The following is a 937,963-nucleotide window of genomic DNA, read 5'->3' on the forward strand; positions in this document are numbered from 1 at the left end:
GCGAGAGATAGTCTTTCTACTTCAAAGATGATACAGACTCGATCTCGACTGTATTCACTGATGGGTGCGATGACTCTGTGTTGCTAAATGTGTCGTGAATCTGTACGAGAAGTTTCTGGTCGCTGCTAGATGATGTACAAGTGATAAGCGAAGCATTTGACATACGAAGCTGTTTCTGCCTTGCCCATAGAAAGGTTGACAGGAGAAAACTGGAGATAGTATTTTTTTTGAAGATGTGACTGGAGGGCTTGCTCGTGACCCTGTTCTTCGATGATCGTCAATCACTGCCCACTAGAGACTCGAGGCATGGTAGCAGAATGATAACTCTCCCAATTTGATCACCGCGTGTAATCATGTATTCATCAGAAATATGACGGATCAGGTGATTGAGGCCCTGTATGAAAAGATCTCAACAGGCTATAATGTCTGATCCAGAAGATTAGGTATATATTTTCTTGCATTTCAGGATTTATGCTTTGTTCGGAGTTTTCTTCGGTGACGGATCAAAAAGCAGTTTCTACTTTATATGGCATTTCTGTCCGACTTATGTCTGCATGTAGGTATATAGCCCAATTTGGAGAGTTATCTCTATCCTGCTTGTGGGCAAAATACAGCGCCAGCGGTGTCCATATTAGCCCGAATTACATTGACGCTCTTCTCATAGTGGAGACGCCCCTAAATACGCTTGAACAGGACTTGCAAACCCATTTACACGGCATAACATATCACGGGATCATTCATTGTCACCCTTTTGGGTATTGTATTGTATTTCCTTCCATAGAAGGCAAACTGCGAGTGCGAGATAGGGCATTTGCCACCTCATATCTCAACAACGTGCGAGAAGAGCGAGGAAGAGACAGTATGCGATTCGATCGAATTCGTTTTATTAGAAGTAGGCTTATAGTGCCCATGGGTTCCCAGAGAAGAGTAAAATCTCGCGTTTACATATATGCTTTAAAAGGAAATGGATAGACTGTCTCTGTAATCATTCAAGCTCGGGTGCCGAGTTCTCTTTCAGGATCGACAATCATCGGATCAAAAGACAGAACTTTTGTATATATCCTCTCCGTCACGAAAAAGACGATGGCAATAAAGAAGTATAGAATCGTCACTGGCATATTTTTGCACTTGGCTACATGTTTCTTTACCCTTATAAAAATCATAGAACACTGTTGCGAAACATACAAATCGATACCCAACCACGCTAAACAGTATACTGTGTCCCATTGAATATTTGCGGCTATGGTACCAAATACAAGATTTGAGACAAAATTAAGCCTCTTGCAAATACCAACATTATATTTGCGTATAGAAATCTAAATAACTTAGGTCACCCGATTAGATTTTCTCCCTCGTACTCGCAAATCAAACTCGTCCTAGCAATTTATTGGGCTCAATAAACTTTTCCCAGTATACGGACTGGAAAGATAACTCTCTACACTCTAGAGTATTACTATTACTCCGCACCCAGGCATAATCATATAATATTAATACAGTGTATTAGCATTTTACACGGAGGTTTGATTTTGATCTGAGTTGTAAAAGGACCCGAATCCATGGTTCTGGTTCCTATGCGATCAGATACCAGAATCCTCCTGCACCTATAACTCATCGATCTGTTTCTTTAATAACCCTCTGTCAAGATAGGCACACTCTCCATGTTCAGTTTTTCAATATTCAAGACAGCCTCTTGACTATTTCATGAGTCAAAAATCTTCCTTATGGCAATCACCAGATTGTGCGTGCGTTATACCGGAGGGTGTACATTTGCCCTCTACCCCACTACTTTACAGCTCCGCTCATGCATGACTTCAAGGTTACATCGATCGCCCCGCACCAAGAATGTGTTGTACTTTTGACGATTGCTTGCCACAGCAACCACGCCCCAATGCAAGCCAAGATTGACAGGTCAAATTCATCTGATAGAATTTTGTCTGTCCGTTCTGTTCTTTCGGAGACACCCCGTGGCTCTTTCCATCTGATTCTGGTGCTACTCATGGCTTGAGCCACACTAATATCGGCTGTTCGGCTCCATACGTGTTTGCGGGTTCAAGTCCTCCACGTGGCTATAAATCTCAGATCAAGTCCGTGGTGTCGACTCTGGAGCAAGGCCATCCCAGTATGAAGTGAAACTTATTCTTTGAGATCAGAGCCATCTTGAATCCGGAGGAACAATGTGATCGGCGCTCATACGCCTTCGACGAAACAAGTCGAATCTCATCTTGAACTCAAATTGGTACCATTGCCTTATCAGAGGTTGAACGAGTGGCTGTCAATCCTGGACTTGCCTCACTTTTTCCTTTCTCTCTTATGAAAAGGGGCCATGATGGAATTGCCCGATGTCCGACCTTTGTCAAAGTTTCCGTCTCTAGTAGAAACAGGAAAATAATCGTGGGTAAGTAACGCATGGAAGGCTCTTGACCATGTATGTATGGTTTCATAATCCCATTCGCGGAATTCAATCGACAGAATGTTGTAAAAATCTCTTGTAGGAGCAATTCCCTTCTTATTATCTACTCATAAGTTGTACCTGGGAATAGATGCGTGAGCCCGTTTTCCATACCTCGGCATAGTCAGCTACTTAATTGAAAATATACAGCCCATGGCAGTTAGGCTCAAAATATCTTGTGCTCGGAGGGTATCCATTACCTCACTGGTCGGGCATGGCGTACTACATCGACATGGACGTTTCTAGTAGAAGGCGCGACTTCAAGATATCTTTGCGGCGAGACCAAGAGGCTGTCTTTGAAGCTCACTTGGCTATCTCTATGTGCTTAACCGGTAAATTAATAGTAAAGTCCATGTTGAGTAAAAGTTTCCTGGCGATAAAGCTCTTGATTTTTCAAGGTCCATATAGACCTGAAGAGCATGTGATCTGGATCGAGGGACCCAGTCATGTGACTGATGGCCCAAGAGGCAGACATATGAGGGCCTGAGATTGGATGTTTTCTCACTTGATGCAAGTTTGGGAGCAGTCAGAAATGAAATTTTCATGGACCAGCTAATTATATCGCACGAAATAAATTCAAGACACTTACACGAGTTACCATCCATTTGCTAGACTTGCCTCTGCCCATAACTTTTTCCCCATTGTACGCATCTCCGCAACAGGTTAATCATTCACCCAGAGTATCTCAAAATCCTGCGCTAACTTTCATTTTCAAGATGGACATCACTGTGTTAAGCCTGCAGCTATCGAAATTTCATGCCAGACGCTCATATGTACCGCAGAATGACCCACCTCCCGGAGAGGGTTCATTTCCCCGTGACTAACGTGGAGGCAGACTGGGAGGCAGAAGATAACAAGGCGCAATGGATTTTTGCGGCCCTAAAACTAGACAGAGGTAATTCATTTTTATTCAACAGCAGCTCTTATACTTACATGTCTGAGGAGGGTGGAAATTTCTACGTCAGGTCTTGCATCGATCATGCTATATTCGAGATAATGTCTCCGAAAACCCTAATGCGATTATCAAGAAGATGACCGAAAAAGGGCAGCATGCTTTGAAGATGAAGGAAGTTTCTGGATAAAAAAGCTTGCGACCCTAGATTTTCTGGTATTGGATCCTCATCGCTGCCTATTCCTTCTAGTTTGACAAAGCCCGCCGGATCATCTGACTAGCAAGACCGAGATCACACGGGTATCTAGCTCCTTATAGCTCTGTGTTCTCAATTCACGCTTTTTTTCAAGCTTCGTCTTCATTCAGAAAGATATCGATTCTCTTCAATTCTATAGGTTACTTAGGCTCGCTAGCGCCTATTTGCTTTATCGAGCCAATCTTTCTAGCCTTTGCGGGGCAACTGGATACTGGCGTAGTATATACATGGGGATTGTCGATGCACGTCAATCCTCCCTGAGATATTCTGCCGAGCGAGGGCTATCGACTGACTAGTCTCTGTATTTAACATGATCATCAATTTTCTTATCTCAGTCGTCGTGTCGCCTGTGTATTTTGGCGTTTCTTTGGAAGATGCGCTTGAGTTGTCAAGTGTTTTGTACGATATCAGAGAGCTGAGGTAATAACAAAAATCATTCGATGAATCCAACCTACTTTCCTGTTTCTTCCGTCAAACTAACGAAATGCTTATAACACCAGCTGGAGAGGAGAACGAGGTAGTCAACACTTTCTTCCTTGAAGCTTCGCTTGGCGGCCGCATTTTACAGATCCCGCTTGTTGGGTCCTGGCCTTGGCCTGTTTCGCGCGTAATGTGTCGGCTTGTCGGCGGATAATCTCTTACAATGACAGAATGGCCATTCAAAAACCGACCGGAACGTTAATATTTCAGTAATTGCGCAGAGAGTCACCATTTGCGCTATCTTATACGGTATAGTACTTGACTCTGCTTTCTAAGGTTTACTGCAGATTTACTACGTACGTGAATTCAACATATCATCCCTAGTATTATTTTAATAAACTCACGAGTGAGGCGAGTGAGGTGAGTGAGGTGAGTGAGATGAGTGAGGTGAGTGAGAAGTCTACCTAAAGTAAGGATGACTCTGTGAGCGATAACCGACGAACTATGATTAGTATGATTAGGACTATCGTGATCATTCTAGATTAGCGATATCAGCTTAAACTAGCTATATGTAACTCTTCTAAGCTTGTAGACTTTGATCTCCTTCGACCTGTTAACGTCGTAACTTCTTCGAGCTTATATAGATACAATCTTCTTTGATCTTTTTCGAATTTTTAATATCGCAACAGTCAATTCTGCAAGCTCCGGATTTGATAGCTTTAGCGTTCATCGCGAGAAAGACGAAGCAATAAGATCATCGGCACGACCAATACGAGCTATACTCAATGACCTTTGCGCTAGGCCAAGCCTAGTAACGACGTACGCGAAGTTCACCAATGTGCCACCAGATATCGCCAAGCTGAAGCTCTCAAAGTGTTGTCGACAATTATACGATGCAGAAAAGCGGCGCTTGCTTGTTACAGTACTGGGGACAGCTTACTTTCTTGCTGTTTGGAAATTCAATCTTCTTTTGAGCCAGCCTCTTTTGGCGGCTAGAATGAGCCTACTCGTCATCTAGCCAGCGTCGTCGAGGATAATATCTCTCTCTACTCCTACCGCTGCTTGAGTTCGACGTATGACTTCACATAAGCTACAAAATGGCAAAAAACATACAACAGTCAGGATTCGCATGTGGTCACCCACCATACTACTAACTGACCGGCGTGTGGCTTGAGTACGGCTGAGCGGACGGGAAGCCCTATTTTCCACACCCTATGGTCGTATGTGCTTGCTATACCATACCACGAGATTATGTGGTCTACGTTGAATTCAGACTAGGGAAATTATCTTGCGAATCTTACATGGGTCCCTATTTACAGTAGAAACTTCACATACAATGATACTGATACTACGTGTTCTAAATTTATGATATAATACTCCAAGTCCACAACAACACTAGGCTAGGCAAAAAGGAACACAATTCAAAAACATACAACAGCCAGGATTCGCATGTGGTCACCCACCATACTACTAACTGGCCGGCGTGTGGCTTAAGTACGGCTGAGCGGACGGGAAGCCCTGTTCTCCACACCCTATGGTCGTATGTGTTAGTTAAGGCGAAATGTAAACTACATTCAAACATCTCGCTCAATCTACTTGGCTGTTTCCGCGCTACCCATGATGGTCAGCGTGTGTTGCTCCATGCAAGAATGTAGATATGTCTTGCCGAGACATGGCTTTTCATCACCAGGAACACAAGTAATCGTCTTGCATCGTAAGATTCACGCGGGCTCATCAATGACCAATGTGTTACGTAGAGATTGCCGTCCTCACTCGCATCCTATTGTGGCTTGTGTTCGTGCCCGGTTGGCCGAATAGCTCCTCTCAAACGCACTAGGCTGGCGCTTAGGTGGTGCGCTCTTTCAGCCCGGATCATTGGAGATAACCATGAGGCTTTGCGCTACCCGCCCGCCTTCGAGTCTTGTGGCCGGGGGCTTTACTTGCCTTGTATGATTTTCATTCGACAAACTGCATCGAAGCCTTTGCGCCTGAAATTTTTTGGGAAGATACACCGACCGTGTAGCCGAGAATGCCGCTGAAATCTTTGAGCCGTGGTGCCTACCGGGTGGGGTGGATATGCCCGTTAGAGGTGGAACAGCTCGCGGCAATGGAGATGCTAGACGAGGAGCATGAATGGCTTCCACAACCAAGCGGCGACACAAATGTTTACAATCTTGGCAGCATCAACAACCATAATGTGGTCATCGCGGGTCTTCCGCGGGCCGGTAACTGCTCCGCAGCCACGGTTGTCACTCATATGCGAATGACATTCCCCAATCTCAAATACGGCCTGCTGGTCGGGATCGGGGGCGGCGTCCCCACAAAGACCGACAGGGGAACGATCCGTCTTGGGCATGTGGTCGTCAGTAAACCGACAGGCGTCCACTCCGGGGCGATTCAGTACGACCACGGCAAGGCGAAGGCGGGTCAACTTGAACGCAAAGGGTCTCTCGCACCACCACCGACCGCTCTTCTCAACGCTGCGCGGGAAGTGGCTGTCCGGCGCCAGTGGTTGTGACCTAGGGAAGCGTATCGAGCGACCGACGAACGAGGAGAGTGACTCATTTATCGTTGTACACCGAGGCACAATAGCATCTGGAGAGGTCGTGATCAAGGATGCCCAGAAGAGGGATGATCTGGCGCAGGAGCATGGGGTGCTCTGCTTCGAGATGGAGGCCGCGGGAGCCCTGAACGATTTCCCATGTATGGTGATTCGAGGCATCTCCGATTATTGCGACTCGCATAAGAACAATCAGTGGCATGGGTATGCAGCGGCGGTAGCGGCCGCGTATGCACGGCAGTTATTCTTTCACATGCCCATTGAAGAGGTGCAACGGTATTTTGTCGCTGTCCAGGTACATCAAGGTCATCGATACTGATTGTTAGCTGATCCATATGTTCTAACATGTAGAAACCTGAACACCACACCCACTACTTTCGAGATCCCGCTGGATCTGTCCGAGACATCTGAAGTGGCCCGTTTCGTCGCACGAGAAGATCAACTGAAGAGGATGCAAAAGATCTTCAGCACACCTGCCGGACGTCGTACTGCTGTGGTGCATGGGCTAGACTAGGCGGTATTGGCAAGACGCGGGTAGCAATTGCATATATCAAACGGAACCGGTCTTCTCACTCGGCGGCACTTTTGGCTCAATGCAAGAGATGAATCAGCGCTGAAACAAAGCTTCGCTCGCGCAGCTGAGTGGATTGTTCGCCACCACCCGTCTCTCACGTATATTGAAAGTGCTCTGAGCAGCCGAGACTTGGACAAGACGGGGAAAGCGGTCAAACAATGGCTGGATGAGCCGATGAACGATCGCTGGTTGATCGTCTATAACAACTATGATAATCCTTTGATGGGCAACCAGACGGAGAAAATCCTAGCCTCTGCTTCCTGGGTTGAAGCAAGTATCAGCAGCGATGACGACAAAGATTCCGCAATGACATTCGATCTGCGAAAATACCTACCCAAGACCGACCATGGTGCCATTCTAGTGACCACACGGTCCTCTATGGTAAAGCTCGGCCAGACGATTCACCTACGCAAGCTAGAGGATGTTAATGAAAGTCTTGAGATCCTGGCTTCTGTTTCTGGGCAGGAAGATCTAAGACAAGGTGAGTATCAATGCTGTCGAACGTGCGGGCCTATGTCAAGTACTAATTTCAAGCAGACCCCAAGGCCACTGATCTTGCAAGGGAGCTCGATGGACTTCCTCTGGCCCTCGCTACAGCTGGCGCATATTTGGAACAGGTGTCAATCGGCTACGCCGAGTACCTCCAGCTGTACCGAGACTCATGGCAGAAATTACACGAAGAGACGCCACAGCTGCAGACATACGATCAAACGCTGTACTCAACATGGAATCTCTCGTACCGATACATTCAGCAGCAGAGTCCACTTGCGGCTATGCTTCTCCGACAATGGGCCTATTTCGCCAACGAAGACTTGTGGTATGAGCTGCTGAAAGACAGCGGCCCGGAGAAGCCGAATTAGCTGGAGGCACTCACAAAGAACAAGCTCGCATTTCATGCAACGCTAAGAATTCTGTGCAGCCACGGGCTCGTCGAAGCGAATCCGACTCCCACATTACAGTGTGCGGAGTCACGAGGGTATAGCGTGCACGGCTGCGTTCATTCGTGGATGATACATGTGTTAAACCAAGGGTTCGACAAGTGTATGGCCTGGGCAGCAGTGCAATGTGTAGCACGGCGTGTGCCGATGAAAGATGGACACGAATCCTGGCTTGTAAGACGGCGGCTGATTACACATGCAGACAGGTGTCTCGAGATGTTAAGAGACCAGGAAATTGACAATGCGGCTGTGAGTGCTCTAGATTCTTTGGGTCTTTTCTACTGGGATCAAGGCCGGCTCCAAGAGGCAGATGTGATGTGCGAACGAGCACTAGAAGGCTGCGACAAGGCTTGGGGACAAGAACACACGTCGACGCTAGAAACCGTCAACAATCTTGGTCTAGTCTACTGGAGCCAAGGCCGGATCCTAGAGGCAGAGGCGATGTACAAACGAGCACTAGAAGACAGAGAGAAAGCTTGGGGACAAGGACATACGTCGGCGCTAAAAATCATTAACAATCTCGGTGTTCTCTACACGGAACAAGGCCGGCTCCAAGAGGCAGGAACGATGTGCCAACGAGCATTAGAAGGCTGCGAGAAGGCTTGGGGCCGACAACATACGTCAACGCTAGACATCGCCAATAACCTCGGGTTTATCTACGCGGATCAAGATCGGCTCCAAGAGGCAGAGGCGATGTACAAACGAGCACTAGAGGGCCACGGGAAGGCTTTTGATGCGACCTTACCTGTCACTTATCGGCCTGCCTTAAAAACTCTCAAAAACTATGGGTTTCTATGTGAGATCACCGGGGACGTAGATACCGCTATCCTGTGTTACCAGCGGACGCTGGTAGGCACTGAGGCTGTTTGGGGCCGGCATGATAAATGGTATGCCTGGATTTCCAATAGATTGAGCTCTCTCCAGCATGAAAAGTGCGAAGCTTCTGAGGAAGAGCTTGTGCCAAAGAACAATAAACGGCGAGGAGCATATGGAAATTCTGAGAGCGAGGCTCTCCGATGTGTTCAAACCTAAATCAGCCCGCAAATGATTTGGATGTACCTCTCATCTAGTTCATCATCTACCTCGTAACACGAACCTTATACGGCCTGCTTTTACCATGATGCTAAACGAATCAGAGGTAGCTCAGCTAGAGGATGTGTTACACGCCAGCTCTGTGATGTTCTGGGACATGTTATGCACTTTTAGTGGCCGGTTGAAGTAATTACCTTCCCGCACTCAATTTGATAAAATTGTCTATACTTATCAAGTGAGCAGTCTGTAGAGTTACACTATCACGACGTGCCTCGTATAGTTCAACAATTTAAAAAGCTACACACCGTCTGGGCACTTATCCCCTCGCCTCCAAATATTAAACCAGGATTGGCCAAATGAACGGCTAGGCTGACTTCAATGTCGCCTTGGGCGCAGGTTACTGTAAGTCCGCGAAGGCGACAAGTCCACATCACGAGGTAAGAGGAATGATACGGACGCCATTGGCCAGGGCTGCCAACGCCATCGCCCTCGATTTGCACCCCCAAGGCATTTTTGAAGCCCCGCTGCACACGGGCGATTGTCCAGAAAGATTGGAGGGTGAATGCGCCTGGATGCGCGGAAGTTCGACAACGAACCGGCCGATTAGACATGCCAGGGGCCGGAACCGCGGATCGGCGCGGCGGACCAAGTGCAAAAACGCCTCATCTCGAGCGTAATGGTGAGAGCTGAGTGGAAAATGGGGCCAGTGCCAGGAAAAGCAGCACAGACAGCGCTGACTAGCTCGAAGGGCTGCAAAAGACTGGCCGGTTCGCGCTGGCGGACCGGATTTCATTAGCAAGGCAAAATATTTCGGCAAGTATTGTGGTTACCCGGGATGCCATTTATTCATATACGATCTAGACTTGTGGATTCTTGAGAAGAAGAGAAAATAACGTTCGCAAAGTCGATACTACAGGTCAAGAGCTTGATATGGATGATTGAAACCTCCGTGAATTAGTCATCTTGGATTCCCGCCCAGTCAAAAGGCTTAGGGTATTCCTCCCCCCCTTTCGCAAGAAAATCGCCGAATTCCACCTGCCCACTTGCGAGGTCTGAATTGCTGAAGAATGAATGTACAATTTCAGGTTTCTGTACTTTGCCAGACGTGGTAGTTGGGACGGTGTCTGCCGCTCTCACCAGTCGTAGCAGGGTAGGCAGCTTATACACCGAAAGCCGTTGTTCCAGTGCTAACCACCTTTGCAAGCTGGAAAGGTTCAAATTTGGTGACAGATCCCAGTGGTCCTGCTTTGAAGGGCGATAGCTTTCCGGATCTTTCATAACCAGTAGAGCTCCTACTCGATGTCCGGCTTGACGGTCAGGAACACCGACAACAATTGCTCTTGCTATCAATGGGTGCTTCTCTAACCCATCTTCGACCTCTGGTGCGTATATTTTCCACCCACGGAAGCGGATTACTACGGTGTATCGTTCATAATCAGTCACATTGAGCATGCATCATGCGAGGCAAAACGTACCGTCATAGGATGCTCTACCTAGAACGAACAACAAGCCATTCTTGATTCGTCCAATGTCTCCAGTCTTATAGTAACCTTCCGAGTCAAAGGCCCCATGCATAATAGTGGAATCCCAGGAAAGATATCTGTCTATCTTAGTCGTTGGCTCGAATTCTTTTAGCATCTTTCACTCACTTTTTGAACATAACTGGTCCCTTTATGCATATCTCTCCCGTATCACTTATTTTGGCATCTATATATGGCATGATGCTTCCGCAGCAATCCTATGTTGATCAGTCCTCATCAGTGTGTACCATGTAGAAAGAGGTGACGGTACTGACAGGCTCCCTTTCGGCCACAGTCTCATGTCTTTGCATTGACACCGCGGCGAGTGTTTCTGTCATGGCATAAACGACAACAAGTGGACGGCCACCTCGGAGCTTCTCCCACGTAGCTTGAGTAGATGAATGAACCCTCATTCCTCCGGTGAAAATCATACGCATAGAGTCTATACCATGCAACAATGCTCTTGATTGTGACAGAGGCCACGTTCTCTGGGCCATGGAAACCTTTTCTGCTAGCGCATCAAGGACATTTGGGGGTAAAATCATTGATCTTACATCACCTTTCTGCAAACGCTGTGTGAGCCAGTCGAGGCTAAAAACAGCTCTGCAGAATTCGATGCACGCTCCAGAGATAACACCCGCAACGCAATATGAAAATCCAGCAGCCCAATGAACGGGAGACGTGTGAAGCATGATATCATCTTCAGACGTTCTCAACGACTCTGCACGTTTGGAAATCCCAATCTCTACTGCACGGCGAGTGTGTAAGACACCTTTGGGAAGACCTGTGGTCCCAGATGTCTGCAGGAGAACAAATCCTTTACTCGACTCGATTGGAGTTCCCTCGGATTGGAGCGTGAACCGAAGGTTCACCGGCAATTCCGACAACATCATGTCAAATGAGAAAATCCTGGTACTGGTAAGCTCAGCTATTGCTTCTGCGTTTTTTACCATTCTTGGCACCGTTGCCAGGAGGGAGGCATTGCACAAGTGCATAATATAGCATCCTTCCTCTGGAAGCACGGTCGGAGCTTTCAAAAAAATAAATCAGACGGGATCCAAACATCACCGTGGGCGAGAAATTGACTTTCACTTACAAAGAGGTACTGTAGTGGCCCCCAGAGCATATAAGGCAAATAGAAGTACAGTAAACGAATAACCAGCATCGGCAAGCACAGCCACAAAAACATCCACGTCGGGCTCTTTGAGCCGCTGTCTCGCTATATCGTCAAGCTGATAGTAAATCTTTTCCTTTACTGTTATCACGTCGAAGAGAAAACGTTCCACATTAGCCTCCTTGCTATTAGGCACGTCTCTGATAAGCAGTGTTTTGCTCCTTGTCTGCCAACGATGAAATATGTAGTCAAAGAACAGACCCTGGGGGACTTTTAGCAGCGTGGTCCCAGACATGACTTCGACTTTTTGTGCTTGGAAGGATGAATGGGTCATTGGGATCCTATATCACTTGGAAAGCTAGCATACTACGTTCGAACGCCGCAAGATAGGTGGATATCAGGAAAAGGATACATCTGTGCCCTTCGGTCCTTACTACTTCACGCAACCCCCACACCGCTACGTTGCTGTGTCCCTGCGGAGAAAACAGGCTGGACTTCATGCAGGCGGAGAAAAAGAATTACCATTCTTAAACATAACGGTACTCGCACAAGGTATGGTTTCACCCTGCATAATACGATTTAAGGGTCCCACTGTATTTTTTGCTGAAAGAAGAGTGGTATCCAAACGCATAAAGACACTTTACGTTTTAGATTCCGAAGTAAAGGACCTGAAAAACAACTTCGTATCGATTTGTTCATTCATTTGTGTATTTTCAAGACAATTACGCTATTGGTATAAAGGACGGGTCCCCCGCCAGCTTACCAGGTAGAGTACAGTAGAAACAAGGATGCAGACGTGGAAAAAAGCAGCGCTGCAACCTAAGCCCAAATCCAAAAATAGTGAAGATGCGGTGAGGCGAGGAGGAAGTAAGAAAGTTCATGCATGTTCACTGGAAGCTTTCGAGTAGTGCAGGTAGCATGCAGTCGACCTAAGCGAGGGCGCTTGGCATTTGCTTGGTGGGTGGCTTCTCCAATTTATATCTTCGTTTCGAGATTCCTACCCAAGTCCGTTTTTTAATGTTACGATCTTTCTTACATACTATTGTTCAGTTGCAAGCATCCTAGGTCTTGAGGTCAACATGATTCCGCCTTCTCCCCATATGCTCCCTCTCGGAGTTTCCCAGCCACCAAATCAGATACATGTATGTTTCAACTGCCTGTAACATTTGAATAGGCTATATTCTGCTTATCAGTACTAAAGGGGGTGGCGTTGCTAGGCTGTCAGCGTCTCCATGCCAACCTGGGAAAGTGTTACCGGATGGGGTAGACGTGAGGACTGGGTAGTTGAAAAAATGCAGACAGTCTATCCCAGGTGAAAATGAACCCTAGCCCAACAGCAACCGACCATTCCACTGACCTTGACAAATAGGTTCTATGTGCACAAGCTACTAAGGCTGCTGAGCGAGGCCGTACGGAAGCGCATTGCATTCCCTCAGACATCGGATTGTATGATTTTCCCTTCAGAGAGGACTGCGAATCGTTTTATCTCAGGTTTGAGGTCCCAAAATCCAACAACCTCCATTGATTCTGTATGCTTCACTCTTCCCCAATCTACCACAACGGACGAGGAGCTATGGGCCAGCTTTTTCGCGATTATATACGGGCGAGACATGGAGACGCAAGCGTTAAAATGCTGGTGCATCATTGGGGATGGCATTTCAAGCCGGCATGCAGAATTCTGCTTGGAGCGCTTTGATTTCATGAAGTCCGCTTCAAGTAATCCATGCTACATAACCTCTCCAATACTTTCCAGACGAGCTCAACACCCCGGGGCACCGCCACCGATGAATTTCGGTACAGGAGATAAAGAGGCTATTAAAAGCCTTATTGCAAGACTAGCCAGATCTGAAAAGCCTGGCTCGGCGGAACTAACGACCCATGATGTCTTTCTCTATCCAAAAGGCATGGCTGCAATTAATGCGGTTGCACGAGCAGTGTTTAAAACCCAGCCGCGTGGGGTTGACCCCCAAGCCATTATCTATGGGTAAGCATAATCTCCCTGTAAAATCTCTATTCTTATATGCAATTACTAATGCTGTCCTCTCTGGCATGTGCACATAGGTGGTCGTATGCTGAAACACCGAAGTGCCTGCCTATGAACGGATATGCGCGCTTCAGGATCTACCCCAAGGGCACACAAGAAGAGCTTGAAGAACTGGTAGAACTACTGAAATCTGATAATCGCATCAGTATTCTGTTCTGCGAGGTCCCATCCAATCCATTATTGGAATCAGTTGACATGGAGTGCATTCATTCGCTTGCCACGGAATATAATTTCATTGTGGCCTGCGACCAAACTCTTGCGGCATTTGCTAATCTTGATTTACTGCCATATGCAGACATCTTAATGGACAGCCTAACCAAAATGTTCAGCGGCGCCTCAAATGTCATGGCTGGCAGGTAAGTACATCTGTCACTTAACCCGCCCGGTAGCAAAACCTCGACTAATTGATGTGCTCTGACTCAAGCGTGATATTAAACCCACAGTCGAAGCACTACAACCGAATCCACTCTGCGCTCGTGGATGATTTTGAAGATATATTGTTCCCTCTTGATGCTGAAGTTTTAGCCCAGAACAGTGCGGACTTTGAGCATCGAATTCTCCGCTCTAACCGCAACGCTATGGCAATTGCCACGTTAATGTCCCTCCATCCTTCAGTGGAGCGTATTTATTACCCAAAGATGGCTTCTTCAGCAGCATTATTCGAGAAATATCGCCGCGATACAGGAGGTTACGGATTCCTGCTCAGTATTCTCTTCCGTCGGCCATCTAGCGCCGTCTGCTTCTACGATGCTCTAGATGTGTGCAAGGGACCGAGTATTGGAACTAATTTTACTCTCGCCGTGCCGTATACCCAACTGGCTCATTTCAAGGAAATGGACTGGGCAGAGTCATGCGGTGTATCGAAGTGCATCGTAAGGATTAGTGTCGGATTGGAAAATGAGGAACAGCTGTTAGATCGGATTCGGAATGCACTGCAAGTTGTCGAGTTTGGAGCACAGCGAGACCGAGGGACATCCTGCCAAGATATAGAGAGTTCCAATGGCACAGCTGAACACATCAACTACGATTGAGACCAAAATGTTTCAGTGCTGGAGAATTGATTCTCTGCTCTTGAGCTTAGCTGCAATGGTATCAAAATGTTCATTGACAATGGTCAGACTGGCTATATTATGAAGACATATTGGAAAACATGGTAGCAGCTGGTAGACCCTTCTAAGATATATGGAACTAAATAGTTTCTAGAAGGCTAATTCCTGACTTAAAGTAGTCGTTGCACTGTTTTATATATACTGTTAGTGGATATATATTGTTGATAGATTTTTCCGTAGATAGCAGTCCTTCATATAGCTTAAAGCACTGTTGATTTTGACTAGGAAATCTCTACACTACCTCGCGGGAGTCAATTTCAACTCGGTCAACGCATTCACCGCATAGATAGTATTCCCGGGGCTCTCAGACGTAGAATGATAATCTCCGATAAAGTGATAACTGAATCTAGAATTTTATGTCGATGTCTCTACTTGGAGATGTGGCTTTTCCCTACAATGGAGGAATGCCTGCTCCACTGCCGTCCGTCCGCTTTGGGTTCGTAGTATCTCCCGAAGAGTCACTTTTAGTGTCTATTAATGCTGATTTCGTGCCTCGATGGTAATATCCGCTTAAAACTCTAAGTACGGCTGACAATTCAATGCTCGTTCTTGCCCGCTTCAGTAAGTGTGGATAGAGATCGGCTTCTGATTATCTATAGGAAGAAATGTCCGTGAAGACTGCCGCAGCAATGTATCACTCTCAGTCTGCATGAGCCACGTAGCCAGCTCAGCTCCAATTAATAGAGCACCAATCATTCGGTATGCGGCTGTCCCTCGAGTGCACGCGTATGTTGCGTCGCAATTCTGGCAGGAAGAGCAACACAACGCTAATAGCAACATTGACATCTATTACATACGTAACCTTCGTCTTAACGCACTTTCGTGCATATATAACGACCTGCTATGATCTTTCTTGACCTGTCATATAGCGGTGAATCCGTGGACGTATATCACGAACTAGTTGGTAATGAGACACGCTAGTAACTGATACTCATCTGTTAAATTCCGTTGCGATCGTTGCGATCGTTCTAACAACCTTCATATTTTTTTGTTCCTTGCTTGTTTCAACTAGTGTGTTATTAAGCAATAGATGGAGATCCCAGCCAACTGCACTGTGCTCGTGGTAGGAGGCGGACCAGGAGGGTCATATACCGCTGCAGCACTTGCCCGCGAAGGGATCGATGTTGTTCTTCTTGAGGCAGATGGATTTCCTCGGTAAGCCGCTACGTGCATTCCCCAGAAAATGATTTGAAGTTGAGTATGGGCTAAGTTGACGGATTGTTTGAAATCAGGTACCATATTGGGGAAAGCATGCTTCCATCGTTCCGACACTTTCTGCGCTTTATCGATCTAGACTCGGCGTTTCTTAATTACGGCTTCACAGTAAAAGTAAGTCAACAATATTCCTACCTACTCCCATCTTGGCTCTGACAAGGAGCCGGTCATAAATAGAATGGTGCAGCATTCAAGCTTGTCCAAGACAAGCGAGCGGGATGTAAGAATTTCATCTGTTTTTGTGGGGTGTGCCACTATTCAGTTCACGTACTAAACTATGCGAAGATACGGATTTTCTATCCGCAGGTGGACCAAACAATTTCACATGGAACGTCACCCGTGCAGAAGCGGACCATCTAATCTTCCAGCATGCAAAAGTGAGCGGAGCGAAGGTGTTTGACGGCGTCAAAGTAAATGACATTAATTTCGACGATATAACCGGTCATCCTTATGCGGCCTCTTACACCCAGAAAGCAACAGGGGCAAGAGGTACAATTGGCTTGCGATATCTGGTCGATGCTAGTGGTCGTGCAGGACTTATCAACACAAAATATGTCAAGAATCGCACTTACAACGCGGCCCTCAAGAATGTCGCTCATTGGGGTTATTGGAAGGGAACAAAACCCTACCAGGAAGGAATGCAGAAGGAGAACTCGCCTTTTTTTGAAGCATTGAAAGGTTTGATAACTACCCTATTATTTCTTCATTTTGTTCTTAAGGTGGATTCCTTTGCTAATCAACGTTTCATTGTATTTCTTAAGACGAGAGTGGTTGGGCTTGGTATATTCCACTCCACGATGGAACGGTCTCTATTGGAGTCGTCATGGATCAGAAACTCGCAATATCAAAGCGGAGAGGCATGTGCAATAAGTTTTCCGAGGAGAACAAAAGCCTAGAATCGTTCTACCACCTCTCTCTTCAGCTTGCTCCCACTCTCATGCAGCTCATATCTGATGGCGAATTGACTGGTTCTGTCAAATCGGCTTCAGACTACTCCTACAGCGCATCCACATATTCAAGCCCCTACATAAGAGTTGTCGGAGATGCTGGCTGCTTTATTGACCCTTTCTTCTCCTCTGGAGTCCATATCGCTTTGACGGGTGCTCTCTCGGCAGCTGTCACAATATGCGCTGCTCTGAAAAACGAATGTGAGGAAACCATAGCGGCCGATTGGCATACAAAGAAGATCAAGGGTGTGTACCAGCGGTTCTTGATGGTTGTTTTGAGCGCGTACCACCAGATGAGAAGGCAAAATGTTGGGGTCTGGAGTCAACCTGGTGAGGACAATTTTGATGAGGCTTTTGAGCATATCAAAATCAGTAAGTTTATCTCATTCAAACTTGAAATCCTGATCCAAAAAACGGGAAGCATTAAATCAACAAATCAAGCTCCCTTCGCCAACTAATCTGTTCTTTACTTAGTTATCCAAGGCACGACAGATATAGGGGGCAGTGTTATTTCACAAAGCCGTCTCACAGAAACCCTGGACTTCTGTTCTCAAGCCTGGAATAATGCAGAGCCGAAAGAGAAGGTGAAGGTATTACAGAAACTTGAAAGTAATGGCTCTTCGTCGGTAGAAGTTGGTCAGTTCTCCAGGGAAGAGTTTGAGACCCTTCGTCATATACAGGCGCGCAAGGCAATGTGTACAGAGAGTACCTTTGGGCTTGATTGTTTCCACACGGATGTGATTAACGGATTAAGGCCTATTTTGAATCGCGAGAAGCTGGGGCTGGTACGTGTTTTGCCTGACGATTTGTGAGTGATACAAAGTTTTGATCAATTTGTCGGGCCTGATGCGGTCCCCATTCGAATCAGACAGTACAGGATGGTTCGAAATCAGATTCACTTTTCTATTTCCTTCGGGCAACTCGGATTATGTGCGGCTCCCTATAATTTGCGATTCCCCAGGTTGTACATAGAGCGGAAAGAAATCCGAAGCTCGCATTAGCACCACGATGTATCTTCGTGGTAGCCCCAGTCTTCTTATAATGTCATCCATCCTACGCATTCATTCACATCTGACTCCATACTGTCAGAAAGTAGGGGAAACACCAGGCCTCCATTGGATTGAACTGGTCTAATAATTTAGAGGCTTATTGGGGCTATGGGGATGCTGCCCCGCGCATGAGTGCAGTGCCTGTTTCCAAGAAAAATAGCACAGCCTTTCATCCTGCTCATAGTATCGACAGGGTGCTCGTCCCGCGTGTTAGCATCAATTCAGATTCAGTCCAGAATTCTAAAACCGAAATGGAAATTTCTAATGCATGGCAATAATGGCGTAGCAGTGACAGAATGAGCCGGCGACGTACCCCCGAGGAACTGGTCCCGAGACCGGCCATCCCAATAGTCGCGATTTGCCTCACCCAAACACTTTCCCGAGGAATTGTTGCACCTCATCGGAGAAATCATTCTCCACAGTTTGGGGAATTGTTTGAATGGATCCCGGCAATATGATGGATGGTTGCGACGATTGACTGAGCCCGTTCTGTGAACAAGATCCTCCCTCCCGCGGTGAGATTAGAGATCGTCGATATGGCGTTGGAAAGGCACCATGCAGGTATTTTCTTAGATGCCGGAGCCTTCTGGTATGAGAGGGGCCATTCAGACCTTGGGCAAAATTGATGGCAGTCTGGATCATCTGCAGAAGTGATTGTCGGTCTTGTGCGAGACGATGAACAGCCGCGTGGCGGATAGCTGAAACCGAACGCTGCCAGACTTGACTATCGCTGATAGGTGTAGTCGAAGGTTCCTCTTGCAGTATATGCCGATTTCGGTTCAAGAATCGAAACAGCTTGTGCAACTCCAATGCATCAGGACATGTCCACCCGTGTCGCACCGATTCTGGGAGGTGATACCGATTGACATAACAAAAGGCATGGTAACGACTCAAGATGCCGCTGGATTGACTGAAGGTTCACATGCTGTGTCTGAAATGAAATTCGGCCCCCCGGTATCTCAAAGAGAGAATATAGCGCACACAGCACTTCTAGTCAATGGTTCAGTGCATAGGCAATCGCAACATCCGAGGTTCTGTGCCACAGTTGAGAGAGATATCTTTAATGATTGAACATCCAGAGATTCGTAGCTTGTATAAACCGTAGTCTACAGACCTGTAGCCCTCATATCCTCTCGGCCGTATAGGCCGCCAGTGAACAGATTGAAGGTCATAGTCGACCTGGAGCTTTGGACGCACGTCTTAAGTGGATCCACGTCTTCAGCCTTTAGACTGTGGCCGGATATCAACTGCTCTAGGTCATGGGTCCTAAAGCTAAAGCTTTCCCCCCATTGCTCTGTTTGTAGATGTCTTCTACAGAAAGGAAGAGTGAAAGGTGAAACGCAACTTGATTGGAAGGAGAGAGAGAGGATAGGCTAGGCTAGTTGCTTAGTGGGTTTGTGGGTCCCTCGGCGGTGAGGTGGCAGAATGGCCAAATCATCCAAATATGCTCTACAACTGCGGACACACAAATCCGGACCGGAAGCCCGCCCGGACCTAGTTCCAAAGCTCTATTACATGAGTGGCGTTGAGGCACTGGATATGTGTCTCACGCGGCCCGCCGACCATAGAAGCCAGAAGACACTGTTTCTGAGTCTACGGAGGGCCCAGGTACCTAGGTCATGTCCAGTCTTGGTTCAATCAATCATTTCCCAGGAAATTTTAAACACCCGCTTAGTATTAGAAGGAACTATGCTATATGGCGACCCTATCACGCCAAGATTATCTTAGTCACTATCGCTAGGAATTGCCCGCTAACTTAGCCTTAGTGAGCGACGTCAGCGAAGCTGCAGGATTTCAGACCAGAGACAAGGTTGCTCTAGTACATATGCTACATGCAAATCAGCCTTTTGAGCAACACTCTTTCTGCTCCACGTTGTAAGAGTTGTTATTCCGAGGTACCTCGCTGTTCCACCACCCACCACTTCTTGACCTTGAACTTCACCATTTCAAATAGTTTTCAATCACTCAAGTTTTTCTATTCGGTCAACAAACACGAACTAAAAGAACATTACACTTTTTTGCCCGTAATTTGATTGCAAAATGTAAATCAAATCCTTAGACAAACTTGTTTACCGGTCCTGAAGAAAGCAATTGCTGTACTGTAACTACCAATAGGTGGTCATGGGCCAAAACGGGGCTACCCAAGACCTAACTAGTATGTATGCCTTGTTATTCGGGCAATAATAATACGATATCTCCTCTTCTCCTCGTGATTGGCAAGCTCCTTCCACACAGATGAGTAGGGTCTATCGGTGAGTAGAGTAGTATTTATTGATGAGTAGTGTTTACTGGTGAATGAGTGGTGTTGTCTTGCTTGAGTTGAGCAGAGTACAGAGACCCCCTAGTTGCGGGAATCACCCTAATAGACACAAATTTCCTGTGGGTTCACTTCAGCACCACCACATTTGTTTTGTGAGGGCAACGGAATTTTGTCCACGGCTACCGTTGATTCTCATTTGATAGTATTTGTTACTACTTCGATCAGATTACACGAACAGGATGACGGTAGATTTGATCCCCCTTGTTGACAGCGCGTTCTCTACAAAACATGGACAAGCGGCATCTTCTCGGTGCTGCTATTAGGCTGTCGTCCACCGCGGCAGCTATTGCTCTACACGCGGGGAAAGGTCCGTTTCTGAAGCGCTCCTCGGATACCCTCACTTGACCCATGAGCAACTTATCTTAGAATTAAATTCACGGGTACCTGCTAATAGAGAACAATCCATGTATACAATAAAGAAAAAGGCTAAACGTTCACCTGCTCATTTGCAACCCCTCCAGACATGATTTCCCTCCTTCGGTCCGACATTGACTTTCCTTAGGACAATCCATCCGTAACAGGTGAAATTGATCAGAGCAAACATACAATGATGGATTTAACTATCTGCAATCGGACGCTCATTGGGTCGAAAACGCAATGAAGATTCTTGCAACACCTCGCGAGTGTAACGTATCGTCAATATCGTCAAGTGCTTTGAACCCAAACGATAATCTCATATGATAGGTTCAGAAAGAGGTTCATATTTCCAGATTGACAGACCACTACAACGAGAGGGAAGAAAAATAAGAGTAGGATATTCATGAGGCTCAATAATGCTAGTCTCCACCGTGAACATGTAGTCAGGCCCAGACTGCCCATCCACCGCCGAGGGCTGGCCCCATATCACAAAATCATGTGAAAAGGGTTGCCATAGCTATGTTTGCCCTAGATGGGTGAAAATCGATATAGTACTCTATACCCTACATATCTTGTTTTTAATCAAGAGCTTGCTGGAGATCCAAACCCTGCTATACCGCGTATGAATTCCCGTTTTGGTAAATTGACTGCGCTAGAGTCAGCGCAAGGAACACAGCCGAAACTATGGCGCTCCCACCATCATCAAGGGATATGCGATAACCGCAGACCCGCTACGGGAGGCCACGATATAGGACCGACCGTCCCAAGACGGGGCAGGCCGCGCGACAGACGGTACCCCACGACAGGAGACATCACGGGAACGAGGTTATCATACGAACGCCCACACTTCGTAAGAAACCGTGGTTGATCCTACAACACCGATACTCGCAAGGACAAGGAGAATCCGCGACGACACGAGACGCGCCTTGTTTACGTTAAGGTTACGGGAAACGGACTCATCGGGCGATAGGAAGGACTGGATATATAAGGACACTCATTTAGCACCGTGTATTTAGTTCTTCGCGATCAATTGCACATTGTTACTTGGTTACTACCTTGAGCACTTTGCACTTCACAGTTCAACTTTAAGACAAACCCACCCTACAGGCAAGGGATTCACTCAGTGGTAACACTTAGTGATTGACCTACTTAGCGCGCACCTCTGGCACGTCCTGCAAGACCCTCAACAGGATCTATCCCGTAGTAAGGCTTTGCGAAGCAACGGTACGACTAAGAGAACAGTCTTGGGATTCGCAGTTAGAACGAGGCAGGTATCACCCGTGGACTTCTAACTCACAGTGACCAGTCGGCACTACGTAACATTATTCTGATATTCGCGGCTGAAACCACGTGATAAAGCACGTGTAATTCTTTTATTAAGTTTCTTCTGGAAGTCCTTTAGGAGTATCTTCGTTCAAATAGTCGAGTGTGAAAAGAATAAGAATAGCAGACCAGACATACGCCCTAGGGCGTATATTTATAGCCCGGACTTAAGTGAAAGTAGGAGTGGGTAATCGGGGTAAGAATCCTCGCCATTTTCTCACCCACCATCACCCCATTCTGACCTCTATCACCCCGGTCTCCAAACTTCTCACCCATATCACCCACACTCACCCTAACGCACAGCTTCTGGAAACAGAGTATCTGAGTCAGCAGAGTAGGTAGTCCGATAGATGATATAGCCCTAGTGAGATTGATGAGGGGCTATTGACTGTAGCTCAGACATGTTGAATCGTAGATATCGATTTTGTATTATGATTGAATGAGATTATGTCGGTGACTGGGAATGAGAGAGAGAGAGAGCCTAGGGGTGCAGGATTTAGAAAGTATGGAGACCCACGTGTGTCTACTAGAGAAAGAGGTGAGAGTGATGGTTCAATTGATGTAGGAACGAGTTTCTGGCTAAGCTAGACTAGGTAGCCTGCCTCAGCAACCAGCAGGATCACATGCTAAATATCAAATTTCAAACACTACCTATACGAAGCTAGAGCCTAAGCGGAGATTCCAAGTAATAGACGGCGCCGTCATTGTCAGGTTCCATGCCGGCCGGCCTTCTCTGGGTGTACTTTTATCACGACAGTGAGTGCCCGCGTGCCAGGGACGCATGCGCGTTCATTTCAACTTGCTGGAGTCTTTTAGGTATATATGTAGCAGCAACGGAAAATAAATTCATTTCATCTTCACCTAAGGGAACTTCACTTGAAAATCCGTACTCTTGTGGTTGGAGGCAGAGGAATAACCCAACCTACCAAGAAGCTGTATATTTACAACTTTCATTCAGCAAAAACTTTCTCGACTCATCCGCAGTAGATCCCTTCATCGGATTCGTCGATACGGTTGAATTGAATTCTCATTGGCTCTCCATCTTCCATGTTCGACCACAAATCCCAGAGCGCAACTGTCCAGCACCGCATCCAGCCTGGTAAGGTTTCGTACCGGTCGATTTCAGGGAATGCTTCAATGACCTTGATGTATCGGACCTTACTATCAGAATGTTCCGGATCATCCTTTTCTAGAGTTTCGGCTGTGATGCTTTTGAGTGTCTGTAGGCATTCCTCGTCGATGACCATACAAATCCGCCACTAGGTCCAACTATCACGTAAACCCTGACTCTTTACCCAGTTCTCAAAATGAGCGCGGATAGTATCAAAAGATGCATTGCTGAAAAGTATAGGATCTTCTATAATAGTCGATTGATATTTAGCACATGTTTGACGGATTTCTTCTGCAGTTGTATTTGGCCAGCAGTTGTCGCTCAGAAAATCTCTCTTGATGGAGGCCTCGATATAACGGATAGCTTCGGGGAATAGAGTATCCGACTCGGCAGAGTAGATAGTGCGATAAATGATATAGCCCCAGTTAAGGTGGTGAGGGGCTACTGACTGTAGCTCAGGCATATTAGAGAAGCAGGTGATAGTGTAGCCAAATCGTGTGAATATTGAGTAGTCCGTGGAGATGATCAAGGGGTCAGAGGAGATAGAGAGAGATGGAGGGGTCGATACTTGAGGCCTCTTAGGAAGTTGAATACTAGTGCCAAGCTAAAACCTAGCCGAGTTTGCTAAAAACAATTATGTCTCAAGGCTCTCGTTGTGAAGCGGGGCGGCGCAAAAGGGTATGGATTATTCCTGCAAATGCTTCTTGGAGTGTTAGCGGTGAAGCTACTATTTCCAAATCTCTTGACTGCTCTCCGGAGTGGTACGTGTATCAATCTGTGGTAAGGTCGCTCTTCTACTGATGTAAGGATCTGAGTCGCAGTCTCGCACTACTGTCGCTATCTATGAATCTCCCACGCGACCTAGCATCACCAGTCGAGGTCGAAGTTCAATTCCAGTTCGAGTTGCTACTACAAGCTACCGAATGATATATTGATAATCGGAATATTCGGAATCGCATTCAGCCACCTGAGCACCGGAAGAATGGTGGGCTTGTAGCACAGTGACAGGCCTCACAGTAATTCACTTCCAAGACTCCTCTAGATCCGGTTTACACATTCACCTTCACGAAATATTCACAAAGATTACAAGCTACAACCTTGATTCAGATGATATATTGAAATTTCCTACTTTGAAACTCTCTATAGAGAAGTACACAGGTTGTAGCTAAAAATCTTGCTAGACCCGGAGCCTATGCTGGTGCTCACACTGTGCTACATGAAGTCTCTTAAAATTTTCTTAAGCACTGTTTATGTCTACTTCTGAACGCTGCCTTGCCATTCCGAAATAACGGAAGATTCACAAAATCTTCCGGAACACGCTTTAGTCTGCACATCAGTAAGGCTAGTAGATTTCAAACTAGGTGTCACCCGTTAGAGGGGTAGCTAGCCACGTGAGGGCCCCCTTTTAGCCTCGAGCCCCTCGGTAGCTAGCAATGGACCATCTTTCCCCCTCCTTCCGCTCTTTCGGGCTACACTAGGGGCTATATAATCCAACAAATTATTAAATCTGCTTTCGCTTATTTGAGGCTTTTGACACTATATATTAAGGAGCACCAACCGAGTAGGGCCATTCACACAAGCCCTATCAGATTGATAGACGCTGTCTTGGCCTGTCTTCACAGAGTGCCAACGATCTCAAGCACTTATCTAGCCTGGTCGCCAGTACGGACTACCTAGCGTTTCGTCAACTCTGCGCCCCATTGGTCGACAAAATCACCAACGTGCTGCGGGGTCCGGGATATGAAGTCGCGTATCCATTCATCCTATCTGTCTCGTGATTGAGGTTCTGCGTTACCCTGACTCATCCAGTATTCGTCGGCTCTTAAGTTCCTCACGGATGCTATTAAGCGTGGAAATCATGTTAGGCTGAACTCAGGGATGGTTGAGATAGGTCATCACAGTGTGGGGCTCGCGGATTTTGCGTAGCGCGTCTTGGGAATTGTTCTTTGCAATGAGTTTGCAATGAGTTTCTTTATCTTCGTTGGTAAGGTTGGAGCCTTTGAATTCAAAATCTGCATGAGATTATTAGAAGTTAGCCGTTTATCATTCATCTAGAACCACGGGATACTCGCATACCCGGTGTTTTAAACCGTTCAAGTCTTTTAACAAGAGCTTGAAGTCCTGCCGATTCCTGGTGCTACCTAAGGCCTGCATAATTCGTTCTATAGGAGCGATAGACTGATCACTACCTGGCATCACTGGGGGATTATTGAACACGGGAGCCATCAGTGCTTGCCTGACGAAGGTCGCTGAAATACGACCCAGACTCATCGGGCTTGAAGAGTGAAGTCGCCCTAGCGTAACGTCTCTCAGAAACTTAATCGGGGTGAATAGCTCTACTACATGCTCAACTAGATGACCGAAGTCAATATCCCATGATAGATTGAGACGAAGACCTCGAGAACTATCAAAACCACTCACAAGTGTCAAAGGAAGGGTGACTACAGCGATCTGAGTATTGAGAAAATTGTCAGGCTCATCATATCCATAGCCTTCATCCAGGATGGGATCATTCGCCCGTATAGCGCCACTCCGCGGATACTATCAAGTTGTCAGAGAAATTAGGAGTGAATCAGCGAAGGTTCATCTAGACTTACCGGCTAAGAGACAACCACAACATCTGGTTGACGGTCTTGTAAATTCACGGCATTTGTCCGTCTCCCTCTCCGATCAAGAACTCTTTTGTCGAAAGAGGCGGAATCGCTCTCGTCGTCAATATCCGAACAAGTATTCGGATTTTTGGGATCGCAACAATCGCTGCTCTCACATTCGCAAGAGATGGTCGACTTCTTTGACAGCTCACTGTCGTAAACACTTCGATTACAGACAATCCGATCCAGCTGAAATGATGTAACTCCTTCAGCCCAGTGCGCCGAAGAGTTGAGATAGGATCAAATTGCTTTGATGGTGAGATGCTTGCATGTTGATACCACACGCTTGTTCCAAATCTCTTCATATGCTGCATTGCCTTTGTATGACATGACAAGACCGCCAAGGACCTCCAGCATGGCTTCTCGCTGCTTGAATGTTGCGCGCCGTTGTATTGTTGACAAATGGAGGGCATCAAAAAAAGAGCTATTACCTGTGTATTGCTCAAGGCTGACAAGATCCCCCTTCATGGTATAATCATCAAGTCCACAACTTGGATCATCCATGAATCCTTTGACTAGCTGATCAAGCTTATCCTCACTGGAAGTGTATGATCTCTTGTCGATAGTCACATATTTCGGAAGGCAACCTCTGGCTCTGCCACCATCACCTTTGCAGTCTCCCCCAGACTGGTCGATTGAAACACGCACATAGTCATTTGGACAACCGGGCTGACAATAAACATTAACCTCCTTTGCAAGATTGGCCGGGCTGATATCATTGCGCCATTCACATTGACTCCATTTGACATTGTCCTCCTCACTGCAGCAGTAGCCGCGTTTCATCTCGCCAGTGAGGACAGTGCCCATCCATGCCATTTGCGCACCGCAAAAAAAATCACCACTACCAGTGGTTGAGAGAGCGATCTCAGACTTGTCGCTGGGACACTTTGTTGTGCATTGGTCAAACTCTCCAGCCCAGTCGTATTTGGAGTAAAGCTTCATACTAGGAGTATCGGTTGTGCAGCAAGCGGCTTGGTAGCTTTTGTGGCAATTTTTCTTGTTCGAACCGATTTCGGTGTACCCAGAAGGACACTTGGAATCGCACTGACCATTATTGTGATTACACCATCCACATTTGGTAAAATCGGGGCTTGAAGGGCAGCAAAATATGTGCTGTCCTGTGCTACATGCTGTAGAGTCCCACATGTGTTCGCCTTCACGGGCGCCATCGTCTGTGCGGCGAATCCGCGACCATACCACTTGGACAATCATCGCCGCAGTTTGTCCATTTGCACTGCGGATGAGTCTTTTGGACTTCCATGGAGGTGTCTCCATCTTCGTCGACCCGTCGATTGATGAGCGACGTCACTTCTCGGCCCACGGCGCGTCCCTAAGCCGAAGAATATTGCCCATAAGGCAAATCATGAGAAACCGCCCATACCATGACACCACCGAGATATTGGCTTCGTGCAAAGTCGGCTTTCAGTTTGAAAGTGTCTTCATCATCATAAGTAAGCCATTGATTGGTGTCAAACTTCAGGGTCTTCACAGCAGCATTTTTGTCTAATTGAGACGCGAGGTTTCCCTTCTTCATGATGTCCGAGATCTCAGAATTCAGCCAAATCCCGACTTCGCGACTACATTTTCCGGCATTTCCTCCGGAAACAAACAGACACCTTGGCTCTCTGCAGTTTGAATCAGCAGCAGTGAGCACGCGAGCATTGAACGCAAGACCCAACGCAACTTTGTTTGGTTGGATGCCATTCCGCCAAAGTAGATCAAGAGCATTGGTGATCTCCGTGATGCTGACTCCATCTCGTCCGCCGGTCGTTTTGAGAGATCGCTTCAGATTGGCCAAGAACTTCGGAAAATTGGCAAAGTCTCTCTTCTTTCCGCCACGATCATCCGCGACAGGATACCCCCAGTCAAGATCGATGCCGTCAAAGTTGTAAGTAGACATGAAACTCTGCACGGAGTGGAAAAACTTTTTCTGATTCTTTTCCGAAGCAGCAAGATCCGAGAACACATTCTGTGTAGCTCCAGGATCGTTGAAGGCCCAGCCACCAACGGCAATGAACACTTTGAGATCGGGGTCGGTCTTCTGACCTTTTTCGTTCCACAGAATTCCTTGTTAGTACCACAGAATCCAAACATGGAACAGTAGACATTCAGTGGGCATTTCGATGATTGTGCGAATTTGCCATATTTGCCGGGATCACACTCCGACGTTCTGTCGCAATTTCCGACACATTCCTTTTCGCCACAGACGGCGTTGTATTGTCAGACTTGGCTGTGTAAATTTGATCATAAGTTTTCCAGATTTCTCCCAAGATTTGATACTAACCATCAGGTCCCAGGCCACAATATCCATATTTGTTGCAGCATCCGCTTGGGCAGGGCTTTGAGACACCGCATTCTGGCTGATAATCGCAGTTTGTGACACAGTTTGAACCGCAATAGTCCTCGCCGACGCCACAATACCCAAACTTATTGCAGCATCCAGTTGCGCATTGATTCAGAGCACTGCAGTCTTGCGCATAGACAATTGGAAAGAAGATATAGGAGACGGCCAGGCAGAACTAGGCAAGTATAACACTAAGATAGCTCTACTCATAGTGACTAGCAGGCACCGCGTAATAATACCCCGTAAAGTACACGACTTATATACATAAGAGTCAGACATTAATAACACATAACGGTATACGTACAAACCAAATATCAAAGTTTGTAATAAGGTCGTAGCACGCGTTATGCGATATGGCGTCTAAACTGGAAGAGACTATTCGAGGACTATACATTGTAAAAAGCTACTATACATTTACCGCATAAATGATTTTCTAACTGACCGGGCATATAGCACGACTCAAGCAACCGAGTCTAGCTTTTCCTCAGGCTAACATATCAAAATATCAAATATATGCATGCATGCACGCAACTGCAGGCTGCTAGGTACTGCTCGTTCATCTCGGGGGGGGGGGGGGCGTACGAGCCAGATTGCATTGATATGTGCATATGATGCATTCATTTACGTGCCTTACTCGGTAGGTGTAGAGATAAAGGTCTCGCTCGGTTTGGGATCAAATTCTACCAGAACTGGCGTACAAAAGAGCTTGATACCTCAGGAGAGAACATGCTAGACATCGGGCATCAAAATTAAAAGGGGCAGTACGTCGGGTAGATTTCTTCTTTGTACAATGAGCTATCGAACGTGTACGGAGTGCCTTGAAGTCCCAAGCGCTTAGGTATCTGTCGAGTTTAAGTGCACAGCACCCTATAGTACCACCATGCGGTGTGCATGTTTTTAGGGGGCAAGATTTTGAACCGATGGATTCAAGCATTGAGACATTCAGACTGGATAGGGCTGGGAATGCAGAAGAAAAAGTGTATCAGTGTCTACATATGCCATGCACACGTGCTAAAGGACAAACCATATCAATTGACACATCACAGGGCATCCTCGTCACGCAAAGTGAGGTCATGCTCATATCCGAACAGCAGAAAAAGGGGGAAGGGGGCAAAGGGATAGCAAAGAGAAGAAAAGCACCAGAGTCGTTAATCAGTTCATGTCGTTACTGAGCCAGCTGGCACTGCTTAAATGGGCCGCAGTTGATAGTGAAACAGGGTCCAAACACTTTTGAGTGCCTCCACGCGATCCGATGCATCGAGAAGATCGAACCATTTAGTTCTCTGTAACTTGAGGACATGCCAGGGCTGGTCTGTGTCAGACTCGGGAGCGACGGTACTCGTGCCGTTGGTGAGGATGTCCAGGTAGCGTTGATGAACTCGGAGGTGGAGAATGGAGATGTGGTGGTTGATAGAGGAAATCATATAGACCTGCCGATCACCTGGTCAGGAGAATTGCGACGTGGGAGAGCCAAGCGAGCAGAGCAAGAGGGGTCTTTGGAGAAAATAAAGAAGGGAAAAAGGAGGGGGGGGGAAGCAATAACTCACATCGTCGTAGAGGCTTTCCTTGGCCTTGCCGATTCGCATGTAGCGCATACGTCTATCCCACAGGCTCGGTCCAGGTTGCAGGATCTTCCACTTCTCAGAGCTCGACATCTTGCGCATCGCACTGGGACGGCGCGCCAGAGAGGTCATGAAGGGATGCTCAAACTTGTGCCGCTTGCGCGAGCCTTCCAACTCCTCCATGGGAGAAGAGGGTTTTGTCGCATGTTCCTCGAGTATGGAGTCCGACAGTGGTAGCCCGTGCGCACTCTTCACCAGATCATCGAGGATTCCGCCGTTGGGCGCTCCGCCGAAGCGTGGGATCGTGGTCCACCATTTCCCTTCACCGGGGCGCTGTTCAACTTCCCCTTCGCGAGCACGTTCCTGCGCGGCTAACAACATCCCACCAACTTCTCGAAAAAGGTCGCAAAGCTCGCCCCTGCCGGATCCCGGTGCTTCACCCGGCCCCCGGAAAGCGGTTTCGGATCGGCACTGAGCGATCAAAACCGGTCCCTCGAGGATCCCGCTGCGAGCGATAGTGCGATCACGCGGGGACCGAGCTGCATAAAAGGATTGCCGGACGGGGAAGAGCAGGTTCTGGATGGTCAAACGGGGTGGGAGCGTAGGCGCAGTGACCTGGCACCCGAACGGCCAGGCGATCATCTCAACGAATCCTCGAATGGTCTCGTCTCGCATTTCGTCTGGCATCTCGCTCCCAGCCCCGACGCGGCGACCGGTGTACTTCTTCACCGACGGATGGGAGACCTGCTCCGAGGGGTCGGCAAGTGTGGGATCGTTACCCATGCCTTGGTCCACGTCCATGGTGGGCTCAGCTGGACCCGGCTCGCCCAGATCGGCAGCGCTGCCATCCAAATCTAGACTGTCTCCCTCCCCGGACACCGACGTGGGTGTCACCGGGCGCTCAAAGTAATTATCCAAGCTCGTATCCCAGTACTGTGCCACATGCTCCAACCCGGTCCAGAATTTCCTCGTTTGGGTCACCCGCACCCGAGAACGACCCTCGCGGGGTGGCAACCGGGCGACCTCCCGAAAGGTGTCCTCATTGTCCAATGCCAACTCCTTCCGTAATGTCTCATACCGTTCTCTGGGCGGGTAGGGAGCGCCATTGCTCATGGTCGGATGTGTGACCTCTTCTTCATCTTCGGATTCCCTGCTTGAGGATACGTTGGGATCGTCTGTGTCGATTTCCCAGGGCAGCGGAGGAAGCGACTGGGTCTGGTCTGCTGGGAACATGTGACGGATGTCCACATCCGAATCCACCTGTACGTTCAACGGCTGAAACCGATCGAGGGTGATGTCTTGTGGGCGCTTGATCCCCGCCAGCAGGCCATGGAGATCTGAAAGATTCGAGTCGGCATCGTTGGGGACAATCTCGGGGAGGTTGTAGACGGGGAAGTCCAGCGGGGTGGGCGTCGAGGGGGGATTGCGTTCCTTCTCAGGCTCTGAGCTGGCCGAGGGTAAAGCTGATGATCACATTAGGACTGTCTTGAATTGATTCCGTGCAGCAACCAGCGACCGCACTTCCCGCCTTGAAACAGGAGGGCAGATGGGCGGTTCCCCTTTCTTAAAGGATCCATGAGCTCGACGCGCACACATGCTCATGCCGGACGCCACTGACAGCGGGACGCTTCTTGACCGCGGGGCAGTTTTGGAGAGGGGAATGCCAGGAATCTTGTAGAACTCACCTAAACCGGGGCCCCATCCAAACATTGTATTCAAACAGTGCAGTGTCAGATGAGATTTCCAGGGTGCATTCTCGGATGGTTCTCTCGTTATAGACGTTTATCACGGATCGCTCACTGGTCGGAGGTGGGGGGAGCTGAGGAAGAAGGACAGTCGACGTCGGGAGACTTGCAGGAATGCAGAGTTGTGCAGAGCGCACAGGCGATGTACGTTTGGGCCGAGTCGAGTGGAGACTCCAAGTGTGGAGGAGACAACCCGGACGAAGGTGTCTGAACTGGAAGAAGAAGAAGATCCCCGGCAAGAAGGGTGGTGTGGTCCTGAAACGTGTCCGTTGCATGTGGACAATAAACTTCTCAAAGCTCAAAATCCAGAACGGAGTTGAGAGCCATCATTTTTTACCAAGATTTGGAGCTGTGCCCGTGCCTGCGCCCGTGCCCACGCTGGCGCTGGTGTTGATGCTGGCTAGTGCCTGTGCCTGAGCCTCTTCCGTCACCAGAAGAATTTGAGTCCACTAAGAACCAAAACGGGACCCAAGAGACAGTCCGAGAGAATTGCAGAGATTATTGCTGGAGGACTCCTACCAAGCCGCCCATGCCTTTGGAGTACTGAACCCACGGTTCTGCGTGTAGTCGTGTACCACACACTGCCGCCCGACCGTGACGGAGAAGGTCTTTCTCGACGAATGTCATGTCTCGGCTGATCAGCACTCAAAATTGGCTCTCTCGGGGTCGATAGGTCTCTTTTCCAAAAGTCCATAGATGATTCAAACGGTGTGAGTTGTGGAACCACACCTTTTCTGATGGAGAGAGGGAACATGTCCAGCATTTCAGAGCTGGTGCACTGGTGAAACGGCGTGTGGCTGGACCCGTCCAGACTTCTAGTGGGGGTGGTCTGGTGTCGCACGACAGCCAGCCTTGACAGTGCCTACTTTGATTCAGAATGAAGGCTGCAGTCTGAATGAACCAGTGGGGATCAACTCAGACAAGTATGAGACTGTCAAGTTCTCAACCGGTGGGAGATTTCCATTCTGGGTTCGTGTGCATCTATTTTTCAAGGGAGGGAAAGATGTCAAACGGAGGACACGCTCGGACCGACTACGATACTGGTGAGACTGTGAGACGTATGAGGGTGGGGGAGAGATCTGGTCTATGCATAGGTAGCAGCCCTGCTCGAATGGCTTCGAGGCTGGTTTGTGTGAGATAGATCGCAAGCAGAAACCAGAGACTTGCGAGATTGTTCTGGCTGACATCATGCTCAAGCACGGAGAAGGTTCCGATGCATCAAGCGGGAGAGGAGTCAAGGAGAGAAGACTGTCAAAGATATGTCTCCCAAGACTAGTCCGGTGACACAAAGATTTCCGACCCAGACGGGAACCCCAAATTATCTGTCGCATAGAGGATTTCTTTTGGAAGCCGGAAAACTTGATGTTCTTAATGGCACTGACCCTGGAGATCGCTGAACTAAGTACCTACCGTCACTTCACGGCCCCAAGAAGCTCCAACAGAAATCCTTGAGCCATGTCTACAAAGTTAAAAAAAACGAATCGTCCAGACCTACCCGGTGCGGAACATGATTCGACATGCTCCCTATACTGATCACGCTGACAATACAATATTGCGAGGCCGTTTGTACCTCGGTTCATGGAGTGGCACACCCAATCACAGTCTGCCTCCGGACTGATTTGTGAGGGTTTGCAGAAATTCCTCCTATGAGAAGGTCCTACTCTGACTGGGTCCCAGCCATCATCCACGATTGTCAAGAATTTTGGGACTCTTCAGGGGGGGCCAGCCTTATTTGGGCTGATTGGCCCCTTCAGGGGATCGGGAGTATCGTCTCCTGCCACAGACTGGCAAAGCTTAATGAGTTCACTGGGGTAGGCGCTGGGGCCAGTGACTCTCTCAGTGGTCTACGCAGTGATTTGCCCACATGGTCCGATGCTGGGTAAATGTGCTCTGTCGCACCCTTTGCACTCGCGCACGGTAGGAAGCGCCAGCTCCCCCAGACGTGAAACAGTCACCCACCCCTGACACCATCCGCCCCCCCCAAAACCAAACTATCCCTGCCCCCCCCATTCTCCATCGTAGACTTGGCTGGCCGACCAATATAGAGTCTGGTATAATAAAGAACACTAGGGCCAGAATCTGACGTGAGGTGCTACTATTGTTTTTATTTCTGGCCCCTCATGCAACCTATTTGCCATCTGACGGCAATGTGCTAAATTGGTATATCACGCCTTTCACAATCAGGAAACGGCCCGACGGAACCGACGAAAGAAGATCATGACTGCCTAATTAGGGATTTCATGACCAGTCGTCTGAAAAGAATCACGTGTATGATGAAGGAAACTGAGCCAACGACCATAACGTGACAAAAGAGGGCCTCCAAACTGATGAAAACAAAAACATAAACAAAAACCCTTGCTTGAGTGTGATTGTCAACATTGGGTGTCCAACTCGATACTTTGAGAGCGGTTACGATCTTCTGCTTTTCTCTGTCGCAGTGGTTGCATTCTCTGTTTCCAACTCTCTCTTTGGTATTTTTTCATCGCATTTGATTTCGATCGAGACACCCATCTGCGCTGTAATTCTGTGGCCTCCGGGCTAAGGTGAGATGCTGCGTGCTTTGTCGGCGGAGGGATGGTCCCATACCCCTCGATATCCGAGTAAGTGATGATTGTGAGCTGGGCACGATGCTCAAGGATGCTGGGATTGTTGACCTGACTGGGTACCACTGTAGGAGTGGAGATCACCTCGATCGTGACGGAAACGGTCCATCCGACGATTACATTGACAGAGGTCCTCACCGTTGGAGTCACACGGGCGCAGACATCCTCACCAACCTCACCAAACGCCGGGCCGTCGTCGCAGCCGCCGCCGTCGCCACAGTCAGAAGTGACTGGGAGACAGACACAATCGGAACTTGGCTCAGCAAACGCAGATCAAACACCGACATGGTCATCCGACGCTTTAATGCCGAGCCAACTCACTACTTGGCTGCCAGTGTCTACACTGTCACCGGTCACCCTCACCTTGCCAACATCGACAACTCGTCTAAGTGAGGACTTGGTGAAGCCTTCAGCTGTCTTGCCCGTCTCAGTAGCCAGTTCGGCGACCTTCTCTGCACCAACGTCGATGGGAGGCTCGTCGCAAACCTCGAGCGTCGGGGCTGATGCGGCATCCAGTGCGCAGCCGAGTCCAAGCACTTGGCTTACATTGAGCCATGCCCCGGCTACAACCATGATGACAACCACTTCAATTTCGAGTTCTCATCTTATATACCCTTCGCTGTCCCCTTCGTCCGCCACAGCATCATCTACCGGCATTGCTTCAGACGCCAGCTCCCTCGATAGCCAACTGAGTCACGGCAGACCTTCGTTATCGACGGGCGCCATTGTGGGATGTGTTGTCGGAGGAGTCATTGGCCTGGGACTGGTCATACTTGCCTGCCTGTTTTGTCTCAGACGCAAGGGAATTCAGGTCTTGAGCAGCCTCGGGATGAATTCAAGGCGGAAAAGTGATGATTCGTTGACGACTCTTCACGCCATGCGTGACAGTGAAGCTTTCCCAATGGGCGCGGTCCTTGCCCCTCGAGCCGCGAACATGGTACCATCCCATGCGACGACCCCTCGCCCAGTCGTTGCTGAGCCGGTCAAGCAAGAGCCAACTACCGATACGCGGGGTCTTGCGCAAAAGTTCCACGCGAAACATGGGGCCCTTTCTGCACGCTGCTCGGTTACTCCGCTCATCCAAGTGCAGCCCTGTTCCCGTGCGCCCTCGACCCTCTCTCACCTGTCATCTCAACAATCGGCGGAGACAAAGCTGGACTATATGGAACAAGCAGAGTTTGGCACTGCACCCAGTGCCACATCCGACTATGAAAGCGTCGATGACCCTGAGAAGAGCGTGATGATGGTCGATTTCTCTAATTTTCCCGAGGATAACAGGCTTGCCCCACGGAGAGACTACGATATGCGTCTGAGCACGCGCAGTGACCCATTCGATCTCGAGTTGCCATTAAAATCCCTGGGATGCCATGCCCGGCCGTTCCAACAAGGCCCAGAGACTGGCCATTTCTAGTGTCCCTGCTTTTTTGTGCCTGTCAACTCCCTTTGCATGCGTCAATTTGGGAAGCTATCAAAAGGATCAAGTCGGTCCATCTGTTCATTTATATTTGGATCTTTGCATTTTCGGAGTTTGGAAAGATACCCTATTTTTCGATGTTGTTTATGTTCTGAGCGCATTTGCGAGATTGTTATTTGGATTCTGTCTGTTTTGTCAATGTCCTGTATCATGTACGTACCTAATGAGAAATATAATGATGGGGTACCTCTAGAGAAAATCTCATGATACGAGTACCTCTACCGGTTGCTGCGTCAGCGGCTCTTAGGTCTGTCACACCCTTTGGAAGCTTGATAAATTAGCCCGGAAGGTACCTATACATACGTCCGTCCACTAAATCTCATCGCGGACCAGTGGAAACAGATATATCGTGCGTCATAGAGGTCGACAGGGAGATCTAAGCAACTTTTAATCTCGACCCATCCCCGTTGGATGGAGCCTGAGTAACCCATGTTCGAATATGCTACGTACGTGAAGACATGCATTGATTTTGGTCGTTCTCGGCCCGATGGAGATAAGGTAGGGATAAAAAACTAGATCTGAATCTTGGCTAGCCACCTCTGCTGTTGTCATGCCCCGTCAGATCGATGGCTCAGTGATAGGGCCTCAAGTGCTTATATGCTTTTAGCGCCCAGACTGGAGCATTTTCGTGATACTACCCTCGTCTACTCTCGCCTGATAGGTAGATGCTATGCTTGAAAATGGCGACCTCGCATCATCTCCATACTTGGTTGGAAGTAAGTAGTACTTTGGAGGCTACCAACCCCTTGTGCTCATCGCTTTCTTAGGCATCGAGCTGCGACCACTCGCTGGCCTATCAAGGCGGCGACGCAGCCGGACATTGTCCCTTCTGAGTTAGAGAGACAATGTGCCAAGTACATCCTAGCTGGGTGGAGCCCAGCACGAGTCTGGTGAGGGCAACAGGGACGGAATCAATGTCAGGGCATAAAGAAGAAGAGACCAATGAAAGATGGGTCATAGATTGCACAACGCCACACTAAGACCTCGGCTTCCCCGCTTTCGAAGCCTCGTTAGTCCATGATTGAATAGACCTAGCGTCAACTCGACAAGCTGATATTTCTTTGACCCCTGGCACCCCATTTTGCATTTTGAGAGCTGGAAAGGTTCATCTTGCCAGTTGAATAATTTCCAACACCCCAAGGTTGCGTGTCATTATGGCTTCCACAGGAAAACGATGGCCCTCCCGCGAAGGTATGCAGTACTTAAGGAGTCCCCGTTTCCCCGGAGACTCCACACTTGCTCCAACTACATGTCAAAGGCGCTAACCCCATCCACATCCAGGACTCACTGTGGATGTACTTTCCGCCGCGCTTCACCGGACCGTACTCAGTCCATGGAAGGTGCTACCAATTCTTGCACTGGCCCAGTATACAGCCAAAGGACGTGAATTACTCGAATCACGACCACAGCTGCTCCGAGTGCTTCATGCCCTGGCCATAACCGCCGTGATCAGCCGTCTCTCCTCCTGGTTTGACCGGCGCACTCTCAACAATGGAGTCTCAGACCATTACGACTGGAACCGCGAGGTTGTTGTCCTCACCGGTGGTAGCGGTGGTATTGGCCAGAGAATTGCGCAGCTGCTCGGCTCCCGAGGCATCAAGGTCGCAATACTGGATGTCAATGCGCCGACAACCCAGCTGCCCAACAGTGTCCGCTTCTACGAGTGTAATATCACCTCACCCGCTGCCATTGCGGATGTTGCTACCAAGATCCGTGCCTCCTTCGGCCGTCCCACTATCTTGATTAACAATGCCGGAATTTTGACCGGGAAGACGATCCTCGGTACCACCGAGGCAACAACTCGTCGGATGTTCGACGTAAACACCCTCTCCCACTACTGGCTGGCCCAGGAGTTTTTGCCGGACATGATCTCCTCAAACCACGGAATGGTGGTCACCGTTGCTTCGCAGGCTGGGTATACCGTCACCGCCAACATGGTGGATTATTCTGCATCCAAGGCGGCGGCGATTGCCTTCCATGAGGGTCTAGGCGTGGAGTTGAAGACGAGATACCAGGCACCTCGGGTGCGAACGGTGTTGGTCACGCAAGGATTCACGCGGACGGCGCTGATCGATAATCTCACTCCCGAGGATACATTCTTGAATCCGCTTTTGTATCCGGAAACTGTGGCGGAAAAGGTGGTGGAGCAGGTCTTATCGGGACGGAGTGGTCACGTCGTCGTTCCTGGGGTAGCGGGTGCCATTGCACAGAGATTGAGAGGGTATCCGCTTTGGTTCCAGCACTCGTTGAGATGTAGTTTGGAGAAATTTATGCGGGCGGAATGAGAGACGTGTGTGAATTCGGTGCAGTATTGAACAGTTTGGCGACCTCGGGTCGGCGGAATGTGTTGGAGAACTATGTCGTTGTGATCTATTGACATGAACCAGCAATCTCTAATCTTGTGGATATGGCGCTTTCTTTTTTCAATTTCACTTTAAGCCCTTGACCCTTCGATATTTTGCTGGCTCACTCTCTTGTGCTTGTAAGCCCTTATTCTTGCGAGTGGGTGATTTACTGTCTTTATCGCAACTACCAATTACGAGGCATGAGCTCTGTTCAGTACTCGAGCCGGGTCCCTTCGTGACTGTAGCTCGTCTCTCACCGAAGGGCGCATTTGAAGCAGAGAGCATTGTCAAAGAATCGAGCCTTGGGGGCAGGGTCTTCCGGAGGCGGGCAGCAAATCTCTGTATATCCTTGACACCTGCTCCCAAGACCTTTTTCCGAGTGGACCATTTTATGCTCAATACGGTTCCACTCGGAAGGACTGGGTCTCCTTGCTCATCAGTCAGACTACATGCAAGTACTCTAGGAGAGGTACGATTCAATTTACCGACAAGAGCCATGGTTCAATGCTGTCTGGACCTGCCGCAGCTCGTATACCCATCGGATGCGCTTCATGAAATGTCTTCTTGAGAGGTTGTGCCTGTTTCCACTGCCAGAATTCGACTTCATCCTCTTCTGGCGCTGCAGGTGGCACGTGCGAGCGGCTTCACCGCGACTTTGATTCGCTCCACTTGGCGGCGTTGGCGGCGTTGGACAGCTGTTCATCTCCAGCCAGCCCAACAGCAAAAATTTCTCACGTCTCTCTTTTTTTTTTTTCCTCTTCTCAATTCCTGCAGGACACGAGTGACGATTGACTTCTGCAGGCTCTGCGCACCATCCGAGTCCACACCAAACTTCGAGTATCGATGCGCGGCATCGCTCATGGTCATTAAGGTTGTTCTTCCGAGCGGTGAGTGCTGAGTACTGACATACAGATCAATTTCACTTTCCGAGATTCCCTCCAGTTTCAAAAAGCTTGGGCCGAGGCGGGACTAGTGCGATCGGCTGGGTAGCAACCAGCCCAGCGTATCCAAGTATCAACGCAGCAACCTGAGCAACACTTCCCTTGCACGGGGCAGAGTGGGTTCGTTCGTAGCCTGACCCAGTCCTGCCCGGTCTCCGCTTGGGGCTTTCCGTGTTGAAGATCCACGGTTCAGCTCCCGTTGTTTACTACTGGCCCAGCAGGCTGCCGGACTGGCCGTCCCATCAAAACAAACCATAACAATCATCGAGTCCAGCCACACCACTTTGCTACTACTTCCCCGACCTCCTCATTATCACTCATCATCATCGTCTGATCTGCATCTCGGCGGGCTCACTCACTTCATCGGCACTCTCAATTCTCCCACATTCCTTACCACCTCCCTCCCTCCACATGGTGGTCTGTGCCGTTTGGGCATTCCTCTGAATCATTGCCCGCCATGTTCAAGGCCCTCATGGGCGGGGGCCGGTCGGCATCCAGCTCGGATGCCCGCAGCACCACCAGCTCCGGCAACAAGCTCGTTCGTCGCAAGACCGATTCCAAGTCAACATCGAGCCGCAAATCCTCACGGGGTGACGACCGTGATCGCGGCTTGGGCGACTTGTCGGCCTATCCTGTTTCTTCATCAGGCTCGCGGCGCGGCCCAGCCAGTGTCGCCGGCGAGTCTGTCACATCATCCTACATAACCGCCGAGCCCGAAGTGATCGATTATCCCGATCGAACGGCCTCTGACCGTGGCGCCAAACGGAGAGATAGCAATCGCGAGAGCATGAGCACCCGCCGCCGAGATCGCGATCGTTCCGAAAGTCGGGATCGTGAGAGAAGGCGCTCCAGTCGCCGCGATGAGGACTATGTGCACGAAGATGAGCTGTTCAGAGAGCGTCGCCGTGAGTATCGCGATCGTGAATACCACGATCGGAGTCGCACGTACTCGGGGGATCACTATGTCCCACACACTTCGGCAGCCATGCCGTCCAGTGCTCCAGGTGCCCAATTCCCTGTTGACACGGCGGCACAACAATATCCCTCGCAATATGGCAACACCGTTCAATCTCCTGTCGCAATTTCTGCGGGTCATCCTTTAGACCATGCTTCGTCGCCCTCGTATGACCCGCACGTGCAACAGCAGTTCCCTGGTCAGTTTCCGTCCGGAACCGCCCAACCTTATTACCCGCCCAACAATCCAGCAGGGGCTGCTGCCGACTATTACGGCGACCAAGGACAGTCGGTGAATGATCAGCCGGGCGTTCGGCCGCAACAGCCTGCTATCATTCCAAATAGCCAAGCTCACTTGATGACTGCCTCCCCATCAGCTAATCCGCCACCGGAACCCAGCAGTTTGGGCCAGGTTGGTGCCGCCGCCGCATATTTTACCGATGACGTCCCACACAGCACCTCGCAGATCGATCCACCGGCCAGTTCATCATCGAAACCTCCCAAGCTTAGCCAGTCGTCCCGACCATCCAAGCCGTCAAGACCTTTTTCTTCAGGTGCGATCCCCCCGGCTACTGCAACTGGGGCCGTGGGTTATGGCATAGGTGAATACGAGGAGTCACAGGCAGCTGCAGCTTACCAGCACGAATCGTCCTCATCAACCGCTTATCATCACTCGCACCCATTCACTCAACAAGGCGAACCAACGTCGACGAAGCCTCCTCATTCTCATGGTGTCGGAGCCGGCATTGGTATGGCTGCCGCAGGTGCAGCAGCGGGGTACATGATCGGCCACCACCATGACTCTTCCAGCCCAATGCATTCTCCACAATATCCCCATCAACACCCTCAGCATGGTGCGCAGTACGGAATTTCTCACAATCATGCCATGATGTCGGGCGGTGCCGGCGCAGTCCAATCATATCAACCGTTTGTTGCCCAGAGCCCAGGCTTCTATCCGCCCAGCACGCTAGCGATGCAGCACCGACACAAGGATCCACTGACAAAGTTTGTTGACTTTTGGCGGGATCCGGAAGGTGTTGGTCGGTTCGAGGACTACACAGAAACTATCGGCGTGTGCAAGTACTGCTTTGAGCCTGGAACTAGCTCTATGAATGCGCCTCGCAGGCACAATTATCGGCCGCGTCGCCACTCCGCCGATCGTTACAGCAGCGGTAGCTCGTCCCGGATCAACAAGCTTGAACGTTATCAATCATCCGACGACGAAAGAAATGGCCGACGACGCTCTTCGAAGAAATCCTCCTCATGGCTCCCCGGCATGCTCGCTGGATACGCAGCAAAGTCCATTTTCACTGGCAAAGATTTCGATGACTCTTACAGTGTTCGGTCCGGCCATACATCGAGATATCGCGAGTCTAGGCACCATCGCGAAGAAGATCGAAGGAGCTACACTTCTCATGGTGTAGCTCGTCGTTCTGATCGTTCGTCTTCTGGAGAGCGTTACTCCAATGGTAAGCACAAACGTCGTGCCAATTCGCATTCACGGTCCCGTTCAAGATCACACTCGAGGTCGTCGTCTCGCTCAGGTCACCGCTCCTATGTCAAAGAAGCCGCCCTTGGCGCAGCTGTGAGCGACGCCGCCTTGGCACTTGCGAAGAAGCACCGAGATCGCAGCCGCTCTCCCGACCGAAATCAGCGTCGCAAAGAATCGTCATCGAGCACATCTTTTGTGGATGTTTCTCGGTCCTCTCCCAAGTCTACCGGGGGGTTCACTTCCTTTTTCACCTCCACATCTGAGAACCGCAAGAAGTTGAAACAGAAGCGAAAGTCCAAGAAAGCCAAGAGTTTCTTTTCATTTAATGGTTCTTCTTCCTCCTCCTCCCTTGACGCTGATTTAGCGTTTGGGACCGGATTTGCTAAGAAGCCAGGTAAGCTGCAGAAGAAAAAAGCCAAGAAGAATGAGGATATTGACGCCGCTCTCTTGGGGTTGGGAGCCACTGCCACTGCTCTTGCTGCCTCATCTCATCATCGAAGTGGTCGGAATGCAGGCCAAATCATGAGTGCCCGAGACAGTCGCACGTCTCGATACAGTTCAGGGGCCAAGGATGACGACGAGTGGATTGACGCTGAGTCCGACGAGCAGTCCTCTTCAAGTGTCAGCTCCGCTTTGGCATTCGGGGCCAGCAGCAGCTCATCCTCGTCTGATTCGAACTCCAGTGGTGGTTGGAAATGGGGTTGGCGCAGCAAGAAGAACAAGAAGAAGAGCAAAGACAAGAAGTCGTCAACGAATGATGCGCTCCTTGCGGCTGGAGCTGGGGCACTGGGTGGGGCTGCGATTGCTTCCATGGCTCGCCGCCAGGATAGCCGCCCCCCCAGCGAGCAGAGCCTTCAACAGGTCTATCCAGTGCCCACATCTGACCCCACGAGGTTCGATGTTGCCAGAATTACGCCCTCTGTTGCATCAGGCAATCAGCCTCCGTTGGTTCGCCCGGGCCCTATTCCACTTCAACAACCTCAGCCATACACACCTGTTTCCCAAGCCGTCTACTCGTCTCAGGGCGCATATCCTGGGTCTATTCCGGCCTATAGCTTAGACAATGTCCCGCCAATTTTCGCAAACGACTACATGCAGTACCATGGACATTCACAGAGCCTGCGAGATTTCAACTACGCTCGTGATCAGGCCCGTGACAACGTGAGCGTCAGTCAGCGCAGTCGGCCTCATAGGAGTGACTCTTCACCGGTCTTCCCTACGGCAGAAATTTCCGCGGTCGCCCCGAAACGTCGAGCCACCACCCGAGACCAAGCCTCCGTGTCATTCGACCTGACTGAAGAGCAAGCTGAGCGTGAACGCCGTCTTGATCGCCGGGACCGAGAACCACAAGAGGAGTTCCGCCATGAGCCTGTTCAGCTTATCGATCGTGAAGCCGAGCTGGCTCGTAAGGGTGCCGAACGAGACGAACGTCGCGAGCGAGAAGAGCGTCGTGAACGGGAAGAGCGCCGTGAACGAGAAGAACGCCGTGAACACCGTGAACGCCGCGATCTCGACGAGGAACACAGGCGTCAGGATAGCCGCGATAAAGAAATTGACTCGGCTTCCTGGGCCGAAGCCGCCGCGATGGGAGCCATTGGTGGGGCTATTATTGGCTCTCTGAAATCCTCTCGCAAGCGACATGATGATGATTACTCTGAAACAAGCTCACGACACCAAGACCGCCGGGCTGAGCGTCGTGCTGAAAGGCGTGGTGACTCCTCCGTCATTTCTAGGTCTGATTTCTCCCAGCCGTACTACGGTTCTCGATCAGATGAATTACCGGAATCCAAGTCATCGGACTACAAGTATCGCACAGAATCATCTTCTACGCGACCCATCCATGCAAAGCCAGTCTATGATGATTATGCCGACTTCTTCGCCCCGGAAGAGATTCGTCACAGCAAGGATTCAAGCCGACACGACCGCAAACATGACGCCCCTCAGCCGCGTGTCATTGAAGTTGTGCCTTCTAGTGAGCGCGAGAAGAACAACGACGAACCTCGCAGTGACTTACCGCAGTTTGCCCAAGAGCCATTCGAAGGACGCAGTGATCTCCCTTGGCCCGTTCCTCAACTAAATATTATCGATCCTACCCCGCCACATAGTACCAACGGCTCGATCCGCGGAAGCAATTCACCAGTCAGTCTTGTTGAGCCGAGCGCCGAGGTGGCCGAACATACCGAGGACAAGTATCGAGATCACGATAAGCGACAACTAGAGCAAGTGGCTCCCTCAGAACGACGAAATGACTATCATGATTACAATGAATCCGGAGAGCCCAGGCAAAAGCGTGACCGATCCTCGACTGGGTCGCGAGTCTCGTGGGGCCCTCATCAAACACATGAATATGAGATTCCATCGTCTTCCGAACACGATCCTCACTCACCAATTGAAGAAGTTACTCGCAATATTTCCGTGGCGGAGCCACAGTCACAACAGCCATCCAGTGCTCGTGACAGGCATGATTTTGGTGACGACATAGAGTTTGCAGCTATTGCCGCTGCCGGCGCCCAAGCCGCTGGGTTTGATCCCTCCGTTGTGATTAATGACCCAACATACCACACTCGCACTTCGCCTCCTGGGTCTGAAGACGAGGGCGTTTATTCACTCCGGTCACCATGGACTTCTTCGATACAACCAGATCGTTCACGCGAGTCTGTGAAGGGTAATGATGACGATCAAGTGCGCAGCAAATCTAAGGATAGACAACCGTCAGTTGAAGAGGTCCGCGAGGATGAGGAGCCCCGCTTAAAGGAAGCATTCAAATTCGCGGATCAAGAAAGGCCGATTCCCGGACGACCTGAAGCTGACTTTATGTCTCGCGAAGCGACCGAGCAACCGAACGGGAAGGTTTCGCGAGCCGAGTCGCCTGAAAACGACGTGTTCTCAATGCCTGGCAGTTTCGACGATGGGGATATCTCTCGAAATCTGCCTAAACAGGACCTGCGATCTGTGGTGTCTGCACCCATGGAGCGTGAAAATACGAGACCCAAGTCAAAGAAATCATCTCGCTCCAGCCTGGATTTTGAAAAATCTCGTGAGATTTCCTCGCGTGAGCGAGAGACGGTCCTTCCGCTCGACATCCTTGATCACCAGATGAATGATCGGACAAAAGTTGACCAAGATCCCCTTGTTTCTCGTGACGATGAGTACCTCGTCATGAAAAACGGCGATGGTCAGTCAAGAGAAGACGAAAATGAGTATTTGAACCATGGAGCACCCTCTCCCGCACGACGCGATGATCTTGATGAAGCCTCGCAGCACAGACACAGCGATCACCCATCCCGTGACAAAAATCTGGATGAAGCTGCCTCCATCATTTCTTCACCCGCTACTACTCCCTATGCCGAAGATGGTGAGAAGTCGGAGCGTCGGCGTCGTCGCTCCAAGCGTGAGAGTGATGCATTCTCTGTCGATGATGATGCGAGATCTGCTGTGACTTTGCCTGATGATGGTGAGAAATCGGAGCGTCGAAAACACCGACATCGGTCTTCCCGCGATCATGGCGATGAGGAGGCTTCCGTTGTATCGTCTCCTGCCGCTATTTCATACGAAGATGACGAGAAATCTGAGCGGCGCAGGCGACGATCCAAGCGTGAAAGCGATTCATTCTCCGTAGATGACGATGCCCGCTCGGCAATCACCTCCGTCGATGATCCAGAGAAGTCGGAGCGCCGCAAACATCGCCACCGCTCATCGCGAGACAAAGACTTTGACGACAATGCGTCGGTGAGCTCATCTCCGGCCCGAATCGACGAGGCCCGTGAAAAGCGCCGCAGCAAGGATGGTAAGGACGAGAGAGACAAGGACAAGAGCGGTAGTTTCCTGCGGAGCATCTTTGGCTCTCGCGTATCTGCCCCTGAAGGACGCACTCGGTCCAACCAATCGTCCCGATCTTCCTCTCTAGAGAAGAAGCCGTCTCGTGATGCCGTATCCGAAACAGGTCTTGATGATGATGAGAGACGCCGCCGTAAGAAGCGTTCTTCTCGACACAGCAGCTCGAGCCGGGGCGATCAATTCAATGATGGTGCCTCCGACAAGGAAGGCAGTACCCAAGGTGGCACGAATTTGGAGGATTACAGGTCGCGCAGACAAGAGAAGGAGGACCGACGTCGACAAAAATACGAGGACATTGTCGAGTCTGGCAAGCGTCGAGACTCTGCTAAGGTATAGCCTCTATTATTTCCTTTATGACTGACTTATCTTATGTGACCCCGATATTGTACGCTTTTATGTGCGATGTAGTTGTTTCTACCCATGTTGTGCTTTTTGATTTATTCCCTTGCTTCTCACCCTCTTTGCCTTACTCCGTTCGGTTCTTCAAGAGCAAAGCATCGATCTACCCCTATCGGCATTGAAGTGGTTCTTCTTAATCGCGTGAAATGAGAAAATAATGCTAAGCGTTTTCTTTTGGTGCTATTCCATGTGCAGGACGAAGAACATTCGAAAAATAAGCATGACGACCAGGAGCAATCTTATTTAGTCGAGCGCCCCGAAATCCCCCCCGAGGCACAGAGCGATGAGCACGGTGCTTCGGGAGTTAGCACTGCCATTGGTAGTGCCGTGGCTGCTACTGCTGGAATGATTCTGGCGGACAAACTCCTTCATCAGCGCCCTAGAAGTCGTTCGACGTCGCCTCCTGTCGCGGAGCGTGCCATCGATATGGCACCGAAGTCTCAGAGTAGACCATCATCGCCGCGTATGATCGATAATCTAGATCAATCACTCGCCCAGCGTCGCTCATCTATGGCCCGCTCAGTCGCAGAATCACCAACTGCTGTACCTTTGCATTTTCGACGACCGCCAACATCGCCAGGCTTGTCTCGTGCTGTACCAGTTCCTCCTTCCGCCACTGGAAGTGACTCTCCAACATCTACCTCTCCAACCCAGACCCGACACCGCCGGCCAAATTCTGTGGAGTTCAGATCGCGCGAGATTCGACCTCTATGGCTCGTTGAGCGCCACGGTTCCTCAAAGGGCGATCTAGTCGAGCCAGACCAGGTTTTGCCGTCTCTTCCTTCCAGCAAGAGCTCATCTCGATCTCCCTCCTTCGACAACCTCCAATCTTTGCAGAATGATGATGGCATGTATAGCTGGGAACCTCAAGATACAACCCCATCTATGATGCAGGGTCGTAGACCGAGCCTGACGATATCGACTTCCCGCGCCAATGACCATGAAGACGGGGACTTGCTAGATTCGCAGCAAGCTACCCCAACCGCAGGTGATTTTGGCACATCTCCTGGTACTAAGAAGAGCAAACCCCCGTATGAATTTCACTCGCCCTCTGAGCTTCTTCAAAATCCAGAAATGTTTCCCGAGGTGCCTGGATCGCCTGACTTGATGACTCTACCTTCCACTGAGGGTTCAGTTGTGGGAGTTAGAGATCTGAATGGAGCAAGAGCTGCAACCGAAGCATCCAAGCCTTTTGATACTGGGAATGTCGATCAGCGTCTTGAATGTTCGGGTGCCGTCGATGCTACTGCAATCGCTGCCACTGACGATCATGACAACCAAACTACCTCCTTGACGCCAGACGCAGACGATGAACAGTGGCAGACCCCCGAAGACGAGTTTCCCCCAGAGCAGGACGCCGAAAGATCATCTAGCGCGGCTCACAACATCGGTGAGTTTGCTACTATTGTGAGTGCCGCCGTTGCAGCAGAGGCGGCTACGAGACGGGAAAGCGAGGGGAGCGTTGGTGAGCCTGGCACCGCAGTCGAGAACTCTACACCCAATGATCTTGGAATCGGTTCAACCTTCAAATCCAAAACCACCGATGTCCAGCCTGAATCTCGTGATGGTCTACCTAGTGAGGCTGCAAAGGAAAATACACGGTCCATTGAGACTTCAGCAACTTTTGAACCTGTGACAGAGGAGCCTCCTAGCCAGCCCATTGAGCCTTCTGCAACCGCTGAACCAGTGACAGAGAAGCCTCCTAGCCAGCCCATTGAGGTCTCGGGGACTACCGACGAAGTCGCTGAGGAGCCTTCAACTGCCTCAGTCTCCAAGAAGAAAAAGAAGAAGAAGAACAAGAAGAGCCAGTCTTCTGCTGAATTGTCTTCCGAAACTGCAGGCGAACCGGAGCAACAATCGCAAGCCGAAGCCGTGGCTTCCACACCGGTCGCCACCGAGGCACCTGACATGGATCTTAGCCTTACAGAAGCTAATGTCGTTTCAGTTTCTGAAAAACATGAGACATCTCCATCTGCGCCTAGTGAGACATCTCATATTGCGCGGAAGCTTGATCCAAGCCTACAAGGGGCAGTTGCAGATCCAGTAAACCCGCAGGTTGCCGAAGATCAGCATGTCCTGGCCAATGGAGAAGGCGAAGAGCCCGTACCAGAATTAGAACAGGTTGAGAAAGAAGAGACTGCTCTCGACCATACTCCCGTCGAGTCCACAGTCGCAGCAGGGCAAGTGGTGATTCAAACGGGGGTAGTCGAATCTCAGCCTGCAACTGAGCCTGAGGTTGAAAGAAGCGATGTCTTGACTTCAACAGATCCAGTCAAGTCCTCAGACCAAGAAACTGAGTTACTTGCAGCCACATCAGAGTTTAATCAGCCGATTCCACCTCAAAACGCTACAGATGTTATTGAAGACGTGCTGAAAGACACCGAAGCAGCCCCAGCTGATTCTGCTTTCGAGAAAGAGATCGATCAGATCGAGACGTCTGAGCCCCCTCAGCAGAACAACGATACAGAGCCAATTATCACTGCGGATTTGACTGAGACTGAGAAGGTTCAGCAACAGAAAGATACAGCAGAGCACGGCGCAGACGAAGGATTGATTGAGCCTGTATCTGTCATCGAAGATGCAACGGCCCCTGCGGGAGAATCTGCGGACAAGACAATTCCAGAGGCTACATCGGAACTAGATTATGAGACTGAGAAGCCCCAGGATTTCCATCCAGATGTCTCTATTGGTACTGCACCTGACCACGGAACGCCAGAGGATACAGACGTGATTCCGGCCCCCGAAATTCCCCTGACCGCTGCGCAAAAAAAGAAAGCAAAGAAAGATAAAAAGAAGCGCAAGTCTGTCACTTTTGAGGAGAACACTCCTTCTCCCATTCCAGAGACATTGTCAGAGCCTGGGAATGGAGGGGAGGTTACCTCATTGCCTAATGATCGAAGCCCAGCAGATACCGCCGCAGATGTGAAGCTTACTCAGAGCGACGAGCAGACTCGCCCTGAGAACACAGTGGAGGATCAGTCGTCCACTGCTGCCAACGAGGAGCAGCAATCTCTGGCCACTATCCTTGACGTCACAAAAGAAGAAAGCGTCCTGGTCAGCGATGAGTCCGTCACTCCACTACAGGTTGAACCAGCCGAAGCTGGTACCAATAACAAGGAACTTGCGTTGGAATCTACCGATATCACAGAGCCTTCTGCACGTACTTCTGATCAACCTGCTCCTGAAATTTCACTGGAGACAGACAATGCGGTCGTGACCGAGCCTGAAGCAGACGTCCAGCTTACTTCAGCGCAGAAGAAAAAGGCTAAAAAGGACAAGAAAAAGAAGCAGAAGCAAACTGGAGCTCTCGCAGATGACGAAGAAAAGCCTGCTGGGTCTGTGGATACTCCTCAGCCAGAAAATGTTCAGGAGGAATCAACTGCTCCTACTGCTGATGAGGCAAATGACATCCTGAAGCCTGAAGTTGGGGCTGCAATCGAAGAGCCAGTCACGGTTGAGATTGTCTCAGCTCTCGAGCCACAGCCTGAGGTCACTGAGAGAGCTAGTAACGAGACAGACCCAGTCACCGAGTCTGCTGGAACCCCAGAGGCTGGACGGCCTATAGATACTACAGAGTCCGCCTTACACGTCGCCGATCAGTCTCTTGCTCAGGATGTTGAGAATCCTGCAGATCAGTCAACACCAGAGCTTGAGGCTGACGCTCAGCTCTCTTCGGCTCAAAAGAAAAAGGCGAAGAAGGACAAGAAAAAGAAGCAAAAGCAGGCTGCAGCTTCTTTGGGCGAGGAAGTGAAGCCTGTCGAAAGCACTGAGCTCCAGCCAAAAAACTTTGTGGAAGGCAAATCATCTCCCGCTCTTGAAGAACCAAGAGATGTTTCTGAACTTGGGTTTGAAGCGGAAAATCAGGATGTTTTCCCCGTCACTGAGGGAACAGCACTTGAGCCACCGACTGAGGTGTCTGAAGGGGTCAATAAAGACGGAGAACAAGCGGTTGAATCTGCTAGAGCTCCAGAGGGTACCCAGCCTACAGCGCCTGCAGAGCCTACAGAGCCTGCAGAGCCTGCAGAGCCTACAGAGCCTACAGAGCCTACAGAGCCTACAGAGCCTACAGAGCCTACAGAGCCTACAGAGCCCATGGAGTCCACCGCCACTGCGGCTGACCCGGCTCCTGTCCCGGATGCGCAGGTAGGGGAGGTCGAAGCCGAGGCTGAAGCTCAGCTTACTGCGGCTCAAAAGAAGAAGGCAAAGAAGGACAAGAAAAAGAAGCAAAAGCAAAGCATGACGTCTGTGGAGGATGAGGAAAAATCTCTCCATCTAGAAAAAGCGGATCCGCAACCTGGTGACACGACCGATGCTATGTCTGCACCCTCCGAGATAGTAGAGTCTCCAAAGGAGGAAGCTCAATCTGCCGAAATAATAGCCTCAGCTGAACCAACTGCGCCAACCGAGCCCTCCACAATTCAGGTTGAATCTCGACCAGAGGATATTGTTGAGGATGTTGGGGGAACTTCTTCCGTCATCAAGGAAACTGTAAACGATGAAATTCTCGCCGAAGACCAGCGTCCCAATCCTGAAATGAATAGTCTGCCAGCAGAGGATACCTCTGATCAGCCCCCAGTGCTGCAAGCTGGGCCAGCAGACTCTTCTGAAGGACTGGAGACTGCACCCACTGTTGATGAGGTTATTGCCTCTAAGGATGCCACGGGACCAGAATCCATCGTCGATCGAGGTCTCAGATTCCCATGACGGCCGCCGAAAAAAAGAAGGCTAAGAAGGCAAAGAAGAAACAGCAGCAGCAGCAGCAAGAAGAAAGCAAGGAAATTCAAGAAGCGACAGCCACGGAGGCGCCTTCTATTCCAGATGCCAAGACCCTTCAGATCAGCCAAGAGCCCCTTCAAGAGCAGGAATCGATCACAAGCGACCCTACTGTTCTTCCTGAGGAGTTTCAGCTTTCCCAATTTGGTAAAGATGAGATTCCCACCGAAACTCTCGTAAATGATCCTCAGCATGCCACTCAAGATGACATACCAGCAGAAATCGAGGTCGCTCTCAGCGAGGAAGCGCCTGTTTCGAACGAATCCACCATCCCAGCCGAGACCGAGAAGGAACAGGATTATGATGATCCCGAGAAAGACGGGGATGCTTCCTTAGACCAAGGTCCCCCAACTGAAGCCCCAAATCCCCCAGCAATTCTCGCCGAAGAACCTTCGGTTGACGCGGAGGTCCCTTTGACTGCCGCACAGAAGAAGAAGGCGAAGAAAGAAAAAAAGAAGCAACAGAAGCGACAATCTACGCCAATGGATGAGCAATCCTCCGCGGAGGCCGATGCTCCTTCTCATGATCAGAAAGAGGAAACGGTAGAAACAGCCGCAATTTCGGAGATTAGCCCTCCTACCGAGAATCTGGTTAGTGCGGTCGACGCTGCAACAGACGTAGAAACTGTCCAAGAAGAGCGTGAGCTGGATTCCAGGGAGCCTCGGACTTCCTTTGGAACTCAGAATGAAGAAGATCAAGGTTCTTGGGCCGAAACCCCTGCGATCGCCGAGCCGAAAGTTGAGCCACGCGCTGAATCATCCGATACTCCCGCTGCAGACGCTCAAGCCGAGAGTGCTGAACTTGCCAATTCCATCGAGCCTGTCGCGAATCCTAATCTCGACTCCTCGGAGGCACTGAAAACAGAGTCCATGGAGGAATCGAACACTGTGGCTGAATGGGTCCAACCGCCGTCCGGTGTGGGCTCTCGAAATGACGACGCCGCTCCAGCGGAAGTGTCAGAACGTCAACCACTTGACGAGGAAATTCAAGATCAATCCGATACAGCTGAAACAGTTGATGTTCTCACAAAGAAGGATAAGAAGAAGAAAAAGAAGAAGAACAAGTCTTCTTCTGTCGACGAGGACTCGCAGGCCCAGCCCAATGCCAAGGAAGAGGAGGCTGGACAAGCTGAGCCTTTGGATGCTGCTTCCAGTCAGGCCATTGAATTGACCTCGTCCGATGATGTTTCAAGCGCTGTCCCTGAAGACCCAGCTGATCCCGTCGAGGCAGCTGCACCCTCAATCCCAGAACATCTGGAAACCGCGGCCAAGCAAGAACTTGAGCAGACAGAGGCTGTCAACCAGCCTGCGGCGAGTGAGCAAGAACCCACTGAAGAAATGGCTGCCAAAGATACCACGCTCGAAAACCAAGAAGCTGACGTTACGGGAGAAACCAACCAAGCGGCTGAGGAGGAAGCGCCAATGACCGCTGCTCAAAAGCGAAAGGCTAAGAAGGATAAAAAGAAACGCAAGTCTGTTGCGTTCGACCAAGAAGCTGGCGGTGATCAATCAGAGCCCCAGTCCGAGAAAGAACAGGACCCGAGTGGTGCATTGGGCGACCTGCAGACTAATTCTACAACCCAAGCCTCTGTCGACCAAGCATCCAACGACACTGAGCAGAGTCCGGAGGATGTCAGGGCTAATCATGCTCCAGATTCAAAGGCCTCGGACATCCCTTCTGTCGAGTCTTTCACTCAGCCAGCTCTTTTGAAAGTGGTGGAGGAAGCAGTAGCTGCTCAAGCTCGGAAAGATGATAAAGAAGCGGAAGCTCCAGCGGAAGCTCCAGCGGAAGCTCCAGCGGAAGAGCCAGTCATCACTGATGCGGATCACTCCAAAGATGACCAACTAATTGACGCTACGCCGGACGCGCAAATCCTGAATGCCGCGAGCAATGACGCCGTCGAGGAGTCGCTTGCTCGAAAGGATGATGTGGCTGAGTCTACTGGCGATGATGGTTTATCAGCCAAGGAACGTCGGAAGTTGAAAAAAAAGGAGAAAAAAAAATCCAAGTCAGTAGACTTAGCAGAGGAGCTGTCCTCTCCAGCGGCGCAGAGTCAAGAAACGGAAGCCCTAGCACAACCCGAGGCGATTCCGGCTGAGCAGCCCGCAGATGCCGAATCATTCATCAAGGATTCAGATGTTAAGGAAGAGACTGTTGAGGACGGCGGACAAGACGTTTCCCAAGAACCGGTCCAGGTTTCCGAGTCCCAGACATCTGACCAATTAAAGCAGCTGCTAGTGGATGAAGGCGTTGAGCCTGAAGCCACAACTGAACCAGCACTAGCAACTGTTCCCAGCACAAACATCGAGACCTCCCCGATCGAGAAACCCTCCAATAGCGAGCAACTCGGGCAGCCCGATCAAGCGACAGAGCAGACCACAGAGGAGCCTCCATTGACCGCCAAGGAGAAGCGAAAGCTGAAGAAAAAAGAAAAGAAACGACAGTCAAAAGCTCTGGACGGCGAAGGAGACATGCCTCTCAGTCCGGTAACAGAAGGTCAAGATGGGACCGAAAAATCATCACGGGGGGTCTCCGACACCGTGACGGCAAGCTCGCCTGCGGAGAATGACGGTAAAGAACTTCAGTCCCACGACAAGGAAGCGCCCGTGACGCCGGAAAATAATTTAGCTTCGACTGATGAGTTCTTGTCTTCGCAGGTAGAGCAGCCGCAGCTAGAGATTGACTCGTTGAGTGAGGCTTTCCAGCTAGTGACCGAGCGGGGCGGTGGCACAGACGAGCCGATATATGATGTGCAGGCAGCCGAAAGTACCCTCCCAGCTACCCAGCAGCCGGATGCAGATCAGACTGAGGACGTCAGTGAGTTGAGGGAGCCTCAAATTTCATCGAATGAAGGCGATGGCTCAACTTTGCAAAATGCCGCATCGGAGGAGGAAATGCCCCGCGAAGATATTGTTCATGGATCAACGGAGCTCGTCCCACCAGTTGAAGAAGATTCGGCAGGCGAGATACATATCACCGATTCAAAAAGAGCAGAAAATGTTGAGGACTCGGCCCTTTCCAAGGAGCAGATCGATGACGACAAGGTACAAGAGCCAGTCGAAGAAGCGACGGCCGTCCTAATGCCATCAACCGATGAAGAACAACCAGAACCCTTTAACACTCCGAGCGAAGACACGGGCCCTCAGTCAGATATCGGGTCGACTTTCGCCTCGGGGCCAGGTCTAGAAATTTCCTCTCACAAAACCTCAACTCCATCGACTGGAAAAGAGGGCACTAAAATCGATAACCCTGAGCTGCAAGACGCGGGGGCTCAAGGCCAAGATGGGAAGCCATCAGGATCGAACCCAGTTCCTGAGCCTGAACCCGAGGTCGAGCCAGCAGAAGAGCCCTCCAAGTCTGTGAAACTGAGCAAAAAAGAGAGGAAGAAGCAGAAGCAACGTCAGATGTTACTTGCCGAGCAAAAGGACTCTGAGGATCCGATCTCACTTCCACAGCAAGAAAGCGTCAAGTCAGTGGAGAGGGGCGGATTGATTCCTACCCCCAGTACTCAAGAATCTGACGCAAGCGCCCAATATGACGACGCTCCCCACGACCCGTCAAGTAATACTTTCATGCAGTTTTTGATTCCGGATGCGCAGATCACACAAACAGGGCTTCCTACCGACGATGAAGCGCAGCCCGAGGTTTCAAACGCCGACGTCGCGACTCCGCATATACTACAAAACGAGTCAGAAAATCTCGACTTGAAAGACTCGAATTTCGGCCTCATCCCTTCCATCACGGAAGCAAGTGAACAGGCCTTTCCATCTCCGCCAGTGGCTGAGGTGCCTCTCGCATCGAATGATCAGCTAGCTGGAGAACAGCCTCCTTTGAGTAAGAAGAAGTTGAGCAAGAAAGAGAAGAGGAAAGCTGCAGCCGCAGCCGCGGCTCTCGAAGCCGAGGAAACGAGAGCTGCAGAGCTCCAACCCGATTTCGCCCAACATCCAATTTCTGAGATCGATATCTCCAACGTGATTCCTGATCGAGTCGAAGGAACAGACATCACTCAGCCAGAGGCAGACCACATGACCGGCAATCGACTGCACTATTCTCAAATAGACGTGGACACGGTTACCCAGAGGGCAATTCCTATGATTGACTCTACAACGCCAACGGATTTTCAGGGAGAAATCTGCGAGCCTACCAGGGAAGTCGTGCATCAGCGGGCAGAACTCGAAGGACTGGATGTTACCGAGCAAACTCCTGAAGAGGGAAGGGCTCATGTGATGTGGTTTCAAGCACCCGAAATCAATGAACGGAAGGTTGAAGGTCTCGTCTCCGAGTCACCGGCGGTTGAAGAGCCAGCAGATGAGGATATGCTAGCCAGACAATTCACGACTGAGACACCAGTAGTCACAGAGCTGGGTACCGAGGGGTCATTCGCCGAAGAACCTAAAGTCGAAGAGTCGGCGGTTGAAGACCATGATCCCGAGGTCATTGAGGACACGGCTGAGGAGCCGAAGCACGAGGTCGAGGAATCAATGGTTGCCGAACCGACGACGCAGGAGCAGCAGGTTGAAACTTCTTCAATCGAGGGGTCTCAACCAACCGAACCAGTCACGGCGCAGTCAAAAGTCGAAAAAGTGGAAGCTAGCGAATCAGCAGTCCGGGATTCGAAGCCAGAGATCGGTGATCTGATTTTTGAGGGCCCAGTTCATCAGGAGCCTCGTGTCAAGAATCAGATGCATGCAGAATCAGCGCTTGAGGCCCCGCGAGCCGAGGAACCTGTGACTGAGCAGTCTGTTGCAGAGGTTCCAGTCAACCGGAAGCTCTCTAAGAAAGAGAAACGCTGGCTCAAGAAACAAGTTGAGTCGGATGTAATCGTCGACCCTCACCAGTCGATCGAGGCTTCCACGGATCTCACGGCAGCGGCCATTCCGGAAGCTACATCTGCCCAACCACGGTCAAAGGAGTCTCCTGGCAGCCCTACACCTGGCTTTCCAGAGGAGCCCTTGGCTTCAGAGGTTACAGAATCCGCGCGACCAACTACAGGGCTCCAGGCTGACCCTAATGCTCCGGTTGGTGATGAACATATTGAGACTCGGGTTGGGGCCGTTGCCATTGCTTCTTCGGAACAGGCTTCTGCCGGTCTGCCAATCGAAGAACAAGATACAGCTAAGAGTAAGTGAACCTATTTCAGCAAGTTTACTGTGATCAGAAACTCGAGGCTAATCATTTGTCCCAGATTCTGACCCAGCAACAGTGTCCAACACTGTCAATGACTGTTCGGTGGATAAGCCTGGCGAGACAGAACAAGAAGGCCTTCTCCCTCGCAAGATGTCCAAGAAAGAAAAGCGCAAAGCCAAGAAGAACGCCTCTACAGAGTCAGAAGCCCCGGAACCTGAGAACGTAGATTCTTCTCGTCCAAGCGCAGTGGCTATTTTGCCCGAAGAAATTGACGCTGAACAGCCAGCATCTCTGGACAAGCATGTTCGCGATTTGCCAACCGAGTCGGCGTTACCAACAGGTCCAACGCACGAGCGAGATTCAACACGAGACGTTGAGCCTGAGCATGAACTTTCCGCTGAAATTTCAGAAGGACAGCATCCCGCTTCCGAGCAGCAACGCGAGATTGCAAGCGGCCAAATTCTTGTCGACGAGCAAAAGGTTGAAAAGGTTGATCCCGAGCCGGAATCATCCTTGCCGCGGAAAGCTTCAAAGAAAAAGGCCAAAAAGGCCAAGCAAGCGAGCAAGGATGTGAACGCTCAATCCTCCGGGGATGGACAACCCGTCAGTGCTCTTACCGAACAATCAGCCTCTGATGCAGGTCCTGGGCTAGCCAGCGAGATAAATGCCACTATCGCCACGCCCGAGTCGGGAAAAAAGCCAGACGACGAGGATTGGCCGGCGATCGAATGGGAGGAGGGCCATAAGCACGAGGACGAGCCTTCACATGAAAGGATCCCTGAACCTGAAATCGTGGCTTCAATGCCGGAATCTGAAATAATCGAAGAATTTGACGAGTCTGCCATTCCGTCGGCCCTGCAAGAGGCTAGATCGGAGACACAGCCGGGCTCTATCAAAAGTCAGAGCGAGGGGCTTTCCACGTCTCACAGCAAGACAGGCGAGCAAAGGGCGAAGAGCAGGCGCAAGTCAGATCAGTCCGTAGCGGCTGGACTTGAGGATCAGCTGCCTGATAATGACCCAAGTCCCGTCCAGGAAGTGAGCAATAGCGGGGCCCAGGGACTCCCACCGACGCCAGAGCATCCTGAGATTGAGACCGAGGCACCCATTCGCACCACAACGCCTGGTGGCTCAAAAATTGCCAGTTTATTCCCTGAACTGGAGCGCGGAGGATTTCGACGGTCGGCATTGGACAAGGACCACTTGTCGCCAAAAGACGAAGCTCGAGATGAGACCCTTCAAAATTTACAAACAGGTCGCGACCTTGCGACCTCGGTCTCGGAGGCACCCCAGGCTAAAGACGATGTATCCCAAAGTCTTGTTCTTGACCCCAAACCCATTTCGCAGAGTGAGATGAAGGCGCCATCGACTACGGTTCTTACCGACAATGCGAAAGAGAATACACAGGAATCTACTCTTTTCCCAGAAACCGTGGCATTGCAAGATCGTGACATCTCTATGGAACCGTCACCCATGCCGTCGACCGAAACTCCAAACACGCCCTCACTTCGACACTTGTTACCATCCCAAATGGATCAAGGCCAAGAATCCCCATGTGAATTACGGCGAACCCCTTCAGTGATCCGTGGGCGACACCAACAGACTCCGCGAATGTGGAACTTGGAAGAACAGACCAGCCCAGCTGCAAGCTCCTCTCCTCCTCGTTCACTATTTGGACCGCACGAGGAAGCTCACGTCCGACCCCGGACTCCGCTGCATCCCATCGCGGAGCAGCCAGGGGACGGGCACTCGCCATCTATGGGTCGTGGAGGTACACCCCGTCTGGAAATGAAGCCAGAGCACGTTCTGCCGCGGCCTCACACGCCCGTGCGAAAATTCACGGACAATGCGATCGCACGGGAGACTTGGCCAACCCCCGAGAAGGAACGACTTGGGCCATCTCAGAGCCTTGATGACCTTTTGAAAGCCACTCAAAGCGGCGGTGAACCCGGTGCTGCACTAACCCAAACCCCCGAGCAGGGTATGCCTGTGCTGAAGCCGAGCAGCAGCAAGGGTAAGTTGCGCCGCACCAACCGCAGCACAAGCAGCGATCTGCCGGGCGCTAGTAAAGCGCTAGGCTCTTCCCAGCCTTCCCCCAGTCTCGATCTCGACCAACTTCCCTCCTCTTCCTCCTACGACCCCGTCACCGATAAGGGCAAACGTCCTTTGCGAAATATGTCGGATGTCTATGTAAGTCATTTTCTATTTTGAAATTTGGGGAAGAGTTTTTTCCGTCCCCTTCACAGTGGTCACGGTGGATTTGCGACCGGCTGGCCGTGCTTTGTTTACTAACGTTTTCTAGGAGGGATGGGGCGAGACTCCCAGCTCCCCGCGGTCGCCCAGCCGACCGCCGAGTGTGCGCCGACGGCGGAGTATGCAACACCTCCAGGAAATGGAGGCGCGTCTTGACCAGCTCATCTCGGAGAATCGCCTGCTCATTTCTGCTCGGGATGAAGCCGAAGACAAATTACGCAATGCCAGTGTCGCTCGTCGAAAGAGCGACCGGGCTCTTAATTCCAGCGGCGCGGATTTGCGGGACAAGGAAGCCGAAGTCGAACAACTGAAGAATTCCGTCGAGTGGTTACAGCGGGAGATGAGCCGACTGACGCAGGAAAATGAAGGGTTGACTGCGTCCAATGCGGCTCTTGCTGCCGCTCACGCCGAAGAGGTCATCAAAGTCCGCGAGTCGTCCACCCGACAATTGGACGATTTGCGATCGCAGCATGACGCCTTGTCCGCCCAGATGGATGCCCGGGTAAGACAAGAGATCGAAAGCGCCTTGGCCCAAAAGGACGCAGAGCTGCGACGTCTTCGCGAGGAGCTGGAGGAAGCTCGTGATAAAGTGAAAGAGTTACAACAGCAGATCGCCTCCTCCTTGCAGAGTGATACCCTGGTGTTCCGCGACGAGGACTACTTCGATGCCGCGTGCCAGAAGCTATGTGGCCATGTCCAGCAGTGGGTGCTCCGCTTCTCCAAGCATTCTGATCACCGTCGCTGCCGTGCTCTGAGCGAGCTACGCGATGAGAAGATTGCCGATCGCTTCGACAACGCCCTACTCGACGGTTCTGACGCCGATACCTACCTCTCCGATCGTGTCCGTCGCCGTGATGTATTTATGTCAGTCGTCATGACCATGGTGTGGGAGTACATTTTCACTCGCTACCTATTTGGCATGGATCGGGAGCAACGCCAAAAGCTCAAGTCACTCGAGAAGCAACTCAGCGAAGTGGGTCCTCGTCATGCGGTCCATCGCTGGCGTGCAACCACTTTGACCCTGCTCTCAAAGCGCCCGGCGTTCGCTGCCCAGCGTCAAAGCGACACTGAAACCGTCGCTCAAGAAATTTTCAGTACCCTCTCTAGGGTGCTTCCACCCCCGTCACAGGTGGAAGCCCAACTCTTAGAGTCCCTTCGCAAGGTTCTCCGCGTTGCCGTCAATCTCTCTCTCGAGATGCGCACGCAGCTCGCGGAGTTCATTATGCTCCCCCCACTCCAGCCAGAGTACGATACCAACGGGGACCTGGCTCGCCAAGTGTATTTCAACGCGTCTCTGATGAATGAGCGCAGTGGCGAGACCACCTCCAATGACGAACTTGAGGCTCAGCAAGCTGTTGTGCGCATTGTGCTTTTCCCCCTAGTCGTCAAGAAGGGTAACGACGTCGGTGAAGGCGATGATGAAGTCGTCGTCTGCCCTGCGCAGGTCCTTATCGCCCGTCCTGGCAAGGAGAAGCGTGTGTCCAAAATGACGAGCGGTGATCGCATGTCGGTGGACGGTCGCTCGGTGTATAGCGCTGCCCCGAGTATGGCTCCTCCCTCAGTGATGGATATGAGCAACGTGATCTGAGGCGTCACACTCTGATCTTGACTGTTCTGTCCATTCATCGTTTCCACGTGCACCCCATCTGGATCCGCGTCTATTTCATGCTCTATTCCCCTTTTTACTTATTCCCCCCTGTGTCGTTACGCAATTTCTACGCCCTCCTTCCGCGAGAGGCAAAAACTCACGGTCTGGCGTTCACTGGTTTCTATGTTTTTTGCTTGATATTTACGCGTTTCCTATCTTCCTTCTCCAGTCAGGAGGTGTCATCGCCTCGTGTTTGTCATTACGTTCTGATGTCTGATGAGTGACGATTTGTACATTTGACACGTCCATGTAATAGAAATCTCTCAATTTATTCTGATTCCAATTCTGTTATATGAACTCCGTCCAAAATTTGTAGTTTCTTTTGAATAGGTATGAGGTAGGTACATCCTAGACTCGATGATGACAATGATTGATGGATGATGGACTAGTGCTGAAGCTAGTTAGTAGAACGGCACTGTCTCAACAAGCTTCTGATAACTGAGAACAGATAGCTCCATGTCGATTGATCCAATCTCCGGCTTTCAGGACTGTCAACTATCGCGCATCAAGCCCCAAAGCTGTGGCTATCTTGAGTGATGCTGAAGAATAGGTGTTGATCTAGTCATGTCCGTTGCAAGAGTACCTTTTTGAATCCTCGGGTTTGCTGCCGCTGACCTCATCGACCCGCTTTTGGACTTTCAGCTGCCAGAACTACTCAACCTTTCGAAATCTCCGCACCTTTCGAGCCCTTACGACATGTGCAATAATAATCGCACCTCTGTCCACTTTGTAACATTTTAATTCTGTCCATGTGCTCGACCGTCTTCTAAGTCTATACTTCCTTGGTTCTCTGTGCCTGTGGGCTCTGCTCCGCCGGACGAACTACCCTCGATGTTCCACATTCTCTCGCCACACGCGTCATCCACCGCCGAGACCACCTCCTCGGTCTAGCCCCCGCCCGGACTTCTCTGCAGCAAGACATTCTTCCTGGTACACTCAGTCGTGACTCGTCAGTGACAGTCCTCCGAGCGTTCCCTGCTATGATCTGCAGTGCGCATTGAGCTTTTCATGAGCGGACTCGATCATTCGTCCCTGCTTCGAGGTGTTACTGGCCTAAGCGAGTTCAAGCGTAACAGTTGATCGAGCACCTGCTCCAACGCCGCTTGACATCCCATGTGATCCCCACTCGATTGGAGAAGCTTCTGACCGGGTCTGCTACCACCAAGCAAGCTACACACACTCACTGTGACTTTGCAACCAATTGATATATTGTGGCCGCCTCAATCTGATTGAGTCTTCACACCTGGTCTTTTCCTGATCACGCAGCCAACGCAGAGCAGACCAGCGCAGGCGATCACTCACTTCGCAATTCCTTGGAGGATTGAGATCCAAAGGGCAATGGATCAACATCCTGCGAAGATAGCGGAGACCCGCCCAGGGCCCCGCGCTCCCGATAATGCTCCTGCGCAGAAACCTTCCAAGTCGGCTAAGCGCAGGAAAAACCGCAAAGGCAAACGGCGCAATCGACAAGAGTCATTCCTGACGCCCAAAATCGAAGAGGCTGATGAGGAATCTGGCCCTGGCTCAACGGTTGCGGGAAATCGGGAATTGACGGACGACGAGCGGTCGACATCTAGAGAAAACCAGTCTTATTTTACGTTACGGCGCAAGAAGAGCAGCACCAGCCTGGAAAGTGATGCGTTGTTGGACCACAGGTATGTCGAGTCACATACTGATTAGCGCGTGCTGAGGGAAGGATGAAAGATAATTCTGCTGCGGAAACTAATGCTTTGCTTGCTTCCTGCAGAGACCAACCCATGATGCGACCTCGCCGGGATAGCCGTCTGGCAGGGTCATTCCGCCCTGGCTCCCTTCTTTCGGGGGCTGCTTGGTCCGCCGACGCTCAGTCACGTAATACGCCGAAAGGCAGCCGAACTCAGCAGTACCAAGACGTCGACAGCGATGATGCGGAGACTAATGACCGAACACCTCTCATTAGAGGGTCTTCAGGCCAGACGTCCGGTCAATCACGATACGGCACCGACCAGCGCCCGATTCCATTCGTACGTCCACGCCGTGCATCTGTTCACACGGTCTCCCCCAGAGGCTCTCCACAACCCCAGAATTCGCCGCCCTACTCCCCTGAAGTTGGGCGTGACTATGATGTTAATAATCCGCCGTCTATTCCCGGGACTCCAAAGCTGGGACCTGATATGAATTACGACGATGCGGTGGTGACGGGGGCTGAATTCGAGTTTTCACTGGCACGGTCGATGGAAGGGCGCAGAGAATCGGTCCATCGACCCAACGACGCCTTGATTGACATCGATGGAGGCCTGAGACAAAAGTCGGAGCCATCATCATTACATTCTGGCCAATTCTCGCCTCAGGAGCTGCGTCGCCGGCGAACTGTCGCCTTGCCTGTTGAAGAGGATGTGTGCTTCCCGACTGAGGATGTCTCGGAGTTCGCAGACGAGGAGCGAAGAACATCCAACGGACAAGGCGAACGCCGGCGACGTCGGCGCCGACAGTGGCCAGACCTTGATGTTTTGGAGGAATGGAGCCGAGAAGAAAAAGAAGACCGCAACGGAGATCTTCGGGTGAAAAAGATCAGCGAGCCGGTCTTGGTCGAAGGCCGGTTGCGGCCTCAGTACAAGTTGTGGCGACGAGAGGAAGATGACACTCCTTACCGATTCACATATTTCAACGAGGAGTTCCAGAGCACAATCCACGCCCAGACGATCTCTGAGTTGGTTCAACCGGGAGGCAGTTTCAGAGAGCTGTTCATACCCGATCCGCCTGAGCTCGAGGATTCATCTTCCGAAGAGGAGGATGATGTTGAGCCGTCTGTGAACGGTAATCCCACGTCGGTATTTGCCAGTATGAACGGAGCCCATTGGTCCAACAATCACGACACGCAACCCGCCAATGTTCAAAAGGCCAACAATGCGAATACCGCTCTTGGCTCCGCGCAGGCCAACTCTGAATTGCGGAACAATCAAGATCAAGGGTCTGGTGTAGACAACAGTAACCGAGGACCTCATAACCCTCGTTTGTCTATAATCAGTGAATCACGTCCGGAATCCACGCGAGAGGCTTCACCCTCACAGTCGCATCAGGCAGAAAAGCCCAAGCGATACGGTCCACGGCCGACCTTCTGGCTCGATGTGCTATCTCCTACGGACGCCGAGATGCGAGTCATTGCCAAAGCGTTCGGTATCCATGCCTTGACAGCTGAAGATATCATGATGCAAGAAGCACGAGAAAAGGTTGAACTATTCCGCAGCTACTATTTTGTCAATTATCGGACCTTCGAGCAAGACCAAAACAGCGAAAATTACCTTGAGCCTGTCAACATGTACGTGGTGGTCTTCCGGGAGGGAGTCCTTTCCTTCCATTTCTCGCAGACTCCACACCCTGCCAACGTTCGCCGACGAATCCGCCAGCTCATGGATTATCTAATTCTGAGCTCAGACTGGATTTCCTACGCTCTCATCGACGACATCACTGATGTCTTTGGTCCTCTGATCCAGGCTATTGAGAACGAGGTTGATGAGATTGATGAGATTATCATGAAGATGCACTCGTCAAATAAAGATGACCCTGCTGAGAATGAGCCGACTTCATTTGCACCGGGAGAGATGCTCCGGCGCACCGGCGAATGCCGCAAGAAGGTGATGGGTCTGTATAGGTTGCTTAGCAATAAAGCGGATGTTGTCAAGGGCTTCGCAAAGCGCTGCAATGAGCAGTGGGAAGTCGCTCCTAAGTCTGAGATTGGACTTTACCTTGGCGATATTCAGGACCACATTATGACGATGACTGGCAACTTGACGCACTATGAGACGTAAGCTTCGTCTCCTCTGAATTCTCCTGTCTAGGAGTGCTTTCACTGCTCTCAAATACTCACTTGCCGTATAGGATTCTGTCACGTGCGCATTCCAACTATCTGGCCCAAATCAACATCCTCATGAATGAGCGCCAAGAACAGACTGCAGATGTCCTTGGCAAGCTGACCGTGCTTGGTACCATCGTGTTGCCGATGAATATCATTTGCGGTATGTGGGGTATGAACGTCAAGGTCCCCGGACAGGATATCGATAACCTGTACTGGTTCTGGTCAAGTATGTCCCAAGCTCTTTCTTCCGGTCGATCGGTGATTGAAATTGTTGCTGATTGATTTATAGTCACTGGGGGCTTGCTATTATTCGGCCTCGCATCGTTCCTGATCGCCAAACGAGTCTATAAGATCGTGTAGAGAACAATCTGGTTAATACGGCGTTCACACACATCGACATCACACCTCTCAGCTTCTACGCGATTCGACTGTGCGTATCAAATTATAGATTTTTGAGACCATATCAAGGCGGTGCACTGCCAAGAGTTGTCTTCCTGCGCAAGAGTCGGCTCATTCAACTTTTACGCTTGCTCTTCTCGATTTTTTTCTCGCACTACGCATACATTGCTCGATTGCTCTTCTTGTTTTTCTTTTATGTTTCGCTCTCGACAATTTTCTTCCTTGATTGTGTATATTAAGTTAGATATCCATGTTCGCGGATGGTTCGACAGACTGTATACGAAGTGACGGTATGAGAATAGGTGTTTTCCATTGGGGAGCTTGAATATATCAATGGGAAAATATTATTTGCTCTCAAGTTTGTGATCCCAGTCTCGCCCATGGGCTAGGTAGGTAACCGTGGAAATCCAAAATTCGCATAGGTGTCTGAGCTATCTTGGGGCTTCCAATCTTGAATTAATGCTCCGCTCAACAGGCTTCCTAGAGGTATCGCCTTGCGCGTTTTTCTTCCATGTCCTTGAGACAGGCTAATCCTTGACGACGTTGAAGTATCATCTCGTCAAGGTATAGGTACTACTCACAACAAGCGGGGGCGGACTCAAGACCTCTCAATACCCTCTCTTCGCCAGCTAGCTCCTGAAATCGGTTGATCTACATATTCCGCATAGCCATTATACGGGATCAATGAGCTATCTATACTTCAACCCCACCCCACTGGGGTAATCATATGAAGTAGGGTAAATCTGGCCGTGTTGGTCACCAAGGAGAAGCATCATGGGGCCTGGCATAGTCCGGACCGCAGTGCTGCAGATCTTGTCTGATCGAGGCCTCCCCCGTCCCTGAAGAGTCAAGATGCGGGGGAAGTGGGGAAAAGTCGCACTATGTTTACAGTACCACCCACGATCGTAGTGATCGGCAGGTCTTTTCTATTGCTGGAATAATCGCAGCACATGAAGATGGTGGGCCACTAAAGTGAACTCAATGATTGTGGTAGGACGATGACGGACAGGTTTGCCGGAGGCGGAATTAGGTTCAGCGAGGTTCTCGGTTTAAGTCCATCACCGAAGGACATTCATATTTTGGCTATTTTTTCCAAGGTCATGATTAGGAGCATCTCTTGATTCTGGTGTGCGCTTTGCAGTTTGTTTTCAATTGATCTGTTTTCCAGGGCATTTGAACATGAGGTTTAACACTCTTACTTGCGGCGCTTTAGCTTTCAGTGTCTTGGTGAATACTGCTTCGGCTGCACAGATCACGAAGAGATTGTCTAAAAGTGCAGTTTCACCCCCTCTCGAGCACCTGTAGTTGGGGGCCTGCTGTACTTGATGCAGGGTTTGAGGAGTGATTTTTTTTAAGCTGACTTTTTCCCTCATCTACAGATGCACAAGACTTATTTGACTGTTCCATGCATGTGAATGATCTGCGATTCGATGATTCTTACAAACTCATTTGGTATTCGGACAAGGGACCCTGGTCTACTCGATTTACTGCATGGTACGTGGCAGGCCTGCTATATCGCAACGAGGGGGACGATGTCGCCAATGCCAAGGCGGCCATTGAAGCCATGTGAGAGTTCATTGCCCGCTTTGATCTGAAAGACAAGCCCAGGAACCTCGAGCCGTATCTGACTGGGGGAAATATCTTTAGACTAGCATGCCAAATGACCGAGAGTTATGACTCGGCATGGTATGGAACGTTCAAGCTCTCGCCCGACGAGCCATATCCGACTCCAGATTCGGATCTCTATCCTCCTCAGATTTACGTGAGTCAATTCTGATCAAAGTACCCGAGAACACACTCATTTTCACCGCACAGTGCAGTCTGCATGGAGATCTCTTATTGAATTGTTCTGACCCTTTGCAAAGACTACATATGACCCGAACTGGAGAGAATTTATCGGGACGCAGCTGGTGCAGATTGTCGAGGAATTCTCCAGTCTTCTCGGGGACAAGCTAGTCTCCCACATTGAGGACAGCCTGGAGATCGCGGCGGTAGGGTCGATGAGACGCAATGGCTCATATCCAGAAGGCGATAATTTGACCCCCGCGTACTCCAATCCTGCGCTCATGCGGGCATGGTACGTTGCGTGGATTGGCGCGCGACGCAACAACGACGTGGGTAGTGATTCGTATATCCGATATCTCTGTGCGTCGAGATGAGACGAGTGGGCTGACTGTTGAATCTCTCCAGACTTATATCAAGTATGCAGATAACCAAGCCGACTTGATTGGGAATCTCTTCCGGTCTACGGGTTCGAACGTGTTCTCTGAATACAATTCTCCGACCTACTATGGAATGGATGTCTGGGCTCTTGCTGGCGCCATCAAGTACGCCCCTCCAAATGCGAATGTCGTTAAAAATTCCAAGGCGATGTTGACTGATCTCTGGGCGGATATTGCTGCTCACTACAACCCATATCTGTCTGTGATGGCTGGTCCGGTCTGTCTGCCCTATCAAATTCCAGTCAATTCCGTGATTGCCGTTGCTGATTCTCGAGAATGTATCGTAGTACGATCGTGCTTACACTCGAGACATGGTCACTCACTCTGCCGTGCTTGACTATTTCTGGTGGGGGTTGTATGGCTACGGCACTGGGCCCCAGCCGAACAAGATGGAAGCCGACCTTCTCTATGACGTGACACAGGGCGCCGCTCTCGCTCTTCTTGTTGATGTGGTCGAGGCGCACATTTCTCAAGAGGACTCACAGTGGCTCCGATCCAAGGGTGAATGGAGCGGCGAACGCATGCTTTCAAAAAGGATCCCTGACGCGCTGGATCCAGGCGCCGAGGTTCGGATCGCAACGTCCTGGATGAGTTCGTCTCTCATGATCGGTGCACAGCAGGTGAATGAGACTGTCAATCGAGGTGAACAATATGTGCCAGCGATTGTTCAATGGGCTGGTGACCGGAGTCATAAGCCTCATCCTTACATGACCTTCTTTACCTTGTATCCGACCGCATCCACCATCCATGCCGTTGCAGGACCGAACAGTCTGGACATTTCCTATCCCAACACCACGCAGGAAGGGACTAATCTCTTCACCTTTGCCCTGGCACAGGTGCCTCCTAGCTGGACATTGACCAAGAAAAAGGTCATCACGGGGTTGGAGGACCTGCCATGTCTGGACGTGATGATGAATGCGACGGGGTTGGAGAAACAGCCCATTGTGTACGGGGCCACCTTGGGAGACAACCGTTTCTACAACATCTCCTATCTTGTACCCGCAGGGTTCGAGGGCACTCCGAGAGTCTCGTTCAAATTCAAGTACACCTGTTGACGGCGTTTTTGACCCGGTTGCATCGTCACTAATTCCGGCATTCTCTTCAATAAGAGTCCACGCGGGATGGTGCCGATGGCGAATCCCGTCGGGATCTTGGTTTTGACCCTGGAGCTTGGATTCGGCGACGCCTCAGCATTCAGTGCCGCGGTCTTACTTCCCGTCGGGGTGGGGAACAATACTGGATGTTTGTGAATGAACCACTACTCCTAGTACATACTGGGCTGTAGTATGCATTGAGCAAGTGGGAGCCTGACATTTCCATGCACAACAACATAAGGTAGCAACAGGAAGAGCCTTTAGTATATTCTGAGCTCCTCTTGTGCCAGCCAAACATAGAAACGTTCAATCATGTGTCCAAATGTTGCTACAGCAATTGAAAATTGTATATTCAAATCGCTCTTTTGACAGGTCTGGTAAATTGAAACTGATTTTTTTTAAGGAAAAAGGCACTCCAGTATGTTGAGATCACTTGACCGTCAAGTCACGCACCTTTCCTTTTGCATGAGAATCTTCGGGCCGTTTCGGACCAGCCATCAATGCAGTTACTTCACCCCACCACCGGCTTCAATCTCAGAGGCAGAGAAGCAACGCGCACAACAGTCGAGAACTCCCCACGTTAGCTGAAATACAATCTCTCAACCGGACCCGCGTGCCCCGAGAAAGAGGGGAGGAAGCGCGGTTACAGGCCTCCACTTGGCTTTCTCCGCTAGGTTCTCCACAAATTCTGTCTCGAACGAGGCAACTTAGCCCCTCTACGCGTCCCTTTCGGACCGCTTGACGCCTGCCATGCATTGCATGTGCAAAGAGACTGGCAGTGGGCACAGAGGCTCCGGGGGAAAGTGAGCCGGAAAGGTTGACCGGGGTAGTGCCAACGCTGATTTCAATGGGTCGCTACGGGTCTCTTCTCGCAAATCAGCGACCGTGTGGCTCGCAATCATCTTGTGGACTCAAGCCATGATGGCACGTGGCACCGCCTGCTTTTCTTCCAGCAGTCGAAAGCAAGAGACATGCTTATATGCAAGGACAAGGCTAGATAGAGGTGAGTGGGCTCGGGGAGCCCAAGAGACTGGAGACGGGGCAGTTGCCAACGCAGCACATCGGGTCTCCAGTCGACAAAGTCGACACTTTCCAGGCCGTCCTTGTTGACCTGGATCACTCATCGTGGGGTGACGGGGGGGACTGGGGTGAATTGTCCCCGTGGGAATGCCCGAAGATTCTGGCGAAATTACCCCATTGGACTCATCGCCGGTCCAAACACACGCGGTTCCGTGGCTCGAGTGGACACCACAAGTGAGAGGCCCAGTTGAAGATGCTCTCTCTGTAGCTTTTTGTCCAAGTCTGCCGGGCGGCCACCAAGAATAACAGTCTGCCCTCTCAGAGGTCGTGCAGACTGGCACTGATTCACTCTGCATGCGCGAGTCAAGTCGGGCCGAGTCGGGCTGAATCAGCGGCTTCCACACCAGCCCTGGCCGAGAGTGCGAATCCGATATCCCCGAATTGAGCCTGGGGATATAGAACTAAAGACACGACGCGCACGGCTTGAACGCACAATGCAGCTTTTCAACATGCAGTGACGATCAGAATTCTGTGAGGACTGTCCTTGAATCACGCCAACTCGTGGCGGGTTGCCAGGAATTTCTAGGAAAGGCCCCCAAGATTTTGACTGCACTTCCTCCACTGCTTCCCCCTCCCCCCCCCCCCACCACACATATGACTCGACGCAAGTGAGCACGAGTAGCCCTTTTTGGGAAGTCATCCATTTAGTGTCCGCATCAGGGCATGTCATTGTTCCATGTAGTGGTACAGTTGTAGGGGCAAATCATGGCTACTCCAGGCTCTTGGTGTGTCGGGAAGTTCGGACCCACTCTGCTTCTCCAACGTGTGGTGGGGAGCCGTGGGGAGGGTGAACTTTAGCTGCGGCGGGGAACTGCAGCACCGACTTTTGCACTATTTGGGCATACTATTACATGTTAGCCAAGGCTCAATGCTCGTACCAAGGATCCTTCCCAGGTCTGCACGACGAGGTCCGGTTCTCCTCGGCATTGTCCTTCTTTGGCTTTGAAATAAAGGCCCCGTTTCTCCCCCTTTATCATCCGTGGCCGCGACCTACTTCTTTTCCTTTGGACTCGACACTGCTGTGCATTCTCGTGGGATACTGAAATTGTGCACCGCCATGTCTTTCCCCAAAGCGCAACCCGACTGGAACAACCTCGGTGTTCTGCACAGGAATACCCTTCCTTCCAGAGCCCATTTCTACACATATGGATCGGAAGACAAGGCCCTGACTTTTAATCGCGAGGAGAGTGAATATATCTCCCTTAATGGCACGTGGAAATTCCGACATGACACCTCCCCCTTTGAGGCCCCAGAATGGTCCTCAGTCAATCCCTTGACGTGGGACGATATCAAAGTTCCTGGCATGTGGCAGGTCCAAGGTTACTCTCACCCAACGTACACAAACGTTAACTATCCCTTCCACGTCGATCCACCCAACGTGCCCATCCTCAACGAGACTGGATCCTACTGGAGACAATTCGTGACACCCACCTCCTGGGACGGACAGCAGATCCGAATTCGGTTCGAAGGTGTGGACAGTGCTTTCCACTTGTGGGTCAACGGCGAGGAAGTCGGCTATTCCCAAGGATCACGAAACCCAAGCGAATTCGATATCACCTCCCTGCTTCGACCGGCTGGTACGGTCAACACGCTGGCGGTGCGTGTGTACGAGTTCTGTGATGGTTCCTATATTGAGCGACAAGACCAGTGGCTTCTGAGCGGCATTTTCCGCGACGTTGGTCTTCTTGGATTCCCCAAGAGCTCCATCGTGGACTTTGATGCCGTGCCAACTCTGAGTGAGGATCTTGTCTCTGGTGAGCTGATCACCAAAGTCAAGATCCAGGGTGAGACCGGTGACGTAAAGGTGAAACTCCTGCGGCCCGACGGCAGTCTTCTCGAGCAATCCAGTTTCTTGTCCTCCGAGTCGAGCAAGATCAAGGTGACTGGCGATGAATTGAAATTGTGGTCGGCGGAGCACCCGGTTCTGTACACTTTGCTGGTCACTTTCAACGGTCGCACGATACCGCAGCGCATCGGCTTCCGTCGTATCGAGCGAAAGGGTGCAAACTTCCACGTTAATGGAAGACCGATTATGCTGTATGGTATGAACCGTCACGAGCACCATCACCTCTTTGGCCGTGCGGTACCCTACGAGAGCATGCGTGCGGATCTGGTGATGATGAAGAAGTACAATATCAATGCCTTGCGCTGCAGTCATCAGCCCAACGACCCGCGCTTGTATGAAGTGTGTGACGAGCTGGGTCTCTATGTGATCGCCGAGGCCGATCTGGAGACTCACGGTTTCGACCCCGTGGAGCGTTCCAACATCCCCGATCAGCATCTCATGACCGAGTATGAGATCCAAGAAGCATCTTACAAGAGGGCCACAAAGTGGACATCCGATAACCCCGAGTGGAAGGAAGCGTACCTGGATCGGGCTGAGCAGCTCGTTCAGCGATTCAAGAACTACTCTTGCATCATTTTCTGGTCCCTTGGTAACGAGGCATTTTACGGTCAGAACCACGCGAGCATGTACAAGTGGATCAAGGAGGCCGATCCGACCCGTCTGGTGCACTATGAGGGCGATCGTGATGCCATCTCTGCGGACATGTATTCGACTATGTATTGGAGCCCCGAGGCTCTGAAGCAGCATGTGGCGGACAAGCCGGACAAGGCGATGATTCAATGCGAATATGCTCATGCGAGTAAGTCAAGGAGCTCATTACGAGCCTGTCTCATTTTTTTTTTCTTTTGGGCAGAGCACCAGTCTAACGATCTTTATAGTGGGTAACGGTCCTGGTGGACTGAAGGAATACATTGACACCTACCGAAGCGAGCCACTCCTGCAGGGTGGCTTCATTTGGGAATGGTGCAACCACGGCATGCTCAAGCGTGAAGGCACTCAGTCTTACTATGCCTACGGTGGTGACTTTGGTGATAAGCCAAATGACGCCGACTTCATTCTTGATGGAATGGTTTACTCCGACCACACCCCCACCCCCGGATTGATTGAATACAAAAAAGCTATCGAGCCGGTCACGATTGCCTCCAAAGAGGGCCGTCTGGAAGTGACCAATCACTACGACTTCAGTACTCTCGACCATCTGTCTGCGTCTTGGCATATTGTCAAAGAGGCTGGAAACACCGAGCCTGTCGCTTGGCAGCTGCCTGAGATTAAGCCCGGCGAAACCAAGGTGGTCGATCTTCCCGAAGGTGTCACCTTTGGCTCGGAGCCAAGCTGGTTTGCTGCCAACTTCTCGCTCAAGGATGCCACATCCTGGGCTCCTCAAGGCCATGAGATTGCGTGGGCCCAGATTCCCCTCTTTGATGAAAGCAAGGTCACCCTTCCCCTTGTCAAGAGCCCCTCGTCGAAGCTTTCCATCACTGAGAATCAGGGCAAATTGTACATCTACTCGGACAGCTTTGCGGCCAACTTCACCTACGACTTGGTCCGAGGCAACTTGGCCTGGTCCACTGACTCTGGCAAGGTCTTCCACAGCGGACCCCAGCTTGGATTCTACCGTGCCCTGACCCAGAATGACGTTGGTGCTGGGGGCCCGCTGGCTGAGTGGAAGCGATTCCGCGTGGACAGCCTATGTCGCATGCTCGTTCAGGGCTCTACCTGGTCCAACAACGACGACGGAAGCATCTCTATCACCACCAAGGTTCGCGTTGCCCCCGTGGTCCTTGAATGGGCCATGGTCGCCAACCTGACCTACACTATTACCGGATCTTCCGTCCAACTCCACGTCAAGGGTGACTTCACCGGTACCTTCCCTCAGGTGATTCCTCGAATTGGTCTCACCGTTCGTCTGCCCCGTCGCTACGAGGCTGCAACCTGGTTCGGTCGCGGCCCAGGCGAGTCTTACCGGGACAAGAAGGCCGCTGCTCGTTTCGGGACGTACACCTCGTCCATCGATACCGGCCTTGAGACACCTTATGAGTGGCCCCAAGAAAACGGCAACCGCACTGACACGCGCTGGGTCCGAGTTCACGCGGCTTCCGATGAGACGGCATACGCTGCCTCTGCCAAGGCTCAGCCGTCGTTGCCTCAGATTGAGGCGAGAATGGATTCGCCTTTCAACTTCTCATTGAGCCGATACTCGATCGAGGAGTTGGATCGTGCCAAGCACCCGCACGAGCTGAGTGCTCTGGAGAACGAAACCGAGTTCACGATTGACTTTGCCCACCACGGTATCGGTACCGGTAGTTGTGGTCCTGGTGCCTTTGAGGGTAACCGCCTGGAGGCGGGGCCGTTTGAATTTACGACCGTGTTCCGATTGCTGAGTGGTAAGAGCGAATAGAGACGATGTATATTGAACGAACCATGTCATTTTTGCCTGGCGGGGAGTAGTAAACTCGAGTGGTCGGTTTTAGTTCACCTCCAGTTATGAGACCATGATTGAGTCATTACCAAGACCAGTATTCATCGATATTTAGGTTAGCAGTGATAGAACAAGGAAAAATTGCCTCATCCATGACAATGGTGCAGTCGGGTTTCATATCTGTCTTTGCTAGCCGTTTGTACTGCCAGATTCAAAGAGCTCCAATGGTTGACCTGTGAATCTACCTACCCACACATATCCACAGTTGACTTCAATGATCCCCGGAGTCTGGGCAGTAACCCGGAATTGCTGTATCCTAGTTTCGCTTTCACCTACTTCAACTGACCAGTTGTTGAGAGAGTTCCCCCGAGGCGTGCCACATGTCGAATCGAGGTAAATTCAGGCCTGAACCGGGCCCATATACATACATTGAGCCGAGTGAGATCTTGTCGGAATGTGTCGACAAGTGTTTCAATTGGATATATTGGTGGACTGAAACCAGACCAAGCGGATTTCTTGGTAAGGCCCATGTAACGCTGACAAACGAAATCTCATGTATTCATGTTAGGGGGCGGCTTCACAATCTGAACGATCTGATCTATCATTGGAAGCAAGCATTCGCAGGTGCCAAATGAATAAATGGTGGCATGCATTTGCCTTGCCGCGGCTCGGCTGCAGTCTGCGTTCCCCGAGGAATGGAAATATCACGGGACCTGGGCACCCTTTCTTCGTACACGAAATTCTTGGAGGCACGTGAGTCTTTCGTAGATACCTCAACTGTACGTATAGATTTCTGATCGCAAAAGCGAGCAGCTATAGGTGCAAACTACGACTTTTCTGAAGAGAATGAATTGAGGTGATTATCATTGAGTCATGTTCTGCAGTCAGATGTGTTCATCGAGATTGAAATGTAATCACCTGTGGACCCTCCTAGCAAGCATAGAATATTTGGATTATTGGTTCTAGATGTACATAGTGTAAGCCCGCTTGACAAGGTACATAACCTCAAGGCCTGAGGACCGTGTGTGTTACCTCTGCTTCAGTCAGGATGCAAGCCACATCACTAGGCGTAGCCCGGGGGCCCATGGGATTCATGATCCATTGATAAACGGGTCAAATCTTGCAGGTAATCATTAGATAAGAAGATAATTATTGTAAGCCATGCATTCGTCATTGTAATCGGATCACTTGATCCAAAGAGGCTTCTGCTCCTGCGCTAGAAACTTGTTATTCATCGGCGGTTTCAGTACTGTCCGAGGCTGTGGCCTGTGCATGTGTACAATTTACCTACTTTGTGCATTGGTGCTCAACAGGGACCCCTCGAATCATACATCACACCACTTAAACTCAGTCGATGGTGAATGAGGTCATCATGACCCTATAAAGTGTCGACTGTTGTGAGGATGGCGATCCCGTGACATCTGTGTACCAGGGGCCAAAATTACAGCCCAATACATCGTTACTATACATAGTCATACGCACAAGTAATGGTACTGTTGTCTCAGCGAGACACTTCCACTGTGTTGGTACTGGAGGTTGAGATCCATGATGTATGTATTGTATTATAAATTATCAGCCCAAGAGACACCGATACGGTATCTGTCATCATCTGGATCTTCTAGCTTCTTCGGCTGTTCTTCTCAACGTCTTGAGGGGCTCTTGGGAGGTCCGATCGACAACTATCGTTCACCTCCTTCCTCGAACCATTCTCTCTTATACTCTGGTCAAATCGTCCACTTTCTCAGCACTCTGATTCTCTGAGTTGTCCAGTTCAGTCAGCTGCTCGTCCCCCTTCGACGGTCCAGTCCCCTTCAGACCCTCACTTCGCGGGCTCTCCTGCAGTCCCCAAAGGCCCGCCCGTTCAGTCTTGACGTGGGCCACAACCATTGGCTTCTCTGCTCCTTTCTGGCCCTGGCCACTCCACCCCGTCAGCCACTTGTTCACCCGAGGTCGTGGACACCGACATCTCGAGTCCGCTCTCTGCACGCGCTTGTCGGGAAAGACGGACCTACGCCACATCTTCGCTTTTCGAGAAGGGCGCAAAACAAGTACGGCACTGCACTCAAACGTTGAGCCGGATCGGCGATTCCCCCATTGTCTCTCAATTCCCGCCAACCATAATCCCCAGTTCACCTTCCTCCGGTTCTAGACGCTTTTTTTTTGTTTAGTCTGAGCGATCACGGCAAACAAAGCCATCAGCCTAGTGATGGCGCCCGAGCAATTGTGACCATTCGACGTTTGGATTTTTTTTTCCCACTAGGCGACGCGCAGACCACCGCAGACTCCCTTCTGGTGGTTCGGTTCTCTCCTTTTCCCATCTAACAGTAATCATCATCCACCTGCCTCGATCCCTGCAGTGCTCGAACAAATTCGCAGCGACATCCTTTCTCTCTCTGCTGTCCTTCCCGCCCCGACCGCTCTCTCTCATTTGGACCCACGGCTTTCCGCAAACCAGCATGTGAATCTCGATGATTCGCTTGACTGCACCGCTTGTGTAACGACCAGTTCTCTCTGCACGACATATTCCATTTGAACCTTCCACGCCGGCTTTCCCTCGTTGCCAATCAAGATCCTCCTCCTACATTGATTGCCTGTGGTGTCTGGTGCCGTTCACTTGCTCCTTCGGCCCCTCCCGTTTTGGGCCCAGGCTTGGGGGGACCATAGCGCGGTCATTATTTTCCTGCCCGACCTGTGAGGCTTTCTCCTAGGTCGGCTGATATACCTGCATCGTCGTGTCCGCAACGTCTGGTTCAGCGACCATGCCTGCAGAATCCCACAGGCCGCCCTGCGGTGAGGATGCGTCTAGCTCGGGCGGTCACAAGGAAACATACCCAACAGCGACAGACACAATAAATCGGTTAGGCCAGGGCCACAGTGACATGGCGGAAGCGCCGCGTCCGACTGTGCGGCCTCAGGGCCAAGCCATGACCCAAGTCCCCAAACTGCTCCCTAACCTACCTATCTACTCTGCCCCTTCGTCAACTTGCAACTCCACCGTCTCGTCTCGTGAACCTTCCCCGGTCCGAACATCCTCACGAAAAGCCAATTCTGTGTCGGCCACCTCTGCATTATCTCACAAGCGAAAAACGAGCCACGACCGCGTCAGTCCCAGTCGACCCTTGAACAACGCCCACCCTTCAAGCCGTATTCCGCCTCCTTCACCGAGCCCGCGTGCTTCTCCAACACCTGCGCCAACGCCAACCCCCCAAACTCTCCTTCCCTCACCTGCCCTGCCCGAACCATCAGCCAATGTACCCAACACAGAAAAGCAAAACATGCCACCTTGGGCGGGGAACCGACGGGTGGAGCAGGACTCAACCGCTTCAAACATTTCGCACAAAAGAGCCTCCCCATCGTCAACAGAAGACCTCAGCAAGTTAGAGCGCAGCAACCACCGGCCAGCAGCAAGGGGCATCGGCGGGCAAGCTCTGTCGTTAGAGACAGTGCAGGAAATGGCCAGTGACCCATCTACACCGTCTAGCGAGAACGAGTTGAAGCCGACAACCCCGGACGATGCACGATTGCACACGATCGATGAGGACACAACACCACGGGCCTCACGGCATAACACAGAGAGTGGCAGTGATTCTGGCGGTCCGCCCGTTATCAAAGAAGAAAAACTACCGGCCCCAGCCATGGGTGCGGTGAAGACACCGCGAACCATCATGCCGCAGCGTTCTTCCGCATCTTTGAGTACCACCGCGCGACCCAAGCCTGCAGATGGATCCGTCCGAAATATGATTGTGGAGACGGAAACGGTCACCTCTATCCCGCAGGTTTCTTTGGGTGTTGTCCCTGGAGAGCGGGGAGGTACCATCCGTGCCGATCCTAGTACACTGCGTATGAAACCCTCCACGGAGACGATTCGGCCACGAAAAGATAAGAAAAAGAGTCGTCGGTCCAATCACCTGACCAATGGCCCGGGCACCAGCAAAGCTGACATCTTCGAAGCCAAAGTGGCCAGTGCCGTCGATGAAGCTGACGTTTCTGATTCCGATGAGACCTTTGTGTACGAATCCAATCCTCCTGATCCGTATCCGCCTCGTCAGAGTCGGTATCATTCGCGGACCCCGAGTGCCACATCGATGGCCAGTCAAGTGGACCAGTTGGCGGGTCGAGCCCGCGGGGCCATGCGAGATGGCTCGCATAGCGTGACCGGGAAACGCAGCATGAAGTTCACCAACAATACATATAACAGCAGTATTGATGGTGAAGCTCCCGAAGCGGATGGCAGTCGAACGGGCGGTCGAGTAGACGGCAGTGGCACGTTGACGCCTCGACACCACCACGTTGGCCGCCATGGACGCAACGGCGTATATCCCTCTCTCTTTGATGGAGATGGGCCCTTTCCTCCGCCACAAGGTCAAATGAAATCGCCTCGGCATTTCATTGGCAGTGGTTACCGTCATTCTCGCAATAGCAACACACGCTCCTCTCCAAACTATAAAAGCACCGGCAGCAAAAGGGCCGGTGACCTATATGATTTCGATGCCGAAGGTGCTGATGATGAACGAACCCCTCTAGTGGGCTCTACACGGACCTCCCGCAGTCGCCACGGTCGACGTCCGGGTAGTGCCAGTCTCAGGCAGATGGAATACATGGCTCAGCGTGAGAGGGGGTGCCTCTCTCGATACGGGTCTTGTGTCATCTTTCTCCTGATCATGCTCCTTGTCGCTGGAGGCGCTGCCTCGTTTATCACTGCCGCCACAAAGACCCTCGTGGACGTTCAGATCGTTGAGATCCAGAATGTCTTGGCTTCAGAGCAAGAGATCATGCTTGACCTACAAGTCGAGGCGGTCAATCCGAACATTTTTCCGGTGACCATCGAGGATACCGATATCAACATCTTCGCCAAGAGCCGACATGTGGGCACCGATAGCTCGTGGACCGACCATCCATCTGCCGGTGCCACTTCTCGCGCTCCACGCGTCGAGCGAAGTCGCCGGCGATGGTATCTCTCTCAATTGGTCAAGTGTCTAGGTAACACTGACTGTGCAGAGCAAGCCATGGATCTTTACTCTAAGGGACAGACTGGTAGGAGTGGTGGCGGTGGTGTTGATAAGGGCACAGATCCCATCAATGATCCGGAGAGTGACTCGCAAACCATGCTCTTGGGACGCGTCTATCACTTCGACTCGCCGCTCTCGTTTGAAGCATCTCCCTGGGGTCGTATGCTGTCTGTCTCAAAGGGCCAAATTCGACTCACCCACCCTGGCAACAAAACCGAGGCCGGCGGCACCGAGCGATGGGAGCGTGTTCTGCAGCATCCGTTCGACCTGATCGTGCGCGGTACAGTAAAGTACCAGCTGCCTCTGAGCACGCGCTACAATTCAGCCTCGATCAGTTCGAGTGTCCGTGTGATTCCCGACGACGACAACGATGATACCGGCGGGCCCAAAGATCCCAATGTCACCGACACGCCTGTTGCACCATCACTCCAAACATCTTCTTCAAGCAAACAGCCCTCTTCGACCCATGTTGAGGAGACTGACGATACCCCCTTAGACCACGCCTCTGAGACACGGCGTCGACAGCTGGTCGCGTGACTCGACATATCATGACTTTTCTTTTTCTTATCTCTACTGTATCACCCTTTAGCGATAGATTGATGTCCTTCACGACAGTACCACACACTTTGTTTTTCCCCCATTGTATTCTTGGTTTCTTCAGCGTAAAGCTTTTCAGAGCCACACGGGCATTCCTGGACTTTGGTTTCCCTCCTTTGGTTTCCCTCTCGCTTCCACGATGATGTACACCCTCTTTTTTTCCCGCTGGTATTTCTTGATCATCAACTTCAATTGAGTGGCCGGCGCAAAAATTCATTGGTGTATGCCCTGGCACTTCCCTTTTTACCCTTATGAGATTGTGATTGGCTATTCACATGCCTTCCGCCCTCGTTGATGTCTCTTCAACTCGACATTGAACGGTACGAATCATCGTCAAATTTGAGAATTGGTCGAAAGATCACTCGCCCTGTCGCTTCTTCTTCATCAATTATCTTCACCCCCCTCCCGTTCACAGCTTGATAGTCCGACTACAATCGCTATCCATGCCTCTACCCCTACTGTATGAATCTCGTCACTTCTCCCAGGTCAGTCTGGATGACCCCCATTCGGACCAGATAGAGGGTGGCTGCCCGGCTCCTTCGTGGACTCGCCCATTGTTTCCCTCAAACCAACACGGCTATTGTTTTTCTTTTCATCAATTTGATTCCATTCAACCAACTCCTTGCCTACCACCCCAAACGCGCAACGGGAATGTATCTCGACCCATATTCTTCCCTTCTTGACTCGCTCAGCGGCAGCAGCCTCATTATGATCATATGTCTTATGTGTCTTATGTGTTACGATAATGATCAGCATGAAATAAATATATAGGCCCGGTCCTAGGTCCTAGGTCACGGTCACGGTCAATCTTTGAAGTGTGGCGTTTTGGCAAAATTTTCTAATAGTACTAGTAAATACATACACAAGTACTTTTTCGGTTGTTCTGGGCTCTCTCCCCATGTGAGGTGTTAGTACCTACATGAGGTACTTACTAGGGTAGGTTTGACGATGGGGTGCCGAGCTCCACCTGGGCATCACGTATCAAATCTTAGGTACCCCGGTAACTCTGCCGGAGTATTCCATCCTCCTGACGAACTTACGTGGAGGAGGTTTTGGGCGAAGCAAGAGGTACTGCAACAACCTTCCAATAAAGCATACCCAGGGTATGATCCAAGAACTTTGACATAGTTCGCAGTCATCAGTGCCTTCGTACCTACCTAGTCACGAAAATGAAACATGACGATGTATGTTATGAGCAGAATAATGGTAGCATAGTGAAAAAAAAATGATTTAATCATATCGAATTGAAATACAGTCATCAATCATCATCATTAGGGGAGGCTGAGCATACATTGATAGTGTCGTTGCTTCAGATTGTCAGCGTAAAGGGAAATTGTAGGAGAGGAACTGGAACCAAAGGCACAAAGGGAGTAATCGTAAGAATTCATGGGTCAGCGTGTGAGGATGAAACAGCAGGACAGAGGTTCAGCAAGCACATGGAAAAAATAAATCAAAAAACCCCCCTGCCACCCCTGAACTCTGGAAAAAGTCCACCGGTAGGACAAGACCAAAATAGAGGCCAACGCCCCCACCTTGAAGCGACCATCATACCAAGTCAAATCTTAGCTTCGGATGACATTCAAACTCGCGAAGAACAGTGATGGCGGGTCAGATTCTCTGAAAAGCAGTTGAAAAGGTTGAAAAGCGCGAGAACAAAAGTCAAAACAAAACTTTGCTAATTTGCTCCAAAAGGTCCTCCAGTTTTTCGACCGAAGAGCTTGCGCTTTTGTGCGAAAGAAGACGACCTTTGGAGTCAAACCGGGCTGGAAGATCAACAGTAGAGTCTGAGTCATCTTGGGACTTCTGTAGGGAAGATCGTTGAGAGTGAAAAGATGGTGGGTGCGACGATGAACTGGAGCTCGCATAGGTTTTGCTCTCCGGATTATATCCGTGGTCAGAAATTGAAGGCAGAGAAACCGAGCGCTGCGGTGACCGGTGTTGATGGTGGTGGTGGTGACGAGAATCAAGATGCAAATTGTTCCCTTCAATAGTTGACTCGCTATCGTCGGTTTCATACTCAGAATCTCGACCCTGCTTGAAGTCTGTGCTCAAATCAAAAGCTACAGACTTGGAAGCATTTGTTGACGAAGGGTCAGAGCGGCTCATAGACGACCGGCGAAATGCAGTGGGAGAACCATTTAAACCTAGAGTTGTAGATGTTAGTTGTGAATCAACCGAACCATCACCGGAGGCGTTACGATGAACGCACCGTCGTGTGCTTTCTCATCAGGGAGGGTAGTGGTGGAGCTCGGCTGAGGACTCACATTCTCATCGGCTCTCCGTGGCCGTGCAGCGTAGGGGTCTGCACCAGCAGGGGGCGCTCCGTAGCTGTACGGTTGCGACGGGGGTGCTGCACCCGGTGGCGGCGGGTAGTTGGCGGGGTTGTAGGGCTGAGGGGTGCTGTTCAAGTTCGTCGTCGACCCTGGGGGCGGAGGAAAGTAATTGTTGTTGGGATAATAGGGGTCCGCTTGATGCTGATGGGTTGAAGGCGGAGAGGGGGGATACGGCACAGGGTCATAGGACTCTTCATACGGATCGCGGTGGGCGTCATCGTCGTAGCCTGCACGCAGACAATTAGCCTCTAAGCTATGAAGAATAGTTCCTGGGCGTGCAAACTAACGGTTTCGGGAGCGGGAGCGAGAGCGAGATCGAGAGCGCTCAGCCTTTTTGCGGTCCCGGTGTTCGGAGTATTTATGAGCTGCATAGCCCAGACCCGTGGCGCCGAGCGCTGCTCCGGCCAGCTCGCGCGAGCGGCTGTGGCGTCTCTTGCTCTTGCGACGAGCATCACGATCCGAATCGGAGCTACCACTGTGTCGACCACCGCGGCTTCGTGAGCGGCTATGCCGTCGAGGGCCATCCGAATAGTACGCATCCGCATGACCGGCTGGCTGGCCATAGTAGTGCTCTGCTGGTATTCTTCCGGCAACAGGCTCTGCGCCATACTCGATCAGTCCAGCAGAGTCGCGCGATGGGTCTGGGTAGATTTCAGACGGCACACGGCTGCGACTGCGACTGCGAGAACGCGAACGACGTTCTTCCGGAACCCCAAGCCCTTTGGCATCCTTTTCGGCCTTTTTCTTCTCATACAAACCCGTCGCGGCTGCAGTAGCAAGACCGACGCCAACAACGGGAAGAGCCTTTCGGAGTCGGCTATGTGAACGCTCCCCCTTGCGGGAGCGCGATCGCTCGCGAGCGTGTTCCACTAAACCTGCAACGGCGGCGCCGGCCAAGCCTGCCTCTACCATGTGTGCCTTGCGCTCATTGTCTTTGCCTTCGCCGTCCTTGTCTTTCTCGGAGCGGCTGCGCGACAGGGCTCGAAGACGAGAGCCAGAGCGGGAGTGAGAGCGGTTGCGAGACCGACTGCGACGGTCATTGTCCGATTTACTCTTCAACGCAGCCACACCGGCAGCAACTGCTGCAGCGCCTAGACCAAGTTCGAGGAGGGTTTTCGCTCGCGAATGCGACTGTGAGCGACTGCGGCTGCGACTACGGCGGCTGTGGCGATGAGAGCGGCGGTCACTATCAAACGAGTGGGAGCGATGGCGATTGCGACTTTTGCTGCGATAATAATCACGAGCCTGGCCGACCGCGTTGGCCGCAACAGCGCCCAGGGCACCGGCGCCAGCGGTCTGCACTGCGTGGCTCATTCCGCGGCTCACTTCTTTGCCCTCGCGCTGTTTGTGACTGCGGAAGAGCTCAGCGGCGCCAGCGCCCACGAGGGCACCTTCGGCCAGATGGAGCTTGTGATGAGGATGTTCGTCGTCATACTCACGGGTCTCTTTGCGGATATAGACCATGCTGTCATCGCTACTGTAATCATCACGGTCGCGACGGGGACGGCGGCTTGCCTGGGAGACGGAGTCACCGGGGCTCAGCTCGCGACGTGAGCGACGATCCTCATACTCGCGTACTCGTCGATGCCGATGATAGTAGTAGGGCTCTTCCTCGACGTCCGAGCGTCGAACAATGTCGTACTCAGATTCTCGCGGACTGGAGTATGCGTTACGAGCTGAGATATTGGGTGTTAATGAATGATCAGGTGTGGAAGGAGCTTCTTCGGGAGAAAGGAATGGGTCCCAGATCATCCTCTCCGATCTGGTGTAGTGGCGGGGGCGTGGGGATTTGTGGACTCACGTTCATAGTACTCTCGCTCATATTCCCGTTCGACACGACGGACAGGAGGATCGTATTCCACATCACGCTCGTATCGAGCTATCGTCAAAGGCTGCTCACGTTCAAATTTGCGACGGATGACCAGCTCTCGATCGTATCCTTCGTCACGATTGAATTTGAATTCTCGCCGGTCATCTCGCTCCTCGGAGGGGATGACGTAACGCTTGATGGTGATGGGCCGGTCGTCCTCGTAGCGATCACGCTCTCGGTAGCTGTACGACATGGTACACCAGTGAGAGGGTGGAAGGGTACAAAAAGGAAACGGTAGGATGGATCCGTAGAGGGCTACGATCGCAAATGAAAAAGCGATGGGGACAAGAGAAATGAGTACAGAAGTAAGATGGTCGGAGGGGCACGACGGGAACAAATGCGATGCAAGAAATTGGGGGAAAGGGCGGCAGCGCACGTCGGTGGGGTTTGATGCAAGAGCAGTGTTCAAAGATCCAGCGAAAGTGCCGCCACTGGCTGAAACTGGCTGAGCCCCTCTCTGCTCAGTCACTTGAGTGGGAGGGAACTCGAGGCTAGGAGCGAGCGTGAGGTGTGGACAGCCTACACTTGTGTTGGGCTTGGAACGTCTCGGAAACAAAGCGGCCCAATGCACGATGGTGGACGTCCGTCAAGGCGCGATCCGATTGGCAAGAAGAGGTTCCAGAAGCGACTTGAAAGCCACCAAGTGGGTTACGTCGTGCGTGTATGGTCTGAAGGAATTTCGCCTTTTGTCACCGACTTGGCCCACGTCGGAAAGATCGAGATTTGGAAGAGAATCTGCAGGCTGATGATCTCAAAAGTGTCCCGTGTCTGGTCAGCGTTGTCCTGGGCCAAGCGGAGTCTCTCCTCTCACAGCCAGTCAGCCCCGCAGGCACCTGCAGATCAACAGGCAGCCCAGATTGGCTTGAAGAGGGGGAATGCCGTAGTACAAAATGTTGACGTGATGAAAATATGAAGTAGTGATGATGAAGCTTGGGCGAAATGAGTGATACTTGAGCCTGAAGAAGGTTGTGTTGAAAGGTTGCTGGGTGAAGAGATGAAGATGTGAGAAGAAGAGATCAGCCCCCTCCTCGAGCTGCACGTCAAAAAGGTGGACGCCACGTGAGGCTCTGCTGAACATTTCCACAAGCTACATCACTACATTCCGTGCATCTTCATACACTGCCGAATAGCTATGATCGTCTCCCCTGGAAATCAGGATGAATTCTGGACTCTACGCTGGTCTTTGTTGACTCCCGGCCGTCTCTGGGCCGAATTTGATGAGCTTAAACTAAATCATCCATGAGTAAAGCTGACGGTGAACCGGGGCGCAGCTCGACCTGCATGACGCCCGAGTCCAACGCCCGCCCCCCTCCCGGGCGTACATGACATGATGCAAACTGCATCGTGTCGAGTACCCTGCAGTCAAAGCAGGCAGAAGTTGTTTACAGCCTGACATGTCTGCAGGTTATCGAGTTTTTTCATAGATCCGACCCACGGCTCATCATTCAACTTTCCGGCGTTTCCATGGAAATTGCCAGGTCGGACGAGAGTATCTTCGGCAACTGTGGGCCAGCGCCCTTCAGGCAAGAGGCACACCCAACCTCAATTTAGACGAGGGTTGGTATTTTTGTTGCGCTGATCCGACCTGCATAAAAGAATCTCTCAAAGGACTTGAACGCAGCCTTTGTCTACTTGAATCTTCGAGGTCAATTTTTTCGCCGACTTGGCCAACCTCGGACATGAGTGGCGTCTCTGTGCCATAGTTTGAAAGCTCATAATCGTTCGCCATGTACCAGGCGACTGGCTCATCGAACATCACGTGAGATGGAACAGTTCAAGAAAAGTCTTCGTGAGCAAGAGTGCTCTTTTTGACTCGGCCAGACCAACTTGCAGCGATTTATATTGACGCATAGCAGATAAATAAAATCTTGAATATCGAGAATCACTGTCAAAGCAGTATCAAAGTACTGTGTTCATGTGGGACAGTTCACCCGCCATAATTCAAATTGAAGTGTGTTATCGTAGTTTGTCGTGAAACATGCAAAGCCCCGTGACGTCATGCAATCTTTTGTTAGGCTCTTTCGACGGCCGAACAGCGTCACACGACAAGGGTATGTTACATACCAGAGAATTCAATGTCAATTGGCCTATTCATCGAAGACGCTACAATTCAAATGTTACAGAATGTATTGTAATGCAGAGTCGGCCATCAGCCAATCACAACTTGGCCATCACCAATCATGCGTTAACCCCCGTCAAAGCCTCCCTGTCCGCTAGTTCCCAGAGTCCCGTATATTTGCCCGTTTCCATAAACCTGTTCCCGATTGGTGCCGCAGACTCGGAGAATCAAAACCCGATTATAGTGCAGGGATCGATTTCTGGAGATCGCAGAGGTTCCAGCGAAGATTCAAGATAATTCGTGACATACTAGGTCTACCACGTGAACTAGTGTGTCAAGTGATCGGATGTCTTTGGTCGGGTATACTGAGACACGGCGGAGCACATTGACGAACTGACGGTGCGCTGGGGGTGGAACAAACTATGTCTTGTCACTTCACCTAAGGTATACCTCTCAATGACCCAAAGCCTTATTCTCAAGAATCTGTCTATAATGACAAACCCCTTCCACGGCCTAATGGCAATAGCAGACCCGCATCTCAATAGAACGCCAAAGAAAAGAGAAGAAAAAGATGTATCATGAAACGCACAGATCAAGCAAAACAAAATCATGTTCAAGTAGCCTAGCATCCTTGGTGGGCCCTCAGTCATGACCACCGTTAAACACCCAAACCCAGTAAGATCCCTGTTGCTTGGGCACTCACGCCTTCGGCGCGCGCCGTTTGGAACCAAAAAACAGAAGGACAGCAATATATACAACACCCACCACGCCAGCAACCACACTGACAGCGATGATCGCTCCCCGAGGTGCGCGCCCCAATTTGAGCCCCAGTCCGGCATTGATGATGCCTAGAACGATCATCGCCCGGCCAAACCATCGGTGGGTGTATGCGAAAATGCTCTTCTTTTGCGTCTTGCGGTAGTGCAGGTGTTGCACGAGACCCATCACTGGCTGGAAGACGGTGATACCCGCAACAACCACAAGACCGATGATAGGATGGGCTTCATTCATCAGCTCCAAATCTCCTGCCATGGCGATTCCGATGCCCATGCCAGCAATGGCAACCGCCAGTGTGAAAAGTTGAAGGATACCGTGGACGATGGCCGTTTTGGGAGAGGGAGCAAGGTGGAAGAAGAGCGCAAAGATGGGGAACATAATGACGAAGGCGACGGTCATCAAGACCGCGTGAGCGGTCTTGCGTTTCTGGGCGTCCGTGTTGGTGTTTTGCGGTGTAGCGACGACGACTGTTGAGCCCGTCGTGTTGGATGTCTCCAAGAACGGGTTGACCGACGAGCCTCCCGTAGCTTTGGTGAGATCGACCGATACTACACCGGCTTGATCGTGGAAGTTGATGGATGCTGAGACATCGTTGGAACCCAATGGTGATCCGTTCTTGACGGCCCAAATCCAGGAGCTCGATGTGCTCGTCAGATCGGCACTTCCGCCGCTCCAGTTGATGCAGCTATCACATCGTACGTTGGCAGTGACCACACCGTTTTGCACACCACTTCCTTCTAGCAACGTGACTTGCGCATCGCTATTGTGGAGCGGTTGCACTTGTCCTCTTCCCAGGCGTGGAGAGACTGTCACGTTGTTGTTTCCGTTGGGATAAACCACGAAGATATTCGAACCGGACATACCGGAGCCCTGACCCAGAGCAAACCATGACACCTGACGGGTGGACTTGAGTTGAAAGTAGATCGGCCCTGACCCAGACCGAGCTGTATCTTGAGGGATATTGATACTGTAGGTGATGCCATCCATGCCACTGGGGCGGAAGCTCTGAAGTTGGGCGAGACTGCTCGCGGCCCAGGTCATCCAGCAAAGACAGAGGAAAGCCACTTTCTGAGAGAGAGAATACATCGTGTGTACAACCATCAGTGACAAAGAGTCCGAGATTGAGATCAATAGTCGAAGATGTGTCGGGTAGGTTCACGTCCACAATGCAACGTGTTCGAGGTCTCGGTGTAGTCTTCGCAGATTGACTGCAGAGCGTCGAAGATCTTTTGGCTTGTGTCTCGTGGGTCAGTATCGAGACTATATGCCCTTTCACGCAACTTTACGGGGGCCACGTCATATCCAAGAATCTTTTCAAAACTGTCCGAAAAATAAATTAAAGTGAATAAAATGATAAAGAAAATGAAAATGAAATGAAAGGAGGAAAGGTCCTTTCTTTGCAGCCTAGAAGGGTCCGTTGGTCGCTGGCGTTTTCACGCGTCTCATGTCTGGGTTGACCCTTGGCAGCTCTATCGAGCCGTCGACTGACAACTCTCTTGCGACAGCCCCCATCCAGGTTGATCTTCATGATCCAGTTGCGGGGGGGGGGGGGGCGCTGATCTCGAAAGAGCAATGAGCGAGTTGCCCGATTCAGTCAGATTGGCGCACATATGGGCTGAGTCTGGACAACACGCGGCTGGTCATTCTGTGGATATGCATCCTTCAAGTTTTGGCGATCCATATCTGTCTTAGTTCTCATCGACGGGATCTGTTGAAGAAAGCTTTCAGTGCTGCGCCCCCGCTGCCAAGAACCCTGACCGTATACACTAACCCGAAGGCGGAAATATGGCCAAACCCAAAATCTGTTTAGCAAAACCTTGGCAAGGATTTCGACCCACGGGAGTTTAATTACGCTTGAACTCCTTCGTGACGAGTGAAAAAAATAGCGTGAGCTTGTCGGGGACTTGCTGACGATCCACCTGGAAGTCGGCGAGTCGGAGAATCCCACCCTGGTAAATTGGAAGAGGCTGATTGCACATTCACCTATTACGGTAAAAGAAGAGAATGGCCGATGGGGGGGAAGAGGGGTTTACGGTAGTCCACGGTTGTGCCGTCTCACTCTAGGCCTAGGAGGAACAGGAAGAGCCTGAGTGGCTGTGTTTCGAGGACCTGACTGGATCTGGAGCGCAACCTTGCTTCTCGTTCTCGTTCAAGCACGGCCGTTAGCCTAAAATAAGCCGAGCTTATCAATCAATTCTTTGGTACTTTACTGGCCTGATCCCTTCATAGCTCCAGGTTGGGTCCCCCCGAGCCTTGTTGAGCGAGCGGAGTGACGCGGGATCATACGGAGTGTACTCAGATGGTGTAACTGCTTGCATGGCTTTCATCGTACCAGTTCTGTCAGGAGGGGGTACCTGCCAGCCGCTGGGATCAATTGGTATGGCCGAGTATTCAGAGCAATTGCTCTGCGCCGAGGAGAGTCTGGTGGCTCAATCCCTAAGACCAACCGGATTGGATCTAGTTCATCACCACTATAGCTCAATAGCTTTCTCCAGGCTTGGGGTAGAATGTTATAAATACCCCAGACCCCGTACTTTCTCTGGTGCACCAAGCACATCAAGCTACTGAGGTTGATACCACAAGATCGTGTAGCAAAAAGCCATCACAAGTGACAGTCTCTCGTGTGAAATCCCGCAGCCATGATGAACCTTCTTAGCACTCTTGCCATTCTGGGCTCTTCTCTCCCAATGATCACCGCTCAGAGTGCCAGTGGAATGCAAACTTCTGCCAGTGCCACCTCGTCAAGCTCTTCTTCGGCCTCAACCTCAACCGTTCACCACGTGGACGTGGGTGAAGACGGGCTCACCTTCACTCCGGCTTCTCTGAAGGTTCCTGTGGGTGACAAGGTTGAATTCCACTTCTACCCCCGGGCTCACTTTGTTGCTCAATCGACCTTTGAGAGCCCTTGCTCGCCAATCAGCAAGGGTGGGTTCTTCTCCGGGGTGATTCCTACCTCGGACAAGTCGGTAAGTTGGTCCCAGTGGAACCCAGGATGCACTGAATTTGGAAAGGGGGGGGGGGGGGAACAAATTCGCTTACATAAATGCTGTATAGGACAAAGTCTTCACCGTGACGGTGAACAACACTGACCCCATCTGGTACTACTGTGGTGTGGCACAGCATTGCCAAGCGGGCATGGTGGGAGTGATCAACCCTCCGTAAGTAGTACTTTCCGGCCCATGATGATCACGAGACTCTTCGGAAATCCCAAAACGACAGGGATAAAAAAAAAAGCTGATATGACTTGGTTTTCCACTCTCCAGTTCCAGCGGCCAAGAAAACATCGAGGCATTCAAGAGCGCCGCTGCTAAAGTCCAGGATTCATCTGCTCCAGAAAACGTCTTCGGTGGTGTCATTGGTACAGCCAGTGACAGCTCCAGTTCCAACTCCAGCACGACGACGGGCAGCACTACTGCCATGGGCTCGGCCACAAGCACTGCCAGCTCTGGGACTTCTTCGCCCACCAAGACACCCAACGCGGGTGTGACAGTCCGCGCCGCCGGAGGTGTCGGTTCTCTGATGCTGGCAGGTGTGCTCTCTTGGCTGTTGATCTAATCAAGCTCACGAATGACGCGGCTATGAGAGCCCAATTTGATGTCTGTGGGGACACTGTCTCCTGTCAGGACGTGGTTCGAGCGGGAAGACTCGCTAGTGCGATGATGGATCGTTATACTTACTGGTCTCTCTCGCTTGTGATATAGACCTTTGCTAGTCGCATAGAACTCGTCGATGACTGTATATTATCTACGAATTCCAATTCCTACATACACCTATCAACTTTTGATTGCCAGTTTAAATCGCGACCGTCTTCCACAGATGCAATGGATAGGTCCGATCAGCTTGGCAAAGGGAGCCTGTAGGCTACAAAACTTAATATAGCTTCCAATTGACAGCATCGTACGGATTGATTTTCCGATAATGAGTTGGCCTATCGTACAGAACACGATGGAGGCGCAGGCAGTGGATCTCCCGATGGTGATTTTCATACCACAGCCTAGTAAGTACCTTTTGTTTTCTTGGCTTGCCTCGTAGATCACGCGACGAATTGGCCGTGCCTATTAGGATGTGTATATGTAAGAGACAAATGACATCATCCTCCGGAGCTCGAAAACAGCTCGCATCTCAAGCTGAGATAAACCGAGGAGAGAAATCACGTCTCAAAGATAACTCTGATTACTACCGCTGATTCATCTTGTAAGAAATGAGTGCATTGAATATTACATGAGTACATACCGCCTCCGTCGACTCCGTCGACTCCGTGGATGTCTCTCTCTTTCTCTCTCGCGCGTTCAGACTAGAGCACCCTCCAGGCGACCCGCGGAGGCGCAAGTGAGACAGCTCCCCAGTCCCCTATCTCACTAAGAGTTCTATTCCCATGAGGAGCAATTCTCTCGACCGCAGGAATTTGGAATTCCTCACAAGAGGATCAACCCTCGTGGAGGGGTCGGATCCACTCTCTACCCTCACCAACCCCGGAGAACAACCAAATTGGGGTGCATTTCTCCGATGGTCAGTCAGGCTGCGCCGTGCGCCTACAAAGTTTAAAAAACAGAAAAGAAAAATAAAGCACAACAAGGGTCCAGATCAATGTTAATAATCTTCACATGAGCAATAATCGAGTCTAGTATGCTTGTTATCTTTCTTTTTTTTTTGGTTTGGAGGACTTTGCAAGATACTAGCACTACCGCAGTAGTTTTGAATTGACGAATCGGCGACCTACCATGCCCTCCACCCCCTTTCTCTCCCTGCCCCATCCGGGGTCCAGTTTTTTCTTCCACGAGGTTGGCAGCTGCCTGATAACGTGAAGAAATGGACCCCGAAAGACGACGGGAAAGAGAAGACAAGGTCACAACCTTGAAGTCAAGTTGGCGAAAATGAGCAGAAGAACCTTTATCTAACCATCTGATAGCGTGTCAAGCAAGAAACAATCATCAGCACTTAAATCTCCCTGACGAGCTAGGAAATGGTCAAGAGGTTGTTTTTCTTCGCGCCTTGCTCCTACATACGACAGTCAAAGGCAAAACGGTGTAGTCAAGTGTAGTACAACCAGGCCCACTCACTGTGTGTCCTGCGTCGTAGTGTCAATTTAGCCGCAGCAAAAATCCGATGGGGCGTTCCTGAGACAGAGCCACCCCCGACCAGCGGGCCGGGTAGATTCACCTGTGACTAAGCGGGTTTCTGAATCAGTGACTGTAATTGAAGGAAGTCGCTATTTTTTATGATTCCGCTGGAGATGGAGAGGCTTAGCACCACATCAATTCCAACAAACCCTTCATCGATAGTCCCCGCGCAAGTGCCCGAGACACAATAAGGTGGATTTACCTGGAAAGGCTCGACATTGAACAGAAACACTGGTACGGCCGAAAGGTTTATAAAAAAAAAACACGGTTATTTTTTGGGGTTTTTTTTGAAAGTGGAGGATTTTCGGGGAAGTTTGTGAGAGATAGGGGACCGCTATTTCTTGTCATTACTCTGGGTTTTCTCCTTTGATAGGTAGTTCGGACAGGAAAGACTGGAAATAGTTGAATGATGACTTATCGAATGGTTGATTTTGCTATCGCTGAGGACCAGGGATGCGTGGAAGATCAAGTTCACGCTTTCAAACCCAAAGTCAACAACGGACCCTGACCTCAGACATGTATAAGAGAGCTGGGCTCCACTTGACCAAGGGCTCGGCCAGAGACAGTGGATTCTCCATCGCGGACCAGCGAGAATAGTTTCCTATGCCATTCCCGCCTTTTCCTTTTCTCACCGAAGATCTGGGAGCAGACTTGGAAAGACCGAATAATGCTCGTAAACTGTGTGTATGCGCCAGAGAAGGCATTTGCCTGCACAACGCCGTCAAGAAAGCCTGAGCTTGTATAATTGATCACATTTTATCAAACAAAAAGATCGTCAACCACCTGGGCATACTCCCAGAGCGCCATAAATTAAAAAGAAACAGCTAAAAAATGGCTTCGTTTATCTTGCACGTCCTTTGATGTCCAATCATCAATGCCCCACCACCCGAAGCAATTGAAATTAATGTATATCCATAAATGCCAAAATTGACCCACGTGCGCGTACCCCCACACTGGTCCGTCACATGGCTCCAGGCTATACCACGTCCGACTCAAATTTATACTGGCCCACAGACGCACTGAGAGTATCCCATGGCACCGAAGTCGGAGTGAGCCAGTGCTGTGGATGAAGATGCATTCCAAAATTAGGCGGCATGCTAGGCTCGCTCTCTGAAGAGGCCACTGTTGGTACGGGTGAATTCGATTGCGAATGGGATTGGGAATGTGGATGGGGATGTGGATGCGAGCGGGTCAGCATGAAGCTATCGGCCATGGACAGGGGGGTCATGTTTGGCGTTACGGAGGGAGACAGTGACTGAAGGTGTGGTTGTTGCGCGATATTTTGGGAGGCAAGCTGAGCTTGAGCGTGGAGTTGTGCTCGAAGTGTCGATTCGTGCCGTTTGGTTTGTTGATATTGTGTCGATGTCACCTCGCTAGCGATGCGTTAGTAAAATTTTTTCTCAGTGAAGCAACAAATTTGCAAGGATGCAAAGATAAAAGGGAAAACATACATGATCTGCCGCACGATTGGCATGGCTTTACTGCAAAAGGTGCTTCGCACCGACAAGGAGGCAAACATGTCCAGAGCCTTTCGCAGTATTTCCTTGGTCTCATCAAACTCCACTTGATTTTCCGGGTTCGTCAAACCAACAGCCAAGACAACAGAGGCATGAAATGCGTGGAAGCTGCCCAGACCACTGGTGTACCATCTGTACGGAGTGAAATGTGGGTCCTGCAAGAGCGACTGGAAGATAGACAGCGCAGCTTTTGCCGACGCCATGCATTTCCCACGGGCCTCGCATGTCTCGGTCGTAATTTCACCTTGCAAGAATTGGCACAGGGTCGGTCGAAATAACAGAAGGAGCACCTGGTGGATGTGGGCATGGAGGATTTTCGAGTTTGCGCGGTGTTGCACGGGGAGCGATTCCAGTGACGACTCGGTGCTGTATCTGGTCTCACACAGCTCACGGACGGCCAAGATTTCAGTTTCGAGCTGTGAGGTGGAGAAGCGAGACTGTGGATATGTGAAGATGTACTCGCAGACACGGTTGGAGATCTTGTATAGGCGACTTGAGATGAGTAAAAAGGTCATTTGCGTGGGACGCGTGAGGGCCGGGGAAGACCTGTCGGAACTGGTGTACATATTAGGCATGGTAAGAAGATCCACATCATCAACATCCGCCGGCATTTTGACATCGTGTGTAAGAAATGTCTGGTCCAGACTCCCAAAGGAAGTGTTTTGAATCGTGTACAGCATCTTGAGACCTGCCCACACTCGACGTCGTTCTTCTCGCTCGATGGGACCCAGGTTGAACCGTTCGGGATCAATGTGACAGCCCATTGACATGGCGACGTGTTTTGTGAAACCAAGGAGGGTCCAAAAGGAGAGGCCGCGGTGGAGTCGAGCATAGCCCACTAGAACCAGAGCTTGGAGGGAGCTGATTGAAGCTCTCGTCATGACTCCGTCTGCAGCCAGGCAGCGCAGTGCTGCGGACCGGTATCGTGCAGAGATGATCTTGATATTGCGACTGACTGTGCGCTCACGCCCCAGGTCGGCAAGTAGTGGATCGTCGTCCTTGAGGGCGCTGACTGCAATGGCGAGAATGGCAAAGAGAAGAGCCAGCCAAGCTGTGGAAACGCTGCTGGGGTCGTGACAGAATTGCTGATACTCGGCATCAAATGTCAGGTCGTGTAGAATGTGAAAGACCTAGAGCGATGTTAGATTTCATTCCCGTCTTTTTGCATCCACTTTGATCATCCACCAAGATTGTAGGAACCCATTTGTTGGGGTTCGAAAATGACAATGGTGTAGGAAAGAGAAGCAGGGGGGAAAAAAGAGACAGAGGTATTACCGGAGAAAAAACTTCAAAATAAACTTCCTTGAGGGAATCACAATGTCGCCCAGGGGGAAGCAATGCCAGAATCTCAGCTCGAGACACGTTTCCGTTTTGTGCAAACGGGATCTGGAGATCATCTTCATCAGCAGTCTCGGCATCAGACCCCCGCAAGCAGTCTGCCGCGGAGCTCTTCGCCACGACCGACTCCCACTGGGAGGCAAGCGGGACGTAACGAACGTGACCAGATTGCGAGGTTTGAAGAGTCCCAATGTTCCCCGATAGAGATCGACTCCACGCTTCTAGTGATATTCCCAGTTCCGACTCAGTGAAGCTGCCCGTCGCACTGGGAGCTTCTAAGGGTGACGCTCCTTCCGTGGGTGTTCCTGACTGTGAGTTGACTTGTCTCTGCAGTAGCGCCTCCAGGTTGCGAATGCGCGCCAGCAATTCCTTCTGCACGGTTGCGTCTGCTGGAGCTGTTTGCTCGGCAGAGAGACGGGGCTGGCCCAGATAGATGCAGTCTTCCGCACCAAGGCCACGACGTGTACACGTCTGGCAGGGTCGGCCGTCTCTCGAGCATCGGATCTTCCGGTTCCGACAAGCTTGACAGCTTATGGGAAGCCGCTTGCCCGTTGCCCGTGATGATGAAGTCATCGTGAAGCTGGGGTGTGAATATAGAGCGGAGGTGAGGTCAGATGATTGCATCCACCGCTGACGAGCTACTGACGCCGATGGTTCGATCTGCCGAATTGAACGCTGAAAGACAACAGAAACGTCGTTGCTTCACCTTTTTAAGGTGAATCGACTCGATCGCGATAGACGAAAGTAGACCGGTTGCTGCCGGGAAACTCCAGCCTTGACGTGCCCACTTCCGCGTGCTGCTCTGGGTCCGGGGTCGAGCTGGAAGATATAGCAAAGACAAAGCTAGGGCGGGTCACCCAGTTTCTGGGTGAGGGAAGAGAAAGTCGAATCTGAGAATAGACCTGAAAAGATAGAATTTACAGCGCGACGTTGAGAGGATGGCCAAGACCATGCGTCATGGTGAAATGTTCAGGGACAACTGCTTGTTCAAGAGCACAGACGAATTATAATTGTCTGTCAGAATAACATAATGAGATACTTGCTCTACCTATTCATTGGACAGAGATCAGCCACCCTTGTCTGAGTAATTGACATGATAGCCCTCAAATCGTCCTCGAAGCCAAGAAGAGGGCAACAAGCGAACTGGCTTAGCGCCAGAAAGCCGGAAGAAAGAGAAAAAGAAAAAGAAAAAAAGAGAAAAGGAAAGAAAGAAGGAAAAAGGAAAAATTCGCCCGCCTGAACAATTCGCCTTTCAGCGATCTGGACTGATTCGACGGGTTTAGCAGTCCCAAGAGGCTAGTCCCTTAGTCTTGACATGCTGCGGGCCATCCACGCGACTGAATAAGAATGGAGTCAGTAGTACTTCACAAGGGTGGGAATATACCACAGAGAAAACAGACATAGAGTCCAATAAGGGTCTGTCTCGGCAGAGCCGGGTGTACTCAGCGCAGGGTCGTCATGTACCTATGTACCGAGTCAGCCACTGGCAGCCTAGCAGGTCAGAGAATAAGTTTGTTCTGGTACCTTTGTGAATCATGGACCGAGCCCGGAGAGGAACGCGAGTCTGTCCATGTGAGTGTAGCACGGAGCGCCCGACGCCAAGTGGAGCCTGGAAAATCTTCTAGAAGGTCAATCTCGACGAGGAAGGAGGACCCGCTACCTTCCGATCTCGAATCAAGGCGCATCTTGTTGAAATTTCTTCGTCTTGACGCAGACTAGTAGATGGGTCAAAGACCCTCGTGGCTTTTGACTAGTAAGATCTTCACGACACCGAATCTTCACCGAATCCCTGTCACTCGAGCCCAGAGGCAAGGATAGAGCACCTTTTCTGGGAGGCCGCGGACCATTCACAAAGCACGATTGCCCGAAGAATTGCCATAGACTCGGCACCATGCAGGATGAAATACGTGTTCTTGACTCAAAATATACGGCGAAGTCGGATTGCTGGAATTCCGGCGCTGTGGTTCAAATATGTAAGTGCATACCGATTCAATGCACGTTCAGAGGGTCTCATTTGCCAACCGTGCTCACAATCCTTGCAACCCGCTTTGATCGCATGCAAGCCCATTCCTGAAATTAATGCTGCTCTCGGCTCATAGGGAAACTCGTCGGAAACCCGTAGGAAAAGAAGCCATGGGTAAGCTTTCTGGAAGATGATGGGCTCCTCGTAGCCACAGATCAGCGTCTTGTACATAAACGCCATCGACTCGAGACACGCGACGCTACAGCTTTCCTAGAGTTGGCAGTCCGGACTTGAAGAACGGGAGGCAGGCTTGAAGACAGATTCGAGGGGAACACTCTCGAATCGCGTAGTGCACAGTTTACAAGCAAGACGAGCTTTTCATGCTCGTCCAGCTGAACCCTGACTGCATAGAAGTACTCAAAATATGGATTGGTAGCGAGGATTCGCTGCCCAATGCAACGTTGAAGATTTACATGGCACGGGTTTTGCCACAAGTGTGGCCAAAGCGTGGAATCAGCCACAACCACGAGCGACACTGTCGAATCGACGACTTGAATAATGTATCTCAGCTGGCCTGAAATCGGCTAAGCCGAGAACAGATGATATTTTGATTCAATGTGCGCCACCACAATCTCTGTCCTTTGTACGAGATGATAGAAAGCTTTGCATTTTTCCCCCTCTCTTGGGGAGCGCGCAGTCGCATCCTTGGCGATTGACTGCATATGCGACTTGGCCTGTGGAACTCGGCAAATTCCGCATGCAAAAATGTCTGGTCATTTTTACAGTGCCCTCGGCCACGCGGCAAAGTCCCACCTTCAATTTCAAGTTGGATGAAACATGTCGCGTAACATTAGAGATCCACCTACCGTGGTAAGTAGGTACTGAGAATGGAGGACCCGTTGGAATGGATAAAGGGTTCCATCACTGCCGACTGCCTAGTAGCGAGAGGCCGGCCTGCTCAAACTCGCCACACAGAAGACTCGCGATCGACGTTTACAGAATTGAGAAATTGCGTCGAGCTAAGTCTCGGAGCATTCGGGATGATTTCTTCACCCAAAATGAGAGGGATGTTGCGAGCAGTCAATTTAACAACCTCTGCGGGCAAGGACTCGAACCAACGGGATGAAGTCAGTGCACAAACGTAGAGGGCAACAAACTTCCGTGTTGGGGCGGAAGTAGCCATGGTAGTGAGTGGTTCCAGTCCCACAAACTTAAATGCACAGATGACTTGCTAACGCTGATCGTCAGCCTTTGATACTTGTGAAACGCAAAGATGTGTCTTGAATAAATATACAGGTCAAGAACACCGAACAGGGACAGCGTCTGGTGCAGTAAGTGATCACCTCTCTCCTTTAAAACGGGATTCCACCTCCAACCACCCATGAAGTCGTATGACTGGAGGGAAATAGCGAGGACTGTGCACGGAGCCGCCAATCTCTTATTGTCTGAATTTAGGGCCTCCGTCGACTTGGCAAGGTCAGAGCATCAAAAATATCAACTGGTCCCACACTAGCAGAGGTCTCAGACGCAAGATATAGGAGTTTTCATTCAAAGTCAGGTCTCAAGGGTCGTTGTAACCATGGTTCTAGGATATGGAGATTCTTTGCATGTATGCGTTTAAAGACTTGATTTGTGCGCGGATCCGTAAGGCAGTGATCAAATAGGTATCCGCGAGGCAACCGTACGTGGACGTTGCAGGGCCAGTAAATGGAATGACGAGCATTACGATACGTGAGGATGAACAAGCTCTGATGCAGCAATTCTCAAATGTGGAATTTAAATATGTTTTAAGCATAACGGCATTCTTAACGGCGGAGAGAAGGAATCTTGCTTAACAAAGATGCCGCCCGTCTGTAGATGGTCTTTTTTTTTAGACTGGCGTTGTCAATACATACACATCAACCCTGACTCCGGAGATTCGGACTCGAACATCTGCACATTCACTAACCTCATGCCAGTACTTATGTTGGTTTGGGGTCGAACAAGGCGCAATGCACGCTTTAAGCATCAACTGAGTTAACACGATGGACCTTGCCAGCAATAGTCAACCGCTTTGAGTCCTCCTCGACCAGAATGACACGGTCTCCGAATGAGGCAGCAACTTCTTCCAGGGTCTTCTGCTTGGTTTCCCTGCCAAAGAGAGAAAACATCCCTGTATTAGCGATCTCGCTCGATTCAGGTTGACGGGCCAAACATAAAACGAAAAAAAGGTATACGTACGGAAAGTAAAAGTAGGCAATGACGAGGAAAAAGGTGGAGCAAGCCACAAAGACATAGTAGTAATTTTCATGGATGGTGGCGAATGCACTGGGTCCAGCCTCGGTGACTTTGGAAGAAATAACGTCAGTGAGCATGTTTCGGGGGTCGAAGGGCCAAGAGGAGCTGGAAATCATAACATTCCATGAGATACTCACTTGCAACATTCACAATAAAGTGTGACGCCGCCGCCAACCCCATGACCTTGCTTCGCAGAGCAATGGGTAAAACTTCTGCACCATACAGCCAGGTGGTGCTGTTGAGCATACCATCTATTCAGGAGATTTTTCACATTAGTATTGCAAGATCGAGGTCCAAATTTGACCACTCTGGTCTTTCATGGAACTTGAAAACGCATAAGAAGAGCCAGCGTTCCCACTTACAGTAGCATACAACAAACAAGTAAATTCCCAAGATAGCGAAGCCCTTGCCCACTCTGTTATCGGTATATTGAAACTCGCGCTGCATCACCGCAGCGTAGATTTCGATGAGCACGACCCCTGACAATCCAGAGAGCAACATCCTAAAAAGGCTGTCAGTAAGGTTTCTTGGGCAGTCTCATGTCATTAAGCTCATCAGGTCATCCACTTGGTGCTCCACAGTCGCACCCTAAAAAATGGGCAGAACACATACTTGCGACGGCCCCACTGATCTGTCATGTACTTGGTGGTGATGACGTTTGAGCAAAACGCTACCGTGCCATACACCCCAGCAAGAGCGAGAATCTTGTGCGATCCAATACCAAGAGACTTGTAAAGTGTTGCTACCAGAAATTAAGTTAACAGGGCCGACTCTCGCGTCAGGAAGTGGGATCAAGGAATCCCTACTTTGATAGTACTAAGGAGAAAGTCAAGGTCAGCATCGCTCGATGATTCGATGATGTTCCAAGCACCAGCAGTTGCTTCATTCGCAAGATTGACGTACCTGAATGACATTCACACCAGTCAGACTAGTCATAGTTTGCACCGCAATCGACCTGTGACGCATGTCAGACTTGTAGCTTCAGGGACAGTGTCGTGTCTTTGCCATGCAGGAGAGTTGCACATGTCTCCTCAAAGAGCTTTCACGGCGGTTACGTACACCAGGACCCGATGGCGGAACAGCTTGAAGATTTCTCGATAGCTGGTAATCTCTCGTTCCATTTCGAATTCGATTTGTGCCTGCATAGCCACGAACTCTTCTTCAACCTCGTGCAGATTGGCACCCCGACGAATGCGGGAGAATTCCTGGCGCGCCTCCTGAACCTTGCCACTGCGAATCAATTGACGGGGGGAATTTGGCATGAAAGTTGCTAAACCAATGAACATGATCACCCCCCAGGGAACCTGGATCCCAAGCGGGAGGCGCCATTGAAGTGGACCGTAGGAGGCATAGCTACACGCGAAGCCTACCCAATTCGACATCATGGTGCCGAATGAGATACCACAGCCGGATATACCACCAATCAAGCCACGATATTGAGGCTCAGAGATCTCACTGAGGTAAATGGGAACAGTAGAGACCATTCCGCTGAGAAAAGGAGACTCAATCAATATGGAAATCGCGACAAGGAGGGGGGGTGGTTCTAGTCTGCCTTTCAGTTGACTCACCCGACTGCAAAGCCCGCGAGCGCGCGACCGGCGAGAAACATGCCAATGTTGATCGAGGCTGTCTGAATAATTGTACCGGCGGTCACGATGATACACATCAGCTGCATGAAGCGAATGCGTCCAAGTCGGTCACCGATGAAAGTCTGTGTCAGGGCCCCGCCCGCTTCGCCGGCGATGTAGACGGCCACGACCTATACAGCGCAAGGTCAGATGTAGTCTCTATCATCAACGGCAAAGTCACCATTATCACCACGACATACAGCTCCCGTCAGTCCTGGAGACGGCTTGTGCATATAATCTATCCAACTCTGATGAGCAATAGCTGTTGTCGGTGTTAGCAGTCTCCCGGCAGCTGGACCCAAAAAAAAAAAAGAAATCAAAGTAGACGAGAAAGACCTAGTCACTCACTTGTCGTTGCGATCCCCGTGTCGAACCCCTACATTCATTTCAATCAGCGGCAACTCGAGAGAGAAACAGAACGAGCACGCTGACATGATCGAAGACCATACAAACAAAAATGTGCCGATAGCAGCAAAGAAAGCGATGCCTAGAGAGTATAGTATCGGCATCGTGTCTGGCTGGTGACAATGCACCAAAAGGTCAGGTACGTTGGTACTTTGAAAGTGATTGCAGAAGAAACGCGGAGACACCACACCGGATGTTCAATTGTCAATTGAGCTTGCACGAAGTGAAGCACCACAAGACGCTCATGAAGGATGAAATACTTCACCAATAGGTGCTTTGCCCGGGCTTTTGCCGAGAAATCGCTTAAACCCCTTGTCACACGCCAGTTGTTGTGAGCAAGGCTGCCTTGGATTCGGAGAACCCCCGAGAATCGACCAGGAAATCTGGGGATGCGGGGGTGAGACGGGTCCTTCTGGGCCGACAAGATACGAGTGAGACGGTCCAGCGACGATCTTGGATCGTGTCAGATGTAGTCATTGGCTCGCTCCAAAGGCAATCCGCTTCAAGGCATTCCCTAGGCTGGAGGGGACCGAGCAGAGCGCTTTGTCTCAGGCATTTTTGGCTTTTGCTTGGCGTGGGGTGAGTTAGGCGTCTAGAGACCGAGTGAGTCCAGGGATATGAGTGGTATCGCTTCCCATTGCACCCTATCAATAATGAGTTGCCAGCATTCTGGAGGACAAAGAGCCTAGCCAGATGATGTGGATACAATAAATGATGACAACTCCAGGCAAGCGTGGTCATGGGGCGGGACAAAGTTCCCAGCACAGACTTCGGGCACTCATACCCTGGTGGCGGTCCTGCTGGAGCATCTCCGAGCTTCAAGATCGAGATTGAGAAGTGACTTTCTAGATTTGGGGTCCGGACATAAATCAGGTCAAGCGGCAGACATTGACATGAGCTCCTTGTGTGGCTCCGTCGGGCTGGCACGAGGACAACGAGTCGAAATTCCACACCGGCCAATTCACAACTAGTGTACCTAGGGATATGAAGCTCGACACCCGTGCGCGGTTGGACATGCGTAGCTCATATTGGTTTCATTTCTTCTCTATTGCAAAAGGGTCAGTAAATAATTGACGTTGTACTACCTACACATCAGCAAATCAATATTTACATTAGCACGTCGGGTCTAGAGTCAAGCCCGATCCAGGCGGCAGCTGGGGTGCTTCACGACCAATGCGTCAAGGGACCCAAGAGCCCAGTCAGCTCGAACAGTGTACGCCGAAAGGCATGAGCCGATGCAGTGAATAGTATTCAGTGTCAGGGGCGAATCTCAATCGCAATTTCACGAGCACTTCGGGTCTTGATAGACATAGAGAAGCTTCGGGTCATCGGGTGCTGAGTCGATCTACAATGGTGACGAGAGCGGTAGAGCACTCCACGATAACGCTTATTGCCGTAAACAGCAAGCGTCGTGAAGATGTTGAAGACTACGAGATTCCCAAATCTTCCGTGGATCGGGCCTCACGCCTATTCCCCAGTAGGCCCCATGCACATGAGGCATGACCAGGGCGGTATACTGTATGGATAAGTTGTCAATGGACATTGCCGAGCAATTTTCAAATGGTTTCTACAAGATGCGCTCTTCGACCTCTACTTCGGGGACTTCACGCTGTGACAATGCATCCAATGCATGCCAAGCCGAAACTCAGGATTCGAGACGGAAGTCTGATCCAGGAGTGAAAATCGTACGATTGATGCCAAAGGCGGAGAGATGACTGGGTCAAGAATAGGGTTGCAGAAGAAAGAAACTCGTATCAGGTAGTCATCGAGTTGTTTTTGAAGGTATGAATTCCTATTTCATTTTTCCATTGCCACCGTCATATGATCCCCGCGATCAAATCGAAGAATCTGTGCAATGCAGAAAACCCAGAAGCCGAACAAGGAAATAGAACGCTTAGAAGACAAGAGCAGCACCCTTGGTCTTCTTGTCACCACTGCAGAAGAGAAAAATAACAGGTTAGCAAAGTTGTCCCGAGCCAGCTCCGGATGATAATTCCGACGATGGAAGATAGACGTACCCAAGCTCGAAGTGCTTGCAGCGCTTCAGAGCGAGCTGCTTCTTGGCCTTGCAGGCAGTGCACTCAAGACGGAGGACAACCTTCTTGGTGGTCTTGGCCTTCTTGTGGAAGACGGGCTTGGTCTGACCACCGTAACCGCTCTGCTTCCGGTCGTAACGGCGCTTACCCTGGGCGTACAGAGAGGCCTATAATTGTGAAGTGGAAATGTCAGACCGGAACTTGTAGAGACATTAACGTAGACTGTTGGTCGAGCAGATATTGGTCGCGTGAGTGGGGTAGTCGATTTCTCACCTTGCCAGCCTTGTACTGGGTGACCTTGTGCTGGGTGTGCTTGTGGCACTCCTTGCCCTTGCAGTAGGTCCGGCGGGTTTTGGGAATGTTGACCTGTGTGCGAATATTCCGTGAGCCAGTGTTCGCGATAAGAGGAACAGAGAGTGTGTAAATTGCGTGCGTCTCCGAGGTCTGATCGTCGAAACTTTGCGGTCGCCCAAGATAGTGAGGTAGTCGATAGACGACGAGAATCTGTCGAGTCGTGATTTGAATACATTTCAACGGCATGCTGAGATGTGTCGATACTTCGTGAGGTTGTATTTCTCGATGACATGGACTCCGAGTTCAATGTTGGTTCCACGGTCGCAAAACCACCACGCTCGAAATTATTTTCTCCCTCCATGATCGTACATTTTTTCGCTGTGGTCGCAAACGCTGTGGCTCATTTCGTGGAGGGAAGGACAGAGATCGAGCAGTCGTGTCGGTCAAACGGTCGAATTCGAGCATCAACTTTCCCGCTTCGCAATTCGCACACACAGATCCGCAGCATCGTCGCAAGGTTTCGATCGATCAAGACTTCGGGACGCAGTAAATTTGGAGCACACGATATGACGCCCTTACCATTTTGACTGGGTTGCCGGATAGCGAGGTGGTGGTCGTTGGATTGTCGTTCGTCGAAGAAGAACTAACGGGACAAGTGTGGTTGTGGGATTTTCGTTCGCTTAGTGCCCTATTCGGGTCAAGCGCTAAACCGGGTTAGGCGGGAACTGAATGCTAATGGATGGGTGAGTGCCAAGACCTTGATGAGTCATCAGCGTATGACGGTCCGGCCGACCGTCCATCTGTCCAATCTTTGAGCAGACTCGATGGCACTTGTTCCTCATGGACTGATTGTACTATAATGCTTCCATCCCCACAAAGAAATCGAATCGTAGTAGCCTCAATGCTAAATTCGTCATGTATCCCTAGGATTATCCTTACTCGCTCATGGAGAAAATCTACACTTGACAGCTCTGTGACAAGCAGGCGCATGACTGGTTTGATAAGCCTAAGATCAGCCATTGAACCAATTTTTACTTCTCTTCTCGACACTAACAGTCGTTTTAATTTGCCTTCAATGCATACAAATCAAATCAGCCCTGTCACTTCTTATCTGGGTATCTTCCTTCCGAGTGCGGTACACTCCACGGTCATTTCTTCAATATAACAGTCATGCTTTGAGCTTTGTTGTATGTACGCACCGGACATGGTCGTAGTCTTATATTCTCCTTCTGTGGTGGCCAATCTCCGACTAAACCCTTTCGGGCATGTCAAGACCCAGCTTTAACCACTCCGGGTAAGTCCTTCTCTCCCGCGCCGAATGATCATCCGCGATCGCATTGCGTACTGTGCTTCCTTGAAGCTCTTCCCCTCCAAAACCACGATCAATTCAGTCCTCGGCACTCCTGATCAACCACACCAGTCGTTACAAAAAGCACGTTCGACTCCTCTTTGCCTTCTCTGTCCAACTTATTACGTCTCAAGGAAACCTACTGCCGCAATGTTGATCAAGTGAGTCTCGAGGATATTTCTGACGGATCGTTCCGCTATTGCATCATCGTTGGGCCGGTAGCAGGCGCACTTGATCACTTGTACTGACCTTCCGCCTCGCCGAATAGAGTTCGTACGCTCACCGGCAAGGAGATTGAGTTGGACATCGAGCCTGACTACAAGGTGATTTCCTCCGCTCTCACATTCCCTGCTACCAGCGCGTGAGGCAGCTTCAATATCGCGGCGCGGGGGCACATGAGCCAGCCCCACCTTGACCTCCTACGAACAAAAGAGTCTAACGCAGAAGCCAAAAATCAGGTCTCGCGGATAAAGGAGCGTGTCGAGGAAAAGGAAGGTATTCCTCCAGTCCAGCAGCGACTGATCTATGGTGGAAAGCAAATGTACGAGGCCTCGTATACTTCCCCAATCTCGTCCTCTCCTGTGGCTCGCGCTGACCTTTGTTCTTCTTCTAGGGCCGATGACAAGACCGCTTCAGAATATAACCTGGAAGGAGGTGCCACTCTGCACCTTGTCCTTGCCCTGCGTGGTGGAAGCAACGCACTCTAGACCGCTTCCACTATCCTTTCCAACTTCAAGATACCATATTCAAACATTCAGAAAACACAATCGGGCTTTAAAGTACCAGTTGCAGAGGATAGGGTTCCCGGTCTCTCCTTTCTGAGGCAACTCTTGTATCTTTGCATCGTGAAGAAGTGTAGAGACCTTGTTCAACAGGTAATTATTCGTCGCCTCCAGGACCACCCTGGCTCGTGGCTCAACGGACGGGCTGGTGATCCCCGTAAAGCAAATTTCCGATGCGGCGCATAGAGAATATTTCAGCATGCTGTTTTGTTCAATTTTTCTAGTTTGATCAGTCGGGCCTCAACAGCTGCGATTTACGTGGAAGAAAGAAACGATTCGGAGTGTATGTCCAAAGACCTGTTCGATTCCGTACCAACCTCCATAGCGAGAGATTCACCCATGTACCATCATACTGGAACCAGTTCTCCAATATGAGCCTTGCCATCCAACGCCAGCAGTATGCATTATATCCATGATTGAGAGGCAATGAACATTTGTGCGAAAAGGGATCAGTTAGTTGCAGGGAACGGAAGTCAAAAAATGAGGATACAATCAAAGGGGGGACTCGAGAAGTGGAAGTCGAGCTGCGAGCGGCGATCCTCTAGACAATTCGCTTTTTCTTTGGTCGAAGAAATATGTCCACTTCAGATCGCTTCCGACCGAGAGCAGGTCGAGCAGCCGGCTCAGAACCAGTATCGCCTGGTGCAGCTGTGGGCGGACCACTGGCCCTGGTCGACTGAGGTGGCGAGGATGTTGCTTTACGTTTCGGGATAATCTTCTTGCCCGGCGAAAGACCTTCTTTGGCCGAAGATAAAGAATGACCAGCAGTACGAGAGCGATCCGTACCTGCGCCTGAAGAAGAGGACGAAGGCAGTGGTCTAGGAGTGATCGGTTTTCCCGATGCGATCGCTCTCAATCTTGCCTCCCGATCGGCCAGAGACGACGAGCTTGGCGACTGAGCCGCTGCATGAGATGGGCCCGACGCAGTTCTACCAGGGACCGACATTCTCCCCAGCCCATTCTCGCGTTTAGGCAGAGGCGACTCCGCTGGCCGACGATGTGCCTCGATCAATGACAATGGAGCCTTTTTGACCTGCGTCGCCCGGTTGTTGAGATGCTTGGTCGGGACAGCCAACGCAGTGTTCCTCCTTTGAGGTGCGAAAATCGCCGACTTCTTCCTCGCATCCGGGGCAGACATTGTCCCGGGACGAGAGATAGTGAGCCCTCTCGACATGATCCGTGGGCGTGAACTTCGAGCACCACGCGGAATTGAGTTCATGACCTTGGGTTGCAGTTGAGCGCGCTCGGATTTAATCCCGTCGATGGCCATTTTCAACTTCGCTGCGTCGGCATCGAGCTCCCGTTGAACTTCCGCCTGAAGATCGCAGTATATGTCGTACCAGCGATTAGACTGTTGAGGGAGATCGTAGGTTTGCCATTGTGGAATATCACGCTTGATCAACTCGAGCCAGATTTCCTGGTCTGCTTCGGCGAGGTAGGGAGAGAGGAGTTCCATTGCGTGCTATTGAGATGAAAGGGCATGATGTCAGTCCGGAATCAAGGCCTGTTTAGCAGTCGCATTGATGATAGGTACATATGGTGATTCAAATCATGTGGTGCAAGCGCTAGGGTTTTCTCCACGGGTTCAGAACATACTAATTTCTCCGGATTATCGACTCTCATGAGGATGGGACGGACGAGCGCATACGGCAGGTTACCGACATCGTTTATCGCTGGATAAGAGATTCACATCAGCATTACTTTCACTGTCGCCATCCTGGCTGGAAAATCCTTCCACAGGGGTTCGGGTGTGAGAACACTCACATTTCACATGTTTAATCGCTGTAATAGTTGCCAGGTGCTTCAGTGACGGGGCAGGCATGGCTAGGACGGGTTGAAGATTGACCACGGGTTAAGTGATATCGGGGGTGACATTGAAATGGAATAAAAATAAGTGGTCAAACCGACGAGGGTAGTCAGCCTGAATGCAAGATGTTGAAGAGCCTTGAACGATCTAGGCTTCTTTGTCGAGTCAAAGCAAGCGATTGGGGGTTTCGAGGCTCAAGCGGTCCTCGATGTTCGGAAGGGTGCACGGGCCTGAGGCAGGATGAGTGTCATTGAGATCACCCGCCGGCGGAACGATCTGTCATTGGCTGAAATGCGCTTGAATGGATCTTTGAACACATGAGCGAGACAGAATCACCAGTTCAAGACACGGGTGACCAGATGGGAGCACGTAATTCATGTTTGGGGTAAGGAGATGGCAGAGACTGGAGTCGGATCCATTGAAGCACATCCTGGGAAACCATGTCGAATGGCTAATTTGACAATGGAGTGGCTTCAGCGCTCTTGGACTCGAGATACTGCTGTCCGTTTTCTGCCAGGATCCCTGCATGTATATTTCATCGGAACACCCCTCTACCGGTTGGAAGATCTCGAGTTGAACTTGACTATATAGGCTTCGCTCCCAAAAACTACGGGGCGCAGACTTCTAGGTAGGCGAGGGAACCACCTAATGTAAGGTAATTAAAGCCCTTTCATAAGACAAATGACCTTGATACCCATGGAATCGATTAGCATGTTATCCCATAAACTCATAGTTAAAACAATCAATCTGTCAAGCATTCAGGTCCATTACATCCGTATGTCAAAGACAGAGTGAAACTGTCATAGTGTGCTTCACCTATAAAGGTTCTACAGTTAGGGCCCATTCATCTAAAATCCGAACCTAGCTCCATAATGTAAGTTGAAAACTACGTGAGTCTGAACGGTTTTTTGGGTCTGAATTCCGTTCTTGTGAATGAAGGTTTACTGTACACAGATGGTGGTACGTACCGCGATGCATTTCACGTGATACTAAGCTAAGTGGCAAACAAAGCAAACAATACCCCGACCGATAGGCGATAACCGTATCGTCATTGAGGGGTCATCTTAGAGGTCTCGAGCTCTCATAGTGATTTGTTCCCAAATCGACTCCAAGACCGAAAAGCATAGGTATGTACCTTTATTCATACAAAGTCTGCAAATATACCTGCGTGGTGATACCAAAGCTCCCCAAAACGGTGGTCAGATCCACCAATCTATGAGTTGACTTTGCGCCCCATCCACCCCCGCTCGAAGGAAATAGGTTGCTTCGAGTCCACGAGTGGAATGCTCGGGCATGGGAACAAACAGAAGCCCGTGCCCGGAGTCGGGTTTTCTCCTCAATCGCATTGTTATCTTCACGACGTATATCTCGTTGAATATTGTATCTGACAGTGATCCATTGAACCAGTCACGATGCCTCCCCGATCCCAGCTTGAAATCAACACTGCTTCTGTTCTTCGCTTGGTGAAGGAAGAAGCTTCCTATCACCGCGAGGCGGTGCAGCAAGCAGAGCGAATTAAGAAACTTGAAAACGAAAAGAGTGAAGACGAGAACCGTGAATACCTGCTGCAGCAAGAGGTAAATACCACCGTGCCAATGAGCCGAATCTCAAGGCTCAAGACTCAAGGCTGTTTGCTAACTTTGCTTTCACGATAGCGGCGGGCTTTGGAGGAGACCGAGAAGGTCTTCCCATCTCTGAAGAAGAAGCTTCATGATATTGTGGCACAGCTTGAATCGCTCATTGTGAGTTTCTCCATGACGGCTGTCTTAGCGTCTTTCATGGGAATTTACTAAATTAACCCCCATTCTTGTCACCAATAGGCCGAGGAGGCTGCCAAGGGCTCTGAGAGCAACGTCGCTGAGATCACTGCCGCAAAGGAGGCCATCGCGCAGGCCAAGACGGCGGAGCGCGAAGTTTCTTAATTAGAACACCGTGAACTAGACCTCGAGCAAAACGAAAAGTGACAATACCCAAAGACCGAGCCTTGAAACTCGACTCTTTCAATGCATGCTTAGATTTTCCAGATGAACGCCCCTGAACCGAGACCGCGTAACTCCCAGGTATCCAATATTGTACATACAAGCCGTGATGATAACTCAGGAGGTATCCATTCTCTCATCCGGTAGTTCTTCTCCTTCCTCTAGTCCCTCTGAAACCTCTCCCGCATCCTCAGCGGTAACCTCTCCCTCGTCAGCCATATTGGTATCCTCTTGCCCTTCACCGCCCTTCTCTGTCTCCGCACTCACAGCCTGGCGCAGTGGAGAGGCGGCACCCGTGGCCCCGGAGGCTTTCTCGACCTGTAACCGACCGCCTTCGTCTTGGCTGTGCTGCGAAGGGGTCGCGTCATCTCCGTCCGGCACCGGACTGTTGGCAGCACTGGGCTTGCCTTTGGAAGTAGCATCGCCCTCGTCGGCATCCCCGCCTTCTTGCATCCCTTCCCGTCGCTCGACTTCTTCCTTCTCATCGCGGATCAAACGCCGAAGCTGCATGCCTTCATCGACGATTCGACCAAACTGTTCCCGGCGCTCCGCCCACGTTGTAGCATAATCTTTACTCTCCTTCTCGAGCTCCGTAATCTCACTCTGCAGCTTTTGCAAGTTCGCCTGCTGATCCTCGCGGGGTTTCAGTAAGCGATTGCTCGTGATCTTATCGGCCAGGTCATCGTAAGTTTTGCGCAGCGCAAGCAACCTTTGTGCTTCCTCAAGCTGCGATCGTAACTCGATTGTATTTTGACGCACAGACTGCATCGTGTCCAGAATAGCCAGTTTCTCTGACGCATATCGTTGGCGCTCGGCCTCGTTACTGGTGAGGAGGAATTGAATGCGGGCAATGCTCCCTTCAAAAGCGGCAAAATCCAACGCGACGTCCTCGCGAAATGTCCTCCATTCTTCAATACGCTTTTGTCGCTTGGCGTCCGCGCCTGTGCTGGGGTCGATATCGGACTCGTCGGGAGGGGGCGTCAGTGGTAAAGACGAGTCGGAAATGAGTGATTCGGGATTCAGTAGTCGCTTGGCGATGCGCTTGAAAGGCTTTTCTTCAACGTTGAGGAGACGCGACTTGTGGAGGGCATCTGTGATGGACCAAATGTTAGATTGTGCAGATTGGTATGGTTTGGTGTGCATTCAACCCGACCTTCCTCTGGCTGGCCCAAGAGCCCGTACGAGGCCATTTGGGGGGCAGAGATGGCGATGAAATGACAATAGCCTTGGAAGAAACAACGAGCGGGTTCGGTTCAAGCTTCCAAAGCAAAGCACGCGGTCGCCGTGAGTGAGTGAGGTGAGGGGAAGAATAAGGAACAAGTGAAGCTAAGCGGTCTGGCCAAACGAGTCTCCCTCTGACGAACGATTGAATGGCATTTCTGCGGAACGGCATCGACTTTCCATTTCCAGACTAGGCTTAGGTCAGCGCCGCTTTTCGCTCCGGGGCCAGCTGCGATGTTGGCATAAGCACGCCTGGTGCGTGTGCTGATTGCTCTCGGATTGCTCCCAGAGCACTCCGGACCTCATCAGATGCAATTTCTGATTGCTCCCAGATTCGTCACTGACCGCCCAGAGCAGTGATCCAATTTAGATCCGTTTAAACTGTCGCGCCAGGGTTCCAAATTTGGGAAATAGACATTAAGGCATTCCGTTGCTAATCCTCCTTTCACAGCAGCTGTCAACACCACTCAGTGGCCGGCTGGGCCAGCTGCGCAAAAGCACCTGCCCATCGACCCTCTGATCTCCTATTGAGCTCTTGAGGAGAAGGGACATGGCCAAATTGAAAAACTTAGAACACGTACATATTCTTCCGAGATTTGACTCCCAAGCCAACCGTGTTGAGCTATGTAGTTTTGAGATGGATCTGCCAAAGGCGGTCCACCAGCTATCGCACGGGAAATTTCAACGGAGAGATACTCTCTGGAAGATAGAGGTACCAGTCGTCTTCATCAACTAGACTCAGAGTGCGTGTCAGGACAGTGCATTCATAGTAAAAGGGATAGAAGCCACTATCTTCCCAGTCGATAATCCCAGTCACAACGTATTGGCCGCCGGAATCGAGATCCTTTTTCACTATTATATTGCTAGTTCTGACATCACCATGTGTGAACACCGATCCGCGCGTCAATGTCGAAGTGTCGTGCTCTAGAAAAGAACGAAGGAGACGAACATAGGTAGTGCTGCCATGGTGACGAGCTGAAAATTGGAGATCGTGGAATTCTTTTGCCGTCGTATGGATACCTTTGAATGAAGCGCATTCATCAACGCGAAGCTCTCTAACTCCCTCTCCGCAGATTCCACCAAGCAGGCTACCGTTGTCTTGTTGGAGTGTTCGCAAACGTAAGAAGATATCGTCCAGCTGGCGTTGTATCGAGAGTTTCTTCTCGTGTAGTAGGCTAGGCCACGCTTGGGCCAAGGTAGTGCCCTGGATGTACGACATGAATATAACGCGGAAAGGCCCATATGCCACTAACCCATGGGGCAGGAATATCGGGCGGCTGATCCATAAGGTATCGCATGCTCGTGTACTCCGTGTAATTGTCGTTTTCAGTCACAACTTTTGCGATAATATTTTCATCACACTTAACTACCACACCTCTGACAGGGCTCTCCCAGAGCTTCTTTGAGGCCCAAAGTAGTCTTTTTAGGGGCAACGTAAGCGAACATTCAACAGTAGTCGTCTCATCTGCTGGCCCTGAAAATTGAGCAAGCAAAGTGGTCACCTCTTTGGACAATGGATAGACCACTATAGCATTCTCCGCCTGGTCGAGTCGAGTCCTGAACTCAGGGGGCGAATCTTCGAGGTGCTCCTGTTCTCTGTCACTTTTTGGTCCTGCCGCCATTTCGATTCTACGAGAATAGATTTTTGGGAACACTGATAGCAGGTTGACTTCCGGTTCGTGTGTCAGAGTATCTTGGAGGTTCTCCATAAGCCGAAGGTTGATCTTCGCAGGATAGGACAGTTGACCATATTGAGCGTTTCGGTGCTCATGAACATAAAAGTCAGGAAACATAGATATCAGGTCTATTGCAGGGTCTTCCTGCAACGCAACCTGAAACTCAAGCATGAGCTGTTTGTTCCACTGTGCGGCCTCCGCGTTTGGTAGAGATTTTGACAACATGGCGATGCCCATGATAGTTGATGGCATGTAGGTTGACGCCAAGGGACTGTCCGTTTACCAAAAGGAAACGGCGATGGTAACGCCAGTGGACATGATGTGTCCTGGATACTCAGCTGATTGTAAGTTTCATAGGTCACGCAGATTTTGGTGGCCTGAGGTAGCGGTTATTAGATCTCTTAGTCACCGCCCAAAACTTCCACCAAGTGGCTACCTAACGTGACTGGTAAGCTCTTTGTTTAGCCAACCGAGGGCGCCGATGTATGTTTGGCCTGCCCTCCCTCCGCATATTCATTGAACGAAACAAGGCAACAAGTCATCATCAATTAAGGCCTATCGACTACGACACCGACTCGCACGTACTCACGCCAAACTAGTAGATGAATCCCACTGGACTATTTAAAGATGAGTGAAATCAATTTGTTTCCTCTTCATGCGGTGCTTGATCAGGTCGCCCCATCTGAACTGGCCAGGCTCTGGTCGTCATCCTTCGAGCCCCCGTATGAGACTAGGAGCAAAGCGTACCTCTTAGCTAATTGAAACGCAGTCAATGCTTTCAATACTCAAATGCCAAGTCCTTGAAGACTTATTTTTGCTCGTCCAAAATAGTAAATCATTGCTTTGCTGTATTCTACATTAAGCTATCCAGCGTTTTTCTTATTCTTTGATAGAGTCATTACCAACTAAGTTTTCCATTCCCAGATGAGTTAAAAATGCCCTGGAGGTCATTTGTGCCCTCTTGTGACTGTCGGATTTGCGGATTGAACCGTGTTATTGCGTTGTATTCCGCCCTAGAAGCTCACAAATAACATTGCAGTGCACTTCACCACGCCGTATTTTTGCCGCATCTTTTAATGATGGTCAACAATGGAAGTTTGCTCTAAGAGTGGGAAGCCAGTAATTGTGAAGTTGGTCGAAGCGGCCAAGCGGTTCGTCCGTTGTCTTGCCGAGTGCTAGGCGTTCCTGTCGTGTTATGTGGCAGGCACTGCGATGAATACAACTAGCCTCATTTCCGTAGGTCTGATCTCCGTTGCGTTTGTCTCGCAATGAGAGATTTGCCATCAACCACCGCGGGACAGAGTTCTGTGCATCTCGTCTATACTCCGTCTTTACTATCACTTCCTCGAGTCCACAAGCATCGGTGATCCGATCGGAGGTCCGACAAACCAGACCCACACAAAATGCCAATCACAGCGCGAGCCCTATGGAATTTGGCGCAACAACCCGTCAGATCGGCGTACACCGAAAGCGGATCGAGGCAAAATTTGTTCAGGCGTCTGCGACCTTGGAAATATCGATGGGTTTCTTGACCAAACGCTATCGGAGTGGCATCCGACGGCGACTCAATGTGCAGCAGCTGGATGTATCCTATTTGACAATGTCTATCCGACCTGTCGGTGAGCCGAATAAGTGAAAAGAAGCTGTAAGTCCAATTTGTTCTTAAGTAATGTTTCTCAATCTCCATGTGCAACATCTTCTCACCTTCTCGATCCCTAGAGCCCAGCTCTTTTCCAAGGGCACTCATTTCCTTTGATCGTCGCATTATAAAGTGTCTGATTCGGTCAGGATCTGCAGAAGTGTTTCACATATAAAGTGACCGATCAATATAATTGTCGACCTTAGCAAACCCCCGGGACTGGCTGGAATACTAGGCAGCTTTGATCAGACATACTACAATCGTCTTGGGACCCCCCGACAAAAGCGAGCTATGAACCGGCAACGGGAGGCTGAAAAGGCCCTGCATGACCAGACCAATATCCTTCCCTTTGGCCAGTTGATGGTTGTCTTCACTGGCCTGGCAACGTCACTTGTGATTACATTCGTGGAGCAGAATGGCATCAGTGTCACCTTGCCAACGATTGCACGCGACTTGGGAGCTCAGAATACGATTTCCTGGGCCGGGACTTCTTCGCTCATAGCCAACACCATGTTCACTGTGCTCTATGGACGACTTTCAGACATTTTTGGCCGCAAAGTGGTCTATCTGTCTGCATTGGTCTTACTTTGCGTCGCAGATCTACTTTGTGGCTTATCGCAGAACCCGGCCATGTTCTACGTGTTTCGTGGCTTTGCTGGTATCGCTGGTGGAGGAGTCACCTCGTTGACGATGATCATCGTCTCTGATGTAGTCACCCTGGAACAGAGAGGCAAATATCAAGGTATTTTGGGGGCATCTCTTGGCGTGGGGAACGTCGTTGGGCCTTTCATTGCAGCGGCCTTTATCATGCGTTCCACCTGGCGTGGCTTCTTTTGGATGGTATCTCCTCTGGCTGCACTTTCGGCTGTCGTGGGCTACTTTCTCATCCCCGACAATGCGCACAAAGAGGGTCTACGCAAGAATTTGGGTCGCATCGACTGGTATGGACTGTTGGCGTCGTCAATTGGGATCATATTCCTTTTGATACCCATCTCTGGCGGCGGGTCATACTTCCCCTGGGACTCGCCTATGGTAATTAGCATGCTGGTGATTGGAGGCCTCTCTTTCATCGCATTTGGCTTTGTAGAATGGAAAGTCGCCGCTTTACCTATGCTTCCCAGTGAGTGTACCTTCTGCCGCGCTTTTGAATACGACTTTTTACTAACCTGCAAAAGTTCAATTCTTAAAAAATAGAGTGATTACCGTTCTCCTTTTTCAAAGCTTTCTTCTTGGGGCTGTTTACCAATCCAGCCTGTACTATTTGCCCCTCTATTACCAAAATGCGCGTGGCTGGTCCCCCATCGTCTCTGCGGCGTTGACAGCGCCCATGGTCGCCTGCCAGTCAACAGCGTCTATCTGTTCTGGTCAATATATTTCTCGTGTCAAAAGATACGGTGAAGTCATTTGGGCTGGCTTTGGCATATGGACCCTGTAAGTATCACCCCACGATAATGAAGTATTTTGTTGCTCTATGCAAAGTTGTGGAACCAGATTGCTGATCTCCCTCAAGAGGCGCAGGTCTGATGCTGCTTTTCGACCAATCTACGCATCCTGCTGTCATAGCTGTCTCTGTCGGGATCTCCGGTATTGGCGTGGGATTCACCTTTCAGCCCACCTTGGTCGCTCTGCAAGCCCACTGCACCAAGTCTCAGCGTGCAGTGTCCATCTCGAATCGGAACTTTTTCCGGTGCATGGGAGGCGCCTGTGGTCTCGCCATCTCGGCTGCCATCTTACAAGCAGTCTTACGAAGAAGCCTCCCAGCCGATTTCTCTTATTTGGCACATTCAACATACTCTATTCCAGCGCGAGACACGCTGACAGACTCTCAATGGGCCTCAGTCCAGCTTGCATATGCCAAGGCTTCTCATGCAGTCTTCATTCTGCAGGTTCCGTTGATTGGGGTGTGTTTCCTTGCTTGCATCTTCATTCGCGATAGAGGTCTGGAACGACCCAAGGAGCCTGAAGAGATCGACGCAGAAAAGAGAAAAGCTGAGCAACCCGCCAGAGATGTCGAAGCTCACTCGTCCGAAGGATCTGGGGGAGATATCAAGAACGAGGGCAATGATGACCCGAGAGGGCATTCGACGGGGAGCAAGCCGCCGACCGCACCTACAGTAAGCCCCTCATGATGTTTGGGGATTTTCTGGGAAGTTCAGCTTTCAGTCAACACAATAGACTAGAGCATGGTCATTTCTGCATTTTCTTCAACGCTTCACACACCTTTTCATCTCGCGCCTTACAGTACTGGAGCATGGAACGTTGATTTTCCCCTTTCATATGTAGTCTCTGCACTAGAGAATTTTGGTCATGGGAAGTATTTTGAAAAGTTATAGGCATGGATTTTTATTGGAGATTCCATCGCAGATGTCGACGGGCCCAATATCGCACAGAGATAGTGGAGCTGCACAGGTGACGCTAAATTCAACGATCTTAGTTTGTAATTCAAGAGAGTGACAGGACGAGGATAAACATCACCTGCACAGAAGGTATCCTCCGGAGACAAAGAGACAAGACATTGCCACCAAAAGAGAGCTGGTTGAGGCCGCAACCTGGTGTACGCTCGAAGGCCAGCCCGTCATCGGGATGGCTGACATCCGACAAGCCCGTTTCTTCTCCACCGGCCCAGTCTCATCTCTCTGTCCAACACCAACAACTCAGTGAAGGTTCTGTTGTACAGGCTCAGCTGCCAGATTTGATTGAGAATGAACTGATCTAGACCCTGATGCTGCAAGGCTCAAGGCTAGGGAATGCTTCCCAATGCATGCCGCTCGTCGCACCCCCGAATTATCGAGGGAGACCAGCCCCGCGTCGCTTAAGTATAATCCTCGCAAACGCGGCAGGACAGCATGCACTCGGTGCAAGACTCGAAAACAAAAGGTCCGAAGAATTCTTTGATATCTTGAACCCAGAAGCCGGGAATTTGAAAATTCAAGCTCATTTCACGGGGTCTCCAGTGCGACAATGAATACCCCAGCTGTTCCAATTGCCAAAAGGCAGGAGTCACGTGCGACAAGCTGAGCGTGCGAGACGACGCAGACCGTCAAGATGAGTAAGCCAACAGATCATATTAAAGACCTGGGTATATCTGACAGACAAAATGTGATAATAATTTGGGATTGTAGATACACCCGGGCTCTGGAACAGAGAATCGCATTGTTGGAGAAACAGCTGCAAGAGAATTCGCAGTCACGACCCAGTCGCAACCATGTCAGAACCGACGACACGCCCATCAACGTCATGCAGCCGGGGAGGCCTTCTCGCGACGGTCCAACAAACAACCAAGTCAACCCAGCAGCTGTTGCTGGCCTTGAAAATAACCCAGTGGGTGAAATTGTAGGTTTGCTGGCACTCAGCTCATCCGAGGCGCCCGCCTATGTCGGTTCAAGCTCTGGCCTCGCCCTGGCCGCAAACCTGGGCGAAATGGTCCAAACCAGCGTGTGGAACCAATTCATCTCAAATGTTCAATCACAGCGGCAAACCCCTGGAGAATTCAGCGGGAACGCCCAGGGCAATTTGAGCTCGCGTCCAGGGCCACCCCAGTCCGGGGCTGGCCTGGGGGCCAGTTGCACTGATCGCACGAACATGGACCCCCCAAACGACGAGATGGGGTTAAAACTTCTCGAGACATATTTCAGGCGGCTTCATCTGAGATACCCGTTTCTGGATCGGAGCCAGATATGGAGCAGCCACGAAGATCGATGGCGACTCGCGAAGATCAAGCGCGAAGATCTCACTCAGTCTGATCGAGCTGCCATCTTTAAATTGAACATGGTTTACGCGATCGGTGCAACAATGCTTCAATTGACTGAAAAATACGCATATACCGCGCCCGAGGTGTGTCCATAGTCCATGCCCGGCTGGTCGAGGGAGATGCGTTATAGGGAAAAGCGGGGGGCTCACATACCCTTTAGAAATTTTATGCTGCTGCTCTTCAGCATGCCCCCTCAATGTGTGAGGCGCGTTCTATCGAGAACATTGAAGCAATGGTTCTCCTTGTGATTTATCATTTGCGCACCGCGTCGAGCCACGGGATGTGGTATATGATTGGCCTCGCAATGCGAACAGCCATCGATCTAGGCCTGCACCGAAAAGCGAACGAGGCAAACATGGACCTATATACCGCCCAATTACGTCGGAGACTCTTCTGGGTCATCTATTATCTCGAAAGAGTCGTGGCAATGTCCCTGGGTCGCCCGTTCAGCATTTCGGATCGACACATTGATCTCGATCTTCCATTGGACGTAGACGACGATATACGCGACCCAGAACTCCTCGCAGCTCCCATTGACCCTAATAAATCGAGCAGCCTGACCTTTGGCATCTATCTGGTCAAACTCCGCCGTATCGACTCGCGTATTCAACATAAGATTTACCGTGCCGATCGACCTTTACCCTCGCTGCGGCCGAAAATGGACCATTTGTATCGAGAGCTCGAACAGTGGAAAGAGTCAGCGGCTCAACGATTCAGTGGCGCTGATCTCGAATACCCCATGCTGCACTATAACCGGGCTGTGCGCTTCCTGATTCAGCCATTTCTCCCTCTTCTTCCGATCACAGACCCATACTATCATATTTGCATCCGAGCCGCGGGCGAAATCTGTCAATCACACAAGCGTCTTCACCAAACGCTTGAATATGGCCATTCTTTTCTCGCGGTACAGACGGTCTTCATGGCTGGTATCACTCTCCTCTATGCGCTTTGGACACATACGGACCAGGTGTGGTCTGTTCGCATGAGCAACGACATTCGAGCATGTTCGACCGTCCTCTTCGTCATGAGCGAGAGAGCTGCTTGGGTGAAAAGATTCCGAGACGCATTCGAATTGTTGGTCAATGCGGCCATGGAGAAACTTCAAGGTGATGAGACGGCACGAAATGCAGGAATGGCTGAGCTTATGGCCGCTCAGCAAGGAACCTCGAAACCCGGCGTGGGAAACGCATCCAGTTGGGGAAGCTATCCGGTACGAATGCCTCCTGCAGGACTCGAATCGACAGTGTCCACATCCATGTATTCTACAGATCCGGTGGACGAAAATGAGCATGCGGTGAGAGTGGCCATGCAATTGGCGCCGTGGATTGATCAGCATCAAAGTGACCCGTTGTGGATGCCCGACTTTGAAACTCTCGAGTCGTTGTCCGGAGGGTATTGGACAGGGGCAGACTTGAACTTTTTTGACACCTTATGAGGATCTCTAAAAGGAATAACCGACGATTATCAACGTGTACTTGATTCTGACCCTTGAAAGAGCAACTCATGGTATCTTGCGTAAACAATCGTATTGATACTTTTCTTCTAGATCAGTTACGATGGGCCGAGAAACCGAGGAATTCCATTGCTGATTTCCTGCCAATTGGGAATGTCTGCGACAGCTCTTTTTTTCCTCTCGAGACGGCTAGCTTAAATCCATGATAATTGCGAAGAATTACATCTTGCAGAGTCCAGAAAATTTTTCAACAAAAACACAACCCAACACTGAAAAAAGAAGTAATTCTTGAAACGACAATGAATGCGCCAATGACCTTTCGCTGACAAGGCCTGAACGGACTGAAGCGCAAAAAACGAATTGAAGTAGTCAGCACATGTTAAAAAAGACACAAAATCAATACGCAAACAGGTATAGGGGTGGACGCCCATATTAATAGAAATTTCGAGCATTGACACTACGTTGGTTCATATTTGGTTCCCAGCAGGAACAGCCTCAGCCCCAGACCCAGTCTCAGTCTCGGGCATTCCCCTTTCTTGCTCCTCATAGTACTCCGCTGCATGTCTCAAGAAAGACAAAAGTTGCTGACGTCGATAGTAAATATTGGTCAGGTCGACACGGGCGCCGGCTTCCGCATCATTCTGACCGGTGATCAAAATCAAAATGAAGAAGGTCTCGATGACGCTAGGAGGAACATTGGATATGAGCTGTCCAGTTAGACTCCAGTGCATGGCGCTCGAGGCAGCGAGGCAGCCGATGGTAAAAAGGAAACCGGCAACGACCATCAGAAGATGCGAGCTGATAGCGTCCATCTTTCTTGAGACTCGACGAGCCAGCGACGGAGCCTTGGTGTTCTGCTCTGTCGGGACGGAAAGCGAAAGTCCAGTGAACATGCATCATCAAGCTCCTCGATCCTGCGCACAAAGGCCTTATGGCTCTTGTGAACTTTGCTTTGGACATCTCGAAGAACGAAGCTGTCGAACAGTCCGACTAGACCGGCATAGGTGCCGATCAGAAGCCACCAGGTATTGCTGAAATGGAGGATCGGACCCAGAGAAGCCCAGGTCACAAGGACAACAATTAGAAGAATCATGCCCGCTAGGGTTCCAATTACGTCGGCATAATAGTAGATCGCCTTCTGGAGGTAATTGTCTCTTAGCGGCATATCAGCCTCGATCAGATTTGGCGCTTCATCCTCAGTCAGCAGACGGAGCCCTCTTTCGAGAGCGCAATTCAGGTGAAAGATGGCATCGAGACAAGTATTGGTGTGGTCGGCGTAGCACTCCCGCAGACATGCTAGGAAAGCAAAGATCAGCACCATAAGGGCAGAAGTAGCGTCGTTGATATAGAGCTGCCACCTGTTAGACCAGTGGCACCTCGGACCAAAGCCAAGCCAGACACAGATGCACACCCAGTACATGCCCACAGTGATGATGTGGCCAAACCCCTTTGCTGTAAAAATGATGCATCGGGCAAAAGGCGTCTGGGCACATACACCTTGTTCCAAGGGCTGAAGTACCTCCTGGGAACAACAGTTCGAAATGTGCTCTATCTCGGCCGCACTCAGTTTGGTCTGAACCTCCAGCAGCATGCGACGATGACTGATGCAACGAGACTGAATTCTCACCATGGCCTCGCGCTGTTCTGTGTATTCACGAAGCAGCTGCCGCATGAGGAGGGAATCAAAGACATAGCACAAGAGAGCTTGTATGTCCGATATTGCCGTCATCATGCTTTTGACGTGCCGTAGCGAATACCCAGCAAGGCCCATGTCAGGACGCCGCTAACGATGGTTACAAACACGGGAGCAAAGCCGGAAAATCCTACTGTGGCATCCAAGCATCGATCTACCAGCAGACGGCTGGCGATTGCTTGGTATCCGGATGCAACCCTGGGCACCGCAGCAATGGTCTTCGCATCACTTTTGGCGGTTGCGATACTTTCTGGTTGCTGCATGTCTGCGGCTTCTCCTACCTCGCACAAGAAGACGGGCTTGAAGCTCTTCATTGCGACTGGCCCAATCTTGAATTTGAGGGCAGCTAGAGTGTCAAAGAAGTCAAAGAAAGGAGCGGGGGAAAGGAAGCGGAAAAAGAACGGGAGAATCAGTGGATCAGAAAGTAAGAGAGAGGAATTCTGTGCGTGGTGAGAACGATAAAATGCAACGGGGGAGGTTAAGAAGAGGATACAAAGGTGGATGAAGAAGAAAGTGCGGCAGGGGCAGATGCATCTTACCACTTGACGGGTATTGCTAATGACGGCATTCTGGAGGCAAATGAGCCGTATATGCTTAACAGCAAGTCGTAATGACGAGAGTCTATGAACCTCTGTTTGAGAAAGCTTGAGCTGTCCGAAGCTGATCAGGGAGTTCAAGTGATCCGAAACTGGTTCGGTCAGGTAGCAGGATAGTCTAATTTGGGAATCGGGTGCACAGCGACACCTTCCAAAGCTTACATCCAGTCCTGATCGGAGTTGCGAGCGTCATTTCTTCTTGGAAACTTTCGTCAATGATATCCACTGATTTTCTACGTCAGCAAGAATGATGCCTTCAGGCGATTATGGAACCTTATCCATGACCCAAAATCAAAGAGAGCAGTGAAAAGCCTTGGGAGATGAGAATCACCAGCAGGGGACCGTGGTTCTACGATGTTGGCTGATGCTGAAAAACAAAACGATTTAAAACCCTCGAATATTTAGCGTCCGCTCGAGCTGAGAGTGATCAGTCCCTTGATAAAACCAAACTCTTTCAAGATATTTGATGGCGGTGTTATTCTTAAGGATGAGTTTCATTGAACGAGCTGATATCATTGAGCTAAGTCTAAGTTTAGATCATTTAATAAAAGACATTATACCAAAGTCAGAGAACACGGACTGAGTCGTAACCGAATTCATCCTCACATTCTCGTGGAAATTGATCTGCAAGTGAAAACTAAATGTAAAAGCCCAGAAGGGCCTTTACTGAATATAATTGACAGAACAGTGATGATTTCAGAGTATGTGAGCAATCTTCATCTCACAACCAAAGTCATACATATTCTCAAAGGGAGAAAAAGATGGAGAATTTGAAAATATCAAATGGAGACTCAATGATACCTGGACAATCAAGTCTTCATTCCTTACACTCCGAATGATTCATACCAAACTGAACGTCCGGGTCGGCGCCAGCGCTCGCCTTTTCAAGGATACTGATGGCGTCGATACACACCAAGAGAGTAAGAACAGAGTTGAACTCAAGATTAGAAATGATCAACCTTGATCTCCCCATGAGCAATCCATCATTGGTCACCGGTCAGACTTGACAACCACAAAGCAGTGCGTTCGACAAGAGAAAGATCATCTTCATATGGCGCTTGAATAAATGCAATATCTAGCAATTAAATAAAATAGAACAAGGAAAAATAGGTGACCTCTATATCTGTGAATGAAAGCGATACAAACCCCCGTCAGAAGCATCAAAGAGCAGGTGCATAAGTCGCCAGACCCTTGGCCAACCTTTGAATCTGCCCGGCATAGTATGTCTATGCACAGAAAAAGGTAAGAATTAGTATACTTTTCATCTTGAGCAAATGGATTTCCCAACCCCGACGGAGATAATAAACTTACACTCTCTGCTCCAGCACCAATCAAATTCCGCGGCAACCACTTCGCATACCATGGAATAGGCGCCTTGTTCAGCACAATCTTGGCATCTTCATCCGCAACCTTCTCATCCAGCAATAGCAGGGGGAACTTGGGGTCCACAGCCGCCGGTCGAGCAATGCCTACCAAGTCACAGGCGCCATCCTTGATGGCAGCTTCCGCACCCAAACGCGAGCGGAAACCTCCCGTCAACATCAGGATAAGATCGGGATGACGCTCGCGCACGGTGTGCGCAAATTCGAGGAAAAAGGCCTCGCGAGCCGCCGTGCGGGCAGACTTGGCGCTGTCCTGGGCGTCCGAGGGGCGGGTGGAATAGCCCATCATGCGAGGATCTTCATAGGTGCCACCGCTGATTTCGAGGAAATCGAGACCGGCGGAGACAAGGAGCGCGATTTGGGTCATTGTCTCTTCAAAGGTGTCGGAGCTGTGGTCGGCAGAGTTGAGCTTGATGCCAATGGCAAAGTTTGCAGGGACAACCTTGCGGGTTTCGGTGAGAATGTCGAGGACGAAGCGTGCGCGCTTTTCGGGAGTACCACCGTAATCATCGTTGCGGCGGTTAGTCTAAAAGAGATCGTGGTGAGTACGTTGATCAATGCTTTTCCATCACATGGCTCATTTTGGGCTGAGTATCGGAGGTTGAATTCAAGTACCTTGCTGCTCAAAAATTGGTCTATGGTTGTGGTCAGCCATTTCGAACACACCTTGAAACTGGGCTCCTAGTCAAGAAAGTCGAGAGAGTACTGACCAAGAAGATATCCGTGGGCCGCGTGCAATTCTACGCCAGAGAATCCCGCGTCGGCCATCAGCCGAGCTGTATCCACGAATTGACGGATCACAGTCTCGATATCGCCGCGTGTCATTTCACGAGGTTGACTCCAAGTCAAGGCAGCAATGGCTCGCTCCATCAATCCGGAGCCGATATTGATTGGCACAGCGCTGGGCGCAATGGTTGGCGCAAACATACCGCGCTTTCCAGCGACACGGAAGGATTGCCGTCCAGGATGGCAGAGCTGAACAATAGTCGGGGTACCGTGCTTCTGGCAGGTGGACGCATATTTCTTCCACGGTTCCAGAAGTGTGGTATCGTTGCCAGTGTACTCTGAGTGCAATGCAGGATCAAAGGGGGACCCCATGTGATTGACATCAACTTGAACATTGCCTTTTTTTGTGATTCATTGTTCTGGTCAGCTCGAAGCCCTTCGAGATGCAAAAGGCAGAAGTTTTAGGGTATCATTTTACCAGTTAGAATGCAGCCCCAGCCGCCTTGAGACCACTTCTCATAGGCATCCGCAAGAGCGTCGTTTGGCTGGTTGGTTTTTGCCATCAGCTCGGCCATTGCAGCCTGCAACAGTCAGTTTTCTCATCTTGATGAACCATAACCACGGAGGGCTCAAAGAACAGAAAGAATCTTACCTTGGACAGCCTGTTCGGCAGGACCAAGCCACATGGTAGCTTGACGGGGTCTGCTAGAGGCGAAGGCATCTTGGCAGTATGCTTGCTTCTCGATGTTGAGGCTGGGACAAAGCTATAGAGGGTTTACGTGGAGGTGGGCTGTGATTGGAAGATAGAAAGGATGTTCAGAGTTCGAGATTTATAGGATCCAAAAGTGCTTTTGTACGATCAAACAAAGATTTTTTTTCGCCTCGATTCAGAGATACGACCAAAGCCTATGAAAAGGGCAAAAGCAAAAGAACTGAGTGAATAAGCACGCACGGGGGATTATTAATCTAAATCCAAAGTTTGTTCACTGGATTTCCAAGACGAGGCGACGATCTTTCTTCACCATCACAAAGCCTGTCGAGCTCACTCACAGGCCAGATAACAGAATAAAAAGTAACGGCCAAAACGAAGCCTCGGCCCGTCCATCACCACGGAGAGATGCATGTCTCCGACCCAGGGGTCCACCGTGAAGATAATATCATCAAGGGGCATCAGATTGGCCGTGAGGAAGTCCCAAGTGGGCCCGGACAGCACTCAATCTCGATTCTTCTCGAAATTCAGACGCAACTAGACCCCCTTGAGAGGAACCGTGAAAAAGGACCCCCGGTTCGGAGATTTCAATTTCGCCGGACTTGAGTTACCCAATCGCGCTTGGCGAATTTCATTGAAGAAGTCAGTTCGAAGTTCAAACTGCCTCGGGGTTCCGCCTCTGCTACCGCCTGCCACAGCAAATCATGACTTAATCGCATTGCCAACCGATGTGGACCAACCTTACTTTCGTTCTATCGCCACCGACCAACTTTGACCGACTACCCAAAGCCATATCGCAGCCCAAACCATCTGCGAAAAATCTTTCCTACACCCCTTTGGTCTCACAAGATTGATTCGTTTGGTTTCGGACTCTAACCACCAACAATATTACAGCCCAGTATTCGAAGTGCTTTGAACGGCAACACTCATCAGAAAAGATCCAATTTTGCGTCTGTATAGAATTCAGTGCGCCAGCGCTGGGCCAAAATCCTTGTGCTACAACGCAAGAATCCTACCGATAGGGTTTCTATGCTTTGTTGGCCGTCGTCCAACAACCCCTGGTATCTTGAGAACGCTGCGGATAGTGTCCGGTGATGGTTACCCTCGATATCTTACGCGATTGAGCCCTATAGCTCCAACAAGGATACCGGCGGGCCTTGATTCTAACAAGACGGCGCGATCGAGGGTTGAATTTAGGAGGTCTGCTTGATCGGGGGTGCGATTTCGTATCCTTGCGTTCCTGCCCGCGTTTGTGGGTGTTAGCGATGGTATTGCGGTGGCAACCAAATTCGCGGGATAGCTTCGTCTAGCTAGAATGCTCATTTTGCAATGCATTTTATTATTGCAGCTCGCACTTCTGCTCAAAGCTCAGCTCTTATCTACGATAGAAAATCAAACTGCTCATTCATTGAGGCGAAAAGGATGGTGAAGATAGTGGAGAAGAGTAAACAATGGTTGCTGGGGTGATTGGGGATGGGGCCGAATGCGCACAAGACTTTTGCGAGGGTGATGTAGTATTAACGGACATGTATCCCCCCAAGGCTCTTTGATCATTTTTCCGCATCATGAGAATCACCGATTAGACTTCGTCGTTGGACGTAGCACAAACGTCATTCTCGGAAGCACTAATATACATGCTACTCTCATGTACCGAGTACACGAACATTCCATCAACACACCGCCGGTGTCTTCATGTTCCACAGACCCGAGGAATCCCTTCAGCTGCTCAACAATCTTCGAGGTCTCGGTACATATTGATGTACCCAGCCACGGTGCGCTGAGAACGTATCCACCGCAATTCACGTTCACCCAAGTATTTACCACTGCGCCGCGTTGATCAATAGATGCGCGACAGTTACCAGGAGATCCATGTAGTCTCGTGCAAACTAGATCTGTCGGTAGAACTGATGGATGAGCCGAGGTACGGCAACCCGGGCCCACGAGGGTGGGGAAATCTAGATCCTTCGTGCCAAGCTCTATTTGTGAGGACAGAACCACAGGCCCATTCATATGATCATCTCGTATCATTGCATTAGACTTTCTCAATGTATAGGAAAGAATGACCAGTATACATTTATCTTTACTCGAGGGATTCAAGCAGATTGGAAATGTGTGATTCATATATGGACAACGAAGAGAGACGGTGGGTATTCTAAAAAAGATCCAAGGAAAAGGCAAGCAACATGACGCCCGAGATGAAAAAAGATTGCAAAGTCCCTCAAAACAATGCCGAAATTTTGGGAAAGAAATGCGCTCCAAGTGAACAAAGACAATGGAAGAATGGGGTGGAATGGAAACCCATATAGACTGGAACAGACGGGTATGCAAGATCGAAATCAAACGGTCAGCCGAGGCCGGACCGTGACTAGGAAGAAGGCAAGGTCGAAAGAAAACCTCCAACGCCCTCGGTGACGCGATGGAAGTGGAGTTTGCGAGGTGAGCAAAAGAAAAGCTATGGAATGATCTTCCTACAGCTTCGCGCCGTTGGCCTTCTCATCGGTGGTGGAGCCGTTGAGAATGGGCGACAAGCTGCCGAGGCTAGACAGCAAGTGGCCGACCTCACGCTCGAGAGAGCGCACCTCAGTGTGAGGGTCGTACATGCGGGTCTTGATGTAGTTGTCGAGGTCAGAGTCGCTCATCTTGCGGAGCGCAGTCTCCCGGTCCACACCGTCGGCCTGAGCCGCGCGCATCACCTTGCGGGTCACCACGACGCTGACCTCACGGATGCGAGTAATGTCGGGGTAGAGCAGACCGCGCTCAATCTCTTCAGGTGTGAGGGCGGCGGAGAGAGCCTCGCCAGAAGCATAGATCATGCTGTCGGTCACACGCACGGCCTTGGAGAGAATGCTGCCAAGGCCGATACCGGGGAAGACGTACATGTTGTTGCCCTGTCCGGGGTAGTAGGTGCGGGTCTCGCCGGCGGAGTTGGTGAAGGACATGGTGGGGAACGGAGAGCCGGAGGCGAAGAGACAGCGACCGTCAGTGTGCTTGACGGCATTCTCAAAGTTACACTCGGACTTGGAGGAAGGATTGGACAGAGGGAAGATGATGGGAGTGGTGTTCCAGTCGGCCATCTTGCGGAGGATCTCGGGGGTGAAGACACCACCCAGAGTGGAGAGACCCATCAGGATGGTGGGCTGGACATGCTCGATGACCTGCTCCAGAGTCTTGAACTGCTGGCCCTGATTGTCCCGACGAGCGAAGTAAACCTTGTGGTCGGCGAGCTTGTCACCGCGGTCGGCAGTGACGAGACCCTTGGTGTCGACAAGGTAGAAGCAGTTGCGCGCCTCATCCTCGGTCATGCCTTCACGCATGAAAAACTCCACAATCTGCTTGGCGACGCCGACACCGGCCGAGCCGGCGCCGAGGAAAACGGCACGGTGGTCCTTGCAAGGCAGGCCGGAGCGCTTGACAGCGTTGATCACACCGCCCAGAATCACGGCACCGGTACCCTGAATATCGTCGTTGAAGCACGTGTACGAGTCCCGATACCGCTCAAGTGCGGGGAAAGGGTTCTTGAAATCTTCGAATTGAATGACGATGCTGGAGAAAGCTGCGTTAGTCGAGGATCCTCCCGAATCGGATGCATGTGCCACGATAGGATTGGCCCGGAAATTTTAGGGCATGGATAATAGGGAGGAACCGGGGAATCTCGAAAGTTTAGGGGGTCCCCCGGATTTGGATCGGAGTTGCAAGGGGTCACTATAGGGCAAGGAGGAAATTCGAAGGTTTTGCTTACCCAGGCCAGCGCTCCGTCAGAGCGGACATCAGCTCGTCCAGGAACTCACGCTCCTCCTCGGCAGAGATCTTATCACGGCGGCTGCCCATGTACAGCGGGTCTTCCCGGAGGGTCTTGTTGCTCGTGCCCAGGTCGAGAGTCAGAGGCAAAGTGGCCTCGGGACGAATACCGGCACATGCAGTGTACAGAGCGAGCTTTCCAATGGGGATACCCATGCCGTTGATGCCCAGGTCTCCCAATCCGAGAATACGGGAGCCATCGGTGATACAGGTGATCTCCACATTCGGTTGGGGCCAATTAGCGATCACAGCCGCCAGATTGCCCCGGTCTTCCCAGCTCAGGTACATGCCCTCGGGCTGTTGGTAGATTTCAGACCATCGTTGACAGGCCTCGCCGACCACGGGTGTGTAAATCAGAGGGGTGAGCTCCTGAATGTCACCTGAGTTAGTCGAGTTCTCCATAATTGTGACGGACGATCTCGGGGGAAATAGACGAAGGGAAAAAAAAAAGGAAGACGCACCCTCAAATGATCCGTCACCAGGCGGTAGAAGAGGTGGACATTGTTCTTGCGCAGAGTGCTGAGGTATTGGAACTTGTCGATCTCGGTCTGCTTCAGAGCCAGCTGAGCCAGGCATCGCGTCTTTTGCGTCTCGTAGCTTTCTGATCGGGGAGGCGTCAAGCCGTATGTGCGCAGGTACTTGCGAATGTACGCGGGGTTGGCAGTGTCGTAGTTGGCATCGCTGGAAATTGTAGAAACAAGAGATTAGCAGGCTGCGCCTCCTTCTGCTTGCAGTGGCATCTGGTCCATGCGGTTGGGCGCTTGATTCTTGTGTCTGGCAACTCCTGCCCCGAGACTCGATTTCGCTGTCACAAATACCGCCGTTTGCATGTGCCGGTCCCGCATTCTTGGCTGCATGGCCTGAAATACTTGGCAGGGCGGAAAATCTGCCCCGACGAACCTCGAGCCCCAAGAGCCAAAGGTAGACAACGAAAAGCTGCCATGGACCACGCCGTCGAGCATCGTAAGAGAGCCGGAGAGAGACGAGTACTTACGAAGGAGTTGTGGAGTGGTTCAAGAACGGCGTCGCATGGACCGGCCGGCTTTGTTGGGGGGAGAATCGCGCCATGGTGTCAATGGTATCTGTCGAAGAGCGGGACACTGTACTCGTCACCGTGACAGGAGAAGAAGAGGAAGTAGTGGAATGATAGAATGAGAAAAGTTCGTGGGTCCCGAGAGGACGCGGCGGGCGTGTTTTATGTATGGACACACGAGCTAACAGAGGGCCCGTTCGGTGCGGAATTCTCATCATCCTAGCTGGGATCGTTTTCCGACTCGGTTGCGCGACGAAAGCAGAGAATTACCCGGGCAGGACCGTCGACAAGGGACGATCGAGGCGAGTAATAGCGACGGCATGGTTTTGGAGATCGGGAAGAGCCGGGCCAGCAACGTACGCAGGGGTGGAGGGATGGGGAATTGGGGATGCGCGATGAGGGTCTACGAAGGTCTGCAACGGGGCCGGATGGAGACTGATGGGGGAAGAGGACCCGGATGAAGTGGAGTCGTGCTTCGGTGGTGACAGCGAATCCAACGTGGGGGAAGGGGGTCGATTGCATCTGGATGCCTCACAAAGCTTCTTTTCTTTTTTGGGAAGCCGATCCAGCAAGGGGAGGTGTGGGCAGTTTGGGGGAGGTTTGGGAACTTTGGAATCGCCGAAGGTGGAGCCCTTTGCGGCGGTCAACAGCCGCTCACTTTCGCATCCTACGAAATGTACCGTAATATCAGTAACTGCAGCCCAATGGTGGTGTCAGCAACTGTGCACTGTTGAACCTATTGAGAAAGAATAGACAATCCTACCCAGGCTCTCAGTTGTCATAACTCCTCTCTCCTCCACCGAGTCTGATGGGGGTGTGGGTATGGGCCTTGCCATCACTCCCGTTGAATTGAGTGCATTGTGATTGTTCAATTCGCCATTTTACGCAGGGTTGAGGATTGATCCATTGTGGAGGTTTCACGGGTTGACGCTCGCGCGTGATGTGTGGCCCACTAGGTAAATGGTGGTCAACGCATCTGTTGAGCTAGACTGATTTTCCATGAATGCTCGCAGTTACCCCGTAGTGCACCGCACAGGCGAGGAAGCGCAAGGAAGCATCCAGTCGACATGATGAGACCGAGCGGAGAGGGATGGAGATGGGAGCCGCGATACGGTGTATACCTGATCATGCCTTGATCAAGGTCACTGGACTGGCTCACCTGACTACATACCTATCTAGGGCACAGTCCAGAGAGTACTGCGTTGAACAGTCAACGCTCGACAGCACTACTGGACTTCCTGTAGGGACTGCGTCACTTTCTCACGGATGCATTCTCAAGAATCCTCGTATTCGCCCTCTCTCCAGCGTGTGACCCTCGCCCCTAGTTTGCATCGACAGGGCTGACCTGGAACTGCCACTTCCGTCGCCGCTCGCGTGGCGCAGAGCCAGCTTCCTGCTCGAGATGATGATTATTGGCTATTTTATTTCCTATTGATTATTTTTAGGGTGAAAAGGCCCTGTCCTCACCAGAATGCTTTGTGTATGCCCATTGGCTCACTTTGCCGGGGACCGCCCGCATGGAGATGGTCCAGCAATGCCAGCTCCACCCCGACCCACTGCAGGGAGCTTCCAGAGCCGCAGACGGTGCCGAAATGGAGGAGTGGAGCTCGGCGCCAAACGCAAGTACGGCACCCGTGGTGAGTCGGGAGTCTCGAATTTTGAAGCACAAGGACGGCTCAGACTGGGCGGTTGTCAGTACAGTCGTACAGTAGTAGGTCAATTTCTCTCCATGGACAATGTCTCTGCGCAAGGGGATGCAGCAAAGTAACCGTGACAGTCTGAAGATTTTGTTGATGCTGCAAAACACCCAGAGTTATCCTCTCTTGCATGAGTAGTTCATAGCGGTTCGATCGAGCCGGTTGCCCAATCGGGTGCACCGCGATATATACATGCACCCCAGTCTTGGATGGAAAGGACATCAAAACTGTTACGGGAATAGGAATCAACAGTAATAATCAATTAGACTCTGTAATGACTTAAAACACCATTCAGTACCGCGACATGATCGTTGGGATCGCTAATAGGCTAAAAGCCCGGCCCAACTCCCAAGTCAATGGCCATTCGAGCGTGCGTGGAGCTCATCTCCAAGGCTGTACCTCACCAGCCACGAACTGAGTGTCCGCACGGCGATGCGGTCCCGATCGGAACGGGAAAGCGGCGTGCGGAGCTCGCCGACTCCAGGACCGAATCTCCTCCTGTGAGTGACTCAGAAAACTACTGTCCACGTTCAGCAATAGCAACCGCCCATAATAACACACCTCCTGTAGAATAGCTCCCGTAGTCTGTAATATGTAGCTATCAATCCTGGCATTTAGAAACGGAAACAGAATCGGAAAAGAATCGAGTCGGCAGACAATCGGATGAGAAGCTGTCAAACCACATGATCACATTGAATTGAATTGAAAATCCTCCGAGCATTAGGCTCACCTCCAAAATTCTCGCCATTCACTATAATTGCCGTACGCACAACTGGTACGTATCACCAGCTGGAAAGGAGTCCTGTCGGTGCGGTCCTGAGACTCCCGACCCTTCAGAGTTTCCTGGTTGGTTCTGCCGCGCCGAGCGCTGAATGGCCTTTACCGCCGAACCAGAACCCGGTCCGGGAAAGGGAAAGGAAAAATCAGACAGAATCAATGGAATTGAATGGCTGGGGCGGAGACATTTCGATTTCAGCACCGAGTGATGGTCGTTGTTTCAGTTTCAGATTACTGTGCTTGTCCAGTCGGAACGGAGGCACTGGACCGCCCCCCCCTCCCCAAAAACAATAATCAATATTTCCCACATTCTGTCGTGTCCACGGAGGAAGGGGACTCGGGTACAAACATGGCAATGACTTTCAGTCGAGGTTGAGCATACTCCGTCCTGTATGTGGCTCATCCTTTCCGCCTCCCGGGCCCTCGCATTGTATCATCAACTATGCAGATCCAGCACGATCTTGCGCGATTTAATTCTGCTCTACCTTGGACTCACTCCGAATGTGTATTGTAACTAGTGTCCGACTGTGAGACCTGATTTTCAAGGATGATCATTGAGGCACTCTGCACAGGGATCGATGATAATCGCCCTGGTCGATAGTGCATGGATTGTTTCTCCGAGACTTCATTGATCAGGCACCAGTGGAGTCGAGCCTGAAAAGCGGAACAGTGCAAAGTGGAAGACTTACAGTATGTGATTTTGTACCGACTAGATTCTCATCGGAGTCATCACTTCTCAGCGACACCTTTCCCACACTGTGTGACTGGGTCGTGTGTACTGTGTACAGATCCCCTAGAATGGAAGATCAGCGGCTGGCGGCGATCACTACCAGGGTCAAAGGTTATTTGGTAACTAAACCGCCCCTGCTGCAGCCGGGCTGGGTTGGATGTGCAGGATTCCCAACGGGTTGAAAAGGCTTGACCTAGAAACTACGCGTGGACTTTGGATCATGCGGGACGATCGGGACTGACCGCAAACATATTGATCTCCAGAAGGTCGGTAACTGGTCATTCTACTACATGTAGGTCTGTTCCAACTAGTAAAAGCGATCCTGAGCTCCAGAGATGATTTGTTTGGTACTCGCTCGTGAACATGTTCTTGTTCATACGATCCCTCGACGTGGACGTCCACCTGCTCAGGTAGCCGGTAGGAGTGCATCCCAGATGAGCCGCGCTCAATAGACGAGTAGAGGGTGATAGATGAAAAGAGGGTGATACATCAATCAGGTACCTCAGGTAGAGATTCTCGACCGGAATAAGTACACGTGCTGTTGACCGACGAGTCTCTTACTGCATAATGGGCTGGTAACTTCCTCAGAGTCCGATTGAGAGATATCTACAGTAGCTACACGAAAAAACTCCGTACATATCCACTAGACTTTTGCTATTTTCTTATAGATCTATAGATCGACACCAGATCTCGGCCGGGCGGGCAGGTACAAGACCAGGGGATACTACTACCGAGGCACGTCTCCAATGACCGGTTGCTTGCCTATGGTCACTGACAAGACTTGGTTATTGTAAAACTGATCATCTAGCAAACGTGGAAGGACCCCAAGGGTAAATTATGGGGTGAGATACTCTCAAAGTCATTCTGTGGTTAGCATCTCCTCTGGATAGACGTTCGACTGCACGCCACTCAGGGCTGCGACGTGGTCTACTGGATCCAGACAGAGAGTCTCGCGGGAGTAGGTACCGAACTCGGATCAAAGCATCCGATCCTCGATTGGGGCTAAGGAACTCGGCACCTATCGTGCTCTTCCATGTAGCCACTGAGCTAGCAGACATGCTCGCTAGAGCACCGCACTCGTTCCTGCAGTACGATTTTTTTTTGATGCAGCGGGCAATCTCCAATCATATCCGCTCGAAATTGCCTCGAGATAGACTTGTCAGAAGAAATCGGGGAGTCTCACGCACTTGATCGCAGTACTTATTGAAGTGCTCTCCACAGGCTAGGGAATGAAAGGATAGTCTAGAAGATCGTCAAATGAAAATCAAGTTCCCTAGTGCGTGCTGCCATGATGATATCAGGGTCACGTCAAAAGCGACAGGACTTCCGGCAAGAGTAAAGAAAGTACAAGCATGCATTCGGGATTTCGAATTTTGAAATAGAAGATCAGGTCGGCAGACTGTCGAAATCATCTAACGTGCGCCATCCATCCTGAATCAAAGAGCTGCTGGAGATGAGCAAACCGGAAGCTCTGTTCTGCGGCTCGCCAGCGGAGCGTCCAACACAGATCGTCCCCATAAAATTCCACTTCCAGGATGGAGCTACGATTGGAGCTTCCCCCAGATTCTCGGTCGGCCCACTCTTTGTGTCCTTCAGTTCTAGAGTGATGTTAGAAGTACATGAATTCCACCAAGGCTCCAACATGAAAAATTGACTAGTGGAATGAGTCACCAAGTGTCCAATTCTGTAATCTTCAGTGTGACACCTTATCGAAGCAAACATGCTCAGGCGTGGGTGATGCGCGCGGCCCATGATCAACGAGCCGTGTCGTCATCATACCACACCGAAAACAGGCTCAGGGCGAGGCCCCCTCTCCTCACGGTCCAGGCCCCCTCACCGTGTGGAAAGCTCCCAGCTCGATTGACCTGACTCTCTTCATTTCACCAGCCATCACCATCATCTGGCAGATGATATTCTATTCTTTCTCTATTGTCACTCAATTACTCGACACACAGGCACCCGACGGCGCCAATTCGCAAGTCCACCATGCCGTCCGAAGTAGAGCCTCTTCTTCCGCGATATGATGACGAGACCGCCCGTCAGCGCCGTCTGCATCAGAAGCTACACACGTACCAAATGGTCCGTGCGATGGCAGAGGGATATATGCCGTCGACCGAGCAGGCCATTGTGAATCTTCGGACATTGCTTGCGTCGGATATTCTGAACCTGCGAAATCAGGACATTGGCTCCACCGGTCGTCTGCTGGTCCGTGATGCACGACTGGTCATCACCGTCCTCATTGAGTTCTTGCGGGAGAAAAACGAGGATGACCAGTTACAGGAGTTCTTGTGGCGATTGTCACGGTCCAGGGTTGAGATTGATACGGGGCGGGTGGATGGAAGTGCTAAAGACGCCAAGGCTCGCGCCGATGCCAAAGCGGGTAAGTCCAGATCGTGGTACCAGCCTGATCCTTCGGGGATACCACTGTCACCGAAGATTCCATTGATCCTCTTCTGACATGATTGTCACGTCCACGTGACGGTCGATGTGAGACCGCACTCAACGTCTTCAATCATGACTAATACGATTCTCTCCAAAATCCAGCCTATGATAGCTTTCGAACAGTGGGCAATTTGCTCCTCACAAATGCGGACTTTCGCCTCTTTGTCGACGATGTAGCGACTATTGGGCGCCAAATTTTTGCCGATACCGCATCGGCTCTCTCAGAGTCGGCGAAGCAGGTGGCTGACGAGGCCAAGCCATCTGAGGAAAAGACCAAGGCGTTGCAGGGACCGGGCGCGGATGACGGGCACGAGTTATCCAAGGAGGAACTCAAGGAAGAGGTAGCCCATGTTGCCAAAGTTGCGGGAAAAGGCGTGGTACGCACGGAGCAGGCCGCCGTGGAAAGCGCCAAAGAGCATCTGTCGGGCCAGGAGCGGGATACCCTTTTACATCGTCTCAAACAAGCAGTCTCCAAGCTTCGACAGCGGACCGACTATACGGACTCCGTGTCCACTCTGACCCAATTGATTCAACGGTATGCAGCAATCTATGCCAATGTGGCAGAAGATGCGGCCGCCACGGCACAGGAGGGGGCCGAGGTGAATGAAGATCTCAAGAAAGCCGTGGATATGTTCTGGAATTTGCTACGGATGTTTGGCGATGCCAAGGAGTGGGATAACTTGAAGGAGAAATTCAACAAGGTTTTGCGTCATGCAGACAAAGATCCGGAGTTCGAGCGTCTGATGGGGGAGGTCAGCAATTCGGTGGGAGAGATGCTGACCGACCCGGCCTTCTTCGACTCTGCACCGGAAAAACTTGACGAACTCAAGAAGAATTCCGAGAAAGTGAGCGCGGAATCGGGGATTCGCCAAGACATGGATGAGCTTCTGGCTCAGGCAAAGAAGACACTGCGCAGCGTTCCCGAGGATAATGAAGTCGCCAAGCTGGTCAATGCGACAAGAAAGCTCCAACGCGATGCTTACAACGCCTACAAAGACAAAAAGGGCGATCTTCCCATTGATATTGCAAATTACATTTTGCCCATGATCCTCCGCATGATCCAGTATATCCCCATTCCGCGTCTGGAGGTATCAGCGCCAGAAATGGATCTCCTATTGGAGAATTTGATTCTGGAGCCAGGTCGGACTGTCAATTATTCATCTTTCCTGCCGTATCGCATGAACCTACTCACCCGGAATAGTATTGACATCGTCAAGAAGCACGCCAAGCGTACCGACACGACAATCAAAACGGCCTTTACGGTCAATATTGAAGGCTTGAACATCAGTGCGCAAGACTTTGGGTATTGGCTTCGCGCTCGCACGGGGCTGTTCTTCCGATTGAAAGACGAGGGTATTGCGAGCTTCTACTTGGACCGACGAGGCATCGACATTTCACTGGATGTGGAGGTCGGCCGTGGCCGCTTGGAAGAGATCTTCAATCTACGTGGTGTTCGGGTCCGCATCCACAAACTTGATTACAAAGTTTCACAGAGTCGATGGAAGTTCCTTCTCTGGTTGACCAAGCCGTTCATGAAACACTTGGTACGACGTGTCTTGGAGAAGAAGATCGCAGAAGAGATCGTAGCGGCCGCATTCGCACTCAATCGAGAACTGGTCTTTGCCCGGGAACGACTGCGTGCGGCACGCATTGCCAACCCACGGGATCTGGCGAGCTTTATTCGTGCCGTTCTTGCACGTCTTCGCCCAGCCGACACCGATGTCGAAGCCCGGATTGCCGTCGAGCCGCCACAGGACGGCGTTTTCAAGGGCGTATACGCGCCCGGGAGCATTGTCAAGACCTGGCATGAGCAGGCGACTGCGGCCCAGGAGGCAATTGATGATGGAGATGAAACGCATGGAGTCGGGTATACTTGGCGAAACGAGATTTTCAACACGTTGGTGGTGCTTAAACCATATGACGGCGTTGCTCGATCTTGCTTGCGCACATCGATTCTTAGTCCACGATTAATGCTTCTAATGCCCCCTTATTCGTCATTCGCTACTCTCATGTCTCACATTTACCAAGTATGGCTTCGGTTTAATTTATCACCCATGGTCTTTCGCAGATTGAATCTGATCACGTAGGCACTCGACACGTTATTATTAGATTCCGGCTAGCGCAAGTATGTAATTCGCATCGCATGAACAAGGTTCTTTGCTTACAACCTGATCCCTAACAGACAGCGATAGTAAATAATTATCATATTTGACAAATCTCCGTTGAATCAGCCAGACTATCTAGTAGATTTAGCGCAGCATGAACAACACGTGACCATTACCCGGGTCAACTTTATTCCCGAAATCACGATAAGGTCTACTTGGCCCAATCGGGCGACGCGGCGCTATATAATCAATAAACCACGCTGGCAGCTTCTCAACTGTCCCAATCAGGAATTCTCCCCTGTGAAAGCCCAGAGAGCTTGATCAACCCCTCATGACTTCTGCCTGAGACCCTTCGCTCCACGATCGCTTTCAAAGTTCGAAGCCAGTATCGCAGTCGCCCAGCTCCCGCGCGACCTGATCTGAGCCTTATACATCTACAGCTCCCCTCCAGCGGGACTGCCCGAGCAAATCAACCGCTGCTCGACGTACGCTTTGCAAGCTCTGTTCCCCAGAGCTCAGGATCCGTGGGGCCATAAAATTTGGGAGTTGATGGCCTGGGAAAACGTGACTGGAGACGATTGTTCAGAATGTATATGCAAAGATTGGTGATCGCTTTGGCGGTGGTGCTGTTTTCAGTGCTTGTCCTCGCCGCTGAGGATTACTACAAAATATTAGGCTTGGATAAGTCCGCATCCGAGAGAGATATCAAGCGCGCGTACCGCACACTCAGCAAGAAGTATCATCCTGATAAAAATCCGTGAGTAATTCTTTTTCTTTGTCTTGGTGTCTTTTTACAGTTGGGCTTAGCGGGACTGCATCATTTGATCTTGCGAGATCCTGCGCGCAAGGAGGGAGTCTTGCGGGCTATTTCTTTATTGATATGCGATTACTGAGACCCTTCTTTTTTTCTTTCCTGGAAAAACAGTGGTGACGACTCTGCGCGCGAAAAGTTTGGCGAAATCGCCGATGCCTACGATGTCTTGTCCACCTCTTCCCTACGCAAGATCTACGATCAGTATGGCCACGATGGCGTGCAACAACACCGACAAGGGGGTGCTGCCGGGGGTCGCCAGAATGATCCGTTCGATCTGTTCTCGCGCTTTTTCGGCGGCGGTGGACATGCCGGCCATGCACCTGGGCACCGTCGTGGTCCGGATATGGAGGTGAAGGCTGCTCTTCCGTTGCGGGACTTCTACACTGGACGAGAGATCAGTTTCCTTGTTGAGAAGCAGCAAATCTGCGATGACTGCGAGGGAACTGGATCAAAGGATCGCAAGGTGGTTCACTGTGATCAGTGTAATGGTCGTGGCATGGTCATTAGGAAACACATGCTGGCGCCTGGTATGTTCCAACAGGTCCAGATGCCTTGCGACCAGTGTGGAGGACAAGGCAAGAAGATCAAGAATCCTTGCCCCGTGTGTCACGGGCAAAGGGTTGTCAAGAAATCCGTTGAGACAACCGCCGAGATTGAGCGAGGCATGGACAAAGGCACGAGGCTTGTTTTTGAAAACGAAGCCGACGAGAGTCCCGATTGGATCGCGGGTGATTTGATCGTCATTCTTGATGAAAAGGAGCCCGAGCTTGGGACGACCGACGAAGAGCGCACAGATGGCACATTCTTCCGACGAAAGGGCAAGGATCTCTTTTGGAAGGAGACGCTTTCGTTACGGGAGGCTTGGATGGGCGATTGGACGCGTAACGTGACACATCTCGACGGGCATATCGTCCGACTTGGACGCAAGCGCGGTGAGGTCGTCCAGCCTCTTGCCGTTGAGACTATCAAAGGGGAAGGTATGCCTCATTACTCCGAGGCGCATCTCCATGATCAGCACGATGAGGACGACTCACCGGGCAACCTATATGTGGAATACACGGTTGTGCTGCCTGACCAAATGCAGAGTGGCATGGAGAAGGATTTCCATGCACTATGGGAGAAGTGGCGCAAGAAGATTGGGATTGACCTTATCAAGGACAGTGGCAGGCCCATTCCTCCGCCGGCGGGGGAGGATGAGAAAGATGAGCTGTAAGACAGCCTCCGGCTAGATGATCAGGGCTCTGTCAGGTCCGTGTCGGAACGAGCGAGGCATAAGTGTGTCTCTGCAATGTATATTGAGTTGTTGTCTGCTTCAGTCGTTCCACTAGACTTGCTCTGTATTTTGTCATGGCACTACTTTGATATCCTACATAGAAATCTTATAGACTCCCCTGTCGCCTATCCATTCAGGTCTCGCTTGTGTATTGCAGAGACTTGAGGGCCTAGCACCCACGTCTCTGATTTCACCGACCTCTAGCCTGGCGACACGTGTGCCTAGCCCACTACGCTCAGATGGAGTGACATGCTTTTATATAAGGTTGTCATTTCTTTATTGAAACTGTCGCATCTTTGGAAAGAGGATAGAAAGTGGCGGATTGTGCGAAATGCAAGTTATATTGATAGACCGAGCGCCATAGGAAGGTGAGACAAGTGCAAATTGAAAAAAAGGGTATAATGAGAATCACACAAGCTTTTGTTGTCATGACAATCCCTTGACATCGAGTAACCGATCCGTTATAGTTGCAAGGTATCAAAGTCATCCCTCTTGCCGTGGTAGTTCTGGCCAGCCACTCTGAACTTGCTGTTGGGCACCCACTGCACAAAGTCCACCATGTTTCGTGTAACCAGGGTCGCAGGATCCTGAACGACTTGCGTTCCAACGCGAACGTGGCCTTGGGCGACTGCTTCAATAGCCTACGTACAAGGGTTAGCTGACGTCCTCGAGCCGCTATGTTTGGCCCTGATGATCATTTGACGAGGAAATCCCCTATTCAGAGACGAAGATCCAAGAATATTTGGCAAGCAACAGCACAGTGAGCCTTACCTTATCCACATATTGAATCATCTTCTGCTCCCGGATCATCACAATCGGCAGACGCCTCCGGCAAAAGGCCGAGACTGTGATATGTTCCACCTGGGACAAAGCTCCTCCTTGCTCGCGGTTTTTCTCAATCACACCAATGCTGTAAAGTTTCTCCAGCATAGCGGTCTCGAGCTTGCGACGTGTGGGATCCTCGGGCTCTAGCTGCGAGAGCTTGTGCGCCATCTTCCGTAATGATCCGCAAATGGCATTGTAGGTGTTGTATTCCACATCCGAAACTCCATACCGTCGCTGAATTTCACCGGCACGGTGACCTTGGTCTGACTTGTAGGTGTAAAGATCGGTCTTTTTCAAGAGTCTGAGACGGGAATTAGTGGACCGTACTTTCTAGGGAATGGGCCAGGCTGAAACCGGATGCAGCCACGGTGAGATTACGTGGGGTGTCCTGGTACTCACTTCTTCTCGTGATGCTTCAATTGACGGACCATCTTGGCGGCTTTCTAGTAATGAACGTGACAACGCCTGTGTGCCTGGAGAGCGTTTGCACTCGATCGATCTGGCCGCGAAGGGAAAAAGAGTAAAACGCGATAAGGAAAATTCCGTTATCTGCGGCGGTGTGGTTTCTGCCCAGGCGCGGCAACCCAGCTAGAGTTAGTCACGTGATAACCACCTGTACAGACCCGCAACAGCGTCCGTTCGTACTTGTGGTAGAATCAGTGGCCTCACCGGCTCACTTTATTGTCTGTATGACCAGTGCAGAGTCCGCGACGGAGAATTTGCGTACCGAAGCACATTCAACTGCTGATATATGATTGAATCAATGTGCTCTACAAGTCAGATCTACCAAACCGCTCCACTGGACGTGTGCCGGCGGCTATCTGCTACCTGATAGATTGCTTCGCTTTTGCCGCCGTTTATTTAGTACATTCAGAGGCCATGCATCATACAAAAACGGGGATGAGAGACGAATGTGGTTCAAGCATTAATTCGAGATGCTAAATTTTGAACTAAGCGATCGGGACTAGCCCGAAGATGCCTTCTTTCAATGCCATCCAGGGTCGTGTCAGCCAGACAACTCCAAATTTTCAAATACGTTTTGTATTCTGAAGCGTGACCTTTCCAGTGGCGCTTTTCGAGGCGGTTTATGGTCGGCTGAGTGCTTTTGTTCCGCCCACGTGGGAGAGTATTCCAGGCTTTGGGTCATCAAATCAATTGTCCCTCGCACGCGATTCGATGGCGTTTCTCGGAATCGGACCAGTACGCATGGCACGACTACAGGAGTTGCGTCCTCCAATCATAAATGAACTCGAATAGTGCAATAAAAGGCGAGCCAAGTTAGTATGAGTGGCGTCGACACGATGTCGCCCTCCGGCGGACTCCGCTTACTGCGACACCCCGATCGAGTACAGAGAACTTGCCGACATGCAACCAAACGAAATGAAAAGAACAAGGCTGACCCCAAACGGCAAAGAATCTAGGGGGGGGGGGGGGAGTCAATACCAATTGCGAACTTCACATAGCTGCAAAATCGTGGTGGGCGTCTACTATGTGGAGTTATCTGTCCACTATCCAAGCAGAAAATCAATGAGTTATTCTGGCGAGCTTGAATGTGTGAATTACATTCAATAGGAACGTCATCGCTCGTGTCTGCGCCAACGTAGGAACTCGATCCCACGGATAATATGGACGACTCGCGGGAGAACGTTCCCCGATGAAAGTGCCGAACTCCAAACTTTGGTTCCTGAATTCGCTCTGAGTCGGAAGTCAGATACGCCACTACCTCCAACGATATCGCAAGTCCGCGTTGAACATACAATCAGCGCGTTCTTCATTGAGACCGCATCATTGGCGGCTGGCAAAGAGGTTCCATGCCAAGACCCTTCGACTGCGGAGTGCCAAGAATTTCATCTCTTGGCGAGGAGCCACCAAAGCCTCCCTGGGTTGCCAAGAAGCCTTGAAGCTTTCCAGCCAGCGCTCGTCTGCTCTGCACGTGTTGGACCTGCCAGGCTCCGATTTGTTGACCTCGGACAACATCGGCCAAGTCGCTTTGACTATCTGGAGAATGGCGCCCAGCCTGCTGCCATCATTGGCAGGGGTGCGAACCATGCTCATGGCACAAATCGAGCTTCCAGCGGCCATCTGCTTCTCTCGCAACGGAAGTTGACGTGTCTGGCATGGAGCTACTCACTTGGCGCGAGCAGGAGGGAACCTAGATTCGCTGGCAAGATGTCGGCTTTCAACTGTCTATATTAGAATCGCTTCTGGTCGTCCAGCGATCTTGGAATTTCTTCCCTCCTTATCTCTCACGCCTCGTTTCTACCCTTTTCTAGCCATTCTAGCGAGGGTAATCAACAGAGATCATGCAGACTCTGTCGTACGTTCTCGCAGCTGCGGCTGTGATCGCCGGCACAGCTGCGCAGACTCACCAGCGTCTGGGTGGTTGCCCGGATCTCGGCTGTGTCTTCCCCCCTGACCAGTATGTGATGAATTGTCACCCGTTCCAACCTGACGTTGATCAAGCGTTCATCGCAACACAAAGCTGACCAAGGTGCTTTTGCGTGTATTACAGGGCAGACTTCCTCGCCGGTCAATTCTTCGACATCCGACTTGAGGTCCACTCGCCTGTCAATGGTACTGAGGCCCGTGTTGGCGAACCAGACCCTAACTTCACATTCACCATCTCTAAGAAGGGAGGCAAAGCTGTCCCTGTTACCAAGTTCTTCAAGATCCAAGAGCCTGAGCTTGAGCGATGGGACTTCACGTGGTATGAGGGTGAGTGTTGCCCCTTCACTTTGACGCAGGTTGAAATCAATTGCTAATTGTAGCATAGACCGTTTTGCGGAGGACGCGAAAACACCGTCCTTGGTCAATGTCACCTCCAAGATCTATCGACGTGTGGCACTGTATGAGCCGGGAGAGTATGAGGCGACTCTGAACTACTACGGAACCCAGAAGACCGTTGCCAACTGGCTCGTGCGAAAGATGCCTCACAAGCGTCGCGCGAAGAACGTCATTCTCTTCGTCGGTAATGATCCCCTTCCCAGTCTACTGTTTCTACCTTGGCGATGTACTGACTATGCGTCCAGGGGATGGTATGACCACCAACATGATCACTGCCGCTCGTCTCATTGCTCACAAGAGCATCAATGGGAAATACATGTCAAAGATGGCAATGGACAAATTTCCTGTTCTAGGGTAAGAGAGCTATTCTATAAAAATTTTGTCTGCTCACACAACTTGTCAAATAACAAAAAGCCTTGCGGTGCTAACTTGGATTTTCATGATCAGCCACCAGATGACCCACAGCATGGACTCCTTCATCACCGATTCCGCAAACTCCGCGACAGCCCTTTACACCGGTCACAAGACCACCGTGAATGCCTTGGGCGTGTACGTCGACTCCTCCAAGAATCCCTTCGATGACCCCAAGTTCGAGACCATTGCCGAAATCTTCAAGCGTCAACACCCCCACGCTGGAGTTGGTATTATCTCGACAGCCTTCTTGGCCGATGCTACTCCTGCGGGTTTGGCCGCTCATACCAGCAAGCGTGGTGAGTACGACCACGTCATTAGTACCTTCTACGAGGGCTTAACCAACTACACCTGGACCCAGTGGGGTGGCCCCGATGTTCTTTTGGGCGCTGGTGCTGAGAACTTCCTCAAGTCCGAGGAGGCCAAGCGAGAGTACTACAATCTGTTTGCCGAGAAGCAGTACAAGATTGCGCTCAACAAGACCGCCCTGCAGCAGGCTCCCAACGACCAGAAGCTTCTGGGTGTGTTTTCCAAGTCCAACCTCCCCACCTGGCTGGACCGCAACGTCTACACTGCCAACCTCTTGAACAAGACCAACGCACCCGACGGCTCTGGCCGCGATGCCGAGGATCTTCCAGGACTGAAGGACATGACTCTGAAGGCCATCGACGTCATGCAGCACCGCAACAGCAAGGATGGTTGGTTCATCATGTCCGAGGCCGCCAGCATCGACAAGCAGATGCACACCTTGGACTACGACCGTGCTCTGGGCGAGCTCCTTGAACTTGATGACACCATCAGCGCCACTATCGAGAAGCTCAAGCAGCTCGGTGAGCTGGAGGACACTCTGATCATCGTCACTGCCGACCACGGCCACGGCTTTGATGTCACCGGCTCCGTCGACACCAAGTACATGGAAGCCCAGAAGGATGATCGTAGCAAGCGCAAGGCCATCGGCTACTACGAGAACTCCGGTCTGTCCCAGTACACCATCGACGGACCCAACTCCCTTCGCTATTCGGAAGGTGTGCATTTCCCCAGCCAATGGGATCCTCGCTACACTCTTCACGCTGGCGTGGGAGCCTTCCCTGACCACCGCGAGAACTACGAGGTGCACAAGGAGGGCCCGCGCACCCCCGCCGTCTCAAGCAAGGATAAAACGCTGGGCTACGTCGCCAACTACAAAGACGCCGTCACTGGGTTCTTGATCAATGGAACCCTGCCCGTGGATGCTGCTCAGGGCGTCCATTCTCTGACCGATGTGCCCGTTTTCGCACAGGGACCATGCCAGGAGCTGTTCAGTGGAGTTTACAACTCCATCGACATTTTCTTCAACATGGCCGAGTGCCTGGGCCTGGCGGAGAAGAAAAAATGAGTGTTTTTGTTTGCAGGCAGGGAGAGGCACCTATCAAGTTTAATTTTTCAGGACTGCGTCGTGACTAGACCTCATTTGATCTACAGTCCTCTTGTATTCTTTCTCATATATTCGTAGCCAAGATTCCAATCTGCTTTGATCCTTCTTCAATACCGATATGGATGTACTCTTAATAGTATACCAAGAATTGCCCAGATCAATAGGTGGTTCAATTACCGCACCTTTAAAATCACTGTAAGAACAAAGCATACAATGTCTTTCATGGAGTGGAATCAAGTCTGTGCATCTCAAGAGCCTCACGTCAATCTTGTACTTGTTTAAAAAAAGGGGTTACTAGATAAAATTGAGCAAAAAGGCGAGGGAACTCCAAAGCTCAGTGCAACAGAGGCTTTTCATTGACGCTAGATAGGGAGCGACTAGGACTTTCGTAGTCCTTGACAGCAGCAGCATATTGAGTAACCTCACCAAATCTTCCACCATCCGTACTACTCCACCTTCTCTCGTCCGTCAACAGGAAGATATCTTTTTTGCCACAGGCTTCCAGTCCGGCCATGTCGCGACCATCAATAACTTGGCAGTCCCACGACCCTCAGATTGACTATCCTACTCCGACGGTCGAAGTCGACAATAGCCAAAAAAGAAACATAGCCAATGCTCAAGCAGTGAACTGGCAGTTCTCGAGGTTGAGAGTAGCCAAGGTAATGGTCCACGGCGCCTCAGTACCTGTCAAGTTATCGCGAGACATAGTTGTGATTAGCGAATTGTAATTATCATTGAAACGAGACAAGAAAGAAAGTGAGGGGAGGGTTAAGTACTTAATGCAAGCGAGTAGGTGATAGTGCACTGGATGTTTTGGTTCGCGGCCAGAACGTCAGCCATTCCGTTGGCCCTAAGAACGTCGCGCATGCCGTTGAGCTGGTCGCCCTTCAGGGTGATACGCTCGCTGCGCGTGATGAGAGGCGAGGCTGCAGATGCCACGGCGAGTGAGGCGAGGGTGCCAAAGAAGATTTCAGACTTCATTTTGAGAAAAGGTGAGCGAGGATTTGGAGCTGGGAAAAGATTAGAGATTTCTGTCTTGTGTGAAGCTCTGTAATTTCCAAGGCGATAGCTGATGCTCAGGACGAGGATTCCGACGCCTTTTATAGTTGAAACCTTGGTCTTGAGCTTCACGAGGAATTTGATCTATTAAGTTTCTCAATACCATTGTACAGCATGGTGTGTTTGCGTGATACGATCTGCTAATTCAAGTTGTTCGGAACCATTCTTGGGTGACGGTGCCTTTGGTTGAAGTTGACCTGAGTAGCACGGAGGTTGTCATGCCTTTTTTCTGTGTTGATTTTTGTGTAGATGAACACGAACTTTAATTCAACGACACTGGATGGGGAGAAATCTTCTACTTCTGCTTGCTTGTACACTAATAATCCGGAGATTGCTAACGGTCCAAACTACTTTCAAAGGAAGGAGGTTATGGGGTCAATTCCGGTGATCGACTCATGACGAATTGAAGGGAAGATCAATCGCTGATTGAGATAGGAACTAGGATGTAGTACGTTGCTCAAAGTGACATACGACCTATGTGGGATACTGGGCAGATCGTAGACTTTCTGTGAGACTCTCATCTGTCTTGTCATACAACTCTATAAGCTAAGCTCAGTCTAAACGGTAACCTTGTATTTCTCAATCGCCTAACATCGAGCAAACGTGAGTTTAGAGGTATTTTTACATATTCTCCAGTGAAGTAGCTTAGGTACAGTGTGGTAGATTTATCGACAGTACAGATGATCGGGCCTTTGCATCTCATCAACTTCCCATAGGCAGCCTCTCTTATTTGTTTGAGGGTATGTACATAGTAATATACCGTGTAGCCTTGAACTTTTGAATACTCGAAACCTCAAGAGCAAGACTGTTTATGCCAGAGTGTTCGACTCTCTAGTCGCTATAATAGGCTTTTTGTATCTCGATGGTACTTTCTCGAATAGATATGTTCATGGACTGAATGAGACTGCACGACGAGGTTAAGGAACATGAAGATCTATTGTACCCACTGTCTTGAGAAGTACCGTAGTTCAGACCATTCCCCAGCACTCCTGTCAAACTATCAACCTTCAACTCACACGACAAAAAATTCAACATGAAGAGAACCAAAGAAGCTGCAACCACCAGGGGAAAAAAGAAGTCATGAAATGACTTTTTCGCACCCAAGACTCGATCAAACTCCTATTTCAACAGTGCGACGGTAGCGACGAGGTGATCCACATCTATTTGATAACCAGATTATGCTCATCGCCTCAAGTTGAATGTATCACCGACCGATCAGACATGGCTCCCTACGGGAAAGGAGAGTGGACAAGGTCGTCTCTCTCGCGTGACACAAACATTGGCACGCTCAAGGGTCACGATCAGATACCATTCACCAGAATGAAAATACTACAAGAGAATCATACAAAGCCTACCTAAGTGTGTACATGAAGGTGACTCATCCTCCCCGCCATAAAGTTGTTCATAAAGAGTTTTTTTTTTTTTTTTTTTTCAAATGTAGATGGAGTCTTGGCTAGCTACAAGGTTCCAATACAACCATCTACAAATGTCCGTATACTTTAAATTAAATCTCTCCCCCCCCTTAAGAATGACCTTTCGAACCTCTCTCAATTCAATCACCGTAACATCAAAGATAAGACAAGAAAAGAAACAGAACCATCAATACGATTTTGACGAATCCTCCCCTAAAGCAGGTAAAAAAACCATAAAGAGCAGAACCACCGGAAATAATCGTCTCTGGCCGTGCCAAAGTAAACCTCCCGGTATTACAATTTCTAAGCGTACGACTTTGACAAAAAGTATAAATGGATCTCCTCTCCCTGGAGTACGCTATTATCAACCAGAAGAGAACCAATCTCGATAGACACCGTATGCCCAATGGCGGCTGTCTTACTGATCCGGAAATCTCGGAAGGATTCATCTCTGGAGAGTGGGTGGTCGATAGGAGTGCGACGGCGATGGGGTCTGATGTGGGTTCTGAAGATGTGTAGGACTGATTAAGTTTACGGATGGGTGCTCCCTCTCCCTTTTTTCTTTCTCTTCAAGTGCTCTTAAAAGAAAATGAATTATGAAGAGATTGATGGACATCAGAGGTAGGGATTCTAAAGAGGTGGTGAGTTAGATCAAAAAACTGTTCCGGTCAAGTTTGAACCTGGAAATGTTGTTTGCCTTTTTCTGACGCGGGGTTTGCACGAAGGTAGAGGTCACGGAATCGTAGACTGGCCATTCCATCATTGCAATCATACTTGAGGAGGCTCTACGACGCAATCTTAGGTTCTCAATGGTGCTTGCTAGTAGATGAAGAACTGCCAAGTTGCTAGATTCTGTAGGTGAGACAAGGAAAGATGGCGTGGAGTGGAAAAATGATTTGATTCATCGCAAAAATTCTTCTTGTCCCCTCTCCTCTGGCTCGGCAAACTGTGTACCATTATGCTCCAGAAGGGAAAATACTCAGAGGTCAATTTTCTCTACCGTCTCCGTGATTGGCATCTCCGACTTTGTTCCAACTGAGCTTGCGCGATCGCTGGCAAACGGATCCACCCGAGTCGAGCTAAACTTGCGCGCCGGGACCTGCTGTTCAAACAGCAAGTCTAGCTCCGCGTAGGTGCGGCCCTGAGGCTCCGGTAGACGAAAGTAAGTCCACGTAAAACAGATCAAGCAAATACCCGCCCAGAAGAACCCTGCCTTGGCACCCCAGTCCCACGCAGACGGGTTGAGCATCCGTGGCGTGATGATGTTGGTGATGAGACCGCACACATTGTAGAGGTTGCGGGCGAGAACGATGGTTTTGGTACGGAGACGGGTGGAGCTGAGTTCGGATACAAGAGAGTAACAGATCGGTCCGACGGTGGCATCGTACGTGAAGGCGTAGATGAGGAGGAGAGAGCCGACGGCCCATTGGGCGGCGACGTTCTCTCGGGAGATGATGCCCAGAAATCCGATGATGAGAAGGAGAATTCCCATGCAGGCCAGACCGCCGACATAGAGGGTGCGGCGACCGAATCGAGTCATCAGGGGCCACGAGCTGAGTGTGCCCAGGGCACCGAGGATGTAGAGGACCATGGTCATTGTGAAGGCGTTGCTGGGTGCCATGCCGGCTTGTTCGTAAAAGTAGGTTGAGTAGCCCATCAAGGAACTTCCACTGACCATCTGGGTAGCCCAGGTGAGACACACGACTTCCGTCCGGCGTCTGTCCACGCCCCAGAAGCAGTCGAGGTAGCTGGTACCGGCTGTCAGACGCTTTTCGAGTTCGTTGGTGCTGCGGATCATGGCGATGGTCTCGTCGGCGTTGAAGTTCGGGTCTCGGCCGGGAACGGTGAGGCGATGGAGCGCATGGCGAGCATCTTCGGGACGCTCCTTGCGAATGAGCCACCAAGGGGATTCAGGTGCAAGAGCGATGCCAATGGCGATGGGGATCGGCCACATCCACTGTAGAGCAAAGGGGATCTTGTAGCCCCACTGATCGTCCCGATCCTGCATGGCTTTGAGAACACCCTAAATGCCTTCGTTAGCTTGAACGATCTGCTGGTCCACCCAGCAGGGTGACACAACACCGCCCAGCACTCTTCTCCAAACTTACCGAGGCGATGAATTGACCCATGACCCAGCAGAGGTTCACATAGGTGGTCAGATATGGACGTAGCACCACGGGGCACACCTCGGATGCATAGGTCGTGGTGACGGTTTGGAACAGACCCCAAGGAATGCCAATGAGAATCTCGCCGACCAGCAGAACCGGCAAGGATTTGGCAAAGAAGATGATGAAGATGAAAGCCACACAGGCCATCAACGCCCCGATGAGACTCTTGCGGTACCCGAATCGCTCCACCACAATACCCGTCGCGAACAAGCCTAGAATCTCACCCACCAAGGCACCATTTGTGAGACCCGACTGCCACGCAGCTGTGATCTGATAGGATCCGTCGGCCAGCCGGTTGCCGAAGGTACGCTGAAAGGGCCCATACGCGAATAAGGTGGCGATGAGGGCGTTGTCGTAACCCTCCATCACCAGTGCAGTCGAGAAGAGGACCGACCAGCCCACGGCATGCGGGTAGGTCCGCAGACTCTGCCGGAAGCTCATCTTGTGTTCGGCCTCGGTGGCGCGTTTCGCCTCGGGCCTGACATGGCCAGTGTCGATTCCGCGGATGGCGCCATCGTCGTCAACCACGGCGACGGACATGATGAATCCGTGCAAGTCAAAGATGCAGAGAGGAGAGACAGTACGTGTGAGGTGAAGTTGCCAAGTAGAAAGAAGGAAGTGACGGGCAAATATCACGTCTCTTGAAGCGGAGGAGGATGGATGGCAACTGAGCTAGGTGGAGGAAAGAAAAAAAGGAGGAAGACACTACACGCCTTTTGAATGTTTGCTCCAGGTCATGCCGCGAATGGTCGTCACAGAGTCTCAAGGGAAGGGCATCCCCGGATTTTCCATGTCTGCTCTTTCACGGGGGGAGGGAAATCTGGGGAAAGGAGTCGAGACTCGAAGGTTGCCTGAGACGCTAAGCGTACTTCTGACCGGGCCGAGATTGATCCAATCAAGGTCTGTGGAGAAGCGCAATCGAAGGCCCCCCCCAGAGTCTCTCTCTGCTCCGTGAAAGTCTGGAGTCTGGGGTATGCAGGGCACCGTTAGCAAGGCCTACAAGCAGGAGAATCCGGCACCTCCGCACTTCCTGAAATTATCCACCTGCATCCGTCTCGCTTAACGTTTCCCCTGAGTTGAACCACTCTTGACCGAGGGACATGAAAAAGGAAAGAAAAAAACAAGAATATTCTCCCGGGGGCGTTGGACTGTCCATCAGACCTCCTGAACAGAAAGCAGAGTTCGGGAGGCGTGTGGCTCGGCCGGGTTTAGTTCTGCATCGGGCGCAACCGTCCTTCTCTTCTTCGCCAGCCTTGGCAGCTGTCCATCTCGGGGAATGAGCCAATCAGGATGATGTATCCCCAATCGGGTATCGGGTCAATCTTAACTTCGCCGTCGGGCCGAATATTAACCAATCAGAAAGGTTGCGAGGGTGACGCCCGCCGGGGGATTTGACAAGCGGGGTAGCACATCTCGGACCGACATTGGACCAATCAAGAATGAGGATGGATCAACAGAGTAACAAAGAGAAGGTTGCGCGGAAGAGATGTTCTTCGAAGAAAGATAAATATACAAAGCAGCTGGACACTGGAGGGGGAAGAGCAGACCGGATCCAAATTCCTTCAATTCAACCAGCAAGCGAAAATCACATCGGCCAGTGGTGCTGAAAAGATCCTATCCTGACCCTCCTGGAAAAAACCCATATTGCATTGTTGCAACCCTCCAACCATGTCGCGGGAGGCGCCCTGGTGGAAAAACGCCACCATCTACCAAATATACCCGGCCAGTTACAAAGATTCCAACGGTGATGGCATCGGTGATATTCCAGGCATTCACAGCAAGCTGGACTACATCCATGACCTAGGGGTTGACGCCATCTGGTTGTGTCCCATGTATGACAGCCCACAATACGACATGGGATACGACATTCGCGACTATGAAAAGGTCTATGAACCGTACGGGACAGTCGCCGACGTCGAGGCCCTCATCGCTGCATGTCATGAGCGGGGTATGAAGATCTTGCTCGATCTGGTGATCAATCACACATCACATTTGCATCCTTGGTTCCTGGACTCCAAATCATCCAAAACGAGCGCCAAACGGGATTGGTACATCTGGCGACCGGCCAAGTACGACGCCGATGGCAAGCGGCAACCTCCTAACAACTGGCGCAGTGTTTTTGGCGGAAGTGCCTGGGAATGGGACGAAGAGAGTCAGGAGTATTACCTCCATCTCTTTGCCATTCAGCAGCCGGATCTGAATTGGGAGAACCCGGCGATGCGTGCAGCCGTCTACGAATCTGCCATGGAGTTCTGGCTGCGCAAGGGAATCGATGGGTTCCGCGTCGATACGGTGAACATGTACAGCAAAGAGCAATCACTCTCCGACGCACCCATTATCGACCCACGCCTCGAGTGGCAGCCGGCTTCGTCCATGTACTGCAATGGGCCGCGCATCCACGAATTCCTACGCGAGATGAGTCAGATCCTGACCAAATACAACGCCATGACCGTCGGTGAGCTGCCCCATACGCCCGAGATTGCAGACGTGCTGGCCTACGTCTCCGAAAAGGAGAACCAGCTCAGCATGGTTTTCCAATTCGATATCGTTGACATCGGGTTCGGCAACGTGCGCTTTGACACCACCCCACGCGACTGGACACTGCCTCTGCTTCGCGAACGCGTAGCAAGCACGCAAGTGTTGATGGATGGCACCACCGATGGATGGAGCACAACATTCCTGGAGAACCACGATCAGGCCCGTTGTATCTCCCGCTGGGGCAGTGAAGCTACGCCGGAACTCTGGGCCCGAAGCGCCAAGATGCTGGCAGTTTTAGTGGCCAGTCTGTCGGGGACACTGTTTGTGTACCAAGGTCAGGAAATTGGGATGGTCAATGCTCCCGTCGAGTGGGATATCAGCGAGTATAAAGACCTGGACAGCTTGAATTACTACAAATTTGTACAAGACTTATCCGGCAACGACCCGGTTGCCGTGGGGGCCGCAAAGAGCGCCCTGGCACATCTGGCGCGCGACCATGCCAGAATCCCCATGCAATGGGACGGTACGCCAAACGCTGGTTTCACGACGCCCGAGGCAAAGCCGTGGATGCGCGTCCATGACAATTACCCTGAGTTGAATGCCAAACGACAAGCGCTTGACCCGAATTCGGTTCTGTCGTTTTGGCGGGAACTCCTACGAGTCCGCCGAGCGCACCCGCAAGTCTTTGCCCAAGGTATTTTTGTCGACACAGACCCGCTCAACGAGTCGGTCTTTGTTTTTGAGAAGCAAAGTGCTCGTCAGAAGCTGGTGGTCGCGCTCAATTTCACACCGGACAGTCAACCAGTGGATCTGACCGCTCAACTTGGGTCGAGCACACACAAGGTGTTGCTGAAAAACTGTGATGGGGAGGGGCTGGATCATTTGGAAGCATACGAAGCTCGAGTATATCTCGTTGATCAGTAAACTCTGCCGCATGTGACCCAGACTGCAGGACCAGGCGAACTCATGGAAAAAAGTAAGAAGATGAAATTTTCCAAAAGTCCCTCTTCCCGCCTATGTAGTCTCCGAGATCTGCAAGAATCATAGAAGTAGCTCAATCTCTCTGATCTCAGGATACTTTTCTCGGATTAGCTCAAATTTTTGCGTGAGCATGGCAGGTCGTAAAGTCTGAAATCCCGCAAAAGAGTACACAAAGTTTTTCAAAAAGACAATGTCGTGAATACGCTGGATGGTCTCGTCCCCACGTGCATGTGGTAGATGGAGTACCACATCCGTGATGACGTTGGCAATTTCAAAGAGCTTCTCGAGAATTCCAGATCCGTGGATCCCCACCATATCGCGGGGTATGCCGACCAAGAACTGGCGCAGCTGATTTGACAGGCGCAGCGGAAACGAGAGCGACAAAAGCAACGACGAGTCGGGCGACGATGAGAGGAGAGTGTTGGACAAGGCAATCTGCCAGGTCAACGTACGAAGCCAGTGTCGAGTGATGATCAGATCGGCCTGCATCATGCCGGGCAATTTGGACACTTCATGATGCCAGGTGTTGTCCTCCAGCTGGAGCTGCTTATGTTCAATCCATTCGGAGCTGACGCCAGACTTCTCCCCAAGCCAGTGTTGCAAGAATTCCCGATCGACCAGGCAGAAATTGTTGATATTGTGATTGAACCCGACCTCAACCTCTTCGGGCAATGTCGGATCATGATCGGGTAATCCTCGCAGTGCTTTCAGACAAGGGGGTCTATTGTAAGTCAGGGCCGTGAAACGCTCGTGGATGAAGCATTCCCAGTAAGCGCGTTGCAATCGTGCGCGCAATGGCAAACTGAACTCGAGCAGGGCCTCGTCTGAATGAGCGTGCAGCATGTACAATAGTGAAATGGCCTCTCGGAGATAGAAAAACCCCATGTCGAGGCGTCGGAGGCCCACGCTGCACATTTCAGAGAAGATACTTGTCATGACTGAAACGACGGTCGGCTGTGCATCGAATGCCAACGGGCGGCGATACTCCAGCGACCGCGATAGCAGCGTGGCGATGCGCTCTCGCGTTGCTGGTGCTTCTTGCACGGGTTCTCCCCGTGTGAGGTTGAGCGTAACGGCTGCGAAGATGTACACGAACGACGCGGCGTCGCGACTCTCGTCCATTCTGGAGATCATCTCTTCCACTTCTTTTGCAGGGATGACCGGACTCATGGGAAAGACATATCGTTCATATTCGTATAAAAATTCATGAAAAAAACTCGGATTGGGATGCGAAACGATCGAGGCGGGGATGGACATGGCCACCACTCGCGACGCCAGGGTTTCCGTCGGCTTTGTCGCTCCATTCTGTAGATATTCAAGTGTTCGGCACTCATTTATCACGGAGCCTCTCATCAATTTTCTCTTTCGAGCTGTCGATGTCGCCGAGGAGGTGTACAGACATCGCAGTCCAAGGTGAGTGCACTGCTGGCAGCGGCTTTGACCATTGCAGCGAACTTTTCGACGCTTGCATGGATCACAAGCTCTGGTCGTACGTCGCTGATTCATCTTCATCCGCCGCTACTCAATGACCGCTGAGGTAATGTGCATCGTGGCTGGAGTGATCTTGAACTTGGGCGGGATCTGGAATGCGGGGAAGAAGGTGAGGATTTTTCTCCACATCTCATCTCGAGCATCAGCACCTTTTTCGGTATGGCACGAAGTCAACTGACTGACCGGATCCACTTGGCGCACCACGGCAGCTGCAATCGAATTTGCCCGACTCTGAGCACTGAGGCCGTGCTGCATTATGCTCGAAAGACCATACTCACTTGAAGTTTGAAGTTTCCAGAGAGCCAGGTCATATTTTCTCATGAATCATGTCATGTGGCGATCCATGAACGGCAATAAAAGGCGACGGTACGGCTTGGGAACCTGTGATTGATATGGCCCTCCGCCACGGCGCTAAACATGCATCCTCCAGTGTCTCCGAGAGGGCTTCCCCCCTGGTTCTTTCTTCTCTTTCAGACTCTCCGTGTACCTTCGCATGAGGTCATGCGCAGATATAATGCCCCTAGGGGAGCCCAGCACAGTTCTGCGTTTCAGAATTGGATCTTGTGGAGCGGGTAGCATCGATCATAGTCACCATGTGGGCTGTGTTGAACACTCGCTGAATTTTATGCTGTGTATATCTTATCAAGGATTGAAGTTGAAAGCATTCTGAAGGAAGCCATGACCAATGCGGATATACGCCATGGAGAGCAAACCCGCTCTTAACACATTGAGAAATTTGTATCACTGTGGCAGTTGATCCTGTGGTCTTTTGCTACGTATATTTCCTCCGCAATTTTTTTGTTATCGATGCCAGAATAGAATCCAGAGTGACATTTCAATCTCTACCCAAATAGATTGACAAAATATGAGTCTAGGTCTGGACTCTAAATTGATATCCGGGCCAGTCAAAACTTTGGTCGTCCATAATATGCTATGAATTTTGAACACTGCAGTAAATCGTCCACTTTTTCGAATACACTCGTCGCGTATTATCTGCCAGGGTAATTTTTCTACAGTATGGACCCCCACTGGCGGACAGTCAGGGTGGTTTGCATTGAAATTCTGAATATATCACGCTCTGTAGCAGTGCGGTTTCTGGTCGTAGATGATGAGTCATTCTGTGCTTCCTCTACTACATTCAGATCGCACGTAATGACGTGGGCCGTCGCCCTGGAGGGACCAAATCTCAGTATGTGGGAAATCTGCTTTTGAGGCGACGTGATGATAGAACTCAGTCGGACCTTTTGGAGTCGTTATACAGTCTGTCAAGAGTTGATGCGTCTCGTAAGCTCAATTACCTACCCTGACAGAATTCCTTTTTCCCCCAATGTCGAGAGACTTGAGACAATTACAGCAGCCAAATTTGATCGCGAGATTGCAACCAGACGACGTACGGTCTGTGTCAGCGCCACCACATACTGAATACCTGGGAATGTACAGTTGCTGTTCACGTGAGACCTCACGTCGCACTGTCGTTTGCAAATCCGCCTGGTCCGCTGGTCTTAGGCAACTTCATCGCCGATCAATCCAATGGCGGACGACTTCAAGGGCTCGACCAGTCGAAAAAATCAGCATCATTTCCGCTTTCTCTCCCCCAAAGCTCCTCGCTGTGCGTCTGGATGCTTCAAGGTCTCAAAAGTTAGGATCTCAGCCCCACCATGGCCGTCTATCGGTCACCCAGAATCCGGAGAAAGAGCTTGGTGAGAACACTCCGAACTTGGAGCCACCCTTACAATCTCTGCAAGCCGAGAAACTACCACGGTCCGCTTTGATAGTTTGGCATCCACATTCTGACCTGGAGTCTCTGAGGGCATCCCCTTTGAGATGAAATCGTCTCAATGTTCAGCATCTCCAAAGCCATATGATTGGAGAGTACATGGCTACAAGGCTGCTGGATCCCCCACACTGGGCGTCTGCAAGATCGCACTGAGGGCCGCGGAATGAAATTCTGGGTCCGGAAAATCTCCGATTAACACGGTCGTCTGTCATCGCACCAAGGCGCTCCAGAAGCTGAAGCGCGCCGTGTGCAGTGCCAAGCCAGCTTCCAAGACCTCCGAAACTCCTGGCTCGCGAGAAAGTGTCCTCGTCGGATTGCTCGCAGGCTCGGTGACGGTGCGAGCCAACATTATTCAAGACATGCACTCCCCCTCTCATTTTTTCACATCAAGCCACCATGCATGGCCTGTCTCCGATCTCTGATCAAGACTGGGTCGCGTGGATCTCGGTGGCAGCACAGGTGAATTTCGGTCGGACCGGCTCTTTCTTGGCGCGTGTTTCATCTCCGTTTGCCGGGCGATTCACGAGCGACTTGCCGCGTAGTGGCGGCCATCCACAACCCCTTTGGACGCTCTCCATTGGCCAACCGTGCAAATTCCAGGTGAATGCATCGCATAGTTGACAAGCATCTGGTCTCACCGGTAATAATTGCCAAAGGGCCATCTGCCCTATGAGGGCCCATCGGGCAATTTGCTTCGCCCTATCGGGAGCACTCCCCTTCCAGATCATAGGGTCTTTCTGATCTATCTCCGAAACCTTGAGTCTGGACCCGGCGCCTAGATCTCGACTGTACAGCTTCAATGATATAAGAATGGTGATGCCCGTTGGATGAGCTGGTTTTTCTTGGAGACTCGGCAACCATCCAACTTCACCTTCGTCGCTCCTTTGTCGAATACTTGGCTGGGCCAAGCTGGTTTATTCTCTTTCTCTTCTTTTTGAAATTCGTCTTCACTCCTTTGACGTTTTTATTTTATCTGTTTTCGTTGCCACAATATCACTTCACCACAACCTCAACGATTCACTCCTTTCACCTTTTTGAAAAGAATGTCTTTCTCTATGAGTTCCCCTCGGGGACAGACCCTTCTCCGAGCCAAAGCTTTGGTTCTGTGTGCCGTTGGCGTGAGCCTCTTCCTGGTCTGCCTTGGCTCGCTATCTGGCGCCTCTTCACGCTCCGTCCATAGCCGAGTCTTCAAGCGAAGCACTCAGACTAGTGAGCCCGCCATCTGGCAGCCAAAGGCTGGCATCAAGTGGCAGATTCAGCTGGCAAATGCCGTTGAGGACATTGCTCTCGGTGCCGATGTCTACGACATTGACATGTTCGATAACGACGCCACCAAGATCGCCGAGATTCACAAGACTGGCGCCAAAGTCATCTGTTACTTTTCGGCCGGTACGTACGAGAGCTGGCGACCCGACGCCAACAAATTCTCCCAGGCCGATTTCGGCAGCGAGCTCCCGGACTGGCCCGGAGAGCGCTGGCTCAATCTGCGCTCGACCGGCATTCGCTCCATCATGCAGGCTCGTCTGGATATCGCCAAGCAACGCGGTTGCGACGGTGTCGACCCAGACAATATTGACGCCTACGGTAATGAGAACGGTCTCGGCCTCACCGAGGCTGATTCAATCGAGTATCTGAATTGGCTCTCGTCCGAGGCTCACTCGCGTGGCATGTCGATTGGTCTCAAGAATGGTGGTGACATTATTTCTTCTGTCATTGAGAAGATGCAATGGTCGGTCAACGAGCAGTGTGCTCAATATGACGAATGTGATGTCTATGCCGCCTTTACTGAGGTCGGCAAGCCGGTCTTTCACATTGAATATGTTGGCGAGATTGCAGGTGACGCCAGCGACAACAGTGATGCCAGTGACAGCAGTCAGAGCAGCGCGGACGTGAGCGACAATGTTGAAAGCAACAACACCGAGGTCGACAACAACAACAACGACGACGAGAAAGAGTCTATCGATGACAAGAAGTCTGTTGGCGACAACAAAGAGTCTGGCGATGATGACAAGGAGTCTGGCGATGATGAAGAGAAGTCTGGCAATGATGAGGACGACTCCGATGGTGACGACGATTCCGATAACGACGATGATTCCGATGACGACGATGATTCCGATGATAACAACAATGCCGATGCCAAGGAGAGCCCCAAGGGCAAGGACACCTCCAGTGAATGCAGCCGCGGCGGTAAATCCAGGCTCACGGCCCGCGGCGTGACGGTTTTCCAAAAGGGCGTGACGGTCTCCCAAAAGACCGTGGCTTGTCGCGCCAAGAGCGCTGAGAACTTTTCGACCGTCATCAAGAATATGAATCTGGATGCCTGGGTGCAGTACTGCTAGTCGAATAATCCCACGCAGATCACACTGCAACGCATCTGATACCTCTGGCAGAAGGTGCAATTACTTGCATCATGCAAGGTGAAAAGGTTTTCGGGGCACTTTTGACAAAGTAAAAATTTCAAAAACTGAGTATACTCTATAAGCCATATTCTCTTCTAACAATTTGAAATATCCTGTCTCTCTCTCTCTCTCTCTCTCTCTCTCTCTCTCTCTCTCTCTCTCTCTCTCTCTCCGTGGCTTCTTAGCCCGGGTAAATGCTTCTCCTCGCAAATGTAGCAGGTAACCCATTCTTCAATTTCCAAGCGACCTCTCCAGTAGCACGTAGTGAGTGTGCAGCTCCAGGACTGGCACGATATGAAAGAGATATGGCTTCAGCCTGATCAAGTAGGATTGTTTGGGGGGGGTGTTTCTAACCTCTCTCGCACAGTCTCAGTATGTTTTTCGCTACCAGTCGTCGGACGTCAAACTAGAAGATAGTCCCTCCCCTTTCAACATCAACCACAATATCATCATGGAATAAAAACCTCTCCGCCTCTGTTCCCACCACAGCGGTGATCATGCGTCACGGCCAGCGCCCCGAGTTAAGCCTCAGTAGCCGTGAGCATAACAATAAGAACCAGAATAAGTTCTATTGATACCAGGGCGGAAAAAAACAAAAACAAAAGAAAAGATCTATCAACAACAAACTCTCCGTTGAAGAGCAGCGACGAATCTTCCCAGGCCGTTCGCACAAGAGGATTCGCAGATTCAGCGCCCTCGTATCATCGCTAGTGCTCTCGATTCCTAGCGTAGTATCCGATGCTGAGGAGAATGCACATGCAGAGGATGACGTCCAGATCAAAAATGAGGATATGGACGGCTCCCGTGCATATAGGAGTCTCGAGGTAGTTGCATTGTATTTAATCAAGAGTACACGCCGAGTTTTCCGGGACGAGAGGTTGTTTCACTCGATGAATGTTCTCGATGGTATAGATTAAGCCTCGAACGACAAACAAAGAAAGTATATATATTCTCGGATTAAGTGACATTGTCAAACTATTGTAGAACGATGGGTTTTCTTCCTACCTACTCTCACCTCAGCCAGCATAAGGCCTACTACCGGTAAGATTTGTCTGTCTCGAGACCTCATATTGTTACTGCATATGTAATTGATGTACACACACAAGGTATCGTATGAACGGTTGTACACTGTAATCAATGTACATATCGGAAGCAACGACAGTCCGAAAAAAAACCAAAGGCCTGAAACTGCAGGCATACCTCAGCCACGAGTCAACTCCCAAACCAGTCGGGCCGAGGCGACTCCGAAATTGGCCATTGGCGGCTCGGTCACCTGTCAAGCTGCCCTCTCTCCAAGTCCTACCCATCTTCCCTCTGGAGGTCACATCGGACGGCAGCGTCGACTACCTTGGTAATCTTGCGAGATGAGATGGGTTGGTGTAGTAGGCTATACCTACTAATCTACAACTAAACTAAGAGTTTTCCCCCATCAGTTTGAAGTACCTTCATGCAGACGCAATCTTGCTTCACTCGCTTTCAAGTGTAACCAGATCCCGAGAGCTCCCCGGTCAAACCACTCGGGGCCCCTTGGAACTTCCAATTGTATCCGTCTCATTTTCATTTCCTTCATCTCCCACTGAAGAGTCCTGAAGTTGTTTCGGTGAACAAACCCACTCGTGACTGCACGGCCCTGGAAAAAGAAATTCGAAAAGGGAAAGGGGGAAAAAACACACACAAGTGAAACACGGCCACCCTCGGTTCATGAAATTGGGAAAACGAGCCACTCAAAAAGGAAAAGTCAAGTGGGGAGGGGAGACTCAAATCGATCCAATCCCGGGGCCGGAATCCACCTCAATCATAATAAATCTCTCAGAGTTCCCAACTACAGTTCCTGATAAGACGACAAAACTCGCTGCTGAGCCGTCAACACCACACCGCGCATAACCGAGTCGAGGAGGAGACACGCAATTTGTGAGATTGTGGATGTTCCACTCTTACAATCCTCTAGTCCTGTCCCGAGATGAGATGCCTGGGACTCCTGACCAATCGCAGGGGCCGGGGCTGGGGCCGGGGGAAAGGGTAATGGGCAATTGGACTACCGGTATCAGTGGTGCTTGGAATCGTCAATTTCAAACTCCACTATCACGACACGGGCGGACGGACCCTGGCGGGTGCCTGGTTGTCGGTTGGGTTGACTGTCTGGTACATGTGTGAGAATGTCTGGAAGGACTGGATGGGGGGAACCATATGAATGTGTCTGCTCTCCAGGGCCTGGGGGACGGGGCATGAGTGTGATCGTAGCGTCCAGATGCAGCATCGATCATAACGAGTGTAACCCCTGCATCGGCATGGCTTGGAACACGGCTGGCGCCCGGTGGCTGGTGGCGGGCGGGTTGTGGCGTCGGGATGGGGGCATTCGGGTGGAAAATGGAAAAGTGACCATCACGCCCTGCCTGGGCGCCTGTACTACTACAGAGAGAGAGAGAGAGAGAAAGAGAGAGCAGTACTACTCTACTCACTGCTAACCAAGTCACCACTCCAATGTTGGATGGATATGTGTCGGTGGACGATGGGAAAGGAGGGGAGAGAAAGGCGACATTTGGTCTCTACGGTGCTCCAAATATCAGGTGTCGTGGAAGGGACGCGGACGAGGGGCAGTGAGGTCATTCTTGTGCTCCATTTCCCCCCGTCTCCTCTGCAGAGTATAGATATCGCATCATAGATCTGGGAGCCAACGCTCGCGTCGTGCGACCACGCCTCTTCGGTTGAGGATGCTCAACTGCAGCTAAGCGATGCAGCTCACAGTGACAACGTTCCATCAGAGTTCCTCCCAAGGACCATCTGGCCGTCCGTCGTGTTTGCTGTCGAGCTGTGCGCGTCGAGTCCTGTCGTCTCAAAATCCAGCACCTTACGTATCCTCCCCTCAAGACGCTGCCCTCCAGAGAACGTACAGGCACGGATGCAGCCATCCAAGAATCGTCCCGGAGTCCATGCTGCAAGACCACCGTACTGCAAGACTGCCCCTCGCCCCCGGAGCTGCATCCATCCAAGTGCAGCAGCTCTCTGGACACTTCACCAGCGGCATCATCATCAACGAGAATGGTTGCATGACGATTGTGGGCCGGGCTCCACCTCAGTGGAATTCGGGATACAGGTCAAGGGGAAAAGTCGGAAGACGGTGTGAACGAGCCCTCACTGGCCGTGTGGACTTGGCTGGTGAAACGAGTGTTCCATCCTTTCGCATATGAACTGTGCCTGGTGTGTTGATTTGAAAACTCCATTTTACTCGGCGTCTCGTCTCAGTATTCATACTACTGAGGGGTGTTTCTACCCTTTCCTTAACCTTCCTTTTTGGTGTGTTTTGATGTGATTTCCCTATGAGGGTCCAACCACATCCAGCTACTCGAGGGGTAGACGTTACCTAAGGAGGGGGGGAATGAGAATCCGAGAAGGCTGAGTGGATGGGAGGAATGTTTTTCCCTGGCCGAGGAGCCCCCACTCTCGGATGCACTAATGCAGTAATGCAATCAGAATGGACCCGGCAGAGTCATTACGTCATACATGTGACTGCAGCGACGGGTCCAACTGCGCAATTTTTAGGAAGCAAAAATTGTCGCAGAGAGGATCTTCATACTTCTCTGGTGCTTCGAGGGATCCCGTCTGCCCCGTTGGCTCCCGGTGGAGGTCGATCGGGCTACCGTCGTCCGTCATATCGCCCCGTCATTTGTTGATGTCCAGCCAATGACGTGGTCTGTCACGCTCGTCCTCGGGTATCGGTGAGGCTCACCTGTCCGTGGTTCGTCGTAGTGCTGCATACGGGCGTGGCCGTGAATACAGTAGAGGGACTTTGGCAACGTCCGACCACCACATACCCTCGAAGGAGTCCGGAGAGGAAAGAAGCAGCAGGAGGAGGTCCGGGATGCAATGCATCGGGACCTCCGCGGCAACTCTGCCGAGAGGATGTCTGAGCGCCCGCATTGATATCACCCGTGAAGATAAGAAAAAAAAAAGAAACGCGTGTTGTCAAAGATCGTAGACAGGAGAGGGTGGAAAAGTGCTGTCATTCAGGAGACTTGTGAGGGTTCATGAGAGTTTCAACGAGGGTCAATTGACGGTGGCCATGGGAGATGACCGCAGTGGCTGGCCATGGAGTCATGGGTGACAGCAGCATTGAAGAACCTAAACTCTACCGTGTGCGAGGAACTCTCCAGCGGTCGTGATGAGCTTTGCGTAGCTTGCTCTCTTTCTATAGCGCTTTTTCTCTCTTCTGCCCATACTCCTCCCTTTCTTCTCTCTCTCTCTCTCTCTCTCTCTCTCTCTCTGAGTGGAGACCTGAGAGAAGACTGACCAGTGACTACTAGTGACCGTCACCACTGGTGACCCAATTCGAAGCCATTGCGCCCGAAAACGGCCGTCGTTACGGCCGGTCAGAGAGAGTAAGAGCACGAGCACCGCGACAGCACAGGGCCGGGCAGCCAAACCACGTCATGGTGTCCAAGTGGAACTCGTGCGTCGAACAAAGTGGAGGATGCCAAGGGCCCAAAGGAGCAGAGCTGGTCATGTCAGTGGCCACTCGAGTCTCCCCAGTGACTCCGGCGAGGCTCCACCGGAGGATCCGTTGGATGGATCGGCGAGCCTACGGGCACTCGGCAGCCCTCAACCAGCCCGGTTCTCGAGAATATAATGACTTAATGATCCCCTCCAAGTCTGGCTGTCCTTTGCATCACTGCATCCTTTTACACTTTCCTCCTGCTCTTCCCTCTCCAGAGCACTTTTGCGATCAGTGGGACCTGCTTCTTTCTGGAATTTTCACTTTTCTTTTTTTCATTCCCTGCTCGTGGCCCTCGCGAGACGACTCGGTCACTTAGTTCCGCCGCGACTTCCTCCGACTACGACCTACGAAACCTCCTCTTCTACTTCACCTCCTCCCAACTTTCTTTTTTCCCCCTATCCTTTGCAAAACAATCTCCTGTGCTTCCCATTGCCTCCCATCAGCATTCGTCTTCCCTCTGAATAGAAACCTAGCCCTTCATCTCCATCTGCATCACTCTCTCCCTCAGAATGACTTCTCCCGGTGCTCCCAACGGAGCCGACACCGCTCCTCAGGACGTCGCTCCCAATGAGGTGCCCGCTGAGATCCCCGGCCCCAGCGAACAGGGCCACGGCTCAGTGATTGAGGTGACCGGTGCTTCCGGCCAGACCATTGAGGTGCCGGCCACCCGGAGCTCCATCAGCGATACTCACATGCAGCGATTGAGTCTGTCCCCCTCCATGAAGGACCGCCGGGGCTCACGCAATTCCTTTGGTGTCTCACTGCCCATTCCCCGGGAGCCCCGCAAGTCCTCTCGCCTTTCCGTCGTCGGCAAGCCCACCAGCCATGTGCGCAACATTCTGGCATCCGAGCTGCAGGATCAGGAGAAGGAGAAGGTCAAGAAGGTCAAGAACATGTGCTTCTGTTTCGACATTGACGGTGTGCTGGCACACGGTAACAATGCCATCGCGGAGGCTCAGGCGTGTTTGAAGATGCTGAACGGTGACAACGAGTTGGGTAAGTTGGGACATTCCCCCCCCCCCCCCCCCCCCCCCCCCCCCCCTCTTCCCTTTCTGATGATCCATGACGATGGCATGGTTGGACGAGAGATGTGTATTTGCAGACCGAAAAGCAAGCCACTAACAGTGTCCAGGCATTCAATTCCCCTACATTCTCCTCACCAACGGTGGTGGTAAGACGGAAGAAGCTCGCTGCGCCCAGCTCTCCGAAGTGCTCGGAGTGCCCATCTCCACCGACCAGTTCATCCAGTCCCACACCCCCATGCAGGCCCTCGCCGAGTACTACGAGAACGTCCTGGTGTGCGGTGGTGAGGGCTTCAAGGTCCGCGAGGTCGCCGAGCACTACGGATTCAAGAACGTCATTCACCCCAAGGATATCCTGGCTTGGGACCCCACCATCTCTCCCTGCCGCAAGTTCACCGAGGAAGAGCAGAAGCTCGCCAAGCCTCGCGACTTCTCCAAGTTCAAGTTTGACGCCATCATGTGCTTCGCCGAGTCGCACGACCAGTCGACCGAGTTCCAGATCATCCTGGATCTGCTCCTGAGTGCCAACGGCAAGCTCCTCACCCGCGCCAAGAACCCGGCAGCCCGCGACGCCGTCGCCGGCCACATTCCCATCTACTTCTCCCAGGGTGATCTGCTCTGCCCCACCGAGCACAAGGGCCCCCCACGTCTGCACCTGGGTGCCTTCCGCGTGGCCCTGGAAGCCCAGTACAAGGCCCTCACCGGCCGGGACCTCGAGCGTATCGTCTACGGTAAGCCCGAGCGCGCCACCTACATCGTGGCGGACGAGGTCATCAAGTCCTGGATGGAGGAGATTCACGGCGAGAAGCGTCTGCCCGAGAACATTTACATGATCGGTGACAACCCCCAGTCCGACATTATCGGTGGAAACCTCTACGGCTGGAACACCTGCTTGGTCCGCACCGGTGTCTTCCAGGGCAAGGGCAACGACGAGAACAACCCCGCCAACTTTGGTGTCTTTGACCACGTCTACGACGCCGTCAAGGCCGCCATCAAGAAGGAGTTGGGCGAGGATTTCAAGTTCAAGTGGGATCCCAAGAAGCACTCTCCCCACGGCTCCGCTGTGGAGTAACTTTCTCCTCGTGGAGGAATAATTGTGGCTCGATGCTTTTCTTCTCTCTCCCTCCCTCTCTCTCTCCCTCCTCTCTTGTTCTCTCCATTCTCTCTCATGGTCCCCGTCTCCCTCTGATATAAATTCTTTTTACTTTCTCCAGACTCGGCTTGTTAAGATCGAATCTCGTCATGTTCCTCCCCTCCCACGTTTATGCTGTGCGTTTTCTTGTTTGGAGGTGTATTTTGGACCCAGAGATTCTGTGGTTTTCTTGTGATTTGGGGGCTCCAATGCCGCCGCATCTTGTCCCCGCCATGGTGTTGGAACCATGGCCTCTGATAAAATCTTTATATCGTTTATCTTTACTGATCATTCGGTTGACGAAATAATGAGCAAACCTTACGATTCAAATTTTTTGTTGTGCAGTGTCGCGTACAAGTCGAAGAGAGCATATATAACCCGCGGCGATGCTCGAGCATCGGCCGTGTTGACCTTATTCCAACCCATATGAATATCTCCAGTAAATTCTCCGTTCCTGAAACCCTGCTCCACAGTCACGAGCAAGTATTGCTGTCCTCATCAAAATCGTACTTTTCTACCTCGTACTTCCAGCGGTGCAAGACTTTTCAAGTCAAGTCCTCGATACTTCACCGATCAATTCCCCCCACACTTTAGAGTCAGGTACAATGTTGTCTTTGACACAGAGTACAAGCACAACCCCCGAGCTCAGCACATTAATCGAATCAGTACTATTTGTGCTCGACAATTTATATACTCTACCCCTTTTGTCCACCACTTTTTTCTAAGTGTCCATGTCCTCCAATAATCAGTCTGTCGTGAGAAACAGCATGTCCGTGTGCCTTGACAGACTCGCAAAGGCTTATCTGCTGTTCGATATAGCTGCCCACCTGTAAAGGTAACTGCCCACACCGAAAATACCGCAACCGCCAGGGCAGCAGATTCTCTCACGACCCCAACGGCAGCTGTTAAGCAATCAACATCGCCCTGATGATGCCTACCGCTAACGCTACTTGAAGCCTATCAACCACCTACTTTACTCCCGTACCAACAAGGGCAGGAAAGACAATCTCCAGAACAATCGCCATGACACTAGGTACATCATCATTCAAATCAATCCGACCAATCTAGGTATTCGAACATACATTTTCCCCTCCCATCTACAGATCAGCACGAGAGTTCTAGAAGTATAATTGGAAATACCTGTACGAAGAGAGATCTTATTAAGTTTTTTTTTCCTTTTTGTAAATCCGGAAATTGATTATACTATCTTTCTGACCGGTCGAGCAATATCGTCATCTCTTCATCTCGATATCATTCCAATGTTGAGCTTGATCTACTTTGATACAAGGGATTGATCATTTTGCCGTCGATCCGGGTCGCGAACAGTTCGTACCTGTTTAGCTTATGGTGGAGAGAATGTACGCACGATTACCCCTCGAATGATCGATGGGGCAGAAGGGGGGATATAGTCTGCTGGGAGATAATTGCGTTTTTTATTACTATTACTATTCTGATTTCAAAAGATTTCAGCTCCCTAGGTATCGCATCTCGATATTCAATTAGTTTCTGTGGAATCGCCAAGCGCTGACCATGAATATACATGATTGCTGTATATGGTTTCTGAAAAATCCTATTCCTGATGAAATTGAACGTAAGTTTACTTGTACATGATATCAGCCAATATGATCGACTTCACTCTCATAATATATATGTAGTAAACGTGTGACCTTTATAGCTGAGCTCAGTAGAGTTGTCGCTCCAGCTCACAGAAAAAGGCCAGCTTCCACTTCTTCGAACCACAGTCAAACAGGTCTGATAGGTACTGCAAACATATTCCACGCAAGGCCCGGTTTTGTACGAGCGTGATATGAGCAGACTTTATTTTACGGGGAATTTGAAAAAAAAAAATAATAATGACAGAAATAAGAAAATATAAGATAGAGAGACTCCGAGGGACACTACATGACCTCGGAGACATAGTTGTATGGAATGATTTCCTCTTGAGCTGCAAGTATAACGAGACGAGCTTTCAGACTGACATGTTATTCTCGGACTTGAAAGGCATCATTTTTGATGAAATCCGAAATACTATGCCGAATCGTGGTGATGAATCGAAAATCAAATGGGTGGGGAAGAACTCAACGAAAATACAGTGTAGAAATGGGGTGGGGGAAAGAATGAGAATGAACCAAATTATGGAAATTCGTGCTGGACTCGGCTCTGCTGTGAGTTAAGATCAGGTTCAAAAATGATCCTGGTCTTGATATCACTGGCTTCTCATCAATTATTCTTGCTTTATCGGATATTTTGCCCTTGATTATCGAGACCGAGAGCCTGGCAAGAAGGTTTTCGTCCTTGTATCAGGATTATTCTCCCGATTATTCTAGTGAATTGCATCTTTTTGAAAAGAACGACCGGCACAAATTTGATATCTCGATGTGATCATTGAAAGATACGATCCATTCAGTTACTTGTTTTCTTGTCTGTGCTCTGTACGAGTTGAGATACTAAAGGAAAGATATCACACAGGCTGCAGTCAATCTAGCTAGAAGGTCTACAAGACAGAAAAGAAAAAGAAAGAAAGAAATAAGGGAAAATGAAAATAATGAAAAAGCAAGAAAAAAACAAGGTTTTGCACTAGTAGCTGAACAACTAAGCTAGTCGTGATTAGACTAAACTTCTCAGTGAGACATATGCAATGTTAATATCCACCAGAGTGACCTTGCTGGACCCCTTCAGTCCCCAAAAGAGACCCACGAGACGGCTCGGCCCATCCACTGAGTGTGGAACTCTCAAGGTATCATATCATGGCTTTTTCATAGGCGTAGTGGAGATTTTAAGTTCAAATGACTCGTCCAGAATCAGGGTCTTTTCCTAAATGGAATCACTGTGGTTCCTGCTCCTAGTCAGGGCTTCTTGTACATATATCAGACTTAATTTCAGATTTCTTTTTTCTGGGTACAGCGTTATTTCTAGTATGAGCTATCTATAAAATGCCATCTTTGCCGTAATCTGAATACCTTCCAACCCGTCACTTCGATGTGCAGAGCCGCATTCCCTCAAGTGTATCTAGTTTTGTTCTTCTATCATCTGTTAGTCAAACAACGGAACACATGACTGAAACTAAATCGTTGCAAGCAAAGCACAGAATAGCATTCATCAAAGTAATCATGATTACGTTCAATCAAACCGCGAAGAATCGATCGGTTCTAGCCGGACTACACTCCGAATCCTCAGAGGCCAGTCTTCTAGACCCGAAGCAGCGTGATTCAATTCAAGGTGTAGCGGATCTTCTCAAACTACATATATCAACATCTTTGATCCTCACCAGTAGACTCTTTTACCGATATACGATTCTCCCTCCAAGGGTTCTTCTTCAACGGAAAACCCTTGCGACCTCTATTTTGAGCTATGCCTTTTTTCTGAGCATACCATTTCCCTTCCTGACTACAAAAGGAGCAAGCTTTATGTAATTCATCCTAATAAACAAGCCCGTCTTGGCGATGATCTGGACGATAAAGTTATCGCGGCTCAAAAATTCACCTCCTCGGTAAGTCAAGTTTCATCAGTTACTTTTCAACAGGACATGATACTGTATGGCGAAGCTGAGAGCTTCCATACACCTGTTGGTATCACAGTAAAATACCGTTTTACCCAGAGTCAGCTCCCCCTGCACGGTGAGATGCCAAGACAAACTAACTCGAATGATCGACGCCCCGATTCAGCTGGCGTGTGCTGGCATCCATGCCTCAGTGCACGTTTTGCAGACCGCTGAAATGATTAGTTCCGCTTATAATTGCCTGATTTCAAGTGACTCATCTGCATACACGGCAGTATATGTAGTATAGAATTAGAACCACTTTTCCATGTAGGCCGATCAAGATTCGCCAGATCCACCTTACCTTGTTAGAACTAAGCCACAGGGGTAGTTTGAAGCCGACCGCAGCACGGGACGTTTTTTACTCCACTGGCATCCATACCTACCGACGGCGGAATGAGGGTCCCATCTGGATAGAAGGTCTCCTCGATGTCCATTCCACTATCGAGTACCACAGGGGAAGCGACATCTTCTGAGACCTCCCGGCTGCCTAGATCTGACCCTGAAAATGAGGCAAGTTTATGCTTCAGAGTCAAATGACCCCGGTATCGGATGTTAGCTCGGTGATGCAGACTCATCGCTGCAGACGAGACATCAAAGAAAGGAGCCGATCAATCACAAATCGTTGTCAAAATTGCCCCGGGGCGCTCCTCCTGGGACGCGAAACCGTCTATCCTGGCCTGACATCCTTGTATCTGCATGGCTGCATGCAGCCCCTGAGTAATGGGGCCAAAGACCAGGGTTCGAGACCCTGGTTTTTGGTGTTTGGTGTTGTATGAAGATATGATGATCTGCGACACTCTGAGAGCCTCGTGTGATGTTTTGCTGCTCCAGCCAACGGTCGGCTGTTGGCAAAAAGTAGTCCAAAGGGTAACAGGGTACACCGCCAGGTCAGTGAACCAAAAGTGGAGGACAATTAGAGTCAGACCAATCGTGTTTGTGGTTGACAGATTTGTTGCGTGAAATGTGTTGCTAGCCAATTTTACACGCGGCTGTACATGTTCCTGATGTATTTGAGTATGAGGTATGTATTGCGTTAATGGATGTCATGTTGGTGTTACCAGACCGGCGCAGGCTCGGACATACGTATGAATGACCGTATTGTAATAGTTCCCACCAAAAGTGGAGACCTGCTCGCTGCTGCAGGAAGAGGCGGTCATGTTTGGCCCCCCCCCCCCCCTTCAACTAGTCCTCATTTGAACAGCCTCTTTGGGCGCTGTGGTGAATGTTTGTCCCCAAATTATTCGCAAATTTCAAAAGTAGTCTCCGAGCTGGAAAAGTGTGTGCGGGCTCTCTGACTATCCTGAGGGCTATGTTTTGACACTTGGACAGGGACAGTCGCACTCGGGCAGTCAGCACAGTATGGCATCTCGCCGACACCTCCGGCGACAAGCATCGGTGGTCTTCGTCCTATTGGCGCTCTTTTTCTTGTGGCACTTTCACACTCGAGTGGGAAGCACCTCAGGAACAACGGCAGTCAAATCAACCAGCACGCTTCTGACGAAATACGTGTCGAATCAGAGAGGCAGCGGTGGAGGTGGGACTTCTTTGCATTTTCCTTATCTGATCGACCGAGGAAGGAATATCCCCCTCTTCAAGCGCGGTGTACTAACTCATTCCTTCCCCAGCGTGGTATGTTCCACCTAGCTGGATTGAGGAACATGATCCTCCATCAGTCCAGAATATTGTCGAGGCGGCCACCCTGGCTCTCAACGTATCTCGTCGCGTGCCAGACAGACAGATACCACATTCGGCCATTCCGCTGATTCTCCATCAGACATGGAAGAATACCTATCCAGAGCAATGGCCAGAGACCTTTCAAAGAAGTACAGAGACCTGGCTCGCCGGTCTGGATCACGGCAACATGGCTTACTTCCTATGGGACGATGAGGGGATTGCTCAATTCATGCGGCATTTCGAACCCGAAATCGAAGGCTGGTTCTATGCTCTCCCAAACAATGTGGAGCGATCAGATGTGTTTCGCGTCCTTGTCTCCAAATGGATCGGCGGCGTTGTATGTCTTTCTACTCTTTCCTCATGGAAAAAAAAACAACACTCCTCGGTCGTGAACATGCATCGATGAGGCTAATGAAGGATTGCAGTATGGTGATATGGATACGGAGCCAACAAAGCCACCGGCAGAGTGGATTGGCCCAACCGATATCCAACCATGGCGGGATGTGAGCACGGGCAAGACGTACAGCTCAAATGAGCCAGTGCGCGCCATAGTCGGCCTGGAGGCCGATTGTCGTCCCGAGAGCGATGATTACTGGCGCATGGGGTATCAATACCCTATTCAGTTGACGCAGTGGTCCTTTGCTTGGGCTCCCGGCCACCCCGTCCTGCAAATCTTCATGGATCGTTTGCTGGTCATGATGAAGGTGGTTTCTGACGCGCACGACGGACAACTGAACACGGCGACCGCGCAGGCAGATCTCTACTCAATCGACACTTTGAATCTGACGGGCCCGGCCGCCTTTACGGACTCCGTTCAGTCATGGCTGGCAGACAAGCATGGCCTGAGGTGGAACGCACTGACGGGCTTGGATGATGGAGGATTGAGCAAACTCGTCGGGGATGTGTTGGTCCTACCGATCACTGGCTTCAGGTATGTTCTGTCCTTCGTTGCGGCGAGTATTTTCATCTCATTCTGACTCGTATATACAACAGCCCTGGCAGAGGTCGATACGGCAATATGGGATCCAAACCCCTGACGGATCCTTCTGCCCGATTGACACATCATGCACAGGGATCATGGAGATCATCAAGCATTTACGTGGAATACGGAAAATTTTGTCGCACTGTCTTCGGGCTGTGCAGAGATTGGTCCAAAGTGCCTCACAATTGGATCATATAGGGGTGAGGCCCCCATTGCTCATCATGATACGAAGAGAATACCCACGGCAGTCAGTTGCGAAGAATTATACTTCCCGCAAAAGAGCAGTTAATAAGGATAGAAGATTGAAACGATGGACACCTTACACCCTGCGTAGTACATTGCACACAATAGGAGCCTCATTCGGTGGTCGGAAGATAAGAGACACCTTAGGCCACATGGTATTTCCAAAAAAAACCACTTGATCGAGAATGTCCGCCGCCTGGAATGTAAGGAGAGATGACATGGTGATTTTAGTGTCATGAAATTCCCACGTCCATCTTTGATCTCCAACTTCTATCTCATGGTTGTGTTCAACCAGAGAGCCAGGATCATTTAGGTTTGAATTGTGCGATGGTCATGGGTCTGGAGGCTCTGGATGCAAAAATACCGGAGTTCCCATACCCACACTTTTGTCTGCGGTATTTCAAGAAGCCCCACGTGATCGGCTTGACTCTACCATCCTCGAATCAGGCAGAAGGTGAAAAGACGACAACGAGGCAAGAAAAATGCCCTCAAGTTTCCAGTCAGATGAATATGAGCTTGATGCCGAACCACTCATCGGCTGGCAGAACAAAAGCCACCCAGTCTATGAGCAACCCAGTTACCCCTTCATCCTTCGATGGATAAGGAGGCCGTTGACTCTGCTGCTGAGCGGCGTGATCCACTTCACATCCCTGGTTTTTATGGTTTTTCGAGGGAGATCTAGACACAGAAGTGGATTTATATGCTTCTTACATACTCTGGCTGGTGTGATCATTGCTCTCATCTGCCTGACAGGGCTATTCTGGCCATCTTACACTCGTCCACCACCACACTACGAGACCCTTCGACACCAGGTCCAGAGTAGTGAAACTCACGGCCGCGGCAATGTTCAAAACCAGAAAGTTTTCATCGCTGCCGTTCTTTTTGATCCGCAAGGCAAGATCGCCAGCGGACGATGGGGTCAGGCTCTCCTTCAACTGATCGAATTGCTGGGAGAGCAGAACGTCTTTCTCAGCATATATGAGAACAATAGTGGAAAGGCCGGTGAAGATGCCCTCCATGTTCTTGCAGATCAAGTCACCTGCAACAACACAATTTTCTCCGAGCCAGGACTCAGTCTGGGAGATCTACCGCGCGTGACGATTCCCGGCGGAGAGAAACGCATCAGACGCATCGACTACCTGGCCGAAGTTCGCAACCGTGCTTTGCGGCCCCTCGACGCCGCGAACATGAAATACGACAAGCTTCTCTATCTCAACGACGTGATTTTCGATCCGGTTGAAGTACTCCAGCTGTTGTTCTGCACCAATGCCGATGCCAACGGCGTGGCGCAGTACCGCGCCGCATGTGCCGTGGACTTTAGCAACCCCTTCAAGTTCTACGACTCGTACGCCACCCGTGACTACGACGGGTTTGGCGTTGGTCTACCTTTCTTTCCCTGGTTCACCACCGCTGGAGCGGGACAGAGTCGTCGCGACGTCCTCGAGGGGAAAGATGCTGTTCGCGTCCGCAGTTGCTGGGGTGGCATGGTCGCCTTTGACGCGGCCTATTTCCAGGGCCCTTCACCTGTGCGGTTCCGCGCCGACTCTGAGATGTTCTGGGATGCTTCAGAGTGTTGCATTGTCCATGCGGATGTGCAAAGTGCCGAAGCAGGGCCCGATCAGTCTCAACGTTCAGGATCTTACATGAATCCCTTTGTGCGGGTAGCATACGGAGCACGAAGTCATTCATGGCTGTGGACGACTCGTCGCTTCGAGAAGCTCTATTCGCTGCCGCACAACATTCTGAATCATCTCGTGGGAATGCCTCACTACAATCCTCGCCGCACCGAGGTCATCGGCCAGAAGTTCCGAGATGCCATGTGGATTCCAGGTGACGGGGAGGCCCAGTCGGGACAGGTTCAAACAGTGGAACGCGAGGCAGGAAACGATGGTTTCTGCGGACGCCGTGGACTGGAAGTTCTGGTTGGAAATAGGAGGCCTGATCAGGATGGATTTGAGCCTGTTCCGATTCCTGCCGGCTTGCACTAAGTCTTGTGTTCGAGGCTGGATTCACCGGCGTGTACAGTGTTATAATGATAAGATTTGTCGTGTCTGAACAGCTCATGCTCTGCGAAGTCTTTTGCACACCGTTAACTAATAATACGCCGCGATAATTGTCAAATCCGTTGGATCGTAAATCTACTCTATCGTCGCCATAGCCGACACGAGCCTGACGGCCCCCACATCCACCACATCGTACGATCCTCGACGCCAAGTTCCAATTATATGTTCATGTCCATATCCCCCACTCAAAACGGCAATAGCCCTGAACAGGCTTAGAGAAACACCCCCTCCCCCCGGTCATCTGCCGGTAATTAAACCATCTATCTATTTTTGTATGCAACGTGACTCTGATTCTTTCTCAGAGCCGCTAGACCTGAGACCAGTGAGGATATGATTGGGGCTTTTCACGGGCATTGCGCTAATACCAATTCAGGCGAAAGCGCCCTGGAGGAAAGTCAAAAAAAAACAATGTTTGCTCAATAGTTTGCAACAAGAGAAGAAAAAAAAAATCCCGCGGCCAAGGATGACGGCGCAGGGTAGATCCATTTGGTGACTGCATTGTGGGTCTTGAGATCAGGTAGCTATGTGGATTGTTATTTGCGGTATGTAATGTATTTCTAGTACTTTTGCTACATACATACAGTACACATGTATAATACACACTGAAGTACAATATTACGCGCAGATCGCAGACAAGGATACACTCATCACATGTCTACCACAATCTAGTACATTCAATTGGGATATCCTGTCGCATATCCAAAAGTCCCCTCCCCCGCGGGGTGCTCTGGAATCCACCGGGCTTGGAAATCTATTGAGTCTCGATCTTCGTTGAAATTCGATCTTACATGTGTTCCGGTTGTATGGGTGAATTGGCAAGGATTCGGTCGGTGTTGCAGTAACAAAACTCTAAACGCCCCTGAAGATTGGTGGTTCGGATTTCCGATCATGCGATCCCAAACTTTTCTCAATGATTCGACAAGTTTGTCTTGCAAGGCTACCACGTTCCGATATTCTCTTGAACTATCGCATTTTTTTCGAGGGATTGAATACTCCCATCAATAGAACCATCGATAGAGTTGAGGGGGGGGGGGGACGACCCGGCCGAGAAACCAACAAACGAGACAAGGTGTTGAAAAGCCTCGCTAAAAAGGGTCCTATTGCAGCTTTGATGGGAAAATTTAGGCATCCGAGCTGGAAGAAGGAAAAAAGAAGACGGCGGGGGGACAAGAAATAAAAAGAGTTTTCCACAGTAAGGCAACCAACGTTGTGTGTTCAATCATTCGTCCGAGTCCACATGTCGAATGCGCGAGCGAGCTCTTCCTTGATAAGGTTAAGCTTGGAGACGATCCGGGCGAGCCAGGGAGTGGCCATCACCATACTGGGAGCCACTGATTGGTTTCATTGGGCGATCAAGCTTTCTGAGGCCGAGATGTCGGTGGGTCTGGGCACTAAACTCCGAGCTGAAAATCAAGGGGAAAGGGAGCTGGGTATTGTACGCTAGGCAGCCAGATTCTCAAGACATGTATACAGTGCGGTACGGGTGTAAGTTATTGCGAATATTTACATGACTATATCTGCTTTTGAAGTACCGTGGTGGACGTTCCGAGGCAACTGTATTGCGAGACTTGATCTACTTGTCAGGCATCTGTGCTTTTTTTTTGGCGAGAAAATGAGACGCTACCCAAAGTAGACATATAAGAACGTCTATTCATGAACTCTGAGCGAATGAGATGCTCCGAATGGCGCTGTGAGACCCTAGTGTAGCGACGAAAGACGCAGAGGTGGCACAAAGGGCGTCGATCAGGGGAGCCTCGCAGCTTGTGTCACGCGTGTACTCGGGCGTTCGAATCTCCTGACGGGAATTTGTTGACCGTTGGAATTGATAGCCTCACAGCCTGGACATTCAGCCTCTGAAATATTACACACTTCATACATACTATTTGTATTGTAAGAGTAGCACGTAACGGACGAGATAAATTACACACAGACACCATAATTACATACTGAAAAGTGGAGAGTCACTCAGGCTGCCAGATTACTGAAGCGAACTCCGGGCGAAGAAAAACCGGCTGACGGGTAAAAAGGCTTAAGATGGTCCCTTAGTCAACGACCACTTTAGCGTGAGAGCGAACGAGGTAATTGAGAGCGATGCACTTGCGAGTTGGTTCCGGCGGTTCCTCTCACTCTGTCTCTCTGTCAGGGTGCGGTACGGACAGCTCCGACCGCCTTGCACACAATACCACCCCCACCACCAGTCTATGGGATACATGATTCTAGGCCAGACGCAGCACAGTAGCAGTCTCCATTCAAACGTGGACTGTTAGGCTCAGCCCGCGCACTTGACCTTTCTCCCACTCGTTTCAAATTCGCAAGGTCCAGGTGGACAAAGGTCAAGTGACTCTGGTTTCAACTCGCAACCAGTCTTGGTGGTCTCCCTTTTGTTTTTTTTTTGATCTTTTTGCCCTTGTGTTCTTCCCACCGACAATGGTCCTGCTACGTCCTGTAAAGCGACTCGTGCGCCGACTACTCAGGCCAGCTACCCTCGGCACCGGTATCGGCGTGCTTGCAGGATGCGTGCTCTTTCTCTATCTCATGCTGGCCTATCGTGTGGCCGATGACCCGCGTCTCGTTCCTGAATCATTTCGACATGCGCGTCGCCCAATCTTGATTACCGCCCATCCGGATGATGAAACCCTATTCTTTAGCCCTAGTATTTTGTATCATCGCCATGAGCCTCATGTCACGCGCTCATTGCTGGTGATTTCGTCGGGTGAGTGGATCTCTTGCCGGACTTTGGATCATCATCACCACCATTGTCTCTTTGAATTCCTTTTTCTGCTGTTGTCCCTCCAACCCCCACCCCCGCCAAAAGAGACGAGATAGGGATCATCGCCTAATTCATCGAGGATAGGGAATTTCAATGGTCTCGGTGAAAAGCGCCAAGCCGAGATCCACAGCAGTTGTGCTGCCCTGGGCATTTCTCAGGACCACTGTATAGTCTTGGACAATCCTGAATTACAGGATAACCCCAAGAAATGGTGGGATGAGAAACTGATTGAGAACATCATCAAGCCATACCTGGAGAAATGGAATATCGATCTGGTAAGAAATCTCCCCTCACCACGTCAGCATACGATTCCATCAAGTTAACCAGTTTGATAGATCATGACATTTGATCAGGGAGGAATCTCGGGTCATATCAATCATCGAGCAGTCAGTGCTGGTGTCAGGTACGTTTGTTTCAGTCCTGGGCAAACAACACTGCAACCTCTTGTTGAGAACTGGTTTCCCAATCATCTTCCTCCGATTCCAGCAGAATTGTGCCCTGACGAGAAGAACGCAATAGGGACTATGTCACTACACACCCAGATGCACCCCCGGCGTATGCGCTGGAGAGTACCTGGCTCTTGCGCAAGTACTCCTCATTACTGGACCTTATCCCCACTGCGATCCCCTTCTTGTGGAGGCTTGCCACAGCCCCGTTGATGCCAGTCACCAGTCCCAAGATTGTGGATCGATCGTTGAGCCTGGGCATGACCAAAGAGCGGGTTCTCTTGGTGAGCTCGTGGAAGACGTATTGTGAGTCTCGACAGGCATTTGGTCAACATGAGAGTCAGTACTCATGGGACAGAGTATTGTACCTGGTCATCAGCCGTTACATGTGGTTCAATACCCTTGAGCGGATTCAATAGTAATTTTGTGTCTTGATGGGGGAGAAGAATGATCGGCCTCCCAAAAAAAGAAAACCTGTACCATTTTCATATACAAAGCCTGATGACAAGACAATCCATTTTTCAATCACCAATCAAGGAATTAGTATCAATGGATTAAAAGACGCTATTGAGTTGCTCGTCTAAAAATAAGATCAAAACATAAGCAATGGCCCAAGGTTTTCTATAGGGGCCCAATGGTGGTATCATACAGCAAGGGTAAATCAAAAGCAAATAAGCAAATGAAAAAAAAAAAAAAAAACAACAAAATTTTCGAGCAACGGGGCTCAGTCTCACGTATCCTTGCAAGATGACTTGCTTGGTGATGACCGAGCGAGGGATTCGACATCTCGTCGTGATCGCAACCGGTGACGGAGTGAGCACATGCAACATATTAATGTCGCAAGTACCGTAATCGCAATGACAGCAGCAAGCGCGATGTATTTGGGTGGGGTGTTCTTGAGCTTGAGGATAAGGCGGGCGTCACCGGCGTGCCACGAGGAAGATCCCAAGTGGCGGAAAAGCGGCGTGTTGACGTAGCCGTTGAGCATGTGTAGGTTTGGCTGGTTCAGGGTTCCGGAGAGAATGCGGTACTTGGCTCGCTCCTTTTGTAATGTAAAGACCGTTCTAGAAAGACGAGAAGTTAGCAAATCGATTGTCATGTCCACGTTGGAAAGCCTCGTCTCGTTTTCGAATCGAAAGTTGGAGCACATACGACGCATAGTGACAGCCGGTGCTGAACATCACCGTCACATAGGGCAGGAGTGGAAAGACGTGGTTGAACCGGGGCAAACTTTCGACCAGGGAGTTGACAAAGGTGTTATTTTGCGAAGCCAACATCATCCCGATCGAAAAGCCTGCAGGATGCGCCGCAGGAGCCACAAATTCAAAGCGCCGGAGCGGCTCCATGGAGCGTTTGCAGGCCAGATCAAAGTCCAACACGGCACCTAGTGAGTTCACACGCTGTTAGCTGTCTCTCTCCACGCATTTATGTGGTGCACTTGTCACTATCCACTATAACCTACCTCCGTACGTCTTGAGAGTCATGTACCGAAGGGCATCGACTCGTTGTACCACAAAAGGGTAATTTTTCCACATCTCGTAGAGGTGTGGGTAATTCGCCTCGACAAATTGTGGTGCATTGTTGTCGTTCCACAAGAAAAACTCCCACGACTCGTGTTGTCGGAGGCAGTCTGATCGCGCAGCGATCCATTCTGGCTTGGGCGGATTCGGCCCCAGGTGAATGTGATGCATGCGCGCGGGGATCAGAGGACGGAAGCCATCATCCTGCACGGAATAGTTCGCCCCATAGGATTCAAAGGTGAGGTCGAAGTGGTCGTGCTGCTGGGAGATGGTGGCATAGACCGCGGACCCATACCAGACAAACGGCAGTCGTAAGAGTTGGTACAGTCTCTGGATGGACGACGCGCCCAGAAAGGCGAGGACGAAGAGACTGATCACGATGAGACAGACACGAAGACGACCTCGTGCCATGACTGCGGTTGGATGTGAAATGAAACGAGAGAGAAGACAAGAGTGAAGCGATGCGGAGAGGGAAGATGATGATTGAGTTCTACATGACCACTCGACGAGTGCAAGTGCGAAAATCACGAGGTCCAAGCATTGTTGCCTGGCCGAAAGAGTGATCGGAGGGCGCCTAGAAGATCCAGGGTAGGAAGGCACGCTAATAACTGACTGGGAAAGTTCGACGGAGACATGGACAGGTACTTTTCCCTCCGCCCCCCCTGAAAGTGAAGGCCAAGCTCCATTGAGCTACAGCACTAAACTGGAATCGGCCTTCCAAGCTGTAGGATGAGGATGGATTGGGGGTCGGCCATCAAACAAGGAAATACTTGACTCTAGGCCGATGTCTGGATGTGTAAAGTCTGTTTCTTACCAAATACCAGCGGTATTGTGTTACCAAACTATAGGATTCAATAATCAGGATCCTCGTCCGGAGTTTAGGTTTCATCTAAGGGTGTCTTGGCTAAGCTTGGCTGCCGGCTTACTTTCGACAAATACTATGACGCATTAGGACTAGTGGTGGTCAACGGGGGAAAAAGAAAAAAAAAAACACATTTTTTTTTAAATCTGGGTGAGAAGCTCAAAGAGCATTTACATATTCACTCTGTATCTATAGACCTTAGCGGACGTGGATAGGCAATTTAATTCAAAGTGCCGATAGTAGAGAAGCACCTATGACCAATGATGGGAGTATCCTCTCTTGTCTTCACAGGAACCATAATCTCTCAGAATAAATCAGTGACACATGAGTGTTCTCATCTATCCTAATAAAGATCGTGAGTGATCTGGGCCTGCCATGTCTTGAGCGGCTTCAGCCTCGTGTTCAGCTTGTTTGACGGACAGAGTGTCTGCGAAGGGTCAGCTATGTGGGGGGGGGGGTTGCCCTTTTACAGATCGACTCGTATTGCCCGTTATGTGTAATTACGTATCTACTGTCCTCGGCGGCTCATAATACAGTACAATGCAGATATACCGTATGTTATGGTATTACCACAATCCACTATACACAAAAGGCTCATCATCCGGCCGCCCGATGAGTTCAGAAACCTTACTCACTTCATGCCTCTCCCATCGATCCTCATCCTGCCATCTGACCACGAACCCCACATGAATCCTTATCCGAGCCTCTATTCACTTCTGGTGACTACCTCATACATACAGATACACTAGCACACTAAGATTACTATGTATCCGAGCCACCAGGTACCACGCACAGCACAATACTTCCACACTTACCGTCACGCACCAAGTCCAAACACACCACGCTGAGCCCGATCTGCTGTCTTTCCCATCGTGAACAGGCCTGACCCACTCAGTCTAGGCTGTACTATTCCACAAGCATAAACAACATCTGCACCTAAGAGCGCCGGGCTCCGGTGTTCTCCGTAAGAAAGCGAGTCTCAAAAAGGCTCAAAGTCTTCTTCCCATTTCACTCCCACATGTTGCGGATGTAACAAGTTGCCCTGCTTCTTGCCTCCGCATCCACCTCCATGCACACGTCAGCCGAGAAGCAGTTTCTGCCGATAGGGCAGGGGTTCGTGACGGGGTCCTCTCTGGACACGAAATCATGGACTTTTCTGGTGTTACTGCTGGTAAGAGATGGCGGCTGTTCTGTGATACCCGACTTTACAAACCTCTAATCGGCTAACATGACGCTCGCAGCTGGTGATGCAAAACATGGCATCAATCATTGTATGTCATTTCACCTTTTCATCCTCTCAGAGAGATACTGCGTGATATATGATCACGTGCTAAGACCGTTCGCTTTTAGTTACAACATTCTCTTCAGTCACAACCAGCGTCCAACCCCAACAGATATGATCCGCTGTCGGGCATCATCTTGATCGAGGTCCTCAAGTTCCTCATATCCTTTTTAGCCATTGTGCAGTCAGACACAACTGCCTCTTTCCGGAATGTACTTCAAGGGACGGTCCTGAATGTCTCCAGTGATGCCACGGCGGCCGCGCTTTTTTTCACCGCTGCCACCATCCTTCAAAGCATAGGCGCACATTACCTCGACTTGATCCCTTATCTGGTACTCTCTCAGCTCAAGACCATCGTCACTCCTTTATTTGCACGCATCATTCTGCACCAGAGGTATCCACTGCGCAACTGGCTTTTCATCGCAATGATGGTCCTGGGCATTGTGCTCGCCCAGCTGGGCTCTGGCTCTGATGCAATCAATACCAAGGGACTCAGGACCCAAGCCATGGTCCGTGGAGTGATGGCAATGGTCCTTGCTGGAATCTGCGTTGCCCTGGGCAGTCTGTGCATTGAGCGGACCTTGAAAAAGTCCGGCCTCCTCTTTCAGTGTAATGCTCAATTGGCAGCCTACAGTTCCTCCATTGCACTGGTGTACTTTTGCTGGCAGACAAAGTTCCGCTTTGATCATTTCTTCCGCGGGTTTGATGCCCTGGCGTGTTTGTATCTGGGGCTCCAAGTCTCGGGGGATTCATTGTGGCCAAGTGCGTGCAGATGACCAGCACAGTCACGAAGAATTATGCTCAAGGGTTAGGTTTTGCATTGGCGGTTTTTACACCGCCCTTGGTTGCTCGCCAGCATATCAGTTTCCAGGTAAGGAATGCTCATTTCATCAAAACACTTTGTTGTCTATGTGAAAACTTTAGATGTGCTAACGACTTTTTTTGGAAGTTGCTCATTGGCGTTGGTCTCATTTTGGCCTCTGTGCTCGGGTCTTCTGCATCTAATCAAAAACCACCTATTGCAGATGAGACCCTATCTGAAAAAAGCTCACTCACGAATCCAGTTTGATAAGTCCTGGGCTGAATTATCGCTTCGCGTCGCTTTTGAGCTAATCCTGGAGCGGTGATATTTGCTCTGATGTTTTATGAACCCACATCAGCCTTTGCTTAATGACATCACCGATTGCTCTTAGTATATAAGGGAAAAATAATCAACTCGTTTCTATTTTTATCAAGTGGCGTAATTTATGGAGTGAAATTACCACGCTGAAGTTAGGCTACCAGGCTCCGAGTCCTGGAGTGGACGGGCGCCCATAAGAATATGTCAAGGTAGATTCTGGAAGTAAAAACGCCATATTTTGGTACAGAACCAGGGCTTAGGTGCCGCTTTTAAGAATGAAAGAAATGTGAAGAAAATGAAGAAGCAAGCATTCATCTAGATAAGCAGTTTGCTTTCTTGAACATTCCCTGCAAATCAAAAAGAACCAAAAAAAAAAGAAAGAAAGAAAGAAAAAAAAAAGTAAAACAAAACAAAACAGAAAAATAAAAAATGATATAGCCAATATTGATCAATGTCCCTCTACATACAACCACTATATTCCCATGCCGAATAGGAAACCTCTTATTAAAAAATGAAACTGATCATGATTCTGCATTACTACCTACCTAGGAGCTAGAGCTCACCCAAAGATACCAGTGCTCCTAGGAGCTAGACCTCCACTCGGTCCAATATGGATGTCTAATACTAGGACAAAACCCCCCGCCTCCACCATCGTAAACAGGGGACCAATGAGATACTTAGGCACCTAATGATGATGCGGGATTATTACAATTCTCATTCTGGTTTCCTCATTTCCTGTATCTGGAAATTTATCATGCTCTTGTGGACTGGTTCCAAATCCTAGTTTTCACGTCTTCTGCCTCTATTAGACTGGTGCACTCGACCTGACTTACACTAGAAAGCTTATTAGGACCTTAAGTTAGGTAGGAGCCCGTCAACCTACCACCACCGGCTGTTTCCACCAGATTGGTGCAGACTGGATGATTGATTACTGGGGACATGGATGGCCCGAAATCCACTGGATCTGATTGAGAGATGGTCTGCGGAAGTACTGGGTATAATTGGAAAGATACTCCCACTTTTCAATTCAATGATTGAATACGCTCGTCTCATGAGGAATTACACAGTAAGCTCACTACATTTCCTTCCAGTTCCAGTTCCATCTTGGCTCTCTTCAAATCTTGCATTTAATTCCTCAGATGCTTGATCTAAAATCAGATAGAACAAGAAAAAAGACTCTCACGGCTGACACACATCCCCCTCTCTCTCAAGAGCACTTGGTCACACTGGGAACATTGGTGCAGCTACCATAGGTCTTTCCACCAGTGACTTGGACATTGGACCAAGTCCAGTTGGAGCAGCCGGAGGATCCACAGGTAACTACCACGTCGTATCCGCTGGAGGAAACCGCACCTACACCAGAGACATTCTTAACGGTTAGGCCGGTGATGGGGATGCCGCTGGTGGCGTCGCCGTGAAGGTCACCGCCGTTGTAGTTTTGCTCGATGAGAATTCCGTATCTATGGAGGAAAGAAATACCGGTTAGCCCGTTGAATCTCGTTTCAGCGAGGGGTAAAAGAAAGAAAGAAAGCCGGATTTCCTTACTTGGAAATAGACTGGAGGGTGATGCCCGAGTAAGTCACGCCCTTGATTGCGCCGGTCTCGCCGGATTTGGCCTTGATGCGAATGCCTGGTTTGAAGTTTAGTAGGCCATCGGGGGATGATCTGTGGGGGTGGGGGTGCACTAACCATTCACCGAATTTTTGACCACAGAGTTTGTAAAGGTGACCGTGTCGACGGTGTTATCATCGCGACCACCGACGCTGCCGATGGAGAGTCCATGACCTCCAGAGCAGGTGCCGCCACTGAAAGTGATGTCCTGTGCAATGTATGAGCAAATGGCCTGGCCACAAGAATTATTCGATGGGAACTTTCGGGGCAAAACATACAGTTCCAGAATTGACCGCCACGCAATCATCCTGGTTATAGACATTCGCGCCTGTGATGACCACATTGGTACTGCTTCCAATGTCAAATCCGTCGGTGTTATGTCCACCAGCAGAGTCACCGGCAGTGTTCTTGTCGAGATTTCGAACCATTAGCTCATACCTCCCCATTCAAATCCCTGGGTGTGACTCACGTCAATAGTCATGCCGGTGATCGTCAGACCGTCACAGCCGTTGATGCTGACAGCTTGAACGGGAGTATTCTGGATGTGGAGATCGGTGATGGTCGATGAGGTGAGATCATGAGCGTAGAAGAACTTGGGCTTGGTCTTGCCGCCATTGCTGCCTTCGCCATCCCACCAGCGCGCGCCATCGGGGTTCAGATAGGCACCGCTAGCGCCCTTGACGGTGATTCCCTTGCCAGAAATCTGGAGCAGCGGCCCAGACCACTCCTTGTAGCCCCAGGTAGTCTGGCCTTCGAAGATGACCTAGAGATACATGAGATGAGGGTTCTCAATGGAGAAATGCTTGTAGAGATTGCTTCGTGCCGTACCGTGGTATCATCAGCAAGTTTGCTCAGGTCCAGAGTGGTGCCAGATGGAACTGCCACATTGGAGAGCACGATAGTCGAGCAAGCCGTCTGCGACTTGCTGGCCGAAGCAGCACCGTTGGAACCGGAGAAAGTGCATGTGGTAGCTCGCTTGGCCAAGCTCGGGGCCTGCGTGATGGCCGGCTCAGCGACGGGTGACGCCAATGCGCCCAGCGCCAAGGAGGCGGCCAAAAGTGAAGTAAAAGCTGGCCGCATCACGAAAAGATTTGGTTGTCGATTGTTTTTTTTTCAGGGCGTTGGATAGTCTTGCAGATGAAGCAGCCGATGGTGTTTGCGTTCCTCTCCCTTTGATCCGAGGTCACCAGCTGACTTTATAACTCTTGCAAGTTCGAGCTCATTGCTCGACTGACCTCTTTTCATCGCCACAAACCTGAGACGTCTCGTCCCACTCAGCATCCATGAGATTCAAGGAAGTTCTCCGGGGGGTTCAACAGGACACGTACATTTCCCACAACTGCTTCGTCCCGTTTATCCTCCAATCGCAAAAATATTTTGCGGGGACCGCGACCATTCGATTGGCGGGATTTTTGAAGAAAATAATCAAAAAGAAAACATTAAGAACGGGATGACGGTGTAAACTCGAACTCTATACTCGGCCGCCGGAACCTTGTTCAATGCTGGGGGGGCCCATGCCAGACTTCGTGGTCTCTTATCCTGCAGGGTGACCTGCATCGTATAGACCAGGGGAAAGGGGGAGAGGGGGAGAGGGTGACGAATACACTCGTGGTCCGTGAGGCATGTCTTCAGGACACGGAGGGCAATGCCGCAATGAGCATTTCGACCTGAATCCGTAGCGGACCCACCCATCTGCAGGATTCTGTTGATTTGCGGGAATCCAGGTGGAAACTGCGGGGGAGGCGTTTCATCAGGAGGAAAAACAATCATTAGCGAGACCCATCTCATCAGCCATCTGCCGGCGCGGGACAGCGTTCTGCAGAAAAGTCAGCGGACGATCAACTGCAGGGCAGCATTCGGCGATTCTTTTTGCCACCACTGCTTTTTTTTCAGATGACATTGAGACGATGAACCTGGTCGTGAGACCATTGCGGCTGTCAGACCACGGAGCTTTTGTGGGGGGGGGGGGGGGGGCGGAGTTGGTCTCGCGGTGAAGTGGAGGAGTGGAAGACTCGGGCGGTGGGACAAAGCAAGTCGGTGAGTGTGATTTCCTCGTCATGTGCAAGAGAGTGGTTATTCCATCCGGCAGTACGTAAGAATTCAAGTCAAGCTGCTCAACTGAATATTCTGCGAGAGAGTGACTGTGATCCTACTCGTCTCATTATTGAATCTTCAAAGGCCAAATCCCGCGACCTCGAGGGGCCATGATAGAGTCATCCTGCGCGACAGTCTTACCCCACACATTATACAAGCAACACCAAGCAAATGCCAAGGAACCGGGACTGCAGGACTGGAACGGATGCCCATGCTGTGTTCTGGGGGAGCCATCACTCTGGTCAACATATCTGTCAACCTATACCCGGGCAGCGCTCCAAAAATCAACCAAGCTATTCTCATCTGTAGGGGCTGTGAAGATTTGGCATAGTAATCCGGTTGATCGATTGCGTCACCATCTACTCTACTTGTCCCGTGCTCCTGGATGGTCTTCATTTGGAACTTGTCCAGACTGAAATAAATCGGCCTTGGAAGCCCAGGTCTATAACATGAAAGCCACAATGCTAGTTGCAGGACAGGCCGATCCAAGACCTTGCCATCAGGTTCTATTACCTACGTGATGCGATCACGAGGTCGCAAGATCGGTTCACCGGACACATGAGTTGATACACTTGATTTGAGCCCCCGTTCACGAACAGCTCAATGGGGAGTAGTATTGCGAAAGATAAAAAGGGCTTGTGCATTCGACTGAATTAGGATGCGGGTATCTCGATCGCATAGAGAGGACGGCTATGCAGGCAACGACGCGAGAAGAACCAGGAATCACCGCGGTGGGACAGTGCGGATAAGATAAGAATAGAGACAGGTGCAAGGAAATCGAAGACGATACAGAAACGTCGAGGTCGGCGGTGACAGAATATATATCTCAAGAGTGTACTTGAGTCAGGCAGTGCCCATAATTAAAGAGCCTCAGTGACTTGTTCAGACAATAACAATAGAGGGGTAAATCCCATAGGAAAAAAAAGAGAACAAGGAGATAAAGAAATCAGCTTGGAAAAGTGTATTCAGCAGGAAAGGCAAAGACGAGGCAAAGCATGGCAGTCTTGCAGAACGCGGGACGTTTTGAGCACACATGTACCGAAGGAAGCAATAGAGGGTGTCGTCAATCACGTGCAAAAGGTCGTAGAGAACTGGGCGAGAAGGTGGGATTTCGAAACAGATCCAAAGGGGGGCGAAGCTGTATCGGGCGGGAAAGACATTAACCGAAGTACTGAAATGGATCACCCAAACAGGCGCACCCTCGAAGGTCGAGTTCCACTCGACCCGGGTGGCAGCGCAGCTGGACCGCAGGGAAATAGAATCTACATGAAACACACGCGTGTCGTGACACAAAGTCCCCATGGATCTAGTTGCCTCCAGACAAGCCAAGACTTTTCAGCGTCAAGGGCTTCGACCGGCGCGGAGATTCCTCCTCCTCGGGCAAATCCATTCGGAATCTACGGACGCTGCCTTCGCGCTCCGCCTTGGTCTTGCCTTCTTCGAAGAATGGGGTGCGTGAGACTCGGCTCTGACACCACCGTGGAGCCACGCGACGCCAAAAACCGCGTACACCGCGACTGGCGCGGTCAATCTTTTCGTACTCGGCTCGTCGTGTGGCGGGAGAGGTCCATTCTATAACCGTCGCCGGGACGTGAACGGATGAGGTGGAGAATGAATGAGTGTGGGTGGGCAGCATAGCGGGACTGTCGTTGCTGGGTAAGGTGCTGGAGCGGTCTCTATAGGAGAGGAAATGAGGCGGAGTGGTTGAGCTCACGGAGCCACGATGTTCAAAGTCAAAGGGTGGTGCCGACGGAGAGGGACTGATGGGCGAGGACGGGGCGGAGAAGTCATTATCAGACGAGATGCGAGTTTCTCGTCTGTGATCAAAGGTGATTGATGGCGCGGAGAAGAGAGATGGACGGCGCTCATCGATGGAAAACGTGGCCGGCTGCTTCATAGAGTCTTGCTCTTGAAAAGGCGGCATGATTCTCGATGCAGTGCCAAGAGAGATTGCCGCTTGTCGAGTGGACCCGTCCGCGTTGAAGAGACGGTCACGATACTCGCGTTGGCAGCCCGTCGGGTCGAGTGTAGCGAACCATGGCGACTATGCGGACGGGAACGAGCGGTGCTGCGCGAGTTGGAGCGTGAATGTTGATGGGGAGCAGTGACTGCAGAGGATGGTCGAGACAAGGTCGTGCGCGGCCGTTGATCGAACGGGTACACCGTCGCAGCTGGGATGCTTGACGTCCCCGTCTGTGGGGGCTTCCTCTTCCTCTTTGGGATCTCCATCGTCGGGGAGGAAGGTTCGGACGAAAGAGCCGACCCGGTGGGGGAAATACATTTCTCGGTGAGTTGAGAATCGAAAGAGGTGACGGACGGGGACCGAGATAAAGATGGAGAGTCTGGGAACTCAGTCACCGTGGTCTGTGAGGGGCACTTGAGCGCGAGGAGATCCAAATCAGGCAAGTCTGACGCTGGCGGTGATTCGAGATCGACCATGTGAAGATCGAGGGGACATGTGACAGACGCCATCGGTATGTCGGAAGTCATGCCAAGAATGGTCCCTTTTGCTCTCTCTCTATCCCCCCTTTGCTTTTTGTTTAGGAAATTTTGTTATTTTTTTTTGTTTCCCAATCAGATTGATCCTCCCAGAAGTTTCAGCTCGTCAGTGATTAGGTGGCCATCAGTCAAGGAGTCGAGCCCATCGTTCCAGGGGTAGTGTTGATATAGTTCGAGACTGGAGGGACAGGGCGCGGGTCGTTGACCAGTTGGCAAAAGCTGTGGAGGTAGAAGCACCAGCAAAAAGAAGCAGAAGAAGAAGAAGCAAGAAGAATAGCGGGTCGAATTCCAGGGTTGATATGAGGTCAAGAAGATCCAGTCTCAACGACCTTGACGAGGGATAAAAGTGACAATGAACGGATTCAAGAACGCAACACACCCCCCTCACAAAATTCACCGATAGAGTTTTAAAAATGACGACGGTCCCATGCCGCACCAAATCAAGGTGATGGGCCGCTCTTTTTGAATGTCTTTTGCATGGCGCTACACCGCTCCCTCGCAGCATGATTTTCACTCCTTCCAAGTGGGGGGGAGGAGGAGTCCACTTGCAGGTACGAAGCGGCTATGACCGACCTGGTTTAGTGGAGAAGAATGAACTAGTCCTTGGAGGTAGAGTACATCATCGACACTACTGGATGGAACTCTTACCATCATTTGTTCGATAGCTCGGCAGCCCTCGTTGAGTGTCCATGTCTTTTGATCACCCCCCCACTTAGAATGCATCTTTAGTCTCTGATCACGGGTACCTCATCCGCCCCGCCAGGGGGGGGGGGGGGGGTTGAGTCTACCATTCAACATTACTGGATCAGTTGACTCGGCAGTTACTTTACCAGCAGAAGACAGGCGCGAGAGAGTATGTGCGAAAGTGAAGAGAAAGCGAGAGAGAGTAAAGGAGCAAAGGTCTCTAGCTAAGACCTGTGCTGTTCCCCAAACTTCCCATCTTCTCCAAATCCACTCCGAGAGTGACTGGAGACTAATTTTTTTCTTAGCAACTGCACTACGGCAGTCCTGCATGGGCGCCTCTCCCTGCCTGTCATGGTTTAGCTTGCGCTCGCGCAACCACGTTGGTGCGGCCAGTGGCCAGTGGCCACTGGGCTGCATTACGCCCTCGCGGTGGGCACGGTGGCGTCTATCTGGGTGGGCTGCAGGGGCCCAGAGGGGAGGTGGCATTCTGACCTTCGGCGCTAACGCTAACCTGATGGATTGAATCTGGACTGGTTGCTCCAATCAAAGGGGGAGTGAGAGAGTCTCGCCCAGTGTCATAGGTTGTAAAGGTGACAAGGGTCTTTTTTGTGCTACTCCGACCACAGAGGTCGAGGCCGGGCCATCCAACTGAGAGTAGCCGGTCAGCCATTGCGTGCCACTAAGTATACAACTGTAGTCACCGTAGACTTGTAAAATCGTCCAGGATAAGGTGATGTCCAGAATGGACCACGCCGGGTGAACGTCGGGAAAACTCGAGTGTCCCATATCACGCTGTACGATGCAAAGGAGACTAACATGAGTGACTCATCCCCCCAGAGGAATTTTGCTTGCAGCTTTTTCAAATCCATCGTCGTTTCCGAGTCAGGTAGTCGAGACCACCGGGGGTTACAGTAGGCGCTTCGTCCCGCCAGGCTTGAAGCCAGTCATCTTGTCATGCTCACAGCCCGACAGAATCTCAACGGAACGAGATTCTTCCCGGCAAAGAAGAACTGGGACAGGGTCCGAGCTTTCAAATCTCGTGGAAAGTCGAACCAGTCAAATGGAGTCCAGAATTTTTCCTTTTTTCCCCCCCACGGCAACAACTACAACTACGACTACGACTTGCACGATTGGCTTCCTATCTCCCTCCTGTCATATTTGTACTGAATCCCAATGTGAATCATAAAATGTTCTTTTTTTTTTTTTCCCCCTCTCTCTCTCTCTCGCCGTCTGATCTTCACCTCCCTCACTGCCTCTCGCTCTGATGGAATTCTCATTCGACACACACACACACCTACCTACCCCCCCCCTTTTTCCTGGTTACCCAGGCAAATCCGGAGAAAAAAAATCAAAACAGAGACAACAGAGACAACGCATGCGATCCCCACGGCGGGAAGGGGGATCCACCCAAGTACCAGAGAAATTCTCAACAGTACTCATTTTGTCACCAGAGTGGATCTGGTCGCTGCTCATCACTCACGGGGACAAACGGGGTACAACTTGTACTCAAGTCATGATCGGGCAATTACTGGTTACTCCGTCCAACCGAAGGGATCATCGTGATCAACATCGATTACGACGTAGGTGTTTCTCTCGGGACCCCAGAGCGAAAGTGATTGGAAAGATCTTACACGAACAGCGTAGAAATTTGGGGTGGGGGGCCGGAAAGACAAGCGGGAGAGGGGAGAAAAAGGCCTACATCAACCAAAGGGCAAAAACACTCAACGGCGAGCACACTCACTACTTACATTGACATGGAATCTGCTATTGAGCATGGTTACATCCAACCCGGGCTTTCAATCTTGATAAGCTCAGAAGTCCCCTTCCCATGCTAGCTGACTTCCATTCACTTCCAATTAGCAAGGATAACACCGAGATCGGGATAGGTACAAATCTCAGGTACAAGACCAGAACGGATGCAGGCTTCCGAGTCCCCGACAGATACGTGTGTCTTTAACCTCCTGCGAACTCAAGAATAGAGTAAGACTCTACTGCAGGGTCAGCTGGAACGAAAGGCAGATTGGCAAACTGATCACGGCACTCTCTGCACTGCAGAATCTGCAGTCTGCACAGCTACAGTACAGGGTTTGGTGGACCCAGCCAGGGAGGAGGGCGAGGACGAGAACGAGGGCAGGTTTTCACTGGAGTTGTAAAGTCTGGACCCTGGACTGTTTGTTCGAGGGTCGCATCTGATTGATTATTCTTTTAGTCCATTTCGGGTGGGAGGGTGGTCCGTGACCGGGTTTGACGATTGGCGGTGGGTCTACGAACAAGATCAAGATCAAGGTCAGGACGAGGATCGGGATCAAGATTTGGATGAACCTGGTCCAAAAGACTGCCAAGTATGAGGAGGTGGGGGGGAGTCCTTGATGTTAAAACAACTGGCCAGGGACTTTCATTTCTATAGTTATGAAATCTTAGACATCGTGTGCCCTTGGAGAAAGAGGCAATGCCCAGTGGGTCGTTCCGAGTCGGTCTGTCGGCGAACATCATGAGGAATGTCGGGCGACGCAGGGTAAACAAGGGATGTTGTGACGGGTGATGTCGATGGAGATCAGGAGGTCTCTCTCAGGGCTGCCCCTCGGTGCAGATTTGCCAGATGTGGTCGACAAAACAAGTAGAATGGATCAGTAGGGGATATCACCGATCGAATGGTCGAATCCTGGACGGGTGACCGATCCCCACGTCGATTTGTTTTTGCATCTCGGGATACCTACCTGGGGAATTTGTCGCGTCACTTTTTGACTCTCGGAAGAAGAGGGGGATGGCAACTACTATATCCATGAGAATAGCGGAGACACACAAGTTACACATACACATACACATCATCGGGAATTTGCATCTGCCAGGGCACTGATTATCTGTACTCTCACTCTTGCTTTACATTTCATGACAAAGGCACAGTCCTCGGGCCAAAGTCGAGCACAGAATCGATCCAGTCTTACCAGCAAAGGACGGACCGTCACTGGGGGTCGGACTTTACAGCGCGTAGATAAAATCGGGGTTCTCCCGATCCGTCAAATCGAGCCACCTGCCATTTCCGTCCAGTTAGCGCCGGTGCTGTCTCATGTTCCGCCCTATGCACGATCGAGCAAAGAGGCCAAAAGGATCGTCCACTACTGATCGTGCACCAAACAAGCAACACACTCTCTCCACGCATAAGAGTAGATGAAAACAAACCACAAAAAGAAAGATGAATGACTGACTCTTGATTTTCCAATCGCACATAGTCCGGTCGGGCTTGGATCTCCGCCTTGCGTGCGTTCTCGCGACGATACCACCACCAGATAAAGACGGTGATGCACAAACTCAGAAAATAGCAGACGATGATGGTGATCACGGCGGGGGTGTAGTGCGGGGCATCCTTGGGCCGGAAGGTTTGGGGTCCTGCGGTCGGGGTTTTTTTTAAGTTAGCGATTGGAGTCAGTTGACAGGATCAGCAGCGGTCCAGATTTCCTCTTTGGGGGATGCATCGTGGGCCACGGGGAGGGTGCCAAGGCCCTCGTGGCTGGAATTAAGCGAGTAGGTGCACGGGACATCGTTCGACGAGCTTGTCATTGGGAGATACCTCGAAGACGACAGTCTGGGACGCACAGTGTGTTTGGAGAGGGGGATTTCTCTTTTTTTTTTTCCCACTCACCAATAATGTTGCCAACGCAATACCCAATCAGGTACATGGCGGCCACTGTCGTTTTCTTCGTGTAGCCAGCCACATTGGACGAGATCATGGCTAAGAGTGCAACGAACGAGGTCGGGCTGGCCTGAGTCATGTAATATCCGATCAAGCGCCCAACATTATACGACTCGGGAAGAGCCACAATAAGAATGACGCCGATCATGGCAGTGACCAGGCCACCCAAACTGGAGAGCAGTCGCTGGTTGGTGATGTGGCCAACGTAGCCATTCAGCAAGAGCGCGATGACTTCCACCACACCACCAGGGACCCCAAGAATCAGACTCTGCTCTGCCGTAAAGCCAAAGCCGGTGATCTTTGTGCAACTGTCAGTACGGTCCCCAGGTACACAAGATCCGAGTGAAGACAAGTGGGCTTACCAATAGGCTGAAAAAGTTGCTCAGACCCCCGTTGGGGATATCGGCGACCAGCGCGTAAAAGAAAAAGGCCCATGGGATCGGATCAAGCAGTGACTCCTTTACCTGGTACATCTTGAAGTGTTTGTTGCCAATTCCCTGCTGATTGGCCCGAACCCGAACCACAGCAAGCACTTGATCTTCCTTTTTCAGCCAGCGCGCATTCAGCTGATTGTCCGGCACCACCCACAAGAAGATGAATCCCAGGATAATCGTGAGAACACCCGTAAACAGGAAAACGATCTTCCAAGGGGCAATCGATGAACCATGGTGCTTTGTGCCAATGGCAATGCCGTACGCTACCACGCCGCCGAGGATCTGACCGAAGCCGTTGAAACTGAACCAAATGTTCACCCGCGAGCCTTGCTCTTTCTTGGTATACCACTGAGCGGGCAAATTAGCAAACCATCTTGCACAGACTTGAGCCGCGCATTCATGGTAGGAGTCATGGAGGATAGGAGAAGAAAGAAGGCGCAAAACATTCACGCGTCCTGAAACACCTACCTGAGAGGTGATCAGAGCAAATCCCGGCGTCACGGCCGATTCAAAAACGCCCAGAAAGATTCGAATGGCGATGGCGCCACTGAAATTCTGGACGGCCGCAAAGCAGGTCAAAATGAGTCCCCAGATCACAATGCACGCGGCAGAATACTTGCCCAGCGGCAGACGCTGTAGCAGACGGTTGGTGGGATATTCCCATGCCAGGTACCCTTCCTCGATCATCAGCATTGAAGAGCTTCTCTGTAGAGGGCAGAATGGGCTAAAGCCGTCGGTGTGCTAGTGCACATCACACACACACACACATACCAAAATAGAACAAGCTTCCCAACCATTGGTACTGATCACCCTGAAGGTTCAAGTCCTGCTTCAATCCCATGATACTGGCATACGATAGAGTCGTCTCTGGAGTGAAGCTCGATATTAGCTCTGACTGGAGATGAGATTCCTTGATCCCAGTTACGCACTATCCAAGTAATTCATCCCGTACACACAACACATGACGGGCATCATGTGCCAGTCAATTGTGCGGAGAAGGCGGCGGTTTGTCGACTCATCCAACTCAATAGTTTCACCATGAAGGTCCTCAAAAGCCTTCATCGCCTCGTCCGCATCGTGAGCATGCTTCTCCAGCGTAGAGTCAACATGCTTGGAAGTCACCACGTCCACGACGGGTGACACCCCAGCGACTTTCTCCGCATCCGCCATGACTGAGGTCTAGTAGGAGATTATGAGGGGGAAAGCGCATATGCAAAGGCGTGAGGTGTATGGAGAAGAGCAAGATCCAGCCCGGGGTAGAAGATCTCGAACCGACGATGACAGCTTGACGTTGTCAAGCGATCAGCGTTGGGGATGTACTGTGTAACAGCCCTGTGGACAGGGATGGACGGATGAATGCATATAAATACGAGGGAAAGACTCCTCCCTCTGCTCTCACACGCTCTGCCAGCTTGTCGAGTCCCTGTCTCTTTTCAAGGCTGCACTAGCTCGCCACATCTGCCGCGACGTTATCTCTCCAACCGTCAGACTTGTTCGGAACTTCCCCTATCAACCTTGGACCAGGCATCCGTTTATCGAATGAGGGCGCATGTCCAAGACGTCAGAAGTGACCTACCCCGTCCGGGGTTATGCACGTATGGCGTGTATCGCAGGAGCCCTTTTGCCTCGTGAGGATTCATTGGTTGGGTGGAGAGGGGAAGGGAGGGGGAGAGATCGGCGGCATGATCCACTCTGATAGTCTGTCTTATCAACTGGTCATCTTCCGTGTTTGGGAGCTCGGAGTTGGAGAAGTGCTGATTAGTCAAGCATAGTAGAAGGAAAACATTGCCTAGGTTGGTTAGTAGATTGAAGGAATCAGGCATGTTCTCTAAGGCGAGAGTTGGAGATGCCATTGAAGCGAGGAGGGCCGGAAACTCAACGTCGGTGCACTCTGAGAGTTGGAGAACTTTGAAGGGGAAGATTGCTTGGGAGTTTCTTATTTACGCCTGCCTGTCTGGGCCTAGTGCTTGGGTCTGGAATTCACGTGTGGTAGGACTAGATATGTCATGTCATGATTTACCTTTGAAGCTTATGTGTCATGCATTTGAACCGTACTTCTTGAAAAAAGTGCCAAAGTGTTGCGTGCTGAAAAAAAAACATAGAGGGAGAAAAAAGAATATGATATCTCCGGATCAGTGAATCGAACCCGTGGCTTTGCTCTCCCCATACAAAACACGCCCTCCGACATCGATGCTCGACAATGATATGACGATGCTCAGCTACATAGATCCCCATATTTCAAGCTTACCGAACCGCTGCATTGTCTTATACAAAAGAAATTCCAGGCTATCAATACCATATTTTACATGTAACCCATATGACTTTGAAAAAATATTTCCAAAAAATAATCCACGGACGGTGTGTCACCATCCGCATGCCCACCCACCCAGCTTCTCAAAGCACAGTTGATCATGTGAGCTCCACGATGATTGCTTCCTAGCTCACACTCTCGGCCATCTATTGGGGCTGTTAACCCATTAGGCTACTGGCTTTGAGGCTTGAAGGGACTCACATTCCCTCAATCATAACCCATGAAAGGACCAAGTCCCAGCCTATCTCATGGATGTGTCCTGATCTGCCCTCGCCCAATATCAGATAGACGATCACCATGGCAGCACCGCATTTCAGCATTCTGGATAGATACCTCACCATCCATAGGCATCTCTCACGTTCTTGTCTTGCTCTACTCACTCGACACTATCTTCTCGTTACACCTGCAGGGAATGTCAATCTGGCTCATTTCATTCGGGAGAAGTATTTCATTGAACTCGTCACTTCCCCGTGTGGAATCCAATCTCTCCTCTAAGCGTACCATTGCTTGAACCTCTGGCGTTCTCTGAGCTAGCTTTACACCCAAAAAGACAGGTCTATAAAAAAATTCATAGATTCTACTTAGCTATCTCTGTGGATGCAATCATTCCTTTGGCTTTTGCCTAAACAAACATGATATCATCTCCGCTAGGTTCCTTGTACTGGTATTGGATTGGCAGGGGCCAGAGGGTCGTTGAAATAGGGACAGCCTAGCATTTTCAAATCCGTTATCAAACAACGAGAATAGATTCACATCCTACTGGGGTTTGGATTTGTAGGGTTACGTAGAGTAAAGCGGTTATTGGACTTGGTGGTCGCCAGATGAGTACAGTAGGTCTTGGCGAAATTCTTGGCAGAGAATGCGACGTATACTACCTAGCATCAGGATCAGTGTATATTTTGGGGGGGGTCTGGTTTTTCCATGTTGTACTCGCGATATCGGCAGCGCATCTGCAACAAAATGGGACCAGGCTGGACGTTACTGGAGAAATAGAAATGCCGGGTTCACTTGGCCCCGAGAAGCCCACGAGCCAGTTCAACCTACATTGGTCTATATAGGATGTGCTTGTGGGTACTATCTTTTTTTTTCTTCCAGTCTCACATTCGGAAAGGTATGAGAAAGCCGCGTGTGTCTACCGACAGGTCTCCCTCTCCACGAACCTTTGAATTCAGGCTCCTTTCAACATTTTATTTACTGGCCTCCGACACGAGCAAGATAGGCCTCCCAGCCCTGCTGCTGGTACTGCTTAGCAGCCTCGACAGGGTCAGGCGCAGCGTAGATACCTCGTCCGGCAATAATAAAATCAGCACCGCGGCCAATGGCTGACTGCGGCGTCTGGTACTGCTGGCCTAGCTTGTCACCCTTGGAAGACAGGTTCACTCCGGTCGTGAAGACAACAAAATCTTCCCCATCCGCCGGGGCCACACTGCTCTCAACTTCGCTCAGCGCGCGCGTCGACACAAAGCCCAGCACAAAGCTGTGGTACTTGCGCGCATAGTCCACCGAGGCAGAGGTGTATGCGCCTGTGGCCAGAGAACCCTTGGAGGTCATCTCCGCGAGAATGAGCAGACCGCGGTCGGACCCGTAGGGGAAATCGGGCGCCTGGGCGGTTTGCGCCAGAGCTTCCACGATACCCTCACCGGGAAGCACAGAGCAGTTAATGATGTGAGACCACTCAGAAATGCGGAGGGTTCCTTGGTGGTACTGCTTCTGGACGGTGTTGCCAATGTCGATGAACTTGCGGTCTTCGAAGATGAGGAAATTGTGCTTGGCGGCGAGGGCCTTGAGACCGGTGATGGTCTCTTCGCTAAAGTCGGAGAGAATATCGATGTGGGTCTTGATGACGGCGATATAGGGACCCAAGCCTGTCGCATTGAAACTGATGTTAATTTCACATGGTCGCGACGGGCAAGGACAAGATCAAGCGGGAGAAGCACGAACGGTCCGCCAGATCCAGAAGCTCCTTGGTCGTGGTCACGTCGGCCGAGACGGTCACATTGCTCTTCTTGGCTTCGGCCACCTCGAACAATCGGCGAGCCAGAGGGTTGGGGTGGCTGGTTGCGCGAGCGCTGTATGTCGATTGGGATTTGGAAGACATGATGGCGGGGTTGGCGGGGGGGGGGGGACAGCAGATGTGATCGGAGACAAGAAATTGAATCCGGGAGAAAACTCGGGTTAGTCAAGGTGGAGATCACGTTCAACTCGGGACTGGAGCAATGCTCGTCGCCAATTGTTTTCTCAGCCACGCGCCAAAATCAGATGTTCACTTCAAATCCAAAAAATCAATCGTTATCGTGTCGGTCGCCAAACCGAAACTTTTTATTTGGTCGCGCCACAGCGGACGGGAGTCTCCGCCACACATGACGAGTGTCTGCGAATTCGAGGCGTGATACGACCTCGTTTGGCAGTGAAGTTGGTAGAAGAACTCGAACATTTGATTAGAGATATTTGTAGCCTACACCATGCCTCATTCCACTTGGTATACACATTAATGATATCATGCCCCCCTGCCGGTCATTGATCTACCATGAGAGCAGCTCCTTGCCGACGCCAAACACGCTCAATCCCCAGAGCGCACCCTGGGCGAGCCAGAAGGTCGCACCGATCAATCGACCCTGACCCTGAGGCTTGCCCGAGTAGACATAGCCATACAGGAACAGACAGCGCGAAACGACCCAAGCAGCACTGAGAGCTGTCGCCAATTGGGGATACTTCACACCCGCCACAAGGGTGAAGAGCATCGTCTGCGACGCATTCTCCAAGAAGTTGGCGTGAGCGCGCTGGGCGCAGTTGAATTGCTCAGCCTTGGGCTATGTGGCCAGACACAGTGATCAAAGTTAGCCAAAAAAAAAAAAAAGAAAAAAAAGGAAACAAATGTCATCCAATACCAGCCGACCGAACTTGTACTGGCAGATTGAGACCATTGTCGAGGTTGCTTACGTTTTCTTTGCACTGCTCGAGGCTGGCGTAGGAGTGGGGGTAGGGGACCTTGGCCTGCTTGCGAAAGCTACCGGTGATGGTTCCGTGGATGAAGCCCAGAACGGGAATGACACCCAAGGCGACACCAAATGACGGCACTAGATGGAGTTGTCAGTCAGCTATACTCGAGGGGCGCCAAGATGCGGGTGAGCTTGTGGGGGGATGGAAAGGGACGACGGTGTCTGTCAGACTCGTCATGCAGACGGCCGGAGAAGATCCGGTGGAGATACGGGCGTTGAGGGCAGGGGGCAAAGCCCGTCTTCCAAGGGAGAACTGACCCGTAGTTTTCGGGGATCGTAATCTGAACCATGTTGTTTGTTGGGTGGTGGGTGGTGGAGAGACTCGAGGTGAGAGCTATAGAAGGACAAGTGCTGGTGTGATGGACAAGACGGAAGGTGAGCCAACGAGCGCGTTCTTCCTTTATAGGAGCGCAATAGGCTTTCGTGGTCCGTCAAGCTGCGGAGTCCGAACTCGAAACTTCCGACGCGGGCCAACGTCAGACCGGGACGATCAATCTATCCGTGCCGGATACATACCAGGGCGACGCGGGACAAGATCCATCCTTGGAGGCTACAATGGAGGCTGAAAGCCCCCTCTGGCAGTTGGGCACAGGAGTAACCCTGGCCCATTAAACAGGCTGCGAATCTCTCAAAGGGATAGTGCAGCCGCAGTTTCAAATTCCTCCAATCCAGTGACAGGTCGGCGGTTTGGGTCTTTCCGAGCTACATCGGCGTCAAGGGCAAGAGACTGGATCAGATAAATCCTGAGCCTTCCAAGATCAAAAGTCTTAGTACAAGAGGGACACCGGGAATAGAAAGAAAGGCTCGGTTTTCTAGCACTCAAATAACATAAACACGGGGTAAAATAACGACCGATACCATCACATGATGCGGAGCAAAGCACAGTAAATATCTTCCAGAGCGCGGCACCGCCGATTCGCATAGTCGATGAGAGTCACCAATCCACCAGGAGACTTGTTCTGTACCGACCTTTGATCGCCCGGCAGTGCAACGCGCGATGATCGTCCGACTGAACACTCACATACGGCTGACGCTTCCGTACTTGGCCTGCCAGGCAAAGAAGTACAGCAGAGCTCCCAGAGGTTGTCCAACCAGACAGAAACTCACCCAGAAGATGCAGTTGCCAATCGTCTTCCCGTGCGGACCACGCATCTTCTCCAGGGGCGTGGTCAAAGTAATCAGCGGCAATTGGAACATCATTCCAAAAAAGGCAACACCTGATGGTCGGTGAGTACAAAACTCGCGCATAGCTGATTACTCACGAGCGGAAAGACTTACCGATAAAGTTGTGGGTGGGGATGCCTACCAGCATTTCATGGAGAATGGCAGAGAGGGTGAACACCATCGTACTGGCGGCAAATGGGCTCCAGCCCCGTCCGACGAGTGGCGAGTACACATGTCGCTTCATGAACAGATAGACAGGTCGGTTCCACGATCGCCAGTATGCTCCAAGACTAGAGCTGTTCCACCAATCGGTATAGAACTCACGGTCCCCGAATCGCATGACCTCGGCCAACGCGTTCAACAGCGCCTGGAAGAGGGCGAAGAATCCAGCGAGCCAGATGATCAACGAGATCGTCGACAGCTTCATGACGCGCTCCAGAATGGAAGTAATGTCCATAACCGCAATCTTGTCGATGGAGTTGCGCAAGACGGGGGTCGCATATTGCGCCGAGAGGAGCCAAATCACCATGGAAAGGCCTACAAACTCGGCCAGCCGTTTGGCAACAAAGGACCATCGAATGGCGGCAGTGCGTGGGTAAACAGGTTGATAGACCAGAGTCGGTGCCATCCAGAAATACGCAAGGTTTTCCAGTGTCACATTGCGCGGGTATGGACAGGCTGCGTAGATTTCCGGGAGATCTGGGTCGGCGGAGGGGTTCAGGAAGGCCAGCCGAAGGTCACGGTTGGTGAAGGCATATGAGCAATTCTTGAGCCATACGATGATCGCATGAAGCTCACAGAGGGTTCCGATGCCCGGGTGGTGGATGTAAAAGTAGACAACAAAGCTGGTGAGGGCAAGGCAGATTGTCGCATTCAGGGTGTGCAGCAGGGCCGTGTAACGCCAGGTGGATCGGAAGGCCTGCTGATCGCGTTCTTTTTCCTCCGCAGTCCGCTTCTGCTGGCCAACTGTCTGCTTTGCAGCGCTGGCAGCGGAGAGCTCAATGGCATACGCCAGGAAGAGGTGGCACGGTACGAGGGCGAACAGGATCGATCCAAGGATGACATCTTGTTGTCGGTAGTCGTGACACTTGATGCAGATAAGGACCCCGTACTGTAGTCGACCATCAGGTTAGAGGTCCATTGGACACGCTCAGCTCGTCATGCGAGACAGGGGGCGCGGAAGCGAGAACGCACTTTCATAAAATTTTCAATGATCAATCGAAGATTCATAGCCACTGCCCCGCCGGATCAGTTATCACATGCCAAATCAATTCCGACGGGAACCGTCAAATGCCATACCAAGTACGAGAACCATCAGATTTCGAAACCCGAGAAAGCTGGGGGATGCTTCTGCATCACGGCTGAGACTCGAATGTCGCAGGTGAGCGTGGTAAGCTGCAACATGGCGATACTTGCTGTGACGCCTCCTGCCAGCGGATGGCGGTGCTGGCACCGAGGCATCAGCTGTGGACCCGGGATTGCCATTGCTCAGAGAACCGGCATGTTCATGAGCCGTGGTCACAGCCTGTGCTGTGGACGGCATGGTGAAAGCTTCCGACGATATCTCGTCAACAAATCAACGGTGTGGCGAAGAAGGAAAGCTGGGTGAGAAGGGCAGAGATCTAGCAAAACGGAAGGGAAGCTAGTTCGAGGCTCTAGCGGGGACCGGGAGCAATGCGCCAAGCAGCAAAGGTACCGGGGCGGGACAAGAGAGCCTCAGATGTGGTTGTACATTTTATTGATGAGCGATCCAAAACGTCTCCAGTTTCTTTAGCGATCAACAAGGGGCTGGTTGTCAATCCGGCTGTGCTTGAAAGGAGTCCTTCATCATTGCGGTAATGGGCAAGAACAGAAAATCGGACTGCGTCCACGTCCGCGGGCCGTTGAAGGGTGCAGCTCCAATCACCGCCCTGCAAGAGCTGCCGCCCAGGAGGAGGAGCCGGGCGGAGCTGCGGCTTTCTGCTTGTCTTGAACGCCCTGTCGTCTTCTCCGCCTCGAACGCGACCTTGATCCATCTCGGCCGCCTCTGGAAACTGTCACTGGCCACTCTCACTGATTTCTTCCCAGCAAATCTCCTGATGCATTGATCACGCACCATCTAAATACCGATCAGGCACTTGACGTGTGAACTCGGCCGAGGAAAGAATGGCCTACTACGACGAGCACGGAGGTGTTGGCGCGGGCAGATTCACAAAGAATTTCGACGGGCCAGTTGGACCTCGTCGGCCAAGTATGTACATCATGATGCTTCTGAGAGTTTTGTTTCGCTGTGTGTGCGACACGGCTCTCTTGTCGTTCGGCGTGTACTGATCAGGATGCGTGCGCAGGGTTGGTGACCGACTATGGCTCATCAATGGTACAATGGATGCGCACACGGCGCCCTCGCTTTCGCGGCGAGCACCGCATGGAGGCGGAACGTCCAAGCGCGAGCTTTGCAGTCGACGTGAGTGATCAGCAAGGGCCCGATGGCTTCGCTCTGAATTCCCTGGGGTCAAAATGGACACGGACTAATCTTTGCTCGCCGGGTGATGATGTAGATGCTCCCTCCCATGGCGCGAACATATTCCCCTGCCGATACAATTCCCGTTCGACACCTCCATCAGTCAATTGGAAAATCGAAAAAGCCCATTGTGGTCGTGCGCTGGACGCCGGAGGGAAGACGCTTACTGACTGGTGGACATACGGGTGAATTTATGCTCTGGAATGGAACAGCCTTTAATTTCGAGACGGTCATGGATGTACGTGGGGAAATCTACTCTCGAAGCTCTCGTTTTCCACAAATCATGCCCATTCTCATATCACTGCGATATTGAAATGACTGACCCTCTTCCATTGCACAGGCGCATTACGATCAGGTACAAGCTGGAGTTACTTCCCTAGGCTGGTCGCATAGCCACGAATGGTTGATTTCGGGTGGACAACGAGGTGACATCAAGTACTGGCGACCGAACTTCAACAACGTCGAAACGATTGACGACGCACATCATGACGCGGTTCGCGATCTGGCCTGGGCACCCAGTGACACGAAATTCCTCTCCGCCTCTGATGACACCACCCTCAAAATCTTTGATTTTACCTCTCGTACTTGCGACACCGTCCTCTCCGGTCATAACTGGGATGTCAAGTCGTGTGATTGGCATCCCACCAAAGGCCTGCTGGTTTCGGGCTCGAAAGACCACCAAGTGAAATTTTGGGATCCACGCACGGCCAGATGTTTGACCACCCTCCACAGCCACAAGAACACCGTCACTACGACACGCTTCTCCCGAGTGAACAGCAACTTGCTTGCGACCTCGTCACGGGACCAGACCGCGCGAGTGTTCGACCTACGGATGATGCGAGACATCTGCATTCTTCGTGGACACGAGAAGCCTGTCTCGTCGTTGACGTGGCACCCTGTTCACAGCAACCTGATTTCCACCGGCGCCGAAGATGGCTCGCTCTACCACTATCTACTTGACGAGCCGAATCTACCCGCCGGTCATGTTCCTACTGTGGCACCATATGACAGTCCTGACCCGGCCAACACCCCCCCACAAGTCATCTTCCCTGCGCATCGCGTGCAATATGCTCATGGTGCCACAATTTGGTCATTGGACTGGCATCCACTCGGTCATATTCTCGCTTCTGGTTCCAAAGACAACTTCACTCGATTCTGGTCACGGGCTAGGCCCGGTGAGACTGGTTACATGAAAGACCGATTCCACATTGGCGAGGAGGCTGCCGAGGCACAGGGTACTTGGAATCGTGGATTTGGTCGGAGACAAATGCGCGAAGAAGAGGAACAAGAAATGCAAGACGAGGCTGAAGGGCTGGTCGACCAACGCCGACCCGGAGCGGCGCCCACTCTGCCTGGCATCCAAGCCGGCGGCAACGGCCAGCCGGACGGGCCCGGCTTTCTGCCTGGCATCGGAAGTGCTCAACCGCCTGCTCCACCACCCGGTCTCCCAGGCATGGGTGGGATGGACCCCGGCCGACTGGCGGCAATCATGTCTTCTCAGCCTGGTCAGCAGCAGGCCGGGCCTCCACAGAACCAGGCCATGCCAGGATTTCCCATGATTCCTGGCATGGGTGCTGCTCCGCCCATGAACATGGATTTGGCGCAATTGCAAAAACAGTTTGCATCTCAGGGGTTCCCGATGCCGCCGATGCCTCCCAACATGAATATGCCACCAGGCTTCCCTGGACTTCCCGGGTTGCAGGGGGGTGGTATGCCTGATTCTGGTCGACGTTAGGAAGGCTTGAATTGAGACTGATGATGGTTGCATTTGGTGTGCAGAGTGAATTTGGGGCAACTGGACCCGGCGTCAAGGACATATAGCATAAGACAACCATTGCGATTCGGCTGACGGCGTAATTCTCCGGATTTGGGACTTCTTGTGTGCAATATGTCTAAGGAGCATGACGTGTCTTCTCATGTAGCTTTTAAACGGCCGGCTAGGATCGATGCCACGATAATCTGTCATGCCGACGCCAAGAGACATCTAGGCTTGGGGGGGGGGACCACTCAGGAGTCTTTGCCCCGTGTGATGGCTCCCTCAGAGACCACCTTGCATCGGAAAGCTCGTCACAATGAGAACCATCACATTGACGCCGCCCCAGATCATGGGGAGAAAAGTCGACATTCGGAAATTGCCCGCTTCATACACAGCACCGAGACTAGCACGGCCAACGTCAGCGATGAACGAGCATTCCACAAACGCGCTCCCATATTTTAGTCCAAGGGCAGAGCTTGGCCAACTTACACTAGTCCAACGATACTTCCCGCCAATAATGCTTCTAGCGCTGCTATAATCGCGTAGATAATCGGGACCAGCCAGATGATGCTCCAATGCCGGAAATGGGTCAGCACCGCATAGCCTGCAACCAGCAAATGCGTTGATCCGTAGAAAATAAAGGTCCAGTAGAGCGTGAAGCGCCAGATATCGTTGGTGTGATAGAGATAGTACGCGGTATTATGTCGACCTGCCAGTGGATCGTAGAGAGACGGGAAGGAGGGTGTTTGGTAATTGATAGGGACACGGTCATTGGCCATGACGGGCAATTTCTCTTTGCCTCGCTGGTAACGGCCGCGGCTCAGAATTGTGCTTTTGTGTAATGGAGCATTATCGGGTATATGACCATGTGACGCTCCTCTAACTCTGGGGTAAAAGCTGGACGGGAAAAATTGCAAACCGTACGCGATATGACATCTCTCTTCCCAGGACTCGAAATGGAACTGGGACGGTTGCTGGGCGTCACCGTGCTTGTTTGCACTGTTTGTTGGCCAACTCCGGACCTCGGCTCGCGGGCGATGGGTCTCGTCCTCGTCGGTCTGGGGTCGGTCTCCGCGATCATCTCCCATCCTCGAATTGCAGGAAGCTCCATGTAGAGCCTGATCGACCAGGGTGTGCTCTGGATTGATTCAACATGGCAACAGAACGTTCTTTGGCTGCCCTTCTGCGCTCTTTGCAGTCAACCTCGAATTTTGAAGACGCCTCTGGGTCAGTCATACCTGTATCGCATTCATGTGCATGCCCGTGATGCCCGATTGCGGACACGCAAACTAATCCTCGCAATGTCTCTCCTCCAGGCTTCTTCCCACCGCCACCAGCTTCCTATCTATCCTCGGCAACCCGTTGAACTTAAGCCTTCTGGCTTCACAATTACTGTCTGCACCTGCGCTATGGAACCACCCGGTCGACCTGCTTGCGTGTCGCAAGATCCTGAGTGTGTTCAACACCGCCGCGATCGCGGTCCTTCAACATGATACCACAGAGGAAGCCCAAATTCCTCACGGTGTGGGACGTAATCGCCGAATTGAGCGAGAGGCATGGGTGAAAGCGATCGCAGAAGGCGCTGATGCCAAGTCACCGCGCTGGAGACATATGCTATTACTTGGGGGCATCTTGCTCGGGTTTGAGGGACAGAATCGACAAGGCCTACCATGGCACATCCGAACGAAACTCGAGACTGGGTTGACAACTGCCGCCCAACTAGCTTTGCAGGAATTGGATCCTGAGAGTGGGATTGATGGCCACTGCATCACGATGGTCTTGAATTATACTTTTGAGCTTCTGTCCGACACGCACAGAAGTCAATTGGACTACGAACGATTGCTGCCTATCATGGTCCCGTCGATATATCATTCTTCTGAAGGCCTGGAGAGTGGCTATTTCTTGGGTGCCATCGACAAAGATGTCGTGGAGGTGGCGGGAAAGCAGTTCCGTTGGGCCCAGAACTCGTCCACCTTCGCATACGTGACAACCGTGACCGGACGCCCTTTGGTGAGTTCACTAGGGCCGCTGTCCAGATTGATTTCACATGCCGTGGAGAATGTGCGCGATCCCAAGCTAGTTGCCCAGTCTGTGGATCACTTGGCCGACTTTGTGCGGACGCTCATGGTACAATGGCGTCAGAACAAACTGTCCGAGGTAGATGTTGCCGAAGAAACGGAGTTCTTGGAAGCAGAATCGCTGCAAACTACGATCCCGGCACTGTGGGGTCTCCTCCGGAATTGCATGTATTCAGTGGTCATTGTCCTCCGAGCTGTTCTCGGTCGAACGATCAATGATCCAGCTCTTGCTGCTGGCAGCAGTAAGTCTTGAACCGCTCGAACGCTTACGGACCGTGACTCCATGCTGACTACTTGTTTCTCTCCTCCTCTTCGTCTCAGGTGCACCCTATCTTTGCATGCAGGCTCTTCATATTCTGCGCAACCTCTACTTCATCTCTTCCCGAACTGGCCAAACCGGGTCCTCTCAACAAAACTTTGTCTTTCTTGGCGCCATCGACATTCTCTCGCAATACCCTGACTTGGCAGAGAATTTCCTGCGCAGCATCAAGCCCAGTGAAATCGGGCAAATTCCCAATCATCCAGTGGAACGATGTCTGGATTTATTCTTCTTGAACGTGGCGGAACACTTCCCCTTGATTCTCACCCCGGATATCTGCGAAGAGCTCCTTTTATCAGCCGCCTTTCCCTACCTTGCCGCGGGAGCAAACAGCCTCTTACTCGAAATCTTTGAAGCCGCGCATAGTCTGGTTCTGGTCGTCTTTGCCGTTCCTCAGAATGCCGATCTGGCTGCCAAGCATCTTCCCTTCTACATCGAGAACCTCTTCGCAGTAAGTCAACGCCAATATTTGCAACGGCGGAATTTGAATCCCACCCCAACTCTAACCACCATGCAGGTCTTCCCCGACAATCTATCTGCGCGACAGTTCCGTCTCGCATTCAAGACTGTCATTCAAGTCACTACTCCTCCGTCCCCGCTAGCCAACAGCCAGCCACTTCTCCCCTCCATCCTACTGGAGGTGGTTCGGGATCGCGCCCTGACTGCTTCCACCACCCCCATCCCACCCAATACCCAAAATGGCTCCGCGCCCGATCAACCGCCTCTCTCCGCACAAGCCGTCCTCACGCTCGCCCTGATCGACTCGCTGTGTTTTCTCCGTGTGGACGATCTCAAGGAGTGGCTGCCCCTCACGGCAGAACTGATCAATGCGATCGCCGACCGGGGCATGCGTCGTGCTTGTGTGGACCGCTTCTGGACGGCAATCAGTGGCGGAGAGATGGACGTGGATCGGGCCCATTGCTGTGTTACTTGGTGGAGTACACACGGAGGCCGGGAGCTTGTGCTCTTTGGAGCAGAGCCGGCCTCTGACGATGGGCAGGATGGGGCAGAGGGGGGACCCTTTATGAGTGGTGCGTTGGGGGCTGTCGCGCCGGAGAGAGAAAGTAAGTTGTAATGCGGAGGAGTTGAGGGAAGTTGACGGGGGTCAATGGTGCATCCAATGGATGGACTGGATGGACTGAATGAGGTAGATGAACGTGCTCGATCTCTACATCTTGCGTCCGACGGGTCGTGCATGCGAGATGGCTCCAGCGGGGTGGCTGGGATGGATGGTCGATCAGAAGTATCCCTCTCAATCTAATGCTACGATGTGTTACGAGATACAAAGGGTCGAATTTTGTTTGGTTGACGCTGTCGGGTAGTGATGTTCTTGTTGTGAGGACGCCGCGTAGATGGAATAGTCAGCTGCTGCTGTTTGAACTCTCCTCCGTGATTACATGGACATTATGAGACTATCAGATCCTCCTCGGAGGTAGTTTTGCCGGCCAAAGTCTACATCTTGCCGTTGTTTCTTTTTTTTTCTCTCGCTCTCTCGTTCTCTCTTCCACTCCCTCCCCTTCTCTCCTCCAATATATCAACTCGCATTCGATATCATGCCGTCGATCTCGGTATTCTGTTCGTTTAGCGAATGAATGGAATACCCACCGGGGTATCCTGTCGATACTGAAGATACTCTGTGCCGAAGAATTGAATCAAGAAGCTTTCCTCCCCTAATAGTCATACGTGTTCTGTTAGTACCAACTCGATTGTGTGTTTGTTACTCCGTGTAATGTGCGCCACCCGCGTGAGCGCAAGGTGCCCAAAGCTTCCGAGGAATGTTGAAAGCTGATCCACATACGCTTGATCCGAGACGAGAAAAACTTCCACAGCACCAGGGTATAGCCCGCAAAACAGACCACATTGCCCAAGACCAATTGCGTCCCCAGTCCCCACCAAAAGAAACCAAAGTAACTCGGGTGTCGCAGATACCCGTACAGCCCCGATTTCACCAACACATGGCCCTCCTGATGCTGAGACTGGACATGGTGATTGAAATTGCTGGCGGCCTGCGCCATCGCCATCGTTCTCACGACCTGACCCCCGCGACCAGCGCGAGTCCCGCCACGAGTAACAGCGACACAGAGATCCCCGCCATCGGTTCCGTAAATGTCAGCGCCCGCGCCACACGGCTGGGCTGCGGCCAGAAGTAGTGCGCTATGATGCACTCGACCACGGCCGATCCGTGCGCCACGTTATACGCCCATCCGTTGGAGGTGAGCAGGAACGCAGAGACCGAGGCATAGCGGGTGTTGTACCGTGCCGTGACGTAGTACTCGAGGAAGTGGAAGAGACTCAGGGCGGCGAGGAAGAACGGGACGCGCCAGAAGGGGGTCGGGTATAGCGTGCTGAGGAGGATTGTGACGACGGCGGTGCCGCCGAGGGTGATTCCGAGCACGAAGGCGCGCAGAGAGATGCCAGACAGCGATTTGTCACCGTCGGGGAGGTTGGATCGGTCCAGGGCGGGCGCGGCCGAGGCGGAGCTTGTGTCGGAGTCGGAGGCGTTGCTGGTTCGGCGCTGGTTGGGGAAGGATGGATGCCATTCGGATGAGGTGCTGTGAGCGTTGCGCTCGAGCGGCCAGGAGATGTTGGGTCTCCGGGGGTGGGGTGGGAGCTGGAGGATGTTGTGTCCGCCATTTTCATTCTTGTGCTTTTGTGTTTTGCTTTTTGACTCTCTAGGCTCCGGGGAGAAGTCTGTCTCGGGGGCGGACGGGATGGGAGGTCTGGGTCTCAAGGTGAGAGAGAAAATGTATAGAGTGGTTCAGTATCAGAACGAGCTCATCGCCGTTGTGGGTGAAGGCCACGTTAAAAATGAATTAGGGGCCATGTTTCATGGTGTTGGATGATTGGGACTGGGACTCGGGAGGTCGGAGTACGGAGACAACAACAATCAATGTGGAGTTGATTGTTCTCTCTGAAAGGGTTTTTGCTCCACCACCGAGTCCATTGGGTTGGTCAACTCGACAAGAGTCCACGAGAGTCCTACGAGACAGGTTCTGGAACACGGTGATTGGCGCAGAATCCTTGAATCTGTCTGACTCGTGGCTCAGAACCGTCTTGACAGCTGATGACTGGTCCGTAGGAAATGTTTCTTTATCGTGCATTTCCACCCCCCACATGGCTGGCCTACCCCAGCTGGCTAGGTGAAACCTGCCAGGCGTAATGAACTGAACCAAGACGCTAACCTGTGAGGCTCGGTCGTAGTTGGTACTACCAGAAGATCTCCAGCTCGATCCATCTCTTCTTACACTTGCATCATTTCTGCACCACTGGCAATTCCCCCTTTTTGGTCCCACCATGGCCGAACTAACCGAACGGGAGAAGATGCTGCGCGGGGAGCTCTTTGTTTCCTTTACTCCCGAGTTGATTGCGGCTCGCAACCGCTGTAAATATGCCTACACCCGCTTCAACAACGCAGGAGAAGTCCCCCGGAGACATCTCATCGAGCTTTGGAGAGAGTAGGTTGAAAGACCACCTTCCCTCCCATTCCCTTGCAACATCACACGTCACTCTCATCCACTGAAAGAAGTCATCCAGTATCTTCTAACGGTGATCTCTAGCGTGGTTGAAGACAAGACTCCGCTTCCTCCCCCGGTGGAAGATCCCGTCGCAGACGATGAACTCTTCAAGCATGAGCCATGGATTGAACCACCCATCAAGGTAGACTATGGGTTCAATGTCTTTCTTGGCAAAGATATTTTCATCAATTCCAATTGTGTCTTTATTGACACCATGCCGATCACTGTCGGGGACCGCACACTCTTTGGCCCTAATGTCAGCCTCTTCGCCGGTGGTCATCCGGTTGACCCAGCGGTCCGAAATGGCATGGATGGTCCGGAGATGGGGGCACCCATCACCATCCAGGAAGATTGTTGGATTGGTGGCAATGTGACGATCTTGCCTGGTGTGACGATTGGCAAAGGCTCCACGGTGGGTGCGGGCAGTGTCGTGACAAAGGTATGTCTATTCCCGGCGGTTGCATCTGGCAGTCACACAGTGTAGTGCTGCCCCCTTTCAAGTAGCGATGAGCTACTGCTCTGGTTTTGGCATGGCTCTGTGCAGAGTCGCAAATCTGGATTGGCTTCCTTTTCTGCACAGGGCTGGTGTCAACGTGGGTATGCATGCTAATCTCATTGGCAACACAACCAGGATGTACCAGCCTTCCATGTGGTCGCAGGAAATCCAGCCCGCATTATTCGCAAAATTGAGACTGCAATGAGGGAGTGAGTTGGGGTCAGGGTTGGAGAACGATCGGATCCTCTGTCTAGATCCTCTGTGATAGAAGGACTTGGTTGGCACTTGTCTCGCTTTGTTTATCATATCTCTCTGATCACGCGGTCTATGACATCAGGCCTATCGTGCTTGGTACATTTACTTATCAGCAGAGACCTTCCTCCTGCGCACTGTACAGTGCACACTCTATAGTGCAGTAGACCCTGCACCTGAAAACGGGGGACATTGTTGGGGAATCCTATCGTAACACTGGCGAGACAGCTGCGGAGTCGAGGAGATGGAGATGAGACAACCAGTGTGAAACAGATCTGTGGAGGTAGAAGAGAGCTGCCCTGCCCTGGTGCCCTACTCCTGTCCTCGCTCACAGAAACCCGTAGATTCCCATTGAGGAGGAAATCCATCGCCGGTACGTCTGTGCGGCTCCCGTTCCCGTCTCTCGGAGTGGATATATGTTGATCGCGATCAGAGAGGGAAAATGAAAATACAGGTACACGCCAAAACCACACCCACGGCTAGCCAACCAAAGAAAAGACTATCCCATAGCTCTAGAGATCGATCTCGCTGTAATTGTATTTCAAAACGGCTATCACGCCACCAGTAGGGGATCATTGGCAACCGTTCAAGCAGCAGTCCCTCATGAGATCGGTGCCGGTCCAACATCAAAGGAAGATCCGGTTGGCGACCTCCAGGCTCTCCACAAAAAAACGTCACCGGCTCCTCTCGCGGATCGGAGCTTCTGCCACCTCCCAAAAAAGCTGTCGATCACCCGGCGTGCGGATGACTGGCTCAGTCCCTCTCCCCGCCAAAAACACATCGCATCGATCCTCTATTTAGTTTGTCCACACCTCACTTCACCTGCTCCGGTAAACTCCGGCAAAATTCACTCTCTGTCCACCTTCACATCACCTCATCGCCTCTCTCACTCCCTGCCTCTGCTGAAGTCAAAAAATGTCATGGCTGAACCCCCGCCAGCGAGCTCTTCCACCCCGCCTGACGCGCCGCTTCACGATCCCACGCGACCTGTAAACGACTCAATGGAGGAGTCCGGCCCTGAGCGGGTCCAAAAGAGGCCACGCCTGGATAGTGGCAGTGGTGTGAGTCCCTCGGTCTCCATTGGGTCACCCAGTGCCAGCGCTTCCGTTACGGCCCCTACCTCGACGCTGCCTGCGCCTGTGCCTGCGCCTGCTGGGAGCGCGTCCTCGTCGGCACTTGCCCTGGAGATGGACACTAGTCCTGATCAAACACGCCCCGCGAAAGTGACCATCAACGTCAAGTCACCCACCTCCGAGACCGACGCATCAAACCCCAGGCGTGATCTTCCATCCGTCCACGACACCACCTCGACACGTCCTGACCTGACCGAGGCCCGCGCCACTCCCTCGGATATTATCTCAATTTCCTCCTCACCCACCCAGAGTCCAGTGATTCAAGCTGGAGAGCCTGAAGATATGGATGAGAATTGGAGGCCACTGGAAGAAGCCATCCAAGAGGATGAGGTGGTGCAGCTCCGTGGGCTGGTCCCTTCCCTGGTGGACTCTTTCCCTCGGGTGCGGGAAAATCTGAGTGCCCAAGACAACTTGCATAGAATCGTTGCCATCATACAAAAAGGTAAAGACACCCCCGTTTCACGGAGCACAGCTCTGCCCGTGGAGACCAGAATTAAGGTGATGTGAATCGAGCTGACTCGGGGAGGAGAGCAGGGGATTCCCGGGATGTTGATGCTGCATCAGCAGTCAAGATCTGGATGGATGACTGTATCAAGCATCTGGACCGCTTGACTCTGCAGGAATTCAGTGATGCCCAGGAGTTCTGGCAGATGTTTCCAGATGTGGCCGAGAGTATTTTGCGCCGAGGGTATGCCCGCTCCTCTGTTCTCGCCCACCGATAAAGTAATACATTTTTGTGAACACAGGCTGACAGCAGCGCAGGCGGGAATTGTTCATAGACGACGGCTCCGGCAAAAGTCCATGGCTCTGTCTCGAGGAATTTTTCCTCGGCTACATTCGCATCACTCTGCACATGATGCGCCTTGACATCAAGCTTTTAACTCACTCCGCCAAAGACCCAGAGCTTCCGGCGCAGGTCAGCATCTGTAAAGAGTACCTCCAAACCCTCACAGCGGTGGTCTCTTTCCTCAAAACTCCATTTTATCGCGCACTCAGCCGGAAATACCCCGAGGACACGCGAGAGATGCTTCTTCGCGTTCGCGCAAAGGCACTAGAGCCTCCCATGGATACGGCCCGTGCCCTGTCGGAATGGGCAGCTTGCACCCTCGAATTGACCCCGCGCCACCCTCATCTGGCTGGCTTGCTCATCCAAGCCATAGCTATCGCCAGCGCTCTCGTTGATGGCTCCCTGGAGCGCAGCCAAGGCTTGGATGGGGATGACACAGACACCTCCTTGCCCAACACCCCTCCAATGCAAACACTTTACGACTTGGTACGGATGGTCGATATCAAATACCAAGAGTGGATCAGTAAAAAGGCGGCGTTTGCCACGAGCGACCTGAGTGAACAATTGATGCGCGTCATCTCCACGCATTACAAGCACCAATGCGCACGAAATACCGATCTGGTGAACAAGCTCTCCGAAGATCTGGCCATCCCCCTCCCTGAAGATGCTAGCTCGGCCGACAAGTCGTTGATCATATTTTGGACATGGAAGCTCGCGGTGCTCAAGAAGCATATCATGGACGGGCGAATGGAGCTTCGCGTTCACGGTGTCGAGGCGATGCAGTCCGATTTGGTTCACGTGTGGCGATCCAGTATCTCATCAAACCCCGACGGCGCCCACCTGCCATTTGTGAAACGGCTGGTTCATTTCATCTTGGACCACAAGATTGTGGATTATCTTGTGGGCGTCGACTCCCACCCTCAACTGATCAGCCGAAGTAGCAATATTGTTGGCTTCTTGATTGTGACAGACACATACACCGACGCAGTGACGGACATCATCTGGCAAACTGTGACCGAAAGCCAGGATAGCCGGATTGTGTCAGAAGTCCTGTCCATGCTGATTCGAACGTTCAGCATGCATGTGACGGCGTCCCCACCTTTGCTCTACATCTGTCAAAAGCTCCTTCAGCTACCCCTCAGCCGATTCGATGCGAACATGCTCGAATTTTGCAACCGATTGCTGGATCGGATGTGCGACAGTCCCGCGGATCGACGCCCATCGGGCGGCTCGGACTTTGAATGCGTCGATACAATCCCTCTGGAACTCTGTGTCCGCCTGATTCGCGGCAGCACCGCTTCGCAAGAGGTTCCAGCGGAGCAGAAGAAGGTCCTCCAAAAGTTCGGATTTCAGAAGCTTGCGGGATTCATGGCCGTGGGTATCAGCGACGCAGACCGAATGGCCATTTATGAACAATGCATCCAAGACATTGCCGACAAGAACGAGTTCACCGCGGGAAGCATCCAGGTCCTGAATGCTCTGGTCTCCACTCACGATGGACAAGAAATCCTGAAGCTGGCCACCGAGTTCAACTTGACCAGTCTGGTGATTGAGGACATGCTGAATGCCGTCAGGATCAATGACGACGGTTTCGCCAGCACCACCTCCCAGCTCGAATTGCTGTCGCGCCTGAGCATTCTGTTTCGCCTCATCAGCGTCGCTCCGGAGACCATTACGCCTGGGCTTGGAAAGGCCCTTTGGGATGACGTTCTCTTGTCCGATAAATTTGGCCCAGAAAGTCGCAATGCCGTATGGAACATGATGACCACGGCGCTGAGTCAATGCACCCAGACGAACCCGTTTCTGGATAGGTGTCTTCATGAGTATCTACCCGACCTGGCTCCTCAAAACATGACAGTGGAAACGTTGGCATTTTCCAAGCAGGCTATCATCTACGAAGTGCGATGGAATCCGCCGGCCCCGGCGGGTGAGAATGAGATCGTTACAATTCCAGGAGTGGAGCGAATTTGGTCTTTCATTCTCAATGCGTTGCCAGGCACGGTTGAAGCCCAGGCCACCGAGTTTGCCGTCCAAATCTATCTGGATCACGGAATCATTTCGAACTCACCGAATTCTGCAGTCGAAGCTACGCATGTCTCACTCGTTGAGCGATGCATCGATCAGCTCAAGACGGCTGCCTCGAGCTTGAAGGCTGTGGCCGACACTAATGGGGATTCATCAATGGAATCAGACACCGAAACGGGAGAGTTGAATCCCGATGAGCTGAGATTTAGACGTTCATTATGTTTCCTTCATCAGCTGCTGTGCGGTCTCCGTGCTCGCCCGCGATACAGCTCTCCGAAGGGTTCTCCTCCTCCGCTGCCTGAGCAGCCGGTTAGGGGCGAAACGATGAATCTTTCCTGGCAGTCGTTTAATGGGACTATCAGTTCCAGAGTCCAGCAGCTTGCCATCGGGGATCTGTCAACTGGTGCGGAGCTAGCCGAGAGACTGGCACAGCTCACTGGCTTTTCGAAATTCACAGTGATTGCAGGAGGTCAGCGACTGGACTTGATGAAGGATTCTGAAAGTGCCCTGCGCGACATCAAGGCTCTACAAGCTGGTCTGCTTTTGGTTAGAAAAGCACCTGATGCGAAGGAAATTCCTCGAGCGAGCGCCGGAGGTCTTCCCCTTACGTCGGTCGATTCAGAGGTCTTGAAGCATTTTGATGAGCTTTACGACCTGCTCAATTTGAATGATTATCTTGCACAAGAGGTGGGGTTGATTTCCTTCAGTGCCAAGTGCGGCTTGGGGCTGTATCTGCGCTGCGAATACTCATGCTAATTGAACGCCATTCTTAGATTTACGAGTTCCTCGTCACTTTCCCACCGCAGCCGCGAGTGCGAAACCTTGTCAAGTCTGAAAACAGCACCGCCAAAGAGCTGTTCCCCTTTGACAAACCATTCGTTGCCTTCTACTCTTTCAGCACTCTATTGGCATGTCTCATCGAGGAAGGCATTGAAGATAAACCGAACCAAGGTTTCATTTCGCACAGCATGAAGCTTCTTGTGTCCTTCCTGATCGCAGACCAGTTATCAGATCCCATGGCTCTTAACCGGAATCAGTTCTACCTCGCTTCGGTGGCTGTGGAATGCCTCCTGGATTGCATTGCCATTTGTGATGTAGCGACTGGAGAAATATCAGTGGCAGAAGACAACGCTGCATTTGCAAAGAAACTTCATCAATTCATCGAGGCTGGACGCGCGTTGATCACCACGAATCAGTCGTACGATACCGTCAAGGTTCAGAAACTGATCTGTAACTCATTCGGTGTTCTCTTGGAAGGGTCATTCCGGGACCACTTGTTCTGGAATGCAGTGAAGCAAGAGCTGAACTTTACCACACTTATTCAAGCATTGCTTCTCAAAGAATCGCGGCAGTCAATCCGTGTTGATGTCTCAGAGAGAATTCGCAGGGCATGTAGCTCGACGAAAGCAGGCAAGGTCTCTCAAAAGGACAGTGACTCGAACGAGCAGACCACCTCAATCGCCGAAAGCCCCATCCGCATCGACATGCTTGCCACAATCTGGGAAGCCTTTATTCAGTCCATTAGTGTGGCTTCCAAGTACGCCTCGCAATCTGCCGAGTTCTTCAAGGTAGTGATCTGGGGATTCCGAGCGGTTGTAGATCGATCTCCTCAGGATATTGTCCTCAGCGAATATTTGAGGCAGTGGAGTCAAGTGATGTTGAACCACGAGACAGTGGAGGTAGGCTGTGCAGTCACCATGTCTTGGAAGGGATCTGCTGCTAATATTATTTCAGTTTATCGGCCGCGAGCCAATTGATAACCTCGTCTTTGGCATAGCAAGCCTTTTGGAGCAGTGTCTTGAATACGCAGACACGGCCAAAGTTGAGCTGCAGACCTTGTGCGTATCATCGAATCCTGTCTACTGTCTACCTTGACTGACCAACGCTGGGGGTTCTTTTACGCAGTAATTTTGCTGAGCGAATCATGACCAAATATCTTTTCCCTGAGCTTGCCAATGATGCCGACGAAATCATTATTCCGCGAACCCCTCTCATGCACACCGAGACACGCCAGAAACTGTATCGTGTCATCGGTCTGCTTTGCAAGCAGGATGATGAGAATGTCGCCAGCATCATGCGGCACTTGGAAGGGATTGTTCCTCGAGGTGAGCTCGCGTTCCCTTGAACTTGTGGATTCAGATACTGACAGACGTCCTTAGATGAATCTTACGGTCTGACATGGAGCCATGACCGCACCAAGATGATCCGAGCCTATGAAGGATATGCAGGTCTCAGAAATCTCTCGAACACTTGCTACCTCAATTCACTGATGACGCAGTTGTTCATGAACACGGAGTTCCGTAGATTCATGTTGGCGCTCAATGTGGTAGAGCCCAATGGATCTCAGAAACTCATCGATGAGACACAGAAGCTGTTCGCCTGGATGCAGGACACCTGGATGAAGAGCGTCGACCCGGAGGGCTTCGTCGAAAGCATCCGGACATATGACAATGAAGCCATCGACGTCACTGTTCAGATGGATGTTGACGAATTCTACAACCTGCTGTTCGATCGGTGGGAAGCTCAAGTCATGGGTTCAGAAGACAAAAAACGGTTTCGATCTTTTTATGGCGGACACCTTGTGCAGCAGATCAAGTCCAAGGAGTGTTCTCATATTTCTGAGCGTGAGGAGCCTTTCTCTGCAATTCAATGCGACATCAAGGGAAAGGCCAGTCTGGATGAAAGTTTGCAGGCCTATGTTGAAGGTGAAATCATGCAGGGAGACAACAAATACTTTTGTTCGAGTTGCGGTCGCCATGTTGACGCGGTGAAGCGAGCGTGTTTGAAGGAGGTTCCGGACAACCTGATTTTCCACCTGAAGAGATTCGACTTTGACATGGTCACGATGATGCGGAGTAAGATCAACGATGAGTTCAGATTTCCAGACACGATTGACATGACTCCATACAATGTGGAGCATCTTTCTGACCCGGAAACGCCCATCGAGCCGGACATGTTCGAGCTGGTTGGCGTGCTCGTCCATACTGGAACCGCGGAGTCGGGTCACTATTATTCCTACACCCGTGAGAGATCCTCCAGTTCGGGTGCGCAGCAATGGGTCGAATTCAATGACTCGGACGTTTCCAGATTTGACCCAGCGACTATTGCCGACCATTGTTTCGGCGGAGATGCCCACGGCACCGGGGGTGTACAAATGAATAAGGTCTGGAACGCGTACATGCTCTTTTACCAACGCGTACATCCCACGCCGCAAGTGAAAGAGGAATCGCAAAGCGTGACATCTAGCTTTCCCCCTCGAGTGCCCTTACCGCTGGCCTTTGCCAACCACCTCGCCATGGAAAATGAAATCTTCATCCGCACATACTGTCTGCTGGAACCAAGCTATTCAAAGATGGTCCCAGATCTGCTCTCCCGCGTGCGACAAATGAGCACTGGTTTTGAGCGGCAGCATCAGCTACAAATGATGGGGATTGAAATTGGGTTGGATACTTTAGAGCAACTTATGGCTCGGACAAAAGAACCGGTGGGACTTCTACGTCTCCATGAGGAGCTTGCGGCGCTCATCTCAAATCCTGAGGGTGCACTCTGCGCTTTGCAATGGTTCTCCCGGCGATCGACGTCAATGCGGAATATGATTCTTCGAATCTTCCAGTATGATGTTCGACAAAGGGAGGTGTTGATCATCCTTGATGCAATTCGGTGCCTGAAACTCTCTCTGTCGACCACGGATCTCAACACAGACAAGTCTCGGGATTGGCAAAAGGAGCTGGAGGAAGCTGTCGGGAAGATTGTGTCGCTGCTGGCGGACCTGTGGCCCGCATTGCAGACCATCCCCCGTGCCTGGGATGAATATTTTGATTTCCTGGTCAAGCTGACCGAGGTGAGCGAGGAGGCCACAAACGCCACATTGGAAAACGGAATGCTCGTCAAATGCTTGGAAATGATCTGGCTTGACTCTGAGGACCGTAAGAACCTCAGACCCCGGTATCCCGGCTATTGCAGGTTGCTTGAAAAAGGGCGACAGTTTTCGTATCGAAACCTCATGGCTCTTTGTGCGGTACTTCTTCAACGAGTCGACTTCCGTCTCCCACCCACTGCGCCTAATACGCCTCGAACAAGCTCCCCTGACGGTCGTGTCTCACTCACCATGACGGAGAACAGGTTCGTGAAGCCATTGGAGTTCCAGAAACAGACAGATAATAGCGCGGTCCTCTTGTTCTTGATCAAGCTGCTTCAGCATGACTACATCTGCTATCAATCAGAAGCTGCCCAAATGATTGTCACTTCTCTTCTTGTGTGTGAGCCAGACGCGGGCCTCTTCCCTCACATTCTAAAGACTTTTGAGGTCGGCTTGCGGTACTCACCCGCCGAGCTTTGTGTCCCGTTCCTCGATTGTGCGGTCACCTTTTGCAAGTTCGCACCGGACGAAGAGGCCATCCTCTCATTGATCAGTTTTGTGGCCAAGGGTGTGGACTCGCTCAACAACAGTGCAGGCAATGAGCATTTGGAGTTCTTTATCCATCTGTGCAGCACTTCTAACGAGCGATTGGGCCTGGACACCGACTGGTTCACTGCGGCCGTTCAAGATCAGATTCCCGACTTTGTTCCGCCCTTGCTGACATACAATCATCCCAATGTCCGACGACGCACGACAGAAGTTCTGCGCAGCTTGCTTTTCATTGATTCCAGCGAAGGCATGCCGATGGAGATGCAGGCTCGACTTACTAAACTCGGCCGCGAATTAACTCATGCCTGCATTCAGCGGGTCACCGGCGCATTTCTCGATGGCCAGGGCCGAAATGTTGAATCGCGTATTGTGCAGCCTATTTCGGCGACAATCACACATTGCGTGGATACATACTTTGATAAGAATGACGAAGAGGATCAGAAAGTCATTCAAAATGCGAATGGTATGTTTCTCTGAAGTGCCATGCTTTCGAAGGTCACTTGCTTACACACGGGGTTTATTGCAGCGTCTTTGCTTCGCCTCCAGGAATTGACGATTGAGGTCCCGGATGATCTGGTCTCAGGTACTTCATCCCCATACACATTTTACCGCATTTCCTAATTTGGAAACCCAGAATCGGATTTTGCCTCGCCCGAGGAGTGGGAAGCCACGTCTGCACTGGCTAGTGACTCGGATGTTGGTCTCGCCGGCACTCCATGAAAATGGCACTAGATTAGTCCTCAGGCCCGGCCTACCTGCATTTACGGTCTTTGAAATTCGGCGTTTCTCGATGTTGGCCTAAGCGGCGTTCCTGCCGTTTAACGGCTTTTGGGTTACATGTGATTTTTGTGTATCTTGCAGGAGGAGCAGGAGGTGCTCTATGATGGCAAGAACCTTTTTACGATTTGATGATTTAAGGCGTGATTTGAGGTTCTGCATTTCTTCAAAGACTGGCGTTGGAGGGGCAGGCAATACTCATGGCATCTTTGCCTATGATGATAGGAATCGCAATAAATGGGCGTTGGACAAGGGAGTTCATTTCTTTTTGCGTGATATGAACGCCATTTTTTGCTCTGAACTTCTCGTTCCTGCCATGCTCTGCTTGAGAAAGAGTCGACGGAATGAACAGACAGTATGTCATTTACGAAGAGTAACGAGGACTCTAGAATTCGAGTATTGAGATGTATGCGCGAAAACGTAAGCACCACAGCCCGTTCTACCCGAGGTAAGAACAACCATGTAATCATAATGTCTTCATGTGGTCATGTCATCAGACGGAATTGAGTTCAATCCTCGCTATCATCGAACTGGGTCCTAGTCAGAAAGGGCCCGGACAGCAATGACTTCCATCCTGTCCCCAATCCCTCAACGCAGAGGATTCATACTAGTCAGCACCTCCTGAATAATCTCCTGATCTTCCAAAATATCAAACTCCGCCTTGTTCATATCAATATGCTCGGGCATGATTGTCAAAGACGAATCTCCCCCAACTACCTTGCTGTAAAAAGCGACTGTTCTCCGATACACAATGCCCCCAAACACTCTCACCGGGTGACCCCCTCGACGACGCGGACCAAAGATCATATCCAGGTACATCTCCAGATGGTCAATCCAGTCCTGGATCCCCTCATGGCCGTTAGTTGCCTGGGAGGCTGTGCGGCAGATGACAACTAGAAAGGCCATGTGGATGCTGCTGCTGACATGCTGGACTTGGAGGTCGAACCAGAGGTCACGCTCGTTGTTCCAGCCATGTTCGCGGGGAGTGATGAGAAAGCCGTGAGTGACGGGGAATTGGCTGGCGAGGATGTTGTTCCAGATGCCTAGGATGAGGAGATCACGGCCTGGGTGGTAGGGGTTGTGTTGTTGGATGGCTTCTTGGATGGGGGGATAGGACAGCTGGAGAGTGAAGTGTAAGGTTAGTAGAGGAGGATAGAGACTGAGAGGAAGGGAATCAAAAAAGGAATGACTGTTTCTGTTGAAAAGATTGCGTGTCGTGTGAATAGGGGGATGGATTTCAAGTTATACGTACGTAAGGGTTCATCGCCTCCATTTTGATTCACAAATGCAGGATGCTGATGCAGGAACTGCTTCTCGCCGTTAGGAATGATAAAGATGGTAAGATAAGAGGCTAAAGAATGGGGGATTCAAGGGAGATGGTGTGGTTAAATGAGAGCACCTAAGAAGAGAAGGAGCGAAAGACGAGAACTTGTTCAAGGTGGACAGGTCTAGGTGGTTGCCAACAATGTCAAGAAACCTACGTGGGAAGATGCGTTTGCTTCGCCAGATGTTGAAATGCACAGAGCCCTTACGGGTTGTAGGGCGACTCCTTGTCACTGATGGTTCAGAGATCTCGTCCAATATACAAACAGAACTTGAATGGTACCTGGTTTGAGGGAAGCTACCTCAAGTCAGTGTTTGCTGAAGCGCATCAATGATTCATGAGTAATATGCATTGAGTAACAACTGCAATTTTCGCCAGGCGCCAGCGCCAAAACCAACAATGGAACCTCCTGTCTAAATTTATAAATGCCCGGCTGTATTATTAATGTCATGGGCAACTTCACTGAGCCAAGTCAAACATCTTCAAATTCTTCATCGTCCTCGTCAGACTCTTCATCCTTCACTTCTGGCTCGGTCTTCCCATCTGGATCGGGTTTAATCAAAGGCTCAGCGCTGACACCTGATTCAACCTTGATTCTTTTCATCGCAGGACCATCGTCGGCGGGAGTAGAAGGAGTGCCAACAGAAGACGGGGCAGCGCTGGAGGTGTCGAATTCACGTTTGACACCAGAAACCCCAGAGGGCGTTGGTGCACTGGTCGGGCCAAGCCCAGTGGCTGGGGTGCCTGGACCACTGGCACCAGAGACGCCGACATCTTCAAACTCATCATCGAAATCGTCAGAGTCTTCCGCACTGCTGGCATCCTCTTGCGCTTGAAGAGCCTTCTCTCGTTCCATCTCAGCGTAGTAGGCTGCGATCTTGTCATCCTCAGCCTCCAAACTGGGCTTATGCTCGTCCTCATCGAGCTCGGGCTTGATCGAAATGCCTGCTTCGGTCTTCACTTGAGTCGGAGCAGTGGCATCAACAGTGGAGTGAGTGTGCCAGACGGGCAAAGCGTTCTGCTTCTCGACCGCAGCTTTGCGCGCAGCCTCTTCTGCTTGTTCGGCCGCACTCTTCTCTTCACTCGACGTGAGAGAGATTTCCAAGGCTGCAGCATCAGTCTTAAGATGGCCACGAACCACATCCTGAGCCTTCGGTGGCACAGGAACGGCTGTGCGAACGGGGTGGGTGCTCTGGTTGCGTGGGACCTCGACTTTGTGGTCCCAGGCGGTATCAAAGTCGTTGGGCGGAATCTCCACTGAGTCAATCTGCTTCAAAAGCTTGAGCATCTTGTCCAATTGGGCCATGAGCTTGCTGTTCTTCTCATGGCCAGTGCGATCAATTCCCTCTTCGCCCTTGATATCCTCGGTTCGCTCAAGGACGGCCCCACAATTTTGACATTCAAAGCCTTCGTCCGAGACCAGACTTAAAACATCCAGTTCGGTCCATTCAGACAAGCAACGCGGACACATATACTCCTTGCGCTCTTCGCTCGGTGTGTACTGCTCCTTGATCGTCGAGGTCAGCCTGGAGACCTTGTATTTGATCGCATCAATGACCGGATGAAGTGGAATGTAGTAGTATTCTCGATTCACCGGACGCGTTGCACCATCGCGAATCTCGGCGCGTGTGCTCCTGCAATCGAGAAACAGTTATGCCGGATTAGCCATGGGTTGCGACAATCAGAATGATACGATGTGAGCCATACACTCCTATGAGACGATCTTCCCGAAGGCGCGCGCAAAGCTTTCGCAGGTCTTTCTGCTGCATACCCATGAGAAAAGCAAGATCTTCAGCATGAAGGCTATGAGAAGTCAGCACATGCCCGCAATTCAATCCGAGTTCCCTAAGCAAGAGTCTCGTACACTGAATGCAGAAAGAGCGCATCGACGATCAGAATATGGCGAGTCTCGTAGAAGGCGCGAGCGACGCTTCGAATGAGAGTGTTGGCAAGATCCATGATTGCGATGAGTGCTTGGACGGGGTTGGCAGCGCAAGGTATATCGTAGCTAATAGATTAGCCCGAGGGCGCAATTTCAGAAGACAGAGCTTCGTGGATCCTTCAAGAAGCAGAAATGATCATCATATCTCACTGACTCTGCAAGATACTGAAGGTGAGACGATGGAAGGGAGAGCTCAATTATGAGGAGTGAGTGGAAGCTCAACGGAGCGCAAGGCAATCGTGCTAGGTGCCTAGTGAAATAGCACAAGGAAGAACTTGTGAACCGACGGGGTTCGAAGAGAGCTTCAAATGACAGATGAGCGGGTCGGCTGCCTGAGGTTGGAGTCCGTCCCAATAGGGTAACGTACCATCTGCGAGACTAAGCCGGATGTGGACTAGCCCTCTCCACCGTCGAAAATGTCCGCGGCGGCCATTTGCTCGTTCCGCAAATCTTATCGTGCCAAATTCGAGTTCATGCGTGTCTACAATTTCTGGCAACGCAACATTGCCGGACTCACTTCCTTGGTCCAAGCGAACCGCCATTGCGATATTCACAGTCGCATCTCGTCTCAACTAAGGCGATACAGCCAATCCTATCCCACCGAAACGAGAGCTGAAGCCGAGCTCAAGGAATTCTTCAAACGCGTACCATGGCCGACAACGCCCCAGGAGGAGCGGATGCTGGTAGCAAGCGTAGGAACCGTAATATGGGAAGGTCAGAATGGAGGTATGTTACTTGGGGTTATTCGCGTGCCATTGAACACAGTGACTGATTAAGCAAGCCGTCAAGCCCGAGATAAGAGAAAGCGTGCCGAGGAAAAGGAAGAGGCAAAGCGCCGCAAGATCGAGAATGGCGAAGACGTCGTGAACCCTATCTACGCCACTGAGTTTTCCAAGGAAGAAATTGACAATGAAGAGCGACGCCCTAAGAAGAAGGTGGCGCTTATGATCGGATATTCAGGAACTGGGTATTATGGCATGCAACTGTGAGTGAACGACGTCTATCCGTCTCCGCGGGGTTTTTTGTGGAGCCCTGCAACTGACTGCGCTTTGCGACATAGAATTGAAGATAAGCCCACTATTGAAGGCGAGCTGTTCTCGGCCCTGGTGGCTGCTGGTGCGATTTCCAAAGCCAACGCGACCGACCCGAAGAAGTCCTCTTTTATTCGCTGCGCCCGGACAGACAAGGGCGTGCACGCCGCGGGGAACGTGGTGTCTCTCAAGATGATCATCGAAGACTCGGATATTGTGGAAAAAATCAACTCCCATTTGAGCCCGCAGATCCGCGTTTGGGGCTTGGAGCCTACCGCCAAGAGTTTCAGCTGTTATCAGATGTGTGATTCTCGTGTTTACGAGTATCTGCTTCCTACCCATTGTCTGCTTCCGCCTCACCCTAGTACTTTCCTCGGGAAGAAGATCGTGGAGCTTGCCGAGCAGGCCGGCGATCTAGATCAAGTGAACGCGCGGCAAGAAGAGGTCACCGGCTACTGGGAGAAGGTGGACGAGGAGTACATCAAGCCAATTCTTGAAACCGTCCCAGAGGACGTTCGAAACATCATCCAGCAATCCCTCTTTGCTGCGGATTCGGCTCCCCCAGGTCTCGAGAACGAGGATGAGTCGCAGGTGCAAGCCCCGGAGAAGCCCGCGGAGGAAGCAGCCCAGCCCGAGAAAAATGACGCTGTTGAATCAAAGAGCGAAGAGCCCTTTGTGATGGATCCTCGCCAAAAACTCATCCTCGATACTACCAAGGCGATCAAAGCCGCCTACATGAAAGCCCGACGGTCATATCGAGCGCCGGCTTCTCGCATTGCCAGATTGCAGGAGGCTCTGGACCGGTATGTGGGTACGCCAAACTTCTACAATTACACCATTCAGAAGACGTTTAAGGATCCGTCAGCCAAACGCCACATCAAGTCATTCAATGTCAATACGACTCCGGTGGTCATCAACGGGACCGAGTGGCTCAGTTTGAAGGTTCACGGTCAGAGCTTCATGATGCATCAGATTCGCAAGATGGTGGCCATGGCTACCCTCGTTGTTCGCTGCGGCTGTCACCCTGATCGTATCAAAGACTCATATGGTCCCGATCGGATCGCGATCCCCAAAGCCCCGGGCCTGGGACTGTTGCTCGAGCGGCCCATCTTCGACAGCTACAACGCCAAGGCTGCTAGTCTGGGTCGTGGACCTGTCCACTTTGAGCGATTTACCAAGGAGATGGACGAGTTTAAGCAACGTGAAATTTACGATCGAATCTTCCGCGAGGAGGAACAAACCGCAGCGTACGTTCTCGGGATTTGATACAAATAATTCGTGCACCAACCCTTTCATCCAGACTGACAATTCTCTTCCGCATAGGTTCGGCAATTTCTTCAATCATATTGACCACTTCCAGACCAACTTCTTCTTGTACTGCACGTCGGGTGGCATTCCCGCCGCCAAGCTTGTTTCCGCCCCCGGTGGTTCCCAAGGAGCCGCAAAGGGAGACAACAAGACTGGCAAGGACTCCGGCAGTGCAGCATTGGCTCATGTGGAATCGGAGGACGAGGGTGCACTACCCACGAATGGGGAGGAAGAAGGATGATTGATTCTCTTAGGGTTGCGTGTAACACTGACAGCCTCGTGTACGGATAAGCTCAGGGTCTTTTTTCCCGCGGATCAATCGTCGGTCAGGTCACCGCATTCACAAGTGGCATTTCGTTCTCCAATTCAATGTTACTCAGACAGTGGTCTTTTTTGGACCACAGTATGCATCCATGTATACCGAGCTTGCCACCAGACCGAAAGGATCGTCTACCCAAATAGTCCACACTCCACATAGTCCAAGTGCCACAGGCAATCACGCCTACTGGAAAGCTCTCAAAAGCCCGACAGAGTAGAGTTCTGGAGGCTGTTGATTGGCTGCCGTCAGCGCCACCAAGACGGTCAACGATGGCAGTTCGGACAGTTTTTCACGTGCACTTTGAATGACTATCCCCACTTTCGCCGATAAGCTCTTATTGTTCTGAATAATCTCCGCCATAGACGCACAGCATCACCATGGCTAAATCGAAGGCAGCCAAGCGCAAGCGCAATGCGCAAGTTGACTTGCCCCAGAAGCAAGTCAAACCTTCCACGACACTGACACCGCCTCCTGATGGGACCGGCAAAGAACCGATGCATATTAATGCCATCGTTTCGGACGAAGACCTTGAGGTCACAGTGGAAACACTCACAGCACTGGCGGAACACCCCAATTTGACCAAGTCCAAGGCATGCAAGGACCTTCGTGTTGCAGTTTACGATTTTCGTCAGGCCTGTACCACGGGTGTCAATAACGCTGGTACAGTCGGCTCCTGCCCTGTCGGTCCATCTCCTTGACGTTTAGAGGCTAACCTTGCCACAGAGGGTGCAAATTTGACTGCTCGAATCACTGGTGCGTTGGCCGACGGAAAATACTTGGACGCGAAAATCTTGCTGGCTGAGATGAGAATTCGTGGGGAGCAACCGAAAATTGGAGCATTGTGTCGTTGGGTGCGAGACTTGGATGTTGTCAGCGGTCTCTCCACCAAACCGGGCGAGACGAATCTCGAGGTGAAGCGTAGTGCAAAAGATCTCGAGCTTCTGGGTGTACTGGATGCTATCTTGCGAGTTAGCACGCCGATCGACACAAACACACAAGCCGCCCTGACCACGTCTCCAATCGCATTTCAATCTATCTGGGACCTTCGTCCATCCACTGCTCCCCTACCAATTTACGCCTCGGTCCTTGATCAATCAATTCTGGCAGAGGCTCCCAAATCACCATCTGCCTTGCGGATCATTGAAACCACACCTGGTCCGATGCGGAAACCTCCCAATCACCACCCGGCGATTCTCTACACTACCGAGCCAAATGCCGTCTCTTTGGCCCCCGTGGGGCCGACTATTACATACCATCCTCATCCCGTCGTGCCGGGGCTTGGTATCGCTATGAATGTCCTGTCTCCATCCGAGTGTAAGGCGATCATCGCGGCCGGTGAGACTGTAAACTTCATTCCCGACGCACCTCTTCGCGAGGACGGTGATGTGAGCATCTTAGCCCATAACTTTTACTGGGTTGTGGACACCGCTTTCCATGATTTGCTCTGGGCTCGCATTTCACCATATGTGCCCGCCTCGATTAATGGTCGGCTGGTCCGAGGCATCAATCGTCGCTTCCGAGTGTACAGGTATGTGCCAGGTGCAGAGTACCGGTGTCACATCGATGGAGCCTGGCCACCCTCCGGCATTCTGCCCGACGACACGTATGTCTATGATTCGTCGCCCGAGGACAACAAGCAGAGCTCCATGTATACATTCTTACTCTATCTGAACGATGAGTTTGAGGGCGGAGAAACCACCTTCTTCCTGCCTGCCGCTCGAGAAGGCACGCTTAATGCCTACCCTGTACGTCCTGTCATGGGGTCTGTTGCAATCTTCCCTCATGGAGAGGCCAATGGGGCTCTCCTTCACGAGGGAACCGGCGTTCGAAAGGGTGCCAAGTACATCATCCGAACCGATGTGGAATATGATGTTAAGCCGTCTCAGTGAGGTTTGCTCACACACATATGGGTTTTGTAAATTAAAGACATATCACAAAAGCGACTTGCTACTTGACTCGGCGCAATGATGAATTATGACCAAAGAGAGGACACACCATCCCGACAGCCCGACAGTAGCATCGTGCTGCATCTGGTTGGTTTTCTGTGGTCCTCCAGAGCCGGAAATTTCCAGCACATATTTCAACTAAAAGCGCACGCTGGACAGTTACGGACCCGTGCAGTGGTCAGAGTCAATAACGTTCCAGCTTAGCCAATCTAGAACGATGCACAATCTCAGAGAAGAGATCATGTAACCCTAAGACGCATACCTCTGGGCGTGCTTGATTGTTTGAGACACATGACGGTTTGGATCTACGTCGGCGACGAAGTGCTCTTTGACCACAAGTTTGTTCTCTACTTTCCCACGGAGCCAGCTTTTTCTTCTCTTCTGTTTTACTTAAAGAGCCTGGATTGACCTTTGCACACGCCGGCACAGTGGTCATTGCCAAGTGCATCCTGCAACGTCCATCAGGCTCGCCGAATACCCGGCGTCTCGCAAGAAGCCTGTTTTGCCCTTCTTTTCCAGGCGATATGACTCTCGATTCATTCTCCCAGCTCATCCTGCTTCTCCTTGATGTTGGCCCTGGCGACCCCATTCCGCCTCACCACGCATCGACTATCAGGGCGACACTCGTGCAGTGTTCATTCGATGGCTTGGCGGATTCATCGTTGCCCACATCACACCAGGACACCAATCTCCTCAGCCAAGCTCAAGAAGATGGAGCCAAACTCCAGGAAATGATTGACAACCCTCAAATGGCCTGCCCCGTCAATCGATCCAACATCACCTTATCAGTCCTGGACCCGGATGCATGGCATATCATCATTCGCCCAGGCGAGACACCCCCCCAGGGCTTCTTCACTCGATCCTTGGCTGCCCTGGCTCTCCCATCTACCGGCTACTGGACTGTGATGTTCAGTCACTTTTGCCCTCCCAGCGATGAAACGGACAATATCTGGAGAGGACGCGTTGCTCCTGGAGTGATCTTCATCGAGGACATTGAAAGAAGGAACTTTGGGCCCTGGTCCTCGGAATTGACGCAGCTTGCGTATGAGACGCTAGGCCCGCTTTTCACCCTACGCACCATTTTTGTCACCAATGTCGTCAACACGAGCACGCGCCCCGTTGCTGAGCAGATTTGGAAGGACACATCCACGAACGTGTGTGTTTACGGCACACGGGAGTACCAGATGCTGCTGGGGACGCGGATCGGCAAGACTATTGCCTACTTTATTCTCGGGGCGTTTGGTCAGGGAAGTCGTCGAATCTCTCGTATTGTCATTTGGTGGGCCGGACAGGCGTCTGACATATTGCAGATGCGATTCGATGTGGAGGACATCTAGGTCGCTCGACTGACCTCAATATCGGGTATGCGAATTTTATTTACCCAAGTGATGCGGCTTGACAGACAGCTTTCAAAGCAGGCGGGAAAGAAATTTAACTACCATTTAATCAGATACGTCGAAGATGCATAGTACGTAGTTCAAAGGTGGGCGATCCAATAGTTACTCTTGTGAGTGGAATAGAACCAGAGTAGATCTGAGTTGGCTTTGAAGTTGAGGTAGCTAATTATCACTTACTTCAAAGGGCCTATGTTTCGTCCCTCTACTTGTATTGTGTCATGTAACCCTCAGGATATCCTACTAGCTGATCCACAAGCATAAGTCAAATAGTTCGGTAGTTGAGAGCAAGTTGATACGTGAAGCCTATAATAGATAAAAATAAAGAGTTCGCCAATCAATAGAAGTTGAGATACAATCCCATCATTAGAGAAAAACTCAACTTGAACTTGAACTTGTTGGTGGTCCCTTCGAAGACGGTATGTAGAAAAACGAGCGTCGTTCAATTCTACGATCTCTCGATGGAAGAGGTGCAAACGTCAAAGTTTCATCTGGTTTTTCATAATTCCAGCAGGTTATGAAGTCAACTTGGTTGGTATTCAGGGCTAATAAGTTGAGTGCGGAAATCGTTGGAAAAGCGGCTAACAATTGAACGTAGATCTCATCTGGATGCCATCGACTCATGAAAGGGATCTGCTCGGTGGGCGCTGGAAGCTTACAGACGACACGCGCAGTTCAAATGAGTGTTATGGAAGCCTAAGGGTCAAGTGATCTGTTAAGCAAGATTAGGTACTCAATGCCACATCTCCGTCTGAGTCTTAAAGTCATGGATGACTCAGACCTAAGTCAGTCTTGTATGACGATACCTGCAAAGCCGAACCTCACCCTACAGACGATGGGCGCTTTAGGAGACCCGGCACTTTGGAAAGAAGCTAGACGAAGAGTTTCTTTCTGACTAGTAAGTTTGCAGTAAACGAACACGAGTGAATAACAAGACTAGAGTCTCGATCCTTGAGAACTTTCAGGCCGATGCACTACCCAAGTGCGCCAGAATCACGCTCCCTGATCATCTGTTCAAGCCGCGCAACAGACCCCTGTACCTCCTCTTCCGTTGGAAGATTGACGACCATCAGGTAGAGAACGTCCTTGTGCATGATCTTCTTGAAGATTGTCTTTCGAGACCCCCTGCGACCCACCCTTCGAGGTCCGCGGGCCGGACGTCCACGAGCGACACGTCGAGCATCTCTTGACTCGCGGATACCATCTCTTCGTGCTTGTCTGGCCTCTCGACGAGGGGTAGGGCTTACGGCTCCGCCGGTGAGGAGGGCGATGAGGGAGCCGCTGTTTGCTGGATGATTGGGATCATTGTAGCGGGAAACTAACTGCTCTCTGTTCGCCGAGGGAACAGCTAAAGAGGAGCCTTGATGCTCGTTTTCCTGGACACGTAGTCAGCGAGAAGATTTGGAATTCAAAAGACAAGTCAAAAGTAAAGAGGAATGGAACAAGACACAAGCTGCCTATCAGAACGTACGTAAAACGCCTGCCCTCGTCGGTCCAGGTAGTCTTGGACCCAGTTGCCAGCTTTCTTGAACTTGTCGAATGTGCCTTTCTCCTTGGCTTGGGCGGCGCCATCGCCCGTCAGAGCCGTTTCTGCGACTCGATCAAGATCAGGGAAGATGAGCTCCGCGGCTTCTGGAAGCTCGATATCCCCGCGGGTTTCGCCACTGGCCAATCGAATGTTTTGCATTCCCCTTTTCAGCTTCGACATCTCCGGATCAGGGTTGCTGTATTTGGCCACAGTCTGATTGAGATCGAGTCGCTGTGTGGAGTAGAGACTTTTCCCTACAGAACTGGCCAAGCCGTACAGGGGCGCACTGCTTTGATTGGGAATGTCATCTTTGAAGGCCATGATCATCGCAAAGAGTCCTCGTGGCATAAGTAAGTCCTGATTAACGCGGTCCAGAAAGTTGTTCCGGCGAGAACGAGTCTGCAGTTCTAGTGCCGCGCCAGCGACAACTTGCACGGCGGTACTGACAATCTGCGTGATCATTTCTGGAACGACACCAGCGATGGTGGCGGCCACCAAGACAATTTCGATCCACCCAGATGCCTCCAACAGTTCTCAGTGAGCTTCTCATTCTCATCGTAGTCATGAACACGGAAACCACATGCCGGGACAGGCTGCCAGTCACTCACCTCGCTTGCTTTATCCCATTTCTCGAGGAATTCCAGAAAGACTTCTTGCGAGATGCCGCAGTCGGCCAAAACTGGAGCATATGCACGCACGAAGCCTCGTCCTTTGTTTCGTGGTCGACGTTGAGGAAGAATCACGGGGCATGGAATCCGCCGAATGGGATGAGGAGGGGGGCCTGCCTTGCGGACCAGCTCTCGCACCATCTCCTCCTCTCTTCTGACCTTGACATCTTCCGATTCTGCACCAGCTGCCGCTTGCGACTGTTCATACGTGGGCGGATACAGCTGTGTGGCCATCTCATCTAATTCCCAGGCTGCTTCATCTTGGCCGAGGGCTTGCCGATCCTCGGCATCTGAATCCACCTCATCGTCGCTGACTGCGTCGGCGGGGTGGCCATGTCTCGATGGGTTCCTGGATGCCTCGGAGATATGATTTCTACCAGCTTCCTCGATCGGAGCCGCCGTGTTGCTGCTAGCGTCAACGGGCGCCTGGTCTGATCGCGATCGCGACCGAGATCGAGCTGCGTGAACCGCTTCCGAGGCCAATCCAAGGCCTGAGCCAAGCAATTTGCTGAGTATTGGCATATCCTGTTTACTCTTGCGATGGGAGAAACGGTGAGAATATTTTTTGTTCAATGAGGACAAGGTCAGATCTCCTCCTTCTCCCGCCTTGTTATAACTCGAACGGGTCGTGGATAGATGTCAATTGGAGTAAGCAACTAAGCACTGTCTTGCTCACAGCCGCACCTCCGCCCCGTTTTCTCGCCCCCAAAATCCTGAAGTATCCTAAGATTATACAGGAGCGACGCGTATTGATTCTGGGGCTCATTCACTCAGCTGGCTGAGCTTGACTGAAGGATAGCAGATCCGCCTCATCCACCTTAGAGGTCCCGAGAATCCTCATCTCGAGAGTGCCCAAGGCTGCCACGGGAGTGGAGATGAACACTCTGTTTCTTTGAAGCCAATAAAATAGCGATGCAAGATGCGTCAAGACACATGAGCTGATGCTGCAAGTATCTCCGAAGGAAAGAATATAGGAAATCAGTGGCGACAAGAATCGAAGGAAGTGTGGCAGTGTCCCTTCTCGCAAACTCTATCATGATGGGCAGTGCTGTTCTCGGCGAAAAAGCTTCGCGCTTCGACCCTCCCGGCAGAACAAGTCTAAACAACTCCACACCCTCTTCTTTCGCATTGTGTCAAGTCTCACTAATGAAAGCAGAACAAGCACTGGGAGAGGTGATTCCTGACAAGTGTCTTTAGGCTGTTGGAACAGTGTCAGCTGTTCGACCACAATTGACGATCACGATCGGCCGCTTTCATTCTCGTGATTGCTCGGTTCGAAGTGACAGCAACGGCGTGCAAGGACTTTTGATTCTTCTCTTAGGCTATACCAGCCCCTCTTTTGGCAAAACTATGATATCGTGCAGCATTGCAGCCGAATTTCTTCACGGCAAAGTTGATGCGGGGGAATACCCCAGACTCTGTGCAGATCGTTCCCCCTTTTCAGCATTACAGCCGAAAGAGATGCTGGACTCCCCACCACGTTTCATCCGCCGTCAGGACTGTTTGCTGATTCCTCTATCTGTTGAAACGAAGGGAGGGTCGAGTCCAGACCCATCTGCAGGCCTTTTCACTTTTGGTCTCTCTCCGAAACACCGAGAGATTTAGCCGGAGCTTGATTGCCCAATGACACACAGCTGGATTAAACAAGCCTGCGTGCTGCATCTGGGATCTGGACAACTCTCTAGCTGGCGTTTGAAGAATTAGCCAAAATTCCGATGCTCGGTCGGAGGGGTAGGCAAAGGACCCTTTGGAAACGGAGGGCGAGAACATGCACAGGATGAACGAGAGCAACGTTCGATCGAGAGGAGTGCATAAAAGCAGGTTCACTTCTCGCACAGATGGCCGGAATGACAATCTCAGCTTCTCTCTTTCCCTCTGCAACAACTGGCCGGCTTAAATACTCTCTCTCTCTCTCTTTCTTTCGTGCTGATCGTATGGCCATTTGACCTTTCTCTCTACTACACATCACCTCAGCATGCATACCAAGCTTTTCGCCGCCTCGCTGTTGGGCCTCGGTGCTATTGCGGCCCCGTTGGAAGGCAGCGTTGAGAAACGCAGCTGTCCTTCTATCCACATTTTCGGAGCCCGTGAGACCTCCGTCAGCCCCGGATATGGCTCTGCCGGGACTGTGGTCAACTCGATCTTGAGCGCGTATCCCGGATCGACTGCCGAGGCAATCAACTATCCTGCCTGTGGTGGACAAGCCTCATGTGGATACCTGAGCTACTCCAACTCAGTCCAGCAGGGCATCAACGCGGTCACGACGGCCGTGAACCGCTTCAATTCCGAGTGCCCCAACTCGAAAATTGTGTTGGTCGGATACTCTCAGGTGCGTCCATCCATAGGCCCGGGTCTAGTCATTCTCGAGAAGTAGAAACGGATGTTAACGGGGAAATAATGAACAGGGAAGCGAGATTTTCGATGTGAACCTCTGCGGTGGTGGTGACCCGAACCAGGGCTTCAACAACAAAGCTGTGCTCCTGTCCTCGTCTGCAGTCAACATGGTCAAGGCTGCTATCTTCATGGGTGACCCCCTGTTCAAGGCCGGCTTGCCTTATGAGGTTGGCAGCTGCGCAGCTGGTGGGGTATGTGCTCATTCTCCTGGCGATCCATGGCCTCATTTTACATCCCTGCACCGTGAGGCATTCTAACCAATTTTCTTCTCTTGTCTAGTTTGATGCCCGCCCTTCTGGCTTCTATTGCCCCTCGGCCAGCAAGATCCAGTCTTACTGTGACGCTTCTGACCCTTACTGCTGCAATGGCAACAACGCTGCCACTCACCAGGGTTACGGTCGGGAGTACGGCTCCCAGGCGTTGGCCTTTGTCAAGTCCAAGCTTGGTTAAATCAAAGTATAAGCTTTCAAGCCGGCTGAGCGGGTCATGCCTTTGAAAACCATCGTTTGTATGAGAATCAGCGGCAATTTAGCTGAATCATTTCCGCGTCGTTGATGAGCTTTTATCTCTACGAATCAAGGCCAATGGCCCAGTATCACTGAATTCTCTGACTGGCGGAAATCAAAAATCGTAGACGCGTAAGGAGAACATCTGCTTGCCTTTTGTTTTTTTTTTCTGCAGATGTCTCCGCGACTCAGCATCCCTTGATCTCAAGGGAGATGATGAAACACCAAATCCAACTCTTCCCCCAGCAAGTCGGCGGAGCACAACTCTTTTTGTGAGAGCTCCAATCCACCTTCTGACACTCCTTGGAGCAATAATACGCCCGCTTGCACCGCGCGCATCGCTGAAACGAATAATCCAACGACGGCGTAAATCCACAATAATTACAGCTCTGATCCACCTCGTCTCTGAACTGATCCCCAGGGAAAAAAGGCATCATCCTTTCCATCTCCTGTTCCATCGCACCCCACTTTCTCTCCCCGACCTCGATCATACTTCCCTCAGACACCGAGACTTGACACAGCTCTTGCCGCACTCCAATGGCTCGGAGTCGAGCGGAGACCGCCTCGCTCAGGGCCGGATTGTCGGTGCTCCAGCTCCATGGCGCCCAGGGCGTGTTGTTCTCACTCATTTGAGGGATGGACTCGGACTCGTCGAAGCGGGCGTTGAACGAGTACAAGAGCAGGGGTACGATCACTTTGGCCCGTCGGGCGAGTGGCAGGGACAAGATGTTGGTGCGGCCTTCGGTGTGATAATGGCCATTGTAGGGGTTTACCAGGACGACTGCATCGCCGGGGACGACAGGTAGAGATTGAACACAGAAATGGTAGTGGTTTGGGTGGCCCCGATCATCGAATTGGGGCCGGCGTAGTCGGTTGAAGGTGTTGACTCGGTCTTGCTGACCGGATGACATGATGGTCGTGGTTGCCGGGACTCCAAGCAATTCTACTGCTGCAGGGGTAATCTTATGAAGCCTGGATGAGATATTCTTTTTGGAACTATCTTTTTGGGTTGGGCTTGTGTGAGAGTGTGTCGTGTTTGTGTTTCGGCGCTGGAAAAGCGGGTCTACAAACTTGAACGCAGTTTCACCAGTCCCGATGCTGGGCGGGTCGATCGTGAGAGGTTTGTTTTGTTTTTGTTAAGTCTTCTTTTTTTTTTCTGTTTTCTCCTTTTTGATCTGCTAGACTCCCAGTTGAGGGGGAAATCTAATAATTTCAGCAGCATTGTTAATCAAGAAGCATCTGCTCTTCGACCAGCTCTCGAGACGGTGAAAAGAACCCCCGTCAGAATCTGAAACAGCGAAGCAAACCTCACGTGCGCCCTGAGAATCTTCGCCTCAGGCCAAAGGTCATCTACGGCTTAATTGAATTGGCAAGGCCAATGTCGTTAAGATTTGCCAACGATACGCTGACGAGGATTGCTTTCCTACAGGGAGCGGCAGGCCATTACTCTCTGGCGAGATACCAGTGGCTCTGCGATTCATTGGATTCGTGAAGAGGGAATACCACAGGGGTGTGGTCCCTGAAAGACAGCAAACTACTACATCTAAATTTCTGAGCTGGTAACCTCTGAACTGCAGACAATTGAAGAAATGCAAAGTTGACCTTTTGTAAAAACCCAGTCTTGTGCACAGTGGGAATCAATTGCGCTTGGTCCATGAGAGCCATGTGCTTACATCGGGTCGGATCACACGTAACCGAGGATAGACCACTTCGGGCCAAGACGGGAATCAGGTGTTGGCCGGCCACTCGCACGAAATGGTGCCATGCATCACCCCATCACATGGCATGGACTCAATGCCTGTCTCAAGGACAAATGCCCTTTTAAGATTTTAACAAGAAAAAAGAACAGAAAAACTGTAAACGAACGGATTACCGACTCGTCAACCGGCAATGTGTGTAGCGTGGTACCCACGCACCACCCGAGGCTATCGTTATCAGATCTTCGACTTTGGACCAGAAGACCCGATCTAGACCGATGATATTCAGAACCGAGAGGGGCTACAGGAAGCAGCGGAAGTTGGTCACCAAATTCTTACTCAGAGACTCCGTTTTCTTTACGATCGGGCTCCGATCGTCTGCAGATGCAGCTTAAAAATCGGCCGAGCCACCACACCGAGAAATAGCCAAATCTGGATCAGACCTCTTGGGCTCCTACTAGCGTCGGGCGAGTGAAAGCAATCATCTCCCTTTGCGAGGGGGGCTAGACACGTGGTGGAGATGATTTCCGGTCTCTTGAATGGTGAGAATCAAGCTGCTATCGGTGAACGGTTCGACTGGTGGCTTTGGGCGGGTCCTTGGCGAGAAAAAAAGATCTCATCTGATAAGATGGCACAGCGGGCGATTGTGGATTCCATCCACTCAGAGGCACGAATCATTTCTCTCTCTCGGACCATGAACACAAATTGGGTCAATCTTGGCTAAAAGCTCGCCTAGCGGAAAAGTCCAAGAGTCTTGGGAGAACTAGATTTTCTCTAAAAAGCAGCCTAGGTCTCTTTTATCCTTGCTCTGACTCTCTGATTTTCTCTTTGCTTTTGTCTTCGCTGCGCTCAGTTTCTCTTTTCCTCTTTTCTATCCTTCCTCACGAGTCACTTACGCTGGGATAATTCCCAGTCGATTGCCCCTTGCATGATGGCCGACAAGTCCGTTGTCACTGCCGACCGCATGGATGAGGTCTCCGAAAAAGTCCCACAGACCACGGAAGCTCCCCGCAGAGATGTGCAGCTGTTTGGTCTCGGGAGTCCCGGTGTGCAGCGAATCGAGGCCATTGCCTCGCAATTCAGTCTGGTAGATCGGGTCTGCCTCTTCCTTGCCATTTTCCTGATTGCCTACGTGTATGGTATCGACGGAACCGTCCGGTACACTTATCAGGTACGTTTCTTGGGCACTCGCAATGCTCATCCTCGACTCCGAGCTCAATAGCAGACAGGATGGGCTAACACAATTCTTTTGTTCTCTGCAGCCACTCGCAACCCAGGGGTTTGGACAGCACAGTCTTCTCGCTACTGTTAACGTTCTTCGCGCGGTCATTGCCGCCGCGGCGCAGGTGCGTTCTATCTTTGTTCCAAGTACACATGTCTGTGAAAATCGAGTTCCAAGGGGCTGACACTCGAGATCGTCAATAGCCTACTGCGGCCAAGATTGCCGATGTCTTCGGTCGAGTCGAGTTGATTGTAGTCTCCATTCTTTTCTACGTGATTGGAACCATCATTGAGGCCTGTGCCAACAACATGCAGGCCTTCTGCGCTGGAGCTGTGATCTACCAGGTTCGTGAATACCAATTGCAAATACCAAAACAGGTCTTTGCCAAGACAGACCCCTAATGCGAAATCATAGATTGGATACACCTGCATCATGTTGCTGGTGGAGGTTCTCATCGCCGATGTCACCTCGACTCGATCACGACTCTTGTTCTCCTACATTCCTACCCTGCCTTTCATCGTGAGTGTCCTTTTCAATCTGGAGCCAACTCATCCAGCATCGTCCGCTCACCATCCGTGCAGATCAATACGTGGATTAGCGGAAACGTGACCTCCTCCGTCCTCTCCGTCACGGGCTGGCGATGGGGCATTGGCATGTTCGGCATCATCTATCCCGTCTGTGCACTTCCCTTGATCGCAGTGCTCCTGCGGGTTCAATCTCGGGCTAAGCGTGCGGGTGTTTTGGGATCCTATCTCACTCCGTTCCAGCGACTGGGTGCCAAACAGCTTGCGGTCGAGCTGGTGATGCAACTGGACGTGGTCGGAATCATCCTGATGATTGGCGTCTTTGCCTGTATTCTGGTTCCATTCACTCTGGCCGGAGGTGTGACGGCGCAGTGGAAGACTGCCAAGGTCATCGCTCCCTTGGTGATTGGTGTCTTGCTGATTCCCGTCTGGGTGTATTGGGAGAAGACATGCAAATACCCGATGCTGCCATTCAAGGTTTGTCTTGCCTTTTTTCTTTTGCTTTTGGCTTTTACTTTCTCTTCTTCCCGGGGTTGATCCTGGTCTATCCATGGATTATGTGACGAGTTCAACAGACTCCTGGCTAACCCAAAGTCATGATCTACAGCGCCTGAAGGATCGTGGAGTGTGGGGTGCTCTGGGTATTGCGGTGATGCTCAACACGGGTGAGTTCCATTGCAAGTGAGCTTGTCGCTCGTGGAATGCTTCTTCTGACTTGGGCTATAACAGCGTGGTATCTCCAAGGTGACTTTTTGTACACCGTGCTCTTTGTGAGCTTCGACGAATCCATTCTCAGCGCCACCCGCATCACCTCGCTGTACAGCTTTGCCTCCGTCCTCACCGGCACCGCCCTTGGATTCGTCGTCATGCGAGTCCGTCAGCTGAAGCCCTTTATTGTGGCCGGTACCATGCTGTTCACCGTCGCTTTTGGTATTCTGATCCATTTCCGCGGTGGAGCCGATGGTTCAAGCCATTCCGGTGTCATCGGTGGACAAGTACTTTTGGGTATTGGTAAGACTTGTAACTCTGTGCTTGGTCAAGTTTGAGATGCCACCCGCACATCTATGTGTCTGACTGGAACCCGACTGACTTTTTGTCTTCTTTACACAGCCGGAGGAATGTTCCCTTATCCAGCACAGGCCAGTATCCAAGCCGTCTCCAAGCATGAACGTGAGTCATTTTCCCCTTCCCATCAGACTTGCTGGTCTGCAAATCTCCGAGTTCTGGAAACGTCTTACTCACCTAACCCCCCTCCGCTTCAGATCTTGCCGTCGTCACAGGAATCTTCCTGGCCTCCTACAACATCGGCAGCGCGCTAGGCAACACCATCTCCGGCGCAATCTGGAACCAAGTGCTACCATCAGAGTTGAGTCGTCGACTCGGCAACGAGACTCTCGCCGCCGAGGTGTACGCGCAGCCGCTCGCTTTTGCCGCCGTCAACCCCGTGGGCACGCCGGACCGCGATAATGTGATTTTGGCCTACCGCCGGACTCAAAGTCTGCTGTGCATTACCGGCATCTGTTTGACCGTTCCCTTGATTGCGTTTGCGCTGTGCACTCGCAACCCCAAGTTGACCAAGGAGCAGACGCTTGCCAAGGCGGAGGAGGAGTCGGGCTCCGAGTCGGACTAGGCGATGCGGTGATGTCTTGGTTCACTGTGCTCACACGCAGCGACTGTGATAATCGCAGCACAAGGAGGAATGGGGGGAGGTGGTCATGGGCTGAGGTGATGCTCCACAGGTGGGAGGAGGAAGTTACTTGACAACAGGGTTGAACTACAAAAGCTATATTTTCTAATTTATAATGTTTTCATGAGTGCCGCTCCTCGCACCCTTGCAATACGCATCTGGGTGGATCGTGCCCATTGTAATAATAACGGAGCGTAGGGGGTGCTTCCCTTCATCCGATGGGCTTCTTTCCTTATAATCAACACCCTCGATCTTACGACGATAGCATCAATGGATCGCTTGACCAACTCGACACGTTAACTTTTCGCCTTTGAACATTCATCACTTTCCAGGTTGGCCATCTTCCGAGAGAGACGTGCCTCCGCTAAACGGACAAAAGCCCAAGATCCGCAATGTGGAAACGTCAAATAGAAGCTCCTCAATTGCACCCCCACACACAGTCACCCCTTTTTGTCTCCACGGCCGACAATCTCCGAGTTCGATTTCAATCTAATCTTATCTCCACATCATCCCCAGAACTTTCATCGCCACCCGTCAAAACTTCCCCATCACCACTCACTCATCACCATTTGAACTCCAAACAAAACACTTACCCCTCCCCAAAATAAGGGAATGCTCTCCTTCCTCGCCCAACGCATCTCTCGCACCATCACCGCCCATCACAACCCCCTTCTCTTCGACGCCGGCCGATCTACAGTCGAATTCAAAGGCCCGACCGATCGCTATCTCGTAGTCAATCGATGGCCGCCCGCGTCCGATGAAGCCAATAGGTCCATCGCCCTGCGACCCCCTCTCCACTGGCACCGTCACCAGACCGAGACCTTTCACGTCTTGAAGGGGACGGCGGAGTTTCTCTGCGATGGACAAAAGAGCCTGAGACGCGCGGGCGAAGTGATCACTATTCCGGTGGGCGCCGTGCATACTTTTTGTAATGCGAGTGCGGAGGAGGAATTGGTGGTGGAGTTTGTGCTGGAACCCAAGTGGCGGGAGCGGGATGAGGCTTTTTTTCGTAGGTTTGTTTTCATCTGTTCCTGTCCATTTTCTTAACTTTGACATTTCTATTTATCCATCATACTTGGGAGAGGCAAAGGGATGGTTGAGAAGTTGTTGGGGATTTTCATCTCATTTCCTTCTTCTGCTTTGGCCCGCAGAGTTGCTTGAGTAGAGTCTTTGTGTTTCCCTTTTTAGTTTTGATGAGTCTTGTCCATTGATCCGGTGTTCCTTCTTTCCAGGAAACGTCCAATCCTACCGGGACGATTGTCGCAAAGCCTGTGTTCCACGCAGTTTGCCCCAGGTTCTCCTGTTCAATTGGATGGGTGGCGTCGTCATGGCCTTGCCGGGGCCGGCGATCCTGGCCAAACCCTTGGGGGTGATGTTAAATTTGGTCGGTGGGGTGCTGGTGGGCAAGTATATCCTGGGGTATCAGGAGAGTTATGCGGAGTATTACAAGGAGCGAATGTGATTATCATTCGGGACTATCGAGGCGATGCAAAAGAATATTCATGTGAATCAAATTCTCCCAAGTGACGCTCAAACCTGGACTATCCCCAAAAAAGAAAAGAAAGAAGAAAGAAAGAAGAAAAATCAAAATCTCATGCAAGTCGTCCAGGTGTAATGTAGTACCCCCTCATCCTCCTTTGCCCCTGTCTATTTACCAAAAACCTTGAATCGGTCCTCCAGAGGAGCAAAAGCCTTCTCCTGGGGCTCAGAGTTGGGCGTACCAAACACCAGTTGAGCGTCCAGCTTCCACGACGCAGGCAAATTCCAGGTCTTGGTGATCCTTTCGTCCACCAAGGGACTGTAGTGCTGAAGATTGGCGCCCAATCCTTCGGCCTCGAGTGCGAGCCAGACTGTTGTTCATCCTCGTGTTAGCATTCACCCAATGTCTGAAAGTGGTCATCTATATGGGGGAAGAACTCATTTTCCGTACCCAGATACTGAGACATGGCGGTCGATTCCACCGCAAAGGGGTCGAACTTGTCCGCATAAGTGGGAAACTTTTCCTTTATGGCAGCCAGGCTCTCGAAATCCACGAAGAAAAGAACCTAAAACAGAAACACGAAAAGGGTTTAGCATGAGGGATCTTGGTCATTATGCCAAAGTTGAACACGCAGCTTGGCGTGATTTCTCCCGAAATGGAGTCACCTTGGTGGATGGGGTGGCAGTGCATAAGGGAAATAAAAGATGCGACAGTCATACCGTTCCATATGCATCCTTGAACTTGTTCAGCTTGGGCTTGGTATGATTCTCATACATCTCCTTGGGCACATGACCGGCCGCCACGAGGTCCTCCATTGCGGCAATCGCAATGTCCCAGACTTTCTTGTGCTCCTCCTTCAAGAGAAGAACCATGCGTGAGGTTTGCGTGTTGAACGAGCTGGGGACATGCAGGACCGAGTCGTGCACGATGCGCTCAATCACATCGTCCGAGACGGGGCTCTCGCCCTTGAGATCGTAGTATGTGCGGCGGGCCTTGACGATCTCCAGTAGAGACGAGGTGGCGGGGTTTGTAAATTCGACGGTGGTGGAGCCCATGGTGTTAGTCTGGACCGGGTTTCCCTTTGACAAAGTCTAGACAGGAGAAAATGAAGAGATGATAATAAAGTGCTAGAACCAAATCAAGGTGAATACAATGTCCACAGCAGCCAGGTTATCGAGAGTGACCGAGGATGTAGTGGCGGCACATCTATGAACTTATATATGCTTTTCAACATCATGGGTACCAGTGCTCTACTAATCCAGAAGCTTCTGAAATGTCCATCTTCCGATCATCATCTTCAGAGAATCAAAAAAAAAATCCAGGTAGTGGATCCACTTGCGCGCATCGATTCCGCGCATCGAGACATTGAAGTGCAGACTGAAAGTGAAAAGTGGAAGTCCGTGTCCACCGACGGATTATGTCAGCGGAAGTTGGAGCGGGTCCACTCCCCGGGAACGGCGTCCACCTCGCGAGCCGAGGATCCCCTGCCGCGCTGGCCGTCGTGACTCGTGTACACCCTCATCGGAGGACTCGAAAGCGAAACAGAGAACAGTCGGCAGGACAAGAGATGGAATCATGGAATCAGGGGATGAGCATTGCCAACCTGATGATTATGAATCAGGTCTATCTGGGTCAGGCTGACCAAGCAAAGTATGGGTCAAGCACATGCAGTTAGTCTTTTCAAAATGTGTGGTTTGCTCGGTTGTTCCTGACCGCGAGTGCCGAGCATCCACATTGACAGCCGAATTAGAAATGCTTACGTGAAGAAAGCCCCCCCAATGACCAAGAGCTTGTTCACGATATTGGATTTGTGGGTGATGATCATCGTCATCATGTTCGGCATATCGTTGGGCATATGGCGTTGCACTCGGTCGGTTGGGAATAACCTTATTTCAGGACGATGTGCGCGAGACACGGCTGTGCTGGTGTGGTACACTGTGTACTACACTGAGTGAAGTAGTGGATCTTGTCGATGGAATTCTGGGTAGAGGATGTATCTTTCTACGAGGCGTCTCAACCCCCTATTGTCACGTCGTGACACAGATACATCTCTCATCTTTCAACCAACCTTGTACCCTGAGCATTGATGGGGGACGAAGTTGATGGTAGGGCATGGTGATGCTATCCACGATGTGCGGCGGGTACGTTCCGCCGGCAACGCCATGTTTGATCAACTGATACATCGACTGAGCGCCAAAGGGAGCCGAGGAGGAAAAAAGGTATGAACAGTGAGCTCAATTTGAGTCGAAAGAAAGGCTAAATCTAATGATATTCCAGAGTAATTGGTATGAAACCCATTCATACAATGAAGAACGCCGCGCCATATGAATAATTTTGGTCCGCTCGCCCACCGCCCGCGACCCTCCCACACAAACCACACGCGCCCTCTCACCAAGCGATCTGAGCAGTGAATCCCTTGGGCCACACGCGGACGCTGAGCTTGCGAAGCTCATCCATGCACAGAACACCCACCGCCAGAGGGATGGGCAGGAACCAGAACTCCAGGGGCACCGGCCCGGTAGCGAAGATGGTCTGGATACCGGGGACCTCGGTGACGAAGATGGCGATGCCCAAGCTCACCACCATGCTCGCCAACAGCCATGGGTTGCGGCGCTTCTTGCGGATGGGGTCGGCTTGCAGAATGGACAACCGCTTGTTGCGCACACTGAGAATGTTGCCCCACTGGAGGACCAGCAGGCACACAAAGTACACGCTCTGCCCGACGATGTTGAACTGGTTCAACTCGTCCTGAGTGTACCCATAGAACCCGTCAGTATACTTCTCAAAGGCGAAGAACAACGCGTGGGCGGGGATCCCCGCGTGTCGCCAGTAGTAGAGGAAGTACATCGAGTGCGCACAGACGGTTTGCATGACACCCATGAACAAGTAGCTCTGGATGTAAACCTTCAGGTTGATCAGGTGGTCCGTCTTGTGGTTCCGCGGGGGCAGATCCAAGAGATCGAATTCCTCTTGCTCGAAGATCAACGACAGGGAGCAGAACAGGTCGGTGAAAACGCAGATGATGATCATCAGGAAGGAGGAGAGCGGAAGGGGAACACCGAAGAAGACGTTGAGAAGCACTGGCCAAATCTCCGACCACGAGCCGGCAGGCAACAGGTAGCTGATGACCTTTTGGAGATTCTGGAAGACCAGTCGCCCAAGACGGATAGCTTCAATGATCGAGTCGAATTTGTCCATCAGGATCAAGTCGGCAGCTTCCAGGGCCACGTCGCTTCCGGTGACCACAGCGACACCCACATCGGCCGCGCGAAGAGCCGGGGCATCATTGACGCCGTCGCCGGTGACTGCGACCACGTAATCACGCGCACGAAGCTCATTGACAATCCGCAGCTTTTGATCCGGCATGGTACGTCCAAACACAATCTCCTGATATCCACAAACAACATCCCAGTCTTCATGCGTCAACTTTGAGATCGATGGACCCTCGAGAAGCAAGCTGGTTTGCGACCAGCCGACCTCAGTAGCCAGAGTGGAATGGCTCATGTTGATGCCACGACGGTTCACCACAGTGTCAAAAGTATCCGGTTCAGCGTCGCCGGTGAAGATTCCGATTTCGCGAGCAATAGCCGCACCAGTCAAACCAAGGTCTCCAGTCACCATGAAGAAGCGAGCACCGGCCCGTCGACAGGCGGCAACCGTCGCGGCCGCTTCCTGACGGGGGGGATCGATGATGCCAAACATTCCAATCAAAGTCAGGTCGGCGAATCCGTCGCGCTGAACTTCCTCACCAAACGCAGCAGTGCCGAGGGCTTCTTTCGGGGTGTAAGACCGTTCACAAAGAAGGATGACACGCTGGGCGGCTCTCGACATCTTCTCCTGCACTGCGGCCAGGTTGTTGATGGCTTCACCATCCAGAGGACGAACGGCATCTTCCGTGCAAGACCAGTACGAGGTGCAGCGTGGCAGCAGGATATCCGAGGCTCCCTTCATGAAAAGCAAGTGCTTGCCAGATTTCTCATCCGCACCCGAGTGGGGCATCTTGTGGATTGTGAGCATCCATTTGTTCTTCGAATTGAACGGAATGCTGAAGACTCGCTGGTATGATTCATTCAGAGTTTGAAGACAGCCAGGTTGGACCTCTTCCACAAATTGGAGGACTGCTCCGTCGGTGGGATTGCCCAGTACTTTGCGTTCTTTGATCGGATTCTGGATGGTAGAAGGGTCAAACACTGCATCGTTGCAGAGGGCAGCAGCTCTATGGAGACGGTTGAGGGGCTCGTGGGACTTTGCCCGGGTGGCAGAGATGGCCTCCTGGGACGTGAATGTTTGATCCGCAAAGGCGGTTGTGATGACGCTCATTCGATTCTCAGTCAGAGTGCCGGTCTTGTCCGAACAGATCACGTTGACGCATCCCAAGGTCTCCACGGTGGAGAGTCCCTTGGGCAGGATGTTGTTCTTCTTCATGCTTCGAGCAACCCTCATGAGAGTAAGAGCGACTCCCACGGGCATTCCCTCGGGGATAAATGCCACCACGCAACCCATGACGTCGTTGAGCATGGCGACGACGCTCATGAAGCCGGAGTGCTTTACACGAAGCCATCCCGCCCAGGTAAAGAGGAGCAGACATGCGAGGAAAACGGTCAGGCAGACGATAATGTAGACGAAACGAGTGATCTCCTTCTGAATGAGGGTTGGCTCCTCCTTGACGTCTGTGGACGAGACTGTGATGTGACCCATGACGGTGCGTTGGCCCGTGAGTACGACAATGCCCACCGCGCTTCCATTGGTCACCATTGTTCCCATCAGAGCGACATTGCGACTCTCGAGGAAGTTGTTGTCCGTCATCTCGGTGGTGCCATCAATTTCCTCCGACTCTCCCGTCAACACTGAGCGATCAAAGCGAGTATCTCCGGAGGTGGAAATGAGGCGAAGGTCGGCAGGCACCTTGTTGCCCACACTGAGCTTGACAACGTCACCGGTGACCAGGTCGGTCGAGGGGATGCGCATCGGTTCGCCCGATCGCAGCACGGTGGCTTCCGTGGGCACCATATCCAAAATCGCTTTCATGGTGCGAGCAGTGGACCAATCTTGAAAGGCGGAGAAAGATGCCTGCAAGAAGATCACAATCAAGACCAAGATGCCCAGTCCCAGGTTGTAAGCTTGCGGGTCGGGATCACCGAGGGGGCGCCAGCAGATGAAGAAGATGATCACACCGATCCACAGGACAGAGCAGAACCCTCCAAAAACATACTTGAGAATCCGCTTGACATAGTTTGGCTTGACATGAGGAAGCACGTTCTTGCCGTCGCGACCCAAGCGAGCCATCGACTCTTCGAGGGAGAGGCCCTGCGTGGTGCTGTTGAAGTGACTCCAAATGTCCTCCAGACTCTGCTTGTGGAAGTTGAGGTTTTCAAAATATTGTGCATCTTCTGGCAATTCGTGTTTTTTCGGAGGGGCTTTGAGGTCCTCATACGCTTTCTCTCGGGTTTCCGACTCGGCGATCTGGATGCTCATCCGCTGGAATTCGATGGCAACATTGGAGGCGGCTCGATCAAGTCGGGTCTGGCTGCGAGATCGCGAGCGGGACATCGATCGTCGGACTCTGCCCATAACACGACCCGGTCGAGCAGAGTCCCGTTCATCCGGTCCAAAAGAAATTGCACGTTGGGTGATGCTCACACCGAACTGCGCTGGTTGAGCACGAGCTGTTTCATTGCCTTCGGCTTCCAAGTCAAGCTCATCGCTCGACATTGTCTTGGCCATGCCAGACAGAGTCAGGATGGATTGGATTGAAAGGGCTTTGAAAGGAAAGTTTGGTCGATGAGGAGTACTGGAGTCAAAAGGAGCGTTAAGAACACCGTGGGAGGTCGATGATGCTGACGAGGCTTGAGGACCGCTTGGGTGAATGAAGAAGCTTCGAAGGTGTTAGGCGGGCACGCTTCAGAGGAAACAATGGATAGGCAGACCGGAGAAGTCTTTGGGACTCGGCGGAAGATAAAAGAACTTTATAGGTGCCTCGCGTGCCAAAAATTTTCTCGGCGTAACGACCGACTCTTCTCAATATCGTTGGCGAACGAATGGAGATTTTACGTCAAAGATGGTCAAATATGGCAGTTTCTGCCTCAGCCCAGCTGATTGTATAGGGGGACTCAACATGACTATTCTCTACATCTGCGCGATAGGGCAATTAAACCCCTCAGGGATCAAGAATCCACTTCTGCCACATGGAAAGTACAGTGCCATGACTTGAGCGGGCGCTATGCCCAGTATGAGGAACGGAAGTCCACCTTACGTACATGTTTTGTCCAAGAGGCTTACTGGATGTTCCGTTCTCTGGATCGAGCGTGTGGTGGCACCTGCACCAACAGAGCAACTCGTAGCTATCTTTCTACAAATTGTTCATTTCCAGCACGGCTGGAGATGCCATTCTCGTATTTCCCATGTGCAGTTTCGACGTGCTGCCTGCGATGCGGGATTAAACGCAGCCAATCAGAGACTCCCCAGTGGGGCCAAAGTGGTACTTCCGATCCCACGTTAAGAAATAAGCACCTGAACCGACGGAATGCACCGCTGGCGCTTTTCTTTTTCTTTTTCTTTTTTGCGCTTTCAAGGATTTCTCTCCTGAAATTTGCTTCTTTGCTCTCATCCCGTGACTGAAGTCTCCTTCCTCTTCGGATTTGGTTCCCCAATTGTGCTCCAACCGAGAGAAACAGAAAATGCCGCATCTGCTTGACCGGCAGCTAGACTGGAGTAGGTGGCTGTGAGGTACATGCGCGCTTTTCTGTACCCAATCGTCCATGATTATCAGTTCTCTACCTATAGCTACGACATTCCTAAATGGATCATTGCTTTTTGTGCTTTCAATCAGGGATTCCCATCTCGGGCTCACGATAACGACCTTGTAATGCAATGTGACTGGGATAGGGCCAGAAGACTCTCGTGGCGTGTTTGATGATCATGCTCGCGGCTCTCCTGCGTCTTTTCTTTCCCTCTGGTTCGGTCCTCTCCTGTGCACATGCTTGGAGCGGGAGCCAACTTATTCGCCGGAGAAATTATAGATTGGCCCGGTACCATCAAGACATCATACCATGACCATTGTATTCCTGAATATTCAGCTTTTTTTTGGCCGGCGTGCATTTTAGCTATGATGGCATGGCGTCTATCATGAGAACTTGTAATTTTTTTTGGCTCATTCCTGAAGAACGCATTGTGAATTATTTCCATTCATCATTCGTATTTCTTGATCACGAGTTGATTCGTATGACAGGAATTTTAAAATGAGGAAGCGAGTGTTGTGCGATCGTCTCCGTGGATTGATACCTAGAAGCTACCTACTGATATAAATTATGTGAGCCCTGTATCCAGTCTGATAGTTGGACAAAATCAATATATACCCTGTGTAAGTGAAGATGGATGGCCGCTGGAGCGAGATAAATAGACTTACTGGATCGACAAATCTACTCTATTGATAAGGCATATCCTCCTACCATGCAAATACTTGTGCATCTTCTTAGAGTTTGGTATATCTTTCTCCTGATCAAAAGCTACTGAAAGGGCTCCGGGTGTATCGCCGACTGCTCTTTTATTCTTAGCAAGAGAGAAATCGAGCAAGACTGTAAGTGCGAAGCCTAAACGCTGTGGAACAGGTAAGCGTGTAAGGTGGAGACGGTACCGAGCCGAGCTGAGTGGAGCACAATACTCTCTTTGTGAGCCAGTCACGAATGAGCCAAGTAGATTCTTTGTGGAAGCCTATCTTGCCAAGCCCCAGGATTACCAGCGCCCAAGGAGACCCATCCATGCAACGTTTCCAGCATGGAGACACATCTTGCAGATCCTTCACCGTTGGAAAAAAAAACCACCCCCCCCCCTCATTCAAGTGTGGCCATCCCTCACGATGGCAACATTTCGGTGAGGGTACCCTTGAAAATCACGTGCCTACCAGCCACTGCTGCCCAGTAGGTTGATCTAGGTCACATGACCTCAAGATCGATAAGTGGCGCAGATAAGCTGAATGAGGCCGTGACTGCTCCCATTTTTTGCATCACCAGCAGCCCTCCACGAAGATATCGTGTGAGACAGCCTCGCTCCGTTGAGCGTATCATTCCCACGGTATCTGACTGTGAGGGAATTCCAGTCTTCTGGCAAAGTCTGAGCTGGAGACATTAGCCATCCATCCTTCGCCTGTCTTTGCCCAAGCTTCACTTTTTTTCCAGCATGGAGAAAATCCGCCGCAAGTCAATTAGATCTTATCTTCCGCATGTGCGGTTTCTGACAGTGCATTATGCTTACTTTATTATTGTGACCCTGGTCTGCTCCGGCATCCTCTGGGGGTCCTCCACGCCGGCCCATAGCCTTCGGTATATCGATGCCCTGTATCTGGCTGTCAGCGCCATGACTCTTGCGGGCATGAACACGGTCAATCTATCGACACTGAATACATTCCAGCAACTTTTGTTGTTCTTTCTGATCATGTCCGGCTCTGCTGTATGGTCCCAACCTCACATCTCTCCATCGGAGCTCAATAGACAACTAATGCACTTTAGATCTGGGTCTCTATTGGTGTGGTTTTAACGCGCAAGCGTGCATTTGAACGAAGATTCAGTGAGCTTGTCAAAGCAGAGCGGCTAGAACGGAAAGCTCGAAGTCAAATCGGACTGGGCCGCTCGCTGGCGAGATCTCACTCGATATCGAGACAGCCCACTATGCCAGAGGAACACCCATGGGCTTCGGGAATTCTCCCCATTGTTCGCTCCCCGAGTCGAACGGAGCCTTTCCAGTCGGCCTCTGCCCTAGATAGTCGTATATCTCAAAACGAGGGTCGATCATTACGTCCGCGAGGCATGGGATTGAATGAGAAAGCGGGAAGCCGAAGCACCCTCGAGGGGGATTACGACTCACTGACAGCAAGAGAGGCAAATGTGGAAGCGACGAGTGGTACTCTTGAGATTCAAAAGAGCAATGCAGACACTGGAACGCACGTGGCTTTTTCGCCCAGTTCCGAAGCGGTCCAAGACGAACAGGCACACTCTTTACGGCATCGCATGCTCTCCCCCTACACAAATGTCTTGGATCGCACAAATACCCTTGGTGAATTGGAGCGAGGCTCATCTGCAGATCAGACCTTAGGAGGGGATCTTCACGCGGATATCCTCCGAAAACTGAACCGCAACTCCTCGTTTTACAATCTGACCGAGAAAGAACGCCAACGCCTGGGGGGCGCCGAATATCGGGCGATTTGTTTATTGGCCATCATCATTCCAATATACTTTCTTATGGCAGCTTCTCGGTGGACTGGGGCTGGGCGCTTATCTTGCCAACAACAAAGCGTCAGTAACAGAGTCCAATGGCTTGAACCCGTGGTGCGTTGAAATTCCTACCTCCCCTTAAGGTTGATCTGGTCAGCTTGGTCAGCATATGTAGTCTTTCTGACGCAAATCTATTTATACTCAGGTGGACGGGCTTTTTCTTTGCGGTTTCAGCCTTTAACAACTCTGGAATGAGCCTACTCGATGCAAACATGGTTTGTCATCAGTGATGTGCTATTCTGTGATCGAGAAGACTGACTCCTGAATAAGGTCCCCTTTCAAACATCACCTTACATTCTCATTACCATGGGCTTGCTAATACTTGCGGGCAATACTTGGTAAGAATCGTCGGCCTTCGTGCCACAGTCTCACTTCGTGGATACGTCATGCTGACAGTGCAATTTAAGCTATCCCATTTTCTTACGGTGCATTGTGAAGGCGATTCATCTCATGCTTCCCAAGCACGCGTACTTTGATCAATTTAGAGATACTTTGACGTTTTTGCTGAATCATCCGCGTCGAGTATATACGACCTTGTTCCCGTCTGCGCATACCTGGTGGCTCCTTCTCTCGGTCATTGTTCTCAATGGTATTGACTGGCTTGCATTTGAGGTGCTTAACGTACGTTGCCTGGGTGATTTCCAGATCTTTTCTTTCTCTTTTTTTTGCCCTCAAAATACTGACTTTGTCCACAGCTAGACAACCCATCTGTCACCTCGATCCCGACCGGGGCGCGAGTATTGGACGGGCTATTCCAAGCTCTCTGTGTTCGGAGCGGAGGCTTTTATTTGATCAATATCGGAGGGCTCCAGCTCGGAACGCAAATGATCTACGTGGTCATGATGTACATCTCTGTGTATCCTGTGGTGATTACGATGCGCCATTCCAATGTGTATGAAGAGAGGAGCTTAGGCATATACGCGGATGATCTGTCGGCCGAAAATCGAGAAGACGACTCATCCTCGGACGATTCCACGAGCGCACTTTCAATGGCTCCGACCGCAAGCAGATTCTACTTCATTCGGCATCAACTACGCTCTCAGCTGGCCTACGATCTCTGGTGGATTGCCCTGGCCGTCATCATTGTCTGCATTGTCGAAGCAGGCCAGTTCACCAAGGATCCAGTCACCTTCTCCGCCCTGAACATCATCTTTGAGACCGTGAGTGCTTATGGATGTGTCGGCATAAGCACCGGTCTGCCTGATCAGCTCTACAGCTTTTCTGGAGGCTGGCACACGCTGAGCAAGCTTGTCCTTTGTGCGGTGATGATCCGTGGACGGCATCGTGGACTGCCCGTGGCGATTGATAAGGCGATCATGCTACCGAGTGATAAGCTCATGAGAGCCGAAGAGGAGGATGCTCAAATTCGATTGGAGAGGACCATGAGTCGCAGATGATGTGAAGGTGCGGTTGGCCGATGCGGTTTCGGAATGACCAAACGTCGGCGTCGGTTGAGAGTGTATCATGCATGCCAACATACGCATTAATAGAACAATCATCATTTTCACCCGGATAACAAAACGCCGCCGAGCTAGAGATTTGTCAACGCCTGAAATGACGACTCTTTATTGGGCAGACTCGACCTTTGTGCATTTTGAAGGCAGTCCCCCCATCTGACCGCAAATTAAGTGGCACCAAACACACTCTCAGCACTCGCTCGCACTGAGGCTGATCATCTTCGACAGCCATGATGAGTGCACTCCGCCTCTCCTCCTCGGCGATGCGACGCGGTTCATGGTTCGCTTTGAAGGCCACACGAATCTGCTCCTCTGTACTAAGGGCTTGCTGGTCCTTTGCCCGATTTGGGGTTCAGGCGGGAATTCATTGTGTGAGCTTGATGAGCATGCATGTTCACGGCTGGTCCGACATGCATCGTGACTCGTAAGACTGTCTGTAGCATGACTCGCGAGGACACGTAGAATTATCATGAGACCGGTGAGATTTGAGTCAAAGCACAGGAACTCTTTGTGAGGCTCTTGTCAACATGATCATAAATTTCCTCGAAGGCTGTTTCAGAAACAACGCAACTGATTGCCGGTGAGTAAGGACGCCATTTATGAACAAAGGATACGGCAATCTTCAATAAGCTAATTCAACCCCCTTTTCGGTCAAGCGTTGTCGATCATCTCGAGGCTGGCCAATCCTATATCGTCAATGAACGTATTTACCACGCACGCTTGGCATCTGGGCCAATGCGGGTTGCATGGGTCTGTGTGCCTTCGCTGATGGTGGACCCAACATTCGAATCTCTGGGCCTGTCTCCTGATAATGAACAAGAACTGCATATGCGTCAGGACATCTACGTTCTTTCAATACATGACTCGCATTCGTTCGAAATGGCCTCTTGCAAGTTTTCGGAGCTCTCCCTCTTGCGACCAAAGTCCCTCCGATCAAATCTGGCCGTGACCCCCAGTCTGACTTATAAGTCGGGCCATCGGCCATGCTTGAGATAGGCTCTCAATCATCGATAACCTATTTCTCATGACTGTGCAAGATGTCTGGCATCACTGTCGCACATCTTCTCAGTAGCATCTTTTGCTTCTTTCTTCTAAGCCCCCTGGCTGCGGCCAGTGAGGCCCCGACTCTGGTCGCTCGAGATGACGGTCCCATTTGCTCAACTTACATTGTTGCTGGTGGAGACACGTGTGCCAAGATCGCTCAGGCTCATGGGATCACAGAGAAAAACATTGAAGACTTCAATGCTCGCACCTGGGCATGGCGTGGCTGTGGTGAGCTCGAGCAGGGCGCATTCATCTGCGTTGCTGCAGGTGAGCCTCCCATGCCGGTAGCTCTTCCGCAGGCAACTTGTGGCCCTCAGGTTCCTGGTACCGTCCGTCCTCACAAATACTCTGACTTGGGAGGAATGAACCCTTGCCCAAACAAACAATGTGTAAGTCTTCCATCTCTTGTTACGATCTCCATCTTGTCCGCTGGATTCGCCTAACCGAGACATCAGTGCGGAAGATGGGGAACTTGCGGCACCACAGCCGAATTTTGCAGCTCAGCAAATCACTGCATTTCCAACTGCAATAAGCAAGCTGGGACTCAGCCTGCAACGCCACCACCTGCTATAACTGAAAAGCCCAAGGCTCCTCCTTCTCCTCCTCCACCACCACCATCCGCAAAGTCCGCCGAGTCCACCAAGACGACCCATCCGCCGACCAAGACGACTACCCATTCAACCAAGACCACCAAGTCCGTGTCCCTGCGCACATCCACCAGCACCAAATGGGTGACCGTCACTGCGAAGCCTCCAGAGCCAAGCCACCCGCACTGGGAGTTGACCTTGTACAGCGAGCAGGATTGCCAAGGCGACTATTATCTCGTGAAGGGAAGCAGCACCCGTCTGGACAAATGTTTCACACTGCATTCACACATGCAGTCCCAGGATTCAGAGGCTGACTTTTATTGTCGGTGGTACTATGATGGTGGTTTCAATTGGACTAGCTGCGACAACAGTCCCATGAAACGACCCACGTCATGGTTCTTGAATATCGGTGCGTGCACTGTCTATCCGGATGACCATTGTGGTGATTACTCTGGGCACATCAGCAGAGGTCCTGTCAAACCATTCTGTCAAAGTATAAATACGATGGCCACAGAGCCAGACACCGATTTTGGATCTTTGCAGTGTGAAAGTGGGACGTGAGGTTGATTGGAGAGAGTTTGGGGCAGGGACGATGGTGGATTGAAGTTGGGTCGAGGCGATCAAGAGGTTGAAATAGCTTGAACTAGAGAGGAATTCAGAATACTGGAAATCATCAGAGAGACCTATCATGCATTCAGTGATAAACATGGTTGTGAATCCGATATCGCTCTTCTGAAGCTATCTTGTCCTGCAGCAGATCCAACATGAGAAGCATAACTGTAAATTCTTCCCCCCCCCCCCCCCCCCCTTCATTTCCACCCTGCTCCTCCATTCGTTGCTGCCATCGAGTGTATGGGAATCTCATTTTAATCGAGAGAAAAGATCACCAAGACACATGTCGATGACAGAAAGATCGCTGTTCTCAGCACCCATCATCATGGCCACGGTCGACGCTCCCGAACGCCCAGCAGGTCCGTTTCCATAGATCTGCTCAGCCAAAACACGGAGCTCCATCGGCATCAGTGCGTGCTTGTAGTGAGCGATGATGTCGCGCATCTGGACCGCAGAGCCAATATTGCTCCAGTTCCGAGCCAAAGTTGCGTACTCCAGGCACTTCTCAGCATGGACAACTGACCACCAAGGAGGGAGAATACCCGAGGTTTGCTCTGCAAGCCCCAAGAAATTCTTGAAGCCTGCCTTGCCTGCATCAGTAGCACCGCCGTAGATGCTATCCACAGAAGCATCGCCGTTGTACACATACTCATCCTCCAGACGAAGTCTGTAGGCGTCAACGAGAAGCTTGTAGACGTCCTTAGAGGGACGATCATGGAGCCATTTCTTCTCATAGAGTTTGTGGAAAGGCTTCGAGATGGTGACCTCCAGAGCTGGTGAAGTGGGAGGATTGAACGCGTCTTGGGAGGCAGGGGCAGCACCGGAGCCTTTGCTGGTGCAGGTTTTCTTGTGTTGTGGCCAGTCGACCTTTTGGCAGTCTTTGGAGCAATATCTCTCGGCTTTGCAACGGCCACAGAACAGGAGGCATTTGTCTTTCTCGGCAGATTTGCCGCAGATCTTGCACTTGGGGGGCTGCGAGTGGCTGGATTCAGAGGACATGGTTGCGAGACGCGAGCTGGGGTTAAAGAGGTGAGTATACACGCCAAACAGATGTTTCGGATGGTATGATTCGGTGATGGAAGAACTTACTGGATGAGAGAGGATATGCTGAAGATCTGTAACTTTCTTGAGACAAAGAGAGAGTTGCAGTGAAGAATGGTTGTGTGGTTTTTTCTCTAGAGTTCTTAAATTTCATTCACAGGGAATGTTGTCTCTGTGAACGTATCACGCGAAGTCTGCCGTCAAATGGAACAACCGAGAGCTTTCTGAGGCACATGCTATTGAGCCTTATCAATGTTTGCCCTCATGAAGAGCTCACATATGACATATCTAGTTACTCTTGTCTCGTCTATGGACAAGGAAAACACGGGGCATTTGGAGGCCAAGGAGATCTATCAATGGTTACTTACAGGTGAAGCACAAGGTCGATATCTATGCCAGGCAGTTTTGTCCGTCTACTAGTCAAGCCATCATAGTCCAAAGAGGGTAATTGACTATCGATAGTAGTACAATACTGCGAAGGTGCCTCAATTAAGCAGAGAACGACGCCAAGCAGAATTCTGAATCATTCATGATTTGCATTTAAGAGCATCTACATGGATTGCGTTTCCACGTTGTGACTATACTCAATTGAAGGAATGGCCCGAGGTATTCATGGAGAAGCATTTTTTGGTGTAAATACGAGCAAGTAGTAAATGTATATGTATGAAGCGAAATCTGACTCTATCTATACTCGTTGAAACTGATCTCTATGCACAGCTAAATGAGAAAATGAGCAGGACTTGAGGAAAAGTAAAGTAAAGATTGCACAAGAGTCAAGTGGAAGTCACGAGAGTTTTGGGATAAGGTACAAGGATTAACTTCGGTTCTGTCTCAATGGAATTGATGTGCTACGGTGCTCATACCCTTGAAGCTGTCAGATAAATTGAAAAGACTCCTTCGACGATATCCTCCAAATGGCAGTATTCACCACTTTGAGAAGGATTTCCGGACTTCTAAAATATCAGAGGGAGCTTCAGAAGGCTTTATACTTATTTGCCTTTCGAGGTGAAAGAACCAATTCGAACTTATCAAGGCGTTGGCTTGGATAACTACAAAGTGAATGTAGCTGCTTCATAAATCTGATCGTGTTTTATAGCTGGTCCTCCTCGTAATGGGTGTCAAAGAGGTATGGCGATGCTTATTGAGTGAATTTAGCCAAAACAAGATTTCTATTCGGCCCTTCCACGGATTAACTACGAGGCCCGCCATGTCCGGGTATTTCTCTTGGATGGTCCTTTTTTGGTCAAGCGCTAGGTACACGTAGCTATTGGACATATATGGAGATGGCAGACGCGAGCAATAAGAGTACCAGGAGAGCTTTTTTTTTCAAAGTCGATCACTAGTTCTATGATCAGGCCGTAGGATTAGGCTGTACACTGTGTGTATAGTGGTAAATATGTTTCTACATACACAAAGTTTTTCGCTCTTGCAATGGGTATTGACAAATTTCATGAAACCAGGAAAATGTGGTAGCCTCCGAGAAACGCCGACTTATGTGCTATAATACATGATGTTATACAAAGGGCGTGCCGCGGGCAAGTCCGGAAATGGTTCTTTTTTTTAAATCAGAGCCTGTCCACGGAACATGCCTTCGCGGACTTCACGAACGACATCCTTGCGATCCTTCTTGCCAACAAGGACGACACCCCGGCCTCGCTTGCCCATACGGCCAAGTCGGCCAAGACGATGAATAAAGTCCACAGTCGTGTGAGGAACATGATACAAAATCACGGTCTTCACAGCCAGCGTATCGATACCGCGAGAAGCAATATCGGTAGTGACAAGAACTTTCGTGTTGGGAAGGCGTCGGTCGACTTCTTGCTTCTTCTCCGGCTCCAGGAACGGAATAGACTTTTCAGCACGAGCCTGCTTGCGGAGTAGCATGATCTCATCAGCAGTTGGGGGCTGATCGACCTCGGTGAATTCAGCAAGAATTTCCTCTTGTTTGCGAGAGCTGGAATCTCGCGAGAGTGCCACGGCATCAATGTTCTTAGAAACTAGGAATTGGGCAACTTCCTCAGCCTCCTCGCGCTCGTTCACAAAGACAATGATCTTTTTGACTTTAGGGCCCATGTACTGTGTGAGAGGCCCGTAGTTTTCGTCGCTAGCATCACCAGCCTTGCCAATAGACCAGATCACATCGGCACAGGCGAGGCTACGGTTTCCACGATAGGGTTCCTTGTCGATATCAACCACACCGAGCTGAACACGTCGGGGAACAGCGTGTAGATTCGGGGTAGTGAGACGCTTCAGATCAGGGTATCGCTTGCGAAGCTGATTGTCGAGGCTCCGCGGAATTGTGGCGGAACAGAATATGAGCTTTTTGAGGGACGGCGCTGCACGATCAATCACTTCTGTTGTCGTCGGAAGGAATGACCGATCCATGAGGGAATCCGCTTCATCCAAGACAAGATGGCTAACGCGGCTGAGGAGATATGGGTTCGTTTTGGCGATGGATGCCAGAAGGTGGGGTGTGGAAACCAGAATGTCAATCCCATCCGGGTGGTACAGGGTATTTTTGATCCGACGTGGAGTCAAGTTGGAAGAGATGACGCCTGAGCGGTACTTGACGGAATGAGCCAAGGCCTTAACCTTCGCACCAACCTGTGCAACCAGCTCCGAGGTTGGAACCAAGATGATCGCTCGAGGTCGACCAGCATTCGACATGGGAGGCTCTTCCGGCTCAATTTCGAATGTCCGATTCTTCAATCTTTCCTCCCGCTCTTTCGCCTTTTCTTCCTCCAGCTTCTGCTGCTCTTCTTTGTCACGAACCTCTGCACGCTTGACTGCATCAACGACGGGAAGGAGGTATGCTAATGTTTTGCCCGAACCTGTCTCTGCAGCGAGCAGGTACTGATCATATTGCGGAGCATCCGGGTCCACTTTCGTCGTAGGCTTTTTTGACGTGTCTTGCAGAAGCTGTGGGATGGCGAGTCGTTGGATCGGGGTTGGTACCACCTCGGAGAGGCCGGGCAGAGCCTGAGCGAAGATCGAATGGCGAACGGCGGGAAGGAGGGGGAAATGGTCGAAACTGGTCAGGTTGGAGATTTTTGACTTGATAGCAGCTCGACGACCATAGGAAACCGGTGATAGTGTAGTTTGCATCTTTAGTGCTTTGTATAAAGGCGAGTCGGTCTTCTCAGCCTTGCCCTCTTCGCCTGAGCGTTTGAGAGCGGCTTGGGATCGAGGTCGCGGCGTATCTCGCACGCGAGCTTCGGTCTGATTCATGCCTGCAAAAGGCCCGCGCCGGTCCCTTCCAGGGCGCGGCTTGTTCAGTGACTGCTTAGCCACGTTGGGCGATAAGGTCATGCGAGAGGACGTCTTGCGCAGCCTCCCAGTGGCCATCGTTCGCGTTGCTTGCCATTGCGAGAGAAGGGTCGGCAACACCGACAGTCTGATGTGCGCAAGACTAGAGATCGAGGCGCGAACTGGAATAGGCATTCTACCAAAGTCGTGTCTTCCAACAGGTGTTTGCAGAAGATAAAAAGCGATGTCGAAGTTCCGCAAACTCCGAGGCTGATCGAGATCGCCCCAAAAAAACGAGATTCTTCGAAATCGAAGGACGCTATTCCTGAAGGGGACTAAGGCCGATCCTGATGACTTGACGTCTGAGTCCCTATCAGCACGTGATGCGACAGCTGTCGCTGAGTCAGCCACACATCCCGCGCAGTTGCCATGGATACAGCCGCTAACGTCAACATCACAACTTGCTTTGGGGTAATCAATCCACTTTGCGATCCATGGAAACAGATATCGGGATCGGATCTTCTGTTGTTGTCCCTTCAGCATCCCTTCGTTAATACTTCCTTCACTTCGCTCGAATCATTCGATCTTTTTGAAATCGTTCCAGGGCCGAGGGTAGCCCTTTTTCTGTTGTTGTTTGTGGTAAACAGTCCACATTCTTGCGAAAGGATCGACACGGGCCCTGGCACCGTGTTCGTAACAAAGACACCGACCCCAACTACCTGCCGCTTCGGCTGAAGAGCATATCAAATCAATCAAAGGTCTGTATCTTGTTATTTACATCACCAGACGCCACTTTTTACCCTTTATCATCGACCAGAGCTTGCAAAGCAGCATCCTAGTTGTTGTGGGAATGAGAGCTGGTTCATCCCAGGCTTTCTCTTGATTTTGAGATTGCCCCCACGCCTGTGCTTATTGTCTCAAACTCCAGAAGCACTGCCAATCCCGGAATCATGTCCAACGGTTTAGGTCAACGGCCACTTTCCGAAGTGAGCCCTATGGCGCAGCGACGGAACTCCCCCAGCTGGAACCAAACTACCAAGGTAAAGCGGGCTTCAAGTCCCAGTGTCATCCGATGAATATTGACTAACTCTTCTTGAAAGATGCCGCACGGCGACAAGTCCACATTTGACAATTCTCCCTTGAGCCATTCTTCCTCAACCCGTCAATTCTGGAAAGGCCGAGAGTCACCATCCCCATTTGCGAAGGGTGCCGAGAATCGCGCGCCATATGACCCTGAATCAGTCTACGTACCCACAAAGCGTCCATCACTCGAGGATCTGAAGCGTGCGTCGCGCGTCAAGAACAACAGCATGTTTCAAAGCGCACAAGAATATGATCCTACCCAAGTTTCTCTTCCACACAGGCCTCTGGCAGTACACCGGATTTCGGATCGCGATAGCCAAACGAATACAAGCACTTCACAACTCCCAGAAGAGTGCACAATGGATCCTCCTCCGAGGCCAATGTCGCCCAGCAAAGACCAACCCTCGCCCAGCAAATCCTCGCTGTCAAAGGGAACTCGGTATGGCAAGGGTTTCGATCCACAGCATGACATCTGGTCAGAGTATGACAGCACTGGGCAGCGGCATTCCAAGAGTGTGAAGTTCGACGTTGCTCCACCTCAAGTGAATGAATATGAAATGCGCACGCCAGATCTTGCCTCTGTGGCTTCCGACTCTCGTGAAAATAGCTACGATTCCGAAGAAGAGGGAGACATCAGCTTCGACCACGACACATCCTTTGAGCGAGATGACAGCTTTGATGCGTCCCTGGAGGATATCGAAAAGACGCCAGTGGTGTTGCCGGAGGACTGGAGATTCATGACCCCCGATAGCGACAATGAGGAGGGAGAATCGTTTGCTGAATCTGCCTGTGATGAGGAGGTTCCCAAAACGCAAGATAGATCATCGGGTGATGTAACCTCCAGCCACACGAGAGTGGAATCCCTCGATTCCAACGGCGAACGCCGTCCTCTTCCCCCGCTGCCTTCGCTTTCGCGTCTGTCTCTCTCCGGCCCAACCTCGCCTGGAAAGCTTGCAGCAGCTTTCGAGCTTGGCAGCTCGGGCCACCGATCGCTTCCTGCAGCAGCTTCTTACAGCAAGGCAGACATCGGGGGCGGCATGACCTTGGAAGAGCGCTTGAAACTCATGATTATTGATGAGAAGGAAATTGATGATAATGAATCGAGTGAAGAAACTACCATTGTGGAGAAGGCTGATGTGGAGGTTGTCCAACAAAGCAAGCCCGACAGTGAAGCAGCGAAGCCCGGTGACGCTGAGAAGCCCAATGACGAGATTTTCTCTCCCCCTCGTATCTCTCGGGATTCCATCTTGAGAGATCTGCGAAAGGGAGAAGCCTTTGACAATGACGAGTTATCTGAGGAGGAGTCACAGCTTGACCTTCCATCAAGCCCTCACTCCTATCAGTACTACGACCCCGACGTTCCAATTCCCTCTCTGGAGGGGGATGAAGAGGAAGATATCGATTTCGATGACTCTTCCAGCGTCATTGTCAAAGAAGAGGCCAGAGATGACTCCCTCTATGCCATCACGGACTACTATCAGCATATCTCTGATAACAGTCTTTCTTCTCGCGACCAGAGGGCAACATACGACGACGAAAGCAATTACTCGCTCAAATCTGCTGCCGAGGCTGCTGGTGTCAAGGTCGAAGTTGACGAATCCAGGGAACCAACCCCTACTGTCGAGGACACTGCCAATGTTGACGATGCTCTTTCGAAAATCAAACTGGAGGAGGAGACGCCCGAGCCGATCGATAATATTCCAGTTGAACACGGCTCCCACGAGCAACAGGTCGAGCGTGCCATGACTCCCGATATCAAGGAAGAGCCGTTGTCTGAGCCCTCTACTCCCAACTCCGTAATTCGTCATTCTGTCGAGGACGACGAGAATGCAGAGGAGATTCTTGAGGGGGAGGATATCAGTTCCTCCGACGAGTCGATTCCGGAACCTGTCGCAACTATTCGCGCCTCTGGTGCTGGCTTGAAGACTCGGCCTTCGTTGACACCCGCCGATATGGAGTCAATGGCAGCGACTCGTCGCAAAATCAGTGGCCAATATCCCCCAGCCATGCCCACCCTTGCGAAACAACCTTCAAACGACAGTGACACCCAGCATGAGGAATCCGATCAAGAGGACAAACCGTCCGATTTGCCCCCTAAGCTGGAGCTGCCTCCCAGCCTCACTCAACGACAGACCAGCTTGATGAAACTCGACATACCTTTCAGTATTCAAGAAGAAAGTCTGGGCTCCGGCCTCAGCAAAGAATTTGACCGTGTCATCGAGTCCCAAAAGGTTGCGTTCGAACTCGCTCTTTCCCAAAGCTATGCCCGTCTTTCACCGGCTCCAAAGGCCCAACCCCTGCCGGTCCCAAGCGCTCAGGACCATCTTTCTGATCACTTCTTGACGCGGCCATTAACTGACAATTGTTATCCGAAACAGAGAGGGTACCTGATGAGACAGAACACAAAGGTTGTGATTGCTAGCAACCGCAACGATGACGAGCCTACGACCCCCACAGACCCAACCAGTCCCGATCCTCGCGGCACTCGTTCTGCAGGATCTTCTCCCCGGAAAGCAAGCCAACAGACGTGGACCACTGTTCCTTGGAATGGCCAGCCGCGACGGCCAAGCGTGAAGCTGGCGGGGAGCATTCCCAAGAAGAAGCCTTTGCCAGGCGCAGTTCCTCCACTTCCGGGCCAACCAAGCAACGTTCAAGAATCTCCGGCGACCATTGATGAGAATGAGCAGCTGGTGACTGAGGCATATGAAGAGGGAGAGGAACGCGGTCGACTGTTCGTCAAGGTTGTGGGCATCAAGTATCTTGACCTGCCTATGCCTCGAGGTATGTTTAGTCAACGCACTGTCTTTACTTGTGTTGCAAACCAGAAAATAATCTTGATGGCTGACTTTTTTGCAGGTGAACGATCCTACTTCGCTCTGACTCTGGACAATGGCCTTCATTGTGTGACCACATCATGGCTCGAACTTGGTAAATCTGCGCCGATTGGCCAAGAATTCGAATTGATCGTGCAGAACGATCTTGAGTTCCAGCTCACATTGCAGATGAAGATCGACGAGAGCAAGTTCTATCCCCCGGAGGCTCCTGGTTCTCCCCGGCAGAAGACATCGGCCCTCAGTCGGGTCTTTGCTTCGCCCCGCCGCCGCAAGGAACTCGACCTCAAGCAGCAATTGCAGACGCAGCAACAGAAGGCGAACAACGTCAATGCGCCCGTCTATGAGCGGCTGAGAAACCTGGTGTCGCGTGACGGCAGCTTTGGCCGTGCGTATGTTGCACTGAGCGATCATGAAAAGATGGCCTTTGGTCGTCCCTACACCGTCGACGTTGCTTGTTTCAACGAGTGGGCGGTTGATGAACAGCCGAGCAGTATCAAGAGCAAGAAGAGCGCGACTAGTATTTCCGCTCAGCGCCGACCTCCATACAAGATTGGTAAGCTGGAATTGCAGTTGCTCTTCGTGCCGAAACCCAAAGGCAGCAAGGACGAAGACATGCCGAAGAGCATGAATGCTTGTATCCGCGAGATGCGAGATGCCGAGAGTATGGCTGCACGCTCCTGGGAGGGTTTCCTCTCTCAGCAAGGTGGAGATTGTCCGGTAAGTGATGCAACATGGCTTCTGCATTTTCTTTTTCACCCCGTCGCGCCTGCTCAAGTGCTCATCTAATATTCAAACAGTTCTGGCGTCGTCGCTTCTTCAAACTGCAAGGTTCCAAACTCACCGCATACCACGAGACGACTCGTCAACCTCGAGCCACCATTAATTTGGCCAAGGCGGCGAAGCTCATCGACGACCGTCCTTCTTTGACTCAAAAGGAGACCAGCACTAGGGGTGGTGGTCGCCGCAAGTCTGCATTTGCGGAGGAAGAAGAAGGCTACATGTTTGTCGAGGAGGGATTCCGGATTCGTTTCGGAAACGGGGAGGTCATCGACTTTTACGCAGACTCGCCGACCGACAAGGAAGGATGGCTGAGAGTGCTGTCCGAGGCAGTTGGCAAGGGCTCTTCAGCCGGTGGTGGTGCCGTCAAGCCCTGGGCCGAGCTCGTGCTCAAGCATGAGAATAGCATCAAGGCGCGACGCAAGACCGCTGATCGCCTTCCTGCAAGTGGCATTCCAGTCCCTCAGGCCTCGGCGGCTGGAAAGCGTACCAGCGTGCTGGGAGCACCACCACCACCGGCTTCTGCAGGGTCGGGGGCGCAGGCGCCTCCATCTTCAAGACCGCGACACAAGCACACTTTCTCTCAGCCGGAGCTACCCAGTGCCGAGGCTCGCCGCCAGAAGACTCGATCTATGCTTTTCTAGAAGGACAACAACACAACAGACACGGCTTCTTTCTCCATCCTCAAGCTCGTTATGAACAAGAGCGTATTTTCACTTCTATTGGACATGATGTCAGGGTTGTCACAATATCGTTTCTGGTTATATCTTTTTTTTCTCTTCCATTTTCTCTGGTGCCCTGGTGGAATAGTGTCATCTCTTTTCTTTCTGTCCATCCATCTTCTGTCTCGAAGATATCTGGCAATATGCTTTTCTTATGTCACCTACTCTCTCATTTTGTCTCCTCATTGTACGGTGCGGGCGTGTATGATGCGAAATCGCATTCCCTTTTTTTTTCTTGTTTTTTCTCTTTTAGTCTTCTTGTTGATCTCTATTTCCCGTCTTTTGTTCTTGCCTTCTTTCTTCTTGTTTCTTTTTTCTTGGACCCAGGGTTTGTATTTGCAGCGATGCCATGACAACCGAACCTCAGGACACCTCCAAACAAGCGCTTTTCCCTATTTTTTCCTGTCCTGTCTTTCTTTTCTTGTTTTGATTCGTTCTTGTTTGTTTTGAGATCCTGTTGTGTTTTTGATGATTTTTATGCCGCCGTCTCACTTTGTCTTTGTTTTTTCTTGTTTTTTGGGGGGAGCCAATTTTAGCTTATTCATTTTAACTTTTATTGCACTTTCATTTTCGCTCTGCTCTGGTAATACGTACAATAAATCTATTTACATATGTAGATGGAACCTGAGTTCTTTCGATGGAATCATGGCATGTGTCAACGGTTATAAGGTACTTGCTGGATTTCACGCAAATATATTCTTTTTTTTTTGTTTTTCTAAAATTTCTCTTTTTAGGGTCTTGAGATTCTAAGTGCGTACATTGCGGAGTTTTCAGAGCACTTTGGCACTAGTAAACTTTTGAAGTAAAATAATACCCGACTCCATTCATGAATGTTGGTTCGAGGGGTGTACTTCAAATTGATCATGTCACTCCTGCGAGGAGGCTGAGTCAAGACACCTGCCCGGTTTTGACCAACAGGCCCGTCGGGCAATTACAGGCAGCACTTTTGAAGCATTTACATTGTGTAAGGCGCTTCCCCCAGATATTTAGAGGAATTCGACGTCATTGAGAATTAATTGAAATCGTATTCACATTTCACTCATGAACAATTAGCTACTTTTGATGAGCCTTGGGGTTTGATTCGAGGCAAGAAATCGCTTTATTTGCCGGCAATGTCCTTGACAGCCTTGACGATGTCGTCGGGGCCAAGGCCTTGGGCGTTGATCTGCTCAAAGAGGCCACCACAGCCTTCCTTGACGGCACCCATAGTCTTGTACTTGGGGGTCAGCTTGCGCTCGAGGAGATGAGAACCCAAGCGGATCCGAGACCGGTCTTCTGGGCGAGAGACTCCACCACCAAGACGAAGGGAGTCGAGCCGTACTCGCGGATGGCGTCCTCGTCAACAATGTTGAGAGTGGGCTTGTTGATCAGACCGACGTCAAGGCCTTCCTTGCGGAGACGCTCGACGGCATCGAGGGAGCGGTAGACCATGTCACCATAGGTGACAATGTAACCGGCAGTGCCCTTGCGAATGATCTCCTCCTTGCCCGGAACAAACTTGTAGCCCTCGCCGTACAGCTTCTCGTCAGTACCTTCCTTGAGAATGTAGGGCACCTTGGAACGAGTGGAGAAGATGAAGCGCAAGCCCTTGTCCCAGAACACCTTGTTGACCACCGCCTTCATCTGCTCGCCATCGGCAGGGAAGTAGAGGGAGGTCACCTCGGCATCCATGAGGCCGTTGTCGGCGAAGAAGTTGTTCAGACCGAAGTGGCACGTGTTGTCGGCCATCTCGTCAACACCACTGTGGGAGAAGTGAGAGAGAACAGAGCAGTTGTTCAGGCGAGCCATGGTGATCTCGGAAACACACATTTCCAGGAACGCGGAGAATGTGGAGAAGACACCCTGGCGCTCACCATTGCTGCCGAAACCGAACCCGGCAGCCGCAGAGAAATTACCACGCTCCATGACACCAGAGGGAACAAAGACCTCAGGGTGCTCAGAACCAATTGCCTTGAGACCGGTAGAGCCAGCAAGGTCGGAGTCAATGACCATGACCCGACGAGCCGCTTCCTCCTTGCTCAAGCCATTGAGGATGGAGTTGACAGCCTCACCAAAGATGACTCGGTTACCACCCTTCTCCTTGGTGCTACCCTGATACTGGTGAGGGTTGGAGCGGGCCTTGATGTCGTCGTAGAAAGCAAGCTGCTCCTTGCTGTAGCCTCGCTTGGTGAGGTACTTGCGAGCGACGTCGACCGTAATGACATCGTGCGCATGAGTCTCACCCTCAATGCCCTCGATGCCAGCCGCCATGGTTCGGTTAATGACAACGGCAGCCGGGCCCTTGTGGCTAATGACCTCAGCCATGGCGGGGTAAAGAGAGTCCAGGTTCTCGCCCTCGGCACGGACAACGTGCAGCCCGTGACCCTCGAGGGTCTTGGCGATATCGTAGCCCTTGAGGTACTGGGAGGGATGGCCAGCAATCGTGACATCGTTGTTGTCAATGAAGAGCTTGACATTCAGGTTACGGGCCACAGCAATGCGTGCAGCCTCGGCGTCGTTGCCCTCTTGCTGTGAGCCGTCCGAGCCCAGCATCAGAACGTTCTTACCCTGGTTGGCCATGGCAATGCCGTTGACCATACCCCACATGTGACCCAGACGACCGGAGCTGAATTTGATGCCAGGTGTGAGTCCCAACTCGGGGTGACCGGGAAGCTTGGAGTTGGCATCACGGTAGTTGAGGAGGTGTTCTGGGTCAATATTGCCATCCAACGCAGCCAGAAGGTACTGGGTGGCGACACGGTGGCCGGCCTCATCAAAGAGGGCATCGACAAAGTTGTTGGGGTTGGCATTGATCATGGCCAGCAGAATGCACACCTCTGGGGCAGTGTCGAAGGGACCACCGGTGTGACCAGACACACCGCGAGCGGCACCAGTGGCAGTGAAGGCGATGATGGCATCGCGGAAGATGTTGATGTTGTGGAGGAGGTCTTTCTTCTGCTCGGCAGAAAGAGTGCTATTTTGAGGGTCAAGCTTCAGCTGCTTGAATTGCTTCAGGTCAACGGGGAATTTGTTGCCGCTCATGATGTCTGATTTTGAGGAAGTGTCGGTGTTGAAGATTCAGAGAAGGACGAGGATTTTCGGAAAGACTAGAAGGGACCTTCTGGAAAAGTTTGCTTTTAAGGTGGGGGTATCAGAAGAGGAAGAGGGAAAGAAAGAGACCAATTGACTGCAGACACGGAGGAGATGAATGAGGGAAGAAGGAAAGTAAGCAAAGGCGAGGATGTTGGTGCTCTTCGCTATTTAGCCACGAGGGAGGGGCAGTTGACGTCATGTCCTGACCAGCGTTGTCGAGGTGGACCACTTCAGATCACTCGAATAAATCCTGCACAACCTCCTTATTTTGCCCCCTCTTCTAGTTTCTTTATCTTCTCGTCAGATATATCACTATCTGATGGTAGATTTGGGGACCAAGGTGCCCACTGGAGAGCCGGCGCAACTGAGGTCGTCTCGTCATGCTATTCTATTTCAATTTCCACTTTTCAACTAGAATAGCCCCACTTGAGTGGACTCGAGCTTGTTATGCAGCATCACTCCTCTCGAAAAGGGCAATGGACGGGTCAAATGTGCGCTATATTTGACAGTTCTGATTGTCGAAAACTCACCTTCTCATGTCTGAGTAGCAATTCAGAGTGCCTATGTTTCCGTACAGCCGTCAAGGTGAGGGGATTCCACTCGGGTGTGATCTAGACGGTTCAAATTCTTAGATGACGCCTCATCCGCTGGGCGCCGTCAAGTGGGTCACTCCGACGTTATGTGGTGATTGCCAGATAGTCCAGAGTTCCTGGTAGACAGCGTGAGAGAGAGAGAGCGCAATGTATAGATGATCCCAGTGGTCGAGCCACGTTGGATTGTAAGATCCCAACAGGGATTCAACCACGGCCAGACTGCATCTGTCGGGCTACGCTAATTTCTTTTCGAAGCCTCCAAAAAGCGGTATACCAGCTAGTTTGGCTACAGTGTGAACGAGACTCGAAAGGATGATATCAGTCAGGGACAAGTAATTGTGGAAAAAGTTTGATCTGAACCAGCCGAGTGTGATTCACCCCCCACTTCCAGGGGATAAACCGGACTTGACGAGTGTGTCGCACGTTCCAGCAGTATGACGGCGTGGTGGGGATGCGATGTGATCATTTCTTCGGCCACCGACTGGGTCTCTCGGTCAGGGCTCCACAGTGATCAACGTCACGAAACACCATCGAACAATCGTGCGGTATAACCCAAGAACCGCATAAAACGTCTATGCTGACATAAAACCATGGCCCACATGTTTATCCATCGGATGGTCGTGGAATCGGCCTCCTGCGCAAAGAGATACAATTACCGTGCCATTCCAAGCAAGCTGCCCCCCGGCCGAATGCCTCGCCGAATGGACAAGTTGGTCGAAGAGGCCCTGACCTCTTAATCATTCTTCTATTGGAGCAGCACATCGTCTTCGAAGGTTCCGAGAGATGGGATCATGTGGCTTCGGCGCTCCACATGATCCACTGAACGAAGCATCCGCGTAGTCTGGTCTGAAGGGAACACGTCGAGTCCGTTCTCACAGGGAGATCTGCGTCGCGCCTGACAATGCGAGAGAATGCTTCGGTACGCCAAATCCAGCGTCGTTCTCGATGTGCAACTGCGAAGGTCGACCGCGAGAGAAACCAGGTCTAAAGATGCAACGGCAAACGAACCTCGCAGTCCACTGTGTCGCAAGTCGTATGTGATCTGAATAACATGGGATGGAGATTTCCCAAGGTTTCCCGTGCGAAGGATTCCTTTTCGCCAAATGCATTCCAAAGCGAGGATCCCGCATGCCAATCTCCAAACTCTCAAATGCCCAATATCCTCCAAAAGAGTAGAAGAAAGAAATGACAAAAGCAAACAAAAAAAAGATGTCGTTCAAAAGTCGTTCGATCAGACGTCAAGTCGCTCTCACTTCTCCATCATACCATCGTCTCTCCTCCCCCACCAGTTCCAAACATACTCGCACCAGATGAACAATTCCAGCGCCGCCGTGACCGAGGCCACGAGGATGACCAGCCGCTGCATGTTTTTGCCAATCCCCAACGAGGCAAACGTCATGGCCAGGGCATTAAGGCTTGGCTCCCGACCCAGCTCAGGCTCATGGGCAGCTTCGATCCGGGCTTTCACCAACTGAGAAGCGTGAGTTGAAAAAGCGGGCGCGGAGAGATGAGGTGACGGTCGGGCGTGGGCGACACCCGCACGGGTGCTGGCAAGTGGAAGAGGGGTACTTGGCACGCAGAGTGACATTCGTCGGGAAGGTCTGGAGAGGGTGAGTGGGAGCCGGTAGGCTCTGGTTACAGAGTGCATCGTGGACGTATATGAACTGTGATTTGTACAATATGTATGAGAGTGAAAGATGCAAAAAAGAGAGAGAGAAGAAGACAAGGCTGAAGAATGACGTGCGAGACTAGGACCCTTTGAAGAATCCGGGTTAATGAGAAAGGGAGAAAGAGGAAGATGGACAGAAAGGCAGAGAGGGGGTTTTCCAGCATGTGGTCATTGATGGGACTTGCGGGGGTGGCTGACTGAAGAATCCACAGTCACACCGTCACTCTCGGGAATCGGGATCAGTGGGATCGATCAGATCGGTGAGATCCAGATGCGAGGTTGAAAGCCTAAAATGCTATTGGAGTTGCAAAAAATAACATAAGTATTATTATTTCTCAAAGGCGGATGTTGAGGAATCGTTGAGAGACTCTGGTGGATGGAGATAATGTCTGAAGTTCTGCAGGTCGCAAGACTTGAGGAGTATGAGCGTGACGATGTAAAAGCACATGACCACGTCCATCTACAGTATACTTACTTCTATTACGATGTGTCAGTACCAAATTGAAGTATTGTGTAAAGAGCTTCCTTGGGTATTTCTCGGGCTCAGTGGTACGAAGTACCTAGTAATATGCTCTGTCCTGAGGTAATTCATGTACGGCGAAAAGCACGAGGACTCGGTGCTTTAACAGTAATACTAAGGTCTCCTTGTCAAGATCATACCCATACTCGAGTAACACCCTCAACAGCCACATTCGGTAGAAAATAAAATGATTCTGCATGGCTGATCCCCAGTCGGTAAAGGGGCAATTCCAAGTCCGCCACAAAGTGTTCCCTACTAAACGGGAATCTTCCGACCTAGACTTTGCCAGAAATCACATCGCTTTTGAAGCTGTGCAAGGTGCACATTCTCGAATCCACGATCCACAATCACAAACTCCTCTTTTTTCCGCTTCAATTCGGGAACCCCCAGTATGGATCCGTTCGTCAGTTTGTGGGCATTTGGATCCCCAGTCTGGAAAAAGCTCGCAAAGGCACCTGCATAACCCTCATACACAACAGGGTTGGTCCGTTGGACGGCATTGAGTCGATTCCACTATCCGAAAAGTTAGGGTTCGCTCTTGAAAAGGGCGGGAAAAAAAGAAGAAAATCCAAGGGGAAAAGATACATACGTAAATAGTGTCGCTGCCGTGCAAGGCGGGCTGAATGGTATACTCGCCCAAGTATCCTCTCATTTGCGCATCCGATGAGACCCAATAGGCGGGACAGGCAAGGACAAGGTCTCGGTAGATGAGCCCAGCTCGCACATAGCTGGTGTCATAGTGGTCGATTGTTTCCGTGCTTCCGTTGATCGGATAATACACATTTTCAACCAGATTGATCTCTCTTGCACTCAGACCCGGCAAGAATCCGACTACCCATTGATGAAAGCTCTCCGCGGAGGAGTTGTACCCATTTGTAGACAGCCCCTTCTGCAGACCGCTCGGGATGAAATTCTGTCCTTCGTGAGTATTGTACATCCCCCAGACAAACTCGGTATGAAGACTCCCGCTGCGAACAGCCTCGGTCAGCGTGTCTGCCAGAAACTCGCCATCGATCACGGGAGCCCACGTGTACGAAGTGGTAGTGTATGTGTGCGCGGCATCAATTTGCAGACTTGCATCGCGGATGGTCTGCACGTCGACAGTTTTCAAGCACGACAGGACTTGTTGGCCATGACCGGCATTGGCACAGCCGGTCAGATTGGCGAGTCGGTTGTAAATTTTCTCTGCCTCGGGGGCATTGTACCGGTACGTCTTGGGCCAAAAAGGTGAACTCGCCAGGGCTTTGGAGAACAATTTGGGGTTTCCATGCCGGCCGTTCGCCAGCACCTGCGCCACGACCGACCCGGCACCGGCCGATTGACCCCAGATGGTCACGTTGCGGGCATCGCCGCCAAAGTGGTGAATATGTTTATGGACCCATTTCAGAACAAATTGCTGGTCGAGGAGACCCGGGTTCAAATCCGAGGTGCGTGATTCTTTGATGGCCTTGCCCGGCAAGAATCCAAACGCATTTACTCGGTAGTTTGGGTAAATCACCACATAATCATTCAAGGTGCTGGCATTCAAGACCGGAAATGAAGACGGCGGCATGTCAAACGCGGCACTCCCTTGGATGAACGCTCCACCGTAGAAGACTACAAGGACCGGCCTCCGAATATCTTGTTGGGTGTTCCAAGGTCTGGAAAAAAGGCCCAGATAGAGACAGTCCTCGGAACCGTTGACTGTCCGCTGGGGGCACATGTCGAAGGTCTGGTCCGTGTCATACGTTCCATTCGTGATTGTGAATGGCGGCTGGGGCGCGCGAAAGCGATTCTCTCCAATGGGAGGCGCAGCGAAAGGAATCTTGCGAAAATAGGAGAGGTTGTAAGCGGTATCGTATTTGCCTTGGAAGGAGCCGTAGTCGAGATGCACCAGAGGGTCATCATAGGCATATGCCAGACACCCAATCGATAGTACAACGCATAGCAAGAAATTCGGAATTCGCATTGCGAGAGATACAAAAAGTCAGAGTTGGGTATCAGCCACCTTTGCGTCGCTTCGTACTATGCTCTCATCTAGAGGGTGAGGGAGTACATGGATCCATTAGCGGCCTCATATAGTCAGTCAGATGCCGGTGTCCACTGCACCAGCGTCTGCTGTGCTCGCGAGCAAAAAGCCCGAGGCGCCAGCAGATGCAACCTTTACGATCATTCTTCAGCCACCCTCAAATGGAGGCCAAGCCTCAGTCTCATCGTGTGGACATGCCTATTGGTGCAAATTTTCTTCATCAAAATGGTGGAGGACTGACTGCGGGGGAAAGATGTGGAGAGGGAGGATCCTTCGGTGTCGATCATCCCGGTGGTGGATTTTAACCCGATTCATGTAGAGCGGCTGCGAGTGCCAACGACACAAGAGAGGTACCTGTCCCTCAAGAGAAGGTTAAAAGAAATGCGACAGATTCATGGAGTTTACCCAGCTGCCGATATGAATTCGTAGCCCGGCTTTGATAGTATGCCGGGCCCCTGTGTATCTCTGGCAGAGATCCTGAATCTCTCTAAAAATACAAAACTCCAGATGATGAAGGGCGTCATGACCATTAAAAAAAAGAAAAAGAAAAGAAAAAGACAAGACAACATCTCAAACCCACCCAATGCACCTGAGCCTGGTCCAACTCCAAGATCCCCCAGTACACCATAATGCAAAAATAAAAATAGAAAACAAGAATAAAGAAAAAAAAAGAAAAAAAAAAGGAAAAGGAAAAGGAAAAGAAAAAAGAAAAATGCTGCAAGCCCCCGCAGCTCCGAAAAGTTGTACCCCCGAGAATCCACACATAAGTCCTCCCTCAGATGCCCGACCATCCCCAGCGCGAACTCGCCCACCCAGACGACTTACCACGCTACATCGTCATTCGTAAGTCGCGGACACGTCGCCGGCTGGCGCGGGTGTTGTGGCGCGGCTCATGACCATCCCCAAGGGGCGTCGCGGTGCGGGCATCGGAAAGCTCAGGCGTAGGCGTGACCCCAAAGCTGATACCGCGGTCGCGGCGCGAGACACGGGCTTCCGAGTCGGGCGACAAGAAGCGATGGATCGTGCGATGATCCATCACCCGTTCCTCGCGGCCGGGCCCCTTGTCGGTCTTGGGCCATTGGAACCCGTAGATCTTCGAGTGCCGCTCGCACCGAGGGCATTCGCGCCGGGTCTGGTAGGAATTGGACTGCACAAACCACGACTCGCAGGTCTGGCAGTCTACCCAGCGGTCGTACTTTTGAGCCAGGAGCCGGGACGTCTTGGTGTAGTCCCCGGGAGTGCGAGCGACGGGAACCTCATCCTCGACCGAAGCCACAACCGCCCAGTTCCGCTTGCGGCGGGGCTTTCGCTTCTTAGCCACGACGGTCTGGAGGGTATCGTCTAAGTCAAGGTGGCTTGGTAAGTCTGAGAGTTCACTGGGGGTTGGGGTGGGGCTCGGGGGGAGGAGATGGCATTCTCTGGCTGACCTGTAGGGGGGCTATCGGAGTGATCCTCATGGTATTCTCCTTGGGAAGGATCTGGGTGGTCGCAATGGCCAGCAATGTTGGCGTGGTCGGAATGGTGGGCGGGATAGGAGTGGGTGGGCGAGTCGGAGTGGTCAGCGGGTGCGGGTGTCTCGATCTTCACTTTCGCGTCAGTGTCATCTACAGAAGTGAGGAGGGTGGAAGTCGAAGATCGATGACTTTCGGCAGTGAAGCTAGGTGAGAGACGATCATTCGGGCCGTTGACGGGCTCGGAGATGGGGGTCGGGTTGACGAGGATGACTTCATCCGCGTCCACGGCCGAAAGATCTGTCACACTGAGTTGTGGCTGTTGGCTCTCCTGGGTCGACGGAAGCAACGTCTCCAGGCACGAGTGAACGTCCTCAGTGACCACGATCTCCTGTCTCAACTTAGAGATCTGGCGCTCACCAGCGATACCCGCGGGGACGACGGGGACGTCGGTGTCCGAGTCGGGGGTGGGAGGGTTGTCGGACTCGGGAGTTGCGGTGGTCTCGAGCGCGACATCGGACATGCAGATCTCCTCGCACAGCTTGGAGGTCTGGCGAGTGAATTTGACCCGCTTGTTGGAAGAGGCGCAGGCCAAGGATGCATCCTCCGCATCCGAGTCCGAGTCTCGGCGACGCTTCTTGGTCGATCCGGTTGACTCCTCTGAGATGTCCTCGTCTGCTTTGACCGGGGGCGCCCACCCATTGCGCACCGCACGCTCACAAGTCTGGCACAGGCACTCGCAATTGTCGATTCCAAAATAGTCCTCGCCATAGGAGACAGTGATTTCTTCTCCTTCATGGATGTCGCGAGTGGCCATGACAGACATCCCCTCCGTGCCTCGGGTTACCAGGCGACCGTTGGCGTCACAGTCGTGGTTGGCGAATCGCGCGGGCCCCAGGAAGAAAGAGGGGGTCTTGCGGCGGCTAGACATGACCACGCTGAAATCCTTGCGAGTGAGTCCCAAGTCCATCTCTTCTTCCTTGGTCATCGCGACCAATGTCCCAGACAGATACTTGATCTCCTGGCCAGCCTTGATGAACTTTCGGGCGCAGATTGCCGCCTCGTGTTGGGTGATAATGTACCGATTTGTGGTCGTGACCTCGAAGGGGCAGTCGGGCTGATACATTTGAATGTACTTGCGGAGATGGCGGCAGAACCAGTCCTTGTCGCGAGAGCCTTTGAGATTGGCCACATACTTGCGAAGGCCTGGTAATTCCAGCAGCTTTTTTTCCGCCACGGCTGAGTCCTTTGCGACCACCACATCGTGGAGGAGAATGCGGCCGACATCGTCGTCATGGATGCCGCGGGCTGGGTTGTATTTGTTGCGATTCTTTCGCGTAGTGGTCCAAAAGTAAGCCTGTAACAGAACATGGTCAATCGATTTTCCGCGGTCATCTATTCTCAGCAGGGATTCCTACGTGATCAACAAGCGCATCCGTTGCGACATCATCATAGCTAGCCAGTTTATCCAGAGTAAGACGCTCACGGCGCTCGGCCGCAGGCGAGGTGGTGCGCGCTTTCTTGAGCGGCATGGTGCACGTCACATGAAACAAGGTGAATATATGAGATTGTAGTTATGTGAAAAGGGTGAAAGTGAGAGTCGAAGAAGCAGGTTGTGTCGAAGACAAGAGTGAAAGTCGAAAGCTCGATGAAAGGGAGGACGAGTGACTGAAGAGGGGAGGGTCGAGAGGTCGGTGAGGGTGAGAGAGTATTTATGTTCGACGACCGACGCGAAGAAGCAAACATCTAGGTCAACATGAGAGGCAGCGACGTAGGCAGCATGGTGCGAGAACAATCGCACGAGCAACTGAGGTAGGAAGGCTGCGATGCGGGCTGCGGCGGGCTCGAAACCAAAGGGGAAGTTTGTCAGATCCAACACCCGCGCTCCGAGAGTCGCCCGCTTTCCATTCCCTCAGCTTCTCTTCGCTCCTCGACAAATATGCGGCAGGCACTACAATGGAAGCCTTCTCTAGGCACCATCGACGAATGAGTTTGGCCAGATGCGTCTCGATTCGACAAGAAGAAGATTCAATGTGTTTGTTTTCCATAACAATACAAACCCTTCAATCTTCGGCTGTATATCTCCACACTCGGATTCGCAAGATCTCGCCCTGTAGCTACGCTCCCGCTTGAAACTTCCATTTAAGCTAATTTGAAACTGGATTTGTGGATACACCTCTGGCAAAGATACTCCAAGGCTTTCTCAAGCATTTGCTCATGTTCACTATCCCTGGCCATCGAGCATTCGGGTGACTGCTCGAAACACATTCAATTGACATCGCCTGGATTACACGGCCTGATAGCATCCAAGTGCACGTCGACATGGAAATCAAGTGGGCTATAAAAATCGCTTTTTTTTTCTCATTTCGGTCCAAACGCGACCTCAATTAAGGTCTCTGCTATTTCGAAGCGCAAATGTTAGGAAAGCCACCCTGGCTGCCCGGCTTAGTCCGTTCCAACTCAGTAGGGCTACTGAGGTAAGGTAGGCGCGAAAAAATCATTGGATGATTCAGTTGTGCACTTCCACAATCAGGCTTGTCAGTGGAGATTGTCTGTTGATTCAAGATTTTGCTATATGTATGTTGAAGAGTTATCGTTCCATGATGCTAGCGAGTGTCACTGGTTCTTACCAGGTATTCTTTTCCAGTTTCCGGGGCTTCTTATTGATCAGGACTGGCCTGTAAATATCCCACATCAACATGAAAGCGCTCCTTTAACGTTATTTATTTGTTGACAAAAGTCCCATCGCACTGAAATAGCGAATAGCCCTAGCGTTCTGCCCTATTCCTGGAAGATCCATGTATGCAAGACGACTGGCTGTCTACGTCCAGTACCTACATACCAGCAGTGCCACGGGTGCTGTGGTCAAATATTGCCCCGTAGGCAGCTTCTAAGAAAAGTGCCGTGAGCTGCCTCGGCTTTAGGTAGATCATGGATTTATGCGATTATATATGTAGACGGGTAGATAAATGATGAGCGTTTTCCAGTTTATCAAGAAGCTGGTATTATGATGGATGTCAACTCCAGTCATGTCCCCAGACGGGTGAAGGTCTCGCTCAACTCGGATACATATTTGAGTCCCTCACTACGGCTAACCTGAGTGATCGTGCCTGGAGGACTACCCGGCGGTTACCAACCGTCTGGATTTGAACTATATTTTTCTGCGCATTAGTGCCACTTACGAATCTTATCTTCATAGGAACTACAATCTAAAAAAGAATGTATCAACATCAAGTGGGTGGGTTGGCGAGAGCGCCAATCAATGCTTTAGGTTCCATCATATTGACAGCGACAGCCTCTCGGAGAAACCCTCCAGTTCGGGATAACCTGCTTCCGCCCGCCGACTCGCCGAACAAATTATCGTGATACAGACGTGCCGACAACTCAATACACTCGGGCGCCAGCAATGATTCAACTAAAGGTACCCACTGACCGGATTGTCGTCTTCTGGTTGAATGAAATCTGACCCTTTTGGATGATTAGACATTACTCAACTGCATCGACAACTCGGGCGCCTCGGTCGTCGAGTGCGTCAACGTTCTCAAGAAGAAGCGGCCCGCGACAATCGGTCGGTAACCCCCGAACTATGCGTCGAAAAATGCTCGGAATCTCTAAGACCGCACCTTTGACTGATACTAATTGCCGAATCTGTACAGGTGACCGAATCGTTGTGGTCGTTCAGAAGCAGAGAGCCGCCACATCGGAAGGATCTAGCGGCACAGCCCTCGCCAACAAGGTCCGCCGCGGAGATATTCGCCATGCTGTTGTGGTGCGGGTGAAGAAGGAGTTGCAGCGGGCTGATGGTACAGTCGTTCGGTTCGGAGACAATGCGTGTGTTCTGGTGAATAAGTCCGGAGATCCCATTGGGACGAGAATGAACGGTGAGTTCCCTATCTCCTCTGCCCGCGAATGGCAGGACTCTGCAATGCTCTCTCCGCGGCTCTGACTCGATTGATTAGGCGTTGTGGGCCAAGAGCTGCGCGGCAAACAATGGTCCAAGATCCTGTCGCTGGCTCCTATCAATGTGTAATATCCTACGTCCACGGAAACTCGGGCTGCACTTGGGTTTGATTTTTGGGAAAGCGTTCGTCATCTTCAAGCATCATTATATCTGTAACAATGTACCATATCCACTTTATGATATTTACCAGAACGGAAAGCACTTGTTTTGATATTAATGGGCGCGTATTTCATTGGGGGTTAACTATCGCCGAAGAAACTCCATCCCTATGCAAAGCACCATCGAACCAAGCTGATAAAAAAAGAAAGCATCATGGGGTATCCGGCTGGAGAGCGTCGCGCCATATTATAAGAGAAAAGAAAATCAAAGGAAGACATTGCCGCAAGCGCAGCAGACGTAGTAAAGTTTCTGCCAGCTTCAGTCAGTGCTGGACTCGAGCAGGCAAAAGACACATGGCGCGGGCCAAAAACTCACCATTCCACTCTCAGCAGAACGCTGTTGAGACTGGAAAAAGACCGCCTCATTTTCACCGCAGCTTGGACAGAGCTTGTTGGCTCGAGGAAGCTATTGAACGTCAAGAAGCAGGGACAGTCAGCGGATGGGAAACTTTAAATCTGGCGCACGGAGATGGGGCTGTCGGGGGACTCCGAGGCGTTGGAGTCTGACAGGCAGCTAACAGCGGCATCGTCGTCATCCTTGGGAGCCGCATAGTATCCGTGACCACATATCTCACAGGAGATTTCCTGGCCGCAGCAAGCGCAGAGTCCCGGGATGCTCATCAGACCGGTGAAGAGGAGCTCGGGGCAACAAACCGTGGGATCCGAGGCCACGTCCTGGGTCACACCGGCGGTGTCTCCGACCTGGCTGTTGAGCTTGTTTTGATAGACACAGTGAGAGGTGGCAGGCTCGCCGACGTGGCAGGTGCGGCAAGTGAACATCAATTGATTGGTAACGCGATCCTCCTTGGGATAGAGCAAGTTGGAGCTATGAGAATGGGTTAGTTGGGGTCATGGCACAGTCGTGTGATTTGCAATAGGATAGTGCTTGGAGCTTACCACTCGCGGCAGAAGCGAAAGTGAATCTGATCGGCCGGCTTCACATCGGCGGCACCGGAGGCAGCTGGGCTAGCAGACATTGTGGAAGTTGAATGAAGCTTGAGACACAGCGGAAAGGTAGCCTGGTGAATAGTAATGACTGGAGACTTTGAAGCCGATATAAAAGGAAAGATGGAAGAAAGCGGACGAAGTAACAAATCAATCTGACGTGGTAAAAGACGAGTGATTGAATATGCAGAACGGAAAGAAAGCGGCGGAAATGAAGGGCGGCAGGCGCACGCCGTTTGATATTCCGGAGGGCTGTGGTGGCGGTCAGTTTGCATAGTTTGCAGCTGTTCCCCCCGCAACTCTGTCGCCGGCATCTATGATGGTTCCTGACTAGATACCTACCCTCATACAGACTTGCTCCTGAAAACCGTCCGTCAATTCACGCTACATCCTTGAATTACTTGCTCTCATATATTCACCATGGTATGTACAGCCAATGTTTCCTCAGAGCTTGGAGCTGTGTTGACTGAATGATCTCCATAGGCTGCTACTGGTCTCCCCGCTGGATGGGAGGTTCGTCACTCGAACTCCAAGAACCTGCCTTACTACTTCAACCCTTCCACCAAAGAGTCCCGTTGGGAACCTCCCGCCGATACCGATACAGAGACGCTCAAGGAATATATGGCGACTCACCATTCTGTGGCGCACCCACATGATGTCAGTGGACAAGGAGAGGGCAAGATTCGTTGCAGTCATCTCCTTGTGAAGCACCGTGACAGCCGTCGCCCAAGTAGCTGGCGAGAGGCTGAGATTACTCGGTCTAAGGAGGAGGCTATCCAGATTCTGAAAGGCTACGAAGAACGCATTCAGTCCGGTGAATCCCTAGGTGATATTGCTGTCTCGGAATCGGATTGCAGCAGCGCCAGGAAGAAGGGTGATCTGTATGTCTCATTCCACCCCGTCGACAAAATTCTTGTTTATGCTAATCAAATTTAGTGGCTTTTTCGGACATGGTGAGATGCAAAAGGAGTTCGAGGATGCGGCCTTTGCGCTGCAGCCTGGTCAAGTCAGTGGCATTGTGGAAACAGCCTCTGGCGTCCATCTCATTCAACGGTACGTCTCCTCTCTGAAGTCGGCGAACACACTCTATCAACTTCGGAAAACTAACATTTGGAAAAATAGTGTTCAGTAAATAACTTCCTCCATTGAGTGACTGCTACGATCTCTGAATGTGTTACGCGATATTTGACCCCAATGAATATCTCATCTTTTTTTCGGTCTGGCTCTCGTGGTCGATTTTTTAGCGGGGATACTCGCGACTATGCTGGAATGAAAAAAAAAGAGAGTTGAATTTGAACATCTCAAATCTATTTCAAAAATCCTTTCCAACGTCGTTGGCAACAGAACACCTGTATAGTATGGGAGGACTCCTCGGACTTCTGGTCTACGCAGGTTTTGAAGATAACGTAGGTACTGAACTACTAAGATTGATGACAGAGCATTGTTTGGGATGTTCTTCTTATATTTATATCTTGTGGCCATTTCGTGTGTGACATTCCTACATAGATAAAACAGAAACGATATGGGATGCCGTCAATATCTGTTACCATTTCAGTCGAGTGTACCTGCAAATCGTCTGACTGACAATGTTTGCTTCGCCGGATCGCTACGACGTGAGCTTCACCTGGGTTGTGTTTCAGCATCACTCTCAACTATCACACTCACGTTATGCTGCAAATGTTTCGTGTCCCACTGCGTCGCGTCATCCATTAATCCTATCCTTTCTCTACCTCAGAATCGCGTCAGAGGCAGAATTCACCGTGGATGCCAGACGTATGGCTCCTCACTGAGGCATGGCTTCTAACAGACGCCCTCCTGTTTCTTCGTTCAAAACAATCTTATCTTACCCCGGGGTTCCAGAGGATTTCAAGCCCCCAGAGTATCTCACTATCCCCGATGAGCTTCGTCAGCAGCACGCAAGACTTGCTGATGCCGCGGGGGCTGTGATCAATGGTCTGCGCATACTTCAAGGTGTTTTAGACAACCATCTCATCGGTCTTTGCCCCGAAATGAGCGGTCCCATTCTCGAGCAGCATATCAGTGCCCTTCGACGCCTCGACAGCTGGAGGGAAAACACCCTCGTCAGAAACCCAAGTCTTCTCCCGGCTGCTAAGATCCCCAGCTTCGCCCTTCAACTCACCGTGTACAAACCGGCCTACGAGGATCTTACGACCCTTTTCAACCTACGTACATGCCGCCTCCTTTCAAGAGAATGGGCGAGCTACTGCTTCAAAAGCACAGCCATTCATGTCGAGGCGGCACGGCGGCTGGGTGCCGAGGAGTACGAGGCATGGCTTTACTGGTGGAGAGTTGAGTTTCAGCCTCGTGAAAGAGAGTGGCAGTCTTATGTCCGCAGAATGATCCTGCCAACGTGGGAGCAGGCCATGTCTTCACTGCACCTCATGATCTGGGAGTGTGCTGAGGAGCCTCGAACTGTGATCAGAAATATGATGTCTTCTGAGGAGTACGACTACCACGTCAACATCATCTAGCCTGTTGGCTGATCAAGCGTGGTCAGACCCATTTTTGATGCAGGCTTCAGGTTCAGTTTGTCGATCTCACCTCGATTCTCATTTTCAACGATACCCTCACGCGTCCCATGATCTTCTTCAACGACAAGTTTAGGGGAAGGACTCGCATTTGCAGGATTGAGGAACGCCGCTCCTTTGAGTTTCCTTACTTACGGACATGGTTTCTTGTTCTCCACATAAGCGGATTCACGTGCATTTATACATCTTCTTTTATTACGCGACATACAACACTTCGGCGCAGCGGTGGATTTTTGCAGAGTCTTCCTACATATCACCACGACGGAGGGATGTGACGACTCTATTTCTGGACAGCTTTGCAGGGGCATACAATCGTCTTTGTTACGACTGGTCACCAATTCGCTTTGAATCATGAAATTTGAATTCTGGCATTATGATCCACAAAGGCTCTCTTTGACTATTGTCTCTACTACCCTGGGTAACAATATTTCCAAATTGTATACAAAATCACACAAGAAGAACGTCTTTACTCCACCTCAGTATATAAAGGTGCCCTGCCTTTTCGAATCTTAGGTTCTTTTCACCTAAAATTCTCTCCCCGAAGACTACTTACTCATCACATTGGCACATTATCCATCGAGTGGACTCAAATCCCATCACACAGCCAATATGTGTTTAATTTGGACCCAGAAATACCATGTCTGCGGCTGTATATGGACCATTCGTGACCTCTATTGCAACCCCACCGAAACCTGCTGGGGCGCAAGGTTTCTCATCACTCATAATCACTTGCAATCCTGTCTGAAATGCAGAATATCAAGAACCACAGGAACAGACTCAGCATCAGCGGTTCAGCCACCTGATTCACCAGCAGCAGAAAGGTCCATGCCTGTTCTAGATCCCACCGACTCTACAACCTTTTGCAAGAAAGGCGATGAAGGGCTATCAAGAATTTTACTTGAAGTTCATTCCTCAGATAGAATTAGTGATGCAGAAACCGACAGCGATGATCCAGAGCAGGTTCAAGAACCTGATGATTTCCCTACATTTGAGCTGAAGTCCGATGCACAGCGGTTACCGGGGTGGGTGTATGAGCCAGAAAATCTAGGCGATGCGAGTAGAGTTTGTGATCCAGTGAAACCCGGACAGATCTGGAAGAATTACCGAGCTCGTCGGGGGAAGACAGGCTGGCATCTGGATGGGCGTCAGATGTCCAAGTGATGTGGGAGCGTTGTTTCATGTTACTACTGTGCGCTCGTATCGGTGATATCAGGTTACCCTCCTAGAGCTGTTCAAGTCTTCGAGGCTCATGATGACGGCGAGGAGCTGCATTCTACAATGAGAGGATCTAGAATCGAAAAGATGTGTTGTTGAAAATAGCGATTCCGATGGATCGTAGATTGTCGTTATCTCAATTGAGATGGTTGCTGTAAGATGGAACAACCATGGTTTCTTTGCTCCGCATCGGGATGATAGGTGATCGTACGGTCAAGTAGACTTATGCGAAATCCGCTTGGGTTGGATCAGTGCAAACTGAAAGTAAGAACTCTGCGGGTCGAGGTAAAAAGGGAAAAACGAGTTTTTACACAAGAACTCCCATTCATATCGTAGGTATGGCTAGCTTCTGAGAAGCTATGATGAACGGTAATGGCTAATTTGGCAGTGAACTCGGCAGACCAATTCTGCATCTCCTACGCTCACAAGCTGGTATGAAGCCGCTCGAGACGCGACGTGATTGCGTCAATGACCGCAGACCTGAATTAGAAACGATGTCAGTCCCTGATATTTTCACCAATGAGATACACTCATCTTGGCTCAAAGTTGACATACTCTCGCTCAACCATTCTCATTGCATCCGCGACCTTGGCGCGCTGGAGCCGCTGTGGCACCTTTGGCTGAGCACCCCCCGGCGAAGCGGGACTGCCAGGCTCAGGGGACAATGCCTTGGCACTAATGGTTTTGGCTTCAGCCACAAGCTCGTGGGCAAGATCCTTGACCTGTAGAATGTGTGAGCAGGGTAAATAGGATTAGGAATCACAAATGAGGAATTCGCCGTACCGTCACCAATCGTTGAGTCAGCTGCTGATCTGCCTCATTCGCTGAGGGTGCTTTCTCGCCAATGGAGTCGTTCAATGTATTGACTTCCGAGATCCAGGCTTTCTCCTTCTCGCTTAGTGGGCGACCACCCGAATTGAGGAGCTTCTTGCGCAACGCGTCATATCTGCGCGTAATTTCGTCCTGTTTGGCCTTCGCTGCCTGCAGTCGCTTGTCGAGGACATCACCGTTGCGCGAACCATATTTGCGAGTACCGTCCTCTCCGATCTCGCTCGTCACGCCCTGGATGCGTTCGGCAACGTCGGCGAGTTGCTTCAGCTGATCCTTCATTTCGCCTTGCAGTCTCTCACACCGACGGAACAAGTCCGACGCTGCTCGCTCCAGAGCGTTTGTATGGGCGGAGAGAACGCGATGAGCCGTAGTCACCAAGTCCAGAGTCGCGGGAGAAAGTCGAACATGCTCTTTGAGAGTGTGCCGTTGACGATGCGGCACATGCTTCTCGACAAAAGTCTCGAGGGGCGACTTGGCATAGAGAATAGCGGGGACTTGGTAAGGAGCTCGGTGAGGAGCCAGCGCGGAAGAAGCATCTGAGCTGGGCTTGTAATCATATGTACGAAGTTCCAATGACGCCGAGAATGCGTCCTCCGGACCATCCATAACCGCCGCGTACGGGTTGGAGGGATGATACGTGAGAAGCATGTATCCCAGGTCGAAGTCATAAAACACTAATGACGCCGCCAGATGTTCGTTGAGCGCGATGGCGTCTGAATCCGAGGCTTGCAAGATCTTCTCTCTCTGCGCAACATCTCCACTGCAGAGGACCTGCAGTCGGAAGCCTGATCCGGAAGTGTCTTCGGCCTGCAATTCAGCCTCTAGTCTTTGTACCCAAGATGTTAAGGAAAAGTGAACCACGTTCGAGGCCGTTGTAACGAAAAATGAGTATCGAGAGTGGACGTCCTTGGTGAAAGTCGGCCAGACAACAGATTCTGCGCCCGTGGTCTTGATGGTGTCCAGCGACTCAACCAACACCAAATCGGCAGGCTCTGAGAGCGGCGTGCGGAACGCGTTTTTCTTAGCTTTGGGCAGCCACTGGCCTTCGACGCCGTCCAATTCCAGGCAAATGTGAACACGACCATTCCCACTGGTAAGACAGACGATCGTGGCAGACAGCTTATCCTGGTCACCGGCCTCCACTCCCAGTTCTTCGTCTTCTCCGACCATAAGGTCTTCCACGTCGAGTTTCGACGCAATAACCAGAATATCACACAGATCAAGATCATCGAGTTGATCACCAGTGTCGAACCGGAACGGACCTTGCAGGCGTGGGATTGCACTAGGGTTTGCGGGCCGCGAGAACACATCAGCGCCTGGAATGAGGTCCGAATCAGAGGGGTGATAGGCAGCCTCTTGTTCATCAATTTCCCTCAGCCATTCGTACTGCTGTCGAGAGGCGATCAATTCCTCCTCGACATCTTCGGGTGCTTCTTCCAGGGCGGCCAGCTTGGGAATGATAGCTGACGAGAGCGCGGGGATCGTAGCGGACGGGGCTTGCCACTTGGATGGCAGTAATGGGCACAGAGCGTAGAGGTCCCCAGGCTTCATAGCAACCCATAGGGTCATGGGGGCCCAAGCATCCTCCTTTTCACTCCCGTTGCCAGCGAAGCAAGCTGATGCAACCTCCATATCAAAGACATCGGCAGAGAATCCCTTATTTTTACCAAATCCAGAGGGAGCAAAATCTTGGTCTGATGAGGTGCCGTCAACTAACTTCTTAAGATCCACAGCCAATGTTGGTTGATCGAACGACCAGTGGTTGTTTCGATCGAGTTCCCAGACTCGCACGGCGGCATCGGCGGTGATTGTGACCAGGCATCCGCCAAGGTTGCTGTGCAGGCCCAGCGGGTGCCAGATCGCAGAGACCACTGGAGCTTCTGGAATGACATGAGTGGTGGGACCCAGCTGGTATGTCTTCAGTCGAATCTGAGATTTGTCGGCCGACGCGAGATGTGACGAGTCCGGAAGTACCGCGATGTGTACTGTATGCTCGGTGACAATTGCCAGGAAAGCTCCATTTGGGGAAGGAATGATTTGTTTGATGAGCCCGTAGACAGGCACGGCGAGCACCTGTAAAAACGTTAGTTACATGTCGCATACCCAACAGTTCGCGCAAATAAGTCAATTGAAACGAACGAGAAGGAGAACATACTCGATAAGACGGAGAGGGCGTCTCCTCAGCGTGTGTGTTGGTCTTCTTCTGCCTCGCCTGCTGCTGCCATTGATCCTTCAACCGCGCCAGATTGGACCAGCGAATCTCATTGTCGATCACAACGAACACCTCGCTACCCCTCTTGGCAATCGTTTTGACCGCGCCACTCACTGCGGAAGCTTTCCCTGGCTTTAGCGCCTCATCTGTAGAAATCTTGTCCGGATTGCTCGCAAAGAGGTTGGCGCCAGGTGACGGCCGGCACAGCCAGGCCGGCGCATAGCTGTGAACCTTGGGCATGTCTTTATCGGTAACAAAAGAGAAAATATATCGCGCAGTGGTAGTGTTGAGAAAGCAAAGTTGAAATCAGACCGTCTCCGTCGAAGGGAGAGTGGCATGAAATACGGAAAGTAGGCAAGCTTGTCCAGGGTTGTTGATTGCCCGTGGAATTTGGCGACGCCAAGACTTTGTTGGAGCTCCGAGCTTCCTTTTGCCGCCGCTCCAACGCTCCGCAACTTTCCATACTCTACGTACTTGCAACATTTCTCGTCTGTGTCGTTCTATCCACCATGAGTCTACTAGCTATCAATACAGTTGACCGTCTGGACAGGCCCAGCGCCTATTATGTGGGCAAGGTAAGGGAAAAAATGCAATCCGTCTCAGGTGGACCTACCCGTAGGTGTGCTAATCGCGATCCTTGCGCAGAACAAGCGGCGCAGCAGATACAATGACGATGATGAACCCGAACGAGAGGACCCCATGGCCAAGTTGAAGGATGCGACTACGCTCTACGTAGGCAATTTGTATGCAATGCGCCGACAATCTCGACAGATCAGCAATGGTCCACTAATTCCCTTTGCAGGTCTTTTTACACGACGGAGGAACAGATCCACGAGTTGTTCTCCAAGTGAGTAATAATGCAACCGCTGATCTTTCAATTGTTCGACTTGTTCGATTTCTGATGTTTTTCTCTAGGTGTGGTGAGATCAAGCGCCTGGTCATGGGTCTCGACCGTTTCAACAAGACTCCCTGCGGATTCTGCTTCGTCGAATACTACACCCACCAGGATGCTCTGGATTGCCTGAAATATATTGGAGGAACCAAGCTGGATGAGCGAATCATCCGAACCGATTTGGATCCCGGGTTTGAGGAGGGACGGCAATACGGGTATGTCATCCTCTGGACTGGCAGGATGTAAGACTGCGACTGACAATCTATCCAACAGACGCGGTAAGTCTGGTGGACAAGTCCGTGACGAATATCGCGAAGAGTACGACCCTGGACGCGGTGGTTACGGTCGGGCATACGACGAGCAGCGTCAACGGGAGGAGGAACAATATGGCGAGGGAAGGTAACACAATCTTGTATGGCGACATGGGACAGCACCGGGACAGCCGGCAAATTGGCGTTTATTATGTTTACAACGGCCGCAAGGTCAATTAGCAGGAACTTGAAGATTTTGTCTATTCTATCCAACGGATGCTCTATTTACATGATCAAGTCTTTTTCGCAGCGTGGTCTATGTGACTTGAAATCTCGGCGCCCCGGCGCAAGAACGCGTGTTTACGAGCTGCGCTTCTGCCTCCTCTTCAGAGCATCCTCTACCTGATGCAACCACCAGGCGTGGATTCTGGCATCTCCCGTCAGCTCAGGATGGAAGCTGGTTCCAAACACATTGCCTTGGCGCACCGCCACGACATCGCCCAACTCGTGATCCGGACTGATCGCACGGCCCTGTGTGGCATGGCGCGCCGCTGGCCCAGACAAGGTGGCCATCACCTCGACATCGCTATTGGCAGCGTCCGCTACCGAATTTCTCGCCTTCCTTGAAGGCGCAATAATTGTGTCCTCGCGTTGAGATTCCTCCTCTTGAATTCCCGATTGGGTGGGCAAGATGCACTCGACAATGGGTGCTCGGATAAAGACGGCAGGGAACGGCGGGGCATTTTCGCCCAAGAATGGCAGATCAAGAGGTCCCTGGAAGCTCTCCGTCTGTCGACCGAAATGATTGCGATTCACTCGAACATCAAGGCCACCAATCAACTCCTGACCACCCTTCTTCGTCTTGTTGGCGGATTCCGCGAGGAGGATCAAGCCGGCGCAAGTGCCCCACGTTGGCCTACGGCGGACTCTGGTTGTAATGGCGTCACCGTTAGACCAGGCCGACCATCAACATCCTATTTTTGAGGGCACAACTCACTTGACAAATTCTCTCAGTGGCTCTAGTAGATTTGAACGTGCCGCAACCAGCGACATGGTGGTGCTCTCGCCACCGGGCAATACAAGCCCATCGCATTTCTCGAGCTCTTGTGGCGTTCGAACTTCGATGAACTGCCAGTCAGCGAAGCCTTCTTGCTCCGCTGCCGTCTTCAGTAGCTTGATATGTTCAACAAATGCGCCCTGTAGAGCGAGAACTCCCACGGTGACCGGCATCTTTTCAACAGTGGCAAGACGGAGACAGTGTAGAACGACTCAGACGGTTTATCTTCCTTGCGACTACTGTATGACTCGACCGACACGTGATTTTAGACTTTCCGCGGAGACAATAGGCTTATCGGGCCAATCCTTCTTTGTCCCCTTCTCCCACCGCCCTTTTATCGCCACGTGAGTCTCCACCCAATCTTTTCTGGTCGCTGGCGGGACGACAAGCGCGGGGCGGCGGAGGTTCGATGCAGCCCGCAGACGTGGCTGGTGGGCCATGCAAGCTCACTGCGTAGATGGAAATGCCGGTCTGCTTAGTGCTTCGCTGCTTGCTGTCGCCTGAAGAGTATGAGATCTGCCCAGCAATCCACAATCAAATATCAGTTTTGTGAGACGTGACTGGGCTTTCACATCGACCCGCAATCGATCCTCTGAACTCCACTCTAGAAGACGGCAACACTCAAACATGACAGCCAACCAGCTCGGATCTGCTGGTACACAATCAGCAATGACCGGGGCCAAGACCGAACAACCGTGGCACGGTCTGCCAACGTTGGTTCGATGGTTCATCAGTACTCGGCAGTGGGAGGCGCGAGGCCTTGATCTTCCATTGATCGACGCACTACGTCCTGCGGAGCAAGAAGCGATTAGAAGGTATCACTTTGCATCCGACAGGCGCATGTCACTGGCATCGCATCTTCTCAAATATCTTTATATACACCGCTCCTGCGGTGTGCCTTGGAAGCAGATCGTCCTCAGTCGCACCCCCAAACCCGAAGGTCGACCCTATTATGCGTCCAAGACGGAGATACGAGTAGATTTCAATGTCAGCCACCAAGCCTCCTTCACCATTCTGGCGGGGGTCATCGTGCCGTCCAAGGAACAACTTGCGCGACAATCTGCTGCCCAAGGCGTGGTAGCATCGCCGCCTAGAATTGGAATTGACATCACATGTGTCAGCGAGCGACGCAAGCCAATGGAGACCATGCGGGAATATCTCAATTTCATATCAGCCTTTGATTCCGTATTCTCGCCACAAGAAATGGCTATCATGCAAAATCCGCTGTCGACGCTGCGGCGAGCGCGGGATCTGGGCCTCGCCGAGGCCTTCCCTTTGGACGACGAAGCGACACTGATCAATTTTGGCTTTCGTCTGTTCTACTCACACTGGGCTTTAAAAGAGGCGTATCTGAAAATGACAGGTGACGCCCTCCTAGCAGACTGGCTGCAGGAACTTGAATTCACAAACGTCATTCCTCCACCCATGGCGGATCGTTTCGCTGCGCAAAGACCCGCGGGCAGTGATTCCGGAGTGGACAACTGCCAAAATTCCTCCCAGCAATGGGGTGTGCCCTACACGGATATCAGGATCTTCAAACATGGCACAGAGATTCACGGCGTACGGCTCCAGCTCGAAGCCTTTGAGGCTGATTATATCCTTGCTATCGCCGGTCAAGGCTGCCCTGTTGGTCCACTCTCTCAGCTACAGCTGGACGATAGCCTCTCTCATCAGAAACCGGCCACTACAACACATGCGACACGCATTCCTATCAACACTCGCCTGGCTTTGGGCCAGTCCGACCCTTGGAACCCAGAATGTGGCATTCTCGATCCGTGGTTGCCCGTGCAAGAAGTTGACATTGATCTTGACGTTCGGGCCTGTGCCGAAGGAAGGTGTTCCCATTGATCTGGGGAGATCAAGAAAATCTTGGCATCGCAGTACATTCGAACAACAAATATGACTCACTATTCAAGAACCGTCTGTTCATCGCTTTCATCGGGGGTCAAAAGCAACTTTCATATCTAAGCCTCTCAGTTGATGCGACCCATGTCCTATCCAAGTGGATGAGTAGACTATTTTCCCCCTCAATCTTGCGCCACGTTGTACGCAGAAGGACTCGACTGGTTTTGTCGAATGAATCACAGCGGAACCATAGGCACCAGGATGCAAAATATACCTCTCAGCCCACATACAAGTGCTGAATTCGAGTTGGAAGAATTAACCTTTGTTTTGTTTTGCTTTGTTTGTTTGTGTTTTTTTTTTAGCAAGGAGCCTACTAGGTAGTACCTATTTCTGCTGGATGAACCATTCACAGACGGAGAAATCCACAGACAACCTTGGAGATTGAGCCAACACAAGCAGTTGGTTCAAACATCAGCAATTCCTGTACATTCAGGCATGAATTAAAATTCATGGCACCTTCAGAGCGTAGAGATATATACATTTTGCCAGAGGCATAGGGGGAACAGGGGACATTGACGAGACCAACCTGGAGTGATGAGGCTGGGGAGAAAGACTGGATAGGATTAACGGGCGAAAGCAAGGTCTATTTAGATGGAGGAGGAGAAGAGCGATTGTTCAATGTGGCAGTCCAGAGAGGGAGCAGCTCATCGGTAGCAAGGCGTGACCCGGTCATTTGATGACCCATCGCATGGCCGAAGCTATCTGTATGAATCTCTGGCTTTCCGAGTCTCTGGATGGCATTTGCCACGAGGGGGGAGAGGTTCTTTCTGCCATGGTCACAAGAGCAGGCTTTTGTCTCGCATGGGATGGGTAGAAGATGTAGAAAGCGTGTCATCATTTGCCCAACTACACGCGAGCGAAATGTTGCGGCAGAGGGTTCATCTTGAAGGGGTGATCTCAGATCTCAATGGCGGTCGAGACGCCGTTGGTTCGCGAGGGCTCAACTTTGTGTGTTTGCTTTGCCATGCTCATCATCGCCTCGAGCATCGAGTCACGGGTGGACACAGTCAACCGATCCACGTCGGCAGGGGTCAGATTCTTAGTTTCAATAGGAGGCAGGACTATTGGATTTCAGTCTGTCAGTTTTGTCATCCCTCGCGAGAACAGCATGAAATGGGACTCACCCTTGATCTTGATTGAGCCAGCGTTGAATCGCAAGTTGCGAGGCGACAGGACATGGGAGTAATTCTCAGCCACGACCGGCACAATTGGTACACCAGCCTTTACAGCCAGATGGAAAGCACCCTTCTTGAACGGCAGTAGCATAGGCTCGTCAGAGTAGCTTCGCGTACCCTCGGGGAAGATAAACACGCTCTGACGGTGCTCGCGCATCTCCCTCACTGCTCCGTCAAAGGCTTTCATGGCATTCTCCCGGTTGGCTCGGTCAATGAAGACCGTACGCGACAGGGTCATAAACCAGCCGAGGAACGGAACATTGCGTAAAGACTTCTTCGCGGTCACACTGCAGTATGGTGGGAAAACAACCCCGAGCATCAATACATCCAGTTCTGACTGGTGGTTGCCAACAAAGATCGCCGGCCGCGTGGACAAGTGCTCTTGGCCCTCGATGATATCAAATGTCACACCAGTTGCAAGCCGCATCACCCACTTGAAGCTTCGGGCAGTCGCCCACTGCGAAACACGGCCATAGCCAACGAGACGAAGGACGATGGAAGCAATCACACCGTAGATGGCGCACACAAGGAGCGAGCCATATGCAGCGAGGCAGCGCGCGACGAATGCCGCGCGAGGGACTTTTTGGCCCAGGGCAAAGAGTGCCAGTGTACCGGCTACGTAGCAACTGACACCTGTAACAATATAGGAAGTAAACGACATCGCGGTAGGATCGTGATGAAGACTTCTAAGAGAGAAGGGAGACTTGTGGTCAGCATGGAGTGTGAGAAACGGCATATATAACGAACAGCAAAATAGAGCCTAGACCTACCTATCTTCATCCACTATGGACGCAGGAACCCACGTGCAAATGACAAAGATCTAGAGGACCAACTGGTACAAATCGCGTTCCAGCAACAAGATCAAATGCTCCCGGATGGTGGGGATCAAGTCAACCGATGTCATTTTCTGCCCTGGGCCGACTCACCGCCAGCTGACCGCGGCATATGACGGCATCACGCCGCACGCGCCGCCAAATGACGATCCAAGCCTAAGACTGAAGACTGATGACCACAAATCAACTGGGTGGACAGGGCAGCATCTTCAAGTCTGGTTGTTATGAGCATTGTGCACGCCAGAAGACTGTGAAACCAGGAACATGAATTTGGCCCCAGCCGGCAGCCTCGGTCAGGCGTCAGTCGCTCTCGGCGCAGCTGGGGAAAGCTTGTGCTTATGAATCCAGGAGCACTGAATCTGTGGTCTCACATGTATAGAAACAACTTTTGCCCACATAGCAGAGCGGCTCAAGGTAAGCCTCCCTGGGCAGATATGTAGCGCATCAGAAACCTCCATGCTGAATGAGTTGAAGCGAGAAATTACTTTGTGTATTTTCTTGGCAGGGAAGTCAATGGCAGTGCAAGGAAGTCGCAAGTTCAGAGAATGCGGTTACGGATCCTACCATTGCATCTTGATCACAATTCATCATCGAGATCCGATCGTCATGAATACTTGTACAAAAACACCGCACCGGATGCCAAATGCTCGTCAAAAGTAGCCCACCCACTTGCATGGACGCCAAATCCCAGGGACGCCAAGCAAACAGAACTCCCGCCCACGATGCTGTGCAAAACCAAACAGGAATTGGGCAATGAGAAAAAGAAAAGAAAAAAAAGAAAAGAATGGACCGCTGAACGCCCACTCTACAACGTAAATGGACATCATTATCTCAAACGGTGAGAAGGTCCAGAAGTAGTGCATAAAAGATACCGAGGCAGAGAGCAAAAGAGTGAGGGAAGAAGGGGAACCCGAAGACATAAAGGTCTCATAGCTTTCAGGCGATGTCGGCGTCCTCCATTTCATCATCGTCCAAAGATTCCATTGCATCTTTGATGAATTGTGCAGCCTGTGACCGTGGTACATCAGTAAGAAAGCCTCCCGGGGAGCCAAGCTTAGAGGCATCGAGGAGTGGGAAAACTGACCTTGGGATCGAGGTTCAACGCAGTGGTGAAATGCTTGATGGCATTGCCCTTGTCGCGGAGGATCTTGTACAATTTGCCAAGTAGGTAGTGCACGTTGGCCTCGTCGGGAGCAATATCCTTGAGTGACTTCAACTCTACCAAGGCAACATTAAATTCCTGGAGTTTCATCAAGACACGAGCCTTGCGGAAACGAGCCAGTATGGAGTGGGGTGCGAGGGAGCATGCCCGTTCATAGTGCAAAAGAGCATTTCGCGGGTTGTTCATCTTCTCCAGGACCAGACCCATGCAGCAGATGAGAACAGCGTTGGTCGGATTGATGGTTGCGGCATTACGGAAATGTTGCTCAGCAAAGTCCAGCTTGCCCATTTTGTCATACACGGTGCCCAGCCCATACCAGGCATTGTAGTGGCGGTTCTCCACGTTGATACCTTGGCGGTAGGCATCCAAGGCCTTGTCGTATTCTTCATTTGCGACGTATTCATGGCCCTGTAGTGTGAAAGCGTACGCAAATTCGGGATCCAGCATAGTGGCCCGCTTGAAGCATTTCAAGGCCTGGTCATGATCGCGTTGATGGGAGAAGGAATTGCCAACCGCACACCAAGCTTGTGGTGACAATCGATCAGCCTCGAGGAGCTGGTGGGCCAGATACGCCAGCTCCACATCATTCTTGAGATGCCAGAGAACAGTCGAATAGATCTCCATGTCCTCAACTCGTGATGGCGCCATAGCCTGGACCCGTGCAAAGTATTTCGCAGATTCTGGATACATTGCTTGCTCAAAGTAGGCTCGACCCAGCTGAGCTAGAACCCAGGCAGTCTCCCGCTGGCCCTGCGAAAGTGAATTGAAATGCTGGATCGCCTCTGGGCATCTGTACCTGCATAGAGCACTATACCCAGATGCGAGCTTCGCAAACAGACCAAGCAGCCAGTTCAGAGCCTCAAGCTCTTTTGTTCTCTCGGCATTTCGCGGAAGAGGAGGGGGCCCAGGATTGGAGGGGGGCATCGAGCCAGTCCGCGGTTCTTTGCCATCACTGTCGGATGACTCGACGTGTTTGCGATTGCCACTGACGACGCGGCCCACAGTGGACGTTGTGGTGGTCGGACGTCCTTTAGCAGCAGGATTTCGCACCTTCTTCACTTCACGACCATCGCGACCTGAGAGTGAAGCCATCGCAAGTTTGCTGGTAGTAGGTTTGATCTGACCTAGAAGGCGGACACTCCGTCGCTGGGGAGCTCCGGGTTCGATTGGCTGAGCAGGCACAGGATGGGCGACTTGACCGGAGACGGTCCGTTTCCGATCGCCGAACCTCGACGCAGGTGGTGGCGGATCGCGGTCCAAAGGCGCCAAAGAGGCTTCCTCGGGTTCCGTACGGGTTCTGGGCCGGGATCGAATACCCGCAGATCTCATTTTGGGCGGAGGATAACCTGATTGATCCATGCTCACCGACTGAACGGCCCGGATCCTCCTTGCTGGCGCGAGCGGTGGTTCCCAGGCGGACTCCGGTTCGGTCACTCCGTTTGCGATCCGAAAATCCTCCGAGCCACTGCTGCTTTGTCCACTGGGGGTTTCCGTTCCCTCGTGTATTACTGGCGCAGCGGCCGGATTCATGCCAGTAGAGTGCCCGTTGAACGGTCCCCAAAAGGCCGAGCTTCCATTTGTCGAATCAAATTCACCGCGCGTAGTGGAAATCATGAAAGGATCGCCGGTATGGTGAGAAGGATACGGTTTGTCGGGCTGCGCGTACTGCGCTGGAACGGCATCGACGTCGTCCGGACAGGCGGATATTGCGGAGAGGAGTTCGGGGCTTAATTGGTAGATGTTGGGCACTCGTATGTTGACACCTGTCTAGAGGTTAGTCTTCTGCCGTCCCATTTCAGCCTGGTAAGTGAGCCGATAAATACGGACCGGTCGAACACAGTCCGAGAAATGCATCCCACATGAAGGGATTCATTTTGAGTGATTCCACATAGCAGTCCACCGCCTTGTCTAGGTCTTTGTGCGCTTGCCACAACTTGCCAAGCAGACAGTACACGGCGGGCGCATCCGGTAAGTGTTGTCGCGAAGTTTCACTGTGTTTATCTGGAGCCACCCTCATTAGCGCCGAGATCAAAGGGACCAACTAGTGCAGCGGAATCACGTACTCCAGTGATTTTTGGATGACCAGAGGGCTTTGCTGCGCTCCAAAGCAGTGATGCCATCTAGCTCTTTTCCTAGATCAAGGCAGGCTTGTGCATAGACATAAGCGCAGCCTGCATGTAAGCCACGCGATCCTGAACCCTGGCTGCACTCGAATGCGGCCTTGACTTCACCACTCAGGAGGTGGCAGAGTGATAAGAGATATTGCGCCTCGAAGGACCGAGGCTCATAAGCGTGGAGACGACCAGCAAGGAAGAGCGCATTGCGAACGAGGTTATTATCGAGGTTGTAGTAAATCAGATGCCTGAGTTGGCTAGCCACATGGCCAGTGGACAGGGCCATTTTGGCGGGCGGTGAGGGGAACGTGATGTTGTTGTTGTGATGAGGAGCATCGAGTGAGGACAGACCATCAGCGCCCGTGGCCCATCAGCATCGGCTCAAATCCCGGTGGTCGGGTCACTGGACCGACTGAGACAGGAGAGTGTGGTTTGTCAAACGTGAGAGGGAAGCGCCCGTGAGATGCGGAAGAGTGGTGGAATGCCCACTGAAGCCGGAAGCGGGAGGCGAGAGTAGTGTAAGATGGTGTTCCGCGACAACTAGGCTGTACATCATATATCGAGCCAATCAGGGGAGAATTTCTGCTCAAAGTCGCCAGTGCATGCTGAAGACCCCTCTGTACATCAATGATCAAGTGACCTATAGACGGCGGAGCTGATGTCGTCGCGCGCTCTCTGTTCTTGTTTTCTTCAGCCTGTTCTTTGTCTTATTTTGATTGCATTTCTACTTCGCGGATGCTATTCGATTCTGCCAGGCGGTCGGTGTCGTAGTGGGCAACCCATATAAGGCTGATGTACGGACACAACAAGAACAGATACATGTAATTGGACCACACCATCAATTACCGCTGAGAATGACAATAGATGCCAGACACAGCAAGTATTAGGACTAACTACTTGGATTTGTATGGTATGTCCGTACATAGTGCATGCGTCATGAAAATCTTTCAAATTCATTCTGGGCTCGACTGACATCTTGACCATGTTGTTAATCAACAGAAGTAAAGAGAAGTCTAGACTGCGGTAACACGTGCCTAATGGGCTCAAATATGCATATCATGAACCCCCGGCCAGGACTAACCTACAAGTGGCCTGAAATCTACCTAGAACGTCGGAAAGACCCAGGTAGATATCTCGGGTCAATAGATAAATGAAATCCGCAATAAGTTTTTGGATATCAATGACAGGGCTCCCTTCTCATCTATATGCAATTGCTCAGCTAAACATATTTACTACGAGACATGGGCGAATGGATACCGTCTTCCAAGCATTTCACTCATCCCAGTATGCTTGCTAGACTAATCCTCCACGAAATCTTATATCGAACCTGATGGTGGAAAAAGGCAAGGTCATGAAGTTAGATAAGCCTTTTACATTCCAAGCTTTTATTTTTTGTAGATAGGTAGAGCTTTCGTGACTCAGGTTGGTACATGAAATAGCGGGCTTCCAGCTACAAGGTCGGGTTCCCGTCCACAAGCATGCTAGCACGCATACTAGCATCTAGCACAGAGTTACTGACGGGCACTGGATTCAAATACAAGCATTAACTCCTTAACTACCAGGTAGGTACTGCAGCATATAGCTCTATCAGTGACGGAATCAGCAGAAGCACCAATAGGTCCAACATCTATGAACAGACAAGAATCCTGACCAGGATCTTCTCCTTTCTACACGATCGGACAGATCCCTACATATATGCATGCCCATCCCTCATTATATACAACGATTATGTATAGTCCAAATCCAGCCACTGCCACGCGTGTTTTTACACCCAAGAGGGTAAAGTATACAGAAAGCACCATCGCATTTCTGTGGAGACGAATCCCCAAGTGGCCGATTACACGCTGATGGGGCCACGCTGTTGGCCAGAGACCACCTTTCTCCGTCTCCATACGACCGGAGCTTTCCGCACGAGCTGAACCTCTTCTCCTTCTGAGTGCAGTCGTTGTCCACGTCCTCTCTCTGCTCACCTCCACCTCGATTCCTGCGCAATCAATTGCCAACTCGGCACAATTGTCACACCATGGCTCAAGTAAGCTCCCAAAAAAGAGAACACACATTCAACCCCCCCAAATCATGGCACTTCCAGATAGCGAGGTTGTCAGAATAACTGCGACACCCCCTCCTCATCCATGATCCTGATCACTCCTCAGCCGGGCACATCAAGCTAAGACAAGACACTCAGAAAGCAGCCAAGACCCTGGCCACTCGCAATGCGGCAGTTTTGGCCCGGACTCATCTCATCACTGCCGCACTACATCTCCTCTTCTTGATCCTTCACTTTACACTGGGGCGTCCCCGCTCGCTGAAGCCCTATTTCTTCCTTGCTGTGCCGACCTTGGTCATTGAATTCTACCTGGACCGCGTCGGCCGCCCTACGTATAATGAAGATGGCTCGCTGCGCTCAGCAGGCGAGGATCTCAATGCGACCGGGCTGACGGAATATATGTGGGATGTGCTCTACTGGACCGAGGGCTGTCTCGCAGCGGCCTGCATCTTCAATGACCGAGCTTGGTGGTTGTGGGTTGTGGTCCCGGTGTACTCTGTCTATCTGGCCTATACGACTGTCATGGGTGTCAAGAAGGGCTTTGCGGGGATGGGAGGTGGTGCAGATGGATCGGATGCCCCGGCACAGATGAGCAAGACGCAAATGAAGAAAGAGAAAAAGGGGGATCGCGTCAAGTACCGCCGCTGAATCGGGCAGATGGCGGAGGTGCTTTTTGCTCTCGCTCCGTGGGATTGTGACTCGGTTATTTTGTCTTTGGAGCTTCCGTGGCCAACCTTGCCCCGCCATATCTTTGGCCCTCTTTCTGATTGCCACTTTATTCAATGTGGAAGCCACACAAAACTTGTGGGCCGTGAGGTATCTGGGTCAAAAGACTGGGAGTGCATGCTTTACAAGGCAGATGCGGCATCTCAGCTTTTCGAACAGGGATAGGCGTGCACCTTGAATGTTTACATTTTCAAACTGTTTCCTCCGTCCATGCCAGATGTGTGGAATATGGAGCTCGGTGATTTGCAAGAGCAGGTGCTGAAAAGAGGCTGGGAAACAGGCTGAAACAAGAGTCTCCTCGGGGGGGGAGAAACGTTAAAGGACTTGGACATACTGATGTTCACCACAAAAAGGAACGAATTTCATTATGTATGAGGGGTACAATCGCTAGGCCAAATGAGCAAATACCAATCAACAAACATAACCCGCCGAGATAGATGGCTCGAATGGCGAAACATTTCAAAGTAAGAAAAATGAAGCCGAAGAAAAAAAATCGAGAAAGAAAGACAAAAAAAAACCATGCAAGGACTGCAATTTGAAAGTCGTGAGCATAATAATATCAACGTGTCGAACCGCCCAGGGGAGGTTTCTCGGACACCGACCAGGCCACACATGCTGCTGGCATGCCGCTGTAAGAGGCCTGGTCCGAACGTCGCCCACACCGAAGAAGGGGGGACGAAATTAGGGAGGTTGGAGAGTGATCGATGCCAGAAAACAAGCGATTGTGATCATGATCTTTCAATCTAGAGTTCGTCTTTGGAAAGAGATGGAACGCCGGCTGTGATGCTACTCCGCACCTGCTCAGCCTGAGACGCCGCAGTCTCGATGACCTTGGAGGCTCCACTGCTCGCATCCGCCGCCAAATCCTCCAGACGTGACTGGGCGCTCTCTACGGCAGCGGCAAGGCGGCTGGTGGCATGCTCCAGTACACCAGGCTCCTCGCCGTAGAAAGCGACACTCGCCTTGGACCGAATCAGCTCAATGTTCTCCTTGGCGACGTCAATGTAGCTGGACTCGGATCCAAAGATGGCGTTGCTGATCTGAGCCGATGCACTGGAGTAGGTCTCTGATGCGGCATCAGTGGCCTGCGCAATGCGACCCTTGGGAGTACCGTAGATGCCGGCACTGGCGGCATCAACGACCGAATGCAGTTGATCGTTCACCTGTTGCATGACGTCTTCGACGCTGGGCACGTCGGTAACATATGCGTGTGTCGCCGAGGAAGCTACACTGCTCATGCTCGAGGCGAGACTGGCCAATTGCGCTTGAGCACTTTCCACGGCAGCGGCAAGACGGAGGGTTGCGCTCTCGACCGCGCCAGGCTCCTCACCGTAGATCGCTGCACTAGCCCTGGATTGGATCTGCTCAATGTTCTTCTTGGCAATGTCGATATACGTCGGCTCTTTCCCGTAAACAACACCGCTGATTTGAGCCGAGGCACTGGAATAGGCCTGTGCAGCGGCCTCGGTCGCTTGTTCGAAACGGCCTTTAGGGGTGCCGTAGACTGCCACGCTGGCGGCCTCGACGGCTGACTGGAGCTGATCATTGGCCTGCTGAACAATGTCCTCTACACTTGGAACATTGGTGATAAAGGCGCTGGCGACAGAGGAAGCTGTCTCGTAAACTTCACTGGCGTAGCTCGATGCCGCGGATACTGCTTCAGCAGGATAGGGCGTCTCGAAAGCGACACGAATGCGGCTCATCACGCTCTCTGTAAAAGAGGGCTGCTGTCCAACGAATGCCTCGGACAGAATTCCTTGAATCGCGTCGAATCGCGGGACAATGTCGTCCGTGAGACGTTGATAATACGGGGTTGGGGTGCCATAAACCTGCTCGCTGGCTTTTGCGACGAGGGTTTCCCAGTTCTCAGATGCCTGGCGTGACAAGGACTGCACAACGCCCGGGGTTGTACCGTAGAGGGCCGAGCTGGCGGAGGCCGAAGCGAGAGAAAGAGAAGACGAAGCAGCAGATACGGCGGCATGATACCTAGATGAAGCATCATCCACAATGCTTTGGGCCTTACCATCGTCAGCTGCAGAAATCATGGAACTGGCGGAGGCTACAACTGCCGCAAGACTCGCAGAGGCAAGAGAAGATGCCTTCTGGTACTGAGCGTCAGCTTGAGCCACAACGTTCTTGATATCCCAAGTGGCCGCTGTAGGCGTGGGAGTGCCGTAAACTGCGCCTGATGCGGTAGACAAGAATGCTGTGTAGTGGTCATGCGCTAGGCCTACAGCCTCGTAGTAACGTCGCTGTGCGTCGAGCACGAACGGCTGTGATCCGTCCGTCGACGATGCGGGCACTGTATATTGCGCCAGCTGCTCCGATGCGCGGCTGAGCCCTTCACTCAAGCACGAGGATGCAACTGAAGAGATGTGAGCCAGTGGACCTGTAGGTGTGGGTGAGGCCCGAACAGCGCGAATGCGCGAATTGAACTCTTTGCTGGCATAGCTCACAGCGCCGGAGTAGGCGGATTCAATGGACGTCAAGATTTCGGCATGAGCAGGGGCGCTGGAATGCGCCATCTGTGCGACAGCTTGAGACTTGGCGATCTCATAGAGAATCTTAGCCTGTGCAGTCGAATCCGCAAAAGCAGAACTTGCGTCGTAATACAAATCCTCTGCTTTCTGTGTGAGCTCATCAAAGTAGTCCCGCTCCTCCTCGTCCAAAATGGGCTCTTGTTTGGTGGTCAATGAAGCAGCAGCAACTCCGAACGCAGACTTGCTGATGTGTTGATATTCCTCGACAGGAGATTCGGAGCCATAGTCGGTAATTTCCTCGCTCTCGGCGGATCGGGAAACCTCCTCAAGCTTGGGGGACTCGTCCCGAACATCGCCATCGACGATATCGGAGGAGATATCCTCCGCCTTCTGACCCTCGAAGCTAGCAGAAGCCGACTCCGATTGAGCAGCAGCATCGTCGGCGACTGTGCGTTCACCAGCGGCCTCCTCGCTCTCAGCAGCCATGGTCACCGGCTTGGGCCATGAAGGCGGGGGTTCTGTGCGGGATTCAAAGTTGTCGCTCACGTCACGAGCAGCGATCTTCCACTTGCCAACATCCTTGAGCCTGATGAGCTCGTTCGCTGTGTCTTCGGCGACTTGCATTCCGCTGTCCAGAATGGCGGCGCCCACAGAACGTGCAACGACCGCAGACTTGTGATTCATGCCAACTTTGCGGATCTCGTTGCGCCAGTCGTCGAATTGAGCTTTGAGTGAATGATATTTTGCCCAATCTTTGTAAGTCACATCATCCATCCAGGCCCATCGGGTACCAATCTCCTGCAGACCCAAATCCCGAATACTGTCCAAAACGTCGAGTGTTGAATTGATGGCGGCAGAAACGCGCCGCGTCAATTCCTCATCGAATGTGATGGACCATTGTCGAAGAGCGTGGGTACGGTCTCGAACCGAAACGGCAGCAACGCGGATGTCATCGATAAGCTTCTCACGAGCTTCCTCCTCCGCATCTGGGACATCTTCTACGGGCAAGGACCCCGCCAAGTCGATAATCCTTTGCTTGACAAAAGCAATCTTTTCAGTAGAAACTGCCTCGAGGGCCGTCGACAGACTTTGGCCATGACCCTGGGCGCTACTTTCGACAAGAGCAGACACGATGTCTTCGATGCGCTCCTCCAAATCTTCAATACCCTTATCAGCAGCCACCGAAAACTTTGCCTGCCATCGTTGCAGATCAGAGTCGATGCGAACGCGGGCTTGCTTGGCCTGCTCCGCAGCCGACAGTGTGGGCTGAGCTGATTGTACCTGGGCACTCTCGCTTGTCATCATGCTTGTGGTGGAGGAGGTGCGCGGTTTGACCATTGCGGTAGAGGCCGAGGTTGACGACGGACGTGAAGAGGAAGTGCTTTAGATTGAATTAACGTTTGGACCTGACTGAGTTTCAATGGACCAACACCTTACCTGTCCATCTCGTCCATGACGGCACGAAGACGTTTGCCTTCCCGGTAGCTGGCCAGACGCTGTCCAATTTTCACAAGCTGGGGCTCAACTTGTTCCGAGTACAGGCCCGTGACGTGGGGCCACAGAGAGCTGTTGGCGAAATAGATGAGCGACGACCAAGTGTAGCGAGCGCCAGGCATGACCTGAGTTGCCAGGATCTCCTGGCTGGTACTATAGGTCTTGCCGATGTAAGGACGGGAATGTGTGTACATCGGGACCAGTTGATTCCAGTATAACCACTTCGCGAACCCGTCCACCTGGCGGTAGTAAGGCAAGATCACAGAGACTGCTCGCTGAACATAAGGATCTACTTGTGCCATGTACAGCTTGTGGACTTGATCGTGAACAGCTTCCAGACGTGGGGTCACTTGCTGCCTCCATTGAGATTCACCGAGCACTCGGGCCTGGTGTAGTGCTGGTGCGCCATATGTTTCGTAACCAAGCTTAGCCGCTTTGGAGGCAGGTGTGTACACTCGCTCATTGAACACGGCTACATATGGCCGTGCTTGATCCACATAGGGAGCAGCATATGTCTCATAATAAGGTACCAAGTACGGCTCAACCTGGGATCGAACCACCAGATATGGCTTGCAGACCTTCGGGGAGGTCTCATTTAACTCGTTCAAGCGAGATGGGCACCGGAGAAAGGGTGTCAAAAGGGCGTACCAGATACAAAGCCTATAATTGAATCCTGTTAGCTATGAAAATACTCCCTGCTCCGGTTCAATATCTCCAACCCAAGAGTTTGACGGCAAGTTTTGCTGAAATAGCGGCGGAGAAAAAAAAAGACAAAACACAGAGCCACACTTACCGCACTGCCAGCCCAAGCGACCACCGCAGAGGACCTTTTCGACGCGACTTGCCATTTTGGGTGCTTTCCCTCCCTTTGCTGACTTTGCTCGTATACAGCGACCCTGAGGGTGCTGACCCGTTCTCTTGAGCTGTCATGCTACAGTGCCGTTGGCGGCGGGCCGACCCCTTCGCGTGATAAACAGAGAAAAGACAGGTCGCAGGCACAAGTTTCAGTGGCCGCACTGGATCGAGCCCCTTCTGGAAATGGCTTTGTGGAGGAGCGGCGACGGACTATCGCATTCTTAGGTAGACCTGCAAGGCAAGGTAAATCGGCGCAGCCTCTGTCCAGCGACGTGACAGCTGAACCTAGGGATTCAAATCTGCGATTGATGCGGAGGCTCGCGTCGGCTTGGCGCTCGGGGACTGTCACGGCCCACTGTTCCCAAAATCCCAGATGACAGTCGGAGCTTCAAGGCAAAAATGCAAAGATGTTTTCACGAGCACCAAAGAAGCAGTCAGAGGTGATGTAGAGACAGATGTGAATTTAGAGAAACCTGACCATGCGACGTACACCTAGGCCCTTGCAACGGTGGCTTGTTGTGCTGCTTAGCACCAGTTGAGTGAGGTCATCGGTGGCACGGACGCAGGCCTGCATGAGCTCGCATGCTGTGACCAAGCCAGTAAAGTCCACCGTTGGAAATTACATGCTTCAGCCAATAAATGACTTGATGCGCTCCAATAGCCGTAATGAACGGGGTAAAGTGGTGACGGGTGGGAGCTGAGTCAGCGTCCTCGATGGACCGGCCGCTGGCTGCTCGGAGGGCCGCCCAACAGCGCTTGGCCCTTTTCGACCCTTTCGAGGATCAAAATCGTCAATTTGTCTGAGCCTCAGCCATCATACTGTTGCAGAATCAAGAGTGAATCTTGGATATCACTTTAAGAACCTATTTACGGACATTGAGTAGTTCCACCAGACAAAAAAATAGTGGTGGACAGCACGCCTGCGAATTCCGGACATTTCCAGCTTCCCGCTATCTTGCCTAATCGACTAGAGGGTCGTCGCTCTCTGAAAATCATCCCTACGGCATCAGCATCGATCGGTCATCCTTCCCAAAAAGACCCAGTCACGTGGGCTCAACTCATGGAACAGTGATCAAACGAGGATGAAGAGCTGGTAGAGGACCTGCTACTCGGGCGACATTACTTGACCTGCAAGACCGCCAACCATGGACTTTACAACCCATTCACCTCGGAGCCCCGCGGCCACATCGTCCAGGCCCGACGTGATGAACGACCCGGCTTATGACAAGCGAGATGCTGGACCAGAAGATGCGGATACATGCCGAATATGCCATGGAGAAGGATCGGAGGAGGAACCGCTGTTTTACCCGTGCAAATGCAGTGGCAGTATCAAATATGTCCACCAAAGCTGCTTAGTGGAGTGGCTGTCACACTCGCAGAAGAAGCACTGCGAACTTTGCAAGACACATTTTCGATTCACGAAACTCTACGATCCAAATATGCCAAACAGCCTTCCAACGCCACTCTTCCTTCAACAAGCCTTCCTCCAGGTGGTCCGGACTCTCATCACCTGGTTGCGATTTGTTCTCGTGGCTTTTGTATGGTTGGGCTGGCTGCCATGGTCGATGCGAGCGATATGGAGGGCACTTTTTTGGCTTGCGGATGGCCGTTGGTCGGCTGCAGGGTCTTCTCAACAGGCCGGGTCGAGCTCCAGTCAAGCTACGAATCACACAGGTAGTGCCGCTGCCGCTTTAACATCGATTGGCCTTGCGGATTCAAGTTCCACCTCTGCCTTGCCGTCCGCTTCCGCAATAGCAGTGCAGCCAGGGCAATCACCCAGCAATGGCTTCCCTACTGACGAGCCGCTAATGCTCACTCTGATCAAGAAACTTATTCCGAGTCTTTTTGTCCCTGCATGGTCATCCAGCAACAATGGAAGCATACCGCAAGCCAGTGACGTTTCCAGCACATCAAAAGCACGCTACCCGTCATGGCTCTCGGACGTCAAATTTCTCAGGGCCTTGACGCCTTATCCGACCATTAACAATATGATCATCGACACCCTTGAGGGGCAGTTGATCACACTTCTTGTCGTCGTCGCCTTTATTCTTCTATTTTTGATTCGAGAATGGGTGGTCCAACAGCAGCCCATGGCAAATATCGCAGAGGGAGAGCGGGAGGCTGCATTACAATTGATTGCCAACGATCGAATCGTTGACGATCTCGGTGGGCCACAACCAGAACCGGCGGTGGATCATCTTGACGAAGATCATGAACCCGATTTCCGTCTACCCCGGGATGCCAATGATGCTCTACCTGGCGGTCCCCGGCAACATTCCCCTGCGCCCTCGTGGACTGATTCGGATGACGGTCTTCCTGCATATGAAAGACTGGCAGAGTTTCGTGATGAAGAATTCCCCAGACGCCGGTTTGGAGATGATGATATGGTGGACTCCGATCAACCAGAACAGGAGTCGGCAGACGTCCCATATCCATCGGACGTCTTGTTGCTTCGAGACATCCTGAGACGGGCCAATGGTGATCGTAATGAGATTCTACGAATTATCCGCCGCGAAGGTCATGAAGCAGAGCTGGCTTGGATTGTCGAGGCGATGGATAGAGAACCAGACGAGCGCACGGTTGCCGGACCATCATCTCGCGTGGAAGATCTCTACATGGCTCACCGGGGAAGCTCTTCAAATGGACTTGGAGCGGAAATTGCAAACACCCAAGGGAGCGCCGACACTCCTGCCTCGTCGGCTACAGCCCAAGCTCACAATGAGGCACATGTGGGATCAGCAAACGAACACCAGAACATTGCAAATCCAGAACCAGAGCCTGTGAAATCCTTAGTTGAGCGAACGATTGATTGGTTTTGGGGAGACATTGCGCCCGAAGGTCATGATAACGACGATGGCCTTTTACAAGATGAGGAACGGATTGTGCAGGACCCCGCTCTGGAAGATCCCTTCGTTCCTGTTCAAAACCGACTGGACCAGCGGCCCGCTGAAGATGCGGCTGCAGCTGCGCCTGGAGCCGACGGACCACTGGAAGGCAACGATGCGGATGCTATTGACGGTGACGATTTTGACGGCATCTTAGACCTCATTGGCATGCAAGGTCCTATTTTTGGGCTCCTCCAAAATGGGGTATTTTGCGCACTTCTTATTGCATTCACTATAGCGATTGGGATTTGGCTTCCCTACCTATGGGGCAAAATCGCTCTTGTCCTTCTAGCCAATCCTTTGCAACTTGTCATCGGTGTGCCTATGACAGCTGTCACCATCATCGCAGATATTGTACTTGACACTCTCATTGGGTCCCTGGGCTACGCAATGTATTGGTTAAGTATTGTCTTGAAAGTACTCACCAGTCCATTCGGAAATTTCGGGCCCGCATTCGAGTGGATGTCGACATCTCGGTCTTTTACCAGCACCTCTCTCTCATTGATCGGCAAAAGCACGGACCGGTTGAACAAAGTCGTCCGAACATTTTTGATACTTCAAGAGTCCGACATCCCCATGTTTTCTGTGCTTTCTCACCAGGCCCTCAAATTGCACCAGGCACGGATTGTGGCTCTGTGTAGGTCTCTGTTCGCTGTCTTCAAGTTCACTCTTCATGACTTCCCTCTGCGGTTAATGACGGGGACCCCTGGCGCGTTCATGAACGACTTCAAGCTTTCGGATATCGCCGACGTTACAGCACATGTGAAGGCCTCTTTTGGTAACTTGACAATCTCGTCGATTTTTGCTAGTCCTGGGCCTACGCTTTTGGGTACTAATGCTGCCCGAACAAACTCTGCTGCTATCTATCTTGAGGAAGAGTTGGCTGTATGGGACACCAAGGATCGTGCGATAGCCATTGCCATGGGGTATCTCCTCGCCACCATGGTAGGCTTTCTATATCTGCGAATCAGCGGTCTGCTTGCCGGCGCCAATCGTGGCCAAAGAGTCGACGGAGTCGTTGCTGAAGTGCTCCTTCAAGCTGGAGGTGTCATGAAAGTGATTCTGATCATCGGCATAGAGATGATTGTTTTCCCTCTGTATTGTGGTACCTTGCTGGATGTTGCTCTCTTGCCTCTCTTTTCCGGCGCGACAATATCCTCGCGTATGGCATTCACGGTGGCTTCTCCTCTGACATCTCTGTTTGTGCATTGGTTCATTGGGACATGTTACATGTTCCACTTTGCCCTATTCGTGTCCATGTGCCGAAAGATCCTAAGAAGTGGTGTCCTTTGTAAGCATAGTTCTGACCCTGGGGTAGACTTCGCCCCCTTTCGCTCCCTGTACTGATATATTGGCAGACTTTATCCGTGATCCTGATGACCCCACCTTCCATCCTATCCGAGACGTGCTCGAGCGCAGCATCACCACTCAACTTCGAAAAATTGGCTTCAGTGCTCTAGTCTACGGCGCCTTGGTCATTGTCTGCCTTGGTGGCGTTGTATGGGGGTTATTCTTCGCGTTCAGTGATGTTTTACCCATTCACTGGTCATCCAGTGCGCCAATGCTGGAATTTCCCGTGGACCTCCTTTTCTACAATTTCGTGCTGCCACTCGCACTGCAGTCCGTCAAACCCTCAGATATCCTCCATGACGTCTATGATTGGTGGTTCCACAAGTGTGCTCACTTCTTGCGGCTGAGCAACTTCTTCTTTCCCGAAAGACATCCCGAGGAGGAGGGACGCCACGTCCGGCGGACTTGGTGGAGCTTCCTTCTTGGTCAGCAAGGTGACTGGAAGCACCCGGTTGTCAGCAACAACGGTCAAGTTGCAGCTGAACAGGAGAGTCAGGATGTCTATTTCCTCCGGGATGGCCGCTATGTGCGCGCTCCAGCGTCTGACCAAGTCCGCATCCCAAAGGGCACGAGAGTCTTTGTGGATGTGACTGAAGACAACAGTCGGCTTGACGGCCTCCCCGATTTGGATGATGGGCTTCATGGGCGTACGAATCCTAATTTCACGAAAGTCTACATTCCCCCTTACTTCCGGACTCGCATCGCTGCTTTTATCGTCTTGATCTGGCTTTTCGCTGCTATCACTGGCGTAGGTATCACAGTGGTGCCGCTCGTCATGGGACGCGTGATTGCTTCCGTCTGCTTTTCCAGCCCCGTCCCCGTCAACGATATTTACGCTTTTTCGATTGGTCTTTCAGTGGTGGCTGCCCTAGGCTACACCGCGTACTACTGCCGGGTAGCTCTTCAGGCTTTGCGCGAGAATCGGAACGCATATATGAGGTCGCCACGCGAGGTTGCCAAACTTCTAGGCAGCACTGTACTCGATTTCACCAGGCTCTTGTATCTTGCGACTGCCCTGGGGGTGGTGCTTCCGTCGCTCTTTGCTCTTCTCACCGAATTGTATGTTTTGATTCCGGCGCACACATTCATCGCAGATGGGCAAGACCACGTCATACATATTGTTCAGGATTGGACGCTGGGGGTCTTGTATGTCCAAATGGCGATCAAGCTCATCCTTTGGCATCCCCAATCCTGGGCAGCGGCCGCTCTCAATGGCGTCTTCCGCCAAGGCTGGCTCAAGCCCAACGTGTCCCTCGCAACCCGTGCGCTAATCTTGCCAATGGTGCTTCTCGCCTTCATCGCAATCACTGCCCCGCTCTTGCTAGGATTCGTATTGCGATGTACCCTGTTCTTCGCGCGTGGCGGAGCGCAACCTGAAATTTATCGCTTCGCTTATCCAGCCACCCTCTCGGTCGTTCTGGCAATGTGGAGTGTTCATTTCATTGTGCGCAAGTTGACAATTTGGCGCATCCATATCCGCGACGATGTCTATTTGATTGGCGAGCGGTTACATAACTTCAGCGAGAAGCGGGCGCGGGACGTTGGAGTCTCGCGACGGGTTCTCACGGGCTAGGGTCCCTCAATTCCTTTTCTGCCTCTCGGAGATGACGCCTGCGCCATCGTTCTCAGACAACTTCGAAGGCTGGCCCAGTGATCACCTGTTCTCGCCCACACTCCGACCCCGTGAAGAGATTCTACAAGCTCAATGACTTGATTGCTCTTCCCCCGAGATCCTCCACCTTTAGCATTCGCTCTCACTTTGTAAATTTAGAAACTTCACTCTGCCATCGATCGCATCCCGCCCTCTTTGGCACCTCGACGCAGGCCTGCAGTGAAGACTAGGCCGATGGCTTGACTTCGTATATATTCCCTGGATCATTCCCAATACGCAATACGCTTTTGATACCCCATTCCCATTTGAAACCCCGTGCATCGCCGGTGCCATTCTCCACGGCCTTGTACAATAGTAGTGCATCTCCTCATCGGTTTCTTCTTCTCTAATGCTGCTGCCTGACCATAAGTAATTGTATTACCCGTAACTTACCAGAATCCACCCGTCTTAGATGCATACGGGTGCAGCACGTGACCCACTTCATCTGAACCGACAGTCCTGATTGGTTAGGCAACAGGATTCCTATGGGATCTGCCCGCAGCGAAATAATGATGGCTTATCGCCATACACCACTGTCGCATCACCCGTCGACCAGGCATCCATCGAAATTGGAATTCCTCAACCATCCCTACACTCCATGGCTTTAGAAGCTTTCACCTCGCCTGGCTTATGTCACGATGTGTGAATACTGACCTTGACGATATCGACTGCCACCTTCATGTTATCGTCTCGGCTTCCGCTCCCCTCTCGGTCCTTCTCGAAACGCTGTAGTCAAGATGTCCGTGATGCGCCATGGAGGAAGCGGCTTTCTCCAGCGTCGCCTCACGAAGCTCTACACTGATACCAAGACCTCATGCGAAAGTGTGACGACTGCATCCAAAGCTCTCGATGACCCAGAATTGATTGCGCTCCATGAAAGCTTCCAGAAGCAGCGGGATCGTTTACTTTCATGGGGTTTGGATTGGAGCGACGCCAGTGCCGCTCAGCCGAATGATATTGACGAATCTTTGACTGCCGCCGGCTTCAGTGATGTTGTCGAAAGTGTGATGTCTACGATTCAGGACTTGCTGAATGATGCGGAGCGTGTGCAGCACATTGATCCGCCAATGACCTCCAAGGAACACAAAGTCGACCTGCCGACAAAAGACACTCTTAGCGGTCGACCTCTCAAGACCCAGTGGACAGACGATGATATCAGCCGCTCCAAGACGATCTTGACTGATTTGACCTCATGCATCGACACACTGTATGAGCTGTCCACTTCACGCCGCACGATGGCATCCAGTATGTCATCGAGCAAGCACAATATGGCCGGTCGCCGATCGAAAACGCATCCTCTTCCATCCCACGATACTCCACACAGGTCGTACTCCGATAGCAAGGAGAAGATGAGATCCTCTAAACAGGGATACGAGGCCTTCTTTTCCACACCTATGAAATCCAAAATCGATCAGGCCCCAGATCTGGTTATTGAGCACTCCGCGTTACAACTATTCGGTACTACCCACGACAGCAGTCCACCCCCGTACGAATCGGTTGCAGCCTCAACGAACTCTCGCATGGTGGGGCGTCTGCGAACGTCTTCATGCCCATTGCTTCGGGACACAGTGACAGATTCCCATGTGTCCGTGCTGGTAGAGTTCATGCCCATGATTGTCGATTCTCAGACGAATGCGAAGCCTTCACGTTTGGGAAAACTGCAAAAGTCTCTCGATCTCCTTCTTCATAATTCTAGAGTCGGGCATCTGGGACTTTTGAGGTTTCTTGGATACTGCACTGACGATCGTCATGCCCGTTACGCCTTCCTTTACCAGATGCCTGTTGATTATTTCCCCTTTTTGCGCAATCCAAGTGACCTTTTGAAGGAGCTCAAGCCCATCTCCTTGGGTGCGCTACTTCCATCAACCGAGGACTATCGTGAGAAGCGGATGCCAAATTTGGAGACACGCTTTCGCCTGGCCTATGATCTGATGATGTCCGTCTTGCATATGAGAAGCCAGAATGTGGTGCATGGCAATATCAACAGCAGCAACATCATTTTCTTCCCTGGCCGGACCGATGCTAGTCACGACGAGAGTGGTCTGGCTCCAGATATGCGGCGACCATATTTGACCTCGCCGGCACGCTTTTCTGCCGACGGGCCTACTCCGGAGCTACTTTCAACGGCGATGTATCGTCATCCCGATGACAAGAGAATAATCGAGGACGAGGCCGCTTGGGCATACGATCTCTACTCTCTGGGCCTGGTGCTGTTAGAGATTGGGCTTTGGGCTCCAATTGGTCGCCTTTGGAAACAAAAGTACGACCGGTCCTGGTTTAAGCATCGCATCGAAGACCTTTACGTGAAGAAACTAGGTTCAAAATGCGGTACCGCGTACCTCCAAGCTGTGCAGCTTTGTCTCGACGCTCCAAACTTTCACCTCTCGACCCAGCCGATGACCGACCTGACCCTTCGTGTGCCTCAAATCTACCACTACCCGGTTCTGGAGCAGTCTGATCCTGACGGCACCTTCTCCTTCTCCATGAATTTCCTTTACACGATATGTAAAGTCCTTTGGGCGTGCACTCGCATCGACATCTTCGCTGCTCCACCGGCAGAAGAACTCGATGATTCTCTGCCCCTGGCTCTCGTTCCATCCCCAGAGCTTACACCAGCCACAGAGGTTGCGGAGCCCCTCTCATTCCATAACGAGCCGCTCGGCCTGGAAAAGGATCTACCACCACTTCCCCATCAACAGTGGGAAGTACGACCCGAGCAAACCATGATCGAAAGACCGGCAAAGAAAAGAACTGTCAAACGTCTCCCACACCTCGAAATACCCGACGACCATCTTCAAGAATGGAACTTTCAGGTCATGCCTCGCCTCAGTCGGCTTCTTCAGAAAATTTTGAAAGAGTCAGATGAGTCGTGCGGGGTGAGCCTCATGATGACCGGCGAAGACCTTGAAAGCGCTAAAACCACCATTTGCGTCACCTGTGCCAGCGTCAAGAAAGTTCGATCGGCTTTGAAGAAGCACTTCCCTCTTGACCGCGAAGATTGGGATCTCATTGTCCTTCGTGGAGATATTGAAAGGTCTAAAGTTCCCCGCGCGAAGCGCCGGAAGCCTGCGAAGACACGTCCCAATGGCTCGAACGAGACGCCTTTCCGCCAGCGTGAGCTAAATCCATGCTATCAACAAAGACCTTTGTGCGGCGCATCGATCGGAGCTTTTCAGAACGAGGAGCACTTGCCTCCCGTATCCTACGGTGGTGCTGTGCTTGTTGATGGTTATCCATACGGTCTCACGGTCCACCACATGCTCGAGGCGCCGAGTGATGACGAAGATCTTGAAGACGATGAGCCCGAGGCACCTTTTCGTTCTGCGGGTACAGGGCCCCGGGATGCTTCCCAGGCAGCTTCTAGCGTTAGCAACCAAGATCTCACATACTCCTGGCGCGATGACGAGCCTTCAGAGGCCAACCTGGACCTTGAAATCTCAGACTCAGAAGATGACGAGTCAACTTCTCCTGCGGCCGAGGGTGATGGCGATGAGTACTGGCTGTCCGAGGATGACGAGTCGGATGACGAGTCGGTTGAGGGTGCTGACGAGGATGACTTTGACGACGACGCGGCATCGGTTGGTGATACTGCTGGCGTTGAGCCAGGGGAGGAGCCACGGCTGTTGGTCACACAACCAGCTATTGACGACGTGCACAAAGATTTTTTTCCTTCGCTTGAAGACCGGGATGACGAACATCTCGCCTCACACTCTCTTGGTTACGTCCACGCCTCTTCGGGTCTCCGTCGTTGGACGCGCCAAGGGATGAAGCATGAAATCGACTGGGCCCTCATCAAAGTCGACGATACTCGCATGGATGCCCGCAACATCATCGTCGACACGACGACGCTGCTCCCCGGTCGACCGGGGTTTGGGCGGGGCCAACCACACCCAATTTATCTGAATCAGGTCGCTCGCACCGAGGAACTCGGAGGATTGACCGTCCACTGCTGTGGTCGCACCAGCGGGTTACAGACTGGACAGATATCTAAAGCCATGACACTCGTCAAGTTACATGGCCGCCATTCATTCTCAACCAGCTTTTCTGTGAATGGAAATTTTGGAGGTAAGCGGCGTCACTCTGCGGATTCTCTTTGCTTTTCACGCCATTTTTAGTTAGATACCCTTGTTGTGATGGATAGTCTGGGTCGACTCCTCGCTCTATTGATCTCCTTCCCACTGCCTTTCCTGCCCTCGTTGTTTTCCGTCTTGTATAAGGCCAGCAGTGTAATCCAAAACCATTGCTCTTCCAAAACCACGAGGAGCAACGCAAAGCTCGTCCTCATGTCCATATGTATGGAGTAAATCTATCACCGAAAGATTGCTAACCCTTTCCACCCAGCCCCTGGTGACTCCGGCGCCTGGGTTTTCGATAGGTCTACCGGCCGCGTTTGTGGTCACGTCCTGGCTTGGTCAGCGCGATCAAATACAACCTACATTCTCCCCATGGAAGTCATTTTCGAAGATATTCGGCGGACTCTCAACGCGACCCTCGTCTGTCTCCCTGGCGATCCCAGTCGCGGTCTCAGTTACGCCAGCCCGACGCCTCCTCTCCATCCTGGAGGGTACGGTTATCCGAGTCCACAACTGGCAGATGATTTTGGCCGGCTCGCCATTCGAGGCCCTCCACCAGGTCCACCGGGTGTTCCTCCACGTCCGGTTGCCCACCCATATGGGTATCACCCGGGCGGTTTCGCTCGTCCTCCGCCTCCTCCACCACCACCACCACCACCTCCTCCTCCTCCTCCTCCTCCTCCTCCCCGTCCGGGATCTCAAGAGGCTCAACTATACAGGGGTGTTGGTCCCATCCCACCTTCATTACTGGCTGGACCCCGGAACATTGAGCGACAATTTGCTTGATTCTACCGGCAAGCCATTCTTGCTCACATCACGCCTGAGAAAATGGAGACATTCTCGCCACCGTCTTCATTCTCATCCCCCTCCGTCAATTTTGCTTTTGTTGAATCCCTTTCTATTTCATATCTTGGGTGTGAACCTCGATATGGAATCCTTCAAGGGTCTTGCTTTGCCCTTAGAGGTTATGTCATGTTCTAGTTATTTGTGAACTTTCAGGGAATACCCATGGTGATTGGTTTTTATGTTTAGGAATTTGACGATTATGATTTTCCCCATTACCGGGGCCAGAGATTTAAAGGCTCCCTCAGGATAGAGACGGTGAAGGTATATGTGGAAGCAGCATCCCTCTGAAGCCTACTGCCGCGAAGGCGGGTGACGCTCCATTGCTCTGTCATGCTAGCTTGACGCGTAGGTGTATTTATTGGATCACGAGTAAACGACTCTTGAAAGTACCTAAATTGCAATTGAAACAGTGACTAAGCTTTAACCTAACCAGTTGGTTCTCCTATCCAGATTCCAATCCACTTCATGAGGACTTCGAAAAAGATCATCTTCGGTCGATCAGCTCATGGCAATGAAGGCAGTGCCTTTAAGGCACTCAGTCCTCGAGCAGGACAAGAGTCACGTGGTATCCCGAGAACTTGCCCGACGGACGGCAAACGGGAAACTCGACTGTGACTCCACCGGGCAGCGATTTGCTGATAAGCTCCAGACGCCCAAGTTGACTATCACGTCTCTCTTGCGCATGCTCGTGCGGACCATGTCTTCCGTCTTCGAGACAACAGGGCACCAGGAGGAATGATTGAACTAGGGCTAGGTCGCATAGCGCGGCTCGTTCAACAAACCCCGCTGACATGGTCAGCCATCCACATCGCTGGCACCAACGGTAAAGGCTCCATCAGTGCCTACCTCTCTCATTTACTCTCCGCGGGTGGTGTCCGATGCGGTCGCTTCACCTCGCCACACCTGATTGACAAATGGGACTGTATCACCATCGGGGAGCGAGTGGTTCAGGAGTCGCTGTTTCGAAAGATCGAATCTCAAGTCAAGCAGCGGGATGAAAAGCTTGGGATCGGTGCATCCGAATTCGAGCTCTTAACTGCCACTGCGTTTGAGATCTTCAACCATGAGCAGGTTGAAGTAGGAGTGGTGGAGGTGGGCATGGGTGGACGTCTCGACGCTACCAATGTGTTGAGTAATGTCCTTGTCTCGGTCATCGCCAAGATTGGAATGGATCACCAGGCGTTCCTCGGATCGACTATGGAAGAGATTGCTCGAGAGAAGGGCGGCATCCTCAAACCGGGCGTGCCTTGTGTGATTGACAACACCAACGAGCCGGGGGTGATCCAGACGTTATCCGGCCTTGTGCAAGAACTTGGGATCGACGCAAACTTCGTCTCCCCCGACAAGGTCGAGGAGCAGATCCCAGCGCTGGCCCAGCTCTTCAAGACCTGGGACCTGGAGCCTCACCAAGAAGAGAACATGTGCTCTGCTGTATCTGCATTGCGTATTGCATTGGCGAGACTTCGTCCTCAGACAGATGCATCGTCCCTACTGTCTCGTCTTTCGGAAGTTCGATGGCCAGGACGCTTGGAGAGCGTGGTTCTTCACCCTCTTATTGCCCGCACGCAGCCTGTTCTTCTGGACGGCGCCCATAATCCGCAGTCTGCTGCCGTGCTCGGACGTTACGTCGATCGGAAACTCCGTGCTCATTCGCGAAACGTGACCTGGGTGATTGCCGCTTCAAGCGGTAAAGACCTAGCGGGCGTGTTTTGCTCGATCATTCGTCCTGGTGACAATGTGGCGACAGCCGAGTTCGGCCCGGTCGATGGCATGCCCTGGGTCACTCCCACTAAGGCTGCTGATCTTGCCAAAACCATTGAGTCAATCCCGGAGATCGGACAGGTGAAGAGCTTCCAAGGGGACCTGCTTCCTGCTATTCAATGGGCCAGCGAGATATCCCCGGAGGGGCCTGTGGTGATTGCCGGCAGTCTGTATCTTGTCTCAGATATCCATCGCCTCCTTCGAGATGCCCAGAAATGAAGGCAGAACTAGGTTGTGAGAAGTTACAATGAGAATCGCGCCCTGATGGTTTGGTGAGACATGTATTGATTATGCGCTGAACTAAATCCCATTATACTCGACGACATTGACACCCTCAATTGCGCAATATTTCAAGATTTCGACTTCATAATTTGTCATTGTATAATATTTATAAACATCATGCAAATGATAACAAGAGCAGTTGATGCATAGATTTCATCTGAACACTGTACTTCCAAAGGTGTTCCTCCTGAACTGGTCATTACTCGACTTGGCATCCACACAACGAATGGAGGTGGTGATTGTCTACCTGTTCCACAGGCGGTGGGCTTCGGGGGAGTTTTTTCTGCCGACAGAAAAAAAAAAGTACCATGGGTACCCTCTCTTGTCGTCCTTGAACTTTTGTTGTCAATCTCCAGTATGCAATAAAGGTCATCGACCCAGTCACGCCTTGCAATGGATGCAACAAATCTTTCCAGTAATTGGAAGAGACTACAGGCCACACTCAAGCAAAGCGGTGCTGCGTCGGCGACGTCAACTGCCAAACGGAAGACCGCAGATCGCGACTCCTCCTCCGCGACCACGAAGAAACGCAAATTCGCCGACACTCCCCACAAAGTTCCCTCCAAAACGCAAGTTACTAGGACGACGATCAAGAAACGCAAGATGTTGGATAGTGCCACCAATGGCCCTACCGATTATTCTGAAACGGCCTCTTCCACAAGTCGAAGGAAATCCAGCACGAATGCAACGACCGCTCCAATTCCGGTGTCACGAAACTCTCAGGTCAACGAGGGACGCTCTCCTACGTAAGTTCTGCCGTCAGTCCGGACAGACTACTTCCTCTCATTCCTCCACATACAGTCCTGCTTACGCCACATCCTTGAGATCGGAACAGTGCGGAGCTAGGGAAACATATTGCCATTGACTGTGAAATGGTCGGCGTCGGGCCCAATCCTGATAACGACTCGGTTCTGGCGCGAGTCAGTATCGTCAATTTCAACGGGGACCAAATATACGATTCATATGTTCGACCGAAGGAGATGGTCACCGATTGGCGGACACATGTGAGTGGCATCGCGCCGAAACACATGGTCGAAGCCCGCACCCTCGAGGAAGTGCAAAAGGAAGTCGGCGAGATCATGAATGGCCGCATCCTCGTAGGCCATGCGGTCAGTAACGACCTGGACGCTCTTCTCCTCGGTCATCCCAAGCGCGACATCCGCGATACCAGCAAACACCCCGAATATCGCAAGATCGCGGGTGGAGGTTCTCCACGGTTGAAGATGCTCGCCGAGCACTTTTTGGGATTGAAGATTCAAGACGGCGCGCACTCCTCCGTGGAGGATGCCCGAGCTACCATGGCGCTGTATCGTCGGGAAAAGGACGCCTTTGAAAGGGAGCACTTGAAGAAATGGCCCATTCGCAATGTGCCCACAACTTCGGGGGACGGTGAACAAAAGAAGAAAAAGAAGAAGAAGAAGACCACCCGCAAGCGGTGATTTCGAGGGACACCAAGAGATCCAAGGAGATGAGAAAAGGACGGTCAGTGATGCGGACGTGTTGTCAACTGGCTTTGTGTATAAAAAATATTATGGATACCCCCCCCCCCCAATTTGGATTGTTATATTATCGATTGTCTCACGATTCGACTTGCATGGGATGGAGACATCCTTGTGACTCCTCCCTATGAACTAGTGTCTAGTCAGATCTCCAGATCTCCCGTAGTGTCGGATATCTTGTACGGGCCCATGGGGTGGGAGCCTCATCCACGTGCAAGACCAGACTATTCGCCCGGTCGGCCCAGGCAAAGACGGGTTCCCGGGTCACGAGTATTTTCCACATCCGTACTAAGTACTCAACTAAGGATGACAGTGTGATTCTCAGGTTGATTAAAGTGCCGGCCCATCCTGATCATTTGACACTCGTTCTCCGCTCCACCAAGGTAGAAGAATAAGTACAGAAGTACCCTGTCCGCAAAGGCCGATCTCGGCCGAGGCTAATTCATCATCTGCAGCCAAGCCAGATGCTTCAGGCAACACTGTCTCTAGACCCTCATGTCTTCTGCTGTGGACTCCTTTCTCGATGTACTGCCATAGTTGGACATTCCCGGCTTTTACAGCTTTTACCTGTTCCGTTCCAGCCCAGCGGCCAGCGGGGCTCAAACTTTGCACTCCACACCTGCGACACGTCGAGCCGAACAGGGTGGCTTGCGCCGGCGGGTAAAAATGACGTAGAGGCTGTCTTCGGGAGGATGCCCCCTCTCAATTCATGGCCTGTATTGTAATGTATTGATTTGGTACCGTGCGTTACAGCTTCCACGGTATTTGCATCGGACCATCCATTTTGGACATGGACGAAACGGTTATGGCCCTGCAGCTGGGGTCATTGCGAGAAATGCCTCGATGCTGGGCTCTTGATAAGTCTTGCTCGCGTGGATACTAGGGAATTATGCATCGGACTGGACGTGCAGTTTTTGACTTTGGCGCATGGAGGAGCCACGTGGTGTAATGTTGGGCAGGAGAATGGTATTGGGGAGCACACCGTCCTTCTATGAGCCTTGCCTACAAAAGGTGTATGTATTTTGCAGCACTGCAATGATCATTCCGAGATGATATGCCACGTCTCAGCTCACCCGTCCATGTCTGCCTTGTTTTACGTGTGCTCGTCTCGCCTCACAACAAAACCAATGCTTCTGAATCGAAGTACCATGTGCACTTTTCGCTTTTTGAGGCTCTCGATTGATTCGTTGCTTCAGAGCAGACTGGATTGAGAATAGCTAGGATTGGCCCTGCGAGTCTAGACCGTGGTAGCCTCCGTGTTAAAGCTGAAGGCTGGCCACATGGAGGACCCCAAGGGACCGATCATTGATCCGTACAGTATTCCATCGCCTCTCGATGTGATTGACTCGCGTCTAGACTCTGCATCAAGTTCCCCAACTGTCTCCACCAGAGGCGAAAAAAAAAAGATCAATGCAAAGCGTGGTCGACCTGACAAATTCGAGATGGCCGTGTGCGCTAGCCATTAGGAAGGATTCATCGATGCTGGAGGCGCGTGATGGAGGCTGATCTGCGCAGGATCGGAAAATAAAAAAGCCAAAAAAAAAGAAAAAGAAGAATGGAGAAAGGGCATCCGCGATCTGCACTCCAGAGTGCTGATCTCTGGGGATAGTCTGTTTGCCTCCATAGTTAATTCAAGACTAAGTTGTCTCTACTGTATCCAAGGGTCCCAACGAAGCTCTTGGCTTTTAAAGTTTCCATCGCACTGGGAGATGGGTACCAAAGTACCGTTGTCTATCTCTTTTCATGGTCCGGATCTATACAGTACGAAGCCAGGTCGCGGTACAGTAGGTTTCGGGTTCCGAATGCCGAAAGTCCGATTTCTCCAAGGTGCTCCAGTTCTTTGATACAGGTGTGCTTTTTACCTGTCGCTGGAGAAAAGTCGGCTCTGGCTGTTGAAATAGTGAGCGCCGATACTGTACGAGGATGCTGTCTCTTCCACGCTGCAGGACAGTTCTTTTGCGCAAAGGCCAAAAGTGAGCGGCCCCTCTCCCCCAAACATCGGATAACTGCTGGCACCCGGTCATGACACACGAACCCGCTTTGGAAATCAAGCATTCTTTTTTGGGGCATGCCTTCGCCCGAGTCAGATCGAATAACCCTTCATAGAAGGCCGGTATGGGATAAAAGGGCTGTAGAGGGACCCTCAGATGTGATGGTGAGGTGAGACATGCTCGTCGCAATCGGGCCTGATCACTTGGCACTTTATCAATGACGTCAGGGGTACTGATGACAGCACCCCCATTAGCGGCACCTGTTGTCAACAAGCACCCCACCCGCTATTGGTTCTGGTAATTTGAGAGGGCCGCCAAGTCTGAACCAACCAGAAATCCGAATAAGCTGCGACTCCCATGCGACTTGGAGGCGAAACGGAGATCCTGGTTCGGACGTACGGTGATGCCAAACTGTGTAAACCAGACGCACCACTCACTTTTGTTCTAAGCGATGAGGAAGTGGCCAACCAGGTCTCGGGGTTCTTCCTCATTCCTAGTCCAACCTTCAAAGGTATCGGCATGCATAATTCATCTGACCCATACTTTGTCTGACTGAATAAAGTTCATCCATTTCAGACTACTAAATGGGGTGGAAGATCTAGACGCAGCACACCTCAGTCTCTCAGTCCACCTACTGTAGTCTCACCTCGTATATGCCTAGTTATGCCAGTCCCCACCTTGCACTAATGAATTCATCTCTCGCATAAACCGTTGTTTTTTTTTCCTTGCCTTTTTTATTCGTCTTTCGGGGGCGCTGAGACTATTCAGCAATTATTGCATGGTTTCAAGGGGCCCAATCGTACTGATTGCACTCACAGGAAACGCATTCCTCGGGCTTCCCGAAATGGTATGTAGTGAACGGCAAACCCGAGCTGATCACAGAGTAATGTATGAATAATGTAGAGACAAGAGAAGTGGAAAAAATTGAGCACATGGCTACATACTCACTTTCCTCGGTTCATATCCACACTGTCCAAGTGTTCGCCACTGAACAATAAAATCATGATCAGATGCCTAGTTGTTGGAATACGGGAAAATCAGACCTACACAGGTCGGTATCGGCGGGCCCCGGGTTTTGCTGACTGTTGGCCACACGAGTCAACCCAAGGTCAAGTCTTGAAGCGTGCCGGACGGTACCCAAAAAACCTTAGCCTATGACTAAGTGCATGGTATGTGCATATCCATACATAGTCGGTCTGGACTAATTATATTCCATTACCTGCCATCTGCAATCCTTTTCATGAGACACACGTGTTGTCGCAACAGAATCTCGAGTAGACGATTCTCTGGGGACGTAAAAGGGGTCAGAGAACAATAGACGGGTACTCTACCCTACTGCTGTGGCGTGGGTTGAGCTATTTTACCCAAGGAACGGGGGTCCTGTGTAAGAGGGGTACAGTAAGAATCCTGGGGCCGTTGGCTCAGTGGTCGAGTCAGACGAAAATATCCGTGGAATCTTCGTGCAAATGGAAACTGTCGGGACTTGGCTTCATCGGTCATTGGCGTGGCCAGATGTAGACAAATCGCACATGATAATTACGGTATGTACAATACAGTATACCAAAAGCAGAACCAACATGAATAAGACCACTAGTACTGTACCAATTTCTTAAACGGTCGACCCGCGGATCTACCCGATAAGTAGGACACATTATCTTTCAGCATCTCAGTCTGGACCAACTGGTGCAGACTCAGGTCGCTATCGGGTATACGACTGCAGACAATTGACCCTATTGCAGGCCCACTAATCCAGTTAAACTAGCTGTTCCCATCTCGGATAGATCCTGTTGGAGCTGGAGCCCCGAGTCCACATCTTATTTGATCCTGCTCATGATACATCGTGTTCGCCCCGGCGTTTGTCCTGGTCGTGTCTATTTTTTTTTTTCGAGGGGGGCGTCTCGCCTAGTCTAGAACACCGGTGGACCCGCTGGTGGTTCCCCCATCTCCACCTCTCCGGCAGCCTATCAGCAGCCGCCCGCAGCATGGCAGTTGGCCCTGACGATGAATGGAACATTTCCCCCCCCAAGATCCGGATTTCTTCCCGCTTTCTTTCCTTCCAACACGGCATGTCCTTTGGCGTGCTCCCTCGCCCTCGTCTCTCCTAGCACACTTCACCCAGTGTGCATCACCATCTCGGAGCCTGTCGACTAAATTATCCCCCAATTCATGCCCTAGAAGCGGCGTGCACTCGATCGGATGCGGATTCCAATCGCCGTGCAGCTTGCGCTGCTCGTCCTGTTGACCACCTTGACCGGGATCGCCATCCTTGCAATCACCACAGTATGCTCATCTGTCCTCCACCTTTCTGCTCCTCGCCGACCGAGACCTATTTTCATAAGAGATGGTCAAAAACGCGACCCCGTTGCTGATGTCGCACTAGTGGTTTACTACATATGACTTTGTCGTCGATGTCGGGTAAGTTGGATACAAAAATGCCGCGGACGCTAGAATGTGGCCGTGTATAGCAAGGCATCAAGCACGAACCCACATTGACTGTTTCTGCAACAGCTCCCAGGGTCTCGAGCTGGTCGCATCGATCAAGGCCAGTCAGATTGCATCCACTCTGGAAGTGCTAGAAGTTACCTGCAAGACCATCTCGACTCGCATCTTGATTCAAGCTGCCCTGAAACGGAATATCAATGGCAACACCAGCAGCAGCAACTGGTCCAATTCACTATTGGATTTCCAATCCGCCTTGGGCAGCCGTGGCTATCTCAGCCTATACCAGGTGATGCTTTATTCGCGCGATGGCCAACAAGGCAGTTCTCGACTACTGAATGTCACCAGCGACACGCTTCCCGATATCACGCTTCCGTGGGCCGACGAAAATGGCAGCGCGGTCAAGCTGAGCAGTACCGTCTTTCCTCCGTCGCTCTATCCAAACATCACCTATTCTGAAACCCAGAATGAAAACGGCGTCTCCTCCATCACAGCGTACGCCTTCCCTGACTCACCGCTGGGCTTGCATACGGCTTTGCTGTTGGGTCCTCTGTGGGTCAATGACTCGTTCTCGTTGGTGTCATTGACGCTCCCGATTGTCAACAACACATCCGATACTGAGCTCCTCGGGTTTATGACGTGAGTGAATTCCTCACTATATGCTTTGCACCAGAGAGGTTAACAAATGATCAGGGTTTTGGCCAGCGCTGCCAACATTCAAGACGTGGTCTCGTCTCGCGATGGCCTCGGTGAGACGGGTCAAGTGCTGCTGATAGGTCCATCACGGCCACAGAACAGATTTGTCAAAGATGCGCAGCCTGCCACGGCCAGCACGACCCCTGATTCCGCAGCTCTGGCCGACGCGCAGGTTCACTACGTCTTTGAGCCCACGCCACTTCCCGGCCAGGCCAGCCGGCACAGTAAAATGAACACCAGCACGCCTTTTAGTCTTTCCATGTACAAAACTGCCCTGGAGATTATGAACCGACCATATTCCCAAGAGAACAAGACCCTGAGTGAGCTGTCAACGACCAACGAAGAAGGAAACTCGGTGGCAGTTGGTGTCATTCGTCCCCAAACCAGCTTAGCGCAGTGGATTCTGGTGGTAGAGGAGACTCATTCGGAAGCCTTCAGCCCAGTCTACCGCTTGAGGAAGATTATCTTGGCATGCTTCTTTGGTACCGCTGGGGCCATTCTTCTATTAGTTCCTATCCTTGCCCACTTTGCCGTGACTCCGATTCGAAGACTTCGAGAGGCCGCACGGAGATCCGTCATTCCGCAGATGCCCAGCCCGCCATCTTCGCGACAAGCACCACACCGTCTCCACTCGACAGAAAGTGATCCTGAAGGCCTGGAAGAGAAATTTGATGAGAAGAGCGGGCCTGCCGCTTGGATCCATGCGATGCGCCGATCAGGCAAGCAGCGAATCAGCAGTACCAACGATGTGGTGGAGGACACTTCTCGTCGGCCCTTCCAGATCCCCGCCCGTGTCAAGGAGCGGCGCCACTGCGTGAGGGACGAGCTTACGGAATTGACTAGTACATTCAACGAGATGTCGGACGAACTGACCATCCAATACAACCGGCTGGAGGAGCGTGTGGCCGAGCGCACCCGTGAATTAGAGAAGGCCAAGCTGGCTGCTGAGACCGCCAACGAAAGCAAGACACTCTTCATCGCAAACATTTCGCACGAGTTGAAGACGCCGCTGAACGGCATCCTCGGCATGTGCGCAGTTTGTATGGGAGATGACAATCTCGCGCGCGTGAAAAAGTCCCTTCAAGTGGTGTACCAGTCCGGTGACCTGCTCTTGCATCTGTTGAACGACTTGTTGACATTCAGCAAGAACCAAATCGAGCAGGCGATTCAATTGGAAGAGAAGGAATTCCGTGTCTCCGATATCCGTGCCCAGTTGACCACCATTTTCCAAAACCAAGTCCACGAGAAGAAAATCAACTTCAGTGTGGACTGCTTTGCGGGGAATGAAGTGCAGACGGGTCCGCTGAGTCAACTGTCCGGGAACCAAGACCATGCGCGACCCCGGTCAAGCACAGACACCGCGAACGGGACCAAACTCATGGATATGGTGCTCTGGGGAGACCAGCATCGCATTCTCCAAGTGCTGATCAACTTGGTGAGCAACAGTTTGAAATTCACGCCCGAACGAGGAACCGTCGAAGTTCGAATTCGCTGTCTGGGCGAATTCCATGGTCCGTTGGAGGATATCGATTTCCCCACGGGATCCCGCTCTGGCAACGCTCAGATGCTCGTTGACACGACCCCCATTCGGAAGACCGTGACGGACCGATTGCAACCAGTCGAGAGATCAAGTGAAGACCAGATATCATTGATTGCCCGGCTTCCCCAATTGGTTTTCCAATTCGAAGTTGAGGACAATGGGCCTGGCATTCCTGCGCATCTCCAGCGGCGTGTATTCGATCCCTTTGTGCAGGGTGATCTTGGATTGAATCGAAAATACGGTGGTACAGGTCTGGGGCTGAGTATCTGTGCTCAATTGTCCCGAATCATGGGTGGATTGATTCTCTTGGACAGTCAGGAAGGACAAGGGTCGATGTTCACTCTTCGCATTCCTCTGCGATTTGTCAAGGAAGCGGCTCCCAGCACACTGGCCCCCAGTACGCCCGGTTCCAGAACACCCAGTGTGCTCTCGCTGGAGGAATTCTCCAATGCGGCTCGCACGCCCTCCAATCACTCCGTGCGAAATGAGACCGTTGCACCCGGGTTTGAAAAATCGGAAGTCCAGCCACGCTTGGTTGGTCTGAGCCAGCCATTCTTCACCCCGACGGTTCCCTCCAACGCGTCTGCTCCACCCCCTAAAGCCAACGGTGATACGGCCGCTCAGGCAGATGGTACGAAAAAGATCCGCGTGCTGGTGGCCGAGGATAACACTGTGAATCAAGAAGTCGTGCGACGGTAGGAAGACCCTTCCATGCCCCCTCTTGTCTTCCCGACGGCCTGAGCTAATTGTGTTTTAGAATGTTGGCCCTCGAGGAGGTGTACGATGTGACCATGGTAAAAGATGGACAGGAAGCTTTCGACACAGTCAAGGCGAACATGGAGAAAGGCACCGTGTTTGATCTGATCTTCATGGATATCCAGGTAAGCCAGGGCCCCTCCGCCGGACGAGTCACGACCGCCGCTTACCAATTACAGATGCCCAACCTGGACGGACTCCAAAGCACCCGACTGATCCGCGAGATTGGTTATTCTGCACCCATCGTGGCTCTCAGTGCATTCGCTGAAGAGAGCAACATCAAAGACTGCATGGACAGTGGCATGGACATGTTCATGAGGTGTGTACCGATCAAATCCACTTTCTTTTTCTTGTTCTCCCTCGGCCGTATATCTCATCACTAACTGGGGAACAGCAAACCGCTCCGTCGGCCTGTACTGAAGCAGGTGCTCCACAAATTCGCCACGATTCCTGAAGAAACGGAATCCAACGCATCTTGAAAATCTTCTTTTGTCTAGTGGACTGAATGTACATGTAATTGTTTCTTTCCTGGGCGCATTTGGGATTTGAGCGAGGGACTTTTTTTTTGCATTGAGCAGGCGTTATCAGGGTATCTGCGTGTTCGCAGTCTGGGCTTTCTACCCTATTTTTTTGTGGTTCCTCATTCCTCCTCTTTGTCTCACTCTTCTTCCTTCTCCGAAGATGCTACCACGCACATCAATACCGGTAGCTCAAAATCGAACTTTGGGGTCATCTCAACCTTCTTGAATAAAAGGCCCTTTCCTAATCTACAATCTTACCGCTTGACCGAGTAGCCCTCTTATGGGGAATCTCCACCGAGTTCTCTCCTCTCACCATCCCCGTGCAGGAGAGCTTGGCTCGCGACCAAGCAGTGGTGGAGCAATATCTTCAGGATCACCGCCCATCGACGACCATGATTCCATCTCCGAGTCTGCATATTCTCAATGGCCAAGAGATACATCTCAACCGTCGGCGTTCTTACCATTCCGTTCCACTGTACCAAAGTCATTACAGTATTTTCAGTCGACTCCGACTCGTCCCGCATAAACACACTTCCGTGCGGGGGCCAGTTCGGCAACTCTGCAACGGGTCCAGCCGAGCAGACTCCACCTGTGCCGACGGAGCAACTGTACCAGTGGACCACCGCTCCCGTATGGAGTACGACTGACATAACAATAGGCCAGCCCTGACGGGGGCAATGGAAGCGTCTCGTCACGAGAATACTGGACAAAGTGAGCACATGACTGAGACGGCACCTCCTCCATGAATCGTATCCTGCACCTGCATCCCAGGGTCCGTCTCCGTCCCTTCTTCTGTGCTCCTCCACCTTGCTCAACTTATCCAAGTCAAATCCCCACACGCACCATGCGTCTCCCTTACGCCCCCAACACTCCCCCCTCCGAGGGCGACAACATCACCGAAACAACAGAGATCTACTCCCGCATCGCCGCCCGCCGGCACCCCCGACCACTCATCCCACTGGACCTTTCCCTGCTGCACAGCCCCCCGGTAGCCGACGGCTGGAATAGCTTCCTGGGCGCTATCCGCACACGCACCGTCGTCGACCTAGGCCTCCTCGAGCTGGCCGTCTGCCGCGTCGCCGTGCTGAATGGGGCCGTGTATGAGTGGAATGCCCATGCGCCGCTGGCGCTCAAGGGCGGCGTGACGCCCGCGGAGCTGCAGGCTTGCCGGTCCCTACCCTGCACGGCTGAGGGAGACGAGAAGGTGTCGGCGTTGGAGAGCAGTGTGTTGACTGCGCGACAGCGAGCAGTGCTGCGGTATACGGACCAAATGACGCGCACGATCAAGGTGGAGGAGGTGGTGTTTGCGCAGCTGCAGAAGGAGGGATTCACGGATCGGGAGATTGTCGAGTTGACGACGGGGATTGCGGGATATAATTGCGTCAGTCGGTTTTTGGTCGCTTTGGATGTGGGAGAGAATAATGATCGCGAGATGAAAAGTGTGGAGGAATTGATGGCTGCGCTGAAGTGAGGGTGTCTTACGGGAACTTGTTCTTTTTATTTTCTCGGTTCTTTTGGGAGAGGAAGGAGATAATCTTTTTTTTTCAAAGGTTCTGATGTATGTCCATCTTGGGGGGTTGGGGGGGGGGGGGCTGTCATTACTTTGGACAGCCCTGTTTCTCAAGTTGAGTTCCTCATAGATCGAGAGCGGGAGTAGCGTCCATCTCTGTGTTTTGCATCACCTCCTATTGACTTTATAGCACCATCCCCGTTCGAATTGAACACATAATCCTAGAAGAAACTATTCGATATACCAATTACGAGATTGATCAGCCAGTGATCGTAGCAGAGGTGAAACGATCATTCTTGATCGACTCCTTCTCCCAAGACAACCCACACCCGCACAACTCGACAGTTGACACGACGCCCGCGCCGCATCCCACCAAAAGCTTATCTTATCGCCTGTGCCCCCGCCAGAACGGACAGAAAACTTTCCGCGGGGAAGCGAAACCCACGCGACGTCATGACACAACCTGCGCTCGTCGAGGTCGATGGCTCGCGGTCTCGAATGAACTGATTCATATTCCAATTTGTACCCTCAATTCCGCCCCGATGGGACATCTGGAAGATCAATGCGCCTCGCTACAGGCGCGCATTGCCGCTACCGAGGTGCAGCTTGCCGATCTCAAGCAGGAGCTTGCCCGAGCCCAGGAAGCTGTCGCAAATGCCCAGACCCAAAAAGGAGATCATACACCGGCACAAGAATCGCAGGGCCGATCCTCTTGGCCTCTGGGACCAGAGGAGTACAAGAGGTATGGTCGGCAGATGATCGTATCGCAGGTGGGGTTGCCGGGTGAGTCTCGATGCGCCAAAAGGAAGATAGGATATGTTGCTGCTGGTTGGGGTGAAATTGAATGATTGCTGATAAAGTAATGGCGTGGAATCTTTCGAGTACAATAGGCCAATTGAAACTCCAAGCAGCGAGGGTGCTTCTGGTTGGCGCCGGTGGTCTTGGATGCCCTGCAGCACAATACCTCGCCGGAGCGGGCGTTGGAACCCTTGGCTTGATCGACGGGGACACGGTCGAAGTCTCCAACCTGCATCGTCAAGTCCTCCATCGGACTCGAAACGTTGGCAAATACAAAGTTGACAGTGCGATCGAGTCGTTGAAAGAGTGAGTTCATCCCATGACTTCGCACGGGTCTTGCGAACCGCAAAGACGCTGACCTGGTCCTCTCTCTTTCTCTCTCTCGCCTTGCCACAGACTAAATCCGCACCCTACATACATCGCGCATTGCACACATCTCACCCCCGACGAGGCGCCTGAAATTTTCGCTCAATATGATCTTATTTTGGACTGTACTGATAACCCCGCCACGCGATACTTGATCTCCGATACAGCCGTGCTCCTGGGGAAGCCACTGGTATCTGCATCTGCGCTCCGCACCGAGGGACAACTCATGGTGCTCAACAACCCTCCTCGCCCACCGGGCGACAAGACGGGAGGACCCTGCTATCGCTGCGTGTTTCCGAAACCACCACCTGCGGATTCCGTGGTCAGCTGTGCGGATGGAGGTATTCTGGGTCCTGTGGTGGGAACGATGGGCGTGTTGCAGGCTCTGGAGGCGATTAAAGTGATCACCGCCGGTACCAGCTCAGCAAATCAGCCCGTCACGTCGAGCACGCCCGAGTCACCTCTTCTACATATGTTCTCAGCATACTCCAATCCTCTATTCCGCACTATTCGTATCCGTTCAAGACGCGCAAATTGTGCAGTCTGCTCGGCAGAAGCAACAGTCACCTTGGACACGATCACTTCTGGATCCACAGATTATGTGTTTTTCTGCGGTTCGGCAAATCCGCCCGCACTCCTGGGCCGTGACGAACGCATCTCTGCACTCAAATACAAGGAGCTCGTCTCGCGAGCTGAAAGTTCCTCTGATAAGTCGCCGTCATCCAAGGATCGCCACATGATCATCGATGTGCGAGACAAGACACAGTTTGGAATCTGCAATTTGGAAAACAGCATCAATATCCCGATTACGGAGATCCTGGCGTCTGATCCCTCTGACGCCACGCCTTCGTGGGTACCGGCCCAGCTGGTCGAGGCGGAATTAGATGAGCCTGTGTACGTTGTTTGTCGACTCGGTAATGATTCCCAGCTCGCCGTTCGACGGATGAAAGAGTTGGGGTTGGATCGTGGCGGCCAAAGGTTTATCGGGGACATTCAGGGCGGCCTGCGAGCGTGGCGCGAACACGTTGACCCTGAATGGCCTGAATATTGAATCCGGGGAGCAAGAAGAGCACAAAATTCATTATATTGTCCCAGAACAATACTACGGACTTCATAGCCCAGGCCTGCCAGAGGCGTTGTTTGAGGGGAAGGGAGAAAACGAAAAAAAAAACGTATATATGATTTCTATGTGGTATAGCCTACCCCCTCCGAAACCCTCCGAAGATCAATCCCATCCTGGACAAGAAAAAGAAAAGAAAAGCTACAAGTGCGACAGCCGGGTGCAAAAGCTTTGTGTGAAAAGAGTCAAACCCAAAGAAAATTCGTTAAATGAGAGGGGCATTCAGTTTGTTGCATGGTCCCTTAGTGAGCAAGGTTCTTCGGTGCCGCAGGTGCGGGGCCTTCCGCGGTGACATACGCCTAGTGAAGATTCGTGTTAGCGCCGGGTGATCGCCCACAATAAACGATGTATAGGCCGTGACGAGGTTGAGAGCGGGGGGGAAATGCCTACCTTGCTCAGACCACCATCCACCACAAAGTCGGTGCCGTTGACGAAGCTGCTTTCATCGCTGGCAAGGAACACTACCGCGTGCGCCTGCTCGACGGCCTCGCCAAAGCGACCGCTGGGGAAGTGCACCTCCCGACGGAAACGCTTGGCGTGGTCATCACCAAGCCAGTCCTGGAGCAGGGGAGTGCTGTGTATTTGTCAGTATGTGGTGTTGATGATTTATAATCCAAAATGGGAGAGGGTCTTACTTGAGGGGACCGGGGCAGAGCGAGTTGAAGCGGAAGCCCTCGCGGGCATGGACAATAGCCAATTCCCGAGTCATGGCCAGGACCGCACCCTTGCTGGCAGTGTAGGCCAGCTGAGGGGTGGCGGCGCCCATCAGGGCGACGAAGCTTGCCGTGTTGATGACACTGCCGGTCTTCTTGTTGTTGCGGCGGAAGCTCAGGACCGCGTGTTTGCAACCGAACCACACACCCTTGACGTTGATGCTCTGAGTCAGATCCCAGATCTTCTCGGCAGTGTCAACGGCATCCGCATCATCGGCGTGCATGATACCGGCATTGTTGAAGACGATATCGGCACCACCCCAGGAGTCCACGGACTCGATCATCGCTTGCACGTCGGCCTCCTTGGACACATCGCAGCGGATAGTCTCCAGACGGCCAGCGTTGGGGACCACCTCCTTCACCTTGTCGAGAGCCTTGGCCAAAGCGGGCTCTGAAATGTCGGCGAGCAGAACGTTGGCACCCTCGCGGGCAAACAGGATGGTGGTTTCAAGACCAATGCCACTGTGGGAGGGACAAGTGGGAAGAAGGGCACATATTAGCGAGCTTCGCCCTGGCAAAGTGGGGGACAAGAAAAGACAATCAAAACAGATGCCAGTGCATCGAGCTCTTACCCTGCAGCGCCAGTGATGATGGCGTTCTTGCCCTGGAGGCGACCCTTGGGAGAGGACATTGCGATGGTTGTTGGGATGAGAGGAGCTTCTTCCAAAAGTCAAGCTGTCAGTATGGCCAGAGACAGAGACCTCCGTGCGGGGGAAAGTCCCGAGCTTTATTGCTTGCTCGAGCTACCGGCCGCCGAGCACAGAGCACTCACATGACAGATTTCCGCGCGCGGATAGTAAGTCAATCGCGTGTTCTGCGACTGTCGGTCAATTGTTGGGATGTTCTCAGCAACAAGATCGGTCTGGGAGCTCGACAAAAGAGACCGCGGGGTACTGCTCTGCAGGGGATACCTCAGGCTCCAACTTGCGGTCTTAGATAAGCCAGGACCGCGCTGCATTCCGGTTCCGAGTCTGACGTCTCCGCCTGAGGTTCCAGGTATATCTGTACATGCGTCACACTGGCGGAAACCTGAATTCCACCAAGCTCCCCTTGCGTGATGCTGCCTGACTGTATTGTAAGCTGCGGTATTCGAGCGAGACACCCGGCGGGATTCTGGTGACCGCGCGGACCGCGCTGTGGGTCCTGCCGGCGCTTATCCGGTGGTCTTCAGTTGGAACCAGACAGTTCCGCTCTCTCTATGCGGAGATAAAGCCTCAGGCGGAAACGGACCAAGTGGGCAGAACGATCGTCACTGATAAGCTCGTGGCCAGGGCAGCTTCGAACATGATCCATTCTCAAGTCTTGGAATAGTTCTTCTGTCTGGCGTTGCAGCTGGTGACTTGTTTGATCTTCACTTCACCCTTCCTCCTCCCCCCCACGCCTCAAAAGCTGCTTTCGCTCCAAATCACACCCTCCGTCGCCCTTTAATTTACCTCTCCCCCACCATGTCGGCCCCCGACGTCACTGCCGAGAATGTGGCCGAAATCCTGCAGAACGACCGTATGGTCAAGGTGGCCGGAGTCGACGTGGATGGCCAATTGCGCGGTAAAATCATGAAGAAGAGCAAGTTTCTCTCGGTGGTCTCGGAAGGGTTTGGCTTCTGCTCCGTCATTTTTGGCTGGGATCAGCATGACATGACCTACTTCAAGGAGCTCTCCATCAGCAACAAGGAGAACGGCTATCGTGATCTCCTTGCGATCCCGGATTTGAGCAGTTTCAGGCGTATTCCATGGGAGAACAATATTCCCTTCTTCCTGGTCAGCTTTTTGGACCCGGACACGAAAGAGCCCGTGTGCGCATGCCCACGTGGGCTCTTGAAGACAGTGTCGGCCAAGGCCGAGGCCGCTGGATATCGCGCCATGGCTGGAGGTAGGTTGCATGCCCGCAGTCACCAACAATGAGCGCCTATTTTGGCCTGACTGACTGATTTCAAACAGCCGAGTATGAGTTTTACCAATTCCGCGCTCCTAGTGATCACCCTAGTCCCGAGCGCGCAGCATCCGCGACGGCACCTTTCCTGCAGACAAATCCTGTCGATTCTCTGCCATCCTTAACAGAGGGCATGTTTGGATATTCCATTACTCGGCCCTTGCACAACCAGGATTATTATTATGGAATCTTTGACGCCTGCGAACAATTCCGCTGCGACATCGAGGGTTGGCACACAGAGAGTGGACCTGGTGTTTTCGAGGCCGTGAGTACTTTGCATAAGAGGGACATCCGTCGGTGTTTGATGTCATCGACTACGAGATTGGTTACTAAATGCTGATGGCTTGCGACAGGCACTACAATTCGGAGAAGCAAAGGATATGGCTGATAAGGCCGGGTTGTTCAAGTACGTCTCGCAAGCGCTCTCACAGTGGAGAAAAAGCAAGTAAATGGGCTGACCTTAGGTGGTTTCCAAATAGATATGTGGTGAAAGCATACGGCATCAAGCACGGAATCACGCCATGTTTCATGGCAAAGCCGCGCCAGGGCCTGCCCGGAAACAGTGGGCACATGCACATTTCTCTGGTTACGGCCGATGGCAAGAATGCTTTCATCCGCGACACACCCGACCCTTCTCCCCCCTACCCAGACGTGGCCCACCTCTCGGATCTGGGTCGTCATTTCCTCGCCGGACTACTGGTGGGATTGCCTGATGTGATGCCGCTTTTTGCGCCCACCATCAACTCCTATAAGCGCCTAGTTGAGAACTTCTGGGCCCCTGTCACTGTGTCGTGGGGCCTGGAGCACCGTGCCGCCTCAATTCGCTTGATCACACCGCCCACAGCTAGTGCTAAAGCTACCCGGTTCGAGGTCCGCACCCCCGGTGCAGATGCCAACCCACACTTTGTGCTCGCCGCCATTATGGCGCTAGGCTGGCGCGGCGTGGAAAAGAAGCTGGAGATTCCCGTACCGCCTCTGTCAAAAGGCGAAGATATGGGCGGGGCTAGTGATCAGGGGGTACGACTCGCCAAGTCCCTCAAGGAGGCCATCGCCACCTTCACGCGGCCCGATAGTGTGGCTCGAGAGGTCTTTGGAGATACTTTCGTGGACCATTTCGGTGGTACGAGAGAGCATGAAGTCCGTTTGTTCGAGGAAGCTGTCACAGACTGGTAAGTGACCGCCCCTGGAAAGATCAGTGATCGCTCTTTCTCTCTCCCTGCCACTTTCTCCCTCCTCACTTTGTTTTGCGCTTTCTTTCTCTGATCCTCGCTTTTTCTCTCCGCCTCGAGTCTAACTTGTCTCACAGGGAGGTTCGCCGATATATCGAGACTGTTTAAAGCAGTTTTGTTTCAACGTGCTTTGTCTTCTTCTTTTCATGATGATGCCGATACCATATTATGACTCTCACAACTTTGCTTTCTCATGTCTACTTCGGATACCTTCGTACCTATCTCACCTATAGTTCTATCCCGGAGATCCACAAGCGTACTTCAAGCGCTCCATCCTGGTGATCTTCATTCCATTTTCGATAAACACGAGGGCTCTACATCCCATCCACTTTTCGTCGTAGATGAGAGCTTTCATAATGTCCTTTGGGAACGGTAGCTTTCCTCGATTTTGCGAATGTGTTGAGTGTGGACAGTCGTACGTGACTGCCCGACTTACTAGAACACGACAAGGGTAGTCCATTTGACACAATTGTTGGTCCAGAAAGGCCCTTGCCTAACCATGGCAGGCATGGTCGCTACCAATTTTTGTTCATCGCCGGAGCAGTTTCATGTCACAAGCACATTCCCGAGTTATCAATCCAAATGGTTTGCAGTCACCGCAGAACGTTAGTTGAACCTCGGCAGTGCGATAAGGGGCTGACTTCGAATCAAACTGGGCTGATAAGATAAGGAGCAGAATGACGTGCTCACGTATCAGCACGTGATCTGGGGTTGGGCCGGCTATCGGGGCTATGGCAGCGTGCTTGAGTGACAAGGTGAGCTTTTGTTGAATTTGGAATATTGCTGGCCCACTTGCACATCTTTGTCAAGTCTCAGATCAAGATGTTCCGTCAAAGTATCAGACGCTTTGGAACGACCAGCCTACGAGCGGCCGTCGGGGGCTCCCCTTATACCGTGCGTGTGTCGGCGGCCCAGGGTGTAGTGAACGGACTGACGGAAGGTATGGCACGCTTTTGCTTTGCGTATGAGAATACGTGGGACGTTTCAATTGACGCGAAACTGGATAATAGCTATCGGCAATACGCCTCTTATCCGATTGAAGCGTCTTTCCGAAGAAACCGGATGCAATGTATTGGGCAAAGCCGAATTTCAGAATCCCGGCGGCAGCGTCAAGGATCGTGCTGCCTTGTTCGTGGTAGAAGATGCCGAGAAGAAGGGACTTTTGCGCCCTGGCGGTACTGTCGTGGAAGGTACCGCTGGAAACACAGGAATCGGTCTGGCGCATGTGTGTCGGTCCAAGGGCTACAAGCTGGTGATCTACATGCCCAACACTCAATCACAGGGCAAGATTGACCTTCTTCGCCTGCTCGGTGCAGAGGTCTACCCCGTTCCAGCTGTGGCTTTCGACAACCCTCAAAACTACAATCATCAGGCGCGTCGACATGCCGAATCTCTGGATAACGCTGTGTGGACAAATCAGTTCGACAACATTGCCAATCGCCAAGCGCATATCGAAACGACTGGTCCAGAAATTTGGGCTCAGACGGGCGGCAAGATTGACGCCTTCACTTGTGCTACTGGAACGGGTGGAACCTTAGCCGGAACTACTCGATTCCTCAAGGAAGCCAGCGATGGCAGAGTCAAGAGTTTCTTGGCTGATCCCCCCGGCAGTGTCCTGCACAGCTTCATCCAGAGTGGTGGCAAGTTGACCGACCGCTCTGGAGGCAGTATCACCGAGGGCATTGGTCAGGGACGTGTGACCGACAACCTGCAGCCTGATATTGATCTTTTGGATGGCTCTTTGAACATTTCCGACGAAAAGACTATCGAAATGGTCTATCGCTGCCTTGATGAGGAGGGTCTCTACCTGGGAGCCAGCTCCGCACTGAATGTTGTGGCCGCCAAGGAAGTCGCCGAGAAGATGGGCAAGGGCAGTACCGTGGTGACGATTCTCTGTGACGGAGCTTACCGCTATGCTGATCGGTTGTTTTCCAACACATGGCTGGAGTCCAAGAACTTGCGGTCAGCCATCCCCAAGCATTTGGAGAAGTACATTGTTTTGTCCTGAGCATCATGGCAGTGGGGAGGTTGAAGAATATGTACATATAGATTTCTCAATTTCCAAAATTCATGCGGCAAGTCTGGGATTGAGTCCCTTGAAGAGGCAGCCCGTCAATGGTCGTAGCCCATGATTTTAGAACCGAAGACTCGTAATTGCCAATTCCATCCAGGCAAGTCTCTACTTGGCAGGCTTCGAGGCAGCCCGGACTTCAGAGCTGTTGATTTTGGTTCGATCACCACATGGCGGAATCGAGCCTGCTTGTTCGCGACCAGCATTGGATGTCTTCGAAGAACCGAGAGGGACACAATCATCCCGAAAAATGAATCCATGTAGCGTCTCCAAAGCATCAATTATGGCAGTGCAGACAGAAATGCAGAGATGTATCATTTCTCGGCTTCATCGACCACCTTCTCCAATTCTTGCTCAGTCCACCGATGGAACAATTTCCGGGCATCAGATAATTGAGCTTCCTGAGGAAGACCATCCTTGATGGACTGTATGTGTAAGACTGGAACATCGAATTCATAAACATCCTTCCAACACTTGTTTCGCGAATCCATGATGTCCTTCTCAATATACTCGAATGGACGTCGCTTTCGAAGCTGGACGACGGTGTTTTTAGCAGTATCGCACAAGCCGCAACCGGCTCGAGTAAAAAATGTCAGGCGAGTGAGATAATTGGGTGCCATTTTCCCGCGATATCAATGACCTGCTGGGCAAGAGTGAGAGTGAATTAGCAATGATGTCGCGTCTACCGTTTTCCATTGGCGTGCGGTTCGTTCCACATCTTATCATCACATGATCTTGTTATCAACGGTCAGCGGGGATGCATCACGGGGCCAAATCACGTGTGGAGTCTCTCCGCATCTGCGTCACTCTGGGCGATAAGGTGCGATAGCCTTGTCTCCGTCCTCGGCGTTCTTAACACCATTGGCCATCATGGCTCGTCTTCAGCACTCTCGAGCTCGACAAAAGGGTAAACCAAATATGTGGTCTGTATTGATTTCAGCACTTGTACTGCCGCAGGCTGTGAAGTCCTTCGACAACTCGCCTGCGGTACAGCTCCCCATTCTTCCGCCACCGGCGCCCTTGGACCAGCCGGCGCTGTCCTCCGAGCCATATCAGTTTGTACGTTACCTCCTCTTTGACCATCATTCACGTGGAAGCTCCTTTCTGATAATGACAGTCACTCCGTCATATATTCCACCGCGGAACACATCGACATCCCGACTTATATGAAAGACTCGATATTGAACCCAGCACCCGCTTGTTGCTTCTATCGGAAGATGGCACCAGTGAGGAGTCCTCCGAGGATGAAGCGCCCTTGGTCGCTTCTTCGAACCCCGTCACAATACAGCGCTTGGCAGATCGACGAGTTTCTGTGATTCAAGAACATTTGAGTGCTGCACGGGTATCAGGCATGGCAACGGCGTCGTCACCAGCGGATTGGGTTATGGATACGATCCCTGGGCCAAACGTCAGCGATAAGAATACCGTCATGACATTTGCGCGAATGACAGCGAATGATTATATTGAAGTTCCCGGAACAGAGGACTGGCAAAACATTCATGGGCCATTCAACTATTCCAATAGTTTTGGATGGAAGCTCGATGGTCTTCGTGGTCATATCTATGCCGACCAGACTAACAGCACGGTCGTGGTGTCTCTGAAAGGGACTTCTCCTGCGTTATTCGACGGAGCCGGGACCACTACTAATGACAAAGTCAACGACAACTTGTTCTTCAGCTGTTGTTGTGGGCAAGGAGGCTCGTATTTGTGGCGGCAGGTCTGTGACTGCCAAACCGCCACTTACACCGCCAACTTGACTTGTATAGTCGAGGCTATGAACGACGAGAATAAGTACTATAAAGCAGCCATCGAGCTCTACTCCAACGTGACCGAAGTATATCCCAACGCCAAGGTTTGGTTGACCGGTCATTCTTTGGGAGGTGCTATGGCCAGTCTTCTGGGCCTAACGTTCGGTCTCCCAACTGTTACCTTTGAGGCGGTTCCTGAGGCTTTGCCTGCGGCTCGACTTGGTATTCCAAGTCCTCCCGGACATGACTCTCTCCTGCCTCAAAAACGAGGCTTCACAGGCGCATATCATTTTGGACATACGGCAGATCCAGTGTATATGGGCACGTGCAACGGAATCAACTCCCTTTGCACCTGGGGTGGATATGCGATGGAATCTGCTTGTCACACCGGCCAAATGTGCACATACGATACTGTCGGGGACAGAGGCTGGCGGGTGGGCTTGGGCACCCATAAAATCAGGAACGTTATTCGGGACGTCATTAAAGTCTACGACGATGTACCGTCCTGTGCGCCCGAGGAAGAGTGCTATGACTGTGTCTTGTGGAAGTTCTTCAAAAGCAATGGCTCTGAGATTACAACTACGACTACCAAGACTACGGCCTCTCCCACGCTCACGCGGACTTCCACCTGCAAAACTCCAGGCTGGTGGGGTTGTCTCGATGACTCGACCACAGCCACGGCTACCACTTCAACTACTACGACTTCTGAAATTACTACCACCATGACAACGACGACATGTCAAACGCCAGGATGGTTTGGTTGTAACGACCCGACAACAACAACTGTGCCTGTGACCACTACGTCCAGCTCGTCGACTTCCACGTGTCATACCCCTGGCTGGTTCGGGTGCAACGACCCAACAACCACAACCAACCACATGGTGACGCCAGCACCAACAATGACAGCGCCATCCCCTGCAAAGAGCTCCTCGACTTGTCACAATCCAGGGTGGTTTGGATGTCGAGACCCAGTGTCCGCAACGACCAGCGTCTGATAGGGCGTGAAGAGTCTCTTCTAACCTGTGGATGGCCGGTTTCCACTCTGACAAGAGATATCAAACTCCGCTCTTGGTGCCTTCATTTTCACTGACCCCTCTCGGTTGCACACTTATACACCTCTACTTTTGGTCCTGCGTCTCGTCACGGCGAGAAGGAACAAAGTGAACATCTCTTGAGAGACTCATCATCATACTTGTGACGGAAAGAAACCCACAAGAACATACGACACACGCGAGCGAGCATTTGGTTTTGGGTATCGGAATTTGGGATTCTTGACCTTTTCTTTGTGATTTTTTTTGTCTAGACAACCCTCATGCGATTTTGGACGGCGTAGCATTCTGTTTGACCTGCTCTCTCTCTCACTCTCATTTTAGGATTCCAATTCTTTAGCTGAAGGAGTATTTCGGAATCAAGCACAGTCAAGTTTTAACCTCCCTTGTAGCTCAGATTGGATCCATGACGATAGCTTGAAGGCCTTTGAATTTTGGAAATCCTAGTGACAAAGACAGCTACTACTCCTGTATATTGCGCCCAGATGAGTTTTTGATTCGACTGACGACTGTCCGGGCCCTCGTTTCTCGACTGAATTGGTCTGAGGATGAACTTTCGGAAGAGATGCACAGAATGAGTGGCTATGTAAATATAGACACAGAGAGGTGTCACTCCTGCAGCTTCCAAACAAGAAAAAAAGGGAAAATGTGTGTATTGCACTGCAATACATCGTTTACAACAAAATCTCTTGAATAAAATAAGGTACACAGTGATCGAGGGGTATCATAGGAATTGAAAAGTGATTAGTTCCCACGCCCGGCGTAGTGGATTGTATAGGGTAAATCAGCAGGATTTGTGGTCCGCGCCAGGCGAATCACACTCCCCACAGAACTACCAGATTGTCCGGACCGAACGCGACGGAGTGACTCGGTCGAGCGAGTCCCTGTCGGATGCAGCCCACCATATGAACCACTCCGAGCAGAGAAGCGGGATACGGGGCTCTGTGCGATAGGGGCTGTGCCATGAACGGACGAAGCCTCCCATGCAGAGGAATTCGATGGGCGCAGACTGTTACTGCGTTTTGGGGTGAATGCGCGCTCATAGACGTAATGATCCACGGTATCTGTTTCACCTTCCTCGTCCGAGGGCCCGATTATCGACTCGGTGTCAGTTTGATGATAGCTTGCACTGTCACGAATCCCCTCCAGGATCGGTGGAGCCAAAGGTGTGATTTCTCGGAGAATTTCGGCGAACAGGTGCATTAATTCACGGAATTCAGATGCGTGGAGCGGACGTGATGAGAATCGCGCTCGCTCGTAAAGCGCCAGGAAATCAGCCTCGAGACCGGGGGAATTGATGACTCCGAGGTTCGCAAGGTGTCCGACATATTGCCGGAGACCCATTGAAGCGGGTCTTTGAAGAACTTCCACAACACGTGTATCTGGAAAGGGGTCCATTCCGTCCGGTAGGGTGTTTTCGGCCGGTGCGGTGGACACGGCTTTAGCCTCAATGAGATTCGGGAGTTCCGTGATCACGGTGCGATAAGGAAGATTAGGTAGATCGGGTGATTCGGGAGATGACCAGCCAGGATGCTCGACCGAACCCCAGGGAGGGTGTTTGGGGTCAATCGCGAGATCCTTGTAGTTTAAAAAGCTATCCTCTTCTCCAGTTGTGTCGCGCGGGCAAGCTTGATAGGCAATAATTGCGCTACGCGCCAGTCCCTCCACGACCAGGCGTCTCACGCTTTTGGTGACATCCTCCTCTTCAACGGGGATCCACACTTTGGGGATTCCCGCCAAGGCTGTCCGGTTGGTATAGAGTCGTGTAGCATAGATGAGAAAGGCCAGGACAAAGGTGAGTACGTATGCGCCGGCGATGAAGAAGATGTTTGTGAGTCGCCGGGTGACCCAACATTGGTAGATCGCATCGGCTGGCGTGAGGCAGATGAGGCCTAAACAAATTAGACTGAAGAAGAAGAACGAGCTCGAGTTGAGGAAGCTCTCCAATTTGGGATTCATCTTTGTTGGCGCATGGTTGTTGACAGTCCGAGAGCCGAGGAAGAAGATCGGAGTATGAAAGCAGACAGTCGGACTTCCATCTTCGGCCCAGGTCGAAGGGTGTTGATTGAGGGTCGCTCTCTTGGAGCACACGTGATGATAAGATGGCATTGAATTACGGATTGCGGAGCCGCGCTCAAGCTTATCTCTACTGAGTGATGTCATTGTTTGGCCTACCAGTCCTCTGTCGCAGAGTATACGATCCTCGGATGATTTTGCAAAGTACATAGTTAAGTGAGACTTGAAGTAAAAAAAGCCTACTTCGGAGAATGAAGAACTTAATACTAAGAGTGTCAACATTTTTGGAGGTTTAGCTGTGCATCATGTCCTACCTACGCCAGAATACTATACTACTACCGAGAGGACTCCTTGAACCGAATGAGTGATGCAGGTACATATACCCGGCAGAAAGAGGATATAATACATGAAATATATAGAGAGATGACGATAGACACGATGTTTCCTATAGTAGTCATTAAAGCCCGTATGCCATACAGAGACTGTTCGGTCGATCTACGCCTACAAGAGATGATACTTGGTCAGATCATTCTCCGAGGAAATTGAGTTGACGAACAAGAACATTTCGGCTGCAGCTTGTACCCCCAAGAGGCTAAGTAAGATCTAAAGCCGGTCACTACATTAAGAGCGGGTGTTGCTTTTGTGCACTACTCGGGTGGATTGCGAGGAGGTGAAACTTTCGAGGGAATTATCGGCCTATCATCTAGTACCTACTTGGGAATGAGCGATCAGCGATTTTATGCTTCATCCATGTTACCCGAAAGACGTTAAATTATTACAAAAGTGATTGCCTGTAGGATTCTTGGCCCAGAAAGATACGGAAATTGCTCGTCACTCCTTACAGTACAGGCTCATGCCACATATCTCACTAGTACTGTAGTACAGTTCCTACTAACTAGCTACTCCTAGCTTAATAAAGTCTCGTAGTTGGGTTGGACCTGAAGATTGAGGCAGGTATGATCAACATCGGATTAGTAATCATGGATTGGGGGAGCACAAGACTGGAAAAGTAGTGCGGGGAATGATCAGACCTAAATCTAGGATTGTCGAGCTCGCTGGATGACTCGATCGTAGGATCTGACTCAGATCCGTGAATGGTCGTCGGTGTTCCATTCAGGCTGAATAATTGGACAAGTACAGTTCCAGTGGCGTTCGGTGCGTCTACCAGGTCGCTGCCAAACCCCGAGCAAAGCCCCACGGGTGGGTGTGGAATGCGTCCGCCATCGATGACATTTCGAGTCTTGGTAATCAATAGCTTTCATCTCACCACCCCACTGCATCTGGCCCTTGACCCGCCATAGGATGAATGTTGTATGACTTTGCTACGCCAGCTGGGGTTCCAAATTAATTCCTCGGCCTCCCCAAGTGAGATCTGACCCATCGACAAGGAGACGTGATCATGGCGTTGAATGCTCTTCAAGGCTGGCATCCTGGCGAGATCGCAATCCAACGTAAGCTTGGGTTCGACGCTGCCGTCAAGCATGATTGGGCTCGAGTCGCCAATTTCATGCCGGAGCAGCATCGCATATTTCACTCGTCCAACATCTCGTTCATTCCGTTGACCACAATTGACGGAGAGGGACGACCCTGGGGTGCGATAGTCTCAGGAACGACTGGCGATGTTGGCTTCATTCACAGCCCCAGTGCACGATCCCTAAATATTCACACTAAGCTATGGAAAGGAGATCCCCTGCTAGAGACGCTCAATGTTCTGCTCTCTCCCAAACTATCAGGCGGGATTTCATCAGATAGGCGCCTGACGGCGGGGTTGGGGATCGAATTTTCTACACGGCGCCGGAACAAGCTCGCAGGCGCGATTACAGATGTTAAAGCTCTGACGGAGCTGAAATATCAAATTGATGTGGCTGTGACGGAGACATTAGGGTAAGTGTCATTAATTGAGACACAACTCTTTGCTCAGAGACCAGTCTGCTGACCAAGCGTTAGAAACTGCCCAAAGTATATCAATGTGCGAGAACTCGTGTCTTACCCATACACAAGGCCCGATGTTGCCTATCACAGACCCAAGCTATTACCGGACGAGAGATTGCCCGATGAAGTCATCGAAATCATTCATACAGCTGACACCATTTTCATGGCATCGATCTACAGGCCCGAGCCATCTATTGCATCGACACATCCTGCTCACGCGGGCATGAATGCTCGAAGCGGCTTGCCGGGATTCGTCCGGGTTCGTCGCTCAGATGGCCGGACAGTAGTAATCCCAGACTACTCAGGCAACCGATTTGTGTCCAGCCTTGGGAATATCGAGAGCACTGGGCTTGCAGGACTGACCTTCGTTTCTTTTGACACGGGTGATGTACTTTATTTGACAGGCACTGCGGAAAATCATGTCGGCGAGAGTGCTCTTGGAATTATGGCCAGACACGCAAGTCTCACTACTGTGAGAGTGACTGGGTATACACTCGTACGAGATGCACTTCCTGTACGTCAAAAGGAGGGGACACATGTCGAACGTAGCCCTTACAGTCCGAAAGTGAAGTATCTGGTTGAAGAAACTGTCACACAGGCGAACCAAAGTGGTAACCATAGCGCACATGTCCAGGGAGCTGTACAGCTATCTCCCGACCTTGCGGTGTTAAGATTCGGCATCAGCGCCGACTGCAAAGCTGCTGGTATCAAGATCACGCCTGGTCAATCCGTGGTTCTCGACTTTATGGACTGGATCGGTCCGCCTCGGTATCAACACATGGCGGACGCTGCTCCAGAGTCTATCAACGATGATCGAGTTCGGACCTGGACGGTTTCGAGTGCCCACGAGAACGAAAGTGCCACCTGGTTTGAAATCACCATGCGCAGAATGCCAGGCGGCACGGTAACGGGCGCTTTGTTTAATCTCCTCGAGGAGCACGGAGCGAATTCAAACTTTGGGACAACTCTCCAGCTGGACGGGTCTGTTTCTGCCGGCCTTGTGGGAGTCACAGGAGACTTTGTTTTAAGTCCCGCGTACAAGCTTGATGTCCTTTGGATCGCAGGGGGAATCGGTCTCACTCCATTCCTGGCCATGCTTCAAGCTTTAAAGAAGCGTGGTTCATCCATCGAGGGAGACATTTGGCTTGTTCTCTCTACCCGTGAGCCGGACCTCATGCTTAAACTGATCCATCCCTCCTTGAAAAGCATTTCAGCCAAGATGAAAATTACGCTTCATCTTTTCACCAGCGAGGAGGATGTTGATGTGTCCATGATGATCCAGGACAATGTCACGGTTGAGGCTCACCCAGGGCGCGTGGGATCGGCTTTTTGGAAAACTGTACCTAGGAGAAAGGAGGTTTTTGTTTGCGGACCCAATAGTTTTGGGGATGCAACAGAGACTGGGTTGCAGAACGCTGGCGTTCTGCCGGGTCAGATACACCGCGAGGGTTTCTACTAATCATCGGAAGCCGAAGGGCTGAAATTGTTTGATTGAGATGACGTCCGGCCTTGACTGGAGATTAAAGTTGTTCATGACAAGCTACCTATTGTGCGCTGCTAAACACCCTCACTATAAGTAAATATATTCCACAGAAATGTGCGGGTCTAAAGACTTTTCAAACTGGACTCTCGCCGATGTCGAGTCCAGGAATTAGACTTCCACCACTTTTTCCCGCATCGCAAACTCCCACATCTCCTTGACAAATCCGTCCGTTGGTCTGTACACAAAGAGATATTCCTGCAAGACGAGAACCGCACGGTCCCACTGCTCAAGGGACAATTTGCGCGCCGCCACCTGCAATCGCAGCAGAAACCATGCATGGTACCGCCGGCCTCTGGAGGCAAGACTGCCGATGAAAAAAATCCATAGCAGAAGATCAGGCGCATTCCCATCAAGAAAGAGAAAGCTTCGCTGTAGACTTCTGCGAAGGGTGTCCACAAAAATGTCTGCGCATGGCATGCCACTGAATCCTCGGATTCGGACGACGGTGTAGATCAGCACTGTCAGACGAAGAGTGTCCTGAAACGCGGGCAGCGAGCAGTCGTGGGCTATGGCGAGTAGCTCATGATCTAATAGTAGCAGGCCATCGTTGTCCATGCGGGTTTGGGTCCAGGTTGAGGAAGTCACTCCTTCGTAGAGCGAGACCAGCTTTTGTAATGAACGAAGGGTGGGAACCAATTGGGGATGAAGACCTGCAGACCAAGGAGAATTGAAGAAGCGTCTTCCGACAAACGATGAGGGAGGAATTTCATGCTCCTCGTGTAGGAACAGGCACTCGGTGCGGACTTTGAGTTCCCATTTCCAGGATTTGTTCAGTTGGAGGGGCGTGTCACTGGTAAGCCCTCGCATCAGATCGCATCTGTAGAGGAAGTTCAGCCAAATAAGTTTATTTGCCGGCCGTAATCCTCAAGAAAGGGGGAAAAGTTGCCACAAGTACTCACACGTGTAGAATGGAGAGAGAATCATATCCCAAATTGTCGAGACCTCCCAGTCCGTCAATGATTTTTTTGATCGCTCTCTCATGAGCATGAACTGCTTGCATGTTGGCCTCGGCTGCCTATTAAGCACATTTCATTTATTGATAAGCATGGTAGTCTGCTTAGGGATGCAACGAACGAGACATTCTCAAAGGAGAGAGAAGGGGAAAAAAAGGAAGAAGCTTCTATAGCAAGATGTCCAGGTGTGGCTTACCTCGACACACATAATATGTGCAATCACCCTGAGAGTGATTTCCGAGTAAAACTTGTACGGCTCGACCAGAATCCCCTGAATCGATTTGATCGTGTCTGATCGTAACCGTATAGCGTCCTGTGTCGAACTACGAATCATCTGAGATGGTGCGCCGCTCACATGATGCAAGGTGGCGCGATGAAATGCACTGGTCGAGAGGAGAATTTGTATCAGGGCTGGATGATCTAGGGCCATTCGCAGGTATCGAAATGTAATGTGAGTATCCCCAATTGGGAAACAGAGTTTAGTCGCATGCGCTTGGTCTGAGACCCTCAATTAGCCAGATAGTCCTCCCAATCGGATCTTCCAATTGCTTGACAGATCATTGACTCCTGTGGACCGACTCGAGTCGCAATGAACTAAGATAGTGCCATCTTACAGTGTTGAAGATACATTGTCATGCTCTGATTTGTTGTGCGTGCGAGGTAGGGGAAAGCCAGGGCGATGCTCTGGTCAAGCGGTTGACACAGAGGCGGAGACTGCTCCTTGGTCGAGGAGACATACTGGTCATCCTCACTTTGACTGGACGAATCTTCAGTGGCTGGACTATCGTAGTGTGACTGTGCTTCCGTTGTAGATTCTGAGCTTCGTAGTTTTGACTCTTTTCTAAGCCGATGATGCCTCGTTCTGATGAAAGCTTGCTTCTCCCGGGAAGCATCCCGATCGTGGGGGTCCTCATCCTGCACATTGATCCATAAAAAATCTGCATTGGAGGTTTCTCTTTTCTTTGATCCGGCTTTGACGTTCCTACGAGGCTGCTGAGAATCTTCATGCCCAGGATTGTCCGGTGACCTCGACTGCCTGACAGACATGATGGCTCAGCTTGCTCGGAAAGCTGACGGACTCATTCAAGGAGGGTGAAGGAGACACAGAGACGACGGATTCCAGATTGCGGTTCACATCATTTTCTACGACTATCATGATAACTCGTTGCCCATATATCATTGCGTTGTGCACCACCCTCTTTTCCGATCGATCTCTAGCAGAAGAAGGCCGTTGGTGGAGCCGATGCGGCTGCGCTCATCTGCATGGTCGCCCAGGTGAGATCATCATGGGACTAGACTCAAAACGGCCCCCAGGTGCTCAGCAAATGGTCCAACTATGTGGACCGGGGCGCTGTGGATTCTGAGTTTCATTTTCTGAGCACGTTCAAGTCGGCGACGCCGAAAAGGCGGCTTGCGCATACTAACCAGATGGTGCACCCGGAGAACCGATTGGTTCACACTCGACAGACCCAAGGAATCTGCATGGAGAAACCGAATCACGACATGACCTCAGCCTTGCAGACTCGCCAAGCATTGCACCTGACCGCTAGACCAACGCAATGTTGGGCTGAGAGAAGCGACACAAAATCTGGGAAGTGCGAAAAGATCATGAAAGGGAGCAGATCAAGAGTTGGTGGTCTGTCCGTGGAAGAGAGGTTCAGATATTGTCACCTCATTGCGGAATTACCCAAATATACTTTGTTACAGGCGGTGACTATTCGGAAGGACTGGGGACGAAGCAACCATAAAACTCACTCTACTCTATCGAGCAAACATATCACTGCGCCATTGGGGCTGATGGATTCATATCCATTTTCTTAGTCTGATGGTCATTGCGTTTCCCAGAAGACTCCTACTTACCTTACCTAACGACCGCTTGGATTGAGGCCATAGTTGTTTCCATTGCGTGAATGCCAAGCCAAGCTGCTTTTCGCTCGTCAATTCCAGAAGATTCAAAGCCCAAACTCGCGGTTTGGAGGCTGGCGCCAGGGCAGATCACGTGTCTCTCAGGCTGATTGGGGCCGCGGGGTGTAATCCGATCCCCGCAGTCTTTGCGGAATTATTCCACATACGCATTGAACAAAATGGCGACCGATCACCAGACAGAGTCTCCAAGAGACCGCAAAGAACCACTTCAACATCCAGACCCACAGGATTCAGGCTCAGACAGTGATGACGACGAATTTCACGACGCACGTTTCCCCGCGGAGGAGGAAGCTGTAAGTTCGAGCTGCCCGGTGGGTAGGCACCAACAACACAGGATTTGAACTGATAACGATCCCAGCGCCTGCTGCAAGAATCCCAAGAGATCAAAAAAGAGGCCAACTCGCTGTTCACTGCGGCCTGCTATGATCAAGCCATCTCGACGTACGACCGTGCGCTATCCTCTTGTCCAAACTACCTTGATTACGATGTCGCCGTCCTCCGGAGCAATATTGCGGCATGTTACTTGAAACTGGAGGATTGGAAGGCGGCGATCGATTCGGCGACGGCATCCCTTGATCGATTGGAGAAGATCGTTCCAATGAACGAGGCAAAGGACAAGCCCAGTGAAGGAACCGGATCCTCCGACTCCGCGGCCGCCACAAAGGAAAACACCGACGTGGTAGAGCTATCGGCAGAGGATGCGGAGGCGGAAGAGAAACAGCTCGCACAGTTGAAGGAGCTCGACACGCAACGGACCAATGTTCTCCGGATCCGTGCTAAGTCTCTAATGCGGCGGGCCAAGGCGAGATCGAACCTGGGTGGTTGGGCGAATTTACAGGGGGCCATGGAAGACTACCAGGTGCTGAATTCGATGGAGACTTTGCCAGCAGACGAAAAGCGCATCGTACAGAGAGCGCTTCGCGAATTACCTCCCCGGGTGAACGAGGCCAAAGACAAGGAGGTCGGGGAGATGATGTCCAAGATGAAGGAGGTCAGTTGAAAATAACTCCCTCCTGTCTTTTTGAGGATCAAAAGCACTGACATCCGGAACCAATATAGCTTGGGAATGGATTTCTGAAGCCATTCGGGTTGTCGACCGACAACTTCAAATTTGTTCAGGATCCCAATACGGGGGGCTATTCCATGAACTTCCAGTCTTGAACATGGCTTTAAAGATTTGAGCATCGATAGACGCATCTTGCGCAAGCTTGCGATTAAGAGATCATCTCGGAAAAATTTTCATTCACTTTCACGTGATATCAGAAGTGCTGTGTACAACGAAGCCTGACACCCCGAGACTGCGATGCTCTAATGACTTGCCAAATGAATATGCGTTCCATCACTGGATTCCTTCGACCACAATGACATTGGAGAAGTGGAATAATCCCCGAGACTCAACCTGCGCTGAAGCTTCGCGTCTTGGAAGTACTTGCCATGCTCTAGACTCGCCATTCACCAGGGTCGCTTTTGTATTAGAGTTGGCATCAACGAGTCTAGTGGACAAAGAAAATAAGCAGGGGGCTTTTCTTTTTGGGAGGGGACATGGCTAACGTGATCACAGCCACTTCGTTACTTTTCTCAACCGCTTTCTCCATAATTGACTCTGGCCCACCGAGTAATCAACCTCTGGCTGCTAGGTGTCGAGCAAATGATTCGAGTCAAATGATTGCTGTCAACATTGTTGATGAGAGTGTCTTTTTGTTCATTTTTTTGACCACCAATTAGAATTTCCCCACTTTTCCTGCTGCATGCAGGTATCCTCGATCTAAGTGTTGCGACCAGAGATGTGCCTATCGGATCACTTGAAAGTAGCCAAAGCAGGCCGTCGATGCGGTGTAGATTTGAGCTTGTATCAATACAAATGGAGCTCAAGTGGGGAGCTGCTGCACAGCTAGAGTGGGGAAGTGGGAATGCTTGGATCCAGACATCATACAGGGATAGATTAATAGTAAAGTATGGCCTTATGATTGTAGCCTCGCGCTGAATCCAGGATAAGCCCAGTCAGTTGAACCATCTAAACATTGTGCAGAGCTGGGGTAGACTGTACCTGCAGAAGCACGCAGCTTAAATGCCCAAGGCAAAATGTAACTTTGTCCAAATCGGGGCTAGTAAGTAGACGCATGAGGATTGTTGAGTATTCACCGCCCTCGTCATCGTGTGCCCAATCTGAAGCCATCGAAATTGTTTCGGCTCCTTTTTAGTTGGCAACCAAGGGGGAAACTTGCGGCCATTCGGGAGTTGAACTTCTTTGCCATACAATCATCATACCGGACCCAATAAACTTCTCTGAAATTCTGGTTGCTCGCTTGGTCTACCTATCTTCCATATTCGATGCACCTCATGGAGCTCTTATTCTGACAGTCCACACAATCAACGCACTCGAAGTTTATCAGCCGTAGTGGGCTGTCTTAACATCGCGACAATGTCACTGACGACATCAGCAGCAAGCGCATTGTTCACTACTCTCATTCAAAATTCCGACGATGGCGACCACCCCCGGCGCTGGGGAGATCAGACCAAGGAATCGCGAGATTTATACACTCAGTTTGTGATCAGTTCCGCCTTGGGACTGGGCGCATTTCTATCATTTTGTGTTCGTCATCACGTCGAAGCCACTTGAGAACAATCCGAATAGAACTTTCATCTGACAGTGCCGCTACGTAGGTGCTGAGACCGAAATGGACAGAGCTCTACGCTGCGCGAAGGCGACAGCGTTGTGCTGCTTCCGCCCTTCCGGAGTTACCGGACAGCTTCTTCGGATGGATTCCGGTACTCTACCGGATCACAGAGGACGAGGTCCTGCAGTCCGCTGGGCTGGATGCGTACGTGGTGAGTCAAAACAACAACAACCCGCCGTCCAACTTGCCCACGGAGACCTTGTACTGACTGAGAGTCTCCGGCGCAAAAGTTCCTTTCCTTCTTCAAATTTGCAATCCGGCTTTTACTGTACATCTTCTTCTTCGCCGTGACCGTGATTCTTCCGCTTCATTACAAGTACACCGGAAAGTATGGTGTACCCGACTGGGATGACTTCCGACCTCCGCGCAATGATTCGATGAACGCAATCAGTCTCTTTGGCAAAGACAAGGATAAGGACAAACTGGTGACTGATCCGGGATACATTTGGATCTATGTGCTTTTCCCATATATCTTCAGCGGCCTGGCCATCTACCTCTTGCTTCAAGAAACGAACAAGATCATCCGCACGAGACAGTCGTATCTTGGAAATCAAACCACAACCACGGATCGCACTGTGCGACTCTCGGGGATTCCGTCGGAATTGATCAGCGAAGATAAGATTAAAGAGTTTGTGGAGGGCCTTCGCGTTGGCAAAGTCGAATCCGTTACACTCTGTCGGAAATGGGGCGAGCTTGACCGACTGATTGATGAGCGGATGGACATTCTTCGCAAGTTGGAGCGTGCCTGGACAAAGCATCTCGGATATAAACGCCCTCGAGGCGACAACAATACCCTGCCTCTCACACGTCAACCACAGTACACGCGAGCACGGCTAAGCTTAGAAGTCGACGACGAGAATGCACGGCTACTGGACGGCATCGACCACGATCATGTCCTGGACTATGGTCAGACGAGACCAAAGACTCGGGTCTGGTATGGCCCCCTCAAATTACGTTATCGACTGGTCGATGAGATCGACTATTACGAAGAAAAACTTCGAAAGATTGACGAGAAGGTCACACATGCTCGTACCAAGGTTTTTCCACCAACGGAGATCGCTTTTGTGACAATGGAATCGATTGCTGCATCTCAAATGCTCGCTCAGGCCACGCTGGACCCTCATCCGATGCAGATGTTTGCTCGACTTGCGCCTGCGCCGGCAGATATTGTTTGGAAAAATACCTATCTCTCACGCTCCCGACGAATGACTCAGGCGTGGTCAATTACTATCATCATTGGATTGTTCACCATCTTCTGGTCTGTGCTCTTGCTTCCCATCGCTGGTCTGCTTGAGCTAGACACTCTTCGCAAGTTCATTCCGGCGCTCGCGCAGACCTTGGCCGAGCATCCCATCTTGAAATCCTTGGTATCGACTGGTTTGCCTACGCTCGCTTTCTCACTCTTGACGGTGGCGGTTCCCTATATTTACGAATGTAAGCCATGAGTTTTGTCACCTGCGTCGTCTCAAGATTTACGGATATACTAACAACTTGATAGGGTTGTCCAATAACCAAGGGATGATGTCCCGCGGTGACATTGAGCTTTCTGTCATCTCCAAGAATTTCTTCTTCTCATTCTTCAATCTATTCCTCCTCTTCACCGTTTTCGGTACCGCCACGTCGTTTTACAAGTTCTGGGAACACTTGCGAGATGCATTCAAGGATGCTACGACAATCGCATTTGCCCTTGCGACCTCATTGGAAAGCTTCACACAGTTCTATATCAATCTCTTGGTTCTTCAAGGATTGGGACTATTTCCCTTCCGGCTGTTGGAGTTTGGAAATGTCGCTTTGTACCCTCTGCAATTCTTCAGAGCCAAGACGCCCCGGGAATACGCCGAGCTGTCAACACCTCCCAAGTTCAGCTACGGCTTTTCCATTCCGCAGACAATCCTTGCACTCATCATCTGCATCGTTTACAGTGTTTTTCCGAGTTCCTGGCTCATCTGTCTGTTCGGTTTGGTTTACTTCTCCATTGGTCAGTTCATTTACAAGTATCAGCTCTTGTATGCGATGGACCACCAGCAGCACTCGACCGGTCGCGCATGGCCGATGATCTGCAATCGCGTGTATGTCGGACTCGTGGTGTATCAGCTCGCCATGATCGGCGTTCTTGCGCTGCGAGGCGCCATCACCCGGTCCTTGCTCCTTGTTCCCCTCCTGGGCTTCACGGTGTGGTTCTCGTACTGGTTTGCACGAAGCTACGAACCCCTCATGAAATTTATCGCCTTGAAGAGCATCAACCGCGATAATCCTGGCGGCGGTGACGTTTCTCCATCCCTCTCATCTACATTCTCCCCACCCATGGGTATGGATCGTGACGCCCTCCCAATTCGCATCGGAAGTCAAGAGCTTGGGCTGCGGTTGAAGAAATATGTCAACCCAAGCCTCATTCTTCCTCTGTACGATGCTTGGCTACCTGGTAGTAGTCCCGATCAAGTTAACGGTGGCTCTCCAGCTGAGCACCCGGACCTTGCGGATATTGTCTCCATTTGAGCTGAGTATTTCTTTTTTACACTGCGCAAGTTCCCTTTCTTGATGTTGTATCCCTGCTTGTCTCGGGACGATTACCCACCCCGAGCCCTAATGATGTATGACCCTGATACCTTTTTTTTCCCACTCACTTTCTGGACGTATTATGTTTTTCCCGTTGACATTGTCATTCACTGTGAAGATAAAGGGCATTGATCATTATTGTTGTTCTTTTTGGGGACTTGCTTACAAGCATCGTCACCCTTTACTGTCATTAGCGAGTCGATTACACCATTTCATTTGGCTCATGTCTTTGTGACTTGTTAGATCTTGAAGCTCCCGGCCTTCATCTCTGAACCATTGATTTTGCACCACTATTGTGGGTTCGTCATTTCTAGAGCGTACATTATGAACATGATCTCCATCACCGCACGACAGATGATTCCTTGAGAGCCGTTTCCAGTGCTGCAACATCTTTCGGTACAAAGCGCACCTTATACCTCTGGGGGATAGCCACCAAGCTCGTAGGGTCCGAGTTTCCTCGCACGGGATCCCAGTCCATTTGGTCATGAGGTTCAATGCGGAAGCTGTTCAACGTGCGCATGAAAACGAGATAGAGCTCGCGGTTGGCCAGCAGAGAGCCCGCGCACATGCGATATCCGAGTCCATACGTGAACAACGGCGCATCGGGCTGTTCAAGCCAACGCTCTGGTCGGAATACCTCTGGGTCTGTCCACACCTCGGAATCTTCACCACACATTTCCGTGTCAGCCAATTTTCTTCTCATGCCAAACGAACGATGAACCCGACTCGCGCACTTGGAGGGGAAAAACTCACCCATGTTGCAAGCCCATGCATTCAGGAAAAAGACCGTTCCCTTGGGGATAAGGACGCCCTCGTACGTCACGTCCCTGATGGACGTGCGAGGCAGTGCCAGTCGAAGGACCGTGAAATAGCTTGAATGCGGTCGACCGGTCAGTACCGGCACAAGAAATCACACAAGGTCGAACGACAGCCGGGACTATTTGTTCCACTTACCGAAGACACTCCTTCACCAGCGCAACGACATAAGCACACTTTTGATCATCATCAGCGGCACATAGCGGTTGATCTCGGCCATGAAATTCGCGAATTGCCTCTGCCGCGTTCTTCTGAATATCCGGCCGCGATGAAAGCAACCCGATACTCCACGCCACCAGTGTCGTCACCGTATCCAACCCACCCGACAACATGGTCAGACTGATCGAAGTCAACTCCTCCGCATTCAGCCTGGCCTCCTTGTCCAGAATGACATTCGCCTGAATACACGGCTTGTGAATCCCCTTACTCATGCGATCTTCCAAGTCCTTGTTCAAGGAACTGAGATACTTATCCCGACGGGCTCGCATCTCCGCCGCCTTTTGGGAATTGCGACTCATCGGATTCAGGCGCAGAAGCGGGATATAATCCTGCAAATTGCCCGTGGTACTTCGGAATCGACTGATTTCTTCCTCGACCTCGGTGATCTCGTCAAAAAGATCTTCCTCCTGGGAAGCGATGCGGATGCCCCAGTTCAGCGTCAGTGCAAGACTCAGACTCAGTCGTTGAATCATGGGCATCGGGTCGATGGGAGTCTTCCCGCCTTTGCCGTAGCGGTAGAGCTCGTCGATGAAAGATCGGGATTCGAGATCGAGATGGGGAACGTACGTCTCGACGGAGGGTCGATTCAACGCGGATGCGGCACCCTTGCGACGTCGTTTCAAGGACTCGCTATACGGCGAAGTCCCGATTGTGGTGCCTGCTGTATTCGAAACAATCTATCGTATACCAGATGTCACGAGTCAGCCCAAACAAAATGAAAAAAAAAGGGACAAGTTCACTTGAACGTGAGATGATCGTGGAATCTTGCTCGCCGCAGCCTTCAATCTCAATACGAGACTACTCCATCTCTTTCTTTCCCTTCTTTCTCCTTTTCATCTTCACATCCAAGGGGTCTAATTTCAAAGTAAAAAAAAGCCAAAACAAACCTTATGAAAAGTATAAAACTCGGGTCGCGAGCTCAACGCCTGGGCATTCTGGCCAAAAAGCACTTTGGCCGACGCAGCCGAATTCACCACCACGACAGGAATATTGCCCAACTGAATCTGATACACGGGGCCAAACTTCCTGGCCCATTCCCGGTACTGTTCTGCCGCATTGACACGGATCTGAGCCAGATTCCCAATGAGAGGCAGGCCGGTTGGACCTGTGAGACCTTTGACGCGGGCCGATGCACGAATGAACTCGTTCAAGATGATGTACAGGAGAGGTGCCACGAGGGTTGATATTCCAAGGAACTGCAGTGGAGATTGCAGGATGAAGTCGTGTATTGCCGCGAGTGCTGTTGCGATAGCCATGATGATAAACTAGGAATGCGCTACGTTATAAAGAATCATGAACAAATAGAATGAAAGGGGAGGAGGAAAATTTAAGAGAGAAAGGGAGTGACTCCGAGCATGATATTATATGAGATCGGGAACACTACCGCCTATATGCTTGTGAGAACCTCTTATCGAATCTGGGAAGGGGAACAGGAGAGAGGGGGAAGTGAGACGTCCTCAGCGCGCAATATTTCCGTAGCTGCGACCTGTAGGGACGTGAGACGGAGCAGGTCGGTCAGATGTCAAAGTTGTCCATGGCCCGATGTCCAATAGATGCCAGGCCAATCTGATGATTGACCAGCGTAATTCATATACAAAGCGACTTACCCCAGAAAATCGGACAGCCGTGCTCTCCACTCATGATGGGTCTGTGCTGCGCCCAAAATGGCAAGGGACCGACTCGTGCTCGAGCCGGAATTCCGCCCGCGGGGTTCTTTCCGCTCTCTTTCATTTTTGTCCTTCTCCCCCCAACTGGGGACGCTTGTTCCTGAGGCCACGATTGGTAGACGCATGGGAGACGCTCAGAATCTGCGGTCAGATGCGCAAAAGGAGATGGAAAAATGCGGAGGGTCTCCAGAGCTCCTTTAGGTGTCCATGTCTCCTCCCCCACCGTCTAAGGATGATCAACTGGATATGTTCCATCCACGTCTCACGATGGTCTTGACACCCACACCGTCTACAAAGGTGAAGATCGAATTCCGAAGTGTAGTCCGCTTGTGAGATCCTAAGCACGTGAATTGTCGAGATCGCTTTCCTGCTGTGCTGCATCCTAGAATGCATGGACCTGTTTGGACGACCTGATCATCATCACACACTTATACACAGACAGACAGAGAGAGAGAAAGAGAGAGAAAGAGGAAAACGGTATATATTTTTTGAGCAGACGCCAAATTTCCAAACACACATGGATCATACAGTCTATTCATCGCGCATCTTGCGGAAAAAGTCCATCACTCCGGTGAAAACGACCAGGAGAATACCTCCACCGGGACCCAGACGAAGCACCTTGGGGATGAATCCCTTGTACAGGGCTCCGAAGCCCTCCTCCTTCATGACGGTTCCCAACGCGGGCCAGGCCCAGTTGTACTTGGGAATCTGACCGGGGACCTTGGTGGTGTTCTGGATACGAGACTTGACCACATCCATGGGTGTGTTGAGAAGAGTACCGGCGATACCACCGATGGTACCGGCAATCAAGTCATTGCGGGTCTGCTGTGCCTTGTTGCCAGGCTCGGCCGGGGGCAGCTGGGCACGGACCTGGAAGATACAGCCAAAGTAACCAGCGTTCCACAGAATGTGACGCCACAGGGTCGACTCCAGACCGTTGTACATGGCGAGAGGGCCCTCTTGCTGGACGATCTTCTTCACCACGTCCATCATGCCATTGTACTTGCCCGCGGAGGCCTTGTCTTGCAGACGAATCTTGACCAACTCAAAGGGAACGACCACGAAAGCCTCCGTGGCACCAGCGGTGGCACCCGTGAGCACAGCCAAGCTCTGATTCTGCTTCTGAACACCGAAGAGATTGCGGTAGAAAGAACCCCAGCTGTCGTTGGCGGCAAACTTGGTCGCACGCTTAGGCGCCTCCATCAGAATCGGGGCAGAGATACCACGGTACAGACGAGAGAAACTGTGGGCGCGATCCGCGGATGAGCATGAGACGCGTTGAGAAAGAGCGAAAGAGCGAAAGAGAGAGAGAGAGAGAGCAGCGGAGCCTCGCCGGGAAAGGGGCATGTATTGGAACCTACCCTTCTTGCTTGATGATCTTGCGGAAGCAGTCCAGCATGCCATTGTAGTGTTCACCACCGGGGACCGCAGGTCCGGTTTGAAGTTGACTGTGCGCACGGGACGAATTGCGTCAGTAACGGTTCAATTGGGATTCGGAGGCAGGTCCCGGATGGAAACGATGGCTTTCTCCACTTACACTCGGGTCTTGACGACATCCAATGGGTACCTGACAGCGCCTTCATGTTAACGATCATCCGGAAGTAGTAAACAAAGAGACGAAGAAGTAGAAGAAGCAACCAGAAGCCATTGGCTTGTGGTGCGAGTTTCTCGTCAATGGTCAAAAGAGGGAGCGTCGAGCAATGGAGTCGTACATCACCAGAATCTGTCCGTGCGGGGAGGACGATTAGCTACCAATTGCCATTTTGGGGTGGTCGCGACGCGATCATGCGACCGATTCTCTCGATGGAGAAGAGGAACATTTTCTGCATGGGAGGAGATGGACATACCTCCGAGACACCAGCCACGGCGCCTGCGGCGAACTGGTAGACAAAAGGAAGGGGTTGTTGCGCCTTGTCAGACATGATGGGCGACCGGCGGACCTGGCACGAGTGGAGGTCAGCCCAGTTTACTGCACGGACTTGAAAGGGCCAGAGCCAAACATTGGACCGTCCACTTACCACGGAGTCGACGATGGAGAGGGACGGAAAGCGGGAGAGAGGGGTGTGGGGAGGAGGAAGGAGGAGGAGGGGAGAGGGCTCAGGACGAAGGGAGGGAGGATGAGAAGTGGAAGAGAAGCAATTCAGGCCTGACACAGCAATTCGGAGATTCGCAGATGATTGCGGGTGCGGATTTGCGGGCGCCGGTGTCGGTGTCGGTAAGAGTCGGTGCTTGTCCCGGAAGCGACCGTCAGCCAGGACTTGGGTAGTACGGAGCACCACACTGGAGCCAAGCTGCATCTGCAAGTACCATTCGGTATACTTTGGTCACCCATCCCTGCGAGTCATGATTTCTGTTGCTCAAGTAGATCGTTTCATAGTATGCAGATGATCCCAGTACTATTGTCGCCTATTGGACAGGACAGTCATTTTCACACATTGGATATACCAAGGGTACGTTCTTCTCTTCAACCTAACAGTGAGATTCAATGGTGAATCTTGAGTAATACTAATTAAATGTACTAATACTAAATCGCAAATCGCTGTCTGCAAGACACGAGGCCCTCCACTGTTTACGCTCACCGCGGGAACCTTCTGCCGCTTCTCGATGGAGAGAACGGACGGCGCTACTACTCCTTTGAACCTTGCAGAGGTACCTCCCAGGCACATACTGACCTCTCACAGAAGGAGGTACCTGACCCGTCCACCGCAGCTCTCAGTTCCTCTCGACCGGGTTTGGTCGTGCTGACTCAGCCCCACGGGGGTGGCACTGTCACGCTCCGGGATCCATCGAGTCGCTTTTTGCCGTAAATTAACCGGCCACACGAGTGGGTTCCAGCACGTGAGACTGCGTCGTCTCGAGTGTTTCTGGCAGGTTTCTGTGTCGGATAAATGGGGGCCAAGAAGAGCCCACGGCAAGTAGACTAGGAGGATGTTCCACTCTGCATCTGCCAGTCGAACTGGGTGCAACCGGCGTAAAGGATGGTCTGAATCCCTGCCGGGGTTGAATGTCGAACTTGCAGTAATTAAAGACCAGCGCTTTAGCTGTCTTTGGGATTTCCTCCCAAAAAAAAAGAAGGGAAAAAAAAGGAGTCTGTATCCTTGGCTCCAGGTGATCAGTCTGGTGTCAAGTATAATTTGTGTATGCGACCCGAATTCTGAAAATGTATCACTTGACCCGAGAAGTCATCGTCATTTCATGAGCTTGTCAAAGTCACCCGTCTTCAGTAGTCACACTGCGCTACCTGATGCAGACAACGAGCGATAATGTTGATGAGAAGTTTACATTAATTGCAGGGCTCACTATGCACACGGAGCATCAATCGAATCTCGATAATCACCCGGGGCCTCCGTCAGAATCTTACAACTTGCCCCTTTGCCGCGACAAGTCTTGCACCTGCTTCACTCGCCCCCATGCCTCCAGCGCAAATGGTTTCGCCCGACTGCCATACTCTGCCGCCCGAGCACTACTCGCCTGACGGGCGGCATACCGCGCCGCGATGCCTTGCATGATCACCGATCCCCGGAACGCGAAAAAGGCATCCCCCCATAGCATATCGTCGGCCGGGTTGTATCCAGATACCGCGGCGTACCACCGAATGCAGTCCTCACGCAAAGGTAACCCGGGAATCCGACCCGGCTGGAACTCTTCCTTGGAATGCTCGGCGCCATCCATGATATACGGACTGGTCAGATTGCAAAAGTCGGACAAGGGGTGGCCGATCGTGGCCATTTCCCAGTCCAGAATGCCAATCACTCGGGGCTCGGTCTTGTGGAAGATCATATTGTCGATTTTATAGTCGCCGTGCACGAGGGTGCCGCGATCGCGGGGTTGGGTGGCCTTTTGAGCAAAAAAGTGCACCATGTCCTTGAAATGGGGCAGTTCGCCGACGGGCTCTTTGGTGTCCTTATCAAGAACCTCGGACTGAGCTTGTGATACAGCGGTGAAGGTGGCGATTTGACGATCGTAGAACCCAGACGATTTGCCAAACTTTTCGAGACCCACGGACTGAGGGTTGACGGAGTGGAATTTGGCTAATGTTTCCACGGCGGATTTCCATCTGGTGAGGTTGAAGTAAGCAAGAAGGGTCATGTAGAAACGCTGGTGATTTGAAATAGTTGGGACTCCTACAGTGCTGTACGCTCTGCGGGACTGACGCCAGGCATTGCCGGGTCGACAAAGTGTCGACCGTCCAAGAACTCCATGATGTAGAATGGTGTACCAATGACGCTGCTGTCCTCGCAGAGACAGAGCGCCTCGGGGACGGGGACATCGGTGCTTCCGAGCGCCTGGATGATCTGATATTCCCGGTCGACTCGGTGCGCGGTCTTGGAGAGGATTTTGCCAGGAGGTTTCTTGCGGAGCACCAGTTTGCGTCCATCGGCAGTGGTGAGCTGGTACGTGGGGTTCGATTGACCAAAACCGAACTATTCAAAGAAGATGGTTCAGCATTCAATTGTTAATGACCTCCAACAGCCGTCAAGCCCCATCCATCGGTCGCTCTCACCTGCTTCACCTCTAAGGGTGTCTTGACCGTGGGGACATTTTGGTCGAGGTAGCGCTCCAATGAGGGCACGTCTATAGGTTGGCGCACTTCACCCGCCATGATTGCAGAAAAAGAAGGGAAATAATGACAAGAAGTGATGGGGCTGACTATATCAGAGCGCAATGGTCTAAGATATACCGCTCTTTCCCCCTTCGCATCATATATATTGCGACGACGATGAAGAGGAGAGGTAACTTTGAGCTGTCAGGTCCAACAGCCGGGGAACCTCGGCCAAACGAACCTCGGCGGCTCTGAGCGGGGCGTGTGTTTGTTTGGTTTGCTGGAGCTCACCCCAGGTTTGGAGGCCAGCGGAGGATCCACCCGATGCCAAGTTTGGAGTACAGTCACCAAGAATGCTACAGTCTCTGAAGAATCACACACGAAACAGGAGAGGATGTTTAACTCATGGGCCAATTCTGGCTTCAATTGCCCCTTCGACCCGAAGAAATATGATTTGCTTTTAGATGAAAGCCCAACCGTGACAGATGCGCCATATGAATGCCGAGGGTCGTCTTGACCCGACACGCACACACACACGAATACTGATGGAGGAGGGGGGGGGAAGATTTTGTGTGCGTGAGAGAGAGAGGGAGAGAATGTGAGCGTGTGTGTGTCACACGAAATGAGTGCTTCCACGCGGGCAAATCAAGTCCGAGAGCAAGCAGACTCTTAGATCCCGAGGTATGCCTCCCAATCCTGGCTCCACAGGCCAGACTTGACTTTCTTCTGCATCCAGGTCATGGGTGTCCAACCATCGTTGTCGGCGCAATCCACGTCCACGCGCCCGTCCTCCATCAGCACCCGAATGGCGTCCACTTCGTGCATTTCAGCGGCGTACGACAGTGCAGTCCGCCCTTGCCTATCTCTTGCATTGGGGTCAACCTGGTCCAGAGACAGAAGCTGCTTCATCACGGAAAGCGCGCCACGAGTGGAGATGTCCCGGTCAATGTCGGGTTTGGGAAAGAGTCCCTGCAGATTCAAGGCGGGTGGCTGTTCGCCTTTCAGCAGTGGAATGATCACCTTCTCAGTCTCTACTTCAAATGCTCTTGTTCGCACAAAGTTGTCAGGTTTACTCAAGAATCTGCCGGAGCCTGCTGCATGCATCAAGGGAGTCATGTGGGCACTATCCCGAGAGTCCGGATTCACTCGTCCTGTTGCCAGCAAGACCTCCACGACTTGATCAGCCCCCGAGAGTGCTGCGGTGGCTAAGGGTGTGCGCCCCCGGTCATTTGGACGATCAGGATCCGCCCCCGCCTCCAGCAGCTGCTTCACGACCTCGACTTGTCCAAAGCTGGCCGCGGAGATCAAGGGGATATAAATGTCCGACCTTCGATTGTCCACATCCACCGCGCCGGTTTCCAGGAGCTTTCGAACCAGCACAGTATTGCCCCTTCTGGCAGCATGATGAAGGGGCGTTTGGCCGGATTTATCCCGGGGGTCTACATCCACGCCCGGAGAGCCCAAGAGGATTTCGGCAATTCCATTTTGCCCGTGCTCTGCAGCAACGGCAAGCGGGGTCCTGCCTGGCTCATCTCTCATATTCAAGTCGACGTCTTTCAATCCCGCGATCTTCAGAAATGCGTTCTGGTGGCCTCTGCGTGCGGCTGCCCCGAGCGGCGATTCAAAGCCCGTGCCGGGACGCCACGCGGGCCCCTGGCGCAAGCACAGATCCACGAGTCGCTCTTTCCCGCCCGACGCGGCCGCGCAGAGACTCTCCGAGTCCAGATCGATGCGATCGTCCGCAAGTAGGAGGTTCGCGATCTCTTCGTCACCCCGCCGAAGCGCTTCGTTCAACGCAAAGCTGAAAATCAGAGAATCCTCACGACTCTCCCTGACAGCTTGCTCCGTTGTGAGCTTTGATTGAATCTCGGCGCTGTCCTCCAGGAGGATGCTGACTGCTTCAGCATGGCCATGAGCGGCAGCTCTCGCGAGTGGCGCGTCACGCTTAGGAAACGGCATCTGCAATGCACCGGATTGTCGTTTGAGCAAGAGTCGCAGTATACTCGCATGGCCATTACCCGCAGCACCGGCAATGGCGCTATCGAGCCACAACCTTGGTCCTGGCTCCACCAGGCCGTGGTCAAGGCGCGAGCGTTTTAGAGAATAGTATTCGCCGCCGCGCTGCAGCATGGCGCGCACGACTTTTTCATGGCCACGTTCTGCCGCCCAGACGAGAACGCGGTTCTTTTCATTCCCAGGCACTCGATCGTAGAGATAGTCCCACAGAAGTTGATATCTGGTCCAGTCTGTCTGCATTAACTTGGAGAGACTGGCCTGATCAGGCAGTTGATGTGCGATCAGGAGAAACACTTCATTAGGCAAGTTGACTGGAGCCATCCCGCCGAAGAATTTTCCAGTCACCGCGCTGTGCAACACGAAGACTATGTAAGAAAGGAAGAGTAAGTCGAGCCAGCAACGAATGCTCCTAGCGATGCGACGCCTCGATCACTTGAATCATCTGCCCGCCCCTGAAGCCCGGTGCAGACCAGGTATGGGCGTGCCGCGCTGCAGGACAAGGCCCAAGACTAATGACCAGGCGCGAGACTGACGTCGCTCAAAATGCGCCGGAGAGAGGGTCTTGGAGCTTGCAAGCCTGGCCCACCCCCCTTTTCGCCGTCGACAAGTCTAGTCGTTTCTTCGGGAGCCTTCCAAAAGGATCGGCACGTACCACCCGCACGTGTGGACGTGGGCAGCCGACCATGAGATTCGGAAGTTTCACATCACGAGATCGGGTATCTCGTCACCTCTTTACTTTCACGCCAAAAGCTTGTCATAAAGATTCCGGTGCGTCAAATGGTTTCTCCGGACCTTTTCTTCCCTACATTTTTCGTTCAACCAGGAGGAGGGGGGTTTGAAGGACAGCCTGTCACCACACCCATTTCACTTGATCCACACGGGCATTCTAAAGCTTAATCAATGACACGATCCTTATTGAGCTTAAAACTTGCCACTATCTTGTATCATTCAGCCACTAGTTTGTGCTGCAAACGACTGAATCGGCGAGGTTAGTCGAGCTTCTAGCTACGAGCTTTTGATCGACTCAAGTGCGCTAAGGGTGTTCCCGACACTAAGAGAAGACACTATCGCCTAGCGCGGGGTAGCTGGGGAGGGAAATCAGACGACTTTCGGAGAAATGAAAGACCACGATACTACCGTGTGCGCTTTGCAGGCGGGTGGAAATGACTGATTCTCAACGACGTGAGCAACGACACTAATCTCCTCTCCTTTTTCGCTTCAATCCGGAAAAAGACCACGCCTGGCGGAGAAGATGGCGGCAGTACCAACGCCGAGCGATGCGCCTCTTCGTATCGGAACCCGGCGCTCCAATCTGGCCGTGGTGCAGGCGGAGGGAATCCGAGACAAGCTTCAAAAACTAGTACCGGGTCGATCCTTTGAAATCGTCACATTGCGGCCGCTCGGCGACCGGGACAAGACCACGGCTTTGTACGAAATGGGGGTGAAAAATCTCTGGACTTTTGAGCTGGAAGAGAAGCTGGTCTCGGGCGAGCTGGATCTCGTCGTACATTGCCTCAAGGGTACGCATCAACCATCGTGGTGTTCAAGACTTGTGATATCATGATTTACAAGCGCCGCTGACATGGACGGCTGAGGTTCAATTAGATATGCCCACGGCCTTACCCGAGACCTGCGAACTTGCCTCTATTCCGACTCGAGATGACCCTCGTGATGCCCTGATCGTCAAGGCAGGTCTGCCTTACACCAGCTTGAGTACTCTGCCCGACGGCGCCGTTGTAGGCACATCGTCCGTTCGTCGCTCCGCTCAGCTGCAACGAATCTACCCTAGCTTGAAGTTTGCCAACCTTCGCGGTAATGTGGAAACCCGACTGGCCAAGGTGGACGATCCTGAGAGCGAGTACACGTGCATGATCATGTCCGCTGCCGGTCTGCAACGTGTGAACCTGGGCCACCGAATCAATGAGTATCTGCAGTCCAGCACTGGGGGCATGTATCACGCCGTGGGCCAGGGAGCTCTGGGCCTTGAGATTCGGAGAGGTGATACCAAGATGCACGAACTGCTCAATCAACTGGCTGACCATCAATCAACGTTGGCCTGTCTAGCTGAGCGGTCCCTCCTCAGAACGTTGGAAGGCGGTTGTAGTGTCCCCGTCGGCGTAGAGACGGAGTGGGTTGAGTCTGATACGCTGCATATGCGCAGTATCGTTGTCAGCCTGGATGGTTCGGAAAGCGTCCGCGAGCATGTTGAGGCGCGATTGAGTACCGCGGAAGAAGCCGAATTGCTGGGCCAGCAACTGGCAGCCAAGCTAGTCAAGGCGGGTGCGCAAACAATCTTAGACACGATTGTTATAAACCGACCGGCCAAAGAATGATCAAGAAATAAGCTGCCTGTTTGATGAATTGTATCATATCCAGTCTGTGGTGCTTCTACCTTCAACGTGAACACTCTTTCCCAATGACACTGTCATGGCTGATTTCTTCTCGGCCTCGACCGTCGAGGCCAAAGAGCTTATCTTATCGTCGGCGAGCCTCGGCGCTCGCCGACAGGGCCGGCTTGTTCCCCCGCGGATGACGGCGACTGCGCGAGAGCTCTCCACAATCTGTAAGCTCTCAGTCTCAGGAGACCAGAAGAAAACTTGACAACCTCGTCTTCCCCTCGAATACCAAAAGAACATCCGCCTTGGACTCACATCACAGGGCTTTGAAGACCGACCATATCCCACAATGGCACCCATTCTCACCTCCAATCCCACCGTCACCATCACACCCGAGCCCCTCACTCGCGTGAGCTTCGCGCCATTCGGAACCGCCATCACCTCGCCTCTGCCACGAGAAATCAATATCCCGCCACAGGCATCCTCACTACCGCCACACATCCCAACGCCAGTGCTAGCCAACCAAAACTCTGCTCTCAAATATAGTCCCATCTCTCCCCTGACAGATGACTACGCCAATGGCTGCCCCAGCGGGAAATCAGCCTCCGCACGAATGACCATGTTCTGCTGCTTCCCTCGCAAGCTGCGCACTATCAGCGCCAGCCAAAAACCAGACAACGAGGTCTTTGACGTCCGAATTCTGGAACGCCATCCTTTTACCAACCAGACGTTTATTCCGACGGACCTGTCGAGCCATGCAAAGGTGGGAGATGGAGAGGAGGAGCCAATTTTCTTGGTTATCGTTGCGCCAACGCTTAAGGGCGAAGTTGCAACCGCTAAGAATGCAGCTGGAGAGATGATCACGATTCGTGACCCGCCCGACTTGAAGAATGTGAGGGCTTTCATTGCGCGTGGGGGTCAGGCGGTGACATATGGGGTTGGTACGTGGCATGCGCCGATGGTGGTGTTGGGCCCGCGGCGGGTGGACTTTGTTGTGGTGCAGCATGTCAACGGGGTGGATGAGGAGGATTGTCAGGAGGCGGCCTTTGGGGAAGGGATTGTGGTCAATTTGGGAGCAAGAGGCCAATATGGTCGCCCTGAGAAATCTCCTGCCCGGCTCTGGGCCAAGCTGTAGGAAGTCTGGGAGCAATACCAAAGTCGTTATTTCTGACGAATTGAAAATTCCACGTGGACCAGTGTGGATGTCTCAAAGATTAGTCTTGAGGTGACCTAGATAGTACATACGAGTAGTGAGTTGATCTCGTGTTCGGGAACCCCTCTTGGCGCCCGTTTCTTCTAGCCTTAAGCCTCCAATCTAACCGACCTGGAACGTTGAAGAAGTAGCGTGAACCATTGCAAAACGAGAAAATGAAGGAAGAAAAGAGCTGAGCTGACATTTGGGGTATATTGGACGAGGGAAAAAAAACACAAAATACATGGTATGGTACAGAATCACTTGGCCAAGAAAGCCTGGAAAGCCTTGTGCTCGATCACAACATTTCCAACCGCACGAAGCCTCTTGCGGCCCTCCTTTTGCTTCTCCAAAAGTTTGCGTCGACGACTCACATCACTGGCATGTAATTTGGCCAACACGTCCTTGCGATAAGGCTTGATGGTCTCACGGGCCACGATCTTCTTGCCTACAGCGGCTTGAATCACAATCTCAAAGAGTTGTCGGTCCACGTGCTGCTTGAACTTGGTGACCCACTGTCGACCCTGGTATTGCACCTGACTCATATGCATAATTCGAGCAACGGCGTCAACGGGGACTTTGTTGACCAAAAGCTGCAGCTTGGCAATATTGCCCGCACGCCAGGCGGACTCCTCATAGTCCAGACTAGCATAGCCCTTCGTGTTGCCTTTCAGTTTACCGAAAAAGTCATCCACCAGGTGAGCCAATGGCAGTTCATATTTGAGAATCACTTGGCTAGAAGTGAAGTACTCAATGCTCTGTTGCTCGCCCCGGTTGGCTTCGCAGAGTTCGATCACTTTGCCGAGATACTCGTCCGGGAACGTGATGGTGGCCAGAACGTATGGCTCCTGTACTTCGGCAACCTTCAAACGAACGCTATCGTCGTCGGGGAATTTAGCAGGGTTGGTGATAATATCTTCGGTGCCATCCTTCCACACCACTTTGACGGGGACCGAGGGGGGAGTGATAATGATGCTGGCGCCGTGTTCCTGGCGGAGACGATCCTCGAAAACAGAACAATGAAGAGTGCCCAAGAAGCCCATGCGAAAGCCCGCACCCAGCGCCTCCGATGACTCCTTTTGCATGGTGATACTGCGATCATTGAGAATCAGCTGGTTGATGCTGTCTTCCAGATGTTCAAAGTGGTCCGCATTCATGGGATAGACCGCCACGAAGACCATCGATTTGGGCTCCTCAAAGCCGGGCAACAGCTCGACCTGCTTCTCACCCCCAACCCGAGTATATGTGTCGCCAATCTTAGCCTCCTGACTACGCTTCATACCAGGATTGAAGTAGATATAGCCCACTTGACCCGCTCGAAGCACAGTCTGAGGTGTCTCGAGAGGGTACATGATACCAACTTCACCGACATAGTATTTCAGACCCGTGACGAGAGAGACCAATTGCTGACCCGGACGAACTTCAACGTCGAAAATTCGTACCAGCAAAATGACACCTCTGTATGAGTCGTACCAGGAGTCCACGAGGAGCATTCGAAGGGGCTTTTTGCTATCACCGACCGGACTAAATGAGAAGATTAGCATCAGTAGAAACGCACTACGGGTGATTACCCCTCACTTACGCTGGCACTTTCTCAATCACCTTGGGCAAAACTGCTTCGACATTGAGACCCGTCTTTGCAGATACCTGCACAGCATTCTCGGTATCCAGCTCAAATGAGTTCTTCATCTGCTCCAGAGCCCGCTCCGGGTCAGCTGACGGCAAGTCCACCTTGTTGATGACCGGAATCAACTCGAGTCCCTGCGCAAAAGCCAGGTAGAAATTGGCAACCGTCTGAGCCTGGACACCTTGACTAGCATCGACGAGAAGCAAGGCACCGCCGCAGCTGGCATAACTGCGCGACACCTCCGCGCGGAAATCCACATGGCCCGGGGTATCAACCAGATGCAATAAGTAGTCCTCGCCTTGGTGGTTGTATATCATAGTGCACGTCTGTGCCTTAACCGTGATTCCACGCTCACGCTCCACATCCAGCTTGTCAAGCACCTGTTTATTCATGCCGGGTTTGATGGTGCCCGTAAGTTCCAGCAATCGGTCGGAAAGTGTACTTTTTCCATGATCCACGTGGGCAACAATACAGAAGTTGCGGTACCGTTCGAGGGGGATCGCAGCGATCCGCTTTTCAAGATCGGTATCTGGGGAGCTGGAAGAGGGTTTTGCTCTAGCGTTCCACGCCGCGGAAGTCGAGAAAAATCGCGTGCTTCTAGGCAGGCCAAAGCCGCCGCGAGAGGAAAGGCTCGCAGTCTGACTGCATGACACCCTGCGCAGCCAGCGAGCAAATTGCCAGCATCCTTGCATCAGGAATTAAGCGGTAGCATGGAAGAAGAGAGGAGCTGCCCTGTCTTCTCACGCCAAATGTAATCAATTCAATGATCCGTTGTTTGCAGGCAGGATAGATCACAACGATTCGGTGGTGATTTGCGGAGAAAAAAAGTATTGCCGGGCGGTGGTGATAAATGATTGCCGTATCAACCTTTTGGGGAGTAAACAAACGATCTCTGGTAGCATTTCTGCTCCGCTTCAAATCTCTTCAGCTCATATCGATCGGAGAAGCTTGCAAAATGCCGGACACCAAAGACAAATCTAAGGTTCATAAGCTATCCATCAGAGGTTAGTTTTTATCATCAAACCTGGATCAGGACTCACAATGCTCATCGGTATTATAGGATCGGCCAAGCTGGTATCTGAATTCGTACGTTGACTGTTTGCCAATTTTGCTTCTGTCGCATGCATAAGGTCAAGGCTTGGATGCTGACAATTGGTAGTTTGAATACTCTATCAACTCGATTCTGTGAGTATAGCTTTGCACGCAGATCGGGCTCAAATCCTGATCGCTTCTCAAAAGATTCCAGCGCGGTGTCTATCCTCCAGAGGACTTCACAACGTAAGTTTCAATGCAATGACGGCTTAAAATGACTGCACATCTCTAATTCTGGATCCAGTGTTAAGAAATATGGACTCAACATGCTCGGTACGACTGCTACTCCCAACTCCTTGAATGCCAATTCGTTGCGCTTAAGACGTTTCTCGCTCGCCTCCCTAACATGACAACAGTCTCGGCCGATGATCAAGTCAAGGCGTATATCAAGAAGATCATGTCTCAGTTGAACAAATGGATGGCGGGGGGCAAAATCTCGAAATTGGTTATTGTCATCACCGACAAAGAGACCGGAGAGCATGTCGAACGCTGGCAGTTCGACGTGGAAATCTTTGGCAAAGGCTCTCGAACCCAGAGTTCTCGAAAGGCCGGGGACAAGGAGAATGCAACTCCCGGGTGAGTGGAATTTTCTGCAATCTTTTGGTTATTACTTCTTCGCAGAGAGTTGGCTGCTGATCATGTAAGTAGTGAAAACAGTGCGGAGGCCTCCGAGCCAGTTGAGAAAACCGAAAAGGAGATTCAGGAGGAAATCCAGTCGATCTTCCGACAAATCACTGCCTCTGTCACATTCCTTCCAGTCCTCGACGGTGACTGCACTTTCAACGTGCTCGTCTATGCGGACGCCGACTCCGACGTCCCAGTCGAATGGGGTGACAGCGATGCAAAAGAGATCAAGAATGCAGAAAAGGTCCAACTGCGAAGTTTCAGCACCAATAACCATCGAGTCGGCACACTCGTCAGTTATCGGTTGGCGGATTAAGCTGTTCTATCGGTCGTGGCAGCGGGCAGCATTTGATTTTTTATGACCCGATATGAGGGATTCAGCTTTGCATAGGCGTTTGGGGAGGCTAGGATAGCCTTTGTTCTACTTTCGGCTGGGTACTTGTGAAAACACATAAATCAACAACCCCAGGGGTAGTTTATTTTTTGAAGCCATTGCAATTCAAAAAGGGCGCAATCAGTACCATGGTAATCCTTTCATTTGCGGGAAATATTCGTTTTCGGCTCCTCCATCCCAAGCAAGTAGTCGGGCCACGACAGGGTCCAAAGGTTGATCGGCGCATGACAACTTATGAGCTTTAGTTGCTGTCCATCCACGAGCACGCCGTTTGCTGGCCAACTCCGGTCCAACACCGTACAGATCTTTTTGCCAAAGCCCAAAGCCTTGAGACTCTCCCCTCGCGTTAGCATGTCGGAAGGAGTGACGTCTTCTGGTGGATTTATGCCGATGATCGCCACCCGCAGGCGGTTACTCTTCTGCATATGTTCTCCTGGGGCCTGTTCGGTGTGGGGTATCAGTCCCAATGCTGGGAAATGAAGTTCCTGAAACCGAGCCCGTTTGAACTCGTGGGTGACCACCGTGACTTGAGAGGGCCAGATTCCTGTGTGATCGTGAAATCGAATCAAGGAGAATAGAACATTTTGATAGGAGTCTGTTGCGTGAGATTCTACCACGAGCCTGGATTCGACATGATTTGGCGACCCGATCTCCTGGGCGAACAAGTTGTTGTCCCGGACCAAACTCTGCACTTTGGGTTAACACCCCAGATCTGAAGAGTCCATGAAGGGGGGCTAGTCCTACAAGATATGATTGCCCTTCGCTCAGGTCCGTTCGGGGCTGTTTCGTGGGGCCACTACCGATAAAAAAAATTCATGGCTTTTAATGAATATTTTCAAAACACCCATGGAGGTCGTATATCTGCTCACTCACCCTGAGAAGACGAGTAGTGCTTGGGGATCTTGCGCCAGAGTCTGCAGTCCAGCCTTGGCATGAGCGACGAAAGTCGGCGTCTCTCCTCTCTGGAAGGGCTCAATCAGCCTATCACAATGCGTCAGTTTCTCGAATTTAATGTATTAACCCGCTTTTAAGGTAAGGCTGGTGGTGTTAATCATTCAAAAACTCACCATTCGTTCGCATCTGCTCCATGCGTCGGGCCGCCGAGGTAGATTGCATGGCAGCACACGATAATCAAGTGGCTCAAGTGTTTGGGGGAAGAATTGTGATTAGAGTCCATATTTCTTTCGGTTATTGCGCAAAAGGCTCTACTCGATTGAGCGGGCTCTTGCACAGAATCGTTTAATGAGCCGGGCTGCAGCGGCTTTCAAGCATCGAGGCACATTCGAGGGGTTCGCCGAGATCGATCTGGTTAATACATTTTGGTGCCACCCACCTAAACCCAGGGCGGATAAGTGCTGCGGCGGGAACACCCAATATCTACTTCATTTCAGCAAGTCAAAATCCATTCAGCACTTATACCTGTACTTTCTTTTTGGGGTTGTCTACATGGTGTCAGAATTGACCTTCATTAGCAAGAATAGGTAGTGAGTGCCTTTGAATTCCGAAAGAGTCACAAAAGAAATGATGGGAATAGATATAATCGCAGAGTGACGGGTCAAAAGAGGACTAGAAAAAAAAAGTAGTGCAGGAATCTTCCAATAATCCCAAGAACAAAAAACCTCATCAGACACACCCTCTCCAAGTTTGGGCATTTAGTTCAATGGATTAGAACTCTCCACCAATATCGTAATAGAAGATCTTGTCATTAATCTTCCCCCCCGTCGCCCCCCACAGCTTCGCCATTGTCTAGTCATATGTAATCAGCATGGAATTCAAGGGACAAAATTCACGGGCTCTCAACTCACAGAATTAATCCAGCAGCCGTGCAACATGATCTGGATAAAGGCATACTCGGCTGGATGTCCATTGCCAGCAGGACGATCGTTTTGATCGAGCTGTCGATTCACCGGACGGTACGCTGGCATCCGACGCCAGTGAGACGGCCATTCCGAGGCTGGTTCGACATGCGCAGATGTGTAGTAGGCGCATTGACCTGTTCAGATCCGCTGTGGTGAACCTCATAGTCGGCCAGGACGGACAGGGAGCCCCTCGTAGCGGTTGTAGTGGTCGTGGCAGACATGATGACGCGGAAACAGTGACAGGAGAAAGTGTAGATGAGAGTCGATGTCTTCTCCCCGAGTGAGCTGAGCACTCTCATATTCGGCCGGAGATAACCAGACTCCGAACGGTCTACAGCGTCTCCAATCGTGCGGAGAACCGCGTGGTTTGAGATGCGGCCAAATGGGGGGAGGAACCACAGCGGGCGCCCGCATTTTCCCCCACATCCCGAGTCTATCGAGGACGACTGCGGAGGAAGCGGAAGAGGAGGAGCTTGCTGGTGAGCTCCGAGCACAAGAAATAAGTGGATTGTTCATCATGTAGAGGTCGAATTCACAGGCGTATGATTCTCTTTGGTCTTGCAAAGATTTTCTCAATTTCACCTTCTTTTGAGCGCTCCCCCGGTGCATCTTGTTTCTCGTACCCAGAATGGATCTCGCTCGCATCACAGCCGCTCATGTAGACGGCCGCACTCAGAATGCGCGGTACCGTCAAGCGCAATTTCACCGTTTACAATCAACCCTCATTGAGCATATTGCGGAGATTCAGGATGCCATTCGAGCCGACTCCGGACACACGCAGGAAGAAACTCGCGCGGAAGTTGTTCTGGCCATGCAGGAGCTCCGCACCCATTATTCTTCCCTAGATATCCACAAGGATCTGGAGATCGAGTATCGCGTTGCGCAGGGAAAGGACAATGCAGAGAATGTCCAAGGTGCCGGTATCGTGTACATTGTGCCGTCCACGCACACGTTGTTCTACTCCGTCATTTCGGCGCTGACGGCCGCCGTGGCGGCGGGCAATTGTGTCGTTCTGGAGGTAAGAATTCCAACAACCCCCAAGAGACTAGCAGAGAGGGTGGATATGTCTTTGAATGCTAAACCATAAGATGAAATAGCTGCCTCAAACGACCATGGCCCTGCCAGCGGTCCTGCGCCAGATTCTCCCCGAAGCTCTCGATCATGACACCTTCACGATTACAAGCCAGCGACCCGACGTTTCCTTCATGAGCAAGGCTTTGCTGGTAGACCAGACCGGCTCCAATGCTCCCAGCGGGCTGATATCGCCGGCAACCTCGCGAAGCGTTGCAATTGTTGATCGTTCTGGTAATGTGGCCGAGGCGGCACAAGCTCTGGTGGCGGCGCGCTTCGCACTGGGCGGCAAGTCACCGTACAGCCCGGATGTTGTACTCGTCAATGAATTTGCCATGAAACCATTTGTCGAGGCAGTCATTCAACAAGCATCGAAATATCTTGCGGGTGAGAATGGAGAGGCTCGGCAAACACAAGCGTCAACCCGGCGACAAGGTCTCCTGGATGCTATTCAGAAGGACAGAACGGCTCGCATCTTGGTCTCGGGGAGCACTTGGGGAGTGGTAGAAGTACAAGACCGGTAAGTGGTCTCGTCTGTCATCTAGGATAATTAGATAGCGTCTTGCTGATCAAATTTAGTGCATCGCCTCTGCTGAAGAAGAAGATCGACGAGAAGGTACTCCTCGTCCACCCGGTCACGAGTTTGGACGATGCCATCGACATGAACTTGTAGGTTCTCTTTGATTACAGATTTGTTACAGAGCACTGACTCAATCAGCAATCAAACACTGGCTGCCGTCTACGCCTTTGCCGCTCCAGCTTCGGCCAAGTATCTCACCCAATTTATCGACGCTGATATCTCATGGGTAAATCACGTCCCCAGCAATATGCTTCGTAAGTTGCCCCTTGCCCAAGTCGCTAAATCTAGCGGATCATTCGAAGCATCTCAGGAATGATGCAATAACCCTGATGCATGGTTTCAAACTGACCTCCCACAGTTGGTCCTGCTATTCCTCGCAATACTGCTTATAATAAGCACACACGCTACGCCACCACGCTATTCCAGAAGCCTCGACCGCAACTGGTCGTTCCATCAACCACGGCATATGCTGTCGACACGATCCTCGATTCCAAGACCACCGTCCGCTCTGATGCTCTATGGCGCGCCGCCCTGTTGCCGCTACCTCCTACCAAGCAGCGCGCAGGGTTCAAGATTGGATTCTTCGAGCAAGGTATTCTGACCGGTGTTAGTATCACCCTGATCTCTTTGATTGCAACGTTCTCAACAGTGGGCTACTATACATGGCTCTACGTCAGGATGCGCGGTTGAAGATGAAAGAATTTATATGTAATTAACTCCCCATTTAATTCTGTCTACTCGGTCATGGAGAAATGGTATTGGAGTATAGCGTGCGCGTAGTCGATTTTAACAATTATTTATCTACACGTGATACATTCCAGCGCAAAATGTTCATCCTCTGCTACCATTGCGAAGAATAAAATGCGCATGAGGAGGAAGAGTCACACTTGCACTTCATAAAATAAAGCTTAAATTCAGAAAATGGAAAGAAGCTCAATGTCATTCAAATAAATGGAAAATCATCACAGCTCCAGTTCTCCTCTCTACGAACTAGAAGGAATTCCCATTCCGTCCAACTCCTCATTCAACTTCTTCCCCCCAATCTCCAGCGGCAGCGTCGGAGTCAAAACGTACAACATACGACCCCACTGAGGAATCGCCTTGCCCGTCTCCGGGTCCAGCACATCCGGTGTCACATTGCGCCAGGCGTGGTTGGTTCCACGCTGAACGGCAACGTCGCCGCGCTTCAAAAGCCTCGTCTCTCCCGAGTCCAGAACCAGCTCAATCTCCCCCTCAAGGACCACACCATAGTCCAGTGACACGGTGCGATGCATGGGGCTGGTTGCCCCGGGCTGGATGTCCACAATACGGCAAACAGTGCCGGTGGAGATCGACAGGCCGGGAGGACTCGTCAAGTGAGAAGAGTACTCGTCGATGTCGGCGTCATTGTCAAGCTTGGCGGGGAACCGCTTCGTGGTGTAAGCTAGGCTAAAGTCTGCTCCGTCTGGAATTGTTTGGACAGGCAAGACCTCGGGCAAGGTGTTGGAGAAGATCGCTTTGCCGTCATCGTTGTGGGTGGTGATGAATCGGCTCAATTGGCGGATGTTCTTGGGGGCTTTGGTTTCCACCATTTTGGATAATTTGGGTGTTTGGATAGGTTGGTAAGGGCCTTGATTTCTGATTGAATGACTATTATGAGTTGTTCAGAGTGATAAATGTCTCTCTGGGTAATTAAATTGAAAAGAAGAATTGTCTGGGCTTAAGAGAGGAGTGTAGAATTGATTACATCCGTACCCATCTCCTTGATCTATATCCTCGCATCTTGTGCGGAGAACCTCTCGGGACCACCTTTCGACCACATCGGCTGTGCTGTGGGGTAACTGCATTTTGGAAAGTGTGGAGAGTGCTGTTCAAACGATTCGGATCACAGGTCCCGGACCATTGACCCGAATCGGTCTTTTCTACGGTTGCACAGTCATTTGCGTTGATTTTAGAATCTGGTGACGGGAAGAGTTTCATGCTTCCTATTTTTCAAATTTTACAGAGTTACTTTCTCTTGTTGGTTTTCGTCCTCGGGGCAAACTGACAAAATCCTTCCGGAGCCTCAGTCCCCTCAGAACTCAGGATAAGAGCGGATCAGTCCTTATAGTAACGCATTGTAGAAGAGGTATTGGTATATTTATACAATAAAACGCCATGATCGATCGAGGTTCCAAGTTGCCAAGTCTAGGAACAGAAACAAAAAATCATACCCTGTGTAAAAGTCCGGATGCCGATTTCCACAGCCCATCACCGCTCCTCAGTACGCTTTGGAATCCTCGTCCAAGCTACTCTTGTCGGCCATGATCCTCCAAAGCATCCCCGCAGCATACCTGGCAGAATCTTCGGAGCAGTCGCAGGCGTCAAGCTTGACTTGCATTTGGGATGCATCTGGTAGCTGAGTGATAAAATACATCTTATCATCAGTTGAAACACCATCACAGTCTGTAGTGTGGGGAATAGGTTCAATCGCCACCAGGGTCTCGAGCCATAAAACTAGCGAGGCTAGCATTCGTCATGCCAGGCTGGCGTAGCTTCAGAATCATGCGAAATTGACGTTGGAATTTGTGACTCATGATCGGTTGAATCTCCCTGAGGACTCGTTCAACCAGGGGGGATAGCTTCAGGATCCACGGCACCGTTGAGACCGTTCGGATCGTCAGCAAAAAGACTCCTTATCGAAGGCAGAATTTGCGAAAGGCTGTCGAGACCAATCCAGTCTCCTTAATGCTTATTGGCTGCAAAACTTTGAACAGAAATTCACTCAGAAGCTTGTCTAACACCATTATGGCGACGGGGATAGAGCCCCCCAAAAGCCGGACACCACTTTCAGAAGCAGCGATGAATTCAAATGGCTAAGGGATACTGAAACTTTTTACAATCAGGGCGGATTGACCATCTGGGGCATAAGAAAGTGTCTTCTATGGCTAAATAATATTCCACTGGTTGCCTAATTCACTTTGGAATCGCATGACCGCAAAACGTTCTAAAAATGTACTGCTTCAAGTCTGGGAGCGAGAAAGCCCAGTACTAACCTTGCGAGATTGGTTCTGCCAAGCTGACCCATTTGGACCGCTAGCTCGAGGTTATAACTAAAATTGTTGAACATTGTTTGCAAGGTCGAGAAAATCTTGGGTAATTCCAATTCTGGAAATAGGACTGAACTATTTCCATTGATTCTATGTACATCTATTCGTATGATAGTCGTTTGTGCTGGATTGCTTTCCTAGCTCAGGGGATGATGGGCAGAGTCACGTAATTGTCGCCAAGTCCGAAGTGGATGTGATTCTGGCCCTGGAAGCGTTCGATGGACCTATATCTTGTCAGTGACACAGCAAACCTAAGAGACAGAAAAACCAAAAGACACGCGGATGTCGATGTCTCTGGGAGGCTTACCTGTCGACGGGACAGTTGTGCTGGAAGATACCGCTCCCTTGGGTATCTCCGCTGGAAATCTCAAAGATGATCTTTCCTCCTTTCTCCACTACCACATTCGTCGGCCATACTTCCACATCAACGGGATAGATCTCTCCTGGTACCACGGGCAACACATCCGTGGAGTAGTAGTTACGGTGAGGCAGCCAAGGCCGGTGACGAGGATTCTGCTCGTCAACCTTGCGCATACTCGCACGCAGCCAGCCCTTGCACAGCGGAACGGGGTCACCCGCGGTACCGGTGTAATACACTTCCTTGCCGTCGGGAGCGATGTATCTGAGTGTGACAAAAAGATCTAAATCTTGAGGTGTCGGAGAACCGGGACTGGCACTCATAGAGACGTTCAAATGAGCAACAATGTGTCCTGTGATCTCCGTCTCCTTCTCAAAGGCTGGAGTGACGAACTGCACCATTTGTGGGCTCTCCATAGTGCCCAGAGCCTGGTAAGTGATCTTACATGGGCGCTCAATGGGAGCGTATGTGATCAGTTCCTGCTGAGATGTCAGGTAGTACTTTGTGTACTGAGTTCGGGCGATGGGCCACTCATGCTCGATGCGACGAGGGAAAGCCTTCTCAGCCTCGGCATTGTCGAAGCCGGGATTGCCCTTTCGCAGGACCATGTCCACCTTGGGGGCCTTGCCTGTGGACCACCCTTCGCGATCCTCTCCTTTCAAAAAGGCGTCCAAGAAGCTGCGTTGAAGCTCGACTTCTTCGGTGTAGTAGAATGGCAGGTCGTGACGACCGGTGATGAATCGAAGATATTTGAGCTCGGAGCCAGCGTGAGTCCATCCTTCAACGTTGCCACGCAGATGCAGCAGAATACCGCCCCAATTGGCGACAGAAAGCAGTGGGACTTGAATGTCAGACATGCTGTATTCCTTTGAAGCGTAGTACAGGTCGTCACGGAACTTGTTCTCGCGGTTATCGATTGTCTGATCCTGGCGATTCTGCACCAATTCCTCCTCCGACAGGTCTCCCTCAATGGTGTCGGGTCCCCAGTTGCGAGCAGCACGGCCGCCGAGGCCGTATTGGTTGCTCACCACCTGGCGGTTCCACCAAAATTTGATAAAGGCGTTGGAGAGAATGCCACCATGGCGGCAGCGATCGCGGTAGTAGTCTGACATGCCCTCCCAAGGAATCATGCACGCAAGACCCTTGGGCTGTCTAGCAGCGACACGCCATTGACTTCCGGCGAAGTAACTGATTCCCAGTAGACCAACCTTGCCGGATGACCAGGGCTGCTCAGAGGCCCATTCGACCACATCAAAGAAGGCTTCACTGGTCCCTCGGGACATGGTGTCGAGCTTGCCGATAGACTGACCGGTCCCACGCTCATCTGCTCGCACGACGGCATACCCTTTGCTGGTCCAGTATTTTGGATCGGGAGTCTCCCAAGCCGAGTGCTCAGATTTTTGCTCTGGGTTGACCTCACTGAAACTTTTGGGGTGGAAATCCTTGTAGGGAATATCCTTACCATATGGCCCGTAGGTCACCAAGGCAGGAACTTTTTCAGAGCCCTTGGGGCGATAAACATTGCATCGTACCACGCCCGACCCATCCTTCAACTGAATCGATACATTCTGTTCAAAGACATATGGGAAAGACGTCTCATCGCAGGTCGCAATGTCTTTGATCTCGTTGGGCATATTGACAGATGATGGCCTAGCGTTGCCAAGCAATAAAAACTAATGACAAAATCGACCTTCAATGTATTGCTTTCCATGCGATTGTCTGCAGCGCGAACAATTCATATACATTTGTTCCCCCGCTCGCGATTGCCAGTCGCTCTCCTCTCCGAGGTGGAGCCGAAATGGACATCCGAAGCGATATCAATGATCGAGATCAAACATGTCCCGACCGACCCGATCAATGATACGGGACCTCATATGACGAGAAGGGAAGGGCCACTCACCATGGAGAGCCCTAAATCTATCTGCTTGCCCATAAATAATCCTCGCGCACGCGTGGGGTGGCCTTGCGGGGCGCACTGGCAACGCAGAAGTAGAACACAGCCATCATGACTATCATATATCCAGACGGCAATGCGACGCCCGGAGGTCTTCGCATCTTGATTGTCGGCGCCGGCATTGGAGGTCTTACCGCTGCAATCGGGCTGCGCCAACAGGGTCACTGTGTCGAGGTAAACACACGAGATTGTCATTCCGACCTGGGGAGATATTCAACTTCACTTTTCTTATGGCAGTCGTTCTAACCGCTTCGCTGTCATGTAGCTCTTTGAGCGGTCGCGATTCGCAAATGAGATTGGAGCAGCCATCCACTTGTCATCAAATGCAAACAGCGTGCTTCTGAAGCTAGGGGTCGACGTGACCAAGTTTGGCGCGGTTGAGTGCGAAACGGTAAGTTGCAATTCGGGCCTGGCCTTTCTCAATCGTGCAATCTTCGCGGGCTAACATCCATATTTGCATCCGTTCTCAGTTGCGGGAATACACTCCTGCGGGAGAAATTAGCCATATTACCCCAGTCAAGCAGCACGGAGCCTTGTGGAGAAATGTAAGTCTGCTATGCCATGTTGAAGGCGACCAAGACCATTAAAGGGGCGCGACACTGACCCATGGTGACTTTTTACTTCTCATCAGCCTTGGCTTCTCGTTCATCGAGCCCACTTCCACGAGGGTCTCAAGGCTGCTGCTCAAGGACCGGGCAAGGGTGAGCCCGCAGTGCTTCACACGTCTAGTAAGGTGGTTGATGTTGATCCGCACAATGCGACGGTGACCCTCGAAAACGGTGATATCATCGAGGGCGACGTTGTAATTGGCGCCGATGGAGTCCACTCGTTGACTCGCCAGAAGCTCAGCCCTGACATCAAGCCCTTCAGCTCTGGCAAGAATGCTTTCCGCTTCCTCATTTCACGCCAACAAGCTCTGGATGACCCCGAGACGCGAAGTATTGCCCAGGATTATGGCGCCGTTGACATGTGGGACTCATCTGACCGACGTGTGGTCATCTATCCCTGCGCAAACAATGAATTGCTGAATTTCATTTGCATTCATCCCGACTCCCTGACTACGATCAATGAGGGCGGTGATTCTTACAACCAATCTATCAGCAAAGAAACGCTGCTGGATGTCTATAAGGATTTCAGCCCTCAAGTGCGCAAATTGCTTGCAAAGGCCGATCCCGAGAGTTTGAAGCTTTGGCCGCTTCTGGATATGGCTTCGGTGCCTACGTGGGTTAAAGACCGCATGGCCCTCTTGGGTGACGCGGTACATCCATTCCTTCCATACCGTGGCTCGGGTGGTGCCATGGCCATTGAAGATGCGGTTTCGCTGTCGGTGATGTTGCCGGGAGACATCACAAAAGCCCAGGTTCCAGAGAGGCTGAAGCTTTATGAAAAAGCACGCTACGCACGTGCTACAACCGTTCAGGAAATGACTCGCGAATCAGTTCAATTCCTGCCGCCAGATAAGTGTACGTTTTGCTTCAGACCCAGTGAACATTTACCCATAAAGAGGTCCCTTCGCTCTTTGCGCTGGGTGATCGCCATGAAAATAACGCTAATTGTTCCTCTCCCTTAGCATTCGGGATGGTGGTTTACATTTTCGGCCACGACGAGTTTGATCATTCCACGCAAATGCTTCGCGAGCATCAATGGTCCCAGATGCCCAACGCATACTGGCGACAACCCACAGTTTTTGGACCCATGCCGGGTCCCCGACAAGACTTTATGGGGAATGATCGTGCTTTGAAATCTCAGTCATCCACTTTCCAAACCGCCTCCATCAAATTCAAGACGAGCCGCACACTTCTCAAGAACCTTTTGCCGTCAGACCGCTACAGCTTTATGGGGCCGGGCAGTGTGGCCCGCGCCAGCTTCTCCATCACCACTCTGAACAAGATGGACTGGTTAGGGGGAGGTGGTTACCGCCACATCGGGCTGTATATCCACGGCGTACAATACAAGAAAGAGAATGGCGAGGTTGTCCGAGGTACCTACATGCCGGTACTGTTCGAGAACCTTGCTGACCCTATCATCTCCGGCCGCGAAGAGCTCGGCATGCCCAAACTCTACTCTGCTATCGACGTGTTTGAGCGTCACAATTCGTACCGCTCGCAAACAAGCTGGCAGGGAGCGGTTTGGGGACACTTTGAGCTCGAGGACCTGGAAGATGATCACCAGTCCGCTGCAAAGGGCACTATCGGTGGCGAAGATGACGAAGGGATTTTGGTCCATCGGTATATTCCCAAGGTCGGTCGAGACCAGAAGGGTACTGCTGAAGCAGAGTATCCAGTCTTCGTCCCACACGCGCAGGAATCCAAGGTCGTCTCGTCCACGATTACGCGGGTCCGTCGCACGAAAAATGCCAAAATTGAGATTAATGCACTTGGCTGGGATGCCTTGCCTACGATCAATCATGTCGTGACTCGATTGGAAGAAATTCCAGTTGACGAGATCTTGGAGGCGAAGATTACCGAGGGCACTGGTGTCCCCGATGTGTCGAGCGCTTACCGTCTCGAATGATGTCGACCGCCATGTGATAAAAAGCCATATCTATACTGAACGAATGAAGAGCCCTTTTGCTAACTTCGATCGCGCCCTCGCAAAGTTGTATAACCTGTGTAGCCAGCGAAATTAGCAGTTTGAAAACAGCACACCCCGGATTCGCGGAGCGATGTTTGCGCTTTTAGGAGAATGAAAATCTCAGCAATAATAGAAAAACTTTCCAAGTAGACCGCTGTCAATCAAACGAGATTTGAAATCTGTCTAGTTTTATGTCAGGCTCGTCAACTAAGTACTAACTTCTTGAGAAAATCTTGAAACAAGTGGCCGACCAGCTCCCGCCCCGCACGGCGGGATGCACCGCGGCCATCAAATCTCCCCACACGCCGAGTGGTCTTCGGACCAAGTTCATCCTCAACCAGACCTTCCAATCCCCCCCCTAGCTAGGGTAGTCAGCAAATTGTTTTGACACGGGTCGCCCAAATTTCCTCCCAACATTCATCATATATGAAAAATCATCATGGCAGCGCGCAACACTCTACGCCGCTCACTCTTATACGGTGAGCACTACCAATCCACACGATTCAACCAGGACTCGCTCCAAATCGCCTTTTCCCCGCATTTGAACCAATGCGGAGCCTGCCTCGGCATTCTTAAGGGTCAATTACTCACAAAGCTCTGTGTTCGCGATAATCAGTCCCAGGATCCTCGCAGCGCTTTCTTGACAAGTCTCGCTCCTTGGCGGCCGATTGCCTCACTTACGATCTGGAGGATAGTGTGACGCCGCATAAGAAAGCAGAGGCGCGGTCTCTCGTGCGGAGAGCCATTGACCAGCCCGCTCCAGAGAGGATTCGCGAGCGCGCCGTGCGCATCAACTCGGTCGATAGTGGATTGGCTCTGGCGGATCTAACAGAAGTGGTTGGTTTATTCCTTACTCGTTTCTTGAGAGAACTTTGAATCGAAAAAAAACTCCCCCATTCCAATAAATGGCATCGATACGAGCTGACTCGAAAACGCAATGACGCGCAAAGCTCCAATCGCCCAATCTTACCACGATTGTCATTCCAAAGGTCAATTCGGCCTCAGACCTGACATTTGTTACGGATGTCGTGAGCCACACTTTGGCACAGCGCCCTGCTTCAGATGCCCGACCCCCGATATCCCTTCTTGCCCTGATTGAATCAGCCAAGTCTTTGACCAATCTATCGGAGATCTGCGCCGCCTCGCCTCTTCTGCAGGGCCTGATTTTCGCGGCCGAAGACTTTGCTCTGGATCTGAGTATCACGCGAACTCCGTCGTTGACCGAGTTTCTGTTTGCTCGGTCGGCTATTGCGACTGCGGCGCGGGCCGCTAATTTGCCCTCTACGATTGATCTGGTTTGTACGGCTTACAAGTCTGACCGGGCCAACGGGTCGCCGCCAGCGGCTCTGGAGGAGGAGTGTCGAGATGGTCGACGACTGGGATTCAATGGGAAGCAGTGCATTCATCCGTCGCAGGTGAAGACGGTCAATGAGATCTTCGGCCCGGATCCCGAGGAAACTACCTGGGCGATGCGGGTGGTCATCGCAGATGACAAGGCCGCGGAGGCAGGACGGGGTGCGTGGACGTTAGATGGAAAGATGATCGATGTGCCCGTGGCTCAAAAGGCTCGGGCAATTGTGAAAAAGGCCGAGGCCTGCGGAATGGATGTGCAGGCGCTGCGGGAGAAATGGCAGCACCAAGAGCCAGAGTAGAGAGATCGTGGAGATGAAATTTATCAAAATCCGTATTGCGAAGAGGAGACGCTCGAAAACAGTAAAGACACAGGTACCCGCGCCAGTTGTTGGTGGTTATTCAATCCTTCCACCCAGAGACAAAAGATATCGTACATGGTTTTTTTTGGCAAGCCCACCATATACCATTCTCATACCGACAAGTGCGTGTCAAAAAAGCCACATTACCTGGCTTCGATGAGTTTCAAACGCCCGTGAAAAGAACTTGGGTGTGATCGGAATAGATGGCGAACAGAAAGGGGAGAGAAACAAGATAGCAGGGAGTATAGCGCTGAAGGCTCTATTTATCGCCCAACAGTTCTTTGCGCATCTCCTCCCGCTGTATCCTCGATTCCTCCTTTTGCCGAGCACGCTCTGCCGCACGCTGCGCCTTTTCGCGCTCCTGCTCTTCTTGCGCCGCATACCAGACTGGTAAGAACAGATAGATCATTAGTCACAGATACATATAAGGTCAAGGGAAAAACACGCAAGAGCTCATACTTGATTTGTCCGACTTTGACCATTCCTTCAACTTTGATACGTAATCATCGAACTCTTGGGCCTTCCGGTCACCCTGCTCGGCACTGCGCTTCTGAAGATCGGGATTGTATCGACTGACGAGCTCTGCGTCTGTCGGACGAATATATTGAACAAGGGCAGGACCGCCGATACAGAATAGGATGCCACTGGACATTGATTAAGAGGGTTAGATACGATCAAGCGCGGTGTTCGATCTCATAAAAGGCGATGCTCACCCTGCGATGGACTTGGCCCACATTCCACCCTTAGACATGATGGGTGATTGTTGTTGAGAAGGTCGTTTGAACAGCAAAAATATCAATCTGGACTATGTCTCTCATACGAGATAGGCGAACAGAGAAGCTTCTAACCGTCAAATGAGGGGAGATGGCGATCGGGAAAGTTGATGATGATATGGATCGGCCGCTGCAAACCGAGCAAACCATGTGGGTCTGGACCCGGCTTGATTGTCCGGCTGGCTATTGGCCGATGGAAAGTATAGTTTGTCTGCAGGCAAAATCAAACCAACAAGGACGATAGCCCCGTTCATGGTGAGGTGAACAGGATGTTCTGGATCTCCTCGGCTCAGAAGTCGGCGTGAAAAATTAGATCGGCAGTTGCAATAGTGACGTTCAACTAGGTGGGCAAGAAATGGTTGCATAAGAGGGAGCTAGTTTATCCATGCCTGTCTCCGATTATCTTTGGCGCTCGAGTTACAATTTAGAAAAGGAAGAGAAAATACAATGAAAAGATTCAAATGAAGAGAAGAGTCCCAAAAGATATACCAATTTGTGAGGTAACATCAAGAAAATAGCATACGAGTCAACGACTTCACCTGTCTTTCCCTGACAGGCACCAATTCAACCATAAGCTAGCCACCGAACTAAACCCATCATGTATGCTGCAAGCTCCTAGCGACCCCCGTCCCCCCGACTCAGACATCAAAGAGATCAGCCTCAGTGAAAGTAAGAGAATTGTCTTCTGGGTCGATGTTGTCAGAGAGATGTGGAGTGTCAGCGTTCGACCCCCGCCATGTTTCGTCCATTGGGCGACTGAGGTAATGACACTTGCTCGGGGTGTCATTGCCTAGAAGAATTTCGCCTTCAGAGGGCCAGTCGGAATCTTCGAGGGAATCATCATCATCGTAGGAAATTTTATCAACCAAGCTGTGTGGGTCGAGAGTGGGTGATTGAGTCCTAGACCGATGTCTTTCCGGTCCGTTAAAGTATCTGCTTGTTCGCGACTGGGTCTGTAACACAATCACGTCGGTCATGTCGGTATCAATCTGTTCAGGAGAAGGCATTCTCAAGTTAGGAGACATCACTGAGTTCTCAGAGTCGCTTGCCAGAGAGAACGCAGGACTCGGTGTGTCCTGTCGTGGAATTGCAGCGACGGGGGATTGAGACATATTGTCACCTTCGGAACTGGAGTCGGAAGGCGATCCGTTATCGCTTACTGAAGGGACATACGAGATGGTGCTTTCGCTGGGGTGACGAATCCCTCTCGCTGTCTCCACAAGCCTCTGTGACGACCTTTCATATGTTCCAGTTTGAGTCCAGTCTTGGGTGCACAATGGATCCTCCTCCCCGTCGAGAAACTGTGTACCTCTACCCAAATTCATCGTCCATGCCGCATGAATGTCCCGCATAAAAGCTGACTTGTACTCCTCTGGAATGTCAACTTCATCAGCCACTCGTTTGAGCGCTTCTCGGTTGTCTTGGTAACTGAGGGACCGCAGATTTCCGCGCAAATTGCGGCGAAGCCCCCGGTGACAAGTCTCCTCTGCACGGATCAGATCGAGCTGAAGATACTCCTGAATCTCGGAATCTCCACGTGCAATATCTTCCAGCTCAGTAATGAACATTGTACCAACTATCGCTTCCCGGGGGACAAATCCCCAAATTTCAAATTCACCGTAACCCTTCCAACGGTCAACGAGCGTTTGGGTGATTTGGGCCAGGGGCTGCGCAGGGAAGACTTCATTTGGTATCAATTTTGGATCGATGATCGAGATTTTCGCACGAGCTCTATTCCTCAGAGCCCGATGAATCGGTGCAATCGGCCTGGCAAACGCGGAGATAAAAGGTGTAGGGGCTTTTTCTCTCGTCACATGGGCTTTGAAGAGACCGAGGAACTCCTCTCTGGAGATATCACGAGGGAACGCAATTCTGGGCCATGTTTTGACAAAAGAGCCTGCGACGAGTAGATCTCTGTTGTTGATTCCTTGGGAGTGAAGATTTGACCATCGGTACAGAAGCTCCGGCATTTTCGGCGATTTCTCCAGCCCACCAAAATCACGAGCTGTAAGCATTTCGCTGACACTTTGATTCCCTAGCTCATGGATTTCAAGAGGCATTCTCGGCTGATCTTCAGGCTCGATGATATTTTTGTTGTCAAGGCTCATCAACTCATCGGATATGACGGTGTCACTGTCCTCACTGCTCGTGGTTGAGGCCATGGAGGCGCAAGAAGTGATGTTTTCCTTAGCACACCAAAAGCAGACTTTGCCGTGGCCTGTCACCAAAGATTCAAAAGATTTTATGGAGTTGTCTGAAAGGGTGTCTGCATGGGGCTCTCTGGATGGTTCTGTGGGTGGGTAATTGGCGGACTCACCACGCGGTTGAGAAGATGAAGAAGAGTTGCTGCGGTGGGAGCGTCCAGACTGTGTAGCCTCAACGGTCCGTTCAGAGCCAAGCCTGGGGGACATTTGTTGTTCAGGGCTGAAGATTGACCAGTGGGAATCATGAGTTCTGACCAGCGTGGGTATGGTCAGATTGTCGACGACATCTGCACGTTTACCCCCAAAAATCACTTGACTCGATCGCTCATACGCTTTCTGAGATTCCTGAATGTCGTCTGTTGCACCAGAACTATTCTGCTCTTGCTGTTTGGGAGAGCTCACCAGTAATATCGAAGTGAGATACTCACCTGCTTCCTTATCCATTTCCATATGTCCTTCTGGCGGTGAGATTGTATCTTCACGTTTCTCGTGAAGCCACAAGCCCAGATCAGAAGCCGTACACCGGATTAGATGTACAATGTCCTTCCACTCCTTTTCAGTATTGAACTCGGTGGTGACATGAACATGAAACCAGACAGGACGCTTTTGGCGCCTCAGCCAGGACCATTGAGCGTATAAGCTGCGATATGGAATGTTTTCACTAGCGAAACCACATTCAACCAGTTGCTCGCGAAAGACTTTTGAAAATATGGCTGAAACTTGAAAGTCTGAACAACTAAAGAAGCGGTAGAGGCAGCAAAGAAATTGCCGTTGATAAGTGTCCCAGACTAACTTTGGTCTTCTGGGCTCACTGCCTTTGTTTTTTTCCTTGTTTGATTTTGGCATTCTACCTTGATCGAAGGACATGCATAGGGAGCTCTCGAGTTGAAAATATGAAGTTGGAGAAGCGGAAGCAGGAACTAGGTCGCTTTTGCGGAGTGATGAGTCGGTGACAAAATGAAGAGAGAGAGAGAGAGGGAGAGAGACTGGAGAGAGCTTAGAGTTGACTAAGAGTTTATGAATCACATCATATTTCGAGATCAGCAATCCAAGAAAAGGAAGAAGCCAGGCCAAGCTGGAAGTTACCAGGTCCTACAGGCAAGATATTGGAAACTTCCATCAAAGGTGTGTAATGGAATAGACGGGGTCCATTTGATCCAATCCCCCTAATTGGTAGCTAGGTACTTACCTCGGTCTAGATGACATCTTTTAATCTAGCAAGGATCCAATCCCCTACAGGCTTATTTTGAACAACATACAAAAATGCCCAGGATCTAATGTATCCATCAAGAAGAAGAAAGAGAAGTAACAATACAAATAATCTTCCTGGCGAGTCTCGTTGGATGTGTCCAGACAATCTTAGGATAGCGTAAAGATGTATCATTCAAAGACCGGCTGCAGATAAAGGGTCCTGATGGAAGAGTCATGGGTGATTGAGTAATTATGAGAGCACTGCTGCGTTGACTCTCGCTACTACAAACCCTTTTTGAAGCAGCAAGAATCAGAGTCCCGTGATATTTCATTCGAGGACGTCGCGTGGCTCGTAGAAAGCCTGAGGCCGCAGGTGGTGACCAAAGCGGTCGGGTTTCTGCCCTCGGTGCGTCACTGCCCGTGCGGAGAATCTCCGGCGAGCTTCAAGCTACGTCCGATCAGTCACGCTGCGTCAACCGATTCATTTGGGATCGAAGTGGGGCTAGCTCTTCCCAGGGTATGCGAATGAACAATAATATCCATAGAGCTGTCAATACACGCAATCTAAAGTGGTAGTCTCGAGGATGCGGTATCCTCGTTCATGGCGATCTGTGCAATTCCTGCGGCGAAGCTTCTCCACCTCCACATCGCGTTATGAGATCCGCCATCTCGACGCTTTACCGCAACGACTGTTACCCAAATATCGCGGTCAGTAATGCCCCTCGGTGAAGTCGGGAATAAGGTTACTAACCTTATATTCTTGGATGTAGAGACTCGGGGCGAGCTGCTCTCCTTACAATGGCCAGCACCGCCACGAAATGTCCTCTTGGTACGGAAGGATTGTGCCCCAACGGTGACTGACTCATTGATTGAATTTGCAAAGTATTTGATCCTTTCCCTATTTATTGTTCAACAACACTTCTCATTGACTGTTGCGATTCTAGTCATATTACATCGACCTACCCGTCCATTGCCGTCATTCTTGAACCCAAGACGGCCGCTGAGATCCACGATTCGTTATCATACCCTGTTTACGCGGCACCTTCAGAAGAGACTCCGGTCGCCTACCATGATAAAGTTGACGTCACTGTCACTCTGGGTGGGGACGGTACGATCTTGCACGCATCCTCTCTCTTTGCGACATGTCCAAACGTGCCCCCGGTCTTGTCATTCAGCATGGGCTCCCTCGGGTTCTTGAGCGAATGGAAATTTTCCGAGTTCAAGCGAGCCTTCCGAGAGGTTTATATGTCCGGTGCTGGCGGGGGCGACCGAACAGCTGTGCTGGAGAAGAAACCAATATCTACAGGCGAGGGAATGGCCCCAGATACCCCAGAATCCGAGCCAGGCCCCACGGGCTGGTCATCTGTCAGGGGCCAATCGATGGGTACGACGCGAGGAGCGCCCATCCTGATGCGCAATCGGCTCAAGGTTGGGCTCTTCACAGCTGATGGCCAAGAGACAACGCCTGTTCGCGGTAAAACCGATCATGGCGAGGGAGTCTACGTGATGAATGAGCTTCTCATCCATCGCGGCAAAGAACCTCACCTCGCGATTGTCGACGTGTATCTGGGCGGCCGATTTTTGACCGAAGCGGTCGTCGACGGAATTATCATTTCCACCCCGACAGGTAGTACGGCGTACAGTCTCAGCAGTGGTGGTAGTATTGTACATCCGCTCGTACCCTCTACTCTGCTTACCCCCATCTGTGCCCGGAGTCTGAGCTTCCGGCCCTTGGTCCTCCCGTGGAGCACGCCCATCACTCTACGACTGAGCGAGAAGAACCGCGGACGGGAGCTCGAGGTCAGTCTGGATGGAGTCAATCTTGGCCAGGGTATGGCCGTAGGCATGGAAGTTCGGGTTTGGAACGAAGACATGAGGCATGGCAAAAATGAATGGCAGGGTGGTGTGCCGAGCGTGATGCGGAGGAGCATGGGGGGTGAAGCGCATGAGGCCTGGGTCGGTGGTCTGAATGGTCTACTCAAATTCAACTATCCATTCGGTGAGTGAGAGGGATGTTCAAATTCTTTTCCTAAGTTTATTCGAGATACCCATATGGCATAACTGCATACGACACCACTTTTCCCATTACCGATGTTGGCTAGTCACCCTGCTTTCAGACCGTCCAAGAAATAAGGTCCATCCAGGGTGGATATTGCAAAATGCTGGTATTTGTGGACGACGAGATATTGATCGAAGGGGGACCCACGACAGCAGAAATCAATAACCGTGAGGACGCAACTTGAAACAGCCTAGAGACCTTTACAGGAAGGTTCATTCGACCGTTATCACTACTCGAGTTCCACCAACAGAGGTGATTATCTGTGGGATCGACATTTGATGAGCGACCAAGTTCGGTCAAGTTATCTTTTGGCAAATTTCACGTCGAGATTGGTCAACGCCTCCTCGTTGGGTCCTGTCACTCATTCCCGCCTACCTCGTTTGGCCTCTATCTTCTTCGATCGAAGCGACTTTCATGGTTGAACTCAATATCTACCTAACTATGCCTCCGACGTCTCCGCAGTGAGAGCCGTCAGTCCTGTCAACCTTACGTGGTGAGAACTCCTAGCCATGCTCGATAATTCCTTCAGATACATGTACATCATCAACCATCATAATTATTCTCTCTCGACCGAATATCACATCCCAGCTAGCTCATTTTACTGGAAAAACTTGGATGTAAATTGTTCATGTGGGATACTCGATTAACGAGATATCTCTATTTGCTGAAGCAGAATTTGCAGCGGGCTCTATGGAATAGTACAGTGCGTACACTGTATGCCCGTAACCCACTGGCTCTTCTGCAAGAATGTTGCCGCGGCTCGTGCCAAAAAGTGACTTTGAAGCATGCTTCCTTGGACTGATTGTCGAATTGCACCATGTGCTGTTTTGACTACAGTCACCAATTTTCTGTAATTTGAAGGGTTTGATTCACGGGACCATGCTCACTGATGGATCTTTCTCATTCGAGACCGAAGAAAGGAGGCGGGCAGTCGGGTGTTTTTCGCGGAGATATATCCCCCATTTCATGCGTTTCATCTCGACGCTCCTTACTCCACCCAAGGCTCGGCCTTGGAAAAAAAATAAAATAGATCCACCATGAATATAGACTTCCGCTGAAGGCCCTTCCCTCCAAAACGCTAGGCGGTTCACATGGAATCTCACTCAACCCCTAATCTCAGCCTTCATAGCAACAACCCCTCCAGGTCCCAAAATCTGCAACTGAGCAGCATCCGATCCATCCTGCATGATAACCTGATACTCATCGCCAGCATATAATGGGCTAGTTGCTCGATAGGAAATACTTTTCGGAACAGGCCCCCCCTGTCCTGCAGCAGCAGCAGCAGCATCTGCCTTTCGACTCTGCACGTCCCGCCACAGATCTAGCATCAGGATCAAATTCAGTGGTCCGTGGACAACGATATCCTTGTGTCCCTCTACATCTCGGGCCCAGGGCAGCGAGTAGTGGATCTTGTGTGGATTGAAGGTTAGTGCAGAAAAGCGGAACAGTGTCACGGGGGACTGGACGAAGGTCCTTGAATGGAAGTTGCCGTTGGAGGAGATGGGTGATGCCGAGGCTCGAGTTAGATGCGAGGTTGACGGGCTCATGGAAGATGAAACCGATGGTGCGGGCGAGGATGGTGGGGGGAGAGCTTTTCGAAAGATCCAGTTTCTGGGTGATTATTGTATGATTAGAGAAAGGGCTTTGGAAAGAAAAAAAGAGCTCAATGGCACACCAAAGTAATCCTCAAGCTCAACAAGCCAAAACACACCTTCGATCCAACACTGCCACTCCATGCTCGTTTGAAAATTCCTTCTCCACCCCAACAACAATCATCTCCTCCCCTGTTTTTCGAACCGTCTTGGCTTCGGCGCTGAGTACCCGCGTCGTCTCACGGACTTTCTGACCCACTCGTAAGGGATTCGGGTTACCGTCTGCACTGCGCGGCCATAGGACTTCACCACCGGCCCACATGCGCCGGGTAAAAGGTGAGTCTGGATTATACGAGGTATCTGTTCCGTCTGCACCGAGCTCATTTTCCACAAAGTCAGGTGTGAAGTAGACCAGATGATAACCGGGAGGCACAGGGGTGCTGAGTGATGGTGGTGGAGAGACATTAGACGATCCCTCGTCATGCGAGTATGAGCCCGAATCAAGTGATGAACGGCCGAGGGTCCTGGCCAAAAGGTGCAATTGGTTTGCGTCGAGGAGTTGTGTGCGTGATTGAGGACCAGAGGACTGGAACTTGGCGAGGAATGATGTGGCTATCGTGTTGGCGGGCAGATCTGCGGAGAAGAGTCGAGCGGAGGTGCTGAAGGCGTGGGATCGATGCATTGCACGTGCTGCCGGCAGCATATATGAGCGCATGATGGGGGCTCGTATGGGGGGGGTTCAATTTCTTGGAATTTTATTCTTGGCTGCTTTCAATTGGCTCGAGTCTTCAGGGAAAAGAAGATTGAGGCATTAGGGTAGAGAGAATGAGGGTTATTAGAGCTGGGTCGCTTGGAGGTTGATTTGAAGCGCGGGGATGATGCGGTGGAGTCGTTGGAAAAGTTGGAGTCGCGGAAAAGTGGCCGAGGCCCGACCCGTTCGGATTTCACCCCACATCCATTTACGGCTGCATGAGCGGAGGTTCGGCATTTTGTTCAGCCGCCGAAACGTGCTATTGAGACGCCAGCGGAGTTTGAGGTCTGAGAGGGATTGAATAGATGCCAGGCTCGTCAATGCGTGATGGGGATCAATGTGCAATTCCCATTTTCTCTATTTGCTCATGCAATCGCAATCTCTAATTCCCTCTATCGTGTACACGTGACTATGTGCATCCAATGACTATATATCGTAGCAACCGATCCACTCCGATCATTGCTTGCCTTGCAACACTTCTTCCGTTGTCCGCACCACAATGTCAAATGCGTTGCGCACATATTTCTCCTCGGCCATGGGGTTGGCGCTGACCACACGGATCACAAAGATCCCGTCAATCACCGTGGAAGTAATGAAGATTTCACCGCGTTCGTTGATCAGCTCATACACCTTCTTCGTAATGGCGTCTGCGGCCTCGTCCTTGTGTACCGCATGCGCGCCAGTGGTGTGACCGTTGGTAGACCCATTGACACTACCATTGGCGGATGTGGAGCTCTTCACACGGAACACGGTCAAGGCAAACGCAGGCTTGGTCACAATTTCAAACAGATCGGATCGTTCCCGAACGAGGTTCGCAAAGGTATTGCCCAACTCGATAGTCTTGCGGATATGCGCCTTCATACCGTTCAGACCGTAGGTGCGCATGACGAACCAAATCTTGAGAGCGCGGAACCGACGGCCGAGGGAGATGGACCAGTTACGGTAATCAATGACGGTGCCCATATCAGAATAGGGATTTCGCAGATAAGTGGGGGTGATGTCGAGGGCATTGGTGAGGTCGAGACGGTTACGCACGAAGAGAACACTGCAAAAAGTTAGATAAAAAAAAGGAGTCCCAAAACGTCGAAAGGAAAAGAAACGCGCAAGACCCACCTCGAGTCAAAGTTGACCAGCAACCACTTGTGCATATTCATGTTGAAGCTGTCCACTCCCTCTGCGAAATCCTTGGTGATATACTGCCACTCGTCCGCCACCAGAGCTGCGCCGGCGTAGGCCGCATCGATATGCACCCAAATTCGTTGCCAAGCAGGCTTCTCTTGGAGGACCGCCTTGATCTCCGCAAAGTGATCAACACTACAGGTATTGGTGGTGCCAAACGTCAGGGTCAGATGATACGGTGTCAGACCATCCTTTTCACACTTCTCCAACACCTCGCGCAGACGAGCCCCGGTCATTTCCATATTCTCGTGCAGGCGTGTGGGTACAGCGCGGAAGCGAGTACCCGCGATCAAGGCTCCCTTAGCCGCACTGCTATGCGTCTGGTCACTGGCGATAGCCACCAGACGTGGCTGGAGATCCATCTTGCGCTCCTCATACTCGGTGGTACCCTCCTTCAGCCCCTCCGCCAGGACCATTTCGCGCACTCGTCTTTCGCGCGCTGCAACCAACATAGTGGCGATGGCATCGCTGGCGCTGTTTTGGATGACACCACCGCCCAGGTTCTTCGATGTGCTAAGGAAACACTCGGGCAGACCGAGCGCCTTGGCGACCCAATCCATCACGATGGTCTCCATCTCGGTACAGGCAGGGGAACACAGCCAATTGAACGCAGGTGCTGTGAACGTGGCCGAGTACATTTCACCCAGGATACTGGGGTACGTGACGCCGGCGGGGTAATAGGCCATGAAATTGGGGGACTGCCAATGGGTGAGGCCGGGTTTGATTTTGGTATCGACATCTTGCTGGATAGTCTCCCACGATTCCCCTTCAGTAGGAGGGTTCTCAGGAATCAGAGGACGAAGATAGCCAGGGTCGACCGCGGGAAGAACTCGACGATCGGGGATGGAATCGAAGTATTGAACGACTTGAGGACAGGCTGGAATTAGCAATGGTCACAGATCGGTACCAAGTGGATTGAAAGCCATGCATACTATCATCAATCGCAGAATGGGCAGCCGCCCGAAACTGCTCGCCGTCCATCTTTGCTGAAAGAGCCGAAGAGAGAAAGGAAATGCCGGCGAGTGGGGAAACAGTGTGGGCAACGCTGCGACGTGGGGGTGCGGGGATGAAGAATGAAGGAATGAAGCCGGGTGTTCGGCGGTCGAAAGGACTGATAGTGTAAACCGCTTTGGATGAAAAAAGAAAAGAGAGGTGGTTCAAGAGACCCTTTCGTTGTTTCCACCGTTCGGTATAAATATGGAGGATGGATCGAATCTGTGCAGTGTGCTACTTCAAATGTGCCGTCTAAAATCTCGCTCGCTCGGAAGCGGAACTATTTCCGACTCCACTGATGGTTGGAGTGGCGGAAGTTCAGCTCCGTTCCGTAGGCTCCTCCGCAGGCGCACGCGAATGTCGGTTGTGTCAGGAGTGTCGACATTGAGCAAATAAAAGGGGACGAGGCCAGTTCATACCTCATGAAGATACGAGAGAAAGAAACTGATGGGAACCTTCACTTTGATAAAAATTTATTTTGATTTGGCTGTTCTTGCTGTTCCGGCCCATTTGGACGATGGCTGTAGGCTCTGGTGGAATCCAATGCGCAAGTAAAATAAAAGAAAAAGAAAGAAAAAATACCATTCAATTCATGTTTTCCATATACTATTGGGCATTTGCCCGGCTACTTTCAGTTTCCGCCAGACAGGAGGCATCCGAATCTGACTCTTCCCCCTCTTCCAATTCACTCAATCAGAGCGCAGCCATCGCTATTGCAGCCGCAGCACCCCCGGCCACCCAGACTGCATTTCCAGTGATCGCCGGCATGGCAGCATTTAGTGAAGAGGCAGTGCCCGTGGTGCTCTCAGCTGACGCATCGGTCATACTCGGCGTGGAAGCTGAGGCCGAGGCACCAGTGGTGGCCGAAGCAGCACCATTCTCGGAAGCGGTAACGTGCACAGGCAACCAGAAATCCCTAGTTTCAGTTCTGAGATCGACAGCTCTGTGAGAGGTGCTGGAAAAAGTGCCCATTACGTAGACAGCAACACAGTCGGCAGTCGTCGTTCCTCCCAATTGGCAGTTTAGGAAGGAGGTTCTTAAGGGGCAGATTAAATTAGCAGGGCGGTCTTGATCAAATCACATGTCCGATAATGTAGCCAGCTTCACGCCAATCTTAAGTTTCTTTTGCGAGGGTCATAGAAGACGGATCAACTGCAGACAGAAAGGAATCGATAAGTTCGATCAAGCAACTTACACTTTGCCACTAGTACTGTTAAGAGAAAAGGTAGACTCTCCCTCCATCACCGTGAGGCCAGTAGCGGGAATTCCACAGCGTGCAGTGCCTACTTCGGGCGCACAATGCAAGTCGTAGGTGGTCATAGAGTTGCTCTTGGAGGAAAAATTTTGTTAGCTCTGATTCTATCACGAGGCAAGCTCGCAGACGTGGACTCTTTCTCACCGAGCCAAGGATCTTTGCCTCAATAGATTGCGACGAATCGTACCCGGGCAAGAACAGGGTGACAGTGGTATCGGCGACAGCGAGGGTAACACCCGCCATCAGAGCAAGAGATTTGTAGAGCATGATGATGGATGAAATAAGTACTCGATGAGCAGGACAATCCACAACTTTGATACAAAGTGCAATGTCGAGAAGTGAAAGTCGAGTCAAGTAAAAATAGCCACCTTATATGGCGGTCGACTGGTATTTGTTGCAACGACAGCCTCCTGCTTCAGGGCCGGTCATACTATATGCAAGCACAGAGCACATAGCTTCTTTGATTTTGGAACATGTTGACCAGCCGATGACGTGTGATGGGGCAATGCCGCTTGGCAAGATGGCTGGATGGATGAGGGATGGGAAACAAGGTAGCAGGAGGCGGCTCGTGGGTGACAGACCCTCGTTGCTTGGGAGCTTTTGCGGGGGCCCATGTCCTCTAACGGCGCCAACTAGGCGTGCGATGGGAGGTATGACGCAGAATTGTGGGGGCCAATGCAGAGCCGCAGAAGTGCACCTTGGGGGCCGAATTTGCTCGGTTGCGGTTCGCTTGATGCTGCGTCCATCCGAATCGCGTTATACACCCAAGACGCGGGGAACATAGAATACCGATCGAGTCATTTCAATAGCCTTCTCGTTCGTATACGCGCACCCTGGCACACTTGAAGAACCCTTCCAGCTGCGTGAGTCGACGCAACAAACTGGGGGGGGGGGGGGGTTCCTCTACAGGAACTAGCGCCTGGATATTGAAATCACTCGCATCGGATATTAACAAAGATTCGCCGCTAACCACGTCAAGAAAACCCCCCGTGTGGAGGGAGGTTCCAGCAACGCAACATGGCACGCAGAGCTGAAGGAGGCCAACGCAGCAGGCACTCCCCACGTATAAATGACGCCACGGAATGGATGTAGTCAGTGTCGGCTAACGACTTGGATCGGAGGAGGAATTCAGCCATAGCCACGTTCAAAGAGATGGAAGAAGAAGTCACGGGGTTTGATGAAGGGTCAAGACCTGGAACGGGTCCCAGCCCCGGCTTTTATCTAAGCATGCAAGGGTGGACGCATCCGCTCTGTCAACATGTGGATCTGGTGGTGGGCCATTGGAAATGAATCGATCTATCAGTTATCAGTTCAAATCAATGGATAACTGACAGATATGCTTATCGGTAGATGCCTGTTACTCAAAGACTCCAGTCACTCGGATTCTACCAATCCCCCCACGCCTGCTACAGAGTCTGCGAAATCGACAGGATATGAAAAACAGAGAAGCACATTGATTCTTTTTTTTCCTTTCCCTCTATATATACAAGTAGGTATGTCCATGTGTAGCCCGTCTCTCATCTAATCATAAAAAAGTCATGGATCCTCGGCCCTGGAGAATCCCACTCCTCCCAAACGGATCATCCATCCATAATCCATCCCAACTCTATGAATTATCCGCACAGGTCCATGCGGATGTGCCCCCATTCTTCTGATAACTGTTGATAATGCTGACGACCGATCCATAGGTACCCGCAACCATCAAGAAGAATCCAGCCACAATGACAAAGATCGACCAGCCAACCATCAGCTTCCAGCGCATGGTGCGGTCCGTCTTGCCCTTGCTCCAGTTGTCATACAGCCACATGCCACCCATGGGCTGGAAACACATGGGGGTGCCAAGCAGGGCGCCGACCAGCGACACCAGATCGCCGAAGACGGGGATTGCACTGGCAATGATGTAGGCGATGATGGTCACGCTGGCAGTGCAGCCGAGCCAGAGAGCCCAGTGGGTGATGGTGTTGGCGGTCAAGTGGCGGGAGCCCTTGAGCATGCGAACGAACATGTATTTGCCGACAATCTGTGTGGGACATGATCAGAGCGGATTCTTCGGTATAAATGGTGGCGCTGCCGAAGATCTGGATGCGACAGGGCGGGAAGTGAAAAGGGAAGTGAAAAGCAAATGGGAATCGAGAAAGCGACTTACGTGGACAAAAAGCAGCGTGCTCACAATCAATCCCGGCAAGGCAAAGCCGTAGCTCACCTTCTTGACGATGGGACCAGCCGAGCCAAGAGCGGGAGAGGAGACATAGGAGCCGCAGAAGTAGTAAATGACCACACCGATGGCGATGTAGAAGCAAGTGACGACCGACTGGCAGACAACCAGAGCACGGTTGTAGTGCTCAGGCTCGCGCATTTCCGAGGCGATGGAGAAGAAGGCGGGGGTGCCTGCATAGGCAAAGATGATGGTGGAAATGGCGGAAATAGCCTCGTAGAAGGAGGAGTGGCTGACGATCTTGTAGTCCGGGACCCAGACCGCATCCTTGGGAGCGGCAGACGGGCGATCTTGAATGCCCACGGCGACAGTGACAATCATGACTGTAAATGATTGGTCAGATGAAAGGTCTTTACTCAGGCCAAGTAGCGAATCAAAGACATACTAGAAGTCAAGATGGCAAAGAGACCAACCCAGGCCAGCCATGAGATCCGTCCGAGGGTCTGAATACTAGCAAACACGAACGCGATCGCGGCGGCCACGGCGACATAGACGGCCGTACAAGTGGCGTGAGAGGACACCGCGTTCAGGCCAATGGAGATGCCCAGCATACCAGAGCCCGCAACGAAAATCCACCCTAAAATTGGTGCATCCGTATTAGCAAGACAATTCATATTCTCCCCGTAGGTCACCGACAATGATATCCATGCGAGAACTTCCCAACTTACAAAGACAGAAAGCAGCGCCGAACAGGATCCGGCCTGGTCGGCCCAACAGTAGCTCACCGACGTCGTCGATGTTGTAGACTTCTCGATGGCGCAGCTTGAAGGTTCCAATAATGTAATCGGACCACGTCGTGATGGCGCCAATAACAATCAGACAAATGACTCCGGGAACCACACCGAGAGCGTCAAAGGCAACGGGAATCGACAAGACACCTAGTCCGATTTGTGTTTTCATCATCAAAACGGCGGTTCCTTTCCAGCCGACCTGAGTGGTATCCCACCAGCGGTCAGTACACAAATTGACAGTCGTGATGAGACGATCATGACGATCATGATAGCACGAAGCAATGGCAAAGACTCACAGCACGATAGTTGGGGCCATCCTCGGTGATCTCACCAAAGACGGCGTCGCGAGACTCCTCGACCAAGACATGCTCTTGCGAAGGATCGCTCCCGAGGGATTCTTTCTCCTTTGCTGAGGACATTCTTGCACGACAAAAGTATTCAACAAGGAACTGGGGACAGAGAAGAAGAGAAGAAGAAAAGGATAGGGCCACACGACCAGCAAGGAATGAGAGCCGAGTTCAAGCCAAGGAGAAAAGAAAGATGGAAATGTAACCTTGTCAGGAGAGTGACCTCAACAGGGAAAAGACAGTGCCTTCTTATCCAAGACCGGCCGTGTCAGTGGGGTGCCCATCGAATATTTAAGGCCATTCTAGTTTTTAGGGAGATGCCTTTCTCTCTCCCAGTACATTTGATTCCAGCGTCCCAGCGTCCCGATTTCTGGGGAATCGTGGCTATGCCCCCAATCGCCTTCTTTCGTGAAAGCCCTGATCCAAAAGGAGAAATCGTGGAACTGGTGGACATCGTAGGAAATCCGGGGGGGAAATCTTCACGCCTCACACGTCTCTCATCCTTTGGGTGGACCAATCACCGAGCGAAGAGCAGGCGTCTAAATACGCCCGGGACAGACCCATCTTCGGATTGGACCCTCGGTCCATCTGGAAACCTCTTGCAGCGGCTTACCGTGATCGACTGCAAGCCTCCCCCGGGCCGGCGCAGAAAAAGTTAAACGGGTTGCGGTGACGGAGCGGCAACAAGATCGAATTGAAAAACTTAGTTGAGTGGCCATGGTCCTCTGGAGATTGTACACTATTCAATTGAACCATTGCGTCTGCTACAGTCCCGTCTGAGGATGTTTCGTCGGGCAGGTGGACTGAACAAATCTTGGAGGATCCAATATTATTCAATGGCTTAACGCAATCACTTCACTGGCCCATGTCCTTGACCGGGAGAAGACCCATCGACGATGCCCACTGTAACACTCTTTTCGTGAAACCAGTGAGGCCGGAAGCGGCACCGCCAAGACTACGCTAGTCCCGTTTATGCACGTGGGTCTCGGCGGCCGTATCGAGTCACCACCCCCAGATTCATCATACACTTTCCCCTTCACCATTCTCGCTGAATGGCTCGAGCGACAGTACGGTGGCAGATGCCCCACCACAACGAAAGGGCCTCCTCTTCGGTTTTGTTTTTCTTTGTCTTTTTCTTCATCTTTTCCCCCAGAGAAGCTGAATATGATGGTCAATCCCTTAAAAAAAGGCGGGCGACTCGATTGAGTACCATCACTATTCAATCGGCGCCCAGTCAAAACAGACGACATCGGAACACAACACTTGAAAGGACAATGTTCACCTGAATTTCCAGGCTTCTACTTCATTGCCCCATTAGGCAGCTGAACACCGAGACGGGGCGGGAAAGAGAGGATTCGGGATGCAGTACTGGTTACTTTGATGAGACCCTCAATTCCCTGTGGACATGGGTCAGAAGTGTTGTCCGTGTTAGACCACTGACGACTCTCGACGCGATGGAGACCCTCCCACAAGCGGATCCCCTCCCTCGACGCCCCAAACTTTCGTGTCCGCGAAGGATTCGGCCACGACTTCCTAGGCCGACAAAAACACCACGCTCGCAAAGATCTATGCAAGAGGGCAAAGTATCGCAGGTGTCGATGTACACTACACGACTGAACATGCGTACCACGTCCACTGCTTCGGGATTGAGGAAAGACAGAATGGAACCCTTTCACGACACGACGAGAGAACGTCCGGCAGTGTAGTAGTGCCGGAAAGGCAGGCGGTACGGCGCCGCCACGGGCCTAGGCTGCTCCGTCACACCAACTACACCATGGATCCATCCATGGTCCCAAACAGGAGAACGACAATCAGGGCCATTGCGGGAGAAATGAACCGATCAAACAACCCATCGGATAGAGTGACCACGACAGTTTGATACTTTCCTGCTTTTTCTTTAAACTTTCGCCACCCGTGAACCCTGAAGTTAGGGACAGGTGTGTGTATTGTGCCGCGACTATCTCTGTCAGCCAGGCACATACTTATGGCTGGCCGCTGACGGGTACGAATCAAGCCGTCGACCAGGCCAAGAGAATAAGAACTCTATTCTCGTGCGTGCAATTGTTTTAAACTTCTCACCGGACCGGTTGACATACACCATACAAAACACAGCAAACACGGATTTGGTAGAACATACTGTGGAATGTTATCAGCATGTCCCTGGGGAGTCCAACTACATCTGTGATTCTTCCAGCGTTGCCGGGATCTTCGGCAGGAATCCGCGCTCGTGTTCGCAAGCCAGGGACATGGGTGGATGCGCGTGTAGACTTGCAGCTGAGGGTCCCAGCGAGATCCGTAGGCATCACAGTGGCCCGTGTGTGTATGACCACGCAGTAGCGTACGGACTTCCCCGTTTTCCCCTGGTTTCCAGTTCTCCGCATTCTCCTCCTGGAGTTTGGGGTATCCAGTCGCCACCCGTCACCCCGCCGCTGGACTTTGGAAAATCCGTACGATCCCGGTACACTGGAGTATGCAGATGACAGCGGACCACTGAGAACACCGGCCCGTGGCCCATACTCATACTCGGTATGGGTCAACTAAGAAGAAGAGCACAGTAGAGTCCAGCGACAAAGGCTCCAGAGACAGCGGACTGCAAGTGCGCGACTCAGGTGAAGTTGCTTTGACTCGGAAGTGTCAACACGCCAACACGTTCCAAGGATGCCTATCTAACCTAGCGCTGGCAAGACATGTCCCAGATTCGATCTTAGACAACAGGGACATCTTCCAGATCACAGTCCAGATCCTAGTTGTGGTCTCTGACGGAGGAGGGAATGGAAGTTGACAGTCGTTGTCAATTCTGATGCATGGGACAAGTCAAATCTTCCGTGTCAGTGTTACTTAGGCAAGCAAGAACTAGGTACTACCCACCTCGGACGTCAACTTGAGCAAGTACCTATTTCGACCTAAGACACCCCCGTCCATAAGCGAGTTGCCCCCTACCCTTACTTTTTTGGTATCGCTTGATTCACTCAACATGACTGTACGGTGTAAGAAGGGGTGATGTAAACCTACTAGAGGCTGGATCAATACCCGATGTCCCACAAACCCCATGAAAACCCGGGGTCAACTGCAGAGTATGCTAGAGGATTACCTGAAAACAACCAGGTTGATGCGCTGCGGAGATGGGCTCCAACAATAAGGATGGGGCCCTTTTTGTCCAGCCTATCTCATCCACAGACGCGGGGTACATAATTACATGGAACAATATAACACATGAAACATATGACAATTCAGTTCTTTTGTTTTTTTAGAAAAAAACAACATCTCTGAATCTGGAGTATATAGTACAATGAACTTGGTGAACCAATGTGTCATTGCAAGTGACGGGGAGGGGGCCACGTGGTGCTCCTTTTGGAATAATGGCCCACGTGACTCTGCAAGCTTAATCGGCGGGTCTACAGTTAGAACAAAGGTACTTCTGTAATATTATTGTTCAGGTGACGTGAAAGGGATTCTTCCACGATAAGAGCCCCAGATTCCTGATCTCTCGAGTCCGGCATCGTGGTATCTGCAGAGGGCAGGCACGAGGCTTGGTCAGAACGAGACTTTAACACGTGAAAGCGCCGAAAACGTTGACAAGAAATCGTCCTGAGGAAACCCTCTTTTTTTTTTCTTTGTGTGGTAGGTCACAGTCAGGCTCTAGTGAGTCTACCTCTTCATTCCCGATACCGATCACTCAGTACCAACTCCTCGCTGGAGGCTATGTACCATCTCCCTTACCGACTGGTGAATTCGGCCCGATCGTCCAGCAACGCCCCAATTCAAAGCAAGTGTTTCACCGATCCGAGAAGAAAGGCAAAAAAAAAAAAAAAACGTCCAGGCACGGCAACACAGGTCCTCCGACTGTGCCGTATTGTAGCAGCTTATCGGCCCGATCTCCACACCGAGTACAGTATGTACTTTGACCCGCGCACGACGGGACAGGATCGAAATTTCTCAAAGTAAATCAAACACGCGTGGTACGTAATGGTGTGACTCGACCCTATCGCATAGACTACCAGTTTGTGGATGCAGCCGAGATTACCTTAGATTAGAGAAGAGAGAGAGAGAGAGAGAGAGATGATAAGATTACTTGATAGGTACATACATGCCAACCGTGATGTGGATCGCGAGCACGCGGAACGTGGCTTTGTTTTTAGTCCAATTTTTGTGTCTGTTTTTAGTGAGGGTCCATGGTGTTCCCGCCTGGTGTGGATCGGTTTGGAGGATGACGATTTCGGAGGGTATTGATAGCTCCCCGATGTGGAATGTGCGCTAGAGTGCGAGAGAGGTGTGAGATTGCACGATGGGTAATGGGTGAACATGCACAACAACAAACTTGACAAATCAACAAATATACATGACCCGAACGAAATCAGGATGATCTTCATCATCCAATCGAGTTTCGCACGCGGGTCTCGGCGGGATGGAATATTCCTCCTACCGCTCCTCCTACCGCGGCAATGCGCTTGAGTCTAAGAAAAGACAGACGAGCGAGCTTGTATCACAGCAACAGTTCTGGGTGGGAGCGATTCTGCAGGAAGTAGGAAGTTGGAGGTACCTGGACATGCAGTTCTTGAATGCGGGCCCGTAGAGCTGATGTCAGTGGTCACTCGGTTGTCGAGGCACATGCGCTTTCTGTCGGAGACAAGTTGCCCCCACGCTCGAGTGACACCGAGGATCGATTGGACCTCAATCAATCTCGCGGCTGCTTGAGAATGATTGAAAGGCAGTGCTGGGTTGAAGATGCGATGTGGCTACCTCCTAGAACAAGCGGCAGATCGTTTCTTTCTATATGATCTGTACCAATTTCTACGACTGGCAGGTACATAGATAAACTCTTAGCTTCACAAGGTTCATCATCGCTATCATCACTCCCGTCACCAAGTATTCTCGAACACAAATATGCATCAACAAATTGGCATTACATATCTCCGACGCGACACGAATTTTAGTTCTATAATACAAGTGGACAGCGCCGGAGTTGCTGAGTTTCATATGTCACAGCACGGCGGTGCGTTCAATATTTTTTTTCAAGCCATGTCCATGACACAGACATGCTTCAGTGAATCTTCTCCGTCTCCTCCATCAGCTCCTCCACCTTAAAGTTCTCCACATCACCCCGCGTGAACATTCGCACCAGCTCTCCCTTGCGGCCGCTGGCCTGACCGCCAAAGTCGTAGAAACGCTGCACGGAACTGACCAGCCACGTAGCCTCGGTGGTCGAAACACCCCGATCCGGCATCACCTGACCATGCATGAGGACCAGCCCCTTGTCATCAGCCAGGTCCAAATGGTGCGTGACCGTGGTGTGCGGCTGCGCAAAGGATCCATGCAACTTGAAGGCACCGAGGTTGGTGAAAATGACGGTCGATGTGTGATTGTTGACCGTGTTCTTGTTGGTGGTGACAAAGTCCTCCGCAGGTGGGTGGAATGCCCACTGCAGGAAATGAATCTCAGCGGCAGTCTGTGCGGGGGCGCCATCGGGAGTCTGCATATCTTGCTCGGCGGTCTGGCGGGGGAGAGGAAGAATGAACTGGGGGTTTTGACGGGCCGCTTCGGCAATGCGCAAATATGTGTCGAGGGGAATTGCAGCACAGATGGAGGTAGAGCTGTTTGCGAATCGAAGACGCCACAGAGCTTCAATCTCCTTCGGAGGCAAATCACGAATCTTCTCCACGTCAATGTATGTGCTCAGTGGCTTGATAGGGCTCGCGCTGCCCGAGGCTTCCCGAGCAGCCTGTTCGGTCGCTGATGGCTTGTTTGGAGGAGGTGGTGGATGGAAAGCTGGAGGTGTGTTCAATTGAGTAGATGCTGACTTGACACTGGAAGTCGGCGCATCGGGTTCTGGGGTGGCCACCGTAGCTGCTTGACGACGAAGATCCTGAATCTTCTCGCTGTATGCTTCCTTCAAGGCTTCAATAGACTCAAGTCCTTCTCTATTTCCACGATGAGCGATGTATCTACATAAATAGTGCAATGTTCTGACTAAGGTGACGAGCTTGACTTACTGCTTGGCTTTTTGATCCAACTTGTTGCGATACTTGTCGATGATGTGATTGGGATCATGGTGAGAAGCCAGGAAACGCACGTCGTGAACCTGAGCCCAGCGACGCTGCTGTGATCGCAAAAGATGACTTCTACCCCTGAAAAGGGATTGCAACCCTGATAGGCGTCGAGAAGCCATGATGTGTGCAGATCAGTTATGACTGGTGTTTATCCTTCAACCTCCCCCGGCTGGTATGTCAGTCGATAAGGAAATTCGGATGTCGGAAACTAGGTTTATCCGATCTCCGGGTTCTGCTAGTACTACCAGGCACATGACGTAGGTCGGCATGTAGTATTTACTCAACGGACATACTTATTCGGTCGATTCTTGTTGACTGTGTAGGAACCAAATGCAAACATTTTGCCATTCTTCCAGTCAAAGTCCGCTGACGCTGACATGAGCTCCGCTTCTGGCACGTATTGATGCTGATTATGAACATGAGAATCCATTGCCGGTGGCGTCTACGCGTGGCGCGCTCGATGCAGATAGCACCGACCAGTCGCTTCATCGAGTGGGGTTAACATTCTCTAGTCCTGCACCATCCATGCTCAACCTTTGCTGTTCTTGAAGCATTGACCCCGATCATTTGGAGAGTCACTCTTATGGGCCATAAGTGGAGTTTTTCTATCATTATCTCAACCGATCGTGGTGAACACCCCAAATTCCGAGTCGCGTTTAAATCGAGTCAGTTACAGTTGAGCTTTCGCAAGGGTCCACGGTCTTCAACAGCAAAATCATTCTGCGAAACTAGTATACCTAGTATTTGTGACACAGACATCTACGGCTGCCGACAATTGTTTCCGATGATACTTCAGTCCGACAGCTTAGAACATCCATGACGGATCCGTCCCACCTATCCGGCTAAATACCTACCTGGGTACCCGCTTACCTAGCTATTAATGTCGACAATAGCCTGATGATCTACCCGAGAAATATATATGCATCAGCGACTTCCGCACCTGGCACTTGGCTGTTCGATAAACGCCCATGGCTATGAGATCCGGCCCATGTAATAGCGAGCAAAACCCACGAGGAGGTTTCGACCTGACAATTCAAATTGTGTAGACGAGACTACCGTATTTAATTTCGTGCTGGTATTAGGTGAATGCTCGGGGGGAGCCTGCTGATGGGTAGGTGTCGGGCCCCTCCAGATCAAGGAATGAAACGAACATAAATACTCCTAATTGGTCGCACCAATACTAAGAGATGTACCTAAGTTTCTAGGTAGTAGGTAGGTGGACCTCCTCCATCATGGGCGGGTCAGGTGTAGATATGTACCTTCTTGGTCATCATTGACAAGTGAACTCAAAGAGGATGTTGGAGGGCAACGGACAGACATCCGTGCCATTGAAGATCAATTTGTCTTCACCTGCTGATCATGAAACACGCCGAAAACTTCTGGAAGTGAAGTCTATAGACATCAACCCATTAGTGCCATGACGGACTACAATTCCCTGGCACCAATAATCCCAGCAGCGTTGACATTTGGCCGCTGTAGGCAGAGCTGGGGGCGGATAATGGAAATAGAGTTGACGCCCGCATTCACTCTGCCATTTTTGACAGCTTGACAGCGCTGCTCGCTCAGGTGTAGGATGGAGGCCTTGTCGTACGTAGCTATTCACCTGGATCGATGCAAGCGTGGGCTTTCGCAACCATACTCTGATCGAATAATCTTCCGGTTCGTGGACTGATAGATGCCGCACGGCTTATCGGACCGATTACCCCCACTCTCAAGTCACACCTCGTTCCCCGCACCTGACTCGTGAACGATGAACAGATGGATCACTTGGAGGACCGTGAGCTGAATACGTCAGACCAGAAGGCCGGAAGGATTATGCAGTAATGAACTGTACACTTGCGCATCCCAGAGAGTACAGATAACGAATTTGAAGCTTAATCATCAGATTTTTGTGCCACTGCCATTGAAGTGGTCTCGGAGTCAGGACTGGCTGCAACATAGCCAAATAGTTGCTGACGCCGAGTCGTTTTCGAGAAATGTCCCGCGGCCGGTAAAACCTCGGGCGACCAAAACGGACACCTCTCCGTGTCGAGTTCAGGTACCCGAATAAGCAACGGAGCAGGTGGAAGCCGAGCTCTGAGGTGATTGAGTCCACTCTTGTCCTTCGCCAATCCGATTCACTCAATGCTCCATCGTCAATTCTCCAGTGTTGCACGATTTTAGTTTGAAAGTGGGGGAGCAGGCTCAGACTGATCAGGACAACATGGACCGGCGAGAGTACGTGGCGGCTAAACAGGCTATAAGTATCACCATACCTCGCCTGTCTTATGAGAAGAAACTGCATCTGTAATCTCTCGCAAGGGGACCACCGAGAGAGCCAATCCAGCAGATTGAGGAAACAAGATAGAGTTATTTCCGTGAGGTGATTTTGTTGTCTTGTTTAAACCCATTCCAATTTCACAAGAACGGCCATCAAATCCCTCGGCCCAAGTCATTGCCAACGTGAGCTTGGAGTGTCGTAACCGACCTATTTCCAATCCTCCTCCTAAATCCCTCCTCCACAACACAACACTCGACAAAATGGCTCCAATCGACGTGGAAAAGACCATTGAAGAGCTCACCTTGGGCGAGAAGATTGCGCTCACATCTGGTGAGTACATTCCTTGTGCCACGCCTCTCAGAAGCAACCTCCGATCCCGTGCCGCATTCCAGCGCTCCCCCTCATTTGACCCCATTTCATTTCCCAATTTGGCTGATCTCTCCCCCTCCACAGGACGCGATTTCTGGCACACACAACCTGTCCCTCGCCTGAACATCCCTTCCTTGCGCACATCCGACGGCCCCAACGGAGTTCGCGGCACCCGCTTCTTCAATGGCGTCCCAGCAGCGTGTTTTCCCTGCGCAACGGCTCTCGGTGCCACGTGGGATGCCGACCTTCTCGCGGAGATCGGTACCTTGATGGGCGAAGAGGCGATTGCAAAGGGAACACACGTCATTTTGGGCCCAACCATCAACACTCAGCGCTCCCCTCTGGGAGGCCGTGGCTTCGAGTCCTTTTCTGAAGATGGTGTGCTGTCCGGGACACTGGCTGGTTACATGGTCAAGGGCATGCAAGAGAAGGGCGTGGCCGCAACGTTGAAGCACTTTGTCTGTAATGACCAGGAGCACGAGCGGTTGGCTGTGAACGCCATTCTCACAGACCGGGCGTTGCGTGAGATCTACCTAATGCCTTTCCAGTTGGCCATGCGCATCTGCCGGTCGGCCTGCGTGATGACAGCCTACAACAAGATCAATGGCACCCATGTTAGCGAGAACAAGGCAATCATTGACGACATTCTTCGAAAGGAGTGGAAATGGGAAGGCCTTATTATGAGTGACTGGTAAGTGCGAAAGAAACCGCCAACTCTTCAATTTTCCTTATTGCTCTCAGCAAAAAGAAAAAACGAAAAAACAACGTATACTAAGACCTCCCAAGGTTCGGAACGTATTCCGTCTCCGAGGCCATCGAGGCTGGTCTCGACCTGGAGATGCCTGGCAAGACCCGTTGGCGAGGCGAGGCTCTCTCCCACGCAGTGACCTCGAACAAGGTCGCAGAGTTCAAGCTGGATGAGCGTGTGCGCAACGTGCTCAACTTGGTCAACTGGGTCGACCCCCTGGGCATCCCCGAGGGAGCCGAGGAGAAGGCCTTGAACCGCCCCGAGGACCAGGCCCTGATGCGACGCGCTGCCGCCGAGTCGGTCGTACTGCTCAAGAATGAGGATAATATTCTGCCTTTGAAGAAGGACGGATCGATCCTCGTCATTGGCCCGAACGCGAAGATTGCTTCTTACTGTGGTGGCGGTTCTGCCTCTCTGGCTCCATACTACACGGTCAGCCCCTTCGAGGGAGTTGCCGCGAAGAGCTCTGGAGAGGTCAAATACTCACAGGGTGTATACTCACACAAAGATTTGCCTCTTCTTGGCCCGCTTATGAAGACCGAGGATGGCAAGACTGGATTCATGTTCAAGGTCTATAACGAGCCCCCAACTGCCGGTCAACAACGCACTGCAGTCGACGAGATCCACCTGGTCAGCTCTTCAGGCTTCTTGGCGGACTATGTGAACCCCAAGCTCGAGTCCCTGACCTTCTATGTCGACATGGAGGGCTACTTCACTCCCGAAGAGGATGGTCTCTACGACTTTGGTGTTACGGTTGTTGGCACCGGTCGTCTTTTGGTCGATGGAGAGGTTGTGGTGGACAATACCAAGAATCAAAAGCAGGGCTCCGCCTTCTTTGGTACCGCAACCATCGAAGAGCAGGGCACTAAAGAGCTGAAGGCGGGTCAAAAGTACAAGGTTGTCTTCGAATTTGGCAGCGCTCCGACTTCTGACCTCGACACCCACGGTATTGTCGCATTTGGAGGTGGTGGTTTCCGGTTTGGTGCCAGCCGCCGTGTTGGCCAGGACGAATTGATCTCCAGCGCCGTCGAACAGGCCAAGGAAGCCAGTCAAGTCGTCATCTTTGCTGGTTTGACCAGTGAGTGGGAGACTGAGGGTTATGACCGCGACCACATGGACCTTCCTCCCGGCAGCGACGAGCTGATCAGCCGAGTGCTCGAAGTCAACCCCAATGCCGTTGTCGTAATTCAGTCCGGCACTCCTATCACGATGCCTTGGGCGAAAGACGCCCGTGCTCTTGTTCATGCCTGGTTCGGTGGTAACGAATGCGGTAACGGCATCGCTGATGTTCTCTATGGTGACGTGAATCCTTCCGGCAAACTGCCTCTTACATTCCCTCGCCGTCTGCAAGATAACCCTTCATACCTCAACTTCCGTTCGGAACGCGGCCGCACCTTGTATGGCGAGGATATCTACGTCGGATACCGCTATTTCGAAAAGTCCGACGTAGCCCCAGCTTTCGCCTTTGGCCACGGTTTATCTTATACCACCTTCACCCGTTCCGACCTCAAGATCAGCACGGTCCCCGAGCAAGCCAAGTACGCCGAGTCGGGAGAGCCAATCACCGCTACAGTCACCGTCACCAACACCGGATCCGTCGCCGGTGCGGAAATCGTGCAGCTGTGGGTTGTACCGCCGAAGACTGAGGTTAGCCGCCCTGTGCGTGAGCTAAAGGCTTTCAAGAAGGTCTTCCTTCAGCCTGGTGAGGCCAAGACTGTCGAATTGGCGGTGGAGAAGAAGCTTGCGACCAGCTGGTGGGATGAACAGCGAGGCCAATGGATCTCCGAGAAGGGCACTTACCAGGTCTCTATCACTGGAACTGGGCCAGAGGAGCTGAAGGGTGAATTCGAGGTCAGCAAGACGAGATTCTGGCTGGGCCTGTAGATGGCTGCGAATAAACTTTACGACTTTTGTTAAGGCGACATTTCCATCGCGAGATTACCAAATGATTTAGATGAAATGAATATTTATGACACCAGATTTATTCCTGTGCCGCATCTTAAAGCAACTGGATCGCAGTGAAGAGTAATCCTTCGCGGCAATCCTACCATAGTTGGAAGACATGGATGATCGTACCCACACGATCTGTCTTCATCCGACCATCATACATTTTTGCTATCTATGACCAACTAATGTAGATGTACCCAAATAACCAATCCCAAAGAGAAATTCTACCCAACAATCAAACAGCCGCAGAAGCTGAGGTCTTGACCAGTCGCGGAAGCAAAATCTGCCCATCCGCAGCCTGCCGCAGATATACTCCCAAGAGTGGACTCATACCTGCCGTTTCAGCAGCATTGATCCAATCCACCATCGGAACTGTTTCAAACTTCTGCCCAGACCCTGTTTCCATCATGGCTTGAACCTCATCCCGACCAACCTGAACTTCACCAGACTCGTAGACAAAATGGGGTGTTTCAATCCCAGACTGATCAGTGGACTCGTGAACTGTGCGGATGATCTGCGCCGCAGCCTTCTCGACAGGGATGAAATCGAAGACGCCATTCCATGCTTGAGAAGCCGGAATCTTTTGAGTTGCCTTGCAGTAGTGTAGGACATTGCTCATGAGGTCTAGCTCGGGGGCATCGGAACCCATCACGCTCGATGGACGGTGGATCCAGACAGGGAGTTTGTGGGATTCATTTACACGCTCGAGGTATACTTCACAGACCCACTTTGCCGTGGCATAGCCATCTCGAGGAATTGAAGGAGGCGGGAAAGCTGCCACGGAGTATTCGCCAAACGAAGCCATGCTGGAAAATCGAGTCACACTCGCGGATGAAATGAAGTGGAAAGGGATGCGGCGCGGTAGGGAGAGTTTGACGAGCTCTGCGGTCGAATGCACGTTTGTCAATTTGAGTGATTGGTATGTTTTCATGAATGAGACGTCTGCACCGTTGTGAATCACGATGTCGGTGGTCTGGAAGATCGAATCTGCGTCCTTCTCTGATAGTCCCAGGCTTGGGGACCCAAGGTCACCATGGTACACATGAATCTTGGGATGCGCAAAGAGTGCAGGTAGTTTGGCGAGCGGCTTTCTCACAGCTAGACAGTAAATTTTATGAATTTCGTCGTCTTTCATGAGCTGACGGAGGATTTCTTTTCCGATGAATCCGGTCGATCCAGTGAGGACAACGGTGCTAACGCCGAGAGGTCCGTCGGCTGTGTTGGTCTCCTGACTCGGTGACAGCCCAGCGAGAAGATCTTCAATTTCGGTCTTCCAGTCGATTGACGAGTGATCCTTGATGTGAGAGACATTTTCGATCCGTGTGACCATTTCACGCAGGGTGCTGGCTGCGAATAGTTCTTGCAATGGCACCGAGACCCCCAGTCGATCTTTAATCAGGGCCTGAAGATCAACTAGAGTAAGCGAACTGCCACCCACGTGGAAAAAGTCGGAGCCTGAGTCGATGGCATGCAACCTTGCAATGTCATGAGGGATGGCCTCTTGCCATAGACTTCGCAGCTCTTGCTCCATCGCAGTTAGACCAACGTTACTGCTGGCCTCATCAACAAGCTGCGAGATGGGAACTTGGTTCAAGGCGAGGCGATCGACCTTTCCAGACAGATTTTGCGGCAAAGAAGGCAAAGGGACAAATATGGCTGGTCGCATAAAGTGTGGTAATGGAAGGTCGGCTTTGAGTTCTTGCAGGAATTGCGAAGAGGCGCTGGCAGCCTCGGCGTCGGATAGAACAACAAAAGCAACGAGGAACCGATTTCCGTCGCTTTCACTCGTCCTGGGGGACACCACAGCTTGCAATATCCTACCCCCTGAGCTGCGAATGATGGCTGATTCAATCTCCTCAACGTTGATGCGAATTCCCCCAATCTTCAGTTGGTTGTCTCCTTTGATGCGGCCCAGTATAATAAGTCGTCCGTCATGAGTAAGTCTACCTCGGTCTCCCGTCCTATAAGCCCTGGTCCATCCTTGACTTTTGAAGAACGAAGTTGCAAACCGGTCTTGTAAGAAAGTGTCGCTGTCGAGACTTGTATCAAGATATCCCTCCGCAACGCCTGCTCCTCCAACGACAACTTCTCCTGGCAGGCCAATTGGCAAGGGCTGCATCTTCTCATCAACAATGTAAACGGAATAATTCTGGAGTGTTAGAATTCCAGAAGCAGACTCGAGTAAGTGCGAGTCGAGTTGCGCACGAGGAACCTCTTCCACGCTGCAAGCGAGTGTGACTTCCGCCGGGCCGTAAGCGTTGATCAGTCTTGCCGTTGGTTGACAAACAGACTTGAACTCGTCTAGAAGACGCGCAGTCAATGGTTCTCCACCAGAGAGTAAAATCTTCATATTGGAGCGCTTCAAAGCTTCTCTCCCGTGTCGGAACCACGCGAGATACTCTGTAGGTGTGGCGAGAGTTACGGTCACATTTTCAGCAGCAATTATTTCTGTGATCGCGACTGGATCTCCGCGCGCGGCCAATGGTGCAATCACGAGCGTAGCAGCATTGCACAAACCTGTTAGTATTTGGTATATCGACATGTCCCATGCGTACGATGACTGATGAAGCACAGTCTCTTTCGCTGTTGCGAGATTGCAAACTCGGGTCGATCCTTCTATCTGATTGACATGAGCTGAGTGCGTAAGGCGGATGCCCTTTGGTGTACCGGTTGAACCACTCGTAAAGACGATAACTGCAATTTGACTGCTCTCTGCTGAAATTGATGGCAGTCTGTCCGAGACTGCATCAGCATTGTCCACGTTGACAGCTTGAGCGGAGCAGATGAGCAGTTCTGATTCTGTCAAAGTAGTGGAATCCAGAAGAATGAGCTTTGGTTCAGACTCAGCGACCATCACCGACAACCTTTCAATCCCGGCCTTTCGGTCTAAGGGAACGTAGGTAGCGCCAACCCGCCAGATGGCGAGCACTGAGCAAATCAATTTCACCCCCGGAGATTGCAGGACACCCACACGATCTCCGACTTGAATGTCTTTGGCTAGGAGTTCATTGGCTATACCGGCAGCCACCTCTGTCAGCCGTTTATAAGTGAGCTTATTGCCATTCATCTCCTTCAAGGCGATTTGCTCGGGATAGATATCGGCCATCTCTTCAATGCGATGCAACACCGTAAATGGCCATTCAGTCGGCTTCTCAGGTCCTAAATATTGTCAGATTGGGATAATCAAAGAGCTGATTCGTGCTTGGAGGGGCATACCTTTTCCAACCACAATACCTTGATTCATATCGGTCTCGGAGAAAAGCGGAGGCCAAGATACCTTGGTAGCTGGATTGCGGATGAACACATGAATCAGATGTTCGTAGCTACGAAGGAGGATTTGAGCGTGCTCAAGCTCGTAGAGATCTTTTTGCGCGAGTATGTGAATCATTGTGTCACCATCCCCAAGATTTACCACGTCAAGTTGCAGATCATTCGAAGTTTCTCCCGTAGTCAGCAATGAGCCGGCTGCCTGGCAACCGCAGAAAAACCGGGATTCCTCTACACGAGGGCGGTAGTTGTAGAGAACTTGAAACATTGGGCTGTGGGAAGCGGATCGAGGGACGTTGAGTTCAGATAGGATCACATCAAATGGAACCTTGGAGTGCGATAAGGCATTCTGTGAAGCATTTTTCACAGCCTTAAGAGCTTCACCAAATGATTGCGACGAGTGCGAGGAAAGACGCAAAGGAAGAAGATTGAGAAACATGCCAACACTTTCCAGGATATCGAAGTCGGTACGATTGCTATCAGCAAGACCAATGCAGATGTTCTCCATATTGAGGTGACGCTGAAGAAGAATCTGCCACATGACAAGGTGGAAATGGAACGGCGTGACTTTGAACAACCTACAACAGGTCTCGATTTGTCGTGAGAGATCCACACCAATGCGAAGCTGGGCGCGAATTGTAGAGTATCCCGATATTGAGGGACGCGTTGGCTGACGAGAAAAGGGGAGTAGTGGAATTGGCTGTGGAATGGTGGTGAATTCGCTGCGCCAATACTCCAAGTCATCTGACCAAACGCCTTCTTCATATTCTTGAATCTGGCGTATAGCAAAATCAGGATACTGGATTGCGTTCCTTGCAATCGAAGTACCCTGATAGGCAGCCTCGAACTGTGTCCAAAGAATTTCGAAGCTGACGCCATCCATGTTGATGTGGTGAAAGCCAAAAAGTAACCAGTGATGGTCGGGCGCAATGGTGAGGAGTTGAATACGCATCACGTCACCATCGGATATATCAAAGATATGCCCTTTCATTCTTTCAGCGGCAGAATCAACGTCCATTTGACTTTGGATATGAACATGCTCAAGGCAGACCTGCGTTCGTCTAAGAACTCCTTGCATGTGCTTCTTGGCTGCGTCAGTAAAGAAGAATGTACGAAGAGCTTCGTGATGCTGGCAAACATCTTCGACAGCTTGCGAAAATCGTGCAATGTCTAATTCCCCACGCAGCTCAAATGTGGGCGTGACGTTAAAAGCTGTCTCATCTGGCACAAGAGATCTTAGAAACCAGAAGCGCGATTGTCCAAATGACATCGGAGCAATACGCTCGATTGCTGTTTTGTCATCGCTTTGCGAATCGTTGTCAACTGATGTCTGCGAAGAGCTGTCTCCATCCTGATCTGAGCTTGAGTCATCGGCTTTGACGAAAATTGACAAAACACTGCCCGCTTGGTTTTGAGGTGGATAGTAGTTTAGTTGGAATAACTTTGCTTCATCGGCATCCTCTTCGTTCAGCACTGGCAAAGAGGGAACTTCTTTCTCCAGGGAATCAGCAGAAACTGCTGGCATGGGAAGCTGTGGATCTTTAGAATGCTCTTCATCGGATTGCTTGATGTTCGGAATCAGCGACGATGGAATGCAGCTCGAAACAAATTTGAGCAGTTCATGAATTGATCCAGCGTTGAAGATTTTCAGGACTGGAACGTCAACCCTCAGCTCCTTCAGGAAATAGGAGCGGAAGTCGACAGCATTGAGTGAGTCAACACCCAGCTCGTCGGGGCTCATGTCGAGAATCGGTTTAGTCGGATCAAGTTGAAGAGCGGATTGCAGCTTCACGGTGAACCCATCTTTTTGTCTCGGTTAGCGGTCCGGAATCCACTGCAGTGTTTGGCGGACTGTACCAACATACCTTGCAGAGCTTCCATCACGTCAGCCCTGGTAGTTGCTTCAAGCAATCTGGCTTTTATCATGACAGACGTCTTTCCTTTCTTGTCATTCTCAATTATCGCATTAGACTTGACCACGAGATGCTGGAAAATCGGATTAGTGACCCAATCTTTGCTTTCATCGTCGTCGATTCTAAGGCCACTGCAAATGTCGGCCGCATGATCACGCTGTAAACACGACAAAATACCCTCGGCGAATATCTCTCGGAAGTCTTGTTCTGACATCCATGTATGGCCCACTTTGTAAAGATAGTTCTGCTGCGACATGTTAAGCTCCCTAGTCACGTATCCGTTACCAACAATGGCTCCAATATTGATGGCATGAGCAGCTAGGCCACGCTGTTGACGCTGTGCAGCCAAACTGGCCATGAACATATTAGCAGCGTTATAGGGAGCTTGGCCAGGATTACCTGTAACTGCGGCCATTGACGAGAAAAAGATCATGAAATCCAAAGAATCATCAGAGAAGAGCTCATCAAGCAGAATGCTTCCCTGAACCTTCGGCCGTAGAACAGAATTGAAACGGTCGAGATTGAGATCAAGGAACATTGTGTCCTGTAGAACCATGGCACCCTGCGCTACACCGCCAATTGGTGGCATGCTCTGAACAATCTGACCGTGGGTGTTTTCGATGGATTCACGATCGGTAATATCACTATGATGATGTGTGAGTATCGACAGCTATGTTTGATCAAAAGCAGCGAGAGCCATACTTTGCGAAAACTCTCACAGTACAGCCAACGGCGGCCATTTTCTGTATCCACGAGCCTTCTACCTGGGGGTTCCGACTCGAGAGTGCAATGTATTTTGCACCTTGAAAAGCCATCCACTCACAAAGAGACAAGCCAAGGCCACTAGTCAAGCCAACAAGCCAGTATGTCTTATTGCCAGGGAACCTGACAGTCTTGGTTGCGGGTTTGACTTGAATCGGGAGAAGGGTGGTGTCCCAGATGACGATGTGTTGCTCCGTCAAATCCTGGGCTTCTATCAGACCACGTAAAGTGATATCTGGAATCCTTCTTGGGTTCGATAGGGCTTGATCAAGATCAAATTTCAAGTCCGTCTTTAGCATTTCAAGCGTGAACAGGTTTGAGTCCAGTCGAGACGAGAGATGGGAGTCTTGACGTGTGAGGTCATTCTCTGCTATAAGCGGGCATGATGTGTTGAGAATCTGAGTGATAGTCTTTGCCAGAAGGTCATCAGCACCGGCGTTAAACACTCTGGTGACAGACCCTGGGATTTTGTTGTATAGTTCACGTCGAGTTGCGCGATGATGAACATAAACCCAAGGAAGAGAGCAGTTGCGGTCCTTTGAGGTGACGAGTACGAGCTGAATGCCCACACGACGGGTTTGATGAATCATAGCTGTTGCTATCGAGAAATCGGGTTCTAGAACCACCAGTACTGATCCAGGTACCATACCATGAAGGACAGAACGAGTAAAAAGGCTCACGTAGGTGGAAAGCAATGACTGCCTTGCATCTCTCTCTGGTGCTGCTCTAGCAAGGATCCACTTAGAAGGCACAATGATGTGCGATTTTATCTCCTTTGCCAGAGATACGACATATGTATCATTCTCACACTCTTTGCCTGCTACGACAAAAAGAAAGCTGTCGTTGTCGACTCTGACAGAGCGGAGTAGCGAGTGCGTGACCTGGATTTTAGTCAAATCACAATGCCCAGAAGTCTTGATAATTTCTGTCGCAGAAAGCTCGTAATCTCTGGCCCTTGAGATTGCAACCGACACAGATTCACGATCAAGTTCTTTTAGAATGAGGCGTTTCGCAGAATTGTATCGATCATTCCGACATCGGTTCATTTTGATTCTCGGTATGAGCATTGCTCCGTTCTGAAAGGATAGCTCAGGCTCTGTGCACCAGAGGAGATCGTGAAGTCGATCATCCCCCTCCCAGAGACCCGTAGCCGTCAATTGCAGAAGTTGTTTCGCGATCAAAGCATTGTCAACCTCGTCTAAAGAGCCGAAGTTCAAAGATTGGATTCTTAAATGACGCATTTCCATGGCAAGCGTTCGTTGAATCCCTCTGAAAAGGTTACCCCCTGGGTTCGCACCTTGAGCTCCGTGCACAACCCAAAGTACATTTTTGCTTTTCCTGAAAAGTTCCTGGAAGCCCTGCAAGGCCCGAGAAGTCAGATTGAGGAAGACTTGCGTGTCAAGCTCTGTAAAGCTCAGCACCGTCCCCATGAAAGGAATCTCTTCGGCGTTGATCTCAGCAAGCTCGCTGTAGCACTTAATTTGTTCGAAGTGGTCCCCGACGGAGGTTTTAAGATATTGAATCATTTTCGAGGAGACTGGAGTTTTGCCACCAAGTATTGTCAGTGATTCAACATGAACTTTCTCGGGACTCTGGGCGAGAGGGTTCCGCAGAAAGTTAATACGCGAATCAACCGCTTGGGTTAACATGACGGAAAATGGAACGAGCCGACTCGAGTCATGGGTCTTTGAATGGTCAATGCCAGAGAACCCGGTTTTTGTCATCACATTGTGCCACTCATCCAGAGAAATAGTAGGCGACAGCTCCCGTCCCTCATTGCGCCCAAGCCACCAACCAGGCAAGCCGCCAAGTACTGCACCGAACCGCATTATCATTAGGTCAATCAGCTCGAGTATAAGCAGATAACCGCCTGGTTTGATCAAGCTGTGAATGTGAGACATCGTGCGCTTAATATTGGACGTCGCGTAAAGAGCCAGAGATGCGATGACCAAGTCATATGAGTTCTGACCATAACCTTGTTCTACAACATCCTTTTCAATGTCAAGAATCTTGAAGGCCATATTGGCCTGTCTGGCCTGGAACTTATCTTGGGCACGTTCTAGCCAAGTCTCCATGAAATCAGTGTACGTATAGGACGCAAAAGCAGTACCAAGCCCATTAAGGGCGGCTGTTGTTGCTTCTCCAGCGCCAGCTCCTGCATATATTGTCAGACTTTGACTCCGGTCAGTAGCCCCAAGAATGACGAACCAATTTCAAGAACATTGATGTGCGGGTATTTGTTTCCAATTGAACCAGCAATACGCCCTAATTCGGCCAAATACGCCCCGATTCCAAGGGTCTCCTCGTAGAAGCGACCGAGTGTGTTGTTCTTCATGAAAATGTCGAGAATGTTGACTTCGCCGCGGACAATTGCTGGAAGGCTCTCCCCAACAACCTGTAGTATCTTGGAATCATGGTTGTTTCCCAATCTGCGAGCTGTCAGTTAATACAGGGATCTATACTAGCAGTGGCACAGACTGACTGTTTGAGAATATCATGTGCGAGCTCCTCTTCGTCATTGATCCAAGCTTGTTCCGCGAACGGATGACGCCCCGATTTGACGAGAGCGACACAATGATCAGCAAAGGATAGGAGGTGAGCATGATGGGATGCGACTTGCGATCTTTGCGCAGTCGTGATTGAGCTGGCTAGGCGCTTCAGGTAGTAGAAAGCCAGTCTTTCCAGCTCCAGCGCCTGGTTGCGATCTTCACTTTGAGCTGTATTCGAATCTTCCTTCCCGTAACATGCAGGATCCTCTGGTGCCCACGTCATCTCAGTAAACATCGGAACATCCGTTGACTCAGAGAGCGGTGTTAGAGGAGTGGTGTGGAGTCCTTGAAGCTGAATTATTGTGTTATTCCCGTCAGAAGAAAAGATGTCGACATCTCCCGAGAGCTCAGCGAATTTGGCGTGTGCAACTGAAGCAGAAAAAGGCACACGCGAGCCAGGACCCGCCATAGCCAGGCACAGTGTCGGATTGATTCTCAAACAATCAATTCTCGTTGGAAGATAAAGAGAACGTAAGCGTCCATCTCCAGGGAAAGAATAAGCCAGCATAATGGCTTGTATGGCACAATCCAGTGTTGCTGGATGTACCAATAATGGCTTCTCGGGGCCATCATTATTGGGGACTATAATCATCCCATTCGATTCATCCATTTTTCGAGTCAAGTCGGTGAGGCCACGGAAGGGCCCCGTGTAACCAAAGCCCAGGTCAGAAACAAAATTGTAGAATCGATCTTGTTCGACCTGCAGGAAGGACAAATGGGAGTTGGAATTCGAGGGCAGAGCCGCGGTGTCAGACTTGCCTAGTAAAACATGAACTTGGGCAGAAGCGTGAAGTGACAGCGACGAGGATCCTTTGACACCCCCTGAATAGCATTTGAAGGCTGCCCTCAGAGAATCGCGACTACTCTCAGACACGGTAATTGTAAAGACAACTTCAGTGCTGACATTCTCTTCCAAAACCAAAGCTTGTCCGATTATGAAGTCCTCAAGCTCAATGAGATGGATAGAGTCGATTCCGTATTGCTGAACCAAGCACTCTGTCAAAGCCGACACGTAACCGGCAGCAGGAAACACGATTTGTCCCTGCACTTGATGGTGCGTAAGCCATGGAATCTCACGTGTGTTGAGATAGTTCCGCCATCGGAGCTCCTCGTTCGTGCCGTCGGGACATCTTGTGCCCAAGAGAAGATGAAACTCCCCACCATCAACACGTGAGGTATTGGAAATTCGGGACTCGTGCCAATAGATGCGATCATGATCCCATGCATAAGATGGTAAGTCTTTCAATAGCCTGGGCCAGCGAGCGTCCCCATGTATCCTTTTGTCGAAAGCTGCATAGTCTACAGCATGCTCACCAAGGTTGGCCCAGAGAGCACCAAGAGCAGCTGCAAATGACCGCCTATCACACTTTCCACGGGAAAGGAGACCACTATAAGGGATTGAGCTTCCAGAAATATCCTGGATCGTCTGGAGTGCCGGTCCCTTCAATGCAGGATGAGGACCGATCTCCAGACCCATGTCGAAAGGCCCATGCGCAGCAATGGCATGACTCACAGCCTGAGAGAACATAACTGCATTTGTCATGTTATTGCTCCAATAGATGTCCGACAAATTGTCGGTGACATCGTCGATGTTTTGGACGTAGACACTTGATATCCATGCAGTCTTTCGCGCCGTTCCAGCTTGGATTTTGAGGCCGCATCTCTGCATGGCAGAAATATAAGGCGCAGCACAAGGTAGCATATGGTGCGAGTGGTAGGCCTTATCAACTTTGAGCAAGCGAGCGAATTTCTTCTCGTCCTCGAATATCTCTTTGGCTTCTTCGATGGCGTCAGAATCTCCAGAAAGTGTGACACTAGCCGACGAATTTGCCGCCGCCACACAGATACGACCCTTTAGAGATGGCATGTCGCAAAGTTCTTGGGCGTCTTCCAATGATGTTCCAATAGCCATCATAGCTCCCTTGGCTCCTTGACCGTCAACGGCGTGCTGTAAGGACCAGCCGCGATAATATGCAATTCTGATAGCGTCACTTGCCGAGATATAGCCTGCCGCGTATGCTGCGGCAATCTCACCAGATGAATGACCAACCACGGCTGTAAAGGAAATACCAGCTGCTGACAAAAGCTGCACAAGCATTACCTGAACAGCAGTGCAAAGTGTCTGGGAGAACAGAGCCTCTCCAATTCGCGATGACTTTGAATCCTTCAAGATCTCGTCGCGGAGAGTCCAGCTTGGTCGGTCCTGTTCGGGAAGAGTTTGAAGGGCCAAGTCAAGGTCGAAAATGCAGGCGGAAGCCATGTGCGAGCTTGATAATAATGTCGCCCCCATCCTTGCCCACTGAGCCCCTTGTCCAGTAAAAATCCCCAATATTTTTGGTTCTTTCACCGAAGTTGTTTTGCTCGATGGTAGGATATCCGACGATGACTGGGCGGCCCTTTCAATGTTTGTTGCAAGCTCAGCTGCATCGGAGCCTGTGAGCGATATCCTGAACGGTAGAGTTGACCTGCGGGTGTTCAAAGTCCAGGACAAGTCACGAAGGTCGACACCAGGCGTTGCTCTGAGATAGGCTGCAAAGCTTTGCAAAGTAGCTGTCAAAGATTTCTCAGAATTCGCAGAGAAATTGAACGGTAAAAGACCGCTGCTTTGGAGATCGCTTGTGTCAGAAAACACGCGATGGTTGTCGAAAGACTCCAAAATTGCATGAGCATTCGCACCACCAAATCCAAAGCTATTGACACTCGCACGTCGTGGGGCTCCTTTAGTTGTTTCTGGCCACTTCTGAGCCTGCTGAAGAATTTCGAGATCGTTATAGAAAGGTTTTACTGCTGGGTTGAGCTCGTTCAGAAGAAGGTTAGGAGGGATGACACCGTGCTGTAAAGCAAGAGACGCCTTCATCACTGCGGCCAGGCCAGCTGTCCCCTCAGTGTGCCCAATCACGGTCTTGATAGATCCAACGTACAAGGGCGACTCCTCGGGACTTTCCCGGTGGTAATTTGCCTCTGGACCAAAGAATGCCGTGCTGATCGCCTGAGCTTCGACGGGGTCTCCTGCCGGTGTTCCTGGCGAACTTTTAGTCTAGGTTCATAAGAATTCGACGCATCTGTGCAACTTACCAGTTCCATGGGCTTCAAAGTATTGAGGCCGATCGGAAGCTTGTGACAAGTCAAGTCCGGCTCGAGTATATGTCTCACGGATTAGATTTGCCTGCGCAACCGGGTTGGGCATAGTGATTCCTTTCGTGCGACCATCTTGATTGATACCAGTCTCGCGGACAAGGCATTCGATGCGATCACCGTCCGCAAGCGCACGGCTGAGAGGTTTGAGCACAACAGCAGCGATTCCGTCACCTCGGGCATATCCGTCTGCGTCTTTGTCCCACATCCGCGAGCGACCGGTAGGGGAAAGCATCTTCAATTTGCTTTCTGCGATGTATTGCTCGGGCCCGAGAAGAAGATTTGTTCCCGCCACCACTGCCACATTGCTCTCCCCGTTCCTCAAACTCAATACTGCTTGGTGGAGAGCGATAAGGCTAGAGGAACAAGCCGTGTCAATGGTCATAGAAGGACCATGCCAGTCGAAAAAGTACGACACGCGGTTTGACAAGATACTTCTTGCCGTTCCAGACGCAAAGTAAGTAGGGAAGTTTTGAACATCCCTCCCTAGCATATCGGCATAATCGTTCGTCATTAATCCGACGTAGACGCCGGTGTTCGAGCCTTGTAGCTTTTCCATCGGAATACCTGCGGACTCGAGACCCTCATATACAGTCTCTAGCAGCAGGCGCTGTTGAGGATCAATAGAATTTGCCTCGATTGGTTTCGTTCCGAAGAATTGAGCGTCGAACAACCGATGATCATCGGACAATAGATACGAGTGACGCACATTGGTTGTGCCATGGTGGATACCATCAGGGTGATAGAATGTTTTCGTGTTGAATCGACTATCAGGAATTTCACTGAGAACATCTTGAGGTTCTCTGAGCAACTTCCAAAGCTTCGCAGGGGATGTAGCACCGCCAGGGAAGCGACAGGCACTTCCAACGATCGCAATGGGCTCCGCAGGAGCCTGGTCAAGCATATCCATTGAAGGCTCTCGGGGTGAAGACTGAGAAAGACTCGATCGATAAGTGAATTCCAGGCGGGGTAGAAGCAGCCAGAGTATGGAATTTGCGGTTTAAGTAGAGCGCGCCCCAGGAACTGGAATATTGCGCAGAACAAGCAAGGATATCGTTTCCCACCAAAGGAAACGGCCAGTGTGCTTGATTCTCGCTTATAAGAACCTTGACTGATCCACGACTCGGACTTATAAGTACAAGTCTCACAAAAAGAGTGCCGTTGTGATTATTTGCGCCATGAGGACGAGACATTCGACAAATCACCACCGAGACCCTAATTTCTTGGCCTGGATTCTCCATTCCCCTGCGTCAGTTCACAAGAGTATTTGCATCTTGTTGCCGGCTCGTATGCAGTCTCAGTCTCGAGTCTCTGGAATCAATGCCACGAGGCGCATGGGAAGGCCCGCGCTCCTGAGATCTGACAATCATGGCAGATATCCCCAAATGATACAGTCTCCGACTCCGACTCCGAAAAACTATGGAATTTTCAAGTCATGTCTGTGTAATATTGACTTATGTCTCAGTGAGTAGTTATGATTCAAGCCATGCACGCGTGTAGGGTGTAACACGAACGCAGCATGGCGTTTGGCCACGCATGGGATTGTCATGTTCTTGTATATCGGCCCAGGGGTTCAGGAATTATATTAAGTAGTGTCCAAGTAGATTGGGAGGCTATACAGCCGTGATCATATCCTGTGAAACATCGCTAAGTCCAGGGTCAATGCCAAAGAAAATGGCCGAGTTAGAAGGAAGGCGGTTGATGTCCATTGACTTGTTCGGTGCCTCAGGCACTAAGGCGGAACTCATGGTCAGCATCTGCGGCCACCCGCATAACAAGGACCACTGTTCGACCGGGTCACGTTTCGAGGTAAGATGATGGAGCATTGACAATTCCCCGCTGATTTTGGGGTTATCTGACCTGACATAGATCTGGTTTGAAACTAGATCTTGTCAGCCATACTTTCAGTGGATCTTGCCGTTTTCGTCTAGACGCCATGCTGGACACGCCGTACTGCACTAGGCATGCGGGCAGTTGTCCAACAGCCCTATGAGATGGGAGATAGCAAACAGATCGGCTCATTGCTCCAACCGAGACTGATCAAGCCCACGCGACGGTCAGCCTCACAGTATGTCAAATCACGCATCCTTGATGCCATCCTGCATCTAATCATGTGTCAGACTGTTTTCAGGAATATGAACCGGTCTTGAACACTTGATTGTGTCTCGGGCGGCCGGAAAGAAGTACATTCATGGTCCAGGACTAGTCGATCTGGTGGGAATTGCGCTCACCGATCTTATGACGCCCAAATACTGTCATCTCAAAGGCTCCCAGTCATTTTTCTAGCGCTTTTCAAAATAAGTAGTTTCACTGTGCCTGGATGAAGCGGTGAATAGGCTAGATACAGAAAAAGGCGTGGCGATATGCTGATTGTGAATTGCTCGATAGACCTCTGGTTTTACTGAGGGTCCCGACATACAAGCCGGTCTTTGCTACTTGGATTGAGATAGGTAGAGAGATATTTTGTCCGAACTCTGGGGTGAGGCATCATGTTCGCAGAATTGTGATTAAAGAAGAAAACCCAACGCCATGCATATGAACGTCGTCAAACAAGGTTAATAGATATATACAAATTCGTCATTTTGTCGGTCAGTAAGGTCATCAGCCACATGGGCACCCGCGTGCTCCACGTATTGTCCGGACCCGGTCTCTTCATGAGTCTCCTGAATGCCATGGAAGTGAGACTGCATCGAATGATCAATAATGTGAGCACTCTTTCCATTGCGAACACGACGGCGGGCCTGTTGCTTATTGAGGAACCACAGGTTGGCCCATTGAAGGAGCACTACCGCAATCATGGCGATGAAGATGCCCAGGCAGGCACGCAGTCCTGGAAGATAGGCGGGCGCATCCTTGGAGGCGAAGAGCAGTGGTCCCACGATGTTACCAGCTGACGAGGCAGCATTGTAAAGGCTCATGGCCACAGACTTCTTTGTACTTCCCGCCGTGTTTCCGACAATCCACGTCACGACCAAGGGGTTGCCGCCGAAGAGGAAGCCAAGCAGATAGTACCCAGCGAGTAATGGGCCATGATCGCCGGTGTTTCGAGGGACTGCGTAGAGAATTGCCAGCCCAGCCACCACGGGCAACAAGAAGAAAGCAAGGACTGCGCCCTTTAGACGAGCAGTTTGCGCGAGATAACTGGAGATCAAAATGACAGCCAGCTGCACAGCACCGAAAGGCATGTTCAGAAGACTGGTGGTATACTTGTCGAAGCCTAGCCCACCAATGATGAGTGGGCCAAAGGTGTTGGTGACACTGGCACCGATGTTGAGCAGCATCGCCATTGCAATCCACAGATAGGTCTTGGGCTCCAGGGCCGCTTCTAGCACGTGACTGAACTTGAACTCTGTGTTACCAGTACCTGTCTGGTTGGCTCGTAGCCGTTCCATGGCCTGCAGCTTCTCTTCCTCGTTCAAAAAACGAGCTGTTGACACGTCGTTGTCGAGACGCCAATAGACGACCGGGGCGGAAACAATGGTGACCAGGCCCACGAAGAGGAAAATACTGCATTGACGTGTGAGTAATGATTCGTGGAGTATGCCCGAGATTACGCCAGCTTACATTTGCCATGATTCCAAGACGTCCGACTTGATGTGGGCAAGGCCATAGGACAGGGCGGCTGCGACAATAGTCGCAAGTCCGTTGGTGCCATACCAAGCTGCGATGCGGGTGGGCTGCTCAGCACGACGATACCACTGACTAGTCATGACACCGAAGAGAGGCAAGCATCCGGCTTCGAACAATCCCAGGAAGAACCGTGCCGCCATCAATTCCGAGAAGTTGCGACACGCCGCCATGCATGTTTGAGCGATCCCCCATCCCAGACACAAGGAAGGCATGAGGATCTTATGAGGCACTTTCACAATGAGATAGGATGAAAAGGGCTGCCAGGCCAGCTGGGCAATGGGTGCAATAGATCCCACCAGGGAATATTGATTGCCGGTCAGATGCGTGTCTGTCCGCAAGCCAAAGGTTGCACCATATCCAAGCACTGACTTGTCCAGAATCTGCAAGAAGTAGACCCATATCAAGACCACCAGGATTGTGCGGTCGGTCTTGCGGCAGATGCGCTTGTTATCCTCCTCCGTCAGCGGAACATGAGGAATCTCGATCTCGAGATTGGGATCTGGCTTGGCCTCCATGGGGAAAGAGCCCTCGTCGTGAGTGACCATCGGTTTAGCCATGCTATCGGGTTTGCTGAGAGGGAGTGGTTTGGTGATAAAAGGCAGATCCATCCGGGGAAGCCAGTCTTATATCCACCTCCCCAGATTTCCCCCACGCGCTGGCTTCACAATCTCAACACGATCGCCATTGCGCCCTTCGCCAAATGGACTTCGTCCTGTTTCCCCGCATCTAGACCCCCCACGTCGCCGCTTTAATCCTGAGCGTAAAGGCAAAAGTCGGGCTGAAACTGTATTTCGTGGCTCGGAAAACCGAGAATTTCATTGGTGAAGGCGCCATTGGAAAAAGCCAGTCGCAGGATGGGGCGGTCCGCCGGATGGCTGGAACTTTTCGAATCAAGACCGGGTGACCTGCACAGAAGAGGACCAAGCCTGGGGTGCTCGGAGCTTGGCGGATCAGGATGCCCGAACTTCATCCGCGGTCTTCAATTGGGGAAAGAATATGCACCGCAAAGAATTCCTAGTCATGAATCGTCCGTTGCTCAGCACGGTAGGCGTGGAAGGGAGCTCATTTGTTAATCGAAAGTCATCTATTAAATCGCTCAAGAACAAGCAGCATGAAGATTGGTTTGCTTGCACAATCGTCCCAGACGAGCCGGGTTTTTTTCGGTTCTGTTCTTTCTGGCCCCGACCGAACTGAAGTGGCCCTCGGACCATGGAAAGCGACCAACTCTACCGGCTTCTTGGCTGGGCTCTCGGCATCTCTTTTTTCATCTCGGTCGGGTAATGATTTTGCGGAGATCAAGGTTTCGTTTGCGGTGCCCTAGCTCTCCAGCTATCAATTGAAATTCACCCCCATATCCGCCATCCCCGCATACCGTCGGCTTTGCAAACCCACGAACGTGAAATACAGGATTTTGTCGGCATCTGATGCCTTTGCCCTCCGTGCCCTGCCCCCACCCCCGTGGGGGCAGGTACGAGTGTTACCCCACGCAATGTGGTGGTCACATTGATAAAGAGCTAGGCATTTCACACCTCAAACGTCATGAGATAAAGAGCTACTAGTGATCGATGTTTACATTCACGAATCTCGAGACAGGTGACTAACGAAATTGATGACGAACCGCAGGCGCTGGGGAGAGTAACGGGGGTCGTTTGGATGTTTAGATCATTCTATCTCCTTTTTCGCCTGAGGTTTGCCTTGACCCGCCGGTTCAACCCTGTTTATGTATGGTCGTCAATCTACAAGGCGTAGAAGGTTCTCTCTCTATGGCTAGATTCAAGACCGTTGACATTGTGTTCATATATATCTTCCATTTGCACCTGTGGCGCAGCTTACTGCTTCAACGGGTCATGCCCCCAGTTTTTGAGGGATTTGTAGCTCTTGCTGTCGGGATTCTGCTTGGCCTTCTCTTCCTGGGCCAGATGACGCTTGCAATACGCGACCACCTTGCGCATATGCCCGAGGTCCGACTCATCATATCCCGAGGGGTCCCGATCTGGGTTCTTCTCGAGAATATCAACAATCTTGCGGCCGCTGTAAGAATAGGAAGATTCAAGACTCCATTAGCTTTGCGCCATCACAGATTTTACAAATTCAAAAGCCGGTCTCTAGTCGGCATTTGTTCCAGCGTACCTCTCGTGACCGATCGTCTCTCCCGATTCGCCGGCCCAGCCAGACTGTTGGGAAGATTCTTCCTTGAGCCAGTCGCGAAGCTCATCGGGTGTCATATTCACCAACTCATTGAACTCACTGGCCACTTTTCATTAGCCGCGCGGCATGTGACACGATGGAATCTCCGCCCGGAGAGCCTACCTGATGACGGTGCTGTCGTCTTTGACCATGTTTGCCGAATAAACTGTGTTTTCCAGTTGTTGTGTACTGTTCGGGATATAAATCTCGAAGATGAATGCAAGGGATTGAAAAATGGCACGGCTTTGAGTCTAGATACATATGCTCTTGTTTAATGGGTGTGTCGTGGGGGTGACGTCAGCATTCTTCCTCCGGATCAGGCAAGCTCGTCGCTGTGAGCTCATCGTGGCCGACTTGGAAGTCTGCGCATGTCTTTCAAGAACACCAGACGTGGGCTACGACCAGTTTGCGACATGTCCTCGGCTTTGACTATGTGTTTTGAGTGACCAGGTCGTTGGATCCCTCGATCCCGTTGTTTCCTGAGAGGCAAAGTAGTCCCAGTGAATAAGGAACTCTTTCCTGAGCGGATCACGAGTCTAATGCAGAATCCTGAAAGTCTTCAAGTGTACGCATGCAAAGACCGACCGCAACAGAAAAGCGATAACTACCGCGTGGACAACATGCGATCGTGAAGTTATACATGCGCAGTGGCTAGACTGATCTAAAGTCTCCACCCGCTGCTAGTTTCCTCGATTCACACACCAGATTTTTGACCCAAGATATTGTCGGTGGATCCGATCTCCGATGGCTGGTGGCGCATAGCACCGTAATGATCTCACATGGGCATGATGAAGGTGGTTACTCCGTATCATGTGTCACTTGAGCTGAAGTCTGATGATGATGGTAAAAGTAGCACCTGCCACCACACAGGCATGACGAGGCTTATATAGCTTGATTTGTTTGTAGCATGGTCCAAGACGCCGGACAACCGTGCGACAACAAGCATCGATCGGGCTTTTGGCCGATGAGCCGGCAAACCGACAGGGTGATTGATGCGGGGATGCGCGGAAATGGCACTGAATGGAATCAGACCTTGCCGTTCTTGTAGTGGCCATAAACACAATCTTTAACGTATTTATCAACTTCAGACTCGGTCGTGGTGCAAAAGATACAGGTGTGCAGTTGAACCGCCCAATACTACCTGTCAATCATGACAGCCAAAATGCTAAAGTCGTCAAGTGCAAATACGGCGGCACATAATGTCAATCTTTCCGTGTTTCCTGACGGTTTGAAGACATCCGGACAACATCCCCCTGTCTACTCCCAATTGCGTCCGTACAGCGCATTTCCTAAGATCCAAAGTGGGCCTACGGTCTGGAAGGCTGAAGATTATTGTGAAAATCGAGAGCGCTGGACCCATCAATTTACCGATGAAGAGATTGAGGAACTGGAGATTGTGACCGATGAGTTCATCAAAAAGGATCTTCCTCTGACTGGAATCTCTCAGTCAACCTTTCCACTCCCTCAACTTTCAAAGCGTTTCCAAGCACTGCGAAAAGACTTGTTAGATGGGAAGGGGTTCTACCTGTTCAAGGGACTTCCTGTCCGTCAATGGGATTTGCGGAAATGTCCGACTGCCTATATGGGTCTTGGGACATACATTGGATATTTCACGAACCAAAATAGGCGTGGGCATGTTCTGGGCCATGTCAAGGATTTAGGCGAGGACCCTACGAAGGCAGACCGCGTGCGCATCTACCGGACCAAGGCCCGGTAAGAGTCCATTAAAACTAACCAGCCAACATTCAACTTTCCAGTAACTTTTGCAACACACAGTACTTCCATACTGATGGCTCTGACATCGCTGGCCTTCTCTGCGTTGCCAAAGCACTCTCTGGCGGTGAATCTGATATTGTCTCTAACCCATCATATTTTCAACAACCTCCAGGAGAAACACCCTGACGTGGTTGAAACACTGACCGAGCCGAAATGGTACTTTGGCCGCAAGGGCAAGACCTCAGACAGACAAAATACCTAGATTCGAGGGAGTATCCTTTACCTCAAAAACGAGCAGGCAGGGGATCATCCTCGCGTCTACGCAAGATTCAATCCGATGAATGTGACTTCACTGTCACGATTCAACTCAGGGCCGGATGCGTGTATTCCACCACTATCAGAGAAGCAGTAGTACGCCATGGCGACTTTGGAACGGATTTGTAGAGAAAATGCTTTGCATATGATCCTTGACCCGGGCGACATCCAATTTGTGAGCAATTCTCAGGTTTTCCACGCCAGAACTGCGTACACGGATCATGCCCCCGATGCATTGGACGGGGAAGGGCTTCCTGCTCGGCGGCGACACTTGAGGCGACTGTGGTTAGCCGTGGCAAAATCAGAAGGTAGCTGGAAACTCCCATATCCAGACTCTTTAGAGACCAAGCGGGGTTGGATTCAGGTAAATGACCAGCCTCCTGTGTGTCCGCTGGATGCAGAGTAAATGTTCTCCTCGATTGGGACTATTCGGTGTTTCTTCGCCACAGGAGAGACTGGCACGATTTATTTTGGATTCATTGTTTCGTGACAAACAAATAATGGCAGGGAAAGTCCGAAGCCCCACGATGTACGTAGTCTCTGTAGCTGACGTATGAGCTAGGATGTTGATTTGTTTTCTGCACGTGCAGCGATACACACGCTAGTACGTGGGCTACCAGATGGAAAATACCGTTTTTTTGGAATATTTTTCCTTTGAAGGAGATGCTAGAGCCGGACTCAAATTGCGTTTTGGGATAACTCGAGAAATCCACACTATTGCAGGGCAAGCGACCATCGGGTGAGACGGTACCAAAATGTCCCAGGTTGGTTTAAACGTGATCCCTGTCCCACATGCAAATCATTGTTCGAGATCCTGGACACAGTTTCCAATAATGCTATGGTTGAGATACTCCTTCAATTAGTCATTAGTCGCTGATTCGATTGAACACCATCCATGTCTTGCAACCGCACTTGGCCCTATCTTCATTCTCATGCTCTTGATCTTCGAGAGCAAGACAGAGATCTGAAATTCGGTCCAATCCACCTCTTAACCTTTGGACTGTGCTATGTCCGCCTAGCGGAATCTATATGGCTGGTCCAAGTGTGTGATATCAGGCGCATTTCATCTTCCCCAGGTGAGATTGAAAAGTGGTTTCATTGGAGATACAGCCAGTTCTCGGGTATGGGATGGGATATTCGTGTTTCACTTCTGGGGCAAGCACCTGGAACTACGCTTTTTCTCGACGTCGGATCCCTAGTCAGGCATGAAATCCATCAACTCAAATGGACTATGTTCAATCCCGCGAGGAAGCACCTTTTAATCACATGTCATTCCGAGTTTTGCATATCATACCATATTCGTCTCTTTCTCTTGATCCTTTTCTGTATGCTTCACTATGGATTCCTCGCGTGAAATTCCCACCTCCCAGACCGCCATCATTCAGCACGAAGGTGGAAACCTTCGCATTACACCAGGCTTGCCCATTCCCGACCTCGAACAATGTCACATATTAGTCAGGGTCGCGGCAGTGGCCCTGAATCCTTGTGATTTTAAAATGCCCCTGCGGTTTCCAACTCCGGGTCTATGGGATGGTTGCGACTTCGCAGGTACCGTCGTTGCTGTTGGCAGCCAAGTCGCCGCGGATGGTAGATTTCAGCTTGGAGACAAAGTGTTCGGGGCTGTTCAAGGGTCTAATCAATCTGATCCGACATCGGGTGCATACTGCGAATACCTCAAAGTCGAACAAGATTTTGTTTTCCGTATTCCAGAAAGCATGTCATTCTTGGACGCTCCAGGAATTTCCGGTACAGGGATCGCAACGCTAGGCGTTGCTTTGTTCTGGTCGCTGCAGATACCGGGGAGCCTTGACGCACCTTCGCAAAACCCAGTTGACGTTTTGATCTATGGTGGGAGCAGCACCGTTGGGCTTCTTGCAATTCAGATGGTCAAATTGTATGATGTTGAAGCCATAATTGACTGGGTGTGTAGCCTTGGTTACTAACCTCGTTTCTTGCAGGTCTGGTCACCGGGCCATAACAACCTGTTCACCCAAGAACTTCGACCTCGTACGTTCTTACGGTGCGGACCTCGTTTTTGACTACAAGTCAGAGAATTGCGCAAAAGATATACGAGCGGTAACCAAAAATACCCTTCGGTATGCGCTTGATCCTTTCGCCGAGGCCAAGACTGTTCGTCTGTGCCAGGAAGCGATCGGTCGCACTGGCGGAAGATACTGTGCCTTGGAACAATATCAGGAGCATCTTTGCGTCCGGAAGACGATTAAGAATGATCTTGTCATGGGAGGTGCCATTTCTGGCAAAGGTGTGCAGTTGCCGGAGCCTTATGGCATCCCCCCAAGGCCGGAGATTGGAGACTGGGCTCGGACTTGGTACAGGGTTGTCGAGACACTGATTCACGAGGGTAAGCTGAGAGGGTGTCCCGTCAGAGTACTTTCTGGGAGGTTTCAGGGTATTCTGAGTGGGCTGAAGTTGTTGAAGGATGGATCTGTGTCTGGTGAAAAGCTAGTCGTCTCCTTGGAAGATGTGTGAGAACTCTGTATTGATTATTATTGAAGCCTCTGTCTAGTCAGGTTTTGACAATGAAATAAGGGCTTGCTGAATTTCAACGGTTCCACACGTCTTCCAAGTACATGAAGACATACCAGAAGTCAAAACATACCATACTACTAAGATTCAGACTGGACACTTTTCTCAGATACAGACTGGCTCCTGTCCCATGTAAGTGTTCTTGTAGTGGGCCTCCGCTCTACTGAACAGCATTTAAAACCAAGGCATAAAGGTCAATCGGGAAATTGCGGTATTTAAGGTCTCAATCATGGGCTGCAATTGATGCAGACTCGCCATATGTGTACAAATCGATGATGATAATTGAAAATCTAATTTTAGACCCTCACTATCAAAAAGCTGAACTTTTTCCTGTCACCTCATCGGGAAACTAACTTTGACTGAAGTCATGTTTTAAGAAATCATCTTCGACCCCATCAAAGTCCATGCTCGCCTGACTTCCACGTTCTCAGAAGCTTAATGAACCAAGAACAAAACTGCTCAAAGCATTCATCTTTTCCCGCAAGCCGTTCTCTGAATTTCCCTCCTGGTTGCTCGCGAAATATCCCCGGATGCCCAACAAAATATAATAATCAAGTGGAGGCGGGTGTTGACTAGTTTCCGGCTCTGATTCACCCAAGCAATAGAATTGAGACCGTAAGCCAGAATTGAGCTTGTCAAGAAGGTTGTGTGAGGTCTGTATTAGTTGCAGAGTTTGAGTCTGGGTAGACTTGTTGGATTCAAATCCAGCAGCTTGCGTGTACGAAAAGGCCTGAGGGATTGTAGGCTGGCTCGTATTTCCAGCAAGATGTGCGCCGAGGTAATATTGATGTAGTTGGGAATATACGGCGTGGTAAAGACGCATTAGATTTTTGTAAGCCGTAAGAACGCAGAGAAAGACACTGAGTCTTTCTGGAGATTTGTTGTCCGAGCCGATTGTAGATGAGCTGCTTCTCGGCGTGGCATGGTCGGAGCCACGGGGAGGAATTGTTGTGGCTAGACTTCCTGTAAGCTGCTCATTTGAGATGTACTGATTTGACATCCCTAATTGAGCCGGATTGCTGAAAGCGACCAGATCTGTAGGGAAAATGGGATGGGGCTGAAAACTCGGTATGGAGATTTCTGGGTTCAAGATGGAGATCAGGTTGGCAGAGTATGTCAACATTCGGGCAACAAAATCATCCAGACGATTGTTCAAAGACCTGCAGCGATCTTCTGAGGCAGCTTCTGTGTTTTCTTGGTTTTGGAGAAGCTTTAAGTCATCGATGATTTCAATGCTTAGTCTCAAAAGCCTCTTCTGTGGCTGCCATGTCGATACTGGTGACGGCCAAATAGCAGAATCAATAGGTGAGCTCGCAGGGTTCGTCCCCTCCCTAATTGTTGGCCAAACAGAACTGTCAATGTCCTCTACTAAATCTCTCTTTCCATCACCAGCTTGAGCATCTGAGGTTGAGAAAGACTCTGAAATCAAAGTGGGCTCCGGAAAAGAGTCTGTAAATGTACCACTGGCGGACACGTCGATAGGTTGTTTGTCTTCAGAATTCAAATATCCGTGGCACTGTAAAAATTCGTGGTTCGTGGTCTTCGAATTCTCATTGCCATGTAAGTAAAAATAAAAGGTTGAGATCTTTTTGCATATTTTCAACTCCACTAAAAATAACTCACTTCTTGAATTTTTGATACTCCATCAGCAAATTGAATAGAACCCTCATCGATGATTCTGCTATCATTAATCCCGGTCAATGCAAATGGCCAGTACATGTTTGATAGCTGAATCATCTCGTTATTCCAAGAATCAAGCCATGGATCATGCAACACCCATGTACCAAGGCTTTGATCGATATGGGCATGAAGTATGCCAGCAGACTTGGGTTGTTTCTTTACACGCAATGCTGTAGTTTTGTGGAGAGCGTCCATATAAAGCCGATCGTAGCTCACTGTACTCCTTACACCCTGACTCGACACAGAAGGGCCAGCCATACCTCCAGTCTGCGAAAGACTTTCAACCGGATAGCTCAGGCTCGTAGTACAAACAGCTTGTGCTTTGCGGCACCTCTCACAGGATTTACTTGAGGTGTGATCGCGTTCACATCGCAGCTTGAATCCACGACAACGGTCGCATGCGGACCGGCGAGACTGACGATAGTTCGGGTTTGAGTGCATCGTGTGATTAAGATAAGAAAGAAGAAAGATTGAAGGGTTGTTTTTCAATGCGCTTGATGCCATTCAGTGTATCTTGTATGCACAGCTCATGACTTCAGTCATTTGATCCGTGAGTCTGTGAACATTCTTTGAGCCAGGATCCGTTGCCTGCCAAATCTGGCTGTCAGTTGAAATGGTCACTTTTTATGCACTTCAGTATCAGACCAAATGTAAGATAAAGCCTTGCGGTTCTATTTCAAAGTAAAAGACAGCAACTGGAATTGGTGGAATGTTATGATCGCTCGGTTCGATTACACACCATCGGTTTACTGTTCTTCAACACTTCTCTCAAGCAGCTGAAGATGGAAATAGACACTTGTTGTCTTTTTTTTTGTTATAGGAAAGGGTGGAAAAGATGGTTTCTGCGAAGACTTGGGTATAGCTCTTTGATCTGATGTTCACTTGAAAAATATTTATATAGCCCTTGTAGAAATAGCTTTAACGCTGAAAAGATACTCCTAGTCAAGTCATCCAGTTTTCAAACCGAGTTGAAGTGTAGCGCAGAGGTCTGGTCATAGAGCGTTTGTTTTGCTTTGACTATGCGTTTTCCCTTCAATTATTGTTGAATGGGTTCAAATTCCAACCGTTTGGAAGTAGGTATACGCTTTTTTTCTTTTGTCTAGTTGCCGAGGCTAGATTGCGACCGTTCGCTTTGCTATCAGACATTGACGAATTGGTCTTCAAGACTGAGATATCTCGAGACCGCCACCTGATTTCAATTGCGCGCATATTTCAGCAACCTGTTGCGAGCTCTTGCCACGGGTCTGTTCTTTTTGTAGAACCAACTTGAGATTTACAAAAGCTGATTCGCTGAGCACAGGCCAATATGCAGAAATCGGAAAGATTTTGCTATTGACCGGGCGAATTTACTAGCTAGCTGAAAACCCCTCAGGAAAGACTTGTGTTTTCAAATCAAATTTGCCAACTGCCTTGGGTATGGCTTGCAGTCATCACAATGAGGTGGTTTAGATGCGCCGGATGGGGCTGTTCATTCTGAACGAGGACCAACGAGAAAACTACGTAAGTTTACTCCCCCATGCTCAGATAAGAGAAATAAAAAGCAGCCTGGTGATAGGTTTGGCCCGGGGTTCGTCCTTTGAGCAGGCGGGACTTGAAACTAAGAGGACGGTCTCTGTGTCAGCCCAAGTACTGCACATTCGATACGCTGGTCTGAAACGCTCAGATAATCCTCAAAATGATATGCAGCCTCATAAAGCGGAGTCCTTGCAGATGAATTATGATAGATCAGCACAGTGAACCGGTGGAGCTTTGATATGCTGGCAGACATGGCGAGCCTCAATTCTGCATCAAGCTATCAACCACTTACGCAGATCTCATCCACCACATTCAACAAAATTATCTTGACAAAGAAATGAAAAAAATTTCTCACGAAGTCCCTGGCTCTGGTACGAGTTGCAGCATAAACGGGAATGCCGATAAACTCGTGGAGTGGTGAATTATTTCTTCCATTTCGCTTAGACACTTTGTGGTTGATGTCTAGGGTAGAAACCTGGGCAAATTTCAAAGCTTAGCCCGGAACTTCAGGGTAGAACAAATGAATTGGCTGATCAAGAATGAAAACGACCTCATAAATGAACTTGGATACAGAGGAATACATTGAATGGGTCAAATGTCCCAATGACATGGGCTGGCAACAATGAGATGGGAATGATCTGCAGCCGAGAAGGCCGAGGTCAAAATGCGGGGAAAAAGTGGCGCAAATCGATGGATTTCTTAATTCCAAGGCAAACACCCCCATATTGTTGATTATCGGCGCCCAAATAAAAGAATTCAGTGTTATGATCAGTACCAGACTCGAAGCGCACGCCTCGAAATGAATTTTGAAATCCCAAAAGAACTAACTGCTTACATTGCGGAAATCGATTGCTTCGTGAAGAAGAAGATTCTGCCATTGCAGCATACAGACGACAACAATCGATTCTTCGATCACCGACGCGAGCACTCCCGCACGGATTGGATTCACAATGGCAACCCAAAGCCCGAATGGGAAGATTTATTGAGTAAGTGCTGATGCGAAGGTCTATACTACAGAAAAAGAGGCCGCCAAGAGCTTACCAACAACAAGACCAGGCCCGGATTCTTGCCGATGAGGCTGGCTTTTTCCGTTTTGCACTACCCAAGCAGTACGGGGGACAGGAGCACCCGGACACTAACCTATGGATGTCGGCAATTCGCTTTCATTTTGCCTCGCATCCAGTATACGGGGGTGGCCTTGGCCTCGCGAATGACCTGCAGAATGAACACAGCATTGTCGGTAACTTTCCAGATGTTCTAATGCTACATCACTTCGGGAGCCCTGAACAGCGCAGTACGTTCATCCCGGCTCGTCTGCGTGGAGAGTTTCGATCAACGTTCGGTCTTACTGAACCGGATCACGGAAGTGACGCGACATTCATGACGACGACCGCTTGTCGCCAACGAGACGGATTTGAAATCAGCGGAGCCAAGAAGTGGCAGACGGGTGCCCACCACTGCACACACTTTCTGGTCTTTGCGAGAACTTCCGGCCAGCCGGGCTCATCCAAAGGTATCACTGCGTTTCTCGTGCCTCGTGATACCCCCGGTGTCAGGCTTGCCAGCTATGAGTGGACTTTGAATATGCCCACAGACCATGCCACTGTCGAGTTTGAGCGGGTGTGGGTCCCTGCATCAAGTGTGCTGGGTTCCATCGACCAGGGACTGGCGATTGCGCAGACCTTTGTGCATGAGAACCGTATACGCCAAGCGGCGAGTTCATGCGGTGCTGCCAAATTCTGTCTCGATCGCAGCATCGAGCGTGCGCGTTCTCGCAAGATCTGGGGCGAAGGCAAGATGTTAGCTGACAATCAGGCCATTCAGTTCCCTGTGGTGGAATTGATGACGCAAGTTGAGATGCTGCGGCTGCTCATTTTGAAGACCAGCTGCGATATGGACCGCATTGTGGCCGCTAGTAAAGCAGGCGATATTTCCCAGCCGCCATGGGTCGCGATCGAGCGTCAACTCAGCGACAAAGTGGCCATGTGTAATTTTTGGGCCAATCGACTATGTTGTCAGGCTGCCGACCGAGCGATTCAGGTATGTTGGTGGCTTGGTTCTTCTGCCCTGAGCGGGACGAGTTTGGGCTGACAGAGGATCAGATTCATGGTGGCGACGGTTATTCTCGTCACTTCCCATTTGAACACATATATCGTCACTTTCGGCGATACCGCATCACTGAGGGTGCCGAGGAAATTCAAATGCGGAAAATCGCGGCTTATCTCTTTGGATTCATCGAGCCGAAGGGGGACCTGAAGACCCGGCCTGCTTTAAAGGCGCACATCTAATTCCATAAAGATGCTGTCGTGGTTTCTCCAAGACCAAGAGCTCTTTGAAACTCCACGAAGGGTATGAATAGGATAGAGCTGAAGTAATCGTCACGTCAACGAGGGCACACCCGATTACTTTATTGACAATCAAGCTTTTCCCTCTTAGGTGACTCCCAGAAGATCGGCCGCAGTAGTAGATCCACGTGACCGTCAACTTCTAGAACGCTTGGCCCTTCTTAAAGCGGTGGCAACTGCTTGAATTTGCAACTAAAGGCACAAAAAAATTTACTTGAAGCTTCAGAGTGAAAGTCTCGCTATTGTTAGGTCTGTTTGCAGAGAGGCAGCGTAATAATACTTCCACGGCTTCTGCACGCTGTACTGAATTTTGTCGGAGTCGGCCTGCTTTTTAGGCTTCTGCAAAAGCACACGGCTCATGCAGACCGAAGTCAGTCTCATCGGGTTGCCGAGGGGTGGCGCCGCCAATCGTGCTCACCTTCCTTCTTCCGGCGACTGCCATCCGGTTACCTAAAAAAAATTCCTCTCCAGTCTCCACGAGACTATTGTGGGCCTCTCTCTTTCGCCTTGATGGATCATGAAACCCCACCCGGAGGTCTGCAAGCGAAAATGGCAACTGACATGACGGAGACGGAAAAAATTTCTTGTCTCTGCTTTTCTCGGTTTGTTTTCCCATCGCGCCGCTGTCGTTTGGACAGATCAGTATAGACTTGTCGCCTCTTTCTTCTGTGCGCAGTGCCTTCGAACCACGATCCCAATATGGCGTCTGAAGATGTCGCCCCGGCGCCCGCTGCTCCAAGCAAGTCGGTGAAAGACGAAGCTTTGGACTCGGACAACAAGCAAATTGCACAAGATATTAAGCCGTCGGATGCGGAGGGCAATCACTCGAAATCAGCTCCCGGAGAGCTGAAGCGCAAGCTAAAGAGTCGTCATCTTCAAATGATCGCTATTGGTTGGTGCTGCACCATGTCAATCTCACTCACAGGAACCACAACTAACAAGATTCATTTTACCTATACAGGCGGCACAATTGGCACTGGTACGCCATGCATAGTAAAGCGCTCCGTTTCGGGACGGTTCTAACATATAGATTCAGGTCTTTTCATCTCCAGCGGCACGGCCATCGCATACTCTGGCCCAGCGGGCGCACTGATCGCCTATCTTTTTGTCGGATCAATCGTGTACTCCGTGATGACCTCCCTCGGCGAGGTTGCGACCTATATCCCCATCCCTGGCGCCTTCACGTCGTATGCCGCTCGTCTCATTGATCCTAGTCTTGGATTTTCAATGGGCTGGATCTACTGGTTCAATTGGGCTTCTACTTTCGCTGTGGAGCTCACCGCTACTGGCACAATCATTCAATATTGGGATCCAACTCTGAACATCGCGATCTTTATCGGTGTATTCTGGGTGTTCATCACAGCGCTGAATTTCTTGCCGGTCAATTTCTATGGTGAGCTGGAATTCTGGTTCTCAGCAATCAAAGTTGCCACGGTTATTGGCTTCATGATCTTTGCGATCTGCATCGATGTGGGCGTAGGGGACCAGGGCTATATTGGTTTCAAGTATTGGCACAACCCGGGCGCTTTTGCAACCCACTTGATTCACGAACCAGTCTCTGTTGGCAGATTTGTTGGATTCTGGGCCGTCTTGATCCAGGCCGGATTCTCTTACCAGGGAACCGAGCTTGTTGGTGTCGCCGCAGGTGAAACCGAAAACCCGCAGAAGACCGTTCCCTCCGCTATCCGCAAGACCTTTGTGCGGATCTTGTTGTTCTTTGTCCTCACAATCTTCTTCATCGGTCTTCTCGTTCCTTACACCAACGACAGACTCGTCACCAACACGGCCAATGCCTCGTCCTCGCCCATGGTGATTGCTGCCGACCTTGCTGGTGTCAAGGTCCTCCCAAGCTTGATTAATGTGGTGCTCTTGACGGTCGTCTTGTCGGCGGCTAATTCCAACGTGTACAGCGGCAGCCGAATTCTGACTGGCCTCGCACACGAGGGCTTTGCGCCAAAGATCTTTGCGCGAACAAACAACGGCGGTGTCCCATATGTGAGCGTCATGTTCACAGCGCTCTTTGGGCTTCTCGGCTTCATGAACGTCTCCAACGATGCCGGACAGGTTTTCACCTGGCTTGTCAACTTGTCCAGCGTGGCTGGATTCATTACTTGGTCTTCGATTAACGCATGCCACATTGCCTTTATGCGCGCACTGGCCGCCCGCAACATCTCCCGCGACACCCTTCCGTACAAGGCCATTCTCCAACCCTACTTGGCGTGGTACGGTCTGATCTTCAATATTCTCATCGCCTTGACGCAGGGCTTCACTGCCTTTATTCCCACTTTCAACGTAACCGACTTTTTCATCGCCTATATCTGCCCGATTGTCTTCGTGCTTCTGTATCTGGGACACAAGATCATTTTCAGGCCCTCGTTTGTCAAAGCTGCCGAGGCTGATCTTGATACGGGCCGTATGGCTTACAAGAAGGATACCGGACCTCCAAAGGCCTGGTACTGGAGAGTCTGGGGATGGGTCACGAAATAATGACAGTGATCTTGTCACATGATTGTATAGAATCTGATCTTCAATTGTCAGTCCTTTCTCGGATTCTCCCGTCGCGTTTGAGCCATCCATTCAATTCAATCAATATCCTGATGTTACGCCACCGATCTGAATATTTAAATCCATACGGGCAACTATACTCTGGGAGTGCACAGTTAGCCAGATGGCGAATTTACGCCCAAATATTCAAAAATCCTTTCACGGAGGAGGCGTGCGCCAGTTCGAATGACGACCCAATTCTTGTTGGCCTCGCCTGGCCGCCATCACAGTCTAGACTGTGTTCGTTCAAACTGCGCTGCCGCCACGTCCTGAACCTGACACTTGACAATTTCGAACAATGAGCAGTAGTATTTGCTCTCAGACACGAGGTAATTGGACCATCCAACGTCCCGGCGCAAACCCGCCTCGTGACACGAGGGCACGGCCACGCGTGCTTTGTTTTGAGTCCGTCTCCCGGGGATTTTGATTCCGCTGCATGAACATTGGCATTATGTTTATGTCCCAATGATTCCAGGCTCACCACCTCTTGAAGAGTACATGGCCCCCTCCCCCTTGGCGCAGCTGGACTGTATCGGTGTCTTTTTGCATACGCACCTGAATGGTTGTGTTGAATCAAAGTCTCAACGAACGATATGAACTGTATATAGACGATCTGGAAACCTGAAAACAAAGTTCAAGCGTTTCGCCTTGTCATTTGCCATTGACGGACCCATACCAGGCTGTGTAGCGCTGTGTAGCGCTGTGTAGCTTCTTGCCCGATCGCGAATAGTGCTTGGCGCTGGCCAGCTGCGGGTGCTCATTGGGTCTCCAACTGGATCCCTGTAATTTATGCATATGAGCTGTTCGATTCGATTTTCAGTCCGCAAAAGTTGTCACAAAAGAAAGCAAAAAAAAAAAAGGGAGGGGGGGGGGAGGGATTGACGAGTGAGGTGACAAAAGCAAAAGTAGGATGTTCTTGCTCCGCAGGTTTGCCCGTCCATAGCTGATAAACAAGTCAATCAGAGCCAACGATCACTCACAAGGACAATTGCTCCCATAGAGACAACGAATGGGTACCCCTTACAAAGACCATATCATGGCGATGGTCAATCCAGCTTCAGCGGGCTATTCCATGTGGTTGTTCATACCATAAAGCTCTCCCCCTTCGACGAAGTCCCCACCCCTGCCATCATCAGACTCGGCCTCTTAGGCACGCAAGGGATAAGCATGATAAACAAACAAACCACTACTAAACATCCTCAGAGGTGCATTTACCTCGAAGCATCGGCTTTGATCCAACATTTCCTGCTGTATTCTCATCTTGGCCACTACAGGCATCCACCCACATCAGCCCCCAGTCGAACACCAAACACCCACAGCCTCAACCGGCTTTCAATATGTACGGTCTAAAGTATCTTTCAGTCCTGAGTCTTGTGCTTCTTGCCGTCACAGCCAAAGAAGCGGCTCAAAAGACAACTGTACGTTGGAACCACTATGGGAGTGATTCGTAACCGATTCGATCGATTTGGGGAAAAAACTCACCGTCAACACCCCTCTGCAGGTCGGGATTGAAACCGAGGAAAAGAGTTTTGGAAAGAGCGTGCCATTGGATGACTGTGAAGAGATTGATGAAGAGTGAGTTTCCAGGGGAAGCAGACGAGATGGCAGACATGGCTGGTTCCGAGAGCTCACCACCGTGACTTAGTGAGGTTTTTACCATCTCGGTTCAGAAGCATTGTCGGGTATTCACGTAAGTACAGACATACCCTGTGTTGTTCTATGCTGTAGCCACTGCTCCGCGATCCATACTCACACTCTCTGTTCTCCATATGCCAGTGGTTCAGCTTGCACCGGTCGAAACACCCTTTTGACTCCTGGCGATCACTCGAACAAGGAGCCTGTTCCTATTATTTCAATCTACTGCCACTCGAAGCGACCTTTCTAAGGAGGATGGCGTCCCTTTTTTTCGGTCGCGCAACAGTAATATCTCGCGTACAAAGACAGGTGCGAAAGTCACCGTGATCTATCTATACAAGGGGTGCTTCGTGCAACACAGAACAATGGATGCGGAGATTAAATTTCTATCTATCAGAGACTTTCTGGCACATAGTTCACCTGTTCAAATGGCGACTTCCAACCTCACACATACTCTCAGATACTGGAAACTCATGGACAGGCAAATAGATATATGAAACAGGCCCGGTGATGCATTTTGAGCCCCCAGAGTTCCTCATCTCCTACCCATCATCTACTTCAATCCACACTAATAAAGAACGGTGGTGTTGCGAGGGCATGTCTGCCCTCGTGGTTTCGTCGTTGGCAGCAAGCTTACGAATTGCAAAATTGCAGCGATCACTTTTGGCTACCGGGATAGCCTTTCCTTCGAGAATTCCTCCGCACTAGATCTTCAGCACTCGAGATTCCAGTGATTTCAGCATGCTCGTGATCAGGAATCGATAGAGATCTCCCTGATGTTGACACCACTAGGTGTCAGTAGAGAGGGAAAAAGTCTTCCGGGCACGTCAAAAGACGAAGGGGGCGAAGCAGGTACATCACCTGAGGGAGTGCTAATTGTTGTTGATTCGGAGCATTTTCTGTTCAGTGAGCAAAATTATACAATCTTAAGTCTCCAATATTGAAAAGATGATTTTCTCCAGGCTATCTTGGTGACCATTTATTACTTTAAGCCAACCGGAGTTGACTGTCGTCATAAACCGCTGTCAGTCACGGCTCAACTCCGGAGTGGGATCCACTCCGTTGCTGAGCGCCGAGCAAAGGCCCGATCTCAGCTCCGTGAACAAAGTGAAGCTTTCTATTTTAAAAAGAAGGGACAAATGACGCGTATCCCGAGCCTCCATGACTTTGAAAGTAATGTCTTTTTTTGGCAACCACAAACTCATAAATTCAGCCTCTTGTCTCATCAAAATCTCTCGCTAATTTTCCGACATGCCCGTCGACGAATCTCGGAAGGAGCAGCCACCTGGCGGTGCTCCAATGACTACGGCGCTCCTTTCCAGGAGCGTCGAGCCTCCAGAACAGCCAGAAACAGCTGCTTCAGAGCCCCCGTTCAGCATCTTCGATAGACGGCAGAAATGGCTCATCGTGACTATCGCTTCCACTGCAGCAACATGTGAGCTCTAGCCCTTGCGATCATCCCGCGCCTGGCTCACTAAATATTTTACTAGTCTCGGGTTTCGCGTCGAACATTTATTTTCCTGCACTTCCAACGATATCTGCTGATCTAGATGTTTCTTTGGAACTTGTCGACCTGACCGTAACCTCGTATCTGATCTTCCAAGGCCTCGCTCCAAGCCTCTGGGGTCCAATTTCCGATGTGAAGGGGCGCCGCGTTGCGTACCTGCTCACGTTCTTGGTTTTTACGGGTGCCTGTATTGTTCTAGCGGAGACCAAGAACTATGCCACTCTTATCGTTCTCCGGTGTCTTCAAAGTGCCGGTAGCGCAAGCACGATCGCCATCGGCTCGGGGGTGATTGGTGATATTACCACGCGTGCCGAGCGAGGTGGGTTCATGGGCATCTTTCAGGCTGGTCTGCTAGTCCCAGTTGCTGCTGGGCCCATAATTGGAGGTGCTGTCGCCGGAACCCTGGGCTGGCGGGCTATCTTCTGGGTATTGACCGCGTATAGCGGCGTTTTCATCATCGCAATGCTCGTTCTGCTGCCAGAGACATTGCGCTCGCTAGTCGCAAATGGAAGCATGGTGCCTTCGGCCTCGAACGTGATGGCTAAATACCCGCTGGTTGTCTACCAAAAGATCACTCAGGTTGAATGGAACCCGATGGATACGCCGCCTCGAGCCCCGACAAAACGTGTTGATTTGACCGGACCTTTTCGCATTCTCGTCGGCAGACACGCCACTCCTATTATCATATTCCTTGCCATATACTATGCAGTGTGGCAAATGAGCATCACCGCAATGTCTTCTCTGTTCAAAGACAAGTACGAACTGAGTGAGACTCAAATCGGTCTGACGTTCATTGCTAATGGAGTCGGTTCAATGGTGGGCACATTGATTACTGGCAAAATCCTGGACGTTGACTACCGCAAGGTCAAGGCTCAATTTGAGGCTCAATATGATGTCGAAGGGACCAGTGTGGATGAGAATGACTTTCCCCTGGAAAAGGCCCGTCTTCGACTCACTCCGATCTTTGCATGCCTTCAGTGTTTGTCTTTGATCCTCTTTGGCTGGACGATTCAGTATACAGTTCATATCGCAGTCCCTATTATCTCGACTTTTATCACCGGATGGACGGTTGTCTCGATGCAATCCGTCATCATGACTTATCTCGTTGACATTTTCCACGAAAGGAGTGCGGCTGCTAGTGCGAGTATCAACTTGGCCAGATGCTTGTTTGCAGCCGGTGGTACTAGCTTTGTGATGCCTTTAATTAACGCCGTAGGAGCTGGTGTGACGTTCACTATTTGTGCGGCAGTGCAGTTTGTCTCGTTGATTGCTCCCCTGATTCAATGGAGATTCGCTGCATCGTGGCGACGCGCGGCGGAGGGGGGAAAGAACAGAGCTAGCCTCAATTGAAAACGTGATTTCATTGCAAATATAAATTATTTCAGTACTTCGAGAGAGATTCATGATATAGAGGCTTAGTTTCTCTGTACAGAAAGCCCCACTTCATTCAAACGTGGCTACCCTAATAGCACTCAGGTTTCATTCGTCCTTGTTGGTAGTTGTCACCCAACCTCACATAGCCGTATGTGTTAGTAGTAGACACATAAATATACACATAGAACTTCAGATTCTCTCGCCCTTCAGTCTTGCCATTCACACCCTTTTTTTCCATTCACCTTTTACCACAGTGTATCTCTGTGTATTTCCTGCGATTACTTTTTTTTTGGTTCAATGGGCCTCGAAACATTGGCTCCACAAGATAAGATGAATCTTATTCCTGGAGGCGGGCCGTGCATTAAATCCCTTTGTCGAGCGTGTTACTCTAGTGCACATCGAACATAGAATCTAGACCTACGAAAATGGAAACCACAGGCAATAATCTTTGATAGTAGAGTGCCAAGAAGGTGTCTTCTCTATCTTCAAGAGCAAAAAATATGGAGCCGAAGTCAACAACCACCTCTAGACAAAGATGGTCCACCTCAAATTTATTGAAAGTTGATGTTACTACGCATTAGCCTTCACGTAAATTCCAAGGCTCACCCTGTAGAAATCGTAGATCATAGCATACTGGCAAACGCTGCGACTGTCTCTGGAGATGATTAAAGATGCGGTACGAGCAGATGGCGGCTTCTCAAAAGCGGTCGCGACGAGCGTGGTTTCCGGAGTCGAGACCCTGCCGGATCTGAGATTTGTCAATCCCGCTCAGCCCCGCTCGACTCCGGCATTCAAACCTTCGAACGCGTCGACCCGTCACCACGACTACTCAATGCCATCCAGCGCCACCGGATTTTTTTGATTCAAGTAATCCAAGAGACTCTGCATGTCCGTTGGCCATGAGGAAATCTAGGTACTCGAGTTCACGCCAAAAAGCATGTCAATCGTGCTCCGTTTCCAAGGCCAAATGTGATCGCCAAAGCCCAAGGTGCAATCGGTGTAGAGCACGCGGTCTCACTTGCATCTACCGTCCACCAGTATCCCCGGAGGAAAACACAATTCTGAGCACTCCTGGTACTGTCAATACAGAGCAGATGCGACACAGTCCTGGATCCATATCCGATGGCCGCATCCCGGGTGTCTCTGAAGGCACCGCCGAAAATTGGAACATAGTAATCCCCGGTGGACTGGCTTCATGTAACTCGTCGCATACAGCGGAAGAATCCAGGGCTGGTCCTATGCCAATCGCTTCTTCTTTATCAGAACACGTGGATCAAAGTTCTCAGGGCGCCACTTCTGAATGCCTGGACTTTTCGCAGTTGAGCCTTTGCTGTCCGATCAATGTGGACGAAATTAGAACCCGTTGGATGGACCCTTATATCCAAATTCCGGGAAAGAATGTCAAAAATTATCCTCCCGGAGTGCTCGAGTTCATGAGCAGAGTCCTCAAAGCATATGCTGGCGCCGCAACTAGGGGTCGAGGACTGCCATTCGTTCATCCGACACAGATGACGGAATTGCAAACATCATCACCCCTAATAACATGTTTGAGCTTGGTCCGTATCTGCGAAAGCCCCCTGCCCGGAAGTGAGAATGCTGCCATGGCAGTTCTCCTGCGTGAAATGGAAACCCTTATTGAGAGTCACACCACGTACAGCAATGATCTATCTTTGCTTGCTGCATTTCAAGCTTACCTCATCTATCTCCTTGTGTTATACTTCCGTTTCGACGATAGCTCACACCGCTCACGCCACTATACGGATGATTTTATTCGTCGAGCCTTGATCAACCTGCAGACTATCGCTCACTCTGCTTCTCGACAAGGGTTGACATGCGTTGCCGATCAGAACAGGACCCGGCCAAGATGGGAGGAGTGGATTGTAGTCGAGGCAAAGCGCCGGACACTCTACGTGATGTATATCTTTGACGGAGTAGTCGCCTCGCGAGACAATCTTCCTCTTTTCCTCGGCACGGAACTGCATGGTCTTCCTGTGGCGGCCAGTAAATATCTATGGCAAGCGACCAAACGTAGGGATTGGGAGAGAAACTACAATGTCTACCTTGCTGAATGGAGGGAATTGGGTCCGACGATTGACGAACTATGGCCTATTCCAGATGATATGGATGATTTGAGCATCGCGAAGCGGCGGTCCAGAGTGGATCACTGGCTTGAGGATGTTGATGAATTTGGCACCATGCTCTACGCAGTCACGGCTTGTACACATGAAGCATAGCGTCTTTTAGATCTTTTGGGTAAAATCTTGTATGTGACGGGGGGTCGATCCAACTATTCATTATCAAATTGATCAGCCCAAGGTACATAGTGGTCTCGGTGACCTACTTTATTGTCAAAGGACTGAACAAGCTTCACATTAATACACAAAGGAAGAACATATTTTTGCTGATTTTGGACCGACCATCTTCTCTATTTTGTCAGGCCCGACGAGTGATAACTCACCCTATGAGCTTCCTATGCCGTGTAATTGAGCCAATACTCTGGGTCATTTCTGATCTCGCGCTTATGCCGTACATATTGTCATTAATCAATCATTCATTGTCCGCTTATCTAAACCGAGCTCTGAAACAGTCTACAATACATCCACATGGTGCAGATGATAGACCACGAGTCCAAAGTAAATGTTGATACGGCTCTACCGTCCATTTTTCATCATCTCATCACCGCCCACAACTGAGAACTCCGTATCCCATTGCACCTCCATTTTTCAAACAACTTGAATCTGATCCATCTCCACAACTTCTCTCTTGCGTCGCTTCTTTTCTTCTTTGGCCATGCATTTCTGCATCCGCTCATCCTCCTTGGCCTGCTTTTTTTCCATTTTCTTGTTCTTTTTGGCTTGCTTCTCGGCTCGACGCATCGCGCTGAACCCCGAGTCTGGCCCCTGCAGAACACGGCCTGGATGAATGATGTTCAAGACCAGTACCGCGAGAAACATGGGCACGGCATCAAAGACATATTCATAGGCCTCGGTAGTCAATACTGGATTGGTCGGTGAGGTGCCTTGGGCGTACTGGCTGATTCGGAAGATAATTCGGATCTGGAATGCGTTAGAAGATGATTCCCAATGGCCAGTCACATGTTGAAACCCCAATGTTCTACTGGATTCCTACTTCAAGGTAGGAGAAGCTGTGACTAGATTGACTTACCGTAATCATACCCAAGCAAAAGTAGAGCACGTAGAACATCCATCTCCAATTGAAGGGGGTCTTGAACAATCTGTCGTTGGCCTCCTCCTCTGAGCGTTCCAGACGAATCATTCGTCGATGCAGCTTGATTGCGAGGACCAAAAAGCACAAGATAAATGCCTCTTGCAAGCCGATCCCGCCCATGTAAATGTTGAGACCGATGGTGATCAGCTTGCCGGTGTCTTGGTTGCCGGCGAGAAGGGCCCCGGCTGCTTGGACCAGAAATGCGATGATATCAAGCCAGACGAAGATGGTTCCAAAGCGGCGAGCGGAGATGCCGTGGAGTTTTTGCTCTGGGAGGAAAAAATAGATCATGCGACCGAGGGTCATGTAGAGAAAGGCATTGATCCCTGGATGCAATTACATTAGCATTGTGTTTTCGTTGACGTGAGAGAGAGTCTTCCAATGTCGGGGGCGTGATCGGTCTCGACTGGAATGATGCTCTGATGAGTACTGGATCTTACAAATTGGTGCAAGTAAAAAGAAGAGCGTGAACAAGGTATCCCAATCCCCGTTATTTTGGTGTCGAGTCTGCAATGTTCGAAAGACGAATGCCAGTGCTTCCCATGCTGCACCCATGATCAAGACCCACATATATGCCTAGGAATTTCACCAGAAATCTATCAGCTCCAGTTCAGATGTAGTTATCTTCCCCAGATGAGCAGAGGTCATGGGGTGAAAGGCAGGAAAAGCCGGTTTACAAACCTTCTTGTGAATCAATGACTGGATAAAATGCAATAATGTGCTCATGCCGAAGAGGACGCAGAACAGCACCGCCGCGGCAAAAGAAGGAACATAGTATAGCACTGCATCACAAGATTCAGGTGGCAGATATCCATTCTTGCCGGGTGCAACGTGTATGCAAGTCGCCGAAGGACCTGTGATCGAGGTTGACGTTCCTTGGATTGATGTTGCTGTGGAAGTCATGTCGAGTTCCGCAAGCAAAATTAATGTGTGGCCGGCGGAACGATATAATAAATGGGATGATTGTTCACTCGACTCAGAGCAGGTGGGAAACAAACACAACCAATTCAAGGTTCAAATAGACATATCAGATGTAAGACTCGCAGATGACGTGAAGATCTATACATCCCTACTCCGCAACACGAGACTCTCTCCGTATTAATAGCCCTTCCTAACCGACTGCCTGCCTACCAACCTCCTCCATCTCAGGCATCGTCATCGAACTCGGCATATCTCATGGGTCCATACTAACCCCAGTCTATTTTGGTGGACACAGAAGGGGCTGAGTGCCCCAGGCCACCACATTAGAGATTCTCCACAGGTACTCTGGCCAATCAAAACCCCTACCTGCAACGTGACTGCCTAGTCTGATCTGGACGAGCCAATCAGAGCGCCTTATCGGGCTAAGCCCAAGAGCTTTAAATGTTTTAGAGGATGACAGTGCAGACGCACTGAAAGAACTAGCGGTCGATCAGCGGTCATAATCGGTATGTATGTTTTCTTGCCTTGGTTTCTTGAGGCTTGGCGAATCGGTCTGGGTTTGGACGCTTTCATTGCACCTTTGCCAATATGTTCCAGAGCGGTTTGAAGGGGTGGAGAGCGTTGAAATAGAAAGACTTTGCAAATGCCAAGATGAATTTCCATGTACAGTTGGAGAGGATTATTGGCATTTTAATGCACAGCCGTCTGATTACGGTCACTTCCAGATCAAGAGAATGATCCCACGCATGTTGGAAACAGCGCGGTGTCGGGTTGAGACCGGGGGAAAGGTAGAAAACCCAAAAAAAGTGATGACTGTTCAATCAATCTGACTTTCACACAGTTTGCTCTTCCTATGCGAATCTCGAGCATGGCTCGTGCTTCTGCACTAGCTAATTTCCACTCTTGGTTACCATGGTCCCGGATCTACCTCCTAGCAGAGTTGGTCACACATCGTTCTGTTTTTTCCTCCACTCGTCGACGATGCCGGCATATACAGAAGGTTCATACACTCCAGTGAGCTCTCTCCAGCGGCCTCCTCCTAAGCGATGTGGATTCAGTCCAAGGTCTCGCATGAGCATATCATTGTACTGTAAATTTCTGTCAGCAGTGCCCCGAAGTTTGTATCAATAGTGAGAAGCACGGACTATCCTCAAACTCCAAACTTACATGAATCGCATCAACCTCTAGCCCGTTACCTGTCAGTTTTGCAAGAACCACGTCTTCAGATATGATGTGATCCATGCGATCTCGTGATAAAGTATTGAGTCGAAGGCCCGTGTCATCTGATGGCTTGCAGCCCTCGGACGGTCTATCAAACCCCCCTGTCAAGAATGCTGCGACCCACAGCGCCTGGACTTCAGCCACCACGGCAATGGTGGAAGTGTAGAGGACACCCATGACAGCAAAGGAACGATCCCCTTCTTCGACCAACTGTGGGGATATCATCCGACGGAATAGCCGATGTGAAAAGAGTTGGGGTTGCGCGGTTGATATTGGCCAAGCACGGTTTGTTGAGAGACGGCCCCTTTCCGAGAGCCGTTGTCTCACCACATTCGCGGTGAGCCCATCTATGTTCAACCACTTCAACCCATGGACCCACGTCTCTCTATCGTCTTCGACGTGAGAATCCTCATCCTGTTCCAGCAAACCTTCTCGGTGTTTCGAAAACGCAGACAAGCCTAGATCCAGGCGAAGGCTGAGCGGTTGAAAAACAATTGGGACAATAGGTTTATACCCAGTCGCATGAACCACGAGATCAATATTATTGAGACGTCGATTCCTGTTCAAGAAAACTTGGAGGGTCTCGTGTTTTGTGCCGCGCCCTTCGGGCATTGCGTCGACCGCTTCAATTGACGCTCGATACACTTTCACGTGAGGCGATCTGATGGTGTCCCAAAGGTCTGACTGGTTGGCGATCCCAATTGGGGAAATGCATGAGATCACGCTACAGAGCATGTGAGAAAATACAGTTCACTCCAAAGTAAAATTTCACTCATATCGTACCTGTTTCGGGGCCGAAGTCGCTGCATCTTGGGATCCGAGTCGTACTGTGCGAACTTTTCCAAATGACGGTCCACGGACCGCCAAAGTCGGCGGGTCAACCACCTTCCAAGTGAATTGCCATGGAGCAGGCGAACGAGCCACGAGCCCTCTACAGATAGTTTTCGGACAGCCCCGTGGGAGCCCCGAGAAACCCGCAACCTCGTGGGCTGATCGTCACAGGAGGGGTCCAAATAGTGAAGCAGTCTGGTACTCGCCGCTTGATCGCTGGGAATTATCTTGCCATCCACGGAAGACGAGGTGGGCGGTGTCATCCATGCGGGGCCTATTCCATCTTCACGAATCACCCAATGCACTGTCACTGGATTGAGAGGCGCCCCTTGCAAATGTAGCGATGGTTCCTTACGATGAAGAGTAGCAAAGAAATGTACCAGGTCAAAGGCAGACTTGGCTCCTCCGTAGATTACAACCGATCTCAAAGGGATGTCTTCGTCTTGGTGGTGTTTCAAAGTCTTGCTCTCGTTTGCATTTTCATGATCCGCAGCTGTCTCTTCGTCTGGGAATGGGCGATAGCCAAGATAATTGCGTGCCCACACACCCACGTCTTTCGCATGCAAGACGCGGTCTTGTGAAGCGGGATCAATCAGTGAAAGTATCTTGGGCAAGTTCGGGACTGAGGTGAGACCAGTCGCTAAGATCAGTTTGTCACAGATCACTGTCACCTGCCGCATTTCTGCAGAGTCCGTAGAAATGACGACATTGAGCTCCCACTCCCGGCTATCAAGACGCCGAATGTGTTTCACCTGGCGCAATGTCAGTAACACAGGGAGAGGAAAAAAAAGCCATCGGCGTCTGAGATCTTACCCGCCAGTTCAACCGAATATGCTTTTTGAGACGCCATTTCTCGCACCAACGACGTAGGTAGCGATTGATTTTCCATCCAGCGATAAATTGCCGTCCGACTCCATCCCGGTCCTCCGGTGTGACCTCGGACAACGGCAAGTCACTGAACTCGTACATTCCATATGAGTTCTGGCTGAACAAATTTGGGTAAAGACGCTCTTTTGCCCAAGTTCCCCCGATATCCGAGGCCGAGTCAAGAACAAGTAGCTCCAGCCCCGAAGATTGCTGGATCTCGTGCTTTGTGCCGGTGAAAGACACCGGCAGCTCGTCGGAGAACTGGTCTGTAGAGTCATCTGAGTTCGGAGGTGTATCGTACGCTCCTGACACTTGAAGGTATGTCTTGGCTGCAATCAGACCGTAGATACCTAGATAAAAAGGGACGTTAGCCAGAATATTGAGATGTTAGTGGGTAAAATAGTCTGCATTGAATACTCACCGGCCCCAACGATCACCACGCGATCCATCGCAGGAGGTGCGCCAACGGTGTGAGAGGAGAAACGGTGTTGGACGAAGAGAAGCTGAAGGAAGAAGAGTAAGATCTCCCAGGAAAACCGGAAACCTCGATTGACTCAGACCGCTGATTTGAAGACATGGTGCGCGAGTTGTATCCCGGTCGGGCAACAAACAACATGAGGCTTTGGATTGTTCCTACGACCTCTTTGATTGTTCTGGTGGGGCTCCCCTCCCGTCACCTTCTTGGTTTGGCCTCATCGATTGGCCATAAGCCCTCTACGAGTCAAGTGAATCTCTGATTTTCTTGGACTGCAGGGATGCAACTCAGCAGCTTTCACGTCAGACTTGTACTTGAACATTTAGCATCGATTCATGTGGCTAAAATCCAAAGCCGGCAGTTTATGTTTGGCCTCATATAATCCGGTAATCTTAATCGCCGCTGTAGTTGTAGCTTTAAAGAGGGCTTTTGACAACGCATTTTTTCCCTCCATAACTGATGTATCGTTGTTCTTGGCGCGCTGTTTGGTCAACCCATGGGAGAGTTTGCGCGATTGATCTCTCAGCTTGTTGAAAACAGTCACAGTCTGTCCGCGGCTTTGGAGGACACGATTGGCCAATGACAAGAGCCAAGCTGGCAACAACCTTACCCTTTCACGCCTCTGACCAAGCACAGCTCTTGCTGCGCAGGTCTAGTGCAAGTCAAACGACTTGAATCAGGCGTCCTGGGATTTGGTCATCATTGCTCTCCCCATGACGAGCCTCTTCTGATGGTTCTGGTACCGTGAGATGTTTGGTTCAGGATCTGCAGCTGTGCCACCAATAAATTAAAGACAAGGCTTCATCTTTAAAGTTCGATAGTCACTGATTTCAGTACTGGCCCGACGTTTTCTCCATTCCCCCAAGTCTGACCTCCGCTGGAAGCCAGCATCCAACATCGCTGTTTTGTGGCCATGAAGAGATCCTGGAAATCCTTGAATCTCACTCTCGATCACGGTAGCTGTCGTGTGCGCTCAAATCCTTCCTTCGGTTGTCTTCAGAGGAGAATGAATGATGGCCCGTCGGAGCTTCAACAGGTGTTGCCGTGTTCTGGGTGCATGATAGCAAGTGGAGGATGCCGGTCACGGGCAACATGCAGTTTCCACTCGGAGCTCAAATATGAAGGATGTGGCAGTGTCGGATTGGATGATACAGCTGTGCAGGTGGAGGTGCAGATTCGGCCTGTTCAGGTGCTGATGTCGCTGCAGTATAGAGCGCTGTTCGATGGAACGAGGCGACAGCCAGACAGTACGAGGAGATAACCCCCCCCCGATGCCAGCGTATTAAATGATCCTTCCGAATACGTGATACTCCGATCGTCGATTCCAGGCAGCGTCACTTGGGTAGGCCTCGATAAGCTAAACATTTCCAGGTACTTGAACCACAGAGATAGACAGCGCCCCCAGGGTCGTCCCGGTGAATCTCCATTCCGACCGTGTTGCATTAAGCACTGAGGATTCACGGATGCTTATCATGCAGGCTTGTCAGCCACTCCCCCTCCTCCCTCTCTTCCTCTTTCTTTACGATTTAATCGCCCTCGAGGCTTCCGTTCCAACGGTCTCAGGGTTCAGGCAGTAGCGGAACCGGGAGCCGACCGCGCCGTGGCGTCTCAGGCCAGTCGGTTGCGGGGCACCACGCAATGCCCCTCCCCTCCCCCCACGTTGTAGTCTCCCCTCCAACAGCGCGTGGCCCGACCGGGTCTCGTCCCAATCTGAACGTAACTCCCGGTCTTGTGATCGGAAAGGGCTCCTGAAGCCTCCGTCCGAGATGAGGGTATTCGAACATCATCATGGAGATGGAGATACAGATGGAGATAGTATATATAGACGGCTGGACAGCCCCTCGAGAAAGAGGATCAATTAGAAAGGTGATCCTCTCACTATCGAACGACGACTCCAATCCTCGGAACCCAATTCTTTGCTCCAGTCTTGTTGCTGTTGTCCCGACTTGCATGGGCGTGTATCTTCGCACCTGAGATCCTGGTCTCCTGACGACCGGACTATATTGATTCCTATCTTCGTTTAAAGCCCCGAGAATCCTTGAGCAATGTCACAAACCAACGCTTCGACCGACCCGGAGCCACTGCAGACGCAGATGCAGTCTGCGGTAGAACTGCCCAGTTCATGGTACACGGCCCCCGAGGTCTTCCAGCTCGAGCGCCGGGCGATCTTCTCACGCCAGTGGCTTCTCACCACCCACTCCCAGCGATTCTCCAAGACGGGGGACTGGGTACGATTGGACATTGCCGGGTTCAACATCCTATTGATCCGAGACAAAGACGGTACCGTGAACGCCTTTCATAATGTGTGCCGCCATCGGGCATTCCCCGTGGTCACCGAAGACCGGGGTACGTCCCGGATCTTCTCTTGTAAATATCACGGCTGGTCGTATGGCTTGAATGGGAAGCTGGCCAAGGCGCCCGGGTATCAGGATCTGACCGGGTTCGATAAGAGCAAGAATGGGTTACTTTCGATCCATGCGCATACAGACACCTACGGATTTATTTGGGTCAACTTGGATGGGGCAGAGACGCCCGAGCTCGACTGGGAGGGCGCGCCTGGGCTGGACGGGGCCCAATTGGACGGCAGCGTGAATGCGGAGGCGTACTGCTTTGACCATATCGTGGAGATGGCGGGGGACTTTAATTGGAAGATCTTGGCCGGCGGCGGCCAACTGAGCGATCGCCTGCGTCGCCTCTCAGGCGCCAACCCGAGCTTGGCAGCGTCGTTAAGGGATAACGAGGCAGACTCTGTCATTGCCGCGACCTCGATTTTCCCCAACAGTTCGGTGGTTGTGCTACCCAATGCGCTCCTGATTCAACGCTGTGTGCCGCTCTCGTCCACAAGAACTTCCATGTACTTGGAAGTGTACCGCGAAAACGGGTCCAGTGACGAGGCCTTCCACGAGATTGATAACTTGCTGCAGCGCATCCTGACCGAGAACAAACGCATCTTTGAGGCCGCCCAAGCCGATCTTCAATCCAGCGCCGCGTCGCCCAACGGCGAATCGGAGGACGCGCCTCGAGCAGAGAGTCCCCGGGACTTTGCTGGTCAAGTCCGTGGTCTGGTGACTGAATTCCGCCACCGGGAGGAAGCCGCCGGTCATGAGATCTGGCCCTCGCGGCAAATCCTCCCACCGGAGGCGACCACCAGCCGCGGCGATCTAGATTTCTGTTCGCGACTGACGACGCAGGGCCAGACTGCGGGCGACTGCACCACTTTGGAGCCGGACTGTCACGGACGCACAGCCTGCCAGTCGGCCAATCCGGCACTGGCGTATTGATGGCGGAGGTGAACAGGGGGGTTGCTCCCTTCTTCATCCTCTCCTTCCCCCCCCCTCTCTTGCTTTGTGCCGGGATTGGTTTTGGGTCTTTGCTTTGACTTTGGGTCAGATGACACATTTTGATCTTTTCGTTTACCCCCTCAAACTCAGTATGTACCTTTTTGAGCCTGATAATTGACGGACCATAGTGAGTGTGCATGTCAGATGCATGATGAAGGCTCTACTTGACGAATAATGACTATGTGACAATGTTATAATTCTTTTCCATCTCCTTCGTATCAGCAGACTCGGGTCTCAATCCCGTCCAGAACGCAGCCAAGGAGTCGGAGAGCGACCTGAACAGACACCAGCACCGCTTCATGGTCAACTACGATTGAGACTAGGTTGTAGTAGAAGCAGACGGTCGTATCCATAAGGTTGTAGTAGCATGATAGTACTAGTCCGACATCCCCTCTGCTCAGCGCTCGTCTCGGACTGTGCTAACACTGCGTGGGATGCGATTCGCCTTTCCATTTTGGATCGGCTATCTCGAATCACCCCCGCTATTTTTCTGTCATCCTGTGGAGCCCAGAGTTTGGGATTGACTTCGCACGCAGACCCGTGATAAAGCCGCGCAGATCATGAACTGGCTCTGTTCCGTGAGGCCTTATCTTCCGCGAGTGGACCCTATGATGAGGTCCCGAAAGAGAGATGAGATAGGTCAATGGTGGAAGTTGGACCGAACCACGACGAAAAGAGGTCGGGAAAGAGATTAGAAACAGAAGACCAAGTCAAGAGCGTACCTTCGGAACTTGTTGTCGCTTCCATTAAATTTGTCGATCCTTCTTCAATCGTTGCGTCGGACATACATTAGTGTCAAAGTCACAGTGCACTTCTTCTGCCCACCAATGGCAGATCGTCGGATTGTTTGACCTCTTATCCGAGGGTCAATAAAGTTTGCCAATTACATCACGGGACCAGATCACCCTCGCGGACCTTCTCCGACTCCATCGTCCTCTTCCTCTCTCCTGACCTCTTTGATTGGCGGTGTTCAGCGAGACCGATCACCATAACCTTACGGCCTTGGAGTAAGAGGCCGGGGTTCACCAGTCTCGTCATCTAAATTTGGACGTTCCGAGTGTTCCAAATCGCAACCCGGTTTTAGACTCGGTAGAATTTCTTGACCTTTTTCTCCCTTGCTGCCTTTAGGTCAATCCTGGGGAAGCCAGAGCTTCAAAAAGTGTCAATTTGCAGTTCCAACAAGTGCAAGTCACCTACTAGAGTAGTAGTTGTAAAGTCCCACGCAATGTCAGTACTGACCACGTATTTATCAGCATGTACTGCTCGATGTGTACATGTACTTCCTCGTGGTGGGTCACGTCCATCGTTGTCAATGACTTGGCTATTTCCCATCCCTCTTTTAGACTCTTTTTGTTTTGATTTGCTGGTCATCCGGTGAGATTGGACTTCTCTCCGGTGGCTTGTTGTTCTTTGTTGTCAGGCTTTTGTCTGCCCCGCTTGACGGAGACGCGTCTGCGGTGTTATCATGTTCCCGTCATCCCAGCCTATGACTGCTCCCTCCCCCCATCCAACCCCCGCATTCGAGGTGGATCCTCTTATCAGACGTTGCCGTGCCTCCACCCACCTTTTCCTATCACGAATTCACAACTTCACGATTACACGAGTCTCGAGTCTACATCATCCATACTACCCTATACTGATCTTGCATCATCCCGTCTGAACCGGTGCCTCATCTACTGGCTCTGTGCAGCTTTTTCATATCCTTCAGTGCGCGATAGTCTCAAATCAAAAAGCCTCACAGCAGATCGCGAGGAACACAATGCCACGGGAAGGCAACCGAGGGAGGTTGCGCTCGCACGAGGCCTGTCTAAACTGCAGGTAGGTGACTGGAGTGCGCAGTTCGGACGTATCGTAGAAGACCGCTGAAGACTCTAATGTGTCATAGGCGAAAGAAGACTCGTTGCCCTGCTGAAAAACCGGCGTGCTCGAGTTGTGTTCGCTTGAATCAAGAATGTCACTACACCCCCGTGACAAGGGGTTCACGAAATGGACCCTCGGTAGGTCTCCTCTTGGAAGGGCGGGTGGCAGATTTTCTCTCAAATGAAAGAGCAATGGTCTAATCCCCTTGAAAAAAAAAGGCCGATCGACTGGCATATTTGGAGGAGAAAGTGAATCTCATCTTGAGTGGCGGAAGGTGAGTTGGGGTTCCTGAATCCGTCATCGAGATTTCCTGGTCATCTCACACGCCACCCAGATCATTATCACAAGATCAAGGCCCAAACCGAGGTGGGAACAATGAGAATCAAGACACCACATATTCCACCGGCTCGTGTGACTCTTCTGCCGACTGTGGATCCGGCCTGAACGACCCGTTTCTGTTGGGCTTGGGATTCGAGAACTCCAAAATCAGCCCCTCCTCACGAGTTTCGCAGGCCGTGGACCTGTACTTCCAGTACTGTCACCGACAACCGATCTGGTGCTTTGATCGCGAAGAGGTGAAGGATACCAGCTACATCTCGGAGGAGCTGGTATGCAGTATTTTGACGTTAACGGCACGGTTCTCCACGGAGCGCGAGGAACTGCTGCATTATGGCGATAGTGCGCGAACGCTGGTGATGCTTCGAATCGCCAACGGTACGGTAGAGCTGGAGACAATTGAGAGCCTATGTCTTCTCTCCTACTCTTCTTTCCTGGGTGAGTTCGGAAGTATCAGACGATTGCACGACTCAGACGCAAGACTGATATTCACACAGATGGGAACAATCACCTGGCACGCTTTCATCTTGGCCTGGCTCTTCAACTCTGTCGCTCAGCAATGCTGGATCTTCACTCGACATACAGCATCGACTGCCCATCGGCCGAGCGCAAGAAACGGCTTTTCTGGAGTCTGCAGTGCCTGGAACAAACATATGGCCAGATTCACGATGTATTAGGTGTACCTGCAGAGGTGCTCAGGTCCTTCTACGTCTCATCCCATGACGATCTCGGCCTTTTCAGAGACCTCGATACCAGGCCACCGCCCTTACCCTTTGATGAGGTGGGCTGTACGACGTCGTCTGATCTCGGCATCTGGAGCCTTGCGCTGCACTTCGGATGGGTATGGAGCCGCGTACGATCATACGTCTTTGATTGCGCTCAGAATCGGCTCAAAGAGCCATGGAGGCATGACTCCCTTTACACGATGGTGCTCTCCGATGTCACCGAGCTGGAGAACAAACTGTCTCTTTGTCATCGATATGACTCGGTGAAATTTTACGAACGAAGGGCGGAGGAAGTTAGGGCTAACAGGGCCTACTGGGCTCCCTGGCTCAAGTTCCAATTTACGTATCACTCCATTCTCACCGTCCTCAATCATCCTTTCCTCTACATCGTTGCGTCTCAATACAACCACAAGTTGACCATACCCAATACTTTCTGGAGACGATCATCTGAACTGGTTCTCCTCCATGCCACTTGGATCGTTCGGTTGATTGACATGGTATCCGAGAAAAAGCTGCGGCTCATCGATCCCTTTTTCGGTCACGCTGCCGCGATCGCCGCCACCGTGCATCTCTACTACTGCTGCGCGGCCGATCCACGGCTCAAGTTCAAATCAAAAACCGATTTCACAAAGTGCAGAAAGTTCTTGAAGACTTTCGTTTCTTTTTCCTCTGCGTGTGAAAAACTTGTAGGTGCATGTTGCAACCCAATCCCTTTCACAGTATTGACCTTTTGATGCAGAATCAAACGCTTGACAAGATGACACGAATTGCGTCCGGCTCGGAGAAGGTTGACTTTGATTGGGAGCCATCAAAAATTCTGCTCAGTATCCCTCTGATGTGGGATCTGCTTCAGGTCAACTGCACACCAAGATCGCCAGAGACAACCTCGGCGGGACTATTGCACCCATCATTAAATCCTGCGGGCGCACAAGATGAGATGGAAGATATATCATCCACACTCGAAATCATCGTGGCCATGTCTCCCGAAATCACCGTCAACACCACCGACGGTGGATCTGCGGCGCATCTACCGCCGAAGTTGCCCCAGCGCAAGAGATCTGCGCCCGATCCACCTACGACTAGAGATATGACAGATACGCTGGTGGCTCCAGCCGATAGCCTAATGACCAATACTCCATGGCTATGGACAGAGCCTCCTCAGTTCATCGATATGGACACACTGGGTTACCCAGAGTCGGAATCTACTATGGCAACCATCGACGGGTTCTCTACGTGGTGGGATTATGGAAACCTATGAGATTGCATTACCCATTGACCTGCTCTTTCTTATTCATAACTCGTTTAACGAATGCATACCAGGAAGTCGCCGAGAAATGCGGAACACAAAAAAAGAAACAGAAGGAAGCCTCAGCACCCTGTGGACATCTGTCCAAGGACTTAGAAGCCACCAGCCTTCACCTCCATCCCAACACCGCCTCTATGCAGCCTTTCTTTCCAAAGCGCCACCTCGAGACCCACGAATCGCCTGGAATGGCCCTGACGCAACTCGCATTCATCTCGGTCCTACTCCGCCGCAACTGCCTTGAATCTTCCCTTGACGATTCAGCAAAAGAGTGGATTGTTCGTTCCATCGCACTTTTGGTCTCCCGAGCGCTGGTCCCATCTGATTCTTATCGAATCCCACTTTGCCCACGGCCATCGGAGTCTTCTTATGGGCATCCATGCTGGTCTCAATGAACGACCCACGCAACGCCTTGCCGGCCGCTGGAATAAAGCCCAACCTCACAGGCGACGACTCTCCTTCACCCTATGCAAAACATTAACGTTCACCGATTGTCCGACCGCGACATCACAGTTGGTGAACGATACGTTGCAAAACCAATCTTGCCCCAGTTTTAACTGCTCCGCTTCGTATTCGGTTCCTCCATGATCAACTATCCTGGTGACAGCTTTCCGAGAGAATTACACCCCTTCTCTTTTATCTCTGTTCAGGACACGACACCCTCCAGAAAGAATTCAGAGTCCCGTCTGTATATTTGGTCAACGCTACAGAAAGCAACCCAAGTCTCCAGATTGATCGGCCCGAAAACGCCCACGCGACACATGGTGGGTCGCTCTAAAGAACTGATTTGGTAATGATAGAACCCCAGCAAGCGAGCGCAATCAGTCTACGAACTCACTTCCTCACTCTCCGATGCTTGATTCAAGTGATACGCGCGGCCGCACGCAATACCTCGAATAGCAGGAATATATTCAGCCTGGAATCAAGCCCGCAGGCGCGGCGAGAGCTAATCAGAACCCTCTTCTTACACCAGGCTCGCTTTTCGACGCCCACTTCTTGACAATATACGTCTCAACCGATATCAGAGCATGTCTTGTCGGCCAGCAAGCTCATATTTCGCCTTGACTGACGGTATCAGGTGAGTCGAGTCGCAAACGCGAGCTCACAACATTTTGATATCTCCTCCTTGAGGCACGCTTGATCTGGTTAAAAAGTGACAGTGGAAAGAAATGCTTGACTGGGCTTGGCCCAATTCGGGTCAATCACGGTGTTGCAGGATGCTATCCCCTCAACATTTGATGCATCATTATGTCATTTGCCTACTTCTCCATACCCGGTAAGTGAAGGACTATTTAACTTGATCCTGCAAAAGATCTTCCTACCCCCTCACCCCCACCCTCTTCCCCACCCCGCCCCAACCTTCATTTAGAATTGTAGGAATGATCGAAACACTACCTACGGAATATCCAAAGACATGGTTCATCTTGCATAATTGATCGACTCATCACGAACGCGGCTTAATCTTTGCCTTCCTTTGTCTGGTGAAAGAAGCGATAGTCTTTTTTTTCCCTTCTCTTCCCCTCTCGGCCAGTCTTGCAGGAATTCTAAGCTCCAAAAGGTGTTAACTACACAAATACTATGAATTTTTTTTCCATTGTAAATTCAATTCAAGGGATGCGGATCCCCTCCGCCTTGCTGAGAAGGTACTACTTGTCATGATGTCCCTTTGTTTGAATTCTAACTACGCACTCCCGCCCAGTCCGATCCGATAAATCATTCTATATTCAAACTAGCCTCTGATGGTTTATCAATTATATACGTTTCATTATTGGTATGGCGCTGCTATCATAAGTTTTGCTCGGTGATTGGCAACGAGAAGCAATGGCCTGTAAGGTTCGATAACGAGGTAAAAAAAATTTTAAAAAGAAAAAGAGAGAAACAGATTCGACCACATCTGCAGGCGTTATGTACAGTTCAAGCTTTCATCTCCTCCAATAGAAGCCGCCGTCATGAGAGAGACTCTCTTTGAAGCCCCTAGTTGGAATCGAGGAGAAAGGCTGGATCAACAACCATAGAGACGGCAAAGGTCATTTCTCTGGGGACTTCGACAGAACAAGAGAAGAAATTAAAAACAAAAAAATAATATTCAGATTGGGGATATATGACGAACATGGACAAGAACTAAAGAGATGGCATCCTTTAACGTTTTTTAAGATTTATACCCCGGTGGCGACACACTCCCGGTTTGCGCGCGCCTGATGTCGTACTTGCGTCACGGGGGCCTGGTAGACCCGAGACCCGTGCACGAGATACTGCACAATGGCAAAGATGACAACAACCCCAAAGACAAGGATCGACCAGTTCATACTGACGAGGTTCGGATTGGCGATGGTCGGGAAGAAGGTGAAAATGATCGCGAAGCAGAGATACGCGACGGAAAAGACGTTGATGGGCAGACCCAGTGATCCCAGAGAGAAGCGAGACGAAGGCATTCCACCGGGCTGGTAACGAGCGCGGATAAAGGACGCGATGGAGAGGATGTACGTCGTGAACAGGGCGGCGATCATGACCGAGGCGATGGCGTTGAAGGCGGCCGTGGAGCCGATGTTGATCAGACTGAGAAGGACGGTGATGATGGTCGACACCAGGACGGAGATGGTGGGGATCTGGGTGCGACGGTCGACGCGCGCCAAGGCGCCAGAGAAGGGGAGAGCGTGGTCGCGAGCAAAGGCGAAGGTCTGTCGGGAGGCGGTGGCCAGAATACCGATCGCACTGCACACCTCCATGACGAGGATGATGGCAGCCACGCCGTTGGTGGCGGCAACGGAGCCAGTAGCGTGCTGCACGGCAGGAATGAAGCCGAACCCACTGGCGGAGTTGATCACCGCTTCAATGTCACCCATGTTGTAGAGAAGCGTGACCAGCATGATGAATCCGAGACCACCATTGATCAGGGCGGTCGAGACCATGCACCAGGGCACAACAAAAGCGGCGTTTTGAACCTCCTCGGCTACATTGAACCGTCAGCGTCCGATGACCAGAAACTCCGAGCACCATTGAAAGAGAAAATCACTAACCCATATGCGTGGCGGCGTCGGGCCCCGTCCACGAGAAGATAGGGGTCAACTGGCCGACCAGACATGCCAGCCCCATGCTCATCCAGCCGCCGTCGTTTGAAAAGACCGTCCATACTTCCGAAGATGGAGCCTGGCCGGGAGACATAGCCCACATGGGCACCAAAACGGCGACAAAACCAAACAGGTGAAGACACAGAATCACCCCTTCCAAAGAGGGCAAGAATTTGGCACCATAGGTGTTGACCAGGGTTCCGATGGCGGCGATTGCTATCGTCAAGAGAGTTCCGTGCCATCGCTCATAGCCGTAAACGTATCCGCTGGGGTCGGAATAGTTGAAGACGAGAAGGCCCTGAATCAAAGTCCCGCAGAGGAAGCAAATACTGGCAAACGCGGCTTGCCATCCCAGAACGGAGAGCCACCCTGATGGTGCATGTCAGAATATCAAGACTGTCGTCGGCTTCGAATGGGTTCAGATTGGATTCCGCCACACATACCGGTAAGGTAACTCAGGAATCGTTGCCAGCGAGGCGCTGCAAATTCACTGACCCAGTGGTATTGACCTCCTGATGTTGGAGAACTGGAGGATGAGTGTTAGAAGGCGAGGTCCTTGCTCCGAGTGCCGGCTCAACGAGTGTGCGTGAAATTGACATACACAGATGAAATCTCGGCCATCGAGACGACGGACGCGAAAAATCCCACAAAGGAGCCGATATAGACATAGACCATGCCGGCTCGGCCCCCATTGATTAACCCATAGGTTGCGGTCCTGCGCGAGACGAGGACAAGGATATTAGTTCCACTGGACTCAATTGCCACCGGTGCCGGTGATGCTTTTCGATTTGTGTAAATGTGTCGTGTACGTACAGCAGAATCGACTCCCACGTTGCCATCAACGTGGTCGTGAACCCCAGAATGGAGTAGAAGCGGAAATTTCTCTACTGCGGGTCAGACTAGATGCGACGGCGTCTCTTCTCCCCTTTTGCCCCCGCAGTCTGCATCATTCCTCACCCACCTTGAGTTGCTGGACTTTGCCCAGACGCTCCATGTCACGATCATCCTGAGAACTGCCATCGAGGCCGACCTCGTGGGCCATGATCTCCTTGTCGCCCGACATGATCTGGAAGGGACTTGGTCGCAAACAGATGACGAAGCCAAGGGACCAGAGCAGAAATTCTGGATTGGGGAAAGGAAATTTTAGCAAAAGCCCGGGGCAAGACCCGATTGTTAAGGGGCCGCTTCTGCAGAAAAGGCTCCGCTGGGTGCCAATCGCGCCCGCCCGACCCGAGATGCTTCCACACCGGTGGAGACCAATTACGCCGATCAGCAGGAGAGAGGGATCATGGAAAGACTGGAAGCTGGCCAGAAGGTGCAAGTGCAGTATGATTAGTCAAGTTGCCCGTCCATGGCTACCACCCTGGCAAGGTACCAAAGATTGCGGACCATTTTCCTGGTGGACGACTACCCTACTTAACGAGGTGCATACCATCATCAATGTCTAGCAGCTCTGCGCCGAGTGTCGGTTCAGCAGACTTGGCTGGTGGGTGAGATGGCTCACTCTCCTTCCGAGCGAGCCCTGCAGCCACAATGCACGTTTAGAATTGCAATCGCGACTCATTGGCCATCATGGACTCTCTGACCTTCCTGAAGCAGGCTGGTGATAAAGTTCTTCGGCCCTTTTATTGCCTTCTGACGCTCCCGTCCTGCATATCTTGCGCGACGAAAGCCCGTCTCACTGGATCGAGCTTCTGCAAGTCCTATTGTCTACACAACAAGGGAATCACCAGCCATCCGACCGACCCAAATAGGCTCGCCACCTGCGAGCTTTGGTCCCTCGGCTCCGGAGGGGGGGGAGCAGAAGTCGCTCGTGGGTGTGGGTGTGTGGAGACAACCGGGGTTACAACTACGGCGAGGAGATTCCTCCTGTTCCCAAGAACTCTAAGTTTTCTCCAATGGCGAAAGAAAGTCCGATGCACGATTCTGGGATGGCGACAAAGTGGCCGTGCTGGACAAGGGCATGGGTAGTAGGTGTCACTGTACATAAGTACATTGACTCAGGGTCAAACGCCGTTGCCTTGATCCCCTTTTTTTTGGACGCGATCCATGTTGAGTGTCGAGAGTCTTTTCTTTTGGAACTCGGACGGTTTTGAGTTGCAATAGTGAGCGATCGGCATCCATTATTCTGGATCCAAATTTGCCTTGTCAGCCGTGGTCGCAGTCGGTGGAGACTTGGGCGACACAACTTTGCGATCGGAGGACGGGTGGTGAACCACCGGGACCGACATACCGTCCGCCACCAAAGTGTGTCAGCCACGAGGAGTCCTTCGGAAGCATTCTGACTGTATTTGAGGCCGGATAAGCGATGAGTCTCATGGATGATACACTGTTGATGTACCGTGTCGACCGATAGAATCAAGGCAGTCTTCCGCAATGACAAGATCTCATGATGCGAGATTTGAACCAGGAGAATCTCTCCACGAGAAACACCTCCTATGCATCTGGCCAGGCGACACCCACGGAACTACAATCTGCTGCTCTGCCTCTCTAAAACAAAAAAAATGGGTCGAGATACCTGTCACAATTCCTCCGGAGGGACTTTATTCTCCGCTACCTCGTCCCAATGACATGAGACACAGCTTTCCAGGTCGAGGAGACTATTGTTTTCCAACACCGTGCACGCTGAAAAGAAACCCCATCATGATTGATCTGGTGCACTAAAACTCGAGATCGCCATTGTGTCATTGTGGATGCACTGAGAGTGTTCCCCGCCTCACTCACGCTGACGTCCTGGTCGCCGAGACTGCGATGGTGGCGAAGTACTGTAGAAGTAGTCCAAGGGAAAATGCTTTTCCAATTGCACACTCATCTTATCGTACATGTCCCATAGACAACCTTCACTCTTTTTTTTTTCTCATCTATCACACCAGGACGGGATCTGACTCGCCCATTGACACCGGATCAATCATTTTCAGGGGACCTGCCTACACACTTTGCGTCTTTCAGAGCTGGACGCTTTGCTGGCCATTCAAGAGGACTGTAGATGATCTGTCCACAATCCATATCAGTAGGCAACAAGGTTCAGTACTAGTGAATCTAGTCTAGGAAACCCCCCTGTCGAGTTAAGTATCCACATTTACTCTGGACCTGACAAAGTGCGCGTGCGACGTGAGAACTGACAACGCCGACTCTTTCGCCAAGGTCACATGATACCGACTGTGGACGATGGTCGCTGCCAATAAGAGGTCATCCTCATCAGAGGGGACCTCAGCTTAAACACAACCAACGCCTCGGTAGTCAATTCTGGTGTTCTTTTCATGTGTAGGTATATTGGAAACCATTGCCCTTTTGATCGGTGTCTCTAGTGCCAATGCCCATCCAACTAGATGTGATGACGCTATTCGCTCGCGCCCCCTCCTCAAGCCGGTGTAGACGCGGGTGCCGGGCGGAACGCGACAAGTACTGGCACGTACCCTGAGTGGCATGAAAGATAACGCAGCGCAAGAGGTTGGGATATTCCAAGGATGGGAGCATCTTGGTTGAATGCGCTAGCAGCCGACTAGGGACTCCTTAAGCCCTTCCAGTGGAGGTGCGGGTCAAGGCCCATGCGCCGTCTCACCCCCTCAATCGACCATCTTGTAGCCATACTGCCAGGTGGGTTATTAGAACAATTTGATCTCGTGCCCATATACAGGGGAAAAAAAACTATACAATCTTCGACCTGACCTCGGAGCGTGATCGCGTCTGCTTCCGGGTCCAGAAATGATGAGTCTGGAATATTATGGACTAGGATACAAGAATCTTCTCGACGAGACCGATTGTCTCACTCTTGATCCTCGAGCTTCTTCCCAGTGGAGCCAAGACCGTCAGCACTGCATAGCCGACCTTGATCGGGACAATAGATGATTGATAGCGGGCACCGCGTCAGAGGATACACTCTCGAGGCGAACCTGGAGGTTCCAGATACCTACTGCTCCAGGGGGGGAAGACATAATGGAGCTGGCGTTTCGTCGTCGGAACCCCGGCCTGAGAGGGTTGAGCCATCAGAACAGGGGGGCGGGGGGAGTAGAAATGATTCTCGTGGCATTCAGCCATGGGGAAGAGACGATTTCAACACCTTTTGAAACGCGTCGCCCAAACAACCCGACCGTCTTGTTTTGGATGAGTTGCGGAGCTTGCGAGGCGGGTGCAGGTGGTTTGGTTGTGTATCTCCGCCGTGATTCCATTGGCGTAACTTACTGGAGGGTCTGGAGAAACGGGCTGGGGAATTGCCCCCGACCAAGCAGCGGTGGAGGAGGTCGGAGACGGGACAACTTATTACAGTAGTAGGTAAGGTCTGGACATTGGATCTGATGGGGGAGAATTGGAGTCTTGTAGTTTCATCTGCGATGGAATTGAAGGTAGGGATACCTGCATATGCACATTGCATGGCCTACCAGTAGGGCCCTCCAATAGTGTGCCGGTACCTACTACCTCGGTGGGAGATATATTGGTGTAGGAGGACACTAGACACATACAGTACTGTAGATTGCTCTGCGCACTTGCCAGTTGCCACACGGTACAGGATGCAAGTCATTTAATTACCCTTGTACATATGCTAGCCAGGATATTAGACAAGGACCGGGGGAAGAATGTATACGTGGCATACAGATAGTATTACCCGATAGGTCACCTGTACAAGCCCACAGCAGCACCATACCTAACAACGAGCACTAGGCAGGTACGACTGCATCGAATCCAGGCTGTTTTTGAAACTCACCTTGCTTAAACGAGTGAAAAAAAGACATGCCGCCCACACGAGCGGGATGTCTTTGGAAGTACCAAAATTCCAACGATTTACTCCTCGGTCTTTGCCCGTGTTCGGGAAGAGGACCGAGTTGAACATTTGGAAAATAAACTGGGGGTGACGTGTAGCACACCAAGAATCTTATTCTATGCAGTGCGAAGGTATGTAGGTAGCGTGTCCAGCGACAGTGTTACCTGCAATCTACGTGGTTGTGAGTAGTGAATAGTACAGACTCTGTAGGGTACTGCGACATGGAACTCATAGTTGAGATTCCGGGTTTCAGTTCTCAGTTAGCCTTTGATATGCGCTCATTTCCGTAGTCCCCCTGACTTTGAAGTGATACCCGTACACGCTGCTCGTAACGTGTGGGAGGACAATGTCGGCTCTCTCTGTCTGCGGACTCGAGGATTGAGTACCAACACCCTCTGTGAAAAAGATTAGGGCCTTTCTTTCCACGATTGATTGATTCTCTAGGTGTTCGTGCTCGATAGAGCTCATTTTGGGCAGTGGAATCGATGTGCAGCGGATGATGCTCGGAGTAGGCAGTCTCATGAAAAAAAAAGGAAATGCTCTGAATAGGGGAGTGAACAAAGTCTAATCATGTAATTTGACCTCAGCGGATTTGACGCGACCGCGCAAATCCACGTAGACTCATGACGACTCACGCCGCCTCAGCGCACTACGTTGCCAGAAACCGTCAGGTTCCGACAAGACCTATTGTTGTTTCAAAGCCGTCCATCCCATGTTCACGGTGTTTCTGATAGCCCTCTCCAGGGGATGGCTGAGTTTGGCGAATGCCCTTTTTCCATCCCAAGCCCCATTTCAAGTCCACATGGGACACGTAACGTCGCCTATAATGTTTGGTCCTTGTGGCTAACCGTTTCGCTGACCCTTCGTGCACTACAGCGGCGTTAAACACATCGATGCTTGTGAGATTGCTTTCATGTTGCGCCATTCTGAAGCACCGAAAGCGCTCTCATAGAAACCATGACTCGGCCATGCCCACAATTGCAGACTGCAACATTTGTCCTTAATGGTCCATCGCTGGTCGACTCTGCAGGTCACATGATCATAATGGCCCGTGGCTCGTACTCGTTCCGCTCGTGGAGGGAGTCCCGCATTGCCGGAAACTCTCCAAGCGAGAGGCACGCGATCGCCACAGACTAGAATTGCTCCGCTCTGCGCCAGTCCCGGAGAATCGGCATGTAAGCTTGGCAGTTCTCTCTGTGCCAGCCAATGTGAGTGGACAGAGGGATTCAAAGGCATCAAACATGCCCAGAGAGGCATCCGGTCGCTTGGTCCATGCCCGTCAAGAGGTCCTGGTTCCTTGGTCCACAACCCGAGCAGTGAAGTCTTCGTGAAAGTGCATGTGGTAGTGCTGCTCTCCTCCATGATGACCAGGACGGAGGGTGAATCCCTGTGGCATCTCGATGGAAACCACCACCAACGCTCACAAGACTGTCGTTCGAGCTGAGACTCATAACCATAACTCTGCCGAACTTCCAAGCCACCTAGCTTCAGGAAGAAGTCCAACTTCGTGCGCTCTCACGAACGTTGTGCCTTGCGCCCCATAAACATACGCAATGCCAGCTATCCAGGGATCCACTCCGCTCCGGCACAGATACCGGACGCTCAGAAACGCACGACATGGCCCCATTTCGCTGGATCATTAGACGGTCTCGAGCCCCGTTGACAGCTCTCTTATTGGAGAACGGCCGACATGGCCGTCCACGATGTCGAGGTCTGGGACACCCTAAAATCCAGAATTGGAGAGAACCCCGTTGGTATATCAAACATGACTTGACCACCATCGCTCACTTCCGTGTTGGACGCACGCACACTTGGACTGGTATCGTTCCGTCTCTTTTTGTCCCTCCGACAACTGCGATGCGCCAATGTTCTCGCGGACCCTTTCCGCCCATCGTCACCGGTGCTTCTTGTCCGCCAGGTTTGAAAAGAAACGAGACTTGCTCAATCACTGTCGGTTGATCGGTTTGGCCGTTGCCACTGTGGCAGCAACCGTCCTGCTTGTCGGCTTCGTTGGTCCTCAATTGCAAAGGTTTCGGTTTCGGTCCGACTTGAGCTGGTACGATCTTGGGATATATGGGTTTGGGCCTTCGCGGAGCTATGTGTCTTTCGAAGAAGAGTCTCCCTTGGTGGAGTTTTCACCCAAGGACGCGACCTGTGATCCGCGATACACTATCCTGGCACCGCGCGGTGATTCCATCGCCCATCCGGGACCGATGATTCTGGATGCCCGTGGCGAACTGGTCTGGATGAAATACAACTTGGGGACCACCCAAGACTTCAGGATCCAGCAGTACAAGGGTCAGAACTACCTGACGTACTGGCAGGGTGGAGAAGAGGATGGGCGTGGATGCGGATCATGGTATATGGTATGACTGAAAACCGAGGGTCCTAATCTTATGATCAATACGGCATGACTGATGGCGAGAGGTCTGTATTACAGCTCGATTCAGCGTACACTATCCAATATGTCATCTCACCGGTGGGCATGATGGATGGTGACTTGCACGATTTCCAAATCACCAACAATAATACTGCCTTGATCACCATTTACGACCCTATTCCAGCCGACTTGACATCCGTAGGTGGCCCTGAACTGGGGTGGCTCTATGATGGCGTTTTTCAGGAAGTAGATATCGAGACGGGCGAGCTGCTTTTTGAATGGCGGGCGTCGCAACATTTCCCGCCCACCAGCAGCTATCAGCCGCTGAAAGATCAAGGCCACGACCGTGCTTCCGGATATGATTTTTTTCACATCAACAGTGTCGACAAGGATGACCAGGGCCGGTACTTGATTTCCTCGCGGCACGCGCACTGTGTGGTTTCCATTGATGGGGTCACCGGTGACGTTTTGTGGACACTGGGAGGAAAAACCAACGATTTTGAAGACTTGTCAAGTGGGCAAGCCACGGGATTTTCATGGCAACACGATGCCCGATGGCAGGGCACCAATCGTATCACCTTGTTCAACAACGCTGCAAATGGAGATCTTAGTCAGCAGAAGATCAGTTTCGGCGCCTTGATAGAATTGGATCTTGTCAATCGACGGGCAGAATTGGTGCAGACCTACCACCACCCCCAGCAATTGGCCGCCGTCTCGCAAGGAAACGTTCAGATCCTCGACTCGGGGAATGTCTTTGTCGGGTGGGGCCACAGTGCCGCCTACACTGAATTTTCTCCCGAGGGAGTTGTGGTATGCAACGTTCACTACGGTGCATCCGCCTACTTTCAATTCGGGCGCGTGGTCTCATATCGGGTCACCAAGGCAGACTGGGTCGGCATGCCAGATACCCTCCCGGACATCGCTGTCGCAGGTGATCACGCCTATGTGAGCTGGAATGGGGCGACCGAAGTGAGAGAATGGCGAACCGAAGCCTGGGACGGTGTATCATTGAGGAACATGTCGTTCGAGATTGTGGGTCAAGTTGTTCTTTTTCGCGATGGCTTCGAGACAGAAATTTGGCTACCGGTCAATGTCACTTCGTACTTTCGCATCTCGGCAATTGACGCCAACGGCAACGTCCTGGTTACGTCAGGGACGTTGAAACGAGGCACGGATGGCGGGATGTTCATATTACCCCATCTTAATTGGGGCGTAGCGACGGTGGTTTGTGTCATGCTCGTTGGTCTTGTTGTTGGCTTGTCATGTGCGGTAAGACGCCGCCCGGGCTATCGTGGGCATAGCAGCGGCAGCAGGGTGTATCAGCCAGTCGCGGAGGATGATGAAAGTGGACATCATTTGGATCCTATTTTGCGGCGCGAAGGAGTCAGTATGGCCTAGCAGCTGGTAAGACTATGATCACCCTGTCTTTTTAGCCTTGTACAGTTTCCATGTCGATATCGAGTTATCATCAATTTCAATATAGTATCATCAAGTCTCACGCTGAGGCATACAGATCGTTTTCTGATGGCATTCCATGACGTGCAATGATCGATCCTTTCAACTTTTGGGGGCACCGCGAGCGCTCGCAAATAGATGATACTACTGAAAGATGAATACGATGGATGCCAACAGTCCTGGTCGAGTAAAAGGAATTTCGCAGTTTTCGGGCAAAGCCGACATGCACATAATGCTCATCATAGTGCTTTGCCCGTCTATCCAATATTGAGATGATATTACATTAAGCCCGGCCCATTAGATCTTGTCACAGTATTACCGGCGTGGAGGAAGAAAAGTTACAATATTGCAATAGAAATGGAATCTAGCATCAGAATACAGGGTGGGCTCGAACTCCATCTGCATTCCGTGGAGCGAAGAGATGCAGTCCGATTCGTCCTGGCCACCACACCATCAAGCAGAATATGTTTGACGACGAAAGATCACGATTGGAAGTTGATCAGGATGTGATGGGATGTGGAATTTGAGTTTGCTCAAATGCACCTTAATCTAGCGAGGAGAATTGAAAAAGTGAAGAGACACGGCCCAAGACTACCACAAACTTGATCATCTCCATGAACGGTGGTACTAATTAAATTCTTTCGAGGTAGAACTGATATAATTACAAAAACTAGATGCCGAGCGATAATCCGCCTCTTCCAGTAGGGGCCAGCTACCTTGCATCAGCGATGATCACATCGGCTGCCTTCTCACTGATCATGTAGATGGGAAGGGCAATATAGTACCCCGGAATCTTCGGGAATATCGACGCATCGACCACACGAAGACCATCGACCCCACGAACTCGGAAATCCGAGTCCAATACAGCATTCGAATCGCCATCCGCACCAATGGGCGCGGTACAGCACGCATGGTGCCCCCATGCCTCTCTTTTGATAAAGTCCTTCATCTCAGCTTCCGTCGTGACATTGTGACCTGGCCAGACTTCTTCAAACTTCCCATCTAGCGGAATGAGATTCTTGAAGATCTTGCGAGAAAACTCCATCGCTTCGTACACGGCCTGCACGTCTTTCTCGTCCGCGCCGTTTTCCGTCACACCGGCATCGAACGAGTTGAAATTGATAATCGGCATGTCACGCGGGTCGGCCGAGCGCAGAGTCACCGTTCCGGCATTATTGCGGCTTCTGGCCTTCAAGGTGATCCATGTCCAATGCTGGGCGTCTTTGAGTCCCTCGTAGGAGTAGTTGGGGTAGTACCCTGGGAAATTGGCGGGGGCGCCTGAAATCAAGAGATCGGGCTCATCCTCGGCGACCGAAGACTTGCGGATGATCGCAATGGCGATTCCATTGGTGGTGTATGTTCCTTTGAACAGGGGGTTGTTTTGCCATTGCTCCAAGCATGGATCCGGAAGAGAATACATGAAGGTACATTTGGAGGTGAGCACAAAATCTGTGGGGGACTTTCCAACGAGGCCGGTCTCATAGCGATCTTGAAGATTGGATCCCACTCCGGGCAGATCCACTAATGTTGGGATCTTGAATTTGGCAAGTTCTTCTTTGGGGCCGATTCCGCTGAGTTTCAGAAGCTGCGGTGTGTTGAAAGATCCGGCGGACAGAATGACCTCACGAGTAGCCTTCACACTGCCCGGTGTGCCGGCCGACGACGTCTGCGAGGCGCGAGGATCGGCCCTGTATAGACTCTTGCCACGGAGATAGTCCACTCCTACGGCACGAGGCTGACTCCCCGTTGTGTCGAAGCGGACCTTGGTCACCAACGTGGTCAACTGAATATCCAGGTGATATTTCCGAGAACCATCTCTATTCACCGCGTTGGCGGTCTTGAGAACAAAGTCTCGTGGCCCGGTACGCTTGTACTCGGGCACATCCACAGCGAGCGGTACCTGGTATGGTCCTTCGTCGTAGTCGCGAGTCGGCAGATTGTTGTTCAAGTCACGCGTCAACACTCCGGCCAGGCCCGTGACGGTGGTGATGAGTTTCCCAAGCAAGCCTCGGCCCGCCGCGGTGGCCCCGGCGAGGATCAACGATAGCAATTTCTGATCTTCAATGACAAGACGCAAGTCAGTGAGACTGGTCGTCAGCCACCCGTCGAACCCGTGGCCAAAAATGCTGGTGGGCAAGTATCGGTTGCGTTCCAACTTTTGGAAATAGCTCCGCATGTGTTTGGCAGACCAGGAACTGTTTCCCGTCAGACTGGCAAGGTGTTCCCAATCGTTCTCGTAGGGGTAAATCGTGCTACATGGAGAAGAGAAGTTAGTTCGACAACGTTGAAAACCTCATAGCTAGATCCAGAGTCAGCTTCTATTGGGAGGATGAGCTCGACTGACATCATGGCGTTGTGCGCAGAGCAGCCGCCTAGAGTGCCGGCTCGAGGATAGAGAATACCGAGTGGCTCAGATCCACTTGGTGCATCTTTTCCAACGTGAAGGTCACCCGAGGGAGTTCGATAGGTCATCTTCGAGTCCTCCTCTTGTCGGGTCAATTCAGAGTAATGATTCACAAAGTAGTCCCATTTCATCGGCTCGTATTCAGTGGACTGCAGCTGCAGGGCAGGAATCTGTTGAGTCAAAGCATCGCCTTGATCGTCTCCCGCATCTAGCAGAAGGACACTGAATCCTGCAATGGCTAGTCTCGCAGCAAGAGGACCACCACCTGGCCCTGATCCGACAACGATGTAGTCATACTGAGTGTCTGTTGATCGCCTCTCTTCCCCGTGAGAATGGCTGATTGGAGAACCGTGGATGCTATCATGAAAAGTCAGTCGGACCGGCTTCGTTCAGGAATGAGGTTTATCAACCTCATGCACAAGACTCACGATGCCAAGACATTGGGAACCACCGTCAGTATCCCAAGCGCCACAGTGAAACGCATCTTGGGCGAGAAGACACACGGTGGAGGTACAAGTCCACGAGATAAAACTCAACCCGTCTGCAGGTGACAAACCGTCGATGATTCAGAAGTACCCGTTTGGGCCGTTGTGAGCATTCAAGATATGCATCAATTCGCTTGCGATGAGACTCTTATAATCTCTTTGTGAACAGCAATTGAAATGCTTTGTTTCTTGTACTGCTTAGAGGGGGGGCTCGCAAGGAGATCGGCGGATTCTTTCTGCTTTCTCTATAGTCTCTTACGATTCTTTTCTGTACTACTTCCGATCGCACACTGGCCTTTCTCCAAACACTCATCCGCTATTCCCATAAGGGAGTGCCCCACGTCGCTCGGCGGCGAGAGCAGTTGTCCAAAGAAAATGTTCATACTTGTTCGATATGGCAATGAGCCAACGAATCGTCGTGACCGTATCTCATGAAAACTGCTAACAAAAAAAGACAGAAAAATAAAATAAAAGCCAAAGTACGATGGTAACTGATAGACGCCCCTTACAAGGAACCGTGCTTTTCAGGAGAACTTGAACAAGTCGGAGCTATACCAGCTTTAGCGGACCGTGGGTTTCTCTGAACATGACATCGTCTGCCGATCACACGGCATTTCAAAGCCGGTGTTTTACTAACGGAGCCACGTCCGGTTTGGGCAATGGTTGGCTGTATCTTGCCCCGGAAATTTAAAAGATCCTTCTTGACTATTAAACCCGCTTTTCTCACAGGCATGCTAATCCTTTTTGGGTAGTCTCATCTTGAATGCCCTCAGTCATGGAGTAAAATTTCCGTGAATGGGGCCCGAGGACGTGAACCGTGTTGTGGCCCACTGAAGGATCTGGAGCTTCAACCCGCCTGAGACATGGCGGTTCCAGGCCTCGAGAACCGAGACGTACTCCACCGAAATAAGGATTAACCTCGCAAGCTCGGAATTTTATGGTATCTTTTAACTTTTTTTTGTTTTTTACTCTGAGTAGTGGGAATCTGAGTCAGTCGTTGTCCAAAAAGCTGGTGAGATAGTGCCGCAACGACTTGAAACTGAGACATATTCATATGCCAAAATTTACGGGGAATGGCGCGAAATTTCTCGGTGACAGGGGTGCAAGATCCGATCTAATTCGACTCTCATTCACAATATGGGGCGAACATTCAACGGGGCTTGCATAGACGAATGATCAGCCTTACCAGGGGAATGGTACAGGCCTGCATCAGGTCTTGGGAATGTCCTCAATAGTCAACTGGACCGACAATATTATCTGCAAATACCGAATGGAGCTAGTCTGAGCTTTGAAGGTACCGCTATAGAGCTCTAGTGTTGTGATTGAACATCGGGGGGGGGGGGGGATTCTCACTCAATCAACGGTGGTCTATAGTGAAAGATGTGGCAAATGTCCATCTGGATTAATATTAATTTAGGGATTTCTTTTAGGAGCTTGCACAATATGTAACAGCAAAAAGGCCCCTCGAGCCTTGCTTCCTAGATTCAAAATAAAAGAAAAGGGAAAGAGAGATTTGGCGAAGATTCGCTCAGCGGTTCTGATGCAGTCGAGCTTCGCTTGAGTTGCCGAAATCGTTCAGTGGGTAAAATGGACCCTTGTCACCTTTGGGCAGGACACTGATGGAGCCATCCAATCGAGAATTGCCGCGGCCGTGGGAGCCTGTCCCATAGGATTTGTTTTGCTCCGTGTCACCAAATACCCCTGGGGCTGCGTGGCGAAGGAGCGATCGAATTGCCGGTAAACAGGCACATATGACTCCAACGTCGCATTCAATGGTACTCCAGTACCCCACGGCGACATAGTCCCCTCGAAAAGGCGTTAGCCATGACGCAAGAATTCCGCGGGTGCTTCGCAACTCAAAGAACTCACATGTTAAGTTTTGTGTGGACGCGAAATGGATCAGTGAATTCAGGCGCAACACGCTGACCAGAGTCACACTTTTGACGAAAAAGGCAGAGTCAGCACTCAACAGAAAATCGTACCCGAGCTTCGACTCGTTCGCGGCGCAAGCATCCGCTTGTACTTACAAAATTCCCAGTCCAAACATGCACATCACGTAGGCTTTCTTTTTCCAAGACAATTTGAGCTTGTAAAGCTGTCGTAGAGGAAGCAACATGACCATGATGTCAAGTACCATGTTTATAATGGCGGAAGCCCATCCCTGGGCGTTGATGTTGTTGCACTGGTAATTTCCCTCTCCATCCCAATGAAGCCAGGCTCCCGCAATGGGCCGACATTGAAATACTGAGATGAGAACAAATGCGATCAGATAGCCCACATTCAGTGCAATCGCAATGTATGTGAAGACTCGAAAGCGAGGCTCGGGGAAAATCCGGAGATAGAAGCAGAGAATGGAGATCTTCGTCAATGGCAAAATGCTCAGGTAGATCAATTCATCCCAAAAGTAGATCTGATAGAGCAAGAGAGACGGTGTCAAAATTGCAATCAGTAAAACTCCGCTGCTTCCTGGAATTAACCGGGGCGACGACTTGACTCACGTAGAGAATATAGGTGATGTTCTTTGTGGGAATCGTCCATATGTCCCTTCCCAAGCCCGCTTCGGCCACTAAGAAAAAAAAAGTCAGCTTGCGAATATACAGAATCGAGGTAAAGACAGGGGACCGAGCATACAGACAACTGAGAGTGCACTGAGGGTCACAAGGAGGCACTATAAAGAAAGTCAGTTGCTTTTGGCTCGCTATCTGCGGGGATGAGAATCAGAGCACGACTTTGTGAGCGCACCATTGTCACTGTCATGGTCAAGTCATCCATTCCGATTGTTGTTGAGCACTTGATTCGCGCGATTATTCTGAGAATGAAGGCTATTAGAGCCACGATTCCTCCTGCAACTCCGGCATATGAAACCACTTTTGTGCGATCGCGAATGGGCGCTCCACATGCTGATGATGTGACATTCTTTGTAGCTGAGCAATCTCAGTCTCAGTATTCGTAATTCAGAATCAGGATGCAGGATGTAGAGCTCTTACCCAACGACTCGCGTATAGTGCAGCTGAAAGAGACACATTTCTCGAGGTAAGCGGTATACTTTGCATCGGTGCAAAGGCATGCTTGGTCCGTCAATGCACAAGAGGTCTGCGAAAGAGATGTTTTCATGCATGCTAGCTGGACGACATCAGAATTATCTAACTTGATCACGAGGAAATCCGACCACATACCGCACAGGTGGGTAGGCTGGCAGCTTGATGCTCTGCCCCAGCTGCCAATTTGGCAAAGAGAACGCCAACAACACAAAGTATTCCTAGCACCCTCATCGCGATATTGACAGACTCATTTGACTGGAGGGAAAACTGGAAAATAAACGGTCAGAAACCTCGCCAGTGAAGGCGCTAAAATGTCATGTTAAAGAGCTGTCAGACCCTGTGGAATGAATGAGAGATCTCCTGAAAGCCCGAGAGAGCTCGTGCACCACTGGAAAGTCCTCCCCCACAACCCGTGTGAACGCCCAACTGTTTGGATGTACAGATCACTCCGAAGACTCAGGGTCCAGCCTGGACTCACGTCTACTCCCGTGTTCTTGGACCTGGACCACTTGTTGGAGATCGTCCCAGGAAACTTCTCACGCGTGATTGGTGGTCGAGCCTTTCAAAATCTCTGACCACCATAGTTCTTGGGGGCAAGGTTTGCACTGCAAAACCCACGCTAACCCTGGTGCGAGGGTTAGCGGTGTTTGAGAAACAACGGCGGATTCATTGACGGGATGGGATCGTCGTGTGAGCAGGCCGAGTAGGCGAGTCGCGCGCTAAGGATCAACAAACACCGCATAGCTCCATTAATGGAATCACACGGGTGGCTCAGGTACTGACTAGCGTCGCGACTTGTGACTTGTTCTACTTGACGGCTTGAAGAAAATTGATTCGGTTTCCTGGAATAGCTCTACACACTTGGACTTTGGTGGAATACGTGCTGATGTCCCCGAATGATTGATGGCATCTTTTGAGCAGTTCTATTTCCACCAGAGCACGGTGTCTAGGGTTCATGATCCCCGATTCATCTAGAAGCAGCGATGAATGAGCGATCATGTCTATTTTTGAGGGTAGTCAAAGGCTCAAAGCGAGAGGAGCTACATAGCAAAAAGAAAAAAAAAGAAAAAAAAAAGAAAAAAAAAAGAGAGAGAGAAGAGAAAGCAAGAAAATAAATTCACAAATAAACCCAGAAAATTGGACTCTGGATGCACAGTTAGCTTCAATCATCCCCGGAGTTGTAAGCCGGAAAGTGTCCGACACGATTGTCGCGTGTCTCCCGGAGCGCTGCTCTTTTCGGACAATGATCGCCCTTTTTGGTTGACTTTCCACTCTGAACGGGGCATCGGGCGAAAGCCGTTGAACTTTGATTCTCTTGTGGGGAACTCACTGGTGACAGTTTGGACAGTACAACTGCACCATGTACCCGTGGACGCTGATATGGACTGGGAATGCTGGGGCGTACTTTGGTCATTTAGTCCCCGATCATCATTGCAGTTCTGTCATTCGAATGGACTACCTGGATTGACCCCTCGGGATGGCTTCGGGGGAGTGAAATTACTTGTCTGTAGAGCTCACCAGATTAGAAAATTTCATCTTTTTACGCCCGTCTGCCCCCAGACTTGGGTTAATAACCTACCATTTCATTCTTTTGACCGATTCAAGTCATATACCTGGCTCACTATTTAATTATATCAACAAAAATATCAGTGAGCTTATCATTTTAGTACTTTCTATCTGGACAAGGCATGATCAAGATCATTTTCTGGAACATCCAAAGAGTCTGAATTCCTGGAATCACTAGATATTACTGTTACGACAGCGATCACTCATTCCTCATCTCATTCCCACCCCCACTTCCTCGTCTACGCACGTGTCGGAGAAAACTCAGCATGGGCCGAAATTTCAAGGGCCACAAGGTGTCGAATCCAGACAGGCTCCGGGATTATAGCGGATACAAGGTATGCAATGGTCCAAGCTATCTCCAATTCTCCAGCACGGTTCACGATGGTGAGCCCGCCCGCCCGGTTGATGATTTTTGGAAGAGTATCCGCGCGGACGGTAATCCATGCATATCTTTTGCCGCAAGCATATTGGCGTCAGGCGGGAGCTCTGTAGAATTGTAACGCAGAGTCCCACAACCATTTAGCGTCTATCGACTAGGACGACCTAGTCGACTTTATGCTGAGCAACAAGCGGATCCCAAGGCAAGGCAAGGAACTATTCAAAAACTGTTCAATGCCGCCATTCGACTTTCCTAATTCAGTTTAGATGATGGTCAGTCCCTACCGTGCCCGCATGAAGGCATGGAGAACTTTCAGGGGGTGGAAATTCAATTTGAATGTTAGTGAAAGAACGAGGAAGCTTCACATATTATCATCCCGCAGAACCAGCTCTGAATGTTAAAAGGGTGTTTCGCAGCCTCTTTATGTAATCGATCAGCTGTCGCCTTGAGCAACTCGGTCAATCGGTGGTCACTTGAACATCACCACGATGCGCTTCCTCGACAGCTTGTCAGTGCTCTGCGTACTGCCGTTCATAAGTCAAGCCGCGGCATTCCCGGGGGCCGGGGGCAATCACCACGACGTAAAGCTCCATCACAATCAACACAAACGATGTCCATTTGCGGACGACGAAGCTTCAGTGGAAACGAAGCACGAGAAACGATTCTTGGTGAGCTCGATGAAATCGCCAATTGACGGTATGTGAGCTTGTCAGATCAAGGATTTCAGTGCGCTCAACGACCCAACTGTAGTGACTGGAGTCCATGCATTTCACCCACCCAATTTCGAAAACGGTGACCAGCGCGGGCCATGCCCCGGCTTGAATGCCTTGGCAAATCATGGGTATATTCCTCGAGATGGAGTTGTTTCGGTAAGCTTTTGTGAGGAACGCAGGCAAGTACGGGGAGACCACAATTGCCAGCACGACGCTGATAGTTTACTTTGTTCTTCTTCTTGAACAGTTCGGCCATGTGATCACAGCTGTCAACAAAGGTACCTCGGTGTCTGCGACTTCGTGACCAAAATGGATACAGATTAACATAATCGGAACAGTATACGGTATGGGAGTCGATCTAGCCACCGTGCTTGCAATTATGGGAACCGTATGGACGGGGAATCCCTTGTCTCTGGATCCCAGATTCTCCATCGGCGGCCGCGATACTGGCGTCAACGACCTTCTGGGTAACCTGGGTGGTCTGCTTGGTGTGTCTCGTACTCTTTATTTGAGAGCTGGATTCTCTTGCTGATTCCTCATAGGGGAACCGCAGGGTTTGATCGGGTCGCACAATTTCATTGAAGCGGACTCCTCCAACACGAGAGACGATCTCTACGTCACAGGCAACAACTATGCCATGAACATGGACAAGTTCATGTCATGGTACAATATGTCTGCCGACGGGACGTTTGACATGGATCTGATGGCTTTGCGAGCCAAATCTCGATTCGACGAAGCCATTCAGACCAACCCAGGTTTCTACTACGGCCCCGTCACTGGCTTGATTGCACGAAACGCTGGATATATCTTCCCCGGTCGGCTCTTCCGCAATCATTCGCAGGAGAACCCAGAGGGGGTCTTGAGTTAGTGGACATTATGATGAATTCTTCATGGGAAATGAGGTCTTGATTGCTGATTTGGAAACGCAGCCAAGAGTCATTTGAGAAACTTTTACGGTGTCTATGGGGACGAAGGCAACCTGACCTACAAACAAGGCTGGGAGAGAATCCCCGAGAACTGGTTCAAAACACCAGTGGACTATGGTCTGGTCCAGCTCAACTTGGACACGATTGACTTCTTGCTCAAGTACCCAGAGCTGGGAAGGTTGGTCTATGCAAAATCAATCTGTCTAGTGTGATCAGATCTGTTGACTAACATCGACAAGCGTGGGCGGGAATACGGGACAAGTCAACAGTTTCGTCGGCGTCGATCTTGCGGACCTCACAGGTGGAATCTTCAATGTGACAAACTTGTTGCAGGGCAACAATCTTCTCTGTTTTGTCTTCGAGGTGCTTAAATTCGCAAGCCCCAACGCGCTCTCCGGTCTCTACTCGACGCTTGCCAGACCTCTGGCCTTTTTAGGGAACATTCTTGCAGAGCCATTGTTGGACATTACCTGTCCAGCCATGCATGACCTTCAAATAGGTGGCACATCGTTCTGGCAAGCGATTCAGAATGACTTCCCGGGCGCGAAAAAGAGCGGTCGCGCATTTTGAAACATGATGCTCCGGCCGGTGTGGGGTTACGATTCTTGCGAAAACCGATGAGCAAGGAGGTCGGGTGAGTCCCAGCTCGTCTAGACTTGGGACTCCTGACATGGCGGCTACCTGTGGAGGTTTCATTTTTCTGTCCCTTGTTTCTAATAGATTAGTGATATATTTCTTCACCTGATTGATTGAGATTATGCCTCTCTGTCGGCAGTGCAGGGGCGACCTTGTAAACCTGGGCCCGGTTTCTCTCGCCTTGGTCAACCTCCGGGTCCATTTTGGAATACGAAACTCTAAGCATTGTCTAGTCATATATATCCATCAGATCCAGGCCGTGATGCTTGAAAAGAATTGACCGGCCATGTCCCATCGTCTGATACCCGATGGAAAGGAAGAGGGAAAGTTCCGGTCAAGTGAAAGGCGCCGTCTCGGGCACAATGATGAGGCTCTGTTGACAGCGTCGGTGGTGTTGAATAATCAAATATGCAAACTTTGGTATTCTTTGCTGACCCCACAGCGGGCAAGCTGTCTCGTGCGGTCAGCGATCGATCTTGCAGGCGGGAAGCTCTCAGAAACCACCTTCTGGTGGCCCGCGATAGACGATTGGGGATATAGTTGGGCGCTCGAAGCTCGTACAAGGTATCTGGCAATTGCGAACTGATTGAGACTCTTTTTTTTTTTTTTGCTGCAGGACCTCACGTGGGAAGACAATGTAGACATGTCCAGATAATATTCATGTCGCACGTTGTTCTTGATCTTGCTGACTCGCAATGGACATGTGATAGCGCTGCAAGTTTGGGAGCTTTATTGATCATAAGTGGCTTGGTAGCTAAACAAGGTTTATGCATGAATCAAGTCTCGGCCAATCCCTGACACTTCTGGCCCGATTCAGTCTCCAAGAGACTAGACAGATCGCTTCTGAACACATTCAAGCTATCTGGCCACTAAGTGCTGCGATGGAGACACTCTCAACATTAGTGTCAAGTGCCCACTCTGTGCCAAGCCTTTTGCTCGTTCCACCTAGTGATCGTTTACTGAATGGCCCGCCGTACGTAACCTGTGACACCGGCCTTAGTGTTGTATTTCAAATGATCTGCGGAGGCAATTGGTCCTATTGGAATGAAATCCCCATCGATTTTTCCGCCCACCGTATCAGAATCTTTCTTTGATAGGGTGGACCACGCTAAGCATGTCAATTTTCAGCTGGCTCTGTAGCTGATGGGACCCGTTCGCTAGAAGCGGCTTAAATATCGATCGAGAGGAGACTGCGTCAAAGTCAGAGATTTCTTCAACCCCTCACATCGAGATCATTCGGTAGTGCCCATCTGAGATTCCTCGACATGCCTGCCTCGTGGATTGTGGGCGTTGTGCTCGCGCTCCTAGCTTGCCATGTGTTGAAGAAGCTTCTCATAGATCTGCGACCGCAGCGGGCCCTTCCACCAGGGCCACGGAAGCTTCCGCTCGTGGGCAACATCACAGACATGCCTCCTGCGGGCGGACAAGATTGGCTTCACTGGGCCAAACACAAGAATCTATACGGTACGTTAGCCTCATGAAGACCATTGAAGGGGGAAATGGGCAGGGAGCGAAGCTTGTTGTCATTGAATCATTGCATCTTCCGTTCGGAGTTGACCCGTTTATAGGCCCGATCAGCTCCGTCACGGTCCTCGGACAGCCAATTGTGATCATTAACGACTTGAAGATCGCAGTGGAGCTGTTGAACCGGCGATCCGCAATTCACTCATCCCGGCCAAATATGATCTTCGCCTCGGAGATGTAAGTGCTCTCAGAGTTGAGTTGCACTCAGTCGATCAAGAACTGAAGTCGAGGTGACTATAGGGTAGGATGGGAATCCAGCCTAGCGATGCAAGGTTCCACCGACAGGTTCCGTGCCTACCGCAAAGCAATTCAGCCATCCTTTGGGTCTGAGTCTGGCGTGTCTCAGTTCAATGCGGTACAAGAGAAAGAAGTCCGGCGGTTTTTGCTACGAATTCTCCGCAAACCAGATGAGTTCCTCGAGCATATTCTCACGTGAGGCGGGTTCCAGATCCAACCAATCTGAAAACCTTCAAACTGACCTTTGATAGGGAGGCTGGAGCGGTCATTCTCTCAGCTGCATATGGTTATACAATCGAGCCGTTTGAGCGGGATAATCTGGTTCACATGAGTAATGTGGCGCTCGATCGGTTTGCCCAGGCTGCGACCCCTGGGAAATGGATGGTCGATCTTATTCCAATGCGTAAGCATCTCATCGAGGAAAAAGAAACGTTTAGCATCAGCTAAACAATGTCCGTCAATCCACTAGTGAGATACATCCCCACGTGGTTCCCAGGAGCACAATTCAAGCGTACTGCAAAAGCGTGGAGAAATCAAATCAGCTCCCTCGCGGACGTGCCATATGCGTTTTCCAAGGCGCAAGTCAAGAACGGAACAAGCAAACCCTCATACCTGGCCAGTTTCTTCAGTGCGCATGGCATACCCGAGCCTGGGACGGAGGCAGAGGCGGTCGCAAAATGGACTGCAGCCTCGCTTTATGCCGGCGGTGCTGATACGGTGAGTCGTTCGTCGGGTTCTCTTCCTTCCCTGTATGCGCCTGGCTAACAGCCCAAGACTGTCTCGTCAATTGAATGCTTCATACTCGCAATGGCTCTATACCCCGAGGTCCAAGCCAAGGCCCAGGAGGAAATTGAACGGGTTGTTGGACCAAAAAGCCTGCCGACCTTGGCAGATAGATCTCGCCTGCCCTACCTCAATGCCGTGGTGAAGGAAGTTCTTCGATGGCATCCAGTCGCACCTATGGCACTCCCCCACATGTCCGTCAAGGACGACACATGGGAAAACTTTTTCCTTCCCAAAGGATCTTTGATCTTGGCAAATATATGGTGAGTCAGAAGAGCCTGAAGGCACGATGATCAAGTGTGAGGATTCTGACGAAGTTCAGGGCGATGATGCATGATCCCGCGACCTACCACGATCCAATGACTTTTAAACCGGAGCGATTTCTCCCATCAGAAGGCCATACTCCAGAAACCGACCCCCATACTATCGCGTTTGGATTTGGCCGTCGTATTTGCCCCGGTCGCTTCCTGGCCGATAACACGGTCTTCCTGACAGTTGCCCAGACTCTGGCGGTTTTCGATATCCGCAACGCGGTTCAGGACGGTGTACCTGCTTCCAACCCTCCCAAGTTCCAAGCGGGTATGGTCAGCCAGCCTGTGCCGTTCCAATGTTCGATCAAGGTTCGTAGCCCGTCGCATGAAGCGCTCGTGTTGTCGGTAGAACAGGAACACCCGTGGGAGCCCAGCGACGCACCCGCGGTCAAGAATCTGAATTATTAAACAATTGAGTCGTGCCTGGCAGTGGTTCTCTTTTTTTTTTTTTTTTTTTTTTTTTTTTGCAGACCCGCTGGAGGAGAGCCAGGGTCATCAGTAGGCACCACTTTGGATCTTACGGTTTTTCTGCATGCCCCGGTCAAATGGCACTTATGAGGCAATGAACAGGGTTGTGTCATCTCCAATGTTTGGCCAGCGGATTGGTCGAGGATTAGGGCCTCTCAAAGACGGTCTTCAGCAATCTTATATGCGTTCGGTCGGTCCACAATATCTGACAATGTACTGTATCTCACTCTGCACTCTGCAACCTGCACTGTACTGCACCGTTAGACTGTTTTTTTGTTCAGATTCCTGGTCCACGCGGGGCTAATCCCGTAATTCCGCGGATTTAGCCGAGGTCCAGAACGAAGCGTCTCCGGTGTAAGACGGAAACACTGCGGTCATCACGAACGATTGGAGTCAGCTTCTTCTGGGCTCGTATTGAATTGGAGTATGATTTTCGGGCCGGCTAGAACGGCATGCATCACCGCTTTTCTTGGCCCTTTTAGGGAGTCAGATGCCTCGCAGTAGTATGCGACCCTGGTACTACTGACCGTGAATGTGTAATCAGCACCTGTAAATAGACCACTGTGGATATTCATCTTGTCCCCCGCACTTTCTATAAGAGAAAATTGTCATGCTACCAAAGTGAATGCAGTTTCCACAATCCAGACACACTCTCATCGGCCGCATTTCAATGCATCATGGCCAAAGGTCCTTTTCCGCACGAAGACTCGGTGGGACTCGAGACTGTTTGCTCGAGCCCTGACGACACTACGAATTCCGAGCCTGAGCTTGAATCTGAGGCGGCGCGGAAGGCCCGTTTAGGCAGAAATATCCGTGCGTGTGCCCAAGTACTGGGAGCCTTCTTTGTGTGCTTCAATATCTGGTCAGTACTCAGCCCTACCGTGACCGTCAATCTGCCCCCAGTTCACGTCCTAACAGACAGTTACTTGAAGGGGACTAAATTTCGCTTTTGGGTCGTTCCAGAGCTTCTACGCTCTCACTTATATCCCGTCTTCCTCATCATCCTCGATTTCTTGGGTCGGCACTTTCCAGTCATGGCTGATGATTGCGTGCGGTCTCATATCCGGGCCGCTTTTTGACATGGGTTTCTTCTGGTCTATGATGATTAGCGGCACCCTTCTCTCAGTGCTGGGCTTCATGATGCTGAGCTTGAGTAAGGAGTATTACGCAATCTTCTTGAGTCAGGGGATTACAATAGGGCTGGGCTTCGGTCTGCTTTACGTGCCAACTATTGCCTTGATCAGCCGAAGATTCTCTCGTAATCGCGCCGTTGCTCTCGGAGTGGCTACCAGCGGAGCCCCGGCGGGAGGCATCATCTACACTGTCATCTTCAATCAGCTCATAGCCAGGGTAGGCTTCGGTTGGACGGTGCGGGTGATGGCTTTTGTGATGCTCGCTTTTTTCATACTTGCAGCCTTGTTTCTCACATTGGAACCGAGTGTGGAAAATGATCAATCGACGGACAAACCACGACGACTCTTTGATGCTCGAGCAATGAAGGACCTTCCTTTTTGGATTTTTTCCATCGCAAATTTCTTGATCTACCTCGGGTACATCACACCATACTATTACATACCCACATATGCGCAGACACAACTTCACACGTCAAGGTCCACGGGGTCGTACATTCTGATGGGCTCGCAGGCGGCTTCCATCATTGGTCGTGTGCTGACAACCATCCTCGCCCATCGCCTTGGATCGATGGTTTCTTGGATTCTGTGTGGCATTTTATCGGGCGTCCTTTGTCTGAGCTGGATAAGTGCAAGCAGCATAGCCAGATTTGTGGTTTTTGTCGCATTCTATGGTAAGAGCTCTCTTTCACGTGTTGAAAATCAAGAAATTCAAGTTACTAACGAGACCAGGGGCAATCTCGGGTGCTTTGGTTCCTCTTCCTCCAAGTGTCTTTGCTCACGTTTGTCCGGACCCTGAATTGATAGGTACCTGGTTGGGAATGGCCCAGAGTATCAGTGGGTTTGCGTCTTTGATAGGCTCACCAATCGCTGGGGCACTAGCTTCAATAAATTCTCAAGGGAGCGAAGACCTAAACTTCTTGGGGATTCAACTTTTCGGTGGAATTACCATGACCCTAGGGGCTTGTTCATTATTTTTTTTGTGGTATCTTCTCTACACCCGCAGAGGAAAGAAGGGCTTGTTTTGAGCGGCATTGCATCATCAGGAAAACGGTTGACATGGCTTGCAAAAATAACGATTCAGGAATTGGCGATGTCATTCTTAGTGACAGAAAAACAAAAAAGTTCATATATAATCAAATGCAGCGAGCTACATCTCTGAGTGAGAGGGGCTATACACTTTAGATGGCTATCAATACATTTCAACCAGCGTGGTCGAAAATTAATTTCTTGTCTTGCTTGATATTGATGATTTATTTGGGGATCTTACCGCGTTTTGAACTCCGAAGGGTGTTAAAAGCTAACCTTGCTAACATTTCTGGAGCCACCAATGATAGTGGCAAAACTTACCTTTTTGGTGGCGGCCTAGGGCCAATCAGTACCTTTACCAGTTTCTTCTGTACGCTTCTAAGTAGAATGGTCACTATGATCTCCGTTCTTGCAAGCTTTGGTGACCCACCTTGTAGCAATCTTTCTATCGCCGATCTTTGAACTATGCTGTCCGATCAGCTCTCGATAGTGGGTCAACTTCCACTATTTTGAGGAATAAGCTTGGCCTAGCCTTGTAATTATCCCCGTGTTCGGCTGTCCGACGGTCATAAGTTAGTAATCGAGCTGGTAAGGCTGGTCCACGAGTCCGTGAGCCGGAAGACTCGCGAGTAATTGCAAGGCCTAGATAAAGCTATTATAAACTTGTTGCAGTGGGAGATTTGGTTGCAAATCCTAAGGGTGGTGTATGGAAGGAGTGGGCATAGAAGGGAGGTTGCTGTTGGGCGGCCTGGGAGAAATCATCAGAGAGAAAATCGAGCCATCTTTCCTTCATCACGATATTTTGGACCGCGCATCGTTGGATACCGCTCACAGGGGAAGATCCTGTCCTCCATAGAGTCTAGAATTTTTTGTAGCGTTGTAAGGGCGTGATAAGGACTGCAAAAAAGGGAAAATTGAGGACGTGCTTTCGTTCATTTGAATTGTGATTCGATAAAGCATCGAGGCCACGATATCTAAAACCCGAGGGACAGTTCTGAATAGCTCGAGGAGAAGACCACCGCAGACGACAAAGACCAGCAGCACTAGGAAATCACATGAGTCATAACCGAAGGGCTAAAACTCTCACAGGGTCACTACCTGTGAACACCTAATACCTTCCCACTGTCCACTGAGTTAGGGCATTGGAGCGGAAGGACTTGGTCGGGATAAAAATTGCGATTCACGGATATTAATTCCATTCAATCTTGTATTCATCTTTCCCAAAAGTATTGGCAGACACAGGAGCGAGTGAGCTAAGTTGAATACCCAATTGATGACGGACATGCTCGAGAAAATTTCTCTAGACTTCTTACTCCCTCGAAGATCGCCGGACGATCTATTGTGGGCAGTCTTCAAGTCAGGCCTGATTTCTACCTTCGTTTGTTCTGACACTATATCTCCCAGGTGCCTTTTAGTACAGCAGCGTTTCTGTGTAATTGAAATATGTTGCTAGTCAAAATACAATTGATCATTTTTCGAAGTTAACAAAGGTCAATTCTATTCTCTAGCACCGGAGGGTCGTTACAAATCCAAATCCATTGAGCTAAATGATGAAAAAGAGCGCATGATCCCATTCATCACTAATAAAACAGGTTGAACAAAGTCCGGGTAGTGTCTCCCGCCTGGAACAGAGGCCGCGACCTCTGATCGAACAAAAAACCGCCTACCATGGGAGGGCCGAACCGTCATAGTTCTGGAAGGTACCACTGATGTGTCGAGAAGCATTGTCGAGCGTTTTCACCATCGATGACACGCTCGTCTCAACAGAGATAGCGCCAACGTCCGAAAGCTTGACGCCCAATCCTTCCACGGCAGCAGCCGCAAGATCTGTCTCAACCAAACCAGGATGGAAGACAAAGCTCGTCAACCAGGTCTCCTCAAAGTGAAGTCGGCGGATAAACCAGTTCAAAGCTGCCTTGCTTCCACCATATGGGCTCATGTTCTGCGGAAAGCTCGCAAGAGCCTCCATCGATCCGATGGATCCAATCAGCGTTGAAATCGCGACAAAGATAGGCTGCTGAGACTTGCTAGCCTGTAGAAGGTCTGCAGTGGCTTGGAATAGCAGCACCGGGCCAGTTGTATTCACCGCCAAATGTTTCGCGATGTTGGTCGCTGAGGTTCGGCGGACAGTATCGCCACCGACAGAGATTCCGGCATTGGCGATCACGACGTCGAGGTAGGATATGCCATGTTCTGCCTGAAGTAAAGCCACTGCTTCTGCAGCGTCGGTCTCAACTGCCGAGTCAAGTTTGACGGTGATCAACTTGGTGCCGGCGCCTTTGGGAAGGTCTTGAAGGCTTCTTGATGATTCGCTCGACAGGTCTCGAACCGCCGCGATGACCAGTGTTTCAGACCTTTGGAGGAAGGTCCTTACAAAGCCTCGTCCAATGCCCCGGTTTGCACCGGTAACAAGATAGGTAGTTGGCGCGCTCATTGCGATGGGCAAGTGCTGGAATTTGGCGGAAGGAAGAAAAGAAAATGGAAAAAGGTTCTTTGATGAGTGGATGAAGCAGATAAAGATGTGATACTGAACATGAATATCGAAAGAGATCTCTGGAATATATATATATATATATATATACGTATCTCCAAACAATGAAAAAACTGCCTGTACGCCTTGGGAGGTCTCGTCCATCCATGCCTACAACTTCCCTCGCCGAGGCCAGATGGATCTCGCCGACTCCGATCCAAGGGATGATGAATGATCTTTCCCGATCACACCACCACTCAGCCCAGCTCGACTCAGCCTCCAGACCCAAGGATCACTTGCGAGTGGAAGTGCCGCTTGCGCGTTGTTTGGGGCTACATAGTCCGTGGCTCTCTCGTCCGGCTGGCCGGTCCATTCCGGGTGTTGAGCGGCAGGCGTAGACGCTGACAAAGCCAACTTGGAAAAGCCGCCCCGTGGATCAGATCAAGTGATTTGCCCGATTGATCGGCGGATGAGTGATCCGACCGCGGGTATGTTTCAAAGCTTGCCGTCGGTGAAGAATTCAAGGCTACCGAGCTCTGTTTTCGCGAATCTCTGGTGCCGTGCCAAACCCCTGCTGGTGCCTGCTTGCAAGCGTCTCACACGTTGCATTTCCACACAAAGTGGACCCATATGTTGATCGATGGCTCGTGAAGGCCTCGCAAAAGGGGCCGCTGGCACGCTTCATCGACTAGAAATTTAGTTCCAGAATCTCGCGGTGAACTTTGAAAATTCAGCCTTTTCTTGGATCGAAGAAAAGTTTCAGAAATTTAGAGCATGTCTCTAATCTGTGCTGGATTGTCTCTCAAGCACTCGCAGGTACCGCCGACCTGTCTTCTCTTGCGGTTCAAAACGGCTTCGCCTCCCGTCCTCTACCTCTGCAGAGAGCTTGAATGCGATGCAGGGCTCATCGTCATGCGTAAACAGTAAGGCCTGGTAGCTATTGAGAGCCTCAAAGCAATTAAGTTGGGTAGATTTGAATCTCAACTTCCCCAATAAAGCCACATAAGCGGCGCTACGCAGCGATTAGACACGATAGAGAGACGGAGACTATAGGTACACACTTGTCATGCTAAGACTAGGGTACCGACGAGTCACACATCTCGACTACGATCTACATGATCAATTGAAAGCCCATGCAAACGTAGCTGGGCGGTTTTGGATCCGGCGGTAACGATACACCGTCAAAGAGGTCAAGCGAGAATCCCAAGGCCAGAACTTGACCACATAGACGGGCTGAAAATGGACGAAGAAAGAGGTCCTTGTGGAGCGACAACAACGTGATTCTTAGGGGAGCCTTGTGTGTTTCAGAATCACAACTCGGGCTTGTCAATTGATGAAACCATATCTGTTCATCGACACTACCTTATATGACAAATATCCTAGTCATGCCCAAGTACGTGCCTTTTCACTCTTCTCTTTTTTTAGCTGTTTTGGACAGCTTAAATGGAGCTCTAGACCAACTGCGTAGCGGCTAATTTAACGCGAATTAATGAAATTGGCCCGTGAGGGCGCTTGTTCTGGCTAAGACAAGGTCACGTTAGAGTGAAGCAAGCGACGACAATAATCAACTGTGGCACCGTGACAACCTGTCATCCCAAATACTGGAGAAGACTAGTGTGTCCAACTCCTCACCATGATTCATGGCATCGAGACAGCTCTTGGCCATCAAAAGGATGCGTCTGCGTCGGGAACGGACGCTGGATTCACAGAAAGGAAGGCTCTTCCAGTGACCACGACTACGGAGGCGGATGGAGAGATAAATTTTCTCCTCGTGGGTACCACGGATGATGTTTGTGAGAATCTCGACCCTCGACGTTCGCAAAGGTCCTTAATGCGAATTTGTTCTGTGGTCGGGGAGTTTGGAGGAGGAGGATCGTCTTTCAAGAGGATGAATCCTGGCAGAAAGGAGGAGATATGGCAGTAACCAGACGTTTTTAATCCGTGTTTTGACGAGTTGAGCGAGCAAAACGGGTTTGGAGCCCGAATACGCGTACCCAACAACACCCACCCACGATCACCTGGTCCGTGTATACGCGTATAGCTCTCAAGGCAAGCGACCCACTTGCGTATCTTCACCCGAATACATATCATTTCACCAGAAGATAAGCTATAGCCACGTAAACCATAGGGGGAGTCAAGCTGCGCCAATGTGGGCTAGTTTAACATTAAAGAATACGCAAATATGGATATCTAATTCGTGCGTTGAACAGGTTCCGATGGGCTCCTACCTCTAAACAACCTGGATGAGGTCTGTGCATTAGTTGTGTACTCGGGATTAGCCGACGCAGTTGATATTGGTACCTGTCGGGAGACCAGTCAATTGATCTCGCTCAACAATTTGCTTTACCTGCATTGCTTGAGAGTCGTCATGAGGGCTCCAGTTCGCTTTTCGAGATCAACCTTGAAGTTAATAAAAGCCACATCCTACTGAAACTCTGGGCATTAGTGAGAATATGAGAACATGGCTAATATCGACACCCAGTCACATTGATTAACACTACACTTTGGCTCAAAGGAAACTCTTCCATGTGTAGATCTCGGGGTGTTTAATTTGATAGAAGCGTACGTGAGCCTCTTCAGAGTCGAGAGAGATGCCTGATATCTCCTCGGCTGTACCTTACATCACAGTTGCCTGGACCCGAGGATGAGATCTGGAAAAGTTGGAACAAACGACCGCTTATACCTTGAGATTCACTTACAATAAGAATTTGGCCATGATCCGCGGAGACATTATTCATTATTCTAGCTGACGGATTGAATCGCGTCTCAAACTCAGCGCTCTTGGGCATCAAAGATTAATTGACAGTTTCGCGGCTGCAATGTAACCGACGAGGAAATTCTTTCGCAGAGTGTTCGATCCGGAATAAAATCCCTTCAACAAAAGAACGGGATGGCGACGGAGATTACGAGAAAATTCTCTGAGTGCATCCAAGTTGAAGGGCGAAGTTCTGCAGTTTTTTGTTTCAGTAGTCCATCCAAGCACAAGCTGTCTTGCAAGCGGCTCTATACGCGTATTCGGGCGACCCACAGGCTCCAGAACGGGCCCTCAGTACCCAGGAGCCTATTTTCGGGGTCACTGATACCAGAAAAGATCATTTTGATAGCAGGCCCGCGTACCAAAACTGCAGCATGATGTTTCAGGGATCTCTTATAGACCTGGATTTCCAAATTTAGGAGATTCTCTGGTCGAGTATTTCAAGATCTTCAAGGGCCTTCCCTTTCAAACTCCTAAAGTGCCCCAGCTTCCAAATCTACCTCCTCAATCCTCCTCATCTCGATTTTTCTTTTAAATCTTCAGACTCTCTCCTCCTCCTCCTCCTCCTCCTCCTCCTCCTCCTCCTCCTCCTCCTCCTCCTTCTTCTTTATCATCATCATCATCCTCCGTAGCTCATTCATCATATTTTGCAGCTTCCATTTATCGTGCACCCATCTCCCAATACTTTTGGCAATCAATCGACTCACGAGAATGCAACAAATTGTTCCTCGAAAATATACCTTTTGGTATTACACTCCATCACTTCCCGCCGCAGTGATCTTCTTGCTTGCATACATCGCCTTGACCGGGCTTCATTCCTGGAAGATGTTCAAAGCCAAAGTCTGGTTTTGTATTCCATTCACATGCGGTGGCATTTGTGCGGTTCCCCGACCAGGATTGCTCGCAGCTGGTCCCAGACGCTAACGGTATATGCTTAGTCGAAATTATTGGCTATATCGGTCGCACAAAAGCCCACAGCGACACCACATCGATGGGACCCTATATCTTACAGAGCATCTTCATCCTTCTCGCACCATCGCTCTTCGCCGCCTCCATCTACATGGTTTTCGGGCGTCTCATTCGCCAAGTTGAGGGAGAACACCTTTCTGTGATCCGTATCTCCCGGTTGACTAAGACCTTTGTCTGGTTCGATGTACTCTCTTTCGTCATCCAAGGCAACTCATCTGGTCTCTCGGTGATGGGGTACGACACCGGAGCAAAGATTGTAGTCGTTGCGGGTCTGGTCATCCAACTCATCTCCTTTGGCGCTTTCTGGATATCCGCCCTAGTATTCGAGAGACGCATCCGCCGCAGCCCTACGCCCAAATCTCTTCTTCCGGGCAATACGTGGAAGACGACTTTGAAGATGCTTTATGCAGTCAGTGCCCTGATCATTATCCGCTCAATCTTCCGCATTTTTGAATACGTGCTGGGAAACGATGGATATCTCTTGCAGCACGAATGGACAGGCTATATCTTTGATGCCGTACCCATGGTGGCTGTCATGATCATATACCTCGTTTGGTATCCCAGTCATGTCACAGCCACAGGTGATTTTACCGGCAGTCTACCCCTTGCGCAGGCCTATTCGAATCTCTGATCTGCCTCAGGCGGAGCGAAGTGTCCTCGCACACGTCTCTTTCTTGGTTCTCCACCATGTTCTAGGTCGTTCTGATCTCATTTCATTCTCCTGTCAACTGTCTTTTTGTTTCCTTTCTGCATCGAGGACAATGACTGGACCGTTGAGATTTTGTTTGAGTTCAAGAACAATATTTCATTCAGACAATTTTCCTGCAAAGATCTTTCATTTCTTCTAATAAACCTCTTATCTAGAAAAGCTTGTGACAAATGTTTGACTTCTTTCCCTTACCACCATCCCCCCACCTCCCCTTCCTCCGGCACTGTGCGCATGTCTCATCCTCAGGGCTGAGTCCACAACGATCCGGTCTGGCAGTTTTGATCGCTTTTTATTGCTTATCCAGGCCTGGCCCATGGTCGACCACGTGGACTGCTAATTCCTGAAGCTCATGACATGAGCAAAGACCACGGAGCACAGGCTAATCGGTACTCCCTTGGCAATGGGGAAAGAGTCTTTTAGTGAAGAAACCGCCCGAGCCCGCTGAAATAATTGAAGAATCGTCGTGTATCTATTAAGGAAATTAATTTAATCTGACTCGAAAGAATAATCTTTGGGATTCCAAAACCGTGGCTTGGTGCTCAAGTATTGCTGGACCTTGTCGGTGTACATTCCGCTTAGCTAATCTAAAATAAAAATCGATGATACTTGCTTTGATCTTAAATAAGGTCTGAGATTTCCGACGAGCCCTAAATCGATGAGGCCCGACTTGAATTAGTGAGTGCTGCTGTCGACGAGCTCTGGGGCTTCAAATTGAAGAATGTATGCAAGCAGTGTGGCGGGGCGGCTGCGGAGACCACTGCGTGGCAATAATTTTCCAGTATTGAAGGCTACTAGGCGGTGTGTCCCACCAGGACCCTAGCTAAGGCCAAATTGATATGATTGGCCTATATCATCTATGCCTCGGGCAGAACTTGACATCGAAATTAAAACGACAATCTGCGCTGCGAAATTGATGTTCAAAATATTCTTCAGATTTGATTGGGAATTCTAAGACATAGGGCAGCGCTATCTGGAAATTCAACACCCCTAGTGGAAAGAGACCAGACGATTCTCACTCGGGAGATCGGTGGAATCCACAAGCGGGGAAGAGTAAAACCCGGGTACGATCCCAGCGGGGCTGGGGGTCCATCTGCACTGTGGATGGTTGGAGGCGAGAAAAGCGGAAGCGGAATGATGAGTGATCACGCCGACCCGACCCACCGAAAAAAGCAGGTGAAATTGTGGGCTCCCACGGGTATGTTGACGTCTCCATCCAGTAGATCGTCATGGATGCGGCCGAGCTTGAGAAATTTTGACCTCGCAAGGGCCAGTGTTTGCTGTTTGTCCGGCCAAATGATGTGGTGGACCGGTAGGTTCCACGCCAACTCGCACCGGTTTACCCAGATAAGCCAATTTCTCGGTCGATCGCGCAACGTTGACTGATGGTCACCTTCTTGGATAATCAGGTCTCTTTTTGGGGGATCTAACCCGACATACGACGCCTCATCTACCTCACAAACTGACCTCTGATCACAGAAACCTCGTTATGAGCCGACAAAGCCCACTATGGCCGTCTAGCGACCCGTCTTCCTGTGATTGGGATGAATACGGTAGACGCAAATCGACATTCGAGCCCAGTAACCCAGCCATGCCAGAGATGGCCACAGATATCACCTCGTTGCTCTCAGCGCAGTCTTATCTTCTGCCGGAACCCTCTTGGGCACAAAATTCTCAAAGCAGTACACCATCACCGGGTGACAGCGGCTTCGTCCTGGAGCTCGAATCTGCAAATTATCGGAATCCCCCAAACCAGCCTGATCCCTCCAAGCTGAAAACACCACGAGTACAGAGACGCCAGCAACGCGGGCGCCAGAAGGTCGCGTCGGTAAAGGGCCAAGAAGGAGACGATCATCACGAAAACCCCACAGAGGTTCGAAGAGCATTGGTCGACCTGGTGTGTACGGTGAGTGTGCTAACCTCGCTCCGTGTGACAGCGTCGTCGCATACAAACTCGCATGGCCCAACGTGCATATCGTTCACGACAACAAGCTTTGACCGACGGTCTCAAGAGCCGTATCTCCGAGTTAGAATCTTCACTAGATAAGATGAGCTCTGCTATGCTGTCTTTCAGTGAACAGCTGGTCCAAAGTGGCGTGCTTCGGTCACAGCCCGCATTGACAGCGAATATGCGCGACGCGATGAAAATCTTTTTGACTACGGCATCGGACGCGAGCCTGGGCGACGAGTCAAGCTTTCCGGTCAATTCAACGCAGACAGATGACAAAATCCTTGCCTCACAACCACTGCCAGCGACCATCCATTCGTCAGCTCACATTGGTCTCCGTCAGTCTCTTGGTTTGCCTCTGAATGGCACTCAATCACATCAATACGACACGATAGTCCTGCCCCAGACGGTCAATCCATTGGGCACATCCCTGATAGAGGTTTCCAAATTCACGCAGAGACTCCACGAAGCCGCTCTCTACCAGGGCTATATCGCTTTGTCCACTCCTTCTATCAGCTTGGGTCAACTCCAATGGTCCTTTGGGTTCAATCTCAGTATGATGAGTCGCGAGCGTCTGACGTCATTCTTCAAAGCGGAGCTCTACGCACAAGTAAGCAAAAGGCCGCTCAACGGATGGGAGGAGGTGCCTTTCTTCAGGTTGGGGGGTGCGGGAACTCATTATCCCCTTGAGAGCAATGAGTCATTCCTCCGCCCTTATCAGAAATGGGGCACTGTGGAGGACCCGTTGCCTTTGGTCACGGCAGATCTTCGTGCTCAGCTTCAGGGAGATTGGTTTGATTTGTACGACCTGGAGGGTTATATCCGAGAAAAGAATGTGCTTTTAGTCGTGTCGGCTGGCGAGCCAGTCAAATTCTCGGAGGTGCAGATAACTGTTCATGCGCAACGGTTTATGACGAGTAAGTCGGGCCCTAATTCGTGAAGGCTGCTCTGACCGGAATAGCCTTGATCAGCAGGGGCGTCTGCCTGGGTCGGACACCGGGATTTCAACGCGAGGATGTAGAGCGGGCCCTGCTCTTGTCGGCAGTCAAATGAATTCAGACTACCGACACGACCCATACGGAAGTCATGGTTAACCATCGGTACGTACACTGAAATTGCGATAGATTTACACGTGCTATCGAGTGCACGGTGCCTTATTTTGGCGATTGCGTTTTCCACCGCCTCAGAACCGCAAGGGTGAGAGATCCTACTGCGAACATCACATTCATGCGTATCTTAACGCCTAATATTCTTGTATTTTTTGTGAAACCATAGTTTATTCTGGCTATTCCACCACGCAGGACGATGTAAATATTCCCCATTCCAGCAGAGGATTGAATCTTTGATTGATTACCTACCATAGTCGTAGATTTTACATCCATAGTCCCTCGAAGTATTCCATAGACTTGGATCCTGTAGGTTGCGGGCTCGCAGAGGGACTCTGCTCATCTTGATTCCGGACCGCAGATATCTGCAGATCTGGAAGAGACCAGAAATCAAAAAGGCATCAAGGCCTTAGCAATGTTAGCAAGCTTTCTCAAGATGCCGGATAAACTATATAAGGTACTGTTTTAAAATACGTATGCAGCTCCTGCCAGGCGCTCCAGGCGCAATCGTGTTCGGCCGGAGAGAGGAGAGAGAGAGAATTGCGACCTAGTCCTCTAGCAACCTCTCCATCGAGGCTGTCACCTGTGAGGGTTAGATGGAGGCGATCGCAACCTGAGTACGTTGAAAACATGCAACACCCGTGAATAAAATTTCGAGTTTAACAACACACCCAAAGAGAGTCTCTCGGAGATAGCAATGTAACTGTAGGCTGTTCTCCAATTTTCTCCATCAGATGGGTTCCCTCAACGACTGTAATAACCAGATCTACTGCTTGTTGACAAGGGACATGTACGGTGTACTGCGTAGTGTCTTCTCTACTGCACCAATCTTCTTTCTTTCACCGACTTTCCCTGAAGCTCTCAGCGAATGCGTTGCAAACCTGTATTGAAGATCGTGTGTGCGCCCTCTCAATCAAATGTTAGACTTTTGGTGGATGTACCCACACAACGGCCAAATTGACTCGCCGGGGCCCAAATGGCTCCATGCTGATCTCCACTAAGTCTGGCGACCGGGACGACCTCAAAGGCCTACCTATAGGTGTTGAGATTTGTCATCGTCATCCGTTTAGAAAGAGGAATGTTTAATAATCAGCGCGAGGTTGGATTTGGCTATGAAACCCCTGGATCGTGATAAGAAATTTGGCTCAGATAGAGTCCGACGGCTTCCATTGAATCAAATTTGTAACGAATGCATACTGATGATGTATGGACCGTGAGCGGAGGAAATCACGCATGCACATGCGGTGGCGCATCCCGTTTTTGCGCTCTATGGTTGGAATTGTCCATGTTCCACATATAAGCCTCGCGTGAATCGTGAACGAGGGAATAGCGAATTCGAAAATCAACTCACAGGCAAAGTGCAAGAGACCTTTCTCGATTACAAGCCTCCGTTTTGATCGCAAGCATGGGTCAGAAGACCGTTCTCATCACAGGTTGTAGTGAGGGTGGGATAGGTGACGCTCTTGCAAAAACCTTCCACGAGAAGGGCTTTCGCGTGTTCGCCAGTGCTCGGAATACCGCCAAAGTCCAGCATCTCAAGGGGATGGGCCTCGATATTGTACAACTAGATGTCACTGATGACATGTCGATCAAGAAAGCAGTGGCGACCTTCAAGACTGCAACGGGTGGGCATCTAGATTTTCTGGTCAACAACTCGGGCGCGGGTAGGCTTCATGACCTGACAGGAACCTGACAAGGAGCAAAGGCGCTGACCCCTCCGGGAAAAGGCTATGCTATGCCTTTCTTAGATTCGGACTTATCGGTCGCAAAGAAGATGTTCGACGTGAATGTCTTTGCCGTCGTCGCCGTGACTCAAGCGTTTGCACCGCTTCTGATCGCCGCCAAGGGAACGATCATCAATATTGGATCGATTCTGGGGATAATGCCCCTTCCCTGGCAGGGGTACTACAATGCAAGCAAAGCTGCTGTGGCGATTATCACCGACCAGATGCGTATTGAGTTTGCTCCTTGGGGAGTTGGCGCGATTCTCGTCACCACGGGAGCCATCAAGACCAAATTCTTTGAAAACCTTCCTATCGCACCACGACTGCCAGAGAACTCTCTATATTACCCTGCCAAGGATTTGGTCGAACCTGCATTGTCTGGATCGGAGCAGGAGAAGAATTCGATGGATGTCGATGCTTATGCCGAGAAGGTGGTGAGGAACGCAATGCGTTCGAGCCCTAAGAAGCATCTCTGGTCCGGGGGAGCAACTTTGGTGACTTGGCTGGCCTCAACATTCGGCTGGTCGACCATCTGGGTTCGTCATTTTCCCTTCCCTTCTATTCAACATCCAGATGATCAGTGATCTGCAGTTCTCTAACTTGTACATTCCAGGACATGATGCTGCCTCCTATCGTCCACATGCCGGAGATTACGAAGAAGATCAGAGCCGTACAGAAGACTGGAGCAAGGGCAAGTTGATCGGATCCATGTCCCGGAACGAATTGAACATGTAAACTTCGAAGTGTTTTTGAACCATTCGACGATCTCTCTGTCGTGTACATTTCCGGTGCTTGATTGAAAGTCGACATTATCGTTGTGGATGCGTATCTGACCGCGCAAGTGGTTTGTTTTCTCCAGTCTGAATACTTATCATGTCTTTCTTGTTTTTGATTACTTTATTGGATATTCTAAAACTCTGTGATCAGAGTCCTTCTAATTCGACCACTCTGTCCTTCTACAAACTTCCTCTTAGCTCAAAACTGTGAATAGCACACACTTTGCAGTATTCTCATGCGCAAAAATCTGATGAGCATGAAGCTCCAGCGTCTCTTTCGTATGACGTATCTCGCCCCTAATGATACAAAGACAATTGATCTTTATTTGAACTCATACACGATTCAAAGAGCGGGAAGAATACTAGTATCAGGAGACTTGGCCGTGAAGAGAATGTTCGCAAAGCTGTGATACGTCTCTGAGAGATGAGATGTCTGCGCAGGAAGCAGTGATCCAGCTGGGCTGTCCGTAATATTAAACTGCAACATAACAATCCTTAGCGAGGCTGATTTAAAGCTCACAATCGATGATTGAAGTGACAGGTGCTTACTGAAAGGTCTACAAGCCACGGTGGGACAAAAGGGCTTTCTTCAAATCATCCACGATAAACCGCCCATGGGGCGCGCTTCTACATATTATGCATGGCTGAGATCACAGCCAGTTCCGCATTAGATAGAGGTAATTTTCTCGGAAAGAAAGAATGTCATTTTCCGCTGATCATTTTCTGCTTCGTCCAATTGCTGTTCAAGGCTGGTAGGGCTATGTCTGCGCGGGCTTCGGGTGAGCCCATCGACAAAGGCTAAGATTGAGACTTTCTCAACAGCTTGTTACCACCTCGGTCTACTGCCAAAACTTTGAGAAACGTCGCAGCTGGCTTTTGAACACAAAACTTCGCATACGGAATCTAAAATAAGAGTGTCTTACGAGACAACGATGGACGTCTGGTTTCCGTTGCAGAAGAAAATGATAGAGCATCTCAAGAGTTTCCAGGTCCCTGTCCCCTGTCCTCTCAAGAAAGCTCGCCATACACACACAAAGCAATTTCTCTTGCCCTGTCGCGACTTTGGTCATCAATTATTGCCCGCATTTCAAGTCTGGTGGAAATGGTCATTGACAACCGGTCGGAGCACACTCGGGCGGTTGACTGATCAGTCCAATACCCCCCATAGCGGCAATGGTCCGACACTCGACCCTTTTGAGCTGGAGCAACTCCGTGGATATACTAAGCTGGACCTAAGAAATGAAACTGTCCTGACATTCTCACATGGTCGAGTCATTTTCTGTACCCTCGCTCATGGAAGGATGGTATGTTTACAAGAGGTCTTCTGGAACGAAGGCGGCTCTAGGAGCAAAGTGAATCTGTCATGCAACCCACACCACGGAGACATTTTTGCCTAACAAAGGATTTTATCGTTCAGACCTGACGGTAGAAACCAAATAAGCAATCGTGATATTTCTGTTTTACCTGGCCACTGAAAGAGGTCACCTATACAGAAAATAGGGTCATTGTCCTCAGGTTGCTATTTGCGTCCACGGTTCAGTACCGCTATAACACCGCAGATAGAGGTCGGAGATCGGACACCTTCGAGTGCGAGTCACCCGAAAGCCATCGAATCTACTTCTTCTTATTACAACAAGAAGTGCGCCCGAGAAAACGTTTTGCCTCTCCCGTGTGGTCTGGCGGTGCTCACCAACAGATCAACTTTTTCGGTTTCAACAGCCCAAGTCCGTTTCACCATCATTTGTTTTTGCTTATCTTCCGGTGGCCCGCACAACTATTTCCAGGGCCATAAGGATAAGACGTCCAAGAGCTGAGACAAAAGAGCGATTCCGCTCTGAGCAACGGCCCAATACTTTTCTCAGTATCCGTAGACCTCTAGCAGAAGCTTGATGGGATCGTCCACGACCTTGGCAGGCCACTCCAACCACTCCGCCCACTCTGCGCCTAAAAAGTCCCTCGTGGACTGGATGATGAAGTGCCCACCATCCCCAATCATCCATGATTCTTTACAACATTGCAGTAGAATGGCATAATGAGCAAGAATCACCAGCGCTTCTGGCCTTCGCTGTAGCAGGAGATCGTTATACTCTGGGCACACAAGTAAGGGCCATCCTGCACCGAAAAATCTGGAGCCCGCAAGTGCGGCCGGTATGAACGCATTCGCTGAGACTTGCAATTGCTCAATAGCCTGCGTGTATATCCCCGTGAGAGTGGGTCCTAGATTCGCCGCCTGAATAAGTCTCGAGAGTTTCGCACATCCCGGCCCCAATCGCCCATCGAAATGATGCTGGCGTTCACCATCGACCAAGAAGATTTTGAGGACGGACTGGTGTAACATGCTCCAGGCTTGATTGCAAATTGCTCTGACGCCCTGATGAAGCCGAAAGCAGTGCACAAACTTATCAATAAAGTGGGCGAAAGAATTATTGTTGTGCACCAACGCGTCACAGAGCGCATGTAAGCCCAGAAATGACGAGAACACGAGGGCCGGAACGCACGATTCTTGGTGGATCACGAGTCCTCCCTCTTGGAAGATGGTGAGGGCGTACGTCTGTAGTTGAGTGGCATGGTTTCGGTATTGTTCGCACCGCTCTGGGTGCTTTGTACTGAGGTGTAAGGCGCTGAAGGCGAGCAGTTCATTCGCCATATACGGTTCTTTCAGTAGGTGTGGTATCAGGCCAACAAGATCCACGTTGCCCACCTTTGCCTCAAGCCCAGGTAACGTGTCGCTTAATAGGTGATAAAAGAGTTCCATATGCAGCATATTCACTGGTTGACCTTCAGGGTATACTGACCCCTGCCCCGGACTACTTGGTCTCCTCGGTAGGCTTGTCGAGGATGAGAGGGACGCCGATACCGCAGAGTCTCTCAGCGAGTCTGCACGCCGTGGTTTTACGGACACGTTGATTCCGTACTCGCACACCCGCTCTGAGGCAATGCAATTGGAACATGTCGGACGGCTTTCATTGCACTGCAAAAAACAGTAAGTTTGTGAGCCAATAGAAGGGGCAGCGTGGTGGGACTGGACTTTTATATGGCGGCGCTTGCACTCGATACATCCATTCCTGGACTTTTTGTGCGCCCTGCGTGGCATTGTGGGAAAGCTAAGACAGCTTCACGCAGCGAACCTATGAAGATTCAGGAAAGACGAAATTTTTCTTGGCTACCAAGTGAGCAGACGTTGGTAGATCGAAATTGATCGCCGAATGAGGTGCCAGATCTTCCGAGCTATACGGACTCGCGGACTGGTCAGTCAGCATACGCGTAAAAAGACATGCGCTTTTCTTTTCTTTCTGCTGAAGACCTGACGACAAGAGGGAGACGAAGTATCCAAATTGGCCACCTCCGGCGACTCAGAAGCATATCGATAGCAGCGCCTTGTGACTGGCCGGCCGTGGACGAATAGGATGAATCGGACAGATACGCGTATGCACAGACCATCTCATCGACAGCGCCACAATATTGAAGAAAATCACGTTCTTTCTGGGCAAAATGATAGGCTCAGATGAGAAAGTTACGGAATCGTATTTTCTGACGAACAGAGTTGTGGATGGGGGTACTTAGGATACTATTGAATCACCACCTTCGGTGGTGGGTCGACTTCACCCAGCAGCCGGTTGCCATTCCACATAATTACGGATTGGAGGGTATTCAAGTGTTCAACCAAGACATTACGACTCTCGCGCCTAAACGGACCTTAATTTGGATATGATTATAGTAGTTGATCGTTCGTAACTAATTTCACCTTCCTACGTATGAACTTTGATTCAAGGCCCTTATCTTGTCAACCTTTACTCAGCGCTGTAATGGTTATTAGAAGTACAATAGAGAAAAAAAATTGTAATGTCACTTCGGGTCGGTACTTATTTACACGGCCGACCGGGTTTGGACCATTTCAAGTGCAGTAATTCTTTATATCTACTTTGAATATGACAATTTTCACTTCATCTAGCAAATAAGTGGCCGGATGGTGTAGTTGGTTATCACGTATCGTTAACACCGATAAGGTCCTGGGATCGAGCCCCAGTCTGGTCATTAGTTTTTGTCTTTGCATCCTTTTTTTATTAATTAGTCCACAACTTTGCTTGTGATCCCTTATTCGTCTTAGTTTTGTGGTGTTATGGTTTGCAGCCCCTTCACAGGAAAAATGGCCGGACAGTGTATTTGGTTATTTCATATCTTTTGCCTACCGTGGACCCCTAAATCAGGTATAGCGCCCTAAATCAAGATTGGCCCGGTGCGTAGTGTCCGGGCGCAGTACGAAGAAGTATACATAGTATTAGGTCCTTCGGCCTATAACTAGCGTACACAAGTATCATCTTTCTTTATTTCTCTCTTCGTTATTTAAGAACCTTAGGGGATTCTTCCTCCCTCTCCGAAATTTCTGAATATCTATTAGCTTTATACCTACTGTAGTGGGGGATTCGGTTGCATGTACTTAATTGCGGAGTAGAGGTGCGGTTCGGTAGATGTGGTGGCCTTATAGCCTTACGGAGTAAGTAAGGATATCAGTGGTCGCAACGCCTGTTTGGGAGCATCATCATTTTTCTTGATCAACAACTGGAATGCAAGTTCGAGGACAGATTTGAGACGGGCTTTACAGTCGGATTCTGTTACACTTACAATGACACACTCTTTATGGCTTCTACTTGCTGCAGCCCATGGCAACGTGCTGAGAGGTGTTGTACGGTCGGACTGGAGGATCTCTAGACGTGCGTGCTGGTGGTATTGGTTTGGTTCCTCTATGACTCGACCTGTCTGGTGAGATCAGACTGCCGTGAGCATTCCCCTCTTCACTACTTAATTATCCTGCACTGATTTTCTAGAACAAAACGGTCTCTAAATAACACATTGATTCTCAAACAGGATACAAGGTCAAAGTGAATCCTTGTATCTGCACTAAGGCTGTTACTAGTAATAAGATCGCCCGTGACTAGCAAACAAAATTCCAAACACATAGCTAATAGAATTAGAAGGATCAATCGCTATCTAGCCTGGATGTTATTCTCGCGGAAATCTTTCATATAATGACTGACTTTCTCTTACACTCCGATCCACTTGAACTAAGCCTCGTGCGCAAAAGCGTCTGTACAATCACTAAGCCAGCTCTCTAATCGAAGATTGAATGAGGAGCGGCAAGTTGAACAATCATCCACTGGAGAGCGGCAACACCTATCATGGGCTCCCAACGCTGACAACATTATGTGTCCGCTATGACCACAACATTCCATGCGCGAGACTCTACGGAAGGGTTGTCCAAACTGCAAGAGCCATACGGTATCTATGCTTGCTAAGCTCTTGCTCAATGACTCTGAATAAGAGTCCAAGAGATCGACACTCGTTCCTTCTCGTTTGGACCTATGGATTATCGTTAAATGTGCCGCCGTCTAGGTTGTCCTGAGTATGCTTTTGTTTTCCCAGAGTGACTATGTACCTCGCTGTTTCCAATATTAATTTGCCGTCCATGCAATGAACATCAGTTGAACAGGGTAGATACAGCCACTGTGCAGCTTACTATAAATGCCATTCCTCGCAGGGCCCGAAAATACAGGCAGTTGAAAGAGCGCGCTATATTGTACTCTTGTACAGTGACCTCATTTAAGATACAGAGAGTCTATGGAAAACATAGTCGCAAGGCCTGCGCGCCTTAGCTGAAACCCAGAACATGGGATTCCTGTCGCATATAGCAAATCGTCTGTGGAGAGAGACGAGGGCTAGTTATTGACGTTTAGGGAATGTCACAGACGAAGGTTTAAGTACTGGGCGTCGAATCCTAAGTTTCGCAGAGCCGCCAATTTTGTAATAGATGCGGCGGCTTTTGGTATCACCTCGTTTCGGATTTGACCAACCAATCGTATGGACACCGACTCCGCGAGGCCCTACCGCGAGGCTCTCAACATATAAGTAGTGCGATATGTGAAGGACTGTTCCAACCTAACGATCTCACCGCCCTTCGCAATTCATATACTTGAGAAATTTTGCCCGCGAAATGGGGACCTCGCAAAGGATCGAGCTACTCCAAGCCGAAGTTGACGAGACCGACCAAAGCTTTTTTCGCCTTCTGATCGACAATCAGTCCATTAAATACATTACCATCGATCCTGGCATCTAGAGCGCCGAAGATATGTGCTTTGGCCCTTCTCTAGTCTCGATCTTGCCAGACCTTCCACCGGGAGACTGGAACGATGGGTTGGTTACCAAAGACGCTACCGGCCAAGCATATTTTGCTTCCGTTAAGTTAACCCAATTCCCTGGGGTGGAAAACCACTGGCATGAAACATATGTGGACTGCTTGGAGCTTTCATTCGTACGAAAATTACGGACGGGGCTCTACGAAGTCAACTGCCCATCCGTCGATGGCTCTCTCGTCACTAAGTTCGCCCGTTTCCCCTGGGAAATTCAATACATTGAGAACGAAACCTCCGCATATCAATGGATAACGGGGTATGGCATCGGACCCCGGTTTCCAGGTCACTTGACCGAAAATAGCCGAGTGATCGGATTTTTAATGGAATACATATCCAATGCGAGGCACGCGGACGCTCAGGATGTTGGTATCTGCAGGGAGGTCTTGTCCCAGCTACATGGCATAGGGATCCTTCATGGCGATACAAATCGATTTAACTTCCTCATCCACGACTATCTTGTCGTCACTTTTGATCGCACTGCGTCGCTAGCTTTTGAGACCAAGGAGGTCTTTGAGGGCTATTGTGTTTAGCTCTCCCTGTGTCGAGCCAATCTCTGAGGTCTTCGCACGGTTCCCACAATCATTTGGAGGCGGCGAGCCTGGAGGACTTGGATAAGAAGCTGAAGCGGGAATCATATCCCCCTCGCGTTATCTGTCGCAGGTAGCTGTTTGTACGTATGGTATTTCTCCGTTTGTATTCCTTACTCGGGGTGAGATGTAGCGATGTAGCTAATTAAAGATAAGTCAAAGTTCTCTCTTGTCTTATTGCGCGTATGACCCTAATGTTGGTGAACCGACGTGGAAACCTCAGATGTGCTTCGGAGCGGCTCAGCGGGGTACGTCGATCTTTCATCAAAGACAGGCGTATGGAGTGAATATGAAAGATAAAAGGACGTTCATTGTATTTTCTCCAGTAATGAAAGAGATAGATCGAATGAACGCCAGCTTCTGATGCCGCGACTCACTCCGTCAGAAATTAAAATTATCTAGTGGATGATGACGGCATCTATGTAAATGAGTGTCTTCCATCTGTGGTTTATCCAATTGAATTTCTTCTGAAGAAATTATTGGCAGTGCAAAGATGTTGTCAGAAGAGAAACGGCACAAAAGATCGCTGGTGGCTTGACGTACTCGGGGACCGCAAGGTTCATGGACGGAAGCATCTACTTGACCGAGAAGAGTTCATCAGGCGGTACGAGCGCTCTTCGAATGAGAGAGAGAAGCCTCGGTAGTTTTACCATAAAGACTCCGAGAAAAGTTCTTGCGATGACAGCAGTCACGCTGTAAACAACATAACAGAAACAATATGGAAAGAGACAGGCATCCTCGCCTTCCTTTTTTGCTCACAAAATGATGCTTGTTTGTTTACCCTCGTTTTCCTTCCGCTTTCCTCGCCTCTTCTCTTTCTCCTCTCCGTCTATCTCGCATATTGACTGCCTCAATCAGATTGCCCAATAACTTTTATTTTGTGATTAAAAACTTCAAGATGAATACATTTCAAACCCCTCCGCCGGCTATACCTACGTCCCAACCTCCTGCCGGCCTGAACGGCAACCAGATGATCACACTGGTGATCATCTGCTTGGCTATGATACTCATCTTTGTGGGTATCATAACTTGTTTGTGTTTTGGGCGTTTGGCGAGGTATGTGTGCATTTCTATGCTCATAACGAAGAAGACATTAGAAACCTTGAGATGAATTTGTCAAACTAATCTTGTTTTCAACAGAGTCAAGCGCCACGCCGATGCGGAGAGCGGCGCCCTCGAATTTGCGATCTGTCAGTCGAAGTGGAAAACACTGTTCGAATTCGGCCCGATTTTGCTGTTGCCATGCAGGGTCTTGTGCGGCTGGGGCAAGCCCGAAAAGCCCAAGCCAAACATTATCTTGCAGCGGCCATTGGCTGAAGAGGCAGGAGGAGCTGAGGGAGCTGGCACAAGCTCTCGACCTATTGAGTGGTCCACTGAGACTGCAAACTTCACCGTAATTCCTTCGGGGTATCGGATCGTTGACATTTGGACACGCACTCACCACTCCCACGCCGGCGCACAGAATGCCCAAGGGAATGCTACCAGTTAGCTCCTCTCTTGTGGTCTCGTCTTTCTCTTTCCGCGGCGTCGCCTTACCTCTCTTTCTTGCCCTTGGGATCTTGCAAAGCTTTTTCAAGGTTTCCCTCGGCTTTTCCGACGCCCTCGGAGTGCCCTTTGGTCGACCATGTCGTGGCATCTTCCTTTGGCGATACTCATTCTGGTATTTTAGAGGACCACGTCACTTGTGCTTCCGGGTCTTTTCCTGGTCATTCAAACGGCCTCAACTGCCTCGACATTCCTTTCCGTCGACCGCGTCGCTCGTTTCTCCAAAGACTTCCTTGGTCTTCTCAATGGCCTCGACATCCCTTTTTGATAGCTCCGTTATTCGATTGTCCACGTTCTTTCCGGTCATTCACCGGCCTCGGAAGCCTCGATATTCCTTTCTGACGGTCTTACTCGCTCCTTGCGGCCTCAACGAGGCTTATTGCATTCAGTTTATTCTATAGTCTCATTGTTAATATCACTGTTCGTTCAAGGAGAGTTTCCATAACAGTAATTGTACCCAGTGTGATACCTGTAGAAACTGAGTACTGATGAGTATGTGTACTTACCTGTAGGTTCTACAGCTGGGCATACAGAAGTATGTAGTAAAGCTACTACTTGCCAAGGGTGTTGACAGAGACTTGAAGGATAATGACGGTCGCGGGCCACCTTTCAGAGCCAAGGCGAATGGCCGTAAAGCAGTGATGAATTTTTGGAACAGAGGTTCGGAGTTGCAGCACGCTTCAGATCTTGCAATGAAATCTTGCACAGTGGGCAACTTTTTATCCAAGTTTAAGTACTCCCTGCAGCCCTGAAGGACACTTGTGCATCATGGATGATTGCAAAGTTCCTTGTGCAGTGTCGAGCAACCTTATATACCAGACATGCTATTTAGTTCGTTCAGTACAATAGTATTGTTTGTCCACATTGGCTCGATTCACTCAAACACCTTATAGTACCCAAAGTATGTACACAAGTTCGTGGCACGTAGCAGAAACTCCGAATGACATTGATTGCAAAAGACCTCCGACCCCAAAACATTTTATAGCTTAACCTGACTCCGGTCCTGAGTTCCGGAACAGCAGCTTGGCTCTGGGTGCAACGTTGAGTGGTTGAAAGATTGTGAAGATTGAGGAACGTCCAATGCAGGGTTCTTCGTGAAGAACCCATCTGGCTTGAGCATGACGCTGACCCGCTCCACGGGCATGACGGGGAAATCCTCAATACGAGAGTTGTGGGTAAGACCAAATGCTATTAGATTGGTCAACACTGATGCACGACAAGCAAAGTGAGATATATGGTCGAAAGACTTACTATGCCAGAGAACAATATCTTCATTCTCCACATTATCGTTTCGAGCTGCCCACACTTCCAAGCCCTCAGACTTTTTGCTCTGGTTGGTAAATTCACCTGCAGCAAAGAGCTCGTCGTCCTGATACTTGGTCACCCAGATAGGTCGGGTCGCGAACTGGGCACGCTTGGCACCAAAGGACTTAGGATGGGCGAGAAGCATTTGGCTGGGGTTGGTCATTAATTTATATGCAATGGGGTGGTAAGTGATTGGGTTGATGATGTTATCGTTGCGAATCTTGAAGACACGGTGTTTCTCGACGCTCGTGGACGCGCTGCCGCTTTGCTTGATCACGTTCTTCTCGGTGGTGTACCCAACTGACCAAGGGTTGGAATCGTCTTCGGGCATGGGCACACTGTCTTCATAGTAAATTGTGTTTTTGAAGCCGTCAAGGGCAGGGTCGATTCGTAGAGAGAACATGTGTTGGTGGAAGGGGGCCATCACGCCCGGTCCAACGTTGGTTCCCCAGGGCACCGTTTGTCCGTCACCGTTTTCAAATGGAACGGTGGACAAAATTCCTGTAGCGCGAACTTCCAGTTCAATATTGGCCGCTTGATCCAAAATGAAAGCGAAGATGTATTCGTAATTAGCCACCGTGCAGATCATCTGCACCACCAGTTGTCGGTTACGGACAACGGTGGCGGCTCCAGTACGGTAGTTGGTGTGTTTGTGTTGCAGGCCATTATCCTGCTCATGCATACAGATGACATTCTTCAACTGAATTGGCTCGCCTTTGCAATCAGTACGGTAGCCGTCAAAGTATTTGATGTGACCTAAGCAGTCACATCCCAGAGCGAGCTGGTTGGCGGTGATACCGAAACCCACGTCACCGACATCGAAGGCCTGCTTGCGGTGGTAGGGGGCACGGGGGTCTAAGAGGTATCAGCCACGGATCAAGGGACAATACGGGTATGAGGAGAGAGAGAAAATTATGGTGTACGCAAACTTACCGCCATAGGGAACAGTCATCTCAGAAAAGGAAAGACGATAAAAGGTATTGCGACCGTCATAGGTGAGATTGTGGAGGACAAGACCCTCCCGATTGTTGAAACCCACACGGAAACGCCATTTCTGCCATGAGACCGCATTTCCGACCACATTGAAGGAAGCCCCCTCGGGCTGTTGCACAATATAGGGCTTGAGATCAGTGCGCAGGGGCTCATCCAGCAACTCATGAGCATATTGAATGGGCGCGACCGGCTTCCATGGCTGCGTCTCTGTGGTTTGGGAGTCGGCTCCGCTAGGCAAGTAATCCATGCGCACCAATTCATGCGTGATGCCATCAAAGACGGGTGAGAATTTGCAAGGAATGGAATATTGGTTATTTTGGGGGTGATCAACCGCCACAATGTACATGTAGCACTGGAACAGGCGCCGGTTCTCGTTGGCATCTTCGGTTCCGTAGATCCACGGATCCAAGCAGACGGTCATTCCGGCCGGGAGCTTCAGCTTCTCAATCTCGGCCTGGACTGCTGGGTGCTTCAAGCACACTTCTTCAATCTGCATCATTTCGTCCACATCCATGGGACCTTGCACGTCCTTGGGCAGTTCCTTTGCGGACACGATCAGCTTCGAATCAGCATTGATGATTGCCTTGTAGAACGATCCGTTGTCAAGACGATGGAACAATGCCATCAAGAGACGCGCCGGCTTTGGTGGACGTGGCTTGCCGAGGCGCTCCGCCTCCAGGTAGGGAACGGTCTCATGCTTCGTGGGTTCCTGGAGGTCAATCCGCTTGTACCGCAACTTGACGTCGGGGAAAGCAGCCTCCAGGACACGAACAGCCAGCTGGATCTCCCCGGGTGTGATTGGGTCAAAGGGGTGAAGAGGAGCCATGGTGAAGACGAAGGTGACAAAAACGAGTTGATCGTCTCGAGACCAGAGTGGACTTCAACGTGCGGCGTCGGACATCACTTTATAGTGTTCATCTCGCAAGAACGGCCAGCAAAGAGCGACCATACTCTTTTTGGCAAACCTTTCGACTCTGCGGGGAGGCCGTGGTCATGAGTATGGTGATTCGCTTAGTCAAGTCCATCATGGCGCATCTTTGCCTCAAACAAGTTTAGTGCGTTGGTGCCGAGGTGGAGTGAGTTTGATCCTTGATAGGGCGATAATGCCGGCATTTCTGATTGGTGTTCCAGTAGGGAGATCCCTCGGCCGTGCAAGATAATCGAGACACACGTTGGAGAGTGGATAATGATAATGTTGGACATGGGACAGACAGTGGACATCCGGACGTGGGAACAATACACCATGCCAAGTTCCGTTTACACGTGCCGTCCATCAGTGAAAAACCGAGATCACGTACTGCGAGGTCACTGAAGGTAGCGGATCCTCTCCAACGATCGGGTCATCTCCGGTCGGCCTCTCCCCCGCGCAAGTTTTGCCATTTTGGGTTAAAACATCCCAGACACGATAGAGAGTTGTTATCGAGATCGTATCACTAGTCTGGTGAATTCGATCATGGACATGGATCAGTTCTCATTTAACAGGATCAGATCCAATTCTCAAACTTTGCAGCACCTTCGTTGAGGGCAGTTTACAGTGGCGGTGTTCAGTGGGCTGAGGATTTTGTGTGGGCAGTACGTGGTGGTGGTGCGTAGCGGTACTCATTGCGGAGCGAAGAGACGCCATGAAAACGACTAAGTCCCCGCTCTGGCAGAATCCCTCCGCCTTGATTAGTTAGTAGGGCGGTGTGGTCCTCAAGGAAATGATGGACTGGCACCCAACAACTAAAATCAGGTGATCCAAGTCCTTGTAGGAGGCAGGAACGGGGAATCACGTGCTTTGTTGCTAAGGAGCCGCCTTCACTTGGATTCGAGTGAACATGTAGTACATAGCTCACAGAATGTCCCTGTAAAAGATGATGGCTGCCAACGACTTTAGTAACAAATCACACGCTGTATGATGCGAACTCTGATGACGATCACTTTGGTGCTAAATTGGCGTCACGGAAGCACTTCAGGACGAGTATTATTTAACGACACCATGTTGAGCGGATCCCGCCCAGTATATATACATACCTTGGCGCAATGAAACATGAACATGTCCAGGTACCCAAGGCACTCGAATAGGTGTGCAGAGTCCGGAACCTAAGGGCACCAGCACCAATACATTGATGTAAACCACACAGAACCACGCCTAAGGTTCGATTAAATGAATGGTCTGGGCAACTTATGACCAGACTTATGAATTGAAAGTCTTGACTTCATCTGTACTGGATCAAGTACCAAGGTAGGTACGAGATCTCCAGACCTATTGAAACAAAAACACTCAAACCTTTCTGCGCGTGTCTAGGAATGATCAGACCGAGTGTGCATGTTGTCAGAATAAGCGAACACTACGTGGTGGAAGCTAGATGGATGTTGACTCTCAGAAGGTGATTCACCACGGCTGGCGCCAAGCATCCGTCCATACCAAAACTCTCCCGACCGAGTTATTCGATATACACAACTTCGACTCCCCATGAGGTCTCGAGCACCACGGTAAAAATGCCAAGACTCTCAGAGTGCGCTTGGCAGCTGCACCCTTTCTTGGAGCGCTCTCTAACCTAATAACCATTCCCCCCCTTTGAGTCGATAAGGGAATCTTGTTCCCATGGCCTGCCATGGCCCACTGGAATGTCTCCCCCTGCAGGGGGTGATGCCGTCCACCAGAGAAGAGAACGGATGCCAGTCTCTAAGGGCCTGACAGTTTCTGTCTGTTGGTCGGGAAAGTCTTATTGCCCACCAACCATACAAAGTCATCAACTGCGACTATCGCAACCGTCAGGGACAGTTAGTGGCGTGTATCTCTGCGATACTGCATCTTGCGATCACTGGGCTGGTCTCGCGAGGGAAGACGACGAAGCACGAGCTTCGAGCCACTGAATGTGGGGGATTCCCGTGGCCCTTGATTCGATTCATGTCATCGTCAACAGCCAAGGCATCCCCGTCGGATGTGGAATTCAGGACTGCTACTCTCGACCGCGCATCGGGATCTGGGCCCTCCGAACACAACGATGGCATTCCTGGGAGTCCAAAAGACCGGAACTCGTGACTTTGTACATAAAGACCAGGCGCGTCGATGGGCCCATACAACTTTACCTCCGGACAACTCCATCCGACACCAAATGAAGAACACCTGACCTCTTTCCGACTGAGGTTTAATGCTAGATAGGCTGGCGGTTGTGATTGACCGAGAAGCTTCACTGGTCCTCGACGATCTCACAAAAAGCCAGGAGAACAACCAGCCAAGATAGCCGACAGTCTCTTGGAGAAACCGGCCTTGTTCTCTCTTGGATTTGGTTTTCCTGCGTAGATTCGGGACTCTCGACTCGCCGGCTACAAATGCATTGGAGCGTCTACGGATCGCTCCTGGCGACGCTAGGAGCGCACTCCGTCTCGGGCTCTCACCACCATCATGCAAGACCTCGTTGGATTCGGCCTGAATCAGCGCCAGAGCATCTCAAATCACACAATGCTGACTGGATGGAGCATGTCCGCCCGGGGCCAAGTTTGGAGACTCGCACTTTCACCACTACTGTCTACAAAGAGTGTCAATTCACTCACTCCATCAACGCGACGAGCCACATCACAGCGTCCCTAATACATGTTCCAACGCACCGTGCAGTGGTGCCGACGTCCGGTCTATCGACCGCGAGTGTTTCCGAGTCCCCGACTACTCTGTACACATCGCTCCTGCATATGACGCCTACCGGATCGAAGACAACGCAGGCGGTGCCCACAGTGGTGATCAGCAATGAATCGCAGCCAACGACCGCTAAACCAACAACCTTCCACATTCATATGACTACTACTGTGACAATATCGGAGACGACTCACCCTACCGTTTTGACTACTCTCTCAGCGTCCAATGCGCCAAACCATACTTGGATCGCAACCAGCTCACGCCCAGGATTGCCCATCTCCTCCGCCTCCTCCGCCACATCCTCCCCAACTGGCTCTGTACACCAACCCAGCACCACACTGCTCCCCAACTTGCTGTCGTCCGTATCTCATCTGGCCCCGCTTCCAATCCTTGGAGATGCCCCAGCAGGAATTCCATCTCACCTCCCGCTGCCGGATCTTCCACCTCTCCCAGTCAATCCTACCCTGATTCCCACACCATCTACCATATCCCAAGTGCTGGATTGGACCGCTGCCCCACTGAACGGGATCTTTACCACCGAGCGCTTCGGCGCACGCAGCAAGCCCTCGGGGGAACGCGTCCTGTATAGTGGCAATGTGGGAATCCCCTGGGGAAGCAACATCATTCTTGTCAGCCACGAAGACGCTCACAACTACAAATACGTGGCCCAATTCAAGGGCTCCAAGACCCAGCCCTGGACCATCACCTTCTGGAACAAATTCGGTCCCGAGGGCAAAATGGACGGATGGTACGGCCACTCCGCCCTGACTTTTGCCCTCCCCGCCGGCGAGACACGATATATTGCCTTTGACGAGAACTCACAGGGGGCCTGGGTGCGGCTCCAGGAACCACGGGCTTACCGGTGGACAACTGGGGCGGGTACACATCGACCTGGGGGGAGTTCTCATTTGGCGATGAAGAGAATAAAGGCTGGTCGGGCTGGGATGTTTCTGCGATTCAGGCGCAGTTGGCCAATCAAGAAGTTCAGGGAATGCGGATCTGTATGGTGGATGGGAAAGGGTGCTCGATTATCACGCCGCAGGCTCGCAAGGTGGTGGATGCTTATACTGCGGCGGACAGGCATCATGATGGGATTGGAGGGGCAGCTGCGCCGGGGCCTTTGAGATTGGTGGTTGATATTGATTACCAAGAATGATGATTGCAGTGATATCCATAAAATTAATGTTAGTGTTTAATCAATCAGAGAGAGATGTGAGAAGCCCGTCACGACCTTTGAGCTACCTTGAAGGAATCTCGTACTATTGGACGTCCACTGCGATCCTCAGTTTCTCAATGCACACGTGACAGAAGATCCGTCTCCAGGAATGCTTCTGAAATAAGCCAACTGCTCTCTCGCCAGAGAACGAGATTCTCTTCCTCTCCAACAATCCACAGCCTGGAACCTTTCTTAGACCATACCTGCCCCACCAGATAGAAGAACATCCAAGAAGACACCAGTAGAAAAAAGAAAGAAAAAGAGATAAATAGGTCAAGAAAAAAAAAGGCCCCTTCATGTCATTATCAAGTCATCTTTCCTATTTCACTCTGTCCAAATTCATAATCATGAGATAAGGCCCGACTTCATCTGAATCAAAACCCTACCCAGTCACCCAAATTGGAAATGCCTATTCCAGATACTCCCCACCCGTCTCCTTATGAATCACATCAAACAGCGGCTTCGCACTAAACCAGCCCGCCAACGGAGTTCCCACCGTCTTATACGTAAACGCGGCGTCCGCATCGTCAATCTTCACCGTTTGTCCCCCTCGTCCGGTCGCCGCAGCATCCGCAAGAAGTTGTGCATGGCAGCATTTCTCCAGGCTGACGAACCAGAACACAGCCTCTTCGATGGACTTGCCGACAGTCAAGAGGCCGTGGTTTTGCAGGAGGGCGGCTTTCTTGTTGCCTAGTGTTGCGGCGATATTTTTGCCCTCTTCTTCAGCGAGGACAACCCCGTTGAATTGTTTGTATACGACGTGGTCCTGTATGAATGGATTAGAAGATTAACTTTTTTTTCTTTGGGCCAGCATGCTTCTCTCTCTCTCTCTCTCTCGATATCTTTGGAGAGGTCCCTGGACTTTTTTTGCATGAACCACTCCCACTCATTGCAAATAGCCCAAGGGATATCAACAGTCAAACTGTGCAAGGGAGATGAAAAAAAAGAAAGCGGAAAAAGCTTACATTGTGAAATGCGCACGAATCCTGGGAAATAATATCCAACGGCCGACCAAGTGAACAGTATGCTCGTCCGTACAAACTGTGACTGTGTGCCGCACACATGACATCCGGTCGCGCCGCATGGATCGCAGAGTGAATCATAAACGCGGCGGCGTTGAGCATTCGATTCGGTCCACCGTCGATGACCGTGCCGGAGTGGTCGACCTGGATCAAGTCGGATGCTTTGATCAGGGAGAATGCCGTGCCAAAGGGATTTACCCAGAATGTGGAAGGGTCGACGGGATCACGAAGAGTAATGTGGCCGGCAACACCTGTTGTTGATAATTTTGCAATCTTAGTTCTTCTTCTCTCCGAGGCCAAAATTGATGTAAAGAAAAAAAAACATAAAACCGAGAAAGGACCACGATGAATAAAGCAAAAAAAACACAGCATCTACCATTCCCACCAAGAAGTATATTCGAACCCTTCGAAACAAAAAAAAACCACGTACATATACACTCTCACACAAACAAATATACATACCTTCATCATACCCATACTTCCCAAAGATGCGAAACGCAGCAGCCAGACGACCCTTCAAATACTCCCGCTCCTTCATCTTATCATCAAATTGCGGCATCCGAGGCATCTGCATCTTGACCTTGGCCTTTTCGGCCCCGGCGGCCTGGCTGGATTGCGGTGCCTGCATGGTGATATTGCCTCCAACGGTCTCGGTGGTTGTAGGAGGGGCCATTTTCGACAAATTGTCAATAAGAGCACGACTCGAGACTGAGGAATAAGGAGTGAAGTTTGAGTCTGAGTCTGGGAAAGAAAGAAGAACAGAGCGGAAAAAAAGACTAAGAAGTAGACTAACTGCGTCAGGACAGGTCTTTTTATGATGAATGGCGAACTCCGAGCAAGGGCCGCTGTGCTGATGAGGATCTTCTGCGGGGTTTCTCCGCAGCGGTCCAGTTGGGGTTGGAAAGCAGATGGGATTGGACCGAGTCGTCATCAGCCGAGGTTGTCTTCCGCATTTCGTCTCCGCAGTGCTGTCATTCCAGTCATTGCAGTGATCACTTTCACCGCTGGTCTCATTGGAGGAGTTTGGGGTACGGCGAGACCAATATCGGATAATCGAATCACAAAACTGTATATGTGCAGGGGTATGAGGCTATCGGTAGCGAAGGAGGAAAAGAGTAAGATTAGTGCATGTGCCATTTTATTTATTTTTATTTTTTAAAAAAGAAACGATTGACAGGTCGAGTCTGATACTAGCTAGTTACAAGAACGGAAGTCATAGGTACATATAAAAGAATATTAGAAGCCTCTCTAAGATTTACCAACATGAGCCCTTCTCGGCCAAGTATAGATGTATGAATGGGACGGGAATCAAAGTGAGTGCATGACGGGAAGGGTGAGAGATGCGGGCATTGGAATTAAAATGCTAGGAAAGCGTTACGTTCTCGTCTGGCTAGAACTCGAGAAAGATATCAAGAATGTCCGCGTCTCTTTCCTTTTCCTTCCCATAGCGATATCTTCGGCAACATCGTGATGTCACGCGGGCTTTCACGGAATCCCCAACCAATATGATGCGCATCCAGGAAATTGATGTTCAATCAGAAAAAAGGAAACCCACTAGGTATGAACTAATAATCCAGAGTCGGGTTTATGCTGTGGGTAGCTCGCCCTCCCCCCGTATGTCGAGAAAAAGAAAAAGAAAAAAAAAGAAAAAGGCGGCGTGCCCCGTCCGGACCGAATGCGAGGTACCGCCATACCTTAATCCTCCCGCTTGCGCTTGGCGGGCGGAGGTACCAACACATTCCCCAGGCCGATACCCTTCGGCGTGAGAGGTGAGCACTTCTCCACCTGCTCCAAATAGGCCACATAGGAAGCAAAATCTGGATATGAATTATAGGGCCGACGCGCCCGGTCCCGAAGGCTAGCGTGGGCTCGCTCAATCAGATGTTTTCGGTCATCCTTGTCCCCCTTTTGATAGTGCGGCGCATACTGTTGCAGCCACAGAGCAAAGTCCCGGATGGATTGTTGCGGTCTTTGCGTGATCTCAGATACTTTTGAATGGCATCGGGAGCTTTGTGGCTGTTTGCAGCTTGATTGAGCATGAACACGCAGAAATCAAACCAGGTGACAGGGGCCTCTGATATGCGGCGGTCGACGAATCTGCGATAGTCGGCGTCCAGGGAAGGAGCAACCATGCGCCGAGCGAGTGCCACCTTGCGCTCGTCATTGTAGTAGTGAGGGTGCCGTGCAAAATGGTTTTCCATGTCGACGATAAATTCGCGACAAGTAAAGAAATTCTGAGCATTGGAGGGTTTCACAAACGGTGGTTCCGGCTCCAGTGACAACCCCCGTCGGCGCGCTGAAGTCGGCGCGGTGGAAGCAGCTCGATCATACGTCGGTCGCACCGCAGATTCCCGGCCAGGGGCGGAGGGAGCCTGGGAGAGGAATCGCATGCTGGAGGAATTATGATGCATGAGCTCTCTCGCCGGCGAGCGTCCCCGTGAACTGGAGCGCAGCCGCGACCTGTCACTAAAACGGTCCGGTCGATAAGAATCCCCGCCAATACCAGGAGAAGATCCCCGCTTCAGCTCCACCTGACGCTGTGGTAGCGTGTCTTCAATATCCTGCAAATAGCTGACGTAGTCCTCGTAGGTCTTGAAATAGCTAAAGGGGCGATGGGCCCGATTCCGCACCGATGAAACAACCCCTCTCTTCAAAAATCCCATTCGGTCTTCCAGACTCAGCTCCTGGTCGATATCGGGGAGCAAACGCTGCAGCCATGTCGAGAAAGAGCTCACGGATTCATCATGTCTCTGCTGACCGTTTTTGTAGCGTGAATATGCCTCTTCTGACCTAGCCGAGGGCTTTCTAAAAGGATCAGTATCTCCCATGGCAGGCTCGACCTTGACTAGAGCAGAGTCAAATTGTTTTTGATCCCCATATTGGCTACTCGAAGATTGCGCAACCTTTCTGTTCACAACAGGTTGGACCTTCATGACTGGCGGAGGCATCATTGCGCTTGTCCCAGCTGAAGAAACCGTCGCAGCAACGGGCTCAGTTACGACAGCGGGCTGTGTCTGAAGGGCGACGGTTGGCTGAATAACGGCCATGGGCGGCTGAGCCTGCTGTTTGCTTGATGACTGGGTCATGCCAAAAGTAGTCTCGCTAGACTCACCCGTGGTAGAAGGGACAGAAGGGGCCAGAGCTGCGGCGGGCGTAGGAGCCGCGGGCGCACTTGCTTTCGCAACGCGTGCTTGCTCTGCCAACTTCAGTTGTCGTACCAGGTCCTTGACCAAGAATGCGCGAAACCCGTACCATGTCGCCGGCCGTTCCGTCTGAGCAAGCCAACGCGCGCGTTCCGCCGGAACCACGTGCTCCAAGGCAAGCTTGACTCGGCGGTATTCGTGCTCTTTATCATAATAGGAAGGTGCCTTGGCGAAGTGAGTTTCGAGTGCTGAAATGAAGCCAGTGTAATTTTCCCGTGTTCCCCCACCGTACAGAGGAATTCGTTCTCGACCTGCCTCGTTAGGAGCACCGGGGGTTCGTGGGCGCTCATACCATTGGAGCTGATTTTGCGGCTGCTGTGGTCGAACTGGTATCGCGGGAAGGTTGTTCGCTGGTTTTGTTGGGACGGCAGTCGATGTGCCGTTCACAACGGACGGTGAAGTATTGTTCCTCGCGATAGTGGTAGCCACGGGGCCACTCTTCACATTGACATTCTGCGCGGGTTGAACGGGCGCAACCGACACCGGTGCGGGTGCTTGCGGCGCTGGGGGTTGTAAAACAGAGCCTAATGAATGTGGTTGGGACGCACCGGTCGCAATCACATGGGTCATGGAGGCTGCGACCGCCGGGGATGACCGAGTCGCTTGGAGGGCCGGTTTCACCACAGGCTGAAGAGCCGAAGATGCCTGGCGTGGGATTGGCGCCGTGGGGGAAGCAAGGACGGGCGCGGGACTGTTCTGCGGAGAGACAGAAACGGAGGCAGCAGCTGTGGCGAGGCTCAGTCGCTGCCGGGTGACTTCTAGTGCCTGTTGCTCAGCGAGGATTTTTTCTTGAAGCTCGGCTATCAGTCGTTGCTTCTTGAGCTCCTCCAATTGCTGGGTCATGCGTCGAATTTCAGCGTCGAGTGGTGATTCCACCATCTCATCGCTGCGCTCTAATTCTGTCTTTCGTCGCTTTCTGGCCTCATCCGCCGATGAGCCATTTGTCATATTGGACATCCCGCCGAGCGCGGTATGCGATCCCTCGGACATCTTCACAGTCTCAGGGACAGGTAACTGGGTCGAACTGGGTTCATACGACTGTCGGAGTGGGAGAAAGAAAAGCTCTGTGTTAGTAAGATTACTCGCTCGTCAGAGATATAGACCCATGTCTATGACCCCAGGCGGAGGAGTGATGGTGCAAGTTCGAACGCTAGAAATGCGGGCAGACAGTGGAGACAAAAAAAGTGAGAGGCGTTTGTCGGAAATGCAAGCAGTCGGTCAAACTAACTTTGATTCGGGCTTTGTCTTTTGCAGCCGTTGACGATACTCCACTTTCCCACCTGGACGGAGAGGCTAATCAAGCTCTCTGAAGAAGATGAATCATTTGGATGTACGGCAGGTCCCAGATCGAATGATTGACCCGCCTCTCTTCATACTGCATCTCGCATTTGATATCTTTCACAAACATTCGTTTCCCTGATTGTTCCGCAGTGGCATCTAGGACTAAGGGCAATCGCATACGATGGTGCCGATTTCATCGTCGAAGCAGTAGAAACGGGCACGTGACGTGTCTTGTGACGCGACGCGACGTGGCGCGACGTACCGAAGAAAACGGAACCAATTTTGTTTTCTCGTGTGGGGGAACATCGGGGGTTCATTTGATGTGAGAGTACCAGTTTTCTCTTTCTGTGTACATGCTCAAAATATCGTCTTCAACAGGAGAATACCAGGTTTCACCGTAGGCCAACTAGGCATCATTTACTTTTTTTTCCAATTCGACCGCAGAGTCAGATGCGGGACCAGATGAGTGTCCTGCAAAGAAGTGATACTAAAACGTAGGCACATAGAGTGAGAAGGGAAGAACAGCACTCAATTGTTTCAAACAAAAAAACCTTATTCAGTCTGCCGACATCTTAAAATTCGTTCTGGAAGACTTAAGGTCATGGATTCGGTGAGGTTCTGACTCAAGTCACATTCGCCATGTCCGATCTAGACCGTCGGCCTTTGAGGCAGCCCCACCCTTTTAGGCCTGAAGTATCAGAGCTCTCAAGCTCACGATGAGCAGTGCGTATCGAGAGGGTTTCAATGTTGTCCATCGATGATCTCATTACATCAAATTTCATGAGTGAATTTTCCGAATAATTCATTTATTGGTAATTGATGTCATTCCATCCATGCTATGAACTATTCATTGAGACGTCCACTGTATTCACTGATGTCCTCGGGACCTGACCAGATATTGTACGCCGTTCAAGCATGAATTGCAAAATACCTCCAGGATCATGATACACGTTCGAAAAACCTCAGTCTTGCCATTCAGACCTTGCCAGGCGACCCAATCAAGCACACAAATTTGCGGTTGGGGGTGTCATCCAATACATTCTTGACCAGGTTCCACACATTCACATCATAAGCCTCACCAATGTGGCCGACCGGGTCCAGAGGGCATGTGTCCTGCACATAGCGGTTGGTCACACCGTCCTCCTCCACAAACGAGGAGACTCCGGGGGGTGTTACCAACTCGTCGTATCGGGACGCGATGATGGTCACCTTGTTGCCGGGCTGCGCGATGGGCTGCCCATCATTCAAGCGGGCGATGGCTGCACCGCCGGGTCCAAGATCATCGCATGCACCGCATCCGACGGTGTTCAGAACCTGGCTGACGAGGTCCCGGGAAGCGTTACCCAGCAGATAAGCGATGTTATAGAGGCCCGCAAACGAGGTCCCATGGGTGGGCGGGGCGATCGCAGCAATCTTGTCGATGTACTGGCTCACTCCTTCAACCTTGGGCACATAAAGGGATTGGAAAGCACCCTCGGAATGGCCAACCAGGTCGACTTTGCTTCGGCCGGTCTTTTGAACGACTTCTTTGATGTAGGCGGCGATTTCTTGGGCTGATTCGGCAATGGGCTTGAGGCCTCCGACGAGAGGCGCGACGTCATATTCACCGTAGGTGAGGGCATATGTGCAGTATCCTTTGTTCTGGAGCCAAGATTGGAGCACGTTGAGGTCTTCGAGGTAGTTTGCGCCGAGACCGTGCAGCAGCACGACCGGGTTGGAGTTGGATTTGCACGAGAAGTCGTTGATGTTAGTGGCGGAAACTGTCGAGGCCACTGCCAGACACGAGGCAAGGAGGGTGCGAATGGAAGGCATGTCGATGCTGGTCAACTTGGCTTTAGATGCGCTTGATGTAGCGTGAAGATCGACAGCCCGGAAGTAATTCTTGGATAATCAAGATTCAAAGCGGAATGAAGGTAAGTAATAAATGCTCGCTTTAGTCCAGATTCGATGAACCACCAAATGAGAGATTCACCAGACCCTTTATAGTGGCGATGACGGGCGCAATCTTGCGGGAGGACTCGTGGTCAGAGAAAGGGACAGAGGCAGCTGAAGCCTCCAAGCTCTTTCTTTGACGAGATCGACATCTCCTATTTTTTTTTTTCGTTGCTCCATTCCATCGTGCTCTTCCTTTCCTGTTCTTCAGCTGCGGGAACGGTGGACCCTGTTATGCCAGGAACTATCGAATTTGTAATCTGCGCGCACCGATGCGTACACCATGACTGGCTCGCTGCATGATCGCGGCTGGCCCCCCCCCCACAACTTGTCTTTCCACGCTCGGGCGAAGGCGGGCTACCAGGTTGCACGGATCCCGCGCCATCAGCAAGGACCTCGGAAGCGTGTACCCAATCGGACTTGCAGACAGCATACTTACTTTTTTTTTCCCGCTAAATGTGATGTATCACTATCACTTTGCGAAATCGATAAATCGTTTAGAGGAAAAACAAAAGATGATGTGTTGAACAGCGATTGAGGAGGGAGATATTGCATTTGGGCGCTCCCGGATGCTGGTTGATCGACGCTATTGAACGTGGGACAGGGAAGGATCCTTGTCGATGCTACCGAGATGAATACCCATGTACATGCTGTAGATCGATCGCATAGGTGAAGCCTGGTCTGGTTGAAGAAATAGGGATCTTTTGAAAAAATAATACGAAATAGGTCCTCATCGTGTCTCTCCCCCCGCTTTCACTCTTTGGTGATGTCGTACTTGGTATGCAGGGAATCTTCTTTGTGACGACATTGCAGATCATGATTTTTATTCTTTGGAATTGGTATTCAAGGGGGAGTTCTGCCGCACCGAGAGCTCGGCCATGGCACTTCCCCAGAGGCCTAACGCGTGCCGTCGCTCCACGAGCTGCAAGACCTCCACCATGAACGCTCGCTCGGGACCCCCGTCAGGAAAGGCTTCCCATGCGACTCGGGTAGGAAATGCAAGACGATTGATCATGTTCCCCGGAGCCGTGAGAATGTAGTAAGCCAGAGTCCGACAGATGCCACAGCCGAGTTCGTACTGCTCCATAGGCGTGACTCGGTCCGGCCGGGTGTCAATACTCGACAGAATGAGTCGCACCGCATAGTAGATACACATCGTCTGTGCCAATAGCAGATTGGGATAGACCAATCTCGTAGGCGTGTAGATCTCGCCGGTTCGGAGGCTCCGCCTTCTGAAAATCGGGAATCCTTGGGTTTCGGTCTGGACCACTTCTTCGATCTGGCCTTGCGAGTACTGCTCTACCCACTCAGCGTACCACTGCTGGAAATTTCCCATGCATTCACTGATGCCATTCCACAAGGCCGCTTGCTTTACGACCACCTCCTGAGCGCTCATCCTGCAAGCCAGCTGGCTCTCCTTGAACTCGTCCGACTGGGCTAAGAGGCCAGGGATTTCCGTCGCGACATCGAGTAAATGATGCAGGATATCCTTCTTAGTAGTCCCGGCCGACCATGGCACTGTTTTCCACTCCTCACGCGCAAGAAAAGAAGGCTGACGTGCCGCCAGTGCTCCACCGATCTGGAGTCATTAGCCGCTGCTCACGTGCTTCAAAAAGCGTGGGAATGACTTACCCAGTAAGGTCGTAGTTCTGTGAAAAGGAGATGTTCAACTCCATACATGTGATTTTCAGGGCCTCGGTGCTCAATCAAGCGAACGGCTCCTCGCACATGGGCAGGGACCCCGCTGTTGGTCGTACGCTCCACACTCTGGTGCTGTGAGTAATCGGCGACAAGGAACGTTCTGCGACCTTGCAAGAGGGCAGTGGAAAGGCGGAGAGCGGGTTCAAACATACCTCAAAAGCAAGCAGCAAGGTCACTGTGACAAGTGTCGATTCTGCTTTCGATCGCTCGGGATCTACCAGAGCATCTTGAAGGGCACGAAGCACTCGAGGATATAAGCGGAAACCCGACGCTTCAACTTGCGGGTTCTGGATGGATCGACCAAAAAAGGCCACCGAGACTGCCTCGAAGGCATCTGACATCAAGGGCGAAAACACGCGAATGCCCGCGGCGGCACGAAGTGCACCGGCACGACCATGTCTCGAATCCACCTCGGGGGCAAAGGCATCGACAAACCGTTCCACGAAGACATCCACGCTCGATCGTTGGAGATTTATAATTGAACCCACACCGGACGAGGCGGACGAGTCAGAACTGTCCCCCACGGAAAAGGCCTCTCCAAATTCACTCGCATCGTCGGCATTGGTGACAGGATCGTTGAAGTGGCTTTCGGGACTCCCGTTTCTCGATCGTGTGCGAAGGGGAATAACCGTCAAACGTGATACATGGTCTTCGTAGGCTGTAGCGCATCCCTGAGCGATCCGAGGTTCGGTGATACGAGAAGCAATTGGACATCCGACTCACCTTCGTCATCTTCCCACGGGCCAACTGAAACCACAGTCTTCTTCAAGCCGCTTTGTGCAGTTCTGATATCGCGCACCAGTGAATCGACTACACTCAGCGGCGCAGATCGAATGGATTCAAACAAGCTTTCAAGTTTATCCAGCCGCTCCAAGTCTTTGGTTTGCGACTCTGCGGATTGGGAGAGAGATTTGTTAGTATTGGCCTCCCGGCAGAGGCAGTATAGCGGACATCAGTGTACGCACTGTCTTTTTTCTCGTTGATGCGCGCTCGGAGTTCTCGAATTTCCAAGCGGAGGTTCGTGATTTCCTCCGCTTGGCTGATCGGACGGGCGTCTTCGTCGGGGACATCGTCATACACACATTTGGACGGATATCCATGCGCGCAACACGCATGACACGGTTTGACTCGATCACACTATACGCGGTTGAAGTAATGCCAGTTAGCGTCCGTGGTCCGGGAACGATTCTCCTCATTCGACCATTTGCTTTTCCACCCGTCAAGAAGAAGCTCCTGACAAGCTCACAGCCTCGCAGACCCCCCACGCTACCGTGAAAGAAGTTCTATTCTTGAACATCGGGAGGTCAAAGGAGGAAAGGGGGGCCTCAAGCTTTGGTGGAACAAAGGGCAACGGCCGGGACGGACGGTTCCTCCCGTGGCGATCTGAGCCCATGACGTTTTGGTGTCATGATGTTGGTCTTTTTCCAATGCGAATCTCTTCCGTACCTTTACTTTGCGGGCCCGGCAAACCTTACACGACCGTGACTGGCGGGGGGCAGCCCTCTTGACTCGTGAGTTGGCGGCAACCGGGGGTGAATTAAGGGCCATGGGAGCGCACGTACGGAGCAAACTGGGGCAAAAGGAAGAAAGAGGGAAACACCGTCGAGCCAACGGCACGACGAGAATCAGGGGCACCAGATTTGCATTGTGGGTGTCCGAGATCTGCCAGATGACGAGGTCCGACGGTGGGAACCCATGGGAGGCCACCTTGACAGGAGGCTAATGAGAAGACATCCAGTCTCAATGAAGGACCTGATCCAAGCGCCACATTTTTTGTCAATTCCGCGATTTGGTCGGTTTGGTGGAGGAAGCTTGGAGCCCAGGATGGCCTCTGATAGGATCTGGGTTGGGGGGGGCAGAAACACTTGAACTGAGACTGGCAGCTCCGCCCGGATCTCCGAGAAGCTCTCGCGATTGGCGTCCGACGGAGTCGAAATGATTGGAACCGTCCAACGGTTAAATGTCGGTCGCTCAAAAAGGCATTCCCACTAGAGAGGAGCGCGCCACACGAGGGTGTATGATATGGTACTCGGTGGTTTAGTATAGTCCCAGCAGGTAAGACATCGCCAACAGTAACTGATTTGGCCAGTTCAGAACTCCCCGCGTGGCGATTCCTATGCCGCATTGATGCGGTCAGTCACTTTGACAGCCGCGACTAGGCTCCCAAACGTGGGAAACTGGAAACAGTGTCAATGCAGAGACAGCTATGACACTTTCGAGTCCTCCAACCGGAGCTTTGATTTTCCCCTCTGCTGAATCTCTCGTGGATGGCCTGAACTGTGGGCTAAAACTCTCCTAGAGAATTTACGAATAGGCTGGACGTTCGAGATGGCTGGCTTATTGTGATTGGCGATACGTCCTCCATGGAAAGCCCTCCTTCGCTTCTTTACCCTCGAGCCTTACACCGATGTCGATGTGCTGTCCGTGCTGTGCATTGCCACGAGAGGTTCGAATGTGCCGGCCTGCAACTTTACCTAATGCCCCAGCTCGGCAATTGAAATCGAGCACATGAACTCAGACTTTACATAAATCGTACTTACTTCATGTATTTCATCCCCGTCATGATGGATCAAGGCGCCGAGCTATGCCCAGTACCCGAGTAATCGCAGAAACCCACGACCATTTCGAATGCGGGCCGACCAAACTCTCATTTCCAGGACGTGAGTGAAAGATCATGTGATCACGGGTCTGCCTCCGTGCCGGCGCCATTATGCAAAGGTGCCCCATACAATCTCCCATGCGGTCAAGGTTCGATGTCACTGCGTCCTCCATACATACACTCAATGACGGAGCTGAGTGGATCGAGTGTCTGCAATTTAATTTCTTCTTACAAAAAACCCTTCTTTGATCCTTGGTCGGGTTCTGTTCGGCCCTTGCTTCGACACTCGTCTGTCCTTGCAGCTGGACCTTGTATGAGTAAATGGCTCATGCGGCCTATGCCATCAACTCACGGATTGGCCATGTCATCAGTCACCGATGCAATTGGTTCTCAAGACAAAAGTCGGATGGCTCTTCTGTGAATCCCCGTGGAAGCAAGGAGGGGGATGTGTGTAGAAGACTGGGCTTCGGTGCCGTGGTCGAGATCCAACGGTAGACTGCGTGAAGGGAGAGAGTTGCTGGGCTGACGAGTCATCTGTAGAATGGACAGTATCACGTGGACAGGGCCAGCGAGATGAGGTTCGACCGGCTGGATCTTCTCTCTGACGTAAATTCCGTGTGCAAAATTGTATATTTAGTATACCGTATGATATAAGGGACAAAGCGTAAGCTGCACACGTATACTCTGTCGTTGTCCATGCATTCATTTGATCAAGTGAACCGCTTGTTCAGTCAATTGGAATATCCGAGTCTCCACCTATGGAGCTTGAGGCTGAACGACGATTGCAAGCGGTACCCGGGAATCCATCGTACTAGAATTGATTGGGCAATCTACCGGGATCGTGAGAAAACTGAATGCCAACGTCTATCGCAGGATGCTTAGGTGGGCCACTGAAATTCGATATTGCCATTTTAGTACACTGCAATCTTACTGAGCCGTGTAACGACACTGTATATCGGGCCCATGTTTCGTGGTATCTTGGAAAGAGACTGCAGGCTCGGTTCTTTTCACACTTTCCATTTTCATTGTGGACTAGAGATTCATGTTCGAAACTGATTTCAATGCTGCCGACGATGCCGTTCAGTGTCAATCAGAACCGTCTTGCTCTATATTAACACTTATCTACCTCCACGGGGGACTCAGGCAAGTCGATATGGATGTCCCTGCCATTCATTCATATGGACTCAAGTAACTTGGAAGCTGTCTCCATATCTCATTCATCCTCTACAGCACAGCGCGAGTTGATTTTTAGCTGATGATTAACACATAGGCATCTGCTGTTTCATACTCAAGCTCCTTCAATGGGCCCTTCAGCCTGAATGCTCTCACTACCCTTATAAACAGAGGTATAACCGCCTATATCCGCTAGGTAAGAAACTCTTCGGCATCCGCGAAAGACACATCTTTCACCGGGACATGCATACAACATCCGTGCATATTTGTATGATAGCCTCGAGTAGAAATTCGCTTGTGCCTTGATGTACACCTCACCGGTGGGAAACCGGAGGCGCATTTCTAAATCCTGCTTGGGGCTTAGCAATTGGCTAGCTGCCAATGGATTACTACCTGGTGGCATACCTTTATGCAAACCTGACTTTTCGAAATCTGCTTCAATAGTTTAGCAGCCAATAGGCATTGCCCGAACATTCAAGGATACAGGCGGGCACCTGGGTGGATGTCCCGAAATTGGTGCGATCAACCTTTCCACTTGAGTTCCCACGAACCCTCCGCAACATTTGAAACCATGGTTACAACTTGCTAAATCGTCGTTCAGCCGGAGTCATGGTCACCCAAATTCCCCGTAGCATATCTCATCTCCCGCGGCGAGATGGAAACAGTGCCCGTGCCCCAGCTTGAGATCGATGCCTAGTTGAAGGCACTACATATGACGAAGCTACGATATATTCTGTGCTCAAACGGGGATCATCATTACGCCGAGATACATTCCAGGGCTACCACCCACTCGCATAAACGAGCACTTTATGACGGATGGAACTGCCAAGAAGTGGAACGTCGAGATTGTGCGGAGCGGGACTGAAATTCGGCGATAAAGCTCTGGAGTCCGCCCTGTCTGTGCTTACGATGGCGTAACAGCGGTCGCGCAACAGTGGGCACGGACTCCGGGCAAGGCAAAGCGTCTCAATAGTATTTTGACAAGACCTTTTCATCATTCCATCCCAATTTCACGGGATCTGTGTACCCGAGGAGCAGCTACTCGTGGAGGTCTGGCCTCTAACTAGTCCCTTGAGGATGTCTGACGGGGGCGCGCCTTCAGCTTGCCTTTCACCTGGCAACCCGTTCTAGCATGGGCGCCTGTGGCTCTACTGCATTCGCTGCAGCTTCACCCATCTCCGTCTTGTACCACGGCTGTCCGCCTTTTACAAGTCAGTCTTTTGAAAGTGCGGTGTCAAAAATCTTGCTCGTGTTCGCGGCAATGAGACAGGCGAAACGAAATTGATATAAGAAGCTCACTCGGTGGAGGAAAGACCCTCAAATCAAAGCCTTTGTCCCTCCATCGCCACCCTTTGCTGTGATAAGCGAGTCAAGGCACTGGTCTTGGACTCAAGACCACTGCTGGTGGCTCTGGGGCAGCGCTCTCGGATGCTTTGATGATAGAACGTCTTATTTTTGGATGATCCAATTTCAAAAAAAAAAATGGTAGCAAATACTACATGAGGTCTTCGATGTCGCTGACGGTCTGATATGAGTACACTTCACCGTGAGCCTTTCTTCCAATCAATCTCATCTGGGCTCAGTAAACGCAGTCCCCAACCGCTATCCTTAGAACATTAAGGGGATGATTGAATTTCATGCTGGAGGGTAGCTCAATGTTGTCGTGGTGGTTTATCTGCTGGTGTGACCATGACCCTCGGAGGAGATAGGGCGCTCAATAATAGAGGAAATGCACTATTGCTGCATGGGAGTAGTGGTCCGGTGCTCGTTAACCCAAGCATGGCGGGGTCCTGGAGGTCTGCCGATCTTTACCCTCTCTGAATGCTGCTTGTGAGACGTCTAGGATAAGCAGCCCAAAAAGATTTGGTGAGAGGTTGACAAACTATCGAGGAAGACTGGTGCTATTTATTTGGATGAGCTCATCAAGAGATAGCCGAGGTCAGACATGACTCTGGCACTCGATGATTCACCCATCAGGTCGTGAGACTAGTTGAGCATGATCATCACGGACCATCATCGCTCAAGAAGGAAGGCCCATGACTTTCCGTTCAGTGTTCAATACTTTGTCCCCGCCTCCACATCCGTTGTGACCCCACCCTCTGCGAGTGTCCCATATTTAGGGCACTTCACAGTGCTTGCTGTCTGGCCAACTGTTCTATTTGAGTCGGAGAAAGTGCGAGAATGGGTCGGAGCCAAGTGACCGGGCTTGTCGGCAGAGACTTAAAGGCAATGGGTGGCTTGAGGAGCCCAGTCTCGCGAAGATTCAAGCTTCGTGGGCAGGATTGCCCGAAAAGGGAAAGCCGGATGCGCGTTTGGCCGGGAAGCTGGTCATTTGCGGGGACACACCGCGGGGGCACAAAAAAGAAGAAAGCAGCCAGGCGGTGATGGTTGTGTTTGGGGCAAGTGGAGTCGAACTGATCAGCACCCCCGATTTGCCTTTCGGATTTCCTCCAGGTTAGAACGTGTGATCGCACGAATGCCGAGTAGGTGAAGCTTCTCATCGCCTTCGGGTCAACCGAGCTTGATGATTTTGAGTTCTCGGCCGACCCCTTTGACCAAGATAGCCGCCGACTGGCAGGTCCTCAGCTTGCTTCGATCACGACCGACCGCAACTACTCGCTGTTGGTGTGGGCAGTCCGCGCCGGATGATATACACGCACTCGAAGGTATTTATACTCTTGGCGCCTTCTGCGTCCCTCTCGGCTCGAACTCCGAGGTCTAACCTCTGGATGGGATCACCTGTTGCCCTGCGGCTTCCTTGGTATAGGACAGAAATCGCCTCTACAGTCCCCTCGAGAGGAAACCGTGAATTGTGGTCATGTGCCGAGGAAATCACCATCGTAAACACACGGATCAACTCCGATGGTCGACCAAGCACGGACCTGAACATAAACCCAAAATGTTCCTCTCGCAGGGACCGCTTGACGAGATCCTCTTCCCCGGACAACTTCCGTGGGGGAAGACTGGAAGGGGGGCGAGAGGATCAAACTTTGCAACTGCAGCTAGACCCAAGTATACAGTGTGCGCCCACCGTTGAGGGAGTGGCATTTTGACTTTCTGAACCATGATCGCTTTCCCTTCCGTCTTCGCGGAACTTGGTATGACTGACTGCAGCCACCTCCGCACGTCCGCCGTGGGGGTGGAGGAAGGCAAGGACCCTTTTGCTCGCTTCTCCAGAGAAGCAAGTCGATGACAAGGTTGAGATCCGTCTGGCCCCACGTGAGTGGAGTGAGGTGGCCATGTGCTTTGATTGGCTCGACCATCGCGCTACCTGCTCCTCACCTTCCTAAAGCCTGCAAAGCCCCCCACGCAGCTTGTTCTTCCCCGGCTTATTGTCGCTACTGGTGGAGTCCTCTGGAGCCAGCAAATACGGGGTAAATGGATCCTCTCGCGGTACAGAGAGCAGTTTGAACCAGCCGTCAGGGCTTGCAGCAGGCTTGCGGGAGGCTGGACCCAGTCCCCATTGGCATGAGAATGATGGAGACCGTGTCGCTCCCCCGCTTTCGCTGTTTGGAGATGATAGCCACGACGGTGACCCTGCGTCGGGCACAGCAACCCCTCCCGTCATTGATATAAAGCGATGCAATTCCGAGAAATGATCGGCAGCTCTTTTGACGTGGAACGAGAAAGCAGACTACTACCTGAACGATATTCGAGGGGTGTGTCCTTTCCTGATCTTCTCTGCATTAAAACCCTTCTCGTTTCCCACCCTTAAACGACCCTTGATCTTCGTCGACAGAGAAGATTGGATTCTTGATACCTCACTCCATCCAGGATGGTTACGCACGAGATGGCGAACAGCACAGGTGTCCTCTCCGACATGGAGGCCATGGGCATGAAGGCCGACATGACTCACGAGGAAATCGTTCACCTGACCGAATTGTCACCAGAGGAGAAGATACTCGAGAAGAAGCTTTTGCGACGAATTGATATACTGATCATGCCGCTCGTCGTTTTAGTTTATCTGTTGAATTACATTGATCGGTATGCTCTGCCCTTGACAGTCAGCCGCTGCTGCAACAATCAACACCAGACGGGTCGGCACATGAGGCTAATGATGATGATACTGCAGAAATAACTATGCGGCAGCAAAGCTGCAAGGTCTGATTGGTGATCTCGGCTTGACCATGACCGAGTATCAGACGGGATTGTCGATTCTCTTCGTGGGCTATATCCTGATGCAAGTCCCGAGTAACTTGATGCTCAATTATATGGGCCGGCCGTCACTGTACTTGGGCTTCTTCATCACGGCGTGGGGACTGGTCTCTGCCTTGACCAGCCAAGTGAAAGGGTATGGGTCGGTCGTGGCATGTCGCTTTCTTTTGGGTCTCGTCGGTAGGTGTCTCTGTCTCGTCCACGTCACCCCGCTACCAGACGTTCAAGGTTGCTAATCTTATCCTGGTCACCAATAGAGGCCCCTTTCTTTGCTGGTGTCCTGTTCTACCTGTCCAAGTGGTACACCCGTAAGGAGCTGGCGTTCCGTATGAGTATTTTCTACTCTGGTTCCCTTATGAGTGGCGCCTTTGGAAACCTTATCGCGGCGGGAATTCTGAAGGGACTCAAGGGCGACCGCGGTATGGCTGCGTGGCAGTGGCTGTATATCATCGAGGGCACGATCACTGTGGCCGTCGGCCTTGTCATCTGCTTTATTCTTCCCGACTTCCCTGAGACATGGAAGCTGCTCAGCCCTGAAATGCGCAGCGTCGCTGTGCGTCGCTTGGCCATCGAGGCCGCCGAGGCCGATGTCGATGAAGCGGGTGGTATCTCGCAGCTGAAGGGCCTCAAGATGGCCATGACCGATATCAAGACCTATGTCCTGGCTCTGGGATACATGTGCATCACAGGCGCCGCTGGCTTCCAGAACTTCTTCCCGACTCTGACGAAGACCCTGCACTACAACGACACCATCTCTCTTTTGCTCGTTGCGCCACCATACATCTTCATGGTCGTGTACAGCCTGGCGCACTCTCACCTCTCGGACAAGATGGGCAAGCGCTTCTGGTTCCTCGTGTATCCGATCCCCATCTCCATCATTGGGTTCATTCTCTTCTCCACCACCACGGGATTTGCTCCGCGATATGTCTCGCTCTTCTTGATGATGTTTGTCTTTACGCAAAATGCGACCATCTACTCCTGGATTGCCAATGCTCTGCCCCGCCCGCCCGCCAAGCGTGCCGCTGCCTACGCCTTCATCAACTCCATCGGCAATTCGGCCAGTATTTGGACACCATACACTTATATCGAGTCCGAGAGCCCCAAATTCTGGACCGCCATGGGGGTCAACATTGGCCTGCAGGTCTTGGGACTGGCTTGCGCGGTTTTCATGTACTTCAACCTGCGCATGTTAAACAAACGCCAGGAGCGTCTGGAGAACGAGGATGTCCAGTTAACCGACAAGGAGCTGCGCCGGCTGCAGATCACGGCGGAATTGGAGGGCATTGACATTGCCGCCGCAAGACGCTTGCAGAAAGGATTCCGTTACGTGCTCTGAGAGCCGACCGACATAGATCTGTATACGGTGTAACCCGGACGAAGCTAGCCATTTAATTTTTATGACACTTTCTTCAACGCGACCGTCCTTCATGTACATTTCTTTTCAAGGTGCTTTGGGCTTGTCAATAATGCCTCAAAGCCACGCTTGACCCATTGCGAATCGAGGTGCTGCCCACTTTCGCAGGAAGTACCGAGGACACCCCGATCCGGCCAGAATACCAGCCGATGAGTCCATGACTCGTCCACGTGGAGTCTTGCGTGAGTATGAGGTACACCATCCGAAACTTTGGATCGCGCGTCGTCCCACAAGTAATGGATTACCTGTTTGTGTGACTGAAGGGATCCATAGAAGAACACGGGTCTCTCTCATACCAATTTCGCACCCTCACTTCTTCCCCAACTTCATTCCGGCTCCTATTATTAATTACACAACAAGATTTCCAACCTCCAGTATATCAGTTAGCACTATCACTCAAGTCAACCATTGAGTATGTGCCCTCCCTCTCTACCAGGCCCCTTGTGATTAAACCATCTTTCCTTCTGCTTTGGGTTCTGTTTCACCTTTAGTTCTGATCATCTTGCTTCACAGTTGACCAGTCTCGTCACCTTTACCCTCAACTCACCAACGCCCCCAGAAGTCCACACGGCCCACGCTACGCACGCACCTCTCGAGTGATCGACAGCCATGCAAGCCCTTTCGCGCCCACTCCTCCGCACCCCATTCTTTTTCTCATCCTCCGTCCACCTCCTCACTCGCTCACTCACAACCACTTCCTCCGCCATGGCCGCAGGCGACACTGGTGCTCCAAGAGCCAGAGGCTCGCTTGCAGAGTAAGTGGCATCTCACCTCTGAGCTCTTCCTTCCCGCTTCTCCTCCGTTCACAGAAAAAGGAAGCTTGTCTGGCGACCGGGTGGGAATCTCACTCATGACGTCATTGATCGACGGAGAGGCGGGATGTTGAATCTGGGCTCGTCCCCATTCACAGAAATGTACCTCGCTAATTAGCGACTTTCTTAACGACTTGACAGGAAGGACACATTTCAGCGTCGTGAGGCGGCGCAGGAGTTGATGTATATCCGGCAACATGAGATGGAGAAGTAAGTGACTCGTATTTGCCACTCCGTGTTCAGCTTTCTTTTGCACCATTAGAAAACCCTCGGTCATTGTCTTGCAGTCGAAAATCTAGGGATTAGAGCCATTTTTGGGACGGGAACAATCTCCTCTAATCAGAAAATCATCGCACTAGGATCGAACGATTGCGCGCGAAAATGAAGGAATCTCAGAAACATATGGCGGAATTGGATAAGCATTTGTACGTTCCAGCCCTTCTCCCATTCCTGTGCCCCTCTTCTTTCCATGTTGGATTTCACTTTCTTTCGTTTTTCTTTTCTCTCCTCTTTGGCGAATTCTCTACCGGGAAACTGTGCCTTCTCAACGTGTCGGTGGAACGATGTCAATATATCTAACTATTTCATAGGGAGGAATACTCAAAGAGTCAGGGTGGAGAGCAGAATTGAGTTAACCCAGAGGGGAGGGATACCTATCACCGTATCTTGGAAGAGATAATTTTATATTCCAGATTCAGAATGGATGGACCTAATTCCAGGCTGCTTGTCTTTACTTAAATCGCGCCGGAAATTCAAGAATTGTGAGACCGCCAAGTCTCGATACTGCTTCCAGGGTTAGATCCATTATCATCCACATTTTTGATACGCAGTCTTGTCTCGCAAAATGTTTCCAACTTGAGGGAGGTACTGAGGTCAGGACAGGTCGGCGGAATGATTCAACTTAGAGGAGGATTCTTGATCGAGACAAAGAGCGCCTGACTATTAACCAAAATGCAACAAGTTTAGTTTTGCTGGTTTGAAACTTAAGATGAACGATCGGTACTTCGTCTCATTCTAGCTTCTGGCGAGGACTGTTTTGTCTGGATGAAGAAAATCTCTTCATGGACAGCTCAAAGTGTCCTAACACCTACGTGATAAAGGTTAGGGTTCTTCTGCAGGTGCTTGACATACTTGAATAATACATTGGAGCGAATACTTTGCCAGCGAGGAAAGTCAACGTGTGATAAAATGAGATTTAATAATCAAGAAAAATCGATGACGGTGTATTCTATATTTATGAAAAGTAAACATAACGCCGCGACCTCGTGGACTGACAGTTGCTAAGTCCACGCTGCCTAACACATGCAAGATGATAGAAAAAGAAAAGTCTCGTGAAATCTCTATCTGAAAGCCCAAATTTCACCTTGACTTTCATTCCTTGACAGAACGGAGGGAGGAGGAACGAGAAGAGTAGAAGAAAAGAGACTCTTTCCCAATCCTCGATTACTCTGCCTTCTTAGAAGCTTTGGTCCGCAGCTTCATCAGCAGATAAACCAAGGCGTAAGAGCTGAGAGCAAACAGTGCCACAATGCCAATGTCTCGCCATCCGTAGTAGTACTCTTTCAAATTAAGATTGTACAAGTAGTCGCTTCCATGCGTGTACTGACACACGCGGCAGCTCTCAGTCGCTTCAGGGTTGACCAAGTTCATTCGCGAGCCAATCGTCTGCATGAACTCCTCCAGGTATTTGCCACAAGTGGTGCCATTGGGTGGGTTGAAGATAGCAAACTCGCTATCCTTGCATTGGATATCGGTATCCCACAGGTTAAAGACGAGAAGTCCACCCATGAGATAGTTGAACGGGTTCAGCCAGTAGATCCAGTAGCGCCAGAAAGCCTCGATTTGAGCATAAGGCACCAGGACACCACAGAAGGAGACCAGGGTTCCGATGATGAGCGGGTTGACCAGCGCGGCAAATGTGGCATTGGGGGCGTAGGCGGCAACAAATTGACCAATTCCAGTGTACACAAACTCGTACAAGAGCATCATCAGGAAAGTTGGGCCCGATTTGCTGGCGGCGGTTTCGGCGCCGATGGTCCAGTACCAGCAGACGAAGTAGAGCACGCCACAGATAATCAGATATGGAATTTCCGAAACCACAAGAGCGGTGACAAAAGCCCACCAGGAGTACATCTTTGACTTCTTTTCGCGCTGTTCGTAAATGCCACGACGTTCCAGGAAAAGTGGCTGCAGTTGGGCAAGCACACCGGGCGCGACGAAGATGAAATTGAAGATGGTAAACAGACGCAATTGCATATCGCCGATACTATCACCAATCATCCAGAAAGAGAACCCGTTGAAAAGAGCAGAGCCAATGTGCAGGGCGAACTTGTTGTTGACATAGTCGGTGTTGCGGAACAAAGCAGTGCTCATGCGAAGAGTGACCAGCTTTGTCTGTTCCGTGATGGAGGTGGCGAACTCTTGTCCATCGTCAAAAGTACCCGGTGGCTTAGAAGCGGCCGTGTTGATGATCTGGTCGAGCTCCTCGACTGCCCGGCTATGTTCTGGGGATTCAAGCCAGACTTGGTTCCAGTCCCGACCTTGACTGAGGTTGCCGGAGACGACATCAATCATGTGTTCGGCCGGGTTGGTATTGGGTGGGCACGGGGCACCGTAGCGACCAAAGTACTGCTTGACAGTGTTTCCGTTGTCGCCAATATCACCAAAGTAGACGGTCTTTCCACCCTTGGCGAGGAGGAGAAGAGTATCGAACTCGGCAAACAATTGGGCTGATGGCTGATGGATGGTGACAAGGACAGCTTGACCGACATCGGCCAACTTTCTCAAAAAGCGGACTGTGTTGTAGGCAGATTGTCCATCCAGACCGGAAGTAGGCTCGTCTAAGAAGATGAGAATGCTGGGTTTGGAAACAAGCTCAACACCGATAGTGACACGCTTGCGCTGCTCAACACTCAGTCCGGCCCCGGTGCGACCAACAAGAGTATCGGCGATGTCATGGAGCTCAAGAAGATCGATGATAGTATCCACATATTTTAGTTTCTCTTCACGCGGGACATCCCGTGCCTGGCGAAGCAGGGCGGAGAATTCAAGCGACTCCCGGACGGTGGCGAAAGGCTCAAGGACATCCAGTTGCTCACAATAACCAGCTGAGCGTTGGAACGACACAGGCAGAGGACGTCCATCGACCATAATAGATCCCTTGATGGTTCCCTCGGTTTTGCGCTGAGCGAGAACATCAAGCAGTGTCGTTTTTCCAGCTCCAGATGAACCCATGAGTGCACCAAGCATACCCGGCTTGACCCAGCCATACACATTATCAAGCAAAACACGATCGCCACTCGGAGTCTTGACTGTATAGGTCAGATCTTTCCAGGTAAACACTGAAGTGTTTCGCACTAATTGATTCTCAACGTCGCTCTCATCGCGGGCATCTCCCTCAGAAGGAGTTTTGGACTTTTCGGCAACTTGAGACTCCTCATCGAGGGCTGCACTGCGATGATGATGATGATGCTGCTTCAGACGCTCTCGGGGAATCACCAACGAGCTTCCATTTTCGCTGGGAGATGTCCATCGAGAAGTTGCAAAGATAGTGGCGCCCACAAAGAGTGCCCACCATGCCCAGTTGATACCAAAGTTTCGCCACAGGTGCGAATGGCTGTAAGAGAGTGATGCGAGATACTGGTCACCGGTGACAAAGGTGTTTCCCTGAAGAGCACCCCCGACACCGGCACAGGATTGGTGAGCGCTATTCTGATAGCCGGGGCCTTGAGGAATGAGATTGACGCCGACACAGTCGATGTGCTTTCCGTGGAATTCGTTGGACAAAAGAGCCTCGAAACCGTACGCCAAGGGGTCGATCCAGAAGATCCACTCAAACCAGGGATGCATCTGGGGCTTCTGAATCATGTAGCCGGTGTACATGATCAGCGCGGCGATAAGGAAACCGGAAACTTTAGAGGCACCGTCGAATGTCTTGAAAAGTGCTCCTACTGCTCGGAAGAGAGCAGTCATACTCTGCGGCATTGTCAGTAAAAATGCCACTCAGAGAAGACAAGTTAGAGTTTTTGCTCACCATGGTCGTAGCAAACACCAAAACCCAGTAAGTAAAAAAGGCACCAGCCGACATGGTCAATCCAACCATAAAATACACGACAACACTGAACATTGAGATTTGGAACAACAGCACCGGGATATCGGCGGTGATTTGGGCAAGACAGAAAGCAGCGGGGTGGAACATGGCAAACCCTTTGTGCTTGACGAGAACTGGACGGCCCTCGAATGATTCTGTGACTTCGGACATTGCAAGAAGACTATTGTACAAAAGAGAGAAGAAGAGCGCACCGGACTTTGTGAAAAGACCGGCCGAGTTATCTGGGGCATTGTAGAAGAGTGACCCAGCCACGAGCGCCTGGACGAGGGTAGCAACTTGTTTGATGATGAAAGTCGGCTTGTCACCCCAGATAATCTGATACTGACGCACGATGCAGGCTTTCACTTGTTCACCAAAGCTCACGGTGTAGGGGCTGTCATTGGGTAGACGTTTCGATGTCTCGAGAGCTACACCATCCTTGAAATCTTGAGTCCTCTGGTGTGCAATATCGGACTCAGGATAGCTGTACTCGGAGATAGCTTCTTGATAGATTGGAGATGTCTCGTAGAGTTGGCGCAGTGTGTCTTTGTTTCGTGGGAATCGATTCTCGTATCCCTCGCGGATACGACGCTCGGTGGGAACCGTCACACCAGTGAGGTAGTCGGCGATGTTTGAACCTTCACGGCAGACAAAGCCTGCCTGTTCCATAAAAGGGCGCGCTTGAGCACGGGAGCCGTAGAAAATTTGCTCACCCTCATCCAGAACAAGAACCTTGTCGAAAAGATCGTAAATACCGTTTCCTGCCTGATAGAGTGTCACGATAGTCGACAATCCCAGGGTGTCTGTCATTGCACGGATAGCCTTGGTCCATTCCAATGCAGTGCTAGCATCAAGGCCGCGAGTACTGTTATCCCAGCAAAAGACGGATCCTCGGGTGGCAAGACATTCAATGATGGAAACACGTTTACGCTCTCCGCCAGACACGCCACGAACAAACTCGTTGCCAACTTTGGTGTCCTCGGTGTGGGAGATACCGAGCGCTTCCATAAGGAATTTCTTTGACTCGGTGGAAAATTCTTGTGGGGACTGAATGCCGTCGGGAAGTTTGAAGGGAACCTTGAGGCGAGTTGCAAAGTCCATGGTTTGACCGACAGTCAATGTTGGGAAGAATAGCTCTTCCTCGGTATTCATAACAATTTGGCCACGGTATGCTTTCGCCTCTTTGGGGGTGAGTGAGCCGAAGCGCACGTCGCCTGTGACTGATTGGTATCCTCCTCGATGGTTAGACAGCAGTTTAAGTAGCGTGCTGCATCCTGAGCCCGGTCGTCCCAAGACGAGAAGCATCTCGCCAGGTTTCACGCATCCATGACTCTTATTCAGAATGGTCCGCAAGGGGGTCTTGTTTCGAGATTCTTTGATGTGCTGGGGGATGTTGAACTGTGACAGGACATTTTCGTTCACTGCAGCTTCAGCACTGACGACATCCACGCTCAAGTCTCGCCAAGTGACTCCTAATTCCTGGCGTTTGAAACCGGACGCCATCTCTCGCTCATGCTGTTCTTGGACTCGATTCAATAACCCCCAGTCGTTGGCTGGTTTGTGGGGAGGGCTGTTGGGAGGGCTATTGGGTCGAGAGTTGTCGTCACCAAAGACGGTGGCATTGCTCTCGGTCTCATCCTTCAGATCGGCCGAGGCCTGATTGGGAAATGGTTTTTTGTTGACTTCGTCCATGACGGGCGATGACACACAGAAGCGACAAACGAGAGGTATCCGCACCAACCCCCCAGAGGAGGCGGTCCGTCCATCTTTATAATATCCGCGTCTGACTGCCAAATTTTGGTTTCACCCTGATCTTTGATGCTCTTCAAATTGTCAGGTGGGTCTTGAAAGAAATCTCGGCGGCGGCGTTTGATCTCGCCGACTTCCGTCCTGAAAACTCCGTGCAGATGCGACTGGCTCCTTTCCACATGTGACTAGCGATCTAGAAACATAGATCAACAGCCCGATTGCCAAGAGAGAATGACACATTGCGTTTCAACATCCTTTCAGATGGGTCCGATTACCATGTGTTTGCGGCTTCCATGGAAGATTTCTAGCTCCATCTCCGGTAGCGCTGCTGCGCACGCGTTGTGGTTTGTCCGTCTACGCATAACAAGTGGACTCGGTGGGGTGTTCCCGATGATTTACGCCGACTCCGAGAACCTTCAACGGTTCCTCCGTCAGTCGCTGATTGGTGCAGAGGCTAGAGTCCGCTGACTCAGCGGCTGCTAGACTCTCCCCGAAAATCTGGCCCCCCGATGGAATCGGATCACTTGAACAGTTTGAATTGTTGTCTCTGATGTGTCTTCTAGAGAGTCGGTGTCAGATACGGCAAAGTACTATCGATGCCAAGATAGGTCTTCAGGGGGCGAAGACTGGCAAAACCCGATCGCCATTTGGGAGCTTCCAGTCAGATTGATCGCCCTTCCTGATCGAGCTATTGCAGACAGCACGCTGCAAGATAGAAGCTTTTAGAAATGACGACATGGCCACAAGGAAGGTGCGTGAAACCGCTTGCTAGGTACAGGCGACAAAATATTCGACTTAATCCTATGTGAGTATCGATCTTGTCCCTGATCGACCACACGGTGAATTCCTACATTTGGTATTTCTGCTGTACAAGCTGGAGGTATTTTGACACATATTGCCTTCGCCTGGAGAGTCCCGTCCAGCGGTGGAAACCTGTTGACTGTCCGAAATCCATCAACAGACAAAAAGGCCTGATATGAATGGTTGCAGGGCTCGAACCGGAGATAATTGACTCCCTCAAGGGCGGCTGTCTCCCAGTGCTTTGTGGGAATACCTCTGTTATCTACTAAATTTGAGAGTAGTAGCCGCTGAAATACTGGGCCAACTGGTCCAAGTTACTTTAGAGTCCCAAGCCGCTTCCAGCAGTTGCTGTTGCACATAAGATGACCATGTGTGTGTATCAGGCTGCTCTTTATCATCGTACTTCCAGGGCAAACCTCTGGCAGGATCCTTCCTTCTTGAATACCTGGCAGGTCATTGGTACTACAGTACTTCCTCACTTTACTGCAACCTTCCACTCCAAGCCCGTCACGTCATGGCCGCTTACTCAGCGGAGATCGACCCCCGTACACGAACATCCCGCCCCACCGAACCTTGCAGACTAATTTCCCATCTTGGCTACCGAACTTAGTGAAAGTGTTTGAAGCGATGCTTATGTTATCAAAGGAGGACACCCAAGTCTCTGCCAAAAATCGTCGTTTCGTTTCGTGTCTTAAAACTCCAATTTATTAGCATTATCTGTGTTGTGAAGCTTCACCAATTCACCGGATTAGTGGAATCACCTCTAAGACTTAAATCAGTCGTCAAGTCGTGTTATCAGGTCTGATCAACCTCGTCAGCGACCTGTAGATTCTCGGGGCATTGGCTCCTCCGAGCGGCCGATTATATTAGTTTGAAGAGCATGCAGTCTGTCACAATAGTGATACCGGATCGAATTTAAAGTTTGTGAGGTGGAGTCGACCGTCAAGGATTGACTGTGCGATCTGGAACCGCCATGACCGATTGACATTTTTTCTCACTATTTTCGGGTTCTCTGATCGCCAAAAGCCGAGCCTAGTCCGATTCACCTGCCAAGATGCAGCGCACCGTATTTTCGATATTACAGGTCCTCGGTCCAACGTGTCTAGAACCCGCTTACATGGAAAATTACTGATAAGAAGATGAGGGATTTCAGTATGTGATTTCTAAGTCATGCATACTGAAGCAGAATAAGCACTCAACTGCTGGACTCTCAAGCAGCCATCGGGCCTGCCTATGATGCCAGAACCCAGCAAGAACAAAAAAAAGAAAAGCAGCCAGCTGAAAAAACACAAAGCAAGGTGATCACCGCAATCACTCCCGAGGCCCTTGCTCTCTTTCTCCCGTGTGTTGCTCGGAGGGTACTTGTCTTGACCGAGCTTGGGTGCCAAATGGACTCGCTCACATGGAGAACGGTTGGCCGCGGCATTTATTGCACACCTCGTGCAAATTACCTTTTGCGTCGATGAAGCAGCTTTGATCGGCTTCATGGTCTCCCTGAACGCAATACTGTGCAGGGAATTCGATGCAATAGGCACAGATGCCTGAGTCCCAGAATCGAATCGGGCGTGGGACATCACATACAGCACATCTGAAATACCGAGACCGGGATCGGCTGGGGTCGCTAGAGAATGCTTGTTCTTTCTCTACCGACTCTCGGTCATTGGCCCGGTGGTTGTGAGAGAGGTGCCATACCTCGGGATCAAGCGATGGGTCAGTGCCTTGGCCCATCTGGTTATTCCAGGGAGCTGATAGCTCCCTGACCGAACGCTCGCGACTCGAAACGGTGCAGACTCTCTTGGGATTCACCTTGGCCTCCAGGTGAGTTTGGCGCTTTCGTCCGTGATCGGGAGACGCCGCCGCGACTGTTGTGCGGGAAACAGATTTCTCCTTATCAGCGTATGGAGACTCCCTCGCGCTCTCGTTTCGTTCTCCGTCTGCATCCGTACTGGAAACTTCAGACGGGATGTCCTCCGCATCGCTGAACAGGCCATGAGCCGGGTTACTCTCAGTGGACTGCGCCCTTTCAAACGGGTGAGGTGAGTTTGAATCATTTCGGAGGGCTGGGAACGGAGGCTCGAACCCCTGAGGCAAAGGTCGGAGCCAGCTTCCGGTCATTGGCAAGACTGGGAGACCGCTCCAAACACTGGAAGTTCCGAAGGGAGGATTCGAAAGGGCACCGAAAGCCTGGTACGGACCTGAAGGATGTTGAAGACCAAGGGGGTTTTGAGCTTGAGAGGGTTGTTAGCAAACAGTGAGGTTACCCTTCCACGCGAATCAGCAGAAACTCACTTGCGAGTACGTATGGCACATAAATTGGATTCGCGATGACCGGAAGCATCGATCCCGGGGCCGGCGAAGATGAAGGCGCGCCGTGGGGGACTCCTCTGTCCATTGGCGCAATATTCGACAAACATTCAATCGATCTAGCACCTTCCGATGGACGTTCTCTCACAGATGCTGTATTTGACCGACTTTCTCTCGGCAAAACTTCATTGCGCAATCTTTCATTTGATGGCGCCCGAGTCCCCCGCCGCTGCCGGCCACGACTTTGGCTTGCCACATCGCTTGAGGGCAATACGGTCCTCGGCTGATCCTGATTTTCCCCGCTATTGTTCTCCTGCATCATTCTGATCCTTTTCTTGTTTGCGCACTGGTTGTGTTTCTATAGAGGAACAAAGCCATTAACACCTGACATCAGAACGACAAGTGGAAACTCAACTTACCTCCAAGCCATAAGCTCGGCAATCGCTGCACCAAAGGGTTTGTCGTTTGGCATTGTTCTTTGCCACAAATTCTTCAACTGGTCTGACCAGGAAGCATTTTACGCACTTTTTCGTCGCGGTGCTTTGAAGCGAGGTTCCAGCTTGAGGCTGGGGCTGGGGCTCGGGCTGGGGCTCGAGCTCGGGTTCTGACTCAGATGGGGGAGGAGTGCTGCTCGATTGCGAGCTTGTACTGCAGAAGAGAGACATCGTCACAGTTCGATGATCTTTCTCTTAGGGTCAGGCTAAATGAGTGGATTTTGCGTGTCGCGTATTCTGTTCAAGTTAGACAAGTGCTTTGAGACATATAGAACGCAGGTGACACCTGCTGAGAATGTCATTCGGGTCACGTACTGTAGTGTCGTGATGGCAATGTTCTCTTGCCTAAAGATGTATCAAGGAATTGCCGGGGCAGCAGATTGCAATCCTGAGGTGGTAGTAAAGGGAATGGTGGCTCTGCTTCAAGCCTGTCGACTTTCTTGCAAGACGGGATAGGGGGAATTGTCTTTACCCACTCTTTGGGAACAAGAATCTTCTCTCTCAGAAACGTCCTGTCATAAATCTTTGATACAACAGATGTATCATCAGGAAAGGGTCAGCACTAAGAACTAGCTGTGACCCGTTGTCTGGCCGTCCGTCAGGCCAACTGTTAGGTTCTCTTGATTCCAAGGCAGGATCACGGCACAAATTCTATGTACACTTCTGCGTCAGTAGTCCAGTACATTTTTTTCAAACTTGTCTTTGCAGATGAAATCCACGGCCAACCCAAAATGCAAAAGAAGAATCAAGTGCACAAAATCAATGCCGCATTTCGTCAGGCTGACCTCGCGTCTGATGTTTCCGAGAAAAATTCTCCCGGTGTCCTTGCAACTGTATTTTCGCAGCTTGAATGAATATTTCGGAAGAATTGGCACTGGATTTTGTGTATACATGAGTTAGCATGTTGTCATGTAGCACTTGTCTGAAAAAACGTTGCTCAAATAGTAATCAGAGAAAATGATTTCCATGGCGTTGTCGAGTCACTTTCACTCGCTTGTTGCACTGACCTGCTTTTGATTCCTGTTACTCGCTGGAAGTATCAGAGAACAGATTCAAACTGTGGCTGGGTAACACGAATCTTGAATTTAGGTTGATACTGCGTAACCCAGATCCTCACCTTCAGATCGTTGCTGCGTAACCGTGAGTTTTTAAGCTCAAAGCTCAAATACTTCGTGAAACTTCGGTGTCTGCTTACTGGTATACATAAGTCAGCGTGGGAAACAGATACTAATAGATGCCAGAAGGATGGGATTACAGCGATAAGAGTCTGCTGTAATTTTGAGTTAAATTTGCTGGCCTGCCATACTTACCTGTTTCTGTTTTCTCTCCTCTGTGGTAGAGAATATCAGCGGCCCAGTTCTGAACGATCGGCAGCTGTTCAACTTTGATTTCGAAGCCTCAGATGAGCGATCTGCGTGAAGATTCTGCGTCGGCTAGGAAATATATCTTGGTTAGTTTATCATCGTCGAACAAACGAGAAGATATGCTCGGAAAAATACTTCCAGGAGTCAATATCTGCCTCACTTTTGGACAACTTCACTCGTCCTTTTTACTTACCTTTTCTGTTGTGGTTTTTCGTAGAGAATATTAGAAGTCAGGTTCAGCCTCCTGATGCGTAACCGAGGCCTTCTAGTTGAGATCAAGGCTGCGGAGTCGTGATCGTCACCTTCGGACTGCTGCTGCGTAACGATGATCTTTGAGCTTATATCTTAGATCTTCCGTGAAGCTTCTGTGTTAGCCGGTTAGTATGCAGCCATGAGCTCAATGTTATAGGAACAGAGGGGAAGATTTGCCTGAAAAGACTGTTTGAGTAGACAGAACTTGCTGAGACTTTTACAGATATTCGCTGGGTGATCAGACTAACCTTTTCTGTGCTGGTTCTTCGCAAAGATATCGAAGGCCAAGTTGAGTTTCTTGATGGAAACCGAGGTTTTCTATCTCTGTTCAATGTCGCAGAGCCGTGATGGTTGATTACAGACTGCTCCGGGGTAACTGTAAGCTTTCAAGCTGAGAGCTTGAATATTCTGTGTAAACTCTGTGCTAGCTGAGGGGCATATCGACATTAGCTCTTGATGATAGAAACAAACAAGAAGATTTCCCAGAGGAATAAGTCTCAGTGGACAAGTTTTGCTGTCGCTTGGAGCAAGATTTATTAATGGGTGATAGGTACCTTTTTTGTTCTTGGTCTTCCGTAGGGAATATCAAGCTTGGATTGTTGCCAAGTATCCGAGCTTCTCGAGTCGAAACAATAAATTTTCTGCAAGTTCGAGTGTTTGCTCTTTGATACGTATGTGTCGAAGTGCGATTGTGAAAGTGTAGAAGATGAAGGAGCAGAACGAAAGGGTCTAGCTGCGGATTTATACAAGACGTTGACGGAAGTTTGTACCATTTCCCGTGCAACTGACACTTGTTTGCTTGTCTCGAGCAGAGAACATTATTATTTGATGCGCACTTAGAAGATCAAACGATTCTGTACAGGCACTTACTTGCAGACCCTCGGCCTGTGTTGTCCATCGAGGCCTTACAGTCAAACATGGTCGATATGCCCTAATCCACACCCCAACTTTAAGATTTGTACCATCATTTCATTGTCTTTGACTGAGTCATTCTGCCGTCAAGGTAGCAAGGCCTCGATTTCATCCCAGAGGCATACAGCAACAGGAGCAGCGTTTGGCTCCATTACTGTAACGGGTCTCTCTACACGGGATCAGATATTCATGCCGCGCATCACCCACTCCTCCATGATTTACACCCTGCGTGTTCCATACACTTCCGTTCTTAGCTCAGGGGTGCCAATTACGTCATTATCCGATCGGCATCCCCGGCAGCGATCAGCCGAGGACAACTACCCCCTCTTTGGCACCGTTGTGATATTGACCACCCCTTCTGTTCCTCTTCCCCTGACTATCTCTTGACATTTGGCGATATTGAGGTGTCGCATTTCACTATTTCTTGTCTTATCTTTCGTCATGCCGTGGTCTTTTGTCTTGCCTCAGGCGATCTTTGCGTCGCCGCTTCTTGCGGTCGCAACACCCATTGGTGTTGGAATGACCTCTGCACTCCTCACCAGTCGTAAGTTAAACACTGCCATTGACCCTCGACTTTGTGACAGCCACGAAGGAAGCTAGGAATAAAGCGTGATTCAAGATTGGACTGCAGAGCAAAAGTTGCTAGCTTTCTGGATGATCATTCCGGCTTACAATTCCCTGCGTTCAGGCTCAAACACCAAAGACACCTACAAGCAACTCCGCCAACCGCCCTTTAGCCCGCCCGCTTGGTTGTTCGGACCTGCTTGGACCGTTCTGTACGGTCTGATGGGCTATGCGTCTCACCACTCTACCGCTGTTGCCTCGCAATCTCTTCTTCCGGGCCTTCATGAGGCCAACCAGACCGCGCAAGTTCTCTACACGTCTCAACTGGCGCTGAACTTCCTTTGGACTCCACTCTTCTTTGGCATGGGACGGCCAGCAAGTGCTTTGGCGGATATGGCTTTGTTGATTGGCAACGTGTCAATTCTGATGGCGAACTGGTGGGACAGCGACCGCACGGCTTTCTGGTTGATGACGCCGTACTTGGGCTGGCTAAGCTTTGCGTTCTACCTCAACGCAGGAGTGGGATATCTGAACAATTGGACTTTGTATCCCAGCAAATCGCATGCGGAATGAGCATAGCGATTGTCACAAATGGAAAAAAAACACAAGGGACAGCTTCGTGAGAGGAGGAATGATGTCCCTAGTGATCACCGTCGTGGTGATATAGGTCTTTCACAACGCAGACCAGAAGTACGTAATAACTGTTGATGTACTTGATATTTTATGCTTTGTTTTTGTTTCATCAGACTCAAAAACCCACAGCTACCATTTTTATTTATTTTCTCCTCTGTCCCGTACGTTCTGCAGCTGAGTGGAGGACATGGTCTTCCCACGGGTTGTTGGTGTTCGGTCCGTCGAGTGGGTTCCTTTTAGCGGGGGAGAGAATTTTTCGAATGATCAGCTGAACTGTCTCGGGTCCACTTCCTCCTCCCACCGGGGAACATCCTCAGTTTGACACAGAAGTGATTCTGAGTATCGATGCGTGGACGGATGGTCAGACTTTGAAGGGGCCGTTTGGGTTTCTGTCATGTTACTGGAGTTTCGTTTGAGATTACAGTATACGGAGAACCTGTCCGTCCTTCACACACAGGTTATTTTTTTAATTTTTTTCTTTTGCGATCGGCCCTTATATGCCCCTAGTTGCTAGTCTCCGTATCAGGATGATCTGATGTTATCACATAGAGTTGCCGGTTTTCAAAAGCGCTGGCTTGAACTTCCTTTATCAGTGCCTCTACTACTCGTATCAAATGTCATGTTCACACAAAGGACCTGCAACGTCTATGCATATCAAAAGATGAAACACGTGCATGCGGTAACAGTTTCTACAGCATGTTTCTATCACCTATCGGCACAGGTGCCACGGCAAAGTATGCCCCACTTGTTCTTTTCCGCCGGACCCTTCCATTTATCAGACGTTTTTTTAGGGGCCCTTCTTTTTTGCCCCTCGGTTTCGCACGTGTAGACTCGCGGATCACACTAGCGGTCTCTGACTCTTGTCAAACATTGAACTACGTATTCTTAGTAGATTAAAGGTACTGGCACAGATATGGTCATAGCCTAGACTTCACGACTCGGTCGGCAGAGCCATGTGAATGAGAATCTGTGATCTCTTAATCCCGCCTCCACGGAACAGGGAACGTATTAGGCTCATTGGTTGCACTGTAAATCTCCCTGTCGATCCGACCGATACGGCTATCACAATCAGAGGTACCTCTTTTATACATCTGGCAAGCGTTTCTGTCACATCGCGGGCTTCACTTGACAAGGATTAACGAGGTGTCTACAGGGAGTATAGGGAGTACAGAACTGTATATTGATTTGTACCTGATATGACCCACGATTGGGCATCAGAGGAATACACTATTGAGAGTGAGTTTTTTTAGTTCGACACTCTTGAGTCAAGTCTGTGCCTTGGTGTGTACAGTGCAGACTGCAGGGTGACTAGTCTAGTGGATTCCAAGCCAGGATCCATAATATCCTCGAGGCTGATGACAGATTAGGCAGCTTAGCCGGCTGCGCGAAGGGCTAGATGCACCTGGCTTCTTAAGTCGGATCGAATGAGCAATGTCAATTCGGGCAAAAACACTTTTGTTCAACTGACACCCTTTGCTATGCTGCTGGTCAAGATAGCGCTCTACCTGATTCCGGTGATAAAAAAATGACCCCTTGTTCAGTGAGGATCTGAACATCATGAATGCTGCCCACCCATGGAGGATCATGTAGGGAGTGAATGACGTGACTGGTCAACGTGCCCGCGTCGGCTCGACGAGGCTCCATGTCGGGCTGGATCGCCACCATGGAGGACCCCACCGAGAAATTCTCGAGTGGGAGGCGGATGACAATCAGGTCCCGGTCGAGAGAACTCAGAGCCTACAGTCTCTACTCAATAACGAGGGGTGATGCACGGATCACACAAGAACAGTCACCAGTCTCTCAGATTCTAGAACAACCGCTGGTGATATGGCAGTGATCATATTGGTTTCTGACCCCATACTATTAACCTTGTGCTGGCTATCCTGTGCAGTCCACGCTTGAATGGAGTTGATAATGATGCAATAGGATGGGAAAAGCACCGTGCTTTACTGCGTCGTCCTCTATCTCCTGTACTACCCGCACATGCAAGCCATATTTATGGAAAAAGGCCTCATGGCGTTCTCGGTGATAAACGGTCGGAATATGGTTGGACTAGACACGTAGCCACCATGCAGGCACGCGCGGAAAGTAACGAGAGGTCGAAAAAGAAAATCTTTCTCTGTATTTATATTATTACACCCCTGCAAATGATTTATTGGATAGCGCCAACTTGAGTCAGAAGGTTTGTGAATGGCCTAGCATATCATCCTGGAAGAGACATAGTGACATGCCGTTGGTCCACAGTCACAAACGATAAGGCCACTGAACGATAATGGATGGCCGAACTGAAGTCAAACGGAACGCTCAGACAGCACGAGTCTTACGTGGTATTCTTGCCCCTCGTCAACAGGAGGGGACAGCCCCTCCACACCTCACGATAGATGATGCATAGCTACATTCCTATTTCAGACTTTGCCTGCGATCCACTGCAGAATTTTTCCCAGAACAGGGCTTGCAGGAAGCGCCGCAGCATCAGGCGGGTCATACAAGCCCAAGAACGAGTGGGTTTTCTTATCGTCGAGAGGGACAATCAGCCGATGTGGATCTCCAGACGATCCATGGTCCATCAATGGAGTCTCCATTGAAGCTGATCTTTGTGAGCTACTGTGAGCCAACCAAATGGGCATCCAGGCGCACATCGATCAACCTTTTTTTTGCCCTTTTTTTTTCCCAGAGTAACCGTGGATCCATTTCGCCATGCGGTATGCCTTTCTCATCCAGAGGCCGGGCCTCGGCGGAACGGTCTGGAATGTGTCATAGACAGCGCCGCCTAGGTTGTTGAATCCGTTGTCACTTGTTTTAGGGGAAGAGAGAAATGGTCAATGCTGGCCCCAGATAATTCCAACTTCTAGGTACCCTGATGCTTTTTTGATTCGCTCTCCTGACTTGCGCCGGGTCTTGGGTCGAACGTGAAAACCGCCTTCTCCATGCTCACGTTGATGAAAATCGAGGCCTTCTGACTCTCAGTCAACTTCGCCTTCTTCTCTCCTTCCTACCCCTCGACACTTCCTCATATTGTGCACTGATCTGCACACCAGCTTGCTTCTTGCATCCTGTTGTGAATATTTCCCTCCCTCACAAAATCGCGGCGTGGGTGAGGATTTCGCCGTGGTGCCTCTTCGGGCTATTCGGCCCTCTACGATCGCTGAAATGTCCACTCCGATTCAAACTCCGCTTCCCAGCCCGAATGAAGAATACGATGAATTTCCTCTCTATGCAGAACATGACACCATCCCCTCCTCACTTCATCCGCCGGTCATTGAACACCGAGTGATTTCCCACCCCTTTCCGCAAGAGACCAGCCATGCCGATCCGGTCGCCGAATTTGCAGGAGAACCCGAAACCGGGCCGACGCCCGCGCCCGTCACTCAACCGCTTGCCACCTCCGAAGCCGAACTGCCACGGATTCGATCGCCACGAGTGCGCTTCCACTCTATCACTCGTTCGCTGAGTGACCGGTACCATCACATTCATGATGGCAATCACCGAGGCCCCTCCGATCGGTCGGATCCCGCTCAGCGGCCCTTACTACCCTCGCCCGCGGACCTGAGTGATACCACCTTGTCGGGAATCGTCACCCACCAGCTCCAGCTTACTCCCGCCCTACAGGTCTTGCACGCAGCCGTGCGCCATCGAAGGACTATTTCTCCACAGATCCAGAGAAGCAAGCACACCATGAGTATGAAGATCACGAGCATGGTCATTCTGCTCGGGAGCGTTTTCGGGCTGCAGGTCAGCTGATTCGCCAAAAGACCACTCGATTGACGGAACGCCTCGGTCGTCCATCTGACGAGGGCGAGGCTCTCAATGCATCAATCTTGCCCGAGGACATGGGGATCCCTCTGGAAGAGGTCCAGGCTCGGCGTGCCCGTCGTGCCGCCGATCGATTGCGCATGCTGGAGGGCGGCGAAGAGCCCCATGAGCCCCCTCCCAGCGCAGAAGCCCATCGCTTGGTGCGCAGCATCACCCAGGCGCAGGACAACCAGGCTCTCCGTAAGCGCCGGCCGCGCGGAGCCTACCAGCGATCCGGCCAATCAACCCCCGAGGGGGTGCTGAAGGGATTTGCTGCGCGTCGTCGCTCCAGCGGGGGATTCGGGGGAGGCGGGATTCTCGCGCAGTTGTTGAAGTTGCAGGCGGTGCAATCGGCCTCGTCACGACCCGAGAGTGTCATCACCGACGACTCAGATAGCGATGCGCAGCTCTCTTCGGGGGCGACCACCCCTCGGAAAGTCAACTCGCAGTCTCCCTCCATGTCCCTGTCCATGCCGAATTCAGGGTCGGCAACCCCGCGCAAGGAAAAGCTCAAGTGGTACAAGAAATCCCCTCATCTGTCGACTGCCTCCTTGGTTGACGCGTCGATGAACTTGAGCCGGGCAAGCCTTCCCGCCGGGACAGCCGAGTCACTGTACCAGAACAAGAAGCAGAGAAAGAACAAACGTCGAACGCGCCTGGAGGACGAGATTCGTGTCACCGTCCACATCGCGGAGATCCTGGCTCGACAGCGGTACATCATGCAGCTGTGCCGTGCGCTAATGCGCTATGGTGCACCCACACACCGTCTGGAAGAGTACATGTCAATGACTGCACGTGTTCTGGAAGTCTCTGGTCAGTTCTTGTATCTTCCGGGATGTATGATCATGTCCTTTGATGACCCAACCACCCGCACAGCCGAGGTGAAACTGGTGCGTATGACTCAAGGAATTGACTTGGGTCGATTGGCCGACACGCACAACGTCTACAAGAACGTGGTCCATGACTTGATTGGTGTGGAGGAGGCCACTCAAGAATTAGACGAGATCATGTCGCGCAAGCCGCGCTTCAATAAGTGGATTCTTGTGCTTATGTATGGCTTTGCAAGTGCCACCGTGGGCCCATTTGCCTTTGGTGCGCGTCCGATTGACATGCCCATGATCTTCTGCCTGGGCTGTCTCGTGGGTCTGATGCAACACGTTCTCGCCCCCCCCTCTGCTCTCTATTCCAACGTCTTTGAAGTCACCGCCGCGGTCTTGACCTCGTTCCTCGCGCGAGCCCTCGGAAGTATCACCATTACACGCAACGGTGCCCCGGAGCAACTCTTCTGTTTCTCTGCACTGGCTCAATCCTCAATCGCACTGATCCTGCCTGGCTTTATGGTTCTCTGCAGCAGTTTAGAACTACAGTCCCATCAAATGATCGCCGGGTCAATTCGGATGGTCTATGCGATCATCTACTCCCTATTCCTCGGCTATGGCATCACCGTCGGTACAACCATCTATGGCCTGATGGATCGCAACGCCACCTCTGCAACCACGTGTGCCAATCTCGACATCTACGGCTCTTCGTTCGCCCGACAATTCCCCTTTGTGGCCATCTACGCTATCTTCCTCGCTATTGTCAATCACGGCAAATGGAAGCAGATGCCAGTCATGGTCGTCATTGCTCTGTCGGGCTATGTCACCAATTACTTCAGCACAACGAAGTTTGGACGCAGTCGGAGGTGGGAAATACGGTCGGTGCATTCACCATTGGCGTCTTGGGCAATCTGTACAGTCGGATCTGGCACGGGCATGCCGCCACTGCCATTCTCCCCGGTATCTTTGTGCTGGTCCCTTCTGGCTTGGCCTCGAGTGGCTCCCTCATTGCGGGCATCCAGTATGCCGATTCGGTGCGATACAATCTTCACACCCATGGCAATAGCACCTCCACCAGCAGCCTAACAGACACTTCGGTCGCAAGTCTTGGCTTTGGCATGATTCAGGTCGCCATTGGTATCACCGTGGGCCTGTTCATTGCCGCCCTGGTGGTGTATCCATTCGGCAAGAAGCGAACGGGGCTATTCAGCTTCTAGGCCTTTGGTTGTTGTTGTTCACTTTCTTCGGGTCCATGCTTGATGCATTTCCACCCCCCCCCCCCCCCCCCCCCCCCCTCCCCCTTCCCCTTCCCGTTATTTAATTCTCCAATCTCTTTCATTCTTCTCGGCGCTTCATCGGTTGGTTCATCTTAGCGCAGGTCATCTATCTCTCATTTCCACTTCACATGCATCGGATCTTTGCGTTTCAGTTAGCGTATATGGTTTTCTTGTTGTGTTTTTGTTTTCGTTGAGCGATTTTTTTTCATTTATCATCATGCACATCAATACAGGATAAAGGATGATCATTACTTGCACCGAACTTAGGGATGTTTTTACGGCCTATTTTGCATATCTCTTCTGTTAATTCAAATTTTGGTGAATATACTCTTCCTTATACCGGCGCGTGAGCCTGACTTGATCTTCTCCATTTCCATCCTTTGAAAGACATAGGCTCTTATTCCTGAAGACGGCCTAAGATTGAGGTGGCATATGCCATTTCCCTATAGATCTACTAGGCGAGCTCGAGCCTCGCCTCCAAAGTTACCCCAAGATTCTGCCCAATCAGACATGCAAGAACGAACTCCCCAGCCACGTGGGAAATCCCAATCTCTCCAATGCTCCGTCGATTGGGGTCATTTGTGCCCTTCACTTGGCCAATCCTGGGGCCTCGGCCCCGTCTTCAGTCGCTTATCATCGGAGCCATCCTCTTTGTTTGGGGGAGGTTTTGGAAATGTGACCGTGACGGAGACTCTACCCTGACAGGTGTGTTTTGTTTGCGATCTCGGTCCTTCGATAAAACACTGAGCAGTCTGATCATTGAACATAGTCGAGACATTCGAGTGAATTATTTTTGCTTTTCCCCGCTTTTGTTAAAACGTTCCGTGCGCGAAGCTCCTGGGGCTGGACATTCGACAATAGCTGCCCACTCGGCAAAGACACTATCTCAGTGACAGCTGGGCAGGATTGACGGGTCGCTAGAAAAGCGCGAGGCCTATTCACACTCACTACGTCGCAAGAAGTTGAGCATCATGTTGACCCATCTTGCGACGGATTATGTGGTCACCGACCGCGCGGGCGTAGCAGAAAACCGACATGCCGTTCACGCCGCCGTCATCGACGCCAACGGTCGTGCTTTGTATGCAATCGGCGACCCGTCGAGGCTCACCCTCGCCCGGTCAGCAGCCAAGCCAGCCCAGGCCCTGGCCATCCTCGAAACCGGCGCATTCGAGAAATTCAACCTCGACGACGCCGATCTAGCACTAATGTGCGCATCGCACAGCAGTGAAGACCGCCACGTCGCTCGGACGCGGGATATTCTGGCGAAAATCCAATGCCGTGAGGAGGACCTGCAATGTGGTGGTCATCCGTCCATTTCGGATGCTGTGAATCGAGCTTGGATCAAGGCCGATTTTATCCCTTCTGCAGTCTACAGTAACTGTTCGGGCAAACATGCCGGAATGCTAGCGGCAACCAAAGCCCTCGACGCTGAACTAGCTAGCTATCACTTACCGACCAGTCCATTGCAGGAACGGATCAGAGACACGGTGGACGAAGTCTGCTGTCTTCCTAGGGCGAGCTCTAGATGGGGCATTGATGGGTGTAATTTGCCAGCGCCTGCTTTTCCATTACACTGCCTGGCTCGGATGTTCGCCATCTTTGCTGAAGCCGCTGATCAAGTCGATATCTGCAACGACTCTGAATTATCCTCACGAACTCGGTCTCTCGGTCGAATCTTTCACGCCATGTCTTCGTTTCCGGAGCTTGTGGCAGGTGAGGATCGGTATTGTACTGTTCTCATGAGGGCATTCCCGGGAATTTTGATTGGGAAACTCGGAGCAGATGGCTGTTACGGGATTGGGGTGAAGTCATCCCAGTGGATGGGACCGGACGACCAGTCCAGTCCGTCTCCTGCTCTTGGGATAGCCGTGAAGATCGAAGATGGCAATATTTCCATGTTGTATTCTGCGGTTACGGAAATCCTGATTTACCTGCGGGTTGGGCAACCGGGGATGCGAGAGCAATTGGCAGGGTTTTATCGGCCCCAGATCAAGAATACTGTCGGAGTTGTGACTGGGGAAACGACCCATGCTTTCAAGATTCGGAGGGTAGATGAGGATGGAGATAGTCGGGATTTGGCTTAGTTTTCCTTTTGTCTGCTCACGCTACCCATCACTGAGCTGCATCGCATTATCCCTCACAGTAAACCTCCAATCAAGTGATTTGTTGATCATGGTCCACTCCCTCCCACCCCCCTTCTCCCTCTCTCTCTCTCTCTGTCTGTCTGTCTGTCTTTCTATGGCCAGCGCTCCTTGCTTATGCTCATGTTTGTGAGTAATTCTTGCTAGGTCCTGTCACGTCGCAGCAGTCATCAGTCATATCAATAGACTCCGTCTGCATCGTCACTGCTAGAGAAGGGATGTCTTCTTCTCTGGTAGCATCAGGAGTGTCTCCTGCTTAGGTCGTATATTATTCTCCCCATCACCTAGCTTGGTGTCATTGATCACCACGCAGATAGCAATAAACATATTGTAGTGGGGGATCCGGTTGCATGTACTTAAAGATGGATGTTCAGTAGCGGAGATGCTTAGCAGTAGGAGTTGCCTGATGGTCTTACCGCCTAGAGGGGTTATCTAAGACCTAGGCTGCGGGATCCTTAGGGATCATCATCATCATCGTGTTTGATCAACATTTTGGAAAGAGGATTCAGGACGGTCTTTACAGTCAGATTCCTTACACTTGCAATGTCACACTCTTTTTGATTCCTGCCCTTGGTTCCTGATATCGGACTATGCGATCATCTTGGAGGATTCCGGGACTTGCTTGCTTATGGTTTTGGTTTGGTTCCTCTATGACTCGACCTGTCTGGTGAGATCAGACTGCCTTGAGCATTCCCCCCTTCAATATACAAATTAAGTTTATAGCGGTATCTCTACCTTTTGTATTTATTCCGAGCAGCTACATTCGAAGCAAACTCGAGGTGAAAGACAGTTGATCCGATACCCTGTGCTTCCGCGGAGCGGCCACAGAACTGATGAGATTTTTGAAAGTTCAACATATATATCCATTCAAAGTGGTGCGCGGCAACCGTCTGGTAACTGAATCGCCCTAAATCGATAGGTAACTTGACAGGATACTATTACCGTAGAGTTGCTGATTCTTGGTCAGTCTCGCGAGAAAGTTAGACGTGTTTGGACTACTCATAACATGAAATTCTGAGAGCTAGCTACGTGTCCAGGGTAGGTAGCGCGTATCCTTTTTCTGACTTTGTTTCTAGCCATATATCTATTCTCCTCGGCAAGAGCTTGGTGATAGTTCCCTAGCAGATTAAAGACCCTACCGTTATAATGACCTAGGAGTTCTTAACACACTGAAAGAGCCCTCTGGTCAAGTCTGTGGACCCAATTTTGAATTCTTCCGATGCTGGGCCCGGCAGCTTGATTCTTGCAGCGGGAATATGCTCAAGGAAGAAAATTATCTTCTAAAGAGAGGGGCTTCTGAGAGAACTAATCATTGATACAGTAACTGCAGAGACTTCGGACGCTTTTGTCTTTACCCAGTTACTGATTTGAAGCTTCATTGAGTCTGCCCAGCCAGCGCGGTGTGGCAGGGCGACCTCATCCGCACGTGCCTGGAAAGAGTGTGTTTCTGGGTAATCAAATCACATGATAACGCGAGAGCTCTGCGGGACCACCAAAAGACGCCCATTCCACGATCCATCCTGGATCAGTCTCGACTCTCATGGACTTCTCTAGCCCCACACTTCGAACCCTTACCTGCCGATGATCTTCATGGGTGTATCGGACCTACTAAAATTGCTCTTCTTCAATCGGGACCGTATCGGGGAAGCCACGCCCCCACGCCGGCCGACCGAGTAAGTTGACTTGACCCTGTCGACGTCTTGATCATGGACTCCCTCTCTGAGTCGAGCGGCAGTCTGAGCCTTTCTGTCCCGGACGCGGAATTTGACACCTATGCCGCTGCCCGAGAGAAGATGTTTGCTCGGCTAGATGTGTATCAATCACTGAATGCCGAAGACGATACTGTTCGTTTCCTGAGTTCTGTCTTCCGATTCCTTCCCATCCAAGGCCAAGTCCACTTGGCCGACGATGCAGATAACTGCGATAACGATGACCGCTTGCGACAACTAGCAAAACACCTGGACACAGCTTTGCTTAGGCTGATGATGGTCACAGGTGAAAATACGCCCGCGATTACACCCTCCCCCCGTCTCGGGGTGGAGGACTCTATTAAGAACCTACTGTCCCAGGACTTCGACTCGGCGACCCGGCGGCAGGGCGAGTTACGTCAAATTTGCCTGCAACGCGATAACCACCAGTGCGTAGTGACCAAATTTTGGGACTTTGACTATGCTAGTCGGCCGCCTGACGAGATTACCACTGACCTTGAGGCCGCTCACATCATTCCATTTGGCCTGGGAAATTTTCATGAGGATGAACGATTACGGCATGCGCAAATCTGGCACTGTCTGTACCGTTATTTCCCGACTATCCGTGACATCTTTCACCACAGCAATGAAGACGTTAATCGCGTCGATAATGTGATGATGCTAGCTGCATCCCTGCATCGAGATTTTGGTCGCTTCTCATTCATTCTGGAGGAGACTGATGTGTTTGAGTTATACCACGTGAAGGTCTTTTCTCAATTTCGAAACTCCTTCCTCCGACCTCACATGCCCGAGTTCACGGTAGTAGCAAGTCATGACCCCCGGTATCCCGCCCCTAACACGAATCTCCTTGCCGTGCACGCAGCCATTGGCAACATTCTTCACGCGACAGGTTATGGCGAACTGATCGCGAAAACCATAAAGCACCTCGGGGGCAGTGGCGGATACGCTCTCGCAAAGGACGGAAGCACCAATGTGGAAGAACTACTATCTGTGACCAGTCTTCCTATAATGGCAATGAACCCCATCAACCTTTCGTAGGCTCCCAGGAAGAGGGATTTTCGCGGTGTTGGCTCTTGGCTCCCCGGTGCGGAAAATCGACCACCCCTCAACCGACCCCCCAGCGTCACCGATGAGAGACTGAGTGATCAAAATGAATGAATAACGTGTATGATATCCTCAAGGAATCTAACTTCTAATATGACTTTCTGGTAGCCTGTTCTTCCCATTACTCCTTACTGGCTATCAAAAGATCTGTGAGGGCCACAAGCTCTGGTTCCTTGAACATCGTTCTACCAAGCAATCAATCTCGGCCTTCCGCACAAATCGCCATGAGTAGATACACGAATTTGACAGAAACTTCGGTCAAAAGCTCCACCAGTCAAAACACAAAGCCTGGCTCATCCCCGCGATGCCTATACGTAACCCTACTATCAATTTGCTCAATCTCATTTCTTTTCCTGCAGTTAATATTCTCCGGCTAATTTAAGCCACAATAGCACAATTTTGTGAATTTTCCGGGAGAAACATCTTGCGCCGATATCCTTCATCAAGTTTGAACTCTTGACAGCATTGTTGAGCTATCCACATGCTCTAGGCATTGAAAGTTTGATTCTCCGTTGAGCAATGAATTATCGCGACGACAGTTGACAGTGTATTCGTTGCGCCTTCGTTGCGGCAAGACAAAGTGCTTCAGTTGCTCCTTCAAAGTAGAACCTGGACCGACAAAGAGATTTCAAGGTATCAAGGCGTAGCTTGTGTCGAAAATCGAATCCACCAGCGAAGACCAGCGGAAGAGAATGACCTAGTAATGCAATCCTCAAATGAGCATTCTTCGACCGGTGAAGTAGCACTGACGACATAAATTTTTCTGTCGGGTGTACCGACTGGGCAGAGTAAGATGGATCGTCGCTACTGCTAGCGCTATTGATACGGAATGAACAGGCTCAAATTCGCCAAACATCCTCCCTTCATGCTGGAGAATCAGAGTACAGCGCTCAAGGGAGACAAGTCCAGCCAGGCATCGTGATGAATCAGAATATACTGAGTGCCTAGCACCATATTACCCACCTTTCCATTGACTACTTGAGTTCTAAAGCATCGATATGGGGTTCCTTTTGTTTTCTTCTCAGGCCACGGCCACAGCACGTAGGCTTTGAGGTTTTCCTAATCTCGCTACATACTTTCTGTCTGACTCGTCCGGCGACTGTTTTCTCTTTGGCGAAACCCCATGTCCGAGTCTAATGCAACTCAATTATTAAAGAGCAATCTTTCGCAAAATCCGCAAAGCGAGGATTGTAGTCATCAACAACTATCTAAAAGATCCATGAACAGCTATCTAAAAGAGACGTGCCATATCCTGCCGGGTTAAGAAACTGATTATACTCTGAGAAACGTGTAGGTCTAATCCGTGGCTAAGGATACTGTATTTCGAATCTTATAGCGAAAGCCCCACTGTATTCTTTTGACACTGGTGGTGGGAGCAGTAACTCGCAGAAATTATTGTTTCGTGAGTCGGGCGCTCACCTTCAATAAGTCTCGTGTGCTTTACTCGAATCTCCGTTCCCTAACGAGACTCGGTACAGCTTTGGAATACGCTCCACTCGAACAAGATTCCAGAATAATCCGGACGGGCCTTCATTCGCTCCGGCCACGTGGGAGGGTTCGCGGATGCTTACCAAATGATTGGCTGCTGGGTCCTGACCTTACCGGAGGTGGATTAGTGCGCAGCCAAGTATTGGTCTCCACTCTCTATAGCGGCACAGTCCACAAAAAAACTCGAAGCGCAGAAAAAGTATTCACACAAAAAGGTTAGAAAGCAATACGAGGGCATTGATACTGCAATTAACAAAAATGATGACCAGACTGGGGCTCGATCCCAGGACCTTATCGGTGTTAACGATACGTGATAACCAACTACACCATCCGGCCATGTTCAGATGTATGGTGGCACCTGTTTAAGTATTTACAGAAGGTTTTGATGCCGAATATCCTGGTCATACTAGATCAGTTTGGTGCTAGAAGGCGCATGCAATCGAATATGTGCGAGACCAAACATTTAATAAAACCAATTCAAGACGAACTACACTACCAGATAGCAGGTTGACTTGGACCTTTTGGCCTGATGGCGAAACAGTGTGAGCAACGGTATGGTGGATACCAAGGGTGGAGGTGTCGATTATATATCCGCTCATTTAAGCTATGTTTGTCAGGGAGGACCTCACGAGGCTTATTGTCATTGACGAGTTCCTCGTGTCGGCGCCAGATGACCTGGGCGAATTCCATGGGGCTCAAGAAACGGAGTCTAATGGAGTGAATTATCATGTAAGAACTTAATTGCTGCAGTCGAGTGAGCAGCAATTGAACTTTTAGTCATATTGCCTGTTAGAGTAGGTGATCGTGGCCAAATCAAATACAGAGTGAATCGCTCTGGCAAAAGATCAAATTGACGAATTGTGATCAAACTTTGTCGTGTATCTCCAATTCCACACCGGCATAGTAACACAAAATTGTGAGCTGTTCCTCTGTGTCATCACACCGTTCACCAAAATCCAAGTCACTAACCAACCAGGGAACCATGAAGACTTGAAGCGCAAGATTTGCAATTCTCTATCCAGAATATAAAAAGGCTTAATACGGCTTGATCCGTCTAATCCCACCCTGGCAAATGTAGTGCACACATCCTTTCCAGATTTCCACCCCTCAAGTCGTACGCGAGGCCGACAAATTCCACATTCTTCGGGATCATTCATTGTAGTCACTTTGTTATGTCTTGTGTGATTCCTACTAGAAATTTCAACAGCATTAGAAGCCTTGTTGTTGACGAAGTCTGCAACCTGAACCAGCCATTAAGGTCTTCCATCAAAGATCATAATGATTGCCAAACCTCAATTGGCCATTCTACTCATGCCGAGAGGATAATCTCATGTGTTGTTCGAGCCCCATCGACAGAAAAAGTGACATGAGGTTATTTGAACGCCAACGCTGCGTGGTAATGTACATTCAGACTAGAACGTGCATCGCGATAGTCCTCATCAGATTCATCATTCATCACAAGCAAATCCGTCGCCTGGAGATGGATACCCACGGTAAAAGATATGTCGTCTCACCCTCTTTTTCTTGCCTCATCTCTTCATAGGCCACTTACTCTAGTCGTGGTGTTCAATTTCTCGTACTTGTTATTACTGTCTGCTTTTAGTGAAATTCATCTTCACGTCAGACCAATTCAGGACGATGCTGTGGCTGAACCTTGCGGGAGTTTTGTCCATGGGGTGACCCATCACATCTCTTTCGCATGGTTCCATGACAACAATTATTTAGTCCGCTCAATGATAGCGTCGCCCAATTCTTTCGTTACGTATCCCAGGTAGGAGCTGCGAGCCAACGAAGTTTGCCAACACGGAGCTTTACAATAGTCAGAACGTTGTTTTTCCTTCCCGAAATGGGCATGTAGGCCGCCCGCTACCAAGCAGCGACCACACGAGGCACAGGCTCCAGAATCCTGAGTAAGTTTGTTTTGCCCAGAAATTATGCTTATTTTCTTAATGATCTGCATGGCAGCAAATCATGACCTTACCCACTCACGCCAAGGTCATAAGCACTAGGCCGGTCGGTCCTCGGCCTGTATCACTCTGTGCAATGTTCCACGCGGGTACTTAACAATTTTAACCCAATGAAGCGTTTCACCGGACCTTAACACACGGCCAAGGTGACATGAACGTTCGTTAACGCTTGAGGGGATGAGACCGTAAAGTGACGTTATTCAATTTCTTGGGCCTAGATGTATAGAGTATATTTCGCTTCTTACGAGTGCTCGATGGTATCGTAGAAGCTAGTCATTGCTATATGCGGCTCAGAAGACTACCTGGGCTATTCCCCCTCGTCTCCTGTCGGCCATCTAATCTTTTGCCGAAGTGACAGAGAGAGCTTAGCTCGGGTAATCATTATCTCTGGTGATGCCACATGCCTGATTTTCTTTACTTCTTGTGGGAAGAATACATGGACGAGACCATATGCGTCTGTGTAATCTGAGTAGCGCAGCCCTCGTTCATTAGAATGGTCTTGATGCACACTCGGTTGACCTGTCGGTCCGTCTCGTCAGCTCTAGAGCCTTGTGATATTGTCACTGTTTACAAACTGAGCTGGTCTGTCTATTTGTGAAGCCTTAGGTAAGGCTTCATCTTAAAAATTCGAGAGCCACTGCTGAATATAAGCTTCTTCATGAGCTATGTAAAGATAAACACAAGCCATTCCAGCGCCCTTTCGATCTAAGGACCGGGAATGAGGCTATTCGTTTGAAAGCCCCAAATCCATAATACCGAATCTCGTGTACGTGTTTCTCAAGCGATTTCCTAGGTAAATCATCAGATACTGTTCCCAGAACACGGGCCCATGGATGAGAGTGGCTGAGACATCCGATGACACCTACTCACCGCAGCGACCACTGCACGGTCATTTTGACATTAGCCTTGCTGCGCCTTCATATTCAGGTGTGAGATGAGACATGTCGAAGCCAAGATAAGCGAATCGTCTTGGAGATGCGTTTAAACGCCGGAACTTTTGGTCTCGGCGCCGGCGAAAAAAAGCTGTTTGCCATCGACAGCAAAAACGCGGATTTGTATTCTCTGAGCCTTTTGGCCAGATCGGCTGCGATTTCTTTTTTTTGAAAGCTTGTGAGTTCGACGGCTCGTGAGACTTCACAGCACCAGCATTCTGGGGTACAGTGACCAAGGCCCTGTCCCTTGAGAGATGTTCGTTTGAAGCAGCATCCACAGGCCCGACTGCAACATCCGCCACGCTCTGAACAGTCATGGACCAATTCTTGGCGCATAAACCATTCCTTATCGCGTCTCAATTCATCCCATTTCATTTTCAGATAGGGAGTCAACATTGAGACCTGAGAGTAGAACTTATACTGTTCAGTCGCGAACCTGGTTTGCGTTTTCGTAAGCTGTTGATCCAAACACTCAATCTCGGTACTTTTCTGATGTGCGATGCCTCTGGTCTTTTCCGCGACTCTGATGCGTTGAGAGATCGCTTCCTCCCTTTGCATTAGCTCACGGAGTTTGAACTCAGTCAGGAGTAATTCAATAACTGTTTCTCGATCCCTGTATCGTAAATCGTCTGTCGATTCCCAAACCGACTTTTGGTGCCATTTAAATCCTCCCATTTTCAAGATACGTTGGAACAGGAGATAAGCGTTGGAACAGGAAGTGGTCGGTAAATGGAAAGAATTCCTGAAATCCAGAGAGTGAGGTTTGAACTGTGGTTCTTTCGAAGACTGAGAGGCGGGGAAGCTCATGGTTAAGTGAGCGACTAGGGAGTTCAGTTATCCTACCTGATGACGGAGACATTACCGCCTCAACCCAGAATCTCAAGCCCGCATCTAGAAGCGTTTATCGCTTTTCAGTATAATAATTTGATTCGCAAGGGATGCGGCCAGTGGTTACTTAAAATCAGGACTGCCCGAAAATCTTGTTCAGGCCACAAATAATGGACTAGCCTAAGCTTCCTGCTACACTTGTATATTACTCACTTTCCACCAGTAGCTGATCGACGTGCTTCGAACTCGACGATTAAGTACTCTAAGGCTAAGCTTTCAATTATGATCATACTTTATACACCGCGAGAAGTACTCTGTTTTACAGAGCTCAGAGCTTATTACTCAAATATATAGCAATCAATACAAAAATCATTTAATATATATCGATAACATAACTAGTTTGTTTCGAGTATGACTTAATTTACTCCCGGTGTTTAGGTTAAGATTACTTGAATAATTTCACTCTTACTCTCACTTCACTCTTACCCTCACTTCGCTCTTACTTTACTCTCACTTTACTTCACTCTCACTTCACTCTTGTTTAACCTAGTTATAGGGAAGCTTATAGAAGGTATAGAGGAAGGTAAAACGGGTTTTATATTAAGGAAGGAAAGAGAGAGATAGAGGCTATCTAGAGGAGGTTTAATAAATCTATATAGTAGGAGGTAGCGGAGTACCTAGGAACTATCTAATACTATAAATAACTATAGATAACTCTTACTTCTAATACTTACTTTTATAAACCCTCTCTTTAAACCCTCTCTTTAAATCCTCTCTCCATCCAGATCCTCTCTCCATCCAAATCCTCTCTCCATTCAAATCCTCTCTCCATCCAAATCCTCTCTTTAAATCCCTCCTTTCTCTTCTCTTTCTCCTCTTCGTCTATCTCACACATCGACTGTTTCCACCAGATTACTCAATAACTTTGCTTTGGTGAGAAGAAACTTTGAAATGAATTCAACAACGATTCAAACCCCTCCGCCGGTCATACCGGCTATGTCCCAACCACCTGCCGTCCTGAACGGCAGCCAGATGATCACACTGGTGATCATCTGCCTCGTCATAATACTCATTTTTGTGGGTGTTATGACTTGTTTATGTTTTGGGCGCTTGGCGAGGTATGTGTGCATTTCCATACTCATAACGAAGAGGATATTAGAAACCTTGAGATAAATTTGTCAAACTAATCTTATTTTCAACAGAGTCAAGCGCCACGCCGATGCGGAGAGCGGGGCCCAGCTAGAGGCTCAGGAATTCGTTGTCTATCTGTCGAGGTGGAAAAAGCTTTTCGATTTCGGTCCGGCTACGTCCCAACCCCCTACCGGCTTGAACGGCAACCAGTCAACCACACTGGTGATCATCTGCTTGGTCGTGATACTCATCTTTGTGGGTATCATGACTTGTCTATGTCTCAGGCTGTTTCTATTAGCTTGCTAAACAACTTTGCTTTTGTGATTAGAAACTTTGAAATAAACACAACATCAAGCCTCACCCCTCCGCCGGCCGTACCGGCTACTTTCTAAACCCCTGCCGGCCTGAACGGCAACCAGTTAATCACACTAGTGATCATCTGCTTGGTTGTGATACTCATCTTTGTGGGTATCATGACTTTTCTGTGTTTTCGGCGTTGGGCGAGGTATGTGTGCATTTCCATACTCATAACGAAGAAGACATTAGAAACCTTGAGATAAATATGTCAAAATAATCTTGTTTTCAACAGAGTTAAGCGTCGCGCCGATATGGTGAGCAGGGCCCTCTTCCTGCAGCGTGCCACAACGGAGAACGACCGCATTCAACATCAGTAGTATCAACATATGCACCGTTTTCAAGCAGTAACCTTACTGCACCTAAAATCCCCTGCTCTGCAGCCACACACAAAGAACCTGGCCATCTTCGTCTTCGTGATCCGAATGCGCACCATGATCGAGAAGAAAGTTACTCATGGCTTCATGGCCTTTCTTGATAGCTAACGTCAACATCGACTGCTGGGCACTCTTTGACGGATTTCGAGCGGAATCGATTTCAAGTAGCGCTGCGGCCGCCTCTACATTGCCCGAATTAATGGCCGTAAAGAGAGGCTCGTGGCCACGCTCGTCTGCGAGCTGTGAATCCGCACCATGGTCAAGGAGAAGCCTGACCATTGCTCCACTCCCTTTCTCTGCAGCCAACACCAGGGTAGTCCGCCAACCACCACATCGCCCAGTCTAACTTTGGTCGGAACGTTGCCGCCAATACCAACCAGGAGGGAGAACTTGATTAAGGGGAACGTGAAAACAATTTGTTCAGCAACCGCCGCTGCTTGGCTGGGATCAATCTGCCGCTTCAGTAGGTAAGTCATGACAATATTGTGCTGGCCCATAGACCCAAGAGTATAGGTGTCAGGGTCGTTTGGCGGCTTTGATAATAGATTGGCATGCACCTGGTCCAGCATCACCGTCGCTGCGATCTGACCTTTAAGGAGGGCACAGATCTATCCCACGGTGTGTTCCTTGGACGCTTTGCGTTCCAACGATATTTGTGCATCAATTGCGGAAAGATTTGACTGAATATTCGAAAGAGTGAAGACAGAGATAGGTGCTGGTGGAGTACAGCAGCTGTTAGCCGCGAAGATGGCCAAGCTCTAGAAATATATTGAGAGGGTTATGGCCTTTTCAAGAAACGGAGGCGCGAGAGCGTCCAAAAGGGCCTCCATGAGAATCAACTCAGCCTCACAGAGCGAGGCTGATACGAATCAGCCAGAGTCAACGCCATGACCCATAGCACACCAACTCCTCACGGGCTTGGAATTCGAATGCGGGGGCATGGGTGGGCGTATATAGGCGATCGGTTGAAAGTTTCAGGGCATCAACTAGCGAGAGGGACACGGCTCCGATTCGATTCAAAAGTACATCTTCCCGTCACGAAAGGAGCCTTTTCAATCTGATCGGATCAGAGCTTGCACCATGTATATGATAGTGCATTGAGCTGTAGTTCTGGCAGCGCTTCAAGCGATCGGAAATGGGTCCGATTAATATCAGACGGTTAAACTTGAGACCCTCCAGATCAGACCTCCAAATTCCATCTCAACAAGTGGCATCGAGACGATCAATCTCTTTCATATTTTCAAACACTCAAAACTATTCCCAAGTTAGGAACCCAAATCAGCACAGAAGTGGGGGGTTGCCTCCATGAAGTGAAGCCTTATCAAGTCAGGTCAGAAAGTCATGGGAAAAACCATGTCAACCCTGCTGACGCTTCGAGGTCGGCTTTGCCTTTTTACGAGATCTCGTGTCTCCAGGCATGTCGCGAGACTGGTCATTCGCTGCATTGGATTTTAGACATGTTCTTTTTCCCCGCTTCAAGCTTCGTTAGGTGTGCGCTCATCGTACTGTCAGCTATTGAATTTGTTTCAAGTTGTGGAAAATAGGGCTCGTACTTCGCGACCCTGTAAGAATCCGAGTTTTTTGGTTCCCACACTTTCTCGAGGGCTTTTATTATCCGGTTGCTTGACTTCGTCGTACCCCGTGTGAAGAGATTCGTTGAGTCTTGACTGTGTAGGAATTTCTCGTTGGTACTTTGACAAGTAGTCAATGTGTCGCACGGCAAATTTGAAAAGTGCAACCGATAGCCTCAAATACTAGAAGGATTTAGAGACAATCACAACCGGGAGGGCGGGCGGTATCTCGATCTTTGTCCGACGCTCCTCCACTTGAAATATGGCTGTCTGGCATGGAAAGATCTACGTAGCATGGAACGGACTCGCTGCCCTGTTTGATAGACGAGACTAGAATGAACTCCAAGCTAAGACCGGATCTGCCTGGAAAAGGTCGGCATCAAGGGTTGGCGTCGTGTAAAATTTGACAGAGCCCTTACAACAGAAGCAAGTATGTTAATTGAACGAATATTCACAAAAAATATTAACTTTTTTCTTGAACCATCAATGATTTTGGTGGACGTTTTTGTGGCCCTCCTGTCTTTTGGTGCGTGGTATTTTCTTGATCTTTGCGTCTTGACACGCCCGGGCCGCATGAGGCCGCGATGGGCTTGAGGAATTTTGCCGAGAATAGCTCATCTGTGCAAATCTATGGAGAGCCTCCGCAGCACTGATGGGGGCAGCACAGAGAATCGGAGCCAGGTCCAAAAGTGTCTGTTCATAAACTTTCCGTTGAGATTCGGGGGTTTTTGGATTTGAGAGTGCCTGAACGTGCTCTCGGTAAACAACCTCGAGACTACCGCCAACTCGCTCCTGATGTTGAACCAGAAATGGATTTGGTTTGGGTAGTTGGTTTTTGACAGGAGTATTCGGTCCCTCCCAGCTGCTCTGCGAAGAATGACGTGCACAAGGTATCTCCACAAAGGAAGCAACTTGCGGACTTTGGGTCCGTGAGGAGCCTGATGAGCATTGGCGACCTCCGGACATTTCGCAAGGCAATGGGATAGAGTCCGATCTTTGACTGAATATCGGGCTCTCTTCCATCGCGATGCTGGCCTCGTCACAGACTGGAGTCATCTGGCTGCGGGCGGCTTCATATGCGGAGCTACCTCGCGATGCGTCATCTTGGTATTCCTCATCGCCATAGAAATCGTCTTCTGAGCCGTCCGTAGAGCTTTCTGGGTCTTCAGAGGATACAGAGTGATAGCGAATATGTGAGGGCGCTTGAGGATGACAACGGGGCCTGGAGAATCCGGAATCTCGGGCCAGGCGCTGCTCAGATGACATTTCATTGACAGTGATCGGCCGTCGTTGACTGTCCAAATCGCGCTCATCATCGGAAGGCTTCTCCAGGGTCTCGTTCTGTGATTGACGAGTACGATGTCGCTCACTAGGCTGCTGAGTGGACTGGGGTGGAGAGATTGGCACGGCTTGGTCAAGCTGGGACTGAGCCAATGTGCGTGCTCGTGTCTTGATTGGAGTCACAGGGGCTGGTGTTGCTGGAATCCTTCGAACGTGTTTGCGCAATACATCATGATCAGAGGTGTATAAGTGACTTTTCCTCCAGCCTGCTTTAAGCGCCCCTCGCAAGAGTTGGCGCTGCAGCTGCTCAACAAGTGAATTGGCGACGAACCGATAGCTAACGGTTAACATGCCAGAAGCTTTGCGAAATTTTTCGGCCATCTCCGTCGCGTAGATCTCGTGCATCTTGGAGAACACGGTACATTCAAGCGGGTTGAAAAAGGGCGAGCCTTTGTGCGGGATGCAGACCAGATAAATGCCCTTGCTCCAGCAATTCATGAAGGTTGATGGAGTAATGTCATACAACTGCCCGTCGACCAGTAAGAGACGAGCTAGTCTTTCACGTTTGTTCCCTGCCAATCTTTTGGTCTCCGGTTCAAAGACTTTCTCCAACCAATCATTGAAAAATTCAGTATTCACCCATGGCTTCGCAGCAAAGGAGACAAACGCCTTGCTGACGTGAGCGGGCGTTTTGTTGACAGCCTCCGTTTTTGACACGAGATAAGGTGACAGATATTGACCGTCGTTGCTTGCACAAATGATCGCAGAGGCTATACGTCGATGATAAGGTCCATGATGGCGGAAAGAAGAAAATCGGTGCGAATATGGTTCCCGTGAAATGGGCCGCGCGCGAGGAATGTATCGATCAGCGCCCCGATACGGATGATACTCATTAACACGAGAGAAGGCAACTGTTCATTCACTGCCGGGGCCATGCCGGTCTCGGCTTTGGTAGCCACCTCGCATTTTGTTCCATGCCATTGTGGCAAAGAGATGAGCCGACTGTGGGGAGTTCTGGGGATGAAATAATTGCGTTCTTGACCAAGTTTCAAGCGTGCAGTGATTCTCCGTCAAATGAAACTGAAGTGACGACTTCGAATTTGACGCACTTGATGTTCACTATTGGATGGGGTCGTTACCGCCAGAAAATCTCGACAATGCTTCAGATCGCTCCAAAAGTACATTCATTGACAGGACACTCCGAATACTGAAATTCTTCTTGGTATATCCGAGGGAACAAAATCAATTGCAGCGGTTGATCTTGAATCGGACCTTGAGGGCTAGGCTTGAGCCATCAGTCGAAAGCTCAATCTTGGCAATATCCGGCAATATAAAGACTTCTGGGGACAAATTCACGCCTTTGTCCCCTTTAGGAAAATTGTAAACAATGGCTTTCCTCAGCACCACCTTGAGGACAAGATGAATCCTGAAAAAAAAATTGCGCACGATACTACCTCCATTTGAGAAGTCAAGCATCCACACTCCTGGATTAGCGTGATGCGTAGCGTGGCGTATCTGCGATTCGTCACTCTCGTATAAAACAGCCGAGGACAGGAAGGCTGTGATAATGAGCGCAGCAAGTCTTGTGATTTTGATGGCTGAGTAGCAACCATTGAGTGTACGAGCTACGATAACGCAGTAAGACTCGGTCGTCAAATTCAGAGACGGACCGGCCAATGGATGGATCGGCAAGAATCGGGCGCCAGGAGAGACAGGAACGGACCGACTTTCCTGGCCGAGGCCCAGTAACGTTCTTCATAGTTTCACGACGAGTCTGAACCAAGGTAGGCTGCTCTTGAGTAGAAGCTGGTTGTTTGAGAAGTGACATCTCTTAGGTAGGATACCAGCCTCAGTGGCTGGAAACTTACATTTGACTTGCGCAAAGATCAGGAAGTGTAAAACAACTTGCTGAAGACAGCGTGAACGCACTGTAATTTTTCATACTATGTCGTACTCCCCTGAGTCAAATGGATCCAGAGTGGATCTGAACATATTCACGGGTATGAGTTAGCGTCCCACTTGAATTGCTCAACCTAGACTGTTGCCTGAGCGACACGTTGAGCAGGAGTCTTTCAAATGGAGAAATGGGGACTTTTCAGGGGCAGCTCGGCGGAGACACAACGGTGCGGTGAATCTTTTAGCAGAGCTGCTCGAGTTGAACCTCAGCACCGTAGCTGTACAGGGTGAATCCTCCAGAGGCGAAACTGTATTACTTCGAATGTTGCTCCACTAGGCTGTCATTTGCGCGATCACATTGGTACGCAACCATATCGATCGACTTGCCGTTTCCGTCGGAATGATTTGACTGGGCAAGGGCTCGCTTGTGGCTGGCAACAAGACTACTACAGCAGATGGCCCATACCATATTTCTTCCATTTTTGCGGGCGAGAGTGATCCGTCTCATGCACCTGGTCATTTGTAGAGCTGCAGGAAGCTCTCAGCACCTATCACTTTTTGACCTCCAAGTTGCATCTGAGGTGAGTAGTCTCTGATGCCCTGTTTTTTTTTGGCTCGAGACCGGGGGTGATAATGTGTCCGGGGTTGACCCAGCAAAATGTGCGTTGACAGCTCGGGAAGTGCTCCACAACTCTGTGAAACGATATCCACATCGCGTGCCAAGCAGCCCCAACCGTTTCGGGCAATGCTGTACATGCTTGGTGAGGATGAGGACTGGTCCAGACATGGATTCATACAGCAGCACAATCGAGCCTGCGACGTGAATTTCATGAGAGACTTCCAGACTGAAGATGGAATGTTCCGTTGAGTTATTCCTGGCAGAATTCTCACCCCACTGAAAGAATCATTGATCACATGCTGCTGCCTCAGATGATTTGATTCCTTGGAAATCAGGCCTCTTGCTGACCGACCACTTGTGTCTGTGTGACGCTCCGCACTTCTTGGGTTGGGGGGCATCTTCTGGAGTGACTTGGTATCGAGCTGGATGAGCCCACTCTGAACAAATCCCCTTCTAGACACCACATACACCAGAACATCTATCAAACAAAATTTAACACTACAATAAGAGATTAGAGGATTCCTGCAATGGCTTAGAGCGTCAGGTTAGCGGCGCCGTCCTGCTCTTTGCACTGCAGTCACTCCGCTTACATAAGAAATGGATTACGTCGCCTCCAGCCGACGACCCCATCCTGCCCCGGTGGCTGTCACGCAAACACGACATTGATATTTCAAAACGGACCAGCATGGCTCAGAATAAGCATTTATGCTGCCAAGAAATTGATTGACCTCATACCGGCCACTTTCATTAACCTCAAGATCCGATCAGTCAACCATGGCGCACGTCTCGATCCCGCTCACTCATGGCAGGCATGGTATGCAGTGCAGATCTAGCTTATTTGCTGGATATTTCTGTGAAAATTGTCTGACAACTTGTAGAGATGCTGAGTCAGGTTGCGCAACTCAATGGTCGGACATTCAGCGAAGATCCGGTCATTAATTATATGCTTCAGGATATCCCAAAGAGGGAACGGCTAGCGTACCTACCAACTTACTGGTCCGTTCTTGTCAAATCAGCCCTACTAAACGAGGCTGTAATCACCGAAGCCGATGGCTGGAAAGCAGCAGCCGTGGTTGTTCCCCCGGGCAAGCAAGTTGACAATGTGTGGACACTTTTCTATTCTGGGTTTGGTTGTGTTCTTTGGAAGATGGGCTTCTCTGGTTTGAAGGTAGGATGAGAAGTGATGATGAATGGGATTGAAAGCCGTTTACTTATTGAGGCCCAGCGTCTATGGTCCGAATTCTCGGGAATGACCGATAATGCCAAGAAAGTTGGTCTGCAAGGCCAAAAGCGATACTATTACATTTTCAGCATTGGGACTGAGACTGAGCACCGCGGCAAAGGTTCGACGTGGCGATTGAATTGGTACTGAATTGAATACTGTGCTGACCCTCGCCTAGGGCTTGCAAGGGCCATCATACGTGACCGTATGAGACAAGCACAACTGGAAAATCTGCCAATCTGGCTCGAAGCCACGACTCCAAATTCTCGCAAGCTCTATTTGTCCATGGGATTCCAGGAAATTGAGAAGATAGTTCTTGGCAAAGGCAAAGTTGATGATCATGCTCAGCCACAGCCCGGAGGCTCTGGTGTGCCTCTCTGGGCGATGATCTGGTGGCCTGCTCAGATTGCCGATGAAACTCCCACATCATCGTAAAAGGGCACATCCTCGATCCTATTTATCGAGCGAGAGGTATCTCGCTCATAACCAGCTAGTGAGTCGACAAATCTAAGTCCAGCATGTTTGATTGAACAAAGAATCATGACACTGTATCGGTCTGGCATTTTCAAATTGTACTACATGAATGATGGATATGATTGAAATTATTGAAAAGAAACTTGTATCAAAGATTTACTGCACACACAACCGCAAGTGGAAAATAACCCAGGCAATGCACCGTTTTAACACACGCTGGGCAAGGAGTTGAGGTCCTTCGGAATCACCCCGCGCTTGACAGCATCTGAGAATGTCAAAATCAGCTTAGACTCAATTAATGATCAATTCTCTTCCCGGGGAGCGAGCACTCATCTTACCTTGATAAGACCACCGGTAGTCGTCGCCAAGATCAGCCTTCCAGGTCCAAAAGACCCAACCCTGCTGCTCTTCGTATGAGTGCACCTGTGCAGCGAACCACTTGGAATAAAAGTCGGTCTGCGAGCTGGGGTCCCAGTCGGAGGTCCGTTCGACGTCATCAGGCACACCGAGACTCCATTCGCCAACGATCGTCGGTGTATTCGAGTCGCGCTTGTCATTACAGGAAGTTTGGATGTAGCTATCATGGGAAACTTCGACACTTGTGTCCCATTTCAGGTATCGGTGATCATCGTACGCTGCATAATACAGGTCGTCGATATATTGGGTAGGATCTCCTGAGCCCCAAAGCTGATCCATCATCTGAATGTGGAGATAATCATTTTTGTCAATGCCGGCGCTGGTTTCGTTGGCACGGATACGCTACAAATCCACACCGTTAGCTCTTCCTGCCCTAAAAATGGAAGAGGGGTCTCCAATATGTAACTCGGTCACGACACATACCTCGAACGCCTTGGGATAGTAATTCTGGCGCATGGAGCTTGCTTTGTCATTCTCCTGCACAGGCTCATTCACGACCTCCAGCATACCGACATTGCGGAACTCATTGACCGAATGGATCAACCCGGTCATCCACTCGAGGAATTTGAGCGCACGCTCATACTGATAGTCATTGTAGAACCCGGCTTCAGGCGCATTCTGACCCGTGAACGCATTGGTCGGGGTCTGCGCAGCAGGCGCACCGTGCAAGTCCATGATGATGTACATGCCAGCATCACTTGCCCAGCCACACAGCTTCTTGACATAATCAAGACCACCCTGAGGGAAATGTTCTGAATTGGCGTCGACCAGGTCCTCACGAAGCCAGTAACCCACTGGGACACGGATCGTGTTTAGTCCGTAGCTGACCATTTCGCTAATATCGTCCTGAGTGATCCAACTGGCCCAGTGCTTCTGAAAAGCGCTGTTGGCAGCATCTTGACCGAGAGCCATCACACAGTCAAATTCGGACTTTTGACCACCACAACCCATCTCGCTCCAGGCGCTTTCGCTGATCCATGGTTCGAAAATGAATTGAGAACCCAAGTTGACTCCGCGGATCTTGCCGTTCGATGTAGTGAATAGGTTTGTGCCATCGCTAGCGGTGATTTCTTTATTGGCCTTGGGCAGCCAGGCTGCTGTCAATGTAGAGAGGACACCAAGCGCAACAAATCTAGAGAAAGCTCCCATGTTGTCGTTGTATGGGAAGTGTTTGAGCCTTCAATCAGTGCTTAGATGAGGATTGAGAAGGGTCTTCTGGCTCTTATATGCTTGGTCGACGTTGATACACAAGTCTCCCGTGTTCCGGAATCTGGGGGCCAAGAAGTGAACTGTCGTTCTCCCTCCGCTGGGGTTTCATTTGCCACGGATCTCTTGAAATCGAGCGGCAGACTCTCAGTGGAGAAGCCATGATGTATCAGAATGTTCGTCAGGTGTGGCCGGGATGTGGGCCCCGTATTCCATGTCCACAACAATCCCCTTCGAGGAAATGGTGTTTCAGCCCAGCATCGCCAATTCCTATAGAAGGAAGGATCGTCTATGTATGGATGCTGTATATACTGTGTCGTTAATGCCTGTCGCATATCTGCTTCAATTTTTGGCCCCTACTCCACACCACGCCTCATATTGAGGCATTTCCAGATCTTCGCTAAGAAATTCTAAATTCACCAGGTCTGCACAGCTTGTGTATATTCATTCTGAAAAGATATCGGTATCATCGTAGCAGTTGGCCCCAGAGCCAAGGACTATGCTACTTTGAGACTCTCGATGCTATTTTTTCGCGATAAGATAGATGGTCTTAGATTGATCTTCGAGCTATCTATTTTGGTAAGGAGATCACCAGGTTCAGCGTACAGAATGCATCGTGACAGTCAAGATTGCAAAGCTTTTATTCGCTCGGAAATTCCCACCCCCACTCAAACTCTTTCGTGACAAGAATTGAAGCAATTAAAATGCATATTTCATAATCGAAAATCGAGTGAACTTCTCCGATACAGAACTCTGTCTACTTGATTGGGTGCGACGATAGACCTTCGAGTCGCGTGCACGGCAAGGAAACTTAGGAATAGTACTGTACTGTGTGGCGACGATCCGTTTTCACTTGGCCTACGTAGGTAGTAGCTCCTAAGGAGCTCGTCCTTCCCGATTAACCTGCTCATATTATGACCATGACGATTAAAAATGCCCGCACGAAGTTGCATTCGAGTCAAACGTACGCCCTATCCGTTCCAATGTCTTCTAGTCGTCTGCATAATCAGGCACCACCCAAGAACCACAGTTTCAGCCCCCGCACCAAGATCGTCAGATCGCCGAGAAAGAACCACAAAAATGAGGAACCAACCAACCCACTGAAGACCTACTCCTCCCGAGGTCTCCGCTCGCCACAGCCGTCTGGCCCTTGACTAGGACTTTCTCCAAAAGGAAATTGGTACGGGCATCTTGGGCGTTCTTGATGTGCCTGTGAACTGGTCTGGTGAACTTCCCGTTCCGTCATCCGATAGGGTTCGCGTGGCAGAACGAGGTAGTGGACCACGGTTCATGCTTGGGCGAATGGCAGATGGCATTTGAGAGTTCACGCCACGTGCAGACGGGACACTGACGTATGGAAAGGAGACCTGGCGACTGTGAAGCATGGGTTTGCACTACAGTGACTACGCTGTGTACAATGAATTCCATTGAAATTCGGATTCTCTCGGCGAAGATCAAAAGAGCCGGGGTCTTTCCGGGGGCTCCATGAGTGAGTGAGTGAGAGTGTGTTTGTGGGAGACCGATCCCAGTAGGTCTACTCCAGTCCGAGGTCAAGTAAAGTTTGGAATAGCTGCCATGCAAGTTTCAGCTATGAGTTGTTGACCCTTCACTCACGGGACGAACTCAGGACCGAATTTCTGTTTGGACCCGTCTACAATAAGTGTGGTACCTAAGCATTAGAGTCGGGGCTGTTATCTAGATCCACGAGTTTCGCCCGCTAGAGCCCGCCTTAGGGAGAGAACAGAGTCTGTCAGACTATGAGTGGGAAATAACAATAACAAAAAGTGAGTACCAAGTTTCAACAATAAGAGGGAAATGCACTAGTCCTACACTAATTTTGGACTTGTTACGTCTAACTTATTCTTCCCATCAACTCGTTGGGGGTTCTATCTCCTAGTGGTCTACCTCCTTTTTCTTCCTGATCTGATGCCTGAACAAGTTGGGCCAGATCCTGTGGCTTTTTTTTTCTCTCTTTCTTCATTTTCTCTTTCTTCTTTGTTGTTGTTTTTCCTAGGGAGGATTTTGTGACTATATGTGAACTTTCCGGATGAACGGCTCTTAGCTACGTTTGAAGGATTGGCAGGAACTTGCTGATGGGACTTGGAATATAGATGAGTGCGATTTTGTTTTGATTCAGATCATCGGGAATTTGATGTCTGGGTCTTGGAGGTAGATGAAGAATGTAGTAATGGTAATGATGACATCTATGTCCATTTGAGTCATTTCGTACTGGCCAGCACCTCGGGACCACACAGGGTATAATGAAGAAAAAGGTCAAAGAGGAAAAACAAATATTGACAGAAAGCATGTGTGTGTGTGTGTGTGTGTGTGTGTAAAAGAGAGGGGGCGGGGGAAAGAGAGAAGAGAGAGAGAGAGAGGGAGTGGGGGAAATGAATCAACTGTCCGACAATATCGCGGCCCATTACACCACGGGACTGGTGCCACTCATACTTGGGAATAGCATAACATCGGAAACCCGGCCCAGGATGTTTCGCATATTCCAGTCTTCGGCCCGAACGGTGGGCATCGGTCGACTACCTGTAGCTGCAAGATGCGGCGGCCCCGAGGCGTGGTCGGTCATGGGTGGCGAAGGCAGGATGATATTTGGATATGCCTTTGGCCGGGGCTCGGGCATCGCGGGGGTCGCGGTTCGATTGCGGAGAGCGACGCGAATTTCCCGGAGCGCTCGCAGTGAGGACGATAGGTGTTTGGCCGAGTCGGTGCGATCGTTGTGTTTGGCTTCCCCATCGGCGAAGACATGATCGGCCAGAACTTTCTCCAGGCCGTCGATGAGAGCCCAGGTCCGAGGGCTGTCGTCATTCGTCACCAACAGAAAGGCCGACGCGATTGACCGTTGCAGACTGATCCACGATCGAGAGCAATGGGAGTTGATCTCATGCAGTTCCACAAACGCCTCAATCGTGCTCGCCAGACTATTCAGGCAATCTTCGCGGATCCAGGCTCGGCGAGCCTCGTCAAGGTGAGCATGTCGGTCCAAAGACACTCGCGTGACGACGGACAGCAGATAGGAGGAGTGTAACCGTAACTCGGTGCGCTCGATGTGCTCGGCAAGGGAGCGGCATTGATCCTTGTGTCGCAAATGTGGGGAGGCTTCCGCCAGCGTGCGGTGGATGCGCTGCTTGTACTCGCGGATATCATGGGGTCGGGGCTCCTGATGACCAGGATACATGCGGGACTTGAGCAGCTCCAGTGCCAGCGAGACCACCCGACAAAGGGTCTCGAAGTAGGGCCGATGCCCAGGCATGGATTTTCGATCAAAGGGTATCTCAGGCTGGCTGACCATGGTGATGGAGGGTCGGTCGTATGCGAGGGAGAAGTGACTATTTTGGAATGCCATGGTCCACCTGAGAGAGAATGTCAGCACATTTGCATGGAAGTACTAGGTGCGCAGCGGCAAGGACACACTAACCATGTGCGTCTTCGGGTGGCTTGATCCTCTATCGTGAACCCACTTGATTCTACGTGCAGGCCGAGCACCAGGCACATTCTCTCCGTCATGCCTATCCACCACTTGATTAGCCAAAGTCAAGAACGGGTACACGATGATGCCGGTATTTGGGAGAGAGGGGGGCAGCCTACCGAGCAATGTATAGGAGGCTCCCGCGTTCATGTTATACGAGAGCACATTGCTAATAATGAGCAGTACCTGAATCACCTCGACCGTCGGTTGGGAGACGTAATTCAACATCCGCAGGCACTGATATGCACAGGAGACTAGAAAGCTTGTCAGCGCTTTGCATTGTTGATCCCTTGGGACCCCTTCCGCGCCATTGACCACTTACTATACACCCACGAAGTCAGTTCGCGGTCCGCACTTGGCAGGTCCGACAACTGGCAGCCCGAGGCAAGCACCGCAAAAAGCAAGCTCAGGAAATGCAGTTCCATCCCAAATGGCTTGACTAGCCCATCGGCGTCCGGCTTATAGACCCCTCCGGCCCGTTGTCTCCCTTCCAGCAACAGGTTCGCCTTGCGATTCAGCGCATCGAGGTCCGGGAGGACAGGGTACAAAACCGCACCAATATCTCGATAAAAACTTAGAAACCTGTCCAGAGCGCAAGAAGAAAATAACATCACGTCATTAGCCAGATCCGGTCGTCATGATGCCACCAGGCCATTTTCACACCCCTACCAAGCCGAGACCACGTACCTGAGACATTGTTCGTCATCTGGGAGCACGCCGCATACGCCGGCAATGTTGAAGGTAAACGGATCCGAGGACCACAGGTCCACAAAGGGATACGCCATGGCTTCATTGCCCAGTGCCAGGTCTGCCAACAGATCCTCCGGGGGTAGCGCCTGCGCCATGTGCTCCGAGTCTTTGGATTTGTCCAGGATATCTACGAGCGCGGATCGAGACCCGAGATGCACGGCACCCGTCCTCATCACGTTAGACCCATAGACGCCTTCCGACCTGATCGAATCCTTCCGTTCGGACGGCGTTGTCGTGGCCGTCGCCGCGGTGAAATCGGGCTTCCTCCGCGCCGAGTGGGTTCTAAAGATTGTGTGCAGGCTGCCCATAATCTCTTCCATGGCGGCCATCTTCATACTGATCTCATCCCATTCCTCCTGTGAGATGTCGATCATCTCTGGTAGATCCGGGTCATCGCTCGGAGACACGGATCGCTCGGGGGCGTAAGGATCATCCCGCACATGTGGAACCGACTGTGAGAGAGGGGCAGGACCATCGTAGGCCGGCGAAACGCCAAAGGAGGCGTAAAGAGGCTGTAGCGGGGTGGCCGAGGTGGTGCTGGCTGTCGCGGGGGCGGATGGTCGCGTCGGCGGTGGCCGACCGTAGGTACATGCGAAGTTGCGCTTGAGGCAATTGCTGCAGGGGATATTGCGATCGCAGCGGACCTTGCTGGCGCGGCACGGCAGACAGGTTTTGCAATCGCGCGGGCGGCGGCGACGGATGGGATACGTCGGCATCGTTCAGAGTCCCGCGGCGTAGGGCGAGTGAAGTGGACTTGCTTGCCTGCGGCGAGCGGAATCTCGTCGAGAGCGCCGCATAGGCAGGTCGCAGATGGATGCAGATCCCGTTGGGGGAGAAATGATCGAAACAGAAGCAGACCCAGAACTTGGTATTTAGGGGCAGGAAAGAGGAAGAGAAGGAGCCTGAGGAGGAGGAAGACGAGGAAAAAGAGGCGGCGACGGGCCGAATGAGCTGGCTCTTTGGGTCTCTTGCGGCGAGTTACGGTGGTCCGAAGCTATTGCGCACCCAGTTTTGCGGGGAGAGAAAGAATCGCGTGAGGGGGGAGGTTACGCTCGATCTGATTCGTACATGCACGATCACAGAAAATGGGTGAGAGCCGCCATGGGCGTCTGACTATGAGCTGTTGAGGGTCCACGAAGATGCCACAGTGGGATCTGTCACTTTCTGGACTAAATTCCCCGAGAAAGTCAAAGTTAAACGAAGGCAATCGGCTTGTCCAGGGCTGCGCAAAGATGGCAGTGGTCAGTCGGTGGAGAGTGGGGGAGATGCACGGTCGGAAGTCAGATTGGGCGGTGGATCGAGGCCTTTCCAAGGTGTCCAAGGTGTCGAAAGACTCAGGTTTGAGAACTGGAAGAATCGCGACGAGTGGGATCGACGGGACAATTATTCCTTGCAGGCGCGGAGTGTAGGTTGCAGCCCGGTGCAGAATCCACTGGAACGGAATCCACTCCAAGAGATGCCGAGCTTGAGCAACCCGGTGGTGCTCGCTGTGGCTAGAGACGTATCCAGGTTGATTGTTTATGCACCGCCTCTTCAGCAGTATTCACTACGATCCCGAATCATCAAGAAACCTGATTGGGTGGGGAGTAAGAGAGAAAGAAAAAAAGTACAAACAGTTATACAGTAGGTATATGGTCTAATTTAGCCAGACTGTAACGTGATGCTTGCTTCGGAGATCTGCCAGCATGCAGAGCAAATCCCAGAGGCTCGATTGTGACCCATAGCCAAGAATCGGAGTGCTTTAAGAATCTGACATTAATGTCCATCGAGGGTACGCGGCTGCAACTTCGTCGTAAGGCGCAAATGGCAAAAATGAATGATCTCAGCGCTTGAAAGTGTGCCGGTCCAGATCGAGAGCTGCCTTGGTTCAACGCCCGTCAAGTGCGCCGCCTCCCGAAACGGACATCCGACCGTGGCACCGGTCAATTGCTATGCTAAGCGATGAGGATACTCTATCGATGACGGAGGGGAGCCGGTGGTGAGAGATAGCTGTGCTATACGTACAGCACGTTGAATGAAACTCCTTGAGAGTTATTTGGTCATTTCTTCGTGGTGGAATAGGGAGAGCATGTGCAGAACTCTCGGCAGGGGTTCAGTAGTGTTTGGGGTTGACATTCGGTCAATCCTCCATGCTGCCGATATGCGATATGCGCATCTCCCAATCTGGATCCGAGAGATTATCCGGTCTCTCGGGGATCTGAAACCGGGCCCGGAATGCCTGCCTAGCGCATGGACCAGTTCCAGTAACCATCTGTCCGGGACCTCTCTTTGCCAATCAAGTGCAAGCACCAAAGATGCCCCCGAACAGGATCGAGAAGTGGGTTGGCTTACGGGAGCTGCGAGTTCCCATCGACTTTCTTCAACGTGCGGACGCGGGCAAATGGTGTGGATGTGTTATTGTGGTCAAGGTTCCTAGTATACAGAGTATGGAATCTAGTGCTGTTGTTGGGGTAGCTTGGTGAGACCAGCCTACGACGAGCCACTACTGCGGCCCCAGATGCCATCGCCCCACCGCGTCAGGCCTGACAAAACTGGTCGAGTAATCGTACTGGGTCGAGGGGCAAGATCCCGCGTCATTTCAAAAATCTCGTCTCTGTGGAGGAGCTTCCAGGTTCATTATTCAACCTTTGTCTTCATGTCACATCTTGCTTGATGGCGGCCGCCTCCGGGCGGATGAGCCCGCGCACAGGGGACGGAAGAAGATGCGAGGGGTTCAATGACCTGGTTGAAAAGCTATATCCCCGTGACTCTATGTATCGAATCCCAATTTCCCAACCCTGATCACGACAGGTCCTGTGTTCATTATCATCGCCCATATATCATGAACTCATGCCGAATGCGTCGGGGTGGGTTGTTTTCTCTCCGAAATCTGCGGGACAATCCACCAGTCGTGCCAGCGCGCCTTGGAGCCAATCTCGGGGATGGTCACGTCCAGAGTGACACGCTGTGGCTCCGACGGCGACGAGGCTGACCTCGTGAGTGCTTTCTTCACCGTCTCAATAGCAATGCTCGTTCCAATACAAGCTCGCATCGTATCCTTGATTTCACGGCGCCAATCATCTTCAATGGCAATGGGAGCCGGAGTCGCTGATGATGACGGCATGCTGTGGTCACTGAAGGCTCCGTTGGCGAGGGTCGCCTCCCATGCCTTGCGAGCCTCGGTGATGGCCTTGGAAGCCCGATCCAGAACGGTGGCGTCCGAATCACCATCCAAGGCGGCCTCGCGCTGGAACTCTTCATAAGGGACCAGCTCCGGCAAGGAGATGGGGAGGAAGGGCTTCATGCGGAGCTCGTAGCGATGTCGGTCGCTGGAGTATGCCTTGGAGCCAGCCGCACGGGGCAGAATCTGGTGACGGGCCAACAGGACATAGAGGGCGTGAAGGGCGATCGCAAACGCGTCAATCGCAATAATGTGGGTTGTGAGCCGTTCGAGATACAAGAACGAGCGATGATACGCGGCGGAACTTTGTGCATGGCTGCCACCACTCACCAGATCGCGTTTACGGGCGGCCACGGTGAATGTGCGAATACGGTCGAGATGGCCAAGGTGCGTTGAGCACAGATGTGAAAGATACCAGTAGATGCCGGGAAGTTCTTCCGGGGCATAGATTGAAAGCTCGAATCCCATGTGGAGAATGAGACGAAGCTGAAGCAGCTTCTGGTGATAAGCCCAGCTGCTGAGGGGATAGGAGAACGTAGAGTCTCCACCTTGAACTTGCAATGCGGGTTCCGCACTGAGATCTTGAAGTTGGAGGTCGAGTTCTTCGGCCTGCATGGAAATGAGATTAGTCCGATTTCATCTCTGATCGGCAATGAGATTCATTACCTCCATCTGAAGGTTATCCCAGTCGACAACTGTGTGACAGATGGTGCGACGGACACGGCAGCGATTTAAACAAGCGGAGCGCACGGTATCGATGAAAGGCTAGACACGGTCAGCGGCGTATGGGACGGGTCTGGTTTATCATTGAGATCTACCTGGCCAAAACGCTTCACGAAATTATCCATAATTTGAGCGATTCGAAATCGTGGATCCGAGGGCAGCTCGACTTCGTCCAGGTTGGCTCGAAGTAGCATACTCGCGGGTAATACTAGCTCGGCCAGATCGTCGTACAGGTACTTCCGGACGGAGACGGTACCGAGAATCGAAGAGTCGCCGACTATCAAAGCCTGCAAAAGGGATCGAATGTAGACAGAAGGCTGCGGCTTGCGTGAGACGAGCGTCCAAACGGCAGTCTGTGATTATGAATCAGCGAAAATTCAGACCCTAAGACACGTGCATTTCCTTTACCTTGAAATTACTGGGCCCCCGGTAATCCAGCATCTGTTGCATGTCAATTGCGTCTTGACAAAGACGCCGCATTTGCTCCAAAGCGTCCTCTTGTTTGATGTTGACGATCGGCCGAGGCGGCACCGTACTGGCGAGTTTGCGTTGAAGCTTGAGGCTAAAAGCCTCGGGTACTGGTTTTCCAAGCGAAACGGTTTCAGATACTGACTTCAAGTATTTCAAGCACGACGCGAAGCTCTCGGTAGACCTTGTCTCCAAAACCTCGAGATCCTGATCAACAGAGGCAAGAAACTCTCGTCGCAGGTGAAGCCGGCTACGCATCGCATCCTTATGGCTCAAGTCAATTGTGTCCTGAGCATCCACCCAGTCAACTGCTTGATCCAGTAAGCGATAAAAGTGTGACGAATCGAATCCAGACAGAAGATTGCGGTTGTAGAGCTGCGTGACGAAATCTTCTTCCTGTATCACGGACATGCATTAATATTCCGCAATGCGGGTTGAAAAAACAATCGGGGTCCTACGTACTTCGTAGTAATATTCAGATGCCACTCGGGCATGAACATAGTCACAAGCTTTGACCAATGCTAGACAATAAGCGCGTAGTACCAGTCCTACCAAGGGGTATTTGCTGGGGGCGCGATCAAATTGAGCTTCCTCCAATGTCTTCGGCGTCGGCCATAGTAGCTTGTCGATATAGATGGAGGTAAAGAGCGTTTGTGAGAGTGGATGGCCCATATGCCAAGCCATCTGTAATGGCATCAGCATAGGCATGTTTGGAGCGATGGTGTACACCAAGTTTTGGCTGGCTCACCTCATGGCAGAGGAGCTGGTCCATCAACCCGACCACTTCCTCCGGTGTCAGCTCTCTTCGTGTATCGTAATTGACCTCGAGCGCCTCAACTTGATCTTCCCCAGGCGCAATATAGCCGCTATCCATCTTGGAGTCCATGATCTAGCACAGGTCCAGCCCAAAGTCAGCTCCCACTTGTTTTGCTTTTTGGAGTTCTATCCCATTCCAGCAATGACGCACCTCCAATGCGCCCACGGCCTCAAAAAGCGTGAACGACTCATCTTTGACAAGCTGGCCGACTCGAAGTTCTGCGTGCTTCCAAAATTTCAATTAGACTCGACTGCGACCCCTTAACGAGGAAGGGACAAAGCTTAGCTGTACTTGAAGCGGCTTGCGTGAATTCGGCGGTGATGTCGCGCGGCGCAGTCGACTGCGTGGCCGCTCGCGGCGGGGGCACGCGGACCTCGTTATTCGGCAGCATTGTGCAGAGGTTTTAAGCTCTGCAGTATGCTGCCGATTCTGTTTATAGGACCAATTGACAGGTTCGAGCGGCACTTGCAGGTTATTTCGCAGGTTGGGTTAGGGCGCGAGGGGTGTGGCGGGGAAGACATGGGCGGAAGAAAGGTGTCGGCGAGGACGGACGATCTGGGCGCGGTGCTCTGACGTGCAGTTACCGGCCGAGGACAGAGGCTGGATGTACACTATGATCCTGGCAAACTAAAGCTTTATATTCACTTACGAGGCTCAAGAGGTCCTTTTATTTGGGGGAGAAATCACTGGAGAAGCAGGAAATTGATCAAGAGTCTGTCTGTGGGCCTAGACAGATCTCGTATTGCTACACATGTACAAAAAGGTTGTATTGTTCCTCCATGAAATCGGCCGTCTTATTGCTTGTATCCAGCCAACTTGTGATATTCACGACGCTGTCCGGGCAAAGCTCATTCTTGGACTCCCAGCCATAATCAAAACGGGTTGAGATCGTCTATTTCTCGGCGTTCTGGGCGATGGCCTCGTTGTTGGCCTGGGCGAGCGAGCGGACTTCACCCTGCTTGCCGTTCTTTTGGCAGAATATCCAGTCAGTATTGACGGCTCAACTGACACAGATTCACCAGTCCAGCTTACCTCCCACTTGGCGAAACGGAGATCCATTTGACCGCGGCGCTCAGCGGCGAGGCGGGACTGCTCCTTCAACGAGCGGCGCACCGTCCGGGCGGCAATGGCCAGGTAGCGGTTGTAGCTACATCCATGTTTAGCAGGGTCACCAGTACGTACTGACGGGAAAACCTTACGTCAGGCCAGCGGCTTTCCAAGCAGCAGTCATCTTGAATAGTGGATGCGGAGTTGAATGGTTCAATTGAAGGGGTAAAAACGGGATCGGGTGAGTTTGGAAGCGCTGGACATTCGGAGGATCGGGAACTTCAGTCACGTGAGTGTGAGTCTGACAATCTATATGTCACGTGATGTAGACATCTCATATCTTATCCATAGTCCCCATTGATATCAAATAATGAATACAGGTCTGTCTAGTTGAAGATCTGAAGATATACGTAAACATAGACTTGACGATCAGGTTAAATGTTGAAGACTTGCTGTAAGAGAGTCAAACATTTGCTGTCTCTAAGTTGACGATCATTGCGAAATATCATGTTTCGACAAAGGTCAACTAATATTGAAGAATAGAAAAGAATGCCGAGATATCGGTAGAAGGATGGCTCCTATAGCCCTAATCAAGCAAGCATTACGCAATCTCTTCTTTGAAGGAGGGAAAAAAAGGCCAGACTTGGTGCCTAGGTCGTGCCAGATGTTGCTTCTGTAGGTAGGCGTGAAACTCTTCTCTATGGTTTGTTACGGTACACTGCCTTGAGGTCTTTCTGTTGATATTACTGGTCAATATTCTCTTATTTTTCAATTATATAGTAAGCCCAATAAACTGATTGCGCGAGAAGTCTAGTCAAGATGTTTGCTTGATATTTCATCAAATCCAAAAGCCAATCATCCACGCAACTGATGCCTACTAGGTGCAAACATTTCATGGAACCCCATGGTTTTCTTTTTAGACACTAAAGACAGGTGTTTCCAGAACCTCGCTGGCTCTTCTTCACATTTTAGCGCGATTTACAGCACGTGCTTCACACGGTTTGTTGATATAACTAGATCTCTTCTCTCACTTTGAATCCACCATCTCTTACTTCGAACGCAAATCTGAAAGTTACAAAACTTAAACGCACAGCTATCATCACACATCAGTAAGTAATATTGCTTTGTTCAAAACGCGTCTTCATCCAAGCCTCTCTAGGCTTGGTGAATTACTCTATCCAACAGAGGCTCTTTGATAGCTTCTGTCATGATCATGCAGGATAGAGGACAAGCAGGCAGGCACACGGCAGACCATGAGACTCACTGTACGTCACTGGATACTGAATGCCCCTGTCCATACACACATCCTCTTTTTTTATATCTCTTCGAGGCTATAGAATACCCCGTCCTCCCTGGATATTCTCCCCTCGGAGCACAGATCAACTGTTCCTCGCACAACTTCTTTTCTTGTCCTTCTCATGCATCCAAGACTCATGCTGTGCCCCGTTCATCAATTATACTAACTCGACCTTGACAGACAATATCCATTCAGCCAGGACATTCAACTTTCATTCCACATATCAAGATGCCTCCTACCCGCACTACTGGAAAGAAAGCAGTGGAGAGTGACATAGAGCCACCCAAGCCAAAGCGTCAACTCGTGCGCTGGGATCGTAAGTATCAGCATTTCCAGTCCGAACCAGGTTTTCTTATTCTGGCAATTTTCGTGAGGTTCGGATTAGACCGTCATGGCAGCTTCGGTCTAGACTGCTCATTATATGCGTGCTCAATCAGATAATCAATCAGCCTGGCTGACAATTCTCACAGAGGATCTGGACAACCTTCTGCTGCTCACCATTCAGTCGGCCTGCAACTTGACTGGGGTAAAGATTCCCTGGGATAAAGTTGCCGAGTTGATGGGACCCAAGTTCACCGAAGGCGCCATTGTGCAGCATCTTTCCAAGCTTCGACTCCGTCGTGAGAACAACGACCTACGCGTACCTCCTCCACTCCGTCGCTCTGTTGCAGTTGTATCGAGCATGACTGGTGACAAGAAAGGCTCCAAGAAAGGACAAAACAAGCGGAAGAGCTTTGTGTGTCACGCAACAGACGAGCTCTCCGATGAATTCCAAGGTCTCGATGACGATGAAGATGAGGAAGACGATGATGAGGAAGATGATGAGGATGAGTATGAGGACGATGAGGAAGACGAGGAAGAGCTTGAGTATTCTCGAGGCCCAAAGAGAATCAAGAGTAACCGCCAGTCTTTCTTGAATGTGACTGATTCCCGTGAGAGTCGCCTCCGCAGCACTGGAAAGCGCATCCTACTTCGTGGAGCATCATTCCTCCCCAAGCGCGAGGCTGAGAAGCACCAACACAACTATGGCTACGACAACGAGTACCATGATTGTGAGGCCGAGAATGAGGACATTGGAGGATATGATCTCGCCCATATGAAGAAGGTAATGGCTCAGCAGGCAACACCCACTCGTCACCCAGTTCGCATCGTGAAGCTCCCACTTGGCGGTGCTTTGGACCTGAAGCAAAGCTCGACCCCATTCAACTCTGCCTCTAATGAAGCCGAGGTCAGCGCAACTCCCTTCAACCCCAACGACCCGGCAATTATCAATCCTGCGCCTGGTGGCCCACCTAGTGAGTACACTCCGCCTTCGTGGCTGCAGCAGGCGATGGCGAACCGGGTTCCCGAAAATCCCTTCTCCCCGGTTCTGACACGACCTGCTCCGGTTGTGGGAAACCGAATGTTCTCCCAAGGCGAGTACCTGTGGTCGCCTCATGCACCTATATACGCCTCTGGGCGTGCTGGTGCTCCCACGGGCCCTGTCATTGCTTCCGAGGGCTTGGAGCCAGCTCCGGAAACTGACATGGAGTCATCCACGTGGAACGTGGATGACTTCATCAACTTCGAGTACTCCCATGGGGATGAAAACAGAGATGCGACCATGAAGTGACCGATAAATTGGTCTGCTTCAGTGTTGCTTCTGGTTGCGATTGACATGGTCTTTCGCATTTTCACTCCCTCATGTTCCTCACCTTGCTGTCTTTGTTCTTCCTTTTTTTTTATTTCTTTTGCCCTTTTTGTGGTTGCCATATGGAGGCTATGTTCTTTTCTATGGCTTTTTTTTGATTTTGATTTTCTGATCCTTTTTCCTTGCTTTCTTTGTTTTTCTGTTGTTTTAGCGAGCTGGGCACATCAGGCAGTGGAGGAGGGTCTCTGCCAGCTTGATGAGCTCTGCAATTTCATTGGATTTAGCGAGGCGTTAGCGGGCGCCTATTTCGTTTTTGTTCTCAGTGCTCTGCATACGTATGATATGTTACGCCAGGTTAGGCAATGCAGAAGCGCTCTTCAATTGCAAGTCACATACGCCGTCAAATCAAATCACAAACAGTTCCGTTTGGTCTCCGTTGATGTTGACCACGGGCTCTATCTTAACAAAGTTTCGACCTTGTCCAAGTTCTATTCCACTTCCTATCTAAGAGTCGTTAACTGGGTAAAGTACTGAGACTCCCTCGTATGTCACTCAAATATTCACAGTTTGGCACAGCTGAGCAAGCGAAGAGATATATTAGAAGCTCCCGTCCCTATTAAGAGTAGTTTTGTTGCCGTGATACATTCCGTCAACGGGCACTCCATGTATCTCGGTGACTAAAAGCGCCCGTGCCCACTGACTTGGCAGGCTGGTCATCACACTTCTGACCTTCTACCGTACTTAGCCCAGCGTGCCGGTGGTGCTTATCTTGTTCAAGCATAGAAAGGTATGTCCTTGGTGTAGAATCAGGGACTCAACACCTAGTAAGTTTATGACATGCTGAAAATTTAGGTATGTTCTGAACTCTACAGAGTATATATCTCACCAAGGTTGAATTCCAGCGGCCTGGGTAGGTCGTGAATTGTCCGAGCCAACTTCCGCTGACACGCAATAATGGTGTATCCGATGATTAGCTTCGATGGCAGCTCACTACTTAAGAGTCAATCAAATAAGCTTATTGGTTTCTCTAAGAGTTCATGTCTAGTGCTTGTAACATGGCTCAAATTTGCATTAGAGATCACTGCATTCATCAAGTTAGGTATGTATTTAGATGCCATAGCTCTAGGTACCAGCCCCAGCTTAAACATAGGACAGAAGCCTGAGGCCTAGGTACCTCAGTCGGGTAGTTTCCGGGGCTACCGATTCATTCTATTGGGGAGTCCACTTGGTCCGTTGATCCATCATCCATGCAAGCTGCACTCACCCTGACCAGAGTGTTCAGCACAGAGAATGGTTGACCTGGGATCATTTACTTGGCTATTTTAAGGTGGCATAATGGCGTTTTATGAGCAAAATCATTTACAGGCTGTTTCAACGAACTACTCCTGCTCGATACAGTGAATGACTCAAATAATGATACTTTAAAGATTATCGGCTTTCAGCGGCCCATGACCTCGGAACTCCGGGAAAGGCTCACGTGACGTTCTAGCTGTTTCTGCCGCCCAGCAGTCTGGGGATGAGGAAGAATGAAGAATGACCTGGAAAATTTTCGAGACTTTGGCTTCATCTTCCCCAGCTTCTCCCCCTTCCTCTTGACCTCCTTTTCATCTCCCACCTATCTTGCTTTGTCCACCCGCATCAATTGCTTCCGGGTTTCGCCTCTAGTACCTATTCTAATACCCTTCGTCTGTTTTCTTTCTCTTCTTTTGTTTCGATAGCTATGCAGCGCGCTCTCTCCTCCCGGACTTCGGTCCTCTCGGCCGCGTCCAAGCGTGCTCCTTTCGCCCGTTCTCCCTTGAACCTCCAGCAGCAGCGATTCGCCCACAAGGTACGTGTTAGTATATGCGATGCCATTGACAACTAGCTCAGGTCCTCGATTGCCATTCGGATCACCATTCCTGTCACACCGGAGCTTTCCATGGCTTGGATGAAGCTAACATCCGCGCAGGAGATCAAGTTTGGTGTTGAGGCCCGCGCCAGTATCCTCAAGGGTGTCGACACTCTTGCCAAGGCTGTCACTTCCACTCTTGGCCCCAAGGGTCGCAATGTTCTGATTGAGTCTCCCTATGGCTCCCCCAAGATCACCAAGGGTACGTCGTTTTCCTTCGGATCATGAATTCGCCTACTGGTCGGTGTTCCACCGTCATCTGCGTACAATTGCTGACATCGGGTCTTCCTCCTTCGCGATAGATGGTGTTACTGTTGCCAAGGCCATCACTCTCCAGGACAAGTTCGAGAACCTCGGCGCCCGCCTCCTCCAGGATGTCTCTTCCAAGACCAACGAGCTCGCCGGTGACGGTACCACTACTGCCACCGTCCTCGGCCGCGCTATTTTCTCAGAGACCGTGAAGAACGTGGCTGCTGGCTGCAACCCCATGGATCTCCGCCGTGGTATCCAGGCTGCCGTCGATGCCGTTGTCGACTACCTCCAGGCTAACAAGCGCGACATCACCACCGGCGAGGAGATTGCCCAGGTCGCCACTATCTCCGCCAACGGTGACACCCACGTCGGCAAGCTCATCTCTAACGCCATGGAGCGTGTTGGCAAGGAGGGTGTTATCACCGTCAAGGAGGGCAAGACTCTGGAGGACGAGCTCGAGGTCACCGAGGGTATGCGCTTCGACCGTGGTTACACTTCTCCCTACTTCATCACCGACCCCAAGTCCCAGAAGGTCGAGTTTGAGAAGCCCCTGATCCTCCTGTCCGAGAAGAAGATCTCCGCTGTTCAGGACATTCTCCCCGCCCTGGAGGCCTCCACCACCCTCCGCCGCCCCTTGGTCATTATTGCCGAGGACATTGAGGGTGAGGCTCTCGCTGTCTGCATTCTGAACAAGCTCCGCGGCCAGCTCCAGGTCGCTGCCGTCAAGGCTCCCGGATTCGGTGACAACCGCAAGAGCATCCTGGGTGATCTCGCTGTGCTCACCAACGGCACCGTTTTCACTGACGAGCTTGACGTCAAGCTCGAGAAGCTCACCCCCGACATGCTTGGTTCTACCGGTGCCATCACCATCACCAAGGAGGACACCATCATCCTGAACGGTGAGGGCAGCAAGGACAACATCTCCCAGCGCTGCGAGCAGATCCGCGGTGTCATGGCCGACCCCTCTACTTCCGAGTACGAGAAGGAGAAGCTCCAGGAGCGTCTGGCCAAGCTCTCCGGCGGAGTTGCCGTCATCAAGGTTGGCGGTGCCTCCGAGGTTGAGGTTGGTGAGAAGAAGGACCGTGTCGTCGATGCTCTGAACGCCACCCGCGCCGCCGTTGAGGAGGGTATCCTGCCCGGTGGTGGTACTGCTCTGCTGAAGGCCTCCGCCAACGGCCTCGAGAACGTCAAGCCCGCCAACTTTGACCAGCAGCTCGGTGTCAGCATCATCAAGAGCGCTATTACCCGCCCCGCCCGTACCATCGTTGAGAACGCCGGTCTGGAGGGCAGCGTGATTGTCGGCAAGCTCACCGACGAGTTCGCCAAGGACTTCAACCGCGGCTTCGACTCCTCCAAGGGAGAGTACACCGACATGATCGCCAGCGGTATTGTCGACCCCCTGAAGGTTGTCCGCACTGCCCTTGTGGACGCCAGCGGTGTTGCTTCCCTGCTCGGTACCACTGAGGTTGCCATTGTTGAGGCTCCTGAGGAGAAGGGTCCTGCCGCCCCTGGCGGTGGCATGGGCGGTATGGGTGGTATGGGTGGCATGGGCGGCGGCATGTTCTAGGCGTCTCCTCGTGTCCTCTATTCCTCTCTCCCTCCCTCCTTCATGATCCCTCTTCCTTCTCATGCATCCCTCCCATCTTCCATGAAATGACATAAAACCACCTACTCCCGCATTGCATCCGTCTTGCATGATCGTCAGATCTGCTCTCGCGAGCCAGGACTTACTCTGTCTTGCTCTCTGCCATTTTCTCATATCTCTCCCATGTGCCTCTGATCCTCTTTGGTCCTTGTCTTGTCCCCTCCCCCTGTACTCTTCTATTCCTCTACTTGCACTTCTCCTCTGTTGTTCTATACCTCCCTTTCTCTCCACTCTCCATCACCGGGGGCTTGCCGAAAGGTTCCGGCGCAGATTTTTGTATCATAGCTTCAAGTATGTTTCAATTAGTGGTTTCTCACTCAGTTCAAACTCCGCAGCAATGACCTCGTAGCGTTTCCGTAACCTTTTCCCTTACCGCTCTCAAGGCTTCGTGGAACCTTAAAATCACGCATTCTTTGGATGCAAGAATTGGGAATGCAGGAAACGATCAAAGCCACCGTCTTACTTTTCCATCACTCTGTCTATCAGGACTGTAGCCCTTTGATGAAATGACAGATTTAGGCGGTAAGCAGAGACATTCTCCCAGCCTGACGAAGCGAGGCTTACCCTCTTTTCAAGTCAATGCGCATGTTGTTTTCTAGAGATATTCACTAAAAGACTGGAGAAGACCTGTATTTACACGTCGTGGAATCGGTCGGCCGTGACCGTAACTAACGATCGCAGGGCATATCCATTTCTACCTGGAGTAATAATATCACCAGTAGCACTACGCTACATTAGGTAATACCACACGTGTGGAATCGTGGTTTACGTGAGGAATAGCTTAGCAGATCGCAGATGGAAGGACAGTCAAGCCTCAAGAACACATCAGCTGTATCTTATACCTCACTTCTTCCAAAAGTCTGCCTGCTATGAGCTCTCCATCCTGATATTTGGGAAAATAACAAATCAATTACAAACTCGATCGACCCCCAAGGTCCAAGAATCATTCCACAGGGGCATATTTCACGTCTCTGAACGTCGTGAGAGTCACAGTATCAAACGCTGTACCGCTGATGACGCCACTACCGCGCAGTCCCTCGGCTATTCATTCGTCATCGGTGACTGTTATCTCGCAGTCGCAGATGAACCTGACAATTTGGAGGTGTCCTGAGCGTTGCTCTTCAGCAAGGACTTTACGAAGCTCACGACTGACGTCTGTGATCTAGACAATGACGCGATGATTACTCCATCTAAGCTGACTAACATATACGCTGATTTTCGTCGGATTCTCAGCACCTGATTAATGTTATTGTCGAATATTGGACACGGCCTGGCGGCAATGTCAATCTGCATGGGTGTTTTGAAATGGAGTATCACTATCTGCTCAGCTACGAAACAAGCGCAAAGAGAGCAAAGACAGCGATGAGAGTAGCACCCGAGCTGGGTCTGATACCACTAGAGGCCCTGGAAATGGCGGACTGTGTGACGGTGAAAGTGTTGTTGCCGGTGGAGGTGGTGTTGGATGATTTGCGGGTCGCAGTCACGTTTACGTTATAACCGCTCACTCCATCCCACGGATACGGAAACGTGTAGTTGTAGGTCGCTTTCATGCCGTGGTAAGTCTTCCTCACGGAGTCCAGAACCCCATTTCCAGCCGAGCACTTAGCGTCGATGTTGGGAACAGGCCAAGTCCACGCGGACTCAGCCGTGATTTTCAGGTCAGAAGAGCCCCCAAAGTACTGTTTCAGCATTCCCGTGGTCAATGGGCCTGGGTAGGTATGATTCAGGTACAAGTGGGTGAGATCTACGTCGTAATTGATATACCCGGTCTGGTTAGCGACGATTGCGAAGATGTTGGCTCCGCAATCCCAGCGTCCGAGGGATGGAAGGCCCCAGTTCGCAGAAATCGAGGCGATAGTCGAGTAGTGCGTGTAGAATGTATCATCCTGGGTGCCTCTCAAGTGATCAGGAATGGCCCCACCGACCAAAATGCTATACACCCTGTTGCTCTGGTCAAACGTTGCCGACTTGTCACTGAGATCGTACATATCTTCGTCGAAAGTCAAAAGCACAAGCGTGTTGTTCATGAAGTACTCGTTTGTCAACAGGGCGGACATCCAGTGGCGTTCCCATTTCGCACCGAATGTGATGTTTGTATCGTGGGCATCGTTCGTGACGTTCGGTGTGATAAAGGCCCATTGGGGAAGTCTCTTGTTTTCCAGATCTTTCTCAAAGTCGGTGAAATTCTTGATCTGGCGGACCCGAGTATCATCTGCAACGACGGCGTCATAGAGAACCAAGGGATTGTGTCGTCGCACATAGTCGTCTTTGAACGTCTGCTGATTGGAGTAATTGAATCCTTGGAAACCGGCATATGGTAAGTGCTCCTGGTATTCAGCCCATGAGATGCCCTTAGTGTCTAGGAGATCTGGCACTGAGGAGATGTTTGCGGGTACTTGAACCCATTGGTCCCAGTCCATACCGAAGGTGTCACCACCTGCGGCTGCACAGTAGTTGGGCTCCGAGGGGTGAGTGACGCCATGGTAGTTGGTCCTGTCCCAAGTCAGAATGAAATGTAGAAGCCTTGATGAATAAGGACTCGAATCAAACTCACAACAAAATTCCTTGAGAGGCAAGCCATTGCATGTTGGGATCAGCCGCCGACGCGGTGTAAGCCTGCAAATTACTAATTAACCTATGCCTTCCTTTTTCTGTGCACTGATCTGGCTAAGATAGTTGACGTACTGTATTCTCCAACCAAATTTGGTAAAAGCGATCAAAACTGAGACCCTTCACGTTTGAAACGGGGGACTCGGGCAAGACTGTCGCCGCCGCAGCTCCGATTTGGCTAAGCGAGGGCTCAGAGATGGTTGCGACTAGAGCGCGCGCCACAGCGACCATCAAGAACAGTGTTGCCACGGTCTTCATTCTGGCGTGGATCAATGGAAATATACGGATTGAAACTCCCCAATGCAATGGCGGTCTTGTCGTAGATCAGGTTGTTCAATAGCCCGCTAGTGTAACAACTCAACCGACGAGTGGGAGCCGCGCAGGACTCTTATAGATGCTGAGGGAGGATGTCCATGACTGCCTCGCTTGGACAGAGACCTAAACCTTAGCAGCGCTCGTGTGCTGTAAGCGAAGGACTGACCAAGTGCACTTGATACCGGCAGTTTGCTTTTGACCTGCATGTTTATATTTGCCGACTTATCATCATTCAAGTGTGGAGTACTTCAAGACGTATTGTGTCGAGTAAGACATTGTAGGTTGAGCTTACAACACATATTTACGATATCCGTGAGTCGTCGGCAATTTGCGAGCTTATCAGTGTACACATTTGACCATTGTTGACCTAGTCTGACGCGCAATCACGGACCTTGTGGTCGTCGGCAAACATGTATAAGAGATGCACTTCCAGGCACGTTGCAGGACATCTCGACCTGCGACTTTGATTGGCTGCGGTTCCTCGCGAACTTGTCGCCAAGCGATTTAACCCATGCGCTGGGAACGCTTAGTCTCATTCCTGTCCAGATCCGCTGCAGCACCACGTGCTGAAAGCTATGGTTCTCGAAGCCATGATGAGAGAACAACGGGACCATTGTCAGCCTGGTAGGGACAGGAGTTAAGAGCTGTCCCACGACATGTATTAAGCATTGAAGGAAGAATGCGGCCATGTGCTTGCAAGTTGAGGTCGAGCGTCGGGCGATCTAGTAGACTCCGCCTGCTGGAGAACAAACCTAGCCGACTGCTTAAAAATTATTGAATAAGGAAGGTGGCCAGTTACAAGCTTGAGCTGACACAGATGTCAATTTGAAACGTGATGAATACACTCCATAGCTTTCGGCTATATAATTCAGGTCATTGTCTAAAGCAGAGTCAATTTTCGACCAAAGGGGAAATGCTCATCGTAGCTTCACTCCCGAATCCTCGCGCACTTTGGTAAGTCTGGGTGATATAGTAGTATGGTATAAGATTTCTGCGAATTGACGTGATACTGCCGCCGCCTTTGAAAATTCAAGCGAAGCCACCTGCTTCAATGTCACCTGACATTCGATTCAAAGGTCTAGCTGGACGCAGTTCGGAAACAGCTTCACATTCTGCTCTCTTCTAAGTTGAGTCTCTTTTCCCTCGACACTGTCATCCGAATCTACGCTTCTTCGAGAGTCGTGGAGATTTTTGCGTCATTACAATATTGTGCCGGGGAAACTTTGTGCAAGGCCTCATACTTGAAAGCGCCCTGGTGCGCAGATTTTCTCTCACAGCGATCTCTATCAGTGAGTTTGCAGCCTTGCTGGGGACCGGTAGGAGTAGGTACGTATTAAAAATGTTGTGAAGATGGGTAAATATTGACAGCACCCAGGGCCGGTATCGTATCTCAAGACTATCCTCTATCGGCACGTGGAGGGGGGCATGGAGTTTGCTTGTTTTTCATCACAGGCGGTGTGCTGCCTGAGGCGCGAGATCGGAATCAGGGAACAAGATCTTTGGAGTGGAGGCCAACCGGTGGTTGGTGGACACGACACGGGAACGACTGGTGTTGATGAATGAGGTTGTCCTCGACACTACCCATCTTCGAGGAAAGTGGAATATCTAGTAGTTGCTATTAACTTCCCTTCCTCTGCCCTCTCTGCCCTTTATTCATGTCTCGGGAGACCAACACCTAATACTGGATTCCTCGAGATCCCTTTTTCCAACATGTCTTGGACTTTCAGTTCCGAGTCCAAACCCCTCCCACCTGTGCGCTGTCATCTCTCTTCTCTCTCTTTGGTGTCATTCATATAGGACCGGACGGCCGACAAAAGCCTCCTCGATCATTCCGCATGACCGGGCGCTGCTCACCCTGTCAAGACTCAAGATTCTCGCGCTCATATTTCTGGCGTGGGTTTCCAGCCTTTTGGCTTGGACTGGCCTTGGGAGCGCCCGCGGTAGGCTGTCAGCTGACCCGGTCATTGGCTGGCTGCGTCGGTTCTGGCGTCCGCTCTTTGCTGGATTCGCCCGTTCTGGACGGACCAAGGGGGGAGTCGATACGAGTCTGGACTCCCGACCTCGGTCACGCTGTCAAATGCAGAGACGGTACCACCAAGTCAGACAATGCAGACCGCGACCATGCAGAGTATTTGGCATGTGCAGCATAGGGGCATTGGGACGACTTGTCATTGCACGGTGCCGATGTGCAGTAGTAGACCGGAGTGCGCGCCCGTCAGCAGGTGAAGGCCTGCTGGTCTAGGTCCAGGTTCTGGTCGCCATCATGAGCATCTTCTCCTGTCTCGCAGTACATGGCAGTCAGTAGTGAGTACCAACCTTACTGAGTATTGCTCGGCGAATACTACATGACAGTCGGGGCCGCCGCGGTCGCTGGCAAAGTATCGTATGGTACGCACTCAGGCCTCACTCCGCAGGAGTCCTGACTCGGTAGTACTGAGTAACTTCGTACGAGTCCCTGGATTCCACACTGTCCTCAGAAGTATTTGTCTACGGGCTATTTCTTCCGGCCACTGGAACGAGACTCCCCATGAACCCCCCGACCTGGTCCCCATCCACTTCGTTCCATACCCAGGCAGCCCTTGACCCCGGACCCGAAACTGTTTTAGACTCTCAATCCGACCCATCGCCACACGTCTGGTTTGGGTGTAGCCTGATGCCAAAAACTTGAAAGTGTCAGACTAACTTTGAGCGCCACAATTTTGGCACCCGGGGTCTTTCTTTTGACGTTTCTACCCCTCTGGCCTGTTGGATCCGACTTCAATCCCGATAATTCTCTTTTGCACCGGACGTTGAACCTCTAGGGAATGTATACACGAGTACACAACATCCAAGTGCTGTGCTGCCGCACCTCTCCTCCGCTGTCTATCCGGTCGGAAGAACACGTCTGACCAATTATGTGAGTCGGCTTTCTTGGAGGAAACGAATCGGGGTTCGAAATGGCGAGGCCGGGGCAAGATGGAGATGATCTGCTCCATCGCAAAGGCCTCTCTCGATGAGGATCCGATCGGGTCGAACAGGCCGGCCACCTCGGTGAAGTTCATTCCACTGACTCTTGAGTTGCTTGCCAGCGCGATCCAAGGAGCGCAATAGCCCCAGACAATCTAGGTGCAGCGAGGAGGACCCAACGCGCGCAGAACCGGTGTCTTCTCTGCAGAAGCTTGGCAGACCCTGTCTAAAGTATCTCCACGGCCTCAATCCTAGTGAGAAACTAAAAGCTGGTCTGCGGGGGATAAGCTTCCGAAATGGCGGTTGCGTTGGCCCAACTGCCGCGCCCGGCGCTAGTGAGCGATTCCGATCTGCAGCAGGCTCGTGCCGCTTTGCAGCATCAAGATTGCCCCGAAATATCGGTACCACGCGAATTCATCTCGCTCATCGTGGAAGAACTCATCTACCGGCGTGAGTCGCACTCGGAGATTGCTGAAATCGAACACGAGTGCTCTTCTTTGCGCCAGGAACTCCGCAAGCACATCCACATCAATGAAGCCTTTCAAAAAGAGCTCCGCGAGATCGGCGAGATCATCACCCAGGTGGCTCATGGCGACTTGTCACAGCGCGCGCGGCTACATCCGCTCGAGATGTCCCCAGACATTGCGACATTCAAACAAACCATCAATACGATGATGGACCAATTGCAGGTCTTCAGCCAGGAGGTGTCCAAGGTGGCACGGGAGGTGGGAACTGAAGGCGTCCTGGGGGGACAGGCTAACATTGAGGGAATTCAAGGAATTTGGCAGGAATTGACCGTCAATGTAAACGCAATGGCCAACAATCTCACCACCCAAGTCCGCGACATCACCACCGTTACTACTGCCGTGGCCAAGGGCGATCTGACCCGCAAGGTGCAAGCAGATTGCAAGGGTGAAATCTTGCTTCTGAAGAATATCATCAACGGGATGGTCGACCAGCTACGAGAATTTGCCTTTGAGGTGAGCCGCGTGGCGAGAGAGGTGGGATCGGATGGCACGTTGGGCGGCCAGGCCGTGGTGCACGGCGTGGAAGGGACATGGAAGAATTTGACCGAAAATGTTAATTGCATGGCGTCCAATCTGACTCAACAAGTTCGAGAAATCGCCAAAGTGACGACCGCCGTGGCCCGCGGCGATCTGACTATGAAAGTGACTGCCGACGTGAAGGGAGAAATCCTGGATCTCAAGCTCACAATCAATGCGATGGTGGATCGATTGAATCGATTTGCGTTCGAAGTCAGCCGCGTAGCTAGAGAGGTCGGCACAGACGGCACGCTAGGCGGCCAGGCTCAAGTTGAGAACGTCGAAGGTCGCTGGCGTGATCTCACCGACAACGTGAATACCATGGCGCAAAACCTCACACAGCAAGTACGGCAGATCTCGAACGTCACGCAGGCGATTGCGCGTGGAGATCTGAGCACCAAGATCGAGGTTCATGCGCAGGGGGAAATTTTGACTCTGAAAGAAACCATCAACCGCATGGTCGATGGCCTGAGTCAGTTCGCGAGAGAGGTCAAGATCGTGGCCCGGGACGTCGGTGTGAGGGGTAAACTTGGTGGCCAGGCGAAGCTTGAGGGATCCTATGGCATCTGGCGCTCGATCAGTGAAGATGTCAATATTATGGCCGACAATCTCACCTCACAAGTGCGCGCCTTCGGAGAGATTACAGAGGCGGCTATGAGCGGCGATTTCACCAAATTGATCACCGTTTCCGCCTCTGGTGAAATGGATGACCTGAAACAGAAAATCAACAAGATGATTTGGAGCCTGCGCGACAGCATCCAGCGCAACACGGCTGCCCGCGAAGCCGCCGAATTAGCCAATCGCAGTAAATCGGAGTTTTTGGCGAACATGAGGTATTTACAAAGATCCCCAGCCTTTTGTCCCTTTTCGAACCGTGGAATCGCTTACCAGTGAGTTAGTCACGAAATCCGCACCCCTATGAATGGGATTATCGGCCTCTCGAGTCTGGCACTCGACACCGATGACCTCCCCGCACCAGTACGCGAAACGCTAGACATGGTTCACAATCTCGCCAATTCCCTCCTGACCATTATCGATGATATTCTCGACATCTCCAAGATCGAGGCAAACCATCTGATGATTGAGAAGATGCCGTTCAGCCTAGGATCTACGGTGTTTGGAGTTCTGAAGGCGCTGGCTGTGGAGACCAATGAAAAGGCCTTGACCCTCTCTTACTCCACCGATGGCAACGTGCCCGATTTCCTCATCGGAGATGCATATCGACTACGACAGGTCATGCTTAACCTGGTGGGCAATGCGATCAAATTCACGGATCATGGTGAAATTCGCGTCACCATCAAGCGTGCCGAGACCAATGTGTGCCTGGAAGAGGATGAGACGATGTTTGAATTCTCAGTTTCGGACCCTGGAATTGGTATTGAGGAAAGCAAGCTGGGTCTGATCTTCGACAAATTTCAACAAGCCGATGGCAGTATGACAAGAAAGTATGGGGGCACCGGTCTGGGTCTGGCAATTTCCAAACGCCTGGTCTGTCTGATGGGCGGAGGAATCTGGGTCACTTCGCGCGTTGGCCAGGGAAGCAAGTTCTCATTCACGTCTCGTGCCAAATTGGCCCAGGCACCGGCAGGATTTGCTGAGCAGCTGGCGCCATACCGTGGTCGCCGAGTCCTGCTTGTGGACAACGGAAACTGGAAAGACTGCCCTGTGTCGTCCATGCTGAGAGACTTTGGTCTAGAAGCTGTTGTTGTGCACGAGAACGAGCTCGTGTCCACACAACGTCGGAAGGACCTCGGTGGGTCCTTTGATGCCATGCTCGTGCCTAGCATAGAAGCAGCCGCTAAACTTCGTGCCGACTCGACTCTATCACTTAATCCCTTGGTCATCGCAGCCCCCAGCGTCTCCCTCCTTCTGAAATCCGCAGGCGAGTTGGGTATTTCCTCCTACGCGACCACCAAAGCTGGTACTCGCCCAATTGACTTTTGGAGTGGCATTCTCCCTGCTCTGGGAAATCGCAGAAACCGCATTTCCGAGGGCATCACACGATCCCTCGCCATTCTTCTTGCCGAGGATAATGACGTGAACCAGAAAGTCGCTGTTCGTATCCTGCAAAAATGCAATCACAACGTCACTGTGGTTGAGAACGGTCTCCAGGCCGTCAAAGAGGCACAGCAGCACCGTTACGACGTCATTCTGATGGATGTGTCCATGCCGGTCATGGGCGGATTCGAAGCGACGGTCAAGATCCGACAACATGAGAAATTGAATTGCCTTCCGCGGACACCGATTGTGGCACTGACTGCGCATGCAATGCTCGGCGATCGTGACAAGTGCATCCAGGCCGGCATGGATGATTATCTATCCAAACCCTTGAACTCCAATATGATGATGCAAACGATTCTGAAGTGCTCTGCGATGAATCTTGTCTCTGCCGTCGAGTCCTGAAAATATTTCTGGTTTTCTTTTGACTCGCACTCGTGCTGACCATATGCGACTCAATCTTTGATTGAGAATCAGATCTACGCACTCTATGATCCCTACTATGGCGTTGCAGCGTCATTCTTATTTTGCCCAATCGAACCTTGTTTGTGGGGTTACTTGGTGACATTGTTGTATTTGCATTCTCTCTGCAAACCCTCCATCACAGTCGACCAGTACACGAGGTCGTCCGAACCAGCGATCGCAGAAAGTCGCCGCACATAGACGGTGTTCAATGCGTCAATGCACTTCTTATGGACCTTATCAACTGCGGTACTGTCCAAAAGGCTTTCTGTAATGCTTTTTTTTTGGAAAAATTAGAAAAAAAAAGTGCAAAAATTTTCAACCACCAGGATCCACGTGTGTTCACACACCATACTAAACATGACTAAACTATTAGACGAGCCAAATCGAAACAGTGCCGCTGAGTCTGACTGTCCCCCTGGGCCAGAGTCGTGTGCTTAGCAGAATTATAGTATGAAGCACCGCCCAAATTGATAAGCGTGTCGGCCATGCAGAACCTTGGCATCATTCTTTGAACTCTCCTCTTGGGAAGCTAAGCATATAGATTTTTTGAAGATAACAAACTTGATCATAGGCCGCATCTCGTTCTGATGTTAGCCCAATAATGGCGGGTTGGAGAATGGGGGGAGAATGGCATACAATGTCCTTGATGTAGGCCAACCCGCCACGCAATCACATTCCTTTTCGTCCTTTGGGTTAGCTTTCCAACACCAACCGCGACGTAGCATGACTGAGAGAGAAAACAGCTGCATGGTGAGTCGTCAATCAAGCATGTTGCGTTTCCGCACCCGGTGACTACTGCTGTCCCGTCATACAATAAGAATGGCTGTCTTATGTGCCAAGCAATTCGGAAAGCTCCATGTCCAATCAGAGCATCTGGTGCAAACTCTAACTTGACGGACAGTATGGAATGGTAATTTTCAAGCCGTCAAGATGACGGTGAAATGGCCGACATGAGATGGAAATTTCCAAATAATGTGCAGACGGCGGACGGAGTGTATTATGGGTGAGCCTCGATACTTTTAGCTCTATGGAAGTCTTATATTTGGCAAATATGGACAATAACACAAAGCTCAATCTACCTTTAGACCTATGTGTTTCGCAGCTGGACGTTAGCCAAGATGGAGACCTGAGCAAGGTTGTACATCCGTGGGAGATGATTTGATCTTGGCGAGCTTAGCCCTTCAACCCGCCATGAATAAATGCAAAGAAACAGCAGGATTTGATTAGAGCTTCAGCTTTTAGTATTCGCCATGCCCCTTTCTGTGACAGAAATATGGATGAGGTTTTTAAAATGTGGTAACAGCGTTTCGGAGTGAGTCATCGCGCGCGTGCTATGCAAACGAGTCCTTCTAGCGAAGGCGGGGGAGGGCTCTACTCAATTTTTGTGTCCGTTTTCTGTCCGTGCAGTACCACTTTATCAACAACAGCTTTTGTTCAAACTTGCGGTCAACGCAGCAAGACGGCCGGATCTGTAAGAATGGATTTGTGGGTTGATATTGCGAGAGTTGCAATGTAAAAGGCAGCTGCAATACTTGACGTGACTCACGATGATAATCATCAATAGATACTAGATTGAGGGAAATGGGATAGAAATATTCTGAGAATGGCTATACAGGTTGAGGTTAAGTCTTTTAATTCCAGCACTTTCTTTCCGCGATTTCGCACCATATTGACGCTCAGTCTGTACGCAAAGACGTCTATAGTAGGCTTGATGATTTGCAGTAGAGAGAATGTTGATCAAGCGATCATTCAGTGAGCTTTTTGGAAAATCGTGAATTCCACATGAGGAGCTGCTTGCGAAATCTGATCTTTGAATGATCACAGTCTGAATCTTTCTGTAATGGAACTGAATAGGTGCCATGGATTTGGGTGGATGCCACTCGATGAGACGTTGATGTAGACCTGAGTCCATAGGTATTGTTTTGAAGGTTTGTTTGCGAGTGCAAACATGGACAGCCACTCTTCTCAGGACTTCCTCCTCTTTCTTTACCTAGAATGGAAATCGATAGAATGGATGGATGCCTGGACACTAGCAAACATCTGCCTCTGGGGAGGGTATAACAACCTCGCTGTCACCCTGTCCCCAACTTCCCTCCCTTCTCTCCCACCCATCGCCATCCACCAACAACCATCTTCTGTCATCTCGGTCCTGTCCCCCGTGCTAGTGTTGTGTTCTGGCAGCCGTAGGGCACTTTCATTGCCGTTCAGTTCCTTCCCTTTGCAACCGTCATGACTCCCCCGAGGACCTCCGCATACGGGCTTATAAGGACAATCCATATCACTCGACTCTTTATGGATTCCTTATTGGCAAACAGTGGGCTTATCTAGGGGGCTCTTTTCTTTCGTTTTTGTTTTGCTGCCTTTTGCTTTGCTGCTCTTCTGTTCTTTTCACTTGAGCACATCGTGCTTGAGTTTTGGCTTTTCTCACCTTCCCCTTCTGTGTTCAATGATGAAAAAGCCAATCCACATCGTCAACGCATACCCATCGATGTCCGTCATAGGCGTCTGATCTGATGCTGGAGACATTGGAGATCATCGGCACTTCTGAAGAACCAGAATTCCCCCTGCACCCATTCTTCCTCGATCGTCTTGTTTTCTTCATTTGACCGTTTATTCTGTTCTCACAGATAGCATATCCTGGACTTGAAATGAAAATCGGTGGTTCCGTTACTTTCTTGTTTTCTCGACTATAGACATGCGTGTAAATCTCTCTACCAATGTGGTAACTATCAACAACACGCGTGGATCATCCATATCAACGTAGGCTAGTCGGTCAGAAGTAAACAAACCCGCTAGTACCATCCGCCATTGAACCACCATAACTCACCCCATCCCGTAACAAGATCTTATCAGATGATGCCCACTTTCCAAGTCTTAACCCAAATTCAACAGCCTTAACTGTAATCTCGTCTCCCGCGCCCACTGTCCACGCCTCTCGTCTCCAGATCAAGACCCGCCCGTCAACCCAAAACATGAAGCTCTTCACACATGACTGGAGACCCCCTCGCTGACTCGTCGTAACTTCTCAGAAAACTCCGCTCCCCATCCATTCGCAGCAGACATGGACTTGACCCGTTTCCTTTGCCGCCGTTCCAGCTCCTCGATTGGAGATCGATCTACTTGTCGACGCTGCCAAAAGTCATCCACAATCTGCATCCGGCGGTTGTTATACCCGAGGTACTGGTCGAAACGTTTCCGCATCGTCGAGTCTTCTGCAGGCAGCACAGTGGGAAGTTTTCCCTTGACGGATTCCCAATGCAGCAGCATCTTGACTGGGCTGGAGACAAAGTCTGCCAGGAGTCCTCGGCCGATCTTATTGGATTTGGCGACCATCTGTCGGAGACTCTCGTTGAATGCGAGAAGGAGAGCAATGGCGATGATGGCAAAGGAAGCCGGGGCTTGACACAAGACACGCTATCAGGATTGACCCCATAAAAGCGGACGTGGATGTCTCATTGGAGTGAGAGTGAGATACGTACCGCCAATTTCAAACATTTCAGCCAGGCTCAGATTCTCCGGCGTACCGCTCCATTCACGGGCATTAATACCAAACAGAGACGTGAAGAAGGAGAGTGGCAGAAATCTGGACCGGTCAGTACATGTGTTGTTCTCCTTTCCCTTGATGCCTTCGGCGGGATTGACAAAGCCACTTACATGACCGTGAAGATCGTAAAGATCATCAAGGAGCGGGATTGATTCTGCGTCTCTTCCGCCTCCCAGCGAGCCATCTTTGCCTCATCGACGTTGGCTTGCTTTTGCTTCAAATCCAGCAAGGTCTCCACCGCCTTCTGTGCCAAATGGCTATTCTCTTTCATTTCACCAATCTGCGTCCGATACTCGTCAATCCGCATCTGTGCGGCGTCAAGAAAGACCTTTCCACAACCATCTTGGTCAAAGTACTTGATCATACTTTTGATGACCGTGTCCTGTTGGTCCAAAAGCTTGAGGATAGTCGCGAGTTCATCTTCAATGTCGCGCAGCTCAAGGAGAACGGACAGGTCGTCGCGGTTGCGCCGCGCAGTACGGCGATCTCTAGCATCGCGCTCTGCGGCTGTCATATTCTTGCCCTGTGCATTCCGGTCAAAATCGGCAGGACCCTGGACGAACCCCTGGTTACGAAAGCGTTTGAATGATTTGGTCACGGATTCAGTCTAGAAGAACAGGCAAGTCAGTCTCTCCTCGGTGACCTCCGAGTTCTCACACGTGGTAGAAAAGATGGCGACGCACAAGTATACTGATTGACTCCTCGAAGATGCGCAAGACTTGCAGGTCCCGGTGCAAAGTCCTGTCTAAAAGCACGGTCGTAGCGTGCAGCATGATCAAGGCAGCCAGGTCCCCCGCCGTCTCAAATCGACGAGCCAAATCTCCATTCAGTTCATTATAGATACTGCTGTGTAGGTTGGATTGCTCGAACAACTTACCCTCTGAGGTCGTCGCCTCCTGATTCGGGAAGAACGTTACGATTGTCTTTTGATCCACGATCCAGAGCCAAAGCTGATCAACCATCAATACATTACCGTCCATGAATTGAGCCGGCTCAGTACCCTCGGGGTCGTCGCTGGTTGCGTCCAGGTATTCGCGCAGCTGGTCGTCGATACGGGCGGGCTTTCGGGTCCGTTTCCACAGCATCTGGTCGTCATCACGAGCAACAGTAGACCGCAGGTTGGGATAGCCAAACTGATCTAATGTGCGTCTGAAGTGAATTGGCGGCTCACATCCCAGATACTGCCATATGAGTTTCGATTCGAGACTGGACTTGTCAATGCGGAATGGCACCGGTCTCGATCGACCTTGGTGTAGTCGATCTTCGACGACCTTACGTCGCTGGATCAGGTTCCGATACGTGTCCCAGTGAAGCTAACGGCGATTAGTCAAGTCATCATCAGATTTTAGACCAGAGAAGCCAGCCTTACATAGGGTGTCTGTCACTGGGATTAGCGTTCATGACTTCTGATCATGTGAGTGTCTATCTGACCACAACCGGCGAGAGCTTACATATAGCGCAAGTTGCGGGTCTTCTTCATTTCTTTCTCTTGCTCCATAGGAGACATCCATCTGTCGCGAATGAATGCACTTGGGTCGCACGAAACGGGCATGGGGCTCATTGTGTCGAGCTCGATTGAGATTTAAATACCAATTCTCATCGTTGATGAATTTACGAAGACTGGTTCAAAGTCGGGCCCTTGGCTCAGTCACAGAAGCTATATCTCAAACAGTTATAAGGCACCTTACAAGGTAGGTTCCCCGCGATCTTCGCACGCCCGCCGGATGACCTGTGATACCCATGCAGTGTTCGTGTAGGGAACATGGATCCACAACAGCTTCTCGGTGCCAGGATCGGGTCTATCAAATCTTGGCAGCGACCGAGGGACATCTGCTTGCTCCGCTTCGAGAGTTATGCGATCTCTCGTCGAAGACGGAATTTTCAAGAAGTCTGATTCTTGCGTTAATGAGTCCGAGGTTCTGCCGAGTGAGGTCAGCCATGAGAAGATTCATGCGGAGTAGATTCGGGAACTGTACGAGGTAGGTCTAGAACTAGTTGCTCGTGAGCTTTCTCCAGATGCTTTACGTTTTGGACCCCTGAGACGGGCGATATTCAGTGCTCGTGGAATTGCCCCTCTGCCTTGTCGCACCATTGTAGCCAGGGAGCTCTCACTGACTTGGGTGTCCAGAGGTCCATCCGTGGATGCCTTGGTGATGTGTATGATCGGAGAGTGAAAATGAGGATCCAAAATGCTTTGGTCACTTTGGCTGTGCTCCAAAGGAGGTCTTACTGGTTGATTCTCATTGTGTTTCTGATCATCCTCGTCATCAACATGAGACCCTTTGTGCTCTTCCTCAATTGAACTTTCATCATGTATGGGTCTCTGTACGACTTCGCGGGGAATGACTCGACTACCAACACTGCTCAGCGACGAGTCATCCATAGTTCCGGGACGAAACCGTTCAAGACGCTCCCGGAGACAAGCCGAGGGACCCGAGTCTAGGTACTCTTTGAGTGAAACTTGAGCGGTCCACATCTTGAGAGGGCTCTCGTCGCTCACGCCCAAGGCTATGTCCTCAAAAAACCCATTGATCTGGACCGCTACTTCATCCTCGACATGCAGATGGTAGTCAAAACGCGTGGAGAGCTCAACAGCAGTCTCCACTGCAGCTTTCAGATCGTTCATAAAGGTCTCAAGGGCTTGATCCTGTCCTTCGAAACAGGCTATTCCAGCGTGGTCTGTTCCCACGGGGATCTCGATTTCATGCTCAATGACGAGAAGGCCAGATCGGATGGAACAAATAGGAGCGTGAAACTCGATAAAGTTGTTCGAGTACAGGTCTTGCACTTGCATTGTGGAGTCCACAGTCTCAAGAAAAGACCAGACTTTCATGTCCGCCGAGAGAGCCTTGAACTGGTTGGAAAGATGCCAGAGTCGTTCATCCCGAGGGCGAAATTGTTCCCGGAGCGACGGGGGCAGTTCCTGCTCCAGACAAAGCAACCGACGAATGCTTTTTTGATATTCATCCGAGGACAGATAAGTCGATCCTTGGTGAGGAGTCGCGAAGAAGGCGGTTCCATGACAGCTCGTCAAGATCGCCTGGGTCGGCTCGGTTCGCGATGCTAAAGCAAGACAGGCCTTGACAACGAGGCCACCTGTGCTATGACAGAGAAAGAAGATCGGTCGCTGATCGATTTCATGGCGGCGTTCATGCATGAGGAGGTTCAGCAGTCGCTGGCCTAGCGCCTCGATGCTATCTCGCTCAGAGATCTGGCCGTAACTATACAGTAGCACGCGGGCTCGGGGTATGCGCTTGAGCAGCTCGGACTCCAACCATGGTAACTGAGCGCCTTGGGGAGTCCAACAACTCCGGGGATGGGCCCCGATGGATGGAATTGCAACAATACTGATGCGTGGGAGTAGGTCAGTTCACCCGCTTGTAAAACACGGGGAAAGGAAATGTACGCACTCGATGTTCGTCTGCTCCACTGGTTGGATGCACTCGAAAAACGCCGGCCGGGCCCGGTTAATCTGCGACGAAAGAGGCATACTTCACCAAACAAGCTGCTGAACCTACCATGCCTACCGAGTTTCTGCAAATGCAAGTGTAACTGTCCGTGCCTGGCCGGGAACGTCATCTTAAAATGAACACCGACGGGCGGAGTCATTGCAGCCTCAAAATGTGATCATCTGCCCGCGCCTCGGCGTGCAGCCCGCTAATCCTAATTCTAACGGCGCGTGCGGATAGCGCGAGTCAAAGCCCAGAGGCCCGGGTGTCTGATCTGAATGAGGAATGGGGGCGAGAAATGGGTGCGCTGGGGGATGATGACTGTCAGCTGGTTTAAGTTCGTGTATGGGATTAATTTCGTTCACAAACGATCATATATGTACAGCTGGTCGAAATGCTATTCAAGGACACAAATCCGCTCCAGACAGGGTTCAGGAGAGACAGAAGACACAGAGAGAACCAAAAATCATAATGCAAAACTTGCTCTATGTTTCGGTAATGCAGGGATCATAACACAATCAGTATGGCGATAAATAATACACCGGAAGGAGTTGGGATGGGGCGATCAATGACACGATCGCATGCAACGTGGTGGTACATCGACAGAATCGAAGAGAAGAAAAAGAAAAAGAGAAGAGGAATATTAAGAGTTTTCAGAATGCCGGCGCTCGTTGACATCTCGTGCCATGCGCTTGCCCAGCTCATAAGTGGAGATCATGATGGCGCAAGCTGGAGCAACTTTCAGACAACGCGCTCCCCAGCCCTTGAACAAGCCGGCCATGCCTTCTTCTCGAAGGATGTGCATGAGAAATTTTGGAAGAGAGAGCTGTTCGGGTATCACGGATTTGGCGACCTGGGGGGCTCGCGGGGTATTATTTGAGGCGCCACCATTATCCAGATGCCGGTAGACCTGCTGTCGCGTCTTTCCCACGTCGAAAGGTGTGGTGACGAGAGCCGCTAAAGATCCAGAAGAAGCACCGGCGATGAAGCTCTCAAAGAAGGCGGTTGTAGTCGAGGGTGCTTCTTTCTCGGAATCTGAGCGATGCGGTCTGTCGTGCCTCGCTCGCTTCAGGCTTTCTTTGACTTTCTCGTACCCCCACCAGTAAAGGCCAGAGAATGGAACATCACGCCACATGGTGAGCCCCAGACCTCGCCAAAGAGACGTGTATCCGCTCACTTGCGTCATTTGGTATAGCCCTTCAAGAGTAGCTTTAAAATGCCCGGCACCATGACCAGGTGTGGCCTGTAACCTCGTTCTAAACATTTCGACCGGACTCGTGGCGGCCGCTGCTGCAGTGCGAGCGATTGCACCGGCCACAAACGGCGCATATACATCTGGGACATTTTTTCTGATGGGGCTCCGTTCATCCGTCCGCAGCCAGTCATAGCCAGCAAAGTAGATGATGTTAGCTGGAATGCCCATCATGAGTGTTGGACTTAGGCCGCGCCATAATGTCCAAACCCCCTCATTGCGGGCGATCTTTCGGAGCCCATCAAAGGTCGAAGTGAAGGTTCTTCGCTGCGTCTCTTCCACGGCGCAATCAATCGCCGGGTGTGCGGGAGTCCTAAGAATACCGTCTGAAGCCCCGAACAGGCACATTTCTGCGTTGTTTCCCACCCAGAACACCTCACGGCAGCAAGCCGTGATGCCGAGATTTGGAGGGACATTCTTTAATGAAGCCGTGGTATGTGTCTTGTACGGTATGGCTGTCGCCGACTGTGATTGTGATTGAAGTCGTACCCGTACAACATCGAGAGGAGTGACTGTGGCGATTTCCTGATCAGTACATCATCGGCAAACATACGGTACTGGCGACATCGCATGCAGCAGAGCAACAACCACATACCAAGGAGACCTGTCAAGATATTCCCTGCGGTCGCAGAGACCATACGCTGGCCGAGAGTAATATCATCATTCGGGGGCGGTGTCACAGTAGGAGTTGGGACTGCCCCCGTCGAAGCTGTGGACGTCATTGGCAAGATTTCTTCACGCGCGGGAGTCCATGGCGGTAAGGAAGTGAAAATGCTCAGTGTGAAGTGATCCCAATGAAGAATAGCATGGGCCGCACAGTCTATAGCGATTTGGCCAGCAATGCACAAGGGTCAAGAACGAGGCTGTCGGGGATCGGATGTGGTAAGGTGGTTGTGGAAGAGCGCAATGAAGGAGCGATGCGTCACCAGGAAGATTTTCGGTGTTTGACGGGTGGCGGCGGGCGGAGATAAGCGTCCTATTTCTCCAAGCCGATCGTAGTTCTTCGGCAGTTTTACTAAAAGGCCTTTCAACAAGTAAATCTTCTAACACGAGTCAATGGCGACTTGGACTGTAAATGCATAGCCACAGTCACTCAAAAACTTCTCTCTCAGCCGCCGGAATCGCCCTGAACTGCCTGTTTCTTACCTGGGTAGGCTTATCTGATCCTCCGATCTCCGATCCCGCACACGTCTCGGGCGTACTCTCCCCACCATGGAGGACAACGCCGAACTCGAGTCCTTTCGCCGCCAGTGGCGTGAAGAGGTTGCTCGACGGACCAAGTCTACGGCTTCTGGTACGCCCTCCGATGCTTCACGCTCTGTCGCGGCGCCAGGAGCGCCCACGACCTCCATACATGCAAGCAAAAAGCCGCCACGTCGTGCGACCACCGCTCCCAGGGATCTGGCTGAACAAGGTCCTCTGCCCGATGCCTTCGACACAGACGGCCTGGCTCGGCAGGTCGGGGATTTACGAGTGACAGAGACACATGAGGAAGCAGAGGAAGATGGGTTCACCCGCCGGGCGCAACAGGAACCCGAGTCGGCCCTTGAACACTTCGAACGAGCAGTCGAGAAGGAAGCCGCCGGCAATCTGGGTGACAGTCTTCAACATTACCGCAAGGCTTATCGAGTAAGTGCACCAGTGGTCACTGGCTGGAAATAGTGGCCTGGAAGGGTGTGCTGACCGGCAAACTAGCTGGACGCTGGGGTGGACAAGGCCTTCCGCAACAAACATTACTCCCATGTTTGGAAGAAGCCCGCGCAACCCGCGCCAGCTGATCCCGCATCTTCAGTACCTGCGGCGCCGGCAGCTCCTCCAGAAGTCGAAGTTCTTCCCACTCCTGAATTGATTCAATCGTTCGCCCATCTTCCTGTTCCGCAGGCGGAACCGCTCATCGAGGGAGACGCCCCCCCGCCGTGTCCCATCGCTCACGTTCCGTCCGAAGTGCTCGTTGAGATTCTTCGACATGTTGCACTACGAGATCCAGCCGCTTTTGCTCGTATGGCGTTGGTCTGCAAGAGGTTCGCGTATCACTTTGCCCATGAGCAACATATTTGGAAGCACCTGTGCCAACGGCCACAGTTTGGGTTTCAAGGCATGCATTATACCTTCGCGTGCGATGATGTCGGTCGTCCCGTCTACACGCTAGACGAAGTCGAGCGATACACCCCCTTCCCAGCCGACGCACCAGTCACGATCCCTAGCCCGTTATCTTCCTGGAGTCAGGTCTTCCAGTGCTATCCTCGTGTTCGATTCACAGGCATCTACATCAGCACGGTCAACTACTCTCGGCCTGGGGAGGTCTCGTCATTCCAGAATGTGTCCTGGAACAGCCCGATTCACATTGTGACCTATTATCGCTATCTCCGATTCTATCCCGATGGATCCGTGGTGTCCCTGCTGACCACGACAGAGCCTGTAGATGTTGTACCCCATATTAGCAAAGAGAACGTGATGGCTGCACGTCCCGCAACACACAAGTCGCACCAGCGGCATGCCTCCGACCAGGGTTATCCACATTCTGGGGCTGCAGAGCCTGTTCCGCCCGTGGCCATGAACGCTTTGAAACATGGTCTTCGCGGACGCTGGCGTCTCGTCTCGCCCCTGGACTTTACCGACGACGCTGAGGATTACAATTCGCCTCCCTCAGCGACCAGCAAGTCGCCCTCGTTTGATCCACGTGATCTCATTGTAGAGACTGAGGGCGTGGATCCCAAGTACCGATATACGATGCACCTCTCGCTCCGATCGTCCTCGGTCACCAAGGCTCATCCAAACCCACCTCGGAACACCAAACTCGCGTGGCGTGGCTTTTGGAGCTACAACAAGATGACCGACGATTGGGGCGAGTTTGGACTTCGGAACGACCGAGCGTACGTGTTTCGACGAGTTCGTGGCTGGGGCTTGGAATAAGCATGGAGATGAAAGGCTTTGTAGATGACTTGACCTTGATCCATCGTGGGTTCTGTTGCTGCACAAATCTCCTGCAATGTACACAAAGCATACATAACAAGGTTTTGATGGATGCCAGGAACAGCCCGCCGACTAAGTAGGCATACAGGTGTTGATTTCGGTTCATGTGTGTTCCACTCTCCAGTGTCCACATACCTCCGCCGTGCGCAAGACATGGACTGCATCTTTCTGGCCCACCGCGAGTGGGCTGTAGAACCCAAGGATCGAGTCCACGGTCCGGCGCCGCCACCATGAAAAGTCTGGAATCCATTCCTTCTCCCGTCTTCTGCCGCACCTAGCCAGCGGTGGATGCAGACCACGGTGCAGGCCCGTTCCGAGACCAGTGGATAGATTCGACACTCGACACAGACAGTTCACATGTAGTCACCGTACATACTATGATGCCCCGGGTCAGAGTTTCCTTGATCTGCATGGTCCACTCTGGGGGGTCCAACGCGTGTGTGATGGCAATCCATGCCGATCGGAGACATTGGAAGTCCTCGAAGGAGGCGGTAGGTCCATGATTTTGACAACAGGAATGCTTGGCCTGCGAGCCGATGCGGACGGACATCACCACATGACTTGACCGTCTGGACGATTCGGTGCAGAAGCAACTCCGAGACCCGAGAGAGAGCCCACAAGATGATCCGTTTGAAAGGTCATTAGTCATTCGAGTGCGCAACTGTGCGTAGCCATACTGCATTGGACGACCAGGGTCACTGATGGACAGTCCTACCCTTGGCTCCTATGCCGTTGTGCTTGGCACTCTTGCATTCCGTTCGCGTAAGAGAAAAGATCAAACTCTGCATTCGATCAAAATGGGATACCCACTTGCGACAAGCGACCCAGCGGCCTCACGATCCTCCGGCGAGACTTGGGCTGATAAACGACCACCCCGGTGAGCAGAAGATGAGGATTTGATTCCAAGTGAGAAGGTCCGCCCGGGAGGTACGTCCCAACGGGGTCTGCCTAGTGCCTACTGCGTCGTACCTTAGTGCCTGTAGACTGGGGCTCACCGGGCCCGAGGACACGAGGGTACGAGGGTGATCCATCGTGAAGTGGTTCGTGGAACACTGAATCATAATGCACGTCCACCGGCCCTCGTCTGTCGAGAGAGTCCTTGTGCTTCGCCATCCCGGTTGCTTTTACTTCTCCGCCACCCCAACTTTCAACCCCGACTCACCTGTGCCTCTCTCCGCATTGCAATGTGGTCGGTCTGTGACGTTTTTCCCTTGAGTTGGTCAATCTATGACAAACCGGTCAGACAGGGCCCCGTGGGGAAGAAGCGACCCCCGGGCCGGGCGCACCAGGCCTCGCATGAGACAAGATCCAGATATAGTACTACATCGGTACCTGTCAAACACTGAACAGAATGGGTAGAGACAATGTACCTCCGAAGTACCCCCACTTCCACTTTCCCGGGCCGGACTGGAATCGTGTCGAACCAGGATCGGCATTGGATCCATCTGGAGGCCTCAGTCCGGATGATTATCTCAGCAGGGCGCTCGAATTATGCAGCACCCAAGGTTCAGTTGGTTGCAGACTACTCAAAACGACCGTGACACGAATATGACGGACGCCCGAGCCCGAGGCAGCCTAGCGGCGGTCGCCCTCTGATCGCCCGGAGGATCCCAAGTCTCAGCCAAGAAGGTTCCAAAAGAAGTTTTGCCTGGTCGGCATGCCGTCGGGTGGCGGCCAAAATGACTCGAGCCGCCAGCCTTACGAACAGAACATACGGAAGCACGACTCGCAGTAGAGGGATATCTATTCCGTTCCACGCCAAAAAAGAGGGAGAGGGAAAAAAAAAAGAAGTACAGCAATTGAGCCAAATAGGACGAATTTGAATAGAGTATTAATACATGGACCGCTGCATAAATTCACCCAAACAAGGCCCTGCGACTCGGAACTGCCCCGGTCTCCACGACGGAAATCTCAAGTGGAGCACACATCTTAGGGTATGGCCCATCGCCACGCGCGCCGAGCGAAAAATCCGATGGGAGGAGGGTCGACTCGACTCGACCTGCAAATTGGACGGGGGCACATTACCGAGACATCCATATTTGTTACGTGATCCCCCAGGATCTTTTCCCCTCATTCAACCTAGAACCTGCGGTTGTGTGCTTCTTCTCCATACTCCTCCGCAATCTTGAGAAATCTGCGCCAGTACACGATGAGCATTGTCGAAGCACCCCAGGCGCTCCCAACGAGGAGCGTCGAGTCCTATCATGGGCAGGACGAGGCAGAGAAGGCCATTCCTGAGAAACCAACGCCCACCGATGATCCGTTTGGAAATGAAGAGAATGGAGAGGTCAAGTATCGAGTGATGAAGTGGTGGTACGTCTTTTCCTTTTTTTTCTTTTTTTAAGGGGGTTTTGGTCTTGGTCTTGGTGTTTCTCTCTTCTCCAAAGAACGAGCAGATGGACTTGCGGTCCATCTTTGCACAGACGGTGGTCGAGATGATACATGGATTGTGACCATAGCTAACCATCTGATAGGCAATCGGGAATGTGTACGTCCATCCTCAATTGAAACGATGGTCCCTCGACGAATCGTCGAGGGCCTTGTGTATGCATGCAGATCTAACCCAGGTCCTTTTTCATCTTCACAGTGATGGTTGCTGAGAACATCTCACTCGGTATCTTGTCACTTCCATCGGCTGTTGCAACTCTCGGCATTGTCCCGTAAGAGAATCTTGTTCCCCAGTCTTCTTCCCCCCTTTGGGCTATTCTCACCGGATGTCTCACAATCATCTTACAGCGCCTTCATCATCATTCTCGGTCTCTCGGCAATCTCGTGGTACACTGGTCTCATCATGGGTCAATTCAAGTTGCGCTACCCCCATGTGCACAGTATGGGTGATGCCGGTGAATTGCTCCTGGGCAAGTTTGGCCGAGAACTCTGCTACTGGGGCCAGCTGCTCTTCATCATCTTCCTCATGGCCAGTCACATTCTGACCTTCACGGTCCTATTCAACACCATCACCAACCATGGCACTTGTACCATCGTCTTCGGTGTCATCGGTCTGGTGGTGAGCTGCATCTGTGCCCTGCCCCGAACCTCGGAGAAGGTGTTCATCATGTCCACCGTCTCGGCCGCGAGTATCTTAGTCGCCACTATTGTCACCATGATCTCAATCGGTGTTCAGGCACCCGACAATGTCCAGAATGATATCGTCACCGATCCCACCTTTGTGGATGCCTTCCTCGCCGTCACCAACATTGTCTTTGCCTTCATCGCCCACGTTTCATTCTTTGGCATCATGTCGGAGATGCAGGATCCAGCGGAATTCCCCAAATCTCTCGCCATGCTCCAGGTCGTTGACACGGTGATGTATATTGTGACTGCCATGGTGATTTACTGTTACGCCGGGCCTGATGTCTCCTCGCCGGCTCTCTCTTCGGCGGGTCCCTTGATGAAGAAGGTTGCCTATGGACTGGCCATTCCAACGGTATGTATCGCCAACCTGGTCACAATCTCTGTTTTGAAGATGAGAGAGAGAGCCCTCCCCTCTCTTTGCCCCTTCCCCAATCATGGACCGTATGGACTAACCGGTTCATCAACTATATAGGTGATCGTCGCCGGTGTGGTCTTCGGCCACGTCGCCTGCAAATATATTTACGTCCGCATTTTCCGCGGCGAGCGCGCGCACCACATGCACGAGAGAAGTCTGCTGGCCACCGGTACCTGGGTCGCTATCGGTCTGACCACCTGGACCGTTGCCTGGGTCATTGCCGAGTCAATTCCCGTCTTCAATGACCTGTTGAGTTTGATTGTAAGAAAATCACCAATGCAAACACTCTCAAAACCCCATAGTCCCTGTCTGCTAACCGTTTGACCCCGTCTCCAGAGTGCCCTGTTCGGAAGTTGGTTCAGCTGTAAGTTTCTTGCTCACCTCTATTGCCTCCTTCAAAACTTCCTACGGCTTTCAAGCGCTAACCAATCCCTCTTATAGACGGCTTGCCCGCTATCTTCTGGATGGTCATGAACAAGGGTCAATGGTTCGCTTCGCCCAAGAAAATTGTTCTTTTCAGTGTCAACGTCATTATCCTCGGATTCGCATGCACTATCGTAAGCCAACCTCCTCTTCTTCTCCTCCTCCCCGGCCCCTCTCTCCTTTCTTCAACGCGTCTGTCTTTTGAAAAAGAAAAAGAAAAATGACCTCAACTATCTTCGCATCTAACCAAATGTCACCAGTGCGGACTGGGACTCTACGTCTCCGGCAAATCCATCAACGAAAGCACTTCCTCGGCCAGCTGGACCTGCGCTAGCAATGCTATCTGATTCGTCCCTCCCCTCCCCCTCCTCCTTACCTCCTCGACAACGACGGCAACCGCATGATGATGATCACGCATATCAATTCTCAGAAACCAGCCTTGCTTCTCTTTCCCATTTTCACACTTATCTGACATAGAATTTCCGCATGGACACGACCACTTACACACATCAAGTGGACAGCCGCGCAAAGAGCCATGATGACTTTCTCTATATAGAGATAGACTTTGTTTTTTTTATTTTCATCTTTTTGTTTTCTCTCGTGGCGTTCTTATGGAGTATCACATCCTCTTTTTTTTCGATTTTCAAAAGCGCAAAGGTAGATTATACACTGGATCGATTTTGTGAGCGCTGTCCCTTTGTATAGTTATACTCTAGGAATTGATGAAATAGCATCACTTTGCACATTATGCCGAGATCCTCGTGTTCCAAGTTATAAGTGCTTGTGTCTCTTACCTTATGGTTCTTCATTTTCTTTTCTTTGCTCCTTTTTTTTTCTTTGAATGGAGTAGAGCTGGATCAATCGACTAGGTCTTGCCATAGTTGGGCGGGCACATGTAGTAGCGAATCTCTCGACAGAGACTCGCGTTAGACCTTGATTATGGATTGCCAGGTGTTGGGTGTCTAGATTCTAGGGCCCTTGGGCAATTCTCGTGAGAAATCCTGTAGGACGGACAAGGGGCCTCCCATTGCAGTGGTGAGGGAAACCTAGAAATGTTCCAGACTGGAGCGGCATCTGGGCGTTGAATGCAACGCTGTTCTGGGAAAAACGTGAAAGTCGTCAAAAAGGATTCAATACCGTACGATTCTCGCTATCATTTTAGGATCTGGCTCATGATCACAATCAATATCAATATTAATATACATTATTGTAACTGCACCGTTTGGGTGATTTCACAGCGCACTGTAGTCCTTCCATCGCAGGACCCGGTGTATGTCCGTCCAACGCCTCCCGCAATGAACAATACAAAGGGTAATAGCATCAGCAAAAATAAGAACAAAAACAAAAAAAAAAAGACAAAAGTGGGAGGGGGGGGGGGAAGAAAAATTGCGTGTCAATCAAGCACGCCAATTGAGTGGAATTTGCTCCTCCTCATCGTCAACCACCACCACCATCCACACGCCAACCTGTCCATTACTGGCGTATAATGGGGTGCAGTGAATCCAGCGACTACGGCCATCACAATTGTATCGGGTGATCCATTTGATTCGAGCGGTAACGCTATGACCCTGCTGCATCGCTGCCATCAGCTCCTCCTTGACGGAGGATGAGCTTCCAATACGAGAAAGGAACGAGGACTGCAGTATTCCGGGGATTTGGAGTGATGGTGATGTGAACAAGACTCGGAGAGACGGGTAAGGTCGAACCAGCAGGTACTATTTATACATATATATTTTTTTAGTTTTTTGTCAAACGTTAGCTTGAACCGAGCCTTCAAAGCAAGGTCCAGGTGCAAGATAGAGCCAGGTGGGGGAAGCTCACATTCTCATATGCTCCAGTTAATCCCCGTAGCAGGGGAGACTTGACATCTCTGAGACGAATGGCCTCTGCTTCGCTGTCCATGGATCCTCCTCGCGGGTGCCATTGTCTCTGATTACGCGAGGATGGCCGCGTGTGGAGTGGGTGGAACAAGTCGCCACCATACTCTTGAACGGCGTTGAGTTCCTTGGGGCTAAAGAGCTCGCACAACTGTCGAAACTCGTCCTTATGCGGTGCGGTGGACATCTCGGCGATGCTCTCCTCATCTGGATCGCGGTACCGTGACTGAAGCTCAAGGAGGGATTCCATTTGGACTCCGTCGAGGGCCAGGCCGGAGACGTCAATTTGGGCGCCAATCACGTACTTCACAGTACCCTTGCTGTCGTACAGAGGTGCACATTGGAGAAGGTTCATGAATGGAGATCCGTCTCGGCGACTATACACGGGTGTGTCAGTCTCCAGGGGCACATTGCACTTGGGAGGGGTCAAACGTACTAGTTGAGGAAAAGCTCCGAATGATGTCTTCCTGCCTTGAGAGACTCTCTCAACCGACGCACGCTATTGGGGTTCGTTTGCGGCCCTTGAAGGAACCGACAGTTGCGTCCCAAGACGTAATCCATACCATATTGTGTAGTTCGGTGGAACTCTGTTGGTTTATCAGCACAAAGCTTCTTTCTTCAAAGTTTGCCAAGCGAGGGGATGAGCCAACCTTTGGAAGCAAAAATGATTGGGTTGTCTGGACGCGAAGGATCCGTCAGACAAAAGACCTCCGCCAGCGCGTTTGCCGTGTCCCGGAACTTCATTGGCAATGTGCCCCGAACACGCTCCTCGACGATCTTGCTGGTGATGGTGATACATCTGGACGTGATATAGGCAGGAAGCTCTTCGGCGACCAGCGCGTTGAGACCGTCTTCGATCCGCCGCTCGAGAACCTTGTTGATCGTGATCCCTGCGGCCTCGGTCTCGTTTTGAATCGCTTGGACGGCTGGTGGTGGAACATCGTTAGAGAGTCGAATCAAAGTGTTTGCATATTCCAGCGCTTTGCGCGCCTTGACGGCATTGAGATAGTACGTGAGGGTTGAAATGGATCGTGGCCGCTCGTCCAAAAGAAATTCCCGGAATCTCGCCAGATATCGAGGATTATTGAGGATGCATAGCATGTGTTCCTTTCCAAACATCACATCCGACAGGCGTTCCAGTTTATGGAGAGGTGCCTCGATCCCGTCCCACGGCGCGATCAATTCGTATGACGGACCTTCTTCATTCACTGGATTGTAATCCTCCGCCTCCTCGTACGGATTGCTCTCTTGAAGCAGCGGGAGCTCATGGGCCGTGGCGTGGCGGCGCATATTCTTGATCGAGGACTTGGGCGTGGGATAGGCGTTTTCGGCGAGAGACTGGGGCGGGGTGGTCTTTTCTTCGGCGATGATATCCAGTCCTTTCGGACGACTGGGAGGATGTGGAAATTCGTCGAGAAGGTGATCGGTCCTCAATGGCGAGAGAACCCGCGGAGAAGGTCTGTCAGGAACAGAGGGGTTCATCGCAGCCCGTGAATTTCTCCCCGACTCGGACATCCATTCGTGGTATTCATCGCGAAGACTTTCCGATCCCGACCGCAAGGAATCGCTATCGAGCCCCAGCATCTCGTCATGAAAATCTCCATACGACATCTTGAAGACTGATGATGGCAATGTGCATGAAATGCGAGGCCGGGAGTGTTACGTCGTCTATTCCTTTGCCCTTTCAAGGAGTAGGACCTGGATACCCTCTCACCCTGCGTAGGACATTGCTGGCTCTTATTGTCTTTGCGCATCGTGTACCTTTTTTTTTGCATCCAAAACATCGTTTGATGTATCATTTCTTGCCCCTCCCTCCGAGGATGGTCGCATTGATTTCCGTCGCTTTGAGATGACAATTTCTTCACTTGGTACCGTCCCGACGGGTCCAGCTGGCACAAACGCGTTCGCTCTTTGCACAGGTCACAACTATCGTGGAAGCCGATCGATCCCCCCAAACTCGCTTGAAGGTCCAAGAGATCGACATTGACTCTTGGCGGATGATGCAACCGTGAACGTCTCCACCGTGTCAACGAGGCATGGCGCACGGGGATGAATATCTCCGGCCGGTGTCTGGTCCTCGATCCTGTCAGATGAAGTGGACAAACCGAGATCTCTCGTTAAGCATTGCAGACGATCATTCGACAGGAGAGAGTTTGGACCTGTCAGATTCCCGCACTGGCGGAAAACGAGGAGGACGGAAGGCGCCTTTGGGTTTCTTTTTGTGTTTGGATTGGGTGGATGAGTGCGGTGTACAACCATCACAATAGGCATTGACGGGGGTCTCACGAAGAATAAAGTACGGGTGGCTTGGTCTCGATCGCTTCGACTCTTGCATGTTCGTTGGATTCTCGGAGCACTTGCGCCCTGCTGTTCGATTGCCTTGCATGGATCGAAGACTGCCATCGTCCCGATTTGGCATGTTCGTGTCGTAAACCACAACTCAAATCGCAAATCCAACCACCGCGGAAACACCACAGCACCTCTTTTCTTTTTTTTCCCCCTCTCTTTCCCCTGTCCCGCTTGCACTAGCAAAGTCCTCTCATCTGCTCGTAATTGTGTAGGTTCTGTCGATCGTGAGGCTAGAAAAGGGGGGGGGGGTTCTCCGCCCAACAGCAAAAAGCGTTCGACAACACGATCAGGACATTTCGTGCCTCCCTTTTGTTTTCTCTCGCTTGCCTCCCACGCTCTGACCCTCGTTTGCCTGCTCGTTACTGTGCCTGCATGCACGAGCACCAACTTCGAGGTTTCCGGTTCTATGAGGATCAAGCTGGATTACGGGTGCTCCCATCACGTCATTGCATAATGTCGTATCTCCTTGTGGCCGAGCTGTCACCGGGGAGGAGCTGATCCGACGCTTTCTGACAGGGGATCTACATCGGGGACGATCTCAGATCTGACATTGTCTCCTTCCTTGATAAGTAAATACGAAGTCGAAATCTATTGTGGCTAAGTGATTGATATACCGCCAGGCCTGGGAGCTGGTCGGGAAAAGAAAAGAAAAAAAAATCAAATCACGAATGAAATAGAAGAACAGGAATACTGCCGTCTTTACCACCGTTGGACAACGTCCATTCACCCACGTCCTCGCAACTCACCTCGATGAGACCTCCATCATCTTGATGATCCCTGTTGAACCTAAATCTCTTTTACGTTTTTAGCAGCGTCAAGCAGCATCGGTCATTCCACTTTTGGCTCGTCAAATTACGGAGTGTACAAGCAACGAGTTTTGCATGTTGCATGATCGCTCAATCAACAAGATAGCGAGCAGATAGAAACGTGCCAGGTAGCAACCGAGTGATGTAGATGAATTCGGTAGTCGGGGAAAAGGAATCGAATGATCAGCTTACTAAAACTTGAAATACTTGACCATAATTCAGGTTGTTGTAAGGGCCTGCCGCGTGGGGCCTATAAACTGGACATACTTCCTTCTCAGGTTCCGCTGTGCAAGGTTCAAGTGAGGCTGAAACGGCAGTCATACTTCAATTAAGGATTTTGATGCAATGTTCATCGAGAAAAAAAAAAAGGATAGCCTCAATGAAGGCGGTCAATTCAATATAAATTTGTGTTCTACCTCCTCTCAACAGACGCTAGCTCATTCAGTCCCCTCTTATGGACGTGAAGAGAATCTGGTTGGCAGACTACTAATTAACTGTGGTGAGGGCATCGTCAAATCTGGATCAGACCGGAGCTGCAAATCGACTGTTGGGTCAGTGACTTTATCGATAAGCGTCCGACCTGATAAGCCGATAAGCAAAAAATTTCGGGGATGCGGAGAAGCAATTTGGGACCAGCGCAAAGCACAATCGTGTCCATCTCTCCCAATCCAGGATGCCCGAAAAGGTTCACACCAAGTTTGGTGGATCTGACGATGAATCGGCTCAACCCCCTTCTGACACGTTGACACCAGCTTCATTAGGCCAGGACGTGGGCCGCAAGAAGAAGCGCAGCAAGAAGAGGAAACACGACGAAGTTACCGAGGGATCTCAGGTCCCGACAGACGAGGCAGCGACTCAAGTCACGAAAAAAGACAAACCCTCGCCTCCGGTGCCGGGATCAGAGAAAAGGATCTTAGAAGATGAGGTTGTTCCTATAACTGAGCCAAAACCCTCGCCGGCTGAGACGGGGCTTCCCCAATCCAAGCCGAAGCACAAGTCGAAACCCCCGGCCGCAAAGAAGTCCCTCACCGACACGAAAACAAACTTCAATTCGCTGCGCGAGAGAGCCAACGTTCTCTACGAGTCTCGCAAAAAACTGCCCATTTTCAACCATGCCGATGAAATCCGCCAGAAGCTTCGTGACCAGGATGTCATGCTCTTGGTCGGTGAGACCGGTTCCGGAAAGAGTACCCAGATCCCGCAGTTCCTCGTCAACGAATTCTGGTGCCGCCCAACACCTGCAAAGATACCAAAGGAAGATGGTTCACGCAAGGCCGTGACGGTGGGAGGGTGCATTGCAATTACTCAGCCTCGACGAGTTGCCGCCATTTCACTGGCCCGGCGTGTGGCCGACGAAATGGGAACACCGCTGGGATCTTCCTCGCCGGCGAGCAAAGTCGGTTATTCAGTGCGATTTGATACATCTACATCCCCGAGCACGCGGGTGAAGTTTTTGACCGAGGGAATGCTGCTTCAGGAAATGTTGCATGATCCCTGGTTGACCAAGTATAGCGCCGTGGTGGTGGATGAGGTGCACGAACGCGGTATCAACGTTGATCTGGTCGTGGGTTTCCTCCGGAACCTGGTCTCTGGCAATCTACATGGCCGTGGCGGGGTACCTCTCAAGGTGGTGGTCATGAGTGCTACAGCTGATATGGAGAGTTTGATGGGGTTCTTCCAGGAAGGGTTGAAGGAGCCACCGCAACCCCCGGCTCAACCATCCATCACCAATGGCGAGCAGAAGAACATGGAGCTTTCGAAAACCTCTTCTCGGACAATCACCGCTTGTCATATTAAAGGTCGCCAATTCCCCGTCAAGATGGTCTACTCGCCTGAGCCTGTGCATGACTTTGTCGATGCCGCATTGAAGATCATCTTCCAAATTCACTACAAGGAACCTATGCCCGGCGACATCCTCGTGTTCCTCACTGGTCAAGAAACCGTAGAGAACCTTGAGAACTTGGTGAATGAGTACGCGATTGGCATGGATCCATCCTTGCCGAAGATCCAAGTCCTCCCGCTCTTTGCCGCGCTGCCACAAGCTGCCCAGCAACGCGTCTTTGCCCCCGCTCCGCCTCGAACTCGAAAGGTGGTCCTGGCCACCAACATTGCCGAGACCTCCGTGACGGTCTCTGGAGTTCGGTATGTCGTGGACTGTGGCAAGGCCAAGGTGAAGCAATTCCGCACGCGACTTGGCTTGGACTCCCTGCTGGTGAAGCCCATCTCCAAATCCGCCGCCATTCAGCGAAAAGGTCGTGCTGGTCGTGAAGCAGCCGGTCAATGTTTCCGGCTCTACACAGAAAAGGACTATTTGGCCTTGGACGAGACCAACACGCCGGAGATTCTCCGCTGCGATCTCACCCAGGCGCTCCTCAATATGAAGGCCCGCGGCGTAGATGACATTGTGCGCTTTCCCTTCTTGACCCGGCCCCCGCGAGAAGCCCTGGAGAAGGCTCTCCTTCAGCTGTTGAACATTGATGCGCTCCAGGAGGACGGCAGTATCAGTGAGATCGGTCTCCACCTGGCCAAATTACCTCTGTCCCCCACGCTCGGCCGAGTTCTGTTGGCTGCGTCGGAACATGGGCCTGACTGTCTGCTGGATGTGATCGATATCATCTCCTGCCTCAGTGTTGAGAACATTTTCCTCAACACGACCTCCGAGGAGAAAAAGGAGGCCGCCGAGACAGCGCGGCGAGATCTCTATCGCCGCGAGGGAGATCATCTCACAATGCTCTCCACGGTCCGCGCATACGCGGGTGAGAACGTGGACCGAAAAGTCTGGGCCGAGCGACACCTCGTGTCGCACCGAGCGATGCAGTCTGTTATGGTAGGTTCAGTAAACTTCTTTCCAATGCACCGACCCCATTGCCAGCGGCATGCTGCCGTTGGTTGTATCCCTTCCGCTTCCCCTCTGGATCCCGTATGGCTAATCACATCACCCTTTGTGTTCAGGACGTTCGCAAACAGCTTCGCGCTCACTGCCGCCAGGCGAAGATGCTCCCCCGTGAAGAGCGCCACGACCACTCGCCGGACCCGTCGCCCGAACTGATTCTGCAAAGTTTCCTGGCCGGCTTTGCAACCAACACGGCGCGCCTTGTGCCCGACGGCAGCTACCGCACCATTGTCGGCAATCAGACGGTGGCCATCCACCCATCCAGTGTCCTGTTTGGGAAGAAAGTGGAGGCCATTCTCTACAATGAATTTGTGTTTACGAATCGCAGTTATGCCCGCGGAGTGAGTGCCGTGCAGATGGATTGGGTTGGAGAAGCTTTGGCGGGCAGGTGATGGAGGGGTGAGCAGCACGGCGGATAAAAGCCACTGACATGATCGTTGGTCTTGGGTCGAAGCAGCATGACCGTGACTGGTTGGCCCGGTCATTGGGCGTCGCACTCAACCTTCTTCTATTCTCGCTGCGAGTGTACCCAACTTGTGATTTTGCACTGTTTATACCCATGCTTTCGAGCATCTGCAAATATGAAATGCTTTTCTATACATCGAATCTCATCATCGTTAGCACTGAAACACTAGCGTTGTGAACATTAATCCCTGCTGCAGTTCATGTTGGGGTTTACGTTCAAGACAGCGTCTTACCCTCCAGTCTCACTCGGATTGACGCTAAGCGTCCCGAATCCGATAACGAATCGGTGGGGACCTGCATGATGGTGATCAGCAATCGAAGCAATCGTTTTTGTCGGGGGAGAGACACGGTGGAGGCCCAGTACAGTACTAGCGGGAGGACCCAATGTGGACACTCGGTCGATCTTCTTGCCACTCACATTCCCCCCATCTCTACCCTTTGTGGTTTGTACCGTCCTTGCTAGCCCTGGGCTGAGGTACCTCTGCTGGTATACATTTCCACAACTTCCACGGTCCTCTCAGCTCTCAGATCGGAGGTACAACCAGGCAAACATGCTTCCCTGTCCAATCTCCGGCCTGATGATCCGCCTCTTCTGTACACTTCATCGGCAGACCAGCATAGCTCCCCCGATGTATAGGTAACAGGACTCAAAGGCTGTGTCCCAACTTCGATCAGACCGGTGTTCAAAGGTGTCGGCACCCATGTATTCAAATTCCAGCGGTGGCCATCTCCCTGCTCTCTCCAGCTTGGTCAAAATCCAGGCTTAGACTGGTGAGACGGTTCTCCGGTGGGCCCCAACTGTGAGGGATCATCTGCCCACCAGCCATCCGTCTCACGCGATCCCTGATCCATGATCCATCACATTACAAGGAAATGAATGTTCCGTGGAAATATCCTCCTCCAAACAAATGGAAATAACTTTCCCCCAGGACTGTCGCCTCCGGTGGTTTGTTTCTTTCACACTACTGGGACGATTGTTGAGCCCTCTCTGCCCCGCTGCTTCCAATGAAGTGCATTCGAATCATTCTGTAATGACGACGTCCCCTTGAGGTCGTGTCCGGTCGATCTTCTCGGTTGACTGGTAAGGTGTGCCTCCATCACAACTTTCATCTGCTCTCATCATTGTCCAGTCGTTCTTGGATCACGATGACCCTCATGCTCTAAAGTGTCCTTCTTCGCTGCTGGTGGACCACACAGACACACCATCTGCCAACGCTGGACGATGCTTCCACGTCCGGTTGAGTTCACCCATTTCGACACGCATCATCCGACTCCGACTCCACTACCTTATCGGGCGTCGACGGCTCTGCCCTTATCGCGCATCTCATCATCACTCCCTCGCATGAGCACTCGTTCACCCTGCCCCCTTGTCCTCTTGATCCGGCGGTAAATGGTTCTCTCCATCGTCAACTCTTTGGAGGGTTCCCCTTACCCTCTCCCGAATTGATCACCGCTTCTCTTTGGTCCGTTGCCGGTTGTGTTCATTTCCTCTGTCGGACACTGTCACTCGACTCCAGTTCCAGTGATCAGGAATTGCGGGGGCAGATCCACCCGTCCATCGTCATATCCACCCTGTTTTAATCAATCTCCTATCTACATCGTCGATTCCAGAGCTGAGAGCTCTTTCTCCCCCTCTCTCTCTTGGATCGTGGTCTGATCATACCTGAATCGTCTCCCCCCCCTCATGGCTTTGCAAGTGCCAACCCAGGCACCGAGACGGCGAGCGTCTCATTCCCCGTCTCAACGCCCGTCATCGCTCGGTTTGCCTTCCCCCTCCTCGACCCAACCAGAGGATGACACAACGCAGTGGGTGCTGTTTGCCCCCACGGCCCGAACACACACGACCTCCACGGACCAGACCCGCACGGTTGGAGCCTCCCGTCTCAGTGATTTCGGCTCGTTCGGAACCGCGACTCGATCGGCGGTTGAGCAGGATGGGGACGTAGTCGTTGAAGATGAGGATGCGTTGGATGACCATTTTGACGAAGATGGTACCGAGTTGGACAGCTTGGACGATGGACTCCACGCCTTTCGTGCCCCGTCGTTACCGTCGGCATCTCCATCGCCCTTGGATCAGGGCCCCCCGGCGATGCTGCCCGCGCACGATGGACTGGGCAGTTTCCAGGCGTCCAGCCCCATGGTCCAGGATCAGCTCTGGCAGCATGAGCAGTATAATCCTCAACGGCGGCAGGCCGGGGCCAGTACCGCCGGCGATCGAGTGTGCAGCGTCATGTGGATACGGCTAATGAGCAAGAAAGCCTGATGGAGCGAGACCGCTGGCAACGGATCGAGCAGTGGCGAATGGACCAGAGTCGCGCGATCCTGCAGGAGATTGAGCGAGAGACTCGTCGTCGATGTCGGCCGCCTCGTTCGAATGTATCCACCGCGCCGCGGCCGGAGGACTCTCCCCCTCCAACGGCCCCTTTGAAGAGCTCGGTCAACGCTGGTGCCCCGGCTGGAGCGGTTGCCGAGATGAGTGAATCCTTCTGGCAACGTCTCACCCGCAAGGTCATTGAAGATCTCATCGGGATCGACGACGCTCTTCTCTCTGTCATACTCGGCGAATCTTTACCACTGGAGGTACAATCCGAGGGAAAGGAATCGCCACCGCTCGATATGGAGACCGTGCTGGCACGAGAACCAGATCTTGCGCGACCCGAGGCCCCTTTCTGGCAAAGTCGGGTTCTCCAACGAATCGCTCACGAGTTGGGGATTCTTGTGCACCAGCTCTGTGAGCATCCGGGTGCTTTCACTTCATATTACGAATTGACCAAGACCATCTCGAGTGAGTATGCTGGCATGCCACTCAATCGCCCGGTGGACAGCGCGGCCACCTTCCAGTCCAACGAACCCCCCACCGCCCAGCAGTCCTCCGATCATGCCCTTCCCACCGAATCCATGCCCTCCTTACACTTCCAACCCACGTTAGGCGATCCTCATCGTGAACATGCAGCCCAATGGGGGATCGAGGATGAGGACCCGGCCGGTCACACCACCCCCGAATCTGTCCGAGTACAGCAGGAGCAGGAGTACTGGGAGCGTGGACTGGATGTCATGATGGTCTTTCGATATCTGCGAAGCCGATTCAGCCGCCATGGCTACATGGCCGGTGAGAAGCACGGCCCGACATCATCTCCACCACGTCACGCGCAGGATGCTTCCCGCAGAGCTGCCATCATCCGTCAGCACCACCCTCTCGTTGCCCACGCCCACTCACGCTCTCAAACGCAGACCCGCCGGACTTCCTACAATTCGGGGGGCACAACCTCTGCGGGTGTCTCTGCGCCGTTGACTCGGCAGCACCTGCGTCGGCCCGGATCCAGTTGCGCCAGTCAGAGCAAACTTTCCGCCATCTCGAGCCGTCGAACGTTGACGGGCTCGAGCAGGAATTACTGGGATCTGGGCGGGTCCGTGGACAGCAATAGCGCCATTGGCGTGGGAGCTGGGCTCGGCACCTGGGCTGAAGCATGATGATGGGACTGTGTCGCATTTCCTGTCAAAGTTAGACTTGCCCCCCCCCCCCCTCTTTCCCTTTCTCCCCTCTTTGTTTTTCCCCATTTCTTTGTCTCTCTTGTCGAGGTTCCGGTGTTTGGCAGGATCTGGTTGGTGTTGGAGATATTTGGAGAAACCATATATACACATATACATGACGGAGATGGACGGGCTCCATGGAAATGATCTGATCTGTGAGATGGACTAATTGGTGTTGAGGCAGCGTGTATCTGGCGTTCTCAAAGTGACTCTCCTCTACGAGCACAGTTTGTTTTGATCATGACTTTTGATTTTGATTTGATTTTGATTCTTCTTTTTTTGTGGTTCTTTCGGTTCGATACTGAAGGGATTGACCCTCGGCTCTAGATTTATCCTCTACATCTCCCGACAAATGTGCATACATACATGATACTTGGACATATATACATTCAACCGGCAGATCTTATCTGAAACTGAAGCTGTTGTGGCAGTCGACATGTAGAGTGCGCTGATTAGTCACGGAAACCCTTGTTTCTCTCCTCGGCCTTGATTGAAGGACGGAAAATATAGAGTCGGTACCTAATGGTTCATGGAATGATCAATTCCAATTAGACGGACATTACCTAGGACTGTACTTCCAGCCGATAGGTAGTACCTTGGTAGATGCTAGGTGGCTCAGCCGACGCTGCCCACCTGCATTGACGAGGCTCGTCCGTCAGGCCAACCACACTGAAAGATCTTTGCCCTGACTTTCAGCCCTGGTACTTCAGGGTCTCGAGTCATGACAATATCAGGGGAGTACTTTACTACCTTCACATGCCTAGTTATCGATATTCATCAGCTCTGGTATCCGAGGAAGGACTTTAAAGTTTTATCTTTTCCACACTAAACAGGAAGAGCCGAGAGCAATCGATTGCACATTTCGGATGAATAGAATTCGACAAAGTGCCTGGAATCCTCGGGTTCGACCAGCCCATTCTGTCCAAGATCACCTTTTCGACTGGCAGATACACAAATACAACAGGTATCGTATGCTTCCTGGCAAGCTATTTGCTCTAGTTGGAGAGTTTAGTTTTTTTTGGTCAAAAAAAAATGAAACTGAAATTGAAAAAGAAGGGGAAAAAAAAGACTACAAAGTCCCGTCGCCCTAGGCCCAGGGCCCCCCTTGGCCGCGGATGATCGACGTTTCCGGGCTCATCAGTGTCCAACCGTACTTGACCTGCATCGGGGACACGGAGAGGTTTCCCACTGGGATGGTCTCGGAAGATTAAGGTTGCCGATTCAGGAAATGTTGATAATAAGGGAAATGCACCTGTTGGCATCATGTGTTGTATATATTGGGGAGAGAGATGTAGATTATTTGAATGGGTATTTTGACGCAAACTATAATCATCCGACATCTGAAGGTAGGGGTACATTCATATAGAAAGAGAAAATTAGTTACCTTGCACCTCAGGCCCCTCTCTCCCATCCAGCCTTGAATGGGCTGGTAGTTAGGTACCAAGTCCTACTTAGTAGGTAGTAATCTGTTATCAGGTGAGCTTTATGTACTCGATCAGTTTGCCATGCCTGTTTTCGAATCTCTCCGTCTTGTTGGACGGAGTAAGGTAGCCCATGGTCCCACTGGATTGGGACTCCCACCGGACGTACAACGGGGAATATTCATAATCTTCAACCTTTGATCTAATTTTTTCTTCCCCTTCTTTTTTCGTCTTGGAAAACTCCAACAATCTGGCCGTGTACTGGCCAAAGGGGTCCCGGTTGCGGTCCCGGTTTCCGGAGTGGGTCGTCCCAAAGAGTCCAAACATTCCTTGCATCTCTATTATTGTCTCGCGTCTCATTCTTCGCATTGCCGGGTCATCACATACTATTGTTGATTATTAGATCTTTGGGCGTGGTGCGACCTCAATGTTGCAAATGGATCTGTCTCTCTTCCATACCACCTGAGCCCAGAGAAGCCCCCCGGAAATATCGGACCGTCGAATAGGTTATTTAATCCAGTTCAAAAGGTCGCCTCCTGGCGTCCTGATAGACCACTTTCTCTCGTCTCCTTCATCTTCTTCTTCCTTATTTTTCCCTCGATATATTTTTACCTTGACTTACAACCTACCTATTAATTCCCCATCACCCTTTATTCTTTCCATTCTACCCTACCAATACCAGGTAATCCACTATCGAATTCACCCGACCCGATCCTATACCAACTCCCCTCCAAACTTTGTCAAAATGAGACTCTCCGTTTTCCTTCCCCTCGCGGCCTTTCTCACCATGACCGCCGCTGAGATCGCTCACAAGGTCACAGAGGTCAGCACCTGCTTGGTAAGTTTCTCAATTCCCCCTCCCATCTCAACCTTCCCACTATAATCATTCCTCTCGCAATCTCCCATGAGATACAATGTATTCTTTTTTTTTAAAAAAAAAGAGAAACTAACACATCCTCCCTTCTTTTTTTTCTTTTAAAATTCAGAACCGCTGCTTAAACGAGGGCGCCGCCGTCGCCGGATGTATTTCCCAGTGGGACACGGACTGTACCTGCACTAGTCCTGCCTTCAAGGACACGGTGCAGATGTGTTTGACGATCTCGTGTACTCCCAATGATGTTACAGGTATGTATGCTTATTGATTTGGATTTACACCGGGTGAGAAGGAAAAGGGAGATAGTTCTGCTTTCTTTCCTTCTCTTTTTCTTGACGGTGGAAAAAGTACAGAATGGATGGCTGATTATGGGAATCTTCTTGATCGTATGTATAGCCGCTGGAGAAGTACACAAGGAGCGCTGCCGTGCTACTCGCTCGGCTCCTACCGGTGCTGGTGAGAAGCCCAGCGGCGAGAAGCCCACTGGTGAAGAGTCCAGCGGCGAAAAACCTACTGGCGAGAAGCCCACTGGTGAAGAGTCCAACGCTGAGAAACCCAGTGGCGACATGCCCAGCGGTATGCCCACCGAATCTGAATAAAAAACGAAAATGGCCTGCGTTCATGGCAAAAAGAGCCAAGGGGAAACAAAGTACTAGGTCCAGCCAGATCATTGTTGAACGAGGCACGAGTGGAGTGGTCACTTTGATTTAGATACCAGTATACACTGAGCAGGATACAGGAGATGAGACTCCCCGAGAAAAAAAAGGGGAGCTGGAAAGGAGTCGTGGTTGGAGAGAGAGGAAATCAGAACGTGAATTCGAATCGAATCCCATGTATCTCCCATCTAGCCTGGTGTAGATGTGACTAGGTAGTAGTAGTAGTAGGCTGGCAGAGTGACGAAAGGGGATCTTTCAAAAAGTCTCGCTGCCCGAGTTCCAGTCCGTATAGCAGAGGTATAATCTGTTCAGTTTGTTAATAAGGGCGTTGCTTCTAGGCTGGAAAGCTTGGTTTAACTTGCAAGGTAAACCTTTGAGCATGGATTGTCGAACGAGGCTCCGCGGGTGGACCAAATGGATCGTTCCAAGCCTGTGCAGGTGGAACGGATTGGTCCCCAGGACAAGGTTAAAACATGGAGGATCCACGTTGGTCGATCATATCGAGTCGGGTCGTGGACGAGACGTCGCCGCTTAGAGAGGACCGAGAATAAGAGATACCAAGTATGGTCGGGTCGGACGACTATTTACTTGACGGGGGGATGGGAAGTTGCTACAGATGTGGTACGAAACGACAACTAGAACCGATCAAGTTGAAAGAAAAGAGGCCGGGGGAATTGATATTTTGGAACAAGCTGGCTAAAAAGAAAAGAGAACTGTTTTTAAGAGTATCATCAGAACTTCAAATTTTCATCGTTCTTGATTTCATATTCTGGATCGAAAACAATTCTCCATCTAAGCCTGGGACACGTTCTCGTAGGCGTCGGGGAAGCGGCGCATGTTCTGCTCGATGAGGCCGTGGCCACGGAGGAACTGAACGTAGGCACCGTCCTGCTTGAGCTTGCCCTCCTGGCGGAGCTGAACGTACTCCTCGCGGCGAACGGGGGTGAAACCCCAGTTCTTGGAGACGATGATCTTTTGGCGGCCAGGGAACTTGTACATGGCACGGCGGAGGGCCTCGATGGCGGTGGCCCGGTGGGAGTCGCGGGTGCGGACGGACAGAATGATCTGGCCAATGTTCACACGGGCAACGGTACCCTGGGGCTTACCGAAGGCACCACGCATACCGGTCTGCAGACGATCGGCTCCGGCGCAAGACAACATCTTGTTGATACGGATGACGTGGAAGGGGTGCACGCGGACACGCATGTGGAAACCTTCCTTACCGGCGATCTTCACAAGGTACCTGGAAGAGGAGGAAAGGAGAGACGGTTAGTTTCACATATTCCGATCGTAAAAGACTGCATTAAACAGATCCTCGAGGAAATGGACATGAATCGCAGTCAAAGGGACGGATGGACGAACTTGTTGGCGCAAATACGGGCGGCCTCGAGGGCTTCGGAAGACAGCTGCTCATACTCGTTGGAGACCATGTGCACACAGGTGGGGAAGTCGTCGACATTGGCCTTCTTACGACCGAGATCGAAGATACGGATCTTGGGGTCGGGAACACCACGGTTGAAGCGCGACTTGGGGTACGGCTAGAGGACGGACGATCATGTTAGTGGGTTTGAAGTCTGCCAAGGGCCGTGGAGCGCAGGTCCATCTCGTGTTCAGGCTCGGCTCTCCCCCAATGATGCGATCCTCGATGCTTTTATATCCCCATATGTGAACAATCCTCTCAAGAAATTCCCTGCCCAAGCTGAGCTGAAATTCCCTGCGTGTTCCATGTCCACATCGCTTTCCCGGTTGAACCGCTGTAAATGCGCGATACCTGATGCGATCGTCATCCTCCCCACAACCGAGCCTCTCGCACACAAAAGATATCTCTGTTCTTCACAAATTCGAATTTCGGCAACGCACCTTGTTCTTGCAGTAGCGGTAGCAGCGGGCGGGACGGCGAGCCATTGTGAATGCTGGAAATGGGCGATATGCACTTCCTGCGAACTGGGTATTGGTTGTCGTTGGGTGTCGAGGGATCAAAGTCGAAAAAGAAGGGAAATCGAGCGGGTCACGGGATTGTTTGATTTCCAAGCAGCAAAGTGGCGAAGCCCTAAGCCCTAGCGAGCGGACCAGTGAACGGGCGGCAGGAGGATCCGCTTTGGGTGGGATCCAGCCGGTTTGACTGACTGCGTAATCAGCGACGGGTGTCTTCGATAAGTCTCCGCGCCTGCTGATAGGAGGATAGATTGCGACTATGGCGTCTGGTACATGAGCCTTTATACCTGTGCTGGCCAAGGTTGACTCATTGAGAGTCATCGTGAGTGCTTACGGATGTACTGTCACTCGCCCCCCTGTAGAGTTTCCAGTTGCTTACTTTGTGCCGTCATACCCAGATCGATTACAAATTCAAGCTGGATGAAGGGGTCGTACGGCACAGAGTTTGGGACATCGCCATCATCCCGGGGGGCCTTGATAAAGGTCTCCGTCCCGATTACGTAGAGAAAAACGCGCAGCAGCACTGCTGGGTGGTGAAATGCCCGTGGTTCGACTTTGTATAGAAGCAATGACAGTAGGTAACTAATCATTCAAAGCGCCTCTCCAAGTCCTCCGCAGAGCGTTCGCCAGCACGCCGCTCCAACAACACTCACAGGCGACTCAACTTCCCATCCTTGACTTCTTCGGGCCTCCACCGATTACTGGGTGCCGGTAAGGATGTCGGAATCACCAGCATCCAGAATGGCCATGGTAGAGCAACGGAAAAGCTTACCGCAGGCGGTACCCAGCTCGATCTATGTCATTCTTAGTATGATCGTTCAATCGCCGCTCATCCCCTGGCCGGACTGTTTCCCGGAAATTGACTTTCAAATTCACTCACGTTGTTACCAGAGAAGTGGTGAACAGGAGTCTTGGCCAGCATGGCGTAGTACTCAAGCTCGGACTTGCGGAGAGGGGGAGTGTTGGCGGCAATGATGACCAGCTTAGCCTTGCCGGAGCGCAAAGTCTTCATAGTAGACTGAACACCCAGGGTGACCTTGCCGGACTTCATCACCAGGGCGAGCCTGGAGTTGATCTGCAGGTGGGAAAAAAAAATAGGCTTTAGTATGACCGTCGGGAATGCAGGCACGAGGCATGGAGGATTTACTCACATTGTCGGAACCCTTCTTGGACTTCTTGTTGGGGGCCATCTTTACGCTTTGAAGTAGTGAGCTTCAAAAGGATCTATTAATATGGATCGAGAGATGCGCTCCGGCCGGCGTGGGTATCGAGAAGTTACCACGACAAAGTGTACTGAGGACCATGTCAAAGAAATAGCATGCGGACGGCTATCGGCAGAGACGTTATTCCGCCCCGTGTTCGCATCGCCGCCGGGTCCAGCCCCATTCCCAACCACGTGATGGGATACCGATCATGAGAATGCCCGTCTCGGCCCCACCGTTACTTGGATCGGCAGCTACGTACGTTATGTACCTGAGATGCCTGAGGCTGTAGGTGTGGGATTTGGTCTTCCGTCCAGGCATACTGTACTGGCTACTTACGGTGGAGCGAATGAAACCCTTCAATTTCCTGTTCTCCGGGACCGAATGCCGTGTGCTAGCCATGTTAACTTTGTAAGTCGAGCCGCCTGAGGCAGCAGGAGAGTATCATCCAGTATCTGGCCATGTATGCTACTCATCGTTCCATGAATATTTTCGCCGTCGTGATTCAATCCCTTCACAGTATTGATAACGCAGACCCAGTGACTGGTGCCTACATGGAGCTACCATATCCATTCGCGTGTACATATCCATACTTAGTACCATCGCTTTACAGCAATACTACCAGCAACACACGATTGGAAACTTTGGTCTTTTTTAAACCACGGTGAAAGGTTGCATCCCGTGTATAGAGACCCTAGTTGAGCTGGCAATTACAAGAATAGACTCGATGCTCCAGCTGGGGACTTTAAAATGGGTGCTTTAATTTGGGAGGCTGTGCCTTTGATTAAATTTCCATGGACTGCCCAGCGGGCTTACTGATGAGCCGAAACATCGAGTGTTGGATTAGGCAGCCAAGGTCTGGAGTATGTCACTGATATATCCTTTGTATCCATGCGACCTTGAAAGTGCACATGGATTGGGCCTTTGTCACATTGAATTTGGGCTCTCGATCTGGGTACTTTACTTCACCTTGATCCTTGTCATCGATTCTATAACATGCTGTGGTCTGGTGCCTCTCCCCTTTGTCTGCCGACTGCCGAGTGACATTTAGGTTAATTACTGCATGGCTCTGTCTATCAAGGCTCACCTAGGATTTACTGTTGGTTGATCTTCAGTGGCCCCTTGTTTCAATTTTTTGTGGTTTCAGCCCGACTCCGCCCCCAGGCCTTCGATTCATGTTCCGGATTCGTATTTTTAGAATTTCGTGGAAAGTTTCTTCGAGAGATCTGTGAAGTATTTTAACTCATGAGATAAGCTGGATAAAATTCCGTGATTAGTCAGTGGCCGGGGCACCGTTTGCAGTATCATGTGTCCAGATGGACGATAAAATGTAGTAATATACGACTTTGTGTACATGCTTCCGTACGGACACAGGCAACGAAGCCCTTTCATGCAGATCGGAGGCTTGTTTGATGTTTACCCGGTTACCCCAGTAAGGAGGATCGTGCAGCTTGCAGCAAATAGGACAGTCGTGCCGGTGACTGTCCTCAAGACATAAGACATGCACGAGTCAAAATATGTCCACACTGTCGACATGGGCACTCGCCTTCCGCACCCAGCTGGCCCTCATTCCGTTTTTTCACTGGCCGTCTTCTCACGGTCGCATGTGCAGACTTATCTGTCCAGCGCAGCCATGGAGCCAGTCGCTTTCAGGTCTTCCGAGGGCCTACGCTGGCGATGGGAGGCCATCGTCTCCAAGCCAACAGCCTGATATCGGCAACGTGACCAGCAACAGCAGCCGGTTCCGATCCTCCGCCCCTCCTGGAGTCCCTCGTTGCCTTGGATCCATTCACACCTGCCCATCGTGACCCGCTCAGTCTCCCTCCAGTCCTGCTCCTGTCTCAAGGTACCAACTTAAAACCGACCGACTTGCGGTAGCTTGACCCACTCTCCAATTTTTTTTGACCGCTTCCCCCTCACAGGCCTAAATTTGTATAGTACAGTAACTTTAGTACCACATCTTACACAATACAGCTTGGATGATCACGACGCATGTGTGTTTTACTCTTACGTCCATGTCGGATGCAAACAGTCCAAACGGTCCCTGCTGTCACTCCATCTTGGTGATGCAGCCGCCACATCTGAACCTGAACCGTCCCCGGTCACCTAATGTAGTTTTGAACTCGAAGAACCGTGAACCCTTGAGAAGTGAGTCAGCGGAGATCCATGATCTGTGTCTTCAGATCCTCTCGGGCCAATTTTCCAGCTGATCACGGTTTAGTCTACCAGACCAATCTGAATCGGATAATACATAAGTTGGCCGGGGGTGCTCTCACAGGTACCGACTGAGCCTCCAACTGAGAGCAGCGGCAGGCTCGCAGCGGTCGCACCACAACACGTAATAAACAGTGGCAGTATCATGAGACATTGCCCCGTAATCGATGTTACATGATCAAGACGAAACGCAATCTCCAGTAAACCAGAAACAGCTTAGTGGCTCTTGGCATGAGAGTGTGGGAAATAATAGAAGGGTACGGGCGTTGGGTAGTGTTGGTGGTGATACCGATCTCCAGGAGGACTGTAAACTCCGGAGAGGGAAAGGACAAACCACAACACCGGTGAGCCACTTCTTCGTCCTCTTCAGATCATCTCTCTCTCGCCGTGGTCCACCCCCCACTCTTTCGATCTTCAGAGTGCAACGATTGAAACCATCTCCTCGGTTTTCTTTGTCTACACTCAAACAATTGGCGCATCAGGTTCCTCTCCACTCGGGACCCTGTGCGATGTCAGCAGCGACTCGCAAGTCTGGTGGTGCCGGTAGCCCCAGCAAATCATCGACCGCAGATCCGCCTTCGACCAACGGAACCGCCACTCGAGGTCATGCCCGCTCGCCCAGTGCAGCAAACACCACCGGTCTCAGTCGCTCTCCTTCTCTCCGGAGCTCTACACCTGTCTCTGCGCGCGCTGCCGCCCGAAAGCCTGGTCGATCCAACTTGAGCATGTCCAACGTCCCGCGGGTCAGTAACGACCCCTCCGAGGAGGAAGCCCGCGCCCAGAATGCTGCTCTCATCGAGGAGCTGCGGGCACAACTGCAGAAGGCCGAGGTGGCCTCGGAGCAATACCTGAAACAGCTCGGAGTCCTGCAGATGCGACTCGACGAGGCTGTGAGCGAGCAAGGGAAGTTGGAGGACCAAGCCCACGAAAAGGATACCCGACTCGAGACTCTCAACGGTGAGATTCGGGACCAGGCTCGCCGGATACGGGACCTTGAGCAGCAGCATGAACTGGAGCGCAATGCGTTGCTCCAGGAGAAAGAGCAACAAGCCAGTCGAGAAGAGGAGTTGCAGGCGACCATTCAGCGACTGAAAGATTCGGTGGCGCAGAAGAGTATGCCCGTCAACGCGGAGGGGGATCGACAAATTTCGAGATCTTGTATGGCATGCCTTTCTTTGTCCTCCAAACCCTGCTTCCCTGATATCCGTTATCGCTAACTTTTTTTTCTCTCTCTTTCTCAATCCCAGCAAGCTTCCGAAACCGATCCTCGCCCGATGTCGATGGCCAGTTCGCTCCGTCATCTCATATCGAGCGCAGCCCCTCCCGGAACAATTCCAATCTGCTGCTCCAAAAAGACAAGCTTATCGAGTCGCTTCGTCTCGAGCTGGCTGAATCGCAGATTAAACTGGTGGAGATGGAGAATGCAGGCGGGGGTCGCCAGCGCGAGCTAGAGAAAGAGCTCTTGGAGGCTCGCATGGCCAATGCCCGTCTGATGGAAGACAACGAAAGCTACCAACTTTTGCTGAGTGAAAAGACTCTGACGGGAGATTTCACCAAGGGTGATTTTATGCAACACATTCATCCCGACAAGTCGTCAGGTGGAGGCCTGGGATCCCTGGCCGATGAACTGGAATCCGTCGACGAGACTCCCGAAAACGAGCCGACCAGCAAATTAGAAGCCGAGGTCAAAGCCTTGAGGGATCAGAACAAGGCGTTGACTCTCTACATTGAGCGCATTATCAGTCGTGTGCTGCAGCATGATGGCTTTGAGCATGTTTTGGATCGAAACGAGGAGGACTCTGGCTCCAAAGCCTCAAAGCTGGATGAGAAGGAGTTGCCCCCAACGCCACCCGAGAAGGACGATGCACCCTCGCAATCTCTCTATCAGCGTGCCAAATCTGCTGTTGCCGGGCCTCCTCGCTCCCAGCCCCGATCGCGCCCTAGCAGCATGATGCCGCCGCCATCCTTACCATCCACCAGTGCGAATGAGAATCCCGATACGGCCCCGAGCATCCCGATCCGCGCCCAATCCGTCCGCGCAAGCCACCGTCGAACTCGTTCGGAGCAAGTTGATCCGAACGCGGCCTCGGTTGTTGGGCAAATGTATCGGGGTCGGAACTCTGGGGGGCCATTGAGTCCTACGGCTGTAGGCCCTGGCTCGCGGCAGAGCATGTTTTCCAGTGCGGCCAGTTACATCTCCAGCCGAGCGCCCTCGATGTCCAGCCAGCCCGACCGGGGGGGCCGCAGCAGCTCCCCGAGCATCCTCAGTGACATTCATGGCGACAATAACTCCACCGGTGCGACATCAAGCCCGCCCCGTTCAAACAGCGGTATGACCAACTACACCGGCGCTGTGATGACGCAAAACAAGCTGCGCCCTCTGCGCTTGGTCAGCGATGCTGCACGACTAGAAGAAGAAGAGGCAGCCCGCAAAAAGGCCAATCGCGCGAGCTGGATTCCGGGATGGTTCAATCGCCCTACCAGCGGAGATGAGCAAGCGCAGTCTCCCTCCTAGTGATGGTCTGCCTCTTTCTTTGATTATGGAACGCCTTTGTACATGTCGGATTTCATCCGCCTCGTGAACGTCTTCGGGATTTGGATGATTCGATGGGATTTTGAAACTACTATATGTTTATTATTGTTTTCCCATACCCCCCCACCTTTTTTTTTGTTCTTTGTGCTGTACATAATGCCTTATGTCCTGAAATGCATCGATTGGTTCGCCTCGGATGAGACTCACGAGTCAGAACTTAGAATCTCATCTTTGTACGCCATCCTGCTGGAGTAGAATGGATAGAATGCGGATGGTTTGTATGTTGAAGCTGAATCCAGGGCGGGAATCGGGTGGGTGCCCGGTGCCCGTCGGGCTACTGATATACATCCTAAGAGTTCAGTGTCGATGTTGATATTAAGATACTTGCCATGTACCACCTGCAGCATTCTCTAGAATCCTGGCAAGTGTCTGTAAACAGTTTTGAGCTAAGAGAAGAATTTACCTGGATAATGTATATGTCAATTGTCCATTGGGTTGGTCTGTAAACGAGCAATCTTCGGTCATCCTTGACAACATCAGCTGCAATGCCATCGCCATCTCACATGGTAGGGCTCCTCCGGAAAAACATTAGTGCGATATCCATCCGCGGACTGGTGCCAGGTCGCATCAACAGGCCTCAAGGAGCTGTCTTCGCAATTACACAACTTACAAAAAGTGCAGCGGTTACTTTTTTTCCCTTCCACAATGCCAGGCCCTCTGTCTTTATTCTCCGTGAATGCGGTCCTCATCATGTCGGCAGATGATGGATCTCGCATCTTCGCCAAATACTACTCCGCTCCACACCCGCCGACAGGGACAGCACCTACTTCAACTGGCTACCCTGGTGCCAATCCATACCCCACTGTGAAAGAGCAGCGGGCGTTCGAAAAGGGGTTGCTTGAGAAGACGAACAAGTCCACCAGCGATGTCATTCTGTATGACAACAGGATCGTGGTGTTCAAGATGGAGAGCGATGTGATGATCTACGTCGTGGGAAGTGCCGATGAGAACGAAGTGCTGCTGTACAATGTGGTCTTGTCCTTGCGGGATGCTCTTGGAATACTCTTTAAGTATGTCTTGCCATCAACCTTTCAATCTTCCGGGTTTTGGTAGAAAATTGGAGAGCCTGCCGCGCCAGCGAAACCTGGGCGACAATCAGAGCTAACGGTGGATTTTCCAACAGGGGTGCTACCGACAAGCGTACCATTGTCGAGAACTATGACCTTGTCGCCCTCGCTATTGACGAAACCATTGATGACGGTATTATCCTTGAGACCGACCCCGTCATGATCGCCTCTCGTGTCAGTCGCGCACCCGCCGCCGATGCGCCAAACATGAAGAACATCGACCTCTCCGAACAAGGCCTCATGAACGCTTGGGAGTTTGGCAAGCGGCGTTTGGCTGAGGGTCTGCGACACATGTAGAGATAGATCAGCGACTCGCATGTTCATGCTTTTTTCTCTTTCACTTTCTTTTGTTCTTGCTTGACGCCGGGCCCCAGGTCGTATACTCCCCCTTCCTCTGTTTCATGGCTAGCGAGAAGCCTCCGCCGCAAGGACTCACAGCTCCCTTTTTTGCATTGTTTCCTCCTTCTTTTTCTCATTTTCTCGACCATTTTCCAAGCTCTCTTCCTGGCTGGCCCTGGCGCGAAATGGCTCCCTATTAATTGGTCTCAAGTGATTCCCATTCCATTTCTTTTTGGACATTATCATAGATCTGTTGTGCTCCATTCTTGTTGATCTCTCCTTCAAAAATTCCTGTCGCGAAGTGGGGGGTAAATATCACTTCATGGCCGGCACGGCAACACCGTTCGGTTGAACGACAAAGCACATCAAAAGTACACTCGGATGGGGAATGGAACCAGCTACACATCCATAAGAGACCCACAGCTTCAGGCTATTTGATCATGACGACTTTATCCACCATAGTCTGCTCGGGAGGTGGGCGACGTAGTATGTAATCGCGTGCGACATCCCCGATGACCCGACCCAAATGAGAGCCCGACTCCGATCGGATTGTTGCCCCGCATACGTCACGCTCGAAAATTCCTTCCCTTTCAACACCTCGAGCTGTACCCAAGATGAAGCAGAGATTCTCGTCGCTAGATGTCAAGGTATACGCAGCTTCACGAGTTCTCCGAGTCCACGATGAAAGCTATTGACACGTTGTTCAGGTCATTGTCCAGGAGCTGGCCGCGGAGCTCGTCAATCTCCGCGTGTCCAATATCTACGACCTCTCCTCGGTACGTTGAACTCTGCATAAGCATGCTACTGTGCGATGACCACTGGATCGTCGACCCCAAGAAAATGGTTGTCGCTGATACTTTGAAATAGCGCATTTTCCTCTTCAAGCTCTCCAAGCCCGATCACCGGCGCCAATTGATCGTCGACTCGGGCTTTCGCACCCACGTTACTCACTACTCCCGCACCGCCGCCTCCGCTCCCTCGCCCTTTGTGACTCGCCTGCGCAAGTATCTCAAGTCGCGCCGGGTGACAAGTATCACACAGATCGGAACGGACCGTGTCATTGATATCTCCTTTAGCGATGGCACATACCATCTTTTCCTTGAATTCTTCGCTGGCGGCAACATTATCCTCACGGACCGCGACCACACCATCATCGCATTGTTCCGTCAAGTCTCAGCGGCAGAGGGCGAAGAGGCCAAGCTGGGGTTGACCTACACGACCACGAACAAGCAGAACTATGAGGGTGTGCCAGAGATCACCGATGACCGAGTCAAGCAGACGATTGAAAAAGCCCAAGCATCATTCGCCAAGGAAGACGGCGCTGCAAAGAAGACAAAGAAGAAGAACACGGATGTGTTGAGAAAAGCGTTCTCCCAGGGCTTCCCTGAATACCCGCCTTTACTTCTAGACCACGCCTTTGCAGTGAAGGGGTACGATCCAGCCACGCCGCTGGACGAGGTTCTGGCAGATCCAGGTGCCCTTCAGAAAGCGAAAGAAGTGCTCGAAGAAGCTCAACGAGTCTCTCGGAGTTTCGATACGGGCGAGAGTCACCGTGGCTATATTGTTGCAAAGGAGGACAAACGGGCCTCTGCCGAGGGTGAGAATGCATCTCAGGCCGCGGGGCTTTTGTACGAGGATTTCCACCCGTTCCGACCTCGACAGTTTGAAGGGAAACCCGGAATTACGATCCTGGAATTCGACAAATTCAACGCCACCGTGGACGAGTATTTCTCATCTCTGGAATCGCAGCGTCTGGAGTCCAAGCTCACCGAGAAAGAAGAGGCGGCTAGGCGCAAACTGGAATCCGTTCGGGAAGAGCACCGGAAACGCATTGACGCACTCAAGACCGCACAAGAGCTCCACGTCCGAAAGGCCAATGCGATTCAAGATAACATGTACCGAGTCCAGGAAGCGATGGATGCAGTGAACGGTCTTGTTGCACAGGGAATGGACTGGGGTGAGATCGCACGGCTGATTGAGATGGAACAGGGTCGAGGAAATCCCGTGGCACAAGTGATCAAGCTTCCTCTGAAGCTCTACGAGAACACCATCACCCTGCTACTAGCTGAGGCTGGTGACGAGGATGAGGACGAGGATGAAGAGGAACTCGCCTCCAGTGATGAATCTGAGTCCGACTCGGAGAGCGAGGCGCGGGACGAGCAGCGCCGTGCCGATGCTTCGTCGAAACTCCTGACCATCGATATTGACCTGGGACTGTCGCCGTGGGCAAATGCTTCACAGTATTTCGATCAGAAGAAGCAAGCCTCTGAGAAGCAGCAACGCACGGCTCAATCGTCGACGAAAGCGTTGAAGAGCCATGAGAAGAAGGTGACTGCGGATCTCAAGAAGAGTTTAAAGCAGGAGAAGCAAGTCTTGCGTCAGGCTCGCGAACCGTTTTGGTTTGAGAAATTTGTCTTTTTTATCTCCTCCGAAGGTTACTTGGTCATCGGGTACGTTCTCTGTTTGATGCTCTAGGACACAAGCACGAGTTTGGTGCTCGAAAGGATTTCTATTTCTGACATTTATTGCTAGCGCCCGAGATGCGATGCAGAGCGAGCTACTCTATCGCCGCTACCTGCTCAAAGGTGACATCTTCATCCATGCCGACCTTGACGGCGCACTTCCCTTTGTGGTGAAAAATCGCCCTGGAAAGTCTGATACTCCCATCTCTCCCAGTACGCTTTCTCAAGCCGGAAACATGTGTGTCGCGTCATCGACCGCATGGGAGTCCAAGGCTGTCATGTCCGCATGGTGGGTGCATGCCAACCAAGTCACCAAGACTTCACAGGCGGGAGGTGGGCTGCTCCCTACGGGCCAATTTGAGGTCAAGGGAGAGAAGAATTTCCTTGCTCCATCGCAATTGGTGTTGGGCTTTGCCGTCTTGTGGCAAATCAGTCCGGAGAGTGTGAAAAACCACAAGCAGCTATTCGACACGGATGACGAAGTGACTGCAGGTCTATTGACAGAGAACAACGACACGCTTGAGCCGAAGCGGGAGCCCACCGAATTGCCTGAGCAAAAGACCGACGAGAACATCGCGACAGAGCAGGTTGACCCACCTCAACACGGCGATGATTTGTCTGCCAATGAAGAGGCGGGTGGGCACGAAGAGGACGATCAAACTCCAGCGCGCAACCCTCTCCAAACCGGAGACTCTGAAATCCGTGCTGACGCCGGTCCACAGTCGCCTGATACCGATGCCGAGTCTGAATCTGAATCTGAATCAGAGGACCCAGAGGAGATGGTCGAGAATGCCGAGCAAGATGCGGAATCCGTCCAACCCGATACGGCCGAGAAAGGTGCCTCAGAGCTGACGACAGCGACAGCCGAGCAAAACTCGTCACCTGACGAGCGAAAACAACTCAATGCTCGTGAACGCCGTAACTTGCGCCAAGGAAAGCCCGTTGAACGTCTGGCGAGCGAGGAGCCCAACGCACCGCGAATCCCACCCACCCGCGGCAAGAGAGCCAAGGAGAAGCGAGCGGCCGCCAAGTATGCCCACCAAGACGACGAGGAGCGGGAACTCGCCCTCCGCCTCCTCGGTGCCAACAAGGGCAAAGTGGCCAAGGCTGCCCAGGCTGCGGAAGCAAAGGAGCAGCGTGAACGTGAAGCCGAAGCGCACAAAGCTCGTCGTCGTGCGCAGCATGAACGTGCCGCAGAAGCCGAGCGCAAGCGTCAGGCCGCCTTTGAAGAAGGTGGTGACGATTACAACGAAGAAGTTGCCGCGGCCGAGGCTGCAGCACTTCGCTGGCTCCCTGCGCTGGTGGGTAACCCATCCCCCGACGATGAGATCTTGGCTGCGATTCCCGTGTGCGCGCCATGGGCCTCCTTGGGACGGTACAAGTACAAGGTCAAGCTCCAACCCGGTACTGTGAAGAAGGGCAAAGCAGTGAAGGAGATTGTGGGGCGGTGGGTGTCGGAGACCACCGTTGGTAAAGTGAAGAAGGAGTACGCCGAGGACCTGGGAATCTCGCGGGTGGATGCGGAAAGGATGAGAGAACGGGAGGGAGAGTTGATCAAGGGCTGGAAGGACACCGAAATCATCAACACCATGACGGTGGGCAAGGTTCGAATCATGACAGCCGGCAGCACCAGTGGAGGCGGCGGTGATAAAGGGAAGAGTGGTGGGAAAGGTGGAAAGGGCGGAGGTGGCGGCGGACGAGGAGGCAGAGGAGGGAAGAGAAAGTAGCTGCACGGGATGGAGTGATCTGATCATCGCAGTAATCCAGCACCGACTACTGCCATGGGTCATCCAGTGCACACGATTGGCAGTGTACAGTTGTATGTTCATTTACTCCCTTATGGTATAGATGAGTAAACCTGTTAATAATGTTTTTTTGGGTGACTTCACATGCAAGTTTATCTAGTCTTTCGACTTTGCACTGCGTCGTCCTTTCGACAATCCTCCTGGACGGTGATATGAGGAGGATTCCGAGGTTGCTGATTTCGGATCCAAAAAAAACCAGCACACATGTTTGCACCTTCCAGTAAGAGTCCTTCTCGTACCAAGCTCTTCCATCTATCCAGGTTACCCTAGTACAGAGTAGGGAGTGCAGGTACAGGTTCGACCTGCCACAGAGGGTTGCCCTCTATTACCTCCTAGTGTGATCCTTCCTCCATCCAGTCAAGGTCGACTTGACACCGCACGTGCTCCTTTCCGAACGGGACCACCTTAGTCTCCTGTCATGTCTGTATTTGAATTAGAGGGCTTTGAATCTTCCAGTCACCAAAGCATGACTCTCGAGCTGCCCCGTCGGTATGCATGATGAGGTGGATGGCGGTGCTGATGGGGTTGATCCGTGCCGATCAGGATCACCCATAGGGCTGAGACCGGGGACCCTGGACCAGGCGGGTAAGCACGTGGGAGGTGAGTTGTGTCAGTGCGAGTCTTTCCTCTTGCAACCATCGGCCAAGCAGCGCAACTGTCCAGAGAATTGAGAGTATGAATCAAATTGAATTATTTGCTGCATTCTGCTACACACAAGGTCTGGTCGATCAATTGCTCCATTTTTACATCGTATTGATCTGGATACAGGTATGCGAACATGTAATTAACTTCACCCAAATCATAGGGCGTGCTTTCAGGCATCCATCTGATATGTAGTCCTTTGCATATGTAATCATAATGCCCTCTTCGCCCTCAAGCCGGTGGAATCATCAACTGTTTCACTGCGGTACTCGCAACTCGCAAGTCTCATGTGAAGGCTCTTGGAGCTTGCGGCTCGACTGACTCACTCGACGTCATCCCGCCGCCCCGCAGTTGACCGCCGGCGGTTATCGTGCGCGCTTTTTTTTTTTTTTTCCACGTCCAACGATAAGCACAACACGTGAAGAGGATACCATCGGCGGCCATCATCACACCCCGTCCATCAGCTCTCCGACGGTCTGCACAATTGATCGCGCGAGGGATCGGCCTTTTGATACCCAACCTAGCGCCTGACCATTCTTGCTCTCTTTCGCGCTCTCTCAATCTCGCACAGAAACCTCTCACCAGCAGCAACCCTCCACAGTTTCTACCTAACGCCGTCCATTCGTCCCGGTCCACACCGTCGTGACTTGGGCCTTTGCCCGTGCCTTGAGCTAACCCCTCCTTCGCCCATCACTTTTTGCAACGGTCATCTGTTCTGCGTCATTGATACGTGGGTGATCTGATCTATAGATATCTCGTTCCACCCCTTGATACCCTAAGACGGCCGTCATATTGCTGTGCCCTCGACTTTTCGCGGGCACTGGTCAGCGCCGACTTGGTCGCGTCTTTACTCGCAACATTTACACCTCCAGCAAGATGGCGACGCAGGAGACAAGGGTCGTCTCGATTCAACGTCTGCAGTCAGGCCCCGGGTCTCGGACCCTGGCTGAATGGTGGGCGGACGAGACGAAGCTACAGACTCCCGAGGCCAAGGCCATCGAGGAAGCGGCACAGCTTCTCCGCACCAGCGATATCCCCGTCGCCTTTCCCACCGAGACTGTGTACGGCCTGGGTGCGGATGCCACACGAAGCGCAGCGGTTCAGGGTATCTATCGTGCCAAGCAACGTCCCTCCGACAACCCTCTCATCGTCCACGTCGACTCCCTGGACATGCTGACTCGTCTCCTCAACCCCTCCTCGTCATCCCCCGACAGCCGGTCGTCCACGCAGACTCCACGTATTCACCTCCCAGAAATCTATCGTCCCCTGGTGGAACGCTTCTGGCCGGGTCCATTGACCATCATCCTCCCCAATCCCTCCGGATCGGACCTCGCTCCCGAAGTCACTTCCAGTCTCACCACCTTTGGCGTGCGAATGCCTAAATCCGCCCTGGCACGCCTCCTCATTCACGTCACCGACCGCCCTCTGGCTGCCCCCTCCGCCAACGCCTCGACCAAACCTTCTCCCACCACTGCCCAACATGTCTACCATGACCTGCATGGGCGCATTGATCTCATCCTCGACGGCGGTCCCTCGGGTGTGGGTGTGGAGAGCACCGTCGTCGACGGGCTCTGTCACCCCCCGGCTATTCTCCGCCCCGGTGGCATCGGTCTCGAAGAGCTCCGTAGCTGCCCCGGCTGGGAAGAGGTTACCGTTGCATACCACGACGGCACGCTGGACGTGAAAGAGATCCCTCGCGCCCCGGGAATGAAATACCGCCACTACTCCCCCAAGGCGCGAGTCGTCCTCTTTGAATCTGGATCTCAGATCGCGGGTGTGACCCGCCACGTACGGAGAGATCTTGCCGACGGCGCGGTTGGCGCACACAATATCGGCATTGTGCGCACGCGTATGTGGCCTCAGGGACTGGATCTTCTGCCCAGCGATGCGCTGGCCTCGTCCATACGACCGGTTTCTTCGGCCATTGAGCACTTACAGAGCTTCCCCGTTCCCGGCCAGGAGATGGGCAGCCCAAGCAATCGGACCAAGACCGCATATGACTACCATCTGGGGTCGGACACGGAAGCCATTGCGCATGGACTGTTTGCAGCTCTGCGAGCCCTGGATGAGCTCGATGTGGATGTCATCTATGTCGAAGGCATTCCCGATCGAGATGGGGATCTGGCCGCCGCCGTGATGAATCGTTTGCGCAAAGCAGCCGGGGCTGAGTTGAAGGCGTAGAGGCCTGTTTCCCTCTTTCTCACACGCGCACACACACACACTGTCTCCGGAACTCAATCTGCATTCTCTCCCCCCGTCTTTTGTGGTAGGGTGCGCTCATATCCTGTGACCATGTAATCCTCCCTTATGGCGGCTCGTTGAGCCACGTATGCTCGTGCGAATATATATATATATATATATATATGTTTCCCTCGTCCTATACCAAACGAATAACCTAGTGATTTGGTGTGTGATTCCACTCCACATAGTCTTCAGACTAGGTACTCAATGCGACAATTTCACGACCAAAACGGTTGTCTTGCAAGAGAGATAGGAACAGCTATTCCCGCAGTGCGACGGGATGTTTTGCTTTTTTCCCATCTCTGGCTCTCGATTCAGTAAATCTCCCCTCACATGCCCATCTACTTTTTCTGAAATTGGAACCTCACACTTTAATCTGGAGTCCCATCCTGTCGACATCCATTTTTCCATCCATCCGACTCAGTCGGGTCTGCTCCTCCCGGTCTCTTCCAGATGTTGAGGTCCAGTAACCCGTCGCCCTCAGCTCGTCTGGTCTGGTCTGGTTCTGGTCTGGTTCTGGTCTGGTTCTGGTCGGAGTGGACTGCCCAGACCCGAGGAACCGTGTAGACGGGCAGCGGGTTAACCCAATTGCACGCCCACGTGGCGACGTTCAAAAAGTCCCAAACTTTATCAATTCCCGGGCATTTCCATAGTACCTGGGCTAGGTACGATATTGATGAATGCAGATGATTCAGTTGATGGGCACGACTCGTTCAAATTTGCTTGATGGGAATTGAAAGGAGTGATCAGCGTAGATACAAGATCCAATATTGTCTGCGTGGCAGGTGCATGTCTACTGCCATGAGGCTTTCCATTTTAGTCTCGATCTCCATTTTTTCCAATTCGGTGTATGCATCGAGTGAATATACATCGCTCTGGACTGTGTAGATGTCCCATTGATCTCTTACCCATCACCGGGGGGTTTTGTGTCGACTCCATTGATATGGGGTTCATGGAGTATTTTTTTTTCTTTTTTAGTATTTTCCAGCAATGAGATTCTCTAAGAGGTAAGTCTCCCGTTCCACCGAGTCACCTGCCAGGTCACGGTATGTCAAACTCGGCGGTCGCCGATCCACGATCCACGATCCACAATCCCAAGCAGTATGTTATGCTGTGTTATCGCGCGTGCTTGAGTTTCAAGCATTCACCCGCTCTGGAGTGGAGGAGACGGGGGAAGAGAGAGGGGTGTTACGATTGACGGTCGGGCGCCAGTGGATCCCCCCCCTCTCCTTCTCTCTCTCTGATGTCCTAATCCCCCTGGTGATCCGCCCGTTGATTTAAGAGTTTTAGCCTGACTATGTCTCCCCGATGCAGCTTAGACTGAATCCGTTGATGACGCAGGGAGCCGAACCCACGAGGACAACCGTGTTTGATTGGGCGTCTTCATAGATACACTTTCCTCCCTTTTCTGAGAGATGCAACAAACCAAGAGTCGTGGCTGGGAGGCTGTTGGATGGGTCCCTCCGAGCTGGTTGGAGATATGACTGCCATGGCGGGGTTTGCATCTCTTGTTTATTCTGTCCCTTTTCTCTCTGTATTTAGTGTGATGACTGGCCGTCCTTGGCAAGCTCGAAGAAGTTTTTCACAATTTCTTGGTTCCCTGCTTCTTTGTACTTGTTGTTAGCATCTTCCCTTGCGAACGGAAAAGTTGCTCGTCGGGTTCTCCGAAACTCAGTATCCCAGTCTGGCAAGACGACAAAAAACCAACCACACCCTTCTTCTCGCCCCCGCTGAATCCGACCATGTGTCAATCCCCCCTTCATGACTTCATACACGGTCTCCCCAAGTGTGAGCACCATGTTCACCTGGAAGGCTGTCTCACGCCCGAATTGATCTTTCATCTTGCGGAACGCAATGGCATCCAACTTCCCTCTGCGGCCGAAAACCCAGCATACGCATCCATCGCCGCGCTCACGAACCGCTATGAACACTTCACCTCGCTCGACGACTTCCTCGCCTTCTACTTCGAGGGCATGGCAGTGCTCCGCACGGAAGAAGACTTCACCGACCTGGCCTGGTCATACTTCCAAAAAGCGCACGCCGACGGGGTCCACCACGCCGAAGTCTTCTTCGACCCGCAGGTCCACCAAAGCCGCGGCGTAGCCTATGCGACCATCGTCGCCGGATTCGCCGCGGGATGTAAGCGCGCCGAGACCGAGCTCGGTCTGAGCACAAGGTTGATCATGTGCTTTGTGCGTCATCTCCCCATCGCCTCGGCGCAGCAGGTCTATGAAGAGTTCTTGACGCACGCGCACTTCGACGCTGGAGTTGTGCACGGACTCGGCTGGTCCTCCTCGGAAGTTGGTCCGCCAAAGGACATGTTCCGGGAGATTTATGCCTCGGCGGCCGCCAAGGGAATCCCCTTAACGGCGCATGCGGGCGAAGAAGGCGATCCGACGTATATCAGTACTGCGCTAGAATTAGGCGCCACGCGCATCGATCACGGCATTCGGTTGATCGAGGATCCGGAGTTGTTGAAGCGAGTTGCGGCGGAGGGGACGTTGCTGACGGTGTGTCCGCTGTCGAATGTTCGTTTGCGCTGTGTCTCGAGCGTGGAACAGGTGCCGATTCGAAAGTTTTTGGCCAGCGGGGTCAAATTCTCAATCAACAGCGATGACCCGGCGTATTTTGGTGGGTACATTCTGGATAATTACTGCGCTGTGCAGGAGGCGCATCAGTTGACCGCTATGGAGTGGAGGATTATTGCGGAGAACAGTGTGCAGGAGAGTTGGATTCCGGATGGGAGGAAGGCTGAGTTGCTGGAGAAGATTGAGGGTCATGTCAAGCAGCACAACTTGGCTGTCTCCACAGCAGCATGAGGCTGGGATGAATCAGGGATCTCCAAAAGTTGTAGGAGTGGATGAGAGAGGGCCTAAGCTTCGCTGGCCATATGGAGAGAAAGTCTCATAATGAGATGTACATGATGTATATATGATGATACCCCGTGCGGTGATATTTCAGCATCTATGATGAAATAAGATCTTGATATGGTACCTCCTGGCCTCGACGCACAGTTATGAATGTTTTTGATGAGACTTTGAGTTCTGGGACCGTCAAAGGTCTCAAGTGAACCAGATGGGTTGAAAATGGATGAGTAGTGAAACCGATGCGGCAGGATCAAAACCAGCTGAGAGCTAAGGAGTACCTGTGCCCAACTCACGTGGCTTCGCTAGTATTTCTCTCAGTACTCTTTACACTTCGACGTAGAACATTTCTACCAGCCCAGGTTGACATTTCTGAGAAAGGACTGACCGAGCCATATGGGCAAGCTGAAATAGTTCTACGAACAGGTATTAATTGATCTCTTGTCATCTTGCTTGTAAACTCCTTCCCTATGTAGACTTGGTCTGACTTGCGGATGAGAATGCTACAGATACAAGATAGCCAATCTTTATTGGAAACAGTCTCGGATTGTTCGATGAAAAAGTCCCATTATTTCAAGCTACAGCTGAAGAATCGGCGAGCTATGGTCACATAAAGTGCTTGAATGCCCGGAAATACCATGTCGCTGCTGTTTCATCCATTAACCAAAGCAAAATGATGGGCAAGTGGAGATACATCACACACGTAGAGAATCAGGATACGGTTTATGGCCTGATAAATCTGGCAGCTAATTCGTGATCTCCCACCTGATGCAAATCGGCATGCGCTGACGACCATCATCGAGAGAGCCTGTACGAGTTTCGTGCCCGACCATTTTGATGTCAGGTATCATCAATTTCGCCTCAAAATCTCTCATCTCTCGCGCGACTCCTCTCACTCCGATTTTGCATTGCCCATCCAGACTCCAAACTCTATTTTTGAGAGCTTTCCACTGCTACAAGCTTCCCAACCAACCTCCACAGCCCACCGCTTCGTCACCTCTCTTCTCATCTTTGACGGTTCCAAAGTCTTTCGCCAACAATATGAGCACCTCTTCCGCTGGGCCTGAACGCTACAAGCTCATCTTCTTCGTGCCACTGGAGCATGTCGAGCAATGTAAGGAGGCCGTCTTTGCGACGGGGGCCGGATGCTTCCCGGGTGGCAAGTACACCAAGTGCTGTTTTCAAACTCAAGGACAAGGGCAATTTCTGCCCAGTGGTGGCGCCAACCCGGCTATCGGCGCAGTGGGACAGCTTGAGCGAGTCGAGGAGATGAAGGTTGAGGTGATGTGCGTCGGTCGGTCAATCATGCTGGATGCGGTGCGGGAGCTGATCAAGGCGCATCCGTATGAAGAAGTCGCATATGAAGTGTACCGGATGGAAGAGGTCTAAATCTACGCCCTCTCAAGGGAGAAAATTGTATGCTCTGTAAATAAAGGAATTCATAATTGAACCTCTGATCTGAACGACGGATGGTCGAGTGGACGATGGAGATGATGACGGCGATGCGCCAAACTGCATACTGCAGGCGGGAGTAATCTCTCCGTGCTGATTGGTCCAAAGCCCTCTCAAGGGCACTCCGCCAACTTTCGACTCTTCGCCTTCTCCTCGTTCGATGCTGTCTGCAAGCCTCCGATTCGCATTCAATCCACCACATCCCTCCTCACCACAATGGCCTCAAAGCTTCTCCCCAGAGCCAGCCGATGGCTGCGCCCATCCTCAATCCCTCAGTACAGATCCTTCTCTGTCGCCCCGCAACGGCTAAGCGATGCGCTCATGGTGGTATGTCTTTCTGATCTGAGGCCCAACGACCCTGGACTACCTGAGCTCGCCATTGCTCGATTCCCATGCGCATCGGAGCAGTCAAGCTTGTAAACGAGGCTATGGGGGAGCGAAGCTGACCATTTTCTCCGATCTACACAGCACCGCAACAAGCCCGAGAACAACCCGTCCCTTCCGTTCAAGTTCTCTGAGCAGAACCTCAAAGTCGTCGATGAGATTCTGAAGCGCTACCCTCCCCAGTACAAGAAGGCCGCCGTGATGCCTCTGCTGGACCTGGGTCAACGCCAGCACGGTTTCACTAGCATCAGCGTCATGAATGAAGTCGCTCGCATGCTGGAGATGCCCCCCATGCGCGTTTACGAAGTTGCCACTTTTTACACTATGTACAACCGCGAGCCCGTTGGCAAGTACTTTGTGCAGATTTGCACCACCGTAAGTGCCCATTCCCGCTCGATCCTCGCTGAAGCGCGGGTTTTTCTTTCGTTCCGGTTCCAGAGAGCATTCCCTTCTGACCTGTCTTTTCTTCCGAATCCAGACCCCTTGCCAGCTTGGTGGCTGCGGCTCCGACGCCATCGTCAAGGCTATCAACGAGCACCTGGGCATCACCCCCGGCCACACCACCGAGGACGGCCTCTTCACTTACATCGAGGTTGAGTGCCTTGGTGCCTGCGTCAACGCCCCCATGGTTCAGATCAACGACGAGTACTACGAGGACTTGACCCCCGAGTCAATCAAGGCTCTGCTCACTGCTCTGAAGGAGTCTGCTCTTACCGGAGCCAAGGAGCCTGCTCCCGGCCCCAAGAGCGGCCGCAAGACCTGCGAAAACAGCGCCGGCCTTACCAACCTTCATGAGGTGCCAGAGTGGACCCCCGAGCAGTTCATGCGCAAGGATGGCGCCCTGGACGGTGAGACCAAGCAATAAATGCAGAGTGAGCTTCTTATCTAGCGCAACTTCTTCTTAATCATAGGGCTTTGCCCGCGGAAAAAAAATCCCCCCTCCCACCAGATCGCCTGCTGCTCCGACTCAGGGAGCCAAGCAGGACGAAACAGGCCCAAAAGAGGGTATTTAGACCGAAGTGACGCCTCATCGCAACTCTCACATGATGATTCTTTTCCCCACCCCACATGAGAGGCGTTTCATTTACTTGTTTTGTCTACAATGTACAGTATGTGGCTTGTGGATTGCAGAGAGATCCCAGTCACTAGTTATCGGCGCCAATGCTATGCGAGCAATTCCACGTCCTTTTCCAGTCCTTGTCCGTCCTCTCTTCTGCCCCATGTACATTTCTCATACAGACTGTAGGTGAATCGCGCCAATTGTACAATGATCGTTTGGACCGGAGCTCAGCAGCCCTGGGCTCCCCCCTCCCTCCTCCCCGAAGCCTGTCTCTGGTACAGAGTTGTCATCGCCTTTACACGAGAATGATAAAGTTCTTGCTCCTGCGACGCCGCGGTCGTACTTTGCCCATGCTATCGAAATTTCGGGCGACAATAGAAGAGATGGGGAAAAACAACAAGAAGAGTTGTCCGAATTATGAAAGAAATCTAAAAACAAAAGGAAAAATCATCTCGAAGATCTTTGACAAACAGAAACAAAAAAGAAACCGCTAATCAAATTGTTGAAAAAAAAAGAAAACAAAACAAAACAAACAAAAAAACCAACACGAAGAAGGAAAGACAAAAGGAAAGAAACTACGAACGGGAGAAAGAAAGAAAAAAAAAGGCAGAAAGAAGAAACAACCACCGAGGAACTGGCCATCGGCCGCGTCGACAGTTCTCCGTCACCAGCTTCTTCGGAAAAAAAGCGGAAGCTGGCAGACTTTGAACTAAAACGAGCTGTCTTGACCCGCGCTGCCCCAGGAACCGAAGTCGAGGGTGTCGCCCTTACATGTCTTGTCGGATGGCCGTACCTGGGCCGGCTCGACTTGCCGAACGAACCCTTCGCGTTCTACCACGACGGTGCCGGTCCTCTCTTGGAAGACGTTGATTTCGACCGTCTCCCGCGCCAGCAAGTGGTAGACGTGGACAGTACGCTCTTGTCCATACCGGCGACATCGGCCAATCGCTTGAGCCATGCTCGACGCCCAGTCATGTTGGGTGGAGGTCAAGAGGGGCGAAAGGAAGAGGACGTGATTGGCAAGTTGCAGGTTTCTGGCGATGACAAGTCAGTATCGATCTCGTTAACGACTGAGGCGAAAGAAAGGTGAATCTGAAGGCGATACTCACAATCCCGCAGCCATCACGCTACCCAGGCGCAAAATCAGCACCTTGGGACCGGGAGATTTCTTCTTCTCCTCGGCAGACTCCTTGCTCTCGCCGTCCGCAGCTCGTTTGGTGGCCCTGGGTGGTCCGGTTGCCCCTGGTGGCTGCTGTGGGACGGACTTGTCCTTTGCCTTGACAAAGTCCGTGATGGCCGCCGACGAAGCCGTCTTGGCCATGCAGTGCTGGATTCCGGCAGCACTGAGAGCGCGGGATGCCTGTGTCATGACATCCTCGTACTGCACAAACAGCACGGCCTTCTCATCATCGGGAATGGCCTTGATGATGTCGACCATGCTGTTGAGCTTGCTACTCTTCTGGGTAGCACGGGCGTCTTGCACCGCCTGTCCACTCACGTGCGATGAGAGAGGAGCACTCGCGTGGCATTGAGGAACCACGCAGACCCGATCTCTATCCGCAGGCTCACTTGCGAGGGCAGCGCAGTCCAAGCAGAGGGAGTGCCCACAGTTGAGGAGGACGACCGTGTTCAACTCGGCCAACTGGCTTGCCTCGCAACGGTCACACCAGCCCCACCGTTGTCTTGTCAGGGTTTCGATGGCGTCGAAGAAACGTAACTCTCGGCGGGAGTCGACAATCTTTCGAATCAATTTCCACGCCTCACTCATGGAATCTCGAACAATCCGGTTGTGTCGCCAGACGGTGAGCCGATGCTGGTAGTCGAGGTCCCATGCGTTGCGTCCTGAAGCAGTCGTCATTGACTGTGACTGGGCAATGTGCTCGGTGGCCGCTTTCCTCAGCTGAGCTTCTTGTGCCTGTGTTGGTTGAAGCCCTTTCAATTTGCTCCGTATCATGGTCAAGAGGTTATCTCCTCCACTTTTGGGTAGCCATTCGGGTTGAGTCTGCCAGACTTCAAGCAAAAGCTGTTCAACCGACTGTGCCGTGTCGACATCGCCTACTCTTTCATCACGCCATGCCGTACCCTCGGCGATCTGCATATCGGAATCGCCGTTCAGACTGAAGAATGTATTCTCACGCTTTTTCGCGCTGAGCCATTTGTGCTCAACTAATGAAAGGAGAACGGTCTTCAGCGCCGTCTCCAGCTTGTCCAAAATTGCTTCGCCCGTGTGCGTTTGGACATGAACCCATTTGGTGCATTCCTCCTCACTCCATGGATTTTCAGATACGCCAGATACGGCAATGCATTTGAGAAGTGCCTCCCCCGGGGACTTGCTCTTTGCAACAATTGAATTCATGGTCATTTGCGCTGCACTGAGATGGGCCCCGGGTACTTTACGAATCATGCCCGCGGTTGCGACGAAATGGTCATAAAGTGCATGATATATCTCGGACTCTTGACTGGAAAGGCCTGAAAGCTTGACGTGGCTTTCTATGGGGATGGCACTCACGTCGGCTATGTTTTGACGAGCGAAGCGGTCTAAAAATTCTTGCGCCAGTCTGCGGCGATTTTCATACCAGGCCATACTCCGAGGAGGTTGGTGCGTCTCGAAAGCCTCTCGCGCGGTCTGCCGGCGACGGCTCGCCTTCAACCGGGCATTCGCGGTGGGGCAATCGCCGTCATCATCAATACCAAGGTGAATACCCAGGTGGCGTGCGATGTCCTTGACATCGGCGAACTCATCAAGCGCGGGGGTCCCCGACAGAATCCATCTCGAACGGGCTTCCAGCGAGAGAATGGGCAGGTTGCGCTCTTCGCGAGAGTAGGTATATTCGTCCACCACGACTCTGTTGAATTTAAATGCGTGGAGTGGGAGGCCTTGCATGTCTTCCATTGAGGCAGTCTGATGGCCGTGTGGAGCAGGAATATTGAAGTGCTTCCTGTCATCCCAGGCCTTCTTTGGCTTGCCACGAGCCGCTGCAGACTTTTCGCGCTTGGCCTTCTTCCGCGCGGTCTTGGGATCAGGTTGCGCTTTATTGTCCGCTTCGTCTGGAGGATTGTTTTCTTTTTCACTTTCGTCCGAGGAGTCATCATCGGGAGCGACTGGCTGCTGCAGAGCTCGCAAGTGCGCAGGAAGCTCAGCTTTGGCGGCCGATGCCGTGGAAGATGGAGTCGAAGAGAGGGTCAAAGACGAAGGGCGCCAAGGGCCATGGGCAGATGCATCAGCAGTGGCAGCAGATTTTGTTGATCGTTCACCAGAAGAGTGATTTCCGGACGAAACAGCTTCCTTGGCAGACGCGCGTAGTTGGGCCTGGTGAGCCACAAAGGCTGCACCGCGCAGTCGACGTGAAGGCACATAGGTTGAATTTGCCTGTGTCTGTCGAACATTCAATCTCCGAGACCATAGATCTCTGAGATATGCTTCAGGTCCCTCGTCCTGCAAGACTTGCACCAGTTGGCGAAGAGATCTACAGGCATCGGTGAACCAGCTGTCGGAATTTCGGCCCGCCTGATTAGGCGCTTTGGGTGTACCCGTGAAGTAGCGCATGTTTTGATAGTAGGTGGAGCCATGGAAGATCGACCAAGGAATCAAAATGATATCTGCTTCGCGGATTTGCTTCACTGAGACGTTGTTGAGAGCCTTTTGAGTGCCCAGGCGCAGGACCTTGTACTTGTCGCCGAGGAATTTGCTGATCTCGTCTGCCCATTGCTTGAAAACATTGTACGGGACGACCAGGATGGTGGCCCTGGTAGAAATGAGCCCTGGTTCCTCCGGTTCGTGCTGAATTCGGGCCGCATCGAGCTCGTAACGGACATCGATCAATCCGAGGATAATCGCCGTTTTACCGTACCCAACTTCGTCACATAGGACACCACCTCGCACCAATCGGGGCATGGTGACCTTGACCTCGGCTCGCCACGACATCAGAGGCAGAGAGGCCTCTTCTGTTTCTTCTTCAATGAATGGCATGATTTTACTGGATTCCTGGCCGACCATCCATCTAAGAGATCGAAGTTGATCTTGTCGCAGCGTGAGCAGGAAGTTAGGTGGTTGGTAATGTTTTCTATCTTGGGTATTGTCAAGTAGGGTGAACCTTGAGTGACCAGTTCTTCCCCAGTCCTCGGTGTTGTTGACTAGTCGCCATTGGAACCCAGGAGCGGCCTGACTGTTTCGCTGGACAAGTCGGCCATAGGCTTGATGAGCCAGTGACTGTACGTTCAAAGCGACACGTATCTTAATGTTTTGATTCTCACAAATGCGCCCCAAAATCATGAATGGAGCGGGTTTGCATTTGACCGCACGTTCGTACACTGCTGCGCCTTGCGGATCTTCATATGGAGTGACTCGACCTTGCTTGTCCCGACCCCAAATGATACCGGGTACTGGTGGATCACAGGTCGGACAGTCTGGATGGCCATCATTTAGCTGTCCAGTTTGAACATTGATGGTGGCCCATGGACTTGATGTGCGGCTGGCGATTCCTTGCACAGCCCAAGCGGCCTCTCGAAGTTCGAGCTCTGAGGTTCCGAGACGGAGTACTTGCCAATCTTCAGAGACGTTTGGGCGTGGGATGAGTGAAGCGAGACCAAATTCTGAAGGCGGTGCTGTGAGCAAGGCCAGTGAGATGTATGAGCAATAACAGTCGTCGTCTGTAAGGTACACAGGGGTGGCCAAGCTCAGACTTTCGTATGCAATATTGGAAGGCACTGGCTTCAATTTCACCTTAGCCGGGGCCTTGATCCACCGCCGATAGAAGGCATTGACCTCTGACGGTTCGCTCGTCAAATCCGTTGCACGCCACTGACAGGACAGTTGGGCAATCGTGAGGCGCTTTTCGTAGCCACTGAGACGGCGATGCTCGTGTGCAAACACGCACCCATCTTTCTCCGGGGAGCCAATCTTCCTAGGATCGAGAAAGAGGTAGATGCTTTGGTCTTGTTTCTTGTACATAGACCCCATCGCTGTTCCACAGTCGGGAAGACTGTCATAAATGCCGCGAATGTCGACATCAAGCCTTTTGACCTCGTCACCACCGTCGACTTTGATCTGAGTCCACATCCTCATCTGTGATTTCTCCGCCTCGGTGATGCCGACTACTGCAGGAAAAGCAGGGACCTCTTCTCCCATGCCCAAAGTGCTCAGGGACAAGTGCTTGCTGAGGGGATCAGCAAGCTCCCACAACCCACGTAAGAGGGTGTCTTTTTTCGGGATCAGGCGTGCAATCGGTTTATCGAGAATCTCTCGGAGAAAACATCTCGCTGGCGACCACCGCGGAGCTTTGGCGAAGTAGAGCCATTGGAGCCCTTCGGGCCGAATTTGCAACTTGAGGGTAGCATATTTGCTCTCGTAGATCACTGTCCAGATATGAGAACGCTCGATGTCGAAGAACAGAACCTCATCCTCGATGGCAGATTTCACAGACTCTATGTAGTCTCCTCGCAGTGAGCCTGTGCCTTCGGAGGTCTGACTGGCCGCATTTTCACCATGTGAACCCCTTTTGGAACTGGGCATCGGGAATTGCCTGATGAACTCATCGAAGTCATCGATCTTCAAACCCCGGATCTGGAGTCTCATCGGCAAGACATTCTTCAGGAAAGCAATGAATTCCTTCGCAGAACTTCGCTGGAGATGCGACTTTGCCAGGGACCGGTAGGCGTGCGTTGGGTTGCCTGCGCAAGAATCACACGCACGATGTCCACAAAGGGAACAGCATCTGAGCAATTCCGGATCCTTGACCATCGATTGGCCTTCGCAAGCGCAGTATTGGGCGCTCTCAGCCCCCTTCTTTATCATCTGGGAAATCACATCAGGGGACTGTGAATATTCCGGGATTTTGACTTTGACAAGGGAAGCGCCTGCGTCCTCCACGGTCAAAACACGGTCCATTTTCCTGTCCGTGATGGTTTGCGCCTCGGCTGGTTCGTCCGTGCCTTCGTCCAACACGGGGTATCCCAAAAGAAGGGCGGAAAGCATCACTGCACACACCGCGGTTGATGTCATTGCATTTCCAGCCAGATCCTGCAGGTCTCGCTGTGACTCGCTCGTAAGGTTGATTCGATGGCTAGGAAGGCCTTGCAGGGCCAGTGCCTCCAGACCGGAGATGGGGCCGCCTCGCGTACTCATGAACGGCATACCACAGGGTGTGATGCAACCAACGACTCCAGAGCTGTTGACACTCTCGTTTCCACGGTCTACGCCCTGAGAGAGATCAATGCAACGCCTGGTTTTCAAGAGAAATATTAGTCCCCCGATGATTCACATTAGGATCAAAGACCACTCACTCTTTGAAATTGAAGTCGATATCTTGCGAAATGAGCTGAAGGAACTTCATGTCGAGAGTCTCCCACACACGCTCCGGTTGCATCGCAAACCAAGTACGCCAGTAGTGATCTGGAGGTGTCGATCCGAAGCCTCCTGGCTGTGAACGGCTGATGGGTCGCTGATCTCCCAGTTCTCTCTCCTCCCGAAACTTGGTGTGTCGCACCTGATATCTTTCCCAGCGTATGTCGCTTCTGGTTCCGGCTTCGACACGGGTAGCAATATCCTTGCGAACCTGCTCTAGGCGGCGGTCGTTCTCAGGCAACAAAAACATACCCGCAGAAGAGCTGGCTTGTCGAACGAACTTGGTCATCAAGGCGCTGAATCTCTCAGACATCTTAGTCGAATCGGAACCTTGTTCATCCGACGCGATGCCATCCAGACGGCGCTTGTCGATCGCGATCAGGTATCCTCTCATACGAGTTTGGGGCAAATAGTATGATTTCGAGTCGACTTTCACATAGGCAGCACAATAATCGATGTCGGTCCAAACATCGGCAAATTTGTCCCAAGGGGCGGTGCTGACGTTCTCCAAGATGACGATGCGTGGACGATACTTCTTTGCGTACCGGAGAAGAGCGTTGAAGGTACTGCTTGACTCGCCCTCCTCACTGAGGAGCTTACGCTTGTTGTTGATAGTGGAAAAGTCAACGCAGGCGGTTCCAGCAAGCAGAAGGTCAATGTCTCCTGGGATCGAAACAAGAGCGCCATAGGCCGTGTGACTACAGTACTGATCAGCTTCCTGCTGGCTCTGTGATTATTTAAGATAACCAAAACTTACGCGACATCGCCTCCGAGTTCCAATATATCACGGAACAGGATGGGTGGTTTAAAGTTGCGTTCAATGTAGGCCTGTTTGAATGGGACAATCTCGCAACTGAAGACATGAGACATGCGGAAAGCCTCTTCCTCACCCAGAGCTAAAAACAAGGAGTAAGGTTAGCATTCTGAATGCTGAGTTCATGACGACGTTGCTGAAACACGGGAGGCCAAGCAGAGAGAGGGGGAAAGTATATGTATCGTTCTCGTCGATGATCGAACGAGACACTCCATGCAAAGGAATAGCAAAAAAGCGCATCGAAGACGACCAGGTAAGCAGAAATGAAGAACAGTGATAGAACAACTTACCCTTTTGAAGCATTTCCATGGCAAGAATGGGGCTCTCAGTTCCCGAACACACAGTCGCAATTCGCAATGGTCGGCCATTCAAATGCTTCAAAACGTCAGCGAAGCCCAAGGACATGGCCTTGGAAGCAATGTCCTCAAAGATGTCCTCCAAAGTATGCATTGGTGGCAGTTTGAGCGCAAGGTAACGATCGCTTTTCTCAGGGCGAGACAACCACAGCTCAGGATTTCCAGGAGGTTCAATAAAGTCGGTGTCACTTTCAATCTCCTGAATAGAACTCGAAGAGTCGAAGCCAGTCTCGTTATCATTGTTATCATCAGAAGGTACAGGGTTGGGGGATGGATTTTTAAAGGTGGGAGTCCTGTTGATGTCCTCCAAAGGCATGTCCGAGTGCGAAGACATGGCTTCAAACATGAAAACATCTTCTTCAGACATTCTAGACAGAACATGTTAACAGCCGACATCTTGACAAGAAATTGTATTTTTTTTTCACTTGGCCAGACTTCACACATGTAACTTTACTCACTTGAAGTAATCGATGTTGAAGCTGTAGCTAGTTGTAGGTAGGGTAAGCCTGGTCACGTGATGTGAGCGGAAGTCTTGGCAAAGGGTTTCTGTGAGAGTCACGTGGTGGTTATCGGAGCGGAAACGTTCAAGCAGTGTCGGAGAAAGGAAAATCCGAAGAGCCGAGGGCGGAGTATTTATACCCTCCGCTCCGCTCCGCGTCACGAAGCTAGTGGTGTGTCGTTGCCTGGCTCTCGTACCGCCATAGCAAACAATCACTCCGCCATGGAAAACATTTGGTCTCTACAATATTTGTTTGTCTGTTTCTGGTCAAGTCCGGGAGACACCGGCTCAGTCATCACTCTAAAGGCCGAAAGAAATGGCCTGAAGTACTAAACAGCGTGTGTCATTATACAATATGTCTGGACTGCCCTGGGAACTGACTGGAACCTTCCCCTCTTATTTTCTGGTCTGTGCCGACATACCATGTATCTTGCCGAGCACGCTGGCATCCTCTTTACGACACGGAGTACAGACCTGCCTCTGGACGGTGGTTACTTGCCATACCATGAGATGGCTCAGCAAAGCATTGTATTACTCCCGGATTCTTCTCATGATTCATTTACCGGCTCGTATATCCTACCTACCATGACGTGAAGCGACTATCAAAACTCCGCATCTTTCTACCTTATTCTTTCATTGTGAATTTAAACAAGCAGTGTGTTTTACACGGAGGGGCCATCTCGGCATATGACTCTTCATGAGAGCATAGCTATCGTCCATCATAGTCAAGCTTCGGAAAGATGTTCACAGCTTTAAGAGTGTGGGATGCAGTGATGACTTCTATTCCCTGCTTCTGGCACCTCGCATGAGTGAGAATGAGCACCAAATTCTTCTTCGTGCAAGGTCATTCATTAGGGGCGGGCAAGTAACTACCGCAGTGTTATTTGATGTTCAGCCATTTTTCGATTTTTTCAAACACTTTTACATTTCTTGAGTGTGAGGCAGACGATGCTGAAAGATGCGCCTTACCGCTATAGACCACCTTGAACAAGAGGATGATTACCTTCAAAATTAAGGTCTCTTTCGGAGGAGCAGCCTGTCATACTAGCCGCAGTAGTATGAAATATAGCCTTTTTCATAAGTGACAATTTTCAGTAATCAATTAACGATGAAGAGTAAACTCCATGCTTTTGGTCTACGGGGCCCTTGAGTCATATTATGTTTAATTATTAGCAGAACAAGAGCCAACTCTTAAGACGGCTCATTTTAGGGGCATTCATGGAAAGCTCAACCCACCAGACGGATGATACTGATGTTGCTACCCATCCCTGCCCGACGTAATCGAAATCTTTCTTCTATGCGGCATTGAGGCTTGCTGCAGCGCCTGAGGACCAAGAACCTTCGCATCATGGCCTATTGCTTGGATTGAAAAGTAGCGTTACAAAATCTACCAGGCGATCGAAGTACATTGATCAATTTGGTTTTTCAAAAAAAAAAAAAATCTGTGAATTTGAGAGTGAATTTGAGAAGAGACGAAGGCAATGCTGGTCCTTCAATAGTAGAATTTATTGTATAGGTGTGGTGTGCTGTAAGGGAATCCTGTGAAGAAACAAAAAATGGTTTAAAACCAATGCGCCCCGTTTGCGCCAGAGTACCGATTGCCAAATGGAACAGATGAAAGAACACTCACTGATGTCCTTGACGTTGATGCAAGACAAAAAGCCCGGTGTGACTGACTGATTTCATCACCAAAAATAGCTGAGAAAGAATTATCGCATACCGCCCTGCATCAACTGCTGACGTAACATCATGATCTGGCTACGTTCCATTGGGGGAAGTGCATCGATTGCAGATTGTGGCATGCTGAGAACTTGTTGTAGCAACTCATCTTGGCCCGGCACCTGGGGCGGGGCAGCCTGTGGAGGTGGCGGGGGAGCATATGGACCCCCGACCACAGGAGGTGTTCCCATCTGTCCAGGGACACCATACTGCTGATATTGGGGGGCTACCTGAGGAGGTGCTTGAGGAGTTGCTTGAGTTTGGGCAGCCTGCTCAACAATTGAACCCAGGACCTGGTACTCCACCAAATTCATGAGCAAAAGAGCCTGGAAAATAGCATAGGCAAGCTGAGGAGCCTGGCGCAGTAGTTCTGTGGCACGGATAGGATCTGCCACCGCAAGGGCTTTCATTTGTGTAAGGACATCGAGAAGCTGGTTCGGGGGAAGAGAGGCGAGTGTTTGCGAGATAGCGTTGGGGCAGTCAAGATGGGGTGGAACGTCGACGCCCGGAGGAAGAGGAGGCAGCGGAGCAGCACCAGGAATTTGTTGCATTTGTGGTACAGAGTCTTGCTCCATGGGTTGTGTTTGTTGAGAATAGTCGGCAGGCACGGAGTCCTTTTCATTGTTGTGTGGCCAGTCCACCCGAATCTTGCGACCCATAATCTCGTAGTCATTTAAATTGCGAACGGCAGAGGCTGCAGCATCGGCATCGGCAAAGTCTGCAAATCCGTAGCCCTTGGGTTTGCCAGTCTCAGGGTTCATCATCAGGCGGAATTTCGTTACTGTGCCAGCTGTGCTGAGAATATCTTTCACCTGTTCCTCGGTGAGGTCTGAGCGATGGATTAGCATACAGAATATTCTTTTGGGGGGGGGCCACTGATCCTATAGACTCACTGTAAGGGATATTCCCCAGGAAAACACTCTTGCCTGAGCGGTCGGGCGCCATGATTGTGATAGTTCAGAGGTCGTGGGCGCGATGTTGCGTAGATCCGAGATTGAAGCTGTTGCGAAGCTTCGCGGAGGCGCGCAAGAAGATCGGCCGTTCTGCCGGACTTTCCGCGTGACCGCCTGTCCGTCGACCTTCTTCGTACTCCCGTCCGCATCCACTCCATCGAGAGACCGTCAAACACAAAGCCTCACAATATGTCTCAGAATCAACGAGAGGCCTGGGAGCGAGTGCAGCTCATGCTGCAAAGGCGCAAGGGTGGTTTTGGAGGGCTGCCCACCGGTGGTCGCGGAGGCGGCATGGGTCTGGCTGGACTCGTTCTGTTGGGTGTCGGCAGCTGGGCCATCTCCAACTCGCTCTTCAATGGTATGTGAGCTTCTCGCGACCGGTCCAAGCTCCTTGTGTCTAACTCTCGTGTCCAGTCGACGGTGGTCATCGTGCTATCAAGTACTCCCGTGTGGGAGGTGTGAAGAAGGAGATCTACAACGAAGGTAGGCTACATCCATCGACGACGCCGCGAACCTTCGGACTCCTCGGCCTAACAACGTTGCAGGAACTCATTTCCGGATTCCTTGGATCGAAACTCCTATCGTATACGACGTCCGCGCAAAGCCCCGCAATATTGCTTCCTTGACGGGTACGAAGGATTTGCAGATGGTCAACATCACATGTCGTGTCCTGTCCCGCCCCCGAGTCGACGCCCTGCCACAGATCTATCGTACTCTGGGTCAAGATTTCGATGAGCGTGTCTTGCCATCGATTGTGAACGAGGTCTTGAAGAGTGTGGTTGCGCAGTTCAACGCTAGCCAGCTGATCACGCAGCGTGAGAATGTTGCCCGCCTGGTCCGGGAGAACCTGGCTCGGCGTGCAGCACGATTCAACATCGCTCTTGATGATGTTTCCTTGACGGTATGCGTGCTTCCGTACTCCCAGAATCGTCTGATCCATGACGATTGTTCTGACAAACCTTCTACTATTTAGCACTTGACCTTCTCTCCCGAGTTCACTGCTGCCGTTGAAGCCAAGCAGGTCGCTCAGCAGGATGCCCAGCGTGCTGCCTTCGTTGTCGACAAGGCTCGCCAGGAGAAGCAGGCTTTCATTGTTCGCGCTCAAGGTGAGGCTCGTTCGGCCGAGCTGATTGGTGACGCAATCAAGAAGAGCAAGAGTTACATTGAGCTCCGTAAGATTGAGAATGCCCGCCAGATTGCTCAGATCTTACAGGAGGCCGGCGGCAAGAACAAGCTGTACCTGGATGCCCAGGGCTTGGGTCTGAATGTCAACACGCCGAACGAGGATATCAAATAAATGAGATTAATTAGGGAGCTCGGGTAGTGAAAGTCTGTACAAATAGCTTATTTCATCGCAATGAAATGCGGTCTCTTCTCTTGAAAACATTGAACTGTCAGCCCTGTCTCCTAGTATCTACATGGATAGATTCCTGTCGAACCCGACCTGCTTCCAAGAAGTTTCTGAGTTCCAGGGTCCTTCCTCTGTGTAGCCATGCGATATATATTTCGTCCGCCATACCATCCGGGCGGGCACATTTGCGGGGCCGCGACGGCGAGCGGGCGGAGACCAGCCAGATCCATCTTGATTCAAATGCAACCCCACTCAATAATTTTTTTCTATTCCGAATTTACAGCCTGCCCTGTGCGAGGTCTCACTGTTTTACTGAATTACATGATACGAGGAGAAAAGCAAGGGGAAAAAAAAAGAATCGCATACAGGTACGCGAAACTCGTTGCGTCATGTCAAAGCTAAAACCTACTGACATCAGTGCTGCAACTGCAAAGACAGCCTAACGCCAAAATGTCCGACCCCACAGCAAATGACCCTCCAGTTCATTTGACAGAGATCGATGTCGACCTAGACGTTCAAGAGATCCTGCTGGCCGCTTCTCAGCATGATATCGCCAAGCTGCGCCGCCTCTGCCGAACACAATCCTCACTGCCGGATGCGGCAAATGTGAAGGATTCAGAGACAGGCTATACCCCCCTTCACGCAGCCATCGCAGCCTGCGAGCCCGACGAGGAGGATACACCGAATGGCGATTCCTCAAACGCAGACAAGGAGCTGTTGGAATCCGCCGCGGAGACCGTGAGATTCTTGCTACAGGAAGGTGCTATCTGGAATGACCTCGACAACAAGAATGAGACACCGGGATGTTTGGCGAGACGCATTGGTGCGTCGGAGTTGTACGAGTTGATTGTGGACGCTGGTGTGCGTGCAGAGATGCTGATGAACCGGTTGGACGAGTATGCGGCGCTTTCAGACGATGACGAGGAAGAGGAAGATGAAGAGGAGGAGGGCGAGGAGAAGGGGGACAAGGAGATCGATGAAACATCCGAAGAGAAGGTGGATGCGGATGAGACAGCGCCCGAGCTTGTTGATGTCGCGACGAGAGAAGCCGAAGGATCCAACGTCACGTTGGTCAACCCAGAGGTAGACAACCGAGGCTATCTTTCATCCACACTCTCCATCAACAATGATCGCATCCTTGACTCTGATCAAAATGGAGTCATGATGCGATGGGAAAGCGACATCATGCTCAAGTCCGCCAAGGCACTGCTGCCTCGTCCGGGTCTCAAGGTTCTCAACATTGGACACGGAATGGGTATCGTCGATGGCTTCTTCCAGGACCAGTCTCCCGCCGAGCATCATATCGTGGAAGCGCACCCCTCCGTACTGGCAGATATGAAAGCCAAAGGGTGGGATACCAAGCCTGGTGTGACCATCCACCAGGGACGCTGGCAAGACGTCCTTCCCGGCCTCGTCGGCGAGGGAGTCACATTTGATGCGATCTACTACGACACATTTGCAGAGTCGTATGCCGATTTCCGGGAATTCTTCTCAGAGCAAGTGATTGGCTTGTTGGAACAGGAGGGCAAGTGGGGATTTTTCAACGGCATGGGTGCTGATCGTCAAATCTCCTATGATGTTTACCAAAAAGTGGCCGAAATGGATTTGTTCGAGGCCGGATTCGACGTCGAGTGGGAGGATATCCCCGTGCCCAAACTTGAGGGTGAATGGGACGGTGTGAGACGAGCCTACTGGGTGGTCGATAACTATCGATTGCCGCTGTGCCGTTTTATGGATTAAAGGGCAAGATCCCCCCTAAAGAGAGAAAAAAAATAACAGAAATCTCGACCGGGCGCCTCGGTCAGCCCCAGAATAGAATATGATACGAGACCGAAATGCTCCACATGAGCTTTATCCCGCTCTAACTTTGGAATCACCAGAATTTGGAAACATCGCACTCGCAGGTAATTTTACCGACGATCATCGACCTCGAATAAGGATGTCGACCGCAGCTACGAAAGACTGTAGATCTCAAGATTGATACATATACCACCTCTATTTGGTCAGCGTGGTCACTACTCAGACCTCCAGTCTCGGATCTTGGTGCGAAAATGCGTCCGAGCATCTATGGCAGATGAAGTATAGTACACAAAACGCTCAGGCAATGACTATGCAGAAGGGAAATCAAACGAGGAAAGAAAAGAAATAGACCGGCACAAACAAGTCCTGGCTTGTGAAGGGGGAAACAAAGTCAGCTGGTGGATGGTGCGGTGTGCTGAAGATTATAATTGAATCAAATCGACCTCGGAGAAATCCGGGGGACTCCGGCTGAAGATCGTGCGGCCTTTGCCATCCAAAGCTTGATACTCGTTACTGACCCAGACGTGTTTGCTGAATCGTTGCGTGCGGTAGACCTCGTCGTCACTGATACCAAGGTCGTCCCGCGGGATCCAGACGACGGGCCGCTTTGCGCGCAGAGCCTCGTGCTGGAATGCACGCTGAACTAATTGATCACGCTCATCCGGAGTGAGATCCTCCAACTCGTCGTGGATTCCGGCAAAGAGAGCATGGCCCTTATCATTAGTACTGGGCCCTTGCGCTTCAGTGTCATGTGCCATTCTCTCCCTCAGGGCCTTGAGTGTCGGGCTCGGGGTCGCAGAGTTGAGACCAAAAAACTTGGATCGTCGATTTGGCGACCGCTCAGCCCAGGATGACTGCTTCTTGACGGACGTGGTTGGAGTAAGAAGACCCGAATCGTGACGCTTTCGCTCTTCACGCTCCGCTTCCAAAGTCTGCAGTTCGATCGCCTCTGCCTCGCGGTCATGGCTGCGTTGCTTCAACTCACGATCGGCGAGGTGATGCTCCAGCCCTTCCCTCTCGTCTTCGTCTTCGTCATCAGCAGTAAGGCCAAGTCGGGTCAGCTGGGCGCGGTGGAACTCCTGATCCCGCCGGACGGCGTCATCTTCAAGAGTGATGGGTAAATAACGGATGAGAGGCCCAAAAGCCTCGTTGAGAAGGACTTGGAACCCCACGGTCAAGACCAGGACAATGATCATGACGATACCTTGGCCCTTACATGCGACTGCCCCTTGGGTGTCCCGTACCAGGAAAAACAAGCCGATGAGACACACTTCCATGAAGTACAAGCCCGTGAATAGTTGATTGATCGCACGTGGAAACAAGAGACCACCCGTGTCGAATCGAAATTTGGTGACATATAATGTGTTGTAGCGGTAGACAAACCAGAACAGACTGAACGTGAGAATGTTGAAAACCATGATCAGGGGCGCAACAATACAGTAGATCAAACCTAGCCGTTGAAGCAAAAGTAAGCAAAGGCTTTTCCGGCGCCGCAGGTGATGAGAAGAGGAGGACAGATCTGGAGCCGGACACTTACCAATACAAGCGAGGGTGGTGTAGACCGGGAAGAATGTTCCCCATTGCATCTGGTTGAGATTTGTTGTACGCGCCCACTTCTTTCGTGCAGTCGAATCCAAGATTGGAGCAAGAATAAACCAGCTGACAAGACTGACAATCTGTACCAGTGCACCAGCGCTCACAGACATGGCTTGCAAAACCATGTAGGAGAAGAAGTAGTTGCTGGATCGTGGAATGTTTGTGGCGAGCAGCTCGGGCCAGCTGGTCACATTTGTGACATTATCGAGGATGGTGGAGGCACTGGAAGCAATTGTGACAACCAGGAACAGCTGCACAAATAGAAAGGCAAAGTAGTAGTTCTGCACAGTCAACTCAATGGCCATGCCGGTGTGTAAGCCTTGAGTTTTGCTGAGAAATCGTAGGATCAGGGGCAGCAAAGCCATGAGAATAGCCAAGAAAAGCGCGGGCAAGACACCTTGAATCGCGGAAATAAGCCACTGAGGCAGTCGCCCGATCCAAGCAAGCCAGCTGAATGTACCCTCGAGGTACGAAAGTTGTGACAGAAGCCCAGTGAAAGCGACGGGGAAAGCCCATCCGATCACCATACCAGCCACCAAAGTGATGATACCAAAGGTGCGGAGGTAGCGCTCCCACCACTTCATTGACATATTGTCCCAGATCACATCGTCCGGTGAGATTTCGACAATTCGAGGGGCCATTTGCTTTGGAACGTGGTGAGCAACAGACTGACAAGCCATATGTGCCGCAACCTGATGGTTGAATTGAATGAAAGCAGAGTTCATCAAAGGGAAGCGTTCGGGATGTTGCTGATCGATTTCAATTTCGAGATTTAAACGCGCCAATTCCTTCCGGCAATGGTCAATGGTGTCGACTTTCTTGCCTATCAACCAAATTGAAGGCATCCACGTCCACCCAAAGATGGGTAATCGGGAAGTATCCCGGTCTTTCTCTGTGATGTATTGTTTCCAAAGGGGCTCTCCATAGTCCTCTGAGTCAAAGTCCTCGTTGTAAGCGATGGGGTACTCTTCTCCTTCAACCTCGTCACCTTCTTTGTGGCTCTTTTGTGAGCTTTCGTGTTCTTTCCGGGCCTTCTTCTTGGTAGACTGGCTCTCGTTTGTCTCCTTCGTGGGCGATTCAGGACCAGTCAGAGGAAACTCATCCGGCTCCGGACCTGACTTTCTTGAGTGGACGGAAAGGTGGGATGACATGCGGTCCTTCCAAGATAATTGCTTTTGGGGTACAGGCCTTGTCTCCTGACAGAGACTCTCATCTCGAGCCTCTTGTGTCTGCGAGGGGGTCAAAGAGTGACCTTGCTCTGGAGGCATATCTTGAGCCGGCGGCTGCGCCTGGGACGCAGAGAGTGCACGACCGCGAGGGGCCACGCCAGTATCATCAATGTCCTCCACAAAGCCGCCACCCTTTCGAGTCAAGGTGCTATCAAAACCCGCCTCGACTTTTTTGAGACCGCCGACCATTGACTTGCCCAGCTTTCCGACGCCGTGCCCGACCAAATCTGCGGCTACAACGGCCGGATCGAAAAGCCTCCCGCCATGGCGGGACCCACCTGATTCACCGCGCTGGTGAGGTTCATGACGGTGAGATAATGCCTCTCGCAACGTATGAGCCTGATGGGGATCTCCAGAGCTGATGCCGGGCCCCATGGCCATCTGTGTTGCTCGATGATCTGTTGCGGCCTTCTCCTCACTCTCCGCCTCTTTCCGGCTTTTGCCGGCCTTCTTCGCCTCCGCTTTGGCTTTCTTCAGTGCTGCCTTTTTGCATTTGACGATGAGATCTGTTTCAGCCGCTTCTAATTGAAGAGCAATCTTGTTGCGTTCCTTGACCTTTTCATTTAATTCATCGAAATTGCGGTTGATCCAGATGTTACGCACACCACCTGGAAAGACGTCGAACAACTTGTCCAAGGCCTCCACATTTAGCCAGCCATGGGGAATCGCAGTAACGAGGACAGTTGTGGCAGATGCGCGAAGTCGATGTTGAGGTGATGTCAGATAAGCTTGACGCATTCGAATATAGCCTCGCAACTCGTCGAAGAACACAGCACAGACATAGCAGATCATGATCACTGCCAGAACACAATGGGCCCAGTAGCGACTGGTATGCTCAGGTTTGACGTTGCCCCAGGCCAATTGATCTAGGCCAGTGACATTCCACCGATCGCCCGTTCTTGTCCCGTTCGAGGTGACTGTATCGTTTTGGAAAGTAGTACCCTTGCCTCCCACGCGATTCAGGGGAAGAAGTATGGGCAAGATCAGAAACCCCATGGGAATGAAGATTTTGAGAAGCATACGCAGGAAGCGGAGGAAGAAATAGGCGTCGAGACCACATTTTTGGATGAATTCTGAGCTTGATGTTCGAAAGATCGGCCCGATCCATCGAAACAGACCCGGCGGCGAAGGCGCAGTGCGTTCTCGATCAGGGACTAGATACGTTCGAGGTTGACTGCACGTCGCTTTGTCAGCTCTGTTCTCCATTTCCTTTCGTGTCTTTGTTCGCACTGCATTTGAAATGCCGTTAACTTACTAGATGCGTGTCAATTTGCCCTTGAGGAGCAAGAATAACAAGAATTCTACGGCGAAGACAACCGTAGCCGTTGCCAGCGAGGCCAAGAAACTCTTGAGTGAGACACCCTGGTCCAACTTGCCATTACCTCCCGTATGCTTCAACGCCTCTCCTAAGCTGTCAGAAGACATGGCGAGCAACTGTGATTTGTCGCTGGACAGTGAGAGACTTGAAGGAAGAGGGTCGGCGCTCCCCCGCGCACCTGCTCGAAGATGTGACGGGAAACGTCAGGAGGGAGGGAAGCGGTCGTAGAGAATGATGAGCAGACACCAATACAGCAGAAGGCCTAGTCAAGGACCGGTCGTAAACGACAAATGTTGGTCAACTCTCCGCGCGCAACGTTGTAGGAAAAAGAAGAACGCTTAGACGAAAGATGTGCAACAAAGAAGATCGGCACCGGGACCTGATCGATGTCTCCGCTCAACTACCACACCGGGGCAGTCGGTGGTAGCTTCTGGGGGACTGCAAACTTAGTTCCATATCTCCACGGGCCCTCCTGAGGTAGACTTACCGTAGGCGAACAATGACAGCAGTGGCTGGTGCGAAGTATTGACACCGAGTAGTAGCCTCACAACCTTCCCCGCGAAGACGCCTGAGACTGGAATGATTGGAGGGATTGTGGGCTTGCCGATCGTTTCGCAGGATGACATCAGGCGTTTGGTGAAACAGCCAAGCAGAACCTGGGCGGCTAAATGCGAAAGTGCAGGAACTAGGCAGCAAACAGAAACCTAAGGCGATCAAATTCCGAGCCTTGCAATGAGTACAATTCCTCTCCAGTGCTACTGTGGTAGGTGCATGATGCTCTCAATCTGCCATGACGTTCTCATAGTCGCTCACTCCATCACCGAGCACGGAACCTGGGCAGCCACACATTTGATCACCAGGGAAATCCAGCGGATCAGGGAAGAGAAAACTAGTCCCGCCGCTAGTCCATATTGGGTAGGGATGGGGCTCCCCAGGGGTTCTTTCCAATCAACGTGGCTGTGCGTTGAGGAAAGCGCTTTCATGGAAGACCAATCAGCACACAAATCTATCCGCCTCTCAGAGGTCGCTTGTCCTATCGCATACCGTGCTTCCACGACGAGCACATGACCGGGCACATGACCAAGCGGTGAATGATCAGGTCATGTGATTTTTACCATAGCAACGCGTCCGGGCAAAACCACTTAACGCGTGGTCACGTCCTCTCCTTGACGCGTCCCGCTGAAAAAAAGAGCTTTTTCCATCCCGGTCAACAAAGCCCCGAATCTACGCCCAGCGATCTCGAATCCCCCCCTCCCTCCACCGCTACCGTCCCCTCCAAACCCACCTCCCCGTGAAGTAAATCCCCCTCGCTCATTACATCACACATTATGTCGTCGCCAACTGCGCGGAGGACGCGTGCGTCGAATCCATCATCGACCCAGTCAAGATCTTCCCGGGAACCTCCTAGCAGTCCCACGATGAGAGAGCATACACCTCGTGCCGCCCGCACGCTGGCTGCCGAGCACAATATCCAATCATCCTCACCGGCAGCCTATCAATCATCATCTCCAGTGCGGCATAGTAGTGCGGCAACGCCGGACATTCGAATGGGCGACATGAGCTCACAGATTGATGATGGGGATCGAACCCCGCGAGCTAACCCAGGAGTAAGAGGTACGCATGCAAAGTTCTTCCGGCTCGCGGTGCTCCCCGCGCTTTGTATCGTGAAAAGCTTACGAGATGCTGACTTGAGCAAGACTCTTCTCCGATAAGCTATATTGCAAGCTCCAGTCCAGCTCGTGGCCTAGGAAGATCTGATATTCGTTCCGACATCCGGTCTGACGCACTCAGCACTAGCAGTGGACTGTTTGTTTCGCCGAGTGGTGGGCGTCGCGGAGCTCGGCGCAGCGATCTGCACTCGAGTGGCTTGAATTCCACCCCTGCTCGTCGCAATCGCTTGTTCGTCGACGCCAATGGCATGCCCGCCGGCGAAAACGCTCCACGGTCCGATGCGACGTTCTCGAATATCAACCCAGGCACCTCCGAGGCGGAGGCCATGGCCGGAAACTCTACTCGTGTGATCTGGGGTACCAATGTCTCAATTCATGACTCCATGTCGGCTTTCAAGAACTTCTTGTACAATTTTGCGACCAAATACCGTCTCTGGGCCGAGGGAGCGTCTGACAATGAAGTCCGTATCATGGGTGAAGCGGCCGAGAAGAGAGAGTATATCACCATGATGAACGACATGCGGCGCCTTGGCTTAACAACATTCAACCTCGATTGCAAGAATCTGAAGGCCTACCCCCTTACGCAGAAGCTATGGCATCAGCTGCTTGCCTACCCGCAAGAAATCGTGCCGTTGATGGATCAAGCAGTGAAGGACGTCATGGTCGACCTGGCTTTAAAGGAGATGGATGTACTGCGCTCCGAAATGCAACGGGGCGGTCAATCTCGCGATCGTCACGGCCAGTCTATCCTCACTTCCGACGGCGTTGGACCAACTCCCGATGTCCCTGATCTTGTTCAGGAGGTTGAAAGTGTCAACTACAAGGTCCTTCCCTTTGGCTTGGACCAGACCATCAACATGAGAGACTTGGACCCGGCTGGTATGTGGCAATGTGTTTCATTGTTTCTTTTTGCTTTCGGACAATTTGAGTAGGCTAACCTCTTACAGATATGGATAAGCTTGTCAGCATCAAAGGTCTCGTCATTCGGGCTACTCCAATTATTCCTGACATGAAAGATGGTACGTGGTACTTCAATCCCCCACGTCTCGTGACGTTAGTTGAGCATGCGCTGACTGGATTCTCAGCGTTCTTCCGCTGCAGTGTCTGTAGCTATGGAGTCACGGTGGAAATCGACCGTGGCCGCATTGCGGAGCCCACAGTCTGTCTTCGCGACTCGTGCAAGTCGAAGAATTCCATGCAGCTGATTCATAACCGCTGCAACTTCTCCGATAAGCAGGTCATCAAGCTGCAAGAGACCCCTGACAATGTCCCCGACGGCCAAACACCACACTCGGTATCCCTCTGTGTCTATGATGAACTGGTGGATGTTTGCAAGGCTGGTGACCGCGTTGAGGTGACCGGTATCTTCCGTTGCAACCCAATGCGTATCAGCGCCCGCCAGCGATCACAAAAATCTCTTTTCAAGACGTATATTGATGTGCTACATGTTCAGAAAGTGGATCGGAAGAAGATGGGCATCGATGTTTCCACGATTGAGCAAGAGATGTCCGAGCAGGCCGCCGAAGCGGATCAGGCTCGCAAAATTTCAGCCGAGGAGGAGGAAAAGATTCGACGTACTGCGTCCCGTCCTGATATCTATGATTTGCTGTCTCGATCGTTGGCTCCTAGTATTTACGAGGCGGATGACGTGAAGAAGGGAATTCTTCTGCAAATGTTTGGTGGCACAAACAAAACCTTCCAAAAGGGTGGCAACCCGCGATACCGTGGGGATATCAATATTTTGCTCTGTGGTGACCCGTCGACTGCCAAGTCCCAACTCCTCCGCTACGTGCATAAGATTGCCCCCCGTGGTGTCTACACAAGTGGCAAGGGTTCCTCTGCCGTGGGTTTGACGGCGTACGTCACCCGGGACCCGGAAACTAAGCAGATGGTGCTGGAATCCGGCGCCCTGGTCTTGTCTGATGGAGGCACTTGCTGCATTGATGAGTTCGACAAGATGAATGAAGCCACTCGGTCCGTTCTACACGAAGTGATGGAACAGCAGACTGTTTCAATCGCGAAGGCAGGCATCATCACGACTCTCAACGCCCGAACCTCAATTTTGGCGTCTGCCAACCCCATTGGAAGTCGCTACAATCCAAAGCTGCCCGTTCCTCAAAATATCGATCTACCTCCCACTCTTCTCTCCCGTTTCGACTTGGTCTACCTTGTGCTGGACAGAGTTGATGAGAACGAGGATCGTCGTCTGGCCAAGCACTTGGTAGGCATGTATTTGGAGGACGCCCCTGAAAATGCCGCCTCGGAAGAGGTGTTGGTGAGTCATGATTTCCATTTGATAACTTATTTGGGACCTCAGCATACTAATTGACTTGGTGTCTCCTTTCCACAGCCTATCGAATTCCTCACCGCATATATTACCTATGCGAAGACCCGTATTCACCCAGTTATCACGCCAGAAGCTGGCGCAGCCCTCTCAGACGCCTATGTGGCCATGCGTCAGCTTGGTGACGACATTCGCGCCTCGGAGCGTCGCATCACAGCCACCACTCGTCAATTAGAGTCGATGATCCGTCTCTCTGAAGCGCATGCGCGCATGCGCCTCTCGCCCGAAGTGACTGCCTCCGATGTCGAAGAGGCTGTTCGCCTGATTCGCTCGGCGATCAAGCAGGCTGCTACCGACTCACGCACTGGTCTGATCGATATGGGACTGTTGACTGAAGGTACAAGTGCCAGTGAGCGACGACTGCGTGAGGACCTCAAGCGGGCTGTGCTGGCGCGGCTCGATGACCGAGGGGGCGTGGCAGGGACGGCTGTCCGTTGGAGTGACCTCTTCCGCGACTTGAGCGAGTCCAGCGATGTCGCGTTGGATCATCACCAGTTCTCGGACGCCGTACGCTCGCTCGAAGCCGAAGGCGCAGTTCATGTCTCTGGAGAAGGCGCTCGTCGCAGTATCCGCCGGTCTGCGACTGGTCTTGCGTGAGACCATCAGGAGAGGAAGAAGGGAAAGGGACAAAGACCTGAAACCTCTCGCTACGATCAACCGAATTTTTTTCCAATTCTACTCGGATTTCGAATTCGCTCTGCTCTCCTGTGATTCGACTTCTCCGAGATATAATTTCTTAGGCTCGAAGATTTTTCCCCACGATTTGATGATCGCCGGATCTGCATGTTGGGGTCATTTGTACTGGGTTCGCGGGCGACGTTTTGTCCCCGTCTTATTTTTGCTCCATTTCCCCGGGCAACGGCGTTTGACACTTTCTACGCTTCCAAACTATTTCCTGCACGATCAATAAGGATTTATGAATGAGACTGGGGTTCGCAATCTTTATTGTTTTCTGCGTTCGTACCGTCCACTATCCCCTATTCTTAATCTTTACTCTGTGTCTGGATGTCACTGCACTAGAAGATCAATGCTGCATAGTTTTTACACGAGACTCAACTTCTTTTCTTGACATGGAGCCACACTAGCCACTTCCGTGTGCGTCCATAAAATATAACCAAAATCCGAGCAACCACAGCAGACATTCTACGTTGGAGTTCAGTTTAATTTCATCAAGCCAGTCACCGTGCACTGGTAGGGAAAAACCAAAAGAAAGAGAAAAGGGAAGCAAGAAAGAACATTACCTAGCCACTGATATCTCGTCGATCTCATTCAGACTTGCCAAACGTGGAAACTCCTTGAGTATTGCTCTTATGCAACTGACCGCCTGCCTAGAATGACGTCACATAGAAGTTCTGATGTCGTATAGTAACGCTTCTACTTCTGCCCCATTCCTTCATCAACAACCATCTTGCTTCTCTAGTTCTACCTCCTCCCTTTTCCCTCACACGATTCCATTCAGCCAAATGCTACCTCTGTCCCCATCAACAGTATCCTCCTCCTCCCTGGATACAAAGGATGCCGAGTCGGCGAAGACTATCGGCAGTCCCGAGTCACTCTCGCCGGACGAGGCAGCGAGGGACTGTGAATCGCACCTGCCATTCGAAATCCCGGGTGCTGTGGTGTTGACTGCCCCCTCAATTTCTGTCCTTCGACAAACTGCGAACGAGGTCTGCAATCGAATCAACTCTGACACGTCTTACTCGAACCAGTTTATCATCGTGTTAAGCATATCCCAACCGGTGCAGGAATTATTGGGTGGAGATCGAAATCCCCTTGAGGTTCCCTACAGATTAACTCTCGACGCACAGCGCCAGCAAGCAGTTATTCGAATAATGCCCTCAGGTGCTCATGAGCGCATAACGCGGTTATTTACGAGTCAACTTATCGAGAAGTTACTCGACATGGGAATTCGTCCAAAAGCTTACACCTTGAACGGGGCCACCCGGTACCACGGCAAATTATGCGACAAAGAAGCCGACGAGTCTCTTACTCCGTCAAGGAAACCTTCTGGCGATAACGACTGGCCTTCACTCGTTGTTGAAACTGGCCTTTCTCAATCAGAAGCACAACTACGAACTGATGCACACTGGTGGTTCTCAAATTCCGGCTACCAAGTCAACATAGTTATACTGTTTCATATCCAGAGAGCTCCCGGACGCAAAGTCACCTTGAAAGTCTACAACCTCAGACCTACCATCCCCAGAATCACGCGTGGACTACAGGCAGAGATCGAGCGCTCTCTGCTATCTGACCATACGACCGCTCAAGCGGTCTCCTCAACAGTGCTACGACCTCACCTAGCGGCCAAAGAAATCATTGTTACCTCTGGAAATGTCGAGAATGCTCCGCTCGAGCTGGAATTCGAATCCGTCATGCGCCGGCTCCCGACACCTAACACTAACGAGAGAAATATTACATTTACGGCTGAGGATCTTGCTACGTGCTGCCGCTACGCCTTTCCAACAGCTTGAACATGTCATATTCTAAAGGAATGCTAAGAGCGCTCCACCGAGGACCTTGCTGTGTCCTGCCGCCCTATCTTTCCGGAAGCCTGGGTACTATCATTACATGCATTATTAGAAAATTCAATTCATTCTTTCGCTTCGACGGACATCCACATAGTTGTCTATTTTATTGGGTTCAAGGTTCCGTGACAAAACAGTGGTAAATCGACTGCAAAGAACGGCCTCGTGCGCGGCTGTTACTTACAGGCTATTTGCCGTCTGCTGCTTTAATTGAGTAGTTAAACACTATATCCGAGCGGTCAGATTGTTACTGTTATATCAGTGGGTCGCAGTATGTTTACGTAGGCCACTGATACGGTTAAAACTTTTCGATTTGAATTATGATTAGTGAGACAAAGATCAATAGGTTTGTATTGCACTCATCTTACTCGGTTAAATATCTCGCCTCATTTAGTATGTTAGGTCTACAGGTGTAAAAATTAGTGTCGGGAGCATTTGTTCAGATGCATGTCTCTGTTGAAAATAGGTAGCAATAGCATTATTGTTACGGACAAGCCGTCAGCAACCTGCGAGGGATAACGACAGCCAACCAAACCCTCAAGAACGACAACATCTGCGAGAGTTACGTGCCCTAACTGATTACGGAGCGAAGCGACGACAGAAACGGCAAATACTCACTTCCGGCAGAATCCCTGAGCAATGATTCGCTGGCAGAAGCGGTGTAAGTGATGGCATCAGGTGATTTAAGGTTGACCGAGCCTCAATATCGAATTTTGTCTGAATTGGGTGCTGAAGTGGATGCTGAAGTAGATGCTCAATTTGCTAAATTGGATAACGAATCTGAGAAAAATCCTCGATATATGATACTTTGGTATATAGCGGTTTAATAAATAGCTAACTTACTATAGGAGAAAAATTCTGTGTAAATTTTAAACTTTGATCTAAATTCTATGTCGCTCGCTTCGCTCCGTAGTTGTTTCCGAGGGGTACGAAGTTTTCCCCCCTAGGAAGGCTAGTAAGTTCCCAGAAGCAAAACACGCAGCACGATAAGCTCCTAGGAGCAAGAAGGAACGTGTAAACCGGCAGTCTTACACGATCAATAACAGTGATCAGTCAGGGTGACTGAGGACAGTGTGTCCATGTGGCAGACAAAATCCGTGCATACGAGGCCAATTCTTGGTGCGATAGGAGATATTGAACTGAAGGAAAATATAAACAGTATAGGGGTTGTGCTAGCGTAGCGCGTTTTATTGGGCCCGCCTACTCCGGCGGTCATTCGTCCCGAACGGCGTAGTAGGTGATTCGAGATTAGACCTTGCAATTACTCGCGGCGAGCCGGCTTTTTGGACTCGACTCGCGAGCCGGCTCGCACTTCTGGCTCGAACTCGCGGAAAATTACTCGCGAGTCTTCCCGCTCGTACGGTATTGTAAAACCGAGCCAGTAAGTTATGATTATATATAGCGAGCCAGAAAAACTCGCGGTTCGATTAGCTCGATTACCAGTGTATTACCGTTGTATGGCTCGCGAGCCGAGGACTCGCGAGTAATTGCAAGGCCTATTCGAGATACTAGTAGGCTCAGTGAGTGGATAAGTTTGATTACATAATGATAACTGGCCGGCTCAGCCTGGTCTATCAGGGTCGTGCCCGGTTCTAAGTACTCAGTGAGCGAAAGCGGCGAGGAGATGAGAACTAGAACGGAGTACGCCAAGAGTTAGCGGATATTAGCTAGTATATATTTGCAAGTAAAGATCCCCATGTTGTTAGTGATTGCTAGAACCCCACGGGGAAGGTATCTTATAAGAACGGACTGCTTCTCAAGAGATGGACCCAATTGAGAAGCAGAGCTCAGCTCCAGTTCTCTCAGTAGGTTTTAACCTTGCAGATCAACCTGTCTAGTACAATGTAGGTAGTTTGACCCTGAGATCGAGCCGGAAACAGTAACAATGGATCAACCAAATCGCGGCGGCGGATATGAAGATGGTGGTCGGGCCTGTCTCCAACGAGGTCTATAGTCGTCAAACGAAGTGAATCTGGTAGCAAGCTCACGAGTCATGAGGAACGAGAATTGAAACAGAGGACTGGGTGTGTGGCCATGTCGCACTTGAAATAAGCTCACGCCTGCAAGAGATTGGTAGTGGGGAACTGAGAGTTACCATGTCCTCTGACTGATTCTGAATGCTCGGAGATGCTGGAGGTGACTAGAAAGGGTAGGTGCTGCGGACACTGAATAGCTTATAAGACGGTGAACCTTTGTGCAAGGAGAAGCTGATTCGGTATTTGTGTCAGTGGTCGGACCATTTGGTTAAATCAATGCACAATCGAGCTACCTCACCGTGAGTCATAACACGTAAGTGAATGCTGCATGAAGCCCGTGGGCTAGAATGTAATGTTCAGAATTGCAGAGAGTAGAGGACAGAAGTGTGGTATAACTATGGCGTTGCCTCGCATGACTCGCACTGGACTTGTGGGTCTGGAGGTGCCTCCTTCTAGGGTAAGATTTCTGTTCGGAAGACTACAATGTTATTCTTCGCCCCCTCCCCATGCCCATCATAATCTCTCAAAAAGTGTACAGTCTATGCTGAATTGGGTTGCCAGACCGAGTGCGAGACCCTTGCGAAGGCCTTTTTTCGAGGATGACTGTCACCGATGTTTTCGCTCAGTGACGGGGCAAGGTTCCATTTAGGACTAGGTCCAGCGGAGCGAGTGACCACGGACAATATGAGCTTGGTCTTGGTTGCAATGTTGTAAGTTGTTGGCCACCCAAGAACTGGAATAAGTGGAGGCGGAGGTGGATGGCGACCTAGTGGCACTGGGTGTGCAACCTATAAATAATGCCTTACATAGTACCTCGAGTCCTACTCAGGAGTCGTACCCTTTTTAACTGTGTACAATTGTACATAGGAGTACTCGTATCGCAATATTGTCACTCTCACAATGTAAACAACATGGCTACTGGGTAGTTTTCATCTGTGTCTGGAGAGTGCGCATAATTCTGTACAATGTGAATGGCTTACCCGATCAGTGTCAGGGGAGCCGTCCATAGTTCTACTTTTCGTAAGACTCGCAAGAACGTCGGAATACATGATTCAGGTAGCCCGTCGGTGCTCGGTCTTCGGCATAATGGCAAACTCCGCAGGTTCTTTTGTGCGTTGTAGCACTTGACGATGCTGCTCCGTGGTCCGAATCGGTACTACCGATTCAGTAGTACTGGACCGGTGTGACTTATCCAGCACTCAGCACTTGGGAGTTGAGCCAAAATTATGTTCGCAGTGCTGAGCCACCAATCCATTTTCCCAATGCCTACCAGGCTTTTGTTGCTTCTTCCATCCGCCCATCCAGCCATCGATCAAACACAACAATCTGCCGATGATGTCAACAAGTCGGCAAATTTGATCGTCTCTGCCGACGTCCCTGGCAGAAGGCAATTGCAGGTGATTGGCCCCTGGTCACTCTGCTGCAATAGACGACGGCACTTGGTCGGTTTGAACAGACACCACAAAAGGAACTAAACAACTAGCGTGCATTAGTCCCTGTAGCCGAGACGGAGAAAATGGTTGTTTGGATGCTGGGGATTCGTTGGGCGCCGGTAGAATGCCAGCACGTGCACATCCCGTGACGCTCAGTGGTCCGTCGATGCAGCTGAGTCATACACGAGCTGGTGTCTTTCACCCAATCAAAGTATCCCCGAGAAGATCAAGCTCTCCATGAGCTCTCGTCGTGCGGCCATGGCCTGCGGCGGCTGGTCGATGGAGTCAACCGGTCGCACTCGACCTCGGCGGATATTTGCGATGAAGCCAATAGTAAATCTTCATTGAAAACGAGTATGGGCGATGATCACTTTTATTGTGCTCTCTGCCGGAATGCTCCTGCGGCAAGGATGATGTTGGTTTGATCTTGAAGAGGTGCAGTTGTGGAAAGCTTTCAATACCTCGTGGCCTTGAGCCATCCATACTACAGTACCATGACCAGCAATATCAGTAGCATGAGACATAGTATCTTGAGTCCATGGGTTCCTTGTTCACAGGAAAGAATCCTCTTAGAGTGGAGAACTGTACGCCGTCCGAGATTTCAGGTGAAATTGGGACTGGGCAAGTTGAGAGTATTGAGTACAGCAGTTGAGCAGAGAGTCTCAAAAGTAGTCAGTACTGTACCTCGTACCCTGATCGTACCCTCGACCCGATCTCTGAGGTAATTCAGAGTGTAAGAGCTCAGTCCGAGGTTGGTAACTTGCTCGGAAAGTGGATCTGGACTCGACCCAGTCTCACATTCTCCCCGCCCAAAGGTCCAGACTAACCGTTAACGGCCCGATAAAGTATCGTCCTCATGACGGCGTGCGACGTGCGCCGCCTGGAAATTTTCTCTCTTTTTCTCCCCGTGGAGCTGTGTTGATCTTGTCCAGTCGTCACTTGTGTCCAATCTGCCCACCATGAGGTAAACCGCCCATCCCTCTCCCAATTGCATCTGCCAGTGTCTTCCCCCCCCCTCTCCCTCTAAGCCACTGCCGCAGGCCGTCATGGGCTCAATTCTATCGTCATCCAGGCACTGCGCGGACTGGGCCTGTTCTCACCGAAAGCTCGCTCTTTCATCGCAATGTCCGGCAAATCTCCCCGCTTTGCGCCGTCGGCCGTGGTTTCCGGTGCAAAAGACGCCTCTGCTCACGCAGCACATGATTCGCTAACTCGATGAAACTGCAGGTTCGGCGAGCATCTCCGATCTTCCATGATCAAGGATTATTATCCTTACTACATTGCGTACGACGATCTGAAGAAAGCCCTCAAGACCGACTTCGTCACCCAACCCACCCCCGAGAACACCAAGCCCGCTCGCAAGGAATGGACCGAGGATGATGAGACTCGCTTTGTCACACTGCTCGAATCCGAGCTCGAGAAGGTCTTCCTATTTCAGAAGCGGAAATCCGAGGAAATCGTCGAACGGATTCAGACTAGTGAGGAAGAAGTGAACGATGTGGTCTCTCGCTTGGAGGACAGCAACAATAGCCGCCGTCAGAGCGGTCGCCCGTCAAGGCCCGCCCCAACTGACGAGGACTTCCTCGAGCTGGAGCAGGTCCTTTCCGACATCATTGCCGATGTGCACGACTTGGCCAAGTTCACGCAATTGAACTACACTGGCTTCCAAAAGATCATCAAGAAGCACGACGTAAGTGATGGCCCTTGGCTGGATCAATCCAGGGTTTCCAAAAAGTGACCCCTCTCCAATGGAAGCTCTGTTGCCTGTGAAATTCGAGGAATGGCAGACTGACCAGTTGTCACAGAAAGAGACGAAATGGTACCTGAAGCCCGTCTTTGCCGCCCGACTCAATGCCAAGCCCTTCTTCAAGGACAACTACGATGCCTTTGTGGTGAAGCTCTCCAAGCTCTACGATCTGGTTCGCACCAAGGGTAACCCAGTGACGGGCGATTCATCCGCCGGTGGGAATCAGCAGAACTTTGTGCGCCAAACGACAAAATACTGGGTGCACCGTGACAACATTACCGAATTGAAACTCGTCATCTTGAAACATCTGCCTGTGTTGGTTTTCAATGCGAGCAAAGAATTTGAGGAGAAGGACACAGCAATATCCTCCATTTATTATGACAACCCCGAAACTTGGGAGCTCTACCAGGGTCGTCTCAAAAAGACAGAGGGCGCCGAGGCAATCCGTCTGCGTTGGTACGGTGGCATGGAAAGCGATCAGATCTTCGTGGAGCGCAAGACCCATCGGGAAGACTGGACGGGTGAAAAGTCCGTCAAGGCCCGCTTCTCTCTCAAAGAGAAGAATGTCAATGCTTTCTTGGATGGTCGTATGACAGTCGAGCAAGTCTTTGACAAGATGCGCAAGGAGGGGAAGAAGAGTCCCGCAGAGATCAATGATCTGGAACAGCTGGCCCGCGAGATCCAATACCGCGTCATCACGCGCCGCCTCGTTCCCGTCACACGTACTTTCTATCACCGAACCGCGTTCCAGCTGCCTGGCGACGCCCGCGTGCGTATCTCGCTGGATACGGAGTTGACTATGATCCGCGAGGACAACCTGGACGGTCGTCGTCGTGCTGGCTCTAATTGGCGCCGTATGGACATTGGTGTCGATTGGCCCTTCTCGCAGCTCCCTCCCGAGGATATCGATCGCTTCCCGTACGCTGTTTTGGAAGTCAAGCTGCAGACCCAGGCTGGACAGGAGCCTCCGCAGTGGATTCGAGACCTCACGGCCTCTCATCTGGTCGAGGCCGTGCCCAAATTCAGTAAATTCATCCATGGTACCGCCACCCTCTTCCCCACTCGTATCAACCTTTTGCCTTTCTGGTATCCCCAGATGGACACGGACATCCGAAAGCCTCCCACCCGCCGCTACGGTATCCATCGGCCTACCGGAAGCACGGCACTTTCCCCTATGGATGAAGATTCGGACGATGAGGAAACCCCACAGACGACCGAGACTCCCACCTTGAATGGTTCCCGCGAGGGATCCGATGATCGTTACTTGTTCACAGAGACGAACGGCAACGAGCTCGATATTGAAGAGCGCATCGCCGCACGTCCGCTTCCTGGCGACGAAGACTACCCGCTATACGACTCGGATGATGAATATGACACTGTGGACACCGAGGAGCTGGAAGAAGCACGCCGCATCGGTGGCGCGTACTATGCTGAGCAACTGGTGAAACACTACGCACGCAAGACCGGACGGACGATTATGCAAGGCCTCTGGGCATTGGTTCCCCGGCCTCGAGCAACAGAAATGCCTCCCCAAGAAGCGCGTGGTATCCAGGTTCTTGGAACACAGCGTAGACTGCAACGATTCCAAGCGCCCCCTGGCAAGAGTGAGTCTCTTTCCCTTTGATTTCCTCTTTTCACTTTGTCTGAGCTTGAACCTTCCCCTCCCCGGCCGGGCCCTCGTGCAGTCCCGCTAACCTAACGTCCAAATTAGAAATCTTTGTGCCTGTCCGCGTTGAACCCAAAGTCTACTTTGCCGCCGAGCGCACCTTCCTTTCCTGGCTTGAATTCTCCATCATCTTGGGCGGTATTGCCGCCACACTCCTCAACTTTGGGGTCGACACGGTGTCCCTGATCAGCTCCTGGGCATTTACCATTTTGGCTGCCGGAGCACTTTTTTATTCCCTCATGCTGTATATCTGGCGCGTGGACAAGATCCGCAAGCGCCGTGACGTCAAGCGTGTCTATTACGAAAAATGGGGACCGACTGTTGTGAGTGTCGGCCTGGTGACTGTGGTGCTAATCAACTTTGGTTTGCGGGTCAAGGCGGGTGGATTTATGGCCGGCAAGTCGCCCCTGGATGGGCACCCTCGTCATGGTGGTGAACTTTAAGCAGCCTTCGTGGTCGGTTTCTCGAGCGAGGCTTTCCTGAATTCTGCTACGGCGTGTTGACCGGCGGGACTTTAATCAGCGCGCTCAGCAATCGCGCATGTCCGAAAAAATCTTGTGTGCTTGCACTTGATGCTCTCGGCGTCGCACTCATCGTCTCCAGTGTCCATTTTCCCAACTGTTTTTTGTTGGTTTTTGTATGGTTCCGGCGTTAATCTGATGTATAAACAAGCCAAGAAATGTCAATATCATGAATGTATTGAAATACGCCATCTCTCTTGATGATCGCCTTTATAGGGACGTCTCTATTCTTTTCAGGTAGATAGAACCTGCATGCATGCTAGGTTATTTTAAGATTCTACTTTTGAGACACCCAGCACAGAACTATATCATTGCGTACGCAGACATGCACCCGAGAATCATCCCTTGGATCGGTGGCCCGATTTATCTCCCGGGCCGAGATTCGTGATTACAAGACGATGTTGTCGTTGAGTCGTCGAACCGAGCACACTGTCCGGGGCTGGTGCCTCTGCAGATCTTGGAAGATCTAGGTACCTACGAGGAATTCCCTTTTGATTTCGACCGTTGCTCCTCTGTCTCTGTTTCTCTGCTCAAGCTTGCCTTGATGTAATAATACTGTGCTCTCTTGAATGCTTAAATAAATATCCTGATCCAAGCTGTGTAGGTAGATGCTGATCTGGTAGTGTCTATCACTGTCCCTTTCTAAGCCAAAGCCACAGAATTCCTGGCTCGACCCGATGGTACGCGAAGATCACTTTGGCAGTATAGCAACTTCTCTTTTCTTTATTTCGGTTTTTCTTTTCTATGCTGGCTAAGTCTTGGGGCGCAAAATAGAGTAAACATGCCCTAGCTGACTGATGGGTTCTCAATTATGATCTCTCAAAAAGCGGAAGTTGATAACCTCTTACCTAAAAGGGTATCTCATTCCATTGTTCTGAAGATAATGATAATACTCATCCCCGCCTTGATATGACGAGTACGTAGGCTAACAGGGAATTTCCCGCAGTTCTTTCGATTCCTTTATTTTTACCGTCCAACACTGCCTCGTTTCTTTGTCACCAATTGACTTATCACTAGTGGTTCAAGACATCATGCAACCCAAGCCTTTCATCAACCGAGTGACGAGGGCAAAGCAAGCGAGTGGAAACGAGGGACTAGGTCAGCGCAGGACTCGAACCAGCTCAAAGATTTCGGCCAGGTCTTCTTCCAGTTTCAGGAATGTATCGAAGACGCGCGTGAGTACCCTTTATGACTCAGATTCCAAAGAGGAACACTCTGAAACATCTTCTTTCTTGGAGAGGTCCATACCTCCAGCCAAGCCAAAATCTAAGAGAGCAGGATCCCTGTCGTATCCTTCAGAGACATCTTTGCAGTCTCAAGGCCATGCAGCAATCAATAGCTGGAGTCTAGATCTTCCCAAGACGCCTGATGATGCCACACAGACGCAAGATATCGGCTACCGACATGATGAAGAGGAAGAGCCTCCCCGCTCTCTCAAACGTAAACGTGCTCAATCATCCAGTGGCCTCATGACGCCGTTGACTTCGACCCCGAGTACGCCCGCTGTTAAGTCAAGCTTCGAGCTAATGACCTCCAATTCGCCACGCAATATTTTTGGGTGTCAAAGACGGTAACAGAGCCTTCCATCAACACGCTTTAAAAATGACTTGGAGCTACCTATTGATCGGCTTGACACGCAGATTTCAAAGTCCCGCAAGCGATGACAAAGTGACTACATTCAACGAGCCATGCGAGAATTCTCGAATGAATATTGAACGTCCGCTGATCATGAAAAATGAATCAAACGAGAGCCAAGATGTTCACTTTCTCCTCGCTGAGCTCGCAGCCCTACGTACCGACCTCGAAATCGAGAAGAAGGTGACAAATCGCCTGAAAAATCAAGCTATCAAGGACAACGACGAAATTACCTGTCTCCGGATAGAATTTGACGCTCTCCGCTCCCAAATTACCGAAAAATCTCAAAATAACAACATCTGCCCTCTCGAAGACGAAGTCCTCTCTCTCCGAGCAGATCTTGAAATTCTGCGTTGTGAAAGCAGTGCTGGAACAACCGAGGCAACTAGTCCAAGCGAGCACGAAATGAATGCCGGCGATCGTGCAAAGATTGAGGAAGTCATTCACATGAACGAGCTCTTACGTCGGGTCCTCCAAGGCGAGCGGATTTATGCCGAACAAATGCATACAAAGCTGCATTCTCTGCGGAAGAAAGTGGGCCCGCTATTGGCCAAGGTGGATACCATGCAGGGAAATCTCGATGAAATAAAAGCCCTTTTTCTGGCTCATGATGCTCCGATTGAGCTTATTATGGACTTTGTGAGAATGTTCCATGGGTGGTGGGTGGATAGGTACAATTCGCGGCAGGCTGGCCGGAATGACCAGACTGGTGACAAAGGAAAGAGTAAAGCATCGCAGGGCGGTAGGAATTTGACACAGACAGGGATTCGCTAGTGGTAAAGACCTTCAAGCTTGAAGAATGCTGGCATGTTCTCAGGATGGAATATATCAGTAGAGAAATGGGCATGTCGTCAGGTTTGTTTTTTTTATTGAAGACGAAGATGGTAAAACAAGTGAGGCCGATGGAATGGATCCGTGATTGATTCTTCGCTGACGAGTGAGAGTGTTTAGAAGAAAAGAGAGAGCTTAATGTGAACTTAATGTGTCTTCATTAATGATTGGCATGGCGTCGTCAATGTTGTAGGCCACTGTTCCATCAATAACAAAAACGACGAGGGTAAGATTGAAATGGCGCGTCATGTCAAGAATGGACCAGCTGTTACACCGAATTCTGGTCTGAGCTCGTCTACAATAGAAGGCAGGTAGCCAATTAATCCGAAAGAAAACCAACAAAGTTAGCATCAAATTCTCACAGAATCATCACCCAGACAGGCTACATGAAGCGATAAGCATCCCACTTACTAGCTGGCTAGTCAGTCTTCTTGGAAGGAGAGGAAGAGCCTTGCTTCTCCTTCGGGATAGACACATCCAAGTCGGTCTTGGGTCTGTCGAGACATTCAAGCATCTTCTCACAGCACATCCTCAACTCTTTGACCAGCTGGCTTGTGTTTTCCAGCTCAGCCTGGATATGATCGGCTCGAGCCATCAATATGGCCCACCTATTTGTGTGGGAAGGCAATGTAAGTATTGAATCTTGCGAATAGATTTAGGAATTTCATCAGGAGTGACTTTTACTTCTGGTCAGGGCTGAGATCTTGCACGTCTTTGCTGTGAGAGTTCTCTTGAAAATCCATATTATCTTCTGGATTTGAATGGGCAGTGAATCTGAAGAGGAGAGGGAGAAGTGTGAGAGTGTACGTGGTGAAGAAAATGAATGCGGGAGGCCCAAAAGTTAAGAAAACACAGTGGGATACGAGGACAAATAATGAACTACAGCTGATATCAGATGAAATTCTCAGCAAATATCAACAAACAAACGCGAAGTCACAGTACCCGGAAAGTCAAGTTCAAGTAGGACGTTCTAAATATTGATCTTCCACATTTGTCTGTCAAAGGTGAGGAGAAAAATCTTATCTTTCTGGTGGTTTCTTGAATTTACAACTCCGTTGAAGCCTCCGAGACTCTGTCAAATAACCTAGGTATCAGTCTAATTATGCTGAGCAAAAATAATGTGTCCACAGTTGATGAAAGTTAAGACAGGGCCTCGAGGATAGTACTAGAAACATTCAAAATCTCTGTATTTTAAATTGAAACCATCAAGGTCTATTCCGTTTACTAGGCTTTAAAAGCAGAATCAAAACTCGGAGTTCATCTGTTTCTCAGTGTGAGACACAAGTAGTGAACAAATGACCTAAAAATGACAATGGTGTCAAGGAGAGTTATCATGGAAGTAAGAGAAAAGGAAAAGAATCTTTGATCAGAAGATATAATCGAACAGATTAAATCTCTTACCTCTTATGCTACTGCGAAGCGGAAGGTTCATTCTGCTTCTCAAGGTAGCCCTTCAACGCTTCGTTTTGCCTTTCCATGCGAGCTATCAGCTCCTTAAGGCTAGCCATGGTTTTTTTGGCCAACTTTATTGTGTCGGCCAGTTCAGCTTCGATGGATTCGACCTTGGCCTTTAGGCTGGCCCATCTGTTTGTGTCGGACAAAGAGTTAGCAAAGAAATCATGTACGAGAAGCAAGCACTTACTCTTCTTGGATAGCGGCCTCTTGCTCATTCTGGTGGTCAGACTGTATAGAGACCTCCATCATGTCTTCGAAGCGGGTTTGAGAATGGTAGAAGTTGAAGGTGTTGTAGAAATTGGAAAATTGTGGTGGTTTGATGTGTATGGGAGTCACGTTGTGAGTTGAAAAAAAATAACAGGGGGTGAGACGAGAAAGAGAGAGAGAGAGTGGCGATGCCATGAGAGACATCAACACTGTTGTTTGTTATGTGCTATGTAACGCTAGTTAAACTACTAGCACTATTACTCTAATTTTAATTTCATTTTTGTCTCATTGTGCACTCCAAACCTTTTGCCTCTGTATCCTGGATATATCATTTCGACGATAAAATAAGAATAATCTGCAGTGCTAGTAATATTGCACATGAAACATCAGGTTTAATGTGTTCCACAGGGCTTGAAGAATCAGAATCGAGTTATCAAGTCCTTGGGATTCGTAATTTGTATATTGGAATTTCTGTATTTCTCGATCTTCCAGAGACTGGCTCAGGGGAGTAAGCTGCCTTTTGAAAAGCAAGCTAAACCAGTGGATGACATTCATTGTTTTATTTAGTGTCTCTTCCATGTAGAATCTCTAGAATAGCCATAATTTACCAAGCCACCAATGTAGCGCTATCGAAGCTTGTTCACAGCCCATCAAGCTTCTTTCAAGACCTTGAGGTCTCTTCCCATGAAGGAGGCTCGGTTTTACCAGCCAGCCTCGTATTTTTCCGGGACTTCTTTTGGCTTTTGCATGCAGACTTCCTTCTTACCTTTGTTGCTCGATAATGTCAGTCTTAGAATTCAGTCTATCGCAGTCAGTACGAGCAATGTAAAGAATCGATTGAAGCAATAAGTATGAAGCGAGTGCAACTGAATTCGGAGATTTGTCAAATCAATGCTTTTCTAGGTCTAACAGCTTACAAATAGACGCGTGCTATTTCTCGAGCGTTTGAGTGGTGAACGCCGATATGAAAGATGAATGAGTAAGATCTCAAGTGAGAAGTAATGGGGTTTCACAAGACGCAAAGTTGATCAGTGAGACCAAAGAAAGCAGAAGAAGTAACGAAGATGAAACTGAAGGATCTGAAATAGATTTCAAACTTCAGAAATTTCCCTGGGTCTTGATCATGCGTATACTAACATAGAGACAATGCATTCGAGACGAGAAGATGCCCATGCATTGCGAGTTTATAAAACTACAGTCCGACGATTTGTCCGATATGATAAGAGAGAACGATGAGTTACACCTTCAAGGCTTATTGCGTTTATAGTCTTTACTTAAAGAAAGCTGGAAGATGGAAGAAAAGCTTCATTACTATGAGGTCTGAAGGCGGCTGAGAATTACAGACGCTAATTGCAAGGTAGATCATCTCGAGCCCGGTCATGTCCTAAGACATTGTAGCCACCACGCTCAAGGGCTTCGATCGAGTAAATGTCCTCGGTAAAGAGCTGAAATGAAGGCAATATGATCAGCATTGAGTGACTCCTGAAAAAATTCGAATAGATTTGATCCACGAGGTGATCAATGTTCGCACTCACGAGTAGAGAAGGGTACTTGGAATCCTTTGCCATTTCTTTCTTCCGTATCTCTTTGGCCTTATCTAAGCGGGTAACCTGCTCTTCAAGACCAGCTTGAATCTCTGTGACAAGCCTTTTGGTCTCTGCAACGTCCGCTTCGATTGCGTCGGCCAAGGCGTTGAGTCTGGCCCATCTGTGAGCGTAATGAATCAAGTCAGTGAAGAGTCTTCGTATTAATAGAATGTCAGACAGCAAGTCCTTACCTTTCTTCCATGGAGAGATCATGGCCATCTGTGATCTCAGGATTCGGAGGGGAATCCATGGCTGCGAGAGACGATATTATGTTGACTCCAGATATCTGGAGAGTGGAAGTTGTGGACGTGTTGGGATGTGACTGTGGTTGTGCAGGAGGGAAGTAGTGATGATGGAAAGTGAGGGTGGAAAGCTTTATAAATCAAACGAGACGCGTTGAGAGAAAGAGAGATTGACAGAGACAGAAGGAAAGCAAAAGAGACAGGGAGGCAGGCAGGTAAAGAGAGCGATAGAAGAACAGGAGCAAACATTCTACAGCAAACAAGTAAGAACCTCTGGATATTCCATCAGACATCACTAATTCTGAGATCCTGAAAGATATTAAACTCCTAAAGATACTCCTGTTTCATATCAAACTCCTCTTGCCTTTGTTTGGTATACATCGAAAAGCAAAGATACGACGCGAGATTTACCTGGCATTTAGCTATCACCCTGAACCGAAATGAAATGAAATCTTGAACGAATTAATAAGCCAAGTTTCATGAAAATCGATCTGATCCTTCAAAGAGACCAAAAACGCGTAGATTTTAGGTCATTCAAAGTGACTAGACGTGGAGAAAGATGGCATCAGCATCAAAATAGCTCAATGGACGAGAGCCGCTTTTGCCTTCACCATAGAACTCGCGAACCGTGAGAGTGGAAGGCTCTAAAAAAGGCCGAGCACTTTCACGCTGCTCTCGCAACATTTTGAGGCTGGCCCTGGCTTCTTGGGCAAAGGCCTTTGCTTTGTCGAGTGCTGTTTCAAGAGTATCAATCCAGGACTCAAGCTCAGCCGCATCGGCCATAACTGTGCTCGGTCCATCTGACCTACTCGCGAAAGAAAGCAAGCTAAGCAACCATTTTCATGCAAGGTAGAAGAACGCGTGGACGATTTCTTACCGCTTAGACCGAGTAGGCTGTGGAATGTCACGGGAGTTGGAATCGCCAACAGAAGTCATGTTTTTTGGGACTTGGGAGCGCAGTGAAGCTGACTAGGGATCTGCGAGGTTACTGAGTTGAGAACGAGCGTGTGATCTGCAAGAAGGTAGAAGGTGGGGGTGAGTGAAGAGAGCAAATTTACTCAAAAGTTTGCTTGACCAAGACTTCAGCCCCAACAGAAATAGTGAGCTCAAACTTCTCAGCTCATTCTGATGTGAGAATCAAGACTGACTGGGAAGCTATCAAATCTGTACAAGCATAAATACTGCATGTTGACAGCTTCAAGTCACTACCTACGTACACAAACTCAAATGTTTCATGTGTTCTCAACTTGGCGGACTGGCAAGACCTCAATTCAATATTTATTTTTCTAGCTCGTTCTAGATGGAAAATCGATGAAATCAGAACTCGTATTCGCAATAATCCATCTCAAAATCAAGATGTGCCGCGAGTGGGCCGGCAAATGATGAAAAGTGATCTTCGGTAGACGGTTGGATCACATCTGAGCGAGCCACATATCAGTTCAAATTGATGAAAAATGGAATTCAAATTATGACACACCAGTGTTTGCGAAAGCTATTCGGAGGAGGGCTTTTGCTCTTCCTTACTGCTCTCTTCTTCTTGTCCACTGTGGGACTCCTCTAGCCGCTTAGCTAGGTCTTCGAGTCCGGCTCTGGCCTCTCCGATGACTCGTTTTGCGCTGTCCAAACTCGCCTCGATAGCGTCGGCCAATGAGTTGAGTCTGGCCCATCTTTCCTCGTTTGGATAAGGTGAGTAATGAAAGTAGTGAAATTTCATCGAGATCAACGGAAGTGTTCCTTACTTTTCATCGGCATCGGCCATCTGATGGGTTTGATCGCTCATCTTTCCGGCAGAGCCCATGGCTGCCTTTAAAATCAAAGGATTGTAAAATGAGAAGTTATAAGGGTCTTATGGGATCGTCTTTGGCAGGATGTTGTTGTGATGTTATGACAGTTGAAAGGGTGAAAAGGCAAGAAGTGAGAAGTGAAATGACAAAAAGACTAAATAGGCTGAGAAAAGCAGCAGCGTATGAAGAAGACGCACTTAAAGACCTCAATGCACGCAGCAACAACAGATATGCTGTGCCTTTTCGAGCAAACAAACTGGTGCATGAGCCACCGGGTGTATCATGATGAACAGACGAACGTGTAGACACAAAACTCTTCTCACTGATATAGAACTGTGATAACAGATTTCCAAAAGATTCTAGTTTCAAAACAAGTCCACCACCATGAAGAAGAATCTGAAACTATATCATCATCATCATTATCACCAATAATACGAGTAACATCACAGAGTCGTCGCTTGTTTACTGGTTAATGGGCGTGTTTCAAGAACAACATCATCATACATAGGGTCTTAAAAACCGTTGTATTTTGAATTAATATGCATGCTCTTCATGAAGGCTACTTGAAACTTTCGACAAACCTTGGGTTTTTTTGTAAGTTCTTGAACTACCTACCAAGCTGTTGGATAAAATATTGATCTGAATTTGAAAAATTTACAAATGAAGCAGAAGACACGAATCCCTCCGCCAACTCGTGTTGCAGCCCGAGCAACGGCTGGATAAAGAGCCTCTGGGAATTCCATATGTCTAATTATCACTACTCTCGAAACACAGCCCTAATGGCTCCGAATGAAGAAAAGATGTTCGAGAAATTTATCTACCTAGTCCAACCGACTGTATATTTCTAAGGTTTCACGCGACTTTCTTATCAGCTCCGAGCATGCGACTTCCATCATACCCAAACGGTTCTGAGGTAGGGTGCCTTTTGAACTTTGCAGTCCGTCATTATCATTAAGGCCAAAAAATAACATTAACAGCTCTTAGACCGCTTGACACATTTCGATATCAGGGTTCACTCTAGGTGTGGAGGAAAATAATCACCTGTGAATATCATGATATTGATAACTGAATTCTTCTCGAGTGCAACACAGATCAGTTCAATGTGACTACTAAGAGAACCTAACCTCATACTCACATTCTCTTTCGCAAAAGCCGCATCTATCGAAAAAGAAGACGGCTTCACTTTCCGCGTTGCGACTTTCTTTCAAGCCCGCTAAAGGACTTGTCCAGAATTTTGGCCATTTTCTCCAGTTCCACTTTGGTCTCCGCGATGAGTCTCGTTGCTTTAGCCAGCCCCGCTTCGATTGTGTCGGCCTTGTCGTTCAGGCTGGCCAGTCTATTTATTACAGGTTAACGTAAGCTATGAATGTCATATAGGTGATTGAATGGAGGTTCTTACTTCTCGTCGGCAACAGGGTTCTCGCCGTTATCGCTCCTGCGCTGTCTGGGGGGATCCGTTGTCATTGTGAAAGTTAGGGGTTCTTCTGAGATTGAGGAAAAAGTGCGAAGGAGGATCTGATGAAGAAATGAAGTTGAATGCCAGTGCTAGGTAAATGGAAGGTCTAAGAAGTGAGATGATAGATGGTTCAAATAGATAAACAGCAGCGCAGCCAGAAGGTTCATGCGGAATAGGCCACCACAGCCAACACTTCCATTTTCGATTTGAGCATGAACGTAGAAATTTTAGTGGATTGACTTATCATTGCTCATGGGAAATGCTAGTACTATATGGGCTGAGGTATATTATTTCAGCTAAAATTTGCGCATTGTCGAAGTGAATTCATACTGATAAGTCATGTTTCTATAGAAACATCGACAAGAATATCTCATTCAAGAGATATCACGGGTAAAGCCTTAATCCTTTCCAAGTTCGCATCCAAAGATTACAATCTATCTGGCTCTATTTCAGCAAGGGCGCAGCTCATCATAATCAATTATGGCTGACAGGTTATCCTGCTCAAACAATAATACCATTGATAACCTATTTTCACTCGCCTTATCATCTCGCACAGCTTGGATGTGCGCAAGAGTAAACTTGACACTTTCAATACATTTCTGGCACATTCTGCAACTTCCTCAACTTCTGGCTGTACTCCGCTTATCTTTGGTGTGACACGCAATACTTGGACAATGACGAGAAGCCATGAGAAACAACCATTTAACAAAAGAGACGCAACGTGTCATAGTTAGCGATTATACTCATCCCTCCAAGATTTCAAACCCCTTCGTCGCACATTCATCATCGCCAAAGTGCGCTCGAATGGATCTCAACATGGCTTCTGGATTTCGATGGAATACTGCCTCCATAAAGCAGGAGTTCTCGCGGACCCTCTGGGAGACATGTGCATAGATCAGTCCCGTTGCCACAGAGATTGCATGGTCATACCAAATGTACAAGGGATCAGTCTTCCCAAGAGGGACAAAGTCACCACGAACAATGAACGAAACCTGGTGCATTGCAAGAAGAACCCCGATGCCGCTCATCCAAGAAGCGAAGTTTGATGGTCCCGCCAATGGCTCAAGCTTCAAATCGTGATAATGCTTGTCTTTTCCCCCATCGACAAAGGTCTCAACATGGCGAGTGGTTATGGCGCGTCCTTGTGCGAGTTGCACAGGGCTGAAATGCAAAAATTCTTGAGTGGAGACCACTGGGCAGTGACTCTCCTTTTCGGGGCGATTCTTCTCCACAGGAACATTCATCGCTTTGGCAGACGTGATTGGCCGGTCCGAGTTCTCAGAGTTCTCAGAGCTATCTGAGTTTTCGGAATCGCTGTCGGTCGAATCGCTCGAGGTGGCTGACTCCGAGGATGTGCCCTCTTGGTCACTAGCGACAACACGGCGAGCAGCTTCTGTGGATGTAGCCGGAACCGTGTCAGTACAGTCAATGGTGGAAACAAGTCAGAAAACAAGCTCCCAGGAAACAAAATCAATACATAAACAATAGCACAAAAACTCACCGTTGGAAAAGATATTCTTCTCGCTTGCAGTTCGCTTGTCCTCGGGCTTCATTTCTTTCTCGGTGGCCTGTGTTTTCTTGCTAGACTCAGAAAGCTCTTCCAGGTTTGGCTTCAGGCCTTTCATAAATGACTGGCCAGGTTGGATTTTGACGACACTCTGGGTAGATGTCTTCTCTTTTTTGCTATTGAGAGTTGGTGCCACGAAAGAAGCGCTCCTCTGAGTTGTCTTGGCGATCTTGCTAGCTGAGCCGAGTACAACAGGCTGAGCCGCAGTCTTGGAAGATGCGTGAGGTGGTTGCAACTGACTGTCCTTTCGCTTGTCGGCAGACACCGATTCCGAAGAAAGAGCGGGCTTCTTGGAGCTTCTAGGTGTGGGCTGAGAGGCGCGACGCTTGCGCGACGACTTGTGAATTTTCAATTTCGGCGGAGGGGCATCCATGATGAAGTCGCGAACTGGGTTGAGAGATTTTAGGATAGGGTTGATGTGATGGAGAACTGAGTGATGAAATGGTGCTGGCACGTGGATGACGCACAGAGACAAAGTTGGAGTGGTTGAGAGATGACGAGGGAAGAAAGAAAGAGAGAAAATAGATGTATAATAGGAGCCTTGTAGTTGTGAGCTGTTTCAATATTGAGAGAAGGTGAGAGGTGCAAAAGTGATGGGAAAGAGGTTCGAGAGAAGTAGAGTGAGGTGTTTCGACGTTTGGGGAAAAACCCTGGTGGGAGATGCCGACATTCTGGCAACAACAATCGCCAGCGGGGAATCCCTCGTGACTGATAAGAAACTGCCTCCTATGTCTATCCTCAGGACGACAAGAATGACCAATGTCAATTGTACCCAGAACGAAATTACCGAATGACAAGTCGGATATTAATCGTGTCTAGTACAGTCGATTTGAGAACAGATGATCCCATAGACACTCTGACGTTACTTCTCAGCCTGTACCCGACTACACGCCAAGATTTAATCGGTCACGCTGGAGCGGTCACTATTGCAGTATTTAGTGTCTCAGATCCGAGCAAAGACGTTTTCGATGTGATACTGTAGGAGCTATACTTGAAGAGATGGCAGAGGCTGAAGAAGGAAAAGCGCAAAGGGGGTGAGATTGTCAGTCTTGGAACACCGTATGCACCCTATTTACTACCATCTCCCATCCCACTCTCTCGGGTTTGACTTAAAGACACCGACAGTTGGCACAGCCGAGTCAAAGGATAGGAAGCCATCGAGAATTCTCGGATTCATAGACATCGCTGTCGAAGCATACGATGAACAACATGTATCGAATGTTCCTGATGGAAATACTCCCGAACTCGTTTCGGTAACTCGAAAGTAAACAATGTCTGACGCTGGATTTCATCGCTGGTCGTTGGTTGTGAGTGGTGATTGGACCCGTCCCGGTCCAGCGATGGTGGTAGTACTGTACCTGAGAATTCTTGGCGCGGAATACGACACAGTCCCTACGCCTTGAATCAAGTTGACGCGCGAGCAACACAACCACGACACTAATTGTTACCCAAAGACAACAGCCGTAATGGGAAATTAAATCCTGAATATGAATTCACAAAGACTTTTTTACTCGTGGTAAAAAGGTAGTGGACTTGTGCGCTTATATAATTAATTTCTTTCTATTTTGCAAGCGGGTCTCTGGACGGCCATCAATCACTTCCGGGCCGAGAACGCGCATATAGTCAGTCTTCATCAAGGGGCGGCGCTTAACTTTTCGATCTTAGCGGCAAAGTGGAACTTACTGGCCTAACTTAAAAAGTCCAGTGGTGACAACCCCTGGTCATCCCCACTACATGTGCTTCGGGAACACCTGTTTGCAGAATTTCCCGATACGGATAGCGTCTTCTCGGGTACGAACCGATAAGCGCATGACCGCGGGTACGAGCTGGGAAACAAGGTATGTAATAGCGTATTTTACATATACATACATACAATACATTCAATACATACATACACGAAAGTCACCGTCGTCTGTTTTGAAATTTATTGTGGACACAGGATACGCAGTTGCTGTATTCTATAGTAACTCCTTTAAGACTAGCACCATGTCCATAAATGGGATCACTCCACTTCCATGAATCTTATTCCAACCACAGAACTGCGCGCCTCTCAAGATATAGTACAATTGCAGACAAAGGTCACCACCGTCAGTTATACCGCACATTGGCTTCAATTGGTGTAGCTCTTCATCGAGCGCTCATCTGTCAAGATCAGAGAAGAAGTCTTGTCTCACAGCATCCTTTTTGAGGCATAGATGATCAGATCCCCAGATCACTTATGTTATGGCGTTTGGGTACTAAAAAGTGGTTCGTGAAGTCCCCGACTGGAGACTGAAGTTGACTTGCCATTAAGACTATATGGGCATGGATTATGCTGCCAATTTGAGTATACTACTTTAAATGAGGATTGATACAATCGGTCTCACAAACGCAAACAAAACATGATCGCAATCTCGCAATGGTGTCCCCGCTGTCGTTAAAAAAAAAAACTTCGAACATTCATTAGAGTGTATTGACGGTAACCTATTTACATTATGGCTAATTCTCTGCGGCAGAGGCATAAAAATCGTGGTATCATCCAACACTCAGACAGGGACAAATTAGGGGTTATAGTCAACTACCGGGATCACGGTGTCATTCAAGCTGATGGCGTTGGGGTTGCTCTTCTCGACACCGGAGTACTTGTTAATCCAGCCGAGCACTTGCTGGTGCCACACCAGACTGTTCTCCTTCTTGGTCACCCTACATTGGAAAATTAGCATCAAGGCAAATTTGGGGCAGAGGATGTGCTTGGTCGACGTACCAGTGGTTCTCATCTGGAAAGCTCAAGAAGCGGCTCGGGACACCCCGTTCCTGAAGAACGTTGAAAAGGCTGAGTCCTTCAGCCTCCGACAGGCGGAAGTCGTTGGCGTTGTGAATGACCAAAGTGGGGGTGCTGAATTGCAGGATGCGCTCCGACGCAGAAGGATCCCAGCGACGGTAGTTCTCCCGAGCGTCCCAGAATGTGCCGTTAAACTTGGATCGATTGTCAGCGGATGGTCATTCGTTAGCTTTCAAAGTCAAGAGAAGACTCACCTCGCGTTGCATGAACCAAAGTTCTTCAGTAGAGATCTTGGCATCCGCCACAAATGTTCCATCGTGGGTGACAAGAGCCTTGAACTTGCGGCCCAGAGGACTGCCCTGAATCCAGTTGATCATAAAGCCACCGTAGCTAGCACCGGCAGCAATGCCGTTGTCGGTATCGACAAAGTCAAAGTTATCTCGGACGTATTCCCATCCCTTCACAAGGTCTTCGTAAGGATAGCTGCCTGTTTGGTCGTCAGTGAGATGAACTTGGGCTGGGAAAAGAATGGGAAGGGCTGATTGTATAACTCACCCCAGTTGTTGGCAATAGTATCGGTCAAGTCCTGTCCAAAGCCAGTGCTACCAGTGGGGTTGGGTGCAACCACCACATAGCCCTGGTCAGCCCAGACCTTGGGGTTCCAACGAGTGCTCCAGGAGTCGGCCCATGCGCCCTGAGGTCCGCCGTGGATAAGGAAGGCCAGGGGATATTTCTTCGTCTTATCAAAGTTGGTAGGGAATACCATCCAGGCGTGGATCTGTTCATCTCGATTAGCACAACACCCCTGTTTGCCAGCTGTTGATCAATCCACTCACTTTAGTCCAGTTTCCTTCAAAGTAGAACTCATCCAGGTCATCCGGCCCCAGTCCCTTCAGTCCGGCGTCCATCTCATTGGCAGAGGCCAAAGTGGAGACAACACCGTGCTCGGGGTTTGCAGTGAGGACTCTCCAGCTCGTCCAGATAGCGGAGCCGGAGACCAGGTAATCGCCATTGGGCATGCGGTGGTAGCCACCAGCAGAGCCATTGTCCGTGAAGTTGCGTGGCACGTAGTCGTCACCAGCATCGGCGGGAAGAGCAAACAAACGCGATCGTGCCTTATCTTCGGATCGGACAACGAAGGTCTTGCCGTCGGGAGTCCACTGGACGGCATCGGGAGAGCGATCCCAGTCCTTGGCCACGGCCCGGTTGGTCTCCTCGGAGCCCACCTTGTGCACGTACAAAACGCGTCGGTCGGACTCGTAGGAGATGTCCTCCATCTGTAGGTAGGCCACGTGGCGACCATCGGGCGAGAAGGCAGGGCTGCTCGAGTCACCCTTGATGCCCTTAGGAGTGCCGGGGCTGTCAGGGCCGTTGATTGCCATGGGCTTCTGAGAGCCATCGTGGGGAACAAGGTAGATGTACGAAGCAGTGAAGTTGGCCCGGGGCAGTTCCGGTGCCTTGCTCTTGAAGGCGACCATCTTACCATCGCTGGAAAGATCATAGTCGGAGGAATCACCGAATGGAGGGTACGGCGATTCGAGGTTCTTCACCCCCGCAACAAGATTCTTGAGAGGCTCAGCGCAGTCCCCAGAAGAAAGAGCCCACTTGTCATTATTCTTCTTCAGAGAGCCGGAGAAGATCGCATTGAATCTGGTAGTCAACCAAGTATCCCAGTGACGCACATAGATGCTGTCGTAGATACGAGCGGTACTCCGGGGAGTAGTTGCAAGCTCCGCATTGTACGCAGTCCCGTTCGGATAAGATTCGGCATAGACGAGGAAGTTGAAGTCTCCCTCGGCCGTCATGGCCGTCTTGAGGCCCGAGAATGGTGCAGGCAGGGAGCCTGCCTTGTACCGGCTGATTGGATTATTAGTGGGAGCACCAATGCGACCTGCGAGCAATGGGTACGTACGATTCTTCGAAGCTGTCCACTTTGGAAACCCACAATTCCACGCCTCCGGGAATCTCGGCATTGGTGCCATTGATGTACAGCAAGCTCGAGTCATCGGTGCCCATCCAGATCAGCTCAGAGACGTTGCTGTCGTTGGTGAGCACCCTGATCTTCCGTGTGTCAAGATCCATCAACTTCCACGCCGAGGAAGTCTTGTGTGTTTCCCAGGAGTACTCGGAGGCGGAGAACAAGGCCAGTTTCTGGAATGGGGTCAACATCTTTTGCACTCATCTGGGACAGGTGGGAAAGAGGATACTCACTCCAGACGGATTGGGCACAGCTTCACTTCGCCGTGGCGCAGCAATGAGTTCTCTGGATCAGACATCAGTATTTGGGAACTTTTGTTTGAGGGGCCTCTGGTTGCAAGACAAGGCAAGACCTAGTGCGATACATACTCTGGTGTCATTGCCTTGACGCCCGACACGGCGCCGAGTCCGAAAGCCGCCCATTGGAGAGAGCGCATCATGGTCAATGGGATTCTATGCACGGAACCCGTAGTAAAGACACGATTCGCACACAAGACTCGAACCAAAGTGGGCTGTTCGCATTTCTTAAGTACCGCAGTGCTGGATCATTATCGGGACTCTCCACGAGCTAGCAGTTTCCTCCTGGGGAAGGAAGGTTACATTCCGAGAATGCCAAGGTTGATAAACCGGCCGCAAAGGACCCAGCTCAGCCATGACAATGAGCTTTGGGGGGCGTGAGCAAGTGGGGACCATTGGAGCCTGAAGAAAAGTCGCAAGAGGGCCGGACGCAGACGATCATAGATTGACAATGGGCCCTGATGCATAGCGAAGGAACAACCGTTTCTGCCGTGCGGAAACTACGGGGGCTTGGGTTGCAGCGCCAAGCCAAGCGGGGAAGACCCGCTGATATCCGCCCGGACTGACCCAAACGGGCGAATGTCGGTGCTGGCCTGAGAGGATTGGCATTCAGGGCTCGGCATTGGCAAGGAGGACCAAGAGTACCAAGAGTTGACCCCGCAAATCGAGATTAGAGGCTGAGACTCTCATGCACACCCCAACATGACTCAGACCCGGTCTTAATTCATGGAGTGGGTGAAAGAGGAAGCTCCGAACGGGCCCATCCCGTCATTGGCTTGATCCAGACCGTTCATTGCTCCCATTAATTATCTCTGATATTAGTGTGGGGAGATGATTTTATTCCCAATGCCCGGCACGTCATCAATTTTATCGCCGTCGGTGGATGCGTCTGTCTTGAGCGCCGTGCTGCTGGACACATCACGATGACAAATAATCGACTGATCCAAATGCCAAGCATCGGAAGCCGCTTTCTCAACTTCCTCTTCCAGTTAAGTCTTCAAGGGAGAGACCGCCAAACACCAACACCACCACCAACGGTCAAGGGATGCATCAATTCCTCACGCGGAAACTGTCTGCGGGACAGTGTCACAGTATACAGTCTACACACTAGGCAGTGCACACCATTGCCATGTGGTTCCTTGGCGACTAAGATAAAAATGAGGACAGGAGTTTTTCTAGAAGGACAGACGGAGCATGGCGGTCGACGGAATCGGATGTTCTGAAGTCGATCACTCTGGAAGCGGTCGACTCCGGTCACTTGGAGTCTCTGATCGGAGAACGCTTGACCGCCGAGAATGACAAACGTGCGAGGGCAGTGGGGGCCTGGTCTTATCCGATCGGCACGTGGACCATCGAATCAACCCGTTCTACCTCCCTAATCCAGTTTAGAGGAGAACCGCAGGTCTTACTCGACCTTCTGCCAAGAATCTGGTCCCGCTCGAATCCCAACGGAATTACTTCCGAAACCGTGCGTCGACCGTTCACGATAAGAGACTGCCAGCTACGCCGAGCATTATTGATGAGATAACCCAACTGGTTCCAGGGTCCCACATTGGTTGCGTGTGCCCTGCAAATGATGTGATTCTCACCAAAAAAAACTCCCGAGTCTTGTGGAGAATGTCTGTAGCGACAGGGCGATCGAGGTGAGATGGAATGCACTTGGTGCTCACGAGCTTAAAGACAAGCGTTGGATGGGGACACGGGTGTGCAATCTGATGCATATGTCAATGGATTCATACTACGTTGAACTTTATGTATAGGCCAAAAAAGGGCGAACACCTTCAGTACTCAAAATCATCATCTACACCGCGCTTGCCCGCGTTCTCCTGCGCCACCGCCTCTTGCTTCCGGTACATCTCGGCCACCGCACGGGTGGTGGTCGCCTGTTCCGGTTTCTTGTCCTCGCGGGGTTTGATGAAGCGGGGGAAGCGAAGAGAGATACCCTTTCCGCCGCCGCCAGTGCCCTCAAATTCATCCGCTGCAGCTTTATAGCGAGGACTGAGGGTCAAATCGGCGGTCTTGACCTCCCAGACCAGACGAGGCTCAAACCAGACGTCGGGTTGGTCCTTGGGAACAATGGAATGAGAGTAGAACGGCTTGGGTCGGTCAATGACCAAGGTGGTCAGCTCCTTATGCAGCTCCTCCAGACGAGCTTCGGAGAAGCCTGTGCCGATGTTGCAAATAGTCTCATAGGTATCGGTGTTGGGGTTGTAGGCAGCGAGCAGGAAAGCGCCAAAGACGGAGGTACGTTTGCCTCGTCCGTAGTAAGCACCCAGAACAACCAGATCGAGAGAGTCACCCACACCGGCAAGGTAGTCTTTCTTGACCTACTCCAAAAGAGAATGATGAGAAATACCAGACAAAAATTGAGGAACTCGGGTTCGTTCATACCTTGAGCCAGTTGCGGCTGCGCTTGCTGGGCTCGTAACCACTCTCAGTAGTATCCAGCATCTTAACCATCAGACCTTCACAAGAGGCTTTGACACTTTCATCCAGCAAGTCTTGGATCTCGTCGATGACACTTGTATTCCCGAATTGGGCAAACTGGAACTCGCCCTCGATGGGTTGGAAAGACTGGTGCAAGATTTCTCGACGTTCACGGAGCGATCTCTTGACGCAGGGCTGAAGAAGATGGCGTTTAGCAACGAGCTCAGGAAACCATTTTGTTTTCATGTCGAGGGTGGGCAGCTTACCTCTCCGTTGAAGAATAGCAGGTCAAAAGCAAAGACACACACTTTGACCTTGACGTCTTCCGCCTTCACATCCTTGCGCTTGCGTGTCATCAGTTGCTGGAATGGGAGAACCTTCTTACTGACCGTGTCCCAAGCGACAGTCTCGCAATCGAGAACGAAGCTCTTAACGTCTTCTTTGACCCATTTATCAAGTTTGCCAAGAACGTCGGGATACTTTTTGGACAGGTCTTCGGAGTTGCGCGAGAAGATCGCACTGAGACCCTTCTGATCCTTCTGTAACGTGACTGCCGATCCTGGGTACTTGTGCACGTGGTCGGGCGCAACAAAATGGATCTGTGCGCGTTCCCCATCATACTTGTACTCACAGGTGAACTCTTTCCCTTCAAACCGATCGAGAACTTCAGTAATGGATTTAGTCGGCTTGGCGAGCATAGGCTTCAGAGGAACGCCAGGCTGAAGCTTGCAGACCTTGGGGAGGTTGAAGAGACCGTGCTCTAACATGGCCGGGATGATCACTTCGTAGGACGGCAGCTCACTGTAGACTGACTTGAGAACCGCCTCGCCCTCAGCCACCCGCTCGGGAGTCGGAGGCTTTTCACCAGCAACGGCTGCCTCGTGGGTGACAATAGCCTGTGCCAACGAGACAAGGACCGTCCTTTCAGCGAGGCCAAGTCGGAGCTTTCCTTCCAAGAAACGAACAATGAACTTTGCCTCGCTGGGGCCACCCTTGTCCTTGGTGATATCCACCCCTTTGCTGCCTTTGCCAGAGGTGGCAGAATCGGCTGCGGACAACAATTTCTTGATGCCAGAGATCTTTTTGTCCTGCGACCCGTGGCCTTGGACTTTGGCAATACTGAGGAGTCCTTCATGAACGCCCCTGACTGTCAAAGGCTTTGGCTTGAACATGGTAGGTTGATTACCACGGCTTTTGGCTGCCACAAGGCCCAGATCACCAATCTCATGCTGGTCTGCCTTGATTACCTGCAGGCTGCGACCCGTGCTCTCGCCAATAGCTTTCATGATCAATGACTCTCCGATGCCAAGCTCAATCCCCGCATAGTCAGCTGCGAGCTTGTTGATCATAAGCTGAATTGTAGGAAGGAGGTCATTCGGGGTTAAGCGCAGAACCTGCTGCAGGAAAAGAGAGCAATGAGCCATAATGATCAATCGTTTCGTCGTCATTTCCACCAATGAGAAAGTGGTACACAGAGCCGCATAGGGTACTGGATCCCCTGCTTTCCAATCTGGGTATGGGTCCTTGCCAGTGGCCTTTAAAGTGGCCTGCACTTTTGCCACGGCCTTTTTGACGATAGGTTTGGAGTCTTCCTCCGCTTCACTTGCTGATGCGAGCTCCTCGCTGATGTCCGAGTCAGATGGTGATTCCGCGTTATCTTCACCGGAGGCTTTTTGAACCGCAGGCGTCGGAGATGTAGCTTCCGATTTGATTGAACTTGGAGAGGCGGGAGCAAGATTCTCGGCGGAAGAATTTGCCGACGATTGGCGGGGAGACGACGAGGTCCTCTTTACAGAAGGAGATCGTGCTTGTGTAGTCTTTCGCCGACGTTTCGTTACCGGCTGGACATCAGATGCGTCACTGTCCTCGGCTTCCTCGTTATTTTCTCTTTTGAGGTTGTTGTTCGGTTCGACATCATCCGGCTCAGCTTTCGGTATAGGTTGTGCTGTGTTCTCATCGTTTCCTTCTTCAGGATTGACAGAAGGCTTAGGTTTGCGACCTCCAAAAGAGAGCGTCGTTTGCTTCTTGGGAGCTTGATTGCCTCCGGCATTCGAACCAAAAAACTTCCTATAATGGCCAATGCAAACATTACAGTCAGTTGATTCCTCAAAAATCAGATCAGACAAGGTCTCAGCATCCGCTAGAGCCCATGGCGTGGTTTCGTTCACACACTCGATGTTCATTTGGGAATCGCGCACATACCCCAATGTAGCCTGCTTCCGACTCTTATCCTCTGCCATTTTCCGATATGATGGTATATTATGCGCGCAATGTGATAATCGTGATGTGGTAAAAACGCTCAGGAGTCTCAATTGCGGGAGAGAGCCGATAAATGAGTTGAGAGGGAGTAGGGGAACTAGATTCGTTTTCTGGGAGCTCGCGAAGCAAAGCGATTCGGGACGCGACAACGAAGTACGCGCGGATAATGCTCTAAGACGTCGCATAGAAGGGTCTCGGATGATGAATTTTGCCGAGAATGAATGTACAGGTCAATCCAGCATCCGTATTTGACCGTGTGTAAATAGCGGTTTTGAGAATAGGCAACAGAGACCACTTGGACGGCTTAATTAGGCAACCTTAGGGCGTCCTACTCCACGCGACGTGACGCGATCATCACGTGCCAAAAAGATATCCATCTTGCCGAAATAGGCTGTCTCGCCAAGACCTATTCTCACCGCTTACATGATGAGGCAGAAACTAGGCGGTATAGGTCGTGTTGACAGCATGGAATGGTTCGGAGTCCAAGAGGCGAGCGCCTTCTGATCGCCCAATCACTTGGGGCTGTAATTCAATCTTATAGATGCAAATCAATTTTGCAACGGTCTCCGGATTTTAGTCTGAGCCAAGATGGCCGACCCTCGACAAGAAGCCTTCAAGCTTGTGTGTAACCATTGGTTCTCATTGATAAAACCTACATCCCCGATTACTAAGATATTGAAATACTAGCTGCGCGAGCCATGCGTTGAACTGAGCTCGGTTGGATTACGGTTCCGTGGCGATCAAGCTACTGCTTCGGAAGTGCTGCAAGCAGTCACTCCCGTCTATCAAGTTTTGCAAACGCTTGCATCGAAAAACGCTCTGGATGGAAAGTTAGCCGAATATGCTTTCTTCCCTCTTGCGCATATCTTCAATGAGACAAAGCGGCTGCCAGCACGATGTCTTGAAGTCACGGTACAGTGCTTGCACATTCTGGTTGCAAGTGGCTGGCGTGAGCAACTTTCGCCAGCACTGGCGAAGCAACTAGTGATCTTACTGACCCTCATCGTGGGAGGATCTCCAACGAACTCCGAGGGACATTCAAGCAAGGTGCAGGCCGCCGAAGAGCTGTCTGTTGCATGCTTTGACTGTCTTCGCGAGATATTTGATGTGCTTCGAGGCCCAGTTGCTGATCGAACTATCTTCCATGAAATTGGCACGGCAACAGTGGTGGACCAGACAGTATACATACTCCTCGAAGCCATCGTGGACGACAAGTCAGATGATCTCTGCATCTCAAGCGCTCGATCGCTCAAATCTCTTTGCGCTCGAATCACCGACCGTGTGGTTTTGGCAAGCATCATGCCGCGCACTATCTCGGCGATGGCCAAGGTCATTCGTCCCACCACGCAGAGTCGGCGTTCATACAAATTATTGCAGTTGTGTCTCGAAATATTACATCATATGGTGCGGTCGGTTCTCAACGACCAAGTCGCTTCAAAAGAACCACAGACATCCATTGAGACTAGTGGCAGCGAAAAATTAGTACTCGATGCTTCATGGCTGAAGGCTACGACCACGCAAATCAAACTGGCCCTCGTCAACGTCACTCAAGTTCGTCGCCACCAAAGGCTTGAAGTTCAAGAATCATTACTGAACCTATGCGTCATGGTGATTGAAGATTGTCAGAACACTTTGAAAGAAGCTGTTCCCATGATGGCCGAAACCATTGTGGTGCTGGCGGGTAGCGACCATGGGGATTCGAACCAAGCTTACATGACCATCTTACATCTAGCCACTACATACCCCATGGTTCTTGATTCCTTGAAAGAGTCACTTCATACCTGGCTCACTACCTTCCCAAGAATAATGCAAAGCAGTGACGAAACGGCAAAGCAGTGGGGGATCCGTCAAATCTCCACGGTGTTTAAAATCCTGTCTCAACTCCAGTGTGGGTCGGACCTTCTTTCGGAGAGGCTTTCATCTGGGCTGTGCGACAGCATGAGTGCTGTTGTCAAGCACGTCGGAAGCTCTGTGCAGCTTGTCTCACCATCCGTCGGCTTGCACTGGGACGTGATAGCCTCTGAGTCGCGATCATTAAAGTTTCCATCTATTCTGCTCGAACATCAGAGTCAGCAGCAAACTTTGAAAGACATGTTGCTATTCATCAACCAGTTGAACACCTCGGAATCCGGAAATGAAGTCACCAGGTCAATCATAAATCGCTTTCATACTGTTCCGCAAGAAACCTCTTTAGCCCCGTTCTGGTTAGCTTTGAATGCACTTCGTGCTCAGAGCCAGCAATCCGCGGAATTTGATGACTTCATTGTTGGGGACGAGTTACAAAAGTCTTGCTCCCTGGCAGATCGAGGTGGCATGATCGAAGAGCTCTACTTTACCTCTTTGACAATCCTGAATGATTTTCCTCCGGACGGATCCTCTGATTGGCGATTAGCGGCCCTAGCATTGGAAGCGATCGCTTTACAAGCACAAAACCTCAAAGAGGCGTTTCGACCGGAGCTCATTGACGCACTCTACCCTACACTTCAACTTTTGGCTTCCAGCAATAAAGACCTTCAGCGACATGCTATGATTTGTCTCAACACCCTCACCAAGGCATGCAGTTACCCTGACACCGGCACTATGATCGTTGAAAACGTCGACTATCTCGTGAACTCAGTTGCTCTCAAACTCAACACTTTCGATGTATCGCCCTATCCCCCTCAGGTGCTTTTCATGATGGTCAAACTCTGTGGTGCCCAGCTGATCCCATATTTGGATGATCTCGTTGATTCCATATTTGGAATTCTCGATATGTATCATGGCTACCCAACGCTTGTCGAGATGATGTTCAAAACCCTGGCTGCCATTGTCGAAGAAGGGTCGAAAAAATCTGCCTTGTTGACAATTGACAGCGGCCGTGAAGCGGGACCACATGAAAGCCGCAAACCTCACTATCAAAGTCTGGCTATCTCAGTGGTGGCTGCCGATATTGCAAAGCGTAAAGCCAAACGCCAAGAAATTGCAGGAGAGGACGAAGAGGTCGAGGGTATCGTCCCTCACCCTCAAAAGCCTTGGTCTGAGACCTACGACAAACCACCGCCGGAGCCCGAAACAATCGAGGAACTTTTGCAAAAGGCCGAATCCGACGAGCCACTACCTCCACCATCAGAGCCTGAAGATGCGGAGAAACCGCTCAGCAAGACGCATACCCTTCTTCTTCATATTGTCAAGTCTATCCCATCACATATTTCATCACCCTCACCCTACCTCCGACGATCGCTTTTGTCCATGCTCATCAATGTGCTTCCAACACTTTCTCAAAATGAGAACAGTTTCCTCCCTCTCATTAATGACCTCTGGCATTCAGTGGCATCCAGGATCATCTTTCCATCTTCCTCATCTAGTTCGTCTTCACGATTGATCAATCGTAAGAGTGAATCTACGATGGAATTGGCAAGTTCGACAACCATCTCCGATTCTCACACCGCGAAGGAAGAGACGTTTGTCATCACAGCTGCTTGTCAGACAATCGAAGCCATGTGTATCGGTGCCGGCGACTTCATGGCTTCACGAGTCGAGACAGAGCTGCCACGATGGCTCCGGCTTTACTCGGGAATCTGGGACCAAGTCAAAAGAGATGCCGCCGCAGCCAATGAGCGGAGAGTCCGACATCAAAAACCCAGTGAAGTGCTCGGGAGTGTATCGGCACGTGGGGAGTTGAGAGAAGACATATCCGAACAGCCTGTTGTTCTGAATCCTTCTCTGGCTATTTCACCTCACGGTTCGGGATCCAACACCTACGCCCCTCACCACACGTTGTGGAGAGCGTTGATCTCTTTGTTCATCACTGTTCTTTCACACGTACGGATCCCCTTGGACACAGGGGACCAGATTTGCGAATTTCTTGGCTCGTGGCTTATTCTTTATGTGGGACCACAATATTGTCTGCAAGCGGACAAATCAGCACGTTCTGGGGAGTCATCTGCTGTGGACAAGGATCTCATTTCATCTGTTGAGAAGGCTCTCGATGCAATGATGACATGGAACCCCGACTTGACCTGGTTCATTATGGCTTCTCAAAAACAGAAATCTAACTCATCCTCCATTAACTCGTCCTCCATCAGAAGAAAGGAACATGCCATCGAGGTTTCTGGCGAGAAACTTGAATTCGCTGTGGTCACGGCCTAGCCTTTCCTGTGGAGCTTGGAATTTATACTAAGTCAGGTGTTTAGTCCACGTTGGTAAACAACAATGCCAAGATCAATAGTACTTTGACGATTACCCTTTTTTTTCTTACTTCCACCCTCGAGCCTATCTCAAACGATTGTTGAAAAACACGATCCCTTGCGCTTTCACCGAGTGGCCCGTTGAAAATTCCAGGTTTGGCCCGGGTGGAGTCAAGTCAAACTCAGGCGACTCGAGTCAATTATTCCATTTTTAGACGGACGATTGTGCGTTTGAAAAGCCAACCCCTATAAAAGCCCATCCAAACATGGAACAAAGGAGTAGTATATCTAGATTCTCAACGTGCGCACATTCAATTCTCGCATCGGCAGGGCGGACCGTGAATCTTTGACAGGCCCCCGAGTACTGCCGACCAGTGAAATTGAGTCTTTTATTATAATTCGCAGCATCTCTTTGAAAGTTCACAGGTGGATTTCTCCCTAATTTGCCCTGCTTTTCCCGAGCTCACTGGACGCTGAAAGCGCACCAGCTGTCAGAATTCTTTGAGCTCTTGTCCATTGACCGGGCGGATCCCTTTGAGTCTGCAACGCTCATTGGAAATTTTAGGAGAGGCCGTCCCAGGGATAGGTGTTTACTAGGTCCAACCAGAGGGTTAAACGCGAATCTCATTTACTCTCCACATGTTTAGAGTATCCTGGATATTTAAAATGCCTTATTTCCCATGCCAGGCCAGGATAAATTGATCCCATCGTCACTTATTCTCGGAGCCCTACTACTTACCTCGGTTGAAGTCGAAGACGCCCACAGCACACCCGGATAGCGGTGTCGAAGCGCTATCTCCTCTTCCTCTTCTCGCGCTCCCAAAAGAAAATAAAATCCTCATGAAAACGGCCTAGTCTTCCCCGACATGTTTGTCAATATCCGTTTCGAACCAGCGGACGCCCACCTGTCCGACTATTACCTTTTGAAAGCGCTGCTGTGGCTCATCGAGCACGAGCAAGCAACTTTGACCGAAGACCGGGAAGACAAATTCGTCGGAAATTGCTTATCGTTTAAGATCCGTGCATCGTCCGAGGAGGAGGCATATGAGAAAGCTATTAAGCTGGTCAGATCTTGGATTCGAAAATATCCCGAAAACGGACTGCCGTTTGATCGCTCTGATGTGTTTCAAGTCGGTCTAGGCCTGCATGTTGATATGCGAGTTTGACGAGACTCAACTCAAGCAGGCTTTTGTACTTTTGCAAGTGATGGAAGCCCAGATCTCCTCGCGCAGACTGTTGTGCTTTTAAGTGGTTTCATTTTCTCCCGAATTGTGGTTTCCGTTGTGAATTTTGGTCTTTGCCCTTCAGTTAGTTCGAGAAACTTTTGCCAATGGGGAGCTTTTTTTCCATGGCCTATGTGGTCATTCTTTCGAGATGATTTTGCATGCAGGGTATCTTTACGTGATGTCGAAACTGGCATTGGAAGATGAAGAATGGAAGCAGATTTGCTGTGTCTACGTGAGACGAGTTGAGTCCGTTTACTCAGGACGTTCAAGCCTTTGCACTACTTTGCGACAGTCTACGTACATAGGTCACTCAAAGTCTTCCACAAAATAGTGAGGTAGGTACGACTAGGTTTTCAAAAAACTAAATGTGCGCTTGTAATAGAAATATTTGATTGAGGGTGCATAATTCCCTACTCCCGTGCTTCAAGCTTTCGTAAATCTTTTAGAGAAAGCTCCAAAGCCAAGCGATTCTGAAAGGAACCTCGACGCAAGCCTAGGAAGTGGGAGCTCCGTCGCCAACCTGAGAACCTGAAGTGTAGTTACCAAAGCAGGCTTCTTGGTACATGGCTTTTTCCTTGAGCCCTGGAATGGCTTTCAAAAATTTCTCAACTGGACAGAAGCCGTTTGTGGTCTTTCCGCATTCCGACAGGCCATCCAGTGGTATTGGAGCACTATTCAAGACGAAGCGAATGAAATCTTGCGTATGGGGCACGGATTTCAAACGCGGGTTCTCATAGATGATTGGATCAAGCTCTTCGAATGAAGTGTCGTGGGGACATGTCCAAATCTCCGAGAAGAAACGAGCACCAAATGGTGTCATGTTGGAAAGAGAAAAGGTTCGGTTTGACGGAGCGTGGGTAACATTGGCGGGTAGACCTTTGGGTCCGTACTTGAAGTAATCGAGCCCGAGTGCGGCAATAACAGACACAATGATATCATCGTGAGACATATCCAGGTAGAAAGGCTGTTCGAAAGGGAATTGTGCCAGGTTGTTATCGTAGGTGTAGTTGATGCTGGTATCGCTGGAAGTAATGAGTTTCTGCTGAAGACGAGCGGCCAGTTCCAGGACGTAGCCGATTCCCTGTGCCCGTCCACTTGGCGACCCAAAGAAATAGTCTCCATAAAATTGAATGTCAACATTGTAGGCGAAATCCTTCCATTCCTGCTCGGTGAAGAGCGAGCAGAACGAGGAGCCACCGAGGCTGGCATGCTCGTAGGCGCAAAGATTTTGCATGGCGAGCACATCCATGGACGTCAAGTTGAAATCTTTGGGCAGATACGAAGACAGACGTGCCTGGATATCCTCCGCATAGTGAGAGATAAAAGTCTCAGCAGCGTTATCGCTATTCTGGTGTTAGCAACCTTTTCTCAGAGAATCCACTCAATGAGGTTCTCTTACCCCTCGGCCATGTCACCAGGGCACGCGTCATAAGAAGCCAAGGTGTTGTTGAACGGGTCCACTTCGGGGATGACCACCAAATTGTACTGCTCGTACGAGCTGTTCGCTCCGCTGTTGCCAAAAAACCCGCCTATTGAAAGCCAATTAGCGACAGAAATGGATGGCTTCGGCACTCAAAGGATCCCTGAGTCACATACTCAGCCACCATCGAGCACTCTCCAGAATTCGGGCCTGGGAGGTGGTGCGGAAGACAGGTTTGGGACGTTCGGTGCCATTGGGATAGATGTTGAGAGAAGAATTCCAGGCGGCTACATTCTCACGATCAGGGCGGTATAGAAGGCGCCCATACTTGACCCAGAAGTTGGCACCAGATGTTGCCTCGGTGGCCGCACCAGTCTCCATGAGTGTGTCTTCACCCAGAACATACTTCCATCTGTTCAGGAACTTGAGTGGCCCACTCGCCACAGGCTGATCCGGGTGGGCCTTGGAGTAGTTAGTCAACTTGGCCGCAAACTCCTGCATGCCCCCTCCGTCCAAGGGATAGTTGGTAGGGTATCGCTCCGCATGGCGGTGTAAGACGTGCACCTGGGAGAGCTCACAGCCTTGAGGCATTCCCTTGGGAAGTCCAAACGAGTCAGCGTCTTTGTAGGGACTGAGGTTGGCCCAGCTGCGGGTCATGTCAAACCCTGAGGCGTACGTGGCGCCGGTTGGCGCAGATGCGGCTGTCGTCGATGACGAGGCTGCTGCCGCCGCAGTGGCCAAGGTGGCACCGGCGAGAAACTTCATGATTCAAGGGAGATAGCTTCCAATTGAAGTAGTGTGGAAGTGACGCGGGACCTTGAAGATGAATGGAAGAATATGGGACGTGGAAAGCACGAAGAACACAACTATCCCAGGTCCTGCTGTGGAGGAGGTCAATTCTTTCCGATGTTCAGGATTTGGTCGACATGAGCAGCGGCACGCGATCAATGGCAGAGGGAACTGGGGGAAGCAAAAGAGAACAAGAGGAGGTACGATCCTTTGAGGGCGACTGAGTATTTAAATGTTGCTCAGCGTTCCGACCCGCCAACACAACGGTGTATGCCTTGCAAACTCTAAGGGATTACGGCTCATGCCGATCGGATCTCTCGGCGCTCGAGATACTCCGACCACGCAGTACACAAAGTCACTCGGGGGTTTAGCCCACGCAATTCACATACTCGAAAGATTCGAAACGCATGGCTGCTAAATGCCATAGTGTTTCCGTAGCCCAGTCATGGTTGCAGCCGTATCCAAGTGCACGCGAGAGGTTGATTACCGGCAATTTCCTGCGACGCTCTCCCTCACTCTTTGATTTGATCGTCGTCTTGGACATTTTGCCTTGAACACGAGTCGCCAGTTGCTGGACTGGCTGGTGCTTCGGGAAACGCTTCGAGCAGGACTTAAGATTCTCGAATCAGTCCTTCAATGCAATATCTCGGTATCACCAATCAAGCTTCAAGCGGAGCCCCGCCATCCGGAGAACTTCCACCCACTCGGCGGACCGCGCGGTGCGGGTCTTAATTGCGCCCTCGAAGTCTATGTTTTTTTTTCTGTGCCTGGTCGACCGACGCGCTGCGCAAGATGCATGGCGAGCGATTTGGCTCGGTCTGTAGATACAGATGATGGAGTGTCTCGCACGCCGTGTGAGCATTAAAGATCAAAACCCATCTCAGCCGTGCATCCTGAATATTGAATTGGAATACCAGCTGGGCACGTGCCTCCACAATCTGCTCGAGTTCGGATCCGTAACCTGAGGCCGTAAATAATGATGACATCATCGCCCGTCATGCCCGTCTTTGGAGCGATGAACTTGACAAGAGTAGTAACATCTGCGTGACTGAACCTCCTTCAACTCAAGACCACGCAGAGATCTCACAAGAAAGATTACAGATCTACCGGTCGATCACTTCAACCATGTCCGATAAACTGAAGAATATGGCTTCGGCCGAGGCCAACAGTGCTCGTGCCGCTTCTCAAGCAGTCATCAAGTCTGGCGCATATCTGTACCCTATCAAGGTAAGAGCTGCCTCTGCTTTTCGAAAGGCCTCTCCCAACATATCAATGGGCTGACGCTGTGATTTCTAGGGTATTATGTATTTCGCCACCCATAAAGATCTCTGGGGTCCCTTCATGTCGCGCATTGGACGAACCTTTGGCCTGGGAATGGGTGTGACCTCCTTCATGTTTTTCTTCACCTACGTACCGCAAATGGCGATCATGGCCTTCACCAGCGGTCCGCTTGCCGCCATCTCGGCAGCCTTACTCGTACTCACGGAGAGCGCCACAATCACCAACTTCCTGTCGCGGTCATTACTGGTCGAGGGCGCGCTCGTCGACACATTTGACGGGACCCTGATGGCCCGTGGTCAAGATTCCCTTGTCTCTCAGGGCCGTCAAATCAAGCCTCGCTCCAGTGGCGCGGACGCTGTGGCTCGACTTGGAAAGATCATCTCACGTCCTCTGGCGCGGTTTACGCCCCAGGCCATCTTCCGCTCACTGATTTACCTCCCATTGAACTTGATTCCCGTGGTGGGGACCCTACTCTACATTGCCTTCCAGGGTAAGCGCGTGGGTCCAACGCTGCACGCACGGTACTTTGAATTGAAGGGGTGGAATGCTCGAGAGAGGGAAGAGTGGATTGCGAAGCACCGTGGCGCGTATACTGGGTAAGCATCCATCAATTTTTTTTTTTTCAAAAAATAGTTGAAAATATGATTCGATACTGATGCAGCTGCTGGCAGTTTGGGAATGGCGTCTTTTGCCTTGGAAATGATTCCGTTCGCCTCAATTGCATTTTCATACACCAATACTGTGGGAGCCGCACTCTGGGCAGCAGATATCGAAAAGGCTTCCGCATCTGACAAGGTTTTGTGATTGAGGAAGTGCTTGGTCCGCTGAGCTTGGAAGTGCAAGGAGCTATGATGATCAAGCATTGAACGCGCGGAATCTCTAGGACAGTGGGCGAGTCCATGTCGGGGCCACTTCGTTTTGGGATGGTAACAACCAACCTTCCCCTAGTCATGTCTCTTGTCCCATCCACAGCATACACCGTCAGTCATCTCGATCATAAGCATGAGCTTCACAACTTACCCTACAGATATTTGAAAGTGTAGACTCCCAAAAAAGCAACAATCCAAACCAGGAAAATTCTGCACGTTTCTTCCTATGTCTATTTGGGGCAACTGAAGCTGTATCGATGGCCTCGGCCAGCGACTCATTGGTCATCTTGGTAGGAAACAGCAATCATGTTGATACTTTCTAGTGATGGATCTCACTCCATGCCAGGTCAATCATATGGTTGCGGTTGGTTGGCGAGAACCACGAGCACACTCACACGTTCTGCTTTACCCATCTCTTCACATGATAGTCACCCATGCTCGCATTCAACCAAACAATCACACTATAGTAACTGATTGTATTTCGACAAGTATCTGGGTTTTTTTTTTGTTAAGCTGATGTATGCCTGTTTTCCACCTGACAATATCGAGAATTAGCCTGCATTGTGTAGAAGCCTAAATGCCGTGAGGACATCCGTGGCCGAGGCTGACACCAGTGCGTGGATAAAATATACCACCGCGCGACGGCAAATGTCATCACCTCATTTCCCGAGACCAGGTCTAATTTCCGTGTCAATGGTGCGTCAACCCTGGTCCTTGAACTCCACATTTTCCACGATGTCTGACGAGATCAGATAATTAGCCAGCAAAGTGCGGGGGTGGGATCTTAAATTGGAAGTTTTGCGGAGGATCGTCCGGGGTTTGGAAGACAGTCGGACTGGAGATGGACTACTATTAAAGAGAGATGGAGACGGAGATGGAAAGGGACGAAACTACCTCATATTTAATATTTAGTTCTCGCCCTCGTTGGATCGGATGAGCTTCCTTGTACACAAAAAAAAAACGAAATCACTTTTCCTTTTTCAAAATTTCCTTAGCAAAGTCAAATATGTACGGCGCAGGACTCTCTGGGAAAACGCTCTTCATAGCGCTCCAGTATTTCCTTCTGGTTAGTCTCTTCGCCCAGACTGGCTCTGCAAACCACGACCACGACCACAAGACACCCGAACCACCGCAACTGTCTTTCCTATATACTCTATATGCAGAGTGCAAACCGGATCTCATGCGTCCGGACACAGGACCTCGTGGAATCCGGGCTGCTATTCCCATCGTGGGCGGAAACTTTACTGGTCCTCATCTATCAGGTATCGATGCCCATCCATACCCGCATCATGATGCTCTTGACGCATTTTCCCTTCCGCAAAATGCATGCAGACACCACTGGCCCTTGCTCACCTTGAAACTGCGCTAACTGCCCGTTCATCGCCCGTCATTCACCCCCACACAGGCAAAGTTCTCAACGTCGGCGCAGACTGGGGTCTGACCGATCCTCGCACAAAGATCTTTTCCGCCGATACTCGATATAATCTGCGCACCCACGACGGGGCCGACATCTTCGTCCAGACGTCCGGTCCACAGGTCCCCGATGGCCACTTACATCTGCGCATGGTATTCGAAACAGCCAGTCCGAAATATTACTGGTTGAACAATATTGTCGGTAAGTTTCTATACTTTTCCACTCTGTGGTTGAGAAGAAATCTCAGAATGATTCCGGAGTTGGATACTTCCTTTCATGTTGAATCAAAGCGTACTGTGACTGACAGACTGTCTTTGCGGGACGCCGCAGCCATTGGGGTTTTGACCACTGGTATACCTACTACGGGCGACTTTAATCTGCTGCGGATTGATGGGTGGCATGTGAGTAAGATTCTCGGCGATAGATCCTGGTATCATCTGACCACTGAGTACAATAGCTTGCGGGGGACTGGAATTCAACGCATTTTGTCGACGGCAGTGCTGGCATGCAATATTAGTGGCCGGTCGATTTCTTGAAATTAGCCCTGATGCTGACAGACCTACAGGTCTAAGGGCAAGGAAGCAATCTGGAGGCGAGACATCTGAATTAGGCAGTCTAGAGAAGAGAGAAGAAAGAAGGAAGAGGGAAACCCATGGCCAGGAGGAAAACCCTCAAGACACCTCACTGCTGGGTCAGCAAACATCTGGAGAGGGCAAACTCTCTCAGGGGCATTATCACTTCTCAAGACTTCTACGAGAAAGGAACGAGGTACGGGCATGGGTCTGCGTTACAGATTCCTCAAATCTCAAAATGACGTGCTCGTATGGATGTCAGGGTTTCCAGCATGCATTGCTACCTATGACACATTGAAAGGCCTAGAACGTGTAATTGCTGACAAGAGAGACTGATCCAAATACAAAAAGTGAGAGTGGTCATTGGTGCACTAAGCCAAGTCAAGAGTACTGTAACCTGCCATCAGAATTCATCGTAGCAGGAACAAACATGATCGTGAACGAAAACAAATACGTGACAGTCGGCAAACGCAACGCCTGCTGTCCAAGAAGTAGCCCTTAGCCCCGAGGCACTGCAAAAGTAACTTCCGACACCAACAGGGCAGATGATTGACAATATTTACTCCTCGTCGCTCTCCTCGTCATCACTCTCGGCGGTCTCCAGCCACTCCAGGAAGGGCTGGGCAGCCTTGCGGATCTTCTTGCTGGTGGCGATGTCGACGTACTTCTTGCTCGCTTTCGAGCCCCAAGCCTTGAGGGTTTCTTCGGACACCAGGTCGTTTTGATAGTACGCGAGCAGGATAGCGGGCACCTGGGAGATCAGGGCAGGGCGATCCTGGCCAACAAAGCGCTCAGTACCACCGAGGAAGGCCTTCTCGTGACGCTCAGAGGTGATCATCTTGGCCAAAAGAGATGCGCGGTCCTCAACCTGCTTGGCGATATTGTCATCGAAGATACTCTGGGCCAGAACGGCCACAGTCTTGTGCTTGGTCTCGATGCCAAAGTCCTTGGCCTTCTTGTAGATGTCAATGTCGCTGACTTCAGTGACACCACCCTTCTCCTCGGCGGTCTCGACGATCCAGCTACCGAGCTGCTCGTACGAGGAAGGACCGTCAGCCTCATCGTCTTCGTCTTCAAGGACGAGGGACCGTTTGAGGTCCGAAGGAAGCTCCTTGGCACGAGCCTTGACGGCCTCCTCAGAGACATCGAAGGCCCAGTCATCATCCTTGATCTCCTTCTCGACCTCGATGTTCTCGGCCTCGGCCTTGATGCGGCGAGTCAATTCGTCATCGCTGCCAGCATCTTCGGCGTCACCGTTGGAGGAACCATTCTCAGAGTTGTTGCTGTCGCCGGGGCTGGCGTCCTCGCCGTTGGCAGCGGATTTCTCCTTCTTCTGCTCGCGGCGAGCCTTCTTGTCCTTCTTTTCCTTCTTGCCACCCTTGGGGTTGTTACGGACGATGAAGGTGCTCAGCTTCAGACGAGGATCAACGTCGGTCCGCTGACCGCAGGCCTTACAATCCAGGGTGATCTTCTCATCCTTGATGTTGACATCAGTCTCTGGGTTCTTGCACTTCTTGCAGAGAACAAACTTGGAGATGAATCCATCAAGGTAGTCCTGGAGCTTGGAAGCATCATGGGCACCATTGATGATCCAGCGATCGTCGGAAGGCTTGGCGTTGGCCTGGGCACCCAACTCGAAACCGAAGTACTTGATCACGTACGAAGGGGGACGGCTGAGCGAGTGGGCGACCGAGGGAAGGTTGACAATGACGGTCTTGATACCGTTGCCCTTGCCTTCGATCTTGGACTGGATCTTTTCCATCTTGTAGCGGTAGAAGGGATCGGTAACATCCCGGCGGATATTGACGGTAGCCATGATGATGGAGGTTGAGGTTGGTTACTTGGGCGACGTTTCACGAGAATGGATGACAAGGCTTGTGAAAAGGGATTTTGACGAGATTTTGGTCGACTGAACAAGACATGCGTGTCAAGTCCAGAGGTACTATTGACGGGTGATTTGACGTGGAGAAGTTCTGACAGCTTCTGTTGTGACGAGGAAAGGGTCACAATGGTGAAAGACAGTCCAGGGAGGCGATTTCAACCACAGGACCAGAGGTTTATGCTACAAGGTTTCGGCGCGCGAAACGTTTGCAGCTTGAGCGGCAGGTGGTGTTCGAAATGATGCACGGAGGACGAATACATGAACAAGTCGGCAGAAATCTCTCTTGGCGAGGTGACGCTTCTTGGTAGGGTGAACGACACAAGGTGTTCTTTGTCCGGACGCCCAAGTTAGCCTTGATTTCTCGCCGGGCAAGTTTGTGTGGGAAATGACGGAAGGCCAGGTAAGACGAACCAAGATCTGGGGCAATATGTGAGCGGAAACTGCGCAAAACAGCCAACGCAGGTAAGATGAGGCTTCACAGTGATCCTGGATGCCAAATGGATAGAGTTGAGAAAGATGGGGATGAAGAAAGACCAGGTTGGGAGGGTGAGAAAAAGGAAAAGAGGATTTTCGGCGGGCCTTGCTTACATCATCCAGCACGTGCACATCACCCGCGATCGGTCCAGTCAGCGCCCGGACTCCAGTGGTCGATGGCCCGAGTGTTGTTGTCCTCAATGGAGATGCGCATATCCGAGCTATCCCCGAAGCTGCCAAACTAGAAGAATTGTTTCTCAAGGTGCCTCTCACAAGGGAGCATCATGAGGAGCGTATTTGATTGCACTTGGAGAATTCTTGGCGTTATCTCCACTTTGAAGACGGGTGATCTGCCAATCCTAGAGTTCGTACAGTAGTAGTAGTAGTAGTCCTCGTGGTAGGAGGGTGAAATAGCTATTAATTTCGCTAGTGGGTATGCAGCCTGCGGCGGTTTACAAGGACTTCCATGCGACGTTGGAGTTCTGCCAGCTACCTGTCTTGAGCATGGACCCTCAAGAGCAATGATATTCTGGGACCAAATAAATACGCATCAGTCAGCCAGGTACTGGAATACTACTGCTAAGTACCTAGGTACCTAGGTAGGTTACCATCATGGCAGATTCCAGTCATTGTATAGGTATGAAAATTCTCACCTAATGCACCAAAGGCTCTAGGTTGGTTGAGGACGGGAACACTAGATCTAAGCCAGGCGCCATCCCCAAGGCGATGATCTTGGAAGCTCAAGCAGTGGAGCCTAATTAGTCAGGCTGCAAGGCAACTGACCCCATCACCATTCGATTCTGCCGTGTTCAAAACATGTCCCGCTGCATGTGTAGAGCCGAAAGTCTACTCTCAAATGGGTGGCTGTTATCGTCTGCCGTACCCACCGTAACCCCAACCCCGGCGCAAACTTACATGGTCCTGGACCAAACGTCAATCGATCCGATCCGAGCTTTCCTTGATCTTGCTTGATTTAGTCATTAATGGTAGCCAAGGTCGTTTTGCTCATTCTGTGAAGCATCAAGCGCTGGTGACACTTCAAATTCTACGAGTGCTCAGTCTCGCAATATCATCATGCCGTTGGACCTTTCACTATACCTGGTTACAGACTCGACCCCGGCGATTCTCAAGGGTCGCGATCTCTGCACCGTTGTCGAGGAGGCCATCAAAGGCGGTATGAGAGAGAGAAAAAAAAATCCCCCCCCCCCTCCTTCCAGTGAGGCTATCGCAATTTGTTCGTGCAATTGACTAATAGTGACGGTCAGGTGTGACGATTGTGCAATACCGGGACAAGACCAGCGATACCGGTGATCTCATCGCCACGGCGAGCAAACTGCACCAAGTGACCCAAAAATATGGGATACCCTTGCTGATCAACGATCGAGTGGATGTGGCACTTGCGATCGGTGCGGAAGGGGTGCATTTGGGTCAGGATGACATGGGTTAGCTTCCAAACTCACAATATCGTATCCTTGACCTTTTTCTGTGGGGTGCTGACGAACAATTGTAGTTTTTGATGCAGCCAAAAAGCTTCTTCCCAAGGGTGCTATCATTGGGATTAGCACTTCCACGGTGCAAGAAGCGCAGAAAGCGATCGCGGATGGAGCGGACTACATAGGAATTGGGACGATGTTTGCAACTTCGACGTAAGTGTGCGGTTTTTGTGTGGGCCCCAGAGGGGGCAGGGGGCATCCCTAAAAATGTTCACCGGATTCGTCGCTGACAGCACCTCTAGTAAGACCAATACAAAGTCGATTCTCGGTACCGCGGGGACACAGGCGCTCTTGAAAGCCATCAGTGACTCCCCTGTGGGCACGGTCGCCATCGGCGGCATCAATCACAGTAATGTTCAGCGAGTGCTCTACCAATCCAGATGCGATGCAAAGGGACTCGACGGGGTGGCCATCGTCAGCGCCATAGTAGGCGCCGAGGACCCCCAAACATCGGCCGAGAAATTTACCCATTTGATCAAGAGCACCCCTACCTTTGCCTTGACTTGCCAGACCTCTCGAGCCGACGAGGTCGACGCCCTGCTGCGAGACGTGCCAGCAATTGTGCGCAAAATGACCGAGGTGCATCCGTTGGTGCACAACATGATCAATTTTGTCGTGGCGAACTTTGTGGCCAACGTTGCGCTTTCTATGTACGTTTCTTTGCCTCTCTGAGACCATGGGGAGACGCTGCGTGCTAACCGGTATCAGCGGGGCGTCGCCGATCATGGCTCCGTATGGCGATGAGGCGCAGGACCTGTGCAAATTTGATGGAGCACTGCTCATCAACATGGGGACGCTGACGAGCGAGAGCGTGTCCAACTACCAGAAAGCCCTCCAAGCTTACAATGCTCGCGGCAACCCGGTGATCTACGATCCGGTCGGAGCAGCTGCTACTGAGATCCGTCGCAATGCCGTCTCGACTCTCATGGCCGGTGGATACTTTGACCTCATCAAAGGCAACGAGGGTGAAATTCGTCAAGTCTGGGGAAGCGGTGCTGTCCAGCAGCGCGGGGTGGACAGTGGGCCCAGCACTCTAGATGAACAACAAAAGGCCAGGCTGACTCGTGACCTGGCCCGCCGAGAGCGTAAGATGGGAATTCGAAAGTATGACTTATTCGGACCGTATGATCTAATACTTGATAGACAACGTCGTTCTCCTCACCGGTGCGACCGATTACCTCAGCGACGGTGAACGTGTGATTGCTGTTGAAAACGGCCATCCGTACCTCGGCCGAGTCACAGGGGTGCGTCTAGTGAGGCAACTTTCTGAGTGAGGGACTTTGATGCTAATTGTTGTCATTCACAGACCGGATGCGCCATCGGCTCTGTTTCGGGCTGCTTCTTGGCGGCTCACCGTCCCGACAAACTTCTCGCCGTGCTGTCTGGTCTTTTGATGTTCGAGATTGCTGCCGAAAATGCTGCTTCCAAGGATTATGTTCGCGGACCGGGTAGCTTTGTCCCTGCTTTCCTGGACGAGCTTTATGCAATTCAAACGGCTGCAGCCAAGGGGGATGAGAGCTGGCTGGCAGGTCGTGCCAAGGTGCATGAAGTGAAAGTGTAAATTACCCGCACTTTTCGATTTCAAACGCAGGGGAAGAAGGTGGTTGCATATTGAACGTATTGATTAGGTAGACAATTGGGGCAGGTTAGCTTGAGTACAGTCCTCGCCTGCTATTTCCCCACCTGGCAAAGCTAAAATTGAGTGAGATTGAGAGGCTCATGCGAGACACACGTGTGGAGACATCTTGCACAGTGGCCGAAGGACAGGGTTGAAATGGAATCACGAACAGGTGTATACGAAAATTATAGCAAATATCAATAGTCAGAGCTGGTGGATGCCTTGGTGAACAGTACTCTATCTTCTGATAAGAGTCCGATCTGAGCACACGCAGCAATATACCGCAGCAGGACGAGGGACTCGAGAAAACTGAGAATCGACATTAAAAGCAAAGGATTGAGTATTGATCTCTCCGGTAACTTGGGCCAAATCTGGTCCAGGACCTAGTCTGGGTAGTGTGGTATTCTCAGGTAAGGTTGTTACTATTGTTTTTTTTGTCCTTTGACCCGACACTGTTGACAATTGGAGTACGACGGGCGTCTCCCCTCCGATTTGTCGCGAGCTTCCCCGCATCTCCGATTCCCGACTTCCTTCCCCAACTCGGTCCCTCGGCAGGTCATCAGCCAGCAACAGACATAAAATCCCACTTGACTCCGACAACATCCCTGAAAAAGGCCTTTCGCGTGAACCATTTGACCATTCCATTTCTATCAGCAACCATGTCTGTCATCTCGCGTGCCAAGCGAATTCGTAAGTTGCTCCATCCACAATGCGATCGTCCGTGATCCGATACTAACATTCATTCATTTCAAAGGCAACCCCGCATTGTTGTACGTTCCAACATTCCCCTCGAGCTTACCGCCCAGTAGAAAAGATACGAATCATGACTTCGGATACGCTAACAGTCCGACCTGATTGATCTTTGGAACAGCGTTTGCGATATCCAGGACAAATTCCGAAATGCCATCTTTGAATTTCCTAAAATGTAAGAATTGTACCATATGAATGCCTGAAATTCTCCTTTCACCATAACATCCACGTCACCTCCATCTTTGAATGGACATGACCATTCCCAACAGACAATCACATCAATTCTGTATACTCTCTCTCTCTCTCCATATCCGCCAAACAACACCCAAATCCTAACATCTCCTGGAAATTCACCCAGGGTCCAAACAACCGACAAACTCGTCCGCGCCGCCAAAATCCTCTCCATCCCAACCTACATCTCAACTCAATCCCGCGCCAAACTGGGCCCAACCGTCTCCGAACTCACCGCCAACCTTCAAGGTCCCCATATTCGCGCCGATTTCGACAAAACCCTCTTCTCCATGGTCACCCCGGACATTGCAAAGCAATTACCCGTCAAAGCGCAAGATCCACTGGACGTCATTCTCGTGGGGATCGAGACGCATATCTGTATCACGCAGACGACGCTGGATCTGCTGGAGCGCGGTCATCGGGTGTATGTCATTGTGGATGGGGTGAGTAGTATTAATGCGGAGGAGCGGGGGATTGCGTTGGCCCGGCTGAGAGATGCGGGGGCGACGGTGACGACAAGTGAGAGTGTGTTGTTTGAGATCTTGGGAGATGCGGGACATGAGGCGTTCAAGGAGATTAGTGGGTTGGTCAAGGAGACGAAGAGCGAGACCAAGGGGGCGTTGGAGGCCTTGTCGAAGATTTGAGAGAATGGGTGTTTTCTAGACGCTTTAGACTTCCATATCGCGTAGGCAATTCATTCAGAGGGCGTGTACAATTAAGAGTGGCTGAAAAAGTCCCCTGGATGACTGGTACACAAGCGTGACCAAGGTCAAGAGGGATGAAATTTTTGTATTCGTCGCACTGCACTCTCCTTGTGTAGACCAGTAAACCCGGCACGTTCCAGGCAAAAAGACAAAAGGGTAAAAAAAGGAAGAACGCAGGGAAGAAAATGACTCAAGACAATCGAAAAGGCCGTCCAATCCCAGCGCCCGCTCCATATTCCTAAACGAAAACCCCGACACCATGTTCCAAACAAAATTGGAAACCAAGCGCGAACAAAATAAAAAGTGAATCTCTTCTACAACCAAGGACCAAAAAGGGGACAACGGACAAAAGGGGAATCGCTCGCTAAAATCAGTCAAGCAGTTTGAAGTAAAAGATAAACGAGCAAGGAACAGCCGCAGAATAACAAGAGAGCAATCGGAAGGAGGGTTCTTATTTAGGATGTGTGTCAACTTGCCGGCTGGAGTTGAGCCACGGAAAGGCCGAAGCATCACCAGCAGGATTCTTGGCTCCCGATCTGGACGAGCTTTCGGTGATTGAACGCGGTGCCCATGGTGAATGCTCCGTGCTTGGAGCCTCCCCTGGTGGATTGGACGGTGTCACGGCGCCAGAGCTTACTCGACTCATTGACTTCATCGGCTTGAGGACAGTCATAGGCCGAGGCTTAGACTTGCCGCCGGTAGTGGTCTCAGTCTTTGGCCCACGCCGCCAGGTCCCCGAAGCCCCTCCAATCTCAGATTTTGTGTCTGCAGCATCCTGTTTCGACGTGTCAATTGCCTCTTCGTTGCCCACCACAGGATGTTGAAGAACGGGTGTCTTCGCGTCGGCTTCCCCCACGGAGGCACGCAAAGAAGCGGGAGCAGAGGCAGCATATTTGGAGGCATGAGAGTCTTCTCCAACGGCGCCAGCAGAGCTTCGCCGGGGGGGCAGGGATTTCTGGGGGTATTCCGGATTGGAAGTGTCGGGGGCGGTACGAAGAAGTCTGTAAACCCAATCCTTCTCAGGACGTACAAGGGGCACCGAGACGCGATTACGGTTCTCATCAACCAGCATCATCTTATCTTGAGAAAACATGATATCTGCATTGTGGCACCGCAGTACGTCACTTCCGAGAATGATTTGAATAGATTCATCCTCGTCGCTGGTCTCGTGTACAAGGAACTGCACTGCCAAGAACGGGACGTGAGAATTGGGACTGGTCGTACCAGATGCCGATGCATGCACACTGGCCTCCGGAAGCCACAAATTCAGTTTGATCGAGGAACGGCCATCACTGTCGCGGAAAACTTGATCCTCCAGGGCAAGCTTGTGGATGAGGGTCGAGCCAAGTGATGAGACAAAGGAACCCGAGCAGATCGCAGCGTATAACAGGGCCTTATTTGTGAAGTCCATGGTCAGCCAGCAACGAATGACGCTCGGTACGGGGCCGAGCAGAAAGAGACCCGGGGGCGGTGTCAGGGGTGACACGCTGAAAGACGAGTCCATTGTTCGACTGCTCGTGTCCAGCCGTAGACTGCTACTTCGAGTGGAGTGGATTGACAGCCCCGAGGAGCTCATTCGCCCGTCCGATCGGCAAGAGGAGGACCGCTCAGTCAGTGGATGACCCCCCATGATGCTCCCCGTGCGAATTTGGGGCTCTTGGCCAGTACGGCTGGCTTGTTCATTGTAGCCGTGAATTGCGCTTTCGTCGAAGCGAACACTATTCGCTCGCGAGGCTCCTCGGCGGGGCTCATCCTCAACGTCGGCAGGGGCTATCGGGGGACTAACGATGGTGTGATGGCCCTGATCGAAGCCTTTGAAGGGCTCTGCTCGAGGATTGAAAGTTGACGTTGAATCTAGTCAGTCAGTCAAGTGTCAGCTGCGGCTCTAGAATCGGCGGCTGTACGCTCACGACGACCTCACTAGAGAGGAGAAACAAATACCGGAAGGGACAGGGCCGCCATCAGCAGAATGGAGCGGTGATAAAGCGGAGGACCAGACATTTTTCAGCCGAGCCTGATCATCACGGTCTCTTTCAAGTTTGGCAATCCTTTCATTCTGTTCAAATTGCCCCAGGTGCAGCTCCTTCAGCTCATCGAAAACTCTCCAGAGGTCGTCACGAGTGGCGAAAGGGTACTGTGCATCCATCGCTGGATGGTTGAAGAGAAGATAGAAGCAAGAGCGGGCGGACGGAACCAGCAGGTCACCAATGTTGATCATGCACAGACCGCCCACAACTTATGAACACAAGGAATAATTCTTGAGGCCACAGACCCGAATTCGTGTAGAGTCTCTCCACACTGCGCTCACTTGCTGCCAGACGCGTATCTGTCGCCGATGCCTCCCCAACCGTTTGCCTCCTCCCACCGTCACCGGAACTGACGGCCCACTGGGCCGCCGACGGAATCTTATGAGCACAGCCCACTTCTTGTACCTAGGGGAGAGACCGTCGATAAGTTTAAAGGTTCGAAACCTGCCTGATGTTCAAGAGGGGACAGCGAAAGGCGACGACGGGGACCAGAGATACTGAGATTTGATTCGTCAAGATTGCTGAGTATTGCTGAGTATTGCTGAAGTAATCTCAGATGTTGTGCGTTTTTCAAGCGTGAGCACGACGCGTTGGCGAGTGTGTGAGGAAGTCTGCGTGGGAGATGGTCGTTTAACGGGCTCAACCCGAGGTGTAGCTGGCGAGTTCGATTTGGACAGGTAGCCCTGGCAGCAATGAGGAGAAATGCTTGCGATATTTCTCGCGAAAGAGCAGGGTAAGTTATTGAAATGAATCTGATGAAAGTCTGATCGGAAGAAAAGGCAAGTCAAATGCCGAGCTAGACCATCAAGATCGAGATCAAGGGAACCTTTGATCAGCAGTATGGGAGATGCGGGAGGGGAACCTTTGCCCGACGGGGGCGCGTCATGCACGAGGGGAAGAGGGCGGTCAAATCCACTTTTTGGTCCGCCGTCTGATCCACCGCGTGCGGAAGTTGACGATACTTTGGATCAACCAAATTTAAACACATTGTATATCATGGGCACTATAAAATGAATAAAAAGTACATGTGAAAGACTGATTAATAATATACCGAGTATGAGGTAATGATATCCCACTCAATTTAGTCTAGGATTCATATGCGGACCTTTCCATCAATAGGTATCACTGCAGTACAAATCATTCTACTCAATGGCTGGGCTAGATCTTTTGACTCATGTGCTTAACCATACGCAGCGGCAGTGAGTCTGCTCAATTAGCTGAGCAGAAAATAATACTGCAAAAAAGAGAAGCATCATAGAAAAGCGCATACGGTGGGTGGTAATAATTCACGGTACCTCAGTATGCCGTGCAGGCTTGATCTGATCAGAATGATCGTGTGTGAAAGGGCATTGGAGAGATCCTTTCTGACCGGGCAGTACATTGATTTGACAGATATTTCTTTTCTACTTCGTCTATTCTCAACTCGTCTATTCTCAACTCAATCAATTCCACGGAGCAATGCAAATGCTGTCAACCTGTCACCAAGCCAGGTCTAGTAAAGTGCAAGGGGGAGCACATCAGCGAGGTGCGTCAGTCCAGGCGGGGAAGACCATAGGAAGCGCACTTGGATCAAGATCCGGGTAATTGTTCTTGATCGTCTTGCGAACTTCGTCATATACGAGGCGATAACCAGCTGCCGTCAGATGTAGCCCTAGAGAGATACACCCGGTTATTCATTTGTCTCATGGGGATCGCGCTGAAGTTCAAACAGGAAGAGGGATCCAACAATACATACCGTCTGTGAATAGGTTACTGAATTCGTGGTTCGCGGGCAAGTCTCGTGATCCGATCAGTGCTTGGCCTTCTTGCCATCCGACGGTGGACATGAATGTACCCCACACATCAGCGACGGGGACCTTCAAAGCAGCTCCGACCTCCTTGGCAGCTTCGGCGTATTCCTTCGCACGTTGTGCAGTGCGGCTGGGATGAGCAGTATCTTTAGCATCATCAAACTCTTTCAGCTGGTATTCGTTCACCGGCGGAGGAGTGATAATGATGAGGCGAGGGTTGTGGGCCTGAGTGGCAGGATGCTGAATGATCTTTTGCAGGTTCTCCTTGTAAATTTCAATGGGGACGTGCTGCACATGACTCGGTACACAAGCATCATTGGCTCCGAAGAAGATAGTCTAAACTGGTTAACTGGTCCCATCTCATTTGATCTTTGAGGAGATTTGAGTCTGAAGGGACCTACCATGAGTCGCACTTTGGCAGTCTCGGGAGACGGGAGGATCTCGTGGACGATCTTGATTGCATGGGCCGTGGTATACCCTCTAGAGACACAGCAATTGGGTCAGTTGACTCTGCAGCATGCTCTTTGATAACAGAGATCTTTCACCCACCCAAAGCCTCGGTTGACCACATCCATTTGGCGGCGATATGCTGATCCAAGCAAACGTGTCAATGGCACGGACTTGATCCAAAATCATCCTCAGTGCTTACCATCTGACAAGGCAGCACCGTATCCAAAGCCGAGACTTTGGTCCCATGACATTTCAGTGATCGAGTCTCCGAAGAGGATGATTTGATCATAGGACCGGTTAGCATCCATCGCCTGCGTGCCAGTGCCCGACATCTTGAGTGTATAATATGGGAAGTAACCGTGCAATTAGGTTCCAAGCAGTACTGTAGGCGTCTGATCAGGATTGGATGTCGTGCACTATTTGATTGTTCCAGCGATGGCGGGGGTTGTGGTTTATGTAGTGCAGGAGCTCCGTGACAAAAAGGACCGGAGTGGGGGAGCAGCGGCCATGAGCTTATCGCCGACATGGTTGGTTGTTGTTTCTCCACCAATAATTAATCCCACTCGGCTACTTGGACACGGGAATGGACCGTCGAACTGGGGCTCAAGTGCACGTGCATCTTGTGTTCCTGGGGTGGAGGATGGCCTCCAATTTCTGAAGAGGGTGCAAGTATCCAAACACTGATCAACTTATGAAAGACTGTGGACCCGATGATCTCGGGTGGCATTCTCCGTCACGAGTATTGTGCTTCCTCTGCTTGGCGATCGAGATCAGCCAGAAACTGGCGACTGTCAGCCGTTCAGGGCTTCTTTCATGTTGCGTAGCCGACCATGGTGCATATCAGCCCAAAGCTTATCTTGTCGCAGGTCAAAAATCGCGTAAGACACCAGGTCAAAGGCCCTCCTCAAAGAATACTTCTACTTAATTCCACCTTGCAGTTGGTGGATGCTCACAAATGATGGTGTTCGGAGAGGTGGGGCAAGACCAAAAAGGTCGGAGTGGGGGACACGCGCCCAAGAATCTCCAAGCATGACCTGGTACTGTGTAGACTGCGTGATATGATATAGAGACGCAACACACAAGACATATATCTATTGTGATGGAGAACCCTGCGCATCTGGATGATGGGACTTTCCAATCTTTGGGCATTGTTGAGCGAGTAGTGGCTTCATTGCTTTTCTGACGTAGCCTGAGACATTAAACGAGGTGTAGTAGTTCCACGACGGTCCAAGTTTGAGTTCCACAGTAGCCGACCAAAAAAAAAGTTGGCCTATCATTCAAGAGTATACATCTACTAGCATTCTGCAATGAGCATAGGTAATCTGAGAGATTGTCACATCAAGAAAAGGCGAATGAGCAGGTGGATTCTGTGTTTTCTCCGTTCTCGTATCTTGACCCCGATTCTCTGTCCTCTGTTAGGCACGGGAGAAAACTTCTTATCACCGGGAAAATCCGTCCTTTTCTATTCAAGGGCGAGGGTTTTTTTATACGCATCTTTTTTTTTCGCAAGAAGAAAAGAAAAGAAAAGAAAAGAAAAACTACTGAACAATCAGCGCTCTGTCCACTGTAGATTTCTCTTCTTCTATGCGGGTGTATATGTGATGGAAGATTGAGGATGAGAGGAAAGATGAGTGACAGGAGTGAATTGAAAGAGAGTACTCAGTTGATCATGGATAGGTCAAGTGGAGCCTGCCGGGTTGAGATCCCCGCCCAGGATGCGACGCCTCATCTGCGGTCAATCAAAGCTATGGCAGCAGCTAGCAGACACTCGCCATAGACCACGCGGGGTACTTCACAAGGATTCGTTGCGACGTCCAATGAATCGTCTCGCGCGACGGGAGGCTGCCTTTTATGTTCAGCAAGGCGCTGCCGGTGACTGCCTGCCCGCATCGAACCCGATTACGGGGCGTCCAAGGGCCCTCCATATTGGCGACGCGAATGCATGGTTCACCTGCCGATCATCCAATCGGTAGGGAGCTCGGGGAGGTCACAGATCCAGGTCAGAAAGGGTCGGTGCGCGCCCAAGGGTGGGCGTTGGGCACTTGACTCGAGCAGTGGCCAAGAGCAACCCACCAAAAATCAACGATGAAGCGAACGTTCTTGCATACTTCCCGCAAGAACCGTCCAGCGAGAGGACGCATGGCGCATCATGCTTGGAGCCATGTGGGGGAGTGACACAGTCACCGAACCGGATTGACTCGATGGAGAATGCGAATGGCGAACGAGATGACGGCGGACCGTCTCTCACCTGACGCGGTCTGCACGTCGATCAGCTGCCTGACACCTGAGGATGGTCGGTCCTCCGGGTACACTTGCCCGTCTTTAAGCTCGAAACATGCCCATCCGCGTTGCTTTTTCCTTCTAAATCTCTTTGGCTCGGTCGCACCACCTACTTGCCCGAATTCTCGGATGATCGATGGAATACATCTTCCGGTTGGTGACTGAGTAATTCTTCTATACATGAAGCCGGCCAAGTCACGGTCTGGTGCTGCCCAAGGAGAGTATAGCTCAAGATTGCGCCCATGTGGGCCGTGGATGCCCCCGTGTTTCTTGACCACGGCTCACCGAGTCACCACCGACTGTACACCCCCTCTCAGAAAAATAATAAACCTAGCTCGAGTTGGCCTCCCATTTCTCCCTCCCTTTCCTCCATCCAACCGGCTCTGATCGCGGTGGCCCACGCACGGCGGCTTTCTCGACGACGGTATGCCTCGCTCTGTGCCTCAAGTGAGCTCTGCCTCGCGCGAGCAGAATGAAGACGACGCCGAACTCCCCGCGCTGTCGTCCCGCACCGCGCCCCCTTCTCCAACTGCATACCGCCGTTCCCAAAGCTACCTCTCCGAGCCGCACACCGGCTACCAGTCCCTCGAGTCGCATTTTGAAGTTGGTGAGACCACCAGTTTGCTGGGAGGTGAGTCTCAGCGCCAAGCACCTCGGCGGTCCTATACCAGCACATCCGGTGTATCGGGCCCGGATTCTCTCCGCTATCTGTTGACGGCAGGAAGTCTGCGTCGCACTGCCCATCACAGCCGGACAAACTCCCAGGCGAAACGGTTCAGCCGCCGGGGAAGTTTAGGCGAGGGTGCGCAGACGCAACAGCAGAGCCGGCCGCCCTCGACCAAAGATGGACTGACCGCTTCTTCATTCCTCGACGAGCGCACGTGGTACGACCAATTTACCTCCACCGACTGGGTACATGACAGCATTGCCGATGGAGCCCGACTTCGGCAGCTACGACAACGTAAGGATGTACGCGGGCGGCTTTTGGCATGGTTTGATGGAGCGCAAGGCTGGGTCCTCGTGGCGGTGATCGGATGTATCACCGCGGCGATCGCCTACTTTGTCGATATTACAGAGCGATCGATCTTTGACATGAAATTGGGCTACTGTTCGGGCGATTTCTTTGCCAGCAAGAGCGAGTGCTGTGGGGAGGGCGCCACATGCACCGATTGGCGGTCGTGGTCACAAATATTTCACGCCTCCGGCAGCGGAAATCAATGGGTTGACTTTGCCCTGTTCATTGCTTGGGTCGTTGGGCTCGCCATGATCTCATGTGCGCTCACACTGCTGACCAAGACCGTGGTGCCCTCGTCGATCTCATTGACGACGCTGGATGAGAACCTCGGTGCTGAGGCGCGTGGTGCCAAGCGGAGCTCCGTGCTGAGATTTTTGGATCCCCCGCATCCCTGATCAGTCCGCATGGAACATTGCCCCACGACCCCCCACGCCCGGCGATGATTTACTACTCTGCTGCCGGCAGTGGAGTGGCGGAAGTCAAAGTCATCAACAGTGGATTTGTGCTGCACGGTTACTTGGGTTTGAAAACACTCGTGGTCAAGACAGTTGCATTGATCTTTAGCGTTTCGTCGGGTCTCAGTCTCGGCAAAGAAGGCCCGTATGTGCATATTGCGACCTGTGTCGGTAACATCTGCTGTCGAATCTTCTCGAAATATAACCACAACGACGGCAAACGCCGCCGTGAGGTGCTCAGTGCCAGCGCGGCGAGTGGTGTCGCTGTTGCGTTTGGTGCCCCCATCGGTGGAGTTTTGTTCAGTCTAGAGGAGGTCAGCTATTACTTTCCACCCAAGACCTTGTTCCGGACGTTCTTTTGCTGCATTGCCGCTGCGTTGTCCTTGAAATTCCTGAATCCATATGGCACGGGCAAGATCGTTCTGTTTCAAGTGCGCTACAGCACGGACTGGGAGATTTTCGAGATCATCATCTTCATGTTCCTCGGTGTTCTTGGCGGTGCTCTGGGCGCGCTATTCATCAAAGCTTCAAGCTGGTGGGCGCGCACGTTTCGTCGAATCGACGCTATCAAACGTTGGCCGATGCTCGAGGTCTTCCTCGTCGCCCTGCTTACGGGTGTGGTGAGCTTCTGGAACCGATACACCAAGTTGCCCGTCACCGAGCTGCTCCTTGAGCTTGCCAGCCCATGTGAAGGTGAATCGTGGTCGAGCACTGGGCTGTGTCCCAGCGAAGACGGGATTGTGGAGATTATCCAGTATCTGGTCGTGGCCTTTGTGATTAAGAGTCTCCTCACCGTTATTACCTTTGGTATCAAGCTACCCGCTGGCATCTACGTGCCGTCAATGGTTGTGGGTGGTTTGATGGGGCGCATTGTCGGGCATTCTGTACAGTACTGGGTTGCGAAGAATCCAACCTTCTTCCTGTTCGACGCGTGCCCCAATGTGGCGGGGATGGAATCATGTGTCACCCCCGGTGTCTATGCCATGGTCGCAGCCGGTGCCACCATGTGCGGCGTCACCCGCCTGTCGGTCACTCTTGCGGTCATCCTTTTCGAATTGACTGGCAGCTTGGATCACGTGTTGCCGTTCTCCCTGTCTGTGCTGTGTGCCAAGTGGACCGCAGACGCCTTGGAACCACGAAGCATCTATGTAAGACGATCCACCTTGGCGATGGAATTTTGAGATGGAGTGGTGAACATTGAAACACTGACATATTCCAGGACCTTTTGACTGATATGAACTCCTACCCCTTCCTCGATAATAAACTACAACCTCTCACCGACGCTGAGCTGGGTGACATTGTCCGTCCGCCTCACCGAGGGCGGATCATTGACATCACCAACTCGGCCTTTGTCCCCGCAACTGAGCTCCGTCGAAAGCTCGAGCATCTTCTGATGGGGGGTGAGCTGGATAGCGGCTTGCCCATTCTTCGCGATGGTGTACTGACCGGTCTCATTCCGGCGCCCGACCTCGAATTCGCGCTCGACTCCCTTGGTGAGCAGGAAGACAACACTCATTGTCTGATGGCCATGGATGCTTCGATCGCTGTCTATGATAGCGAAAACGAGAATGTGGTGCAGGAGGATTTCACTCGATTCATTGATCCGGTAGGTCCATGCGTCCCTCATTGGCAGACGCCATCTCGAGGGGCTTGGCTAATTGATCACTTTCGTCCGGACAGGCACCCATTTCCCTCGACGTGCATTCGCCCATCGATCTTGTTTATCAATGTTTCGCCAAGCTCGGTTTGCGATATCTATGCGTCTTGCAGAACGGCCAGTATGCAGGATTGGTGCACAAGAAGGCCTTTGTGAAGTATATGAAAGAGCATGAGAAAGAATGAGTGACGAGCGAGCTCTCTTTTGCATTTCTCGGCTATGATCTTGACCTGATTGATAGCGTCCCACGTTTGCATGTATGTATGTTTGTCTTCGTTGTTTCGGCCTTGCCATTGCTTCGGTATTTCGTGTGCCGTTTTTTGTTCCCTCTCTCGCGGCTCGTCTTCCTCTCGGGTCCTGATTCGCTCCTGGGCGATCTTTTTTTTTCTCGTTTGATTGTGACTCTCCTTTTGGCTCCCAGGTTGCTAGGGGCTGCATCGGTGGGCGTTGTCTCTGCCGTTCGGTGGTATATTCCCCGTTCCGATTGGACATTCTGCATCTGGCATTTGCATATACCTTCCACTATTCTAATCTTCCGAACCACCTGGAAGCATGGCATCATGTTTTCACTGCTTACGAATTACGAGACTTTTTCCAAAAACATGTTCATTTCATCGAAATTCTAGCCATGTGTAGATGACAGCGCGCATCTGGCGGCTCCAGTAAAATGATGGCATCACCCTCTATTGACGGGACGGAGTGGCCGAGTTGACTGTGCTTACGCTGCAGGGGTCGCAAATACCACTGGTCATCTGACCCCCCGGCTCCATCTGGCATCGACCTAAGACGGGTAGTAGTGATTGAATATCAGTATTCCTCGCTGACGTAGTACCACGGTTGGACTACATGATAGTACAGCGGATGGACTCCCAATCTCAATGGGCGAATTTCCAAACGAACCAGCAAAACTTCTATGCCGGCGGACAATCCACGAAGATGTCAAGAATTCTTAGGTTTAAGCAGGCTCTTCGATCAACATTGTTGTCGAATCCGATATCAATCTAGAGGGAAAAGTCTTTAATCCCTTGTGACTGGATAATTACAACCTCTTGTTTGCGAAGGAGACATGGAGGTCCTTCCGTAGGATGCATGCGATCCTGCTACATGTGTCTCGGGCAAGAAAGAAGAGGCTTTGGAGGTAGGCTATTCAAGCAAGTACATTTCTTGTGTTGGGGCCACGGCAATTCTTGTACGTATGGACCAATGACGCAGGTTTCGAAATACAGCGGGGATCAATCCATTATATTAGGAGATGAAACCACCCAAATACCAGAGTGTCAAAGCCATCAGATTCTTCCCAGTGAATGACTCGACATCGAAAGGGGGTTATCGAGGTAGATGGAATTCAAATCCCAGCACAGTCGGGTCAATGGAAGGAGGAGGGCATTGGCGGTAGCAAATTGAAAGTCCGTACATCAGATAGCACTGTTCGGTACCATCCCGCTTCCCTGGCAAAACGGATATCCGTAACTTCCAAGATCTTCTCTCTCTAGGTCTCTCCGCAAGGAACTCCTTTTTGTCCAGGTAAACGGGTACTTTTGTCCGCCGCGATCAGAGTCACACTACTGTGCTATCTTTCCATTTACCTTTGAAGAGCTTGTAAGTCCTTGGCTTTCCACGTGCCTGGGTACCTCGTTCAGTCCCAGCCCCCCCTACCCTGTTCCAACCTTCTTTTTTTTTTTTACCGTTTTGTGAAAAGGGGGGGATACCCCCGACTATCCATTCCCCGGGATCTCGAATGAGCCCTTGATTCGTTTACCTCCTTTTCTGGGGTCCAAGATAGAAATTTATACCCAGGGTGGGGGGGGAGTCGAGAATCTTGGAGCGCGCCGATTTCGGTGGACATGCTGGCTTGGCTTCAATTTTCGAGACGGATTCCGGATTATTAGGCCCCTGGTTGGTCTGCGGCTCGTTGCTCCCCCCCAGAGCACCGGCCATCAATATGTACCAGGTACCACCCAGTCCAGTAGCTGTAGTCATGTTGGTTTCCCTCATGTGTAGGGCTACCCCATGGAAGTTTGTAATGAAGCACTGTGGGATGTACTCATGTACCTGGTGTCTGGAACTTACTAGTTGATGATTTTCACTGGATGGATTAAAGTGGCATGCGCCCGGGTCCACGGAAGAGCTGTCTCCTCTCTTGCGTTCTTCATTCACAGGATGCACATGCTACAAATGTAGAGATACTTATACTGTACATACACGATACAACGGAATATACTATGATGCACGCCACAATCCAGTCGGTGAGTGCTGTACATGATGCAACATCATATGGATGTCGCATAAGCCCATGGAATACCCCAATGGAAAGATTTCAGCATTTTCCACGAGAGGGCAGGAAGAGAAAGGCAAAAAAAGGATGATTATGATCAAAAAAAAGAGTGCAAGTTTTACTCGCAAAACACTAGTGATGAAGTGATCATAAAAGAATATCCTTATTTCCAATTTGACCGACGTCGTTACGGTTCCAATCCAAAACACTAAAAAAACACGCCAGTTTTATCCTGTCCTTTCGCCCGTCGGGTTCAGCAGAGCCGCCGCTCGACATGAACTACCAACACCGGTCTCAGTCATTCCTGAGTCGCGTACACACTCTAAGGGGTGGGTTCGCGGTAAGGGATAAGCCCTTCCATTTACTCAGGCCCCATAGCCGTTCGATTGGGTGGCTCAAAAGAGTTTCCGGGAACAGGATGCGCCATCCTCGGACAGGGAGAGAAGCAAAAAAGAAAAGAAAAGCTTTTCTCTCCACCGTGGATACTTGGTAAGCTGGAAGTTCCATATACGGGGAAGATCCATACACTGCCCTCAATATGCATGTACAATGAACCATTTGACACATGTCTGTCAGTTGGGGTCAGTTCTGTACGCATACCCAGACAGAGAGAGAGAGAAAGAGTCTGGGGAAAGTAGAGGATCCTCGTTGCTATTTGGTTTGCCTCCCAAGGCTCACTCCACTTGGATCACGACTCCACTCTCCACTCTCCCCGGGCCGCACTTCAGGCGTGGGACGGGGGCGTTGTCACGGGGTCAATTGGACAGGGATCTGGAACCATTCGATCAACGACTGTGATGCACCTTCGCTTATATCCTAATGCCTGATGTGGCGGCAGTCCGACTGCCGAGAGTCTGAAGGGATGAAGCGGTTAGCAAAAGAGAGCCTCGGATCTTCTCTGAGCTTGATTTGTGCATTGCACCAAGTCCGTGGAAGGTACATTCATCAGCCGGTCCGATTGGGTCCCCTGGTCATCGCGAGACTCTATATGACTGATTCGTCTGAATCATGATCACAATCGAGGCCTCAACTTCCAGAGCTTGAGCTGAGATCTATTACTTCTAGAATTGGAGGAAATGAGAGGGGCCCAGGCCAGGTGTTGGGCTCTATAGTTTTCCTCTACGCTTAGATTCCACGTGATTTCTCCCCCCCCCCCCCCCCCTTTCCTTTGCTTTTTTTTTCTTTTTCTCTGATTAGGATGTTTGGTTTGAAAGGTAACGATCAGTGCAGGGGCGTGTCATCTGACACTTCCGGATGTGTCTCGGTCAAGCACTTCGGAGGTTGTGTCTGCGTCCGAGAAGTTTGCGATCCTTGTGTTTGAGATTAAACGGGATCCTGGCTTGCCGCGAAAAAATGATCCGATCGACAGAGTCTTCATCGCGTTGGCTGTTCACACAAATCTAGATGTGAAGTAAGTCCTCCGAAGGATGACGGCCTGTCATCTGCAATTCTCGGACACCGATGTCAGACCCGGACTGAAAATTTATGTTTTCCGTTGCGCGCGAGAATATTTTGGCATACCTCATATCACACATCGATTCTCTATTCTCTTTTCTCTATTCTCTGCCAGTCATTCTCCATGGAAGTCAACTTGGACACAGCCATTGGAGGGATGGAAAGCCTGGACCCCTTCCCACCTACCTTCTGAGGCATGGTAGACGACTCTCACCGATCTTTTATCGGACATTCTTAGGGCTACCCGTCAGGAGAGTTGATTTTCTTTTTTTGCTTTTTTTTTTTTTCAAACATTTGTTTTTCTCTATCCTATTCGGCACTTTATCCCCCGGCTCAAATTTCTCCCCCTTTATCTTGTCTCGGATCTTGGCACAAGATTTTAGGGCTTGGATCTCCTACAGTACAGCACGGAGCTGGAGCACTAGTTGTATGCCTGGCTGAACCTAAGAAAAAAAATTTAAAGATTTCAGGTACTTTTTCAAGCGCAGACCGATGATCCAGTCCCTTTCCACCAGCAGGAATGTGCACATGACCCCAGCCCGATTCAGATCGGATCCACTTACCCGCCGTTTCCGGCTGCAGTTGAGCTTTGTTCTCCGCAGTACTTCATGTACATGATCAGGTACAATTCATAGATAGGAGCCACCCAGTCTCAGTTTGGGTAGCAGGAGTGTACTCCTGCCAAGAATTCTAGTTCATTTCTAATTATCTTATTTTTAGCTATCTGATTTTCATCATTGTTTGAGAATGAACATTTCCTCTTTTGGTAACAAAAATTGCTTTTTCCCTTTCTTTTGACCAAAAAAAAAATAATATCACACTCCAGTCTCCGGTGAGGACATTGCGGTGAGCAAAGAGTCGCTCACAGCTCTTCTCTTTCCAGATACTTATATCTTGGTCTCGCGCCCTGCTCCGGAGACCGACGTCCCATTCTCAATCATTCCTCCCATCTCATCTTGATACCCGTCTCATTTTTCCTCGCCATACACCGTATTCCTTAGTCTCTGACCTTCCTGACGCTTCTCATCGACCCTCTACTTACCGAACGACCCTCATTTACATACACACCCACAAAATGTCTCTGGCTCGCCAATTCCTTCGCACCTGCCGGGCAGGCCAAAATACTCTCCCCACTGTTTCTCGAGTCCCCATCAATCACTTCTCGACCACCCGTGCAAACCGCCTTCACAATACCGACCAAAAAAACCGCATCCCGGAAAAAGAAGTCCCCGTCACAGACTACGATGCTGGTCACAGCTCTGCTCATAAGCGCACCCTCCCCGTCAACCACAGCACGCTTCGCGACACATCGTCAATGTGGCCAGACGCCGAGGCCGTGGACCCTCTCACCCGTGATGTGTACGAGCAGATGCCCAAGACCATGCGCAATATGAGTCTATTCGGCAAGACTGTCATCATCACCGGTGGAGCTCGTGGCCTGGGCAACCACATGGCTCGCGCTTGTGCCGAAGCCGGTGCTAAGAACCTGGTCATCTTCGATGCGAACCAGGAGCTCGGTGACGAGGCTGCCGCTGAGCTTCACGACAAGACTGGCCTCCCCATCTCCTTCTACCGCGTTGACGTACGGGATGCAGGCGCCATTACCGCTTCTGTAGAGGCTTGTGTGGAGAAGTACGGAGTCCCCGATGTGCTGATCAACTCTGCCGGTATCGCCGACTCCAACATCAAGGCGGAGACTTACGATGTTGCCATGTTCCGCCGTCTGATTGACATCAACCTCACGGGCTCCTTCCTCATGTCCCAGGCGGTGGGCCGGACGATGATTGCGGCTGGAAAGCCGGGTAGCATCATCCTGGTAGCTTCCATGTCCGGCACCATTGTCAACTACCCTCAAGAGCAGAGCTGCTACAATGCCTCCAAGGCCGGTGTCATCCAATTGGCCAAGTCACTCGCGGCGGAGTGGGCCAAGAATGAGATCCGAGTCAACTGTATCTCTCCCGGATACATGGACACTGCCTTGAACCGGGTGCCCGCCCTGGAAGCGCAAAAGAAGATCTGGAAGTCCTTGACTCCCCAGAACCGCCTGGGGAATGTTGATGAGCTCAACGGTCTCTGTGTGTTCCTGGGCTCGGACTCATCCAAGTTCATGACGGGTGCCAACTGCATCATTGACGGTGGATACACCTGCTACTGAGCCGAATTAAAGAAAAAAAAGGTATAAGATGATTCCCAGGCGTGACGGCATGGTGTTGGTGGTTCTCTCACATATAATAACCAAGACGGATATTTGGGGGTTGGTATTTCTTGGTCTAAAAGTGGTCGACCCTCAGGTTCACCTTGGATAGACCTGAGTCTTGGAAGATCTGTTTTCTCACTTCATTCGTGTTGGCGTTTCATTCAGCTTTGCAATATTTTGTCCACTTTTGATATTCGTTTTTTGGCTTGTTGAGTCATTCAGGAAGATATAGATGATTATACCGCGGATAGACGTCAAATCTGATTTATTTCATCGCCCCACTGCATCCACTTTTCCTTCAGCCGTCAGAACCCGCTCATCTACCCGCACGCCTGACGCTAGATGATCCGGCCCATCGGAGAGGCCCGTCTGTGGAAGCATCGGGGAAGCGCTTGTGAGCGAAGTGAGCGAGTCGTCATAACCAGAATGTGTAGTATCTTGACCAATCCTTCGTCTCATACGTCTTTGATCCGCTCTTTGGCCGATTGAGAAAAGAAAACATCCTTCAATAGGTGCCAACGGAAGCAATGTGGTGACTGAAAAAGTTGGTGGAAGGCTAGAAGTCCAACTTGCAACGCAAGACCTCCGCCGAAATACAATCCGTCTCAGACGAAGAATGGAATGGTGAGGAATGATCTGCTCTTCGCCATGATTGGATTCAATATCCATGCACACCACCAGCTACTTATCAAACGCCTCTTTGCTTCTCGACATTCAATCGACTCTCTCGTACCCGACCATCTGCACCTCCACATCTCCATCACGAATCCATTCTCCCGTCACTTCCTCTCCCACCCATTCAGACACCTCCGAAGAAGAGACACATCTCCAACCCTGATCCGTCCCCAATCCCTCAACGGGAAAGAAAGTATCACACTCATACCCCTCCGTATCCGCACCGTCCTGACCCTCAATTCGTCGCACAACATTCGTCAACACAATCCTCACAGGCCTCCTCCGCCCCTGTTGATCCACCGCTTCCATCCGAGAAGCCAATCCGTAAATCTCTGCTCCCCCAATCACATAGATTTTTCCCAATCGTCCTGCCTTTCCATAAAGCGCATCCAACTCCGATAACGCCGCGTCCAAGCTCGGCGCCACCAAGGCAGCGGTCTCTGGCTCGGGGGCGGGAGCCTCATTCGCAACCGCAGCTGCAACCGCGCCCGCAGCCTCGGCCTCGGCCTTGGCCTTGGCTTTGACTGTTTCAGCCATCTTGGCCTTGCGTGCCTCGAGATCTTTCATGACTTCATCGCGTACAGAGCCGGTGGTGTCTCGAGTCACGACCACACTGATTCGCTTGGCCAGGGGACGGAGGTGCTTGGGTACCGAGTAATAGGTTTTGCGACCCATGATGATAGCGTTGGTCGTGCCTCGAGCGGGCGCTCGCGAGGTGGCGCGCGCGAAGAAGGACATGTCGGTCTTGATGCGTGGCCAGGGCAGCGTTCCCTTCAGACCGATCCCGAGTCGTGTAGAGGCTTCATTGGGAGATGGTGAGGATGATGCGATGCGGACCGGAGTGGTGGCGACGATGAGAGTGAGTGGGAGGGTGTGGTGTATTTGGTGCGTTGTCGAGGGTGACATTGTGAAATGGATTTGTCTGGACTTGGATGGCTTTTCGGGGTTACAGCTTGATGGGTAAGGGGCTTGGAACTCTGAAGGGATGATCTTGATTTACTGCCGAGGCGACGAGACAAATCGTTTCAGATTGACGGTCCCGGGAATCAATACAGTAGTTGTAGTCGATGTGCGTCAAGATCAGCGTCGAGCTGCTAGACGCGCAAAGGTGGAGTTGCCAGACTTTGGGACGTGTTAAGCACACCGTCTTATCGCCTTATCGCGTTTTTTCTTGGGGGTTCCGCGGCGCAATGCAGAGCGTTCCGCAAACCCGCTCTCGGGTGACCTTCTCGAATCAATTTATGGAGCGCTGGATGATGAGTGCTGAACAATTCGCCGACTAGTATCATATACACAATGACTAGAAAATCAAGTAATCAATGAACAACCCCATGATTTAAAAGCACAATCTAGTTCCAAAAAAAATTCATTGGACGGGACAGCATGTGGATATTTTAAAATATCCACGGGTATCTTGAAAATGCGATTCAACCCGAAAAACAAAACGCCCAAGAGTAAACCCCAAAGTCCCGAAACGCCATCATATCCGTACCCCAGACGGGGGAAAAAACAATTGAAAATCCTAATGCAGCAATGCAGCATTGACCCCTCTCCCCTGCAGAAATGCCGCGCACTCATTTCTTTTCTTTCGTCTTTTCCTCGGGAACGAGCTTCGACAGCACGCCATCATCGACGGCCGTCTCAACCGCACGGACATCCTCCTCGAGCTTCTTGTTGCGCTCGCGGTCGTGCTCGTTCTCACCCAGCGTGTCGAGGTTGCCAAAGTACCACATTTCCTTCATGGTTCGAGTCATGCTGAGCAGATCCTCAGCAGCACGGACCTGGAGTCAGTACAGCATGGTCAGCAAACCGATAGACATGGTCAAGTGAGCTTAAGGTAGGTGAACACAGCTATAATATGATGATTATGATGATGATGATGCAGCATTCACCGGCAAGGTCTTTTAACGCAGTTGTATACTCACCAAGGCAGTGGACTCCACCTCCATCTGGTTCTCCTCCACGGCTGTAGCTGTGTGGCTGGTGTTCTCGGCCTACAGGGATTCCATCAGTAGCAGTTCCTGGATATGCCGAAGATGGATGATATAGCATATACTAACCGGAGCCAGAGCCAAGATATTCTCAAATCGCTGAACGAGCTGAGAGATATCCTGGTTCAGTCGCTCTGTCATAGAGAAGAGCAAGGTCAGCTCAATTCGAAGATATACCATAGCGTCTTGAGCTTTGACACGCCCTGAAGATAGTAAAAGTTACTGACCATGCAGTTGCTTCGTGGTTGTGGGGGGAGCCATCATGGAACGTGTTGGTATGTGTGAGCGGTCCTGTTTAGCAGGTTCTTTCTTTGCTGGAGAACGTTCAGAACTCTCAGCGGCTGGAAGGAATACAGGGACGATTCGATCCGCTCTTTTCAGATTAGAAGCTTGAGCTGGCGGGGTGGAAGGTGTTTTGGCCATAGTGACAGGCAGTTTCGAACGATAGAGCGGCGGTGAAGCGGGCGGTACAAAAGGCGGTGGGAAATAAGGATAATGGCTGGCAGCGATTGAAGGCGACCAAGGTCTAAGCTGCTGTGGAAAATGTTGAAGCTCCTAGGGCTTTCCAGAAGTGGACAACAACAAACAGAACAATCCAAAGGGTTTAACGATCATACAAATACAGACATCAAATACATGGCACTCCCAATCAGGTCTCGGACTCATGGTCTTGACGCCGAATTCATCAAGCACAGATGATCATCAAGTATTACAACGTCTAGGTCTGTTCTACAGTACACTGCTCATTGGAATCGTCGTTCACGTAGTTTGGATGGTGAAGGCAGTGAAATTCATAATTTGTGATAGACGTTGTTGACTATTGCCTAGGTCGTTTAGATCTGCCTCAAATTGACTGACTCTTTGCAGAGCTTAGCCATAGAGGGATGCTCCTACCCCCAGAAAACATGGTATCTCCCTTGACAAGATAATCAAAAAATCAACGCCACAGAGGACCCGGCTACTCCCAGGATATTATCGTGATATTGCTAATGGTTGAGCCAATTCTAACGAACATATTTTGACTAGAAATGGTCAGTTTGTCTCACATTTCCCGTTTTTATGGATACAGGTGAAGCACATACCATGAATCTTTTGTGAAAGTCGGAACGTAGCAGGTCCTGATTTGAGGGAGGAAAAGGTTAGTGTGACAGCTTCCTTGCGCGAGCTCATAACAACGTACATTGACAAACTCTTTCCCTTCCTTCTTCTCTGTACCCCGAGCTTGATTTTTGAAAACAACGTCATCATCCCACCGGCGCTTAAGGTTGAAGTCTTGAGAATTGAGAAGAGGATTCCCTCGAGCGATATCCACTTCCCGTTGCTCTTGCTCTTGTGCGGCTCGTTCTTGTTCCTTTGGGTCGGTTCAGTATGATTCACCAACAGGGGCTGGATAGAGGTTTTCACGCAGTTTGAAAAGACGTACCTCTTTTTCTTTTTGCGCTTGGCGTTCTTTTTTGATCTTCTCCAATTCTCGCATCAGCTCGGCTGCTTCGTCCTCATCATCGCTATCTTCCTCTTCACTACTGTCCTCCTCCGACCCGTCGGAATCCGCGTCAATATCTCGGGTCTCTTCCAATATGCGTCGTCGTTCAGCTTCTGGGTCTTCATCGAGCTCGCCGTCTGCGCTGGCAGGCGCACCCTCTAGGAAACGCTTGGGAGTTGCAGATTCTGTGGATGTAGCTTCCTCGACTGGTGTACCATTCTTCTTGGCAAAGTGCGCAGCTTCAGCCTTCAAGAGCTCGGCGCGCAGATCGCGAACTTCCTTATCAGCATCGCCACCTTGCCCGGGTTGTCTGAGAAGGAATGAGTGATTATGAAAACAAATCCTCTACCACAAGAGTACCTTACCGGACTTTTAAGAGGGTATGTGCGGGAAGTAGGCGCTGGTGATATGCTGGTCCCCGGAGGGCTTCCTTTCCTTGCGCCTAGGTAGATTATCATGTCAGTCAATATCCCATGGCAGACGTGCGGGAGGATTGTCGGTCGTACAGGATCAAAAGTAGGCCTATGAGCTGCAAATCATTAGCATGATAGCCTTGAAGATGATGCTTGAGTTCCACGCCAGACATACCTGTAGTCATCTTGGTGTTCGACTGTCGAAGGAAATGGTGTTGTTGCTTCAAGTCTGCTCATGCTCGCCGGCGTCTCATCTCCTACACGTCACCGCCTTCCTAAATACTCACTTTCCCACGCTCACCGCCCATGCAGAGAGCCCACCATGCGGCCAGCAGCGGCAAAACGGCCGAAGATAAGGCCGAATAATATTCTCGACGAAAGCTCTTCGGTACCAACTGGGGATCGCGCAATGTCAAAGGAAGCCCCCCTCTCAATCGCAGAGCGCGACTTCATTCTTGAAGCTCTGCGCCAGGATGCCCGTCTTGATGGCCGCACTGCGAACCAATTCCGTCCCTTGAAGATCTCATTCGGAGACGAGTACGGACATGTGAATTTGGAGCTTGGTAACACTAGGTATGAGAAATCGCAGTCATCCGTGGTCGCTGCCAACTGAGTTTTCTTTTCTTTTTTTCTTTTGCTTTCTTTTTTGCTCACCAAGACTTCAGTATCATTGTCCGGATTTCTGCCGAGGTCACCAAGCCTCGCGATGATCGCCCTTTCGATGGTCTGTTCAACATCAATCTGGAGCTCTCCGCGATGGGCTCTCCCGCCTGGGAAAATGGCCGGTGAGTGTTCCGGGCACCTCTCGCCCTTGCTTTGCTGCAAAGTTGCTAACCTGTCTGAATTTTCGTATAGCCCCAATGAGGTCGAATCTAACGTGACCTATGTCCTCGACAGTGTCATCCGTCACTCCAATGCCCTGGACACGGAGTCACTTTGCATCCTGAAAGGCGTGAGCTGCTGGAGTATCCGTGCTGATGTACATGTCGTCGCCTATGATGGTAACTTGACCGATGCGGCCTGTATCGCGGTCATGACTGGACTTCAACATTTCCGCCGTCCGGATGCCGTGGTGCGCGATGGTCAGGTCATTGTCTACGGTGTCGAGGAGCGAGTCCCCGTGGCGCTGAACATCACACACAAGCCGCTTTCGGTCACGTTCTTTGCCTTCAATGAGAGCCAGAACATCATCGTCGATGCGACATTGAAGGAAGAGCAGGCCTCTGAAGGCGAGCTGGTGATTGGCATGAACAACGGTGGCGAGATGTGCTTTATTAACAAGTTCGCCGGTGCGACCATCAATGCCAGGGAAATCGTGACGCGCACTGCCATTGCCCTGGAGAAGGTCAAGGAAGTTAATGCTCAGATCGATAAGGCAATGCAAGCCGATTTGGCCCTGCGGGCCAAGACGGGCATGGCTGAGGAATCTCGTGCTCAGAACGACCGTTGAATGCCGCCACGAAAAGATTTTTTGTTAATGTATCACTAGAGCCTTCATGACCCGGGACTGGAGTTTTTTCTACTGCATTTTATGGCTCCTACTTTTTTTTTCTTTTTCTTTTTTTTTGTCTGGCACGGATTACCCAAGACAGAATTGGAAGTGGTATCATTGGGTATTCGTACGGCAATCTTATAGGTGGTACGAAATCTGGTCACGAGTGAGTCACGAATGTTTCCATTCAGCTCAATTCAGAAACCTGCATTCAAGCCCATTTGATGAAGATTCGGCACCATGCGCAACCTCCTACTGGATGAATATCTACCTCTTTTAATCAAAGGTTCGATGATGTATCAATGCAAATATATTCTCTGCTAGCGCATGGATGGTCCAGGGATGGAGAGTGGTGGTGGAATCTTCGGCTCGGTCTTTGCTAGTATCTACCATGATCCATGCCATCGAGGTACCTAGGACCCCTGGATCGAGACTCGATAGATGAATAGGTCTAGATTGGATGTACGGATTCATGCAAAAGGGACTTGCGAAAGCTCGTTTCGGACCTGGTATTATATAAAAAACTTCGAGTCATCGTCTAGGTAGGCTAGGGCTGTCTTACCTAGCATTCAGTGGCTTCCATTTACACAACACGTTTCTGCTTCGATCAGATGGAGGTACTTTGACAAAAAAAACAGAATGAGGAGCACCAGACCGAGCTAGATCCCGGGATAAGTTCCAGAGAGCTCCTACAGTGGACGTCAGGTGCTTAGTAGGTATGCACCTACAGGTAGCCGTAGGTACGTCATCCGTTGAAATGGAATGGATCCCACACGGTGCCCGATGGGCTCAAGGTTCATGTCTAGATGTCAAGGTAAATTGTAACCTTCATACCTGAGGTAACAATCGTTCCTCTCCACAAATTATTCTGCGGTCTTTGACAAACCCCTCGTACCCAGACCCTTGTTTGTCACAAGATATCATTGATCTTCTAGGCGTCGTTGAGTGTTTTCATCTACCGGCGGAGTCTCACTGTCTCCGTCGAAGCGGCGCTACCACCTATATATAGCTGCCAAGTGAGACTCGCCTAAAAGTTCCACATCCAATCCTCATCCGCATACAATCCGTTTCTCAGAGCCTGCGCATGCCCAACGTATCAGACAATATCTCTATGCAAGTATGGATGAAAGTGAATACAGTATCTGGAAGCTAGTGATCAAACGCTGCCTCGGATAATACCCAGGACTGTTCCTTGACACCAAACACTCGGCCGTGTGCAAAAGAAGGGCATGAACGGATGTGCAGAGTTATGTTATTTACTTCCGTCACGATGTGTCTGGAAGGGACTTACCGCCCGCGCCAGAAAAGCGGGACGACGCGGCCTGACGGCAGTCAACCAACTGACTGACCCGAATTCGGTGGAGGCAGTGAGAGCCCCAAAGCTAACCAGACCTCCGACGGCTTGCCGCCTGCTAAGCCTCCTCACATCCGATTCTGGCCACCTTCCTCTCTGCGCAACCTTTTTTCGTTCTCTCCCCCCTCTTCTAGACGACCGTCCCTCCTGGTCTGGACCTCGCACTCCCCTCTCCCGCCAGTGTTGCCGGTGATCTCTGGCGCGACGATTCTGCCATCATAACTGCGATCCGCTCAATGCCTCAGGGGCATCATCTCCACTGCTCTCTCTGAGGCCGTCAGCTTTCCCCGCGGCAGCATGGCCAGCGGTAGGCCCCCTGGCTCCCACCATGTCCCTGGCGACGATGATCTTCTGTTGAGCTCGAGTCCCAGCCCGGGGCCGGTCTACAACACCGGTCAACCCCCGCCAGTTAGCGATGAGCATCTGCCGCAGTTCATCGATCAGCACAGCGCCCAGTCGCGTCCATCAATATCCAATGATCAATTTATCGGCGCTCAGGTGCAACCGCACGGTTCATACGCTTCCTCGACCCCAGCCAATGCGCCTCAGAGTCGGTTTCTTCAAGAGTCGCACGCGGCAGGATATCGATCCGAGTCACACTCGGATCTCGCCTATGGGCAGGAGCCGATCGACCGATACGACTCCAACCTGGACCGATATGACACCCACTATGACCATGCCAACTACCACGATGGTGAGAGCTATTACGACGATCCGTTCGAGCCGCAAATCCCCAGTGAAGGCCACGTGCGCAAGGCAAATGAACGCAATAGCATTATGGGCCTAGGGGGCGGCTTGATGGGGAAGGCCAAATACATGTTCGGCATGGGTCCACAGTATTCAGAAATGGATCTGCCGTTGACAGAGGCTGGCGCGAGACGAGCAACGGTGGATAGCACCGGACAACCCGCCGCTACCCCGAAAGCGCATAAAAAGACCGGCGCATCTGGCCTGGCGTCTCTGTTCGGGCGTCGCAAGGTCGACCCGGCCAGCCTGGGTCCCCGCATCATCCAGGTCAATAACGCGCCCGCAAATGCAGCACACAAGTTCATCAGCAATCATGTGTCGACCGCCAAGTACAACATTGCCACTTTTATCCCGAAATTCCTCTTCGAACAGTTCTCAAAATATGCCAATCTCTTCTTCCTCTTTACTGCCGTTCTGCAGCAGATCCCCAACGTTTCTCCAACCAACAGATATACAACGATCGCTCCCTTGGCTATTGTGTTGCTGGTGTCTGCCATCAAGGAGCTGGTCGAAGATTATAAGCGTCGGACGTCGGATAGAGGTTTGAACTATTCTAAAACGCAAGTCCTCAAGGGTTCCTCCTTCCACGAAACAAAATGGGTGGACGTGGCGGTGGGAGATGTGGTTCGAGTCGAGTCCGAACAGCCGTTCCCCGCTGATCTAGTGCTACTGGCCTCGTCCGAGCCCGAGGGTTTGTGCTATATTGAAACAGCCAACCTGGATGGGGAGACCAACTTGAAGATCAAGCAGGCCATTCCCGAGACAGCTCATCTCGTCAGCCCCAGCGATCTTAGTCGCCTGAGTGGGCGCGTCCGGTCCGAGCAACCCAACAGCAGTCTATACACGTACGAAGCAACGTTGACCATGAATGTCGGAGGCGGCGAAAAGGAACTTTCTCTGGCACCTGATCAGTTGTTGCTTCGAGGTGCAACCTTGCGAAATACTCCCTGGATCCATGGCATTGTTGTGTTTACTGGTCATGAGACGAAATTGATGCGAAACGCGACCGCCACGCCCATCAAGCGCACTGCCGTCGAGCGCATGGTGAACATTCAGATTCTCATGCTTGTCAGCATTCTCGTCGCACTGAGTGTTATCAGCTCTGTCGGAGATCTTGTCATTCGCCAAACAGCGTCCAACAAGCTTGCCTATCTCGACTACGGGTCCGTCAACCCAGTGAAGCAATTTTTCATGGATATTTTCACTTATTGGGTCTTGTACTCTAACCTGGTCCCCATTTCACTCTTCGTTACCATTGAGATTGTCAAATACTTCCAAGCGTTTCTCATCAATTCCGACTTGGACATGTATCACGTCGAAAAAAATACGCCGGCGACGTGTCGTACCTCATCGCTGGTGGAGGAGCTTGGCCAGATTGAGTACATCTTTTCCGACAAGACGGGTACGCTGACTTGCAACATGATGGAATTCAAGCAGTGCACGATTGCAGGCATTCAGTACGGAGACGATGTTCCGGAGGACCGCCGAGCCACCGCTGACGAAGATGGCGAGTACGGTATTCATGATTACAAGACTCTTCGCAAGAATTTGGTCTCTCATCCATCGCAGGGGGCTATCCAGCAATTCTTAACTCTCTTGGCAACCTGTCACACCGTCATCCCTGAATGGAAGGGAGACGATCCGTCGCAGATCAAATACCAGGCAGCTTCTCCAGATGAGGGGGCCTTGGTTGATGGAGCCGCCATGTTGGGATATCGCTTCACCAATCGCAGGCCGCGGTCAGTCATCTTCACGGCCAACGGGGTTGAGCAGGAGTATGAGTTGCTGGCTGTTTGCGAATTCAATTCGACCCGAAAGCGCATGTCGACCATCTTCCGTTGCCCCGATGGCAAGGTCCGCATTTACTGCAAGGGTGCTGATACGGTCATCTTGGAGCGTCTGCATCCTGACAACCCCACTGTTGAGGTCACCCTTCAACACCTTGAAGAGTATGCCTCAGAGGGCCTGCGGACTCTTTGCCTCGCCATGCGTGAAGTTCCCGAGGACGAGTACCAACGATGGAGCCAGATCTTCAACGCAGCAAACACCTTTGTCGGAGGAACCCGTGGCGACGAGCTTGACAAAGCAGCGGAGCTCATTGAAAAGGATTTTTATCTGCTAGGCGCCACCGCAATTGAAGACCGTCTGCAGGATGGCGTTCCAGACACCATTCACACTTTACAAACTGCTGGCATTAAGATTTGGGTCTTGACTGGTGATCGGCAGGAGACCGCCATCAACATTGGCATGTCCTGCAAGCTCATCTCAGAGGACATGACCCTTCTCATCATCAATGAGGAGAACGCCGAGGCCACCCGTGCGAACCTCCAATCCAAGATGGACGCTGTCAAAAGCCAAACCGCATCCGGGGATGTTGAGCCCCTGGCTTTGATCATTGATGGCAAGTCGTTGACGTTTGCGTTGGAGAAGGACATGGAGAAATTGTTCCTCGACCTTGCAGTCATGTGCAAGGCCGTGGTTTGCTGTCGTGTGTCTCCGCTGCAGAAAGCTCTGGTTGTGAAGCTAGTTAAGCGTCATCTGAAATCGCTGCTTTTGGCCATTGGCGACGGTGCCAATGATGTTTCCATGATCCAAGCTGCGCATGTTGGTGTGGGCATCAGCGGAATGGAGGGTCTTCAGGCTGCACGGTCGGCTGATGTGGCCATTGCTCAATTCCGATTCCTTCGAAAACTGTTACTGGTTCACGGTGCTTGGAGCTACTCCCGTATCAGCAGAGTCATTCTCTACTCTTTCTACAAAAACATTACCTTGTACATGACACAGTTTTGGGTAAGTCCTTTCCGGCGTCGAGGTCACATTGACGCTTTGATGATCAAGTCTAACGTCTCTTGCTAGTATTCTTTCCAAAACGCCTTTTCCGGTGAAGTCATTTACGAGTCTTGGACCCTGTCGTTTTACAACGTTTTGTTCACCGTACTTCCTCCCTTCGCTATGGGCATTTTCGATCAGTTTATCTCGGCTCGCTTGCTGGACCGTTATCCCCAACTTTATCAACTTGGGCAAAAAGGCGTCTTCTTCAAGAAACACAGCTTCTGGGCTTGGGTCCTCAACGGCTTCTTTCACTCCCTGCTCCTCTATCTGGTTTCCCAACTGATCTTCTTAGGGGATCTGCCGATGAGCAACGGTCAGGTTGCAGGCCACTGGGTCTGGGGCGAGGCTCTGTATACCGCTGTTCTTGCGACAGTTCTAGGCAAGGCTGCATTGATCTCGAACATCTGGACCAAGTACCACTTCATCGCCATTCCTGGATCGATGGTACTCTGGTTGGCTTTCCTCCCCGCCTATGGTTATGCAGCTCCTGCCGTTGGATTTTCCCGTGAATACTACGGCACCATCCCCTTCCTCTTCAAAACACCCGTCTTCTATCTTATGGCGATCGTTTTGCCATGCATCTGTCTCATGCGCGATTTCGCTTGGAAGTATGCCAAACGCATGTACTATCCACAGCACTATCACCACGTTCAGGAGATTCAGAAGTACAACGTGCAAGATTATCGTCCGCGCATGGAACAATTCCAAAAGGCCATTCGCAAAGTTCGCCAAGTTCAGCGTATGCGCAAGCAGCGTGGCTATGCATTTTCGCAAGCCGACGATGGCGGTCAAATGCGAGTTTTGAACGCCTATGATACCACTCAGGGCCGTGGACGTTACGGAGAGATGGCGAGCTCGAGGAATCCCGGGCAATGAACGTTGTCGGTCTGATTAATTCTCTTTTGTGGGAAGCTATTCTGTCGACATATTTCGTTCCCGTCCTTCTCTCTCTGACCTTGTTCCTCGCACGATAAGCCAGGAATTTAGGTGACGATATGTGACCTTTATTTTGTACTTCATTTCCTTCTCTGCCACTTTGTTCCCGTCTCAGTCTCTACATAGCCGTGCTATATGTGACTTGATCGTGGAGGCATATGACATACCCGACTATCTATTTTCCAAGCAATGATTCTTCCAAATGAAATGACCTAGATGAAAAAGGAATCCCGACGAAGTCCGCCGTACCTATCTACCAACAAAAAATTGAGGACTTTTCTCTGTACTGCTCTGGGCCTCAGACCGGTAGGTACCTCAGAGCGTGACAATATTTGAAGGTGGCTAGGGTGATAGATACCCTAGGAGTCTCGGAGGCCAATTTTTGGGGGCGCTCACTCGATCGTCGTATACATAGGTGTCACTTCATGTTGGACAATTATGTGTCTCTCCTAATCTCATTCTTGTGGATAGGTGCCTGGAAGCCTAAGAGATTCCATCTATCTCGATAGAATCTCTCATATGAGGGTCTTTACCATGACACATGGTGAGCTATCATCAAGAAGGGGGAACCAATATCTTCCGGTGCAGATTTGATCATTGATCAAAAGTGAAAGAGCCATATTGCGACATTTCAATTGAGGAATCGAAATTATGAAGGCGGTTTGTCACTGTGTTGTTGGGATAACCGATAACGGGAACTTGGGTCACTTTTTGTCATACGATTATATTACAACAGAATTTCAAATTAAGATAAGGTTGCAGCCGTGGCCTAGTCGTAAGGCGTCCGTCTCCTATTACAGGTTCAACGGAAGATCCCGGGTTCAAATCCCGGCGGTTGTGGTTCCTTTTTTAGCTCGACAATTTTTTGGCAATTCCAGGTTTTGCATTGTTTACATGCAGTCAGTACCTGAATAGCATTTTGTTTTTTTTTTCTTTTTTGAAAATGTGGTATATTGAGAGCGGAAAATGGTTATCAATTGGTTGGTCGGGTTTATTATTTAGATTGTATGAGGTTGTGGGAATTGTGAGGTTTTGTTTTGTTTTTTTCGTGTTCCAAACCTTTCTTGCTGGTTTGTTTCATCGTAGACATTCCACCCTGGAGTGCCAGTCAATATGTGGCTTATTCTTTCCTTCACGGGATTCAACTCCGTGTGGGAAATTCAGGAGACTTCTAAATCTGACCGTTGATGGGTATGACTTTATGCCGTTGAGCAATGATATTGTTATTAAATGAGAGTTGTGAATGAGTTTGACCGGCTTGGTTGAAAATAATGTTGTAAAAGTCAGTGTAGTCCGATGTGTTCGACGTCTTGATCCATCTTTGTTGTATCAACGGAGACGGTAGAGTGCATAGACGCATGATATTACGAAACAGACCTACTTCGCTCATGTTTTCGAAATTCGCATGTGGACGGCATAGATGATATGTGCTCAACGTAACTTCAAGCAGAAGTAAGTCGTAATACTGGTCCCAGACAATCGGACCTAAACCAATGATCGTGTCCGAAGCTCATGTTCTTCCTGAGTTCAAGGGCATGCAATATTGAGAAAGATGTGCAGTGTCTTGGTGGATGCGCAAATCTTCCCTCAGCGTGTACATCGCTCATGCGGAGGCCTCCATCCAATTCCCATGCGCTCCATCAGTAATCGCTCTCTTTCTTCCCAAGTTTCTCCTCCGTGTTCTAGATCAATCACTCGGCCTCCCGCGATACGCTCACGCACTCCACTCGAGTCGAACTTCCATCCATGAGCCTTTTTGACATAACGTCGGAGGTCGCGCTCGAAAGTGGTGTCGCCGGACCATCCCAATACAGCGCATCCGACGGTGTGCCAAGGTGAGATGATAATGTCAACGCGTCGGTGAGGATTTGGATTCTTCTTGAGCGTCTTGTCAAATTGTGGATCTTGCCAGACGACGAGGGCTTTGTCGAGAGAGTCAAGGTGTCTTCCGGGCTCGTCCCCACGGTAGGGAAGAGTTTGCTGTTCGCGATGCGAGGACGTCAAATGAAGAGACAAGGTGTGTGTGACATATTGCTCTGCTTCGAGACTAGTCACTATGTCGACGATGAGGCTGTCTGTGATATTTTCATCGCGATGTGTGACAATGACATCGACGTCGCCACTAGATTCTTTCCCCCGTCGGTATCCGCCTACGATGATACATTCAACTTTACCCTCTGCTTCTGGACGAATCCTGTTTGCATGCCGGCAGATAGTCTCCGCAATGGACTCAGATTCAAGACGAGACACTCCCTGAAGAAACTCATCAAAGAACTTGACTCCAATCTGCTGAGCACGGGTCAAACTGTTCCACCCGTTTTCCACAATGTCATCAAGATCTCGCCAACCTCGATGGTAGTAGAAGTCTCTTGCGGTCTTCACACCCACTCCCCATATCAAATTGAATTGATTCAACACCCGAAGCACGGGATCAGTCTCCAAAGTGTTTGCCGCACTGACATTTCCGTCCTCATCAGTATGATTACAACTTCCTCGCTGTTGGTACTCTGCGAACAAATTTGCGATCTTGGCTTCGCATCCTGGAAGAGTGAGAATTTCGCTTGGACGCTTGATGACGTACGGATATGCTGCAATGGCCGCGATGGAGGTACTATATGCGCGCACCCCGATTTCGTCCAAAGTCAGTTCCCTGATGCGGCGGATCTTCACGAGTTGAGAAATAAAGTCCTCGTTGGGCGGATGCAAGGGCGCAGAGCGCTGACATGCGTACGCAATGCCTTCACGGACCCAGTCAGGTTCTGGTGGTAGATCGGCGGTCTCGTCATGTTCTGACGTTGTTTGTCGGTATAGCGCTGGCGGATGACGCTGGCTAGCTTGTCCGTCCAGAGGCTCCCTGGGGCGTCGGAAGTGCGAGTGCTGAGAGGAGGTTGTAGATGACTGCGAAACGGCATCTTCTTTCGCACGTCGCAGAATTGCGCTCGTTGATCGCTGTTGAGATACTGCTGCTGCCAGAGTTGGGGATTGGGCAGAAACTGGCTTGGGGATCTTGCGCCCTCTGTACACTACAAATGAGTTCCAAGGGATGACGCTGCCAGCTGCGATTGACTGATCTAGCCATTCCAATGAGAGGAGAGCCACGCTTTTCTCAGGCCCGGGTCCCGCCGGATGTAGTACAAGGTGGCTCGCTGGGTCATGGAGACTATGTATTTCGTTCTCGTCAGATTCCGACTCGGTGCTAAGATCAACGACCTCAGCAGCTAAAGTGGATGTTGCAGAGGTCGGATCAATCTTTCTTCTTTTCAGTGCAGGCTTAACATCTGACTGAGATGGTGGTGAAAGGTGAACGGGGTCAGGGATTTCTTCAGTCCATAGGCCGCGGGAACGTAGCTCCAGCGCGCCTCGTTTCTTCTGTGATATCTTTCCCAGAATGACTTCGGCCTCTGATATGTCATAGGTCAGTGTGCCTCCGTTCCGCACCACTTTGTCTTCGATACCGTGAAGACGGTCCATTGGTAAGTGTGTCGGAAGTATAAAGATGGGTCCCTGGTCGGAGAATATTGTGGTTTGCGGGGCATCTGGGATTAGGCCGTCGGAGGGAGCTGAGCCCTTTGTCGCCAGATTCAAACCCGACATGCCTATTGTAATGAAAGCATACAAACCAGCACAGCAAAATACATGGAGATGATAAAAGGAGGATGATAAAAGACACCAAAAAGGTCCAGTATATGCAAAGTTAGGTTTCGTTTTGTATACGTGCGGGATCGTCGTGATCGACGCTGAAAACTCTCAAGAGTCAAAGGAGTGGATTTGATCGTTTTGATGGCGGTACACAGCAAATTGTTTTAAATTATCACACCAAGAGATCTGAGAGCAAAAAGCAGAGGTTGCGCAAGTAAATGGAGTCAGTTTGAGGGTGGTGGAAGCAAGTTGACCCGTACGTCATATGACGCGTGCCTGAGGCCACACTTTCAAATTGACGCTGCAAGAATTCCGCATCCAATTTCATCCCCAGTGATTCTGGCCAGTTTGTCGCCCGTAAAAGGGAGATGGACAGACTATCATGGATTGAACTGAGCAAACAATCCTCATCCAATTCAGACTATGTCATCCCCATCACGGTGTTGGTTGGTTTCCTTGACAGCTACTTGTGCTGCCGCACCCTTACCGTTGGTCTCATGTAATGATTGCCTGCCACGACCTCCAGTCTCGTGAACAAAGTATCCATCCACCTCACTGTCTGCGAGCACATCGGGACTCTCCACCTGGTCCTGGACGATTGGTTTCTTGTGGCGGCGTGCCATCCATCGTCTCCACGGCTTGTAAAGAACGACGCTCACCCCACCAAATATGATGAAGCAACCACAAATTGATCCACCGATCACGTCGTAGTAGTCGCCAGCGGTCTGTACACCATCCCAGAATTTGCCCTCTGCATTTGTCACATTCAAGATCATAGTCAGGAGCTGAATGACTCCAATAATTATGGCCACGATGACGGTGAGCGTGGTGAGGACGATAGAATAATACAAGAATGCGACAGGATCGCGGTGGTTGTTCCGAGACTGCGGCAGCTCATCCCCATCAATATCGGTAGAGACGTCTGAGATGGAATCGCTCTGTTTGGCAGGTAAGAAGTTCGCCGAAGGTTGAATATAGAGCGAGAACATGAGGGCGCCATCGATGGTGTCCAACAGACACATGCCCGCTGTGAACAGGGCCGGGAGAATCAAAATCACCCAAAAGGATGTGCCTTTGGTAGCCTCGACCGAGGAGATGCCAAGCAGCGCAATCTCGGATGAGGTATCAAACCCGAGCCCGAACAAGATGCCGAGTGGATACATCTTCCACGGTCTGAGGAGGGTGTGAGTACATGCTCTCGGTGTCCGGTGATTCGAATGATTGCACTCACCGATCAATTAATTTAAACATCTTCTTCAATACGGCAAAGAGAATGCCGCCGCCTTCAATTTTCCAAGCCTCATCCTCCTGACCGTCGGGCAAGGCAAAGACCTTTTTCATCTGCTTGATTAATTTATAGAGAATATAGGCATTCATAATCCCGAGCAAGATCAGAAATGCGGCACTGACGGAACTTCCAATAATGCCGCCTATCCTGCTGAAGCTGTCAAATTTGGAGGAAACGGCGGCCGCTGTGGCTGCGACCACAATTGAAGTAATGATAACGATCCTAGGGCAATTTAGTCTGCTGCTAATCAGCCCCCTAGAAAGGATGACAGTAGTGCTTACGTGGAGTGACCGAGCGAGAAAAACGTGCCCACTGTGACCGGCTTCTGTCCAGTCGCAAGCAGTCTTCGAGTCATCAAGTCGATCGCCTGACGAGTAACTTAGCTAGCCATTCAATCAAAAGCTCCCAACCCGAGGCGAAGAGGGGTGGTGTGAGCATACCGAGATATGGTCTGCATCAAAGGCGTGTCGAAGACCAAGAGTATATGCGAGGACTGCGGTGGAGACCAATTTCCTAAAAGGTCATGAGTTTGGGAACAAACGAGTACTATATGTGACCGTTTTCGCCAGATCACTGATCAACCTACGTATGGTAGCGCTGCCCGATTGTTAACCACGTACTTTGACCATTATCTGAAAAACTTGAATGCTCTCTTGCTTACCAGAACAATAGCGGCAGCAATCCAGACGATGATATTGATCAAAGCGACCAAGAGAATGATGCCAATGGCGCGCAGAGGAATCTTCCGAATTCCGGGCACACGTCGATGATGGCGCTCGGCCTTGTGGATGAGCGGCGTCAAGCTCCATTTGCGGCCGCTATCGCAGCGCTCGTCCTCTGGGCTCACCATCATCTTGTTAGACTGTTGCAGTGAGGGTCAACTTCGCCTCACCGTCGGCGTGAAAAGTGCGCGAGGCCGTAAATTTTGGAGGGGATTTCTGTTCACGCTGTGTTTTTTTCCAGTCTTGCTCGGTAGTGGCTCTGATTGATAGCAGGTGCCGCAGATAAGCTTAGTCCACAAGGTCCTCGAAAAGAATCCACAGGTACCGGTTGGGGAAATTCCACGTCTCTGTACACAGCCCGTGCCAGGTCTACTCGTTTATCTCTGCAGATGGGCTAGATGAAAAACTTATATCGCCATCATCATAATCAACATCGTGGGGACAGCAGGGGGAAAAAAAAGAAAGCAAACCTTTCTGCGTGCTGTCTTATCGCTGCCATGGCGCCAAGAGACCCAAGACCTCGTCGTCAGCCCCGCCGTTGCGTTCGAGGGCTGGGCGGGGTCGCGGAGACCACCGGCCGAGTTTGGGTCTGAACTCGAGCTGAATGCCTGATGGTTCAGTAAAACCGCGACGATGACATATTTAAATGTTATTTTATTTTTGGCTCATAGCAAAGGATGTTTGCCCAGTACCAAATACAAGAAGAAGTGTTTCCCTTTCCCCCCGCAACCTTCAGGCCATCCAGACTGTCTCTCCACGTTGTCCACACGCTCGCCGTGGACGATAATCACGTGATGTTACAATGGTGGGGGTAGCGGGACAAGCCGCGTGCAGCGGCAGAGTTTGATAGCGACGCAACGGGCTGCTGGACCAACAGATGACTCATGAAAGCCATTTCCGTGTGGTAATGAGGAAGATGGTCTCCTCCAGTTTTGCCGATCGTCTCTGCCTCTAAGCGAGATCTGGCATTGGTCTCGCGTGCAAGTCTCGGCCCAGACTCACCGAGGGCGGGACGGACTAAGCCGACTTGGGGTGGAAAAGTACCCGTCGATGAGGACGATCCGAGCGGAAACGGCCCAGCTTGCCGATGCCAAGGGGCTGAAGGGCAAAAGAAGGACATTCAAGGTTCACAGGAAGAGGCCGTGGTGATCGGACTGTTTTCCTATCAGCGGCCCCACTCAGAACCCAAGACCCTTCTGTTCCGACCTGACACGAGGAGCTCTGCCGACTCTTCTTTCACCTTCAGCTGCCGGGAATGAGGTTTTGTAGGCAGATGAATGAATCACGTGGCTCCAGCGGACAGGTCTGGACGAGGGCATCGGCTTTGACGTTGAAAAGTAGCACATGACTCACGCGTGATACCACCAGTCCAGTCCATCAACTGGACAATCTTGTGGCGAGCAAGATGCTCGTATTGCGAATGCCACCAGAGGTACAGCGGTCAATGTGGGTGGGGGGAGGTTTCTTTGGTCGCCATTGAAAGCTTGATCTTGCGCATGGATTCAATGGAGCTACTCAGGCTATTTCAATTGAACTTTGTTGGTACTCGTCATGCCGAGTGGCATTCGCCCATTGAACACATACTCTTACCGTCAAAAATTGCTGTTCTAGATGTAGTGTTCTGAACTGCCCTCTTTAGGGATGGACTAAGAACATCGACCACTTCCACCATAGCGAGGTGAGGATGAGAAGCCCCTTTTGCTGATGTCTCTGGCGTAGACAGGAATGAATGCCCATGTAAAAAAAATACCCCAGCTCTGTGATCTCTTCACTTTCAATCGGAGTGATATTTCTCGGTGAATGTCATCCGAATTGACCACAAAGCCAAAAGATGCCTGTCTACTAGAGTCCCTCAACCTAAAAGGTCGACCCGTCTATCACAAGACACACCCGGTCGAATATATCTTCCTTCTCGAGGCCACAAGTTTTGGACAGCGTCGTCGATTCCATGTCCAAATTCCCCGTTTTCTATCACCTCTAAACTGAACTGTCACAGCTCTAACTTCTAGGAGAATTGTTAATCTTGGGCAAGTCCCATATAGCACACAGTTTATTCAAAGGTGTCCTGGGGGAAGGAGGATCAAGGAAACCACAGATCTTGAAGGTGACCTTGACTGATTCAAGAGAGGTTGATAGCCCACTTTTAGAGTAGTTGAGCATCTGCTTAACCCCTCTAAGAGCTATTCGAGTGTAACCTCGGAAGGAGCGAGCATGGATACCGGGCAGCGTGGATCGAAGTGCCTAGCACGATTGCGGCGATTGTAGACTTTTGATCTCACTCCTGCTTTTTGTTCAGTGACTTGGATATAGGAAAGACATATAGCTCGTCGAAGAAGGGGGGGGGAGGGGGCGAAGTGTCTCAAAAATGGATCAACGAGCCCCACTCAAGCAGAGGCCAACCATCTCGGATGATGCACATGATAGAGAATAGAGAGAATCTCTGCCCACGTGGCATGCACCTGATTGTTGCGATAGCGCCTGCGACCTGTGGACATCGCATCTCGCTCCCGTTGGCCGGTATCGCGTGATCTGATCTCTTAGTTTGAAGAGCCGTAACCAAACTACCCACATGATCGGGTGACCTTTCAGATCGAGATACAAACTTGGTATTAAGCTTGGAGAAAAGAGGGAACTTGAGGCCCACCACGAGATGGCCAGATGCCCTCCTCCCTGTAGCCACAGGAGCTCGAATATAAAATTGATCGATGACTTGGTCGTGAGGATGATTCTGAATTGCAGTGCCGGTGGACACAGGCATTCCAAGGTCCTTCATCCGGGCTACATCTGACCCGACTGTGTGATACATGACAAGCAAAACAACAAGTCCCCTCTCGGCGTGTCTTGCTAAACTTGAAATAAAATTCCAGGCGCATTCCCATTGTGGATTGTTGTAGTGATTCTTACCAACCCATGGCCCATAAGGTTTGGACCCTTTTTGGGTGTTTTTTTTTTCCTCCCTTACTAGTATTACAAACTTAGGGTTTCGGGACGAGCCACCCAGACTTGAGTGTTTCCCACCGAAACCGAAAGGATCAAACTTTAATTGCTTGTGTCAGCTTGAATGTTGTCATGCTGGACCCTTCAATTTTTCCATCGATTGGTCTTGATGAACCGGGTCAGTCAATTCCCCTGAACCAAGACAGAGCCAACAGCGGCACCGCTCCAAGTCGACGGGACCAAATCTCCACTCTGAACCGACATCGAGGGTTCGCAAAGAGAGTCATGCGATCTCGGTGAACTCTTGACTTTTTGCCTTATGCCCTATGCTCAATTCCCCGAGACTCTCTTAGACTGGATGAGGCTAGCCCACATGCAGGAAGTGCTGTGTACTCTTCGGTATGCCGAGCCGCCCCCTTCCCTTCGGCCCGGTGGTAGCTTTGAGTCCCTTTCCTGGTGCGGAGATCAGAGAAAGGGGTTCGCCCGATAAATACAGTCTAGTCTATTCCGAATTCCCGACTTGATGAGTGAGTTCAGACGTCAAGGTTTTGGGTTGGTTCTTGTGGAGGACGTTTAGCTTTTTACCCTTTCTACAGTAGCAATATGCTTGTCGCCGAAGAATCCCCGATGTGTTGGCTGGTGCTAAAGAGGGTTAGACCCAGGGGTTGGCCTCGTGGTAGTAGTGTTTAATTTTGGGAAGTGTGTTTTCTAAGCATGATATTTGATGGGGAAGTCAGAGGCACGAGTAGAGTAATGTTTGCTAATGGCGACGGTCTGAATAGCAAAAACTTGACAATGATGGACCATGCATTACATAAACTTAGTGACTCTGATTGACTGTCCAAGGGTCTAGCCAGATCGAAGAGTGAGAACCTACGAGATGAGTTTGAAAGCAAAGCCCAAAAAGTAACAAGGCGATAAGATATTTACCTACTGTAGAACAGATGCTTTTTCTTGTTTTATACACAAAAATAAAAAGAAAAAGAAAAAAAGAAGGGTGTGAAATTGTGATCGTCCGCTAGTTGCCCGATCGCCACTCAGTGGGTCTCTGACTCGTCCATGGAGATATTCCGAAACATGACTGACTAATTTGAATGGTAGATGATCCAATCGCAGGTGAGAGAGAGAGAGAGAGAGAAACTAGTCGATCCTCCCGCCTTGGTCGTTCCCCCATTTCCACAAACTTATCACAGTGGCCGCCGCATCATTGAGTGTACTTCACAGGGTCTTTTATCCATGGCAACTTGGAATGTATCGGACACACGATTGTGAATCTCTTCCCCCCAGATACCGGATGTATTCATCAGCAAGGATCCCAGATAAGTCTGGAAAGGGGGGGAGGGGTGTGTCGAGACCTTAAGTCCTTTTGGCCAAAAACGAACCTGCCCCACTATGACTGTCAACGAACGGCTCGGGCGCCGACCACGAAAAGTCAAAATGGATAGAGCAATTCGTAGTGTGCGGACTATGTCCAGATCCTGAATTTTACGTACGCTGTGCAGTCAATTAGTGTACCCCATTACACATAAGCGGTTTGGCCCACACAGCCCACAATTGGAAGAGCGCCCAGCTCCTCTGGTGTCTGGCTCACCAGAGACAATCGCTGATCATTTGGGACATTGGGATTGTCTCATGGTTGACCCGGCCAATTGAAAGAGAGAGAGAGAGAGAAAGAAAAAGAGAAAGCGAGGGAAACTGGATCAGTCTCAAATGCAAAGTCGATTAAAAATATGGTATTAGGAGTTCTGGAAGTTCCTTTAGACATGTAGTATGGCGTTATCTCTGGGTAACATTTCACGTGTGGTCGCATTCAATGCGCTCTTCTCATCGAGCTGGTGATCCCACCACCTCACTTGCGGGAATTCGCAAAAGTGATTCATCAAGGTACAATGGAGTCTGTGATCTGGAATTTTGATGAGGGGAAAAAGAAAGCCCAGCAAAAGAAAAAAAGAAATGAAGAAGAAATAAAAAAGGAGAAGAGAAGAGGAGAAAAAGAAAAAAGTAACACCCCGGGTGAGATACATCACATAAAAACCAAGGATGAAAATGCAAACTTAATGCGCAGTCCCCCGACCATCCCATTGATTCGGTGACGGAACACGACCGGGCGCCTGCGCTGGATCTTTCGTCCAAGCCTCGGTCTCGACAATTGTCTCGGAGACAACGGTGATTTCTTTCGAGGTCGGCTCTGGTTCGGTGAGAATATGCTCATCGCTGCCCCATGCAGACACTTGCGTCTGCGTGAGTCCCTGTGAATTCTTGCTCCTCTTACCGCTGCGGTCTGCATGGGTCGAGAGGGTTTGAAGACCGCGGCTGGAGAGAGGGTAGGACCGTCCTCCCGATTGCTTTCCGGAGGATGAGAAGAGCTGGGACAGACCGATCTTCTTGAAACCCTTACGGATCAAGGGCTGAATGATGGGCAGATTGGAGACGATGATCGACACAAAGGTTTCCCGACACGCCCATTTGGATCCGGCAACGGCGCCTTCTCGTCCGGCCTATGTTGTTTGTGGTACGAGATGTCAGTTTTGGACGGAAAAGGTTCTCGGATACGTCTCTTTCCTGTCCCTCCACAAGATGCGAGAGAGGCCATGGGTGCATGGATGGAGCCACACTTACCGTTGTGATCATAACGGCTCGAATGATCGAGGCTGTAATGACAAAGGCAGCCCCCGAGAAAAGACCCATCAGCGGAATCTTCTGTTTCATGCTGATCTTGACTTGCCACAGCAGGGGAAGTGGAATCGAAAGAAGGTAGATATCGGTGATCACATTGAGCAGAACCACAACCACTACGTATACCATGGAGTTGGCTGGTTGACAGTTATCTGAGGCCAACGGTGTCAGCTAGGTTTGACGAAGTGAAAAAAGACAACCCTCCCCCCCCCCTCCCGGCTCACACCGATATTATTCATTGTTGGAAATGGGGAAAAAAACTCACTGCCTGGGTTCGGATTGATTTGCCAAAATGCATGGAAAGGTTGACACGACAAAAGTACCGACAGCTGAGTGGCGAGCCATGACACCCCGAGAATGATATAGGCGATTCGTACGCGCTGAGGCAGATTTTGGAGACCGGTTGTCAATCGCGAGTAGAAGACCGCCAGGGCGTACTTGATCAGCCACAAGATAGCCACATAGAGTGACCATCCAAGCACTTGAATCTTCGACCCCGCCACGCGATGAGCCCATTCTGCTGAGTGCGGGTCCAGCGTAGCACGCTGTTCGGCCGTCATGTAGCTGTTTGTCAAGCCTTCATAGTTGGCGCCCACCAGATATGCCGCGACTGTTTCCAACACGAAGACAATCTGTTCGGTGATGGTAATGAATTGTCAGTATAGCTTTTCTTTTTCTGACACTATATTGGGCACTTGATGCATCCTCATCTTCATCCTCAATTCGAATTCGGGAGGAATTGGAAAAGAAAAATCACGTACTCCGGCCAGTGGCATGAGATAGTCATCCAGTTGAAAGCCCGATGGGCCAACGAGAGTCCATCGGACGTAGACGCGAAAAGCGATGACAACGAGAGCCAGGGCCAACAGTGTCCATGCTTCGACATTCTGCGCCATAGCTCCGTGTTTCTGTAAAAGTGACCGGGTTCAGTGTGTTTGTTGTAAAGAGAGAGGAGAAGAAAGAATCACTCTGTTCAGTGCAACTTGAAAAGAAAAACTATCTTTAAGAACCCCCTCTCCTCCTCCTTCCCCATAAACCAGAGAGCTCCTGAAAGGTTCTACCTTTAAAAAAAAAGAAAGTTGTGACCACTGCACCGCAACGGTGGATCGTGCCCTGTCCCGTTCCCACCGGCCCTGTGGAGCCGGTTCCACTATCGACTTGAATGGCACCAGGATAAGGGCTCGGATCCAAGTCCCACACAGGTCAAAAAATTGAGTCTTACGCTTGTCGCTAGAAGGGCCCCCCGAGATCTGGGTTTCCGGGTGACTGTGAGCGGCACTTGAATAGGCAAACGCTCTGTTCCTCCGTCGATCCTAAGCTCCATGGTGACGAAATCATCACCTGGAACCATGGATGCGAGACTTATTTAGACCACGCGCTCGCGCTCTGATTATTGAGAGACCTTCCCTTCAGGAGCTGCGTCGATGGTCTGAGTTTGCGGTTCTTTGTGCCATGCCACCAAGTCTCCATGCTTCGTCGCTCCGCGTTTCTGGATCGTGACTATATTGGTCAAACGATGTGCAGGCTCCGCATGGAACAAAGGGTGCTGAGAGAGACCAGTGTTGAATTACTTGAGATGATGTATCGGTCTTTCTTTTTGCTCTCCCTTTTCTTTTCCTTTCCTTTCTTTTTTTTAGGGATGAGAGAGACAACATTGACATTATTCGCTGCACCTTCACCATTGTGGGATTGCTCAGAGGATAATCCTTGTCGCTTGTTGCGAATGGGGGAGAAAATCGGACAAAAAAAGAAAAGAAAGGAAAAGAAAGGAAAAGCAAAAAATAAAACAGGATCCGCTTGCCCGCTGTCTCGCGGGGCAAAATTGAGTTTAGAGTCCTGCAAAGTCTGCTCGGTCTATGGCTCACAAATCAACTACAGTACAAGGAATCAGACAGAGTAGTAAGCCTGCAATTTCAAGCCACGACTGATTTGCCGTCCCACGTAGTTTCTCATCTGATCATGGGTGTTTCATCGAAAGGAAGTCGCCCCTTCCCCTAAATAAAGCACTCAAGGGGCCGGGGCCCGTTCTGTCGTCGCCACCTCGTCCGATCTACGCCAGGTGATACTCCCGGATAAGCTTCTCCGCACAAGTCAAGCCGGTCACATAGGCACAGGCCTGGATGTGAGCATTGACGAGGACGGGAACGACCGCCATATCCGCAACTCGCAAGTTGTCGATTCCCATCACTTTAAAGTCAGGGTCCACTACTGCATCGGGGTCGCCCTTCTGACCCATCTTCACGGTTCCCGTCATATGCCAGCTGGAGGAGATGTTTTGTCGCCAATACTCCAAGAGTTCGTCATCCGACTCGCCCGGGGGCATCGCCATGTCCGCAACATTGTTCCTGGTGTATCCCTCGTGTTTGACCACGCGCAAGGAATCCCGCAGAGCCTCAATGGCCAGACGACGGTCGAATGGATGAGCCAGGAACTTGGGGTTAAAGGCCAGGGGTGCGTCTGGATCGGAGGACTGTAAGGTGACTTCCCCTCGGGTTTGCGCATTGAACAGGAAGATGAGAAGACACGAGTAATTCAGGGCCTCAGCAGGGAAATCGGGAATGAACCAATGGACGGGGAAATGCGTGATGATCTCATAATGGGGGATCGTCTCCCGACGGAGATATTCTTGCTCTTCACGAGGAAGCGCCTGGAACTCCGGGGTGGACATCAACTGTTGGTCCAGTTTGAACCATCCGATGCCTAACTCGCAGGCAAATTTCGCCCACGGCCCCGTTCCATCTTCTTGCCATTGCTTCAGAGCGTCGTCCATGGCGGCCGGATTACCGTAGAATGCCTTTCGCTCCGTACTCGTTTCTGAGCGGCTATTGACAAGCGGGACAAAACAATGGTCACGAAGGCCTTGGCCGACGGCCGGTACGTCCAAAACAACTGGAAGATGATATTGCCTCAGCTGAGCTGCGGGACCGATGCCGGAGTGCATCAAAATGCGAGGGTCGTTGAGGGAGCCTGCACTCAAGATGACTTCCTTGGACGCAAGATCTGCAGAACAACGAACAAGGCCGGGCAGGGGTCAGTGACATGCGAAGCAGGAGAGGAAACTCGAGGGTGTGAGAGCAGCGTCTTACATTGTTCTCCTTTGGACTCTACCCCGACTGCCTTGGTCCCCTCCAAGAGGACTCGCTGCACGGGCGCGCCCGTGATGATAGTCAGATTCTCGGGCTTCCCTTTCACCAGGTCGCCTGCCGTGGACCGCAGCCCATTGTGAGCCGAGTTGATCAGGACGGACATTCCGATCGGATTGCCTGAATTGTGATCCGGATTCAAGGGGAATCCCGCCTCTTCAAAGACGTCCATCAACTCCGTCAAGTCACGTTCCCATTCCTTGGCGTACCCGACGTGCAACGGTCCCTGATTCCCGTGATCTTCCGTTCGTGGATCGGCATACTTTGGGGACACGCCGGCGGGCCGCTCGCCGTGGAAGGTCTCGAGATCTTTAAATCTCCGCTGGATCTCATTCCAACCGAAGGTGTCATCGGCCGTGATGCGCGCCCACTCATCATAGTCATCACGCGCGCCCACGCTGTACACGCCGAAATTGATGGCGCTTGATCCGCCCATGCAGCGGCCACGGCTATAATCAATCTCGCGGTTGTTGCAATCGCTCTGGGGAGTGGTCTTGTAACCCCAGTTCATGTTCTGATTCTGAAAGGTGATCCATCTTTGGCCATCTACACGAAGGTTTCGGTCGTCCTGGGGTTCGCCGGCTTCGAGCAGGAGAACGTGGGGGCGTACTGCCGAATTCGCGAGGCCTGCGGCGAGAGCGCTGCCTGCAGGGCCACCTGCAGGAGATATTTTGTCAGACCTGGCTTGTATCGGACAACTTTGACGCTGATATGGATTGGAGATGGAGTCGGCGTACTGCTCTAGTCTTTCCTGCTCTTGTTGACCAGTGTCCCGGAGGAGGTTTGGCGGGGGAAGGGGGGGGGGGGGGGGGGGGGGAGGGGTCTAATACTTACTTCCGACCACCACAAAGTCATATGTTTGGGCGGGAGACATGTTGCGCGAGGAGCAGTCGGGTGTGGTTTTTAACTCGCAGCAATCTTTAGATCTGGGTCTTGAGTCTGACTGGAAGAAGAAAAAGAACAGTCCAACAGAAACTCGCACTCATTTACAAGATCAAATTCTTTTTTACTTTTCTAAAGTCTCACGGACCTCGACTCCCCTTAATAAACGTTGGGATTGGGTCCGAGGCAGCATTGGCGATTATGCAAACGCCTGCGCTCGTGGCTTGCAGGAGTGCATCGATTAGGTTCGCAGCGACCCTCGCGCGTTAGTTAACCCTTTAGCGTCTTGTCGTGACCATCCAGCCGTCGAGGAACATAGTATTTGTCAAGAAGAGAGTCACGAAGCCTCGGGAAACCCGCTTGTACCCTCGTTGATTGGCTCTGTGATTCAACGCTTGGACAGGAGCCCCTCCCGGAGAAGATCCGAGGGAGGTAGAAACGTCTTTGGGGGCCAAAACTGCCCGTTTGGTCGTTCTCAATCTGACCAGGATGGTGCAGATCGTGAGGGGCGGGCACTTGCCTCGAACGTGCCTAGACACGGCCAAAGTGCTGACCCGACGATTATTGACGATTAGCCGATGAGTAGAAGGAACTCGGGAGAAGTCGCTGATGGCTCGTTTGGGCAAGTAACGGGGCCGACGGGGGGAGGTGGTGGATGAGAACGGTTTGACTCCACCGGTGCCCCTGGACATCTGTCCAAGTGTTCCAAGCATTCACTCCACGCTCTCCATGGAGGATGGCTATCTCCAGAGTCAATCTAGACAGATACATACTGACATTCAGCAACACATCTGTTGATCAAAACCTCCAGCTCGATGGCGGGAATGTGTATCAGAATGGGAATGGTCTCGCCATTTGGATCACGGTGTTCATCGCGTGGTATTGTCTGACCAATGTCTGCATCCGACTGGGATGTTTACCTGAGGAGAAAGTTCATGCACAAGACTCGCTCACGGATGGACCAGAACCCCGCACTCGAGACCGCCTCCACGTGCTCTTAGGATTCTGACTGGAAGCGCTCTCTGCACACTCCTCGAGGGCCCCTCACTGCAGGAACCGAATACTTTCCCCTGCAGAGACATGACAACATCTGCCTAGGAAGAGTTGGAGATTGGAAATCCCCAAATTGGTTCGAGCTTCGTTGAACCGGCACTGTCCGAAGCGCAAATTTCATCTGAGGCGACAGGGATTCCAAGGAGAAAGAAAGATAAAAATAAAACAAAATATATCGGCGCAGAAATGCAGTGAAACTCCACGCTTGCCGTCAGCTCCACTGATGAGCCCGCACCTCTGACTGCTTGAGACCCCAGACAATGAAAACGGACCCAGGGTATGAAGTTGACGAACAAGGAAATTCAAGGTACCATCTAGTATCTTCTCTACATCGACGCTTGTTCATCTAAGGTGAGATGCCAGTGTTCAACAGGACACCGTCGAGGCAGTTACCCGGTACAAATATTCTCTTACAGAGTCAAGGCCTATTGAGTAGGCAGAAAAGAGAAATGCGCATTGTGTATTCGAAACGGGTGACCCCGAGGGGTTGCAGATCTACCTGAAACCAACGGAGTTGAATTTCCGTTGGTACCAGTGACCTGCGAGTCACCAGGCTGAGGAAGGCTCAACTTTGTTATGGCGTGTCGTACGAAAACTGGCAACAGCAGACTGTTATTTTCTTTGATGTGAAAAGCAAAGAAACAAAAAAAAGAAGGTTGAGGAGATTGGCATTCCAAGCATCCCGACGTGATACTATGGACGGAGAATGCTGAGCGCTCCTCCAACGAGGTGAAGACTTCCCGTAATGAACACTTCTATGCTGCCTTGTTGGGAGCTGAGGTGGCTCGCGGATCTGATGGCACCCTCGATCGTGGGTTCAGTTGATACCGTGGCATCAGGCTGTAATTCTCTCCATCGAGAGGCGTAGAGTCCACACAAATCTGGAAATGGCGTCTCGGGCATTTTCAAAGTTTTGTCTTGTGTGGAACTATCATTAGCGCATCCTGTCTCTTGGATCGAATCGAGCAAATTGAGGAGGCACCTACCGATTCGTGTCCCTCCATCCTCCCTCTCGTGATAGGTAGTAAAGATGACATGATCTGGTAACGCTTTTTGCTCATGTAATGCCTGCCAGAGGGAGGCAAGAAGTTCAAAACCATCGCGCTCTTCAGAAAAATGGCTAAATATGAGTACACGGAAGCTGCGACGTCTTTTGAATCAGCGGAACCGTATCCTGCGTTTTGGGGGGAATCAAGACCATCTCACTTTCCACCATCCCCATTCTTCACATTAGTCGCAAACCACGCCGCTGCCTGGGTGATACTCAAAGTGTTATGTGCGCCATCCAAGAGCCAGCGCGCGCTCTTGGTCTCGATGATCTCGAATCGGCCCAACCAAGAGAAATTTTGGACGCCTTCGATGATGTCCCTTTCGCTCAGTGGATGAGACGAGTCCTTGATTTCTACGAATTTGGAGGCCAATTGAATGGCCAATGAGCAGTTCAGTCTCTGCACAGGGACCCCGAGCACTCTGCTGTTCGCCGGCAGTGTATTCGACGGGGACACAAAAGTCAACACCGTCTTTCTCTCGGCTGCTCGGCCTCGCAGCACCTCGGCCGGCCCTGGTTCCTGGTCAACAGAAAATGCCGGTGCACCGGGCTTGAAAATCCCCGACTTGTGCCAGGCAATATCCTCCACTGTTGGTCCCAGTTGTGCGACGTGGTCCAGCCCAAGTGAGGTGATCCCCGTCACGACTGGCTGGCGCACCACGTTGGTCGCGCAATATTCCCCACCATGGTGAGTTTCGACTATCGCTGCGTCAACACCTTCCTTGATGAAGGTGTGAAAGGCAAGAAGCAGCAGCAGTTGGAGATAACGAGGCTGTCGAGTGATTTCCCCGGACTTTCCTTCTGGCGACGACGCGAGAGCCTCCCAGACCTCGAAAAAGTGTTGCGTAAACACAGTTTCGGTGATCGGCTGATTGTCAATTTGGATCCGTTCTCGGATACATTGCAAATCAGGCGAGGTGTACAGCCCGATTCGCTTGGGAAATCCGGTTCTGAGACCGTGAGCATGGAGGAACGACCTCGTGAATGCGCACGTGCTGCCCTTCCCTTTGGTGCCGGTAACATGAATTACGTTCAAGTTGTCGACATCATTCTCCTATGATGAGGTCAGAACGACCCATGTCAGGGTCTGCTGGAATCGAAGAGTCATTGAGCCAGGTTTCATACCGAATGGCCCAATTTCAACAGCCACTCCTTCATGCCTACAATACTGGGAGTCCCCTTGACGGTTGGTGCACCGCTCGGAGTTGCTGGTAAATCAAGGCCCGGTGTTTGCGCTAGCTTTGTCGGTCGGGCCTTGCGCTGCCGAGACTCCAGCAATGCCAAGGCATTCTACGACGTGAGGCGATTAGACAAGAAGGTCTTGATTGCAGCTTAACTTCGTGACCACAGAGCATAGAGTACCTCATATGTTGGCTGCATCTTGAGAATCGAGCCCGCACTCATACGTGATAGAACGAATGAACCTTTCATGTATGTAATCCCGGATCCAGGGTTCTGGTTGGTGCTGCGATTCGGTCAAAGATAACCCTTTGAACCCCCGAGGCGTTTCGCTCAAATGGGTCGCGGAGAGTGCGCGACCGGCATGCACCGCCTGCCGAAGTGACTCCCACGCAACGTGGAGTCAAACTCCAGTTTCAGTCGCGGTCACATGGCTGTCCATCAATTCAACTGACTGTAACTGATACAGCCATGAGGTTTTCCTCTCGGACCAGTCGTAGATTTGATACTGCGAACTTGAAATGTTACGTGAAAGGCACTGGGACAAGGCTGAATATAGCTTTGATTGGTGCAGGCCTTTGATGGGCTCATGCTCCTGTGGTCTTGAGGCGACGAAGGCGTGTTTTGACCGTTGAGAGCAACGTATGGTGGGCTCAACGGCGCTTTGTGTTTATGGCTCGCAAATCTAGCCCAAAAAGGTTTTTTACCCGCGATATTTACGTATCGCGGGTACATGAGGTTCCGGATGAAGCCCGGTCTTCATTGAATGTGCTCACGGCATCACTTCAACTTTTACCTTTTCTTTTGCTCAGCAGGTGGAATTGTCTGGGTTCATATTCACCTCGAGAAAAGATAAGTCCCCTCGACTAGAGAGCTTTGATCTCTTGAAATAGGGCCATTGTATCCCAGGCGCCTGTCCAGCTGCATGTCACCCGGGGTTTGTTTCTCGATGACCACGAATCTGACATAACATGGCAGGGTTCTGGTAGGCATCTGTCAGAACTATCATATCACGTGGAGACTGGGGTTGGTCTTTCGTGACTCATCCTCATTTTGTGAAAATGTATATACCGGAACATCCTTTTCTATAGTGACCAACTTCATGATTACTGGAATCAGAATCACAAGATGATTACCCTCGCCATCTTTGATTTCGATGGCACTTTATTCGATACCCATGAATCCATTTCCCACACCATTCAATTGACCTTCGAGGCATTGCTGCCGGCTCTTGCCCCTCCCTCACCAGCCGAAGTGCAACGCCTCATTGCAAGCGGCGCGGGTCTGTCCGATACATTTAGTGCCCTGCATCCATCGCCATCTGAATTCACTGCTTCGGTGGAAAACCAATGGATCGAAAAATATCGCGACCTATATGCCACTCACGGGCAACTTCTGATCAAAACATTCCCAGGTGCCAAGGATCTCCTGGAGGCACTCAACGAGGCTGCGGTTCCCGTCGCCATCGTGAGCAACAAGGGTGTGACGGCAGTCAAGACGGCTCTTGAACGCAATGGCCTCGTGGGACTGGTTCCTGAGAACTTGATCGTCGGTGATAAAACACCGAGAGCCAAGCGCAAGCCAGACCCTGCAAGCTACGTCGATGTGCTGGTGCCACAATTGCGAACCCACCACGGATGGAACGATATCGATCCAGCCCAGGTTCTGGTAGTGGGAGATACCGTGGCGGACATTGAGTTTGCCAGAAACATCGGTAGCAAAGTCTGTTGGTGTCGATATGGGTACGGCGATCAGGGGATTTGCGAGGCAGCCAAGCCAGATTTCATGGTAGACTCTTTGACGGCTGTTTTTGACCTCATTCAAGCATGATCTTTTTTTCCATAGTGATTTGGGCGGGGTGAATGCGTCAATATGTTGAAATGGCTGGTTTTTTGAATTGGGTTCAACATTCGTTGACCAGGGAAGGGAATGTAGACGTCAACTCTAAGCCGTAAGAGCATCAAATAAATTTGATGGCAAGGAATAACAAGAATTACCAGCTGATGCCGGTCGCATTTTCAGATTGAATATTCGAGCCTTCCAGATGACTGATGACGAATCTTGACCCATGGATGATACTTACTACCCGGGGATCTACCACCTCAAGGCTGGACGCTTCGGACCAGAGCTCTTGCAGATTAGTGTACAAAAATGGGAACAGGATTTTTGGACAGGAGCGAGCAAAAACGCCTTGAATCCAAGTCCTGAAAGTAGAAATATCTGCGGATGAGTCTCGGTATCTGTTTCTGCATGGAAATCTTAAGTATATCACCAAAAGCAACGCGTTAACGAGGGGGCTCAGATCAAGGCTTTTTTCGATGAGAACGACAGTAAGTGGTTTATGGGCATTGTTTATTCCTGATTCAGTTATTATTATTTCTGAAACTCGAAACTCGTGAATTACTCGACTGTTGGCTTGCCAAGATCCCATTTGTGATTAAGTAGCCTAATGGCGTCCGTTCCAAGACAGTAAGCTTATTTCTGTCAAAGCGAGGTAATGAACACAGCCAAGGAAATGACATTCCTTGAACAGATCCCAAGGGAAGGTTTTTGAAATCGCGCAAGAAAACTCCAATGTCGTCAGAAAAAAATTGCTTTATTACAGCAATGGGGCCTGTTGCACTGGGCACGGAAGGCAAAATGTTATGCATCCAACATAAATCATAAAGCGAAAGGATCTCCAAACCAAATGAGTAAGTTAAGCAGAATCACCAAACACCCCTCATGTTTTGCCTCTAGCTCGGTCCATCGCGAGAATTATCCTTGGACGCTTCGAATTGCGCAGTTCCAGAGAGAGAGACCTCCTACACCTAAAAATAGTCGGGCCTACAATGATCTATACTGCGAAAAAGATTTTTCACTCCGATTGATAGTATTTTGATATTATATGCGCGCGTATTCGTAACATCGGGACTCTGTAATGTTCTTTTCCTTGGATCATGTGAGAGATCATTTTGCATACCTGCGATCCACATGTCCCTATTGAAAATGCTTAAATTATTGCCTAAACTTCTCTAGAATTCTTCAAGTCGTCCTTGCTCTCCAGAAAGGAAGGTCAGGTTTGTCAAGCAGAAAAAGGTTGAGTACCCACCAGAGCGCTTGGTCTGCGGCGTTGATAATTTGTCACTCGGGACTTCTGTGCGATATCCAGGACTACCAGGGTCTGATCTGGCCGTAGTAAGTCCAGCTTCGGATGAGTCTCTCGTTCATAATCAGAAAGGAAGCAAGGTCTCGAATGGAGCTGAGATCGGATATGTGAGGTATACACACAATCCTCTTTTAGGTACAGCCCGATGGATGGTGACCTAATGATGATCGAGGACGACTTCAGCCATAGGACAAACGTACTGGGGAAACTTGGATCTCTTCAAGACTGGCGTTGCCAACGTATAGAAAGTCGATCTCGTGCCTCCAGTCGTATCGAAGTTGTCTCTCAGTATTCTATATGGATTGTAATCACGAAAAATTTAACTCTAATCTCATTACCTACTTCACATATGAGCTCAAAGCATTCCTTGAAAGTGTTGGAAGAGCCGTAGGTTATGATAGAGAGCCGGTGGGAAGGGGGAAAGACGTGTTGAGATTACGACAGGGGAGATTTCTAGCGAAGCTGGAGTGGGCCACCAAATCATATGGTTATAAGCGGAGATCTCAAAGAAAAAACAAAGAAATCATGAGCGAGTGTGAAAGCGAATTGAAATACTTCGGTATGACTGAATCGAACTACATGGTGTCAGACAAGCACAGCAGTAAATGTATCAGTAAAGATCTGGGAAGTTTTGACTATTATTTGTTCTAATGTACAGAATTAATCAGACGACTTGGCTCCGGTGTGTGTGTATTTCCACCTCGTTTTCTTCCGAGGGAAGATAGTTACAGCCACAGGAAAAGCTGAAGGCTCGAGTTTTCAGGTTTCACTCGATAACAGTATTTTTGCCGGCATCTCACACCGTATTACTGTATCTTACTGTGTACTGCCATGAGTCCCCACTCAAGTCGGGGGACCAGAGGAAGATTGTCGGGCGCCCCTATCGTGTCCGTTCACTGTGCTGCTCTAGTTTACATTTACCGATGCACTACCTATTTAATACATTTCACTCGTGCACTTTTTACTCTTCCATTTTAAACACTCTTCTGATTGTTCGCAGTTGCCATCATCCCTTTCTTGTCTCATATTCACACCCAAAACTCAAAAATTTGCACCCCACCAAAACACAAATCTAAGACACTGCACGTTCTTCCCCCGAAGTGTGTCGTTCAATCTCTGATTAAATCCTTGCCGACACAATGGCCACCCTCGAAAGGCTTCCCAGTGAGATCCTGTTCAGTATCAATGCACATGCAGCGGACTGGATTGGTCTCGAAAGCCTTTTGCAGGTGTTACCTTCGATTGGCGAGCTTTTCGCCGGCGATGCCAACACTACTGCGGACCCTGAAGCCATCCGCCTGGTTGAATCGACCCTCAAAGAGAATCCTGTCATGAAATATGAGCTGCACTGCCAATTTCGCATGGCCCTCAATCTGCGCCAGCCTCATTTGACAGATGCTAGTGTCGCCGAGTTCATGACTCGGGACCATTCTTCGTCGCTCTTGGACACTTCCCCAGTATCCTCGTTGGTGTTGAAGGAGATGGTGATCGTCGCCGCCAATATCCAACGCCTGGCCTGCGCTTGCTTGACCACCTTTCTGGACCGTGTCCGCAAGGTTCAACCGTTGCGTTGGGAGCGCCTTCGAGCGCGTGGTCTGGAAGGCCCCGAGCCATATCAGCCGGGTGATACTGGCCCGTTCACGTGGATTGAGGAGTATCGGGTTTACCGTGCGCTGTGGAATATGCAACTGTACTCCGATTTATCGGTCGCCGCAGGACAACTGAACTGGCCACAGAGTGATATCGACCAATGGCAAACTGAAAGCACAAAATGGACTTCGCGCGGATCGCACATGAAAGGGGAACTACGCAGTATATCAGAATGCTTGAATTTTATGCTTGGGCTTGATCCTGTTCCTCTCAGGGTCAATCCGACTGATGTTTTTCACGATCTCATCGATCAACCACCGAATGTACAACTACCGAATGTATCTCAACTACGATGCAAATTTGATTGCTGGGGCCCTCCGTCTCTGTCAAAAGACCTTGAGAGTGAGGAATACTGTTTCTCCTTGGATCATTGGGGCAATGGTATTAGCGCGGCTAGCTCTATTCGCTCGACTGGTTGCTTCATGTTGTGTCAGCATATGAGACTACGTAATCATCCTCGTCATCCAGATCTTGTGGTCCAAGATAATCGTCTATGGCGGGCACTAGGCATGCACATCTGGGATCAGTGGCGATTATACCGTCTGGGAGTTTGGTATCCCCGATTCGTCCGTGGGAATCGCCACGGACCTGTCCCGGCACCTGATGGATCAGAGGTACCACAAGAATTGTATCCATTTCCCTTGGGAACGGAATATGATTCTGGATTCTCATTTTTTATTCAGGTGTTGCGACAGCTTGAAACTCAAGAGCATGAGCAGAGGCTAGCAGGGGTTGAGGTGTAAGAGTGAAAACCAGGCCTTGTTACAATCGAGATGAGTTGCAATCTATCCAAGTGAATCAATCATGAACATAAAACAAGCCATTTCAGACAACAAGAACCCAACATGAAGATTGAAACCGCCTGATTCATCAAGTGCTGAATTGAAACATCAAGTGAGACCATAACTCGGGGTTCCCATTGGCATCTGACCCTGAGGTCGTCCAAGCTGTAACAGAAACAGGCGTCTTCCTCCCTAGTTGACTTTTGTGATTGATGAGAACCCAAGCAACTCCCCCTCCATTTGGGTTCCCCAACAGGGCCAAGCCATTTATGTTGAGCGGCAATTTTTTCTGCGGATTCGTGGGGTCAGGTTCCCGTCCTGGTTTCTGGTTGATGTCGAAGACCTTTCCAGGCCATGAAGGACAAGATCCGCCGCACACAGCTCTCATGATACTCAAAGTGTCCGCATTAACGATGTGCCCTCGGATCACATACTTCAAACCTGCCGGAGAAGTGCCGATAGACCTGGCTGTTGCAGCGTAATCGAGCCAGACGACATCAGACCATTTTTCCAAGGGGCAGTGCCTCCCTTCCATAGCATACGGACTCCAATTGTTTTCTGCGATGATCAAGCCGGCTTTGGGACTCATATGGTTCGTGTAAAAGCCCGATGTCCTCTTCGAGTAAGCCATATTAGCGGATATTCTCTGCCACCTTTAGCTTGCACTGTTGCACACAATCTCCAAGACGGACATGGGAGAGTAACAGAAAGCTAAAGCGTACTCACCTCGTGGGTTACCCCGGCAGAGTCCTCCCAGCTCAGATCCTGAGACCGTATATTCGCTACAAAGTTGCCATCTCTTCCGCCATTTGACCTGATGATAGTAGGCAGCCCTGTAGCTACCAAGGCCTATCTCAAGTAATCCGCAGCAGAATCAATCTCATCACCAGGAGGTTTGCCGTAAGTGATGATTTCCCAGTAATTATCTAGTTCCTCTATGTTTGTCCACTCAGATGCAAGATCAACTTGGTCTTTGGCCTTGCATTTGCAAAATAAGCCATGACCCTTTCGCCACGCAGCGTCGAGTGTAAGTGCTCGTTTTGCCAAAGACCTCGAGAGCGGGACCGAAGAAGTCAGGTTGTGAGTTGGCCAAGACAAAGGCGCCGTAGACGAGATGAGATCCCGGGCATGATTGCGACTAGGGCTTCCGTCGGCAATATGAAAGACACGGTGCACCAAGAGCAAGCACAGGAGTCCCATCATACCGAGAAAGCCCCGTCGAAGCAACTGATGCGAGGGCATCTTGGAGAAATGGCTCAATTCAGGAGGCAGAAAGCAGAACGTGATCGAGTATGGGTAATGAAAGAATGAACACCCACAATAGCTTGAGGAAAGAAAGTATGTCAAATGAGTGAATGTGCTCTGCACGGTAGCAAGGAGAATGAGCGACTGGCAATGATGAATGCAGAAAGTTCTATTCAGTGAGACCTTTCGTTTGTTTAAATAGTAGAGCTTTACAGAAAGATAAGTAGCGAAAGGCTTGGGCCAAGATCAAAGATACTGAATCCTACACTTTTTTCTCGTCCATTTTTTGTGCACCCCCTCTTGCATGCGCTTTGTCCTCGATCCTTCTAGCCTTATTCAGTCGGGCCTCATCCCTTGGTTCTCATGCGAGATCATTTGAGGAGACCGGTGCGATTTGCAGGTAATGCAGCTTGGGAGCGTTGGGGGCGTATCCACCGACAGTCTTGAGCTCGTCTGGTGTTATTCTCTATAGTGTAGCGTGTATGATAGGCTAATTCATGAAACTAGACCAGCATGCTGCGCAGAACTTCTCGACTTTGATCTAGCCGTGAAACAGAGATTTCGACATTCTGAGTTCATTCATCCAGAATTCGGTATCAGACCGGGAGCCGAGGCATTTCTAAGCCATTCGGAGGTGCTCATTCCTGGATAGCCTCCGGCTATGCAGCAGTCACTAGTCACTGCACCGGAGCGGGTGCTTGAGTGGGCAAATGCGCAATTTCTCAATTGATGCTAATTTATGGATAGCAAGAAAGGAGGGCACAAGTTTCCACACCTGTCGACCGTACAGCTGAGTGCGATCCAGCGGATGAGCCGAACGGGGGGACGCGGAAATTGTTGTCCGGCCCGCATGCCTTCGAACATGTGGATACCTGAATCGGATCCCTGTAACCGCCCAACCGCCCCGTACATTATTACACCGACGAACTTCAGTCCCTCCGTTTATGAAATACAATAACAGCAATGTAATTCTTTACAATACAGTATGTATGATCAGCGATCTGCAAACTGTGAGCGAGATTTTCAGCTTCTTGGCGCAGGGACAAGCATCCACCTAAGCTTTCCGTGCCAAGTGACAGCTTGCACAAAAAAAAGTTGAGAGGCCGAAGGGTGAACGTTTTTTCTTTTTTGACCTGGCAGATCTATATAGAAGTTGCCACCATATTCAAAGGTCGAACCACTTGGCTTTGAATAGTACAGGTGTATGAATGAACAAAGCATTCATGATCAGAAAACAATCGATACATGTCTCAGGAAACATGCGGCCGTGCGTGCCAGCCGCGCGAAGAATTGGGGGCCGACCGAAAAATCTATGTAACCCTACAAACTACTAAATTATCGGCGGGTTTCAAATCGTGCCACTACTGCACGTTCTAAAGTAGCTTTGTGGTGCTCGCTTCCCAGCTAGCGTGCTGCTATCCTCGAGACTAACAGCTCGCTTCCAGTTTTTGCTGCGCACTCAAACTCGCCCCTATTTGACTCATCCGAATCGATTTATGGATCTCGGAAGAAATGTCCCCGCACCGACGCACTAAATATCGAGTTTTGGATGATCGGTAGAGACTCGTGGCGCTAGCACAAAGAGATCTAGCTTCTTTAGTCCCCCGACTCGTACAGCGGATGCTTGTCCGTACATTCGTATCTTGGATCCACAGCCTCGCTCCATCTCCAGCCTGTATACTAAGAGTAGAAATTGGTCATCACAACTTCACCGGGAAGACGGCCAAGCGGACAATTCTCATCGAGAGAGTTGGTTTTCCAAGTCCAGTAAGGTGGTGAGAAGGAGGCAGGACTTTGCACCCTTGCCCATGGAAATCCCCCAGGAGAGTCCTCTTGGGCCCTGGGATTGAGGCTATATCAGGCTCGTCTTCGCCACTATAAGAATCGCATAGCAATCGCACCCTCTTTTTCCTTTTCCCTTCATATTTCTTACATGTTCTTCCCTCTTTTTCCTGCTTGAATTGTCACTCATTTCCTCCCGGGGCAGACTTTGATCTGAATTCCTCGGCTGTGGGCACAACCACAGGCCAATCCACTTGGATTTTGGTACCTTTCATTATGCATTTCTTACCCATCTTTCTTTCACTATTATGGGCTTGCCAAGTGCATGGCAAGGCCGTCTTTGCCCATTTCATGGTATCCAACAGTGAGAATTACACGCAAAGCGATTGGGCCAATGATTTCACCCTCGCTCTTGATGCTCACATTGATGCTTTCGCCATGAACATGGCCTCTGGGGACCCTGTCAACAGTGCAGCCCTCCCTGACGCCTTCACTGTTGCCGACGCCTTGGGCTTCCGTCTCTTTTTTTCTTTTGATTACGCTGGCAATGGTCCTTGGCCTGAAGATCAAGTCTTGGACCTACTCCAAACCTACGGAAGCAACCCTGCTTACTACCGGCACAACGGTCAACCTTTTGTCTCAACCTTTGAAGGGCCAAATAATGCTGATGATTGGTTGTCCATCAGAGCAAAAACCAATTGTTTTCTGGTACCAGACTGGTCTTCTCTCGGGGCCAAAGCGGCCATGGCCAAAGACGTGGCCGATGAGCTCATGAGTTGGGCGGCCTGGCCCTGGGGTGGCCAGGAAATGAACACCTACGTCGACGCATCTTACCGCGACTATCTGCATGTAAAGCCGTACATGATGCCTGTCTCCCCTTGGTTCTATACCAACTTGCCTGGATACAACAAAAATTGGATGTGGCGCGGTGACAACGTTTGGTATGACCGATGGCAAGAGGTCTGGTATCTGCAGCCCGAGTTTGTGGAAATTCTCACCTGGAATGACTACGGCGAGTCTCATTACATTGGCCCACTGTACGACAAGGCCATGGCTCCGATGCACATTGGCAAGGCACCATTCGACTACGTCAAAGATATGCCTCATGACGGATGGCGTCTGTTTCTGCCCTATGTTATTGACATGTACAAGTCCAACATCACGACCGTCACCGAGGAAGGGCTGGTGACTTGGTTCCGCCCTCAGCCCATAGGTGCTTGTAACGATGGCAAAACGACGATCAACACCGCGAGCCAGCTACAAGTTGAGTTTGCACCAGGCAGCATGTTGACTGACGAGATCTTCTTCTCTGCTTTACTCGCTTCCAACGCAGACATCTCCGTGTCCGTGGGCGGCACGTCCGTAGGCAGTGCCTCGTGGACTCACAAGCCTAGTGGAGGAGTGGGAATCTACCACGGCAGCGTGGCTTATACTGGCAGCGGCGCTGTTGTTGTGACTATCAGTCGGAATGGAGCCACACTTGCCCAAGTCTCTGGGGGTTCCATCACCTCAGCCTGCGATGGTGGCTTTCAAAATTGAAACGCTTGGGTAGGCAGTGCCACTTCCAGCAGTTCTGTGTCAGCGAAGCCTCCCTCTCTGGGCAAAGACACCTGCGTTGAAGGCGCCGGTACGGGAAACTTTGCAGGTCTCTGTGCTTTCTCGTGCCGATACGGCTACTGCCCGGTTGGGGCCTGTTATTGCACCAAGATGGGACCGGCTCTCACTCTCCCCAATGCCACCGGTATTGTCGGCTATCCGGCTGCGGGCGAGGATGCCAATTACAGCGGCTTGTGCAGTTTCACCTGCAATTATGGTTACTGCCCCGAGAGCTCGTGTGGCACCGTTCAAGTGCCCTTGAGTATACCCAGCAGTTCGCCATTCACCCCTCTTGCTTGTGTGGCCGGCACCGGGGAGGGCAATCTGGGTGGCTTATGCTCATACGCATGCACCTTTGGATACTGTCCGATCAATTCCTGCACCTGTACCGCCCAAGGTGTCTTAATTGACGCCCCCGGCCATGAATTCCAGTCTGACCGGAGTTCCGGCAGCAACGGTCGACTATGACAAGTATCATGGGCTGTGCGACTTTGCCTGCAGTCGAGGTTACTGCCCCGAAGGTGCCTGCGTACTCGCATCGACCGCAGGAACCGGCTCGACCGGCTCCGTGGGCCATGACTCGGGTTCTTCCTCCACAGATAACGGCACGGTGGTGTACATCGACTCATCTGTGTGGTCAAATCCGCAAGCTGCATGCTCCATACCCTGTGTGATGGTATTGCCCGACATTCCGCGACTGGGCCCAGCGATCTTTACGCCACCTCCGTACACCACCACCGTTGTAGTAGAGTGGGTTGATGTCGAGGTGGTCACTCAGAATGATGCCAGTACGTCTACAGTTCATCGGACCAACAGCGTGGCTCAGGCTACAACGATCTCGTTGCCCCCCGTTGCAATCCCCCAATACCCTGTATGGGACATGACGATCGACAAGCCTGGCCGGCATCACCCCACGCCTCGAGTTTCACCGTGGACTGTGGGGATCCAAGATGACCCCAACCCACTCCGAGAGACTGGTGTCAGCCACCCCCCGAAGAATCGGACCCTTATCATCCCTCCCTACCCTTGGGATACCACTCCTTATGGCAGCGATGGAAGCGACGACGGTCTGATTATCCCCAAGCCTCCTCCCATCGACGTGAGTGACGGTCCTACCAATCCGGAGTGTCAGAGTGGGTGCGACCAAAAGCCCTGCAACGACTTGTTCTGCCACTGTCTCTGGGCCTGCCCACATACTGGTATGACTTATGATGTTGGTGGCTCCGATCCAGGCAATCCTGACGATCCCGACCCCAGCATCATCAACGGACCGGACCCGAATGCCGAAAATGAGGACACGGACAAAAAGACGACCACAACGGCGTCCAGCACCTCATCCTGTACGCGTCAGACAGTCACGGATGCCTGGATCTCCTGCACGTCCGTGGATTCGACCTCGACCTCGTGTACGACCACGAGCACCTTGGCCGACGTTGGCTGCTCGGTCACAGCGATGGCCACTACAACAGGGGTGGCTGAAATTCGCTACTCGGTGTCCCCTGACGATGACCAAGGCGAGGACGGTGGAGGCCGGAGCAGCCCTGGGTGGCCAGGATGAGGCATCGCCACCACTGGTCCGACCAAGACATACACTCAAGTCATCTACACCGGCACCGCATCGGTTCTGACAGCTACTATGACCACAACAAGCTTAGCTACAATTATGCCAACCTCATCTGGCAGCAACAACGGCGGTCACAGTGGCGGCAGTAACCCACGTGCTCCGGATCCCGACGAAGATGGGTCTCTCCCTCATCTCCACATCCTTTCCAAGCACGACTACAACTGCCTTTGGCCAACCGCTCCGAATGTATACGAATTCTGGAGCACATATGCCGATAAGGACGCTGATGTTTGGGTTTGCAATTGGAAAGAATACCCTTTCCCACACCAGGGAGCTAACAAGTTCATTGGCCTTGGGCCCGATCAGAAGATCTCTGGTATCTGAACTTTTGATGATACTTGTACCTTCCATTACACCACGAGCAAGTCATGGCCGAACGTGGCGGAAGGTGATGCCATTGGTCATTTGGAGTGCAATAAGTACGTAGATGCGAGGTGTTACAGGTCACCGTCATCATCGACCGTGTACTGCGGAAAGGATGTGTATATTAGCGATTGGGTACTTTGCTCTTGGGACTGATTTCGTGTCTCCTTTCATTGTATGTAAATGAAATCACTTCTTCGAGTCCGATGGGATAGAAATTCGAGATTAATTTAGACATCATATTCGGTCATGTGATACGCTCACACTGGTAACTCTTTTGACTCGTCTGATCTTCCATGAAACTTTAAGATGAACACATATGTTCTGGGGATATCTATGTTTTATTCATATAGTTAGAATTTTTGGAATCAAACTCAGCATTCGCCCTAGATTGGGTCACAATAACTGGGAAGAGAATGTCTTTCTCGCATAGTGATCAATTACCTGCCAATCAATGCCACTCCGGAATTTCGGTCAATTTTATCGAGGGCTCTTTAGTGGCATCAACAGCGCTCCGAGCATATGGCAATCTAGTCTGCCGCTTGGGTCAATTTTCAAATTACATTCTCAATTTTTCAGCATTGCTCTTGACGAAGAGGTAAGCCTCTCATTGACTGCCTCGGGCCCTCGTGTATTGAGCCGGAGTTGGAGGCTTCAAACCCAGAGTCCAAAGCGAGACTCCAAGTAATCCAAATCTGAGTCAGAATACACTTGACTAGGTCCACACGCTACTACGGGACATATATTCATGTGACTCAATCGCATATTTGAATCATCTGTTGAGATCCTAATTGTTCAGGAAGGGTAGGTGCACCGGAGGGCCCCCCACAGAGTACCGCGTACTCAATCACTCTGGAGACGCCAACACCTTTAGTGGTACCTCGGCGAAAAACAGGGGAAACTCCAAGAACAACTCGTTTCAGCATTTTGATCCTATTCAACCACCTCCTAGGGACCACTTTAGCCAAGAGGGGTTCGAACTTCGTTCCAAGTGGTGAAAGATATGGCTTGCCCGACTTCGTCTAACTTAGTTTTCGGACAGGCGTCGAGCTTGGACAAGAGTACCTGCGTTGATCGTGCATGCTGTGCTCAGTGCTCCACTGCTCATTGCCGCGCGGAAAAAATAGAGCCTGCGCGGTGGCACCCGTACTGTACATGCCGTATGTACTGTACTGTATTAAGCGCTTGACCCATCGGCCGTTACCGTACAATGTAACGTAATATATTGCTGTATCAAATGTTGGATACCCGCCGTAAAAGCTTGGATGAACAGATTTGGCTTTTCGGCGCCGGAGGATCAACTTGGTCTTGAATTTTTTTTCCCCTCTCGGATCACCCGGTGGAGATGGGCCGTGTCAGACCCTGAGCGAGACTTTATTCCGAGTGTCGGCATCAGCCCAGTCAACAGTCCTGTCGCCGTACGGTTTTTTATTCTATTTGCGAAATTCCCAATGGTCGAAGCTAAAGATGAATTTGAAGAGAAAAATTTACCGGGAAAAATCCGAACATCAGAGCAAAGTGTCTTCCTGAGTTGTGCGCAAGAAAGTGGCAGCTTTGCGGTATTTTGTGCTGGCCCTGGGTTATCGACGGATTAATTCTACTTTTGAATGTTCTTTTTGAATGAAATACAATTCTATCCCGGAGGACATGCTTGCTAAGGACTAGAACCTATACCTACGCTGGTATCTGATAACATTTTCGATTGGCCCCTGCATTTCGTGTCAGACACTAGCAAAGTAGTGATGAGTGAGCTAATAAGAGCAAAGCACGTGCCGGTTCGAAGCGCTGTCGGGGTGTGAAACAGTTTGCGCTATCCCTAGATTTTCGTTCATCTCACTCTAAGCGGGTCCTCTACTGGATTAGGCAACAGCAACAGCCTGTGGGTCTCATTAAGCGCGAGTCGTGTTCACAGGCTGGCAGATCCCGCGCGGCCCGAAGATTTGACCCGTTGCCAACGAACAGAAGGAGCAAGAGATCCATGGCCGTTTTCAGGAGCAATGGCGGAGCATAAAGTTTTGCCAAGCCAAGCTTGTGAGCGGAAGTAAAATCCCATTGGCCGGTACACTAACTTGCATCTCGTCGGATAAGTTCCGTTCGAGATAATACTTAGATTCAAAGGGTTCGACCAGTCTACTTTGGGCTTAACTTCTCAACGTCCTAATTACATCGCTGTTGACTTGCCACGCGATATCACCATAGAGGGGGCTTTGCGGAAATCATCGCGCCGGGCTAATCCTTTGCACACTACGCTAAAACTACCTATGGGCCATTCTCTTTCTCAAATTGAAGGCACCTGATAATTAAGACTATTTCGAACTTTTACCGACTACAAATCATCTATTTTCCTGTGGGGTCTGACCTTGGAGGTACATACTAAATGATTGATAGTGGCCAATTACAGTGACCCTTCGACCCATATTCGTAGTCACCAGAGTGTTCCAAAAGAGACAAACGTGCATCCTGCAGCGTCGGCCATGATATTGTTACCATTCCTGTCTGAATCCATATAGTGTACGCTACCGACAAACTGCTCTCGCTTAAGTCCCTCTTTACTTTGATCTCAGCCCGAGTACACTAACGAAAGGGACACAAGTCCTACTTTGATGACCAATGAACTCCTATAGTTGAACATCTCTCACTGTACCAAGGCAGCCATATGGACGGTGCATTCGCTAGCGTCGAGCTGCCCCTCAACGCTCCTGTCGCAACAGAGACAAGTAAGCCAAATTTCGGAAATTATTCCTATCTGGGATAGTACATAAATGACTTGAGTGTTGTCTCGATACGCATCGCGAGAATATCTACCGAAAGGTAATCCCACTGAAAAAGCTGCGCATTATCACATTTTTCGACTTCTCATACTTCGCTGTCATCTCAGAATCAAAATGTTTTCACACTGGGTCACATGCGCCCTGCTCGCCCTCCAGCTGAAGAGAACTTCAGCATCGGCTTCTTTCCTCCCCTGTATGGGCAACGTCAACGAAAACACAATCACCCTCTTCAGCCATGCCCCAGTGACATTCTCATTTGAAATTCCCAACGCTTCTGACTGCGCAAAAAAGTGCTCAGATTTGGCTTCCTGTCGCAATTGGCTTTTCTCTATCTCTGGCAAAGAATGCCATTTTTACCGCGATGAACCGTTAGTCAAAGCTCCGAATCCACTATTCGTGTCGGGTTCTTGTGGAAAATTCTCTCCCTCGTCATCGGCCATAGTGTCCTCCAGCGTGAGTCTCCCCATAATCTTCATTAAATTGCACTTGTACCCTTCTACGCTTGATCCAGCTCGCTAATTCTCACTCTCGCAGGCCCGTCACCAACCGACGCCGCGCTCTTGGGCCAAGCATGACCGTTCTGCTCACGTCCAGCATCATCGGGGTCAACATCATCACTAGTGGCAACATACGAAATTGGAAGACGTTCTAGCCCGGGAAGTCGTATCGGGCGCTTTTGGTCCCTGTTCTTCACATATTTGCGAGGTTTCGAGGGTAATTGTCAAGTTTGGAGGTCAGTTGAGCACAATCCAAGTTGCGGGAGGGTTTTGATGTCGCATCATACTACATGGTTCGCTGTACAATCTAGTAAAATAAGTTTCTTTTCCATTGATTCTCTATGATCCGTCGCATATCCAATTGAATAGAAATATATCAATACAAGCTTGTAGACATCGTTCCGCGATTTCAAGTGTTTTTGTCCCTTGACCCGTCCACTCCACGGTTCCTTGTTGAGTAGATGCTGATGTCTCTTCAGAACAACCTTAGACCCAACATCCATTAAATTGGTCCGGAGTCTTCACACTTGTAGTTACCTCCACGTATCATGGACAGCAAGATGTCTGTCTCAGTCTCTATGGGGGCTTCTCGTCATACAGGTCTCCTAAAAAGAATAATTTCCTTGCGACCTCTGACTCATGTCAGGTTCCTGAGCAATATATATGGCTTCCTCTGTACCATGCGACCAGCCCTTGATATCCACATGTCAAACCATTCGGGGCTGGAAACCCAGTTCGGTGCCTCAGCTGGCATAAACTTAATGTGGTCTTGGGTTGACTAGGTCCTGCTGATGGAGAGCTTCCGGAATCTGTGGCACACGATGTGACTCGGGTAGGTCCGCACTGCCAACCTTGAAGTGTATAGTAGAGTATGTACGGTTTTACCTGCACGGTGCGCAGGACTTTATGTTTGGTGCATCCAGAATGTGGATTTGTGCCTGTGAAATGTGATCGAAGTGAAGGATATGAAGACCGAAGCTATAGTAAAGATACATGCGCTTCGTTTCGAGAATAAACAACATTCAAAGTGGTAGCACTTGATCGTTGAACGAGGCATAGAGGTTCCATGTGCCATGTTCATGCCTCAGAGCCCGGCACTGGTGTGTATGTTGTCCTGACCGAGATCAAATTCCCCTATCGGACCAATCATAGCTCGCAGCATCGGACTATCTTTCATTGGTCAGCCATCTTCTTTGAGGAAAATTGGAGTGGGGCTCATCTCCGTCCTATCAAATCAGCGCTCAAGCGCCGGCGGAGGAACTTGTTCCCACCAGAACGACAAATCAGGAGCAGACAAGAACGTCGAGGCATTTCGTGCCTATCAACCACAGACCGCATTCATCTGTGGTGTAACCCCAATCCCACCTCAAGGCGCTCGTCATATCATGACAGAATTTCTCTTCATCGACTACCAAGATGATAACCCTCGGAACCGCTCAGTGACCAAGGCGAAGTTAGGGTTCGCGCAGAGAAGGAGCCATCGAAATCAGCGTCTTGCGGCGATCGGAAGGTTAAAATCTTCATCACTGATCCCTCGCCAACCTTTTCCATTACCATATAACCCCCCTAATCGAGAAGGAGTCAACAGAGGTAGAGCTGAGAGCAGTCAAAAAGATGGATCCTATCCAGGTGCAACTACAGCGGGTACGGAGGGTCGGCAGCGCAGGCAGATTGCCCCGGCGCCTGTCCCTGGGTCCCCTAAAACTATGCTCGGTGATAGTTTCATAGATCCTTTTTCGTCAACCGCATTCCCAATGACTGAGTTTATGAACTCCTTTTTCCATCACCGTACGTGGATCCTTTTGTCCGTATAAATGAGTATACTTTAAATGTCGTCTGACATGGCATAGTGCGACACTTCACCATTCCTGGCGCTTACCCCCTCGACAAGTCACGCATGAGCATATGGTGGTGGCAGCAGGGACTTTCTCAGCCAGTGATACAACTGACGCTACTTGTCTCGGCTGCAGGCCACCAGACGGCAATGAACGCTCTTCACAATACTTCGAGCTGGCATTCACAACAATCCATCAAGGAATACATCCGCCTTCAGGGGACTACATTACAGGTTCTCAATGGCCTCCTTCAGAACCCAGCCACAGCTCAGTCGACTGTCCTCATTGTCGCGTCCCTCAGGGCAGTAGAGGTAATTTCCTTCACTCCGTAACGATTCAATCCGAGTCTCGTTCGCCTTCTTGGTCTTCCACCTCTGACAGTTTTTAGGCGATCGAAGGCAACGTTCAGGCTGCGGTGGCGCACACAAAAGGTCTGGATATCTTGATCCGGCTCAGTGGTGGCCTTGAAGTGCTGGAGCACATGGTCTTATCTAAAATCTATCAGTACGCCGCGAACATCTTTCACTCGCTTTGCACTCATCCTGATCCTAACCAGCTCTTTTCAATCCAGTGGTGATGTTATCAGAGCGGCTTTGACAAACACGACCCCTGCCCTGCCCTTGTCATCGATCTGGCGTAACAATGTATTACAAGAGACGAAAGTATTTCATTCATCCTGTGATCTCACGATGCAACTGGACGAGAAATTCAAAGAGACCGCTTCTTGCTTGTCTCTTCTCGGCACTTCGTTCTTTTCAGCACCCTGGTATCCAGGCCTGGAAGATAGTATGAAGAGATTGCTTCATATGTGCCAACGTGCGATTCAGTACTACGAGGTTGCATGTTTGCAGCCCTCAATAGTCATGCGAACAGACAATGACCTGTTCTTGCTGGTTGAGCACCAACTGATGTCTGTTCGTTATGCTCCAAGCGCTTCGGCTTCATGTACGGTCTCAAGCCTTTTGAATGAGCCCCTCCGCATGACCCTCTTCATTTACCTCAACATGCGCGTGTGGAATTTTCAAGTCTTCCCCGTCATGCAATCAATGGTAAATTCTTTACGACAAACCCTACTCTCTACCATCCCAATTCCCACCATGACAAAAATCAAACAAATGGCCCCTGACGTCCTATTTTGGATCCTTTTTATCGGGACGTTGGCATCCCGGAGCCACGAAGGGCATTCGTGGTTTGTTGCTCAACTGGTTGAATTAACGTCATTCCTGGGAATTCATGATTGGAAGGTAGCTCGGGAAATCCTGGGTGGCTTTTTTTACACGGACCAGTCTGACCAGGCAGCAATTGAGGAGCTATGGGGACAGGTGATTCAGCTTGAATAGCGGAAGCTACTTTATATCCCTGAAGCAGGATTCATGCTGTAAATTGAACAAGTTCACTTCTAAAAATTGAATCTGACCTCCATCAATCAGGCCAAGAGAGCTGAACGCCACGATATTTGAGTCACCAAGACGGGCTCACTAGCATTAATGCGAGAAACTTAAGAAACAGTTTGTTCAAGAATGTAAATTCAAAAATACGTCTCAAGGACATCCTTCGACTTGACTCGCAGAATGCTATCAATTATCTAGACTGATTGAATAAGAGGCAAGGCTAGTGGATCCGAATCAATGAAGGTAATGGTGGCATTTTGTTGATTTATGTCACGTCACATTGCATCATCTGACTTCTCCTCTCATATTCTCACCATGATGACCAGCACCACGAATATTATTCAGTGACAAATGTGTCCATGCTGCTATCGTACACCCCTCGTATCAACTTTTCTACCTCCTGTCCCTTCTCCTACCCGTTCTATCCTGCCTGCTGCCTAGTTTTCACCACGTCACGCTGACTAGGAATAAAAAACTGATCATCTAATTTTCTATATCACTGTTCTATTATGGCGGGTTTGAAAAAGGAAATGTTGCAAGGACAACCCCTGAAAAAGAAAATGCTTTCAACACCGAGCCAGAGGATTTCAAAGTACCGCAGTGGATGCTAGATACATAGTACGGACGGTAGAGGTGATATCCAGTGGCCTGGTCACAGGTACACCTTATGGTCTGCCACATATTAGTCAGAACCCTGTAGACGGTACGAAGTTGAAGTACTATCTATAATGAGGTAGGCCACTCACTGACACGGTACACTTCAAACGGCGGCAGGTATTTCACGACGTTGATCGTCACGTGAGGTGATGAGTATCAATTCAAGCCGCTCCTTTCTTGCTAACCTCATCATCCCCGAGACAAGATTCCATTTTGGAATGGTATTTGCTTTGGGGCCTGAACCGACGCGGCTGTATTCGGCGATAGAGTTTACTTTTAAGAGTTTGATATAGTCTTGGATGTCTTCGCTACGATATATGATCGATCGGCCTCCAGGTGGGGATGTTGAAAGGGTACCTCTTCACTCCCTTGCGCTATTCTGGAAGAGATTGGCTAAGATCCCAACTCCAGGGGAACAAAGAAGTGAACTCAATCGATGAGCACCCAAATGTTGTTGCAAATAATGTGGGCTAGACTAGCTGGAGGGATGCTCAAGGGGAACTGATCTCGAGAGGCCTCATCGGGATTGTGGAGCTCCTTGAGGACGGGACTGTGCTCAAGGCACCCTTTCCAGGACCCGAAATCGAAGACCATATTCCGGACATTGCTAAGAAGTTAGCATATATCGTCGTCTTGGACCACATAAAAGGCTTGTTCAGATGCTCGGCCATTCCAGAGAAGGTCTCGTGCTTGAATGCATGAAAAATTGTGATCTCAAGTCATATATTCGGGCTCACGAGTCAGTGCCGATGGGCCTCAATTTGAAATGGGCATATCAAGTCGCAGAAGCTGTCGAGCTCTTGCATCGCAACGGGATCATCCACTGTGACATCAAGCCACGAAATCTTTTGTCAGATTCGACACTCGACATCAGAATTTTAGACTTCTCTGGCTCTTCAATAGATCGCTCAAAGCCATCGTCTGGTGAAAGGACCCGGTTTTACCTTCCTCGGGATTGGAGAGAGCAGCCGACAGTGAGCACGGATCTTTTTGCGCTTGGATCCACTCTCTATGAGATTTTCAAAGGCACCAGCCCGTATGAGGAGATTCCGAGTGATCAAGTTGAGAAACCTTTTGCGCGGAAAGAATTCCCTGACACTTCTGGTACACTTTGTGGACAAATTATCACACAATGCTGGCTATCTCAAGTTGATACAGCGGCCGAAGTGCAAAATGCCATCTGGGATATTATATCTCATACGGTCGACGCCGAATATATTTTCTCATGTCGATGGCTCGGGCACTGCTCAGAATATGTTGATTGACCCAGTGGTTGATCCTTCTGGTTGAGGCAATCCGCGCTGCTCTGTCCTGCCTAGGCAACCAAGTTCCACCCGCTTGGCTCGTGGTGAGCGACTTGTTATTTGATATCGTTTGCCCCAAACCTCTTGCCCGAGTATAATGACACTTTAGGGCTAAGGAAAGGAGCGTGAGAGGACAACGGTGGTAGGGTTTCTGGGGAGAGATTCCGTGCCATCAATCTATTGAGGATAACAGCTTTTCTCTCAATAGGATAGAGCTGTTCATACCAGAGGTTGCCAGCGAAAGGATCTTGGTAAAACAGGAACAGAAAGATGCGGGCTCGCAGAAACAGTCCTTGTCTTTGAATTTTGTGGTGAATTACTACTATGTTTCACTTGAGCTTTCACTTGGCCTTTCGCGAGATCCTCACTCTGGGCAAGATTGCGAGCCCATAGGCGATGCGTACAGTTCTGGAATCGGAAGGCTCGCCCACATGTCTGGGAAATACGTACGAGCTAACTGACAATATCTCGTTATCCACGGCTTAACTTCATGCGTTGAAGAGCTTATTCTCACTGCTCGAGGAAATGGTAACACATGTCCACGATGTCTCTCAACGTGAAAGACACAGTCATAGCCATAAATAACGCCAGATATCCAGTGACAACGATCCCATATTAGGACCGGGTGAAGCAATTACATGATGTAAAGAATCTAGATAGCCCATTTGTGCTGTTGATACCTCTGCTTCAGGAAAAGGTGACTGTGAGAGGCATTTCACACGGTTTCAGACGAGTCGAAATACGCTGTACTACAACGCAACTAACTGGGCTGCAGCTCTCGAAGACGCACCACACATTCAACATTCTCCTCTCATTTCCGAACAACGCAATCAATTTGCGAAATATTGGAGCGTGAAGGGGTTCTATCATGCAAAGTCAGGGGGGTAGAAGGTTGGCTGGAGCGATGTTTCATTCACCCGTAAGTCGATGTTTGCTCCGTTGTCTTGAGGATGGTTCACATGTGCGGGCAGTAAGCTTTCTTCCTTGTGCTAGTTATTAGGTCTTTCTTCCGGGCGATTTCTCTTCTTTCTGGGTCATAATCAGTCACTACTCTCTCTTTGCTATCCTGAAAGTGTCGACTACCCCATGGGACAAATTGCGCACGGCCTCATGAAGACCTCCGAAGGCAAAGGAGATGCGCCGATCTTGTATCGATAAGCAATACAGTTGGATGCTGATAAGATCTGCGCACGTGCCACACGGGCGATTGATGTCACCGATCACCTCGAAATCGATCTGGACGCCGAATGGTGGATTAGATCTGAATTGCAGGGGTTCTGCAGAAGCGGACCAAAACTTTGCAGGATCAGAGCCATATTTTCAAGCTCGCTGTGAGCGTTCTGAGATATGAGTTAGGCCATTCCAGGATTTGAGATCGATCTTGTATTACTGTCCTTGTTCTTCCCCTGTCGGCACGGATCCCGGGAATCGGCCACTCTCGGCAGCTGCAACCTCCCTACTTGAAACTTGGTCGCAGGATCCGTTCTCGTCATAGCCCATACATGTCATCATCGATCGAAAGTGCTAACACCAGAGTTAGACCGTTTCTTCTACACTTGCTCCGCCTCCTCTGAAAACCTCCTGCCCGACTTGCTGCCTCGCTGTGTATTCCCATACCCCCTCAACCTCCGACCACCAATCTCACCATGTCTTTACGGGCGCTGCCAATAAGTCAGACCCGCGCTCCGTGGCGCGATCTTATCAGCTCGCATCTGGAGAAGACTAAAGGATACGAATTTACCGTTGCGACGGTCGGGTATGATGCTAAGCAACGCATAGTCCCTCGTGTTCGGACATGCGGATTCCGTGGTTTCTTCCCAGAGGTTAAGCTCCATCCGAGTGGGCAAAAGGATATGGACGAGCAGGTCGAAGATGGCGGCAATGCGCCCTTGTTCGAGAGCGACCTGCTATCCCTCACCACCGATATCAGGATGGAAAAGCTGAAACAGCTGGATTCAACTGGGAACAGCATTGAGGCCATGTTCTGGCTTAAGGAGGTCATGGTTCAATGGAGGATTAAAGGACAAGCATACTATCTTGGCTCCCCCACACCAGAATCAGGAGCGGAATCAGATCTCCAGGCACAATTGTTCAATGCCCTGCGCCTCAAGCCTGATTACGACGGGGATCAGAAAGTGGACTCCAACAAGTGGACGTGGGACAAGGCAATCACGAAGTACTTTGCAAATCACTCCCCCGCCATGCGTGGTAAGTTTGTGAATAATGCTTCGATACCTACTCCAAGCGCCAATTTATCATGCCGCTGCCGCCTGAACACAAGAACTTGCAATTGTGACCACGAGCCTGTCGTGTGATATTTGGCTAATGATTCGTCCAGGCTCTTTTCGCAACCCGCCTCCTGGTCAACCCAGAACTCAACAGCTCAGCAACCCCGACTTGAGCCTAGGACAAAAAATATCTGATCTCCACGATCCTGTTGCACGGGGGAATTTCAGATTAGTTTTGATTATCCCCGAAGAGGTTGAGCAATTAGATCTTTCCAACGGGGATGATCCCAGGCGACGCAAGTGGACCCTTGTCGAAGACGAGGGTCACTCAGGCAGCACGGGTGGGAAGTGGGAGGAGACGGAGCTCTGGCCTTGAAGATCATTCTCTGCGCAAATCTTACAGTCATTATATCATACAATCATTTGCGATGATCAGTCCTCCCTGTATCACATGCTACTGGATACCGTAAAACTGGCCGGCCAGGCAGGGCAAATTAGTTGTCTGAATGTGTGGATCTGTGGCTGTGCACTCTCGTGGGAACAGATTTTTAATAGTTTATGACAATGAGCCTGGCCGATGTCACTGTACTGTAGTGAGTACAGGTAGGCTCTTTCAGGGGGAGAAAACCAAAAAAACAAAAAAGGCTTTGACACAGTAGAACTGTCAAGTGGTAGCTAGCCTAGAAGTATATTGCCGTGACCCGACACCCAAGAACAAGTCCGGAAAGCAGGCTTTTCAAGAGGGACACGGAACCATCATAAGTGGAACGCTGACTCGAGATTGCCAAATATTGTTCTCCATCAAAAAGAATATAGTCCAGCGATTGTCAGTCATTCTTGACGGGAAAGTCTCCAGTCCGGTGATGTGGATTAGGTTGAGAGCTACTACAGTACTGTATGATCATGTGACGCAGAGCCACCTCGACCTGTGCATCCGCAATCAACACGCCCGTAGTTCCCTTCGGGTGAATTTAGTTAATGGATTAACGTTGTTCCGTGAATATTTCCTCCAGATCAAAAGCGCGAGGGAGCAATCGAATCCGCTACATAGACACTGGCTCTTATTTTTGGTTCTTTTAAGATTGAGAGCGGAAGAATTGAACGCGATCAGGCTCGCCAGTGGTGATATCATGGCAAAAGTCATTTTCACCCCGTGGAAAAACCGAGTCCATCTCCTCGAGGTTCGCGATGAGTTCTATCCGCCCCCATCATACTGTGGGCCGGATATGCGCTCTCAGGCATGCGCAAAGGTTTGTCCACCTTGTTCAACTTCCCCCCACCCCTTTTCCAATGGATTGGGCTTGATTTGACTCTTTTCGCTTAGGTAGCAGCTTGGAAACTACGTGGCAATATTCCTCACCATGTAGAGGCCACTGCCCTGTTGACAGATGCAATTCTTCATGATGATGGGCAACGGAACTCTATTTTTTCAATTCGAGCCACTTACTCGGCGGCCTTTTGTCGGTAAGTCCCAAAAGCTTGGCTGGAGATCTTGTGATGCTCTATGATGTTTTCTCTGTCACCATATATTCCATCGAGAAAGAAGAAGGAAATATGTCGCGCAAAATCTTTCTAGAAGCTAAAACTGTGCACAGTTTTGTGACGGGTCTGGTAGATACGAAAGTCACCGGTCCCCGGAAGACGATGTTCCAAAGAGCCATGGATCTCAGTCTTCCGGCTTCATTCGTGGAGCTGCGACATGAGGCGACGCATCGCGAGCCTCCATCGCTCACTGTTCTTCGGAAGGCTACCCAACGCTCTTTGGAGTGGCTGTGGGACAATTATTGGGCCACGCTGGACCCAGCTGGACTGGGCGGCGCCCCATTGCGAGCCTATCACAGTGGTGCGCCGACAAGCGTAGCCATACGTCAGGTCCTGCAGGCGTTTATGAAAGATTCAAATCTGAGATCAGCGCAGAAGAAGCGGAAACGCGGACAGGAGGCTGCTGTGGCCGAGCAACTGCTAGAAATCTGCTGTTCCTCCGCAGATGGCGTGGTCTTGGCGATAGCGGAGATACCAGTTTTGCTCCTGGAAATGGGTGCTTTGATTGAGCCGCAAAGAAGGTAAGTCATCAAGACCTCCAAGCCTTGCACAGCACAGAGATAATTAATTTGATGTTCAGGCTGGGCGATCCCTTGGATGCGATATTTGAAAAGTGGGATCCCGTTCTGCAGAGAGTGGCAGATACCCAGCCTTTATTTCCACAATTCCTGACTGAAGAGCTCGTCAACGCATTGGTTTTGTCTGCTTCACCTGAATCCGTTGAGAGTGCGCAATCGGAGGCCCTCTGTCTCTGGTTGGAACACATTTTCGTCTCGAGCACGTGGGAATCTCATCGGCAAACTTTACCAGGGAAATACCTGACTGCAGTCTGCGAGAGTGATAAATCCTACTGGACGCAGCTCTTAGCAAGCAAACTTCGTTCTGTACAGCAAACATCGCTGCCCGAGAGGCGCGGTCGAAATGGGGCTAAAGCATCTTCACCGTCAAACCACACTGGCAATGACCCTGTCGACAGTCTGCCGGAAATCCTACAAAGGCACGGCTGGAGTCTTGCAAATCATTGTGATAATCGATCCTTGGGAGTGGCGGTGGCTAAGTAATAGGGTCATCAAGGCTTATCTGATCCCATGGAATTAGAGCCTCCAAATCTACACAATCCGTTCTGCTGGCAGATCTTGCGTGAATGACTTCGATATGAAAAAAAATGCCCGCGTCCGAATTTTCCAACCTGCCTTGCTCTCGGTGGACCTTGCTGTCTCGAAACTGAACTAAGAGTCTGAAATACTCAAGGAAAGGGAGCTCTTTAGTTCCCCAACTGAATCTATCAATCGAATAGAATAGCAGTCCACCGCCGAGACATTAAGGCCTCGGCTGTTGGCGCGGGACCTAGGAATCGCTTAGTCATTCACGCCTTAGCTGGCCTCAGGCACTAACTGCCTAGTACTCCCTGCGTAGCATTCACAGGTAGGTATTAATCTGCCCGGATGACATCACCCGCTTTGACAGTGACAATTCAAGTACACGTGCCAACGTGTACAACCACCCAAATACTACAGCGGCACGCCATAGTTGAGTTACTATCAAGCCCCTTGCCCCCATTACTTCCAACCATATCGGTGCAACGCCGAGCCGAACCGCAAATCCCGTCAGCTACCACAAGTACTCTCCCACGAGGACGTAGTGATTATTGTTCCGCCCCGCCCGGCTCTACCTTCATCCTTCTCCATCATCTGTCCTGTGATGAGCTTCGGAAAAGCGGTTCGGTCAATCCAGCCTCGACTTCAACGCATTCACCCCATTCGCAAGATGCATATCCAGTCAATTCCCATGTGTAGGTGTCATTGCAATTCAGGCCCCCAGTCGCCGAGCCTCCGTCAACGAGAAGCGCCGTCCTGAGACTAACTCCAACGCAGGGACCGGTAAAGGCAATAACTACGCCCACCTGGTCACCGATGAACCAACCAAGAAATCAGTCATCATCGACCCTGCCAACCCTCCAGAGTACGTGAAACATGCTTAATTGGACCTCGATGAGGATGTAAACCGTGAAGAAAAAAAAAGGCACGCTCATACGGATACTCTAGGGTGGCCCCGGAATTGAAAGCCCAACTCGGGGCGAACAAAATTGATTTGATGGCTATTGTCAATACTCACCAGTAGGTGTGCTCGTACCACCCGGCCCAGTCAACGATACTGACCCCTGGTCACAGCCATTGGGATCACGCCGGCGGCAATGATGAAATGGTTTGTAGATTCTTGGAAGGAGCTTCTACGCAGATTGAACCCATCGCTCACGAGGTTTCTTCAGTTGGCTCAATTTGGAAAGCTCCCCGTCATTGGTGGCAGCAATTGCAAATCCGTGACAAAAACCCCTGCCCATGGTGAAGAGTTCAAGATTGGCGATCGCATCACGGTCCGCGCTTTGCACACCCCCTGTCACACCCAGGACAGCATCTGCTACTTTATGCAAGATGGGGATCAGCGAGTGGTCTTCACTGGAGACACTCTCTTCATCGGTGGTAAGTCCATGATGAACTGTGTCGACATAAAGGTATCACTGCAACAAAAGTCATCTAACCCGATCCAGGCTGTGGGCGATTCTTTGAGGGTAATGCCGCAGAAATGCACCGAGCACTGAACCAGACACTAGCTGCTCTACCTGATGATACCAAGGTCTACGTAAGTTTTTAATGCGGTATTGCGTCTTCCTTATGCTTCAAGATCTCGCAGGCTCATCCGTACCCGTTCCAAGCCCGGCCATGAGTACACCAAGGCCAACGTCAAGTTCTGCCTGCACGTGTCGCAAACTGAGCCCATCCGGAAGCTCCAGGCCTTCGCAGAGGCGAACAAAGAAACGCAGGGCAAATTTACCATTGGGGATGAGAAGGTAAGAAGCTAAAATTTTTCCTGCATGAGCAGTGGTATTCTGTTTTCTATCGAAGCTGACAGATCATGATTTTTCCAGCTCCACAACGTGTTTATGCGTGTTGAGGTAAGTCCAGTGTATCTGCCGATTTAAGTTATGATGCCTCCCTCTGATTCCGTATAGGACCCCGAGATTCAGAAGGTGACGGGCAAGACCGATCCAGTCGAGGTCATGGCCGCCTTGCGAGAGATGAAGAACTCCATGTAAAACCTCGCGGTGATGGGATCGAGGGTCAACGCGGATCATTTTCTTTCTGGCTGCGCTAGGCTATTTAAGAAAGAGAGAGAGAGTAGGTGAAGAAAACGCGCTTCTCATGGCAATAGAAAATCACGACAAATCTATCATTGCAATGGTATCGCTTCATGGGAAAGGGATGGGCATCCAAGCGCGTAATTCGCGACCACTTTTAATTCTCAATGCGTTGCTGGAGAAACTTTGAACGTGCAGGTCACGGCCGAGTGGGTGTACCCTTTTGCCATAACCCTTGCATAGCCGTTTAGGCAACACCTCATTGAAGCAGAGGGATTCGTGCTCCACGATTTTTTGACCAATTGAGCTTTCGGCCAAGCCCTTGAGCTAAGTGTCTCCTCGAATCGCCCAGAATCTGTCTGGTCAGCCTTCTGAAGGAGCCGGACGGGCGTGTATGTAGTGACAGGAACTCTCGGGCGAAAGGGAAGGATTGATCTACGCCGTATGTTACCGGAATAGGGAAGGTGTTGAAGGTGGGGGGACGGGGGAACTATGAGCGGGAGACAGTAATTGGAAATTTCTGGTAATTCGAACAGGGTTCACCTTCTGTCCGACAAGTGAATGATGACCGGCCGCCAGGACATAACAGACCACAGGAGTAGATAGGTACTAGGGAGCCAACAAGTTGTAAAGTACACATGGGGAAAGACAGAGATCATGGAACAAGCTAGAGAAGTGCAGGGGACTTTGAATAACCTCAATCTATCGCTTTTGGATCGTCATTCATCACACCCCAAATCCTGTAGTAACTTATGGTCGCAGGCACTTGAAGACCTCCGGTGGTTTCGGGGGTCGGCAATACCCGCTGGACTTGATGATCTGAACTGCGGGACGCTGAGCCGAACAGGGCTTAGTGTTCTCGGAAAGGCGCAACGGAGTAAAAAAGAAAAACAGTTAAATTGAAAATCTTTTCCAGCAATCGCGGAGACTTGATAAGGAAACGACCCCAACGAGAAGCCTTCCGTCCGCGTTCTCCGTCAAACCGTCCATTCCTTTCATCCATCTCTCCCATTCATTAGTTCCCTCTTCACTCTCAAGTCGCAAGTAATCCCAGAGTAGCGACACTTCGCGACAACTTCTCGCTGTTCAGGCGGTCTTCCTCACCCAACCCGGTCGCCGTGCCACCCCCCCCCCCCCCCCCCCCCCCCCATCTCTTTCGCCCTCGGTCGGAGGTCAACGTTGCGTATCAGTAGCTATGGAAAAGAGCACGCCATCCGGTCCGGCATCGGATCTCGAAGCCAGCACAACATCGCAAACCCCACGAAAGTCGACGCTCACGCAGCGATGGACACAAAATCTGGATCCGGCCAACGCGGATTTGATATGTTTGGTACTATGTTTCCTTACAGGCCTGTGTGACAGCAGCGCCTACAATGCCTGGTCCTGTTTCTTGGGCATGCAAACCGGTAAGACTCCCCCATTTCAACACCGATTCGAAAGAAATCATGCATGCTGTTTCTTACAACCACCGACGCCGATTGAAACCTTGATTGCTGATCGGTCGCAGGAAATACCATTTTCTTGGGCCTGGGAGCCTCCAATCAACCGACAAGTAAGCCATGGGGCTGGCTCAAGTCCCTTGTCTCCATCCTCTCCTTCTTCTCCGGCGCGATGATTTTCTCCGCCGTCATGCGCCGGGTCGGGCCCCTGCGTCGTGGAACGTTGTTTATCTCGTTCCTAATTCAAACTATTCTCATCGTCATCGCCGTCGCCATCATCCAGACCGATCTGATTCCGCATTCATCCAGCGACATGAGCCTCACTGGGGGACCTCTTTTCCTTGAGTTAATTCCTATTGGCCTGCTCGCATTCCAGTCGGCTGGTGCAATGACCTGCAGTCGTTCTTTGGGGTACAATGAGATCCCCACGGTAGTCCTGACTAGTGTCTACTTTGACATTGCTTCGGACCCCAAAATCACGGACAAACCCACTGGGAACGTCAAACGCAATCGTCGAGTTGGTGGAGTGGTTTTCCTGCTGGTTGGGGCTATCGTTGGAGGATGGTTGAGTCGGAGCAGTGGAGGCATGCAATCTGCCCTGTGGATGGCTGCGGGCATCAAGTTGGTCGCCGCGGTGGCCTGGCTCTTCTGGAAGGCCGCTGCTCCCAAGTAAATTAGGCGACCCAGAGGCGAGCCCGATTATCATCCGACTGGCGCACCCGACACTCCCCCGATATTTTCACTCCCCGGCGTTTTGAGCGTTCGCGCCAAAGTGAATTACCATTGCAGTCGCCGCGTAATCATTACTGCGAGGTGCGACCTTTTATCAATTTATAGACCATTCAAGTGCCGTGGGAATCCCTCGAAAAACGCGGAGGCACATATGTATATATAGACCCAGCCCCGCATCGCAAATAGACCAATTGATACTTATTCCATGTACACCTTCACTTTCTCACGGGTACACGGATTTCAACCTTTGACCCAGATGTATTTTTTTCTCCAGGGTTACCGGGCAGGGGTCCTCTGTCCTGCGATCTTTAATTTAACTCGCACGCTAGGTGAGATTGTCCAAATGGAGCACCCCCCCCCCCCCCCCCCCCCCCCCCCCCCCCAAGATGGTACCACTCTTGGTGCCAGCGCGCCACGAGGAATCTCAGTCATTGTAGTAGGTGCGAACCTGCGATCCTAGCTACCTTCAGCAGGAACAGTTGGTAGTACCCCAGAAACAGATTGTGGACGAGGACTGGGATGCATCTATTATGGTGGTACGAGAGATCTTGCCCTCTCCAGGTGTTTGCCTAGGTCAGACCCAGCTACGATCATGTGATGGCCTAGAGCGTTTTTCTCCATGCTGTCGTCTGCAGGATTTATCACTTTCCTTTTCCTTACTGTGTCTGGCTTGTCTCCTCGCAAATCACCAACAATAAAGATCATTCTTCTCTCTGTCATATTTCCCTGCGCCGTCAGTAACAACAACTCGCTGAGGGATACCATTGAGTGCTATGTCGGCGTAGTCCATCTGGCTCAGCGCTCGAACTCGGGTTCTCTCTCTCTCTTCTCTCTCTCTCTCTCTCTCTCTCTTGCAATTTTGCAATTTTGCAAGGATATTCAAAGCTGTTGAGCGGCGTGTTTTCCTTCTATCTGCGAGCTGCGCCCCCCACCCGATAGTTACATATACACCTGAATGACAACAAGTGGAAGTTCCTGTCGCTGCTCCAACTCGAGATATGTTCTGGAGTCAATGGGTGCGTCTTCCATTTTTGTGGTCCCATAGAGTGCGTTGTCTCGATGATCCAAGTGCACTGAGCATGGTCTGGAGAGGAAGAGCCCGCGAAGACGGAGCTTTTCACTGATGCATCAATGCCATCCTTGCCATTGACTTCAATCTTGGATACCTACATGAAAATTGATGTAGGTACCAATCTCGGCGGGTGATATTGGGCGTTTGATGACTACATGCCGCCCCAAAGAAACCCATGCGTGACTCCACCCTTGGCACTTTAATGTCACCGTCGCCTGCGAATAAGAAATTGTCTCATCAATCGCTTCCCCAGAGACCGCTATTCTCTCTTCGACCATGTTCTCCCAGGTATGATACGCCACAACTTTGCAAGGCGACATTATAATGACGCATGAGTGCCGAGGAAACATAAAAGTTCAGGCAGAGTCTTGGAGCTGGCAATCGTGATTGATCACAGAGATGGCGCCATCACGTGGATTCACCGCCTCCCTGATTGCGACTGAAGCCAGTCGCCGAATACGGGGTCCGAGAGGGCTTCCCCGATAGCCAATGAGCTACACTGATTAGGTCCACCGCCCTTGTGGATCTCCTCCCCTCCGTTGCGTGATTGCGGACAAATCTCTCTCATCCGACTCATCAACGCCACTGTAGCGACATCTTCCAAAATCAGTCTGGATTGCACCATAAGCGCCATTCAGGCTGGTTCCTCGACTGGCCGAAACTTTCAGGGGCCCGGAACTTGACATATATTCCCTGCTCTCGCTTCGTTGCTGCCATCTCAATTTGGTTGGTTTTGCGTCGCAAGTGGTATTTCACGAATCCTCATCGCTACGCGCGCAATCGCCCCCAGGGTCCTTCGACGGTTACGCCAATCTCTCACTGATAAACTTCCTTCACGAGACAAATTCTGCGACCAAGTCTTGCAAGTGCCGTTCTCAACGCCCGTTCTTCCAGGACGCATCTTACGTGGCGTGGGGGCAAGACGTGACGCCGTCCCTACGAGAACAAGAGCTTCTCATCGCTCATACGACAGCAATCTACCCTCGCTTCTCCAGCTTCGAATTTCCCACTGTCTTTTCCCGCACCCGTCCCACACTCATCCTCTGCTTGTGGCCATGGGATCCTCAACACACCCTTTGTCGACAACTACGACAGACTCAATCAAACACGTTGCGGGGAACGGGGGAAATGCCGACGCCAACCGCGCGCCGCTTGGCAACACGGCTGACTCGCTGACAGAGCTGGCGAAACAGAATGTTGCGCCATTTCTGGCCAAGTATCATCCACGACAATATGCACCCCGACGATCAGAGGACGGCACGACCACAGTGCCTCGTACGACTAGTGGCGGATACTGTTACCGTCATCAGCCCGACTCAAAGTGCTCTCGGCAGGCCGACGAGCAGTCCATGCACCAACTTCAAACAGTACGGCCTCCTTGATATCACCCGCACTTTTATCATATTGACAGTGTAAACAGGAACTGGAATCGCTACCACAGAGTGATCAACAGGGAATTGCGCATGTGTGGTCGCTTTTCTCCGCCGCCCCAGCCAAACAGCGCAAGCTGATGCTACAAGGCATCTTGGCGCAATGCTGCTTCCCGCAGCTCTCCTTCATCTCCGCCAGTGTACGCGAACTAATCCGTATCGATTTCCTCACTGCGCTTCCACCCGAGCTTTCTTTTAAGATTCTTCGCTATCTCGATACGGCGTCTCTCTGTCGTGCCGCGCAGGTCTCCCATCGGTGGAAGGCCCTTGCAGATGATGATGTGGTTTGGCATCGTATGTGTGAGCAGCATATTCGCCGAAAATGCAACAAGTGTGGCTGGGGGTTGCCCCTCTTGGACCGAAAGCGACTTCGTGAAGCCAAGCGTGAAATAGAGTTGCGCGCGACCAACTGGGGTAACCAGTCTACCAACGCTATTGCGGACGGCGCGCCCAACGAGACTTGCTCTGTCGTCGAACTCCCTATCGGCGGGAAACGGAAACTTGAGGTTGATGACCAAAGTTGTGCCATGATCAAGCGCCATTGTGTCTCCCCGGCGTACAAACCAGAGCCGGATGACGATTATTTCAAAACTCGATATCGCCCGTGGAAAGACGTTTACCGCGATCGCTTTGTCGTCGGTCTGAACTGGAAACATCGTCGATGTTCCATCAAAGTATTCAGGGGACACACTGATAGTGTCATGTGCCTACAATTCGAAGACAACATTTTGATGACAGGCTCTTATGACGCGACAATCAAGATCTGGGACATGGAAACCGGGGAAGAGCTTCGAACGCTTCGAGGTCACACAGCCGGTGTACGCTGTTTGCAGTTTGATGACACGAAACTAATCACGGGAAGCCTGGATCGTAGCATCCGTGTGTGGAATTGGCGCACGGGCGAGTGTCTCTCTCGTTATAACGGACATTCCGAGGCCGTCATTGCACTGCACTTCGACGCCACTCTCCTGGCTTCGGCTTCTGTCGATCGAACGGTCAAAATTTGGAATTTCAAGGACAAGTCAACCTTTGTGTTGCCTCATCCGGAGGGAGTCAACGCTGTGAAGATTGACACTGCTTCTCGGACAGTACTCACAGCCTGCGACGATGGAGCCGCTCGCCTGTGGGATCTCGACACCAAGACGTGCATCCGCGTGTTCCACAACCATATTGGCGCGGTGCAGCAGGTCATTCCTTTGCCTCGTGAGATTGAGTTCGAAAGCCATCTTGCGGATTGCGAGAATGACCATTTCAGTACCTCTTCCCAGAATGGGGAGGCATTCAACACCCTGTCTCCTACCCTTGAACATAGATCTCTCAGTGGCCCCCCTTCGTCCTCTGGCGCTTCCTTTGACCACGAGACTGATCGGTTGGATCCCCCCCGCTATATCATGACTAGTGGAGTCGATGCAACCATCCGTCTCTGGGAAACCAGCACTGGTCGCTGCCTGCGCACATTCTTCGGACATCTCGAAGGCATTTGGGCGCTGTCCGCGGACACGCTCCGTATTGCCTCGGGTGGCATGGATCGAATGGTGAAGATTTGGGACCCCCGAATCCCGACGTGTCAAGACACATACGAGGGACATTCTGCTGCGGTCAATTGCATTGGACTGAGCGACAGTCGATTCATTACTGGTGGCGATGACTACCAGGTCCGCATGTACGATTTCCGTGCGTAGGGCAACGCGCGTCCATCGGTTGTGGCAAGCTGTCGTGTGAAGTTCTCCCCTTCGCCCAACAATTCAACCCCTCGGAGGGCAAACAATGGCCTTTTTGTGGTGATTCCATTTCTTTTGTTTTTTCTTTTATTTCTGTCCATTCTCGGCTTGATACCCTGGCGTATACAATGGTTGCTCTTCATTTCACCTGTAATCTATATGACCCATTATTCTATTTTAGTCTGCGTGATGACTCCATCAATTGTAGGGGCGTACCACGCCTGACAGATGATTCTCGGTATTAATCTGTGGTCGTTCGAAAGCCTCCGCTACTCAGCCTCGAGGAGTAACTTATGAATCGCAGTCGGCAGTTCTTTACGTTTCATTTTTTTTTCAGTTGCAATGCAGTCGATTTCATTTTAGTCCAATCGTTACTCAAACATCTCCGTTGTGGAGATGTGCAATCTATTCCCGTCTTCCTACTGCATGTTTGAGTGTCTTATGTCACGAGAAGCCCGGTTCATGCAGCCATGCAATTGATCGGCACAATTAGCGCGGGCATCCCCCTCCATGCTCTTGACTCGGTCTGCTACTCGTCGGGGTAGGGGCTTTAACCACTCGCCAGGTTGCATTCTGGGATCCATGTATTTCACGCGGTGTCCTTTCTGGACATATGCTGTACGATAGGGATACATTGGGCAAATTGGTAGGCGTATTTGGTGCTTGCAAGCGATTCCACTTTATTTCAGGCGTTATTGATCATTTGCATCCCTGTACCTGGAAGAAGCCTATGATGCTGGACAGAAGTGACCCCAACAGCTCAGCAACCACGTGATGCGACCGACTCAAGCCAGTCGCCGGCGATGATGCTGGTCACGTGCTGATAAGCATGCCAGCTAGTTGACGGGTCAGCCTTATCGCCCGCGCCATCTTTATCGTCTGGCAAATCTGGTGATTGTTGTCTGCGTTCCATGGCCCTGCCTATGGCGTTCAAGAACTCGGCGTTCCCTTATCGTCGAGGATCAAATTCATCCGAGCGCGATTTCTTTGACATACCCGATGAGCCAATCTGGGCAATTTTGAAGCGCCAGCTCCGACGACCGCGGGCGTGGGTGGCTCTACTGGGACTCTTGGCGCTGGTGCAGTGGATGCGACGAGCTCAGCCGAGTCCCGTACCGCTGGCACATATCCACTACGATGAGGTAGACTGGTCGCGATATGCATATACGCAATATGCCACGAGCGAGACATACCTGTGCAATTGTGTGATGGTGTTTGAGGCTCTGCACCGGCTAGGCTCGCGCGCGGATCGTCTTCTCTTCTACCCGAAGGAGTGGGACCTGGTGGTCGATGGAGGCACAGATCGTATCAGTCAGTTGCTTTTACTGGCCAAAGATGAATACAACGTTCAGTTAGTCCCGGTTGTCATTGAAGGCATCAAAGCCGAGACTGGGGGCGGCGGAGGTAAAAAGAAAAACGGACTGGCGCTTCTCGGATACTTTGAGGCGATGGCTAACTCTTGATGCTCATCTATGACTAGAGGTGTCGGAATCTTCCTGGGATACGAGTACCGCCAAATTGTACGCCTTTGGCGTCCTCCAGTATGATCGAGTCATTCACCTCGACTCCGACATGATGCTGCTTCAGCCGATGGATGAGCTCTTCTTCCTGCCATCAACCACCATTGCCATGCCTCGAGCATACTGGCTCTTGCCCGAAACTCGGACGCTCTCGTCTCTTCTCGCCGTCATTGAACCATCCTATCAGGAGTTCACCCTGCTAAAGGACACTATCCAGCCCGCCATCTTCGGCCAGATCGACTTGAATCTGACCAACCGTCGCTACGACATGGAGATTCTCAATAATCGCTACGGAGATAGCGCTCTCGTACTTCCTCATCGACAATACGGCCTGATTTCGGGCGAGTTTCGTACCAAGGATCACCGCGCGTTCCTTGGAAATGACCACGAGCAGTGGGATCCTGACCATGCGATCGCACAAGCCAAATTTGTGCACTTTTCAGATTGGCCGCTGCCCAAGCCTTGGGTCATGTGGACGCGTGAACAACTCATCACCCACCAGCCCGCTTGCGACAATGGTGCGGGAACGTCGCGAGAGAGTGGATGCCGGAATCGGGAAATTTGGAAGCAGCTATATGAGCAATTCCGGCGCAGGCGCAGGGTATGTCCCCATTCCCTTTTGCAGCATATCTGCAACGTTTGGACTAATGTTTTTTTTTTGATATAGGATGTGTGCAGACTGTTGAGTTTCCCAGCCCCTGTATGAATAGCCAAGAAATCGACCTGTATTACCATCAAGGCTCAATTAAGATGATGGCTCTCTGAACTATTTTTATTGAACGATAACCAGGGGTCTGCCAATGAAAGAGAATACAGTCGGATTGTTTTGGTTGGAAGTTTCTGATTCGGTCAGAATCCCTCTGGCAGAATGATCAAGTCCACTTGCACCCTGCACTCGCCGAGGTTCATGGCCCTTTCGCTGGGAGAGTCTTCCTGATGGAACTGAACCCATCCACAGTAACAGCCTCTTTCTTGCCGTCAATAGTGTTGACCGGCCCTTTCGTCGTTTCCCTGCTTTCTATGATATTGGTCATAGATTCCAGAGCCTGAGACTGGACTCATTGGACAGTGGCTGTGGGCCTGAAAGACAAGGAATCAATTTATCTGATAGGGTGTCACATGATGAAGCAAATGGCCGAGAAAGTCCCGCCGTGGATTGTCCAATCAGCATCCGTCCAGGTTCTCCAAATCTACAAACTACAACCCAGGCTTCACGGATACGCTGCTCTACACTCCGCAATCAAGATAGATGTGTTCTATTTAAGTATTTTGTGTTCGTCCAAGCTACCTGATACCAATTTGACATGCGGTCCCTGCACTACCAAGAGGTCCAAGGAGGCTCCCCTTATCGAAACCAATGCTGTCGAATCAAGCCTCGATGGTGAACTGCGAAGGCTCACACCAGAGGGGCATGTCAGGTTTCCCCGCAATCCTTGCACTTTATGAATCGTATGGAATCCTCCAGGCAGCAGTCATTGGGGCTGGGCCACTGCATTGCAAGACCAGTCGACGGAACCTCATTCACGGAAAAGGGGAATCAACCTGAAAATTAGGTAAGTGAGGTAGTGTGCTCGAGATCAAATATCATCAAATGTTCCCAAATGGGTGAACTCGCTTCTCATTCGCATATCCGGGTCATTTTGGTCTTTATACTGACTGTCAGAGCCCAACAGATGATCTCACGATCTCTCGGCCTCTGTAGTCTGGCCTGTAGCCAGCGAACAATCTGTATCGTACGACTGCACGACTGCAGGTGAGAGGGGGAAGTTTCCTGCGGGGCAGCATCACTCGTTTCATGACCACTCGCGATGTCATCACAACTCCGCCTGCCTGAAGAACAGAAATCAACCACCAATTAGAGGTTGAAAATTGGGGGCCGGAAGTTCACCCACTCATAGATCATCGCGACCGGTGTGCTCTCCACTTTGGTGACTCCCTCTTTGTCACCACCGACCTTTTTCCATGCGTGAAGGAATCCATCCCAGCTCACCAGCTCACCGTATCTCGATAAATGCAAGATGCCTGAACCCAGCCAGAGTCCCTCAGACTTGCTCAACAAAGGGTCCGTTGACTTGGCCCCTTATGAAGATCTGTACAAATGGTTTCACACCCATCCCGAGCTCTCGCTGCAAGAAAAACACACTTCTGAGAGAGTCGCTGCCCACTTGACCAGTCTCGGGGCATTTGACATCCAGACGCACATCGGAGGCTATGGAGTCGTCGGTGTTTTGCGAAATGGTCCTGGCAAGACGATCATGCTGCGCGCGGACATGGATGCTCTGCCCGTCAAGGAGATCACCAATCTGCCTTATGCCAGCGAGGTGACCATGCTCAATGGCGACGGGGTTGAACAGCCGGTGATGCATGCCTGCGGCCATGATATGCACATGACCTGCCTTTTGGCGACGGCAGAAACTCTCGTGAAGATGCAAGATGCGTGGAGCGGCACTCTGATTGTGGTTTTTCAGCCGAATGAGGAGCGTGGCGGGGGTGCCCAAGCCATGGTGGATGATGGATTATACTCGAAGATCCCCGTGCCAGACTACATCTTCGGCCAGCATGTCATGCGTCTTCGTGCCGGCACTGTCGGTTGCCGACCGGGCACCCTCATGGCGGCGGCAGATAGTATGAACATCACCGTCTTTGGCCGGGGAGGACATGGTTCTCTACCTCATCAGGCGGTGGATCCGGCCGTTTTGGCCGCCCATATCGTGGTGCGACTCCAGAGTATCGTCAGCAGAGAAGTGGATCCCAGTGATCTGGGCGTGGTCACGGTGGGCAGTCTTCACGTCGGACAGGCCGAAAATATCATCGCCGATCGAGCAGAGATTGGACTCGACTTGCGGACCGTCAAAATCGAGACCCGACAGCAGATTCTTTCGGCTGTGCAACGCATCGTGGAGGCCGAATGTATGGCGAGCGGGTCCCCTCGCCCGCCCATCTTCACTCCAACTCGTCGGTTCCCACCGACGGACAATGATGCCTATCTCGCCGCCGAGCTGGCCACTTCTTTCCAGCAGCATTTCCACGAGCATTTCGATGGTGACATTCCTCGAACCAACGTGAGCGAGGACTTTTCCAATCTCGCCCGCTGCAAAGACTTGCCATGCTGCTTCTGGCTGGTCGGTGGAATTGACCCGGAGTTATGGGATCGCGTGCATGGAGACGAGACCGTGACCGAAGACATTCCCAGCAATCATTCTGCTCGCTTTGCCCCCGTCATTCAGCCCACAATGAAGGCGGGAGTCGACGCGTTGTGCATTGCCGCGTTGACTTTTCTCAAGAAGTAGAGGAGCTTCTGGCCAAGATTGTACAAAGACGTTCGCATGAAATCATACATACCCCGATTTTGTGCCTCGTAGAGGCCAAGGAGAGAGCATCTTGTTAGTCGGGGAATGAATGAGAGTGGATAATTGAAGCAAAGTCAATCACTCAAGGCAACTGTATTGAAAAAAAAAACAAAAAGAAACAAGAAAAACACGATCAACTATATTCCGACTTTGAAAGACAAGTATGGCTTTATGTGATGAGTAGTTCTGAAACTAGACCGGGAAAAGTGGTTAAGTAGTAGTTCACGAGGACCTTTTAGTCCGAGCAATCATGTTCAATCGGCAAGCCAAGAAAAGGCAGAAAAGATAGCAATACTAGGTGATAATAATGAAAAATAGAATCCCGCATCCAAGAAACAACATTCATTAATCAGGCTGAACCGCCTGAAATACCTTGAAGCTGGCGAATTCCCAGTATGCTTCCTCAAAACTACTCGGGTTGTTCGCAACAAAGTCGGAGCATGATCCGGGGCAATGATACAGCGATTGGTAGTATTGAGGCTGCGCAGCCAGCTCACCACAGAGGTCGATGTTAACAATAATGCTCTGGTTCCGAAAGTGAGAGGTAATGTCGCATTCCGTGCTGGGGAAATCCGCCAGTGCCATGCCCCATCGCGAGGGATCGGGCAGGACTCGAGTCGACAATGTCCGTGGGAATGGCACCGCGAGGGAAGTACCAGACTCGAATTCCTGCTCTGCGGAGCTCCAGTGCGTATATCTAAGGAAATATTTGCCTGTTTCAGCATCCAACTAGAAATGATAGACTCACGAATTCAAATCAGGAGGAGGGGGGAAAAAAAACTCACTCCGCCGCCATTTGCGTTCAACTCCTGCCCGTAGGTTGACGAGTCTCCCAGCACGCCGCATCCCGAATTCCCACCGGCGGTGCTCTCACACGTCGTCAAGACTGGCGAGCCCGTCTCTTTGCGATCCACATTCATCCTGCACCCTTCGGTGGTGTGCAAGGTGATTTCGTTACCGTTGGAGCCTCCATTCGTCGACTCCAAGATGTCAATCTCTCCGTTTTGAGGCCAGTTGTAACCATCGGTGAGCCACAACGCGGGCCAGGTACCACAGCCGTAAGGCGTATGAAGGATATCAAACACAAATAATCCCGTGTTGTACGTTGCGATTGATTCGATACGCACCGATCGTCGACCTTCGACGGCGTGGGGGGTAAGAGAATCCACCCGCAGAATGGCCGAGGTCTCACTGGCGTAGGTGAGATTCTGATCTTGCGCGACTTGCCGATTCGCGTAGACAACGAACCCATTGGTAGGATCCGTATCAGAAAAATAATTAAAGTGGTCGAAAAAGGAGGTTCCACGATAGATATGTTGAAGCCGATATTCCAGAGGGGAATAATTGGGATACCGAACCGCAGGCATACCTGTCACTATGCAGACGATGGCGGCGATAATGATGGCTGAGCTGATGAATCCAGCGAGGAGAAACCGATTCCATGGTGGCCAGCCTCGAGGATCGTACCATCGCAGTGGTGCTCCTCGCTTGGGAGACGCTAGTCGTGGATTGATAGTATATTGGATCGATGTTATAGGGCTCGGTTTTGCGAGCATGGTGGAATGAACTCGTGAGCGTCCTTGGGAAGAAGAAAAAAAAGAGAGGGGAAGGGTCTGCGAAATGAGTAATTGGGAGTCGAAATATTTGCCAGGTTAGGTAGTGGATGGATCTCCAGGGATCTGAATATGAAGAGAAGCGTGGCACGGTGAGTAAAAGTCTGCTCCAGAGAGAAAACCAAATGCAAGTTCAGGCATGGTTTCCAAAAGAGCATGGCGGGTTGCAATGTAATGACTTCACTCGTTGTCGTCGTTGTCGGGTGTGCACCCGTAATGGCCAAGTTCGAGCCTTTTCGGGGCCCGACAAGTTGTCCGCAACCGAAAGATTTAATTACTTTTCCCCCGGTTGGGTTGTAGAGCAGAGCATCCACTTCTACTTTGTTATCCAATATTTCTGATAGGGATGGTGCAACGAGTCAGTCAATTCTGGGTGGAAGATATACACTTATCAAGAGGCAGTACATGAGGCTGCTATAGCGCAGCTCTCATAGAGATACAATAGTAAATCAAGCTGAGGAAACTGCAAACATCGAGGTGCTCGAGTCATCTTTTGTTCAGATATAGGTAGAATCCTCTTCATGAAGTCGGAACTTGAAATTGGACATGTTTACTTCAATCGTTCTCACGCTAGCATTGCAATCGAAGAGCGCAATGTGAAAGTCACCTGTAGATTCCAAATATCCGCGCATTATCCATTTGTAGCCGTCGCGCGCTTCCAAGTAATTTGATCTCGCATGGCCTGCTATACTTATACATACTTTCTAGAAGGCGCAAAGTGATGAGCTAATGACGGGGAATGTCCCCATTTTCTGCTCAATCAACTGTTACCTAGTGTAAGAATCTGCAGTCAAGGCTGTGCTCGTAATTCAACCAGCAAGTGACATGTATACAGACAAAAAAAAAAGATGGTCTGCTGCAATACTTCTCAAGGGAGCGAACGTGAAACCGTCAACGGGGGTCTTGCAGGGCCAAGCTTTCCTTGAGACTCGGCAAGTGGGGGGCGCATGCACGGGCGCTAGTCCCAACTGAGGATATCCCCACATTCGGCAGACTCTCTCGATGGCGACGATATGATGGTCTACAGCACTTGATTCATTGAGAGACGGACTGTACATGAATCCTTGGACTTGAGATATCCGATTAAATTTCAGCGCTGAAAGATGGCGAGGACAGCTTTCCGATGCGGCTACCTGTGACCAACGTTGAGGATCAGTCAACTTGTTGATACTGGGTGCAGGATTCCCAATAGACTCGACCATCAGCACTCCATCCTCTGCTTACATGGACGGCGTATGTCTGAGTCGAAGGAGTGTCAAAATTATTTCTTGCTGCCGCAATACCCGAGACACGAGCTTCATTCATGCAGACAGATCCCCTCATTGGGATACCTCTTCAAAGAAGCGGAGAGTCACCGACATTCAAGAGAGAGTCATCTGCGGTGGCCCACAGAGTAGGGTGGAAAAACTAAGATCAAAAAAGATATTTTTTTTGAAAAAAAGGGCCAACAGGTAGATCAAAGTATTCACAAAATCTAGGCTTAATTACAATGTGGTGGCCAGGAACACGCAAAGAGGACATGGGGTGCCAAGTCATTGATTCGACCGAAGAGTCGATGAGCGGTGGACAAGTTGTTCCCCATTTGACGCCCGATGCGTTTCCCAGTCATACGCGTCCAGCCCCGACGATTGCCCGTTGTCGCCTTGAGACTGTGAAAGCGCTCGAGACCGAGGGCGGCCTAAGGACTCGGCACCACTCAGATTGGACGTGCGCCGCCGCATGCGGCGCTCTGATTCTTCAATCTCATGGCGATTCAGTGCGTCGGATGGCAACATCACGGCCCGATCGAGCGAGTACGGCAGCCCACGGTGACGTCCACGGATCTGCATGGCGATAATCACCAATTTTGAGACCGTGTTGAACTGGCCCGAAAAAGACGTGTTCACTCCAGGATATCCAAACGACAACCCCACGGTACCGTAGGCCGAGACAACTTCAAACAGCACCGTGAACACTTGGAAGCTAAGATCATTGGCTTGAAGACGACCCCCTTCGGCAATGGTGATGATGAAAAGTCCGAGGAATACATACCACAGATCAAAGCTGAGCTGGCGCCTCAAATGGGCGCCAATGTAACTCGGTGCTGTCTGGGTTTCCTCGTCATTCTCTTCTTCCACGCCGTAGATACCCAGGCTTTTCTCCTCGTACACATTGGTTCGGCGCATCGAAATGGCAATCGGAAATACCGAGATGTACATCATGATCAAGTAGGACACCTGGATGGCAGGATGCAGGGCGGACAAACTGACCACGGAAAATCCCGCAGTGCGAGTGGACGCCGCTTGGAACAATCCATCGACAACACGAATGCCCGGAGACAGGGCGGTCACAGTCGGATCGTTGAGCTAAAAAGGAGGGTTAAGAAAAAAAAAGACGTCAGGAAATGAAATTCCTCCGCTGCAGAGCGCAGCATGGGAGCAGCGAGTGTGAACTTACATCCAAAATGATAAAGAAGATGAGATCGATGCCATTGAGCGCGACCAAGATTGCAAACAGCCACCAAGAGGCGTTCCGAGGGAACAGAAGGGTAAAGCATCGACGGGGATGATCCAACAAGAATTTCAGCTCCTCCCACAACGCCGAGCCCTGTCTGACGCATTTAGACAGGACCCAGATCATCAGACGTAGCATACAAGGGAAACCCGTGTTCCCAATGATAATCAGAAAGGTGAACAGGAGCAAAGGAAAGACCGCAGTCTGAAAGGAGGCCATGGAGTCCGGTGTCAGGGTAAAGCCCAGATCGTTAAACGCGGAGCCCGAAGTGAAAATGGCCCACCACGGCCGTCCAACACCATCCTGGGTCACAATCTGGCCCCAGGAACTCTCGCACATGATCCATGGAATCATGCAAATGATTCCCATCAGATGGAAGCCAACGTAGTACGTGATGAGCACGAGGGCCAGCGTTTTTAATGCACGGTACTCGATGCCCCCTAATTCGTCCCGCTGCTCCTCCGTCAAATCGACAAAGTTGGAGTTTCGGGCGACGGTTGCATTCCAGCTGAGGTAAGGCTGAGTGGGCCGTTCCCGCTCTTGCGTGAGCGAACGGAAAATGCCCCGAAACGTGTTGCGAGTCGCGCTGGGTCCGAGGGCGTTGTCTTCCCCGTCCTTGGTCATCTCTTCATGGATAGTGGGCCGTGTATCCAACCGCGTGAAGGTGTTGCCACGCGTCCGCGTCCGTGGCAAGTCGGGCTCGTTGATGGTGATATGAGGTCCCTCCAGGGGACCGACTTGGTCGTTCTCGCTCGCCTCGGCGGGGTTGTGCTGTCTCGGCGACCGCGGACTCGAGGGTTGTTTCATCGCCTCGGAATCCTCCTCGTTCTCCTCTTCATCCTCCAATGCTTCGGGCTGCCCTCCCCGGTCATATTCGCGGGGACTCGGGATCCGCAACGCACCCTTGTTCTTGCGTTGTTTTTCCAGAAACGCAATATGGTGTTCCGGGCTCAGCTGCGAGGGCACGCGCAGACTGCCCAGTCCAAAACGGCGTTCCAGGGTCGGTTCGCGGGACTCCTCCGGACTGGTCCCCTCGCTTGAGGGGTGGCCGTCGGTAGTGTCCTCTTCAGGCTGCATCTCGGCGGGCTGGCCCATCGGGTTGGGGAGTCGGTTGCCACGAGCATCGCCGGCATTGTTCCGAATCACCACGATGGAGCGACCCCTGATCCCCCGCTCTGCCCGATCGTTATCCTGGTTTCCTTTGTCGCCGGTGACCGTTCTCATGCGAGATCGAGTGGAACGTAAAGCACGGGCGTCCTGCACCACATGCTGAAAGCGTTTCTCGAACCAGTACAGGCGAACAAACACCAGGCCACTGTGGATGAAGATCGGGGTACACATCATGGTAATGAAGTAGATGACAATTTGCTGATACAGATACATCTGGTTCAGGTCGACCGTGTTGAGCCCGCTCTGGGTGGTGGCGCCCGAGGCAAAGAAGAGGGCATCGATATAGGCAAGATTGCCACCGGCATAGAGGATGATGGAGCCGACAATCACAAAAGAGAAGACATAGAAATAGTGTACAAAGATGAAATTCAGATGCAGCCGGTTCAGCAGCGGCGCCTGCTGTTTTGCATGATTGAGGCGATGAACCAGCGACGAGAACATGACGCGCGCAGGCACACGGCGCCCTCGCCGTAATGCGTATTTGTGGTTTCAAAAGTTCCCTTCCACCGGGTGTTGAGAGGAAGAGGATGGTCGGCAGAGAGCGTACGGGTGCACGGAGGCAGTGAGAGCGTCAGAATCGCCTCCGTTGCCTCTTCACGATCACTCCAGTAAACCGGTCCACCAGAAGACGCAATCGGCGGGGATGAGGTCCGCAGGATAGCAAGCATGTAGCATGCAACCGGATCGGGGAGGCTACCGTTGACGTGGGAGAGGGCGGCGATCGCGGAGAATAATTTCGTCAGAATGCTCGGCTTCTCGGCTTCGTGGATAGTTTCAAATCACAAAAAGAAAGGTTGTTTGCACTGGGGAGCGCCAGGCAGGCCTCGGGCCGCTTTGTTAGTCGCGGAGCTTCTGGTCGGATAAACACATCAGGAAGAAGGGTGGCATGAGGTGGAACAAGTTTCGGGAGAAAAGACGAAGGCACAGGAAGAACTCGGGGGAGAGAGTCGGTTTGGAGGCAAAGTTCGGTCGGGCCCAGGCAAAGGACGAGGCCTCCGACCGAAGCTAAAAACGAGTGCACGGCCCCGCGGAGGACGAAAGAAGTAAAGTGGTGAAGAAGGTTCAGGAGGCATTCCACTTGGAAGGGCTAGTCCTGCGGGAGCCCTGTGGCTGTGGCTGTGCCGACTGCAGAAGGTGTTGACGAAAAGTGAAAGATCGAAAGGTGGTGAAGATTCATGTTTCTCGTGTTTAGTGAAAGGGGTAGGAAACGTCGGTCACATCGTGAACCCTTTGCGCAGCTGGAACCGGTACCGGTACCGGTACTGGGCCGACCTTGGTGATCTCCGATTCGAGAAATCTGAAAAAAGGCTACCGGTGCATATGGCTGCAGGCCATACAGTATGCACATGCAATCATGCACACTCGGTCGGTTTTCTGAAATCCGCGTGCTTGATCGTCGAGCAGGAGCTGGATCGTAGTGCACATCATTCTACGTAGTACGATCCTTCAATGGCACTTACTAGTATCGAACGAGTATCGACCAAGGCAACAGCCCTCATGACTGGATACGACTTGGTAGTCTATATTCCTGGACCGGAACTCTCAAATAGGGGCCAACTTTCACCACAGATAGTAGTATTGACTTCTCTCTCTCCCGTCTCTCTCTCTCTCTCTCCACCCCTCTTGGGAAGCTGTTCATCATCCATTGTCCCGGTGTTCAACGTTATAGGAGAAAAAGAAAAGTCCCACATCAGAACCAGAACATATGGCCCAATCGAAAAACAATTTCTCTTCTCTCGATCTCACCATCTACAAGTCCTCCAAAGCCCCTTTTCTTCACCTCAATGTCAATGGGGCGAAGAATAGGGGTGGAAGATACCGCAAATATTGTTCTGACTCCGGTGCGGTTGAGGCGGATCACCCATCTACCTGGAACAGATGGACCCTTTCACGCATCTTCATCACGCAAATCGAATACAAGCACCAACCGTGAGCCGAATACTATTGATGAAGGGTTTAAAAGGTTGATCCGTGAAACTGCGGATTGAATCAGCAAAGGCCGTATGCATTGAAACACCTCGAAAAATGCCCTGAGCGTGTGTCACCCGTTTCAAAACAAACGCAAAAACAAAACAAACAAAGAGAGCCTGCAGCTGACAACTCAAATGATCGGTGCAACAAACGAAGACTCCGGAATGCCATCAAACACCCAATTCAAGGAATCAAACACTTCGGAAAACCCTGCTTCGCTGAAGAAGGCACCACTTTCGTCAAACTGAGCAGGAAGCATCAGGGCCGGGTTGTCCAGCGAGGTTTCAGGGGCCAACATCCCGTGGGTTGTTGATATGCTCTGGTTGGCCGCCGCCGCTGCTGCTGCTGCTCGACAACAAAAAAAAATGTCAATTGAAAGGGCCACGAGAGATGTGAGATATGTTCGGTGAAAAGCTGGGCATACCTTGAATTTCCTCAACCGTCTTTCCCGGCCGAAAGCGTTGCCGCCATCGCCAGACTGTGTCATACACATGGCTCATGCTCATGCGGCAGCGCACTTTCAGTTGCAGTCCATCCTCTTCGGCCGCAACGGGACCCGTGGAATTCCACATCTGAGCGAGGATATCTGCCAAACGAATCGGACGATCGTGGTCCATGACACTGATTCGACGAATGGCCGAGATGGCGCCGTTGAATAACAACTTGCCATGGTTGAAGTCAATGTGGCGGCTGAAGTCACTCTTCAAGAGTTTCATGAGCGCAAAAGCGGCCGAGACAATCATCTGTAGGATGTAGTTGGTAGAGTGACCAATCAGCTCCCCTGGCGAGGTCTCAAGATCGAGCACGCGTCCCAGGAAGGATGTCGTCGCGATAAAGAGCTTGGTCAGATCGTCGCTTCGGGGGCTGGAGCTAAGAAACACAAAATACCGAAGATGCAATTCGGCCGCTCGAAGATGAATCATGTTGATCGCTAGGAGCTCGTCAGCATGCGTTGGACGATAGAAGTCCATGGAAGGAAGGGTTGCCGTGAAATTTCGAAGTCGTACCTGAGATTTCCTGGCCAAATTGAACCTCCATCTCTCTCAACTCGCTTTCGAGAATCTGCACAATGACAAGCTTTTCCGCACTGACAAACTCTGCCGGCTCAGGCTTGCTACTGTATAATGACTTGGTCACTCGGTCACAGAATTTCTCTATGCGAAGCCGAATTGCCAAATTTTCAGACAAGTGATAATCAGCATCCTTCAACGAGGGAGGCTCGAGAGCCCAGTCGTAGATAGTGCTTGGGGGCTGCCCATAGCCCGTGGCCACGCTTTCCAAGAGTAAAAGTGTGAGAAGAAACTCGACAAGTAACACTGCCCCTGGCGAGAACGACTCACTTCTGTGCGACGATGTTGCAGATTACCCACGTATGCAACCTGTCCTTCAAGGCGGCCCCTTGCGCCTCAATACGAAAGGTGGTAAATTCCTCCGCTTGCACTGGCCGATGCATTCCGAGCTGCATAGCAATTTGCATCATTAGCCCGCTCAGCATGAACGTTGCATCCGTACGCTGACTCGTGGTCGGCAACGGCCATGTGCATAATACACACAGCGCCTTGACCACCCGATAGTCTTGAGGGACGCCAGTGATGGTTGTCCACAGCAGACGACTGAACGGCCCCGAAAGTGCTGTCAACAATCCTGGGTCTGAAGGCGATCGACGGCAGGCCACACAAATGATCGTCCACGCTAATAGTGGACACCGACTCAGATATACCTCGGGCGGTTTTGGTAAGTTCAACAGGGGTAAGAAAGGGTGGTAGTAATTAAAATATCTGTACAGATCAATAAGCCAAAGACGTCGGTTGCGATGGTAGAATTGAGGATCGCTCTCACTGTTCAAATAGCCGTGCAACGCGTGCGCGCGACAGAGTGATATCTTCCAAGCGCCAGGGCGTGTTATCGTCTTGAGACACAATCGAGACGTCTCTTTTTATATTCAATGGTGTACCTGGGGGAGGAAGTGACTCGGCCGGAACTGATAGTGGCCGGGGGCGGTCAATGGCAATTGCATCTTGACGGGCAAAGGCCTCCTCCTCCGACTGTGACATGTCGTCGCCTTCATGAGTCTCCCGCGATTGAGGGTACTCTGGCTGGCTCGAGAGACGGCGGCGAAGATCTGCGATCTCCTTTTCCATCTCCGCATTGCGTCTACATCGAAAAGGATAAGAACAGACTCGGTGAAATGTGCGAATTGAATTCATTGGAGTAGCCTACCGTCGTTTAGAGATGCGTTTGAAGGACTGCTCAACCTTGCAATCAATTCCCAGTCTTCGACAGCGGGAACATTCTGCGGCTGGATTCTGCACAATATCGCATCGCAGCTGCACCGACACCCGAAGATCGATCTGTTAGCATGCAAGCGGTAGATGTAGTAAGATATCCGCGAGGCCGGTGGCGTCCAGGCGGTGCATTGACTCCCTAAAAGGCTCTATCAGGACAGCCATGGGGCGGACAACTTCCCATACCTTTTGTTGCTTGCACTCGTTGCAAGCTTTCCGGCAGCCGCCACGGCGCTTGCCTGTGACAGGCGGGACCTTGTTCATCTGGCCCGTTTCGGGAGACCTGTGAAGGTCATTCACGATCGGCGGTGGCCGTGGCAGTTGCGGGGACCGAAAGTCACCTGGGGGAATCAAGGACCGCCCATCAGGTGCCAGCAGGTTCCGATAGCCCAAATCCATTAGGCTCGGCCTGCACTCACCCAATATACCAGTTACAAATCATCCATGAGCTTTGTGCTCACGTCGCGAATCTGCCGGAAATCGGAGATCGAATCTGTGGTCGCTCACATGAACTGTGGAGGTCTTCACGACCACGCGGGGCTTGGAGGGAGAGGGCGGAGCGCAGGCGGTCAGCCATGTCACCTGCTGATAGGGTCCGGCCCTCCGCCGAATGCGCGACTCGAACAAAATTCGGCGATTTTCGCAGGAGATGAACAGCCTTTCACGTGACACAGGTTTGATGTCTCAGGCAGCAAGCAGGTGGGACCGGAATTGTTGGCGGGCCAGCTCTTGGACGTTATTCCTTCGGGGCGAGAAGACTTTTTCCATCCAAACAATTGAGACTTAGTAAAGGTCAAAAACTATTGAAAAATTTGGTGTGAAGCCGCTGTGGAACATATCAATAGCGCATCAAGAAGGCGGGGGACGACGGGAGGAGTCGTGCACACGCCTAGGAACAACGTCGACTTCCAATGTATTCTCACGTACACTGGAGGATCTTCGATGACAACCTAAAAAAGGGTCCGTTGCGGCACGAAAATAGTGGACGCTTGACTACTAGTATATCATTGAAAGAACTGGGTCCAGGCGGCTTTGTTACATCTTCTTGTGACTGCTATCCTGCATTGTCGCCGTCATGTCCGAACTAATTTCGAACCTTGCAACTCTGGAAGGGAAATAGGTCCCCGTTAGATACTGGAAAAGCCTATGGTGGCTTCTTCTCTCTTCGCACCACAGGCTCCAGTGAAGTTCCTCTACTTGAATCGAATATAGGTATAATTAGATAGGCCCTGTCTCCCTCACTATGCGCTTTACATCATGATTCATGAGCAGAACAGTATAGACCCTATAGATCCACCCGACGGCGGGTGTGTCCCAAAAATCAGTTAGTCTCGGATCTAAATTGTCCCAGTGGGTAACCCAGTACCCAAGAACTTGGATTCTTCTGCCTCCAGGCTACAGGGACGACCATGCTTTTCAACACTTGCCGGGCCAAAAGACAATTCGAACTCATGATACTTGATAATCCAGTTTCTGGTAGTCCAGTCGATGCCCGTTTTTATCAGAAGGGATCGACTGGGTGAAGGGGGAGCTACGAGTGATGAACGAGAGTGGAAATATTGAATCCGATCAATGCAACATCCTAGCCCTAACATGACTCGTTTGGCTGACGAAATATGCTGATCTCTCTGTATTGCCCGTGCTCTCTTGATCCCGGCTTTTTGAAAACACGATGGCATCGTCGCTGCGAATGAAAAGGCAAGCGCCAGTAACCGAAATGTCACAATAAGACCAAGACCAGGGCCAGCATTACCTCTGGGGCCAGGACTCACTCGAGGTGCATAACGCTCGCTTAGGGGGGAATGGAGGTTGTTTGAGCGATCAGCAAAAGAAGACGTGGTGTTGATTGGAGCCCTACCCCAAAATTCAAAAGGGCGCCTGACGCGCCCAGCAAAGATTACTATCGACTCCGCGTCTTATAGAGCTTGGGGTAACCGGGGGGTACTACTCTTGCGCACAACCCAGGCCGCGTATGTGCGACGAAAAATCGGCGGTTCCGTGACTACATGAATCAGTATAAGTGCTCCTAACGCCTGTTTTCAATTTCAGTTCAAGATTGTCGGTCTCCCGAGTCTCTCCACCTGATCTTGCAGGAGATACCACATAGTTGGGTCATTCACAGCCCTGTGCCGAAGAAATATGTGGACGGCGAAGGATACGGACGCTCACGAAACTTGGAGTTGTGTCAGTAGTTCGATAGTTCTGCCGATCAGATGCATTGAGCCCACTTGTTATGGCAAATGAGTGTTCACGTAGCGTGCAGACAAAGAAATGGATGCACCAGAGGTTTCACGGGATTGACCCAGAGGCATCGATCAGAACTCCTTTGAGAAATTAGTATCCACCAAGGTAGCGCAAGCCAAGGTTCACGCCAGGTTCGCCGTCTGCAGGAACAAATCTAATCGCTGCGACCAGGCCAATGATACATTTCCTGGTCGCTCCACTATCGCAAGTGGAACTCATAATTTGCCCGATCTGGCCTAGTAGATCTCTCTGAGCCTTCGGACTATCGGCCTCGATTCTGGGCAAACTGGCACCGTGGCTCCTGCGTGCAAGCCATCAAAGGATCGACACACGCGGGAAAACGACTGCCGAACTCTCCCCGTGCTATTCGAAGGCAGCACGAGGACCAGGTACGTTATGGATGGAACCGAGTCAATTGCTCAGGGTTCCACATGCTTGTATGAGAAAGGAGAGCCCGAGTGCTGGACGCCAATAGAGGCTCTAGCGCTCCGATCAAAAATCTTATGAGAAATCAGGAATCAACTCCACAGCAGGGATGTCACGGGCTGACTTAAATGCAATGGTCTGCCCTTTGTCTTCTGTCCGATTTGCCTGGACAAGCGGAGCCTGTACCATCCAACTTCACCACTTTCATTCAGCGCTTATCTCCCTTCGCTCGTTTCAAATCATCCACAATGGGTTCCGAATTAGGACTCACTGCCGACACGCAGGCGGCGCTCGACCTTTCACCAGCCAGTATCTGGTGGGTCGTCTGGGGATGTGTCTGGACGGCCCTCGTCGTCGCTGGCATGGCCTATCTCGTCAAGAATCGTGATATGCCGACGCTGAGAATTCGAGGCCTCGCTCTTTCACTGTCTTCCATCGTTCTTTTGCATCTATTCGGTTGGGTATGTCAGTTTGGTCTTCTGATTGGCGCCCTGATGCCGGGTGATACTCAGTACTGGGTCATGGGCACATACCTTCCATGCGGCATCGCTCTCTTCCACGCCTCCAATGCCCGATTCCTCCACGTTGCCAAGCTTCAGCGCAAGTACGCCGTTCAAGGACGCCGTTCGCTCGATGCGGTGCTGGATGTGAAGCCCAAGGCGGGTCTCATCAATCGTTTCCGCAGCCTCAATTACACAACAAAGATTGTCATCGCCGTCGGTATTGCGATGATCGTTCAGATCTTTCTCACAGTCCTCATGTATCTCATCTCTCGCAAATGGCATAGTTCGTGGGGAATTCCCGGTACAGAAGTCCATGGAAGTCCCATGGCCCAAAAGGCAGCCCAGGGTTCAGGCTGGGAATGGTAAGCCACCCTCTTGCATGATATCATTGTACAACTCATTTGAACTCCGTGGATGTTGACGACGACCCGTACGAACTAGGTGGCCTGGTGTTTTCTGGCAATTTGTGTGGTCGTGGGTGGTGGCCCCGATCGTCCTCTGGAAATCACGAAACATTCGCGATACGCAAGGCTGGCGCCTTCAAACTATTGGCTGCGCCCTGGGAAGGTGAGTGCATCGTGCGAGACCATAGTACCAAATAGGGATTGGTCTTCAACATGCGGGTCACTAATATGACTCGCTTCCGATCAAAAGTCTGCATGCAACACCTATGTGGCTCATTGCTCTTTACGTGCCAGGCATGGCGCCTGTGAACCGATACTTTATCCCCCCACAATGGTAAGTCTTTCCTGAGAATGCGAATTCGGCCTGACGTTAAGGTTCAACTGGCTAAATCTCACAATTCTCGCTCGCCAGGATCTGCTTGTCGATCTGGATCATCGAGATTTTCACAGTCTTCCTTCCCTGCTGGGAGGTCATGCGTCACCAATCGCTTCGGCAGGAAACTCTGGATTCTATCGCGCGGTGGGAAGCCAGAGTGAAGGTGAACTCCTCGGAGGATAAATCATTCAAGTCGGATACCACCGTTGTCGAGTCTATGGTATCAGGTCGAAAGTCCATGAATGCGTCGATTCAGACGAATGGCTCCCGCGACAGCATTTTGACCATGGGTGCCCTTGAACACGTCCTGGAGCGTAATCCTCTCCCATTGCTGGAGTTCTCCGCGCTGCGCGAATTCTCCGGAGAAAACATTGCCTTTCTCATGGGGGTTGCGACATGGAAGAACTCACTACCGCACGTGTTGAAGAACCAGACTACTTCTCGTGACGGCCAATCCCAAGATCTTCTCCGTCGAGCCTTCAACGATGCCCTGGGCATCTACGTCGATTTCATCAGCGTGCGTCACGCCGAGTTCCCGGTCAACATCTCTTCGAATGATCTCAAATTCCTCGAAGATACCTTCGAGCGTGCTGCATGCCTTCTTTACGGTGACGAACGCGAGGCTGACCCAGTCACCCCTTACGATAATTTCGCCATGGAACCTATTTCCCCCACTGTCTCAGAGGGTTCGGAAGCACATATCGCGAACGGGACTCGTCATCGCATCTATTATTGGGGTGACATACCGGACCACTTCGATGCGACTATCTTTCGGGATGCTGAGGCAAGCATTAAATATCTCGTCCTCACCAACACATGGCCCAAATTCATCAAGAGTCAACGGTATGCCTCAGTTGACTCTCTGGGGACTCTCACGGACATGTATAAGACTGTTTGAGTGCTTTGCGATCACTTCGCCACCCCACTCAGCGCTTCCTGGCCTGCGCTGTCTATACCCCGTCATTCCCTTTTTTTATTTTCTTCGCCGCAGTCAAATCTTCGTCAAGCAAGAAGATATCTCATTTCAAGCAATCACTCTTGTCGGCTTTTTCATCACATGAACCACTGGATACCCATATGTCTCGATTAACTCAAATTCGAACCTTACCGTTACACGCCAGACTTCACTTCAGGGTCGGAACTCGACGCACTCAATAGTATGCCATTGCCCGTGTCCAGCCTTGTAGCTCGAGTAAACTGTGTAACTTTGAACTTCTTGCACTATCTTTTCAGGTCACGTGTCTCTATATCTAACAAGGACAATTTCACTCCTTGGACATTGATACATATGGAGGCATGTCCAATCGTAAGCTCACCAGGCATGGAATAAACGAGGCGATCATGGCAGGAATGAAAAATTAGCTTGTCATGTTCACGGCGAGACGGGCGGCTGGTGCTTCCCACGTTTCAAGGTTGGCTATGCCTTTTTGAACCCGTGAATCGGTGCCGCTACAGAATCGCGGACTCAATACGGTTCAGGGCGTGAACTCCAGGCTATGTACGTCAAATAGGGGCCAAACGATTGACATGTGGGACGGAGGGAGGATTAAGTTGCAGAACATGAAAGGTTGTTGCCCGGCCACGATTGGTGTCATGGTGTCATGGTGTTATGCCTGAGGAAACAGGCGACAAAGATGCCGCGAGACTGCTCCGCTGCGCCTCCGCATTTGTCAACTAACCTCCAGCTCAGGGCATGAAAACTGCCAGCGCCAGCCCGGTATTTTTCAATCTGATTCGATTCAGCAGTCTTTTTCCAGAGGCACAGTATCACCGCCTTAAATATTTGCTCTCTCGGGGTACATTCGCCATTCCAGGGGCCGAGTTCCATCATCTGCACGCGCTCGGCGCGGCACCAGTTACTTTTCCTTGATCATTGCCGTCGCCAATCATGGTCGCTCGAGGCACGAAGACTACAATGCAGCCATTGCGTGCAACGACTCGGAAGCAGCCGCAAAAACGCGAGCGGGATGAGTCGCCGGTGACGCCATTGAAGCGTCGTCGGACGCAGCTCTCACCAACTGGGTCCTCGAAAACACCAGCGTCTGCACAAATCGAGTACACAGCCACTCCCTTATCAGGACTTCGAACTAGAGAGCAACTCGACCGATATTATGAAAACGTCAAACGGGACGAACAGCGAATTCTGGAAGTGAAGAGCAAGTTGGGAATCTTGCGCGGGGAGATGGACGCGGAACCGGAAAGCTCACCCGAGGAATCATCCGAATCGACCTCCATAGGCACGAAAAAAGCAATCAAACTGATGGAGAAAATTGTCGCGAACAGCCAATTGATCGAAGATCTCGAGGAGGAACGGCGACTGGTCCCTCCCAAACCACGAGGACCTACACGCGTGAACCAAGACGGTGTTGCGAAATCCCGGAAGAAAGAAAAAACGCAACGTGAAAAACTAAGAGACAATATTCGAGCGTCTCGCAGGCGAATCGCATACGCATGGGACATTCTTGCATCGGCGGGGATAGTCAATGAACCGGAATTGGATTCGAGCAACAATCGAAACGTCAATGCGGACAACACACCATCCCGAATTCCTTCTCCAGACCGCTCAGCGAGACTCGCCAGGCAAGCTCGGACTTCGGCCAGAGATTTGGTGGAGAAGCCAAACAACGAGCCGGTTCTTCCAACGGGTGGCAGGCCAATTGCTCGGTCGACCAAGTCCTCTGTTTCTCCTGAGCAAAGTCCGCCAGATACAAATCCAGTTCTTGGGCCCGAGACCGCGCGAGAGCAATCTCCTGTTGAAAAGAACGCAAAGCAATCTCAGCTCGAACAACGGGGGAAACGTGCACTGAGCGCACGGCTCAAGAGGCCCAAGGTAGCTCTATCTCAAAGGTAAGTTCTCCACGGATATAATCTGACACGAAAGCTACTGACAACTTCGGGCAGATCTACACATCGCACCGGTCGATCAATCTACTCTCCGGACTCTGTCGACACTGACGACGAGCAGCAATCTGCGGAAGAAGAGCTGTCTGAGAAAGAACAACGGCCCGAGCAAGAGGAGCAGCATACAAATGTACCCAGAGAGGCGACTTCTTCAGAAGTCGAAGAATCGGCTGGCCCAACGGCGCCAACGACCCCGAGCATAGCAGAGCAAACAGATGAGGAGATTCAAGAGACCCCTCCTAAGCAATTGTCAGTGAATCAGCTTAGTAATTTACTTGTGTGAGTATTGGCACTAATGATCCATGTAGGCCTCGGAATGAACCTATTGACAAAAAGCCCGGAAATAATAGCTCGACAAATGACAAAATTGAAGAGGAAAGTGAGGACAACCGTATCTATGGAGCCATCAAGTCCAAACCAGCTTCCTCGACAGCCGATCTCTCCACACAAAGTACGGGAAAGGACAGGACACCCAAAACCAGTGAAGCTGGTGAAGATGCGGAGGAAAAGATGAATGGAGAAGGAGGCGATGATGACGAAGAAAGCTCGGAGGGTGAGGAAAGCACAGAGAGCGATGGCTCCGAGAACGAAGATGACGATGATGAACGTGTCGCAGCTCAGCTGGAGAGGGAAGATGATATCCTGGATCACGCGGCCGAAGCCTTGTCTGAGAGTATCAACCTCGAAGAAGAACAAGACGCAGAATCTCCTCAAAGCACAAAGGCACAAGATTCCGCGGTGAAAGTTGAAGGCGAGCCTAATGAGAGCCCGGTGCCCGCGTCGGCTCGTCCTCTCGAATCGCCCAGGAGCGCCAACGTGACCCATGTGAGCAATACAGAGCAAGGTCATTCCTCCGTCAGACCCTCTGGTTCTCAGCCATCACAAGTATCACCACCGCCTCAAGAACCTCCGTCCTCCCGGCCCAGCGCTGGCTTGTTTGAGCGCATGAACGGAATACACACTTCAGGCTCCTTTGAGGCCATGATGGCCAATCTCAGGCAAGCGGCAGCGGAGAGACAACGGCAAGCGGAGTTGGCAGGCCCGATCGATGACTCGTCAACTTCGGATTCGTCTGACGATGACTCTATGCCATACTGGTCCCCGGAACCGGAAGCCAAACCTTCATAGGATAATCATATTGCGGAACTACGGCTTGTCTCGATTAAGAAGCCGCCTGGAGCGTTGAACGGCTCGACTCGCCTCTTCGTTCTTACCTGTCAGCTGTCTCTGTGAGATGTCTTGGAGTCCATCAATAACATGCTCAATTGCAACTTTCTCTCACGGTCAGGTAATCTAGCACGCACTTCCCTCGGTAGACAATGCTCGTAGCCAAGACCTAGGGTTTTTGGTGAGCAGCGTAGAACACTCTCAAAAGAGAGACCTGCCCATCACACGCAAAGAAGGCAGTACCAATTTCTTGAACTCTCGATTTTGTTTTGGCGAGAACTCCATATCGCCTATCGGTTCTTTTGGTGCCTGAGGCGGTCATCGGAGGTTCTCTCGGAAGCTCGATCTCCAGTTTCTCAGGAGGGCGCTGGTGAGAAAGACACTCATGTGGTCTTTTCCCCAAATGAATAATGACAGAGAGAGAGATGGGTTGACCGCGGCTTTGCAGGATCTCCTGAACTGATACCTTTCCTGTCCACTCCAGGACCCTTTCTGCCTCTATTTTGGCGCCATGTCAGCTCGTTTGTTGCACCCAGACGAGTACGAGCTGGCCTCGCGATCGTCGGCCGACACGGACGGCACCTTCAATCTCGACGATGATGATTTCGAGTCTCAAACCCCAGCCACATCAAGACTCAGGTATCGGCGAAAACCGTGGCTCACTCGGCTATTCTCGCCATCTGGATATCGACAGTTGAAGTCCCATGCGCGACCGATTTTCCTTCGCTCCGCTCGTTCAAGCTGCGTGCCTCGCTTCTGCGCTCGTCGACGATGCTGCGGCCTTCATATTGTTCTCGGGGTTGTACTGGGCTTGGTCGCATTCGCCTCTATCTTCTTCCCTTCATACACCCACCCTCCCGGACATTATGCGACGCTGCGACAGTCGGCATTGGACGGGAATATCGCTGGGCGGGGAAACCCACTTAACCAGAAAGTATTCATCGCTGCAAGTCTCTACGATCGAGGGGGCGATCTCGCTCGGGGCCAGTGGGGTACGCAGCTACTACAGCTCATCGACTTGCTTGGTCCGAAAAATGTGTTTGTAAGCATATATGAGAATGACAGCGGGAAAGAAGGTGGTGCGGCACTGCGTGAACTGGAGCAACAAATCCCGTGCGCCAAGTCGATTGTCTTTGAAGAGCATCTGGACCTCAAGACCATCCCGTCGATCATTTTACCCGGAGGTGAGACGCGTACACCGCGCATCGAATATCTCGCGGAGCTTCGCAACCGAGCTCTTAAGCCGATCAACGACCATCCCGAGACTCGGTACGACAAACTCCTTTACTTGAACGATATCTTTTACGATCCCATTGACGCTCTGCAACTCTTGTTCTCAACAAACCTGAATGAAGCAGGAGAGTCGCAGTACCGCGCAGCGTGCGCCGTCGACTTTGATAACCCTTTCAAATTTTATGACACCTATGCCACACGCGACCTGGAGGGATACTCAATGGGATTACCGTTCTTCCCGTGGTTCTCCAGTGCGGGCGATGCTGCCAGTCGCTCCGACGTACTGCACGGGAAGGATGCCGTCCGAGTCCGGAGCTGTTGGGGTGGCATGGTGGCCTTCGACGCCAAATACTTTCAAGACCCATTGCCGGGTGGCACGACTCCAGCACGATTCCGCTCAACCTCCGAGCTATTTTGGGAAGGCTCTGAATGCTGTCTCATTCATGCTGATCTGAAAGATCCCCAAGCCGGCCTCGACGGGGTCACCGCTACGGGCATCTACATGAACCCATACATCCGAGTTGCATATGACCAACGCACTCTTTCATGGCTCTGGATCACCCGGCGATGGGAGCGTCTGTACTCGCTGATTCACAATATCGGCAATCATCTGGTGGGGTTACCATGGTATAATCCTCGTCGAGCCGAGGTGACGGGCGCGCGAGTTGAGGAAACCGTCTGGGTCCCCGACGGCAACCACGATGGTGGAGGTTCTTTCCAGACAATCGCGCGTACCGCTGGAAACGATGGTTATTGTGGACATCGAAGTCAACAAGTCATTGTTGAGAACCGTAAGCCTGGCCAAAAAGGGTTCGAGAATGTCCCGGTGCCATCATGACACCAACCGGGCAGAACAGGCGCGTCTCCGAGACGTTACCTAGACTCGGAGCTATCTTGTTTTTCTTCTTCCTTTGTGTGGATATTAGTGTACATAATTTTCCCATTATGGAGTGTTAGGCTGTGGATAGAACATGTGTGATGTATACTACCTACTGTTGATATGTATGATATTGCCCAGGGTCGCTCTCCACATTCAGCCATTCAACCAATACAATGATCACTTGGTTTGAATTTGATGTACTGCCCGAGGTGTTGACATCCCATCTCGGCTGAGGTTACGATATCAAATATCGAGTTGACACTGGACCCTACTATATCAAAAGTCAACATATACACCATGAACTAGGTAGGTCCTATTGGCCACTTGGTACCTACCGGAACCCCGGAAATTGAATAATGATCTTTCCAATTCCATACAGTGGAGAGTCATAAATTGGTTTTTTGCAACACTGGCATACAGTAGATATCTTCTACCTGGATTGGAATGATCTCCAGCCATTTCGGGCTGTACCGCAAGGGCGGGAACGTTTTGGCCTCAGGCATAAACTACACTTCCGGCGGGGCGCATTTCCCAGATGCCGCGGGGCTCGAGAAGAGGAACAAGGAAAAAAATACGTATATATATATCTGACAAGATAAATCCACCATTCGACCTCCTGTCAGCTATGCTACAAGCAATCAAATATGACCAGGGACACCTGGAGATCCTGGACCAGCTGCAACTCCCCTTCGTCGAAAAATACATCCCGATTCAGACCGCGGAAGATGGATGGAATGCGATCAAGGACATGAAGGTCCGAGGCGCTCCCGCCATCGCGATTGTCGCCATGCTGGCGCTTGCCTCTGAGCTGCATGCCCTTCAGTCTGCAGACAAGATCCCTGATTCACCACAGGAGGCCGAAACGTTGATTGCGCAGAAGCTGGAATACCTGGTCACCAGTCGCCCGACTGCGGTGAACCTGGCCGATGCGGCACGAAAGCTTGGGGCTGTGGTCACGACACAGGCTGGACAAGTGGGAGCCATGGGCCCGACTGTGGTGGCGGCGTTTATGCGCGGCGCAGAGGAGATGATGGGCAAGGACTTGGATGACAACCAGCGCATCGGCCATCACGGGGCGGAATGGATCATGGCGAATGCGACCAAGGGCGGTTCTGATGTGGCCGTCTTGACGCACTGCAATACGGGGTATGCTTTGCTTTCTCACAACTGCTTGGAGACCGACGATACCGAGGCAGGTTCACATTGACGTTGGCTAACACTGGGTTTGATTATCATGCAGCTCTCTTGCCACGTCCGGCTACGGCACTGCTCTGGGTGTTATCCGCTCCCTCTTCTCCAAGAACGTTCTACGTCACGCCTACTGCTCCGAGACCAGACCCTACAATCAAGGCTCCCGCTTAACCGCCTTTGAATTGGTTCACGACAAGATTCCCGCTACTCTGATCACGGATTCCATGGCCGCGGCCCTGCTGGCAGATCCCAAGGCCGGCGTCAACGCTATCGTGGTGGGCGCGGACCGGGTGGCCGCCAACGGAGACACGGCCAACAAGATTGGCACCTACAGCCTCGCAGTTCTAGCCAAGTACCACGGAGTCAAGTTCCTGGTTGCGGCGCCACGCACCACCATTGATCTGGCAACCAAATCCGGCAACGAGATCGTGATCGAGCAACGTCCGGCCGCTGAAATGATCAACATCAAGGGCCCTCGCGCGGGAGCCCCCGCGATCGATGGCAATGTGACCTTGGAGACGGTCTGCATTGCCGCTCCAGGAATCAATGTGTGGAACCCATCCTTTGACATCACGCCAGCTGCCTTGATTGATGGCATTATCACGGAGGTGGGCGTGGTCGAAAAGGGATCGGATGGCCTCTTCCACATGGATGTTCTGTTCAATGGCTCGGCTCCTCAGGCTTGACCTGACCCGGAGATGACGTTGACGTTGACTTGGCATCCCCCGAAGTTGCGCTCTCCTTTGTAGTTTGTGGCGATGCAGTTTGAGCCTCGAAAAACGCTAGCAATTCGTCCATCTTGCCCTCAATGGCGCTCAGGTTTCTCTCCAGCTCGGACGCAGTCTGTTCCCCCCTAGATGACCAAAGTTAGACAGCCATGGTCACGTTCAAATACATATGGAGCGAGGAGCAATACTTCGCTATATCGGCAAGGGCCTAGACAGCAAGCGGAACACCGTTAGTAATGTTGATTGTCTCGTAAGTCGCACCCATTACTGGCAGTGGGGGTGCCATGGTATGCTTCGCCATGTTGACGATACCCCAAGAACCTCCTCGGTCCTCTGACCCAATATGAATCCCACCGATGGACGTGAAGTGGCTCACCTGTGCAAGGCCAAACTCATCGCCATTATTCTGAGGCATTTTGAAAGATGGTGAGAGATAGTGCTCGCTGTGTTGTACAACGGCACGAAGGTGGGATGGTCGGAACAGGCGCTACCACGCTTGTGCCTGGGTGCCATTGATGCCTCAGGCCAACGAACCTTTTGTTCTCTCCAACGAGTGACGGTGACCTTCTACGAAACCACACTCACCACCCTCACTGCCAACACCTCAGTCGTGAGTTCTGCAGGAGCAGCGAAATCAGGAGAGGCCAGCCAAGCTTTTGACTTCATTCGGCGAGACTGCGGTGAGACCGGTCTATATGAGGACTAGACCGTCCGCCTACGGTCTACTTGCAGTGGCATGGCTGCTTTTCTCAGCGTCATTGAATGGTCCACTGGGAACTCAGGAGGACCTCCAGTTTGAGTTATGCATATGTAGTACGACGTGGTGCATGTGAGATAGAAAGCTCCGACCTTTCCCTAACTCTGCAATAGTAGCTTCTGGCCCGGTACGAGTTCCTACAGTGACATACTTGACCGCCCTATATGCCGCCCTCGTTGAATTGTCTCAACCTTCAGGAGGACGCTCCTACTTTCCTATCTAGGAAGGTGAGACTTGGGAAAGCTGTGGACGTACGTCCCAGACAGACCCGAGCATTGTTCAGTGGGGGAGACCGTCGACTCTTGTCGCGCGTAGCAGCAGAATCATTATTCATTCGTGGAATTTGGCCAAGATCGCAAAGACGAATACGGATACAGTATATCTCTCGGAGGATTGTGCTCGGCTCGTCGTGTTGTGTGTCCATGGCATCTTATATGTGTATGGGCCCAGAATCAGCATACTGGAATTTCAGGTCCGCTCCAATAGCAGGCGCAAGATCAAAAAGAAAACAGGATTGCAATCGTGGGTGGGTTGGATCGTCGCGGATACAGCTGCTCCACGCGCGCAAGGGATGAAGGGATTCGTTCCAGCCAAGAGCTATTGACTCGCGTTGCTGAGAATGGAATGCAATAATCAACATTGCTATCAAGGGTCGTCGGATCGCATATAACTTGATTCCTTGCCCTCGATCTCGTTGATGGCATCTCGATCAACCTGTGCCTCATCTGTCTCTCCTTTGCATCACGCTTTCCTTCCGTTGAAAATGCACGTCCAAACCACCTGGGTTGCCCTCCTGGCCACCCTTCCCACTGCGTTTGCTTTCTGGCCCACCTACTATTCCCAGAATGCCAACAATGCCAACAACGTCGGCAGTGTCAACAGTGTCAACCCTCACAGCAATGACGAGCCCAATGTAACGATCGAGACGGTGTTCCAGTTCCCCAACAATGGCTCCTGGATCGTCAACTTGGTCGAGCGCCGCGATGGAAGCCTCCTGTTGACCCGGTTGGACACCCCCGAAGTTTGGTCTCTTGATCCTGCCACCGGAACCGCGGAGCTTGTCCACAGCTTCCCCATGGTCACCAGCTGCTTCGGCATCAGCGAGATCGAGGACGACGTGTTCGCGGTCGTGATCGGTAACTTCTCCTCCACGACCTACCAGCCCACCCCGGGATCTTTCGTCGTGCAAAAGATCGACTTTTCCAACGCGGCGGCGCGAACAGAGGGGGCAAATGCCGGCCATACCGTCTCCGAGATCGCCGCCATCCCGGAGGCCGTCGCTTTGAACGGTATGACCAGCTTCACCCGGGAGTCTCACTTGGTCTTGATTGCGGACAGTCCCGTGGGTCTTGGCTGGAAGCTGAACACGCAGAGCGGCGAGTACTCGGTGGCACTGAACAACACCAAGCTTCGTCCTGCAGAGGGCCAGGCTCTGCCCTTGGGAGTCAACGGTCTCAAGGTTCTTAACGACTACGTCTACTACTCCAGCACGACCCGTATGGAATTCGGCCGTGTCAAGGTCAACTCAGAGGCGATGCCGGTTGGTGACTATGAGACTATCGCCAGTGGATTCCTGCCCGATAACTTTGATGTTGCCTCCGATGGCACAGCCTATATCGCGACCGATCCCCAGAACTCGGTCGTCCGCATCACTCCTTCTGGTCAGATCGCCCTCGTGGGTGGTGGTCAACTCTCCACGCAAATGCCCGGTGCGACATCTTGCCGTCTTACCAGTGATGAAAAGACCGTCTATGTCGGTACCAGCGGTGGTCAGGTTGCTCCTGTCCTGGGTCAATTTATGGAGCCCGCCAAGGTTGTGAAGATCACTTTCAACTAAGTCGGAGGATTTTTATGACGACGTGGGAAAATGAGAAATGTGAAGCTCATGTGAAATGCTTACACTCAATGGCGGCATGTTCGAATTTCGTGGAATACCATCCAACTGGTAAGGAAAAAGACTTTTCTGTTTCTTAAAATAATTTAATCTTATATCGTGTCTTTTATTGGGACCGTCATGACCATTTGCATCTCCTTGCCAGCATCTTCAATAATGGATCGATATGTGCCTCATTTTACCAACATTGATACGAAGTATCCATATAAGTCTCAGTGTCACCCGATGCGGTCGAAGCTAAAACACCGATGCAAGACACTGGAAAACACACGGTGTTGTCCAAACTGAGTTTTGTTGGGCAGACGGCCTTGAGATAAAGCGCTTTTCTTCCTGCCAGCGGTCTTGAACGCAAACCGACTGGAGAACTTGGCCACTGCATCAATCAAATATGAATATTTCGTGCCCCTTTGAAGCTTTCCTTGCACCTCCCACCAGATCACGAATACTCACGTATCTAATTTATCATCATTCTAAACCCGAGGATACTGCAGTGCGTCCGGCAGAAGTTTTTAATTTTTCAAAAGAAAACGAGCGTTTCTCTTTGACAGAAACCAATTATATTTATTCGCTCAAAACCACTCGACCAACCAGCACAGAAATACATTGAAGAAATTGACTGGAGCATTTGATCATCCTAATTCACTCTCGAGTCAATGCGCATAATGGAGCCCATTGGTCTTTACATGCGAAGTTTGGCTTGCTTTGCTTGGAAAACAGTAGAGTGGAATCGATGGGCTAAACTGCCTAGGTTTGGAGGTTTGATGGTCTGGAACTGAAGCTCTTCCTCGACTTATCCTCTGTCTGCCACTCATGACTCCAGATTTGAGGTGAAATCCACTTTATAAGCGTCTAAATCCATGTTGTCAAATAAACTGACAAATCATTCGTTGCTCTAGTATAGTACAGTATGAACACATCATCTGTTCGTACAAAAAGAAAAGCATTCGAGGCATCGAATCAACAAGGAATTGTCGATCAAATATACCTGGCAAGGATCAATTCATGTAGACCTTTGGGCAAAGGACACATTAGCGGCCGAACTTGTCAAACCAGCCGGAATCACGGGCTCTTCGCTGTTCACGAGCTCGTCGTTGTTGAATCAATGCGTAGCCGCAACCTGCACCGGTCAAGTAGCCACCCAGATGAGCCGCATGATCCATCTTGGTGAGGCGGGACAGAGGCCAGACTCGCAAAAAGCGCGCAGGAGTCACCATGCTGAAAACCTCCGTAGCAATCAGGCAAGCTAGGAAAATCCAGCCTTGGGTCCAGATCGTCTCGCGGAGCTCACGTGGAAGAATCCACATGGTAATTTTGTCACTGCGCGAAGTCCTGTTAGAGATGTAATCCTCCAGGTGAAAAAAAAAACAAAACCGATCAAGGGGCAAGATGCGTCTAGGGAAAGTAGCATACTCAAAGTGATACATGCACCACGCGGCAACAATACCGCTCGTTGCAGCACTAGCGCCTAGCGATGTCATACCGAGATGACCCAAGAGGACGCTGCGGGACAATGAGACCATTGAGCCAATGGCACCCGAAGCAACATAGATTGCTAAGAAGTTTCCACGACCGAGCTCATCATGAACTATCGATGGGGCCATGTCAGTATTCTGGCAAGAGTCTAAAACAATCAAGGAGAATGACCAAGACTTACCTCTGGTTCCCATAAGACCAAGAACCATCATGTTTGTGGCCAGGTGCCTCCATGTCTGATGGCTGAAAGTGCTGCCCAGAATACCCAAAGCTCGGGGATAAAACGGAACAATCACAAAGTAGCGGTTCAGCAATTTCCAGGCCGGTGGGACGTATTTCCACATCAAGGTCACTGCAATGTTGGCTCCGATGATGGCTCCCACCGTAGCTGCAGCTGGAGGAACATCCGGCCACATGCGATCTTGTCGGGCCGGAGCCTCATAGTTCTGAGCAAACAGATAACAGAGCCCCAGCGTAGCCAATGCGAAGAGTGAAGGCAAGAGAAGGCGTTGAGCCTATAGAACGAATATTAGACTGAATTCGAGGAATCGGTCATGTCAAAGTGGTACACACAGTGGTGAGGTCAGCCGAATCGGCTGGCATTTGGGTCGCCGCAATGTGGTGTTTTTGTACCCAAGCCAGGTATGGGCGTTCGTTCGGGTCCGCACGAGGTCGGGCTATTTCAGACTGGTGAGCGAGCCATTTCAAATGCGTCTCTTTTGCATTGGCTGGAAATCGGTACCTTCTGTAAGTCCAGCTTCTTGATATTTCTGCAACGCCGTGTTGCCTTGAACTTGACGCTGCAATTGCTCCAGCTCCAGCTGTTCGCCTTCCAGCCACTGCTGGCGCTTGCGCTCTTTTTCAGCCAGAAGCCGTTTCTCATTCTTCTCTCGTACTTCTTTCAAAACACTCTTTCCGTAGACAGATTTGTTTTCACCAAGTTCTGCGTCGTAGGATCCGCTCTGCGGCTTATACAGACCCAGCTCTTCAGCTCGCCGTACAAGCTTTTGTTCCGCCTCATACTCCTCTCGTTCAATGCGAGCGAGGATCGCTGCGTCCTCATCTAACGGAAAGTTTTGACGTAACCATTCTAGGGCGGCATCCAGTTGGGGTTGGGATACTGAGCGAGTGATGTCGATTGGAAGATCGAGATCCAAAGTGCCTTGCACCCGGCGAGCCTGAAGGACCGCCAGTGTCCTGTTTCCAAGGCCGGCAGAGATAGTGTCCGACGCAAAGATATTTCGTATCTGCTTCTCCGAGCGTGGCTTTCCGCCTGGAAAGCTTTCGGCGGCGGACCTCGTGGGGGACCGGGTGGCGGCGGTTGTCCTCTTCGTCCTGCGTTGATGGTAATTTTGAGAGTCATTCAAATTGTGTTTCGCATTTCGGGTGGCCCAATTTCTTGCCAGTGGTGTGCCATGTCGCAAATTGAGAAATCGGCGGGCCGGACTGGCGCACGTCTTCCATGGCGTCATGCGGAGAATATGAGGCTGTTGACGGAACAATTCAGCTGGCGGCGACACGCCGGAACTTCGCAGTCCCGCACATGGTATCCGCCATGCAACCCAGAGCACATTGCTCATGGCCGGAGACTGAGAAAAGAAATTCACTCGTTCGTCTGCCTTGCGACACGGATTGTACAGCAAAGCACTCGGATTGAAAGGGTTTCTAGGAGCGACATTTGGAGCGAACCCCGATGGCTCGGAACGCGAGTTCTTCCGATCGCGGGCAGCAGGAGGTGGAAGTGCGAAACATGGACAGCGATTGGCATGTGATTTGAGCCACAGCCGATCATATCGCCGGATGGATGGACGGCGACATCACAACAACAGAATACACACTGCTTACTGGGCAAAGAAGAAAGATTCCCACTGCTATTAAAGAAAAGAATAATGATGCTCGTCATATCGATGTGTGTTTAAAATCGCTACAGCCAGTGCCCCAAAGTAAACAAAAGAAACAAAAAAGAATATGCAAAACTCCAGACGCATGCAATATGAACTTCATGAAATGCAAACATCCAGCCCAGGTGCCTCGAATGAAAGTGCACCTGTCTCTCTGTGGGGGGTAAAAATCCAGGGATTTCCAAGCAAGGAAAAATGATAGGCGAGATGATCAATTAAGAAAGAAGACGAATGAGAAGCGAATATGCCAAAGTCTTCAACGAGGGGTTCGCTCTAATTCGGCTCATCAACGCCAATAAAGCCAGTAAAGGCTCGGTGAAGGAAGGTACGCCAGGCCTGGTTGATGGCCTTCTTCTGTACTGCCACCTCACCAGTTGGAGTATCGGTGGCGGGAGATTCTGCAGACGCAACCGGCCCATCTTCGCCGATCTTGATCGCAAGTTCCAAGAAGCTGCGCACGGTCAGATCTGCCATCTGGCAGGCACCCTCATCCAGCGTCGAGTATTCGACTTCAAACTCGATCTGTGGGTCTTTATGTCCCTGAGTGACGGCGACCTCAGCGTTCAACCGGGTCAAATTTGCAAAGTATTGGGTATAGGAAAGTAGGGTGAACGGTTGGTTAGAATAAGCCGGGCCCGGGGGCGCTGAGGAGGATGGAGGCTCCGGTATTGGGAAGCTGGGCGGTTTCCTGTCTTTGTCCTTGTTCTTCTTGTTCTTCTTTCTCTTTTTCTCGGCCTCGATCGAAGAAGATTCGACATGCTCAAGCCCGACTGAGGGAATGGTGCCAGAGCCTTCAACGCCGTCTGCAGAGCCATGGTCGTGAATAGAAGATGACTTGAGCCCAGTGACATTGTATTCCACAACCCGAAGGGTAGGAAAGTAATTCGGCACCATGCTCGGCGAAACCAAAGAGAGACTATATCGTTCGGCGAATGGCCCACCGATTTTTTTCAGGAATTTGCGTTCCTTCCGCTCCCTGTCCCTCCCCTTCTTGTTTTTCTTTTTCAAGGCATCGAACTGAAGAGAGTCGTAGTCGCGAAGTTTCTCAAAAACGCCCTTCGGAGGAGACGGGAGTGTAGACCACTGTCTCCGCAACGAGACAAGATAGTCCTCCTTTGACGCGACGGAGACGATGTCCTTTGCAGCCGGTTCCAATACATCGCCAATATGAACCTTGTGATGATCTTGCAGGATGAAGTGATCAATGTTCATATGTCCGTAGAGACCCGTCACAACCACGTCGCGATAGCGGTCTACCCACAGGGTGTATTTCTGCCAGCAACTTTCATCCCAGTTCCTCTTCTCTTTCGAGCGGGCGGGAGCAACATGGCCCATCAGGATGGCCTTCATCCCGCGATCTCGGAGCAACTGAAGTTGCACTCGCAGCCATTCCATGTGTTCATAACCAGGTTCCGACTTGGCACTGCATCCATCCACCGCACTGTTGGAATCGAAAAAGTACATGGTGTTCAGACTGATGACGGCCAGCTTACTAGGAATGACCTCCACGGTAAACCACCCTCCTTCCACGAACGAGTGCCGCTGGTCCTCTGGGATAAAATGCCGCCAGATCTCGGCGTACCTTTTCGTCCACGTATTGGGCCCACCGCGGAAGATGTTGTGGGGCAGAATGTCGTTATTGCCGAAGGTCGGGATCACAGGCACCGACAGGCGCGGTGCGTTCGCAGGGATATTGGGGGTATCGCGCACTCCAAACACATCGACCCATTTCTGCGCCATGAACCGGTTGAGCGAGACGACCTCATCGTCTGAGCGCGGGTGTTTCTCGTCGTTATCATGACGGACGGAATCGCCCGTCCAGATGACGAAATCGATGTCATCCTTGAGGTTTTGCTCAATCCATCGAAATGTCTCATTGACTAGGGACAGGGGAGAATCGCAATCGGTCCCTTCGGCACCAAAATACCCCGCTGATCCCTTGCCGCGATGGCATGTTCCGCCCTTCTCATCAGCCTGGGACCCAACCTTGTAGTATCGGTCCGGGTGGAAATCTATTACCGCGGCAGAGGAGATGGTTAGCATTGCCCTTTCGCTAAGCCCATCGGCGGGTACGCCATGCATTGAGAATCATGTCCAGGCACGTACCAGTGATGTGTAGAAATCGACCACGAGGTCGAGGTGTGACTGACTCGGGTGATGTGTGGGAATCTTGGGGCAATGGTTCGAGGGTGCTGGACAACACAATAGAATCGGCCAAGGGCTGTTGCTCGGCTGGGATCACGGACGCCGCCGCAGTGACCCATAGACCGAACAGGGCCACTGTCGACAACATGTTGATATGGCACTAGGCTGCCTATTTTGGGTGTGCCTGGGAGTGTATAATCATCCGCCGTGAAGGAAAAATATGCAATTGGGGGAGGGGGGAGGCAGGTTTGTGCAAGGAAAGGGTCCGACAGATTGCGATCTTATCGCGACGGCGGCGTCACGTCACAGTGCAGCCACCGTTTTTTTTTTTTTGCGCAAACCCTCGAGGGGCTCCTCCACTGGCAGGCGGCAGCTGCCTTAATGAAGCGCCAATCGGCCCGGCCACGGGATGCTGAGTCACCTCGGACGAGAGGCAGTACTCCTACTACTGGACCCGACGGTGGACTGCAGCGACTTCCTGAATACCTGGATGGGAATGGCTCTCCCCCTTCAACATCAACTCGGGGCAGGCGCGACTGTGAAATGCGAGAGCGTCCAAGAGACCAAGATCATCTCGTGCGACCAGCTGCTCAATTTGTATGCAAAATGATCGCCCGAGCACGGGGCAAGCGCATTCCAGTGCATCTAAAGTGTGATCCCACATGTCAGATCTCTGGATCCTCGTTCGCTCCCTGGACCTGTGCACCTGCCCAAGGCCCACTTCTTAGCTTCCTCCATTCAGGCGGCCGAGCGGCCGAGGGGTCCATCTGGGGATGAGGATTGGCGTAGGTGGATCTCCAGATTCGATCGAAGTGCATGTAAAAATGCCATCGGTCGGCGCGCTAACCCCCAAAAGGTCCTGACAGAACTTCGTCTTCTGATCAGGGTCTGAATGACCGATCGGACGACAGCCTCTTGGCCTCCATACTTGCTTCCGCACTGCTCGACGGGAGTCGACCTCCTTGACTCAACAGCTGATTGAATTCCAAGCAGACCTTGAGCATCTATCTAACAGAAGTCGTTGGAGATGAGTCTTTGATCGAGAAGCCTCCGTATCCATCCCGTTGTACGAGGTTCCAGGTGGAGAAGAGTCTCGTTGGGCATAAGCAAGGCTGAAATGCTACTTCATTTGTACTAGGACCTCTCCGACTCAGTTGCAGAGGGAAGGTCGCTGGAACAGGAACGGGGACCACTATTGACAGCATCCATTTGGCTCATGATGTATTACTCACTGGCCGGCCAATTCATGTGTGGTGTGTATGTGTGTACTTGATATGTCCCTGTGCTGGATGCCAACTGCCGTAGTCGAGCCTTCATGCTCGATGTGGGAATATCAAAGTGACTGCCAAGGGGCGGGAAATCCGAAGCAAGTTTAGAACGTAGGCCTTCCGCCTGTTGGGGTTTATTTTCATTTTTGTTCATTATTAAAAAAAGATAGGCGACGTGAGGGTTTATATATGTATCGATCATGTTGAATGATTCTCTTTCGAGACTGCTATGTTGATCGATCCTGGGGGGCACAGATTTCGTAACGTCGTAAGGTGATGGTTGTGGCCATGACACGCTTCCAACCATGCGGCCGGGTGTGAACGGCATCGTGTTCAGAAAAGGGCGGCTCCTCTCACCGAGCGTAATCATAGCTCATACCGCGGCATTTCAGCCAAAAGGTCCGAACGACTTCAATGAATTGTTGACGTGCTCCGCGCGCAACAACGAGCGACTCCAAGAAGCGAGATTTTTCCTGGGCACTGAGATATGAGCCTTGTGGTGCAGATTCATTGGCACTGCGAGGCTCTAGCGCGGCCAAGGCATGGCTGATGCTAGGGCGAGCGAGCCCCATCTTTTTGAATATGAGCCGACGGAGAACGTCGCTGAGATAGCCAAGATTCGACCGTGCGCAGTGGCCGGAGATCTGGTGAATGAGAGTTTGACTAAGTGGAGAGATAAACTGATCAAGCACCTGATCCAGAGCAGCAGTCTCTTCCGGCGATTCGCCTCGAAGGTCAATGAGGGTGACCCAAAAAGCGGTAGCCGAGCGAAGCGTCAGCGCCTCGGCTCGGGTGAGTGCCTGAAGAGCAAAGTGTAAGGGGATTGCAAAGACAGGAGTAGTCCGATACGCTGACTCGGAGTTCAGAGAAGGGAGTGGATCGGTTAAAGAGAAGAGAAGCGTGTAGTACTTGGCGATGAGGCGAGTGTAGAAATCAACGCAAGCGTTGGCAGTCTCGGGATCGTAGAGCTCTGGGTGGTCGAGCATTGAAACGAAGAGCTGAGCAACGTGACGCATCAGCGCGACCGCTTCACCCCGGATACGCATAAAGTGGGATGCATGTGATGCCAAGAAGGATGAGGCTGTTCCCATGATGACGTCGGTGCCAGATATGCCTAGTGGGAAACTCTGAATGAAATCAACCGTCATGGAAGGAGGAAACACAAAGAGACCAGAAGTTTCGGTATATCCCGCCTTGAGGATATCGCACGCCGCATCGATCATGTTGCTGTCCACGGGAAAATCAACAACCAGCAGCCGCATCGTCTCCATGATGAGCTGCTGTGCCTGGAATCCGGGACCCGCACTCCAAAATACCGAGGCATATTCATCATTGCGCTGCTCAGTGGTAGTTGGATCAATGTTGATCACCTCGTCCGCGTCTGACCGCAGGCCTCTACCGATGCTGGCAATACAGCTAAGGATCAAGTAGCCGTGTGAGCAAGCGAGCTCCTGGCCCAAGTTGGCGGCCTCATCGCGAGCCCGGGCTGCTTCTTGAACAAAGAACCTCAAGATCCGCTCCAAATTCTCAACCTTCTGCTCATCCGACTCCATTCTTTGAATGATTGCCGCGATGCCTTCCAAGACCTTGGGCATGGTCGACGAAGTTGCCGTGGACTTGGTTCGGAAGTGATCCAGTTGGTCCATAAAGATGGGTAGCTCTGTTGTCAACGCACGAGAGCAGGATTTTGAAAGGGTCAAAAAGGATCGAGAAGCTGCCTGCGCACAGGATTCAAAGTTCAGGGATTCAAAAAGAATATTAAGAACCCCTGGGAGCAGCGCCTTACGACGTTCAAAATAGGATTCGTACTTGCCAAACGTATCCACCAAGGTTTGCCGGGCCTTCAGCGGCACGTCGTTCGCCCCACCGGCACACAACCTGGAGAAGGCATCGCTGCCAAAGATGGCATCCAAGCATGGATCTGCATGTCCGTTCTCATCAACTGCCTCGGAGAGCCGAGCTAGGCAAAACATGGCGGCTTCGAATCCACGCCAGTCGCCGGTTTGAAGGCGACTGGTCGCACTTTCTTGAAAAACACTCACGAGCTCAACACCGAGAATGGGATATGCCGAGAGGAGATAATCGCAGACGTCATGACGAAAAGCGTTGAATTCGCTTCGTTCGTCATCGCTCCAATCTGCTTGATCATCAGCGGTGGGATATAGTAGTTTGTTGAACAGGCCGAGCACGACTTGTGCCAGATGGGTTTTGATTATTTGCCACTTGGAGTCGTTATGGTCAAGTTCATCAAGAACACCTTCGGCAATCTCGTTCCAGAATTCTAGGACACGGGGAGTTGCAGCATCGTCAATGATGGCGTAGCCTGGTGCCTTAAAAATGCCGTGGGCGACGGTAAGGATCTTGACATGCTCAGGGCTGAGCGGCTCATTGAAGATTTTCAATTGAAGGTGAGACAAAAAGGCTACTAAGAGATCAACAAAAGTCATACTCTCTGGGGCTTCATGCCCTTCGGAGAGTGAGATGATGTGAGCCGTAACGTCTGAATCGGCCAGGATGTGCGATAGTGCCCGAATTGAGGCCTCGTCAAAGGCAGGACGACGGCTTTCAAACACTGAAGTCAACGTCGAGGCCGCAGTCTCACTGAGAACAGGCACCCTTAAAGTCTCGATGATAGTGTGGCCGCAAGAAATAGCGAGAAGGTGGAGTTCGTCAGCATCTGGGATGGAACGGGATGAAGAAACACTAAGCCACGCTTTCCATGAGCTCATTGCTTCACTACCCAATGTCTGTCGAACCTGGAGATCCAATGCCTCCGCACTCATCTCCGAAATCCGCCCAAGAACGTACTGAACAAGCAGCAAGCCATCCTGTGTGTTGGTCATGGCACGTCTTAGGGCAGGACCCACCAGTTCAAGCGGTTCATCTTCAAGTCGTGATGAGACCTCGGCCAGGGTGACTGAGAGAAAGAGGAGAGCCGTTGCCTGCTGAGTGTTCAGATTCGGCAACACAGTGACGGCAAAGTCCACTGTCCGGGCTTGTGGCTCATCAACAAAGCCACCATGGGCCAGACTGGCTGCAACCTGCCACAGCAGTCTTTCAACCTGACACTTTGAGTGTCTGAAGAGGGTCACTAAGCTGGAGGCGAGTTTACGAATCACCATTGGTTGCTCGCCATGCCTCACCAGCTCCACAAAGTGGGTGACTAGACGCTTCAGCACTTGGGCGCACATGGACGAATCGACATCTTGACTTGAGACGTTCACTTTGACCGTGAATGTGAGCGCGCCCATGAACCGGTGGTGAGAAGTAGGTCCTTCTAGCAAAGCATCTGCAATCTGCCAAGCATATTCACTTCTTTGCAGGTCCTGGAGACGCGCCTGGATCTCGTTAATGCGCGCGGGCTGTCTTTGATTGGTGGGTGAGTAGAGCTCAGTAACCAAGGCCCGAGCTTCTGAAATTGGGTCTGCAGCGAGGTGGGTTGACTCCATGCCTGCGAGCTTGATCGTCGCGACCCTACTCGAGTCCACCGTATCGCAAAACCCGATGCAAAGGGCAACAGTTGCTGAGGTGTTTTGATTTGACCCAGTTGGCCACTAGTAGAACCCACAGAGCGACTGAGAATATTATGTCATCACATTCAAATAGTGGATGCTGGACGGTGCCTGTAAGTCGGTGGGGACCAAATGGGGGGCAGCCACTAGTAGTCTGGGAGGTTTTCTGCAAGAAGAAAGTTCAGGAGTGGCCCCAAGCGGGCTGGCGATTAGACGGTCCGGGTGAAGGACTATCATTCTTCCGGCTTCGGTCAAGCGCGCTCATGTGCTATATACTCTTGAGTGAAATGGAAGGAATCAACAGGTATTCAATCCGATCCAGTATCGACTATTTAGTGTTTACTATACTGTGCATCCCCCCAATATTAGAAGTCTTCAGGAATGTATCCAATGGATAATGTATGTCCTTTCACTGATTCTTGGCTGAAGCTTGTCCCATGCTACAATACATGGCCTGTGTCCCAAAATCTGCCTAGGTTCTAAACTTTTACTTGCCTGGAAGTTTTGCCAGTTATCTAGAAAAAGACAAAGTACTAGAGAAGGCATCTGCTGTGTTCATGGTCAAACATAAGGTCCTTGAAGCTGCACCACCGCCGCCTATAGGAAGAGCGCCTCCAAGTAAACACCACCTCTTGCATCATCATCAAAGGCAATGTGCATGCACGACATTATAATCAAAAATGTCGCCCAAAGCCCCTTTACATAGGCCCAGGCCTGGTCATCGTTCAATCAAGCTTCAAAGAGACTACCCAGGGAGGTAGCCACACTTCTTTGGACTCACCAAACGCTCTAGCTGGACACGTGATGGAAAGATTTAGTTTTGACTTTCCGTTCTTGCTCTTCTTGACAAGCGAGAGCTTCAACAGAGACGGTGTACGACATCACACCAGATGTAAGCCTTATTGTCTGCTCATAGGATCTAAATTTCCATATAAGCCAGTCGGTGCCAGACCAGGTCGCATGCCGATTAAGCTGCATGAGGATCCTTTACTTAACAATAAAGGTCATGTTCAGGGGTCGCTGACAGCCAAGCGCTTGTGTAGGTGTATGTATCAGCATTCTTCTACGATCTTCAGGGCGAATCTAGCTCACTCAGCCCCACCCATGAGTGTCTGAGCGACTAACACCCCGTCCAAATAATGAATCATCTCTTCGACGTCCTCAAGCTCACCGACCCATCCGATATACTGATCAGGACGGACAATCGTCATGGCGCCTCGCGTCCGGTCAATACCCCATCGCTCGTATCCTTTGCCATCACAATCGCGGTCCCAGACGCACGCGTCATCACACCAGATCTTTTCATAGTTCCAGCCTCGAACGGCATCAAAAGGGTACAAGATATTCGGGAAGTCAAAGAATTCGACCTCCATCCAAGGCGCACTATGAATGGCGACGATGTCAAGCGTAGATTTGAGTCGATCATCGACGGAGACGTAGCGGTCGACGATTGATTTCCCTACACTGCCGCAAGATGAAAGACGTTTCGCAAGAGTCTCAACACGCCCTCTCTGTGCTCTAACTCGCACGTCCCCCGCCAAGATCACCACTCGGAAGCGTCCATCGCTTTGCAAAATGCCAGTCGTCCATTTCAGATTTCCATCAGCCTGCATCCGAAGCTTGACTGGCGGAAATCGCTCCCCAGGAATGAGGTTCCAGTATGAATATACAGATGTGGATGCAGATGGATTGGCATCTTCCTTCTTCTTCCACACCAGGGAACTGGCTCCGTAGAAAGACCTGCGACCATCGGCAAAGTCCTCGAAAAATTCAACCACCTTTATCATGTTCTGTGCTTTCTCTTCGTCATCGCTTTCGGTAAACAAGCCAGACCAATGTCGATCAAAGTCAAGAAGCATCTCTGCTAGTCGATGCCGCTCCGAGTCATAGGTGCTCAAGATCGACGGGTACGCAACGCCTTTTGCAACCATGGCTACTTTCCAGCCAATATTGAAGCCATCTTGCATGCTCATGTTCATTCCCAACCCCACTTTGGGGGAGTGTGTATGAACTGCATCCCCAGCGAGAAACACTCGGTTGTCTTTGGAGAAAGTCGGTGCAATTCTTTGCCCAATCTGATATGCGGCCCACCAGTCACAGATTTGAAAGTCAAACGTGTAAGGCGCGAAAATAGTCTGAATCCGTCGTTTGATCATTTCAAGAGTGATCTTTGACCGATCAAAACGCCCTTGCCCTATGGTATTCGTCTCAATAGTCTGAACCGGGACATATAGCCGCACCATATTCCGTTCGCGCGGAATGACGAGAATGGTGCCTGTGGAATGGGTTACAGTCCCGAGACGGCGCATATCAGCTAGTCATTATGAGTTGATTAGATCACATTAGTCGAAGTAGAGCCGGTCGAATTCTTCTTAAAGAAACCTACGGAAATTGCTGATGGGGACAACATCAATCACACCCCTGGTAGCATCGGGTCAGAAGATGTTGCTTTACAAGAAGATCGCGACCTGGTTCTCGTTACTTACCAGAGATGATCCGTAGTGGAGCCTTCCAAGGGAATATTCACTTGTTTCCTGGTCCAGCTGTGAGCCCCGTCACAGCCAATGAGGTACTTGCACTTCACAATTTCGGTTTTTGTTTCCTTTGCTTGACTTTTCGAAATCAATTCTTCCCAGTCGTCCTGTAACAGATTGCCTCGTGTGACTCCGCTTGCCACTTTACATGAACCCCCTTCTTCTGCTCGTAGGTCTGATGGATTTGCCTCTGCGTCACTTAGAGTTCGCAGTGTCACGGTAATGGGATAGTCGTCGAGACCGGATTCTTTTGTGCAGTCGTACTTGAACGCTTCAGCAATCACACCTCGCTCAACCTGGAGGCTGGAGTGTTCTCGAATGCTATCAAGCAAGAATCTTTCAATTCGACCCTGATTGAGTAACATATTGCGGAATGGCGACTCGTTGACTTTTCGACTGCAATGTGGACCTTGTCGGACTAGATTGCCCTTGCCATCCGGTACCTATGGCATCAATCGTCAGCGCTGACGCTACGCAAAGACGTTTTCCGGATGATAAATGGCCTCTACCCAGAAGTTGGCTTCGACAGCCACATGACCCTCATGCTGGACGCGGTGCTGAAACCCCATGCTATCGAAGATCTCCAACGTACGGCAGCGCAAACCATCAGCTTGACCAGTGAATACTTTTGTGCCCCGCTTGTCCACGATACGTGCATTGACACCGCAGCGGGCCATCCAGTATGCGGCCATGAGGCCTGATGGTCCCGCTCCTATGATGAGACTAACGCATTTTGTTAACGAAATCATGGCGTCAGGCGTGAAGCGAGCTTGATGGGCACTAACACATCCGTCTGAGACTCGCTGGTATTGTTGACTGCATCCATGACAGGTGCGATGGCGTGCTACGGTAGTTGAAACAATTTCCTTTGACGCCTGTTCACCTGTAAACCCGATGCCTAAAGCAGTAAAAAGAAATTCTTCAATTTCAAAAGCCCGAAATTTCAGCCGGGAGGCATTTGGAGCTCATATAAACCTGAAATCTCCGGCAACGCGAATCACCGAGTGTTCTCTTCAAAGCCTCCGTTGCATGACACTGGTAGTACACTTATCGAAGACTGCACGCTGAGTCACATTGCACGCGAAAATAAATTATTCTGCAGTGTCATCATGGAGGGCTCGGATTGCGTTGTCAATTGGACGATAAAGCTGATAAAAGCTGGAGTTTTAAAGATCTGTGTCACATCGAGTGCAACAATCCTGAAAATATTCCAAAGCAGGAGGAATACCCCTTTTGGCATCCATTCTACAACCTAGGACCACGGGCTGAGGATCCAGATGACTTGGAAGCCTGGACCACTCTGTCCCTTTTCAATGGCTGACTCCTCGAGCTCATGGGTGAAATCAGGTCTTTTGCGCTTTCTTCCTGACGTGACGACGACTAAACACCCAAAAAAAAGATGGGTTACTTTTGACTGAGCTCAAGTGGTTTGTGCTGCAGCAGAAGCTGATATCAAAGAGATATGTAACACCAGTCACGACACGCTGGCATGGAACCTCAGGTTGACCAGCTGTCGTCCAATTGAAGCATACGGGGCTTTGCCCCGTCAGGGCTAGTGACCAACGGGCCATCATCGCAGTTTGAACGAAAGATCTTCGAGAAAAAGGGTACAACTGTTCGCGTGACGCTAACCACTCGGAGGCCAAAATGACACCACGACTATTGATTAAAGGTGGCAATTACAGAACTTGCCGACTCAACTGTTCCATCAAAGTAGAGAATATGAGCCGATGTGACCCACTACGTACTGCTGTGCAACGTGGAGAAGAGGTTTCATGCGTAAACCAATCAGCATAGGATCGATCGAGCCGGGCCCTTCGAGGGAGCGATGCCCACCAACAGGTTGAAGGCTTGAACAGGTGGTTCTAATTCCACAAGTTAAGGGAGATCAAAACCTGCATAGCAGTGTCTCCTTGGGATCCGAACGCGTTTACTGGAGATTGGACTTGAGGAAACGGTAGGAACTGTAGCAGGTATATGAAATCAGTCATGTCCTGGCCACAATGACCGCAGCAGTTCCAAATCTTGAGCCACGGCGGGACTCGTATGCGAGCCATCTTCCAGAAATCGCATCATTTCCTCATTCCATCGCTCCCATCCAGAAGGTAACGTCTCCCGTACTCGCGCACTCGGCGAATGTGCGATACAGTAGAAAAGCAGGACTTGACCAAAAAATCTGTCGGAGGGGAAGGAAATGATAGCGAATCAGTCATAATTCACTGGCTAAAGGTAAGATTGCAGGGCTGTAGCATTATTAGATGAACTTACTGCGAGCAAAATGCGAACCTGATCGGAATGCAACTCTTCATTTTCCGAAAAATCCCCTGGGTTACAGGCCAGTCCATCGCATTTTGCAGTCCACTTTTGATTTGACTAAAATCCTCTTCTGTCAATAAATGAGGAATGCGAAGTGCTTTGTAAAGATAAGGCCGACCGATGTGAAATTTGGCGATCATATATCGTCCCCGTAACATGGCATCGGTCACTGCCACTGCAGGGGATAATGGACGATTAGACTCAGACGGGCGTGTCGGGGTCTGAATTGGAGATGCCGCTGAAGAAGGAGAGGGTTGAACGGATGAAATATCATTAATTGGGGTGGAGTAGCACGGTTGCAGCTGGGCGTCAGAAAACTGAATGGCGAGGGGAAGATTTGTGCGCCACTGTTCGAGCTGATGGTGAAGTTCAGCATTGACAGCTGGCTGAGGAATCGTTCCTGAATCGGCTATTTTCGTGCGCGTGAGTACCATCAGTTCCTCAATCGTAGGCGACGTCACACTTACAGTAAAAATACAATGAATTGCGAATTCGTGTCAAGATGATGCGATGCGCGACCTGTGCGAGAAAATGGTACTGAAAATATGAATCTTCGACCACGTTGGTCGCGGAATAACGAGTCGATGTGTAACCCGTGGGTTCGAACGCAATGAACTTGGGTATAGGGACTTTCTCTTCAAGTCGGGAGAGTCCACTGGGAGGCAGATGCAGCTCTTGGACTAGAATTGTCTCATTCATCAAGCAGTTCCAGTAGACACGGGACTTCATGTCCCCCTCCCATTCATCATAATCGACGTCGTGGCTGCATAATGCTTAGCTTGAAATACATCGAGCAGGCGCTTTTGAGCCACAAGTTCCAGCACCAACTTACTTGGTCAACATTGAGAGACAACAGGTAGCGGCACGATGGATCATCGCCCACGCATCCATCGGTCGGGGTATCTGGCTGTAGTACACTCTGGGAGGCTGGTCAGCAGACGGCAAAGCAAGATGATCCGAATCGGATGGTCGCAACTGACGAAGACAAAAGGAAGAATTGGCAGCTTTGGATGTCATTACTGCACATCAAGAAGCCGATGCGACGACGAGCTTCATTGAAGAACCGCAACCCAGGCTGTTCTTCATATACGACATTCATCCACTCTGGAGGCTCAAAGCGATGTCGATGTGTGCCCGGCAAAGGATAGTTACCCTCTTGAAATGCTAGCACTCCCAGGCATCCCAGAGCGAGCACATTCAGGACCAAGCAGCTTTCCATCGTGTACCCGAACCCACTCTCAATGGCAGCGCCCAGGGTGAAAGAGAAAAAGAATGCCTTGTCCATGATCGGCGTAAACGGATTGAAGACGGCGAAGAATGCATCAGCTAGTCCTTTGATCATTGATAACGGCAGTAGCTCGAGCCAGCGCTCGCCGGAGTGAAGCGGGAACGAGCTGATGAACATGGGTAGCGGAGGTCGCGTCGATTCCAGCTCGATCACATAGTTCCGGCCCAGTAATTCATACGCAGAGAGCAGCTTCTCTGGTAGGATAGAACGCGCACCTGGCCAAAGGATCACGCCGTGTTGACTGAAGGAGATCGAAATACGGCCGGATGAGTCCGGGACAGCTTCGTTCTGCTCCCAGTCAAAGTCATCGCCATCTCGGGCGGCGGGTGTGAAGCCGGGGGTGGCAGATGCAGGCACAATGGCTGATGGTCGGTCCCCCTCCAAGTGCCCAGGAGCTGAATGCGCTCCATCTAAGCGCTCATTAGAGGGACGAGATTGCCTTTCAAGGGACTGGAGGTCGCTGAGAATGGAAGATGGGATGTTCTCCAATTTCGTTTCCAGTCGATGGAGGGTACTCATGATCATTGTGAGCGATTGATCCCGTCTACAAGGTTCAAAATTAGCTCCATATCGTACATCCACAGTTCCCGTGCGTCGCGTTACTTACTTGGACGATTTCCGCTCATTGTAGACACAATCCAGTCCAAGTGTCTTACAGAGCCCACACTTTGGTCGGGACTCGTCGCATCGTGTCTTCTTTAGACGACACGTCTCGCAGGCCTGAGTCTTTGTCAGAGCATGCGAACATGACCTGTAGTTGTGCGCACTATATCTTGGCTGAGAAGTCTAGATTACTCACGACGGTGGCTATGAAATTCCGGGGCTTCTTGGTCTGACCGGCGGGTGGAGTCGGATCGTGGTCATGTCCATCGGGTGAGAGCAAGTCGTGAATGGGCATTAAGCCATTGTGATCGGCCTCTGATGGCTCACTGGCCCTAGTCTCATCGAAAGAGCGCTTGCTCATGGTGCATCATGGGGGGAATTGCTGGCCACCTGCATCCGACGATGACTACTGTCAGCTCGGAAACTGGGTCTTCCTTTTGGGGTGACTCTTTTTGCTATCGCCAGCCGGAACCCATGGCGCATTTTTCTGAAATCGCAGGTGGGGAATTTCGACCAGTTCCACCAATAGGAGGGCCTACCGCATTATCTTATCGCAACTGGAATGATTCCATCTACATATGATCCTATAATAGAGCTACGTATGATCGAGATTCGAAACTGTCGAGGTATCAGTAGCCTAGTCTTTGGTCACTGGTCGTTGTTCTCTTTTACGACTTTAGAGTGGCAAAAATCCAGAAGCTCTTATTTTCTTCATTTTCTCATGAAAGGTTGGCTGAAATTCGCGACATTGGCGAACGAGGTGACGCGCCCACTGGACGCGGCGCGTCAAGTACTTGGCGATTCTCCAGTACTTATCGAGTCACCCATGTCGCGCTTCCCAATCGCATACTGACAAGTGAAGATCTTAAGGCATTTAGAAACTAACAGTAGCGGATTAACGTGTCATTTGACATGAGTGCCACCTTGACATTCACAGATTTCTGCACTGTTGATCGGCTACTTAATTATCGCGCTCATTACCGCTGTACGTTGACTTGCCCCAGTCGTTTTCAACAATTCGCTCTACAGCCACCTACTGAGAATCACGGGTCAATCACTCAAAATTAGAATTGACCAACCAAAGCCGTCGGCTGAAAGGTATTTAACGTAGTCCTTCATATTTGATACCGAAAATGAATCATCGCTAATTTGGCACTAAGTTTATTCATGTACATCTTTTGAATCATCAATACATCAATGACCATATCTCGAAGGGAAGACCTCGAGATATTTGCTTGCCATCTCGACCCGTGGCAAACAAAGATGGCTCAAAGTCAAGAACAGAGCCATACCGTCGGATCAGGTGCCTCCAGTAACAGGACTCTGCGGCTGGTGTCAAATATCTGTCGCGGAACGTGCGGACTGCGTTTTCGGCGATACGCTCTGCGACCCCTGGATTATCAATCAAATAGTCCACTTTACGCGACAGGTCTGAGAAGTCATGGTTGACTTCCACATAGTTGGCATCTGATCCGGTCGCAACCAAAGCGGCATGATGGGCCTCGCGCCAGGTGAGTGGGTGGGAGATCACCACTGAACGGCAATTGAACAAGTACTTGCCACGACCGGAGAAACTGCGACCCTCTGTATGGGCAAGAAACATGTAGCGGCAGTGGTCCTCGATCGGGAGCAGATTGAAACGGATGTCATTCTCGTCATCCCAATCGATCACGCGTACGCTGGCCCAACTTTTGCCTTGCGCGGATTTGAGCAATTTGCCTCTCACGGGCGGGTTTGTCGCAAGACTGCCGCGCCAGACGAGCTGTTTCCTCTTCTCGTGAAACTTTAGACCTGCTGTGACCGTGCCATCAGAATGAGTCTCTCCCTCGTCGATGACGGAGATACGCCGCCGGACCTCTTCATAAGGCCCGATTCGAACTTCCGGCCAAGCCCAGTACCCAAAGTCGGGCATCAGCCAGACCGAGTCGTCAGCATCGCGCTTGGAATAGGCCCAAATTGGCCCTGGGCCGGTTGGTTCGGTTGCGAAATCTTCGGATGTTAGGATAAATTCGATGTCGGGGAGCAGATGCCGGTCCGGGTCTGCTATCAAGGCACGGTGGAGAGAGTTGAGTGTGGCGCGGGCGCGCGATGCGGTCACCGGCATAGAGGCGTACTCGATGATGTACAACTGAATGATGCGACGTGGTTAGAACTGATCATCGACCCTTTCTCAACTTGTGTCCCGAGGAGATCCATGTTCCTCATTGAATACACACCTGCCCGTTGTTAATCATCGCACGAACCATACCATCTTCCACCTCTCTCGAATCCAGATCATTGAAAGTGATCGGGGTTTGTGACCTGAGAGAAGCTGACTTGTCAATTTCGGTAAAAAGTTTTGGAAACGCGCTTTGACATTGCGCGTCGGACAGGCCGTGGTTGAGAGCGTCGCGTCGCGTGACAAACTGCCATGTGCCGTTGCCCAAAGATGTGGATGTGGATGTGTGTGAGGCCTGGCCACATTGTGATGGAGTCGTGAATCTCGATGACGAAGTCTTCAGGATGTATTTAGATTTCGCCTCGCGCGCAGATCGAATGTGTACGAGAAGGACAGTTAAAGCTGACAGGCTCAACACTAAACCGAGAGCGAGGAAACGCAGTGAGAGTCGTTGCGCGAGCATCCTCGCGAGATTCCGAACGGGGCCGCTGGAATGCTCAAGTCTTCGATTCTGGGCCCAGGACGAATGATGTGAGAGGTGGTGGGATTCTTAATAATCAAATAGGATAACGAGGCGACTCAATCTCTTTTGTATGATGCCACTTTGATTTTGACGCTCACACGATGACCGTCCTGCCTGTCGGTGACGTCTGATCGTGCAACTCTCTGGTGGTTATCGGTCGGCCATCGCTTTTGCCATTTTGGGTAGCGCGATTGTCTCTACGGCAACGGGGTGGATAGAACGTCTCTTTCCGAAGCATAACTCCGACCGCTGCTGAACCAAAGATATAATCGGTGCGGTATCTACGAGCTCACCATTTGCATACAGGCCAAGAACAGGACGGAACCGAGGATTGGGTTGTATCTTTATGTATTCCCATCGAGCAAATCCCCTATTGCTTGAAGCTGGTGGTCCTCGACTCGGCCGCCCAACAAGGAGGTGACGTGAACATCCCGCCTGCATTTCCTTTGACATTGCCCCCTAGATCTACGTAGATAACCCAGTGCCGACCCTGGCTCCCCGTGAGTTGTTCTGAAAGCATAGGACTTTGTCCACAATTGGTCATGCGCTGTCTGTGCTCGAACTTTTCGACCTGATAGAAATATCATTGGTCCAAAAAAAAAGAGGCAGAACCGAGATGGTACCGCAGTATTGCCTCATGCAGTATCGCAGACGAATCGACTGACAGAATTAATGAGAAATCATGGATCGTCATCTCAAACTATCCGAGGTAAAATGGCATGAAGGGCGTTTGCCTGTCTGGCAGTGCATGTGTACTTCAGAGCTGGCACGCGGAATGGGAACAATGCAGAGCAACCCGGGCAGCATGATGTCGTGATGAAAGGCCCTCGAGCCAATGTTCATGTCGTCCCTCCAAACTCGCTTGTGCGGCCCCAACGTTCAACTTCTTCACTACCAATTCCCGAGAAATGCCTCGTTCATGATTGATCTACTACTGCACTTTGCAAAGTTAGAGCACGAGCTGAAGAATCCCCAACTACGGTTCCTTGTATCGCTTATCGATGCCCCTCTTACCATACCTTACCTCAAAAATACCATCTACCCGCACTCACCCGCACATTTCACACCTCAACCGTGCCTCTTCCCACCGGAAGTCCTTCGCTTGATGGTAAAATGGGAACATCCTCGGAGGCAGCCGAGCACCGTGGAGGAAAAATACGCGCAGCTGAAGGCAGAACAATAGAATGTCAATCCAGAGCCGATGCTCTATAGAAGGCCTTTTACCGATTCCTACCGGGCTCAGCTCCTTTGTTTCTTCTTCACATCGATTCTTCCCATCACGGCGACTCCTACTGTTGCCTGCAGTCATTGAGAGTCACACTTGAACTTCATTGTCGATATCTGACGGCAACCCGTCTAACCCGCCGAGACTCCGCTTGCCGTGCCAAAGTGGGCGGAACTACCCTTTCCGGGAGAAACAAGGTCAACTTCTGTTCAGGGGAGAAAAAGCCAAAGGAAGAAAAAAAAGTATATCAGTCGACTAAAGGGCCACCTTGATCCAGCAGAATATTTTGGTGCTCGTTCCGCGATCAGTATATTTCGCAAGAGCTCTAATTACCTGTGTCCAACTAACACATCTCGTGGGCGTCCAATTGCGGCTGGGATCTGCACGACATCCGATTACTCTGTCCATCTGAGGCGTGGGAGTTTCTAGATCAGACTGAATGATCGCACATTATGGCGCAACCATACGTATACACCGTCTATAGAGGGACCTTTATCCAAGCATTGCGTGTTTCAGAGTCGGTGCCGCGTCCACGCACAGAGCTTGTTCGAAATCGCGGCGCTCTGTGGGTGTCTTCGGCAGACGGTCGGATCAAAGGATTCGACTGGCAAGCCCATGATGATCAATCTTTCAGGGACCTGATGGCTCGTATGAACTGGGTAGATGCAGACGCCTCCACAACCAATGGCTACCACGAGACGGAGGCCAAGGTGAAGATTGTGACGGCATGCGAAGACCGGAATGAATTTTTCTTTCCCGGATTTATAGGTAAGCGCCATTCAAACATTCCATTTTCTCCGTCAACTTCGAAATCTGACAGCGGCCAAAGATACACACATCCATGCTCCCCAGTTCCCTAACGTGGGCTTGTTTGGCTCTTCAACGCTGCTGGACTGGTTGGAAACATACACATTCCCCGTGGAGTCCAAGTTCGGCGCCCAAGCGGACCAACCGCACGGAGATGAAACGCTGCCGGAAAAAACACCTCCCTCTGCCTTGCGGATCTACGACCAGGTCGTGTCACGCACTCTATCTCATGGGACCACATGTGCGTCTTACTTTGCAACGATCCACGTTCCCGCGACGAATGCTCTGGCAGCACTCTGTCATTCACGAGGGCAACGTGCGTTTATTGGGCGCGTGTGCATGGATAACCCGGACTTTTGTCCATCTTACTACAAAGATCTTTCCGTCGAAGATTCCTTGAGTGCCTCAAGATCGACCATTGACTTTATCCATAGTCTAGATCCAAAGGGAGCTTTGGTCAAGCCTATACTTACCCCTCGATTCGCACCCACATGCACACGAGCCGCCCTAGAAGGTCTGGGGAAATTGGCGGCTGAATATAATCCGCCATTGCACATTCAAACGCATATCTCTGAGAACACAAACGAGATCTGCCTGGTCAAGGAGTTGTTCCCCGAGGCAGGGAGCTATGCAGCAGTCTATGACAGATATGATTTGCTCACCAAGCGGACCATTCTCGCGCACGCGGTGCTGCATCTCACGCCCGAGGAGCGCCAGCTGGTTCGTCAGCGGGACGCCAAGATCTCACACTGCCCGGCGTCTAACTCCGCCCTGGGCTCGGGTATCGCCCCCGTTCGGACGTTCTTGGACGATGGAATCACGGTTGGTCTGGGTACAGACGTTAGTGGAGGCTATAGCCCAAGCGTGCTTGAAGCCGTCCGTCAGGCTTGTCTGGTGTCGCGATTGCTCGGGCACACGGCTTCATTTAAGGATGCTCAGAAAGAGCATGGACATGAGGATGGCCACACGGAGAAGAACAAACAGCCGTCTCTGGACCGCGAGAAGTTGACCGTAGAAGAGAGTCTTTATCTTGCCACTCGTGGTGGGGCAGCTGTGGTCGATATGGCAGACGACCTAGGCGGTTTCGACGAGGGTATGATCTGGGACGCACAGCTGATCGAGCTTGGAGGCATGCAAGATTTGCCTCAGAACCCGCTGCTCCAGCCGACCAATGACACCCACAGTCTGATCAAGTCTGGACCAGTGGGTAATGTGGATCTTTTTGGCACCGAGACCTGGGAAGAGAAAATTCACAAGTGGGTTTGGAGCGGTGATGATCGGAATGTCAAAGCTGTCTGGGTTGGTGGGCGGCTTGTCCATTCAAGATCGTGACTATAGTGCAGTTCTTCGACTATATCCCTCATGACAATACTTTCTTCGGCCCACTGAGTTGATGAATGACGACTTGCTGTCAGGTATAGTTTCAGTGTCTTTGGCTATTTGTGGATACCATGTATGTACATACGAACGACTACCTGCGCCATGTAAACTACTCAGGTGAACACGAACAATTCTTTTACGTACGCGTCCAATTGCTGAAACGGGAGGCGAAAATACGTAGAACTATGAAACATTTCCTATAGGCCTTCATCCTCTGGTACTTTAACTTTAGCAGTTCATCCAAGTTATACCAGTCGGAGCTAAGAAATTGAAATCTATACCCTGGAAGGAACCATCATCTTGGAATCTCTGCAACACAGCGAAAAGACGACAAGTCACTACGCAGAAAGTTGCATACCGAAACGTACTTTTTTGGAAGTCTAGAAGATGACTCACGACCGGTAGATCTTTCCATTCGCCAGTATGGGCAACTCATGTAGGGACCCAAACCAATTCCATATTTTTTACTTTACTCATCACTGGATATTTGCTTGCTTTTTGACACGCTTGAATTATGACGGATTATGAAATTATAGTACAGGATTATTTAGTTCTGGCCTGAGAAACAGGGATTGGAGAGGCATGAGTCGTGTCTTCGTGAAATTGTCGAAAAGTTTTGTAGAGGGTGCGAAGGTCTCTAGTCAGGCATCAAGTCAGTACTCTTCCATCAACTGAACTAGTCTCAGCGCAAGAGAGTCCACCTACCAATGCTTGCTTCCCTGTGGGATACCTTGGCCGGCAAAGGGGCCCGGTGGGAAATTGTATTCATCGTCCAGATCGGTCTTTGCCGCCATGAGAGGGCCCCATTTCTTCTGAACGCTGCTCATGTGCTTTCTGAGCCGAGAAAATAATTGAGACGGAGGAATCTCTTGAAACGAGCTCGTCTCAGTGACGGATGAGGATGCTGATTTGCTCATTTTAGATTTGAAAGATGGAGGTTATGAAACAACAGCGTGAAGGGGCACTTCGTAGCCCAAAATGGAGGTAAAATAAAATGGACTTGGAGAAGTAAAGTTTACTGGATGGAAAGGTCTTGGACTCTCTGAACAATAGCGATGAGCAAAAGTCTTATATAGAAATAAGTAGCCTCTGTCAACCCTATTATTGCTCTTATGCAGGCAAAATTTTTCACGGTTCTCTGCCATTTTTGGTATGCACCTAGACCGTGTCGCAGCACCTCCGGCGAAGTTTCGGTCCCTGTCCGAGTCTCCGCCGATAGGTGCCGAGCGATCTCCGATATCACAAAATGTCAGCAACGAATGACGACTGCAGGTCGCTCTGCCCAGCTAGCTTATGGCCACGTTCTTGGCCACTGTCCGTGGTTCACTCCTACTTCTCCCGAAGATCTTGCGGCTGTTCCTGAGAGTCTTCATTCTCCTGGCTCACCGGGACATTTCACTTGCTGGGAAGTGCATGGATTTTGTAATAAGGGTCGTTTGCTTTGACTCTTCGTGATGGGCCTCCCAGTGGAGGCAATCCCTTACATCCCGTCCCGAAGCGGAGACCATCTCCTCTATCTCTGACGCGACTTGATTGGTTCAGGCTCTCTATGTGTACAGCGCCAGACACGAGTAGAAAAAAATTCCATATTCCAATCGTCGCCGCACATTGGAGAATGTACCTGATAGACTGACCAGTGCGTGCTATATCAGAGCAGAGAACAATGTGAGGCGCGAGCAGAGACATGAAACTCTGTCATGTCGCTGAACGTGGAGGTTCTCGAAAGCTCTTCAGCTGGGCAACCTGATGACTTCAACTTATATGTGGCGGACTTGACGCTGTTGCGGACTGAAGGATATGTTTTTAATATGCTTCTCATACGATCAATGATGGTCGTGAATTCGGTGGGTCTCTACTGTATCTGCTTTCGGCAGAGCCCGGTACGAGAACGAACTTTTCTTTCCTTAGGTTTTGCATTTTTCTTTTATTTTCGCCGTCTGAGAGCTCATCCGGTTTGCTGCATTTTGGCACTCACCGAATGGACCAGAATAGCCCAACAGATCCAGACCTCTTGGCTCGACCTATGCGCCAAGACCAGCAATGACAGTCCTAGGGGTTGGATTAGACCATTTCGACCTTACTTCAAGCCAATCTTTGGGACTTGAGCCTGACGATCCTAGGATACTCTTGACGGTTGTCAATCACTAGTCGATCTAGAGCAAAATAATGCGGTGCCTCCCTGGCACTGGACTTGCTTTCATGGACCAATGTTAGCTCCATGGGGCAAAGCTCGTAAGCTTACTCTTGACAAGGCGCCTCTACAAACCGAATCGATGATTTCTTCCGAGAGGAACACTCGCCACCAGGCTGGACATATTTCAAACCACAGCTTCAAGAGATCTAACTCAAATGCCCTCCTCCGATCTTGCCCGAGGATCACCCGCAGAGCACTTACAACAAAATTCAGAAAGCTCTGCTTTCAGTTTCCACGAGTCCGGCAAAATCTTGCCAAATCTTTTCAACCATCGAGAAGAGCCCCCAAGAAAAGACAATACTTCCGAGTTTTCGACCCTCCCACAACGAGGATGTGAAATGCTCACCTATTTCAAGCACATCTCATAGGAATACAGAGCCTTCACTTAATGGCGACGAAAATGCGCTAACCGCGCGTCTCATTATATGATGTGTGCCCAGGTAGGGGAACCGCATTGCAGGCATAATCACAAACAAGCCGCAGCCCATGTTTTCTACTGCGATACTGTGAAGAAGCCGAGGCCGGTACGCAAAATACCTCCCATAGCTTCAAGGGGGAGTAGCAGAGAAGTAAATCAGCAGGTGATGTTCAGAATTCTGGTTGCGTGTCGGGTTTGGTGAATTGGCTCAGTAAGGCAACAGAATTACGGCCATACTCATCATTTGGAATCTCAATGACGAAGTAGAAGCAGTCGTCGCAGTGTAATTTACGAGCAGGAGAGAGGTAAGTCCTGATTCCCTTTTGAAAACAAAGGCTGAAATCTATTGATAGAGCAAAGTACCCTTCGTATCATTGAAATCTCACGGATAGGCCCGAGCCAAAAGATAGTTCTTGACCGCTTAATTATTAGAATGGACAAAACAAGCCTGAGTCAGTCACTTGGGTAGGCGGTGGGAGCCGGATATGCGATGTCGGTCTTGTGCCCTCCAAAGCCAATCATCTCCTCCCACCGGACTCTTGAGAGATCCACCTGCTTGCGGCCCTCGGTGACGAACAAGAACCAGGACGCTCGTGTACCCCAATATTATGGATGGAACACGGTAGTCATACAGGCCAAAGAAAGATGACGATGGAGGTGTCACCAGTTTCACCATCCGGCTTGCTTTAATATATAGCTACATGCTCTTGCTGGAGTAGATGGCCTCACGGTCGCGAAGGGATATTGTGCGACGTCCCTGCGACCGCTGTCGCCAGCGCAAATCACGATGTGTTCGAGATGCCGGGAAAGACAACTGCACCTCATGTGAGTTGCATAATCTAGGATGCACCTTTCTCCATGGCCCACAACCACGGACACGGGCCACAAGAGAACCCGATATCTCCGAATGGCCTGACAGGTATGCAGCACCGCTCTTGATCTCAGATGCAGTTACGGACACGAGCTGACGTGGGACCCTAGGTTGGTGCTGAATGGCGAGTCGCCCACGACTGTCTCTTCAACGGTAGAATCTCCCAGGAGCCATTCCAAATTCGATTCCGCCAACTCTTTGTTGAATGGCACGCTAGGCCTCGACCTGCACCGCTATTCAGAATACATCGGCCCTGCAAGCTTTCATGAACCTACACTGCTTGACCTCAAACCCTCCACGGTCTCTCCCGGCAGAACAGCAAGATTGTGCCCACGAAGAGTCAGTGGGACTACCTCGTTCATCATCCATCCCGATGATGACGCCGCCTCACAGTCGCAGTACTGGGCGGACCTGGATCAAATTGAGAGTTGCGTTCGGCCGCTAGGTCCAACTCTCGTGAATCTTTACTTTCAGCTAGTGCATCGAACATTCCCAATTTTGGACAAAAGTGTATTTCTGGAGAAATACGCAAAGTCATACCGCAATTTCTCTCCGCCATTGCTCGCTTCTGTCTACCTCATCGCATTAGAATGGAGGTTTTTTGACAGGCGATTGGCCAACCTGACACAAGTGCCGGATGCAGTTCGTTTGGAAAAATTCGCCATGCGAACGATAGACGACGCACGAAAGCAACCCAAAATTTCCACTTTACAGGCAGGCTTGCTCTTGCTGCAGCGGAGAGATTCATCCCGCATTGATGCACTCCCGGCGCAGCTGATTTCCATGGGACATACACTCGGTATTCACGTCGACTGTAGCGACTGGACGATACCGGAATGGGAGAAATGTTTGCGACGACGCCTAGCCTGGGCTCTATTTATACAAGACAAATGGGGCACTCTGGTCTATGGTCGACCATCACTGCTCCCAATAGAAATTGACGGAGATGACCACATGAGTGACTGGGCAGTCTGTCCATGTACTGTCCACGACTTTCCCGAAGCTACAGGTGGAGATGATGAATTTGGCGTCGTGAATGGCGCTGCGGGTCGAGACGCTTTTCTTCAGTCTATAGAGTTGGCCAAGATATTCAGCCGCATCACGGCGACATTTTGCTCTACAGGGGCAACCCGCAAGGGAGGTTTACTGGATCGCATTGGAGCATCGGGAGCACTCGAGTTAGCCAAGCCGCTCGCTCTGCAATTGCGAGCCTGGCACGCAGCACTGCCGCCTAGCCTCCAACTGGATTCAACGCCTTCTTTGAGATTGTCCACTAATGGCGCATTGCATCTGTCACATGCGGCTGCAGAGCTCATGATACATCGTGCATTACTTCGAATCCTTTCTCCTCATGATTCTTCCAGCCTCATCGCGGCCGTTCGGGGAGCAGCTCGAGCGCGCCTGGTATCCGCTATCAATCTGATTGGAGCTTTCCAGTTAGAGCACCTACAGTCTTTCTGGGGCTTCGCAGCGGCATCACAAGTGACTTTGATTGGAGCCCTCGCCGGTCTGTTATGGACGACGAGTGTCGATGCTGACGAGGCATCCGAGTACCTCAGGCACTTGGAGAAGCTTCGCTGGAATCTTCAAGTCTGGGCATCAGCCATTCCATTTGCTCGTGAGGCGCTCCGAATGCTTGATGAGGAGATCGGTGACCTAAGTACAGCGGATTTGAGCGCCAATGTTCAAATATAGGTTGCTTTGCCAAATATCCTGAAAATATTGCGTCTTCGCTTAAAACGCACCAAAATCTAATGTCTTGATCCGCCGATCCAAAAGTCTATTCATATCGAACTTTTATACTGTATCCTGCAGCCTAGTCTTGTTGATTTACTGATCCACTATCTCCCATGCTTCAGATTACCTTCAGTCATCTGCCCGCTCAATTACGATTCGAATAAAAGAAAGCTCCACAGCCCTGACATACCCATGGGAGCGTTTGAGAGATTTCATTCACAGTGTGTTTACCGGCAGATATGGACAAGTCATGATGTCAATATCATCATGGTTCAAACTCGTGCCGGTCAAGTAGAGAGGAATATTGTCCCCTGACCATCAACACATAAACTTTGCCTGCGTTCTTGACTGGCCAACATTGGAAGTCAAACTGAGCGCCCTCGGGTATCTGTCATGGGATCGAGGCCCACCTTCCAATTAGCCATTCGATATCGTATTCTCACAGGTTACCTAGCATTCAAACTCGCCCGAAGCCCGTTTTGTCAACGAACTGCAACTAAGGGCGCCTTCCATGATTGACCAAAGAAAACTTCAAAGCCTGCTCCATGCATGATCGCCAGATCTACCGCTAGCATCGGCCCAACTCAAGATTCGCTCAAAATCCGATCATGTCAGCGCTGCAACGAAGAATTAAATTGGAGCTCCTTTTATCTTGCTACATTGTCAAGAAATGGTATACTTCAAATACTTCTCATGAATCAAATGACTGGACATAGCTTCGCCATCCCCTGAACCTGGTGATGTCCACCGCATTTTCAAGGCCGATTGCCTCGCAAATGAATCCATTCACCCAGCGTTTATTCACCAGCTCAACAGAACCGATCCCCAAAGGAGGTGCGACAGTTCCAAGGAAAGCCCCCATCTGAATCACCGGCATGTTCCATACTTCCACGTCAATTGATTCTCCCCCTTCCGCAACACGTTGCAATCCAGGCTTGCGCACTAGACCTGTTGTCTGCAGCGCATATAACCTGTAGCACGGTGCGGTGGTCGTGATAAGCTCCAAGGTTGCGCCTCGTGCAATCAGATCTTTATTCAGAGGGAACCCCGAGAGGTGAGCGCCAACTACTGCCAAGGACATTCCCTCGTCAGTGGCGGGACGACTGTGTGCTTCCTCTTGATATTTTTCCAAGGTGACTTCTCCTCCAACCGGTGCATCAGACCAACAACGCGGATCAGGGTTCAGCATGCGTTGTTCTGCCCAAACAGTACCGCTGGGCGTCGTTTCGGACGCGAGAGTACAGCCGGGCCAGCGTGCAGGGATGGATAGAGCAGTATTGAATTGACAGCTGTTTACACCAGTCGCTGAGGGTAGAGTTGTGCTAACCAAATAGATGTTTAATCCATCTGAACTTGCAAATTCGGCCGTGACGGATTCGGGCGACTTCAATCGAACCATAACTCCAAGGTCACTGCAGGTTGATTCGATGCCCGAAGGGGATTGACAGGGAAATGTGAAATGGATCTCGGCCACCGCATGACTGAGGCTCACTGGAAGTGGCCCATCAAAGATTGATACATTCTTACCTCGCGAACGAAGTGTCAGGATTGATTTCTGTTGCTTGTGTGCGAGTTCCGGCGTTGCTATCAACCCCCAAGTACCGGATGGGTGGGAGTTGACTCGCTCGATTATTGACAGGATGTTGCTAGGCTCGGAGATCAATTCCTGCAGAACAAGCCATTGGGAGATCGTGCATGACTGCTTTGCGTCTTCTGGCAACATTTCACTCGTCATCGCGTGTACTGGATCAAGGATTGATCATTTGTCAAAAGCTTGTGAATGAGACTTGGTCGCCAAACTGCTCAACATGACGCCCCCTGCAACACCAAGCAAAATCCCAAAATTCTCGTGTTCTCACCACAATTAAAATTAACCGAGACGGAGATTTAGCGTTTCCTGGTCAAAAGAACTTGGAAAAAAAGATAGAGTCAATCTTTTACATATTCCTTCGCCCTTACGAGCCTGATGATCGAGTTCGTCCATCGTGGGTCTCGTTATCAGCATCGCCCACACTCTTCCCGCGCCATCGCCCACCGCGCCGATCGCGCCGATCGCGCCGACGGGCGCTGGTTAGCGAGCAACGAAAGACAGACGAATCGGCGCTTAATTCACTCGCCAAGATTACAACTACTTCGACTCGTGATGATGCAGACCACAACCTTGGGAAGTGACGCGACGCCTGCGTGAGGCTGGGCCTCTGGAGTTCAATCGGGATAAGGGCTACAGTAGCGGGCGCAAAAATAGTCGCTTTTCCCTGGCCTCTTGCCGTGAGTGAATATCTACAAAGGGCTAGGGGAAGAAAATGGAGCTATTTCGGTGTTTAACGAGATGCTTGTCTCAAGCACGACCATTTGATCTGTAGTTGTGTAAATTTACTCGTCGGTTGCGTACTATACAAGAGGGCGCTTGTCCAAGGTAATGTGATCTATCAATGGGAGCATTCTCGCCCATCGCCCATGAACTGGGACCTTTCAGCGCTCGACAGAACTCTCAAAAACTCCCGCGATATCAAGAACCTTTCCATCGTAGCCACTTCCGCCAAGGAAGGTGATTCCAAACGGGAGCTTCACTTTGTTCTCCTTCACCCATCCAGCTCGAACACTGACACCGCATAAATCGACAACGTTGCCTGCGTGTGTGAAGGTGCCCAGCTTGGAGTTCAAAACCAGGGGATCATCTAGCATCTCTTTGATTGTGGGGTGGAAAGGTACGCTCGGCACAACCAACGTGTCTATTCCACCTTCCAATGTGTCAAAGGTTTTGCGTGCTTCCATAGTATACTGAGACTGTGCAGCTTGGTCCTGGAATACTTGCCAGGCCTTGACCTCAGAAGAAAGAGCAGATTGAAATATGTACCTTGTCGTGGGATGTAGTGTGTCAATGTTATTCGCGAAGAACTCGTGGCCCATGGATGCGAGACGTTCGTGCACGAGAGATCCATCGTAGAGCAAGTCACCGGCCTTGGCAAATGGCGAATAATCGACGTGGACCAGTCTACCACCACAGGACTGCAACTTCTCCACGGCAGCTTCAAAAGACTCTTTATATTCTTTGGAGCACATGTTCAGTAATGAAGGTGGAGGGATGCCAAACGTGAAGCCGCCTTCCTTTGGGCCTCGGAAGTCCACCTTCCAGGTCGACAGACCACTAGGCGTCTTTGCATACGGATCCGAGGAATCATGCTGGTCCATGATATACCAAACATCCCGCGCATCTCGCAGAGTAGGTGCCATGATGGTAATGGTATCGAGACTTTTACATGCCGGCACCAATCCCCTGGCAGAGATGGTGCCCTTGGTCGGTTTAAAGCCGACGATGCCATTCAACGCCGCAGGGACCCGAGTGCTTCCAGCCGTATCAGTTGCAACAGCAAATGAAACCAGTCCCGCGGCCACGGCGACGGCTGATCCTGAGGAAGAGCCACCGGAAATATGGGCTGAGCTGTAGACACAGTGCGGAATACCGAACGGAGATCGACATCCTGAAAGACCGGTCGCAAGCTGATCCAGATTCACTTTTCCAATATACAAGGCGCCTGCGTCAAGTAGGTGCTGCACAGAAGGAGCTGTTGAGTCGGCAGTGTACGCGTAGCTCTCACAAGCTACCGTTGTGACGACGCCCACCACGTCAATGCTATCCTTCACGGCAAACGGAATTCCAAACAGCGGAGGTAAAGGCTTTCCCGCATATTTCGTAGACAGAGCCCTGGCTGCTGCCAGGGCGCCTTCTCGAGACTGCTTGGAGATCCAAACGGCAGGATCGATTGACTCATATTTCTCTATCCTGTCGAAAACGGATTGAACAATGGTTTCGGGATTCACGATACCGCTTTTGTATTGTCGCAGTAGCTCAGCGATACAAGGAAGACCGGATTGACCCAAATCAGCAGGCGCATGGCGTTGCGTTGCGCAAACCCTCTCTGCTTCGGTAATAAAGCTCGAGCTATGACCGATGTATCCGAAGAGACCATCCTGGCCGCATATGATGTCGAGTGAGGTAGACACCATCTGCTGATCGAACCCACCCGTACAGTCGGATAGAATGCAACATTCATATCCGCGATCATTACATTCTCGCAATGTCGTTGTCACACAGCACCTTTTTTTTACACCTTCTGTATCAGCCAAACCAGTCTGCAGACGGCCAGATTTTCAGAGGAGATTCAAACTGAACTTACTCTGTTGTGACGCCCGCAAAGAGCAAGTGCGTGATACCTCTCGCCAAGAGTGTTCTATGCAGTCCAGTGCCCCAAAAACTCCCCTTTCCTGGTTTGTCGATGACCGGCTCCCCGGGATATGGTTTAAGCTCGTCAATGATGTCGTGGCCCCATTCTCCTCTCACTAACAGCCTTCCCATCGGACCTTGATCCCCGATACCCATCGTGTGATGACCATGTGGTGCACTGATTTGTCTCAGCTTCTTCGCCGCGGGCAAGTCCGAGAGATCTGGGCGATGACCCTCCCGAGTATGGATGACCTGCATTCCCATGGCGCGGGCAACCTCGAGTGCCTTCTGAACATTCTTCACAATGTTGCGTACCGAGGAGAAGATTTCAGGATTTCCGCATTGAATGGATCCGAATCCGTTCGGATCCAGAAAATCTCTTTGCATATCAATGATGATGAAGGCGGTGGTCGCCGGGGGGAAAGTGAAGGGGTAGGGCCGGGCGTCCGGCAGGGAGAGCTTGGTTGTTGGCGACATCTTGTTTGGGCGATCTGATAAATGAGCTCTCAATTTCGCTCCATCGAAGGTGTAAATGTGAGGGACTGTCAACAGGCGCCAAATATTATATAGCATAAACCAGAGGTTGTCCTCGACATCTCGCTGAAGAGACATCTCCGATCGCCGACCTGTACGGCGGCCCTAAGCTGGCCGCGCCGTTCACCGCGCCGCCTGAGATAAGATAAGATTTCCCCGCAATTCAGGTACATTTGAGTACATCGAGAATGAAGGGCTCTAGTACTTCGCCGTGGTGGAGATAAGATAAGGCTGCCCCCCATGCCCGCCCCGTGACGATAAGATTGGGATGTACGAGTGCCGGCGTGGGGGGACAAAAAAGAATCGGCTTGATCATATTTGGCAAGAGACAGTGGAATGATGCTGTCGGCTTTGCTGATGATTTTTTCACATTAGGCGTGAAGTGATCCAAAGTCTGGCAGTGACTGTTTGCTTCAACACGTAGGAAATAGTGACATGATGCACCGCCGCTCGTCCAATTTTCGGACCATGGATACAAACACGTAGGTGCGTAATCCGATTTTGTGCGATACACTTGAATCCATGGATTTTCAATGAGGAGCTCGCTTGCCATCTTTCACAACGACGATTCATTTCTGCGCAGGGCTCTCGTCTCGTCGGGTGATCTTGGAGACGGGCAGCTTCCCCCCTTCTCATTACCCTGGCCCTTACTGTGAGCAGATGGGAAAGCATCAATTATGGGGGTTTCCTCATTAATCGTGATATCAAAACATTCCAATTGAAATCTCTTCTAAACTTTACTGATTGCGGTCGAGATAAACTTTGCCTCCTCCAGCCTCTCATCCGACGGTCTTGCCAGCCCATTATTGTACACTGGCACGCCGTCCACGATGGTGGTTTCATCCGAAATGGTCGCGTCGAGGAGGGTTTCGGTCGCCGGCCAGAAGTAATTCAACACACAATAGACAGCAAAGCCGCTGCTGAATCCCCACAGAAAGCTGATGTCGTAGAGATGCTCGATCGTGCCCACGGAGAGACTGGGCGTGACGGCATGAACCATACCGGGGAGATTTGGGATCACGGAAATCAAAAAGGCCACAGCGGCACGCCAGTTGATCCCTCCCTGGTATCGGTAGATGCCCCGGCGTCGATACAGAGACGGGATGTCAATATGCCGTTTCTTGACGACCCAGTAGTCTGCTCCGATGATGGCGGAAATCGGTGCCAGGAAGATGGCCAGTGAGGCCATGAACGTCAATAGGGAGGCGGCCGAAGAAATGATCTTCCAAGGTACCATGACCCAGCCTCCAATCACCGTTGTGATGATAGCTCCCCGGCGAAGGTTGATATACTTGGGAAAGAGGGTTGTCTGCAGGACTGGGGTTAGCGCAGCGGGAGGATTAGAATTCGCGGTCTGTCGACCCCTGATCAATGTGGGAGGTTCTCTCTGTTTCTTACCAGATCGTTTGAGCAAGAAATGACATTGGCCGAGATGTTCGTTCCGATCTGTGCCACGACCCAGCAGAGACCGACGAAAAAGGCGCCACAGCGACCACTTGGTCCATCCCATTGGGCCGCCATTTGAACTGGGTCCCAGATATAACTGCCGTAGATCACTTTACCCGCACTTGCTGCAACGATACCGAAGATGCCAATCAAGGATGCGATGAATGGCATAAAGAGTGCTTGCCAGTATACACCTCTGGATTTCTTCAAGTAGCGGGTAAAGTCTGGGATATTGGTTCCCATTGTCATCCTGTTTCACCAGTGTCAATCAGCAATAGCTTAGGGGGGGGGGGGGGGGGGGAATATTGAGGCGTCTACTCCAGTCTCCAGCGAAGCAATCCACAAGAAGATAAACGCGGTACGCACCATGACCCCGTAATACTTGACATCGATGACAAGATCAGCCAGTTCTTGGCAGACCCCGAAATGGCAGCCTCTTGCGTCCAAATCTCACCCGCACCGCCCGCCTGGACACATAGAGCGATGATCATCGCCACAGAGGTCACGAGCACAACGACCGTCTTGAACACAAAGAACCACCGCAGCTTGTGTGGTGGAATCAGAAGAAAAGGGAACTGAATACTCCAGAATAGTACGTGGGAGCACATTTGCTGCGAGGTGATTCCTGCAGATGCGGGAAGCTTGTTTGTGATATCCAAGTACGAAGGCCAGATGGCACGAATGATCTGAGTCATGGCTGTTGATCCGGTATAGGTTTGGATGGCTTGATGCTGGATTAGTGAAGTGAACTCCATCGAGAAAGAAAAAAGGGTTCGCAGTAGTCAACCACATATACCTACCGTGCCAGAATAGCGCTGTAATCATACGGACAACAACCGCTCCCCGTGAGAGGTAAAATCCAAAAGACGCTCGCGAAGCCACAGCAAAATTGACATGGAGGTGAGCACCAATAGCACCATTGAGTATGAGAGGGATAATGACCATGGAATAGCCAATGATGAGACAGTACAGCGCCTCTCTCCTATATCACAGAATCATGGTTAGTCCTAAGCAACGATGAGAGTCTGATGAAAGTCAACCATTCGATACGACAAGACAGACCATGTCAGCCCCACGGCAATAATCGAGGCAGCCCCCTCCCAGCCTTGAGCGTTGAGCGCGTCACTGAACCAAAACCCCAGCACTGTCCAGGTTGACCATGTGCGTTGCTCAACAGGAGTCACGTCAGAGTCGACATTGGACCAGCTACCGGGATCAGTAAAGGTTGTGGTCTGTTTCGGAAGCGTCCAGTCAGATCCTGATTTCTTCTTGCTGAGATTCTCTCGACAGTGTTCTCCACGACGACGCAATGATGAGGCTAAGGAAGCAAATGCCATGATGCGCTTAAAGGGGGTTTTAGCGATTGAGCGGTGACGAAATCCCGGATACGTCCCTCAGGGGATGAAATACGGCCAGTGACCTTGTTGGGAAGAAGTGTCCATCGCCTAGCATTTGATCTAAATCTCCTAGAGATCGTTATAAACATATCGTCAGTCAGCGATTCACAATCGCGAATCGCGGTACGATAGCAGATCGAAGGCGAACTGGAAACGTGCTGTCGAACCTTAGATAAGAAGGATCGTTGATAAGATTGCGCCTCGGCAGCACAAATTCGTGCCGGTTGTGAGACAGATAAGGTTAAGTCAGCTTATCTTATTTTCGCAGCCATTGCCACTCAAGGACGCAAACTTGGACGGTTTCAAGGATCGAGTTGGGGATCTACAGGCCCCCGGGGGGCTGATAAGGCACCAAGCAGCTTGGTGATTGGATCGGTAGCCGGTAAAGAGGATTACCAGGTCCTTCTCATGCCTTGAAGGTACCAACAATTCTAGAAAAGAGGCTCGGATCGCGGCAGAACAGCTTCAGGTGATGGACTTTGATACATCTTCTTTCTCTTCCGTTTGTTCTTGGACCCTTTTTCGAGAACTACTTGGTCGGCTATTTTTCTCGCGCAATAGTATAGCATTGTATTCAGGATGAGTGGACACAGGCATGACTTCGATTATGGAAACACAAGGCGATGAGCAGTTACGGAACAGTGGGCATGGACAACCAAAGTTGAATCAATCCAATCGTTTTCTAAATGACCATTTCACTTCCCATGGAAAGTGTGCGGTAATCGGATCTACGACATAAAGAGCAAAGAGAAAGTCGCAAGAAGTGCGATGATGAAATTACTAAAACATTATAGGCCTAACGTAAATGAGAAGTTACCAAGTCACACAAAACTCGCCGCAAGAGATCAAAAAGTAACAGAAGCACGGAAAAATGAAAAGACCCCTGGCCAGACAAAAGGGATACGTCAAATCATGATTTATCTATAACCCATCCGCAAATTCAACCATTTTCACAAAAAAAGGGGTCATTCAGGCGGAGGACAGGTACTTGAGCACGCTCTCCCGCTCCTCAACGGGCAGCATTGACAGCACCTGTTGCACACCACGTAGGCCACCGTCCTTGTTACCGATCAGAAGAGAGGCAACCTCGGCTGCGACACCCTCCGTTCGGAGAGCCTCGACCTTGGCCTGAACAGCCTTCTTGTTTTCCTCGTACCACATGGCAACCTTGCGGTCATCGTGCTCCAGCTCCTCATCCAAGAGGCCAGTCCACGCGTGCAGGTTGCGGAGGTGCACAGCGCGGGGAGACTCGGCGGGAGGCAAAGGAGTCTCAGCAGCCGAGGCCGTGGAAGAAGGAATGGCACCATCGCGAGGAGAAAGGTTGGGAGAGGCAGCGACCATACGCTTGACAATCAGCTCCTCGCTCAAACGACGACGCAGGCGCCAGTAGAAGAAGCGACGGGCGTTCTGCCAGCGCATGGCACCACGAATGGTGTTCTTTGCTTGCATGCGGCCGGCACGGTCGTGCAGGTCAGCGAACTGAAGGGCGATCTGCATATACACGGGGAGCAGCTGCTCCTCGCGCTCGGCCATCCGGGCCTTGATCTCAGACAGTTTCTCTTTGGAGAGCGAAGTGTCCGCGAGCGCCCGGCGGAGCTCACCATAAGTGGCGTCCAGACGAGCCATGGTGTCAAGCTGCTTGTCGCGACGGTACTTGATGTTGACAATGCCCTCGGGCTCGAGAACGCCACCACGGGCATCCTCGTCCGCATACATCTCCATCTGCTCGGGGTTGATGGTCGGGTCGACGACGACCCAAGAACCACCACGCAGCTCACCGAAGGGCGGGATGTACACAAAGACGGGCTGCTCGTACTTGACGAGGGCGTCGACAATGTAGGATCCGTACTTGAGGACCTCGTTGTACATATCGCGTTGACCGCCCGAGAAACCACGCCAGTTGGCCAAGATCATGACGGGCAGCTGTTCACCGTTGTTGAAGTCACGGAGCGCCTGCGCGGTCTTGAACGCCGAGTTGGGGTACCAGACACCACCAGCCTCCTGCGAGATCATCTCCATGGAGTCGGGGTTGGCAGGATCAGCCGGAGTGACGTTCTCAACGGCACGGGTCTCGACAGCGATGACACCCATGGGGATACCACCAAGGCGAGCGCGGCCAACAACAACGGTACGAGCCCAGCCGCCAAGAGCCTCCTCGAAGGAGTCCTTGTCGAAGAGACCCGGCAGGAAGCCGTCCTCCTCCTGCTTACCGGCGATCAACCAGCGCGGGTCGTAGGCCTGCTTGGCAGGAGGGTAGTAGGCCACGTCACGGTCCCAGTTATCGGACCAAGCCCGGATGGGAATGGGGGCACCCTTCTTATCAGGAACGAAGCTCATCCAGTCAACGATCTTGGAGACGCCCTCAAAGTCATCGTTTGCGGTCATGTGAGAGACACCGTTGTTGTACATGATCTGAGTGCCACCCAGCTGCAAGTTGGAAGTGTAGACCTCACGGCCAAGCAGCTTGTTGATAGCCGGGGCACCAGTCAAAATGATAGGCTGGCCCTCGACCTGAATAGCACGCTGACCAAGACGGACAAGGTAGGCGCCGATACCGACGGAACGGCAGGTCACCAGGGTGATGGTGAAAATGTCCTCGTAGGCCTTGGAAGTGGCACCAGCGATCAAACCAGAGCCCTTCAGACACTCAACGCCCAGACCATCCTTGGCACCAATGATGGTGGTGATCTTGTGACGCTCCTCGCCCTCATCCTGGATGAGCTCAGTAATGACCTCCTTCTTCTTGCTAGCATCGAAGCGCTTCTTGACCTCGGGGGTGAGGTATAGATACTTGAACCCAGCCTCGGGCTTGGAGGCGTCGTTCCAGGCAACGGAGAAGTAGGGGATCAACTCGTCAGCCATACCGATACGAGCACCAGAGTTGGCAGACAGGTAGATACGAGGAATACCAAGTTTGCGCGCAAGCTCAGTGCACTTGTGGAAGAACTTGTCCTCCTGGGGTCCGAAAGAACCAATCTGGAAAGTGATGTCGTTGGCGATGATGATGAAGCGACGGCCGCGAGGGTACTCGGGAGTACGAGCGGTCACGATCCAGCCGACCATACCGTGAGTGTTGGTACCGGGTTCACGAGAGACTTCCACCAAGTTATCGGTGTCATCCAGGACCAGTTCACTGTAGTCGATGCACTCTCCAATAGGCGGGCGTTGCGAGGCCAGCGAAGGGATGGTCTCAAGCGCCTTGGTCCAGCTGTTCTGGAAGGCCTGGCGGAAGAGCTCGGGGAAGTCGTACACGTACTGAGTTCCCATCAGATGAGCCTTGTAACGCTTAGGCTGAAGCCACTCCTTGGTCGGGTAGGGAGTGGAAACAGGACGCATGTGCATGGAGCCGAGCTTGTTGGTTCCACCAATGCTCTGGAAGATCCACTCGCCCTTCTCGGACTTGCGCTCAATGTACAACTCAACCTGGATGATGAAACCGTACGTGTTGCTGATGATCACGCGGAGAGGGTAAGGCATGCCCGTAGTAGGGTCGGTGCACAGAATGCGGATCTCAGCGCCGGTGACACGCAGGCGCCAGAGACGGCGACCGAAGCGGTCCAGGAAGCCAGCAAGGGCCTGTTCGACATCAATAGGCTGCAAGTTGAAGACAGGAGAGAAGTTGATGAAGATGTGGTTCAGATCAGAGTTGTTGTTGCCAATGATCTCCAGAGCATCCAAGATGTCGTTCATCAGACGATCAGCCTCCGAAATCAAGTACTCGGCGGTAGGAATGTCGTCACGAAGACGACCGGGACGCACGACAGCGCGAACGAAGTAGCGCTTGTCGACGGCCTTGTCGTTCTCGGGACCCTTGCCAATGGCTTCGTAGACGTGGATGTTGCGGTTCTCGGTGAAGACGGGCTTGATCCTGAACTTGGACAGACGGCCCAGTTCCAGCTGGAAGGCCAGAGCGGGTTCGCTATGGCGGATACTCTCATCCTCCTCATAGGTGGGGCCACGGAAGGTGAAGTATCCAGGGTAGACACCGTTCTTGCCGCAGATGAAAGTGACACGACGAATGCGACGGGCCAGAAGCTCATCCTTGGCATCAGCGAGGAGCTTCTGCATCTGGCCCACGATCTGAGAGTCATCCTGATCCTCAATGTCACGAATGGCGATGTTCAACACACCAGTCAGCTCATCACTCTCGGTCTTGACCACAGGACGGCGCTTGCCCTCGAGGTTGGCAATCAAACCACCCTCTCCGGCGCGCTTGCTCTTGGATCCGGCGCGAGGGAAGGCTTCCAGAGCCCGAGTGAGATACTCCTCGGCGTCTTCGAGGTATTGAATAGGAATGATCGCACCCTTGCGAATAGGATCACTCGAAGGATCGTTGACGAGGTAGGACATGTCGCTGATAGAGTTGATCCGTTTGAAGGGGTTGTTGGACTCGGCCGTGGGAGTGCTGGGTGTCGAGGGCTGAGTCGAAGAGACAGAGCCGAACTCGGGCTGGCCAAGCTTGCCCAGCGTAAAGTCCCAAGTGAGCATAGGGGGCTCGGCACCGGCAGAGTAGTCGATGCTCTTGAGGGTGTAGGCACGGTACGCACGGCGGACGTAGACCTCCAGGGCAGCGAGAGTGACCCACGCATCAGAGTGAATGAAGAAACGCGGCAACACGTCAAAGACGGTGTACTTGGAGTCTACGACATCCTTGAGGACATTCAAATCGGGCTCGCGGTGCTCCCAGCCAGTTTCACCATAGCGAGACTCAATGACCGAGGAACGGAGAATATGCTCCATCTGGGACAGACGCTCCTCAAGCGAAGGCAGGGCGCACTGGATCAGAACCTCACGAGCCTTGAGGGTGACCTTGGCCGCTGCACGAGCCTCGAGCTCGGTGAGCTTCTTAAGAATATTCTTGAAGTACTTGCCGACATTCTCCACGTGAGGTTGGTTGGGACGGTACATGTCCAAGATGGCGAGAACGAGGTTGTTCTTGGAGCCAATGCGGCTGTGAGAGAGGACAGTGTGGATGACGGGGACAATGTCCTCCTTGTTCTCCTCACGGAGCTTCAGAATCACATCCTCGTCCCGCTTGGTGCCCGTGCTGAAAAGCTTCTCGACCTGATAGTACTGCTCAAGCAGACCAATGAAGACATTGTACTCGTTGATCTTGAGACCATCCAGGTATTTCGTGATGACGTGGTCCAAGGGCAGGAGAGTGGTCTTGAGAATGTCCGCATCCGCGGGGTTGACGTTCTCCTCAATGAAGCGAGCAATGGTCTTCTGAAGCTGCTTCGCAGGGAACTCAGCCTTGCGCGACTTGGCCTTGTCCACGATGGTCTGCAGCTGAGCATCAAGCTTTTGGGGCATGCGAGAGAGCAGAGCGGAGGATTGAGCGTTCCACTCGCCGTATGGCAGCTCGGGGTTGCGCGGAACCTCCACGAGCTCCTTCAGGGTGGTGCCCATGATGACCTGGTTGTCGAATCCACGGAGAATGTTCTCCAGGATGGTGTGCAGGAGCGTGAAGCGCTGGGCGGGTTTGGAACCGACGACGACGGCTGGGCCAAGCTCGGGCAGCTGGCCCGTGAAGGGCTGTGCGTGCTTGACGCGAGAGGGGTCATCCAAAGCCAGAATACCAAGAATATCACCAGCCTCCAGGGTGGCGCCGGGCTGCTTGATCAACTGCACAATACCGTCCTCCTGGGCGATGAGTGGCATGTACATCTTCATGACCTCAACCTCGGCGTACGGCTGACCGGCACGAACGTGCTCGCCGTTCTCTACGGTGAACTTGACCAGCTTACCGGGAGAGGGGGATCGCAGCTGAGTGGGGTCGTTCTCCTGCTCCAGAAGACAGGTCTTGCCATCGACACTCAGGCGAGTCGCGGCGGCCTCCTCCTTCCAGTAGATGTTGTGACTGCGGCCGTTCAGCAGGATCAGCAGTCCACCGTCTGCCAGGGCACGGACACCCACAGAGCACTTGGAGCCGTTGATGAACAAGTGGTAGCTATCCAGGCCGGCCCGGGTGGCGGTGAACTTGTAGCGGTAGCCCTCGTAGATGAAATCCACGGGGAAGACCGTCTTCAGAATCTCCTTGGAGGGCACCTGACCCTTCTCGAGACCCTTTCGGTACTCCTCAATGCCGGCCTCGCTCGCCAGGTGGGCCTTGGTGACGGCACCACAGATGACAGCCACGATAGAGTCCGGGCGCTCCGCAGTCAGCTTGTTGGAGATCAATTGGTCCAACCATCCGGTGGTGATGGTGTTGTCCTCAAAGGCCGGTGTCTCGAGCAGCTTGATCAGATACTCCACCGTGGTGCGGAAATCACCACGAATGCTCAGCTCCTTCAAGGCGACAACCATGTGCTTCCGGGAGGCAGATCGATTCTCACCATAGGCGAAGATGTGACCGAACTGACTGTCCGAGAAGCTGTGGATACCACCAGCGGTACCGACGGAGAAATATCCCCACACATTGGACGAGGAACGGAAGTTCAACTCGTGCATGGTACCACTGGACGGCTTGAAGCCCTCGCCGGGATCCTCCGAGGTGATACGGCACGCGGTGGTGTGGCCCTTGGGCTGGGGACGGCGCTGGGTCTGGAAGCTCTCCTCGCTGGAGAAATCAAAGTCGATCTCGGAGGAGGTGTTGGGGTCGACACCGTACAACAAACGAATGTCACGGATCTGGTGCAGAGGGATACCCATGGCGATCTGCAGCTGGGCGGCGGGCAGGTTGACGCCCGAAACCATCTCGGTCGTCGGATGCTCGACCTGGAGACGGGGGTTCAACTCGAGGAAGTAGAACTTGTCATCGGCGTGCGAGTACAGGTACTCGACAGTACCGGCCGAGACGTAACCCACCAGGCGACCCAGGCTGACGGCGGCCTTCTCCATGGCTTGGAAGGTGATGGGCTTGGCGATGGTGACGGGAGCCTCCTCAATAATCTTCTGGTGACGACGCTGGACGGAACAATCACGACCGAAGAGGGAGATATTGTTACCGTACTGATCGGCCAGCAGCTGGACCTCCAAGTGGCGGGCATTACCCGCAAGCTTCATGATGAAGATGGGAGAACCGGGGATCTCGTTGGCGGCGGCATTGTACAGGGTCTCAAAGTCCTCCTCCTTCTCCACCTTGCGGATACCCTTACCACCGCCACCCTCGGAGGCCTTGATCATCACGGGGAAGCCAATCTCCCGTGCCTTCACCAGACCTTCTTGCGGCGAGTGGGTGCAGCCCCGGTTGTAGACCTCATCCTCGACCGTGACGATTCCCTTGTCGTCCACGGTCACTTCCTCGACACCGGTACCGGACCAGGGGATACATGGCACTCCGGCATGCTGTGCGACAATCGTGGAGGAGATCTTATCACCCAGCGACCGCATGGCCGACGCGGGGGGTCCAATGAAAATAATCTTCTTGGGCGAGGCCGCGAGCGACTCGGGCAGGCGCGGGTTCTCGGACGCGTGGCCCCAACCGGCCCAGACGGCGTGCACGTCCATGCGCTCGGCCACATCGACGATCAACTCGACGTTGGCGTAGTTGTTGTTGTTGGTGCCGCCGGGAACTTCGACGTATTGGTCAGCCATACGAATGTAATCCGCATTGGCCCGCAAGTCCTCGGGAGTGGCCATCACAGTGAATTGGATGGCACGCTCGTTGCCGAAGGTCTCGTAGGCCCATTTCCGCACCGATCGGATCTCCTTGACGGCGGCAATACCGTTGTTGGCGATAAGGACCTATCCGACATCGAGTGGGCGTCCCCAATCATTAGTCCATTGACCTATTTTCTGTTTTCGGGGGGGGGGGGGGGGGGGGGGGGGGGCCCTGGGCTGGGCTTTTTGTATCGATCCGCATTTTCCATTCTCCTGCTTGGATCCGGTTCATCAGAGCCCCATTGGAAGACTTACCGATGTGATGACGGAGTGACCGCCATGGCTGGCAACAAAGTCCTTGACGGAGCTGGGCGCCGCTACGTCCAGGTGGTTGCCACCGATGAAATGTGAGGGAAGATTGTATTTGGCGGTATCGGGACTGCCGTGGCCATTGACAGGCGCAGTGCCGTTGGGAGCACCCATGGTGTGTGTATAAATGGCGGGAGGGTATTAGGGACGGTACAAGTCGGTGGAGAATGAAGGTAGGAAAGATTCTCGGTATCACCCAGACGGAAAGGCAGCCGAATGATCACAATGCCTGAGCTCAGCTGAGGGGAGGTGAGGAAGTCCCAAGGTGTGGGTAATTAAGACCGGCTCCAATGGCGGAACGAGTCGTATGTAAGGAGATGGTGGGGGGGGATGGCGGTGGTGTACAAGAAGTGGCGAGGAGGATTTGCCAAAATAGCCCGATGGCTTGTAACGGGTGGAGAGGGAGAAGGTTGGAGGGAGAAGAGGAAGAGGAAGAAAAAGATCGGGGTGGGAATTCCGTGTCTTTTCTTTTTTTTCGGATTTTGAGCGGTTGGGTCGAATCTATGCAAGCAGAATGACAGTTCAGTTAGTTGTACACTCTACGCCCTGGATTTTTTTTCTTGCTTTTTTTTGTTCAAAGCGGGTTTCTCGATTTCAGGATGGTCACGATGTCCCCAAACGGCAGTCCCGTTGTCAACCACGTTCTACCTTCATTATTGAAGGCGTCACCAGGACCCATTGGGACTTGGAGATGTCAGCAATCTGCTGATGGTGCAGATGCGGCCCTAACAGATCTCCCGATGCGGCGCAATTTAGCGCAGGACCCGTCGTACGGGTCGGGCTGTCTTGATCGTTTGCGGACATCACCAAAACACACGAAGGGGTCGGATAAGAAACCAAGCACGACCAGCATGGTTGCAGGGAAACCGTCCCATCCAGGAACACCCGTGCATCCGACTGGGCAAGAATGGGGGGACCATGAGAAGACTCACCAAGGCTACTGTTCAGTAGGAAGAATGACGCCGCACAGTAGGGAGAGAGAGAGGAGGAATTGGGGAGAGGGAGGGGAGAGATGGGTCAAGGAAAGGAAGAACAAGTGACTTTCAGGCCCGAGGCGAAATAGACGAGAACCGATGGAGTTATAAGATGAATCCCGCGTGATTATTCTGAATATTATTCATCAAATTTCTAATCTTCCGTGACGAGTCGACCCCTTGGTCCAATGCATGATTCAAAGGACTGGTTTGGGCAAGGGACTGTCCTCTTGGTCGGGTTTCCCCAAAATTGATGAGGATGATTTGCGTCCCACCGAGTCGGGAAATGGGCCGGGGGAGTCAGGATCAGGTACCGGACCATAGTAGAATGGGTGGGCAGGTACTTTGTGTCGCTGTTGACCCCTCGATCGGGTTCCTGCACAGAGCGCGGTTGCTTCTTTGCGCGATTCCCCCAACGGGAGCCAACGTGAGCCAACACCGCGCGATTGTTGGGCCGGTTCCACTCCGCCAGTCCGTCCGCCGCGCTCGGAGACCTTCGATCCATGTCCACCCACGATGTCCCACCCTTTCTCACGCCAAAAAAAAAAATTTGGGATCTTCACAATCGAGTCCTCGTGTCCTTGTCTTCTCCCACCACCCCCCGGCGCCAATGAGGTCTGAGGTTCCCATTTTTTTTTTCCATTTTTCCCGAAATGGGTGAAGGAGACGGTCTGTCAACCCGCTTCGATAGGCTTCCACGCCGGATCGGCCAGCGTGACAGGATCGTGAAGGATCATGGAGGACTCATAGGGTGTTCAACTGGAGATACCCGATGGAGATGGATAGCCTCCTGGGCTTTGGGAAGGGACCCTACACTAATCACCCTAGCAGTCTAGTCAGCGGTAGTGGCACTGGCGGGTGCCGATGGGGATGTTCTACCGCCGTCGGGGCTCGGCATGGATCAAGCCGGGAATGGCATCTTGTCCTGTGTGACTGTACTATCACTACAATCAAAAATCCCACCTACTCTATTCTTTCCTTCCTTCGGTGCCCATCGGTGGCTCGCCCGAGTTCCGAGCCCAGCTCCACCAAGCTCGGACGCCGGGTTCACCCTGTATTATCTGTCGTACCTTCAAACCACCTGCTTCCCCCCCCCCCACCGGTCATTCGCTCGAGGTCTGTATTGGAAGAAAGGAGGAAACGCATTGGAGAAGACTGTAATTTCCAGGAGGGGCCGGAGTGACGCAACGTAGGCCGTCAAAGGGACCGACATCCAGACTCCAATCAACCATTCACCCTGTGCTGAAAAGTGACCATGCGGTTCCAACTTAGAGAAGTATACCCGAGCGCCGAACAATAGCATTCCAAAGGGTTCGCTTCTCGGAGAGTCTGTCAATTGAAGGGAGACCCACCGGGACATTTCGAACGACTCGATCAGCACTGGCACTCGACTGCCTAGATGGATGGTCGGGGAATAGCACTGATCGAAGCATTAGCCTGGTGCAGGCGGCATGGTTGCAACATTGGATACGATACTGGTAGAGCATCTCGAGGAAGCATTCAATCTGATACTAGATCCTGTATCTGGCCAAGGTACCAGTACTGATTTGGGGTGGTACCTACGTCGCGTACCGTGGTACTACTACAAACCCATGCTCAAATGTCATGTACCATGGCAGGGTCGATACTGGAAGGGGGACCAACTAACTGCCGGATTCGGGTTTTGGTGGATGACGTCGGTGCTCGTCCCGGTCCGGCGAAACGTTGAGGGAAGTGGTGCACAGACCATCAAAGACGGCAACCACGGACAATCGTGGAAAGGCGGTCAGATGCGGGCAATTCGGCATTATGTTCTGCTGTGAACACGAAGGGTTTGGATCCATATTGATCTGAGGCGGCGCCTGTACTTTTGCTAGTTTACATAGGTAGTCATCGAATAGAGCAATGAAGTCTCGGCTGCAGCAACATGGAATGTCCTGATATCTATCTGGATCTCCAACAATGTAGCTCATTGTCTGCTAGTATCGAATCTCAATGACAGTCAATGTCCCTCTAAACAGTTCAAGGAACTCCTTCCAGAATTTCGGTCCCCACCTACCCTAACCTACGTAGTTAGAACTTTGAAGGACTACGGGTGGTTGTGGGCCGCCCGTACGCAGGATATATATGTCTCCCGCCGAGTCACCGACTACAATTATGGAACTTTTCCAGTCGCATCTGGCATAGGAGTAAGAACCTATGCCTCCTATGCCTCCAGTTTCATATCAGGTGACGAGATCAAATGGAAGTAGGGACACATCACTACTGGGACGGGAGCTCTCGTAGGTGGACTCGATCTTTTGAAACACGTCCTATGTTTAATACATGGAAGAGCAAGGCAAACTCATATGGATGACGTCGGTGTCATGCCCAGAATAGTAGGTAGGGGTTAGGTCAGGATGCGATTGATATACGGGTGTCACTCTCGACGCAGAAACTCATGTGTAATGTAAGGTTCTAGATATCCACGTGCCTGGCCCCCCAGATGGATATTTCCCGTCGAGGCTAAGCTCCTTCTGCAGCTGTCCGTTCTGGCCCGTTCTTCCCCACGTCCCCATAAGGTTATCTAGTACTTGGGTACCTAGGTAGGTACCTCTGAGGCAGAGTAGGAGTATCCTTCTGCGTGAGTAAGCTGACCCCGGGCAACAACCCGCAGGTCGCGGGTTTGATTGGTTGGTAAATTTGAAACAGGACGTGTATCCATATGATACTATGGATCATCATCTACTATCACGTTAATCATCACATGAACTGTCATGCACTTCAGCATGGCCTAGGTATCTGGTTGCGAAACACATGACGATTTCGCACTGTGCGGGTTTAGTACCACACAGAGTCAACGTCAGGTGATCCTGTCTACAGAGATCGGTAGATAGCCAAGTCAATGCAATCACTATGTATTGTGGGTATTGATATAAAATGCCTGGCGATGCACTCGCAAAGGCCAACTATAAGAGAACAGAATGCTGAGACACAGCTTGGGACGGTCTTCGAGCACAGTGCCCAGAGACCATGTCGCACCACAATGGGAAAAGTCCATGTGGGCTGTGGAGGGGGAAAGTGATCACTGCCACCCGGAAAATGCGTCGGGCATGACACGAGGGTGGCTGCGGCCAGGTTGGAAGTGGCACCGGCTAGAGAAGACTTGTGAACAGCACACTTGGCCGCCATCCTAAGGAGAGCACGTCCAACAGAAATCACCAGCGAGCCCGGACAAAACAATGCGTAACGTAAGTCAGGAGGGGCAAGGAATGGGTCAGTCATACCACAAGCCAGGTGGTTACTGATGCACAAGAAGTATATGACTAAAAAGGTATAGATGCAAGTCAAGTATGCTCGGCCAAAGAAGAAAAGTGGCCAAGTAAAAGAGATCACTCAACGCAGTGAGCACGCTGCTTTGCGACTCTTCACGCAGCTTGCATTCTCTTCATGTAAGAGAAAGACAAGGACAAACAATCCGCCGAGAATGATTCAGAAGGTCTCTCCAAGATCAGTCTGTTTCCGTCCCAGCGGCGGAGGCATTGCTCCTGGGCCGATGCTAGTCTTGAAACTGCGGGGTGTCGGGATGGCGGACATGCCGCTTGTTGTGCGCTTCTTGATTCCACTCACAGTGGCCGAGATGGATGGTCGTCTGATGTCGTTAGGAACGCGGGACACCGTGGGCGTCGGTAGGTCATGATCTTCGTCAATATTAGACATACTGCCCACGGATGGCGTCTGTCCATTGTGGTTGCTCAGAGAAGATCGCGGTCGGCGGCCCTCCGTCAGGGGATTGGTGGAATAGTGGCCGAGAGGGGTTTTGGCACCAGGACGGCTCGACCGACTCTCAGGGCGTCCGACTGGGACACCGGAGTGGACGCTCTGGCTGAAAGAGCCACGGCTCGAGTAGCTTGTTCGACTACTGGGCCGACTATCACCCGTGCGAGCCCCGCCGGACTGGCGGCTTTGTGAAGGGTGCGAGGGGTTGCCTTCACTGTCTCGAACTGACGAACCGTAGCTACTCCCACTCATACGCTTGCGGGAATTTTTATGCCCATTAATCGAGGAAGGAACTGGACTATCCCCCATCACCGAGCCTTGGCGGGAGCGAGGTGATCCACGAGAAGAAGTTTCAGAGGGGGCGGGCAGGCGAGATCGGGCTGACTGGACACGCTCCTCCAACTTCTGCATTTTGCCGATCAGTCCACGAATCTGGTAGAGCGACCCGGATTTGGGAAGTGGCGGCGGCCTTGAGGTAGTCGATCGGGATAGGCTGTTTCGAGAAGAGTACGACACGGACGGGGTGGAGCGACTGGCATTGCTATAGCCGCTCGTGCTAAACGCAAGAGAGGCGGCGCGCGCGTGCGGAGCAGGACGGGTTGGTTGTGTTCGGGCGTTGTGAATCGTTCGCGAATTGACCGGCTCAGCACCGGTCGCTCTGGTCCGGGGGAACGTAGGAGTGGCGTTGATAGATCGGCGAAAGTTCGCAGAGGCTTCTGAGATAGGTGGAGAGGGCGGCGTTGCGGTCGATGCGGCCAGCGTCGATTTGGCTGGGGGTGTGGCGAACACTGGTGACGAGGTATTCACGCCACCAGGAGAACGATCGAATATCTCCAAAGGTTGTGGGGTTGACGGGCTGCGGTACAAAGGCGTGGGCTTGCGACGACGATAACCGAGGCCTTCAGTGTTTCGCAATTTTTCTTGGATGATCTCGGCCTCGACCTTAAGATCCGACAACTCGTCTCGCAACCGCTGGTTGTCAATTCGCAGACTCTCTCGCTCAAGTTCCCCACTTCTGATTTCTTCCTCCAACAGGACGCCCCGCTCGATCGCGACGTTGTATTTGGACTCCAAGTCCTCCAGGGACGAAGTGGTGTTTCGAGCTTGACGCTCATAGTCGTCATTGACAACTTCGATATCACGTAGCTTCAATTGTAAAGTCCGATTGGTGTCACGTAGGGATGTAATTTCCTTTTGCAACGTATTTTGTGCGTTATTTGCCTCGGTCTTGGACTGCTTGTATTTGGTCTGCGTTTCAAATCAATCAGCATCTGGGTATGTGGCCCTCATCTCTCGAAGGTGCAAGCTCACGACGAGCACATACCTTCCACTCATCTACCTCGTAGCGGAGGTTATCGACTTTCTCCCGCAACTGTCGCTCCCGCTTCTCCTTGTCTTCCATTTCTTTTTCCATCTCCGCCTCCAACTCGGTGCTGGAAAGCTGGAAATCATGGAGTTCTTCCTGGATCGACTCATATTGCGCTTTGTACCACTCGATCGTGTACTCCGCGGGACTATTGGCACCTTGGCCTTTGGAAGGTGAATCGTCGGCGGCCGGCATCCTTGCTACCGCGTTGGGCACCGGACGGGCCGCAAGACCAAGACAAACAACACCACGGGCAAGGGAACGATTGTCACAAGCGCAAGACAGGTCTGAGGGAGAACAGATCCCCAGACTTCTGGATCAGGACCGTCGAATCACAGACTCATGGGCTGGCGGTGGCTGGTTTCTTCGACTTGAGGCACCTCCGTTGTTGATAAGAGCCCCTCAGCGAGGCGGTGACGCAGGCTGATCGGGACGTTCATGCAGCACCCTCCACCGAGAGAGTAAGGCAGTAGGGCCGAGGCCGCAAAATGGCGCAGAGCGACACCTACCAAACTAACCTCACCTTGCGGTAAGAGGACGCGAACAGGGTGATCGCACGACTCTCCGGTGGAAGGTGATTGTTGTCGCAAAGCGGCGCGGGACTGATTAGATCGGGTGAGGAGTGTTGATGTTGCGCTGCGGTCGTCAGGGGGCCACCAGGACGCTATCCTGCTTCTGGAAGGACTCGTCCAATGCTCCCCTCACCGCCCAGCGCTACCCAGCGCCCGTCACAGGCGTCTTGGGCTGCGCTTCTCAACCACCGTAGACAATCGTAAACCGCCGTCCATCTCCTTCCTCCAACGAATAGAAATAGACCTGGAGTCAAGCGAGAGGGATGAGTACTGAGGATTCGAAGCGGCTACTACACTTTACTAGGAATTCGCGGCTGATGTGGTAATCTTAGCTGCTAGGTGTCTCTGTCTGTTCTGGTCTCACTTCTTGGAGGCCCAACACGGGCGGTGTTGCTGCCGTGACCAGGCATGTTCTACGTGTTGCGTGCGCCTGGAGCCAGGAGCCAAGCAACAGTCAACCTCGCCAGTCGATTGGGGAACCGGGAACTTGGGTTAAGATGAGATCTACATCAATAAGCTAAGACGCAAATCGTACCTACATACTTTGTCATGTTACCACCTCACCTGTGACGCAGTTGCGGCCAACCATCTACTCCGTGAAAGATGCGCGAATCCTTTCCTCCCACACCTTGAAGGGAGACGAAGTCGACTTGAATTGCTCTTTCAGAGTTTGTGCAGATATTTCCACCGAATTCTGACTACCGCCTTCAAGCCGATCTAATGGACACTGCCCGAACCTACCTACCCCATGTGGAAGTCACCGCATACCACTCGGCAAGAGACCGAGGTTCATGCATAAAGAAGCTATGAATCCTTTAAAGTCAGGAGGGATTCAGGCATTCCGCACTCTGCTCTCGGTAGAATCGTAACATGAAGTGGAGAATGAGGAAGTCTTCTGGGCTCCGCTCTTCAGGAGTAGTCCCCGTCCGATACACCAAGGATGGGAAGCACTCCCGGTTTGGCGCCATGTACTTTACTTACCAGTAGTAGATGTCTGTTTATATTCAGGCCAACACCCAAGACGGTTCCGGTTCGACCGAGAGTGGAATTCAGTGACAGGGTTGAATGTGCAAGTTCCACATATCAGACCGCCTGGCGTAAGTCAGCGAGCAAAATGCCATTTCTGCCGCCCTGATAGCCGTGGGGTCGACTTCGAAGGGACGTCCTCCTTGTGGAGGTTCTGTGTGTGTTGTGTACACTTTGTACATCGTCTCCGAACGGCACCTCCAGCGCGCAATCCCGAAGAATCCGCATTCGCGTTCGGTCGGGATCCACTTTCTAAACTCCGACCAGCCCTGAGATCCAACTCAGCCGCGAGATCTCCAGGTCTCGTCGGAGCTGTGTTTCTGGGGTAATCCCGTGTTGTCTCGACCTGGCCATCTACGGCCGATCTTGCTTCCTCATCGTTTAGGTGAGTTTGACCTGGAGCTTGTCTTTATGCACGTCCTCCCCACGTATCGGATTATCTTCCACGTGGTCTGCTCCGTCTTTCCGTGCGCCGCCCTCGAGCTGTAGGCTATTCCCACGCACAAGACTTCGCACGGCTGATTCCCGTGGACATTGCTTCCACGCACCTCTTTTATACTCTCCCTAGCTTCCCTTTCGAGGTCCACTCGCGCAATACGAACAATCCAGGACGGTGCGACGAAGATGCGGAAGATATGCTCACAACCTTCTCGATAAACAGATTTCAGCCAGGGACTGTGGACCGTCCCTCGTCTTCCAGCATGGCGGATCCGTCTGACCTGAACCTGGACGCGCCCAGTGACCTCCAGGACATTCCTGACTTGGCCATGCAATTGATCCCCCCACCCGAGGGCACGTATCCAGATAAGTGAGTTTCCCTCCCCTTGGGCCGTTCGAACTGGCTTCGCTGCTGACCGGGTCCTTCGCAGGGCCTCTCTCCTCACGGCGGTGCAAAATCATGGCAAAGCCCACGGCTACAACGTGGTCGTCAAATCATCGAGCACACCCACAGAGAAAAAACCCGGTCGAACGGCAAAAGTGTGGTTGCGATGCGACCGTGGTGGGCACTATCGGCCTCGAAACGGTCTGACCGAGGAAACGCGCAAACGCCGCCGAACGTCTCGCTTGATGGACTGTCCCTTTATGCTCGTCGCGGCCGGCTCGCCAGGAATTTGGACATTGACGGTTCTGAATCCCACCCATAATCACGGACCGATCGCGGAAAAGCCTCGCCAGCCTCCTCACCACAAGGTGCGAAAAGGCCAGCTGCCTGCAACACCTTACGACTGGCCACACGATTGTACCTTCACCCCCTACACCACCGCACTCGTGATCATAGACATGCAGAAAGACTGTAAGTTGCTTTGACGATCTCGGGCGTGACGAAAGACGTGCGGCGCCGAGGGTCGGTAACTAATAATTGTCTCTTTGATCTAGTCTGTGCTGTTGGTGGATACATGCACTACCAGGGCTACGACATCTCTGCCGCCCAGGCACTGATTCCCAGGCTGCAACGACTTCTACAGATATTCCGGTCTGCCGGTTTCCCAGTCTATCACACTCGTGAAGGTCAGTGGATCTCGTCTAAACTCTTGCATCACCGAATTTCCCTTTGAACATAGAAAAAAAAGTTGACCGAAGTCCCTGCAACAGGTCATCGGCCAGATTTGTCCACGCTATCTAGTCGAGAGGCGTATCGCTCCCGCAATAATGCCACTGGTCTTGGGATTGGATCTCAAGGCCCCATGGGCCGCCTGCTCATCCGTGGCGAGATGGGTCACGATATTGTTGATGAACTACGACCCCTCCCTGATGAACCTGTTGTTGACAAGCCAGGACGCGGGGCTTTCGCATACACTGACTTTGAACTGCTCCTTCGGAATAAAAACATCAAAAACCTCGTAATAGCTGGCGTCACGACGGATGTGTGCGTTTCCACCACCATGCGGGAGGCAAACGACCGTGGGTTTGATTGCCTGCTACTGGATGACGGTGCAGCTGCAGCCGAGGCTTCTCTGCACACCTCGACGGTCGAGTCGGTCAAAATGGAAGGCGGCATCTTCGGAGCTGTGGGTAGACTCGAGGATGTGATACAAGCCGTGGAGAATTTTAAGCTGGCGACATCGAAGAAGCAAGGGTCGCAAGGGTCACAGGTCACAGGTTGAATCGGGCATTCAACCTCTCAACGGTGACCAAATTTTGAGCGCGCAAGATCTGCTAGGCCCTTGTTAAGAATAGGGCCAGCTCAGTGAGGCATTTTGAATTCATGGCGAAGGCGTTGACACACTTCTTCCACGGGCTAGGTTCGGGCCCTCTGCATTTTCAAACGACCTTTGCAGAGCATGCTGAATGATTTCGAACTTTCGGGCCATTGTTGATAGCTTTTTCTTTATTGTTCCTGGGTTGCAACACTTAGCATTACGTGAGTGTGGCATTGGGCGTTGTTAAATTATTTGATTTCTGGGGTATCATTAAGAGGTCACAAACAAGCAGCACGAGACAAAACTCAAGGGAACCAGTTCGTCTGCTCGATCAAATGGAAATTAGAATCACAGATCTTTCGCGTCACGTGAGGCTGCAAGAGATAATGGGCGAGTAGAAAGTGACTCCTGAACGGCCACGCTGATGCATGCAAGTCACAGCCACTTCTTGCCTGCTGCCGTAACTCGCGTCCTAAACACTGGACTTCGAATTTCCATGCCCTGTTTGTAGAATGGACTCATTGCCGTCTTGACATAGTTTTCGTAGACTTCAGTCATAAACTGACGAACAGCCTCCTCTGTCTGCGGCGAGGTTGGATTCGCGGCGATCGAACTGGTGGAGCCCCGGGCAAGATTGCCGGACGATCCCAACAGTGACGACGCTCCAAGCCCACTGCTCCCACCTGAGTTTGGAAGCTGTGGGGGTTGATGGAGAAGAAGAAAACGTGCACCACTAGGGGTTAAAAATGCGGAGATATACGCCGCGGCTGGAGGATATGTGTCGACATGCTTCAGGTACCTGGAGCTAGTGGATTAGAGAACTGTTTCGTGAAGCCGACAAGAGCGGTAGTCGTTTGCGAGAAGGAAAGAATAATAGTAACCGGGCATTCTGAGTGCAGCCCGATTAGACTCACATAGCCCCATTTGTCCATTGAGCCTCTTCAACAATGTCCAGGCTGGAGTGGATGATGAACTGATTCATGTACTGAGCTGTGTCGGGGAAGCGGAATCGCGCAATGCCATCGCCGCCACTTTTTGATGTACCGAACGCAATGTTGAAGACCGGTGTATCCGTTGGAGATAGAATAGTGAAGTAGTACGACATGGTGCAAAATTCGTATTGTTTTGAAAATCAAGAGCTACTTCCATCGGAGGATATGGATCTCTCTGCCGCGGAGGTCTACCGGAGATTGTCACGTGGTTGATAAGGAGCTCCCGCTGGACATGTTGACCCACGTCTCCTTGGAAGTGCCCGCCCACTCCAGCGAGGGAAAAGTGACCGTATTAGCCATGACCGAATCAGTCACATGACGTACTGATAACAGGACGTGTCCGTTATCGCCATGTCGCAACTTTTGGATTTGGCTGCACACAGTCCACTGTCACATGGAGCTCAGGCTCATTTGAATAACCCATCGGATATCCGTCCATCGCCTCAAAGCCTCAAGTGCGCAAAGCTTCTCGGGTGTGTACGAAATGGCGCGCCCCTTTTCAGCTGGTCTGAACATGGTGGCGAAAAATTCGGCCGGATCGAAGCCTGGCGAGAAGCGCAAGAAGAATGTTTTCGACGACGACTCCGCAGACGAAGGCGAAGGTAATGACGGAACGATTGAGGTGTCAACAATTGGTGGCTTGGATGCGCCTCTACAACAATCAATACGGTCCACGGATGATGGCCCCCCTCTGAAGCGGAAGATGCAATTAGAGCCAGCCAGCAAACCGGGCGCGAAACCGTTAAATAAGGCTTCCATATTTGCCCAGGATGAAGAGGAAGACGAGAATAAAGAGAAAGAGCGTCAAGGGGAAGTGCGTTTTGGACTGAACGAGTCACGGTCGACAAAGCCTACCACGGGCCCGGAGAAAGACTTTACCAACCTATCGGCGTTACATAGCAGCAAAAAGCATGCCAAAGAAGCTGAAGAACTCGACCCCTCAATATACTCCTACGATGCTGTCTACGATAGCCTACACGCCAAGTCGAAAAAGGTCACGACGGTCAACACTAGCGAAGGGCCCAAATACATGACGAATTTGCTCCGTAGCGCCGAGATCCGAAAGCGCGACCAGACCCGCGCACGCGATCGTCAGCTAGCCAAGGAACGCGAAGCTGAGGGAGATGAGTTCGCGGATAAGGAAAGCTTCGTCACAAGCGCTTACAAGGCACAACAGGAAGAGCTGCGCAAAATGGAAGAGGAAGAGAAGCGCCGTGAAATGGAAGAGGAAGAGCGGCGGAGAAAGAACGGCGGCGCCGGTATGGTCGGCTTCTACCGAGATGTTCTTTCGCGAGGCGAGGCTCAACACGAGGAAGCCGTGAAAGCTGCCGAGGAAGCTGCCCGCCGGGTCAAAGCCAGTGAGGCAGTTGATGACTCGATGCAATCCTCTGGAGAGAAGACTGAGGCGGAGATTGCGGAGGAGCTCAAGGCCCGTGGCGCTCAGATTGCCATCAACGACGAAGGCCAGGTGGTCGACAAGCGCCAGCTATTGTCTGCTGGGCTGAACGTGGCGCCAAAGCCTAAGGCTGCACCTGCCTCTACATCAACAGCTACGGGCTTCCGGCCAGGTTCTGGGCGACCAAGCAGCGTTCATGCCAGGCTCCACGGTGGTCGTGCTGCTCAGCGGGCTCGTCAAACAGAGATGATCGCGCAGCAATTGGAAGAGCAAGCCAGGCGAGAGGAGGAGGCCGAGGCTTTGCGGCAGAAGAAAATTGCCGAGAAGGTACGGAGCCGGAAGACTGCAACTGATGTCTCTAGCGCGAAGGAACGATACCTGGCGAGAAAGAGAGAGCGAGAAGAGGCAGCTGCGAATGGGAAAGTTGGGAAATGATGTGAGGTAGTTCTTGTTAATGTATAGTAAAAACCAAGTTTTTTTTTTTCTCTGTACCATTGCGAGCCTTGTCTCGGGTACGAACATTTCCGCGTTCAAGCACTGGACGGAATTTGCTTTCTCTGACATGAATGTTTGTCCCTTTACACTTTCAACAGATTCCCGTAAACTTTGCCCCTGCCATGAATCGAACCCATGACCCTCAGGGTTCCCATACAAATTTGTCTCGATGCTCGCCCCTCTCCCGTCGATGCTTGGGAATAGTATCACGATGATCGGTCCCTGAAAGGACGATTTGATAAAACATGCCTATGCAACATTTTTCTACAAAAACCAATATTTCAAGCTTGAAACATTGTAGATTAGCAATCAGTTATACCCACTTCCAAAAAAAATACCAAAAAAAATCTGGGGGTAGTACTAGACTATCCGACTTCCCACCCACTCAGCTTCTCGCAAGCACAACCGGCCATGTGAGCTCCACAAAGTTTGCTTCCTTGCACATCACTAGCCAGTCTGTCCATCTTGTGGTCCTCCCACCTGGGGTTCTCATCCCACTAGACTACGGTACTTGCGAGGCTTGATAGCATGGACTATCCCTCAATCTTAAGTTATCATCAGGTCTCAACAGTCAAATATACCGGGGAGACCTCCACACCAGCAACTGATCGGCGGTTAAGATTAACAACTCGGGCATGCACACTGATATGTTCACTACCACAACTACTATGTGCCTCTATCGCAAAGCGTACCTAGCGACGCTCTCAACTCGAGGCAACGGTATTTCAATATTTCCAACCCTCACCACCGTCCCAAGAGGCATACTTTTGCCCCCTCACCCTCAATCTCCATGAGCTTTGAGCTTTCAAACCGCGTTCTTGAAACTTGTCATCTTTGTGTTGCTTACAGGCGTTGTATGTAAGTTGGCTACTGATTCTCACTTATTGCCCGCGTGTATGGGAGATTTCCCGCCCAACTTGATTAAGCTTGTACATAGGTACCATTATACCCGGGGTTCCAGTTTGCGCTTTGCCTGGCCCATTGACATAACTGATGGATCAATACGGTATGGCGGGTGGTATAAAGACAATCCCCCAATACTTGAACACCTCTAGTCAGCCTTGGAAGGTACGTCGATGGCGACTGAGTGCTAATTGACATTCAGGCAAGTGAGTATTGAACCAGGAATTGTGGCTCATTGTATAAACCGTACAATCTGTTGAAAAGCTATATAAATGCGTATCTGAGGATACGGTTGGAGAATTGACCGAAGGGATAAATAGTAAGGTGGACCAAGACGGTGTTTGGAGCCCAGGATATCCCGGATCAGTCTTTGTTAACTGAGTCTAGGTGAGTGGCAAAGCATGTGCACATGTCGCAGTATCGCGCATAGCACAACAAATTCCCGGGCTTAGAGCAGACCACTGTACTTGCTTCCGAGGAAAGCCAAACATAAAAAGGCCTGTAGAAATCACGACGTTGGGTGCCCGCCAAGAACTGTGCGGGCTGGCCGCAACCTCCAAGGGGACGTGCCAACCAGAGCCTCCAGCCTGGCCCGGGCGGACACTGCAGGATCAGTGGACTCAGAGTCACGAGACGGATCTCGTCACGGGGGCGTAACCGTCCACGCACGGTTGATGACTCATCACGCAATCGGAGAAACTCCCCCGATCAAACGCCGCTCGGGGGCTCGCTAAGCCGCCCCACCGAGGCCACACTTCCAATTTTGCACTCCTCACCACATCGAAAGAGACGTTTCGTCCCCTCGCAACACTTCGCATCTCCCACATCATCGTCAACAATCATCCAACATGGGTAAGGTTCACGGATCTCTCGCCCGTGCCGGTAAGGTCAAGGCTGCCACTCCCAAGGCAAGTATTCCCTTCGAACGCTCCAAGCGCCAACCCAGACGAATCGTTCAGATGTCACGATCATCTGCTCCATCGCCAGGTCGTCGCTTCCCCCCTTCGAACCGCATCCTAACGTGGATTCTGCGTACAGGTCGAGCCCCAGGAGAAGCCCAAGAAGCCCAAGGGCCGCGCCTACAAGCGCATCTTGTACACCCGCCGTTTCGTCAACGTTACCATGACCGGTGGCAAGCGCAAGGTACATACCACTTGAAATTTTTCATCTGCTTCCCACACAGCAACCACACACATCACAACATCCGCAGTCAATCCAACGGACAAGATTCTTCCTCCCGCAACAATGCTGAAGGACACATTATTCAAGAACAATCAGAGACTGACATGCGGACCATTTCCAGATGAACCCCAACCCCGGCTCATAAATTATCATTCGTCGATAAAAGAAAAACTCGAGACGTGACCGAGTGTTGAGGCTTCACCGATGTTTGAAACAACAATCTTCGCGATTCTCGGCAATCCAAGTCACGACTCTCCATCGAACGGAAGTGCTTACCAGATAACGGCTGGCTACTTGTACGGATGATATCATGCTTCGCTTTCACTTGAATTTTTTTTCGGCAACCGGGTCGGTTTGAAAAGAGACAGGATGTTAGGGAAATGAGTGGTGGAATTCCATCAACCCGAAGTTGGAGGATTGTTCCCTTTGCTTTGGTCCTTGGGCGACCGGTTGTGAATGCCGAGTCGAGCCGTGAACGGTCGTTTCCATCTCGTAAATAGGCTATTCCATGCATTTTCATTTCCAAATCCAGAAATGGAGTCTTGCCTGGGGGTTACCCAACCTGATAAGTTGCATGGAGATTCGATGACAATCGTCCTTCGGGGCAACGTGTTGGTTTCGAAGACCCTACATGTGGGTTGTTTTGTTCTCACGTGTCTGGCATTGAATGTTCCACCAAGCCCGACGTAGTTTTCCCTAGACCTTCAATCTGCATTCCAGAATCGCTCTGGTTGCGTCAATTTCGCTTCGACTGTCATTGTCACCTTCAATCTTTCGTATTTTTATGGGTGCCTTTCCCTCTGTGTGTGCAACATGCTGCCTGAAAAGGACGACCAATGTAAATCCCAGCAATTCTTGGACTGATTTTGATATTCCGGTCTCCCTTGGACATGCACAACAAGACCTACCTGGTAGCCGCCTCAACCCGGTCTAAACATACTTCGGGGCTGTCATTCAAGAGAGCGTCCAGCCTTGTGTATGTGCTAATCAACCAAAACGACTGAGGGTGTCAATTGCCAATTCATACTACGTACATGCACGTCATTTTGTTTTACGGCCGCTCATCCAGGGAGCGGGACTCGATGAATGCCCGAAAATTTATCCTCAGAATGCATCGACCTCTACCTGCTCTAACTAGTAGCTCCAATGCCTCCCACCTCCCACACTCAGACCCAGCGAAGTCCACCGAGAGGCCGGTGCCCAGGGCCCCAATTCTTGAAGGCACCTTCCCACCTCGACGGAGCTAGGTACATAGGTATCTAGAGCGACATCAATGTCCAACGGAGACAATACGCAGTCGGTTCCGGGTCTCGAGGCATTGCCATCACTAAGTTAATCTGGAAGTCACAATTGATCCAAGATACTTACGGACCTGACTCCTACTGGTACGTGGTGCTTGCGCACCGGTTCCTGGTCGGTGATTTCACTGACTGGTGGAGTCTGGTAGCATTAAGCACGTCTTGACAAATATATCTATGTAGCATGACGATTGGGATCGATCGTCACCCGCGTAGCCCCATGATCTTCCAGGCAGGATGGCAGATTTTGCAGGCGATGGCCATGGATATCTTACATGTACCTACCTACCAACCTCCTTGCTGAATACTTCTCAGCCTCCAGGCCCCATCCGGACTCTATACCTCATTTCAACATACCTACGGGCCAGACCTACCTAATCAATCCTCAATGCCCCGACCTCCTCTCGACAGATGTCAAACGAGTCTTGAACGGGTGTCACAACCTCTGCCCGGGCCTCCATCCACTTATTGCATAATACATACTTTCGCTTGATTCAGACACCTCTCGAGTTATTTACTGACATGCTTCCAAATCCTCATTCATGTTCTCCTAATTCCGAGGTTAGTGCAGTGGTCTTAGTCCCGTCCCTCGGAATGGATTTTGACGCACACCATTGAAAGCCGGTAGCCTCAAAATGTTCGAAGAGCATAAAGATCGACGAAGTCTAATACCTAATCTTACCTGAAAGGATAGCCTTCACGTGACAGTCTCCAGAAGTCTTGCTCGCTCAACACGCACCCCATCGACGGGGAGATCTCGAACAGAACGATTCATATCGCGCGCCCAAATTGCGATCCAATCTGAATACAGGCGGATGTACACGCCACAAACCCAAGGCCCACCCAAAGACCCGCTAGCCGAGCTGGGGCCGAACGGCCACATGATGGCCCCAGGCTCCTCCCCAAACTTCGATTACGCGACCGTGCGCTGGACTGCCACCTGTACTTCATTTGATGCCCTCGTCATGACTCCTGAGAATCATTCGTGGACTGACCTTAGTGAAAGGAGAGCCATACCCTTAATGCTCCTTGAAATCTCATACGCACGCCCGGAAGCTCCGGCATCGAGCTCAGCTGAACCAGTTTGTGAGAGATCATGATCTCATTTTGTGTGAATTCCACGGGTCGCAGCCGCTCAATAATCCCTGAATCGAGGATGATGGACGCGGATCAAGGGCTGCAGGAGGCGGCATTTCCCCCCGAATCAGCAAATTGGGCCCTGATGTGGAAGTTTCTGAAGAATGCTCAAGGTGCCTCTTCTGCTGCTTTATGACATTCGAAAGTCATTGCGTCACGCTGAGGCTTCTCTCTCCCGGAAACCCAACACACTTTTGCAATTCAGATTCAGACTGTTCCAGCTCGATAAAGTTGACTCCACAATTGAAAATGACAGCGAGCTAGTCTCCCGCTATGCATGATCCCTCAAGAGAGTTGAGAGACGCAGGCGCTTTGCCCCCCCCAGCTTTATCCAGATGAGCTCAATGAGATGGGAACTGTAAACAGCGAGGCGCATGAACTCGTCCAACTTATTTGCTCTTCAACACGCTCTCATTGACAGGCCATATGGCTAGACTATGTTGAAGCTGCCGGGTCTCGATCATGGGGTTGAAATCAAGTATATGCGACTCGTAGTGTCGCATTTCTCCACCTGTCCCCCCACACCGATGAATAGGCTTCCTTCCTCGCATCATTGACTTAGACCCGTGCCTCGAAAAGTCACAGTGTCGAGGATCCTCATTTGTCGAGATCTGCTCGATGATTTCAGATCGTGTCGATACGGATGCTTTCAGTGCATAGCTGCTGGCAGCTATGATGGCCCCAAAGACGATCCGATGCATCGATGATCATGGCGCTACCGGCGTCGCCGGTGCGAGGCAATGATGCCATGACATGGACGTGGAAAGCACTCCCTATTATTTGACCCGTGTACAGTCCAGCTGCTGGGACATTTTGGTGCTTTCTCTTCAGCACATTCAATCTATGACCGTATGATACTTTCAATTGAACGTTTACGCAACTACACGACCGTCAACTATCACGACCGTTAATTACTTCCAAACTATTGTTTATTATTTCAAATCTAATACTCGAACCCAAAAAAACATCATGTCCGCCAATGAATTGAGAAGTGAGATTGAGCAGCATGGCTCAAGCTTGGGCTCTCGACTCACCAAGAAGCTGAGCAAAAGGCTCTCGATGAGCGGCAGCTCCAAGGATGGTGGAAAGGATGTGGCGCATACCTCTCCAAGCTCAGGTTACGACAAGGACACGACTAGCGGCCGACAAAGCATGCCCGACACCCAGCGAATCGGGGACCAGACTGCAAAGGACAGCCCGAATGCCGCGAGTAGCAGTGCGGCGAAGCAAGAGATTCCACAGATTGTGGTAGGGGATAGAGACACCGCTGAAGGGCCTCGTGGTGAGACAGCCACGGCCGACAATGTCAACTTGATGAGCGCCAGAGAGCTCGGTACCCAGGCCGGCGAACGGAGATCAAGCATCACCCCAGGCCCACTTGAATACAACACTGATATACGAAGAGGCCCTATTACGACGGGCGTCCAAAGAGATTCTAGCGAGGCTGTCCATGGTGCTGGCAGTAGCGACCAAGCCCAGTCGTTCCCACGTCAGACTGAAAGCCCTTTCGCTTCTGACCCTGCCCAGCAGAGCATGGGTAAAAGCCCAACTGGAGTGGAACCCGCCGCTGCCACCTCACGCAAAGTCGAGAGCAAGCCTGGCTTTGCTGCCTTTGGAAGCGGTCCGCTTGGAGACATCCTCCACCGCTCTTCTGAGCAGAGTAACTCGAAAATGGTTACCACTGACGACGAAAGAAATGCTCAGGTGAAGCAGCCGACAAACCTTGAGCAGAATCAAGGTTTCGGCAGAGGTGCTGCTACCGGGCTTGGAATCGGAGCAGGTGCTGGCACAGCACTCGGGGGCCCGAGGATGAGTCGCGGCATGGACAGCGCTGGGACAGACACCAATGGCATGGGCACCACCAGCATGGGAACCACCGACAAGGGCACCTCTGGCATGAACACCTCTGGCATGAACACCTCTGGCATGAACACCTCTGGCGTGAACACCTCTGGAATGGGCAACACCGACAGAATCACTGACACACAAGCCAGCATGGCCAAGTCCCGAGATGGTGGTGTTGTGCGAGGGGGTAATGCTGTTATGGGTGGTATAGGCGAGTCTCCGAAGATGGTTGGGCCTGGAAAAGAAAATTCATCAAGTCAAGGAGGGAGCTTAGCCCCTGGTCTTGCTGGTGCAGCCGGCCTCGCCGGTGCAGTCGGGGCGACTGAACTGGGTGCCAAGACTGTCATGTCTGGTCAGAGAGGAGCCACTGAGGGATCTCGTGCACCTTTCACTGATGCCGACGGTCTTGGTTCTCCTGGTGGAGCTCAGAAGACAACATCATCGCTGCCCGAATACGCACCGGTGGCAGCCGCGGGAGGTGCCGGTATTGTCGGTATGAACAGTCCGGCTCGCATGGATGAAAAAACAACTATCTCCACCGAGCCTGGAATGCCCGGAGCTACCAGAGGTTCTCCCATGCCAGCGGATGTTGCAGCTGGCCGGACCGAGGGGATTGCGCCGACTTCCAGCACTGGACGTTCACGCTTGTACATGCACACAATGCCCCAGCGATCAGGTATACCATCTCAACCAGCACCGCCAGGCACCGTGGTGATGAATGTACCAGACAGCAGTAACCTCAAGGACTCGAACAAAGCCACTGCTCGTCGTCAGTACTCCACCACGCCGAGTTCAGCTACAACAAACACTGGCGCTGCATCAACCCGGGCAGTGCGAGGATTGAGCGTAAGCGCGCTAAAGACAACTGCCCTCCAAGACAAGTTGCATGCAGTTTCACAAAAGTGCAAGGCTCAACTGGGTACCACAGCTAGTGAGCTCAGCCAGCGCAGCCCAACTGTGGATAATTTCTTTGACGCCGTGGCCGACGAACGTCTGCGATGGATGCCACGCGATGGCAGCAGACTAGACTGTAGTCTAAGGTGGGCTTCAAGGCTTGCATCTGCTGTTGACGCTCTTCGTCAATCTACCGAGTCATTCACCCCTGGCGCTGAAGCCGCCGCTCAGTTAATTTGGGGCTTCATGATCATGCTGCTCGAGTCTGACTTGGATGACACTGATCTCTTTGAGAGTATATTTGGACGGTATGGCCGCGTTGCTGTTGGCATCTACCTCCTCATTCAGTATGAATCAGTTTACAAGAATGCGGCCGAACTCCAGCCCCAAGCCACTGCTGTGTTTGCGGACCTACTTGAAATGGTCTGTAACACCACGACTAGCGCTGTCGAAGGCTCGAAGGCGAAGGAACCAAGCTATCTGATTGAGCACGATGTGGATTCCGCGTTCATAACCTATGCGAAGCGCTACTCAACTCATTGGAACGCTGTTGTCGAACAATCCGCCTACCGCGTTGTCAAACAGAGCTCGCTGATCAATTCCAAGCCTGAGTTGGGAAGTTTGCGCCAGTTCCTCGGTGTGCAAGATCGTCCTCTTCAGCTGATTCTCGACTCACGAATGCACTCGTTGGCCGAGGGATCCTTTGAGTGGTTTAATAGTACCTTGTATGACTTCACCATCGGCCAAACCCCTGCCATGATTATGACCGGAGACGCGGGATCGGGAAAAAGCGCCCTTGCACAGTGGACAGTTGAGCGTCTTCAGGAATCAGCCGAACATGACTCTTGGAACGTTATTCCATATACTATTCGTAAGATTTGACCATATTACACTTGCCGTTGAGCCAGATATTTGCTAACACGCCTAGGTGCTGACATTCCTGTTGCAACTCTAACCCTTCGGCTTTTGAAAGGGATCCTGCATCAGATGCTAGATCACTGCGTTAGCGACCGGCAGCTCCAGGAAGCGATCTTGGTGCATGTGGCGAATGCCGCCCAGGGAGCTATGGACGGCGCCTCTGAAACCGAGGTTGAGGAGCATCTCTGGAAAGGTATTCACGCCGGTTTGGGATCGACGATCAAGTTTATGTTCATCGTCGATGGCCTGGATCAGATCAGGGCCGGAGATGCCGATCCAAGCGAAGTGGTGAACAAGTTCACTCAAATTCTCACCAAGCAGAACGCGGGATCTAAGATGATTGTCTTCACTAGACCACTCACCTTCAAGTCCCGTTCCGCAGGTGTGACACAATTCACTATGGAGAAAAGCCAGACGCGCCAAGACCTTGTCGCCTTCGTGACTAAAGTGTTCCAGAATTCGCACCTGAAGACAAGCAAGAGCGATCAGCTCCAGTCGGCCGTAGCTGCAGTTGTCAACCGGTCCCAGGGATCTTTCAGCTGGGCTGAAATGGCTGTTGAGTACGCCAAGCGTCAGCGAACCTTGGCCGAGGCGACTACTTCTGTGCAGTCTTTGCCACAGCCCATGACCGAGTTGCTCGATTTCCACATGAAAAACCTGGACCTCTCTCAGCGTGAAGCTGTCGCAGTCATCTCGTGGCTGGCTGCATCCGAGCGGCCATTGCTCGTGGAGGAAATTGAAGAACTTCTTCGGGTCAATACTACTGGGCCATCACTAGCCTCGGGTCTAAGCCATGATGATCACCAATGGTCAAGCGCCCTCAAACCCCTTGTTGTTACCCGCTTTGGCGTTGTGTCGTTTGCACACACATCGATCCGCGACCATGTTCTAATGAAAGCCAAGTCCGCCAATTTCAAAACACCTTTCAATCTCAAGGAGGCGAACTTGGATCTCCTGATGCGATGCCTCGGATGGGTGCAATTGCAAGTACATGAAGAGACAGATGTGTCGATGGACAAGCTGACTATGGATGAACGTCACCGTCTTTTCGACAAATATGTCATTTTGGAGTACACAGCGCGCTACTGGCTTTCTCATCTCCTTTCTTCAAATCTGGTAACCGACGAAGGCGAGTTTATATTCACATCAAGCTTCAAGAAGCTTCTTCCGACCACAGTTCTCTTTGCTCGTCTTGAGCTTACGTGCAAAGAGTCGCAGTTCACTCGTTCGAGTGTCGTTGATCTGTACCGCATTGCCACGGATATACGTCGCTTGGTGCTCGGCGAGAAGTCTCTTGGATTACTGGAGAGTGTTCTTCTTAGCGCTCGTGTGGCGAAGTTTGCACATGCTAGCTATGCCGACGAACATTGCTATGAGGCATGGAAACTCAGTCAAGAGCTTTTGGGCCAGGCCGACCCCATTACGCTCAATTGCACTGAGATGATGACTCAATCATTCAGGGAGCAAGGGACGATGACACCTCAACAGGAGGATATTATGAAGTACCTCATCCTTACCGACTCAGAAATTACGGGTGTTGAGTTCGATAGTCGACTCAAGTACCTTGGTATCCTCGTCGGGATGTACAAAGCCCGCGGTGACAATGACGCCGCTATGATGGTCTCGAAGCAATTTTTCAACAGTGTCGTGGAAAAATATGGCACGAACTCAAGACAGTCAACTGAGGCTGCGGACTTCCTGACTGGCCAATTCTCTACCGACGGTAGTGATGAGATGAGCCGAGACATCGCAAGGACCAAATATGACAATATTACCCGCACAATGGGTGTTACGGATGAACGGCGCATCAAATACTCCTTGTACATGGCGCAGCTTTACGAGCAGCAAGGCCAGCATGCGCAGGCACACACTGTTCTCTCCAGTCTCTGGGCTGGCCTCAACGCACGCGATATTGACTCCGTGGACATGATGGACAAAAAGGCAAATGTTGCGTTGGTCTATTATCAGTTCCTTCGTCGCCAGGGCCGCAATGATGAGGCCGAGGTTATCATGCACGAGCTGGTAGCTGACCTCGAAACCTCTGGCATTCAGTCTCCTGAGATGATGCAGCGCGTTCAGTTGCTGCGCGCCGAGACACGAGAGATGCAGATGTACGACCTGGATCGCTCATTGTGCATCCTCTTGTGGCAATACTACAAGCAGAATCACAAGGAGCACACTCCAGAGGCACGGAGCCTAGCCCTGTCACTCGCCGAGGATATGGCCAAGCCGGTTTCCACGAAGGACTCCAAGTCCGTCTCGGGACATGATCGCAAGCTCATGGTTGAGCTTCTGGATTCCATTGCTTCTTCGCCCAGTAACATCTCCGTACCCACCTTGATACTTTGTCATAACCTGGCGAGTATTTATGTCCGTGACGAAGATTGGACAGGGGCAAGCGAGTGTTCCAAGGCTGTTCTACGACATGTTCATCCTACCGTGGAACAGGCCGGCTCATACAAGAAATTTACAACCGAGCTGGCTCCCCCTATCACAGACTTGTCGTTGATTCTTGCATATTGCCACTTCCGAAAACTTCATCTTGAGCAAGCCAGTATCGTTTACGACAACGCCTTTAGCTCTCTGGTCGCCTCCGATAAGGTGCCAGTTTCATCAGTCCTGGCCGTCGCAAAGGCCGTCGTGGAGTTCTATGAGACCACTTTCCAGTTCACAAAAGCACTGGATGTGTTGCACGTGGTTAGCAACTTCTTGACATCTCGACTTGGCGAGGCAGACAAGCACACGATTGACAACATGTATCTCGAAGCTGCGATGGCCAAACGTTTGGAGATGGACAAGGAAGCGAAGACCACTTATCAAAGAATCTACAAGAACAACTTGAAAGGTGACATCGTTGCCCCAGCGGGTATGAAAGCAGCACTTGCCCTCATAGATCTCTACGAGCGGGACAAGCAGTGGGACTCAGCATTGGATATCTATCGCCATGTATGGCCCACAATCATTGTTCAGGACAACATGCAGCCAAACGACAAAACCCAGACGGATGTTCTCCTGGACAAGACCTACACGGGCTACATGAAACTTTTGACACCTCATGGGAAGGATTCCAACTTTTCAGAGCGCTACAGAGTTTCGTCCGATTATGTCAATACCTGTCGCAATGTGTACGGCCCGACTCATCAAAAGACTCTAGACGCAACCCTCTTGTTCGCTGAGCTCTGTGAGTCGCACGATTCTTATACCGACCAAGCCATTGGTTTGTACAGGCAGCCCCTGCAGACAAGCGAGTGGATTCCTACTTCTCAAGCTACCAAGAGTCTTGACCAGATGAATCAATCTCTCCCAATTACACTGAAGCATAAGCTTGCACAGCTCTACGTTCGCAAGCGGGATTCTACCAGCGAGGCGCGATCCTTGTACACCGAGGAGTTCCAACTTGGCAAGAAGACACAAGGCTACTTCTCGCCTACCACGTTGGCTTGGCTGCGGGAGCTTGCTCTGGCTCACTCCCGACAGGCGACGCCGACCTCTGTCCAACAAGGCAATGCTTTGCTTCATAACTACGTGATGGATTGCTTGCAGGCAGATGGTGACACTGCGATGATGGCCAGCTGGGCGCGAAAGATCGCCGCGATCTACCTGGAATGCGGTTTCATTGAGGGAGGAAACAATGTTCTTGACGAGCTTCGCCAGCGAGTGGTGTCGGGACCCGAGCTCTCTACAATCCCTCTGAGCGACCGCAAAGACGCGGTGTTCACGGCCGCGTTTGAAGAGGTGTTTGGTCGCCGGGCCAGCGCCGGGCAAATCATGCAGGAGATGGCCGCTGAAATGCAGACCCAGCAGGCATTCAACAAGAGTCTTTCGAGCCACGAATTCCTTCCTACATTGATTACTGGCGACAATCTTGCGCGCCTCCAGACCGAACAGAGCCGTACTCGGGCGGCCACAGCTACTCGCAACAAATTGTATGAGTACTTCTGCGCTACGTTGTCTGCAACTCCTCTCGCCGACCGAGATGTGGTCAAGCAATTCTACAAGATCTGTTTGAAGGAGGTTCACCACAACAATGGCAAGAAGAATATCTTGGTCACGACTACGAAGATGGTGCGAGACCTGTGCAACTCTTCTCGATTCCAGGATGCCAGCGATGTATCGGGCGTGCTGCACTCCTTCCTGCATCTCACTGATTCGCTGAATACCAACGACAATATCATCACCGCCAGCAAGCTGTGTCTGTACTTGACTGGCCATCAAGCAACCAAGTGTGAGAGCTCGGCGCTTTCGGCCGAGATGTCGGCCAAATCCAAGATGCTTCTGCAAGAGCTCATGGCATCTTCCAAGACGACGGGAATGGAGATTGTCGACCTTCCGTTCCATGAGCTCAACGACTTCATCACCTTGCTAGGTGAGCATGAAATGTTCGATGATCTCGAAGGTGTCCTCACTCAATTGTGGACCTCCCGTATTGTCCAGCGTACCTGGACCCCGGATGTTGTTGTCTGGATCGGTCGTCGACTGGTTGAGACGCGATTCTGCCGGGGCTCCGTGGACTCGGCCATTCAGCTCTGTCGTGACATCTGCTACAACTTGCGACAGGTGTGGGGATCCTGTGATCCTGTCACGTTGGAAATGACGAAGCTTCTTTCGGCACTCTTCACTGCATCCAACAATCACAAGTCTGCGGCCGCCCTACACGAAGGCGCCTTGCATGAGCTGATGGCCGACTCGAATGCGAAGAACCACCCACATGCTGCGGATACTGCTTCTCAGCATATGGAATTGCTCCGCCGCTCTCAGTCTCGTCTTGGTGCCGGGAAGAGCGATTCGTCCCGGAGCCCGAACCATGCTGATCTTATCACGCAAGTGACCAATCGGTTTGGCTTGAAGGACAACCAAATCCAGGGCGTGGGTGAAGCCAATGGTGGCGATCAGTTCGGTGTCTGGTCTCGACCCCGACGCTTCAGTATTGATGTCGATGATCTCGATGAACAGGGACCCTCGCATCACAACCATCTGCGCGAGTCGAGTGGAGGTCATATGGGTCACGGAAACGGAACGGGCAGAAGAATTTCGGTGCAAGCTCTTTAAGCCCTGCAATTTGTCTGTGGCTATCAACCAGTCGAACCCAGTTGAAGAGGTGGACTAAATTGTGACATTCCCAAACCACCATCGTGTTTACACTTTTCAGGGATTGCTTTGTCTTACTTTTTCCGTTTAGGCGTTGGGGAAGCGTCAGGTCTGATTGATTGAGCAAGTGAAAACGAATATGCCAATGCAATATGTATGAACTAAAAAACAAAATTTAATTTTGTTACCTATGACAAGTGTGCCGTTGAGGCCATATACGCCTTTGTTCTACTAGCTGTACCTACTATTAACTGAACATTGAATTATGAATTAAATTTGAGGAGCACCTAACTAGGTACCGCGGGCTGCCTTTGATCAAATTATCTATCCCAAATGACCTTGTGAAAGAGCCTCGACCAATCTCTGACAATCGATCGAGGCATCGGTCCCCCAAAAATGGTACCATCCACCCATCCACCATCCACGGTGCACCTCGTTCTATCCAATTGACTCAAACTCGACAGTCACAGACACCGTCACAAGAATATCGGGCGGACTGAGTTCGAGCGTGTCCGACACCAACTCCTGGTCGGTAGGATCATCGCTGCTGCCGCTCATGCAGGCTAACAAGGCCTCTCTTCTGGCTCTTCTTCCTCTTGCTGATGGATTTGCCTGCCCAAATAAGGAAGCACCAGGGAACACAGAGCCCTCGAGATGCTGAGCGCAGGAATTTGTGCCATGGTCTGAGATCAGGGTCGGTTGCACTTCCCGGCCCACCTCTTTGGCATAGTCGTTGGCCTTGGTGATGGCTTCCCGAATGGCTTCCCGGCGCGCTTGCGAGCATAGCGCGGCCTGAGTCGCGTCGCTGAGGTTCCATTCGATCGAGTTGATTTCGACGGTCGACTGGGGCACCAGTTGCCCGATGACTTGACTCAGTGTTTTGATGTCGCGGAAGACAATCCGGAGGGACATGGACGCTTGATGCACCCTGGGTAAGGCTACTTCATTTCTGTATGGGGTATGACTTTTGGTCCGGAGCGAAGTCGAGGCGAACCGGGCGACCGGTGCATCGACGGATGTCGCACCATCGTTGGTTCTGAGAGAGAGCGTCTTAAAGAGTTCGCTCAATTCGTTAGACTTGGTTACCACCTGCTGCGACACCGAGTCCAACTCGGGGCCCTCCGAAATCACCGTCAGCCGCAGGATGCCTTGTTCGGCGAGGCGGGTGATGCTCGACTCGCCGTTCACTCGGATCGTGAGAGGCTTCGTCATGTTTTTTTTTGTACTTTAGACGATCTTGATTTGTCTCTGGAACAAAGCTGCAGATCCTCGTTGCTGAGATTTGTATAGTGTAAAGAAGAAAAATCTGTCAATGAAGAGTGACAGAGAGAGAGAAATGAGAAAGGAAGAGAACCAAGAAGAGGGAATTTGTACCGTGAGGGGGCGAAGCACGCGGTCCATGCAGTGACCTTTCTGCTGATGCCTCATTTTCGAAGACGAACAGAGCAGTACCTCAGCTGAGGGTCTCTTAGATTTATTCTGTAGCCTCATTTGCCTGATTCCCTCCCCAATATTTCACACGCCATGTGGACCGACCACCCGCCACCCAAGAACTCAGTTGCCTATTGGATCTTCTCATGGTGGAACAGGCACCGATGCTGTACCACTGATCCACACGTCGACTTGAGACTTGGATGGCTATGTTCTTGACGAGGCGACTTGCCGAGACCTATGTCGCCAGTTCATTGAATCTAAATAGCTCCACAATCATGGATTCTCCGTGGCAGACTTCATTGGATTGGCCATGTAAATGAAGTTACATTCACGCACGTGGGTTGTTAAATCTGGTATTGTAGGATTGGGCGTTCAGACTGAGCCTCTCTGACGATGCACCTAATTCACAAACGTACATCGTACTCCGCATCACTATCATATTATACGGACAACCTTCATCAATGGGTGGGGTGCAACCGTGATCGAGACCTTAAGTGGCTGAAGTACTGGAGCTGAAGAAGTGGTAGAGACATCCCAACACCATTTGACAAGGTAGAAAACACTCAAATCGATAGGATTCAAGATATAACCTCATTCTTGGCCCACCAAAAGATTTAGGAAGATTCATGGGGACCCGAGATTTCTCTCTGTATCACTGACATCATTCCTCTCCATATCAGAGATTAGAAACATGCGCTCAGACGACAACTCCGTCAAGTCGTGTGTGTCAAACAGAAGCATGTGTTTGTTCATTGCTTTTATGAAAACTCTGCGAAATCGACAAAAAGGAAAGAGTGACAACAGCAGACTTCTATGGACTAGGTAGGACCCCAGAGTAACGTTATTTTCATGGTGGGTTTTTGCACCTCTTCCTAGGTGCTGACATGTCCTCGAGAATCCCAAGAGTGTAACCTCCACTTGTAACCATGACCTGATCTGATCATGGAATCGAGCTGCAAGGCCAATTCCACGTCCCGAAAAAATAAATGGGCAATGAGGAACGAGCCAAAGCCAACCACCCTCAAGTGGACACCAGGTCATAGCCGTGTATGTATATGATATTCAGCCGGCGCCGCCAACCATGCAAATCCAGACAGAACGAGCAGAAGCAAAATAAGAATAAGCGACAGGCGGCAGAAGAAGATAAATCGCAAAACAGGAGGAACTCCCCCCGGCAATGGTCCGGCAAAGCCAGAAACCAGAAGAAAGGAAAAGAAAGGAAAAAGAACCAAACAAGTGAACAAGAAACACCATCATATTCATTTTCATGCCGTCAATGCAAAACTGAAACCCATCAGTCCCATGCCCACCACGGCAAAAGCCATTCCCATATTCCGATGGTGCGTCAAGCCCAGACCTTCGCTGAACAGCTGCAGCGCAACCGAAGTCATCACGCCGGCAGTCACAGCAAACATACCACCGTAGACCCCCCACGATGGGCCAACAGAGTCGGGTCCCCGGTGTCCCGAGCTCCAGAACCACAGGGCAGCAAGACCGGCCCCGGCGGGTTGACTGATCCCGCCCAAGATACTGGACCAGAACATGGCCTTCCATCGTGAGTTGAGGGCAAGATACAAGGGCAATGCCATGGCGAACCCCTCGACGATGTTGTGGATGAAGAGCGCCAGGAACACGGTCAATCCGAGCGTGGGGCTAGCGTGATTGGTCGCAAAAGTGATGAAGCCCTCGGGAAGCTTATGCAGGGCAATGGCAAGCGAAGTCTGTAAGCCAATGGAGAGAAAGGCATTTTGCGGCACGTGGTGGTGGTGAGTGGAATCGACAGCGGCTTTTGTGGATTGTCCGTCTCCAAAATCGTGCTCGGGGTTCCCCTGGGATTCATGGTCATGGTGGGAGGTTTGGTTGTCAGAAGCTCTGTGGACATGATGCGAATGTTCTGCGGCCGGTCTTTGGATCAGTGGAGGGGTAGACGAAGCTGACGTGGGAGTATCGAGCAATTGTGGTTGTACATGTTGAACGTATTCCTCGTCATTGGCTGCGACTGCGTGGATATGGCTCACATGGCCCGGTCTAGATTCAGTCGAATGCTCCGAGTCCAATTGGACGTCGATACTGTGTCGCGACGGGGTCAGCTGGGGGCGAGACCCCGAGTCTGCGTTGGCAGCCGGGAACGAAGTGAGAGTTGGGACAAGGATCTTGGTGCATTCCTGACCACACGTCTGAGAGACACCATAACAGGGCCCGTTCTCGTCGCAGCGGTGCTTGACGCCGCCGATGAGAGAACTCAGACGCCGCGAGATCGACGCCCTCAGAGATTCTCGTTGCCTCAGGCTTGAGGCACGATTCACCCGCGGGGTCGCGTGTGACGTTGACTTGGAGGAGTATAATCCAGAGGGGCGCAACAGAGGTGTCTGTTCGGTTACTCCATTGGTGTTGGGGTGAGAAGGCGTATCGTCGCAGTCTTGCATTTGTTGGCCGCGTTCAGGATCGGTCTCCGGTCCGTCATGAGTGTGAGCACAATCGACGACATGCGACGGAATGAAGCGATGAATGAAGTTAGAGGCAATACGGATCACCACCACACCCGCAATAAACAAGCCCGTCAAGATGTAGGCAGATATGGAGGGGGAAAATCCCGCTCGAGTCAGGTACTCTTTGGAGGTGGGCAACATGCTATACAAGGACGTAAACAGCTAGTGAGACGGTTAGACTTGGTGACAATCATGGTAGTGAAACTCCGCCAAGAGAGTTGCTTTCATAGCTCACCATCACGCCAGCACTGAGGCACAGAGAGGCGGACAAAAAGTTGTTGCTGTTGGCAATCTGAAACTTTTTATCACGGGTGATGTGGCGCACGATGATATCGACACAGATGATGGCCGAACCGAGGACACAGGCTGTGTAAGATGCGGTTAGCGATGATTCCTGGGTTAAGGCCGACTTGTTCACAGTCAGGGACTCATACCGACGCCTGAGACGGCGCTCATCACCCATCCTCGAACGTCGTTGGCGGCCATGGCGACTGGCGATGCGGGCAAGATTTCGAACCCCGGAGAATGATGTCAATTGTTCTCGACTTTCGGAGAGGAAGAGCGAATGTGGGCCGTGGGCGGTCAACCAGATCAACCAGGTCAACTGGTCAACTGGTCGGTGATGAAGTACCGGTCGGCCTCGGAGGAATGAAGTCAACCAACTGACTCAGCAGTTTGTAGAATGATCACGGATCCGTCTTCAGCTCATCACCATCACTGAACCAAGGAGAGAGAGAGAGAGAGAAATCTTTGTGGAAGAAGACAGCGACGAGAATTGGGCGGTATCCTCAAAGAGTCGAAGGTACTCAATCTCGTTCTCCACCCACGGGCTGCAGCCATCGGCCACCGCGCATTCTCCAAGTCTCCCGCAAGGTCCTCACCCGATGATTTGACGAAGATGAGATGCATGGCGACCCTCGATCCCCTCCGCCGATCGCTCTGCATGTTTGCGACCCCACTCCCCGCAGCTCTGTCAGATGCGCGACAACAGGCCTCAACTTTCGCCAAGGGCAGTGACGGACATTGTCAGCACTGGCCGTAATTCGCGCCGCAGCAATCGAAAATGGAAACGTGGAGGAGAGAAGGTGAGTATGTGGAGGCTGATGATTTTGAGGGAGTGATGCCGAACGACCGTACACATACACACACACACACTCTCTCTCTCTCTTTCTCTCTCTTCATCATCATCATCCACAGACAGCGACCCGCATGTCGCTCAAGGTGGGATTACTCGTTCGCCAGTTGACGCCGTCTCTAACCGGCGTGCATCGAATCATTTGCTGCTATTGACAAGGCGTCGATCGTGAAAGACCTCAGGTTTCTTCATCAATGGGCCACTGATACTACTGCGCATTCCTAGCAAGGCTGAGAGACCAGCCAAGACGGGAGGTCTGCTGACTGGGCTGTTTCACGGGCGACTATCTGAGCTCGATCACCTGCCTCTGGACTCATGCTGGGAAGCGACCTCTTGTGAGAGCCTGATGACTACTCTGTACATCCTACTCCTTGAGTGAGGTAGTCCTCACGACTCAACTACTCACCTGCTCGCTCTCCACTCATTCGATGGTTTCTTCTGGTTGATAGCACCCAATTCATTCACCGCCCGCTTATCAAGAGTCACCGCCTTTCTCCGCACTATTGAAAGATTCCGAAATGCCCCACCCGGGTGCTTCTCATCGTCCAATCGGAACAAGATGTGACTGAGCACAAGCAGAGCTAATGGGTCTCAGCTGCGGTCCACTGATTGGATGTATTCTGCCCCCCGTGCTGCTGTTTTTTTTTTCTCCCCCTGGTGACAGCGTCGCGCGCATCGGCGAGGAGGAGAGACAAATCATCTGGAAGCGGTGCCCCAAGTGATAATACACGACTGCGCAGGCCCCCAGGTTTCCCCTCAATCTTTGTTTAAAATCCGCAATCTCCATCGGCTCCCCCTGACTTTCCCCCTCCCCCAATCGACGGCAAAAATGTCAAAGGCAACCTTGGCTGTGATCGCAGCCGCCAGTGCGGCCACCGGCGCCGGAGTGACGGCTCTGCTGTACTCGTCCAAGTCCTCATCCCAACCGTCGCCACAGAACCAGCAACAAGTGCCTCCTCCCCCGTCGATGGCGGGAGGTGTCAAGGTGCCTACCGCCGTGCCAGCCCCAACTTTGGCAGCCAAGGCCAGTGCTGGGGTTGGCCCCGTCAATCCCGCCGGCATCCTACAATACGGCTTCCCCGGCCCCGTCGCCGACGAACTGTCCACACTACCACTTCACGGTGCCTACGACCGTCGCACCCGGAACCCGGCCTGGGTCGCTGAGCATATCACTCCGCAGTCGCTGGCGATGAACAATGCCGATCGTAAGCACAGCACGTTCGCCGAGGATACCTCCATCCCGGCCCTGTTCCGCGCCAAGTTGGCCGATTACTTCCGTTCGGGCTACGACCGCGGCCATCAAGTGCCGGCGGCCGACGCCAAGTGGTCGCAGGGGGCCATGGACGATACATTCTACCTGAGCAACATGTGCCCTCAGGTCGGCGAGGGTTTCAACCGGGACTACTGGGCGCACTTTGAAGACTTTTGTCGGAAGCTGGCGACTCGGTACCCCTCCGTGCGAGTGGTCACAGGGCCACTGTACCTGCCGCATCGTGATCCGGATGGGAAATGGCGGGTCAACTACGAGGTGATTGGGAACCCCCCCAACGTTGCCGTGCCCACCCACTTCTACAAGGTGATCTACGCCGAGGACGGCACTGAGTCCCCCACCAGCAAGGTCGCCCTGGGTGCCTTTGTCTTGCCCAACGCCCGAATTCCCAACGAGAAGAGCCTCTCCGACTTTGAGGTGCCCTTGGAAGCGGTGGAACGCGCTTCGGGCTTGGAGTTTGCCGCCAAGCTGGACCCCAGCCGTCGCCGCCGCCTGTGCCAGGAAATCAAGTGTGACATTGTCGTGCGCGAGTTTAACAACACTCGCAAGCGCAACTAAGAGAGAGAGAGAGAGAGAGAGAGAGAGAATTGGGCGCGCGAAGGATAGAGTTCCATGAGCGAGGGATCAGTTGTTCATCTCCATACTTTGGAACAATTCATGTCAGAGCTTGGGGTGGATCCATTGAAAGGTTCAGCCGGCTTTTGTATATTTAGAACCTATTTGCATCGTTGGGGCGTTCATCATTTTGGAGTGGACCCACTCACGGAAGATGCATCTACGCATTTGCACGAATTGTATGTGTTTTCTTGGAAGTGCGTCCGTGCAATAGAAATAATTCGCAACGGACATTAACCGCCGTAGCTTCAGGTGGCGTTTCTCTATTCCATCTTCCAAGTCTGGATGGGAATGGGCAGCATCGATCGAGCATCATCACCATCGTCACCATTCTCATCCGCATTCATCTCAACACTGGAATGCCACGCCGGTTTTCTCGGCGACGGTGCTTCCGCCTCCCGCGAAGCCGGTCCCTTCGGAGCTGATCTCCACGAGGCCGGGCTGAATGGCCTCTTTGTCCTTCTTCTTGGACTTTTTCTTGGTCGTGGTCGTCGAGTCCTCACCGGGGGTCTCATGTGAGCCCTTGGGTGTGATATCCGTCTCGCAGACGTAGCATAACACCAGACCATGGAGGGCGGCCGTCTTGGCCTGCTCCTCTTTCGAAGCGTGGGGATCTGGAACGTCGTGAGGAGTCATGAATTTGGTCACACAGGGCGAGCAGATGACATGACCACAAGGTTTGGTGACTAGATCGCGATGTCCAACCGATGAGAATTAGCTGTGTACCACTCAAGGACCGTCTCACCCGGACCTCATTCGAAGACGGACGCGGGGAAAGATCTGCGATTCCCAGACCCTCAATCATCAGGTGTACATACGCATCGCCTTCAACCCATTGCTCAGAGTCTTCTTGCAACTGGGACACACTCGGGACACAGTTCCACCCGCGCCCGTTTCCTCCGTGAAATGCACGTCAACCAGCGACTTTAAGGAGTAACTGTGCTTGTGTTTCTCGTTCGACCCGGGGCAGATTGGTGTCAATTTGACTGTCTTACTGGCCGTGATGGCATCGTGATCCGTCGAGGGAGTCAATGAGGGAACCCAGAAGGAGGGCAACGCCGATTTGCTCGAATCCTGCACCAAAAGTCAATTCCCCCGCCAATTCATGGATGAGTCCGTCAGTCCCAGCCCGAGTTCCATCTGCGTCTTCCAGCACCATCATGTCATGCACGTCTTCAACTTCACAAAGCCCCCACACACAATGCAAAGCTCCTCCATCTCATCCCAATCATCAGTGTAACGTACCTTTTCCTTCTTCAACTCCACCTTCAACCTCTCCTGCTCCTCCCTTGCGACCCTCGCCATCTCCTTCTCGTCCAACTCAAACACCTTCCTCCTCTTCCCATCCACCTCCACCTCCCTGTTCTTAAAAGCCGCAATCGCCTGCTCCTCCTCCGCCTTTCTCTTCTTCCCCGTCCCCGTCCCCAACCCCATCGAAATGAGCTCGAAATCCCTCAACTCCTTCCTCTTTGCCTCCTCCAACATGCGCTGCTCATCCTCAGCAAGCCGCTTCCGCGCTTCCTCCCGCTCGCGCTCCAGTCGCTTGATCTCCTGCCGCTGCGCCAACAGATCGTTAATGGCACATTCACGACAGAACAAATCCCCGTTCGTAGCGCACGCCACCACGGGCGCGCGCGCGGGCTGAAGACATAACCGACACGACGCAAAGGGAAGGAACGAGTCGCGCCCGATCACACTGCGTTTCGTGCCCCATGTTGAACGCAGGAGTCCGCGCTCGTACGAGGTGAAATGGGGCAGGGAGGTGTTGCGTTTGGAATGCGCCATTGTGTCTCCGGAGAAAGTTTTTTTTAATAACAAGTGAAAATAGCGAATGGGTCAACGATTGGAGGCGTTCACTTCGTAATGTTCGTGAAATGACGTGTTTCGGGGGTGATTTACGGGAGAATCGCTGATTGGGATCGCGCTTTGGCTCAAGAACATCTGATTTTCGGATTGCGGATTGGTCCGAGAGAGAAGAATCGGGAATGGCCCAAAAGTGCAATGTTGCCCAGACCAGGTGGCAGAGGTTGGATGGAGTAGGTCTGAAGTAAGAATGGTGGACGGAGGCGGTTTTTTTGGTTCCCCTCCCAATTGGCTGGGGCGGTCATCGGGAGCTGTACGCCTTGCAGAAAGCGGCGGAGAACTGCGGCACAAACGGGGGATTGTGGGGGATTGGCTTCTACGACCACACCGCCCAGAGGCACCGCCCTGTCTGGGAAAAGCTTCGAGACCAAAGAGGGAAATGGAGGCTCGGGTGCAGTTGAGCCGGAGTATTAAAGCGACGCTGCTTCCTGCTACACGGCTGCGCTGATGACTGCTACTTCAATCCGCTGGACAGCTTAGGTAGGGACCAGGGTTTCTCACCTTGTCGAAAGTCCAATCAGAGTTTCAACTGGTGGACAACAAAGCTGTTGCCTTGAAAAGTTCTATCCCATTCCTCAAGCAAGCCCACAACAAAAGTACAAGTACATTCAAAACCATACGAACAGTGAGAAAGGGACCACGCGGAGTGGTAATACTTTTCGTGCACACAGAGACAAAAGTTTGGTCAAATCCAATCGGGGGGAAAGTTGACCGACGAACGTAGTCCCAATATTTGACAACCTGGACACTTGAATTGCTTTCTCGTACCTCCCAAGCCGGAGCCAAATCGAAAAAACTCTCCTAAAAACACCAACACACTGAGTAGATAGTAGACAATCATGAAACGGAATCCACCCAAACGTAGTCGAATGCAGAATCCAGACGAGTTTCGCCGACAGTAATGCTATGATGATGCAGGTTGCGGGATCAGATGCGATGATGGCCATGACAGAGACGAAGAAATAATGGAAAACAAAAAACGTATTCAGACCAAGACTTGGTGTCTGGGATAGATTCTCATCAGCAACAAAAACAGGAATTTTTCAAAAGGTGCACTGGGGTATAATGGTAAGAAAGTTCATCAGTCTCGCAGAAGCCGATGCAGAGAAATAAGGGGGGTTTCGAAACAAAACAAAAAGGAAAACCAGAGACCGAACACTTCCCAAAAAAAGGGGGAGGAAGATAAAAAAAAAATTGAGAAGAATTGCCGACCCGACTGTACATTGGATGTAGGGGGGAAGTCAAAGCAGCCACACTTTGTCGTTTTGGTGGACCAAAGCAATCAAGCTCAGGCACCCACTTCTTGCTGACGGAGATTCTCCGAAGATGGGGTCTCAACCATCCGCTCCCCGAGAGAAGTCGACGAAGGAGACGTTATCTCCCCAGACGCAGTAAGGGCACCGCCGTAGACGAAAAGGCCCGGGCCGGGGCCGGGGCCGGAAGGGCCAACCACACCCTTGTGCTCGGCCTCCATCCCAACTAGATCGGGGCCAGTGACCGTCTCCAGCTCTTGGGCAGTGGGTTGCGAGTGGGATCGCTTCAGCGAGCTGGTCGGTAATACTTCTTGAGCATCTTTGAATTGGTCAATGGTATCATCGTCACTGCGCACGCTCAAGCCAGTCATTGTGCTGGTACTCATGACAGATGGACGGCGATCCGCCGCAACGCTCTCGGGGATGATGGCGTCGCCGCTGTCAAACGGGACAAGGTCGGACCCACGTTGCTCTTCATGAGGGGTCGGCTTCCGAAGTTTGAGACGCTCCTCGGGCGACATGTTCTGCCACTCGGAGCCAAAGGTGACAATCGAGGCCTTTTTGCCGTGAACGGTGAAATTGGGTGTCTTGCGTGCAAGGACGTTACTTTCTCCACCGTCCTCTTCGGGACCACCGATGGTCGACACCGAGTCGCGATTCTTCTTGTGGCGCGAATGGTGGCGATGAACACTGTGAGATTCACGTAGGGTGCGATGGAGGCTCCGGCGCACCCGACTAGGCCGATGATCGTTCTGCGAGACTTCGGACGACTCATCAGGCTGGCCTTCACTCTCCACTTCCGGCACAGCACCCGACGTCTTTCGCGCTGGAGGCGAGTTACCAAGGTCCAGCAGGCCGGTTTCTCGGAGCAAGCGCTCTTCGCCGTCTTCAAAACTGACCGGGGATGTGATCTTGGATGCACGGGATCCTAGACTGGCGGCATCAAATTTGCTGCCCCGACTCAACGTGGAGATCTCACGCTCAAGACGAGGGGCGCTCTCAGACCGGCTGTCGGAAGCAAGAGCGATCGACAGAGGCCGCCCGACCCGACCGAGGTCGGATGAAGTGACCGAGGTCGGGATACTAGGTCGACGCAACTCCTCGGCAGGGCGTTCACTCAAGAAGCCCGTATCGATACTTGGCCGGTCGACAGTGGCAGCCGCCGTAGATTCCGGGGGGATGTCATGGGTAGACTCGCTCTGGACGATGCTGGGCGCTGCATGGAGACTGGGCTCAGACCGAATAGAGGGACCAGATACAGAGGGCATGCGATGAGGGCTGGTATGCGTGGACACGGTTTGACCAGCCACCGATCCCGTCCGGTCTGCAGGCACGGTCTCTTCTTGCCCAAGATCGCGAAGAAGGACTTCCCGGTAACACTTGGTGCGCGAGAGGTCTTGTCGGACCCATCGAAGCTTGGCCGACATGCGCGCTGCGGCCAGGATCACGTTCTCCCGGGCGCGGGGAGTCACCGGGGTCAGGACTTGCAGGTGACGCGCATTTCGCAAAAGATCATCCAGTTGCCGTTGCGTGGCAAACAGCTTCTCGTTGGCATCGCGGATCTTCTGGCTCATGAGTTGCCTCCGCGCAGCCACAAACTCGGCGACCACGTCGCTGTCAATACTGGGGGAAACCGGTTCTTTGTCCCTGGACTGGTGAGAGGTCAACGACGAAATCGACCCGAGGCGCTGGCTGCGGCGGTACCGTTGGCCCTCGTAATTGGTCGCAATCATCCCCTTTGTCCGCACGCCGGTGGTTCGGAAGGCTGCCGCGTAATTGAGCTTGTGGATCCAGTCGTTCATCTCGGTCTCGGAGTCGGCCAAAAAGACTTCTTCAATGGAGTTATGCCGTACGAATGAAAAGGCGTTCTTGTGTTTCCTGTAGCTGCTGTCCAGTAGAGCCACCGCATCATTGGTCGACATGATGCCATCGGGTTTGAATTCAGCCAGCGGGGGTCGGAAGATCAGCGTTCCCCGACGGCCATGTTTCTCATAGGCCTCGTGCTGCGCCATCAGGCTTCGCACCCAGGTCACATTGCGGAAGAAGTATAGTTGGGAGAACGTAAGGACCGCGCCCCATTCCGCCCACGGGGATCGGGCGCGCTTCTTTTTGGGATCCTTGCGCCAAAGTAAGCCGACTTTGGCCACCTTGATGTCCACCAAGCCCGGATGGGAGACGGCAGGATTGTCGAGACTGGCCTGCATGAACGCATCTGGTCGAGAGCGCTGGGAGATGATCTGAAGAATGCCCGACTTGGCGAAGGCCTGGTGCAGATCATCCATGTCAGGCGGACCCACGGTCCCCACGTGGCTGTAGGTGTCCTCAAGATCCATGACCTCCTTCAAGCTCGGTCGGAGGGTGGAGAGCTTGTTGTCCATGATGAGCGTGTAGGGATCCACCGGTTCCCGGGTCACCAGTGGCAGGTGTTCCGAGCTCGTGCTGCGAAACAGGACGCGCCGAGGTTTGGCGAGATGGCGATCGCGGAGGTTGGCATCCTCGACGTGAATGAAGGGGGTGTAGGAGATATTCTCGTAAAAGCATTCCAAGATGTCCTCCGAGATGCCCTCGCCGCGGCAGTTCTTCACATAATCGAGCTTTTGCATCTTCCGCTTGTTGTTTTTGTTGAAGACATCGGTGTGCAGAATGAGGATCGAGAAGGCGATGAAATAAGCTTGATCTGTGGAAGCAAAAATTCCCGGGTTGCACTCGTGGTATCGGTCCGCGAAGGCTTGTAGAAATCGGTCGATCTGCTGGGTTTCCTTGGGGAGCTCCACTTCCATCAGCAGCTTGCGGATGGCCATGTCGATGGGATCACCAAAAAATGAAAAGGATCGCATGTATTTGCGGAGGGACACTTTGTAGAACTCGTCATCCGACTGGGCCAGAACACCTCCAATCATGCCTCGGGGTAGAGTTTCCTCAAGTTTGGTCAGATACGCGGCGGCGGCGTCTCATCTCGTCCTCGCGGCTCGGCACCGGGGGAAGATCCGGCTTGATAGGGGACGCCATGCCCCCGATCCCCGGAGACCCATGGCGGGGGATGGGAGGCTCCGAATTCTGCCGTAGGCGCTGAGAAATGTTGAAGATATCACCAAAGCTCTTGCGACCACTCGTCGACGTCGACGTGCGGCTGGACGAGGCGAGGTACGGGACCGGAGACAGATCGTCCACCGTATGCTCCGCCAGGGAACCCATGGTGGAGGACCGCCCTCGCCCGTCAGAGATGGGTTGGACCGAATCGAGCGGGCCGAGTTGGTGGAGTTGTTGCGCAGCAGCGGGGGTGCCCCCGCGGCCGCTAGGCCGACAGACGACCGTGAAGGGGACGGCAGCGGGGAAATTTGGTCTTGTTCCGAGCCATTGGAGATGGGGTTCTCGAGGGGCATTGTTCGATCTGTGGGCGGGGAGGTGACCTTGGGGGGTAATGGGAAGAGGGGACTTCGATGTCGCTTCAGTCGGGGCATGCGAAACCTCTTCCCCGTGGTTGTGGTCGTGGTCCCGGTCGTCGTCGTCGTCGTGGCAGTGGTTGGGAGCTGCGTATCTCGCGGCGTGTTGGTGCGGAAGGTCTGGTCTCCATAACTTTGATCGGAGCGGGAGGACTCTGAGAAACGGGGATCGGGCACCGAGACCGAAGATCGCTGAGAGCCATTCACGGGGGGGTCACGGCCCCCGCTTCGTATGGAGGTCGTTGACAGTCTGCCCGGCTCTTCTGCGCCAGCCGCCGGGACGGTGAAGAGACTGGATTCGACAACCTGCGAATCGAGGGATTCCTGATGTCTCCGGTCCGTTTTCTGGAGGCTGTCTCTTGAGGTGCGTGGAAATTCCTCCATCGAGTGCTTCCGAGATGAGGGAAGCAAGCGAAGCTTGTGTCGTGGTTTTGTGGGTTGGTCCAGCTCGTGACTCGTGGGAGCCGTGGTGATGATCTTAGGGGCTGCGAATTCCACGTCAGTCATCCATCGCGAAGGGACATGCAGGCTGTGGCGAGACCACCCTCTCCGCCATTCCACACACAGTGGGTCGTGCCATCCTCCTGATCGGGGAACGGGTCACTGTACTTACGCGGAAGCGATGGCATCGGAGGGGTTCCTTCGGCCTTTGCATACGACTTGGACAGCTGTGGATCGGAGGCGTGACGCAGTCTCATGAAACTGAACCGATTCCGCCGCAAGCTTGGGGTCTCATCATTGGGGGGACTTCCCATGACGGCGTGCGGCGCAGCTGCGTCATCGGGACCCGAGCTCCCTTCTGTTGGCACCTGCAGTCGCTGGGCGGCGCCGTTCTCCGTGGTGGCATCGACGAAGCCTACCGGGAGGTTGGCGGCGGACCGAGGGGCTGACTCGGAGTATCGGGGGTTGTCGACGGGGGCGTGCGGACGGGGGAGGTGTTCGCTACGACGGATCGGAGGCTGTGCTTCGATGGTACTCTGACGCTTTGCACTTCCGTCCGCCACGAGTCGCAGGCCTTTCCAATGCATGGCTGCGAGGGACCGAGGTGTTTCCACCCATGCGTGGCTGTTTTCAAAAGCCCAGCGGCGGGTGGGAAGAGGTGATGTGGTAAGCGTCCGATTCGATGGGGCGGGCGGTGACGGTGACGGTGACGGTCACGAGTGCGAAATGAGCAGTCGGAGCCTGAGGTGACGGAAGGGAGATGGAAATGGTCTAGGGGGGTGGGATGAAGGTAGTCGGATGGCGATGAGGAGAGAGAGAGAGAGAGAGAGAGAGAGAGAGAAAGAGATGTCTCGAAAAGTTGAAAGGTCACCACTTCCTCATTCAGCACGAGGCTCGTGGGACGCGAGGGGAGAAGAGACGCAGGTGGGTTGCTCCGATGGAATTGCGTTACTGGTCTGACTGTTCAAGCAACATTGTCTTTTGGAGTGTTCCAGGCCGTTGGTGGGAATTGGAAAGTGGAGTGGAGTGATCGGCCGCTCGAGACACAAAAGAGACGATGTGGAAAACACAAAGAGAGGGAGAGAAAAAAAAAAGCCGTAAACCCTCCCAAAAAAAGTAACCAGAGACCATCAGAGTCCCCAAAAAGAAAAAGCAAACCCACACAGCCGCAGGGCAAAAGGGGAAACTGCCACTTCGGCGGGTCAGACTTTAGTCCAATGGGGGAAAGTTGGGAGCACAGAAGACGAACGCCGGCGAGAACGTGAGGGGCGGTGCGGTACCCGTGGAGGACAGTTCCTCTTCCGATGCACGTCAATCGGATTGAGCGAGAGCGAGCTGATGAGATTTTGACCGAAAAGAGGCGGGGGACGAGAAATGGGGACGGAACCTCCACATGGCGAGAAACAGGAGCGTCTTTTTTTTTTCGTGAGTTTTCCCGTCCGAGAGTCCGACTTGGGAGTTGGAGGCGGGGGTTCAGAGCTTCAGAGCGAACCAGGCAGACAAGTTCTCAATACCTTCGACCTGCACCAGAACCAGAAAGGCAGCACGTAACTTTCGAGCCTCCCTTCGTCTAGCCTATTACTACTGTACGAATCTCGTCCCGAGGAACCTTTGAACTGTGAACCCTGACCGGTGATCACCTCCCGGTTGAGACGGTCTACGACTGTACGGTACTGTACGGTACCACCACACACCTCCGGTGATGATTTTGTCAAGTCGGTGCTGGACTCCTCGCACCTGTCGGGACGAAGAGACTTAGCCGGGCGTGGACATGAAAGACAGGCTCCGAGCACACGGGGGGCAGTTCCGTGGAGGGGGGGACCTTGCGTCCCAGGTGTCGTAGGCATCCCGGTAGGTGAACAGAGCAGGTACGACAACTGGAGAGCTTCAGGTCCATTGATGGGAGGATCCAGGTATATATCACCGTTGGTGAAGACGGAAGACGAGGAGTAGTAACTTAGCTTCGTACTCTGGTGGTACGTCAGTTCACAAGGCCTCGTCATCTGGCGACTGGATCAATATGGGCACTCAAGCTCCGGTTCCACCAGCCTTGACCACTCGGTCTACGACGCAACAAACTGAAGATCCAACATTTCATGCGGGCCGGAATGGGTATATTATTGATCTCCCCAGGTGGCCTTCATCCTGAGTCTGCTGTATGTCGCGTCCTCGCATCCCCCAACATCCCCGGACACATCCACACGACCAGCCCGCCTCCAGTACAGAATCGTCAAAATGTGGGGATCACGTTGAAGAGAGTCGAGAACCGAGAGAGAGAGAGAGAGAGTGGAGGAGTATCCTCTCCTGAGATCATCATGCCGTATTCATCAGGGAGGTTATATTTTTAGCTTCTGGATGTTGTCACTGGATTCGCCGTGGCACACGAGTGGAGTCCAGACTGTCGATCCCGCAGAGCCCACGAGAAGAAGATAATCGACTCTGCCAGCCACCGATGACCCACCACTACGTCCCACTGGTATTGAATGAAGCACCAGACAGTCTCCTGATTTAGTCACTATACTGTCCTATTCTCAAGCGTAAGGTTCCGAAGCCAGATCTACTCGAAACAGGGTACACCTGTCACTTTCAATGTTGACGATACTGGTCCCTCTGCCCCAGACCGGACTTTCACATGAAAAATCACATGAGGAGCCTCATGTATATTTCACTACTCTCCGGAGGATTTCAACGGCCAGTACCTATGTGCAGTACATCCATAAGGGTTGTACTTTGTAGTTGTACGATGTCCTAGGTGGCGACAACAACGAGTCTATCTCCCATCACTCGAGGTGGTCTCGAATCACGATGGAATTCAAGATGAGCGCCGTGAAAGTGAACAAGTCATGGATCCATTGATCATTCATTGGAAGAAATATATCCAATCGAGAACTTCACCCGAAGTTTCACCTGCAAAGCCCAATGGAGCTTCAATTCAGGCGGGCTCACGGGTCTCGTCGAGCATTTCCAGACACCCGCATAATCCTTCCGTAACCTTTTCCCTCGGGGGTTCACCGTCCACCGGATCATCTCCAAGGAGTGAAGATGATCGATGCTTCTTGGATGGGAAGGATGCTTGAGGAGGAGGTCGCGTTGCCCCGATTTGGCTCCGTGTTTGAGTCTGGTCGATTCACATGTCATGTCTGCTACTGGCTGACACACCCCACACGGACCCCACCCCCTTGTCCACGTCTCCGACTATCAACGGGCACCGGCTGTCCACGCCACCTTCAACTTTCCATCTCTCTCTCCACGCCGTGATGCGTCTCCTTCCCAGCATCGTCCTTCTTTCGGCGCTGAGTCCACCTACGTTGGCCGTCCCTGCGGGCTCCAGTATTGCGCCCGATCCCGCAACACCACTGCTGCGGCCCGCCACCTTCTTGGACCAGCCTTCCCAACCGCGCCGGCCATGGAATCGGCTGCGTGACTGGGCGATTGAATCCCTCTGGGGGAGATCCCGATCCACCTCCCGGAAACAGTCCAGTCTGCCCAAGAATGTGCGCGATCGATACGGGAGTGATGTGGTCCTCCGCTTTCACTTGCGCCATCCCCACGACGCCGAAGCGCTGGCCGCGGCCTCCAAAGTCCTGGTGCTGGATGTGTGGGCCACCACCACGACGTATGTTGATATACGCCTGGCTGAAGAAATGGTACGTGAATCAACCCCCCTTCCCCAAAAAACCGTCGGTCGCCAGGTGGCACAAGAGATATTCAATTGTCTCTCCTTAGATACCCTCCCTCCTCGATCTACTTCCTCCGTCTTTGCAGTCCAGCCACACTCCGCTCATGGAGAACCTCGTCGACATGATCTACAATACATACCCTCGACACCTCTACATCTCGTCAGGAACAGAGTCCGACTTTCGATCGGGGAGTAGACGCACAGCGACCCCGCCGGTCGAGGACATCTTCTTCCACGACTATCAACCACTCTCGGTGATTGTCCAGTGGATGCGACTGATGTCATCCATGTTCCCCACACATGTGCATCTCACCAGCGTGGGTACATCGTACGAGGGCCGGGACCTCCACGCCTTGCGAGTCGGGGTATCCCCCTCACCGTTGGAGCCGACCGGCCCACGCAAGACGATCGTGGTCGTCGGCGGCTCTCACGCGCGAGAGTGGATCAGCACCTCGACCGTCACCTATCTCGCATATAATCTGATCACTCGGTATGGCCATTCGGCCGAGGTGACACGACTTCTACAGGAGTATGATTGGATTCTGATTCCGTCGCTGAACCCAGACGGCTACGTTTACTCGTGGGAAGGCGATCGGCTGTGGCGTAAGAATCGACAGCCCACAGGGCTGCCACTCTGCCGGGGCGTCGACCTGGACCGAGCCTGGGACTTTGAGTGGGATGGCGAGTCAACTCGGTCGAATCCGTGCTCGGAGAACTACGCCGGCGCCGAACCCTTCGAGGCCGTCGAGTCCCGCCGATTCGCCCAGTGGGCGCAAAATGAAACCGAGAGCGGTCGCGCCGACATCGTGGGCTTCTTGGATCTTCACTCGTACTCTCAACAGATTCTGTATCCCTATTCCTACAGCTGCGCTTCGGTGCCCCCAACGTTGGAGAGCTTGGAAGAACTGGGATTGGGGCTGGCCAAGGCGATCCGCCAGTCCACCCACGAATCATACGACGTGACCTCGGCCTGCGAAGGGATTCTCACGACGGAAGGATCTGCGCGAACCAGCGCCGGCGGAAGTGCTCTGGACTGGTTCTACCACCACCTTCATGCCACCTACGCGTTTCAGATCAAGTTGCGCGACCGAGGCAGCTATGGCTTCCTGCTACCCCCGGAGGACATTGTGCCCACGGGCAAGGAGATTTTTAATGCTATTCTGACCTTTGGGCGGTTCGTCTGGGGGGAGACACTCTTTGAGCATGAGGAGACGAGCTCCTCGGTCAAGATCCCATTCAATTTTGAACAGAAGCCACTGGCTCGGAAATAGAGAGCTCGGGGGCGCGAGGGCTCAAATTGAGCAGATAGCCTGGATTAAGTCGGTGGTAGCACTGCTTTATATCATGTTTGGAAGGGACCTTCATGGCTCGAAATCTAATGACTAATCTGATCTTTTAATCTTACGGTAATTTTTCCCCGCCCCCTCATTTGGTCTTCTATGCTTGACTTTTCTTTTTTTTTTTCACTCTCATTTCTCTTCCACGTTTCAATGACCGTCGAAAGATTTGTGCCGACGATGACTGAACGAGGCGATCCAGGCCCTATGATTCTATCATCATTGGAGATGGCAGGATTGACCTCCAGGCATATAAATTGTAAGAAATGATACAGTGTTGACGGCTTGCAAAGACAACCTCCCGGGACGGGGAGGAGTTCAAACGTACATAAAGTTATGCTGGACCGTGTACCTTAATTGGAACCAGGAGACCAAATCCCACAACCTTGATAGTACCTTCCTTTCCATTGTGCATGGATTTGCTCCACTTCACTCCGGTCGTAGAGTCCATCTTGTTCCTGGATGTGCCCAGAGTGAACATTGGGTTTGTGCGTGCGTGCGTGCGTGTGTGTGTGTGTGTGTGTGTGTGTGTGTGTGTGTGTGTGTGTGTGTGTGTGTGTGTGTATAGAAGGCGGAGTTGGCTGAGTTTAGTAAATGTCGATTGAACAGGCTGCACCCGATCGGCCGGTGGAACACGGAGACAAATATACTGGTAGAAAACTAGCTGCCTGGCTTCAATAGGCACCCAATGGATCGAATGAGGTTGAAGTTGGAGGGTGGCCCGTTGGGCTCAATCGCCGTTGATATACATTGAAGACTCGGAAGAAATAGAGGTAAAGCAACAAGAAGCAAGATGACTGGGGTTGCACGGGTATGTAATTGGTCAGGTCAAACAATGTATCCCTATGAAAAAGGGGGGAAAACATGGGCCAAAGGAAACAAAAAAAAAGGAAAAATGTATGAAAAATGAAAAATATCATGGTATTCGCTAGCATGCATATCTCATTACAAGAAACGAAATCAAATCATAACCGAGCGCCTGGACCAATAAAGGCGTGGGTAACCCGCAGAGACCAAAGCCCTATCAAGACCATCAGATGAGATCCGGCCCAACGCGGCGGCAAAGTGAGATTCACTTCCCTCCACGCACGTCTGATGACGGACAGGTCTGATCGATGAAGGTCTCCCCGCAGAGGCTTCTTTTTCTTTCCATCCCCAAAGGGAAAGGGAATTCAAGCAGTCAAGAGGGGGGGGGGGGGGGGGGGGGGTGAAAAAGAAAAATCACCAGACAAGACAAACTCGTCCCCATTCGATCAGAACAACCACGAGACGAATTTGCGGTAGAACCAGTGCGATCCGGCATGCTTCTCCATCTCTTCGTTGTGTCGCGCAATGAAGGCCGCCTCTTCCCGGTCAATCTGCTCCTTACCAGTCCAGAGGTCCGCCTCCTCGGGCTTGACGCCCTTGCACTTGGTGGCGAGCTTGTAGCCAAAGATCAAGATGAGGTAGAGCGGGATGCCCAGATAGGCGGTGATGAAGTTCTTGTAGTCAAAGTTGCCCCATTTCTTGTTGTGGGTGAAGACGTCGTAGTTCTTGGTGAAGACGATCAGAATGCAAAAGGCCAGGGCCACGTAGGAGCCCCAGATGCCAAAGGGAGCCACGTAGGCGAGATCCGAGTCCGGGACGTTCTGGGCTCGTCGGGCACGAACGAAGTAGATGTGCGTGACGAGGATGGACACCCAGGTCAGGAGACCGAAAATGGTGACCAGGTTGACAAAGTACTTGAAGACGACGCGCGAGTCGTTGGCGACGTTCATGTAGGCGATGAGGGCGATGGCGGAGCAAATGGCCAGAGCGAAGACGGGGACACCGCGGCGGTCGGTCCGGGCAAAGATCCTGGGCGCCTTGCCCTCGCGTGCGAGGCCGTAGATGGTACGGGTGGCAATGTAGAGGTCGGAGTTGGCGGCGGAGAAGACGAAGAGCAAGATACACGCGTTGAGGATGTGGTCCAGGGCCGGGATGCCCGAATTCTCAATGGCCACGACAAAAGGCGACGCCGCGGCGGAGCTGGTCGCTTGCGAGAAGTTCTTGTTGTTGTAGGGCAACTTCTTGTCGTTGTAGGGCACCAGGGTACCGACCAAGAGGACCGAGAGGATGTAGAAGACCAGGATGCGCCAGAAAGTCAACTTGATGGCGCGCGGGATGGCTTTACGCGGGTTCTGCGCCTCTCCCACCGTCACACCGACCAATTCCGTGCCCAGGAAGGCAAAGGTCGCCGAGACCATGGTGGACCAGAAGGCCAAGAACCGTCCAGCATCTCCCTCGAGGATGTACGTGTTGAAGGCGCCGGGACTCTTCCAGTAGCGGAATCCGCGGCGATCGTGATCGGGTCCACCCCCCAACATCAGAATGAACGACAGCAGAATGATGCCGAGAATGACAATGACTTTGAAGGAGGAGAGCCAGAATTCAAATTCACCGAAGAAGCGCACGCCAAAGTAGTTGATGCAGACGATGGCGACGAGGAGAATCGTGATCCAGACCCCTGCATTGACTTTTTCTTGCGGTAACCAGTAGGATATGACGAGTGCGCCTGCGGTCAGTTGATTGGGCGATAAAATGATGTATTTGAACCAGTACCTGCGCCAGATTTCTAGGTTAGCAAAATGCAAGCCCTCCAAGCCAGAGGCCATTGAGATCCGCCTCTCGTGGGGTACGTACGTCCAACCGAGCGTAAATCCGAGGGCAGGATCACAGAATCGAACCGCATAACCCGTAAAACCAGAAGGTAGAGGAAGCCACGCGGCCATCTCTCCCAGCGCGCACATGACCAGATAGACGATGAATCCCACCCACGCGTAGGCGATGAGAATCGAGCCAGGCTGTAAGAAAGCAAGAAAGGAAAAAAAAAGTCGATTAGCAAATCCGTCCCATGGTGGATATTTTCGTTCACGGAATCAAACTCACACCAGCCCTGCAGAAGAGACAAAAAGTCCCAAATTAGCATTGTGATTTACGATCCAGTGAAGAAATGGGGTGTCCGATTGCGACATACTTTGCAAGAGCATCACCAGTCCCGATAATCAATCCAGTTCCAATGGCACCGCCGATGGCTGTCACACAGTCAGCTTCCTCTTCTCCTGCTGGGGGCCTTTTTTTGTTTTGTTTCTTTTTGGGGGGAGGGGGGAAGTATAGACTGCCGCTACGGTCATTTCGTACCAATCATCGTAATGTGACGCGCCTTGAGAGCACGGTGCAGGTCGACATGGTCTGGATTGGAGAGACCCCCTTCCTCGGCGGCGCCCACCTCATCGTTGCTGTACTCGTGCTTGACGGGAGCCTCTGAGGAGAAGCCCTCACTCTTGGCCTCGTGCGACAGCATCGGCACGGGTAAGAGGGGGGGGGGGGGGAGAGAGAGAGAAAAGGAAGGGGCAGATAAGAGAAAGATGGGAAAGAGAGGGAGAGGAAGAGGGGGAAGCTGAGAGAGCAGAGGAGAGAGAGAGAGAAATCGACACTCGAAGCTCGTCTGGCGACTCAACCTTAGCGTTGTCCCAGGAAGGAATCTTTTGGAAAACAGAGAACGCTCGGGGACGAGGGGGGAATAAAGAAGAATATATTCCGTTTCTCATCCACCCACACTTTGGACCATCAATACCACGTTCGATGGACTCACACCCACAGAATCCCTGTCATTGTGTGGCCCATCCCCGGCTGACCAGCCCATGGACTATGGACTGAATCCCAGAGCGCGCTCCGGTAAGCTTTGCCCCCCTTCGACAACCTGGCGCCTCTCCGCAAAGCCAAGAGCCGATCCAGGCAATGTCGCCCGAGCACTCTGGATTTCGGCCTATTCAGGAATCGGAACGCCCGAGCGAAGAAAAAGATAAGCCCCTCGCCCCTCACCTTTCTCCCCTCGAAGCTCCTCCGCCCCACCGCGATAGACCACCGAGCCGATTTCGAGGCCGGGAATTGGTTTGGCTGGAGGGGGGAGGGAAAGCCAAGCCCGGGGGGTCAAGAATTGCGCGTGGCCCCCAGGGCGTGGGTCGGGCTCTGGGGAAGATATCAATTAGGTAATGACTTTGGTGGTGGAGACTACGAGGATGGGGGGGAAAGAGCCCGGAGGTCGCAGGGTTGTCTTATGGGAGTGAACGGGTGATGACAGAACTCTTTGATCGGCCGCGATCAAGACCCATTCGGGGGGAAGAGAGTGAGAGTTGTGGGTGCCAAGCTTCACGGCCACCGGTACACGCGACTTGGAGGGCTGGTCGGAGCAGAATGTTACCCTACGGTTCACAGTGCCCTGTGCGGTGCAGTAGAGCCCGACAGTGTACACGTTGGCTGTGAGGAGTACTCTGTACATGGATTTAATGGCCGAGTCCCAGTACCTGTACCCCAGCATACCCCAGCATCAGCCGAGGGGCTGAAATCTGCTGCATTGGATGGAACTGGGCCAGAACAGCCGAGGTGAGACTCGTCGCATAGGATCCCTAAGAGGCGACGCTCTACTAGGACCGCAACTCTGGACCTTGCCGTTCATGCAATCCCAATTTCTTTCTCGTGCTCTCCCAGCTCTGAACGGTCCCTGATTCTTTCTTGTCACCCAATCCAACCGTGCCCATGTGGGTGCGATAACGGCCGTCTCAGACACCCGCTGGAGGTGTCCCGGCCAAGACGACCGCCGCACCGCCAAGATCTCGGAACGGCCAGAGACCAAAGACTAATCGTGATCCACCGCCGTGGGATACAGCCATTGGTTCAGAGCCTGCGGAGATAGAGTCGCGGGTCGGCTTGCGTCGGCTGTTCTTCAATCTCCTAGACTGTATCTCGATCCTCCATAGACGAGACGCGAAATTGCTGGGAGCTGGAAAAAAAAAGAAGGCTGACAACAGGCGCCACCCCAGGTGCTTCAAAGGACAAGGATAGAGATGACCCCCAAGTGACTTTGCCTCGCAGATTCGCGGAATCACGGTGGCTGAGGGCTTCATGTTGGCGTCCTCAGTCAGCACTGGATCCCAAAATTTTGAAAAGGCCCGCCCACAAACTATTCTCCGACGTAGACCCAGAAAAAGAAGGAGAGAAAAAAAAGAGATTGAGGCCCGTCAAAACGTGTGCGGCGCAGAGACAGATTGTCCTCGCCCGTCCACCTACTGTACGGCCAGGGCCCTTCCCGCGTCTCTCGCCGGGAGGGCAAGAATACCAAAATTTGGGCGAAACAGGAAAAGAGACAGAAGGAGAAAAAAGACATGTTGCTCTTGACTCTAGTGCAGTCACTCGGTCGTAGTCGCCAATCTCAGCTACCGAACCTCCTCGAGAGGAAGAAGCGCACCAGGCGGACAAAGAGAATTGTCGAGTCTCCCGAATCCTTCTCCTTCCGCCCAGTCGACGATGCTGACCGCGCAGGATCCACTGCACACCTCAACCACGTTATGCGGCAAGAGCCAGAGACCATTCGATGGACCATTCAGATCCTGTGGGACCGCGATAAGAACAAAGAAGTCTGCCCCGCACGCTTGTCTGCAGTCCCCGAAGAGCAAAATTCTCCACGCACGAGGCGCTGAGAAAGACAAGAAACATCAGGGGTCGGTCCCAAAGGAGACTGGCGGGGCCTTGGCATTCAGCCAACGTTACTCCGACGGTCTTGCCAAGATGAGCAAGATGGGCTCATCTGGGCTCGGTCGAGATAGTACAAAGCCAATCATGTATCTCACAATTGAGTCTGGGTGGAATCGAGCCCCACTTGCAGTGACTGCCCGCAGTCCCACAATTGTGTCTGCATTTTCTCTGGTCCATCCCGTTTTGGACGCGTGTAGTGGGAGGCTTTTATCAGAGTTGTGTGATTGGCTGATTTTGTATCCGAGGGGAATGGGTGACTTTGCGGACTGGGGATTGAGGCCGTCGTGGCTGCGCGTCCGCGACGAAGCACTTCTTTCTAGAACACGGGCGTGTCAGGAACAAGAATGATGAATCTGGTCCGGCCCACCTGGTTCACCCTGTCGTCCTTGCGACCTGAAAAGACTTATTTCTGGACGAAGGGATTGTAGGCCAGGAATCATCTACAGTAAAACCCAGATGTGCCTGGGCGCCGAGTCGTGGCGGGCCCTTTCCGTACACCTTACACTGTTCTTTCCAATCGAAGACTAGAACCGAAAACAGAATTGTCAAATTGCAGCTTCTCGTTACAAGACCCCACTTAAAAAATGCTTACCTTTCCACAGTAAATCCTATTCAGATGAATGAAGCAACGTTACAAGACTGCCTGCTGGATTCAAAGGTCAAGAGTCAAGTACCCAGGAAATATCATGCTCAGAGCTTAAGTCGTTCGTGTTTTGGACCCTATCACAAGAGGTGCTGCGATCAAATGGAGACTGGGCCGCTGGACGCGAACAGATTCATGATACTCGACTAACCCTCGATCGAAGCTACCGAGAACCCCTGCCCGGATGTGTTCCCAGAAGACTCAATCCTCTACAAGTAAGCCTGGGCGAAGACCCCGCGAAAGCTCCACGAAGATCACTTTCCGCTCACCAGAGCCATACCCAGGAGTCCAGGACGGAGAGTAAATAGGTGGACAGCCGCATCTTCTTAGTCATTGGGGGGAAAACAAAACTTCCAACCAATACCGAGATGATACTAGAGTTGCGGCTCGGAAGCATTTTCGTTGGCGGCTTGCCCTCGGACCTGCGACATTACGTTTATATATTCGATCTCTCAAAAAAAACCGCCGGAGATTCCCGAGATGAGCAGGACAGTCCGGGGAAATTGGGGTCAACCGAAATGATCACGCCTTGTATGTGGTGGGATTATGCCCCGATTGCCGAGGGGGATCTCATTGCTCCAGTCTAGACATGGACCCCACGAGGGCGAGGATGTTCCGGAAGACTAGGTTTGGAATCGACGTGGACTTTATCGCTTTGTAGATCCTTGACAGTCTTGGGGTGTGTACCTTCAGGTTCCAAGCATAGGTACATTGATGTCATGAGGGGAAATTGGCGAGCCCCCGTGGGGGAGGAAACACTGTGCCTCTAGACAGACACCGTGACGAGGATATACTCCTGGAAGGCCCGCACAAGCCCAGCGGAACCTGCCCGAGGAATCGTGCGACACCTCACAATCACGTTTGCCGTTCCATTGCTTGCAACTACAATGTCTTGGAGCTTGTCGAGAGATACCGGGGTCCAGAGACAGACTTCCACAAACATCGCATCGCTGGGCATTGAACAAGTGGGGCATTTCTGCACTGCGCTCATCACGCGAGTCTCGAGGGTTCATTCTAGTTTACTCTAGTTTCCCGTTTCATTGTCTCTCATTTTCCACCAAGTCTTCGGCTTGTGTCTGGACGCCCAACTGGAACTCCGGACAAGCTGTTTTCTTTCTTTTTTCTTTCTTTTTTCTTTCTTTTTTCTTTCTTTTTTCTTTCTTTTTTCTTTCTTTTTTCTTTCTTTTTTCTTTCTTTTTCCTTTCTTTCACTCTTATGTTTTTTCACAAATACCTATGGCAAAATGAGCAGGCGCAAGTCGAGAGGTGTCGAGGGGCTAGGTCTGACACAACTGGAAGCATGATCATGCGAGGAGCATCTACATTGAACAACTGCCGAATCACCTCGAGCATCAGGGGCCTGTAGATGTGGAAGCATCTCGACAAGACGCCGGTAAACATGCTTAATTAACGGACTTGCATCGTTATCGGATCACCCCTGTTTACTTCCAGCTCCTCCCGCCGTTTTAACCTTTGGACCCCATCTTTGCAACCGCCCGGAGGCGGAACATTGATTGGATCAAACCGTCCGGTGCCGTTAAGATTCTTGTAAAATGAGCCTCGCGCGTTATTGGCCAGTTGTCGGGCATCAGCTAGTAAAAAGCCCTGCGGCTCGAGAAAACCAGAGATTCGTGGACCCAACACTCACCGGGGCAATGTTGGTGCACGAGAGGCTTTGCAGACAGGAGCATCTATCGTCTTCGGTCTCGATGAGTCTGTCCTGACTCAAGCAAGCCGCAGAATGCGTTCTTGCGTTGATGACCGGGTCCAAGGCACTCTTCTTGTGGGTCATTGTTGGTTCCCACGTTGGCATGGCTCAAGAATGTGCTGGCATGGGCTACAATCCATCGCGTAGAATCCACTTTTTAGTTCGGCCCGTGTTGGTACACAACAGGCCTTTTTTTTTTTTTTCTTTTTTGGCTCCGTGCTGGGATATTGGGACTTGCTGTCATGCCTGGACAAGCTGATTTGGTGCTCACGAGTATTGAATCTCCTGGGGGTACAATGTACTGGTGCAGGTAATCACAGGAGCAGGGCGGATCAGGCGTAAATCATAATTCTTTGGTTTCCAGAGGCAACGATCTCCAACAGAGCTCTTAAGCGATCAATCCGCCGAACTGTGACCTAGGACGTCCTTGGTCCGGATCAACAACCCGATCATGACTGCGGCTCTGTGTTTTAGCTGGCACGTCTGGTAGTTTTGCCCATCTTTGTTTCTCTTCCTACCTAGGTCGCTAGCTAGAAGCTGGAGGATCTTGGGGAGAGATGATCGAGAAGACAAAAGCAGCAGTGAAATCCCCCGTTATTCTGGAAGGCAATCGAGTTGAGAAAGGGAACCTAACCCAATAAGCCTTGGAGATGATCCTCCGAGTTGAACAAGAAACATATCCAATCGGTGTCTCTTCAGTCTTCACCAAGGAATATCCAACAGCAGAGACAACAGACAGTTATAGGGTTGTGATCTTCCCAACCTTGAACGTGCCCGGGGCTCGTTGCGCGAATGCCAGGATCCTAGAAATGAACGATGGGAAGCAGCTGGGGCCACCTGCCGACTTGTGCAGACCTGGTGGCAGTGATCCAACTCGGCAACGGGACGTCTCCTACGAACCATCAACCGCCGTGGATGTGCGCCAGTGTGACCAGCTGCAGGCTGGGGAGATTGCAGCGCGGCGAAAACGCCTCGGGCGGCAAAGCCAAGCAACTGACGGGTTTATTTTTGGGGTCAATTCGACTCTTCCGGATCTTTTTTTGGCGGTCCGGCTAGGCCGCATGGGATTTGCGAGCACCAGATTGGTCCAGGGACCCCTGTGGTTGACTATGATTAGCATCAATTCGGCAGGCTGAAATGACGGGTAATTAGCGGGACAGGGTCTCCGTTTGGGTAAACGGCTCCTTTTCGAGGCGGGGAAACACGCCCGGGCCCGAAGGTGGTGTGGTCAGTGGACGTGTCAGTCGGCCGGGAGGTATAACAACCACGGCGTCGGACTAGCATCTCATCAATCGTGCACTGCTCCTATCTCGACGTGAACTCTCTCTTCAACGCTCATCACACTCCCCTATATCAAAGCTCGAGAGATCTTGTCATTGATTGACCCTGAGGTTGCTGGACGGGGCTTTCGCACAAGATCCTTTCTCTCAACACATTCCACACAATTCACACATCATGGGCGTCATGAAATTTCCACGTCCAACGGGCATCCATGTGCCCGGTTCACCCACGCGTCTGCTCACAAATGAGATGATCTCGCCTCCTCTCTCGCCTGATTTCACCTTTGACTCGGAGGTGGTCCTCCCTTCTATCCTGCCCGCCCTCGAATACATCTCCTCCAAGCTCCAACAAAAGACCATGCACGTCACCCTCCTGGTGGGTCGCGGCAAACCCTACCCCACGGGCGAGCCATCCGACTTGATGGTCATTCCCATCACCCCTCTGGATGCCGCTTCATGGCGGGTACTCGAGCGAACCATCGCCAAAGGAGCCCGAAAATTCTCGCTGGGGTCCAGCTGGACCGAAGCTCTCAGCCGCAGTCAACACGAGCGCAAGGCCAACGAGTACTTGGTCCAGCAGTCTATCCTCCAGAACGAGGTCATCTTCAGTCAAGAGGGTCTCACCCTCCTCAATATGGATCGCATCTACATCTTCAAGCGTCGCATGTGCATTCTCTCATCCCGACCCTTTTCCCGCTCCGACGAACAGGCCATGACCTCGTGCGTGCAACTGTTACACCGCATCATCCAAGATTTTCAAGGCCGCCCTTTCAGCAAGGCCTTCTTTCACCGTATCTACGAGCAATTGGACATCAAGGATGAATTGCTCGCGACAATCGCTACGGCACACCGAGCCACCTACAACCAAGAAGCCATCATCATCCCGTCATCAGCGCTCCCTAAGGTGGAAGAAAACAACACTCGCAAGTCACCCATCCACCCTGCTCCTATTCGCACCGTGCTTGCCCGTCGGCAACCTGTGACCAAGGTCACACCTGCCCTGGTCAACACCCTCCGGGGGCTTCCAGCCAGCCCGGCGCCAACCAAGGAGAAGACGCACAAGGCGATCCACCCCCCGGTGAAAGCAAGCCCACTCAAGTCAAGTACGAGAAAGCCACACTCCAGCAGACGCGGACCCAAGACTCCGCTCTCTGCATCAGATGTCACCCCCATCACGCGGAATGAGTGGAATTTTGTTGTCGGTCACGATATTCGGATCCAGCCTACAGTCACCAAGTGGACCCCTTCGCCAACTGTGTACGCCGTGGCTTGAATCCTGCATTTTGAAAAAAAGGAGATACAAACTTTGAAAACAATACTTCCGAGGGCTAGCACCTGAAAGCCGGAGATGAAAAAGATAAGAAAAATCACCCGGCCTCTGTTGCAGCTGCGTCGGACGTTGAGGCCGGGTAATTTGATGTCGCTAGCCAATCCAGTCAACGGATCGTGCACACTTGGCTGCCTTGAACCATCCAATGGCAGTAATTTCCTGCAGCAACGCAGATCTAGCCTTGATTGGACTATTCAGTCGGTCTGACTGCTCAGTCATGGAAGACGCATCGGGCAAAGCCCAGAAATCTTTCAAATCCACCACAACTCCCCAGTCGAGGTTGTGTAATGTCCACCAGTCAGTGGCTTTCATAATGATTACGATGTCATGAGATATGAGCATATAAAATCTGAAAGGACCATAGCCGGAGCCTTTGAATGTACCATCAAATTAACTGAAATGACTTCAAATTTTGATCCTGTCGAGATTTCATTGTAATCTACCTCCGCTTGTAGAGAATAGATACGGTCTGCGAGAGAGAGATATCTCATTATGTCCCATTGATCATCAAATCAGAATGTAGCTGAACTTCACTGAGAAGGTCACAGAGCTTTCAATCGGAGCTTTATTCCCTCTGCGTTGTACTTCATCGTCCTTCACACGGTACCTAGCTCACGCGGGGGGGAAAAAGAAATTCAATGCACAGGAAGTCGGTCCGTATTTGATGAATCGCCTTGAGTTGTGGTGTAGATGATGCTCTCACGTTGTCCTCTGAAGATAAGAATGGTACATCTTATAGTGCATAATCAAAAGTGGCAACCTTCCTATCAAGCATTGACTGGTAGATCATAAAATCCTTTCCGGTTCCAGAATTTGACAGAGCGTTGCACCATCTCGCCATCCAGTGAACGGTACACAATATCCGGCCGATCTCGCAGTGCCTCTTTAGCGTTATCTGCGCGGTACCAGGGAGAATACTGACTTCCCGTCCAGCGAGTCAGTGGTCCGCGTATAGTCTCCTTAAAATTAGGAAGCAAAGGGGCCAAAGAGCCATCTGGCCGTTGGTCGACTTGATCAACCCACTCATCGTAGTCAACAAGGCGTATGTTGTACCCAGCGTCGTTGAGTACTCGACAAGTATCTTCAACAGTGACCGAGTCCGCTTGATTGGGAGCCACGAGGCAGTAAGAGCGTCCGAGGTTCGAGTTACTAGAAGAAATATGGAGGATCGACTTTACCACATAATCAATCGTCACGTACTCCAATCTTTGGATCAACTGGGGCCATTTTCCCATCTGTATAGTACCAGCTATGAGCCGTGAAACGAAATCATCTGGGTTACTGCACCCGGTTTCCGGATTTCCAATCACAAAACCTGGTCGATAAATAGTCACAGGTAGCCCGCGGTCTCGCATACGCCGTACCATAGACTCTGCTACCCACTGGCTTTGCGAATAACCGAGGTCAAACCGAACGCCCTGTATATGTGGTAACAAGGGCTCGTCCTCAAAGACAGCCTCTGTCCCAAGAGTATATCCGGTAGACCCCCAAACATCGATTGTCGACACGTAGTGGAGGGATTTTCGCCGACCAGCAGCTGCTAGCTCTAGAATTCTAGCAGTTCCCACAACGTTCGACTCACGGTGATCACGGTATGATTCGCAGAAGTTGACCTTCGCCCCAAGGTGAAAGATGACAGAAGTCCAATTTGAGAGCCAGTTGAACTTCTCTTTTCCCAGGCCCAGAAACTGATCTGGAAGGTTTCCTTCAAGAAGCAAGAGTTTCTCGGTGTACTCAGATGAATCAGGCCACAAGTCGTACTTCTCGAGGGTGCGTTGCACACGTTGCGGCGCAGTTATGTCTGGCTGAGCTCGGACAAGGCATGCGATTTGCTTTACCGTCGGTGAAAGCATCAGCTCCCGTAGTAGATGCGCTCCAACAAATCCAGTAGCTCCAGTGAAAAACACTCTTCCTTCGTCAGGAGCATTCCATGACGGTACAAGCTCAATATCATTCACCAAATCGATGTCCCCCAGCCAAAGTTTGCTATGATCAGGAGCATTTTGGAAGCTCCAGCCGTCAGCTCTCTGCTGGCTTCCCTGAATTATGTGCACAAGGTCTCCCAAACAAGAGTTTCCAGTCAGGTCTTCCATTGTAAGAATGTGACCTAGCTTGCGACGAATGTTGGCTATCAGTGATGCAGCTAGGAGGGATGTGCCCCCTAGTAGGAAAAAGTCATCTTCATCGTTTATGTCTGTGATGTTCAATGTATCCTTCCACAGGTTCATAATTGTCGTCCAGGTGTCTTGAGATTTTAAATCTTTTCCATTCTGAGCAGAATTCTGACTCTTCCTGGAAGGCTTCGGTATATTGCGCTTTGACATTTCAAGAGACTCCTCGACCAATTGCCGCCTGTCGACTTTGCCAGTATTTGTGAGAGGGAGCTTTGAGACGAACTCCACAGAATCAGGGACCATATAGTCTGGAAGTCGAGATTTGGTTAAATTGATAATTTCTTTCTTGGAGAAACCTTTGCCCAAATCGACGACAGCAAACGCAATAAGAGCTTTTTGGCCGTCACGCACAACAGCTGGTCGCTGCACGACAATTGCGCGGCGAACCCATTCCAGTGTTTGAATAGTGGATTCAATCTCACCAAGTTCAACACGAAACCCTTTGTGCTTCACTTGGTTATCTTTGCGTCCAACGAATTCAAGAATATCTGATCCTGGACGCCATCTTGCGAGATCCCCGGTCCGGTAAAGGCGTAGAGACTCTATGTCTTTGCCGTCTGGCTCGTTTGAGGCAGAGCTGTTGTCGCACAAGCCGGCCCGTCCGATGGTGAAGAAGCGTGATCTGTTCTCTTGTTCCAAGCCTAAATAACCAATACATTGCTGTGGACCAGAGATGCAGACCTCTCCAGGTCTACCAGCTTCAAATATCCGAGAATTCCCATCGAATAGAAAAATTTTCATATCACCAACAGGTCGGCCGATACCGATGCAATCTCTCTGTGCCTCTTTCCCGGTAACCTCATGCATGGTCGTCAATGTCACGCACTCAGTTGGCCCGTACGTGTTCCACAGATGTTGCGGTGGGTTGTCGCACATCAGGACGGCACGCATCGCACCAACGTTTGCGACATCGCCGGCGGTCAGAACGTGGCGAACATTATGAAAAGCTGTCGGACATGCAAAGACTATGATCTCAAACAGGGCAGCCGTGGTGATAATGATGGTAACCCCTCGATCCTCCAAGAAGGATGGGAAGGCATGTGGATCCGTAGCTGTCTGCCGTGGGATGGTGACAATTGTCGCACCTGCAACCAGGGTTACCCATATTTCAAATAAGCTCAGATCGAACCCAGGGTTGTTGAATTTTGCAACCCGATCCTCCCTCATCAAAGGGGTGATTGGTGTTTGACGAGCCAAATGTAAGATGCCCGATGCTCGGATCTGAACTGGCTTCGGATTACCAGTTGAGCCGGACGTGAAGAGAATATGGCTGCGGTCCGGAAACTCTTGCCTTTTCAGATCTTCCAGAGACAAGTCAACATGAGGATCCTTGCCACTTCCCAAGGCTAAAGAGAAGAGCCTCAATCCTGACAGCTTGAGCGCCGAAAAAATTTCGTTTGGACTCGCTTCGGCATCGACAACAACACGCTTCACATTAGCGCGGTTTAGCATTTCAATCATGCGCTGTGGCGTAATTGATGCCGACAGCTCGATGGGGACGCAAGTTCCGCCAAGCAAGCGTATTCCAACTTGGGCGATAACTTGCTTCACGCCTATGCCCAAGAGAATACCAAATGGTTCTCCGAAAGAAATGTCTTCACTGCCACGAACACTGTTCGCCAGACAATGTGCCTCACGAACAAGATCGGCATATGTCAGGCGTTGGGCGCCATCCTCAACGGCCAAGACATGAGGAGTGCGCTGAGCATGGGTGATAACGATTTGCTCCATTATTTAGAATGTGTTTCGTATAGAGTTCAAGCAATCTCAGTACTTGGTAATTGATCTTTCACTAGTAAAAACAAAAATTATAATTTATCGAGCAACGGACCTTTAATAGTCCATTGGCGCATTAGCGCAAGTACTTTCGTCAATTACGCAATGAACTATGGCTCTAGGCAATATTTGTAAGGTTCTTACTAAAATCTCGATTCGTAGTCGTGTTTAGGCCAATAAAAATGCCAATTCATACAAAATCAGAAGATGCAATCTATGTCGTCACTTGCAGTTTTCACAGAAGAATTACGGGCAAACTTTAGAAGAATGCACTCGGCCTAGGGGAGATGTATGATGTCAATTCTTCTCACGTCACTCATCAACAATCAGACGCCCGATATGTGTCGTTTGAAGTTTCCTGAGGAAGGCTGATATCTTCCAGGCATGATCTTAAAGTTTGGTGAACCTGAATTGCAACGAAACATGGCCCTCACGGCTCGTCTTCATCCGGGCTAAAGGCTGCAACATGAGGATGTATGACATCGTCGTATCCAAACAAAGAGACAGCAACCCTGAAGTATGTCGAAAACAATTCTACGTAATTATGGGCAAAGGCAAGATCATGGGAACTTAATATCCTGCTTTTGCAATTTGAAAAAAGTCGAGTGCACCGTTGAAATGCAATTCTGTATTATCTACTTCATGAGAATCTGAACCGTAGCAACTCAAGAATGCTACTTGATGAAACCGCTGTGACATCCCATGAGATGACCGCAGAGATCTAGATGCAAGGTGACGTTAAACTGACATGCTTGGTGGTCGAATTCGTTGCGAGGGTACTTTAATTGTTGGAAACAAGTGTACGGAATCCTGGCTCAAAGATGATTCCCTCGGAGAAGTCAATGACGCTTTTTTCTCATCGTCGCCAAGTGCTTTCAAACTATAATTTGGCCACGTTTGTGTTAAAAAGCGGCTGCTAGAACTATTTTCTCTTTAATAGCCAGTTTTTTCAACCTTTTCAGATCGACTCGCTCCGTGCGGATACGTGAAGTCAAGAATTAGTCTAATCGATTCGCAATGTCGGGCACTTTGCTATATTCGAGAAATAGGTACCATTCGAATGATTTTTAATAATCTTCATGGCTTGTTTTGACTGATTCGAGATACTTCGGTAGCATCAAAGTTCCACTTATTTCAAGCGAGCACGATACGCGACTGTTACACAAAACCTTCAAGGGACAGGTACAGTTCACACGCAGCACTGAAGAAGCTCAAGTCGGATAAAACATACCTTGATGGTAAGGTCAGCTAATCTTGGCTCCATTCAAAAAACATGCTAATTACGTGAAATGCTTCCAGGTTTCAATTACGAGTCATTCTTCACGACCCAAATTGAGGCCAAAAAGAGAGATCAATCATATCGCTATTTCAAAAACATTAATCGCCTCGTCACTGGCTTCCCCTGTGCTCACCTGAAGTCATCTCAAAGTCAAGTGACTGTGTGGTGCTCGAATGACTACCTGGGAATGAGCCGCAACTCCAGTGTTCTGAATACTATGAGCGAAACATTGATGAAGTACGGTGCTGGAGCAGGGGGCGCACGGAATATTTCAGGCAACAACCAGCATGTCGAGCGAATCGAAGGCACACTGGCCGAGCTGCACCGAAAAGAAGCAGCCTTACTTTTCACATCATGCTATGTGGCGAACGACTCAGCCCTGTCAACAATTGGCTCTAAACTGCCGGGCTGCGTCATATTCTCAGATAGTATGAATCATGCCTCCATGATACAAGGCATGCAACACTCAAAAGCTCGGGTGATTGTTTACAGACACAACGACATGCAAGATCTAGCTGAGAAGTTAGCAACCGTGGCGAAAGACGTTCCGAAGATTATTGCCTTTGAGTCAGTGTATTCAATGAGTGGCACTGTGAGCGACATCCGAACCATCTGCGAGCTTGCTGATCAGCACGGGGCTATTACGTTCCTTGATGAGGTCCATGCCGTGGGAATGTACGGTCCCACTGGTGCTGGTGTTGCTGAACACATTGACTATGAGTTCCACCTGAAAGGTTATAGGGGTAAAACGATAGTTGATCGTATCGACATCATCACAGGGACCCTGGGGAAAGCCTACGGTTGTATTGGTGGTTACATTGCCGCAAATTCAAAGGTTGTCGATTTCGTTCGCTCACTCGCACCGGGCTTCATCTTTACGACTACGCTCCCGCCTGCAGTCGTGGCTGGCGCTGAAACTTCAGTTGATTATCAACGTCGCACGAGCGCTGATCGCAAACTACAGCAAATGATTGTTCGGTCTGTTAAAGAAAAACTTCGTAACATGGACATTCCGGTGATTCCGAATCCTTCGCATATTGTTCCGATTCTGATTGGCGACGCCGAACGAGCCAGGCAAGCATCGGAGATGCTATTGGAAGATTGGGACATCTACGTGCAAGCCATCAACTACCCATCTGTGCCCAAAGGCTTGGAGAGGCTGAGAATTACTCCCTCTGCAGGACACACAAAAGAGATGCAACTTCATCTATTTGCGGCGCTAGATGATGTGTGGAACAAGCTCGGTTTGAGACGGACAAGCGATTGGCTTTTGTCAACGGAAGGCCAGAACCAAGAACGGAGAAGAACAATTGAAACCTTGGACACAGATCCGGATCCTTTGTGGTCTGACCAATTACTGACTGAACTATCTCCGTCCTTGAGATCGACTCAATGATCGAAACGGACACAACAAGTTGAATTTCTGTACATCATCCTCAGTGATCAAACCTTGATGGTCCATTGCCACTTTACTGCAGTGACTTGGTGTATTTTGAAACTTAACCTCGTATCATATCAAGGACCTTGCTCGATTTCAAAGCCAGCAAGGTGCAGTTGGGATCAAATTGTGGTACAAATCTTTCTGCAGATAAAGTGAGTAGTCCAAGAATCTTGCAATACCTAGCATCTCAGGGACATCTTTTTAAAAGCCTAGTTTCTGCATAAGCGCAAGTGTATCTTTACCACTGGGACATAGAGTTCGGCCTGGTATTTCATGGAAATACTGGTTATATTGCAACTAGAATATAGGGACCTGTGAAAACGACACCGAAAATGACAGCATATGGCGCCAGAAACGGCCTCCTTTCCACTCGTAACTTTGGACAGCGAGCCGCCGCTTGAACGCCCGCTCTAATGCGGACAGACTTAGGTTTGCCACCGAAATAAAACATTATTAGACTCATACGAAACTCGTGGTCACGGTATGGGCACGGTTACTCCTAGGAAGGGGTTTGAAGCCCTCAGGATCGCGGTTAGCTTCCTAGGAGTGTAAAATCTGTCACTGGGAACATGAACGCCCACCCTGGGAGGTATATTAATCCTGGAACACTAGGTCATGTTCCCAGAAACACTTCCGTCGATCCTAGGAACAAGATTCCGTCAAGATATGGATGAAGAAACCTTTGGGCTGCTTCATGAACGGTCCCCAATAAACATTTGAAGGTTCAAGGTTTCCATGTCTCCTTTTCTTGCGGTCCCCTAAGCCCCAATTTGACACGAAGAACTGCTAAGAGGTACAGAACAGTCGGGATATGCTGCCTATTCAGAGCGATCCGAATTTGAGCTTCACTTTCCCACCTAAACCATCTCCAAAGCGCGTTGGAATATTAATTTATGTTGATGAAAGAGCCAGAGCAATAACGTCACTCAGCCTTATTAGCGGTGATCAGTAGAGATTCGGGACTCCTAATCCACAATGAACCAATGTACCCTCAAGAATGCAAGGGGTTTGATATTGAACAATGCGACTGAGCAGATTACCTTGTCAGCCAATCCTATACAGAGTTACAGACTACTCTGGTGGAGAGCACATCGCCGCTAACGCAGGCCCACTCGAGCAATATGTATTTCGGAAAACAACCGGTTCCAACCGATTCCGAGAAGCTGAACCTTGAAGTTGGCATATCAAAAGATGTTATGAGATGATCTACTTTGCAGGGTAGAAAGGCCTGTTGGTCAGGTAAGAAAGCGACGCGCACACTTCAGTGTCAATTGACAACAAGACTCTTTCTTGCATATACGAATAGAGGCTTATTGTAATTTTGAATATAGCTATATCATCATTTGTCAATTTGTCTCTCTCAACTTAGCAGAAATAGAAAAGTCGGACGGGGCTGCTATTTATGTGATCAGTCCTCATGGCATAAATCGCCAGAATTTTTATCAATTCTACAGTATTACTAAGGAGAAACTGAATTCTGAAGCACACCGCGACCGCGCAGACATCTAGGAGCTATGACCTAGTAGCGTTTTCGCCCAGCTAAAGCCCGTAGCCTCTTTATTATTGAGAAAGGCCTCTGTTAGTTGAGGTTCAAGCATTTCGTACTGAGTAGCTTATGTGGCGCTTAGCTGGAAGATTTGATAGACTATACCCCTTATTTACAACCACACATAAGAAACGATAAGTAGGTCGCTATAGACCATATTTCCTCTGCCAGGCGGGGCTTTTCTATCCAAGCTACCGCTGCTTTTATGAGGACGCTCCGTCGCTCAGAGTTAGGCTCACCGAGTAAACTCCAGTCCGGGATCAGACTCAGTGAGCGCTCACTGATCACTCGGAGATTTTTCGGTCTTTGAATTGGTTACGTCTGCGGTCATCAAAATACAGAGTAAATATGGCCTTATTACAATCGATTGAATTGAATTTAGTACCATGATAAGAGGTGGTATTCTGCTAGGCAAGGGGGGGGATAGAAGAACTCAAGCAGGGAGATCTCGAATAATTCCAGCTTTCTTCTGCGCGACGTACAGATGGACATTTCCGGGCGCTGTGGCAAAGAATAAATGGTTACGCATGGCCGCCCCTGAAAGACGTGCATCTCCCGGGCTATCTGGCTTCACAATAGCAGTCTCTTGAAACCAGGGGGTAAGTGCCACAAAAGAAGAAGTGAGAATTTGCATATCAACAAATATCAGAGGCTGGAGGGCCTGGCCATTAGCGGTATTTATTGGCGTTGCGCCTTGTATGGCTGGACCGTGGAGTACCATATCGAACAGAAGCGCCAGGAGATCGGAAATGAAGACAGTAAGCACGTTGCTTCCAGTATCATTGCAGACTAAGAAAGGCCGCGTCAAGTGTTCGTTACCGCCATACTGGGGAGGTAGCCTAATCTGGGCATGTAGCTGGTTTGTGTTAGTGAATAACTTCAAGTTTCCGATCTCGACTGGACCATTTGCTGCGGCTAATAGTCGTAAAAAATACGGCATATGATTAGCCTATAGGATTATATGATATTTGCCTGTAGTTCATGTTGCTGGATCATTTGCTGATATTCTAACGTCTAAAGATATGATTAATATGAACCAGTAAAATAGATAGCTAATGGGTTGATGGATATTGAAATATACCTCACACCATCTCATCGCGTTCTTGGGTACCGACTCATCTTCCCATGGGTTCCTCTCGACTCGTCGTCCCTCAACAAGGTAGATCGGGGGATCACCTCGTTGGCGTGGTCCAAGCTCGCCATTCTCATATAGGCGAATGAGAGCTTCAATATCCACTCGCTGGGCTTTGCCAAAATCAGTCTGCAGAAAAGCTTTGAGTTGCTCTACTCGCTCCGCGGGGTGGAGGATGTAGGGTATCGGACACGCAGGATTGAACTGAGGATGTGGACCTGACATATTGAAAAGCGTTTGGAGGGTGTGGTTGGTGAAAGAAGGTGAAAAATGTGGGATTGTGGAAAAGTGGTGGGTCTAGCTTAGCCTAGTCGGGGTTAGCGTGTCATCCGTTGCAACAAGTGAGCTAAGCCGTACAGTGGCACCGCCCTTACTCACCGCTATTTTCTGCTATTATTCTGCCGCAGCAAAATACTCCATATGGGCCCTAATTATACAAATGGGAATATTTGTAAGGGTCGGGTCTTTTATGTCAGGCGGATCGTTAGAAGGAGAGGTGACAAAACAGTGTATTAGGGCGCTAGGCCAGGAACGGCAAAATTAACCTAATATAGTAAATCACAGGTCCCAATATTACAGCACAAACTTTTGATACTCTGGGAAATAGCTAAGATCAAAGCCTACGATCAGTGACCAGGTTCAAATCTCCACAAATTGCTCTTGGATCATTACTTGTGCCCTCGCATCTGGAGCTATCGATGACAGCTTCTTGATGGGAATACGGAAAGTGTAAGCAAGCTCCTACCATGGACCTTGGAAGTAAATGCTCGTCATAGATGGCCGAGCGATGATGAAGCCTAGCTAAATGTGTAAGTCATGATGCTGGATTAGGGTCAAGGGAGTGCTGCGTTACGAGGTCAAGTAATATTTGCTGATCATTAGACGTAGCATTCGATCTTGGTATTCCCAGATTGCTAGAAATGAATGCACCCTCACATTTCGCATCTCATTCTAGCCAACATAACTTTGGATGGGGAAGTAACAGTCTACGCATTTTCCGGAGAGACAGGAGATTATTTCTATTGGCAGAAGGACTACCTTTATTGGAAGGCTGAGGTCTTTCACTGGCCTATGGGCCCATCAATCGATCGCATGCGGCAAGGTGATATGGATTTGAAACCTACTATTTCTGCAGATTCCGTGGATCAATATATCGAATGAATATAGAACGCGTCAGTGTCGGATGCCTTAATCACAGCTCTCTCCTCAGGTAGGGTATGACCTAGATTTGCTGTAGCAAGTTAATTCCTTTCTTTTTTTGACCTCCGACTGTTTTCGAAGCGCTCCGAGATCGATTCGGTAATGTCAAAAAAGGTCGAGTACACGATAAAAGTAGGGGTAGGGGCTCACATTCTTGGTTCTTAGAGAACAGTATAGGAAGGAAGGCTGAATTTTAACAATCTTTCGTGCATATAGTCTTGGTTTTGACGTTGATAAAACTTGGACTCACAATTTGAACCCACAATTGGCATGCTCCATCTTAAGTTCGTCACAGATGCTTACCTACGATTAACGCCACATGCCCATGCAGTACAGTACACCAGCTAATAGCGCCCACCCTGGAAAAAGCCGAATCTCCTTTCCTTGGCAGACAGAATTTTGCTCCTCGACTGAAAGTGCAGGGATTAAAAGATGCGAAGGCTTATCAGCCCTGGTTAGGAAATAAAAATAATCGACGGTGCCTGAGCACTTGGTATTTCTCTTCCTCGTCTCCTCTACCTCCTTCCCCCATCTTTGTCTCTGCATAACTCTTGCTCCGTATCTCCGTCTGTGTAGGTTTCAATTCAAAATCCCTCGGCCGGAGCCGTCAATTATTTTCTTTAGGAAGTTATAGCGTACTCAGAAGCATTCTAGTTAAACCACTTTGCCGAGTAGGTTTGTCCACCAAAAGAGAGGAACGGCTAGATCATTGCTGTAATGATCGAAGCCATTCCAGAAGAGAAACCAGATCTTGCATCCTAATTTCAGAGTCACCATGTTAAGAATGTGCCTTGACGCCGTCTTGCCGCTTTAGTTTGATTGAAAACCTTACTGATAGCGGTCGCCATACCGCATACTCCACGTTATGTCCACGAAATTTCATCTCGGAAGCCGAGCTGACGCGGACCAAGGCAGCCCTCCCAAACTACTGGGACAAATGATCGGCACCACAGCTCAAGCCGGAAACAGTCAACTAGGAAGTGCAGCTCCTCTTATGAATGGATGAGACCTGTGGGTTCTCAAATTAGTGGTCCAGATGTAGTTTGATTTGGACAACAGCTCATATGGGGCAGCTTTTTTTGTCTGAAGGAATGGGATAAACCACGAACAATGATACCTGACTTTACCAAGTTGCCACTCGATCATCATACGTAGGCTCGAAACATATATCTACCTGAAGGCAGTACAGATTCCCCATCCCACTCCCTACTTGTCAGCCTTGTATCTACGTTTGTCTTTATAACCTATACATACCATCATTGCAGGACCCAGCGTCATGGAGGCCATTGGCAATCAACAGTCTTCTCCACAAAACTACCACCCTCAAACAGCAAACCATCGAAAAAGAGTGGTTGTAGCCATCACTGGTGCTACTGGAGCGATAATTGGCATACAGACATTGATCTGCCTTAGGGGTTTAGGGTTAGGGGTTAGGGGTTAGGGTTTAGGGGTTAGGGGTTAGGGGTTAGGGGTTAGGGGTTAGGGTTAGGGTTAGGGGTTAGGGGTTAGGGGTTAGGGTTAGGGGTTAGGGGTTAGGGGTT

General features: G+C 51.1%; 309 protein-coding genes and 4 non-coding genes across 313 annotated transcripts; 166 read left to right on the plus strand and 147 right to left on the minus strand.

The window, feature by feature from the left end:
• Window positions 1–5,445: 5,445 nt before the first annotated feature.
• POX_rRNA027 lies at window positions 5,446–5,561 on the plus strand. Its single transcript, XR_007588118.1, has one exon. It is a non-coding gene; the product is annotated as a 5S ribosomal RNA (ribosomal RNA).
• A 485-nt stretch (window positions 5,562–6,046) lies between these two features.
• Window positions 6,047–9,121, plus strand: POX_f08210 (uncharacterized protein; the record flags this gene model as incomplete). The annotated part of the gene is made up of 6 exons (XM_050116990.1): window positions 6,047–6,462; window positions 6,527–6,853; window positions 6,929–7,062; window positions 7,216–7,632; window positions 7,689–7,968; window positions 8,071–9,121. The coding sequence occupies 6 exons, from the start codon at window positions 6,047–6,049 to the stop codon at window positions 9,119–9,121; spliced, it is 2,625 nt and encodes an 874-aa protein (XP_049967129.1).
• A 954-nt stretch (window positions 9,122–10,075) lies between these two features.
• On the minus strand, window positions 10,076–12,050 carry POX_f08211 (uncharacterized protein; the record flags this gene model as incomplete). Its single annotated transcript, XM_050116991.1, has 5 exons — window positions 10,076–10,536; window positions 10,597–10,721; window positions 10,771–10,859; window positions 10,917–11,671; window positions 11,738–12,050. The coding sequence occupies 5 exons, from the start codon at window positions 12,048–12,050 to the stop codon at window positions 10,076–10,078; spliced, it is 1,743 nt and encodes a 580-aa protein (XP_049967130.1).
• Window positions 12,051–13,539: 1,489 nt separating this feature from the next.
• POX_f08212 (putative cystathionine gamma-synthase) lies at window positions 13,540–14,830 on the plus strand (the record flags this gene model as incomplete). Its single annotated transcript, XM_050116992.1, has 3 exons — window positions 13,540–13,739; window positions 13,817–14,155; window positions 14,224–14,830. 3 exons carry the CDS (start codon window positions 13,540–13,542, stop codon window positions 14,828–14,830), a joined length of 1,146 nt encoding a protein of 381 aa, XP_049967131.1.
• Window positions 14,831–15,938: 1,108 nt separating this feature from the next.
• On the plus strand, window positions 15,939–17,882 carry POX_f08213 (Flavine halogenase aclH; the record flags this gene model as incomplete). The annotated part of the gene is made up of 6 exons (XM_050116993.1): window positions 15,939–16,063; window positions 16,141–16,237; window positions 16,301–16,343; window positions 16,409–16,801; window positions 16,885–17,442; window positions 17,545–17,882. The coding sequence occupies 6 exons, from the start codon at window positions 15,939–15,941 to the stop codon at window positions 17,880–17,882; spliced, it is 1,554 nt and encodes a 517-aa protein (XP_049967132.1).
• Window positions 17,883–25,273: 7,391 nt separating this feature from the next.
• POX_f08214 (uncharacterized protein) lies at window positions 25,274–28,192 on the minus strand (the record flags this gene model as incomplete). The annotated part of the gene is made up of 7 exons (XM_050116994.1): window positions 25,274–25,771; window positions 26,161–26,817; window positions 26,889–27,004; window positions 27,079–27,211; window positions 27,263–27,948; window positions 28,043–28,106; window positions 28,166–28,192. The coding sequence occupies 7 exons, from the start codon at window positions 28,190–28,192 to the stop codon at window positions 25,274–25,276; spliced, it is 2,181 nt and encodes a 726-aa protein (XP_049967133.1).
• A 1,220-nt stretch (window positions 28,193–29,412) lies between these two features.
• On the minus strand, window positions 29,413–32,159 carry POX_f08215 (uncharacterized protein; the record flags this gene model as incomplete). Its single annotated transcript, XM_050116995.1, has 4 exons — window positions 29,413–29,655; window positions 29,773–31,250; window positions 31,870–31,981; window positions 32,052–32,159. 4 exons carry the CDS (start codon window positions 32,157–32,159, stop codon window positions 29,413–29,415), a joined length of 1,941 nt encoding a protein of 646 aa, XP_049967134.1.
• Window positions 32,160–34,159: 2,000 nt separating this feature from the next.
• POX_f08216 (uncharacterized protein) lies at window positions 34,160–35,546 on the plus strand (the record flags this gene model as incomplete). The annotated part of the gene is made up of 2 exons (XM_050116996.1): window positions 34,160–34,524; window positions 34,574–35,546. The coding sequence occupies 2 exons, from the start codon at window positions 34,160–34,162 to the stop codon at window positions 35,544–35,546; spliced, it is 1,338 nt and encodes a 445-aa protein (XP_049967135.1).
• Window positions 35,547–36,763: 1,217 nt separating this feature from the next.
• On the plus strand, window positions 36,764–37,894 carry POX_f08217 (Dehydrogenase RED2; the record flags this gene model as incomplete). The annotated part of the gene is made up of 2 exons (XM_050116997.1): window positions 36,764–36,800; window positions 36,891–37,894. The coding sequence occupies 2 exons, from the start codon at window positions 36,764–36,766 to the stop codon at window positions 37,892–37,894; spliced, it is 1,041 nt and encodes a 346-aa protein (XP_049967136.1).
• A 1,458-nt stretch (window positions 37,895–39,352) lies between these two features.
• POX_f08218 (uncharacterized protein) lies at window positions 39,353–59,315 on the plus strand (the record flags this gene model as incomplete). The annotated part of the gene is made up of 5 exons (XM_050116998.1): window positions 39,353–45,508; window positions 45,773–50,215; window positions 50,272–55,471; window positions 55,536–57,664; window positions 57,777–59,315. 5 exons carry the CDS (start codon window positions 39,353–39,355, stop codon window positions 59,313–59,315), a joined length of 19,467 nt encoding a protein of 6,488 aa, XP_049967137.1.
• A 1,398-nt stretch (window positions 59,316–60,713) lies between these two features.
• POX_f08219 (putative metal ion transporter) lies at window positions 60,714–63,570 on the plus strand (the record flags this gene model as incomplete). Its single annotated transcript, XM_050116999.1, has 4 exons — window positions 60,714–61,030; window positions 61,123–63,159; window positions 63,234–63,436; window positions 63,500–63,570. 4 exons carry the CDS (start codon window positions 60,714–60,716, stop codon window positions 63,568–63,570), a joined length of 2,628 nt encoding a protein of 875 aa, XP_049967138.1.
• Window positions 63,571–65,014: 1,444 nt separating this feature from the next.
• POX_f08220 (uncharacterized protein) lies at window positions 65,015–66,886 on the plus strand (the record flags this gene model as incomplete). The annotated part of the gene is made up of 5 exons (XM_050117000.1): window positions 65,015–65,175; window positions 65,257–65,371; window positions 65,475–65,723; window positions 65,800–66,048; window positions 66,119–66,886. 5 exons carry the CDS (start codon window positions 65,015–65,017, stop codon window positions 66,884–66,886), a joined length of 1,542 nt encoding a protein of 513 aa, XP_049967139.1.
• Window positions 66,887–69,062: 2,176 nt separating this feature from the next.
• Window positions 69,063–72,249, plus strand: POX_f08221 (uncharacterized protein; the record flags this gene model as incomplete). The annotated part of the gene is made up of 2 exons (XM_050117001.1): window positions 69,063–70,650; window positions 70,730–72,249. The coding sequence occupies 2 exons, from the start codon at window positions 69,063–69,065 to the stop codon at window positions 72,247–72,249; spliced, it is 3,108 nt and encodes a 1,035-aa protein (XP_049967140.1).
• A 1,734-nt stretch (window positions 72,250–73,983) lies between these two features.
• Window positions 73,984–74,289, minus strand: POX_f08222 (uncharacterized protein; the record flags this gene model as incomplete). Its single annotated transcript, XM_050117002.1, has 1 exon — window positions 73,984–74,289. The coding sequence occupies one exon, from the start codon at window positions 74,287–74,289 to the stop codon at window positions 73,984–73,986; it is 306 nt and encodes a 101-aa protein (XP_049967141.1).
• A 740-nt stretch (window positions 74,290–75,029) lies between these two features.
• POX_f08223 (uncharacterized protein) lies at window positions 75,030–77,816 on the plus strand (the record flags this gene model as incomplete). The annotated part of the gene is made up of 1 exon (XM_050117003.1): window positions 75,030–77,816. The coding sequence occupies one exon, from the start codon at window positions 75,030–75,032 to the stop codon at window positions 77,814–77,816; it is 2,787 nt and encodes a 928-aa protein (XP_049967142.1).
• A 1,719-nt stretch (window positions 77,817–79,535) lies between these two features.
• Window positions 79,536–82,272, minus strand: POX_f08224 (uncharacterized protein; the record flags this gene model as incomplete). The annotated part of the gene is made up of 4 exons (XM_050117004.1): window positions 79,536–80,020; window positions 80,086–80,436; window positions 80,497–81,885; window positions 82,011–82,272. The coding sequence occupies 4 exons, from the start codon at window positions 82,270–82,272 to the stop codon at window positions 79,536–79,538; spliced, it is 2,487 nt and encodes an 828-aa protein (XP_049967143.1).
• A 372-nt stretch (window positions 82,273–82,644) lies between these two features.
• Window positions 82,645–82,992, plus strand: POX_f08225 (uncharacterized protein; the record flags this gene model as incomplete). The annotated part of the gene is made up of 1 exon (XM_050117005.1): window positions 82,645–82,992. One exon carries the CDS (start codon window positions 82,645–82,647, stop codon window positions 82,990–82,992), a length of 348 nt encoding a protein of 115 aa, XP_049967144.1.
• Window positions 82,993–83,598: 606 nt separating this feature from the next.
• Window positions 83,599–83,835, minus strand: POX_f08226 (uncharacterized protein; the record flags this gene model as incomplete). The annotated part of the gene is made up of 1 exon (XM_050117006.1): window positions 83,599–83,835. The coding sequence occupies one exon, from the start codon at window positions 83,833–83,835 to the stop codon at window positions 83,599–83,601; it is 237 nt and encodes a 78-aa protein (XP_049967145.1).
• Window positions 83,836–84,837: 1,002 nt separating this feature from the next.
• POX_f08227 (uncharacterized protein) lies at window positions 84,838–86,001 on the minus strand (the record flags this gene model as incomplete). The annotated part of the gene is made up of 1 exon (XM_050117007.1): window positions 84,838–86,001. The coding sequence occupies one exon, from the start codon at window positions 85,999–86,001 to the stop codon at window positions 84,838–84,840; it is 1,164 nt and encodes a 387-aa protein (XP_049967146.1).
• Window positions 86,002–87,554: 1,553 nt separating this feature from the next.
• POX_f08228 (uncharacterized protein) lies at window positions 87,555–88,470 on the plus strand (the record flags this gene model as incomplete). The annotated part of the gene is made up of 3 exons (XM_050117008.1): window positions 87,555–87,881; window positions 87,970–88,073; window positions 88,179–88,470. The coding sequence occupies 3 exons, from the start codon at window positions 87,555–87,557 to the stop codon at window positions 88,468–88,470; spliced, it is 723 nt and encodes a 240-aa protein (XP_049967147.1).
• Window positions 88,471–91,011: 2,541 nt separating this feature from the next.
• On the minus strand, window positions 91,012–93,463 carry POX_f08229 (uncharacterized protein; the record flags this gene model as incomplete). Its single annotated transcript, XM_050117009.1, has 3 exons — window positions 91,012–91,408; window positions 91,487–92,682; window positions 92,828–93,463. The coding sequence occupies 3 exons, from the start codon at window positions 93,461–93,463 to the stop codon at window positions 91,012–91,014; spliced, it is 2,229 nt and encodes a 742-aa protein (XP_049967148.1).
• Window positions 93,464–96,853: 3,390 nt separating this feature from the next.
• Window positions 96,854–99,267, minus strand: POX_f08230 (uncharacterized protein; the record flags this gene model as incomplete). The annotated part of the gene is made up of 12 exons (XM_050117010.1): window positions 96,854–96,983; window positions 97,074–97,179; window positions 97,268–97,381; window positions 97,493–97,632; window positions 97,743–97,872; window positions 97,937–97,946; window positions 98,034–98,085; window positions 98,190–98,618; window positions 98,699–98,889; window positions 98,959–99,020; window positions 99,107–99,134; window positions 99,208–99,267. The coding sequence occupies 12 exons, from the start codon at window positions 99,265–99,267 to the stop codon at window positions 96,854–96,856; spliced, it is 1,452 nt and encodes a 483-aa protein (XP_049967149.1).
• A 1,790-nt stretch (window positions 99,268–101,057) lies between these two features.
• POX_f08231 (60S ribosomal protein L44) lies at window positions 101,058–101,739 on the minus strand (the record flags this gene model as incomplete). The annotated part of the gene is made up of 3 exons (XM_050117011.1): window positions 101,058–101,097; window positions 101,182–101,366; window positions 101,473–101,739. The coding sequence occupies 3 exons, from the start codon at window positions 101,737–101,739 to the stop codon at window positions 101,058–101,060; spliced, it is 492 nt and encodes a 163-aa protein (XP_049967150.1).
• A 1,252-nt stretch (window positions 101,740–102,991) lies between these two features.
• Window positions 102,992–103,548, plus strand: POX_f08232 (Ubiquitin-NEDD8-like protein RUB1; the record flags this gene model as incomplete). Its single annotated transcript, XM_050117012.1, has 2 exons — window positions 102,992–103,002; window positions 103,212–103,548. 2 exons carry the CDS (start codon window positions 102,992–102,994, stop codon window positions 103,546–103,548), a joined length of 348 nt encoding a protein of 115 aa, XP_049967151.1.
• A 616-nt stretch (window positions 103,549–104,164) lies between these two features.
• On the minus strand, window positions 104,165–105,445 carry POX_f08233 (uncharacterized protein; the record flags this gene model as incomplete). The annotated part of the gene is made up of 3 exons (XM_050117013.1): window positions 104,165–105,085; window positions 105,220–105,296; window positions 105,388–105,445. 3 exons carry the CDS (start codon window positions 105,443–105,445, stop codon window positions 104,165–104,167), a joined length of 1,056 nt encoding a protein of 351 aa, XP_049967152.1.
• A 1,397-nt stretch (window positions 105,446–106,842) lies between these two features.
• POX_f08234 (uncharacterized protein) lies at window positions 106,843–107,352 on the plus strand (the record flags this gene model as incomplete). The annotated part of the gene is made up of 3 exons (XM_050117014.1): window positions 106,843–107,007; window positions 107,086–107,172; window positions 107,251–107,352. The coding sequence occupies 3 exons, from the start codon at window positions 106,843–106,845 to the stop codon at window positions 107,350–107,352; spliced, it is 354 nt and encodes a 117-aa protein (XP_049967153.1).
• A 174-nt stretch (window positions 107,353–107,526) lies between these two features.
• Window positions 107,527–108,599, minus strand: POX_f08235 (uncharacterized protein; the record flags this gene model as incomplete). Its single annotated transcript, XM_050117015.1, has 2 exons — window positions 107,527–108,500; window positions 108,563–108,599. 2 exons carry the CDS (start codon window positions 108,597–108,599, stop codon window positions 107,527–107,529), a joined length of 1,011 nt encoding a protein of 336 aa, XP_049967154.1.
• A 695-nt stretch (window positions 108,600–109,294) lies between these two features.
• On the minus strand, window positions 109,295–110,543 carry POX_f08236 (uncharacterized protein; the record flags this gene model as incomplete). The annotated part of the gene is made up of 2 exons (XM_050117016.1): window positions 109,295–109,834; window positions 109,884–110,543. 2 exons carry the CDS (start codon window positions 110,541–110,543, stop codon window positions 109,295–109,297), a joined length of 1,200 nt encoding a protein of 399 aa, XP_049967155.1.
• A 1,693-nt stretch (window positions 110,544–112,236) lies between these two features.
• Window positions 112,237–117,131, plus strand: POX_f08237 (uncharacterized protein; the record flags this gene model as incomplete). The annotated part of the gene is made up of 6 exons (XM_050117017.1): window positions 112,237–113,065; window positions 113,121–113,376; window positions 113,456–114,059; window positions 114,900–114,994; window positions 115,068–115,779; window positions 115,857–117,131. 6 exons carry the CDS (start codon window positions 112,237–112,239, stop codon window positions 117,129–117,131), a joined length of 3,771 nt encoding a protein of 1,256 aa, XP_049967156.1.
• Window positions 117,132–117,616: 485 nt separating this feature from the next.
• POX_f08238 (uncharacterized protein) lies at window positions 117,617–122,267 on the minus strand (the record flags this gene model as incomplete). The annotated part of the gene is made up of 12 exons (XM_050117018.1): window positions 117,617–118,003; window positions 118,072–118,500; window positions 118,561–118,932; window positions 119,001–119,282; window positions 119,382–119,530; window positions 119,601–119,663; window positions 120,285–120,375; window positions 120,750–121,346; window positions 121,436–121,455; window positions 121,531–121,944; window positions 122,025–122,127; window positions 122,199–122,267. The coding sequence occupies 12 exons, from the start codon at window positions 122,265–122,267 to the stop codon at window positions 117,617–117,619; spliced, it is 2,976 nt and encodes a 991-aa protein (XP_049967157.1).
• Window positions 122,268–124,723: 2,456 nt separating this feature from the next.
• On the minus strand, window positions 124,724–127,121 carry POX_f08240 (NADP-dependent malic enzyme; the record flags this gene model as incomplete). The annotated part of the gene is made up of 4 exons (XM_050117019.1): window positions 124,724–125,798; window positions 125,995–126,422; window positions 126,515–126,734; window positions 127,048–127,121. The coding sequence occupies 4 exons, from the start codon at window positions 127,119–127,121 to the stop codon at window positions 124,724–124,726; spliced, it is 1,797 nt and encodes a 598-aa protein (XP_049967158.1).
• Window positions 127,122–132,276: 5,155 nt separating this feature from the next.
• Window positions 132,277–136,864, plus strand: POX_f08241 (uncharacterized protein; the record flags this gene model as incomplete). The annotated part of the gene is made up of 5 exons (XM_050117020.1): window positions 132,277–132,670; window positions 132,835–134,599; window positions 135,278–135,426; window positions 135,474–135,594; window positions 135,763–136,864. 5 exons carry the CDS (start codon window positions 132,277–132,279, stop codon window positions 136,862–136,864), a joined length of 3,531 nt encoding a protein of 1,176 aa, XP_049967159.1.
• A 521-nt stretch (window positions 136,865–137,385) lies between these two features.
• Window positions 137,386–138,180, minus strand: POX_f08243 (U3 small nucleolar ribonucleoprotein IMP3; the record flags this gene model as incomplete). Its single annotated transcript, XM_050117021.1, has 3 exons — window positions 137,386–137,565; window positions 137,696–138,050; window positions 138,149–138,180. The coding sequence occupies 3 exons, from the start codon at window positions 138,178–138,180 to the stop codon at window positions 137,386–137,388; spliced, it is 567 nt and encodes a 188-aa protein (XP_049967160.1).
• A 1,872-nt stretch (window positions 138,181–140,052) lies between these two features.
• On the plus strand, window positions 140,053–142,319 carry POX_f08244 (uncharacterized protein; the record flags this gene model as incomplete). Its single annotated transcript, XM_050117022.1, has 5 exons — window positions 140,053–140,168; window positions 140,262–140,464; window positions 140,523–140,717; window positions 140,779–140,887; window positions 140,981–142,319. 5 exons carry the CDS (start codon window positions 140,053–140,055, stop codon window positions 142,317–142,319), a joined length of 1,962 nt encoding a protein of 653 aa, XP_049967161.1.
• A 373-nt stretch (window positions 142,320–142,692) lies between these two features.
• POX_f08245 (uncharacterized protein) lies at window positions 142,693–142,872 on the minus strand (the record flags this gene model as incomplete). Its single annotated transcript, XM_050117023.1, has 1 exon — window positions 142,693–142,872. One exon carries the CDS (start codon window positions 142,870–142,872, stop codon window positions 142,693–142,695), a length of 180 nt encoding a protein of 59 aa, XP_049967162.1.
• A 102-nt stretch (window positions 142,873–142,974) lies between these two features.
• Window positions 142,975–143,339, minus strand: POX_f08246 (uncharacterized protein; the record flags this gene model as incomplete). Its single annotated transcript, XM_050117024.1, has 2 exons — window positions 142,975–143,042; window positions 143,135–143,339. The coding sequence occupies 2 exons, from the start codon at window positions 143,337–143,339 to the stop codon at window positions 142,975–142,977; spliced, it is 273 nt and encodes a 90-aa protein (XP_049967163.1).
• A 2,469-nt stretch (window positions 143,340–145,808) lies between these two features.
• POX_f08247 (General alpha-glucoside permease) lies at window positions 145,809–147,537 on the minus strand (the record flags this gene model as incomplete). The annotated part of the gene is made up of 2 exons (XM_050117025.1): window positions 145,809–146,852; window positions 146,938–147,537. The coding sequence occupies 2 exons, from the start codon at window positions 147,535–147,537 to the stop codon at window positions 145,809–145,811; spliced, it is 1,644 nt and encodes a 547-aa protein (XP_049967164.1).
• Window positions 147,538–148,665: 1,128 nt separating this feature from the next.
• POX_f08248 (Alpha-glucosidase) lies at window positions 148,666–150,399 on the plus strand (the record flags this gene model as incomplete). The annotated part of the gene is made up of 1 exon (XM_050117026.1): window positions 148,666–150,399. One exon carries the CDS (start codon window positions 148,666–148,668, stop codon window positions 150,397–150,399), a length of 1,734 nt encoding a protein of 577 aa, XP_049967165.1.
• A 117-nt stretch (window positions 150,400–150,516) lies between these two features.
• On the minus strand, window positions 150,517–152,202 carry POX_f08249 (uncharacterized protein; the record flags this gene model as incomplete). Its single annotated transcript, XM_050117027.1, has 3 exons — window positions 150,517–151,761; window positions 151,857–151,937; window positions 151,987–152,202. The coding sequence occupies 3 exons, from the start codon at window positions 152,200–152,202 to the stop codon at window positions 150,517–150,519; spliced, it is 1,542 nt and encodes a 513-aa protein (XP_049967166.1).
• A 2,565-nt stretch (window positions 152,203–154,767) lies between these two features.
• Window positions 154,768–156,063, plus strand: POX_f08251 (uncharacterized protein; the record flags this gene model as incomplete). Its single annotated transcript, XM_050117028.1, has 1 exon — window positions 154,768–156,063. The coding sequence occupies one exon, from the start codon at window positions 154,768–154,770 to the stop codon at window positions 156,061–156,063; it is 1,296 nt and encodes a 431-aa protein (XP_049967167.1).
• A 5,061-nt stretch (window positions 156,064–161,124) lies between these two features.
• On the plus strand, window positions 161,125–162,709 carry POX_f08252 (uncharacterized protein; the record flags this gene model as incomplete). Its single annotated transcript, XM_050117029.1, has 2 exons — window positions 161,125–161,611; window positions 161,748–162,709. 2 exons carry the CDS (start codon window positions 161,125–161,127, stop codon window positions 162,707–162,709), a joined length of 1,449 nt encoding a protein of 482 aa, XP_049967168.1.
• A 4,119-nt stretch (window positions 162,710–166,828) lies between these two features.
• On the plus strand, window positions 166,829–167,086 carry POX_f08253 (uncharacterized protein; the record flags this gene model as incomplete). Its single annotated transcript, XM_050117030.1, has 1 exon — window positions 166,829–167,086. One exon carries the CDS (start codon window positions 166,829–166,831, stop codon window positions 167,084–167,086), a length of 258 nt encoding a protein of 85 aa, XP_049967169.1.
• A 583-nt stretch (window positions 167,087–167,669) lies between these two features.
• On the plus strand, window positions 167,670–169,164 carry POX_f08254 (uncharacterized protein; the record flags this gene model as incomplete). The annotated part of the gene is made up of 4 exons (XM_050117031.1): window positions 167,670–167,844; window positions 167,936–168,321; window positions 168,410–168,915; window positions 168,978–169,164. 4 exons carry the CDS (start codon window positions 167,670–167,672, stop codon window positions 169,162–169,164), a joined length of 1,254 nt encoding a protein of 417 aa, XP_049967170.1.
• Window positions 169,165–169,691: 527 nt separating this feature from the next.
• POX_f08255 (uncharacterized protein) lies at window positions 169,692–171,197 on the plus strand (the record flags this gene model as incomplete). Its single annotated transcript, XM_050117032.1, has 1 exon — window positions 169,692–171,197. The coding sequence occupies one exon, from the start codon at window positions 169,692–169,694 to the stop codon at window positions 171,195–171,197; it is 1,506 nt and encodes a 501-aa protein (XP_049967171.1).
• A 2,502-nt stretch (window positions 171,198–173,699) lies between these two features.
• On the plus strand, window positions 173,700–174,907 carry POX_f08256 (uncharacterized protein; the record flags this gene model as incomplete). Its single annotated transcript, XM_050117033.1, has 4 exons — window positions 173,700–173,985; window positions 174,127–174,317; window positions 174,378–174,445; window positions 174,562–174,907. 4 exons carry the CDS (start codon window positions 173,700–173,702, stop codon window positions 174,905–174,907), a joined length of 891 nt encoding a protein of 296 aa, XP_049967172.1.
• A 311-nt stretch (window positions 174,908–175,218) lies between these two features.
• POX_f08257 (uncharacterized protein) lies at window positions 175,219–176,419 on the minus strand (the record flags this gene model as incomplete). Its single annotated transcript, XM_050117034.1, has 3 exons — window positions 175,219–175,552; window positions 175,641–175,872; window positions 175,951–176,419. The coding sequence occupies 3 exons, from the start codon at window positions 176,417–176,419 to the stop codon at window positions 175,219–175,221; spliced, it is 1,035 nt and encodes a 344-aa protein (XP_049967173.1).
• Window positions 176,420–177,939: 1,520 nt separating this feature from the next.
• Window positions 177,940–179,221, plus strand: POX_f08258 (uncharacterized protein; the record flags this gene model as incomplete). Its single annotated transcript, XM_050117035.1, has 5 exons — window positions 177,940–178,041; window positions 178,112–178,141; window positions 178,221–178,869; window positions 178,938–179,023; window positions 179,102–179,221. 5 exons carry the CDS (start codon window positions 177,940–177,942, stop codon window positions 179,219–179,221), a joined length of 987 nt encoding a protein of 328 aa, XP_049967174.1.
• A 1,258-nt stretch (window positions 179,222–180,479) lies between these two features.
• Window positions 180,480–181,963, minus strand: POX_f08259 (Endopolygalacturonase; the record flags this gene model as incomplete). The annotated part of the gene is made up of 6 exons (XM_050117036.1): window positions 180,480–180,732; window positions 180,818–180,902; window positions 180,962–181,091; window positions 181,162–181,290; window positions 181,353–181,646; window positions 181,712–181,963. 6 exons carry the CDS (start codon window positions 181,961–181,963, stop codon window positions 180,480–180,482), a joined length of 1,143 nt encoding a protein of 380 aa, XP_049967175.1.
• Window positions 181,964–184,283: 2,320 nt separating this feature from the next.
• POX_f08260 (uncharacterized protein) lies at window positions 184,284–185,467 on the minus strand (the record flags this gene model as incomplete). Its single annotated transcript, XM_050117037.1, has 2 exons — window positions 184,284–185,021; window positions 185,087–185,467. The coding sequence occupies 2 exons, from the start codon at window positions 185,465–185,467 to the stop codon at window positions 184,284–184,286; spliced, it is 1,119 nt and encodes a 372-aa protein (XP_049967176.1).
• Window positions 185,468–189,139: 3,672 nt separating this feature from the next.
• On the minus strand, window positions 189,140–191,455 carry POX_f08261 (putative transporter; the record flags this gene model as incomplete). The annotated part of the gene is made up of 7 exons (XM_050117038.1): window positions 189,140–189,191; window positions 189,367–189,547; window positions 189,801–190,149; window positions 190,214–190,633; window positions 190,754–190,959; window positions 191,057–191,152; window positions 191,215–191,455. The coding sequence occupies 7 exons, from the start codon at window positions 191,453–191,455 to the stop codon at window positions 189,140–189,142; spliced, it is 1,545 nt and encodes a 514-aa protein (XP_049967177.1).
• A 2,332-nt stretch (window positions 191,456–193,787) lies between these two features.
• On the minus strand, window positions 193,788–194,694 carry POX_f08262 (Orotidine 5'-phosphate decarboxylase; the record flags this gene model as incomplete). Its single annotated transcript, XM_050117039.1, has 2 exons — window positions 193,788–194,461; window positions 194,538–194,694. 2 exons carry the CDS (start codon window positions 194,692–194,694, stop codon window positions 193,788–193,790), a joined length of 831 nt encoding a protein of 276 aa, XP_049967178.1.
• Window positions 194,695–195,118: 424 nt separating this feature from the next.
• POX_f08263 (uncharacterized protein) lies at window positions 195,119–198,302 on the minus strand (the record flags this gene model as incomplete). Its single annotated transcript, XM_050117040.1, has 6 exons — window positions 195,119–195,406; window positions 195,537–195,673; window positions 196,621–196,812; window positions 196,874–197,870; window positions 197,954–197,994; window positions 198,059–198,302. 6 exons carry the CDS (start codon window positions 198,300–198,302, stop codon window positions 195,119–195,121), a joined length of 1,899 nt encoding a protein of 632 aa, XP_049967179.1.
• Window positions 198,303–198,904: 602 nt separating this feature from the next.
• On the plus strand, window positions 198,905–200,994 carry POX_f08264 (Polyadenylation factor subunit 2; the record flags this gene model as incomplete). Its single annotated transcript, XM_050117041.1, has 4 exons — window positions 198,905–198,989; window positions 199,087–199,202; window positions 199,297–199,497; window positions 199,600–200,994. The coding sequence occupies 4 exons, from the start codon at window positions 198,905–198,907 to the stop codon at window positions 200,992–200,994; spliced, it is 1,797 nt and encodes a 598-aa protein (XP_049967180.1).
• A 303-nt stretch (window positions 200,995–201,297) lies between these two features.
• POX_f08265 (uncharacterized protein) lies at window positions 201,298–202,103 on the minus strand (the record flags this gene model as incomplete). The annotated part of the gene is made up of 2 exons (XM_050117042.1): window positions 201,298–201,418; window positions 201,505–202,103. 2 exons carry the CDS (start codon window positions 202,101–202,103, stop codon window positions 201,298–201,300), a joined length of 720 nt encoding a protein of 239 aa, XP_049967181.1.
• Window positions 202,104–202,168: 65 nt separating this feature from the next.
• POX_f08266 (uncharacterized protein) lies at window positions 202,169–204,487 on the plus strand (the record flags this gene model as incomplete). Its single annotated transcript, XM_050117043.1, has 4 exons — window positions 202,169–202,242; window positions 202,332–203,335; window positions 203,415–203,863; window positions 203,930–204,487. 4 exons carry the CDS (start codon window positions 202,169–202,171, stop codon window positions 204,485–204,487), a joined length of 2,085 nt encoding a protein of 694 aa, XP_049967182.1.
• Window positions 204,488–204,993: 506 nt separating this feature from the next.
• On the minus strand, window positions 204,994–206,528 carry POX_f08267 (uncharacterized protein; the record flags this gene model as incomplete). Its single annotated transcript, XM_050117044.1, has 4 exons — window positions 204,994–205,082; window positions 205,211–205,388; window positions 205,451–206,132; window positions 206,263–206,528. The coding sequence occupies 4 exons, from the start codon at window positions 206,526–206,528 to the stop codon at window positions 204,994–204,996; spliced, it is 1,215 nt and encodes a 404-aa protein (XP_049967183.1).
• A 178-nt stretch (window positions 206,529–206,706) lies between these two features.
• POX_f08269 (putative acetyltransferase) lies at window positions 206,707–207,636 on the plus strand (the record flags this gene model as incomplete). The annotated part of the gene is made up of 3 exons (XM_050117045.1): window positions 206,707–206,867; window positions 206,970–207,366; window positions 207,559–207,636. The coding sequence occupies 3 exons, from the start codon at window positions 206,707–206,709 to the stop codon at window positions 207,634–207,636; spliced, it is 636 nt and encodes a 211-aa protein (XP_049967184.1).
• A 959-nt stretch (window positions 207,637–208,595) lies between these two features.
• Window positions 208,596–216,748, plus strand: POX_f08270 (uncharacterized protein; the record flags this gene model as incomplete). Its single annotated transcript, XM_050117046.1, has 9 exons — window positions 208,596–209,250; window positions 209,343–209,496; window positions 209,571–212,307; window positions 212,394–213,299; window positions 213,355–213,458; window positions 213,526–213,725; window positions 213,780–216,491; window positions 216,555–216,611; window positions 216,663–216,748. The coding sequence occupies 9 exons, from the start codon at window positions 208,596–208,598 to the stop codon at window positions 216,746–216,748; spliced, it is 7,611 nt and encodes a 2,536-aa protein (XP_049967185.1).
• A 645-nt stretch (window positions 216,749–217,393) lies between these two features.
• Window positions 217,394–218,078, minus strand: POX_f08271 (uncharacterized protein; the record flags this gene model as incomplete). The annotated part of the gene is made up of 2 exons (XM_050117047.1): window positions 217,394–217,924; window positions 218,058–218,078. 2 exons carry the CDS (start codon window positions 218,076–218,078, stop codon window positions 217,394–217,396), a joined length of 552 nt encoding a protein of 183 aa, XP_049967186.1.
• Window positions 218,079–218,601: 523 nt separating this feature from the next.
• On the minus strand, window positions 218,602–220,088 carry POX_f08272 (uncharacterized protein; the record flags this gene model as incomplete). The annotated part of the gene is made up of 3 exons (XM_050117048.1): window positions 218,602–219,763; window positions 219,837–219,932; window positions 219,994–220,088. 3 exons carry the CDS (start codon window positions 220,086–220,088, stop codon window positions 218,602–218,604), a joined length of 1,353 nt encoding a protein of 450 aa, XP_049967187.1.
• Window positions 220,089–220,487: 399 nt separating this feature from the next.
• POX_f08273 (tRNA pseudouridine synthase 1) lies at window positions 220,488–222,651 on the plus strand (the record flags this gene model as incomplete). Its single annotated transcript, XM_050117049.1, has 4 exons — window positions 220,488–220,797; window positions 220,849–221,056; window positions 221,132–222,349; window positions 222,426–222,651. The coding sequence occupies 4 exons, from the start codon at window positions 220,488–220,490 to the stop codon at window positions 222,649–222,651; spliced, it is 1,962 nt and encodes a 653-aa protein (XP_049967188.1).
• A 455-nt stretch (window positions 222,652–223,106) lies between these two features.
• POX_f08274 (uncharacterized protein) lies at window positions 223,107–224,618 on the plus strand (the record flags this gene model as incomplete). Its single annotated transcript, XM_050117050.1, has 2 exons — window positions 223,107–223,389; window positions 223,453–224,618. 2 exons carry the CDS (start codon window positions 223,107–223,109, stop codon window positions 224,616–224,618), a joined length of 1,449 nt encoding a protein of 482 aa, XP_049967189.1.
• Window positions 224,619–225,199: 581 nt separating this feature from the next.
• Window positions 225,200–226,012, plus strand: POX_f08275 (uncharacterized protein; the record flags this gene model as incomplete). Its single annotated transcript, XM_050117051.1, has 1 exon — window positions 225,200–226,012. The coding sequence occupies one exon, from the start codon at window positions 225,200–225,202 to the stop codon at window positions 226,010–226,012; it is 813 nt and encodes a 270-aa protein (XP_049967190.1).
• A 1,031-nt stretch (window positions 226,013–227,043) lies between these two features.
• Window positions 227,044–228,787, minus strand: POX_f08276 (uncharacterized protein; the record flags this gene model as incomplete). Its single annotated transcript, XM_050117052.1, has 3 exons — window positions 227,044–227,445; window positions 227,541–228,119; window positions 228,206–228,787. 3 exons carry the CDS (start codon window positions 228,785–228,787, stop codon window positions 227,044–227,046), a joined length of 1,563 nt encoding a protein of 520 aa, XP_049967191.1.
• A 1,453-nt stretch (window positions 228,788–230,240) lies between these two features.
• Window positions 230,241–231,109, plus strand: POX_f08277 (Acetylxylan esterase 2; the record flags this gene model as incomplete). The annotated part of the gene is made up of 3 exons (XM_050117053.1): window positions 230,241–230,594; window positions 230,671–230,850; window positions 230,939–231,109. 3 exons carry the CDS (start codon window positions 230,241–230,243, stop codon window positions 231,107–231,109), a joined length of 705 nt encoding a protein of 234 aa, XP_049967192.1.
• Window positions 231,110–231,353: 244 nt separating this feature from the next.
• On the minus strand, window positions 231,354–232,076 carry POX_f08278 (uncharacterized protein; the record flags this gene model as incomplete). The annotated part of the gene is made up of 1 exon (XM_050117054.1): window positions 231,354–232,076. One exon carries the CDS (start codon window positions 232,074–232,076, stop codon window positions 231,354–231,356), a length of 723 nt encoding a protein of 240 aa, XP_049967193.1.
• A 1,717-nt stretch (window positions 232,077–233,793) lies between these two features.
• POX_f08279 (Siderophore iron transporter 1) lies at window positions 233,794–236,238 on the plus strand (the record flags this gene model as incomplete). The annotated part of the gene is made up of 9 exons (XM_050117055.1): window positions 233,794–234,033; window positions 234,125–234,208; window positions 234,288–234,428; window positions 234,499–234,603; window positions 234,666–235,085; window positions 235,216–235,273; window positions 235,338–235,619; window positions 235,719–235,778; window positions 235,871–236,238. 9 exons carry the CDS (start codon window positions 233,794–233,796, stop codon window positions 236,236–236,238), a joined length of 1,758 nt encoding a protein of 585 aa, XP_049967194.1.
• A 669-nt stretch (window positions 236,239–236,907) lies between these two features.
• POX_f08280 (uncharacterized protein) lies at window positions 236,908–237,757 on the plus strand (the record flags this gene model as incomplete). Its single annotated transcript, XM_050117056.1, has 2 exons — window positions 236,908–237,304; window positions 237,528–237,757. 2 exons carry the CDS (start codon window positions 236,908–236,910, stop codon window positions 237,755–237,757), a joined length of 627 nt encoding a protein of 208 aa, XP_049967195.1.
• Window positions 237,758–237,942: 185 nt separating this feature from the next.
• Window positions 237,943–238,830, minus strand: POX_f08281 (uncharacterized protein; the record flags this gene model as incomplete). Its single annotated transcript, XM_050117057.1, has 3 exons — window positions 237,943–238,145; window positions 238,226–238,340; window positions 238,495–238,830. The coding sequence occupies 3 exons, from the start codon at window positions 238,828–238,830 to the stop codon at window positions 237,943–237,945; spliced, it is 654 nt and encodes a 217-aa protein (XP_049967196.1).
• A 1,333-nt stretch (window positions 238,831–240,163) lies between these two features.
• On the minus strand, window positions 240,164–243,499 carry POX_f08282 (uncharacterized protein; the record flags this gene model as incomplete). Its single annotated transcript, XM_050117058.1, has 1 exon — window positions 240,164–243,499. One exon carries the CDS (start codon window positions 243,497–243,499, stop codon window positions 240,164–240,166), a length of 3,336 nt encoding a protein of 1,111 aa, XP_049967197.1.
• Window positions 243,500–245,950: 2,451 nt separating this feature from the next.
• On the plus strand, window positions 245,951–248,438 carry POX_f08283 (Low-affinity potassium transport protein; the record flags this gene model as incomplete). The annotated part of the gene is made up of 7 exons (XM_050117059.1): window positions 245,951–246,220; window positions 246,280–246,966; window positions 247,016–247,095; window positions 247,187–247,256; window positions 247,312–247,379; window positions 247,449–247,662; window positions 247,737–248,438. 7 exons carry the CDS (start codon window positions 245,951–245,953, stop codon window positions 248,436–248,438), a joined length of 2,091 nt encoding a protein of 696 aa, XP_049967198.1.
• Window positions 248,439–249,535: 1,097 nt separating this feature from the next.
• On the plus strand, window positions 249,536–250,690 carry POX_f08284 (uncharacterized protein; the record flags this gene model as incomplete). The annotated part of the gene is made up of 2 exons (XM_050117060.1): window positions 249,536–249,931; window positions 249,998–250,690. 2 exons carry the CDS (start codon window positions 249,536–249,538, stop codon window positions 250,688–250,690), a joined length of 1,089 nt encoding a protein of 362 aa, XP_049967199.1.
• Window positions 250,691–250,990: 300 nt separating this feature from the next.
• On the minus strand, window positions 250,991–251,740 carry POX_f08285 (uncharacterized protein; the record flags this gene model as incomplete). Its single annotated transcript, XM_050117061.1, has 1 exon — window positions 250,991–251,740. One exon carries the CDS (start codon window positions 251,738–251,740, stop codon window positions 250,991–250,993), a length of 750 nt encoding a protein of 249 aa, XP_049967200.1.
• A 1,602-nt stretch (window positions 251,741–253,342) lies between these two features.
• On the minus strand, window positions 253,343–255,223 carry POX_f08286 (ATP-dependent RNA helicase mrh4; the record flags this gene model as incomplete). Its single annotated transcript, XM_050117062.1, has 1 exon — window positions 253,343–255,223. One exon carries the CDS (start codon window positions 255,221–255,223, stop codon window positions 253,343–253,345), a length of 1,881 nt encoding a protein of 626 aa, XP_049967201.1.
• Window positions 255,224–255,978: 755 nt separating this feature from the next.
• POX_f08287 (uncharacterized protein) lies at window positions 255,979–260,366 on the plus strand (the record flags this gene model as incomplete). The annotated part of the gene is made up of 4 exons (XM_050117063.1): window positions 255,979–256,068; window positions 256,129–258,892; window positions 258,968–259,662; window positions 259,743–260,366. 4 exons carry the CDS (start codon window positions 255,979–255,981, stop codon window positions 260,364–260,366), a joined length of 4,173 nt encoding a protein of 1,390 aa, XP_049967202.1.
• A 1,177-nt stretch (window positions 260,367–261,543) lies between these two features.
• POX_f08288 (uncharacterized protein) lies at window positions 261,544–263,465 on the minus strand (the record flags this gene model as incomplete). The annotated part of the gene is made up of 2 exons (XM_050117064.1): window positions 261,544–261,660; window positions 261,696–263,465. 2 exons carry the CDS (start codon window positions 263,463–263,465, stop codon window positions 261,544–261,546), a joined length of 1,887 nt encoding a protein of 628 aa, XP_049967203.1.
• A 1,893-nt stretch (window positions 263,466–265,358) lies between these two features.
• POX_f08289 (uncharacterized protein) lies at window positions 265,359–265,757 on the minus strand (the record flags this gene model as incomplete). The annotated part of the gene is made up of 1 exon (XM_050117065.1): window positions 265,359–265,757. The coding sequence occupies one exon, from the start codon at window positions 265,755–265,757 to the stop codon at window positions 265,359–265,361; it is 399 nt and encodes a 132-aa protein (XP_049967204.1).
• A 796-nt stretch (window positions 265,758–266,553) lies between these two features.
• POX_f08290 (uncharacterized protein) lies at window positions 266,554–268,246 on the minus strand (the record flags this gene model as incomplete). The annotated part of the gene is made up of 2 exons (XM_050117066.1): window positions 266,554–266,811; window positions 266,888–268,246. 2 exons carry the CDS (start codon window positions 268,244–268,246, stop codon window positions 266,554–266,556), a joined length of 1,617 nt encoding a protein of 538 aa, XP_049967205.1.
• Window positions 268,247–269,135: 889 nt separating this feature from the next.
• POX_f08291 (Histone-lysine N-methyltransferase set9) lies at window positions 269,136–271,289 on the minus strand (the record flags this gene model as incomplete). Its single annotated transcript, XM_050117067.1, has 3 exons — window positions 269,136–269,647; window positions 269,734–271,114; window positions 271,176–271,289. The coding sequence occupies 3 exons, from the start codon at window positions 271,287–271,289 to the stop codon at window positions 269,136–269,138; spliced, it is 2,007 nt and encodes a 668-aa protein (XP_049967206.1).
• Window positions 271,290–273,163: 1,874 nt separating this feature from the next.
• POX_f08292 (54S ribosomal protein L38) lies at window positions 273,164–273,787 on the plus strand (the record flags this gene model as incomplete). The annotated part of the gene is made up of 4 exons (XM_050117068.1): window positions 273,164–273,178; window positions 273,241–273,325; window positions 273,414–273,638; window positions 273,717–273,787. 4 exons carry the CDS (start codon window positions 273,164–273,166, stop codon window positions 273,785–273,787), a joined length of 396 nt encoding a protein of 131 aa, XP_049967207.1.
• A 294-nt stretch (window positions 273,788–274,081) lies between these two features.
• Window positions 274,082–274,853, minus strand: POX_f08293 (uncharacterized protein; the record flags this gene model as incomplete). Its single annotated transcript, XM_050117069.1, has 4 exons — window positions 274,082–274,126; window positions 274,193–274,282; window positions 274,342–274,702; window positions 274,774–274,853. 4 exons carry the CDS (start codon window positions 274,851–274,853, stop codon window positions 274,082–274,084), a joined length of 576 nt encoding a protein of 191 aa, XP_049967208.1.
• Window positions 274,854–275,241: 388 nt separating this feature from the next.
• On the plus strand, window positions 275,242–277,313 carry POX_f08294 (Peptidyl-prolyl cis-trans isomerase ssp-1; the record flags this gene model as incomplete). The annotated part of the gene is made up of 4 exons (XM_050117070.1): window positions 275,242–275,244; window positions 275,305–275,702; window positions 275,758–275,874; window positions 276,629–277,313. The coding sequence occupies 4 exons, from the start codon at window positions 275,242–275,244 to the stop codon at window positions 277,311–277,313; spliced, it is 1,203 nt and encodes a 400-aa protein (XP_049967209.1).
• An 882-nt stretch (window positions 277,314–278,195) lies between these two features.
• POX_f08295 (uncharacterized protein) lies at window positions 278,196–278,531 on the plus strand (the record flags this gene model as incomplete). Its single annotated transcript, XM_050117071.1, has 1 exon — window positions 278,196–278,531. One exon carries the CDS (start codon window positions 278,196–278,198, stop codon window positions 278,529–278,531), a length of 336 nt encoding a protein of 111 aa, XP_049967210.1.
• Window positions 278,532–279,007: 476 nt separating this feature from the next.
• POX_f08296 (Nucleoporin NUP82) lies at window positions 279,008–281,868 on the minus strand (the record flags this gene model as incomplete). Its single annotated transcript, XM_050117072.1, has 4 exons — window positions 279,008–279,065; window positions 279,141–279,307; window positions 279,369–281,489; window positions 281,572–281,868. The coding sequence occupies 4 exons, from the start codon at window positions 281,866–281,868 to the stop codon at window positions 279,008–279,010; spliced, it is 2,643 nt and encodes an 880-aa protein (XP_049967211.1).
• Window positions 281,869–282,137: 269 nt separating this feature from the next.
• On the plus strand, window positions 282,138–282,923 carry POX_f08297 (Nuclear cap-binding protein subunit 2; the record flags this gene model as incomplete). Its single annotated transcript, XM_050117073.1, has 5 exons — window positions 282,138–282,203; window positions 282,274–282,371; window positions 282,431–282,475; window positions 282,544–282,735; window positions 282,794–282,923. 5 exons carry the CDS (start codon window positions 282,138–282,140, stop codon window positions 282,921–282,923), a joined length of 531 nt encoding a protein of 176 aa, XP_049967212.1.
• A 208-nt stretch (window positions 282,924–283,131) lies between these two features.
• Window positions 283,132–284,001, minus strand: POX_f08298 (Pyridoxal 5'-phosphate synthase subunit PdxT; the record flags this gene model as incomplete). Its single annotated transcript, XM_050117074.1, has 2 exons — window positions 283,132–283,699; window positions 283,769–284,001. The coding sequence occupies 2 exons, from the start codon at window positions 283,999–284,001 to the stop codon at window positions 283,132–283,134; spliced, it is 801 nt and encodes a 266-aa protein (XP_049967213.1).
• A 454-nt stretch (window positions 284,002–284,455) lies between these two features.
• On the plus strand, window positions 284,456–285,676 carry POX_f08299 (4'-phosphopantetheinyl transferase A; the record flags this gene model as incomplete). Its single annotated transcript, XM_050117075.1, has 1 exon — window positions 284,456–285,676. The coding sequence occupies one exon, from the start codon at window positions 284,456–284,458 to the stop codon at window positions 285,674–285,676; it is 1,221 nt and encodes a 406-aa protein (XP_049967214.1).
• A 954-nt stretch (window positions 285,677–286,630) lies between these two features.
• Window positions 286,631–287,569, minus strand: POX_f08300 (putative 1-acyl-sn-glycerol-3-phosphate acyltransferase; the record flags this gene model as incomplete). The annotated part of the gene is made up of 2 exons (XM_050117076.1): window positions 286,631–286,794; window positions 286,858–287,569. 2 exons carry the CDS (start codon window positions 287,567–287,569, stop codon window positions 286,631–286,633), a joined length of 876 nt encoding a protein of 291 aa, XP_049967215.1.
• Window positions 287,570–288,677: 1,108 nt separating this feature from the next.
• POX_f08301 (Protein bimA) lies at window positions 288,678–291,303 on the minus strand (the record flags this gene model as incomplete). Its single annotated transcript, XM_050117077.1, has 4 exons — window positions 288,678–288,749; window positions 288,826–290,666; window positions 290,731–290,904; window positions 290,967–291,303. The coding sequence occupies 4 exons, from the start codon at window positions 291,301–291,303 to the stop codon at window positions 288,678–288,680; spliced, it is 2,424 nt and encodes an 807-aa protein (XP_049967216.1).
• Window positions 291,304–293,040: 1,737 nt separating this feature from the next.
• POX_f08302 (uncharacterized protein) lies at window positions 293,041–293,712 on the plus strand (the record flags this gene model as incomplete). The annotated part of the gene is made up of 2 exons (XM_050117078.1): window positions 293,041–293,049; window positions 293,203–293,712. 2 exons carry the CDS (start codon window positions 293,041–293,043, stop codon window positions 293,710–293,712), a joined length of 519 nt encoding a protein of 172 aa, XP_049967217.1.
• Window positions 293,713–294,533: 821 nt separating this feature from the next.
• On the minus strand, window positions 294,534–298,694 carry POX_f08303 (uncharacterized protein; the record flags this gene model as incomplete). Its single annotated transcript, XM_050117079.1, has 3 exons — window positions 294,534–297,651; window positions 297,708–298,424; window positions 298,558–298,694. The coding sequence occupies 3 exons, from the start codon at window positions 298,692–298,694 to the stop codon at window positions 294,534–294,536; spliced, it is 3,972 nt and encodes a 1,323-aa protein (XP_049967218.1).
• Window positions 298,695–299,764: 1,070 nt separating this feature from the next.
• Window positions 299,765–304,427, plus strand: POX_f08304 (uncharacterized protein; the record flags this gene model as incomplete). Its single annotated transcript, XM_050117080.1, has 2 exons — window positions 299,765–302,795; window positions 302,863–304,427. The coding sequence occupies 2 exons, from the start codon at window positions 299,765–299,767 to the stop codon at window positions 304,425–304,427; spliced, it is 4,596 nt and encodes a 1,531-aa protein (XP_049967219.1).
• Window positions 304,428–305,242: 815 nt separating this feature from the next.
• On the plus strand, window positions 305,243–309,364 carry POX_f08305 (uncharacterized protein; the record flags this gene model as incomplete). Its single annotated transcript, XM_050117081.1, has 2 exons — window positions 305,243–308,570; window positions 308,847–309,364. The coding sequence occupies 2 exons, from the start codon at window positions 305,243–305,245 to the stop codon at window positions 309,362–309,364; spliced, it is 3,846 nt and encodes a 1,281-aa protein (XP_049967220.1).
• A 795-nt stretch (window positions 309,365–310,159) lies between these two features.
• On the plus strand, window positions 310,160–311,404 carry POX_f08306 (uncharacterized protein; the record flags this gene model as incomplete). The annotated part of the gene is made up of 1 exon (XM_050117082.1): window positions 310,160–311,404. One exon carries the CDS (start codon window positions 310,160–310,162, stop codon window positions 311,402–311,404), a length of 1,245 nt encoding a protein of 414 aa, XP_049967221.1.
• A 456-nt stretch (window positions 311,405–311,860) lies between these two features.
• Window positions 311,861–312,906, plus strand: POX_f08307 (RNA exonuclease 4; the record flags this gene model as incomplete). Its single annotated transcript, XM_050117083.1, has 2 exons — window positions 311,861–312,213; window positions 312,303–312,906. 2 exons carry the CDS (start codon window positions 311,861–311,863, stop codon window positions 312,904–312,906), a joined length of 957 nt encoding a protein of 318 aa, XP_049967222.1.
• Window positions 312,907–317,153: 4,247 nt separating this feature from the next.
• POX_f08308 (Two-component system protein B) lies at window positions 317,154–320,867 on the plus strand (the record flags this gene model as incomplete). The annotated part of the gene is made up of 6 exons (XM_050117084.1): window positions 317,154–317,237; window positions 317,338–317,372; window positions 317,466–318,035; window positions 318,090–320,327; window positions 320,390–320,707; window positions 320,783–320,867. 6 exons carry the CDS (start codon window positions 317,154–317,156, stop codon window positions 320,865–320,867), a joined length of 3,330 nt encoding a protein of 1,109 aa, XP_049967223.1.
• A 465-nt stretch (window positions 320,868–321,332) lies between these two features.
• POX_f08309 (uncharacterized protein) lies at window positions 321,333–321,655 on the plus strand (the record flags this gene model as incomplete). Its single annotated transcript, XM_050117085.1, has 2 exons — window positions 321,333–321,517; window positions 321,568–321,655. The coding sequence occupies 2 exons, from the start codon at window positions 321,333–321,335 to the stop codon at window positions 321,653–321,655; spliced, it is 273 nt and encodes a 90-aa protein (XP_049967224.1).
• Window positions 321,656–321,753: 98 nt separating this feature from the next.
• Window positions 321,754–324,634, plus strand: POX_f08310 (Adenylyltransferase and sulfurtransferase uba4; the record flags this gene model as incomplete). Its single annotated transcript, XM_050117086.1, has 4 exons — window positions 321,754–322,376; window positions 322,610–323,202; window positions 323,310–323,523; window positions 323,614–324,634. 4 exons carry the CDS (start codon window positions 321,754–321,756, stop codon window positions 324,632–324,634), a joined length of 2,451 nt encoding a protein of 816 aa, XP_049967225.1.
• A 311-nt stretch (window positions 324,635–324,945) lies between these two features.
• POX_f08311 (uncharacterized protein) lies at window positions 324,946–326,047 on the minus strand (the record flags this gene model as incomplete). The annotated part of the gene is made up of 4 exons (XM_050117087.1): window positions 324,946–325,002; window positions 325,094–325,277; window positions 325,339–325,878; window positions 325,989–326,047. The coding sequence occupies 4 exons, from the start codon at window positions 326,045–326,047 to the stop codon at window positions 324,946–324,948; spliced, it is 840 nt and encodes a 279-aa protein (XP_049967226.1).
• An 814-nt stretch (window positions 326,048–326,861) lies between these two features.
• Window positions 326,862–328,518, plus strand: POX_f08312 (Type-1 glutamine synthetase 2; the record flags this gene model as incomplete). Its single annotated transcript, XM_050117088.1, has 4 exons — window positions 326,862–327,285; window positions 327,354–327,610; window positions 327,699–327,751; window positions 327,825–328,518. The coding sequence occupies 4 exons, from the start codon at window positions 326,862–326,864 to the stop codon at window positions 328,516–328,518; spliced, it is 1,428 nt and encodes a 475-aa protein (XP_049967227.1).
• An 878-nt stretch (window positions 328,519–329,396) lies between these two features.
• POX_f08313 (Cysteine synthase 1) lies at window positions 329,397–330,582 on the plus strand (the record flags this gene model as incomplete). The annotated part of the gene is made up of 2 exons (XM_050117089.1): window positions 329,397–329,514; window positions 329,585–330,582. 2 exons carry the CDS (start codon window positions 329,397–329,399, stop codon window positions 330,580–330,582), a joined length of 1,116 nt encoding a protein of 371 aa, XP_049967228.1.
• Window positions 330,583–330,959: 377 nt separating this feature from the next.
• On the minus strand, window positions 330,960–331,265 carry POX_f08314 (Glutaredoxin-like protein; the record flags this gene model as incomplete). Its single annotated transcript, XM_050117090.1, has 1 exon — window positions 330,960–331,265. One exon carries the CDS (start codon window positions 331,263–331,265, stop codon window positions 330,960–330,962), a length of 306 nt encoding a protein of 101 aa, XP_049967229.1.
• A 250-nt stretch (window positions 331,266–331,515) lies between these two features.
• Window positions 331,516–333,388, plus strand: POX_f08315 (putative lipase atg15; the record flags this gene model as incomplete). Its single annotated transcript, XM_050117091.1, has 2 exons — window positions 331,516–331,704; window positions 331,763–333,388. The coding sequence occupies 2 exons, from the start codon at window positions 331,516–331,518 to the stop codon at window positions 333,386–333,388; spliced, it is 1,815 nt and encodes a 604-aa protein (XP_049967230.1).
• Window positions 333,389–334,186: 798 nt separating this feature from the next.
• POX_f08316 (uncharacterized protein) lies at window positions 334,187–335,605 on the minus strand (the record flags this gene model as incomplete). The annotated part of the gene is made up of 1 exon (XM_050117092.1): window positions 334,187–335,605. The coding sequence occupies one exon, from the start codon at window positions 335,603–335,605 to the stop codon at window positions 334,187–334,189; it is 1,419 nt and encodes a 472-aa protein (XP_049967231.1).
• Window positions 335,606–336,857: 1,252 nt separating this feature from the next.
• POX_f08317 (uncharacterized protein) lies at window positions 336,858–338,849 on the plus strand (the record flags this gene model as incomplete). Its single annotated transcript, XM_050117093.1, has 2 exons — window positions 336,858–337,342; window positions 337,406–338,849. The coding sequence occupies 2 exons, from the start codon at window positions 336,858–336,860 to the stop codon at window positions 338,847–338,849; spliced, it is 1,929 nt and encodes a 642-aa protein (XP_049967232.1).
• A 192-nt stretch (window positions 338,850–339,041) lies between these two features.
• On the minus strand, window positions 339,042–340,933 carry POX_f08318 (uncharacterized protein; the record flags this gene model as incomplete). The annotated part of the gene is made up of 4 exons (XM_050117094.1): window positions 339,042–339,750; window positions 339,833–339,948; window positions 340,083–340,384; window positions 340,501–340,933. 4 exons carry the CDS (start codon window positions 340,931–340,933, stop codon window positions 339,042–339,044), a joined length of 1,560 nt encoding a protein of 519 aa, XP_049967233.1.
• A 1,037-nt stretch (window positions 340,934–341,970) lies between these two features.
• POX_f08319 (uncharacterized protein) lies at window positions 341,971–342,973 on the plus strand (the record flags this gene model as incomplete). Its single annotated transcript, XM_050117095.1, has 3 exons — window positions 341,971–342,105; window positions 342,171–342,803; window positions 342,872–342,973. The coding sequence occupies 3 exons, from the start codon at window positions 341,971–341,973 to the stop codon at window positions 342,971–342,973; spliced, it is 870 nt and encodes a 289-aa protein (XP_049967234.1).
• Window positions 342,974–344,234: 1,261 nt separating this feature from the next.
• Window positions 344,235–346,986, plus strand: POX_f08320 (Calcium permeable stress-gated cation channel 1; the record flags this gene model as incomplete). The annotated part of the gene is made up of 4 exons (XM_050117096.1): window positions 344,235–344,405; window positions 344,477–344,641; window positions 344,721–345,924; window positions 345,989–346,986. 4 exons carry the CDS (start codon window positions 344,235–344,237, stop codon window positions 346,984–346,986), a joined length of 2,538 nt encoding a protein of 845 aa, XP_049967235.1.
• Window positions 346,987–347,386: 400 nt separating this feature from the next.
• On the minus strand, window positions 347,387–349,337 carry POX_f08321 (3-hydroxyphenylacetate 6-hydroxylase; the record flags this gene model as incomplete). Its single annotated transcript, XM_050117097.1, has 3 exons — window positions 347,387–347,918; window positions 348,001–348,758; window positions 348,969–349,337. 3 exons carry the CDS (start codon window positions 349,335–349,337, stop codon window positions 347,387–347,389), a joined length of 1,659 nt encoding a protein of 552 aa, XP_049967236.1.
• A 942-nt stretch (window positions 349,338–350,279) lies between these two features.
• POX_f08322 (putative mitochondrial 2-oxodicarboxylate carrier) lies at window positions 350,280–352,045 on the minus strand (the record flags this gene model as incomplete). The annotated part of the gene is made up of 4 exons (XM_050117098.1): window positions 350,280–351,196; window positions 351,286–351,496; window positions 351,596–351,688; window positions 351,767–352,045. The coding sequence occupies 4 exons, from the start codon at window positions 352,043–352,045 to the stop codon at window positions 350,280–350,282; spliced, it is 1,500 nt and encodes a 499-aa protein (XP_049967237.1).
• A 1,060-nt stretch (window positions 352,046–353,105) lies between these two features.
• On the minus strand, window positions 353,106–354,351 carry POX_f08323 (uncharacterized protein; the record flags this gene model as incomplete). The annotated part of the gene is made up of 3 exons (XM_050117099.1): window positions 353,106–353,805; window positions 353,877–354,172; window positions 354,253–354,351. The coding sequence occupies 3 exons, from the start codon at window positions 354,349–354,351 to the stop codon at window positions 353,106–353,108; spliced, it is 1,095 nt and encodes a 364-aa protein (XP_049967238.1).
• A 609-nt stretch (window positions 354,352–354,960) lies between these two features.
• Window positions 354,961–356,628, minus strand: POX_f08324 (uncharacterized protein; the record flags this gene model as incomplete). The annotated part of the gene is made up of 1 exon (XM_050117100.1): window positions 354,961–356,628. One exon carries the CDS (start codon window positions 356,626–356,628, stop codon window positions 354,961–354,963), a length of 1,668 nt encoding a protein of 555 aa, XP_049967239.1.
• Window positions 356,629–357,559: 931 nt separating this feature from the next.
• Window positions 357,560–358,640, plus strand: POX_f08325 (Porphobilinogen deaminase; the record flags this gene model as incomplete). The annotated part of the gene is made up of 2 exons (XM_050117101.1): window positions 357,560–357,827; window positions 357,913–358,640. 2 exons carry the CDS (start codon window positions 357,560–357,562, stop codon window positions 358,638–358,640), a joined length of 996 nt encoding a protein of 331 aa, XP_049967240.1.
• A 352-nt stretch (window positions 358,641–358,992) lies between these two features.
• POX_f08326 (uncharacterized protein) lies at window positions 358,993–359,778 on the plus strand (the record flags this gene model as incomplete). The annotated part of the gene is made up of 1 exon (XM_050117102.1): window positions 358,993–359,778. The coding sequence occupies one exon, from the start codon at window positions 358,993–358,995 to the stop codon at window positions 359,776–359,778; it is 786 nt and encodes a 261-aa protein (XP_049967241.1).
• Window positions 359,779–360,095: 317 nt separating this feature from the next.
• On the minus strand, window positions 360,096–362,154 carry POX_f08327 (Translation factor guf1; the record flags this gene model as incomplete). Its single annotated transcript, XM_050117103.1, has 2 exons — window positions 360,096–361,359; window positions 361,418–362,154. 2 exons carry the CDS (start codon window positions 362,152–362,154, stop codon window positions 360,096–360,098), a joined length of 2,001 nt encoding a protein of 666 aa, XP_049967242.1.
• A 263-nt stretch (window positions 362,155–362,417) lies between these two features.
• Window positions 362,418–363,494, plus strand: POX_f08328 (Mitotic spindle checkpoint component mad2; the record flags this gene model as incomplete). Its single annotated transcript, XM_050117104.1, has 7 exons — window positions 362,418–362,466; window positions 362,523–362,548; window positions 362,622–362,647; window positions 362,702–362,740; window positions 362,799–362,827; window positions 362,911–363,130; window positions 363,203–363,494. The coding sequence occupies 7 exons, from the start codon at window positions 362,418–362,420 to the stop codon at window positions 363,492–363,494; spliced, it is 681 nt and encodes a 226-aa protein (XP_049967243.1).
• Window positions 363,495–363,712: 218 nt separating this feature from the next.
• Window positions 363,713–364,749, minus strand: POX_f08329 (uncharacterized protein; the record flags this gene model as incomplete). Its single annotated transcript, XM_050117105.1, has 4 exons — window positions 363,713–364,258; window positions 364,317–364,368; window positions 364,446–364,553; window positions 364,640–364,749. The coding sequence occupies 4 exons, from the start codon at window positions 364,747–364,749 to the stop codon at window positions 363,713–363,715; spliced, it is 816 nt and encodes a 271-aa protein (XP_049967244.1).
• Window positions 364,750–365,237: 488 nt separating this feature from the next.
• On the minus strand, window positions 365,238–365,652 carry POX_f08330 (uncharacterized protein; the record flags this gene model as incomplete). Its single annotated transcript, XM_050117106.1, has 3 exons — window positions 365,238–365,318; window positions 365,378–365,427; window positions 365,490–365,652. The coding sequence occupies 3 exons, from the start codon at window positions 365,650–365,652 to the stop codon at window positions 365,238–365,240; spliced, it is 294 nt and encodes a 97-aa protein (XP_049967245.1).
• A 407-nt stretch (window positions 365,653–366,059) lies between these two features.
• Window positions 366,060–367,772, plus strand: POX_f08331 (uncharacterized protein; the record flags this gene model as incomplete). Its single annotated transcript, XM_050117107.1, has 5 exons — window positions 366,060–366,449; window positions 366,529–367,022; window positions 367,082–367,171; window positions 367,221–367,336; window positions 367,441–367,772. The coding sequence occupies 5 exons, from the start codon at window positions 366,060–366,062 to the stop codon at window positions 367,770–367,772; spliced, it is 1,422 nt and encodes a 473-aa protein (XP_049967246.1).
• A 293-nt stretch (window positions 367,773–368,065) lies between these two features.
• Window positions 368,066–368,653, minus strand: POX_f08332 (uncharacterized protein; the record flags this gene model as incomplete). Its single annotated transcript, XM_050117108.1, has 1 exon — window positions 368,066–368,653. The coding sequence occupies one exon, from the start codon at window positions 368,651–368,653 to the stop codon at window positions 368,066–368,068; it is 588 nt and encodes a 195-aa protein (XP_049967247.1).
• Window positions 368,654–370,292: 1,639 nt separating this feature from the next.
• POX_f08333 (uncharacterized protein) lies at window positions 370,293–372,142 on the minus strand (the record flags this gene model as incomplete). Its single annotated transcript, XM_050117109.1, has 2 exons — window positions 370,293–370,374; window positions 370,458–372,142. 2 exons carry the CDS (start codon window positions 372,140–372,142, stop codon window positions 370,293–370,295), a joined length of 1,767 nt encoding a protein of 588 aa, XP_049967248.1.
• Window positions 372,143–372,513: 371 nt separating this feature from the next.
• POX_f08334 (uncharacterized protein) lies at window positions 372,514–374,976 on the plus strand (the record flags this gene model as incomplete). Its single annotated transcript, XM_050117110.1, has 5 exons — window positions 372,514–372,636; window positions 372,728–372,853; window positions 372,933–373,007; window positions 373,094–373,925; window positions 374,033–374,976. 5 exons carry the CDS (start codon window positions 372,514–372,516, stop codon window positions 374,974–374,976), a joined length of 2,100 nt encoding a protein of 699 aa, XP_049967249.1.
• Window positions 374,977–375,475: 499 nt separating this feature from the next.
• POX_f08335 (uncharacterized protein) lies at window positions 375,476–376,688 on the plus strand (the record flags this gene model as incomplete). Its single annotated transcript, XM_050117111.1, has 3 exons — window positions 375,476–375,515; window positions 375,653–375,873; window positions 375,987–376,688. 3 exons carry the CDS (start codon window positions 375,476–375,478, stop codon window positions 376,686–376,688), a joined length of 963 nt encoding a protein of 320 aa, XP_049967250.1.
• A 319-nt stretch (window positions 376,689–377,007) lies between these two features.
• Window positions 377,008–377,499, minus strand: POX_f08336 (Assembly factor cbp4; the record flags this gene model as incomplete). Its single annotated transcript, XM_050117112.1, has 3 exons — window positions 377,008–377,135; window positions 377,208–377,392; window positions 377,462–377,499. The coding sequence occupies 3 exons, from the start codon at window positions 377,497–377,499 to the stop codon at window positions 377,008–377,010; spliced, it is 351 nt and encodes a 116-aa protein (XP_049967251.1).
• A 660-nt stretch (window positions 377,500–378,159) lies between these two features.
• POX_f08337 (uncharacterized protein) lies at window positions 378,160–380,175 on the minus strand (the record flags this gene model as incomplete). Its single annotated transcript, XM_050117113.1, has 1 exon — window positions 378,160–380,175. One exon carries the CDS (start codon window positions 380,173–380,175, stop codon window positions 378,160–378,162), a length of 2,016 nt encoding a protein of 671 aa, XP_049967252.1.
• A 1,325-nt stretch (window positions 380,176–381,500) lies between these two features.
• On the plus strand, window positions 381,501–382,923 carry POX_f08338 (NADH kinase pos5; the record flags this gene model as incomplete). The annotated part of the gene is made up of 3 exons (XM_050117114.1): window positions 381,501–381,624; window positions 381,687–381,798; window positions 381,861–382,923. The coding sequence occupies 3 exons, from the start codon at window positions 381,501–381,503 to the stop codon at window positions 382,921–382,923; spliced, it is 1,299 nt and encodes a 432-aa protein (XP_049967253.1).
• Window positions 382,924–384,078: 1,155 nt separating this feature from the next.
• Window positions 384,079–385,282, minus strand: POX_f08339 (uncharacterized protein; the record flags this gene model as incomplete). Its single annotated transcript, XM_050117115.1, has 2 exons — window positions 384,079–384,586; window positions 384,687–385,282. 2 exons carry the CDS (start codon window positions 385,280–385,282, stop codon window positions 384,079–384,081), a joined length of 1,104 nt encoding a protein of 367 aa, XP_049967254.1.
• A 492-nt stretch (window positions 385,283–385,774) lies between these two features.
• Window positions 385,775–387,478, minus strand: POX_f08340 (Aromatic-L-amino-acid decarboxylase; the record flags this gene model as incomplete). The annotated part of the gene is made up of 3 exons (XM_050117116.1): window positions 385,775–386,363; window positions 386,432–387,374; window positions 387,430–387,478. The coding sequence occupies 3 exons, from the start codon at window positions 387,476–387,478 to the stop codon at window positions 385,775–385,777; spliced, it is 1,581 nt and encodes a 526-aa protein (XP_049967255.1).
• Window positions 387,479–388,183: 705 nt separating this feature from the next.
• Window positions 388,184–389,012, minus strand: POX_f08341 (uncharacterized protein; the record flags this gene model as incomplete). The annotated part of the gene is made up of 3 exons (XM_050117117.1): window positions 388,184–388,526; window positions 388,686–388,819; window positions 388,890–389,012. 3 exons carry the CDS (start codon window positions 389,010–389,012, stop codon window positions 388,184–388,186), a joined length of 600 nt encoding a protein of 199 aa, XP_049967256.1.
• Window positions 389,013–390,351: 1,339 nt separating this feature from the next.
• Window positions 390,352–392,110, minus strand: POX_f08342 (uncharacterized protein; the record flags this gene model as incomplete). The annotated part of the gene is made up of 5 exons (XM_050117118.1): window positions 390,352–390,765; window positions 390,892–391,283; window positions 391,346–391,537; window positions 391,629–391,890; window positions 391,988–392,110. The coding sequence occupies 5 exons, from the start codon at window positions 392,108–392,110 to the stop codon at window positions 390,352–390,354; spliced, it is 1,383 nt and encodes a 460-aa protein (XP_049967257.1).
• A 2,082-nt stretch (window positions 392,111–394,192) lies between these two features.
• On the plus strand, window positions 394,193–394,375 carry POX_f08343 (uncharacterized protein; the record flags this gene model as incomplete). Its single annotated transcript, XM_050117119.1, has 1 exon — window positions 394,193–394,375. One exon carries the CDS (start codon window positions 394,193–394,195, stop codon window positions 394,373–394,375), a length of 183 nt encoding a protein of 60 aa, XP_049967258.1.
• A 1,722-nt stretch (window positions 394,376–396,097) lies between these two features.
• On the plus strand, window positions 396,098–396,268 carry POX_f08344 (uncharacterized protein; the record flags this gene model as incomplete). The annotated part of the gene is made up of 1 exon (XM_050117120.1): window positions 396,098–396,268. One exon carries the CDS (start codon window positions 396,098–396,100, stop codon window positions 396,266–396,268), a length of 171 nt encoding a protein of 56 aa, XP_049967259.1.
• An 811-nt stretch (window positions 396,269–397,079) lies between these two features.
• On the minus strand, window positions 397,080–398,204 carry POX_f08345 (uncharacterized protein; the record flags this gene model as incomplete). Its single annotated transcript, XM_050117121.1, has 2 exons — window positions 397,080–397,980; window positions 398,029–398,204. The coding sequence occupies 2 exons, from the start codon at window positions 398,202–398,204 to the stop codon at window positions 397,080–397,082; spliced, it is 1,077 nt and encodes a 358-aa protein (XP_049967260.1).
• A 2,401-nt stretch (window positions 398,205–400,605) lies between these two features.
• On the plus strand, window positions 400,606–403,346 carry POX_f08346 (putative beta-glucosidase I; the record flags this gene model as incomplete). The annotated part of the gene is made up of 2 exons (XM_050117122.1): window positions 400,606–401,405; window positions 401,501–403,346. The coding sequence occupies 2 exons, from the start codon at window positions 400,606–400,608 to the stop codon at window positions 403,344–403,346; spliced, it is 2,646 nt and encodes an 881-aa protein (XP_049967261.1).
• Window positions 403,347–403,644: 298 nt separating this feature from the next.
• POX_f08347 (Polyketide synthase-nonribosomal peptide synthetase) lies at window positions 403,645–415,945 on the minus strand (the record flags this gene model as incomplete). Its single annotated transcript, XM_050117123.1, has 7 exons — window positions 403,645–406,568; window positions 406,626–408,479; window positions 408,542–409,233; window positions 409,292–411,506; window positions 411,560–411,780; window positions 411,834–414,921; window positions 414,976–415,945. 7 exons carry the CDS (start codon window positions 415,943–415,945, stop codon window positions 403,645–403,647), a joined length of 11,964 nt encoding a protein of 3,987 aa, XP_049967262.1.
• Window positions 415,946–417,590: 1,645 nt separating this feature from the next.
• POX_f08348 (uncharacterized protein) lies at window positions 417,591–419,222 on the minus strand (the record flags this gene model as incomplete). Its single annotated transcript, XM_050117124.1, has 2 exons — window positions 417,591–418,542; window positions 418,600–419,222. 2 exons carry the CDS (start codon window positions 419,220–419,222, stop codon window positions 417,591–417,593), a joined length of 1,575 nt encoding a protein of 524 aa, XP_049967263.1.
• A 1,272-nt stretch (window positions 419,223–420,494) lies between these two features.
• Window positions 420,495–421,004, minus strand: POX_f08349 (uncharacterized protein; the record flags this gene model as incomplete). Its single annotated transcript, XM_050117125.1, has 3 exons — window positions 420,495–420,696; window positions 420,796–420,912; window positions 420,976–421,004. 3 exons carry the CDS (start codon window positions 421,002–421,004, stop codon window positions 420,495–420,497), a joined length of 348 nt encoding a protein of 115 aa, XP_049967264.1.
• Window positions 421,005–422,002: 998 nt separating this feature from the next.
• POX_f08350 (uncharacterized protein) lies at window positions 422,003–422,830 on the plus strand (the record flags this gene model as incomplete). Its single annotated transcript, XM_050117126.1, has 2 exons — window positions 422,003–422,565; window positions 422,629–422,830. 2 exons carry the CDS (start codon window positions 422,003–422,005, stop codon window positions 422,828–422,830), a joined length of 765 nt encoding a protein of 254 aa, XP_049967265.1.
• A 1,390-nt stretch (window positions 422,831–424,220) lies between these two features.
• POX_f08351 (Enoyl reductase) lies at window positions 424,221–425,373 on the plus strand (the record flags this gene model as incomplete). Its single annotated transcript, XM_050117127.1, has 2 exons — window positions 424,221–424,777; window positions 424,842–425,373. The coding sequence occupies 2 exons, from the start codon at window positions 424,221–424,223 to the stop codon at window positions 425,371–425,373; spliced, it is 1,089 nt and encodes a 362-aa protein (XP_049967266.1).
• A 484-nt stretch (window positions 425,374–425,857) lies between these two features.
• Window positions 425,858–427,149, minus strand: POX_f08352 (uncharacterized protein; the record flags this gene model as incomplete). Its single annotated transcript, XM_050117128.1, has 2 exons — window positions 425,858–426,946; window positions 427,054–427,149. The coding sequence occupies 2 exons, from the start codon at window positions 427,147–427,149 to the stop codon at window positions 425,858–425,860; spliced, it is 1,185 nt and encodes a 394-aa protein (XP_049967267.1).
• Window positions 427,150–429,424: 2,275 nt separating this feature from the next.
• POX_f08353 (uncharacterized protein) lies at window positions 429,425–430,913 on the plus strand (the record flags this gene model as incomplete). The annotated part of the gene is made up of 3 exons (XM_050117129.1): window positions 429,425–429,611; window positions 429,677–430,665; window positions 430,728–430,913. The coding sequence occupies 3 exons, from the start codon at window positions 429,425–429,427 to the stop codon at window positions 430,911–430,913; spliced, it is 1,362 nt and encodes a 453-aa protein (XP_049967268.1).
• A 756-nt stretch (window positions 430,914–431,669) lies between these two features.
• Window positions 431,670–433,457, plus strand: POX_f08354 (Arginine permease CAN1; the record flags this gene model as incomplete). The annotated part of the gene is made up of 3 exons (XM_050117130.1): window positions 431,670–431,862; window positions 431,932–431,949; window positions 432,007–433,457. 3 exons carry the CDS (start codon window positions 431,670–431,672, stop codon window positions 433,455–433,457), a joined length of 1,662 nt encoding a protein of 553 aa, XP_049967269.1.
• A 1,394-nt stretch (window positions 433,458–434,851) lies between these two features.
• Window positions 434,852–435,399, plus strand: POX_f08355 (uncharacterized protein; the record flags this gene model as incomplete). The annotated part of the gene is made up of 4 exons (XM_050117131.1): window positions 434,852–434,932; window positions 435,016–435,089; window positions 435,160–435,204; window positions 435,291–435,399. 4 exons carry the CDS (start codon window positions 434,852–434,854, stop codon window positions 435,397–435,399), a joined length of 309 nt encoding a protein of 102 aa, XP_049967270.1.
• Window positions 435,400–436,400: 1,001 nt separating this feature from the next.
• POX_f08356 (uncharacterized protein) lies at window positions 436,401–438,006 on the plus strand (the record flags this gene model as incomplete). The annotated part of the gene is made up of 2 exons (XM_050117132.1): window positions 436,401–436,584; window positions 436,640–438,006. The coding sequence occupies 2 exons, from the start codon at window positions 436,401–436,403 to the stop codon at window positions 438,004–438,006; spliced, it is 1,551 nt and encodes a 516-aa protein (XP_049967271.1).
• A 1,118-nt stretch (window positions 438,007–439,124) lies between these two features.
• Window positions 439,125–440,264, plus strand: POX_f08357 (uncharacterized protein; the record flags this gene model as incomplete). Its single annotated transcript, XM_050117133.1, has 1 exon — window positions 439,125–440,264. The coding sequence occupies one exon, from the start codon at window positions 439,125–439,127 to the stop codon at window positions 440,262–440,264; it is 1,140 nt and encodes a 379-aa protein (XP_049967272.1).
• Window positions 440,265–440,753: 489 nt separating this feature from the next.
• POX_f08358 (putative lipid transporter atnI) lies at window positions 440,754–442,161 on the minus strand (the record flags this gene model as incomplete). Its single annotated transcript, XM_050117134.1, has 4 exons — window positions 440,754–441,086; window positions 441,196–441,584; window positions 441,699–441,834; window positions 441,940–442,161. The coding sequence occupies 4 exons, from the start codon at window positions 442,159–442,161 to the stop codon at window positions 440,754–440,756; spliced, it is 1,080 nt and encodes a 359-aa protein (XP_049967273.1).
• Window positions 442,162–443,123: 962 nt separating this feature from the next.
• POX_f08359 (uncharacterized protein) lies at window positions 443,124–445,547 on the minus strand (the record flags this gene model as incomplete). Its single annotated transcript, XM_050117135.1, has 5 exons — window positions 443,124–443,267; window positions 443,347–444,124; window positions 444,184–444,983; window positions 445,045–445,448; window positions 445,520–445,547. 5 exons carry the CDS (start codon window positions 445,545–445,547, stop codon window positions 443,124–443,126), a joined length of 2,154 nt encoding a protein of 717 aa, XP_049967274.1.
• Window positions 445,548–447,618: 2,071 nt separating this feature from the next.
• Window positions 447,619–448,854, plus strand: POX_f08360 (uncharacterized protein; the record flags this gene model as incomplete). Its single annotated transcript, XM_050117136.1, has 1 exon — window positions 447,619–448,854. The coding sequence occupies one exon, from the start codon at window positions 447,619–447,621 to the stop codon at window positions 448,852–448,854; it is 1,236 nt and encodes a 411-aa protein (XP_049967275.1).
• A 1,819-nt stretch (window positions 448,855–450,673) lies between these two features.
• Window positions 450,674–453,093, plus strand: POX_f08361 (uncharacterized protein; the record flags this gene model as incomplete). Its single annotated transcript, XM_050117137.1, has 6 exons — window positions 450,674–450,732; window positions 450,800–450,911; window positions 450,993–451,048; window positions 451,109–451,548; window positions 451,608–452,521; window positions 452,575–453,093. The coding sequence occupies 6 exons, from the start codon at window positions 450,674–450,676 to the stop codon at window positions 453,091–453,093; spliced, it is 2,100 nt and encodes a 699-aa protein (XP_049967276.1).
• A 2,201-nt stretch (window positions 453,094–455,294) lies between these two features.
• Window positions 455,295–457,269, minus strand: POX_f08362 (uncharacterized protein; the record flags this gene model as incomplete). The annotated part of the gene is made up of 6 exons (XM_050117138.1): window positions 455,295–456,088; window positions 456,156–456,575; window positions 456,650–456,732; window positions 456,808–456,921; window positions 457,020–457,090; window positions 457,168–457,269. The coding sequence occupies 6 exons, from the start codon at window positions 457,267–457,269 to the stop codon at window positions 455,295–455,297; spliced, it is 1,584 nt and encodes a 527-aa protein (XP_049967277.1).
• A 5,561-nt stretch (window positions 457,270–462,830) lies between these two features.
• On the plus strand, window positions 462,831–464,743 carry POX_f08364 (uncharacterized protein; the record flags this gene model as incomplete). Its single annotated transcript, XM_050117139.1, has 2 exons — window positions 462,831–463,331; window positions 463,406–464,743. 2 exons carry the CDS (start codon window positions 462,831–462,833, stop codon window positions 464,741–464,743), a joined length of 1,839 nt encoding a protein of 612 aa, XP_049967278.1.
• A 769-nt stretch (window positions 464,744–465,512) lies between these two features.
• Window positions 465,513–467,688, minus strand: POX_f08365 (uncharacterized protein; the record flags this gene model as incomplete). The annotated part of the gene is made up of 3 exons (XM_050117140.1): window positions 465,513–467,052; window positions 467,145–467,561; window positions 467,633–467,688. 3 exons carry the CDS (start codon window positions 467,686–467,688, stop codon window positions 465,513–465,515), a joined length of 2,013 nt encoding a protein of 670 aa, XP_049967279.1.
• Window positions 467,689–469,217: 1,529 nt separating this feature from the next.
• Window positions 469,218–470,961, minus strand: POX_f08366 (uncharacterized protein; the record flags this gene model as incomplete). Its single annotated transcript, XM_050117141.1, has 8 exons — window positions 469,218–469,495; window positions 469,559–469,626; window positions 469,717–470,099; window positions 470,188–470,255; window positions 470,321–470,357; window positions 470,432–470,613; window positions 470,677–470,812; window positions 470,866–470,961. The coding sequence occupies 8 exons, from the start codon at window positions 470,959–470,961 to the stop codon at window positions 469,218–469,220; spliced, it is 1,248 nt and encodes a 415-aa protein (XP_049967280.1).
• A 2,202-nt stretch (window positions 470,962–473,163) lies between these two features.
• Window positions 473,164–474,884, plus strand: POX_f08367 (uncharacterized protein; the record flags this gene model as incomplete). The annotated part of the gene is made up of 7 exons (XM_050117142.1): window positions 473,164–473,371; window positions 473,426–473,544; window positions 473,636–473,666; window positions 473,727–473,876; window positions 473,931–474,251; window positions 474,318–474,492; window positions 474,554–474,884. The coding sequence occupies 7 exons, from the start codon at window positions 473,164–473,166 to the stop codon at window positions 474,882–474,884; spliced, it is 1,335 nt and encodes a 444-aa protein (XP_049967281.1).
• A 1,331-nt stretch (window positions 474,885–476,215) lies between these two features.
• POX_f08368 (O-methylsterigmatocystin oxidoreductase) lies at window positions 476,216–478,213 on the plus strand (the record flags this gene model as incomplete). The annotated part of the gene is made up of 7 exons (XM_050117143.1): window positions 476,216–476,414; window positions 476,519–476,651; window positions 476,715–476,906; window positions 476,963–477,114; window positions 477,181–477,428; window positions 477,486–477,757; window positions 477,817–478,213. The coding sequence occupies 7 exons, from the start codon at window positions 476,216–476,218 to the stop codon at window positions 478,211–478,213; spliced, it is 1,593 nt and encodes a 530-aa protein (XP_049967282.1).
• Window positions 478,214–478,337: 124 nt separating this feature from the next.
• On the plus strand, window positions 478,338–478,577 carry POX_f08369 (uncharacterized protein; the record flags this gene model as incomplete). Its single annotated transcript, XM_050117144.1, has 1 exon — window positions 478,338–478,577. One exon carries the CDS (start codon window positions 478,338–478,340, stop codon window positions 478,575–478,577), a length of 240 nt encoding a protein of 79 aa, XP_049967283.1.
• A 373-nt stretch (window positions 478,578–478,950) lies between these two features.
• On the plus strand, window positions 478,951–480,294 carry POX_f08370 (uncharacterized protein; the record flags this gene model as incomplete). Its single annotated transcript, XM_050117145.1, has 4 exons — window positions 478,951–479,135; window positions 479,206–480,077; window positions 480,136–480,185; window positions 480,286–480,294. The coding sequence occupies 4 exons, from the start codon at window positions 478,951–478,953 to the stop codon at window positions 480,292–480,294; spliced, it is 1,116 nt and encodes a 371-aa protein (XP_049967284.1).
• Window positions 480,295–482,095: 1,801 nt separating this feature from the next.
• POX_f08371 (Norsolorinic acid ketoreductase) lies at window positions 482,096–482,866 on the minus strand (the record flags this gene model as incomplete). Its single annotated transcript, XM_050117146.1, has 1 exon — window positions 482,096–482,866. The coding sequence occupies one exon, from the start codon at window positions 482,864–482,866 to the stop codon at window positions 482,096–482,098; it is 771 nt and encodes a 256-aa protein (XP_049967285.1).
• A 1,669-nt stretch (window positions 482,867–484,535) lies between these two features.
• On the plus strand, window positions 484,536–484,826 carry POX_f08372 (uncharacterized protein; the record flags this gene model as incomplete). Its single annotated transcript, XM_050117147.1, has 1 exon — window positions 484,536–484,826. One exon carries the CDS (start codon window positions 484,536–484,538, stop codon window positions 484,824–484,826), a length of 291 nt encoding a protein of 96 aa, XP_049967286.1.
• Window positions 484,827–486,368: 1,542 nt separating this feature from the next.
• Window positions 486,369–487,257, plus strand: POX_f08373 (uncharacterized protein; the record flags this gene model as incomplete). The annotated part of the gene is made up of 2 exons (XM_050117148.1): window positions 486,369–486,534; window positions 486,596–487,257. The coding sequence occupies 2 exons, from the start codon at window positions 486,369–486,371 to the stop codon at window positions 487,255–487,257; spliced, it is 828 nt and encodes a 275-aa protein (XP_049967287.1).
• Window positions 487,258–488,821: 1,564 nt separating this feature from the next.
• On the plus strand, window positions 488,822–490,333 carry POX_f08374 (uncharacterized protein; the record flags this gene model as incomplete). Its single annotated transcript, XM_050117149.1, has 3 exons — window positions 488,822–489,205; window positions 489,270–490,197; window positions 490,242–490,333. 3 exons carry the CDS (start codon window positions 488,822–488,824, stop codon window positions 490,331–490,333), a joined length of 1,404 nt encoding a protein of 467 aa, XP_049967288.1.
• A 1,458-nt stretch (window positions 490,334–491,791) lies between these two features.
• POX_f08375 (Short-chain dehydrogenase cctT) lies at window positions 491,792–492,845 on the plus strand (the record flags this gene model as incomplete). Its single annotated transcript, XM_050117150.1, has 3 exons — window positions 491,792–492,050; window positions 492,114–492,646; window positions 492,702–492,845. The coding sequence occupies 3 exons, from the start codon at window positions 491,792–491,794 to the stop codon at window positions 492,843–492,845; spliced, it is 936 nt and encodes a 311-aa protein (XP_049967289.1).
• A 1,899-nt stretch (window positions 492,846–494,744) lies between these two features.
• POX_f08376 (uncharacterized protein) lies at window positions 494,745–495,641 on the minus strand (the record flags this gene model as incomplete). The annotated part of the gene is made up of 1 exon (XM_050117151.1): window positions 494,745–495,641. One exon carries the CDS (start codon window positions 495,639–495,641, stop codon window positions 494,745–494,747), a length of 897 nt encoding a protein of 298 aa, XP_049967290.1.
• A 1,206-nt stretch (window positions 495,642–496,847) lies between these two features.
• POX_tR148 lies at window positions 496,848–496,921 on the plus strand. Its single transcript has one exon. It is a non-coding gene; the product is annotated as a tRNA-Val (tRNA).
• Window positions 496,922–499,010: 2,089 nt separating this feature from the next.
• On the plus strand, window positions 499,011–499,604 carry POX_f08377 (uncharacterized protein; the record flags this gene model as incomplete). Its single annotated transcript, XM_050117152.1, has 1 exon — window positions 499,011–499,604. The coding sequence occupies one exon, from the start codon at window positions 499,011–499,013 to the stop codon at window positions 499,602–499,604; it is 594 nt and encodes a 197-aa protein (XP_049967291.1).
• A 955-nt stretch (window positions 499,605–500,559) lies between these two features.
• POX_f08378 (uncharacterized protein) lies at window positions 500,560–501,150 on the plus strand (the record flags this gene model as incomplete). Its single annotated transcript, XM_050117153.1, has 2 exons — window positions 500,560–500,717; window positions 500,802–501,150. 2 exons carry the CDS (start codon window positions 500,560–500,562, stop codon window positions 501,148–501,150), a joined length of 507 nt encoding a protein of 168 aa, XP_049967292.1.
• Window positions 501,151–502,185: 1,035 nt separating this feature from the next.
• On the minus strand, window positions 502,186–504,330 carry POX_f08379 (Copper amine oxidase 1; the record flags this gene model as incomplete). The annotated part of the gene is made up of 3 exons (XM_050117154.1): window positions 502,186–502,394; window positions 502,458–503,366; window positions 503,445–504,330. 3 exons carry the CDS (start codon window positions 504,328–504,330, stop codon window positions 502,186–502,188), a joined length of 2,004 nt encoding a protein of 667 aa, XP_049967293.1.
• A 645-nt stretch (window positions 504,331–504,975) lies between these two features.
• Window positions 504,976–506,103, minus strand: POX_f08380 (uncharacterized protein; the record flags this gene model as incomplete). Its single annotated transcript, XM_050117155.1, has 2 exons — window positions 504,976–505,167; window positions 505,912–506,103. The coding sequence occupies 2 exons, from the start codon at window positions 506,101–506,103 to the stop codon at window positions 504,976–504,978; spliced, it is 384 nt and encodes a 127-aa protein (XP_049967294.1).
• Window positions 506,104–506,822: 719 nt separating this feature from the next.
• Window positions 506,823–508,247, plus strand: POX_f08381 (uncharacterized protein; the record flags this gene model as incomplete). Its single annotated transcript, XM_050117156.1, has 1 exon — window positions 506,823–508,247. One exon carries the CDS (start codon window positions 506,823–506,825, stop codon window positions 508,245–508,247), a length of 1,425 nt encoding a protein of 474 aa, XP_049967295.1.
• A 501-nt stretch (window positions 508,248–508,748) lies between these two features.
• On the minus strand, window positions 508,749–510,034 carry POX_f08382 (Decarboxylase NovR; the record flags this gene model as incomplete). Its single annotated transcript, XM_050117157.1, has 3 exons — window positions 508,749–509,105; window positions 509,305–509,612; window positions 509,824–510,034. 3 exons carry the CDS (start codon window positions 510,032–510,034, stop codon window positions 508,749–508,751), a joined length of 876 nt encoding a protein of 291 aa, XP_049967296.1.
• Window positions 510,035–511,056: 1,022 nt separating this feature from the next.
• POX_f08383 (uncharacterized protein) lies at window positions 511,057–513,554 on the minus strand (the record flags this gene model as incomplete). Its single annotated transcript, XM_050117158.1, has 2 exons — window positions 511,057–511,229; window positions 511,289–513,554. The coding sequence occupies 2 exons, from the start codon at window positions 513,552–513,554 to the stop codon at window positions 511,057–511,059; spliced, it is 2,439 nt and encodes an 812-aa protein (XP_049967297.1).
• A 1,266-nt stretch (window positions 513,555–514,820) lies between these two features.
• On the minus strand, window positions 514,821–515,657 carry POX_f08384 (uncharacterized protein; the record flags this gene model as incomplete). The annotated part of the gene is made up of 1 exon (XM_050117159.1): window positions 514,821–515,657. One exon carries the CDS (start codon window positions 515,655–515,657, stop codon window positions 514,821–514,823), a length of 837 nt encoding a protein of 278 aa, XP_049967298.1.
• Window positions 515,658–516,600: 943 nt separating this feature from the next.
• On the minus strand, window positions 516,601–518,871 carry POX_f08385 (uncharacterized protein; the record flags this gene model as incomplete). The annotated part of the gene is made up of 6 exons (XM_050117160.1): window positions 516,601–517,356; window positions 517,410–517,544; window positions 517,631–518,136; window positions 518,202–518,369; window positions 518,444–518,615; window positions 518,725–518,871. 6 exons carry the CDS (start codon window positions 518,869–518,871, stop codon window positions 516,601–516,603), a joined length of 1,884 nt encoding a protein of 627 aa, XP_049967299.1.
• Window positions 518,872–524,149: 5,278 nt separating this feature from the next.
• Window positions 524,150–524,287, plus strand: POX_f08386 (uncharacterized protein; the record flags this gene model as incomplete). The annotated part of the gene is made up of 1 exon (XM_050117161.1): window positions 524,150–524,287. The coding sequence occupies one exon, from the start codon at window positions 524,150–524,152 to the stop codon at window positions 524,285–524,287; it is 138 nt and encodes a 45-aa protein (XP_049967300.1).
• Window positions 524,288–525,025: 738 nt separating this feature from the next.
• On the plus strand, window positions 525,026–526,741 carry POX_f08387 (uncharacterized protein; the record flags this gene model as incomplete). The annotated part of the gene is made up of 3 exons (XM_050117162.1): window positions 525,026–525,234; window positions 525,323–525,585; window positions 525,663–526,741. The coding sequence occupies 3 exons, from the start codon at window positions 525,026–525,028 to the stop codon at window positions 526,739–526,741; spliced, it is 1,551 nt and encodes a 516-aa protein (XP_049967301.1).
• Window positions 526,742–526,976: 235 nt separating this feature from the next.
• Window positions 526,977–527,231, plus strand: POX_f08388 (uncharacterized protein; the record flags this gene model as incomplete). The annotated part of the gene is made up of 1 exon (XM_050117163.1): window positions 526,977–527,231. The coding sequence occupies one exon, from the start codon at window positions 526,977–526,979 to the stop codon at window positions 527,229–527,231; it is 255 nt and encodes an 84-aa protein (XP_049967302.1).
• Window positions 527,232–527,428: 197 nt separating this feature from the next.
• Window positions 527,429–528,261, plus strand: POX_f08389 (ATPase inhibitor; the record flags this gene model as incomplete). The annotated part of the gene is made up of 4 exons (XM_050117164.1): window positions 527,429–527,574; window positions 527,773–527,841; window positions 527,991–528,056; window positions 528,222–528,261. 4 exons carry the CDS (start codon window positions 527,429–527,431, stop codon window positions 528,259–528,261), a joined length of 321 nt encoding a protein of 106 aa, XP_049967303.1.
• Window positions 528,262–529,074: 813 nt separating this feature from the next.
• On the minus strand, window positions 529,075–533,413 carry POX_f08390 (ABC multidrug transporter atrF; the record flags this gene model as incomplete). The annotated part of the gene is made up of 2 exons (XM_050117165.1): window positions 529,075–531,606; window positions 531,665–533,413. 2 exons carry the CDS (start codon window positions 533,411–533,413, stop codon window positions 529,075–529,077), a joined length of 4,281 nt encoding a protein of 1,426 aa, XP_049967304.1.
• A 2,256-nt stretch (window positions 533,414–535,669) lies between these two features.
• POX_f08391 (uncharacterized protein) lies at window positions 535,670–536,663 on the minus strand (the record flags this gene model as incomplete). Its single annotated transcript, XM_050117166.1, has 2 exons — window positions 535,670–536,499; window positions 536,561–536,663. The coding sequence occupies 2 exons, from the start codon at window positions 536,661–536,663 to the stop codon at window positions 535,670–535,672; spliced, it is 933 nt and encodes a 310-aa protein (XP_049967305.1).
• A 3,375-nt stretch (window positions 536,664–540,038) lies between these two features.
• POX_f08392 (uncharacterized protein) lies at window positions 540,039–540,734 on the plus strand (the record flags this gene model as incomplete). Its single annotated transcript, XM_050117167.1, has 2 exons — window positions 540,039–540,141; window positions 540,286–540,734. The coding sequence occupies 2 exons, from the start codon at window positions 540,039–540,041 to the stop codon at window positions 540,732–540,734; spliced, it is 552 nt and encodes a 183-aa protein (XP_049967306.1).
• Window positions 540,735–543,944: 3,210 nt separating this feature from the next.
• Window positions 543,945–546,621, plus strand: POX_f08393 (Pheromone-regulated membrane protein 10; the record flags this gene model as incomplete). The annotated part of the gene is made up of 3 exons (XM_050117168.1): window positions 543,945–544,473; window positions 544,527–546,270; window positions 546,324–546,621. The coding sequence occupies 3 exons, from the start codon at window positions 543,945–543,947 to the stop codon at window positions 546,619–546,621; spliced, it is 2,571 nt and encodes an 856-aa protein (XP_049967307.1).
• Window positions 546,622–547,652: 1,031 nt separating this feature from the next.
• On the plus strand, window positions 547,653–548,765 carry POX_f08394 (uncharacterized protein; the record flags this gene model as incomplete). Its single annotated transcript, XM_050117169.1, has 1 exon — window positions 547,653–548,765. One exon carries the CDS (start codon window positions 547,653–547,655, stop codon window positions 548,763–548,765), a length of 1,113 nt encoding a protein of 370 aa, XP_049967308.1.
• A 1,763-nt stretch (window positions 548,766–550,528) lies between these two features.
• Window positions 550,529–551,569, plus strand: POX_f08395 (uncharacterized protein; the record flags this gene model as incomplete). The annotated part of the gene is made up of 1 exon (XM_050117170.1): window positions 550,529–551,569. One exon carries the CDS (start codon window positions 550,529–550,531, stop codon window positions 551,567–551,569), a length of 1,041 nt encoding a protein of 346 aa, XP_049967309.1.
• Window positions 551,570–553,385: 1,816 nt separating this feature from the next.
• POX_tR150 lies at window positions 553,386–553,459 on the minus strand. Its single transcript has one exon. It is a non-coding gene; the product is annotated as a tRNA-Val (tRNA).
• Window positions 553,460–558,697: 5,238 nt separating this feature from the next.
• On the minus strand, window positions 558,698–559,209 carry POX_f08396 (uncharacterized protein; the record flags this gene model as incomplete). The annotated part of the gene is made up of 2 exons (XM_050117171.1): window positions 558,698–558,952; window positions 559,039–559,209. 2 exons carry the CDS (start codon window positions 559,207–559,209, stop codon window positions 558,698–558,700), a joined length of 426 nt encoding a protein of 141 aa, XP_049967310.1.
• Window positions 559,210–560,766: 1,557 nt separating this feature from the next.
• Window positions 560,767–562,062, minus strand: POX_f08397 (uncharacterized protein; the record flags this gene model as incomplete). The annotated part of the gene is made up of 1 exon (XM_050117172.1): window positions 560,767–562,062. One exon carries the CDS (start codon window positions 562,060–562,062, stop codon window positions 560,767–560,769), a length of 1,296 nt encoding a protein of 431 aa, XP_049967311.1.
• A 2,056-nt stretch (window positions 562,063–564,118) lies between these two features.
• POX_f08398 (uncharacterized protein) lies at window positions 564,119–564,328 on the plus strand (the record flags this gene model as incomplete). Its single annotated transcript, XM_050117173.1, has 1 exon — window positions 564,119–564,328. The coding sequence occupies one exon, from the start codon at window positions 564,119–564,121 to the stop codon at window positions 564,326–564,328; it is 210 nt and encodes a 69-aa protein (XP_049967312.1).
• Window positions 564,329–564,853: 525 nt separating this feature from the next.
• On the plus strand, window positions 564,854–565,736 carry POX_f08399 (uncharacterized protein; the record flags this gene model as incomplete). Its single annotated transcript, XM_050117174.1, has 4 exons — window positions 564,854–564,893; window positions 564,958–565,247; window positions 565,305–565,422; window positions 565,480–565,736. 4 exons carry the CDS (start codon window positions 564,854–564,856, stop codon window positions 565,734–565,736), a joined length of 705 nt encoding a protein of 234 aa, XP_049967313.1.
• A 245-nt stretch (window positions 565,737–565,981) lies between these two features.
• Window positions 565,982–567,341, minus strand: POX_f08400 (putative glucan endo-1,6-beta-glucosidase B; the record flags this gene model as incomplete). The annotated part of the gene is made up of 3 exons (XM_050117175.1): window positions 565,982–566,040; window positions 566,114–566,534; window positions 566,616–567,341. 3 exons carry the CDS (start codon window positions 567,339–567,341, stop codon window positions 565,982–565,984), a joined length of 1,206 nt encoding a protein of 401 aa, XP_049967314.1.
• Window positions 567,342–569,820: 2,479 nt separating this feature from the next.
• Window positions 569,821–572,345, minus strand: POX_f08401 (uncharacterized protein; the record flags this gene model as incomplete). The annotated part of the gene is made up of 5 exons (XM_050117176.1): window positions 569,821–570,763; window positions 570,829–570,919; window positions 570,999–571,133; window positions 571,202–571,461; window positions 571,567–572,345. The coding sequence occupies 5 exons, from the start codon at window positions 572,343–572,345 to the stop codon at window positions 569,821–569,823; spliced, it is 2,208 nt and encodes a 735-aa protein (XP_049967315.1).
• A 2,111-nt stretch (window positions 572,346–574,456) lies between these two features.
• Window positions 574,457–577,188, minus strand: POX_f08402 (uncharacterized protein; the record flags this gene model as incomplete). Its single annotated transcript, XM_050117177.1, has 8 exons — window positions 574,457–575,398; window positions 575,456–575,554; window positions 575,608–575,865; window positions 575,921–576,376; window positions 576,443–576,664; window positions 576,729–576,869; window positions 576,948–577,015; window positions 577,089–577,188. The coding sequence occupies 8 exons, from the start codon at window positions 577,186–577,188 to the stop codon at window positions 574,457–574,459; spliced, it is 2,286 nt and encodes a 761-aa protein (XP_049967316.1).
• Window positions 577,189–577,689: 501 nt separating this feature from the next.
• On the minus strand, window positions 577,690–578,028 carry POX_f08403 (ATP synthase subunit epsilon; the record flags this gene model as incomplete). The annotated part of the gene is made up of 3 exons (XM_050117178.1): window positions 577,690–577,764; window positions 577,830–577,944; window positions 577,997–578,028. 3 exons carry the CDS (start codon window positions 578,026–578,028, stop codon window positions 577,690–577,692), a joined length of 222 nt encoding a protein of 73 aa, XP_049967317.1.
• Window positions 578,029–579,369: 1,341 nt separating this feature from the next.
• Window positions 579,370–580,753, plus strand: POX_f08404 (uncharacterized protein; the record flags this gene model as incomplete). The annotated part of the gene is made up of 2 exons (XM_050117179.1): window positions 579,370–579,457; window positions 579,612–580,753. 2 exons carry the CDS (start codon window positions 579,370–579,372, stop codon window positions 580,751–580,753), a joined length of 1,230 nt encoding a protein of 409 aa, XP_049967318.1.
• Window positions 580,754–582,491: 1,738 nt separating this feature from the next.
• Window positions 582,492–584,478, plus strand: POX_f08405 (Heat shock protein 60; the record flags this gene model as incomplete). Its single annotated transcript, XM_050117180.1, has 3 exons — window positions 582,492–582,599; window positions 582,720–582,861; window positions 582,962–584,478. The coding sequence occupies 3 exons, from the start codon at window positions 582,492–582,494 to the stop codon at window positions 584,476–584,478; spliced, it is 1,767 nt and encodes a 588-aa protein (XP_049967319.1).
• A 1,406-nt stretch (window positions 584,479–585,884) lies between these two features.
• POX_f08406 (Acid phosphatase) lies at window positions 585,885–587,424 on the minus strand (the record flags this gene model as incomplete). The annotated part of the gene is made up of 3 exons (XM_050117181.1): window positions 585,885–587,049; window positions 587,111–587,172; window positions 587,242–587,424. 3 exons carry the CDS (start codon window positions 587,422–587,424, stop codon window positions 585,885–585,887), a joined length of 1,410 nt encoding a protein of 469 aa, XP_049967320.1.
• Window positions 587,425–590,723: 3,299 nt separating this feature from the next.
• POX_f08407 (Histidine protein kinase NIK1) lies at window positions 590,724–593,873 on the plus strand (the record flags this gene model as incomplete). The annotated part of the gene is made up of 2 exons (XM_050117182.1): window positions 590,724–592,303; window positions 592,370–593,873. The coding sequence occupies 2 exons, from the start codon at window positions 590,724–590,726 to the stop codon at window positions 593,871–593,873; spliced, it is 3,084 nt and encodes a 1,027-aa protein (XP_049967321.1).
• Window positions 593,874–596,915: 3,042 nt separating this feature from the next.
• Window positions 596,916–600,967, minus strand: POX_f08408 (uncharacterized protein; the record flags this gene model as incomplete). Its single annotated transcript, XM_050117183.1, has 9 exons — window positions 596,916–597,331; window positions 597,413–597,516; window positions 597,588–598,084; window positions 598,161–598,790; window positions 598,847–598,855; window positions 598,929–599,097; window positions 599,166–599,396; window positions 599,454–600,824; window positions 600,888–600,967. The coding sequence occupies 9 exons, from the start codon at window positions 600,965–600,967 to the stop codon at window positions 596,916–596,918; spliced, it is 3,507 nt and encodes a 1,168-aa protein (XP_049967322.1).
• Window positions 600,968–601,569: 602 nt separating this feature from the next.
• Window positions 601,570–602,900, minus strand: POX_f08409 (uncharacterized protein; the record flags this gene model as incomplete). Its single annotated transcript, XM_050117184.1, has 2 exons — window positions 601,570–602,690; window positions 602,774–602,900. 2 exons carry the CDS (start codon window positions 602,898–602,900, stop codon window positions 601,570–601,572), a joined length of 1,248 nt encoding a protein of 415 aa, XP_049967323.1.
• Window positions 602,901–603,390: 490 nt separating this feature from the next.
• Window positions 603,391–605,091, plus strand: POX_f08410 (uncharacterized protein; the record flags this gene model as incomplete). The annotated part of the gene is made up of 2 exons (XM_050117185.1): window positions 603,391–603,807; window positions 603,874–605,091. 2 exons carry the CDS (start codon window positions 603,391–603,393, stop codon window positions 605,089–605,091), a joined length of 1,635 nt encoding a protein of 544 aa, XP_049967324.1.
• A 2,209-nt stretch (window positions 605,092–607,300) lies between these two features.
• POX_f08411 (uncharacterized protein) lies at window positions 607,301–609,411 on the plus strand (the record flags this gene model as incomplete). The annotated part of the gene is made up of 8 exons (XM_050117186.1): window positions 607,301–607,464; window positions 607,626–607,639; window positions 607,739–607,811; window positions 607,888–608,578; window positions 608,699–608,902; window positions 608,978–609,005; window positions 609,083–609,198; window positions 609,325–609,411. 8 exons carry the CDS (start codon window positions 607,301–607,303, stop codon window positions 609,409–609,411), a joined length of 1,377 nt encoding a protein of 458 aa, XP_049967325.1.
• Window positions 609,412–610,461: 1,050 nt separating this feature from the next.
• On the minus strand, window positions 610,462–612,552 carry POX_f08412 (uncharacterized protein; the record flags this gene model as incomplete). Its single annotated transcript, XM_050117187.1, has 4 exons — window positions 610,462–610,779; window positions 610,886–611,318; window positions 611,378–611,528; window positions 611,592–612,552. 4 exons carry the CDS (start codon window positions 612,550–612,552, stop codon window positions 610,462–610,464), a joined length of 1,863 nt encoding a protein of 620 aa, XP_049967326.1.
• Window positions 612,553–614,769: 2,217 nt separating this feature from the next.
• On the plus strand, window positions 614,770–617,381 carry POX_f08413 (putative ATP-dependent RNA helicase prh1; the record flags this gene model as incomplete). Its single annotated transcript, XM_050117188.1, has 2 exons — window positions 614,770–616,923; window positions 617,049–617,381. The coding sequence occupies 2 exons, from the start codon at window positions 614,770–614,772 to the stop codon at window positions 617,379–617,381; spliced, it is 2,487 nt and encodes an 828-aa protein (XP_049967327.1).
• Window positions 617,382–619,138: 1,757 nt separating this feature from the next.
• Window positions 619,139–620,925, plus strand: POX_f08414 (uncharacterized protein; the record flags this gene model as incomplete). The annotated part of the gene is made up of 2 exons (XM_050117189.1): window positions 619,139–619,655; window positions 619,709–620,925. 2 exons carry the CDS (start codon window positions 619,139–619,141, stop codon window positions 620,923–620,925), a joined length of 1,734 nt encoding a protein of 577 aa, XP_049967328.1.
• Window positions 620,926–623,151: 2,226 nt separating this feature from the next.
• Window positions 623,152–623,879, plus strand: POX_f08415 (uncharacterized protein; the record flags this gene model as incomplete). The annotated part of the gene is made up of 3 exons (XM_050117190.1): window positions 623,152–623,244; window positions 623,393–623,531; window positions 623,677–623,879. 3 exons carry the CDS (start codon window positions 623,152–623,154, stop codon window positions 623,877–623,879), a joined length of 435 nt encoding a protein of 144 aa, XP_049967329.1.
• An 849-nt stretch (window positions 623,880–624,728) lies between these two features.
• On the minus strand, window positions 624,729–627,061 carry POX_f08416 (60S ribosomal protein L10-A; the record flags this gene model as incomplete). Its single annotated transcript, XM_050117191.1, has 7 exons — window positions 624,729–625,179; window positions 625,299–625,474; window positions 625,797–626,137; window positions 626,251–626,453; window positions 626,574–626,665; window positions 626,752–626,946; window positions 627,023–627,061. The coding sequence occupies 7 exons, from the start codon at window positions 627,059–627,061 to the stop codon at window positions 624,729–624,731; spliced, it is 1,497 nt and encodes a 498-aa protein (XP_049967330.1).
• Window positions 627,062–629,796: 2,735 nt separating this feature from the next.
• POX_f08418 (uncharacterized protein) lies at window positions 629,797–631,802 on the plus strand (the record flags this gene model as incomplete). The annotated part of the gene is made up of 2 exons (XM_050117192.1): window positions 629,797–630,400; window positions 630,535–631,802. The coding sequence occupies 2 exons, from the start codon at window positions 629,797–629,799 to the stop codon at window positions 631,800–631,802; spliced, it is 1,872 nt and encodes a 623-aa protein (XP_049967331.1).
• Window positions 631,803–632,525: 723 nt separating this feature from the next.
• On the plus strand, window positions 632,526–633,244 carry POX_f08419 (putative coatomer subunit zeta; the record flags this gene model as incomplete). The annotated part of the gene is made up of 2 exons (XM_050117193.1): window positions 632,526–632,890; window positions 633,004–633,244. The coding sequence occupies 2 exons, from the start codon at window positions 632,526–632,528 to the stop codon at window positions 633,242–633,244; spliced, it is 606 nt and encodes a 201-aa protein (XP_049967332.1).
• Window positions 633,245–633,900: 656 nt separating this feature from the next.
• Window positions 633,901–637,475, plus strand: POX_f08420 (uncharacterized protein; the record flags this gene model as incomplete). The annotated part of the gene is made up of 4 exons (XM_050117194.1): window positions 633,901–633,933; window positions 633,994–634,062; window positions 634,154–635,736; window positions 635,819–637,475. 4 exons carry the CDS (start codon window positions 633,901–633,903, stop codon window positions 637,473–637,475), a joined length of 3,342 nt encoding a protein of 1,113 aa, XP_049967333.1.
• Window positions 637,476–639,071: 1,596 nt separating this feature from the next.
• Window positions 639,072–640,376, plus strand: POX_f08421 (Threonylcarbamoyl-AMP synthase; the record flags this gene model as incomplete). Its single annotated transcript, XM_050117195.1, has 1 exon — window positions 639,072–640,376. One exon carries the CDS (start codon window positions 639,072–639,074, stop codon window positions 640,374–640,376), a length of 1,305 nt encoding a protein of 434 aa, XP_049967334.1.
• A 1,802-nt stretch (window positions 640,377–642,178) lies between these two features.
• On the plus strand, window positions 642,179–643,255 carry POX_f08422 (Adenine deaminase; the record flags this gene model as incomplete). Its single annotated transcript, XM_050117196.1, has 1 exon — window positions 642,179–643,255. One exon carries the CDS (start codon window positions 642,179–642,181, stop codon window positions 643,253–643,255), a length of 1,077 nt encoding a protein of 358 aa, XP_049967335.1.
• Window positions 643,256–644,341: 1,086 nt separating this feature from the next.
• POX_f08423 (uncharacterized protein) lies at window positions 644,342–644,689 on the plus strand (the record flags this gene model as incomplete). The annotated part of the gene is made up of 1 exon (XM_050117197.1): window positions 644,342–644,689. One exon carries the CDS (start codon window positions 644,342–644,344, stop codon window positions 644,687–644,689), a length of 348 nt encoding a protein of 115 aa, XP_049967336.1.
• A 279-nt stretch (window positions 644,690–644,968) lies between these two features.
• Window positions 644,969–646,001, plus strand: POX_f08424 (NADH-ubiquinone oxidoreductase 24 kDa subunit; the record flags this gene model as incomplete). Its single annotated transcript, XM_050117198.1, has 3 exons — window positions 644,969–645,079; window positions 645,221–645,511; window positions 645,615–646,001. 3 exons carry the CDS (start codon window positions 644,969–644,971, stop codon window positions 645,999–646,001), a joined length of 789 nt encoding a protein of 262 aa, XP_049967337.1.
• Window positions 646,002–646,905: 904 nt separating this feature from the next.
• Window positions 646,906–656,872, minus strand: POX_f08425 (uncharacterized protein; the record flags this gene model as incomplete). The annotated part of the gene is made up of 8 exons (XM_050117199.1): window positions 646,906–647,230; window positions 647,306–652,417; window positions 652,479–653,237; window positions 653,297–653,435; window positions 653,644–654,077; window positions 654,168–654,255; window positions 655,929–656,756; window positions 656,821–656,872. The coding sequence occupies 8 exons, from the start codon at window positions 656,870–656,872 to the stop codon at window positions 646,906–646,908; spliced, it is 7,737 nt and encodes a 2,578-aa protein (XP_049967338.1).
• Window positions 656,873–657,069: 197 nt separating this feature from the next.
• POX_f08427 (Prohibitin-2) lies at window positions 657,070–658,177 on the plus strand (the record flags this gene model as incomplete). The annotated part of the gene is made up of 4 exons (XM_050117200.1): window positions 657,070–657,238; window positions 657,295–657,363; window positions 657,426–657,781; window positions 657,854–658,177. The coding sequence occupies 4 exons, from the start codon at window positions 657,070–657,072 to the stop codon at window positions 658,175–658,177; spliced, it is 918 nt and encodes a 305-aa protein (XP_049967339.1).
• Window positions 658,178–658,681: 504 nt separating this feature from the next.
• On the plus strand, window positions 658,682–659,971 carry POX_f08428 (Protein arginine N-methyltransferase 2; the record flags this gene model as incomplete). The annotated part of the gene is made up of 1 exon (XM_050117201.1): window positions 658,682–659,971. The coding sequence occupies one exon, from the start codon at window positions 658,682–658,684 to the stop codon at window positions 659,969–659,971; it is 1,290 nt and encodes a 429-aa protein (XP_049967340.1).
• Window positions 659,972–660,453: 482 nt separating this feature from the next.
• On the minus strand, window positions 660,454–664,281 carry POX_f08429 (uncharacterized protein; the record flags this gene model as incomplete). The annotated part of the gene is made up of 2 exons (XM_050117202.1): window positions 660,454–664,030; window positions 664,112–664,281. 2 exons carry the CDS (start codon window positions 664,279–664,281, stop codon window positions 660,454–660,456), a joined length of 3,747 nt encoding a protein of 1,248 aa, XP_049967341.1.
• Window positions 664,282–665,502: 1,221 nt separating this feature from the next.
• Window positions 665,503–668,785, plus strand: POX_f08430 (DNA replication licensing factor mcm4; the record flags this gene model as incomplete). The annotated part of the gene is made up of 5 exons (XM_050117203.1): window positions 665,503–665,788; window positions 665,872–666,723; window positions 666,792–666,863; window positions 666,930–668,119; window positions 668,195–668,785. The coding sequence occupies 5 exons, from the start codon at window positions 665,503–665,505 to the stop codon at window positions 668,783–668,785; spliced, it is 2,991 nt and encodes a 996-aa protein (XP_049967342.1).
• Window positions 668,786–669,651: 866 nt separating this feature from the next.
• Window positions 669,652–670,659, plus strand: POX_f08431 (uncharacterized protein; the record flags this gene model as incomplete). Its single annotated transcript, XM_050117204.1, has 1 exon — window positions 669,652–670,659. The coding sequence occupies one exon, from the start codon at window positions 669,652–669,654 to the stop codon at window positions 670,657–670,659; it is 1,008 nt and encodes a 335-aa protein (XP_049967343.1).
• A 4,586-nt stretch (window positions 670,660–675,245) lies between these two features.
• On the plus strand, window positions 675,246–677,978 carry POX_f08432 (Vacuolar transporter chaperone 4; the record flags this gene model as incomplete). The annotated part of the gene is made up of 4 exons (XM_050117205.1): window positions 675,246–675,274; window positions 675,350–675,812; window positions 675,928–677,473; window positions 677,581–677,978. The coding sequence occupies 4 exons, from the start codon at window positions 675,246–675,248 to the stop codon at window positions 677,976–677,978; spliced, it is 2,436 nt and encodes an 811-aa protein (XP_049967344.1).
• Window positions 677,979–679,087: 1,109 nt separating this feature from the next.
• On the plus strand, window positions 679,088–680,465 carry POX_f08433 (uncharacterized protein; the record flags this gene model as incomplete). The annotated part of the gene is made up of 2 exons (XM_050117206.1): window positions 679,088–679,626; window positions 679,697–680,465. 2 exons carry the CDS (start codon window positions 679,088–679,090, stop codon window positions 680,463–680,465), a joined length of 1,308 nt encoding a protein of 435 aa, XP_049967345.1.
• A 1,466-nt stretch (window positions 680,466–681,931) lies between these two features.
• On the minus strand, window positions 681,932–682,226 carry POX_f08434 (uncharacterized protein; the record flags this gene model as incomplete). Its single annotated transcript, XM_050117207.1, has 2 exons — window positions 681,932–682,106; window positions 682,165–682,226. 2 exons carry the CDS (start codon window positions 682,224–682,226, stop codon window positions 681,932–681,934), a joined length of 237 nt encoding a protein of 78 aa, XP_049967346.1.
• Window positions 682,227–683,530: 1,304 nt separating this feature from the next.
• Window positions 683,531–684,020, minus strand: POX_f08435 (uncharacterized protein; the record flags this gene model as incomplete). Its single annotated transcript, XM_050117208.1, has 3 exons — window positions 683,531–683,629; window positions 683,720–683,891; window positions 683,962–684,020. 3 exons carry the CDS (start codon window positions 684,018–684,020, stop codon window positions 683,531–683,533), a joined length of 330 nt encoding a protein of 109 aa, XP_049967347.1.
• Window positions 684,021–684,555: 535 nt separating this feature from the next.
• On the minus strand, window positions 684,556–684,948 carry POX_f08436 (uncharacterized protein; the record flags this gene model as incomplete). Its single annotated transcript, XM_050117209.1, has 2 exons — window positions 684,556–684,817; window positions 684,890–684,948. The coding sequence occupies 2 exons, from the start codon at window positions 684,946–684,948 to the stop codon at window positions 684,556–684,558; spliced, it is 321 nt and encodes a 106-aa protein (XP_049967348.1).
• Window positions 684,949–685,504: 556 nt separating this feature from the next.
• On the minus strand, window positions 685,505–685,810 carry POX_f08437 (uncharacterized protein; the record flags this gene model as incomplete). Its single annotated transcript, XM_050117210.1, has 2 exons — window positions 685,505–685,679; window positions 685,752–685,810. The coding sequence occupies 2 exons, from the start codon at window positions 685,808–685,810 to the stop codon at window positions 685,505–685,507; spliced, it is 234 nt and encodes a 77-aa protein (XP_049967349.1).
• A 1,165-nt stretch (window positions 685,811–686,975) lies between these two features.
• On the minus strand, window positions 686,976–687,260 carry POX_f08438 (uncharacterized protein; the record flags this gene model as incomplete). Its single annotated transcript, XM_050117211.1, has 2 exons — window positions 686,976–687,132; window positions 687,196–687,260. The coding sequence occupies 2 exons, from the start codon at window positions 687,258–687,260 to the stop codon at window positions 686,976–686,978; spliced, it is 222 nt and encodes a 73-aa protein (XP_049967350.1).
• A 735-nt stretch (window positions 687,261–687,995) lies between these two features.
• POX_f08439 (uncharacterized protein) lies at window positions 687,996–689,192 on the minus strand (the record flags this gene model as incomplete). Its single annotated transcript, XM_050117212.1, has 2 exons — window positions 687,996–688,645; window positions 688,754–689,192. 2 exons carry the CDS (start codon window positions 689,190–689,192, stop codon window positions 687,996–687,998), a joined length of 1,089 nt encoding a protein of 362 aa, XP_049967351.1.
• Window positions 689,193–691,359: 2,167 nt separating this feature from the next.
• POX_f08440 (Dipeptidyl-peptidase 5) lies at window positions 691,360–693,997 on the minus strand (the record flags this gene model as incomplete). The annotated part of the gene is made up of 8 exons (XM_050117213.1): window positions 691,360–691,501; window positions 691,563–691,774; window positions 691,835–692,067; window positions 692,136–692,358; window positions 692,417–693,437; window positions 693,493–693,731; window positions 693,792–693,843; window positions 693,927–693,997. The coding sequence occupies 8 exons, from the start codon at window positions 693,995–693,997 to the stop codon at window positions 691,360–691,362; spliced, it is 2,193 nt and encodes a 730-aa protein (XP_049967352.1).
• A 1,638-nt stretch (window positions 693,998–695,635) lies between these two features.
• On the minus strand, window positions 695,636–698,521 carry POX_f08441 (DNA ligase 1; the record flags this gene model as incomplete). Its single annotated transcript, XM_050117214.1, has 3 exons — window positions 695,636–696,181; window positions 696,246–696,476; window positions 696,548–698,521. The coding sequence occupies 3 exons, from the start codon at window positions 698,519–698,521 to the stop codon at window positions 695,636–695,638; spliced, it is 2,751 nt and encodes a 916-aa protein (XP_049967353.1).
• A 607-nt stretch (window positions 698,522–699,128) lies between these two features.
• Window positions 699,129–702,668, plus strand: POX_f08442 (uncharacterized protein; the record flags this gene model as incomplete). Its single annotated transcript, XM_050117215.1, has 2 exons — window positions 699,129–699,161; window positions 699,228–702,668. 2 exons carry the CDS (start codon window positions 699,129–699,131, stop codon window positions 702,666–702,668), a joined length of 3,474 nt encoding a protein of 1,157 aa, XP_049967354.1.
• A 904-nt stretch (window positions 702,669–703,572) lies between these two features.
• On the plus strand, window positions 703,573–703,872 carry POX_f08443 (uncharacterized protein; the record flags this gene model as incomplete). The annotated part of the gene is made up of 1 exon (XM_050117216.1): window positions 703,573–703,872. The coding sequence occupies one exon, from the start codon at window positions 703,573–703,575 to the stop codon at window positions 703,870–703,872; it is 300 nt and encodes a 99-aa protein (XP_049967355.1).
• A 553-nt stretch (window positions 703,873–704,425) lies between these two features.
• Window positions 704,426–706,117, minus strand: POX_f08444 (uncharacterized protein; the record flags this gene model as incomplete). The annotated part of the gene is made up of 3 exons (XM_050117217.1): window positions 704,426–705,275; window positions 705,332–705,461; window positions 705,529–706,117. The coding sequence occupies 3 exons, from the start codon at window positions 706,115–706,117 to the stop codon at window positions 704,426–704,428; spliced, it is 1,569 nt and encodes a 522-aa protein (XP_049967356.1).
• Window positions 706,118–706,508: 391 nt separating this feature from the next.
• Window positions 706,509–706,685, minus strand: POX_f08445 (uncharacterized protein; the record flags this gene model as incomplete). Its single annotated transcript, XM_050117218.1, has 1 exon — window positions 706,509–706,685. The coding sequence occupies one exon, from the start codon at window positions 706,683–706,685 to the stop codon at window positions 706,509–706,511; it is 177 nt and encodes a 58-aa protein (XP_049967357.1).
• Window positions 706,686–707,266: 581 nt separating this feature from the next.
• On the plus strand, window positions 707,267–708,226 carry POX_f08446 (uncharacterized protein; the record flags this gene model as incomplete). The annotated part of the gene is made up of 3 exons (XM_050117219.1): window positions 707,267–707,368; window positions 707,438–708,018; window positions 708,094–708,226. 3 exons carry the CDS (start codon window positions 707,267–707,269, stop codon window positions 708,224–708,226), a joined length of 816 nt encoding a protein of 271 aa, XP_049967358.1.
• Window positions 708,227–709,297: 1,071 nt separating this feature from the next.
• On the plus strand, window positions 709,298–710,222 carry POX_f08447 (uncharacterized protein; the record flags this gene model as incomplete). Its single annotated transcript, XM_050117220.1, has 4 exons — window positions 709,298–709,553; window positions 709,697–709,906; window positions 710,036–710,106; window positions 710,163–710,222. The coding sequence occupies 4 exons, from the start codon at window positions 709,298–709,300 to the stop codon at window positions 710,220–710,222; spliced, it is 597 nt and encodes a 198-aa protein (XP_049967359.1).
• Window positions 710,223–710,836: 614 nt separating this feature from the next.
• Window positions 710,837–712,093, minus strand: POX_f08448 (putative eukaryotic translation initiation factor 5; the record flags this gene model as incomplete). The annotated part of the gene is made up of 1 exon (XM_050117221.1): window positions 710,837–712,093. One exon carries the CDS (start codon window positions 712,091–712,093, stop codon window positions 710,837–710,839), a length of 1,257 nt encoding a protein of 418 aa, XP_049967360.1.
• A 1,614-nt stretch (window positions 712,094–713,707) lies between these two features.
• Window positions 713,708–715,687, plus strand: POX_f08449 (putative thiamine biosynthetic bifunctional enzyme; the record flags this gene model as incomplete). Its single annotated transcript, XM_050117222.1, has 7 exons — window positions 713,708–713,807; window positions 713,899–714,075; window positions 714,144–714,279; window positions 714,369–714,776; window positions 714,835–715,211; window positions 715,270–715,370; window positions 715,433–715,687. The coding sequence occupies 7 exons, from the start codon at window positions 713,708–713,710 to the stop codon at window positions 715,685–715,687; spliced, it is 1,554 nt and encodes a 517-aa protein (XP_049967361.1).
• Window positions 715,688–716,403: 716 nt separating this feature from the next.
• Window positions 716,404–717,369, plus strand: POX_f08450 (Isochorismatase domain-containing protein 2; the record flags this gene model as incomplete). Its single annotated transcript, XM_050117223.1, has 4 exons — window positions 716,404–716,434; window positions 716,499–716,514; window positions 716,616–716,669; window positions 716,853–717,369. 4 exons carry the CDS (start codon window positions 716,404–716,406, stop codon window positions 717,367–717,369), a joined length of 618 nt encoding a protein of 205 aa, XP_049967362.1.
• A 511-nt stretch (window positions 717,370–717,880) lies between these two features.
• Window positions 717,881–719,575, minus strand: POX_f08451 (uncharacterized protein; the record flags this gene model as incomplete). The annotated part of the gene is made up of 2 exons (XM_050117224.1): window positions 717,881–719,283; window positions 719,371–719,575. The coding sequence occupies 2 exons, from the start codon at window positions 719,573–719,575 to the stop codon at window positions 717,881–717,883; spliced, it is 1,608 nt and encodes a 535-aa protein (XP_049967363.1).
• A 1,398-nt stretch (window positions 719,576–720,973) lies between these two features.
• POX_f08452 (uncharacterized protein) lies at window positions 720,974–722,028 on the minus strand (the record flags this gene model as incomplete). The annotated part of the gene is made up of 5 exons (XM_050117225.1): window positions 720,974–721,107; window positions 721,192–721,582; window positions 721,648–721,726; window positions 721,796–721,835; window positions 721,896–722,028. The coding sequence occupies 5 exons, from the start codon at window positions 722,026–722,028 to the stop codon at window positions 720,974–720,976; spliced, it is 777 nt and encodes a 258-aa protein (XP_049967364.1).
• A 2,374-nt stretch (window positions 722,029–724,402) lies between these two features.
• On the plus strand, window positions 724,403–725,386 carry POX_f08453 (uncharacterized protein; the record flags this gene model as incomplete). The annotated part of the gene is made up of 1 exon (XM_050117226.1): window positions 724,403–725,386. The coding sequence occupies one exon, from the start codon at window positions 724,403–724,405 to the stop codon at window positions 725,384–725,386; it is 984 nt and encodes a 327-aa protein (XP_049967365.1).
• Window positions 725,387–725,430: 44 nt separating this feature from the next.
• Window positions 725,431–727,288, plus strand: POX_f08454 (uncharacterized protein; the record flags this gene model as incomplete). The annotated part of the gene is made up of 3 exons (XM_050117227.1): window positions 725,431–726,594; window positions 726,666–727,052; window positions 727,127–727,288. The coding sequence occupies 3 exons, from the start codon at window positions 725,431–725,433 to the stop codon at window positions 727,286–727,288; spliced, it is 1,713 nt and encodes a 570-aa protein (XP_049967366.1).
• A 4,620-nt stretch (window positions 727,289–731,908) lies between these two features.
• Window positions 731,909–732,988, plus strand: POX_f08456 (D-arabinitol 2-dehydrogenase; the record flags this gene model as incomplete). The annotated part of the gene is made up of 1 exon (XM_050117228.1): window positions 731,909–732,988. One exon carries the CDS (start codon window positions 731,909–731,911, stop codon window positions 732,986–732,988), a length of 1,080 nt encoding a protein of 359 aa, XP_049967367.1.
• Window positions 732,989–733,744: 756 nt separating this feature from the next.
• POX_f08457 (uncharacterized protein) lies at window positions 733,745–734,611 on the minus strand (the record flags this gene model as incomplete). Its single annotated transcript, XM_050117229.1, has 1 exon — window positions 733,745–734,611. One exon carries the CDS (start codon window positions 734,609–734,611, stop codon window positions 733,745–733,747), a length of 867 nt encoding a protein of 288 aa, XP_049967368.1.
• Window positions 734,612–735,279: 668 nt separating this feature from the next.
• POX_f08458 (uncharacterized protein) lies at window positions 735,280–735,957 on the minus strand (the record flags this gene model as incomplete). The annotated part of the gene is made up of 4 exons (XM_050117230.1): window positions 735,280–735,486; window positions 735,631–735,699; window positions 735,766–735,830; window positions 735,924–735,957. The coding sequence occupies 4 exons, from the start codon at window positions 735,955–735,957 to the stop codon at window positions 735,280–735,282; spliced, it is 375 nt and encodes a 124-aa protein (XP_049967369.1).
• Window positions 735,958–736,700: 743 nt separating this feature from the next.
• On the minus strand, window positions 736,701–737,777 carry POX_f08459 (Pre-mRNA-splicing factor cwc15; the record flags this gene model as incomplete). The annotated part of the gene is made up of 7 exons (XM_050117231.1): window positions 736,701–736,718; window positions 736,779–736,814; window positions 736,877–737,047; window positions 737,120–737,489; window positions 737,545–737,621; window positions 737,686–737,708; window positions 737,768–737,777. 7 exons carry the CDS (start codon window positions 737,775–737,777, stop codon window positions 736,701–736,703), a joined length of 705 nt encoding a protein of 234 aa, XP_049967370.1.
• A 137-nt stretch (window positions 737,778–737,914) lies between these two features.
• Window positions 737,915–739,042, plus strand: POX_f08460 (Exosome complex component rrp45; the record flags this gene model as incomplete). Its single annotated transcript, XM_050117232.1, has 3 exons — window positions 737,915–738,165; window positions 738,258–738,377; window positions 738,448–739,042. The coding sequence occupies 3 exons, from the start codon at window positions 737,915–737,917 to the stop codon at window positions 739,040–739,042; spliced, it is 966 nt and encodes a 321-aa protein (XP_049967371.1).
• Window positions 739,043–740,735: 1,693 nt separating this feature from the next.
• Window positions 740,736–744,893, plus strand: POX_f08461 (putative phospholipid-transporting ATPase; the record flags this gene model as incomplete). The annotated part of the gene is made up of 2 exons (XM_050117233.1): window positions 740,736–743,975; window positions 744,042–744,893. 2 exons carry the CDS (start codon window positions 740,736–740,738, stop codon window positions 744,891–744,893), a joined length of 4,092 nt encoding a protein of 1,363 aa, XP_049967372.1.
• Window positions 744,894–745,711: 818 nt separating this feature from the next.
• On the plus strand, window positions 745,712–745,793 carry POX_tR149. The gene has a single exon. It is a non-coding gene; the product is annotated as a tRNA-Arg (tRNA).
• Window positions 745,794–746,540: 747 nt separating this feature from the next.
• POX_f08462 (uncharacterized protein) lies at window positions 746,541–748,547 on the minus strand (the record flags this gene model as incomplete). The annotated part of the gene is made up of 1 exon (XM_050117234.1): window positions 746,541–748,547. One exon carries the CDS (start codon window positions 748,545–748,547, stop codon window positions 746,541–746,543), a length of 2,007 nt encoding a protein of 668 aa, XP_049967373.1.
• Window positions 748,548–749,008: 461 nt separating this feature from the next.
• POX_f08463 (High-affinity nickel transport protein nic1) lies at window positions 749,009–750,733 on the minus strand (the record flags this gene model as incomplete). Its single annotated transcript, XM_050117235.1, has 6 exons — window positions 749,009–749,765; window positions 749,824–750,102; window positions 750,162–750,247; window positions 750,321–750,393; window positions 750,467–750,477; window positions 750,542–750,733. 6 exons carry the CDS (start codon window positions 750,731–750,733, stop codon window positions 749,009–749,011), a joined length of 1,398 nt encoding a protein of 465 aa, XP_049967374.1.
• Window positions 750,734–755,593: 4,860 nt separating this feature from the next.
• Window positions 755,594–757,111, minus strand: POX_f08464 (uncharacterized protein; the record flags this gene model as incomplete). Its single annotated transcript, XM_050117236.1, has 4 exons — window positions 755,594–756,037; window positions 756,159–756,367; window positions 756,481–756,847; window positions 756,977–757,111. The coding sequence occupies 4 exons, from the start codon at window positions 757,109–757,111 to the stop codon at window positions 755,594–755,596; spliced, it is 1,155 nt and encodes a 384-aa protein (XP_049967375.1).
• A 1,154-nt stretch (window positions 757,112–758,265) lies between these two features.
• Window positions 758,266–760,232, minus strand: POX_f08465 (uncharacterized protein; the record flags this gene model as incomplete). Its single annotated transcript, XM_050117237.1, has 3 exons — window positions 758,266–759,215; window positions 759,302–760,015; window positions 760,193–760,232. 3 exons carry the CDS (start codon window positions 760,230–760,232, stop codon window positions 758,266–758,268), a joined length of 1,704 nt encoding a protein of 567 aa, XP_049967376.1.
• A 2,263-nt stretch (window positions 760,233–762,495) lies between these two features.
• Window positions 762,496–763,745, minus strand: POX_f08466 (Folylpolyglutamate synthase; the record flags this gene model as incomplete). Its single annotated transcript, XM_050117238.1, has 3 exons — window positions 762,496–763,395; window positions 763,467–763,631; window positions 763,704–763,745. The coding sequence occupies 3 exons, from the start codon at window positions 763,743–763,745 to the stop codon at window positions 762,496–762,498; spliced, it is 1,107 nt and encodes a 368-aa protein (XP_049967377.1).
• A 903-nt stretch (window positions 763,746–764,648) lies between these two features.
• POX_f08467 (uncharacterized protein) lies at window positions 764,649–765,350 on the plus strand (the record flags this gene model as incomplete). Its single annotated transcript, XM_050117239.1, has 1 exon — window positions 764,649–765,350. The coding sequence occupies one exon, from the start codon at window positions 764,649–764,651 to the stop codon at window positions 765,348–765,350; it is 702 nt and encodes a 233-aa protein (XP_049967378.1).
• A 2,457-nt stretch (window positions 765,351–767,807) lies between these two features.
• POX_f08468 (uncharacterized protein) lies at window positions 767,808–769,061 on the plus strand (the record flags this gene model as incomplete). The annotated part of the gene is made up of 1 exon (XM_050117240.1): window positions 767,808–769,061. The coding sequence occupies one exon, from the start codon at window positions 767,808–767,810 to the stop codon at window positions 769,059–769,061; it is 1,254 nt and encodes a 417-aa protein (XP_049967379.1).
• Window positions 769,062–769,949: 888 nt separating this feature from the next.
• On the minus strand, window positions 769,950–770,342 carry POX_f08469 (uncharacterized protein; the record flags this gene model as incomplete). The annotated part of the gene is made up of 1 exon (XM_050117241.1): window positions 769,950–770,342. The coding sequence occupies one exon, from the start codon at window positions 770,340–770,342 to the stop codon at window positions 769,950–769,952; it is 393 nt and encodes a 130-aa protein (XP_049967380.1).
• Window positions 770,343–772,478: 2,136 nt separating this feature from the next.
• On the plus strand, window positions 772,479–775,281 carry POX_f08471 (uncharacterized protein; the record flags this gene model as incomplete). Its single annotated transcript, XM_050117242.1, has 3 exons — window positions 772,479–773,625; window positions 773,680–774,087; window positions 774,176–775,281. 3 exons carry the CDS (start codon window positions 772,479–772,481, stop codon window positions 775,279–775,281), a joined length of 2,661 nt encoding a protein of 886 aa, XP_049967381.1.
• A 105-nt stretch (window positions 775,282–775,386) lies between these two features.
• On the plus strand, window positions 775,387–775,671 carry POX_f08472 (uncharacterized protein; the record flags this gene model as incomplete). Its single annotated transcript, XM_050117243.1, has 1 exon — window positions 775,387–775,671. The coding sequence occupies one exon, from the start codon at window positions 775,387–775,389 to the stop codon at window positions 775,669–775,671; it is 285 nt and encodes a 94-aa protein (XP_049967382.1).
• A 2,924-nt stretch (window positions 775,672–778,595) lies between these two features.
• On the plus strand, window positions 778,596–779,102 carry POX_f08473 (uncharacterized protein; the record flags this gene model as incomplete). Its single annotated transcript, XM_050117244.1, has 2 exons — window positions 778,596–778,934; window positions 779,016–779,102. 2 exons carry the CDS (start codon window positions 778,596–778,598, stop codon window positions 779,100–779,102), a joined length of 426 nt encoding a protein of 141 aa, XP_049967383.1.
• Window positions 779,103–779,641: 539 nt separating this feature from the next.
• On the plus strand, window positions 779,642–779,734 carry POX_f08474 (uncharacterized protein; the record flags this gene model as incomplete). The annotated part of the gene is made up of 1 exon (XM_050117245.1): window positions 779,642–779,734. The coding sequence occupies one exon, from the start codon at window positions 779,642–779,644 to the stop codon at window positions 779,732–779,734; it is 93 nt and encodes a 30-aa protein (XP_049967384.1).
• Window positions 779,735–780,732: 998 nt separating this feature from the next.
• POX_f08475 (uncharacterized protein) lies at window positions 780,733–782,153 on the plus strand (the record flags this gene model as incomplete). Its single annotated transcript, XM_050117246.1, has 4 exons — window positions 780,733–780,766; window positions 780,829–781,124; window positions 781,202–781,317; window positions 781,385–782,153. 4 exons carry the CDS (start codon window positions 780,733–780,735, stop codon window positions 782,151–782,153), a joined length of 1,215 nt encoding a protein of 404 aa, XP_049967385.1.
• A 1,367-nt stretch (window positions 782,154–783,520) lies between these two features.
• On the plus strand, window positions 783,521–784,126 carry POX_f08476 (uncharacterized protein; the record flags this gene model as incomplete). Its single annotated transcript, XM_050117247.1, has 1 exon — window positions 783,521–784,126. One exon carries the CDS (start codon window positions 783,521–783,523, stop codon window positions 784,124–784,126), a length of 606 nt encoding a protein of 201 aa, XP_049967386.1.
• Window positions 784,127–785,811: 1,685 nt separating this feature from the next.
• Window positions 785,812–786,769, plus strand: POX_f08477 (uncharacterized protein; the record flags this gene model as incomplete). Its single annotated transcript, XM_050117248.1, has 2 exons — window positions 785,812–786,373; window positions 786,504–786,769. 2 exons carry the CDS (start codon window positions 785,812–785,814, stop codon window positions 786,767–786,769), a joined length of 828 nt encoding a protein of 275 aa, XP_049967387.1.
• A 754-nt stretch (window positions 786,770–787,523) lies between these two features.
• POX_f08478 (uncharacterized protein) lies at window positions 787,524–788,996 on the plus strand (the record flags this gene model as incomplete). Its single annotated transcript, XM_050117249.1, has 4 exons — window positions 787,524–787,643; window positions 787,718–787,857; window positions 787,989–788,456; window positions 788,516–788,996. The coding sequence occupies 4 exons, from the start codon at window positions 787,524–787,526 to the stop codon at window positions 788,994–788,996; spliced, it is 1,209 nt and encodes a 402-aa protein (XP_049967388.1).
• A 706-nt stretch (window positions 788,997–789,702) lies between these two features.
• Window positions 789,703–791,029, plus strand: POX_f08479 (putative hydroxyacylglutathione hydrolase; the record flags this gene model as incomplete). Its single annotated transcript, XM_050117250.1, has 9 exons — window positions 789,703–789,727; window positions 789,810–789,897; window positions 789,981–790,052; window positions 790,107–790,140; window positions 790,205–790,415; window positions 790,484–790,575; window positions 790,649–790,783; window positions 790,862–790,888; window positions 790,946–791,029. The coding sequence occupies 9 exons, from the start codon at window positions 789,703–789,705 to the stop codon at window positions 791,027–791,029; spliced, it is 768 nt and encodes a 255-aa protein (XP_049967389.1).
• Window positions 791,030–792,266: 1,237 nt separating this feature from the next.
• On the plus strand, window positions 792,267–793,183 carry POX_f08480 (uncharacterized protein; the record flags this gene model as incomplete). Its single annotated transcript, XM_050117251.1, has 2 exons — window positions 792,267–792,477; window positions 792,579–793,183. The coding sequence occupies 2 exons, from the start codon at window positions 792,267–792,269 to the stop codon at window positions 793,181–793,183; spliced, it is 816 nt and encodes a 271-aa protein (XP_049967390.1).
• Window positions 793,184–795,369: 2,186 nt separating this feature from the next.
• On the plus strand, window positions 795,370–797,426 carry POX_f08481 (putative E3 ubiquitin ligase complex SCF subunit sconB; the record flags this gene model as incomplete). The annotated part of the gene is made up of 2 exons (XM_050117252.1): window positions 795,370–795,681; window positions 795,735–797,426. 2 exons carry the CDS (start codon window positions 795,370–795,372, stop codon window positions 797,424–797,426), a joined length of 2,004 nt encoding a protein of 667 aa, XP_049967391.1.
• Window positions 797,427–798,376: 950 nt separating this feature from the next.
• POX_f08482 (Glucose N-acetyltransferase 1) lies at window positions 798,377–799,691 on the plus strand (the record flags this gene model as incomplete). The annotated part of the gene is made up of 3 exons (XM_050117253.1): window positions 798,377–798,869; window positions 798,946–799,586; window positions 799,653–799,691. The coding sequence occupies 3 exons, from the start codon at window positions 798,377–798,379 to the stop codon at window positions 799,689–799,691; spliced, it is 1,173 nt and encodes a 390-aa protein (XP_049967392.1).
• A 1,312-nt stretch (window positions 799,692–801,003) lies between these two features.
• Window positions 801,004–802,275, plus strand: POX_f08483 (Hippurate hydrolase; the record flags this gene model as incomplete). Its single annotated transcript, XM_050117254.1, has 1 exon — window positions 801,004–802,275. One exon carries the CDS (start codon window positions 801,004–801,006, stop codon window positions 802,273–802,275), a length of 1,272 nt encoding a protein of 423 aa, XP_049967393.1.
• Window positions 802,276–802,680: 405 nt separating this feature from the next.
• Window positions 802,681–803,891, minus strand: POX_f08484 (uncharacterized protein; the record flags this gene model as incomplete). The annotated part of the gene is made up of 2 exons (XM_050117255.1): window positions 802,681–803,064; window positions 803,121–803,891. The coding sequence occupies 2 exons, from the start codon at window positions 803,889–803,891 to the stop codon at window positions 802,681–802,683; spliced, it is 1,155 nt and encodes a 384-aa protein (XP_049967394.1).
• Window positions 803,892–805,480: 1,589 nt separating this feature from the next.
• On the minus strand, window positions 805,481–808,052 carry POX_f08485 (Low-affinity potassium transport protein; the record flags this gene model as incomplete). Its single annotated transcript, XM_050117256.1, has 2 exons — window positions 805,481–806,293; window positions 806,385–808,052. 2 exons carry the CDS (start codon window positions 808,050–808,052, stop codon window positions 805,481–805,483), a joined length of 2,481 nt encoding a protein of 826 aa, XP_049967395.1.
• A 1,660-nt stretch (window positions 808,053–809,712) lies between these two features.
• Window positions 809,713–812,444, minus strand: POX_f08486 (uncharacterized protein; the record flags this gene model as incomplete). The annotated part of the gene is made up of 8 exons (XM_050117257.1): window positions 809,713–809,927; window positions 810,007–810,513; window positions 810,590–810,855; window positions 810,923–811,360; window positions 811,422–811,736; window positions 811,803–811,933; window positions 812,054–812,276; window positions 812,329–812,444. The coding sequence occupies 8 exons, from the start codon at window positions 812,442–812,444 to the stop codon at window positions 809,713–809,715; spliced, it is 2,211 nt and encodes a 736-aa protein (XP_049967396.1).
• Window positions 812,445–814,785: 2,341 nt separating this feature from the next.
• Window positions 814,786–816,718, plus strand: POX_f08487 (uncharacterized protein; the record flags this gene model as incomplete). Its single annotated transcript, XM_050117258.1, has 4 exons — window positions 814,786–815,402; window positions 815,482–815,607; window positions 815,695–815,778; window positions 815,857–816,718. 4 exons carry the CDS (start codon window positions 814,786–814,788, stop codon window positions 816,716–816,718), a joined length of 1,689 nt encoding a protein of 562 aa, XP_049967397.1.
• Window positions 816,719–817,708: 990 nt separating this feature from the next.
• On the plus strand, window positions 817,709–819,849 carry POX_f08488 (uncharacterized protein; the record flags this gene model as incomplete). The annotated part of the gene is made up of 3 exons (XM_050117259.1): window positions 817,709–818,667; window positions 818,722–818,970; window positions 819,030–819,849. 3 exons carry the CDS (start codon window positions 817,709–817,711, stop codon window positions 819,847–819,849), a joined length of 2,028 nt encoding a protein of 675 aa, XP_049967398.1.
• A 550-nt stretch (window positions 819,850–820,399) lies between these two features.
• Window positions 820,400–821,959, plus strand: POX_f08489 (uncharacterized protein; the record flags this gene model as incomplete). The annotated part of the gene is made up of 1 exon (XM_050117260.1): window positions 820,400–821,959. One exon carries the CDS (start codon window positions 820,400–820,402, stop codon window positions 821,957–821,959), a length of 1,560 nt encoding a protein of 519 aa, XP_049967399.1.
• Window positions 821,960–822,626: 667 nt separating this feature from the next.
• Window positions 822,627–823,878, plus strand: POX_f08490 (Methylthioribose-1-phosphate isomerase; the record flags this gene model as incomplete). The annotated part of the gene is made up of 2 exons (XM_050117261.1): window positions 822,627–823,147; window positions 823,242–823,878. 2 exons carry the CDS (start codon window positions 822,627–822,629, stop codon window positions 823,876–823,878), a joined length of 1,158 nt encoding a protein of 385 aa, XP_049967400.1.
• Window positions 823,879–824,128: 250 nt separating this feature from the next.
• POX_f08491 (uncharacterized protein) lies at window positions 824,129–824,335 on the minus strand (the record flags this gene model as incomplete). Its single annotated transcript, XM_050117262.1, has 1 exon — window positions 824,129–824,335. One exon carries the CDS (start codon window positions 824,333–824,335, stop codon window positions 824,129–824,131), a length of 207 nt encoding a protein of 68 aa, XP_049967401.1.
• Window positions 824,336–825,440: 1,105 nt separating this feature from the next.
• Window positions 825,441–826,514, plus strand: POX_f08492 (uncharacterized protein; the record flags this gene model as incomplete). Its single annotated transcript, XM_050117263.1, has 1 exon — window positions 825,441–826,514. The coding sequence occupies one exon, from the start codon at window positions 825,441–825,443 to the stop codon at window positions 826,512–826,514; it is 1,074 nt and encodes a 357-aa protein (XP_049967402.1).
• Window positions 826,515–827,599: 1,085 nt separating this feature from the next.
• On the minus strand, window positions 827,600–829,624 carry POX_f08493 (uncharacterized protein; the record flags this gene model as incomplete). Its single annotated transcript, XM_050117264.1, has 5 exons — window positions 827,600–827,888; window positions 827,982–828,156; window positions 828,226–828,559; window positions 828,618–828,721; window positions 828,787–829,624. 5 exons carry the CDS (start codon window positions 829,622–829,624, stop codon window positions 827,600–827,602), a joined length of 1,740 nt encoding a protein of 579 aa, XP_049967403.1.
• Window positions 829,625–830,218: 594 nt separating this feature from the next.
• On the minus strand, window positions 830,219–832,238 carry POX_f08494 (Endopolyphosphatase; the record flags this gene model as incomplete). The annotated part of the gene is made up of 2 exons (XM_050117265.1): window positions 830,219–831,957; window positions 832,052–832,238. 2 exons carry the CDS (start codon window positions 832,236–832,238, stop codon window positions 830,219–830,221), a joined length of 1,926 nt encoding a protein of 641 aa, XP_049967404.1.
• Window positions 832,239–833,711: 1,473 nt separating this feature from the next.
• POX_f08495 (uncharacterized protein) lies at window positions 833,712–836,807 on the minus strand (the record flags this gene model as incomplete). Its single annotated transcript, XM_050117266.1, has 1 exon — window positions 833,712–836,807. One exon carries the CDS (start codon window positions 836,805–836,807, stop codon window positions 833,712–833,714), a length of 3,096 nt encoding a protein of 1,031 aa, XP_049967405.1.
• A 1,151-nt stretch (window positions 836,808–837,958) lies between these two features.
• POX_f08496 (uncharacterized protein) lies at window positions 837,959–840,230 on the minus strand (the record flags this gene model as incomplete). Its single annotated transcript, XM_050117267.1, has 5 exons — window positions 837,959–839,184; window positions 839,257–839,291; window positions 839,357–839,847; window positions 839,914–840,127; window positions 840,190–840,230. 5 exons carry the CDS (start codon window positions 840,228–840,230, stop codon window positions 837,959–837,961), a joined length of 2,007 nt encoding a protein of 668 aa, XP_049967406.1.
• Window positions 840,231–841,387: 1,157 nt separating this feature from the next.
• On the minus strand, window positions 841,388–843,972 carry POX_f08497 (uncharacterized protein; the record flags this gene model as incomplete). Its single annotated transcript, XM_050117268.1, has 7 exons — window positions 841,388–841,580; window positions 841,673–842,129; window positions 842,188–842,483; window positions 842,553–842,639; window positions 842,701–843,552; window positions 843,616–843,728; window positions 843,808–843,972. The coding sequence occupies 7 exons, from the start codon at window positions 843,970–843,972 to the stop codon at window positions 841,388–841,390; spliced, it is 2,163 nt and encodes a 720-aa protein (XP_049967407.1).
• Window positions 843,973–844,797: 825 nt separating this feature from the next.
• POX_f08498 (uncharacterized protein) lies at window positions 844,798–846,232 on the minus strand (the record flags this gene model as incomplete). The annotated part of the gene is made up of 2 exons (XM_050117269.1): window positions 844,798–845,739; window positions 845,828–846,232. 2 exons carry the CDS (start codon window positions 846,230–846,232, stop codon window positions 844,798–844,800), a joined length of 1,347 nt encoding a protein of 448 aa, XP_049967408.1.
• Window positions 846,233–847,969: 1,737 nt separating this feature from the next.
• On the plus strand, window positions 847,970–849,656 carry POX_f08499 (putative guanine deaminase; the record flags this gene model as incomplete). The annotated part of the gene is made up of 2 exons (XM_050117270.1): window positions 847,970–848,285; window positions 848,338–849,656. 2 exons carry the CDS (start codon window positions 847,970–847,972, stop codon window positions 849,654–849,656), a joined length of 1,635 nt encoding a protein of 544 aa, XP_049967409.1.
• Window positions 849,657–850,856: 1,200 nt separating this feature from the next.
• On the plus strand, window positions 850,857–850,967 carry POX_f08500 (uncharacterized protein; the record flags this gene model as incomplete). The annotated part of the gene is made up of 1 exon (XM_050117271.1): window positions 850,857–850,967. One exon carries the CDS (start codon window positions 850,857–850,859, stop codon window positions 850,965–850,967), a length of 111 nt encoding a protein of 36 aa, XP_049967410.1.
• A 2,068-nt stretch (window positions 850,968–853,035) lies between these two features.
• POX_f08501 (uncharacterized protein) lies at window positions 853,036–854,882 on the plus strand (the record flags this gene model as incomplete). Its single annotated transcript, XM_050117272.1, has 2 exons — window positions 853,036–853,235; window positions 853,298–854,882. 2 exons carry the CDS (start codon window positions 853,036–853,038, stop codon window positions 854,880–854,882), a joined length of 1,785 nt encoding a protein of 594 aa, XP_049967411.1.
• Window positions 854,883–855,615: 733 nt separating this feature from the next.
• POX_f08502 (uncharacterized protein) lies at window positions 855,616–856,659 on the minus strand (the record flags this gene model as incomplete). Its single annotated transcript, XM_050117273.1, has 1 exon — window positions 855,616–856,659. The coding sequence occupies one exon, from the start codon at window positions 856,657–856,659 to the stop codon at window positions 855,616–855,618; it is 1,044 nt and encodes a 347-aa protein (XP_049967412.1).
• Window positions 856,660–857,396: 737 nt separating this feature from the next.
• On the minus strand, window positions 857,397–859,626 carry POX_f08503 (Allophanate hydrolase; the record flags this gene model as incomplete). The annotated part of the gene is made up of 2 exons (XM_050117274.1): window positions 857,397–859,023; window positions 859,103–859,626. 2 exons carry the CDS (start codon window positions 859,624–859,626, stop codon window positions 857,397–857,399), a joined length of 2,151 nt encoding a protein of 716 aa, XP_049967413.1.
• A 787-nt stretch (window positions 859,627–860,413) lies between these two features.
• On the minus strand, window positions 860,414–862,466 carry POX_f08504 (uncharacterized protein; the record flags this gene model as incomplete). The annotated part of the gene is made up of 5 exons (XM_050117275.1): window positions 860,414–860,992; window positions 861,082–861,379; window positions 861,496–861,853; window positions 861,930–862,111; window positions 862,192–862,466. The coding sequence occupies 5 exons, from the start codon at window positions 862,464–862,466 to the stop codon at window positions 860,414–860,416; spliced, it is 1,692 nt and encodes a 563-aa protein (XP_049967414.1).
• Window positions 862,467–863,495: 1,029 nt separating this feature from the next.
• Window positions 863,496–870,551, minus strand: POX_f08505 (Acetyl-CoA carboxylase; the record flags this gene model as incomplete). The annotated part of the gene is made up of 2 exons (XM_050117276.1): window positions 863,496–870,212; window positions 870,384–870,551. The coding sequence occupies 2 exons, from the start codon at window positions 870,549–870,551 to the stop codon at window positions 863,496–863,498; spliced, it is 6,885 nt and encodes a 2,294-aa protein (XP_049967415.1).
• Window positions 870,552–874,246: 3,695 nt separating this feature from the next.
• On the minus strand, window positions 874,247–874,654 carry POX_f08506 (uncharacterized protein; the record flags this gene model as incomplete). Its single annotated transcript, XM_050117277.1, has 1 exon — window positions 874,247–874,654. The coding sequence occupies one exon, from the start codon at window positions 874,652–874,654 to the stop codon at window positions 874,247–874,249; it is 408 nt and encodes a 135-aa protein (XP_049967416.1).
• Window positions 874,655–874,861: 207 nt separating this feature from the next.
• On the minus strand, window positions 874,862–876,710 carry POX_f08507 (Nuclear distribution protein nudE; the record flags this gene model as incomplete). The annotated part of the gene is made up of 2 exons (XM_050117278.1): window positions 874,862–876,397; window positions 876,474–876,710. 2 exons carry the CDS (start codon window positions 876,708–876,710, stop codon window positions 874,862–874,864), a joined length of 1,773 nt encoding a protein of 590 aa, XP_049967417.1.
• Window positions 876,711–878,814: 2,104 nt separating this feature from the next.
• POX_f08508 (uncharacterized protein) lies at window positions 878,815–880,218 on the plus strand (the record flags this gene model as incomplete). Its single annotated transcript, XM_050117279.1, has 4 exons — window positions 878,815–878,921; window positions 878,983–879,407; window positions 879,491–879,622; window positions 879,707–880,218. The coding sequence occupies 4 exons, from the start codon at window positions 878,815–878,817 to the stop codon at window positions 880,216–880,218; spliced, it is 1,176 nt and encodes a 391-aa protein (XP_049967418.1).
• A 471-nt stretch (window positions 880,219–880,689) lies between these two features.
• Window positions 880,690–881,359, minus strand: POX_f08509 (uncharacterized protein; the record flags this gene model as incomplete). Its single annotated transcript, XM_050117280.1, has 2 exons — window positions 880,690–881,053; window positions 881,169–881,359. 2 exons carry the CDS (start codon window positions 881,357–881,359, stop codon window positions 880,690–880,692), a joined length of 555 nt encoding a protein of 184 aa, XP_049967419.1.
• Window positions 881,360–881,730: 371 nt separating this feature from the next.
• Window positions 881,731–883,077, plus strand: POX_f08510 (uncharacterized protein; the record flags this gene model as incomplete). The annotated part of the gene is made up of 1 exon (XM_050117281.1): window positions 881,731–883,077. The coding sequence occupies one exon, from the start codon at window positions 881,731–881,733 to the stop codon at window positions 883,075–883,077; it is 1,347 nt and encodes a 448-aa protein (XP_049967420.1).
• Window positions 883,078–884,888: 1,811 nt separating this feature from the next.
• Window positions 884,889–885,198, plus strand: POX_f08511 (40S ribosomal protein S30-A; the record flags this gene model as incomplete). Its single annotated transcript, XM_050117282.1, has 2 exons — window positions 884,889–884,993; window positions 885,079–885,198. 2 exons carry the CDS (start codon window positions 884,889–884,891, stop codon window positions 885,196–885,198), a joined length of 225 nt encoding a protein of 74 aa, XP_049967421.1.
• A 1,075-nt stretch (window positions 885,199–886,273) lies between these two features.
• POX_f08512 (uncharacterized protein) lies at window positions 886,274–887,403 on the minus strand (the record flags this gene model as incomplete). The annotated part of the gene is made up of 4 exons (XM_050117283.1): window positions 886,274–886,465; window positions 886,591–886,662; window positions 886,810–886,862; window positions 887,256–887,403. The coding sequence occupies 4 exons, from the start codon at window positions 887,401–887,403 to the stop codon at window positions 886,274–886,276; spliced, it is 465 nt and encodes a 154-aa protein (XP_049967422.1).
• A 1,223-nt stretch (window positions 887,404–888,626) lies between these two features.
• POX_f08513 (uncharacterized protein) lies at window positions 888,627–896,363 on the plus strand (the record flags this gene model as incomplete). The annotated part of the gene is made up of 2 exons (XM_050117284.1): window positions 888,627–891,267; window positions 891,325–896,363. 2 exons carry the CDS (start codon window positions 888,627–888,629, stop codon window positions 896,361–896,363), a joined length of 7,680 nt encoding a protein of 2,559 aa, XP_049967423.1.
• Window positions 896,364–896,840: 477 nt separating this feature from the next.
• POX_f08514 (uncharacterized protein) lies at window positions 896,841–897,614 on the minus strand (the record flags this gene model as incomplete). Its single annotated transcript, XM_050117285.1, has 1 exon — window positions 896,841–897,614. One exon carries the CDS (start codon window positions 897,612–897,614, stop codon window positions 896,841–896,843), a length of 774 nt encoding a protein of 257 aa, XP_049967424.1.
• Window positions 897,615–899,101: 1,487 nt separating this feature from the next.
• POX_f08515 (uncharacterized protein) lies at window positions 899,102–900,811 on the minus strand (the record flags this gene model as incomplete). The annotated part of the gene is made up of 3 exons (XM_050117286.1): window positions 899,102–900,487; window positions 900,561–900,691; window positions 900,760–900,811. 3 exons carry the CDS (start codon window positions 900,809–900,811, stop codon window positions 899,102–899,104), a joined length of 1,569 nt encoding a protein of 522 aa, XP_049967425.1.
• A 1,478-nt stretch (window positions 900,812–902,289) lies between these two features.
• Window positions 902,290–903,288, plus strand: POX_f08516 (Mitochondrial nuclease; the record flags this gene model as incomplete). Its single annotated transcript, XM_050117287.1, has 1 exon — window positions 902,290–903,288. One exon carries the CDS (start codon window positions 902,290–902,292, stop codon window positions 903,286–903,288), a length of 999 nt encoding a protein of 332 aa, XP_049967426.1.
• A 405-nt stretch (window positions 903,289–903,693) lies between these two features.
• On the minus strand, window positions 903,694–905,130 carry POX_f08517 (uncharacterized protein; the record flags this gene model as incomplete). Its single annotated transcript, XM_050117288.1, has 3 exons — window positions 903,694–904,031; window positions 904,164–904,419; window positions 904,591–905,130. The coding sequence occupies 3 exons, from the start codon at window positions 905,128–905,130 to the stop codon at window positions 903,694–903,696; spliced, it is 1,134 nt and encodes a 377-aa protein (XP_049967427.1).
• A 1,366-nt stretch (window positions 905,131–906,496) lies between these two features.
• Window positions 906,497–910,932, minus strand: POX_f08518 (uncharacterized protein; the record flags this gene model as incomplete). The annotated part of the gene is made up of 3 exons (XM_050117289.1): window positions 906,497–909,411; window positions 909,466–910,389; window positions 910,446–910,932. 3 exons carry the CDS (start codon window positions 910,930–910,932, stop codon window positions 906,497–906,499), a joined length of 4,326 nt encoding a protein of 1,441 aa, XP_049967428.1.
• A 2,670-nt stretch (window positions 910,933–913,602) lies between these two features.
• Window positions 913,603–915,295, plus strand: POX_f08519 (putative metallocarboxypeptidase ecm14; the record flags this gene model as incomplete). Its single annotated transcript, XM_050117290.1, has 2 exons — window positions 913,603–913,992; window positions 914,072–915,295. The coding sequence occupies 2 exons, from the start codon at window positions 913,603–913,605 to the stop codon at window positions 915,293–915,295; spliced, it is 1,614 nt and encodes a 537-aa protein (XP_049967429.1).
• Window positions 915,296–916,614: 1,319 nt separating this feature from the next.
• POX_f08520 (Dicarboxylic amino acid permease) lies at window positions 916,615–918,683 on the minus strand (the record flags this gene model as incomplete). The annotated part of the gene is made up of 4 exons (XM_050117291.1): window positions 916,615–918,183; window positions 918,269–918,275; window positions 918,357–918,414; window positions 918,521–918,683. 4 exons carry the CDS (start codon window positions 918,681–918,683, stop codon window positions 916,615–916,617), a joined length of 1,797 nt encoding a protein of 598 aa, XP_049967430.1.
• Window positions 918,684–920,544: 1,861 nt separating this feature from the next.
• Window positions 920,545–920,859, plus strand: POX_f08521 (uncharacterized protein; the record flags this gene model as incomplete). The annotated part of the gene is made up of 1 exon (XM_050117292.1): window positions 920,545–920,859. The coding sequence occupies one exon, from the start codon at window positions 920,545–920,547 to the stop codon at window positions 920,857–920,859; it is 315 nt and encodes a 104-aa protein (XP_049967431.1).
• Window positions 920,860–923,914: 3,055 nt separating this feature from the next.
• Window positions 923,915–924,400, plus strand: POX_f08522 (uncharacterized protein; the record flags this gene model as incomplete). Its single annotated transcript, XM_050117293.1, has 1 exon — window positions 923,915–924,400. The coding sequence occupies one exon, from the start codon at window positions 923,915–923,917 to the stop codon at window positions 924,398–924,400; it is 486 nt and encodes a 161-aa protein (XP_049967432.1).
• A 319-nt stretch (window positions 924,401–924,719) lies between these two features.
• On the plus strand, window positions 924,720–925,817 carry POX_f08523 (uncharacterized protein; the record flags this gene model as incomplete). The annotated part of the gene is made up of 1 exon (XM_050117294.1): window positions 924,720–925,817. One exon carries the CDS (start codon window positions 924,720–924,722, stop codon window positions 925,815–925,817), a length of 1,098 nt encoding a protein of 365 aa, XP_049967433.1.
• Window positions 925,818–925,967: 150 nt separating this feature from the next.
• Window positions 925,968–926,186, minus strand: POX_f08524 (uncharacterized protein; the record flags this gene model as incomplete). Its single annotated transcript, XM_050117295.1, has 1 exon — window positions 925,968–926,186. The coding sequence occupies one exon, from the start codon at window positions 926,184–926,186 to the stop codon at window positions 925,968–925,970; it is 219 nt and encodes a 72-aa protein (XP_049967434.1).
• Window positions 926,187–926,641: 455 nt separating this feature from the next.
• On the minus strand, window positions 926,642–929,779 carry POX_f08525 (uncharacterized protein; the record flags this gene model as incomplete). The annotated part of the gene is made up of 1 exon (XM_050117296.1): window positions 926,642–929,779. The coding sequence occupies one exon, from the start codon at window positions 929,777–929,779 to the stop codon at window positions 926,642–926,644; it is 3,138 nt and encodes a 1,045-aa protein (XP_049967435.1).
• A 1,334-nt stretch (window positions 929,780–931,113) lies between these two features.
• On the plus strand, window positions 931,114–932,499 carry POX_f08526 (5-aminolevulinate synthase; the record flags this gene model as incomplete). Its single annotated transcript, XM_050117297.1, has 1 exon — window positions 931,114–932,499. The coding sequence occupies one exon, from the start codon at window positions 931,114–931,116 to the stop codon at window positions 932,497–932,499; it is 1,386 nt and encodes a 461-aa protein (XP_049967436.1).
• Window positions 932,500–934,523: 2,024 nt separating this feature from the next.
• On the minus strand, window positions 934,524–935,447 carry POX_f08527 (uncharacterized protein; the record flags this gene model as incomplete). The annotated part of the gene is made up of 2 exons (XM_050117298.1): window positions 934,524–934,946; window positions 935,172–935,447. 2 exons carry the CDS (start codon window positions 935,445–935,447, stop codon window positions 934,524–934,526), a joined length of 699 nt encoding a protein of 232 aa, XP_049967437.1.
• Between the last annotated feature and the right edge of the window lie 2,516 nt (window positions 935,448–937,963).

This window comes from Penicillium oxalicum, chromosome VI (assembly GCF_001723175.1).
Source record: "Penicillium oxalicum strain HP7-1 chromosome VI, whole genome shotgun sequence".
Classification (NCBI taxonomy): domain Eukaryota; kingdom Fungi; phylum Ascomycota; class Eurotiomycetes; order Eurotiales; family Aspergillaceae; genus Penicillium; species Penicillium oxalicum.